Raw genomic sequence first — 1,023,011 nt, 5'->3', positions numbered from 1 at the left:
TCTGCCAGGTACGAAGCTGTGCACCCTGTGAGAAACTGGACAGATATAAAGCGTAGAGTTGGGCCGTACCGTCGCTGCTATGCCTTCACCCACGCTGCCATGCCAGGGGAGCCACTGGTTGTCCTGCATGTGGCACTCACAGAGGACATCTCTGATAACATACAGGTGAGAGGTTTATATGGAATATGAAAGAATGCATAAATTGTTAAGTTTGTTTAGCTGTCATGTGGATTGGTATTACTTTTCCTCTTTTCAGGTCATGAACCACATTTTCATAATTGACTGTGTGTCTGTTGAAGTCAATGTTGTTTCTCTTGTCCAATAGAGTATCGTGAGAGAGTTTGCTACCCTGGACTCAGAGGAGGATGTGAACAAAGTCAATACAGCAGTGTTCTACTCCATCTCCTCCACCCAGGCTGGCCTGCAGGGGGTGGAGCTAGGGAACGTCCTCATCAAGAGAGTGGTGCGGGAGCTACAGGTGGGTGGAGAATGACATCACCACTGTCTAAATGAGCAGGCAGACAGAAAGACTGGGACTGCCCTTCTGTGACTATCTGAACACTGGAACGTCTTTTAGGAAAACTAGCTGCTCCGCTACATCGTAATTTGTTGATTTATTAGCCAGCTCCAGGGTCAGGGTCCTTTACTCTCTGTTAGTCACTTGCTTCAATGTCACCTGATAATTTCCATTCACTCTTCCAGAGAAGTTCCAGAGAACCACTCACGTCACCAAGCATTTCTGGCCACGGCCAGTAAACAGATGGCAGTCAATCACAGCAGTAGTTCAACATTAGCTGGAGGTCATTTCAGTGTGAAAGGAGTAGTTATTATGATTAGATAGCCAAAGCATGTTATATTACCTAGACAAGCCATTTTTTTTATTGCTCGTAGTCGTTTGAGTTTCTCAATTAAGCCAAATACTCTCTCACAATCTTGCAGTTCTACCTGCATCTGAGATGTGTTTTTCAGGGTAAAGATTGGATAGCAGCATGATTGAATAACCATCTCCACACATCAATCAAGACCGAGAGCGAAATAATGACATTTCAGCTGGTTTTGATGTGAGGGTAGTTGATAGTCTGATAGAGTATAGGCTTGTATGCTTAGTATAGGTGGCCTGTGCAGTTGTGTGTCTTGTTGATTTGTACAGTAGCCCTATTTACACTCAGTAGCATCGACACGGTAAAGGTTCAATGTTACTCTGACTGTTCTATTGACCAGATTGGCGCACATTCAACAAATCTAATCTAACAAAGTGGATATTCATCAAATCCGTCATGATTCATGTATTGTAACAGGCCCACAATGTGGCTACTTAAGTCCGATTTGGATATATTTGGGTTTATAAGAAGTGACTGCTAAATGCTAACTCCTGTTCGTATAAGATGGTTAGCATAGCTAGCATACATAAATTGTTGGTGGTAGTCAAGTCGTTTTTAACCATAATGCAGTTGATTGGTGACGATGACATGAACGTGTTGGGGTTGGCATCCATACAAGTATTGTACTCAGATTTTTACCTCAACAGTGTGAAAGACAATGTAGGCTAAATCTAGGCTGATTTTGCTGGGGGGCAATGAGGAGACTCTGGATCTTTCCCCCACGGCCCTTTCCCCCATGCGTTTCCATGGCAATTCCATTGTTTTGGTCGAGTTCGATTGACCTCTTTACCGCAACTATTAGTCCTGGCCTAAGTGTTCTAGCCTTTCCATTGTTCTGTCAGCACTCCTAACATTGGTTAAAATTATCGAGGGATGTACATTGTTCTGTAGGGCTTGAACCTCTTATCTGTAGTTCCGTCTGAACTCTGAGGATATCAAATTGAAGCAGAAACTTGATTTTGTTTTACAAAGCCTTTTCTTGTGGCCTATGAGTTCTGGATTTATCCCATGGCCATCCTAATAGCTCTCGTATCAGTTGGGGGGAAAAAAACTAAGAACTTTGAGCTTCTGGGCTGGCTCAGAACTGTGACTGTGTGCAGTGCCATGGCAGTGTTATGCACCACATTAAGGGGAATAGAAAAGCTCCACAGCCGCTGGGTGACCACTATAATAATGGATGGATGAGAGGAAGGAAAAGAAAAGGTCTTTCTGTGATTTAGAAAGAAGGGAGGAGGATCCCGTTGTCTTTCAGCATTACACCATCAGGCCCTTTACTGTCTCCCTCATTCTGTCTGTCCTCATCTCTCAGGTCTCTGTGGATTGCACGCCTGCTCTAAGCCTGCTGACCAGTTTATAGTAAATTAAACTGATGAAATGATTGGAAAGTGACCTCTTGACATGGTTATCCTCAGATCCACTAACTCGTGTGATTGAAGTACAGGGGAATGAATGAGACAGAGGCTGAGAGGGAGAGAGAGTGGGAGAAAGAAAGGCACACTCCAACATCTGCTTCCAGGGGTTGCCTGACACACGTTGCCTCCTGCCTCCTGTGAATCAACACTCCACACAGCTCTGTACCTTAACAGCCTTGACAAGCAAGAGCCAACATAACAGAGAGGGAGAGAAAGGCCAGGGTTAGAAGAGAGAGAGCAAGGAAGAGAGCTTGTAAAGAAGGGTAAGATAGAAGAGAGAGTGGAACGTAGGCGGCAGGCAGGCAGCATGTGATGATGGCAGAGAGGCACTAGGGAATAGGGACCAGAGTCAAGAGCTTGGAAGATATTAAAAGTGAGAGAGAGGGAGAGCAGGGTACACACTGCAAAAAGTGAGCCTAAATATCTTAATTGAGTGATAATTCACTTCATGTATTTTTCTTCTTACCAAACTAAATTATCTAATGTCACTGACAGATAATTTAGCTTATTTTAACCAAAAAGCTTAATACAAGTAATTTATCTTAATAAGATGATGCATTTCTATTCTCTCTATAATACCACATTGGTATTGTTTATTAACTGGTGTAGACAAAGTTGTTTCATACTAAGGAGGTTTACCTCAGACTAACTCTCCTATCTTTCTCTGTCTTTGCAGAGTGAGTTTCCCCACATGTCCCAGTTCTCCAGCCTGTCTCCCATCCCGGGCTTCTCCTCCTGGCTACAGGGCCTGCTCAGCCAGCACCGGAAGGAGGGCCGCGTGGAGCTGCTAACTGACTGCGAGTGGAGGAAGGTGGCAGATGTCACAAACACAACCCCTGATACCAATGCCCTAGATGCCCTGCGTAAGCTGATCAGCACCGGTGACTGGACCCGTTCTGAACGCCTGGTCCACATCCTGGAGCCCGCCCTGATGCGCCTCTGTGCCTGGTACCTCTATGGAGAGAAGAGGCGCGGCTACGCCCTAAACCCTGTGGCCAATTTCCACCTGCAGAACGGCGCCACCATGTGGAGACTGAACTGGCATGCAGACACCAGCCCGCGTGGAGTGGCCAACTCCTGTGGCATCATGGTTAACTACAGATACTTCCTGCAGGAGACCACGTCCAACAGTGCTGCATACATGCACAATAAAGTCATCACAGCCACAGAGCAGGTGCTGGGCTTGATCTCACAGTTTCAGAAGAACAGCAAACTCTGAGCTCCATGGACACATATGTACACCCACACTTGGTATTAAAGATGCCTTTAGGTCCAGGACTTGCTGGCTTCATGGTGGCTCTGATCAGGACCATTTGTGGAATGATATCAGTTGTTGTTCTATTCTTTTTGCAATCTAGCCCATGTAGCACATGGATTTTCCTCTCCCTTCCTTCCCGAGGTGGGTATGTAGTGTTATCATCGCCGATAGAGACTCCCAGTGTTTTATGGTGTGAGAGACTGCAGCTAATGAAGCGAGAGACATTTATCAGGTCGTGCCATGTTTCTGCTTGACAATGTGTGATGCTGTAACACAGCAAATAGGCTGCAAAGCTATTGGAATAAATTATGTCTTTGATTCTTTCATTTGGCTGATCTGTGTGGGCGTGTGTGCATGTGCAAAGCCGTGCGGGTGAAAAATACATAACACTCACACCCACATTGTATATAGAATTATGTAGAACAAAACAGTACCATATTATCATCTCATTGTCTCTTGGCCCCGATTGTCACCCGGCAATCTCTACAAATCAGTTATTTACTGAAGCTCAATCAAGCTATTCTTTAATGAGTTGTGCTCGCAATAGATTTTAAATTCAAAATTATCTCTATATGTAAAATGTGTAATTTTCTGCAAAAGTCATTCACAACAAAATGTGTAGGGTCTGTAGTTGAGACTGTAGTCCTTGCTATGTTTGCCACCTGCCATCACTCAAGCCTCCCTAGAGACCAATCTCTGATGTACTGCTCCATCAAAATACTGGAACTAAGTGGGATTCCTATCTGCCCCACTCCGTTGTTGCGAAATAATATATCACAGCAAGTTGACTGTGAAATTACATTTTATCTCTCAAAGGAGCCTAACTTTTTTTCAGAGCCAGCCACACAGTGTCCCTGAAACTAATGAAGTGAGAAATAAAGTTTAAATAAATTGATCGATTTATGGAATTCACTTTAAAGCAGGGGTGGGAATCAGTGAGCATAAAAGGACAGTGTTTAAAGGATGCCCTTGAGAAAGCATTTCTCGTGAAACAGACAGGAAGAGTGAACACTTGTGAGGAATGCAAAGTCCAAGGATGTCACACAGTTCCAACACCATGGACAGGAGTTTCCATGGAAATGGTAACGTCAAATAAAATAAAATGTCATTTGTCACATGCGCCGAATACAACAGGTGTAGACCTTACTGTGAAATGCTTACTTACAAGCCCTTAACATACAGTGTAGTTCAAGAAATAGAAAATATTTACTTAGTCAAAATAAAGAAAAAGAAAAACTAACAGAATTACATAACAATATGAGGCTATAGGGCTTCCGAGTGGCTCAGCGGTCTAAAGCACTGCATCTCAGTTCTAGAGGTGTCACTACATGCCCTGGTTTGATTCCAGGCTGTATCACAACCCGGCTGTGATTGGGAGTTCCATAGGGCAGCGCACAATTGGCCCAGTGTCGTCCGGGTTAGGTTTTGGCCGTGGCAGGCCGTCTTTTTAAATAAGAATTTGTTCATAACTTGCTTGCCTAGTTAAATAAATAAAAAATACAGGGGGTACAGGTTAGTTGAGGTAATCTGTACATGTAGGTAGAGGTAAAGTGACTATGCATAGATACTAAACAGCGAGTAGCAGCAGTGTAAAAACAAAGGGTGTGGGGGGCAATGTAAATTGTCCGGGTGGCCAGTTGATTAATTGTTCAGCAATCTTATGGCTTTGGGGTAGAAGCTGTTAAGGAGCCTTTAGGACCTAGACTTGGCGCACCGGTACCGCTTGTCATGCGTAGCAGAGAGAACAGTCTATGACATGAAGAGTGCTGATGCAGAGTTTGGTAACAGAATTACAGCAGAAACAGCACAAACTGTCATTCTGTTACCAAACTTTGCATCTGCACTGTTCTTCAAGTAAATGTTTTTTTTATCAAATGTTCAGTGGACATTGCTAAAAGTAGTCATTGTTCATTAGGTTGTATGGTTTATTTAACTTTTGCAATCAATGATTTAAAGTGAAAAGTCGGAGTCTTAGCATCATTATGTTACCGTGAAATTGCCCTGAGATATCACAACTTTGCACTTCCACTTTGTCTTTAATTGTCAGACAAGAGAAAAGAACTATAGAACATGTACTTAATGCTTTAATTGATTTGATGTGTGAATGAATATGTCAATGGTGTAAATGTATAATTAGTGTGAGGGATGAGAGAGAGCGTGGTCATGTTATTGCCATCCATTATGGGCTGATACATTTAATTTGGGGAGAGTACTACATGATAGGGGATAATCTTAGAAGCACTTGAGAATCCCAAAGAAAAGCTGATTTATTCTAGGTACCTCTCAAAGGATTACTAGATCTGTCAGTCACAGCATTACATTAGTATTGAAGTCCTGTAGACCCATCTCACTCTATTCAGAATCCATCTCATGTGGAACTTGATGCTGCCACTCACCCACACACACAGAGCTTTCTTCAACAGTACTCAAAGGGTGATTACTGACTATGACAGCTATGGTAAACCTGTATGGAATGGAAACATACAGCTTGTGTTTTTGTCAATATTACGGTGTAAGGCTTTCATTTTGCTACTTTGTAATTTTCCAAAGAAAATGCAAACTGAGTTGTACAAGGTGAATGTGTTGGCATGAAGATGCAGATGTGTTGTGAAATATGAGGCACTGCTGGCCACACTGACGACCTGGAGATATGTCACAACAGTTTAATCAACACGACTCCAGCCGCCTGCCAAATCCACATTAACATTTAAGGGGCCATTTGTTAATAAGCAATTACACAGCCAGAATGGATTAGTTGCCACTTTACACCCTTTTTAATGGCTTGGATCTGCCACTACACTTAGGCAAGGCACATACACTACAAAGTTAATTTCCCATATCACAGCATATACATCAACCCTCATGTTCGTGCTCTTGATATGAATATCGTGTGTCTTAACATGAAATATAGTGAATATGAGAATGAGCTGACCATATTCATACAGCCTGGTCCAGTCTAATGTCAAGTGGACAGCCTGTCTAATCCAAAACACCGGTAAGTAATGTAATCTTTCTAAACCTGATGCATGTTGAGGACCTGATGAATATGAATATCAAAAGTTAATATTCCTTTTGCATCTAAGTAAATAGCATAGCATAAAAACATAAAGTCAATTCTTAGGTTACAGGTATCATTCTCCTAAATCTATGATCATGACATTATCTTCTATTAATTATATGCTAACAAACCAGAGAATTCAATTATGTTCTCTTTACAAATGAATCAGAGCCATAATACTCTATGCAGATAAAAGGAGTTGAATCCATATTTTGTCTCCAGGCCTGTCCGACTAGGCAAAGACGTCAACGCAACATATATTCCACGTTGGTTCAACAAAATTTCATTGAACTGACGTGGACTAGGTGAAAAATCTGTCAATGTGCCCTTGAGCAAGGCACTTAACCTTCATTTCTCATGTAAGTCGCTCTGGATAAGAGCGTCTGCTAACTAAACTGTAAATGTGAAACAACGTTGATTCAACCAGTGCGTGCCCAGTGGTGTGTGTGTGTGTGTGTGTGTACAGTCTGATTACTAACTACCATTGAAATAGAGTGCAAAGTGGTGCCAGTACTGAGTGCTTAATGTTTTTTTTTTGCATTTTCACAATGCAGTAGCGAGGTGCATTTAGAAAAGGCCAAATAGTCAATTAACACAACCCTCCTGATTACAATATGTTATGTTTACATACTGATGATGTTGCCATCTTTCTCTCTTTCCTCAATGGAAAGGAAACAAGATATTGAAATGAGCATAGTGATTTGTGATAAGGAAATACTGTAGAATTTAAATAAATTGTGGTATTTCAGAAAGAGATTGTTTAATTAAAATGCTAAGCATTAGCATTTTATTCTCACCCGAACTGCACATTGAAGTTGGTGTTTTCATTTGGTTAGGTTCTATGTGCCCGCCGTTCTGTCTCTAATCACAAGCCTAAATCCACAGGGTCTCCTGAGGGTTAGGCCATGCTACGGAAGTAATTATGTCAAAGAATTCAACAAGGAAAAAAAGCCTCATTGTTTGCCTTTCTTTTCCTCTTTTTATTCAAAAAGAAAATAGTAAAAGAGAATCCCATCATACTGTGTGGAAATTGTAAGCTTTGAAAATAGTCATCCCATCAATTAGCATAATTATTGGGAGATTTTGGACATGATCAAACTGCTTTCTTGAAGTTCTGTTAATAATCCTGTTTATGGAAAATAGAAATGTGCAGCTATGAGCATAAACACTGACTTTGCGAGTAAAAGCTACTGTGTGGAATGTTTGCACTGGGTTCTGCACCATGTTTCATTTTGTAAGTACAGTAATACATGAAATGGTGGTCAGAATGCATGAGTACAACTTGAACTAACATTGAGCTGAATTAATTGATGCTGCTGCCTGCTTGTGGCTACATTAGTCCTCACTGTAATCAGGAGTTAATTTAGGTTATTTACCTAACTGAGCTCCAACGTGAACTCAGAAATCATCACTAGCTCAAAGGTGAAAGGGTAAGAGCTAGGGTTTGACTGCGCATCTCTGTGGTCTACTAGCCCAGAGCAGTGGGAGAGGGTGGGAGTGAGTGGCGGCAGGCCACCTGGGGTATTTTGGATCTAAACAAGCCTGGATTGTTCCCATCACCAACAGCTGCTTCACAAGTGTGGGCCAGGTGTCAACACTCACTCTAATCTGCATAAGGGAATGTAGGAAAATGCTTTGTTAATTTATTCATTCCAGAGTCGGATTAAGGTGACTGTGCACCAGCTATTAGGGCAAATTGAAAAGAGCTGCCATCTTCCAGATTGAATATGCTTTGGTAACTTTAAGATTCAATCAGTGTGCCTACCTAGCCTACAGTCGATCCTACATGAACTTCCAACCCAACCTAACCCCAATGCATGTCATTATTTTCCACATCACATGAAATCTATACATACTGTATCAGATGCATGCAGCCTTATGAATGTGCCTGTATGTATGAGGTGAGACGTTTACTGCTTAACACAATATTTTCTAACCACAACAATTTTCTCAGTGCCCCAAACCATTCCTCCACAAGAGTGACATGTAAACACTGACAAGGTCAAAGTTCAATATTCCATCTCACAATGTTGAATAATAAAAAAGCAATGTTTACAGCCTTGATCTCACCTTAGGCATTGAACTCTATTTCTTGTGGACAAACCCATCACAAAATCACGCCATTCACCGACTCTGTAAGTGTGTCTTTCTGGCAGCATGTGAATGTGTAACTAGCTTCTAAGTGTGTAATCCAGTGTAATTGTCTGCGTCAGTGATTTTGCAATTGTGTTGGTGTAGGAACATGACTGACTGCAGGGCACGGTTGATGTTTACATGCAGTAATTATGGATCTCAGGACAGATTGATCTGAAATATCCTGTACAATCACGATAAGACCTAAACAATGTCAGCAAGAAGCGCATCCGTCACTGCATTTGATTGTCAGCTATAAATAGGGCATGTTGCTACAGCCCACCAGGGGATAAAGGGATACATTAAAAGGTACATGCCTGCCTGCACAGAGCTCACTCTAATATCCAGGCAGTTTGAATTACTGGCAAATAATGCCATGGATGACTCAAATCAAGGAAAGAAAGGGAAATAAATGAAAGCAAAGAAGGGATTATGTGAGTGAAAGAGCGCTAGCTATCATTAAATTCACATTCAGGATGGCATTACAGCAGTGCTAAGGGGATTCATTACTCAGCGTATCAGTCCTGGCCAGGATTTAGGGAGTGGAGGGACATAGGGGGTAGATGAGGGAGTGAGGGGTACGGGCAGGTTGTAGGGAGTGGGGAAGTTTGTTTTGACAGAGGAGTGGAGTTTAGACGACTGCAACATGTAGCTGGGTGTCAGAGATCTTTCTTAATTACAGCCATTCAGAGCAGAGGGCCCTGTTTGTTTCTCTGCCTAATGACTTAGATAGGGATTAAGCTCTCTGCTCACTGCTAATTAGCTAGCGTTCCCTGGGTATGTACGTCAGACAGACCTCCGACAAGCACCATGGTCCACGTTCTGAGAGACGTACGTCTCCATCGCTGCCTCAGCTCCTCATTACTGTCGGGTAGAATGACTTCCGGATGAGGTGTACTATCTCCAGGAGACGTAGCAGCAGCAGAACATTATGCGGAAGCTGAAAGGATGAGATAGAACCCATAGCATCACACATTCTGTCATATCCCAGCTGAACAATGACATTCTGTGAACCATAATGTTTCTTGGTGAGATCGTGGTTGTGCTATGGTTATTTTGCATACAATCTTCCCGCAACATTCTGCGTATGGTGCCTCCTAGTTGCTTGGTTTTGGAACATTCTCAGCACATTTAAGGAACTTGACAAATGAACGTTATTTTCTTGGCATTTCATTACTTAACAGAACGTTTCCTTAAAGTTCAAACATGGTTACATTTAATTACATTTTTGGTCATGTTCTAGGAATGTTCTCCAACTGGTTTGACATTGGGAATGTTCTCAAATACTTCAGAGAATGATAAGAAACAACATTCTTCTGTGGGAATTTCAATACTGCAGCAAAAGTTTCCAACAGGTTTCCTCATGGTTTTTTCTCAGAACATTAAGAAAACCTTCCATAAAAAAACACAAGAAAACATTATTCATGTTCAAAGAACGTTCTAAGAATGCTTTTTAAAAACATATACATTCTGTTCTCAGCGTCAACAAAACTTCTTCTTCGGTATAATGGCGTTCGCAACAATTATATTTGCATTCCGCCACTTACTGTACAGGTGGATAACAAAGATCCCCAAAAATGGAGAAAAAAAATGCAGGGTAAAAAAAGAATACATATACAGTACCAGTCAAAAGTTTGGACACACCTACTTTTTCTTTATTTTTACTATTTTCTACATGGTAGAATATTAGTGAAGACATCAAAACTATGAAATAACACACATGAAATCATGTAGTAACGAAAAAAAGTGTTATATTTTATAATATATTCAAAGTGTTATACAAAATATATTTTATATTTGAGATTCTTCAAAGTAGCCAGCCTTTGCCTTGATGACATTTTTGCACACTCTTGGCATTGTGGAAAATAGTAAAAATAAAGAAAAACCATTGAATGAGCAGGTAGGCCCAAACTTTTGACCGGTACTGTATATAAAAACTTCCATACAAACTAAATGTAAATTAAACTAAATCAGCCTGTTTTAGGCTCAGAAGGATCCTGTGAGGGCGGGACATTTTCTGGCGACAGTAGTCCTTGCAATGCGTCTGCCGTTAAGTCTTAGAGGCATAAAAACTTCTCAGCTGCAGATCAAATCAAATTTATTTTTCACATACACATGGTTAGCTGGTGTTAATGCAAGTGCAGCGAAATGCTTGTGCTTCTAGTTCAGACCATGCAGTAATATCTAACAAGTAATATAACCTAACAATTTCACAACAACTACCTTATACACACAAGTGTAAAGGAATGAATACGAATATGTACATAAAAATATATAAATGAGTGATGGCCGAACGGCATAGGCAAGATGCAGTAGATGTTATAGAGTACAGTAAATACATATGAGATGAGCAATGCAGGGTATGAAAACATTATGTGAAGTGACATTGTTTAAAGTGGCTAGTGATACATTGCATCAAGATGGCAAGATGCAGTAGATGGTATAGCGTACAGTATATACATAAGAGATGAGTAATGTAGGGTAAGTAAACATTATATAATATAAAGTGGCTAGTGATAAATTGATTACATCAATTTTACCATTATTAAAGTGGGTGGAGTTGAGTCAGTATGTTGGCAGCAGCCACTCAATGTTAGTGAATGCTGTTTAACAGTCTGATGGCCTTGAGATAGAAGCTGTTTTTCAGTCTCTCTTTCAGTCCCCGCTTTGATGCACCTGTACTGACCTCGCCTTCTGGATGATAGTGGGGTGAACAGGCAGTGGCTCGGGTGGTTGTTGTCCTTGATGATCTTTTTGGACTTCCTGTGACGTCGGGTGGTGTAGGTGTCCTGGAGGGCAGGTAGTTTGCACCCGGTGATGCGTTGTGCAGACCTCACTACCCTCTGGAGAGCCTTCCGGTTATGGGCGGAGCAGCTGCCGTACCAGGCGGCAGGGGTGAAAATCTGATATCAACTTTGGAGGGGACAATTACATGAAATTTTCTCAAGAGCAATTCCTGAGGGGGACACCAAAAGTAGTGCTGTAACACATAGCCTACATTGTAATATGGTAAATGTATATTGAGGAACCAAAGAAATAAGGTGTTTGCCGTACTCCTAACTACCGGTACCCAAAACTACACAACTAATCACAACAGCAATACCATTGCCTTTAACAAATCTTAGTTCAGTCACCAGTTTAAGTTGAGAGTGGGGGTATCCATGGCATTTTCCAATTATGTTCCTATTTTACAAGTCAAAAAAATTGAGAACCTTTCATAATGTTGCCAAACAAAGACTCAACAAACTTACCTGAGACTCCCTGTCTCTGCCAATCTGTCCCTGCATATCTGTCCCCAACTCTGCTGTCTGTGTGCCATCTGTTGCCTGCTCTGCCTAATGACATCATTGTGAAACATTTCCATTAGAATTTCATTTCTTTCCTATGAACATTTTATCAACTAGTCTTTGAGATATTAGGTTACTAGGGTTCTTACTTTGCGTTTTGGTGTACTGAAAAATACTCTGATGTCCGTCTTTTATTTTTCTGCCATTTTTCTACCTGGCTGGCTGGCTGGCTGGCTACAAACACACACAGTGTTTAGGTTATTTACAGTAGGAGATGGGCTTCTATCATCTTATCTTTTATCATTCTATTTGGGCTTCGATCTAAAAGGTAGCTAGCAAATGTGAAACGGATTAAAATGACAAGAGTTGACAGCTGTATGAGTTCACCATTTACACAACATATGCTGCAACCTTTTGTAATTTTAATAGTTTGTTTCATATTGGCTGGCTTCCAACAATAGCTGAATTTGCAAAGCTAGCGAGCACCAATTCCGTTTCAGTGGTGTTTGCTATAATCTTTGCTACCCGGGTTAAATAAAGGTGAAATAAAACAAGTAAATAAAAGTTCGCTTGCGACAATTTAGCTTTTGCAACGAGACCATTAAATATATTTAAGACAATGGTAGAAGAGAGTGTAGTTCTGTTCAGTTTGGACTTCAGTTTATCGCTAACCTTATCACTGGGACTTTGAAGTACTAATTTACATCATCTGCATGCTGATCTTGGAATAAATTGACGATAGCAAAGATTCCATCTTTGACGAGGCCACATAAATGGAATAGGTACTAGCTAGCTTAATAGTTCATATTTGTGCGCTAGCTCTGCATATTCAGCTAGTGTGTGTGCGCGATTGACTGGATTAACCTCACGTCAGTTACGTTCATTGAGTGCCTTTCAGACAGTGGATACGACCCCTCTGTTACCATGCCAACTTAGGAACAGGCAGTGGATCAAACCATTGTGAGGCAAAGGGTGGGGGGGGTCGCAATCTTTTGAAACTTAAAAACGCGCTATTAAGTGTCTATAATCAGCACAATTGCTTTCATTGCGTATTATTAATATTATTTAAATTACATAGTTATGTTTCAGTGATATATTTGGGGGGACAAATCATATTTTTTCCAGGATGGGGGGGTCGTGTCCCCACCGGGATTTCCGCCCCTGCCAGGCGGTGAAACAGCCCGACAGGATGCTCTCGATTGTGCATCTGTAAAAGTTTCTGACTGTTTTTTGGTGACAAGCCAAATTTCTTCAGCCTCCTGAGGTTGAAGAGGCGCTGCTGCGCTTTCTTCACCACGCTGTCTGTGTGGGTGGACCATTTCAGTTTGTCCGTAATGTGTACGCCGAGGAACTTAAAACTCTCCACCCTCTCCACTACTGTCCCGTCAATGTAGATAGGGGGCTGCTCCCTCTGCTGTTTCCTGAGGTCCACGATCATCTCCTTTGTTTTGTTGACATTGAGTGTGAGGTTATTTTCCTGACACCACACTCCGAGGGCCCTCACCTCCTCCCTGTAGGCCGTCTCGTCGTTGTTGGTAATCAAGCCTACCACTGTAGTGTCGTCTGCAAACTTGATGGTTGAGTTGGAGGCGTGCATGGCCACGCAGTCATGGGTGAACAGGGAGTACAGTAGAGGGCTGAGAACGCACCCTTGTGGGGACCCAGTGTTGAGGATCAGCGGGGTGGAGATGTTGTTACCTACCCTCACCACCTGGGGGCGGCCCGTCAGGAAGTTCAGGACCCAGTTGCACAGGGCGGGGTCGAGACCCAGGGTCTCGAGCTTAATGACGAGTTTGAAGGGTACTATGGTGTTAAATGCTGAGCTGTAATCAATGAACAGCATTCTTACATAGGTATTCCTCTTGTCCAGATGGGTTAGGGCAGTGTGCAGTGTGATGGCGACTGCGTCGTCTGTGGACCTATTGGGTCGGTAAGCAAATTGGAGTGGGTCTAGGGTGTCAGGTAGGGTGGAGGTGATATGGTCCTTGACTAGTCTCTCAAAGCACTTCATGATGACGGAAGTGAGTGCAACAGGGCGGTAGTCATTTAGCTCAGTTACCTTAGCTTTCTTGGGAACAGGAACAATGGTGGCCCTCTTGAAGCATGTGGGGGGATAAGGATTGATTGAATATGTCTGTAAACACACCAGCCAGCTGGTCTGCGCATGCTCTGAGGATGCAGCCGGGGATGCCGTCTGAGCCTGCAGCCTTGCGAGGGTTAACACGTTTAAATGTTTTACACACGTTGGCTACAGTGAAGGAGAGCCCGCAGGTTTTGCTAGCGGGCCGTGTCAGTGGCACGATATTGTCCTCAAAGCGAGGAAAAAACTTGTTTAGTCTGTCTGGGAGCAAGGCATCGTGATCCGCGACAGGGCTGGTTTTTCTTTTGTAGTCTGTGATTGACTGTAGACCCTGCCACATACCTCTCATGTCTGAGCTGTTGAATTGCGACTCCACTTTGTCTCTATACTGACGCTTAGCTTGTTTGATTGCCTTGCTGAGGGAATAGCTACACTGTTTGTATTCGGTCATGTTTCCGGTCACCTTGCCCTGATTAAAAGCAGTGGTTCGCGTGTTCAGTTTTGCGCGAATGCTGCCATCAATCCACGGTTTCTGGTTGGGGAATGTTTTAATAGATGCTGTGGGTACAACATCACTGATGCACTTGTTAATGAATTCGCACACCGAATCAGCGTATTCGTCAATGTTGTTGTTCGACGCAATGCGGAACATATCCCAGTCCACGTGATCTAAGCAATCTTGAAGCGTGGAATCCGATTGGTCAGACCAGCGCTGAACAGACCTGAGGGCGGGAGCTTCCTGTTTTAGTTTCTGTCTATAGGCTGGGAGCAACAAAATGGAGTCGTGGTCAGCTTTTCCGAAGGGAGGGCGGGGGAGGGCCTTATATGCGTCGCGAAAGTTAGAATAACAGTGATCCAGGGTTTTGCTACCCCTGTTAGCACAATCGATATGCTGATAATGATGTCCAGCTTCTTGGACGTCTTGGACACTTGTGCAGTGCAATTAATAACTGTGGCTATAAATACTACAAAATCCACCTTCTTCACAATAAGTGTATCCAGATCACTTGATTGATGTATAACATTTACAACTGGTTGCGGTGCATCCACCACCATATCTTCTTCAGAACTGTGGCTTCTTGCCCCTTCAACACTCTTCACCGCCTCCACCTAGGAATTCTGCTGTATAGCTCTGATCCTTGACATCTCAACCTCTTTCACCCTAACAGGGAACTCAGGGAATTCAATAATATGATCCACACCACAGTTGTAACATTTTACATTCACAGTCTCTTAGATAACATATTCCTTCCGTCTGCAAACTTAACCAAACGTTTTACACTTCTTAATTTGCATCGGGTATTGCACGAACGCTCTTACGGCATACAGTGGGGGAAAAAGTATTTGATCCCCTGCTGATTTTGTACGTTTGCCCACTGACAAAGAAATGATCAGTCTATAATTTTAATGGTAGGTTTATTTGAACAGTGAGAGACAGAATAACAACAAAAATATCCAGAAAAACGCATGTCAAAAATGTTATAAATTGATTTGCATTTTAATGAGGGAAATAAGTATTTGACCCCCTCTCAATCAGAAAGATTTCTGGCTCCCAGGAGTCTTTTATACAGGTAACGAGTTGAGATTAGGAGCACACTCTTAAAGGGAGTGCTCCTAACCGCAGCTTGTTACCTGTATAAAAGACACCTGTCCACAGAAGCAATCAATCAATCAGATTCCAAACTCTCCACCATGGCCAAGACCAAAGAGCTCTCCAAGGATGTCAGGGACAAGATTGTAGACCTACACAAGGCTGGAATGGGCTACAAGACCATCGCCAAGCAGCTTGGTGAGAAGGTGACAACATTTGGTGCGATTATTCGCAAATGGAAGAAGCACAAAAGAACTGTCAATATCCCTCGGCCTGGGGCTCCATGCAAGATCTCACCTCGTGGAGTTGCAATGATCATGAGAACGGTGAGAAATCAGCCCAGAACTACACGGGAGGATCTTGTCAATGATCTCAAGGCAGCTGGGACCATAGTCGCCAAGAAAACAATTGGTAACACACTACGCCGTGAAGGACTGAAATCCTGCAGCGCCCGCAAGGTCCCATTGCTCAAGAATACATATACAAGCCCGTCTGAAGTTTGCCAATGAACATCTGAATGATTCAGAGGACAACTGGGTGAAAGTGTTGTGGTCAGATGACACCAAAATGGAGCTCTTTGGCATCAACTCAACTCGCCGTGTTTGGAGGAGGAGGAATGCTGACTATGACCCCAAGAACACCATCTCCACCGTCAAACATGGAGGTGGAAACATTATGCTTTGGGGGTGTTTTTCTGCTAAGGGGACAGGACAACTTCACCGCATCAAAGGGACGATGGAAGGGGCCATGTACCGTCAAATCTTGGGTGAAAACATTCTTCCCTCAGCCAGGGCATTGAAAATGGGTCGTGGATGGGTATTCCAGCATGACAATGACCCAAAACACACGGCCAAGGCAACAAAGGAGTGGCTCAAGAAGAAGCACATTAAGGTCCTGGAGTGGCCTAGCCAGTCTCCAGACCTTAATCCCATAGAAAATCTGTGGAGGGAGCTGAAGGTTCGAGTTGCCAAACGTCAGCCTTGAAACCTTAATGACTTGGAGAAGATCTGCAAAGAGGAGTGGGACAAAATCCCTCCTGAGATGTGTGCAAACCTGGTGGTCAACTACAATAAACGTCTGACCTCTGATTGCCATCAAGGTTTTTGCCATTAGGTACTAAGTCATGTTTTGCAGAGGGGTCAAATACTTATTTCCCTCATTAAAATGCAAATCATTTTATAACATTTTTTACATGCGTCTTTCTGGATTATTTTGTTGTTATTCTGTCTCTCACTGTTCAAATAAACCTACCATTAAAATTATAGACTGATCATGTCTTTGTAAGTGGGCAAACGTACAAAATCAGCAGGGGATCAAATACTTTTTCCCCCCACTGTATATTATATATATCCCAGCTTTACAGGCTGGTAGATACACTTCATCAAACATCAATCATACAAATACACTTTTCTTCTTTTTCCCATTCTCCATATGGGTCAAGCTATGTTCATTAACTACTCCTTGTCATACTCCCTCTCCGGGCCTCTAGGTCATCAGGCTGCTGATTATCATGCACACCTGTCACCATCGTCTCACGCACCTGCGCCTCATGACACTCACCTGGACTTCATCACCTCCTTGATTATCTTCCCTATATCTGTTACTTCCCTTGGTTCTTTCCTCAGGTGTTATTGACTCTGTTTTCATGGCGGTGCATTGTTTTATTTATTAAAACGCACTCCCTGAACTTGCTTCCCAACTCTCAGCGCACTCTTTACACTCCTGGACTTTTTAGCCTAAGATATTGACTATCAGTGTCCAACGGGATGCCAGATGTCACTTTTTACCGGTGCCCTGCTCTGAAAATCAAAGCTGTCCATGAATTGATCATTTCCTGAGCCACAATGCATGCTCCTTTTGCTCTTTGAATACAAATGATATCAACACCATACCACTCCTGGTTACTTTGACTGCATCCACTTCCCTACGCCTTCACCATCCTCGTGACTTCAAAAGGGTTTCCCAAATGAACATCCTTATTCAAAAAACATAAGCAAAGATTCAACAGACTTAATTCCTACAAAAATGTTTGCCCTTTTTGTTCTATTCTTGGACTTCAGTAGCTCCATCCTGGTGGTGCAGTGGACCAGTTCCATGGACATAGAACAGGTTCAATTCTCACTAATACCTTATCGCACAAAATACATGTGCTAATGCCTAAACAAATGAATTTCCATGTCTTCAAAACAGATAACCTAAGCAAACAGTCTTATTGAAACATTCAGTGACAGTTTTTAGGAAGTTATTCAAAAACCTTCAAATGACCTATTTCTGTTCTCAGAATGACAAAACTTCCAGGGAACCATAGTTAAATGTTATTAGTACCTCCCTTCAACCTAAAAAACATTCCCAGAACATGCAACATTTTCACTTCCGCTCTCAGAACATTTAAATAATTTTGTTTTATCGGTCAGGAAACGTATGGCTTCATTCCCAGAACAAATGAGAAACCAAAAACGTACATTCCCACCACTTCCAAGGAACCAAATGTGCTAGCTGGGATGAAAGTGATTTGATAGTGTTCTGTTTCCGGAAGACACATATCTATGTGATCTAAAAACAACTTTCACCCCGAAGTTTTAAAGTCACTGCTCTGCCAGCTTCTCCTGGGAGAGCTATAACTTCAAAACTGTTTTGCTCCTCCTCTTCAATTATGTTCAGTTTGATAGACTTCAATGGTGGTCACTCTAAGCCATGGTTCAAAGGGAATTTAAGGCACACACATTTAACACTCTGTTATCCCGTCAAATTCAAGTGATAATGTACAGCAAGAGCCAGCCTGGGGAAAAATTACAGATAAATGAATGAACAAGCTAATTGACAAATGAATAGTCAAATAAATGAAGTCTACCAGTCTCATGTGAGTCCATAATAAATTGGGTGTCATGACCAGAGTGGGAAACGGATTGCTAGATTCCAATCCAATGCTTTCAGATTTACGTACATCAAGGGCCTTGGGGCTGGGCTGGGATTCGATTTGGAATTATACTGCAACTGATTGAGACTACCTATCCACTAGCTACTGTATACACCCTGTGATGTACTTCCAACGGTGAGTTCTGGTACATGCATCTCTCTGTGGGATCTCCACTCTCTGCGCTATAATTGGTTGCTGTGATTGCTGCTCTCTGCTACACAAAAGGCTGATCTCTGCAATTACACCATGCAGTGTCAAAGAGCACAGCTCTCCGTGTCAGCGCTGAATTTCATCAGCAGCCAGTGAAAGGAACCGGCCTGTAAAGCCTTGTTCACATTGGCAGTTTGAAGTGACTCAAATCCAATTTTTTTGCATATCTGATTCAAATCTGTTATTTTTCCTGCAGTCCAAACAGCCAAAAAGCACATGGAATAAGATACTTTTCTTCATATAGTGTATGTGGACACCCCTTCAGATTAGTGTATTCGGCTATTTCAGCCACACCTGTTTCTGACAGGTGTATAAAATTGAGCACACAGCCATGCATTCTCCAAAGACAAACATTGGCAGTAGAATGGCCTTACTGAAGAGCTCAGTGACTTTCAACATGGCCCCATCATGGCATGCCACCTTTCCAACAAGTCAGTTTGTCAAATTTCTACCCTGCTAGAGTTGCCCCGGTCAACTGTAAGTGCTGTTATTGTGAAATGGAAACATATAGGAGCAACAACGGCTCAGCCGCAAAGTGGTAGGCCACACAAGCTCACAGAATGGGACTGCCAAGTGCTGAAGCACGTAAGCCGTAAAGCACGTAGGCCGTCTGTTCTTGGTTAAAACACAAACTACCGAGTTCCAAACTGCCTCTAAAAGCAACATCAGCACAATAACAGTTAGTCGAGATTTTCATGAAATAGGTTTCAATGGCCGAGCAGCCACACACAAGCCTAAGATCACCAAGCGCAATGCCAAGTGTCAGCTGGAGTGGTGTAAAGTTCGCCACCGTTGGACTCTGGAGCAGTGGAAATGCATTCTCTGGAGTGATGAATCACACTTGACCGTCTGGCAGTTCGACGTACGAATCTGGGTTTGGTGGATGCCAGAAAAATGCTACCTGACCCAATGTATAGTGCCAAATGTAAAGTTTGGTGGAGGAGCAGTAATGGTCTGAGTCTGTTTTTCATGGTTCCGGCTAGTTCCAGTTCCTTAGTTCCAGTGAAGAGAAATCTTAGTTATACAGCATACAATGACATTCTTGACGATTCTGTGCTTCCAACTTTTTGGCAATAGTTTGGGGAAGGCCCTTTCCCATTTCAGCATGACAATGACCCTGTGCACAAAGTGAGGTCCATACAGAAATGTTTTGACGAGATCAGTGTGGAAGAAATTGACTGGCCTGCACAGAGCCCTGACCTCAACCCCATAGAGCACCTTTGTGATGAATTGGAACGCCGACTGCGAACCAGGCCTAATTGTCTAACATCAGAGCTCAACCTCACTAATGCTCTTGTGGCTGAATGGAAGCAAGTCTCCGCAGCAATGTTCCAGAAGAGTGGAGGCTGTTATAGCAGCAAAGGGGGAACCAACTCCATATTAATGCCCAGGATTTTGTAATGAGATCGTTGACGAGCAGGTGTCCACATACCTTTAGTTATGGAGTGTATTTCAAGCCACATTTCAAATCACGTTCATAGGTGGTTTGAAATCGGATACATATCTCATTCCTAGTCATGCGACTTGTCTGAATGGTCAAATGTGAGCGATTTGCCCTCAAGTGATTTTTAAGCTGCCATTTGGCATATCTTGTTGCTTGCTATCTACTCGGTTGACAGTTTTGTCAAGAACATGTGGTTCTGTTGCTAAACTCTAAGTGGTCTCAGAACATTTTATATTATTCTCAAAGTAAATTCAAGACACTCCATTATGTATGATATGTTACGTTTTGTATCGCATGTATTAATTTGTAGATGTCAATCATGCATTTCATATGATATGTTATGAATTACAATTCATATATATTACACATTTGTAAAACAAACAATATGTTACAAATTTGCTAAATGTATGATGCATTGCGAATTCCAATTTGTTGTGACTAACGTTAGCTCGGTGGATATGTTATTGCTAACTTTAGCTAACTCTGGGGTTAGGGTTAAGGGTTAAGATTAGGAGTTAGATCAAACTTTGGGTTAGGGGAAGGGTTAGCTAACATTCTAAGTAGTCGAAAATTTGCTAAAAAGTAGTAAGTAGTTGCAAGTTGCTCATTAGCTAAAATGCTAAAGTTGTCTGTGATGAGATTCTAACACGCAACCTTTGGGTTGCAAGATATTCATGTTATATGACCATCCTCCTTTTGTTTTTGCCTGAAGAAATCCCTCTTATTTACCCATACCAAACATAACATATCATACAAACTTGAGTGTCCTGGATTTAAATGTACTATGTTACGTCTAATAAATGAGACCAGTCTACTAAACTAGCTTGTTAATTGTACCTAGCTAGCTAATTGACTGCTGTGGCTAGATACAAATGACTTGTTTTGAAAGTTGGATCATCTTATCCCTTGAAGCTTTAAAAGTATTCTTACACTTTGAACATTCAAAGCAACTGGGAAATGCCCATGGCAGGCATTGTTGTCAGATTCAATTCTGAGTTATAGGAAGCTTGAGCACCACCAATCAGCCTACACCACTGCGTGCACACCTGTTGTTAATATGACAACAAATGTAGCCATGTCAGCAAATGACTGCTGTCTGAACACACACAAATCCGATATGGTCACTTGTAACTTGTAACCAAAACGTTTTGAAATAATAACTGAGCATTAAGGCCTACAGTGTGAACAAGGCTTAAGAGCGTTAGACATAGGCAGGGGTCAGACAGGGAGAGGTGCTCTATCTCTGTCTAGTTCTCATATTCAAATTCAATTTTATTCTATCCCAACCGTCTCCAGTGCTACCAGTAGCAAGAGCAGGCACAGGCGCACTTTAGTAACAGCGAGCTTGGTACAAGTCCGGGGATAATATCATCACCTGTAAAAATGTGGTCACCCTTTGTAATTCAATGTAAGTGGGTTTCCCTAGCCTAGGGGTATTAAAGAGACCCGTTGTTAGTCTGCATTAGAATAAACACATTACAATGCACCTCAATAAATAAAGGCATTCCATACAAATGTGCACACAATCACTTCATGAGACTTAAACTATTTAATAAAAACAAGGGCACACACACACAGTTGTTTAGATAAAACCACATAACTTTTGAAGTTTACCAGTAAACTACCAGAACTTTGGTAATTTTCAATTTTGGGGGGGAATTTTATCACATGACATCTAGTGGCCTTTTTGGTACCTCAGATATTCACATATGTCTAATTAGCTCTGGCCCTCTGTGTGTCCTTATGACGTGTAACATACATAAAATCATCAAGTAAGATTATTTAGAAACAAATATATAATGACAAAGCTGTAAAACACTATCCTAAATATAATCCATTAACTTAGTAATTACCACTGGTGTTTAATATGAAGGTTTCAGCATAAATATTTATTTTTACACACTTCTTTATTTTAATATGTCAATATGTATTTTTTTGTAAATGTTTTGGTGCCAAACTGGGGACAGTTGAGAAAAAAAGTAAATAGTTGGAAGAGTTGCAGGAGAGTTAATTGAAAATAATGCCATTGTTGTTGCTTTTTTTCATTAATTAGGCTATTTTCTCTTTAACCATAGTCTATCTACTAGAAACTCATGGACAAATATATAAACAAATATATAAATAATGAGCACTATATATATATATATATATGTAATTCATTTTTGCAAGTTATAAATGACCAAAGTTACCATAGATAGCCATATATTACCTGTTAATTACCAAAATCACTGAAAATTCCAGTGTCTCTGGTAAATGAAAGGTAGTTTTGTAATCCTACTCAAGCGACATAAGAGTTAAACACATTTCAGTTAAACTTTTACAAATTGAAACGTAAACAATCTGACAGGCATTTCTTTCACTCCTGTCCAATTTAAATATTGAGGGAGATTTTCTCCATAATGGAATGGGTGAAACAAGCAATGAAGAGGTTTACTCGGCGGGTAAAATCCAAGAGTGAAAAGTTCTGTTGTGAACTCCACTTCCTTGCATTCAACAAATGTAATGCAAGGTTGAGTTGAGTCCACAGTAAAGAGAAGGGAGTTGATGACAGATGAAAGAAATCAGTCTCATCAAAATTAAGATTAGTGTAAGCAGGGGCGCAACTTTCACTGGCACTCAACTCAACCTTGCATTATGTTTGTTGAATGCAAGGAAGTGTCCCCCCCTCACATTCTGAAATTGTACTTTTGTCCCCCCCAGTTTTATCATTGAAATGTGATACAAAAAAAAGTACCGGTGTGCTTTAGGACCATGCGGACGCCTCAGAGCGGTCGGGTAGCCTGTTTCGAGTTTTCAGCTGGCTGGATTTAGAACCTTGTGGACACCACAGAGCGGGCGGACAGGCTGTGTGAAAAGCAAAGCTTCTGGAAGAGTGGCTGGACCAGCACGGGAGAGTTGACCAGAGGCAGCTGCTGTCAGTGTGTTGCGCTCTTTCTCTGAGTTGTAAAAGCAAGCAGAGCAGAAACTGGTTACTGTTTAGTTGACTGATGTAGCTGACAAGGTAACTGCTGTTTAACTTAAAATGAAAAAAAACGAAACAAGTGTATATTTCCCAGTGCTGAGCTATTTGCTAATTAGTTAATGTTTCATCCCCTTTCAACTGAGGTGAATGAATTAGCTAGCTAGTAGCTAACTTACCACAGCCAGTTGAGCTCTAACCTCTAGCTATCTGTCAGATAGCGATATGACGTAGCTGTTATTGCAAAAAGAAAGTATATATTTTTTATTTAACTGGGAAAGTCAGTTAAGAACAAATTCTTATTTACAGTGACTGCCTACACCGGCCAAACCCTCCCCTAACCTGGACAACGCTGGGCCAATTGGGTGCCACCTTATGGGACTCCCGATCACAGCCGGTCGTGGAAATGTTTTGTAGCCTTTGTTGTGTCCTGTTTCAACAGAAGTAAATGAACTTGGCAAGCTTTCGCCAGTTGATGTACTGTTAGAGAAAGAGCTGGCCAAAAGTTGGCTAACGCTAGCTATTATTTTTGCCTCAATCACACTAGACCTGAATTAAATAATGAAACCAGCGGCCAAACGATTGAAGACCGAACTTCGGACATTTTTTTAGTGCAATATGAGTTTTTATTAGGAAATGTAGCAATGTACAGTATTAATCTGTCAGTTTCCCTAGCTAATTCCCTACTTTTCACACACATACTGTCACGGGCGTTGTAAGGAGTGGACCAAAATGCAGCGGGTATATTGATCATCTTCTTTACTTTATTAAAGAGAAGAAACTTAAACAAAACAAACAACGAAAACAGTCCAGTAAGGCGCACAGACTATACTGGAAACAACCACCCACAAAACACAAGTGAAACAAACCCCAACTAAATATGGCCTCCAATTAGAGGCAATGACAACCAGCTGACTCTAATTGGAGGTCCTACCAAAACCCCAACATAGAAATAGAAACACTAGATAAACACATAGAAATAGAAAATGTAGAACATAAACCAAAAAACCCGAACCACACAAAACAAACACCCCCTGCCACGCTCTGACCAAACTACAATAACAAATAACCCCTTTTACTGGTCAGGACGTGACACATACATTAATAAACAGCTCTACAGGCTTCACTGTCATGGTGCACAGTCAGTACACAACACTATGCTCATCATGTCTTAACAAGATCAGATGGTGACAGGTGTCCCAGCAGGGTCAGACAGCCAGGGAAGACCAGTCTACGGAGCTCAGGTGAATTTTGCAGTATATCAGTGAATGATACAAAGTTCCATCTTAAGTTGATGGGTAGACCTACAGTAGCTACAGGAGAGATAGCTTAAAGCTACAGTCTGGGATCTGGGAATAATGGTAATTTCAATTTTTGAACCATTGATTGTATTCTTGAATAACATAATGTATAAATGTACACCAAGGTAATTATTTGTCATGCCTCATCTTAGGAGGATCAGATGGTGACAGGGGTCTCAGTGTAACAGTGTAGGTTCCGTCCCTCTCTTCGCCCCAACCTGGGCTCGAACCAGGGACCCTTGCACACATCAACAACTGACACCCACGAAGCATCGTTAGCGTGCACCACCGCTAACTAACTAGCCATTTTACATCGGATACATCAGCAGGGTCAGGCAGCCAGGGAAGACCCGTCTGTGACGGAGCTGAGGATCATTTTTGCAGCTACAACACTTTATTCTCTCTGTGCAGCAAACACAGGACAAGCCAGTTGTAATCTCAGACATAAATTACTGCAGTTTAAGACCATCCATAGAATTTACTATATGCCAGTGAAACTGAATTATATGCACTCAGAAATGTAATTCATCTCCTGCAGGTGTAAAACACAGAAGGGGACATATTTGCATATGTTATGGTCTTGTGAAGGCTAGTTGAATTCTAGCAAAGAGTATGTTATTTTATCTCAGTATGTCTACAGATTCTACCTTGTCCCTGTTTTTTTGTTGTTGCTTGGAAATTTTGATTTTGGAGACTGTTATCAGAAGAAACTGTGTAACAAAGCATTTATAGTTAAAAGTATACTGGGCACCTTTCATAAGGTCTGGATGCCTTACATGGAATACAGTATGACAAAAGGAGTCTGCATTGAAAACATGCCCACGTCAGGGGAGAAATCTATTTAGGCAATCCCTAGCTGCTGGGCTGCTCAGTCGTGGCCCTGGGGGTCTGCCCTGGGGGGCTCCCGAGTGGTGCAGCGATCTAAGGCACTGTTTCTCAGTGCTAGAGGTGTCACTACAGACCCTTGTTCGATTCCAGGCTGTATCACAACCGGCCCTGATTGGGAGTCCCATAGGGTGGCTCACAATTGGCCCAGCGTCGTCCGGGTTTGGCCGGGGTAGGCCGTCATTGTAATAAAATAAAAAGTTATTCAATGACTTGCCTAGTTAAATAAAACAATACAATCATGTGGATTGTCACTCTGGCCTTGGCCTAACACACCCTAAACCAATAATGAATGTTTCAGTAAGATCCTAAAGGTGTGTTTTGTTGAGGCACTGCAGGACTGTGGACCCCTAGGTTGTGATGTAGCTATATTGTGTGTAAAAAGTAAAAAGAGCTTTACAGTACTAGTAGGCCTGTGATATTAATTATATTGAACAAAACTGTAAATGCAACATGCAAATATTTAAAAGATGTTGCTGAGTTTCAGTTCATAAAAGGAAATACGTCAATTTAAATAAATTCACTAGGCCCTAATCTATCGATTTCACATGACTGGGCAGGCGTTCAGCCATGGGTGGGCCTGGGATTTGTTTCCAAATCTTTCCCTTGAGAAGGTGGGGTCCCGTGTGGCTCAGTTGGTAGAGCATGTTGTTTGCAACGTCAGGGTTGTGGGTTCGATTCCCACGGGGGACCATTACGAGAAAAACAAAAACATATGAAATGTATGCGTCTGCTAAATGACTAAAATGTGGGAAGGACATTGTATTGAGAGAGTTGAGTTATGTACTAGATTGGTGGGGGTTGGGTGTGCAGGTGGCTCGGGCTGTCTGAAATGTGATATAGAGGATGTCTTAAATCTTTCTTTTTTAAAGAGTTGTTCATTTGTTAGGCTATTAGGTGCAACACAATATTGAATTCTTAGTTCCGTCTTATCACTTAAACATATGTAATAATGATCTCTTACCTAGCTTGATGACTGTGGTCATTTTTGCTTACTTATTGTTATTCTGAAAAGACACAACATATTGGATTGTGTAGAAATGCAGGAAATGAGCTATACATGGCCATAAAAAGTCCTCCCCAGACCCCCCGCCAGGTTATGTCCCCTCACCACTTATAAAACCAAAGTTGTGCCCCTGAGTGAAAGAATAGGTGGCTGATACTCAGTATTGTTGCGACCCAAGGACATGAAAGTTGTTTTTACGGCTGTAGCTACACTGTTCCCTCTGACAGATCAGAATCAGAGAAGGTTCCATTATAGGCACTTTCACGGTGTCCTCTTTAGACACATGACCGCAACCCACCCACAAGATGGATTAAACGCCTTTTTAAATATGGCTAATGTGCTCATCTGGGGCTTCACCTTATATGCCTGAAGACAGAGAAGACGCTCCACAAAGCGTGACCGCTTACTGCTCTTTCAAATTGCAAACCATCCTCACACACGTTGGCCGGGGGAATTTGTGACTTTAATTAGACCTTTCCCCAATGCCCAAGGTTACTGTGGGTGAGCCGAAGCCCCTAAGATATCTGTAACGGTCGTCGTATATAGTGGACCAAGGCCCAGCGGGTTGAGTGTTCATTTTAACATTTATTAGAACACTGACAAGACAAAACAAAACAAGGTAACGAACGAACGGTAATGCAGGCTACACACACAGCAGTGCAAAAACAACTTCCCACAAGGGACATGTGAAAACAGGGCTACCTAAGTATGACTCCCAATCAGCAACAACGATGTACAGCTGTTCCTGATTGAGAGCCATACCAGGCCAACACAAAGAAATACACAACATAGACAGATCATAGAAATACAAAACATAGAACATAACCAAAAACCAAGGAATACTCTAAACAAACACCCCTCTACATAAACACATATCCCAACAAACCCCGAACCACAGATGTTTCTCATGCCAATAAAGCCCTTAAATTAAATTGAATGAGAGAGAGAGAGAGAGAGAGAGAGAGAGAGAGAGAGAGAGAGAGAGAGAGAGAGAGAGAGAGAGAGAGAGAGAGAGAGAGAATTCAAAGTAAACTAGTAGAGGATGGAAGGATGAGTGCAGGGGAGAGAGGGCAGATGAAACTATCGGAGGAGGATGTAAAGAAACAGTATGGTAGTGATAAACATACCAATGAAGAGGTAGATGAATAGAACAGCTAGAATCCTCTCCATCTGTGGGGCATCACCTCTCACACAGCCATTCATGTCCGTTCCCACGTCACCATAGAAACACCAGCGAGCACAGTCATTTTCACCAACTCTGTAAGAGGTCTTTCTAAATGACATGTGGAGGCTGTGGCTGGGTCCAACCGACGTGAGAGACTCAACTGTTCCAAAATGTAAAACCCCTCATGCAAAAGAATACATTTGGATCACCTTTGATTCCGTGTTCACAATCCCCTGATAGGGTTGTCAGCACCGCAGGAAGTCTGTGCTACAGCTTTGCCAAAGCCATGAGGACTGTTGAGGGATCTAAAACACACAGCAATACATCTGTATGCAGTGGAGTAAGAGATTTGATAACCTTCTACCAGGCAGGAGAGAGATAGTACCACAGGTAGCCTCATGTAGCCAATCCACACAGCCATTGAAAGCTATTCCAGTCAGAGGCTGGGTTCAAATCATGATGTATGGCAGCACAATGAATGCCCGTTAGGATACAAAAATCAACACCCATCATTGTCCTCCAAGAGAAGTGCATAATTTTCACTTTGATGAATTTCCCATGCCACTCCCCCAATCAGTGAACTTGATTGCACTCAGTCTAACCTACCAATTCCTCTCTCCTGTAGCCTGCACAACCCTCGGAGTGGGGCTGGATGAATGCTGCAGACTTCTACTAACCCCACAGTCTCATGAGGCTATACGATTGATAGAATATCGAAGGCAAACCGTGTTATAAAGAGGTTTCTCTCATATGCTACACTACTGCAGTAAAATAATTAACGTGTATGTATTCACTCTCTGAGGAATTTTCAGGACAATCTCTTTTCACATGAATTTCCATTCTGTTACAAAGATACATCAATAGTCTACACAAGGTGAACTATTTTCAATCTTTTCATTCCCGGTTTTACACAACCTTAAATGCTGAGTGTTTTCTGCTTTTCTACAGCCAGCTGTTATCAGTCCGTGTGGGTTTTATGATGAGTTCATAGCTTCATACTGCCTCAGCTGCCCCCTCTAGTGGTACAATACAGTCAGTGGCCGGTTTATTCGGTACCCCACCCCATTCCAAAAATGGTTTGTGCCTACAGACCGTCAGTCATGTGGCTGTGGTTTGCTTTATATAGCAGGCAGACATGAATCGAGGCATTCAGTTACTGTTCAGTTGAACGTTAGAATGGGCAAAGCAAGTGACCTAAGCGACTTTGAGTGTGGTAAGATCGTCTGTGACAGGAGCGCCGGTTCCAGAATCTCATTAACGGCCGGCCTCCTGGGCTTTTCAAGCACGACAGCGTCTAGGGTATACCAATAATGGTGCGACAAAAAAACCCATCCAGTCAGGAGAAGTCCTGTGAGCGAAAACAGCTCGTTGATGAGAGAAGTCAAAGGAGAATGGCAAGAATCGTGCAAGCTAAAATGCGGGCCACATACAGGCAAATAACGTAGCACTACAACAGTGGTGTGCAGAACGGCATCTCAGAAGGCACAACTCGTCGGTCCTTGTCAAGGATGGGCTATTGCAGCAGAGGACCACACTGGGTTCCACTCCTATCAACTAAAAAACAAGAAGAAGCAGCTCCAGTGGGCACGCATTAACCAACTCTGGACAATTGAGGAATAGAAAAACATTGCCTGGTCCGATGAATCCCAGTTCCTGTTGCGTCATGCTGGATTTGAAATGGGTGTGTGTGTGTTTGTGTGTGTGTGTCACAGATCACTAAATACCCCATTTGTTTTTGTTTATATAGAAAAATTCAAAGCAAATGTTAGTTGACTTAATTGAATATTTGACATTAATAATATTTAATCATTAAACATAAGTAGCTAAGAGGTTGCTAAACACGGTTGAAGTCGGAAGTTTACATACACTTATGTTGGAGCCATTAATACTCGTTTTTCAACCACTCCACAAATTTCTTGTTAACAAATGATAGTTTTAGCAAGTCGGTTAGGACATCTACTTTGTGCATGACACAAGTAATTTACCCAACAATTGTTTACAGACAGATTATTTCACTTATAATTCATTGTATCACAATTCCAGTGAGTCAGAAGTTTACATACACTAAGTTGACTGTGCCTTTAAACAGCTTGGAAAATTCCAGAAAATGATGTCATGGCTTTAGACGCTTTTGATAGGCTAATTTACATCATTTGAGTCAATTGGAGGTGTACCTGTGGACGTACCTTCAAACTCAGTGCCTCTTTGTTTGACATCATGGGAAAATCAAAAGAAATCAGCCAAGACCTCAGAAATAAATGTACGACCTCCACAAGTCTGTTTCATCCTTGGGAGCAATTTCCAAATGCCTGAATGTACCACGTTCATATGTACAAACAATAGCACGCAAGTATGAACACCATGGGACCATACAGCCGTCATACCGCTCAGAAAGGAGACGCGTTCTGTCTCCTAGAGATGAATGTACTTTGGTGCGAGAAGTGCAAATCAATCCCAGAACAACAGCAAAGAACCTTGTGAAGACGCTGGAGGAAACAGGTACAAAAGTATCTATATCCACAGCAAAACGTGTCCTATATCGAAATAACCTTAAAGGCTGCTCTGCAAGGAAGAAGCCACTGCTCCAAAACCATCATAAAAAAGCCAGACTACGGTTTGAAACTCCACATGGGGACAAAGATCATACTTTTTGGAGAAATGTCCTTTGGGTTGATGAAACAAAAATACAACTGTTTGGCTATAATGACCATCGTTATGTTTGGAGGGAAAAAGGGGGAGGCATGCAAGCCGAAGAATGCCATACCAACCATGGGGCATGGGGGTGGCAGCATCATGTTGTGGAGGTGCTTTGCTGCAGGAGGGACTGGTGCACTTCACAAAATAGATGGCATCATGATGGAGGAAAATTATGTGGATATATTGAAGCAACATCTTAAGACATCAGTCAGGAAGTTAAAGCTTGGTCACAAATGGGTCTTCCAAATGGACAATGACCCCAAGCATACTTCCAAAGTTGTGGCAAAATGGCTTAAGGACAACAAAGTCAAGGTATTGGAGTGGCCATCACAAAGCCCAGACCTGAATCCTATAGAAAATGAGTGGGCAGACCTGAAAAAGCATGTAAGAGCAAGGAGGCCTACAAACCTGACTCAGTTACACCAGCTCTGTCAGGAGGAATGGACCAAAAGTCACCCAACTTATTGTAGGAAGCTTGTGGAAGGCTACCCGAAAAGTTTGACCCAAGTTAAACAATTTAAAGGTAATGCTACCAAATACCAATTGAGTGTATGTAAACTTCTGACCCACTGGGATTGTGATGAAAGAAATAAAAGCTGAAATAAATCATTCTCTCTACTATTATTCTGACATTTCACATTCTTAATATAATGTGGTGATCCTAACTGACCTAAGACAGGGAATTTATACTAGGATTAAATGTCAGGAATTGTGAAAATCTGAGTTTAAATGTATTTGGCTAAGGTGTATGTAAACTTCCGACTTCAACTGTACAGTCGTGGCCAAAAGTTTTGAGAATGACAAATATTAATTTCCACAAAGTTTGCTGCTTCAGTGTCTTTAGATATTTTTGTCAGATGTTACTATGGAACACTAAAGTATAATTACAAGCATTTCATAAGTGTCAAAGGCTTTTATTGACAACTACATGAAGTTGATGCAAAGCGTCAATATTTGCAGTGTTGACTCTTCTTTTTCAAGACCTCTGCAATCTGCCCGGTCATGCTGTCAATAAACTTCTGGCCCACATCCTAACTGATGGCAGTCCAATCTTGCATAATCAATGCTTGGAATTTGCCAGATTTTGGGGGTTTTGTTTTTCCACCCACCTCTTGAGGATTGACCACAAATTCTCAATGGGATTAAGGTCTGGGGAGTTTCCTGGCCATGGACCCAAAATATCGATGTTTTGTTCCCCGAGCCACTTAGTTATCACTTTTGCCTCATGGCAAGATGCTCCATCATGCTGGAAAAGGCATTGTTTCTCACCAAACCGTTCCTGGATGTTTGGGAGAAGCTGCTCTCGGAGGATGTGTTGGTACCACTCTTTATTCATGGCTGTGTTCTTAGGCAAAATTGTGAGTGAGCCTACTCCCTTGGCTGAGAAGCAACCCCACACATGAATGGTCTCAGGATGCTTTACTGTTGGCATGACACAGGACTGATGGTAGCGCTCACCCTGTCTTCTCAGGACAAGCTTTTTTCCGGATGCCCTAAACAATCGGAAAGGGGATTCATCAGAGAAAATGACTTTACCCCAGTCCTCAGCAGTCCAATCCCTGTACCTTTTGCAGAATATCAGTCTATCCCTGATGTTTTTCCTGGAGAGAAGTGGCTTCTTTGCTGCCCTTCTTGACACCAGGCCATCCTCCAAAAGTCTTCGCCTCACTGTGCATGCAGATGCACTCACACCTGCCTGCTGCCATTCCTAAGCAAGCTCTGTACTGGTGGTGCCCCGATCCCGCAGCTGAACTGCAAAAATCTCTGAAGCTGGAGACTCTTACCTCCCTCACTAGCTTTAAGCACCAGTTGTCAGAGCAGCTCACAGATCACTGCACCTGTACATAGCTCATCTGTAATTAGCCCATCCAATCTAACTCATCCCCATACTGTATTTATTGATTTATCTTGCTCCTTTGCACCCCAATATCTTTACTTGCACATTAATCTTCTGTACATCCTACCATTCCAGTGTTTAATTGCTATACTGTAATTACTTCGCCACCATGACCTATTTATTGCCTTACCTATCTTATCCTACCTCATTTGCACATGCTGTATATAGATTTGACTACTGTATTTTTGATTGTATGTTTGTTTATTCCATGTGTAACTTTGTGTTGTTGTATGTGTCGAACTGCTTTGCTTTATCTTGGCCAGGTCGAAGTTGCAAATGAGAACTTGTTCTCAACTAGCCTACCTGGTTAACCTCACTAGGGTAGGAGGCACTATTTTCACCTCCAGATGAAAAGCGTGCCCAAAGTAAACTGCCTGCTACTCAGGCCCAGAAGCTAGGATATTCATATACTTGGTAGATCTGGATAGAAAAAACTCTAAAGTTTCCAAAACTGTTAAAATGATGTCTGTGAGTATAATAGAACTGATATGGCAGGCGAAAACCCAGAAAATCCATCCAGGAAGTGGGATTTTTTAAATGTTTGTAGTTTTCTATTGAATGCCAATACAGTATCCATTGACTTAGGACTCAAATTGCACTTCCTATGGCTTCCACTAGATGTCAACAGTCTTTAGAAATTGTTTCCAGCTTGTATTCTGAAAAATGAGTGAGTAAGACCACTTTGAGTGAGTGGACCCTGGGAAGTCGCCAGACCTGTTTCCTGCACACGACCGAGAGTGCGCCTTTCTTGTTTTTCTTTTATATTGACGACGCTATTGTCCGGTTGAAATATTATTGATTATTTAGACTAAAAACAACCTGAGGTTTGATTATAAACATTGTTTGACATGTTTCTACAAACTTTACGGATACTATTTGTATTTTCCGTCTGCCTGTTGTGACTGCCTTTGAGGCATTGGATTACTGAACAAAACGTGCCAACAAAACAGAAGTTTTTGGATATAAAGAGGGACTTTATCGAACAAAACAAACATTTATTGTGTAATTGGGAGTCTTGTGAGTGCAACCATACAAAGATCATTAAAGGTAAGGCATTTTTTATATCTGACTTTTGTGTCGCACCTGCCTGGTTGAAATATGATTTTCATGCTTTTGTATGCGGGTCTCTGTCCTCAGATAATCGCATGGTTTACTTTCGCCGTATAGCCTTTTTGAAATCTGACACAGATTAACAAGAAGTTAAGCTTTATTTTGATGTATGACACATATATTTTCAAGAATGTTAAATATTTGAATTGAGTATTTTTGAATTTCGCGCTCTGCAATTTCACTGGATGTTGGCCAGGTGGGACGCTACCGTCCCACACCCCCTAGAGAGGTTAAATAAAGGTGAAATATATATATATATTTATAAACTTTAGAATGCGGTCCTGGCGCTTGCTGGACTTTCTTGAGCGCCCTGAAGCCTTCTTCACAACAATTGAACCGCTCTCCTTGAAGTTCTTGATGATCCGATAAATCGTTGATTTAGGTGCAATGTTACTGTCAGCAATATCCTTGCCTGTGAAGCCCTTTTTGTGCAAAGCAATGATGATGGCACATGTTTCCTTGCAGGTAACCATGGTTGACAGAGGAAGAACAATGATTCCAAGCACCACCCTCCTTTTGAAGCTTCTAGTCTGTTATTCGAACTCAATCAGCATGACAGAGTGATCTCCAGCCTTGTCCTCGTCAACACTCACACCTGTGTTAACGAGAGAATCACTGACATGATGTCAGCTAGTCCTTTTGTGGCAGTGCTGAAATGCAGTGGAAATGTTTTTTGGGGGATTCAGTTCAATTGCATGGCAAAGAGGGACTTTGCAATTAACTGCAATTAATCTGATCACTCTTCAAAACATTCTGGAGTATATGCAAATTGCCATCTTACAAACTGAAGCAGCAGACTTTGTGAAAATTTATATTTGTGTAATTCTCAAAACTTTTGGCCACGACTGTACATGTTACTGCTAGCTTGCTACATTTTACTCTTTGCTTCAAGTCAGGAGACCAGATGTATCTTGGAGATATTGTCATATTTGTCTGACTACTGTAATACAATAATGTTTTCAAAATATTCCAACTTGTAACATTGTTTTTACAAGATTCTCAGTTCAAACCTCTGCCATGTTTTCAAAAGTTGTGCACCTTTTAAACTCCACCCAATGACCTCTTAGAAACTACATCAGATTAAATCTGCCCTAAACCAATCAGATACTTTCTGCCATTAGAACAAAGTTGACTACACTTTGTCAAACTCAATTCAAATCAAAACAAATTGTATTTGTCACATGTGCCGAATACAACAGGTGTAGACCTTACCGTGAAATGCTTGTGACAAATACAATTTCATTTGATTTGATTTGAGTTTGACATAAACAAACTGCAGAATGCAAGCCAATGCTAACTAGCATTAGCACAATGACTACAGATCCCACTAGCGTGCTAGCGGTACTTGTAGATTGCGCTAATGCTAGTTAGTATTGGCTCACAAAACTACACTGAACAAAAATATAAACGCAATTGATGGTCCCATGTTTCATATAAAAGATCCCAGAAATGTTCCATACACACAAAAAAAAGCTTATTTAAAAAAAAAATGGTGCACAAATTTGTTTACATCCCTGTTAGTGAGCATTTCTTATTTGCCAAGATAATCCATCCACCTGACATCGATGTCATATCAAGAAGATGATTAAACAGCATGATCATTACACCAGTGCACTTTTAGCTGGGGACAATAAAAGGCCACTCTAAAATGTGCAGTTTTGTCACACAACAGAATGCCACAGATGTCTCAAGTTTTGAGGGAGAGTGTATTTGGCATATTGACTGCAGAAATGTCCACCAGAGCTGTTGCCATAGAACTGAATGTTAATTTCTCGACCATAAACTACCTCCAGCGTCATTTTAGAGAATTTGGCAGTACGTCCAAACGGCCTCACAACCGCAGACCATGTCTAACCACGCCAGCCCAGGACCTCCACATTGGGCTTCTTCACCTGCGGGATTCGTCTGAGACCAGCCACCCAGACAGCTGATGAAACTGTGGGTTTGCACAACCAAAGAATTTCTGCACAAACTGTCAGAAAACTTCTCAGTAAGCTCATCTGGTTGCTCATCGTCCTCACCAGGGTCTTGACCTGACTGCAATTCGCTATCGTAACTGACTTCAGTGGGCAAACGCTCACCTTCAATTGCCACTGGCACGCTTCTCACGGATTAATCCCAGTTTCAACTATACCGGGCAGATGGCAGACATATGTTTTGTGGGCAAGTGGTTTGCCAATGTCAACATTGTGAACAGAGTGCCCCATGGTGGCGGTGGGGTTATGGTATGGGCATGCATAAGCTACGGACAACGAAGACAGTTTAATTTAATCAATGGCAATTTTAATGCACAGAGATACCGTGACGAGATCGTGAGGCCCATTGTCATGCCATTAATCCGCCTTCATAACCTCATGTTTCAGCATGATAATGCACGGTCTCATGTCGCAAGGATCTGTACACAATTCCTGGAAGCTAAAAATGTCCCAGTTCTTCCATGGCCTGTATACTCACCAGACATGTCACCCATTCAGCATGTTTGGGATTATTTGAATCAAGGTGTATGACAGCGTATTCCAGTTCCCGACAGTATCCAGCAACTTTGTCATTGAAGAGGATTGGGACAACATTCCACAGGGCACAATCAACTGCCTGAGCAACTCTGTGTCGCGCTGCATAAGGAAATTGGTGGTCACACCAGATACTGACTGGTTTTCTGATCAATGCCTCTACCCTACCTTTTTTTAAGGTATCTGTGACCAACAGATGCATATCTGTATTCCCAGACATGAAATCCAAAGATTAGGGCCTAATGAATTCATTTCAATTCACCGATTTCCTTATATGAACTGTAACTCAGTAAAATCTTTGAAATTGTCTATATTTTTGTTCAGTGTAATCCCAACTTCCTTTAAATTGCACGCAGACATAAAAATGGTATCGATGAGTTTGGCTTAAATGATCAGAATCTCGCAATATCCCTAAGACACAATGAAAACGGTAAGGTGAGTAAGACAATCTCATCCTTTAAAATAAAGTAATTCTATGCACATTACTTTTATATCATCCCTGTTCTAATTAGAATAGAATCTGTCAATCAGGAGCCCTCCTCCTCAACAATTCCCTCTAAGCGTTTGTCTCCAGAGACGTAGCCTATGGCCTACTACACCTACCCATAATGATGGGTTCCAATCATCTCTTATTCTCTCATTCTACCACTCGGTTTGTAGACAAACATTTAATACCAATTAACACAGGATCTCAATCTGTAATGACCACTCAATTATCATTTTCAGTGTCATTTTATGTACACTTAGCAAGGTTAAGTAACGCTCTGATGCAAGAAGGATCATTGAATGGGCAATAGCTGTGGTAATTAACGTGTGTTAAGCCAGCCCAGAGGATCCGTCGTCTCCCTTCTACTATTCATCAGCTGTTATTTGGTGAATGCTGTGTCCTTCCTCAAACAATGTTATCTGCTCCGTTGTCTGTCTACATCCTTCTCTATGGTGGAATGGGAAAGGATGGTCTGTGGTGGACACAGAAGTCTCAGACTATTCACACACGTAGTCAGTCAGTGGCTGATTGCAGACATCCCTGTCTAAGCTGTCTGAGCTAATACAGAGGAACAACTAAGCCCCTACATGAAGGACCAATCTGTATGGCTCCAGCAAAGCATGTCATATTTTTGGTAGACAATAGAGAAGGGGTGTCAAACTCATTTTGTCCCAGTGGCCGCATTTGGTCTTCAACGAACTCCGGAGGGCCGCGCTGAAAGTGCTAAAATTTGCTAAAAACAGTCCTCTATTCATCATTTTGGGAATTTTCTATGCTCCCTATTTGTCTTTTATTTCAGTCATTGGTAGCGAGCTGGACAGTCAAGAAGCTGTATGAATGTACACTAGGTTCATTATCATTTCTACATAGTTTAAATTTGGTTTTAGTCATTTTAAAATATATAGAGTTTATTCCTCTCCAAAAAAATTGTTCTAAACTCAAACCACCTGCTGCCAGATTGGACCCCTTGCGGGCCTGATCTGGCCATATGTTTGACATCCCTGCAATGGAGAGAAGAAAAAAAGGTAGATACACTTGCTCTCTGGGGTGACCTTGATTCGTGCAGAGAGAGGATCCAGGAGCATCACTCAGGTTTGCTGTGCCTCCTTTTATAAATGAATAGGACCCACTGATGAATAGGAAGAGCTAACATATGCTCTTCTTTACAAGATGACTATTCAGTGACCCATTTGGACAGCACAAAGGATAATAAGCACACACATGGACTTTTGGTTACATTCTTAGCCTCCTTACTTTCAACTCTCACAGAATCCAGCCTCTTCTGTCAACAGTCATTTAGGCCCAGGTGTGAAGAGATAAGCACCAGGTTATTATGCACTCCAAAGCTAACAGAGGCCATGTCTGTTGAAGTGGATTAGCCTTGCTCTTTAGCTCCCTGGATGATCGTCTTTTTCATTCACCTTGTCTTTGTTGTGTGGTTTGTATACTTTCTCCCTCTCTCCCTCGTCCCTCTACCGGAATTCTCTTTTAAACCCTCAAGGTCCTTTCCTTTGTCTAATTCTGAGAAGCATATCACAAGTGGATGATGAGCATCAAATCAAATCAAAATGTATTTGTCACATGCGCCGAATACAACAGATGTAGACCTTACAGTGAAATGCTTCCTTTCAAGCCCTTAACCAACAATGCAATTTTAAGAAAATCCCTAAAAAAGTAATAGATAAGAATAAAAAATAATTAAAGAGCAGCAGAAAATAACAATAGCGGGACTATATACAGGGGGTACTGGGACAGAGTCAATGCGGGGGGCACCTATGTCAAGGTAATTGCGGTAATTATGTACATGTAGGTAGAGTTTCTAAAGTGGGTACGCATAGATGATAAAAGAGAGTAGCAGCAGCGGCGGGGGGGGCAATGCAAAAAGTCTGGATCGCCATTTGATTAGCTGTTCAGGAGTCTTATTGCTTGGGGGTAGAAGCTGTTTAGAAGCCTCTTGGACCTAGACTTGGCACTCCGGTACTGCTTGCCGTGCAGAGTCTTGACAATTTTTAGGGCCTTCCTCTGACACCGCCTGGTATAGAGGTCCTGGATGGCAGGAAGCGTGGCCCCGGTGATGTACTGGGCCATACGCACTACCCTCTGTAGTATCTTGCGGTCGGAGGCTGAGCAGTTGCCATACCAGGCAGTGATGCAACCCGTCAGGATGCTCTTGATGGTGCAGCTGTAAAACCTTTTGAGGATCTGAGGACCCATGCCAAATCTTTTCAGTCTCCTGAGGAGGAATAGGTTTTGTCGTGCCCTCTTCACGACTGTCTTGGTGTGCTTGGACCATGTTAGTTTGTTGGTGATGTGGACACCAAGGAACTTGAAGCTCTCAACCGGCTCCACTACAGCTCCATCGATGAGAATGGGGGCGTGCTCTGTCCTCTTTTTACTGTAGTCCACAATCATCTCCTTTGTTTTGATCACGTTGAGGGAGAGGTTGTTGTCCTTGTACCACACGGTCAGGTCTCTGACCTCCTCCCTATAGGCTGTCTCATTGTTGTCGGTGATCAGGCATACCACTGTTGAGTCATCAGCAAACTTAATGATGGTGTTTGAGTTGTGCCTGGCCGTGCAGTCATGAGTGAACAAGGAGTACTGAAGGGGACTGAGCACGCACCAATGAGGGGTCCCCGTGTTGAGGATCAGCGTGGCGGATGTGTTGTTACCTACAGTTACCACCTGGGGGGTGGACCGTCAGGAAGCCCAGGATCCAGTTGCAAAGGGAGGTGTTTAGTCCCAGGGTCCTTAGCTTAGTGATGAGCTTTGAGGGTACTATGGTATTGAACGCTGAGCTGTAGTCAATGAATAGCATTCTCACATAGGTGTTCCTTTTGTCCAGGTGGGAAAGGGCAGTGTGGAGTGCAATAGAGTTTGCGTCATCTGTGGATCTGTTGGTGCGGTATGCAAATTGGAGTGGGTCTAGGGTTTCTGGGGTAATGGTGTTGATGTGAGCCATGCCCAGCCTTTCAAAGCATTTCATGGCTACAGACGTGAGTGCTATGTGTCGCTTGTCATTTAGGCAGGTTACCTTAGTGTTCTTGGGCACAGGGACTATGGTGGTCTGCTTGAAACAGGTTGGTATTACAGACTCAGACAGGGAGAGGTTGAAAATGTCAGTGAAGACACTTGCCAGTTGGTCAGCGCATGCTCGGAGTACACATCCTGGTAATCTGTCTGGCCCAGCGGAATTGTGAATGTTGACCTATTTAAAGGCCTTACTCACAATGGCTACGGAGAGCCTGATCACACAGTCGTCCGGAACAGCTGATGATCTCATGCATTTTTCAGTGTTACTTGCCTCAAGGCGAGCATATAAGTTATTTAGCTCGTCTGGTAGGCTCGTGTCACTGGGCAGCTCTCGGCAGTGCTTTCCTTTGTAGTCTGTAATAGTTTGCAAGCCCTGCCACATCAACGAGCATCAGAGCCAGTGTAGTACGATTCCATCTTAGTCCTGTATTGACACTCTGCTTGTTTGATGGTTCGTTGGAGGGCATATCGGGAATTCTTATAAGCTTCCGGGTTAGAGTCCCGCTCCTTGAAAGCGGCAGCTCTACCCTTTACCTCAGTGCGAATGTTGCCTGTAATCCATGTCTTCTGGTTGGGGAATGTACGTACAGTCACTGTGGGGACAACATCCTCGATGCACTTGTTATGTTATTAAAAGTTAAAAGACGACGTTATAACAAAAACATTGTATATTTAAGAGTTTTCCTAGTATATGTTTGATGTTTGCATATTGTACGTTGTGTGGAAAATGTCCAGATCAAAGAGAATGTTTTTGTAAAGATAAAGTGTGAAGTTAGTTGTCTAAATTGGATCTGAGTAAAATCCAGACCTTGAATTGCCCTAAACAGGGAAATGCCCATTTCTGACCGGAGGGTATAAAACATGTGAGTTAAGAATTAACATATCAGACTAAGTGACCTGAGCTGCAGCCAAGGTCTGAGTAGTCAGCAACCCCAAAACGCAACACGAGGTTGAAGACAAAGGAACCTTTTATCTATCTATGCTGCGTCTAAGAGGGTGTATTCAAGCAGGAACACCCAGTCACCACTCTCCATCGGATTGTATGTCTACACTGCTTTCATTCCTACGCTGTGAGTCCTGAGATACAGGGCTGGTTGTTCTCAAAAGGGTAAGGGTAAGGAAACAGACCACTTAGACAAAGGACACTGACATCGTGAGGACAGCCAGAGAGTTACACCCTGTAACCAGAGAAGTGCGTCAACCGAGAAGCCGAAACGGTCCATGCAGAGACCCCCATCGGAGACATTAGACACATAATTACATCAATATATACTGACCCATAAGAGCGGCAGTTCGGGGCAAGGTTAGGGTTAAAATAAGCATAGCTGACAAATGCACTCAAGTGTATTTTTCTCTCGTGTACTCTCTCTCTCTTTTGAAATCCCCATTTTGTGTAACACGTGTCATATTGTGTTGGCCCGCTAGGGACATGTTTCATTGTACTAAGTTCTAATCAGTAGCCTAGACTGTGTGTTTGTGTATCAAATATGATCATTTTAGCTTGTTATTAAATAAATAATCAACTCAATTGGTGTGGTACGGACTTATTGGTGGGACTCGGGTTTGTGCAGATTCCCGGATTATGCAATGTTCAGAATGAGGCTGTAGATGAAATTGATTAATTAGCGACTGTTGTAAAATCAATATTCTGATAGTCTTTGAGTTAATTTGGGAAATAGAGACTCAATAAAACCAAAATTTCCTATGGTGCCCTAGGTTAATGAGTTAATAATTACCTGAATAATTTAATAACGTAATTATAAACTGTTAATCATTCGATGAGCAGCAGTCGTCACATTAATCAATACAACATCACGACACCAGTGACTGATGTGGTGTACTCCTCAATGCCATCGGAAGAATCCCGGAACATTTTCCAGTCTGTGCTAGCAAAACAGTCATGTAATTTAGCATCTACTTTATCTGACCACTTTTTTATAGACCGAGTCACTGGTGCTTGCCGCTTTAATTTTTGCTTGTAAGCGGGAATCAGAAGGATAGAGTTATGGTCAGATTTGCCAAATGGAGGGCGAGGGAGAGCTTTGTACGCATCTCTGTGTGGAGTAAAGGTGGTTTAGATTTTTTTTCCCTCTGGTTGCACATTTAACATGCTGATAGAAATTAGGTAAAACAGATTTAAGTTTCCCTGCATTAAAGTCCCCGGCCATTAGGAGTGCCGCCTCTGGATGACCGTTTTCCTCTTTGCTTTTGGCGGAATACAGCTTGTTGAGTGCGGTTTTAGTGCCAGCCTCAGTTTGTGGTGGTATGTAGACAGCTACGAAAATCTAGGTAGATAGTGTGGTCTACAGCTTATCATGAGATACTCTACCTCAGGTGATACTCTACCTTGAGACTTCCTTAGATATCGTGCACCAGCTATTGTTTACAAATATGCATAGGCCCTTGCCCCGTGTCTTACCAGAGGCTGCTGTTCTGTCCTGCCGATAGAGTGTATAACCTATCAGCTGTATGTTCTTAATGTCGTCGTTCAGCCACGACTCAGTGAAACATAAGACATTACAGTTTTTAATATCCCGTTGGTAGGATATACATGCTTTCATTTCGTCCCATTTATTTTCCAGCGATTGAACGTTAGCTAGCAGAAGGGGAAGGGGAGGGCAAGGGGAGATTAGCCACTCATCCTCACAAGGCATCCTGATCTCTTTCTGCAAAACCTACATTTCCTTTTCCAGCAAATCACAGGGGTCTGGGCCTGGTCAGGTGTCCGTAGTATATTCCTCGCGACCGATTCATTGAAGAAGAACTCCTCATCCGATTTGAGGTGATTAATCCCAGTTCTGATGTCCAGAAGCTCTTTTTGGTCATAAAAGACGGTAGCAGCAACATTATGTACAAAAGAAGTTACGAACAATGCGAAAAAACAAACAAAATAGCATGGTTGGTTTGAGAGACGATAAGACGACAGCCCTACACTCCGGTGCCATCAGGCTCTATTCTAAACATTCCTGATTGCAAAATGGAAAACAAGGCTTTTTCTGAGAATATGTAAAAAACTTTCATTGTGTCAGATGTTGTTACTATGACAACCACGTTGTTTAGCATTGGATGGAAACCCTTCATTCTTTCCAGAAAGTAATTGGAATTGTCTGAATGTACATATACAGTGAAAACAACAAGTATAAATAACATTATGTAACAAAACTGCCAATAAAGACTATGAAGTAATCTATGCCTTGGAGCAGTAAATATCTTCCATAGCTTTGCAAAGGGGCATGATGCAACAGCAGAACAAATGCAGCCAGCAGAGGCTCCATTTCCAGTGTCCGCTGGCCTCTGCTCCTACCCACCCAGATCAAGAGGCCTGATCAAAGACCACCTGCATCTGTAGACAACAGAAGCAGATAGTTCTCTAATTAGGGTCACTGACATGCTGTTGTGTACAGAGACCATAGTTACCGTATGTTCCATCCAGACAGAGCACATACATATCCGTTCTAAAACATGACTGAGAACAGAGAGAACCTTGCCATTCAAATCAGACTGCAATGGATAGATATGGTATGAAGAAGCATTTAATTGCAAGGGAAAACCTATTGCAATCCCCATTACACCGACATACTGTGCTTATTACAAACAGTGTGACTGTTTACATGTGAATAAACTAGTTCTGCTTGACCTTTGTGTGTTTCGCACCACGTCTGTGTGATAATTGAGTGTGGCGGGAACTCCCTGGGCCTCAGAATGGACACCTGGCGGTCTCATCCTACCAGCATCCCTACCCAGACCCCAGGGACACACCGTAGTATGCGATCTCCAACATACTGGAACACAATATGAAAATGGGAAAGCAAAGCATTCCCTATCCGAGAGTATCAATTTCTTTTCACTGCTGGCTGCTTTTTACTTTGTAATGCGATGCCTGAGATTTTTTCCCCCACCCGACTAGGAGATCCTACCCAGCGCTCCACCACAGGAGTCCCACTGTCACCATGCCCACATCAGAGACTCTCTTTCACAGGGCTCCATGGACTACCAGGCATATTGGGTGCTATGTTTTGGCTATTTTTCTGTTCAGTGATTTATGCATCTCATCATTGTCCTTTTGAGCCAAATATAGAATTATTCCATGCCCAAGAGTAAATAACCACTATCTTCCCATAAACCTAAGTTACAACAACAGTTTAAGGTCATAAAATGACAACAAACAATAGGGATGTGGGAGAGTTGTCCTGACATGAGGGAATAGGTGTGTGATAGATAGATAATGTAGGAAGTAGAGTGTATAGAAAAATGAACTTGGCCAGGCACGGAAAATTTGCTGAGGTAGCTAAGCAAATTTCTCACAGAATTTGTGCCATTTACCAGAAATTGAGTGAAATGTCCTACATGAATTCAGCAAATTAGCATTGGGATTAACTACATTTGCTTTAGAATTATGGAACTCTGTAGAATGAGACCATTTGTCTATAACATTTAGTTTCTTCATAGAGCATCAGAGAAATAAAAGGAGACTTCCATTAACCTTAAATCCAGCAGTAGGAAGCACAGCATTTAAACACTGTATCACCACAGCGAAGCCATTCCACACCCAGAGTTTTGAACTGAACCATTTTCTCCAGAAGGCCTCATTTACTCAGCATGGCTTCCTCAGAAGTCTAGATAATACAGAGACCCCTGTGTGTTATTTATTGAGTCAGGACTCTTTACATAACTCTAATTATTGATAGCAGTCCTGTTAATAGCCCTATCGTCTACATTTCCCTCTTACCTTATTAACTGCCACAGCAAAGTCAATTAACTCAGCGGAGCGCTGGCCTTTCCTGCTCTCTTTTGCTTCTGTGGTTCAGATAATGAGCTATCTATTTATTGCTGAATCTTCCGCCTCAGTACCAGACGCCAGTGAGCACCTGAACATCTGTGTGCAGTGCCTCCCTACCATGTGCCCTGTGTGACTCCTACCCAACTCTAGTTGTTACTGCATATCCTTGGATATCCTGTAATAATTGGCTGTTGAGGCTGTTCAGTTTTTATTTGTTTTGTTCATGGTAATTCACTACAAAGATGTATTCAATTGTGACAAAACTCTTAAAAGAAATTGAGAAAAAATTATGGAATGGACTCTACCTACATGTTTATTTATCCTACAGTTTTTACCAAACAAATGTAAAAAAAAAATTGGTCACGTAAATCACAAAGCATATGCATTGCTTACACCAAACTTAAAGCAGACGCCCCCCCCCCCTTCCTGCCTGAATGATGTGGCAAAAGTAAACTGCCTGTAGCTCAGGCCTTGAAGCCACAACATGCATATAATTTGTATCATTGGAAAGAAAACACTTTGTAGTTTGTAGAAATGTTAAAATAATGTAGGAAAATATAAAACAATAGATATGGTATTACAAAATCCAAAGAAAAACCAACCCAGAATTTTGGAGGTGTTGTTGGGTCATTGTCCTGTTGAAAAACAAATGATAGCCCCACTAAGCGCAACCAGACGGGATGGCCTATCGCTGCAAAATGCTGTGGTAGCCATGCTGGTTGTGTGCCTTCCGTTCACCAACTCTGCGTATCACAAAGACACGTTGGTTGGAACCAAAAATCGCAAATTTGGACTCATTAGACCAAAGGACAGAATTCCACAGGTCTAATGTCCATTGCTCGTGTTTTTTGGCCTAAGCAAGTCTCTTATTATTGGTGTCCTTTAGTAGTGGTTTCTTTGCAGCAATTCAACCATAAAGGCCTGATTGACGCAGTCTCCTCTGCACATTTGATGTTGATATGTGTCTGTAATTTGAACTCTGTGAAGCATTTAATTGGGCTGCAATTTTTTAGGCTGTATACCCCTCCTACCTTGTCACAACACAACTGACTGGCTGAAATGCATTGAGAAGGAAAGAAATTCCACAATTTTACTTTTAACAAGGCACACCTGTTAATTGAAATGTATTCCAGGTGACTACGTCATGCAGCTGGTTGAGCGAATGCCAGGAGTGTGCAAAGCTATCATCAAGGCAAAGAATCTCAAATTCAAAATATATTTTGATTTCTTTAACACTTTTTTGGTTACTATATGATTCCAAATGTGTTATTTCATAGTTGTGATGTCTTCGCTATTATTCTACAATGTAGAACATAGTAAAAATAAAGAAAAACCCTTGAATGGGTAGGTGTGTCCAAACTTTTGACTGGTACTGTTGGTGTTCCTTTTGTCCAGGAGGGAAAGGGCAGTGTGGAGTGCGATTCAGATTGTGTCATGTTTGGACCTGTGTAGGCAGTATGATAATTGGAGTGGGTCTAGGGTTTCTGGCATGATGGTGTTGATGTGAGCCATGATCATTCTTTCAAAGCAATTTCTGGCTACCGACGTGAGTGCTACGGGTGGTAATAATTTAGGCAGGTTACCTTCGCTTTCTTGGGCACAAGGACTATGGTGGTCTGTTTGAAAGATATAGGTATTACAGACTCGGCCAGGGGGAGGTTGAAAATGTTAGTGAAGACACTTGCCAACTGGTCCGTGCATGCTTTGAGTACATGTCCTGGTAATCCATCTGGCTCCGCGGCTTTGTGAATATTGACTTGTTTAAAGGTCTTGCTCACATCGGCTACGGAGAGCGTGATCACACAGTCGTCCGGAACAGCTGTTGCTCTCATGCATGCTTCAGTTTTGCTTGCATTTAGCTTGTCTCGTAGGCTAGCGTCACTGGGCAGCTCGAGGCTGGGTTTCCCTTTGTAGTCCATAATAGTTTTCAAGTCTTGCCATATCCGACGAGCATCAGAGCCGGTGTTTTAGGATTCAATCTTAGTCCAGTATTGCCTGTTTGATGGTTCATCTGAGGGCATAGCGGCATTTATTATAAGTGTCCGAATTAGTGTCCCGCTCCTTGAAATCGGGAGCAATAGCCTTTAGCTCGGTGCGGATGTTGTCTGTAATCCTTGGCTTCTGGTATGGTAATGTATGTAGAGTCACTGTGGGGACGACGTCTTCGATGCACTTATTCATGAAGCCGGTGACAGAGGGGGTATACTCCTCAATGCCATTGGAAGAATCCTGGAACATATTCTAGTCTGTGCTAGCAAAAAACTCCTGTAGCGTAGCATCCGCATCATTTGTCCAGTTTCGTATTGAGCGAGTCACTGGTACTTATTGCTTTCATTTTTGCTCGTAAGCAGGAATCAGGAGGAAAGAATTCTGCTCAGATTTGCCAAATGGAGGGCGAGGGAGAGCTTTGTATGTGACTCTGTGTGTGGAGTAAAGGTGTTCTAGAGTTGTTTTTCCTTTGGCTGTACATGTGACATGCTGATAGAAATGAGGTAAAACGGATTTAAGTTTGCCGGCCACTAGGAGTGCCTCTTCTGGATGAACATTTTCTAGTTTGCTTATGGCCTTATAGAGTTGGTTGAGTGCGGTCTTAGTGTCAGCATCAGTTTGTGGTGGTAAATAGACGGCTACGAATAATATAGATGAGAACTCTCTTGGTAGATAGTGTGGTCTACAGCTTATCATGAGGTATTCTACCTCAGGCGAGCAATACCTCAAGGCTTCTTTAATATTAGACCGCGCACCAGCAGTTGTTGACAAATAGACACACACCCCCTCCCCTCGTCTTACCAGATGTAGCTGCTCTGTCCTGCTGAAACACGGAGAAGCCAGCCAGCTCTATATTATCTGTGTTGTTGTTCAGTCAAGTCTTGGTGAAACATAATATATTACCGTTTTTAATGTCCCTTTGTTAGGATAGTCTTGATTGTACAATGATTGCACGTTGGGCAATAATACCGAGGGCAGTGGTGGTTTACCTACACGTCGGCGAATTCTTACAAAGCACCCCGCCCTCCTCCCCCTTTTTCTCCATCTCCATAGGCAGGATCAGACCTGGGTCTCTGTGGAGAAATAAACACTGGGCCTATAAAGGGCATTGACACGACACATAATCCTTCAATAACAACACAGCTCAACCTGCAAGGTAATGTTCACAGCTGAATTCAATATATGCTAATGGTTACCCTGGCTATAAATTACAGGAAATTGTTCCTGCGATGGCAAAGACCTTGAGGGCTATGCTGGCTGGCAATGCCAATAGTGCAGTGAGCCTTAAGAGTCGGTTGGCTGTCTGAATAGACATCATCAGAGCTAACAGCACCCTTGCTGAGTTATAAAGTCACCTAGATGGACCACAAACCCTCAGGTGGTCTTGTCCAAATAATTCATAGACCTTTTGTCTGTGTGACCCTGTGTGTGGAGCAGAGCAGGGGCCCAAGGGCCAGTCTATTCCACAGGAGGCTTCCCTCCTAGCATCAGAGAGATTAGAGCTGTGTGCATCCGCTGGCCCCAGTGTAATGTCCCTTCTCCACAGGACTTCACAACTAGATCATTATCACACGCAACCAGGGCCCTGTCATTCTGCTCCCTCTCTATCCCCAGGGAGAAGACAGGAAAAGAAAGAGAGACAGGGATGGAAATCTACTTAGGGTGATGAAATAAAAGAGACAGAGGGAGAGCGATGAAATATCTTTGAGAGCTTTATTACACCCTTCCTCCTTAGAAGAATCTTGGCTTGACATTCAAGCACTGAAAATAAAGCACATCTTTGGTAATAATGCCATGTTTTGCATGGCATTACGCTTCTCCCTTAGATACCATTTATCGTTTTCTTGCACTTTAGCCTCGCTCCTTTTCTTGCTTCCTCTTATTTCTCTCCACCTCGTTCTGTCCCTTAGTTTCTCCCTCTCTCTGTATCTGTCTGTCTCTCCAGAAGGGGGAGAGGGCCCTGGCTCTACAATAACAGAGGGCAGAGCCCCAGTGAGACCAATCTTTGTAGTAGAATGCTCTGGTGCTCTAGTCTTTCATTGTCTCAGCTCTCTCTCGTTGCTCTGCCTGCCACATCAACCTCTCCTCTCCAGGGCCTCATCTAGAATTCATTCTCTGACACTGATGTGACAAGGAAAACAAACGCTCCTGAATATTTAACAATCAGCTGCAGGGAGGTGATTCTGTTTCCGTTATTATTTACCTGCCAAAGGTTTCTGTCCTTCACAGAGCTTTGCACCATAGTGTTATCAACAATGTCCGCTCTACAGAGATAATACATTATGAGATTACGATTCTGTGTCTTATAACGTTACATCACAGCACCTCTGATAGTCTTGTTTTAGGGAGTGATGCTATTTTGCATATTACGCATTGAAAGTGATCTATTTATGCAGAGGAGGCTGGTGGGAGGAGCTATAGGAGGATGGGCTCATTGTCATGGCTGCAATGGAATTAATGGAATGGTATCAAACTTATGGAAACCGCATTTGACTCTGTTCCTGTAATGGGTGCGTGCTGGTGGCAGGGAAGTCAGGCGCAGGAGAATGAACTTGGTATAAACGGAGTCGTTTAATAAGTGCTCACAAAACTCCGAAAACCAAAATATCCAAAAATAATAAAAGTGGGTACAAAACCCGTCGCACACCAGAACATAACTGCACATAACATACAATCAAACAATCACCGACAAGGACATGAGGGGAAACAGAGGGTTAAATACACAACATGTAATTGATGGGATTTGAACCAGGTGTGAAGGAAGACAAGACAAAACCAATAAAAAATGGATCAGTGATGGCTAGAAGGTCGGTGACGTCGACCGCCGAACACCGCCCGAACAAGGAGAGGGAACGACTTCGGCGGAAGTCGTGACAGTTCCATTTATTCAATTCCAGCCATTACAATGAGCCCGTCCTCCTATAGCTCCTCCCACCAGGCTCCACTGATCTATACCATTGCTGCATATGCAGTAAGAGTGGTGAATAATCTATAAATCTGTTTGATTTAATCCAGTGAAGCAAAGGTACGTGCGTGTGTGTGTGTGCACAACATTGGATTGATCTGAGTGATTTATATACAGACACGTCTCTGTCAGGTGATCAGATGAGGAGTGAGAGCAGTGAAAGACTGAGTCTCTCTTTATCAGACTGAGGTGTAGCTGGGTTCTGTTGGAAGTTAATTATCTGTGGATTATCTGGGCTTTTAGCCTCTTAAACCCACATGGAAACATCAGTTATATTGGGCAAACCTTTTTGCCAGCCGGTGATTGTCAAGCAAATAACTGCCATTCTCACGGTAATTGAGCGTTAATTAACATAAACACATTTAGAATGTCCTGTCTTCCACGCATAGCCTATAAGCTACTGATGCAGACATCTACATTTTAAATTCATGTAATATAGCCTACACCATCACAATAAATCTTTTATTTATTTTAGATAGGTCTAAAGAAATATGATAGGAAGAAAATGTAGTCTATTTCAGAAGAACAGAATAGCATACTCTGCGTTGTCCTTATATTAGGTCATGATCTGGTTATGTCATGGGCTACACTAGTTCATTTAGCGGACAATATTTGCTTAAAATTCCGTAGTATTAATTTATATTATTTTATAGTATGAAGAATACAATTGAACATAGCTGAATAAAATAGAAAGGATATTTTCTCCAAATGATTTGAGGGAGTGCACACATGTGGCTATTCTGTGAGCAGTTAACAAAGAAACAGGTACTCCTATATGCTTGATCTAGAGTTATTTATGTAAGTTTAGTTATAAAAATGCTGGGATATGTGTTCAGATTTTTTATGCATTCTAAGGTTGCATGATGCGACTAATGATGATTTGAAAAAAGTCACATGAAAGGCATGAGCTCTGCTTTGTTTTTTGCACAGACTGTACACATTTCATCAGTCTTTCTCACAGGCTACAAGTGGGATGCAACTGTACGTGTCCTTTCCAATTCTGAGGCTCATATTGAAGATAATGGAAGAACTGTACACATTTACTTTTCGTCAGCCAACAAGATGAGTAGGCCTAACGAACAGCAAAAGCACTAGCCTATGTCAATATACTACCCCCCATAGTAGAGCCCAAATTAATATAACCACTAGCATAAAAAAAACTGTTTGAAGCAATGAGCCTGATGTAACAGATGAGAACGTTTAGTTTAAAATGTTGATAAACTATTAGGCTATTTCTTCACATTATATGTTCAGCAATGCGCACACAACGTTAGGTTATAAGCGTGAAAGTTCCATTAGCAGGAAAACACCATCCTCAAAAGTGACCACAAATGTGATTATGCATGTAATGCTTTTATTATAAAAGGTGAATTTTTTTGGTGGACATTTTCTTCCCCAAACTTGAAACTCACGCACTGCGTATATATGGCATTTAGGCTCTACGCCCATTGTAAAGCAGATTAATGTGCATCATTTGAAGAAGTTATTTCTCCACTTTAGTTGTGATACAAACCTTATTAAAACATATAAGCCTATGGGCTAGGATTAATGAGGTGTGCGACTATGATTTGAAAAAGTCACAAAAAAAGCATGCACTGTTTGCCTTAAGCCGGGCATCATTCACAAGTGATGATGTATCATTCACAAGTGATAGGCTAATATTGTCACCCATCATACTATTCTTGATTTAATCTTTAAATATACTTAATAATGTATGTGTGACATTTGTTGTGATTTAGAATAGACCATTATCATGCACCTCCCTCGAAACAGGGGCAGCGGGGAAAAAATACATGTCATCTATGCACTTAAATAGCGAATGGAGGACGCTTTTCTCAGGGTTAATTTTCATGCCAGCCAGGTAGGCTATAGTCCTGTTTTAAAGATAAGCAATATGCTTAATATGAGGAAGGTTGAGAAATAAATATAGCAAGCCTTGCCTATAGAAAGCTGATGGGATCCTCCTCTTTTTAATAGAGGCCATCACTCTGTTTTCTCACGCAATTGCATAGCCTATAGAAATGTTGCACAAAATGAGCTCATGGGCTCTCATTAAGTGTTTGATTAGATTTTTGATTACATTTGCATTGATGTCAGAGTGATTAGAGGGACAATAGAGTGCGGAGTACCAGGCAGTTAGCAAGTTTGGTAGGCTAACAATGACCATCAGCAGCATCAGAGCTTGGAGAAGCCTAATTACCATTACTAAATGGTCACATGGAATTTGACTGCCATCATGACTTGTGACCGCCGATGTTGCGGTAATACGGTCACCGTAACAGCCTTAAGCAGACCCATAGACTTGTCTTGAGACCTGTCCACATTATTACACCATGCATTTAATGCTCATGATAACAGTTAGTGTGTACTGTATCAGTGTGTGTGTGTGTGTGTGTGTGTGTGTGTGTGTGTGTGTGTGTGTGTGTGTGTGTGTGTGTGTGTGTGTGTGTGTGTGTGTGTGTGTGTGTGTGTGTGTGTGTGTGTGTGTGTGTGTGTGTGTGTGCGCGCGTGTGTGTGTGTGATGAGTCCTCTTAAGGATCTGCCCCTTTATTTCAATTTTAGCCTAAAATGACATACCCAAATCTAACTGCCTGTAGCTCAGGACCTGAAGCAAGGATATGCATATTCTTGATTCCATTTGAAAGGAAACACTTTGAAGTTTGTGGAAATGTGAAATTAATGTCAGAGAATATAACACATTAAATATGGTAAAAGATAATACAAAGGAAAAACATGCAGTTTTTTTTGCACAAATCTTTGAAATGCAAGAAAAAATCCATAATGTATTATTCCAACCCAGGCGCAATTTTGATTTTGGCCACTAGATGGCAGCTGTGCATGTGCAAAGTTTTAGACTGATCCAATGAACAATTTCATTTCTGTTCAAAATGTTGTATCAAGACTGCCCAAATGTGCCTAATTGGTTTATTAATACATTTTCAAGTTCATAACTGTGCACTGTCCTCAAACAATAGCATGGTATTATTTCACTGTAATAGCTACTGTAAATTGGACAGTGCAGTTAGATTAACAAGAATTTAAGCTTTCTGCCAATATCAGATATGTATGTCCTGGGAAATTTTCTTGTTACTTACAACCTCATGCTAATCACATTAGCCTACGTTAGCTCAACCATCCCTCAGGGGAGCCACCGATCCTGTAGAGGATGAGTGCATGAATGCATTTGTCTGTTCTTGGCTAAAGTCAGGTGTGAGAATTTTCTGGCTTTAATTTTCACTTCAGAAAGTGTTTCATCAGGAATTTGTTTACTGTAAGAAAATGTAAAATCCAGAGAATGAGCACGCACGCACATACACACACAGCAGATGTGAAAGGGTAGTGTTGTTGTACACATAGCCTATCCTATTCCCAGGGGCCTCCAGACTGATGCGTGATGACATCCTGTTAAGGTGAGTTTGGCCTCCATTAGAGGCTCCTATGGCCCATGCGTGTCCCCCCACTCAGCATTTAATATGGGTCTGCCTGTAATCATCCTGTTAGGAGCTGCATTATGTGGCGATGGAAATGAACAGACTCCCAGGAATATTAAGAGAGACAGATATCGAGAAGAGCACAGTAATTGTGAGGATCACTGTCAGAAAAACAAAGCACAGAGAGAGTGGAGAGAGAAAGAGAGGGCGGAGGGAGACAAGGTTTTTAGCTGCCTTGATGGCTAAAGGGCAGCTTACAGCAGAGGAGTGCTGTTGGGAGATGTTGGGTGTAAACTGGGTAGAATAATTTAAACAGATGTAATGAGAATGAATGTTTGTCTTTGTTGTCTCTATTCTCGCCAGCTGTGGTTTATAGCTGGGCCCCAGCTCAAATACACATTAATCTCTCCACCAACTGACACCGCTTATGGAATGGTTCGGAGGACAAAAGAGAAGACAAAAAGAAAGAGAAAACATTCTCATTACAGTTAACGCTAGGGTATGATTTGCACTGAAGCCGAATGTTAAGAGTTTCTCTGTCTTCTATTTGTGCACAGAGCAATTCAGGGGAAAGGGTTTGATCAGGCACCTTTAATCTGTTTAATCATATCTCACTGGGACCAATAGGCTAAATTAACCTGTGCTAGACTCTGTATGCAATCCAAGGACAGTTGAATTTAAACACCAATTTAGAGAGACATTGACACTCTAAATGCATTAACTCCAAGAATAATAGAATATAGTGATCCACTGAACTTAAAGAATTATAAGGTATTTCAAGGACAGCAGTAACAACACAGAAGCCTAATAGCCTTAATTTTACCCTGAGACCATTCCTGGGATATATAGAGGTTCCTTTTGAGTAGTCAAAGGAATAGGGAAGTTTCGACCCCCTTAAAAATGCTACCTTTTCATCAACCCAGCGAACCCTCAGGCAATATAGTGTTCTTATTATTCTTCACTTCAGTGGTCTGAGTGTCCCTTGTTAAGGAATTTATACAGTGTGGGTCCTCCTAGGATGAAATATCTAATTTACCAGGCCTTGTCAGGAAGGGCTGAATCAATATCTACCATGATGTATATATGTTATATGGCAGTCCTGGAGCCAAATGTGTAATATATTGATTCACATTCATGTGTCCCAGCGGTCGGGGAATTTATCTTGCTATCTGACAGGGCAGAGAGAGACAGGTCACAGGGATTTCCTGTGTCTCAACACTTTTATTCAAATCAGGTCTGGAGGATTTACTCCCTCCCGTCTCTCTGCGTGTTTTTGGCAGGGTTGTGATGGATTGCGCATCCTGCTGAAATTCAGATGTGTTGTGTACTCGGGGAGCTGCTGAGACGCAGCCCAGTGCCCTCTCTGCTTATTGATCTGTGTTCCGGGCTGACCCCAGCCCAGTCCCTCAGACAACGGCAGCGTTAAGCTACAAGCCGAGCAGATAAACATCACTGCATCTAATGTTCCATCAGCTTCCCCTCCTCATGGCACAGAGCCTCCCTCCTTCACTCGGACCCTGCTACTCAGCCACCGCACCGCTGGTGCACACTACCACAGCTGAGACCCTCATCTTCCTTCTTCCTCTCCTCACACAGCCTTCATCCTTCTTCCTCTCCTCACAGTCTTCCTCCTCTCCTCAAACAGCCTTCCTCCACCCTCTCCTCACACAGCCTTCATCCTTCTTCCTCTCCTCAGTCTTCTTCCCCCTCTCCTCACAGCCTTCATCCTCTCCTCACACAGCCTTCCTCTTCTCCTAACACAGCCTTCCTCCTCCTCTCCTCACACAGTCTTCCTCAATCCTCTCCTCACACAGCCTTCCTCCTCCTCTCCTCACAGCCTTCATCCTTCCTCCTCTCCTCACACAGCCTTCCTCCTCCTCTCCTTACACCACCTTCCTCCTCCTCTCCTCACACAACCATCCTCCTCCTATTCTCACGCAGCCTCCTTCCTCCTTTGGACCCTGGAACAGAGCCACTGAGACACTCATCAACCAACACCAACGCCCCCAGGCTACTCGTACACACACCCACACACCAACGCATGTGCACACACATGCTTAAATACAAACACAATGTAACTTCAGATAGACAGACACACAACAGCTTTAACATGCTATGCCACCATCATCACTTCTCCAACTCTGCACCATGCAGTGACATTGTCAAGTAAATGTAGCTCAAAACGGTGTTAAAGTCAGATGGGAATTGTTCTGTGTTTTAGACGTTAGATACCATCCCACATTTCCATTTCTCCACGGGCAGGAGCGTGAAATATCCTGGGTAGCTAGGCTTAGCAGCGTAGTTATCAACCACTTTCACAGCAATCACCCGGCATTACGAGAGACGACACGGCCGCAATTAGGAAAGAATTACACGGGGTCTGAGGCTCAGAGAAAACGTTAAACTCACTGCTTGTTCCTTGTTCCTGATTGCCACAAATCACCTCTGACTCACACCATTGACTACATCATCTGATGACTAAATAGGGGGAAATTATTTGTTAAAAAAATGTAGATGATTTCCTTTCCATTCACAGTGGTGCTTAAAGCAAATCCATGCCTAATCAAAACTGTTAAACTCTTTTTAGCTTGAGAAGAACAGGTAACTAGTGGCTAATGGAGCAACACGAGCACCTAGGGAAACTATTGTAACCTTTTAGTCTAAATAGTGAATGTGCCACTAAAAGCCACAGCACAGTCAACACAATGGGGTAAGTTTGTTACGATACCACTATTGCGATACTAGGAAGTAAGAAAGGAAAGGAAACAGAACATGAAGCACACCAAATTTCTTGAGAGAAACATTCCTAATGTTAGATAAAACTGCTGTATGTTGTCACCCAGTTTATTTCACAAGCTATACCACAATATTTTACATGAAGTAGGATTTTAAAGGACCATAGAGTTTAGACTGCTTTGTGTTTTCTTTGTCATAGTATTACAATACTGGTATCATGACAACCTGTACTGTACTCCACAGTTCGCCCACTCAGGGGAGGACTGTGGGAAGGGTGCAGATATTGGAACATTGCTGCGGGGACTTGCTTCCATTTAGCCACAAGAATTGAATTGAATTGCAGAGCTACCGTGCTTGCTTTCTCTGATAAGATTCACAACAGCCATGTGCCACCAGAAAATAGGTGAGCTTCATACAGTAGTCCCTTCCCAGACACCCCTTCCTTGTGTAAGACTAATTCTGGGCAGCTGTGTGATGCTCCCGTTGCTAAGACGATTAGAGTGTAAAGATTCCCCAACACCATTTGCTACCAGTATGGTTCCATTTACTCCTGACAAGAAGCATGCTGTAATCCAATAATCGTTTTGGTTTGTAGACAAAGATTACCTATACCAAAAATAGCTTAGGTTGTCTGCGACATACTGTTCCACCCATAAAGATCTCCATATCTCTGCTCTTACATGTATATACATGCAAACACAAAGAAACACACACAAACTCCTGCACACACACACACACACACACACACACACACACACACACACACACACACACCTGTGTACATGTGAATTATTCAAAGCAATATTTTCAATAACTACAATAACTACCCCAAAAAGGCATAATGCTCTATTTTTCTCCTCCAATCAGGATGATGGTGAAAGGGGTAATGAACTGACGCTGTAGAGTTGGGAACACTTTGAATAAAACAGTCTGTAATAAGAAGACAAATAGCGTTCCCATTTACATCTGAGCATCAGTCTATATCAAAAGACCCAGTTTATGCATGAACATATTCCAATGAGTAATACTGGAGTAGTACTATTAATCACATCTCAATGCCAGTCAGATGCATAACCAATACAAAGAGGTGCTAAAACAGAATATCTTTCCCAAAACCATTTAGCACCCAAGTGAATCTAGGTGCAATTAGAGAAATAGAAGCCATCCAAACCCATCTACCAAGTTAAATGCAGCTGAGCTTTCATTGCGAGGGGATGGAGCTCTCTCTACTAGAGAGGAATGGTATGTTGGCTAGTTTGTGGTGATGACATCCTTGTGAAACAATGTTCTCATGCTTCAAGATCACATCCTGACATCTTGACCATGCACAGCATTATCTGTGTACTGCCAGGATACAAGATACGTTGTATAGTATTACATACAACATGTCAAGGTCTACTTGTGACAGTAACAATGTATTCATTATCATAATGTTGTGCCTTTACTGTGCATGCCCGTGGGCTTGCAGTGTGTGTTTATGCTGCGTAGGCCAAGCACAGTAAAGGCTAGCATTGATGTAGTGTGTGTGTGTGTGTGTGTGTGTGTGTGTGTGTGTGTGTGTGTGTGTGTGTGTGTGTGTGTGTGTGTGTGTGTGTGTGTGTGTGTGGTGTAGGTGTTGATCTGCAGTTTCATGCTGTGAAGATGTGGGTGTACCAACGAGTGCACTGGATCTCCATGGGCTTTCTCTTAAATTGATTTAATTTAAATCTGGCCTCTCAGTAGCAAGGTCTCATCTCCTCATTGTTCTGCAGCTAATGGAAAATAAGCCACAGTGGTGGAGAATTCACATATTATTAACAAAGGCTTTCTGCTCCCTGTAAATTGTATTTTGTCTGTGTACCTGTGGGTGTCTCATAAGAGGAACAGAAGTTCACATGGTCCTGACTGACTCAAGCGCTCTAGTTTCACGTCCATATACATTATTCACAGTAAGTGCCAACAATATAACATTTTCATTTTGTGTACCACAGCCATGACGGAAAGCAAAACAGCCTTTCATGAAGTCGGAAATACTGTATATAGGCCTTAGCTCAGATATCTGATAGTCTTGCTCTGCATCTCAGTCAGCATTTCCAACCACAGTTTCTTTGTGTAAGTGATGCACCCATTGCTCATGTTGTTCTGCCACCTTCCTGTCACGAATACAGGGGGTATCTGAGCAAGAAAGCCAAGCAGATGCTACATGATCCCACCTCTGAAAGTAATTTGAGTGTGAACTGGTTTTACATGTAGAATTGCATGAACAATGTTGGCAGTCAGACTACAGTGGGTGGTCCCAAAAACACAGCTCGCTGAACGATTGGTAGACGAACGCTTGTATCTACGTCCAGAGATGTTAAGTATTGTCGGCCAGGAAAGGATATTGGTGTGTCTGAGCCCTTAGAAAACAGCAGAGAAGGAGGAACACTCCCACGGTTTGATTAGAACAGCCACAAGGGACCACGGAGAGCAGACTTAATTAAAACTCATCTAGATGAAAATGCAGGGAGAAAATGCCATTAGTCCAGGTGCTTTGGTCTTAGGATATATATAATCAAGGTGTAGGGGAACATGAGAGGGGCTCACTAACCAATTGACTAATGTAAATGGGAAAGTATAACAATTAGTGTGCTGCGACCACTTGGGTCATGGCCAGAAAAACACATTTAGGTTTCAGATAAAAAATAAATATGGTAAATTAAAGGCCAGTGATCAAAGTACACATATTAGAATATTCTCTTGGCAATGGAACGGACAACGTGCTATTAGGCTCTCCCTGGACCAGGCGTTGGGACACAGAGCATGCCTTGCTGCCTCTAGATATGGCACATTTCCTCTGGCACCTCATACATTAATTCTCCCTTTAATCCTTCACTGTTCCTGGGCAGCTAAACGACAGCACGCTTCTGCAATGGGCACATCTCAAACCTCCATTAAAAATAATGAGCAAGCCTTTTTCCAACGCCTGTTACTTAAAAAAAAAGTCACAGAGAGAGACAAGCAGAAGGCAACAATTGCAGAAAGTGAAAGTATTTAATGACCTCTTGTTGTCCTTGGTTTGGCTGCTTCTCTCCAGGGATAAACATCTCTAAGAGAGCCACAGAGAGTATTGAAGGGGGTTGCTGAGACAGAAGCAGACGTGCTCTTATAGAATAACTGCATCTAGGGAGGGAGTGTAAATATTTGTGACCTTTACTTTTCTTGTAGCCACCAGTCTGGAAAGCAGAATATAATGCTTGAGATGTCATAATGCTTGATGATTCATTTAAGTCTCTGATTTTGAGTCATCATCCAGCTAAGGAAAACATGTTGTTTTTCCTCACTATGTGCACCATTCCAGGGGCTGAACAACAGATTGAGGACAAGGGTCAGTAAAATTACGTTTTTCACGTTCAATGTTTGTCTGGATAAGAACTCTGTTTGTGCCACTGTCTTCACATCTCCCCCTCATCCTTGTTTATCTCAGTCAGTATGAAGTTAGAATGCGTGACTGGTTGCACAGCAGAGTCACATCATGGCTGAAAATGTGTTTACTAATCTCCTGCTAGTTCTGAGGGAGATGAGGGAATTTTTCTGTGGAAATGAACAACGTCACTGATGTTTTCTCCTCTGACAAAAGAAGTGCAGATGTAATTGAAGTCCCTGGTAGTGTTTGATGTGATGCCAGAGGGACCAGCCAATGACACTAGTGTAAATCTATGAATAACTAACATCACTTCCCTAATTTTCTCCATATCCTGCTGAGGTCAGTCAAACATCTATTTCAATCATTTCTCTAACCTTTCCTCACTCAGTGGTACGTGCCTAGTGGGGCGGGTAGTCTAGTGGGGCGGCAGGTAGCCTAGTGGTTAGAGCATTGGACTAATAACAGAAAGTTTGCAAGATTGAATCCCTCAATTGACAAGGTAAAAATCTGTCATTCTGCCCCTGAACAAGGCAGTTAATCCACTGTTCCTAGGCTGTCATTGAAAATAAGAATTTGTTCTTAACTGACTTGCCTAGATGAATAAAGGTAAAAAAAATACAAATCCACTTTGGGGAATGCAACAGAGCCATTTACATGGCAGTGCTGACAACCTAAATAAGAGCATGAGAATAGAACCTGCACATGTGAGAAGACTTGGTCAAATGAAAAAAGGCTTCAGTAAACCACTGTAAGAGAGACTTGGAGATCCTCAAATTGGAGACATTTCTGAGAAAAAGGTTGATATCATTAGCTCCGTCAGAATAACTTCCTCTCGCTCTAACTTATAGCTCCGGTGGTAACCTTATATCAATCTTGGTGATTGAAATACGACATATCATACTGTGGAAGTGGGCCAAATCCAACGTTGTCCCTGATATGAGACACATTCATACAACACAATTTCACTCTCATGTCTTGAGTCCTGCGTTTCTGTGTTGTGTGTCTCTGGATGGGAAGCCACTGCAAGGCCTTCAGGGAGAGCCAAAGATTGATACTGGGTCAGATCTCTGTAAGTTCAACCGGTGTGAAATGGCTAGCTAGTTAGTGATGCACGCTAGTAGCATTTCAATCGGTGAAATTACTCACTCTGAGACCTTTAAGTAGTTGTTTCCCTTGCTCTGCCAGGACTTTGGCTTTTTTGGAGTGATAGGTAATGATGCTTCGTGGGAGGCAGCAGTTGATGTGTACAGAGGGTCACCTTCAAGTCCAGGTTGGGGCAAGGAGAGGGAGGGAAGCAATACTGTTACATAAGCAGTGCTTCTGGGGTGTCTGGGATACGTCCTTGGGAAGGAGAATACATTAAGCTCTATGACAAGAGCAGAGCAGTCAGCACTGAGTGTCTACAGGTTTGCACAGTCAAGTCCAGTCTTACACTCTCCGGGTTTTTCTGTCTGAATGGTTAAGTTTCAGATTTAAACATGTTACATGAAGGCATCACTGAGTATATGTTACCAACAAACGCAGTGGTTGTTGGGATTTATGATATTCATTCATGTTATTTACACTAGTAGAGACTAATTAATTTTTTCTCCATTATTGTATAAAATCTGAGAATGCAATCATCTACCTCAGTTCAATAATGAAATATCCAGAGGCCTCATTCATAACCGTTGCGTTAATTTCACAATAAATATCTGTGTGCGACAAAAACTACGCATGTGCAAAATATTGAGATTCATAAACTTCGTGCACCACATACATAGGCATGTTTCCTGTTATAAATCAGACCCCTCCTGAAACTGTGCACGCGTGAACTTGTAACGGTTGTCGTACTGGAGAGAAGACCAAGGTGCAGCGGAGTTAGTGTTCATCATTTAATATTTAATTGAACAATGTGAACACTATACAAAAACAAGAAAAGAGAAAACCGACAGCCAATAGTCCTGTCAGGTGCAAACACTAACAGAAACAATTACCCACAAAACACCAATGGAAAAACATGCACTTATGTGTGACTCCCAATCAACCACAACGAACTTCAGCTGTGCCTGATTGGGAGCCACACACGGCCCAAAACAAAGAAATACAAAAACATAGAAAAAGAACAGAACGCCAATGTAACACCCTGACCTAACCAAAATAAAGAACAAAAAACCCCTCTCTATGGCCAGGGCGTTACAGTACCCCCCCCCCCCCAAGGTGCGGACTCCGGCCGCAAAACCTGACACTGAAGGGGAGGGTCTGGGTGGGCCTTCTTACGGCGGCGGCTCAGGTGCGGGACGTGACCTCTGCCCCACCCTTGGCATCGCCCTCTTAGGTGGCGCACCTGGCCGCGCCGAAGGTCTGGTGGACGACCCTGACTTTGCCCGGCTGGCGGGCGACCCTTGTTGCGCCCGGCTGGCGGGCGCCGATGGCTGCGCCCGGCTGGCGGGTGTCCCTTGCTGCGCTCGGCTGGCGGGCGGCGATGGCTGCGCCCGGCTGGCGGGCGCCGATGACAGTGCCCGGCTGGCTGACGACCCTTGCTGCGCCCGGCTTTTGGGCCACTCTGGCAGATCTGGCACGGCGGGCCACTCTGGCAGATCCGGAACGGCGGGCCACTCTGGCAGATCCGGAACGGCGGGCCACTCTGGCAGATCCGGAACGGCGGGCCACTCTGGCAGATCCGGAACGGCGGGCCACTCTGGCAGATCCGGAACGGCGGGCCACTCTGGCAGATCCGGAACGGCGGGCCGCTCTGGCAGCTCCGGAACGGCGGGCCGCTCTGGCAGCTCCGGGCAGACGGGCCGCTCTGGCAGCTCCGGGCAGTCGGGCCGCTCTGGCAGCCCCGGGCAGACGGGCCGCTCTGGCAGCTCCGGACAGACGGGCGGCTCTGGCAGCTCCTGACTGGCGGGCGGCTCTGGCAGCTCCTGACTAGCGGGCGGCTCTGGCAGCTCCTGACTGGCGGGCGGCTCTGGCAGCTCCTGACTGGCGGGCGGCTCTGGCAGCTCCTGACTGGCGGGCGGCTCTGGCAGCTCCTGACTGGCGGGTGGCTCTGGGGACTCCTGACTGGTGGGCGGCTCTGGCTGCACCAGACTGGCGAGACCCACTGGAGGCCTAGTCCTGGGAGCTGGCACAGGACGGACCAGGATGGGGAGACCCACTGGTGGCCTGGTCCTAGGAGGAGGCACAGGACTGACCAGGATGGGGAGACCCACTGGTGGCCTGGTCCTAGGAGGAGGCACAGGACTGACCAGGATGGGGAGACCCACTGGAGGCCTGGTCCGTGGAGCAGGCACAGGACTGACCAGGATGGGGAGACATGCAGGAGGCCTGGTTCTGGGCGCAGGCACAGGATTGACCAGGATGGGGAAACATGCAGGAGGCCTGGTTCTGGGCGCAGGCACAGGATAGACCGGGTCCTGAAGACGCACTGGAGGTCTAGAGTGCACGGCCTGCACAACCCGTCCTGGCTCGATGCCCAATCTCCCCCGGCAGATGTTAGGAGCTGGGATGTAATGCACCGGGCTCTCCACGCGTACTGGGGACACCGTGCGCTTTACTGCATAACACGGTGCCTGACCAGTACTACGTTGCCTACTGTAAGCATGGGGAGCTGGCTCAGGTCTCCAACCTGACTCTGCCACACTCCCCGTGTGCCCCCCCCAAAAAAGATTTGGGGCTGCCTCTCGGGCTTCCTTCCCAGCCATGTTCCCTCATACCGTTGCCGTTGGTCCTTCTTTCCTGCTGCCTCCACTCTTCTGAGTGCCTCTACCTGTTCCCATGGGAGGCGATCCCTTCCGACCAGGATCTCTTCCCAAGTGTAGGATCCCTTGCCATCCAGGATGTCCTCCCATGTCCACTCCTTTCTCTCCCTGGTCCAGGATCCTTGCTCCTCTTGGCTCTGCTCCCTCCTCTGCTGCTTGATCCTTGTTTGGTGGGTAATTCTGTAACGGTTGTCGTACTGGAGTGAAGACCAAGGTGCAGCGGAGTTAGTGTTCATCATTTAATATTTAATTGAACAACGTGAACACTATACAAAAACAAGAAAAGAGAAAACCGACAGCCAACAGTCCTGTCAGGTGCAAACACTAACAGAAACAATTACCCACAAAACACCAACGGAAAAACATGCACTTATGTGTGACACCCAATCAACCACAACGAACTTCAGCTGTGCCTGACTGGGAGCCACACACGGCCCAAAACAAAGAAATACTAAAACATAGAAAAAGAACATAGAACGCCCACCCAATGTAACACCCTGGCCTAACCAAAATAAAGAACAAAAAACCCCTCTCTATGGCCAGGGCGTTACAGAACTAGCATTAAAAAAACATAATTCACCTTTTACGGTGACAAAAATGCCCTTATTTGCTGTATACTTTGGAAGTATTCCATTTTTTTCTGTAGGAAATAGCAATAGCAAACTTGATCAAATGTCATTGGAGGGGATGGCAGGATGTTTTTACATTTCCTGTAGGCCTAGGCTACCTGACAGACAAAAAAAAGTTTATTAAAGAGAAAATGTCTAATTGCTGTTGCTCTCTAAACAGATTGCTGGAATTTAATATGGCCTAATGTTTTGAAATACTTTATTTCCATTGTAAGGAATGATTGTCAAATATATAGTTAAATCGCCCTTAGTCTGCTCATATTGTAGGACATGTCATGACAGCGCCAACAGAGATGGTCATCTCGCTTCACGTTCTTAGGAAACTATGCAGTATTTTGTTTTTTTATGTATTATTTCTTACACTGTTACCCCAGGAAATCTTAAGTTTTATTACATACAGCCGGGAAGAACTATTGGATATAAGAGCAACGTCAACTTACCAACATTACGACCAGGAATACAAGTTTCCCGAAGCGGATCCTCTGTTTGGACCACCACCCAGGACAATGGATCAGATCCCAGTAGGCGACCCAAAACAACGGCGCCGCAGAAGGGGCAGACGGAGCGGTCTTCTGGTCAGGCTCCGTAGACAGGCACATCGCTCACCGCTCCCGAGTATACTACTCGCCAATGTCCTGTCTCTTGACAACACGGTAGACGATATCCGAGCAAGGGTTGCCTTCCAGAGAGACATCAGAGATTGTAACATTCTCTGTTTCACAGAAACATGGCTCACTCAGGATACGTTATCAGAGTCGGTACAGCCACACGGTTTCTTCACACATCGCACCGACAGAAACAAACATCTCTCTAGTAAGAAGAAGGGCGGGGGTGTATGCCTTATGATTAGCGAGTCGTGGTCATAACAACATACAGGAACTCAAGTCCTTTTGTTCACCTGACCTAGAATTCCTTACAATCAAATGCCAACCGCATTATCTACCAAGATAATTCTCTTTGATTATAATCACGGCCGTGTATATCCCCCCCAAGCAGACACCTCGACAGCCCTGAAAGAACTTCATTGTACTATGTAAACTGGAAACCACATATCCTGAGGATGCATTTATTGTAGCTGGGGATTTTAACCTGTTTGGGCTAGGGGGCAGTATTGAGAATTTTGGAAAAAATATGTGCCCATTTTTAACTGCCTGCTACACCAACTCAGAAGCTAGAATATGCATATTATTGTTCAGGTTTGGATAGAAAACACCCTAAAGTTTCTAAAACTGTTTGAATGGTGTCTGTGAGTATAACAGAACTCCTATGGCAGGCAAAAACCTGACACGGTTTCATGCAGGAAGTGGCCTGTCTGACAAGGAGTCGTGCGTCTTGCATCTGTTTATTGAAAAGTAAGGATCTTAGCTGTAACGTGACATTTCCCAGGGCTCCAATAGGCTCTCAGGACGCGGGAAAATCATGAAGGTTGACGAGGCAGCCTCAGGCTGAAACAGATTATCATCTTATTCAAGTGTCCCATTAGGTGACAATGGAGTGAGGCGCGTGTGCGATTAGCCCCCGTGGAGTATTTTAATTCGGCTGTTTAGTTTATTGCAGATTCCCGGTCGGAATATTATCGCTTTTCTACGAGATAAATGGCATAAAAATTGGTTTTAAACAGCGGTTGACATGCTTCGAAGTACGGTAATGGAATATTTAGACATTTTTTGTCACGCCATGCGCTATGCTCGTGACCGTGGATTACTATTCTGATAGTGTCTAGAACTCACGAACAAAACGTCGCTGTTTGGATATAATGATGGATTATTTGGGACCAAACCTACATTTGTTATTGAAGAAGAAGTCCTGGGACTGCATTCTGATGAAGAACAAGAAAGGTAAGAACATTTTTCTTATAGGAAATGTGATTTTGATGAAGGCTGAACTGCGTGGGTGTCTAAATAACTAGCCCTGTGATGCCGGGCTATGTACTTAGAATATTGCAAAATGTGCTTCATCCGAAAAGCTATTTTAAAATCGGACATATCGAGTGCATAGAGGAGTAATGTATCTATAATTCTTAAAATAATTGTTATGCTTTTTGTGAACGTTTATCCTGAGTAATTTAGCAAACTGTTAGTAAATTCCCCGGAAGTTTGCGGGGGTATGCTAGTTCTGAACGTCACATGCTAATGTAAAAAGCTGTTTTTTGATATAAATATGAACTTGATTGAACAAAACATGCATGTATTGTATAACATAATGTCCTAGGGTTGTCATCTGATGAAGATCATCAAAGGTGAGTGCTGCATTTAGCTGTCTTCTGGGTTTTGGTGACATTATATGCTGGCTTGAAAAATGGGTGTCTGATTATTTCTGGCTTGGTACTCTGCTGACATAATCTAATGTTTTGCTTTCGTTGTAAAGCCTTTTTGAAATCGGACAGTGTGGTTAGATTAACGAGAGTCTTGTCTTTAAATGGCTGTAAAATAGTCATATGTTTGAGAAATTGAAGTAATAGGATTTTTAAGGTTTTGAAAATCGCGCCACAGGATAGCAGTGGCTGTTACGTAGGTGGGACGAATTCGTCCCGCCTAGCCTAGAGAGGTTAACAAAATATGGTTCCTTTTCCCCATTTGTTTGATGTTCCCAGACTCTCTATATTTAACACAGGCTATTCACGTCCTTCAGTAGATTCAGAGAGGGGAAGAGAGAAAGGTATTTATGGGGAGGGGGGGTCATAAACCTTACCCACAGGCCAATGTCATGACAGGCAACTGCTTCGTCCACAACCGTAAGGGTAGTGAGGGTAGTGAGGTCTGCACAACGCATCACTGGTGGCAAACTACCTGCCCTCCAGGACACCTACATCACCCAATGTCACAGGAAGGCCAAAAAGATCATCAAGGACAACGACCACCTGAGCCACTGCCTGTTCACCCCGCTATCATCCAGAAGGCGACGTCAGTACAGGTGAATCAAAGCCGGGACCGAGAGACTGAAAAACAGCTTCTATCTCAAGGCCATCAGACTGTTAAACAGCCATCACTAACATTGAGTGGCTGCTGCCAACATACTGACTCAAATCTCTAGCCAATTTAATAAATCAAAATTGGATGTAATAAATGTATCACTAGTCACTTTAAACAATGCTACTTTATATAATGTTTACATACCCTACATTACTCATCTCATATGTATATACTGTACTCTTCCCCATCTACTGCATCTTGCCTATGTCGTTCGGCCATCGCTCATCCATATATTTACATGTGCATATTCTTATTCATTCCTTTACACCTGTGTGTATCAGGTAGTTGTTGTGAAACTGTTAGATTACTTGTTAGATATTACTGCATGGTCGGAACTAGAAGCACAAGCATTTCGCTACACGCGCATTCACATCTGTTAACCTTGTGTATGTGACCAATAAAATTTGATTTGATTTGCGTAATTGCATATGTTAGTGTGATGACTTTGCTGTATGTCAGCCGGTAACTATGCATATTGTCATACATTTGGTTAATTGAAGTGTTAAGTTTAAGCGACTTAGAGTTAAAAAATATATATAATGTATGCAATCATGTTCACACAGAGCTGAGTGAGAAAAGACTGTTTTCATCATGTGGGAAAGATGGAAAACATTATTTTGGAAATGCCTGCTGTCAGAAACAGGGAAAGAAACAGTAAGAGAGCAAGAGAGAGTGTGTGTATGAGAGAGACAGAAAGAGAGAGAGAGTAAGAAAGAAAGAAAGGGAGTATATGTGTTTGTGAAAGAGTGAGTGAGTGAAAAGAGAAAGCACGTGAGAGGATCAATTGCAGGACAACCCCCCCCCCTCCCCCGTTTTCAATCTCACAACCATTAAGAGGTTGTTAATACAACCATTAGATGACTTCACAATGTGTTTGTGTGATGTAGAGCTATCTGATAGCAGCAGCGGCACATAAATAGCAGTTATTACTTTACACATACAAATGTGGCTAATGGCAAGAGTGAGTACTCAATCAGAGCCAGTGCTGTTTTTAGGCATAAGTGGCCGCTTAGGGCCCTGTAGCTGCTAGGGGCACCCCAACCCCCCCAAAAAGCATGCAAATTAGATGGACAGTTAAATACACAATGTGCAAATTCAAAATTTGGTTGTGCATCAGCAGTTTTCCTCTTGTTATGTCGGTCATTATCAATGTTTCCATTAACTTGTCCAGTGATTTTTTTGTTGACATTTCAAAAGTTTGCATTGAAAATATATGCAACAATTGCCTGCTAGGGTGTGTTTCCATTGAATTGTCTTGTGTCCATAAAAACAGCTGGACGTAATGACGTCACACCTAAAAAAAAAGACTAATGTTGAATAAAAACGAAGAGGTTTCCAAATTGCGCCTTAATACATTGGCCACAGCCTGTATAGCCTTCCACCTATCTGTTTTATATATCAGTTAGCCCGCAAAAGTCAGCATGGATAGGATGCAAGAATTGACTAATATTTGCCCCCTGGAGAAAATAAAGGTTAAGTGCCTTGCTCAAGGGCACATCAACATATTTTTCACCTTGTCTGCTCGGGTATTTGAACCAGCAAACGCTGCCGGTCAGGACAATCCTGGTCCTGCAAAAAAATCATATTTTTACAATTGAAATTTTGCTACATTGTTTTTCTCTAATAATCCTGTGTCAATGGAAACAATACTGTCAGAAAATGATTTCTAAAACATCTAGATGATGGGTCTGAAAGAACAATCATTCTCCCAGGGGCCACCCGTCAGCTTAGACCCCCGAGACCCTTCATCTCAGAACGGTGCGACATGATGTTATCCAAGTGAAAGGCTCTGCTGTGACCTTCAGCGTTTCACCTTCAGGAAACAGGGACGTGGCCTATAACATCACCAATGCCTTCACGGCAGATGGCCTGAATCTCGCAGAGCACTCCTGCCCGGTAAGTGTTCTACAGAAACAATATCCTCATCTCCGAGGATTGCGTCTTCCTAACCTTGCCAGGGTTGCGACACTCATCCTGATTGGGTCAGACCAGCCACATCTCGTCACTCCGACCGAGCCTATACGAGCTGGACCAGAAGAAGGGCCCGTTGCTGTCCATACATCCTTGGGTTGGGCTGTGTAAGGTCCAGCCCATCTACTTCTCTCCACAAGCTGTACAGTCACAGCAAGTCCTCTTCACCAGAAGCAATCCAGCTCCATCCCCCTGTCCAGCCACTGACATCCTTCGGAATGTTGAGATGCTCTGGAAGATGGACACCTTCTCCGACCGGAAGCTACAGGAGGTGCGAAAGCACTCCTTGATAAAGTATGGAATCTCCTGTCCAAAGGGGGATTCGAGGTCCGACAGTGGGCAAGTAACAGGGCGGAGGTTATTCAGCACCTCCCGCCACAAGCCAGGTCCAGTACCAGACCTCAAACCAGACCTCAGATGGGGTGGCTTCCATACCCACCTCCCTCGCGGCAGAGACACTACTCCTCCAGCATGCACAAGCAGTTAGCTTCCCTGAGGAGCTAAAAGCTCTGAAAGCCGGTAGGGAAGTGGCTAAGGACAGCCGTCTTCTCTCTCTTGCCCCAGAATATGACCAAATCCTCGGAGTGATCAGAGTCGGAGGGAGGCTGCGCCAAGCAGAAGTCTTGGATCCCGATGCTATCCACCCAATTATCCTTGACTCCAGACACCCTATTACCAGGCTCCTCATCAAGATTTATGAGGAGAGGCTTCTCCTCCCAGGGCCAGAGAGAGTCTATGGGGAGATGAGGCGGAAGTACTGGATACTTGGAGGACGAGGAGTCATTTGTAAGCACCAATACGCCTGTTTGGAATGTCAGAGATGGTGGGCCGGAGCCACTGTACCCAAAATGGAATATTTGCCTCCTGTCGCTTGCACCACCTCAAACCACCCTTCTGGTCAACAGGAGTAGATTGCTATGGCCCCTTGATGATCAAGCTAGGTCATCGAGTGGAAAGGTGCTGGAGCATTCTATTCAAGTGTTTGACAACTAGATGTGTACACCTGGACCTACTGGAGAGGTTGGATACTGAAGCCTTCCTCTTGGCCCTGCAGCGGTTTATCCCCTGACAGGGGAAACCCTACGAGATCCTGGCAGACGGGCACAAACTTCAAGGCAGGAGAAGCCAGGTTGGAGGAAGCCTTCCAAGCCATGGAACCCAGCCTCCTGGATCAGCTGATGATCCAACGAATCTCATTCAAATTGAACCCTCCAGGAGCTCCTTATTTTGGAGGAACATGGGAGCGAGAGATCAAATCTGCAAAGACGGCCTTACGAGTCATCCTGGGGGACCAAACTGTCACTGAAACTGTCTTGCAGACCGTCCGGATCGAGGTGGAAGGGATACTGAACTCCAAACCCTTGGGATATCTCTCTGCAGACATCGCTGACCCCGATCCGGTTATACCGAATATGCTCTTGATGGGATGCCGATATGTGTCACTTCCTCAAGCCATGTATGCTGATACCAACCTCATTGCCAGACGCGACACAGTATTTTCACGGCCGGATAAAAAACGTACCCGATTTAATCTGATTATTACTCCTGCCCAGAAACTAGAATATGCTTATAATTATTAGCTTTGGATAGAAAACACTCCAAAGTTTCTAAAACTGTTTGAATGGTGTCTGTGAGTATAACAGAACTCATTTGGCAGGCCAAAACCTGAGAAGATTCTGTAGAGGAAGTACCCTGTCTGACCATTTCTTGGCCTTCTTTTCCATCTCTATCCATTACAAAGGATCTCTGCTGTTACGTGACACTTCCTACGGCTCACATGGTCTCTCAGAAGGCGGCAAAAAGCTGAATCGTGGCTTTGCAGGCTCTGGCTGAAACAAAGTAGCACGTTTGGGTAGTGGGTGGTTACAGTACTGTGAGACTCAGGCTCGTGCCCGCGTCGACCCCATGCTTTGTTTTCTTTCCTCTGTTTACCTAAATGCAGATTCCCGGTCGGAATATTATCGCTTTTTTACGAGAAAAATGGCATAAAAATTGATTTTAAACAGCGGTTGACATGCTTCGAAGTACGGTAACGGAATATTTAGAAATCTTTTGTCATGAATTGCGCCATGCTCGTAACCCTTATTTACACTTTGGATAGTGTCTAGAACGCACAAACAAAACGCCGCTATTTGGATATAACGATGGATTATTTTGGACCAAACCAACATTTGTTATTGAAGTAGCAGTCCTGGGAGTGCATTCTGACGAAGACAACAAAGGTAATCAAACTTTTGTAATAGTAAATCGGAGTTTGGTCAGGGCTAAACTTGGTCTGTGTCTAAATGGCTAGCCGTGATGGCTGGGCTATCTACTGAGAATATTGCAAAATGTGCTTTCACCGAAAAGCTATTTTAAAATCGGACATATCGAGTGCATAGAGGAGTTCTGTATCTATAATTCTTAAAATAATTGTTATGTTTTTTGTGAACGTTTATCGTGAGTAATTTAGTAAATTCACCGGATGTTTGCAGGGGGTATGCTAGTTCTGAACGTCACATGCACATTTTGCAATATTCTGAGTAGATAGCTCGCCATCACGGGCTAGCTATTTTGACACCAACCAAGTTTGGCACTCACCAAAGTCAGATTTACTATAAGAAAAATTGGATTACCTTTGCTGTTCTTCGTCAGAATGCACTCCCAGGACTTCTACTTCAATAACAAATGTTGGTTTGGCTCAAAATAATCCATAGTTATGTTCAAATATCCTCTGTTTTGTTCGTGCGTTCAAGACACTATCCGAAGAGTAACAAAACATTTCTAAATATTCCATTACCGTACTTCGAAGCATGTCATACGCTGTTTAAAATCAATTTTTATGCGATTTTTCTCGTAAAAAAGCGATAATATTCTGACCGGGAAACCCTGTTTTCGTTCAAAGACTAAAAATCTAAAATGGACTCTTGACGTGCACGCGCGCACCAGTCTCATTGTTCTCAGATCGACCACTTACCAAATGCGCTACTGTTTTTCAGTCATGGCCTGCAAAGTCATCATTCAATGTTCTGCCGCCTTCTGAGAGCCTATGGGAGCCGTAGGAAGTGTCACGTTACAGCAGAGATCCTCAGTTTTCAATAAAGAGAGTGTAGAAGGCCAGAAATGGTCAGAGAGGGCACTTCCTGTTTGGAATCTTCTCAGGTTTTTGCCTGCCATATGAGTTCTGTTATACTCACAGACACCATTCAAACAGTTTTAGAAACTTTAGGGTGTTTTCTATCCAAATCAAACAATTATATGCATATTCTAGTTTCTGGGCAGTAGTAATAACCAGATTAAATCGGGTACGTTTTTTATCCGGCCGTGCAAATACTGCCCCCTACCCTAGAGAGGTTAAAGGAATTCCTGCCTCAGTCTCATCCATTCCTCTGTCACCTGTCCCGTGACCACCTGTTCACCTTCACTGTCAGTCATCCTACCTGTCGTTACCCACACAGATTCCACTAATCTTTCAATGACATTCTAGACAATTTTGTGGAAGGCCCTTTCCTGTTACAGCATGACAATGCCTCGTGCACAAAGCGAGGTTCATACAAAAATGTGTCAAGATCGGTGTGGAAGAACTTGACTGGCCTGCACAGAGACCTAACCTAAACCATCGAACACCTTTGGGATGAATAGAATTGCCGACTGTGAGCCAGGCCCAATCGCCCAACATCAGTGCCAGACATTACTAATGCTCTTGTGGCTGAATGGAAGCTAATCCCCGCAACAATGTTCCATCATCTAGTGGAAAGCCTTCCCAGAAGTGTGGAGTCTGTTATAGCAGCAAAGGGGGACCAAGTCCATATTAATGACCATGATTTGAAATGATATGTTCGATGAGCAGGTGTCCACATACTTATGTTCATGTAGTGTAGTTGCCAGTTGACTCAATCCACAAAAAAATCACAAGAAAGAGGAATGACACCCACTATCTCAGATTGTTCTGAAATCCTCTCTGTAGTTAGAACCAGATAAGATTAGCATTCCTGAAACATTATTTTGGTGAAATATAATTTGATCTCTGAAAAATTAAGATAATTGACTACACCCAAATTAGCCCTTTTGATTTATAGGATTCGCATAATATTCAACAAATAAAGTACCCAACATCCGATCTGGACCAAACTTCTTCCTACCATTGAGTAAGACGAGGAATAAAAAAAAGTCAAAAGCTACACACGGACCCCCCACACCAATCCTACCCCAACAACCAGTATATGCTATTGGTTCTCTATGTTTTACAAATAGTATGGAGCTGCTGCTTGGAGTATTGCTTCTTCATCCTTTGTAATGTATTCCCGGTGAATCTGGTGGTGTTTTTTTCCCTGTTCAGAGAAATTAGCCATTGAAGTCACTTGCATTATTTACCATAATTAGTGTGAAAGTACCAGGTTTTGCGCAATCGATGCCGATGTTCCTGCTACTGCAACCACACCCTTTAATCCATGTTGCAGGTTTCTTGTGTTTATTAAATGGATCACAACATTTTCTTTGCAACTTTGGGTAGAAAACCAATAGCTTTTGCTCATGATCAAAATAGATTGTATGGTCCTCCTCACAATTCAAACCAGTCCTCCTGTCACGACTTCCTCCGAAGTCGGTCCCTCTCCTTGTTCGGGTGACATTCGGCGGTCGACGTCACCGGTCTTCTAGCCATCGCCAATCCACCTTTCATTTTCCATTTGTTTTGTCTTGTTTTCCCACACACCTGGTTTCAATCCCATCAATTACATGTTGTGTATTTAACCCTCTGTTCCCCACATGTCCTTGTCCAGTATTGTTTATTTGTAAGGGCTTGTGCATGTTATGTTCTGGTTTGCGTCGGGTTATGTACCCATTTATTATTGTTCTGTAACCTGGTGGGTTTTATTTATTAAACTGAGCCGTTGGAACCACAGTTTTGGCTCTCCTGCGTCTGACTTCTCTGCCGCCAGTATGCACCCCTTACACCTACATGAAAGCTATTCAGTTCGTCCTTGTTATAGGCTTCATTTGTGTCCAGGAAATGGCCCTTCTGTGTGTGGTTTATTCCCTATAAAAAGGTCTGGATTAGTTATACCATTCCTGGTGAACTTGCAAATCAGAAGCCTACAGCAGTTCTAGTGGTCTTCAATGGTAAAGTCCTAAACACACACTGTATGGTGTTTTGCAATGGTAATGGTATTGGGTTGGGTTGGGTTTAATGGTAAATGTCACTAATCATGCTAGATATAGAAATGTTTTTTAATAATTTTATTGAATAACATATGACTGCCATGCAATGGTTTATAATTATTCTATTAGGATTGCCAAAACATTTTAGTCACTAGCCCATTTCTCCATCAAAGTTTTGGGCTTGTAGGAAGTCTTCATATGAGAATTGCAACATAAGCCCTCAGAGAGCTGTCATTTGTTGGACTATTCAAGGAGAGCTGGGTTGAAGCATTAGGTTGCTGAAATAAGGACAAACTGAATCGCTTTCATGGAGGAGTGGTTTCACCGACAGTGTTGTAGTACTCAAGTCCAGTCTCGAGACCACATATTGAATATCTCGGTCTTGTCAAGGTGTCGGATACATTTGTACTAGGTCTTGAATCGGTCTCAGACACTGAGAACTCCTAATTTCTTCCCAGCCCAGCCAGAGTAAAAAACTCATAATTATTCAGTCAGCGCATTCATTCAGCGCATAAAACCGCTTTGTCAGGACAAATATATACACTCCTTTCTTAAAACATTAATACAGTAGCTTAACATCCTTTATATCTATTATAGACATGTTTGTGCAGTGGCGAACCTAAAGGCCTTCAGTGTGTGACAGGTTCGTGATACTGAAAGGACAGCAACCATAATACCAGCACACTCATGTAGGAGAGTGCACTTTTTGTAAAACACAAGAGCCAGTGATGTAGTGTAGGCTATACACCAGTTTAAGCTGTATACCCACTTTTTTCAGTGGGCATTGCATATACTTACTTCTTAATCCCTATTGATGCGTATCAAAGTAGCTTAGTGGCCGTATATGATTGATCAATTATGTAGTACAATAGAGAAATCATGCCAGGTAGCCTACACCATCGCAAAGCATGTAAAATATATTCACAAGCGCACCACACACATAGCCTAGTTAATTAAGGCAACAACGGGTATGCAAACAAGGTATTGAAAAAGTTTGGTCCAAAATGGCTAGTAGGCTATTAGTGATGCACAATTGTCATCATGTGCTATTTGCATCAGGGGCCTGGGTGGACAGAGGCCCACCTACTGTGGAGCCAGCCCTACCCAAACAGATTGATGTGGTTTAAGCATTGCTGAGGACTTAGACCATCACATTAAAAAAAATTCTATAAAAAAAAAAGAATGATTTGGAGAGGGTTTATCTAATGTTCCTTCATTAGATTTGAGCAAATTTTGCTCTGGCTAGCATTAGTTTATGTTGTTTTTGTTGATATGCATAACTGAGGGAGAGAGAGCCTACCTTTTCATTGTTGTTTTATCAATAGGACTGTAAAGTTCCCAAATCTAAGAGGACTCCCGTGGTGTTCACATGTTAGCAGAAATCCAATCAGCTGTATTTTGTGGCTTGCTGCGAATGCGTTCTAATGATCTGAAGTCGCACAACTGCAACAGTCCAGTTCAAAGTGAATGATAGCAGGCCCGTGTGGCAAAAGCCTTGTTTGAATAAAGGCCTATTGTAGCTGTGATTGGTCTGTGTAGACTCCAGTCCTGGACAAGACAAATGTTTTTATGTGGTTTTATTTTCTGCAGTGTCTATTAATTGTCCAAACGCACGGCCATTTTCCCACTCTGTATTGCAAAATAAATAATCCCAAATGCCTTAGTATACACACAGTTGAAGACGGAAGTTTACATACACTTAGGTTGAAGTCATTAAAACTCATTTTTCAACCACTCCACAAATGTATTGTTAACAAACTATAGTTTTGGCAAGTCGGTTAGGACATCTACATTGTGCATGACACAAGTAATTTTTCCAACAATTGTTTACAGACTGATTATTTCACTTATAATTCACTGTATCACAATTCCAGTGGGTCAGAAGTTTACATACACTAAGTGGACTGTGCCTTTAAACCGCTTGGAAAATTCCAGAAATTATGTCATGGCTTTAGAAGCTTCTGATAGGCTAATTGACATCATTTGAGTCAATTGGAGGTATACCTGTGGATGTATTTCAAGGCCAACCTTCAAACTCAGTGCCTCTTTGCTTGACATCATGGGAAAATCAAAAGAAATCAGCCCAAAAATTGGAGACCTCCACAAGTCTGGTTCATCCATTTCCAAATGCCTGAAGGTATCGCGTTCATCTGTACAACCAATAGTACGCAAGTATAAACACCATGGGACCACGCGGCTGTCAATCAGCTCAGGAAGGAGATGCGTTCTGTCTCCTAGAGATGAACGTACTTTGGTGCGAAAAGTGCAAATCAATCCCAGAACAACAGCAAAGGACCTTGTGAAGATGCTGGAGGAAACAGGTACTAAAGTATCTATATCCAGAGTAAAATGAGTCCAATATTGACATAACCTAAAAGGCCGCTCAGCAAGGAAGAAGCCACTGCTCCAAAACCGCCATAAAAAAGCCAGACTATGGTTTGTAACTGCGCATGGGGACAAATATCATACTTTTTTGGAGAAATGTCCTCTGGTCTGATGAAACAAAAATAGAACTGTTTGGCTATAATGACCATCGTTATGTTTGGAGGAAAAAGGGGGGACGCTTGCAAGCCGAAGAACGCCATCCCAACCGTGAAGCACGGGGGTGGCAGCATCATGTTGTGGGGGTGCTTTGCTGCAGGAGGGACTGGTGCACTTCACAAAATATATGGCATCATGATGGAGGAAAATTATGTTGATATATTGAAGCAACATCTCAAGACATCAGTCAGGATGTAAACATGGGTCTTTCAAATCAACAATGACCCCAAGCATACTTCCAAAGTTGTGGCAAAATGGCTTTAGGACAACAAAGTCAAGGTATTAGAGTGGCCATCACAAAGCCCTGACCTCAATCCCATATAAAATGTGTGGTCAGAACTGAAAGCGTGTGCGAGCATGGAGGCCTACAAACCTGACTCAGTTACACCAGCTCTGTCAGGAGGAATGGGCCAAAATTCACCCAACTTATTGTGGGAAGCTCTGTGGAAGTCTACCCGAAACGTTTGACCCAAGTTAATCAGTTTATAGGCAATGCTACCAAATACCAATTGAGTGTATGTCAACCTCTGACCCACTGGGAATGTGATGAAAGAAATAAAAGCTGAAAGAAATAATTCTCTCTATTATTATTCTGACATTTCACATTTTTAAAATAAAGTGGTGATCCTAACTGACCTAAAACAGGGAATTTTTACTCTGATTAAATGTCAGGAATTGTGAAAAACTGAGTTTAAATGTATTTGGCTAAGGTGTATGTAAACTTCTGACTTCAACTGTAATTCCCAAACATTCAGAGAATTTAGAAAAATTTGAAAATATCTACTGTAAGTGGTCGCTTGTCAGAATCTTTTTTTTCAAGTGTCATATTCTTCCTTCGTGTGTATATGAACAGATTTTTTATTCAATTTCATGTTGCTAAAATGCTGTCAGTTCCATTTTCAATGCAACATTTTACACACAAGTTATTTTCAAAGAGATGGCTAACAACAGCAAGAGAGCTGCAATAAAAAACACAGTTACACTCACCAGATTATGCTATTTTGTGAGTTAACTTCTTGTTGAAAGTTATTTTTGAAAAGGTAGATGGTAACAAATTAGCAACAACATCACCTTTGATAACACCTGCTGCAGCTGCTGCAAACTAGCCGACAACAAAAGCTAGCTAGCTAGACCGTGGGAAAACTACTTCTAGCTATTGCGCAGTGAGCTGTTGGCCTTCAAGAAGGCAGAAGTTTCCATACGTTTTTGTAAAAACGGTCCCAGTCATTAAGTCAAAATGTAATTGAATGATTCCACTGTCACTCCAAAATATTGCCCTAATACAGTTGAATGGCAGAGGCCTTTATCTAGCTTCTGATGGCCTAGCCAATTCCTGACTTAGGCTAGTTAGATTTATCTCCCCAGAGACCAGCAAAGAAAAGTCCCGAAAGGATCTTTTTTTTCTCTTCAATGTTAACCCCTTTCCTTTCCAACAAAAATTGAAGAGATTAAATCAGAACATCATTAAAAATAATAATATAATTATCATTAGTATTATATTATATTATTATAATTATTATTTTATGAATTCTTAGTCCTTCTCTGAAGGCATAGAAGGCCCAATGTTCTCCACTGTGTTTGGGTTACTAAAATATTTAGAGTGGCTCTATTTTCCCTTAGCATGCATTTTTTCACTAATTTGAATGTTTAAAGAATCCATATGTTCTTCTGAAATATTAACACAGAAATACTGGACAATTTGAACTCTTATTATGGTGGTAATATGACCAAATTACAATCATGGTCTTGAATTGGACTCACATTCTTCTGGTCTCGGACTTGACTCGGTCTCGAAGCCTTTGCCCCCCTCCCAGTCTTGGTCTTGACTCGGTCTCACCCCCCCTCCGGTCTTGGTCTTGACTCAGACTTGATTTGCTCCGGTCTTGCTCTTAAATCATTCTCGCTTTAGGTGGTCTCGAACACAACACTGTTAACCACACAATCTATTTTCATCATGAGCAAAAGTTATTGGTTTTCTACCCAAACTTGCAAAAAAAACTTTGTGATTCAATAAACCAGCCAAATGGATAGTAGCAGGAACAGCTGCATCTAGTGGGTAAAATCTGGTACTTTCACACTAATTTATGGTAAATAATGCAAGCGACTTCCATGGCTAAGTCTTCTAAATGTGGGGGAAATCACTAGATTCACAGGGAATACATTACAAATGGTGAAGAAGCAAAACTCCAAGCCACAGCTCCATAATACTTGCTTGTCAAACATAGAGAACTGCTACAGTACTGGTTGTTGGGTTGGGATTGGTGTGGGGTGTGGGGGTCCATGGGTGGCTTTTGACCATTATTGGATTCCTCATGTTTACTCAATGGTAGGAAGAAGTTCGGTCCAAATCAGATGTTGGGTACTTGTTGAATATTATGTGAATGCTATGAATCAAAAGGGCCAATTTGAGTGCAATTAATTAGCTTAATTGATCAGAGATCAAATAACATTTAGAAAAAATAATGTTTCAGGAATGCTAATCTTATCTGTTTCTAACTACAGAAACGATTTCCGAACAATCTGAGATGGTGGGTGTCATGGCTTGCTGAAATGGCATGGAATGACCCTGTTGCTTTTTGTATCTGTTAACAGCTGTGTCCTGTAAAAGAAGCCAAGCAAGACATATCATAATAAACTTCATAGGACCAACAGGCAGCAGATTACAAAGGATACCATCTTCTGCCTGCCGCAGAACATCAGTACAGAAGACATGGGGCAAAAGATCCTGCTTCCTTACTGGAGACACAAACATACAGTACACACACACACACACACACACACACACACACACACACACACACACACACACACACACACACACACACACACACACACACACACACACACACACCCCTGCGATCTGCGTTGTGTTGAAACATTGAGCTGCCTGGTTTCTAGGAGTCAGGCTGGAGGCCGTCTTGCCCCTTTTCCAATCAGGAGCTCTGCGGAAACAATTAGGTGTCTGACAGCTCTGTTTCTTTTCCAGACTGAGAAAGCATCTGCCCCCAGGGTACTCACCTGTCACGTCAAACACACACCTACCTGTCCCGCTGCATGCTCCATAGCACCAGAAGCTTTACCCACCAGCGGAGTACTAACTCTAAAAATACATCAAGTCTCTTCTCCTCACAGAGTGTGAGAGCCAGACACAGAGAAAAAGACACAACGAGAGAGACAGAGATAGAAAAAGAGAGAGCTGATTCCTCTTTACATTTTTACACAGAAATTAAGTGGCTTTTATTTACCCGTCTCTATCCAAGCAAGACGGATGTTGACACAGTATTTGGGCTGGGAATCCATCACTTTGTCTGAAGGTATTTTATATCGAGGTAGACACTGTCTGAGAAACAGAGCCAAGCACAGCCCAGTACAGCCCTATCCTCTCTACATCCTGGACAGGGACAACACAGCCACACAACCCTGTCAAATATAGATCTCCAAGGTTTCGCTCCCTTTACCATGACACAGCTGAACATTCAACAATCAGCGTTTTCAACTGCTTCTCATCACATTTTACACAGTTTACATAAAAGTAGCAGATATTTTACTATCTGACTGTAGATGTTTTATTATCTAATGGGAAAAGCATGCAAACATGGGGAAAATAGGAGCAGAATGAATAATGGTTTTTGAATAAAATACAACATAAACGTAATTAAGTGAGTCATGTCTTTTCAACAGGAAACCTCCTCTGAAATAAAGGAAAGCAGAAATTGAACAATGGAGAGGAGACGAGAAGCTAAGTCTTTCTTTCCAGCGGGAGCCTTAGAGAGGCATCTGTATCCTGTGCGAGAAAGGCTTCCTTCAGCATTCCCTTTCATGTTCTATAGCAGGGTTCTCCAACCATGTTCCTGGAGAGTTACCCTCCTGTAGGTTTTCACTCCAATCCCAGTTTTAACTAACCAGATGCAGCTGATCAACCATCTAATTATTAGAATCAGGTGCACTAGATAAGGGATGGAGTAAAAACCTACAGGACGGTAGCTCTCAGTAGCAGGGTTGGAGAGCCCTGTTCTATAGTAAGCAGCTCTGGAAGACTAGGAAAGTCATAGCGCAGTAAAACATACCCATGGAAATCACCTGTGAGAGTGGGAAAAACTGTAGAATCCTACCTGTGTTAGAAGTTAGTATCAGAGAGATCTGACTGATAAAGCATGAAGTTGATCTCAGGTGAACCATACTAATGCCCTCCATCACCTTGACCAATCCTTTTAGTGTTAGTGAAGTGACTGGAGCCGAACTCGGCTAGCCGAACTGAACGAGTGTGGTCATAAACAAGCAGACCTTCGCTTGAAAAACGAGAAAAAAAGCGGCAATTGTACTGTTTGTCCATTTTGAGATGCCGTAGCCGGTATACACTTTCTCAAAATAGTCAGAATTCATCTAAGAAATCTGTCATTCATTTAAAAAAAATTGTCGAAGAGATTTTAGTCGCACAGTTTTACATCTAAGATGTTTGGTGCAGTATTTTTCAATGAAAAAATTTGACTTTATTGAAGAATCCCTACTGTTGACCAATCACCAACGAAGCGGTGTAGACTTCGGTTCGGAACTTCGGCTTGAATCCAGAAAAATGCTGTGTGCCTGAACAGCCAGAGCCGAAGTCCAAAACAAACAAAAACGTCACAAAATGTCATCATAATATATTCACAAACTCTACCCAAACTGTTTCAGCTGGGAAGCATGAGGAGTCTGTAGTCTGCCTTTGTTCTACAATCACAGACCTAATGAGCAGCAGTCAGAATTATTCATCGATAAAAATCTCTGGCAGCAAGGTTTTATAAACCCTGACTGACTGTGGCTTTTCTCTGGTTGCCTCTGTCTGTCACTCAGAGTGGCTGACACAACCCACTGGGCACACCATTTAATTTCAATGTGGATAATTGGGTAATATTTAGTTAAGGAATTGATCAATGAGATTACAACCTATTCACACCCTCAAAAAGACAGCCAAAGGATAGTTCAATTTCCAATGTGTTATCACTATGCTTTCAACCATCTAAAAGCACAACCAAATTCCAATTGATAAACGATGTCTGATTTTTTGGTTATGTTGTCACCCAAATGTCTATCACTGCCCTTTAAACCATTTCAAAGCACAGTAAAGTTCAAATGTGAATACAATGTCCCATATTTGGTTTATTTATACAATAGAGTAAAGTGATATCATTGTAATTACATAAAAACTACAGTAAATGGTGCAAGTGATCAATGCCGTTCGAGATTCTGCATAGATTATTAAAATACTTGTGAAGATCTCCACAGACCTGTGATGACCTATGCATGCTACAGTATCTTGAACATGCACGTGTCATGACTTGCCCTGATTGGTGAGGATTATAGGTTCCAGATCCCCCCCCTCTCACCCCCCACTAGTTTTATGACCGGTCGTATTGTATAGAGTATTGAGAGTGGAGTGTGTGACTGTGGAACACACAGAGAGACTTGGCCAAACTTTAACATAAAAAGGTTGAATAATGAAACAATATTTCTGTATTCCAACCAGTTGGAAATGTCCGTGGGCACTTAAAGAACAATCCTGTTGAATGTGTTAATAATTTGCAATGCAACTAAGGACAATAGAACAACATAACTCTATCTCTGAATGTGTATAATTCTCAGTGATCAGATTCACATCCAAATGTTGGGGAACTGATACGATTAAATATTAAACTATTTGTGAGAAGATGTAATGTGATGTTAGCCTTCTAAATGACAGAATTGTTTTTCATATGAAGTCTTAACCAAGTCAGTGGCCATGCCCACGTGAGCACAGACATTACGACGATGCTTAAATAGCACTCGTGACAAAATTTACAAATTTACAAACACAGGGACGGGAGTCCCCACGTTGAAATGGCAACTACCCTATAGACCGGAGAGCATGGAGCTGTAGCTACATATTGAAACGGTTCGCAATTTAAATACAGGCCAGAGGACGTTAGGATGCAGTCCACATGTCATGAATAGTTTAGAAATCTGCAAAACTAAAGACTTCACATTCACAGTCTGCAGCTGTATATGTAAAATAGTCTAGGAAACATGACCGAAGACGAGAGGAAAACATTTCCCTATCAAACGACCATTGGTACGTCTGACATATCCATTAGAACAGAGGACAAGCTACAACCACGAAAGACACTGTGAATTCTGGGGAACACAACCAGAGACTTTCTGTCGACTGAATCTCCAGCAGACAGACTGGTGATTTCAACAGAAACAACACAGGTATACGATCAAAAATATGTAAATTGCAATTATTTTCGAATGAGCGGCTGTTCATGTGCAAAGTATTAGCATTTCAATGAGCCTAGTTCTCAACTGTGTGTAGTGGGTCCCATTCTGTCTTTCCCACTCTTTATCTGTCCCCACCTCTTTCCATTGTCTACTAAGCCGTCATATCGGTTTAGTCCACTAGGGATATTTCATTGCATTGTTTTAGTAACCAATAACCAACTGTTTGTGTGTTTATGTAATTCTGTGTGATAATTTAGTTAGTCAATAAATAAATAATTAATCCAATTTGTATATCGCTGATTCATCATTTATGCTAGGGTTTGTGCAGATATCCAAGGATTTTGCGACATTCGGAATGAGACTGATAGAAGGTAAACAATTAATTAATGACCAATTGGTGACTGAAATGTAAGAGATATTTACATCTTTAAGAGTTAATTCAGAAAACGGTAACTCATTAAATAAACTTCTTCCGTGGTGCCCCAAGATTGCTAATTAATTGTTACGGGATTCATTTAATCATAGTAATAATTAAACATAGTTAATTGATTTTATAAAATAACAGTCAAACACATTAATTAATAGTCAAAGACACGACACACGCTTTATATGATTAGACAGCCTTAACTTTAGGCTATTTACTGTTTCACAAAAGTACAATTTTATTGTGTTTGGTTGACAACCCAACCAAATATCAATATTTAAAGGAAATGTATCGTCTGCTTGGATAGTTCTATCTCTGCCACTGACTTAGTCTGGCTTTAATTCCAGTTTGTCTATAAATTAACAATTGATATGTTGGATTCATGTCTACATCTCAACCAAGTTATAGAATAGGACTACTTCAAATCAAACTTTAAATGCACTTTAAATAAAGTTTAATTGGATTTAGTCCTAGTACTTGTATTTTTCAAAGTCAATAATTTTACTTGTACTTAAGTATGTTTTGAATGAAGTATTGTATTTTGCTGCCTTTTTAAAACATCCTTAACAGAGTAGAATTTTGTAGGCTATCCATAATATTAGATCATGCGGGCACGGAAAGTTTGCGAGAGCCTCTCGGCGCAAGAAAAAACTGCTCATTATCAGTGACCAAATCATGCATCGCGCCAATACAGGCCAATCAAATCAAGCTAAGTTAGCTCGTTAGCTACATGACTAACCACAACACGATGATGATAGCTGTTATGGCTAATGTTAGTACATTGATGTCACTACGTGTGGAGGTGGCTAGCTAGCTAGTTAGCCATGTAAGTTATCTGGGCTAGCTAATATTAGGATAACGTCAGCAAGTGCTTGGTCATGACATACAGTATTTAGAGAGACCAAGGATTTTTTGCTATGTACTGTACTGTACTGTACTGTCTGTATAAATTAGCATAATGTTCATCTAAAAGCCAGAGACTCAGTAAGTCTAACTGTGCATATAACTGAGTCTACACAATAGGTACAGCAAGACATGGAGTCATCAACATTAGACAACTTTTTAGGTCTGAGAATATCTGACAAACTCACTTCAGTTTCAGTATCTGAGAATAACAAGAATGGAATGTCTGTGTTTGAACTATTGTAATATCAGTGATATGATGAACTAAGGGCCCTATTCAATCAGATCCGAGGTGGAAGGTAGAACTGCGTTAGAGCTGGGAAATCCACAAGTGTCCACAACCTTCTCCTGGCATTTTACGTAAAGCGGGCATTGTCATTGGCTACATCGAGCTGCAGTAAGAGAAACCCATGCAGCCTTGTTTACAAGTTCAAACACTGGAATGTGAGATGTAGTCTCACAACTCAATCGCTGGTTGAAAACTGTTTTCTGCCCCTCCCAAAAGATAGAATTTGTAGATAATTGGCCCTCTTTCTGGGACTCACCCACAAACAGGACCAAGCCTGGCCTGTTGAGGAGTGACGGACTCCATCCTAGCTGGAGGGGTGCTCTCATCTTATCTACGAACATAGACAGGGCTCTAACTCCCCTAGCTCCACAATGAAATAGGGTGCAGGCCAGGCAGCAGGCTGTTAGCCAGCCTGCCAGCTTAGTGGAGTCTGCCACTAGCACAGTCAGTGTAGTTAGCTCAGCTTTCCCCATTGAGACCGTGTCTGTGCCTCGATCTAGGTTGGGCAAAACTAAACATGGCGGTGTTCGCTTTAGCAATCTCACTAGTATAAAGACCTCCTCCATTCCTGCCATTATTGAAAGAGATTGTGATATCTCACATCTCAAAATAGGGCTACTTAATGTTAGATCCCTCACTTCAAAGGCAGTTATACTCAATGAACTAATCACTGATCATAATCTTGATGTGATTGGCCTGACTGAAACATGGCTTAAGCCTGATGAATTTACTGTGTTAAATGAGGCCTCACCCCCTGGTTACACTAGTGACCATATCCCCCGTGCATCCCGCAAAGGCGGAGGTGTTGCTAACATTTATGATAGCAAATTTAAATTTACCCCAAAAAAACAACAACGACGTTTTCGTCTTTTGAGCTTCTAGTCATGAAATCTATGCAGCCTACTCAATCACTTTTTATAGCTACTGTTTACAGGCCTCCTGGGCCATATGCAGCGTTCCTCACTGAGTTCCCTGAATTCCTATCGGACCTTGTAGTCATTGCAGATAATATTCTAATTTTTGATGACTTTAATATTCACATGGAAAAGTCCACAGACCCACTCCAAAAGGCTTTCGGAGCCATCATCGACTCAGTGGGTTTTGTCCAACATGTCTCTGGACCTACTCACTGCCACAGTCATACTCTGGACCTAGTTTTGTCCCATGGAATAAATGTTGTGGATCTTAATGTTTTTCCTCATAACCCTGGACTGTTGGACCACCATTTTATTACGTTCGGAACAAATAATCTGCTCAGACCCCAACCAAGAAGCATTAAAAGTCGTGCTATAAATTCTCAGACAACCCAAAGATTCCTTGATGCCCTTCCAGAATCCCTCTGCCTACCCAAGGACGTCAGAGGACAAAAATCAGTTAACCACCTAACCGAGGAACTCAATTTAACCTTGTGCAATACCCTAGATGCAGTTGCACCCCTAAAAACAAAAAACATTTGTCATAAGAAACTAGCTCCCTGGTATACAGAAAATACACGAGCTCTGAAGCAAGCTTCCAGAAAATTGGAACGGAAATGGCGCCACACCAAACTGGAAGTCTTCCGACTAGCTTGGAAAGACAGTACCGTGCAGTATCGAAGAGCCCTCACTGCTGCTCGATCATCCTATTTTTCCAACTTAATTGAGGAAAATAAGAACAATCCGAAATTTCTTTTTGATACTGTTGCAAAGTTAACTAAAAAGCAGCATTCCCCAAGAGAGGATGGCTCTCACTTCAGCAGTGATGAATTCATGAACTTCTTTGAGGAAAAGATCATGATCATTAGAAAGCAAATTACGGACTCCTCTTTAAATCTGCGTATTCCTCCAAAGCTCCGTTGTCCTGAGTCTGCACAACCCTGCCAGGACCTAGGATCAAGGGATACACTAAAGTGCTTTAGTACTATATGACACAATGATGAAAATAATCATGGCCTCTAAACCTTCAAGCTGCATACTGGACGCTATTCCAACTAAACTACTGAAAGAGCTGCTTTCTGTGCTTGGCCCTCCTATGTTGAACATAATAAACGGCTCTCTATCCACCGGATGTGTACCAAACTCACTAAAAGTGGCAGTAATAAAGCCTCTCTTGAAAAAGCCAAATCTTGACCCAGAAATTATAAAAAACGATCGGCCTATATTGAATCTTCTATTCCTCTCAAAAATTTTAGAAAAAGCTGTTGCGCAGCAACTCACTGCCTTCCTGAAGACAAACAATGTACACGAAACGCTTCAGTCTGGTTTTAGACCCCATCATAGCACTGAGACTGCACTTGTGAAGGTGGTAAATGACCTTTTAATGACGTCAGACCGAGGTTCTGCATCTGTTCTCGTGCTCCTAGATCTTAGTGCTGCTTTTTATACCATCGATCACCACATTCTTTTGGAGAGATTGGAAACCCAAATTGGTCTACATGGACAAGTTCTGGCCTGGTTTAGGTCTTATCTGTCAGAAAGATATCAGTTTGTCTCTGTGAATGGTTTGTCCTCTGACAAATCAACTGTAAATTTCGGTGTTCCTCAAGGTTCCGTTTTAGGACCACTATTGTTTTCACTATATATTTTACCTCTTGGGGATGTCATTCGAAAACATAATGTTACATTTCACTGCTATGCGGATGACACACAACTGTACATTTCAATGAAACATGGTGAAGCCCCAAAATTGCCCTCGCTAGAAGCCTGTGTCTCAGACATAAGGAAGTGGATGGCTGCAAACTTTCTACTCTTAAACTCGGACAAAACAGAGATGCTTGTTCTAGGTTCCAAGAAACAAAGAGATCTTCTGTTGAATCTGACAATTAATCTGGATGGTTGTACAGTCGTCTCAAATAAAACTGTGAAGGACCTCGGCGTTACTCTGGACCCTGATCTCTCTTTTGACGAACATATCAAGACTGTTTCAAGGACAGCTTTTTTCCATCTACGTAACATTACAAAAATCAGAAACCTTCTGTCCAAAAATGACGCAGAAAGATTAATCCATGCCTTTGTTACTTCTAGGTTGGACTACTGCAATGCTCTACTTTCCGGCTACCCGGATAAAGCACTAAATAAACTTCAGTTAGTGCTAAATACGGCTGCTAGAATCCTGACTAGAACCAAAAAATTTGATCATATTACTCCAGTGCTAGCCTCCCTACACTGGCTTCCTGTTAAGGCAAGGGCTGATTTCAAGGTTTTACTGCTAACCTACAAAGCATTACATGGGCTTGCTCCTACCTATCTTTCCGATTTGGTCCTGCCGTACATACCTACACGTACGCTATGGTCACAAGTCGCGGGCCTCCTAATTGTTCCTAGAATTTCTAAGCAAACAGCTGGAGGCAGGGCTTTCTCCTATAGAGCTCCATTTTTATGGAATAGTCTGCCTACCCATGTGAGAGACGCAGACTCAGTCTCAACCTTTAAGTCTTTACTGAAGACACATCTCTTCAGTAGGTCCTATGATTAAGTGTAGTCTGGCCCAGGGGTGTGAAGGTGAACGGAAAGGCTGGAGCAACGAACCGCCCTTGCTCTCTCTGCCTGGCCGGTTTCCCTCTTTCCACTGTGATTCTCTGCCTCTACCCCTATTATGGGGGCTGAGTCACTGGCTTACTGGTGTTCTTCCATGCCGTCCCTGGGAGGGATGCGTCACTTGAGTGGGTTGAGTCACTGACGTGGTCTTCCTGTCTGGGTTGGTGCCCCCCCTTGGGCTGTGCCGTGGCGGAGATCTTTGTGGGCTATACTCGGCCTTGTCCCGGGATGGTATGTTGGTGGTTGGAGATATCCCTCCAGTGGTGTGGAGGCTGTGCTTTGGCAAAGTGGGTGGGGTTATATTCTACCTGTTTGGCCCTGTCCGGGGGTTTCATCGGATGGGGCCACAGTGTCTCCTGACCCCTCCTGTCTCAGCCTCCAGTATTTATGCTGCAGTAGTTTATGTGTCGGGGGGCTAGGGTCAGTCTGTCACATCTGGAGTATTTCTCTTGTCTTTTCCGGTGTCCTGTGTGAATTTAAATATGCTCTCCCAAATTCTCTCTTTCTCTTTCTTTCTTTCTCTCTCTCGGAGGACCTGAGCCCTAGGACCATGCCTCAGGACTACCTGGCTTGATGACTCCTTGCTGTCCCCAGTTCACCTGGCCGTGCTACTGCTCCAGTTCCAACTGTTCTGCCTGCAGCTATGGAACCCTGACCTGACTCTTGTTAATCTAACCATACTGTCCGATTTCAAAAAGGCTTTACAACGAAAGCAAAACATTAGATTATGTCAGCAGAGTACCCAGCCAGAAATAATCAGACACCAATTTTTCAAGCTAGCATATAATGTCACATAAACCCAAACCACAGCTAAATGCAGCACTGACCTTTGATGATCTTCATCAGATGACAGATGACAGTCCTAGGACATTATGTTATACAATACATGCATGTTTTGTTCAATCAAGTTCATATTTATATCAAAAACCAGATTTTTACATTAGCATGTGACGTTCAGAACTAGCATACCCACCGCAAACTTCCGGTGAATTTACTAAATTACTCACGATAAACGTTCACAAAAAACATAACAATTATTTTAAGAATTATAGATACAGAACTCCTTTATGCAATCGCTATGTCCAATTTTAAAATAGCTTTTCGGCAAAAGCACATTTTGCAATATTCTGAGTAGATAGCTCGCCATCACGGGCTAGCTATTTTGACACCAACCAAGTTTGGCACTCACCAAAGTCAGATTTACTATAAGAAAAATTGGATTACCTTTGCTGTTCTTCGTCAGAATGCACTCCCAGGACTTCTACTTCAATAACAAATGTTGGTTTGGCTCAAAATAATCCATAGTTATGTTCAAATATCCTCTGTTTTGTTCGTGCGTTCAAGACACTATCCGAAGAGTAACAAAACATTTCTAAATATTCCATTACCGTACTTCGAAGCATGTCATACGCTGTTTAAAATCAATTTTTATGCGATTTTTCTCGTAAAAAAGCGATAATATTCTGACCGGGAAACCCTGTTTTCGTTCAAAGACTAAAAATCTAAAATGGACTCTTGACGTGCACGCGCGCACCAGTCTCATTGTTCTCAGATCGACCACTTACCAAATGCGCTACTGTTTTTCAGTCATGGCCTGCAAAGTCATCATTCAATGTTCTGCCGCCTTCTGAGAGCCTATGGGAGCCGTAGGAAGTGTCACGTTACAGCAGAGATCCTCAGTTTTCAATAAAGAGAGTGTAGAAGGCCAGAAATGGTCAGAGAGGGCACTTCCTGTTTGGAATCTTCTCAGGTTTTTGCCTGCCATATGAGTTCTGTTATACTCACAGACACCATTCAAACAGTTTTAGAAACTTTAGGGTGTTTTCTATCCAAATCAAACAATTATATGCATATTCTAGTTTCTGGGCAGTAGTAATAACCAGATTAAATCGGGTACGTTTTTTATCCGGCCGTGCAAATACTGCCCCCTACCCTAGAGAGGTTAAAGGAATTCCTGCCTCAGTCTCATCCATTCCTCTGTCACCTGTCCCGTGACCACCTGTTCACCTTCACTGTCAGTCATCCTACCTGTCGTTACCCACACAGATTCCACTAATCTTTCAATGACATTCTAGACAATTTTGTGGAAGGCCCTTTCCTGTTACAGCATGACAATGCCTCGTGCACAAAGCGAGGTTCATACAAAAATGTGTCAAGATCGGTGTGGAAGAACTTGACTGGCCTGCACAGAGACCTAACCTAAACCATCGAACACCTTTGGGATGAATAGAATTGCCGACTGTGAGCCAGGCCCAATCGCCCAACATCAGTGCCAGACATTACTAATGCTCTTGTGGCTGAATGGAAGCTAATCCCCGCAACAATGTTCCATCATCTAGTGGAAAGCCTTCCCAGAAGTGTGGAGTCTGTTATAGCAGCAAAGGGGGGACCAAGTCCATATTAATGACCATGATTTGAAATGATATGTTCGATGAGCAGGTGTCCACATACTTATGTTCATGTAGTGTAGTTGCCAGTTGACTCAATCCACAAAAAAAATCACAAGAAAGAGGAATGACACCCACTATCTCAGATTGTTCTGAAATCCTCTCTGTAGTTAGAACCAGATAAGATTAGCATTCCTGAAACATTATTTTGGTGAAATATAATTTGATCTCTGAAAAATTAAGATAATTGACTACACCCAAATTAGCCCTTTTGATTTATAGGATTCGCATAATATTCAACAAATAAAGTACCCAACATCCGATCTGGACCAAACTTCTTCCTACCATTGAGTAAGACGAGGAATAAAAAAAAAGTCAAAAGCTACACACGGACCCCCCACACCAATCCTACCCCAACAACCAGTATATGCTATTGGTTCTCTATGTTTTACAAATAGTATGGAGCTGCTGCTTGGAGTATTGCTTCTTCATCCTTTGTAATGTATTCCCGGTGAATCTGGTGGTGTTTTTTTTCCCTGTTCAGAGAAATTAGCCATTGAAGTCACTTGCATTATTTACCATAATTAGTGTGAAAGTACCAGGTTTTGCGCAATCGATGCCGATGTTCCTGCTACTGCAACCACACCCTTTAATCCATGTTGCAGGTTTCTTGTGTTTATTAAATGGATCACAACATTTTCTTTGCAACTTTGGGTAGAAAACCAATAGCTTTTGCTCATGATCAAAATAGATTGTATGGTCCTCCTCACAATTCAAACCAGTCCTCCTGTCACGACTTCCTCCGAAGTCGGTCCCTCTCCTTGTTCGGGTGACATTCGGCGGTCGACGTCACCGGTCTTCTAGCCATCGCCAATCCACCTTTCATTTTCCATTTGTTTTGTCTTGTTTTCCCACACACCTGGTTTCAATCCCATCAATTACATGTTGTGTATTTAACCCTCTGTTCCCCACATGTCCTTGTCCAGTATTGTTTATTTGTAAGGGCTTGTGCATGTTATGTTCTGGTTTGCGTCGGGTTATGTACCCATTTATTATTGTTCTGTAACCTGGTGGGTTTTATTTATTAAACTGAGCCGTTGGAACCACAGTTTTGGCTCTCCTGCGTCTGACTTCTCTGCCGCCAGTATGCACCCCTTACACCTACATGAAAGCTATTCAGTTCGTCCTTGTTATAGGCTTCATTTGTGTCCAGGAAATGGCCCTTCTGTGTGTGGTTTATTCCCTATAAAAAGGTCTGGATTAGTTATACCATTCCTGGTGAACTTGCAAATCAGAAGCCTACAGCAGTTCTAGTGGTCTTCAATGGTAAAGTCCTAAACACACACTGTATGGTGTTTTGCAATGGTAATGGTATTGGGTTGGGTTGGGTTTAATGGTAAATGTCACTAATCATGCTAGATATAGAAATGTTTTTTAATAATTTTATTGAATAACATATGACTGCCATGCAATGGTTTATAATTATTCTATTAGGATTGCCAAAACATTTTAGTCACTAGCCCATTTCTCCATCAAAGTTTTGGGCTTGTAGGAAGTCTTCATATGAGAATTGCAACATAAGCCCTCAGAGAGCTGTCATTTGTTGGACTATTCAAGGAGAGCTGGGTTGAAGCATTAGGTTGCTGAAATAAGGACAAACTGAATCGCTTTCATGGAGGAGTGGTTTCACCGACAGTGTTGTAGTACTCAAGTCCAGTCTCGAGACCACATATTGAATATCTCGGTCTTGTCAAGGTGTCGGATACATTTGTACTAGGTCTTGAATCGGTCTCAGACACTGAGAACTCCTAATTTCTTCCCAGCCCAGCCAGAGTAAAAAACTCATAATTATTCAGTCAGCGCATTCATTCAGCGCATAAAACCGCTTTGTCAGGACAAATATATACACTCCTTTCTTAAAACATTAATACAGTAGCTTAACATCCTTTATATCTATTATAGACATGTTTGTGCAGTGGCGAACCTAAAGGCCTTCAGTGTGTGACAGGTTCGTGATACTGAAAGGACAGCAACCATAATACCAGCACACTCATGTAGGAGAGTGCACTTTTTGTAAAACACAAGAGCCAGTGATGTAGTGTAGGCTATACACCAGTTTAAGCTGTATACCCACTTTTTTTCAGTGGGCATTGCATATACTTACTTCTTAATCCCTATTGATGCGTATCAAAGTAGCTTAGTGGCCGTATATGATTGATCAATTATGTAGTACAATAGAGAAATCATGCCAGGTAGCCTACACCATCGCAAAGCATGTAAAATATATTCACAAGCGCACCACACACATAGCCTAGTTAATTAAGGCAACAACGGGTATGCAAACAAGGTATTGAAAAAGTTTGGTCCAAAATGGCTAGTAGGCTATTAGTGATGCACAATTGTCATCATGTGCTATTTGCATCAGGGGCCTGGGTGGACAGAGGCCCACCTACTGTGGAGCCAGCCCTACCCAAACAGATTGATGTGGTTTAAGCATTGCTGAGGACTTAGACCATCACATTAAAAAAAATTCTATAAAAAAAAAAGAATGATTTGGAGAGGGTTTATCTAATGTTCCTTCATTAGATTTGAGCAAATTTTGCTCTGGCTAGCATTAGTTTATGTTGTTTTTGTTGATATGCATAACTGAGGGAGAGAGAGCCTACCTTTTCATTGTTGTTTTATCAATAGGACTGTAAAGTTCCCAAATCTAAGAGGACTCCCGTGGTGTTCACATGTTAGCAGAAATCCAATCAGCTGTATTTTGTGGCTTGCTGCGAATGCGTTCTAATGATCTGAAGTCGCACAACTGCAACAGTCCAGTTCAAAGTGAATGATAGCAGGCCCGTGTGGCAAAAGCCTTGTTTGAATAAAGGCCTATTGTAGCTGTGATTGGTCTGTGTAGACTCCAGTCCTGGACAAGACAAATGTTTTTATGTGGTTTTATTTTCTGCAGTGTCTATTAATTGTCCAAACGCACGGCCATTTTCCCACTCTGTATTGCAAAATAAATAATCCCAAATGCCTTAGTATACACACAGTTGAAGACGGAAGTTTACATACACTTAGGTTGAAGTCATTAAAACTCATTTTTCAACCACTCCACAAATGTATTGTTAACAAACTATAGTTTTGGCAAGTCGGTTAGGACATCTACATTGTGCATGACACAAGTAATTTTTCCAACAATTGTTTACAGACTGATTATTTCACTTATAATTCACTGTATCACAATTCCAGTGGGTCAGAAGTTTACATACACTAAGTGGACTGTGCCTTTAAACCGCTTGGAAAATTCCAGAAATTATGTCATGGCTTTAGAAGCTTCTGATAGGCTAATTGACATCATTTGAGTCAATTGGAGGTATACCTGTGGATGTATTTCAAGGCCAACCTTCAAACTCAGTGCCTCTTTGCTTGACATCATGGGAAAATCAAAAGAAATCAGCCCAAAAAATTGGAGACCTCCACAAGTCTGGTTCATCCATTTCCAAATGCCTGAAGGTATCGCGTTCATCTGTACAACCAATAGTACGCAAGTATAAACACCATGGGACCACGCGGCTGTCAATCAGCTCAGGAAGGAGATGCGTTCTGTCTCCTAGAGATGAACGTACTTTGGTGCGAAAAGTGCAAATCAATCCCAGAACAACAGCAAAGGACCTTGTGAAGATGCTGGAGGAAACAGGTACTAAAGTATCTATATCCAGAGTAAAATGAGTCCAATATTGACATAACCTAAAAGGCCGCTCAGCAAGGAAGAAGCCACTGCTCCAAAACCGCCATAAAAAAGCCAGACTATGGTTTGTAACTGCGCATGGGGACAAATATCATACTTTTTGGAGAAATGTCCTCTGGTCTGATGAAACAAAAATAGAACTGTTTGGCTATAATGACCATCGTTATGTTTGGAGGAAAAAGGGGGACGCTTGCAAGCCGAAGAACGCCATCCCAACCGTGAAGCACGGGGGTGGCAGCATCATGTTGTGGGGGTGCTTTGCTGCAGGAGGGACTGGTGCACTTCACAAAATATATGGCATCATGATGGAGGAAAATTATGTTGATATATTGAAGCAACATCTCAAGACATCAGTCAGGATGTAAACATGGGTCTTTCAAATCAACAATGACCCCAAGCATACTTCCAAAGTTGTGGCAAAATGGCTTTAGGACAACAAAGTCAAGGTATTAGAGTGGCCATCACAAAGCCCTGACCTCAATCCCATATAAAATGTGTGGTCAGAACTGAAAGCGTGTGCGAGCATGGAGGCCTACAAACCTGACTCAGTTACACCAGCTCTGTCAGGAGGAATGGGCCAAAATTCACCCAACTTATTGTGGGAAGCTCTGTGGAAGTCTACCCGAAACGTTTGACCCAAGTTAATCAGTTTATAGGCAATGCTACCAAATACCAATTGAGTGTATGTCAACCTCTGACCCACTGGGAATGTGATGAAAGAAATAAAAGCTGAAAGAAATAATTCTCTCTATTATTATTCTGACATTTCACATTTTTAAAATAAAGTGGTGATCCTAACTGACCTAAAACAGGGAATTTTTACTCTGATTAAATGTCAGGAATTGTGAAAAACTGAGTTTAAATGTATTTGGCTAAGGTGTATGTAAACTTCTGACTTCAACTGTAATTCCCAAACATTCAGAGAATTTAGAAAAATTTGAAAATATCTACTGTAAGTGGTCGCTTGTCAGAATCTTTTTTTCAAGTGTCATATTCTTCCTTCGTGTGTATATGAACAGATTTTTTATTCAATTTCATGTTGCTAAAATGCTGTCAGTTCCATTTTCAATGCAACATTTTACACACAAGTTATTTTCAAAGAGATGGCTAACAACAGCAAGAGAGCTGCAATAAAAAACACAGTTACACTCACCAGATTATGCTATTTTGTGAGTTAACTTCTTGTTGAAAGTTATTTTTGAAAAGGTAGATGGTAACAAATTAGCAACAACATCACCTTTGATAACACCTGCTGCAGCTGCTGCAAACTAGCCGACAACAAAAGCTAGCTAGCTAGACCGTGGGAAAACTACTTCTAGCTATTGCGCAGTGAGCTGTTGGCCTTCAAGAAGGCAGAAGTTTCCATACGTTTTTGTAAAAACGGTCCCAGTCATTAAGTCAAAATGTAATTGAATGATTCCACTGTCACTCCAAAATATTGCCCTAATACAGTTGAATGGCAGAGGCCTTTATCTAGCTTCTGATGGCCTAGCCAATTCCTGACTTAGGCTAGTTAGATTTATCTCCCCAGAGACCAGCAAAGAAAAGTCCCGAAAGGATCTTTTTTTTCTCTTCAATGTTAACCCCTTTCCTTTCCAACAAAAATTGAAGAGATTAAATCAGAACATCATTAAAAATAATAATATAATTATCATTAGTATTATATTATATTATTATAATTATTATTTTATGAATTCTTAGTCCTTCTCTGAAGGCATAGAAGGCCCAATGTTCTCCACTGTGTTTGGGTTACTAAAATATTTAGAGTGGCTCTATTTTCCCTTAGCATGCATTTTTTCACTAATTTGAATGTTTAAAGAATCCATATGTTCTTCTGAAATATTAACACAGAAATACTGGACAATTTGAACTCTTATTATGGTGGTAATATGACCAAATTACAATCATGGTCTTGAATTGGACTCACATTCTTCTGGTCTCGGACTTGACTCGGTCTCGAAGCCTTTGCCCCCCTCCCAGTCTTGGTCTTGACTCGGTCTCACCCCCCTCCGGTCTTGGTCTTGACTCAGACTTGATTTGCTCCGGTCTTGCTCTTAAATCATTCTCGCTTTAGGTGGTCTCGAACACAACACTGTTAACCACACAATCTATTTTCATCATGAGCAAAAGTTATTGGTTTTCTACCCAAACTTGCAAAAAAAACTTTGTGATTCAATAAACCAGCCAAATGGATAGTAGCAGGAACAGCTGCATCTAGTGGGTAAAATCTGGTACTTTCACACTAATTTATGGTAAATAATGCAAGCGACTTCCATGGCTAAGTCTTCTAAATGTGGGGGAAATCACTAGATTCACAGGGAATACATTACAAATGGTGAAGAAGCAAAACTCCAAGCCACAGCTCCATAATACTTGCTTGTCAAACATAGAGAACTGCTACAGTACTGGTTGTTGGGTTGGGATTGGTGTGGGGTGTGGGGGTCCATGGGTGGCTTTTGACCATTATTGGATTCCTCATGTTTACTCAATGGTAGGAAGAAGTTCGGTCCAAATCAGATGTTGGGTACTTGTTGAATATTATGTGAATGCTATGAATCAAAAGGGCCAATTTGAGTGCAATTAATTAGCTTAATTTATCAGAGATCAAATAACATTTAGAAAAAATAATGTTTCAGGAATGCTAATCTTATCTGTTTCTAACTACAGAAACGATTTCCGAACAATCTGAGATGGTGGGTGTCATGGCTTGCTGAAATGGCATGGAATGACCCTGTTGCTTTTTGTATCTGTTAACAGCTGTGTCCTGTAAAAGAAGCCAAGCAAGACATATCATAATAAACTTCATAGGACCAACAGGCAGCAGATTACAAAGGATACCATCTTCTGCCTGCCGCAGAACATCAGTACAGAAGACATGGGGCAAAAGATCCTGCTTCCTTACTGGAGACACAAACATACAGTACACACACACACACACACACACACACACACACACACACACACACACACACACACACACACACACACACACACACACACACACACACACACCCTGCGATCTGCGTTGTGTTGAAACATTGAGCTGCCTGGTTTCTAGGAGTCAGGCTGGAGGCCGTCTTGCCCCTTTTCCAATCAGGAGCTCTGCGGAAACAATTAGGTGTCTGACAGCTCTGTTTCTTTTCCAGACTGAGAAAGCATCTGCCCCCAGGGTACTCACCTGTCACGTCAAACACACACCTACCTGTCCCGCTGCATGCTCCATAGCACCAGAAGCTTTACCCACCAGCGGAGTACTAACTCTAAAAATACATCAAGTCTCTTCTCCTCACAGAGCGTGAGAGCCAGACACAGAGAAAAAGACACAACGAGAGAGACAGAGCTAGAAAAAGAGAGAGCTGATTCCTCTTTACATTTTTACACAGAAATTAAGTGGCTTTTATTTACCCGTCTCTATCCAAGCAAGACGGATGTTGACACAGTATTTGGGCTGGGAATCCATCACTTTGTCTGAAGGTATTTTATATCGAGGTAGACACTGTCTGAGAAACAGAGCCAAGCACAGCCCAGTACAGCCCTATCCTCTCTACATCCTGGACAGGGACAACACAGCCACACAACCCTGTCAAATATAGATCTCCAAGGTTTCGCTCCCTTTACCATGACACAGCTGAACATTCAACAATCAGCGTTTTCAACTGCTTCTCATCACATTTTACACAGTTTACATAAAAGTAGCAGATATTTTACTATCTGACTGTAGATGTTTTATTATCTAATGGGAAAAGCATGCAAACATGGGGAAAATAGGAGCAGAATGAATAATGGTTTTTGAATAAAATACAACATAAACGTAATTAAGTGAGTCATGTCTTTTCAACAGGAAACCTCCTCTGAAATAAAGGAAAGCAGAAATTGAACAATGGAGAGGAGACGAGAAGCTAAGTCTTTCTTTCCAGCGGGAGCCTTAGAGAGGCATCTGTATCCTGTGCGAGAAAGGCTTCCTTCAGCATTCCCTTTCATGTTCTATAGCAGGGTTCTCCAACCATGTTCCTGGAGAGTTACCCTCCTGTAGGTTTTCACTCCAATCCCAGTTTTAACTAACCAGATGCAGCTGATCAACCATCTAATTATTAGAATCAGGTGCACTAGATAAGGGATGGAGTAAAAACCTACAGGACGGTAGCTCTCAGTAGCAGGGTTGGAGAGCCCTGTTCTATAGTAAGCAGCTCTGGAAGACTAGGAAAGTCATAGCGCAGTAAAACATACCCATGGAAATCACCTGTGAGAGTGGGAAAAACTGTAGAATCCTACCTGTGTTAGAAGTTAGTATCAGAGAGATCTGACTGATAAAGCATGAAGTTGATCTCAGGTGAACCATACTAATGCCCTCCATCACCTTGACCAATCCTTTTAGTGTTAGTGAAGTGACTGGAGCCGAACTCGGCTAGCCGAACTGAACGAGTGTGGTCATAAACAAGCAGACCTTCGCTTGAAAAACGAGAAAAAAAGCGGCAATTGTACTGTTTGTCCATTTTGAGATGCCGTAGCCGGTATACACTTTCTCAAAATAGTCAGAATTCATCTAAGAAATCTGTCATTCATTTAAAAAAAATTGTCGAAGAGATTTTAGTCGCACAGTTTTACATCTAAGATGTTTGGTGCAGTATTTTTCAATGAAAAAATTTGACTTTATTGAAGAATCCCTACTGTTGACCAATCACCAACGAAGCGGTGTAGACTTCGGTTCGGAACTTCGGCTTGAATCCAGAAAAAATGCTGTGTGCCTGAACAGCCAGAGCCGAAGTCCAAAACAAACAAAAACGTCACAAAATGTCATCATAATATATTCACAAACTCTACCCAAACTGTTTCAGCTGGGAAGCATGAGGAGTCTGTAGTCTGCCTTTGTTCTACAATCACAGACCTAATGAGCAGCAGTCAGAATTATTCATCGATAAAAATCTCTGGCAGCAAGGTTTTATAAACCCTGACTGACTGTGGCTTTTCTCTGGTTGCCTCTGTCTGTCACTCAGAGTGGCTGACACAACCCACTGGGCACACCATTTAATTTCAATGTGGATAATTGGGTAATATTTAGTTAAGGAATTGATCAATGAGATTACAACCTATTCACACCCTCAAAAAGACAGCCAAAGGATAGTTCAATTTCCAATGTGTTATCACTATGCTTTCAACCATCTAAAAGCACAACCAAATTCCAATTGATAAACGATGTCTGATTTTTGGTTATGTTGTCACCCAAATGTCTATCACTGCCCTTTAAACCATTTCAAAGCACAGTAAAGTTCAAATGTGAATACAATGTCCCATATTTGGTTTATTTATACAATAGAGTAAAGTGATATCATTGTAATTACATAAAAACTACAGTAAATGGTGCAAGTGATCAATGCCGTTCGAGATTCTGCATAGATTATTAAAATACTTGTGAAGATCTCCACAGACCTGTGATGACCTATGCATGCTACAGTATCTTGAACATGCACGTGTCATGACTTGCCCTGATTGGTGAGGATTATAGGTTCCAGATCCCCCCCCCCCTCTCTCCCCCCCACTAGTTTTATGACCGGTCGTATTGTATAGAGTATTGAGAGTGGAGTGTGTGACTGTGGAACACACAGAGAGACTTGGCCAAACTTTAACATAAAAAGGTTGAATAATGAAACAATATTTCTGTATTCCAACCAGTTGGAAATGTCCGTGGGCACTTAAAGAACAATCCTGTTGAATGTGTTAATAATTTGCAATGCAACTAAGGACAATAGAACAACATAACTCTATCTCTGAATGTGTATAATTCTCAGTGATCAGATTCACATCCAAATGTTGGGGAACTGATACGATTAAATATTAAACTATTTGTGAGAAGATGTAATGTGATGTTAGCCTTCTAAATGACAGAATTGTTTTTCATATGAAGTCTTAACCAAGTCAGTGGCCATGCCCACGTGAGCACAGACATTACGACGATGCTTAAATAGCACTCGTGACAAAATTTACAAATTTACAAACACAGGGACGGGAGTCCCCACGTTGAAATGGCAACTACCCTATAGACCGGAGAGCATGGAGCTGTAGCTACATATTGAAACGGTTCGCAATTTAAATACAGGCCAGAGGACGTTAGGATGCAGTCCACATGTCATGAATAGTTTAGAAATCTGCAAAACTAAAGACTTCACATTCACAGTCTGCAGCTGTATATGTAAAATAGTCTAGGAAACATGACCGAAGACGAGAGGAAAACATTTCCCTATCAAACGACCATTGGTACGTCTGACATATCCATTAGAACAGAGGACAAGCTACAACCACGAAAGACACTGTGAATTCTGGGGAACACAACCAGAGACTTTCTGTCGACTGAATCTCCAGCAGACAGACTGGTGATTTCAACAGAAACAACACAGGTATACGATCAAAAATATGTAAATTGCAATTATTTTCGAATGAGCGGCTGTTCATGTGCAAAGTATTAGCATTTCAATGAGCCTAGTTCTCAACTGTGTGTAGTGGGTCCCATTCTGTCTTTCCCACTCTTTATCTGTCCCCACCTCTTTCCATTGTCTACTAAGCCGTCATATCGGTTTAGTCCACTAGGGATATTTCATTGCATTGTTTTAGTAACCAATAACCAACTGTTTGTGTGTTTATGTAATTCTGTGTGATAATTTAGTTAGTCAATAAATAAATAATTAATCCAATTTGTATATCGCTGATTCATCATTTATGCTAGGGTTTGTGCAGATATCCAAGGATTTTGCGACATTCGGAATGAGACTGATAGAAGGTAAACAATTAATTAATGACCAATTGGTGACTGAAATGTAAGAGATATTTACATCTTTAAGAGTTAATTCAGAAAACGGTAACTCATTAAATAAACTTCTTCCGTGGTGCCCCAAGATTGCTAATTAATTGTTACGGGATTCATTTAATCATAGTAATAATTAAACATAGTTAATTGATTTTATAAAATAACAGTCAAACACATTAATTAATAGTCAAAGACACGACACACGCTTTATATGATTAGACAGCCTTAACTTTAGGCTATTTACTGTTTCACAAAAGTACAATTTTATTGTGTTTGGTTGACAACCCAACCAAATATCAATATTTAAAGGAAATGTATCGTCTGCTTGGATAGTTCTATCTCTGCCACTGACTTAGTCTGGCTTTAATTCCAGTTTGTCTATAAATTAACAATTGATATGTTGGATTCATGTCTACATCTCAACCAAGTTATAGAATAGGACTACTTCAAATCAAACTTTAAATGCACTTTAAATAAAGTTTAATTGGATTTAGTCCTAGTACTTGTATTTTTCAAAGTCAATAATTTTACTTGTACTTAAGTATGTTTTGAATGAAGTATTGTATTTTGCTGCCTTTTTAAAACATCCTTAACAGAGTAGAATTTTGTAGGCTATCCATAATATTAGATCATGCGGGCACGGAAAGTTTGCGAGAGCCTCTCGGCGCAAGAAAAAACTGCTCATTATCAGTGACCAAATCATGCATCGCGCCAATACAGGCCAATCAAATCAAGCTAAGTTAGCTCGTTAGCTACATGACTAACCACAACACGATGATGATAGCTGTTATGGCTAATGTTAGTACATTGATGTCACTACGTGTGGAGGTGGCTAGCTAGCTAGTTAGCCATGTAAGTTATCTGGGCTAGCTAATATTAGGATAACGTCAGCAAGTGCTTGGTCATGACATACAGTATTTAGAGAGACCAAGGATTTTTTGCTATGTACTGTACTGTACTGTACTGTCTGTATAAATTAGCATAATGTTCATCTAAAAGCCAGAGACTCAGTAAGTCTAACTGTGCATATAACTGAGTCTACACAATAGGTACAGCAAGACATGGAGTCATCAACATTAGACAACTTTTTAGGTCTGAGAATATCTGACAAACTCACTTCAGTTTCAGTATCTGAGAATAACAAGAATGGAATGTCTGTGTTTGAACTATTGTAATATCAGTGATATGATGAACTAAGGGCCCTATTCAATCAGATCCGAGGTGGAAGGTAGAACTGCGTTAGAGCTGGGAAATCCACAAGTGTCCACAACCTTCTCCTGGCATTTTACGTAAAGCGGGCATTGTCATTGGCTACATCGAGCTGCAGTAAGAGAAACCCATGCAGCCTTGTTTACAAGTTCAAACACTGGAATGTGAGATGTAGTCTCACAACTCAATCGCTGGTTGAAAACTGTTTTCTGCCCCTCCCAAAAGATAGAATTTGTAGATAATTGGCCCTCTTTCTGGGACTCACCCACAAACAGGACCAAGCCTGGCCTGTTGAGGAGTGACGGACTCCATCCTAGCTGGAGGGGTGCTCTCATCTTATCTACGAACATAGACAGGGCTCTAACTCCCCTAGCTCCACAATGAAATAGGGTGCAGGCCAGGCAGCAGGCTGTTAGCCAGCCTGCCAGCTTAGTGGAGTCTGCCACTAGCACAGTCAGTGTAGTTAGCTCAGCTTTCCCCATTGAGACCGTGTCTGTGCCTCGATCTAGGTTGGGCAAAACTAAACATGGCGGTGTTCGCTTTAGCAATCTCACTAGTATAAAGACCTCCTCCATTCCTGCCATTATTGAAAGAGATTGTGATATCTCACATCTCAAAATAGGGCTACTTAATGTTAGATCCCTCACTTCAAAGGCAGTTATACTCAATGAACTAATCACTGATCATAATCTTGATGTGATTGGCCTGACTGAAACATGGCTTAAGCCTGATGAATTTACTGTGTTAAATGAGGCCTCACCCCCTGGTTACACTAGTGACCATATCCCCCGTGCATCCCGCAAAGGCGGAGGTGTTGCTAACATTTATGATAGCAAATTTAAATTTACCCCAAAAAAAACAACAACGACGTTTTCGTCTTTTGAGCTTCTAGTCATGAAATCTATGCAGCCTACTCAATCACTTTTTATAGCTACTGTTTACAGGCCTCCTGGGCCATATGCAGCGTTCCTCACTGAGTTCCCTGAATTCCTATCGGACCTTGTAGTCATTGCAGATAATATTCTAATTTTTGATGACTTTAATATTCACATGGAAAAGTCCACAGACCCACTCCAAAAGGCTTTCGGAGCCATCATCGACTCAGTGGGTTTTGTCCAACATGTCTCTGGACCTACTCACTGCCACAGTCATACTCTGGACCTAGTTTTGTCCCATGGAATAAATGTTGTGGATCTTAATGTTTTTCCTCATAACCCTGGACTGTTGGACCACCATTTTATTACGTTCGGAACAAATAATCTGCTCAGACCCCAACCAAGAAGCATTAAAAGTCGTGCTATAAATTCTCAGACAACCCAAAGATTCCTTGATGCCCTTCCAGAATCCCTCTGCCTACCCAAGGACGTCAGAGGACAAAAATCAGTTAACCACCTAACCGAGGAACTCAATTTAACCTTGTGCAATACCCTAGATGCAGTTGCACCCCTAAAAACAAAAAACATTTGTCATAAGAAACTAGCTCCCTGGTATACAGAAAATACACGAGCTCTGAAGCAAGCTTCCAGAAAATTGGAACGGAAATGGCGCCACACCAAACTGGAAGTCTTCCGACTAGCTTGGAAAGACAGTACCGTGCAGTATCGAAGAGCCCTCACTGCTGCTCGATCATCCTATTTTTCCAACTTAATTGAGGAAAATAAGAACAATCCGAAATTTCTTTTTGATACTGTTGCAAAGTTAACTAAAAAGCAGCATTCCCCAAGAGAGGATGGCTCTCACTTCAGCAGTGATGAATTCATGAACTTCTTTGAGGAAAAGATCATGATCATTAGAAAGCAAATTACGGACTCCTCTTTAAATCTGCGTATTCCTCCAAAGCTCCGTTGTCCTGAGTCTGCACAACCCTGCCAGGACCTAGGATCAAGGGATACACTAAAGTGCTTTAGTACTATATGACACAATGATGAAAATAATCATGGCCTCTAAACCTTCAAGCTGCATACTGGACGCTATTCCAACTAAACTACTGAAAGAGCTGCTTTCTGTGCTTGGCCCTCCTATGTTGAACATAATAAACGGCTCTCTATCCACCGGATGTGTACCAAACTCACTAAAAGTGGCAGTAATAAAGCCTCTCTTGAAAAAGCCAAATCTTGACCCAGAAATTATAAAAAACGATCGGCCTATATTGAATCTTCTATTCCTCTCAAAAATTTTAGAAAAAGCTGTTGCGCAGCAACTCACTGCCTTCCTGAAGACAAACAATGTACACGAAACGCTTCAGTCTGGTTTTAGACCCCATCATAGCACTGAGACTGCACTTGTGAAGGTGGTAAATGACCTTTTAATGACGTCAGACCGAGGTTCTGCATCTGTTCTCGTGCTCCTAGATCTTAGTGCTGCTTTTTATACCATCGATCACCACATTCTTTTGGAGAGATTGGAAACCCAAATTGGTCTACATGGACAAGTTCTGGCCTGGTTTAGGTCTTATCTGTCAGAAAGATATCAGTTTGTCTCTGTGAATGGTTTGTCCTCTGACAAATCAACTGTAAATTTCGGTGTTCCTCAAGGTTCCGTTTTAGGACCACTATTGTTTTCACTATATATTTTACCTCTTGGGGATGTCATTCGAAAACATAATGTTACATTTCACTGCTATGCGGATGACACACAGCTGTACATTTCAATGAAACATGGTGAAGCCCCAAAATTGCCCTCGCTAGAAGCCTGTGTCTCAGACATAAGGAAGTGGATGGCTGCAAACTTTCTACTCTTAAACTCGGACAAAACAGAGATGCTTGTTCTAGGTTCCAAGAAACAAAGAGATCTTCTGTTGAATCTGACAATTAATCTGGATGGTTGTACAGTCGTCTCAAATAAAACTGTGAAGGACCTCGGCGTTACTCTGGACCCTGATCTCTCTTTTGACGAACATATCAAGACTGTTTCAAGGACAGCTTTTTTCCATCTACGTAACATTACAAAAATCAGAAACCTTCTGTCCAAAAATGACGCAGAAAGATTAATCCATGCCTTTGTTACTTCTAGGTTGGACTACTGCAATGCTCTACTTTCCGGCTACCCGGATAAAGCACTAAATAAACTTCAGTTAGTGCTAAATACGGCTGCTAGAATCCTGACTAGAACCAAAAAATTTGATCATATTACTCCAGTGCTAGCCTCCCTACACTGGCTTCCTGTTAAGGCAAGGGCTGATTTCAAGGTTTTACTGCTAACCTACAAAGCATTACATGGGCTTGCTCCTACCTATCTTTCCGATTTGGTCCTGCCGTACATACCTACACGTACGCTATGGTCACAAGTCGCGGGCCTCCTAATTGTTCCTAGAATTTCTAAGCAAACAGCTGGAGGCAGGGCTTTCTCCTATAGAGCTCCATTTTTATGGAATAGTCTGCCTACCCATGTGAGAGACGCAGACTCAGTCTCAACCTTTAAGTCTTTACTGAAGACACATCTCTTCAGTAGGTCCTATGATTAAGTGTAGTCTGGCCCAGGGGTGTGAAGGTGAACGGAAAGGCTGGAGCAACGAACCGCCCTTGCTCTCTCTGCCTGGCCGGTTTCCCTCTTTCCACTGTGATTCTCTGCCTCTACCCCTATTATGGGGGCTGAGTCACTGGCTTACTGGTGTTCTTCCATGCCGTCCCTGGGAGGGATGCGTCACTTGAGTGGGTTGAGTCACTGACGTGGTCTTCCTGTCTGGGTTGGTGCCCCCCCTTGGGCTGTGCCGTGGCGGAGATCTTTGTGGGCTATACTCGGCCTTGTCCCGGGATGGTATGTTGGTGGTTGGAGATATCCCTCCAGTGGTGTGGAGGCTGTGCTTTGGCAAAGTGGGTGGGGTTATATTCTACCTGTTTGGCCCTGTCCGGGGGTTTCATCGGATGGGGCCACAGTGTCTCCTGACCCCTCCTGTCTCAGCCTCCAGTATTTATGCTGCAGTAGTTTATGTGTCGGGGGGCTAGGGTCAGTCTGTCACATCTGGAGTATTTCTCTTGTCTTTTCCGGTGTCCTGTGTGAATTTAAATATGCTCTCCCAAATTCTCTCTTTCTCTTTCTTTCTTTCTCTCTCTCGGAGGACCTGAGCCCTAGGACCATGCCTCAGGACTACCTGGCTTGATGACTCCTTGCTGTCCCCAGTTCACCTGGCCGTGCTACTGCTCCAGTTCCAACTGTTCTGCCTGCAGCTATGGAACCCTGACCTGTTCACCGGACGTGCTACCTGTTCCAGACCTGTTGTCCCAGACCTGCTGGAACCCTGACCTATTCACCAGACGTGCTACCTGTCCCAGACCTGCTGTTTTCAACTCTCTAGAGACAGCAGGAGCGGTAGAGATACTCTCAAAGATCGGCTATGAAAAAGCCAACTGACACTTACTCTTGTGTTACTGACTTGTTGCACCCTCGACAACTACTATGATTATTATTATTTGACAATGCTGGTCATTTATGAACATTTGAACATCTAGGCCATGTGCTGTTATAATCTCCACCCGGCACAGCCAGAAGAGGACTGGCCACCCCTCATAGCCTGGTTCCTCTCTAGGTTTCTTCCTAGGTTTTGGCCTTTCTAGGGAGTTTTTCGTAGCCACCGTGCTTCTACACCTGCATTGCTTGCTGTTTGGGGTTTTAGGCTGGGTTTCTGTACAGCACTTTGAGATATCAGCTGATGTAAGAAGGGCTATATAAATAAATTTGATTTGATGTAATCTACAACTGATAGAAATCCTCATTATTTAATATAATAATTTTCATTCTGAGATTAATAATTTCTATATTGCCTACACTTTTCCGTTCTGAATTTCTAACAGGAGTGGGGATGAGTGACATCGGTACAATGATAACGAGCAGCTGTTCCCCTATTTGACAGTTCCAATGCAGTTACACCTCCAACACAGCCAAAACATCAGCTATGCAGGTTTCAGCTATCGCCGGTTAAAGTTTGATCTGATTGAATATAGGCCTTACTGTTAGTTAGGATAGTAGAATACACAATATGCCATTTCTAAATTTGGTAGTGCAACAGCAGTTTTCCTTTTGTTATGTCAGTCAGTAGCTAGGTTTCCATCCAATTGGCGACAGATTTTCATGTGAATATTCTAAAATCTGCATAAAGAAAATATGCAAATTTTCCCACCAGTGGTGTGACCAAATGGACTTGTTGCGATTAAAATCAGTGTGTGTTGACATAGTGCACACAAAATGTACTTTTTCACTTAAGTTTTCATGTACCGAATAAAAATCTGAAGTGTAATGTGTTTCCATTGTATTTTCAACTCTACTGATAGTTTTGTCACAAAAACTGCTGGGTTAAATAACAAATATGCCTACTCTGGTCTTGGCACGTGTGCTCGAGCCAACAGCTCGCAGACACTAGGGTAGGCTGTGCAGGTAGGCTAGTCTACATGATGGGATTATTATGGATAAGAGCAGAATATTTTGATTTGATCGATCATTATGCCACCAGAATCAGACCCTCAAAATGTATTGCATCAAGATCACCATGCACTCTGATTACCTTGTGAAGTTCATCATAAGTTATTTCATCTGTAGCCTAATAAATTACTGACCAGGCACGCAAGGCACATGCCCAGGGTCTCTGACCTCATGTGGGCCGCCATTGATTTTGTTAGTCATTCTCACACAGATAGCATATGTACATGGCATAAGTTATGGCAAAATGTTAAGAATTGCAGGAAATTATCTTGAAAACTTCCCCCATTGATTCTGTTAGTCACTCTCACACAGATATCATATGAACATCTTCACAATTGCAGGAAATTAGCTTAAAAATGGCTAAATGTTCTCTCCATCACATGGCAAAATGTGTAGAATTGCAGGAAACTAGCTTTAAAATGGCAAGGTTCTCTCTCCTCCCCATGGCAAAATGAGTAGAATTGCATGAAATACATTTTAAAAAGGCAAAATGTTTTTTCTGTCCATGGAAAAATGTGTAGAATTGCAGAGAATTTGCTTAAAAGCTACATGTTTTTCTATGGGGCGACCTCTAACGGCCCAGAAACCATATTTTAAAAAAAATATGTGGGCCCCTCCGCATTGCGGGGGCTGCGGGGGTGTGTGGTACGCCAGTGACCTTGAGTCTCCATTTTGCTCTCAAAACCAGTTGGCAAACACACTTACTAGCCCTGTAAGTCAATCAATGGGGCTCACACAAACAATAACATGTATAGTGATGGGAATTACAGTAACAGCTTTATTAAATTAGTGCAAAAGACAGACATAACTCATTCAAAATATCATATTTTTCTTTGCTTTATCATGAATCATGGGGTCTTCCACATGAACCATACACACTTTTTTTTTTTACGAGCGCAAAAAACAAACCACCAATTCAATAGCTTTCCTTGACCTCTTTGTGTGACTCCGGGGGGGGGTTCTAGTGGTAGTGAAACAAGACCATGAAACACAAGGCAGACAGATTGCCAATCTTCAAAGCAAATTAAAACTCCAGATCGGGGGTTGGAACCGGTTCAGGTTTCAAGGAACAGAATCAGAACAGGGAACGAAAGTGATCAAATGACAGAACCGTAATTTGAAAAGCATGGCAACCAGTTAACAACGTTCCTTTACATTCCGGGCATTTTTTTCGGTGTAAATGCAACAAAGCGCCTATGCAAAGCCCTCACTCTGTCACTCAGAAACGTATTCCAGCGTCTCCCTGCCAGTTGAACATCTTTGCCAGCTGAAAATCTTTGCCAGTGTGTGCACAGGCTACCTGCCCCTCCCACTACTGTAGCCTACTGACATTATAAGCATGATTCAGAAATTAGGGAGGGATTTTAAATTAGAAAAGAAGGGATTCCCTTTTTCAATGCTAGTTAAGGATATTATATTTGTCATGTTTCACATTGGATTTATTAACTACAAAAGGTATGGTTTTTAATTCTGGTAGCTAGCTCTGGTCCAACGTTAAGCCAACTCTCTAAAGTTCAAAGATGTTCAAAGTTCCTCCATTGAAGCCGATCCCTCGCAGGTATAATTCTGTGGGCCTAATTCAGATAATGCATGTCATATTAAGATGCTCAATGCTTCAAGCCACATTGTTACCATCAGAGAGTGCTGACCACTGAGCAAGACCGTGAGGTTCAACGTCCTCAAGGTCACAAAGGCCGCTGAAGCCAAGAAGCGGCCACAAAATTTCTGTCGCATCTCACGCATAGCAAGCTGCTCTATACGCCCTGATTGGTGAAGTAATTTAATGTTGAGCTGAATGTAAAAAAAATCATCAGAAAAGGAACGATATAAATTGTTACTTTTTTGGGGTTTGAACCGGTACAGAACTTTATTTTGCAGGTCGGAACAGTGGAATGGGACAAAAGAAAAATGGTTCTGTTCCGAATGAAACGATTGAATATTTTTTTATTTTGGTTCCAACCCCAAAAATTGATTTACATAAAAAATAGGAAACACATCGACAGCATTAGAAATAGTGCCTAAAGTCCACAAAAAGGTTTCAGTTTTTTTTCTTCTGTAAGGGTAATTCAAGAGCCTTCAGTCCAAGTACATAAGTGAATTAATATATTTGTACAATGGTAAAAAATAATATATATATAGTGTACTTTTTTAAAAGTTTCACACTATTCTATAAAGATATTGTTTTCCACTCCATGACAACTAATGCAATAGAAACAAAATAAATAAAAAAAGACTCCAGAAACTTCTGACTTGAGAAGGCTTATGGCTACCATCTTGCCCACAGAGACCACAACCACTGCAGACAAAAACTGGCTCTTGTCTCTCATTACAGTAGGAAACAAGATAAAATAAAGTAATACATCAAAAAGTAAATGCTTTTCCCCTTCCAGTATCCAGTAACTCAGACTATGCAGTGTTTCCTTGCCCAGCGAAAGAGTCCATTTAGGCGGTGGTGTCCATGACAACACAGCGATGGCGGGAGGAGACAGGCAAGGAGTGGGAGAGGGACGGGCAAGGGAAGACCAGGGGCAACGACAACTGTTCAGGTGAGGGGGAACAGAGCTAGGGTCGGTAATGGACATAGAGACGGGTGAGGTAGAGATGAAGGGGGGTAACTAAAACCTGGTGGGGAGCCTGGGGCCACGGATGGGTGAGATATCGTTGGAACACCCAAGAAGCTCAGTACCACAGAGGTCCAGTCTGAACTGTGTTTTTTAAATTGTTTGCTAGTTGTTGTCGTTATGGTGAGAGGTCTTCTCTTTCCTTAGGCTTGGTCACGTAGGGGAGATATGTTGTTTCTCTTCAGTGTTGCATGTAGACTACAGTAGATTTCAGCACAATTTACAGGCCTTAAAGGAGAGAATAGAAAAAGAGAAGAGAAGAAGAGAAAGATAAACAGATAGTTAAGGGTATCTTCAACACAGATCAGTTGCAATCAATTACACAAGACAGGTGATAGGCATCCTACATTAAAGATTCAGGATGGAGAGGACATAGAAGATTGAAATACACAGCCTTGGTTCTAGATTTAGACAGAATTTAGAAACGCAATGATCTGTCTTTTTAGCTGGACATGGAAACATCTCCGGGCTTGACAATGACACGTCCTCCTCTGCCATGTCCCAGTTGAATGGGACAATATATATGTATTTTCTATAGTGGTAATGTATCCCACACTTCCGAAAACCAGCAGAAAAAAACATGTATCGCAGCCTGGTACCTTTATATCTACACAGGGTCACTTATGAAGAGTTACATACAAGTAGAGTAGTAAAGGTATCATACATATCTTACAATGATATAAATCAGATTACAGCATGATAACTTTTAATACACAGGTTGTTACAGATAGTGCTATCAGTATATACTGTACCTTTCCTCACACACAGACACACATACACACCGCAATATGAAATGTGAGATATTATCAATCCATCTGCCTGACTCTCTCTTCCATCCCTCTCCTCTGGGCTAGTCTCCTTTCCTCTATGCTGTCACCGCAGGCTGTACTCAGAACTCTCTCCATATCTCTCCATATCGGTTTCTCTCTTTCTGTCTCTTTCTGTTTCTCCATTATGACATATACTGTGCCACTGTATGAGTGTGGTTGTTTTTCAGTCCTGTCCGGACAGAAAGAACAGACCCTTCAGGACCATAGGACTGATCCTTCCTGAGCTCACGACTCCGTGTAGAAGTGTGCGTGTCGTTCCTGTTGAAAGTGGAGACAAGCTCTCGCTCTGCCGCAGAGAAGCTGTGTTGCTCATGGTCTATATGCTACACAGATCTGCTATGTGAATGGGGGGACATTAAAAAGGCAATTTCTTTAGCCCATAGAAGAGGCATTTTATATCTGATACAAAGAAAGAGATAACATTTCCTGACTTTTACTGAAGACCTGTGAGTCTTGAGCTGTCAGTCCAAGAACAAATGCAGCGTAAGGGTTTAGGTTTATGTAGGTTTTCCTTTTGAGATCTACTAGTACAATGCATGCAGTGTATAAGAAGTTCATAAGAAGTATCAAGTATATAAATTTACATGATCACACTACTATTACTTTCCTTGTTAAATTGAGCATATGGCACATTTAGTCAGCTTCATATGTATTCTGACTGCAGCTACAGCTGTCTACAGCTTCCTTTTCTTTGTTTAATATTTTCGGGGTTGATTTAAGACTTTTCTGTTTTATTTTATGTGATATCTGTCTTTCTCTTTTTCTGTCTTTCCTCCTCTGTCTCACGTAAGATTAGAGAGTACTTTTGAGAAATGTGAAATGTAATTTTGTGAGACATTCTGAAATGAATTGGCCCGTAGACTTAACATTTTTCGGAGCAATCGAAGTGTGCCTGATTCAATGGGGGGGAATATCTAATGGGAGGTACTATTGATTTTTTTATTCTCACAGTTGTTGTTTTCCACTGGCCCTCTTTTCTATTGTGTAGGTGTAAGGGATTCTGAAAAGGAAATATAAGTTGAACAACACTCTGGAGCTGCGTGAGATAGGTTTTGAAAATGTAATGAGACTCTGGGAACCTTTATTCATGCATGCAGGCCTTGAAACATACCAATTGTTCCCCCTCTGGCTAAAAACTCATGGCCTGAAACATGAAAATACACAGATAGATCAATTCACCTCAGCTCTCACATGGAGGCAATGAAGTCCAGCAAAGAGCGGATAAAGAGACCCTTCCTTCCCTCTCTCCCACCCACCTGAGTGAGAATGGGGAAGGAAATGTGACCATCACACCTGCTGTACCTGGAGAGGCTGAGACGAGGAGGGAATGACGAGACGAGGAGGGAATGACGGAGAAAGAAAGAGAGAGAGACGGGGGGGAGATGGAGAGAGCAAGAGAGAGAGGGAGAAAGGGACAGGGGAGGAGGCAGAGAGGGATACAGGGAGACAGAGGGCTGTTTGATCTAATCACCATCACCTTAATTGGGTGAAAGTGCTTCTGGCAGGAGTCAGCTGGAGTTGAGGCAAATGTGATAGCTCACAGGAGGGCTGCCCTCGTAAACTCCAGTCCAGCAGAATTACCATCCTCCCTGCCTGCCCATGGATTTACCCTGCTCTCCTCCATCTTCATCTCATTCTCAATGTCAATATATCAGGAGACAAGTCTCACAGCATATGGTTAGCCATATCCAATATCTGCTACATTTCTGAAGAGTAGGAGGAATGCAAAGTTTGCCTTTTGAACATATAATCATATAGCATCAACTCTCACTGTCACTCTTTGCTTCCCATTATGGCATCAACGAGAGTAGTTCTGACAAAACTAGAACCAACTCAAATAAAACATTTGATAGCATGAAAAGAAAATCAGTGCTCTTCAAATGATTCTTTGCCAAACATGAAATAGTTCTCAAAGTGCCATCATCCAGTAATACAGGCATGACTAGACTAGACACAGTATAAAACATGACATTGGAGAACAATGTCAGGGTAAGAGGGTGAGAGTTTATCAGCCAGGTAATGTCATGCCTATTAAATTAGAACAAAGGGATTAAAGGAGGAATTAGGAATATTACCAAGGAGGAGGAGGAGGATCCCATTTCTCCTTCTCCTAAATAATCTGCTCCTGTAACTGAGTGGATTAGAGCAGAGCAAAGTGGCTGTTTGGGCAGGAAAGTGGATTTAAACATCACTGTGAAGGAATTGTTGTTGGCAGACTAAGGCAGGGAGTCTGCCTGGGTATATTCCCTTATTTGTGGATGAATTGCGTTTTCTCTCTGATATTCGTCAGCCAGTCTTTTATCAGATCTCTAGCCGCTTATAAAATCCCACAGAGCTCAGCTTGGCCTCTGAGACAAACACTAACAACAATACACCCACACAGGGAATACATGTAAAATATCCCCTAAAGATCCTCATCAACCTTTAACTGATAGCTAATAAAAGGAGCATCATTGTGAATGTGTCCCAATGCAGTCAACATTATACTGCTATAGCACACCATCCAGCAACTCTGTTAGGTTGGAAAACAGGCAGTGTTGGACTGTGGTGCTGGGCTGGTGATTCTGCATAGACTGCATAGAGGAGATTGCAGGAGGTTGACTGAGCCTTGAGACAGCCCAATGGGAGTGGGAGAGGAAATGTCAACTTGTTTAATACTGCAGCCGCTCGTTCACCCATGCCTTTCACGTTATCACCTCCGCTCACATGTGTTTTCCTCATAAGCTTAATACATAAAAACCTATTCATCTTAAAAAGCCAGTGGTGCCCACAGCGCTCATGCGAAAAACTACTATATATTTACATGCTCCTGTCCATCCAACAGCTCTTACAGCCCCAACATCACATGATGCTAGACTTCCATTTTAGACCTGACAGAACCTGCTGGAGAGAGATAATACATACACACTCTGTCTTTCTGTCAGGCCATTCACTGACAGGGAGATAGGGGGCACTGTGGTCATCTCTGCCACACTGGCAAATTGGGTTTCCAATCTTATTTAGAGCATTTCCTCAACAAAATAGCTATACTACATTTATTAAAATGCTACTAACAATGGCCCTTATTTTGTTATTAAATTGCAAACAGTAAGCACCATCCAGAGAATTTGATCCACAACACAAGAACATAGAAAACATACACCAGCTACATCTATGTGTTCTTTGACATATGAAATCCACTGTAAGCCCAGTTAGACTCTGTTGTCAGAGTTAAAGCAGCATAAATACAAGTGGGATTTTGTGTCTAATGAGTTTTGAGTCTGTGGTAAAGTCCTGCTACACGTCGATCACACCGTAGAGGCTCACACATCAACAGGGGCTGACTAAGCCAGGATTCAGCCAGTAATTTAGCAGCAGTAAATGCTACAGTAGAATATCTGTGTTCTCTCAACATCGCCTCTGTCCCAGAGGCTTACATACATCATTTAAGAGTGTGTAAAAGTAACACCACCGGAGTTCTTTATCCTTGAAAAGGATCAGGAGGGTACATGTGGACATGGATTTTTTCTGTGGGGCTGGGCAGAGACACAGTCACTTTGGAGCCTGCTGCCCAGTGAGGAAGATTGATGGAGCAACGTCTCTCCTTAGGTTGAGTGCAGTCCTCTCTGGTTGACTTACAGCAACCTCCACCACCCACTCAGTGTTTAAGAGCTTTCCTTCTTAAAGTACACATAGCCTGCTATAGAAGGCCTGCAGAGAGTCGCAATGTTAATGTAAATGCAGAAAGTACATGTGCACATGTTCTGAAAGTGTGTCTTTAGAATGTGTGTCTGTCTATGTGAAGGTACATGTACGTACATATGGATGGGAGAGAGTGGGTGTTAGACAGAAGTCCCGTATCGTATGAAATTGTGTGTGTACGTGCGTGTGTATGACTCGTGTCTAATCTCCTCACACCTTTCTCCTCTCTATCTGTCCCTGAGTGGTTGAGCCTGGGTCAGGCTGATGTGCCCTGACAAAAGTAATCTCTCTGTGTGTGTATCGCTGTACTGACTCTGATACAGAGGGGACCTCTGTGGCCCAGCTCTCTTCTCTCACCAGCTCCCACTGGGCACACAGACAAAGATTGCCTCCCTCTATATATCACTACCTGTCTCTCCATGCTGCACGGCTCAGCTGAATAATATGCTGCAGTGCCTGCTGCTGAGGACTTACTGTCTGTCTGCAGCTCCACATAACACACCCCATTCAGCTATGGTGTTGACCAATGAAAGGACACGCTTGGAGTCCTAGCTGAGATACATGGTTGGTTAATAAATGCCAGTCTATCAGTGCAGTATGGTGTGTCATAATGAATGCCAGAATCTATCAGTACAGTACGGTGTGTCTTAATGAATGCCAGAGTTTATCAATACAGTATGGTGTGTCATAATGAATGCCAGAGTCTATCAGTACAGTATGGTGTGTCATAATGAATGCCAGAGTTTATCAATACAGTATGGTGTGTCATAATGAATGCCAGATCAAAGGAGGAGCATTTCACAATCCACCCAATTAACATTCACTGTGCACATACACAGACTGATTTCCACAGGGACCACTGATGACAAAGTACTGCTCATCTAGCATATAGAACACACACACACACAGAGAGAGAGAGAGAGAGAGAGAGAGAGAGAGAGAGAGAGAGAGAGAGAGAGAGAGAGAGAGAGAGAGAGAGAGAGAGAGAGAGAGAGAGAGAGAGAGAGAGAGAGAGAGAGAGAGAGAGAGAGAGAGAGAGAGAGAGAGAGAGAGAGAGAGAGAGAGAGAGAGAGAGAGAGAGAGAGAGAGAGAGAGAGAGAGAGAGAGAGAGAGAGAGAGAGAGAGAGAGAGATGCTTGGTATGATCAGAACTGTGGGTGTCTTAGGCTCAACACTCTAGAGAAACAGAGTGAAAAGTAGACAGAGAGGGGACAGATGGATAGATACATACCCAAAGGGAGTGTGAGTAAGATGTAGAGAAAATGAAGAGATTAAGAAAAGAGATAGTGATTGTAACCAGGGATGGCTGGAGGTTGAGAGATAGATAGAGACAAAGGGTGAATGAGTGATAAAGAAGAAGAAAAACAGAGAGAGAAGGGGAAGTGAGAGAGAGAGAGAGAGAGAGCGCGCGCGAGAGAGAGAGATGAGGGATTGAGAGAGAAAAAGAGAGCGAGAGAGATGTGAGGTAGAGAGAGAGAATGAGTGGCTGCTTGGTATGATCAGAACTGTGGGTGTCTTAGGCTCAACACTCTCAATGGCTCCACTGTGTGTTGAATTACAGATTACCCCGTCGCCTCCCTCCTCTGGCTCCTCTCCTGCCGAACACTGCACAGAACTCAGCCATAACACCAGCTCAGCCCCAATCCCCCTCTGAACACAGGATAGGCATCTATATAGACTGGCTGTTAGATCTCCATTATGCCTCCCATTCCCAATCGAGGAGTAAATTATACATTTTATCGCTAATGGTATAAATGAGATATACAGCTTGAGCTCCCAAAAGGAGTCCCTGGGAAGCTCCTGGCTGTAGCAGGGGATGCCAGACTAACAGTGGGGGAAACACAGAAACATCATAAAAAAACAGAAGAGATGCTGGGAACATGCCTAAAAGTAACTGCAAAGATGTTTGAGATTTCATGAATGCGTATACTACCCAGGGCATGTCGATATTAGCAGCAGCAGCTTATCACCCTCAACAAGCCCAGATATTATCGCCTGTCTGGGTAAAGGCAGAGGAATGTGGAGTCAACATAAATGCTGTTGTTTACTTCTATGGTTTAATAGTTTAAGAACATTATAGACTTTATTTTAACAAACCTAATGCAATGGTCAAACCTAATGCAATGGTCAAACCTAATGCAACGGTCAATCTAAGCGCTGGGGGGTAGTGCTATAAGTTCGCGGGTGTGTCAGAAATATTTTAGCTATTTTCATAAGCACAGTTATTGGTGCAGATGCCGGTATTGGCTCGAAAGGGCTGGGTTTTGATGAATAAACAAGTTGTGGGTGTGTCGAGGCTTGTCCCCTGACCGGCCAATCAGAACGTGCTCCATGGCTAAATATGTGGTTGCTTCAAGTTCTGTATTTATTGCCTTTTATGTATTGCCTTGGAATCAACTCCAATTCCAATGTTTCATTTCATTTATTTGAGTAGGGACAGATGCAATTGTCACGTCCTGACCATAGAAAGCTTTTATTTTCTATGGTAGCGTAGGTCAGGGCGTGACAGGGGGTTTGGTCTAGTTTATTTATGTCTATGTTGGTTCTAGTTTCTTTTTTCTATGTTGGGGGTTTTGTCTAGTTTCTGTATTTCTATGTGGGGTTCTAGTTTCTGTATTTCTATGTTGTTGTTTTTTGGGATGATCTCCAATTAGAGGCAGCTGGTCATCATTGTCTCTAATTGGGGATCATATTTAAGTTGTTGTTTTTCCCACTAGGTTTTGTGGGAGATTATTTTGAGTAAGTGTATGTTGCACCTCGTCGTCATGGTTTGTTGTTTTGTTTATTTGTATGTCTTGCATAGTTTCACAGTTATAATAAAATGTGGAACGATACACACGCTGCGCCTTGGTCTCCTTCATCTTCAGACAGACGTGACAGCAATAACATTGACACATTGCAATATACAACATTTATATACATACATGCACACATACATAAACAACAACAAACAAAAACAGCAAAAAATACATACTAAACATGCAGTTTCACAAACATAGACCCAAACCAAGCCAAGCCACGTCTTAAAAACCCAGGCCGATGGAGAATCGTCATTGTCCTCTAGTTCAGAACCTGTCATTATCCGTTTCCAGAAACCATATTAGGAGGTCTATAAGTGATTTTTACTTTATGTTTAAACTCATTGAGATTTTGCCAATTCTTAATGTCATCCGGAAGCAAGTTCCAGAGTCGAACTCTTTTCACACAGATTGTTGACTGAGCAATAGCAAACCCTGCACATTAGAATTCTACAGTTACTGCTAGTGCCCCCGAGTGCATGTACCTGTAGATTGCAATATTGTCACTAAGTTACAGAGTGATTGTGGCACGAGTCCACACAAGCATTAAAAATCAAAATCACATCGATAAATGTACTGTCAAAACTAAACAAATTATGTGTCCTTAGCACATTGCAGTGATGGTGCCTTATCGGCTTTTTGTCTAGAATTTTCAAGGCTCTATTGTAGAGTGATTCTGTGTCCATGTTGTCATGCAGTAGGATAATTGTAAAATTAGTATTGTGTGTAAAAACAAAAGTGCAGTATCAGAGGGTTTCTTATTAACTTATAACAGATGACTTGCTTTCACTGTTCTGCGGATGTTTTTTGCATGTTTATCAAACTTATGTTTAGAGTCTAAAATGATCCCAAGATATTTAACATCAGAAACCTGCTTGATTCGCTCTCCTTTGATCATAGTGTTGAGTGATTCTACCATTGGCTGTTAATCAGTTATAGTTTGTTAAACAGCTTACAGAAACAAAATAACTAAATGTAGACCTATCCCATCTTTGCTAAATACAGTGCCTTCGGAAAATATTCAGACCCCTTGACTATTTCCACATTTTGTTACGTTACAGCCTTATTCTAAAATTTATTAGATAAACAAAAATTCTCTGCAATCTACACGCAATACCTTATAATGACAAAGCAAAAACAGGTTCTTAGAAATGTTAGCAAATTTATAAAACATTAAAAACAGAAATACCTTATTTACATAGGTATTCAGACCCTTTGCTATGAGACTCGAAATTGAGCTCAGGTGCATCCTGTTTCCATTGATCATTCTTTCTACAACTTGTTTGGAGTCCACCTGTGTTAAATTCAATTGATTGGACATGATTTGGAAAGGCACACACCTGTCTATATAAGGTCCCATATTTGACAGTGCATGTCAGAGCAAAAACCAAGCCATGAGCTCGAAGGATCTGGGGAAGGGTACCAAAAATATTCTGCAGCATTGAAGGTCCCCAAGAACACAGTGGCCTCCATCATTCTTAAATGGAAGAAGTTTGGAACCATGAAGACACTTCCTAGAGCTGGCCGCCTAGTCAAACTGAGCAATCGGGGAAGAAGGGCCTTGGTCAGGGAGACCAAGAACCCAATGGTCACTCCGACAGAGCTCTAGAGTTCCTCTGTGGAGATGGGAGAACCTTCCAGAAGGACAACAATCTCTGCAGCACTCCACCAATCAGGCCTTTATGGTAGTGGCCAGACGGAACCCTCTTCTCAGTTAAAGGCACATGACAGCCCGCTTGGAGTTTTCCAAAAGGCACCTAAAGACTCTCAGACCATGAGAAACAAGATTATCTGGTCTGATAAAACCAAGATTGATCTCTTTGGCCTGAATGCCAAGCGTCACGTCTAGAGGAACCTGGCACCATCCCTACGGTGAACCATGGTGGTGGCAGAATCATGCGGTGGAGATGTTTTTCAGCAGCAGGGACTGGGAAACTAGTCAGCACAGCACAGCAAAGCACAGAGAGATCCTTGACCTTTTCCAGAGCGTTCAGGTCCTCAGACTGGGGCAAAGGTTCACCTTCCAACAGGACAACAACCCTAAGCACACATTCATGACAACACAGGAGTGGCTTTGGGACATGTCTCTAAATGTCCTTGAGTGACCCAGCCAGAGCCCGGATTTGAACCTGATCAAACATCTCTGGAGAGATCTGAAAATAGCTATGCAGCAACGCTCCCCATCCAACCTGACAGATCTTGAGACAATCTGCAGAGAAGAATGGGAGAAACTCCCTAAGTACAGGTGTGCCAAGCTTGTAGCATCATATCCAAGAAGACTCAAGGCTGTAATCGCTGCCAAAGGTGCTTCGACAAAGTACTGAGTAAAGGGTCTGAATACTTATGTAAATGTCATATTTCAGTTTTTTATGTTGTCTAAATTTGTAAAAACATATAAAAACATGTTTTTGCTTGTCATTATGGGGTATTGTTCTCCTTATCCAAGATGGCATAGCAGTCAGACGTCCTTTGTCCTCCTCTAGTCGTGTCCTGTGTATATATATATTTACATATTTTCTTCGCATATCTTTTTACATATTTTTTCCCTAAAAACTCAACCTCAAAACACTCTCCTACAACCCGCCTCACCAATTAAAAAAAAAAGTATTATTTACCTCAAATCTGAAATCCACAACAGAAGCTAGCCAGAGGTTAGCCAGTTCACTGGCTAACCTTGGAGTTCAGCTAGCCACGGTTAGCGGTCATCAGCTATCCATTAGCTCGAAAAGCTATCGGCAGTTTTGTACAGCGCGACTCAGACCAGAGCATACCGGACCTATTCTCTCTCCATATCCCCGGATTTCTACCGCAGGCTCTGGACATTTACACCTGGATCTTGCAGCTAGCTAGCTGCTACCTGAGTGACTATTGGCAAACGTCGGTCCCGGAGCTAACATAAATTATTCCGGAGATAGCCAGCTGAAGAGTTCCATCAGCCACTCCTGGGCTACAATCACCTATCCGGACCCGTTTTACTGCCGATGCGGAGCCCCATCGGGCCTTCACGACTGGACTACCGACGTTATCTGACCGAGGGAGTTATCCAACTGGCCCCTCCGTCGCGACGTAACCTGAACGCCCATCTGCGGCCCGCTAATCGTTAGCTGTCTTATCGGCTGCTATCTGAATAGGTCTATCGGACAATTTTCTTGGGACACTATAACTATAACTATTTTGCCAATTGAACTGGTCCCCCCACCACACGGAACCCCACTAATCTACAGACGGAAACGCACGAGGTGGCTAAAAACAGACCTCCCTCCATCTTCTACCAGCTTGCTACCTATGGCTCGGCTAGCTGTCTAATTCTCACTGGACCCTTTGATCACTCGGCTAAGCATGCCTCTCCTTAATGTCAATATGCCTTGTCCATTGCTGTTCTGGTTAGTGTTTATTGGCTTATTTCACTGTAGAGCCTCTAGCCCTGCTCATTATACCTTATCCAACCTTTCAGTTCCTCCACCCACACATGCTATGACATCTTCTGGTTTCAATGATGTTTCAATATCTCTCTCATCATCACTCAATGCCTAGGTTTACCTCCACTGTATTCACATCCTACCATACCTTTGTCTGCACATTATACCTTGAAGCTATATTATCGCCCCCAGAAACCTGCTCCTTTTACTCTCTATTCCGGACGTCACAGACGACCAATCCTCATAGCTTTTAGCCATACCCTTATCCTCCTCCTCCTCTGTCCCTCTGGTGATGTAGAGGTGAATCCAGGCCCTGCAGTGCCTAGCTCCACTCCTATTCCCCAGGCGCTCTCTTTTGATGACTTCTGTAACCGTAATAGCCTTGGTTTCATGCATGTTAACATTAGAAGCCTCCTCCCTAAGTTTGTTTTATTCACTGCTTTAGCACACTCTGCCAACCCGGATGACCTAGCTGTGTCTGAATCCTGGCTTAGGAAGTCCACCAAAAACTCTGAAATCTTCATCCCTAACTACAACATTTTCAGACAAGATAGAACGGCCAAAGGGGGCGGTGTTGCAATCTACTGCAGAGATAGCCTGCCGAGTTCTGTCCTACTATCCAGGTCTGTACCCAAACAATTTGAACTTCTACTTTTAAAAATCCATCTCTCTAAAAACAAGTCTCTCACAGTTGCCGCCTGCTATAGACCACCCTCGGCCCCCAGCTGTGCTCTGGACACCATATGTGAACTGATTGCCCCCCATCTATCTTCAGAGCTCGTGCAGCTAGGTGACCTAAACTGGGACATGCTTAACACCCCAGCCATCCTACAATCCAAGCTTGATGCCCTCAATCTCATACAAATGATTAATGAACCCACCAGGTACCACCCCAAAGCCGTAAACACCGGCACCCTCATAGATATCATCCTAACCAACTTGCCCTCTAAATACACCTCTGCTGTTTTCAACCAAGATCTCAGCGATCACTGCCTCATTGCCTGCATCCATAATGGGTCAGCGGTCAAACGACTTCCACTCATCACTGTCAAAAGCTCCCTGAAACATTTCAGCGAGCAAGCCTTTCTAATCGACCTGGCCCGGGTATCCTGGAAGGATATTGACCTCATCCCATCAGTAGAGGATGCCTGGTTATTTAAAAAAATGCCTTCCTCTCCATCTTAAATAAGCATGCCCCATTCAAGAAATTTAGAACCAGGAACAGATGTAGCCCTTGGTTCTCTCCAAACCTGACTGTCCTTAACCAACACAAAAACATCCTGTGTCGTTCTGCATTAGCATCGAACAGCCCCCGTGATATGCAACTTTTCAGGGAAGTTAGAAACCAATATATACAGGCAGTTAGAAATGCCAAGGCTAGCTTTTTCAAGCAGAAATGTGCTTCCTGCAACACAAACTCAAAAAAGTTCTGGGACACTGTAAAGTCCATGGAGAATAAGAACACCTCCTCCCAGCTGCCCACTGTACTGAGGATAGGAAACTCTATCACCACCGATAAAACCACTATAATTGAGAATTTCAATAAGCATTTTTCTACGGCTGGCCATGGTTTCCACCTGCCTACCCCTACCGCAGTCAACAGCACTGCACCCCCCACAGCTACTCGCCCAAGCCTTCCCCATTTCTCCTTCTCCCAAATCCATTCAGCTGATGTTCTGAAAGAGCTGCAAAATCTGGACCCCTACAAATAAGCCGGGCTAGACAATCTGGACCCTTTCTTTCTAAAGTTATCTGCCGAAATTGTTGCAACCCCTATTACTAGCCTGTTCAATCTCTCTTTCGTGTCATCTGAGATTCCCAAAGATTGGAAAGCAGCTGCTGTCATCCCCCTCTTCAAAGGAGGGGACACTCTTGACCCAAACTGCTACAGACCTATATCTATCCTACCCTGCCTTTCTAAGGTCTTCGAAAGCCAAGTCAACAAACAGATTACCAACCATTTCGAATCCCACCGCACCTTCTCTGCTATGCAATCTGGTTTCAGAGCTGGTCATGGGTGCACCTCAGCCACGCTCAAGGTCCTAAACGATATCGTAACCACCATCGATAAGAACCAATACTGTGCTGCCGTATTCATTGACCTGGCCAAAGCCTTCGACTCTGTCAATCACCACATCCTCATTGGCAGACTCAATAGCCTTGGTTTCACAAATGATTGCCTCGCCTGGTTCACCAACTACTTCTCTGATAGAGTTCAGTGTGTCAAATCAGAGGGCCTGTTGTCCGGACCTCTGTCAGTCTCTATGGGGGTGCCACAGGGTTCAATTCCTGGGCCAACTCTTTTCTCTGTATACATCAATGATGTCGCTCTTGCTGCGGGTGAGTCTCTGATCCACCTCTACGCAGATGACACCATTCTGTATACTTCTGGCCATTCTTTGGACACTGTGTTAACTACCCTCCAGACGAGCTTCAATGCCATACAACTCTCCTTCCGTGGCCTCCAACTGCTCTTAAATACAAGTCAAACTAAATACATGCTCTTCAACCGATCGCTGCCTGCACCTGCCCGCCAGTCCAGCATCACTACTCTGGACGGTTCTGACTTAGAATATGTGGACAACTACAAATTCCTAGGTGTCTGGTTAGACTGTAAACTCTCCTTCCAGACTCACATCAAACATCTCCAATCAAAAAGTTAAATCTAGAATTGGCTTCCTATTTCGCAACAAAGCATCCTTCACTCATGCTGCCAAACATACCCTCGTAAAACTGACCATCCTACCGATCCTCGACTTCGGTGATGTCATTTACAAAATAGCCTCCAATACCCTACTCAACAAACTGGATGCAGTCTATCACAGTGCCATCTGTTTTGTCACCAAAGCCCCATATACTACCCACCACTGCGACCTGTACGCTCTCGTTGGCTGGCCCTCACTTCATACTCGTCGCCAAACCCACTGGCTCCAGGTCATCTACAAGACCCTGCTAGGTAAAGTCCCCCCTTATCTCCGCTCGCTGGTCACCATAGCAGCACACACCTGTAGTACGCGCTCCAGCAGGTATATCTCTCTGGTCACCCCCAAAGCCAATTCCTCCTTTGGCCGTCTCTCCTTCCAGTTCTCTGCTGCCAATGACTGGAATGAACTACAAAAATCTCTGAAACTGGAAACACTTATCTCCCTCACTAGCTTTAAGCACCAGTTGTCAGAGCAGCTCACAGATCACTGCACCTGTACATAGCCCATCTGTAATTTAGCCCAAACAACTACCTCTTCCCCTACTGTATTTATTTATTTATTTTGCTCCTATCCACCCCATTATTTCTATTTCTACTTTGCACTTTCTTCTACTACAAATCTACCATTCCAGTGTTTTACTTGGTATATTGTATTTACTTTGCCACCATGGCCTTTTTGCCTTTACCTCCCTTATCTCACCTCATTTGCTCACATTGTATATAGACTTATTTTTATACTGTATTATTGACTGTATGTTTGTTTTACTCCATGTGTAACTCTGTGTTGTTGTATGTTGTCGAACTGCTTTGCTTTATCTTGGCCAGTTCGCAATTGTAAATGAGAACTTGTTCTCAACTTGCCTACCTGGTTAACTAAAGGTGAAATAAAAAAAATAAAAAAAATTGTGTGTAGAATGACGAGGAAAAAAATACTTTATCCATTTTAGAATAAGGCTGTAACGTAACAAAATGTGGAACAAGTCAAGGGGTCTGATTACTTTCCAAATGCACTGTATGGTAGAGACATGGGGTTTGAACTATTGTTTTTGTTATTGAATTTTCTATTGAATGGACATATTTGTATAAACCTTGAATTAATTAATAATTTTATGGGTGAACACCCTACAAACTAGCATCACTACATCTCTATCATCATGACAGTATGGGGTGTTTGTTAAGCCTCCATTCAGATGTGCTATAGACCTACTAAAAAGTATGAGGTGGACGTCATCTGAATTAATTTCATTTTTAGGGACTGTAACACTTTACTGGAGGTTTCACCTATTGAGCGAAGTTTCAGTTCAACCTGTAGAGCTCGTTACCCCTTAGAACTGCAGTATACTCACAGAGTATGTAGAGCAGGACTAGAGTTACCTTATTGTTATGTTCCAGTTTCTGTGTTGTTGTGGGTTTGTATGTGTCTATTTCAGGAAATGGCTTCTGGATTCCTAAAGCATCAGATTGGTCGGCCCCATCGCTGATTAGAGCTCTGACCCCTACCCCTCGTCAGCGGATACAGCTGTTTCTTCAATTACCAACTCCTTCTCCTGCTTGATAAAAGCCAGCATTCATTCGTCAGAGAGCTACTTTTTATGTCCTGTGTTGGTTGTTGTGGCGGTCAGTGAACGTTTTTTTTTAAATATTATTTTGTAGCTGCTCCTTCAGGGGGGAGGGGAACGCACCTTGGGAGTGTTTAGGCAAGAGGCCTGCGGGCATACATAATGCATAAAAATGTAATCTGTCTACGCACACTAGGTAAGACCTGGGCGGACCACCCCCTGTATTTCGGTTAGTGCACCAGGTGGTGCTGAAGGGTAGGTTAGAAGTAGGAAGGCAGGTAAGGTAGGAGAGGGGATTCCTTAACTTTTAACTTCTTTGCTTTGGTTCCCTACATTACTGTGTGTTAGGAAAAATAAATTCCCTGTAAATGGTATTTTTCTCTGCATCTGTCATTATTCCCCGCACCTACCTTCACATACTTTTTTTCACTCCATGGGGAGTTGAGATGTAGCGGGGTGTTGCGGTCCCTCCTCCAAGAGGTGTACGTAACACTTACACTCACAGAGTAGGTAGAGCAAGCCTAGAGTTACTATATACTCACAGAGTAGGGAGAGCAGGCCTAGCGTTACTATATACTCACAGAGTAGGGAGAGCAGGCCTAGAGTTACTATATACTCACAGAGTAGGGAGAGCAGGCCTAGCATTACTATATACTCACAGAGTAGGGAGAGCAGGCCTAGAGTTACTATATACTCACAGAGTAGGGAGAGCAGGCCTAGAGTTACTATATACTCACAGAGTAGGGAGAGCAGGACTAGTCCCAGCAGCAACATCAGGTTGGAGCGTACAGAGCCAGCACCACTGCAGTCCATTCTGTTTTTCTTACAGGTGCACACCTGGACCTTGATCTCGGTGCTGTTGGAGAGCGGGGGCAGGCCAGAGTCTGTCACCACCAGAGGCAGCTGGTAGTTGGCCCTCTTCATATTCTGTAGCAGCATGATCTGAGCATGTGTGTCTGAAACATATACCAGGCAATGAGGTTAACTTCTATGGGCTACGTGGGACGCTAGCGTCCCACCTGCGGGACACAGCCAGTGAAATATCAGGGCGGCAAATTCAAAAACAACAAAATGTCATAATTCAACTTTCTCAAACATACAACTATTTTACACCATTTTAAAGATACACTTCTCCTTGATGTAACCACATTGTCCGATTTCAAAAAGGCTTTACAGCGAAAGCAAAACATTAGATTATGTTAGGAGAGTACATAGACAAAAATAATCACACAGCCATTTTCCAAGCAAGGACATGTGTCAATAAAACCCAAAACACAGCTAAATGAAGTACTAACCTTTGACGATCTTCATCAGATGACACTCATAGGACATTATGTTACACAATACATGTATGTTTTGTTCGATAAAGTTCATATTTATATTCAAAAACAGCATTTTACATTGGCGCGTGATGTTCAGAAAATGTATTCCCACCAAAACTTCCGGTGAATGTGCACATCAATTTACTAAAATATTCATCATAAACGCTGACAAAATATATAACAATTATTTAAAGAATTATAGACTACTCCTGGATGCAACCGCTGTGTCAGATTTTAAAATAGCTTTACGGAGAAAGCAAATTTTTCAATATTCTGAGTACATAGCTCAGCCATCATAGCGAGTTATACAGACACCCGCCAAGTTCGGGGCAACCTAAACTCAGAATTAGTATTACAAATATTGTCTTACCTATGCTGATCTTCGTCAGAATGCATTCCCAGGACAGCTACTTTCACAAGAAATGTTGTTTTTGTTCGAAATACTCCATATTCATGTCTAAATACCTCCGTTTTGTTCGTGCGTTCAGGTCACTATCCAAAGGCATACAGCGCGAACGCGGTACCAGAAACGAAAAGTCAACATTTTCAATTAACGTACTTAGAAGCATGTCAAATGCTGTTTAAAATCTATCTTTATGGTATTTTTAACGTAACATTGCGATAATTTTCCAACAGGATAATAGCATATTCATTCAAGAAGAAAAAGAAGGAACGGCTCGCTCGCGTGACCACGCATATCCAATCCCTTTGTTGCCAGGCAGTCCACTCAGTAATTGAGCTCCTATTATCTGCCCAGTGACAGGAGAATGCTCAAACCACTTTCTGAAGGCTGTTGACAGCCAATGGAAGCCTTAGGAAGTGCAACGTCACTCCACAGACACTGTAGTTTTGATAGAGAATCAAAAGAAGAACTACAATTCTCAGACTTTCCACTTCCTGCTTGGATTTTTCTCAGGTTTTTGCCTTGACACAATTCAAACAGTTTTAGAAACCTCAGAGTGTTTTCTATCGAAATCTACTAATAATATGCATATTCTAGTTTCTGGGCCAGAGTAGTTTTTCATCCGGACCGTGAAAATACTGCCCCCTACACCCCAACAGGTTAACTGACAAGCTAATTATGTTTTGATACTATCATGCTGGTGGACATGCCATACTCAACAAACATGAAAATTGTACAGGCAAGAGATAAATTAATATAGATTCATAAGCACGCACACACTCGACTTGGGGTCAAATTCCAATGTAATCACAAAAAATGTTAAACATCTTTTTCAATGACATCTCAGTTTATTTCAGACATTTTTCCAAGTGTACATTTTTAATTCAAATCACTTCCTGAACTGACTGTCTTCAATTCGAATTGACCCCCCCCCCCCACCCCCCTCACCCCAACAAATGTTTGTGTATTAATGTACGGATGATAGACCCCTCTAGCATGCTTATAATGATAAGCCTTCTCACATGACCCTTAATAACCCCACTATACCCATAATGAAACATTGGCCGGGACTGCCTGTAGCAGTAGGTAGCAGCCTAGTGAGTGTACTGTTCTGAAGATAGCAGCCATGTGAGTGTACTGTTCTGTAGATAAAAACCTAGGGAGTGCACTGTTCTGTAGGTAGCAGCCTAGGGAGTGCCTGTACCAGCCTAGAGAGTGTGCTGTGCTGTAGTTAGAAGCCTAGTGAGTGTACTGTTATGTACGTAGCAGCCAAGTGAGTGTACTGTTCAGTAGGTAAAAGCCTCGTGAGTGTACTGTTCTGTAGATAGTAGCCTAGGGAGTGTACTGTGCTGTACGTAGCAGCCTAGTGATTGTACTTTTCTGTAGGTAGCAGCCGTATGAGTGTACTGTTCTGTAGGTTGCAGCCTAGTGAGTGTACTGTTCTGTAGATAGCAGCCTAGTGATTGTACTTTTCTGTAGGTAGCAGCCGTATGAGTGTACTGTTCTGTAGGTTGCAGCCTAGTGAGTGTACTGTTCTGTAGATAGCAGCCTAGTGAGTGTACTGTTCTGTAGGTAGCAGCCTAGTGAGTGTACTGTTCTGTAGATAGCAACCTAGGGAGTGTCTGTACCAGCCTAGTGAGTGTCCTGTTCTGTAGATAGCAGCCTAGTGAGTGTACTGTTATGTACGTAGCAGCCTAATGAGTGTACTATTCTGTACGTAGCTGCCTAGTGAGTGTACTGTTCTGTAGATGGCAGCCTAGTGAGTGTACTGTTCTGTAGGTAGCAGCCAAGTGAGTGTACTTTTCTGTAGATAGCAGTCTAGTGAGTGTACTGTTCAGTAGATATCAGCCTAGTGATTGTACTGTTCTGTAGATAGCAGCCTAGTGAGTGTATTGTTCTGTAGATAGCAGCCTAGTGAGTGTATTGCTCTGTACGTAGCAGTCTAGTGAGTTTACTGTTCTGTATGTAGCACCCTAATGAGTGTTATGTTCTATAGACAGCAGCCTAGTGAGTGTACTGTTCTGTAGATGGCAGCCAAGTGAGTGTACTGTTCTGTAGATAGCAGCTTAGTGAGTTAATTGTTTTGTAGATAGCAGCCTAGGGAGTATCTTTAACAGCCTAGTGAATTTACTGTTCAGTAGACAGCAGCCCAGTGAGTGTACTGTTCTGTAGGTAGCAGCCTTGTGATTGTACTGTTCTGTAGGTAGCAGCCAAGTGAGTGTACTGTTCTGTAGACAGCAGCCTAGTGAGTGTACTGTTCTGTAGGTAGCAGTCTAGTGAGTGTACTGTAGATAGCAGCCTAGTGATTGTATTGTTCTGTAGATAGCAGCCTAGTGATTGCATTGTTCTGTAGATAGCAGCCTAGTGAGTGTACTGTTCTGAACGTAGCAGCCAAATGAGTGTACTGTTCTGAACATAGCAGCCTAGTGAGTGTACTCTTCTGTAGATAGTAGCCTAGGGAGTGCCTGTACCAGCCTAGTGAGTGTACTGTTCTGTAGATAGCAGCCTAGTGAGTGTACTGTTCTGTAGATAGTAGCCTAGGGAGTGCCTGTACCAGCCTAGTGAGTGTACTGTTCTGTACGTAGCAGCCAAATGAGTGTACTGTTCTGAACATAGCAGCCAAGTGAGTGTACCTTTCTGTAGATAGCAGCCTAGTGAGTGAACTGTACTGTAGATAGCAACCTAGTGAGTGTACTGTTCTGTAGGTAGCAGCCTAGTGAGTGTACTGTTCTGTAGACGGCTGCCAATTGAGTGTACTGTTCTGTAGATAGCAGCCTAGTGAGTGTACTGTTCTGTAGGTAGCAGCTTAGAGATTGTACTGTTCTGTAGGTAGCAGCCTTGTGATTGTATTGTTCTCTAAGTTGCAGCCTAGTGAGTGTACTGTTCTGTAGATAGCAGCATAGTGAGTGTACTGTTCTGTAGGTAGCAGCCTAGTGACAGTCCTGTTCTGTAGATAGCAGCCTAGTGAGTGTACTGTTCTGTAGGTAGCAGCAAAGTGAGTGTACTTTTCTGTAGATAGCAGCCTAGTGAGTGTACTGTTCTGCAGATGGCAGCCTAGTGAGAGTACTGTTTCTTAGGTAGCAGCCGAGAGAGTGTACTGTCTTGTAGGTAGCAGCCTAGTGAGTGTTCTGTAGATAGCAGCCTAGTTTGTGTACTGTTCTGTACGTAGCAGCCTAGTGAGTGTACTGTTCTGTAGGTAGAAGCCTAGTGAGTGTACTGTTCTGTAGATAGAAGCCTAGTGATGGTATTGTTCTGTAGATAGCAGCCTAGTGAGTGTACTGTTCTGTAGGTAGAAGGCTAGTGACTGTACTGTTCTGTAGATAGAAGCCTAGTGATTGTATTGTTCTGTAGATAGCAGCCTAGTGAGTGTACTGTTCTGTAGGTAGCAGCCTAGTTTGTGTACTGTTCTATACGTAGCAGCCTAGTGAGTGTACTGTTCAGTAGATAGCAGCCTAGTGAGTGTACTGTTCTGTAGGTAGAAGCCTAGTGAGTGTACTGTTCTGTAGATAGAAGCCTAGTGATTGTATTGTTCTGTATATAGCAGCCTAGTGAGTGTACTGTTCTGTAGATAGAAGCCTAGTGATTGTATTGTTCTGTAGATAGCAGCCTAGTGAGTGTACTGTTCTGAAGATAGCAGCCGCGTGAGTGTACTGTTATGTAGATAGTAGCCTAGTGAGTTTACTGTTCTGTAGGTAGCAGCCAAGTGAGTGTACTTTTCTGTAGATAGCAGCCTAGTGAGTGTACTGTTCTGTAGGTAGCAGCCAAGTGAGTGTACTGTAGATAGCATCCTAGTGAGTGAACTGTTCTGTAGATAGCAGCCTAGTGAGTGTACTGTTCCGTAGGTAGCAGCCAAGGTAGTGCACTTTTCTGTAGATAGCAGCCTAGTGATTGTATTGTTCTGTAGATAGCAGCCTAGTGAGTGTACTGTTCTGTACGTAGCAGCCAAATGAGTGTACTGTTCTGAACATAGCAGCCTAGTGAGTGTACTGTTCTGTACGTAGCAGCTTAGTGAGTGTACTGTTCTGTAGGTAGCAGCCAAGTGAGTGTACCTTTCTGTACATAGCAGCCTAGTGAGTGTACTGTACTGTAGATAGCAACCTAGTGAGTGTACTGTTCTGTAGACGGCTGCCAATTGAGTGTACTGTTCTGTAGGTAGCAGCCTAGGGAGTGCCTGTACATACCTAGTGTGTGTACTGTTATGTAGATAGAAGCCTTGTGAGTGTAGTGTTCTGTACTTTGCAAACTAGAGAGTATCCTTTTCTGTACATAGCAGCCTAGTGAGTGTACTGTTCTGTAGGTAGCAGCCTAGTGAGTGTACTGTTCTGCAGATGCCAGCCTAGTGAGTGTACTGTTCTGTAGATAGCAGCCTTGTGAGTGTACTGTTCTGTAGATAGCAGGCTTGTGATTGTACTGATCTGTAGGTAGCAACCAAGTGAGTGTACTTTTCTGTAGATAGCAGCCTACTGAGTGTACTGTTCTGTAGACGGCAGCCTAGTGAGTGTACTGTTCTGTAGGTAGCAGCCTAGTGAGTGTACTGTAGATTGCAGCCTAGTGAGTGTACTGTTCTGTAGATAGCAGCCTAGTGAGTGAACGTTCTGTAGATAGCAGCCTAGTGAGTTTACTGTTCTGCAGATGGCAGCCTGGTGAGTGTACTGTTCTGTAGGTAGCAGCCAAGTGAGTGTACTGTAGATAGCAGCCTGCTGAGTGTACTTTTCTGTAGATAGCAGCCAAGTGAGTGTACTGTTCTGTAGACAGCAGCCTAGTAAGTGTACTGTTCTGTAGATAGCAGTCTAGTGAGTGTACTGTAGATAGCAGCCTAGTGATTGTATTGTTCTGTAGATAGCAGTCTAGTGAGTGTACTGTTCTGAACGTAGCAGCCAAATGAGTGTACTGTTCTGAACATAGCAGCCTAGTGAGTGTACTGTTCTGTAGATAGTAGCCTAGGGAGTGCCTGTACCAGCCTAGTGAGTGTACTGTTCTGTAGATAGCAGCCTAGTGAGTGTAATGTTCTGTAGATAGTAGCCTAGGGAGTGCCTGTACCAGCCAAATGAGTGTACTGTTCTGAACATAGCAGCCAAGTGAGTGTACCTTTCTGTAGATAGCAGCCTAGTGAGTGTACTGTTCCGTAGACGGCTGCCAATTGAGTGAACTGTACTGTAGATAGCAACCTAGTGAGTGTACTGTTCTGTAGGTAGTAGCCTAGTGAGTGTACTGTTCTGTAGACGGCTGCCAATTGAGTGTACTGTTCTGTAGGTAGCAGCCTAGAGATTGTACTGTTCTGTAGGTAGCAGCCTTGTGATTGTATTGTTCTCTAAGTTGCAGCCTAGTGAGTGTACTGTTCTGTAGATAGCAGCCTAGTGAGTGTACTGTTCTGTAGGTAGCAGCCTAGTGACAGTCCTGTTCTGTAGATAGCAGCCTAGTGAGTGTACTGTTCTGTAGATGGCAGCCTAGTGAGTGTACTGTTCTGCAGATGGCAGCCTAGTGAGAGTACTGTTTTGTAGGTAGCAGCCTAGTGAGTGAACTCTTCTGTACGTAGCAGCCTAGTGAGTGTACTGTTCTGTAGGTAGAAGCCTAGTGAGTGTACTTTTCTGTAGATAGCAGCCTAGTGAGTGAACTGTACTGTAGATAGCAACCTAGTGAGTGTACTGTTCTGTAGACGGCTGCCAATTGAGTGTACTGTTCTGTAGATAGAAGCCTAGTTATTGTATTGTTCTGTAGATAGCAGCCTAGTGAGTGTCCTGTTCTGTAGGTAGAAGCCTAGTGAGTGTACTGTTCTGTAGATAGCAGCCTAGTGAGTGTACTGTTCTGTAGGTAGCAGCCAAGTGAGTGTACTTTTCTGTAGATAGCAGCCTAGTGAGTGTACTGTTCTGCAGATGGCAGCCTAGTGAGAGTACTGTCTTGTAGTTAGCAGCCTAGTGAGTGTTCTGTAGATAGCAGCCTAGTTTGTGTACTGTTCTGTACGTAGCAGCCTAGTGAGTGTACTGTTCTGTAGGTAGAAGCCTAGTGAGTGTACTGTTCTGTAGATAGAAGCCTAGTGATTGTATTGTTCTGTAGATAGCAGCCTAGTGAGTGTACTGTTCTGTAGGTAGAAGCCTAGTGAGTGTACTGTTCTGTAGATAGAAGCCTAGTGATTGTATTGTTCTGTAGATAGCAGCCTAGTGAGTGTACTGTTCTGTAGGTAGAAGCCTAGTGACTGTACTGTTCTGTAGATAGAAGCCTAGTGATTGTATTGTTCTGTAGATAGCAGCCTAGTGAGTGTACTGTTCTGTAGATAGAAGCCTAGTGATTGTATTGTTCTGTAGATAGCAGCCTAGTGAGTGTACTGTTCTGAAGATAGCAGCCGTGTGAGTGTACTGTTATGTAGATAGTAGCCTAGTGAGTTTACTGTTCTGTAGGTAGCAGCCAAAGAGTGTACTTTTCTGTAGATAGAAGCCTAGTGATTGTATTGTTCTGTATATAGCAGCCTAGTGAGTGTACTGTTCTGTAGATAGAAGCCTAGTGATTGTATTGTTATGTAGATAGCAGCCTAGTGAGTGTACTGTTCTGAAGATAGCAGCCGCGTGAGTGTACTGTTATGTAGATAGTAGCCTAGTGAGTTTACTATTCTGTAGGTAGCAGCCAAGTGAGTGTACTTTTCTGTAGATAGCAGCCTAGTGAGTGTACTGTTCTGTAGGTAGCAGCCAAGTGAGTGTACTGTAGATAGCAGCCTAGTGAGTGAACTGTTCTGTAGATAGCAGCCTAGTGAATGTACTGTTCTGTAGGTAGCAGCCAAGTGAGTGTACTGTAGATAGCATCCTAGTGAGTGAACTGTTCTGTAGATAGCAGCCTAGTGAGTGTACTGTTCCGTAGGTAGCAGCCAAGGTAGTGCACTTTTCTGTAGATAGCAGCCTAGTGATTGTATTGTTCTGTAGATAGCAGCCTAGTGAGTGTACTGTTCTGTACGTAGCAGCCAAATGAGTGTACTGTTCTGAACATAGCAGCCTAGTGAGTGTACTGTTCTGTACGTAGCAGCTTAGTGAGTGTACTGTTCTGTAGGTAGCAGCCAAGTGAGTGTACCTTTCTGTACATAGCAGCCTAGTGAGTGTACTGTACTGTAGATAGCAACCTAGTGAGTGTACTGCTCTGTAGACGGCTGCCAATTGAGTGTACTGTTCTGTAGGTAGCAGCCTAGGGAGTGCCTGTACATACCTAGTGAGTGTACTGTTATGTAGATAGAAGCCTTGTGAGTGTAGTGTTCTGTACTTTGCAAACTAGAGAGTATCCTTTTCTGTACATAGCAGCCTAGTGAGTGTACTGTTCTGTAGGTAGCAGCCTAGTGAGTGTACTGTTCTGCAGATGCCAGCCTAGTGAGTGTACTGTTCTGTAGATAGCAGCCTTGTGAGTGTACTGTTCTGTAGATAGCATCCTAGAGATTGTACTGTTCTGAAGGTAGCAGGCTTGTGATTGTACTGATCTGTAGGTAGCAACCAAGTGAGTGTACTTTTCTGTAGATAGCAGCCTACTGAGTGTACTGTTCTGTAGACGGCAGCCTAGTGAGTGTACTGTTCTGTAGGTAGCAGCCTAGTGAGTGTACTGTAGATAGCAGCCTAGTGATTGTATTGTTCTGTAGATAGCAGCCTAGTGAGTGTACTGTTCTGAACGTAGCAGCCAAATGAGTGTACTGTTCTGAACATAGCAGCCTAGTGAGTGTACTGTTCTGTAGATAGTAGCCTAGGGAGTGCCTGTACCAGCCTAGTGAGTGTACTGTTCTGTAGATAGCAGCCTAGTGAGTGTAATGTTCTGTAGATAGTAGCCTAGGGAGTGCCTGTACCAGCCAAATGAGTGTACTGTTCTGAACATAGCAGCCAAGTGAGTGTACCTTTCTGTAGATAGCAGCCTAGTGAGTGTACTGTTCCGTAGACGGCTGCCAATTGAGTGAACTGTACTGTAGATACCAACCTAGTGAGTGTACTGTTCTGTAGGTAGTAGCCTAGTGAGTGTACTGTTCTGTAGACGGCTGCCAATTGAGTGTACTGTTCTGTAGGTAGCAGCCTAGAGATTGTACTGTTCTGTAGGTAGCAGCCTTGTGATTGTATTGTTCTCTAAGTTGCAGCCTAGTGAGTGTACTGTTCTGTAGATAGCAGCCTAGTGAGTGTACTGTTCTGTAGATGGCAGCCTAGTGAGCGTACTGTTCTGCAGATGGCAGCCTAGTGAGAGTACTGTTTTGTAGGTAGCAGTCTAGTGAGTGTACTGTAGATAGCAGCCTAGTTTGTGTACTCTTCTGTACGTAGCAGCCTAGTGAGTGTACTGTTCTGTAGGTAGAAGCCTAGTGAGTGTACTTTTCTGTAGATAGCAGCCTAGTGAGTGAACTGTACTGTAGATAGCAACCTAGTGAGTGTACTGTTCTGTAGACGGCTGCCAATTGAGTGTACTGTTCTGTAGATAGAAGCCTAGTGATTGTATTGTTCTGTAGATAGCAGCCTAGTGAGAGTCCTGTTCTGTAGGTAGAAGCCTAGTGAGTGTACTGTTCTGTAGATAGCAGCCTAGTGAGTGTACTGTTCTGTAGGTAGCAGCCAAGTGAGTGTACTTTTCTGTAGATAGCAGCCTAGTGAGTGTACTGTTCTGCAGATGGCAGCCTAGTGAGAGTACTGTCTTGTAGTTAGCAGCCTAGTGAGTGTTCTGTAGATAGCAGCCTAGTTTGTGTACTGTTCTGTACGTAGCAGCCTAGTGAGTGTACTGTTCTGTAGGTAGAAGCCTAGTGAGTGTACTGTTCTGTAGATAGAAGCCTAGTGATTGTATTGTTCTGTAGATAGCAGCCTAGTGAGTGTACTGTTCTGTAGGTAGAAGCCTAGTGATTGTACTGTTCTGTAGATAGAAGCCTAGTGATTGTATTGTTCTGTAGATAGCAGCCTAGTGAGTGTACTGTTCTGTAGGTAGAAGCCTAGTGACTGTACTGTTCTGTAGATAGAAGCCTAGTGATTGTATTGTTCTGTAGATAGCAGCCTAGTGAGTGTACTGTTCTGTAGATAGAAGCCTAGTGATTGTATTGTTCTGTAGATAGCAGCCTAGTGAGTGTACTGTTCTGAAGATAGCAGCCGTGTGAGTGTACTGTTATGTAGATAGTAGCCTAGTGAGTTTACTGTTCTGTAGGTAGCAGCCAAAGAGTGTACTTTTCTGTAGATAGAAGCCTAGTGATTGTATTGTTCTGTAGATAGCAGCCTAGTGATTGTATTGTTCTGTAGATAGCAGCCTAGTGAGTGTACTGTTCTGTAGGTAGCAGCCTAGTTTGTGTACTGTTCTATACGTAGCAGCCTAGTGAGTGTACTGTTCAGTAGATAGCAGCCTAGTGAGTTTACTGTTCTGTAGGGAGAAGCCTAGTGAGTGTACTGTTCTGTAGATAGAAGCCTAGTGATTATTGTTCTGTATATAGCAGCCTAGTGAGTGTACTGTTCTGTAGATAGAAGCCTAGTGATTGTATTGTTATGTAGATAGCAGCCTAGTGAGTGTACTGTTCTGAAGATAGCAGCCGCGTGAGTGTACTGTTATGTAGATAGTAGCCTAGTGAGTTTACTGTTCTGTAGGTAGCAGCCTAGTTTGTGTACTGTTCTATACGTAGCAGCCTAGTGAGTGTACTATTCAGTAGATAGCAGCCTAGTGAGTTTACTGTTCTGTAGGTAGAAGCCTAGTGAGTGTACTGTTCTGTAGATAGAAGCCTAGTGATTATTGTTCTGTAGGTAGAAGCCTAGTGAGTGTACTGTTCTGTAGATAGAAGCCTAGTGATTATTGTTCTGTATATAGCAGCCTAGTGAGTGTACTGTTCTGTAGATAGAAGCCTAGTGATTGTATTGTTATGTAGATAGCAGCCTAGTGAGTGTACTGTTCTGAAGATAGCAGCCGCGTGAGTGTACTGTTATGTAGATAGTAGCCTAGTGAGTTTACTGTTCTGTAGGTAGCAGCCAAGTGAGTGTACTTTTCTGTAGATAGCAGCCTAGTGAGTGTACTGTTCTGTAGGTAGCAGCCAAGTGAGTGTACTGTAGATAGCAGCCTAGTGAGTGAACTGTTCTGTAGATAGCAGCCTAGTGAGTGTACTGTTCTGTAGGTAGCAGCCAAGTGAGTGTACTGTAGATAGCATCCTAGTGAGTGAACTGTTCTGTAGATAGCAGCCTAGTGAGTGTACTGTTCCGTAGGTAGCAGCCAAGGTAGTGCACTTTTCTGTAGATAGCAGCCTAGTGATTGTATTGTTCTGTAGATAGCAGCCTAGTGAGTGTACTGTTCTGTACGTATCAGCCAAATGAGTGTACTGTTCTGAACATAGCAACCTAGTGAGTGTACTGTTCTGTACGTAGCAGCTTAGTGAGTGTACTGTTCTGTAGGTAGCAGCCAAGTGAGTGTACCTTTCTGTACATAGCAGCCTAGTGAGTGTACTGTACTGTAGATAGCAACCTAGTGAGTGTACTGTTCTGTAGACGGCTGCCAATTGAGTGTACTGTTCTGTAGGTAGCAGCCTAGGGAGTGCCTGTACATACCTAGTGAGTGTACTGTTATGTAGATAGAAGCCTTGTGAGTGTAGTGTTCTGTACTTTGCAAACTAGAGAGTATCCTTTTCTGTACATAGCAGCCTAGTGAGTGTACTGTTCTGTAGGTAGCAGCCTAGTGAGTGTACTGTTCTGCAGATGCCAGCCTAGTGAGTGTACTGTTCTGTAGATAGCAGCCTTGTGAGTGTACTGTTCTGTAGATAGCATCCTAGAGATTGTACTGTTCTGAAGGTAGCAGGCTTGTGATTGTACTGATCTGTAGGTAGCAACCAAGTGAGTGTACTTTTCTGTAGATAGCAGCCTACTGAGTGTACTGTTCTGTAGACGGCAGCCTAGTGAGTGTACTGTTCTGTAGGTAGCAGCCTAGTGAGTGTACTGTAGATTGCAGCCTAGTGAGTGTACTGTTCTGTAGATAGCAGCCTAGTGAGTGAACGTTCTGTAGGTAGTAGCCTAGGGAGTGCCTGTACTGCCTAGTGAGTTTACTGTTCTGCAGATGGCAGCCTGGTGAGTGTACTGTTCTGTAGGTAGCAGCCAAGTGAGTGTACTGTAGATAGCAGCCTGCTGAGTGTACTTTTCTGTAGATAGCAGCCAAGTGAGTGTACTGTTCTGTAGACAGCAGCCTAGTGAGTGTACTGTTCTGTAGATAGCAGTCTAGTGAGTGTACTGTAGATAGCAGCCTAGTGATTGTATTGTTCTGTAGATAGCAGCCTAGTGAGTGTACTGTTCTGAACGTAGCAGCCAAATGAGTGTACTGTTCTGAACATAGCAGCCTAGTGAGTGTACTGTTCTGTAGATAGTAGCCTAGGGAGTGCCTGTACCAGCCTAGTGAGTGTACTGTTCTGTAGATAGCAGCCTAGTGAGTGTAATGTTCTGTAGATAGTAGCCTAGGGAGTGCCTGTACCAGCCAAATGAGTGTACTGTTCTGAACATAGCAGCCAAGTGAGTGTACCTTTCTGTAGATAGCAGCCTAGTGAGTGTACTGTTCCGTAGACGGCTGCCAATTGAGTGTACTGTTCTGTAGGTAGCAGCCTAGAGATTGTACTGTTCTGTAGGTAGCAGCCTTGTGATTGTATTGTTCTCTAAGTTGCAGCCTAGTGAGTGTACTGTTCTGTAGATAGCAGCCTAGTGAGTGTACTGTTCTGTAGACGGCTGCCAATTGAGTGTACTGTTCTGTAGGTAGCAGCCTAGAGATTGTACTGTTCTGTAGGTAGCAGCCTTGTGATTGTATTGTTCTCTAAGTTGCAGCCTAGTGAGTGTACTGTTCTGTAGATAGCAGCCTAGTGAGTGTACTGTTCTGTAGGTAGCAGCCTAGTGACAGTCCTGTTCTGTAGATAGCAGCCTAGTGAGTGTACTGTTCTGTAGATGGCAGCCTAGTGAGTGTACTGTTCTGCAGATGGCAGCCTAGTGAGAGTACTGTTTTGTAGGTAGCAGTCTAGTGAGTGTACTGTAGATAGCAGCCTAGTTTGTGTACTCTTCTGTACGTAGCAGCCTAGTGAGTGTACTGTTCTGTAGGTAGAAGCCTAGTGAGTGTACTTTTCTGTAGATAGCAGCCTAGTGAGTGAACTGTACTGTAGATAGCAACCTAGTGAGTGTACTGTTCTGTAGACGGCTGCCAATTGAGTGTACTGTTCTGTAGATAGAAGCCTAGTGATTGTATTGTTCTGTAGATAGCAGCCTAGTGAGTGTCCTGTTCTGTAGGTAGAAGCCTAGTGAGTGTACTGTTCTGTAGATAGCAGCCTAGTGAGTGTACTGTTCTGTAGGTAGCAGCCAAGTGAGTGTACTTTTCTGTAGATAGCAGCCTAGTGAGTGTACTGTTCTGCAGATGGCAGCCTAGTGAGAGTACTGTCTTGTAGGTAGCAGCCTAGTGAGTGTTCTGTAGATAGCAGCCTAGTTTGTGTACTGTTCTGTACGTAGCAGCCTAGTGAGTGTACTGTTCTGTAGATAGCAGCCTAGTGAGTGTACTGTTCTGAAGATAGCAGCCGTGTGAGTGTACTGTTATGTAGATAGTAGCCTAGTGAGTTTACTGTTCTGTAGGTAGCAGCCAAAGAGTGTACTTTTCTGTAGATAGAAGCCTAGTGATTGTATTGTTCTGTAGATAGCAGCCTAGTGATTGTATTGTTCTGTAGATAGCAGCCTAGTGAGTGTACTGTTCTGTAGGTAGCAGCCTAGTTTGTGTACTGTTCTATACGTAGCAGCCTAGTGAGTGTACTGTTCAGTAGATAGCAGCCTAGTGAGTTTACTGTTCTGTAGGTAGAAGCCTAGTGGGTGTACTGTTCTGTAGATAGAAGCCTAGTGATTATTGTTCTGTATATAGCAGCCTAGTGAGTGTACTGTTCTGTAGATAGAAGCCTAGTGATTGTATTGTTATGTAGATAGCAGCCTAGTGAGTGTACTGTTCTGAAGATAGCAGCCGCGTGAGTGTACTGTTATGTAGATAGTAGCCTAGTGAGTTTACTGTTCTGTAGGTAGCAGCCTAGTTTGTGTACTGTTCTATACGTAGCAGCCTAGTGAGTGTACTGTTCAGTAGATAGCAGCCTAGTGAGTTTACTGTTCTGTAGGTAGAAGCCTAGTGAGTGTACTGTTCTGTAGATAGAAGCCTAGTGATTATTGTTCTGTAGGTAGAAGCCTAGTGAGTGTACTGTTCTGTAGATAGAAGCCTAGTGATTATTGTTCTGTATATAGCAGCCTAGTGAGTGTACTGTTCTGTAGATAGAAGCCTAGTGATTGTATTGTTATGTAGATAGCAGCCTAGTGAGTGTACTGTTCTGAAGATAGCAGCCGCGTGAGTGTACTGTTATGTAGATAGTAGCCTAGTGAGTTTACTGTTCTGTAGGTAGCAGCCAAGTGAGTGTACTTTTCTGTAGATAGCAGCCTAGTGAGTGTACTGTTCTGTAGGTAGCAGCCAAGTGAGTGTACTGTAGATAGCAGCCTAGTGAGTGAACTGTTCTGTAGATAGCAGCCTAGTGAGTGTACTGTTCTGTAGGTAGCAGCCAAGTGAGTGTACTGTAGATAGCATCCTAGTGAGTGAACTGTTCTGTAGATAGCAGCCTAGTGAGTGTACTGTTCCGTAGGTAGCAGCCAAGGTAGTGCACTTTTCTGTAGATAGCAGCCTAGTGATTGTATTGTTCTGTAGATAGCAGCCTAGTGAGTGTACTGTTCTGTACGTAGCAGCCAAATGAGTGTACTGTTCTGAACATAGCAGCCTAGTGAGTGTACTGTTCTGTACGTAGCAGCTTAGTGAGTGTACTGTTCTGTAGGTAGCAGCCAAGTGAGTGTACCTTTCTGTACATAGCAGCCTAGTGAGTGTACTGTACTGTAGATAGCAACCTAGTGAGTGTACTGTTCTGTAGACGGCTGCCAATTGAGTGTACTGTTCTGTAGGTAGCAGCCTAGGGAGTGCCTGTACATACCTAGTGAGTGTACTGTTATGTAGATAGAAGCCTTGTGAGTGTAGTGTTCTGTACTTTGCAAACTAGAGAGTATCCTTTTCTGTACATAGCAGCCTAGTGAGTGTACTGTTCTGTAGGTAGCAGCCTAGTGAGTGTACTGTTCTGCAGATTCCAGCCTAGTGAGTGTACTGTTCTGTAGATAGCAGCCTTGTGAGTGTACTGTTCTGTAGATAGCATCCTAGAGATTGTACTGTTCTGAAGGTAGCAGGCTTGTGATTGTACTGATCTGTAGGTAGCAACCAAGTGAGTGTACTTTTCTGTAGATAGCAGCCTACTGAGTGTACTGTTCTGTAGACGGCAGCCTAGTGAGTGTACTGTTCTGTAGGTAGCAGCCTAGTGAGTGTACTGTAGATTGCAGCCTAGTGAGTGTACTGTTCTGTAGATAGCAGCCTAGTGAGTGAACGTTCTGTAGGTAGTAGCCTAGGGAGTGCCTGTACTGCCTAGTGAGTTTACTGTTCTGCAGATGGCAGCCTGGTGAGTGTACTGTTCTGTAGGTAGCAGCCAAGTGAGTGTACTGTAGATAGCAGCCTGCTGAGTGTACTTTTCTGTAGATAGCAGCCAAGTGAGTGTACTGTTCTGTAGACAGCAGCCTAGTGAGTGTACTGTTCTGTAGATAGCAGTCTAGTGAGTGTACTGTAGATAGCAGCCTAGTGATTGTATTGTTCTGTAGATAGCAGCCTAGTGAGTGTACTGTTCTGAACGTAGCAGCCAAATGAGTGTACTGTTCTGAACATAGCAGCCTAGTGAGTGTACTGTTCTGTAGATAGTAGCCTAGGGAGTGCCTGTACCAGCCTAGTGAGTGTACTGTTCTGTAGATAGCAGCCTAGTGAGTGTAATGTTCTGTAGATAGTAGCCTAGGGAGTGCCTGTACCAGCCAAATGAGTGTACTGTTCTGAACATAGCAGCCAAGTGAGTGTACCTTTCTGTAGATAGCAGCCTAGTGAGTGTACTGTTCCGTAGACGGCTGCCAATTGAGTGTACTGTTCTGTAGGTAGCAGCCTAGAGATTGTACTGTTCTGTAGGTAGCAGCCTTGTGATTGTATTGTTCTCTAAGTTGCAGCCTAGTGAGTGTACTGTTCTGTAGATAGCAGCCTAGTGAGTGTACTGTTCTGTAGACGGCTGCCAATTGAGTGTACTGTTCTGTAGGTAGCAGCCTAGAGATTGTACTGTTCTGTAGGTAGCAGCCTTGTGATTGTATTGTTCTCTAAGTTGCAGCCTAGTGAGTGTACTGTTCTGTAGATAGCAGCCTAGTGAGTGTACTGTTCTGTAGGTAGCAGCCTAGTGACAGTCCTGTTCTGTAGATAGCAGCCTAGTGAGTGTACTGTTCTGTAGATGGCAGCCTAGTGAGTGTACTGTTCTGCAGATGGCAGCCTAGTGAGAGTACTGTTTTGTAGGTAGCAGTCTAGTGAGTGTACTGTAGATAGCAGCCTAGTTTGTGTACTCTTCTGTACGTAGCAGCCTAGTGAGTGTACTGTTCTGTAGGTAGAAGCCTAGTGAGTGTACTTTTCTGTAGATAGCAGCCTAGTGAGTGAACTGTACTGTAGATAGCAACCTAGTGAGTGTACTGTTCTGTAGACGGCTGCCAATTGAGTGTACTGTTCTGTAGATAGAAGCCTAGTGATTGTATTGTTCTGTAGATAGCAGCCTAGTGAGTGTCCTGTTCTGTAGGTAGAAGCCTAGTGAGTGTACTGTTCTGTAGATAGCAGCCTAGTGAGTGTACTGTTCTGTAGGTAGCAGCCAAGTGAGTGTACTTTTCTGTAGATAGCAGCCTAGTGAGTGTACTGTTCTGCAGATGGCAGCCTAGTGAGAGTACTGTCTTGTAGGTAGCAGCCTAGTGAGTGTTCTGTAGATAGCAGCCTAGTTTGTGTACTGTTCTGTACGTAGCAGCCTAGTGAGTGTACTGTTCTGTAGGTAGAAGCCTAGTGAGTGTACTGTTCTGTAGATAGAAGCCTAGTGATTGTATTGTTCTGTAGATAGCAGCCTAGTGAGTGTACTGTTCTGTAGATGGCAGCCTAGTGAGTGTACTGTTCTGCAGATGGCAGCCTAGTGAGAGTACTGTTTTGTAGGTAGCAGTCTAGTGAGTGTACTGTAGATAGCAGCCTAGTTTGTGTACTCTTCTGTACGTAGCAGCCTAGTGAGTGTACTGTTCTGTAGGTAGAAGCCTAGTGAGTGTACTTTTCTGTAGATAGCAGCCTAGTGAGTGAACTGTACTGTAGATAGCAACCTAGTGAGTGTACTGTTCTGTAGACGGCTGCCAATTGAGTGTACTGTTCTGTAGATAGAAGCCTAGTGATTGTATTGTTCTGTAGATAGCAGCCTAGTGAGTGTCCTGTTCTGTAGGTAGAAGCCTAGTGAGTGTACTGTTCTGTAGATAGCAGCCTAGTGAGTGTACTGTTCTGTAGGTAGCAGCCAAGTGAGTGTACTTTTCTGTAGATAGCAGCCTAGTGAGTGTACTGTTCTGCAGATGGCAGCCTAGTGAGAGTACTGTCTTGTAGGTAGCAGCCTAGTGAGTGTTCTGTAGATAGCAGCCTAGTTTGTGTACTGTTCTGTACGTAGCAGCCTAGTGAGTGTACTGTTCTGTAGGTAGAAGCCTAGTGAGTGTACTGTTCTGTAGATAGAAGCCTAGTGATTGTATTGTTCTGTAGATAGCAGCCTAGTGAGTGTACTGTTCTGTAGGTAGAAGCCTAGTGAGTGTACTGTTCTGTAGATAGAAGCCTAGTGATTGTATTGTTCTGTAGATAGCAGCCTAGTGAGTGTACTGTTCTGTAGGTAGAAGCCTAGTGACTGTACTGTTCTGTAGATAGCAGCCTTGTGAGTGTACTGTTCTGTAGATAGCATCCTAGAGATTGTACTGTTCTGAAGGTAGCAGGCTTGTGATTGTACTGATCTGTAGGTAGCAACCAAGTGAGTGTACTTTTCTGTAGATAGCAGCCTACTGAGTGTATTGTTCTGTAGACGGCAGCCTAGTGAGTGTACTGTTCTGTAGGTAGCAGCCTAGTGAGTGTACTGTAGATTGCAGCCTAGTGAGTGTACTGTTCTGTAGATAGCAGCCTAGTGAGTGAACGTTCTGTAGGTAGTAGCCTAGGGAGTGCCTGTACTGCCTAGTGAGTTTACTGTTCTGCAGATGGCAGCCTGGTGAGTGTACTGTTCTGTAGGTAGCAGCCAAGTGAGTGTACTGTAGATAGCAGCCTGCTGAGTGTACTTTTCTGTAGATAGCAGCCAAGTGAGTGTACTGTTCTGTAGACAGCAGCCTAGTGAGTGTACTGTTCTGTAGATAGCAGTCTAGTGAGTGTACTGTAGATAGCAGCCTAGTGATTGTATTGTTCTGTAGATAGCAGCCTAGTGAGTGTACTGTTCTGAACGTAGCAGCCAAATGAGTGTACTGTTCTGAACATAGCAGCCTAGTGAGTGTACTGTTCTGTAGATAGTAGCCTAGGGAGTGCCTGTACCAGCCTAGTGAGTGTACTGTTCTGTAGATAGCAGCCTAGTGAGTGTAATGTTCTGTAGATAGTAGCCTAGGGAGTGCCTGTACCAGCCAAATGAGTGTACTGTTCTGAACATAGCAGCCAAGTGAGTGTACCTTTCTGTAGATAGCAGCCTAGTGAGTGTACTGTTCCGTAGACGGCTGCCAATTGAGTGTACTGTTCTGTAGGTAGCAGCCTAGAGATTGTACTGTTCTGTAGGTAGCAGCCTTGTGATTGTATTGTTCTCTAAGTTGCAGCCTAGTGAGTGTACTGTTCTGTAGATAGCAGCCTAGTGAGTGTACTGTTCTGTAGACGGCTGCCAATTGAGTGTACTGTTCTGTAGGTAGCAGCCTAGAGATTGTACTGTTCTGTAGGTAGCAGCCTTGTGATTGTATTGTTCTCTAAGTTGCAGCCTAGTGAGTGTACTGTTCTGTAGATAGCAGCCTAGTGAGTGTACTGTTCTGTAGGTAGCAGCCTAGTGACAGTCCTGTTCTGTAGATAGCAGCCTAGTGAGTGTACTGTTCTGTAGATGGCAGCCTAGTGAGTGTACTGTTCTGCAGATGGCAGCCTAGTGAGAGTACTGTTTTGTAGGTAGCAGTCTAGTGAGTGTACTGTAGATAGCAGCCTAGTTTGTGTACTCTTCTGTACGTAGCAGCCTAGTGAGTGTACTGTTCTGTAGGTAGAAGCCTAGTGAGTGTACTTTTCTGTAGATAGCAGCCTAGTGAGTGAACTGTACTGTAGATAGCAACCTAGTGAGTGTACTGTTCTGTAGACGGCTGCCAATTGAGTGTACTGTTCTGTAGATAGAAGCCTAGTGATTGTATTGTTCTGTAGATAGCAGCCTAGTGAGTGTCCTGTTCTGTAGGTAGAAGCCTAGTGAGTGTACTGTTCTGTAGATAGCAGCCTAGTGAGTGTACTGTTCTGTAGGTAGCAGCCAAGTGAGTGTACTTTTCTGTAGATAGCAGCCTAGTGAGTGTACTGTTCTGCAGATGGCAGCCTAGTGAGAGTACTGTCTTGTAGGTAGCAGCCTAGTGAGTGTTCTGTAGATAGCAGCCTAGTTTGTGTACTGTTCTGTACGTAGCAGCCTAGTGAGTGTACTGTTCTGTAGATAGCAGCCTAGTGAGTGTACTGTTCTGAAGATAGCAGCCGTGTGAGTGTACTGTTATGTAGATAGTAGCCTAGTGAGTTTACTGTTCTGTAGGTAGCAGCCAAAGAGTGTACTTTTCTGTAGATAGAAGCCTAGTGATTGTATTGTTCTGTAGATAGCAGCCTAGGGATTGTATTGTTCTGTAGATAGCAGCCTAGTGAGTGTACTGTTCTGTAGGTAGCAGCCTAGTTTGTGTACTCTTCTATACGTAGCAGCCTAGTGAGTGTACTGTTCAGTAGATAGCAGCCTAGTGAGTTTACTGTTCTGTAGGTAGAAGCCTAGTGAGTGTACTGTTCTGTAGATAGAAGCCTAGTGATTATTGTTCTGTATATAGCAGCCTAGTGAGTGTACTGTTCTGTAGATAGAAGCCTAGTGATTGTATTGTTATGTAGATAGCAGCCTAGTGAGTGTACTGTTCTGAAGATAGCAGCCGCGTGAGTGTACTGTTATGTAGATAGTAGCCTAGTGAGTTTACTGTTCTGTAGGTAGCAGCCTAGTTTGTGTACTGTTCTATACGTAGCAGCCTAGTGAGTGTACTGTTCAGTAGATAGCAGCCTAGTGAGTTTACTGTTCTGTAGGTAGAAGCCTAGTGAGTGTACTGTTCTGTAGATAGAAGCCTAGTGATTATTGTTCTGTAGGTAGAAGCCTAGTGAGTGTACTGTTCTGTAGATAGAAGCCTAGTGATTATTGTTCTGTATATAGCAGCCTAGTGAGTGTACTGTTCTGTAGATAGAAGCCTAGTGATTGTATTGTTATGTAGATAGCAGCCTAGTGAGTGTACTGTTCTGAAGATAGTAGCCTAGTGAGTTTACTGTTCTGTAGGTAGCAGCCAAGTGAGTGTACTTTTCTGTAGATAGCAGCCTAGTGAGTGTACTGTTCTGTAGGTAGCAGCCAAGTGAGTGTACTGTAGATAGCAGCCTAGTGAGTGAACTGTTCTGTAGATAGCAGCCTAGTGAGTGTACTGTTCTGTAGGTAGCAGCCAAGTGAGTGTACTGTAGATAGCATCCTAGTGAGTGAACTGTTCTGTAGATAGCAGCCTAGTGAGTGTACTGTTCCGTAGGTAGCAGCCAAGGTAGTGCACTTTTCTGTAGATAGCAGCCTAGTGATTGTATTGTTCTGTAGATAGCAGCCTAGTGAGTGTACTGTTCTGTACGTAGCAGCCAAATGAGTGTACTGTTCTGAACATAGCAGCCTAGTGAGTGTACTGTTCTGTACGTAGCAGCTTAGTGAGTGTACTGTTCTGTAGGTAGCAGCCAAGTGAGTGTACCTTTCTGTACATAGCAGCCTAGTGAGTGTACTGTACTGTAGATAGCAACCTAGTGAGTGTACTGTTCTGTAGACGGCTGCCAATTGAGTGTACTGTTCTGTAGGTAGCAGCCTAGGGAGTGCCTGTACATACCTAGTGAGTGTACTGTTATGTAGATAGAAGCCTTGTGAGTGTAGTGTTCTGTACTTTGCAAACTAGAGAGTATCCTTTTCTGTACATAGCAGCCTAGTGAGTGTACTGTTCTGTAGGTAGCAGCCTAGTGAGTGTACTGTTCTGCAGATGCCAGCCTAGTGAGTGTACTGTTCTGTAGATAGCAGCCTTGTGAGTGTACTGTTCTGTAGATAGCATCCTAGAGATTGTACTGTTCTGAAGGTAGCAGGCTTGTGATTGTACTGATCTGTAGGTAGCAACCAAGTGAGTGTACTTTTCTGTAGATAGCAGCCTACTGAGTGTACTGTTCTGTAGACGGCAGCCTAGTGAGTGTACTGTTCTGTAGGTAGCAGCCTAGTGAGTGTACTGTAGATTGCAGCCTAGTGAGTGTACTGTTCTGTAGATAGCAGCCTAGTGAGTGAACGTTCTGTAGGTAGTAGCCTAGGGAGTGCCTGTACTGCCTAGTGAGTTTACTGTTCTGCAGATGGCAGCCTGGTGAGTGTACTGTTCTGTAGGTAGCAGCCAAGTGAGTGTACTGTAGATAGCAGCCTGCTGAGTGTACTTTTCTGTAGATAGCAGCCAAGTGAGTGTACTGTTCTGTAGACAGCAGCCTAGTGAGTGTACTGTTCTGTAGATAGCAGTCTAGTGAGTGTACTGTAGATAGCAGCCTAGTGATTGTATTGTTCTGTAGATAGCAGCCTAGTGAGTGTACTGTTCTGAACGTAGCAGCCAAATGAGTGTACTGTTCTGAACATAGCAGCCTAGTGAGTGTACTGTTCTGTAGATAGTAGCCTAGGGAGTGCCTGTACCAGCCAAATGAGTGTACTGTTCTGAACATAGCAGCCAAGTGAGTGTACCTTTCTGTAGATAGCAGCCTAGTGAGTGTACTGTTCCGTGAGACGGCTGCCAATTGAGTGTACTGTTCTGTAGGTAGCAGCCTAGAGATTGTACTGTTCTGTAGGTAGCAGCCTTGTGATTGTATTGTTCTCTAAGTTGCAGCCTAGTGAGTGTACTGTTCTGTAGATAGCAGCCTAGTGAGTGTACTGTTCTGTAGACGGCTGCCAATTGAGTGTACTGTTCTGTAGGTAGCAGCCTAGAGATTGTACTGTTCTGTAGGTAGCAGCCTTGTGATTGTATTGTTCTCTAAGTTGCAGCCTAGTGAGTGTACTGTTCTGTAGATAGCAGCCTAGTGAGTGTACTGTTCTGTAGGTAGCAGCCTAGTGACAGTCCTGTTCTGTAGATAGCAGCCTAGTGAGTGTACTGTTCTGTAGATGGCAGCCTAGTGAGTGTACTGTTCTGCAGATGGCAGCCTAGTGAGAGTACTGTTTTGTAGGTAGCAGTCTAGTGAGTGTACTGTAGATAGCAGCCTAGTTTGTGTACTCTTCTGTACGTAGCAGCCTAGTGAGTGTACTGTTCTGTAGGTAGAAGCCTAGTGAGTGTACTTTTCTGTAGATAGCAGCCTAGTGAGTGAACTGTACTGTAGATAGCAACCTAGTGAGTGTACTGTTCTGTAGACGGCTGCCAATTGAGTGTACTGTTCTGTAGATAGAAGCCTAGTGATTGTATTGTTCTGTAGATAGCAGCCTAGTGAGTGTCCTGTTCTGTAGGTAGAAGCCTAGTGAGTGTACTGTTCTGTAGATAGCAGCCTAGTGAGTGTACTGTTCTGTAGGTAGCAGCCAAGTGAGTGTACTTTTCTGTAGATAGCAGCCTAGTGAGTGTACTGTTCTGCTGATGGCAGCCTAGTGAGAGTACTGTCTTGTAGGTAGCAGCCTAGTGAGTGTTCTGTAGATAGCAGCCTAGTTTGTGTACTGTTCTGTACGTAGCAGCCTAGTGAGTGTACTGTTCTGTAGGTAGAAGCCTAGTGAGTGTACTGTTCTGTAGATAGAAGCCTAGTGATTGTATTGTTCTGTAGATAGCAGCCTAGTGAGTGTACTGTTCTGTAGGTAGAAGCCTAGTGAGTGTACTGTTCTGTAGATAGAAGCCTAGTGATTGTATTGTTCTGTAGATAGCAGCCTAGTGAGTGTACTGTTCTGTAGGTAGAAGCCTAGTGACTGTACTGTTCTGTAGATAGCAGCCTTGTGAGTGTACTGTTCTGTAGATAGCATCCTAGAGATTGTACTGTTCTGAAGGTAGCAGGCTTGTGATTGTACTGATCTGTAGGTAGCAACCAAGTGAGTGTACTTTTCTGTAGATAGCAGCCTACTGAGTGTACTGTTCTGTAGACGGCAGCCTAGTGAGTGTACTGTTCTGTAGGTAGCAGCCTAGTGAGTGTACTGTAGATTGCAGCCTAGTGAGTGTACTGTTCTGTAGATAGCAGCCTAGTGAGTGAACGTTCTGTAGGTAGTAGCCTAGGGAGTGCCTGTACTGCCTAGTGAGTTTACTGTTCTGCAGATGGCAGCCTGGTGAGTGTACTGTTCTGTAGGTAGCAGCCAAGTGAGTGTACTGTAGATAGCAGCCTGCTGAGTGTACTTTTCTGTAGATAGCAGCCAAGTGAGTGTACTGTTCTGTAGACAGCAGCCTAGTGAGTGTACTGTTCTGTAGATAGCAGTCTAGTGAGTGTACTGTAGATAGCAGCCTAGTGATTGTATTGTTCTGTAGATAGCAGCCTAGTGAGTGTACTGTTCTGAACGTAGCAGCCAAATGAGTGTACTGTTCTGAACATAGCAGCCTAGTGAGTGTACTGTTCTGTAGATAGTAGCCTAGGGAGTGCCTGTACCAGCCTAGTGAGTGTACTGTTCTGTAGATAGCAGCCTAGTGAGTGTAATGTTCTGTAGATAGTAGCCTAGGGAGTGCCTGTACCAGCCAAATGAGTGTACTGTTCTGAACATAGCAGCCAAGTGAGTGTACCTTTCTGTAGATAGCAGCCTAGTGAGTGTACTGTTCCGTAGACGGCTGCCAATTGAGTGTACTGTTCTGTAGGTAGCAGCCTAGAGATTGTACTGTTCTGTAGGTAGCAGCCTTGTGATTGTATTGTTCTCTAAGTTGCAGCCTAGTGAGTGTACTGTTCTGTAGATAGCAGCCTAGTGAGTGTACTGTTCTGTAGACGGCTGCCAATTGAGTGTACTGTTCTGTAGGTAGCAGCCTAGAGATTGTACTGTTCTGTAGGTAGCAGCCTTGTGATTGTATTGTTCTCTAAGTTGCAGCCTAGTGAGTGTACTGTTCTGTAGATAGCAGCCTAGTGAGTGTACTGTTCTGTAGGTAGCAGCCTAGTGACAGTCCTGTTCTGTAGATAGCAGCCTAGTGAGTGTACTGTTCTGTAGATGGCAGCCTAGTGAGTGTACTGTTCTGCAGATGGCAGCCTAGTGAGAGTACTGTTTTGTAGGTAGCAGTCTAGTGAGTGTACTGTAGATAGCAGCCTAGTTTGTGTACTCTTCTGTACGTAGCAGCCTAGTGAGTGTACTTTTCTGTAGATAGCAGCCTAGTGAGTGAACTGTACTGTAGATAGCAACCTAGTGAGTGTACTGTTCTGTAGACGGCTGCCAATTGAGTGTACTGTTCTGTAGATAGAAGCCTAGTGATTGTATTGTTCTGTAGATAGCAGCCTAGTGAGTGTCCTGTTCTGTAGGTAGAAGCCTAGTGAGTGTACTGTTCTGTAGATAGCAGCCTAGTGAGTGTACTGTTCTGTAGGTAGCAGCCAAGTGAGTGTACTTTTCTGTAGATAGCAGCCTAGTGAGTGTACTGTTCTGCAGATGGCAGCCTAGTGAGAGTACTGTCTTGTAGGTAGCAGCCTAGTGAGTGTTCTGTAGATAGCAGCCTAGTTTGTGTACTGTTCTGTACGTAGCAGCCTAGTGAGTGTACTGTTCTGTAGGTAGAAGCCTAGTGAGTGTACTGTTCTGTAGATAGAAGCCTAGTGATTGTATTGTTCTGTAGATAGCAGCCTAGTGAGTGTACTGTTCTGTAGGTAGAAGCCTAGTGAGTGTACTGTTCTGTAGATAGAAGCCTAGTGATTGTATTGTTCTGTAGATAGCAGCCTAGTGAGTGTACTGTTCTGTAGGTAGAAGCCTAGTGACTGTACTGTTCTGTAGATAGAAGCCTAGTGATAATATTGTTCTGTAGATAGCAGCCTAGTGAGTGTACTGTTCTGTAGGTAGCAGCCTAGTTTGTGTACTGTTCTATATGTAGCAGCCTAGTGAGTGTATTGTTCAGAAGATAGCAGCCTAGTGAGTGTACTGTTCTGTAGGTAGAAGCCTAGTGAGTGTACTGTTCTGTAGATAGAAGCCTAGTGATTGTATTGTTCTGTAGATAGCAGCCTAGTGAGTGTACTGTTCTGAAGATAGCAGCCGTGTGAGTGTACTGTTATGTAGATAGTAGCCTAGTGAGTTTACTGTTCTGTAGGTAGCAGCCAAAGAGTGTACTTTTCTGTAGATAGCAGCCTAGTGAGTGTACTGTTCTGTAGGTAGCAGCCAAGTGAGTGTACTGTAGATAGCATCCTAGTGAGTGAACTGTTCTGTAGATAGCAGCCTAGTGAGTGTACTGTTCCGTAGGTAGCAGCCAAGGTAGTGCACTTTTCTGTAGATAGCAGCCTAGTGATTGTATTGTTCTGTAGATAGCAGCCTAGTGAGTGTACTGTTCTGTACGTAGCAGCCAAATGAGTGTACTGTTCTGAACATAGCAGCCTAGTGAGTGTACTGTTCTGTACGTAGCAGTTTAGTGAGTGTACTGTTCTGTAGGTAGCAGCCAAGTGAGTGTACCTTTCTGTACATAGCAGCCTAGTGAGTGTACTGTACTGTAGATAGCAACCTAGTGAGTGTACTGTTCTGTAGACGGCTGCCAATTGAGTGTACTGTTCTGTAGGTAGCAGCCTAGGGAGTGCCTGTACATACCTAGTGAGTGTACTGTTATGTAGATAGAAGCCTTGTGAGTGTAGTGTTCTGTACTTTGCAAACTAGAGAGTATCCTTTTCTGTACATAGCAGCCTAGTGAGTGTACTGTTCTGTAGGTAGCAGCCTAGTGAGTGTACTGTTCTGCAGATGCCAGCCTAGTGAGTGTACTGTTCTGTAGATAGCAGCCTTGTGAGTGTACTGTTCTGTAGATAGCATCCTAGAGATTGTACTGTTCTGAAGGTAGCAGGCTTGTGAGTGTACTGATCTGTAGGTAGCAACCAAGTGAGTGTACTTTTCTGTAGATAGCAGCCTACTGAGTGTACTGTTCTGTAGACGGCAGCCTAGTGAGTGCACTGTTCTGTAGGTAGCAGCCAAGTGAGTGTACTGTAGATAGCAGCCTAGTGAGTGAACTGTTCTGTAGATAGCAGCCTAGTGAGTGTACTGTTCTGTAGGTAGCAGGCAAAGAGTGTACTTTTCTGTAGATAGCAGCCTAGTGAGTGTACTGTTCTGTAGGTAGCAGCCAAGTGAGTGTACTGTAGATAGCAGCCTAGTGAGTGAACTGTTCTGTAGATAGCAGCCTAGTGAGTGTACTGTTCTGTAGGTAGCAGCCAAGTGAGTGTACTGTAGATAGCATCCTAGTGAGTGAACTGTTCTGTAGATAGCAGCCTAGTGAGTGTACTGTTCCATAGGTAGCAGCCAAGGTAGTGCACTTTTCTGTAGATAGCAGCCTAGTGATTGTATTGTTCTGTAGATAGCAGCCTAGTGAGTGTACTGTTCTGTACGTAGCAGCCAAATGAGTGTACTGTTCTGAACATAGCAGCCTAGTGAGTGTACTGTTCTGTACGTAGCAGTTTAGTGAGTGTACTGTTCTGTAGGTAGCAGCCAAGTGAGTGTACCTTTCTGTACATAGCAGCCTAGTGAGTGTACTGTACTGTAGATAGTAACCTAGTGAGTGTACTGTTCTGTAGACGGCTGCCAATTGAGTGTACTGTTCTGTAGGTAGCAGCCTAGGGAGTGCCTGTACATACCTAGTGAGTGTACTGTTATGTAGATAGAAGCCTTGTGAGTGTAGTGTTCTGTACTTTGCAAACTAGAGAGTATCCTTTTCTGTACATAGCAGCCTAGTGAGTGTACTGTTCTGTAGGTAGCAGCCTAGTGAGTGTACTGTTCTGCAGATGCCAGCCTAGTGAGTGTACTGTTCTGTAGATAGCAGCCTTGTGAGTGTACTGTTCTGTAGATAGCATCCTAGAGATTGTACTGTTCTGAAGGTAGCAGGCTTGTGATTGTACTGATCTGTAGGTAGCAACCAAGTGAGTGTACTTTTCTGTAGATAGCAGCCTACTGAGTGTACTGTTCTGTAGACGGCAGCCTAGTGAGTGTACTGTTCTGTAGGTAGCAGCCTAGTGAGTGTACTGTAGATTGCAGCCTAGTGAGTGTACTGTTCTGTAGATAGCAGCCTAGTGAGTGAACGTTCTGTAGATAGTAGCCTAGGGAGTGCCTGTACCAGCCTAGTGAGTTTACTGTTCTGCAGGTGGCAGCCTGGTGAGTGTACTGTTCTGTAGGTAGCAGCCAAGTGAGTGTACTGTAGATAGCAGCCTGCTGAGTGTACTATTCTGTAGATAGCAGCCAAGTGAGTGTACTGTTCTGTAGACAGCAGCCTAGTAAGTGTACTGTTCTGTAGATAGCAGTCTAGTGAGTGTACTGTAGATAGCTGCCTAGTGATTGTATTGTTCTGTAGATAGCAGCCTAGTGAGTGTACTGTTCTGAACGTAGCTGCCAAATGAGTGTACTGTTCTGAACATAGCAGCCTAGTGAGTGTACTGTTCTGTAGATAGTAGCCTAGGGAGTGCCTGTACCAGCCTAGTGAGTGTACTGTTCTGTAGATAGCAGCCTAGTGAGTGTACTGTTCTGTAGATAGTAGCCTAGGGAGTGCCTGTACCAGCCAAATGAGTGTACTGTTCTGAACATAGCAGCCAAGTGAGTGTACCTTTCTGTAGATAGCAGCCTAGTGAGTGTACTGTTCCGTAGACGGCTGCCAATTGAGTGATCTGTACTGTAGATAGCAACCTAGTGAGTGTACTGTTCTGTAGGTAGCAGCCTAGTGAGTGTACTGTTCTGTAGACGGCTGCCAATTGAGTGTACTGTTCTGTAGATAGCAGCCTAGTGAGTGTACTGTAGATAGCAGCCTAGTGAGTGAACTGTTCTGTAGGTAGCAGCCTTGTGATTGTATTGTTCTCTAAGTTGCAGCCTAGTGAGTGTACTGTTCTGTAGATAGCAGCCTAGTGAGTGTACTGTTCTGTAGGTAGCAGCCTAGTGACAGTCCTGTTCTGTAGATAGCAGCCTAGTGAGTGTACTGTTCTGTAGATGGTAGCCTAGTGAGTGTACTGTTCTGCAGATGGCAGCCTAGTGAGAGTACTGTTTTGTAGGTAGCAGCCGAGTGAGTGTTCTGTAGATACCAGCCTAGTTTGTGTACTGTTCTGTACGTAGCAGCCTAGTGAGTGTACTGTTCTGTAGGTAGAAGCCTAGTGAGTGTACTGTTCTGTAGATAGAAGCCTAGTGATTGTATTGTTCTGTAGATAGCAGCCTAGTGAGTGTACTGTTCTGTAGGTAGAAGCCTAGTGAGTGTACTGTTCTGTAGATAGAAGCCTAGTGATTGTATTGTTCTGTAGATAGCAGCCTAGTGAGTGTACTGTTCTGTAGGTAGAAGCATAGTGACTGTACTGTTCTGTAGATAGAAGCCTAGTGATTGTATTGTTCTGTAGATAGCAGCCTAGTGAGTGTACTGTTCTGTAGGTAGCAGCCTAGTTTGTGTACTGTTCTATACGTAGCAGCCTAGTGAGTGTACTGTTCAGAAGATAGTAGCCTAGTGAGTGTACTGTTCTGTAGGTAGAAGCCTAGTGAGTGTACTGTTCTGTAGATAGAAGCCTAGTGATTGTATTGTTCTGTAGATAGCAGCCTAGTGAGTGTACTGTTCTGTAGATAGAAGCCTAGTGATTGTATTGTTCTGTAGATAGCAGCCTAGTGAGTGTACTGTTCTGAAGATAGCAGCCGTGTGAGTGTACTGTTATGTAGATAGTAGCCTAGTGAGTTTACTGTTCTGTAGGTAGCAGCCAAGTGAGTGTACTTTTCTGTAGATAGCAGCCTAGTGAGTGTACTTTTCTGTAGATAGCAGCCTAGTGAGTGTACTGTTCTGTAGGTAGCAGCCTAGTGAGTGTACTGTAGACAGCAGCCTAGTGAGTGTACTGTTCTGTACGTAGCAGCCAAATGAGTGTACTGTTCTGAAGATAGCAGCCGTGTGAGTGTACTTTTCTGTAGATAGCAGCCTTGTTATTGTACTGTTCTGTAGGTAGCAGCCAAGTGAGTGTACTTTTCTGTAGATAGCAGCCTAGTGAGTGTACTGTTCTGTAGACAGCAGCCTAGTGAGTGTACTGTTCTGTAGGTAGCAGCCAAGTGAGTGTACTGTAGATAGCAGCCTAGTGAGTGTACTGTTCCGTAGGTAGCAGCCAAGTGAGTGTACTTTTCTGTAGATAGCAGCCTAGTTATTGTATTGTTCTGTAGATAGCAGCCTAGTGAGTGTACTGTTCTGTAGATAGTAGCCTAGGGAGTGCCTGTACCAGCCTAGTGAGTGTACTGTTCTGTACGTAGCAGCCAAATGAGTGTACTGTTCTGTACGTTGCAGTTTAGTGAGTGTACTGTTCAATAGGTAGCAGCCAAGTAAGTGTACCTTCCTGTACATAGCAGCCTAGTGAGTGTACTGTAAGGTACGTAGCAGCTTAGTGAGTGTACCGTTATGTACGTAGCAGCTTAGTGAGTGTACTGTTCTGTAGGTAGCAGCCAAGTAAGTGTACCTTTCTGTACATAGCAGCCTAATGAGTGTACTGTACTGTAGATAGCAGCCTAGTGAGTGTACTGTTCTGTAGATAGAAGCCTAGTGATTGTATTGTTATGTAGATAGCAGCCTAGTGAGTGTACTGTTCTGAAGATAGCAGCCGCGTGAGTGTACTGTTATGTAGATAGTAGCCTAGTGAGTTTACTGTTCTGTAGGTAGCAGCCAAGTGAGTGTACTTTTCTGTAGATAGCAGCCTAGTGAGTGTACTGTTCTGTAGGTAGCAGCCAAGTGAGTGTACTGTAGATAGCAGCCTAGTGAGTGAACTGTTCTGTAGATAGCAGCCTAGTGAGTGTACTGTTCTGTAGGTAGCAGCCAAGTGAGTGTACTGTAGATAGCATCCTAGTGAGTGAACTGATCTGTAGATAGCAGCCTAGTGAGTGTACTGTTCCGTAGGTAGCAGCCAAGGTAGTGCACTTTTCTGTAGATAGCAGCCTAGTTATTGTATTGTTCTGTAGATAGCAGCCTAGTGAGTGTACTGTTCTGTACGTAGCAGCCAAATGAGTGTACTGTTCTGAACATAGCAGCCTAGTGAGTGTACTGTTCTGTACGTAGCAGCTTAGTGAGTGTACTGTTCTGTAGGTAGCAGCCAAGTGAGTGTACCGTTCTGTACATAGCAGCCTAGTGAGTGTACTGTACTGTAGATAGCAACCTAGTGAGTGTACTGTTCTGTAGACGGCTGCCAATTGAGTGTACTGTTCTGTAGGTAGCAGCCTAGGGAGTGCCTGTACATACCTAGTGAGTGTACTGTTATGTAGATAGAAGCCTTGTGAGTGTAGTGTTCTGTACTTTGCAAACTAGAGAGTATCCTTTTCTGTACATAGCAGCCTAGTGAGTGTACTGTTCTGTAGGTAGCAGCCTAGTGAGTGTACTGTTCTGCAGATGCCAGCCTAGTGAGTGTACTGTTCTGTAGATAGCAGCCTTGTGAGTGTACTGTTCTGTAGATAGCATCCTAGAGATTGTACTGTTCTGAAGGTAGCAGGCTTGTGATTGTACTGATCTGTAGGTAGCAACCAAGTGAGTGTACTTTTCTGTAGATAGCAGCCTACTGAGTGTACTGTTCTGTAGACGGCAGCCTAGTGAGTGTACTGTTCTGTAGGTAGCAGCCTAGTGAGTGTACTGTAGATTGCAGCCTAGTGAGTGTACTGTTCTGTAGATAGCAGCCTAGTGAGTGAACGTTCTGTAGGTAGTAGCCTAGGGAGTGCCTGTACTGCCTAGTGAGTTTACTGTTCTGCAGATGGCAGCCTGGTGAGTGTACTGTTCTGTAGGTAGCAGCCAAGTGAGTGTACTGTAGATAGCAGCCTGCTGAGTGTACTTTTCTGTAGATAGCAGCCAAGTGAGTGTACTGTTCTGTAGACAGCAGCCTAGTGAGTGTACTGTTCTGTAGATAGCAGTCTAGTGAGTGTACTGTAGATAGCAGCCTAGTGATTGTATTGTTCTGTAGATAGCAGCCTAGTGAGTGTACTGTTCTGAACGTAGCAGCCAAATGAGTGTACTGTTCTGAACATAGCAGCCTAGTGAGTGTACTGTCCTGTAGATAGTAGCCTAGGGAGTGCCTGTACCAGCCTAGTGAGTGTACTGTTCTGTAGATAGCAGCCTAGTGAGTGTAATGTTCTGTAGATAGTAGCCTAGGGAGTGCCTGTACCAGCCAAATGAGTGTACTGTTCTGAACATAGCAGCCAAGTGAGTGTACCTTTCTGTAGATAGCAGCCTAGTGAGTGTACTGTTCCGTAGACGGCTGCCAATTGAGTGTACTGTTCTGTAGGTAGCAGCCTAGAGATTGTACTGTTCTGTAGGTAGCAGCCTTGTGATTGTATTGTTCTCTAAGTTGCAGCCTAGTGAGTGTACTGTTCTGTAGATAGCAGCCTAGTGAGTGTACTGTTCTGTAGACGGCTGCCAATTGAGTGTACTGTTCTGTAGGTAGCAGCCTAGAGATTGTACTGTTCTGTAGGTAGCAGCCTTGTGATTGTATTGTTCTCTAAGTTGCAGCCTAGTGAGTGTACTGTTCTGTAGATAGCAGCCTAGTGAGTGTACTGTTCTGTAGGTAGCAGCCTAGTGACAGTCCTGTTCTGTAGATAGCAGCCTAGTGAGTGTACTGTTCTGTAGATGGCAGCCTAGTGAGTGTACTGTTCTGCAGATGGCAGCCTAGTGAGAGTACTGTTTTGTAGGTAGCAGTCTAGTGAGTGTACTGTAGATAGCAGCCTAGTTTGTGTACTGTTCTGTACGTAGCAGCCTAGTGAGTGTACTGTTCTGTAGGTAGAAGCCTAGTGAGTGTACTGTTCTGTAGATAGAAGCCTAGTGATTGTATTGTTCTGTAGATAGCAGCCTAGTGAGTGTACTGTTCTGTAGGTAGAAGCCTAGTGAGTGTACTGTTCTGTAGATAGAAGCCTAGTGATTGTATTGTTCTGTAGATAGCAGCCTAGTGAGTGTACTGTTCTGTAGGTAGAAGCCTAGTGACTGTACTGTTCTGTAGATAGAAGCCTAGTGATTGTATTGTTCTGTAGATAGCAGCCTAGTGAGTGTACTGTTCTGTAGGTAGCAGCCTAGTTTGTGTACTGTTCTATACGTAGCAGCCTAGTGAGTGTATTGTTCAGAAGATAGCAGCCTAGTGAGTGTACTGTTCTGTAGGTAGAAGCCTAGTGAGTGTACTGTTCTGTAGATAGAAGCCTAGTGATTGTATTGTTCTGTAGATAGCAGCCTAGTGAGTGTACTGTTCTGTAGATAGAAGCCTAGTGATTGTATTGTTCTGTAGATAGCAGCCTAGTGAGTGTACTGTTCTGAAGATAGCAGCCGTGTGAGTGTACTGTTATGTAGATAGTAGCCTAGTGAGTTTACTGTTCTGTAGGTAGCAGCCAAAGAGTGTACTTTTCTGTAGATAGCAGCCTAGTGAGTGTACTGTTCTGTAGGTAGCAGCCAAGTGAGTGTACTGTAGATAGCAGCCTAGTGAGTGAACTGTTCTGTAGATAGCAGCCTAGTGAGTGTACTGTTCTGTAGGTAGCAGCCAAGTGAGTGTACTGTAGATAGCATCCTAGTGAGTGAACTGTTCTGTAGATAGCAGCCTAGTGAGTGTACTGTTCCGTAGGTAGCAGCCAAGGTAGTGCACTTTTCTGTAGATAGCAGCCTAGTGATTGTATTGTTCTGTAGATAGCAGCCTAGTGAGTGTACTGTTCTGTACGTAGCAGCCAAATGAGTGTACTTTTCTGAACATAGCAGCCTAGTGAGTGTACTGTTCTGTACGTAGCAGTTTAGTGAGTGTACTGTTCTGTAGGTAGCAGCCAAGTGAGTGTACCTTTCTGTACATAGCAGCCTAGTGAGTGTACTGTACTGTAGATAGCAACCTAGTGAGTGTACTGTTCTGTAGACGGCTGCCAATTGAGTGTACTGTTCTGTAGGTAGCAGCCTAGGGAGTGCCTGTACATACCTAGTGAGTGTACTGTTATGTAGATAGAAGCCTTGTGAGTGTAGTGTTCTGTACTTTGCAAAATAGAGAGTATCCTTTTCTGTACATAGCAGCCGCGTGAGTGTACTGTTCTGTAGGTAGCAGCCTAGTGAGTGTACTGTTCTGCAGATGCCAGCCTAGTGAGTGTACTGTTCTGTAGATAGCAGCCTTGTGAGTGTACTGTTCTGTAGATAGCATCCTAGAGATTGTACTGTTCTGAAGGTGGCAGGCTTGTGAGTGTACTGATCTGTAGGTAGCAACCAAGTGAGTGTACTTTTCTGTAGATAGCAGCCTACTGAGTGTACTGTTCTGTAGATGGCAGCCTAGTGAGTGCACTGTTCTGTAGACGGCTGCCAATTGAGTGTACTGTTCTGTAGGTAGCAGCCTAGGGAGTGCCTGTACATACCTAGTGAGTGTACTGTTATGTAGATAGAAGCCTTGTGAGTGTAGTGTTCTGTACTTTGCAAACTAGAGAGTATCCTTTTCTGTACATAGCAGCCTAGTGAGTGTACTGTTCTGTAGGTAGCAGCCTAGTGAGTGTACTGTTCTGCAGATGCCAGCCTAGTGAGTGTACTGTTCTGTAGATAGCAGCCTTGTGAGTGTACTGTTCTGTAGATAGCATCCTAGAGATTGTACTGTTCTGAAGGTAGCAGGCTTGTGATTGTACTGATCTGTAGGTAGCAACCAAGTGAGTGTACTTTTCTGTAGATAGCAGCCTACTGAGTGTACTGTTCTGTAGACGGCAGCCTAGTGAGTGTACTGTTCTGTAGGTAGCAGCCTAGTGAGTGTACTGTAGATTGCAGCCTAGTGAGTGTACTGTTCTGTAGATAGCAGCCTAGTGAGTGAACGTTCTGTAGGTAGTAGCCTAGGGAGTGCCTGTACTGCCTAGTGAGTTTACTGTTCTGCAGATGGCAGCCTGGTGAGTGTACTGTTCTGTAGGTAGCAGCCAAGTGAGTGTACTGTAGATAGCAGCCTGCTGAGTGTACTTTTCTGTAGATAGCAGCCAAGTGAGTGTACTGTTCTGTAGACAGCAGCCTAGTGAGTGTACTGTTCTGTAGATAGCAGTCTAGTGAGTGTACTGTAGATAGCAGCCTAGTGATTGTATTGTTCTGTAGATAGCAGCCTAGTGAGTGTACTGTTCTGAACGTAGCAGCCAAATGAGTGTACTGTTCTGAACATAGCAGCCTAGTGAGTGTACTGTCCTGTAGATAGTAGCCTAGGGAGTGCCTGTACCAGCCTAGTGAGTGTACTGTTCTGTAGATAGCAGCCTAGTGAGTGTAATGTTCTGTAGATAGTAGCCTAGGGAGTGCCTGTACCAGCCAAATGAGTGTACTGTTCTGAACATAGCAGCCAAGTGAGTGTACCTTTCTGTAGATAGCAGCCTAGTGAGTGTACTGTTCCGTAGACGGCTGCCAATTGAGTGTACTGTTCTGTAGGTAGCAGCCTAGAGATTGTACTGTTCTGTAGGTAGCAGCCTTGTGATTGTATTGTTCTCTAAGTTGCAGCCTAGTGAGTGTACTGTTCTGTAGATAGCAGCCTAGTGAGTGTACTGTTCTGTAGACGGCTGCCAATTGAGTGTACTGTTCTGTAGGTAGCAGCCTAGAGATTGTACTGTTCTGTAGGTAGCAGCCTTGTGATTGTATTGTTCTCTAAGTTGCAGCCTAGTGAGTGTACTGTTCTGTAGATAGCAGCCTAGTGAGTGTACTGTTCTGTAGGTAGCAGCCTAGTGACAGTCCTGTTCTGTAGATAGCAGCCTAGTGAGTGTACTGTTCTGTAGATGGCAGCCTAGTGAGTGTACTGTTCTGCAGATGGCAGCCTAGTGAGAGTACTGTTTTGTAGGTAGCAGTCTAGTGAGTGTACTGTAGATAGCAGCCTAGTTTGTGTACTGTTCTGTACGTAGCAGCCTAGTGAGTGTACTGTTCTGTAGGTAGAAGCCTAGTGAGTGTACTGTTCTGTAGATAGAAGCCTAGTGATTGTATTGTTCTGTAGATAGCAGCCTAGTGAGTGTACTGTTCTGTAGGTAGAAGCCTAGTGAGTGTACTGTTCTGTAGATAGAAGCCTAGTGATTGTATTGTTCTGTAGATAGCAGCCTAGTGAGTGTACTGTTCTGTAGGTAGAAGCCTAGTGACTGTACTGTTCTGTAGATAGAAGCCTAGTGATTGTATTGTTCTGTAGATAGCAGCCTAGTGAGTGTACTGTTCTGTAGGTAGCAGCCTAGTTTGTGTACTGTTCTATACGTAGCAGCCTAGTGAGTGTATTGTTCAGAAGATAGCAGCCTAGTGAGTGTACTGTTCTGTAGGTAGAAGCCTAGTGAGTGTACTGTTCTGTAGATAGAAGCCTAGTGATTGTATTGTTCTGTAGATAGCAGCCTAGTGAGTGTACTGTTCTGTAGATAGAAGCCTAGTGATTGTATTGTTCTGTAGATAGCAGCCTAGTGAGTGTACTGTTCTGAAGATAGCAGCCGTGTGAGTGTACTGTTATGTAGATAGTAGCCTAGTGAGTTTACTGTTCTGTAGGTAGCAGCCAAAGAGTGTACTTTTCTGTAGATAGCAGCCTAGTGAGTGTACTGTTCTGTAGGTAGCAGCCAAGTGAGTGTACTGTAGATAGCAGCCTAGTGAGTGAACTGTTCTGTAGATAGCAGCCTAGTGAGTGTACTGTTCTGTAGGTAGCAGCCAAGTGAGTGTACTGTAGATAGCATCCTAGTGAGTGAACTGTTCTGTAGATAGCAGCCTAGTGAGTGTACTGTTCCGTAGGTAGCAGCCAAGGTAGTGCACTTTTCTGTAGATAGCAGCCTAGTGATTGTATTGTTCTGTAGATAGCAGCCTAGTGAGTGTACTGTTCTGTACGTAGCAGCCAAATGAGTGTACTTTTCTGAACATAGCAGCCTAGTGAGTGTACTGTTCTGTACGTAGCAGTTTAGTGAGTGTACTGTTCTGTAGGTAGCAGCCAAGTGAGTGTACCTTTCTGTACATAGCAGCCTAGTGAGTGTACTGTACTGTAGATAGCAACCTAGTGAGTGTACTGTTCTGTAGACGGCTGCCAATTGAGTGTACTGTTCTGTAGGTAGCAGCCTAGGGAGTGCCTGTACATACCTAGTGAGTGTACTGTTATGTAGATAGAAGCCTTGTGAGTGTAGTGTTCTGTACTTTGCAAAATAGAGAGTATCCTTTTCTGTACATAGCAGCCGCGTGAGTGTACTGTTCTGTAGGTAGCAGCCTAGTGAGTGTACTGTTCTGCAGATGCCAGCCTAGTGAGTGTACTGTTCTGTAGATAGCAGCCTTGTGAGTGTACTGTTCTGTAGATAGCATCCTAGAGATTGTACTGTTCTGAAGGTGGCAGGCTTGTGAGTGTACTGATCTGTAGGTAGCAACCAAGTGAGTGTACTTTTCTGTAGATAGCAGCCTACTGAGTGTACTGTTCTGTAGATGGCAGCCTAGTGAGTGCACTGTTCTGTAGGTAGCAGCCAAGTGAGTGTACTGTAGATAGCAGCCTAGTGAGTGAACTGTTCTGTAGATAGCAGCCTAGTGAGTGTACTGTTCTGTAGGTAGCAGGCAAAGAGTGTACTTTTCTGTAGATAGCAGCCTAGTGAGTGTACTGTTCTGTAGGTAGCAGCCAAGTGAGTGTACTGTTGATAGCAGCCTAGTGAGTGAACTGTTCTGTAGATAGCAGCCTAGTGAGTGTACTGTTCTGTAGGTAGCAGCCAAGTGAGTGCCTGTACCAGCCTAGTGAGTGTACTGTTCTGCAGATGGCAGCCTAGTGAGTGTACTGTTCTGTAGGTAGCAGCCTAGTGAGTGTACTGTAGATTGCAGCCTAGTGAGTGTATTGTTCTGTAGGTAGCAGCCGAGTGAGTGTACTGTTCTGTAGGTTGCAGCCTAGTGAGTGTACTGTTCTGTAGATAGAAGCCTAGTGAGTTTACTGTTCTGTAGGTAGTACCCAAGTGAATGTACTGTTCTGCAGATGGCAGCCTAGTGAGTGTACTGTTCTGTAGGTAGCAGCCTAGTGAGTGTACTGTAGATTGCAGCCTAGTGAGTGTATTGTTCTGTAGGTAGCAGCCTAGTGAGTGTACTGTTCTGTAGGTTGCAGCCTAGTGAGTGTACTGTTCTGGAGATAGCAGCCTAGTGAGTGTACTGTTCTGTAGATAGAAGCCTAGTGAGTTTACTGTTCTGTAGGTAGTACCCAAGTGAATGTACTGTTCTGCAGATGGCAGCCTAGTGAGTGCCTGTACCAGCCTAGTGAGTGTACTGTTCTGCAGATTGCAGCCTAGTGAGTGTAGTGTTCTGCAGATGGCAGCCTAGTGAGTGTACTGTTCTGTAGGTAGCAGCCTAGTGAGTGTACTGTAGATTGCTGCCTAGTGAGTGTACTGTTCTGTAGATAGCAGCCTAGTGAGTGTACTGTTCTGTAGATATCAGCCGAGTAAGTGTACTGTTATGTAGGTAGAAGCCTAGTGAGTGTACTGTTCAGGAGATAGCAGCCTAGTGAGTGTACTGTTCTGTAGGTAGCAGCCTAGTGAGTGTACTGTAGATTGCAGCCTAGTGAGTGTACTGTTCTGTAGATAGCAGCCTAGTGAGTGTACTGTTCTGTAGATATCAGCCGAGTGATTGTACTGTTCTGTAGGTAGAAGCCTAGTGAGTGTACTGTTCAGTAGATAGCAGCCTAGTGAGTGTACTGTTCTGTAGGTTGCAGCCTAGTGAGTGTACTGTTCTGTAGATAGCAGCGTAGTGAGTGGACTGTTCTGTAGATATCAGCCGTGTGAGTGTACTGTTCTGTAGGTACAAGGCTAGTGAGTGTACTGTTCAGTAGATAGCAGCCTAGTGAGAGTACTGTTCTGTAGGTAGCAGCCGTGTGAGTGTGCTGTTCTGTAGGTAGTACCCTAGTGAGTGTACTGTTCTGTACTTTGCAGCCTAGTGAGTGTACTGTTCTGTAGGTAGAAGCCTAGTGAGTGTACTGTTCTGTAGGTAGCAGCAGTGTTAGTGTACTGTTCTGTAGGTAGAAGGCTAGTGAGTGTACTGTTCAGTAGATAGCAGCCTAGTGAGAGTACTGTTCTGTAGGTAGCAGCCGTGTGAGTGTGCTGTTCTGTAGGTAGCAGCGTAGTGAGTTAACTGTTTTGTAGGTAGCAGCCTATGGAGTGCCTTTACCAGCCTAGTGAATTTACTGTTCAGTAGACAGCAGCCTAGTGAGTGTACTGTTAGATAGTAGCCAAGGTAGAGCCTGTACCAGCCCAGTGAGTGTACTGTTCTGTACGTAGCAGCCTAGTGAGTCTACTGTTCTGTAAGTAGAAGCCTAGTGAGTGTACTGTGCTGTAGGTAGAAGCCTAGTGAGTGTACTGTTCTGTACATAGCAGTCTAGTGAGTGTACTGTTCTGTAGATAGCAGCCTAATGAGTGTACTGTTCTGCAGATGGCAGCCTAGTGAGTGTACTGTTCTGTAGGTTTGAAGCGTAGTGAGTGTACTGTTCTGTAGATGGCTGCCAAGTGAGTGTACTGTTCTGTAGGTAGTACCCTAGTGAGTGTACTGTTCTGTACTTTGCAGCCTAGTGAGTGTACTGTTTTGTAGATAGCAGCCTAGTGAGTGTACTGTTCTGTAGGTTTGAAGCGTAGTGAGTGTACTGTTCTGTAGATGGCTGCCAAGTGAGTGTACTGTTCTGTAGGTAGTACCCTAGTGAGTGTACTGTTCTGTACTTTGCAACCTAGTGAGTGTACTGTTCTGTAGGTAGAAGCCTAGTGAGTGTACTGTTCTGTAGGTAGCAGCAGTGTTAGTGTACTGTTCTGTACATGGCAGCCTAGTGAGTGTACTGCTCCGCAGGTAGGAGCCAAGAGAGTGTACTTTTCTGTAGATAGCAGCCTAGTGAGTGTACTGTTCTGTAGATAGCAGCCTAGTGAGTGTAATGTTATGTCGGTAGAAGCCTAGTGAGTGTACTGTTCTGTACATAGCAGCCTAGTGAGTTACTGTTCTGTTGGTAGCAGCCTAGTGAGTGTACTGTAGATTGCAGCCTAGTGAGTGTACTGTTCTGTAGATAGCAGCCGAGTGAGTGTACTGTTCTGTAGGTAGCAGCCTAGTGAGTGTACTGTAGATTGCAGCCTAGTGAGTGTATTGTTCTGTAGGTAGCAGCCGAGTGAGTGTACTGTTCTGTAGGTAGAAGCCTAGTGAGTGTACTGTTCAGTAGATAGCAGCCTAGTGAGTGTACTGTTCTGTAGATAGAAGCCTAGTGAGTTTACTGTTCTGTAGGTAGTACCCAAGTGAATGTACTGTTCTGCAGATGGCAGCCTAGTGAGTGTACTGTTCTGTAGGTAGCAGCCTAGTGAGTGTACTGTAGATTGCAGCCTAGTGAGTGTATTGTTCTGTAGGTAGCAGCCTAGTGAGTGTACTGTTCTGTAGGTTGCAGCCTAGTGAGTGTACTGCTCTGGAGATAGCAGCCTAGTGAGTGTACTGTTCTGTAGATAGAAGCCTAGTGAGTTTACTGTTCTGTAGGTAGTACCCAAGTGAATGTACTGTTCTGCAGATGGCAGCCTAGTGAGTGCCTGTACCAGCCTAGTGAGTGTACTGTTCTGCAGATTGCAGCCTAGTGAGTGTAGTGTTCTGCAGATGGCAGCCTAGTGAGTGTACTGTTCTGTAGGTAGCAGCCTAGTGAGTGTACTGTAGATTGCTGCCTAGTGAGTGTACTGTTCTGTAGATAGCAGCCTAGTGAGTGTACTGTTCTGTAGATATCAGCCGAGTGAGTGTACTGTTATGTAGGTAGAAGCCTAGTGAGTGTACTGTTCAGGAGATAGCAGCCTAGTGAGTGTACTGTTCTGTAGGTAGCAGCCTAGTGAGTGTACTGTAGATTGCAGCCTAGTGAGTGTACTGTTCTGTAGATAGCAGCCTAGTGAGTGTACTGTTCTGTAGATATCAGCCGAGTGATTGTACTGTTCTGTAGGTAGAAGCCTAGTGAGTGTACTGTTCAGTAGATAGCAGCCTAGTGAGTGTACTGTTCTGTAGGTTGCAGCCTAGTGAGTGTACTGTTCTGTAGATAGCAGCGTAGTGAGTGGACTGTTCTGTAGATATCAGCCGTGTGAGTGTACTGTTCTGTAGGTACAAGGCTAGTGAGTGTACTGTTCAGTAGATAGCAGCCTAGTGAGAGTACTGTTCTGTAGGTAGCAGCCGTGTGAGTGTGCTGTTCTGTAGGTAGCAGCGTAGTGAGTTAACTGTTTTGTAGACAGCAGCCTATGGAGTGCCTTTACCAGCCTAGTGAATTTACTGTTCAGTAGACAGCAGCCTAGTGAGTGTACTGTTAGATAGTAGCCAAGGTAGAGCCTGTACCAGCCCAGTGAGTGTACTGTTCTGTACGTAGCAGCCTAGTGAGTGTACTGTTCTGTAGGTAGAAGCCTAGTGAGTGTACTGCTCTGTACATAGCAGTCTAGTGAGTGTACTGTTCTGTAGATAGCAGCCTAATGAGTGTACTGTTCTGCAGATGGCAGCCTAGTGAGTGTACTGTTCTGTAGATTGCAGCCTAGTGAGTGTACTGTTTTGTAGATAGCAGCCGAGTGAGTGTACTGTTCTGTAGATTGCAGCCTAGTGAGTGTACTGTTTTGTAGATAGCAGCCGAGTGAGTGTACTGTTCTGTAGATAGCAGCCGAGTGAGTGTACTGTTCTGTAGGTAGCAGCCTAGTGAGTGTACTGTAGATAGCAGCCTAGTGAGTGTACTGTTCAGTAGACAGCAGCCTAGTGAGTGTACTGTTCTGTAGGTTGCAGCCTAGTGAGTGTACTGTTCTGTAGGTAGCAGCCGTGTGAGTGTGCTGTTCTGTAGGTAGCAGCGTAGTGAGTTAACTGTTTTGTAGACAGCAGCCTAGGGAGTGCCTGTCCAAGCCTAGTGAGTGTACTGTTCTGTAGGTAGCACTCAAGTGAGTGTACTGTTCTGTAGATAGCAACCTAGGGAGTGTACTGTTCTGTAGATAGCAGCCTAGTGAGTGTACTGTTCTGTAGGTAGCGGCCTAGTGAGTGTACTGTTCTGTAGGTAGCAGCCTAGTGAGTGTACTGTTCTGTAGATAGAAGCCTAGTGAGTGTACTGTTCTGTAGATAGAAGCCTAGTGAGTGTAATGTTCTGTAGGTAGCGGCCTAGGGAGTGCCTGTAGTAGCCTAGTAAATGTACTGTTCTGTAGGTAGCGGCCTAGGGAGTGTAATGTTCTGTATGTAATAGTCTGAACTCACTGTTGACCCTGGAGACCTTCCACGTCTTCTCCAGCCCTGGCTGTTTCCCCAGCTCGATCTTGAAGGGCCCAGTGTTGGGGTGGATATCCCTGTCCCGTCCCCCCACTATCACCACACTGTCCTTGGCGTCTTCACACACCCGTACCACAGACGGGTGAACATAGGGAGCATTGTCATTGTAGTCCTCCAGGTGGATGACCAGAGTGCCAGTACCAGTGGCTGGTGGGCTACCTGTGAGAAGGACACAATACACACCTGTTACTAAAACATCAACAACACAGCCATCTCTGTTACAAACACAAGGCACTGTTCTGAAAGCCTAGTGTACTCTGGTGTTTTGGGAAATGTTTATTTCAGGTTTGCCAGGTCTATCCCCCTGCAACTATTTCCAAGTATCAGTTTCTTTCCACTTGAATCCAGTCAGGTGGTTCCAACTTCCTGAGATTCTAGCTCTGTGGTTAACTTATCTCTTTCCTTTGACTCTGAGCTTCATTTAACTTGATAAAGAACTGTACAAAACAAACTGTGTGTCATTTCCAGACCAAAGGAACATGAATCACTTGGATCATGGTTAATTGATAATAGGCTCCCGAGTGGGGCAGCAGTCTAAGGCACTGCATCGCAGTGCTAGAGTCATCACTACAGACCCTGGTTCGATCCCCTCACTATCGGCCGTGATCGGAAGTCCCATAGGGCGGCGCACAATTGGCCCAGCGTCGTCCGGGTTAGGGGACGGTTTGGCCGTCATTGTAAATACAAATTTGTTTTTAACTGACTTTCCTAGTTAAATAAAGGGGGGAAAAAGTGGTTGAGAGACCTGGCTTGGCAGGGAGAGCAGGTCTCTGTTGTTTAGATGAGATTACTCTTAATTGAATGATGCAGAGAGAGGGCACTGCAGCATCAGACATGGTGTGCTGTATGAGTTTGTCCAAGTCCCAAATGGCACCCTATTCCTCTAATCTCTAAAAAACAGAAAGTCTATATCCAAAATGGTGCCCTATTCCCTAGTGCACAACTTTTGGCCAAAAGTAGTTCACTAGGAAATAGGGTACCATTTGTGACACAGACTTCCTGTTGCATAGAGATTAGAGGTGATTTGAAAAGTGGCTGCATGCAAAACAACTCTGGAAGTCACTTGCAATTACCCACACATGACAAGATCAGAATTAGAGAATCATCTCACCGCTATCTGCTTTCCAGGTACCTTGAAAAGTTTGAGTGAATAGGAGGCGATCATGTCAAGATGCATGTGTCATAAATGTCAAACTGTTCAAACGAGAGCCTATTTCATTTTCATGGCCGTGTTATTAGTTAGGTGGTGCTTTGAGCGGTGGCATTTTCTGGAGAAAGACTAAACAGAGACAGGATAATCCTTACGAAGCACTGTAAACCCCACCAAAAATTATACCTATAAAGTTTTTATTATAAAAATCCCAGCAGATATAGGCTTATCAAGATTGGTGATAAACTTCTCAGACACACTGACCCGTAGGGCAGAGTGTGGTTAGGTGAGACAAAGGGTTAGTTGAACCAACCATTGTTTCTTGGAAACATACACAAAAAAATAGCTGCGAGCAGCAATGAAAAGGGTTCACAGGATGACAGAATGGACACAAGATCAGTTGGATAACAAAGCATTTTCATGTTTACCTCTCAATACCACAACGATGATGCAAGTTTAGTCTAATACCGTAGTTTATGAATATTTATAAATATACACTACATGACCAAAAGTATGTGTACAGTACACCTACTCGTCGAACATTTTATTCCAAAATCATGGGCATTAATATGGAGTTGGTCCCCCCTTTGCTTCTATAACAGCTTCCACTCTTCTGGGAAGGCTTTCCACTAGATGTTGGAACATTGCTGTGGGAACTCGCTTCCATTCATCCACAAGAGTATTAGTGAGGTCGGACACGGATGTTGGCTGATTAGGCCTGGCTCGAAGTCTGCGTTCCAATTCATCCCAAAGGTGTTCGATGGAGTTGAGGTCAGGACTCTGTGCAGGCCAGTCAAGTTCTTCCACACTGATCTCAACAAAATATTTCTGTATGGACCTCGCTTTGTGCATGGGGGCATTGTCATGCTCAAACAGGAAAGGGCCTTCCCCAAACTGTTGCCACAAAGTTGGAAGCATTGTCTAGAATGTCATTATATGCTGTAGCGTTACAATTTCTCTTCACTGGATCTAAGGGGCCTAGCCCGAACCATGAAAAACAGCCCCAGACCACAATTCCTCCTCCACCAAACTTTACAGTTGGCACTATGCATTCGGGCAGGTAGCATTCTCCTGGCTTGTGTGCGGCTGCTCAGCCATGGAAACCCATTTCATGAAGCTCCCGACAAACAGTTACTGTGCTGACGTTGCTTCCAGAGGCAGTTTGGAACATCGGGAGTGAGTGTTCAACCAAGAACAGAGGATTTTTACGCGCTACCCTCTTCAGCACTCAGTGGTCTCAGCGGTCTCATTCTGTGAGCTTCTGTGGCCTACGACTTTGCGGCTGAGCCGTTGTTGCTCCTAGGTGTTTCCATTTCACAATAACAGCACTTACAGTTGACCGGGGCAGCTCTAGTAGGGCAGAAATGTGATGAACTGACTTGATGGAAAAGTGGCATCCTATGACGGTGCCACGTTGAAAGTCACTGAGCCCTTCAGTAAGGCCATTCTACTGTCAATGTTTGTCTATGGAGATTGCATGGCAGTGTGTTAAATTGTATACACCTGTCAGCAATGGGTGTGGCTGAAATAGCTGAATCCACTAATTTGAAGGGGTGTCAAAATACTTTTGTAGTGTATATATGCTGACTGCGCAAGAGGCAGGACTTCCTGTTTCTAATTTTCCCTGATAAAATATCCACTTTTTACTATGTTCAGACCACATACAGTAATAGGGCAACAATATGTGATTACACAGATATAATAATCACAATATTTCTAATTGTTTGTCTGCATAATTAAAATCTAACATGTATTTGCATGAGACAAAAATTGTCTCCTGTGATGCCACTGGTGCCAATTACATCTACAGCGCCACCAACTGGTGGTTTAGGAGGAGATGAGACACAATCAGACACAACAGCTGTTCAATCTGAACTAAAGAAACAGATGGAAAAATGTGGGAATTAATAAAAGAAATTGCGATCCAAATGGAAAATGAGTTTTTCTCACTGTTAATGTGTTTATAGAAGGGTAAGGACAAATTGTCACTTCTTCTGTCTGCATCCTCAGACTGTTCGTCAGCAAAAAAGATTTTGGGTGAGGTTCAACTAACAGGGTTTAGGACCTCCGAGAGTTAAGTTTCAGTATCAAAAATGGTATGTTGCTGTAGCAACCTCTTAAGTTTGATCTAAAGAGTGCAATTAGAAGCTGGAGTTTTGATGAAGATGGAGATTGCTTGGGACAAGGCCCTGTAATTTATTTTAACACAACACTAGAGACTATCAGCGAAGACAGATGTCACAGGAAACCTGCAGATACTGGTCATTTATAGTGAGACAAGCAGACACTGTGCTTGGCTAGAGTTTAATGAAGTGATTGTTTTTTTTATGATTGTTTTCTGTTGGCTTCCAAAATGAATATTCCTTCACCTAATCACTCTGTTGTCCTCCCTCCTTCCTTCTCATCATCATCATATCCTCATAATCAACCTGTCTCATCAACAAAACAAAAAATTGTCCTCTACTTCACTCTGCTTTGTCACGGAGATTAAATTAAACTAATAAGTGTGTTGAGACATTAAATCATTATCCATTTTGCATTCATAGGCAATTTGGTCAGAGTTCAACATTACATTAAACAAATCAATGTTACAACAGAGTAACAATATATTTCCCTTCCCCTCCATATAGGCTACACAATATTGTTGGCAGTATAAATTGACAGAGTTTAAATTAATCTTTGTAACCATTGACATTGCGTGTTTAGAGAGAGAGCAGGCTTATTATGAATAACCCATTCTGGTATGCGTCAGGCTGCATGTCTAGATCCCTCCTCAGGTCCAATGAGTGAACCCAGTCAGTTCAGCTATCTGGTCTATTGTCAGAGCCCTGTCTGTGGGCCCCTGGCCTTGCAGCTCTGCTATTTTCCTGTAGCAGCCCAGAGATGAGAGGTGGATCGGGAGAAGTGGACTGATTGACTTGTGGGGTTGGCAGGCTGGGAGGCTGCAGGCTGTGAGGAGAGACGCTCCCTTCTTCCTTCTCTTCCCCAGACGTTGTCTGGAGGCTAACACACTTTCCTGTTTTTCTCTCTCTCTGCTCTCTGGGAAGGAAATGAGGGACAGGCTTGTGTTGTGACCGGCAGCAGTTTGAAATAGAGCGAACGGAGCTTCTCCCTGGCACACAGCGTGATGGGCAAAATCTATTTCAGCTCCTCTTTTCATCTGGGGAACAGGCTTTGCAGAGCAGTACAGAAAAACAACATCACATGGGCTACAATGAAATAGAAGAATCCTGTGGTCAGTCAAATGCTCTTTATTTCTTGTAAGAGAAGGTTATTGTTGTGGAATATTTAATAAGAGAAAAATATGTTGTTGTTTTTTTAGAAAAGGCTGTCCTTTTTATAATCTCTCTAAACACATAGGCTTTCTGTAGATGAAAGGGCCTACTCACATTCCACTAAAAGCTGAGAATGCGGCCATTCAAAACTCGTAGAAGTCTTACCTGGCTGGCTGCTGCTTCTTTTCTCATTAGAACACCCATTAAGTGTAGGAATACCAGCAACAGGGAGGGAGGATGCTCTTGGCTGGAAATGCTTATTATTGTTATTATTATTGTGATTATTTTCTCAGCTACTAAAGCAGCTGATGGATATTATTAATCTTAATCAGACAGGTTTTTTACATGGACCATACATTCAAGATAATATAAGACAAGTACTGGAAACAATAGAACACTATGAAAAATCGGGGAAACCAGGCCTGGTACTCATAGACTTTAAAAAGGCCTTTGATAAAGTACGACTGGAATTTATATATCAATGCTTGGACTATTTTAACTTTGGAGAATCTCATACATTGGGTTAAAGTTATGTATATTAACCCCAGGTGTAAAAGGTCTATGGTAGAGTAGGTCACGCCCTGACCTACTCTACCATAGAAAATAACAACTTACTATGGTCAGAATGTGACAGCAGCAGACTTTGTGAAAATTAATATTTGTGTCATTCTCAAAACTTTTGGCCACGACTGTACAGACACATTCAGAAATACTTTTTCAAAATTTTGTTGTGTTACAATGCGGGATTCAAATTGATTTAATTGTCATTTTTGTCAACTATCTACATAAAATACTCTTTAATGATAAAGTGGAAGGAAAATTATGAATTATGAAAGATAAAAAACGAATACACTAAGTATTCAACCCCTTCAGTCAATACAAGTTAGAATCACCTTTGGCAGCGAGACTGTGAGTCTATCTGTGTAAATCTCTAAGAGCTTTCCACACCTGGATTGTGCAACACTTGCACATTATTCATTTTCAAATTCTTAAAGCTCTATCAAGGTGGTTGTTGATCATTGCTAGACAGCAATTTTCAAGTCTTGCCATATATTTTCAAACCGATTTAAGTCAAAACTGTAAATAGTCCACTCAGGAACACTCAATGTTGTCTTAGTAAGCAACTCCAGTGTATATTTGGCATTGTGTTTTAGGTTATTGTCCTGCTGAAAGGTGAATGTGTCTCCCGAGTGTCTGTTGGAAAGCAGACTGAACCATGCTTTCCTATAGGATTTTGCCTGTGCTTAACTCGATTCCATTTATTTTTATCCCCAAAAAACTCCCTAGTCCTTGCCGATGACAATTGTAGTGACTGGGTCTATTGATACACTATCCAAAGTGTAATTAATAACTTCAACATGCTCAAAGGGATATTCAATGTTGTTGTTTTTTATTTTTACCCATCTACCAATAGTCACCCTTCTTTGTGAGGCATTGGAAAACTTCGCTGGTCTTTGCGGTTGAATCTGTGTTTGAAACTCACTGCTCGGGACCTTAGATAAATGTATGTGTGGGGTACATTAAACTTATGTGGCTTGTTAAGCACATTTTTACTCCTGAACGTATTTAAGCTTGCCATAACAAAGGGATTGAATACTTATTGACTCAATACATTTCAGCTTTATATTTTAAATTAATTTGTAAAATGTTCTATAAACATACTTCCACTTTGACATTATGGGGTACTGTGTGTAGGCAAAAATCTCTATTTAATAAAATGTTTAATTCAGGCTGTAACACATCAAAATGTGGAAAAAGGCACTATATGTGATCGTGTATAAATGTAAGCAAGGTTTGAAATTATGTTTCAGTCAAATATTATATCTGTTTGGGCTTCTTGCGGCCAATTTGCAGTCAACAAATTCTTTGTAGTTATGTTCTGGCACCCTGACCATCCACTCAAGACATTTTTGTTGTTGATGATCCCTGTCATATGAGGACAGCCGAAGAACCCTTTTAGGTTCTAGATGGCAATTTTTTTTCCTAAGAGTTGATGGAGTGGTCTTGTTTAGTCTACCCAGAGAAGGCCCTTCATTCACTAAATCACTCACATCTCTCTCTATCTCTCTCTCTAGCGGATGATGTGAAATACTATAGCTTCATGCTAATCTGATTGCCTGATCAATGGTGTAAATTAGTCCAGCCACAGCCAATTTAGCAGTGGGAGAGTGTTATTAAGAAGGATGACTTCAGGGAGACAACTGAGGAGGACAGGTGCACTGATAGTTTGACAAATTACTTTCAAAATAGACTTCTGGTTGTCATTTTATTCTATAAAGCTGCTGGAACGGCTATTGATATGACTAGAAACAGCAAGTGAGGAATGAAAGCATACTATTCACTCAACTTTAAAGCAAGTGTCACGGACCCCGGTACTGCTGCTCATTCCGTGCACCAGTTCCGGAGGTCTACGTTACCGGCCTCTAGGCGTCTCATTACACACACCTGATTCCAATTCCCCTGATTAGTAATTGGTGCCCTCTGTTCATCATTGTCTTGTCGGTTATTGTTCCTATGTCCGTTGGTCTGTGCGGCCCACTTTTTGGAAGCAAATCACTCGATTTCGTCCCTATGTTATATCGTCATCGAACATGTCACCGTCCCTAGGAGAGGGGGTGACCTCGACAAGTTATTGTTGAAACGAGAGGCTGCCTGGATTTTTAATTTAAGACCCTTGCTCCTCTCGAGTCTCAATGTAGACTTTAATCTGAAGCCATTCTTGTGATTATTGTGATTTTGCTATTGTAAATGTTTGTAGGCCGATATAGCCAAATTGTATCTATGATCTTATGCTATCCATTCATGTTTTTGGTATGTTATTTTTTTATATCTGAGAATTAACCAATGATATCAGGCCACACCCGGCCATGATTACAGACATATGTGTGTGTCCTTTGACACTGTACAAACTTTTAACCGCACAGAGTTTGTCATTATACTTGGATGAAGACAGCTTGTCTGTCGAAACATTCGATATTAAGTTATTCAATTATTGCATCTGAGCTACTAGAGTGTGCGGCTCTCCTTTAATTTTTCAAGTGTTCTACTCTGCTAGCCAGCAACTTGCCTAAATAGGTGTGCGTTTCTTTTGACTCTAGATTGGTCTATTGGTGTATTGTTGTGCACTTGTTATTACTGGTCTCGTCCCGTGTATTGTTATTACGGGTCTTGTTCCGTGTATTTATTAGAGGTTTAACCTTGCTCTTTAGTTTGGGTTACATCCCTGTGTTTTTGTATATGTGTTTGTTTTGGGGTTCGTCCCCGAGCCTTTTCACGACATGTTGTATTTTGGGTGGAAAATAAAAAACCCTATTACGTATTCCTGTGCCAGTCTCCAATCATTTATAAAACGTGACAGAATAACTGATCCTAAATGGAGAGAGTGGGAATGGCTTGACCGATGACGCCGCAACCTCGGCAGCTACAACTGGCCCGTCCGATGCCGCCGCAACTTCTGCAGCTGCAACTGGCCCGTCCGACGCCGCGGCCACTTCGGCAGCTGCAACTGTCCCGTCCAATGCCGACGCAACTTCGGCAGCTGCAACTGGCCCTGACCGACCTGTGGTTGTCCTCAAGGCCGGTGTCGTTAGTGCGTTAGTGTGTGTGTGTGGGGGGGGGGGTACTGTCACAGATTCCCCCGGTACTGCTGCTCATTCCGTGCGCAAGTTCCGGAGGTCTACGTCACCGGCCTCTAGGCATCACTGAACTGTCTCATTACGCACACCTGATTCTATTCCCCTGATTAGCAATTGTATATACAGTTGAAGTCGGAAGTTTACATACTCCTTAGCCAAATACATTTAAACTCAGTTTTTCACAATTCCTGACATTTAATCCTTGTAAAATATTCCATGTCTTGGGTCAGTTAGGATCACCACTTTATTTTAAGAATGTGAAATGTCAGAATAATAGTAGAGAGAATGATTTATTCCAGCTTTTATTTCTTTCATCACGTTCTCAGTGGGTCAGAAGTTTACATACACTCAATTAGTATTTGGTAGCATTGCCTTAAATTGTTTAACTTGGGTCAAACGTTTCGGGTCGCCTTCCACAAGCTTCCCACAATAAATTGGGTGAATTTTCATTCCTCCTGACAGAGCTGGAGTAACTGAGTCAGGTTTGTAGGCCTCCTTGCTCACACACGTTTTTTCAGTTCTGCCCACAACTTTTCTATAGGATTGAGGTCAGGGCTTTGTGATGGCCACTCCAATACCTCGATACTTTTGTACCTGTTTCCTCAAGCATCTTCACAAGGTCCTTTGCTGTTGTTCTGGGATTGATTTGCACTTATCGCACCAAAGTACGTTCATCTCTAGGAGACAGAACGCGTCTCCTTCCTGAGCAGTATGACGGCTGCATGGTCCCATGGTGTTTATACTTGCATACTATTGTTTGTACAGATGAACGTGGTACCTTCAGGAGTTTGGACACTGCTCCCAAGGATGAACCAGACTTGTGGAGGTCTACAATTGTTTCTCTGAGGTCTTGGCTGATTTCTTTTGATTTTCCCATGATGTCAAGCAAGGAGGCACTGAGTTTGAAGGTAAGCCTTGAAATACATCCACAGGTACACCTTTAATTGACTCAAATGATGTCAATTAGCCCATCAGAAGCTTCTAAAGCCATGACATCATTTTCTGGAATTTTACAAGCTGTTTAAATGCACAGTCAACTTGATGTATGTAAACTTCTGACCCACTGGAATTGTGATACAGTGAATTCTAAGTGAAATAATCTGTCTGTGAACAATTGTTGGAAAAATTACTTGTGTCATGCACAAAGTAGATGTCCTAACCGACTTGCCAAAACTATAGTTTGTTAACAAGAAATTAGTGGTGGTTGAAAAGCGCGTTTTAATGACTCCAACCTAAGTGTATGTAAACTTCCGACTTCAACTGTATGTGCCCTCTGTTCACCATTGTCTTGTTGGTTATTGTTCCCATGTACGTTGATCTGTGAGTACCTGTGCTTTGTTATTTCGGCTTTTGTGCTGCGTGTATTGTGCACTTGTTATTACGGGACTCATCCGGTGTATTGTTGTGCATTTATTATCACGGGTCTCGCCACGTGTAGTGTATTGCGGGTCTCGTCCCGTGTATTTATTAGAGGTTTAACCTCTCTCTTTTGTTTGGGCTACATCTCTGTGTTTTTGTATACGTGTTTGTTTTGGGCTTCGTCCCCGTGCCTTTTCATGGCATGTTGTATATTTTGGTGGAGTATTAAACCCCCCTATTATGAATTCCTGCTCATGTCTCCAATCATTTACACAACGTGACAGCAAGCTTAACCATCATGGTGTTATTACAACATGGTAGAATGGCATGATCAACAGTACTTCTTTAAATACAATTTGAGTAATCAATACCTAATTTGTTATCTCAGTCAAGATAGTGGGTTCGATTCCCGGGACCACCCATATGTAAAATGTATACACGAATGGCTGTACGTCGCTTTGGATAAAAGTGTCTGTTAAAAAAAGCATATCTTATTGTTATTATTATACTGTATGTTATTATTAGAAGGTTAATCACATCTGGATATCTCATAGTTGAAAGGGAATGTGAATGTCAAAAAACACCCACATATAAAATGTTCAACACACTGTATCTCTGGTGATTTAAACATGATAGGAAACTGATCTGTCATTAATGTCAATGGTCTTTCTAACTAGGGGACTTGTTGGAACCTGCTATGGCAAAGACAAACCATTAAACTGCAGCCTCCCAGCCTGCTGGCCAGGCTTCCCTCTAAGAACAAAGCAGCAGATTGGCCTCCCATGTCCGTCTAATGAGAGACAAACTAGGAGGATGAGTCCAGTCACCAAACTCTGCCAACGCCCTTGGCAGCTTTCATCACTAACGCCCGCAACCATGCCACCGCTTTGTGCTGTCTCTGAAATGTCCTTAAATCCAGAGGAAGAAAATACACGATGAAGGCCTTTTTTTTCTGACAGAGAGACTTATAACAGAAAGTGACAGCTGGACCATTGGTAAAGCCACTGGGCTTATATTTCTATTACTATTTATACTTCATTTTAATTAGAAGTGGTTAAAAAGTTCAGTGAAACACCCAGTGACAATCAGTATAGCATACATCTTCACCATGGCAAACTAATTTGACCATGGACACTAGCCAGATTTGTAACATCAACAAACAAGGCAAACTTTTCCCTCTTGCCAATTTAACAGGAGTGTCCTTTAATCACAGACATGGGAACTCTGAAGGACGACTGCTTTTCTTCTCTAAGGGCTCTCTCTCTGGCGAGGATAAAAGCAACTTGTTTGGCCAGAGAGAGGGAGAGAGAGAGTGGGAGGGAGAGAGAGAATAGGGAGAAATAGAGAGAGCTCCGGAGTTCTTCTGCAAAAAAGATAGAATTAGAGTTGGATACATTTTTTCACAAGGACTTATACAGGATACCAACCTCAACATTAAAACCTTCAATCCAAATCAAAATTCCATACCCAAAACCTTGATTTTGGACAAAATTACCTGAATGGACTATTACTACCAAGGACTATCAAAAAAAACTTCTAACAAACCAAAACATGCAGAAGAAACACAGCAGAACCTGTAAATACCATCCAACACAAAACCGAGTGAGTAATATTCAGTCTGAAGCTACTTCTGAAGCCAAAAAGTAAAAGGCAATAATCTCTAGGTCATTTTGTTATATAAAGCTAAATAAATAAGCATACTAAGCTACCAAGATGCTATGACAGAACAGACCTGGCGGCACCTTCAATTAGCACTGAAGTGTGAAATCAGATGTGTGATGCAAAAGCCCCAATGGCTTATCCCTGTCCAGAAGTCATTACAATACAGTACCCTACTGATATTAAGAATAACCCTGCAAGGAATAAGTACAAAAAAAGCTACTCAAGGACAATCCAGAGACAGAGACAATGTCAGCTCCCCCGATAGCCCTCCTGACAACCCCCCCACATCCACTGAGGACACACAAACGCCAGAGATTGTTCTCCTCATTGACTCAAATGGCAAATACATTCAAGAGGAGAAACTTTTTCCCAAACACAACGTGGCGAAACTCTGGTACCCAAACACTAGGCATGCACAGGAGCTGTTATCAGAGGAAAGACTAGGTTCCCCCAGCCACATCATAATTCACATGGGCACAAATGACCTGAGGGCCCAGCAGGAAAGGGTGGCAACAGCATTCAAGGGAGTGATTGAAAAAGCTTCTTCCACTTTCCCCAATGCACAAGTGGTTATCTCCACCCTGCTACCACAAAAATACTTTCACCCTGCTAACCATAGAGCGGGTGAATGCAAGCATTTCAAGGGACTGTGCCTCAAAACCAAATGTCTACATGGCCTACCACTCCACCCTAGACTTGAACAGCCTTTACGACCAGGTCCACCTCTACAAGGCAACAATCCCAACCTTTGCCAGGACCCTGAAGGACGTCACCATCAACTGTAGCCCCAGCACCTCACACAGGAGCAACAGAGCAACGGACACCCCGCCCAGACCAGCGAGACACCCTTCCAGGCCTGCAAGACCAACTCCTGAAGGACCTGCTCCGAGAGAGCCCACGCTAAGAGGACCTACAGCCAGACCACAGTATCACCAGCCATACCCAAGCCAGCTAAGACCACCCCAAGCAAACCCTGGCTACACCCTATATAGGCCCCCCCATATCAGACCCATGCTCCTTCTGCCCACCCCATGCCCCTCGCCCCTGTGGCAAGGACATCAACCTGACAGCAGGACATATGCCCAGGCCGTGAGCAGAGCAACAGGCCCAACCCCCACTGTTTACACCCACCTAAGCGGAGGTAGAGGTATGTATGCAGAGGTATGTTGGCAGATGCTAAAAATGCTCTGCTCACACCTACTGTGATGGTCCGGGCCTAAACCACACAAAAACAACACTAGACAATATGGAACACAAAGCTTTTACTATCTCATCCTGGAATATAGGGGAGGCAGGTAGCCTAGTGGTTAGAGCGTTGGAGTAGTAACCAAAGGTTGCAAGATTGAATCCCCGAGTTGACATTCTGCCCCTGAACAAGGCAGTTAACCCACTGTTCCTAGGCCATCATTGAAAATAAGAATTTGTTCTTAACTGACTTGCATTTGGCCTAAAGAGCAGGAACCCAGACTTCATCAAAGAAATGTTAAATACAGACATTGTCATCCTACCAGAAACATGGTAAAAAGGAGATGGACCCACTGGTTGCCCTCTAGGTTACAGAGAGCTGGTAGTACCATCCACCAAACTACCAGGTGTGAAACAGGGAAGGGACTAATTTGGTGTGAAACAGGGTATGCTAATTTGGTATAGAGCAGACCTAACCCACTCCATTAAATTAGTCAAAACAGGAACATTTTACATCTGTCTAGAAATTAATAAGGAAATTATCTCAACAAAGAAAACATGTCCTCATATGTGCAACCTATATCCCCCCAAAAGAATCCCCATACTTTAACGATGACAGCTTCTCCATCCTAGAGGGGGAGATCAACAATTTCCAGGCTCAGGGACATGTACTAGTCTGTGGCAACCTAAATGCCAGAACTGGACAAGAACTCAACACCCTCAGCACACAGGGGGACAAACACCTACCTGAAGGTGACAGTATTCCCTCCCCTATATGCCCCCCTAGACACAACTACGACAACATATCCAACAAACAAGGGTCACAACTCATGCAGCTCTGTCAGATTAAGTTAACAAACAGATCACGACCATTTGGAATCCCACCATACCTTCTCCGCTATGCAATCTGGCTTCCGAGCTGGTCATGGGTGCACCTCAGCCACGCTCAAGGTCCTAAACAATATTCATCGACCTGGCCAAGGCTTTCGACTCTGTCAATCACCACATTCTTATATCGGCAGACTCAACAGCCTTGGTTTCTCAAATGACTGTCGCTCTTGCTGCTGGTGATTCTCTGATCCACCTCTACGCAGATGACACCATTCTGTATACTTCTGGCCCTTCTTTGGACACTGTGCTAACTAACCTCCAGATGAGCTTCAATGCCATACAACTCTCCTTCCGTGGCCTCCAACTGCTCTTAAATGCAAGTAAAACTAAATGCATGCTCTTCAACCGATCGCTGTCCGCACCTGCCCGTCCGTCCAGCATCAATACTCTTGACGGTTCTGACCTAGAATATGTGGACATCTACAAATGCCTAGGTGTCTGGTTAGACTGTAAACTCTCCTTCCAGACCCACATTAAGCATCTAAAATCCAAAATGAAATCTAGAAGCGGCTTCCTATTTTGCAACAAAGCATCCTTCACTCATGCTGCCAAACATACCCTCGTTAAACTGACTATCCTACCTATCCTCGACTTTGGCGATGTCATTTACAAAATGGCCCCCAACACTCTACTCAACAAATTGGATGCAGTCTATCACAGTGGCATCCGTTTTGTTACCAAAGCCCCATATACTACCCAGCGCTGCGACCTGTATGCTCTCGTTGGCTGGCCCTCGCTTCATACTCATCGCCAAATCCACTGGCTCCAGGTCATCTACAAGTCTTTACTAGGTAAAGCCCCGCCTTATCTCAGTTCACTGGTCACGATAGCAGCACCCACCCACAGCACGCGCTCCAGCAGGTATATCTCTCTGGTCACCCCCAAAGCCAATTCCTCCTTTGGCCGCCTTTCCTTCCAGTTCTCTGCTGCCAATGACTGGAACGAACTGCAAAAATTGCTGAAGCTGGAGACTCTTATCTCCCTCACTAATGTCAAGCACCAGCTGTCAGAGCAGCTCACAGATCATTGCACCTGTACATAGCCCATCTGTAAATAGCCCATCCACATACCTAATCCCCATACTGTATTTATTTATTTTGCTCCTTTGCACCTCAGTATCTCGACTTGCACATTTATCTTCTGCACAGCTATCACTCCAGTGTTTAATTGCTATATTGTAATTACCTCGCCACTATGGCCTATTTTATTGCCTTACCTCCCTTATCTTACCTCATTTGCACACACTGTATATATACTTTTTCCCCACTGTATTATTGACTGTATGTTTGTTTATTCCATGTGTAACTCTGTGTTGTTGTATGTGTCGAACTGCTTTGCTTTATCTTGGCCAGGTCACAGTTGTAAATGAGGACTTGTTCTCAACTAGCCTACCTGGTTAAATAAAGGTGACATAAATAAAAAACATTTAAAAAAATGATTTGGCCCTTAACAGAGAGTACACAGTGTCAGAATACCTGACCACTGTTACTGACTCAAATTTAAGGACATCTTTGACTATGTACAGACTCAGTGAGCATATCCTTGGTTTTGAGGCAGACCTGGCTCTCAAGAGAAGACAGGCTATGTGCACACTGCCCACAAAATGAGGTGGAAACTGAGGTGCACTTCCTAACCTCCTGCCAAATGTGTGACCGTATTAGAGACACATATTTCCCTCAGATTACGCAGACCCACAAAGAATTCGAAAATGAATCAAATTTTGATAAACTCCCATATCTATTGGGTGAAATACCACAGTGTGCAATCACAGCAGCAATATTTGTAACCTGTTGCCACAAGAAAAGGGCAACCAGTGAAGAACAAACACTACCGTAAATACAACCTATATTGATGTTTATTTATTTTCCCTTTTGTACTTTAACTATTTGCACATCATTACAACACTGTATATAGTCATAATATGACATTTGCAACGTCTTTATTCTTTTGGAACTTTTGTGAGTGTAATGTTTACTGTATTTTTTTAATTGTTTATTTCACTTTTGTTTATTATTTATATCACTTGCTTTCGCAATGTTAACATATGTTTCCCATGCCAATAAAGCCCCTTAAATTGAAATTGAATTGAATATGAAAGAGAGAGAGAGAGAGATATAGATATAGAGCGGCAAGGTTAATGAGACAGAGAGACGAGACAGGGGAGAAAACAGAAGGCGAGGCAGCGTTGGACTCTAATCTCCTCCGCTTCCCGACCATATCCCATTACAACGCCATTAGACTGGACCGGATGCTGGCACCTCTCCCCCTACCCACTCCGTCCTCCCCTGCCCGGCCCGCTTCAAAGCTCTGGGTCATAATTGATTGGCTGTGCAGAAACACATGTCTGCTATGTAGTTAACCTCCTCACCTGCAGCTTTACTCCTCATAAAGGGACAGCTCTGACTAAAACACAGAGGATGAAAAGCAGCACTCAGTCCACTCAGAGGGGTGAGGTATCCTGGCTCATTCTCCCATCCCTTTCTATCTCTCTCTTGTATGGGAGCCTGTGCTCTGCAGACCTGGCTGCTGGAAGGACCTATATGAGACAGCTTGTTTTGTTGTTAGATGTTGAACACCTTTATTGGTGCAGCTAGCCAGCCAGCAGGCCAGTCAGAGCTGATCCAGCCCATTCAGAATGCTTCAATCTGTTAAAATTACAATCAGTCCCAAATCCCAAATTAGCCAGGCATTGATTCGTCAATGATATGAATCAAGGCCCTCACTGAGTTCCTTATTAAGCAGTAAAAGCACAGCCAGACACAGATCTATATAATGTAGATCAGCAGTCTATCAGACAGAGGCATCGTCAGTGGTGACTGATCTAGAATGCAGATGTATTGCAGTGGGCTGACACATGATGAGTCACACTGCTGTCCCCGTAGAGACAGTCTCCCTGTACTCTGCTAGTTAGCATTACTCCATCTCAATTCCCTCTCTCTCTATCACCCTCTGATTCAACACACTGTCTGACTGGAGATGTGGAGCAGACATAACAGACACTTCGCTCTAAATCATTGTATCAGAACAGTTCTGAATGCTGGAAATTACTCAGGCCATTACGGGGACGAACATCTCATTCTCTGCACTTAGCATAGCAATGATGCAGGACAAGCAGAGCAGAAGTTATCTGAGGTACTGACAGGAGAGAGGCATACTGTTAATGGAGAGAAAGAGCACTGATTTTCTCACTAAGTGAAGCAAGGATGGAGTTGTTATTCTTTAAGTTGAAGAGTGCAGAGTACTGCAGACAGTACAGGTGTTTGATTGACAGGTCCTCAGCTCATCCGGGGTTATGAGACTACATTCTGGCCTGTGGCGATGAGCTACCAAATGAATCTGAATCATGTTGAATCAGACCTCTATGGAGCTGTGCACCAGAGCTGAGATACAAAACACACAGACACCTCGCTTGCTGCTCCTTCTTAGCTTTCAATTACACTAGAACGGAAGCCAGTTTGCTCTGATGAATACCGAGGCATCACCCTGCTTAAATGTGTGTGGATAATATCCCTGGGTGGGTGCACAGTGCAGCATAGTGCAGCGGTGTTCTGAGCGGGCTCTCCCTCTACATAGCGTCTGTATGGAGGTCGCGTATGTCACCGTAAACAAACCGCGCTCCGCTCCTTCATGCATACATAAAGAGCTGCTGATATGAGGCAAGGTGGCAGGTGGTAGGGGGCTTTGATAATGTATTCATCACTCTAACTGACAAGTGCAGCCCACCAGGAGGGTGTTTCACATTTTGATAAAGAGCCAATCAACAGCATGCAGGACTGTTGGCTGCACCGTAAACAGCAACACAACGCTGACTCCGAACATCACCTAAGACCTTGACTAGAGCATTCACATAAACATGTGCATGTTTCTTTTCCCTTGTAGCTTTTACTATCTCACATAGTGGTAGGGGGTTTTGGGAGTGAGACCATTATTAGATAAGCAGATAGGATTCAGACCCTATCTGCAGAATTTTCAACACAAACACGTTAACCTTTTACTGCAGTGGGCTAAATCAGGGTCACACAGAGTGTTCCTCGTTAGTCTTAAATCTACTTTGAAACAAAGGTATGCACCTCACACACATGGTTATGGGCTCAAAAAAAGAAGACTCCTGTACCATGTCAGATATAGAGTTTAAATGTATAAAATGTTGAGTTTGCATCCCAATATTACACTTTATATACATCACAGAAGATTGAAATATAACAAAACCGTTCAACATAAAAATACTTTTATGAATGTATTAATGATGAAATTTTGAAAAATATAAATATATTCCACCGATGAGGCCACTAGAGGGCAATTTGGTCATTTGACTGCAGGAAATGGCCAAAAGCATATAAAATACACACAAGGAGGACTGAAAGAGTCCTCAGTAGGGCATTAGAGATCAGGAGAAAATCCCACTGATGAGGGAGTCCAAAATAAACACCCAGGAAACCCCTTCTCCTAAAAACAGTATCTCTCCTTTACCTTCATCTTTCTGATAGCTCCACTGTGCAAGGCCATCAGGTGTTGTAGTGAGGCAAAGCTCTGTGGAATTCACCCATTCATTCCAAAAAGGAGTGTTTTCTGACAAGCGGAGAAATGTTTTACAGTGTATCTGGAACACAGGGGCAAAGTAATTCAGGCGAATCTGCAACTTCACACACCAACGAGTGCAACATGAATCTATTTATTTCTCCTTCTTGTAAAACAATGGCTCCGCCACGCAGACTGAGCACAGTCCTCACCTCACTGCTCTCTGACTGGCTGCAGGGCAAATGGAGGACACCCAGGTGAGGTGACCCCTGACTGTTAGAACCAGGAAGTCTATGAGGATTTGTATTATTTTTTTGATACCAACTTTTTATTATACATTTTTTTTCTGTGAGGGGTTCAAATCACAGGCAGGCAATAATATTCAAAATGTACATAAATTTACTCTCCATCCGTGCGACCAAATAACCCTCCCCTTACCGTCCCTTCCCTGTGGGCCTGAAAGCAAAGAAAGTAAAAAAGATTAAAATACAGTGCCTTCAGAAAGTATTCCTACCCCTTGACTTATTCCACATTTTGTTGTGTGACAGCTTGAGTTCCAAATTGATTAAATATTAATTTTTTTTCTCAGCCATCTACACACAATACCCCATAATGACAAAGTGAAAACATGCTTTTAGACATTTTTACAAATGCTTTGAAAATGCAATACAGAAATATCTAATGTACATAAGTATTCACACCCCTGAGTCAATACTTTGGAGAATCACCTTTGGCAGCGATTACAGCTGTGAGTCTTTCTGGGTACGTCTCTAAGAGCTTTCCACACCTGGATTGCGCAACATTTGCCTAAGATTATTTTCAAAACTCTTCAAGCTCTGTCAGATTGGTTGTTGATCATTGCTAGACAACCATTTTCATGTCTTGCCATAGATTTTCAAGTAGATTTAAGTCTAAACTGTAACTCTGCCACTCAGGAACATTCACGTCTTACATTTACATTTAAGTCATTTAGCAGACGCTCTTATCCAGAGCGACTTACAAATTGGTGCATTCACCTTATGATATCCAGTGGAACAACCACTTTACAATAGTGCATCTAAATCTTTTAAGGGGGGGGGGGGGTTAGAAGGATTACTTTATCCAGGTGTCTCCGGAAGGTGGTGATTGACTCCGCTGTCCTGGCGTCGTGAGGGAGCTTGTTCCACCATTGGGGTGCCAGAGCAGCGAACAGTTTTGACTGGGCTGAGCGGGAACTGTGCTTCCTCAGAGGTAGGGGGGCCAGCAGGCCAGAGGTGGATGAATGCAGTGCCCTTGTTTGGGTGTAGGGCCTGATCAGAGCCTGAAGGTATGGAGGTGCCGTTCCCTTCACAGCTCCGTAGTCTTCTTGATAAGCAACTCCAGTGTACATTTGGCCTTGTGTTTTAGATTATTGATACTGAAAGGCGAATTCATCTCCCACTGTCTAGTGGAAAGCAGACTGAACCAGATTTTCCTCTAGGATTTTGCCTGTGCTTAGCGCCATTCTGTTACTTTTTTATCCTGATAAAGTCTTCAGTTCTCAACAATTACAAGCATACACATAACGTTTGATTTTTTTATTTATTTAACTAGGCAAGTCAGTTAAGAACAAATTCTTCTTTACAATGATGGCCTACCCCGGCCAAAACTTTTTATTCCTTTGTATTCAGGACAAAAATGTCATTGCTTTACCACATTTTTTGCAGTATTACTTTAGCGCCTTGTTGCAAACAGGAATCAACAAGGCACTCTGTACAGGCTTCATTCTTTTCACTCCGTCAATTAGGTTAGTATTGTAAATTCAATGTGCCCTTTTAGGTTTTAGATAGCACCTGTTTTTCTAAGAGTGTACAATTATCATACCAGATGCATCGTTATTTACGAGCCAACATTTTAAGAGTGTTTCCCAAACAAGCACGTAGAGAGAATGTTCACTAAGTGAGTCGTTAGTCCTTGTGTCGATACTGATAGGATCGAAAGAAAAGCAGCGCTGCTCTTGGATAAGCTTTTTCTATTCAAATCTTACCTTAAAAGATATATAGGCTACAAAGGGGCTATTGGCTGCTTCAATAGTATTGAAATCAATTTCATGTTTAGTCAATTGAGTTATATTTTGCATCTAGGCTACTGCCTGTAATGTTTGCATGTGTTTCATGATGTGTGACATAATGTGTGCAATGATTTGCCCAATCTGTGACTTAGTGCATTATTATTGCCTAAGTATAATAAGCCACCTCAATAGCCTACTTGCAGCCATAAGTGGTAATACACTGTATCTCTACGAGCTGATCCGTCGTCAGTATTGTGTAATAATTCGAATGTTAAAAAGTTTGTTGCTGGCTGAAAAGTTAAGAACTACTGAAGTATAAAGGAGGAAGTAGAGTGAGGAAATCAATGACGATAGTATACGCTGCCCCTGGACCACATCACAATGTCTTCCTTTACCCTCTCACCCTGACCCCCAGCCTATATCCATAGAATTATATACAGTAAGACTTTGTTTTATCTATCTCTCTTCTCCTTCCCATTCTGTACCGAATCACTTTATCTTTAGTTTTATCTGTATATATTTTCTACCCTTGCTCTCTTTCTCTTGGAGCAAGGACCATCCCCCTCAACCCCTCTCCCTCCTGCTCTCACCCTCTCTCTCTCAGCCAGAGCACTCTGCTGGTCAGTTGGAGGCCTTGAACATTCCTTTGAGTGTTCCAGATAAAGATGTGTGTTAGATCGATACCCTGTTAGTAGCTGGCGTAGGTGTGTTGTCATGCAATCATCTAAAAGATCATTGTAGACAAGCTTCAGCCTGTCTATGACAGAGGACTTTCCTCAGGCCAGGCCAGGCCAGGCACACACACACACACACACACACACACACACACACACACACACACACACACACACACACACACACACACACACACACACACACACACACACACACAGACACACACACACACACACACACACACACACACACACACACACACACACACACACACACAGGTAAACAAACAAGAAAACACACACACAGAATGGCATGCAGTGCACGGAACCTGGGTTAGCTGTGGAGACATGGGCCATTACTCCAGCACAGCCCGAGGGCATGTTCTTAGACATACAACACATGGCTCAAATGGCCGTCAAAAACTATGATTTACTAGCAGGTTACAGCAGCAGCTAGACTGATCGGTGCATGAACATCTTAACAGACAATCATTTTACTGAAAAATATGCTAAAAATCATGACATATTGTTATCATAACTGTCAAATCATGATGTCCGAACTAGGCTATTGAGAGCAATAGTCCAGATAGTACAGCTGGAATCAGATAATTAAACCCCTTTATTGACATTACGCATATTAATGAGTCAAATACTGCTGGCACAAAATGTAGACTCATAATTCATGCTGGAAACGACAAACTACACCACACTACACCATCTTCCAGATCAGTTTCCTGCGGTCTCATCCCCATCGTCTGCCTCTAAGACAATCACATTTCACATGCTTGTTCTTCCAACTGCTCAAACAACTACTCCCTTGCTCCTTCTCTTCATCTCTCTCTCCCTCGTGAAAGAAGGAGTGGGACTGAAAGGGTGAGAAGTGGACACAGAGCTATAGTGATGGAAACATTCATAGATATGTTTGTCTCCAGATCTCATCTGAGTCTGGTTGGCCTCTGGACTAGCCCCAGCCCTGCAATCCCGGAGCACCATGGGACCAGAGTGGAGACCTGCCCCGACTTCCTCCTCCCCAATCGCTCCAGCTCCTCTGCTCTCCTCCCAGCTGCCCACTGAACTGAGGCTAGGAAACACTGTCACCACCGATAAATCCACGATAATTGAGAATTTCAATAAGCATTTCTCTACGGCTGGCCATGCTTTCCACCTGGCTACCCCTACTCCGGTCAACAGCTCTGCACCCCCCACAGCAACTTGCCCAAGCCTCCCCCATTTCTCCTTCACCCAAATCCAGATAGCTGATGTTTTGAAAGAGCGGCAAAATCTGGACCCCTACAAATCAGCCGGGCTAGACAATCTGGACCCTCTCTTTCTAAAATTATCTGCCAAAATTGTTGCAACCCCTATTACTAGCCTGTTCAACCTCTCTTTCGTATCGTCTGAGATCCCCAAAGACTGGAAAGCTGCCGCGGTCATCCCCCTCATCAAAGGTGGAGACACTCTAGACTCAATCTGCAACAGACCTATATCTATCCTACCCTGCCTTTCTAAGGTCTTCGAAAGCCAAGTTAATTACTGGTGACAGGGGGCAGTATTTGGAAATTCAGATGAATTACGTGCCCAAATTAAACTGCCTGCTACTCGGGCCCAGAAGGCAGGATATGCATATTATTAGTATATTTGGATAGAAAACACTCTGAAGTTTCTAAAACTGTTTGAATGATGTCTGTGAGTATAACAGAACTCATATGGGAGGCAAAAACTTGAGAAAAAATGCAACCAGGATGTGGTTTGTAGTTTTTCAATTGATTGCCTTTCCAAACTACAGTGTCTGTGGGGTCATTTTGCACTTCCTAAGGCTTCCACTAGATGTCAACAGTCTTTAGAACTTTGTTTCATGCTTCTACTGTTACTGGGGAGAGAGCAGAGAATAAGAGCTGTCTCAAGCCTGGGACCAATGAGTTGTTTACTGCACAGATACGCAGGCACGCCGTTCCTTCTTTTTCCTCTGTAATGAATACCCTATTATCTGGTTGGAATATTATTGAAGATTTATGTTAAAAAGACCCTGAGGATTGATTGTAAACATCGTTTGACATGTTTCTGCGAATGGTACTGGAACTATTTGACTTTTCGTCGCGGGTTTTGCGCTCCCGCATTATGCCTTTGGATTAGTGATCTGAACGCGCGAACAAAACGGAGGTATTTGGACTTAAATACGGAGTTTATCGAACAAAACGAACATTTCTTGTGGAAGTGGGAGTCCTGGGAGTGCATTCCGACGAAGATCAGCAAAGGTAAGTGAAGATTTATAATACTAATTCTGAGTTTTGTTGACTCCAGAACTTGGCGGGTAACTGTATAGCTTGCTTTGATGGCTGAGCTCTGCACTCAGAATATTGAACAATGTGCTTTCGCCGTAAAGCTATTTTGAAATCTGACACAGCTGTTGCATTAACCTCTTGACGGTCGCAGCGCATTTTGAAAAAAATGTGTGCCCATTTTAAACGGCCTACTACTCAAACTCAGAAGCTAGGATATGCATATAATTAATACTTGTGGATAGAAAACACCCCAAAGTTTCTAAAACTGTTTGAATGGTGTATGTGAGTATAACAGAACTCATATGGCAGTCAAAACCCCGAGACAGATCGAAACAGGAAGTGGAATTCTGAATTGCGGACTCAACTTCATCACGTTGCCTATTAATCACACCGTGAGCTATGGTTCAGTGAGCACTTCCTATTGCTTCCACTAGATGTCCCCAGTCTTTACAAAGTGGTTTGAGTCTTCTACTGTTAAAACTGAATGAATGAGACGCTGTGGAACGTGGTCACACGGAGAGGGCCATCACCATTATGATGCCGGCGCCCCTGGTTACCCTCCCCTTTCGAAACATTTTGAAACACAATGCAATCGTCCCCCTCGAATCTTATTGGCTCTCTTGTTGAAAAACGCCCTGAAGATTTATGTTAAACAACGTTTGACATGTTTGAACGAACCTAAATGGGAAAAAAATGCATTTTCTCGAAATGGCTGTCCCGCGGCCGACGGAGCATTTGGATCAGCCTTCAGACGCGCTAACAAGAACAAGCTCTTGGAACATAAAGGAGTAATTTTTTCGAACGAAAATACATTTGTTGTGGACCTGGGATTCCTGGAAGTGCTTTCTGATGAAGACAACCAAAGGTAAGGGATTATTGACAATAGTATACAAGACTAGATGTGATATGCGATTGTTCCAAGATGGCGCTGACCTGTAACGTTAGCCTATTTTTCAGAGTATCGCATCCCCTTTCATCGCAAAGTATGATTACCCAGTAAAGTTAATTTTAAATCTGGCATTACAGGTGCTTTCAAGAGATATTCATCTATAAACCTTAGAATGACAATATTAAATAAAAATTTTTAAATTGAATAGTAATTTAGTAAATTGTAGCTCTGTTTCATCGGATGCATTTGAGGGAAAATAGTTAGTCAACGTTACGCACCGATGTAAAATGCTCTTTTTATATATAAATATGAACTTTATCGAACAAAAGAATGCATGTATTGTGTAACATGATGTCCTAGGTGTGTCATCTGATGAAGATTGTCAAAGGTTAGTGCTGCATTTAGCTGTTTTTTGGTTATTTGTGATGCATGTGGTTGGTCGGAAAATGGCTATGTGGCTACTTTTACGATATACTCCTCTAACATAATCTAATGTTTTGCTTTTGCTGTAAAGCCTTTTTGAAAATCGGACAACATGGTTCGATTCAGGAGAGGTGTATCTATAAAACGATATAATTTGAATAAAAAATAAAAAAATAAAAAATTATTACATTTTGTTATGCTAATGGCGATATGATTTTTCGCTGGATGTCCGTCCGCATACGGGACGGAGGCCGCACAGGCGTTAAGGAGAAGTGTATCTATAATTCTTTCAATAACTGTTGTAAATTTTATCAACGTTTATGATGAGAATTTTTGTAAATATATGTGCTCATTCACAAGTTTTGGAGGCAATACATTTTCTGAACATCACGCGCCAATGTAAAATGGGGTTTATGGATATAAATAGGAACTTTATCGAACAAAACATACATGTATTGTGTAACATTGAGTCCTGGGAGTGTCATTTGATGAAGATCGTCAAAGGTTAGTGATTCATTTTAGCTGGATTTCTGATTTTTGTGACGCCTCTCTTTGCTTGGAAAATGGCTGTGTGGTTTTTCTTGTTTAGGCACTGTCCTAACATAATCTAATGTTATGCTTTCGCCGTAAAGCCTTTTTGAAATCGGACAATGTGGTTGGATTAACGAAAAGTGTATCTTTAAAATGGGATATAATAGTTGTATGTTTGAGAAATTTGAATTATGAGATTTTTGTTGTTTTGAATTTGCCGCCCTGCTACTTCACTGGCTGTTGACGCTAGCGTCCCACATGTTCCTGAGAGGTTAACAAACTGATCACCGACCATTTTGAATCCCACCGTACCTTCTCCGCTATGCAATCTGGTTTCCGAGCTGGTCATGGGTGCACCTCAGCCACGCTCAAGGTCCTAAACGATATCATAACCGCCATCGATAAGAGACAATACTGTGCAGCTGCTGTATTCATCAACCTGGCCAAGGCTTTCGACTCTGTCAATCACCACATTCTTATCGGCAGACTCAACAGCCGTGGTTTCTCAAATGAATCCTACAGACGAAGAACCATATATGTGACAATTTTTCCATTTTAAGATAATCAGTTATTTTTATATTATTCATTGTGTGTACCACATTGGGTGTTTTATGGTTGACAAATAATTCACCATACTCATATCTTCCAACAACAATTGATATTTTTTTGTTATTTCAAAAAAGACTTTTTTTATTGCCGTTTTAATTTTTAGAATGTGGAAGAACAGTATATCTCCAGTGATGATTTCAGTTTGTGGAAGAACAGTATATCTCCAGTGATGATTTCAGTTTGTGGAAGAACAGTATATGTGACATTTTGCATGACACTTGTAAGATGTCCTTTTTTAATACCTGATATGATGTTTTAAGTACTTTCAAGTACAGATGCCCTTCATGTAAATAACTTAAATGCAATATGTAGTTAATTCATTTAATGGAGGTTCATTTAAAGGTGGTCTATCAACTTTAGCACCGATGACTTTTCTTAAAAGTTGAGTCATGAAATCTTAGTCTCATTTAAAATGAAGCCCTCAATGTGAACATACCATAGAATAACTACAAAAATAGAATACAATTAAATTAATTCAATCAAAAGAAGTACAACTTGTACATATCAAATATGGATCAACGTCATGTGCCAATATGCATGTCCATTATGCAGGTCCCTAAGGTCAATATTACAAAACGTTCAGAAAACCATTCTCTTTGCGTTTAACACTATGATCTGCAATTAAGTTTTGAATTGCGTTAAACCCATGCTAAAGGCAAGAAACGTCCTTCTGTACTGAGGTGACAGCAGTAAATAAGTATTAACTGCTTAGAGTTGATGCTAAATGTGGTGACAGAGATGTATATTGTAATGAATAAAAAAAGGGAATCATTAGGATATTTTATTGTTAGAACAACATGCATGTTGATGGGATGTTAGTAAACTATTCTCTGTGCAATACATGTGACTTTTAACCACCTCACTGAAGTGATCTGTAGTCCAGCTGGTCGCTTGAGAACAGAATCTGGGAGGTGACTGAAGTCTTCACATTGCATCCTCATCACCTTGAATGGTTTTGCTGGTTGTGCTTGTTGTTTCTCGTATGGGACAGTGTAGAAACTGTTGAACAGATGCAGCTTGCGCTCATCAATCAACTTTCCACAATCCTTTCTGCACGTCGTGGAACACGCTCTTCCCTGCAGGATACAGTGTAACGTTACATATAACTAGCTAGCTACTGTAGCCATGTCGAATCATCCGGTGGATGGACAAAAAGTAGCTAGCTATGTTTCTTCTATAATCTAGCAATAACATTTGTAACGATAATGTATAAGGTAGTAGCCAACGAACTTTAGCTAATATGTTTTCTCTATAGTTACAAATTAGACAACCCAGAACATACATGTTAGTTACTGTACTCTATAGCTAGCTAGCTTGATTGTTTGATATACGGTTCTTCCACATACCTCTTTTGGACAGCTTTTCCCAGTTTTTTCTTGACCCTTACGATTTGTATAGGGTTTTCCCGCATCCCGTAAGATCTTCCTTTGCCTGTCTTTCCATTCTTTTAGTTTTGTTTTACGTTTCTTTCCCACATTTCGGTGATTTTCATCAGCAACAGAAAAGTTGTGCGCTTGTCCGTCCATTCTGAGTGGTGCACATAAACGGTTATTCCACGAGAGCCTATCTTTAAATTTAAACATATTGTTAATTAGCGCGTGGAAAGCTTGTGAAACCGGTTCACTATAGAAAAAGGGTGTCCAATAATGATTTTTCATGTATATCTCGTTTTTTTTTAAAATGTCACATATACGGTTCTTCGTCTGTAGGATTCAAATGACTGCCTTGCCTGGTTCACCAACTACTTCTCAGACAGAGTTCAGTATGTCAAATCGGAGGGCCTGTTGTCTGAACCTCTGGCAGTCCTTATGGGGGTGCCACAGGGTTCAATTCTCAGGCCGACTCTGTTTACATCAATGATGTCGCTCTTGCTGCTGGTGATTCTCTGATCCACCTCTACGCAGATGACACCATTGTGTATACATCTGGCCCTTCTTTGGACACTGTGTTAACTAACCTCCAGATGAGCTTCAATGCCATACAATTCTCCTGCCGTGGCCTCCAACTGCTCTTAAATGCAAGTAAAACTAAATACATTCTCTTCAACCGATCGCTGCCCGCACCTGCCCGCCGTCCAGCATCACTACTCTGGATAGTTCTGACTTAGGAAATGTGGACAACTACAAATACCTAGGTGTCTGGTTAGACTGTAAACTCTCCTTCCAGACTCACATTAAGCATCTCCAATCCAAAATTAAATCTAGAATCTGCTTCCTATTTTGCAAAAAAGCATCCTACACTCATGCTGCCAAAGATACTCTCGTAAAACTATTTTGCCGATCCTCGACTTTGGCGATGTTTACAAAATAGCCTCCAACACTCTACCTAGCAAATTGGATGCAGTCTATCACAGTGCCATCCGTTTTGTCACCAACACCCCATATACCACCCACCACTGCGACCTGTATGCTCTCGTTGGCTGGCTTCATATTCATCGCCAAACCCACTAGCTCCAGGTCATCTATAAATCTTTGCTAGGTAAAGCCCCACCTTATCTCAGCTCACTGGTCACCATAGCAGCACCCACTTGCAGCACGCGCTCTAGCAGGTATATTTCACTGGTCACCCCCAAAGCCAATTATTCCTTTGGCCACCTTTCCTTCCAGTTCTCTGCTGCTAATGACTGGAACGAACTGCAAAAATCACTGAAGCTGGAGACTCATATCTCCCTCACTAACTTTAAGCACCAGCTGTCAGAGCAGCTCACAGATCACAGCACCTGTACATAGCTCATCTGTAAATAGCCCATCCAACTACCTCATCCCCATACTGTTATTAATTTATTTTGCACACCAGTATCTCTACTTGCACAGATCTATCACTCTAGTGCTTTACTTGCTATATTGTAATTATTTCGCCACTATGGCCTATTTAGTGCCTTACCTCCCTTAACCTACCTCATTTGCACACACTGTATATTAGAGGTTGATCGATTATGATTTTTCAACTCCGATACCAATTATTGGAAGACCAAAAAAAGCTGATAATGATTAATCGGACAATTTGTATTTTATTTTATATATATATTTGTAATAATGACAATTACAAAAATACTGAATGAACACTTATTTTAACTTAATATAATACGTCAATAAAATCAATTTAGTCTCAAATAAATAATGAAACATGTTCAATTTGGTTTGAATAATGCAAAAACAAAGTGTTGGAGAAGAAAGTAAAAGTGCAATATGTGTCATGTAAAAAAGCTAAGGTTTAAGTTCCTTGCTTAGAACATATGAAAGCTGGTGGTTCCTTTTAACATGAGTCTTCAATATTCCCAGTTAAGAAGTTTTAGGTTGTAGTTACTATAGGACTATTTCTCTCTATACCATTTGTATTTCATATACCTTTTACTATTGGATGTTCTAATAGGTACTTTAGTATTGCCAACCTAATCTCGGGAGTTGATACCCTTGAAGTCATAAACAGCGCAATGCTTGAAGCACAGCGAAGAGCTGCTGGCAAATGCAGGAAAGTGCTGTTTGAATGAATGCTTACGAGCGTGCTGCTGCCTACCACCGCTCAGTCAGACTGCTCTATCAAATCATAGACTTAATTATAATATAATAACACACAGAAATACGAGCCTTAGGTCATTAATATGGTCAAATCAGGAAACCATAATTTCGAAAACAAAACGTTTATTCTTTCAGTGAAATATGGATCCGTTCCATATTTTATCTAACAGGTGGCATCCCTAAGTCTAAATATTGCTGTTACATTGCACAACCTTCAATGTTATGTCATGATTATGTACAATTCTGGCAAATTAATTACGGTCTTTGTTCAGAAGAAATGGTCTTCACACAGCTCGCAATGAGCCAGGCGGCCCAAACTGCTGCATATACCCTGACTCTGCTTGCACAGAACGCAAGAGAAGTGACAACATTTCCCTAGTTTAAAGAAATTCATGTTAGCAGGCAATATTAACTAAATATGCAGGTTTAAAAATATATACTTGTGTATTGATTTAAAGAAAGGCATTGATGTTTATGGTTAGGTACACATTGGTGCAACGACAGTGCTTTTTTCGCAAATGCGCTTGTTAAATCACCCGTTTGGCAAAGTAGGCTGTGATTCAATGATAAATTAACAGGCACCACATCGATTACATGCAACACAGGACAAGCTAGATAAACTAGTAATATCATCAACCATGTGTAGTTAACTAGTGATTATGTTAAGATAGATCGTTTTTTATAAGATAAGTTTAATGCTAGCTAGCACCTTACCTTGGCTCCTTGCTGCACTCGCATAACAGGTAGTCAGCCTGCCATGCAGTCTCTTCTTGGAGTGCATTGCAATCGGCCACAAACGGTGTCCAAAAATGCCGTTTACCGATTGTTATGAAAACGTGAAATCGGCCCTAATTAATCGGCCATTCCAATTAATCGGTCGACCTCTACTGTATATAGACTTTTTCTATTGTATTATTGACTGTATGTTTGCTTATTCCATGTATAACTCTATGTTGTTGTTTGTGTCGCACTGCTTTGCCTTATCTTGGCCAGGTCACAGTTGTAAATGAGAACTTGTTCTCAACGGGCCTACCTGGTTAAATAAAGGTGAAATTAATTAAAAAAAAGACAGCCTCGCTAATATAATGTCACACGTCTGTTAATGGATATGTCAGAAGTTCCCTGAGGTCCTCCTAGTAGAGAGGATGGAGCCCCTTCTACTGTCCTCTCTCTCTCAAGGCTTAAGTGATGTGGGTCTGAGTGTGCCTCTCAAAGCCACAGTCAGTGACAGAGAGTTCCAGGTAGAACCCTTTTGGTACCAAGTAGTACCGTTTTGGTTTCCATGTAGAACCCTTTCCATAGAGGGTTCTACATGGAACCGAAAATGGTACTTCCTGGAACCGAAAAGGTTTTTTACCTGGAACCAAAAACAGTTCTCCTATGGGCACAGCTAAAGAACCCTTTTTATAAGGGTCTACCTGGATGTCAAAACTCCAAGGCCTGTGTAAACCCATGGTTATACACCACTTTGAGGAAATAGGAGAGGAACTATCTACAACTTTACAGCAATCATGCCATACCAGTTGTCATCCGTTCTACAGCAATACTTTTTTTGTGTTGATGTACTAATTCAAATATGTGACTTTGAAGCTCTAAGTGTATTATTTGAGGATTAGACATGACATTTGATGAAATATTCCTTATACCACATTCTCTCCAGATGCAGAATAGATTATCATCACACCATTTTTTGAGGACTCCACATCACTATTTAAAGAGATTTACTGAATCTCTGACTTACCGTTGTCTGTGGCCATGAAGATGGCAGTGTATTTGTTGTCTTGAACGTAAGGTGACTCTCTGTCCAGATTGGCAGAGGTGTTGACCGTACCTCTAACCGGGTTCACACTAAGCCAGTTAGCCGGGTCTCTCAGAACTGCAAACCTGAACAGGGAACAGATGACAGCTGATCAGAATATAGTCAGGGCAATGCCATGGTGTCATGACTGTCCTGTGAGGATCAAAATAGGTCAGATCAGCATGGCAATAAAAAACTTCAACCATACCCCCTCTCACCCGCAGAGGGGGGGAGAAGGGAACTGGTGGGTGTTGACAGCTCACACCCTGTTGTAAAACAAGGACAGAACATTCAGCATCTCCCTCTCCAATATTCTCCAGAGGAATGTGCCTCTACACAGACCTTCTCCCGCAGAAACTCTAACATGTTCTAAAGTGAATACTGGAACAATATATCTAACATAGAATGTGGGGAATGGTCAGAGACGACCTAAAGAAACACTGATGTCGGTTTGGTTGTCATTTTGTGATGTCATTAAAAATGTTATAAAGGAAATACTGTAACTTGGGAAGTATACCCACTATATGTGTGAAGTGTCCATCCGATGCGTTGTGAATGAAATATGAACAATTATGAAAGTATTTTTGTTAAGAGAGGAGCATAATTTTAGGAGCCATAAGAGATAATAGATTTACATAACTTTGCACAGTGAAAAGTCATGCCCCTGAGGGAGGTCAGAGAACGTGTCAGCCTGACAGAACCGGCCTTTTGAACAAACTGTATAAAATGATGGGTTAAGAATTAACATATCAGACCAGAGAGACATGGAGCTGCAGCTCATGTTTAATGTGGTTTGAACTCTGAAATCGAAACACGTGGTAGAGACGATAAAGTCTCCTCCCAGACAGTCATTGGTACGGCTGATTAGCTGTCCTAAGTAAAGTATCTTCGAAAGTGAATTTAAGTGGAACCATTCTACTACTCTTCTCAAATCACCGTAGTACGCTACTCTCATCACGCCACTGGCAACCATCGACCCAGCTGGCTAGCCTATCTTCAAAGAAGCATCTTCCAGAGCAAATGGAAGGAGAATAAATTCTGTAGTTCCTTTCCGGATACCGGACGACTGCAGAGGAGAACAACAGTAGAAGACGTGAAAAGGCCCAACTCCCTTTCCTAGGTGGCCTGGTTCCGACAAATACATGAAGAACCAAGATATTTCACGTAAATACATTCATGATCTCTTACTCAAAGAGGGCGGCGGTTTGTGTGCAAAGTATATGATTACTGTGAGAGTAGTTCATAAATGTACCAACGTATTATGTCTGTCCTCTCTTTCTGTCCCTCTCCATGTCTTTTGTAACAAGCAGTACTGAATCATAAGTAAGGCTCAAGTTTTTCAGATGCAGGAGGTTAGGACTGTTCAGAATGATGTTATGATACGAGGTTATGATTAATAAGTTGGCTATTTATGGATGTGATAGGTAAAGACCTTTAGAGTTAAATTCAGGAAATGGTAACTCTTTAAAGAACCAATCTCGTGGTGACCCAAATCCTAATGAGTTAGTTGTAACAATTAAACCTAGTTAGTTGATTTGATAAATAGCAGTCATCAGATTAATGAAAGTAAAGTCACGACAATGGTATGAGACAAATCCAACATGATTAGATATGGAGATAATGTAGCTACAGTATTTTCCTGCTGTAGCCAGTTTGCTACAGCAGGAAATCAATTCTGCAGCAACAGGAAATGTTAATTATTATGTGGATCATAGTTTGATACATATCTGACATTTTAAAGTGAAACTGCAAACTTTAGACCTTGCTATGCAAGAATATCTCAGCAACAAAAGATTATACATTTGTATAGGACATCAGCTAGTAAGAGCTTTTTCAGTAAAGACATTTTAACACTGTTTCTAAGGAAGATATTGAGATACTGAAATGACAATATCTATCAAAGACACAAAACTGTTGAATTGAAGCATGATGAGACTGCATATTTGAAGTGCAACGTGTGATGTGTGAAGTTGAAGCTGAGGTTTAGTGGACGGTCTGTGTATGTCTGTGGATGCTCTGTCTGTGGTTGGAGTGTGAAGATAATGGATGAACTCAGATAACTCCTCAGAGAATAATGTATTTGCGTGGAAAGCAGCTGGAGTCTGAGGCTGAGGCATGACCCTACTAATGTGATCCTGAGAGCCAGGTGATGGGAGGTGCATTTTGGATGGGGAATGGTGCCGTGCCTCTGGGGGTTCACATCTGTGTTCATGTCACACACCACTGATTTAGTGGCTCAATCCCATTTGGCTCTGTTGGTAGAGCATGGCACTTGCAACACCAGGGTTGTGGGGTTTGATTCCCACAGGGGACAAGAATGAAAAATGTATACACTCACTACTGTAAGTTGCTCTGGATAAAAGTGGCTGCTGAGTGGAAGATGGCTCATAATAATGGCTGGAACGGAGCTAATGGATTAGCATCAAAAATATGGACACCGTGTATTTGATACCATTCCACTAATTCTGCTCCAGCTGTTACCACGAGCCTGTCCTCCCCAATTAAGGTGCTACTAAAATGTAAAATACACACACACAGCCCCACCCCTAAACTCTTTAAGTTTACCAATAAACACTCCACATGCAACACCTTTGTATTTTTACACTGTCAGACACGCTCACACAAATACACACACTTCCTGGTTATTAGCTCTTCATCACTACCAGGCATCACAAGCTCATCACTTCAGAAAGAGGAAAACACAAGATGATTATCCTGCTGCTGTGGGTACACAGATAGTCACTTGATCCATTATAACATGGTTTGTATATTGTCTGCTTGCCTATTTGTTGATAGAATCTATTCAGATGCAGCTTAAATGATAAAGCTTACAAAAGGTTTTCCACCATCGGTTATCCACAACATCACTATGTTTGACTCTCTGCAACTGTTTCTCTCACACACATGCATGCGCACACGCACACACACACACTGGACTTCCTGACAGGCCACCCCCAGGTGGTGAGGGTAGGCAACAACACCTTCGCCACGCTGACCCTCAACACGGGGTCCCCTTATTGGTACCTGCTTAGTCCCCTCCTGTACTACCTATTCACTCACGACTGCGTGGCTGCGTAAGTTTGCTGACGACTCGATGGTGGTAAGCCTGATCACCGAAGACGATGAGACAGCCAATAGAGAGGAGGTCAGTGCCCTGGCAGTGACCAACCTCCCCTCAACGTCAGCTGTAGTGGAGCGGGTCTAAGTTCCTCGGTGTCCACATCACTAAGAAATGATCATGGTCCACACACACCAACACATTTGTGAAGAAGGCACGACAATGCCTCTTCCCCCCTCAGAAGGTTGACAAAATTTGGCATGGGCCCTCAGACCTTATTATCTATCCTGTTGCCTAGTCACTTTAACCCTACCTATATGTACTGTACATATTACCTCAATTACCTTGTATCCCTGCACATCGACTCGGTACTGGTGCCCCATGTATACTTTTCTATTATTTTTCTATTTCTCCCTGCAGTTTTGGGAAGGACCCGCAAGCATCTTACTGTTAGTCTACACCTGTTGTTTACGAAGCATGTGACAAATAAAATGTGATTTGGCACGCATGCATGCATGCACGCAAACGCACACACACAGACACACACACAGACACACACAGACAGACACACACACACACACACACACACACACACACACACACACACACACACACACACACACACACACACACACACACACACACACACACACACACACACACAGGAGAGGTGCAGTAAATCCCTCCAGTTGGCCCGTCCAGGGGCTGTGAGTGGGAGTGTGTGTGCAGTGAGGAGGACTGAGGTGTGCTGGTTTGAGTGGAGAGGGGAGTGATACCGCTGGGTAATTAGAGAAAAACATTCGCTCTACAATAGCATATTGTGAGTGTGGCATTAAGAGCAGCCCTGGGAAGCCAGGCTATGGTACTTGATCAACCCAGCTCCATGGTAACCCTAAATGAGGCATCACAATGTTTACATACACAGGGACCCTCCATTAGCCTTCTCTTAAGGTCATTAGATGGTCATTAAAAACCATTATGAAAATAAAGTAAATATCTTTCCCATACAAGGTACATATTTTTCAGCCACATAACAAAATTGCCCACAAATAATCACTTGCATCCGCATGTAAAATGTTCCTTTTAATCTTTCCTCTCTCTCGCTTACCACAAACACACACGTCCACGCATACGCACACACACACACACACACACACACACACACACACACACACACACACACACACACACACACACACACACACACACACACACACACACCTGCCTGCATACGAGCTCAATCACAAACACACAAAACGAGAAAAGCTCAGAGCCAAAAATTGCCTGTACTGTTAAAAATTTACTTCACTTTCATAAAATGTCCAATAGCATAGTGATTTGCCCATATTTCTGCTTGAGTGGCAGAATTTATCCCCTGAGCTACTGTATACGGCAAATCCTGGCCTGACCCCTACTCTACTAAGAACTGAGCCCATTTCAGCTTTCATCGAACAGTTATACAGTAGCCTCCCAGCAGACACCTTATAGCAGGGTTTCCCAAACTCGGTCCTGTATGCACATTTTGATTTTTGCCGTAGCATTACACGGCTGATTCAAATAATCAATTCATCAAGCTTTGATTATTTTACTCAAATGTGTAGTGCTAGGGTAAAAAACTAAACAAACACCCATAGGGGGGAGGGGAAGGGGGTCACAGAGTCTGAGTTGGGGAACCCTGCCTTATAGGACAGACCTTCTAGGACACAGTACAGCCCACTCAGGGGGAGTGCTTTTCCTACATAACAGAATGAGGCAGTCTATTCTAGGATAATGCCAGTACCACACTGAGAGAGGACATCAAGACAATGCAGCAGCACTCTTTAGGAGTAATCTGCTCACTCACACAGTTCACATACTGTAGTTATCTCTGAGGTTGAGAGGCCTTTAGGATCCACGATAACACTACCATTGCATCAGATGCATATGGATTATGCATACAGTATGCCTCTGTGTGTGTGTGTGTGTGCGTGCGTGCGTGCGTGAGAGAGAGAGAGTGAGAAATACAATGACAGATTTGATTGGTTCTATTGTTTCTAACACAATATCCCTTCTTACTGACAGCAACTATTTCTGAAAAAGCTTGGAGTAAGTGGTTTATTCTACATCCTCTTTTAAATACACGTATTGTAAGTGCATTGGAGAAGACCATTTGCTAAATGAAGGACTGTAAGTGGACTGTAGAGAAAAGGACAGATACAGTAGAGTACATAGGTACATTAAAACACAGGATGTGTGTATGCTGTAAGTTAGTGAGTGTATGGCTACAGTATGGATCTGTCTCTAACATCTGTTTCAGTACAGCATGGGGTCCTTTGTTCATTAGTGTTTCCTGTGACAGGAGTGATGTCGTAAATTTCCCCAGCAGCTGGAGAGAAATGCTGACTCTTACTGTACATCATATCACATTAGACAGGCCCAACTGCTCTGCTCTGCCTGCGCACCTCCTAATCTGGATGGGCAGAGGGGACAGTAATCACTGGAACACCAACACCCTGGCCCGCTCAGGGAGCAATGCACATGTCCACATCTAGCATGCAAGGCACAGATCTGCTAAGTCTCCAATAAAAATGCCCAAATAGGCAATAACTCCTTTATCTTTTTCACACTTGTGCTTTTTTACGCTGTGTCAACCAAGTACATTTCCAGAGGTGTGTTGCATATTGATGCCCCCCTCTGTGCCTCTCCGTTTCAGGCTGGGGTGCTGGAGGCTGGGAACTGTTTGCTGCTGGAGCAGGTGGATGGAAGTGGGGAATGGGAAATGCTACAGGCTTCCTCTCTGATATGTTGTTATTTAAAATGGCTGAATATGTACAGTGGGGGAAAAAGTATTTGATCCCCTGCTGATTTTGTACGTTTGCCCACTGACAAAGAAATGATCAGTCTATAATTTTAATAGTAGGTTTATTTGAACAGTGAGAGACAGAATAACAACAACAAAAAAACAGAAAAACGCATGTCAAAAATGTTATAAAAGGATTTGCATTTTATTGAGGGAAATAAGTATTTGACCCTTCTGCAAAACATGACTTAGTACTTGGTGGCAAATCCCTTGTTGGCAATCACAAAGGTCAGGCGTTTCTTGTAGTTGGCCACCAGATTTGCACACATCTCAGGAGGGATTTTGTCCCACTACTCTTTGCAGATTTTTTACTCTTCTTCAAGTCATTAAGGTTTCGAGGCTGACGTTTGGCAACTCGAACCTTCAGCTCCCTCCACAGATTTTCTATGGGATTAAGGTCTGGAGACTGGCTAGGCCACTCCAAGGGACCTTAATGTGCTTCTTCTAGAGCCACTCCTTTATTGCCTTGGCCGTGTGTTTTGGGTCATTGTCATGCTGGAATACCCATCCACAACCCATTTTCAATGCCCTGGCTGAGGGAAGGAGGTTTTCACCCAAGATTTGACGGTACATGGCCCCGTCCATCGTCCCTTTGATATTGTGAAGTTGTCCTTTCCCCTTAGCAGAAAAACACCCCCAAAGCATAATGTTTCCACCTCCATGTTTGACGGTGGAGATGGTGTTCTTGGGGTCATAGGCAGCATTCCTCCTCCTTCAAACACGGCGAGTTGAGTTGATGTCAAAGAGCTCCATTTTGGTCTCATCTGACCACAACACTTTCACCAGTTGTCCTCTGAGTCATTCAGATGTTCATTGGCAGACTTCAGACGGGCCTGTATATGTATTCTTGAGCAGGGGGACCTTGCGGGCGCTGCAGGATTTCAGTCCTTCACGGCGTAGTGTGTTACCAATTGTTTCTTGCTGACTATGGTCCCAGCTGCCTTGAGATCATTGACAAGATCCTCCCGTGTAGTTCTGGGCTGATTTCTCACCGTTCTCATGATCATTGCAACTCCACGAGGTGAGATCTTGCATTGAGCCCCAGGCCGAGGGATATTGGCAGTTCTTTTGTGTTTCTTCCATTTGCGAATAATCGCACCAAATGTTGTCACCTTCTCACCAAGCTGCTTGGCGATGGTCTTGTAGCCCATTCCAGCCTTGTGTACGTCTACAATCTTGTCCCTGACATCCTTGGAGATCTCTTTGGTTTGGCCATGGTGGAGAGTATGGAATCTGATTGATTGATTGCTTCGGTGGACAGGTGCCTTTTTTACAGGTAACAAGCTACGGTTAGGAGCACTCCGTTTAAGAGTGTGCTCCTAATCTCAGCTCGTTACCTGAATAAAAGACACCTGGGAGCCAGAAATCTTTCTGATTGAGAGGGGGTCAAATACTTATTTCCCTCATTAAAATGCAAATCAATTTATAACATTTTTGACATGCGTTTTTCTGGATATTTTTGTTGTTATTCTGTCTCTCACTGTTCAAATAAACCTACAATTAAAATGATAGACTGATCCTTTCTTTGTCAGTGGGCAAACGTACAAAATCAGCAGGGGATCAAATACTTTTTTCCCCCACTGTAGCAGCATTTCAACCAATGTTTTCCTTCAGTATAACATTTTATTTGTAAGTCTCTCTGGATAAGAGCGTCTGCTAAATGACGTAAATGTAAATGACTGCAATGATCACGTTCCTGCAGGCCCCTCCCCCCCCCCACACACACCAAAACCTGTCTGGCAGTGAAATGCCAATGTACCTAACCTTGACTATCCTAAGTGCACTGTGACTTAGACAAGTGCATACTTCTGAGGTGTGACGTTTTGGCAGCATTTCAAAGCCACTAAACATGCTCCCTCTCTCCACTGTCAGACAGCAGTGATCAGTGACTGAAAGAAACAGAGGTAAGGAAGTCAATGCTAATGCTCCTCTCTATCAGTGAGCCACTGTATGTGAAAGAAACATTTGAGGGGGGCCATTACTTAATGTGAAATTAATGTGAAAAGTTTAGTGCCTGTTTTTGGCATCGGCAGTCTGTAGACTTCATCAGAATTCAGAACTAGCTGAGCAGGAATGAAGGAAGTAGAGATAACAGTAGAATGCAGAGGAGTGTGAATAAAGGAATGACGAAAGCAAGCCCTCTCTCTCGTTCTCTCTATTTGTCTGTATCCTTCCCTACCTCGTTCACTCTCTCTTCATTTCATCAAACTGTCTGCTACTCCGCTGACAATGGCTCTAATAACCTCTGATGTTTAAGCAGCATTGTGAAAAAACATGCATTTATTTGTCAGTTGATAACAAGGTGAAAAGACAGAGATGTTGGCTTTGATCGAGTCTGCCCCGGAGAGAACTGCAGCTACTGTATAATCAGAGAACTGATAGGGCCTGATAGGAAAATTACAGTCCCCCATGCTGCCCAACAATGCTCTGCTCTGGCCCACAGGACAAATTGTCATTGTCACACCTGGTCATATTTCTATTCCATATCAGCACAATAGCAGGGTTGTAGAAAGGAAATATATATGATGGTCCGAGTGGACAAAATAAACACAATGTGACTGGCCATCAATCAGCTGTCAGACAGAGCAGCTCAGAGGGAGTCAGAGCCCCTCGTCTATCAGCACCGCCACCACACATCGTACCAGGCATCGTTTCGGTCGGCTATTTATTATGGCCTCGTTAACACTGTTACTGTCACTCCCCATCCATTCATCTAGGTCTGATAGGGGGGACCCCACTGACAGCTCAAACCCACCCAACCATCTCTCCCCAGTCCAGGACCATCCCTAATACACTGGGACTGGGAGGTAGACTAGACTACAGCACATATATCATAGAAGTAATTGAAACAAACAGTTGACACAGTCCTTTAGAGTCAAACTCACCTCAGTCAGTACCACTAACACTGCTGCAGTCAAAGGTTCTGACAGTAACTCAATTAGCCCATGTCAGCTAAGATTTTATTAGTCACATCGTTGATTTTATTAGTCACTCTCACTCAGATATATTTAAAAAACTGCAAACATTTCTATCCTCCTTAAGCAAAATGTTTAGAATGCAGGAAATTATCTGTAAAACTGCTAATATTTCTCTCCGCCCAATGGCAAAATTAGTAGAATTGCATGAAATTTGTTATAAAACTGCAACATTTTCTCTACACCCCATGGCTGTCAGGTATGCGTAAATGGCTGTATGGGAGTCAGGCGCAGGAGAGCAGATATTGGGTAGCAAACAGAGCCTTTTATTTAGGCGAACCAAAAAACACACTGCACAACGAACACGAAATACAATACGGGTTGACATAACCCAGCGCAACCAGTCTAACGTGCGCATACATGAAACAATAAACAATCCCACACAAAGACATGGGGGGAACAAAGGGTTAAATACACAACAAGTGATTGAGGGGATTGAAACCAGGTGTGTGGAAAACAAGACAAAATAAATGGAAAATGAAAAGTGGATCGATGATGGCTAGAAGACCGGCGACGCCGACCGCCGAGCGCCGCCCGAACAAGGAGAGGTCCCGACCTCGGCGGAAGTCGTGACAATGGCAAAATGTGTATAATTGCAGGAAATTAACTCTAAAACTTTGAAAAGGGGAGGCCACTAAAATATTTTGCTAAGAGCCCCCAAAAGGCTATGGCCTGGTCTGTGTGGATATGGATGTGTGTATACATAGCCATGAGCCACTGCGGTCCTTCATGATAAGTTATCTTTTTTTGTGGCCCCCACCCCAATCAAAGTTGCCTATCCCTGATCTAGACAGAGTCAATTTGGAGCGATGTGGGTTCCTGCCAAGGCCTCTCAGCTCAGTGGCATCTCCACTACCAGGTCCGCAAAGCAAAGATGTCCAGAGCTGCAGAGTAAACTTTACAGAGAGCCAGACAGAGAGAGAGAGAGCCAGAGAGAAAGAGAGAGAGAGCATGACTGAACCACACTGTACACAGTGGTGTATCATTGGTAATTCCATGTGCTTACAGATGTAGGATCGTAATTTGATCACTCTTTTGTTGCTGAGAATTTTCCTGCATCACTGGAAATGCAGATGAGCTCATTTATTTAAAGCTTATAGCCTATCCACCATCAAGCAACATTATGGAGTAAACATTACATTTCTGTCACTGCAGAATTATTTTGCTGTGACAATGTAGGTATCTACTGTAGAAAAATAAAGACATTGGCAATGAAATTAGCCTTTTTATCACTGATGTTTTGACTAGAAGGCTGTTTTTTTATGGTAGCCTACAGAGCACTGCTGCAGACAAGCGGGGGAGAATAATGGCTGTGAATGGATATTACACACACTGTTATGAATTCCCTGCTGGTGACTGTTATCAGTACCTCACAACCCTGAGCTGCACACTCCACTTCCCATCTCCCACACCCGGAGCCTGAGAGTCTACAGGGTACCATAAACCTGCCTCTCAAACTCTCTCTGACCTGTGTGACCTGTGCCCTGTTATGTTGCTAGGGAGGTTACTAGGAGGCTGGACATCTGCCCATCCTCTTGACTCTGCAGGTCACACAATACTTGCAGTGACAGAGAGAAACATCTATGTCTCTGCCCATCAACAACTGGACGTGTGGGACAGTGTGTGTAACCAAAATCCACTACCAATCTACTACCTCTCCCACTTTTCATCCCCATAATCAGCTTCCTCAGTGTGTTTAAATGAAGTTCCTATATGATAACTCTTGGGCTGCTTTATTCCCCTCTAACCAGAGGTGGTGTCAGTGAGTCACAAACCAGTAAAATACATAGAGCCGGGGTCGCTCTCTGTCAAACATACTTGCAAACAAGCACGCACACATGCACACACACACACGCACACAAACACGCACACACACAAACACACACACGCACAGGTACACACACGCATGCACAAACACACACAAATGCACCCAAGTACACCCAGACAAATGCACCCAATCTCTCTGCAAGGGTAATAGCAGCCACTATGGCATATTTCCATAAATTATCATTCAATGACATTTATTATCATAATAAGGCACAAAAAGCTGCTCTTTGCATCAGTTGAAAATCATAACCCTGTAATTAACACAGAGAAAAGCAATTTATCTGCGCTTCAGTGAGGCGTTGCAGCGCAGTCTCTCTCTCTTCCTCTTGGCACCTTTTGGGATTGTTTTAATTATCTCATGGCATCATGGTTATGTGTCTGTAGTCTTCCCCCTCCACACATTTGGCACTCTATTACATTGATTCTAAAATGAGAAACTAAAATACAGAGCTGATTGGACTGTAATCTGCCTCCACTCAACCCAGGAGGGAGAATCTATCAGGGACACAAAGAGAAGAGAGTGAGAGACAGACTGGGATGGGGTGATAATAGGTTTCCCCTTACAAGCTAGACAGAGCTTGATAGGCTACACCTGATAGTAAGAGATATGGTCGCAGAGTAACAACCCACTGGGCACAGACTGGTTGAATCAATGTTGTTTCAACAAAATGTGTTTATGTCAAGATTATGTCATCATTGTAACCAATTAACAACATAGACATACCTTGTATAAAATAAGTTGAACTTGTACTGAAGAGGAGCGTTGAATTAACACGTCCACACCAGACATCAACCACAATGAGAATGCACAAGGGGCGGAGTTGCAATCTACTGCAGAGATAGCCTGCATTGTTCTCAAATCAAATCAAATCAAAGTTTATTTATCACGTGTGGGGAATACAACAGGTGTAGACCTTACAGAGAAATGCTAACCAATAGTGCATAAAAGGTATTAGGTGAACAATAGGTAAGTAAAGAAATAAAAACAACAGTGAAAATACAGTGAAAAATAACAGTAGGGAGGCTATATACAGTAGCGAGGCTATAAAAGTAATGAGGCTACATACAGACACCGGTTAGTCGGGCTGATTGAGGTAGTATGTACATGTAGATATGGTTAAATTTACTATGCATATATGATGAACAGAGAGTAGCAGTAGTGTAAAAGAGGGGTTGGTGGGTGGTGGGTGGCGGGACACAATTCAGATAGCTAATGTGCGGGAGCACTGGTTGGTCGGGCCAATTGAGGTAGTATGTACATGAATGTATAGTTAAAGTGACTATGCATATATGATAAACAGAGAGTATCAGCAGCGTAAAAGAGGGGTTGTTGGGGGGGTTGGGGCACACAGTGCAAATAGTCCGGGTAGCCATTTGATTACCTGTTCAGGAGTCTTATGGCTTGGGGGTAAAAACTGTTGGGAAGCCTTTTTGCCCTAGACTTGGCACTCCGGTACCGCTTGCCATGCGGTAGTAGAGACAACAGTCTATGACTGGGGTGGCTGGGGTCTTTGACAATTTTTAGGGCCTTCCCCTGACACCGCCTGGTGTAGAGGTTCTGGATGGCAGGCAGCTTTGCCCCAGTGATGTATTGGGCCGTACGCACTACCCTCTGTAGTGCCTTGCGGTTGGAGGCCGAGCAATTGCCGTACCAGGCAGTGATGCAACCAGTCAGGATGCTCTCGATGTTGCAGCTGTAGAACCTTTTGAGGATCTCAGGGCCCATGCCAAATGTTTTTCGTTTCCTGAGGTGGAATAGGCTTTGTCCTGCCCTCTTCACGACTGTCTTGGTGTATTTGGACCATTCTAGTTTGTTGGTGGTGTGGACACCAAGGAACTTGAAGCTCTCAACCTGCTCCACTACAGCCCCGTCGATGAGAATGGGGGCGTTCTCGGTCCTCCTTTTCCTGTAGTCCACAATCATCTCCTTAGTCTTGGTTACGTTGAGGGATAGGTTGCTATTCTGGCACCACCTGGCCAGGTCTCTGACCTCCTCCCTATAGGCTGTCTCGTCGTTGCAAACTTAATGATGGTGTTGGAGTCGTGCCTGGCCATGCAGTCGTGGGTGAACAGGGAGTACAGGAGGGGACTGAGCACGCACCCCTGGGGGGCTCCAGTGTTCAGGATCAGCGTGGCAGATGTGTTGCTACCTATCCTCACCACCTGGGGGCGGTCCGTCAGGAAGTCCAGGATCCAGTTGCAGAGGGAGGTATTTAGTCCCAGGATCCTTAGCTTAGTGATGAGCTTCGAGGGTACTATGGTGTTGAACGATGAGCTGTAGTCAATGAATAGCATTCTCACATAGGTGTTCCTTTTGTCCAGGTGGGAAAGGGCAGTGTGGAGTGCAATAGAGACTGCATCATCTGTGGATCTGTTTGGGCAGTATGCAAATTAGAATGGGTCTAGGGTTTCTGGGATAATGGTGTTGATGTGGGCCATTACCAGCCTTTCAAAGCACTTCATGGTGTTGGGTTTGACATTTTGAACATTGAGATATTAAATAAATGATAGAGAAGAAGCATAGAATCAAAGGAGAAAGTTAAGGGTTCTCTGTAGAAAACCAGAAGGCTTTGGAATGTGTTTGATGGAGGAGAGGAGAGCAATGTGTTGATACAGGAAAGACAGATGGACATCTGTGTATTAGACGAAAGAGGGGTTGAGGTCAGGAGGTGAGGACAGATTCTCTTAAGAGAGTAATAAATGTTTGGTATTATGTTACCCTCTTTATTAGCTTCCTGTAGAGCCATAAATGTAAGGATTGGAGAGAAGGAGAAGTGTCAAAAAGTGGGATATAAATATCTGGATGGGACAAATGTTGTGTTGTCTGATTACAGCTGTACAGAACCTTTGGGAAGAATTAAACTTGGTTAAAGCTTCTCTAATGTCCGTGGGTTATTTACCCTGAAAAATAAGAACCTAACAATGGCTACGGACGTGAGTGCTACGGGTCTGTAGTCATTTAGGCAGGTTGCCTTCGTGTTCTTGGACACAGGGACTATGGTGGTCTGCTTGAAACATGTTGGTATTACAGACTCAATCAGGGACATGTTGAAAATGTCAGTGAAGACACCTGCCAGTTGGTCAGCACATGCCCAGAGAACACGTCCTGGTAATCTGTCTGGCCCCGCAGCCTTGTGAATATTGACCTGTTTACAGGTCTTACTCATGTCGGCTTTGGAGAGCATAATCACACAGTCGTCCGGAACAGCTGATGCTCTCATGCATGCCTCAGTGTTGCTTGCCTCGAAGCGAGCATAGAAGTGATTTAGCTCGTCTGGTAGGCTTGTGTCACTGGGCAGCTCGCGGCTGTGCTTCCCTTTGTAGTCTGTAATAGTTTGCAAGCCCTGCCACATAAGAAGAGCATCGGAGCCGGTGTAGTATGATTCAATCTCAGCCCTGTATTGACGCTTTGCCTGTTTGATGGTTCGTCGCAGGGCATACCAGGATTTCTTATAAGCTTCCGGGTTAGAGTCCCGCACCTTGAAAGTGGCAGCTCTACCCTTTAGCTCAGTGCGAATGTTGCCTGTAATCCATGGCTTCTGGTTGGGGTACAGTCACTAGGGACGACATCCTCGATGCACGTGCAGTTCTGCAGTTCTGCCTTACTATAGTTACTATAGTTCTGTCTTAATATCCAGGTCTGTGCCCAAACTATTTGAGCTTTTACTTTTAAAAATCCACCTTTCCAGAAGCAAGTCTCTCACCGTGGCCGCTTGCTATAGACCACCCTCTGCCCCCGGCTGTGCCCTGGACACCATATGTGAATTGATTGCCCCCATCTATCTTCAGAGCTCGTACTGCTAGGTGACCTAAACTGGGACATGCTTAACACCCCGGCAGTCCTACAATCCAAGCTAGATGCCCTCAATCTCAAACCAAATTATCAATAAACCTACAACCCCAAATCCGTAAACACGGGCACCCTCATAGATATCATCCTAACGAACACTAAATACACCTCTGCTGTCTTCAACCAGGATCTCAGTGATCCCTGCCTCATTGCCTGCGTCCGTAATGGATCTGCGGTCAAACGACCACCCCTCATCACTGTCAAATGCTCCCTAAAACACTTCAGCGAGCAGGCCTTTCTAATCGACTTGGCCCGGGTATCCTGGAAGGATATTGACCTCATTCCGTCAGTAGAGGATGCCTGGATATTCTTTAAAAGTGCTTTCCTCACCATCTTAAATAAGCATGCCCCATTCAAAAAATGTAGAACCAGGATCAGATATAGCCCTTAGTTCACTCCAGACCTGACTGCCCTTGACCAGCACAAAACATCCTGTGGCGCACTGCATTAGCATCGAATAGCAGACCGTGATATGCAACTTTTCAGGGAAGCTAGGAACCAATATACAGAGGCAGTTAGAAAAGCAAATGCTAGCTTTTTCAAACAGAAATTTGCATCCTGTAGCACACACTTCAAAAAGTTCTGGGACACTGTAAAGTCCATTGAGAATAAGAACACCTCCTTCCAGCTGCCCACTGTACTGAGGCTAGGAAACACTGTCACCACCGATTAATCCACGATAATTGAGAATTTCAATAAGCATTTCTCTACGGCTAGCCATGCTTTCCACCTGGCTGTCCCTACCCCGATCAACAGCCCTGCACCCCCACAGCAACTTGCCCAAGAATCCCCCATTTCTCCTTCACCCAAATCCAGATAGCTTTCTAAAATGATCTGCCAAAATTGTTGCAACCCCTATTACTAGCCTGTTCAAACTCTCTTTCATATCATCTGAGATCCCCAAAGATTGGAAAGCGGTCATCCCTCTTCAAAGGGGGAGACACTCTAGACCCAAACTGTTACAGACCTATATCTATCCTACCCTGGCTTTCTAAGGTCTTCGAAAGCCAAGTTAAATCTTGGTGACAGGGGGCAGTATTCGGAAATTCAGATGAATAACGTGCCCAAATTAAACTACCTGCTACTCGGGCCCAGAAGGTAGGATATGCATATTATTAGTAGATCTGGATAGAAAACACTCTGAAGATTCTAAAACTGTTTGAATGATGTCTGTGAGTATAACAGAACTCATATGGCAGGCAAAAACCTGAGAAAAATCCAACCAGGAAGTGGTTTGTAGTTTTTCAATTGATTGCCTTTCCAAACTACAGTGTCTGTGGGGTCATTATGCACTTCCTAAGGCTTCCACTAGATGTCAACAGTCTTTAGAACCTTGTTTCATGCTTCTACTGTTACTGGGGAGAGAATAAGAGTTGTCTCAAGCCTGGGACCAACGAGTTGTTTACTGCGTTGGCACCAAGGCGCGCAGTTCCTTCTTTTTCCTCTGTAATGAATACACTATTATCCAGTTGGAATATTATCAAAGATTTATGTTAAAAAGACCCTGAGGATTGATTGTAAACATCGTTTGACATGTTTCTACAAACGTAATGGAACTATTTGACTTTTCGTCTCGGGTTTTGCACTCGCGCATTATCAAACAAAACGAACATTTCTTGTGGAAGTGGGAGTCCTGGGAGTGCATTCCGACAAAGATCAGCAAAGGTAAGTGAAGATTTATAATACTAAATCTGAGTTTTGTTGACTCCAGAACTTGGCGGGTAACTGTATAGCTTGCTTTGATGGCTGAGCTCTGTACTCAGAATATTGAACAATGTGCTTTCGCCGTAAAGCTATTTTGAAATCTTACACAGCTGTTGCATTAAGGAGAAGTGTATCTATAATTCTTTTAATAACTGTTGTAAATTTTATCAACGTTTATGATGAGTATTTTTGTAAATTGATGTGCTCATTCACCGTGGGTTTTGGTGGCAATACATTTTCTGAACATCACGCACCAATGTAAAATGGGGTTTATGGATATAAATATGAACTTTATCGAACAAAATATACATGTATTGTGTAACATTGAGTCCTGGGAGTGACATCTGATGAAGATCATCAAAGGTTAGTGATTAATTTTAGCTGTATTTCTGGTTTTTGTGACGCCTCTCCTTGCTTGGAAAATGGCTGTGTGGTTTTTCTTGTTTAGGCGCTGTCCTAACATAATCTAATGTTATGCTTTCGCCGTAAAGCCTTTTTGAAATCGGACAATGTGGTTGGATTAACGAAAAGTTTATCTGGATATAATAGTTGTATGTTTGAGAAATTTGAATAATGAGATTTTTGTAGTTTTGAATTTGCCGCCCTGCTATTTCACTGGCTGTTGACGCTAGCGTCCCACATGTCCCAGAGAGGTTAACAAACAGATGACCGACCATTTCGAATCCCACCGTACATTCTCCGCTATGCAATCTGGTTTCCGAGCTGGTCATGTGTGCACCTCAGCCACGCTCAAGGTCCTAAACGATATCATAACCGCCATTGATAAGAGACAATACTGTGCAGCTGCTGTATTCATCGACCTGGCCAAGGCTTTCGACTCTGTCAATCACCACATTCTTATCAGCAGACTCAACAGCCTTGGTTTCTCAAATGACTGCCTCGCCTGGTTCACCAACTACATCTCAGATAGAGTTCAGTGTGTCAAATCGGAGGGCCTGTTGTCTGGACCTCTGGCAGTCTCTGGGGGTGCCACAGGGTTCAATTCTCGGGCCGACTCTCTTCTCTGTTTACATCAATGATGTTGCTCTTGCTGCTGGTGATTCTCTGATCCACCTCTACGCAGACGACGACATTCTGTATACTTCTGGCCCTTCTTTGGACACTGTGTTAACTAACCTCCAGACGAGCTTCAATGCCATACAACTCTCCTGCCGTGGCCTCCAACTGCTCTTAAATGCAAGTAAAACTAAATGCATGCTCTTCAACCCATCGCTGCCCGCACCTGCCCGCCCGACTCACATTAAGCATCTCCAATCCAACATTAAATCCTATTTCGCAACAAAGCATCTTTCACTCATGCTGCCAAATGTACCCTCGTAAAACTGACTATCCTACCGATCCTTGACTTCGGTGATGTCTTTAACAAAATAGCCCCCAATACTCTACTCAGCAAATTGGATGCAGTCTATCACAGTGCCATCCGTTTTGTCACCAAAGCCCCATATACTACCCACCACTGCAACCTGTATGCTCTTGTTGGCTTGCCTTCACTTCATATTCGTTGCCAAACCCACTGGCTCCAGGTCATCTATAAGTCTTTGCTAGGTAAAGCCCTGCCTTATCTCAGCTCACCGGTCACCATAGCAGCACCGACCTACAGCATGCTCTCCAGCAGGTATATTTCACTGGTCACCCTCAAAGCCAATCCCTCCTTTGGCTGCCTTTCCTTCCAGTTCTCTGCTGCCAATGACTGGAACGAATTGCAAAAATCACTGAAGCTGGAGACTCATATCTCCCTCTCTAACTTTAAGCACCAGCTGTCAGAGCAGCTCACAGATCACTGCACCTGTACATAGCCCATCTGTAAATAGCCCATCCAACTACCTCATCCCCATACTGTTATTTATTTGTTTTGTTCCTTTGCACCCCAGTATCTCTACTTCCACATTCATCTTCTGCACATCTATCACTCCAGTGTTTAGTTTGCTAAATTGAAATGATTTCGCCACTATGGCCTATGTATTGCCTTTCCTCCCTTATCCTGTTAGGGCTAGGGGGCAGTATTGACACGGCCGGATAAAAAACGTACCCGATTTAATCTGGTTATTACTACTCCCCAGAAACTAGAATATGCATATAATTATTGGCTTTGGATAGAAAAAACCCTAAAGTTTCTAAAACTGTTTGAATGGTGTCTTTGAGTATAACAGAACTCATATGGCAGGCAAAAACCTGAGAAGATTCTGTACAGGAAGTGCCCTCTCTGACCATTCCTTGAGCTTCTTGGCTCTGTTTATTGAAAACTGAGGATCTTTGCTGTAACGTGACACTTCCTACGGCTCCCATAGGCTCTCAGAACCCGGAAAAAGCTGAATGATATCGAGGCAGCCCCTGGCTGAAAAACATTAGCGCGTTTGGATAGTGCCCGGTCAGAGTACTGAGACTCAAGCGCGTGCACGAGGGGATCCCATGTTTTTATTTTCTCTCTCATTGTACTAAAACACAGATTCTCGGTCGGAATATTATCGCTTTTTTACGAGAAAAATGGCATAAAAAATTGATTTTAAACAGCGGTTGTCATGCTTCGAAGTACGGTAATGGAATATTTAGAATTTTTTTGTCACGAAACGCGTCGTGCGCGTCACCCTTCTTTACACTTCGGATAGTGTCTTGAACGCACGAACAAAACGCCACTATTTGGATATAACTATGGATTATTTTGAACCAAACCAACATTTGTTATTGAAGTAGAAGTCCTGGGAGTGCATTCTGACGAAGAACAGCAAAGGTAATACTTTTTTTTTTATAGTAAATCTGACTTTGGTGAGGGCTAAACTTGGTGGGTGTCTAAATAGCTAGCCCTGTGATGCCGGGCTATCTACTTAGAATATTGCAAAATGTGCTTTCACCGAAAAGCTATTTTAAAATCGGACATAGCGAGTGCATAGAGGAGTTCTGTATCTATAATTCTTAAAATAATTGTTATCTTTTTGTGAACGTTTATCGTGAGTAATTTAGTAAATTCACCGGAAGTTTGCTAGTTCTAAAAGTCACATGCTAATGTAAAAAGCTGGTTTTTGATATAAATATGAACTTCATTGAACAAAACATGCATGTACTGTATAACATAATGTCCTAAGATTGTCATCTGATGAAGATCATCAAAGGTTAGTGCTGCATTTAGCTGTGGTTTGGGTTTATGTGACATTATATGCAAGCTTGAAAAATGGGTGTCTGATTACTTCTGGCTGGGTACTCTGCTGACATAATCTAATGTTTTGCTTTCGTTGTAAAGCCTTTTTGAAATCGGACAGTGTGGTTAGATTAACGAGAGTCTTGTCTTTAAAATGGTGTAAAATAGTCATATTGTTGAGAAATTGAAGTAATAGCATTTCTAAGGTATTTAAATAACGCGCCACAGGATTCCACTGGCTGTTACGTAGGTGGGACGATTTCGTCCCACATACCCTAGAGAGGTTAACTTACCTCATTTGCACACACTGTATATATACTTTTCTATTGTGTTATTGACTGTATGTTTGTTTTTTCCATGTGTAACTCTGTGTTGTTGTTTGTGTCACACTGCTTTGCTTTATCTTGGCCAGGTCGCAGTTGTAAATGAGAACTTGTTCTCAACTGGCCTACCTGGTTAAATAAAGGTGAAATAAAAACAAATAAATACATTTAAAAAATAGTCCAAATTGGTGAAGTGAAATGAAAATAAATACTATTTTTTTTTTTTTATCTAAAGATTTTAAAATGGAAAAGTGGTGCATGCATATATATTCACCCCCTTTGCTATGAAGCCCCTAAATAAAATCTGGTGCAACAAATTACCTTCAGAAGTCACATAATTAGTTATAAATAAAGTCCTCTTGTGTGCAATCTAAATGTCACATAATCTGTCACATGATCTCAGTATATATACACCTGTTCTTGAAGCTCCCAGAGTCTGCAACAGCACTAAACACCACCGAGCAAGCGGCACCATGAAGACCAAGGAGCTCTCAAAACAGGTCAGGGACAAAGTTGTAGAGAAGTACAGATCAGGGTTGGGTTATAAAAAGTAAAAAAAATTGAACATCCCACAGAGCACCATTAAATACATTTTTTAAAAATGGAAAGAATATGGCACCACAACAAACCTGCCAAGAGAGGACCGCCCACCATAACTCACGGACCAGGCAAGGAGGGCATTAATCAGAGGCAACAAAGAGACCAAAGATAACCCTGAAGGAGCTGCAAAGCTCCACAGCGGAGTTTGGAGTATCTGTGCATAGGACCACTTTAAGCCATACACTCCACAGAGCTGGGCTTTACTGAAGAGTGGCCAGAAAAAAGCCCTTGCTTATAGAAAAAAATAAGCAAACACGTTTGGTGTTCGCCAAAAGGCATGAGGGAGACTCCCCAAACATATGGAAGAAGGTACTCTGGTCAGATGAAACTAAAATGTAGCTTTTTGGCCATCAAGGAAAAAGCTATGTCTGGAGCAAAACCAATACCTCTCTTCACCAAGTGAACACCATTTTCATTGGCAGGGACTGGGAAACTGGTCAGAATTGAAGGAATGATGGATGGCACTAAATACAGGGACATTCTTGAGGGAAACCTGTTTCAGTCTTTCAGAGATTTTAGACTGGGACAGAGGTTTACCTTCCAGCAGGACATACTGCTAAAACAGCACTTGAGTGGTTTAACATTTAAATGTCTTGGAATGGCCTAGTCAAAGCCCAGACCTCAATCTAATTAAGAATCTGTGGTAAGACTTAAAGATTGCTGTACACCAGCAGAACCCATTCAACTTGAAGGAACAGGAGCAGTTTTGCCTTGAAGAATGGGCAAAAATCCCAGTGGCTAGATGTGCCAAGCTTATAGAGACATAACCCAAGAGACTTGCAGCTTGTTTGTTTCACAATTAAAAATATTTTGCTTCTTCAAAGTGGTAGGCATGTTGTGTAAATCAAATGATGCAAACCCCCCAAATATCTATTTTAATTCCAGGTTGTAGGGCAATAAAATAGGAAAAATACCAAGGGGGGTGAATACCTTCGCAAGCCACTGTATGTGAGAATGCTATTCATTGACTACAGCTCAGCATTCAACACCATAGTTCCCTCAAAGCTCATCAATAAGCTAAGGACTCTGGGACTAAACACCTCCCTCTGCACCTAGATCCTGGACTTCCTGATGGGCCGCCCCCAGGGGGTAAGGTTAGGTAACAACACAGCTGCCACGCTGATCCTCAACAAAGGGGCCACTCAGGGGTGCATGTTCAGTCCCCTCCTGGACTCCCTGTTCACTCATGACTGCATGGCCAGGCACGACTCCAACACCATCATTAAGTTTGTCGATGACACAACAGTGGTAGGCCTGATCACCGACAACGATGAGACAGCCTATAGGGAGGAGGTCAGAGACCTGGCCGTGTGGTGCCAGGATAACAACCTCCTCAACATGATCAAGACTAAGGAGAGGATTGTGGACTACAGGAAAAGGAGGACCGAGCACATACTCATCGACGGGGCTGCAGTGGAGCAGGTTGAGAGCTTCAAGTTCCTTGGTGTCCACATCACCAGCAAACTATCATGGTCCAAACACATCAAGACAGTCGTGAAGAGGGCACGACCAAGCCTATTCCCCCTCAGGAGACTGAAAAGATTTGGTATGGGTCTTGAGATCCTCAAAAGGTTCTACAGCTGCAACATCGAGAGCATCCTAACTGGTTGCATCACTCCCTGGTATGGCAACTGCTCGGCTTCCGACCGCAAGGCACTACAGAGGGTAGTGTGTACGGCCCAGTGCATCACTGGGGCCAAGCTTCCTGCCAACCAGGACCTCTATACCAGGCGGTGTCAGAGGAAGGCCCTAAAAATTGTAAAAGACTCCAGCCACCCTATTCATAGACTGTTCTCTCTGCTACTGCAAGGCAAGCAGTACCAGAGTGCCAAGTCTAGGTCCAAAAGGCTTCTTAACAGCTTCTACCCCCAAGCCCCCCTACCCCCAAAAATGTATTTTTTACTCATCTATTTTTTTACTTAACCAACAATGCAGTTGTAAGAAAAATAAGTGTTAAGGGCTTGTAAGTAAGCATTTCACTGTATGGTCTACACCTGTTGTATTCGGAGCATGTGACAAATCAGATTTGTTTTGATTTGATTTGAAAAACGCATTTGTGTTTAGTGTGTCCTCCAGATCAGAGGCAGTAGGGATGACCAGAGTTGATCTCTTGTTAAGTGAGTGAATTGGACCATTTTACTGTCCTGCTAAGCATTGAAATGTAACGAATACTTTTTTGTGTGCTCGTTACATTATTTTCTTTAGGAATGTAGAGAAGTGAAAGTAAAAGTAGTCCAAAATATAAATAGTAAAGTACAGATACCTATAAAAAAAACTACTTAAGTAGTACTTTATAGTATTTTTTACTTAAGTACTTTACACCAGCAGTGTCAGCGTTTATCAATACTACATTTGACGTACAGTTACAAGATGACATGGCGTCATACCCTGGGTTGTTCTGAACAAAATTTGATGGGGCACACGCATCTGAATGCACTCATGACTTACTCCTATGAAAACCAAAATTATTATCTGTTTCCCTGAATTGCACAGTGAAAGCCTAACACTGTAAAATGTATTATTATAACTTAGCTAGTCATGCTGGCAGTAGAACAGGCTTTCAAATGATGCCCGCCTGACCCAGATTGAGATTTATAATGGACCGTTCTTGGATTGCGTAAACAACAACAATAATTGTGTGATGGTGGGGATGCAGGGTTGTGTTCCAAATAAAACAACTACAAGTATGCTTGCTCTAGTTCCTCAACGGCACAGCTAGGAGAACTAAAAAAAAGCACCTTATAGCTGAAGACTCTTCTTTGAGTCATAAAAGTGCATTGAAATGACTTCAGAACTATGCACACTTTGGAGAGGTGTGTGACCATTTGGAGACACCAGTTTGTCCTCTCACTCAAACCCTTGTATTTTTTTGTGTTATGTTGCACATGCCCCACATTTACCAGGAATATTCTTATATGTTACTGAATGAGTCCAGAGTATTTTCAGATTTGTTATGAAAAAAGTTAGTGAAAAGTACAGTGAATGTAAAATGCACATAAAATCAACATTGTAATGTTTGGATATAGTCTTGTGTCAAGTGAACTGGTGTGTCCTCACCTTTGGTCTAATAATTTTCCCATAATCTCTGAACTGCTCCCTTTCAATTGCTACCATTGTTATGCATATGATTTTCACATTTCTACTGTAAAAAAAACAACATTTAAATTTAACCCTATCCACATGGGCCAATTCCCACACGAGTAAAGCGTTAACCAAGCCCTGCATAGCTTTTATATTTGTCACTGACTACTGCTAATGTGCAATCATGAGAATGATCACCGAGAGACCTCTTAACAACTAAATACAGTGCATTCGGAAAGTATTCAGACCCCTTGACATTTTCAACATTTTGTTAACTAACAGCCTTATTCTAAAATTGATTAAATTGTTTTCCCTCATCAATCTACATACAATACCCCATAATGACAAAACAAAAACAGATTTTTATAAATTGTTGCTAATTTATTAAAAATAAAAAACTTAACACAATTACATAAGTATTCAGACCCTTTACTCAGTACTTTGTTTAAGCACCTTTGGCAGCGATTACAGCATCGAGAATTCTTGGGTATGACCCTAAAAGCTTGGCACACCTGTATTTGTGGAGTTTCTCCCATTCTTCTCTGCAGATGCTCTCAAGCTCTACCAGGTTGGATGGGGAGCGTTGCTGCACAGCTATTTTCAGGTCTCTCCAGAGATGTTTGATCAGGTTCAAGTCCGGGCTCTGGCTGGGCCACTCAAGAGACTCCTGCGCTCTCTTGGCTGTGTGCTTACTGTCATTGTCCTGTTGGAAGGTGAACCTTCGCCCCAGTCTGAGGTCCTGAGCGCTCTGGAGCAGGTTTTCATCAAGCATCTCTCTGTACTTTGCTCCGTTCATCTTTCCCTCGATCCTGACTAGTCTTCCAGACCCTGCCGCTGATAAACATCCCCACAGCATGATGCTGCAACCACCATGCTTCACCATAGGTATGGTGCCAGGTTTCCTCCAGACTTGATGCTTGGTTTCATCAGACCAGAGAATCTTGTTTCTCATGGTCTGAGAGTCTTTAGGTGCCTTTTGGCAAACTCCAAGCAGGCTGTCATGTGCCTTTTACTATGGAGTGGCTTCCATCTGGCCAATCTACCATAAAGGCCAGATTGGTGGACTGCTGCAGATATGGTTGCCCTTCTGGAAGGTTCTCCCATCTCCACAGAGGAACTCTGGTGCTCTGTCAGAGTGACCATCGGGTTCTTGGTCACCTCCCTGATCAAGGCCCTTCTCCCACGATTACTCAGTTTGGCCGGGTGGCCAGCTCTAGGAAGAGTGTTGGTGGTTCCAAACTTCTTCCATTTAAATAATTATGGAGGCCACTGTGTTCTTGGGGACCTTCAATACCACAGAAATGTTTTGGTACACTTCCCCAGATCTGTGCCTCGACACAAGCTCCTGTCTCAGAGCTCTACGGACAATTCTTTCAACCTAATGGCTTGGTTTTTGCTCTGACATGCACTGTCAACTCTGAGACTTTATATAGACAGGTGTGTATCTTTCCAAATCATATCCAATCAATTGAATTTACCACATGTGGACTCCAATCAAGTTGTAGAAATATCTCAAGTATGATCAGTGGAAACAGGATGTACCTGAGCTCAATTTCAAGTCTCAGAGCAAAGGGTCTGCATGCTTATGTAAATAAGGTATTTATGTTTTTTATTTTTAATACATTTGCAAGAATTAAAAAAAAAAAGTTTTATCTTTGTAATTATGGGATATTGTGTGTTGATTGATGAAGGAAAACAATGATTTAATCCCTTTTAGAATAATGCTGTAACTTAACAAAATGTGGAAAAAGTCAAGGGGTCTAAATACTTTCCAAATGCACTGTATACCTCAGTCTACCCATTCCTCTCTCACTATATATCTTTCCTCATCCCCCTCTCCCATTACCTACCTCCACTTCATTCTAAAACCCTCATCTCAATTCTCTGTTTCTATACCTTTCACAATCTCTCCCTCTATCCTTTTTTTATCCCCATCTCTCATTCATTTTAGGGAGTTTCCCTGAGCTCTCCATCCACTTACACGAATACTCATCCATCAGTGTTCAAACCACCAGAACTCCCCCTCTCATATGTAGACTGTCATCTATAGAGAGAGCAGGGGAAATCAGAAGCTCAGGTTTCATATCATTTAATACACAAAAGGATATGAGAAACACTCAAAGATAAAATGTCAAGATGCACCACTAAGCCACCTGCACTATAATGACACTAGAACTTGAAGTTGAGGATTTACAGTCTCAAAAAGGATTTGCACTAGAACATGGACAGATGAACCCTCTGAAGAATGTCACTGCAGGAGAACAACTCTAAGGGCATTTAAAACCAGTTTCCTAAGACCACTCAAAAAGCCCAAAGTACATGCATTGTTCTGAGCAAGAGTATACTGGTACTATGTGCAAGTGCCTGAAGAATAAGGGTAAATACTATGTACTCTTCAGCCATGATAAAACAGTGGGAAATTTCAATAGTTCCAGGAAAGATAGTTCCAAGATGTCACTTCAGGTGGGCAGCCACTTCTGTTGAGTGACAACAGTGTCATTAAGAATGTCCAGATGGCGTGAGAGCCACTGGAGCTCCAGTCCAGTACACCAGCAGAAGGCCTGGTAGGAGCAGGTACAGTACAGGACTGTCTGTCATCCTGCAGCTAGCCTTCCTGTAGAAGAGCTCTCACCACAGCTCTCACCTGGGTCAACAAGTCAAGACCACAGCCACACTGACACAGATACAGGTCTCTGGACTGTCTTTCTACATGGTCCATTACATAATCCCAGGATCACAGAAAGCCCACAATAGGATAACTATATCATTGTTATGTGTCTGCTCTCATGTGATTTGTCATGACAGATACAGTACCAGCAGTGCTACAGTAGATTACCATCATCCCTCTACAATGGGGCACAGGACTTTAGTGTTTATTACAGCACTTATTACAGAGCCTTGTACAGCTGTAGATGTGGCTCTGTCTACTAGTTCCACTAGCAGTGCGTGTAATGGGGCTCTCTCTCTGTGTGTGTGTTGACTACATGGAGGGGGAGTCAGCCTCAGCAGGGAGTCAGACTTAGCAGTGCTGAAGGGAGAGAGATGGATAGAGAGAGAAAGAGACTCTTCATGCCTCTTCCACTCCTTTAAAGTCTCAGCACTTTTAACTTAAACATGGCCAAAGAGAGGGGAACGTTTTGAATTATGGATAACTTGGTCTATTTGAGACTCAGTCTGTACTTTCAAGGGAAGAAAAAACAACCCAAGTATGTCTTTTAAAATGATATGGGCTAGGGGATAGGAGATGGTCTGAGGGGTTTGTGTAAGGCAGAGAAGTTGATTCTTTGCATGATTCCACTGGGGACAGTCAGCGCTGCATGGATGTCCTGTCAGTCTGGCTGGCTGGGGTGAATGTGATGAAGTAAATTCCTGTCAACTTAATTCACCCAACAAATTCAACTTTAGGCAAAACTCTGCCAAGGACTTTTGTGTCATAGTAGGTGCAAACACAGTTATCTTTCTGCAGTTTGCAATAAGAATTATTGATTCAAAACTAGTAATAAGTAACATACTGATGATATTCAGTAAGGTGCAGGCAAGAACGCCATGCTGTATGTCAATACTCAAGTCAACAAAATGTTCATTACTCAAGGAGACTTTTCTAAAAATCACTAGAAAACAATTACACGTAAAACAGCACACACACATCCAACAAAATATTAAACTAAAAACAGCTGTGGTAAAGTTAGCCAGGAACGCAAGGTCATTCCCTTTCACTTCACCCTGCTATGTAGCCCAGAATTTCAATGATGTAGTGCATTCGGAAAGTATTCAGATCCCTTCACTTTTTCCACATTTTGTTACATTACATCTAAAATGGATTAAATAAATAAAACATTTTAAACATAAAAATAAAAAACAGAAATACTTTTTTTACACATGTACTCACTCCCTTTGCTATTGAGCTCAGGTACATCCTGTTTCCATTGATCATCCTTGAGATGTTACTACAACTTGATTGGAGTCCACCTGTGGTAAATTAAATTGACAGGGCATAATTTGGAAAGCCACACACTTGTCTATATAAGGTCCCACAGTTGAGAGTGCACGTAGAGCAATAATCAAGCCATGAGGTCGAAGGAATTGTCCATAGAACTTTGAGACAAAATTGTGTTGAGGCACAGATCTGGGGAAGGGTACCAAAACATTTCTGCAGCATTGACGGTCCCCAAGAACACAGTGGCCTCCATCATTCTTAAATGGAACAAGTTTGGACCCACCAAACTGAGCAATCGGGGAAGAAGGGCCTTGGTCAGGGAGGTGACCAAGAACCCGATGGTCACTCTGACAGAGCTAGACTAGTCAGGACCTAGGGAAAGATGAATGGAGCAAAGTACAGAGAGATCCTTGATGAAAACCTGCTCCAGAGTGCTCAGGACCTCAGTATGTGACGAAGGTTCATCTTCCAGCAGGACAATGACCCTAAACACACAGCCACGACAATGCAAAAGTGGCTTCGGGACAAGTCCCTGAAGGTCCTTGAGTGGCCCAGCCAGAGCCTGGACTTGAACCCGATCTAACATCTCTGGAAAGACCTGAAAATAGCTGTGCAACAACGCTCCTCAACCAACCTGATAGAGCTTGAGAGGAACTGCAGAGAAGAATGGGGGGAGAAACTCCACAAATACAGGTCTGCCAAGCATGTACCGTCATACCCAAGAAGAATCAAGGCTGCAGTCGCTGCCAAAGGTGCTTCAACAAAGTACTGAGTAAAGGGTCTGAATTGGAGCACCTTCCTTCCTGGTACGGCAACTGCACCGCCCGCAACCGTAAGGCTCTCCAGAGGGTGGTGCGGTCTGCCCAACGCATTACCAGGGGCAAACTACCCGCCCTCCAGGACACCTACAGCACCCGATGTCACAGGAAGGCCAAAAATAATGTCAAGGACATCAACCATCTGAGCCACTGCCATCCAGAAGACAAGCTCAGTACAAATGCATCAAAGCTGGGACCGAGAGACTGAAGAACAGCTTCTATCTCAAGGCCATCAGACTGTTAAACAGCCATCACTAGCACATTAGAGGCTGCTGCCTACATGCATAGACAAGGAATCACTGGCCACATTAAGGAATGGAACACTAGTCACTTTAAAAATGTTTACATATCTGGCAATAACATCTGTTAATCACTTGTATGTGACCAATAAAATTTGATTTGAATACTTATGTAAATGTAATATTTCAATTTTTTGCCAAAAAATCTGAAAACCTGTTTTTGCTTTGTCATTATGGGGTATTGTGTGTAAATTGATGAGTGGGAAAAAACAATTTAATACATTTCAGAATAAGGCTGTAATGTAACAAAATGTGGAAAAAGTCAAGGGGTCTGAATATGTCACGTCCTGACCCTAGTAAGATGTCATTTTCTATAGTAGAGTTGATCAGGGCGTGACAGGGGGTGTTTTGGGGTTTTCTATGTTTTATATTTCTATGTTTAAGTTCTAGTTTTTCTATGTTGGGATTGTTTGGCTTGATCTCTAATTGGAGACAGCTTAACCTCGTTGCCTCTAATTAGAGATCATATTTAAGTAGGGGTTTTTCTTCCTTGGTTTTGTGGGTTGTTTTCTGTTTAGTGTATGTTCACCTGACGGAACTGTTGTCGGTCGTTTTGTTGTTTGTTCTAGTGTCTTCATAATAAAAGTGAATATGAGCACTATACACGCTGCGCCTTGGTCCCCTTTAGACGACCCTTATTACAGAATACTTTCCGAATGTACTGTATCTATCTGTGATGTTCCTGAGGCAGCCTTTAAAGCAAGGTTCCCCTTACTCAGGGCCAACTCTTAGAAAAAAAAGGTTCCAAAAATTTTTGGGTGGATGATACATGTTGTACCTACAACCATTTTCATCAGAGGAACCCTTTTAGAAAGATGAGGGTTCTTTGATTCTTTAGAAGGCGAGAAAGATTATTTGTAAGGCAAAAAGGGTTCTACATAGAACCCTTCTGGATCTGAACACAGCAAATTTGCCTGTGAGAGAGTAAAACATTCCCATCAACACCACACCGATCATTATCATATTCCCCAGCATGCTCAACAGTAGGAAGATTTTTTTAGATGTTTTTATTACGTTTTTACATGAACATTGATTGATCCTATGCTACATAAAGACTAATCTAAATTGACACAATATGACTCGACTGAATGCTGTTATCCACATCAAAATTGCTTTTTATAGTTCCATTGGGTTAAGGTGGAATCTACTCAGTGTTAGCTAGTCTAGTCTTTTATCATAGCTGTTAATTACACTTCCTCCAAATCATCAAGGAAGGAACAAGAGTAAGGCACCGAGAACAATTGGAAGCGTGTTCCTTCTGCACGCCACTTTCTCGTTCTAGCTCATTAGGATCCATGGAAAAACCTCCAGCAGGATCAATCCTCAATAATCAGGTACTGTCATAATGTGATGGGGGATGGATCCACCAAAAAATTGAAAACTCCACCCAATAACTATCTTTTGGTATTTTCTTCATTAGTCCACTGTTGATACAGTCCCAAATGTCACCAGCTGAAAAATGGACTAATGAAAAAGAAAAATGGTTTTGAATGCTGATCAAGAACATGGCTGACGTTTTACATTCTCCCATCCAATTGTGCAATTTTGTATTTTTTTTTGTGTCACGTCCTGACCAGTAAAGGGGTTATTTGTTATTGTAGTTTGGTCACGACGTGGCAGGCGGGTGTTTGTTTTATGTGGTTCGGGGTTTGTTGGGATATGTGTTTATGTAGACGGGTGTTTGTTTAGAGTATTCCGGGGTTTTTGGTTATGTTCTATGTTTTGTATTTCTATGATCTGTCTATGTTGTGTATTTCTTTGTGTTGGCCTGGTATGGCTCTTAATGAGGAACAGCTGTACATCGTTGTTGCTGATTGAGAGTCATACTTAGGTAGCCCTGTTTTCACATGTCCCTTGTGGGAAGTTGTTTTTGCACTGCTAGGGTTAGCCTGCAAAACTGTTTAGCAGTCATTCGTTTTCTTGTTACGTGGTCAAGTTTATTAAAATAAACGTTAAGATGAGCACTCAACCCACTGCGCCTTGGTCTACTCCCTTTGACGGCAACGGGACATTAAAAACTGTAACATCCTATGTTTCACCGAGACGTGGCTGAACAAAGAAACGGACAATATGGAGCTGGCGGGATTTTCCATGCACCGGCAGAAGAGAGACGCTACCTCTGGTAAGATGAGTGGCTGGGGTGTGTCTCTTTTTGTCAATAACAGCTGGTGAGTGATGTCTAATATTAATTAAGAAGACTTGAGGTATTTCTCACCTGAGGTAGAGTACCTTATGATAAGTTCTCGACCACACTATCTACCAAGAGAGTTCTCAAAGGTATTATTCGTAGCCGTCTAATTACCACCACAAAGCGAAGTTGGCACTAAGACCGCTCTCAACCAACTCTCTAAGGCTATAAGCAAAGAAGAGAATGCTCACCCAGAACGGTGAGAAGAAATCTGACCACAATTCTATCCTCCTGATTCCTGCTTACAAGCAAAAACTAAAGCAGGTAGTACCAGTGACTCACTGAATACGGAACTGGTCAGATGACGCGGATGCTACACTACAGGACTATTTTGCTAGCACAGACTGGAATATGATCCAGGATTCATCCAATGGCATTGAGGAATACACCACCTCAGTCATTGGCTTCATCAATAAGTGCATTGATGACGTCGTCCCCACAGAGACTGTACGCACGTATCCCAACCAGAAGCCATGGATTAGAGGCAACATCCACATTGAGCTAAAGGTTAGAGCTGCTGCTTTCAAGGAGTGGGAGACTAATCCGGACGCTGATAAGAAATCCTGCTCTGCCCTCAGATGAACCATCAAACAAGCAAAGCGTCAATACAGGATTAAGATTGAATCCTACTACACCGGCTCTGACGCTCGTCGGATGTTGCAGGGCTTGAAAACTATTACAGACGACAAAGGGAAATCCAGACGCAAGCTGCCAGTGACGCAAGCCTACCAGACGAGCTAAATGCCTTTTATGCTTGCTTCGAGGCAAGCAACACTGAAGCATGCATGAGAGCACCAGCTGTTCTGGATGACTGTGTGATAACGCTCTCGGTAGCCGATGTGAACAAAACCTTTAAACTGGTCAACATACACAAAGCCGCTGGGCCAGACGGCTTACCAGATGTGTACTCAAAGCATGCGCGGACCAACTGTCAAGTGTCTTCACTGACATTTTCAACCTCTTCCTGCCCGAGTCTGTAATACCTACATGCTTCAAGCAGACCACCATAGTCCCTGTGCCCCAGGAAGCGAAGGTAAACTGCCTAAATGATTACCGCCCCGTGGCACTCACGTCGGTAGCCATGAAATGCTTTGAAAGGCATGGCTCATATCAACAGCATCCTCCCGGACACCCTAGACCCACTCCAATTCGCATACCGCCCCAACAGATCCACAGATGACGCAATCTCAATTGCACTCCACACGCCCTTTCTCACCTGGACAAAATAGAATGCTGTTCATTGACTACAGCTCAGCGTTCAACACCATAGTGCCCACGGAGCTCATTACTAAGCTAAAGACTCTGGGACTAAACACCTCCCTCTGCATCTGGATCCTGGACTTCCTGATGGGCTGCCCCCAGGTGGTAAGAGTAGACAACAATACGTCTGCCACGCTGATCCTTAAAACTGGGGCCCCTCAGGTGTGTGTACTTGGTCCTCTCTTGTATTCCCTGTTCACCCACGACTGCATGGCCAAACATGACTCCAACACCATCATTAAGTTTGCTGACGACACAACAGTGGTAGGCCTGATCACCGACAATGATGAGGTGGCCTATAGGGAGGAGGTCAGAGAACTGGCAGTGTGGTGCCAGGACAACAACCTCTCCCTCAATGTGAGCAAGACAAAGGAGCTGATCGTGGACTACAGGAAAAGGCGGGCCGAAAAGGCCCCCATTAACATCGACAGGGCTGTAGTGGAGCAGGTCTATACTTTCAAGTTCCTTGGTGTCCACATCACCAACAAACTATCATGGTCCAAATACACCAAGACAGTCGTGAAGAGGGCATGACAAAACCTTTTCCCCCACAGGAGACTGAAAAGATTTGGCATGGGTCCCCAGATCCTCAAAAGGTTCTACAGCTGCACCATCGAGAGCATCCTGACCGGTTGCATCACCGCCTGGTATGGCAACTGCTCGGTATCTGACCGTAAGGCGCTACAGAGGGTAGTGCGAACGGCCCAGTACATCACTGGGGCCAAGCTTCCTGCCATCCAGGACATATATAATAGGTGGTGTCAGAGGAAAGCTCATAAAATTGTCAGACTCCAGTCACCCAAGTTATAGACTGTTTTCTATGCTACCGCATGGCAAGCGGTACCGGAGCGCCAAGTCTAGGACCAAAAGGCTCCTCAACAGCTTCTACCCCCAAGCCATTAGATTGCTGAACAATTCATAAATATTGCCACAGGACAATTTACATTGACACCCCACCCCCCCTCTTGTACACTGCTGCTACTCGCTGTTTGTTTGTTACCTATGCATCGTCACTTAGCCCCCACCTACAGGTACAGATTACTTCAACTAGCCTGTACCCCTGCACACTGACTCGGTACAGATGCCCCCTGTATATAGCCTCGTTATTTTTTTATTCTTATTGCTTTATCTTGGCCAGGTCGCAGTTATAAATGAGAACTTGTTCTCAACCAGCCTACCTGGTTAAATAAAGGTGAAATAAAATGTAAAAAATTTAAACTTTTTATTTTATTCTACTTGGTAAATATGTTCTTATTCTTGAACTGCACTGTTGATTAAGAGCTTGTCAGTAAGCATTTCACGTTGAAGTCTACATTTGTTGTATTTGCCGCATGTGGCAAATAAAGTTTGATTTGACCTCGAGTCTTTGCATAAAGTATCTGAATAGACAAATCAGTCGTTCATCACCCTTTTAATATTTTACAAATTAGTCAACTTTCAGTCATTCCTTCTGCTTAGAATAGTGTGGAGAGCAAATAGTAGGAACAAGCAACACTTTTATTGTTAAAAAAATATATTTTATATGTTCTGTTTTGCACAGGGGTGCATTTTTTTAGGCTTAGACCAGGTAGCCAAATTGATTGTGTTGCACGTCAACCTCGTTTGATCCTGATATACAGTTTGAGTCAAAAGTTTGGACACGTATGGAATTATGTAGTAACCAAAAAAGTGTTAAACAAATCAAAATATATTTATATTTGAGATTCTTCAAAGTAGACAGCCTTTGCCTTGATGACAGATTTGCACACTTTTTGGCATTCCCTCAACCAGCTGAAAAGATTTGCCATGGGTCCCCAGATCCTCAAAAGGTTCTACAGCTGCACTATCGAGAGCATCCTGACCGGTTGCATCACGCCTGGTATGGCAACTGCTCGGTATCTGACCGTAAGGCACTACTCTAGTCAACCAGCTTCTGCAGCGATACGCCATCCCATCTGGTTTGAGCTTAGTGGGACTATCATTTGTTTTTCAAAAGGACAATGACCCAAAACACACCTCCAGGTTGTGTAAGGGCTATTTGACCAAGAAGGAGAGTGATGGAGTGCTACTTAAGATTACCTGGCCTCCACAATCACCTGACCTCAACCCAATTGAGATGGTTTGGGATGAGTTGGAGCACAGAGTGAAGGAAAAGCAGCCAACAAGTGCTCCACATATGTGGGAACTCCTTCAAGACTGTTGGAAAAGCATTCCAGGTGACTACCTCATGAAGCTGGTTGAGAGAATGCCAAGAGTGTGCAAAGCTGTCATCAAAGCAAAGGGTTGCTACTTTGAAGAATCTAAAATATATTTTGATTTGATTAATTAACCTGTTGAGGCTAGGGGGCAGTATTTTCATGTCCGGATAAAAAACGTACCCGATTTAAACTGGTTACTACTCTTACCCAGAAACGAGAATATGCATATAATTAGTAGATTTGGATAGAAAACACTTTAAAGTTTCTAAAACTGTTTGAATGGTCTCTGTGAGTATAACAGAACTCATATGGAGTCAAAACCCTGAGACAAATCCTAACAGGAAGTGGAAATCTGATTTGTGGAATCACTTTCAAGCCTTTGCCTATGAAACACCGTGAGTTAGGATTCATTTAGCACTTTCTAAGGCTTCCACTAGATGTCAACAGTCTTTAAAGTGGTTTGAGTCTTCTCCTGTAAAAACTGACCGAACGAGAGGTCCTGGAAAGTTTGTCATAGGGGGAGGGCCATTACTACTATGAGGCGCGTGCCCGTGGGTACTCTCTCTTTCCGAAACGTTTTGTAAGACAATGCAATCGTCCGCCTTGAATATTATTGAAGTTCTGATTGAAAAAGGCCCTAAAGATGTATGTTATACATGTTTGAACGAACGTAAAAATATATTTTTTTGCACATTCGTGTCGACAAGTCCTGCGCACTTCGTACATTTTGAGTAGCCTTCGGAACGCGCTAACAAGGAGCTATTGGGACATAAATTATTAACTTTTTCGAACAAAACTACATTTGTTGTGGACCTGGGATTCCTGGAAGTGCCTTCTGATGAAGATAATCAAAGCTAAGTGAATATTTACAATAGTACATTTGATTTTAGATGAGTCCAAGATGGCGCTAACCTGTATCGCCTAGCCTATTTTTCTGAGCATAGCACCTCATTTATTGCAAAGTATGATTTCCCAGTAAAGTTATTTTTAAATCTGGCAATGCGGTTGCATTCACGAGATGTTAATCTATAATTCTTTGAATGACAATATTATATTTTACCAATGTTTTCGAATAGTAATTTTGTAAATTGTAGCCTTGATTCACCGGAAGCATTTGAGGGAAAATATTTTCTGAACATCACACGCCGATATAAAATGCTGTTTTTATATATAAATATGAACTTTATCGAACAAAAGAATGCATGTATTGTGTAACATGATATCCTAGGAGTGTCATCTGATGAAGATTGTCAAAGGTTAGTGCTTCATTTAGCTGTGTTTTGGTTATTTGTGATGCATGTGGTTGGTCGGAAAATGGCGGTGTGGCTATTGTGTCGATGTACTCTCCTAACATAATCTAATGTTTTGCTTTTGCTGTAAAGCCTTTTGGAAATCGGACAACGTAGTTCGATTCAAGAGTAGTGTATCTATAAAATGGTGTAAAATAGTCCTATGTTTGAGAACTTTGAATTATGACATTTTGTGGTTTTAAATCTGGCGCTCTGATTTTTCACTGGCTGTTGAATAGTGTGGGACGATTTCGTCCCACTACTCTAGAGAAGTTAACGATTACAAGCGTACCCATAACATGATTGTCACGTATACTCCCTCTCTGGCCTCTAGGTCATCAGGCCGCTGATTATCCCACACAACTGTCACCATCGTCAAGCACATCAGTGCCTCATGACACTCACCTGGACTCAATCACGTCCTTGATTAACTTCCCTATATCTGTCACTCCCCTTGGTTCTTTCAACAGGTGTTATTGACTCAGTTTCATGTCGGTGTGTTTGTTTCGTGTTTATTTATTAAAACACTCACTCCCTGTACTTGCTTCCTGACTCTCAGCGCACTCGTTACAATGATGCAGCCACCACTGTTTGAAAATATGGAGTGGTACTCAGTAAGGTGTTATGTTTGGGGCAAATCCAATACTACACTTTGTATTCAGTACAAAAACGTAATTGTTTTGAAAAGAATTTTCAGTATTACTTTAGTGCCTTGTTGCAAAGAGGATGCATGTTTTGGAATACTTGTATTTTGTTACAGGCTTCCATCTTTTCACTCTGCCAATTAGGTTAGTAAGTACAGTGTTGTTGATCCATCCTCAGTTTACTCGTATCACAGCCATTAAACACCGTAACAGTTTTAAAGTCACCATTGGCCTTATTGTGAAAGCGGTTTCCTTCCTCTCCAGCAACTGAGTTAGGATGGACGCCTGAATCTTTGTAGTGACTGGGTGTATTGATACAAGATCCAAAGTGTAATTAATAACTTAACCATGTTCAAAGGGATTTTCAATGTCTTTTTTGCCCATCTACCAATAGGTGCCCTACTTTGTGAGGCATTGGAGATCCTCCCTGGTCTTTGTGTCTGAATCTGTGTTTGAAATTCACTGCTCAACTGAGAAACCTTACAATTATCTGTATGTGTGGGGTACAGAGATGAGGTAGTCATTAAACATGTTAAACACTATTATTGCACACAGTGAATCCATGCAACTTATGTGACTTGTTAAGCACATTTTTACTCCTGAACTTACAGTTGAAGTCAGAAGTTTACATACACCTTAGCCAAATACATTTAAACTCAGTTTTTCACAATTCCTGACATTTAATCCTAGTAAAAATTCCCTGTCTTAGGTCAGTTAGGGTTAACCACTTTATTTTAATAATGTGAAATGTCATAATAGTAGAGAATTATTTATTTCAGCTTTTATTTCTTTCATCACATTCCCAGTGGGTCAGAAGTTTACATACACTCAATTAGTATTTGGTAGCATTGCCTTTAAATTGTTTAACTGGGTCGCCTTCCACAAGCTTCCCACAATAAATTGGGTGAATTTTGGCCCATTCCTCCTGACAGAGCTGGAGTAACTGAGTCAGGTGTGTAGGCCTCCTTGCTCGCACACTTTTTCAGTTCTGCCACAAATTTTCTATAGGATTGAGGACAGGGCTTTGTGATGGCCACTCAAATACCTTGACTTTGTTGTCCTTAAGCCATTTTGCCACAACTTTGGAAGTATGCTTAGGGTCGTTGTCCATTTGGAAGACCCATTTGAGACCAACCTTTAACTTCCTGACTGATGTCTTGAGATGTTGCTTCAATATATACACACAATTTTCCTCCTCCATGATGCCATCTATTTTGTGAAGTGCACCAGTCCCTCCTGCAGCAAAGCACCCCCACAGCATGATTCTGCCCCCCCCCCCCCATGCTTCACGGTTGGGATGGTGTTCTTCGGCTTGCAAGCGTCCCCCTTTTTCCTCCTAACATAACGACGGTCATTATGGATATAGATACTTTTGTACTTGTTTCCTCCAGCATCTTCACAAGGTCCTTTGCTGTTGTTCTGGGATTGATTTGCACTTTTCGCACCAAAGTACATTCATCTCTTTGGAGACAGATCGCGTCTCCTTCCTGAGCGGAATGACGGCTGCGTGGCCCATGGTGTTTATACTTGCGTACTATTGTTTGTACAGATGAACGTTTAGAAATTGCAGGCATTTAGAAATTGCTCTCAAGGATGAACCAGACTTGTGGAGGTCTACATTTTTTTTCTGAGGTCTTGGCCCGATTTCTTTAAATTTCGCATGATGTCAAGCAAAGAGGCACTGAGTTTGAAGGTAGGCCTTGAAATACAGGTACACCTCCAATTGACTCAAATGATGTCAATTAGCCTATCGGTAGCTTCTAAAGCCATGACATTTATTTGAATTTTCCAAGCTGTGTAAAGGCACAGTCAACTTCTGTACATAAACTTCTGACCCACTGAATTGTGATACATTGAATTATAAGTGAAATAATCTGTCTGTAAACAGTTGTTGGAAAAATTACTTGTGTCATTCACAAAGTAGATGTCCTAACCGACTTGCCAAAACTATAGTTTGTTAACAAGAAATTTGGTGAGTGGTTGAAAAACTAGTTTTAATGACTCCAACCTAAGTGCATGTAAACTTCCGACTTCAACTGTATTTAAAGCTTGCCATAACAAAGGGGTTAAATACTTATTGAATCAATAAATTTCAGCTTTTAATTAAAATAAATAATTCCATGCTGACATTATGGGGTATTGTGACTAGGTCAGTGACCAAAAATCTGAATTTAATCCATTTTAAATTCAGGCTGTAGCACAACAAAATGTGGAAAGTCAAGGGGTGTGAATACTTTCTGAAAGCACAGTAGCTACCTCAATTACCTCGTACCCATGCATTTTGACTCAGTACTGGTACTCCCTGTATATAGCTGTTTTCTTTACTCATTATTGTTATTTGTTGTTCACTGTGTATTTATTCCTTGTCACAATTTTTTTTTTCATCTTTTACTCTGCATTGTTGGAAAATTACCCATAAGTAAGTATTTCCCTGTTACTCTACACCTGTTATTTACGAAGCATGCAACAAATAACTATTTATTTTATTTGACACACACACACACACACTCACACCTTCTCCCCTTTATTCTCTGTCACTGCTCTCTATACGCTCTTTCTCCACCTCACGTCTTCCCCTGTCCTCATTCTCCTCTAGCCTCAGGTGAAAGCTGTGGCACTTCAAAGTCCATTTCACTGGCAAAAACAGATCAAAAGACAAAAGTCTACCCAAAAGAGAGAGAGAGAAATTAATACAGAGAGACACAGATAAAAGAGAGAGCAAGACAGTAAAGTACACTCTTGAAAAAACGGTGTTATCTACAGTGGTTCCTCTTTTAAAAGTTGCGAGCTTACTTAGAGGTACCCAGCGTCATGGCTTCATTGCTCCAGACCACCGCAAGGGGGAGTTGAAGCACTCATTATGCATTTGGGTCCCAAGGTTTTTGTATAACCAATCGTATCGGGCTGGCAGGTAGCCTAGTGGTTAGAGCGTTGGACTAATAACTGAAATGTTGCAAAAATCTGTCATTCTGCCACTGAACAAGGCAGTTAGCCTAGGAACAGTAGGTTGTCATTGAAAATAAGAATTTGTTCTTAACTGACTTGCCTAGTTAAGTAAAGGTTCCAATGATGAATTTGACACAAGCCGATGGTGACATTCTTCAGGAAAGATGGCTGACAAAACATTACGGTGGAAGCAAATGTAAGTAATTATGAGTCAAGTTAAAAATGTACAATTGAGAGGAATATGTTAGTTATGTAGAGACAAACGATTGTGCATAATTTTTTGTCATGAAGTTAATTTACGAAAATCGCTATTTAGCAAGTTAGCTGACAAGCTAACATTAGCTAGCTAGCTAGTGTTATGACATGAGTATGACATTGTAATTCGTGTTGTTTAATGTTTTAAGGACTCCTGAGAACCAGCAGACCAGGCTGTCATCTTGTGAAACAGTGGATCTAAAGAATCTTGCTAGCTAAAGCATTTACTGCAAATTGAATGTACAATTGTGTAAGCTTGCCTTGCTTATATTTTAGTAGAAGTAACATAGCTAGCTAACTATTTACTTGCTTATTGTGTAGCGGAGGATAAAAATAACTATGCCTATGGATGTAGATTGGCTACATACTGTAGCTAGCTATGTGTATGGACCTTAAAACGTTTGTTATGACTATTAGTTCAGAACCTATCTATGAACCTCAGCTATCATAGTCGTTGTATCGACTTCAAGTCTGAATGGCATTAATGAAGCCTATTGATTGAGTAGAATATAATAACTTTATTGTGCCAAGGATTCAAGTCCTATATGCATGTAGTTATTACCACGCATGAGATCCCCACATTGTAGCCTGTACATTTGAATATATTTACTGATCATGCACTCTTTCTTGGCAAAATAAAGGTGCGTTTCAGGTATGAATCTCTGACATTCTTTTTCAGTCATATCCAATGCCAGCTGTATCAACTCCATTCTTTGAATAATGCTGTGTCTGCATGTATGTATTACAATTATACACTTCAACAGTGTTTACCACTCCTGCTCCTGGGACATCAGTGATTACACATTGCAACTATACAATAAACTAGAAGCATGATTTAAGTAAAGGCTGATTTGTAATTCATATATACAGAAAAGAAAACAGTAAACCACACTTCCTCTGCATATCTAACTCCCTTCATCTGCATTAATCTGATGACACAAGATAGGTGTAGTATTTCAATGAGATACTTAATTCCAACCAGTGGATAATGTAAAACGCTTTATTGAAATTTCATTATCCAGGTGTTATAAATACATGCATTATACATATTATAATTGTAATATATTATGAATACAAATTCAATCTGTACTTCAATGCACATTGTCTATTATAAAAAAAAGATGAAGAAAGAAGAGGTGGGGAGAGAGGTGTAGAAGACAGAAAGGGAAAGAGGTAAGAGCAGAGAAGACAGCATTGTAACGTCTGCTTCCAACTCACACCCTCAAACACGTAGATGCCCTGAACGCAGCTCACTTTCCAGCCCACTTTCCAGCTCACACTCTCAAACACCTACATCCCCTGAACGCAGCCCACTCTCCAGATCCCAATCACCTGTTCACACACCTGTATGTCATTATCACACAGTATTTAGTTCAGTTCTTTGCACCCCATAGTTTCTGCCTGCCTCGTACTTTAGCCTATCGGATTTCCTGTCATCTACGTATTGCCTGATCTCCCGGACTACTTTACTAGCCTTTTCCCTGCCTGTACTGTTACCCTTTTGGACCCCCTGTGTATGACCTTCTGCCTGCCCCTGGACCCAGATACCTGCTTCCTCCTGTGGTCCTTTGCAATAAACACCTGCTACGCCCTGCGCTTGAATCCAGCTCTCTGTCTCCCCTCGTATTCATTACAAGCATATGATTAATGAATTAAAGTGCTACCCTAATATTTTCTCAGTTCATCACAACTTCATAGTGTCTCTAGTGGTGTCTCCTAACCAGCCTTGGGCCCCCAGTTGACCCAAAGGTTATCTTAACAATTATTTAAAGAATTATAGATACAGAACTCCTCTATGCACTCGATATGTCCGATTTTAAAATAGCTTTTTGGTGAAAGCACATTTTGCAATATTCTAAGTACATAGCCCAGCCATCACGGGCTAGCTATTTAGACACCCGGCAAGTTTAGCACTCACCAATATCAGATTTACTATTATAAAAGTTTGATTACCTTTTGTTGTCTTCGTCAGAATGCACTCCCAGGACTGCTACTTCAATAACAAATGTTGGTTTGGTCCAAAATAATCCATCGTTATATCCGAATAGCGGCGTTTTGTTCGTGCGTCCCAGACACTATCCGAAATGGTAAATCAGGGTCGCGCGCATGGCGCAATTCGTGACAAAAAAAAATCTAAATATTCCATTACCGTACTTCGAAGCATGTCAACCGCTGTTTAAAATCAATTTTTATGCCATTTTTCTCGTACAAAAGCGATAATATTCCGACCGGGAATGTCCATTTAGCTAAACAGATGAAAGAAAACAACGCTTTCAGTCGACGCGGGCACGAGCCTGAGTCTCACAGTACTGTAACCAGCCACTAACCTAACGCGCTACTTTGTTTCAGCCAGAGCCTGCAAAGCCACGATTCAGCGTTTTGCCGCCTTCTGAGAACCTATGGCAGCCATAGGAAGTGTCACGGGACAGCTAAGATCCTCACTCTTCAATAAACAGAGACAAGAAGAACGACACCTTGTCAGACAGGCCACTTCCTGCATGAAATCTTCTCAGGTTTTTGCCTGCCATATGAGTTCTGTTATACTCACAGACACCATTCAAACAGTTTTAGAAACTTTACGGTGTTTTCTATCCAAAGCCAATAATTATATGCATATTCTAGTTACTGGGCAGGAGTAGTAACCAGATTAAAGCGGGTACGTTTTTTATCCAGCCGTGTCAATACTGCCCCCTAGCCCTAACAGTTTTGTGAACGTTTATCGTGAGTAATTTAGTAAATTGTTAGTGAATTCGCCGGAAGTTTGCGGGGGGTATGCTAGTTCTGAACGTCACATGCTAATGTAAAAAGCTGTTTTTTGATATAAATATGAACTTGATTGAACAAAACATGCATGTATTGTATAACATAATGTCCTAGGGTTGTCATCTGATGAAGATCATCAAAGGTTAGTGCTGCATTTAGCTGTCTTCTGGGTTTTTGTGACATTATATGCTAGCTTGAAAAATGGGTGTCTGATTATTTCTGGCTTGGTACTCTGCTGACATAATCTAATGTTTTGCTTTCGTTGTAAAGCCTTTTTGAAATCGGACAGTGTGGTTAGATTAACGAGAGTCTTGTCTTTAAATAGCTGTAAAATAGTCATATGTTTGAGAAATTGAAGTAATAGCATTTCAAAGGTTTTGAAAATCGCGCCACAGGATTCAACTGGCTGTTACGTAGGTGGGACGAATTCGTCCCGCCTGCCCCAGAGAGGTTAAGAGCGGGTGAGGTGGTGATGACTGGACTGGCTTCCTCTCTCACATCAAAACATACCCACAGACTAGAGACAGATGGATAGAGTGAGAGCATGATTAAGATTTTTTTTTTTCTGACACAGTCAGTCATCATAATCATCAGGAGTTGAAATTCTAAACTGACCTTGGATTATTAACTCTGGAACTACTACATCTCTATCTGTATCTGTATTTCAATGTAAAGCATCTCTTTAATAATATTTCCTGTTGACCTGACCAAGTGACCTCCCATCTATGATCATGCTGTGCCCTCAATGTCAGCCAGGTCAGATGCGGGAGGGGTTCACCAACACAGCTGATATAACCTAGAGGATTTAGGGAGAAGGGGGAGAGGGATGAAGTGAAGGAGAGAGACTGTTATTGAGAAAATAAGGTAGTTAAAGAGACTGTGTTCAACAGGAATCTGTGTGTGTAGTCTCACCTGATGTCCACACTAAGTGGCTACAGAGTACTTTATCCTGTTGGGGGTAGGGGGCAGTATTGACATGGCCGGATAAAAAACGTACCCGATTTAATCTGGTTACTACTCCTGCCCAGTAACTAGAATATGCATATCATTATTGGCTTTGGATAGAAAACACCCTAAAGTTTCTAAAACTGTTTGAATGGTGTCTGTGAGTATAACAGAACTCATATGGCAGGCAAAAACCTGAGAAGATTCTGTACAGGAAGTGGCCTGTCTGACAAGTTGTTGTTCATCTTGGCTCTTTTTATTGAAGAATGAGGATCTTTGCTGTAACGTGACACTTCCTACGGCTCCCATATGCTCTCAGAGCCTGGGAAAAAGCTGAATGATATCGAGACAGCCCCAGGCTGAAACACATTTACACTTTTGGCAAGTGGCCGATCAGAGGACAATGGGCTTAGGCGCGTGCCCGAGTCGACCCCGTGCTTTATTTTCTTTCGTCTGTTTACCTAAATGCAGATTCACGGTCGGAATATTATCGCTTTTTTACGAGAAAAATGGCATAAAAATTGATTTTAAACAGCGGTTGACATGCTTCGAAGTACGGTAATGGAATATTTAGAATTTTTTTGTCACGAAATGCGCCATGCTCGTCACCCTTCTTTACCCTTTCGGATAGTGTCTTGAACGCACGAACAAAACGCCGCTGTTTGGATAGAACTATGGATTATTTGGGACCAAACCAACATTTGTTATTGAAGTAGAAGTCCTGGGAGTGCATTCTGACGGAGAACACCAAAGGTAATAACATTTTTCTTATAGTAAATCTGACTTTGGTGAGTGCTAAACTTGCTGGGTGTCTAAATAGCTAGCCCTGTGATGCCGGGCTATCTACTGAGAATATTGCAAAATGTGCTTTCACCGAAAAGCTATTTTAAAATCGGACATATCGAGTGCATAGAGGAGTTCTGTATCTATAATTCTTAAAATAATTGTTATGCTTTTTGTGAACGTTTATCATGAGTAATTTAGTACATTTTTAGTAAATTCACCGGAAGTTTGCGGGGGGTATGCTAGTTCTAAACGTCACATGCTAATGTAAAAAGCTGGTTTTTGATATAAATATGAACTTGATTGAACAAAACATGCATGTATTGTATAACATAATGTCCTAGGTGTGTCATCTGATGAAGATCATCAAAGGTTAGTGCTGCATTTAGCTGTCTTCTGGGTTTTTGTGACATTATATGCTAGCTTGAAAAATGGGTGTCTGATTATTTCTGGCTGGGTACTCTGCTGACATAATCTAATGTTTTGCTTTCGTTGTAAAGCCTTTTTGAAATCGGACAGTGTGGTTAGATTAACGAGAGTCTTGTCTTTAAAATGGTGTAAAATAGTCATATGTTTGAGAAATTGAAGTAATAGCATTTCTAAAGTATTTGAATAACGCGCCACAGGATTCCACTGGCTGTTACGTAGGTGGGACGATTTCGTCCCGCCGGCCCTAGAGAAGTTATGCTGAAAAACAGACACATGAGGACAAACAATAGAAGATAATGTCATTATTATACTTTTACATTACCAGATCATTGTGAATTACTAAAGTATAATATCCCTTATAACAAATCACGACAACATTGGATAGATAGATACATGTGTAGCATGTGACAATAGCAGGATCATATCAAGGATAGCGTCACAAATGAATACATAAATACCACTTGAAGCTTGATGATTACTTGATCATTTGAATCAGCTGTGTTGTGCTAAGGCAAAAACAAAAATGTGCACCGCTTTGAGTCCCCAGGACCAGGACTGAGAACCGCTGTTCTTCATTGGGACCTCTTAATCTGCAGACAGGCTTTCACAGTTCTCTGTATCTGAGGACAGAAAACATCACAAGAAATAGACTTCATTATACTCAAATTAGACAGCACTGAATATGATGTTCTCTATCCTCACTTCTTAGGACTGGAACTACACAAAATGACCTGCTTTATCCAGAATAGCCTACTCTCTCACTTTGACAGCTGGGCCTGCTATCCTTTCACCCTCCTCCATGGCTGTTAGCTAGCTACCCACACATGTATTTTACAGTGTTAAATATATCAAGATAGCTAGCTAATATGAAGTTAGGTAACTGGTCCAATGTATTTAACTTAGCTAGCTATCTGTACAGTATGTAAACTAGCTAGCTATGTTAGCAGCTCATTTTAGTTCAAATGCACTGTAGCTAGTTACTGTAGCTAATAATACATTGTTTTTTACATTTTCAAAATGTGTTTACTTACTTGAATAGGTTCTCCCAGCCATGTGGACAACTAGAAACAGGGCAGCAAAGTTTGTTTGTCACCAGAGCAGTTTAGAGCATATTACTATTTGCCTGTGAATAACCAGACCTTCATACAAACTTGCTATGCCGAATTCTTGACGCACAACCGAAGGTGCTGCCCTATCCTGCCAGCACGCCCACAAGCGAGCCCCTCAGGCGGAGAATGATGCGTGGAAGAGGGCGAGGAACGAGATGGGAGTAACAATCCAGGCTATTTAACAAGTGGAAAGGGGGAAAAAATTATTATTATTAACCCTGCATTATAATTATATAAAAGCACCTTAGATATTCTGTGTTTCTACAGCTGGAGGCATTTTGTTTTTCACAAGCGTACTGTAGCAGGCTGTGAATTCTGCAAACAACGTTTCTAGGATGGGATATTAGCTGAACAATAGACTATTCAAACTTTACTAAAGAATTGTCTAATAGCCGAGTTAGGTGTGAAAAAAAAAACTCCAACTTGCAACAAAGAATTTGTTTCGACCTTTCTAAGGCATTGCATCTCAGTGCAAGAGGCATTACTACAGTCCTTGGTTCAAATACAGGCTGTATCACATCCGACCACGATTGGGAGTGCCATAGGGCGGTGCACAATTGACCCAGTGCAATCAACAGGAGGTGAACAGTGGCTGGTGCTGAAAATATAGCTAACTTGTTATGCAGAGTTAAAGTTAAAGATAAAGTAGAAATTCTACACCAGTCGAGCAATTCATTTCAACAATAATCTTCATTTTATTTTGACTATACAAACAACAAGAGGGCTTAATTGGAGTTTATTTCTTTGGAGGCTAGACCTACATTGTTGCAGGTTCGATACCCGTGCCGGCCGCCACCCATGAGGTGGCTTTTGGTTTAAATTTAGAATCCTCCAATCCTCTACATGTAATTATTGGCGGAGAGTCATGTCATATTTTTCAATATACTGTAGGCCTACCGTAGGCGACATGAGTCTCACTGGTGTTGAGTAATGTGCTGTTAAAAGTTGTTGGTCTTCTTTATTTAAAAAGCATATTGAAGTTAGAAGCAATAGGGTTTGAAGCAAAAGCCTACAACTATTTTAGCACAGTTTTGTGCTGCTCTGAAACAAGCATGGGGACTGGTCTTGATAAATCAATGAGATTTTTATTTTTTAATTAATCTCCGTTTGGTTATTGGTTAGACTAGAATTTAACAATTAGGGTGCAGAAATGTTATGCTCTTATTGAAAATGTATACTCATCTTCTTATTAGTGAAGAAGGAAAAACACAAACAACGTATACAAAAAAAACAAACGAACTAGACAGTCTCGTCAGGCATACAACAAATCAAGAAACAATCTCCCACAAAATCCCATGACAAACACATACCTATTTATAGGACCTTCAATCAGAGGCAACGATAGACAGCTGCCTCCAACTGAAGGCCAACACCAATTAGCTAAACATAGAAATACAAACGACTAGACTGAACATAGAACTAAACTAACATAGAACAATAACCAAAACCCTGGACTAATAAATCAAATACCCCTCTACATACACAACCACCCCAAACCAAATAAACCAAATACCCCCTCTATATGAACACATACACAAACACACCCTGAACCACAAAAACAAATACCCCCTGCCACGTCCTGACCGAACTATAAGAACAAATAACCCCTTTACTGGTCAGGACGTGACACTGTTGCCGGACACTCTGGACTAGGCACTGTTGCCGGACCCCCTGGACGAGGCACTGTTGCAGGACCCTCTGGACGAGGCACTGTTGCCGGACACTCTGGACGAGGCACTGTTGCCGGACACTCTGGACGAGGCACTGTTGCCGGACACTCTGGACGAGGCACTGTCGTCGGAAGCTCGGGACTGGGCTGACGCACTGTAAGCCTGATGCGTGGGGCTGGTAGTGGAGGTACCAGACTGGGGACACGCACCTCAGGGCTAGTGCGGGGATCAGGAACAGGACGTACAGGACTGGGCTGATGCACTGGAAGCCTAGTGCGTGGGGCTGGTACTGGAGGTATCAGACTAGGGACACGCACCCCAAGGCTAGTGCGAGGAGCGGGAACAGGACGTACTGGACTGGGCTGACGCACTGGAAGCCTAGTGCGTGGTGCTGGTACTGGAGGTATCAGACTGGAGACACGCACTTCAAGGCTAGTGCGAGGAGCAGGAACAGGACGAGTTGGACTTGGCTGACGCACTGGAAGCCTGGTGCGTGGTGCTGGTACTGGATGTGCCAGACTGAAGACACGCACCTCAGGGCGAGTGCGAGGAGCAGGATACACTGGACCGTAGAGGCGCACTGGCGGTCTCGAGCGCAGGACTGGCACCGCCCGTAATGGCTGGCTGCCCAATTCCCCCTGGCAAATGCGGGGCGCTGGCACTGCACACACCGGCCTGAAGATACTTGGCCTCGCCACAGTACGCATTAACCCGAAGCTCGAGACCTGTCCAGTCAAAGGTTGCTTAACAAAAGCACAGGGATTTGGCTTGGGGCTTAATCCTCGCCCAGCCAAACTACCCGTCTGCCCCCCCCCAAAAAAACTTTCTTGGGGCTGCCTCTCCGGTTTGAACGCCAACCGTGTTCCCCTGTAACATTCCCGGTCCTCTTTCGCCTTCCTCCATGGGCCCACTCCGGCCTTAATCTCCTCCCAGGTCCATGACTCCCGACAGTCCATCTGTTGCTGCTCCCTCCTCCGCTGCTTGGTCCGTGTTTGGTGGGAGATTCTGTCACGGGTGTCGTAGGGTGTAGATCAAAACGCAGCGGGAAAATGTATACTCATCTTCTTTTTATTAGTGAAGAAGGAAAAACACAATCAACGTATACAAAAAAAAAAAAAACAACTAGACAGTCTCGTCAGGCATACAGCAAAACAAGAAACAATCTCCCACAAAATCCCATGACAAACACATACCTATTAGGACCTTCAATCAGAGGCAACGATAGACAGCTGCCTCCAACTGAAGGCCCCAACACCAATTAGCTAAACATAGAAATACAAACGACTAGACTGAACATAGAACTAAAAAAACATAGAACAATAACCAAAACCCTGGACTAATAAATCAAATACCCCTCTACATACACAACCACCTCGAACCACAAAAACAAATACCCCCTGCCACGTCCTGACCAAACTATAAGAACAAATAACCCCTTTACTGGTCAGGATGTGACAAGATGTGGATTTAGTTATGGATCCATAACAAATTACTATGGGAATAAATATCACTGAATTACAGAAATATTAGAACATGAATGCAAACAAATTGTTGCTTACTGGGAAATACTCTTTCAAACACACATGGTCACGTTGTACAGCGTCATTATGGCTATTAGCAGGGCTATATTTTGGCCTTTATAAATATTATTTGGACCTTTTTATTCAGATTACAATCGCTCACTTTCATTTTTTTTTAAACAAAATAAATTCCAAAATATCGTTATATATAGCCTTCCCGTCTATTTCAGCACCGTTTCGCGCTGCTCTGAGACAAGCATGGAGAAGCAAAAATGTTCAACTATATTCCATGATATTCTTAAGATATATAGTTGAAGTTGGAAGTTTACATACACCTTAGCCAAATACATTTAAACTCCGTTTTTCACAATTCCTGACATTTAATCCTAGTAAAAATTCCCTGTTTTAGGTCAGTTAGGATCACCACTTTATTTTAAGAATGTGAAATGTCAGAATAATAGTAGAGTGATTTATTTCAGCTTTTATTTCTGTCATCACATTCCCAGGGGGTCAGAAGTTTACATACACTCAATTAGTATTTAGTAGCACTTTTTCAGTTCTGCCCACAAATTTTCTATAGGGTTGAGGTCAGGGCTTTGTGATGGCCACTCCAATATATTGACTTCTTTGTCCTTAAGCCATTTTGACACAATTTTGGAAGTATGCTTGTGGTCATTGTCCATTTTGAAGACCCATTTGCGACAAAGCTTTAACTCCTGACTGATGTCTTGAGATGTTGCTTCAATATATACACATCATTTTCCATCCTCATGATGCCATCTATTTTGTGAAGTGCGCCAGTCCCTCCTGCAGCAAGGCACCCCCACAGCATGATGCTGCCACCCCCGTGCTTCACGGTTGGGATGGTGTTCTTCGGCTTGCAAGCATCCCCCTTTTTCCTCCAAACATAACGATGGTCATTATGGTCAAACAGTTCTATTTTTGTTTAATCAGATCAGAGGACATTTCTCCAAAAAGTACAATCTTTGTCCCCATGTGCAGTTGCAAACCGTAGTCTGTTTTTTTATGGCGGTTTTGGAGCAGTGGCTTCTTCCTTGCAGAGCGGCCTTTCAGGTTATGTCGATATAGGACTCGTTTTACTGTGGTTATAGATACTTTTGTACCTGTACCTCTCGCATCTTCACTAGATCTTTTGCTGTTGTTCTGGGATTGATTTGCATTTTTCACACCAAGTACGTTCATCTCCAGGAGATAGAACGCGTTTCCTTCCTGAGCGGTATGATGGCTGCGTGGTCCCATGGTGTTTATACTTGCGTACTATTGTTTGTACAGATGAATGTGGTACCTTCAGGCATTTAGAAATTGCTCCCAAGGATGAACCAGACTTTTGGAGGTCTACAATATTTTTCCCAGGGTTTTAGCTGATTTCTTTTGATTTCCCCATGATGTCAGGCAAAGAGGCACTTAGTTTGAAGTTAGGCCTTGAAATACATCCACAGGTCCACCTCCAATTGGCTTAAATGATGTCAAATAGCCTATCAGAAACAAATTTCTTGAAATCATTCCCATATACTATGTTATTACCAAAAAGGTTTTAAATTCTCTAGTAATACCAATTTGGGAGAATATCAAATGCTTCTCAAAGATGCCCTCTGGTGGTCAAACTAGCACTAACTTGCATTAATGTAATAAATGGCTGACAATTAAATAACGTGCCATAGAATGCTGCAGCAGCCCGCAAGGTGTGCTGCAGTATGATGCAACTTTTAAAGGAGGAACCACTGTAGAACCTAAAAGGGTTATTTGGCTGTCCTCGTAGGAGAACCATTTGAAGAACCATTTTGGATTCCATGTAAAACCCTTTCCACAGAGGGCCTGATATCTATGGCCTGATATATTTACATTAAAATCTTTTAAATTTGATGTAACACCAACAATTCACGAGCTGTAGCATCACACATTTAGCATAAATCTCTGCTTAAAGCCAATAAAGCAATCACAACTTTCCCCTTTTGTAAAGCAAGAGAAGTTCACCTACACGTAATGGCTCCCCAAGGCTGCCAGGGAACAATTTGACTGTTACACACAGCAAAACGTAATAGCCCTCCTAGACATGGAGAATAGAATTGACCTGAACACGCCTCTCTAGTAATAGGCCACCCTGGTGACAGAGGAATAATTGGACTGTTTACAGGAAGTTGACAGCCAGACAGGCAGTTTTATAAGAGGCGGTTGGCTGACATGCATAAGATGATAAATAGGGTGTCTGGTGATAGACAGGGCGGGACAGTTGAGGGATGGAGGGATGGAGAGAGAGGTGAGAGCTGAAACAGATGGAGAGATGTCTGGAAACCATGAGGCGTGCTGTCATGCCAGGCTACACTTCTGATAGGTCGTCTTTGTTAAATCACCTTGTCACACTTACATGGAGAAGCTCACTGAGAAGAATCTCTCTCGTTCAATACCATAGACAAACTCTGAAGTTGAGAGATGGTAAAGAGGTGAAAAGAGAGAGAACAAACTTCCTTGTACATGATCATTTTTGAACCCTGACTGCACGCCTTGACCTGTTTCAATCAATAACAAAGGGGAGCATCTGTGGAATCAACACCTGATAAGATTTACTGCACATTAACATACCTGCACACAGCTCATTGTTGTCAAGCTGGCAGTCAGTGTGGACCTAATGTCCACGCTGAATGTGTGGAACTCTGAATGTTGCAGAATGTTCTACCTGGCGCAGCTTGATGACCTCATCACTTACCTGATGCTCTGTGATTGGAGGACGTCTGGGTCGGTGGCGTTGAGTAAGGCCACGAAGCTTCCCAGGGGGACGTTCTCCATCTTGGTGACCTGGAGGGGGTCGGGGAAGAAGACGGGTCCTTCGTTGACGTCCAGGATGGTGACGTGTACGGTGGCTGTAGAACTGGAGCCGTAGCCCACATCTGGCACCAGGGGGTCCTCATTCTCCACCTTGATCAGAAGTGTGTGGAACACTAAGCTCTCATAGTCTAGAGGCTGGAGGAGGAGAGGAGAGGAGAGGAGAGGAGAGGAGAGGAGAGGAGAGGAGAGGAGAGGAGAGGAGAGGAGAGGAGAGGAGAGGAGAGGAGAGGAGAGGGTTTATCATGTAGTTAACATGTCACTTCCACACTGAGTGGACAAAACATTAGGACAACTTTCCTAATATTGAGTTGCACCCCCTTTGCTCTTAGAACAGCCTCATGGACTCTGCAAGGTGTCGAATTGTTCCACAGAGATGCTGGCCCATGTTGACGCCAATGCTTCCCACAGTTGTCAAGTTGCCTGGATGTCCTTGTTACACATAGGAAACTGTTGAGTGTGAAAAACCCAGCAGCGGTGCAGTTTTTGCCCCACTCAAACTGGTGAGCCTGTCACCTACTACCATACCCCGTTCAAATGCACTTTAATATTTTACCTTGCCATTCACCCTCTGAATAGCACACATACACAATCCATGTCTCAATTGCCTCAAGGCTTAAAGATGCTAATTTAACCTGTTTCTTCACCACTGATTGAAGTGGATTTAACAAGTGACATCAGTAAGGGATCATAGCTGCTCAGTCTATGTCATGGAATGAGCAAGTGTTCCTAATGTTTTGTAACAGGTTGCTCTCATAGTATGTCAATAATGTAGGAGAAAATTACACATGAGAGTAAAGGGGCAAACTGCAGTGTACTAGAGTGAAACATACAATGTTACCAAGGTTACAAATATCCTGTATTCTTGTATCCTGTATTGCTATATTGAATGACAACACACACTTATTGGAATAATGAGAGCAATAAAAACTGTGAGTGCTACAGGGTCTTTAGTGTGCTGTATGTTCATATCTCCGGTGAATTGGCCAAATAGTGCCGTATATAATATCACCATCCAACCTGCCTGTTATAGTGACACCACAAACACACCTTTATTAGCTATTCCATCAATAAGAGAGATGAGAGATATTTGAGAAAGATAATTAAGAGAGACATTTGAGAGATAATTGAGAACTTTTGGGCCCTGTGGTTACCTTGATGAGGGAAAGCATGCCCTCATTGTTGTCAGGGTTGGTTTGGATCTCAAAGCTCTGGGTGGGGTCACCGTTGATGATGGAGTAGACGGCTCGCCACGCCCCCGTCGCAGGGTCATCTCTGTCGTCCACAGTCAGGTTGACCACCACCCCTGTGGAGCCCTCATCCACATTGGCCTGGAACTGGAGGAACAGACAGAGACAGAGGGACAAGACTGGTCAACTGACATAAAGACAGCTGGTTTCTATTCAGTGGTCTAGAACTGGAGGGACAGAGGAACACCATTGGTCACCACATACAAGGGCATCTGGCTATATGTCAGTTGAAATATAGCTATGCAATTTTAGGTTTAAAATAAGGTTTTTGCATTCATCATCACGTCAGTGGACTTGGCGCTGACAAGTGAGGGATAGTGTATGTTGTTTTGTTCAAGGTAGGTTACCCAGTGTGAATCGCGCTCCACTTGAAGTGACTTACATTTAGAGGCTATTAAAAGCACCATGTTCTCTCCCTCGCATCATTCACATTTCTCGAAATCTATTCAGTTGAACATGAACCCAGTGTCAAACTCGTCTCTCTGTCCTTCCTTCCCAACACTCTCCATCCCATCCCTTCACTCACACACACATGTGCATACACACACACACACACACACACACACACACACACACACACACACACACACACACACACACGCCCAAACACATGCACGCAAGTACGCGCATGGCGGCTGCAAGACAATATCTGTTTTGACAGTATTACTCAATCATTGTGCTTCTCATGTGGGCTGTCCAGGATTAAAAAGAAAGGGGAGACAAGATCCTTTTTTTCAGCTTAATCTACACCATCCTCAAATTAAAGAATGCTGGAACAATTTAACTCAGGCTTTGAATAGAAGAACAACCCAAACTGCGCTCTCTAACACCGCCCCCTCTTTACTTGAGAGATTGTTTCTCATACCCTCCCTGCTCTCTGTCTCATTCACTCACTCTTCACTCTCTCTCTCTGAGTTTCTCTCTCTCTCTTCAATTCAATTCAAGGGGCTTTATTGGCATGGGAAACACATGTTAACATTGTCAAAGCAAGTGAAACAGATAATATACAAAGTGAATTAAACAATAAAACATTACACTCAGTAAACATTACAAACAGTAAACATTACACTCAGAGAAGATCCAACAGAATAAAGACATTACAAATGTTGTATGATGTATATATACAGTGTTGTAACGACGTGCAAATGGTTAAAGTACAAAAAGGAAAATAAATAAACATAAACATGGGTTGTATTTACAATGGTGTTTGTGCTTCACTGGTTGCCCTTTTCTTGTGGTAACAGGTCACAAATCTTGCTGCTGTGATGGCACACTGTGGTATTTCACCCAGTAGTTGATCAAAATCGGGTTTGTTTCCTAATTCTTCGTGGATCTGTGTAATCTGAGGGAAATATGTCTCTCTAATATGGTCATTCATTTGGCAGGAGGTTAAGAAGTGTAGCTCAGTTTCCATCTCATTTTGTGGGCAGTGTGCACATAGCCTATGGCGGCCTTGCTCAATAGCAAGGCTATGCTCACTGAATCTGTACCTAGTCAAAGCTTTCCTTAAATTTGGGTAAGTCACAGTGGTCAGGTATTCTGCCACTGTGTACTCTCTGTTTAGGGCCAAATAACATTCTAGTATGCTCTGTTTTTTTTGTTAATCCTTTCCAATGTGTCAAGTAATTGTCTTTTTGTTTTCTCATGATTTGGTTGAGTCTAATTGTGTTGCTGTCCTTGGGCTCTGTGGGGTCTGTTTGTGTTTGTGAACAGAGCCCCAGGACCAGCTTGCTTAAGGGACTCTTCTCCAGGTTCATCTCTCTGTAGGTGATGGCTTTGTAAAGGTTTGGGAATCACGTCCTTTTAGGTGGTTGTAGAATTTTCTGGATTTTGATAATTAGCGGGTATCGACCTAATTCTGCTCTGCATGCATTATTTGGTGTTTTACGTTGTACACAGAGGATATTTTACCAGAATTCGGCATGGAGAGTCTCAATTTGGTGTTTGTCCCATTTTGTGAATTATTGGTTGGTGAGTGGACCACAGACCTCATAACCATAAAGGGCAATGGGTTCTCTAACTGATTCAAGTATTTTTAGCCAGATCCTAATTGGTATGTCGAAATTGTATGTTCCTTTTGATTGCATAGAATGCCCTTCTTGCCTTGTCTCTCAGATCGTTCACAGCTTTGTGGAAGTTACCTGTGGCGCTGATGTTTAGGCCAAGGTATGTATAGTTTTTTGTGTGCTCTAGGGCAACGGTGTTTAGATGTAATTTGTGTTTGCGGTCCTGGCGACTGGACCTTTTTTGGAACACCATTATTTTGGTCTTACTGGGATTTACTGTCAGGGCCCAGGTCTGGCAGAATATCTGCAGAAGATCTAGGTGCTGCTGTAGGCCCTCCTTGGTTGGTGACAAAAGCACCAAATCATCAGCAAACAGTAGACATTTCACTTCAGATTCTAGTAGGGTGAAGCCGGGTGCTGCAGGCTGTTCTAGTGCCCTCGCCAATTCGTTGATACATATGATGAAGAGGGTGGGGCTTAAGCTCCATCCCTGTCTCACCCCCTGGCCCTGTGGGAAGAAATGTGTGTTTTTTGCCTATTCTAACCACACACTTGTTGTTAGTGTACATGGATTTCATAATGTCGTATGTTTTTACTCCAACACCACTTTCCATCAGTTTGTATAGCAGACCCTCATGCCAAATTGAGTCAAAGGCTTTTTTTAAATCAACAAATCATTAGAAGACTTTGCCTTTGTTTCAGTTTGTTTGTCAATTAGGGTGTGCAGGGTGAATATGTGGTCTGCCGTATAATAAGTTGGTAAAAAGCCAATTTGACATTTTCTCAGTACATTGTTTTCACTGAGGAAATTTACGAGTCTGCTGTTAATGATAATGCAGAGGATTTTCCCAAGGTTGCTGTTGAAGCATATCACACGGTAGTTATTGGGGTCAAATTTGTCTCCACTTTTGTGGATTGGGGTGATCAGTCCTTAGTTCCAAATATTGGGGAAGATGCCAGAGCTGCGGATGATGTTAAAGAGCTTAAGTATAGCCAATTGGAATTTGTTGTCTGTATATTTTATCATTTCATTGAGGATGCCATCAACACCACAGGCCTTTTTTGGTTGGAGGGTTTTTATTTTATCCTGTAGTTCATTCAAGGTAATTGGAGAATCCAATGGGTTCTAGTCTTTAATAGTTGATTCTAAGATTTGTATTTGATCATTTATATGTTTTTGCTGTTTGTTCTTTGTTATAGAGCTAAAAAGATTGGAGAATCAATAGAATTTATCCATACATCTCCATTTTGGAGAGAACTCTTCGTGTTGTTGTTTGTTTAGAGTTCTCCAATTTTCCCAGAAGTGGTTAGATTCTATTGAGTCTTCAAATACATTGAGCTGATTTCTGACGTGCTATTGCTTGTTTTCTGGGTCTCTATGTTTATGGTTGGACAGGCTTCTCAGTTTCATTCTTAGGTTTTTGCATTCTTCATCAAACCATTTGTCATTGTTGTTAATTTTCTTCAGTTTTCTGCTTGAAATATTTAGATTTGATAGGGAAGCTGAGAGGTCAAATATACTTCTAATATTTCTACTGCCAGGTCTATAACTTCACTATTACAGTGGAACGTTTTGTCCAGGAAGTTGTCTAAAAGGAATTGAATTTGTTGTTGCCTTATTGTTTTTTGGTAGGTTTCCATGCTACAAAGGAACATACATCTATAGCATTTCTTAATATTACTCAGGTCCTTTGGCTTTGATGCCTCATGATTGACTATTGCTCTGTTCAAGTGGAATGTGATTTTGCTGTGACCTGATAGAGGTGTCAGTGGGCTGACTGTGAACACTCTGAGAGACTCTGGGTTGAAGTCAGTGATAAAGTAGTCCACAGTACTACTGCCAAGAGATGAGCTATAGGTGTACCTACCATAGGAGTCCCCTCAAAGCCTACCATTGACTATGTACAGTGAGGGGAAAAAAGTATTTGATCCCTTGCTGATTTTGTATGTTTGCCCACTGACAAAGAAATGATCAGTCTATAATTTTAATGGTAGGTTTATTTGAACAGTGAGAGACAGAATAACAACAAACAAATCCAGAAAAATGCATGTCAAAAATGTTATAAAATGATTTGCATTTTAATGAGGGAAATAAGTATTTGACCCCTCTGCAAAACATGACTTAGTACTTGGTGTCAAAACCCTTGTTGGCAATCACAGAGGTCAGACATTTCTTGTAGTTGGGCACCAGGTTTGCACACATCTCAGGAGGGATTTTGTCCCACTCCTCTTTGCAGATCTTCTCCAAGTCATTAAGGTTTCGAGGCTGACGTTTGGCAACTCGAACCTTCAGCTCCCTCCACAGATTTTCTATGGGATTAAGGTCTGGAGACTGGCTAGGCCACTCCAGGACCTTAATGTGCTTCTTCTTGAGCCACTCCTTTGTTGCCTTGGCCGTGTGTTTTGGGTCATTGTCATGCTGGAATACCCATCCACTACCCATTTTCAATGCCCTGGCTGAGGGAAGGAGGTTCTCACCCAAGATTTGACGGTACATGGCCCCGTCCATCGTCCCTTTGATGCGGTGAAGTTGTCCTGTCCCCTTAGCAGAAAAACACCCCCAAAGCATAATGTTTCCACCTCCATGTTTGACGGTGGGGGATGGTGTTCTTGGGGTCATAGGCAGCCTTCCTCCTCCTCCAAACACGGCGAGTTGAGTTGATGCTCCATTTTGGTCTCATCTGACCACAACACTTTCACCCAGTTGTCCTCTGAATCATTCAGATGTTCATTGGCAAACTTCAGACGGGCATGTATATGTGCTTTCTTGAGCAGGGGGACCTTGCGGGCACTGCAGGATTTCAGTCCTTCACGGCGTAGTGTGTTACCAATTGTTTTCTTGGTGACTATGGTCCCAGCTGCCTTGAGATCATTGACAAGATCCTCCCGTGTAGTTCTGGGCTGATTCCTCACCGTTCTCATGATCATTGCAACTCCACGAGGTGAGATCTTGCATGGAGCCCCAGGCCGAGGGAGATTGACAGTTCTTTTGTATTTCTTCCATTTGCGAATAATCGCACCAACTGTTGTCACCTTCTCACCAAGCTGCTTGGCGATGGTCTTGTAGCCCATTCCAGCCTTGTGTAGGTCTACAATCTTGTCCCTGACACCCTTGGAGAGCTCTTTGGTCTTGGCCATGGTGGAGAGTTTGGAATCTGATTGATTGATTGCTTCTGTGGACAGGTGTCTTTTATACAGGTAAGAAGCTGAGATTAGGAGCACACCCTTTAAGAGTGTGCTCCTAATCTCAGCTCGTTACCTGTATAAAAGACACCTGGGAGCCAGAAATCTTACTGATTAAGAGGGGGTCAAATATTTATTTCCCTCATTAAAATGCAAATCAATTTATAACATTTTTGACATGCGTTTTTCTGGACTTTTTTGTTGTTATTCGGTCTCTCACTGTTCAAATAAACCCACCATTAAAATTATAGACTGGTCATTTCTTTGTCAGTGGGCAAATGTTTCAAAATCAGCAGGGGATCAAATACTTATTTCCCTCACTGTACATACCCAGCGGGCAACAGAGCTGCTGGAGTTGAGACCCATTTTTGTTGGTTATGTTGTCATAGTTGTGCCTAGGGGGGCATATGGGGGAGGGAATGTTGTCACCTCCAGGCAGGTGTTTGTCCCCCTGTGTGCTGAGGGTGTCAGGTTCTTGTCCGGTTCTGGCATTTAGGTCGCCACAGACTAGTACATGTCACTGGGCCTGGACATGTTTGATTTCCCCCTCCAGGATGGAGAAGCTGTCTTCATTAAAGTATGGGGATTCTTGTGGGGGGATATAGGTAGCACACAGGAGGACATTTTTCTCTGATAAGATCATTTCCTTTTGAATTTCTAGCCAAATGTAAAATGTTCCTGTTTTGACTAATTTAATGGAGTTAGTTAGGTCTGCTCTTTACCAAATTAGCATACCCCCTGAGTTCCTTCCCTGTTTCACACCTGGTAGTTTGGTGGATGGGACTACCAGCTCTCTGTAAGCTAGAGGGCAACCAGTGGGTCCGTCTCCTCTATATCATGTTTCTTGTAGGATGACAATGTCTCTATTTACGATTTATTTGATGAAGTCCAGGTTCCTGCTCTTTAGGCCAAAGGCAGATGACCTCAGGCCTTGGATATTCCAGGTTGAGATAGTGAAGGCTTTGTGTTCCATAAAGTGTCTAATGTTATTGGTCGTGTTATTGGAGTGTGGGCATGGTTGACTTGGGGTGGTGTTGACTGGTTGAGGTTGGGATGTGGCTGGTGGAGTTGTGGTCTGGATGTTGGTCCTCTAGGCGTGGGTCCCACAGGTCTGGGAGAGTGTCTCGCTGGTCTGGGCGGGGTGTCTATTGATCTATTGCTCCTATGTGAAGTGTTGGGGCTGCGTTAAAAAGCGATGTCCTTTAGGGTCCAGGCGAAGGTGGGCACTGCTGCCTTGTATAGGTGGACCTGGTCATAAAGGCTGTTCAAGTCCAGGGTGGAGTGGTGGGCCAGGTAAACATTTGGTTTTGAGGCACATTCACAGGAAATACTTGCGTTTACCCGCTGTATGGTAGTAGGGTGGATGTAACCACTTGTGCGTTGGGGAAAGTTGTCACGATTCCCACCGAAGGTGGCGCCCCCTCCTGCTCTGGTGGCGCTTGGCGGTCGTCGTCACCGGCCTACTAGCTGCCACTGATTCCCTTTTTGTTTTCCCCCTTTCTGTTATTGTTTGCACCTGTTCTTAGTGTGGGTGATTAGCGGGGCTATATGAGCCAGCTGGCCCGCCTGCTCTTTGTGCGGGATTGTTTATCTGTTGTATGCTTGTGTACACGCTGGTTGTGTTTTTTGTGCTAGTGCATTGGTTTTGCGCCGACTGTGTTTTCCCCTGTGTTTGGGGCACTTTGTTTTGTGTGCGCTCTCATCGCTGTTTGGGGTGGCTTGTGTTTTTCGCCATTTGGCCCATTAAAAGCCACTACCCTGTATTCGCTGCCTCCTGCGTTTGATTCCTCACCCACGACGCCCGAGCATTGCAAAAGTAGAAGAAGCTTCTTCTATCACTCCCTTGAATGCTGTGGCCACACTTTCCTGCTAGGCTCTCAGGTCGTTTGTGCCTGTGTGTATTATTATGTGGCTAGGTGAACCTAGTTGGTCCTCAGAAAAAAGGTCTAGGGCGCGTTGGGTGTTTGGACACCAGAGTTTAGACACACTGTGTTTGGGAAAAAGGTTTTTTTCTTGTATATATTTCCTGTTTGAGTCCATAAGGAGTACAATCTGTGTCTTGTGTATGTCCTCAGTGGGGGGGGGTTGTCAGGAGGGCTATCAGGGGGGGGTGGCTGACGGGGGGTGCTTGGGGTTCTTCATTTGTCTGTCCCGCTGTGATGTCGAGTCTATGGTCAGGGTATGGGGTGGACTGTTCTGCTGTGGTGTCGAGACTATTGTCGGGAGCTGAGGTGAGCTGTTCTGCTGGCTTCTCTGCGTAGGTGGCCACCTCTCTAGCGGGTTGTTCTCTGTCACACGCCATCCCCCTCACCCTCTCCTCCAGTAGTCTGATCCTCTCCTCTAGTCCTCTGTTCTTCTCCTGCTCATGCTTTTTATCATGGTGAAGTTGTCTCACCACAGTCCAGAGTGCAGATATGTCTCTCTCCACCTCCAGCACTCCTGGTCTGGTTAAGGGGATGTTGTTGTGCTGGACTGTTGTCTGGGTCTGTGCTGACTTGAATGTAATCACCTGCTGTTCCAGCTCCACCTGCCTTACCTCCATCTGGGTAAATGTATCCAATGAGAGAGTAGTACTCTGTGCTGGGAGGTTCAGTTTTTGCTTGGGGTTGCTCGTCTGTGGCGTTATATAATGAAGAGGTCTGGTCTGACCTGCTCGGGGTGGCGGTATCTTTCTCAAGCGAGAGCTTCTCCTGCTGAGCTAATTCTTTGATTAGGTGGAAGTCCAGCTGAAACTGTTTGGGGTTGCCCTGTACCAATACTGTTCCAGACTTATAGAAATGTATATTAGCTGACTCAGAGTCCTCGCTGTCTAGTATCCTGAGTTTCCACCCTTTGGTAACACCCTCCCTCTTAACAGAGGGGTAGTGTGTTCACATAGCACTGTGCCATGCCAGGGGATGGTCTGTGTGGAAGATGAGGTTGCTGATGTTCCCATTTTTATAATAGTCAGCAAAAAGTGTCTCTTAATTTTCCATAAGGAGCTTCATTTTGTACTCTTTTCTTGTCTTATTATTCTTTACATACACAGGGCACTGTATTTTAATTGTCTCTAAACAGCAGGAGGCAGCTTCTAAAGCCTTTCCATTTGGTTGGAGTAGACTGTGAGACTCTCCTGCCATTGTTGGGCTAAAGGGCTAAGCTTGGCAGCCTTAATTTAGCATTCACTCCTTATAAAGTAATGTAATGTATTTTTCTTCTTGGCTTTTGGAAATAAAATATAGCTTCAGACTAAACATTACTCACTCAGTTCCAGGTTGGATGGTGTTTTCAGGTTTCTGTTGTTTACCAGAGCATTTGCTGTATAGCTTTGGAATAATAATCTTTGTTAGCTGTAAGCCTTCCAGGTGATTCCGTAATTCCATCCAAAATCAGGTTGTAGGTTTGGAGTTTTGATTTTGAGTGAAGGTTATGTTGTAAAAAAAAAAATCCAAATTTATCTAACTCTAAATCTATATATTTTTAAGAACATGCTGAACATGCAGGAGCTCATCTGCTCATGACCTGTCTCTCTCTCTTTCTCTCTCTCTCTCTCTCTCTCTCTCTCTCTCTCTCTCGCTCTCTCTCTCTGACTTCTCTCTCTCTCTCTTCCAAGCAATGAGAGGTCAGTTTCAATCAGCAGTCACCAGTTCTCTGTCCCCTAGTTCCAGAGATTGTCTCCTTTCAAAGGCATCATCCAGGCCAATCTCCCAGGCTAGTTGGTGTGGATGGAGTGTTTATTTTAGGCTTGACCAGGCCCATCTGACCAGACCCTGCTATCATCCCTGTTCAACACAGTATGAAGGCTGTCCACATTCAGCCCCAAGGGGATGGGGTGGGGCGTTGTGATGTTCACCTCTCTTGGGAATGATCTGACTCAAAGAGAACATGCAGCCAGGGGACACTAATACTGCTTGTGTCCCAAATGGCACCATATTCCCTTTATAGTGCACTACTTTTAACCAGGGTCTATCGGCTGCATTTGAGACACAGACTCTATCTGTCTCTCTGTGAATGCCAGGTTAAGAAGTCTGAGGGCTGTACTTAGGCTATCCTGGGTGAAGTAGCAGCACTAAAATATTCCATAGCTCACCTCACCTGAATTTAAAGTTTGTGTGGAAATAAAGAGATACAGACATATGCATGCAAGCACACAAATGGCCCTGTTGTTGTAGCAGCCCTTAATTAGATTTATATCAGGAATGTATTCTGCTTGGCAGACACTGTTGCATGGTGTATTGTGAAGCGGAATACTCTAGAAGCATTACTGCATCCAGCCAACAGCAATTCCCTCTGTCTCTGTTAGGACCATTACTGTATCACAGCGTACAGTCTAACAGTTCAAACACAGAACGCTCTGTTAAAGGAAAGGAAAGTGTTGTATCCCAGATCACAGTGTATTCTGTCAGGATGGTATTGTGTTATAGATTACCGCTCGATCTTCCCAACACCGTGGGCAAAAACATAGATTTTTGCCAAGAACCCTTTCAAAAACACACTTTAAACAACGCAGTCATTTAGGCTATTGAGGAAGGTAACAAAATGTTCTTCTGAAGGAGAGAAAGAGAAAGAAAAATAAACACATAGAGACAAATACAGAGAGAGAGCGAGAGAGAGAGACAAATACATAAAGAGAGAGAGATCTGAATCTAAAAATGTCAAATAGAAAACCAAAGAAAATTAACAATGACAAATGTTTTGATGAAGAATGTAAAAACCTAAGAAAGAAATCGAGAAACCAGCAGCAAACCACCATGCATCCCACTGCTGTCTTGCTTCAGAAGCTAAGCAGTGTTGGTCCTGGTCAGTCTCTAGATGGGAGACCAGATGCTGCTAGAAGTGGTGTTGGAGGGCCAGTAGGAGGCACCCTTTTGTCTGGTATAAAAATATACATATATATCCCAGGGAAGTGATTGGGGACATTGCCCTGTGTCGGGTGCTGTCTTTCAGATGGAATGTTAAATGGTTTTCCTGACTCTCAATGGTCAGTAAAGATTCCATGGCACTTATCATAAGAGTAGGGGTGTTAACCCCGGTGTCCTGGCTAAATTCCCAATCTGGCCCTCATACCATCATGGTCAACTAATCATCCCCAGTTTACAATTGGCTCATTCATTCCCACTCCTTTCCCCTGTAACTATTCCCCAGGTTGTTGCTGTAAATGAGAATGTGTTGTTCTCAGTCAACTTACCTGGTTAAATAAAAATAAAAAATCCAACCAATAACATAGAGACCCAGAAAACATGAACCTATGCCTTCACTATGGTGAATCACTAAAACAATACAGAAATACACTATGAAAATAGAAGGAACAGCATAACAGAAATCAGCTCAATGTAATTGAAGAATCCATAGAATATAACCACTTCTGGGAAAACACTAAACAAACAACAACACAAAGAGATATCTATCCAAAATGAAGATGTATGAGTAAACCACTTCTACAATCTTTTTGGCCCTATAATAAAGAACAAACAGCAAAAACATGATCAAATACAAATCTTAGAATCAACTATTAAAGACTACCAGAACCCACTGGATTCTCCATTTACATTGAATGAACTACAGGACAAAAAAGGCCTGTGGGGTTGATGGTATCCTAAATGAAATGATAAAATATACAGACCACAAATTCCAATTGGCTATACTTAAACTCTTTAACATCATCCTTAGCTCCGAAATTTTCCCCAATATTTGGAACCAAAGATTGATCACATCAATCCCCAAAATTGGAGACAGATTTGACCCCAATAACTACCGCGGGATATGCGTCAACAGCAACCTTGGGAAAATCCTCTACAATATCATTAACAGCAGACTCGTATATTTCCACCACAGTGAAAACAATGTACTAAGCAAATGTCAAATTGGCTTTTTACCAAATTACCGTACGACAGACCATGTATTCACCCTGCACACCCTAATTGACAAACAAACAAAGCAGAACAAAGGCAAAGTGTTCTCATGAAAGTGGTGTTGGGGTAAAGAATGCTATATTATAAAATCCATGTACACAAACAACAAGTGTGCGGTTAAAATTGGCAAAAAACACACACATTTCTTTCCACAAGGCCATGGGGTGAGACAGGGATGCAAGCTTAAGCCCCACCCTCTACAACATATATATCAACGAATTTATGAGGGCACTAAAACAGTCTGCGGCCTCACCCTACTAGAATCTGAAGTCAAATGTCTACTGTTTGCTGATGATCTGGAGCTTCTGTCCCCAACCATGGAGGGCCTACAGCAGCACCTAGATCTGCTGCACAGATTCTGTCAGACCTGGGCACTGACAGTAAATCTCAGTAAAGCCAAAATAATGGTTTTCCAAAAAAGGTCCCGTTGCCAGATCCACATATACAAATTCCATCTAGATACCGTTGCCCTAGAACATACAAAAAACGATACATACCTCGGCCTAAACATCAGCGCCACAGGTAACTTTCACATTGCTGTGAACGATCTGAGAGACAAGGTAAGAAGGACCTCTATGCCAGCAAAAGGTACATCAAATTTGACATACCAAATAGTATCCGGCTAAAAATACTTTAATCAGTCATGGAACCCATTTCCCTTTATGGTTGTGAGGTCTGGGGTCCGTTCAGCAACCAAGAATTCACAAAATGGGACAAACACCAAATTGAGACTGCATGCAGAATTCTGCAAAAATATCCTCAGCGTTCAATGTAAAACACCAAATAATGCATGCAGAGCAGAATGAGGCCGTTACCCGCTAATTATCAAAATCCAGAAAAGGGACATTAAATTCTACAACCACCTAAAAGGAAATTATTCCCAAATCCTCAATAACAAAGCCATCACCTACAGAGAAATTAACCTGGAGAAGATCCCCCTAAGCAAGCTGGTCCTGGAACACAAACAGACCCACAGAGCTCCAGGACAGCAACACAATTAGACCCAACCAAATAATGAGAAAACTAAAAGATAATTACTTGACACATTGGAAATAATTAACAAAGCTTTGACTATGCACAGACTCAGTGAGCATAGAAATGCTATTGAGCAAGGCCGCCGTAGGTATACCTGGCTCTCGAGAAGACAGGCTATGTGCACACTGCCCACAAAATGAGGTGGAAACTGAGCTGCACTTCCTAACCTCCTGCCAAATGTATGACCATATTAGAGACACACATTTCCCTCAGATTACACAGATCCACAAAGAATTAGAAAACAAACCCAATTTTGATAAACTCCCATATCTATTGGGCGAAATACCTGTGTACCATCACAGCAGCAAGATTTGTGACCTGATGCCACTAGAATACAACCCATATTTATGTAATTTATTTTCCCTTTTGCGCTTTAAATATTTTCACATAATATGACATTTTAAATGTCTTTATTATTTTGGAACTTTTGTGAGTGTAATGTTTACTGTAAATTGTTATAGTTTATTTAATTTTTGTTTATTATCTACTTCACTTGCTTTGGCAATGTTAACATATGTTTCCCATGCCAATAAAGCCCTTATATTGAATTTAATGGAGAGAGAGAGAGAGAGAGAGAGAGAGAGAGAGAGAGAGAGAGAGAGAGAGAGAGAGAGAGAGAGAGAGAGAGAGAGAGAGAGAGAGAGAGAGAGAGAGAGAGAGAGAGAGAGAGAGAGAGAGAGAGAGAGAGAGAGAGAGAGAGAGAGAGAGAGAGAGAGAGAGAGAGAGAGAGAGAGAGAGAGAGAGAGAGAGAGAGAGAGAGAGAGAGAGAGAGAGAGAGAGAGAGAGAGAGAGAGAGAGAGAGAGAGAGAGAGAAGCATGACATCCTGTTGTATGTTTGCTCTCTTACACCACACACTGATTAGCAGGCTGTTATAGCGACAGACCAGACCTCAGTCTCCCATCTCAGCCATGCTGTCAGATGAATGTATTCAATCTCTGGGCTGTTGCCACTTAGCCCTGCCCTGCTACTGATAAGACCCCAATACCACTGAGTGTACAAACTAACCAGCGGTGTGAGAGAATGGGGGAAATAACCACCAACTCAGGCCTCCTGGGTATCTACATGTGTGCTTTTACTATGTGTGTGTGTTGTTATGTGTGTGTCTGAAAAAAAGGGCCATCGCTACAACACAAACTGCTTGTTTACTCTAAAAATGGCCTGTCATATCTCTCCGTGCACTCACCACTTGTTGCTGACAATGCATGCATATTGATCTAATCTGGCTGTATAATTGGAGCAGGGGGTAAATATCAAACCCCATTAACACCATTTTGGAAATTACCCATTCCCCCTTCATTCATCATGCAATGCCAGCTGGCACTATGAGCCTGTTGGAAGGCAGCAGCCCTGGCTTTATTTCAGTGTTGAGATGTCCTCTCTATGTGCTGTCAATGAGTAGTGTCTACACTGCCTGTCTGTCAGTCCCTGGCCTTCCTCTCAATATGTGAATATGATAGGGTGATTGGCTGCTCAGCCTGCACTAATGTTAAGTGGAGTGAAGAGGAGAATGAACATCTCTCTATGTCCACCTCTCTCTCTTCTCACAGTGATAGAAACTGTACCATCACACGTCCATCATACACATCCTTTTACACCTCAACCCATCCTTCTCGGCGGCAGCTCCCCCTTCCTCTGACAGACGGCAGAGAAGAGAGATAAACGTGCAGAGATCCCCGACCGTCAGACATAATGGCTTATGAATATAAATGTGGTTTGATTTGGTTGGTCTGACTGAGATACAGCCATGCAGGGAGAGAACACAGAATACAGCAGTGCAACTGTTCATCTTATTGGAAAGTGCTTTGTGCCACGTTTCTGTGGCCCCGTAGATTGAGCTGACAACATACACACAGTGGCATGTCACTTTAGTCCCTGGGGAGACAACACTATTCCCTTAAGGAGCCTTGCCATCACAGCCAAGATTCTAACTCTCAAAGGTACAGTATGTCTTTCTACAGACAGTGCTGTTCTCTCTCCCATTCTGCCTGCTGGCATCATCTGACCTGACTTCACAAAAACAACTGAAAAGCCCTCAAAGAAAAATCCTATGCTGCAACTTTTCTCATTATTATTCCACTTAGGTTTGATACTTTTGAAAGGTTGATTTATTTGAACTGTGCATGCTCTTATTCGTATGTGGGTAATTAGCATGCTAGCAGTATTTTGAGAAAATATCCTCCTACATGCTTAAAGATATTACCTGGAGTGAAATACAGATCTTAAAAATCTTTCAGCGGTCGTCTCTTTTACCACATCAGCTCACTTATAAGAGCTGCTTATCTTATCTGATTGATGTGCCTCCTTTAGATAGAATGAAGAAGAAAATTGGTCTCTCTCTCTCTCTCTCTCTCTCTCTCTCCCTCTCCCTCTCCCTCTCCCTCTCTCTCTCTCTCTCTCTCTCTCTCTCTCTCTCTCTCTCCCTCTCTCTCTCCCTCTCCCTCTCCCTCTCCCTCTCCCTCTCTCTCTCTCTCTCTCTCTCTCTCTCTCTCTCTCTCTCTCTCTCTCTCCCTCTCTTCCTCCTACATCTTACATACATGGGCCAAGGAAGGTAATGAGCTTACCTGCACCATTATTACATTTGAAGAGATCCAGCTCAAGCTGTTCCCATAGATACACTTCAGCTGAACATGTGGCACAGAAAACCAGCTCTGCCTTTATAAGTTGATTTAACTATAACAGTAAAATAGACTCTAGTCATTGCATTAACCTAGACAGTGAAATAACATCAATACTTTTCAACCACACTTGAACATAACAACCTGGCTGACAGCTTTAACAGACTTGTGTTGCTATGCAGGTTGCTTTGCACATATATAATGAAGGCAATGTAAATAGCTTTGTTTTCACCTTGAACCCACAGAGAAAATGATGTACACACTACTGCCAACTCTTAACTTCACTTGAAAAGATGGGCACACAAAAAACAAGTTCCACAGTCAATTATAACCTTACAAGCAATTAAGTCCTGTAGTGACAACAGCATGTTGCCAACTACAGTTTGCCACCATGTATAGTAAAAGTGCTCAGTGGGAGCTTCACTTCAGAGTGATGCCATTATTGAATGGACAACAACCTTTTTTGTATACAGTTTCAGTTAAAGATTCAGCCTTAACACCTTCTAGGCACACAGTATCTAAAGTAAGTTCGAAAAAAGTTTTTTCTCTATTCCACTTTCAGAGAAACGTTTATATTTTGTATTAGGATCAGCTAGGATTCAAGGCGTGCAATAACAACCACTACTACATAAACTGAACACAAAGCTAACTGAGCTTGCGCTAACTGAGCTTGCGCTAACTGAGCTTGCGCTAACTGAGCTTGCGCTAACTGAGCTTGCACCAGCTGACCCAATGCTTGACATGACAAAAGGCTACAGTTGCGGTATAATTTACACCGCTCAAAAACTAAAGGGAACACTTAAACAACACAATGTAACTCCAAGTCAATCACACTTCTGTGAAATCAAACTGTCCACTTAGGAAGCAACACTGATTGACAATAAATTTCACATGCTGTTGTGCAAATGGAATAGACAACAGGTGGAAATTATAGGCAATTAGCAAGACACCCCCAATAAAGGAGTGGTTCTGCAGGTGGGGACCACAGACCACTTCTCAGTTCCTATGCTTCCTGGCTGATGTTTTGGTCACTTTTGAATGCTAGCGGTGCTTTCACTCTAGTGGTAGCAAGAGACAGAGTCTACAACCCACACAAGTGGCTCAGGTAGTGCAGCTCATCCAAGATGGCACATCATTTCGAGCTATGGCAAGAAGGTTTGCTGTGTCTGTCAGCGTAGTGTCCAGAGCATGGAGGCGCTACCAGGAGACAGGCCAGTACATCAGGAGACGTGGAGGAGGCTGTAAGAGGGTAACAACCCAGCAGCAGGACCGCTACCTCCGCCTTTGTGCAAGGAGGAGCAGGAGAAGCACTGCCAGAGCCCTGCAAAATGACCTCCAGCAGGCCACAAATGTGCATGTGCCTGCTCAAACGGTCAGAAACAGACTCCATGAGGGTGGTATGAGGGCCCGACATTCACAGGTGGGGGGTTGTGCTTACAGCCCAACACCGTGCAGGACGTTTGGCATTTGCCAGAGAACACCAAGATTGGCAAATTTGCCACTGGCGCCCTGTGCTCTTCACAGATGAAAGCAGGTTCACACTGAGCACGTCCAAGCCATTTCTTTTCATTTCTAATGGAAAATCTAAATTTCTGTTTAGATATTTTTTTCCCCTTGGTCCTGTGCACACACATGTGAACAACAAAATGTTTTTAAATTTCAACTTATTTCACAAGAAAAAGTGAATCGTGCTAGGGTGCCAATATATTTGACCACAACTGTGTAACACACAGAAAGGGCTCTCAATGTTACATGCTTTGTGACAAAGTGAAAAGGCCTAGGCTGACAGTATATGTATGTCATTAAATAGATAATGCAAGGTTATGGCAGCCCAACAATGCATCTGGCTGAGGATTGGGTTCTTGCAGATACACTATTCATTTTACCACATGAAAAGCAGACTTACTATGCCTGCAATTAAGATTAATGCACTAACTGTAAGTCACTCTGGATAAGAGAATCTGCTAAATATCAAGTAGATACACAATAATGTGTAACTTCATACAGCAAAGCATTGTTGGTGGTAGAAATGCGATCAGCGATTTGAATGGGGACCCTTCAGTGCTCCCTGAAGAGACGTCTTGTGTTCTCCAGACCTGAAGGACGGCAATTCTCTGAACAAACCACTCAAGTGTTCATACACTCTACACAAACCCTCTCAGGACCCCTGAGTGTCTGGCGAACATGAGAGGTTTCCTATTCATCTCAACATCTAAATGACATGAGGAAAGATATGGAATACAATTGGCCCTCTTCAGACACTGTAGGTTTAAGATCATGTTTATACACCACATGGTCTCTCATACCAAATGGCTTCTTCTATTTGAATACGATAGAGAAAGGAAAGGCTAAGCTAAACTGCTGCCACTTTGATATACAGTACCTTGATTGGTTACAAGGAAAACACACAAAATCTTATCTATTTGGATATATTTTGTCAGCACAAAGCATTCAAGCAGAAATAAAGATGGTCCGAACCCCAGGTTTCTTCCTGCCTCCTCTCCATCACTATCCTCCCACACTGACACAGCCCATTCCATCAAAGCAACAAACGGCACGCGTATGGCAGCCTTCACTGAGACAGCCAGCCCAGCTCTGACAGATAGCCCAGCCTAGCCCAGCCTGGCCCTGGGTAGGACAGACCTCAGTGTCACAGTCATCACCGTTAAACGGGCAGTGCAGTCAAAAACTCAATCTCCTGTTTAAAAAAAAAAAAGAATTCCACACTATGGGGTCGAAATAACACTATTAAATTGTAAACATGATGATAATGCCCGTTTAGTGTAAGATTTTTTTGCCTGGAATTTCAGTCTTTTCAGGTGGGATGGAGTTTTTGGCCCAGAGCATGAAATCAAATTCTGATCTGATTATTCTGACCAATGACTAGTCTTCCTTTTTTGCATATGTATCCTCCTACTTCGAATGGATAAGCGGGGTAGATCACAGATGAACACAGGTGTCATTCCACAAAGGGGAATTTTTGCTCATCCCTCATGATGAATTAAGGTCACTAATTTGTTTTTTAACTAGGCAAGTCAGTTAAGAACAAATTCTTATTTACAATGACGGCCTACCCCAGCCAAACCTGAACGACGCTGAGCCTATTATGCACCGCGCTATGGGATTCCCAATCACGGCTGGTTGTGATTCAGCCTGAAATTGAACCAGGGTTTGTAGGGAAGCCTCTAGCACTGAGGTGCAGTGCCTTGAACTGCTGTGCCACTCAGGATCCCGAAGTAGTAAGGAACTCGCCACACATGGTTGTCTAAAACCTGCAGACACTAGGCCCTCCATGGAATAAGTTTGACGCTCCTGGTCTAGACGATCCTATCCGCTAATCAGGACGGGGTATGCAAATATATTTAAATGAGTATTAACACGGCCACATGAGCAGACTGAGCATTTCAATGGCAAAAGGAGGCTCAGGGAAATAAATGATTACAAATATATTTGGAGTTATTGTTATGAGAAAAAAAAACGGTGATTTATTAGACTTACATTGATGATTTAAAAAAAATAAACAATGTAAGACTGCATGGGGGCTTTAATATCATTATCATTTGGAGGGCATGCATATTCTCCCGTCACCACGGGGGAGCAAGGGCATGGATTGGCTGTCAGTCTCCCTGAGTGTCAGGAGTGATAAGCCAGATCAGTGGCTGCTAAGAAACTATGAAATGGGTTAGTCAGAAATGAGATGCCAGTTATCACCCAGAGCCAGATGGGGGTGGGGTTGCTGGTGAGGGGATGACAGGGGTACACAGTCCACTTCAACCAGGAGGTAGTATCACCAGCCTATCCTCTCTGTGTCACCACAGGCTTTAATTAGGGAGACTTCAGATCAAGCAGAAATTATGTCATAGGGGCTGTTACTGTCCTCTGTCCTACTTTGAAATGTTTGCTAATGTGTGTTTTAGTGGTGTGGATCAGCGGTCAGAGCTGTACTGGAGCAGCAGTTAGACTACAGGTCAAACCGTGGTAAAGGCTGATATGTAGACTGACAGGAAGAGTCAGAGTCCATTGGTCAGTTAACAGCAGTGGTCAATAAACACATTTCAAAGACAGACAATGCACAGTAACACACACTGTGGGGAGTAGTTAGTTGTCAATGCCCGGAGTGGTATTGGTTAGTGCAATATCTTTATTTTGAACCCCAAATAGGAACAAGGTCCAACAGAAGTATTTGTCAATCATTATGCTAAGATATTAGCATAGTATTGCATTGCAGAATAAATCAATAAAATAAGACAATATAAGCCAGTGGTTTATTGCTGTTGGTTTTTATCAGGAGTGGCATTAATTTCCTACTATACATATTCCGTCTTTAAATTATTCTAATACCAGGGGATTCCCAATCATCTTTTGTTGTTTCCACTCTCATAAAAATAGGATTAGAACTTGTTCAAAAAAAGTTAATCATTGTGGATCCCAATTCCCTAAAGAAGCTTCTCAGAATGTAACACATTCGTAAGTATGAAAGAGCAATTTAGCCTTAGATTAAAAAAGTTGGGCGGATAGATTACACAGGGCTCTCAGAGAAACTTGCTAAGGAGAACAATAGTGCAGCTCGACAGACTCATGAGTGTATATAGTATCTGTAGGACTATGCACCAACCAAGAAGACTATGATAGGTTTACTACTGACTCACTGTAACATACTGTCTGTCCATCTTTACCAGATATGAAACAACAGTCCGTTCTATGATAAACCCACCCTGCCCTCCAGCTACACGGGACTGCATGGTGACCTGTGTGAGTCCATTTCACTCAGAATCTTTGATGAGTTAAAGTCAACCTGAATTTGTTAACTGCATTTCCAAGTAGTTTCACACTGTGTAAGAGAGAAGATATGGAATACAAATCCAACAGAATTTCCTCTTTGAGAGGTGTTTATATAGCACTCGAGAATGTGTAATACCTTACATACCATGTTTGTCTTTGTGGAGCTTTATTATATCTCACTACTCTGTATGGGAATCATAGGTTCTAAAGTCTATTTCAAGAGTGCGTTGGGTAGGCAGGGTACTTTGTGAATCCCCCACTGGTTGACTTAAGCACATCTTCAAGTAGACTAGTGTTATGTGGAGTCATGCCAACACTATCAGCACCTGTGTGTACTGCAGGGTAGGAAGCCTAGCTCTTCTGTGATTGATGAATAATGAAAGGTAAAGCAGAACATGTCTTTCTCTGCTTGAATGCAGCACATACACAATGCAAGAGATGCACATCTATGTTTTTAGACAGAGTTTTCAGTTGGAAAACTTTCAACATCCAGAAGGATATGTTATTTTAAAAGGTTTTTCAAGAGAGTGCAGAATATTTGCACTACAAGTGGAATTCAATATCTATGAATGTGCCCACATTCACATTAACATGTCCGCTCATGGACACCCACACCTACAATAGTTGGAAGTCATAAGAGATGATTCATGGCCAGGTTAGTGGCTGCTGAGCGGGTTGGGGACTTATATGAGGAGTTTAGCACCTTAAATGGCTGTGTTTTTAAAAGGAACATTTCTCCACACTGTTAAACGGATCCCCAAAAGAAAGATGGAGGCATTAAGTGAGGACATGGACAGAGTGCACTCAGCATGGCCCCAGCATGACTACTCAGCCAGAACATTTCACTGTGAAGATCTCACAACGCTCTGACATGGCAATGCATTATGGAAGCCCGTCTGGTGGAGGTTGGGGTTGATGTGTCTCAAAGCCTGACAACAGCTCTGGGCATTTCCATTAAAAACCACACAACTCAACATTACGACCTCTCCTCCAGGGCCTGATGAGTTTTTCTTCACCTCAAGAAGAAAAAAAACAGCAACAGTTGCAGTTTTTTGAAAGACTCATCATGAGGTCGCACAAACAGGCAAATAGGTTAAGTTTGTTAAGTGCATTTTTTTTCTGAATGACGGAGATAGTGTGGCTGGTGGATATTGGGTTACGTGTGCCATACAGGGTTTCTACTAGAGCCTTGAGGCTGTGCTGACAAAGGAAACCAACACCATGATCATAGCAGCACAACACGCAAACACACACACACAAACATTCCCTTATCTCCCTTGTGAGCCCCTACCACCTGACTACTGTGATGTGTTGTTTATTACATGTGGTCTCTCTCTCACACACACACACACACACACACACACACACACACACACACACACACACACACACACACACACACACACACACACACACACACACACACACACACACACACACACACACACACACACACACAGAATGATGACTGATGTGAGCTAAGCCTTTCCTCGGGCAGGCTCTGAGAATTATAACACTATCATTTTAAATTGGATAGCAGAGGACATGGTGGATAACTGGTGCGTGTGTGTGTGTGTGTGTGTGTGTGTGTGTGTGTGTGTGTGTGTGTGTGTGTGTGTGTGTGTGTGTGTGTGTGTGTGTGTGTGTGTGTGTGTGTGTGTGTGTGTGTGTGTGTGTGTGTGTAACCCACTCTATCAACTGGACGTGAATCTAGCCCGTCACCAGCTGTATCTGCGTACAGGGACAGATGACAGAGTACAGGGAACAGAAAGTGAGGACAGGGACAGAGGACAGGGGACAGAGAACAGGGGATATGGCAGAAAGGACAGACAGAGGACAGGGGACAGAGGACAGAGAGGACAGACAGATTTCAGGGGACAGAGAGAGAGAACAGGGGTCAGGGGACAAAGAGGACAGACAGGGAACATGGGTCAGGGGACAGAGAGGACAGACAGAGAACAGGAGTCAGGGGAACAAGCAGGGGTGCAGGTACTTACCAGTGAGTGGGTGAACTCTGGGGCGTGGTCGTTCTTGTCTGTGATGGTGATGGTTGCCGTGGATGTTCCTGTCAGTCCCACGTCTCTTCCCTTCATGTCCTGGGCTACGATCTCCAGCTCATACTGTGTTGTGGGGAGTGTCTGGAGGGACACACACACAGACACACAGTGTCAAGTCTGTCATTATCACACATCCATTTCAGGGGTTACACACAACACAATCATCATTAGACATAGGATTTGTTGAGGGAGATCAAATGAATCCACTGAATACAAATGATAACAAATGATTAACTGACTGACAAAAAGCAATTTAGACTGAATGATTGTTACGCCGGTGTGGATTCATTTCGGAGTAAACATATTCTAATAAAAACACACCCCCTTGGCATCTTATTATGTTGACACTTTGTACATTTCTATCAAGCCTCTTAGAAAGCTCAGGAACAAAGCACCAGACTTTTGGAGGCATAGAGCCAGACAGGTACTGGAGTGTAATGATCACATAGTCACATAGCCCAAGTGACTCATACACACAAAACAAACAAAAGAGAGTTGCTACGGCATGGTCTCCTGTCTGGGGGTGGTAGTGCAGTACTCTGTAGTCTACTAAATATAACAGCCATTTCCTGACATTTAAATAGAACTAAATAGATGTCAAGTGTCTGTTATAACCTAAGCTTATCACATTATAGAAACCAACCAACACCCACATCATCTATTGGCATCTATCATGCATCCAGGTCTTGTGCAAACCAGATGAAAAAATCCCCAAACAAATGTATTTACAGTCTGTGTAGAACACCTCTCAGCACATGTGATTATGAGTAGACGTATGGAAGTATGACTCACAGTATTTTACGTTCATCCATTTTTAAATACCTAAGGGGGTAAGTTGCTTCAATACTTCCCCTTCAATGGCTCAGAAGACATAAGATCAAGGTTTGTATGCTTGGCAGACATGCAAGCGGCGTTATTAACATTTTTCTCCCAGCTTTCATGATGTGCTACATTAAAAGAGAAAGGATCCTCTTTGGAGCTTGGCTCTCCCGGGTAATTCTAAGGCGAGGGAAGGCAGTGGGGAGGGACCCTGGAGGACAGAAGCTGGCCAGGCATTAGGGTAAGTTGGAGAAGTGGAGTGTGATTGCAGTGCAGGTTAAATGCCAAGCTCAATTTGGAATATGCAGCTCTGCATCCAGCATAGATTATTTTGTTGCTTTTAAAGCCATGGTTAATATTCACCTGCAGGCTACAGAATTTTTTTTTCTCCAAAAGGAATCTTCAGTTGTCTCCATAAGATATCCCCTTTTGGTTCCAGGTAGAATCCTTTTTGGTTCCAGGTAGAATCCTTTTGGTTTCCCTGTAGAACCCTCTGTAGAAAGGGTTCTATATGGACTGCAAAACGGTCTACCTGGAACCAAAAGTGTTCTACCTGGAACCAAAAAGGGTTCTTCAAAGGGTTCTCCTATGGGAACAGTCAAAGAACCCTTTTAGGTCCTAGATAGCACCTTTTTTTAAGAGTGTATAGATGGAATAAGGCAGTCACACTTTAAACAAGCCCTGTGAAGCTGGTATTACTGTAGCAGAGGTGAGCACCAGGGAAGTATTGTTTAACAGTGGACACTGGCCATGATGTCATCACAGTGAGTCCAAAACAGTGTTTACATTGACCATACTAAACTTGTGCTTCAAACTGGCACATGTGAAACATAACCTTTACCAAGTATAATGTATTCTTAATGATCAGAATCACAACATTAATTTCTTTGAATATTTCCTGCTTAGAAATGGTGGTCCAATGGCATAAATTACACCAAGTATTGTTGATAAGCTAACATTTATTTTCCTTGGCGAGATCCCACTCAATGTGGTGTTCAGTGCCACATGCATAAAAAAACGAATCTGTATGTTTCACTAAAACCCCCAGGAGCCCACTCCTGCATCTCCTCTCTCTCTGTTACCCACAATGCAGCCCTCCCTCCCTCCCTTTCCCCTCCCAACTCTGCACACCACAGCAGTCACTACCCACTGCGCACACCACATCATTTCAAAGTGGAAATTTGGGTAATATGTGGGTAATAACTTTTATGAATACATAATGTATATGTTTTATTGACATTTATTGTATTGCAAAAGTGATATTAAATTGTGTTTGGTTGTCAACAAATTCCCGTTTGTTTATAAATGAATAATTGATATGTTGGATTTATCTCAAACAAGAATCACAGTTAAAACCTGTTGGGGCTAGGGGGCAGTATTTTCACGGCCGGATGAAAAACGTACCCAATTTGAACAGGTTACTACTCTGGCCCAGAAACTAGAATATGCATATTATTAGTAGATTTGGATAGAAAACACTCTGAAGTTTGTAAAACTGTTTGAATGGTGTCTGTAAGTATAACAGAACTCATATGGCAGGCAAAAACCTGAGAAAAATACAAGCAGGAAATGAAAATCTTGTGGCTGTACTATTTTCAAGTCATTGCCAATGGAACACACAGTGACAAAGGATTCATTTTGCACTTCCTAAGGCTTCCACTAGATATCAACAGTCTTTAGAAAGTTGTTTGTGGCGTCTATGATGAACAGAGACCGAATGAGAAGGCTGGGAAGTTGGTGTCCCAGGGAATGACATCACTTCATTGGCGCGCGTTCATGTGAGATGGGACCTGTGTTCCAAAACGTTTTTCAAGACACAGGAATGGTCCGGTTGAAATATTACTGAAGTTTCACGTTAAAATGGCCCTAAAGAGTGATGCTATGCAACGTTTGACATGTTTGAACGAACGTAAATAGATTTTTAAAAACTTTTTGTCTTCACATTTTCCGCGCGCTTCCTACATTCGGAGTAGCTGAACTGAACGCACGAACAACAAGGAGTTATTTGGACATAAATTATTTACTTTATCAAAAAAACAACATTTGTTGTGGACCTGGGATTCCTGGAAATGCCTTCTGATGAAGATTATTAAAGGTAAGTAAATATTTCTAATGCTATTTATGCATTTAGATGACTCCAAAATGGCGGCTATCTGTATTGCGTAGTGTATTTTTCTGAGCACAGTACTCAGATTATTGCAGTGTGCTTTCCCAGTAAAGTTATTTTGAAATCTGTCAATGCGGTTGCATTCAGGAGATGTTAATCTATAATTCTTTGAATAACAGTTTAATATTTTATCAACGTTTATAATGAGTATTTTTGTAAATTGTAGTACTGATTCACCGGCAGTTTTGGGGGAAATACATTTTCTGAACGTCACGCGCCGATGTAAAATGCTGTTTTTGGATATAAATATGAACTTGATAGAACGAAAAATGCATGTATTGTCTAACATAATGTCCTAGGAGTGTCATCTGATGAAGATTGTCAAAGGTTAGTGCATAATTTTAGCTGGTTTTCTGCTTTTGATGACACCTGTCCTTGCATTGAAAATGGCTGTGTGTAATTTTCTGTCTATGTACTGTCCTAACATAATCTAACTTTATGCTTTCGCCGTAAAGGCTTTTTGAAATCGGACAACGTAGTTGGATTAAGGAGATGTTTATCTATAAAATGGTGTAAAATAATTGTATGTTTGAGAAATTTGAATTATGACATTTTGTTGTTTTCGAATTTGGCGCTCTGATTTTTCACTGGCTGTTGAATAGTGTGAACCGTGGGTGGGGCGCTTGCGTCCCACGTAGCCCATAGAAGTTAAAGAATAGGACTAAATCCAATCAAACTTGAAATACACTTTAAATAAGTTTGATTTGATTTAGTGTTGTTCTTTAACTTTGATTCTTGGTTGAGATGGAGATTTAAATCCAATGTATATCCAAAGCTTGAAACCCTAGGCCTATGCATTGTATATTTGAAAAAAAGCTGTTGATGAATTTGCAAATGCTATATAGGCCTAAATACTATCATTGATGATATGACTTATAAAGTATGATTAAATTGTATTTGCTCTGTTAAACCTACACTTTGGAATGACTTCAATAGCAATATATTTAATTATCTAAGAGGTCTCTCAATAGTGATTCTCTCAATAGCACATTGATAGTAGTCAGTGGCAAATATAAAAGCTGGGTTTGTGACTCGTTTCTGGAAATTAGGCGTATGTCGCGCATCACTACTTCACAGGACAGGTATTTGAATGTAAACATGCATTTTGCAACAAAATGCGTTTTTTTGGCAGAAATGCATTCTGAAACATGTGAACTTGTATGTGCCTTAATAACAAATGTGTATGTCATCTGTAAATATGAATAAAATTGTTAAATTAAGAGCCAAGTTAGCTTAGCCACGTAAAAAGACAGGAATTTTCCCACTAGCAATGATTGGCTGAGATAATGGGGTGGCAGGTAGCCTAGTGGTTAGAGTGTTGGACTAGTAACCGGGAAGGTTGCAAGATCGAATCCCTGAACTGACAAGGTAAAAATCTGTTGTTCTGTCCCTGAACAAGGCAGTTAACCCACTGCTGCTAGTTAAATAAAGGTTACATTTAAAAACATATATATATATATTAATAATAATGGATGGGCTGGACATGCCGAGAGAAGAGTTCAGATTGGTCTGCCTTGTAGCACGCCTCTGTCTATAACAAAGAGCTGCTCAGTACGTGTAAGTAATCCTTTCTAAAATGGGATTTCTGAAAGATATCACAAAATAACTGCGAAAGTGTTGCTCTTTACTTTCTGGAGGACAGAGTTTTTAAATCAGTGGAATGCCCGGTGGATGCAGAGTATGATAGCTAAAGGGATGGAGAAAATTCTGCCGTTTGATTGCAAATATGCGGAGGGGGTCGCAAAGAGAACACAGAGGGGGTTGTATAAAACACCTTCAAACTAAGGCCAACCATGGCATCCGTGACAGAGAGGGAGAAGCATTTATCCATGTATACGAGTATACGGGTAAGAGAGTCTAGCTAGCTACATTTTCAGATATTAAACGTTTCTAATTTTGTCAGGAAGTTGTTTTCATTGCAAGTTAAAGCATACTGTTAGCTAGCTAACATTAGCTGGCTCGCTAGTTAATGTTACGTGTATGATCTGTGTAGTAATATTATTCATATCTCAGATCAATTTGCATTGCAATTTTATCTAGCTAGCTAACATTCCATCTAGTTGGTTAGCTACCTGCAGATTCATTCAGGGTAGTAATGTTATCAGTTGGGATTATGGTTCATTGTTTAGTTAGCTAGCTACATGTCTAAACAAAAGACTCCTCTATGCAAGGTACCATGTGACAAATACACTTTGATTTTATTTGATATAGCTAGTGTGTGTTTACCAGAGATGGTAATGTGAAGAGCAATATGACCTGCACTAAAGTCAAATTAGGATATAATGTTAGGCCAACGAGACAGTGTCAAAGGTAAAACATTCTCTGGTAGAATGCCCTGCTTTTATTTAGTCTGTTATTTTCTGTAATTATCTTGTTGTGAGTTTATTTTCATGTAAAAATGAATACAAATTAGCTCAAGTTAAGACGATGTCAGCTATATTATGTGGTCGTTATTTGAACTGGCTAGCCACCTAACTTAATGTTAGCTAGCTAGCTAACAAGCTCGAAACAATGTTTAGAACATTGCTTTTCTAGCCTGGTTTGCTAGATTGACATATACTAAATACATGTTGAACCAGATAGGTTTATTGCTGTTAAAATACACAAGTTATGCTATTTTGGACCACCAGGCTGCTGATGTCATGCATGTGAATCCTTAAAGAGATGGGTAGGGCCAAGGCTTAAGAGCAGTGGTGTAAAATACTTCAGTAAATATACTACTTAAGTAGTTATTTGGAGTATCAGTACTTTACTTTATTTTTGACAACTTTTACTCCATTCCTAAAGAAAACATTGTACTTTTTACTCCATACATTTTCCCTGACAACCAAAAGTACTCATTACATTTTGAATGCTTTGCAGGGCAGGAAAATTCACACACTTATCAAGAGAAGAACACGTGGTCATCCCTACCACCTCTGGCCTAGCGGACTCACTAAACACAAATGCATCTTTTGTAAATAATGTCTGAGTGTTGGAGTGTGCCCCTGGCTATCCATACATTTTAAAAACAAGAAAATGGTGTCGTCTGCTATGCTTAATATAAGGGATTTTAAATTATTTATACTTTTGATATATATATTTTAGAAATTACATTTGATACTTAAGTATATTTAAAACCAAATACTTTTAGACTTTTACTCAAGTAGTATTTTACTGGCTGACTTTCACTTTTACTTGAGTAACTTTCTATTAAGGTATCTATAATTTTACTCAAGTATGACAATTGGGTACTTTTCCCACAACTGCTTAAGAGGGTGTGAACGATGCTGAATGGGTGTAGACAAAGAAGAGCTATCCAGTACGTGTACCAAAACATTCAAGGGCCATTTTCTCAAAAGTGGGGTTACAAGTGTATCAACTGTCACGTCCTGGCCAGTATAAGGGTTAATTGTTATTGTAGTTTGGTCAGGACGTGGCAGAGGGTATTTGGTTTATGTGGTTCGGGGTGGTGTGTTTGTTGTAGGGGATTTGATTTATGTATTCCGGGGTTTTTGGGCACTGTTCCTTGTTTATGTATTTCTATGTTGATCTAGCTGGTTGTATGTCTATGTTTGGTTAATTGGGGTTGGGACTCTCAATTGAAGGCAGGTGTTGTCTATTTGCCTTTGATTGAGAGTCCCATATAGTAGGGTGTGTTTGTGTTTGTCTTTTGTGGGAGATTGTTTTTGCACTGCGTTTTTGTATAGCCTGCAAAACTGTTGCACTGTCGTTGTTTATTGTTTTTGTATAGTGTTCACGTTAGCAATTAATTAAATTCAAAGATGAACATGACCTCCGCAGCGTATTGGTCTACTTTTTCTGACGAGGACTTTTCTATTTCTTCTGAAGACGAAGACAGTCGTGACAGAATCTCCCACCAAACCAGGACCAAGCAGCAGAGGAAGGAGCAGAGGGATTTTGAATTGGACAAACGGGAGAGATGGACATGGGAGCAAGTTATGGCCGGAGAGGGCCCATGGAGAATGGCTGGTAAGGACCGGGAACGTTTCCGAGGATCACGACTGGCGTTGAAGCACGAGAGGCACCCCCAAGACATTTTTGGGGGGGGGCACACGGGTAGTTTGGCTAGGCCTAGGAAGAGCCGGAAGCCAGCTACCCGTGGTTATATGGAGGAGCGTATGAGGTGGAGGGCGCCATGTTTCGCTGAAGAGCGCACTATCTCACCCATACGCACGCACAGTCCGGTGCGCGTTATTCCAGCCCCTCGCAGGTGCCGTGCTAGAGCGGGCATCCAGCCTGGTAGGAGGATGCCTGCGCTGCGCATCTGGTCGCCGGTACGCCTCCGAGGACCAGGCTACCCAACTCCCGCTCCCCGCACTAGCCTGGAGGTGCGTGTTCCCAGTCTGGTACGTACAGTACCAGCACCACGCACCAGGCTTCAAGTGCGTCATCCCAGTCCGACGTCGCCAGAGCTGCCCGTCAGTCAAGAGTCGCCAGAACTGCCCATCAGTCAAGAGTCGCCAGAACTGCCCGTCAGTCAAGAGTCGCCAGAACTGCCCGTCAGTCAAGAGTCGCCAGAGCCGCCCGTCAGTGAGGAGTCGCCAGAGCCACCCACTAGTCAGGAGATGCCAGAGTGGCCAGACTGCCTGGAGATGCCAGAGTGGCCAGACTGCCTGGAGATGCCAGAGTGGCCAGACTGCCCGGCGATGCCAGAGTGGCCCGACTGCCTTCCGGGTCTGCCAGAGTGGCCCGACTGCCTTCCGGGTCTGCCAGAGTGGCCCGACTGCCTTCCGGGTCTGCCAGAGTGGCCAGACTGTCTTCCGGGTCTGCCAGAGTGGCCCGACTGTCTTCCGGGTCTGCCAGAGTGGCCCGACTGTCTTCCGGGTCTGCCAGAGTGGCCCGACTGTCTTCCGGGTCTGCCAGAGTGGCCCGACTGTCTTCCGGGTCTGCCAGAGTGGCCCGACTGTCTTCCGGGTCTGCCAGAGTGGCCCGACTGTCTTCCGGGTCTGCCAGAGTGGCCCGACTGTCTTCCGGGTCTGCCAGAGTGGCCCGACTGTCCTCCGGGTCTGCCAGAGTGGCCCGACTGTCCTCCGGCCCAGCCCGAGTGGCCCGTCTACCTGGAGCTACCGGGGTGGGTCGTCTGCCCGGAACTGCCAGAACCAGAGCCACCTCCAGATATAGGTGGGTTTGGGAGGGGGGGTGTAGCACAGTGCCGTCGTTTTTGTTGTTGTTGTTTGGGGTTTTTGTTATTTTTGAGGTGCTTCCGGGGTTAGCACCTTTAGGGGGGGGTACTGTCACGTCCTGGCCAGTATAAGGGTTAATTGTTATTGTAGTTTGGTCAGGACATGGCAGAGGGTATTTGGTTTATGTGGTTCGGGGTGGTGTGTTTGTTGTAGGGGATTTGATTTATGTATTCCGGGGTTTTTGGGCACTGTTCCTTGTTTATGTATTTCTATGTTGATCTAGCTGGTTGTATGTCTATGTTTGGTTAATTGGGGTTGGGACTCTCAATTGAAGGCAGGTGTTGTCTATTTGCCTTTGATTGAGAGTCCCATATAGTAGGGTGTGTTTGTGTTTGTCTTTTGTGGGAGATTGTTTTTGCACTGCGTTTTTGTATAGCCTGCAAAACTGTTGCACTGTCGTTGTTTATTGTTTTTGTATAGTGTTCACGTTAACAATTAATTAAATTCAAAGATGAACACGACCTCTGCGTATTGGTCTACTTTTTCTGACGAGGACTTTTCTATTTCTTCTGAAGACGAAGACAGTCGTGACATCAACTTTCAAAGCATAATTTGTTTCTTATTGTTCCTCAACTGTAGTGTATGATATACAGTACCTCTCTACTTTTATCCAATGTAAAAAACCGAAATGTCAAATTTTGCTACATAACACCAAATCGAGCTGGTCGGTCACGCAGGAATAGCTGTAGATCAGGGTGCGCTGCCAAGCCTATTGTTTTTATAGCGGATACAACGTTGAAGAGCTGATGTTGTTTCAATGGTACAAATTCAACATATTTTGTGATGGTTTGTCAATGTTGAAAATTTGTGACATATTTATGACATAATCATGTGATTGAAATTTCACCCTCAAAACAACAGTTGATTACTTAAAAAAAAAATGAATGTATTTTCCACCTAGATTCAACGTCACAATACATTGACAAATTAAGTTGAAACATTGTTGATTCAACCAGCTGTGCCTAGTGGGTAGACACTATGAGATGAATCTATACAATTTATTCTGTGCAAGTGAAATAACCTATACTGAAAGATACTTAATTTTTACCCATAATCACAGAAATGTTTCAAAGCAAAGACATCATCACAATATTATTCTATTAGAGTCAGTTCTGTAATGGAATATAGATTCATGAGATGAGGAAATGGAACTACTAATACTTCTTCTAATTGGCCATTTGTGTAATGACCCTGCCCACATCACCAACCTTGTCCAACCCCTCTACTGTCTCTCCTGTTCAACTGGTCTCATTAGAGAGATGCTCTTTGTAAACCACACACAGAGTTACAGTCTTACACACATGCGCAAACGCAAACGCTTACAAACACACCAGCCCACACTGCAGTGGCTCATCAACACTAGACAGGAGTGTGACATCACCTGTGTCCTCCACACTCTCTGCCTCCATTCCATTTCTCCTTTAAAATTCTCTATTTTCACATCTCAAATCTCTCCCACATAGCCTCTTTATTGTGGGAGTAACAGCCTAAAACAAGGCGTGTCAACAAGGGGGCCAGGCTGGATCTTTGAGACCAAGAGAGGAGAGGAGGCAGTAGGCATTGGGGAGGGCCCGCTCCATTTCTCTTCTCTCTGCTGCTCCTATCACTGATAACACTGGGATCGTTCGGACCCCAGGTAGGGGGAGACCAGACGATCAATGCCTGAAGCCCCTCAGGCACATTTTAATTATCATGTCAACACAGAGTGATAGTGTAACATAGACACTGGAAACAGTAGGCTACAGTACATAAAGTCTGTCTGGAAGTTCACTGCTGGGTATGTATATTTATACAGTATATGGACTTAAGAATTACGTTCCCGAAACACGTTTCTCAATTATACTGAAGCATAAGCTGCTTTACTATTATATTATACAATCAGCCAAAGTACTTCACTATGGCATTCATACAGCACTGTAACATTAGAGAAAGCATTACAGTGCGATACATGAATATCCTGGAGTCCAGTCCTCTAGCCGTGATTATGCATACACAGTACAAACACTGAGCTCTCCCATGAATACAGTATGATGCAACATGAGTGTTCTTATCATTGTATCTCATTACATCTCCCTGTGTTTTCTCTCCTGGGCCTCGCCACACCGCGCCACGGAGATATCCTCAGTACAGCTGGAGACTCTTTACATCAATGTGAAGTAAATCTAGGCTCCTTTGACCCCCACGCCCCACCTCTCCACTCTTCTCCTCCACTCCCTTCTACTCCCACGCCCAATGCTCTACCCTACACCAGACACAAATCTTCATTCCTCTCTCATGAACTGAGTTGTTTACTGGTGTCCCTGTCAAAAGTATACCACTATATTGAGAATAGGGTGCCATTTCAGATACACAGTATGTATACAGGAAGCAGCAGCACAGTAGGTGTTTACGCCACAGATACTGGGTGACAGAGGTGTCTGTGACAGCCAACTGAAGATATATCAAACCCTCATAAACAGATGGTCTTCCACAGACCTGTGAGTTGAGAAAAAGCTCAGCTCCATCTGGAAGAGAGCTGGGCTCAGAGACACTTCATCTCAGTTGCGTCACAAAACTCCACAGAGTCCTCCTGTGGCGTGACAACATCTTAACGACTATTGTCTCTCGTGTTTATGTTATTAGAGAACTCTGGGAATACTTCACTAACATGAGATATTTTCCATGATATGAGGGTCAAGGAGCATTCACAAATGATATCTCAGTGTGCCAGCAATTACACCAAAGTGGAGAATAACATGTTCTCTGTAAGTGCATTAATCATCTTTTCACAGAACAAAAGAATAACATGGCATAATTGCAGTAAACGCAGCCAGCCACGGGACTGAACAAAACTTAAATTAAATTGAACATCTGAAATTAAATGACAGGCTTTTAGAGATATGTGGTCATCCGATATTGTGGTCATCGATTTTCTCTTAAAATAATTCCACAGCTTTCAGGAATAATGCCATCACAAAGTAAGTAGAGACGGGAGTGCAGAGTCAGGCAGAGGGGTTGTGTTCCTCTGTCTCAGATACTACATTACCTTCCTAAATAGGTATGATGCCATAATCAAAATTCCATTAGCTCTTTTTTTTCACTCTGGGCCCTTCAAAAGAAGATGGCTCCCCTTGCCAAACCTTTGGGTGATTTACAATTACAGGTTAACACAGGAACCAACCCATGATCAATTCCGTCTCTGCATTGTTCACATTCGGATGTGAACTGATAGCCTAGCCCCACTGGCGATTCCTGGTTAATGAAACTATCATTTCACGGTTGTGAAAGCATGTGTTGGTGGAGCCTCTCATATTTCCCTCTCAATTGATAAGACCATCTCGTCCTCAAAAGTCTGATGAATGTACGGTACGTACTGTTGTATTTGCTGAGTTGTGTACGGAAGTTCATTTATATTGACCTGTGGAGATTCTCACCTCAATAACTGTGTTGTATCCAATATACCCTGCCTCTATATTGTATCTGTTAACTTCCCCATTTCCCAACTTATTTAGTCTAGTAAATAAAATCTTGAATTAATTATTTGTGGCATTGAGTTAATTTACAAGCGATTGGATTATTGAAGTTTCCGAGCTCGATGACCGTTCAGAATGACAATATAGTAAATTGACAGCTGATTAAGACTGTTGATTTTGAATTAATGGTATAACAGTTAATGATATAATTAATTCAAGGTGGTCTCTATATCAAAACCCTTAAGGGTGCCCCTCTTAGATTAATTTGGATGAGATAACCAATTAATTAATTCATTAGATCAATTAATTATTCCAGTAATTAATCAGTAAATTATTTTGAATATCCAAAAGTCACAACAGCTCCTTCATTTTGTTATTTTCCTGGCACCACTCCGCCAGGTCCTTCATCTCCTCCCTGTAGTAGGCTGTCTCATCAGGCCTAACAATGTTGTGCCATCAGCAAACTCGATGACTGAGTAGGAGTCCTGGGTGAACAGGGAGTACAGGAGAGGGATGGGGCCTCCGTGTTGAGGGACAGCGTGGTAGGTAGGTTGTTGCCTACCTTCACAACTTGGGTCCGGCCTGTTAGGAAGTCCAGGACCCAGTTGCACAGGGAGGGGTTCAGACCCAGGGCCCTGAATTTAGTGATGAGCTTGGAGCGCACTATGGGGTTGAAGGCTGAGCTGTAGTCGATGAACAGCATTCTTACATATGTATTTCTCTTGTCCAGGTGCAGTAGGGCAGTGCAATGAAGATTGTGTCGTATGTGGATCTGTTGGGGCGATATGTGAATTGTAGTGGTTCTAGGGTGTCGGGTAAGGTGGAGGTGATATGGTCCTTAACTAGTCTCTCAAAGCACTTCATGATGACAGAAGTGAGTGCTACAGGGTGATTGTCATATAGAATAAGCCCTATGACATTCTGTCTCACAAAGCAACACATTTTTCTCCCACCTTTATACCTCTCTTTTTATTGTTGTTCTTTCTTTCTTTCCTATCTCTCACTTGCACTATCTCACCAAAGAAAGTCTAAGTTAAACTTTGTTCTAAGCTATTGAATGACGTTTTTCTTTTTTCTTTTCTTTTAATCATATCCCATTCCCTTACTTTAATTTCCCCCGCTGTGATTCCACCATTGTTCACCCTACTGTCTCTCTTTGAATGTCTCCTACCCCCTCATGCGTTCTGTATGTCTTATGTTAAACAGGGTGTATCCTTTCTGCTAGTCTTTCAGATATCTTCATTGACATCTTCACACATTTTTCAACGGATCCTCAAAAATAAATCTCAATCAATTAATAATGCCATATTTTTCAGTTTTGTAGTCAACCAAGCACATATATCCTGAGGCCTTGCTGAGGTAGGAAAGTGGTAGACAGAGGGATAGAGAGAGTTTTGTATCTCTGTTGATAGGGGACCACTTTAAGACTGTAAAACACTTTCACTGTCCTTCCTTTTTGGTAGATTAAGCAGCAGGGAGAGGGAGAGGGAGAGAGGGTGCAGTAAGTACATATCTCTGTCTGTTTCTCCATCTGCTAAAATTGTGCTATCTTCCACAGCAACAAAGGACCTCTTGAGATTCATGCATATCAACTACAGTTCACTGTTAAACACACACACAGTCACTTTCACTTTCTCTTTCTCTCTCTGAACTTGATACGAATTAGAATGGGAATGGGAGCATTGTTCTGAGATCAAATCCCATTCTCAAGTTACTACTTGCACCATATCAGAAAAATGTTTTAATCAATGAACCTATAGTTTTATCTCATCTATAACAAAGCTCCTGCCAATGGCCCAGGGCTGTTAGAGAGGCATTAATGGACAATACAGTATACATCACAGCTCAGAGCTCAGTTCATCAGATCATCAGATCATGGCATATAGCCTGCAGCCTCCTGTCTGTGTCTGCTCAGAGTGGAGCCAGCCTGCTATGCAGTGAGCGGATCACACCAGCGGATCCAGCTTAGGCACATCACTCTGGACCCTGGCAGCTAACACACATTCTCACAACCTTGATGTGGGCTTGTTTCCATCCACAGCAAAACAGAAAAGTAGCTGGATGTTTACCCAGGAGAGCTCACTTGGCTCTCTGCACTATCTGCCTGTAATGAGGGGCCTTTGAAAACAAAGGCTGCCTCTCCTTCACTATAACACTCACACATGCACACACTCTCTCTTTCTCTGTCTCGCTGTCTCTCTTTCTCACTCTCTGAAAAACAAAGAAATTGTGTCACCAAGAGGTGTGGATTCGAGTCACATGACTTGGACTCGGGTCTGACTTGAGTCACAAATTTGATAGAAAATGAAACAACTTGAGACTTGACTTCAACTTGGAGCCTCAAGACTTGGGACTGACATAGACTTGATACTGATGCCTTGATGTCACGGTCGTCGTAAAGATGGGACCAAGGCGCAGCGAGAATGTGAATACTCATCTTCTTTTATTTGAAGAAGGAAAACCAAAACAAACTGAATACAAAAACAACGAGAAACAGTCCTGTAAGGAACACAACTACACAAGGAACAACTACCCACAAAAACCCATGAAAAAACACCCCTACTAAATAGGACCTTCAATTAGAGGCAACGAGGAACAGCTGCCTCCAATTGAAGGTCAACCCAACAAACTAAGCTTAGAAATAGAAAAACTAGGCACAGACATAGAAATAGACTAACATAGAACATTACCCCCCAAAAAACGAAACACATAAAACAAACACCCCCTGCCACGCCCTGACCAACCTACAATAACAAACAAGCCCTTTTACTGGTCAGGACGTGACACTTGAAATGATCTGGCCAGGTTTTGTAACGTTTTGTCACTCATTTTGTGGCGCAGAGTCTCTGTGGAATAGGCTGTTCTCCATTTGCAAAAAAAAAAAACAGATTGGCTAGTGAAACGCACACTGGGGGGTCACGAGTGTGAAACTGAATGAGAAAAATACATAAAAATATCATACATATTTGATTAGGCTAGATATAGCCTACCATTTGTATTTTATATTTACACCTTTGCTTATTTAATCTGGTCACTAACATAGGCCTACGGCATTGCTCCAAATTCTTGTAATCTGTGCTTCAGAATCAAAAAGTTGCACATCTTGACTGTTGACCATTGACCAGTCATCAGCACTGGCACACAAAGGCAGGCGCACATATCCATATTATTGACCAGAAGCACTTATTTCTTTTCTCTGGTTTTGCCTGGCAAAAACAGAGTAGCCTACCTACTTTGATATTATCCATGTACAATTCAGTCTAGCAATCTGCTACGGACTCATTTTTGACAGAAAAATAGGCTGGTTATTTCATTAATCATTTTCAGATTTCAGATAGACCTAGTTTGAACGGATTATATACCTCAGGGGTGGTACTGGCTATAAAGATAGCTGTAACATCGCACTACCTTCAATACTTATGGGATGAAGATGTAACATATTCAGGCAACAGACAGATCATGCTTTCCATTCGATCTTGTAAGCCCCCTGCATACAGGTAGGCCATATGATCCTGCCTGCTCTGGACTCGAGAGAAGTGAAAATGTGACATGATGTCCCAAGTTGAAATTGACTGTTAACATAAATGACTTTCAGCTCAAAATGAAGGTGTAAGCACAGTGTATTTCTGTATCAAGCGTTTTGAAAAAGCATCAACTTTTGCATGTGCGAGCGCGGGGGGTCGCAAGCTTTGAACCGCTCCTTTTTGGGGGTCGTGGGTAAAAAAGTTTTAGGACAACTGAGCTAGCAAACAGATTGCTGATTTTCTGTACAGCTATAGAATCGGGTGCAGGGCAAATGTCAAATTCTAGGGAGAGGATTGACAGAAATAAATATGCAGCTACAAAAGTTGTTTGGCGATCACTAATATGAACTCTTTACTTTGCATTCTCACCAGCAGTGAAGCATCAAGCAACAAGTACTAGCATAGGCCTACTGGTCTTTTGGTATGTCAAAATTGCTTGAAATTGATAATTGGGTTATGACACTTACATTAGGAATTTGTTGTTAAAATTAATTATTACATAATCAAAATGTGTTGTAGACAAATGAATGAAAAGGTCTGTCTGGTAGCCTCAATAAATAGACACATATTTCGTGACCTTGGGACTATAAGGTTCTATCTGCACTAAGTTCTGAGATATTGAGCATCATTTTTCACATCCCAGATCTCAGAACTGTTTTGTAGTGAAATATTTTTTCAGAACCCATTAAGGTCCTCACCTTAAAGGTACCTAAAGAACAGAGTATCAACACGTTTAGGGGGGTGCAATAGCAGATAGAACCTTATGGCTCTGAAATGTCCATCTGGGTTCTCTGACACTTCTGAATTAGACATTTTCAGTAAAAAAAAATACTTGAGCTATCTGAATACATAAACGATAGAATAACACTATGTTACCTAAATAGAGTCAGAACACATTAAATACATTAAGAAATGCATTATGATCATTAGACAAATTGCTGTCATCACTTAGCAACGATGTGACATCACTTACTTTAAGATTTCTGAGAGTGTTTTTTTTTGTTGCTTGCGTGCAATTATTGCTGGCTAGACTAGCCTAGACCATACTTAGAGGGAGACGGCAAAGACATGTGTTCTGATTGGTCTGTCTGTATTTGTTCAGGCTTGTGATTGGATTGCAGAAATATTTTGAGGCGAAATAAACGCACACCTTTTTAGGTCAGGTGCTGGCTAGTGGAGTAGAACACTTGAAAAATTAAAGGAGAGCCACACACTCCAGGAGCTCAGATGCAATAATTGAATAACCTAATATCCAACGTTTTGACGGACAAGCTGTCTTCATCAGGGTATTGCAGATAGAACCTTCTAGCGCCAAGTTCAAATGGGTTTATGCAGATAGAACTTTATAGTATTTCCTTTTTTTAACTTAAAATGTACTTTTTCAGAAATATAACTTTACAGACATATGAAGAAACATCTAAAGATCTATTATATGTGAAACATTTTTGGGGAAAAATGTGTAGATAAACAAGTCATTGCATGCACTGTATACATCTTTTTTTTACTTGACTTGAGACTTAACTTGGAAAAACTTGTGACTCGACTCATCTTGCTTTTAGAATGCATGACTTGGACTTGACTCGAGGCTTGACCCGTTCTACTTGGGACTCGACTTGAGACTTGAGACCTGTTTGTGACTTGAATAATAGTGACTTGGTCCCACCTCTGGTGTCACCTTACCTCAAATGTGTCACAACTAGCTGGCAGGTGGGCTCCCAGTACCCAGCATGCACCACAACATATATTTGATGCCATGCCAACCATTAATGGTCCAATGCAGCTGTTTTTATCTCAATATCAAATCATTTCTGGGTAACAATTAAGTACTTTACTGTGATTGTTTTCAGTTAAAATGGTCAAAAAGAAATGAAAGAGCAATTTCTCAAGCAAGAATGATGCTAGGACTGTCTGGGAGTTGAAAACTAGCTGCTGGCAGAGAGGTTTGTCGCTCTATTTCTTATTGCTCTATTACCTAATTTACTGTCTGGTGATGTCATCAGACAGAACAAAACTCCATCTCACCAGAACAGTGATAGATGTACAGATGATTATGTGCAAGTATAGATACTGGGGTGCAAAATAGCAAGAAGACAAATAACAATAATGGGATGAGGTAGTTGGGTGTGCTATTTATAGAATGGCTGTGTACAGGTACAGTGATCAGTAAGCCGGTCTGACAGCTGATGCTTAAAGTGAGAGAGGGAGATATAAGTCTCCAGCTTTAGTGATTTTTGCAATTCGTTCCAGTCATTGGCAACAGAGAACTGGAAGGAAAGGTGGCCAAAGGAAGTGTTGGCTTTAGGGATGACCAGTGAAATATACCTGCTGGAGCACGTGCTACGGGTGGGTGTTGCTATTGTGACCAGTGGAGCTTTACCTAGCAAAGACTTATAGATGACCTGGAGCCAGTGGGTTTGGCGACGAATATGTAGCGAGGACCAGCCAACGAGAGCATACAGGTCGCAATGGTGGGTAGTATATGGGGCTTTGGTGACAAAACGGATGGCACTATGATAGACTGCGTCCAATTTGCTGAGTAGAGTGTTGGAGGTTATTTTGTAAATGGATCGGCAGGATAGTCAGTTTTACGAGGGTATGTTTGGCAGCATGAGTGAAGGAGGCTTTGTTGCGAAATAGGAAGCCGATTCTAGATTTAATTTTGGATTGGAGATGCTTAATGTGAGTCTGGAAGGAGAGTTTGCTGTCTTACCAGACACCTAGGTATTTGTAGTTGTCGACATATTCTAAGTCAGAACCGTCCAGAGTAGTGATGCTAGTCGGGCGGGCGGGTGAGAGCAGCAATTGGTTGAAGTGCATGCATTTAGTTTTACTAGCATTTAAAAGCAATTGGAGGCCACGGAAGGAGTGTTGTATGGCATTGAAGCTCGGAGGTTTGTTAACACAGTGTCCAAAGAAGGGCCAGATTAATACAGAATGGTTTCGTCTGCGTGAAGGTGGATCAGAGAATCACCAGCAGCAAGAGCGACAATATTGATACAGTGCCTTGCGAAAGTATTCGGCCCCCTTGAACTTTTCGACCTTTTGCCACATTTCAGGCTTCAAACATAAAGATATAAAACTGTAATTTTTTGTGAAGAATCAACAACAAGTGGGACACAATCATGAAGTGGAACGAAATTTATTGGATATTTCAAACTTTTTTAACAAATAAAAAACAGAAAAATTGGAGGTGCAAAATTATTCAGCCCTTTTACTTTCAGTGCAGCAAACTCTCTCCAGAAGTTCAGTGAGGATCTCTGAATGATCCAATGTTGACCTAAATGACCAAAAACCCCAAAAAATCTCCACAGCATGATGCTGCCACCACCATGCTTCACTGTAGGGATGGTGCCAGGTCTCCACCAGATGTGAAGCTTGGCATTCAGGTCAAAGAGTTCAATATTGGTTTCATCAGACCAGAGAATCTTGTTTCTTATGGTCTAAGAGGCCTGTATTTAGCAAACTCCAATCAGGCTGTCATGTGCCTTTTACTGAGGAGTGGCTTCCATCTGGCCACTCTACCATAAAGGCCTGATTGGTGGAGTGCTGCAGAGATGGTTGTCCTTCTGGAAGGTTCTCTTGTCTCCACAGAGGAACTCTTGAGCTCTGTCAGAGTGACCACCGGGTTCTTGGTCACCTCCCTTCTCCCCAGTTTGTCGGGCAGCCAGCGCTAGGAAGAGTCTTGGTGGTTCCAATCCTCTTCCATTTAAGAATAATGGAGGCCACTGTGGGGACCTTCAATGCTGCAGACATCTGGTCCTCGACACAATCCTGTCTCGGAGCTCTATGGACAATTACTTCGAACTCATGGCTTGGTTTTTGCTCGGACCTGTACTGTCAACTGTGGGACCTTATATAGACAGGTGCGTGCCTTTCCAAATCATGTCCAATCAATTGAATTCACCACAGGTGGACTCCAATCAAGTTGTAGATACATCTCAAGGATGATCAATGAAAACAGGACGCACCTGAGCTCAATTTCGAGTCTCATACCAAAGGGTCTTAAAACATATGTGATTACAGTATTTCAGTTTTTTATTTTTAATAAATTTGCCAACATTTATAAAACCTGTTTTCACTTTGTAATTATGGGGTATTGTGTGTAGATTGATGATGAAAATGTATAATTGAATCAATTTTAGAATAAGGCTGTAACTTAACAACATGTGGAAAAAGTAAAGGGATCTGAATCCACTGATGTTTGTATATACACTGTATATACACTGTATATACAAACATCTGTGACTCATACAAAATCTATCCCCTGCCACACTTCAGCCAATCAGATCATATCTCTGTTCCTACTCCCCGCCTACAAGTAGCAACTCAAAATGGAGCCACCAAGGCATAAAATAGTGAGGGGCCGGACCATGTGTAACAGTGTAGGTTCCGTCCCTCTCTTCACCCCAACCTGGGCTCGAACCAGTGACCCTTGCACACATCAACAACTGACACCCACGAAGCATCGTTACCCATCGCGCCACAAAAGCCGTGGCCCTTGCAACGCAAGGGGAACAACCACTTTTGGTCTCAGATTCGAGTGACGTCACTGATTGAAACGCTATTAGCGTGCACCACCGCTAACTAACTAGCCATTTCACATCGGTTCCACGTGGATGCAGACTCAATGCTGCAGGATTGTTTTAGAGAATACTGATTGGAATATGTTCAAAGATTCATCCACCCAGGACTCATCCATGAACATTGAGGAATCTACACCGACAGTCACAGGCTTCATTAGGAAATGTGTTGATGATGTTGTACCCACAATAACAATCCAAACATACCCCAACCAAAAACCCTGGATGAACGGATATGTCTGTACCATGCTGAGAGCCCGTACTGCAGCATTCCATGTCAGTAGAACAAACCCTGATAACGTGCAACATGTACAATGCAAGCAGGTACGACATCTGCAAATCCATTACGGATTCAAAAAGATAATACAGACTCAAACTTAAATCGATGTTCTACAACTCAGACTCGCAACACATGTGGCAAGGACTACAGACTATCACAGACTACAAAGGCAAATCCAGCTGTGTGGTGCCCACCAAAGCCTCCCTCCCAGATGAGCATTCTACACTCGCTTCGAGGCAGACAATACCGATCAATCCAGTAAGATTGTTGCTTCTCTGGACGATGAGGTGCTTTCACTCTCCGAGATTTCTGAACCTGTCCCTGTCCCAGGCGACTATCGCCCCATCGCACTCACCCCAGTCATCATGAAGGGCATTACCCAGGAGTAACACCTATATGAAAATGCTGTTCATTGACTACAGTTAAGCATTTAACATTATTGCTCCCTCCAAGGCTGTGAAGATTGGCAATAACACCTCCTTCACACTGAACTTAACATGGGGGCCCCCCAGGGGTGTATCCTCAGCCCTCTGCTGTACTCCCTGTTCACCCACGACTATGTGGCTTTGCACAACAGCAACTCCATCATCAAGTTTGCTGACGGCATCACGGTTGTAGGCCAACAACGACGACTCAGCCTATCCGGACGATGCTATACTAGCATTGTGATGTCATGACAACAACCTCTCCCTCAACGTCAGCAAAACAAAGTAGTTGAATGTTGACTTCAGGATGCAGAAGAGAGAATGCCCCATTCCACATTAACGTCCTGACCGGTTGCATCACTCGCTGGTATGGGAATTGTTCAATCCACGAACGCAATGCCCTCCAGCGGATGGTGAAGATATCACAGTAATTCACTGGGACCGTGCTCCCACCCATCCAGGACATCTACTCAAAACGGTGCCTAAGGCCCGCAGCATCATCAAGGAGCCCCAAACCCATCTACAAGCTGTTCACTCCCGTACATCAGGCAGACAGTATCGGAGCATGAGGTCTGATACCAACAAGCTCAGAGACAGTTTCTATTTACAAGCCATCAGACTGCTGTACACGAACTTGACTAACGACCTGTTCTCATTTTCCGCACCTTAGCAACATACACTCGCTCATGCACACCCACAAAGACATACACACATATATACAGTCATGCTGCACACACATCAGAACTGCTGCTACCAGAGTCTTATTATGATTGTTAATACTGCACAGTTTAAACACTTGTAAACTTAAAATGCTAATTGGGCAATGTGGTGCTTGGTACCTATGAAAAAAAACATCTGTGGGAGAAGATGATAGTGAGATCAAAGGATCCCCCTCAAGAGAATAAGAGAGCCATTGAACTCTGAAATTGTGAAATAAGTCCCAATTTTCCAGGAAGCCTGACATTCAAGTGGCACATACAGCACTGTGAGATAGACCCAGCAGTTGGATTTTACAGTGAGGACACAACAATGCAGAACAGCAAAGAGTGAGGCTTTTATTAGCAAATGTGAAGATACAGCCAGGGAAATGTACAAGTATTTACAAAAATAATAAACTAGATCAAATTGAGCTCTTCAAACAAAACCCACGCTACAATAGCGCCTGAAAACCCAGCAGCATGTCAACCAGTTCCCTGTCTTGTCTCGTCTAACAAAGAAATGACATGCTTCTTGTAGCAATACACATTACCCAGCATGCATCACAAACCCTACCAATTACCTAATTATCAATCAACTTTAACAAAGGTATGAAAAAGGAAACTCATTCAGGTAATATATTCCACATGATAAATATTCTAACATTATTATCAATACATTTTTTTCTTCTGATCAACCGTAAATCATCATCAGTGTCTCGTTATTCATAAAGGAAGGCTTTAGATTAAGTGTTGGATGACATGGGACAATCATCACAAGTACAAAGTGTGCTCAAAACAATCTCTCCTTTTCTTGCTTTTTGTTGTTTCCTTCCTCAGTCTCTGTGATCTTTGACTAGTATTGATTTCAAGTTCTTTCCTTGGATAGGACTTTCTTATAAGAGGACTCATCCCTTTATCCCAGCAGAGTTAGTGGAATAGTCTGTTTTCCAGATGCTAAAGAGACGACGGTAAAACTCAGAAAACTCCAAGACTTTGCTTCAAAAGGTTCTCATATTATAAATATTGCAAGATAAAAGTGGTTGTTATTCAAAATAAATTTGATGCAAAGCCTTGATTTGTCAGAAGTTGGGCAGTGCTCTCAGGGATAAGTATGTAGGATTCACACACTGTAAACTCACCAGTTTGAAAGACTGCCAGAAAATGTTGACTTGATAAGAGCTTGAAGGATAAAGAATCACTCTTTTCCTCTTTTAATTAACTTTGTGGAAAGCTAGCTATTCAAGAAGTGAGCAAGCCGAAATAATGAAAACAGAATAATATCTACATGCGCATACAGTCCAGGCCATTTTCCTTGAAAAATTCAATAATAGTAGATGAGATAATGGATGCATTCTGAATCCTCCTCATATGAAGAAACATAAGCACACACCTGTACAGGCACATTGATCAGGGGATTACATAGCGCAATTGACCATATTTATCGTGGCTCATCAGCCCAATTAGGTGGCGGATGATAAGAATGGTGAGGTGCTGGTGTCCCCCAGCTCTTCTTGATGAGTGCGGGGCTAATTGAGGTCAAGGTTGGGTTGGGTGTGGTGAAACCGAGCAAAAAAATACCTGCAGTAATCTAATCAGGTGCATCATCAGACCACAGCCTAATCGCTGTCAATTACCCACCAGTTAGAGACATTGGGGAATAGCCTCCATTAGGCTACGCTGAACCCCCGTTAAAAGAGAGAGAGAGAGAGAGAGAGAGTAACAGCTCCCTTCCCGCATCGCCCGCAGCCATCAAAGGCCCATCTGGGATGTGGCAGCAGCACTTTTATTGAAGAGCACAGGTGTTCCTGTGTATTAATTAGATTGGTGCAGATCAAACGGGTCGTCGCTCGCCAGACAGCGAAGGTGGAGGGGCCATCCCACAGGGTCTGGGGGTCCAACCCCTTCTCCTCACCCACCTATTAGGATGAATTAATCAGTTGATGGAATAATTGTATTGGATTCCCTGAAGCTGGGATGGAGCCTTGTAGGTTCACATGCAACAGCATGGTGAGGCTTTCCGATGGTCAACCTAAGTTGATGCCAGACCTTTCTGGTGGGTTCCATGCTATCCCGCACCCTTGGGACGTCCCAACTCTGAATTCACCCCATTGAAAGTTAAAATGGTTAAGGTAAAGGTTAGGGTTAGGTAAGGGTTATGCTTATGGTAAAGGTTAAGGTTTAGGATAGGGATGTTCCAATGATCCTGGATTGCATCAACCTTTCTGGTGGTAACCAAGGAGAAGCGTGGCAGTCTACAGGGCTGGCTGGATCAAAACAAGCACAACAAAAATAGCACACAAACGAAAAATCGTATTTTTAAAGTGTGGAGTGTCTGAGCTGTGCCTGACAAACTTGCCGTGAGAGGCCTGAGTTTTTTTTCTTCTATGCATTGTGCCCTTACTCTTTTGAGGACCTCAGTGGTGTTTGTGTGGGTCCTGTGGGGGCGTGGTGATGCTACAGATACGGGACCTGTTCTCAGAAGTAGGAGCTGGAGCAAGAAGAGGGGAACCATGGGAACCCCTAACCAAATTCACCCACCTTCCTCAAAGTTAAAAAACAAACCTTGCTGTGTGACATCTCCCAGAGCAGATGTCACACAGAACAGGGACTGCCATATCAATGACACTACACATCAATGGCACACCACATATTCTATCAGCCTCTGATGCATTGTCTTACGTCAGATAGAATGTTGATTCCGCCTGCACTGATCTGTCTCGTATCTCCCAAATACTAATCGGAAAGATCAAAAGTAGTTTGGCTACAGTGCGCTGTCTCACATTCGAAAATATCACCTAGGTGACATTGTCTGCTGAAGCCCATTTCTGCCTGAAAATAGTTTAAATTAATCTAAGCTAAAACAATAAATCTGTCAATAATGTTAGTCGTGCCATTTTACATCTAGTTAAAGATTATTGTGCTTCACCGAGCGGAACTGAAGTTTGATAATGGGCACGGAAGCTACAATAAATTTGTCCAACGTTAGCTTGCTGAGCCAGTTACTGAAACGATGCTGCTAACCAACCAGCTACCTACTTCCAACAAAAGCTAGGTAGCAAGCTACTGTAGTAGTGCTAATGCTAACATTATTATGAGTTTTTCAGGGGTTTCCCGAGGCATCTGCTGTGCTCATCTGACCCAACGATAAAAAGTAGCATGGGGAGCTAGCTAAAACAGCTAAGAAGCTGATCAAGTCACTGCACTGACGACTGACGTCTTTGCCCATAATTTTTGCCGGAGATAGCTTTGCTTTAATTTTCTCACAATTGCAAACTATTAAATTACAGTTTTTATTACTTTAGCTAGTTATTTGGCCTATTTCATGGAGAGTCATATGAGAGCTAAGTGATATAAAAAAAATGTGGAACTATGTTTTCATTGTTGAATGGCAGATGCTCAGGAACATTCACATTTTGAAAATGAGTTCCACGTCCTACAAGACAAATCGGTTGAGGGACAAGCGTAGTGTAGGAGTGACGCCATCTGATGCAAAACAATGCCTCTGATGTGGATAGCACTATTCTGCAGCATCCAACACAAAAGGTTCCCAGTTTGTTTGTTTGTTTGTCTGGCTCTTCTTCCCTTCTCATGAGTTAATTGCAACAGTAACGGCGCAGTGAACTTCACCATCTTAATCCTCTGCTGATAGTGTGTTTGTGTCCTTCCGTGCATGTGTATGCGTGAGTGTATCTTTATGGCATGCTTGTGCATGTGTGAGTGTGTGTGTGTGTGTGTGTGTATGCGTGCATGCGTGTGTTTGTAAGGAAAGGAGCTTAACATGGTTGCACAGTCTGCAAGCCGTGCTAGACAGGTCTGGCTTTGCAGGTATTAGCTTTCATGTGGTATCAGTGTCTGCTCACCTGGTTTCACATAGCATGACTGAGCACTGGCAAAGCCCCTGTCTCAACCCCGGGAAGGCTGTCCTCTCCCACAGCCCCAATTTACCAACCCGACCTAGAAGAACATTATAGAGATGCTATAGGTATCGGGATCATCAGAGTGTGTTGAACCAAAGTGTGTAGGTGTCTGCTGTGTCATTCCGTGAGTGTGTAAGCGTGCCTGCATGTGTGTGTGTGAAACCGTGCCTCCGTGAGGCTATGTGTGTGTGAGAGATTATGTCATTTTTAACTGAAGATAAAGAGTGGAGAGAAACGGAGGGGTCATAACTATACTTCAGCTGTTGAAGGGGGCCAGAGGGTGCTAGCACATTAGGAATGGTGACTATAACTTGTGCGCTGCTCTAATAATCATGATCATTACTGCAGCCATAAACGTGTACAACAGGACATTAAATCAGAGTTTATGACCATAAACCAGAGGCTGCTTAAATAATCAGAATATTGACCTTAATTTCACTGCCATGCACACCCGGTTCGCAAATTACATTCAGAGGTGCTAAGTACTCTCGGCCAGCAAACGCTATTGGTGTGTCTGAGCCCTAGAGCTGGAGGCTACACAGTATCTTGATGCAGCAGGGAGAAAGCACACCAAAATCTGCAAGACCAGTCTACAGAGAAGCAGAACTGTATTTGTTTTCCCCTCTCTCTTTAGTGGGTGCAACTTTATCAACAGAGAGAGGAGAGAGGAATGTGAAGCCAAGACCACACACTGAGAGCAAAAATCTGTCTGACATAATCAAGTCTGTTCCAGGCTCTTCTTCAGAGCAAAGCTGCTTTCTCTGTGAGAAGAACAAACAGGCTGGAGCTTCTCTCATGCCTCCCCCAGGAGAATATATACAGACAGGACCCTCCCAGGTGTTCACACAGTCAGAGTAGCAGTCTATAGTACCTGGGACACTTCTACTGTAAGTGTTCAGACACAGAGCAGTCTATTGGAGCTGTGAAACTTCTAAATGTTCAATCACAGAACAGTCTATAGGAGCTGGGACACCTTAGGATTAGAGAGGCACACTACTCTCTCCACTGCATCTCATCTGTGATCTGTCAAGTCCATCTCCTTTACAGGGAGAGGACAGATAGAAAACAATTTTTCATTCATACATACAGCTTGCATACATACTGTAGTTTTATCAACACATTGACTGTAGTACTCACGCAGCTGAAACACTCGAAGACTACTACTCCAACTTCCGGGATGCCTACAATGCCCTCCCCCGCCCTCCCTTCGGCAAATCTGATCCCGATTCTGTTTTGCTCCTCTCTTCCTATAGGCAGAAACTCAAACAAGAAGTACCCGTGCTAAGGACTAATCAAGGCTGGTCTGACCAATCCGAATCCACGCTTTAAGGTTGTTTTGATGACGCGGACAGGGATATGTTCCGGGTAGCCTCCGAGAACAACATAGATGAATATACTGATACGGCAACAGAGTTTTTCAGGAAGTGTATAGTAGATGTTGTACCCACTGACTATTAAAACCTACCCTAACCAGAGACTGTGGATAGATGGCAACATTCGCGCAAAACTGAAAGCGAGAACAATGGCATTTAACCATGGCAAGGTGACTGGGAATATAGCCGAATACACACAGCATAGTTAATACTTCCGTAAGGCAATAACTCAGACAAAATGTCAAAATAGAGACAAAGTGGAGTCGCAATTCAACGGCTCAGACACGAGACGTATGTGGCAGGGTCTACAGACAATCACGGACTACAAAGGGAAAACCAGCCACGTTGTGGACACCGACGTCTTGCTTCCGGACAAGCTAAACACCTTTTTCGCCCGTTTTGAGGATAACACAGTGCCACTGACGCGGCCCGTAAGACAGTTTAGTTTGTTAACCTGTTGGGGGTAGGGGGCAGTATTGACACGGCCGGATAAAAAACGTACCCGATTTAATCTGGTTACTACTCCTGCCCAGTAACTAGAATATGCATATAATTATTGGCTTTGGATAGAAAACACCCTAAAGTTTCTAAAACTGTTTGAATGGTGTCTGTGAGTATAACAGAACTCATATGGCAGGCAAAAACCTGAGAAGATTCCTTACAGGAAGTGCCCTCTCTGACAAGATCTTGTTCTTCTTGTCTCTGTTTATTGAAGACCGAGGATCTTGCTGTAATGTGACACTTCCTACGGCTCCCATAGGTTCTCAGAGCCCGGGAAAAAGCTGAATGATATCGAGGCAGCCCCAGGCTGAAACACATTTGCGCTTTTGGCAAGTGGCCGATCAGAGGACAATGGGCTTAGGCGCGTGCACGAGTCGACCCCATGCTTTATTTTCTTTCGTCTTTTTACCTAAACGCAGATTCCCTGTCGGAATATTATCGCTTTTTTTACGAGAAAAATGGCATAAAAATTGATTTTAAACAGCGGTTGACATGCTTCGAAGTACGGTAATGGAATATTTAGATTTTTTTTGTCACGAAATGCGTCGTGCGCATCACCCTTCTTTACCCTTTCGGATAGTGTCTTGAACACACGAACAAAACGCCGCTGTTTGGATATAACTATGGATTATTTGGGACCAAACCAACATTTGTTATTGAAGTAGAAGTCCTGGGAGTGCATTCTGACGAAGAACACCAAAGGTAATAACATTTTTCTTATAGTAAATCTGACTTTGGTGAGTGCTAAACTTGCTGGGTGTCTAAATAGCTAGCCCTGTGATGCCGGGCTATCTACTTAGAATATTGCAAAATGTGCTTTCACCGAAAAGCTATTTTAAAATCGGACATATCGAGTGCATAGAGGAGTTCTGTATCTATAATTCTTAAAATAATTGTTATGCTTTTTGTGAACGTTTATCATGAGTAATTTAGTAAATTTTTAAGTAAATTCACCGGAAGTTTGCGGGGGTATGCTAGTTCTGAACGTCACATGCTAATGTAAAAAGCTGTTTTTTGATATAAATATGAACTTGATTGAACAAAACATGCATGTATTGTATAACATAATGTCCTAGGTGTGTCATCTGATGAAGATCATCAAAGGTTAGTGCTGCATTTAGCTGTCTTCTGGGTTTTTGTGACATTATATGCTAGCTTGAAAAATGGGTGTCTGATTATTTCTGGCTGGGTACTCTGCTGACATAACCTGTTAGGGCTAGGGGGCAGCATTGACACGGCTGGATAAAAAACATACCCGATTTAATCTGGTTACCACTCCTACCCAGTAACTAGAATATGCATATACTTATTACATATGGATAGAAAACATCCTAAATTTTCTAAAACTGTTTGAATGGTGTCTGTGAGTATAACAGAACTCAAATGGCAGGTCAAAACCTGAGAGATTCCTTTACAGGAAGTGGCCTGTCTGACCATTTGTTGAACTTCTTTTCCATCTCTATCATTTACTAAGGATCTCTGCTCTAACGTGACACTTCCCACGTCGTCCATAGGCGCTCAGAGCCCGGGAAAAAACAGAATGTCGTCATTCCAGCCCCAGGCTGAAACACATTATCGCCTTTCTCAAGTGGCCGATCAAGAGACACTGGCTTATGCGCGTGACCCCGACCGCCCCCGCCTTTGGGATTTTTTTCCTCTGTTTGCCGAAAAGGAGATTCCCTGTCGGAATATTATCGCTTTTCTACGAGAAAAATGTCGTAAAAATTGATTTTAAACAGCGGTTGACATGCTTCGAAGTACGGTAATGGAATACTTAGAATTTTATTGTCACGAATTGCGCCATGCGCGTGACACTTCTTTACTATTTCGGATAGTGTCTGGAACGCACAAACAAAACGCCGCTATTCGGATATAACGATGGATTATTTTGGACCAAACCAACATTTGTTATTGAAGTAGCAGTCCTGGGTGTGTATTCTGACGAAGACAACAAAAGGTAATGAAACTTTTATAATAGTAAATATGATTATGGTGAGTGCTAAACTTGCCGGGTGTCTAAATAGCGAGCCCGTGATGCCTGGGCTATGTACTTAGAATATTGCAAAATGTGCTTTCACCAAAAAGCTATTTTAAAATCGGACATATCGAGTGCATAGAGGAGGTCTGTATCTATAATTCTTAAAATAATTGTTATGCTTTTTGTGAACGTTTATCGTGAGTAATTTAGTAAAATGTTAGCGAATTCCCCGGAAGTTTGCGGGGGGTATGCTTGTTCTGAACGTCACATGCTAATGTAAAAAGCTGGTTTTTGATATAAATATGAACTTGATTGAACAAAACATGCATGTATTGTATAACATAATGTCCTAGGGTTGTCATCTGATGAAGATCATCAAAGGTGAGTGCTGCATTTAGCTGTCTTCTGGGTTTTGGTGACATTATATGCTGGCTTGAAAAATGGGTGTCTGATTATTTCTGGCTTGGTACTCTGCTGACATAATCTAATGTTTTGCTTTCATTGTAAAGCCTTTTTGAAATCGGACAGTGTGGTTAGATTAACGAGAGTCTTGTCTTTAAATGGCTGTAAAATAGTCATATGTTTGAGAAATTGAAGTAATAGGATTTTTAAGGTTTTGAAAATCGCGCCACAGGATAGCAGTGGCTGTTACGTAGGTGGGACGAATTCGTCCCGCCTAGCCTATAGAGGATAATCTAATGTTTTGCTTTCGTTGTAAAGCCTTTTTGAAATCGCACAGTGTGGTTAGATTAACGAGAGTCTTGTCTTTAAAATGGTGTAAGAGAAATTGAGAAATTGAAGTAATAGCATTTGTAAGGTATTTGAATAACGCGCCACAGGATTCCACTGGCTGTTACGTAGGTGGGACGATTTCGTCCCGCCGACCCTAGAGAGGTTAACCGTCGCAAGGCTGCCGGACCAGACAACGTCCCTAGCCGCGTCCTCAAAGCATGCGCACACCAGCTGGCTGGAGTGTTTACGGACATATTCAATCTCTCCCTATCCCAGTCTGTTGTCCCCACAGTCTTCAAGATGTCCACCATTACCCAAGAAAGCAAAGGTAACTGAACTAAATGATAATCTCCCCGTAGCACTCACTTCTGTCATCATGAAGTGCTTTTTTGAGACTAGTCAAGGATCATATCACCTCTACCTTACCTGACACCCTAGACCCACTTCAATTTGCTTACTGTCCCAACTGATCCAATCGCCATCGCACTGTACACTGCCATATCCCATCTGGACAAGAGGAATACCTATGTAAGAATGCTGTTCATTGACATTAGCTCAGCATTAAACACCATAGTACCCTCCAAGCTCATCATTAAGGTCGAGGCCCTGGTTCTGAACCACGCCATGTGCAACTGGGTCCTGGACTTCCTGACGGGCTGCCCCCAGGTGATGAAGGTAGAAAACAACACCTCCACTTCGCGGATCCTCAAAAGTGGGGCCACACAAGGATGCGTGTTCAGCCCCCTCCTGTACTCCCTGTTCACCCATGACTGCATGGCCACGCACACCTCCAACTCAATCATCAAGTTTGCAGACGACACAACAGTAGTAGGCCTGATTACCAACAATGACGACACAGCCTACAGGGAGGAGGTGAGGGCCCTGGGAATGTGGTGCCAGGAAAATAACCTCTCACCGAAAGTCAACAAAACAAAGGAGCTGATCGTGGACTTCAGGAAACAGCAGAGGGAGCACCCCCCATCCACATTGACAGAACCACAGTGGAGAAGATGGAAAGCTTCAAGTTCCTCGGCGTACACATCACTGACAAACTGAAATGGTCCACCCACACAGACAGTGTGGTGAAGAAGGCGCAAATGCACCTCTTCAACCTCAGGAGGCTGAATACATTTGGATTGGCACCTAACTCCCTCACAAACCTTTAACAGATGTACACTTGAGAGCATCCTGTTGGGCTGGGACCGAGAGACTGAAAAACAGCTTCCATCTCAAGGCCATCAGACTTTTAAATAGCCATCACTAGCACATTAGAGACTGCTGCCCTGTAAATGGACTTGAAATCACTGGCTACTGTAGTAATTGGACGACTAGTCACTTAATAGTGTTTACATATTTTACATTACTCATCTCATATGCATATACTGTATTCTGTGTCTATTCCACTGTATCTTAGTCTATGCCGCTCTGACATGGCTTGTCCAAATATTTATATATTATTAATTCCATTCCTTTACTTTAGATTGTGTGTATTGTTAGATATTACTGCACTGTTGGAGCTAGAAATACAAGCATTTCACTACACCCACAATAACATCTGCTAAACACATGTATGTGACAAATAAAAATGTATTTGATTTATAAACATACAGTACCAGTCAAAAGTTTGGACACACCTACTCATTACAGGGTTTTTCTTTATTTGTACTATTTTCTACATTGTAGAAGAATAGTGAAGACATAACAACTATGAAATAACATGTATGGAATCATGTAGTAACCAAAAACAGCGTTAAACAAATCAAAATATATTATATATTTGAGATTCTTCAAAGTAGCCACCCTTTTCCTTGATGACAGCTTTGCACACTCTTGGCATTCTCTCAACCAGCTTCATGAGGTAGTCACCTGAAATGCATTTCAACTATCAGGTGTGCCTTGTTAAAAGTTAAATTGTGGAATTTCTGCCTTTCTTAATCCATCTGACCCAATCAGTTGTGTTATGACAAGGTAGGGGTGGCATAGAAGATAACCCTATTTTGTAAAAGACCCAGCCATTATTATGGCAAGAACAGCTAAAAAATCCCAAAGAGAAATGACAATCCATCATTACTTTGAGACTTGAAGGTCAGTCTATGAGGAAAATTTTAAGAACTTTGAAAGTTTCTTCAAACCATCAAGCGCTATGATGAAACTGGCTCTCATGAGGACCGCCACAGGAAAGGAAGACCCAGAGTTACCTCTGCTGCAGAGGATAAGTTCATTTGAGTTACCAGCCTCAGAAATTCCAGCCCAAATAAATGCTTCACAGATTTCAAGTAACAGACACATCTCAACATCAACTGTTCAGAGGAGACTGCGTGAGTCAGGCCTTCATGGTCGAATCCCGGCAAAGAAACCACTACTAAAGGACACCAATAATAAGAAGAGACTTGCTTGGGCCAAGAAACACGAGCAATGGACATTAGACTGGTGGAAATCTGTCCTTTGGTCTGATTCGTCCAAATTTGTGATTTTTGTACCACTAATACGACTCCACTCAATTTCACAACATAAACATATGCAAATTCCTAGCAGGAGTGTAAATATATCAAGTTGTTCTAATAAGTGGAGTACAGACAAAAATCGCACGCTATCATTCCTCTGCTAAATACCACTTTCATAACTACAGTCAAGTTAGTACACTGCTGTCGGTGTGGATGGTGAGTTTAAGTGGGGATGCCAGGTAGGTAGAGGAGTGAGTGTTCAGAGCAGTGTTTTGCTCTAAAGTATGTGCATGCTAATGTTAGTGTAGCGTTGACGCTGACCAGGCCCAGCTGGGTGTGTGCATGTGTGGCAGGGTGTAATATCGAGGACAAGGCCCCAGTCTGAGAGACTAATGAAACAGTAACAGATGCTGAGAGTTGTCTTTCTGTTCATCTGCTGTTAGTGAACAATGTGACACTCAAATCTGCTGAACTACTAGATGGGAATACTATTGCACAGGAATAGATTAATAGTTAGGAAAACATATCAAGTCTGCCCATTGAACAACAGCACAACAACTTTCAACAACAGCACAACAAAATTATTTAGTTGAATAGATTTTTACGCTGGGGCAATCTGACTAATCAATATTCAGGCCATCCCAAAATATCCTAACCATGGGATGTTAACAATTTCAATGCTATACTACACAGCCTGTAGTTTCTGTGGACCCATAAGTTCCTATGAACTACCACTAAACTACCACTCTATACCCTGTTCACAACGAGGCACATCATCATTATGTCACATTAAGTTGGGAAGGTACTGACTGAAATGGATGTGCTTTCCCCACTCTAAATGCCAGTCATGAAAATGTCATAATGGTTTGGCCAATGAGATTACATCTAAGGCTATATCGATATCAACTAATTAAAAACACATTTTCCTTTAAGTCCCTCATCTGGTGTTGCATTCCTTTTTTTCACACACATCCAAGAACATGAGAGAACTGATGGAAGATATACTTCAAATAATTGCCTTTACATGCCATGGTTAGGATAGAACTTGGTTCTATTTGTGACGCTTACATTTTTTTTTACAATTTAGTCATTTAGCAGACGCTCTTATCCAGAGCGACATTTTCATACATTTCATTTTTTTTCTTCCATACTGGTCCCCCGTGGGAATCGAACACACAACCCTGGCGTTGAAAAAACCATGCTCTACCAACTGAGTCACACGGGCTTCAAATCCTGCCTCTCCCATCTCCTCATTGGTTTTTAGGAGCATATACTCACATGGGTGAATGAAAGATGATCTGAGGTCCACACTCCAGTCCAGTTGGTAGTGGTAATTGTCACGTCCTGACCATAGAAAGCTTTTATTTTCTATGGTAGAGTAGGTCAGGGCGTGACAGGAGTTTTTGTCTAGTTTATTTATTTCTATGTTGGTTCTAGTTTATTTTTTCTATGTTGGGGTTTTGTCTAGTTTCTGTATTTCTATGTGGGGTTCTAGTTTCTGTATTTCGATGTTGTTGTTTTTTGGGATGATCTCCAATTAGAGGCTCTGTGTTACACAAAGTTTAATATTCCATTGAGGTATGTGTGTAAAGCTATTTTGTAGGCAAACTGAATGCGCACAACAGTAAACAGATAATCTCATAGATAACCTCACCTGAATACCATATTCATAATGTATCAAATATTGTTGTCTCTAATTGGGGATCATATTTAAGTTGTTGTTTTTCCCTCTAGGTGTTATGGGAGATTATTTTGAGTTTGTGTCTGTTGCACCTCTTCGTCACGGTTTGTTGTATGTTTTGCATAGTTTCACAGTTAAATAAAGATGTGGAACGATACACACGCTGCGCTTTGGTCCCATTCTTCAGACAGCCGTGACAGAATCTCCCACCTCCAAAGGACCAAGCAGCGTGGTAAACAGGAATGGACATGGGAGGAAATATTGGACGGGAAAGGACCCTGGAGGCAGGAAGGGGAGTATCGCCGTCCAAAGGAGGAGATTGAAGCAGCGAGAGCAGAACGGCGATATTACGAGGCGTTATACCATCAAGGCAAGCACGAGAGGCAGCCCCCAAAATTATTTTTTGGGGGGCACAGGGGGAGTTTTGTGGAGTCAGGTTTGGGACCTGAGCCAACTCCTCATGCTTACCGTGGAGAGCCGAGTGGTGAACCAGAGCCAGTCAGGGAGACGAGTGAGGAACTCGACGCAAGATTCCGGAGAGAGGTGTTGGCATTGAGAGCGCTGCAGAGCGGGCGTGCTGAGGAGCGTGACACCAGTTCGGTGTCATATGCACCAGTTTCACGCATCTGGCCTTCAGTGCGCCTCCCCAGTCCGGTACGTCCTGTGTCTCCTCCACGCACTCGCTTTAAGGGAGCGTGTGACCTGTCAGGCACCATGTTTTGCGGTGATACGCACGGTGTCTCCAGTGCGCATTCACAGCCCAGTGCGTCCTGTGCCAGCGCCCCGCACTTGCCGGGCTAAAGTGAGCATCCAGCCAGGACGGATTGTGCCAGCCCTACGCTCCAGACCTCCAGTGCGCCTCCACAGCCCAGTATGCCCTGTGCCTGCTCCTCGCACTCGCCCTGAAGTGCGTGTCACCAGTCTGGGGCCACCTGTCCCAGCTCCACGCACTAGGCCTTCAGTGAGTCTCTCCAGTCCGGTGTGTCCTGTTCCTGCTCCCCGCACTCGCCCTGAGGTGCGTGTTATCAGTCTGGCGCCACCTGTGCCAGGCCCATGCATCAGGCCTCCAGTGTGCCTGCCCAGTCCGGGGTGTCCTGTTCCTGCTCCCCGCACTCGCCCTGAGGTGCGTGATACCAGTCTGGCACCACCTGTGCAAGCCACACGCATCAGGCCTCCAGTGCGCATTCCCAGTCCAGAGCTTCCGGCAACAGTTCCCAACAAACAACCACAACAGTCAAGCAGAGGGATCTAGGTACACGTTGAGAGAACTGACAAGGTTCCTGAATGAGACCAAGGGGAAAAAAGCTAATCTTGAGGCTTTTTTTTCTGATCCAAGAAAGTTTGTAAGATCAGTACAACATGCTATGAAAAATGAGGGGCATAATGTCCTCTCACCCAGGAAACGGTTTAGGTTGAGGAAGTAGGTCACAACAGTGCGTAAAGGTTAACCTTCAGACACTGTTTAGATGTATATTTTCTTTCTGACACTGGGGCTTTTTGAGCTTTGCTATTGGTCTCTTAATCTGCTGGCTTTTATCCCACTTCTTATGGAGACTCGTTGGGTAGGCTCGCTCAATATAAATGGCGCCAGAGATGCGGGAAAGAGGAGTGTGTTGGGTGAATATGTAAAACCAAAAAAAGTACAGGTGTTGTTTCTGCAGGAGACACATAGCGATGTGTTGAATTAAGTCGATTGGGGGCTCTGGTGGAAAGGGGCAAGTGTGTTGAGCAATGGGACAAATCTTAGTGCAGGGGTAGCAGTCCTTTTTGCACTGGGTCTGTCTGTAAAAATTTGCTCCTCAAAGGAGTTGTGTAGGGGTAGGCTCCTTGTTGTTAAAGCAGAAATTAACAACATGGGTTTTGTCTTTATAAATGTGTATGCGCCTAATACAGGGAGAGAAAGAGGGGTTCTATTTGGGAGTCTTAGACAGGAACTCTCACAGGTAGCGCCTGAGGAGACGCTGGTGGTCGGAGGGGACTGGAACTGTACAATGGATTTTACAAAATACAGAAATGGGGAAGAGCCTCAATCAGTGTCAGTGGGAGTGTTAAGGGACAACATTAATCAGTTCGACCTAGTGGATGTTTGGAGAACTAAACATCCAAACACAAGACAGTATACATGGGTGAATGTTTTTGGGGCTAGGGTGAGTGCAGCTCGACTTGATTGGTTTTGCATGTCTAGGAATCGGAGCAATAGGCTGCTGGGCGCTACCATTCTCCCGGTGGGGTTTTCGGATCATCACATAACCATGGCTCGGCTGTCTATTTCACCAGGCAGGCATCTTATTGGAAGTTCAATGTAAAGCTCTTACAAGATGCCACTTTTTGCTCAGGTTTCCAGACCTTTTGGGAAAGGTGGGGGCAGCGAAGAGAGGAGTATGAGTCTCTGAGCCAATGGTGGGATGTGGGGAAAGTCCAAATTCGGCTTTTCTGTCAACAGTACACAGCTCTCTCATCCTCAGAGGCTAGGAGAGTATTGGGGGAACTAGAGCATTGTATTAGCGAGATGGAGGTAGAGATGGTGGGGCAAGGCAATGTAGGCCTCCAAACTAATTTAGCTGAATTATGTAGGGACCTGGGTAGTTTTTTCCAGGTTAAAGCAAAGGGAGCACTTGTAAGAGCTAGGTTCTCCATGCTCAAGGAGATGGATGCTCCCAGCTCCTTCTTCTTTGGTTTGGAAAGACAGAGCAGTGAAGCCAAGGGTATGCATTGTCTATGGCTGTCTGATGGGCGGGTGACATCTGTGGTGGGTGAGATGCGGGAACGGACTGTGGAGTTTTATACTGAATTGTATAGTGCAGAAGTGTGTGATCCTTTGTTTGCTCAGGTCTTGTTTGCAGGACTCCCTAAGCTCTCTCTGGCACAGAGGGATGAAATGGACATTCCTCTGTTGTCCCTTGAACTGGCAGAGGCCGTAACCCAGATGTTCCCCGGTCGTGCACCGGGGGTCAATGGACTCCCAGTGGAGTTTTATAAAAGATTCTGGGGAATAATTGGACAGGACTTCTTTTGCATGTTGCGTGAATGCGTCGGGGTAGGAGAGTTGCCGATGAGCTGCCGTCGGGCGGCTCTGACTCTCCTGCCCAAAAAAGGGGACTTGTGTGAACTTAAGACCTGGAGGCCTGTGGCATTACTCTGTGCGGACTACAAGATATTTGCCAAGGTCCTCTCTAACAGACTGAAGTCCTATTTGGACTCGATAGTACATAAGAACCAAACATATTGTGTACCGGGACGCTCAATCATGGACAACTTGTTCTTGATTAGGGACATGTTGGACCTGTCGAGAGGTTCTAATGTGAACTTTAGACTGGTCTCTTTAGATCAAGAGAAGGCTTTTGATAGAGTGGACCATGAGTATCTGTTTAAAGTGATGTCTGTGTTTGGGTTTGGGAAGAGTTTTTTGACATGTGTGAAGCTGTTGTATGCTGGGGTGTCATGTATGGTTAAGGTGGGAGGGGGACTCAGTAGGCCAGTCTGGGTGAGACGGGGCATTAGACAAGGATGCCCTCTATCTGGGCAGTTATACACACTAGCAATTGAGCCTTTTTTAGGACTGCTACGCAGGAGACTGCAGGGAGTGTGCTGGACAGGCATGGACATGGTGACGGGAATAGCAGTGTCAGCATATGCAGATGATGTTTCTATGATGGTCAGGGATGGTCAAGATATGCAGGCACTAGAGACCAGTCTGAAGGTGTACGAGGGAGCTTCATCAGCTAATGTAAACTGGGGCAAGAGCAAAGCTCTGTTATGTAGGGCATGGGGGTTAGAGCTCCTCCTCTGCTTCCAGGGAGTTTGCAGTCGGGTTGTGAAGGGCTTATAGTGTTTGGGGTGTACCTGGGCTCGGAGAAGTGGGTCTGGAAGGACTGGGAGGGGCTGTCACAGGCAGTGGTGTCAAGACTGGCCAGGTAGAGGTGGCTCCTGTCCCAAGTGTCATATAGAGGGAGGGTGCTGATAATTAACAACCTGCTGGCATCTTCCCTGTGGCATAAACTGGCTGTCCTCAACCCCCCCGCCGGTCTGCTCGCAGACCTGCAACGCAAGCTGGTGGACTTCTTCTGGTCGGGCCATCACTGGCTGAGGGCGGCAGTGTTGTATATGACCGTCCATGAAGGAGGACAGGGCCTGGTGGAACTGGAGAGCAGGATGGCTGCCTTCCGGCTAAAGGCGGTGCAGAGACTGCAGTACCATACTGATGTTGGCTGGAGGAAACCAGCATGCGCGCTGCTGAGGAGAGCTGGTGGATTAGGGTTGGACCGGCAGCTGTTCCTCATGAAGCTGGAGAGGCTGAGTACAGCAGGTCTCTCAGATTTTACTCTGCAATGCTGAGGGCCTGGCAGCTGCTAAGGCCCACACGAGAAGGGGGTGTGGAGCCTGGGCTGTGGGTGTGGGAGGAGCCTATCTTCCACAACCCAGCCATACCTTTGAGATCGGTTCAGTCGGCCACCCTGCAGAGGCAAGTGATGGCAGGGGGTTTACAAAGGCTGGGTGACCTGAGACTGCTGGGAGAGGAGGGGTGGAAAAGCCCAGATGTCTTGGCACAACAAACAGGAATAACGTCTCTTAGGCTGCTGGAGAGATTCCTGGAGGAGGTCCAGGAGGCACTGTCTGAGCCGGTAAGGGGGATGTTTGAGCGGCCAAAGGGAGAGGGGCCACCAATGTTTCCGCCACTGCAGGTGACGGCATAGACTGGAGACTGGCAAGGGGGTCTGGAGGACTTGTTCGATTTTAACACTCCGAGCCTGGGGGAGTTTGAAGGGGTGGGAGAAAAGCCCTCTACAACCTCTGCGTTAAGGTGAGGAACATTAGAAGCCTAACAGGAGTGAGGGCACATCAGTGGCATGGGGTATGTGGAGCAGAGTGTATGGTGGGTTTTAGATGGAGGGGGCTCTACAAACCCCCAGTACCAAAGAGGTCAGGGGACCTCCATTGGAGGGTTCTTCATGGAGCCCTGGCCACTAACAGCTGGTTGGCACGGGTTGAACCGGGAGTCGGGCAGGGGTGTCCTTTCTGTGTAATGAAAGAAACTGTGATTCATGTGTTTTCTGTGTGCACCAGGTTAATGCCATTAATGTCTCTGTTGGAATGTCTGTGTGAGAGGCTGGGGGTGGTTTTTACTGTTGGGGTGTTTATAATGGGATACAGGTATTCGAGTAAGGAGAAGGCCACATGTTTTCTGTTTGCTCAGGCAAAGTTATCTATTTGGCTAACAAGGAGGAACAGGGTCAAAGGTGGGGGGATAACAGACCCTTTATTATTGTTTAATGGGATGGTCTCTGCGCGCCTTAGGGTTGAGTTCGAGTTCTATAAAATGATAAAAAGTGTGGAGATGTTTCAGGAGATATGGTGTGTGGGGGGGGGTGGCTGTCTGTATAGCTGGGGAAGATGTTTTGGATATACGGTTGTAGGAGTGGGTATTGTGATGTTGGTTTGTATCATGTGGTAGCTGGAAAGGTGAGTATGGTACATGTATGCAGTACAGGATATATATATGAGTTTTAAATTAAATGAGAATGTTTCAGTAAAGAAAGACAAAAAGTATCTCTCTCTCTCTCTCTCTCTCTCTCTCACTCTCACTCTCACTCTCTCTGCGAGTGGGCAGTGCTTATCTTGGAGGCCCAGAGGCCCTAGCTCTTATCACAGCCATTCATCAAGGTCAGTCTCCCGGAGAGGCTGCAGTAGCCCTCCTCCCCAGGGCCGGCCGGCCGTACCACACAGCACCACAGACACTATAATACCAGCCCTGGGGGCGCTATGGAACCACGAGCAGGGCCAGCAGCACCGTTCTCACCTCTCTCTCTATCTTCAACTTGAAGGTTGACAACTATCAGGCATACAGACTCAAATGCGTCATGTGGTTCCTCCCTACTGCGAGTACCAGTGGCTGTCAGTGCTGTTTAATATGAGCATGGCCTTATTTCTTTAACAGCATATTGTATGACCCTCATTCATATTCCATTCACCCAGGTCAATGTAACAGCGATAGGTTTAGGCTACTACATGATACTCTAATTTTCCCTATACCCATCATGAGGTTGCTACAACCTAGTCTATGAATGAGAGTTTACAACGTAGGTGCACACAGGTCGAAATACACTCTTGCCTGCATCTAGCTTATATAGGGTGTAATCATTAGTCCAACAGCTGCAAACTGTTTAAGAAATTTAAGAAACGGTTTTCAGAATGAATACACCCCTGATCACGCATAATCACAGTTCACTTTCATAGCAGGCACATTGTATTCCTTCTCGCATCTCTCCTCCTCTCATCTATTCCCTTCGCTTGTGGACTTCAATGCACAACACATCAGCTGTATGTGAACAGGCGAAAAAACCTTTCCAAGCCAAACCGATACAAACAGCCTACATTGTTGTCACCATATTAGTGTCATAGTCAACATAGCTAATCAAACTAACACGTTAGTAAGCCCGCTTCAATAATGCAGTAATGTTTCAGTGTACAGTCAGTAAGCAGTTACACCAGCGAGCCCCGTTGGTAATATATTGGTAATACCAAAAGCTTACCTTGAATTGGAAGAGTTCCAATGTTGTGTTGGAAAGTCAGAGCCAGCTAGCTAACATAGCATCCCTCAGTTACTTTGAGCAGGATGTTTCAGTAAGATAAACTAGCTAGCTGCATTTGCTGGCTAAGAAAGAGAAACTGAAAGTGGAAAAAATGACACTCTCTCTTTATTTCTCTCTTGCTTCTCCTTCATTTTGGAAGACTTGTTCATTTTGGAAGAACTGTATTTGTTAAAAACGGTTCAACTATTGTCTTTCTCTCTCTGAGTCAACTACTCAACACATTTTAAACACTGCTGTGCTAGCTAGCTGTAGCTTATGTTTTCAGTACTAGATTAATTATCTGATCCTTTGATTGGGTGAAGAACATGTGAGTGCAAGTGCTCTGATAGGCAAGAGGACGTCCTACGGAAGTTGTCATCATTTTATTTGACCTTTATTTAACTAGGCAAGTCAGTTAAGAACAAATTATTATTCTCAACGATGGCCTAGGAACAGTGGGTTAACTGCCTTGTTCAGGGGCAGAACAACAGATTTTTTCCTGGTCAGCTCAGGGATTCGATCTTGCAACCTTTTGGTCACTAGTCCAATGTTCTAACCACTAGGCTACCTGCCACCCCAATTACTGTGTAAGTCTATGGAAGGGGGTGAGAACCATGAGCCTCCTAGGTTTTGTATTGAAGTCAACGTACCCAGAGGAGGATGGAAGCTAGCTATCCTCTGGCTACACCATGGTGCTACCCTACAGAGTGCTGTTGAGCTTTCTGTAGACCTTCTTTGCAAAATAGTGTGTTTTAATCAATTATTTGGTGACGTGATTATATTTAGAATAGTTTTATCTGAAATGTTTCACTTTTTAAATGTTTTACAATTTTTATTTGTATGAAATTCACTGATGAGGATGGTCCTCCCCTTCCTCCTCTGAGGAGCTTCCACTGGTGAGTACCTATGCCTCCCATCATTTACAGTGTACCTGCTAGTGCTCCCCAGACTTCCCTGGCCACAGTGCTAATTGCAAGACAAAGGAGCTGATCGTGGAATACAGGAAACGGAGGGCCGAGCACGCCCCTATTCACATCGCTGTGGTGGACCGGATTGAGAGCTTACATTTCCTCAGTGTCCACATCGCTAAGGATCTATCATGGTCCACAAACACCAACACAGTCATGAAAACTGCACGACAATGCCTCTTCCCCCTCAGAAGGCTGACAAGATTTGGCAAGAGCCCTCAGATCCTCAAAAAGTTCTACAGCTGCACCATTGAGAGCATCTTGACTGGCTGCATAATCGCTTGGTATGGCAACTGCTTGGCAGCAGGTAGTGCATACGACCATCCAGGAGCTCTATACCAGTGTCAAAGGAAGGCCCTACAAATATTTTATTTCTCTCTGCATTGTTGGGAAGGACCCATAAGTAAGCATATCACTGTTAGTCTACACCTGTTGTTTACGAATCATGTGACAAATAAAATGTTATTTGAATTGGCAGGAGAGTTATTGCCATAGCCCAGGTTCCATAGACCTCACCTTTGTTTCTCTGAGGTGAGCCCCCTCTGCCATAGACCACTTAAACTGGTACAATTTCCACTCACGGGTGTGGAAAAATAACTAACCAAAAGCCATGTTCCACTAAGCCATGCCTCCAATATCATTTCCCAGTGTTCCTTGCCTTTTTGAGTTAAATGACTGTATTTATTAGTTACAGAGACATGGTTGTTGTATTTCTTCATTTTCATTCATGTGGCCTTTACCAATATATTAGATATCTCATAAGGTTTTACTTTGAACCCTAGTTTTACCCTAATACAGTTGCCTGAAAAGGCCACATCAGGCCTGCAATTAGGGTTGCAAAATTCCAGTATTTCAGAATTCCATATTTCAGATTATCTGCTTATTACCTTCAGTTTCCAGGAATCTTCCAACCAGGATTTCTGAAAAACCTGGAAATTTACCAGAATTTTTAAACCTTACCTGCAAGTCACAATATGTTGTCTTGCAAAGTGATATAGAATTCCTATTGGAATCCAGCCAGAGTTAAGATTCAACATTTCACATTTTTATTCAATGACTGCCAGGGTTAGGAACATTGTGAGAATACTACCTAAGCCATTTAACCCTTTACACTCGAGGGAATTGGTCTTTATGGATAGGGTTTAATTGAATTGTTTCTAATATAAGAAATGGGAAAATATATGCATAACCATAGTAACAATTGCCGCATTTGTTAATAACGAAATCTGAAAATGATCTGGATACATTCAGTAACATGATAATAATATTCCTCAAAAATGTGGGGTAGGTGCAACATAAGACCAAATAATTACAAGGGTTTGAGTGAGAGGATTAACTGATGTCCACACACACCTCTCCAAAGTGTGCACAGTTCCTATAAGTCATTTCAATGCACTTTTATGATTCAAAGAAGAGTCTTCAACTATAAGGCACTTTTTTTTAGCTCTCTTAGCTGTTTGGTTGAGGAACTAGAGTAAACACACTTGTAGTTTTTTTTTTTTTTGGAACACAACCATGCATCCCCACCATCACACAGTTATTGTTGTTGTTTACGCAATCCAAAAAACAGTGAAAGCCTGTTCTACTGCCAACATGACTAGCTAAGTTATTAAAAATACGATATTACAGTGTTAGCCTTTCACAATGCAATTCAGGGAAACAGGTAATAATTTTGGTGTGCATAGAAAGGAGTCATGACTGCATTCACGTGCATGTGCCACGTAAAATTTTCTTCACAATAGACAAACAGGCTCAATCTGTTCAGAACAACCCAGGGTATACACCACTGTATATTACAGTTTTTTCTGAATGCTTAAACACTAACAGTGATTCTTGAAGCACTATCTCTGAAACCATTAAAACTTGTAGCCAATGCATTTACCAAGTGTGCCAAACTGAATGCATGTTCTCTGCTTTACACTCGGTTTGTAAAAACACAACTCACTGCTTTACACTCAGTTTGCAATTTAATAACACACCTCTAGCAAAACTGTAAACATTGGTCTCTACACTATTTCGCCTTTTGTTGTTTGAGGAGTGTTAGAACATTTTGAGAAAAGAATGTTGTATTGATAGTGTGTTATGTTCGGAATACACATCCATACTTTACACATTTGGATACATGTGTGTGTATTTACTACGTGTATGACAGTGCATCGTTGGTGCTTCGTGTGCTTATTCAAATGATGATTTGTGTGTACTGTATTGATGCAAAAACAACATTTTTTAAAAGAGTTTGAAGAGTTTTGAAAGAATTGTTTGCTTTTGCAAGAGATGTATAATGTTTTGCTGGTTTGGTGTAAGGTTTTGTGGTTAGTGTGTAGAGTTTTGCAAAAATAGCCTTTCGTTTCAAAGATAGTGCCTAAGCAATCAGAAAAAAAAGGAAAATCATTATTATTATTTTTTTTTAACTAGGCAAACAAATTCTTATTTGCAGCTGGTTGTGATACAGCCCAGGATCAAACCAGGGTCTGTAGTGACACTTCTAGCACTGAGATGCAGTGCCTTAGACCGCTGCGCCACTCGGGAGCATATGGAAATATGAAGTGCTGGTGTTTGGCTTGCTTGTATGACATCAAAGCGATATTTACTATAATCCTCAATGTCTCATCTTTCATAATACATAGAGCCCTCTTAATTTTTAGCATTTCCCTCACTCAGTCTACAAAAACTATTCTAAATTCGCCCAATTAGCGGGAGGGATGGGGGAAACTTGATCTCATGTTGTGCAAGGTGCTCAAGTTCAGAATGGCTGTCAGTAATGATGGGAAACCGAGGCTTTCTGAAGGCTATGGCGCTTTCTCCAAATTGTGCCTTTGTTACAATCATTATACAAGTTTATACCACGTACTAAGGTTTAAATTACAGTGAATTGTATAAATTACCTACTCACTTATCCAAACCTTACCTAGAATTGATTTGATTTGATTTAGAATGTCAGAAAGAGGTAGTTTCTCTAAAGGTGATAGAGATGGGGTGGGTCAAGTTGAACAGCCGCAGCAACACCTCGCAAACTTCAAGCCTTCATCAGAACAAACAGAGCAGCATGAAGAGACCCAGACTGGTGTGGAGTCACGGCTGCCAGCAAATGATGATACAGAGGCTGCTGATGAGACATCACAACAAAAGGTGAGAGGGTCCGCAGGTTAACTGAAAAGGGCAGAGAACTGCCCGACGGAAGGTGGAGACAGCTCGAACATCGTTTCAGGGTCAGCTATGTGAAGTGGAAGGCTCTGGTAAAGGAAGAAAAACTGTCACTGACAGGCTGTTGCTCTGAGGATCTACTAGAAGACCTCTTAAACAAGATTAGCCATACCTCTACAGAGCTAAACCTTGTCTATGTAAATTTGCGTCAAATCGACATTCCTGACAACAATATACGCCGCAGAATTGATACTTGTGAAGCAGTTACAATGTCTATTATCAAGACTGTAAGGTGTCATTTAAAATGCAGGGAAGAAGTTCAAAGTAACCAGATGGAGCTGCACTGGAAGGACAGCAATTTGTTGTACATGTCCGAACTCTCACTTAAGTCAAGTCTCAACTATCAGCCCTCAGGTGCTTCCTCCCAGTCTCAAAGCAACTCCAGACGCTCAAGCGCGTCATCTGTCAAGAGACAAGAGGCTGCGGCAGAAGTTGCTGCTAACCAAGCAGATTTAGAAGTAATGGTTAAGCAAGAATGCCAACTAGAAGAGCTTCAAAGACTTGAAGATGAAGATAAGAAGAGGACAGCGGAGCAAGAAGCTGAGGAGGTGAAATGCAGCTTAGAAGAAGCTAGGCTGCAAGTCAAGTTAGAGGTAGAAAATGCTACCAGACGAAGGACGCTAGAAGACATGCGTAGAGAGTTAGAGCTCCTAGAAGTGCTCAAGAAACTAAATGCTGCCAAGGCGCGGATGCAAGTGTATGAGCAAGATGAAAATTCAGAGGACGAGAAGAGAGAACTACTCTCTAACTGCAAATCTGTGAAAGAAGTCATGCACAGAAGTGGCTCATTTCACAGTTTCTGACAAACACACAACAAGAAGATAGCACCAAGACCATGTTCATGTTACTAGCGGAATCAATCAGTGAAAGCCGCCTCCCCATACCAGAACCAGTAACATTCAATAGAGAACCACTCTCGTTCACTGACTGGAAGGTCTCTTTTCAGACTCTGATAGACAGGAAAAACATACCAGCAACTGAGAAGATATATTACTTAAGAAAATATGTCAGTGGGCCTGCCAAGAAGGCCTGCCAAGAAAGTTACTTTATGTTAGGAACAGAGTCAGCCTACCAAGCTGCGTGGAACATTCTTGAAGAAAGGTACGGAAACAAATTCCTCTTCGCCAAGTCCTTCAGAGATAAACTCAATGCATGGCCTAAGATAGGATCCAAGGACAGTCTTGAACTTAGATACCGTGTAGACTTTCTTCGCAGCTGTAAGGCTGCTATGTCTCAGACTAAGGGCCTGGAGGTGCTTAATGACTGTAATGAAAACCAAAAGAACTTCCAGATTGGCTAACTTCAAGATGGAATAGAAAGATCATAGACATCTTAGCCTGTTGGGGCTAGGGGGCAGTATTTTCACGGCTGGATAAAAAAACGTACCCGATTTAATCTGGTTACTAATCCTACCCAGTAACTAGAATATGCATATACTTATTATATATGGATAGAAAACACCCTAAAGTTTCTAAAACTGTTTGAATGGTGTCTGTGAGTATAACAGAACTCATTTGGCAGGCAAAACCCTGAGACATTTTCTGACAGGAAGTGGATACCTGATGTGTTGAATTACCTTTAAGCCTATGCCATTGAAACACACAGGGGCTGATTAATGTTTTGGCACTTCCTATTGCTTCCACTAGATGTCACCAGCCTTTACAAAGTGTTTTGAGTCTTCTACTATGAGATCTGACCGAACAAGAGCCTTGGAACGGTGATGGCCGATTAGACTCTGGCGCGCGAGGTCATGTTGGGTACCCTCGTTGCAATACGTTTCAAAAGAGAATGCATTCGTCCACCTTGAATATTATTCATGTTCTGGTTAAAAAAGGCACTAATGATTTATGCTATACAACGTTTGACATGTTTGAACGAACGTAAATATATATTTTCCCCTCGTTCATGAAGTGAAGTCCGGCGGGCTTAGATCATGTGCTAACAACACAGAGCTTTTTGGACATAAATGATGAGCTTTTTTGAACAAAACTACATTCGTTATGGACCTGGGATTCCTGGAAGTGACATCTGATGAAGAGAATCAAAGGTAATGGATTATTTACATAGTATTTTCGATTTTAGATCTCTCCAACATGGCCGTTTGTCTGTATCGCAAAGCGTATTTTTCTGGGCGCAGTGCTCAGATTATTGCAAAGTGTGATTTCCCAGTAAGGTTATTTTTAAATCTGGCAAGTCGATTGCGTTCAAGAGATGTAAATCTATAGTTCTTTAAATGACAATATAATATTTTAAAAATGTTTTCTAATTTTAATTATTTAATTTGTGGTGCTGACTTGACTGCCGGTTATTGAAGGGAAACGATTTCCTGAACATCAACGCCATAGTAAAACGCTGTTTTTGGATATAAATATGAACTTGATAGAACTAAAAATGCATGCATTGTCTAACATAATGTCCTAGGAGTGTCATCTGATGGAGATTGTCAAAGGTTAGTGCATCATTTTAGCTGGTTTTATGGTTTTGGTGACGCCTGTCTTTGAATTGACAAAACATTACACACAGCTATTGTCAATGTACTCTCCTAACATAATCTAACTTTATGCTTTCGCCGTAAAACCTTTTTGAAATCGGACAACGTGGTTAGATTAAGGAGATGTTTATCTTTCAAAGAGTGTAAGATAGTTGTATGTTTGAAAAATTTGAATTTTGACATTTATTTGGTTTCAAATTTGCCGCTCTTGAAATGCACCTGCTGTTGATAGGGTGCACCACGAGTGGCACGCTAGCGTCCCACATAGCCCCAAGAGGTTAAAATAAACTGAGACCTTTCCAAGCTTCAGTCAGTTTGTGAAGTTTCTCACGAGAGAAGCCAAGATCGCTTGCAATCCTGTGATATTCCTTCATGCTTTGAAACCAAGTGAAGATGGAAAACCTAAGATGCCAAGGATTCAAAGCCCCGGAGCAAGGGTATTAGCAACTAACCCTGATGAGAAAGACACTGTTACTAGTTGTGTCTTCTGTGAGAAGTCAGGTCACAGTCTCCACAAATGTTGGAAGTTCATGGAAAAGCCCAACGCAGAGTGACAGAAGTTTGTTCAAGAGAATAAATTGTGCTTTGGCTGTTTAACTCACTAGGGTAGGGGGCAGCATTCGGAATTTTGGATGAAAAGCATGCCCAAACTAAACTGCCTGCTACTCAGGCCCAGAAGCTAGAATATGCATATAATTGGTAGATTCGGATTGAAAACACTCTAAAGTTTCCAAAACTGTTAAAATAATGTCTGTGAGTATAACAGAACTGACATGGCACGCGAAAACCTGAGGAAAATCCATCCAGGAAATGCTTTTATTTTGAAATGGCTGTTTTCCATTGAAAGCCTATCCACCATACATTTACATTTTACATTTTACATTTTAGTCATTTAGCAGACGCTCTTATCCAGAGCGACTTACAAATTGGTGCATTCACCTATAATATCCAGTGGAACAACCACTTTACAATAGTGCATCTAAATCTTTTAAGGGGGGGGTTAGAAGGATTACTTTATCATATCCCAGGTATTCCTTGAAGAGATGGGGTTTCAGGTGTCTCCGGAAGGTGGTGATTGACTCCGCTGTCCTGGCGTCGTGAGGGAGCTTGTTCCACCATTGGGGTGCCAGAGCAGCGAACAGTTTTGACTGGGCTGAGCGGGAACTGTGCTTCCTCAGAGGTAGGGAGGCGAGCAGGCCAGAGGTGGATGACTTATGACGCAGTTTATGATCTCTATGCCTTCTACAACATGTGGCCAGTCTTTAGGCATTGTTTCAGGCTTTTACTCTGAAAAATGAGGGAGAAACTGCACTTTCAATGAGAGGACAGTGGAAATATCTAGACGTGACCAGGAGAGCGCCTTTCTTGTTTCTCCTTTTCTATTGATGAAGAGCTATTATTTATGACAAAAACAACTTGAGGATTGATTATAAACATCGTTTGACATGTTTCTACGAACCTTTATGGTATATTTTGATTTTTCGTCTGTCTTTTGTGACCGCGCTTTGTTCCAATGGAATACTGAACAAAACGCAACAACAAAACACATAAAGAGGGACATTATCGAACAAAACGAACATTTATTGTGTAACATGGAGTCTTCGGAGTGCAACCATATGAAGATCATCAAAGGTAAGGGATACATTTGATCGCTATTTCTGACTTTTGTTACGCCTCTTCTTGGCTGCTAACTGTTTGTAATGATTTGTCTGCTGGGCACTGTTCTCAGATAATCACATGGTTTGCTTTCGCCGTAAAGCCTTTTTGAAATCTGACACAGCGGTTGGATTAACAAGAAGTTTATCTTTAAGCTGGTGTATAACATTTGTATCTTTTATGTATGTTTATTATGAGAATTTCTGTTTTGTTGAGTTTCACGCTCTGAAATTTCACTGGATCTTGTTTGAGACAGTGTTTTACTGAACAAAACGCGCTAACAAAACGGAGGTTTTTGGATATAAAGACGGACTTGATCGAACAAACAAATATTTATTGGGTAACTGGGATTTTTGTGAGTGTAACCATATGAAGATCATGAAAGGTAAGTGATTCATTTTATCGCTATTTCTGACTTTTGTTACTCGTCTACTTGGCTGGTTACTGTTTGTAATGATTTGTCTGCTGGGCGCTGTTCTCAGATAATCGCATGGTTTGCTTTCGCCATAAAGTATTTTAGAAATCTGACACCGTGGTTGGATTAACAAGAAGTTTATCTTTAAACCGATGTATAACAGTTGTATCTTTTATGAATTTTATAATGTATTTCTGTTTTTGAATTTGGCGCTCTGCAATTTCACTGGATGTTGGTGAGTGGGATGCTAGCGTCCCATATCTCCTAGAGAGGTTAAGGCCTGGGCCTCGTTCGAAAGATTGTGATAACAGGAACACCTGTGACACGTGTCAGAGCAGGCATCCATCCTGCCTGCACGAAGATTGTACTAAAGAAAGGTCAAGGGATAGGAAGACAGAGCCCCCACAAGATAAGGGGACAAGAGCATCAAGTGAGGCCATATCTAACAGAGTCGTAAGGGACCTCACACCTCCACAATCATTCCAGTATGGGTGTCAACCACAAGCGAGCCAGATCGTGAAGCTCTCGTGTATGCACTTCTTGACACCCAGAGCGACACCACTTTTATCCTTGAAGAGACAACAAAAACTCTCAATACAAGGAAGGAGCCAGTACAACTGAAACTCTGTACAATGGCTTCAAGGAATACCATCGTGCCCTGCCAGAAGCTGTCTGGTTTGCAGGTTAGTGGGTTTTACTTGGAGAAGAAAATCCCTCTGCCAATGACCTACTCGAGAGAGTGTATTCCTGCAAACAGAGATCATATTCCTACTCCAATGACTGCAAGAACATGGTCTCATCTGGAACACATTGCAGAGGAGATTGCTCCTCAACAGAGCTGTGATGTCGGTCTCTTAATTGGCTACAACTGCTCCCAGGCTCTCCTTCCAAGAGAAATTGTGTCTGGTAAGGGAAATCAGCCTTTTGCTCAGAGAACAGACCTTGGCTGGTGCATAGTCGGCTATGGAAACCCATTTATCCACTATGGCGACGCTATTGGAGTGAGTCATTGGGTTATTGTTGAATCTGACTTCAATGAGAGAGCTGCAGAAGAGGACCTCATATCTCAAGAGGATATTCGGTTCCTAACAAAAATGAAAGCGGGCATCAGATGCAAGGACAATGGACATTACAAGATGCCGCTGCCATTTCAGGAAGAAAGACCCAACCTGCTGAACAATAAAACATGTTCAGTTCACCGTCTCAAGTGCCTGGAAAGGAGGCTAAGTAGAGACAAGCAGTACTAAAAGGACTACACAGAATTCATGGAAGAGACCATAGCTTGTGGAGATGCTGAGAAGGTCTCCAATGAGGAAATTAACAAGCATCCAGCATGGTACATCCCGCACCATGGGGTATATCACCCACAAAAGCCTGGGAAGATATGAGTCGTCTTTGACTGCTCAGCTAAGTTTTGAGAGACGTCCTTGAATGACCATCTCCTTACCGGTACAGAGTTGACAAACACATTGCTGGGTGCCTTTTGTCGTTTTCGTAAGGGTCCAGTTGCAATCATGTGTGACGTAGAGCGCATGTTCCACCAGTTTCATGTGAAAGCAGAAGACCAAGATTATCTCTACCAGGCAGTGATGCAGCCCGTCAGAATGCTCTCAATTGTGCACCTGTAGAAGTTGCTGAGGGTCTTTGGGGCAATGCCGATTTCATCAGCCTCCTGAGGATGTAGAGGTTCTGTTATGCCTTCTTCACAACGGTATCATCCTCAGTGATGTGCACGCTGAGGAACTTGAAGCTTTTGATCCTATCCACTGTGGCCCCATTGATGAGGATGAGGGCATGCTCCCTCTTCTTTTTCTTGTGGTCCACAATAAGCTCCTTTGTTTTGTTGATGTTGAGGAAGAGGTTATTTTCCTGGCACCACTCCACCAGGGCTCTAACCTCCTTCCTGTAGGCTGCATCGTCATTGTTGGTAATCGGCCCTACCACTGTTGTGTCCTCAGAAAACTTGACGATTGAGTTGGAGTCACGCAGTCATGGGTGATCAAGGAGTACAGGAGGGGGCTGAGCACACTCCGCTGGTGGGCCCCCGTGTTGAGGATCAGCATGCCGGAGGTTTTGTTGCATACTCTTAGTACCTGGGGTCTGTCCTTCAGGAAATCTAGGATCCAGTTGCGCAGGAAGGAGTTCCGACCCAAGGCCCTGAGCTTAGTGATGAACTTAGACGGCACTATGTTTTTAAAAGCTGAGCGGCTGTCGATGAACAGCATTCTCACATAGGTATTCCTCTTGTCCATGTGGGATAGAGTGGTATGTAATCGCAATGGTGATTGCGTTGTACATGGATCTGTTGGGGCGTTAATGCAAATTGTAGTGGGTCAAGGGTGTCCGGTATTGTGGAAGTGATATGGTTCTTGACTAGCCTTTCAAAACAGTTCATGATGACAGAAGTGAGTGATACTGGGTGATAGTAATTTAGTTCTGTTACCTTAGCTTGCTTGGGTACATGAACATTGGTGGACATGTTGAAGCAAGTAGAGACATGAAGCAAGTGGGGGTGACAGACTGGGATTGTGAGAGGTTGAAAATGTCTGTATTCGTCCAGATAGCTGGTCTGTGCATGCTCTGAGAACCCGTCTCGGGATTCACAACTGAGTATGCGGCCATTTCCAAAATCACTACTGTCTCTCTTTCCTTGATACATCGACTAGTCTGATCCTAAATGGGACACAATATATCCTTGGGTAAACTGATCTGAAATGGAACTGATCTGAAATGGCACACATACATGCATGTCATTAGGGTTGCCTTCTGTGTAACGTTATTTCAGTGCCCTTAATCTAGCTCCATGACTGGAGCATCCATTATCTTTCTTAATTTCCTCTGATGCATTATGATCTCCTCTAGTGATAAAGAAGAAAGGCAAGCATCACCCCGTGAGAGAGAATGAGGCAGAGTAGGGAAAGCTCAGGAGATTAGAGTGTAGTAAAGCACATACCACCCCTGAGCTATGGAATTGTCAATAACACTTCATTTTAAGGGGTCCTTGTTACAGTGTAATTACATATGCAATTACATTGTAACAAGTATTGTAATTCATTGTAATAATTAATAGTTACACTGTAGTAACAGCATGTAACTGGTGGTAATTGCAGTCTGTAATTACAGGGGTGAAACAATGAATGCTAAAGTTTCTGAGAGCATCACAAAGCACCATATTTCAACTTGCACAAACCACGTGATAAGTGTTAGCCAATTGAAAACCGACCACCTCATTAACACAACTCTGCAATAAAGATCTGGAGTCTGATGCCCAGGCCCAGAGACAAAAACAGGTTCACTACTTTAAATACTTCAAATTGTTATAACATTTAAAGGTGCATTTGACAATGGGTCAAATACTTTAACCATCCACAATTTTTTAACACATTAATGAACATTTATGGTTAAATCCGGGGCACTCAAACTAGTATGATATGTTATGTTTGGTATGGTTACATAAGACAGATGACTACATAAGACAAAAAGGAAAGTAGGGTGGTTGGTCAGGAAGATGTATAACATGAACGTCTAGCAATCCAAAGGTTGCAAGTTCAAATCTCATCACGGACAACTTTAGCCTTTTAGCTCATTTGCAAATGTTCAATTACTTACTACTTTATAGATACTTTGCAACTACTTAGCATGGTAGCTAACCCTTACCCTAACCTTAACCCTTTTTGCTAAACCTTCCCCTAACCTTAACCCTTTTTGCTTTCCCCAACCTTAACCCTAAACTTAACCCTAACCTTAGCCCTAACTCCTAACCCCTAGCCTAGCTAACATTAGCCACCTAGCCACCTAGATAGAATTCGTAACATATCATACATTATGCAAATACGTAACATATAGTAAGTCTTTAACCTGTTATGGCTAGGGGGCAGTATTTTCACGGCCGGATAAAAAACGTACCCGATTTAATCTGATTATTACTCCTGCCCAGAAACTAGAATATGCATATAATTATTAGCTTTGGATAGAAAATACTCCAAAGTTTCTAAAACTGTTTGAATGGTGTCTGTGAGTATAACAGAACTCATTTGGCAGGCCAAAACCTGAGAAGATTCCATGCAGGAAGTGCCCTGTCTGACAATTTCTTGGCCTTCTTGATTATCTCTATCCAATACAGGGGATCTCTGCTGTTACGTGACACTTCCTACGGCTCCCATGGGCTCTCAGAAGGTGGCAAAAAGCTGAATCGTGGCTTTGCAGGCTCTGGCTGAAAAACATTAGCGCGTTTGGATAGTGGCTGGTCATAGTACTGTGAGACTCAGGCGCATGCACGAGTCGACTCCATTGTTTATTTTCTCTCTCTCTGAACGAAAACCACCACTCCCGGTCGGAATATTATCGCTTTTTTACGAGAAAAATTGCATAAAAAATTATTTTAAACAGCGGTTGACATGCTTCGAAGTACGGTAATGGAATATTTAGAATTTTTTTGTCACGAAATGCGTCGTGCACGTCACCCTTCTTTACCATTCGGATAGTGTCTTGAACGCACGAACAAAACGCCGCTATTTGGATATAACAATGGATTATTTTGAACCAAACCAACATTTGTTATTGAAGTAGCAGTCCTGGGAGTGCATTCTGACGAAGAACACCAAAGGTAATCAAACTTTTCTAATAGTAAATCGGAGTTTGGTGAAGGCTAAACTTGCTGGGTGTCTAAATAGCTAGCCCTGTGATGCCGGGCTATGTACTCAGAATATTGCAAAATGTGCTTTCACCGAAAAGCTATTTTAAAATCGGACACCTCGATTGCACAAAGGAGTTCTGTATCTATAATTCTTAAAATAATTGTTATGTTTTTTTGTGAACGTTTATCGTGAGTAATTTAGTAAATTCACCGGAAGTGTTCGGTGGGAATGCTAGTTCTGAACGTCACATGCTAATGTAAAAAGCTGGTTTTTGATATAAATATGAACTTGATTGAACAAAACATGCATGTATTGTATAACATAATGTCCTAGGGTTGTCATCTGATGAAGATCATCAAAGGTTAGTGCTGCATTTAGCTGTGGTTTTGTTTTTTGTGACATTATATGCTAGCTTGAAAAATTGGTGTCTGATTATTTCTGGCTGGGTACTCTGCTGACATAATCTAATGTTTTGCTTTCGCTGTAAAGCCTTTTTGAAATCGGACAGTGTGGTTAGATAAAGGAGAGTCTTGTCTTTAAAATGCTGTAAAATAGTCATATGTTTGAAAAATTGAAGTTTTTGTATTTTTGAGGAATTTGTAATTCGCGCCACGCCTATCATTGGATATTGGAGCAGGTGTTCCGCTAGCGGAACGTCTAGATGTAAGAGGTTAAAAAGTGTAACATATTGGAATTTTGTCAAATTTGTAACATATTGTACGTTTTGCAAAATTGTAACATATAATACAAATTGTAATTCGTAACATATGATACGAAATGGAGTGTGTCAGATTTACGTAGAAAATAATATGAAATGCTCTGAGACCAGGCTGAAAACTCAAGCGAAAGAAGGTACGTTTTCCATGCAATATTATATAAAAAAAAATGTTTTGGGGGGGTACATGAATTCTGCTGGATGATTTAGCATAGGTAGTAAGTTACAGTGTGCAAGCTAGCTAGCCTAGTGTTGGATAGCTAGCTAACTGTAGATAGCTAGCAAACGTTAGCTGGCATTTTATTGGGCCTAGCAACTAGGCTAGATAACTACTGCAGTTACAATGTACAGAACAGGCTTTTCATGCAATCTGTTAAGTTTTTGGGGATTAGCTAGCAGACACACCCAGCATGTTAACGTTAGCTAGCTAGCTACTTGTGTCAACACAAGCACTATTTTTGCAAGCAGGATAACACAATTGCCTAGCTTTTATATGCCTAAACCATTTTAGTTTTTTTGTTTAGTTTATTAATTTGACCATTTTTTTTAAAGCACACATAAAACTTGAAAAAGCCATACATGTACTTGAGTAAAATCATTGAGGATAACACACCATAAAGTCTGGGACTTATTTCCATTGTGGTCCTCTGTAGCAATCATGATGATGATAACTAGGGATAATGTAGAGTGTCTATGTTAAATTGTCATACATTCTTCTTCTCTACCACAGATTCCCACAAGGTCTCAGATACCAGGATGGGAAAATGCTTACAATAAAGAAACAGATGACGACAGAGTCAGAAACAGAGTTGTCGATTTCAATTGTTACTTGTAATGTTTAAAAGGTAAGAAAAAGACAATATGATTTTTCTAAATTAGTTATCAACAGTAGGCTAAACACCAAAGTATAGGCTTCAGATTTGCTGGTTTTTGATATAAATATGAACTGGATTGAACAAAACATGCATGTATTGTATTACATAATGTCCTAGGTGTGTCATCTGATGAAGATCATCAAAGGTTAGTGCTGCATTTAGCTGTCTTCTGGGTTTTTGTGACATTATATGCTAGCTTGAAAAATGGGTGTCTGATTATTTCTGGCTGGGTACTCTGCTGACATAATCTAATGTTTTGCTTTCGTTGTAAAGCCTTTTTGAAATCGGACAGTGTGGTTAGATTAATGAGAGTCTTGTCTTTAAAATGGTGTAAAATAGTCATATGTTTGAGAAATTGAAGTAATAGCATTTCTAAGGTATTTGAATAACGCGCCACGGGATTCCACTGGCTGTTACGTAGGTGGGACGAAATCGTCCCACTGGCCCTAGAGAAGTTAACCCTCACCCGGCTTAGTCTCCCAGATGCAAGGATGATTTTGAGAAAATGAGGGATAGTTCTACAACCCACCCCATCTTGTCTATGGAATAAAAGCTGTACCTCAATTTTCAGCTCAAGCCCCACAGACACATGATGAAAGAGTACTCATCAAACACTGTTTGACGCATAAACAGTATTATAACATAATCTTGTATTTTGCTCTCACACTCCGGTAAGACAAGGTGTGGCAGTCTGTGTCTATTTGTAAATAACAGCTGGTTCACAAAATCGAATATTAAGGAAGTGTTGAGGGTTTGATCGCCTGAGGTAGAGTATCTCATGATAAGCTGTAGACCATACCATTTATCTATATTTTTCGTAGCTGTCTATTTACCACCACAAACCAATGCTGGCACTAAGACGGCACACAACGAGCTGTATAAGGCAATAAGCAAACAAATAAATGCTCATCCAGAGGCGACGCTCCTAGTACTCGGGGACTTTAATGCAGAGAAACTTAAATCAGTTTTACACAATTTCTACCAGCTTGTTAAATGTGCAACCACAGGAAAAAAACTCTAGACCAACTTTACTCCACACACAAAGATGCATACAAACCTACCAGATGAGCTAAATAACTTGTATGCTCACTTTGAGGCAAGCAACACTAAAGCATGCATGAGATCATCAGCTGTTCCGGACGACTGTGATCACGCTCCCTGTTGCCGATGTGAATAAGACCTTTAAACAGGTTAACATTCACAAGGCCGCAGGGCCAGACGGATTACCAGGGCGTGTACTTCGAGCATACACTGACCAACTGGCAAGTGTCTTCACTGACATTTTCAACCTGTCCCTGACTGAGTCTGTAATATCAACATGTTTCAAGCAGACCACCATAGTTCCTGTGCCCAAGAACACCAAGGTAACCTGCCTAAATGACTACCGACCTGTAGCACTCACGTCTGTAGCCATGAAGTGCTGGCTCACATCAACACCAATTTCCCAGAAACCTTAGACCCACTCCAATTTGCATACCACCCCAACAGATCCACAGATGATTCAATCTCTATTGCACTGCACACTGTCCCTTCCCACCTGGACTAAAGGAACACCTACGTGACAATGCTGTTCATTGACTACAGCTTAGCGTTCAACACCGTAGTGCCCTCCAAATTCATCACTAAGCTAAGGACCCTGGCACTAAACACCTCCCTCTGCAACTGGTTCCTGGACTTCCTCACGGACCACCCCCAGGTGGTAGGTAGGTAACAACACATCTGCCATGCTGATCCTCAACACGCTGATCCCCATCCTGTACTCCCTGTTCACCCATGACTGCATGGCCAAGCACGACTCCAACACCATCATACAGTTTGCAGACGACACAACAGTGGTAGGCCTGATCATCGATAACGATGAGACAGCCGATAGGGAGGAGGTCAGAGACCTGGCAGTGTGGTGCCAGGATAACAACCTCTCTCTGAATGTGATCAAGACAAAAGAGATGACTGTGGCCTACAGGAAAAGTAGGACCGTGCACGCTTCTGAACAGCTTCTTACCCACAAGCCATAAGACTCCTGAACAGCTAATCAAATGGCTACCGGGACTATTTGCATTGTCCCGCACACCGGTATTTTTTCACTGCTGCTACTCTCTGTTTACTATCCATGTATTGTCACTTTACCTCTGCCTGCATGTTCATTTTTTTTTTATATAAAAAAAAAAAAATGTTTTACTTCAGTTAATTTTTGTAAATTAATTTTTGAAAGTTAGCATTTCACTGTAAGGTCTACTATACCTGTGGTATTCAGCGCTAGTGACAAATAAACATTTATTTCATATGAAGTGTGCCATGAATTCAAAATAAATCACAGATAGTTTCACCAGAAAAGCACCCCCACACCATCACACCTCCTCCTCTATGCTTCACAGTGGGAACCACACAAGTGGAGATCATCCGTTCATCTACTCTGCGTCTCACCAAGACACGGTGGTTGGAAACAAAAATAGCAAATTTAGACTCATCAGACCAAAAGACAGATTTCCAGTAGTCTAATGTCCATTGCTTGTGTTTCTTAGCCCAAGCAAGTCTCTTCTTCTTGTTGTCCTTTAGGAGTGGTTTCTTTGCAGCAATTCGACCATGAAGGCCTGATTCACGCAGTCTCTTCTGAACAGTTGATTTTGAGATGTGTCTGTTACTCTGTGAAGCATTTATTTGGGCTGCAATCTGAGGTGCAGTTAACTCTAATGAACTTATCCTCTGCAGCAGAGGTAACTCTGGGTCTTCCTTTCCTGTGGCGGTCCTCATGAGAGCCAGTTTCATCATAGCGATTGATGGGTTTTGCGACTGCACTTGAAGAAACTTTCAAAGTTATTGACATTTTCCCGCATTGACCGACCTTCATGTCTTAAAGTAATGAACTGTTGTTTCTCTTTGCTAATTTGAGCTGTTCTTGCCATAATAATGTCTTGGTCTTTTACCAAATAGGGCTATCTTCTGTATGCCACCCCTACCTTGTCACAACACAACTTATTGGCTCAAACGCATTAAGAAGGAATGAAATTACACAAATTAACAAGGCATACCAGGGGACTACCTCGTGATGCTGGTTGACAGAATGCCAAGAATGTGCAAAGCTGTCATCAAGGCAAAGAGTGGCTACTTTGAAGAACATAAAATATATTTTGTGTCTCGCCCTGATCTGTTTCACCTGTTCTTGTGCTTGTCTCCACCCCCCTCCAGGTGTCGCCCATGTTCCCCATTTATCCCCTGGGTATTTATACCTGTGTTTTCTGTCTGTCTGTGCCAGTTCGTCTTGTTTGTTCAAGTCAACCAGCGTTTTGTCTCAGCTCCTGCTTTTCCCCAGTCTCTCTTTTTCTCGTCCTCTTTGTTTTGACCCTTGCCTATCCTGACTCTGAGCTTGCCTGTCATCCTGTGCCTTTGCCCCTACTCTGGATTACCAACCTCTGCCTGACCTGACCCTGGGCCTGCCTGCCGTCCTGTACCTTGGCCCCTCTACTCTGGATTATTGACCTCTGCCTGCCTTGACATTTCGTTTGCCTGCCCCTGTTGTTGCTATAAACATTGTTATTTCAACACAGTCTGCACTTGGGTCTTACCTGAAACCTGATATTTTGATTTGTTTAACACTTTTTTTGGTTACTACACGATTTCATATGTGTTATTTCATAGTTTTGATGTCTTCATTATTATTCTACAAAGTCGGAAATTGGTACAAATAAAGACAAACCTATGAATTAGTAGGTGTGTCCAATCTTTTGACTGGTACAATACATAACATTCTGTTTGTTTCAAGAATTGTGTATAATAATTTAAATAGAAAAACTTAAGATTTTGAAACAAGTGTTGTTTTCTGTATCAGTTTACAAACCATGTGCCATGGAATCGGTACATTGAAAATCTCTTCCCGCTATTTTGCAACCTGTATGGCACCTCTATAAACATTTTGGTTGTCAAATAAAACTGGTAAAAAAAAATATTATGCAGATTTTTTTTTATCCAATTTTGGTCTTTCATAAAGGACAGACAAACAAGTTCCCTATCTTCCCCTCCATCCACTTGCCTCCTCCATTTTTGTGGTAATGCTGCAATCAGTTGGTTGTAATTTTGGACAGAACAAGCATTTCTATATACTTTTGTTAACTGCATGGCACCACCTTTCCAATTCTTAATATCACTAACAAAGATAATTCCTTTAAAAAATATAAATTCCATAAAGAATGTTTTTTTAATCAATTAGTATATTTGAGTTTAACTATAAGATTTGTTGCAAAATTGGTTCTGTCTTTTCTGGAGGATGAAACTGGAATTGCAACCAGCTATGTATGTTGTTTTAGATAGGGCGATATTTTGAAAAGGGTGAGGCATTGTTACTAATCTACTTGAAAACCAATTCAGGTTTAAATATAACTTTTGTATGACTGAAGCTTTTAGTGAGAGGTTTAATGCTTTAATATTTAATCATTTTTGTCCCCCACAAACTCAAATAACTCATAATTTACTATAAATATGAAAGTTTCATTTTGTCTGGCTTGTTGTTCCAAATAAAGTGAAATATCTTTTGCTCATATAATTTAAAATAAAATTCATTCGGCACAGGCAGGGCCATAAGTAAATAGGTAAACTGGGATATCAGTAAGGAATTAATCAGGGTGATTTTTTCCACAAATATACAGGTATTTAACTTTCCATGGTAGAAAGATCTTATCTATTTTTGGTAACTTTCCATAAACCTTTGTTGTAGTATGTCCACTTAAAACCGTCAAACCATTTTATTGGTTAACTACATGGTAATGTAAAAGTAATAGTTTTTAGCGATTCAACATGTGATATGATACCCTTATCATAATTTGGTTATAATCCAGAGAGGTTAGACAAATTATCTAGATCCTCTATGAAGCTGTGCAGGGATCCAGATTACGGATTTAAGAGGAAACCTTTGTTTTTAAGTCCTGGATTTTTACCCCCTCTATATTATTGTTGGATCTGATTTTAATAGCTAAGATTTCAATGGCCATAACAAATAGATATGCTGACAGTGGACAAACTTGTTTTACTCTTCTTGACAGTTTAATACTTTTTGAGAAGTAGCCATTATTTATTATTTTACACCTGGGGTTACTATACATAACTTTAATCCATTGTATAAGAGATTCTGCAAAATTAAAAGACTCCAGGCAAACCTAGAAGCCCTTTTTTTGTTTATAGGTATTTTCACTTGTTAATGAGTAAAAAGTTATTGTACAGAAATTGCTCATAGGTAAGTATAAAGTTACACTTCACTTTAAATAGCTAAATCCTGTGTAACAACTAGCCTTGTACTTATCCAAATATTACAGATATGTACTCTGTGATGTATTAGTGTGTTTATTTCCTCACTTGGATGGTGCTTTCAGAAACTGACGATTCGATTGTCAGAATGGGTAACGTACTTTGTACAAACACAATAATTACAAATAAGTACACCTCAAGATACACTTCATTCTAGCTAAATCCTGTGTAACACTTAGTAATTAGATTGTATTTATGCAGATATTACATGTACTCTGTGGCGTACTAGTGTTTATCCTCCCACTTGGATGGCGCTTCCAAAATCATTAAAATAAGGGCCAGGATGTCAGGATTGGTAATGTACTATTTAAATGCACATTAATTACAAGTACCCATCAAGATACACTTCATTTTAACTAGCTAAATCCTGTGTAACACCTAGTAAATACATTGTACTTATGGGGATAGTACATGGACTCTGTGGTGTACTTGTGGGTTTATCCTCTCACTTGGATGGCAAGGTGGTCCCGGTTGTCATAATGGGTAACGTACACATTAATTATACTTAAAAAAAAAATGGAATCTGGGATGACACCTGTATAGTAGACAGTCAGTGAGAATGACCTATATCTGATCTGTTTTTGAAAATCAAACAAGTTAACCCAGAAGGTACACTTTTGGGGTCAAGTGCTAGCAACAACACTGAGTGGAGATTTTTAAGAGTATACATTCACGGGTAGATAATTAAAGCCTATTGAGCCTTTAACCTTTGTTAAAGGCTGGTAGATGGGAGGTCACCTGATCAAAGATGCTTTGGATGGCAGTGCCACATGCCAACTTCACCTGAGGTGACCGAACAACCAACTTGTCAAATCAATACACTTGTTCTTCAAGACATCCAAATGGTTCCAAACTTGAAGACTTTTGTTCAGGTACGGAAGTACACAGAAGAAATAAGGCCATTGACAGATCCTCCCTCTTTCTCAGGTCAGTGAGGACAGAAATGGAAGGAGAAGGAGAGAAAGAGAGGTGAGGTAAGGGGCGTGCAGTCTCTCTCTGCGGCAAGCTACCTCACCATAACCATATTGACGCTGCTGAGGCACTCAATGCCACTTAAAGCAGCCTGATGCCTGATGCATGCTCCAGATACAAACCTAGTTATTATTCCTCCCTCTATCTCCATCCCTCTGTCTTTATCTCCCTCTCTACTGCCTTTTCATTCGCTCTTTAGGACAGAGATAAAGTCGACCGGCTGTAGCAACTAGATTGTTTCTGAATTTTGAAAAGGTCTCTATGATATTTTGCAGAATATCCAAAATATATATATATATATATATTTTAGGAGCTGTTCTTATACTCAACCACTTAATTATGTTCATCAAGATGTAATCAATCTCCACTTTCATTATGGGTGTCTAAAGTACACATAATCAAAATCAAATTATTAAACATTGTCTGTGAGAATAAACATTGTATTAAACACATTAACTAAGACCAGCATTGAGGGAAGAGAACAACACCTCAAAGGTAATGTCCTGGCCTTGCGAGAATTAAAGTAGAAACACCTACAGTACACTTTTGACTGCTGACTCAATATTTCCCTGAAACCTGACTGGACCTATAGCTGTATACATGTGACTAATCAACTATAAACGCATGTCTGATCAAATGCATAGAAACACACATCTCTCTAATGCTGTGGTTAAGGAGAGTCATCGATCCACTGTACCACTGGGTGGTGAAGCAGGCTGATCTAGCCTTTTAACCCAGAAAGGTCTATCAGTGGGGCTCTATCAGTGTGTCCACAGGGCAGTAGGAGGATGTTTCTCCTTCTCACTCTTCCTATCTGGTCAAGCCAGAGGACCATGTCTTAGTTCACTGGTCATCTGAGTGTAGTTCTAATCCTGTCACATAGCCAATCTCTTCTTAGTCCTCAACTATAGCCATAGATCCATGCAGGAACACTACACTTTAGAAAAGGTGCTATCTAGAACCTAAAAGGGTTCTTTGGCGTCCCCATAGGAAAACCCTTTGAAAAACCCTTTTTGGTTAAAGGTAGAACCTTTTTTGTTTCAAGTTGAACCCTTTTGAGTTCTATGTAGAACCCTTTCCACGGAAGGTTCCACATGGAACCCAAAAGAGTTCTACCTGGAACCAAAAAGGATCTCCTACGGGGACAGCCGAAGTACCCTTTTGGAACCCTTATGTCTAAGATTGTAGACTGAACCACAATCCCTACCAAGACAAGCACCAGGTGACAAAAAGTGGTGATAAAGCTCAAATTAAGGACAGAATTAATGGGGTAAGTCAGCATTACCTCATGGCTGAGGTATACAAAGTGTATGAGATGTATAAGCTAGCACTGTTCTCTTACCTAGTGTCCTGGCTAACAACTACTTAATACTGATACCACTCCCCTCTACTGCAGTAGGGTCAGACTTCCCAGACACAGCTGAGAGGAGAGAACACTGTGAGGTTGTCAGTTTCTCCCATCTGTCTCTTAATGACTTAATCTTTCATCTCTCTGTTTCCCTATTCTCTGTTCCATCCATGTTCTCTGTTCTCCTCTGGAGAAGACAATGCTCATCTGGGCTGTTCCCTCTGTTTTCCCAGACCCTTATTGACTTAGCCAAACTGTCTGTGAGACTCAATTAATAACAGGAAAAAAAGATGAACAACTTGAATGTTTTACTCATGATACCCAGGGGGCTCAATTTATCTACAGTAATTCACAGCTTGAAAAAAAAGTGATTGACATTCCTAACCTTCATTGGGATGTAATCTTCATCTTTAGCACTGAGATCTAATTAATTAGTGGAATCTCATTTCCACACTAAAGCATCTGGACAGAGGTGTGATGGAGGAGGGAAGAAGAGGGGAGGAGAAGAGGACAGCAGGGCCCAGAGGAGAGGAGAGGGAGGTGCCATCACTGTCTGTGAACTGTGTCCACCTTTTTCATTCCAGCAGAGTGAGTGGGATATCTAGATAGGGGTCATTGTCCACAGCCACTGGCACACTGGCTATGTGCCATCTCACTTTCACACAAACATCACACCATAGCCCTGGGATCAGTTCAGGCAAAGCTTTGCATGGTCATGACCTTGTGAGTGAAGCATCTGTTTACATGGAATACATTGAATAGATTCAGAATAGTATTTCACTTTTCTAGACTTTAGTCTAGAGCACCAGTATCAGAGCAAATAGTATGAGAGCAAAAGTTTCTAAATGAATGTCCAAAAGAGTGTATGCTTGTGTGTCAGAGAAAAGGAGTGTGGGAGTGTGAGAAAAGGATAGAACGAGGAAGGGTAAATCAAAGAGAGTGTGTTTGTTGAATGTGCAGTGGCTTTCAAACTGACCCATTTCTCTTAGATGCTAATTGACATTGATGTAAAGTTGGAGTCCTCTTAAAGTAGGAGGTCATTCTTCTCTCAGATCAGTTCATTTATCTTCCACATAATCTGCTGTTTGTGCTGACCTTCTCAAAAATGTCAACAAAGGCCCATGATAACAATACAAGGCCATAAACCTCGCTCCCATTATACACTTTAGGAGAATGTTTGGGCATTTGGTTGAAAATAATCAGCTTTGTAAAAAGTACATCTCTGTAAAAGTCCTTCTTAGTTTTTTGACCTGGCATTCTGATCATAGGCAGTCTAGAAGCCTAGAAGCATAGAGAGTCACAAAAAGCCAATTTAAAGGTGCATTGCGATGTCAGAAGATGAAAGGGCTGAGGAGAGAAAGAGGAGTGAGAGAAAAGGTAGAAAGGAAAGAGTAAGGCAGCAGAAAATGAATCCATCCCTCCATTCTGAGAACCCTATGTTGCTCCCTCTCTCCCGCTCTTCACTGCTCCCTTTAGAGCACCACGATTTTATTTCTCAAACAATCTCTGGATCATAATAGGGGAATGAAAGGGAGTTCATAAACCGGAGTGCACACATCAGATCTGCAATAATTGTCACGTCCTGACCAGTAAAGGGGTCATTTGTAATTGTAGTATGGTCAGGGCGTGGCAGGGGGTGTTTGTTTTGTGTGTTTTTTATTTTTTTTGGTTCTAGGGGATTTTGGTTTCTAGTTTTCTATGTGTGGCCAGGTATGGCTTCCAATCAGAGGCAGGTGTCTTTCGTTGTCTCTGATTGGAAGCCATACTTAGGCAGCCTGTTTTTCCTGTGTTTTTGTGGGTGGCTATTTTCTGTATAGCCTGTGTGCCTTATGGAACTGTTTCGTCATCTGTTTATTTTGTTTTGAATATTCTTTCTAAATAAAGAAGAAAGATGAGCACTATACCCGCTGCGCCATGGTCTGTCCCTTTCGACGCCAGTGACAATAATGACATTTTATCAAATGATGTCACAGCTGTATTTGCATATAGATCACATAATATAACAACTCTCTACCCTACCTGGAGAAAGAGTAAATACTTTTCTGTCTGCTTTGTCTCATGGTGGTAACACAGGGAACCAGCTGCTAATTGAGGAGAGGAAGGAATCTTTATGTGGCGACTGACATTCAATTATGTCTGAGGGATCAGATTAGGTGGCGGATGAGGAATGTCTGAAAACAACATTTTGCAGGTTGTGGCATGGGAAAGGAAGAGGCGGTAATATGAATGGCTGTTTGAGGCAGGGGTGAATGTCGCTGCTCTGAATGAAATCACTATGCTATGACCCGGGAGTAATTGGATGTCCGGAGTGAAGTGTTGAGAATTGGAGGTGGCGAGAGAGCGAGAGAGAGAGAGATCGAGAGAGACAGAGAGACAGAGAGACAGGGAGAGAGAAAGACAGATAGAGAGAGAGAGAGAAAGAGAAGAGGTAATAGAGGGAGCAGTAGAGGTAGAGGGAAAGAGTGATAGGCAGGCAGAATGGTAAACTTGTGATGAGGATAACCTGCCAAACCAAGGGTTGTCATCTATCACAACACACACACAGCCACAATTTCATCACCAAGCCAAATAAGCCATCACACAAGCACTGCTTTCTTATCAGCCCAAACACCATGATGAAATCACAACAGCAAGGTCACCACTAACAAACACTGGGGTCATTCTGTAGTGCATCCATTACTCATTAAGTACTACTGATCAAGCTGAGTGCTATGGATTTCTGTCATACCGAGGAGCCCATAACTTGGAGCACAGAAAGAAAAAGGTTGTTTCAACTAATTATTATTAAGTAACTGGTTCCACAGCCTTTTTTAGTTTACTCAACATTTCAGTCAAAGTATTACCTGAAGTTGAAATGTATAGTTGGCCCAAAATTCTGTCAATTTAAAATTATGTGTTTGCTCAACTTCTCTCATATGTTCATTCAACTAGAAATTATTATTTGGGCATCTTCATTAAAAAAGGCTGTGAAATACAATAGTTGCACCTGTATTGTTATACTTTACTCTTCAAAGTAAATCTCAGCTCTGATAAAAGTACACTCAAGTAAAACTATTTAATTTATCATAGTGATTAAGTAGTCACATTAAAACAGAGTAGTACACTGAGTATACCAAACATTAGGAACACCTTCCTAATATTGAGTTGCACCCCCCCTTTTGCCCTCAGAAAAGCCTTCATTCGTCGGGACATGGACTCTACAAGGTGTCGAAAGCATTCCACAGGGATGCTTCTCGCTTCTTCCACAGGGATGCTTCCCAATGCTCCCCGCAATTGTGCCAAGTTGGCTTGATGTCCTTTGGGTGGTGGATAATTCTTGATACACACGGGAAGCTGTTTAGCATGAAAAACCCAGCAGCGTTGCACTTCTTGACAGAAACTGGTGAGCCTGGCACCTACTACCATACCCTGTTCAAAGGCACTTACATTTTTTTGTCTTGCACATTCACGCTCTGAATGGCACACAATCCATGGCTCAATTGTCTCAAGGCTTAAAAATCCTACTTTAACCTGGATTCACCTGGTCAGTCCATGTCATAGAAAGTTTTTCTTAATGTTTTGTATACTCAGTGGATACCCCACTAATATTAGATAACTATATAGAAAACCCTACAATTGCTTAACCTTTTACTGCAGTGGGCTAAATCAGGGTCACACAGTATTTCTAGGTAGTCTTAAACAAATCTACTGTGAAACAAAAGTATACACCTCACACACATGGTCATGGGCTTAAAAAAATAAGACACCTGTACCATGTCCGATATGTGACTCGTTTCAGGAAACTAGGCGCATGTCGCAAGTCACTACTTCACAGGAGAGGCATTTGAACGTAAACATTTATTTTTCATCAAAATGCGTTTTTTGTCAGAAATTACTTCTGGAACATGTGAACTTTCATGTGCCTTAACCTTTTCATGCTTGAGTTCCAAATATCTCTAAAGGCCTCCCCAGCATGAGTTTTTATGCGCGTGATGTCATAATGTGGTCACTGTTCCAAATTATGGGTGCGTCTAATCCTGAATGCTGGTTGGTTAAAAACGCATTCTAACCGGTGTCTATTCCACAGGTTACCACCGGATAAATCTATGACATTAAAATACTTATTTACTCTGTTCCATCTGACTTCGCAATCCACTGTCTCATCTGCCCAGGCAGGCAAGTCATAAACTTGATCTCCACTATAAAAGCATCTAGACATTATCTCACATTTCTTTTAAACTAACATTTAGTTTTCAACAGCGGAGATTTGTATAAATCTTGCTGTTTGTCTCTCCGACATTTGCAACATTGTTTCAATATTCAAAATCGATCTCCAGCTGTCCCATAATAATGTAGGGGTCAGGAGTCGGGATGAGAGAGAGAGGCAGGAAGTGGCGTAAAGTACTTAAGTAAAAATACTTTAAAGTACTACTTAAGTCGTTTTTGGGGGTATCTGTACTTTACTGTTTATATTTTAGACAACTTTCAATTTTACTTCACTACATTCCTAAAGAAAATAATGGACTTTTTACTCCATACATTTTCCCTGGCACCCAAAAGTACTCATTACATTTTGAATGCTTAGTAGGACAGGAAAATGGTCTAATTCATATACTTATCAAGAGAACATCGCTGGTCATTCCTACTGCCTCTTATCAGGCACTCACTAAACAAACACAAATGCTTTATTTTTAATTATATCTGAGTGTTGGAGTGTGCCCCGTAAATTAAAATAACAAGAATATGCTGCTGTCTGGTTTGATTAATTTAAGGAATTTGAAATGATTTAAACTTTTACTTTTGATACGTAAATATAGTTTAGGAATTACATTTACTTTTGATATTTAAGTATATTTATAACCAAATACTTTTACTCAAAATACTTTTACTCAAGTAGTATTTTGCTGGGTGACTTTCACTTTTACTTGAGTAATTTTCTATTAAGGCATCTTAACTTTTACTCAAGTATTACAATTGGGTACTTCAAATCAAATCTTAGTGGTCACATACACGTGATTAGCAGATGTTATTGTGGGTGTAGCGAAATGCTTGTGCTTTTAGCTCTGACAGTGCAGTAATATCTAACAAGTAGTATCTAACAAATTACACAACATATAACCAACACACACAAATCTAAGTAGGACCAACCACTGCTCCCGCACATTGTGTCCCACCCACCACCCGCCAACCCCTCTTTTACGCTACTGCTGGTCTCTGTTCATCATATATGCATAGTCACTTAAACCATATCTACATGTACATACTACCTCAATCAACCTGACTAACCGGTGTCTGTATGTAGCCTCGCTACTTTTATACCCTCGCTACTGTATATAGCCTGTCTTTTTTACTGTTGTTTTTATTTCTTTACCTACCTATTGTTCACCTAATAACTATTTTTGCACTATTGGTTAGAGCCTGTAAGTAAGCATTTCACTGTAAGGTCTACACCTGTTGTATTCGGCGCACGTGACAAATAAACTTTGATTTGAAGACTATATACATATGGACGAGTGATGTCAGAGCGGAACGGACTAGGAAACAGTAGAATAGTATAGAAAACAGTATGTACATATGAGATGAGTAATGCAAGATATGTAAGCATTATTAAGTGGATGAGATACCATAGAAGAGTACAGAAAACAGTATATACATTAGAGATGAGTAATGCCAGATATGTAAACATTATTAAAGTGACTAGTGTTCCATCCTTAAAGTGGCCAGTGATTCCTAGTCTATGCCTATAGGCAGCAGCCTCTAATGTGCTAGTGATGGTTGTTTAACGGTCTGATGGCCTTAAAATAGAAGCTGTTTTTCAGTCTCTCGGTCCCAGCTTTGATGCACCTGTACTGACCTCGCCTTCAGGATGATAGCGGGGTGAACAGGCAGCGGCTCGGGTGGTTGATGTCCTTTTTGGCCTTCCTGTGACATCGAGTGCTGTAGGTGTCCTGGAGGGCGGGTAGTTTGACCCCGGTAATGCGTTGGGCAGACCGCACCACCCTCTGGAGAGCCTGGTGGTTGTTGGCGCTGCAGTTGCCGTACCGGGCGGTGATACAGCCCGACAGGATGCTTTCAATCGTGCATCTGTAAAAATTTGTGAGGGTTTTAGGTGACAAACCACATTTCTTTAGCCTCCTGAGGTTGAAGAGGCTCTGTTGCGCCTTCATCTGTCACGGTTGTTGTAAGAGACGGACCAAGGCGCAGCGTTTGTTGAGTTTTTATTTAAAGTGAAACTTCTTTAACCTGTTGGGGATAGGGGGCAGTATTTGCACGGCTGGATAAAAAACGTACCCGATTTAATCTGGTTACTACTCCTGCCCAGTAACTAGAATATGCATCTAATTATTGGCTTTGGATAGAAAACACCCTAAAGTTTCTAAAACTGTTTGAATTGTGTCTGTGAGTATAACAGAACTCCTATGGCAGGCCAAAACCTGAGAAGATTTCAAGCAGGAGGTGGCCTGTCTGAGAAGTAGTGTTTCATCTTGGCTCTTTTTATTGAAGACTCAGGATCTGTGCAATAACGTGACACTTCCTACGTCTTCCATAGGGTCTCAGAGCCCGGGAAAACGTTGAACGATATCGAGGCAGGCTCTGGCTGAAACACTTTATCGCTTTTGGCAAGTGGCCACTCAGAGTACTATGGGCTTAGGCGCGTGCCCGCTTCGACCGAATGGTTTCTTTTCCTTTGTCTGTTTATCTAAACGCAGATTCCCGGTCGGAATATTATCGCTTTTTATGAGAAAAATGGCATAAAAATTGATTTTAAACAGCGGTTGACATGCTTCGAAGTACGGTAATGGAATATTTAGAATTCTTTTGTCACGAATTGCGCCATGCTCGTCACCCTTATTTAGCCTTTAGGATAGTGTCTAGAACGCATCGAACAAAACGCCACTGTTTGGATATAACGATGGATTATTTTGGACCAAACCAACATTTGTTATTGAAGTAGAAGTCCTGGGAGTGCATTCTGACGAAGACAACAAAGGTAAGAACATTTTTCTTATAGTAAATCTGACTTTGATGAGTGCTAAACCTGCTGGGTGTCTAAATAGCTAGCCCTGTGATGCCGGGCTATCTACTGAGAATATTGCAAAATGTGCTTTCACCGAAAAGCTATTTTAAAATCGGACATATCGAGTGCATAGAGGAGTTCTGTATCTATAATTCTTAAAATAATTGTTATGCTTTTTGTGAACGTTTATCGTGAGTAATTTAGTAAATTCACCGGCAGTGTTCGGTGGGAATGCTAGTCACATGCTAGTCACATGCTAATGTAAAAAGCTGGTTTTTGATATAAATATGAACTTGATTGAACAAAACATGCATGTATTGTATAACATAATGTCCTAGGGTTGTCATCTGATGAAGATCATCAAAGGTTAGTGCTACATTTAGCTGTGGTTTGGGTTTATGTGACATTATATGCTAGCTTGAAAAATGGGTGTCTGATTATTTCTGGCTCGGTACTCTGCTGACATAATCTATTGTTTTGCTTTCGTTGTAAAGCCTTTTTGAAATCGGACAGTGTGGTTACATTAACGAGAGTCTTATCTTTAAAATGGTGTAAAATAGTCATATTTTTGAAAAATTGAAGTAATAGCATATCTAAGGATTTGAATAACGCGCCACAGGATTCAACTGGCTGTTGAGTAGGTGGCGTCCCACCTAGCCCATAGAGGTTAACCAAAACAATAAACAAGCAACACAACGTGACTAATTGGGAACCATACAAAACACCAACATAGTAATATAGAACTAGAACACCCCCTAGTCACGCCCTGACCTACTACAGCATAGAGAACCAAGAGCTCTTTATGGTCAGGGCGTGACAGTACCCCCCCAAAGGTGCGGACTCCGGCCGCAAAACCTGAAGCCAACTGGGGGGGGTGGGTAGGGGGGTGACTAGTGTTGGTGGCAGGTCGTAGCCCCCGTCCAGGCCCCGGATCTAGCCCTGGCACTGGGCTGAACGCCGTGCCTGGACTGGGCATCGGCGCAGAGGAGGGCCCCAGCCATGGAGCTGGGTTGGACGTCGTGCCTGGACTGGGAACCGGCGCAGAGGAAGGCTCCGCCATGCAGCTAGGTTGGCCGCCGTGCCTGGACTGGGCACCAGCGCAGAGGAAGGCTCCGGCCTTGGAGCAGGACTGGACGCCGTGCCTGGACTGGGCACCGGTGCAGAGGAAGGCTCCTGTCATGGAGCTGGACTGGGCGCCGTGCCTGGACTGGGTACCGGTGCAGAGGAAGGTTCTGACCTTGGAGCGGGACTGGACACCGTGCCTGGACTCTCCGGACCGTTGACCGTCACTTGAAGCTTCGGGCCGTTGACCGTCACTGGAAGCTCCGGGCCGTTGACCGTCACTGGAAGCTCCGGGCCATTGACCGTCACTGGAGGCTCCGGGCCGTTGACTGTCACTGGAGGCTCCGGGCCGTTGACCGTCACTGGAGGCTCCGGGCCGTTGACCGTCACTGGAGGCTCCGGGCCGTTGACCGTCACTGGAGGCTCCGGACCGTTGACCGTCACTGGAAGCTCCGGACTGTGAACCATCGATGGAAGCTCCTGACTGTGAACCGTTGCTGGAAGCTCCGGACTGTGAATCGTCGGCTGGAAGCTCTGGACTGTGAACCGTCGCTGGAAGCTCCGGACTGTGAACCGTCGCTGGAAGCTCTGGACTGTGAACTGTCGCTGGAAGCTCTGGACTGTGAACCTTCGCTGGAAGCTCTGGACTGTGAACCGTTGCTGGAAGCTCTGGACTGTAAACCGTCACTGGAGGTTCCGGGCTGTAGAGGCGCACTGGAGGCCTGGTGCATGGAGCCGGCACAGGTGGCACCGGACTGGTAACACACACTTCAGGGCGAGTGCGGGGAGCAGGCACAGGATGTACCGGACTGGGGAGGCGCACTGGAGGCCTGGTGCGTGGAGCCGGCACAGGACGTACCAGGCTGAGGAGGCGCACTTGAGGCCTGGTGCGTGGAGCCAGCACAGGTGGCACCGGACTGGTGACACGCACTTCAGGGCGAGAGCAGGGAGCAGGCACAGGACGTACCAGACTAGGGCAGCGCACTGGAGGCCTGATGCGTGGAGCCGGCACAGGTGGCACCGGACTGTTGACACGCACTTCAGGGCGAGTGCGGGGAGCTGGCACAGGACGTACCCGACTGGGGAGGCGCACTGGAGGCCTGGTGCGTGGATCCGGCACAGGTGGCACCGGACTGGTGACACACACTTCAGGGCGAGTGCGGGGGGCTGGCATAGGATGTACCGGACTGGGGAGGCGCACTGGAGACCTGGTGTGTGGAGCCGGCACAGGTGGCACCGGACTGTTGACACGCACTTCAGGGCGAGTGCGGGGAGATGGCACAGGACGTACCCGACTGGGGAGGCGCACTGGAGGCCTGGTGCGTGGATCCGGCACAGGTGGCACCGGACTGGTGACACACACTTCAGGGCGAGTGCGGGGAGCTGGCACAGGACGTACCGGACTGGGGACACACACTTCAGGGCGAGTGCGGGGAGCTGGCATATGATGTACCGAACTGGGAACACGCACTTCAGGGCGAGTGCGAGGAGGAGGCACAGGACATACCAGACTGGGGAGGCGTACTGGAGGCCTGTTGCGTGGAGCTGGCACAGGTTGCACCGGACTGGTGACATGCTCTTCAGGGCGAGTGCGAGGAGCAGGCACAGGACGTACCGGACTGCGGAGGCGCACTGGAGGCCTGATGAGTGGAGCCGGCACAGGTTGCACCGGGCTGAGGAGTGGCACTGGAGGCCTGGTGCATGGAGCCGGCACAGGTGGCACCGGACTGGTGACACGCTCTTCAGGGCGAGTGCAGAGAGCAGGCACAGGACGTACCGGACTGGGGAGGCGCACTGGAGGCCTGATGCGTGGAGCCGGCACAGGTTGCACCGGGCTGAGGAGGGGCACTGGAGGCCTGGTGCATGGAGCCGGCACAGGTGGCACCGGACTGGTGACACGCTCTTCAGGGCGAGTGCAGAGAGCAGGCACAGGACGTACCGGACTGCGGAGGCGCACTGGAGGCCTGATGCGTGGAGCCGGCACAGGTTGCACCGGGCTGAGGAGGGGCACTGGAGGCCTGGTGCATGGAGCCGGCACAGGTGGCACCGGACTGGTGACACGCTCTTCAGGGCGAGTGCAGAGAGCAGGCACAGGACGTACCGGACTGGGGAGGCACACTGGAGACCTGGTGCGTGGAGCCGGCACAGGTTGTACCAGACTGATGACACGCTCTTCAGGGCCAATGCGGTGCCGAACACACCAAACCAACATCTCTCTCATCTCTCTCTCTCCCAACTTCTCCATCGCCTCCCTGACGGTCTATGGCTCTTCAGGGCGAGTGCAGGAAGCAGGCACAGGACGTTCCGGGCTGGGGAGGCGCACTGGTGGCCTGGTGCGTGGAGCCGGCACAGATGGTACCGGGCTGAGAAGGCGCTCTTCAGCGCGCCAGCACTGCAGCATACTCCTCGCCAAAACCTCTCTCCGGTATCCCTCGTTGAACTCCTCCAGAGTTTGCCATTCTGGCTCTGTCACTCCCCGCTGCTTCGCCGACCGCTCCATTTGCCCCCCCCCCATAAATCTTTGGGTTTCTGTGGCCGCGGTCCGCGGCGTCATCGCTGTCCCCCTATGCTCCTTGGCAACTCCCGCCAAGGAAGGGTCTCGTGTCCTCCCATGATTTCCTCCCAAGTCCAAAACTCCTTTACCTCATTTACACGCTGCTTGGTCCTGCGTGGGTAGGATATTCCGTCACGGTTGTTGTAAGAGATGGACCAATGCGCAGCATTTGTTGAGTTCCACATATTTATTTAAAGTGAAACTTCTTTAACCAAAACAATAAACAAGCAACACAACGTGACTATGTGGTGACACAAGCACCAACACAAACAATATCCCACAAACACAGGTGGGAAAAATGGCTACCTAAATATGATCCCCAAATAGAGGCAACGATTACCAGCTGCCTCTAATTGGGAACCATACAAAACACCAACATAGAAATATTGAACTAGAACACCCCCTAGTCACGCCCTGACCTATTACACCATAGAGAACCAAGGGCTCTCTATGGTCATGGTGTGACATCATCACCACACTGTCTGTGTGGGTGGTCCATTTCAGTTTGGCAGTGATGTGTACGCCAAGGAAGTTGAAGCTTTCCACCTTCTCCACTGTCTCCTGTCGATGTAGACAGGGGGGTGCACCCTCTGCTGTTTCTTGAAGTCAACGATCATCTCCTTTGTTTTGTTGACGTTGAGTGAGAGGTTGTTTTCCAGGTACCACACTCCCAGAGCCCTCACCTCCTCTTTGTAGGCTCGTCATTGTTGGTAATCAAGCCTACTACTGTTGTTTCGTCTGCAAACCTGATGGTTGAGTTGGAGGCGTGCTTGGCCACACAGTCATGGGTGAACAGGGAGTACAGGAGAGGGCTCAGAAGCCAGCTGCACCAATGTGTCGGGGGAAACACCGTTCCACTGACGACCGAAGTCAGTCTGCAGGAGCCCAGCCCGACACAAGGAGTCGCTGCACCACTCGGGAGGCCCTAGCTTTTTTTTTTTACAGTTTGGACCACATTGACAAATGGAAGGTAAACATCCAAAGAACATCAAGAACAAAGAAAGAGAAGACAGGAAGACCACATGATACCTTGGCCATCGTATCAACATGATTGTTTATAACGAGACAGATACACAGGTACAACAAACGCGGAAAATAATGTTTATCTGTCATCCTGTCACTCTTACTTAAATATTGTGTTATTGTAGCGGCTCTATTTTAAGTGTTACTTTGTGCCTGACAGAGATTGGAGATTAATAAGCAGCTCTCATAGCCCATCTGTTTACACACACTCAGAGAGACAGAGGTACAGAAGGACCAAGAGACAGTGACATAGACAGACAGACCCTCACAAGCACTCAAGCCACTGATTTGTGCACATCTATTTTGGCTCCATATATTTCATCCGTATGGAAGTGGACGGCGAGGGGCTGCCAGGCCTATCGATTGGCCGCCGTTACCAGTGACAGGTCCCAGATTGCCCAGTGAAAATTAGAAACCCACCGAGTCACCACCATTAACAGAGTGTCCACATCAGTTAGGTTACAGCCAGACCAGCAGCACCACAGACCCACACCGTAACCTACACCCCCAAAACTGCTGCTTCAATCACATTAGCCTGTGTATGTCTGTGTCTGTGTTCATGTGTGCATGCGTGCATGCTTGTGAACGTGCTTGTCAGTGACACCTGGCAAAGCCACCGCAAAATAATCTAAATTAAAGACACAGCCTGAAACATCAGAGATGTTCAAATAATTCATAGCAGGGTGTTGATCATTCAAACGTGCAACCATTGCTTTTTATTAGTGTATGACTTGCCATTATGTCCTTTTCCTTTGGACTCACATTTAATTATACTCATTACTACTTACTGCTTTGTCTTAACCTAAGGAGCTTAACACTGCTCTGTGTTTTAGCAAAAAAGTAACGAAAGGTCATCTGGCTTGTAAATACTTTAATTTTTTCTGATTTTAAGCTTAACACAAGAGTATCTTAAAGTGTTGGCATTATGAACCCAAGTGGAGTTCCCCAAGGAGTTTAAAAGCAAAACAACACACTACACAATGCTGTCTGTCACTCAGAGAGCTTTACATCCTCAGAGCAGCAGCAGCATTGGTCAGAGGAGATCCAGAAGAGATAAGTGGCAGCACATCATTATACACATAACCTCCCGCTGACCTTACACTGTGCTTCAGCAGAAATCACAGGCTGTAATGAGGGGAGATGAGCGGAGGAGTGGAGACACACTTAGTATAGACCAAAGCCTTCACTAAGTATGGTACACGCACACATATAAGACGTGTGCTGTAAATAATTTCAAATGATAGAGGAATGTGGGAATGTGGTATGTATGGGGTGTGATTACTGTGGTATGGGTGTGATCTTACACTCTCCCAGCTTGACCGCTTAGATATACGATGTAAAAACCAGTAAGCATATCAGTTTTTTTTAAATAACACCCATTGCAGGGACACCACACAGAGAGTTGATAAACTACACAGTGCCTGTGGTGGGTGGTGGTGGGATACCTGATAATCAATGATGAAAACACCATGAGCCTGATTCATCTGAGAAGCTGACTAGTAATGAATGAGGGGTGTAGGCCAGATAAAACCTGGACTGACAGAGAAAGCCTGGACTGACAGTGCCTCTGTGGCCTGTAGAGTGATGAGCCCTGGGTACTGGGTCCTGGGAAGGTACAAGGTGATATTGTCTGTCAGAGGGGAGCAGAGCGGAAGTTCTACTCTGCTGTGATTTAGGTACTGATGACTGTGGACAGGATGTAGGATAGTGTTAATGAGGGGACGGGAGGTGGGCTGTGTGAAGAGGGGAAGCAGGCCCTGACAGCACAGTGGACTGGCAAGTCCATTAATCACAATGCCCCACAGCCGGGAGACTGAGACAACAGCTCGAAACACTAATATGACACATGCACAGGCAAGCACGCACACACACACACACACACACATGCATATACAGTACACACACATATACATAATAACACATACACAGCCCATTATTCAGGGCCATCAATCCGACAGACAGCTAGTATAAATCACACATTGTGCCTGTCAGTCAAATCACATCTGCCATGGAAAGGGCCACGGGTAGTACAAGTAGAGGCTTTTTTTAAATGACAACATACTTTTACACCCACTGAAACAACATACTTTCAGTTTATTCCTTTATATAAAAAAAACAACCCAAAGCGTTTGATACGCACCAATCGATTTTGCCATGAGAGAAATGTCTGAGCATGAGAGTGGTTTGTAGATCTGTCCAGTGTCAGTGAGACCGTGTGTGTCCATCAGATTGACTACTGATAGACTTCTGCTCTATGAGACTTGCAGAGATTGAGAGAGACCTGATCTCTAACGTCTGTCTTTTCTGTCTGATCGGCGACATGAATGCTAATTCACAACCCCAAGGAAAATGTCTCTCATCAGTGTGTGATATTAGCTGTAAAAAATGATATTCTCACATTGATCCAAAAAGTGAGAGGCACATAGAAATGAGAGAGGAGCAGATAAACTGGAGGGAAAAATATATACTGTATGGAGGAAATAAATATGCATATCAAGACAGAATTGAATGCCTGAGAGAGAAAGCAGTGCAGGGAAAATCAACTTGATTTCAATGTGACACAATTGATTTTCAATTTTCTCTGGTTTGCTTTGCCTCCCGGGTGCCAGAGAATATCTATCCAAACACACTTACAGGTCAACCTGAATTATGTCCAATGTATTCACATACTGTAGTATAGGGACAAAGTTTTCATCCAGGAAAAGTAGTTTCGTGTGACAGACAGAGGTGTGACATGTGGGATACATACAGTATTTATGAATACCTGTTTAAGCAGCAGAGGTTCAAATATCTCCAGACACTTCAAAAAAATGATAGGTTAAAAACAACACATTTTGGGTTATTTGGTAACCCAGCGCTGGGTAAATATTGGACAGAACACAGGCTGGGTTATTTTGACCCAGTCAGTCGGGTTGTGTGAATAACCCAACATGTTGGGTTGTTTGGATTATATATATAAAAAAAGAGGCATGGCCTATTAGGGGTGTGCCTTTTAAGGTAATTATCTTTGACCACACTTGAGAGTAAATGTCTGTACACTGAAAATTTCAATTTCCCTTGAAATGTTTTAAAATGTAACCATTATTTAACTTGGCAACAAATTGTTATTTACAATGACACTGGGCCAATTGTACGCAGCCCTATGGGACTCCCTATGGGACTCCCAATCACTGTCAGTTGTGATACAGCCTGGATTTGAACCTGGGTGTCTGTAGTGGAGCCTCTAGCACTGAGATGCAGTGCCGTAGACCGCTGTGCCACTCGGGAGCCCCTTAATAACACTACCAGGAGACCCAATGCCTGCAACCCAGCAGATGGGTCATCCAAACAACCCAGGATTTTTTTAGAGTGCACCTAGAAGATAGCCTTGAGTCATCCTGTTCATATCTGCATCCCAGCTCACTCACACATGACCCACTGTTACTACATCTGTCTGTGAATGTTACAGTATATATGGAATTCCTGCTGATGAAATGTACCAAGAAATATAACAAGTGTATGTATAACTTTTGACTGGTACTGTAGGTCGTTATCAATAAAACGTCACAATAAGGTGCAGAGTGTTCGATATGGCTGCTGGGGGGCAAGTAGACCTCCAGCTCCGCTAAAACCATTGACAGCTACGTGATGTTTTCAAGGGATTGTAAAATACATTTTAAAACAATTTTTGTTTTAAAAATCATCACCCCTTGTAGATCATTGTCAGAACCACACATTTCCGATTTTTACACATTTATCATCAGAGTTATACAGCAAGTAACTGCGTGCTTGTCATGATCAGTACACATCCATTGATCGTGTATTTTCAGATACGTAAGGGTAGCCTAACCATTTGGCATGTAGCTAGTGAGCTAGCTAAGCAAACAACATCTGTCATTTAGCTTGCTTCATCAGAGATTAGGCTTTTGGAAAGAGCTTGACATCGGCAATTCCTCGTCCTGGTAAACTTGTCGGACTACTGTCATCATCACTATAGAGGGCAAGCAAGTCAAACAATATTTGGATATACAGTGGGGCAAAAAAGTATTTAGTCAGCCACCAATTGTGCAAGTTCTCCCACTTAAAAAGATGAGAGAGGCCTGTCATTTTCATTATAGGTACACTTCAACTATGACAGACAAAATGAGAAAAAAAATTCCAGAAAATCACATTGTAGGATTTTCTATGAATTTATTTGCAAATTATGGTGGAAAGTAAGTATTTGGCCAATAACAAAAGTTTATCTCAATACTTTGTTATATACCCTTTGTCGGCAATGACTCAGGTCAAACGTTTTCTGTAAGTCTTCACAAGGTTTTCACACACTGTTGCTGGTATTTTGGCCCATGCAGATCTCCTCCATGCAGATCTCCTCTAGAGCAATGATGTTTTGGGGCTGTTGCTGGGCAACACGGACTTTCAACTCCCTCCAAAGATTTTCTATGGGGTTGAGATCTGGAGACTGGCTAGGCCACTCCAGGACCTTGAAATGCTTCTTACGAAGCCACTCCTTCGTTGCCCGGGCGGTGTGTTTGGGATCATTGTCATGCTGAAAGACCCAGCCACGTTTCATCTTCAATGCCCTTGCCGATGGAAGGAGGTTTTCACTCAAAATCTCACGATACATGGCCCCATTCATTCTTTCCTTTACATGGATCAGTCGTCCTGGTCCCTTTGCAGAAAAACAGCCCCAAAGCATGATGTTTCCACCCCCATGCTTCACAGTAGGTATGGTGTTCTTTGGATGCAACTCAGCATTCTTTGTCCTCCAAACACGACGAGTTGAGTTTTTACCAAAAAGTTATATTTTGGTTTCATCTGACCATATGACATTCTCCCAATCTTCTTCTGGATCATCCAAATGCTCTCTAGCAAACTTCAGACGGGCCTGGACATGTACTGGCTTAAGCAGGGGGACACGTCTGGCACTGCAGGATTTGAGTCCCTGGCGGCGTAGTGTGTTACTGATGGTAGGCTTTGTTACTTTGGTCCCAGCTCTCTGCAGGTCATTCACTAGGTCCCCCCGTGTGCTTCTGGGATTTTTGCTCACCGTTCTTGTGATCATTTTGACCCCACGGGGTGAGATCTTGCGTGGAGCCCCAGATCAAGGGAGATTATCTGTGGTCTTGTATGTCTTCCATTTCCTAATAATTGATCCACAGTTGATTTCTTCAAACCAAGCTGCTTACCTATTGCAGATTCAGTCTTCCCAGCCTGGTGCAGGTCTACAATTTTGTTTCTGGTGTCCTTTGACAGCTCTTTGGTCTTGGCCATAGTGAAGTTTGGAGTGTGACTGTTTGAGGTTGTGGACAGGTGTCTTTTATACTGATAACAAGTTCAAACAGGTGCCATTAATACAGGTAACGAGTGGAGGACAGAGGAGCCTCTTTAAAGAAGAAGTTACAGGTCTGTGAGAGCCAGAAATGTTGCTTGTTTGTAGGTGACCAAATACTTATTTTCCACCATAATTTGCAAATAAATTAATTAAAAATCCTACAATGTGATTTTCTGGAGAAAAAAAATCTCATTTTGTCTGTCATAGTTGACATGTACCTATGATGAAAATTACAGGCCTCTCTCATCTTTTTAAGTGGGAGAACTTGCACAATTGGTGGCTGACTAAATACTTTTTTGCCCCACTGTAGCCATCTAGTTTATCACTTGAAAATTAGCTTTTTAATTAGCTAGCCATATTAACGTGATCTGTTATTAGCTAGCTAGCGGATTTGACGTGGTCCATCAAGCAAGTTAGCCTATCGTGTCTGTCAGCAGCAATTATGATTAAACCCTTAAAAATATGTTGAAAAGGGGGTAATTGTTAGCCAACTTCACTCGGTTGGCGCTGGAGGTAGCACTGGAGATGGCACTAGAGGGAATAGCAGCCGGTTTACGGTTCCTGACCAATTGTGTTATTTTGTGTATTCTTTTGCATTTATCTTAACCATTTTTGGTACGTAATGTTTCAGTCATTGTTTCTCATGACAAAAAATTGCTTTTGGACATCAGAACATCTATCACAAACGTTGATTTGTTTTAGGACTTCTACTTCAATGAGTCGGAGGCAAATTACATATTGATTATCCAGGACTAAGCCCAAATCACCGACACTTGGAGAAGGAGGAGGCAGTGCTGTATAGGCTGGCTTGCGGGATACCTGATGAGACTATGTCGGAGAGTGGATAAACAGCCTCTTCCCTCCGGTCTATTGGCAAACGCTCAATCACTGGTGAATAAACTGGACGAGCTCTGTTCGAGACTATCCTGTCAACATTATCTGAAGATCTGTAAAATCCTATGTTTCTTTGAGTTATGGTTAAATAAGGACATGGAAAATATAAATCTAGCTGGTTAATCTATACATCAGCAGGACAGAACGGCAGCTTTGGGGAAGCTCAGGGGAGGGTGTGTGTCTTTTTTTAACAGCTGGTGCATGATATCTAATATTAAGGAAGTCTTGAGGTTCTGTACAGTTGTGGCCAAAAGTTTTGAGAATGACACAAATATACATTTTCACAAAGTCTGCTGCCTCAGTTTGTATGATGGCAATTTGCATATACTCCAGAATGTTATGAAGAGTGATCAGATGAATTGCAATTAATTGCAAAGTCCCTCTTTGCCATGCAAATGAACTGAATCCCCCCAAAACATTTACACTGCATTTCAGCCCTGCCACAAAAGGACCAGGTGACATCATGTCAGTGATTCTTTCGTTAACACAGGTGTGAGTGTTGATGAGGACAAGGCTGGAGATCACTGTCACGCTGATTGAGTTCGAATAACAGACTGGAAGCTTCAAAAGGAGGGTGGTGCTTGGAATCATTGTTCTTGTCCAGAGAAGACTAGGTGAGCGCTACCATCAGTCCTGTGTCATGCCAACAGTAAAGCATCCTGAGACGATTCATGTGTGGGGTTGCTTCTCAGCCAAGGGAGTGGGCTCACTCAGAATTTTGCCTAAGAACACAGCCATGAATAAAGCATGGTACCACACATCCTCCAAGAACAACTTCTCCCAACCATCCAGGAACAGTTTGGTGACGAACAATGCCTTTTCCAGCATGATGGAGCACCTTGCCATAAGGCGAAAGTGATAACTAAGTGGCTCGGAGAACAAAACATTGATATTTTGGGTCCATGGACAGGAAACTCCCCAGACCTTAATCCCATTGAGAACTTGTGGTCAATCCTCAAGAGGCGGGTGGACAAACAAAAACCCACAAATTCTGACAAACTCCAAGCATTGATTATGCAAGAATGGGCTGCCATCAGTCAGGATCTGGCCCAGAAGTTAATTGATAGCATGCCAGGGCGGATTGTAGAGGTCTTGAAAAGAAGGGTCAACACTGCAAATATTGACTCTATGCATCAACTTCATGTAATTGTAAATAAAAGCCATTGACACTTATGAAATGCTTGTAATTATACTTCAGTATTCCATAGTAACATCTGACAAAAATATCTAAAGACACTGAGGCAGCAGACTTTGTGAAAATTAATATTTGTGTCATTCTCAAAACTTTTGGCCATGACATTACATAGACTTGACATCCCTGGCCACTTTAATAATGGAACACTAGTCACTTTAAAAATGTTTACATATTTTGCATTACTCATCTCATATGTATATACTGTATTCTATTGTAGTGTATTTTAATCTATGCCGATCTGACATTGCTCATCCAAATATTTATATATTCTTAATTCCATTCCTTTACTTTAGATTTGTGTGTATTGTGTGTATTGTTGTGAAATTGTTAGATATTACTGCACTGTTGGAGCTAGAAACACAAGCATTTTGCTACACCCGCAACAACATCTGCTAAACACGTGTATGTGACCAATAAAATTTGATTTGATTACATTCAATACAACTATGTAATCATGCATTGATTTCTCAACAGAAATCATTAGCATCCTTCATGAGCACACAGACCAGGCGCTCAATGTATGCATTAGACACAACACTAACACATTTATCAATTCATCATATACAGTATGAGAGTTATAGCTCAGAGATCCACTCATTGCCGTTTGCTAGTGATTCCTCTGTTCCAGCTGAGAAGTTTCTGTTGGACTTGTTGGACACAGCCAATGCTGGTGGATGTGTGTGTATTACCTCAATTAAACCGTGCTTTAAGTGTCTGACAACACCTAATATTCCTCTTCCACGAGCACAGCAAATCAATGTTCTGGCATTCGTCACCCCGCTGAAAAAGCAATCATGTAGTTGCCTTGCTCCGGTTAAGGAATGGAGAGACGCTGCCTCTGCTTGCTCATTAGAATACACCACCGACAGCCACCCCTACGCCTTCCCTCATCCTCCTCCTCACCTCCCCAGCACAACGACCCCTCTCCTGCTTCCTACGTTCGCCTATCTCTAGTGTCTTTAATGACAATAACGAACAGTTCTTTAAAGGTCCAACGCAGCTGTTTTATCTCAATATCAAATACTTTCTGGGTAACAATTATGTGCCTTGCTTTTCGATTAAAATTGTCAAATTATCAATGGTCAAAAATATCTTCTTTGCAAAGAACAATTTCTCAAACAAGAATTTTGCTCTGACTTTTTGTACATGGTCATAGAGGTAACTCCAAGTCACCCCACTTTTACCAGCTAGTCATAGTTCACCGTTCCCGTGCATCTCACTGAACCGCGCTCCTGCCGTCAGAGCGAGATCGTGATCAGAAGAGAAAGGACTCATTGGACTGTTCCTCAAGTTTCTGTATATGACTTCTGTTAGTGTGTGCATCTAATTGTAAGTAAGGGAGGGTGGGATTATGCCTAAAGGGTAAATTGAGCCACCCTTGTTTCTAGGAAACCATACACAAAATGAATAATTTGACCAAATATTTCAGAAGAGGTCATAATTTCATGGAGACTGTGAAGGGAGAAACCACATGGAAAAAGTTAGCTCCCAAAAGTTTTTCACAAAGTAAATTAATTTGTTGTGTTAGAGGTTTCATGATGCTTGTATCTAAACCAAAGTAGATCATTTTAAGATTGTACAATACATCCGTTTGTGTCTTCATAAGCTTCAATATGAGGTCCGAAACCTAGCATGAAAGTTTTTCCTTGTAGTTGTGTGGGCTATTATAGTCAAATGGTTGCCTTGGGGTAAGTTGAGTCAATGGTTGAGCCAATGGCAAGTTGAGTTTTCTTCCCAAGCCTAATGCAAGGCATTAGGTAACAACAGTGACTGGCCTATGCTAAAAAGTGTTTTTAAAAAAGTACAAAGTGTTGTTAGGTGTTAAGCCTGTGTTAAAATATGCTTAAAATGATTAAAAGACAAAAAATAGTTTGTGATTGTGTTGAATTGTGTTTGGGAAACAGACATGATGGACATGGTTTTAGAAAGGTAGAGGCAATATTTCATTCAGTACAGAAATGTATAACTTTGTCCCGCAACTCAACTTACCCGGGGTAAGTTGTACCAAGAGAGCACGTTTTTGGGGGCAAGCTATGTTTTCAAAACTGTAATGTTTACATCAATTCTGATGATGTTGTAACGTTCGTCGTAAGGAGTGGACCAAAATGCAGTGGGTATATTGAACATCTTATTTATTAAGGAAAAGACACTTAACAAAACAACCGACGAAAACAGTCCCGTAAGGTGCACAGACTATACAGGAAACAACCACCCACAAACACAAGTGAAAACACACACAACTAAATATGGCCTCCAATCAGAGATAACAACAACCAGCTGCCTCTAATTGGAGGTCATTGACAAAACTAAAATAGAAATAGACAAGCTAGATAAACACATAGAAATAGATAATCTAGAACATAAACCAAAAACCCCGAAACACACAAACCAAACACCCCCTGCCACGCCCTGACCAAACTACAATAACAAATAACCCCTTTTACTGGTCAGGACCCCCCCCCCTCCCCCCCAAAGGTGCAGACCTCGAATGCACCTAAACACAAAATCCCCACAAAAATAACCCCAAACTTAAAGGGAGGGAAGGGAGGGTGGCCACTGTCAACGACGGCTCCCATGCTACACCCCCCCTCCCCAATCCTCCAACCATGGAGGTGGCTCTGGCTCCGGCCTTAGTCTCTGGGCTGAGGTGCGTCGCTGGAGACCTCGGGCTGAGGTGCGTTGCTGGAGACCTCGGGCTGAGGTGCGTCACTGGAGACCTCGGGCTGAGGTGCGTCGCTGGAGACCTCTGGCTGAGGTGCGTCGCTGGAGACCTCTGGCTGAGGTGCGTCGCTGGAGACCTCGGACTGAGGAGCGGCGCTGGAGACTCAGGACTGTGGGCCGTCTCTGCAGGCGCCGGACGGTGGGCCGACTCTGCAGGCTCCGGACTGTGGGCGGTCTCTGCAGGCTCCGGACTGTGGGCGGTCTCTGCCGGTTCCAGACTGTGGGCCGTCTCTGCCCGTTCCGGACTGTGGGCCGTCTCTGTCCGTTCCGGACTGTGGGACGTCTCTGTCGGTTCCGGACTGTAGGACGTCGCCGCAAGCACTGGACGGGGAACTGTCGCCGGATGCTCTGGACGGGGAACTGTCGCCGGAAGCTCTGGACGGGGAACTGTCGCCGGAAGCTCTGGACAGGGAACTGTTGCCGGAAGCTCTGGACGGGGAACTGTCGCCGGAATCTCTGGACGGGGAACTGTCGCTGGAAGCTCTGGACGGGGAACTGTCGCCAGAAGCTCTGGACGGGGAACTGTCTCCGGAAGCTCTGGACAGGGACTGTGCACTGTAGGCCTGATGCATGGGGCTGGCTTAGGAGGCGCCAGACTAGTAACCTGCACCACAGGGCTAGTGCGAGGAGCAGGAACAGGACGTACTAGGCTGGGCAGGCACACTAGAGGCCTGATGCATGGGGCTGGCTTTGGAGGCGCCAGACTATTGACACGCACCACAGGGTTAGTGCGAGGAGCAGGAACAGGACGTACTGGGCTGGGTAAGCGCACTAGAGACCTGATGTGTGGGGGTGGCTTTGGAGGCGCCAGACTATTGACACGCACCACAGGGCTAGTGCAAGGAGCAGGAACAGGACGTACTGGGTTGGGTAGGCGCACTAGAGACCTGATGCGTGGGACTGGGCTGTGTACGCGTATTGGCGATACCGTGCGTATCTCCGCATAACATGGTGCTTGCTTGATCCGTCGCTCCCCATAGTAAACACAGGTGCCCCTTCGTGCCCTTTCCGCCAGTACCTCTCTCCGGAATCTTGCGTCAAGCTCCTCGCTTGATTCCTTGACTGGCTCCCTTTTTCTCCACGGCTCTCTCCTGTATGCCCGGGAAGTTAGGTCAGGGCTCCCCCTGACTCAACTAAACTCCCCATATGCCCCCCCAAACATTTTTTTGGGGGCTGCCTCCTCTCCTCCTGAAATGGAGGATATAATGCCTCATACCTCCGTCGTTCCCTTTTAGCTTCCTCCAGCTCCTCCTTCGGGCGCTTGTACTCCCCAGCCTGGTGCCATGGTCCTTTACCATCCAGGATCTCCTCCCATGTCCATGACTCCAAGTAGCTCTCCTGCTGCTCCTTCCTCCGCTGCTTGGTCCTTCTTTGGTGGGTGGTTCTGTAACGTTCGTCATAAGGAGTGGACCAAAATGCAGCGGGTATATTGAACATCTTCTTATTTATTAAAGAAAAGACACTTAAACAAAACAAACGACGAAAACAGTCCCGTAAGGTGCACAGACTGTACAGGAAACAACCACCCACAAACACAAGTGAAAACACACACAACTAAATATGGCCTCCAATCAGAGATAACAACAAGGAGGTTGTTGACAAAACTAACATAGAAATAGACAAGCTAGATAAACACATAGAAATAGATAATCTAGAACATAAACCAAAAACCCCGAAACACACAAACCAAACACCCCCTGCCACGCCCTGACCAAACTACACTAACAAATAACCCCTTTTACTGGTCAGGACGTGACAGATGTCCAGAGTTACACAACATCCTGAAATATATGTAGATATCTTTGTTAGAAAGAATACTACAGTATATTTCCCTTGACGAAGTGATGCTCAATGTAAAAAATGGCGCAACTTACCTCACTCTCCCCTGCTGTCCTACATGTCAATTCCTTCAGTTGGGTGTTGTTAAGGAAGTCAAGTTAATATTTAACATGTTTATGAATTATTTCCTTTAATGTGTCTCATGCTATTGCTAGCCAGTTATGCCAGAATGTTAGCCAGTATTGCTAGATTGTAAGGCCTGGTGGTGAAGCTCTCATGTATCGTTTCAAGGGAAATATTTTCATTTTGTATGCAAATATTGTAGCTGTGTTTATGGACATTCAGGACCTTGTTGTAGCCTCATGCTACCGTGTACTATATTTGCGATATGTAGCAAATAACTTAGCCTGTGCCTCATGGCACAGTTACTATTCCACGTCATGGTATTGTGCACATGCGCACATGTTGGTTACATTGCAGTCACATTTCAATTACTTAGTATGTCATTCCATTGATGTATATTTAGCATATGCCTACCAGTAAATGAGCCTTTGTCCAGTAAGTGAATTTCTATAGCCTGCGTATTTGGTTTTTCCCCTTACATTATATCTAGGCATAAGCAGTATCGATAGTGTATACAGTATATGTCATTAACTGTATTCTAGATAATAGCATATTTACTAGGCTTAGGTGGTTTACCATATATACCATATTTGGAAATAGCCACGGGATGGTTTTTCAATACCATCAATAACATTGAAACTATTTATTTTAAGTTTTTCAATACATTTCAATATTTTTAGCTATTATTTCAGTAAATACGTGCAGTCAACTTGTGCAATGCTTTAAGAGATAAGCGTTCTTCATTTCACCTGTCATATTATTTTAGATTATGAAGCTTAGGCAGTTCACCAGAACAGTTGAGCCAGTCACGTGTTTCTTTGTAAATAGCACAACGGGAGAAGGCGGGAGCAGGTGACTCCAGTTGTATATTCACAGGGGTTGCATTTGATATTGAAGGTCAACAGTGTTTTTTTTGTTTCAATAGAGTGATCAGGGACGTGCAACTATAGTTTTCCTTCACTGAAAATACACTAGTGCAACATATTCGGCAGAAAATAGATACATTTTCATCAGATGAATACAGAAGTGCAATGCTATTTGGCTGACAGCCACACAAGTCAATGAGCTTACAATGAAAAAGCATATTTCTAATGTTTAGGCCTATCATAGAAATAATGTAGCCACCTACATTTCCTAATGTGTTTCTTAAAGTTAATACGCCGTTTTACCTGAGAACAATAGGCTGGCTTCACCGAGAAAAGTACCTGAGAAAAGTAGCTACATATCAGTCAGAGCGTTGTCTGCTGACAGAATGCCCATTCAGGAATTTAGAAGTGCAACTTAAACACAAAATGAGTCGGATGCTGAGCAGAAATTACAGTAAGAAGCATTTTAGATCGGCATTTAAAAAATGCAGCAAGATATTTCTTATGCGTTTAATATTTTTTTCCTGCGTGAAAAACGCAGAATTCTACTTTAACACGACCCCTAAGTTGAATTTGTTATCTAAGAAATAGGCAGAATTAATTAGGTGATGGGGAATCATATTGTGTTAGCTTTCTGCTGTGTTTGAGAAGTCAAAGCCCCTTTGGATGAGTTATTTGTACAGCCTCCACTGCTATCTTGATTTCCTTGCGTTTTTTCTCCTCTCCGTTCTCGGCCGTCTGCTCCGCCCCCTCTTCTCTGAGCAGAGCAGGCAGGCCCCTTGCCCTAGCAACCCCAGACTCCACACAGAAACAGCTATAGACATGCTGCTGGAGTACTGTTCTTCCTTCAGACAAACATGAGCCAAAACATTGTTCATTTGCACAATGTCTCTCGATCACATTCGCTTGTAAATGTCCAATCTCACCAAACAATGACATTTGGTAGCTTCTACCTATATATGTATATAACGTTATGAGCTGGATTGCCTGTCTTTGCACTTAGTTTATTTTTATTGCACTCGTTAGCATATTTAGCTAGCAGCCTCAATGGAAATTCGCTATTACGTGCTAATTTTGTTAGTATTTTGGCAATAGACACCCAATGGGTCGGACCCCTAGATGGGGAATTATTTGTCTGTGTGTGACCCGCCTGTTAGCTTGCACGATTCTTGCCATTCTCCTTCGATCTCTCTCATCAACATGCTCTTTTTGGCCATAGGACTGCCACTGACAGGATGTTTTTTGTTTGTCGCACCATTTTTGGTAAAGACTAGACACTGTTATGTGTGAAAAGCCCAGGAGGAAGGCCGTTTCTGAGATACTGGATCTGGCAAGCCTGGCACCGACGATCATATCATGCTCAAAGCCGCTTAGGTCACTCGCTTTGCCCATTCTAATGTTCAATCGAACAGTAACTGAAAACCTCGATTCCTGTCTGCCTGCTTTATATAGCAAGCAATAACAGCCTCAAGTCTTCTTGGGAATAACGCTACAAAAGCTTGGCACACCTGTATTTGGGGAGTTTCTTCCAATAATCTCTGCAGATCCTCTCAAGCTCTGTCAGGTTGGATGGGGAGCGTCGCTCCACAGCTATTTTCAGGTCTCTCCAGAGATGTTCAATCGGGTTCAAGTCTGGGCTCTGGCTGGGCACTCAAGGACATTCAAACGTGTCCCGAAGCCACTCCTGCGTTGTCTTGGACGTGTGCTTTGGGTTGTTGTCCTGTTGGAAGGTGAACATTTGCCACAGTCTGAGGTCCTAAGCGCTCTGGAGAATTTTTCATCCAGGATCTCTCTGTAGTTTGCTCCAAGCACCTGTCCCTCGGTCCTAACTAGTCTCCCAGTCCCTGCCGCTGAAAAACATCCCCACAGCATGAGGCTGCCATCACCATGCTTCACCGTAGGGATGGTGTCAGCTCTGCTCCAGACGTGACGCTTGACATTCAGGCCAAAGAGTTCAATATTGGTTTCATCAGACCAGAGAATCTTGTTTCTCACAGTCTGAGAGTCCTTTAGAGGCCTTCAGGCAAACTCCAGCGGGCTTTCATGTGCCTTTTACTGAGGAGTGGCTTCCGTCTGACCCCTCTACCAAAAAGGCCTAATTGGTGGAGTGCTGCAGAGATGGTTTTCCTTCTGGAAGGTTCTCCCATTTCCACAGAGGAACTGTGAAGCTCTATCAGAGTGGCCATCGGGTTCATGGTCACATCCCTGACCAAGGCCCTTCTCACCCAATTGCTCAGTTGGCCAGCTTTAGGAAGAGTCTTAATGGTTCCAAACTTCTTCGTTTTAAGATTGATGGAGGCCTCTTTGTTCTTGGGGACCTTTAATGCTGCACACATATTTTGGTACCCATCCCCAGATCTGTGCCTTGACACAATCCTGTCTCGGAGCTCTACAGACAATTCCTTGGACCTCATTGCTTGATTTTTGCTCTGATATCCACTGTTAACAGAGGGACAGCTGTGTGACTTTCCAAATCATGTCCAATCAATTGAATTTACCACAGGTGGACTCCAATCAAGTTATAGAAACATCTCAAGGATGAGCAATGAAAACAGGATGCAACCTGAGCTCAATTTCGAGTCTCATAGCAAAGGGTCTGAATGCTTATGTAAATAAGGTATTTTATTTTCGCTTTGTCATTATGGGGTATTGATGAGTTAAAAAACAAACATTTTTAGAATAAGGCTGTAACTTAACAAAATGTGGAAAAAGTTTAGGGGTGTGAATACTGTCTGAATATACTGTATATATAAAACACAAGAAAATCAAGTTTTTGTCTGCACTGGGCCTTTAAAACTTCATGGTAGGGAGGCAGTGAGACAGAAGCAGTGTTGTGGGGGCCCATCAGATCAGTCTGGAGAGGCTCCCAGCCCAATCAAAGCACACCCACCTCTCTGTCCAGCAGCGTGGGGGAGATGACAGTGACAATGTTGCCGCTCTCTGGGTTGATGTAGAACATGTTGGGTGAGGGTTTGTCGGGCGACTGCCTCACAATGTTGTAGCGCAGCACCGCGTTCTGCAACCTGGGGTCATCAGCATCCTCCGCTGTCATCGTCATCACCACGGTTCCTATAGAAACAGATAGTTTACTGTTAGAAGGTTGCAGCATTATCTCAGTTCTTATTTTTTATATGATTTTAGTTGATCATTTATAAACAATACAAAACATACACATACAAATGACTACATCATACAAACATCACTACATCACACCTGCCCAGAACCACTAGCCCCCACCCCTAAGGGCACCCTTATCACTTTCTGCCACATGGCCTCAAACTGCACAATTTTGGTATATTTTTTGATAATAAAGCATTTGACCTTTCCATTGCGTGAGCGACGCAATGGCTAATTTCCAGTTTTTGAGTATACATTTTTTAAATATAATTGTCCAACCCATCTGGTATCTCACTGCACCCTCATATGGCATGTCTTGAAATATACAGACAGACAAATTAAAAGTACCTTTACATTGCAATATCTCTGACATCCATCTTTCCAACTCCGCCCATAACATTCCCAGAAGGCATGAGTTATTGAGTCATCAGTAGTTTTACACTTCAGACATGACTCTGCCGTTGTGCTGTCAAAGTTCTTTACGTCACCAAATCACAACTATGATGAAAATAAAAGCCTGTTCAAACTTGCACTGAGACAAAGGCTAAGAATGGTGACAGACATCAGTCAGAATACTCCGGGTGACCCTCTCTGAACACACATACTTTTTACTAATGCATTCTCTTCCAAACATTGGTCATAACGATATACCACATGTTATTTAGTAATGGAACAAAGATGTGGTGCCCTCCCTGCATCAGAGCTGAAATCCCAGTCCAACCTTGACATCCCCTCAACCCTCCATCCTCTTGTCTCACCTCAGTGATGAACCTTACACCTCCACTCTACAGGCAAGAAAATATATTAACTGCTCTGAAGCCAATCTCTCTCCCACCTCATATTCTTTCAGAACACACATCTCTTCTGAGGACAGCAAGGCATCTCTGTGGAGACTGAAAATTGAGTTTGGAACACTGTGTTTCACTCATAGAATGCAGAGTGCAAATTACGAGTGGGTCAGGGGGGACTAAACCGGCCAGAACGAGATATATATATTTTTTTACATTTAACCTTTATTTAACTTGGCAAGTCGGTTAAGAACTAATTCTTATTTACAATGACAGCCTACCCCGGCCAAACTCGGACGACGCTGGGCCAATTGTTCGCCGCCCTATGGGACTCCCAATCACGGCCGGATGTAATACAGCCTGGATTTAAACCAGGGACTGTAGTGGCGCCTCTTGCACTGAGATGCAGTGCCTTAGAGCACTGCGCCCTTCAAGCCCGACATGTATGGACTGGGAAATGATTACTTATGGACCGACTATATTTCATTAATTACATTTGTATTCATTTTATTAATCTTAGAAATTACAAATGTTAGAATTGTTCTTCCACTTTGACATTATTGATTATATTGTGTTGATTGTTGACAATAAAATGACAATTAAATCCATTTTAAAGTTTCTCGGCATGCACTTCAAATGAACATACGGTATTCTAGTCAAGGCTTATCCTATATAACTACTGCTGTCCACATATTTTCTACTCATACACTGCCCATAATGTCTCTACACACCATTGTATACATATATACAGTTGAAGTCGGAAGTTTATATACACTTAGGTTGTAGTCATAAAAACTTGTTTTTCAACCACTCCACAAATATCTTGTTGTTAACAAACTATAGCTTTGGCAAGTCGTTTTTTTCCAAAAATTGTTTAGAGACAGATTATTTCACTTATAATTCACTGTATCACAATACCAGTGGGTCAGAAGTTTACATACACTAAGTTGACTGTGCCTTTAAACAGCTTGGAAAATTCCAGAAGATGATGACATGGCTTTAGAAGCTTCTGATTTACATCATTTGAGTCAATTGGAGGCGTACCTGTCACTGTATTTCAAGGCCTACCTTCAAACTCAGTGCCTCTTTGCTTGACATCATGGGAAAATAAAAAGAAATCAGAAAAAAGTTGTAGAACTCAACAAGTCTGGTTCATCATTGGGAGCAATTTCCAAATGGCTGAAGATACCACGTTCATCTGTAGAAACAATAGTACGCAAGTATAACCACCATGGGACCACGCAACCATCATTCAGCTCAGGAAGGAGACGTGTTCTGTCTCCTAGAGATGAACGTACTTTGGTGCAAAAGTGCAAATCAATCCCAGAACAACAGCAAAGGATCTAGTGAAGATGCGGGTGGAAAAAGGTAGAAAAAGCATCTACATCCACAGTAAAACGAGTCCTATATCGACATAACCTCAAAGGCCGGTCAACAAGGAAGAAGCCGCTGCTCCAAAACCGCCATAAAAAAGCCAGACTACAGTTTTCAACCTCACATGGGGACAAAGAGAAATGTGCTCTGGTCTGATGAAACAAAATAGAACTGTTTGGCCATAATGACCATCGTTATGTTTGGAGGAAAAAGGGGGAGGCTTGCAACCCAAAGAACACCATCCCAACCGTGAAGCACGGGGGTGGCAGCATCATGTTGTGGGGGTGCTTTGCTGCAGGAGGGACTGGTGCACTTCACAAAATAGATAGCGCCATGAGGAAGGGAAATTATGTGGAAATATTGAAGCAACATCTCAAGACATCAGTCAGGAAGTTAAAGCTTGGTCGCAAATGGGTCTTCCAAATGGACAATGACCCCAAGAATACTTCCAAAGTTGTGGCAAAATGGCTTAATGACAACAAAGTCAAGGTATAGGAGTGGCCATCACAAAGCCCTGACCTCAATCCTATAGAAACTTAGTGGGCAGAACTGAAAAAGTATGTGCGAGCAAGGAGGCCTACAAACCTGACTCAGTTATTCCAGCTCTGTCAGGAGCAATTGGCCAAAAGTCACCCAACTTATTGTGGGAAGGTTGTGGAAGGCTACCCGAAACGTTTGACCCAAGTTAAACAACTTAAAGGCAATGCTACCAAATACTAATTGAGTGTATGTAGACTTCTGACTCACTGGGAATGTGATGAAAGAAATAAAAGCTGAAATAAATCATTCTCTCTACTATTATTCTGACATTTCACATTCTTAAAATAAAGTGGGTATCCTAACTGAAAGATAGGGAATTTTTACTTGGATTAAATGTCAGGAATTGTGAAAAACTGAGTTTAAATGTATTTGGCTATGGTGTATGTAAACCTCTGACTTCAACTGTATGTATATATTCGTTCAAATATTTATATATTTCTTAATTCCCTTCTTTTAACTTTTGGGAATGTGTGTGTATTGTTTTACATTGTTTTGTATTGCTACACTGTTGGAGCAAGGAACATAAGCATTTCGCTACACCCGCGATAACATCTACTAAATATGTATATGCAAACAATACAATTGTATTTTATTTGATATGTGAAATGCTTTATCTGTGAAATGCTCTCTGTTGGTATGTGATACCAACAGAGAGGTATATTTTCTGGGTGACCTAAATATTAACTGGCTTTCATCAAGCTCTCCACTCAAGAAAAAGCTTGAAACTGTAACCAGTGCCTGCAACCTGGTTCAGGTTATCAGGCAACCTACCAGGGTATTTACAAACAGCACAGGAATGAAATCCTCCACATGTATTGATCACACCTTTCCTAATGCTGCAGAAATCTGCTTTAAAGCAGTATCCACATTCATTGGATGTAGTGATCATAATATAGTAGCCATATCTAGGAAAACTAAAGTTCCAAACGCTGTGCCTAATATAGTGTATCAGAGATAATACAAGAGGTTTTGTAGTGATTTTCTATGTTGAAGATGTAAAGAATATTTGCTGGTCTGTGGTGTGTAATGAGGAGCAACCAGATGCTGCACTTGACACATTTATGAAATTGCTTTTCCAGTTACTAATAAGCATGCACCCATTAAGAAAATGACTGTAAAAACTGTTAAATCCCCGTGGATTGATGATGAATCGAAAAATTGTATGGTTGAGAGGGATGAGGCAAAAGGAATTGGGATCATATTGTAAATGTAGAAATCATGTGACTAAACTAAACAAAAGGAAGAAGAAACTGTACTATTAAACAAAGATAAATGATATAAATGATGACAGTAAAAAGCTTTGGAGCACCTGAAATGACATTTTTGGGCAAAAAGGCAAACTCAGCTCCACCATTCATTTAATCAAATGGCTCATTCATCACTGAGGATGATAGCAGACTACTGTATATTGCCACTACATATGTTTCCTTCTCTTCAATCTAAGCCTACAGGAAAGTATGTTCCCTCAGGCCTGGAGGGAAGCAAAAGTCATTCCACTACCCAAGAATAGTAAATCAACCTTTACTGGCTCAAACAGCCGACCAAATAATTGGCTGAACGAAACTGATAAGAAGATTCTGGGAGCTGTTTTGTTAGACAACAGTGCAGCTTTTGACATTATTGATTATAACCTGCTGCTGGAAAAACGTATGTGTTATAGATTTACATCCCATGCTATATCGTGGATCGAGAGTTAACTATCTAACAGAACACAGAGGGTGCTCTTTAATGAAAAGCCTATCCAACATATGTCTGTCTATGACCTGCCACTAATGAAAAGCCTATCCAACATATGTCTGTCTATGACCTGCCACTGGCAATGAACTGCCACTGGCATTGAGTAAAGCCTGTGTGTCTATGTATGCTGATGACTCAACACTATACACATCAGCTACCACATCGAGTGAAATCCCTTCAACACTTAACTAATAGCTGCAGTCAGTTTTAGAATGGGTGACAAGAAATAAACTAGTCCTAAATATGTAAAAAACTAAAAGCATTGCATTTGGGACAAATCATTCACTAAACCCTAAACCTCAACTAGATATTGTAAAGAAATTGAGCAAGTTGACTAAAGACTAAACTGGTTGGTGTAACCTTGGATGTTAAACCGTTATGGTCAAAACATACTTTAGGTAGACCCACACACACACACACACACACACACACACACACACACACACACACACACACTCTACATACACATACATTGTAAAATTGTTATATTGCTGTATTATGGATTTTGTATTGCAGATATGTTGAAGTAGTGTAGCGAGTAGTAATGTACTGTGTGATGTAGGGTTTTATTTTGTATTTGCCTTAATTTTGTTTAGATCTCAGGAAGAGTAGCTACTGCCTTGGCAGCAGCTAATGGAGATCCCTAATAAATACAAATACAAATTGCACATTTGCATCATACTTCTAATCATTATTCATGACTCTGGAAACAGAGATGTAAATGTATAAAGCTGGAAACTTTGTTCCTGTGCTGTCACCTTCTGCTTGTAGTGATAGCGATAAAGAACTCAGAAAGTGCATCTGGTTATTACTAGTCTACCAAGAGTAGGATACAACCCTTGGACATAATGCTAGGATGGGTGGGATCGGGTGAGGTAAGAGAGTTCAATTCCACGTCTCTACAATGGATAATCATGGAGTACACTCTACTCAGCCATCAGTCTAATATGACTGTTGGCGAGCTCTTGTGACTTGTCTCCCAAACCCTCTCTATGTCATCTGGTGGAGCTCCCTGGTCGCATGCCAAGGTCAAATGACTAGGCTCCTGATGTGATTAACATCTACTGACCCCCGTTGACCTCTGACCTGTCTGCTCAGACAGGCTGATAGGAATGAAAGAGGCATCATGTACTGTACCTACTATCAATATGGGCATGAAGGGAGATGGCAACCAGCTACTATCAGCACAAACACTCCCGCACACACGCATGTGCGCGCACACACACACACACAGACACACACACACACACACACACACACACACACACACAAATAAATAAATCAAGCATTCATAATTGGGTAATGGAACTAGATAAAAAGCAATAGCTGATTGCCAGTACCTAATCATAAACCAATTACAGCTACCTAGACTCAGTGACGAGTCATTGTCCTTTCTCATGAAGCCCATGTTCTCATCAGTGCTAAGGCAGAATCAATGTTAACTGGATTGGATGGTTAATGGGAGGATCTGAAATAGCTGGAGATGAAGCCACAGGTCCGAACTAATGTATTATAAACTTCCCTCATCTAATGGAGAGGATGAGATCAGCAAACAGGGTGAAGGCCTTCCCTCCTCTCTTCTAGCCTACCTTCTCCAGCCTTCTCCCCCTCTCCTCTCCACGCCTTTTGTGGATAAATATGTCAATACATAAATGTCTGTAGACAACTACTGTTTAAAACCAACAAATGAGGAAATATGTTTTACTTTCAATCTCTTTCTTTCCCCATCTCTCTCTATACTGAGGCAGAGGGGTCCCTGCTCCAAGTTCCCTGCTAGCAGTTATTTCAGACACAGTGGTGTCTCTCTCCCTGTGATTACCCCATAGCTGGGTACTGACGGTGTGTGTGTGTGTCTTTCTGTTTTCTATATGTGCACGTATGTGTCCACGTGCACCAGCATCCATCTGAGGCTGAGGTGCTACCCACTTACTGCAGCTGGAGAACCATGGGAACCAATCACAGAGGCCCCCACTATGGTGCAAGGAGCAGGTCTTTTCTACTCTTCTATGCTGTTACTTTAGCTCAACCCCAGGAGTCAGCCACAGCAGCACTCAACCCAACCACACAACCCAGGCAACTCCAGCTGACTCACTACAGTCAACTATGAAAGGATGAAAGGGCTGCGTGGTTAATGTGCATGGACAAGCAGGTAATTATGAAGATGTCACACAGTATTATTAGTTCATAGGGTGCTTCATATCCTAAATGATCCATGAATGAATAGGGGGAAAGTAATACTGATTCAGTGTCCTAACATTTTCTGGTCACGTTATATAAAATCTATTGAAACTCAGTATCAAAGATAACAAAAAGCTAATTGGGAAGTGGAAGTACAAGTGGGAGAGAGAGAGAGAGAGAGAGAGAGAGAGAGAGAGAGAGAGAGAGAGAGAGAGAGAGAGAGAGAGAGAGAGAGAGAGAGAGAGAGAGAGAGAGAGAGAGAGCATTTTTACAGCTCCTTCCCCAACTATGTGGTCCTCCGGGTGAACTAACTGAATAGGATGGTTCTGAATGAGCTTAGTCAATGCATGCAGCAGATGCACTTTACCTCATTCCACATTGTTGCTGTTGCTGTTGCTGCTATTCAGAAAGAACACTTACCATGTGTTTTTGTGCTGAATCTTTTCCACCGGGGGTATTTGGTAGATTAACGCTGAGGTTTTTCCTTTCCTTAGCCCACCATGCCCCCCTACGCAGAGCCCAAACGAAAACACACAGCCACAACAAATATCGAACATCCATCCTCCTATTCAACCGTTAATACTTCAAGTCCATTGTGCACTACCAATGGGGAGTGGGCACAAAATGGAGACTGAACGTTCCACTGTAGAGACACATAATTCCATTGAACAAGCCATTCGCTGCCTTCTGCTGCTGTATTACCATAGCCAAGGACATTTTCACTGGCCTTTTTATTGTATGTTCATGTGGTGGTTAATTCTCATCCTTCCTCAGCAGGTATACTGTCATGCAAATAAACTAGCGACACAACTAAACATTTCTGTGGCTCAGGGTTCTCTCATAGCAGTTTCCTTATGGAAGTAAACCTCCAAGGTCCTTGCTGAGAACACAAAGAAATAGTGTCACCATCTTGGATACACAATTGACAGAAAAAGAAAGATTGCATTGTAATTATTTGCAAGAATTAACAATGAACCAATTAGGCACAACAATTAACACTTCATCTGTTAAACTGTGACGGTTAATCTGAGGAGAATTATAGGCCCTTCTCCAAGGACTAAAAAAAGTTTAACAGAAAGTTTACAACTATTTTACAAAAACTTTTCCCATTCATTCATTTACAGCACTTGAATATTGTTAGTGGAAATAATTAACATGCTATGAAACTAGCAGCAGCAGAAGTAGGAGGCTAGGAACTGCAGACCAGACCGCTGTACTGAAACACAATGGGCTTTAATGAGTATTGGGCTGACAGTGAGGGGAATTGACTCAAATAGTTTGCCCTCAACTGCTTACCGCTCATCACAGTCTAATTGTCTTTAAAGATCAGATCAGAACACAGGGGTTGGCAGATTTAATGTATTTATTTTATTTCACCTATATTTAACTAGGCAATTCAGTTCAGAACAAATTCAATTATTTATCAAGAAGGTCAATTATTGATCTATGGCATACATGTACACTACCGGCATTCCAGGTGAACCTGGTTAAGAGAATGCCAAGAGTGTGCAAAGCTGTCATCAAGGCAAAGGGTGGCTATTTGAAGAATCTCATATATAAAATATATTTTCATTTGTTTAAAACTTTTTTGGTTACTACATGATTCCATATGTGTTATTTCATAGTGTTGATGTCTTCACTATTATTCTATAACGTAGAAAATAGTAAAAATAAAGAAAACCCTTCAATGAGTAGGTGTTCGAACATTTTTGAGCAGTAGTGTATTTTTCCTGTTTCTTCCCAGACAAGATAATGATCAGATTTGGGAAAAATATCATAAGGGTGGATTTTAGTAACACGTGAAAGGGAACATTGAATGCTGGGTATGAAGTTATCTGACTGAATAATTAAATTGAGATTGTCACCATTTTGGAACATAGCATTGACCAATCGTGGGGTAAACTATAACAAAGTTTTGTGGAATTCAAAAAAGGACTTCCTTTGTTTGGTATGACTATTTTGTTCCCCATGAGCACTTAAGCTCTTCTGTAGGCATTCACAACAGACTGACAAATCATTCAACCAGGATTAAAGCGTGTATGAAACACACAAACAAAATGTCTGCCGGAATCATCTTCTCTCTTTGCTTCAGCAGCAACACAGCAGCATGCCACAAATCCCACAGCAATAAATAGCAAATAAACTCCACTGTGTCATCCTGATAACATCTGCCTAGACGACATGATCCATGGCTGTGATGACATGTTCAGCGGAGTGAACCATGCCCTCTCCCGGCTACACACAGGACCACACAAGCTCAACCCAACCTGGCACCCCAGAGCCAAGTTCAATCAGCACACAGCCACACACCTCCTGTCAAAGGATTACACTTACTGGTGGGCCAGCAAATGTCACTTATCAATAGAGGAAGAAATACAAGATGAGTGGATAGTTGCTTCAGTGTTTGTCTCTCTACTGCATCTAAATATTTCCCTCAGAGTCTGCTGGTGGCAGGACAAAGTTCATTATTTCACAGCAACTGTAGAATGGATCCCTGTCCATCCAAACTAGCAACCAGCCAAAAAGCTCTCTTTAATCAAAGAAACTATGCACTAAGATATTGTTTCTTCTATGAAAACCTACTCCACCTCAGGTCCACAGGCATATTCAGGGGCAGTTTCTGATGTTATTGTGAATATGGCCTTGCTCTGAGAGCTGTGAGTGGGATAGAGAGAGAGAGAGAGAGAGAGAGAGAGAGAGAGAGAGAGAGAGAGAGAGAGAGAGAGAGAGAGAGAGAGAGAGAGAGAGAGAGAGAGAGAGAGAGAGAGAGAGAGAGAGAGAGAGAGAGAGAGAGAGAGAGCTATTTCAGTCCTTTCAAGAACATTTATAAAATAAATAAACCCATTATGGAGGACAAGGACATTCCCTTGGGTAAATACCAAGCTGTAGACAGTGTGAAGAGAATTACGCTAGGTAATTAAATTAAATATAATTCCTTCCATTGGCAAACATATGAATCATAGTATTTGAAATTATTAGAAGGGTACAGTAATAAATAAATACATTGAGACAGAAATTTCAATGAACTGGTGTATGGGGATAAATAGACCGAGTTGTTGTTTTCAGTCCATCACAGTGTCTTCATTATAATCGGCTCCATGTGTAACCTCCATCCATCACTTTAAGTCTACTGGGAATAGCTGCTTACAGATATCATATTATGTAGCTGCTCATGATGTAGATCACTGATTATAACTGTCACTGGTACAGTATGTCTAATTCAGAATACAAGCTTTTCAAAAAATACTTGTATTATAGTACGTTGATAACAGTCCAGCTTTCTTGGGTTCTACCCTGTATCCTCTTTTCCTCCTGCTTATAAACCCCCCATTTCTCCCTCTGTAGTAGTGTTCATGCTCTGCAGTGGTGTTCATGCTCCGCAGTAGTGTTCATGCTCTGTTCTGTAGTGCCTGTAGTTTTCAACGCCTGTCAAATACGATCCCTAGTCAGTCTTCAGCTGTTCTCATGGTTCACTTTCTGCCTCATACCTGCAATCCAGCTGTCCAGCTCAGAAACGCAGGCAGACAGACAGACAGACAGACAGACAGACAGACAGACAGACAGACAGACAGACAGACAGACAGACAGACAGACAGACAGACAGACAGACAGACAGACAGACAGACAGACAGACAGACAGACAGACAGACAGACAGACAGACAGACAGACAGACAGACAGAGAGACAGACACTGGCCTCTAATACCCCGTAGACAACATCTAACACTGGCAGCCTACCTGCTGCAACACCACACATACACCTATTAGAAAAAATTGTGCTATCTAGAACCCAAAAGGGTTATTACATTTACATTTTACATTTAAGTCATTTAGCAGACGCTCTTATCCAGAGCGACTTACAAATTGGTGCATTATGATATCCAGTGGAACAACCACATTAAAAAAGTGCATCTAAATCATTTAAGGGGGGGGGGGGGTAGAAGGATTACTTTATCCTATCCTAGGTATTCCTTAAAGAGGTGGGGTTTCAGGTGTCTCCGAAAGGTGGTCCCCGTAGGAAAACCCTTTGATGAAACCTTTTTGGTTGTAGGTATAACCCTTTTGGGTTCCATGTTGAACCCTTTCCACAGAGGGACCAAAAAGGGACAGCCGAAGAACCCTTTTGGATTTTTTTTTAAAGTGTAGGCAACCTCTGCTGCAGCACCTCACACAGGCTACCCCATCAGACAGCCTACCTGTAACACCTCACAGCCCAACACAGACACACAGCCTGCATCCCAAGGCACCACTGGGCAGTGATATGCCGGCTCTAGTCTTTTGGAGGCCCTAAGCGAGATATGATTGGGGGCCCCCCACCAAGCTGGCACATTTGTTTTGTAATTATTTGTTTTTGTAATGACTTTTTTTCATTTTAAAATTGTTTTTTTATAAGGGGTGATTCAATTTTAATATTGCAGAAAGATTGTTGCTTCCATCAATGTAATTGTCTGCATCATTTCCAATCCCCCATATCTTTTTGGGGTAAATATATATATCCATATACATACATACATACATACCCATATACATATGTATAAATAAACATTCATACATACATTCATACATACTTTTTTTTAGAATATACCTTCATTATTCCCAGCAAACCCTACCACCCGTACCCCAATTGGAGTAAACTAATAAACAATAACACTTAGGCTTCTACCTTCCGTTTATACATATTAAACACATTTTACAGACAGTCTATTTTACAATAGTTATATTTTGTTTGTTTTTAGTCCTTCCTCTATTTCTTATGTCCATCCAGTTTGATTTATATTTGTAACTGTGCTATTTCACACAATTTCTGAACCTACATACATTTTACAAACCCCATATGTTTTACATTGGCTATCTTGTTATTAGTCCCACCCTTCAGCTCCATTCAACCCCTCCAAACTATCTCTTAACACCATCCATTTTGGATCTCTATTTGCCATATATTTTTCAACTGCACTGTGATGCTTCACAAAAGTACTGAACCATTCTATTCTCATCGCTTCTACAGATTGTAAATTAAAGATAAACATTTTTGTTAAAATAATTATTATATTATTGATTGATTGATTATGACTTTTTAAATCACCCAGTATTGCTATCTGCAGCGTTAGTTCTAGGTAAATGTTGCAATTCTTCAGCTATTCCTGGACATGTGACCAAAAACCAGCTACATATGGACAGTACCAAAATAAATGATCTAATGACTCTGTCTCCCCATAGGAAAATCTTCAGAGCTTGGAAGATTGTATCCCCCATATACAGTGGGGAGAACATGTATTTGATACACTGCCGATTTTGCAGGTTTTCCTACTTACAAAGCATGTAGAGGTCTGTAATTTTTTATCATAGGTATACTTCAACTGTGAGACGGAATCTAAAACAAAAATCCAGAAAATTACATTGTATGATTTTTAAGTAATTAATTGGCATTTTATTGCATGACATAAGTATTTGATACATCAGAAAAGCAAAACTTAATATTTGGTACAGAAACCTTTGTTTGCAATTACAGAGATGTAGTTCTTCACCAGGTTTGCACACACTGCAGCTGGGATTTTGGCCCACTCCTCCATACAGACCTTCTCCAGATCCTTCAGGTTTCGGGGCTGTCGCTGGGCAATACGGACTTTCAGCTCCCTCCAAAGATTTTCTATTGGTTTCAGGTCTGGAGACTGTCTAGGCCACTCCAGGACCTTGAGATGCTTCTTACGGAGCCACTCCTTAGTTGCCCTGGCTGTGTGTTTCGGGTCATTGTCATGCTGGAAGACCCAGCCACGACCCATCTTTAATGCTCTTACTGAGGGAAGGGGGTTGTTGGCCAAAATCTCGCGATACATGGCCCCATCCATCCTCAATACGGTGCAGTTGTCCTGTCCCCTTTGCAAAAAAGCATCCCCAAAGAATGTTTCCACCTCCATGCTTCACAGTTGGGATGGTGTTCTTGGGGTTGTACTCAACCTTCTTCTTCCTCCAAACACGGCGAGTGGCGTTTAGACCAAAAAGCTCTATTTTTGTCTCAGACCACATGAACTTCTCCCATTCCTCCTCTGGATCATCCAGATGGTCATTGGCAAACTTCAGACGGGCCTGGACATGCGCTGGCTTGAGCAGGGGGACCTTGCGTGCGCTGCAGGATTTTAATCCATGATGGCGTAGTGTGTTACTAATGGTTTTATTTGAGACTGTGGTCCCAGCTCTCTTCAGGTCATTGACCAGGTCCTGCCGTGTAGTTCTGGGCTGATCCCTCACCTTCCTCATGATCATTGATGCCCCACGAGGTGAGATCTTGCATGGAGCCCCAGACCGAGGGTGATTGACCGTCATCTTGAACTTCTTCCATTTTCTAATAATTGCGCCAACAGTTGTTGCCTTCTCACCAAGCTGCTTGCCTATTGTCCTGTAGCCCATCCCAGCCTTGTGCAGGTCTACAATTTTATCCCTGATGTCCTTACACAGCTCTCTGGTCTTGGCCATTGTGGAGAGGTTGGAGTCTGTTTGATTGAGTGTGTGGACAGGTGTCTTTTATACAGGTAACGAGTTCAAACAGGTGCAGTTAATACAGGTAATGAGTGGAGAACAGGAGGGCTTCTTAAACCCTGTTAGGGCTAGGGGGCAGTATTGACACGGCTGGATAAAAAACGTACCCGATTTAATCTGGTTACTACTCCTGCCCAGTAACTAGAATATGCATATAATTATTGGCTTTGGATAGAAAACACCCAAAAGTTTCTAAAACTGTTTGAATGGTGTCTGTGAGTATAACAGAACTCATATGGCAGGCCAAAACCTGAGAAGATTCCATGCAGGAAGTGGCCTGTCTGACAATTTCTTGCCCTTCTTGATTATCTCTATCCATTACAGAGGATCTCTGCTGTTACGTGACACTTCCTACGGCTCCCATGGGCTCTCAGAAGGCGGCAAAAAGCTGAATCGTGGCTTTGCAGGCTCTGGTTGAAAAAAAGTAGCGCGTTTGGGTAGTGGCTGGTTACAGTACTGTGAGACTCAGGCGCGTGCCCGAGTCGACCTCATGCTTTGTTTTCTTTTGTCTGTTTACCTAAACGCAGATTCCCGGTCGGAATATTATCGCTTTTTTACGAGAAAAATGGCATAAAAATGGATTTTAAACAGCGGTTGACATGCTTCGAAGTACGGTAATGGAATATTTAGAATTTTTTTGTCACGAATTGCGCCATGCTCGTGACCGTTATTTACACTTCGGATAGTGTCTTGAACGCACGAACAAAACACCACTATTTGGATATAACTATGGATTATTTTGGACCAAACCAACATTTGTTATTGAAGTAGCAGTCCTGGGAGTGCATTCTGACGAAGAACATCAAAGGTAATCAAACTTTTGTAATAGTAAATCGGAGTTTGGTCAGGGCTAAACTTGGTGGGTGTCTAAATAGCTAGCCGTGATGGCTGGGCTATGTACTCAGAATATTGCAAAATGTGCTTTCACCGAAAAGCTATTTTAAAATCGGACACCTCGATTGCACAAAGGAGTTCTGTATCTATAATTCTTAAAATAATTGTTATGTTTTTTGTGAACGTTTATCGTGAGTAATTTAGTAAATTCACCGGAGGTTTGCGGGGGGTATGCTAGTTCTGAACGTCACATGCTAATGTAAAAAGCTGGTTTTTTATATAAATATGAACTTGATTGAACAAAACATGCATGTATTGTATAACATAATGTCCTAGGTGTGTCATCTGATGAAGATCATCAAAGGTTAGTGCTGCATTTAGCTGTCTTCTGGGTTTTTGTGACATTATATGCTAGCTTGAAAAATGGGTGTCTGATTATTTCTGGCTGGGTACTCTGCTGACATAATCTAATGTTTTGCTTTCGTTGTAAAGCCTTTTTGAAATCAGACAGTGTGGTTAGATTAATGAGAGTCTTGTCTTTAAAATGGTGTAAAATAGTCATATGTTTGAGAAATTGAAGTAATAGCATTTCTAAGGTATTTGAAAATCGCGCCACGGGATTACACTGGCTGTTGCGTAGGTGGGACGATTTCGTCCCGCCTAGCCCAGAGAGGGTAAGTAGGAAAACCTGCAATATTGGCAGTGTATCAAATACTTGTTCTCCCCACTGTATATAACATTCTAATGGTTGCAAGAATTTTGTATAATAATTTAAATAAAAAAATATGAAGTTTTGAATCCTGCTCTCACACCCTGATCAGTTTCACCTGTCCTCGTTATTGACTCCACCCCCTCCAGGTGTCGCTGTTTTCCCCAGTGTATTTATCCCTGTGTTTTCTGTCTCTCTGTGCCAGTTCGTCTTGTATGTTCCAAGTCAACCAGCGTTTTTACCGTACTCCTGCCTTTCCTATTCTTTTTTTTTCAAGGGGTCCTCCCGGTTTTGACCCTTGCCTGTTCTGGACTCTCTACCCGCCTGCCTGACCATTCTGCCTGCCTTGACCACGAGCCTTTCTGCCACTCTGTACCTCCTGGACTCTGATCTGGTTTTGACCTTTTGCCTGTCCACGACCATTCTCTATCCTAATCCTTTTGGATTATTAAATATTGTAAGACTCCAACCATCTGCCTTCTGTGTCTGCATCTGGGTCTCGCCTTGTGTCATGATGCCGAAGTTGTTTTGCGTTTCCATTCATAAACCGTGGGCCATGGAACAGGTACATCGCAAATCTCTTCCCAACTATTTTGCAATTTATATGTAATAGCTGTCAATTTTTTGGTCCTTAAATGAAATTGGTACGTTTTTATTTATCACGATTTTCTTTAACCATTTATGGTCTTTATTGCAGGGCCGACAGACAAGTTCCTTACTTTTCCCCTCTTCTACTTGCCTCTTCCATTTTTGTGGTAATTCTGCAATTAGTTGGTTGTAATTTTGGGTAGAGCAGACTCCATCAGTCCTATTTATGAGATAATTTACAAAACAATTACATATTATTTTAAAATGTTTTTATCAATTAGTAGATTTGAGTTTAAGCACAATATTTGTTGTATTATTTGTTCTGTCTTTTCAGGTGGATTAAACTAAAATTGCAACCAACTTTCTAAGGCTTGTTTAAAAAATAAGAATATTTTTGAGATTTCGTTTTAAAACAACTGAAAGTGAGCAGTTGTAATCTGAATAAAAGGAAAAAGGCCATTCTTGAACATGGGGTGAGACATTCCTACCAATTTACAAGTAACCATTTCGGATTTAAGTATAACTTTTGTATGACTGTCTTTAGTGAGAGGTCTAATGCTTTAATATTTAATAATGTCTGCTCCCCGAATTCATATTTGTTACATAAATAGGCACTTTTAATTTTGTCTGGCTTGCAATCCAAATAAAATTGAATATTCTTTTGTTAATATAATTTAAAAGGCAGGTCACTAGGTGCAGGCAAAACCATAAGCAAATAGCTAAACTGTGATATGACTAAAGAGTTAATCAGGCCAATTTCTCCACAATATAGACTGATATTTTCCTTTTCATGGTAGCAAGATCTTATCTATTTTTGTTAACTTTCCATAAAAATGTATTGGAGTGAGATCATTTCTTTCTTTCTGAATTTGGATACAGAGTATGTCCACATCCCTGTCAGAACTTTTTATTGGTAAACTACACGGTACTGTAAAAGTTTCATTTTTTAGTGATCCAATACGTAGTATAGTACAGTTATTATAATTTGGTTTTAATCTAGAGAGGTTAGCAAAAGTATCTAGATCCTCTATGAGGCTGTGGAGAGATTCTAATTGTGGTTTTAAAAGAAAACATGAATCATCAGCGTACAATGACACACTTGTTTTTAAGCCACTGATATCTAATCCCTTAATATTATTGTTGGATCTAATTTTAACAGCTAACATTTCAATGGCAATAATAAATAGATATGCTGATAGTGGACAACCTTCTTTTACTCCTCAACAGTTTAAAAATGTTTGAGACGTAGCCATTATTTACTATTTTACACCTAGGGTTACTATACATAACTTTAACCCATTTTATAAGAGATTCTCCAAAAGTGAAATATTCTAGGCATTTATATATAAACTCCAGTCGTACTTTATCAAAAGCCTTTTCAAAATCAGCTACGAAAACCAGGCCTGGTGTCCCCGATATTTCATAGTATTCTATTGTTTCCCGTATTTGTCTTATATTATCTCCAATGTATCCAAATCTACTAATAATATGCATATTCAATTTTCTGGGCCATAGTAGTAACCTGTTTAAATTGGGTACGTTTTTCATCTGGCCGTGAAAATAATGCCCCCTAGCCCCTAGAGGTTAATTCTATGCGGCAAGCATTTAGATCAAATTTTTGCATCACAACACTGAAGTGTAAGAGGCCTTACATTTTTTAAATGGACTGGATCTTTATATATACACCACTTGGATCCTTTTTCAGTAATAATGAAATCAGATCTTCTTGTTGCGTGTCTGATAATATCTACCGTTTATATAGGAGTGGTTAAAACATGCTAATAACGGTCCTCTGAGAATATCAAAAAGAGTTTGGTATACTTCCACTGTTGTGCCATCCAGCCCCGGAGTTTTCCCAGCCTTAAAGGCTTTAATTGCATCAAGAAGTTCCTCCTCTGTAATTTGGCCTTCACGTGAGTCTTTCTGTACAGATATTAATTTTACATTATTAATAGGAAAAAAATCCATACAATTAGCTTCGGTTAGTGGAGATGGAGTAGACTAAAATTAAAACATATTCTTAAAATACTTTACTTCCTCGTTCAAAATATAATTGGGTGAATCATGCTTGATTTGTAACAAGTTTCAATACATTTTTTTGGTAGCATTTCTATGTTGAAGATTGAAAAAGAATTTGGTGCAATTTTCCCCATATTCCATCCAGTTCGCTTTATTTTTTATAATATATTACACTGGATCTTTCTTAAATAAGTTCCTCCATTTCTTTGTGTTTTTCCTCTAACTTATTCTGTGCCTCTATGGTACAGTTATTATTTCTATCTAACTGTACCGTTAGTCCTTCAATTTCCTTTGTTAATATGGACTCTTTTGATCTAAATTGCTTTGTTTTATGGATGAGTGCTGAATTGCATGGCCTCTAAAGGCACATTTAAAAGTGTCCCATACAATAAGGGGATCTGCTGTACCTATGTTATGTCAGAAAAAGTAAGTTATAAATTCTTCTATCCTAATTATAAACAAGTTATCATCCAGTAGGCTTTGATTAAATTTCCAATATCCTCACCAACATAGAAATTCTGTCAGAGTAATATATGCCAATTATGTGATTATCCGACCGCATTCTGTCCTCTATCAACACTTTTTTAACTTCTGGTGCCAGAGAGAATGACATAAGAAAGTAATCAAGATGACTAGCTTGATTAAACCTCCGCCATGTATAGCTCACTAGGTCAGGGTATTTAAGCCTCCATATATCCACTAATTCCAATATGTCCATGACATTCATGATTTCCTTAAGGGCCTAAGGGTGATAGTTTGTTGTGTGATTTCCTTTACGGTCCATAGAGGTATTTAAAACCGTATCAAAATCCCCCACCATAATAATAGAGTCTAGTGTTGCTTGCAGAGTTAATAAATTCTTATATTTTCAAAGAAGCTTGGACCATCATTATTTGGACCGTATACGTTAACCTGTTGGGTCTAGGGGGCAGCATTTGCACGTCTGGATAAAAAAAATGTACCCGATTTAATCTGGTTACTAATCCTACCCAGTAACTAGAATATGCATATACTTATTATATATGGATAGAAAACACTCTAAAGTTTCCAAAACTGTTTGAATGGTGTCTGTGAGTATAACAGAACTCATTTGGCAGGCAAAACCCTGAGACATTTTCTGACAGGAAGTGGATACCTGATGTGTTGTATTGACTTTAAACCTATCCCATTGAAAAACACAGGGGTTTAGGAATATTTTGGCACTTCCTATTGCTTCCACTAGATGTCACCAGCCTTTACAAAGTGTTTTGAGTCTTCTGGAGGGAGATCTGACCGAACAAGAGCCATGGAACGATGATGGCCCATTAGACACCTTGCGCGCGAGTTCATCTTGGGTACCCTCGTTCCAATACGTTATAAAAGAGTATGCATTCGTCCACCTTGAATATTATTCATGTTCTGGTTAAAAAGGCCCTAATGATTTATGCTATACAACGTTTGACATGTTTGAACGAACGGAAATATATTTTTTCCCCTCGTTCATGACGAGAAGTCCGGCTGGCTTACATCATGTGCTAACGAGACGGAGATTTTTGGACATAAATGATGAGCTTTTTTGAACAAAACTACATTTGTTATGGACCTGTGATACCTGGAAGTGACATCTGATGAAGAGAATCAAAGGTAATGGATTATTTACATAGTATTTTCGATTTTAGATCTCCCCAACATGACGTCTAGTCTGTATCGCAACGCGTATTTTTCTGGGCGCAGTACTCAGATTATTGCAAAGTGTGATTTCCCAGTAAGGTTATTTTTAAATCTGGCAAGTTGATTGCGTTCAAGAGATGTAAATCTATAATTCTTTAAATGACAATATAATATTTTACCAATGTTTTCTAATTTTAATTATTTAATTTCTGACGCTGACTTGACTGCCGGTTATTGGAGGGAAACGATTTCCTCAACATCAATGCCATAGTAAAACGCTGTTTTTGGATATAAATATGAACTTGATAGAACTAAAAATGCATGCATTGTCTAACATAATGTCCTAGGAGTGTCATCTGATGGAGATTGTAAAAGGTTAGTGCATCATTTTAGCTGGTTTTATGGTTTTGGTGACCCTGTCTTTGACTTGACAAAACATTACACACAACTCTTGTAAATGTACTGTCCTAACATACTCTAAATTGATGCTTTCGCCGTAAAACCTTTTTGAAATCGTAAAACGTGGTTAGATTAAGGAGATGTTTATCTTTCAAATGGTGTAACATAGTTGTATTTTTGAAAAATTAGAATTTTGACATTTATTTGGATTCAAATTTGCCGCTCTTGAAATGCACCTGCTGTTGATGGAGTGCACCACGGGTGGCACGCTAGCGTCCCACCTAGCCCCAAGATGTTAATAAGCCATATCTGTTTATTGTCCAATAACACATTTAAAATAATCCATCTACCTTGATGATCTGTTTGGACAATTTGAACATTTGGGTCAAAATTACTGTTAATTAATATCATCACCCTTTTTGAATTTCTTTGCCCATGGGAGAAATATATTTCACCCCCCAGTCCTTTTTCCACAAAACTTCATCTGAAATTGTTGAATGAGTTTCTTGTAAACAATAGATATTATATTCCTTCTCTTTTAGCCAGGTAAATACTGATCGTCATATCTTATTATCTGCTAGGCCATTACAATTATAACTGGCTATACTTATTTCACCACTTACCATAATGAGACACAAGTTTCAATTCTATTCATCAAATATATGTTTGTAAACGTACCATTAAAAAGTAACATGATGATTGAGTGTCTATATAGCTGTACCATGATATGTGCATTGCTACTAAGTAAACCTCTAATTGGTCCACACTATTCCACCCGCTAAAAGCCCTCCTCATCCCGAGTTGGGTTGTCATCCCAATGCCTGGCAGACCACCCCCGACCCCCCGGATCCCATAGCCTCGGAGAGACCGGGACCTATCCTTCGAAAAGCGCACACGGTGCCACCCACAGAACGGAAGCAGATCAACCGCCAAATGCATTTCCATCGCCCTCACCTCGATTTGTAATATATATAGCCATTAAAATATATATATTTAAAAAATCCTGCATATCTTATTTTCCATAATTAGCTATTAATATTTGTAGTAATGTAGGCAATTTATGTAACGAATTTTTAACTCTCGCCATTTCCAAAATTACTTTATGGCAAGCAATTATTATATTAGAAAACAAGTATTTTTTTTACATTTACTTCACCTTTATTTAACCAGGTAGGTTAAAGTTCTCATTTGCAACTGCGACCTGGCCAAGATAAAGCATAGCAATTCGACACATACAACAACACAGAGTTACACATGGAATAAACAAACATACAGTCAATAATACAGTAGAACAAAAGAAAACAAAAAGGCTATATACAGTGAGTGCAAATGAGGTAAGTTAAGGTAATAAATAGGCCATGGTGGTGAAGTAATTACAATATAGCAATTAAACACTGGAATGGTAGATGTGCAGAAGATGAATGTGCAAGTAGAGATACTGGTGTGCAAAATCTTGAATGCAAGCTGTAACACAACAAAATGTGGAAAAAGTCAAGGGGTGTGAATACTTTCTGAAGGCACTGAAGGTCCAAAAAGAGGAGCAAGATAAATATAGTATGGGGATGAGGTAGGTAGATAGATGGGCTGTTTGCAGATAGGCTATGTGCAGGTGCAGTGATCTGTGAATCATCCTATATTGCCGGTAACATCTTTTACTCCCTCGCAACAGTTGTGGGATACACACACACCCACATACTCATACACACTCATACACACTCAACACCTTCCCCCACAACAACCATAGACTCAGATTCTCAACAGTTGCACCATCTCAGAGCCCAACTCAAGAAAGGTCTTGATTTACGAATACATATACAGTTGTAGCTGTATGAGAAGGCCTGCAAACCTGGGCAAAAAAATGGGCAGAAATGGGGAGATTTGATTAACTATTGTCACGTACTAGATGATGGAGGTCAGATATAACCCCTTCCCCTGAAACACCCACAAAATAGTCCCCCGTATTGACCATATTCCCAAGCATCTCCGTGCAGTCAGACCTTTGATTTCGTGCCACCAGGGCCACAATAATATGCCCCCTCTGTGAATGTCCGAGTGTGACCCCATGGGTTACTGCAGCTAGTGTTGCCAGCCCAACCACTGCCTGGGTGGGGGCACCCCACCGGAATCCCCACCGGCTAGATACAAGGTCGTCAAGGTTGTCATTAGCAGCTTTGAGAATTTCCTTGTATATTATGCTCTCCCTTCAGGGGGCTTTGGCTTTGCAGGACCAACCCTGCCAAGCAGGCTCAGAATCTTGAGGGGGCGGTGCTGTAGCCCCCCCTCTTGGCGGAGGAGAGAAAAATGTACATGTTAAGGTTAATTTCCTGCAATTCTACACATTTTGCCATGTGGCGTAGAGGAAATGTTACAGTTTAAGCAAGTTTTCTGCAGCGCTACACATTTTGTACACATTACACATTCGTTTCTGGGCCAGAGTAGTAGCCTGTTTAAATTGGGTACGTTTTTTATCCGGCCGTGCAAATACTGCCCCCTAGCCCCAACAGGTTTTAACTGACATGGCTAATTTGAGTGACTGTCAGTGACTGACAAAACAAGAGAAAAACTGCTGATGCACAACCAAATTTCAAACGTTCACCTTGTGTATTATACTATTCTAACTCTCATTAGTAAGTTGAGAACCTAAATAGTCAAAAAAACGCTTATGTTGCTTATGACTGGAGCTGACCATGCTACAGCGTTACAGAGTATTCATGGGTAAAGCGTTGGGATGCCCAGCTTTAAAATAATAACTGACAGAGCTTCTTCTGGGTTTAAGCAAAGCAGCATGAAGTAAAAAAGCCACTATTGTCAAATTCAGTCAGTGCGTGTGAAATTCAATAGGCAGAAGTGCTTATAAACTGTAGTATGATCCTCTTTTTTTGAAAAGCACTAAACCCCAAAACATCATGATTATTTACATGCACTGCTAACAATCATATCAGATGTTCTACCAGCTCCCTCTTTTTGGACCTTCAGTGCCTTCAGAAAGTATTCACACCCCTTGACTTTTTCCACATTTTGTTTGATTTTGTGTCACTGGCCTATACACAATACCCCATAATGTCAAAGTGGAATTATGTTTTTAAAATGTTTATAAATTATTTAAAAATTAAAAGCTGAAATCTGTTGAGTCAATAAGTATTCAACCCCTTTGTTACGGAAAACCATAATAAGTTCAGCCTTAAGTTCAGGAGTAAAAATGAGCTTAACAACTCACATAATGAGTTGCATGGACTCACTCTGTGTGCAATAATAGTGTTTAACATGTTTTTATTGATGACTTTCTGTACACCCCGCATACAATTATCTGTAAGTCCCTCAGTCGAGCAGTGAATTTCAAGCTAAGATACTAACGAATAGACCAGAGAGGTTTTCCAATGCCTCACAAAGAGTGGCACCTTTATAGGGAAATGGGCGACGACAGACATGGCAGCTCAGCTTCTAGCTCCTAAACAACTTTTCAGTATTTTTTCTTAATTTTTTACATTATTAGCCCAGAAATAACTCTTGGATATCAGAGCGGCGGTAACTCAACAGTATTCTGACCATAAATACGGCTTTCCCGAATATAATTCTTTGTTCGTACCCCCCAAAACAATTGAACTTATCCCAGAGGCTGCTCCAAGTCGCCACTGGAGGAGAAGACATCTTCGGAGTGAATTTCTAGTCCGACTCAGGAGGCGTGCATACCATCCACCACTTCCGAGTGTATTACTTGCTAATGTTCAGTCCCTGGACAATAAAGTAGACGAGCTCAGGGCGAGGATGTCCTTCAATAGTGTCATGACTGTCCTGCTCGGCTCAGGTTCCCAATGACCACAATCCTGCAGAGAAATGTCATCCCCACCAGAGGAGAAGGGATCTCAAGGGATAGGAAGATGTGGGGGTTTTATGACCCCTCACGCCCATGATAAATCTTAGGCAACAGACAAAATTCCTTTGTCCTCTCACTATGGTGAACCAGCCTCAGAACATTAAACATGCAATAAAGGGACTTTGGAACAATGGTTTCCGTCAGCCACAATGGTGGTCATGACGATAGATGGAATATGAAAATGTGTCATTTTTGTTTTTTTATTAAAGGTTAAAAGATGACGTTATTACTAAAACATTGTAACTTTAACAGTTTTCCTAGTATATGCTTGATGTTGTACTGTCACGTCCTGACCAGTATTGGGGATTATTTGTAATTGTAGTTTGGTCAGGACGTGGCAGAGGGTATTTTGTTTATGTGGTTCGGGGTGGTGGTTTATTTAGTAGGGTGTTTGGTTAGTTAGTTCCGGGTTTTGGGGTTAGATTCTGTGTTAGTTGTATTTCTATGTCTAGTTAATTGGGATTGGACTCTCAATTGGAGGCAGGTGTTTTCTAGTTGCCTCTGATTGAGATTCCTATATATGGGTAAGTGTTTGGTTTAGTGTTTGTGGGAGATTGTTTCTTGTTTTGCTGTGTGTGCCTGACAAGACTGTCTAGTTCGTTTGTGTTTTTGTATACGTGTTTATTTTGGTTTTTCCTTCTTTGTCCATAATAAAGAAGATGAGTATACACTTCCCTGCTGCATTTTGGTCCTCTCCTTACAACAACCGTGACAGAATCTCCCACCAATCATGGACCAAGCAGCGGGGTAAGGAGCAGAAGAACAAATATATGGACTATCAGGAGAAATGGACCTGGGAGGAAATTCTGGATGGGGCTGGACCTTGGCACCAGGCTGGGGACTACTGTCTCCCTCCGGAAGAAATCGAGGCAGCCAAGGCGGAGAGGCGTCAGTACAAAGCTATATACGCGCCGATAAAGCACGAGAGGCATCACCAATATTTTTTTGGGGTGGGGGCACACGGGTAGTTTGGCTGGGCCATGGGTGAGCCCTAAGCCAGCTACCCGTGCTTATAGGACGGATCGTATGGAGTGGAGAGCGCCGTGTTTTGCAGAAGTGCGCACGATCTCGCCCATACGCACGCACAGTCCAGTGCGAGTTATTCCAGCCCCTCGCAGATGCCGTGCTAGAGTGGGCATCCAGCCTGGTAGGAGTATTCCTGCACAGCGCGTCTGGTCGCCGGTACGCCTCCTAGGACCAGGCTACCCTACTCCCGCTCTACGCACGGCAACCATCAGGCCCCTGCACAGCCCAGTTCGCCCTGTACTAGCACCCCGCTCGTACAGGGCTGCTAGTTCCATCCAGCCAGGATGGGTTGTGCAGGAGGTGCATTCAAGACCGCCTGTGCGCCTTCATGGTCCAGTTTTTCCAGTTCCTGCCTCTCGTGCTGACCCGGAAGTTCGAACCCCTAGTCTGGCACGTCCAGTACCAGCACCACGCATCAAGCTTCCAGTGAGTCAGCCCAGTCCAGTACAGCCTGTTCCTGCTCCTCGCACTAGCCCTGAGGTGCGTTTACCTAAACTGGCATTTCCAGTACCAGCACCACGCATCAGGCTTTCAGTGCGTCAGCCCAGTCCGACTTGGCCTGTTTTCGCTCCCCGCACTAGCCCTGAGGTGCGTGTCCCCAGACTGGCACATCCAGTATCATGCATCAGGCTGCCAGGTCGTCAGCCCAGTCCGACTCGTCCTGTTCCCGCTCCCCGCACTAGCCCTGAGGTGCGTGTCTCCAGCCTGGTACCTCCTCTACCAGCCCCACGCATCAGGCTTCCAGTGCGTCAGTCCAGCCTCGAGAGTCCAGAGACAGTGCCCCGTCCAGAGGGTCCGACAACAGTGTCCAGTCCAGAGTATCCGGCAACAGTGTCCAGTCCAGAGTATCCGGCAACAGTGTCCAGTCCAGAGTATCCGGCAACAGTGTGCAGTCCAGAACCGAGTGAGTCTGCATACAGTCCGGAACCAAGTGAGTCTGCATACGATCCGGAACCGAGTGAGTCTGCAGACAGTCCGGAACCGAGTGAGTCTGTTTGTGATCAGGAACCGAGTGAGTCTGTCTGCGATCCGGAAACGAGTGAGTCTGTCTGCGATCCGGAACCGAGTGACTCTGTCTGCGCTCCGGAACCGAGTGAGTCTGTCTGCGATACGGAACCGAGTGAGTCTGTCTGCGATCCGGAACCGAGTGAGTCTGTCTGTGATCCGGAACCGAGTGAGGTTAACCTGTTATGGCTAGGGGGCAGTATTTTCACGGCTGGATAAAAAAACGTACCCGATTTAATCTGGTTACTACTCCTGCCCAGTAACTAGAATATGCATATAATTATTGGCTTTGGATAGAAAACACTCCAAAGTTTCTAAAACTGTTTGAATGGTGTCTGTGAGTATAACAGAACTCAAATGGCAGGTCAAAACCTGAGAGATTCCTTTACAGGAAGTGGCCTGTCTGACCATTTCTTGAACTTCTTTGCCATCTCTATCTTTTACAAAGGATCTCTGCTCTAACGTGACACTTCCTACGTCTTCCATGGGCGCTCAGAGCCCGGGAAAAACCTGAATGTCATCATCCCAGCCCCAGGCTGAAACACATTATCGCCTTTCTCAAGTGGCCGATCAAGGGACTGTGGGCTTAGGCGCGTGCCCTGGCCGCCCCCGTCTTTGTGATTTTTCCTCTGTTTGCCGAAAAGGAGATTCCCGGTCGGAATATTATCGCTTTTTTACGAGATAAATTGCATAAAAATTTATTTTAACCTGTTGGGGCTACAGGTTAGCAATGAACCCCGAGCCGGGATTGCTAACAAGGCTGGAAATTCAAAACATCAAAAATCTAATAATTTCAATTTCTCAAACAATCAACTATTTTACACAATTTAAATGATAAACATCTCCTTAATCTAACCACATTGTTCGATTTTCAAAGAGGCTTTACGGCAAAAGCATAAAGTTAGATTATGTTAGGACAGTACATAGCCACAAAAGTACAAACATCTATTTTCAATTCAAGGTCAGGCGTCACCAAAAGCAGAAACCAGCTTGAATTATGCACTAACTTTTGTCAATCTCCATCAGATGACACTCCTAGGACATTATGTTATACAATACATGCATTTTTTGTTCCATCAAGTTCATATTTATATCCAAAAACAGCATTTTACAGTAGCGTGAAATTCAGATTTTTTCTTCTCTGAAATGCTTCCGGTGAACATAACAAAATTACTATTCGAAAACATTGGTAAATTATAATATTGTCATTCAAAGAATAATATATTATCATCTCGTAATTGCTACCGAATGGCCAGATCTCAAAATAACTTTACTGGGAAATCACATTTTGCAATAAACGGGGTGCTATGCTAAGAACAACAGGCTATGCTATACAGTTAGCATCATCTAAAATCGATAATAACATTGTAAATATCCCCTTACCTTTGATTATCTCCATCAGAAGACAGGCATCCCAGGTCCGGAAGGCATCCCAGGTCCGGAACAAATGTGGTTTCTTTTGACAAAGTTCATAATTTATGTCCAAATAACACCAAGTACTTAGCGTTCATTATGCTCCCACAAAACGTGGTGGGGGACTGTAAAATCACGCCGAAAAGCTAAAAAAACCTAGTAAATAATCTATTTATGTTCGTTCAAACATGTCAAATGTTGTTTAGCATTAATCTTTTGGTCCATTTTTAACGTTAAACATCAGTAATATTTTCACACAACCTATCCTATGTCGAGATAAACAATGAAGACAAAACTCACGTTTCTCAGATTTATGCGCAGGCGCAAAAAAATGAAGTGATGACATGTCAACTTCCTTGGATTCTAATTTGCTCTCTGTTATATGAGTTTTGTTATACTTACAGACACCATTCAAACTGTTTTAGAAAATTCAGAGTGTTTTCTATCCGAATGTATTAATAATATGCATATCCTAGCTTCTGAGTTGGTGTAGGAGGCAGTTAAAAATGGGCACATATTTTTTTCAAAATGTCTCAATACTGCCCCCGAGCCCCAACAGGTTAAACAGCGGTTGACATGCTTCGAAGTACGGTAATGGAATATTTATAATTTTTTTGTCACGAATTGCGCCATGCGCACGACCCTGATTTACCATTTCGGATAGTGTCTGGGATGCACGAACAAAACGCCGCTATTCGGATATAACGATGGATTATTTTGGACCAAACCAACATTTGTTATTGAAGTAGCAGTCCTGGGAGTGCATTCTGACGAAGACAACAAAAGGTAATCAAACTTTTATAATAGTAAATCTGATTTTGGTGAAGGCTAAACTTGCCGGGTGTCTAAATAGCTAGCCCGTGATGGCTGGGCTATGTACTTAGAATATTGCAAAATGTGCTTTCACCAAAAAGCTATTTTAAAATCAGACATATCGAGTGCATAGAGGAGTTCTGTATCTATAATTCATAAAATAATTGTTATGCTTTTTGTGAACGTTTATCGTGAGTAATTTAGTAAATTGTTAGCAAATTCCCCGGAAGTTTGCGGGGGGTATGCTAGTTCTGAACGTCACATGCTAATGTAAAAAGCTGTTTTTTGATATAAATATGAACTTGATTGAACAAAACATGCATGTATTGTATAACATAATGTCCTAGGTGTGTCATCTGATGAAGATCATCAAAGGTTAGTGCTGCATTTAGCTGTCTTCTGGGTTTTTGTGACATTATATGCTAGCTTGAAAAATGGGTGTCTGATTATTTCTGGCTTGGTACTCTGCTGACATAATCTAATGTTTTGCTTTCGCTGTAAAGCCTTTTTGAAATCGGACAGTGTGGTTAGATAAAGGAGAGTCTTGTCTTTAAAATGCTGTGAAATAGTCATATGTTTGAAAAATTGAAGTTTTTGTATTTTTGAGGAATTTGTAATTCGCGCCACGCCTATCATTGGATATTGGAGCAGGTGTTCCGCTAGCGGAACGTCTAGATGTAAGAGGTTAAATAGAACTTTGAACTGTGTGAGTCTGCCTACAGCTCGGAACCGAAGGAGTCTGCCTACGACCCGGAACCAAGCGAGTCTCCCTACAGTCTAAAGGGTAGAAGACCGGAGACAGAACCACCTCCAGTTTAGGTGGGTTGGGGAGGGGGGGGTGTAGCAAAAGTGCCGTCGGTGACGGCAGCCACCCTCCCTTCCCTCCCTTTTTGTTTAGGGGGATTTTTTGGGGGGGGGGGGATTTATGTTTTTCATGGAGGTGCATCCCGGGGTATGCACCTTTGGGGGGGGGGTAATGTCACGTCCTGACCCGTATTAGGGATTATTTGTAATTGTAGGTTGGTCAGGACGTGGCAGAGAGTATTTTGTTTTTGTGGTTCGGGGTGGTGGTTTATTTAGTAGGGTGTTTGGTTAGTTAGTTCCGGGTTTTGGGGTTAGATTCTGTGTTAGTATTTCTATGTTCTTTCTGGTTAGTTGTATATCTATGTCTAGTTAATTGGGGTTGGACACTCAATTGGAGGCAGGTGTTTTCTAGTTGCCTCTGATTGAGAGTCCTATATATGGGTATATCTTTGGTTTAGTGTTTGTGGGAGATTGTTTCTTGTTTTGCTGTGTGTGCCTGACAAGACTGTCTAGTTCGTTTGTGTTTTTGTATACGTGTTTATTTTGGTTTTTCCTTCTTTGTCCGTAATAAAGAAGATGAGTATACACTTCCCTGCTGCATTTTGGTCCTCTCCTTATGACAACTGTGACATGTACATTGTGTGGAAAATGTCCAAATCAAAGAGAATGTTTTGGTAAAGATGAAATGTGAAGTTAGTTGTCTAAAATTGGATTTGAGTAAAATCTAGACCTTGCCTCTTAACTTGGTACGCCCAGAGAATTGCCCTAAAGGCGGTTACGGCCTCTTCTGACCAGAGGATATAAGACATGTGAGTTAAGAATTAACATATCAGACTAAGTGACCCGAGCTGCAGCCAAGGTCTAAAAAGTCAATGAACCGAGAACGCAACACAAGGTTGAAGACAAAGAAATCTTTTTTCTACCCATGCTACGGATGAGTAGCTGTGTCTAAGCGGGTGAATTCATGCTGGAACACCTGGTCTCCACTCCCCATCGAATCGTGGTATCTACGCTGTTTCATTCCTACGCTGTGAGCTCTGAGCTACAGAGCTGTCTGTCTTCAGAAGAGGCCTTTCAGAGCAAGGGCGAGGAATCAGACCACTAAGCCAAAAGGACACTGACATCGTGAGGACAACCAGAGAGTTGTGTCGGAGAAGTGCGTCATTGAGAAGCCTAAACGACCCACGCGAAGCTTCCCATCTGAGACCTCCAACATGTAATTACATCATTATATTCTGACCCATAAGAGCGGCAGTACGGGGCAAGGCTAGGGTTAAAATAAACATAGCTGACAAATGCACCCAAATGTACATTTCTCTCGTGTACTTTCTCTTTTTCTCTCTCTTTTAAATCCCCATTTTGGGTAACACGCGCCATAGTGTGTTGGCCAGTTATACACAGAACTAATCAATAGCCTAGACTGTGTTTTGTGTATGTGTATCTTTTATCATCATTTTAGCTTTCTAGTAAATAAATAATCAACTAAAATTGGTGTGGTACGAACTCATTGGTGGGACCCGGGTTTGTGCAGATTCCCGTATTATGCGACGTTCAGAATGAGACTGTAGAGGAAATTGACTAATTAGCAACTGTTGTAAAATCGATATTCTGATATTCTTTGAGTTAATTTGGGAAATAGAAACTCAATAAAGCTAATTTTCCCATGGTGCCCCAGGTTTATGAGTTAATAATTGCCTGATTCATTTAATCACGCAATTATAAACCGTTAATCAATCAATGAGCAGCAGTCGTCACATTAACTAATACAACGTCACGACAATAGAGACATCAGGGACTGTAATATACTCTGTTTGATGGAATCATGGCTCTCTCCAGATATACTGTCCCTATCCATAGATCCAACTGGGTTCTCAGTACATCGCTCAGTCAGGAATAAAGAACTCCCCGGGAAGAAGAAAGGCAGAGGTGTATGTTTCATGATTAACTACTCATTGTGTGATTGTGATAACGTACAAGAAATTAAGTCCTTTTGTTCACCCAACCTAGAATACCTCACAATCAAATGCCGACCGCATTACCTCCAAAGAGAATTCTTATAGTCACAGCCGTGTATATTCCCCCTCAAGCCAATACCATGATGGCCTTCAAGGAACTACACTGGATTTTGTGCAAACTGGAAACCCCATATCCTGAGGTCGCATTTTTTCTAGCTGGGGACTTTAACCTCTTGACGGTCGCCTAGGACAGCGATTTTTGAAAAAAATTCGTGCCCATTTTAAATGGCCTCCTACTCAAACTCAGAAGCTAGGATATGCATATAATTAATACTTGTGGATAGAAAACACCCTAAAGTTTCTAAAACTGTTTGAATGGTGTCTGTGAGTATAACAGAACTCATATGGCAGTCAAAACCCCGAGACAGATCGTAACAGGATGTGGAATTCTGAATTGCGGACTCAACTTCATCACTTTGCCTATAAATCACACCGTGAGCTATGGTTCATTGAGCACTCCCTATTGCTTCCACTAGATGTCCTCAGTCTTTACAAAGTGGTTTGACCCTTCTACTGAGAAAACTGACAGAATGAGAGTCTGTGGAACGTGGTCACATGAGGAGGGCCATCACCATTATGACGCCGGCGCCCCTGGCTACCCTCCCCTTTCGAAACGTTTTGAAAGACAATGCAATCGTCCCCCTTGAATGTTATTGGAGCTCTGGTTGAAAAAGGCCCTAAAGATTTATGTTATACAACGTTTGACATGTTTGAACGAACCTAAATAAAAAAAAAATGCATTTTGTTGAGAGAGAAATCCCGCGGCCGACGGTATTTTGGAGCAGCCTTCAGAACGCGCTAACAAGAACAAGCTATTGGGACATAAAGGATTAACTTTTTCGAACAAAAATACATTTGTTGTGGACCTGGGATCCTGGAAGTGCCTTCTGATGAAGATAATCAAAGGTAAGGGATTATTGACAATAGTATACAAGATTAGATTTGATATGCGATTGTTCCAAGATGGCGCTGACCTGTATTGCTAGCCTATTTTTCTGAGTATCGCATCCCCTTTTATCGCAAAGTGTGATTACCCAGTAAAGTTATTTTTAAATCTGGCATTGCAGGTGCTTTCAAGAGATGCTAATCTATAAATCTTAGAATGACAATATAACATTTTAACCTCTATGGGCTAGGTGGGACGCTTGCAAAACATTAGATTATGTCAGCAGAGTACCCAGCCAGAAATAATCAGACACCCATTTTTCAAGCTAGCATATAATGTCACATAAACCCAAACCACAGCTAAATGGAGCACTAACCGTTGATGATCTTCATCAGATGACACACCTAGGACATTATGTTATACAATACATGCATGTTTTGTTCAATCAAGTTCATATTTATATCAAAAAACAGCTTTTTACATTAGCATGTGACGTTCAGAACTAGCATACTTCCGGTGAATTTACTAAACATTTACTAAATTACTCACGATAAACGTTCACAAAAAGCATAACAATTATTTTAAGAATTATAGATACAGAACTCCTCTATGCACTCGATATGTCCGATTTTAAAATAGCTTTTCGGTGAAAGCACATTTTGCAATATTCTCAGTAGATAGCCCGGCATCACAGGGCTAGCTATTTAGACACCCAGCAAGTTTAGCACTCATCAAAGTCAGATTTACTATAAGAAAAATGTTATTACCTTTGTTGTCTTCGTCAGAATGCACTCCCAGGACTTCTACTTCAATAACAAATGTTGGTTTGGTCCAAAATAATCCATCGTTATATCCAAACAGCGGCGTTTTGTTCGTGCGTTCTAGACACTATCCTAAAGGGTAAATAAGGGTGGCGAGCATGGCGCAATTCGTGACAAAAAAATTCTAAATATTCCATTACCGTACTTCGAAGCATGTCAACCGCTGTTTAAAATCATTTTTATGCCATTTTTCTCGTAAAAAAGCGATAATATTCCGACCGGGAATCTGCTTTTAGGTAAACAGACAAAGGAAAAGAAAGCATTCGGTCGAAGCGGGCACGCGCCTAAGCCCATAGTACTCTGAGTGGCCACTTGCCAAAAGCGATAAAGTGTTTCAGCCAGAGCCTGCCTCGATATCGTTCACCTTTTTCCCGGGCTCTGAGACCCTATGGAAGCCGTAGGAAGTGTCACGTTATTGCACAGATCCTGAGTCTTCAATAAAAAGAGCCAAGATGAAACACTACTTCTCAGACAGGCCACTTCCTGCTTGAAATCTTCTCAGGTTTTGGCCTGCCATATGAGTTCTGTTATACTCACAGACACCATTCAAACAGTTTTAGAAACTTTAGGGTGTTTTCTATCCAAAGCCAATAATTATATGCATATTCTAGTTACTGGGCAGGAGTAGTAACCAGATTAAATCGGGTACGTTTTTTATCCAGCCGTGTCAATACTGCCCCCTAGCCCTAACAAGTTAAAAATGTTTTCGAATAGTAATTTAGTAAATTGTAGTGCTGTTTCACCGGACGCATTTGAGGGAAAATAGTTAGTCAACGTCACGCGCCGATGTAAAATGCTGTTTTTATATATAACCTGTTAGGGCTAGGGGGCAGCATTGACACGGCTGGATAAAAAACATACCCGATTTAATCTGGTTACCACTCCTACTCAGTAACTAGAATATGCATATACTTATTACATATGGATAGAAAACACCCTAAATTTTCTAAAACTGTTTGAATGGTGTCTGTGAGTATAACAGAACTCAAATGGCAGGTCAAAACCTGAGAGATTCCTTTACAGGAAGTGGCCTGTCTGACCATTTGTTGAACTTCTTTTCCATCTCTATCATTTACTAAGGATCTCTGCTCTAACGTGACACTTCCCACGTCGTCCATAGGCGCTCAGAGCCCGGGAAAAAACAGAATGTCGTCATTCCAGCCCCAGGCTGAAACACATTATCGCCTTTCTCAAGTGGCCCATCAAGAGACACTAGCTTATGCGCGTGACCCCGACCGCCCCCGCCTTTGGGATTTTTTCCTCTGTTTGCCGAAAAGGAGATTCCCTGTCGGAATATTATCGCTTTTCTACGAGAAAAATGTCGTAAAAATTGATTTTAAACAGCGGTTGACATGCTTCGAAGTACGGTCATGGAATACTTAGAATTTTATTGTCACGAATTGCGCCAAGCGCGTGACACTTCTTTACTATTTCGGATAGTGTCTGGAACGCATACGAACAAAACGCCGCTATTCGGATATAACGATGGATTATTTTGGACCAAACCAACATTTGTTATTGAAGTAGCTGTCCTGGGTGTGTATTCTGACGAAGACAACAAAAGGTAATGAAATTTTTATAATAGTAAATATGATTATGGTGAGTGCTAAACTTGCCGGGTGTCTAAATAGCGAGCCCGTGATGCCTGGGCTATGTACTTAGAATATTGCAAAATGTGCTTTCACCAAAAAGCTATTTTAAAATCGGACATATCGAGTGCATAGAGGAGGTCTGTATCTATAATTCTTAAAATAATTGTTATGCTTTTTGTGAACGTTTATCGTGAGTAATTTAGTAAAATGTTAGCGAATTCCCCGGAAGTTTGCGGGGGTATGCTAGTTCTGAATGTCACATGCTAATGTAAAAAGCTGGTTTTTGATATAAATATGAACTTGATTGAACAAAACATGCATGTATTGTATAACATAATGTCCTAGGGTTGTCATCTGATGAAGATCATCAAAGGTGAGTGCTGCATTTAGCTGTCTTCTGGGTTTTGGTGACATTATATGCTGGCTTGAAAAATGGGTGTCTGATTATTTCTGGCTTGGTACTCTGCTGACATAATCTAATGTTTTGCTTTCGTTGTAAAGCCTTTTTGAAATCGGACAGTGTGGTTAGATTAACGAGAGTCTTATCTTTAAATGGCTGTAAAATAGTCATATGTTTGAGAAATTGAAGTAATAGGATTTTTAAGGTTTTGAAAATCGCGCCACAGGATAGCCGTGGCTGTTACGTAGGTGGGACGAATTCGTCCCGCCTAGCCTAGAGAGGTTAAATATGAACTTTATCGAACAAAAGAATGCATGTATTGTGTAACATGATGTCCTAGGAGTGTAATCTGATGAAGATTGTCAAAGGTTAGTGCTGCATTTAGCTGTTTTTTGGTTATTTGTGATGCATGTGGTTGGTCGGAAAATGGCTCTGTGGCTACTTTTACGATATACTCCTCTAACATAATCTAATGTTTTGCTTTTGCTGTAAAGCCTTTTTGAAATCGGACAACGTAGTTCGATTCAGGAGAGGTGTATCTATAAAACAATATAAAATAGTCCTCTATTTGAAAAAAATATATATAAAATTTTGTTATGCAAATGGCGATAGGATTTTTCACTGGAGAGGTTAAAAAGGTTAATAACAAAGCAAATCTGAGAAAAACGCGACTGAAGTTCAAGCAACACATTTACTGTAGTCCCCGACCAATGTCACTCTCCCTTCCGGGATGGCTACAAGGCCCTCCCCCGCCATGTCTTCGGCAAATCAGATCATGACTCCCTTCTGCTCCTCGCTTCCTATTGGCATAAACTTGTGCTAAGTTCTCTTCAACACTGGTCTGACCAATCGGAATACATGCTTCGATAATTGTTTGGATCACACGGACTAGGATATGTTGCCTCTGAGAATAGCATTGACATATACACTGAAACGGTGACTGAGTTAATCAAGCAGTGTATAGGGGATGTTGTTCCCACTGTGTCTATTAAAACCTACCCAAACCAAAAACCGTGGCTAGATACAGCCGTCACGTAAAACTAAAAGCAATACACCACAATTAACCATGGCAAGGTGACTGGGAATATGGTTGAATAAAAACAGTGCAGTTATGCCCTCCGTAAGGCAATAAAACAGGCAAAACATCAGTACAAAGTCAAAATGGGGATGCAATTCAACGGCTCAGACACGAGATGTATGGGACAGGGACTCCAGACAATCACGGATTACAAAAGGAAAACCAGCCACGATGCATAGCTCCCGGACAAGGACACTGTGTTCTTGCTCCCGGACAAGCTAAACACCTCCTTCGCCCACTTTGAGAATAACACAGTGCCACCGACGCAGGCTGTTCCCGAGGACTGTGAGGTCTCATTCTCCATTGCCGAAGTGAATAATACGCGCATTAACCCTCGCAAGGATGCTGGCCCAGAACATACACAGACCAGCTGGCTGGAGTGCTTCAAGATGTCCACCATTGTTCCTGTACCCAAGAAAGTAATCCCCCATAGCACTCACTTCTGTCATCATGAAGTGCTTTGAGAAGCTAGTTAAAACGAGTCCATGGTAAGAAGGTAAGAAACAACGCTAATCCTCAACACAGGGACCCCACAAGGGTACGTGCTCAGCCCCCTCCTGTACTCCCTGTTCATCTCAAACTCAATAATCAAGTTTGCAGATGACACAACAGTACTAGCCCTGATTACCAACAATGACGAGGTCAGTACAGGTGCATCGAAGCTGCGAACGAGAGACTGAAAAACAGCTTCTATCTCAAGGCCATCTGACTGCTAAATAGCCATCACTAGCTGGCCTCCACCCAGTACCCTGCCCTGAACTTAGTCACTGTCACTAGCCGGCTACGACCCGGTTACTCAACCCTGCACCTTAGAGGCTGCTGCCCTATGTACATAGACATGGAATCAATGGTCACTTTAGTAATATTTACATACTGTCTTACTCATTTCATAGGTATATACTGTATTCTAGTCAATGCCATCTTATTGCTGTATACAGTTGAAGTCGGAAGTTTACATACACTTAGGTTGGAGTCATTAAAACTCGTTTATCAACCACTCCACACATTTCTTGTTAACAAACTATAGTTTTGGCAATTCGGTTAGGACATCTCCTTTGTGCATGACACAAATAATCTTACCAACAATTGTTGACAGACAGATAATTTCACTTATAATTCACTGTATCACAATTCCAGTAGGTCAGAAGTTTACATACACTAAGTTGCCATAAATAATGTTATGGCTTTAGAAGCTTCTGATAGGCTAATTGACATAATTTGAGTCAACTGGAGGTGTACCTGTGGATGTATTTGAAGGCCTACCTTCAAAATCAGTGCCTCTTTGGTTGACATCATGAGAAAATCAAAAGAAATCAGCCAATACCTCAGAAAGAAAATTGTAGACCTCCACAAGTCTGGTTCGTCCTTGGGAGCAATTTCCAAACGGCTGAAGGTACCACGTTCATCTGTACAAACAATAGTAGGCAAGTATAAACACCATGGTACCACACAGCCGTCATTCTGCTCAGGAAGGGGACACGTTCTGTCTCCTAGAGATGAACGTACGTTGGTACGAAAAGTGCAAATCAATCCCAGAACAACAGCAAAGGACCTTGTGAAGATGCTGGAGGAAATAGGTACAATAGCATCTATATCCACAGCAAAACGAGTCCAATTTCGACATAATCTGAAAAGCCGCTCAGCAAGGAAGAAGCTACTGCTCCAAAACCGCCATAAAAAAGCCCGACTACGGTTTGCAACTGCACATGGGGACAAAGATCGTACTTTTTGGAGAAATGTCCTCTGGTCTGATGAAATAAAAATAGAACTGTTTGGCCATAATGACAATCATTATATTTGGAGGAAAAAGGGGGAGGCTTGCAAGCCGAAAAACACCGTCCTGATAGTGAAGCACGGGGGTGGTAGCATCATGTTTTGGGGGTACTTTGCAGCAGGAGGCACTGGTGCACTTCACAAAATAGATGGCATCATGAGGAAGGGAAATGATGTGGATATATTGAAGCAACATCTCAAGACATCAGTCAGGAAGTTAAAGCGTGGTCGCAAATGGGTCTTCCAAATGGACAATGACCCCAAGCATACTTCCAAAATTGTGGCAAAATGGCTTAAGAACACAAAGTCAAGCTGTTGGAGTAGCCATCACAAAGCCCTGACCTCATTCCTATAGAAAAGTTGTGGGCAGAACTGAAAAAGCGTGTGCGAGCAAGGAGGCCTACAACCTGACTCAATTACACCAGCTCTGTCAGGAGGAATGGGTGAAAATTCACCCAACTTATTGTGGGAAGCTTGTGGAAGGCAACCTGAAACGTTTGACCCAAATTAAACAATTTCAATGCAATGTTACCAAATACTAATTGGGTGTATGTAAACTTCTGACCCACTGGGAATGTGATGAAAGAAATATAAGCTGAAATAAATCATTCTCTCTACTTTTATCCTGACATTTCACATTCTCAAAATAAAGTGGTGATCCTAACTGACCTAAGACAGGGACATTTTAGGAGGATTAATTGTCAGGAATTATGAAAAACTGAGTTTAAATGTATTTGGCTAGGTGTATGTAAACTTCCGACTTCAACTGTATATACTATACCATCCAACATATTCTACAGATACACTAAATATTCTATCAACATACGGTCCATAATGTTTATACTGTACATCCCATCACACACACATACAGTACCAGTGAAAAGTTTGGACACACCTAGTCATTCAAGGGTTTTTCTTTATTTTTACTATTTTCTACATTGTAGAATAATAGGGAAGACATCAAAACTATGAAATAACACATATGAAATCATGTAGTAACTAAATTACAATATATTTTCTGTTTTAGATAATTCAAAGCAGCCATCCTTTCCCTTGATGACAGTTTTGCACAATTTTGGCATTCTCTCAACCAGCTTCATGAAGTTGTCACCTGGAATGCATTTTAAGTAACAGGTGTGCCTTTGTTAAAAGTGAATTTGTGTAATTTCTTTCCATCTTAATGTTCTTTCCTTCTTCAGTTGTCTTGTGACAAGGTAGGGGGGTATACAGACAAAAGCTCTATTTTGTAAAATACCAAGTCCATATTATGGCTAAAACAGCTCAAATAAGCAAAGTCAAATGACAGTCCATCATTATTTAAGGCATGAAGGTCAGTCAATCAGGACAATTTCAGGAACTTCTAAAGTTTCTTCAAGTGCTATGATGAAACTGGCTATCATGAGGACCGCCACAGAAAAAGAAGACCGAGAGTTACCTCTGCTGAAGAGGGTAAGTTCATTAGAGTTACCAGCCTCAGAAATTGCAGCCCATGTAAATGCTTCACAGAGTTCAAGTAACAGACCCATCTCAACATCAACTGTTCAGAGGAGATGCGTGAATCAGGCATTCATGGTCAAATTGCTGCAAAGAAGCTACTACTAAAGGACACCAATAAGAAGAAGAGACTTACTTGGGCCAAGAAATACGAACAATGGACATTAGACTGATGGAAATCTGTCCTTTGTCTGATGATTCCAAATTTGAGATTTTTGTTTCCAACCGCCGTGTCTTTGTGAGAGGCATAGTAGATGAACGGATGATCTGAGCATGTGTGGTTCCCACTGTGAAGCATGGAGAAGGAGGTGTGAGGGTGTGGGTGTGCTTTGCTGGTGACACTATCAGTGATTTATTTAGAATTCAAGGCACACTTAACCAGCATGGCTACCACAGCATGCTGCAGCGATACGCCATCCCATCTGGTTTGCGCTTAGTGAGACTATCATTTGTTTTTCAAAAGGACAATGACCCAATACACCACCAGGCTGTGTAAGGACTATTTGACCAAGAAGATGAGTGATGGAGTGCTGCATGAGATGACCTGGCCTCCATTATCACCCGACCTCAACACAAGTGAGATGGTTTGGGATGAGTTGGACCGCAGAGTGAAGGAAAAGCAGCCAACAAGAATGCTCAGCATATGTGGGAACTCCTTCTTGACTTTTGGAAAAGCATTCCAGGGAATCTGGTTGAGAGAATGCCAAGAGTGTGCAAAACTGTCATCAAGGCAGCTTTGCACCAGAATCTAAAATCTAAAATATATTTAGATTTGTTTAACACTTTATTGGTTACTACATGATTCCATATGTGTTATTTCATAGTTTTGATGTCTTCACTATTATTTTACAATGTAGAAAATAGCAAAAATAAAGAAAAACTCTTGAATGAGTAGGTGTGTCCAAACTTTTGACTGGTACTGTATGTTTTTCAACTTTTTGGGGGGGATAGGGGGCAGTATTTTCACATCCGGATGAAAAGTGTGCCCAAAGTAAACTGCCTGTTACTCAGGTAAACTACTTGTTAGTCAGCTAGGATATGCATCATTAGATTTGGATAGAAAACACTCTAAAGTTTCAAAAACTGTTAAAATAATGTCAGTGAGTGTAACAGAACTGATTTGTCAGGCGAAACCCTGAGGACAAACCATCCAGGAAAAAAATGAATTGAGGTCATATGTTTTCCCAATAGATTTCTATGGGAAGCCCTATTTAATAGGAACCTGTTTGCAGTTCCTATGGCTTCCACTAAATGTCAACAGTCTTTAGAAATTGGTTGATGTTTTTCTTTTGAGAAATAAAGAAGTATGGCTGTTCTTTGTGTCACTCCATGTGGACTCTACTGTTTGGTGCGCGTGAACTGGAATGCGCTTCACATTGTTTTTATCCGGTATTGGAAACAGTATATCCCGTCTTAAATTTGATTGATTATTTACGTTTTAGGATACCAGAGGTTGGATTAGGAACGTTGTTTGAAATGTTTGATGTTTCTGGGACATTTTGGAGTGCCAACAGAAGAAGATCTTCAAAGGTAAGGCATTTATTATATCGTTATTTCTGACTTTTGTGTCGCCACCTGCCTGGTTGAAAATGATTTTCATGTGTTTGAATGTGGGGCGCTGTCCTCAGATAATCGCATGGTCTGCTTTTGCTGTAAAGCTTTTTTGAAATCTGACACTGCGGCTGGATTAACAAGAAGTTAAGCTTTATTTTGATGTATTACACTTATATTTTCGTGTATCTTGAATATTGATATTTCTGTAGTTTGAATTTGATGCTCTGCAATTTCACTGGATATTGTCAAATCGATCCCGCTAAAGGGATTGGCGCGCGAAGGGATCACTAACAGGTTAACAAATAATAAAAAATGTAAAAGTTTTAATATTTTAGACATGAGTCTAATGAAAACCATCAATATGTAGGACACATGTTACACTGGTCAGGGAAAATACTTGGCCCAGTCAAATGCAATATAAGCCATATCTAAGAGTTATTTATTGTAGTTTTTCAATGGCAGGTCCCTGTAGACTTTTAAAACATCTTTTAAACATCTTTATTCTTTTTATTAATGAGCAGTTGACCGAGGGCTAGTAATAAGTATCCTTAATTACACCCCTCACCTCTGGCTCCCACTCACTCCCATAACTCTCTGAGCACTCCCGTGTGCTGTCTTTGCTGGTCTGTGGTAGATTCTAGCTTATATTTATCACATCCAACACTGCCTTGTCAGTCAAATCCCTACAGAGTCACTGTAATGTTGGGAGTCAGAGAATGCCTCTTCTATTACCTGTCTTACACTGTCTGCGGAGAGACTGCATCTGTCACTGAAGTTGCTTTAAACTGAAGCAACAGCTATGCCACTCCTGACCACCTCTATCCCCAAACCCAAAGAGAGAGAGAGCTACAGATACCCCACAAGACAAATAAATTATTGAAATCAAATGATATAAATCAAATTAAATGTGTTCTGATCCCAGGTTCTGCTCTGTTCTATTCCCTCTGTTTGTTAACTTTGATTTGGAACGGGTAGGTGACGGCAACAGGCCTGGACCAAAGACTAACCCTCCCCAGCAATTTACATCTCATCTCCCTTTCATCATGGACAATCACACACCAGTCTGTCTATCTGTCTGCCTTCTTTCTATAAGCTTCCAGTTTCATGCCCGGAAGGGGACACATCAATTCTCACACAGACGCAGGCACCTGCACACATACACACACTCACAAAACTGATTATTATGATCAAATGACATTGCGTCAGACCAGTGGGGTGCCAATCAGATCCCATTATTTCTCCCAGTCTCCCTCGTCTGTCTCTGTACCTCTCTTGAATGGCTTTCAATGTCAGAGTCTGTGCATATCTCTGCTGATTTCCTGTGCCCCTTCCCAGTCTCTCCTTACAGAGCAAAGGCCATGCTAGAGACAAATGTCTGAGTTGAGCGATATTCCACAGAGGATAATAACCAGGTCTGCTGCCTCTCAGGGCCCACTAAAGGACAGAGGCCCAGGTGGATGTGCCTGTGGGAATGAGGTAGTAGGGGTGCTGGGGTGGGGTGGAGTGGCTCACTGCTCCTGCTATAGGGCCTCATCTGATAGCCTCATCTGATAGCCTATCTGCAGAGGACCAGGGCCTATGTCTCCGGGCAGGCAGGTAGAGCAAGGGTTACAAAATACTGTAGAACTAGTGGAAATGAATGGGAGATGGAGAGAGAGAGAGGGAACGGGAGAGAGAGAGAGATCCAACCTTTTCAAAGAGTGACTGCTGCTTACCTCACCAGAGACGAATACATTAAGCAGTATTCTATTTGCATCAGCCATTTAGATTAACACATATGTAATGCTACTGCGATCAACCATCTTCAATAAGTATATTTCTTAATATTGATTAAGAAAAAAAGACGAGAAACTATGGTAGATGCATTCATTAAACAAAATCTAATTTCTTCATGCCATGAGACATGTATAATGTATCAATGTTTTGCTAAAGTTAGACTATTGAAGCTCATTTTAAAACAAGTCATTAATCTGGGGAGGGATGTGACAGAATATTGCTTTAGTTCTCCAAAGCTTAATTAATCATTCTGGCCTGCATCATCAGACAGCAGATTAGATCTGAAGGCCCTGCACTGCGTAGTGTTTCACGCAGTCGGTCGGTCGGCTCCTCCCTCGGCCCCTCCCTCTCTCACTCAGTCACTCAGTTACTATGTTGTTGTGACTGGTCTGAATCAAAACAGACTACCTTCAAAGTCTAGACCATTCAGACACAGGATAAAGAAACAAGGGGTACAAACAGTTCATCATCATTGTCAGATTGAATGAAAGGTGCATCGATGTCGAGTTGATTGATGGGTTAAATCAGAGGAGACTACCTTCAATGTCTCTAGATACTATTCAGTGTCTAGACTATTTGTTTACTAAGAAGAAATAAACAACAGGCTAGAGTTGATAATACATCTCAGAAATTGAAACCATTTCATGTCTCTAAACAAGATAGATTGAAATAACTTATATTGAACTTAATTAAAGACCCACTGGGCACAAACTGTTTGAATCAATGTTGTTCCAACATACTTTGTCAACGTATTGTGACGTGGAAAATACAGTGGATTTGCAAAAAGTCATAAATTTTTGTTTTGAGGGTAACATTTCAACCACAAGAATTATGTCATCATGGTAACCAATTTTCAACATAGACACACCCTGTATACAATATGTTGAATTTTTAAACAACGTCAGATCTTCAAAGTTATGTCCACTATCAGAAACAAAACAATAGGCTGAGAAGCACCTACTACTGGAGAGTTGATCTATCCATTTGGTCTGCCATCCAGGGTTTTAACCAAGCTCTGCTTAGTTTTGATATTTGTCACTGACTATTACCAATGTGCTATCGAGAGAATGATTATTGCGAGATCTCTTAATAACTAAATAGATTCACTGTTGCTATCAAAGTCATTCCAAACAGTATGTTTAACAGAGTAAATGAAATGTAACCATAGTTTATAAGTCATACAGTATTTCATCAATGATACTATTTAGGCCTATATAGCATTTTCGATGTCATCAACACCTATTGTTTCAATTCAACCCAGAGTTCAGCTAAAAATAGACAAGACATATTCAGTACCAGTCAAAAGTTTGGACACACCTACTCATTCAAGGGATTTTCTTTATTGTTACTATTTTCTACAACGTAGAATAATAGCAAAGACATCAAAACTATATAGAATCATCTAGTAACCAATAAAGTGTTATATTTGAGATTCTTCAAAGTAGCCACCCATTGCCTTTATGACAGCTTTGGACAGTCTTGGCATTCTCACAACCAGCTTCACCTGGAATGCTTTTCCAACAGTCTTGAAGGAGTTCCCATATATGCTGAGCACTTGTTGGTTACATTTCCTTCACTCAGCGGTCCAACTCATCCCAAACCATCTCAATTGGGTTGAGGTCATGTGATTGTGGAGACCAGGTCATCTGATTCAGCACTCTATCACTCTCCTTCTTGGTCAAATAGCCCTTAAACAGCCTGGAGGTGTGATGGGTCATTTTTATGTTGAAAAACTAATCATAGTCCCACTAAGCGCAAATCAAATGGGATGGAGTATCGCTGCAGAATGCTGTGGTAGCCATGCTGGTTAAATGTGCCTTGAATTCTAAACAAATCACTGACAGTGTCACCAGCAAAGCACCCCCACACCATCACACCTCGTTCTTCATGCTTCATGGTGGGAACCACACTTGCGGAGATCATCCGTTCACCTACTCTGCGTCTTACAAAGACATGGCAGTTGGAACCAAAAATCTCAAATTTGGAATCATCAGACCAAAGGACAGATTTCCACCGGTCTAATGACCATTGCTCATATTTCTTGGCCCAAGCAAGTCTCTTCTTCTTATTGGTGTCCTTTAGTTGGGGTTTCTTTGTAGCATTTTCAACCATGAAGGCCTGATTCACACAGTCTCCTCTGACCAGTTGATTTTGACATGTGTCTGTTTCTTGAACTCTGTGAAGCATTTATTTTGGCTGCAATTTCTGAGGCTGGTAATTCTAATGAACTTATCCTCTGCAGCAGAGGTAACTCTGGGTCTTCCTTTCCTGTGGAGGTCCTCATGAGAGCCAGTTTCATCATAGCGCTTGATGGTTTTTGCGACTGCACTTTTACTGATTGACTGACCTTCATGTCTTAAAGTTATGATGCACATTTCGTTCATATGCTTATTTGAGCTGTTCTTGCCATAATATGGACTTTGTCTTTTACCAAACAGGGCTATCTTCTGTATACCCCCTACCTTGTTACAACACAACTGAAGACGGAAAGAACATTAAGATAGAAAGAAATTACACCAGTTAACTTTTAACATGCATTCCAGTTGACTACTTCATGAAGCTGGTAGAGAGAATGCCAAGAGTGTGCAAAGCTGTCATCAAGGCAAAGGGTGGATACTTTGAAGAATCTAAAATATATTTTGATTTGTTTAAGACTTTTTTGTTTACTACACGACTCCATATGTGTTATTTCATAGTGTTGATGTCTTCACTATTATTTTACAATGTCGAAAATAGTAAAAATAAAGAAAACCCTGGAATTATTACATTGTTTTTTTAACTTTCGTTTATTTAGTAAATATTTTATGAACTCTATTTCTTGAACTGCATTGTTGGTTAAGGGCTTGCAAGTGAGCATTTCACGGTAAGGTCTACACCTGTTGTATTCGGCGAATGAGACAAATAATGATTTGATTTCAGTAGGTGTGTTCAAACTTTTGACTACCATAATTTCCGGACTATTAAGCGCACCTGAATATAAGCCACACCCACTGAATTTTAAAAAAGTATTATTTTGAACATAAATAAGCCGCACATGTCTATAAGCCGCAGGTGCCTATCGGTACATTGAAACAAATGAACTTTACACAGCCTTTAACGAAACACGGCTTGTAACAAAAATAAATAGGCTTTAACGAAACACGGCTTGTAACAAAAAATAAAACATTTGCAGTAAACTTTTGTTGTCTTTTTGCACTGAGTCAATTCCTCACGCTGCTGTTTCCAACGTCTTATCATCGACTCATTAAGACCAAGCTCCCATGCAGCAGCTCTATTTCCTTTTCCAACAGCCAGATCAATCGCCTTCAACTTGAAAGCTGCATCATATGCATTTCTCCATGTCTTTGCCATGATGAGGCTGACAAAATGACTACCGTAATCAGAATGATGGGAAGTTTGAGAGCGCTCGATTTAATCTAAACAGTAAACAAAAAAGTTGTTTGACCTTAACCCGTTCGGCAATTTCATTGGTCTAATGACAGCTTCATGCCGCCAAAAAACACGTCACAGAATGTGTTTTTTTGGAGAAAAAAAATTGAAAGCGGGAAGAATCCATATATTAGCCGCGTCATTGTTTAAGCCGCGAGGTTCAAAGCCTGGGAAAAAAGTTGCGGCTTATAGTCCGGAATTTACGGTAGTAATGTAGGCCTAGGGTTTCAAGCTTTGGTTGATGTCAAATGTCATTTTTAAATTAATAATGAATATGTTGGATTTACGTCTTCATTTCAACCAAGAATCTAAGTTAAATAATAGGACTAAATCTAATCAAACATCATTTAAAGTGCATTTCAAGTTTGATTTTATTTGATTTTGTAAAAAAAAAATGTTTTACTTGATTTTGGTTGAGATTGATACATGAATCCGACATAACAATTATTAATTTGTAGACAAACAGGAATTAAAGTCAGACTAAGTCAGTGGCACAAAATATACATCTCCTTCAAATGTTAATATTTGGTTGGGTTGACAACCAAACACAATTCAATATCACTTTTGCAATACATTAAATAGCCTATTAACTTGATGACAAGTTAATTAACAAATGATACTGTACGTTGGATTCACTTCTCCAACTACACCACAAATAAATGTGAACAATAGGATTAAGCCATTGGCTCAGATGAAACTTTCCAAGCAGCCTCCTTTAAATGTTAATATTTTGTTGTGTTGCCAACCAGACACAATTCAATACGACTTTGTAATACAGTAAATAGCTTAAGATTTAGTCTAATGTGACTGTTTTTTTTAAACCTTAAAATTAGTAACACATCTATGGCCACATTTTGAGGTTACTGTAACTATAGAAAGGCTTATTATGTAATCAAATATCTGTGCAGAATCTCAATTGATCACTTGCACCATGTACTTTTAATGTAATCTCTACTACAATCCAGGTCATTTGGTTGAGCTATTAGATGAAGCACAGTGATAACACATTAAGTTGTTGTATAAATACAAAATAATTGACATTGTATTCCCATTTGAACTTTGTTGTCCTTTTAAATGGTTGAAAGTGCAGTGAACACATTTAGAAGACAACTAAACAAATAAATCTGACATTGTTTTACCATTGGAATTTGTTTGTGCTTTTAGATGGTTGAAAACATAGTGATAACACATTGGGAATTCAACAAACTTCTGGCTGTCTTTTTGAGAAGGTGAAGAAAGGTTGAAATCTCAATGATCAACATCTCAACCAACAATTACCACCGTTTCTATGTTGAAATGACGTGGTATGCCCAGTGCGGAGCTTCCCTACATACTGCTAACCTTGGTGAGTCAACTATTTCAATGTCTTTTAAAGGAATACTGAAGACATTTAACTTTACACCATGTTTCCAACAATAGTATTGTAACGACCCGGTATTGTGTTCTGTGTTTGTGGGTGTGTTATGGTTCTCATGGCTACTAGCAGGGGTTAAATATGTCAGGACAGAGGGAAAGGTTGGGGGGGTATGATGGGTAATCCTGCGGGATTTGGAAATGCATAAATAGGGATTACTGTCTCATCTTTCTTTCTTTTCTGTTCGGGGCCTTGATCTGTTCCTATGGGAGTGCCCCTTAACTCGTCATGGTATAATTGTGTACGTTCGGCATTTAGCGGCGTGGGCTGTGGCCTGAACAATAGCCCAGTTTAGGAATAAACCTGTGTTCTGACCTGCAGTCCGTCTCTTTTCCCTTTATGACCCAGCCGGGTCATTACAGTATGATGCTGTTTGGATGTACGATATAGTTCAGGTAAAGAGCTACCACAAGTGTACAGGGATACAAAAGTCATACATTTGGATACAAACACAAAAACAGGGGAGTAGAGAGATGTGAAGCAAAAAGGTGCTTTGAAGTAGCATGTCAAAAACATACTTCCTCCTCCCATTGGGAAGCCCCTAACTGAGATATAACATGGATATACTGCAGCGCCATAGCTTTGTGATATTATTCATATTACAGTACATGATTATGATCAAAACAAGACATTTAACATGCTTCTTCACAAAAAACAGTGACATCAATCAAATTAAAAGGAGATTATTTATTGCTTAAAAAAAGGGAAAAAATTAAACATTCCTCAGGGAAAGAAACAATCTCTTGATAAAAACACAATGTGAGTTCTTCAGACAAACTCCAGCACTACTGTCATGTATAAAACTCCACCAGTACAACTGTACTGTTATCTATGAAAACTATATGACTCCCAGATCAATACTTCAATCTTTATAATGTGATCTGACTTTACTGTCCGCGGTTAAAGTAATCTAACCATACTCTACTAAAAATCAATCAAAGCAATAATGCCAAACCTTTCTCAGAAATCTTTATAGAAGTGCATGCAATAGACTTGAGTCTATTGGACTCCGCTGACATACAGTAGGGAGCCCAGGGGAGCACAAAGAACAGTGAATGTGGCATCATTGATTCATGGTTTGATTGACATGACAGAAGAGGGTTTACAAACTGGATGTGGTTATGTGTGTGTGTGTATGTGCCTGTGTGTGCATGCTGTGTGGGTCTGTTCGTGCTTGCATGGGTTTGTGTGCCAGATGTATAAGTCTTGTATGAATGCTCTGTGTGCCTGCTAAGCTGCAGTGATGTGGGGAGGCTGCTGGCTGGAACAGAACTGACAGGGTGCTCACAGCAACATCTGTAACTCAGAGGAACATCTGCACCTCACTGTACTCTCACATCTGACATCTCTGTGTCATCGTACTGTTATTGTGCTGCAGTCAGCCAAAACTACTGTAGCCTACTGTACCAGCACTCTGGTATTACTGATAGACTGACCTTACATGTAGCTACTGTACATTAATTCAAGGACCCATTAGAGGCATTGGGTGAAAAGGGGCAACAGTTTCTGTCCTGTTGATTATCAGGTGTTTTAAAGTGTGTTCAGTCTGAGTTGCACAGGAACAGACCCAAGCTAACTGTGATTGGCTGTACTTTTCTGAGAAGCCTCTTCTGCCAGTTCTGCTACTAGCTGCTCTAAATCAGGAGAAAGGAACTGGGCTCTTTGAAGAGGCACGTCTATTAATGACCAATTTGCTGCTATTCGTCCGAGCAGCTCAAAGACCAGGAAGCAATCAATACTGTCCTGTGTGGCTCAGTTGGTAGAGCATGGTGCTTGCAATGTGAGGGTTGTGGGTTTGATCCTCATGGGGGACCAGTATGAAAATGTATGCACTCAAATTCTGTAAGTTGCTCTGGATAAGAGCATCTGCTAAATGACCAAATTTAAATACAGGGCAAATATGTGGTGGGGAGATTAGAGCGTGTGACAGGGGAGTGGTGAAAGAAGTACAAATAAATGAACCACAGAGACAGGTTGTGTGTGAAAGGGAGAGAGATGGACACAAACAAATAAGGAAGTAAGAGTGCAACAGGGCAAATGACAGGTTGAGATAAGGACAGTACAGTAGAGGGACAGAGAGAGCAGTATCAAGCTGAGCTGAGCAGCAGAAATACAGAAAGAGGGAAATGGGTTATTCTACTGATGTAAATCCCACTGTTCCAAAATGCAGACAGCCTCAGGTCAGAATAATGGATTAGGTAGATATGGTTCTAATGAGATGGATGTGCCATCGCTTGACTGCCTCTTCAGACTTCTGATTTATTTTTACTGGGTAACATTTTAATGTTACTGCTTTGAGATATTTCAGTATTAATCAAATCCAAGCGGCACAACTTTGTTTTCTTTGTTCCTCAGCAAGCAGAGATTTATGAGGAGTGAACATTGTTAAAAGGGAAATTATACACACTTTGATATTATACATGTGCAAGAACAAACACAGAGTGATGAGGACAAAAAAACATCAAAACAAGCATATCCCCAAACAAACATTTCATTTGATTTTCATTCTAGATAATGAAAATCAATATGAGAGAAAGGCACAGTCCAGCTCAAACCTTAGTAAGGTGAGAAGCTGCCACTCAAATTATTTTCTTGTTTACACAAAAAACAGAAATTTTACCATTGTTCTGTTTGTGAAGAAACTGAGCTTCATTTCATGATGTACTACCAGTACATGAACTTGAAGAGAATGACAATTACAATTCAAAAGAGAATGACAAACAAGTAAATTGCAAAAACTGTTGGCTACTTGGAAAAATACGTTTTATGTGATATAATTCACTGACATACATTGTGACATTGGAAGTGAAAATTGCCTGCTATCCAAAAGTAGCAAGTCGATGTGAGGTTTTTATTTTTCCTTCATTGTTGTTTGTCCTCCACTCATATAGGATACATCAGTAAATTAGCCCCGATGGGCAGGCAAGAAAACACGATGGAAGGACATGTTTGATCTCAATGGCCAATGAAGCAAAAGTACTCTATGAATCGTTAGATGCAGAAATATATCATTCTGCTAAAGAGCTGAGGAACTGCCTGGTTATTCTCCTGTCCCAATAGGAGAACCCTGTAAAGAACCGTTTTTAGTTCAAGGTAGAACCCTTTTGGTTCCAGGTAAAACCCTATTGGGTTCTACGTAGATCCCTTTCCCCAGAGGGTTTTACAAGGAACCCAAAATAGTTCTACCTAGAAGCAAAAAGCGTTCTCCTATAGGGACAGTTGAAGAACCCCTTTGGAACCCTTTTTTCTAAGAGTGTCTATCTGCTGTGAATGCTTTAGTATACTTGTGCATGTTAAATTGGGATGTCCATTCTTCTCTATCCACCATTATGACTTTGAGTGAACTCTGTCTGTCATCTGTCAGCCGCAGGAAACTCTATAGCTCACCTTGGCAAATCTACCCTACAAAGTGGCCTGGGTTGAGAACCAGTCTTTACCAGTCCTTGTGTTGGAGGCAATTTGAACACATCTGCTACAGCCTGGAGACCTTATTACCCCCCCAGTGCTCTCTATTACCTGGGACCTAGACTAGGAGAGGCCAGGGAGACAGCCAGAAGGGAACCCCATATCTACCCGTAACTACTGTTGCTATTCTCACAGTGGTCAATCTGACAGTATGTTTGTTTGATAGAACTGTGGGAGTAGCCGTCTCCAAACAGTGTTCTGCTCTGGTCAGGTCTGCTCTGGTCAGGTCTGGACAGGCCTGCTCTGGTCAGCTCTGGTCAGGTCTGTAAAAGAATGGCGCTGACAAAGAGAGCTGCCGTGCTTCTAGCTCTTAGGAAACTTTGTCCAGAAAATGTTTTTTTTGTTATTACATACAGCCGGGATGAACTATTGGATATCAGAGTGGCGGTAACTCACCAGCACTACCAGCATTACGACTTTCCCGAATCGCATCCTTGTTCGCCAGGGCAAATGAACTGATTCCAGAGGTCAACCCAAAACACCACCTGTGCAGAAGCGGTACTCTGAATGGACTTCTTGTCTGACTTAGGAGGCGCGCACACCACCCACCACTTCCGAGTATATTACTTACAAATGTTCAGTCTCCGGATAATAAAGTTGACGAGCTCAGGGCAAGGATTTCTTTCCAGAGAGATCAGGGATTGTAACATACTCTGTTTCACAGAAACATGGCTCTTCCGGGAAAACTGTTTGAGTATGTCCAGCCAGTTGGGTTCCTAGTTCATCGCATAGACAGGTATAAATATCTCTCCGGGAAGAAGAAGGAGGGGAGTATGTTTCATGATTAACGACTCATGGTGTGATTGTGATAACATACAGGAACTCAAGTCCTTTTGTTCACCCGACCTAGAATACCTAACAATCAAATGCCGACCGTATTATATCGCAAGAGAATTGTCATGACGTTGGCCTGTGGGTAAGGTTTATGACCCCCCATAAATACCTTTCTCCCTTCCCCTCTCTCTCTGACCCTACTGAAGGACTTTTGAATAGCCTTTGTTAAATATAGAGTCTGGGAACATCAAACAAGTTGGGGGAAAGGAACCATATTTCAGTAATAGAACCAGTTGGAAATATGCGTTGGAACTTAATGAGTATGGATGTCAGTTCGGTTGTCATCTGAGATATTATGACTGATGACAGGACGACATAAACTGTACCTGGGAAAGTCTACACATTCTAGTTCACATGGAATTGTTGTGCAATTTAAATGTTTGATATTGAAACTCTTTGTTAGGAGTTTAAATGTAATTTTAGCTTCCAAATGAGAGAATTGGGTTTTCATAAGGAAAGTGCCCTGCTTAATCAGTGGCCCGCCCCTGTGAAGAGACAGGGGTTATAAACGATGAAACACACCCTTCTCCCCTCGCCACTATATAAGACAATGACACAATGTAACCACCGAGTTCCGGTACGTGAGGTCTGCAGCCTCTGCATTAAAAGGACACACATGTCAAGTACAGAACTAAGCCAACCTCAGCGTTAGCTTTGGTTGCAAATGGTATGAACTCTGAACCCTTATTCACTACAGAAGTGATACTTCCTAGCCGTTGAGTTAGCAGCGGCCGCTGTAGACGTGGTCTAGGAAAGGACGGACGAAGATACTGCAACGTATCCAATTTACCACCAGAGACATTCTTCCGAGGACAGGAAGATCTCTGTTGGCCAACCCGGCCAGCATCTACGACCAACCTACCGAAGCGCAGCTCAGAGTAAATATTTATTGCATTTTCCTTTTTCAAATGGGTGGTAATTTAGAATGCATAAGATTCTACTCCATCCAGCAGGGACGTTTTCTGTATGGCATAATTTGCATTCTGTGTATATGTAATTCTGTGTGATTAGTTTAGGTATTTGGTAAATAAATAATTAAACCCAATTTTGTATTGCTGATTCAACATGTTAGCCAGGGTTCGTGAAGATAACCAAGAATTTACAACTTTCATTATGAGACTGAAAATAAGGTGACGATTAATGTGGACTGTTATTGATGTAAAAGATTACTAGGTCTTTAAGAGTTTATTCGGAAGACAGCTCTATAAACATTCTTCCGTGGTGCCCCGACTTTCTAGTTAGTTACATTTACATGATTAGCTCAATCAGGTGATATTAATTACAGAGAAAGGATTTTATAGAATAGCATGTCATATCACTTAATCCGGCATAGCCAAAGACACGACAGAATTATCTTTGGTTTTATTCACAGCCGTATATATATATACCCCCTCAAGCCGATACCACGATGGCCCTCAAAGAACTTCACTGGACTTTATGCGAACTGAAAACCACATATCTTGAGGTCGCATTTATTGTAGCTGGGGATTTTAACAAAGCAAATTTGAGAATAAGGGTGCCAAAGTTCTATCAACACAATGAATGTAGTACTTGTGTTGCTAAAACACTCAACCACTGCTACTCCAACTTTCGGGATGCCTACAAGGCCCTCCCCCGCCCTCCTTTCAGCAAATCTGACCACAACTCCATTTTGCTCCTCCCTTCCTATAGGCAGAAATTCAAACAGGAAGTACCCATGCTAAGGACTATTCAATGCTGGTCTGACCAATCGGGAACCACGCTTCAAGATTGCTATGATCACACGGACAGGGATATGTTCCGGGTTGCCTCCGAGAATAATATTGATGAATATACTGATACGGTGACTGAGTTTATCAGGAAGTGTACAGTATAGGAGATGTTGTACTAAATTACCATTGCCCGATAGCACTCACTTCTGTCATCAAGAAGTGCTTTGAGAGACTAGTCAAGGATCATATCACCTCTACCTTACCGGTCACCCTAGACCCACTTCAATTTGCTTACCACCCCAATAGATCCACAGACAATACAATCGCCATCACACTGAACACTGCCCTACCCCATCTGGACAAGAGGAACACCTATGTAAGAATGTTGTGACCCACTGTGACTATTAAAACCTAGCCTAACCAGAAACTATGGATAGATGGCAGCATTCACGCAAAACTGAAAGCGCAAACCACCACATTTAACCATGGCAAGGTGACTGGGAATATGGCAAGAATACAAACAGTGTAGTTATTCCCTCTGTAAGGCAATCAAACGTGCAAAACGTCAGTATGGAGACAAAGTGGAGTAGAAATTCAATGGCTCTGACATGAAACGTATGTGGCAGGGTCTACAGACAATCACAGACTACAAAAGAAAAACCGGACAATTTGAGGACACCGACATCTTGCTTCCGTACCAGCTAAACACCTTATTCACCCGCTTTGAGGATAACACAGTGCCACCGACACAGCCCGCTACCAAGGATTGTGGGCTCTCCTTCTCCGTGGCTGACGTAAGACATTTAAGTGTGTTAAACCTCGCAAGGCTGCCGGCCCAGATGGCATCCCTAGCCGCGTCCTCAGGACATATTCAATCTCTCCCTATCCCAGTCAGCTATCCCCACATGCTTCAAGATGGCCACCATTGTTCCTGTACCCAAGAAAGATAAGGTAACTGAACTAAATGACTATTGCCCAATAGCACTCACTTTTGTCATCATGAAGTGCTTTGAGAGACTAGTCAAGGATCATATCACCTCTACCTTACCGGTCACCCTAGACCCACTTCAATTTGCTTACCGCCCCAATAGATCCACAGACGATACAATCGCCATCACACTGCAAGCTGCCCTACCCCATCTGGACAAGAGGATGTAAGAACGCTGTTCATTGACTATAGCTCAGCATTCAACACCATAGTACCCTCCAAGCTCATCATTAAGCTTGAGGACCTGGGTTTGAACCCCACCGAACCCCGTCGGTCCTGGACTTCCTGATGGACCCCCCCCCCGGTGGTGAAAGTAGGGAACAACACCTCCAATTTGCTGATCCTCAACCCCACAAGGGGTGTGCATGACTGTGTGGCCATGCACACCTCCAGCTCTATCATCAAGTTTGCAGACGACACAACAGTAGTAGGCTTGATTGACAACAATGATGAGACTGCCTACAGGGAGGAGGTGTGAGCTCTGGGAGTGTGGTGCCAGGAAAATAACCTCTCACTCAACATCAACAAAACAAAGGAGATGATTGTGGACTTCAGGAAACAGCAGATGGAGCAGCCCCCTTCAAGTTCCTCAGCATACACATCACCGGCAAACTGAAATGGTTCACTGAAAAACAGACAGTGTGGTGAAGGAGGCTGAAGAAATTTGGCTTGGCACCTAAAACCCTCACAAATTTTTACAGATGCACAATTGAGAGTGTCCTGTCGGGCTGTATCGCCGCATGGTACGACAACTGCACTGCCCTCAACCGCAGGGCTCTCCAGAGGGTGGTGCGGGCTGCCCAACGCCTCATCGGGGGCAAACTACCTGCCCTCCAGAACACCTACATCACCTGATGTCACAGGAAGGCCAAAAAGATCATCAAGGACAACAACCACTTGAGCCACTGCCTGTTCACCCTGCTATCATCCAGAAGGCGAGGTCAGTACAGGTGCATCAAAGCTGGGACAGAGAAACTGAAAAACAGCTTCTATCTCAAGGCCATCAAACTGTTAAAGAGCCATCACTAGCACATTAGAGGCTGCTGCCCTATACATAGACTTGAAATCACTGGCTACTTTAATAATTGGAACACGAGTCACTAAAAATAACGTTTACATATTTTGCATTACTCATCTCATATGTATATGCTCTATCCTATTCAATTCACTGTATTTTAGTCTATACCGCTCTCACATTGCTCGTCCATATATTTATATATTCTTAATTCCATTCCTTTACTTAGACTTGTGTGTATTGGGTATATGTTGTGAAATTGTTAAATATTACTTGTTAGATATTGCTGAAATGTTGGAGCTAGAAACACAAGCTTTTCGCTACACCCACAATAACATCTGCTAAATACGTGTATGTGACCAATAAAATTTGATTTGAATCGATTTCTTTGGACATTTCAAAGAGGATTATAGCCCACAGCCTCAGGGCAAATGATGATGAACTGTATGTAACCTTGTGCTTGACTCAGAACCATAGCATTCATTGACATATTTGAAGGGGGGGTTCTACTAAGCTAACGTATGTAATTGTTTTAAGATGGTCATACCAAGGATCATTTAGCTATTTGATTTAGAATTTTAGGACCCCTATAGGTATAAAAATATTGAATTTGGCCTTTACTGTTATAGCCCTTAGAAATGCATTGAATAACACATTCATAAATGGCAAAACAGAGTAAAAAAATAATTCATAGAGAATAAGGTTTATAAATGTCTGTCCTATATCTAGGACATATAAGAAAACTCAGGATTTTTTTTCTTCTACTTCCATTCTTCCATAAAAACAATTAACCGGTACCGGTTAACGTCTGGCGAATCCTGTGACACTTGTGTGGTCGTAGAACAAAACGGAGAACACCATCGTGTTTGTGAGAGTTTCCCCATTCCGTAGTGGGGTCATATTAGTTTGTAGCCCAAACGATTCGAACGCGACAGACAGAAGTTGGCACATCGGCAGTTCCGACTTCAGACGAGTTGGGGCTTGTGGGGGGTCGTAGAAAAAAACAGAAAACACCATCATGTTTGTGAAAGCCTCATCTTTGGGATGTCTCCTGGTCTGACAAACCGTGCTGTAGCTCTGCCACTTTCCACCGTAGATGCAGAAGGCCGACATAGGTGGATGCGGTGGATTGAGACGCAGCCCATTTAACCTGATATCTTTAAATCTCAGACAGATTTAGATGGGATTTTTTAAATTATATAAATTTATTTGATGCACAGGTGTGTCAATCGACTACAGTGTGTTTATAGTACACTTTGTTTACCTTTTAGCCAGTAGTTCTGAAAGAAGAGCTCACAAGCCAAAAGTAGTCTCCAAAAATGTTTTACTACATCACATTTGTGCAAATATGTGCACAGATCATTGCTCTCGCTCTCACATTGCTGTGTATGCATCTTGCTAGCTGCCACTCAAATGGCGAGAGGCTGAAGCCCATTAGGGTGGCAGGGTAGCCTTGTGGTTAGAGCGTTGGACTATTAACCGAACGGTTGCAAGTTTGAATCCCCGAGCTGACAAGGTACAAATCTGTTGTTCTGCCCCTGAACAAGGCAGTTAACCCCACTGTTCCTAGACTGTCATTGAAAATAAGAATTTGTTTGTAACTGACTTGCCTAGTTAAATAAAGGTAAAAAATGTCATTGGCTAGAACTTGAATTGAAAATGTAGGAACAATAGCACAGCAAAGGTTCCAGAAAAACAGTATCTTTCAAACAAGGGATTTCATGGCAAATTGAGGTGAGTCAGTAGTTTTGCTCAGATATTATGCATGTATGAACTACACATTTACGCATCCAGCCCAAAGCTGGAGGTTTAAAAATACTTAGTGTTCGCAAAAGTTCCGGAGCATGTCTTTAAATGTTGGAAGCAGCACTTTCATACTGTGGACTATGCCCATAATCAAAGAATACACAAAAAGCATATTCACAAAAACATTCTGATAATCTGATGAGACAATGGCATCCATTATTTCTATAATTCCAGCCCTCTATATATAATGAAGAAAAATAGAAACGCAACATGTAAAATGTTGGAACCATGTTTCATGAGCTGAAATAAAATATCCCAGAATTTTTCCATATGCACAAAAAGTTTATTTCTCTAATTTTGTGCACAAATTTGTTACATCCCCGTCAGTAAGCATTTATCCTTTGCCAAGTTAATCCATCCGCCTGAAAGGTGTGGCATATCAACAAGCTATTTAAACAGCATGATCATTACACATGTGCACTTTGTGCTGGGGACAATAAAAGGCCACTCTAAAATATACAGTTTTGTCACACAACACAATGCCAAAGATGTCTCAAGTCTTGCGTTGAGAATGCAATTTCCTTGCTGACTGCACACAAGCCGCATTCGACCTCGTTTTAGAGAATTTGGCAGTACGTCCAACTAGCCTCACACCCGGAGACCAGGTGTAACCACGTCAGCCCAAACCTCCATATCCGGCTTCTTCCCGTGGGATCATCTGAGACCTGCCTAATACTCCTGAGGAGTATTTCTGTCTGTAATAAAGCCTTTTTGTTGGGAAAAACTAATTCTGATTGGCTGGGCTTAGCTCCCCAGTGGGTGGGCTTATGCCCTCCCAGGCCCACCCATGGCTGCGACCCTGAGCAGTCATGTGAAATCCATAGATTAGGGTCTAATGAATTTATTTCAATTGACTGATTTCCTTATATGAACTGTAACTCAGTAAAATTGTTGAAGTTGTTGCATGTTGCATTTATTACAGTACCAGTCAAAAGTTTGGACTCACCTACTCATTCAACGGTTTTTCTTTATTTTTACTATTTTCTACATTGTAGAACAATAGTAAAGACATCAGAACTATGAAATAACACATATGGAATCATGTAGTTACCAATAAAGTGTTAAATTATACCTAAATATATTTTAGATTTTTCAAAGTAGCCGCCCTTTGCCTTGATGACAGCTTTGCACACTCTTGACATTCTCTCAACCAGCATCAACTGGAATGCTGTTCCAACAGTCTTGAAAAAGTTCCCACATATGCTGAGCTCTTGTTGGCTACTTTTCCTTCACTCTGAGGTCCAACTCATCCCAATTGGGTTGAGGTCGGGTGATGGTGGAGGCCAGGTCATCTGATGCAGCACTCCATCACTCTCTTTCTTGGTAAAAAAGCCCTTACACAGCCTGGAGGTGTGTTGGGTCATTGTCCTGTTGAAAAAAACAAATGATAGTCCAACTAAGCGCAAACCAGATGTGATGGCATATAGCTGATGAATGCTGTGGTAGCCATGCTGGTTAAGTGTGCCTTGAATTCTAAATAACTCACTGACAGTGTCACCAGCAAAGCCCCCCCCACACATCACACCCCCTCCTCCATGCTTCACAGTGGGAACCACACATGCAGAGATCATCCGATCACCTACTCCGCGTCTCACATAGACACGGCAGTTGTTGTACTTTTGTAGTGGTTTCAATGCAGCAATTAGACCATGAAGGCCTGATTCACGCAGTCTCCTCTGAACAGTTGATGCTGAGATGTGTCTGTTACTTGAACTCTGTGAAGCATTTATTTGGGCTGCAATTTCTGAGGCTGGTAACACTAATGAACTTATCCTCTGCAGCAGAGTTAACTCTGGGTCTTCCTTTCCTATATTGGTCCTCATGAGAGCCAGTTTCATCATAGCGCTTGATGGTTTTTGCGACTGCACTTGAAGAAACTTTCAAAGTTCTTGACACTTACCTTATTGACTGACCTTCATGTCTTAAAGTAATGATGGACTGTCATTTCTCTTGGTCTTTTACTAAATAGGGCTATCTTCTGTATACCATCCCTACCTTGTCACAACACAACTGATTGGCTCAAACGCATTAAGAATGAAATACATTCCACAAATGTACTTTTAACAAGGCACACCTGTTAACCTTTTCACGTATGAGTTCCAAATATCTCTATCGGTCGCCCCCAGCGTGAGTTTTTTTTATGCACGTGGTGTTAGAATGTGATTGTTACGAAACAGTACATTTAATCCACGCTGCCCTCAAAGCAAGGCACGCAGCCTGTTTTTTTTATAGGCTGTTTCCAACTTGTCAATTTCAAATGATTTTCTAACAAGTTTTTATTTTCTAAAAAAAGTTTGAATTGAGGTGTGTTCCGCCTCCTCATTCATTCACATAAAAGTAGTCCTTTTTACTTTTGCGGACAATACATTTTTTGACATTTCTGACCGGACAAAATTCCCCAAGCTTTTCCCAATTGTTTGTGCAGTTCAAGTCTGCAGACATTTTTGCATCTCCCGTCAGAACAGGATCTGCACACACGTGTTCATATTTTCCGTCTGTTGCCCACATCACAGTCATTGTTGTTTTCGTTACCAATAATAACTTTGGAAATGTGTGCGTTTATATCAAAGTGCCTTATTATGTTATAATAGTTTCTGTATGTCGTGTTATGTTGTTTCTACTGTAGCTCACTGTATATATGGTGCATAATATATTTGTGTATATTCCTTATAACCAGACACGCGAGGTAACGTTACTCATTTCATAACCTTTAACCTCTTGGGGCTAGGTGGGACGCTAGCGTGCCACCCGTGGTGCACTCCATCAACAGCAGGTGCATTTCAAGAGCGGCAAATTTGAATCCAAATAAATGTCAAAATTCAAATTTTTCAAAAATACAACTATGTTACACCATTTGAAAGATAAACATCTCCTTAATCTAACCACGTTTTACGATTTCAAAAAGGTTTTACGGCGAAAGCATAAATTTAGAGTATGTTAGGACAGTACATTTACAAGAGTTGTGTGTAATGTTTTGTCAAGTCAAAGACAGGGTCACCAAAACCATAAAACCAGCTAAAATGATGCACTAACCTTTTACAATCTCCATCAGATGACACTCCTAGGACATTATGTTAGACAATGCATGCATTTTTAGTTCTATCAAGTTGATATTTATATACAAAAACAGCGTTTTACTATGGCATTGATGTTGAGGAAATCGTTTCCCTCCAATAACCGGCAGTCAAGTCAGCGTCACAAATTAAATAATTAAAATTAGAAAACATTGGTAAAATATTATATTGTCATTTAAAGAATTATAGATTTACATCTTTTGAACGCAATCAACTTGCCAGATTTAAAAATAACCTTACTGGGAAATCACACTTTGCAATAATCTGAGCACTGTGCCCAGAAAAATACGCGTTGCGATACAGACTAGACGTCATGTTGGGGAGATCTAAAATCGAAAATACTATGTAAATAATCCATTACCTTTGATTCTCTTCATCAGATGTCACTTCCAGGTATCACAGGTCCATAACGAATGTAGTTTTGTTCAAAAAAGCTCATCATTTATGTCCAAAAATCTCCGTCTCGTTAGCACATGATGTAAGCCAGCCGGACTTCTCGTCATGAACGAGGGGAAAAAATATATTTCCGTTCGTTCAAACATGTCAAACGTTGTATAGCATAAATCATTAGGGCCTTTTTAACCAGAACATGAATAATATTCAAGGTGGACGAATGCATAGTCTTTTATAACGTATTGGAACGAGGGTACCCAACATGAAGTAGCGCGCCAGGTGTCTAATGGGACATCACCGTTCCATGGCTCTTGTTCGGTCAGATCTCCCTCCAGAAGACTCAAAACACTTTGTAAAGGCTGGTGACATCTAGTGGAAGCAATAGGAAGTGCCAAAATATTCCTAAACCCCTGTGTTTTTCAATGGGATAGGTTTAAAGTCAATACAACACATCAGGTATCCACTTCCTGTCAGAAAATGTCTCAGGGTTTTGCCTGCCAAATGAGTTCTGTTATACTCACAGACACCATTCAAACAGTTTTGGAAACTTTAGAGTGTTTTCTATCCATATATAATAAGTATATGCATATTCTAGTTACTGGGTAGGATTAGTAACCAGATTAAATCGGGTACATTTTTTTTATCCAGACGTGCAAATGCTGCCCCCTAGACCCAACAGGTTATGGTGTTATATTCAACCGTGCTTATGTAGCTAGCTACATTATTCTATTAGCTCTGTAAAACAATGCTAATTGAGTTAGAGAAGTATTTGCTTGTGTTGTATTTTGAAGCTACCCTGGCCTTACGACTTCCAAGTGGCGCAGCTGTCTAAGGCACAGCGTCTCAGTGCTAGAGGTGTCACTACAGACTCCCTGGTTCAAATCCAGGCTGTATTTCTATCAAGGTAAGTGCCTTATTACGTTATAATAGTTTCTGTATGTGACCTGTATGTCCAATTACAGAAAAATCCCTTGTTCAGTAATCATCTCACCTGTTAGTTGGCGGTGAACTATGTGGCCATTGAGGGCAGCAGTGTCGATTAGATGGAAATATATCTCCTTAAACCACTTGGTCGTCTTCCGAGTGCATTCCACAAAGCTATTTATCATGTCTGCCTTATCCACTGCCCCCATTTTGAGGTTATAGTCAAGCACACAGTCTGGTTTGATTTTTCTCTCTCCTGTCAGGTGGTCCACCCTCCCTGTGGCCGACATGGTTGCTGTATGGACAGTGGAGAGGACATGGACGTCTCGTTTGTCATGCCACTTTACTGCCAGCTGTTGACTGTTCTCCTTGAACCCCACCTCCCCTCTTTGCATCTTCCTGCATCCGAATGCCGATATCCCCTTCCTGTTCGACCTGACTATGCCACAGATCCCTGTGCTGTTGGAGAGCAGATGCTGGAAGAGTCTGGGACTACTGTAACAATTGTCCACATACAAAGTGTGTCCCTTGCTGAGATGAGGAGCCAGTATGGTCATCTCCACGGACCCGGACGCCCAAAGACCCTCATAATGTTGGATGTCAGTGGTGGACTCTGTGTAAACTATAATGTCCTGGACAAATCCTGTCTTCACGTCGCACATGACAAAGAACTTGACTCCAAACCTGAGCCTTTTGGAGGGAATATATTGACAGAACGCCAGCCTACCTTTCCATAAGAACAGGGACTCATCAATGCATAGGTCCTTGTAAGCAACAAAGACCTGACCAAATGCTGATGTCAGGACATTTCTTACTTTGTATAATGGGTCAATTAGGATGGCAGTAGCATTGTTGACAAAATGCAGGCATCACAGCAGAACTAGGAAGCGGTCTTGGGAAAAGAGGGTGGCAAAGAAGGGAGCTGCAAACATAGGATCTGTGCTCCAGTATTCTCTGAGGGAGTTCTTCTTCACTATCCCCATGAGAAGGACTGTCAACAGGAAGGTATACATTTCATTAATTGTGGTGTCACCCATTTAGCGAGTTTCCCCCTCACTCCTACATCTTCTCATGTAGCTCCAAGGCATAGTGATTGGTCTCCTCTACTATGTCTCCCACCAGCTCCTCTGTCAGAAACAACTTAAAGCACTCTGCCTCAAATGGAAATGGCAAGGGGCGTTGCACCCCAGACTGGGACTCATCAAAGCAAACAGCAGGGCAAGGAGGGGTGAAATGGCTGGCAGCCTTCCAGCTACCACAGAACTCCTGTACTTCATCCGCTGTCGGTCTGCCTCCATCACCACCAGCATCTTCAAAGGGACCTGGGACTTCGTCAGTGGACAAGGAGTCCTCAGATTCAGGGTTCTCAGTGGCTTCAAGGTTGGGGGGCAGCTCCTCACTGTCAGTATCAGTATCAGTATCAGAATATAAAAAATCTACAGAATCTCCGCATTTGTGAGTTGTCTCCTTTAGAAAGACATTGCTAATGCTACAGCTTTTTGCACTAGCTACATACATAAACATACAAAAACAACAACATTGAACCGCTCAGAGTGGGAGTGAGAGTTTACGTGATTGACTGCTGGCACGCGCCACTTGTATCAATAAATCACTATCAGAAAATGTTTCGTGTGGTAATTATTTACATATTTACTGTTTTATTCAACCTGTTGGGGATAGGGGGCAGTATTTGCACGGCCGGATAAAAATGTACCCGATTTAATCTGGTTACTACTCCTGCCCAGTAACTAGAATATGCATATAATTGTTTGATTTGGATAGAAAACACCCTAAAGTTTCTAAAACTGTTTGAATGGTGTCTGTGAGTATAACAGAACTCATATGGCAGGCCAAAACCTGAGAAGATTCCAAACAGGAAGCGCCCTCTCTGACCATTTCTTGGCCTTCTTTGTCATCTCTATCCAAAACAGAGGATCTCTGCTGTAACGTGACACTTTCTAAGGCTCCCATAGGCTCTCAGAAGGCGGCAGAACGTTGAATGATGACTCTGCAGTTACTGGCTGAAAAACAGTAGCGCATTTGGTAAGTGGTCGATCTGAGAACAATGAGACGGGTGCGTGCATGCACGTGAGGAGTCCATTTTCTTCTTTGAGTCTTTGAACGAAAACAACTTCTCCCGGTCGGAATATTAGCGCTACTTTACGAGAAAAATCGCATAAAAATTGATTTTAACCTCTCTAGGGAAGGTGGGACGAAATCGTCCCACCTACTCAACAGCCAGTGGAATCCCGTGGTACGATATTCAAATACCTTAGAAATGCTATTACTTCAATTTCTCAAACATATGACTATTTTACACCATTTTAAAGACAAGACTCTCGTTAATCTAACCACACTGTCCGATTTCAAAAAGGTTTTACAACGAAAGCAAAACATTACAGTATGTCAGCAGAGTACCCAGCCAGAAATAATCAGACACCCATTTTTCAAGCTAGCATATAATGTCACATAAACCCAAACCACAGCTAAATGCAGCACTAACCTTTGATCAGATGACAATCCTAGGACATTATGTTATACAATATATGCATGTTTTGTTCAATCAAGTTCATATTTATATCAAAAACCAGCTTTTTACATTAGCATGTGAAGTTCAGAACTAGCATACCCACCGCAAACTTCCGGTGAATTTACTAAATTACTCACGATAAACGTTCACAAAAAACATAACAATTATTTTAAGAATTATAGATACAAAACTGTGGTTTTGGTTTTTGTGACATTATATGCTAGCTTGAAAAATGGGTGTCTGATTATTTCTGGCTGGGTACTCTGCTGACAATCTAATGTTTTGCTTTCGTTGTAAAGCCTTTTTGAAATCGGACAGTGTGGTTAGATTAACGAGAGTCTTGTCTTTAAAATGGTGTAAAATAGTCATATGTTTGAGAAATTGAAGTTATAGCATTTCTGAGGTATTTGTATTTCGCGCCATATATTATTGGCTTTGGATAGAAAACACCCTAAAGTTTCTAAAACTGTTTGAATGGTGTCTGTGAGTATAACAGAACTCATATGGCAGGCAAAAACCTGAGAAGATTCCTTACAGGAAGTGGCCTGTCTGACCATTCCTTGAGCTTCTTGACTCTGTTTATTGAAGACTGAGGATCTTTGCTGTAACGTGACACTTCCTACGGCTCCCATAGGCTCTCAGAAGGCGGGAAAAAGCTGAATGATGTAATTCCAGCCCCAGGCTGAAACACATTAGCGCTTTTGGCAAGTGCTCTATCAGAGGACAATGGGCTGAGGCGTGTGCAAGAGTTGACCCCATGTTTTTATTTTCTATCGTCTTTGAAACTAAACACAGATTCCCGGGCGGAATATTATCGCTTTTTTATGCGAAAAATGGCATAAAAATTGATTTTAAACAGCGGTTGACATGCTTCGAAGTACGGTAATGGAATATTTAGAATTTTTTTGTCACGAAATGCGTCGTGCGCGTAACCCTTATTTACCCTTTCGGATAGTGTCTTGAACGCACGAACAAAACGCCGCTATTTGGATATAACTATGGATTATTTGGGACCAAACCAACATTTGTTATTGAAGTAGAAGTCCTGGGAGTGCATTCTGACGAAGAACACCAAAGGTAATAACATTTTTCTTATAGTAAATCTGACTTTGGTGAGTGCTAAACTTGCTGGGTGTCTAAATAGCTAGACCTGTGATGCCGGGCTATCTACTTAGAATATTGCAAAATGTGCTTTCACCGAAAAGCTATTTTAAAATCGGACATATTGAGTGCATAGAGGAGTTCTGTATCTATAATTCTTAAAATAATTGTTATGCTTTTTGTGAACATTTATCGTGAGTAATTTAGTAAATGTTTAGTAAATTCACCGGAAGTTTGCGGGGGGTATGCTAGTTCTGAACGTCACATGCTAATGTAAAAAGCTGGTTTTTGATATAAATATGAACTTGATTGAACAAAACATGCATGTATTGTATAACATAATGTCCTGGGTGTGTCATCTGATGTAGATCATCAAAGGTTAGTGCTCCATTTAGCTGTGGTTTGGGTTTATGTGACATTATATGCTAGCTTGAAAAATGGGTGTCTGATTATTTCTGGCTGGGTACTCTGCTGACATAATCTAATGTTTTGCTTTCGTTGTAAAGCCTTTTTGAAATCGGACAGTGTGGTTAGATTAACGAGAGTCTTGTCTTTAAAATGGTGTAAAATAGTCATATGTTTGAGAAATTGAAGTAATTGCATTTCTAAGGTATTTGAATAACACGCCACAGGATTCCACTGGCTGTTACGTAGGTGGGACGATTTCGTCCCGCCGACCCTAGAGAGGTTAAAGGGAGTGCTCCTAATCTCAGTTTGTTACCTGTATAAAAGACACCTGTCCACAGAAGCAATCAATCAATCCGATTCCAAACTCTCCACCATGGCCAAGACCAAAGAGCTCTCCAAAGATGTCAGGGACAAGATTGTAGACCTACACAAGGCTGCAATGGGCTACAAGACCATCTGGCCAAGCAGCTTGGTGAGAAGGTGACAACAGTTGGTACGATTATTCGGAAATGGAAGAAACACAAAAGAATTGTCAATCTCCCTCGGCCTGGGGCTCCATGCAAGATCTCACCTCGTGGAGTTGCAATGATCATGAGAACGGTGAGGAATCAACCCAGAACTACACGGGAGGATCTTGTCAATGATCTCAAGGTCGCTGGGACCATAGTCACCAAGAAAACAATTGGTAACACACTACGTCGTGAAGGACTGAAATCCTGCAGCGCCCGCAAGGTCCCCCTGCTCAAGAAAGCACATATACATGCCCGTCTGAAGTTTGCTAATGAACATCTGAATGATTCAGAGGACAACTAGGTGAAAGTGTTGTGGTCAGATGAGACCAAATTGAGCTCTTTGGCATCAACTCAACTCATCGTGTTTGGAGGAGGAGGAATTCTGCCTATGACCCCAAGAACACCATCCCCACCTTCAAAAATGGAGGTGGAAACATTATGCTTTGGGGGTGTTTTTCTGCTAAGGGGACAGGACAACTTCACCGCATCAAAGGGATGATGGACAAGGCCATGTACTGTCCGATCTTGGGTGAGAACCTCCTTCCCTCAGCCAGGGCATTGAAAATGGGTCGTGGATGGGTATTCCAGCATGACAATGACCCAAAACACACAGCCAAGGCAACAAAGGAGTGGCTCAAGAAGAAGCACATTAAGGTCCTGGAGTGGCCTAGCCAGTCTCCAGACCTTAATCCCATAGAAAATCTGTGGAGGGAGCTGATGGTTCGAGTTGCCAAACGTCAGCCTCGAAACCTTAATGACTCGGAGAAGATCTGCAAAGAGGAGTGGGACAAAATCCCTCCTGAGAAGTGTGCAAACCTGGTGGCCAACTACAAGAAACGTCTGACCTCTGTGATTGCCAACAAGGGTTTTGCCACCAGGTACTAAGTCATGTTTTGCAGAGGGGTCAAATACTTATTTGCCTCATTAAAATGCAAATCAATTTATAACATTTTTGACATGCGTTTTTTGTTGTTGTTATTCTGTCTCTAACTGTTCAAATAAACCTACCATTAAAATTATAGACTGATAATTTCTTTGTCAGTGGGCAAACGTACAAAATCAGCAGGGGATCAAATACTTTTTTCCCTCACTGTACGTGCGGTCACTGTGGGGACGACATCATCAATGCACTTATTGATGAAGCCAATGACAGATGTGATGTACTCCTCAATGCCATTGGAGGAATCCTGGAACATATTCCAGTCTGTGCTAGCAAAACAGTTCTGTTGCTTAGCATCTGCGTCATATGACCACTTTTTTATTTATCTGGTCACTGGTGCTTCCTGTTTTAATTTTTGCTTGTAAGCAGGAATCAGGAGGATGGAATTATGGTCAGATTTGCCAAATGGAGGCCGAGGCAGAGCTTTGTATGCATCTCTGTGTGTGGAGTATAGGTGGTCCAGAATTATTTTCCCTCTGGTTGCACATTTAACATGCTGATAGAAATTTGGTTAAACGGATTTAAGTTTCCCTGCATTAAAGTCCCCGGCTACTAGGAGCGCCACCTCTGGGTGAGCGTTGTCTTGTTTGCTTATGGCGGAATACAGTTCATTTAATGCTATCTTAGTGCCAGCCTCTAACTGTGTTTTTTTGTAAACAGCTCCAAAGAATACAGATGAAAACTCTCTCGGTAGGTAGTGTGGTCTACAGCTTATCATGAGAAACTCTACCTCAGGCGAGCAATAGCTCGAGACTTCCTTAATTATTGTGCACCAGCTGTGTTTACAAAAATACATAGACCGCCGCCCCTTGTCTTACCAGACGCCGCTGTTCTATCCTGCAGTACATCTTATAACCAGCCAGCTGTATGTTGGTATTGTCGTTGTTCAGCTACGACTCCGTGAAGCAAAGATGTTACAGTTTTCAATGTCCTGTTGGTAGTTTAATCTTCCCCGTAACTCGTCCATTTCATTGTCCAAATGTTGCATGTTTGCTAGCAGAATTGAGGGAAGTGGGGGTTTATTCGATTGCCTCCGACTTCTCAGAAGGCAGCCCGCTCTCCGGCTTCTCTTTCTCCACCTTCTCTTGACGCAGATCACTGGGGTCGGGGCCTGTTTCCGAGGGAGCTGTATATCCTCCGCCTCGGTCTCGTCAGAGTCGTGAAAGAAGAAAAAGGATTCTGCTTGTCCGTGGTCGGTAATCGCAGTCCTGATGTCTAGAAGTTATTTTCGGTCATAAGAGACTGTAGTGGCAACATTATGTACAAAAGGAGTAAAAAAAATAAGATAAACGAACAAAAAAAACACAATCGGTTGGGAGCACATAAAACGTCTGCCTTCTGCTCCAGTGCCATCTTCCGGAAGTGAATGGTGGGATGTGAACGATGGTAGACGACACACCCCCTTCAACATGCATACTATAAACAGATCAATCTCATCTTGTCTTCTCTTTTTATCTTTGGTTTCTGTGAGAAAAAAAGCATGGCGGCATGCAGAAACTACCCATCATCAGATTACTTTTGATTTCTAGAAAATGTTTTACTCAATTATTTCGATCAATGGTGAGCTCACCCGTGATGTGATTAATTATAATAGTAATTGCTATTAGCTTTTTCACATTGTAGTTTATGTCAGCCGAGAGTTATAAAAATATGACCACTTGTGTTATGTCAATCTTTCCTCAGTTAGCGCTAGGACAAATGTAGCCTACATTTTTTAGATTTGGATGATTGTGTTATGCTGTAGATACTTCTGTGAATGTCTGAACATTGCATTCATAAAATAAACTGCTCACATTCTGGACAACTGTGTAAGGACTGTGTTTGTGCAAAATGTTTCCGAAAAAACATTGTGGCCAGCTCAAATGCTCATTGTTGCATCATTCGAAACTGGCCGTTCTAAATAAGCGTTCTAATCCCACCAGTTTGATCGTACGCTACAGGGACCACTGTAGAATGATTACACCCGTATGTTGGTACGTGTGAAAAAGTTAATTGAAATGCATTCCAGGTGACTACCTCATGAAGCTGGTTGAGAGAATTCCAAGAGTGTGCAAAGCTGTCATCAAGGTAAAGGGTGGCTACTTTGAAGCATCTAAAATATATTTTGATTTGTTTAACACTTTTTTGGTTACTACATGATTCCATATTAAGTGTTTTGTCATAGTTTTGATGTCTTCACTATTATTCTACAATGTAGAAAATAGTCAAAATAAAGAAAAACCCTTGAATGAGTAGGTGTGTCCAAACCTTTGACTGGTACTGTGTATGTGTATATATATATATCAATGCACAGTGTCCAAAGTACTTGTGTACTGTTTACGAGTGTGCACTGTTCTGAAAGCTCCATTACTGCACGGAGATGTCATTAACAGAATCGGGTGAGAGGGTCTATGTTATTTGTCCGTGTAAAATGTATGTTTTCTCTGTTTGGGATGGTGAGGAGCATTTCTATTCAGAGCACACAATTGGGCTGTATTTACTTTGCTGCTAAAAGGGAGTGGCATTGTGCTGGAGTACTTCTGATTAAATGGAGTGCTCTTTAGAGTGGAGAATGCACTTCCATATCAACATTGAGCCCATTCACCTCCACCTAGCCAAGCTCCCTGCCTGCTCTCTGCCACAGCCAGCCACTGTCTCTTGGAACCACTTCGTGCTGCTCTGACACTCAGCACAACAACACTCCAGGGAGGATGACACGTGACAGCAAATAATTTCCCAAGGGTGCAAGGGGAAGCTTGTTAAGTGAATGTTAATAAGAGCTAATGCTGCACTTCGCTTGCAGCACACTGACGGCAGAAAACACAACAAACTGTCAAGGAACAATGGTTTCCCTGGTCCCCCAAACTACAGGTACCATGGAAACGGTGTCTGTAGAAATAAAGAACTGACATGTACGAGATAGCTTCTGAATGCCCGTCAAGGCAGGTTTAATTTCTTCAGAACTTTCCTCGTCCAACATGAGGAGCACTGGAGCTTGCTTAGATCAGGTTATTTTCAAGTTATCTCTGCCCAATGAAGTCTGAAACAGCTAATTAGACATCTAGTAACATCTTTCATGTAAAGTATAATCTCACAGAGAGAAATATAAACCACTAAATCAAAGCATGAACATCTAGTAAGACAGTGTCTCAAGTTCAGTACAGGATCAAAGCAAGCCAAATCTAGCCCAAAACAGCAACATGTTAACACTCTTTAGGGATAGGGGGCAGCATTGGGAAGTTTGGATGAAAAGCGTGCCCAGAGTAAACTGCCTGTTACTCAGGCCCAGAAGCTAGAATATGCATATAATAAGTAGATTTGGATAGAAACCACTCTAAAGTTCCCAAAACTGTTAAAATAATGTCTGTGAGTATAACAGAACTCATATGGCAGGCGAAAACCTGCCAAGTGAACGCCTATCGAATATCCAGTGTCTGTGGGGTCCAATTGCACTTCATAAGGCTTCCACTAGATGTCAACAGTCTTTAGAAGTTGTTTCAGGCTTCTATTGTGAAAGGGGAGCGAATAAGAGCCCTCTAAGCAGATGGCCCAGGTGAAAGCCTTTAGTTTAGTCACGTGCGTGGTCGTGAACGCAAGCTCCGTTCCCTTTCCTTTCTAATGACAACAGTATTGTCTGATTGAAACATTATTGAATATTTATGATAAAATCACCCTAAGGATTGATTAGAAACATCGTTTGACATGTTTCTACGAACTCAAATTGAACTTTTTTTACTTTTCGTCTAGACTTTGTGCCTGCGCTTTGTGCATTTGGATTAATGGACTAAACGCGCGAACAAAAAGGAGGTATTTGGACATAAAGATTAACTTTATCGAACAAAACGAACATTTATTGTCTAAACCTGGGAGTGCCATCAGATGAAGATCATCAAAGGTAAGTGATTAATTTTAATGCTATTTCTGACTTTTGTGACACCTCTCCTTGGTTGGAAAATGGCTGTATGGTTTTCTGTGGCTAGGCGCTGACCTAACATAATCACACGGTGTGCTTTCACCGTAAAGCCTTTTTGAAATCGGACCCAGCGTCTGGATTAACAAGAAGTGTATCTTTAATTGTATGTATAACACTTGTATCTTATATCAATGTTTATGATAAGTATTTCTGTAATTTGATGTGGCTCTCTCTATTTTCACCGTATGTTTGTTTGAGACAATGCATTTCTGAACATATCACGCCAATTTCAAATGAGGTTTTTGAACATAAAGATTAACTTTTTCGAACAGACCAAACATTTATTGTCTAACAGAGTCCTGGTTAGTGATTCATTTTAACGCTATTGTTGACACCTCTCCTTGGTTGGAAAATGGCTGTATGGTTTTTGTGGCTATTGTTGACCTGACAATCGCATGTTGTGCTTTCACCGTAAAGCCTTTTTGAAATCGGACACTGTGGTTGGATTAACGAGAAGTTTATCTTTAAAATGGTGTATAATACTTGTATGTTTGAGGAATTTTAATTATGAGATTTCTGTTGTTTGAATTTGGCGCCCTGCAATTTCACTGGCTGTAGGCCAGGTGTTCCGTTAGCGGAAACCCCTTCCCAGAAAGGTTAAGTTCCCTCCTCGGACTCTTCACTCTCCTGCATCATAACACGCATGGGTTCCTGAATCATGATGCAATCAGAGGCAAGACCAAAGACAATGTAACAACTGGGCCAGTATTTTGCATCTCTTTAGACTCAAGACATGGCCTGAGACGTAGGTAGTCATTTTCTGTGTCTCTGCTGTACAGTACCAGGAACCCCAATAGACATAGCTTGTTGCTCCCGATCTGACCTTCAGAAGTTTGGAGAGGATAGCCAGCTATTGATTTTCTTCAAACAACGGCGTCAGTTTGATGCTGACAGTTGGTAGACATGATGAAGAAACAAGAAACGGATGGTTCCCCTCAACATGACACTGCTCAATTATGTTCACAGATACTAACACGTTTGACCGAGCACAGTTAAAAGGAATGTGTCTGCCTTATTACTGTATATACAGTGCATTCGGAAAGTATTTAGACCCTTCCCTTTTTCCACATTTTGTTACATTTCAGTCTAATTCTAAAATGGATTACAAAAAAAAAAAATAACTCTTGGGCCTGAATGCTAAGTGTCACGTCTGGAGGAAACCAGGCACCATACCTACGGTGAAGCATGGCGGTGGCACCATCATGCTGTGGGGATATTTGTCAGTGGCGGGACAGGGAGAGTAGTCAGGATCAAGGGAAAGATGAAAAGAGTTCAGAGATCCTTGATGAAAACCTGCTCCAGAGGACCTCAGACTGGGGCAAAGGTTCACCTTCCAACACGACAACAACCCTAAGCACACAGCAAAGAAAACGCAGTAGTGGCTTCGGGACAAGTCTCTGAATGTCCCTGAGTGTCCCAGCCAGAGCCCAGACTTGAACCTAATCAAACATCTCTGGAGAGACCTGAAAATAGCTTTGCAGCATTGCACCCCATCCAACCTGACAGAGCTTGAAAGGATCTGCAGATAAGAACGGGAGAAACTCCCCAAATAGAGGCGTGCCAAGCTTGTAGCGTCATACCCAAGAAGACTCGAGGCTGTAGTCGCTGCGAGAGGTGCTTCAACAAAGGGTAAAGGGTCTGAATATCTATGTAAATGTGATATTTCAGTTGTTTTTTATACATTTTCACACATTTCTAAAAACCTGTTTTTGCTTTGTCATTATGGGGTATTGTGTGTAGACTTATGAGGGGAAAAAACTATGTAATCCTTTTTAGAATAAGGCTGTAACAGTACAAAATGTGGAAAAAGTCAAGGGGTCTGAATACTTCCGAATGCATTTAATCCACATATTCGACCTAAAAAATGTCTTATTTGTGGTGATTATTATTGTTCCATATTTTAAACAATCTCCAGTTGTGTGTGACAGGACAGGATACATTCAGTATAAAAAGTCTGATAATTCTCAATGAATGGACCCCTAGAGATCCAATTGAAGGTGGCTCTTTGACTAGGCCTGTACGGTTTCTCTGGGCACAGAGGGTCAGACTTTTCAGACTTTCAGATTTATATTCCACCTCCTGAGCCCAGTATTTAACCACTGGGGTCTCAGAGAGATGGTGTCTAAAGCCCACTCAGTAGAGCAGAACACTGAGGTTAGCTGACACCCAACCCGCCCCAGCCCTGGCTGTCAGAACACAAGTCCAGCCTGACAGGGTGCAGTCTCATTCCACAGACCCATCAAACAGAGAGCCAAGCCACCAAGGACAGGAATCTCATTAAGATTGACCAGATTGCCAGGATAAAATGGCACTCATAAATATCCCAGCCTTATCTGATTTATCTCTGCTTTCACAAAAACAGAGGACTATGAAACAAAATTACCGCATTCCCCCGAGCCATCAGATGCCACAGATTGTTTCAGTGTGTACTGACTGTAAGGACAACCAAATGTATTTCACATCCACAATGAGTACAAACATGGGAACTGCGACCTGCTGCCCTCAAAGCATTGAACTGCATAAACATGCATAATCATGGAAATGTGGATTATTGTCATGCTTGTCAAGTCTTTGGATCCTATTATTACCATCATTCTATTTTCATGTGTTCCTTTGGAGCCATGAATTCTCTGGGCCAGTACAAGTGTACAGTAACTTGGTGTAATCTAATTTCTGCATTTTGGTGTGATTGCGGTGGGAAATTCAGGACTAATCAAGAGAACACTAACACTGACTCAGCTGCCACCGAACAACACACGTGCGTACACACGCACACGTACACACCCGCACCATTTTGTTCTGTATAAAGCATAGACACCAACTCATAGTCATATCTGTCAAAAAAAGAAGAGAAATCCTAACCCTCCAGAAGACAAAATTCAGAATAAAACATACCAAGCATGTTTTAAGAAGGGCTCCCATAGACCGGGGTCTCTAACCCTGTTCCTGGAGAGCTACTCTCCTGTAAGTTTCACTCCAAACCCAGTTGTAACTATCCTGATTCAGCTTATCAACCAGATAATTATTCGAATCAGGTGCACTAGATTAGGGTCAGAGCAAAAACCTAGGGTTGGAGAGGCTGCCATAGACCCATACTAACAGCAACACAATGAGAATTTTGACATAAACAGTGGAGTCTTTGTGGCTCAAATAAAATAGAACAAATCAAATACAATTTTATTTGTCATGTATCGTAAACAACGTGTAGATTAACTGTAAAATACCTACTTATGGCCCTTCCCAACAATTCAGTGAGAAAAATATAGAAAAATAATAACATAAGGAATAAATACACAATGAGTAACAATAACTTGGCTGACGTTTTACATTCTCCCAACCAATTGTGCTATTTTGTTAGTGTTTTTGCATTTTGTAAAACATATTTTTTTACTTATTGTGTATATAATGTTGCTGCTACCATCTCTTATGACCGAAAATATCTTCTGGACATCAGAACTGCGATTACTCACTGCGGACTGGAAGAAACTTTTTCCTCTAACCTGTTATGGCTAGGGGGCAGTATTTTCACAGCCGGATAAAAAACGTACCCGATTTAATTTGATTATTACTCCTGCCCAGAAAGCACATTTTGCAATATTCTAAGTACATAGCCCAGGCATCACGGGCTAGCTATTTAGACACCCGGCAAGTTTAGCACTCACCAATATCAGGTTTACTATTATAAAAGTTTGATTACCTTTTGTTGTCTTCGTCATAATGCACTCCCAGGACTGCTACTTCAATAACAAATGTTGGTTTGGTCCAAAATAATCCATCGTTATATCCGAATAGCGGCGTTTTGTTCGTGCGTCCCAGACACTATCTGAAATGGTAAATCAGGGTCGCGCGCATGGCGCAATTCGTGACAAAAAAAATCGAAATATTCCATTACCGTACTTCGAAGCATGTCAACCGCTGTTTAAAATCCATTTTTATGCCATTTTTCTCGTAAAAAAGCGATAATATTCCAAACCGGGAATGTCCATTTAGCTAAACAGAGGAAAGTAAACAAAGCTTTCGGTCGACGCGGGCACGAGCCTGAGTCTCACAGTACTGTAACCAGCCACTACCCAAACGCGCTACTTTTTTTCAGCCAGAGCCTGCAAAGCCACGATTCAGCTTTTTGCCGCCTTCTGAGACCCTATGGCAGCCGTAGGAAGTGTCACGGGACAGCTAAGATCCTCACTCTTCAATAAACAGAGACAAGAAGAACGACACCTTGTCAGACAGGCCACTTCCTGCATGAAACCTTCTCAGTTTTTTGCCTGCCAAATGAGTTCTGTTATACTCACAGACACCATTCAAACAGTTTTAGAAACTTTAGGGTGTTTTCTATCCATATGTAATAAGTATATGCATATTCTAGTTACTGGGTAGGAGTGGTAACCAGATTAAATCGGGTACGTTTTTTATCCGGCGGTGTAAATACTGCCCCCTAGCCCTAACAGGATATCCTGCTTTCACTGGAACAGGCCCAGATCAACACCTTTTGCGTGAAGAAAAGATGCAGGAAAATATAGAGAAAGCGGGATTTTCCATGCACCGGCAGAACAGAGACGCTACTTCTGGTAAGACGAAGGGTGGGGGTGTGTGTCTTTTTGTCAATAACAGCTGGTGCACAATGTCTAATATTAAAGAAGTCTCGAGGTATTTCTCACCTGAGGTAGAGTACCTTATAATAAGCTGTAGACCACAATATCTACCAAGAGAGTTCTCAACTAAATTATTCGTAGCCATCTATTTACCACCACAGAACGAAGCTGGCACTAAGACCACTCTCAACCAACTCTATAAATTCATAAGCAAAGAAGAAAATGCTCACCCAGAAGCGGTGCTCCTAGTGGCCGGAGACTTTAATGCAGGCAAACTTAAATCAGTTTTACGAAATTTTTACCAGCAGGTCCAAGACCACCTTTACTCCACACACAGAGATGCATACAAAGCTCTCCCACGCCCTCCATTTGGCAAATATGACCATAATTCTATCCTCCTGATTCCTGCTTACAAACAAAAACTAAAGCAGGAAGTACCAGTGGCTCGCTCAATACAGAAGTAGTCAGATGACGCAGATGCTACACTACAGGACTGTTTTGCTAGCACAGGCTGGAATATGTTCCGGGATTCATCCAATGGCACTGAGGAGTACACCACCTCAGTCATCGGCTTCATCAATAAGTGCATCGACGATGTTGTCCCCACAGTGACTGTACGTACATATCCCAACCAGAAGCCATGGATTACAGGCAACATTCGCATCGAGCTAAAGGCTAGAGCTGCCGCTTTCAAGGAGCAGGAGACTAATCTGGACACTTATAAGAAATCCCACTATGCCCTCAGACGAACCCTCAAACAAGCAAAGCGTCAATACAGGATTAACTTCTTCGGGCTAGGGGGCAGTATTCGGAAGTTTGGATGAATGAGGTGCCCAAAGTAAACTGCCTGTTACTCAGGCCCAGAAGCAAATGTAAGCATATAATTGGTAGTATTGGATAGAAAACACTCTAAAGTTTCTAAAACTGTTAAAATAATGTCTGTGAGTATAACAGAACTGATATGGCAGGCAAAAACCCAAGGACAATCCATCCAGAATATTTTTTTCAGCTCACCTCTGACTACAATGGCTGGGAATGGGGATATAAAAGGAAGTCCTCCCATATTGCAGTTCTAGGGCTTCCACTAGATGTCAACAGTCTTTAGAAAGAGTTTCAGGCTTGTTTTTTGAAAAATGAGCTAGAATTTGTAGTTTTTCTAAGTGGCTCCCATTTTGGCTGTTGTGTTTGTAGCACGTTTCGGTGAGTGTGCGTACTTCATTATTTATATCCGATAATGGTCTCCGGTATTCGTCATCTTAAATTGTATTGTTTAGGGTACCTGAGGATTGATTAGAAACGTTGTTTGACTTGTTTAGAAGAAGTTTATTGGTAACTTACGGGATTCATTTTGTATGCATTTTGAACGAGGGACACCGGTGGATTACTGAGTCAAGCGCACCATTGAAACCTACTTTTTTGGGATATAAAGAAGGACTTTATCGAACAAAAGGACCATTTGTTATGTAGCTGGGACCCTTGTGATTGCAACCAGATGAAGATCTTCAAAGGTAAGTTATTTATTTTATCGCTATTTCTGACTTTTGTGACGCACCTGCTTGGTTGGAAAATGTATGTAAACGGTTTTGTGTGCGGGGCGCTGTCCTCAGATAATTGCATGGTGTGCCTTCGCCGTAAAGCCTTTTTAAAATCTGACAAAGCGGTTGGATTAACAAGAAGTTAAGCTTTTAAATGATGTATGACACTTGTATTTTCATAAATGTTTAATAATCACGATTTCTGTGATTTGAATTTGACGCTCTGCAATTTCACCGGATGTTGGCCAGGTGGGACGGTAGTGTCCCAATGATCCGCAAGAAGTTAAGATTGAGTCCTACAACACCCGTTATGACGCTCATCGCATGTGGCAGGGCTTGAAAACTATTACAGAATACAAAGGGAAACCCAGACGTGAGCTTCCCAGTGACGCGGGCCCACCAGACGAGCGAAATGCCTTTTATGCTCACTTAGAGGCAAGCAACACTGAAGCATGCACGAGAGCACCAGCTGTTCTGGATGTGATAACGCTCTCGGTAGTCAATGTGAACAAAACCTTTAAACAGGTCAACATTCACAAAGCCGCTGGGCCAACTGTCAAGTGTCTTCACTGACATTTACAACCTCTCCCTGACCGAGTCTGTAATAGCTACATGTTTCAAGCAGACCACCATAGTCCCTGTGCCCAAAGAAGCGAAGGTAACCTGCCTCAATGATTACCAGCCCATGGCACTCACGTCAGTAGCCATGACAAGCCACGGGGCGGTAATCATTTAGGCAGGCTACCTTCGCTTCCTTGGGCACAGGGACTATGGTGGTCAACAGCATCCTCCCGGACACCCTAGACCCACTCCAATTCGTATACCGCCCAAACAGATCCACAGATGACGCAATCTCAATCACACTCCACACTGCCCTTTCTCACCTGAACAAAAGGAACACCTATGTGAGAATGCTGTTCATTGACTACAGCTCAGCGTTCAACACCATAGTGCCCACGGAGCTCATTACTAAGCTAAGGACTCTGGGATGAAACACCTCCCTCTGCAACTGGATCCAGGACTTCCTGATGAACCACCCCCAGGTGGTAAGAGTAGGCAACAACACGTCTGCCATGCTGATCTTTAACACTGGGGTTCCTCAGGGGTGTGTACTTAGTCCTCTCCTGTATTCCCTGTTCACCCACGACTGCGTGACCAAGCACGACTCCAACACCAACATTAAGTTTGCTGACGACACAACAGTGGTAGGCCTGATCATCGACAACAATGAGACAGCCGATAGAGAGGAGATCAGAGAACTGGCAGTGTGGTGCCAGGACAACAACCTCTCTCTCAATGTGAGCAAGACAAAGGAGCTGATCGTAGACTACAGGAAAAGGTGGGCCGAACAGATCCCCATTAACATCGACGGGGCTGTAGTGGAGCGGGTCGAGAGTTTCATGTTCCTTTGTGTCCACATCGCCAATGAACTATCATGGTCCAGACAGTCGTGAAGAGGGCACGACAAAACCTGAAAAGATTTGGCATGGGTCCCCAGATCCTCAATAGGTTCTACAGCTGCACCATCGAGAGCACCCTGACCAGTTGCATCACTGCCTGGTGTGGCAACTGCTCGGCATCTGACCGTAAGGCGCTACAGAGGGTAGTGCGAACGGCCCAGTACATCACTGGGGCTAAGCTACCTGCCATCCAGGACCTATACAATAGGCGGTGTCAGAGGAAAGCCCATAAAATTGTCAGAGAATCCAGTCACCCAAGTTAGACTGCTTTCTCTGCTGCCGCATGGCGAGCGGTACCTTAGTTCCAAGTCTAGGACCTAAAGGGTTCTCAACAGCTTCTACCCTCAAGCCTTATTAAGACTGCTGAACAATTAATAAAATCGCTATCGGACAATTTACATTGACCCCCCCTCCCTTTTCTACAGTGCTGCTACTCGCTGTTTATTATCTATGTATAGTCACTTCACCCCCACCTACATGTACAAATTACCTCAACTAATCTGTACCCCCGCACACTGACTCGATACCGGTGCCCCCTGTATCTAGCCTCGTTATTGTTATTCTTGTTGTGTTACTTTTTATTATTACTTTTTATTTTCATCTACTTGGAAAATATTTTCTTAACTCTTCTGGAACTGCACTGTTGGTTAAGGGCTTGTAATAAAGCGTTTCACGGTAAATTCTACACTTGTTGTATTTGGCGCATGTGACAAATAAAGTTTGATTTGATATACACGGGGTACCAGTGCTGATTCAGTGTGCAGGGTTACGAGGTAATTGAAGTAGATATGTACATATCGGTAGGGGTATAGTGACTCTTTGTAAGGGCTCTGATCAAAACCGATCCCCTGTTTTCAATCGGCCTATTTCACCAAGGTCCATTGAAGTCATGTCTGTGTCAGCATTATAATACTTCTACAGTTGGCTTAAAATGAAAGTTGCTGACATTTTCGCATGCATTATTCAGCTCTTTTCATGAGGCTCGGAGAGGAAAAGTAAAAGTTCAGAGTTGAACAGTAAGTGAGGGCCATGAGGATGCATCAGTAGTACTTTGTGGTGAGAGTGGAGAAATATGGGTCAGAGAGTCTAATGAAGAGTGTCCCTGAATCTATGAGCCTCCACAATAAACACTGAAAGTGCACTGAAACACTGAAAGTGCTTTTCAAAGAGGCAGTTACATAGGTGTTGGTCGATGTCTTGAGTGCAAGTTTGCACTTCATAAGGCTATCACGGATGACTTGCTGATATAGTCTTGCGCATGAAATGGCCTGTGATATCTTATCTAAAACATTCAGTTAAAATACCAGCGATAATGTAGATAAGCAGTAGGTTGTAGATTGCAAACATAGAAATAGGACTAATATAAAACAAGATGACCAACTGGCTTATGAATCTCAAACATATACACTATATATACAATTAGTGGATTCGGCTATTTTAGCCACACCCATTGCTGACAGGTGTATAAAATCGAGCACACAGCCATGCAATCTCCTTAGAGAAACATTGGCAGTAGCATGGCCTTACTGAAGAGCTCAGTGACTTTCAACATGGCATCCTTATAGGATGCCAACTTTCCAACAAGTCAGTTTGTCAGATTTCTGCCATGCTAGAGCTGCCCCGGTCAACTGTAAGTGCTGTTGTTGTGAAGTGGAAATGTCTAGGAGCAACAACGGCTCAGCCGCAAAGTGGAAGGCCACACGAGCTCACAGAACGGGACCTCCAAGTGCATGTAAATATCTTCTATCCTCGGTTGCAACACCCACTACCACGTTCCAAACTGCCTCTGGAAGCAATGACAGCACAATAACTGTTTGTCAGGAGATTCATGAAATGGGTTTCCATAGCCGAGCAGCCTCACACATGCCTAAGATCACCATGCGCAATGCCAAGCGTCGACTGGAGTGGTGTAAAGCTTAGTGCCCGACCTCACTAATGCTCGTGGCTGAATGGAAGCAAGTCCCCGCAGCAATGTTCCAACATCTAGTGGAAGGCCTTCCCAGAAGAGTGGAGGCCGTTATAGCAGCAAAGGGGGGGACCAACTCCATATTAATGCCCATGATTTTGGAATGAGATGTTTGACGAGCAGGTGTCCACATACTTTTGGTCATGTTGTGTACTAGCTGCATTGAAAGCCACATCATAAATCATCACAAATCTGTGTCATCAATGTATGAAGGTGTCACAGTTGTTGTCGGTGAATGAGGACCAAAACGCAGCAGGTACGTGAATGCTCATCTTGATTTTTAATTATCTTCAAAACGAACATACAAAATAACAAAACACGAACGATCAACAAAAACAGTCTGGTAAGGCACAAGGCGAAACACAGAACAATCACCCACAAATAACACATACAAACACACCCTAATATATGGGACTCTCAATCAAAGGCAGATAGACAACACCTGCCTTCAACTGAGAGTCCCAACCCCAATCAACCAAACATAGAAACACACACACTAGACTAACCCTAGAATTAACTAAACATAAACCAAAACCCGGAAATACTAAATCAAACACCCTTTACACAAACACAACACCCCGAACCACATAAAACAAATACCCCCTGCCACGCCCTGACCAAACTACAAAACAATTAACCTTATATACTGGCCAGGACGTGACAGTACCCCCCCCTTAAAGGTGCTACCCCAGAAGCACCTTAACAAAAAATAACCCCAAGCAACACCAACAAAAAGTCCCCTTTTCTAAAGGGAGGGAAGGGAGGGTGGCTGCCGTCAACGACGGCACTGTGCGACACCCCCCCCTCCCCAACCCACCTATTTCTGGAGGTGGCTCTGGTTCCGGCCGTTCCAGGCTGTCGGGCCACTCTGGCATCGCCGAGGGGCAGTCGGGGCAGTCTGGCAATTCGGGACAGTCTGGGCAGTCTGGCAATTCGGGACAGTCTGGGCAGTCTGGCAATTCGGGACAGTCTGGGCAGTCTGGCAATTCGGGACAGTCTGGGCAGTCTGGCAATTCGGGACAGTCTGGGCAGTCTGGCAATTCGGGACAGTCTGGGCAGTCTGGCAATTCGGGACAGTCTGGGCAGTCTGGCAATTCGGGACAGTCTGGGCAGTCTGGCAATTCGGGACAGTCTGGGCAGTCTGGCAATTCGGGACAGTCTGGGCAGTCTGGCCACTCCGGCAGTTCAGGGCAGTCTGGCCACTCCGGCAGTTCAGGGCAGTCTGGCCACTCCGGCAGTTCAGGGCAGTCTGGCCACTCCGGCAGTTCAGGGCAGTCTGGCCACTCCGGCAGTTCAGGGCAGTCTGGCCACTCCGGCAGTTCAGGGCAGTCTGGCCACTCCGGCAGTTCAGGGCAGTCTGGCCACTCCGGCAGTTCAGGGCAGTCTGGCCACTCCGGCAGTTCAGCGCAGTCTGGCCACTCCGGCAGTTCAGCGCAGTCTGGCCACTCCGGCAGTTCAGGGCAGTCTGGCCACTCCGGCAGTTCAGGGCAGTCTGGCCACTCCGGCAGTTCAGGGCAGTCTGGCCACTCCGGCAGTTCAGCGCAGTCTGACCTCTCTGGCGACTGTTGACTGGCGGGCAGCTCTGACGACTGTTGACTGGCGGGCAGCTCTGACGATGACTGTTGACTGGCGGGCAGCTCTGACGATGACTGTTGACTGGCGGGCAGCTCTGACGATGACTGTTGACTGGCGGGCAGCTCTGACGATGACTGTTGACTGGCGGGCAGCTCTGACGATGACTGTTGACTGGCGGGCAGCTCTGACGATGACTGTTGACTGGCGGGCAGCTCTGACGATGACTGTTGACTGGCGGGCAGCTCTGACGATGACTGTTGACTGGCGGGCAGCTCTGACGATGACTGTTGACTGGCGGGCAGCTCTGACGATGACTGTTGACTGGCGGGCAGCTCTGACGATGACTGTTGACTGGCGGACAGCTCTGACGATGACTGTTGACTGGCGGACAGCTCTGATGATGACTGTTGACTGGCGGGCAGCTCTGATGATGACTGTTGACTGGCGGGCAGCTCTGATGATGACTGTTGACTGGCGGGCAGCTCTGATGATGACTGTTGACTGGCGGGCAGCTCTGATGAAGACTGTTGACTGGCGAGGCTGGGTTGACGCACTTGTAGCCTGGTGCGTGGTGCTGGTACTGGGCTTACCAGATTATGTACACGCACCTCCAGGCTAGTGCGGGGAGCGGGAACAGGACGAGTCGGACTGGGTTGACGCACTTCCGGGTCCGCACGAGAGACAGGAGCTGGAAACCCAGGGCTATGGAGGCGCACAGCCGGTCTAGATCTTACCTCCTGCACAACCCGCCTTGGCTGGATGGAACTAGTAGCCCTGTACGAGCGGGGTGCTCGTACAGGGCAGACTGGGCTGTGCAGGGGCCTGATGGTAGCCGTGCGTAGAGCGGGAGTTGGGTAGCCTGGTCCTCGGAGGCGTACCGGCGACCAGATGCGCTGCGCAGGCATCCTCCTACCAGGCTGGATGCCCGCTCTAGCACGGCACCTGCGAGGGGCTGGAATAACGCGCACCGGACTGTGCGTGCGTATGGGTGAGATAGTGCGCTCCTCAGCGAAACATAGCGCTCTCCACCCCATACGCTCCTCCATATAACCACGAGTAGCTGGTTTCCGGCTCTTCTTACGCCTAGCCAAACTACCCGTGTGCCCCCCCAAAAAAAATTCTTGGGGGTGCCTCTCGTGCTTCTCCTTCAGCGCGTACTTGGCCTCGTACCACCGCCTCTCTGCCTTGGCTGCCTCAATTTCCCACTGCGGGCGTCGATAATCCCCAGCCTGGTGCCAAGGTCCGGCCCCGTCCAGAACTTCCTCCCAAGTCCACTTCTCCCGCCAGTCCAACTCGAACTCCGTCTGCTCCTTCCTCTGCTGCTTGGTCCTTTGGTGGTGGGTGATTCTGTCACAGTTGTTGTCGGTGAATGAGGACCAAAACGCAGCAGGTACGTGAATGCTCATCTTGATTTTTAATTATCTTCAAAACGAACATACAAAATAACAAAACACGAACGATCAACAAAAACAGTCTGGTAAGGCACAAGGCGAAACACAGAACAATCACCCACAAATAACACATACAAACACACCCTAATATATGGGACTCTCAATCAAAGGCAGATAGACAACACCTGCCTTCAACTGAGAGTCCCAACCCCAATCAACCAAACATAGAAACACACACACTAGACTAACCCTAGAATTAACTAAACATAAACCAAAACCCGGAAATACTAAATCAAACACCCTTTACACAAACACAACACCCCGAACCACATAAAACAAATACCCCCTGCCACGCCCTGACCAAACTACAAAACAATTAACCTTATATACTGGCCAGGACGTGACAGAAGGTCTGTTTTCCAAAAGCACAAACTTAAGATGCACTGCTAATAACAACCCAACCTAAACACAGATTGACCAAAAAACTGAAAAGTAATTAAGTGGTTCTTTCGCTTTTTTCTGTAAATGAAATTCTGTGCTTGGTGTTTCCCCAGGGGACATAACAAACGGGTGCGCTTGACAAATTAAAGAAAAAGCAATTTATTCAAAAACTTTAGGTTAATATGATCCTGACAGCATTCCATTTTAGTCAAACTTGCAAGTGTTTTAGTGCTTTGTTTTGGTGAAAACCATTTTTCAAGCTGTCAAAAAGAAAATGGAAATGAATAAAGCAAAAACATGGAAACATATTTAAAGATCGTGCTTCCCTGGTTTTCACTTGACTAACCCCATAATACCATTTAGGCTACCCATGCGTCTCTTTAAGTTGTTTTGATTGTACAGTGTAGGTAGGGATCTGAATATGTATTTTGAACCTTCGCTCCCACCTGATTTCTCAGGACCACTCTGAAGGTTAGTAATGAGGTAAGGTATGGCAGAAGTTTATACAAGACGGCTTCCCAAATAAAAAAATACTATAATGTATGCTATGGTAGAAATACGATAGTATTCACTGTACTGTTTTTGCGGACTGTAGTATACTGTAGTATTTACTGTAGTGTTTTTGGGGACATTACTGTAGTATTTACTAAAGTGTTTTTGTTTTATTATCTTTGACATTGAAGTGGAGGCTTTCTCCTTGAGGAAACATACAATCCACGTGCAGTGAATCCAATCAAACATTGGCATTACATACCAGTCATCTAGCAGACGCTCCCATCCAGAGCGACCCACAGGAGCAACCATGGTCAAGCGCCCTGCCCAAGGGTACATCGACAGATCCCCCACCCAGTTGAATCGGGGACCCGAACCAACAACCTCTAGAGCACCGGCCCAACGCTCCCAACCGCCAGGCCACCAACCATTCAAGATACCCCTCAACCATGCAAGACCACCCCACAGTCCCCCCAGAGGGCGTACACATGGTATTTACTATGTGGATTTAAAGCACAAAATAAGAGTTCTTAATAAGGATGCCAATAATAATATGGTTCACAGTTACTCTCCTGATGTTTTGATGCAATGTTAGATTGACTTAAACAGCACCCATATCATCTGCACGGCTCATCGCCTCTGGGAGTTATGTCTTGTCTCAGAACTACCGGAACTACCTCTGTCACCTCTGTGACCCTGTGATACTCTGTAATGTAATTAGCTCTTTGTTTCAGTGTAAAAGCCACAGAGTTGATAACAGTACAGGGAACACAGCAGAGCTCAATGTACAGGCCACGTCCAGGCCGCTCGTCTGACAATCCCCAATCGATACTCAATCAAAGAGTTCATACCCTGGAGCAAAACTGTACTAGTGTCCTGTGGCAGCTGAGCCCTGGAGCTCTTCGTATCTCAGCAAACTGGAACATGCCTCTGACAAAGACAGAGCACAGCGCAGGACACAACCGGTGGAGAGAGAACACCGGTTTGAGATTTTGATATCCATGAACTGTAGGTCTCTCTGTTCAAACACTCCCGGCCACTGTCATTTGAAAGACGCAGGAACAGGTAATGTAAGTAGTGCTAGATGGAAGGTCTGTGTCAAGACACTGAGCAAACTCCTGCTTTAGGTTTGTCCTATCTAATCATAACATTGCCCATGGAAATGTTTTCAATACACAATCAATAACTTGAGCAAAGAAAGGTTATAGTTTTAAACTTTTAATGTGAAAAAGGAAATAAGGAGGGGGGGGGTTCTAGCTTTCACAGTCTCTCAGAGTTATCCCTTTCACAGTCTCTGTGGTCACAGTCAAAGGTCTGACACACACAGACATATGACCGAATGTCCAAGGACTCAACTCAACACTTTCGAAGAGAAGCAGCCTGGCCCTTGCATAAGGGTGCACTCCAGATATAATCTACTAAAATATGCTGTGGTAATAAGACATGTCCTGGGTAAATGTTAATTTCTATAAATACAGCCTGTTGTTTGATTTAACGTTCCCTCATCATATGCTGCATGAATTACCCACTAAACATCCCAACTGAGTATCAAACATGAAGACATAGCTAAAACAGCATCAGACCTTCTAAACCTGACAGCAACAACTGTACATTGGGGATACTCTCAGTCTTCTTCCCAATAAAAGTTTATCTCAGCGGAAAGAGCAGGGGACTTTTTGTAGATGAACTCCAAATCAGTTCTTGATGTTTTATCTATTGACGTAAATAGAGAGAGAGAGACCATCAAAGGCTTGATATCAGCAAGTTTTAAACAGCCTTGGGTATGCATGGCATCATGAATACTAAACCTCCCAGATGTAAACAAACTGAGAAGCTGAAGTTAAACCTCAGCTATCATCAGGCTCAGGGCTCCCAGTTATAGCTCCCTCTTTATTAGCCCAGGACCCAAAGATTAGACTAGCATTGATTTAAATTGAACAAAACATGTCAAGATATTTTTAAATGCTATCTCCATAAAACACTTTTCTGGCTCTCCTGCCTTCAATATAAACCTTTTAAAAGTCCCACCAGGGGACGTGGGCCAGTTCTAAAGGGGTTATCCTGTCGGCGAACACTTATGTGAAACAATGAGGGTAGATAAACTAAATTGGGGAACTGGAAAGAGTGCAGGCTCTTAAAATTCCCAGGCCGTTGGAGCAGAGGCAGATTGAGGCAGGGGAGAGAAGACGGGGGAGAGATTGGTTTGTCTGGTCTCTCTCAGTGGGGCTGTGTGAGTCAGAGCAGGGTCCCCTCGTCTCGCAGAGAGGGGGACAGATAATCAAGCCCCAGTTGATGTGGGACAGAGTAGAGGGACAGAAGGAGAATAGAAACTCTTTAATAGATTAGCAGCGTTCATGTAGTGGATCTGCCACCGGGGAGACCACAGTGGCAGCCACAGCTGCACCTCACAACCCACAGTACTGCCTGATTGTCCCTGGAAGTCTGGGAGAGAGCTCTGATCTGCATAGCACTCACGCATGACGAATGGAGAGGGGGAGAGGGAGGAAGGGATGGGCCCTGAATGATGCAATTTAGGGAGGGATGGGCCCAGAATGATGCAATTTAGTTCAGAGATGAACTAAGAGCCACCACATCAACTGCTAAAAGAGTGGTTTAATTTACCCCAAACCACTGAAATGTATTGGAATAAAGGCATATTCGCATATATTCAGATCAAATCGCACTGAGAATAAAGCATTTTTAGAGAGCTATTTTTTCCACAGAGGAGTCATGCATATTGCTCCTTATGGTAATTCAAAAGAAGAAAGCTCACTTATGATCGCTCCAGACAAATCTAATTGTAGTCTTTTGAGGACAAAAGTGTATAAATGAATGAATAAACAATGAGGGAGTGTTTATAGTTTCTCTAGAGGGGAGACAGACTTTTCACCGTCTACCCCTGAGAGACAGTTGGCTACACCACGATACACATCAGGACGCCTGCAGAACCTGTTCCTGGAGTCTCCCGTCTCTAAATGAGGAAGTAGGACTGTCATGTGATGTGTCTCAAGTAAGTATCCCATAACCACTCTAACAAAACATTTAAACCAAGTACAATAATTTTCCATACAGTGTCCATAAGTGTCCAGCCATCAGTATATAGAGTAACCACTTTACTCAATCAACAACAGAGATTGAGTAAAGTGGTTGCTTGGCTTGAAGAACAGATAATGAGGCATTGTGTGAAAGGCTCCCCAAGCTGTGAGCAGTAGTGGGTCTGTGCTGTGAGAGACCCAGACAGCTATGTGAGGAAATCCTAATGGTACAGACAAGGTGCCATTATGCTACAAATTACCTGCCAGCATTAGCGTCACCCTTAGCCCAATAATTTTCTCTCCCGGATCAATCTGGAATCTGGCCTCCCTAGCCCTCCACGGGGGCCAGTCTTGGCAATTAGGTATTGATTTTGTTCTCCTTTTATTTTCTGAACCTGATGACCCAACACCCCGGTAGTCTCTCAGCTCTGCCGCTCCGTGTTCAGTTGTGACAAGTGGGAAACGCAGAAATGTCTCCTGTCAGACGGTGAACCACATGGGAGGAGGTAGAATAGGCTGCAGTAGGGCGATCAGTTCAGCAAGTCTGGACAAGGATTCATTAAGTAGAGCATCATTGGACACTTTAGCATGTTCTCACATATGAGGTCATTGGATACTGGGATAGTGCTAATGGATTTGAGTGTCATTGAATGGTTTGTAGTGGATGGCATGTCATGGTCCTGTTTGGCTCAGCTGGTAGAGTATGGTGCTTGCACCGCCAGGGTTGTCGGTTTTATTACCAGGTGTTACGGAGCTGCCCTTCCTCCCGGGGAAGGACTGCCCGTTCCATGATCTCGCCATCACGGTTGACAACTCCATTGTGTCCTCCTCCAAGAGTGCTAAGAGCCTTGGCGTGACCCTGGGAAACACCCTGTCGTTCTCCGCTAACATCAAGGCGGGGACCCGATCCAACATTCGCAGAGTACGACCCTGCCTTACACAGGAAGTGGCGCAGGTCCTAATCCAGGCACTTGTCATCTCCCGTCTGGATTACTGCAACTCGCTGTTGGCGGGGCTCCCTGCCTGTGCCATTAAATCCCTACAACTCATCCAGAACGCCGCAGCCCGTCTGGTGTTCAACCTTCCCAAGTTCTCTCACGTCACCCCGCTCCTCCGCACACTCCACTGGCTTCCAGTTGAAGCTCGCATCTGCTACAAGACCATGGTGCTTGCCTACGGAGCTGTGAGGGGAACGGCACCTCTGTACCTTCAGGCTCTGATCAGTCCCTACACCCAAAGAAGGGCACTGCGTTCATCCACCTCTGGCCTGCTCGCCTCCCTACCTCTGCGGAAGCACAGTTCCTGCTCAGCCCAGTCAAAACTGTTCGCTGCTCTGGCACCCCAATGGTGGAACAAGCTCCCTCACGACGCCAGGACAGCGGAGTCAGTCACCACCTTCTGGAGACACCTGAAACCCCACCTCTTTAAGGAATACCTGGGATAGGATAAGGTAATCCTTCTAACCCCCCCCCCACCCTCCCCCCTAAAAAAGATATAGATGTACTATTGTAAAGTGGTTGTTCCACTGGATATCATAAGGTGAATGCACCAATTTGTAAGTCGCTCTGGATAAGAGCGTCTGCTAAATGACGTAAATGTAAATGTAAATGTGTTACGTTCCCCAGTTTCTGTGTTGTAGTTTTTGTATTTGTGAGGGTGTGTTTCAGGAAATGGCTTCCTGAAATTCTCCCCAAGCAGCTGATTGGTCGGCCCCCATTGATGATTGGAGAGCTGACCCCGCCCCCTCGGCAAGACGCAGCTGTCTTCAATTACAGACTCCTTCTGAACCAATATAAGCCAGTGCTCTGTTGCTCAGAAGAGAACCAGATGATTGCTGAGAGAGGAGGCTGATGGCTGAGGGTTATATCATGTTGGTTGTTGCTAACAGAGATGGTTATATTATGTTAGTTGTTGCTGAGAGAGCTGATGGTTAATTCTGTGTTAGTTGTTGCTCAGAGTTTTTTGTTAAGTATTGTGTAGCCGCTGCTTCTGAGGTATGTGTGTAGGATAGGATGAAGTGGTTTTGATTATTGAAATTGTTTATAATATTCTTTCATTTGTTCCCAGGGGGGAAGGGGAAGGCACCTAGGGAGTGCTTGGGCATGAGGCCCGCGGGCATACATAATCAGTCATATTCACTGTCTATGCACACTAGGTAAGACCTGGTCGGACCATCCCCTGTATTTTGGTTAGTGCACCAGGTGGTGCTAGATGGGTAAGTAGTGGGTAGGCAGGTAAGATAGGAGAGGGGGCTTTGATATTTACTTTCTTTGCTTTGGTTCTGTCCAGCCCCTTTTCCCCAAAATTACCGTGCAACGGAATAAATTCTCAGTAAACGGTAATTCTCTGCCTTTTGTCATCCTTACTCGCACCTACAGTCCCATACCTCTTTCACACCACGGGGAGTTGAGTTGTAGGAGGGTGTTACGTTCCCTCTTCCTAGAGGCATGCGTAACACCAGGGCCATCCATACACAAAATGTATGCACGCATAACTGTAAGCTGCATTGGATAAAAGCATCTACTAAATTGCGTTTATTATTATGATGTTAGCTGATGCAATGTTAGTGGATCGTGCAAAAGAGTACACAATAGCTTTGCCCTGACCATCGTCTGTGAGTGTGTTTGTGTGTGTCAGAGAAGAATGACTGGCCCCTCTCATTGAAGCCATGGAAGTTCAAGGCTGACTGCGGTACTGGAAGCATAATTACTTCTAATAGACCAGATGTATGTCCTTTTATAAAAAAATAACACACAGAAGAAGCTATAAAGAGAATTTATTTGCTAATTGCAGTACCCTGGATGGCCTTCGACTTGAGTTACCATTGAGAGGAGGCAGCACTGACCTAGCCTGCAACATCCTTTCCTGTAGTAGTTCAAACTGCACATTTGAAGTTTTTTATTGTACTATCTTGATCCTACAACAGTTTCATAACCCGGGAACTTTCCTGTCCCATCCTGATAATAATCTGTCCCATCCCGTGCTCATTTTTAATCGCAGAAATAACATCCTCTGTTAGCTGCTTGTCTGTCTGTCCCCTGCTCTGCATGTGATTAGCCATCATCAATCACTGTATATATGGCAGCCATAGCAGCTGCTCCGTTTGGCTGTTGCTCAGTAAAGATTGTCTATTACTGTATATGGATAAATAATCTATATTATGTAATCTATATTAGGCCTACACATGTTTTTTTTTTTATATAAAAAAATATAATATTCCTATACTGCCCATTCCTTTGAACTGCCGATTCTGTCACGTTCAGAACTTGACTCTAGAACTTCCCTCCCATTCCTGACGGAGTCCTGTTCCCGTGTCAACCTGTACATGTTACGCCATTCGTATAGTCTTCATATACAGTGCATTCGGAAAGTATTCAGACCCCTTCTACATTTTGTTACGTTACAGCCTTATTCTAAATTTGATTAAATCAATAACAATCCTCATCAATCTACCCACAATACCCCATAATGACAAAGCTAAAACAGTTTTTTTTTAAATGTTTGCAAATGTATTACAAATAAAAACATGCCTTATTCACAAAAGTATTCAGAACCTTTGCTATGAGACTCCTGTTTCCATTGATCATCCTTGAGATGATCCTTTCTACAACTTAATTGGAGTCCACCTGTGGTAAATTAAATTGATTAGACATTAATTGGATAGGCACACACCTGTCTATTTAAGGTCCCACAGGTTACAGTGCATGTCAGAGCAAAAACCAAGCCATGCGGTCAAAGAAATTGTCCGTAGAGCTCAGAGACAGGATTGTGTCGAGGCACAGATCAGGGGAAGGGTACTAAAACATTTCTGCAGCATTGAAGGTCCCCAATAACACAGTGGCTTCCATCATTCTTAAATGAGAGAAGTTTGGAACCCCCTATACTCTTCCTAGAGCTGTGCAGTGATGCTCCCCATCCAACCTGACAGACGTTGAGAGGACCTACAGAGAAGAATGGGAGAAACTTCCCAAAATCGGGTGTGCCAAGCTCGTAGTGTCATAACCAAGAAGACTCGAGGCTGTGATTGCTGCCAATGGTGCTTCAACAAAGTACTGAGTAAAGGGTCTGAATACTTATGTAAATGTGATATTTCAGTTGTTTTTTATACAGTTTCACACATTTCTAAAAACCTGTTTTTGCTTTGTCATTATGGGGTATTGTGTGTAGACTTTTATGAGGGGGAGAAAACTATGGAATCCTTTTTAGAATAACACTGTAAAGTAACAAAATGTGGAAAAAGTAAGGGGTCTGAATACTTTCTGAATGAACTGTATATAGTCTCTCTCTCATGATAGCGATCGAACTTAGGGCTACCAGTGTGTTACCGATTCATCGTTCTTACAACGGCCAAAGATGTAACGTGTTTCTCAAAACACCATGCAGAAAAAACATTTGCTAACTGTGTCGTTGGAGCATGTGTCGATACATCTTACCTCAAAATTAGAATTATTCCACAATGCTGATCAGCTCCAAGAGATATATTATCACCTACACTCGTAGAAAAAAAAGGTGCTATCTAGAACCTAAAAGGGTTCTTCGGCTGTCCTCATAGGATAACTCTTTGAATAAACCTTTTTGGTTCCTGGTTAAACCCTTCTGGTTCCAGGTAGAACTCTTTATGGGTCCATGTAGACCCCTTTCCACAGAGGGTTCTACATGGATCCCAAATGTTTTTAGCCTACTCTATTGCACACATGTTGTTAAACATCATGAAATATATTGCGGTACAGACAGTAGCCTACAAATAGCAAATTAGAAATCAATTGAGTGAGCTTGAAAATGATTTCAATATAATTGTAATATACAGGCCTATGTAGCCTACTATATTTATATTTTAATACAATAATCTCGGTTTTCATTTGAATCATCCTTTGTTGTTTGTAGCCTAACAATTGCAGACATTGGCAACTTTTGTATTTCTAGTCAACTGCGTTCTGAAGTTATTGGAGAGATCTTCTGTTTATAAAGTGACACGGAAGGGCAAAAAATTATCTGACAACGCACATATCTGTTCTACGAGTGGTCTGAGGCAGTCAGTAAATAAGAAGCATTTTCAATTGCAACTTTAGTACCAATGGTTTTGAAAAACAGCTTGGAGATTTAGCGATGCTCCTACGAAGGTTCTTACGATTAACTTAGCCTTAAGATGCTTTTGGGAAACTGAGCCGAGAGCAAAGCAGAGTCAGACTGCGTAGAGGAATGCAGATGCATCCTTCACATCCATTCTCACAGCTGGAGCCTCGGCGATAATTACTTCTGATAGAGACACACATTTGATGGTAAAACTTGCACAAACCCAGTTATCTGGAATATGTTCATTTATTCCTCATCATGTTCAATTTCATGAGAAGGATTTGTTTAAATACTTAGCTGACAAAAAACAAACATGGCCTGAGTACTGAGGGCAGATATAGAAAAACACCCACCCCCAACACAAATGGCCAAATAGAGGCATGCACTTTATTCCACACAGATACCTTGAAGATGTACTGTAAATATTTTCATGAACTGTAGCAAGGCAGACCAACTATTCTAAGGCTGTCAAAAAAGATGGGGTGCTTGGGGTATAGGAGAAATTGAGAGAGTAAAAACAAAAAGCAAACGAGAGTGCATGTCGAAATGTACAAACAACCTTGGGGCATGCATGGCAGTGAGAGAGGAGTAAGATAGAAAGAGTAAAAATGGAACTGAAAAGGAGTGTGGGTAAGTAAACAGAAGGGGAGAAAGGCTTGCCAGGAGAGCTGGGCTTGGGGTTGCTCAGTTATCAGTTTGCACAGAAATGTCAGGAGCAGTGAGCCTTTGTCCCCTGCAGCCTCCCCTGTTGCCTGCTGGCCCCCACAACAGAGACAAACACACCACACATCACATACATCACCATACTGTATTATCACATACTACAGTAAAACACACACTCCACACAAACATAATTTCCATGGTAGTTTAGAGGGTTTGTTTGGGGGCAACTATACTAAGTATGCTGTGGTATGGTTAAGTTATTCTTGAAGAAATATGGTGTGGAATATTGCAGAACATATGTAGGGTAAAGAGTGAGGTAAATAAAATAAGGCAACCCACATGAAATAATACTATAGAAGGCCTAAATACTACAGTATTCACTCTAGTGTTTATATTCTCTTTACTGTAGTATTCATTGTAGTATACTGCAGCAATTAAAGTTAACGATAATATAAAAACTGTAGTATATTCTATAGTAATTCATGTATTGTTTTTCAGTTTGTAGTATACTGTAGTATTTACTGTAGTGTTTTGTGCGGCCTGTAGTATACTGTAGAATGTACTGTAGTGTTTTTGGATACAGCCCTTAGCAGTGGCATATTGGCCATATATCACAAACCCCCGAGGTGCCTTATTGCTATTATAAACTGGTAACCAATGTACAGTAATTAGAGCAGTAAAAATAAATGTTTTGTCATACCCGTGGTATTCGTCTGATATACCACGTCTGTCAGCCAATCAGTATTCAGGGCTCAAACCACCCAGTTTATAACATAGTTTATTATTTATTAACTGTAGTGTTTTTGCAGATAATACTGTAGTATTTACTATAGTATTCTACAGTATACTACTAACTTCTATAGTAAGTACTACACATGTTAGTGTGTAGTGTAGTATTCTACAGTATACTACAGTATTCGATTTTGGAAAGCACACAAACACATGCTTGCTCCTCACACATTAATATCGAAATCAAACAAACAAATTAACTCCTCTACAGGTTGTGTGTTACAGTAATGTAATTTTATGGGAGGGTAAGGGTTAACCCTGGGGAGCATGTTTGAGGCCAGCAGTAGGGTTGTAAGGTCTCTGATTGGACCCCTCCTCCTGGGAAGTCCATATTGATGACAGGACAGGACAGGCCAGAGGTCCAGGACTCGTCTAGGACCTGTCCACCTCTATGATTAATGATGCAGTCAGTGGTCATTTGCTGAATGACATGGGGGCATTTTGAGTGTGAGGCTGTGGGGTTGGGTCCTGATTAGGATGGTATTGGCAGGGGCATAATTATGAGACTGATCCCATTAACCTCATCTCACACCCACCCCTGTCCACATAGACGCCTAGCTAAATAACTACGGTACACCTTGCCTGGTGCCACCTCTCAGGAGCAGGGGCAAAGTGCACTAAATTCATCTCATTACATTCTACTGGCACTGTGTGTGATTGACTGAAAACGTATCCCACCTGCCCCCCCATAACCCGCTTCCAACAACCCTGAGAGCTGTAGCAGTGAAATGAGAGCAGGATTTAATTGTCTCCTCTGTACATCATCAGTCAGATCCCTCATCTCAATTTGATTTACCATGGCAACTGCGCCAAAGAGATGTTATGAAAATATAGTGAAATTAAATCAAGACCAGAGCGTTTTTGAAACATATCATAGCAAATAAAACAAATCAGCTTCAATCTTATTAAAGCGAGTCACTCGGAGGACCTGATTCTACTTTGTAGAATAAATCGAATCCAAACTAGGCAGGAAACTACACAACATAGCCAAAAGTATGTGGACACACCTTCAAATGAGTTGATTCGGCTATTTTAGTCACACCCGTTGCTGACAGGTGTATATAATCAAGCATACAGCCATGTAATCTCCATTGAAAAACACTGGCAGTAGAATGGACGTTACTGAAGAGGTCAGTGACTTTCAGCGTGACATCGTCATAGGATGACACCTTTCTAACAAGTCAATTTGTCAAATTTCTGCCCTACTAGAGCTGTCCCGGTCAACCGTAAGTGTTGTTATTGTGAAGTGGAAATGTCTAGGAGTAACAACGGCTCAGCCACAAAGTGGTAGGTCACATAAGCTCACAGAACGGGACCGCAGAGTGCTGAAGTGCATAGCGTGTAAACATTGTCTGTCCTCGGTTGCAACACACACTACCGAGTTCCAAACTTCCTCTGGAAGCAACGTCAGCACAATAACTGTTCGTTGGGAGCTTCATGAAATGGTTTTCCACGGCCAAGCAGCCACACACAAGCCTAAGATCACCATGTGCAATGCCAAGCGCCGGCTGGAGTGGTGTAAAGCTTGCCGCCATTGGACTCCAGAGTACTGGAAACACGTTCTCTGGAGTGATGAATCAGGCCACCATCTGGCAGTCCGACGGACGAATGCCATGACAAAGCTACCTGCACGAATGCATAGTGCCAGCTTTAAAGTTTTGGGAGGAGTAATAATGGTTAGGGCTAGGCCCCTTCGTTCCAGTGAAGGAACATTTTAACACTACAGCATACAATAACATTCTAAATGATTCTGTGCTTCCAACATTGTGGCAACAGTATGGGGAAGGCCCTTTGTAGTTTCAGAATGACAATAACCCCGTGAATAAAGCGAGGTCCATACAGAAATGGTTTGTCGAGATCGGTGTGGAAGAACTTGACCGGCTGGCACAGAGCCCTGACCTCAATGCCATCAAACACCTTTGCGATGAATTGGAATGCCGACTGCGAGCCAGGCGTAATCGCCGACATCAGTGCCCGACCTCACTAATGCTCTTTTGGCTGAATGGCTGTTATAGCAGCAAGGATGGACCAACTCAATATTAATGCCCATGATTTTGGAATGAGATGTTCAATGAACAGGTGTCCACATACTTTTGTTCATGTAGTGTAGTTCTGAAATGTTAATGCAGTGGAATTTGCAAAACCTTAACTTGTCTTAGTAAAAGGATTCACACTTTTAACTAAGATGATTCATCTGTATTTTGGCCTGAACCTCCATATCCCAATAAAAACCTAGCCCGCTGGGTATCTGTCATATTCCTGAATCCCACCCAATTCACTGCAAGGCTTTAAACCATAACTTTACTAAGAGCTACAGGGATATCTAAAGTAATTCCATCATTTGGACCTTTGGCTATTAGAAAAACCTGCTTTGGTTCTTGATATTAGTTCAATGTGCAACCAAGAGCTCTGTGCCTACTGTTTTACTACCCCAATGAGAGTTTAACATCATTATGACTTCATTAGCCAAGCTGTATGCATCCATACAGCCAAACGGTGCAGTTGAAGACTATTGTCACCATGGGGAATAACACTGCATTACTCTACTGACTGTGGGATTCATTTCTCACTTTGCCTGCTGACTTTCCTCCCTCATCTTCTGTACATAGTATACTGTACATAGTGTTATGTACAGTATATTTGTTTGTGTGTAGGGATAGGCATTTGAAATCATTTCACTATGCAAATAATATCATAACAATTCTTCGGATTTCCGGACAGTTCTGATGTTTTGTGTTATTGTTTATACTTGGACACTTGCTTACTGCGCAGCCTACGTAACAGCTGCAGCACATCTCTCCTGAGTCGCACAGGCTGCGCATTAAGAAAGTTGGGCAGGGGCCAGCAGTGTGTGTGACACCTGAGGGAGAGAGAGAAAAAGTAGCCACTGAATCGCGTTAGTTAGACAAACTTGTAAATGCCATAAATTATCTATCATCCCATCTGGCAGTGCCGGTCTTTACAGCATCAAATCGATGTAAAGAAGCTAGCTAAGATACCCAGAGGCTATTTTGTTGCGATACCCATCCTTGTCTACAACGTTCCATTCAGATTAAACAACAGCCCACCTGTCGGTTGCTCGTTGTGACCTACTACTTCTCATTTAGCTAACTTAATTTCGTAATTGTTATTCCATTTTGCATTGATTGTAGATCTCCCACTTCATGTTGCTACACATGGAGCCTCTGTAGTGCCAACAGCAACAAGCTACACACGTTAATTAAAGCAGTGTAGGCTATTAGGTAGCCTATGTCTTTTTATGGGGAATACGTAAAAAAAATGAAATTCTAAAGTTTGTTATTTTATTAAATTAAGTGTATCAAATGGCATGCTATATCCTTGTGTGTAGCAATGTCACATAGATCATTTTATTTAATTGAGACAAAGCCTTTTGATTTGATGTGATTTTCATTGATAAGAATTCTTTATTTCACTCAAAAATGAATACTTTCGCAATGTATTCAAATACCAACGTCTGTTCAGATATTCAAATAGCTGTGCCCATCCATATTGGTGTGCTAATGATAAGAGCACAAGGACCTGATATCATCTCAAATCGAATCAAATTTTATTGGTCACATACACTGTTTAGAAGATGTTATTGCGGGTGTAGCGAAATGCTTGTGCTTCTAGCTCCGACAGTGCAGTAATATCTAACAAGTAATATCTAACATTTTCACAACATATACCCAAGATGCACGTAATTCTAAGTAAGGAATGAATTAAGTTTGCTGACGACACAACAGTGGTAGGCCTGATCATCGACAACAATGAGACAGCCGATAGAGAGGAGATCAGAGAACTGGCAGTGTGGTGCCAGGACAACAACCTCTCTCTCAATGTGAGCAAGACAAAGGAGCTGATCGTAGACTACTGCCGCTCTTGAAATGCACCTGCTGTTGATGGAGTGCACCACGGGGGGGACGCCTGCGTCCCACCTAGCCCATAGAGGTTAAGGATACATATATACTACCAGTCAAAAGTTTGGGGTCACTTTGAAATGTCCTTGTTTTTGAAAGTAAAGCACATTTTTTGTCCATTAAAATAACATCAAATTGATCAGAAATACAGTGCAGACATGGTTAATGTTGTAAATGACTATTGTAGCTGGAAAGGGCTGTTTTTGTTATGCAATATCTATATAGGTGCACAGAGGCCCATTATCAGCAACCATCACTCCTGTGTTCCAATGGCACGTTGTGTTAGCTAATCCAAGTTTATCATTTTAAAAAGCTAATTGATCATTAGAAAACCCTTTTGCAATTACGTTAGCACAGCTGAAAACTGTTGTGTTGATTAAAGAAGCAATAAAACTGGCCTTCTTTAGACTAGTTGAGTATCTGGAGTATTAGCATTTGAGGGTTCAATTACAGGCTCAAAATGGCCAGAAACAAAGACCTTTCTTCTGAAACTCGTTAGTCTATTGTTGTTCTGAGAAACGAAGGCTATTCCATGCGATAAATTGCCAAGAAACTGAAGATCTCGTACAATGCTGTGTACAACTCCTTTCACAGAACAGTGCAAACTGGCTCTAACCAGAATAGAAAGAGGAGTGGAAGGCCCCGGTGCACAACTGAGCTTGAGGACAAGTACATTAGAGTCTCTAGTTTGAGAAACAGACGGAATGCATACGTATTCACGTCCTTTGCTATGAAGCCCCTAAATAAGATCTGGTGCAACCAATTACCTTCAGAAGTCACATATTTTGTTAAATAAAGTCCACCTGTGTGCAATCTAATTATCACATGATCTGTCACATGATCTCAGTATATATACACCTGTTCTGAAAGGCCCCAGAGGCTGCAACACCACTTAGCAAGGGGCACCACCAAACAAGCGGCACCATGAAGACCAAAATGTACAGGGTTGGGTTATAAAAAAATATCAGAAACTTAGAAAATCCCACAGAGCACCATTAAATCCATTATTTAAAAATGGAAACAATATGGCACCACAAAAAAGTGCATTAATCAGAGAGGCAACAAAGAGGCCAATGATAACCCTGAAGGAGCTGCAAAGCTCCACAGCAGAGATTGGAGTATCTGTCCATAGGACCACTTGAAGCTGTGCACTCCACAGACCTGGGCTTTACATAAGGGTGTCCAGAAAAAAGCAATTTCTTAAGGAAACAAATAAACAAACACGTTTGGTGTTCACCAAAAGGCATGTAGGAGACTCCCCAAACATATGGAAGAAGGTACTCTGGTCAGATGAGACTAAAATTGAGCTTTTTGGCCATCAAGGAAAACACTATGTCTGGCGCAAACGCAACACCTCTCATCACCCTGAGAACACCATCCCCACAGTAAAGCATGGTGATGGCAGCTTCATGCTGTGGGGATGTTTTTCCATCGGCAGGGACTGGGAAACTGGTCCGAATTGAAGGAATGATGGATGACGCTAAATACAGGGAAATTCTTGAGGGAAACCTGTTTCAGTCTTCCAGAGATTTGAGACTGGGATGGAGGTTCACCTTCCAGCAGGACAATGACCCTAAACATACTGCTGAAGCAACACCCGAGTGGTTTAAGGGGAAACATGTAAATGTCTTGGACAGGCCAGACCTCAATCAAATTGAGAACCTGTGGTATGACTTAAAGTTTGCTGTACACCAGCGGAACCCATCCAACTTGAAGGAGCTGAAGCAATTTTGCCTTGAAGAATGGGCAAAAATCCCAGTGGCTAGATGTGCCAAGCTTATAGGGACGTACGGGGACTCTACAAAGTATTGACATTGGGGGGGTGAATAGTTACGCAATGAATTGTTATGCAGTTTTCTTGTCTTAATTCTTTATTTGTTTCACAATAAAATATATTTTGCATCTTCAAAGTTATAGGCATGTTGTGTAAATCAAATGATAGAAACCCCCCCAAAATGTATTTTAATTCCAGGTTGTAAGGCAACAAAACAGGAAAAATGCCAAGGGGGTGAATACTTTCGCAAGCCATTGTATGCCTCTTATCCAGATGGGAGAGGGCAGTGTGGTGGCGATTGCATCGTCTGTGGTTCTATTGGGGCGGTAAGCAAATTGAAGTGGGTCTAGGGTGGCAGGTAAGGTGGAGGTGATGTAATCCTTAACTAGACTCTCAAAGCACTTCATGATGACAGAAGTGAGTGCTACGGGGCGATAGTCATTTTGTTCAATTACCTTTGCTTTCTTAGGTACAGGGACAATGGTGGCTATCTTGAAGCATGTGGGGACAACAGACTGGGAAAGGGAGAGATCGAATATATCTGTGAACACACCAGCCAGCTGGTCTATGCATGCTCTGAGGATGTGGCTTGGGATACCATCTGGGCCAGCAGCCTTGCGAGGGTTAACACGCTTAAATGTCTTACTCACGTCGGCCACGGAGAAGGAGAGCCCACAGTCCTTGATAGCGGGCCACGTCGGTGGCACTGTATTATCCTCAAAGCGAGCAAAGAAGGTGTTCAGTCTGTCCGGAAGCAAGACGTCGGTGTACGCGATGTGGCTGGTTTTCCTTTTATAATCCGTGATTGTCTGTAGACCCTGCCACAAACGTCTCATGTCTGAGCCGTTGAACTGGGTCTCAACTTTGTCCCTATACCAACGTTTAGCCTGTTTGATTGCTTTGGGGAGGGAATAACTACACGGTTTGTATTCTTCCATATTCTTGCCATGGTTAAATGCGGTGGTTCGCGCTTTCAGTTTTGCACGAATGCTCCCATCTATCCACGGTTTCTGGTTGGGGTAGGTTTTAATAGTCACAGTGGGTACAACATCTCCTATGAACTTCCTGATAAACTCATTCACCGTATCGGTATATGTGTCGATATTATTTTCTGAAGCTACTCTGAACATATCCCAGTCCGCGTGATCAAAACAATCTTGAATCGTGGATTCCGATTGGTCAGACCAGCGTTGAATAGTCCTTACCACGGTTGCTTCCTGTTTGAGTTTCTGCCTATAGAAGGGAGCAAGATGAAATCGTGGTCCAATTTCACGAATGGAGGGTGAAGGAGGGCCTTATATGCATTATGGAAGGTAGTATAGAAATGGTCGAGCGTTTTGAATTTCGGTAGCCTTTTCCTCAAATTCACTTTGTTAAAATCCCCAGCTACAATAAATGCAGCCTCAGGATATGTGGTTTCCAATTTGCATAAAGTCCAGTGAAGTTCTTTGAGGGCCGCCGTGGTGTCCGCTTTGGGGGGATATAGACCTCTGTGGCTATTATTGACAAAAATTCTCTCGGGAGATAGTACGGACGGCATTTGATTGTGAGATATTCTAGGTCGGGTGAACAGAAGGACTTGAGTTCCTGTATGTTATCACAGTTACACCGTAAGTCGTTAATCATAAAACAAATACCTCCACCCTTCTGCTTCCCGGAAAGATGTTTGTTCCTGTCGGCGCGATATACTGAGAACCCAACTGGCTTTAAAGAGTCAAACAGAGAGTGCCATGTTTCCGTGAAGCAGAGTATGTTACAATCCCTGGTGTCTCTCTGAAAAGCAACTCTCACCTTGAGCTCATCAATTGTATTATCCAGAGATTGGACATTAGCGAGTAAAATACTCAGGAGCGGTGTGTGGTGTGCACGCTTCCTAAGTTGGATCAGAAGACCGCCTCGAGTAACTCTCCTTCGCCTGTGTTGTTTTGGGTCAGCCTCTGGAATAAGTTAAATTGCTCTGGGAAGAGCAAACAAAGGATCCGCTCCAGGGAAGTCGTAATCCTGGAAGTTCTGGTGAGTTACCCTTTTGTGTTGTGCAAACTCACTCTCTCTCTCTCTGTCTTTTTCTCTGTCTCTCACAAACACACACACTATTACACACGGCCATACATATATGTGCACACACGCACCCACACACACACACACACCCACACACACACACACACACACACACACACACACACACACACACACACACACACACACACACACACACACACACACACACACACACACACACACACACACACACACACACACACACACACACACACACACACACACATAGTGACAGCTGAGTGAGTGGTAAGGGAGGGTGAGGTGCCTTGTGACTGGTCTAAACCACAGTGTTTGAGATTGCTACAGTAACCAGCCCAGAGAGGGCGAGTAGCAAACGAGGGAGAGGGGCCGGAGCCGGGGATAGCAGAGCAGCAGAGCCCCAGACAGGGCCAGCTGGAGACCACAGAGGAAATGTGATATGGTGGAATGAGTTCAGACCTCTAAGGGCTCTGCTCTCTCTCACTGACTTTCGAATTTCTGCAGCCCATAGAAGTGGAAAGAAGAGTGAGGAGATTTCATCCACTTTCCAAATGGTCTGCTTCCTGTGTGATTCATTGAACAACAAAAAGACAACAACAATAACCTCGTAAAAGGAGGAAAGGAATGAAAAGCTCAACTGATGATGTTCATCTTTCTATGGTCACATTTCTTGCCAAGGTGTGTACGAAGCACGTGCATTATTCTGACACATTCATGGGTTTTTTCAAAATGTGTCAGTGTATGTCTTTGAAAATTGAAGAAGCACTTGAGAACAATTATGTTCTCAAGTACTGAGCACAAATAATCAATATGACAAAGTAATTACTACCAAAATGTTCCTGTCTCTCTTTTGTCCCCTCAGCTGCTTTCACAGAGACCACCATTAATTCAACACTATGAAGTCTAGTCAAAGAATGGTTACTGCTGGCGGTAGCAGACAGTCGATAATGACACTCAGTCACCATCTTCATACTAGCTTTCCCTTGACCCAGGGTTGTCTTCAGTAGGAACCAAACGGCTGAAATGGGGAGAGTCTCCAATAACGTGTCCAATAAGAAACGCTTGTTTTCCTTTTCCATTGCAAAATGTTGGCAGCAGTGTGCACTAATTAATATTACCCAACATGGCCATAGAAAAGCAGAGAGAGCAGCATCTCCTACCTGTAGGTGAGCCCTCCAGCACCTCCCCAGCGTAGCGGGTCTCCTTGAAGATGGGCCTGTTGTCATTCTGGTCATTGACGTCCACGAGCAGGGCTACAGGACCCTCCACCAGCTTCCCATTCAGGTCTGTAACAGACACCTCCAGCTGCAGGCAGGACACACAAGGGTCAGGACAGGAGTTCAAAGGTCACAAGAGTATTTCACTCATCCAGTTGGCATTGCAGGGTTTATGCGGGATGAACACGGGTAGATAGACATGTGAAAGTATAGAGTACCTGATTGCGTGTTAAACACCTGAGAGATTAATGTATGAGAAGAAGAGGTCAATCAAGTGGTTGAAAATGTGTAAAAAAAAGAGTATTTTGTATGAACAAGAGTAGTTTATGTATTTATTCTCGGACTCAAACACACACACACTCGGCACATAGGCACGTAACAAATAAAGCAGTGACTACATTGTTTCCAATGATATTCCACTTAAAGCACTGTAAACTCTATGTAAAAAAAAAACAGAAAGTGGTGCAAATCTAGTGCTATTCCATTTGCCTCTGTTTTCTCTCTCTCTCTCAATTTCACAACACTACAGCAGCAGAACTTATAATGTAATGAATAGATGGACAGTGATGAAAGTTAACGACTGTAATTTTCAGCCAAATGATGTCGCAAGCATTTATCTCCCGCTGAAGTGAAAATGTCACTTAGAGAGAGACTTTGAAACATCAGTCCTAGGCTCTGTGCAGGGGGGGTAATTACATTGCGTTTTGTTGCCCATGGTCCGCAATTACTCTCAACCAGCAGGAGAGATGAGTGGCTGTTCCTGTTCCTGAATGAAATGGATGGATCTGGTGTTAGAGACCTGCTCTGCCATGTTACCAGTGAGAAGACACAATGAGAGGACACATTAGGCCTGTTCTCAGATATGAAGAGGTCCTAGTAAGCTCCAAACCACAGGAAGCATCTCAAACTCACTCACCCCACTGGGCGCACACATCAGTTCAACATCTAGTTTGGATTTACATTTAGTTGAGTTGTCTGTTGTGAATTTAATGTGAAAACAACAAAACATTTTTTGGTCATTGGATGTCATTGGATTTAGGTTAAAAGTTAGGTGAAAAAAAAGACAAAATGCCCTTTGGTGATGACTTTTTGCAAATCCAATGACTTTTCATTGTCATAAAAATATTTTTTGGGGGTTGAAATGATATTGAAACAATGTTGATTCAACCAGTTTTTGCGCAGTGGGACTCCTCACTCACTTCCCAGAATGACTCTAGAGTGTGCTCTCATCAAACTATGGATTCTTTCATTCACCATAGTTATTTATCTCTCCCTATCTTCCCTCTTCACAATGTCCCCTTCTCTCCCTCGATCCACCTCCACTTCTCTCCCCTCCTAGCTCTTGACACTGTATCAGGGACCTGTGTGATGAAAGGCACTCCCTCCCTCCATCCAGCCTGCTGTCCTGCCTGGTAGCCTGCTGTGCTGCCTGGTCTGCCTGCCAGCCTCTATCAGGCTCTGGAGCTCCTGGAGACAGACTGTACATAAGCCCTCAGTGTTGTGGTGCTTATCCTGCCTTCCTCTGCCATACAGCTCCTGGTTTCTCACTGTGATATCTCTATGCAAAAGGGTGGAGCTTCATTGGCTCTTCCTATAAGAAAAGTTGAGAGCCCTCCCCCCACAGGCCCATATCATTTATTTATGTATTCAACATCTCCTTACGCTGCTGTATGGGCCCAGTCTGTCAACCCCTCACCAGCGGGACCTCTGCGGCTTAGCAGAGCACAGGCGAAACAAACAAATTCCAACATCTGACACAAGGAAGCTGATTGAATTACTATGAGTCAGAGTGTGAGCCCAGCTCTGCTTAGTTAACATACCCACCCATGTCTGAGATCCAATTTAGCACTATGTGTCGTACACTTCAATGTTGAAATGAGAAGCCTTAATGTTAATTCTTCCCTACCTGCCCCATAGTTTATATGGAGAGTGTCACGGGATACTAGGAGTGGTGGTAGAGTCAGGCGCAGAGAGCAGAGGTGAAGTATAACGACCTTTATTCTTCCCGGCACAAAACGGTCAACGCCAAAACCAACGGGCGCGTAAAACAAATGACCAACCCAGTACAACGGGCAAAACAGTCCAAAGAGAGAATACAAGGCGTAAGCCAGCACATCCAAAATAAACACAACAGTAAACGTAATCACGCACAAACCTGGGCGGGCTAAGCAGGCTTAAATAAACACAAATCAAGAACACAATAGGGAACAGGTGCAACCAATAAGACTAAACAAACAGAAAAGGAAAAAGGGATCAGCGGTGGCTAGTAGGCCGGCGACGACGACCGACAAGCGCCGCTCGAGCAGGCAGGGGAGCCACCTTCGGTGGGATTCGTGACAGTACGATTTCAAAAAGGTTTTACGGCGAAAGCATAAATTTAGAGTATGTTAGGATAGTACATTTACAAGAGTTGTGTGTAATGTTGTGCCAATTCAAAGACAGGCGTCACCAAAACCATAAAATCAGCTAAAATTATGCACTAACCTTTTACAATCTCCAACAGATGACACTCCTAGGACATTGTGTTAGACAATGCATGCATTTTTAGTTCTATCAAGTTCATATTTATATCCAAAAACAGCGTTTTACTGTGGCGTTGATGTTCAGGAAATCGTTTCCCTCCAATAACCGGCATTCAAGTCAGCACCACAAATTAAATAATTAAAATTAGAAAACATTGGTAAAATATTATATTGTCATTTAAAGAATTATAGATTTACATCTCTTGAACGCAATCAACTTGCCAGATTTAAAAATAACCTTACTGGGAAATCACACTTTGCAATAATCTGAGCACTGCGCCCAGAAAAATACGCGTTGCGATACAGACTAGCCGCCATGTTGGGGAGATCTAAAATCGAAAATACTATGTAAATAATCCATTACCTTTGATTCTCTTCATCAGATGTCACTTCCAGGTATCACAGGTCCATAACGAATGTAGTTTTGTTCAAAAAAGCTCATCATTTATGTCCAAAAATCTCCGTCTTGTTAGCACATGATCTAAGCCCGCCGGACTTCACTTCATGAACGAGGGGAAAAAATATATTTACGTTCGTTCAAACATGTCAAACGTTGTATAGCATAAATCATTAGGGCCTTTTTTAACCAGAACATGAATAATATTCAAGGTGGACGAATGCATTGTCTTTTATAACGTATTGGAATGAGGGTACCCAACATGAACTCCCGCGCCAGGTGTCTAATGGGCCATCATCGTTCCATGGCTCTTGTTCGGTCAGATCTCCCTCCAGAAGACTCAAAACACTTTGTAAAGGCTGGTGACATCTAGTGGAAGCAATAGGAAGTGCCAAAATATTCCTCAGCCCCTGTGTTTTTCAATGGCATAGGTTTAAAGGTAATACAACACATCAGGTATTCACTTCCTGTCAGAATCTGTCTCAGGGTTTTGCCTGCCAAATGAGTTCTGTTATACTCACAGACACCATTCAAACAGTTTTAGAAACTTTAGGGTGTTTTCTATCCATATATAATAAGTATATGCATATTCTAGTTACTGGGTAGGATTAGTAACCAGACTAAATCGGGTACATTTTTTTATCCAGCCGTGCAAATACTGCCCCCTAGCCCTAACAGGTTAAGGAGCCTGGCCGATAGGAGATTGTGAAACGAAATCGGGTAAAGAACATGGCCCACCTGGCCTGACGGGGATTCAGTCTCCTAGCTGCCCGGATGTACTCGAGATTATGGTGGTCAGTCCAGATGAGGAAAGGGTGCTTAGCCCCCTCAAGCCAGTGTCTCCACACTTTCAGAGCTTTGACTACAGCTAACAACTCCCGGTCCCCCGGACCGAGCTTCCGAGAAAAGAAAGCGCAAGCGCGGAGTTTTGGTGGCGTGCCCGAGCGCTGTGATAGCACGGCCCCCACCCTAGTCTCGGACGCGTCCACCTCCACTATGAGTGATTCCATGCAGGAAGTGGCCTGTCTGACAAGTTGTGTTTCATCTTGGCTCTTTTTATTGAAGACTGAGGATCTTTGCTCTAACGTGACACTTCCTACGGCTCCCATAGGCTCTCAGAGCCCGGGAAAAGCTGAACGATATCGAGGCAGCCTCTGGCTGAAACACATTATCGCTTTTGGCAAGTGGCCGATCAGAGTACTATGGGCTTAGGCGCGTGCCCGAGTCGACCGAATGCTTTACTTTCTTTCGTCTGTTTACCTAAACGCAGATTCCCGGTCGGAATATTATCGCTTTTTTATGAGAAAAATGGCATAAAAATTGATTTTAAACAGCGGTTGACATGCTTCGAAGTACGGTAATGGAATATTTAGAATTTTTTTGTCACGAATTGCGCCATGCTCGTCACCCTTATTTACCCTTTCGGATAGTGTCTTGAACGCACAAACAAAACGCCGCTGATTGTATATAACTATGGATTATTTTGAACCAAACCAACATTTGTTATTGAAGTAGAAGTCCTGGGAGTGCATTCTGACGAAGACAGCAAAGGTAATAACATTTTTCTTATAGTAAATCTGACTTTGGTGAGTGCTAAACTTGCTGGGTGTCTAAATAGCTAGCCCTGTGATGCCGGGCTATCTACTGAGAATATTGCAAAATGTGCTTTCACCGAAAAGCTATTTTAAAATCGGACATATCGAGTGCATAGAGGAGTTCTGTATCTATAATTCTTAAAATAATTGTTATGCTTTTTGTGAACGTTTATCGTGAGTAATTTAGTAAATTCACCGGCAGTGTTCGGTGGGAATGCTAGTCACATGCTAATGTAAAAAGCTGGTTTTTGATATAAATATGAACTTGATTGAACACAACATGCATGTATTGTATAACATAATGTCCTAGGGTTGTCATCTGATGAAGATCATCAAAGGTTAGTGCTGCATTTAGCTGTGGTTTGGGTTTATGTGACATTATATGCTAGCTTGAAAAATGGGTGTCTGATTATTTCTGGCTGGGTACTCTGCTGACATAATCTAAGGTTTTGCTTTCGTTGTAAAGCCTTTTTGAAATCGGACAGTGTGGTTAGATTAACGAAAGTCTTGTCTTTAAAATGGTGTAAAATAGTCATATGTTTGAAAAATTGAAGTTTTTGCATTTTTGAGGTTTTTCGAATAACGCGCCACGGGATTACACTGGCTGTTACGTAGGTGGGACGATTTGGTGCCACCTACCCTAGAGAGGTTAACGTACAGGTCATGCTCCAGCAGTCGCCCAAGCGCCTTGCACACCAGGGATACATGCGCGGGGCATGTGGCGGAATAGATCAGGATGTCATCAATATACACCAACACATCCTGCCCATGCAGGTCCCTGAGAATCTCGTCGACAAAGGATTGAAAAACAGCTGGAGCATTCTTTAACCCATACGGCATGGCGAGGTACTCATAGTGGCCCGATGTGGTACTAAACGTGGGATTCCACTCATCTCCTCCCCGAATACGCACCAGATTGTACGCACTCCTGAGGTCCAGTTTAGTGAAAAAACGCGCTCCGTGAAATGATTCCACCTCCGAATGGTTGAGAGGTAGCGGGTAACTAAACCCCACTGTGATGGAATTTAGACCTCGATAACCAATGCACGGACGCAGACCTCCCTCCTTTTTCTTAACGAAAAAGAAACTCGAGGAGACGGGTGACATGGAGTGCCGAATGTACCCCTGTCTCAGAGATTCTGTGATATATGTCTCCATAGCCAACGTTTCCTCTTGTGACAATGGGTACACGTGACTCCTGGGAAGTGTAGCGTTTACCTGGAGGTTTATCGCGCAATCCCCTCGTCGATGAGGTGGTAATCGGGTCGCCCTCTTCTTACAGAAGGCGATAGCCAAATCGGCATATTCAGAGGGAATGCACACAGTGGAAACCTGGTCTGGACTCTCCACCGTCGTCGCACCGATGGAAACTCCCTTACACCTGCCTGAACACTCCTCTGACCACCCTCTGAGCGCCCCCTGTCTCCATGAAATATCAGGATTGTGATTGGCCAGCCAGGGAATCCCCAGCACCACCGGAAACGCAGGCGAATCAATGAGGAAGAGACTAATCCGTTCCCCATGATCCCCCTGCGTTACCATGTCCAGTGGAACCGTGGCCTCCCTGACCAGCCCTGACCCTAATGGTCGGCTATTTAAGGAGTGCACGAGGAAAGGTTGGTCCAACGACACCAGGGGAATCCCTAGCCTTAATGCGAGCCCACAATCCATAAAGTTTCCAGCTGCGCCTGAATCAACTAGCGCCTTATGCTGAAAAGAGGGAGAAAACTCAGGAAAAGTTATAAGCACAAACATATGGCCAACAGGGAGCTCTGGGTGAGGCTGGTGCTTACTCACCTGGGGTGAACGAGGAGTGCTCTGCCTGCCATCCCGATTCCCAGAGGAGCTCCTCCAGCACCGGTCGGCAGTGTGTCCTCTCCGACCACACCGGGTACAGAAGGAGCCTCCTCCTCCGGTTCCCCTCGATGCGACCCCCCCCCCCTAGCTCCATGGGGATGGGAGCCGGAGGGCCTGGAGGTGGAACCAACAGGGCCCGTTCTGGACACCCGCGGGCAGCCAGGAGGTTGTCGAGACAAATGGACATGTCAATGAGTTCGTCTAGGGAGACGGTCGTGTCCCGACAGGCTAGCTCCCGGCGGACGTCCTCCCAGAGGCTACCACGATAGTGGTCCATCAGGGCCCTGTCATTCCACCCCGCCCCAGCAGCCAAGGTCCGGAACTCCAGAGCAAAGTCCTGTGCGCTCCTCGTCTCCTGCCGCAGGTGGAACAGCCATTCACCCACCGCCCGGTCTTCTGGTGGGTGGTCGAACATGGCCCGGAAACGGCGGGTGAACACGGGGTCCCTCGCCGAGTCTGGGCCATAGCACACTGCGTTGGCCCACTCCAGGGCATGACCTCTCCCGAGGGAGTCGGACGAACGGTAGCCAGGTACAACTCCAGCTGTAGCAGGAACCCCTGGCACCCAGCCGCCGCTCCATCATACTCCCTGGGGAGAGCCAGGCGTAGGGCCCCGGATCCGAACGCCAGAGGAGGGTAGTAGGTGGAGGGGGAAGAGGATCGGGGGATGAGGTAGGGAGACCACTCTTCACCCATCGGTCCATCCTCTCCATCATTTGATCCATGGCCGAACCGATCCGGTGGAGAATGCTGATATGATGGAGGACTCGTTCCTGCATCGATGGGAGAGGGGGTGCGGCTGCTCCTGCTGACTCCATAACTGGTGCGGGATTCTGTCACAGGATACTAGGAGTGGTGGTAGAGTCAGGCGCAGAGAGCAGAGGTGAAGTATAACGACCTTTATTCTTCCCGTCACAAAACGGTCAACGCCAAAACCAACGGGCGCGTAAAACAAATGACCAACCCAGTACAACGGGCAAAACAGCCCGGAGAGACAATACAAGGCGTAAGCCAGCACATCCAAAATAAACACAACAGTAAACGTAATCCTGCACAAACCTGGGTGGGCTAAGCAGGCTTAAATAAACACAAATCAAGAACACAATAGGGAACAGGTGCAACCAATAAGACTAAACAAACAGAAAAGGAAAAAGGGATCAGCGGTGGCTAGTAGGCCGGCAACGACGACCGCCGAGCGCCACTCGAACAGGCAGGGGAGCCACCTTCGGTGGGATTCGTGACAGAGAGCTACTCAGTATGCTCATTGTACTCTGCACTGTCTGAAGATATTGTCGGAAGACGTCACGTACCGGTACCTTGAAAGTGTTTAACCCCAGACTGGATCAGTGTCATTTCAAGAGATAATGAACACTCTAAAACTAAAATGAGAAAAATTGAATTAGTGTATGACATCACTTGACATTACAGTCACACAGTCACCTCTGTCCACTGTTTCACACCATCAGAATAACTTATGTAACCGCTTCCTCTCTGCCGTCCAATAGAAATAGCTAACAGGATAATTCCCCTGAGAGTCAGACCCAAGGTATCCATCACAGAGAGTGGTCCGGTGGCAGTGCCCTTCTCTTCTCTTATCTAGCACATGAGCTGCTCCTGCTCCCCTCACTATTAGTAATGCATGATATCTCTCCCCATCTCTATCACACAGGTCATCCACTCTCCCTCTATCTCTTCTATCTCTTCTATCTCTCCATCTCCAGTGGTGGGCCCCAGGCCAGGCGCACAAGGCATAATGGTAGTATTGAACAGAAGGTGAAGTGAGAGCGTTAGGTGTTAGAGACCTAATGGCCCTATACATTATCAACTCTTCTCCTCTGTCCTTTCTCCTCGACTGTGTGGTCGGTGTGGAAGCAGCAGCACAGACTACAGTACAGTAGCAGGGGATTTTTATGAGGGGCCATTTCCTCTACCTCTGTCTTCATCAGCAAAACTGACTCCCAACTAATGGTGCTCACATGAGCAAACTCACAATCTCATCTTCTCCAGCAAACCATGTCCCACACAAACACAAAGGTTAAAATCATAAAAATCATAAACAACATATAGTATATATGTCTGTATATGACCTAGACTCAAAAACACATACCATCTAGTCCTGTGTATCTGATCCGTCTTGTCTGAACCATCAAAAGTCATTCATGTTTCAGTGTTTTGTACCGTAGCATATGTGTGGTTTAAATAAGCCACCTAACATTACTAAGTACACCTTAAAAATACTAACAAACAAAACACATAGACTAATCCTGATAATTACACACACACCCACACACACATGCACACACACCAAAAGTACAAAACATGAATAGGGTAACAGCTAAATGAGATAACACATTCATTTAGGGATATTTAGGAACACAAAAGGCCTCCTTTGGAGACAGGGATTTATAAACAGGCCCCCCTGTGAGTCCTATTGATATTCTCCTTGACACAAACACACCTCACAGCGTGCCATGTCTGAGTGACTAAGATAACATTAGCTGTGAGCAAGGCACCTCACATCTGATCTTTGGAGAATGTATGAACAGCGCCATCATCTGTATGGGAGACAAAGGAAGCCCGACTTCAAATGCAGGACTGTGCATACTGTATGCAATTACTTTTCAAATACCACAAACTCACCCCATCAAATAGCTTTAATTTGCCAGTCTAACTCAGTGACAGTCAACACACACCTCAGCTAAATGACACTGCTTGCCTTGTACTCTTACCTCTGTTGTTTTCAAACATTCCATTTCTTCCAAATGTTTACACCCTGTCAATTGCACTTAATCTCACAGTACACACTCCTGGTGCTGTACAGAGAAATGCATTTACAGCTATGTTCACTGGAGTTTTAGACAATGTACACAAATTCTATGTACTACAGTACATTTCTTTACTTCTTTCTTTGTCCATGTGACTAGAACTCTGTCTCTGGCGAGGTGAGGTGAGATGACCCTTCTGGCTGGTGGAAAAACATGTCATGATGCAAGGCTCTCTAATTACACACTGTTCCTGCTTTATCTGTTGATTTATTTCTAAATCAGGGCCAGATGAATGAGAGATACCAGACCAGTGATTTAAGAGATAGCTAAAGAAAGCCACACCGTCCGCTGGCCGTGTGTTTGCACATCCATTATGCATTGTACCTATAAATTCATTATTCATACATACTTTGGGTATCGAATTTACCTCATCGATTTCAGTAGCTTCTACAAATTATCAGGCAGCCTTATTTTGACAAGCATTTGTATTAAACAATAGAACATTTGACCTTACATCAACTGAGATTATTATGTGTAAGTACTTGGAATGAGTACTTGTCTGTAGCCCAGGACCTCTAACCGAGATAATTTAAATTGTGGGTGAAAAAGTCAGCTACAGCAATGCAGTAAGACAGGGCTTTGTATAGTGCTGAATAAGTCAAATGCTGTAGAAGACAATAGATAGAAGACAACGACTGAAGTCAGTGACAACATACTTTACCTAGCATAGCTGGGTAATTCACTTCTCAAATCTGTAACTCCTCTCTCTTTCTTTCTCCGATAGACATACCAGCAACTACTTACTATGGGACTATGAAACACATGCACTACCCCCCATAGTCTCACACACGTTCTGTGGAGTCGACTGAATTAACTCCCACACGTCCCCATGGCACATGCTTAACTAGTATCTCAATGTGGATGAAAGCCTGTGGCCCCAGAGGAACAGCGCACTGGTATGGCATGTGTAGGAGCCTATATACTTAGAAAAAAGGGTTCCAAAAGTGTTCTTCGGCTGTCCCCATAAGAGAACACTTTTGGGTTCCATGAAGAACCCTCTGTGGAGAAGAACACTTTTAAGTTCTAGATTGCACCTTTTTTTCTAAGAGTGTATAGGAGACTTTAACATGTAAGAGCCTGCAGCTCACTCCCAAAGGTCAAAATTAATGAAGGGAGAATTTTCATGTACTTAAAATACAGTCATTGAGCATTATTTGCTAAATCTGCATACATTGCTGAATGACTCGTAATGCACTCGTAAGCATGTGGTGCCCTGAGAAAACGAGCCAAAGGCAGCGAGAGAATTTCACAGTCCAAACTGAATCAATGGCAGGCACGTTGCCCTAATTTCCCGGTGCCATTCCTGAGAGGGAGGCAGCTAGCTGCTAATGGGAGCCCAGTGGCAATGCATTGCATTCTGTACACAGCTCTGTGCTTGTTCGAAAAATGAGTTAGCGATTTCTATCACTCTAAATATTTCCTAAAGTTTAAAATGTGTGAGTTTTTAAGAGGCGGCAGTGATTTAATTTGGAGGAAAATTACTTATTAAAGGTAGGGAGAATGAGAGAAGACGGGTTTCTCTCGCTCTCTGGTGAGAAAATTACACGCAGCGCACATCACTGGCTGTCACAGTCCGCCATTAAAGCATGTTAATTAGCTGAGTTGGCCATGCCTTCACAAACTACAGATATCAGAACACTCACTTCTCCATGCGTACATAATTCTCTTTCCCTTTCTCTCTCTCCCTCTCTCTGAGTGGTTAGATATCTTTCTATCTTTATCACTGTAAAAACTAAGAGATCAAATATTTCAAATTGAGCCATAAGAGCTCTCTACTACCCTTTATGGTTGATCAACCTTCTCTGTCTACCTCCCTCTCTGAGTGGTTTGCTAGCTCTCTCTCTTACTTTCTCTCTCTCTTACTCAACATTCAAGAGTCAACTCTACCATTTACTAGCCTCACATGCCGTCTGATCTCGCTAGCTTACATGGATGTTCGCTTCATGGTAATAGCGCAGTGGTAATCAGTCTGGTAATTACGAGGCCAACCATTTACTGTAGATTGAATAAAACACAATGGATAATATCTGCTTGAGTCACGTATCGTTGATAGTTTCCACATTGACGTCTCACAAAAGGGATCGTCAAACACAGCCTTAGTCCAAAAAAGAACATTGATGAAAACCATTTCACATGCACACACCTCTGAAGAAAAAGTCAGTAACCTTGACATGAGAATGACTGTTCCTTTTTAGTAGAGGAAAGCCATTTATTGGGTTCCCTCCCTGAACTACAATAACCACTAAAACAGAATACTGTACACCTTGAATAAGCATTAATTGACTAACACAGAGGATGAAAGGAGCTATAGACCACTGCAGAAGCAACCATGCATTGCAAAACTGGAGAGCAACCTGTCCGGTGAAGTCCACAAAACATATTGCATGTATCAAACAGTTACATGACCTACAGCAGGGATCATCAACTAGATTCAGCCACTGGTCAATTTTTTTCTTGAGCGGATGGTCAGAGGGCCCGAAGATAATTACAAATAATTTGTAGACAGCAAATTGACCGCAAGAAGCCCAAACAGATATAATATTTGACTAAAACATAATTTCAAAACTTGCTTACATTTGTATACAATCGCATATATCTAATCACCTATGCTTAGTCTAATATGGTGACAACTAAAAGATACCAAAAACGATTTAGTCCAATAAATGTAAGCTTAATATGATATGGCTGTCCTTGGTACAGATTTCTCTGTGGGGGGGGGGGTGCATGCGTGAGTGTGTGGTGTGCGTGAAAGTAGAATAAGCATGTTGACTCACCCTACTTCTAGAGAAACCACAATACCATCCTCCTCTTTCATGTTGGTCTATGACTCTGTCATACAGTACACACTTTTAGATTTGGTTGTCCTAGGCTACCTGGCTAAAACACTTGCTTTCTAGCCTAACTTCCTTTCATGTGCAACAATGCGCCAGGCCAGCTAGTTAACAATATTATACTACTTCTTCTAGCTACATGTTGAACTTCCATTCTCTCAGGCCAGGGGCACAGTGTGTGAATTTATGGTTGGATCAGAATCACCATTATAATCATTGGCCAGTACGGAGAATTAAGTAAAACCACAATTCTAAATCCCTATCTCCATCCATGGCTATGGCCGATTTTAGCTAGCTAGCCACCTGAGGTCAACGACACAAGATGCAACAATTCAAGTTTTTTTTCTGTCAATGATGTTTAGCTTCTGATATGATTAGTTCAGGAATTTTTTTTTGGGGGGGGGTCGAGATGAGGAGGGGGATAATTTAAGATACTCTGAACTTTGAAGAGGTAGGTTTTCAGGTGCTTTCGGAAGATGTGCAGGAACTCTGCTGTCCTAGCTTTAGGTGGAAGCTGTTTCCACCATTGCGGTGCCAGGACAGAGAAAAGCTTGGACTGGGCTGAGCGGGAGCTGCACTCCCATAGGGGTGGGAGGGCCAAGACACCAGAGGTGGCAGAACGGAGCGCTTGGGTTGGAGTGTTGAGTTTGAGCATAGTCTAAAGGTAGGGAGGGGCAGTTCTTCTTGCTGCTCCGTAGGCAAGCACCATGGTCTGAGCGCACATGCTGATTGGCTATTATTTTATTGAAAAAAATATCAAGGGAGGCCAAATGCTCGCTGGCTTCCCTTGCATTCAATGCTACGGGCGGCAACAATGCCATACACTTTTGGACCAGACAGCATCAGATAGATATCCTGCATATACTGAGACAAAGGGCTGTTTCGTTCGCTCGGATGCTTTCTCCGGTGAAATACATTCAGCCTATTGCGAAATTAAGGACATTTATGGTCATTTTTTAGGGGGAAGCCTGGCTTCCGCTTGGCATCCATGAATACATGCCACTGAGTTTTTCTCTAATCAGTTAGAAATGCTACAGAATATTGGCTGCTGACTATGTCGACTCTTTTGGAGAAAAGGCTTGGAGTAGCTTAAAGGCTTGAAGTACATCAAAAAAAAAAAAAATCCTGCCTCTTTCCTTTTCCTCTCGCACTTGCTCACTTGCTCACTCTCTCGCTCTCTCTGTCTCTTTTCCTCTCTCAGTATGGACACATTGACTTTGAAACGAAATCCCTGTGAGGGCAGCTAGAGAATGGGTTCATTAGAAAAGAGGGCCCTGTGCTGTGGCTGTGTGTGGCCTGGACCACTGTGGGGCTCTGCTCATTGTGACATTGAAATAGAGCTGAGTGGGGACTTTATCATTTACCTTAAATATACTCAGAAAGGACTGTATGGAAGTGCTGAAAGAGCCAAGTCAAGCATTAGAAAGCCGCTCCACTTCATCATGTTGAAGATTCACTCTGTATTTAGCTCCTAGTAGGCATTCAAGAGCCTGCCGCGCATTCCTCACATTCCAGAGAGACTGCTCTCCTCTCCTGCAGCTCTGCCTATTTCAGGCTACCTCTACCTCCAACACATCACACCTGCCTCAGTGGACTGGGCTGGCCCTAGCCTTTTGGGGGCCCTAAGCGAGATTTGGTTTGGGTGGCCCCCACCTCGCATCAAAAAAAAATTGCGGCCCCTCACTTGACAGTGGAGAGACATTTTTCCTGCAATTCTATTTATTTTTCCATAGGGCAGAAAAAAAATATGTTTTACAGTTAATTTCCTGTAATTCTAACCATTTTGCCATGTGGTGGAGGTACATTTTAGCAGTTTTAAAAGCCTACAAGAGCGGAAATAAATGTTCAGCTGAAAGACAAATCCCATAGCTTACCCATGATGTTGCACAATGATTTAAGTAATCGTTTTAGTCAAAGTATGATATATTTGGGTTTGAAGTGGTAACTTTTGATAACGTGCTAATACTTTTCAGTCTATGTTTCTTTACAGGGCTGGGTTTTATTGGAATGTTACCAACCACCAGCATGGCATTGTTAATTAATCAGAAACACATGCAAAGTTCTTTCTCTTTGTGAGTCACGACAGAGCTGAGCAATATTATAGATAATCTTTAACAGAGCTGAACAGCTTTTTGCCGTAGCCTACACTCGGCCGCCTGAGCCATGAAGCAAATTAAAACAGGGTGTGAAAACCTCCATGCCCCTCCACTTTTTTACCAGCAGATTATCATAATCCATTGGATAATTTGTGAAGTTTCACTTGGTTTTAGCTAGTCTGTATCGAGCAAAGTCGTTGTAACCTATCATTTCAGCTGTGAAAACCATGGCATGACCATGGGTTGACTTGGCATTTCTGTAGAGAAGCTGAATAGCCTGCCAGCAGCCTATCATTGCAATGTCGAAAAACAAATCTCTAGTCCAAACTGTTCAATAGCTAGACTATCCATATTACCAGAGCTTTTTTATATTCTTTCTATCTCTATGGCGGATTTGCGGACGCAATTAATGGAACATCCCAAAACTTTAGAGATAAAAATAGATGGCAAAGTTAAAGATACTGGTTTCCCCTATTCATCTGTGCAACACGTTTCCCTAAATGCTTATGACAAATCCAGCTCCAGCTATCAGTGCCCTTCTTGTTGTTATTTGTCCACTCCATGAGGAAATCACCACAATGTTCCCACCCTCAATTCGTGAATATGTATTAGCAGCCTGCTTCATTCTTTGGAGGTGGAACCTAAACGGGAATTTTCGCTGTAGGAAAGGAATTATGTTGAAATATGTATGAAATCTGCATACATTGCTGAATGACTCGTAATGCTCTCGTAAACATGGGGTGTCCTGAGAAAACGAGCCAAAGGCAGCGAGATAATTTCACAGTCCAAACTGAATCAATGGCAGGCACGTTGCCCTAATTTCCCAGTGCCTTTCCTGAGAGGGAGGCAGCTAGCTGCTAATGGGTGCCCAGTGGCAATGCATTGCATTCTGTACACAGCTCTGTGCTTGTTAGGAAAATGAGTTAGGGATTTCTATCACTCAAAATATTTCCTAAAGTTTAAAATGTGTGAGTTTTTAAGAGGAGGCAGTGATTTAATTTGGAGGAAAATTACTTATTAAAAGTAGGGAGAATGAGAGAAGACGGATTTCTCTCGCTCTCCGGTGAGAAAATTACACGCAGCGCACATCACTGGCTGTCACAGTCCGCCATTACAGCATGTTTATTAGCTGAGTTGGCCATGCCTTCAGAAACTGCAGATATCAGACCACTCACTTATACATGCTTACATAATTCTCTTTCCCTTTCTCTCTCTCCCTCTCTCTGAGTGGTTAGATATCTTTCTATCTTTATCACTGTAAAAACTAAGAGATCAAATATTTCAAATTGAGCCATAAGAGCTCTCTACTACCCTTTATGGTTGATCAACCTTCTCTGTCTACCTCCCTCTCTGAGTGGTTTGCTAGCTCTCTCTCTTACTTTCTCTCTCTCTTACTCAACATTCAAGAGTCAACTCTACCATTTACTAGCCTCACATGCCGTCTGATCTCGCTAGCTTACATGGATGTTCGCTTCATGGTAATAGCGCAGTGGTAATCAGTCTGGTAATTACGAGGCCAACCATTTACTGTAGATTGAATAAAACACAATGGATAATATCTGCTTGAGTCACGTATCGTTGATAGTTTCCACATTGACGTCTCACAAAAGGGATCGTCAAACACAGCCTTAGTCCAAAAAAGAACATTGATGAAAACCATTTCACATGCACACACCTCTGAAGAAAAAGTCAGTAACCTTGACATGAGAATGACTGTTCCTTTTTAGTAGAGGAAAGCCATTTATTGGGTTCCCTCCCTGAACTACAATAACCACTAAAACAGAATACTGTACACCTTGAATAAGCATTAATTGACTAACACAGGGAATGAAAGGAGCAATAGACCACTGCAGAAGCAACCATGCATTGCAAAACTGGAGAGCAACCTGTCCGGTGAAGTCCACAAAACATATTGGATGTATCAAACAGTTACATGACCTACAGCAGGGATCATAAACTAGATTCAGCCACAGGCCAATTTTTTTCTTGAGCGGATGGTAAGAGGGCCCGAACATAATTACAAATAATTTGTAGACAGCAAATTGACCGCAAGAAGCCCAAACAGATATAATATTTGACTAAAACATAACAATTTCAAACCTTGCTTACATTTGTATACAATCGCATATATCTAATCACCTATGCTTAGTCTAATATGGTGACAACTAAAAGATACCAAAAACGATTAAGTCCAATAAATGTAAGCTTAATATGATATGGCTGTCCTTGGTACAGGTTTCTGTGTGTGTGTGTGTGTATGTGTGTGTGTGTGTGTGTGTGTGTGTGTGTGTGTGTGTGTGTGTGTGTGTGTGTGTGTGTGTGTGTGTGTGTGCGCGCGCGCGCGCGCGCGCGCGTGTGTGGTGTGGTGTCCGTGAAAGTAGAATAAGCATGTTGACTCACCCTACTTCTAGAGAAACCACAATACCATCCTCCTCTTTCATGTTGGTCTATGACTCTGTCCTACAGTACACACTTTTAGATTTGGTTGTCCTAGGCTACCTGGCTAAAACACTTGCTTTCTAGCCTAACTTCCTTTCATGTGCAACAATGCGCCAGGCCAGCTAGTTAACAATATTATACTACTTCTTCTAGCTACATGTTGAACTTCCATTCTCTCAGGCCAGGGGCACAGTGTGTGAATTTATGGTTGGATCAGAATCACCATTATAATCATTGGCCAGTACGGCGAATTAAGTAAAACCACAATTCTAAATCCCTATCTCCATCCATGGCTATGGCCGATTTTAGCTAGCTAGCCACCTGAGGTCAACGACACGAGATGCAACAATTCAAGTTTTTTTTCTGTCAATGATGTTTAGCTTCTGATGTGATTTGTTCAGGATTTGTATTTTTTTTGGGGGGGGGGGGTCGAGATGAGGAGGGGGAGAATTTAATATACTCTTTGAACTTTGAAGAGGTAGGTTTTCAGGTGCTTTCGGAAGATGTGCAGGGACTCTGCTGTCCTAGCTTTAGGTGGAAGCTGTTTCCACCATTGCGATGCCAGGACAGAGAAAAGCTTGGACTGGGCTGAGCGGGAGCTGCACTCCCGTAGGGGTGGGAGGGCCAAGACACCAGAGGTGGCAGAACGGAGCACTTGGGTTGGAGTGTCGAGTTTGAGCATAGTCTAAAGGTAGGGAGGGGCAGTTCTTCTTGCTGCTCCGTAGGCAAGCACCATAGTCTGAGTGCACATGCTGATTGGCTATTATTTTATTTTAAAAAATATCAAGGGAGGCCAAATGCTCGCTGGCTTCCCTTGCATTCAATGCTACGGGCGGCAAAAATGCCGTACTCTTTTGGACCAGACAGCATCAGATGGATATGCTGCACATACTGAGACAAAGGGCTGTTTCGTTCGCTCTGATGCTTTCTCCGGTGAAATACATTCAGCCTATTGCGAATTTAAGGACATTTATGGTCATTTTTTAGGGGGAAGCCTGGCTTCCCTTGGCATCCATGAATACATGCCACTGAGTTTCTCTCTAATCAGTTAGAAATCCTACAGAATAGTGGCTGCTGACTATGTCGACTCTTTTGGAGAAAAGGCTTGGAGTAGCTTAAAGGCTTGAAGTACATCAAACAAAAAAAATCCTGCCTCTTTCCTTTTCCTCTCGCTCTTGCGCACTCTCTCTGTCTCTTTTCCTCTCTCAGTATGGACACATTGACTTTGAAACGAAATCCCTGTGAGGGCAGCTAGAGAATGGGTTCATTAGAAAAGAGGGCCCTGTGCTGTGGCTGTGTGGCCTGGACCACAGTGGGGCTCTGCTCATTGTGACGTTGAAATAGAGCTGAGTGGGGACTTTATCATTTACCTTAAATATACTCAGAAAGGACTGTATGGAAGTGCTGAAAGAGCCAAGTCAAGCATTAGGAAGCCGCTTCACTTCATCATGTTGAAGATTCACTCTCTACTTAGCTCCTAGGAGGCATTCAAGAGCCTGCCGCGCATTCCTCACATTCCAGAGAGACTGCTCTCCTCTCCTGCAGCTCTGCCTATTTCAGGCTACCTCTACCTCCAACACATCACACCTGCCTCAGTGGACTGGGCTGGCCCTAGCCTTTTGGGGGCCGTAAGTGAGATTTGGTTGGGGTGGCCCCCACCTCGCATCAAAAAAAATGTGCGGCCCCTCACTTGACAGTGGAGAGACATTTTTCCTGCAATTCTATTTATTTTTCCATAGGGAAGAAAAAATATATGTTTTACAGTTAATTTCCTGCAATTCTAATCCTTTTTGCCATGTGGTGGAGGTACACTTTAGCAGTTTTAAAAGCCTACAAGAGCGGAAATAAATGTTCAGCTGAAAGACAAATCCCATAGCTTACTCATGATGTTGCACAATGATTTAAGTCATTGTTTTAGTCAAAGTATGATATATTTGGGTTTGAAGTGGTAACTTTTGATAACGTGCTAATACTTTTCAGTCTATGTTTCTTTACAGGGCTGGGTTTTATTGGAATGTTACCAACCACCAGCATGGCATTGTTAATTAATCAGAAACACATGCAAAGTTCTTTCTCTTTGTGAGTCGCGACAGAGCTGAGCAATATTATAGATCATCTTTAACAGAGCTGAACAGCTTTTTGCCGTAGCCTACACTCGGCCGCCTGAGCCATGAAGCGAATTAAAACAGGGTGCGAAAACCTCCATGCCCCTCTACTTTTTTACCAGCAGATTATCATTATCCATTGGATAATTTGTGAAGTTTCACTTGTTTTTAGCTAGTCTGTATCGAGCAAAGTCGTTGTAGCCTATCATTTCAGCTGTGAAAACCATGGCATGACCATGGGTTGACTTGGCATTTCTGTAGAGAAGCTGAATAGCCTGCCAGCAGCCTATCATTGCAATGTCGAAAAACAAATCTCTAGTCCAAACTGTTCAATAGCTAGACTATCCATATTACCAGAGATTTTTTATATTCTTTCTATCTCTATGGCGGATTTTGGACACAATTAATGGAACATCCCAAAACTTTAGAGATAAAAATAGATGGCAAAGTTAAAGATACTGGTTTCCCCTATTCATCTGTGGAACACGTTTCCCTAAATGCTTATGACAAATCCAGCTCCAGCTGTCAGTGCCCTTCTTGTTGTTATTTGTCCACTCCATGAGGAAATCACCACAATGTTCCCACCCTCAATTCGTGAATATGTATTAGCAGCCTGCTTCATTCTTTGGAGGTGGAACCTAAACGGGAATTTTCGCTGTAGGAAAGGAATTATGTTGAAATAGAGGCGGCATTGCCCTCTGGTGGTGCCCTTTATAGCTACCTTCCTACAATTCTACACATTCTGCAATGGCTTATGCCATGTTATTATGATATCTGAGTGAGAATGGCTAACATAATCAATGGGGGTCCCCTGAAGGTCAAGATCCCTGGGCATGTATTCGGCCATGATTACTACAAGTTCAGATAGCTGGCTAGACTAACTACCAATCAAAAAATGGACATGGCTTATTGTCAGCTAATTGAGTGACATAACAAGAGAAAAACTGCTGATGCACAACCAAATGTACAGTATAAAAATATAAATGTTTTTTGGGGTTGGGGGCACCCTAGCGGCAGGGGCCCTATGCGACCGCCTATGTCGCTTATGCCTGGAGCGGGCCCTGTCAGTGGACAAACGTATAGCTTAACCTCAACACAGCCACCCCTGGAGACCGAGAGGGAGGGTTTCCTACTTTCCATAAAGCACTACTCTGCTTTCACACTGTCAAATGCAGCAGCAGGGAGAATGTGTGTGACTGGCCAAGTCTTTCAGAAACAAAGGCATGAGAGTGTATGATTGGCTATGGGTGTAATAACTAAAAGTGAAGGAGAACATCCAATTGTAAATCCTGGCCAGAGATGTGTTGAATGTAGCCTACAGGGAGAACAGACTGAGAAAAAGCCCAAGTGGCTTGGACACAATTTGAGTTCACACCTGTTCACAGTCTGTTGAAGGAATTTCATAATCCAGTATTGCAGTATTGTACGAAAAAAAGACAAAAAAAGAAATGAGCGATAGAAAGATAAAAGTGAGTCTGCTAAACAGAAAAAGTATTTACATTCTTGAGAACATCAAACTGCATCAATTTCATAATTTTGCCACTACACCATACTTCTCAATCTTCAGAGTAGAAGATCCCATTTCAAGTTGATCTTTTTAATAATATATCTCATGGGTTTCTCTTTTTTTTAATTTTTTTTATCCCACCTTTATTTAACCAGGTAGGCTAGTTGAGAACAAGTTCTCATTTACAACTGCGACCTGGCCAAGATAAATCAAAGCAGTGTGACACAGACAACAACACAGAGTTACACATGGAATAAACAATGAACAAGCCAATAACACAATAAACAAGTCAATGACACAGTAGAAAAAAAAGAAAGTCTATATACAGTGTGTGCAAAAGGCATGAGGAGGTAAGGCAATAAATAGGCCATAGTAGCGAAGAATTACAATTTAGCAGATTAACACTGGAGTGATAAATGAGCAGATGATGATGTGCAAGTAGAGATACTGGTGTGCAAAAGAGCAGAAAAGTAAATAAAATAAAAACAGTATGGGGATGAGGTAGGTAGATTGGGTGGGCTATTTACAGATGACTATGTACAGCTGCAGCAATCGGTTAGCTGCTCAGATAGCTGATGTTTAAAGTTGGTGAGGGAAATAAAAGTCTCCAGCTTCAGCGATTTTTGCAATTCGTTCCAGTCACTGGCAGCAGAGAACTGGAAGGAAAGGCGGCCAAATGAGGTGTTGGCTTTGGGGATGATCAGTGAGATATACCTGCTGGAACGTGTGCTACGGGTGGGTGTTGTTATCGTGACCAGTGAACTGAGATAAGGCGGAGCTTTACCTAGCATAGACTTATAGATGACCTGGAACCAGTGGGTCTGGCGATGAATATGTAGCAAGGGCCAGCCGACTAGAGCATACAGGTCGCAGTGGTGGGTGTATAAGGTGATTTGGTAACAAAACGGATGGCACTGTGATAGACTGCATCCAGTTTGCTGAGGAGAGTATTTGAAGCTATTTTGTAGATGACTCATCTGATCCAGTGATAAAGCACTTGCATCGAAACAACAGTGTCTTGTGCATCTCTGCTACTAGACAGCAAGCATGTGTGCATTTTACTCTGTTCTTCTCCATGCAGAGTCAGGGCTGCTCAGGGCAGCTTTTCACACAGGCCCACTGGGACGGGCTCTAATCAACAATTCCTGTCCACATCTATTGCCTACCTACAAAGCACTACATATTTGAATGGGTCAAAACAAATGTTTTCCTGTCCATGTTTTCTCATTAAATCTCTGAGGGACAATGCCAAGAGAGTTGCAGAGAATGACAGAGTGAGAAAAATAAAGATAGAGCATTCCCAACATGTCCCTTGTGGGAGGATAAACATAGTAGAGGCAGAGTGAGATATTATAGACTGACACATCTGTCTGTTGTCCCTGTTGTGTCTGTACATGATGCCGTTTGCATTGACAAAATGCTCAATAAATAGCATGTTTATTAACAGATCAGCAACTTTGCAAACACTTTGTATCCAGTAAATCGTTCAATCAATGTTTACATGCTACCACGTAATGATTTCCACATAAGCTTAGCCTTGTACATGTTTATCTGTGAGGAGACTGTACACTCTAATGGCTCGTAAGCCGTCTATTTCATTTCTTCCTGACAGGAGAGGGAATCATCTGCTCACATAGTGGTGCCACTGTGTTCGGTTTCAGTGTATAGTGGGTTACTAGGTGGCCAGATAACTTGTGATTAAACTGCCATTGATAATGGTCATTCAAATGCCTCTTTAATCTTCTCTCTTTCAACATAGAATCTTTGTGACTCTTTGTTGAAAGAGTCACAAAGGCTTTCCAAGATGTCTCAAGGTAGAGAAATTGCCCACCCCTCTCTCAAGTTATTACTCAACTCCTTTGAGTGTTACGTGTGCTGCCCAGGCCGACTCGCTCATGCCGAATTTGCAGTTTCACATGTGAAAATATTATTTATTTTTTCGGAATTTAGGAAAATAAATTGCTTCTTCCAATTATTGATAAACATGCACCTGTTAAGAAACTGACTGTTAGAACTGTTAAGGCGCCATGGATTGATGAGGAAATTAAACAAATGTATGGTTGAAAGAGATGGAGCAAAAGGAGTTGGACACTGCACATTTGACACTGACTTGATGCCAATTGAGAAATTATGTGAATAAACTCAACAAAAAGAAGAAGAAACGGTATTATGAAGCCAAGATCAATGATATAAAAACTTTGGAGTACTTAAAATGAAATTATGGGCAGAAAGACAAATTAAACTCCATCTTTCATCAAATCAGATGGCTTAGTCATCACAAAAACTGTTGATGTTGCCAATTATTTGAATGATTACTTCATTGGCAAAGTGGGCAAACTTAGGCAGGAAATGCCAACAATGAACAGTGAGCCCTTGTACTAATGCATAAAATAATGAAAGAAAAGCATTGCAGGTTTGAATTTTGTAAAGTTAGTGTGGGAAAGTTTGATTTTTTTTGTTATCGATCAATAATGACAAACCTCCTGGCATGACACATTAGATGGAAAGCTACTGAGGATGGTAGCTGACTCTATAGCCACTCCTATCTGTCATATCCTTAATCTGAATTTAGAGAAAAGTCTTTGTCCTCAGGCCTGGAGGGAAGCCAAAGTCATTCCGCCACCCAAGAGTGGTAAAGCGATCTTTACTTGTTCTAATAGCAGACCTATAAGCTTGCTGCCAGCTCTTAGCAAACTGTTGTGAAAAAATCTGTTTGACCAAATACAATTTCATTTCTTTATAAACAAAGTAATAACAGACTTTCAGCATGCTTATGAAGAAGGGCACTCAACATGTACTGCACTGACACAAATGGCTGATGATTGGTTGAAATACATTTCTAAATACAAGATTGTGGGAGCTGTACTATTAGACTTCAGTGCAGCTTTTGACGTGATTGACCATAACCTGTTGTTGAGAAAACGTGTGTTATGTCTTTTCAAGCTCTGCCATATTGTGGTTTCAGAGCTATCTATCTAATAGAACTCACCATTCTGGTAATGAATGGTGTGGCTGTTGAACAAGTTGAGGAGACTAAATTACTTGATGTAACCTTAGATTGTAAACTGTCATGGTCAAAAATCATAGATTCAATGGTTGTAAAGATGGGGAGAGATCTGTCTGTAATAAAGAGATGCTCTGCTTTTTTTGACACCACACTCCACAAAGCAAGTTCTGCAGGCCTTACTTTTATCTTATCTTGATCATTGTCCAGTCATATGGTCAAGTGGTGCAAAGAAAGACCTAGTTAAGTTGCTCCTGGCCCAGAACAGAGTGGCATGTCTTGCTCTGCATTGTAATCAGAGGGCTAATATTAATACTTTGCATGCCAGTCTCTCTAGGCTAAGAGTTGAGGAAAGACTGACTGTGTCACTTCTTGCTTTTATAGGAAGCATTGTGTTGGAAATTCCAAATTGTTTGTATAATCAACTTACACACAGCACTCACAAACACACTTACCACACCGGACAAGCCACTAGGGGTCTTTTCATAGTCAAAAGAGAACCATCGCGCTCTCCCAGAAGCTTGGCTGGTGCGTAAACCCGCAAATTCAGACAAACAAAGAGGTGTAATAGGTATTTTCATTGTCCCCAGGTTCAGAACAAATTGAAGGAAACGTACAGTATTATACAGAGCCATGAGTGCATGGAACTCCCTTCCATCTTATATAGCACAAGTGAACAGAAAACTTGCTTACTAAAATAAATAAAGCAACACCTCACGGCACAACGCCTCTCCCCACTTGTTGTGTGTATATACTGACATGTATATGTAACTGATAGATTCACACACACCATATGTTAATGTTTTTAAATGTATGTAAATTGCAAAGTATTTTGTCTGTAATGTCTTTTTGTTATGTGTCGGATCCCAATAAGACTAGCTGTCGCCAATGGGGTCTGCTAATGAGGATCCTAATAAATCCAATCAAATGTTGGGAAACCACATGTCTGAGTTATGTGAAAAAAGTACATGTGAAAACGTGAAACTTCACACGTGTCCGAAAATCACGTGTCTGACTCACGTTGTTTTTCCCACATGTCATTTTCAGGTGATATGTTCACATGAGAAAAAAGCTTGTGAAATATCACACGTGTTCGGCCGGTGTAGGCCGTCACTGTGAATAAGAATTTGTTCTTAACTGACTTGCCTAGTTAAATAAAGGTTAAATAAAAATATAAATAAATACATTAATAAGTAATTGGATGGAGAGAGACAAAATCTGAACAAAGTAAAGATGGATCAGATATCACTATTTGGTCCCACCTCTATTTCGAGATGTGCCTGTTAACATTTAGGCAGCTTTATTATAGAAATAGCAGTAAATGCCCACTTCTGTCCCTGTGCCTATTGTGCGGTAAATGTCCGTCCATAATCACAGGGCTAAGAGTTTTGGTTCCAGACATTTATTCCTGAATGTGGTTGAAAGTAGAGCTGTCCTTCCTGGCTCTCAGGGAGGCCGAGCAGAGTACATTATGGGCCGTGCCACACAGCGGGGCGACAGAGTGACTGAATTACTGGCAGTAATGCACAAAACATGGCCGAGCGACAGGGCACTCGCAGCCTAATATATTTATCTGGGCCTGAGGGCCGTGGGGTGTCCGGGGATTGAACACTTCTCAGTCACATCCAAGAACCAAGGAAGTGGACATTGTTTTCTGCACAGAGGAATAACTTATGATAGCAACTTTAGATAGAACCTTTTCATGAGGTAGGAAGTTACATTATTGGTAGATTATAGAAATGGTAGCAGTTCACTAGAGTCTGTGCAAATTATTTCAATTTACAGGAATAAGATGACTGTACAGATTAAGCAGAGGTGTACACTTGTTAGGTCATATTGTCACGTCCTGACCAGTAAAGGGGTTATTTGTTATTATAGTTTGGTCAGGACGTGGCAGGGGGGGTTTGTTGATATATGTGTTTATGTAGAGGGGTGTTTGTTTAGAGTATTCCGGGGTTTTGGTTATGTTCTATGTTGTGTGTTTCTATGCTCTATCTATATTGTGTATTTCTTTGTGTTGGCCTGGTATGGCTCTCAATCAGGAACAGCTGTACATTGTTGTTGCTGATTGAGAGTCATACTTAGGTAGCCATGTTTTCACATGTCCCTTGTGGGAAGTTGTTGTTGCACTGCTGTGTTAGCCTGCAATACTGTACGTTCGTTCGTTTTTTGTTTTGTTTTGTCAGTGTTCGAATAAATGTTAAAATGAGCACTCAACCCGCTGCACCTTGGTCCATTACATACGACGACCGTTACACATATAGGATAAACTGTAGATAAATCTCTGAGACAGTAATTGAAATCAAAGCCTCACTTTGAATAATGAAATAAAAATGACTGTAATAGCAATAGTTTTGCCTGTTCTTGACTGCATTTATGCATAGTGACAACAAATAAATGTGCCATTACGTTAGATTGTCACGCCCTGACCTTAGAGATCCCTTTTATTCTCTATTTGGTTAGGTCAGGGTGTGACTAGGGTGGGAAATCTATGTTTTCTATTTCTTTGTTGGCCGGGTATAGTTCTCAATCAGAGGCAGCTGTCTATCGTTGTCTCCGATTGGGGATCATACTTAGGCAGCCTTTTTCCCCCTTTAGTTTGTGGGATCTTGTTTTTGGTACTGTGCTGTATGCCCTACTGAACGTTACGTTTTGTATTATTTTTGATTTTGTTTCGGTGTTCATCTAATAAAGAATGATGTACACTTACCACGCTGCACCTTGGTCCGATCCTTCAATCAATGAACGTAACATAGATGCCATTTTTCAACATCACATAGAACTAACTACCACTACTTCTACTACTACCACTACCAATAACTTGACCTTACTACCACTATCTTTACCAAGTGATTATGTATGAACAACAATTTTCCAACTTCAGGTCTCATCTAAATGGGACTAAGTCACGCATGTTTGTGGCTGAGTAATCGCTGTAGGTAGGTATTTTTGTTGGGTACGAGCAGGTAGAAGTAAGGGGATGGGTGTCACGCCCTGACCTGAGAGAGCCTTTTTATGTCTCTATTTAGGTTTGGTCAGGGTGTGATTTGGGTGGGCATTCTATGTCTGTATTTCTATGTCGGGGATTGCTTTATTTCGGCCGGGTATGGCTCCCAATCAGGAACAGCTGTACATCGTTGTTACTGATTGGGAGTCATACTTAGGCAGCATGTTTTTCCTTTGGGTTTTGTGGGTAGATATTTTCTGTTTAGTGTTTTGCACCTGACAGAACTGTTTGGCTGTCGGTTTCTTGTTTTTTGTGTTTAAAGTGTTCGATCTTTAATAAATTCATGATGAGCACTAACCACGCTGCGCCTTGGTCCACTCTCTCCAAAGACAGCCGTTACAATGGGGTGGTGGAGGGAAAGAGTTGGGGTCATGGCACCAGCAGCAGTGTGGGACTTATCTCAGCAACACACACAGAGTAGAAGCACTTAAGGCCTGTTTTCCTGTGTGCAGATCAGCATAGCCTGCTCTCCAAAACCCAGGAAATGATTGTCCAGCCAAGCAGAAAAGAGGAGTTGGATTTGGACACAGGCACCTCCTGTCTCAGACCATCTCCCCAAAGACAGGCCTAAATGAAGTAGACAACAAACGGTTTACTCCCCCAGCCTCCCTGCATGTCCATGTGTACACTAGCTGACAGGATTGGCCGCTGTCTCCTCCCGTTATCTCACTGCACTGCTCTGTTCTAAGATCTCAGCGACTAAGATTCATCAGAAAAACCTTCCTTCCTTCAACCTTCCTCCACATCACTTAAAGCGGTGAACTAGGCACTGTGAAAAATACAGATGGGCCTCAACTGTAAAAGTTCATTAAACAACACGTTTTTGTATATCAGTCATTGCTGTATGTGGTGTTACGATTCCGCTCGAATCCTGCAGTGTAGATATTCAAAATAATCAGTGTAGTGTTGTACGTGCAGGAAAGAAAGTGCATTTAAATATTTCTTTATGACTTTTAGATAAGCCTGCCCATGTATATGTACGTGGCTCTGTGTGTGTGTGTGTTTCTGTTTGTGTGAATGTGTGTGTGTCAGGATGTGCTAATACATACACACACACACAGTAGCAGCCAAAAAGGTTTTCTGTAGCACCGTCAGTAGGTGACAATGCGTAGGGAAATGACAGTATGAGGAAAGACATAGGAGGAAGGGAGGATTAGAGAGTGGTACCTCTCAAATCTGCTGTCAAGAGCTAGGGAAAAAAGAACATAACATCTGAGAGTCCTGCAGTCTACTGCAACTCAGAGCCTTCCCCTTACAGTACAGTACCAAGAGAGCTCCAGAGCCCAATACAGTATGAAACTGCATTTAAATGCACACCTAGGAAATGTTAATAATGTACATATCCCAACTTTTACATTGCTCATTTATGAACATAAAATCTTTAGTCCTTTTGAAATATTCAAAACTGTCATTCAGCCATTTGTGTTTTAGATTAAAATGTTAACCAGATTTAACAATGACTTTCTCCTATTTTAATGTTGACTTACAAAATATGTATTATTTTATCCTTTCTATATTCATATCTTCTGCAGTAGCATTTAGCTGGCAATTAATCTCGCTCTCTCTCATTCTCCTGTCTATCTCTCACTCTCTCTCTGGTGAACAGACAGTAATTACTGAGTAGTGCTGATGGGACCATTAACATAGATCAGTTGTCAGTATAGACAATTTCTTGACCAATTAACGTGTGTGTGTGTGTGTGTGTGTGTGTGTGTGTGTGTGTGTGTGTGTGTGTGTGTGTGTGTGTGTGTGTGTGTGTGTGTGTGGGTGTGTGTAGGTGTGTGTAGGTGTGTGTAGGTGTGCGTGTGTATGTGTCCAAATGCACATGCTGAATGAATATTGGAGCAATATATTGGGTCTGGGAGTAACAGTGCTATCTATTAGTGTGGAACTGTGTGTGTGTATGGGAGTCACAGTGATTCTGGTGTTGAGGAGTAATATCATATAATATGCAATCATGCTATTTGTGTGGGTGTCATTCATGAATTGGGTATTCTCAAGGAGACTCATGCCTGTGTCTCATTTACAGGCTACATCTGCTGTTGCCGCCATAGAATTCCAAAGGTTGATCATTTAGAGCCATCAGACCCCATGCAAGGGCGCACATACCTATGCACATGCATGCACACACGCACATAGACACACACACACACACACACACACACACACACACACACACACACACACACACACACACACACACACACACACACACACACACACACACACACACACACACACACACACACACACACAGTAATCAAGGCATGTTGTGTCTGTCCTAACACGTGAGCAACACTCAACACGTGACCAGATCCTCCAGTATCTACCTGGCTAAATTAGTGTGCTATTTACCACTCCACACTCTGCCTGCCTGACCATCATCCTCCCACCAATCAGCAAGCTGCATCCCTCTCCTCCTGACCCAACCAACCTTGAGCTTGTCGCCACAGTGATGGTGAGGATGGTCAGAGAGACAGGTATGTGCATCCTCGAATCTGACTCTCTCTGTCTCTCCAGCCCCCCAATCTATCTCTCTCTATCATTCTCTCTCTCTCTTTGTTACGCTCCATTTATATCTCATTAACATTTATTTTTACTCTAATTGAGCTTAATAAGAAAATAATCATAGCCTGTTGCTCCATGTTCTTGTGATTCACAAGGTAAAATGTTTATTCAATTGTTTTCTTTGTTCCTGCGTCAATAACTCTAGGATTAATCTGCTTTGCCCTGCCTGAGACGAGTACCTGAAGAAACTTTGCAATGACAGGAATGTCTCCTTTTGTGACAACCAGCACTTTTTGAAAGAGACAGGATTAACCACAGGGGTTCGAGGATTATTTCCAGCAACATCGCGAACTGTTTTAGAGTCTGACGGCAGGGTCTGGTAGTGCTCCAGTCCTCCCTGTCAGAATAAGCAAGAGGGCTTGGAAAGCATACAGTATCAACTCCTGTGGAAATGGCACTATGGTTGTGGTGAGTAACCTAATTTATATCCCTCTAACTCCGCCTTCTAGTGTGTTTATACAAAATGTCATATTCTACTATTCTGATAGATTGGAGACTGTCAGAAAATGTGGTTGTAACATTAATCATTTGTTGTTAATCCATTGACTACCTCGAGGCATATGCCCCAGGGGCAGGGTGGCCCACACTCATTGAATATGGTACTTTTAAACAATTGCACTGAAACAAGCCTCCCCCAGACTACAGCTTTTCAAACTCAGAAAAGGGAAAAAGGTTGGGGGGACATTTAACCTGGCAACTTTGGGTCTTTGAGCATCATGCTATACTGTTTTCCATGCTATATATGTTAGCCACCAGTGCTGGCTATAACCCTTTGTAGGCCACCAAAACACTCTCCCATTTTCTTTATGATTTCTATGAACGATTGTCAATTGTCCTTGAGAACATGATAAAATAATTGTGTTGGGCAATTTTAATATTCATGTTGACAAAGAGACTAACTCCAAGGCCATACTCTGGACTTGGTTATTATCGAGGCATGCTATATCTGATCACCACTGTGTATTGTTTTACTACCTTGGTGACCATAGCACATGGTAATACTGAATGCATTATTAAGAAACGCTATCTTACGTCTAAATTTGCTACAGATTTAATTAAGCATATGAACAATACACCGTCACCTATTCTGCCTTCCTCTTGTGATATTTTAGTTAATAACTTAGATAGCAAATTAAGGGCAACCATTGATGCCATAGCTCCAGTAAGGTTGAAAAAGGTGTTATCTGGCATTACACATCTGGCTAAACGACTACTGTAGCTCTGCTGGAGTCACTTTTATTGATAACTTTGACACCATCTGGAAACAGAAGATACTCTACAAGAATGACGGAGTCCATCTATTGAAAGTTTCCAGCATTGCAGGAGCTGTGTTTCCTTTGCTTTGTTCCGGGACAATGTGCAATAGTAGGAAGACCACTTAATGCAGCTCCCCTTGCACTATCAGCTCCAATGTAAATAACATGAGTAAGTCTACCTCTGATAAGCTTCCCAGTAAAGCATTAAAAACAATCAAGTAAGCCAGAAAAATGCTAAAAAATCTCATATTAACATATGTAGCCTAAGAAACAAGGTCCATGAAGTCAATAATTTGCTTGTAACAGATGACATTCATATTCTGAAACTCACTTAGATGGTACCTTTTATGATACAGTGGTAGCAATACATGGTTATAACATCTATCGAAAAGACAGAAATGCCAACAGAGGTGGTGTTGCGGTCTATACTGAGAACCACATTCCAGTAAAGATTAGAGAGGCTCTCATGTTAAATACAGTTGAAGTAATATGCCTACAGGTTCATCTGCCTCACCAATGCCCATTCTTGTGGGAAGCTGCTATAGACCACCAAGTGCTAACAGTCAGTATCTGGATAATATGTGTGAAATGCTTGATAATGTATGTGATAGCAACAGAGACGTATATTTTCTGGGTGATTTAAATATTTACTGGCTATTATCAAGCTGCCCACTCAGGAAAAAACTTCAAATTGTAACCAGTGCCAGCAACCTGGATCAGGTTGTCAGTCAACCTACCAGGGTAGTTACAAACAGCACAGGAATTAAATCTTCAACATGCATCAATCACATCTTTACTAACCCTGCAGATATTTGCTTTAAAGCAATAATATGATGTGATGATCACAATATAATAGCCACATCTAAGAAAACCAAAGTTCCAAAGGCTGGGCCTAATATAGTGCATAAGAGGTCATATAAGAAGTTTTGTAGTGCTTCATATGTTGATGTAAAGAATATTTGCTGGTCTGTGGTATGTAATGAGGAGCAACCAGATGCTGCCCTTGATGAATTTATGAAACCACTTATTCCAGTTACTAATAAGCACGCACCCATTAAGAAAACTACTGTAAAAACTGTTAAATCCCCTTGGATTGATGAGGAATTGAAAAATTGCAAATTGAGGCAAAAGGTATGGCAATTAAGTCTGGCAGCCCAACTGATTGGCAAATGTACTGCAAATTAAGAAATCAATTGACTAAACTAAATAAAAATAAACTACACAATGAAACAAAGATAAATTATATAAAGAATGATCGTAAAAATCTTTGGGGCACCTTAAATGACATTTTGGGAAAAAAAGTCAACTCTGCTCCCTCATTCATTGAATCAGATGGCTCATTCATCACAAAGCCCACTGATATTGCAAATTACTTTAATTACTTTTTCATTGGAAAGATAAGCCAACTTAGGGATGACATGCCAGCAACAAAAAGCTGACACTACACATCCAAGTATATTGGACAAAATTATGAAAGACAAGAATTGTACTTTTGAATTCCTTAAAGTCAGTGTGGAAGAGGTGAAAAAATTATTGTTGTCTATCAAAAATGACAAGCCACCGGGGTCTGACAATCTGGATGGAAAATTACTGAGGATAATAGCAGATGATATTGCCACTCCTATTTGCTACATATTCAATTTAAGCCTACTAGAGTGTGTGTGCCCTCAGGCCTGGAGTGAAGCTAAAGCCAGTCCGCTACCCAAGAATATTAAAACCCCCTTTACTGGCTCAAATTGCTGACCAATCAGCCTGTTACCAACCCTTAGTAAACAAATTAACAACAGAATTTCAGCATGCTTATAGGGAAGGACACTCAACAAGCACAGCACTTACACAAATGACTGGCTGAGAGAAATTGATGATAATATGATTGTGGGGGCTGTCTTGTTAGACTTCAGTGCAGCTTTTGACATTATCGATCATAGTCTGCTGCTGGAAAAACGTATGTGTTATGGCTTTACACCCCCTGCTATAATGTGTATAAAGAGTTACTTGTCTAACAGAACAAAGAGGGTGTTCTTTAATGGAAGCCACTAAAATATAATCCAGTTAGCCTGTTAGGGCTAGTGGGCAGTATTTACACCGCCGGATAAAAAACGTACCCGATTTAATCTGGTTACCACTCCTACCCAGTAACTAGAATATGCATATACTTATTACATATGGATAGAAAACACCCTAAAGTTTCTAAAACTGTTTGAATGGTGTCTGTGAGTATAACAGAACTCATTTGGCAGGCAAAAACCTGACAAGGTTTCATGCAGTAAGTGGCCTGTCTGACAAGGTGTCGTTCTTCTTGTCTCTGTTTATTGAAGAGTGAGGATCTTAGCTGTCCCGTGACACTTCCTACGGCTGCCATAGGGTCTCAGAAGGCGGTAAAAAGCTGAATCGTGGCTTTGCAGGCTCTGGCTGAAAAAAAAGTAGCGCGTTTGGGTAGTGGCTGGTTACAGTACTGTGAGACTCAGGCTCGTGCCCGCGTCGACCGAAAGCTTTGTTTACTTTCCTCTGTTTAGCTAAATGGACATTCCCGGTCGGAATATTATCGCTTTTTACGAGAAAAATGGCATAAAAATGGATTTTAAACAGCGGTTGACATGCTTCGAAGTACGGTAATGGAATATTTAGATTTTTTTTGTCACGAATTGCGCCATGCGCACGACCCTGATTTACCATTTCAGATAGTGTCTGGGACGCACGAACAAAACGCCGCTATTCGGATATAACGATGGATTATTTTGGACCAAACCAACATTTTGTTATTGAAGTAGCAGTCCTGGGAGTGCATTCTGACGAAGACAACAAAAGGTAATCAAACTTTTATAATAGTAAACCTGATATTGGTGAGTGCTAAACTTGCCGGGTGTCTAAATAGCTAGCCCGTGATGCCTGGGCTATGTACTTAGAATATTGCAAAATGTGCTTTCACCGAAAAGTTTGCGGGGGGTATGCTAGTTCTGAACGTCACATGCTAATGTAAAAAGCTGTTTTTTTATATAAATATGAACTTGATTAAACAAAACATGCATGTATTGTATAACATAATGTCCTAGGGTTGTCATCTGATGAAGATCATCAAAGGTTAGTGCTGCATTTAGCTGTCTTCTGGGTTTTTTGTGACATTATATGCTAGCTTGAAAAATGGGTGTCTGATTATTTCTGGCTTGGTACTCTGCTGACATAATCTAATGTTTTGCTTTCGTTGTAAAGCCTTTTTGAAATCGGACAGTGTGGTTAGATTAACGAGAGTCTTGTCTTTAAATAGCTGTAAAATAGTCATATGTTTGAGAAATTGAAGTAATAGCATTTCAAAGGTTTTGAAAATCGCGCCACAGGATTCAACTGGCTGTTACGTAGGTGGGACGAATTCGTCCCGCCTAGCCCAGAGAGGTTAAAATCAGGAATTCCCCAGGGTAGCTGTTTAGGCCCCTTGCTTTTTTCAATTTTTACTAACGACATGCCACTGACTTTGAGTAAAGCCAGAGTGTCTATGTATGTGGATGACTCAACACTATACACGTCAGCTACTACAGCGACTGAAATGACTGCATCACCCAACAAAGAGCTGCAGTTAGAGTGGGTGGCAAGGAATAAGTTGGCCCTAAATATTTCAAAACTAAAAGCATTGTATTTGGAACAAAACACTCACTAAACATTAACCTGTTGGGGGGTAGGGGGCAGTATTGACACGGCCGGATAAAAAACGTACCCGATTTAATCTGGTTACTACTCCTGCCCAGTAACTAGAATATGCATATAATTATTGGCTTTGGATAGAAAACACCCTAATGTTTCTAAAACTGTTTGAATGGTGTCTGTGAGTATAACAGAACTCATATGGCAGGCAAAAACCTGAGAAGATTCCTTACAGGAAGTGCCCTCTCTGACAAGATCTTGTTCTTCTTGTCTCTGTTTATTGAAGACTGAGGATCTTTGCTGTAACGTGACACTTCCTACGGCTCCCATAGGCTCTCAGAGCCCGGGAAAAAGCTGAATGATATCGAGGCAGCCCCAGGCTGAAACACATTTGCGCGTTTGGCAAGTGGCCGATCAGAGGAGAATGGGCTTAGGCGCGTGCACGAGTCGACCCTGTGTTTTATTTTCTTTCGTCTTTTTACCTAAACGCAGATTCCCGGTCGGAATATTATCGCTTTTTTACGAGAAAAATGGCATAAAAATGTATTTTAAACAGCGGTTGACATGCTTCGAAGTACGGTAATGGAATATTTACAATTTTTTTGTCACGAAATGCGCCGTGCTCGTCACCCTTCTTTACCATTTGGATAGTGTCTTGAACGCACGAACAAAACGCCGCTATTTGGATATAACAATGGATTATTTGGGACCAAACCAACATTTGTTATTGAAGTAGAAGTCCTGGGAGTGCATTCTGACGAAGAACACCAAAGGTAATAACATTTTTCTTATAGTAAATCTGACTTTGGTGAGTGCTAAACTTGCTGGGTGTCTAAATAGCTATCTACTTAGAATATTGCAAAATGTGCTTTCACCGAAAAGCTATTTTAAAATCGGACATATCGAGTGCATAGAGGAGTTCTGTATCTATAATTCTTAAAATAATTGTTATGCTTTTTGTGAACGTTTATCGTGAGTAATTTAGTACATTTTTTGTAAATTCACCGGATGTTTGCGGGGGGTATGCTAGTTCTGAACGTCACATGCTAATGTAAAAAGCTGGTTTTTGATATAAATATGAACTTGATTGAACAAAACATGCATGTATTGTATAACATAATGTCCTAGGTGTGTCATCTGATGAAGATCATCAAAGGGTAGTGCTGCATTTAGCTGTCTTCTGGGTTTTTGTGACATTATATGCTAGCTTGAAAAATGGGTGTCTGATTATTTCTGGCTGGGTACTCTGCTGACATAATCTAATGTTTTGCTTTCGTTGTAAAGCCTTTTTGAAATGGGACAGTGTGGTTAGATTAACGAGAGTCTTGTCTTTAAAATGGTGTAAAATAGTCATATGTTTGAGAAATTGAAGTAATAGCATTTCTAAGGTATTTGAATAACGCGCCACAGGATTCCACTGGCTGTTACGTAGGTGGGACGATTTCGTCCCGCCGGCTCTAGAGAGGTTAAACCTCAACTAAATCTTGTAATAAATAATGCGGAAATTGAGCAAGTTGAGATGACAAAACTGCTTGGAGTAACCCTAGATTGTAAACTGTCATTGTCAAACATATTGATGCAGTAGTAGCTAAGATAGGGAGAAGTCTGTCTATAATAAAGCAATGCTCTATCTTCTTAATAACACTATCAACAAGGCAGGTCCTACAGGCCCTAGTTTTGTTGCACCTTGACTACTGTTCAGTCATGTGGTCAGGTCAGCTATCCCTTGGATCTACACAGAGAGTTAATATTAATAAAATGCATGTCAATCTGATTACTAGTGAGTCGGTAGACAGAACAGAACCGTTTGATCTGCAGTTAACCCATCCTCGGAAGTCTGAGAGAAGACCACCATAACCACAGTCCTACAGTAGGTACAGTGCCTTCGGAAAGTATTCAGACCCCTTGACATTTTCCACATTTTGGTACATTATAGCCTTATTCTAAAATTGATTAAAAAAAATCCTCAGCAATCTACACACAATACCCCATAATGACAACACGAATACAAGTTTGTATAAAAATGTATAACAAAATAAAAAATGTACAGAAATACTTTATTTACAAAAGTATTCAATCCCTTTGCTATGAGATGCGAAATTGAGTGCAGGTGGATCCTGTTTCCATTGATCATCCTTGAGATGTTTTTACAACTTGATTGGAGTCCACCTGTTGTAAATTAAATTGATTGGACATGATTTGTAAAGGCACACACGTGTCCCACAGTTGACAGTACATATCAGAGCAAAAACCAAGCCATGAGGTCGAAGGAATTGCCCGTAGAGCTCTGAGACAGGATTGTGTCGAGGCATAGAACTGAGAAAGGGTACCAAAATATTCTACAAAATTGAAGGTCCCCAAGAACACAGTGGCTTCCATCATTCTTAAATGGAAGTTCAGAACCACCAAGACTCTTCCTAGAGCAGGCCGCCTGGCCAAACAGAGTGATCGGGGGAGAAGGGCCTTGGACAGGTCAGGTGACCAAGAACTTGACTGTCACACTGACAGAGCTCTAGAGTTCCTCTGTGGAGATGGGAGAACCTTCTAGAAGGACAACCATCTCTGCAGCACTCCACCAATCAGGCCTTTAAGTTAGAGTGGCCAGACGGAAGTCACTCCTCAGTAAAATGCACATGACAGTCAGCTTGGAGTTTGCCAAAAGGCACCTAAAGGACTCTCAGACCATGAGAAATGAGATTCTCCTGTCTGATGAAACCAAGATTGAACTCTTTGGCCTGAATTCCAAGCGTCACATCTGGCTTCCAGTTGAAGCTTGCATCTGCTACAAGACCATGGTGCTTGCCTACGGAGCTGTGAGGGGAACGGCACCTCCGTACCTTCAGGCTCTGATCAGTCCCTACACCCAAAGAAGGGTACTGCGTTCATCCACCTCTGGCCTGCTCGCCTCCCTACCTCTGCGGAAGCACAGTTCCTGCTCAGCCCAGTCAAAACTGTTCGCTGCTCTGGCACCCCAATGGTGGAACAAGCTCCCCTGTGATGCGAGCCTACAAGATGAGCTAAATGCCTTTTATGCTCGCTTTGAGGCAAGCAACACTGAAACATTCATTAGAGCACCAGTTGTTCTGAACGACTGTGTGATTTGGTATTTTATTAGGATCCCGGCAAGTAATTTAGTCTCCTCAACTTGTTCAACAGCCACACCATTCATTACCAGATTCAGCTGAGCTCTAGAATGAAGGGAATGATTTGTACCAAATACAATGCTCTTAGTGTTAGCGATGTTCAGGACCAGTTTATTAATGGCCACTCATTCCAAAACAGACTGCAACTCTTTGTTAATGGTTTCAGTGAGTTTATTAGCTGTGGTTGCTGATGCATATATGGTTGAATCATCAGCATACATGGACACACGTGCTTTGTTTAATGCCAGTGGCAGGTCATTGGTAAAAATAGAAAAGAGTAGAGGGCCGAGAGAGCTGCCCTGGTGTATACCATACTTTACATGTTTGACATTAGAGAAGCTTCCATTAAAGATAACCCTTTGAGTTCTATTAGATAGATGGCTCTGAATCCACGATATGGCAGAGGTTGAAAAGCCATGACACATACATTTTTTCAACAACAGGTTATGGTCAATAATATCACAGGCTGCACTGAACTCTAACAGTGCTGCTCCCACAATCTTCTTATTATCAATTTACTTTAACCAATCATCAGTCATTTGTGTCAGTGCAGTACATGTTCAGTGCCCTTCTCAATAAGCATGCTGAATGTCTGTTGTTATTTTGTTTACAGAGAAATAGTATTGTATTTGGTCAAACACAATATTTTCTAGAGATGGCAGCAAGCTAAGACCTGGCAGCAAGCTTATAGGTCTGCTGTTAGAACCAGTAAAGGCTGCTTTACCACTCTTAGGTAGCGGAATAGCTTTGGCTTCCCTCCAGGCCTGAGGACAAAGACTTTCCTCTAGACTCAGATTAAAAATATGACAGATAGGAGTGGCTATAGAGTCAGCTACCATCCTCAGTAGCTTTCCATCTAAGTTGTCAATGCCAGGAGGTTTGTCAGTATTGATCGATAACAATAATATTTCCACCTCTCCCACACTAACTTTACAAAATTCAAACTTGCAATGCTTTTCTTTCATGAATTCAATTGTTCTCTGTTCATTGTTGTCATTTCCTGCCTAAGTTTGCCCACTTTGCCAATGAAATAATCATTAAAATAATTGGCAACATTAAATGGTTTCGTGATGAATAAGCCATCTGATTCGATGAAAGATGGAGTTGAATTTGTCTTTCTGCCCATAATTTCATTTAAAGTACTGCAAAGTTTTTTTTCCATCATTCTTTATGTCATTGATCTTGGCTTCATAATATAGTTTCTTCTTCTTTTTCTTGAGTTGTCACATCATTTCTCAATTTGCAGTAAGTAAACCAGTCAGATGTGCAGATGTGCAGCCAGACTTAGTAGCCACTCTTTTTGCCCAATCTCTTTCAACCATACAGTTTTTATATTCCTCATCAATCCATGGAGCCTTAACAGTTCTAACAGTCAGTCTCTTAACAGGTGAATGTTTGTATTTTAAATGTTTTACCTTCATTTAACTAGGCAAGTCAGTTAAGAACACATTCTTATTTACAATGACGGCCTAGGAACAGTGGGTTAACTGCCTTGTTCAGGGGCAGAACGACAGAATTTTACGTTGTCAGCTCGTAGATTCTAGGATCTCTGAGGAATACATTTGAATGTGATTTGACTGGTTGAAACAACGTTTAGGGTTAGATTTTCACAGATTCCTGTCTTTGCAAATTGAATGAGTGGAAATAGAAAATTGATCGAGCATGCTATATGGACGTTTTCAGGATATGAAAAAGGACTTTATCTAACAAAACAACACTTTATGTTATCTCTGGGACCATTTAGATGATAAAACAGAGCAAGATTCCAGAATGTAAGTACACATTTCACGTTCAGAGGGGAATTTATCAAACCTATCGCGGTGAAAAAAGTGTTTTGTTGTTAGGAGCTCTCCTCAAACAATAGCATGGCATTTTTTGCAGTAATAGCTACTGTAAATTGTACCTTGCAGTTAAAACCTGTTAGGGCTAGGGGGCAGCATTTGCACGTCTGGATAAAAAAAATGTACCCGATTTAATCTGGTTACTAATCCTACCCAGTAACTAGAATATGCATATACTTATTATATATGGATAGAAAACACTCTAAAGTTTCTAAAACTGTTTGAATGGTGTCTGTGAGTATAACAGAACTCATTTGGCAGGCAAAACCCTGAGACATTTTCTGACAGGAAGTGGATACCTGATGTGTTGTATTACCTTTAAACCTATCCCATTGAAAAACACAGGGGCTGAGGAATATTTTGGCACTTCCTATTGCTTCCACTAGATGTCACCAGCCTTTACAAAGTGTTTTGAGTCTTCTGGAGGGAGATCTGACCGAACAAGAGCCATAGAACGATGATGTCCCATTAGACACCTGGCGCGCGAGTTCATGTTGGGTACCCTCGTTCCAATACGTTATAAAAGAGTATGCATTCGTCCACCTTGAATATTATTCATGTTCTGGTTAAAAAAGCCCCTAATGATTTATGCTATACAACGTTTGACATGTTTGAACGAACGTAAATATATTTTTTCCCCTCGTTCATGACGAGAAGTCCGGCTGGCTTAGATCATGTGCTAACAAGACGGAGATTTTTGGACATAAATGATGAGCTTTTTTGAACAAAACTACATTCGTTATGGACCTGTGATACCTGGAAGTGACATCTGATGAAGAGAATCAAAGGTAATGGATTATTTACATAGTATTTTCGATTTTAGATCTCCCCAACATGACGTCTAGTCTGTATCGCAACGCGTATTTTTCTGGGCGCAGTGCTCAGATTATTGCAAAGTGTGATTTCCCAGTAAGGTTATTTTTAAATCTGGCAAGTTGATTGCGTTCAAGAGATGTAAATCTATAATTCTTTAAATGACAATATAATATTTTACCAATGTTTTCTAATTTTAATTATTTAATTTGTGACACTGACTTGACTGCCGGTTATTGGAGGGAAACGATTTCCTCAACATCAATGCCATAGTAAAACGCTGTTTTTGGATATAAATATGAACTTGATAGAACTAAAAATGCATGCATTGTCTAACATAATGTCCTAGGAGTGTCATCTGATGGAGATTGTAAAAGGTTAGTGCATCATTTTAGCTGGTTTTATGGTTTTGGTTACCCTGTCTTTGAATTGACAAAACATTACACACAACTCTTGTAAATGTACTGTCCTAACATACTCTAAATTTATGCTTTCGCCGTAAAACCTTTTTAAAATCGTAAAACGTGGTTAGATTAAGGAGATGTTTATCTTTCAAAGGGTGTAAAATAGTTGTATGTTTGAAAAATTTGAATTTTGACATTTATTTGGATTCAAATTTGCCGCTCTTGAAATGCACCTGCTGTTGATGGAGTGCACCACGGGTGGCACGCTAGCGTCCCACCTAGCCCATAGAGGTTAAATTAACAATAATTTAAGCTTTCAGCCGATAACAGACACTTATATCTACGGACATTTGTTGTTTCTCTAAAATCTGCAATCGTGACACCTGGCGCTGCATGATTTGCAACTGTCCCGTTGACAGGACGCCTATCCCTAAGAAGTTTTCAATTGGTGTGTGTGTGCTGCGGGGTTGAAGCTACAAACCCATAGGCTTGGCTCTCTCATCCCTTCCAGGCTTCTGAGAGGGAGGGTGGACAATGAGCCTGTCATAGCAGATGTAAGCAATGTCCCCACGCGCTCTGGCAGCTTTCATGGCTGGAATCAGTTCTTTCCTCTTTTGGCGCATGCTCTCAGTAGCCGATGTAAGCAAGACCTTTAAATAGGTCAACATTCACAAAGCCGCAGGGCCAGATGGATTACCAGGACGTGTACTCAAAGCATGCGCGGACCAACTGGCAAGTGTCTTCACTGACATTTTCAACTTCTCCCTGACCGAGACTGTAATAGCTACATGTTTCAAGCAGACCACAATAGTCCCTGTGCCAGGGGAAGCGAAGATAACTATCCTAAATGTTTACCGCCCCATAGCACACGTCGGTGGCCATGAAGTGCTTTGAAAGGCTGGTAAGGTTGGTGCACTTACTTCCCTCCTGTACTCCCTTTTCACCCACGACTGCATGGCCAAACACGACTCCAACACCGTCATTAAGTTTGCTGATGACACAACGGTGGAAGGCCTGATCACAGACAACGATGAGACAGCCTATAGGGAGGAGGTCAGAGAACTGGCAGTGTGGTGCCAGGACAACAACCTCTCCCTCAATGTGAGCAAGACAAAGAAGCTGATCATGGACTACAGGAAAAGGCGGGCCGAAAACATCGACGGGGCTGTAGTGGAGCAGGTCTAGAGTTTCAAGTTCCTTGGTGTCCACATCAGCAACAAACTATCATGGTCTAAACACACCAAGACAGTCGTGAAGAGGGCACGACAAAACCTTTTCCCCCTCCGGAGACTGAAAAGATTTGACATGGGTCCCCAGATCCTCAAAAAGTTCTACAGCTGCACCATTGAGAGCATCCTGACCAGTTGCATCACTGCCTGGTATGGCAACTGCTCGGCATCTGACTGTAAGGCGCTACAAAGGGTAATGCGTACGTCCCAGTACATCACTGGGGCCAAGCTTCCTGCCATCCAGGACTTATGTAATAGGCGGTGTCAGAGGAAAGCCCAAATACTTGTTAGAGACTCCATTCACCCAAGTCATAAACTGTTTTTTCTGCTTCCTCAAGGTAAGCGGTACCGGAGCACCAAGTCTAGGACCAAAAGGCTCCTTAACAGCTTCTACCCCCAAGCCATAAGACTGCTGAACAGTTAATCAAATGGCCACCGGACTATTTACATTGACACCCCTCTTAATTTGTTTTGTACACTGCTGCTACTCGCTGTTTATTATCTATACATAGTCACTTCACCCCTACCTACATGTACAAATTACCTCAACTAACCTGTACCCCCACACATTGACTCTGTCCCGGTACCCCTTGTATATTGCCTCGTTATTTTTATTTTATTGTGTTACTTTTTGTTATTTTTTTTACTTTAGTTTATTCTTAACTCTTTCTTGAACTGCACGGTTGGTTAAGGGCTTGTAATTAAGCATATAACGGTAAGGTTGTATTCGGCACTTGACAAAAAAAGTTGTATTTAATTTTATTTGAATATTGCCCCATTTTCTTTGCATGAGTTGACCATCCATAGGAAGACAGAGAGGTCCCAGTCTGCAGAATGCTGTGTCTGGTGCTTTCCCCTCATTATGAGTGATCATGGGGACAGAGTGGTACTGTACTGTATGTCCCAGGCTGCAAGCCTCAGACACACAAATAGATAGGGGAGACAGCCGTGTATATCCCCCTTCAAGCCGATACCACGATGGCCCACAAGGAACTTCACTGGACTTTATGCAAACTGGAAACCATATATCCTGAGGCTGCATATATTGTAGCTGGGTACTTCAACAAAGCACATTTGAGAACAAGGCTACCTAAATTATATCAGCATATTGACTGTAGTACTCGCGCTGGTAAAACACTGGATCACTGCTACTCTAACTTCCGCGATACATACAAGGCCCTCCCCCGCCCTCCTTTTGGTAAATCTGACCATGACTCCATTTTGCTCCTCCCTTCCTATAGGCAGAAACTAAAACAGGATGTACCCGTGTTAAGGACTATTCAACGCTGGTCTGATCAATCGGAATCCATGCTTCAATATTGTTTTGATCGCACGGACTGGAACATGTTCTGGGTAGTCTCAGAGAATAATATCGACGTATACACTGATTCGTGAGTAAGACATTTAAACGTGTTAACCCTCGCAAGGCTGCCGGGCCAGATGGCACACCAAGCAGCGTCCTCAGAGCATGTGCAGACCAGCTTGCTGGAGTGTTTATGGACATATTCAATCTCTCCCTATCCCAGTCTGCTGTCACCACATGCTTCAAGATGGCCACCATTGTTCCTGTACCAAAGAAGGCAAAGGTAACTGAACTAAATGACTATCGCCCCTTAGCACTCATTTATGTCATCATGAAGGGTTTTGAGAGGCTAGTCAAGGATCATATCACCTCCATCTTATCTGTCACCCTAGACCCACTTCAATTTTCTTACCGCCCCAATAGGTCCACAGACGATGCAATTGCCATTGCACTGCACACTGCCCTATCCCATCTGGACAAGAGGAATACTTATGTAAGAATGCTGTTCATTGACTATAGCTCTGCATTCAACACCATAGTAACCTCCAAGCTCATAATTAAGCTTGAGGACTATGGTCTCAACCCCGCCCTGTGCAATTGGGTACTGGAAATTCTGACGAGCCGCCTCCAGGTGGTGTAGGTAGGAAAACATTTCTCCACTTCGCTGATCCTCAACACTGGGGCCCCACAAGGGTGCGTGCTCAGCTCCCTCCTGTACTCCCTGTTCACCCATGACTGTGTGGCCATGCATGTCCCCAACTCAATCATCAAGTTTGCAAATGATACAACTGCAGTAGGCTTGATTACCAGCAACGACGAAACAGCCTACAGGGAGGAGGTGAGGGCACTCAGAGTGTGGTGTCAGGAAAACAACCTCTCACTCAACGTCAACAAAACAAAGGAGATAATCGTGGTCTTCAGGAAACAGCAGAGGGAGCACCCTCCTATCCACATCGACAGAACAGCAGTGGAGAAGGTGGAAAGTTTTAAGTTCCTCCGTGTACACATCACGGACAAACTGAAATGTTCCACCCACATAGACAATGTGGTGAAGAATGCGCAACAGTGCCTCTTCAACCTCAGGAGTATGAAGAAATGTGGCATGTCACCTAAAACACTCACAAACTTTTACAGATGCACAATTGAAAGCATCCTGTTGGGCTGTATCACCGCCTGGCACGTCAACTGCACCGCCCACAACCCCACGGCTCTTCAGAGGGTGGTGCGGTCTACACAACGCATCACCAGGTGCAAACTACCTGCCCTCCAGGACACCTAAAGCACCCGATGTCACAGGAAGGCCAAAAATATCATCAAGGACAACAACCACCCGAGCCACTGCCTGTTCACCCCAGTACCATCCAGAAGGTGAGGTCAGTACAGGTGCATCAAAGCTAGGACCGAGAGACTGAAAAATAGCTTCTATCTCAATGCCATCAGACTGTTATACAGCCATCACTAACACAGAGAGGCTGCTGCCTACAGTACATACAAACTTGAAATCATTGTCCACTTTAATAAATGGATCACTAGTCACTTTAATAATGCCACTTTAATAATGTTTACATATCTGGCATTAGTCATCTCATATGTATATACTGTATTTTATACCATTTATTGCATCTTGCCTATGCCGCTCTGTCATTGCTCACCCATATATTTATATGTATATGTTCTTATTCCATTCCTTTACTTAGATTTGTGTGTATTGTTAGATTACATGTTAGATATTGCTGCACTGTCGGAACTAGAAGCACAAGCATTTCACTACACTAGCAATAACATCTGCTAACCATGTGTACTTGACCAATAGAATTTGATTTGATTTGAGTGAATGGCTGCTTTAGCACTTTTGGTTGGAACTTGGAACATGGATGGCTTCTGGGATCAGAACTATTAGAAGGTAAATAATTATCATAATTAGTAATGAGAGACATAATTGATGTTAGATTCAAATTTTACTTAAGGCCCACTTTCAATTGACATTTTGGACTCCTCCAGTTTTCCACCTTAAAAGTAATATTTAGTCATTAGCTGAAAATTGTTAACACACCAAGGAATCCTTGTAGGAAAAAAGCATGTAGGCTATGTACACAACACAAATTTTCATGTTTCGTCCCTCTTTCTTGGTCTTCTAAAAGAGCCACAGATATGGTGTAGAGTACACACTGTGTGTAGTGTCGACTTTCGACTCATTCCTCTCTGCCTCCTTCTTTCCACTCCTCTCCTCTTTTGACCTCACCCTCTCACCTTCCCCCCCTACTCACAAGGCAGGCAATACGCTTGACCTCATCTTTACTAGATGCTGTTCTTCCACTAATCTCATTGCAACTCCCCTCCAAATCTCCGACCACTACCTTGTATCCTTTTCCCTCTTGCTCTCATCCAACACTTCTCACTCTGCCCCTACTCGGATGGTATTGCGCCGTCCCAACCTTCGCTCTCTCTCTCCCGCTACTCTCTCCTCTTCCATCCTATCATCTCTTCCCTCTGCTCAAACCTTCTCCAACCTATCTCCTGATTCTGCCTCCTCAACCCTCCTCTCCTCCCTTTCTGCATCCTTTGATTTTCTCTGTCCCCTATCCTCCAGGCCGGCTCGGTCCTCCCCTCCTGCTCCGTGGCTCGACGACTCACTACGAGCTCACAGAACAAGGCTCCGGGCAGCCGAGCGGAAATGGAGGAAAACTCGCCTCCCCTGCGGACCTGGCATCCTTTCACTCACTCCTCTCTACATTCTCCTCTTCTGTCTCTGCTGCTAAAGCCACTTTCTACCACTCTAAATTCCAAGCATCTGCCTCTAACCCTAGGAAGCTCTTTGCTACCTTCTCCTCCCTCCTGAATCCTCCTCCCCCTCCCCCCCTCCTCCCTCTCTGTGGATGACTTCGTCAACCATTTTGAAAAGAAGGTTGACGATATCCGATCCTCGTTTGCTAAGTCAAACGACACCGCTGGTCCTGCTCACACTGCCCTACCCTGTGCTTTGACCTCTTTCTCCCCTCTCTCTCCAGATGAAATCTCGCGTCTTGTGACGGCCGGCCGCCCAACAACCTGCCCACTTGACCCTATCCCCTCCTCTCTTCTCCAGACCATTTCCGGAGACCTTCTCCCCTTCCTCACCTCGCTCATCAACTCATCCTTGACCGCTGGCTACGTCCCTTCCGTCTTCAAGAGAGCGAGAGTTGCACCCCTTCTGAAAAAACCTACACTCGATCCCTCCGATGTCAACAACTACAGACCAGTATCCCTTCTTTCTTTTCTCTCCAAAACTCTTGAACGTGCCGTCCTTGGCCAGCTCTCCTGCTATCTCTCTCAGAATTACCTTCTTGATCCTAATCAGTCAGGTTTCAAGACTGGGCATTCAACTGAGACTGCTCTTCTCTGTGTCACGGAGGCTCTCCGCACTGCTAAAGCTAACTCTCTCTCCTCTGCTCTCATCCTTCTAGACCTATCTGCTGCCTTTGATACTGTGAACCATCAGATCCTCCTCTCCACCCTCTCCGAGTTGGGCATCTCCGGCGCGGCCCACGCTTGGATTGCGTCCTACCTGACAGGTCGCTCCTACCAGGTGGCGTGGCGAGAATCTGTCTCCGCACCATGCGCTCTCACCACTGGTGTCCCCCAGGGCTCTGTTCTAGGCCCTCTCCTATTCTCGCTATACACCAAGTCACTTGGCTCTGTCATATCCTCACATGGTCTCTCCTATCATTGCTATGCAGACGACACACAATTAATCTTCTCCTTTCCCCCTTCTGATAACCAGGCGGCGAATCGCTTCTCTGCATGTCTGTCAGACATATCAGTGTGGATGACGGATCACCAGCTCAAGCTGAACCTCGGCAAGACGGAGCTGCTCTTCCTCCCGGGGAAGGACTGCCCGTTCCATGATCTCGCCATCACGGTTGACAACTCCCTTGTGTCCTCCTCCCAGAGTGCTAAGAACCTTGGCGTGATCCTGGACAACACCCTGTCGTTCTCCACTAACATCAAGGCGGTGACCCGATCCTGTAGGTTCATGCTCTACAACATTCGCAGAGTACGACCCTGCCTCACACAGGAAGCGGCGCAGGTCCTAATCCAGGCACTTGTCATCTCCCGTCTGGATTACTGCAACTCGCTGTTGGCTGGGCTCCCTGCCTGTGCCATTAAACCCCTACAACTCATCCAGAACGCCGCAGCCCGTCTGGTGTTCAACCTTCCCAAGTTCTCTCCCCGCTCCTCCGCTCTCTCCACTGGCTTCCAGTTGAAGCTCGCATCCGCTACAAGACCATGGTGATTGCCTACGGAGCTGTGAAGGGAACGGCACCTCCATACCTTCAGGCTCTGATCAGGCCCTACACCCAAACAAGGGCACTGCGTTCATCCACCACTGGCCTGCTGGCCCCCCTACCTCTGAGGAAGCACAGTTCCCGCTCAGCCCAGTCAAAACTGTTCGCTGCTCTGGCACCCCAATGGTGGAACAAGCTCCCTCACGACGCCAGGACAGCGGAGTCAATCACCACCTTCCGGAGACACCTGAAACCCCACCTCTTTAAGGAATACCTAGGATAGGATAAAGTAATCCTTCTAACCCCCCCCCCTTAAAAGATTTAGATGCACTATTGTAAAGTGGTTGTTCCACTGGATATCATAAGGTGAATGCACCATTTTGTAAGTCGCTCTGGATAAGAGCGTCTGCTAAATGACTTAAATGTAAATGTAAATGTATGTGTAATTACATTAGGTGGGGTATGAGATACCCTGAGGCCATGGAGGCCACGTGAGAGCCAGGCAGAGAGACAGAGACACAGAGAGAGAGACTGTACCACAGAACAGAGCTGAGCTGTGTGCCAACTGTTGAGGGCCTGAGGACCACACAGGGGGAGGGAGGCAGCAGATCGATGGTGAACAAACAGCTGACACAGTGATTCCATTACTACCCTACAGTGGATCAAAACATTCACTCCGCCAACTGTAAACGATACTGCCTGAGTGGCTGAGCTTATGGTGACAGCAGGAGAGCAAACCTACTCTTAACTAGCTGGGGGGAGGAGAAATCACTGCTACTGTGCTCTTGAACTATGTGCAGGAATTCATCAGACCCAAGAAGCATCACACTGACATACTGTACATATCATCAGGAAAATATGCAGCACTGTTCTATAGCAGCAATAGTACAGAGAGTGGGAACAGTGTGGTACCTGACCTCATATGAAGAGACAACAACAACATACTATTCTTGATGGATGACTAAAATTCTCTCTCTCCTCTCGATCTCAACATTTCTCTTTTTCTCTGTCTCGCTCGGTCACTCCGTCTCTCTCTCTCACTCCATCCATCTCCTACTCTGTCTCTTACTCTCTCCATCTCTCCACCTCTCTCTGTCTCTCTCTGTTCTCTCATGTGTTTCCTCCTCTGTGTCTCTCCCCATCCTACAGTCAATATCTATGAGGCTGTGTAGACTGCAGTAACTTGCGGGGGATGAGGTTGTGCTGCCATTGTGTCATTCTACAGCAGTGTCTGGGAACTGATTAGAATAAGGTCTTATCTGACATCAGGAGCATGTCTCTGTCCCTTGCTCCCCATTCTCTCAGCTTTTATGTACCAGTCTCAAGGAGGCTGGGGGACTCAGCCTTTTCAGAACATTTTGGTAGAGAGGAAGAACAACTATTATGAGTTTACCTTCCTTTCACATAACAGGGAATTGCTAGCCTTGATGTCAGGAAGATATTTCACAGTGTGCTGAACATACAGTACATGCTCAACAAGCACACAACCACTCACAAAATATTGTCCAACAACATCAATGTTTAACCAAAGATGGTTAAAGTCTATAGAGGGCTGACTATCTTTAAAAGAACAGAGCGTTGACTGGTCAGACACACACACATACACACAAAACCAAACATACCTTTTAAAGTCTGTGTACTGTATATTTTCTTTCTGAGTGTGGCTGTGTTTCTGACTGCAGATTAAGGTTGTCTGGAAAGCTGAGGGATATCCAGTCCTTTAAACTCTCCTCCAGCTCTCTCATACCTTTACACTCCTCAGCCAATGATAACAGATCACTTATTTCCATTTATCCAGGAGCCTCTGTTAGTTTTTTTATTCTCTAACTTCTCTATCTCCTTTAACTTCCTACATGTCTTGTTTCTATGGAAATAGCTGCATGTATGCTCTCCTCTCTTACTATACAACTGTAAGTAGTCATGAAATCACTATCAAGTCCTATACAGGAGTGAGTGACCTTCTCATATTCTCTGTACTGAACTAGGGATAAGAGACTAGAGGACCACTCAGTGGTGGAAAAAGTTCCCAATTGCCATACTAAAACTAAAGATACCTTAACCTCTTGGGGCTAGGTGGGACGCTAGCGTGCCACCCGTGGTGCACTCCATCAACAGCAGGTGCATTTCAAGAGCGGCAAATTTGAATCCAAATAAATGTCAAAATTCAAATTTTTCAAAAATACAACTATGTTACACCATTTGAAAGATAAACATCTCCTTAATCTAACCACGTTTTACGATTTCAAAAAGGTTTTACGGCGAAAGCATAAATTTAGAGTATGTTAGGACAGTACATTTACAAGAGTTGTGTGTAATGTTTTGTCAAGTCAAAGACAGGGTCACCAAAACCATAAAACCAGCTAAAATGATGCACTAACCTTTTACAATCTCCATCAGATGACACTCCTAGGACATTATGTTAGACAATGCATGCATTTTTAGTTCTATCAAGTTCATATTTATATACAAAAACAGCGTTTTACTATGGCATTGATGTTGAGGAAATCGTTTCCCTCCAATAACCGGCAGTCAAGTCAGCGTCAGAAATTAAATAATTAAAATTAGAAAACATTGGTAAAATATTATATTGTCATTTAAAGAATTATAGATTTACATCTCTTGAACGCAATCAACTTGCCAGATTTAAAAATAACCTTACTGGGAAATCACACTTTGCAATAATCTGAGCACTGCGCCCAGAAAAATACGCGTTGCGATACAGACTAGACGTCATGTTGGGGAGATCTAAAATCGAAAATACTATGTAAATAATCCATTACCTTTGATTCTCTTCATCAGATGTCACTTCCAGGTATCACAGGTCCATAACGAATGTAGTTTTGTTCAAAAAAGCTCATCATTTATGTCCAAAAATCTCCGTCTCGTTAGCACATGATGTAAGCCAGCCGGACTTCTCGTCATGAACGAGGGGAAAAAATATATTTCCGTTCGTTCAAACATGTCAAACGTTGTATAGCATAAATCATTAGGGCCTTTTTTAACCAGAACATGAATAATATTCAAGGTGGACGAATGCATACTCTTTTATAACGTATTGGAACGAGGGTACCCAACATGAAGTAGCGCGCCAGGTGTCTAATGGGACATCACCGTTCCATGGCTCTTGTTCGGTCAGATCTCCCTCCAGAAGACTCAAAACACTTTGTAAAGGCTGGTGACATCTAGTGGAAGCAATAGGAAGTGCCAAAATATTCCTAAACCCCTGTGTTTTTCAATGGGATAGGTTTAAAGTCAATACAACACATCAGGTATCCACTTCCTGTCAGAAAATGTCTCAGGGTTTTGCCTGCCAAATGAGTTCTGTTATACTCACAGACACCATTCAAACAGTTTTGGAAACTTTAGAGTGTTTTCTATCCATATATAATAAGTATATGCATATTCTAGTTACTGGGTAGGATTAGTAACCAGATTAAATCGGGTACATTTTTTTTATCCAGACGTGCAAATGCTGCCCCCTAGACCCAACAGGTTAACAGAAAATGAGTCAAGTAAAAGTCACCAAGTAAAACACCACTTAAGTAAAAGTATAAAAGTATTTCGATTTAAATATACTTAAAGATGCACTATGCACAAATAGCTCCGCCATTTCCTGGTTGCAAAAAGTGTAATAGTTTGTCTAATTTCAGTTTATGTGTATAGTAGAGAATCATTGTTCCATCTAATCTGCTTTAAAATATATTTGACATAACAAAAAATAGTGTATGAATATATTCAGAAGGTACTTGTATACACTTAAGTATGAAAAGTAAAAGCTATAAATCCTTTTAAATTCCTTATATCAAACAAATGAGGCAGCACAATAATTTTTTTAGATTTTTGTTTTATTAACGGATTGCCAGGGGCACACTCGAACCCATCATTTACTAACTAAGCATTTGTGTTTAGTGAGTCCGCCAGATCAGAGGCAGGAGTGATGATCACACGTTACCGAGATAAGTGCGTGAATTTGATCATTTTCCAAGCCTGCTGCTAAGCATTCAAAATGTAACGAGTACTTTTGGGTGTCAGGGTAAATGTATGAGAGTAAAAGGTACAAATATTATTTAAGAATGTAGTGCAGTGAAAGTACAACTTGTCAAAAATATAAATAGTAAAGTACAGATACCCCAAAAAAACAACTTAAGTAGCACTCCAGAGTATTTTTACTTAGTTACACACCTTTCAAACTAAAACATTTTTCAGCCAACTTTAGCATTCCCGACACCTTTTTGCCGAATTTTCTTTATATATGATATATATATGAAAGGTATTGCCGGTGGCAAAAACTCTACTTTTATTTCCGCCAAACCGACCTAGTCAATATTCCCATAAAGTTCTGACTACGGCTTAGTATTAAATGTATCCTTGAAGCTACATTGGCACTCCATATGCTCCGAAGTTCCTGATGGTTGCTAGGCAGCGCCCGTTACTGCTATCCTCCTGGCAGATCAAAACTTTGCGAGGCATGTCACTTCACCCATCTCTTCTCATAGCCGACCACATGCACTGTTTCTTAACCACAACTGGATGGATCCATAAAGAATAATTGTGGAAATAAATATCAGTTAATTACGAAAATATTAGAAGTAGGCTAATGCAATTTAAGACATCAAATTGTTGCTTACCGAAACTCACAAATTCATCCAATTGTTATACTGAACAAATATACACTGCTCAAAAAAATAAAGGGAACACTTAAACAACACAATGTAACTCCAAGTCAATCACACTTCTGTGAAATCAAACTGTCCACTTAGGAAGCAACACTGATTGACAATACATTTCACATGCTGTTGTGCAAATGGAATAGACAACAGGTGGAAATTATAGGCAATTAGCAAGACACCCCCAATAAAGGAGTGGTTCTGCAGGTGGAGACCACAGACCACTTCTCGGTTCCTATGCTTCCTGGCTGATGTTTTGGTCACTTTTGAATGCTGGCGGTGCTTTCACTCTAGTGGTAGCATGAGACGGAGTCTACAACCCACACAAGTGGCTCAGGTAGTGCAGCTCATCCAGGATGGCACATCAATGCGAGCTGTGGCAAGAAGGTTGCTGTGTCTGTCAGCGTAGTGGCCAGAGCATGGAGGCGCTATCAGGAGACAGGCCAGTACATCAGGAGACGTGGAGGAGGCCGTAGGAGGGCAACAACCCAGCAGCAGGACTGCTACCTCCGTCTTTGTGCAAGGAGGAGCAGGAGAAGCACTGCCAGAGCCCTGCAAAATGACCTCCAGCACACAAATGTGCATGTGTCTGCTCAAACGGTCAGAAACAGACTCCATGAGGGTGGTATGAGGGCCCGACGTCCACAGGTGGGGGTTGTGCTTACAGCCCAACACCGTGCAGGAAGTTTGGCATTTGCCAGAGAACACCAAGATTGGCAAATTCATCACTGGCGCCCTGTCCTTTTCACAGATGAAAGCAGGTTCACACTGAGCACATGTGACAGACGTGACAGAGTCTGGAGACGCCGTGGAGAACGTTCTGCTGCCTGCAACATCCTCCAGCATGACCGGTTTGGCGGTGGGTCAGTCATGGTGTGGGGTGGCATTCCTCCATGTGCTCGCCAGAGGTAGCCTGACTGCCATTAGGTACCGAGATGAGATCCTCAGACCCCTTGTGAGACCATATGCTGGTGCGGTTGGCCCTGGGTTCCTCCTAATGCAAGACAATGCTTGACCTCATGTGGCTGGAGTGTGTCAGCAGTTCCTGCAAGAGGAAGGCATTGATGCTATGGACTGGCCCGCCCGTTCCCCAGACCTGAATCCAATTGAGCACATCTGGAACATCATGTCTCGCTCCATCCACCAACGCCACGTTGCACCACAGACTGTCCAGGAGTTGGCTGATGCTTTAGTCCGGGTCTGGGAGGAGATCCCTCAGGAGACCATCCGCCACCTCATCAGGAGCATGCCCAGGCGTTGTAGGGAGGTCATAGAGGCACGTGGAGGCCACACACACTACTGAGCCTCATTTTGACTTGTTTTAAGGACATTACATCAAAGTTGGATCAGCCTGTAGTGTGGTTTTCCACTTTAATTTTGAGTGTGACTCCAAATCCAGACCTCCATGGGTTGATAAATTGGATTTCCATTGATTATTTTTGTGTGATTTTGTTGTCAGCACATTCAACTATGTAAAGAAAAAAGTATTTAATAAGATTATTTCTTTCATTCAGATCTAGGATGTGTTGTTTAAGTGTTCCCTTGATTTTTTTGAGTAGTATATAAAAGTGACATGCAACAATTTCAAAGATTTTACTGAGTTTATTTAAGGAAATCAGTCAATTGAAATTAACTAAATTTGACCCTAATTTATAAATGTCACATGACTGGGAATACAGACATGCATCTTTTGGTCACAGATACATAAAAAAAAGGTAAAGGCATGGATCAGAAAAACAGTCAGTATCTGGTGTGCCCACTATTTTCCTCACACATCTCCTTTGCATAGAGTTGATCAGGCTGTTGATAGTGGCCTGTGGAATGGTGTCCCAGTCCTCTTCAATGGGTGTGCAAAGTTGTTGGATATTGGCGGGAACTAGAAGACGCTGTCATACAAAACGGTCCAGAGCATCCCAAACATGCTCAATGGGTGACAAGGCCTGCATACTCACCAGACATGGAAGAACTGGGACATTTTCAGCTTCAAGGAACAGATCCTTGCGACATTGGGCCGTACATCATCATGCTGAAACATGAGGTGATGGCGGTGGATGAATGGCATGACAATGAGCCTCAGGATCTCGTCCCGTTATCTCTGTGCATTCAAATTGCCATCAATAAAATGCAATTGTGTTTGTTGTCCGTAGCTTATGCCTCCTAACCATAACCCCACCACCACCATGGGGCACTCTGTTCACAACATTGCCATCAGCAAACCGCTTGCCCACACAACACCATACACATGGTCTGCGGTTGTGAGGCTGGTTGGACGTACCACCAAATTCTCTAAAATGACATTGGAGGCGGCTTATGGTAGAGAAATTGACATTAAATTATCTAGCAACAGGTCTGGTGGCCATCGGTTTGTCAGCATGCTAATTTCACACTCCCTTAAAACTTGAGACATCTGTGATATTGTGTTGTGTGACAAAACTGTGGTCTTTTATTGTCCGTAGCACAAGGGGCACCTGTGTAATGATCATGCTGTTTAACTCTTACATCTAGACGTTCCGCTAGCGGAACACCTGCTCCAATGTCCAATGATAGGCGTGGTGCGAATTACAAATTCCTCAAAAATCCCAAAACTTCCATTTTTCAAACATATGACTATTTTACACCATTTTAAAGACAAGACTCTGCTTTATCTAACCACACTGTCCGATTTCAAAAAGGCTTTACAGCGAAAGCAAAGCATTAGATTATGTCAGCAGAGTACCCAGCCAGAAATAATCAGACACCCATTTTTCAAGCTAGCATATAATGTCACAAAAAACAAAACCACAGCTAAATGCAGCACTAACCTTGATGATCTTCATCAGATGACACGCCTAGGACATTATGTTATACAATACATGCATGTTTTGTTCAATCAAGTTCATATTTATATGAAAAACCAGCTTTTTACATTAGCATGTGACGTTCAGAACTAGCATTCCCACTGAACACTTCCGGTGAATTTACTAAATTACTCACGATAAATGTTCACAAAAAACATAACAATAATTTTAAGAATTATAGATACAGAACTCCTTTATGCAATCGAGGTGTCCGATTTTAAAATAGCTTTTCGGTGAAAGCACATTTTGCAATATTCTGAGTAGATAGCTCGCCATCACAGGCTAGCTATTTTGACACCCACCAAGTTTGACCCTCACCAAACTCAGATTTACTATAAGAAAAATTGGATTACCTTTCCTGTTCTTCGTCAGAATGCACTCCCAGGACTTCTACTTCAATAACAAATGTTGGTTTGGTTCCAAATAATCCTTAGTTATATCCAAATAGCAGCGTTTTGTTTGTGCGTTCAAGACACTATCCAAGGGTGACGAAGGGTTTCGCGCCCGACGCGTTTCGTGACAAAAAAAAAATCGAAATATTCCATTACCGTACTTCGAAGCATGTCAACCGCTGTTTAAAATCAATTTTTATGCTATTTTTCTCGTAAAAAAGCGATAATATTCCGACCGGGAAACCCTGTTTTAGTTCAAAGACAGAGAAAATAAAAACATGGGGTCGCCTCGTCCACGCGCCTCAGTCTCATTGTACTCTGATCGACCACTTACCAAAGGCGCTAATGTTTTTCAGCCAGGGCCTGCAAAGACATCATTCAGCTTTTTCTCGCCTTCTGTGAGCCTATGGGAGCCGTAGGAAGTGTCACGTTACAGCAGAGATCCCCTGTTTTGGATAGAGATGATCAAGAAGGCCAAGAAATGGTCAGAGAGGGTACTTCCTGTACAGAATCTTCTCAGGTTTTGGCCTGCCAAATGAGTTCTGTTATACTCACAGACACCATTCAAACAGTTTTAGAAACTTTGGAGTGTTTTCTATCCAAAGCTAATAATTATATGCATATTCTAGTTTCTGGGCAGGAGTAATAATCAGATTAAATCGGCGACGTTTTTTATCCGGCCGTGAAAATACTGCCCCCTATCCATAACAGGTTAATCAGCTTCTTGATATGTCACACCTGTCAGGTGGATGGATTATCTTGGCAAAGGAGAAATGCTCACTAACAGGGATGTAAGCAAATTTACACTCAACATTTGAGAGAAACAAGCTTTTTGTTCATATGGAGAATATCTTGGATCTTTTATTTCAGCTCATGAAACATTGGACCAACAAGTTACATGTTGTCTTTGTATTTTTGTTCAGTGTACAGTATAAGACATTTCATGTAATAGCCTACCAGTGCGTGATCAACTATTTCAGCTTCGTATCGCGCTGTTTTGAGAAAAGCTTGGGGTCTTGATAAATCCATCAATGTCAGATTTTTCTTTTCACTGCATCTCAGTTCAGATATTGGTTAACTACAAATAAGCTGTAAAAATGTTTGAGGTGAATGCTGCTCATGATCATCTTGTCTAGTTGTCTCATTTATTAGCATTGATCAGAACACTTTGCCAGCGTGGTGTGGCAGGTAGCCTAGTGGTTAGCGTGTTGGGCCAGTAAATAAAAGGTTGCTAGATCAAATCCCTGAGCTGACAAGTTAAAATATGTTGTCTGCCTCTGAACAAAGCAGTTAACCCACTGTTCCTAGGCCATCATTGTAAATAAGAATTTGAGCATAACTGACTTTCCTAGTTAAATAAATAAAAATGTTATTCAAGTGGATTAATTTTCTCTTCAGTCGCTTAGGCCCACTCCCGACCAAAAGCCTCCTAATCAATCAATGTGATTTTGTTTCACTGAATCACTGTCTGTATAGGCTATTTGGTTCATTGGTTTCTGACAGGGCAAATAAGTGGAGTTGTTAGGTTATAGCTCATATTTTTTGTTGCTCATCTATCACTGATCAGAAACATGTATCATTCAATAATGTAACCTGAATCAAGTGAAGGGCTATTGTTTTGCTTCGTCGCGTATAGGCAACTACAAAAACACGCTGAGGTTGTGAAATATGAACACGAGACTCACATACATACTTTTGAAAATATAGATTGCTATTATTTTCTATCAAGATGAAGATAGGCTTACTCTCAATGTAAGACCCTACGCCTGCTCCCGAACAAAGCAGAGTGAGGGTAGGAAAAAGATGAACGTGGAACAAGCATCGGTTTTTATTTATTATTATTATTATTTATTTTTTATTTCACCTTTATTTAACCAGGAAGGCTAGTTGAGACCAAGTTCTCATTTGCAACTGCGACCAGGCCAAGATAAAGCATAGCAATTCAACGCATACAACAACACAGAGTTACACATGGAATAAACAAAACATAGTCAATAATACAGTAGAAAAAAAGAAAACAAAAAGTCTATATACAGTGAGTGCAAATGAGGTAAGATAAGGGAGTTAAGGCAATAAATAGGCCATGGTGGCGAAGTAATTACAATATAGCAATTAAACACTGGAATGGTAGATGTGCAGTAGATTATTGTGCAAGTAGAGATACTGGGGTGCAAAGGAGCAAGGTAAATAAATAAATACAGTATGGGGACGAGGTAGATAGATGGGCTGTTTAAAGATGGGCTATGTACAGGTTCAGTGATCTGTGAGCTGCTCTGACAGCTGGTGCTTAAAGCTAGTGAGGGAGATATGAGTTTTGAGCTTCAGTGATTTTTGCAGTTCGTTCGAGTCATTGGCAGCAGAGAACTGGAAGGAAAGAGGACCAAAGGAGGAATTGGCTTTGGGGGTGACCAGTGAGATATACCTGCTATGGTGACGAGTGGGTGCTGCTATGGTGACCAGTGAGCTGAGATAAGGTGGGGCTTTACCTAGCAGAGACTTGTAGATAACCTGTAGCCAGTGGGTTTGGCAACGAATATGAAGCGAGGGCCAACCAACGAGAGCGTACAAGTCGCAGTGGTGGGTAGTGTATGGGGCTTTGGTGACAAAACGGATGGCACTGTGATAGACTGCATGTAATTTGTTGAGTAGAGTGTTGGAGGCTATTTTATAGATGACATCGCCGAAGTCGAGGATCGGTAGTATGGTCAGTTTTACGAGGGTACGTTTGGCAGCATGAGTGAAGGATGCTTTGTTGCGATATAGGAAGCCGATTATAGATGTAATTTTGGATTGGAGATGCTTAATGTGAGTCTGGAAGGAGAGTTTACAGTCTAACCAGACACCTAGGTATTTGTAGTTGTCCACGTATTCTAAGTCAGAGCCGTCCAGAGTAGTGATGCTGGACGGGCGGGCAGGTGCGGGCAGTGATCGATTGAATAGCATGCATTTAGTTTTACTTGCATTTAAGAGTAGTTGAAGGCCACGGAAGGAGTGTTGTAGGGCAATTGAAGCTCGTCTGGAGGTTAGTTAACACAGTGTCCAAAGAGGGGCCAGAAGTATACAGAATGGTGTCGTCTGCGTAGAGGTGGATCAGAGAATCACCAGTAGCAAGTGCGACATCATTGATGTATACAGAGAAGAGAGTCGGCCCGAGAATTGAACCCTGTGGCACCCCATAGAAACTGCCAGAGGTCCGGACAACAGGCCCTCCGATTTGACACACTGAACTCTATCAGAGAAGTAGTTGGTAAACAAGGCGAGGCAATCATTTGAGAAACCAAGGCTGTCGAGTCTGCCAATAAGACTGTGGTGATTGACAGAGTCGAAAGCCTTGGCCAGGTCGATGAATACGGCTGCACAGTAATGTCTCTTATCGATGGCAGTAATGATGTCGTTCAGGACCTTGAGTGTGGCTGAGCTGCACCCATGACCAGCTCTGAAACCAGATTGCATCGCGGAGAAGGTACGGTGGAATTCGATATGGTCGGTAATCTGTTTGTTAACTTGGCTTTCGAAGACCTTAGAAAGACAGGGTAGGATAGATATAGGTCTGTAGCAGTTTGGGTCTAGTGTGTCACCCCCTTTGAAGAGGGGGATGACCGCAGCAGCTTTCCAATCTTTGGGAATCTCAGACGATACAAAAGAGAGGTTAAACAGGCTAGTAATAGGGGTTGCAACAATTTCGGTAGATCATTTTAGAAAGAGAGGGTCCAGATTGTCTAGCCCGGCTGATTTGTAGGGGTCCAGATTTTGCAGCTCTTTCAGAACATCAGCTATCTGGATTTGGTTGAAGGAGAAATGTTGGGGGCTTTGGCGGGTTGCTGTGGAGGGTGCCGGGCAGTTGACCGGGGTAGGGGTAGCCAGGTGGAAAGCATGGCCAGCCGTAGAGAAATGCTTATTGAAATTCTCAATTATAGTGGATTTATCGGTGGTAACAGTGTTTCCTAGCCTCAGAGCAGTGGACAGCTGGGAGGAGGTACTCTTATTCTCCATGGAGTTTACAGTGTCCCAGAACGTTTTTGAGTTTGTACTACAGGATGCAAATTTGAAAAAGCTAGCCTTAGCTTTCCTAATTGCCTGTGTATATTTGTTCCTAACGTCCCTGAAAAGTTGCATATCACGGGGGCTATTCGATGCTAATGCAGAACGCCACAGGATGTTTTTGTTCTGGTCAAGGGCAGACAGGTCTGGAGTGAACTAAGGACTATATCTATTCCTAGTTTTAAAAATGTTTTATGGGGCATGCTTATTTAAGATGGAGAGGAAGGCACTTTTAAAGAATAACCAGGCATCATCTATTGACGGGATGAGGTCGATTAGAAAGGCCTGCTTGCAGAAGTGTTTTAGGGAGCGTTTGACAGTGATGAGGGGTGGTCGTTTGGTCGCAGAGCCATTATGGATGCAGGCAATGAGGCAGTGATCGCTGAGATCTTGATTGAAAACAGCAGAGGTGTATTTGGAGGGCGAGTTAGTTAGGATGATATCTATGAGGGTGCCCGTGTTCACGGATTTGGGTTGTACCTGGTGGGTTCATTGATAATTTGTGTGAGATTGAGGGCATCAAGCTTAGATTGTAGGATGGCCGGGGTGTTAACCTGTTAGGGCTAGGGGGCAGCATTTGCACGTCTGGATAAAAAAAATGTACCCGATTTAATCTGGTTACTAATCCTACCCAGTAACTAGAATATGCATATACTTATTATATATGGATAGAAAACACCCTAAATTTTCTAAAACTGTTTGAATGGTGTCTGTGAGTATAACAGAACTCATTTGGCAGGCAAAACCCTGAGACATTTTCTGACAGGAAGTGGATACCTGATGTGTTGTATTGCCTTTAAACCTATCCCATTGAAAAACACAGGGGCTGAGGAATATTTTGGCACTTCCTATTGCTTCCACTAGATGTCACCAGCCTTTACAAAGTGTTTTGAGTCTTCTGGAGGGAGATCTGACCGAACAAGAGCCATGGAACGATGATGTCCCATTAGACACCTGGCGCGCGAGTTCATGTTGGGTACCCTCGTTCCAATACGTTATAAAAGAGTATGCATTCGTCCACCTTGAATATTATTCATGTTCTGGTTAAAAAAGCCCCTAATGATTTATGCTATACAACGTTTGACATGTTTGAACGAACGTAAATATATTTTTTCCCCTCGTTCATGACGAGAAGTCCGGCTGGCTTAGATCATGTGCTAACAAGACGGAGATTTTTGGACATAAATGATGAGCTTTTTTGAACAAAACTACATTCGTTATGGACCTGTGATACCTGGAAGTGACATCTGATGAAGAGAATCAAAGGTAATGGATTATTTACATAGTATTTTCGATTTTAGATCTCCCCAACATGACGTCTAGTCTGTATCGCAACGCGTATTTTTCTGGGCGCAGTGCTCAGATTATTGCAAAGTGTGATTTCCCAGTAAAGTTACTTTTTAAATCTGGCAAGTTGATTGCGTTCAAGAGATGTAAATCTATAATTCTTTAAATGACAATATAATATTTTACCAATGTTTTCTAATTTTAATTATTTAATTTGTGACGCTGACTTGACTGCCGGTTATTGGAGGGAAACGATTTCCTCAACATCAATGCCAGAGTAAAACGCTGTTTTTGGATATAAATATGAACTTGATAGAACAAAAAATGCATGCATTGTCTAACATAATGTCCTAGGAGTGTCATCTGATGGAGATTGTAAAAGGTTAGTGCATCATTTTAGCTGGTTTTATGGTTTTGGTGACCCTGTCTTTGACTTGACAAAACATTACACACAACTCTTGTAAATGTACTGTCCTAACATACTCTAAATTTATGCTTTCGCCGTAAAACCTTTTTGAAATCGTAAAACGTGGTTAGATTAAGGAGATGTTTATCTTTCAAAGGGTGTAAAATAGTTGTATGTTTGAAAAATTTGAATTCTGACATTTATTTGGATTCAAATTTGCCGCTCTTGAAATGCACCTGCTGTTGATGGAGTGCACCACGGGTGGCACGCTAGCGTCCCACCTAGCCCATAGAGGTTAAGCATGTCCAGTTTAGGTCACCTAGAAGCACGAGCTCAGAAGATAGATGGGGGGCAATCAATTCACATATGGTGTCGAGGGCACAGCTGGGGGCAGAAGGTGGTCTATAGCAAGCGGCAACAGTGAGAGACTTGTTTCTGGAAAGGTGTAGAAGTAGAAGCTCGAATTGTTTGGGTACAGACTTGGATAGTAATACAGAACTCTGCAGGCTATCTTTGCAGTAGATTGCAACACCGCCCCCTTTGGCAGTTCTATCTTGGCGGAAAATGTTATAGTTAGGGATGGAGATTTCAGGGTTTTTGGTGGTTTTCCTAAGCCAGGATTCAGACACGGCTAAGACATCCGGGTTGGCAGAGTGTGCTAAAGCAGTGAGTAAAACAAACTTAGGGAGTAGGCTTCTAATGTTAACATACATGAAACCAAGGCTTTTACGGTTACAGATATCAACAAATGAGAGCACCTGGGGAGTGGGAGTGGAGCTAGGCACTGCAGGACCTGGATTAACCTCTACATCACCAGAGGAACAGAGGAGAAGTAGGATAAGGGTACGGCTAAAGGCTATACGAACTGGCCGTCTAGCACGTTTGGAACAGAGAGTAAAAGGAGCAGGTTTCTGGGCACGATAGCATAGATTCAAGGCATAGTGTACAGACAAAGGTAAGGTAGGATGTGAGTACATTGGAGGTAAACCTAGGCATTGAATAATGATGAGAGAGATATAGTCTCTAGAGATGTTTAAACCAGGTGATGTCATCGCATATGTAGGAGGTGGAACAACATGGTTGGTTAAGGCATATTGAGCAGGGCTAGAGGCTCTACAGTGAAATAAGACAGTAATCACTAACCAGGACAGTAATGGACGAGGCATATTGATATTAGAGAGAGGCATGCGTAGCCAAGTGATCATATGGGTTTGCCTTGGGCTCTGTTTCAAAATACTTTTTTTATATGACAACGGTTCCACACGTTGCTGTGACGCAAGTTGTGTGGGAAAAATACTTGTTGTATTTCATTTTGTTATATTTCATTATATTCTTAGCCTAATATTAAATAGCCTATATGTGTGTTGACTGTGGTCAGGGTAGCCTAAGTGTGTCTTGTCTGGTTAATGAACACAATATTGATTTAATGTGCATGGCACAGCCATTTAGTCTATAGGCTGCACACACCAGCAATGTTCCCTCTAAGCTGCATGCGGGCGCAGTAGCAGTCGCGCAGCTCCCCCGGGACTCCCGCACAAAATAAATATCAGCCCACAGAGAGAAGCACGAGATTGAACTTCACTGAACTTTCTTGAGCAATGGTCACCAATCGGTCAATCGCGATCGACTGGTCGATCTCCAAGGCATTCCAAGTCTATTGCCAAACATTTCTGTAAAAAACGACAATAAAGCCTTGTATTCCAAAAAGTTGCCAAAATAAATATTGCTTTTTGATGAAACATGTCAATCACAGTGTTTAGTTCAAGAGGTTATTATTGACTACTGGAAGACACATTGTCTAGATTATGTCTTTCTTTTCCTTATGGACAGACAGACAGACAGATAGAAGAGTGCCGATCAATATGCGGGCTGTCAAACCTCAATAGGCACAATGCGTGTGAGAAAAGAGAATAAAGCTCCAACATTGCTGACACAACAAACAGAAGTCTGAATCACATTTACAGTTTTTCTCAATTGTTAACATGTTTGCTGAAACTACATCTCAGGTACTCTAAACACAAAACACAAAACAATTAGCCAATTTCCCCAAACCCCACAGACATCTATTTTTTATTTATTCGCACCCGATTCAGCTGCACTGAGCGCCGAGTTGGCGAACTCTTGCCATTTTGATTGATTTCATATGTCTAAAGGTACAAACTCTGCTTTCCCGGTGGGCCCTGAAAGCAAATCAAGTGCATTATAGGCCTGCCGCAGGCCAATTGGATGTCTCAGATTACCATATACGAGGTAACGTAGCTGGCTTAAAAGCTACAGCAAAACTGATACTGTGAGATTTCAAAAAGTTTAAAACCATGACTAGAGAGACACTGTAAACAAATACAGAAAATAGCTGCTGTTTTTATGAGTGAGTTTACGTTTAAGTTGATACTCAGCACTGTCAACACTTTGTATTCAACACTTTTATTAACCATAAATTGTGCTTTTTTCCTATTTCCACTCAGCGCTACAACAAGCACTGCAGCAGTAATGAATGAGTGGGAAAGTGTATCTATAGCCTTGCGTTGTTGTTATTATTAGGAATATTTTACTTTCTCTGGTCATAGGAGTAAGAACATGAATTTGTGCATGAGGCAGAAATAATGCGGTGTGACTCGAGTTTCGCCATCAGCTGGAAGACAGTGTCCCTTTTTGGTCAGTGTTGGTGGAGTAAAGGGAGAGCAGAGGGATATTGATAGGTGGACCCTCAGTCTGCTGCGCTCTCCCTTCGCTAAGACTGACCATCAGATGCAAGCACCATCAGCCCAGTTAAATAAAAATAAAAAGCACATTATTTAAATGTATGCTCACTCAGCTGTGCTTCACAAGTAATACAACATGGATCTATTACCGGTGTGATCATGTAGCCTTCATCACATTTTGACATATATATTTTCTAAATGGCCCAAACAACAATGGGCAATTCAAGTAAAGCCAATATGCAGTGATAATGTATTGGCTATATCTTTGCGCAGAAAACTCATTGCTACAGTGTTGTTTTTAATTGATTAATGTTGCATAAGCTTAGGTTTTTTAAGTAGATTTCGGCTTGCATTTTTACTCAAAAAGTGATCTTGACTCAAAAAGGTTGGTGACCACTGTTCTGGAGTTTTCCTTGTTAACACCATCACAATTGTGATTGAATCAATGCAATATTAGTGTCACGCCCTGACCTGAGAGAGACGGTTTAATTCTCTATTTTGTTAGGTCAGGGTGTGTGGTGGGCATTCTATGTTTTGTATTTCTTTGTGTTGGGCCGAGTATGGTTCCTAATCAGAGGCAGCTGTCTATCGTTGTCTCTGATTAGGAATCATACTTAGGCAGCCTTTTCCCACCTGTGTTTTGTGGGTAGTGAATTTCTGTTTTGTATCTCGTTACCTGACGGAACTGTTTGGCTTTTCGGTTTGTTTCTTTGTTCTAGTCTTTTCATTGTTGAATAATTATAATGAACACTTACCAAGCTGCGCTTTGGTCCCCTCTCTACGACAGCCGTAACAGAACTACCCACCACCAAAGGACCAAGCAGCGTGGTCAGGAGGACTGGACCTGGGAGGAAATCCTGGATGGGGCAGGACCCTGGACAAGGCCCGGGGAGTATCGCCGTCCGCAAGAGGAGATAGAGGCAGCGAAAGCAGAATGGCGATACTATGAGGAACAAGCACGGCAACAACGGTAGCCCGAGAGGCAGCGGCCCAACATTTTTTGGGGGGGACACACGGAGAGATTGGCGAAGTCAGGGTTGAGACCTGAGCCAACTCCCCATGCTTACCGTGGGGAGCGAGTGACCGAGCAAGCACCGTGTTATGCGGTGATGCGCACTGTGTCGCCAGTGCGCACTCACAGCCCGGTGCGCTCGGTGCAAGCTCCTCACAGTTGCCGTGCTAGAGTTGGCAGTCAGCCAGGAAGAAGTGTGCTGGCTCAGCGTTCCTGGTCTCCAGTGCATCTCTTCGGCCCAGGTTATCCTGCGCCAGCTCTACGCACGGTTCTACCCCTGTTCACCAGCACAAACCAGTTCGTCCTGTGGGTAGGCATTTTCTCCATTGTTTTTGATGGTAGCCCACTCTGGTAGGCCTACATTATGATCAAATAGCCACAGTAGCCTACTTGGCCACTGTTAATACTGTAACTTAATGTGGTACAGCCTCAGTGTTCACATTAAATGTGTACTGGAAGTTGCACAGAATTTTCAAAACGTTCACGTTTGTGCTCAGCAGACCTGAAATTTGCTCAGTGCTGGAAAACGATTAGAGGGAACATTGCAGACCAGTAACAAACTCAAAATATTCCATTCTATTATAAAAAAAAGAAGGAAAAAAAAGAAGTGTTTCTTAGGACAGACTTTGGAGTTAGTCCAGCCCAGTGTCTCCAGAACTCTATGAATACCCTGCTTAATTAGTGGTTCATTGCATTGACAGAGAGAGAGAGAAACATCCTCTGTGTACAACATAAAACACCAAATAATACTTGCAGAGCAGAATTAGGACGATACCCGCTAATGATCAAAATCCAGAAAAGAAGCATTAATGCAGAACTGACAGACAAGTTCCTCTCTTTTTCCCATTTAAAAAACATTTTTGTATATTTGAGTTTAATCACACTATTTGTTGTATTATTTGTTCTGTCTTTTCTGGTGGATTAAACTGAAATTGCAACTAACTTTCTATGGCTTGTTTAAAAAATAACGATATTTCTGGGATTATTTTGTTTTCAAATAATGAAGGGAAAAAGGCCATTCTTGAACATGGGGTGAGACATTCTTACTAATTTGTAAATAAAGCCAGTTTGTTATTTAGAATTATTTATTTCAGTTTTTAGAGGGAGAGAAACCAAAAGCCCACCGTGCCTATTTTTCAGAGAATTGTCAGTCCACATGTCAAGTGTAATTGCCCCATTGTATTTACCAAAGTTCTCTCTTAACTCCAGGACCATCGATGCAGAACTCTAGTGCCAGAGAAGAGAGACTCTCAGACTGAAAACGCCTCCATTAATTTATGAAAAGATAGCTAATTTGTGCCACAGTTTAGACTACAGATAGATCAGTGTTCTAACTCCCCCTTGTGATAGTGTGGTGCCACCATCTACCACTAACGGTCGCGGCATAAGTTCGTAACTTTTAAAGGAAGAACCCCTGTATATAATTTCTTGACACATTAGAAAGAATTAACCAAAAAACTGAGCAAACTGGAATGCTATTTGGAAACTGAGCTGCACTTCTGTCAGATTACATAGACCCACAAAGAATTAGAAAACAAATACATTTTTGATAAACTCCCATATCTATTAGGTGAAATACCACAGTGTGCAATCACAGCAGAAAGATTTGTGAACTGTTGCGACAAGAAAAAGGCAACCAGTGAAGAACAAACACATTCTAAATACAACCCATATTTATGTTTATTTTTGCTTTTGTACTTCAACTATTTTCACATTGTTACAACACTGTACATAGCCATAATATAACATTTGACATGTCTCTATTCTTTTGAAACTTTTGTGAGTGTAATCTTTTCTGTTAATTTCTGATTGTTAATTTCACTTTTGTTTATTATCTATTTCACTTGATTTGGCAACGTAAACATATGTTTCCCATGCCAATTAAGCCCTTTTAATTTAATTGATAGAGACAGATAGAGACAGAGAGAGTGATGGGGGATGCTGTGATTACAGCCTGTATAGAGGAGGAATGATTGGAATGAGGACATAGTCCAGTGAGTCCAATATCACACAGAGACCTCTGGCCTGTGTGTGTGTGTGTGTACTGTACACTACACGTTCTACTATACTTGTGAGTACCAAGTGTGTGTGTGTGTGTGTGTGTGTGTGTGTGTGTGTGTGTGTGTGTGTGTGTGTGTGTGTGTGTGTGTGTGTGTACACAGGATTTACTATACTAGTGAGTACCAAACATCACCACAAGAATAGTAAACCAACAGCAATTCTGAGAAGTGCCGGTCCTCACTTGTAAAATACTATTTTTGGCATAGGGGATAGGTTTAGGGTTAGAGCTGTGGGTTGGCAGCGCACTACATTGCTGCCTGCCATAAAAAGAGGGACATTGTCTGACAGACCAAACAACCTGGACATGTCCTCTATGACATTGTTATTGTCCATTGTATGGTTATGTTAACTCTTGATTGTTGTTCTTACTGATTTCCCGTTTACAATCTTAATTATATATTTTTTAATTATGTTAATATAACTGTATCACTTAATCTACATTTGACAATATGTGACTCGTCAGGAAACTAGGCGTATGTCTCACATCACTACTTCACAGGAGAGGCATTTGAATATAAATGTAACGGCTGTCGTCGGAATGAGACCAAAGCGCAGCGTGGTAAGTGTTCATGATGTTTTATTTTCACCAAAAAACACTCAAACGTCTCTGGAGGCCCCTGACTGGGGACCGTCTCTGTAGGCTCCTGACTGGTGACCGTCTCTGGAGGCCCCTGACTGGGGACCGTCTCTGGAGGCCACTGACTGGGGACCGTCTCTGGAGGCCCCTGACTGGGGACCGTCTCTGGTGGCCCCTGACTGGGGACCGTCTCTGGAGGCTCCTGACTGGGGACCGTCTCTGGAGGCCCCTGACTGGGGACCGTCTCTGGAGGCCCCTGACTGGGGACCGTCTTTGGAGGCCCCTGACTGGGGACCATCTCTGGAGGCTCCTGACTGGGGACCGTCTCTGGAGGCCACTGACTGGGGACCGTCTCTGGAGGCCCCTGACTGGGGACCGTCTCTGGTGGCCCCTGACTGGGGACCGTCTCTGGAGGCTCCTGACTGGGGACCGTCTCTGGAGGCCCCTGACTGGGGACCGTCTCTGGAGGCCCCTGACTGGGGACCGTCTCTGGAGGCCCCTGACTGGGGACCATCTCTGGAGGCTCCTGACTGGGTAAGGTCGCTGGAGGCTCCGGACTGGGAACCGTCGCTGGGGCCTCCGGACCGGGGACCGTCACTGCAGGCTCCGCGCCATGGATCATCACTACAGGCTCCGCGCCATGGATCATCACTGGAGGATTTGTGCCATGGATCATCACTGGAGGCTCCGGGCCATGGATCATCACTACAGGCTTCGGGCCATGGATCATCACTGGAGACTCCGGGCCATGGATCATCACTGGAAGCTCTGGGCCATGGATCATCACTGGAGGCTCCGGGCCATGGATCATCACTGGAGGCTTCGTACGTGTAGCCAGAACAGGTCTCATCGGACTGGGGAGACGCACTGGAGACCGAGTGCGCGGAGCTAGCACAGGATATACTGGGCCGTGGAGGCACACTGGAGATCTGGAGCGTAGGGCTGGCACAACCCGTCCTGGCTGGATGCCCACTTTAGCCCGGCAAGTGCGGGGCGCTGGCACAGGACGAACTGGGCTGTGAAGGCGCACTGGCGACACAGTGCGTAGAGCTGGCGAAGGATATCCTGAACCGAGGAGACGCACCGGAGACCAGGAGCGCTGAGCCGGCACAATCCGTCCTGGCTGAATGCTCACTTTAGCCCGGCAAATGCGGGGGGCAGGCAACGAGCGCACCGGGCTGTGAATGCGCACCGGAGATACGGTGCTCATCACCGCAGAACACGGTGCCTGACTGGTCACACGCTCCCCTCGGTAAGCACGGCCGCTCCGCAGCACTCTCAACGCCAGTACCTCTCTCCGGAATCTTGCATCGAGCTCCTCATTCGATTCCCTGACTGGCTCTGGTTCACCCCTCAGCTCTCCACGATAAGCACGAGGAGTTGGCTCAGGCCCCAACCCTGACTCCACCAAACTCCCCGTGTGCCCCCCCCCCCCAAAAAAAAAAAATTGGGGGGCTGCCTCTCGTGCTTGCTTTGTTGAGCTAACTCCTCGTAATGTCGCCGTTCCGCTTTCGCTGCCTCCATCTCCTGCTTCGGACGGCGATTCTCCCGGGCCTTGTCCAGGGTCCTTTCCCATCTAGGATTTCCTCCCAGGTCCATTCGTCCTGACCACGCTGCTTGGTCCTTTGGTGGTGGTTAGTTCTTTAACGGCTGTCATCGGAATGAGACCAAAGAACAGCGTGGAAAGTGTTCATGATGTTTTATTTTCACCAAAAAACAGTCAAACAAAAATAACAAAAATTAAACGAAAGCGCACAGTTCTGTCAGGTACAGATACGAAACAGAAAACAACTAACCACAAAACACAGGTGGGAAAAGGCTGCCTAAGTATGATTCCCAATCAGAGACAATAATAGACAGCTGCCTCTGATTAGGAACCATACTCGGCCAAAAACAAAGAAATAGACAACATAGAATGCCCACCCCACATCACACACTGACCTAATGAAATAGAGAAATAAAACGGCTCTCTAAGGTCAGGGCGTGACAGTAAACATACATTTTGTTTTATCTAACTGCGTTTTTGGGCAGAAATGCCTTCTGGAACATGTATGAGCACAAAGTCCAGTGAGTCTAACCTCACACAGAGACCTCTCTGGCCTGTGTGTGTGTCAGCCTGAATTAGCAGCCATGTAATTATCCCTGATGTGATGCTGTTTCCGGGATTAGCTGGAAATGCAGCAATTTTCCTCAGATACCACAGAATTAGGTAAAGAGTGCTTCATCGCTGAAGCCACTTTGTGTGGGTGTGTGTGTATATGTCTGTGTGTGTGTATGCTCCTGCCTGTGTGTGTGAATGTTTGAGAAAAGTCCTGGGAATCAATCCATGACTCATTTCCAAATTCTGAATATATTTGTGCAGTAAATTGGTATAGCAGACCAAGGGGGAGAGAGAGTGTAACTATATGCCATCCTTGTAGCTATGTCTTTTCTGGATCTACTGTGACTAACAGTACAACAGCCATCCCAGCACCAAGTCTACAACGGCAACAGGTCATGTACATAAGCAACTAGTAACAACCATGAACAGCACCTTTCAATGTAAAACTCAAAACCCAAACACAATTCTTTAAACCACTGTTACATGACCATCAAACACAGACAACTAGACAGGCAAACAGCCCCTTACACAAACTCATGAAGGTGGACGCAGTCACACTCCTTTATCGAAATCTAAATTTAACTGAAGTGAAATGGCAGCCTTTAATGCGTGCATGATTGCCAGTGGGGACTGAGATTGGCAAATCAGTGTGTGTGTTTGTGTGTGTGCATGCGTGCTTATGTGTGTGTCTGTGTGGGCGATCTTTTCTGTGTGCGTGCATGTCTGAGTGTGTAGCTGGGGAGAGCAGAGGAGGGAGATGTAAATGTCAAGTGTTGTGCTTGGCTGTGTCTTATTTGAACCCACCTGGGCCTGCTGGCTCCCTCCGCTCCTCTCTCTTTCTCAAGGCAATGCTAACCCCAGAGGCACTAGGCTAAACTAGATTCTCAGTCTCTTTGTGACTCTTTTGTCACAAAGCTCCAACTTCTGACGGATAGTGTCAAGTCACCAATGAGAGAATATGATACAATTTTCACTCAGACAGATTCTGCTAGAAATATGCACAGTCTAGATCTGGCATCAAAGTCTGCAACTGACACCTAAACACCTCTGCTGTGAATTTTCTCTCATTTTATGTTTCAGCCATTTTTGTTGTACATAAACGGATAAGCATCAGCTGATGGAATCAAAATGTCGGTGTTTCTTTCTGCTGTGCGCATACCCGCGGCAGGGTACTCACCATGTAGGAATTGATGGCCTCTCTGTCCAGCTCTTGGCTAACGGACACCTCTCCAGTCAGCCTGTTGATGGTGAACACCCCCTTTGGGTCCTGATCTGCACCCGACCCAGTCATATGGAAGATGTGGTTATCCTCCATGCCTGACGACATCACCTGGAGCAACACACAATAAAGTAAAACAAGTAGTCATTAGCAAACTGTCAATGCTAAACGATAACTGACTGTATTTCTCCAACAAAAAATATGGATTGTGTATTCATTACATATGTATTCAAATAAGGCAAAATCTTCCAAGCAAACGTCCCATTGACGTCAAAACATGAAATATTGAGATGAGAATATGGTTTGGCCAGATGTCTAATCAGATGTGTACTCACAATAAGCTAGCAAAGGCATCAACATCCACAGGTCCCAGCAGGAGAAGGCAGGTTAGAGACAAAAGAGATCAGAGCATGTTAGATTCACACTGTACTGCACACTCACATGCTCATACAAGGCTGCACATGTCAAACACAGACTGGTTTGACATGTAAAACCAGTGCTTACAGACTGGTCCCAGATCTGTGTGTGCTGTATAACCAACTCCTATCGTTGTTGTGATGCCAATCACCAAAGGAGATGGCAAGATGGCACAAACATATCTGGGACCAGGCCACAATGTCTATACTACAGGAAGATATACAGGTAACTGACAAAATAATGGAACCACTTGAGTAAATGAGGGATACAACGTTTATTGAAAGCAGGTGCTTCCACACAGGTGTGGTTCTCGAGTTAATTATGCATTTAAAATCTCATCATGCTTAGGGTTATGTATAAAAATCCTGGGCAGGCCATTATTTTGTATACCATGGCAATGCCCCCATAGGATAACAATGCCCCCATCCACAGTGGTCACTGAATGGTTTAATGAGCATGAAAACGATGTCAGCCACATGCCACTTGAACACTTATGGGAGATCCTGGAGAGGCGCCTGAGACAGTGTTTTCCACCACCATCAACAAAACACCAAATGTATTGTGGAAGAATGGTGTCACATCCCTCCAATAGAGTTCCAGACACTTGTAGAATCTATGCCAAGTTGCATTGAAGCTGTTCTGAATCGTGGTGGCCCAATGCCCTATTAAAACCTCCTCGAGTTGATTTCAGCGACCCCGCTGACATCTAATTAGCATAATACAAACGTTCCCATCAAAATCCGTCAGTTTAAACTAGAGATATCGTTTTTTTGCAATGGATGCATCTCAATCCACCACATCTGCGGTAAAAGATGACAGAGCTAGAGCGATGTTTGTCAGACCATAAGACATTCCGGAAATCGGTCTTTTCACAACATCGTCTGTAGCGTCCGAATGGTTTGGCCTACAAACTATGACCCCTCTATGGAAAATGATACTCTTACAATGGTGTTCTCCGTTTTTCTCAACAAACCCCCACAAGCATTTTGGAACTTGTCTGAAGTTGGTGCAGCCGATCTGACAATTTCTGTCTACAGCGTCCGAACAGTTTGGGCTACACACTAATATGACCTCTGTGGAAAGGTGAGACTCTCATGAACACCTACATGTCAGTTGTGTTGCTCTAGGATACCCACAGGCCTCCAAAGACATTGTCTGAAGGTCCCCTGGTACTAGTTTAAAAAAATTATGACAGTATTTCCAAAAATAAGGGGTTAAATATATGTAAAAAAAATTATTAACTTGACTATCTGTTGTTCCATGTAGTGAATCTGTTATTCACATTTGTTTGTATGGGCTAATAGCAGTAAAGCCAAATTAAACATTATAGCAAAACATTTTTTACATGTATTTCTTATATTTCAAGGGCAGTTACAGTACATGTACGTATATTCATTTAAAATACATTTATACTGTGTCCTTCAAACCACAAGGAAAACAATGGGTGGTTAGTTAATTTCAAACACAGATTAATGTTCTGCCGATTGACATTTTTCCCAAAATATCCTTGATTTCCTTTATCCCATAGATGCTGTACAATAGAACATGTGTTTTGAGGACAGAGTTATCATTTTAAAATAATTTTGAGAGTGCATGATGTCCATGATGAGAGTCTAATTTAGTTGCTACTCAAGTCACATGACACACAAAGAAAACACATACAGCACATGTATGTATAGGCACAAGTGTAATCCTGTGTCTATTTGTGTACAAGGAAGGCAGCATTTCAAGGTCATCTGTTGTTCCCGTATAGACACTGTGCTAATCCGCTGGTGGGGTTTGCTATTTAGAGCCATTGAAGTCCAGAGCCTTATAGGTCTAAGAGGAAATCCAACTGGGCCAGTGTAATCCCTGCAACAAATCTACAGCTTGTTTCAGCACTTCCCAGTGGAGAAGACAGGGGAGCAATGGATCTGCTGACTTCTACAGGTTTCAGATATACAAACAATAGATCCATTTTCAATCAGACTGCCTCCTGGAGTTAGCCCGGGGGGCGATGGATAAAGGAAGTCTTTAAACGTGTGTTGGTTCTCAAAGCCGAAGGTTACCATTACTTAGGACATTTAAGCAAGCTACCTTTTTCAGGGGCATGTCCATTTTATCAAACAATCTCTGATCCCTACCAACACTTTCTTTCAGCACTCCACCACGTTGCGGCCCAGTCCAGTGGCTAACCTAAGCCGTATATCTCGTAGGGCTGTGAATCATTGATGTTGGCCATTTTCGTCATGAACTTTAGTCCTAAGTGTCTAAGTTTTTTTGGATAAGTGTGTGCCTCCATCTCCACTACGGACGCAGAAGGAGCCATGCTCCACAGTGGGGGTAAATGGCCCCTCCCCTCTGCCTTCACCTCTCCGGGAGCTAGAAGGTCATGTCTAATGAGAGAGTGCTTCAAGCGTTCCTGGGGACTAGGGCTAAAACGCAGCCTTTCTACTCTCACTTGAAAGTGCATCTGGTATGAGGCCAGCATTCTGAGCTAGGCTCCTTCTCCTTTCTCTTCAACTCTCTCTCTCTCTCTCTCTCTCTCTCTCTCTCTCTCTCTCTCTCTCTCTCTCTCATTTCACCCCCCCACTCTCTTTCCTCTCCAAGGCTGGGTACATTGCACGTTCCACAGGCCCCCACTACTCCCTCTGTTCTCTCGCTCTCCCTCTGTGCATCTCGTTTGAAGTAGCAAAACGTCAGACTCTCAACAGTCCCAAGCCACTGGAGTATGCGGGAGAAGAAACTACAGCACCTACTCTTCATTCAGCCTTCATACATTATGTAGTACCCCTCTTTTCCTCCTCCTCCTCCTCCTTCTCCTCCTCCTGTTCTCTCGTGTGGGACGCTACCGTTCTCAAGATAGGCTCTGTAATGGCCTTCGAAGAGTCCTGTGAGATGTTGCTAAGGGAGTGATTCTCTTGTAGAATACCAAATTTATCCTTATTTCTCATATACAGTAACTACACTAAACACACACAGCTAGCGACTGCAATAGATAGAAATGTTTTAAAACAGTTATTAGGTAGGCAGAAAAACCCTGCAGAGTGAGTGGTAAACTGGGTCACATGAAAAAGGACCCAATATGTAGTCAGAGTTTGCTCATGTAACATCTTATTGAAGTAGCTATGCAGGCAGTGTGGAAGGTGTGTCAATGGGGCAATAAGTTGAGATGAATAGCAACAGGAAGTGTCATGAGGAGTTTAAAGGGTCTGTGGAGGGGGAGTGTGATCCTCTGAGCTGCTGCTGTGGCGATTCATTTCACACACATGCACGCGCGTGCACAAAAACACACACACACACCCACACCAAAACCCAATTGGCCCTCTCCATAGTCTTGACAATCCCTGTGTGGGAGCTCTAGTGGGCAAAGCTCACATATTTCTATCACCTCTCATAACCATTGCAGCCAACATGAAAGAGTGCAGGGCTCTTGCTGTAACCTGCTGATGACAGGGGTGTGTGGATCCTCTCTCCATCTCCACACAACACAACAAGAGAAGAGAAGAGAAGAGGAGGAGGGAGCTCTACACCACTGGAGCACTTTGCAGTAGTCTCCTGATAAGCTCTGGTTGGATGAATGCTAATTCTTTTCAAGTGCAATGTTGTGCATCACGCCAGTCCAAACCCATACGAAGGCTTGACTGTACACCTGACTGTGAGATCTAAAGTATGCTAATGCATGATGGCTCAGTCCACCAGCACTGTAAGACACTTCACTGACTGTAGATAAAATTCTGCCACTTAGAATTTTGGGCAAGGTGAAGTTTCCAGTAGCCTGAAAGTCAACAACAACTTGGGGCAAACAAGGCAAATGAGGAAACACAGACAGAGACGTAGAGAGCACTCACACACTCCCAGTCTCAGAGAGTGTCTTTCCGTGTCAGGGAAGAGTGGAGATGCAGACTCTCCAGTGAGCAAACAGATTGCACCAAGATGTTCCCAAGGAGCTCTTCACAGCTCTGGAATATATTCAGAACAGAACAGGAGCCACACAAGGAGTATATCTCTGGTTGCATAATAGGGGCATCACTGGCAGGCAGGTGGAGAGATTTTCTGCGGTGCTTCAGATATTCTAACATAGTCAAAGCAGCAGCTGATAATAGCAATCAGAGGCTAAGAACAGCCTGATTGTCTGCCCACTCTGCTGGTAATTAGCAGGAAGTATATGGAGGGGCCCCTGGTCCCTGGGCCTCCTGGTCCCCCCTGGCATTGAGGTGGTGATGAGCCTCGTCCTCGTTGCACAATGTCCATCCGCTCACATCAGTGGGGAAACAATGGGACAATTTGTGCCTCTGATTGGCTGTTAAGTCTTTGTTAAAGAAAATCAGCCAAGGTGTAGGTGAGGAACTTTCAGGCTAAGATGAAGATGTGACAAAAGACAGTGTTAACTCCTTTGCGCAAAGAAAGTTAAAGATACTGTAAGCTTCAGTAAATTCAGTGAAGTTATTTCCATGAAGACACAGGCAGATCTACTCAGTCTGAATTAAGCTGTGTTCTGCACTGCCCTCCAACAGCATATACTGTAGTCTCTGATAGTAAAAGTCCTACTGCTCTCCCTGAAAGGTAACCATCAGAGCATTCACAAGAGAATAATTCTATGTATATTAAATAAAACTGGAGCCTTTAATTTGTACATTTCTGTCACACCCTGATCTGTTTCACGTGTCCCTGTGCTTGTCTCCACCCCCTCCAGGTGTCACCCATCTTCCCCATTATCCCCTGGGTATTTATACCTGTGTTTTCTGTCTGTCTGTGCCAGTTCGTCTTGTTTTCTCAAGTCAACCAGCGTGTTACTCCGTGCTCCTGCTTTTTCCTTTTCTCCGTTTTTTGCTAGTCCTCCCAGTTTTGACTCTGATTCTGCCTGCCTGACCATACTGCTGGCCCTGACCTCAAGCCTGCCTGCCACTCTGTACCTCCTGGACTCTGACGTTGTTATGATTTTTTGCCTGTCCACGACCATTTTCTTGCCTGCCCCTTGGATACTAATCAATATCAGAGACTTGAACCATCTGCCTCTCGTGTCTGCATCTGGGTCTTGCCCTGTGCCCTTATACATTTCTATCATTCCTTACCATCCTGACCAGCTTCCTTCCTTTTTCTTCCAGTTCCTTCTATCGTTCACTATTTTGCTCAGTCTTTTCTCAATATCACAAATAATCATACCGTTCTGATTGAGATCTTTCTCTGAATGCATTACTGTCAACTCAAAGTTTCAATGTGACCATTAATAGAGTTATCTAGGAAACAAAAGATCAAATTCATAAAATAGCTCTTAATATCCTCTTTGGGCTAGGGGGCAGTATTTTCACGTAGGGATGAAAAGCGTGCCCAAAGTAAACTGCCTGCTACTCAGGCCCAGAAGCTAGGATATGCATATTATTAGTAGGATAGAAATATAAGTATTTGGATAGAAAACACTCAGATGTTTCTAAAAATGTTTGAATAATGTCTGTGAGTATAACAGAACTGATTTGGCAGGTGAAACCCCGAGCACAATCCATCTAGGGAAAAAATGTTTTGAGCTCAATCTGTTTTCCATTGTTTTTCTATGGCAATCCCTTTTTAATAGAAATATGCAGTTCCTATGGCTTCCACTAGATGTCAACAGTCTTTAGAAATTGGTTGATGTTTTTCCTTTCAGAAATGAAGAAGTAGCCCTGTTATTTTCATGTGTCACTCCAGGTGCACTCTAATGTTTTGGTGCGTGCGACCTGGAACGTGCTTCACTTTGTTTTCGTCCGGTATTGAGCACACTATTTCATGTCTTATATTTTATTGATTATTTACATGTTAGGATACAGAAATTTGGATTTGGAATGTTGTTTGAAATGTTTGGACAAATTTTACAGGTAACTTATTAGATACTTTGTAAGCATGTTTGGCGAGTTGGAACCGGTGTTTTTCTAAATCAAACGCGCCAAATAAATGGACATTTAGGGGATATAAAAAAGCTAATTATTGAACAAAAGGACCTTTTGTGATGTTTACGCGACATTTTGGAGTGCCAACAGAAGAAGATCTTCAAAGGTAAGGCATGAATTATATCGTTATTTCTGACTTTTGTGTAGCACCTGCCTGGTTGAAATCTGATTTTCATGTGTTGGTATGCTGGGCGCTGTCCTCAGATAATCACATGGTTTTCTTTCGCCGTAAAGCCTTTTTGAAATCTGACACTGTGGCTGGATTAACAAGAAGTTCATCTTTAAACCGATGTATAACACTTGTATGCTTTTTGAATTTTTACTATGAGTATTTCTGTTTTTGAATTTGGCACGCTGCAATTTCACTGGGTGTTGTGAAATCGATCCCGCTAAAGGGATTGGCACGCAAAGGGATCCATAGGAAGATATGAAGTTGATAGCAATAACAGTGGTGTCATGACGTTGCCCTAAACCCAGGTTTTGTTATCTCAGGTCATAAATTCCTGGCAGAAACTCTCTCCCCCTGGTCATGCAGAAAGAAGCCCCCCCGCACAGAGAGAGAACAAAGGACTTCACTTGGTCAAACTCCTAAATCCCCAAAATTAAACAATATTTCTACTTTTGACAATGTGGGAAGGGTTCGTGGACAATTATGACGAGTGTGTTTCATTTGGTGATCTCATGAAGGACAGGAAACACACATAACTGTATCTCCTAAAGTGTACATTTTCCAGCTGTCAGGTTTACATCTAAATATTGTGAAACGTATGCGATTAAACATGAAACTATTTGTGAAAAGATGTAATGTGACGTTAACATTCTAAATGAGTGTATGGACTTTCATATAAAGATTAACTTGTCAATGGCCATGCCCACATGAGCATAGACATTACGTCGGCGTCATGGACCGCCCTTTTCTACTGAAACGCATAAAACCCACTCCTGATGAAATTCACACCAGACCAAGCAAACCCTGGTGTAAGCTAAGGTTGCAAATGGTTGAATTTCTAAGACCAAAACATGCCGGGTGACACTGGTGTGTGAAGTGGTTTAAACTTCAACTCTACCAAAGGACAAGACTATACCATGTGGAGCATTGGCTACACGGCTGGAAATGGTTCAACTCTGAGACTATCAATCCCTACAGAATAAGAGCTACTCTTAGATGTATAATTACTAGTCTGCAGCTAGAAATTACGTAAACCTAGGACAAGAATACAGACAACCGCCAAAACACATATTCTATGAGAACGTTTCTGAATGGTACTCTAAAGTATCCATTCTATTAACCACAAAATACTTTGATCTTCGGGGAAACACAACCAGAGAGACTCTGTTGACTCTCTCCAGCAGACAGACCGGATTCCAACAGAGAAGATAACAACAAGTAACGGCCGTAAATATAAATTGCAATTTATTTTCGAATAAGTGGTCGTTCATGTAAAGTATTAGCAATTTCTATGAATGTAGTAATCAATGAGTTTCCCGCTCTTGAACTGCACACCTCTTTTCTTTTGTCTACCAAGCCGTCATATCGGCTTTGCCCACTAGGGACTTTTTCTTTGTATCATTGTTAGCAACCCAATGTGTAATATTTACTGTTTATGTATTTGTGATTTGATTAGTTAGTGAAAAATAATTAAGCCAATTTGTATATTGCTGATTCATAATGTATGCTAGGGTTTGTGCAGATAACCAAGAATGTTACGATGTTTGGAACAAGGTAATAATAATACATTAATGAGTGACTAATCGATCAGATATTAAAACATCTGAAGTTATATTCGAAAAATTATAGCTCTGTAAATCAACATTTTCCGTGGTGCCCTGACTTCCTAGTTAATTAAGTTTACATGATTAGTTTAGTCACGTAATAATAATTACACATACAGAATTGATTTGATAAAATAACAGTCTTCACATTTAATGATAGTAGACATGACAGTGGTCAGAGCGATAACACCTTTGTTATGCTGTAAAGTGCAAGGTGAGTACTCATATATATTACATCTCCCATAAGCCACCACAAGGCCAGTGTCTTACTGGGAGTGCAAGCCAGGGAAATCTGCTCTTTATTGCTTTTCCCCTTCTTCAAGATCATCTCATCAAAATGGATTTCACGTCACTTTGATTCATCTGGGGATCTGTATTATAGGCTGTGTGAGACGGTTTAGCCTAACATTGGCACTTTCACCATAATAGTGATGATTAACATGTAGAAAAACAGAAGGGAAGGAAGGATGGGATTCCTCCCCTACAGTCATCCTAACACAATTAACACAATCAATTAGAGTAAATGAACAAGGCCCCAGGCACCAAGCCGGCGCACTGAGCACACTGCCTGGACAACCACTTCCTGTTCTGCTCTGGAATAGTTCTAATAAATGGTAGCTAACTACACTCCTAGAAAGAGAAAGAGAGAGAAATGGAGAGAGAGACCGAAAGATACAGAGAGTGTGTATTCAGAATGAACAAAGTGCTCCTCTATTATTTTGCTGAGTTAGAGTAGGATACTGGTATTGGTATTAGTATATTTTATTAGGATCCCCATTAGCTGTAGCAAAAGCAGCAGCTACTCTTCCTTGGGTCCACACAAAACATGAAACTTGTGTATTAATGTTCGGTATTGTGTCAACAGCTCAAGGACAGAACTACATACATAAAAAAATACAAAAGGCACATGTAGCCTACATATCAATGCTGCAATACACACAAACTATCTAGGTCAAATAAGGCTGAGATGTTGTGCAGGGAGGTGTTACTTTATCAGTTTTTTAGCAATAGGAGATGGAACGGAGATCCATGCAATAATGGCTTCATATATTACCGTATGCTTTCTTGGGGCCTGTGAAAAGATCCCTGGTGGCATGTCTGGTGGGGTAAGTGTGTGTGTCACGTGAGCTGTGTGTAAGTTCACGATGCAAACAAGTTGGGATTTTCAACACAATGTTTCATATAAAAAGAAGAAGTGACTCAACTCTTAACCAAGAGAGACTGGCATGCATAGTACACTACTCCAAAAAATAAAGGGAACACTAAAATAACACATCCTAGATCTGAATGAATGAAATAATCTTATTAAATACTTTTTTCTTTACATAGTTGAATGTGCTGACAACAAAATCACACAAAAATAATCAATGGAAATCCAATTTATCGACCTACATGGAGGTCTGGATTTGGAGTCACACTCAAAATTAAAGTGGAAAACCACACTACAGGCTGATCCAACTTTGATGTAATGTCCTTAAAACAAGTCAAAATGAGGCTCAGTAGTGTGTGTGGCCTCCACATGCCTGTATGACCTCCCTACAACGCCTGGGCATGCTCCTGATGAGGTGGCGGATGGTCTCCCTAGGGATCTCCTCCCAGACCCGGACTAAAGCATCCGCCAACTCCTGGACAGTCTGTGGTGCAACATGGCGTTGGTGGATGGAGCGAGACATGATGTCCCAGATGTGCTCAATTGGATTCAGGTCTGGGGAACGGGCGGGCCAGTCCATAGCATCAATGCCTTCCTCTTGCAGGACCTGCTGACACACTCCAGCCACATGAGGTCTAGCATTGTCTTGCATTAGGAGGAACCCAGGGCCAAACGCACCAGCATATGGTCTCACAAGGGGTCTGAGGATCTCATCTCGGTACCTAATGGCAGTCAGGCTACCTCTGGCGAGCACATGGAGGGCTGTGCGGCCCCCCAAAGAAATGACACCCCACACCATGACTGACCCACCGCCAAACCGGTCATGCTGGAGGATGTTGCAGGCAGCAGAACGTTCTCCACAGCGTCTCCAGACTCTGTCACTTGTGCTCAGTGTGAACCTGCTTTCATCTGTGAAGAGCACAGGACGCCAGTGGCAAATTTGCCAATCTTGGTGTTCTCTGGTAAATGCCAAACGTCCTGCACGGTGTTGGGCTGTAAGCACAACCCCCACCTGTGGACGTCGGGCCCTCATACCACCCTCATGGAGTCTGTTTCTGACCGTTTGAGCAGACACATGCACATTTGTGGCCTGCTGGAGGTCATTTTGCAGGGCTCTGGCAGTGCTCCTCCTGCTCCTCCTTGCACAAAGGCGGAGGTAGCGGTCCTGCTGCTGGATTGTTGCCCTCCTATGGCCTCCTCCACGTCTACTGATGTACTGGCCTGTCTCCTGGTAGCGCCTCAATGCTCTGGACACTACGCTGACAGACACAGCAACCTTCTTGCCACAGCTCGCATTGATGTGCCATCCTGGATGAGCTGCACTACCTGAGCCACTTGTGTGGGTTGTAGACTCCGTCTCATGCTACCACTAGAGTGAAAGCACTGCCAGCATTCAAAACTGACCAAAACATCAGCCAGGAAGCATAGGAACTGAGAAGTGGTCTGTGGTCATCACCTGCAGAACCACTCCTTTATTGGGGGTGTCTTGCTAATTGCCTATAATTTCCACCTGTTGTCTATTCCATTTGCACAACAGCATGTGAAATTTATTGTCAATCAGTGTTGCTTCCTAAGTGGAGAGTTTGATTTCACAGAAGTGTGATTGACTTGGAGTTACATTGTGTTGTTTAAGTGTTCCCTTTATTTTTTTGAGCAGTGTTTTTATATCAGCCCTATGATTACAATAAAGAGCAAGATGTGCCGCTCTGTTCTGGGCCAGCTGCAGCTTAACTAGGTCATTCCTTGCAGCCCTCGACCACACGACTGGACAATAATCAAGATAAGACAAAACTAGAGCCTGCAGGTCTTGCATCTATTTATTACAGACAGACCTCTCCCCATCTTTACAACTTTTGAATGTATGTTTTGACCATGACAGTTTACAATCTAAGGTAATGCCTTGTAATTTAGTCTCCTCAACTTGTTGAACAGCCACACCATTCAGTATCAGATTCAGCTGAGGTCTAGAACTTAGGGAATGATTTGTACCAAATACACTGCTCTTAGTTTTAGAGATGTTCAGGACCAGTTTATTACTGGCAACCCATTCCAAAACAGGCTGCAACTCTTTGTTAAGGAATTCAGTGACTTCATTAGCTGTGGTTGCTAATGCATATATTGATGAATCATCAGCATAAATGAACACACATGATTAGTTTAATGCGAGTGGCAGGTCATTGGTAAAATTAGAAAAGAGGGCCTATAGAGCTGCCGTGCGGTACACCACACTTTACATGTTTGCCATTAAAGAATCTTCAATTAAATAAGACCCTTTGAGTTCTATTAGATAGATAGCTCTGAATCCACGATATGGCAGAGGTTGAAAAGCCATAACACAAAAAAGAAAACTGCAATAAAACTGGCCATCTTTAGACGAGTTGAGTATCTGGAGAATCAGCATTTGTGGGTTCGATTACAGGCTCAAAATGGCCAGAAACAAAGGACTTTCTTCTGAAACCCGTCAGTCTATTGTTGTTCTGTGAAACGAAGGTTATTCCATGCGAGAAATTGCAAAGAAACTGAAGATCTGGTACAACGCTGTGTACTACTCCCTTCACAGAACAGCGCAAACTGGCTCTAACCAGAATAGATAGAGGAGTGGGAGACCCGTCTTTCTGCCCAGAATTTAATTTAAAGTACTCAAGTTTTTTTCCATCATTCATTATATCATTGATCTTGGCTTCATAATAGTTTCTTATTCTTTTTGTTGAGTATAGTCACATAATTTCTCAATTTGCAGTAAGTCAAACAGTCAGATGTGTAGCCAGACTTATTAGCCACTCCTTTTGCTCCATCTCTTTCAACCATACAGTTTTTTAATTCCTCATTAATCCATGAAACTTAACAGTTCTAACAGTCAGTTTCTTAACAGGTGCATGTTGTTCAATAATTGGAAGAAGCAATTTCATAAATTAATAAAGTGCAGCGTCTGGATGCTCCTTATGTAAGGGGTGCGTACTGGCGGCAGAGAAGTCAGACGCAGGAGAGCAAAAACTGTGTTTCCAACAGTGCAGTTTAATAATAAAAACCCACCGGAAAACAGAACAATCAATAAATGGGTCCATAAACCGACGCACACCAGACATAACGTGCACAAGCACTTACAGCAAACAATACCGGACAAGGACATGGGGGGAACAAAGGGTTAAATACACAACATGTAATTGATGGAATTGAAACCAGGTGTGTGAGAAAACAAGACAAAACAAATGGGAAATGAAAGGTGGATCGGCGATGGCTAGAAGACCGGTGACGTCGACCGCCGAACGTCGCCCGAACAAGGAGAGGGACCGACTTCGGAGGAAGTCGTGACACCTTCTTAATCAGACCAACAAATATTTTTAACATCATCCACATAAGTCACAGCAAAATATTTTGTATGATCTCTTATACAATATTTTAAGCCCAGCTTTTGGAACTTTCCTGGTTATAGCCACTATATTGTGATCACTGCATCCAATAGGTACGGATATAGCTTTAGAACAAATTTGTAAAGTGTTAGTAAAAATGTGATCGATAAAGTTAATTTTTTTTACCTTTATTTAACTAGGCATGTCAGTGAAGAACAAATTCTTATTTTCAATGACGGCCTAGGAACAAGTGGGTTAACTGCCTTGTTCAGGACCAGAAAGACAGATTTGTACCTTGCCAGCTCGTGGATTCGAATTTGCAACCTTTCGGTTACTAGCCCAACGCTCTAACCGCTAGGCTACCCTGCCGCCCCAATGTGGATGATCTTGTTCCTGTAGTGTTTGTAAACAACCTGGTAGGTTTATTAATAACCTGAACATGATTACAGGCACTGGTTACAGTGAGAAGCTTCCTCTTGAGCGTACAGCTTTGATGAAAACCAGTCACTATTCAGGTCCCCAAGAAAGTAGACCTCTCTGTTTACATACACCATCAACAAATTTAAATACTCCCCTAAAGAAAAGGCTTTAGATGTGCCAAGTGAACCTACAACCACAACACTTCAATAACACTAATCTTCTCTAAGCATTACAGGGATTTGGCTCTGAGTATATACAGCAACACCTCCCCCATAAGCATTTCTGTCTCTTCTACAGATGTTGTATCTTTGTACTTCTACTGCTGTATCATCAAATGAATGATCGAAGTGAATCTCACAAATGGCTTATATATGAATGTTATCGGATGTTAGCAAGTTATTGATTTCATGAACCTTATTTCTAAGGCTACATATATTAATATGGGCTATTTTCAGCCCTTTCCTGGGTAGCTTATCAGAGATAGACATAATATGGAAAAGAGCAAACAAAGCAAGAGAAAAAATGGACTTGCAACCGAAAGGGTGCAAGATCAAATCCCTGAGCTGACAAGGTAAAAAAAAATCTGTCGTTCTGCCCCTGAACAAGGCAGTTAACCCACTGTTCCTAGGCCATAATTGAAAATAAGAATGTGTTCTTAACTGACTAGCTGACTTAACTGATAATTTTTTTTAAAAATAGCAGATGTAAGCAATGTCCCCATGCGCTCTAGAAGCTGTCACGGCTGGGATAAGTTCTTTCATCTTCTGGCGCACAGCTTTAAGGTAGTCCTTTTTGAGGAAGATATACCTTCCTCTCAAGTTCTTGGTTCTTTCCAGAACAGCTTCCTTGTCCTTGAACCTCAGGAACTTGACCACTATCGGCCTGGGCCTGTCACCTGGGTCGGTGGTGGGTTTTCCAGTCCTGTGGGCACGCTGCACCTCAATATTCATGTGGTCCATCTTCAATTTCTGAGAGATCATTTCACTCAGACTCCATCCAGGTCTCATGTGGAGATTCTGCAATTCCGTCCACAGCACATTATTCCACCTTGATTGTCCCTCGAGATAGTCTGAATTAACCGTCACTGTTATCATGGATTCACACACAAAACTGATGTCCTCTCTCAATAACATACAGATTGCTGTCATTCTTCTTTTTCAACTCATCGAGCTGAACCTGGGAGAACTGCAAACTGTTTTTCAAGTCCTGGACCTCACTGGTCAGGTCATGCATTCTTTTATTAGTTCAGTCCACCAGTATCTGGACAAAACACTTGAAGCTATTTTCTTGTTGTTGTAACAACTGCTTGTAGAACTCTTTTTGTTTGTTTAAAAGATCCTTCACCGGTGATAGAGAGACACCACTGTCCTCAACGGTACTCCCGCCAGCTTTGGACTTTGTCATGGTAGCTAAATCAAATAAAATAAAATACAATACATACACATGTTTAGCAGATGTCATTGCGGGTGTAGCGAAATGCATATGTTTCTTTTGTAGCTCCAACAGTGCAGTAATATCTAACAATTCACAACAATACACACAACCTAAAAGTAAAGAATGGAATTAAGGAATATATAAATATTAGGATGAGCAATGTCAGCATGGCATAGACTAAAATACAGTAGAATAGAATACAGTATATACATATGAGAAGAGTAAAGCAAAAATATGCAAACATTATTAAATTGACTAGTGTTCCATTATTAAAGTGGCCAGTATATTCAAGTCTATGTATATGGGGTAGCAGCCTCGAAGGTGCAGGGCTATTTAACAGTCTGATGGCCTTGAGATAGAAGCTATTTTTCAGTCTCTCGGTCCCAGCTTTGATGCACCTGCCTGCCTTCTGGATGATAGTGGGGTGAACAGGTAGATGCTTGGGTGATTGTTGTCCTTAATGATCTTCTTGGCCTTCCTGTGACATCGGGTGCTGCAGGTGTCCTGGAGGGCAGATAGTTTGTCCCCGGTGATGTATTGGGCAGACGCATCACCCTCTGGAGAGCCCTATGGTTGCGGGCGGTGCAGTTGCCGTACCAGGCGGTGATACAGCCTGACAGGATGCTCTCAATTGTGCATCTGTAAAAGTTTTGTGAGGGATTTAGGTGCCAAACCAAATTTCTTCAGCCTCCTGAGGTTGAAGAGGTGCTGTTGCATCTTCTTCTCCACACTGTCTGTGTGGGTGGACCATTTCAGTTTGTCAGTGATGTGTATGCCGAGGAGCTTGAAGCTTTCCACTGTGGTCCTATCAATTTGGATAGGAGCGTGCTCCCTCTGCTGTTTCCTGAAGTCCACGATCAGCTCCTTTGTTTTGTCGACATTAAGTGAGAGGTTATTTTCCTGGCACCATACTCCCAGGGCCCTCACCTTCTCTCTAGGCAGTCTCGTCATTGTTGGTAATCAGGTCTAATACTGTTGTGTCATCTGCAAACTTGATGATTGAGTTGGAGGCATGCATGGGAGTACAGGAGAGGGCTGAGCACGGACCTTTGTGGGGCCCATGTGTTGAGGATCAGCAAAGTGGAGGTATTGTTTCCGACCTTCCCCTCCTGGGCGTCAGGAAATCCAGGACTCAGTTGTACAGGGCGGGGTTCAGACCCAGGGTCCCGTGCTTGGAGGGTACTATGGTGTTGAATGCTGAGCTATAGTCAATGAACAGCATTCTAATATACAGCTGAAGTCAGAAGTTTACATACACCTTAGCCAAATACATTTAATACATTTAACATCACAATTCCTGACATCTAAACCTAGTACAAATTCTCTGTCTTGGGTCAGTTAGGATCACCACTTTATTTTAAGAATGTGAAATGTCAGAATAATAGTAGAGAAAATTATTTCTTTCAGCTTTTATATCTTTCATCACATTCCCAGTGGGTCAGAAGTTTACATACACTCAATTAGTATTTGGTAGCATTGCCTATAAATTGTTTAACTTGGGTCCAACGTTTCGGGTAGCCTTCCACAAGCTTCCCACAATAAGTTGGGTGAATTTTGGTCCATTCCTCCTGACAAAGCTGGTGTAACTGAGTCAGGTTTGTAGGCTTCCTTGCTCGCACACACTTTTTCAGTTCTGCACACATTTTCTATAGGATTAAGGTCAGGGCTTTGTGATGGCCACTCCTATACCTTGACTTTGTTGTCCTTAAGCCATTTTGCCACAACTTTGGAAGTACGCTTGGGGTCATTGTCCATTTGGAAGACCCATTTGCGACCAAGCTTTAACTTCCTGACTGATGCCTTGAGATGTTGCTTCAATAAATTCACATACTTTTCCTCCCTCATGATGCCATCTATTTTGTGAAGTGCACCAGTCCCTCCTGCAGAAAAGCACCCCCACAACATGATGCTGCCACCCCCATGCTTCACATTTGGGATTGTGTTCTTCGGCTTGCAAGCCTCCCCCTTTTTCCTCCAAACATGATGATGGTCATTATGGCATAAACAGTTCTATTTTTGTTTTATCAGACCAGAGGACATTTCTCCAAAAAGTACAATCTTTGTCCCCATGTGCAGTTGCAAACCGTAGTCTGGCTTTTTTATGGCGGTTTTGGAGCAGTGGATTCTTCCTTGCTGAGCGGCCTTTCAGGTTATATCGATATAGGACTCATTTTACTGTGGATATAGATACTTTTGTACCTGTTTCCTCCAGCATCTTCACAAGATCCTTTGCTGTTGTTCTGGGATTGATTTGCACTTTTGCACCAAAGTACGTTCATCTCTAGGAGACAGAACGCGTCTCCTTCCTGAGTGGTATGACGGCTGCGTGGTCCCATGGTGTTTATACTGGTGTACTATTGTTTGTACAGATGAACGTGGTACATTCAGGCATTTGGAAATTGCTTCCAAGGATGAACCAGACTTGTGGAGGTCTACAATTTTTTTCTGAGGTCTTGGCTGATTTCTTTTGATTTTCCCATGATGTTAAGCAAAGAGTCACTGAGTTTGAAGGTAGGCCTTGAAATACATCCACAGGTACACCTCCAATTGACTCAAATGATGTCAATTAGCCTATCAGAAGCTTCTAAAGCCATGAAATCATTTTCTGGAATTGTCCAAGCTGCTTACAGACACAGTCAACTTAGTGTATGTAAACTTCTGACCCACTGGAATTGTGATACAGTGAGTTATATGTGAAATAATCTGTCTGTAAACAATTGCTGGAAAAATTACTTCTGTCATGCTCAAAGTAGATGTCCTAACCGACTTGCCAAAACTATAGTTTGATGCATGACTGATACATGACATACAGTTTGTTCTTAAAGCAAGTGGTGACCGCAGACTGGGATAGGGAGAGATTGAATATGTCCGTAAACACACCAGCCAGCTGGTCTGCGCATGCTCTGAGGACGCGGCTGTGGATGCTGTCTGGGCCGGCAGCCTTACGAGGGTTAACACGCTTAAATGTCTTACACACATCGGCCACGGAGAAGGAGAGCCCACAGTCCTTGGTAGCGGGCCGCGTCGGTGGCACTTTGTTATCCTCAAAGCAGGTGGAGAAGCTGTTTAGCTGTCCGGAATCAAGACAACGGTATCCGCGATGTGCCTGGTTTTCCCTTTGTAGTTCGTGATTGTCTGTAGACCCTGCCACATACATCTCATGTCTGAACCTTTGAATTGCAACTCCACTTTGTCTCTATACTGACGTTTTGCCTATTTGATTGCCTTACGGAAGGCATAACTACACTGTTTGTAATCGGCCATATTGCCAGTACCATGCCATGGTTAAATGCGGTGGTTCTCGCTTTCAGTTTTGCACAAATGCTGCCATCTGTCAGAGCTGTGTCACATTGCTATATGGCTCGTGTATGTAAGCTGTCATGTTTTCTCTCAATGGCCAAGTAGTGTAGCTGTTGGAAATGCACTTGGAGCTGGAGGTGGGAGAGGATCAACAGAGTTTCAGAAGCTTAGAGGTGGCTGGGAAAGTCTACTGAGTTAAAGAGTATAAGTGGCATTATGAGTGATTAAAAGTGAGAAAAAGAGAGAGAGCAAGAGAGGGGAAAGTGAAAAAAAGAGTGAGAGCCCAAGCTAGTGATTAAGAAAAAAATTGGGCCCAGCTAACAATTCTAAGGATAGAGAAAGTTTTTGTAATGTTACCCATAATGTTCCCCTAACGTTTGAGTGACCAGTTTCCTGTTAGTCAGGGGAATATTCTATCTAGTCTATGTTAGCAAAAACCTTTTTAACATGTTTTGGCATTACATGCTGACCAAACCAGACGCGCGCGTGCGCCATCACATGCATATTGATTTTGTACCCGCACACTAGACACGATCAGGGCACACAGGTTGAAATATCAAAACAAACTCTGAACCAATTATATTAATTTGGGGACAGGTCGAAAAGCATTAAACATTTATGGAAATTTAGCTAACTAGCTTGCTGTTGCTAGCTAATATGTCCTGGGATATAAACATTGGGTTGTTATTTTAGCTGAAATGCACAAGGTCCTCTACTTTGATAATCCACAGATAAAACGGTAAACCAAATTCCTTTCTCATCGTTTCTCCCCCTTCCTCAGGATGCTTTTTTACTTCTTTGGACTTTATATGGCGGTTGGCAACCAACTTTACGGTGCATTACTACAACCGACTGGAGTGTGGACATAAGCTCATATTTCAATCAACCACGTGGGTACGTATATGCTCCTATTCACCAGTGATGAGATAACACGTGGGTATATGCTCCTAAAAACCAATCAGGAGATGGGAGAGGCTGGACTTGCAGCGCGTTGAACATCACAAATAGAACCTATTTCTATTTTAGTGCCTGGCCACGCAGACGCTCCCTGAGGCGCTCGAGCAGTGTGGGTGCAATGATTGAATAATATGTATGTGTACATTTATTTTGCAACGCTCGAGCACGCCATGCAAACGGTGTGGTCAGCATGCTGGAGTTAGGAGAACGTTCCCTTAAGGTCAAACAGACCATACCCAGAACGCGGTTACCATGTTCTCAGAATATACAATATCAATGTTTTAGTCAAGTTTCATGGGACGTTGCAGGAACATTCATGTGTCCAGTTTTCTGAGGGTGAGGAGAATATTCCATCAACGTCCCACCAAACACACACAGAACATGGTTGCCATGTTCTCAGAATATAAGATATTAATGAATGTTCCTTGCACAATACAGGAACAATACTATGAGCATATGCTATTCAGGTTCTCCTGATATGAAATAGCTGCAGTAGTCCTGGAACGCCAGAGGGAGAACATAGGATAGACCCCATATCAAATCCATTTCCTTTACCAGGCTCTCCCTCATAGGGGCAACACATGAGAAATCAATGGCTACCATGATGGTGGTGAGGAGGATAAGGAGGAGAAGCTGTATCCATTTTGAAAATAAACAGTGCCTGCTCTCCGATGTATAGCTGCCGTCAGATAAAATAGCATAACTATGGGGAGAAGGTGAGCGCAGAGAAAGAGAGAGAGAGAGAGAGAGATAGAGATAGAGAAAGGCTTGGTAGTGGGATCATTCCCAGCACAGTCTTACTGAGCTTCTTCAAAGGATTGTAACATAATCTCTCTATGGAGCGATGACTACTCCAAACCACGAGCATGTCAACCCTCGTCTCGTTCTGCCATCAGTGGAGGCACATCACTGATGCATGACATACAGTATATTACATGATCCTTGTAACACTGAAATTAATCTTGTACGGACAGAAAAGGAAGGATATGGTGTGTCTGTATCTACAGTATGTAATCAGTAAATGCCTGAAGAAAACAATTCCAAGCTGTATGTTTTCTTTTCAACTAATTTAACAGTTTGTCCATACACCTGTAGAACTCCTGTAAACCAAACTAATCTGCTGACTGTAGATCTCCCTCACACTCTCTGTCTCTTTCTCTCACATTGGGGGCATGACAGTTTGCCTTGGTGCTTACCCACCACTGAGAGCCACAGGGGGAGGGAGGAAGGCTATACTATGAATCCTCCACAGACCCCTCAGGGACCCAAAGTTCCCCAGATACCACAGGACAGAGGGGGAATAGAGAGACCAGAGCTTCAGAAGAACTCTTCAGTGTGCAATTATCTATTATGTGCAGGGCTCAGCTTTGTGATGTCACTCTTTTAAGGTTTCATTTTCAGATGAAACTCTTTCTGGGTGTTCTGAGAAGTGGTTGATTCTTTAGTCTAATCTGCAAAGCTCTCTCTCTCTCTCTCTCTCTCTCTCTCGCAGACACGCACAGACACAAACACACACACATAAGTTACACAGATATACACACACCTGTACACTCAACATCCTGAAAATACATTGCTTCATGTCTTAGTGTTCCTTCTGCAAATGAGGCTGTGAGGACTCAATTATGGAAGGTATAACCTCTGTAGAAGTCCAATAGCTGTTCCACATAAACTATTAAATCTATTCCTTTTTTTACAGATGGTCTGTAGGCTTGAACCTGTACGTCTGAGTTCCTAAATGGAACAGCAGTAAAATTGTCCCTCCATCTATCTCATCTAAGCTGAATTACTTGTGCACACATTAACACCAAACAACTCTGATCAAATGACCTAGCCACCAATGTATTCCGAAAAATCAATCAAAGCACTTGAGCATGGTACTGACTAAATGTTGTTTTTTATCAACCCTTGGTAACATAACCAGAGAAGGACATCAAGGATATAGCCTTTTTATTAAAAAGGAATACATCAAGTTATATTCATCGAGTCATATATTTGTTTTGACTGTCATCCAAAAAGTATTGGGTAGTTTTGAGAAAGAAATATAGGACTAAAATATCCAATTCAAACACACACAGTTTAATTTGTGAGGGGTAATTGTTTATGCTACTTAAATGCTGATTATTCATGTTATTCAAATCAAATCGTATTTTATTTGTCACACACGCAGTGAAATGCTTACTTACAAGCCCTTAACTAACAATGCTTTTTTCTGGGATAATGGTGTTGATGTGAGACATGACCAGCCTTTCAAAGCACTTATTGGCTACAGACATGAGTGTTACGGGTCAGTAGTCCTTTAGGGAGGTTACCTTAGTGTTCTGGGCACAGGGACTATGGTGGTCTGCTTGAAACATGTTGGTATTACAGACTCAGTCAGGGACTGGTTGAAAATGTCAATGAAGACACTTGCCAGTTGGTCAGCGCATGCTCGGAGTACACATCCTGGTAATCCATCTGGCCCTGCAGCCTTGTGAATGTTGACCTGTTTAAAGGTCTTACTCATATCGGCTACGGAGAGCGTGAGAACACAGTCGTCCGGAACAGCTGGTGCTCTCACGCATGCTTCAGTGTTACTTGCCTCGAAGTGAGCATAGAAGTAATTTAGCTCGTCTGGTAGGTTCGTGTCACTGGGAAGCTCGTGGCCGTGCTTCCCTTTGTAGTCTCTAATAGTTTTCAGGCCCTGCCACATCCGACGAGAGTCAGAGCCAGTGTAGTACGATTCAATCTTATTCCTGTATTGACGCTTAGCCTGTTTGATGGTTCCTCGGAGGGTAGAGCGGGATTTGTTATAAACTTCCAGGTTAGAGTCCCGCTCCTTGAAAGCGTCAGCTCTACCCTTCAGCTCTACCCTTTAGCTCATCTGCGGATGTTGCCTGTTATCCATGGCTTCTGGTTGGGGTATGTACGTACTGTCACTGTGGGGACGACGTCATCCATGCACTTATTGATGAAGCCAGTGACTGATGTGGTGCCATCGGAAGAATCCTGGAATATATTCCAGTTTGTGGTAGTAAAACTGTCTGCTTCATCTGACAACGTTCTTATTGACCGAGTCACTGGTGCTTCCTGCTTTAGTTTTAGCTTGTAAGCAGGAATCAGGAAAACAGAATTACGGTCAGATTTGCCAAATGGAGGGTGAGGGAGAGCTTTGTACGCGTCTCTGTTTGTGGAGCAAAGCTGGTCTAGAGTTTTTTTTCCCCTCTGGTTAGACATTTAACATGCTGGTAGAGATTAGGTAGAATGGATTTGAGTTTCCCTGCATTAAATTCCCCTGCCACTATTCACATTGGAGAGGCATGTTTTCACTGGAATATGGATATCCACATTGCTTGATTGTGAATAACACTAAATATGGTGGTAAACAGTCCACAATCTGTCTATTAGTGTATCAGAAGGTGTCCGAGGAGGGACAGACGTGAGGCTTACCGTGCCAATGACTTTCGGGAATGGCGGCTCCATGTTCTCACTGACATGCATGCGGGGGGCGAACAGGGCTCTCTTTGATCTGTAGGGCTGGATCTGTCCAAGGCCAAGGATCTCCTTTGAACACACAGAGGGAGGGTGGCATTAAAACAACATATTGTATAGTTTATACATTACCTATGTGGTCCTGTGTGGCTCAGTTGGTAGACCATGGAGCTAGCAATGCCTGGATCATAGGTTCAAATCCTGCTGGGGCCACCCATATGGAGATGTAGGAACTCACTTTTGTAAGTCCCTTTGGGTAAAAGCGTCTGATAAATGGCATATATACAGTCACTTCCAAAAGGACTGGGACAGTCATACAGTTTTGGTTGTTTTGACTCCATACTCCAGCAATGAAATTATACAATGACTATGAGGTTAAAGTGCAGACTGTCGGCTTTAATTTGACGATATTTCCATGCATATTGGGTGTACATAGTCACCCCATTTTAATCCACTTATACCGTAAATATACTGTAACACTCAAAAGTTTGGACACCTATTCATTCCAGGGTTTTTCTACATTGTAGACTAGTAGCAAAGACCTCAAAACTATGAAATAGCACATATGGAATCATGTAGTAACCAAAAAAGTGTTAAACAAATAAAAATATATTTTATATTTGAGATTCTTCAAAGTAGTCAGCCTTTGCCTTGATGACAGCTTTGTACACTCTTGGCATTCTCTCAACCAGCTTCATGAGGCAGTAACCTGGAATTCATTTCAATTAACAGGTGTGCCTTGTTAAAAGTTAATTTGTGGAATTTCATTCCTTCAGTATTCGGAAGTTTGGATGACTGAGGTGCCCAAAGTAAACTGCCTGTTACTCAGTCCCAGAAGCTAGGATATGCATATGCATGGTAGTATTGGATAGAAAACAATCTAAAGTTTCTAAAACGGTTAAAATAATGTCTGTGAGTATAACAGAACTGATTTGGCAGGCGAAACCCCGAGGACAATCCATCCAGGAAAATAATTTTGAGGTCATTCAACTTTCCAATGCTTTTCGATGGAAAAGCTGAATTGTTAGGACCCAGATTGCAGTTCCTATGGCTTCCACTAGATGTCAACAGTCTTTAGAAATTGTTCAATTTTTTTTTTTTTTGAAAAATGAAGATGTAGTCGTATTCTTTCTAAGTGTCACTCAGGAGGACTCTAGTATTTTGGTGCGCGTGAATGACTACGCTCTCCTCGTTGTTTTTCTCCGGTATTGGAAACAGTTTATTCCGTCTTAAATTTTATCGATTATTTACATATTAGGGTAGCTGAGGTTGGATTAGAGATGTTGTTTGAAATGTTTGGACCAAGTTCACAGGTTACTTTTTAGATTCCTTTGTAGGCATGTTTTTGGCGAGTTGTACCAGGTGTATTTCTGAATCAAACGTGCCAAATAAACAGACATTTTTGGGATAGAAAGGACTTTATCGAACAAAACGACTATTCATTGTGTAACTGGGACATTTGGGATAGCAAAAAGATGAAGATCTTCAAAAGGTAAGTGATATATTTTATTAGCTTGGTTGGAAAATGATTGTGACGCGCTCCGGTGAGGGCACACACTTGGTTATTTATCTACGGTATTGAATATACTATTTTCCATCTTAAATTGTATAGTTTATTTACATAATAGGCTACCTGAAATTGATTAGGAATGTTGTTTGACATGTTTGAACCAAGTTTATTGGTAACGTTTGGGATTCATTTTGTATGCATTTTGAACAAGGGGAAACCGGTGAATTATTGAATGAAGCGCGCCAAATAAACATCCTTTTTTATCAAACAAAAGGACCATTTGTTATGTAACAGGGACCCTTGTGATTGCAACCAGATGAAGATCTTCAAAGGTAATTGATTTATTTTATCGCTATTTCTGACTTTTGCGAAGCATCTGCTTGGTTGGAAAATATTTTTAATGCTTTTGTATGCGGGGCGCTGTCCTTAGATAATCGCATGGTGTGTTTCCACTGTAAAGCCTTTTTGAAATCTGACAATGCGGCTGGATTAACAAGAAGTTTATCTTTTAAATGATGTATGACACTTGAAAGTTTAAGCTTAATATTATTAGTTTAATATTACGATTTCTGTAATTTGAATTTGGCACTCTGCAATTTCACCGGATGTTGTCGAGGTGGGTCGCTTGAGACATGCCTAGCCCAAAGAGGTTTTATTTCACGTTTGGATGAAAAGCTTGCCCGTAGTAAACTGTCTGCTACTCAGGCCCAGAAGCTAAGATATGCATATTATTAGTAGATGGATAGAAAACACTCTGAAGTTTCTAAAACTGTTTGAATGATGTCTGTGAGTATGACAGAACTCATATGGTAGGTGAAAACTTGAGAAAAATCCAACCAAGAAGTGGGAAATCTGAGGTTTGTAGTTTTTCAAGTGATTGCCTATCCAATATATAGTGTACATTTGGTCAGATTGCACTTCCTAAGGCTTCCACTAGATGTCAACAGTCTTTAGAAGTTGTTTCAGGCTTCTATTGTGAAAGGGTAGCGAATAAGAGCACTCTAAGCAGATGGCCCAGGTGAAAGCCTTTAGGTTAGTCACGCGCACGGCCGTGACACGAGCTCCGTTCCCTTTCATTTCTAAAGACAAATAAATTGTCCAGTTGGAATATTATTGAAGATTTATGATAAAAACATCCTAATGATTGATTCTATACATCGTTTGACATGTTTCTACAAACTGTAATGGAACTTTTTTGACTTTTCGTCTGGACTTAGTGCCTGCGCCTTGTGTATTTGGAATAGTGAACTAAACGCGCAAACAAAAATGAGGTATTTGGCCATAAAGATTAACTTTATCGAACAAAACAAACATTTATTGTGGAACTGGGATTCCTGGGAGTGCATTCCGATGAAGATCATCAAAGGTAAGTGAATATTTTTAACACTATTTCAGACTTTTTGTTGACTCCACAACATTGCGGGTATCTGTATGGCTTGTTTGTTGGCTGAGCGCTGTACTCAGATTATCGCATGGTGTGATTTCACCGTAAAGCTTTTTTGAAATCTGACACAGCGGTTACATTAAGGAGAAGTTTATCTATAATCATATGCATAACACTTGTATCTTTCATCAAAGTTTATGATGAGTATTTCTGTAAATTGATGTGGCTCTCTGCAAAATCACCTGATGTTTTGTGGGCAAAACATTACTGAACATAACGCGCCAAAGTAAACTGAGATTTTTGGATATAAATATGAACTTTATCGAACAAAACATACATATATTGTGTAACATGAAGTCCTATGAGTGCCATCTGATGAAGATCATCAAAGGTTAGTAATTAATTGTATCTCTATTTCTGCTTTTTGTGACTCCTCTCTTTGGCTGGAAAATGGCTGTATGTTTTTTTGTGACTAGGCGCTGACCTAACATAATCGTATGGTATGCTTTTACCGTAAAGCCTTTTTGAAATCAGACATTGTGGCTGGATTAACAAGAAGTTTATTTTTAAAATGGTGTATAATACATGTATGTTTGAGGAATTTTAATTATTAGATTTCTGTTGTTTTGAATTTGGCGCCCTGCAATTTCACTGGCTGTTGTCGAGGTGGGATGCTAGCGTCCCACATATCCCAGAGAGGTTAACAAACTATAGTTTTGGCAAGTCAGTTAGGACTTCTACTTTGTGCATGACATAAGTAATTTTTCCAGCAATTGTTTACAGACAGATTATTTCACTTATAATTCACTGTATCACAATTCCAGTGGGTCAGAAGTTTACATACACTAAGTTGACTGTGCCTTTAAACAGCTTGGACAATTCCAGAAAATTATGTCATGGCTTTAGAAGCTTCTGATAGGCTAATTGACATCATTTGAGTCAATTGGAGGTGTACCTGTGGATGTATTTCAAGGCCTACCTTCAAACTCAGTGACTCTTTGCTTGACATCATGGGAAAATCAGTCAAGATCTCAGAAAAATAATTGTAGACCTCCACAAGTTTAGTTCATCCTTGGGAGCAATTTCCAAATGCCTGAAGATACCACGTTCATCAGTACAAACACTAGTATACAAGTATAAACCTTGTGAAGATGCTGGAGGAAACAGGTACAAAAGTATCTGTATCCACGGTAAAATGAGTCCTATATCGACATAACCTTGAAGGCCGCTCAGCAAGGAAGAAGCAACTGCTCCAAACTATGGTTTGCAACTGCACATGGGGACAAAGATAGTACTTTTTGGAGAAATGTCCTCTGGTCTGATGACACAAAAATATAACTGTTTGGCCATGATGACCATTGTTATGTTTCAAGGAAAAAGGGGGACGCTTGCAAGCCGAAGAACACCATCCCAAACGTGAAGTTCGGGGGTGGCAGCATCATGTTGTGGGGGTGCTTTTCTGCAGGAGGGACTGGTGCACCTCACAAAATAGAATCATGAGGAATGGAAAAGTATGTGGATATATTGAAGCAACATCTCAAGACATCAGTCAGGAAGTTAAAGCTTGGTCGCAAATGGGTCCTCCAAATGAACAATGACCATAAGCATACTTCCAAAGTTGTGGCAAAATGGCTTAAGGAGAACAAAGTCAAGGTATTGGAGTGGCCATCACAAAGCCCTGACCTCAATCCCATAGAACATTTGTTGGCAGAACTGATAAAGCGTGTGCGAGCAAGGAGGCCTACAAGAGGCCTACAAACCTGACTCAGTTACACCAGCTCTGTCAGGAGGAATGGGCCAAAATTCCCCCAACTTATTGTGGGAAGCTTGTAGAAGGTTACCCAAAATATTTGATCCAAGTTAAACAATTTAAAGGCAATGCTACCAAATACTAGTTGAGCGTATGTAAACTTCTGGCCCACTGGGAATGTGATGAAAGAAATAAAAGTTGAAATAAATAATTCTCTCTATTATTCTGACATTTCACATTCTTAAAATAAAGTAGTGATCCTAACTGACCTAAGACAGGGAATTTTTACTAGGATTAAATGTCAGGAATTGTGAAAAACTGAGATTAAATGTAATTGTCTAAGGTGTATGTAAACTTCCGACTTCAACTGTATATTTTGATTTGTTTAACACTTTTTTGGTTGTACATGTGTTATTTCATAATTTTGATGTTTTCACTATTATTCTAAAATGTAGAAAATTGTGAAAATAGGGAAAAACCTTTGAATGAGTAGGTGTGTTCAAACTTTGTTTCTGCCCTCTTAGTGCTGCCCCGGTCAACTGTAAGGGCTTTTATTGTGAAGTGGAAACGTCTTGGAGCAACAACGGCTCAGCCACGAAGTCAAAAGTATTCAGACCCTTTACTCAGTATTTTGTTGAATCACCTTTGGCACCAATTACAGCCTTCAGTCGTCATGGGTATGATGCTACAAGCTTGAAACACCTGTATTTGGGGAGTTTTTTCTCATTCTTCCGTTGTCCTGTTGGAAGGTGAACTGACACAATCCTGTCTCGGAGCTCTATGGACAATTCCTTCAACCTCATGGCTTTGTTTTTGCTCTGGCATGCACTGTCAACTGTGGGACCTTATATAGACAGCTGTGTACCTTTCCAAATCATGTCCAATCAATTGAATTTACCACAAGTGGACTCCAATCAAGTTGCAGAAACAGCTCAAGGATGATTAATGGAAATAGCATGCACCAGAGCTCAATTTCAAGTCTTATAGGATTGGGTCTGAATACTTATGTAAATAAGGTATTTCTGTTGTGTTGTTTTTATAAATGTGCCAACATTTATAAAAACCTGTTTGGCGTATTGTGTGTAGATTGATGAGGGAAAAAATGATTTAATCCATTTTAGAATAAAGCTGTAACATAACAAAATGTGGATAAAGTCAAGGGGTCTGAATACTTTCTGAATGCACTGTACATGTAGGCCCTTCATATAGTTTATAAACAGCACTTCATTTTAAGCATCAATTTATCTAATCAGTTATTGTTTCATGCTCAAACCGTGAGCAACACTTTTCAAGCTCAGACAATTCTCTCAAAACACAGGGATGTATATTCACACAGGACTAGTATTATCAGAGGACCTTGGAGTTAGTCGAAAAACAGTAGGATTCTTTGCCTGGAATTATTACTCTCCTGCTATGTAAAAATGACAGACATGGAAGATTCGGTCAGGACTCTGTGCTCATGTACATATTTACATAATCCTATCTCCCCCAGTAAAACTAATCCTGTGCAAATAGGGCTATAGGCTACTGACGGTGATGGCCGATGCGCTCGTCGTGGCAATAGCCTATCTCAAAATGAGCTACTTTGAAAAACAGTGCCGCTGTTAACTACAAATTGGTTCTACAGACAGATTAGTATTCTCTTTTCAGCAGTATGCATTTACTTTCCAAACTATATGTTTTTCCTGCAATTGTATTTTGAAATCTGCAAAAGGCAAACCGACAGCTGCAACCAACCAGAGAAATATAATCCATAGATGGCAGTTCTCATTCAGGTCAGGACTGGCATCCATTGCTTGTGTACCCATGAGTTTAACAGTCAAATTGCCAGGGTAAGAGGTTTTAAAAACCTTGTATGGATTGTATGTCTATGGCCACAATGCAAAAAATCTATAGCCTATATTTGGCACTCATGCTGCCCAAACAGCTGCCTTCACAAATACAGGCACATTGTAACTGTCAAAATAAAGGAAACACTTGAATAAACAAGGGATATGTATGTTATGGTGTGGGGTGCATTTCCTGGCATGGTTTAGGTCCACTTGTAGAATCTATGCCAAGGCGCATTGAAGCTGTTCTGGCAGCTCGTGGTGGTGCAATACAATTTTAATACACTTTATGTTGGTGTTTCCTTCATTTTGGCAGATACCTCTATGTGCTTGTGATAAAATGTAATCTTGAATTAAATATTTTTTTTTAGAAACTATTGATCCTGTGGCTAAATTATGCTCTCTGGTGTATTTTGAACATTGAGAGCGGGCTAGTGTGGTTGGATAAAAAAATGTAATAAAAAAAAATGTAATTTGTATTGGTCTTTTTTTGCTCGGGGCCCAGCCCCTGACTCACACAACTGACCAGTCACATTCCTTTATTATGAAGTTTATTTTATTATTTTTATTGATCAGCTGCCTCAGTCAACTGTAAGTGCTGTTATTGTGAAGTGGAAACATCTAGGAGCAACAACGGCTCAGCCATGAAGTGGTAGGCCACACAAGCTCACAGAATGGGACAGCAGAGTGCTGAAGCACATAAAAATTGTCTGTCCTCGGTTGCAACAGTTACTACCGAGTTCCAAACTGCCTCCAGCGCAACGTCAGCACAAGAACTGTTTGTCGGGAGCTCATTGAATTTTTTTTCCATGGCCGAGCAGCCAGACACAAGCCTAAGATCACCATGCGCAATGCCAAGCGTCGGCTGGAGTGGTGTAAAGCTCACCACCATTTGACACTGGAGCAGTGGGAACGCGATCTCTAGAGTGATGAATCACGCTTCACCATCTGGCAGTCTGAAGGACAAATCTGGATTTGGTGGATGCCAGGATAACGCTACCTGCCCGAATGAATAGTGCCAACTGTAAAGTTTGGTGGAGGTGGAATAATGGTCTGGGGCTGTTTTTCATGGTTCGGGCCAGGCCGCTTAGTTCCAGTGAAGAGAAATCTTGATGCTACAGCATACAATTACATTATACACGATTCTGTACTTACAACATTGTGGCAACAGTTTGGGGAAGGCCCTATCCTGTCTCAGCATGAAATGGTTTGTCGAGATTGGTGTGGAAGAACTTGACTGGCCTGCACAGAGCACTGACCTCAACCCCATTGAACACCTTTGGGATGAAATGGAACGCTGACTGCGAGCCAGGCCTAATCACCCAACATAGTGCCCGACCTCACTAATGCTCTTGTGGCTGAATGGAAGCAAGTCCCCGCAGTATTGTTCCAACATCTAGTGGAAAGCCTTCCCAGAAGAGTGGAGGCTGTTATAGCAGCAAACGGGGGACCAACTCCATATTAATGCCCATGATTTTGGAATGAGATGTTTGACGAGCAAGTGTCCACACACTTTCGGTCATGTAATGTAGCATAACACAGGAAGTTTCTAGAGATCATGTCCCACATCCAATATGACAGCGGGACCCATGTACGATTAGGGAAGACAGCCCTGCCTCCTGGTCGAAACATTGCACGTCTCCACTGACACATTGGGTTTGCTGCTACACCCTGAGGCAACCCACATATTCCCCTGAACGATGTTACTCCAGGGACACTCAAGGGCCACCTATGAAGCTACTGAAATCCTCTGGAACTGTTTTGAGTCCACTGACTGGGCGACCCTGACGGACAGCGCCGATGACCTGGAAGAGGCAGCGGATACTGTCTCTGAGTACATCTGTTTCTGTGAGGATCTCGTTATTCCCAAAAAGAAAGTCAAGATCTTCCTCAATAATAAACCGTAGGTAACTTGGAAATGAAAAGAGCTCCTCAATCAGAAAAAAAAGGTTTTTAAATCAGGTGGCAGTAAAGAGGGAAAAGAAATACTCAGACGCGACTCAAAAGCAAAATCAAGGAGTGCAAGGCAGCATACAAAGACAAATTAGAAAACCTTTTCAAGGACAAGGACAGTAGAAAAGCCTGGCAAGGGCTACAAACCATCACAAACCAAAGAGACATTGTATGACAGTCGGAAAAGACCTTGCTTTTGGAAATGATTTGAACAGTTTTCATTGTTGGTTTGACGTGTGATTTTATATCGCAGCAGAAAGTACACTTGGACCGTATAGACAGCATATCAGATGTTGATATACACATCTCTGTGAAGGACGTCAAGCAATACTTTCAACGTGTCAACCCACAATAATCATATGGTCCAGACTCCATCAGCAGCAAGGCAGTTCAGGCATGCGCAGACCAGCTCCTATTACCTTTACAGAAGTTGTTCCAGCTGTCACTGGACAGTGGGATAAATCCAGATGAATTGAAGACGTCACTGATTGTCCCAGTACCTAAAAACAACAGGCCAAAAGAAAAGAACGATTTATGCCCTGTAGCCTTGACATCTGTACCTATGAAATGTTTTGAATTTTTTTTTCAAAAACAAATTCTCTCTGGTCTCTCATTCCAATTAAATCCAAACCAATTCGCCTTCCGTGCCTCTAGGGGTGTTGATTATGTGTTACTGGTTATGCTGAACAATATCTATGAACATTTTGAAAAGGCAAATAGTCTAGAGAAAATTGTATTCATTAAATTCAGTAGCGCGTTTAACACCATCCAACCCCACCTACTGGTAGATAAGCTGGTGAATTTTGGTGTCAACTCTCTACTGATCAAGTGGATTCATAGTTTCTTTGTGAAACAAGTGAAGTTTAACGCCGCCATTTCTACATCTTGAACGGTTAATGCAGTAGCCCCTCAAGGATGTGTACTTTCACCCATACTCTACACACTGTACACACTCTACACAAACAATTGTCAAGCCTCTGACTCAGCCCACAAATTCTTTAAAAATACAGATGACACCACTGTTGTGGGTTTCCTCCACCCAGACCAAAAAATGTATCCAGTGGTGTGCAGATAACTTTCTTGAAATAAACGTTAAGAAAACAAAAGAGATGGAAATTGATTTCAGAAAGAACAAAACTCCACTACCCCTACAAAAATCAATGGGGAATCAGTCAATTCACCGCACACTAATGCCTGGGAATCGGAATAGACAACAAACTGAAATTCAATGACTGTGCCTTTGAAAAGATAAATAAATTGAAACAGAAAAAGTTATTTCTTGAAAATTGAACAATTTTGACCACCATATCTTACAAATGTTCTATAAATCTGTCTTGCTGAGTGTGCTGTTCTTTGGTCTGATATTCGTGTTTGAAAACACGTGAGCGCAAGCCCAAGTCATGCTTCTGCACTTTATCAAAACGGCGGAAAGAATAATTGGTATAGATCAAGAATCAGCCACCAGCCTGTACACAAAACTCATCCTCCTAAATCTTGAAAGCATTTTACGGGACAGTACTCATCCCCTTCACTAAAACCTCGGTCACAGAAGCAGCCGGACAAGTGGAAATAGACATCTTAAAAATAAAAGAAAAACAGATATACATTACTAGTCAACATTTTGGACACATCTACTCATTCAAGGGTTTTTCGTTATTTGTTCTACTTTCTACTTTGTAGAATAATAGTGAAGACATAAAAACGATGAAATAACACATATGGAATCATGTAGTCACAAAAAAGTGTTAACCACTCTAGGGTAGTGGGCAGTATTTTGGCGTCCGGATGAAAGGCGTGCCCGTAGTAAACTGCCTGCTACTCAGGCTCAGAAGGTAGGATATGCATATTAGTAGTGGATTTGGATAGAAAACACTCTGAAGTTTCTAAAACTGTTTGAATGATGTCTGTGAGTATAACAGAACTCATATGGCAGGCAAAAACCTGAAAAAAATCCAACCAGGAAGTGGGAAATCTGAAGTTTGTAGTTTTTCAAGTGATTGCCTATACAGTATACAGTGACTTAGGGTTCATTTTGCACTTCCTAAGGCTTCCACTAGATGTCAACAGTCTTTAGAACCTTGTTTCATGCTTCTACTGTTACTGGGGAGAGAATAAGAGCTGACTCAACAAGTGGACTGCCTGAGGCCAATGAGTTGTTTACTGCGCAGTCAATCAGGCGCGCCGTTCCTTCTTTTTCCTCTGTAATGAATACACTATTGTCCGGTTGGAATATTATCAAATATTTATGATAAAAAGACACTAAGGATTGATTGTAAACATCGTTTGACATGTTTCTACGAACGGTAATGGAACATTTTGACTTTTCGTCTAGGGTTTTGCGCTCGCGCATTGTGCCTTTGGAATAGTGATCTGAACGCGCGAACAAAACGGAGGTATTTGGACATAAATATGGAGTTTATCGAACAAAACAAACATTTCTTGTGGAAGTGGGAGTCCTGGGAGTGCATTCCGATGAAGATCAACAAAGGTAAGTGAAGATTTATAATACTATTTCTGAGTTTTTCTGACTTCAGAACTTGGCGTGCAACTGTATAGCTTGCTTTGATGGCTGAGCTCTGTACTCAGAATATTGAACAATGTGCTTTCGCCATAAAGCTATTTTCAAATCTGACACAGCGGTTGCATTAAGGAGAAGTGTATCTATAATTCTTTCAATAACTGTTGTAAATTCAATCAATGTTTATGATGAGTATTTGTGTAAATTGATGTGCTCATTCACCGGCAGTTTTGTAGACAAAACATTTTCTGAACATCACGCGCCAATGTAAAATGGGGTTTTTGATATAAATATGAACTTTATCAAACAAAACATACATGTATTGTGTAACATTGAGTCCTGGGAGTGTCATCTGATGAAGATCATCAAAGGTTAGTGATTCATTTTAGCTGTATTTCTGTTTTTGTGACGCCTCTCCTTGCTTGGAAAATCGCTGTGTGGTTTTCTTGTCTAGGTGCTGTCCTAACATAATCTAATGTTATGCTTTCGCCATAAAGCCTTTTTGAAATCGGACAGTGTGGTTGGATTAACGAGAAGTGTATCTTTAAAATGGGATATAAGTTGTATGTTTGAGAAATTTGAATTATGAGATTTTTGTTGTTTTGAATTTGCCGCCCTGCTATTTCACTGGCCCTGCTATTTCACTGATGCAAGCGTCTCACATACCCCAGAGAGGTTAAACAAATCAAAATATATTTTAGATTCTTCAAAGTAGCCACCCTTTGCCTTGATTATAGTTTTTACACACTCTTTGCAATCTCTCAACCAGCTTCATAAGGTAGTCACCTGGAATTCACCCCCACCTGATCACACCGGTGGAACCAGTCCGGCTTGGCCCACCAGGAGGCCCAGCTGGCATTAAAACCTCTTACATCTAGACGTTCCGCTAGCGGAACACCACTCCAATATCCAATGATAGGGCGTGGCGCGAAATACAAACTCCTCGAAAATCCGAAAACTTCCATTTTTCAAACATATGACTATTTTACACCATTTTAAAGACAAGATTCTCCTTCATCTAACCACACTGTCCAATTTCAAAAAGGCTTTACAACGAAAGCAAAACATTAGATTATGTCAGCAGAGTACCCAGCCAGAAATAATCACACACCCATTTTTCAAGCTAGCATATAATGTAACAAAAACCAAAACCACAGCTAAATGCAGCACTAACCTTTGATGATCTTCATCAGATGACACTCCTAGGACATTATGTTATACAATACATGCATGTTTTGTTCAATCAAGTACTTATTTATATCAAAAACCAGCTGTTTACATTAGCATGTGACGTTCAGAACTAGCATTCCCACCGAACACTTCCGGTGAATTTACTAAATTACTCACGATAAACGTTCACAAAAAACATAACAATTATTTTAAGAATTATAGATACAGAACTCCTTTATGCAATCGCGGTGTCCGATTTTAAAATAGCTTTTCGGTGAAAGCACATTTTGCAATATTCTGAGTAGATAGCTCACCATCACGGGCTAGCTAATTTGACACCCACCAAGTTTGGTACTCACCAAACTCAGATTTACGATAAGAAAAATTGGATTACCTTTGCTGTTCTTCATCAGAATGCACTCCCAGGACTTCTAATTCAACAACAAATGTTGGTTTGGTTCCAAATAATCCATAGTTATATCCAAATAGCGGCATTTTGTTAGTGCGTTCAAGACACTATCCAAAGGGTAACGAAGGGTGACGCTCCCGGCGCGTATCGTGACAAAAAAAATCAAAATATTCCATTACCGTACTTCGAAGCATGTCAAACGCTGTTTAAAATAATTTTTTATGTGATTTTTCCGACCGGGAAACCCTGTTTTCGTTCAAAGACTCAAAGTTGAAAATGGAGTCGTCTCGTGCACGCGCGTGCCCGTCTCATTGTTCTCAGATCGACCACTATCCAAATGCGCTACTGTTTTTCAGCCTGGGACAGCAGAGTCATCATTCAACGTTCTGGCGCCTTCTGAGAGCCTATGGGAGCCTTAGAACGTGTCACGTTACAGCAGAGATACTTTGTTTTGGATAGAGATGACAAAGAAGGCCAAGAAATGGTCAGACAGGGTACTTCCTGTACAGAATCGTCTCAGGTTTTGGCCTGCCATTTCAGTTTTGTTATACTCACAGACACCATTCAAACAGTTTTAGAAACTTTGGAGTGTTTTCTATCCAAAGCTACTAATTATATGCATATTCTAGTTTCTGGGCAGGAGTAATAACCAGATTAAATCGGGTACGTTTTTTATCCGGCCGTGAAAATACTGCCCCCTATCCATAACAAGTTAAAAGACCCTCCTGGGCTGAAAAGCACTGTGCAGGGACTGAAATACAGCCTCTCAGACCAGCAATGCTATCTCACCTCTAAGCTTTTCCAATCTGCTGACCTGTTCAGTCAGGTTCAGAAGTTGTGGCAGATGGATGTACTGCCATGGCACAGAAAGAATATCAGCACCAGATCTCACCAGGATCAGGAGGCAATAGACCTGCTGGATGGAGTCCAATGTTACGCGACTCCCCTCTTTTGCATCAAGAACATGCCCCAGCTGCAAGCCCTTAAGGAAGCTGTGCTCCCACTGCTCACATCCCAGAGAAGAGGCTGGCGAAGTCACCAGAGCAAGCATTCAAAGTAGCATTCAAAGCGAAGATTCAGAAGTTGAAGCAGGCCAGCTACACAGTCAAGCTAGCGCCAGGTGCTGAAGAGGACACTGCCATTAGCTGGTACATCCCACACCACAGCATAACGTTAAGAATTTTGTGGTATTCAACTGCTCGTTCCAGTACAATGGGGACCACATAAACAAGCTCCTGCTCCCAGGACCCATGCTGGGCCCCTCTCTACTTGCAGTGCTCCTCAGATTTAGAGATCACTCTGTTGCCATCAGCAGTGACATTCGTGGGATGTTCCACCAATGGTGAGGTTGGTCTGGAGAAGACAAGAGAGTCGATAGAGAAGTCCTTCTAGATGGACAACTGTTTGCAAAGCCTGACTGACAAGGAAGATGCCAAGGCCCTTGTGGACAATCTTCGTAAGCTACTAGCCAAGGGAGGCTTCAACCTGCGACAATGGACAAGCATTGTCCCGTCGGTGACCAGTAATCTCCCTTCTGAAGCCAGGTCGATCAGCGCCAAACTCTAGATTGCACAGGGGCAAGCGAACGTTCCCTGGTGTAAGCTTGCACTGTCAGTCCGACACCCTGTTGTACAAGTCCTGCCAGTCGTACAAGTCCAAAAGTTACCATGCACACCATTTACAAGGTCCTGGATAGCAATATGACCTGCTGGGGTACATCACCCTATACCACCAAGGCCAAAATGCTGGTTCAGCGTCTATGGGAAAATAATTGCGACTGGGACGACACCCAGTTGCCCAAGAACCTACTCCTCTCCTGGAAAGAGTCGGAGAGATAACTTCCAGACCTGCACTAGATAGCCCTTCCAAGGTGCCACACAAGCCCAGAGATGGAATTCCCGGCTTCCCTTAGGGACATACACATGTTCTGTGACGCCTGTGTCCTGCAGAGCCTATGCCCTTTAGGTTAGAGGCCTTTTAGTGGATGCTAATATCGGCCAGAGGGTGCCATAAATCTTTATCTTGTCAGTCTTAGTAATTGGTTTCTCTCTCTCCTACAAGAGGTTCATCTTTAGGTTAATGTTTATGCTGCTCTGTTTATAGCTGTATTTAAATAGTGTAATATTATGCTTATTCATTCATGTTTATATAGCATTATTTTTATTGTGTAATTATGACACTTTACTGATGTGTTGTGCATGTTTTGCCTTATAGAACTACAATTAATTTGGATTAACACAAGTAGTATACCACCAAGTGTGGCGTACAGCAGGTCATCCACCAGGGGGAGAATCATCGAGGCCTGGTGACAGACGGAGTCTACATCACGAGGCGATGGGTCCCTCTGCTGGATGTGCCAGGTCTCGACGGGCTCTCCTGCCAGGACTAATTGGGGCTGATTGTGCTTGGTGAGTAATCAAGGGGCTGATTGCTTACCAGCTGGATGAGTGCCATAAAGCTGCAAGAAGGGCAGCACACGGGAGAGGGGACTGGGGGAAGAGAGATTACCCCTGTATGGTCGTGCTCAGTTCCAGGGATAATGGAGGGAACTCAGTTTGGTTCACCCAGGATACAGCAACACCCCGGAGCCCTGAAGACGGTATCCTGGAGGAGATTATTTTATTTTTGTTTGTTGTTTAACCTGTTTGGGCTAGGGGGCAGTATTGACACGGCCGGATAAAAAACGTACCCGATTTAATCTGGTTACTACTCCTGCCCAGTAACTAGAATATGCATATAATTATTGGCTTTGGATAGAAAACACCCTAAAGTTTCTAAAACTGTTTGAATGGTGTCTGTGAGTATAACAGAACTCATATGGCAGGCCAAAACCTCAGAAGATTCCATGCAGGAAGTGGCCTGTCTGACAAGTTGTGTTTCATCTTGGCTCTTTTTATTGAAGACTGAGGATCTTTGATATAACGTGACACTTCCTACGGCTCCCATAGGCTCTCAGAGCCCGGGAAAAAGCTGAACGTTATCGAGGCAGCCTCTGGCTGAAACACATTATCGCTTTTGGCAAGTGGCCGATCAGAGTACTATGGGCTTAGGCGCGTGCCCGAATCGATCCCGTGCTTTATTTTCTTTCATCTGTTTACCTAAACGCAGATTCCCGGTCGGAATATTATCGCTTTTTTATGAGAAAAATTGCATAAAAATTGATTTTAAACAGCGGTTGACATGCTTCGAAGTACGGTAATGGAATATTTAGAATTTTTTTGTCACGAATTGCGCCATGCTCGTCACCCTTATTTACCCTTTCGGATAGTGTCCTGAACGCACGCTATTTGGATATAAGGATGGATTATTTGGGACCAAACCAACATTTGTTATTGAAGTAGAAGTCCTGGGAGTGCATTCTGACGAAGACAGCAAAGGTAATAACATTTTTCTTATAGTAAATCTGACTTTGGTGAGTACTAAACTTGCTGGGTGTCTAAATAGCTAGCCCTGTGATGCCGGGCTATCTACTGAGAATATTGCAAAATGTGCTTTCACCGAAAAGCTATTTTAAAATCGGACATATCGAGTGCATAGAGGAGTTCTGTATCTATAATTCTTAAAATAATTGTTATGCTTTTTGTGAACGTTTATCGTGAGTAATTTAGTAAATTCACCGGCAGTGTTCGGTGGGAATGCTAGTCACATGCTAGTCACATGCTAATGTAAAAAGCTGTTTTTTGATATAAATATGAACTTGATTGAACAAAACATGCATGTATTGTATAACATAATGTCCTAGGGTTGTCATCTGATGAAGATCATCAAAGGTTAGTGCTACATTTAGCTGTGGTTTGGGTTTACGTGACATTATATGCTAGCTTGAAAAATGGGTGTGTGATTATTTCTGGCTGGGTACTCTGCTGACATAATGTAATGTTTTGCTTTCGTTGTAAAGCCTTTTTGAAATCGGACAGTGTGGTTAGATTAACGAGAGTCTTATCTTTAAAATGGTGTAAAATAGTCATATGTTTGAGAAATTGAAGTAATAGCATTTCTAAGGTATTTGAATAACGCGCCACAGGATTCCACTGGCTGTTACGTAGGTTTGACGATTTGGTGCCACCTACCCTAGAGAGGTTAAATAAACACCCTTTAAATTGAGCTAATCCAACTCTGTCCATGTCTGATCTGTGTAAATGTCTTGACCAAACCCCCTTGTCTGCCACACAATATTCACTCCCAGTCAAGAATCAATATACATGACCAAAAGTGTGTGTGTGCTTAATGTGTGTTGATGAAGAGGAAAACGAAATACATATCCCGAAAGGAGAAGCGTCAGCATTGTTCTTACCGGACATCCTGTGGAGCGTCAGAACCCAAATCACAGTCAGCATAAGTGTACTAGCGGGTGAGGGCATTCACAGCCGACTGCTCAAATGGGTGGAAAGTCCAGACCAGGTCTTCACCGTGCGCATCCCCTCAGAATATGCAGATTTGGCACTCGCCTTCTGTAAGAAGAGGGCGACTAAATTACCACCCCATCGATTGGGGGATTGTGCGGTAAATCTCCCGGTAGACGCAGCACTTCCCAGAAGTCACGTGTATCCTCTGTCACAGGAGGAGACGGCGGCTGTGGAAACATATGTCTCCGAATCCATGGGGCAGGGATACATTCGGCCCTCCACTTCACCTGCCTCAAGTTTTTTTTTTGTGAAGAAGGATGCGCCCGTGTATTGACTATCGAGGGATCAATCAGATCACTGTGAGGTATAGCTACCCGCTGCCTCTCATCGCCAGTGTGATCGAGTCAATGCACGGGGCGCACTTCTTCACAAAATTGGATCTCAGGAGTGCTTACAACCTGGTGCGTATCCGGGAGGGGGACGAGTGGAAGACGGCATTTAGTACCACCTCAGGGCACTATGAGTACCTCGTCATGCCGTACGGGTTGATGAATGCTCCATCAGTCTTCCAGGCCTTTGTTGACGAGATTTTCCGGGACCTGCACGGGCAGGGTGTAGTGGTGTATATCGACGACATTCTGATACACTCCACTACACGCGCCGAGCATGTGTCCCTGGTGTGCAGGGTGCTTGGTTGACTGTTGGAGCATGACCTGTACGTCAAGGCTGAGAAATGTCTGTTCTTCCAACAGTCCGTCTCCTTCCTAGGGTACCGCATTTCCACATCAGGGGTGGAGATGGAGAGTGACCGAATTTCAGCCGTGCGTCATTGGCCGACTCCCACCACGGAAAAGGAAGTGCAGCGGTTTCTACGGTTTGCCAACTACTACCGGAGGTTTATCCGGCGTTTTGGTCAGGTAGCAGCTCCCATTACCTCACTGCTGAAGGGGGGACCGGTGCGGCTGCAGTGGTCGGCTGAGGCGGACATAGCTTTTGGTCACCTGAAGGCTCTGTTTACCTCGGCCCCCGTACTGGCTCATCCGGATCCCTCTTTGGCGTTCATAGTGGAGGTGGACGCATCCGAGGCTGGGATAGGAGCCGTGCTCTCTCAGCGCTCGGGCACGCCAACAAAGCACCCCTGTGCTTTCTTTTCGAAGACGCTCAGCCTGGCAGAGCGAAACTATGATGTGGGGGACCGGGAGCTGTTGGCTGTTGTCAAAGCTCTGAAGGCGAGGAGACATTGGCTTGAGGGGGCTAAACACCCTTTTCTCATCTGGACTGACCACCGCAATCTGGAGTACATCCGGGCGGCAAGGAGACTGAACCCTCGCCAGGCAAGGTGGGCTATGTTCTTTACCCGTTTTGTTTTCACTCTATCCTACAGACCAGGTTCCCAGAACGCTAAGGCAGACTCACTGTCCCGGATGTATGACACAGAGGCGCGGTCCATGGATCAAACTCCCATACTTCCGGCCTCTTGCCTTGTGGCACCGGTGGTGTGGGAGCTGGACGAGGACAGCGAGTGGGCGATACGCACAGAGCCCACTCCCCCCCAGTGTCCAGCTGGGCACCTGTATGTTACGTTTGCGGTCCATGACCGTTTGATCTATTGGGCCCATACGTCACCCTCCTCTGGTCATCCTGGCATCGGTCGGACGGTGCGTTGCCTTAGTGGGAAGTACTGGTGGCCCACCTTGGCCAAGGACATGAGGGTTTATGTTTCCTCCTGCTTGGTGTGCGCCCAGTGCAAGGCTCCCAGGCACCTGCCCAGAGAAAAAATACAACCCCTACCCGTTCCACAACGGCCGTGGTCGCACCTGTCGGTGGACTTCCTGACGGATCTTACTTCCTCACAGGGCAACACCGCGATCCTGGTCGTTGTGGATCGGTTTTCTGAATGCTGCCGTCTCCTCCCTTTGCCCGGTCTCCCTACGGCCCTACAGACTGTGGAGGCCCTGTTCACTCATGTCTTCCGGCACTACGGGGTGCCTGAGGACATAGTTTCTGATCGAGGTCACCAGTTCATCTCCAGGGTCTGGAGAACATTCATGGAACATCTGGGGGTCTCGGTCAGCCTCACCTCAGGTTTTCACCCCGAGAGTAACGGGCAGGTGGAGAGAGTAAACCAGGATGTGGGTAGGTTTCTGCAGTCATATCACCAGGACCGGCCGGGGGAGTGGGCGGAGTTCATCCTCTGGGCAGAGATGGCCCAAGACTCACTCCGCCACTCCTCCACTAACCTCTCTCCTTCCCAGTGCATACTGGGGTATCAGCCGGTTCTGGCACCGTGGCATCAGATCCAGATCGAAGCTCCTGCAGTGGACGAATGGTTCAAGTGCTCAGAGGAGACCTGGGACGCCGCCCATGTGCACCTACAATGGGCCGTGAGGCAGCAAAAAGAGGCCGCTGGCCGCCACCGCAGCGAAGCCCCACCACCGCTCTTGACTCGAAACCTGCCCCTCTGCCTGCCCTGCCGGAAGCTGGGTCCACGGTTTGTGGGGCCATTTAAGATCCCGAGGAGACTGAACGAGGTATGCTACAGGTTACAGCTTCCCCCAGATTATCATATTAATCCCTCGTTTCATGTGTCTCTCCTCAGGCCGGTGGTGGCTGGTCCACTCCAGGAAGCTGAGGTGCAGGAGGTTCCTCCGCCCCCTCTGGCGTATGATGTTCGAGCTATCCTTGACTCGAGGCGTCGGGCGAGGGGCCTTCAGTACCTTGTGGATTGGGAGGGGTATGGTCCGGAGGAGAGATGCTGGGTGCCAGTGGAGGACGTCCTGGACCCTTCTTTGCTGCGGGATTTCCACAGTCTCCATCCGGATCGCCCTGCACCTCGTCCTCCGGGTCGTCCCCGAGGTCGGTGTCGGCGCGCTGCTGGAGCCGCGCGTCAAGGGGGGGGGGTACTGTCACGAGTTCAACGTCACCGGCCTTCTAGCCACCGCCGATCCACTTTTCATTTTCCATTTGTTTTGTCTTTGTTTTACACACCTGATTTCAATCCTGCAATTACTGGTTCATTATTTAACCCTCTGTTCCCCTATGGTTTTTTGTGAGTGATTGTTTGTTGTATTTTCAGTCTGTCATGGTGTGCGTGTCTTTGTTACTTTGTATATTTTACATTTTGAGTAAAAGTACTTTGATTACTCATATCTACAGTCCTGCGTCTGACTCTCTACACCAGCTACACCTAGGACCCATCACCGATTGAAACGCTATTAGCGCGCACCCCGCTATCGAGCTAGCCATTTCACATCGGTTACATAATTTTGAGGACACAGTCGTGTGTCTGTGTCAAGACTACAACACTGCTACCGAGATTCTAACAGGCCCTGCTCTCATTACAACACTAATCCACAGAGAGGAATAACAGGGTCAGGGCAGGAGAGGAAAATGTCAGAGTGTTGGCTGACTGGCTGAAAAGCAGCCGCCTCGCTCTCTATATTTTATATATTCTCTCTTTCTCTCTCTCTCGTGACAGCCCTGTGCCCACTCGGTACAGGTCCTCCTGATCCCCTGCTGCCCTGGCATGTGGTGCCTATGCCTACGATGCTTCAAGAAACAACAGCCGGCACCAAGGCGACAGTCCTGCTAAAAACCGAAAGAAACGGTGACAAGCCATTGTCCAAGGAATAACATGACAATATAAAAAACATCTCTGGGGTTGAGATTAAATTTGCATTAGAAACTGAAGTCTCTCCTTTGTCCTTCCTCTTTTATGGCACATCACACAGATACATTGGCAGTCTTTTACACAATGTTGTGCTGTGCTGCAAGCTGGCAGTGCTCGCCCCTGTCAGAATGACAGAGCGGGACAAGGTAAGGAGGTTGGGGGATGGAGGCATTTGTTTACAACGCTGTATGTTGACACTGAGACTAAGAGGGCACACTGACTGCTATACAGGCAACTCAATCCAAGTCACTTTCCTTTCCTTTTCCAGACAACCTTCAGAGGTTGGATGAAACATGAAAGCCATCAAAAACCCAACCCGACCAGAACAAGGTACATAAAGTACATACTGTTACTGTAATGGACAGTGTTTTCCAGGCACCGATTGATTCTCAAATGTCAAGAGAACATCCCTGAAGCAGTTAACCAGACCGACACATAATTGCTCCAGATTAAATTGACTATTATGGGTTTAAAGAGCAAGTTCAGAGGTGGGTTGTCCTCTGTGATTGGTTTCAAAGATAACCCCTGGCCTTTGGGTGGCCCTGTAAAACCTCACTTAAGTTAGTTGTTTTTGTACGACCGCATCAATCCCATGATGCACTACTCTTGGCTGCTTGATTGCTATGATACAGTAAGATACCTTTATTTTTAGCATCTCAATGGAAAACAGCCGAGAGTGATGACAGGTATTACACTGAAGATGGAACATACTGTCACTCTCCCTTTTCTGGGCTGAGAGATGGTGAGAGCAGTGGAGGGATTTTATACCCATCAATGATCTGCATACGGGCTATGACCTTGGGGATATTGTTGAACACACTCAGTTTGATACACATACACATGTAGGATCTTAATGTGATCAATCTTTTGTTGATGAGAATTTTCCTGCACACCAGGAAATGCAAACTTGTAGTGTATTCAAGGTTTAAAAAGGCTTATAAAATGTATAATTTCCACTTTAAAATGCCAGACTTAATTTGCCCTAACGTAAAATGTATCAACCCCTACAAAAAAATATCCATGATTTGTAATCCACATAATAATTGGTATTTCCTGTTGCTGCAGGATTATTTTACTGCTGTAGCAAACTTGCTCAAATTAAGATCCTACATCTGTACCAAGATACACTATTAAGGACAGAGAAACGTGAAGCTCGCACTGAATGCTGGGAGTCTAAACATAACGTGTCCCTCCCTCTCCTTCCTCACTGTGCAGGTGATGAATAAGCTGTGCTCAGCTGTGCTCAGCTCTGTGACACTGGCTCTGTGACACCTCCCGAGAAGTTAGTCATGAATCTTTAATGTTTATAAATTACTGCCACACCATCACCCCTGACTTTGCTCTCTCTCTCTCAGTGTCTGAATTCTCACTACGGAATCTTAGTGAGGACCAAGATGTGTCAAAATTTAGGGCAGTGGAAAGACCAGGATCGATGTGTGTGTAAGTGTATGTACAGTGCATTCGGAAAGTATCCAGACCCCTTGACTTTTCCACATTTTGTTACGTTACAGCCTTATTTAAAATGTACTAAATAGTTTTTGTTCCTCATCAATCTACACACAGCCCATAATGACAAAGCAAAACAGGTTTTAACAAATTTTAGCAAATTTATAAAAAATAAATAACAAAAATATCACATTTACATACAATTGAAGTCGGAAGTTTACATACACCTTAGCCAAATACATTTAAACTCAGTTTAAATGTAAACTCATTACATTTAAACTCATTTAAACTCACAATTCCTGACGTTTAATCCTAGTAAAAATTCCCTGCCTTAGGTCAGTTAGGATCACAAATTTATTTTAAGAATATGAAATGTCAGAATAATAGCAGAGAGAATGATTTATTTCAATTTTTATTTCTTTCATCACATTCCCAGTGGGTCAGAAGTTTACATACACTCAATTAGTATTTGGTAGCATTGCCTTTAAATTCTTTAACTTGGGTCAAACGTTTCGGGTAGCCTTCCACAAGCTTCCCACAATAAGTTGGGTGAATTTTGGCCCATTCCTCCTGACAGAGCTGGTGTAACTGAGTCAGGTTTGTAGGCCTCTTTGCTCGCACACGCTTTTTCCATTTTGCCCACACATTTTCTATGGGATTGAGGTCAGGGCTTTGTGATGCCCACTCCAATACCTTGACTTTGTTGTCCTTAAGCCATTTTGCCACAACTTTGGAAGTATGCTTGGGGTCATTGTCCATTTAGAAAGACCCATTTGCGACAAAGCTTTAACTTCCTGAATGATATCTTGAGATATTGCTTCAATATATCCACATAATTTCCCCTCCTCATGATGCCATCTATTTAGGGAAGTGCACCAGTCCCTCCTGCAGAAAAGCACCCCCACAACATGACGCTGCCACCCCATGCTTCACGGTTGGGATGGTGTTCTTTGGCTTGCAAGCCTCCCCCTTTTTCCTCCAAACATAATGATGGTCATTATGGCCAAACAGTTCTATTTTTGTTTCATCAGACCAGAGGACATAAAACGGTGATAGAACACATGTAAAGACTTCAACATAGGAATGACCAATATCAATATTCAGACTATGGTGTTACTGCATCCTTGTATATATATAGATCCTTGTATATATATATATATATGGATAAAACACAGTATCTGTTAACCTGTTGGGTCTAGGGGGCAGCATTTGCACGTCTGGATAAAAAAAATGTACCCGATTTAATCTGGTTACTAATCCTACCCAGTAACTAGAATATGCATATACTTATTATATATGGATAGAAAACACTCTAAAGTTTCCAAAACTGTTTGAATGGTGTCTGTGAGTATAACAGAACTCATTTGGCAGGCAAAACCCTGAGACATTTTCTGACAGGAAGTGGATACCTGATGTGTTGTATTGACTTTAAACCTATCCCATTGAAAAACACAGGGGTTTAGGAATATTTTGGCACTTCCTATTGCTTCCACTAGATGTCACCAGCCTTTACAAAGTGTTTTGAGTCTTCTGGAGGGAGATCTGACCGAACAAGAGCCATGGAACGGTGATGTCCCATTAGACACCTGGCGCGCTACTTCATGTTGGGTACCCTCGTTCCAATACGTTATAAAAGACTATGCATTCGTCCACCTTGAATATTATTCATGTTCTGGTTAAAAAGGCCCTAATGATTTATGCTATACAACGTTTGACATGTTTGAACGAACGGAAATATATTTTTTCCCCTCGTTCATGACGAGAAGTCCGGCTGGCTTACATCATGTGCTAACGAGACGGAGATTTTTGGACATAAATGATGAGCTTTTTTGAACAAAACTACATTCGTTATGGACCTGTGATACCTGGAAGTGACATCTGATGAAGAGAATCAAAGGTAATGGATTATTTACATAGTATTTTCGATTTTAGATCTCCCCAACATGACGTCTAGTCTGTATCGCAACGCGTATTTTTCTGGGCGCAGTGCTCAGATTATTGCAAAGTGTGATTTCCCAGTAAGGTTATTTTTAAATCTGGCAAGTTGATTGCGTTCAAGAGATGTAAATCTATAATTCTTTAAATGACAATATAATATTTTACCAATGTTTTCTAATTTTAATTATTTAATTTCTGACGCTGACTTGACTGCCGGTTATTGGAGGGAAACGATTTCCTCAACATCAATGCCATAGTAAAACGCTGTTTTTGGATATAAATATGAACTTGATAGAACTAAAAATGCATGCATTGTCTAACATAATGTCCTAGGAGTGTCATCTGATGGAGATTGTAAAAGGTTAGTGCATCATTTTAGCTGGTTTTATGGTTTTGGTGACCCTGTCTTTGACTTGACAAAACATTACACACAACTCTTGTAAATGTACTGTCCTAACATACTCTAAATTTATGCTTTCGCCGTAAAACCTTTTTGAAATCGTAAAACGTGGTTAGATTAAGGAGATGTTTATCTTTCAAATGGTGTAACATAGTTGTATTTTTGAAAAATTTGAATTTTGACATTTATTTGGATTCAAATTTGCCGCTCTTGAAATGCACCTGCTGTTGATGGAGTGCACCACGGGTGGCACGCTAGCGTCCCACCTAGCCCCAAGAGGTTAACACCCCGGCCATCCTACAATCTAAGCTAGATGCCCTCAATCTCATAGAAATTATCAAGGAACCTACCAGGTACAACCCCAAATCCGTAAACATGGGCACCCTCATAGATATCATCCTGACCAACTTGCCCTCTAATTACACCTCTGCTGTTTTCAACCAGGATCTCAGCGACATTGCCTGCGTCCGTTATGGGTCCGCTGTCAAACGACCACTCCTCATCACTGTCAAACGCTTCCTAAAACTCTTCTGCGAGCAGGCCTTTCTAATCGACCTGGCCCAGGTATCCTGGAAGGGCATTGACCTCATCCCGTCAGTAGAGGATACCTGGTTGTTCTTCAAAAGTGCCTTCCTCACCAACGTAAATGAGCATGCCCCTTTACAATTTTTTTTTACTAAGAACAGATATAGCCCTTAGTTCACTCCAGACTTGACTGCCCTTGACGAGCACAAAAACATCCTATGGCACACTGCACTAGCTTCGAATAGTCCCCGCGATATGCAACTTTTCAGGGAAGTCAGGAACCAACATACACAGTCAGTTATAAAAGCAAAGTCTAGATTTTTCAAACAGAAATTTGCATCCTGCAGCACTAATTCCAAAAAGTTTTGTGACACTGTAAAGTCCATGGAGAATAAGAGCACCTCCTCTCAGCTGCCCACTGCACTGAGGCTAGGAAACACTGTCCCCACCGATAAATCCACGATAATCTTGAATTTCAATAATAATTTCTCTGCGGCTTGCCATGCTTTCCACCTGGCTACCCCAACCCCGGCCAACAACTCTGCACCCCCCGCAGCAGCTAGCCCCCCCCCCCGCTCCGCTTCTCCTTCATCCAGATAGCTGATGTCCTGAAAGGGCTGCAGAATCTGGATCCATACAAATCAGCTGGGCTGGGAAATCTGGACCCTGTCTTCCTAAAATTATCCGCCGCCATTTTCGCAACCCCTATTACCAGTCTGTTCAACCTCTCTTTCGTATCATCTGAGATTCCAAAAGTTTAGAAAGTGGCTGCAGTCATCCACCTCTTCAAAGGGGGAGACACTCTAAACCCAAACTGTTACAGACCTATATCCATCCTGCCCTTCCTTTCTAAAGTCTTCAAAAACCAAGTGAACAAATAGATCACTGACAATCTCGAATTCCACCGTACCTTCTCCGCTATGCAATCCAGTATCCGAGCTGGTCACGGGTGCTCCTCAGCCTAAAGGATATCATAACCACCAAAACAGTACTGTGCAGCCGTCTTCATCGACCTGGCCAAGGCTTTCGATTCTGTCAATCACCGTATTCTTATCGGCAGAATCAACTGCCTTGGTTTCTCTAATGACTGCCTCGCCTGGTTCACTAACTACTTCTCAGATAGAGTTCAGGGTGTCAAATCGGAGGGCCTGTTGTCCGGACCTTTGGCAGTCTCTATGGGGGTGCCACAGGGTTCAATTCTCGGGCCGTCTCTTTTCTCTGTAAATATCAATGATGTCGCTCTTGCGCGGGTGATTCTTTGATCCACCTCTACGCAGACAACACCATTCTGTATACATCTGGTTCTTCTTTGGACACTGTGTTAACAAACCTCCAAACGAGCTTCAATGCCATACAACACTCCTTCCGTGGCCTCCAACTGCTCTTAAACGCTAGTAAAACTAAATGCATGCTCTTCAACTGATCGCTGCCCGCACCCGCCTGCCTGCCTAGCATCACTACTTTGGACAGTTCTGACTTAGAATATGTGAACAACTACAAATACCTAGGTGTCTGGTTAGACTGTAAACTCTCCTTCCAGACTCATATTAAGCATCTCCAATACAAAATTATATCTAGAATCAGCTTCCTATTTCGCAAAACAAATCATGCTGCCAAACATACCCTCGTAAAACTGACTATCCTGCCGATCCGTGACTTTGGCAATGTCATTTACAAAATAGCCTCCAACACTCTAGTCAGCAAATTGGACGCAGTCTATCACAGTGCTATCCATTTTGTCACCAAAGCCCCATATTCTACCCACCATTGCGACCTGTATGCTCTCGTTGGCTGGTCCTCGCTACATATTCGTCGCCAAATCCACTGGCTCCAGGTTATCTATAAGTCTTTGCCTGGTAAAGCGTCGCATTATCTCAGCTCACTGGTCACCATAGCAACACCCGTAGCACGCGCTCCATCAGGTATATTTCACTGGTCATCCCCAAAGCCAACACCTCCTTTGGCCGCCTTTCCTTCCAGTTCTCTGCTTCCTATGACTGGAACAAATTACAAAAATCATTGAAGCTGGAGACTTATCTCCCTCACTAACTTCAAGCATCGGCTGTCAGAGCAGCTTACCGATCTGTAAATAGCCCATCCAACCAACTACCTACCTCATCCCCATATTTGTTTTCCTGCTCTTTTTGCACACCAGTATTTCTACTTGCACATCCTCATCTGCACATCTATCACTCCAGTGTTAATTGCTAAATTGTAATTACTTCGCCACTATGGCCTATTTATTGCCTTACTTCCTTACTTCGTTTACACAAACTGTAGATAGTTTTTCTATTGTGTTATTGTCTGTACGTTTATTTATCCAATGTGTAACTCCGTGTTGTTGTTTTTGTCGCACTGCTTTGCTTTATCTTGGCCAGGTCGCAGTTAAAAATGTGAACTTGTTCTCAAGTGGGTACCTGGTTAAATAAAGGTGAAATAAAATAAAAATAAAATAAATGATTCTCTGAATTCAGAGCTTCCTTGTAATAGCATTCATTTATCAGCAGCCTCCCTCCCACTGTAGCCCACATTAACGTCTGTTCCCCCCACTGAGGAATTAAAAACATTCTCCACTCAGACAACACTTATCAATTATCAAATGCCAATAAATCTGAACTATACCATTGATATATCAATATACACACCCAGGGACATTTCCACTGGGCATTAGTGAAGAATTGGAGGGGTTGGAGTAATGACAGCTTGGCACCAGAGACATGGAAACAGTGTTTTAAGGGAAAATAAGTTTTGTACTGTTATTTGCTGTGGTTGAGATTGATTGTGTTTACAGGATGGCACATTAAAATGTGGAACCCAACTCTATTTTTCAATTTAATTATGTTTCCTCTCATTCTAAAATAGCTATGTTCCTAACATCAAATCAATTGCTATGACGTCAGCCTCGTCCGATTGGTGTAGTGGAGTTTGTTCGCCCAAAACAAACTCCAAACACAACCCCTACTAAACTATTTTTCCAGACTTTGGGGCTTTTGGCGGGGACAGTCAGCCCTGTTTGGTGGATCAATTGGGGAATAATTATGATGACTGAATCTTGAAGTCTGCATCATGGAGAAATCCAATGTATGATATGCGGGGATGAGATTGATGGTTCTGTTACTTTGTTCTGTGGATATCTGCTCCTCAAAGCAGAGAGCCCCTTGTTGATTAATTGATTGTGAAATAATGAGAACTCTTAACCACATGACATTAAAGGACTCATCCACCCAGCTAACAACAAACGTTCCCACAAATTTAGAGAACATTCCGTTAAGAGTCTCATTAGGTCATTACCTAACGTTTTCATAGGAATGTTCCAGTGATGTTCAAGGACTGTTTCCAAGAGACCATTCCCTTAATGTCAAATAGAACTTACCCAGAACGTGGTTACCATGTTCTCCGAAAATGTCATTAACACCTCATGAAACATACACAGAACATGGCTTCCATGTTCTCAGAACATACTGTATGATATGAAAATTCTAGACACGTTTAATGGGAACGTAGCAAGAACATGCATGTGTATCAGTTGTCAGGACGTAACCTGATGTTCAAGCCATTCATGGCCCTGATTGGTGAACTACTGATCCATTCACAGCTCTTTGACTGTTGGCAAGGTTAAGGACAAACACAGTACTTTTAACATACTGTTTTAAACAACTGGACAGTGTTTTCAACCTACATATTTGACACACTTTGCAATACATGATTTCATTGTGCATGCTCATTTACAGTGCCTTCAGAAAGTATTCATACCCCTTGACTTTCAACATTTTGTTGTGTTACAGCCTGAAATCAAAATGTATTATTAAAAAAAATGCATCACCCATCTACACACAATACTTATTATGTGATTTGTTTATACTCCTGAACCTATTTAGGCTATCCATAACAAAAGGGATTGAATACTTATTGACTCATTTAAAACAAAATGTATAAATTGTAGAACATTTTGACATTATGGGGTATTGTGTGTGGATCAGCGACACACACAACATCTCAATTTAAATTCAAGCTGTAAAACAACAAATGTGGAAAAAGTAAAGAGGTATGAATCGTTTCTGAAGGCACTGTATACAGTATAAAGGGATCCCAGCTTGCAAAATAGATCTACATCTCAATGGGACTCCATGCTAAAATAAAGGTGAAATAAATGTTTTAATAAAATAGTTTTTCTTGAGTGTACTTTTAACAGAGCTGAGATTTACTTCAAAGTGCATTCACCCTACTGCTTAAACCTATCCAGTTGTTTCAGATCAATCTGATTATTGTGCCAGTATAGTTAGGCCCTGTCGAGAAGAAAACCCTGACCCCTTCTCCTTAGATCTGAACATCCATGAAACGTGTCTAGAAAATTAGTATCTAATATTCTGAGAACATGGCAACGATGTTCTGTGTATGTTTAGTGTAACGTCGATGGAATATTCTCCTAACCTTCAGAAAACTGGACACATGAATGTTCTTGCAACATCCCATGAAACATGTCTAGAACATGCTAAGTAGGTTCTCGGGAGGTTTTTGCTAACATACATAGAATATTGCCCTAAAAAACAGAAAACTGGATACTCAAACATCAAGGGAACATTACATGTAACATCACAAACATGTTTTCTCTCCCTAGAAATGTTAGCTGGGCAGTCACATCTGCCTGTTTTTCCCCCTTTTCTCCGCCTGTCTTTCTGCCCCTTTTGTGTTCAATCCTTTTCTCTTTCTCTTTCTCTTCTTCAAATATAACCTTATTATGTCTAATATTCGCCTCTGTCTCTCTATTCTTACTTTCCCTCTTTGCCTAAGTCATGAGGTTCATGTGTTCTATGCAATTATGACTAATATCACCCATTGGGTAGAGCAGCAGAGAGAGATATCAAAGAGCCAGAACAAAGGGAGGGGACAATGGATGATCTGGGATCGGAGCTGGTCTGACACTGCTGCAACAGAAGAATTCTGAAGAAAAGTTCAAAAGGTCAAATTGGGCCATTGTCATCCAATTGGCCATTGCCATCCAACCATCCAACCCAAAACAATTATATAACACTTGTTCTTGTCAATATGTGTAATGTCTCGTTAATTTATGGCAAGGAAATTATATATAGCGGAGCTTCTTTTAACTTGCATCGGTAGACTAAAAACAATTTAAAAAAACAGAGCGCCTTCACATTCGCCCACAAGGACAATATGGTGACATTACTCATGAGGAAATCTTCTCTACCTACTCACACACAGAATGGAAATTACTAATTCACTTATGTCCTCCCAGACCTGCCAAAGATATACTAGTGGACTGGCTAACTAAATAAATGATGGGAAAGGCAAAAACAAATGAAGGCAGTGTGATGCATGGAGATGAAGAGAGAGAGCTGCTCATTAGGCCACGAGTCAGAGAAACGACACCAGCGGGACACCTGGGCAGGGAGCAGGAAAGAACAATGATTGGAGGAGAGATAACAGAATATCTAAGATGGCCCTGGAAAATGTTTTAATCAAGTTGGCAGCACTAGTGCTGGCCTGGAGGGTGGGGACTGGAACAGGCTAGAAGGTAAGAGGAGGGGGTAATGAATGGAGTGGGCCTATATGAATACTGTGAAGTTGATTCATTTGGTTTTATAGATTTTTGGACAAAAATCAAGTACCTGTATTTGTTACTTTGAACAAAGATGTAAAAAGCAGTAGGCACAGTGGGCCTTTCTATAAACAGTACTTGCATGACAAAAATAAGATGGAGGTAATATCACAGTAATTTCATCAACCACCAGCTCTCCAAACCCAAATTAAGTCCACTCATCCCAGCGGGAGGAAGTCACTCTAAATACATGCATATTGTAGATGAATACAATGAAAAGACACAAGGTTGTAATTTAAAAAACGATGACCTCTGACCCTCAACAACATGTTGTTGGTACTAAATGCTGAATAGTGACAATTATCAGCATCTCTCATGGTAAGAGATATCCATTGGACAGCTAGTGACTCACCCTGAGTGTTTGGGGAGACCGGGGTAGAGCTCCTACAATGTCCACCTGTGCCATGTCCTCAGCATGCTCATTGACACCATGGATGAACATGACGGTGCCGCTGTCCATCACGTCCCGTCTGGCCACCAGGTTCATCTCCTCATCAACTTGGAAGTCTGGGTGGGACACCTCGAACGCCATGCCCTTGTTCCCCACACAGTCATCAAATAACACTGGGGGGAGAGAGAGAAAGAGGAATAAAATGCCACAGCTGTTACCAACACTGTTTAGACAGCTTTGCTAGATGGTTGTCCCTTCAAATATCTTTATTGAGTTCCTGTGCATCACAGGGACTCTCTCTAATCTACATGTGCTGTCTCTGATAAGTAGCAGTCTCTTCCAGGGTTCAGTGATCCCTACGCGTGAACAACGTCACATGAATGACACCTGCCATGGTAGCTATTCAAATTAGCTAACCTTTGGCTCCCTCTGTCAATTACAAATACACACATGGACAGATACATATACACACATCCACATCTGCTAATGCTGTACCTACTACTCCTTATACATAAGTATGTGATACTGTGCTGAGTGTGAATGTTTGCTTTCAGTTCGTTTTTTTTATCGCTTTGGTGCAAGTTTCATAAGTATGTGGTAAATTTTCACAATGCTTAGTACAAAACTCAAAACAGATAATCAAAAAGTAAGTTGTTTCAAAACTAAGCACATTTTCAATTGACTTGAAGTACAACACACAAAATCATTCAGTCTTTCATTCAGTCTTTCATCTAGAAATACATGGTTCACATTGCAATACATGTTCATATATTACTTTTGATATGATTGTGTTCTCACTCGTTAAAGGCCCAGTGCAGTCAAAAACATGATTTTTCTGTGTTTTATATATATTTCCACACAATGTGGTTGGAATAATACTGTGAAGATTATGCTAATGTCATTTTAGTATAAAAGATGTTTGAAAAGACCACCTGAACATGTCTACCTGTTTTGGTAGTGCCTGGTGACATCAGTTAATAGACCAATAAGAAAGAGTGTTCAAAACCTCTCTGCCAATAACAGCTAATTTTTGGTTTTCCCCTCCCCACTAAGACCACTCCCAGACTGCCCTAGCAAATGTTTTGAATATTTAATCGCTATTTGTGATTTTATGATGCCTGTGCTGGTTGAATAATATTTTGATGTGGGGGCGCCGTCCTCAAACAATCGCATGCCATGCTTTCACTTTAAAGCCTATTGTAAATCGGACAATGCAGTTAAATGAACAATACTTTAAGCTTTTAACCGATATAAGACACTTGTATGTACCTAAATGTTTAATATCCATCATTTTTATGATTATTTATTTGATTTGCGCGCCCTCCAATTTCACCGGAAGTTGATGACAGGTGTCCCGCTGGTGGGACGCCTAGCCCTAATTTTAAACTAATAGCAAAATATACAAGATACACATTTCAAAACTGTTCTTTTTGAAGTGCTGGTTAGAAAGAATAGTAGATGGTAAATATCATTTTCCATACAGTATTCGAATAAACGTGATATGCACAATTTTTTATTATTATTTATATCCAATGGCAGGATGTGAGCATGTTGTGAAATATGTCAGTCTTACAGTTTCATTATCCTTATACAGCACATACGTAGGACAAGTCATCATAATTGGGGTATTGTAAAGCAGTTGGCTACTGTAAAAATGTAGCACGCTGTTGTATGCCATTTCTGCCCAACCCAGCATTGTACGAGATCATCATTTCTACATGACTTGTCAACTGATACAGTATCGCCTGTCTTTTTGCTGAAATTCATCAGCTTTCGTAATATATAACACAGGTATTTCAGTAGTGCATTGTAAACTACACCATAATTCCAAATGGTAGCACATAGTATGTGACTCTTTCCACTTAGTCCTATTGAAACACACTGGCTGATGGAGAATAATGATTTAGTATTTACAGCCACATAGGATATGGTTTTATTGATGTCAAATTGATACATTTATGAGGTAAAATATAGAAATTGACAGCGTTCAGTATTTATCAAAATATATACACTGAGTGTACAAAACATTAAGAACACCTTCCCAATATTGTGTTGCACCCTTTGCCCTCAGAAAAGCCTAAATTCATCGGGGCATGGACTCCACAAGGTGTCAAAAGTGTTCCACAGAGATGCTGGCCCATGTTGACTCCAATGTTTCCCACAGTTGTGTTAAGTTGGCTGGATTTGTTTTGGGTGGTGGACCATTCTTGATACACACGGAAAACTGATGATCATGAAAAACCCAGCAGCGTTGCAGATCTTGATATAAACCAGTGCACCTGGCACCTACTACCATACCCCGTTCAAAGGCACTTAAATCTTTTGTCTTGCCCATTCACCCTCTGAATTGCACACATAGACAATCCATGCCTCAATGGTCTCCTCCCCTTCATCTACACTGACTACAAAGGGAAAACCAGCTGCGAGCTGACCAGTGACGCGAGCCTACCAGACGAGTCAAATGCCTTTTATGCTCGCTTCGAGGCAAGCAACACTGAAGCATGCATGAGAGCACCAGCTGTTCCAGACGACTGTGTGATCACGCTCTTCGTAACCAATGTGAGCATGAACTTTAAACAGGTCAACATTCACAAGGCCGTAGGGCCAGAAGGATTACCAGGACGTGTACTCAGAGCATGTGCGGACCAACTGGCAAGTGTCTTCACTGACATTTTCAACCTCTCCCTGACCGAGTCTGTACTACCAACATGTTTCAAGCAGACCATCATAGTCCCTGTGCCCCAGAAAGCGAAGTTAACCTGCCTGAATGACTTCCACCCCATAGCACTCACATCAGTAGCCATGACGTGCTTTGAAATGCTGGTCATGGCTCACATCAACACCATCATCCCAGAAACCCTAGACCCACTCCAATTCGCATACCACCCCAACAGATCTACAGATGCAATCTCAATCGCACTCCACACTGCCCTTTCCTACCTGGACAAAAGGAACACCTATGTGAGAATGCTGTTATTTGACTACAGCTCAGCGTATAACACCATAGTGCCCACAAAGCTCATCAGTAAGCTAAGGACCCTGGGACTAAATACCTCCATCTGCAACTGGATTCTGGACTTCCTGAAGGGCCGCCCCCAGGTGGTAAATGTGGGCCAATCGACGGCAGAGACCGTCCTAGAGACATTAATGACACTCAGGTGTGTCCTATTACACATTATGATTTCCCTGTTGAAAGAGGTGTGTTTTCTGATTTCCTTTGCAGAAGCTTGAATTGTTTACCGTGTGCGTTTGTTTCCTGAGTGAGTTAAGACTTTGTGTTTGTTGTTTTTTTCCAGTGTACTGTGATCCTGCGGCTACTGTTTATCAGTAAAGTATTTATGTTTATCCTTAACCACTGATTCCTCGTCTGGTCTCTTCTCTGCACCTGGGTCCAACTGCACCAGGTCACAAAGACTGTGTGGCCAAGCACGACTCCAACACCATCACGTTTGCTGACGACAACAGTGGTAGGCCTGATCACCGGCAATGATGAAACAGCCTATAGGGAGGAAGTCAGACCTGGCAGTGTGGTGCCAGGACAACAACCTCTCCCTCAACGTGAGCAAGACAAAGGAGCTGATTGTGGACTTCCGGAAAAGGAGGACCGAACACACCCCCATTCACATCGGCGGGGCTATAGTGGAGCGGGTCGAGAGTATAAAGTTCCTTGGTGTCCACATCACCAACAAACTATCATGGTCCAAACAAGCCAAGTCAGTCGTGAAGAGGGCACTACAACACCTTTTCCCCCTCAGGAGACTGAAAAGATTTGACATTGGTCCCCAGAACCTCAAAAAGTTATAAAGCTGCACCATCGAGAGCATCCTGACCGGTTGCATCATCGCCTGGTATGGCAACTGCTCGGCATCCGACTGCAAGACGCTACAGAGGGTAGTGCGTAAGGCCCAGTACATCACTGGGACCAAGATTTCTGTCGTCCAGGACCTCTATACTTGGCGATGTTAGAGGAAGGCCCCCCCAAAAATTGTCAAAGACTCCAGTCAATCAAGTCATAGACTGTTCTTTTGCTACAGCGAAGAGAACATTTTCTAGCCCCAAGCCATAAGACTGCTGAACAATTAATCAAATGGCCACCCAGAATATTTACTTTGACACCCCCACCCCTTAGTTTCTACACTGCTGCTACTCGATGTTCATTATCTATGCATAGTCACCTCGACTTGATACCAGTACCCCGTTATATATTTTGTGTTACTTTACCAACAATGCAGTTAAAAAAAATAGAGTTAAGGGCTAGTAAGTAAGCATTTCACGGTCGTCGGCGCATGTGACAAGTAAAGTTTGATTTGATTGAAGTGGTTTTAACAAGTGACATCAATAAGGGATCTTAGCTTTCACCTGGTCAGTCATGGAAAGGTGTTCCTAATGTTTTGTTCACTATGTGTACATTAACTAGGCACTGTAATTGATAATCACTTAACCATTTGGTAAACCTATACAGTTTAAACTTGTGTCTAGTACAGATTCAGAACTACATAATGAAAATGTCTGTTTTTAAAGTATAAACATATTGTAGCAGGTTCAAGGGTGTGGGGTTTCCACGTCACCAAGTTCAATAACCAAAAACACACAAGGAGCACAGCTAGAATGCAAATGAGTAAATTATTAGGGAGTTTTGCACGCTGGGGAGAATACACCAACCATTTCACAATCCACAATCCGTTCTCGTTGTCCGTTCTGTTCTCTAGGTGTAATCCTAAAACTCAGGTCCTCAGCCAAACCGGTTCGGTACACAGTGGGGATAATCAGACCGCTATTTCTCCCTTCTCACACTCTCCATAAAATACACTTCCCTCTCCATTCTCTGCCCCTTTGTGCAGGCCATTTCCTCTTTTATCCCCAAGCACTCCCTGGCTTAATGATCAGGCTCGCATCGTTGGGGCAGGAAGTCTATATAAGGCTCGGTGGTGGAGCCAGCGGGCTGCAAGATATCTCCCTTCAATTATCACTCCCCTCACCTCTCCCTGTCGTCTGCCACAATATAAAGTATGATACCTATTGTAATGTACTATTATGATGATGACTATTATGATTTTACTTCACAGTAAATCTGATATTGACAAGATCAGATAAGTACTGTATGTAACACACATCCCCTATACAGTAAATATGTTTTCAAAATGAAGTTGCTGGGGTCTTTTAAATGGAGGGGATTCACACTACTTTTCTAAAATAGCATTGGTTAATACAGTAATGTAAAGATTATTGTTTATGTAGCAGGTGCTTTTATCTAAAGTGACAACAGTCAGTCCACACATTTTTGTATGTGACCCCAGCGGGAATTGAACCCACAACGCTGGTGTTGCTTGTGCCATGCTCTTACAAACTGAGCCACACAGGACCACTACAATATTTAAGTACCATTTACTGTAAAATACAGAACTGTAAAATACAATACATGATGACAATACAGATGGAAGGTGTATGATTGCCATCCCCATGAGTGTACCGCTCTCCTTCAGGCCATGGATGAGGCACGCAAAGACATCAATCAAACCAATGTCAGGCTTGGCTTCGCCATGCCAAAAGACTTTTCTGCAGGTGCATGAACAATAAAGACATTTACTGCGATGTCGATGAGAACTTACGGCCAAATGTTCAAGACAGGCTTGATGAAAACTAGTGCCTGTAAACGTAATGTATCTTTCATTAATTTGATTTGTTTAATTTGATTACAATACACCAATGTTATAATTATATCTGATCAATACATTTATTTGTGCATCAATGTTTGTGAAATATGTCTTTAATGATCACACCTTTGATCACACATGGGATAGAAATTATGGAAATGTTTATGGGTAGAGCAAGTGTATTGCCTAATGTGAAAACAGTGCAATGTACTGAAGTTTACAGTAGTGTAGCATATTACATTCAAAGGGCAATTTTTTTATATTTGTCTTGCATTTTTTGCTATTGAATTAACTGGAAAGATATCATTATGCTGTGTTTTGCTGATTAAATCAATGTTGTAATGGTATTTCACAGAAAACATATTTTGGACCAATGCTGTGTGGTGAAAGATGAATGTACAATAAAATGTTTTGAATGCAATACTTGCTGTGTTACCAGTTTGGAGTTTTGTACTAAGAGTTTTGAAAATTCACCACATACTTGTGATAATAACACCAAAGTGATTGAAAAACACTGTATTAGAGATCATTAATAGTTCAATCAGCATTTATCACCGTCATGTGCTTTGCCTCAATTTCCCTCCCCCTCCCTCATCATTCCCCACCCCTTACCATCACCATCCTCATGCTGCAATTCCATGTCTGTACAAGGAAATGGAGTGGTTAAAAAATTATTTTGTGTGTGTGTGTGTGTGTGTGTGTGTGTGTGTGTGTGTGTGTGTGTGTGTGTGTGTATATGCCGCCCTGGACACGTGTGTAAAAAGGCCTTTCTAGTCTGACTGAGAGAGATACCGGCACTCCACAATGGTTTATCCTCTCTGATCGTGTTGATCCTATCCTTATCTCGCTTTGCCACACTCCCCTCCTTGGCCCAACAAGGACCCTTCTCTCATCCACCCTGCCCCATTCCACTGTGAGGAGCCCTGGAGGGAGATGGTGGGGTGAAAAGACCTCCCTCCGGATTCTAGACTCTTTGACTTGTGAGAGTCATCACATTCTAGCTATTGGGGTGAAGAATAACTTATATAACACTTCATTATTACATGTTCTGATTCACTTTGAGATCATAATTGTTTGAAAAACATGATGATTTCTGGGATATACATGGCTTGATGATGTTTCCTGGAATCTGAGCGAGCAGCAGCTAGGGTATTAACAGCGCTATGTGCAAATGAGACCACTCCACCATAGAAGGAATCCACTGCTGCTTTAAGGAAAAGCCCTTTGCTTTAATGTCGGGACAATGTTCTAAATAATACATCCATAATGAATGAATTCCATGTTCTCTTCTTTTCTGTACATAACAGAAAGATCCTTAGCAGCGTATACTCTCTAGCCATTGGAATTCTTAAACTGAAGGACACTGTACATATCATATATGCATTCAGTTTATAACGGAGAGCCAGACTTTCAGAGTTTAAAGTTGGGCCCTTGGATGAAACTGACTCTCAAGTGACAAGAATGGGAAAACGCTCCTAGCTCATGAGTTTACCCAGGAAACAACCTATATTCCTGCTCTCAACAGCTTGTACTATACATGTACATGATGTACATGTACATGTACATCTGGTGGCACTTCCAGTAAACCTGGGCTTGATGCTAAGCTAATTGTAGTGTTGTACATTTCATGTTGAAAAACCCTCTTTAAAGGCCCAGTGCAGTCAAAATTCTGTTTTTTTCCCCCCTATGTTTTGTATCATATTGTACAACAGCTGATGAAACTAAGACTGTAAAAGTGTGCTGGTTGAAAATAAAATCTACACAGGACCTTCTAATCAGCAGGTTTTGCATGCGTAGAGTTTCTGCTTGCCCGGTGACATCACCAGGCAGTAAATTAGTTATTAGACCAATAACAAAGAGAGTTCCAAACCTCTCTGTTTTAATTCAGTATATACTTTGTAAAGTGAGGGGTTAAGAGGTTGGTAGGATCATCAACACACAATTGCTATCTGTAAATATGATTAAAAGCCAAATATGCATTCACACATGCACATACTCACACAGAGAGAGAAAGAGAAAGAGAGAGAAAGCCATGTATGCAGACTACACACACAAAACACACAGAGCTGTCCATGCAAACACCAGACACTATGATGTGCAGCGGGCCATAAAAGGCAGTTCTATATGGAGGGAGGCAGTGTTTTACAAGGAAGAGGCTGTGTGGAAGAAAATTAAACTAAACGCTCATAAATAATCCCTGATGGGTGACCAGACGACACACGCACACACACACACACACACACACACACACACACACACACACACACACACACACACACACACACACACACACACACACACACACACACACACACACACACCTAGCAGCCTAGCTGAGATTCCTACATGTTTCCTGTATGACAATGGAAAAACACTCTTTCTGGTCCAGGTAGCTTGTAAGAAACCTCCTTCTAACCCAGGCAGGCGGCTAGCAGTCCCACAGTGGGACGTGTTAGCAGGGCAGACTACGGCAGGTCTGGTGAGGAAGACAGTGAGCAGGGCCGGTTGGCACACTGTGACACTGACAGTACAGTGATATAAGGGACTGATGGACAGTTAGAGTTACATGGTGGTGTGTCTCATGTGAAGCGTTGGTCTGTTCTGGTACTCCCACTGATCACTGTGACACTAACAAGCTCACACTTGCCTGCCATCATCCCTGTCATTATAATTACTGTTATTATGAGAAACGGGGGGCACAGCAGAACACAATGGCTGTGTATCTATAATAACTGCTCTTTGCACATTTATTTCAATCCCTCTCTCTCTCTACCTCCCTCTCTCTCTTTTTTCTCTCTCTCTCCTCTGTCTCTTTCTCCCCTCTCTCTTTCTCCTCCTGTCTTAGTCTGTACTTAAAGTTGGGGGATCTGGGAATGCTGACATAATTACACCATTGCCTCTTGGCTGAGGACAGGAAATAAAAGAGATAGAAGGAAGTGTTTCTCAAACATAGATGAAACTTGTACCAGGCTCTCAGCAGTGTCTCTCTTCTCTTTGTTGTGTGAAGCTATGGAGTGCAAGCTGAACTAGGCCTCTCCTGCTCTCAGACTATACTCTCAACACCTCAGGACCATCTGAAATTGGAAAACCCTACAGTTAGTGCTGTGTGCCTACGAAACCAATAGGAATTAAATCTATCAAAGTAGTCGTTCAATGCACTTAACCTTTTCAACTCTGTAGTGGGGCCTTTTTATCGTTCTCTCCACCACAGCCACTTTAAATCCCCCTCTGGCCACAATCACACAGTCACTCTGGCTATGGACTGACAACACAGAGGAAAGGAAGAGAGGCAAGGCTTCCCCATGCTGGAGAAATGTGCAGTAGAGGTTGAGAGAGTCCACAATACAATCTCAAGGGAAACAAACTACTATTTATATATTCAACTATCATTGCTAATCCAAAGCATGACAGATGTGTTCATTTCATCCACATTTATTTCAATAACACACACAGCTCTTTACAGCCTGCAAATTGTGCAGGGAACAGTGTCAGAAATTTCAAAGGCAGTCAGCAAGTGTTTGATGGTATTCTAATGTTGTCAGTTTTGGGGGGATTTCAGCAGGAGCATGGCGGGCTGTGCTTTGATTTCAGGCAACAATGGCAGAAGGCCCCGTCGTCCTCCGAGAAGTGACTGAGTTTAAAGCACTGCACAACACGGATTAGCTGGCTAAAACCCCTCACTGAGGATGGTGTCACACAATTTGACATGAGTTCCTTTTAGGCCATAAAACCAATCATGGTAATATAAAATGCCTAGCTGTCCTCTCATGACTGGGCGTGGTCATTTAGCACACTGGAGCTAAGTAATATGGTATTACTGTATATCCACTGAAAATCCCGAAGGACTCCTTTAGAATAGAATTTACTGAGGTTCTTGCATACAGTAATACTTACAATTTGTGATTTTGGGAATTTCAGCCTGCAAAATTATTCAAATTAAACAACAGAGCTGGTCATGCAGCTAGTTACTGTAGATGTTCAATGCCATTTTAAATGTCAATAAATCATTTACAAACAAAATAGGTGGGCTCATTACATGTAAGTAATGACAAGTAATGTCAATTTATTTTGAAGCATTTTTCAATAGTCCAAAACAGTGTCCTATGCTTTAACAAATGGAGATGTAGTTGAATGTGATGCTTGACATTACTGTCTCCTTTCATCAAACAAGCATCCTGATCATTCAATGCGCTCTCTTGAAAGTATTACAGTTATGTTGTCTGAATCCTAAAAGGGTACGGAAACACCCCAACAAGTCTTTGAAATCAAAACAGGACGCTTCAGATGTGTAACCTTTTCTGCTTAGTTTTGATCGAGGGAAATGGGCTTTCATCTTACAACATGATCCACTCATATTTACTTTGGATTCCTTTTCATTGTCAGGCAAGAAATTTGATTTCTTTCTGTCAGGTATTAAGGTTTTTCTACTCAGTGTTTCTGCCTCCTAACTAAATGTCAAGACGCTATGATGGGGAGAGATGGGAATCTGAAGACTAATCTGAAAGGTGACAGTGTCTGCATCAGAGCTGATAGCGCAGTCCTACTAGAGTGTGCTCCACCTCAAAAGGCCTTGCAAAAACATGACACTAAGTAATCCGGCATGACAGCGCTGTGCTACTTCTGAAACTATTCAAACATAATTCCATATAATGCTAGACTTTCTTATTTGCAAGGAGCATTGTGTATAACACACCACAGCCTTTGAGAGGGAACAAGGCTGAGCTTCTCCTGTAAGCAGAACGCCCCAGGAAGCATTCACACCAGCATCTCACTTTTAGGATGACATTTAGAGAGCTGGAATCTGACTGGGGCTTTCAGACAAGTTCTACAAAAAAAGTAGAAGCAGCATGTCTTATTCCACATAAAATTCTCTCTCTCTTCCCCCCCTCTCTCTCTCTCTTTCTCTTTTTAATCTTTCTATTTCTAACACGCTCACTCTCTCCCAAATATGAAATATGGTCTATGAAGATTAGTTAAAACAGACGACTGATCTTAGTCTAGCTCTTGGGACTTACACACATTCTAAGCCAGGGAGCAGACCAGACAGACCTTAAGAAAATAAGTGCAACCTATTGAATAACACATCTGACTGGCACAAAATTACTATAATCAAGTTAAAGTCTCTCTGCTGTGCCTTTTACAGTACATCTCTCCATTGCACCTAGAGTAATCATATAGGAATGGACACAGATATTTCTTCTTATTGAAAGCATTACAGTTATGTTGTCTCTAATAAGATGGCACGGACAGATATTGCAGCTCTGCTTCTAGCTCCGAAGCAACTTTGCAATATTTTGTTTATTACAAATTAAATATTTGTCTGTTATTTCTTACATTATTAGCCCAGATTTGTTTTTGTGTTATTACATACAGCCAGAAAGAACTTTGGGATATCAGAGTGGTGGCAACTCACCAGCATTACGACCAGGAATAAGACTTTCCCGAATTGGATCCGTTGTTCGTACCCCCCAGGGCAATTGAACTTATTCCAGAGGCTGCTCCAAAACAACACCGGTGGAGAAGAGGTATTCGGAGTGGACTTCTAGTCGGACTCAGGAGGCGTGCACACCATCCACCGCTCCCGAGTGTATTACTCGCTAATGTTCAGTCTCTGGATAATAAAGTAGATGAGCTCAGGGCTAGGATCACCTTCCAGAGAGACATCAGGGATTGTAACATACTCTGTTTCACGGAAACATGTCTCTCTCGGGATATACTGTCCCAGTCCATAAAGCCAGCTGGGTTCTCAGTACATCGTGCAGACAGGAATAAAGAACTCTCTGGGAAGAAGAAAGGCGGGGGTGTATGTTTTATGATTAACTACTCATGGTGTAATTGTGATAACATACATAAACTCAAGTCCTTTTGTTCACCCAGACTAGAATACCTCACAATCAAATGCCGACCGTATTACCTACCAATAGAATTCTCTTTGGCTATAGACACAGCTGTGTATATTCCCCCACAAGTCGATACCACGACGGCCCTCAAAGAACTACGCTGGACGTTGTGCAAACTGGAAACCACATATCCTGAGGACATATTTATTGTAGCTGAGGATTTAACAAAGCAAATTTGAGGAAAACGCTATTGAAGTTCTACCAACACATTGGCTGTAGTACTTGCACTGGAAAAACATTGTACCATTGCAACTCAACATTTCGAAATGCCTACAGGGCCATCCCCCACCTTCCCTTCGGCAAATCTGATCACGACTCTATTTTGGACCTCCCATCCTATAGGCAGAAACTCAAATAGGAAGTACCCGTGCTAAGGTCTATTTAACGGTCGTCTGACCAATCAGAATTCAGGCTTCAAAATTGTTTTGATCACGCGGACTGGAATATGTTCCGGGTATCCCCTGAGAATAACATCAACAGACATGGTGACTGAGTTTATCAGGAAGTGTATAGGAGATGTTGTACACACTGTGACTGTTAAAGCCTACCTAAACCAGAAACTGTAGATAGATGGCAGCATTCGCACAAAACTGAGGGAGTGAACCACCATATTTAACCATGGCAAGGTGACTGGGAATATGGCAGAATACAAACAGTATAGTTATTCCCTCCGTAAGGCAATCAAACATGCAAAGCGTCAGTACAGAGACAAAGTGGAGTCACAATTCAACAGGTCAGACATGAAGAGTATGTGGCAGGGTCTACAGAAAATCACAGACTACAAAGGGAAAACCAGCCACGTCGCGGACACCAACGTCTTGCTTACGGACAAGCAAAACACCTTCTTTGCCCGCTTTGAGGATAACACAGTGTCACCGACGCGGCCCGCTACCAAGGACTGTGGGCTCTCCTTCTCCGTGGCCGATGTGAGTAAGACATTTAAGTGTGTTAACCCTCACAAGGCTGCCGGCCCAGATGACATCCCTAGCCGCGTCCTCAGAGCATGTGCAGACCAGCTGGCTGGAGTGTTTATGGACATATTCAATCTCTCTCTATCCCAGTCTGTTGTCCACACTTGCTTCGTGATCATATCATCTCTACCTTACCTGACACCCTAGACCAACTTCAATTTGCTTACTGCCCCAATAGATCCACAGACGATGCAATCGTCATCGCACTGCACACTGCCTTATCCAATCTGGACAAGAGGAATATCTATGTAAGACTGCTGTTCATTGACTATAGCTCAGCATTCAACACTATAGTACCCTCCAAGCTCATCATTAAGCTCGGGGATATGGGTCTGAACCCCGCCCTGTGCAACTGGGTCCTGAACTTCCTGACGGGTCACCCCCAGCTGGTGAAGGTTGGAAACAACACCTCTAATTCGCTGATCCTCAACACAGGGGCCCCACAAGGGTGTGTGCTCAGCCCCCTCCTACACTCCCTGTCCACCCATGACTGCATGGCCACGCATACCACCAACTCAATCATCAAGTTTGCAGATGACACAACAGTACTAGGCCTGATTACCAACAATGATGAGACAGCCAACAGGGAGGAGGTGAGGGCCCTGGGAGAGTGGTGCTAGTAAAACAACCTCTCACTCAAAGTCAACAAAACAAAGGAGCAGATTGTGGACTTCAGGAAACAGCAGATGGAGCACGCCCTATCCACATCAACGGGACCGCAGTGGAGAATGTGGAAACCTTCAAGTTCCTCAGCATACACATCACTGACCATCTGAAATGGTCCACCCACACAGACAGACAGTTTCCACCCACACAAATGGTCCAACCACACAGACAGTATCACCGCCTGGTATGGCAACTGCACCGCCCATAACTGCAGGACTCTCCAGAGGGTGGTGTGGTCTGCCCAATGCATCACCAGGGGCAAATCACCTGCACTCCAGGAATACCTACAGCACCCGATGTCACAGGAAGGCCAAAAAGATCATCAAGGACATCAACCACCCAAGCCACAGCCTGTTCACCCCGTTATCATCCAGAAGGCGAGGTCACTACAGGTGCATCAAAGCTGCCCTACGTAGACTTCCTAGTTAAATAAAGCTTGAAGAAAAAAATCACTGGCCACTTTAACACTGGAACACTAAATCCAATCAAATCAAATTGTATTGGTTACATAAACGTGATTAGCAGATGTTATTGTGGGTGAAGTGAAATGCTTGGTTTCTAGATCTGATAGTGCAGTAATATCTAACAAGTAATATCTAACAAATTACACAGCAAATACACAACACACACAAATCTAAGTAGGAATGAATTCAGACTATATAAAATTGAAGTTGGAAGTTTACATGCACTTAGGTTGGAGTCATTAAAACTCTTTTTTTCAACCACTCCACAAATGTCTTATTAACAGACTATAGTTTTGGCAAGTCGGTTAGGACATCTACAGTACTTTGTGCATGACACAAGTCATTTTTCCAACAATCGTTTACAGACAGACTATTTCACTTATAATTCACTGCATCACAATTCCAGTGGGTCAGAAGTGTACATACACTAAGTCGACTGTGCCTTTAAACAGCTTGGAAAATTCCCGAAAATGATGTCATGGCTTTAGAAGCTTCTGATAGGCTAATTGACATAATTTGAGTCAATTGGAGGTGTATCTGTGGATTTATTTCAAGGCCTACCTTCAAACTCAGTGCCTCTTTGCTTGACATCATGGGAAACTCAAAAAAAATCTGCCAAGACCTCAGAAAAAAATATTGTAGACATCTACAAGTCTGATTCATCCTTGGGAGCAATTTCCAAATGCCTGAAAGCACCAACTTCATCTGTACAAACAAGAGTACGCAAGTATAAACACCATGGGACAACGCAGCCATCATACCGCTCAGGAATCAGACGCATTCTGTCTCCTAGAGATGATCGTACTTTGTTGTGAAAAGTGCAAATCAATCCCAGAACAACAGCAAAGGACCTTGTGAAGATGCTGGAGGAAACAGGTACAAAAGTATCTATATCCACAGTAAAATGAGTCCAATATCGACATAACCTGAAAGTCCGCTCAGCAAGGAAGAAGCCACTGCTCCAAAACCGCCGGTTTGCAATTGCACATGGGGACAAAGATCATACTTTTTGCAGAAATGTCCTCTGTTCTGATTAAACAAAAATAGAACTGTTTGGCCATAATGACCATTGTTATGTTTGGAGGAAAAAGGGGGAGGCTTGCAAGCCAAAGAACACCATCCCAACCGTGAAGCACAGGGGTGGCAGCATCATGTTGTGGGGGTGCTTTGCTGCAGGCGGGAATGGTGCACTTCACAAAACAGATGGCATCATGAGGCAGGAAAATTAATATGTGGATATATTGATGCAACATCTCAAGACATCAGTCAGGAAGTTAAAGCTTGGTCGCAAATGGGTCTTCCAAATGGACAATGACCCCAAGCATACTTCCAAAGTTGTGGCAAAATGGCTTAAGGACAACAAAGTCAAGGTATTGAAGTGGCCATCACAAATCTCTGACCTCAATCCTATAGAAAATTTGCAGGCAGAATTGAGAAAGCGTGTGCGAGCAAGGAGGCCTACAAACCTAACTCAGTTACACCAGCTGTGTCAGGAGGAATGGGCCAAAATTCACCCAACTTATTGCGGGAAGCTTGTGGAAGGCTACCCGAAATATTTGACCCAAGTTAAACAATTTAAAGGCAATGCAACCAAATACTAATTGAGTGTATGAAAACTTCTGACCCACTGGGAATGTGATGAAAGAAATAAAAGCTGGAATAAATCATCCTCTCTGCTATTATCCTGACATTTCACATTCTTAAAATAAATTAGTGATCCTAACTGACCTAAAACGGGGAAATTTTACTAGGATTAAATGTCAGGAATTGTGACTAAAATTAAATGTATTTGGCTAAGGTCTATGTAAACTTCCGACTTCAACTGTATGGACGAGTGTTGTCACAATGGAACGGACTGAGATAGCGTAGAATAGTATAGAATTGTCACGCTCTTACCTAGGAGAGCTGTTTTTTCTCTGTTTAGTTAGGTCAGGGTGTGATAGGTGGTTGGGCATTCTATGTTTTGTTTTCTATGTTTTGGCCGGGTATGGTTTCCAATCAGAGGCAGCTGTCTATCGTTGTCTCTGATTGGAAGCCATACTTAGGCAGCCTGTTTTTCCCTTTGTTTTCGTGGGTAGTTGCTTTCTGTTTAGTTTGTAAACCTGACGGAACTGTTGGCTGTCATTTGGTTATTTTGTAGTGTTCGTTTCCATTGAAATATATAACGATGAGCACTCTACACGCTGCGCCTTGGTCTCCTCTATATGACGCCCACAACAAGAATACACTATATACATATGAGTTGGGTAATAAAATATATGTAAACATTATTAAGTGACTAAGATACCTTAGAATAGAATACAAAATATACATATGAGATATATATATATAGACACTAGTGACTTTAATTATGTTTAAATACTGCTTTACTCATCTCATCTCATACTATATTCTATTTTACTGTATTTTGGTCAATGCCACTCCCACATTGCTCAATCTAATTTTTACATATTTCTTATTTCCAATCTTTTACTTTTAGATTTGTGTGTATTGTTGTGAATTGTTAGATACTACTGCACTGTTGGAGCTAGGAACACAAGCATTTCACTACACCCGCAATAACATCTGCTAAATATGTGTATGTGACCAATACAATTTGATTTGATTTATTTAAAATTAGCATACCCACATTCACACTCACACACACGCATGCACACACATTTTATCCGATGATGACTTCCACTTACTTCTGAGTTAACCTGTTGGGTCTAGGGGGCAGCATTTGCACGTCTGGATAAAAAAAATGTACCCGATTTAATCTGCTTACTAATCCTACCCAGTAACTAGAATATGCATATACTTATTATATATGGATAGAAAACACTCTAAAGTTTCTAAAACTGTTTGAATGGTGTCTGTGAGTATAACAGAACTCATTTGGCAGGCAAAACCCTGAGACATTTTCTGACAGGAAGTGGATACCTGATGTGTTGTATTGACTTTAAACCTATCCCATTGAAAAACACAGGGGCTTAGGAATATTTTGGCACTTCCTATTGCTTCCACTAGATGTCACCAGCCTTTACAAAGTGTTTTGAGTCTTCTGGAGGGAGATCTGACCGAACAAGAGCCATGGAACGATGATGTCCCATTAGACACCTGGCGCGCGAGTTCATGTTGGGTACCCTCGTTCCAATACGTTATAAAAGAGTATGCATTCGTCCACCTTGAATATTATTCATGTTCTGGTTAAAAAAGGCCCTAATGATTTATGCTATACAACGTTTGACATGTTTGAACGAACGGAAATATATTTTTTCCCCTCGTTCATGACGAGAAGTCCGGCTGGCTTACATCATGTGCTAACGAGACGGAGATTTTTGGACATAAATGATGAGCTTTTTTGAACAAAACTACATTCGTTATGGACCTGTGATACCTGGAAGTGACATCTGATGAAGAGAATCAAAGGTAATGGATTATTTACATAGTATTTTCGATTTTAGATCTCCCCAACATGACGTCTAGTCTGTATCGCAACGCGTATTTTTCTGGGCGCAGTGCTCAGATTATTGCAAAGTGTGATTTCCCAGTAAGGTTATTTTTAAATCTGGCAAGTTGATTGAGTTCAAGAGATGTAAATCTATAATTCTTTAAATGACAATATAATATTTTACCAATGTTTTCTAATTTTAATTATTTAATTTGTGACGCTGACTTGACTGCCGGTTATTGGAGGGAAACGATTTCCTCAACATCAATGCCATAGTAAAACGCTGTTTTTGGATATAAATATGAACTTGATAGAACTAAAAATGCATGCATTGTCTAACATAATGTCCTAGGAGTGTCATCTGATGGAGATTGTAAAAGGTTAGTGCATCATTTTAGCTGGTTTTATGGTTTTGGTGACCCTGTCTTTGACTTGACAAAACATTACACACAACTCTTGTAAATGTACTGTCCTAACATACTCTAAATTTATGCTTTCGCCGTAAAACCTTTTTGAAATCGTAAAACGTGGTTAGATTAAGGAGATGTTTATCTTTCAAATGGTGTAAAATAGTTGTATTTTTGAAAAATTTGAATTTTGACATTTATTTGGATTCAAATTTGCCGCTCTTGAAATGCACCTGCTGTTGATGGAGTGCACCACGGGTGGCACGCTAGCGTCCCACCTAGCCCCAAGAGGTTATTAACAGTGAATTCTTTGGTGACTGTAGAGTCCAATCTGAGATCCACAAACTTTATTGCAGGTGGGGCAATGTGCAGTCTGTGTTGGCAGGCGCATGGTTGTATGTCTCCTGAGCTGTTTTCGCTGCTTCTTTGTACTCTTCTCTTCCTCTGTAAGCCAGGTGGAAAACTCAGCAGCATCGTTCTCCAGGTCTGTTGGTTTGATTTTGCACTTCTTCAACAATGTTTTCAACTGGTCCTTGTATCGCTTCATCTATCCTCTAGACAGCCGGCTAAGGTGTAGCTGGCCATACAGGATCTTCTGCGGCAAGCGCTCCTGAAACAAACATTCTAATGACATGCCCAAGCCAGCGCTGTGCTGGCAGCATGTGCTAAAGGCATCGTATGTGGAATCGCACAAGCTGCTTGTTGGGGCAACTGTAAGTGACCCAGGCTTCACAGCTGTAAAGAAGTGAGGTTATCCAAGCGGCTTGATAGACGGCGACTTTGCTGTGGAGGTGGAGATCCCTGTTTTGGAAGACCCTGCATCTGAGATTCCTGAAGGCAGCTGACCCTTGCTTGATCCTGTTTTGAATTCTGAGGTTGATGCTGCAGTCCTCTGAGTGGATGCTGCCCAGGTATTTAAAACGGGACTATTGCCAGTGATTTGTGTTCAATGGTGAAGACAGGCATGGTGGGTGGAGGGTTGGATCTCCATTGACAGACCACTTGGTGTTGATAGATAGTCCCATCCAGCTATAGACACTCACCACCATTACAAGGATGGACTGAAAGTCTTCCGGAGTGTGGGCCACAAGAATAACAGTCATCAGCATACTCAAATAAAATACAACAGGTGTAGACCTTACAGTGAAATGCTTACTTACAAGCCCTTAACCAACAATGCAGGATTTAAGAAAAAAAGTGTTAAGTAAAAAATAAGAAGTAAAAGTAACAAATATTTAAATAGCAGCAGTAAAGTAACAATAGTGAGGCTATATACAGGGGGTGCCGGTACGGTCTTGCATTCGGAGACCGAGCAGTTACCATACCAGGCAGTGATGCAACCAGTCAGGATGCTCTCGATGGTGCAGCTGTAGAACTGTTTGAGGATCAGATGACCCGTGCTAAATCTTTTCAGTCTCCTGAGGGGGAATAGGCTTTGTCGTGCCCTCTTCACGACTGCCTTAGTATATTTGGACCATGATAGATTGTTGGTGATTTGCACACAAATGATCTTGAAGCGCTCATCCTGCTCTACTACAGCCCCGTCGATGAGAATGGGTGCGTGCACTGTCCTTCTTTTCCTGTAGTCTACGATCATCTGCAGGTCAAGAACCCACTCATTCAAAATGTTGGTGGTTGCTTGGAGCCTCCTGATGTTGAATAGGTTTCCATCCAGCCTGAAAACCACTGCTACCCTGCTTCTGTCCTCAAGCTACTTGTGGAAAAGCTGGGTGACACATAGGAGGAAGATATTGTAGAGTACAGGTGAAAGCACACAACCCTGCCTCACACCGGTGCTTTTTCCAAAGGGCACTGACTCCTGCCTTCCTATGGCCACCCGAGCCATCATCCCATCATGGAACTGGAAAAGGATGTTAACAAATTTGACTGGACAGTCAACTTTGAGTAGAATGCCCATGGTAGTTCCCTGCTCGCAGTGTCGAAGGCCTGGGAGAGGTCGACAAAGGCCATGAAAAGGTCCTGGAGTTGCTGTGCCGTGAACATGTTGACCGTACTCCTCTTCTTTCTGAAGCTGCATGGTGACTCTAGCAGCATTTCCTCTGTGATCTTGTTCACCAGCCTGTGTAGCATCACCTTGGCCAGGACCTTGCCGGCAACAGCCAGAAGGGATATCCCAAGGCTGTTGCCGCAGATGGACCCTTGTTCTTATAGATGGTGACAATGTTTGCATCCCGCTGTTGGGAGACGATCTCCCAATCCCAAACCTCAGTGATGTTCTGGTGAAGAAGTAACCTCCGTTCTTAAGTAGCTCTGTTGGGATGCTGTCAGCACCAGGAGTTTTGTTGCTCTTGAGGGAACGGATAGCTTAACCTCTTGGAAGGTTGGCGAATGGTTGAGGCCTTGAATGGGTGGAAGGACAGGCAGTTCTTCCAGGATGGAGTGGTCTGTAGGAGAATGCTGATTGAGTAGTGCTTCAAAGTGTTCAGCCCACCTCATCAGGATCTGTTTTTGGTCTTTCAAGAGAGTCAGAGCATCAGCATGATGGAATGACTTCTAGGGCCATAGATAGCTTTAGCTGAGTTGTAGAAATTCTGCGTGTAAACTCATCAAAAAAAGAAACATCCCCTTTTCAAGACCCTTTCAAAGATAATTCGTAAAAATCCAAATAACTTCACAGATCGTCATTGTAAAGGGTTTACACACTGGTTCCCATGCTTATTCAATGAACCATAAACAATGAATGAACATGCACCTGTGGAACGGTCGTTAAGACACGGTCATTAAGACACAGATGGTAGGCAATTAAGGTCACAGTTATGAAAACTTAGGACACTAAAGAGGCCTTTCAACTGACTCTGAAAAACACCAAAAGAAAGATGCCCAGGGTCCCTGCTCATTTGCGTTAACGTACCTTAGGCATGCTGCAAGGAGGCATGAGGACTGCAGATCGTCAAAGGACATTAGTGTCAGAATGTCTCACTATGACGTAGTCGATTAGGTATCACTGTTTGGAGCGTGGTTGCATCCATGATGTTTTATATTTGTTCTTCTGCAGTAACAAGGTATTGAAGATGAGATCATGCTCGGCACAGAGTTAGCAGTCTCATGATGTTCTCATTGACCTGGCCAACACCATGCTTCCCCAGCACTTCACTCCATTTCCTGTTGGTCTGTCCCGCCATAGAGTTGAAGTCACCCAGCAGAAAGATCGAGTCATTCCTGGGGATGTGGTGAAGGGTCTCATCTAGTGACTGGTAGAAGCAGTCCTTTGCCTCATTTTCAGATGGTAACATTGGTGCATATGCACACCCACATTCACACACACACACACACACACACACACACACACACACACACACACACACACACACACACACACACACACACTCATAACTTTAGGACGAGTGTTTCGCAGAGGTGGGAGCAGGGGGGATTCATCACACAGTACATATCTACTTTATTGTCCAACTGACTACACAGACAAACTACAAGTACACTTAACTTTTTCATAATTGACAGCCTCAGACAGAATGTCCTCTCATCTACAGTTAAAGGTCAGCCATGCATGCTAACTGGTCTATTAAATGTGTTTGTCACCTTGGGATACGCACTGCATTCCAACTAACTCAACCGCATCGAAGTGAAGATGATTATTCTTTCTGGATGATTGTCCCCTCTGATGTCATTCCAACAAGAGACGTCAATTCTTTACTATGCAAACCACAATGAGATTTCACAGTTTGCATTATGTAATATGACTATGTAATTACCATGTAAATACATGGTTTTAGAGACACTGAATGAAGTGGGACCGACAGCATCTTGTGGACTATCAAAGACAAATGCTTAAGCGTGTAGAGAACCAGCCTGCATCAGCCTGCCCTTACATACATACACACACACACACAGGCCTGGCACGTGGGCTGCCAGAGAAGTGGGCTGTGTGGCACGTCATATGCACAGAAGCTTTTATTTTTTATCTGAGATGAACATGATGCTGTGCTGTTCTAATGAGCCACACTCGAGTTCTAACGTTGTGTAGAGGTTAATTGCTTTGTCTCATGACTACAGCAAGCTTTTATTTCATTTCAAACTGCAAATATGAAACTGCAAATTGTTTGTTTTTTTGTAAGGGAAGAGCATACTTGACAGCATTGAGGGTGCTTATTGGTAAAACACACTAGAGCACTATGCAGGCTGAGGCTACAACAATATAGCTAACAGTCTTTGAAACTCTAAGGCTGAGGTTTTGAGATTTTCTAGACAAAAATAACACCATGCTATTTTCCCTAATCCATTTCTCCTGCCTTCCACACATACACTATCGCTCTCTATCTCACATTCACACCATTAACAACAAACTAATATGAGCCTGGAATGAGTCATTGCTCCTCTGTATTCTAGCAGACTCATATTGAACTTGAATCCCTATAATAGGTCAGGTGACAGGAGACTAATTACAACACTCAGTGGCTTTCTCAAAGTGCACTTACAGATACAATAATAATGAAATACATTTACTCAGAATATAAAACTATATTTGTAAACACACATGCATATTTTCATACCTGTGTGATGAATTACAAAACTGGGTCAGTTATACTGTAAGCTCAGAATTCCACAAATGTCATGTTTTTGTTAACAATCAACAGTATAAATAGCAAATTAATCTATAGACTGATGTTATTCCAGTATTTCCCCTCAGAAATGCTTTTATTGAGACAAAATAATTATGCACGCATCATAGCAGATACTGGATGTCATCCATTACACCATCTAAATGAGTGATGGTGAGCACAGAAAACACCATAGAGTGGCATTATGTTTGACCTGATTACTACTACAGGGACATTGTAAATGCCCAGGAAATGGCCAGGAACCAGGTGTGCAAAGTTTCATTACATCAGGCTTGGGTCGGCCTCTGCTTGCTACCCAAATGTGCATTTAGGGCAAGAGAGGAGAGTGGTGTGTGTGTAATGATGGTGAAATGATGAGGTTCTACTCTCTAACTGGAAGCTCATGGTGATCAGCTCCTTGTTATCACTCTCTCTGAGTTACAGGCCATCCTCTACTCACCAGGCCACAGTGTCAGGGCCCAGCAATAAGAAAATCCAACACACAAGTGCACGCACACAAGCACACAGTAACGAGCGCTGCTCATGTATCTCAGCACAGTTAATCTAAAATCAAATTCTCAGCTAAATAAAGCAAGCTTAGGACCAGCGAAACAACCATTTTCACCCTCTTTAACCACTTCAGGTCAAATCATTGATGATCAGAGACATCCTTTGCATATTTGAGTATTAAACTACACTGGCTATTACTCTATTAAACTCTGCCACCAAACTGATTTGTGACTACTAGGATTTCCCATCGTAGCCAATTCAATTGCAATATTTCCGTTAGAGATTTTTTACAGAATTAAACGTTTTATTCAGTTAATCATTTACAATAAATATATATATACATAATAATATAAATATATAGTTGAAGTCGGAAGTTTACATACACCCTAGCCAAGTACATCTAAACTCAGTTTTCACAATTCCTAACATTTAATCCTAGTAAAAATTCCCTGTCTTAGGTCAGTTAGGATTACCACTAGTAGAGAGAATGATTTATTTGAGCTTTTATTTCGTTCATCACATTCCCAGTGGGTCAGAAGTTTACATACACTCAATTAGTATTTGGTAGCATTGCCTTTAAATTGTTTAACTTGGGTCAAACGTTTCGGTTAGCCTTCCACAAGCTTCCCGCAATAAGTTGGGTGAAATTTGGCCCATTCCGCCTGACAGAGTGTAACGGCCGTCGTTCAAATGAGACCAAGGTGCAGCGGAGGATGTGTTCATCATGAAAGGATTTAATGATCAACGAACACTATACAAAAGAAACCAAAAAAACGACTAGCAACAGTTCTGTCAGGAACACACTAAACAGAAAACAATCACCCACAAAAACCCAAAGGAAAACCAGGCTCCTTATGTGTGACTCCCAATCAGCAACAACGAACTACAGCTGTGCCTGATTGGGAGCCACACACGGCCAAAAACATAGAAAAATGAACATAGAACGCCCACCCAATGTAACACCCTGGCCTAACCAAAATAAAGAACAAAAACCCCTCTCCATGGCCAGGGAGTTACACAGAGCTGGTGTAACTGAGTCAGGTTTGTAGGCCTCCTTGCTCGCACACACTTTTTCAGTTCTGCGCACACATTTTCTATAGGATTGAGGGCAGGGCTTTGTGATGGCAACTCCAATACCTTGACTTTGTTGTCCTTAAGCCATTTTGCCACAACTTTGGAAGTATGCTTGGGATCATTGTCCATTTGGAAGACCTATTTGCGACCAAGCTTTAATGTCTTGAGATGTTGCTTCAATATATCCACATAATTTCCCCTCCTCATGATGCCATCTATTTTGTGAAGCAAAGCACCCCACAACATGATGCTGCCGCCCCCGTGCTTCACGGTTGGGATGGTGTTCTTTGGCCTGCAAGCCTCCCCTTTTTTCCTCCAAACATAACAATGGTCATTATGGCCAAACAGTCCTATTTTTGTTTTATCAGACCAGAGGACATTTCTCCAAAAAGTACGATCTTTGTCCCCATATGCAATTGCAAACCGTAGTTTGGCTTTTTTATGGCGGTTTTGGAGCAGTGGCTTCTTCCTTGCTGAGCGGCCTTTCAGGTTATGTACTGTGGATATAGATACTTTTGTACCTGTTTCCTCCAGCATCTTCACAAGGTCTTTGTGAAGAAGTCGGCTCTCCTCCTTTTTCATTGTTCCATTTGTTTTGTCTTGTTCCCCGTACACCTGGTTTACATTCCCTAATCACACTGCATGTATATATTCCTCTGTTCCCCCCATGTCTTTGTGTGGAATTGTTTTTGTTTTGTGTTTGTTGTATTGCGCTAGTCTGGTTTTTCACCCTGGGCATTGCCTGTACCCTATGTGGGGAATTATTGGTGAACCTTATTATTCTATATTTGACGGTATTTTGCACTTGTCACTTTTGCCGGTTGGCTTGAGTTGTACCTGTTTGCGCCCATCTGTTTGTTGCTTGGCTAATGAAGACGCCTGATCACCTATTCTCTGCTCTCCTGCACTTGACTCGAATGACCAGCAGCTAAAACCTTGACAGCGGTATGACGGCTGCATGGTCCCATGGTGTTTATACTTGCATACTCTTGTTTGTACAGATAAACGTGGTACCTTCAGGTGTTTGGAAATTGCTCCCAAGAATGAACCAGACTTGTGGAGGTCTACAATATTGTCTGATTTCTTTTGATTTTCCCATGATGTCAAGCAAAGAGGCACTGAGTTTGAAGGTAGGCCTTGAAATACTTCCACAGGTACAACTCCAATTGACTCAAATGATGTCAACTATCTTATCAGAAGCTTCTAAAGCCATGACATCATTTTAGGGAATTTTCCAAGCTGTTTAAAGGCACAATCAACTTAGTGTATGTAAACTTCTTACCCACTGGAATTGTGATGCAGTGAATTATAAGTGAAATAATCTGTCTGTAAACAATTGTTGGAAAAATTACTTGTGTCAAGCACAAAGTAGATGTTCTAACCGACTTGCCAAAACTATAGTTTTTTTATCAAGAAATTTGTGGAGTGGTTGAAAAACGAGTTAATTACTCCAACATAAGTGTATGTAAACTTCTGACTTCAACTTTATAATTAAATAATATATACACTGTGCAATGGGCTCCAAAATGACTGTCACCCCTGACTGGCAATGCACAAACAATACTTAAAAAATATAAACAATCTAATTATGGAGATAAACTCAAAATACCAACATGTAAAAAATACTGTACTTTATCAATGTTTCAATGGAACCCAACAAAATAATTTATTGAGTTAATTAAAAATAAATGTCCTGCAAATCAAGGTTTCACAATTAATGGCACCCTTAAATATTATTGTAAATAACATCTACCAAAATTAAACCAGGAATTAAACTCCACTTATTTAAGTTTATCTAAGTGTTAAGGAACTATATTGAGCCATTACATCACTTCCTTTTTCACTAGGGTATAAAAATGAGATAACATGCATGCAATATCCCTTTGTCATCCAACACCATGAAGGAAAGAAAAGAACTGGCAGTTCAAAAGGGACAGATGGTCGTAGACGTTCATAAATCTGGTAATGGCTACAAGAAGATCCACAAACGATTGAATATACCACTGAGCACTGCCAGGGCAATTATTTAAAAAAATCTAAGATATGGAACAGTTGAAAACCTCACAGGTAGAGGATGCAAATACATTTTGCCCCCCAGTATAGGGAGGAGGATTGTGAGAGAAGCAACAAAATCTCCAAGAATCACTGTGAAAGAATTGCAGGCCTTGGAGGCGTCTTGGGGTCAGCAGGTTTAAAAAAGCACCATCAGACGCCACCTCCACAACCACAGGCTCTTTGGAAGGGTTGCCAGAAGAAAGCCCTTAATGACCCCAAGACACAGACGCAAGTGCTTGGAGTTTGCCAAACGTCATTTAAATTATGATTGGAAGAAGGTGCTCTGGTCAGATGAGACCAAAATTGAACGTTCTCTATAATTATATTGTTTATATTTTTAAGTATTGTTTGTGCATTGCCAGTCAGGGGTGCCAGTCATTTTGGAGCCCACTGTATATACAGTACCAGTCAAAAGTTTGGACACACCTTCTCATTACAGGATTTTTCTTTATTTTTACTATTTTCTACATTGTAGAATAATAGTGAAGACATCAAAACTATGAAATAATACATAATGGAATCATGTAGTAACTAAAAAAGTGTTAAACAAATCAAAAGAAATTTGAGATTTGAGATTCTTCAAAGTAGCCACCCTTTGCCTGATGACAGCTTTGCACACTGTTGGCATTATCTCAACCAGCTTCATGAGGTAGACACCTGGAATGCATTTCAATTAACAGATGTGCCTTGTTAAAAGTACATTTGTGGATTTTATTTATTTATTAATGCATTTGAGCCAATCAGTCGTGTTGGTAAAAGACCAAGTCCATCTTATGGCAAGAACAGATCAGATAAGCAAAGAGAAAAAAACAGTCCATCATTACATGAAGGTCAGTCAAAACGGAAAATTTCAAGAATTTCAAAAGTTTCTTCAAGTGCAGTCACAAAAACCATCAAGCGTTATAATGAAACTGGCTCTCATGAGGACCGCCACAGGAAAGGAAGACCCAGAGATACGTCTGCTGCAGAGGATAAGTTCATTAGAGTTATCAGCCTCAGAAATTGGAGCACAGAATAATTCTTCACAGAGTGAAAGTAAGGGACACATCTCAACATCAACTGTTCAGAGGAGACTGCATGAATCAGGCCTTCATGGTCGAATTGCTGGAAAGAAACCACTACTAAAGGACACCAATAAGATGAAGAGACTTGCTTGGGTCAAGAAATTCGAGTAGTGGACATTAGATCGGTGGAAATCTGTCCTTTGGTCTGATGAGTCCAAATTTCAGATTTTGGTTCCAACCGCCGTGTCTTTGTGAGACACAGAGTGGGTGAACGGATGACCTCCGCATGTGAATTCAAGGCACACTTAACCAACATGGTTACCACAGCATTCTGCAGTGATAAGTCATCCCATCTGGTTTGTGCTTCGTGGGACTATCATTTGTTTTCAACAGGACAATGACCCAACACACCTTCAGGCTGTGTAAGGGCTATTTGACCAAGAAGGAGCATGCTGGAGTACTGCATCAGATGACCTGGCCTACACAGTCACCCAACCTCAAACCAATTGAGATGGATCGCAGAGTGAAGGAAAAGCAGCTTACAAGTGCTCAGCATATGTGGGAACTCTTGTTTGAGAGAATGCCAAGAGTGCTCAAAGCTGTCATCAAGGCAAAGTGTGGCTACTTGATGAATCTAAAATATGAAATATATTTTTTGGTTACTACATGATTCCATTCCATGTGTTATTTCGTAGTTTTGATGTCTTCACTATTATTCTACAATGGTAAAAAAAAATATATAAAACATTGAATGAGTAGGTGTCTCCAAACTTTTGACTGGTACTGCATATCTCATAACTACATGGCAAAGTATACAAAAGCCATGGCTTGTTCATCACTATGGTAACATCCCAACCATAGGGTTGGCAGGTAGCCTAGTGGTTAGAGCGTGGGCCAGTAACCGAAAGGTTGCTAGATCAAATCCCTGAGCTGACAAGGTAAAAATCTCTCATTCTGCCCCTGATCAAGGCAGTTAACCCACTGTTCCTTGGCTGCTGTTGTAAATAAGATTTTGTTCTTAACTCACTTGCTGAGTTAAATAAACCCAATTGTACAATAAACCCAATCACACCAGAGCCATACTTACAATTAGTGGAAGAAAAGTGTGTGACAAGGTATGCTTTGCAAAAATGCATAACACATACTGGCATAGAGAGATACAGCAGGTGGAACAAGAGACTCTGAGCAACATGACACAGTGGGGACTCCCTGTACATGGCTCCTCACACCACCTGTTGTATTCCTCCCCTCCATCTTTACAATCCCTCATAATGTTCTGCCATCAAAGACCAACAGCTAAAAATAACTTAGGGCTTGTTCAATTTTAATAAGGTTCTCCAGGCATCCTCATCCAGCACCCCCCCCCGGAATTGCTTTGTTTATTTCCCCGAGCGCTGTTGTTTGTTATAGGCGTAGAGTCATGGAAGTCACAGACTAACTGTGCTGGCTCCCTCCCCACGCCCCAGCAGCCTCTCTTCTCCCACAAGCAGTAAAAAAAAACTCGCTCAATCACAATGGAATATTACATTGCATGGCCTAATTATTATAGATTTTTTTCTCCCTTTTCCTTCATTATTTTGAACAAATGCATGTAAAGTCTGGAAACTGCACTTCGTTTGACTTCATTGTGTGTGTTACAGGAAATTAGCTTGGCCTGTCAGACTGAATTGATTCATGCATTGTGTTATTAGGAATCAGGTTGTCACATTGATTCAGGTGGTTAACGTATTTAAAGCCATATCTAGCATGGGCATAGAGTATGAATATAGTTTGTCTCTATAAAATTCATATGAACAGTATAAACTGTCATGTTTGTTGAGAAAAATACGATCCCTATTAACACTATGAGGGGTGGAGTAGGCAGCGGTGCACTCTGAGGAGATGGGTAGGCTTTTCAGCTGGGATACATGCAGCGAATCAGATGTCCTGTCTGAGGCACGAAAACCAATAAATACTCAGTTATTTATTTGTCGGGAGGCGGATACCTTGAATAACTAGTAGAGCACTAGAGTTAGTTATTAAGCCAATTTGCATTGGAGGTCCCTAAATTCTTGTTAACCCTAACCACTCTCTAAACCTTCACTTCACATGGCTTTTGGAAGCGTTGTTAGAGACACCTTCCAGAAGAACACCTGAAACTAGAGGAACTCATGTAAACTTAATCGCAATAATGATTTCCAAAGGGTTTGGGGAGTAACGGATTACATGTAAGGGATTACAAAAAAAGGTAACTGTAATCCATTACATTACAAGCAAACGGACTCACAAGACTCCATGTTACACAATAAATGTTCGTTTTGTTCGATAAAGTCCCTCTTTATATCCAAAAATCTCTGTTTTGTTGCCGCGTTTTTTTCAGTAATCCACTGGCTCAAAGGCGGTCACAACAGGCAGGTGAATAGATCCAAATAGTACCGGTAAAGTTCATTGAAACATGTCAAATTATGTTTTTTATTAATCCTCAGGTTGTCTATTGTCTTTATAATCGATAATATTTCAACCGAACAATACCGTGTTCGATACACAGGAAAAAGAATGGAGGGCGCACTCCCTGTCGCACGCAAAAGAAGCGCTGGTTCATTCAACCGACCACTCAGATAATGTTGTCATTCTTACTCATTTTTCAGAATAAAATCCTGAAATAATGTCTAAAGACTGTTGACATCTAGTGGAAGCCATAGGAACTGCAATTTAGGTCCCATCCATTTATATGGTGGATAGGATTTCAATGGAAAAACACTCAATTCAAAAGAATGCCACTTCCTGGATGGATTTTCCTCAGGTTTTCGCCCGCCATATCAGTTCTGTTATACTCACAGATATTATTTTAACGGTTTTGGAAACTTGAGAGTGTTTACTATCCAATACTACCATGCATATGCATATCCTAGCTTCTGGGCCTGAGTAACTGGACACCTCATTCATCCAAAATTCAAAATACTGCCCCCTACCCAAGAGAGTTTATCAACATTAAAAAACATTTTCACCCATTTGTGCCCAATGAATGCTGTCGATGTAAACACCTGAAAACAAACCCATAGAGAATGTTCTCACTGGAACCTGAAGGTGCAAAACTCAGCATGAAACCCTACACAGACAGACAAAACCACTATGAAACTCAATTTGAAATGTATTTTCTCACTTATCTGACAGGAAGATGAGACTTGCTATTTTCCTCTCCCTGAGAAATTACATGCCCCTTTCCAACAGAGTAAATTGGCTGTACCTATGATGCAGAGAGAGCAAGTCATTTTCCAATGCGGGGCCTGCATGGCTGACGGGAACAGTCGTCTCCTAAGTGGAGGTGATCGGGATGGATGTGCTCACAAGATACTGGCTCTGTGGTAGAAATATCACTCACTGCTAGGGCCAGGATAACAGACAATCTCCCACTCCAGCTGAAAGGAGTCATCCCTCTCCCACACCATTACCACCCCTCTCCCCTCTCTTCACCTGGAGGCAACCCACTGGGAACAGACCTCAGTTCAACTTTTAGTTTTGATTTACATTTGGTTGAGTTATCAACTAGTGTGAATTCAACGTGAAATCTACAAACAACCATGCCATTGGACTTAGGTTAAATGTTGGATGAAAAAAAGACAAACTCCCTTATGTTGATTACTTTTTGCAAATCCAATCAGTTTTCCACGTTGATTCAAAGTCATCACATAGATTGATTTTGTTGAAATGACATGGACACAATGTTGATCAACCAGTTTTTGCCCAGTGGGGGGGAGCTCTCTGACCCCCCAAGACTGTGGAGCTCTGGACAGCTGTTGACAATGCCAGGACAAACTGCCCCATCTCACTGTCGAATGAAGCACTTATGAAGAGGGGCAGACCTACAGATAACAATGCCACAGGAAAGAGAGCAACAGACAATTTAAAAGGTACTCAGACATGGAAAAAAGACTCAGAGAAGCTGAAACATTTCTCTGTCTCAGGAGAGGGATTAGGAAATATTTTCTCTTCACCTCTCTTTTCAAACAAATTCAGTGAGAGCTGGATAAGTTATGCTGTGTGGAAGGTGAGAGACGATATGCATACGTGCACCCGAGTACTTATGAAAGCTATCACAAAGTATTCAAAAATAGATCAAATTCAGGTCTAAACTGTAACATTTTGACAGAAAGCCAGCATCTGTAAAACGAAAACACCTACTGTGCAGCTCTCTGAGAAAGAGCAGGAGATGGTGTCAGATTCTATCTCATCACAGGTATGACTGCTCACTCAGACTTAACTATATGCTATTCCACACATCACTTAAACAGAACTATAGAAGTAAATAAACACCCAAACCAGCATCAGTTTTTTAAACCTAAAGCATTGGGTCATTCCACCAATTTAGGTGTCTTCTGAGGACTGTAACTGTATGGATATGGTAGAGTATGACAGTCGCCATATCCCAGCTTAACACCAACTATTTAAAATAGGCTACTAAAAGGCAAATGCAGCGTAGTGGTATTAAGGCTGGCTTTAGGACCATGTGGGCGGCTCAGAGCAGAGCAGGGCGGGAAGGCAGTTTGCGCGGCTGGCTAGCATCAACGCAGCTCGCCAGTAAACAGTGCAACTTTTCTCTCAAAATAGTGCAGAGGTGGAAGATGGCTGTACATGGCTATAGGTAACTGCTGTTTGACTTGATATGAAACTAATGAAGTTACAGCAGCCAATTTGATAATGACTGGGGTTTCAATGTTGGTTATTTGTTGCTGTTCGTTAAATTGCATTTTAGAGGTTTTGAAGGTGGACTCAGCAAAATGACATTGCCACGAGCAGCACTGCACATATTGAGAAAAGCGAGATGCAAGACCTCACTCTCACACAATCACACACAGTATCTGCGCATGAGCACAGGTTCGCTTCACGCTGTTAGAGTGTTGAAGCCACGGGACCAAAACAGAGGAGAAGTTGACCCTTGTGATTCAATGTTCTTAGTTGTTGAGGATTTAATCTAATTCGTACATTCTGTCATAAAGGCCACCTGTTCAACTTAATAAGATTACTACAGTAAGTGCCAAAATAAAGTAACAGGGTTGACCTTAACAGGGTTGATGATTTCATCTTAAATCGGCCATGAATCCCCCACGTGACAGGGGGAATGGAAGCTTGTTGTGTGTAACAAGGAGGGGCAATTGAATGCAAGCTTCACAGATCGTTTTTAATTCTGAAAACAATTCTAGCCTGTCTATCTATCTAACAGGGTTGACGTTTTATGCTCGACCTGCTCAGTTTCCCACCACAAAACACCAGAAAATTGCCAAAAAGAGTAGAACCATCTCACCTGCTTTTACATTATGATTTGACTATTAGATGTTCAGTGTTTCTATTGAAACGAGAGTTCAGTTCACGTAACAGGTTGTTGTTTTTTACCTTAAAATGAATCACTAATCACATGAAATAAATAATAATCTTCAGAAATGACTGTGTCAAAGTAACAAAAATAACTAGGGCTTTACAATGATGGTGAAAACTTGGAGAAATGTTGGGTTTAAGTGTGTCTTCCTAGAAGTCACAGAGGATGCACAGATGTCTTTATTCATACAGAAAATCTGATTTATAGATTTTTCCATGCGGTATTAAAGGGCACTTCACTTAACCCTCCTATTATGTTGCGGGTAAATTTGACCCATTTCAACTTTGGAGTTGCTAGTTAACTAGTTAACCTCTGTTTTTTTCCCATGAAATTAAATGACTTTTCCTCATTTACGGTCATGAACCTAACTTCAAAATGTGGATACACTGATGTGTTGTGGATTGTCTGTGTATATTTTGTATACAACATGATGTTGTGGGTCATTTTGACCTGGAGGCGTTCATGTGTATACATATTTGCACAGGTCCTAAATAAACAAGTGTATTTGATGTATTTTGTTTTGTCTGGTTCTGGTTGCATTTTTATAAGTATGTTTTGATGAAAAGGAGCTTTCACAAGCTTCTCTTTCTCAGTGCGAGAGCAGCAGATCTGACACAGACACTCAAACATGAGCTCCAAAAGATTTTCAGTTAATGAAGCCTTATCACAAATTCTGGACTGTGACAGTGAAATACAAGAGGTTTCGGAGACAGAAGACATTTCAGAGATAGAGGACAATGCTGTTGATGATCCAGATTTTGAATTTTTCTTTAGTGAAGAGGATTCAGAGGAGGAGTCTGCCATACCATCTCCTCCATCAGATGAGAGAGAGAGCATGCAACAACCATCATCCAGAGAAGAGAGGACATAGCAGTCTAAAGATGGTAATATAGAATGGTCACCGTCACCACAACAAAGTCAAGGTAGACTGTCAGCTTCCAATGTAATCAAAATTGTTCCAGGTCCTAAACAATTTGCTCTGTCCCCCTTGACAAGACAGTAAAACCAGCACCACTTGTATAGAATGCAATAAATACATCTGCAGAAAGTTGATACGTACATTGTGTTCAACATGTGGAGAGAAAGTTTGAAGTGTTACTGCTACTGGGAAATACAACAAAAATGCCTTCTTGGGGAAACAGAAAATGCTTGTTTGTGAGAAGGAAATATGTTTAACAAATAAGTATTGAGTTTTTGAAATCAAATGTTCTTGTATTTATTCTTTCTGAAAGGTCTGACAAGACAAAATAAAGTGTTGGCTGTTTTTACTTGATTATTTGACAGTCTAGAGTGTGTTTAAACTGTGCAGGTCAATCTGACCCATACCACAATGTCACGTCCTGACCCTAGTAAGATGTCATTTTCTATAGTAGAGTAGGTCAGGGCGTGACAGGGGGTGTTTTGTGTTTTTGTATGTTTTCTATTTCTATGTTTGTGCTCTAGGTTTTCTATTTCTATGTTTTTTTGGGGGGGTTGATGGTACTCGTTGCCTCTGATTGGAGATCATATTTAAGTAGGGGTTTTTCTTCCTGGGTTTTTGTGGGTAGTTGTTTTCCGTTTTGTCAAGTGTACCTGACGGAACTGTTGGCTGTCGTTTTGTTGTTTTGTTTAAGTGTCTTCATTAAAGTAAAAAAATGAGCACTCTACACGCTGCGCCTTGGTCCCCTTTATACGACCCGCGTTACACACAATGGACGTAATTTTTTTTCAGAAAAGCACAAGGGTTAATATAACAGGCTTTTAAAATGCAATATTTGTGCACAATTCCTAATTAAAATATCAAAGGGACGCAAAAGGCACTCATCATTTACATTTTAATCATTTTCACTTAGAAGACGCTCTTATCCAGAGCGACTTATAGGAGCAATTAGGGTTAAGTGCCTTGCTCAAGGGCACATCGACTGATTTTTACCTTGTGGAATGACCCCCTTGTTCTTTGAAGTTTGCAGTTAAGGTTGTGATTTTTTTCTTAACAGCCATTGCATTTTGATTTTTTTTTTATATAGAAATATATATCCATGACTCTGTCAAATCCCTAAATCCCAGTGTTAGTATTGAGACATCTCTGCTTGATCTGAGGGACAGCTCACTGGAGACTGGAAGTTATTCTATCACCACAACAAACTTCAAAAAGTTTTTATTAGTCTCTGCCTGGGCATGGCTGTCCATCAGAGGGTTTTGCTGGGATAGGGACAGACACCGGTTACACTAGATAAAGGAACCTTATAGTGACTCAAAACCACGGCCTCATTCATCACTGCATGCAGCTAGTGCAACTCAGCAAAACGCTCCCAGCCCTGCCTACTGACACAGACCACACTCAGATGGAGGGGCTTGTCATTTAGGTAAAGAATAGCAATGATGACCTGATACTATTTCCTGAGGGGTGTACTGGTGGAGGATCTTAATTTGATAATGATTTTGTTGCTGATCATTTTCCTGAATTCACTAAAAACCCACACTAACACATGGTTACATTAACAATATTGCACTTTTCTTGTAGCCTACTTTTTGTCAGCTAATAGCCTAACCACCGATCAAGCAAGGTTATGGACTAAACATTCAAATCCTGTTGTGCGAGGAATTTGCTGTAAGAATATACTTTAGGTCAAATTAAGACCCTACATGGTCTTGTGTGGCTCAGTTGGTAGAGCACAGCACTAACATGGCACTTGCAACGCCAGGGGTGTGGGTTTGATTCCTACAGGGGACCAGTATGAACAAATATGAAAATGTATGCACTCACTACCGTAAGTTGCTCTGGATAAGAGCATATGTAAAATGTATGTCTGTATCAACAAAGATCATGTATTTTGTTTTATGTTCATAGCTCTCAAGTTTACTTTAATTAACTGCATCATTAGTTCGCCATCTCCACCACAGGAGGTTTGTGGCCCCTTAATTGGGGAGGATGGGCTCATAATAATGGCTTGAACGAATAAATGGAATTCAAACTGAAACACATAGCTTCCATGTGTTTGATACCATTTCATTTACTGTGTTCCAGCCATTATTATGAGCCGTCCTCCCCTCAGCAGCCTCCTGTGATCGCCACCTAATCATTCAGTATGGCAACAGTACTTCAATAGACACTCATTTGAAAGGATATTTCGTGATTTTTGGAAGGTAGAGGTAGTTTTGCTAGCCAATGAAAACTAGCATTAACGCAATAACTAGAAGTCTATGGTATCTGCTATAGATTTCCAGTCATTGCGCTAATGCTAGTTAGCAATTGCACTCAAGCTTGTTAGCAACTCCCTTCAAACTGCACTCAGAGACACACAAATGGTATCTGACTCTGGGAAAGTAGATAAAGGGCATCATTATTAAAATCCTGAAATATCCCTTTAACTCGTTTTTGAATAAACCTAATATACATATGTATCAAGTAGTGCGTTGTCTGTACATATGGATCTGAATCTGTGTCCATAAACAATTGGCATGCCCAGCTGGTCAGCATGAGTGCTGTCTCTGAAATCTAATTAGGATCATACAAAAATCCCCATAAAAATCTGTCTATATAAGAAAGAGATTTTTTTAGCATGGGAAAAAAAACTCAATATCCAGCGCATCTGCCAATTTTGCGGTCGGAGTTGGGTAGGTTAATTTCTAAATGTAATCCGTTACAGTTACTACTTACCTGTCCAAAATTGTAATCAGTAACATCACTTTTGAATTAGCCAAACTCAGTAACGTAATCTGATTACATTACTTTTAGATTACTTTCCCCTTAAGAGGCATTAGATGAAGACAAAAATGAATGTTACCAATTGAACGACATCTATTGCAGGATAAATCAATGTTAAAGTTTACATAGCTGGCCATATATGGATGTTGAATTTTACTTTATGAGTTGGTTATGTTGGCTTCTTCTAATCCATCGCTTTCTACTACATATAATAACACGTTAAATTATATCTTTACATTAAAAACCAAAGTCTATCAGAATTCCAGTCATTCCAATAAATGTTGTACCCCTTGATCATCAAGAATAGGACTTGGAAATGGAAGTATAGATTAGCCAAATTGTTTTACCTGAGCATAACCCCAAAGCTAAGGACTTATCAGCCAGCCTTACTCTGTTGTTTATGATTTTGATGTCATGGAGGACTGATTGGGCTCATTGATTCGAGTTGAAAAAAATGCTTTGAGCACTACTGAAAAGTGCTATTTACATGTGAAAATGAATGCCATATGCTGCATTTGTTATAGGCATATTGTTTACCTTTTTGTTGGTGACACTTTGATATCTTGATAATATGCAGTTGTTTAAAGGGCAAATCCAAAGACGAAACAATAACAAAACCTGGACCCCGCCTCTGTTTTGGTAAAAAGCTGAGGGATGGGCTTGGAGAAATGTAACCACTCTCAGATTAATAGACAGAGCTATGGATGCAAGGACTGACCATGCTATCAAAATTATTTTTTTAAACATGGTATGAGGCTATACAGTGTTTTTTTTACAATGTTGCATTTACAATGTTTACAAAGCATTTACATTTACAATGTTTACAAACATGGGAGAAAAACAAGCTTATATTTAAACTTGTTTAACACTTTTTGGATTACTACATGATTCCATATGTGTTATTTCATAGTTTTGATGTCTTCACTATTATTCTACAATGTAGAAAATAGTACAAATAAAGAATAACCCTTGAATGTGCAGGTGTGTCCAAACTTTTGACTGGTACTGTATGAATGGGCTAATAGCAGTAAAGCCAAATTAAATGTATATCTAAAGGGGTTCTGAGATGTTAAATCTAAAAGCTAAATTATCCTTGGTATGACCATCTTAGCTTAGTAGAACTCCCCTCCCCGGCTTAAACTCTGGTGGGATTATTAATGTTCTCTGAAAGCATTGTGTTCAATAGGTCTGACTAGTAGGGGAGGTTTGCAGCCATTTAACAGTGGAAAAACTTTCTGCCTGCAGCAGTAACAGCCTGATATGTCGTCACTCACACTGTCTGGTCAGGGCTGCTCCAGCTCTCTACAGCACAAGACACACAGGCAGATAGATAGGCTCTCAGGAAGCCAGTTCAGCCATGTTGGCTTCTCTGGCCAAGTTACTCAGCACGTTCTGTGGCCACTCAGGAGAGAAGGACCTGGGAGCACATCCAACAGCTCTGACTACCATCAGGAGTGAAAAACACGGGTGAGGCAGAAAACATTCAACAAAAGATTATACCAGCAACTCTACGATCACACCCGTCATTATCCAAGGTTGTTGATGGGTACAATTTGTAACATTCAATGTCTTGAGAAAGTTACCTTAATTTGTGCAACTGTAGAAAAGGTAAACAAACCCCTTCTGAAGTGAATTTAGAACATAATCTCCTATCTATAAAATCAGGTCATAATGTGTTGCTCACTGATTAGGGAGATAGTGTATTCTATGAACACTGTAAACCGCTGTCACATCTCTCATATTTGAACATGTAAAGACTATGAAGACTATGATGGAGTGCTGTGATCTTTTGTGAAGAGGCTACAGGAACTAATGAAGAAGTGATCTGTGATGGGTAGAGCACAGTATCGTGCATGATAACAGAGTCCCAGTCCCCATTCCCCCACTCAGCCGAAAAACACTCTATGTAGTTCCATGGGTTCATCGTGTGTGTGTGTGTGTGTGTGTGTGTGTGTGTGTGTGTGTGTGTGTGTGTGTGTGTGTGTGTGTGTGTGTGTGTGTGTGTGTGTGTGTGTGTGTAATTGCACCAAGTGAATGCATCATTTGGACAACAACAGACTACTTAAGGTAAGGCTTTGAAAATGTATATTTTGTGGGAAACTGTATAGATATCAAAACCCTTTTCATGTTTCTACATTATATCTAGAATTATAATATACTGAGTATAACAAGCACTGTATGGATTTCATCCAAACCAAATGCATCAAGAATACCAAACGAGTACCATGTTTATACTTTAGTAGAACATTTGGGTAGAGAACGTTCTATAGCGCCAACAGAACAGCAGGAGAACACTGGACACAAGAGGTTATTAATTGTGACAGTTTGTAGATGTTCAGAAAATGCAACTCTTTAAATTCTTCTTCAAAGCTGCAATTGAAAAGCTCATGTAACTAATTGATGAACACCCTCCTTGGTGAACAGGCTGTCTTGAATTAAACATGTTTGGTTATTTCTTCCCGGAGTGTTGTTGTGAATAAAGTTAGTTAATTCTAGCAGATGTATCGTAAGTAGGTTAGTGAGGCGATCACTGCCGATTTTTTTGAGGGAAGCGGATCAAATGGAGCCAAACTGTGTGGTGCTTGCAGATGGGATCCTGGCATGGGTTGGCCCTGTGCTCTGGATGCTCTCTTTGGCCAGGCACTCAGGCTGTGTCTCTCACCAACCAATGGTGCCGGCTCTCAGCTAGCTGCAGGTGTGGCAGCACAGCAGGAAGGTGGACACTAACTAACAACACTTCTCTGCTCCCTCTGCAGCATAGTAAAGTAATGTATACATCTCTTCCTGCTCCCTCTCTCTTCTCTTCCTCCCAACATTCTCTATCCCTCAGCAGAGTCCCTCACTTCCTGCCCCACATAACAGTCCCGCCCCGGGTAACTGTGCCTCAGTAGGTCAGTGTGCCTTAGTAGGGAGAGGGACAGGCTGTGGTAACTAAGTGCCATGGCGGATCCAAGCCTGGTTGTACCCATTCAAACACAACAGGATCACTCCCCGCCGACACCTTTTCTTTCTGAGGGAAACACTCGCTCTCACCATAATTGCCTCTGTAATTACTGTAATTTGTCAAAAGCACACCTGATTTATAGTCAATTAAAAATATACCGGAAAAGAGACAGTGGGTCCTGCTGGAAAAGAGGAAAGTGATTAATGTAGCAGAATTACTACAGCCATGAGAGTGGCATGATCTGGATATGAATGCTGTCATGCGGAAAACACTGGGAACCCCAGTCCTCAAGTCAACCATGTCTTTCAAAAACCACCTGGAGTTAGAAAGTAGAGCAACAGTAGGAGATTTCAGATATTCAGGTTACACTAACAGCTACGGACTTTACTATGACACCAGCGGTCTAGTAAAAGGTTGATCGACGGATTTATAGACTATTTAAAAAGCAAATCTTTAAAAAACTGTTGGCTTTGTGGCAAGCAACTCATATTTTAAAGGTCCTTCAAGTCAACCATCAAGTTGACAAATGTAGCATGAGGTAATGCATACATGCTATTGAAAAATGACTACTTACAGCGCCACCAACAAAGTATACATGCACTGTATGGGAATGCACAGGAAGTTATGTGCAGGGAAAAACAGACAGAATATAAATCACAAATTCTCTCTTTAATATTCAACATGATAGAAGATTTTGTTGTGGGTGAATAGGTCTGAAGGTTGGGTGCGCTTATCAAATGAACAAATCTTGAAAACTGCAATTTGTGTGTGTGTGCGGGGGGGCCACAAACATGCTACTGAGAATGTGAGTGTGTGCCTGGAGCACAAGGACAGAGTACTTTATCATGTAAACTTAAATCTTGAAGCGGAACCTCAAGAAGTAAAAAATAAAACAGATGAGAGAGCATGTTACATTTAACCAATTTATGTAAAACCAGTAGGCTATATCAGAATCAAAGTACTTTTAAATTGGCCCGATGATCAACTCAGAGTGAATACAGGCTAGAGACAGGGATCCTGCTCGAGAGGAGGTCTTAGGAGCTCAATACAGTTAATAAGCCATGGGCTCAGAGCCAGTAAGGAGAGGGCTCTATCCGCTGTCCTCAACTGACCATTATGCATAGGAAGAGTCCCTCATAAAGCTAATGGAGGTGTGGCTTTACCTAATATAATGCTGGAAGGGAAGTTTCAAAAACCTCAATAACTGCATAGCAATTACGGATTGTATAAGAACTCTTGAAGCAATGAGCACAACTTCATGAGAAGCCATTGTAGTGAAACACTTGGGCTCCCGAGTGGTGCAGTGGTCTAAGGCACTGCATCTCAGTGCAAGAATTTGTCACTACAGCCCCTGGTTCAAATCCAGGCTGTATCACATCTGGCTGTGATTGGGAGTCTCATAGAGTGGTCCACAATTGTCTGGGTTTGGCTTGGTTAGGCTGACATTGTAAATAAGAATTTGTTCTGAACTGACTTGCCTAGTCAAATAAAGGTTATGTTTAAAATTAAAAAAATGAAATGCCTCCTTCATAGTTTTTTTTCTCAACTGGTGAGAACTTGAGCTCCTACTTTAGTTATGGCACAGTAAAAGTGATTTCTATTGCAGTGCTGCCTAAAGTATTGCAATGCTGAGAAGTCAAAATTGGTAGAAATGTGAGCCTTTGGTTTGTGATTTTCCTGGGATGTGTTTGAAAGTGATACTCTAAATCCCACTGGTAGTGGGGTTCTGTATCAGAATACAGTTTGTTTTTGTACCGTCACATTTTATTTCAGCGAGGTATAATGCCTTACTGATACTGGAACTCATGTTGAGTTGGTGAGAGTGTGCTCAGAGAGATTACAGGATCAATTTCATTGGGTTTTCATAAATTGAGCTACATTACATTTTTAATTCATTACCAAACAGAGATATACATTTCCAATCTGCCCAACTCTAAAACTCCAGTAGTAAAACTAACATAGCTGATTGAACTCCTCTCCACATCGCTAATATGAAAGAGCCCTCAAAGTCTATTCTATTAAAGGGTCTCTATTACTTTTTCCATTTAAAAGCAAATCATTTCATTTTGAGTTTTGCTTTTCAGACCAAGCTTACCGCGAGAAAAGGTTAACTATGCCTTCAAAGAATATGCTGAAGAATTCAAAGAATACGCTCACCTCACATAACATCTAGGTTCAAGACATTGGACTTTTCTATCTCCAACTAATTTAGAGTCAGACAGAAAGCTGAAAGCTGCCTACTATACCAGAAGCACAATAAGTCTGGAATAATGTGTTTTATAGTATCTTAGAGTGTGCTATTCCGAGGACGTCTGATCGTGTATGTATGCTTAACATCACTTCATCAGCTACCTGGGCACAGGGGCAGGACAGGGGCGGAATGGGGCAGGGGCGGGGATAACTTCATCTTTATTCACGCCACCCGCTCTCTGAACATTTGCTTATGGATTGCCATTTGCATTTCTGACATCAATTATTCATGTAATTAGGTGCTGTCCATCTGGAAGTAATGGTACTTGAGTGTGAATGTGACTGTGTGTCTGTTGGTCGCTGCCTAGTTTCTAACAGAACCCATTAGAAAGATGAATGTCCTTGACCTCGGCCTTCCCAAACATGTTGCGGCCCCCTATATACCGCCCCTATCCTGGTAATTACAGTACTTCCCTGCCTGAATACGGGCGAGGGATAGGAGTGCAGCTGGGCCGATTTAAATAAATCTGCATGTGTCACCTGCAGAGCCAGCACCCAGCCTGAGTCACAGTGTCTCTCTGACTGGCTCACTGCACAGCCTCACTACAGAGCCTACCTGCAGCTCACAGGGGCTCAGTCTGCTTTGTGCTGCAGTGTCTAATGAATCTGACTGCATCCCTCTCCCTGATCTTCTTGCTAAACTATTTCAGCAACCGTGCATCTCCTACAATTGGGCTAGAAGATATTTTAGACAAAAGGCTGTGTGTCAAAGCTTTTTTTCATTGAGAATGCGTGCACAAGGATGTGTGTCTCAGGGGAAGGTGTGTTGTGAAGTAGACTATCTACTCATCTGTGTGAGGAAATGTTTGTGTGCTAACCCCCCATGGTGTGTTGTGTTTCTGCTGACAGGAGCATTTTCAAGGTAATGGGGGTGTACTGTTGTCCCAGAGCGGTGCACTAAAACAGAACTATGCTCTGTCTCGCTGGACCTCAAGATTACAAAATGCCTCACTGCTTCTCCCAATCAAGCACAATGAAATAAAATATTGAAAAACAAAACTTGGGCAAAGAGTCGTCATGTTACGGTAGAGAATATAACATATGTTTTGTTGTACTGAAAAAGCAGCACTCCCTCTGCAGTGCCACTTCAGAAGTGTGTTCTGAATGCCACTATGAACCATGACCTTTCAGTCATTAATGAAATGTCAGGCTGTGACTGCATGTACATACACACGCCACACTAATTTATCACAAATGTATCACTTAATTTATCACTAAAGAGAGTAATTAAATCTTTGAAAGTGAAACTGACAGCTTTTTAGCAACATCAAGTATTATTATAATCTGATCATATACATAGAGGAATATGACACCTTTTTTTGATAAGCGTGTACTGAGATATGGTCATTTTCAAGTTTTCATACATTCATATGTTTGGGAATGACGTAGAGTAAGGCATTTGTGAAAATTATATAGCAATATAGAGTGGGAAGCGGCTGTTCATTTGGAAAATATATAGACACTGCAGTAAATTAAACCTAATAAAAGCATGTCAGTCTTGTCCAGGACCGGACTCTACACAGACTGGTGCGCCGTAGCCAATCAGAGCTACAGTAGGCCTATATGCAAATAAGCCATTTGCCATCATTCACTTTGAACTGGACTGTGTGTTTGCAGGCAGTACCAACAGCATGAATTTAGATCATTAGAAAGCATTCACTAAAAGCCACATAATACTTCTGAATGAATTTCTGCAAATATGTGACCCGATTCAGGACACTAGTCGTAAGTCACCATTTCACAGGAGAGCCGTTTGAACGTACATTTTTTTATTTTTTTATCAAAATGTGTTTTTTGGCAGAAATGCCTTTTCAAACATGTGAACTTCCATGTGCTAAAGCTTAATAAGAGGGTGTGAACGATGCTGAATGGGTGTAGACAAAGAAGGGCTCTTCACTAGATACCAAAACATTCAAAGGTGATTTTCTCAAAAGTGAGTTTATAAGTTCCTCAAACGCAGTGTATGGTATACATTTACATTTACATTTAAGTCATTTAGCAGACGCTCTTATCCAGAGCGACTTACAAATTGGTGCATTCACCTTATGATATCCAGTGGAACAACCACTTTACAATAGTGCATCTAAATCTTTTAAGGGGGGGGGTTAGAAGGATTACTTTATCCTATCCTAGGTATTCCTTAAAGAGGTGGGGTTTCAGGTGTCTCCGGAAGGTGGTGATTGACTCCGCTGTCCTGGCGTCGTGAGGGAGCTTGTTCCACCATTGGGGTGCCAGAGCAGCGAACAGTTTTGACTGGGCTGAGCGGGAACTGTGCTTCCTCAGAGGTAGGGGGGCCAGCAGGCCAGAGGTGGATGAACGCAGTGCCCTTGTTTGGGTGTAGGGCCTGATCAGAGCCTGAAGGTATGGAGGTGCCGTTCCCTTCACAGCTCCGTAGGCAATCACCATGGTCTTGTAGCAGATGCGAGCTTCAACTGGAAGCCAGTGGAGAGAGCGGAGGAGCGGGGTGACGTGAGAGAACTTTGGAAGGTTGAACACCAGACGGGCTGCGGCGTTCTGGATGAGTTGTAGGGGTTTAATGGCACAGGCAGGGAGCCCAGCCAACAGCGAGTTGCAGTAATCCAGACGGGAGATGACAAGTGCCTGGATTAGGACCTGCGCCGCTTCCTGTGTGAGGCAGGGTCGTACTCTGCGAATGTTGTAGAGCATGAACCTACAGGATCGGGTCACCGCCTTGATGTTAGTGGAGAACGACAGGGTGTTGTCCAGGATCACGCCAAGGTTCTTAGCACTCTGGGAGGAGGACACAAGGGAGTTGTCAACCGTGATGGCGAGATCATGGAACGGGCAGTCCTTCCCCGGGAGGAAGTGCAGCTCCGTCTTGCCGAGGTTCAGCTTGAGGTGGTGATCCGTCATCCACACTGATATGTCTAACAGACATGCAGAGATGCGATTCGCCGCCTGGTTATCAGAAGGGGGAAAGGAGAAGATTAATTGTGTGTCGTCTGCATGGCAATGATAGGAGAGACCATGTGAGGATATGACAGAGCCAAGTGACTTGGTGTATAGCGAGAATAGGAGAGGGCCTAGAACAGAGCCCTGGGGGACACCAGTGGTGAGAGCGCATGGTGCGGAGACAGATTCTCGCCACGCCACCTGGTAGGAGCGACCTGTCAGGTAGGACGCAATCCAAGCGTGGGCCGCGCCGGAGATGCCCAACTCGGAGAGGGTGGAGAGGAGGATCTGATGGTTCACAGTATCAAAGGCAGCAGATAGGTCTAGAAGGATGAGAGCAGAGGAGAGAGAGTTAGCTTTAGCAGTGCGGAGAGCCTCCGTGACACAGAGAAGAGCAGTCTCAGTTGAATGCCCAGTCTTGAAACCTGACTGATTAGGATCAAGAAGGTCATTCTGAGAGAGATAGCAGGAGAGCTGGCCAAGGACGGCACGTTCAAGAGTTTTGGAGAGAAAAGAAAGAAGGGATACTGGTCTGTAGTTGTTGACATCGGAGGGATCGAGTGTAGGTTTTTTCAGAAGGGGTGCAACTCTCGCTCTCTTGAAGACGGAAGGGACGTAGCCAGCGGTCAAGGATGAGTTGATGAGCGAGGTGAGGTAGGGGAGAAGGTCTCCGGAAATGGTCTGGAGAAGAGAGGAGGGGATAGGGTCAAGTGGGCAGGTTGTTGGGCGGCCGGCCGTCACAAGACGCGAGATTTCATCTGGAGAGAGAGGGGAGAAAGAGGTCAAAGCACAGGGTAGGTCAGTGTGAGCAGGACCAGCGGTGTCGTTTGACTTAGCAAACGAGGATCGGATGTCATTAACCTTCTTTTCAAAATGGTTGACGAAGTCATCCGCAGAGAGGGAGGAGGGGGGGGGGAGGGGGAGGAGGATTCAGGAGGGAGGAGAAGGTAGCAAAGAGCTTCCTAGGGTTAGAGGCAGATGCTTGGAATTTAGAGTGGTAGAAGGTGGCTTTAGCAGCAGAGACAGAAGAGGAAAATGTAGAGAGGAGGGAGTGAAAGGATGCCAGGTCCGCAGGGAGGCGAGTTTTCCTCCATTTCCGCTCGGCTGCCCGGAGCCCTGTTCTGTGAGCTCGCAGTGAGTCGTCGAGCCACGGAGCAGGAGGGGAGGACCGAGCCGGCCTGGAAGATAGGGGACAGAGAAAATCAAAGGATGCAGAGAGGGAGGAGAGGAGGGTTGAGGAGGCAGAATCAGGAGATAGGTTGGAGAAGGTTTGAGCAGAGGGAAGAGATGATAGGATGGAAGAGGAGAGAGTAGCGGGACTGAGAGAGAGCGAAGGTTGGGACGGCGCAATACCATCCGAGTAGGGGCAGAGTGAGAAGTGTTAGATGAGAGCGAGAGGGAAAAGGATACAAGGTAGTGGTCAGAGACTTGGAGGGGAGTTGCAATGAGATTAGTGGAAGAACAGCATCTAGTAAAGATGAGGTCAAGCGTATTGCCTGCCTTGTGAGTAGGGGGGGAAGGTGAGAAGGTGAGGTCAAAAGAGGAGAGGAGTGGAAAGAAGGAGGCAGAGAGGAATGAGTCAAAGGTAGACGTGGGGAGGTTAAAGTCACCCAGAACTGTGAGAGGTGAGCCATCCTCAGGAAAGGAACTTATCAAGGCACTTGTTTTACGGGTCTCATCCTGTGTATTACACCTCGCTCTTCTGTTTGGGTGGAGAAAATAAAACCCCCTAATACGTATTCCTGCGCCTGTCTCCAATCATTATACACCATGACACCGTATTATAAGCCAGTCTTTAGTCTTTGAAATCTTTGTTTCACATGTGAATCCTTAAAGACATGGGTGGGGCTAAAGCTTAAGAGGGTGTGAACAATGCTGAATGGGTGTAGACAAAGAAGAGCTCTCCAGTAGGTACCAAAACATTCAAAGGCCATTTTCTCAAAAGTAAGGTTACAAGTTTATCAACTTTCACAGGATAAATAGTTTCCCATTGTTCCTCAACTGCAGTCTCTACTTTTACCCAACGTAAAAATCACAATTTTTTCAACATTTTGCTACATAAGGTCGAGCCGGTCGGTCACAAGTCTATATGGCATAAATTCGTTTTGGCTTGAGAAACTGACGATACGACAATCCAACAAATACAGTGCCAGTCAAAGGTTGACACCTACTCATTCAAGGGTTTTTCTTTATTTTTTACTATTTTCTACATTGTAGAATAATAGTGAAGACATCAAAACTACTGTATGAAATAACACATTTCGAATCATGTCGTAACCAGAAAAGTGTTCAACAAAATCAAAATATATTTTACATTCTTCAAAGTAGCCACCCTTTGCCATGACGACAGCTTTGCTCACTCTTGGCGTTCTCTCAACCAGCATCATGAGGATCAATGCTTTTCCAGCAGTTGCCACATATGCTGAGCACTTGTTGGCTGCTTTTCCTTCACTCTGAGGTTCAACTCATCCTAAACCATCTCATTTGGGTTGAGGTCGGGTGATTGTGGAGGCCAGGTCATCACCTCCTTCTTGATCAAATAGCCCTTACACAGCCTGGAGGTTTGGGTCATTGTCCTGTTGAAAAACAATGGGATGGCATATTGCTGCAGAATGCTGTGGTAGCCATGCTGGTTAACCTCTTGGGGCTAGGTGGGACGCTAGCGTGCCACCTGTGGTGCACTCCATCAACAGCAGGTGCATTTCAAGAGCGGCAAATTTGAATCCAAATAAATGTCAAAATTCAAATTTTTCAAAAATACAACTATGTTACACCATTTGAAAGATAAACATCTCCTTAATCTAACCACGTTTTACGATTTCAAAAAGGTTTTACGGCGAAAGCATAAATTTAGAGTATGTTAGGACAGTACATTTACAAGAGTTGTGTGTAATGTTTTGTCAAGTCAAAGACAGGGTCACCAAAACCATAAAACCAGCTAAAATGATACACTAACCTTTTACAATCTCCATCAGATGACACTCCTAGGACATTATGTTAGACAATGCATGCATTTTTAGTTCTATCAAGTTCATATTTATATACAAAAACAGCGTTTTACTATGGCATTGATGTTGAGGAAATCGTTTCCCTCCAATAACCGGCAGTCAAGTCAGCGTCACAAATTAAATAATTAAAATTAGAAAACATTGGTAAAATATTATATTGTCATTTAAAGAATTATAGATTTACATCTTTTGAACGCAATCAACTTGCCAGATTTAAAAATAACCTTACTGGGAAATCACACTTTGCAATAATCTGAGCACTGTGCCCAGAAAAATACGCGTTGCGATACAGACTAGACGTCATGTTGGGGAGATCTAAAATCGAAAATACTATGTAAATAATCCATTACCTTTGATTCTCTTCATCAGATGTCACTTCCAGGTATCACAGGTCCATAACGAATGTAGTTTTGTTCAAAAAAGCTCATCATTTATGTCCAAAAATCTCCGTCTCGTTAGCACATGATGTAAGCCAGCCGGACTTCTCGTCATGAACGAGGGGAAAAAATATATTTCCGTTCGTTCAAACATGTCAAACGTTGTATAGCATAAATCATTAGGGCCTTTTTTAACCAGAACATGAATAATATTCAAGGTGGACGAATGCATAGCCTTTTATAACGTATTGGAACGTCTCCCTCCAGAAGACTCAAAACACTTTGTAAAGGCTGGTGACATCTAGTGGAAGCAATAGGAAGTGCCAAAATATTCCTAAACCCCTGTGTTTTTCAATGGGATAGGTTTAAAATCAATACAACACATCAGGTATCCACTTCCTGTCAGAAAATGTCTCAGGGTTTTGCCTGCCAAATGAGTTCTGTTATACTCACAGACACCATTCAAACAGTTTTGGAAACTTTAGAGTGTTTTCTATCCATATATAATAAGTATATGCATATTCTAGTTACTGGGTAGGATTAGTAACCAGATTAAATCGGGTACATTTTTTTTATCCAGACGTGCAAATGCTGCCCCCTAGACCCAACAGGTTAAGTTTGCCTTGAATTTTAAAAACCCAGCAAAGCACCCCCACACCATCACACCTCCCCCTCCATGCTTCACTGTGGGAACCACACATGCAGAGATCATCCGTTCACTTACTCTGCGTCTCACAAAGACATGGCGGTTGTAACCAAAAATCTCAATTTGATTTATCAGATCAAAGGACTGGTCTAATGTCCATTTGCACGTGTTTCTTGGCCCAAGCATGTCTCTTCTTATTATTAGTGTCCTTTTAGTAGTTAATTGGACCATGAAGGCCTGATTCACGCAGTCTCCTCAACAGTTGATGTTGATGTGTCTGTTACTTGAACTTTGAAGCATTTATTTGGACTGCAATTTCTGAAGCTGGTAACTCTAATGAACTTGTCCTCTGCAGCAGAGGTAACTCTGAGTCTTCCTTTCCTGTGGTGGTCCTCATGAGAGCCAGTTTCATCATAGCGCTTGATGGTTTCTGCGACTGCATTTGAAGAAACTTTCAGAGTTCTTGAAATATTCTGTTTTGACTGACCTTCATGTCTTAAAGTAATGATGGACTGTCATCTCTCTTTCCTTATTTGAGCTCTTTTTGCCATAAAATGGACTTGGTCTTTTACCAAATATGGCTATCTTCTGTATACTACCCCTAACTTGTCACAACACAACTGATTGACTCAAACTGTCACGGTTGTCGAAAGGATCGGACCAAAGTGCAGCGTGGTTGTCATTCCACATTTTATTAAATCCGTGAAACCTTTGCAATACACAAAATAACTGAATTTACAAAAAACAACACACCGTGACGCAGAGAGAAACAAACACTACTCAAAAGATAATCACCCACAAAACCCAGGAAGAAAAACCCCGACTTAAATATGATCTCCAATCAGAGGTAACGATGACCAGCTGCTTCCAATTGGAGATCAACCCAAAAAACAACATAGAAATAGAAAAACTAGAACTAAAACATAGAAATAGAAAACATAGAAAAAACACAAAACACCCCCTGTCACTCCCTGACCTACTCTACCATAGAAAATAACCTCTTACTATGGTCAGGACGTGACACAAACGCATGAAGAAGGAAAGAAATTCTACAAATTAACTTTTAAGAAGGCACGTGTTAATTGAAATGCATACCAGGTGACTACATCATGAAGCTGGTTGAGAGAATGCCAAGAGTGTGCAAAGCTGTCAAGGCAGGGTGGCTGCTTTGAAGAATCTCAAATATAATTTGTTTTTGATTTGTTTAACACTTTTTTGGTTACTACATGATTTCATATGTGTTATTTCATAGTTTTGATGTCTTCCCTATTATTCTACAATGTAGAAAATAGTTTTAAAAAATAAGAAAAACCCTGGTAAGTGTGTCCAAACTTTTGTCTGGTACAGTACATCAATCATCTCAGCAACATTTTACCCTCAGTTGTGGAGCTGGTGGGGAAGTATCACCGAAATGTAGTTGAAATAAACATCTGAATTTTGAAAAAGTATTTTATTTTATATCAAATAATTAACATTATTTTATTAACGAAAACACAAAGATGTTGATTAACAAATACTTTTGATATTTAAATCCTTACCTATTATATGGTTTATTTGCAGATTTTTTTTTTCTCAATTAAAAACTATAGCCTTAACCAGCATTCTCTGTAGACACACAGAGGCACTTACGATAATTGAGGGGGATTTTTCACACGTAGGCCAGACTAATTTGTTACTAATTGATTACCGGTATTTATTCTTTGTCACACTAATGTAAAGTGTAAAAAGCGATAATACTGTTTGTGCTTGCCTGGCTGAGTGAAGGACCAGATTTCAGGGAAAAAGTGAACAAACTAAGAAACCAACGGCAAAGTTACTGTTGAAGCTATTTCATTTAATTGTTAAGGCATGGCCATTTAGAAGGCAATTTTCCAGTATAAAGCTATATTTGGCAGCATAAAGCTGAGCATCATTCATCATTCATGGCTGTCACTCAAAATAAGTTATACTATAATGCAGGGTTAAAGACATTCTTTCTGATCGGCTTTAGCATATGCAGTCTCTCTCACTACAGCTCATTTTGTTTGAACTATTGTGTGGATTATAATAAATGTACATATTTGTAGGGGTTGATGCATTTTTTGCAAGGGCAAGTTGTGTCTGTGATATTGAGTTAGAAATGTTAAACTTTAGAGGACTTAAGCCTGAAATGCATTTCAAGTCTGCCCTTTTAGGCCTGTACAGGCTTCCTTTTTTTCACAGTTTAGTTTTGTGGAATAACTACCATGTTGATGATCCATCCTCAGTTTTCTCTTATGACTGCAATTAAAATGTTTTAAAGTCACCATTTGCCTCATGGTGAAATCCCTGAGCGGTTTCGTTCTTCTCTGGCAACTGAGTTAGGAAGGACGCCTGTATCTTTGTAGTGACTGGGTGTATTGATACACCATCCAAAGTGTAATTAATAACTACACCAGGGATATTCAATGTCTGCTTGTTTGTTTTTTACCCAAAATTGCACTGATAAACGATGGGGAATAGTAGCGAGCTTGTCCTACTGCTGCTGGCCTGCCAATGCATGCTTGTCCCAACCCACGTTTTGACAACTGAATGAGAACTTGCCTGCCTGCCCATCGAATCCAAATATGAAAATGTGGAAAATGGCACCGGATTGGCTCTTAATCAACTATTTGTTTTTTTCCGCGTTGTTAATAACTTGTTTTGTACATAATGTTGCTGCTACTGTCTCTTATGACTGAAAAGTGCTTCTGGACATCAGAACTGCAATTACTCACCTCGAATTGGACGAAGACTTTTTCTTTAATGAGTCGGATGGGAAATATATACTCCAAACACCCGAACAGGCCTTCATCCTGTCATTCGCTGGAGAAGGAAATGGAGATCAGGGTGCCTTGTGAGCATCAGGAAATTAGTGGCTAATCCGTCTTTGCCTTCCGTACTGCAAGCTAATGTTCAATTGCTGGAAAATAAATGCGACGAACTGAAAGCATGTATATCCTACCAATGGGACATTGAAAACTGTAATATTTTATGTTTCACAGAGTCGTGGCTGAACGACGACATTAATAACAAACAGCTAGCGGGTTATACACTATCGGCAGGATAGAACAGTAGCCTCTGGTAAGACACGGGGCGGGGGCTTATGCATATTTGTAAACAATAGCTGGTGCTGATATTTAAGGAAGTCTCTATTTATTTGATTTCACCTTTATTTAACCAGGTAGGCAAGTTGAGAACAATTTCTCATTTACAATTGTGACCTGGCCAAGATAAAGCAAAGCAGTTCGACACATACAACACAGAGTTACACATGGAGTAAAACAAACATATAGTCAATAATACAGTAGAAAAATAAGTCTATATACAATGTGAGCAAATGAGGTGAGATAAGGGACGTAAAGGCAAAAAAAGACCATGGTGGCAAAGTAAATACAATATAGCAAGTAAAACACTGGAATGGTAGATTTGCAGTTGAAGAAAGTGCTAAGTAGAAATAGAAATAATGGGGTGCAAAGGAGCAAAATAAATAAATACAGTAGGGGAAGTGGTAGTTGTTTGGGATAAATTATAGATGGGCTATGTACAGTTGCAGTGATATGTGAGCTGCTCTGACAGCTGGTGCATAAAGCTAGTGAGGGAGATAAGTGTTTCCAGTTTCAGAGATTTTTGTAGTTTGTTCCAGTCATTGGCAGCACAGAACTGGAAGGAGAGGCAGCCAAAGGAGGAATTGGCTTTGGGGGTGACCAGAGAGATATAACTGCTGGAGCGCATGCTACGAGTGGGTGCTGCTATGGTGACCAGTGAGCTAAGGGGGGACTTTACCTAGCAGGGTCTTGTAGATGACCTGGAGCCAGTGGGTTTGGCGACGAGTATGAAGCGAGGGCCAGCCAACGAGAGCGTACTGGTCGCAGTGGTGGGTAGTATATGGGGCTTTGGTGACAAAATGGATGGCATTGTGATAGACTACATCCAATTTATTGAGTAGGGTATTGGAGGCTATTTTGTAAATGACATCGCCGAAGTCGAGGATCGGTAGGATGGTCAGTTTTACGAGGGTATGTTTGGCAGCATGAGTGAAGGATGCTTTGTTGCGAAATAGGAAGCCAATTCTAGATTTAACTTTGGATTGGAGAAGTTTGATGTGAGTCTGGAAGGAGAGTTTACAGTCTAACCAGACACCCAGGTATTTGTAGTTTTCCACATATTCTAAGTCAGAACCGTCCAGAGTAGTGATGCTGGACGGGTGGACAGGTGCAGGTAGCAATCGGTTGAAGAGCATACATTTAGTTTTACTTCTAATTAAGAGCAGTTGGAGGCCACGGAAGGAGAGTTGTATGGCATTGAAGCTCGTCTGGAGGGTTGTTAACACAGTGTCCAAAGAAAGGCCAGAAGTATACAGAATGGTGTCGTCTGCGTAGAGGTGGATCAGAGACTCACCAGCAGCAAGAGCGACATCGTTGATGTATACAGAGAAAAGAGTTGGCCCAAGAATTGAACCCTGTGGCACCCCCATAGAGACTGCTAAAGGCCCGGATAACAGGCCATCCGATTTGACACATTGAACTCTATCAGAGAAGTAGTTGGTGAACCAGGTGAGGCAATCATTTGAGAAACCAAAGCTATTGAGTCTGCCGATGAGGATGTGGTGATTGACAGAGTCAAAAGCCTTGGCCAGGTCAATGAATACGGCTGCACAGTATTGTTTCTTATCGATGGAGGTTACGATATCGTTTAGGACCTTGAGCGTGGCTGAGGTGCACCCATGACCAACTCTGAAACGAGATTGCATAGCGGAGAAGGTGCGGTGGGATTCGAAATGTTTGGTAATCTGTTTGTTGACTTGGCTTTCGAAGACCTTAGAAAGGCAGGGTAGGATAGATATAGGTCTGTAGCAGTTTGGGTCAAGAGTGACCCTCCTTTGAAGAGGGGGATGACCGCAGCTGCTTTCCAATCTTTGGGAATCTCAGACAACACGAAAGAGAGGTTGAACAGGCTAGTAATAGGGGTTGCAACAATTTTGGCGATAATTTTAGAAAGAAAGGGTCCAGATTGTCTAGCTCGGCTGATTTGTAGGGGTCCAGATTTTGCAGCTCTTTCAGAACATCAGCTGACTGGATTTGGGAGAAGGAGAAATGGGGAAGGATTGGGCGAGTTGCTGTGGGGGGTACAGTGCTGTTGACCGGGGTAGGGGTAGCCAGGTGGAAAGCATGGCCAGCCATAGAAAAATGCTTATTGAAATGATCAATTATAGTGGATTTATCAGTGGTGACAGAGTTTCTTATTCTCAGTGCAGTGGGTAGCTGGAGGTGCTCTTATTCTCCATAGACTTTACAGTGTTCCAGAACTTTTTGGAGTTTGTGTTGCAGGAAGCAAATTTCTGCTTGAAAAAGCTAGCCTTGGCTTTTCTAACTTCCTGTGTATATTGGTTTCTAACTTCCCTGAAAAGTTGCATATCACGGGGGCTGTTCGATGCCAATACAGAACGCCACAGGATGTTTTTGTGTTGGTCAAGGGCAGTCAGGTCTGGAGAGAACCAAGGGCTATATCTGTTCCTGGTTCTACATTTCTTGAATGGGACATGCTTATTTAAGATGGTGAGGAAGGCATTTAAAAAAATTAACCAGGCATCCTCTACTGACGGGATGAGGTCAATATCCTTCCAGGATACCCGGGCCAAGTCGATTAGAAAGGCCTGCTCGCTGAAGTGTTTCAGGGAGCGTTTGACAGTGATGAGTGGAGGTCGTTTGACCACTGACCCATTATGAATGCAGGCAATGATCGCTGAGATCTTGGTTGAAAACAGCAGAGGTGTATTTAGAGGGCATGTTGGTTTGGATGATATCTATGAGGGTGCCCGTGTTTACGGCTTTGGGGTGGTACCTGGTAGGTTCATTGATAATTTGTTTGAGTTTGAGGGTTTGGCTCTAGGTTTGGCTCACCTGAGATCTCATGATAAGCTGTAGACCACACTATCTACCTAGAGAGTTTACATCTGTATTTTTTGTAGCTGTCTACATACCACCAAAGACCGATGCTGGCACTAAAACTGCACTCAATGAGCTGTATACTGCCATAAGAAAACAGGAAAATGCTCATCCAGAGTCGGTCCTCCTAGTGGCTGGGGACTTTAATGCAGGGAAACTTAGAAATGAGGTAAAACAGATTTATCAGCATGTTAAATGTGCAACCAGACAGAGGGAAAAAACTCTAGACCACCTTTACTCCACACAAACACGTACAAAGCAATCCCTCACCCTCCATTTGGCAAATCTGACCATAATTATACCCTCCTGATTCCTGCTTACAAGCAAAAATTAAAGTCTATAAAAAAGTGGTCAGATGAAGCAGATGCTAAACTACAGGACTGTTTTGCTAGCACAGACTGGAATATGTTCCGGGATTCTTCTGAAGGCATTGAGGATTACACCACATCAGTCACTGGCTTCATCAATAAGTGCATCAATGACATCATCCCCACAGTGACTGTACGTACATACCCCAACCAGAAGTCATGGATTACAGGCAACATTCGCAGTGAGCTAAATGGTAGAGCTGCCGCTTTCAAGGAGCGGAAATCTAACCCGGAATCTTATAAGAAATCCTACTATGCACTCCAATGAACCATCAAACAGGAAAAGCGTCAATGCAGGACTAAGATCGAATCGTACTACAACGACTCCGACGCTCCTTTGATGTGGCAGGGCTCGCAAACTATTAGACTACAAAGGGAAGCACAGCAGAGAGCTGCCCAATGACACGAGCCTACCAGACGAGCTAAATAACTTATATGCTCACTTCGAGGCAAGTAACACTGAAACATGCATGAGAGCAGCTGTTTCGGGCGACTGTGTGATCACGCTCTCCGCAGCCGATGTAAGACCTTTAAACAGGTCAACATTCACAAGGCCGCAGGGCCAGACGGATCACAAGGACGTGTACTCCGAGCATGCGCTGACCAACTGACAAGTGTCTTTACTGACATTTTCAACCTCTCCCTGTCTGAGTCTGTAATACCAACATTTTTCAAGCAGACCACCATAGTCCCTGTGCCCAAGAACACTAAGGTAACCTGCCTAAATGACTACTGATCCGTAGCACTCAAGTCTGTAGCCATGAAATGCTTTGAAAGGCTGGTCACGGCTCACATCAACACCATTATCCCAGAAACCCTAGACCCACTCCAATTTGCGTGCCGCACCAACAGATCCACAGATGATGCAATCTCTATTGCACTCCACACTGCCCTTTCACACCTGAACAAAAGGAACACCTATGTGAGAATGCTATTCATTGACTACAGCTCAGCGTTCAACACCATAGTGCCCTCAAAACTCATCACTAAGCTAAGGACCCTGGGACTAAACACCTCCCTCTGCAACTGGATCCTGGACTTCCTGACGGGCCGCCCCCAGGTGTTAAGGGTAGGGAACAACACATCTGCGACGCTGATCCTCAACACGGGGGCCCCTCAGGGGTGCATGCTCAGTCCACCACCGGTACTCCCTGTTCACTCATGACTGCACGGCAAGGCACGACTCCAACACCACCATTAAGTTTGCCAATGACACAACAGTGGTAGGCCTGATCACCGACAACAATGAGACCGCCTATAGGGAGGAGTTCAGAAACCTGTCCGTGTGGTGCAAGGACAACAACCTCTCCCTCAACGTGATCAAGACAAAGGAGATGATTGTGGACTACAGGAAAAGGAGGACTGAGCACGCCACCATTCTCATCTACGGGGCTGTAGTGGAGCAGGTTGAGAGCTTCAAGTTCCTTGGCGTCCACATCACCAAAAACTCATATGCTCCAAGCACGCCAAGTCAGTCGTGAAGAGGGCACGACAAAACCTATTCCCCCTCAGAAGACTGAAAAGATTTGGCAAGGGTCCTCAGATACTCAAAAGGTTTCACATCTACACCATTGAGAGCATCCTGACGGATTGCATCACTGCCTGGTATGGAAACTGCTCAGCCTCTGCTCAGCCTCAAGGCACTACAGATGGTAGTGTGTACGGCCCAGTACATCACCAGAGCCAAGCTTCCTGCCATCCAGGCTCTCTATACCAGGTTGTGTCAGAGGAAGGCCCTAAAAATTGTCAGACTCCAGCCACCCTAGTCATAGACTGTTCTCTCTGCTACCGCACGGCAAGCGGTACCGGAGCACCAAGTCTAGGTCCAAGAGGCTACTAAACAGATTCTACCCCCAAGCCATAAGACTCCTGAACAGCTAATCAAATGGCTACCCCCCGACCACACACACACACACACCCTTCTATGCTGCTACTGCTCTCTGTTATTATCTATGCATAGTCACTTTAATAACTCTACAACATGTACATATTACCTCGACACCGGTGAGTCTGTACCGGCACTCCCTGTATATAGCCCCACTATTGTTATTTACTGATGCTCTTTAATTATTTGTTATTCTTATCTCTTACCTTTTGGGGGGGGGGGGGTATTTTCTTAAAACGGCATTGTTGGTTAAGGGTTTTTAAATAAGCATTTCACTAAGGTTTCACTTGTTGTATTCGGTGCATGTGACAAATAACATTTGATTTGAAATACATTTCACAACTAAGAGATATGCTAACTGTGGATAAGTTGTTGAAGTTCAGCATAGCTAGCTAGCAAAGTGATTCACATTTCTTGCTAGCTAACCAGATGACACCTGCATCTCTAGCTGTAGCCACCGAAAACGATATGGGGGGAAAAGTCGGCCACTCACCCATTCGTCCAATGACATCCTCCCAGCAGCTAGTTAGCTAGCTAACATTAGGCTCTGTGTTTGTTTTTAGCTTGCTAAATAAATAGCTACATAAATAGATAAGCTAGCCTATTAGCCAAGTTATGACTGACTTGTGATCATTGCCCTTGCTGGTTTGATTGTATTGACCTTCCCAGCCTTTGTTACATTTGTCTGTTTTTGTCCAAAATATTGAGTCATTTAACTGAAACAGTGGATCCTGAATGGCTGGAGGCAGCAAACAAATGTATTTGTGAATTATCTATTTTAATCATACATTGAACTGCATCCATCTATTCTGCCAACAATGACATACGCTACGTCATGGAATTTGTCAAGTATAACCTACTTTTAAAACCTCTTATAAAGTTGGTTTTGTAGCATAAACTGGGAATTTGATACTTTTGAATGATATTAGGTTTGTTTCATATTTGCTAAGTTTTTAAAACGCTGTCATTTCCACTTTAATGACTCATTCTCACCATTGCAATCTTTCATTGTTGCTGAGAGGAAACACCACACTCATGCTGCTGTGTACCCTGTTGACATCCCTGTCAATCTCAGAGGACCTAGAACACAAGCAAGCAACCATAACTCATCTCTCTGAGCAGTAGGAAGCTATCTAGCAGACATGGCTAGAAATCCCACTGGAGATGGAGACCAGCAGGCAGACATTACTGCCGATCCCACAGGAGCCGAGGACCAGTGAATTGTGACAGTAATGAGGCGGGGGCTGTTGGAGGAAGAGAGGGAGGGATCTCCCAGTACAGGGTTCTGTGGAGGCCATATAGAAACACTGTCAAGATGACCAGGCCTTCTCACCACAGACTCAATAGAACTGCTGTATCTGTGGTGATGACCTTGGTCATGAACTCACTGACTCTCCTCTGAGATCAAATAGACTTCTGTAAAGAATTCCCTTCATTCTAACGTTCTGTAAAACATCTCTATGGGTACTGATGAGGATTGAGACCTCTCGAAATATTGAGCAAATTCCTGTACAACAGTTAACGTGTCAATCGGGATGACTGTGTCCGTGTGATGTGTTTTTTTCCCTCAACAGCAGAGTGTTTCTCAGTTAAAGACCACAACTCACGGCAGCCTGCGGGTGAGGATCGCTTAGCAAGGTTTTGTAAACATCACACAATCAAGGAGAATAATTCATAAGCACAGTAAAAAATGTTGTTGTTGTGTTTGGAAACCATTGCTTCTATTTCCTGTTTTTAATAAGATTTTGCATGAATTATACTGAATGTTGGGAACATAACAGCCAGCCCACACAGAATCACCTCTTCTACAACCCCAGGGGAAACTGCCTGACGCTACGAGCTAGACAATGAGCAACTGTAGAGCTACAGTCTGCATGAAAATATGTGTTCGCGTATGTCCGTGCATGCATATGTGTATGTGTCCATGAGTGAGACAGAGAAGGAAAGATAGATAACAGTAATTAAATACATTTGTATCTGAAGTGTTGTGCGCCTGCTTGACTTTCTCTAATCCTCCATATGTCAGGATGGTATCAGGTCTCTCACTCACTTTGTGTGAGAGGATGGTCCTTCTGGAAACCTCTGTTGTTCTCCACCTGGTACTCCTTCACCTGAAAGCCAGGCACGCATCCCTTCTCCCCCTCCTCCTGGGTTCCAATATGGACAACCTGACAGACAACAGAGAAGAGAAGGATAAAGCTCAAGTTCAACTTCAGGAAAACTGCTGTCTTCTCTGACACACTTCTTTAATGATAATTAACATCATTAGCAGAAGACAGCGTCATTCTACTGCCAATGTTTGTCTATGGAGATTGCATGGCTGTGTGCTCAATTTTATACACCTGTCAGCAATGGGTGTGGCTGAAATAACCAAATCCACTAATTTGAAAGGGTGTCCACATACTTTTGTATCCATAGTTTACATCCTTTAATAGGTGTCACTTCATCTCATCACTGTTCAGACAAGAGGTCATTCATGGGTCATGTGATATTATCACCACACGCACCCATTGGAGTGACATGGTGTCCTCCAACTTATTCCATTCACATTGTTTCATGCTGCAGCCATGACAACCGTCACAGTGCAGAATTATTTGCAGTTTCTGATGGTAGCTCCTCTGCAAAACAGTACAATAATGCTCTCATTGCACAGTCTGAAAAGTATCAACAGTGCACATATCATAACACCCCTGATAACACATCATATTGTGACTCATATGGATATTTTATTGGCATTTCAATTATTACATAACCTATAGTGTAACACAAAAAACATCCTCTTTTAAATGTAATTTATTACAAGAGGGGAAAATGTCTGTTACAATAAATACAGCCTCTTCAGGGACATTTTTATCACTACTCCAGTCACTGGGTCATTTATGTTGTTGTTCAACCAAAAGTTCAATGTAATTAAGACGTCGCTCAAAAATGTCAGAATGCTTCTTTCTGTCACTGTAATGGTTGATTGACTGGAGGAGAGAATAAGAGAGATCACAGAGAGAGATAATGGCAACTGCGCAGGTAGCCAGCCAGGTGGGGAAATTGACTGATGCTCTTTCTCACTCATCATCAGATCAGGGATATGGAAATGGATGTGATAATTATGGAATATGATGCTGTTTTTTGATGACGTAAAGGTGATTTATGTAAATAAATCGGCCTGATTATCATGTAAGAGGGAGGAGATATGCTAATAAATTAGTTTAGGATTCCAGAGGTCATCATTATGCTGTACAGGTACATGAGTTCTCATACCACAGGGTGGCTATGGGGATGTGCAGTAATTGCACGACAGGGGAATATACAGCAGAGGACTTCTTGCAGAATGCTGATGTCTGATTGTAAGTCTGGTATTGGTGGTTGGTAACCATGAGTTTAGCAATCCTTATTAGAGGTTGGGGTCAATCAGAAACATGTGATTGTCATTTTGGGCTGGCTAGATACCTGGACTGTGGGATCATGGCTAACCATTTAGCTATGCAGTAATATGGAAATGAGGTGTACAGTCTGCTAAGGATAATATGGGTTTGGCAGGGCCTCAGGTATAGAGCCCATTATATGTCATGTATCTGCTATTATTCACTATTTCCTGCCGGTCTCAAAATGTTAATTCAATTATATCTGGGGGCCTCTGTCAGAAAAGATACAATTCTTGTTAGTCACACTTATGGGCCAGCCGGCTTGACGAGGGCCTGACGACATGTAGTGACAAGACTGTCACTGTTTCTCCACCTCGGCAGAGGATCAACAATATCAGACCAATTTAATAAGAAGTAAGACAACACAGTAAGAGCATCTCCAACAGCAGTACAGCAACTACATTAGGGGATAAGACGAAAGTGGCAGTATCACCATGAGCTCGCCCGAGCATTTGCCAGGTGCAGCAGGAAGACAGCGCCATTTTGACGGATGTTCCAGTAAAAGACAGACAGAACGGTCATAATAGTCACTATACGTCTGCTGCGGTGAATAACCTTTCTACCCGGCCCTCTGCTCGGTCTGTGTTAAATTAACATTAAAATCTGAAAGATAAAGAGAAAATGTGGAGTCTTTTATGACAGAGTGACCATGCTGAGAGAAATATGCTGGAACGTGTGTGTATGAGCCTCTAGTGTGTGTGTGTGTGTGTGTGTGTGTGTGTGTGTGTGTGTGTGTGTGTGTGTGTGTGTGTATGAATGAATGTGTTAGTTGAGTGTGCAGTGCATCGGAGTATGTCTGGGCAAGTGGGCATGGGTGGATTTGGAAGTACTGTGGGCTTAGGGAATGGGATAAAAAAGTAATGAATGTAAAATATTTGTTTTGTTTGCAGGTGCACAGTGCCTATGAACATAAGAGTGGGCAGGCAGGAGTGAAATAAAAGTTTGAGAGAGAGAGAGTGTATGTGCAGCCGTGTGTGTGTGTGTGTGTGTGTGTGTGTGTGTGTGTGTGTGTGTGTGTGTGTGTGTGTGTGTGTGTGTGTGTGTGTGTGTGTGTGTGTGTGTGTGTTTGAAGTGAGATGGAAGAAAGCAGGACACATGGGTATTCTGCAGGCCTTCCTTCATCTGGAGGTGTCATGCTGCATTTTGGGAGCTTCACATTCTGTCTATGGAAACCACCTGCTGTCTGCTTCAGCCCAGCACCGAGGATAAACATACACACGTATGAGCACACACACACACATACACCCACACACTGAATCTGTCACCACACACACATCCCCTGGGCCTACAGCAGTGGAGATACTAATTGATTTGTTCACATTTCATCCTCTGTATCATGCTTTTTGATGTCTGTGTGAAGACAGCATTATTTTGGTGTGATTGGCTCAGCAAGACTCTACACAGCCGAACACAACATGGGAGGATTACTGCTCTAGTCACATCTGCTCAACAAAGGAGCTTGGTGAACAAACACAACATGGTGTCAACATGCAAAATATTTTTAAAAGCTACATCACTGAAACGGTCTTTCTTTCTTTTTACATATACGACAGATTGAAAGAAGGAGAGAGACAGAAGGGGAATAAAATAGAGAGAAAAACAGAAATGGAGAGAGAGCATGTAGTATTATAATGTAATAATATGATATCCTTGGTTGTATGCTTTAAGAAGCCTCAGTGGAAATAGTCATATAATGGGCTTAAACAGCAAGTGATGAGAGATGTGTTTGTTATTTTTTGGAGGGGGAGCAGCGGGTGAGTTGGAGAGCTTCAATCCTCATCCATTTCTGCCCTGATAAACTCCTGCTGGTAATAAGCCTAATGTGACATGTGATGCTCTCTATCAATAAAAGGCTCGCTCACACTGAGACAGGATTAGCAGAGCCACTGAGGACGACACTTACAGCCACAATTCTCTGAGTTGACATTTTTATCATGGGCCAAGCACAGATTTCATGCAAATTCACTCATCACTAATGCTACAAAATGAAAACGCAGCGGAATTCCTAAATGGATACCGTAGAGAGAGGAAACTCACTCACTCAAGGCAGTTTCCATGGCTCAGTCTGATCCTTGGAACAATCAAGCAGCCCAATGTTTGGGTCTTGTACAATCTTAGAAAAAATGGTTATTCGGCTGTCTCCATATGATAACCCTTGTTGTTCCAGGTAGAAGCCAGTGGAAAGGGTTCTACATGGAACCAAAAAGGGTTCTTCAAAGGGTTATCCTATGGGGACAGCCAAAGAACCCTTTCAGGTTGTAGATAGCACCATTTTTTCTAAGAGTATATGCATTTATTTCCCTAAATCTATGGCACTAATATAAGGTCTGCAGTATATTAACAAAGTATTCTACAGCATTGTTAACTCCTGGGCATAGTTTTTGCTAGGGGGTGTAAATTCAAAATGTTGGGGCAAGCCCATAAAATAGGGGGAGAACACTTAAATCACATTTACTGTATACAAGGCCTTCATTGAGTACGTTACATCCCCCTACTGTTGTACCACTATCTGAGTGTGTAGCTGGCACTGAAAACAATGTCCACACTCTGGTCCAAACTAGTTCAGCTCATTGTAAGTGATATAGTAAATCTTTATGAGAGCACACACTACTCTCCACAGCATCCCACCCTGGTCCGAGAGAACACTAGGGAAACAGATCTCTAGAATAGAGAGGAGACTGCTGTCTCTGTTAGCTTGATACAGTGCCATATCCTATACAATCAAACTCATATCTCCCTCACTATCTTTAAGCACCAGCTGTCAGAGCAGCTCACAGATCACTGCACCTGTACATAGCCCATCTGTAAACAGCCCATCTATCTACCTACCTCATCCCCATACTGTATTTATTTATTTATCTTGCTCCTTTGCACCCCAGTATCTCTACTTGCACATTCATCTTCTGCACATCTACCATTCCAGTGTTTAATTGCTATATTGTAATTACTTCGCCACCATGGCCTATTTATTGCCTTAGCTTACCTCATCTGCACTCACTGTGTATAGACTTTTTGTTTTCTTTTGTTCTACTGTATTATTGACTGTATGTTTTGTTTATTCCATGTGTAACTCTGTGTTGTTGTATGTGTCGAATTGCTATGCTTTATCTTGGCCAGGTCGCAGTTGCAAATTAGAACTTGTTCTCAACTAGCCTACCTGGTTAAATAAAGGTGAAATAAATAAAAATAAAACAATTACAGGGACCACACTGGCAGAATAGCAGGGAGAGGTCCTTTGTATCCTATGGATTTTTTTGCAACGGAAAAGTAAACACTGCAACCTATTGATAAACACTTATTTGCAGAGTGTTTATGTGTGTTTTATTCCTTAAAGTGCACCAAGGAAATGCTTTCCTGGAATAAAAAAATCTATACCCCCTGCTTTTCCAACCCTTTAACATTGATCACATGACGATGGGAATGCTACTTCAGACATGAAGAGGGAACGAGGATCAACAGAACAAATAGCTACAGTATTATGCTTATTGTATGTCCTGTTCCTATGGTCTACAGTAGTCTTGTTAAACAGGAGATGTATTTTTGTCCAACTGTTTTGGATAAATCAACTCACTAGTGGCCAGGTCTATTTGGTCATGTCATTATGTGTGGTCTGCACAGTGTGACCATGTCATTTGATGTGATAGATCTAACTATCCAGTGTGACAGTAACCCCACTAATGACAGCTAGGATGGTCTGTCCCATTTTATGAGTGGTCTCCAAAGTGACAGTCCCACTGCTGACTATCTGCATTGACCATTTTTTTACTCATCACATACGCTGCTGCTACTGTTTTATTATCTATCCTGTTGCCTAGTCACGTTATTCCCAGTTATATGTATAGTTATCTACTGTACCTCAATTACCTCGCACCCCTGCACCACAGAAGGCTGCTGAGGGGAGGCGGCTCATAGTAATGGCTGGAACAGGGCGAATGGAATCTCATCAATCACATGGAAACCCTGTGTTTGATGTATTTGATACCATTTGATACCATTCCAATAGGTATCTCTGCATCATTGGAAAGAGCCAGTAAGTAAGCATTTCACTGTTAGTCTACACCGGTTGTTTACGAAGCATGTGACGAATACAATTTGATTTGATTTTGCCGTGTAGGGTTGGCTTGTTCTATGCTGCTGTATGATAGGCGAGGCTGCTCCATTATGGCAGTGGTCCAGCAGGTGTGACAGGGCAGCAGTGTGATTAAGGGAGTGGCTCCATTGATGAGCACCGGAAGCAGAGCAGAGCAGAGCCAATTGGCAGAGCCAGCTGTAAATGTCAGCTTTGGAGGAAATCAATAAGGCAATATGAATCCTCAGCAAAGCTGATAGGAGACAGCAACTGGTCTCTGGCGTGAATCTTGACTGTATGTGGGTTTGTATGCCATGTGTGAGAGATCATAGAGATTGTGTATGTGCGGGCATGCTGGCAGGTACGTGGGTACCTATATGTGCATGCCTGTGTGCATGTGTGGTCTCTAAGTCTCAGAGACAAGTTATTTCTGTGTCCAGCATGTGTTTGGCTTTCTTCCTCATGCATTTTGACATCTCTGTTTAAGCCGTGGCCAGCTCTCCACTCTTCTTCTCTCCCTGTCATGAGTATGCTATGCTCCCTCCCTGCTGTACTGACCAGCCCCGATATCGCCCTCTGTGTTTGGCCACCCTTACAGAAAAATCCTGTGAAAATCACAAGTGGTGTCAGTGACTGCTAGGAGTGGTGGTAGGAGTCAGGCGCAGAGAGCAGAGGTAAGGAAATTTGTGTTTATTCCAATAAACACAAAACGGTCGACGCCAACACAACCGGCGTGAAAAATGCAAAGTGCCCAGAACAACAGGTACACAGCATGCATATAAAATAATACTTGTCGATCGCCAGCACATCCAATAACAAAACACACTCTGACGCAAAATAATCCCGCACAAACCTGGGCGGGCTAAACAGGCTTAAATAACCATAAATCAAGAGAACCAAATGGGGAACAGGTGCAAACAATAAGACATACCAAACGAAAAGGAAAAAGGGATCAGCGGCGGCTAGTAGGCCGGTGACGACGACCGCCGAGCGCCGCCCGAGCAGGCAGGGGAGCCACCTTCGGTGGAATTCGTGACAAGTGGGGTGGCAGGTAGCCTAGTGGTTAAGAGCGTAGGGCCAGTAACTGAAAAGTCGCTTGTTTGAATCCCCGGGCTAACTACCGTAATTTCCGGATTATTAAGCACACCTGAATATAAGCCGCACCCACTGAATTTAAAAAAAAGAAATATTTTGAATATAAATAAGCCGCACATGTCTATAAGCCGCAGGTGCCTACCGGTACATTGAAACAAATGAACTTTACCACGGCTTGTAACAAAAATAAATAGGCTTTAACGAAACACGGCTTGTAACAAAAATAAATAGGCTTTAACGAAACACGGCTTGTAACAAAAAAAAAAAAATAGCAGTAAGCTTTAGTTGTCTTTTTGCACTGAGTCAATTCCTCACGCTGCTGTTCCCAACGTCTTATCATCGACTGATTAAGACCAAGCTCCGTGCAGCAGTTCTATTTCCTTTTCCAACAGCCAGATCAATCGCCTTCAACTTGAAAGCTGCATCATATGCATTTCTCCGTGTCTTTGCCATGATGAGGGTGACGAAATTACTACCGTAATCAGAATGATGGGAAGTTTGAGAGCGCTCGATTTAACCTAAACATTAAACAAAAAAGTTGTTTGACCTTAACCCGTTCGGCAATTTCATTGGTCTAATGAAAGCTTCATGTAACCAAAAAACTGAGCACGTCACAGAATGTGTTTTTTTGGAAGAAAAAAAATTTAAAGCGGGAAAAATCCATATATTAGCCGCGTCATTGTTTAAGCCGCGAGGTTCAAAGCCTGGGAAAAAAGTTGCAGCTTATGGTCCGGAATTTATGGTAGGTGAAAAATATGTTGATGTGCTCTTGAGCAAGGCTCTTAATAAGAGAGTCTGCGAAATGACAAACATGTAACATATAAAAACACATGGTTTTCAGACATGTGTGAACAAACTACATGTGAACATTTTTACAATAATAATAACAGTCAGAAACAAGGTTTTCGGACACGTTAAAAACGTTCACATGTGAAAATTGGATATGCAGTTTCACATATAAGAAACTGGAATTCCAGATTCACATGTGGGTTTGAAATAATGTTATTCTCCTCACATGGGAAAAGCTGTTTCCACCAGTGGAATTACAGTGACCACATTTAAAAGCCCAAATGCGGGACAAGGGAACGTTTTTGCGGGACATTCACGTTACAGTGTACATGTGAAATCAAAAACATTTTATTTTCCTCACATGAAAAGTTGATGTTAAAATGTGAACTCTAAATGTAATACATGTGAAAATATGATATCACGTGTGAATTTAAGATCAACATGTGAAAACAGCTATTTCAAAATGTACCAAAAAATATTGATTTCACATATGAAACTGCACATTTGACGTGTTCTTTTTTATTAAAGGCAGCCATCCAGCCAGCAAGCCAGCCATCCAGTCGTCCACCCACTCAGCCAGCTAGCCAGCATTCAGCCATCCACCCAGCCTTCCACAGGCAAAGAAATGAATACGCCTCCTCCTTCTCCTCACACTACTGCCCCTCAGGCCTGGTCCTCTTGACTGTGGTAAATGTGAGTGCACACCCCAGACTGAGCTTGGCCGACCCATGCTTGGACCCATGCCTGGCCAATATACTACACCCCAGACTGAGGAGAATCAATCAAGCTGGGCCTAAAAAACCTGCAGCTGGCCAGCCAGCAGGAGCACCTGTGTCTTTGAACTATCCGGAGCCTGGACACAGCACCATACCTGCTGGGCCTGTGAATGAGGATTGCAAGCAATAAACACACACCCAGGAGGGGAGGTGAGAGTGAAGAGCGCTAAAACCACATGTATCCTACAATACTCTAGCACTAGCCTTTATCAAAGGCACATTTCTATTTCCAGTGTATGAAACATTCAGAACACCTTGTAGAATGCTATCCAGGTTATTCTATGTCATCTTCTAAGCATAGAAAATGCACCTCATTGTGTCCATGACCTGTTGACTCATCAACGAGAGGCAGGGAGGTTGGGTGCTCCTCATTCACAATGTGGAAATTCCATAGAATTCAGGGCCCGTCTTTGCAGCCTTTCTATGCTGAGATGCTTTACTGTGAAATTAAAGGTATAGGTAGAGATGAGGTCTTCATATGCCGTGTACTGACTAGTTTTCTCATCAACACCCCAACTATTTTTTAAGGTATCTGTGATCAACAGATGCATTTCTGTATTCCCAGTCATGTGAAATCTATAGATTAGGGCCTAATGAATTTATTTTAATTGACTGATTTGATTATATGAACTGTAACTCAGTAAAATCTTAGAAATGGTTACATATTTTTGTTCAGTGCATTTGGAAAGTATTCAGACCCCTTGACTTTTTCCACATTTTGTTGTTACAGCCTTATTGAAAAATTGATTAAATTACATTTTTTTCCTCAATCTACACACAATACCCCATAATGACAATGCTAAAACAGGTTTTTAGAAATTTTTGCAAACGTATTAAAAATAAAAAACATAAATAACTTATTTACATAAGGATTCAGACCCTTTGTTATGAGCCTCAAAATTGAGCTCAGGTGCATCCTCTTTCCACTGATCATCCTTGAGATGTTTCTACAACTTGATTGGAGTCTACCCTTTGTAAATTCAATTGAATGGACATGATTTGAAAAGGCACATACCTGTCTATACAAGGTCCCACAGTTCACAGTGTATGTCAGAGCAAAAACCAAGCCATGATGTCGAAGGAATTGTCTGTGGAGCTCCGAGACCGGTTTGTGTTGAGGCACAGATCTTGGGAACTTCTGAACCAAGACTCTTGGCCGCCCGGCCAAACTGAGAAATTGGGGGAGAAGGACCTTGGTCAGGGAGGTGACCAAGAACCCGATGACAGAGCTCCAGAGTTCCTATGTGGAGTTGGGAGAACCTTCCAGAAGGACAATCATCTCTACAGCACTCTACCAATCAGGCCTTTATGGTAGAGTGGCCAGACGGAAGCCACTCCTCAGTAAAAGGAAAATGACAGCCCACTTGGAGTTTGCCAAAAGGCACTTAAAGGACTCTCAGACCATGAGAAATAAGACTCTCTGGTCTGATGAAACAAAGATTGAACTCTTTGGCCTGAATGCCAAGCCTCACGTCTGGAGGAAATCTAGCACGATCTCTAAGGTGATGCATGGTGGTGGCATTGTCATGCTGTGGGGATGTTTTTCAGCGGTAGGGACTGGGAGAAAGTCAGGATTGAGGGAAAGATGAACGGAGCAAAGTACAGAGAGATACTTGATGAAAACCTGCTCCAGAGTGCTCAGGACCTCAGACTGGAGTGAAGGTTCACCTTCCAACAGGACAACAACCCTAAGCACACAACCAAGACAACGCAAGTCTCTGAATGTCCTTGAGTGGCCCAGCCTGAGCTCGGAATTGAACATCTCTGGAGAGACCTGAAAATAGATTGTAGCCAAGCTTGTAGCGTCATTCCAAAGAAGACGTGAGGCTGTAATAGCTGCCAAAGATGCTTCAACAAAGTAAAGGGTTTGAATACTTATGTAAATATTATAATATTTTTGGCAAATATTTCAAAAAACATGATTTTGCTTTATCATTAACAGCAGGAGAAGAAATTATACTATATAACAAAGATAAATTATAAAAAGAATGATAGTATAAAGCTCTGGATTACTTTAAATGAAATTCTAGGCAAAAAAGCAAACTCGGCTCTATCCTTCATTGAGGCAGATGGCTTGTTCATAACAAAACCCTTTGATATTGCCAACCCCTTTAATAACTTTTTTTGTTGACAAAATTAGCAAATGTAGGTATGACATGCAAACAATAAATGTTGAGCCTTCATATTAATGCATAATGGAAACAATTCTGAAAGACGAGCACTGTAGTTTAGAGAGGTGAAAAAATTGTTGCTTTCTATAAATAAGGACAAACCACCTGGTACCGACAACCTGGATGGTTAATTGCTGAGGTTGTAGCGGGACACATTGTGACTCCTGTTTTCCACATCTTAAATTTAAGCCTAGAAGACGATGTGTGCCCTCAGACATGGAGGGAGGCAAAGGCCATTCCGCTACCCAAGAATAGCAGAACACCCTTTAATGGATCAGAGTTGAGGAGAGATTGACTGCATCACTATTGGTCTTTGTGCTAGGTATTGATGTGTTGAAGGTGCCGAATTGTCTGTTCAAGCAGTTGGCACACTGTTCAGACACTCATCGGGACAACACAAGACATACAACCAGATGTCTCTTCACAGTCTCCAGGTCCAGAACAAAGGCTGGAAACGCACAGTATTAAATAGAACCATGGCTACATGTAACTCCACCACCGTAGGTAACTCAAGCTAGCAATAAAACCTGCTTAACTTCTTCGGGATCGGTGTCCCTTCCATGTGACGTTTGAGCTAACGTAGGCTAATGCGATTAGCATGAGGCTGTAAGTAACAAGAACATTTCCCAGGACATAGACATATCTGATATTGGCAGAAAGCTTCAATTCGTGTTAATCTAACTGCACTGCCCAATTTACAGTAGCTATTACAGTGAAAGAATACCATGCTATTGTTTGAGGAGAGTGTACAATTTTGAACATGAAAAGTTATTAATAAACAAATTAGGCACATTTGCGCAGTCTTGATAATAACATTTGAACAGAAATGCAATGGTTCATTGGATCAGTCTAAAACTTTGCACATACACTGCTGCCATCTCTACTTGCACATCATCATCTGCACATCTATCACTCCAGTCTTAATGCTACATCATAATTATTTAGCCTCTATGGCCTATTTATTGCCTTACCTCCATACTCTTCTACATTTGCACATACGTAGATTTTTCTATTGTGTTATTGACTGTACGTTTGTTTATGTGTAACTCTGTGATGTTGTTTTTGTCTCACTGCTTTGCTTTATCTTGGCCAGGTCGCAGTTGTAAATGAGAACTTGTTCTCAACTGTCCTTCCTGGTTAAATAAAGGTGAAATAAAATAAAACTAAAAAATATAGTGGCCAAAATCTAAATTGCACCTGGGCTGGAATACATTATGGCCTCTCTTGCATTTCAAAGATGGTAAAAAAAAAATACAAAAGAGCGGTTGGTTTTTTTCTTTGTATTATCTTTTAAGGTTAGATTAAAACAGATAAAAGAACACCTTACTGCACAGAGGGGACTGTGAAGAGACACAGCCATTTTATATATCTGTTATGTTGTATAAGGATCGGAGACAGGTGCAGGAATACGTAAACGTTTTTTTATTACTCCACCCAAAATACAACATGGCATGGGGACGAAGGCCAAAACAAACACGTGTAAAAAATACACAGGGATGTAACCCAAACAAAAGAGCGAGGTATTAACCTCTAAATATTACACAGGCCGAGACCCGTAATAATACTACACGAGACGAGATCCGAAATAACAAGTGCACAATACACGTAGCACGAAAGCCGAAACAACAAAGCACAGGTAATCACAAGACCAACGGACATGGGAACAATAACCAACAAGGACAATGGAGAACAGAGGGCACATATATAACATACTAATCAGGGGGAATGGGAACCAGGTGTGCGTAATGAGACAAGACAGTCCAGTGTTGGTGGTAATGAATCCAGTTCAGTGAGGTCTAGAAAGCTGGTGAAGTAGACCTCCGGAGCTGGTGCATGGAATGAGCAGCAGTACTGGGGGAATCCGTGACAATATCGTGTATTGTAATTTGAGCTGTACTATGTAATAAACCTAGATATTGTGTGTATGTACTGATACATGTATGTAGGCTATGTGTGACATTTTAAATGTATGTATTTCAGTCCTTGACTAATAATGTTCTGTACTATGTATTATGTCCTGTTTCATGTAGACCCCAGGAAGAGTAGCTGATGCTTTTGCATCGGCTAATAGGGATCCTAATAAATACCAAAATACCAAGTCAAGCACTGAATAATCTTAAATTGGTTAGGCATATTCATGACAAAAATATTGTATTTTTTAGAATACATTTTCTTACTGTAAAACATTGTATTTATCATCTGTATTAACAAACAGCAACATCCACAGGAAACAGTCTTATAGGATGTGATATGGACAATCCAACACAATTAAAAAGAAGCTTATAAATGGCCAAATGGGAACTAATCCACCTTCCATATATAGTGTCTATAGAAATTCTACACCCCCTTGAACTTTTTCCCAATTCTGTTGCATGACAATGTGGGATTGAAATAGATTTCATTGTATTTTTTTGTCTTTATCTAAACAAAATAATCCATAATGTCAAAGTGAAAATAAAAATCTACACATTTTTTCAAATTAATAAAAATGTAAGAACTAAAATATAGTAGTTGCTTAAGTATTCACCCCCTTTGTTTAGGAAATCCTAGTTCAGAAGTAAAATGTGGCTTAACAAATCACATAACAAGTTATATGGACTCACTCTGTGTGAAATATCCTAGAGGAAAACCTGCTTCAGTCTGATTACACCAGACACTAGGCGAGGAATTCACCTTTCAACAGGACAATAAGCTACAACACAAAGCCAAATCTACACTGGAGTTGTTTACCAAAAAGACAATGAATGTTCCTGAGTAAACAAGTTACAGTTTTGACTTAAATCCGCTTGAACATATATGGCAAGACTTGAAAATTGCTGTTTAGCCATGATCCCCAGCACCTTGACAGAGCTTGAAGAAAATAATAATGGGCAAATATTGCACAATACAGGTATGCAAAGCTCTTATGAGACTTGCCCAAGAAGACTCACAGCTGTAATCACTGCCAAAGGTGTTTATAACATGTATTGGCTAAGGGTGGTGAATACTTATCTAATCAAGGTATAGAGTTGAAGTCGGAAGTTTACATACACCTTAGCCAAATACATTTAAACTCAGTTTTTCCACAATTACTGACATTTAATCCAAGTAAAAATTCCCTGTCTTAGGTCAGTTAGGATCACCACTTTATTTTAAGAATGTGAAATTTCTGAATAATACTAGTGAGAATGATTTATTTCAGCTTTTATTCCCTTCATCACATTCCCAGTGGGTCAGAAGTTTACATACACTCAATTACTATTTGGTAGCATTGCATTTAAATTGTTTAACTTGGGTCAAATGTTTTGGGTAGCCTTCCACAAGCTTGCCACAATAAGTTTGGTACATTTTGGCCCATTCCTTCTGACAAAGCTGGTGTAACTGAGTCAGGTTTGTAGGCCTCCTTGCTCGCACACACTTTTTCAGTTCTGCCCACACATTTTCTATAGGATTGAGGTCAGGGCTTTGTGATGGCCACTCCTATACCTTGACTTTGTTGTCCTTAAGCCATTTTGCCACAACTTTGGAAGTATGCTTGGGGTCATTGTCCATTTGGAAGACCTGTTTGCGAGCAAGCTTTAACTTCCTGACTGATGTCTTGAGATGTTGCTTCAATATATCAACGTCATTTTCCTCCCTCCGTGCTTCACGGTTGGGATGGTGTTCTTCGGCTTGCAAGCCTCCCCCTTTTTCCTCCAAACATAAGATGATCATTATGGCCAAACTGTTCTATTTTTGTTTCATCAGACCAGAGGACATTTCTCCAAAAAGTATGATCTTTGTCCCCATGTGCAGTTGCAAACCGTAGTCTGGCTTTTTTATGCCGGTTTTGGAGCAGTGGCTTCTTCCTTGCTAAGCGGCATTTCAGGTTATGTCGATATATGACTCGTTTTACTGTGGATATAGATATTTTTGTACCTGTTTCCTCCAGCATCTTCACAAGGTCCTTTGCTGTTGTTCTGGGATTGATTTGCACTTTTCGCACCAAAGTATGTTCATCTCTAGGAGACAGAACGCGTCTCCTTCCTGAGCGGTATGAAGGCTGCGTGGTCCCATGGTGTTTATACTTGCGTACTCTTGTTTGTACAGATGAACGTGGTATCTTCAGATGTTTGGAAATTGCTCCCAAGGATGAACCAGACTCGTGGAGGTCTACAATTGTTTTTCTGAGGCCTTGGCTAATTTATTTTGATTTTCCTATGATGTCAAGCAAAGAGGCACTGAGTTTGAAGGTAGGCCTTGAAACACCTCCAATTGACTCAAATCATGTCAATTAGCCTATCAGAAGCTTCTAAAGCCATGCCATCATTTTCTGGAATTTTCCAAGCTGTTTAAAGGCACAATCAACTTAGTGTATGTAAACTTCTTACCCATGGAATTGTGATACAGTGAATTATAAGTGAAATAATCTGTCTGTAAACAATTGTTGGAAAAATTACTTGTTTCATGCACAAAGTAGATGTCCTAACCAGCTTGCCAAAACTATAGTTTGTTAACAAGAAATTTGTGGAGTGGGTGAAAAACGAGTTTTAATGTCTCCAACCTAAGTGTATGTAAACTTCCGACTTCAACTGTATTAGTGTTTTATTTATCTTTGACTTTGACATTACAGAGTATTTTGTGTAGACATTTACATCTATTTTAATCCCACTTTGTTACACAATAAAATGTGAAGAAATCCAAGGGGGTGTAGACCTTCCATAGGCACTGCACTTTTCAATATTTGCTCTGGAAGGTATCCGTTTCAGTAGAAAGAAGTTCAAAGATATCAAGCCTTACAAGTCCACCTAAACAGAAAAATGCATTTATAAATCCAATAGAAAAATATCTATGGTAGAGTCGTGAAATGTTATTCCTTGATGGAACTTCAGTGCAAGCTAGTAACCCGATTTCACGAGGCAGGAAAGTACGTTTCCAAAACCTGCAGTACATCCAATCCCATTTGATCCTGTCAAAAGTACATTGTAAAGTGGGAATCATATTCCATGCTGTTTTGCTGCTGTGTGCACACTGCCAAATGGATAGATTATTCTCTAGAAGAAACAGCATTCTTGGTCTATCGCCGTGTGAATACATAATAGTTTACGTATAAATATACTGAGAAATATCTCCTGCTGTTTTATTTTTGTGCCATTGTCGAGTTGCTCCAGTATCAATCAATAGGAAAGTGCAGCACTATGATTTGTGTGACTATTTCTCCTATAGCCATACAGGGACATATAGCAGACATTTGTTAGATGATAATGATGCCCCACTCATTACATTTTGATTGTGTTACATCTTAATTAAATGATAATCTCTTGCAAGAGTTTGACATTGACCACAATAATTAACCATGAACAAATATGTGGATGCTTCCATATTTGAGAAATTATTCAAGCTCAGTAGAGCATAACCTATGAGTTCCTGACTGCTGTGTTTTAACGATTCTAAGTCTGATGTGGAGGGTAAAGAGTAAGACTCTCACTCATTGGATGCTCTCATGCTGTCCATACTGTAGCAGTGGATCTATCATTAGTGGATGAAGAGGTGAATTCTCTCACAAGCTGTCCCCAAGCTGTATTCATTCAAAAACTGTTCTCTAAAAGTGGAACTCATTACTAGGGTCCGCAGTGGCTCATGGGAAAGTATCATGTAGTAGCCTAAACCTATCGAGCTGGGTGAATGGAATATAAATGACAGTAATCCAATATGCTGTTAAATGGCACGACCGCCACTGCTGGTCAGTTTATGTAATGGAAAGAGCAGGTGTTCATAATGTTTTGTTCACACAGTGTATGTAGTGCCTGGCCAGCCTGAGAGTGTGTGAATGTCTCCTCCACACAGCTGCTGTATGTGTTCCTGTGATGAAGTGACTGTGGGCTGGAGGTAATCTGTATCTGCCTGGGAGTGCAGTTCTACATCATCATAGACTTAAAGCACAATGCTCCATCATGGTCCTGTCGCTCAATATTGCACTCTGCAACAACTAGAGGAGACACACGCAGTCACACACACAAACTGAGGCTGCTCACAAAGCAGTGACAGGTAAAGTCATGATCGATTCTGCCTTAAGTGACATTCAATGATGTTTATTCACTCCTTCACATAAACACACAGGCACCTACACACATAAGAACACACATAGTTAATGGAGAGAAGAGGAGGTCCATTTGTGTCCTTGGTTCTAAGCCACAGACACTGTGTTACAGCACAGGACTGCCTGTCAGAGAGGATGAGATTTCAGAGAAAATTAAGAGCATAGGATATTATTCTCATCTAAAACACGGGAAGCACAGTAAAGCTAGGGTCACTTATCAGGGGATTGAGAGGTTTCGTAGACAGAACATTGTCACTTATGCCTTGTTCACTTCTCACACTGTCTGAAGCAGATTTAACTGTAAGACTCTCCCTCAAAACTAACAGCTGTTGCAGCTCTGGATATAACCTTTAATCAAGACACAAGCAGGAGGAGATTGTTGCTCATCAGGGTCTGCTTCCTATTGCCTATTTAGTGCACTATTTTTGACAAGGGCCATTGGAGCTCTAGTCAAAAGTAGTGTATTATATTGGGAATAGTGTGCCATTTGCGACACCCTGTGAGACATTATATTCGATTTAGCCTGTTGAGCCATGTAATATTTAAGTGAGTCTGGGACGTTGACCATAGCTGTTTACTCATTACTGTAGGGGTTAATGGCTGTTTCCTGGTGGCTATATTTTGGAACATTAGTCCATCATCAGCCATAATTGCTTGTTATTCCACTCTCTCAGGCATTGGTGCCATTCAAATAATTGGATGCTTTATTGAACATACCTATCCCTGCCATCCAGCAATATCCTTCTGCAACGGTTAAGACTAGAATTAGATGATGCTATCTTTAGATTTCTCAAGCACTCAAGACCAATTAAGAAACACTAATGTTGGTAACTGAGAGTAAACTCACAGATATACAGTGCCAGTCAAATGTTTGGACACACCTACTCATTCAAGGGTTGTTCTTTATTTGTGCTATTTTCTACATTGTAGAATAATAGTGGAGACATCAAAACTATGAAATAACACATACGGAATCAAGTGTTAAACAAATCAAAATATACTTGAGTTTTGAGATTCTTCAAAGTAGCCACCCTTTGCCTTGATGACAACTTTGCACACTCTTGGCATTCTCTGAACCAAATGTACATTTACTGATTTTAAGGTTGTGTAGTTAGATTTGGAGTGTGGCATTGTCACCAGAAAGTCTGGCGAATAAAATGGGGTCCCCACTGAAAACATTTGAATACCACTGGTTAAGCAATTTTTCTGGAGAAATGATGTACAATTAAAAATAAAACATTGTATTTTTAGAATAATAACTTAAGATGCTCTCATTCCTCAGTCCCTCAGATGTGTACCTATTTCTGTATTTCGTAGCTGCGTAGATGTTACACAGGGGCCAGAGAGATGAAGATGAATTCTGTTCAATACCCAGGCAATAATCTGTACTGCTGCTGTTCGAGCAGCCTGAAGTGTCCCCACTTACGCCCCCAAATAACTCGTTTTGCTGTGGCACGACTGCTAAGGTGCTTCAGGAGTGCAGTCACATGTGTTTGCAAGGCAGAGGTCCTGGGTTCAAACCTTGGTATGTGCCAAATTAGGAGGAAGCGGTACTTGCTAAGCAAGAAGCATGCCATCTGTTACACTGTGCTCACTGCGAACAGGGTGATAACAGTCTTTCACTGGCGACATTCCAATAGAAAACCTTTTCAGCTAGATATTTCCCCAGCATGGGATCACTGTCCTGCTTTAGTATCAGAAATACTTCCAGACAAACATACATGACTTCAGAAACAGAAATACCGAGTGGGTCCGGATCTAGAATTCTAAATGATGTTGCAGGTCTGGGTCGGATCTGATGTGATTGTACTGGGTCTCGGGTATGTGTAATTCTAACTGACTTGTCCGGAAGGACCTGTACAGATCTGACATGACTGCTGCAGTAGAGAGAGAGAGAAAAAAATTGACTTCTACTGCTTACCTCACTCGGATTGGATCGGGTCTGGATCCAACCCGGTCTATACGGAACGGGTCTAGTTGTCCTCGGGTCAGTTTGGAACAGGTCTCTATATGTTTTAAATTAATTTATGCCTATCTGGTCCAGATGAGAAAACACAAGGTCTATTTCAGAACAGGATCAACTTTTTGGACCCATGTAGTCGAGCAGTGAATTCCAAACACAGATTCAACCACAAAGACCAGGGAGGTTTTCCAATTCCTCGCAAAGAAGGGCACCTAAAAAGCAGACATTGAATATCCCTTTGAGCATGGTGAAGTTATTAATTACACTTTGGATGGTTTATCAATACACCCAGTCATTACAAAGATACAGGTGTCCTTCCTAACTCAGTTGCCAGAGAGGAAGGAAACCTTGCAGAGATTTCTCCATGACACCAATGGTGACTTTAAAACACTTTTAATGGCTGTGATAGGAGAAAACAGCATTGTTACTCCACAAGACTAATCTAATTGACAAAGTGAAAAGAAGGAAGGCTATAAAGAATACAAATATTACAAAACATGCATCCTGTTTGCAACAAGGCACTAATGTAATACTGCAGAAAATGTGGCAAAGCAATTCACTTTTTGTCCTGAATACAAAATGTTATGTTAGTGGCAAATTGAATACAACATGTGACTGAGTACCACTCTCCATATTTTCAAGCATAGTGGTGGCTGCTTCATGTTATGGGTATGCTTGTAATCGTTAAGGACTGGGGAGTTTGTCAGGATAAAAAAGAAACCAAATAGATCTAAACACAGGCAAAATCCTAGAGGAAAGCCTGGTTCATTCTGCTTTAAACCAGACACTGAGATTAATTCACCTTTCAGCAGGGCAATAACCTAAAGCACATGGCCAAATCTACACTGGAGTTGCTTACCAAGAAGAAAGTGACAGATTTGATTTAAATCTACTTGAAAACCTATGGCAAGATCTGAAAATGGTTGTCTAGCAATGATCAATAACCAATTTGACAGAGCTTGAAGAATTTAGAAAATAATAATAGGAAAAAGTTGCACAGTCCATGTATTAAAGCTGTTAGAGACTGACACAGAAAGACTTACAGCTGTAATTGCTGCCAAAGGTGCTTCTACAAAGTATTGATATAGAGGTGTGAATACTTATGTAAATGAGAAATGTCTGTATTTCATTTTCAATCAATTTGAAAACAATTCTACAAAGATGTTTTCACTTGTCATTATGGGGTATTGTGTGTAGATGGGTGAAAACAATTGATTGAATTTGGGCTGTAAAGAATAAGTCAAGGGGTGTGACTACTTTCTGAATGCACTGTAGTTTTACAGCAATATACTACTATTTTTACAGCTTGGATCAAAGTCTGTATTTTTTTTTAACCTTAGTGTGCCAAGTTTTAATGAAGATAATATAAAAGTTTGATTTAATGGTAACTCATGAGTTTAACAAAGGTTCATAAATAGTATTAATAAAGTATTAATACATATTATTTGATCTGTTTCCCTATACATCCTATTGATCTGTTCCAGGGCTATAGTAGCAGGTCAGCAGTAATGGATGTTCCTGCACCCCTCTCTCCCCGTCAGTGACCTTCCCCAAGTCTCCACCCCAGAGATGGGATGTTAATGTTGGTGTCTGGAGCCCTGCCACACTGCAGGCTCCACTTTAATTGATTGATAAAAAAGCTCAGAGCAGGGAATCAATCATGACATAAACCTGGCCTGAGCTTCTTAAATTTCCTGAAAGTTCCTTTTCTTAATACCTCTAATATTCTGCCATGTGCTATCCAAAGAGAAAATCACAGGACTACTCTCCCATGCATTACTAAGCTGCAGATGACGGACCAGAGAACTGAAAAATAGGATAAAGAGGACATTTTGAATAATTTCTGTCAAAAGCACTGCCAATAATATAAAGAGAAAGAAATGGTTTGAGGAAACTGTACTTTGATAACTTGGCCCCTGATAGTGATAACATAACAAATTATATATAGGTAGCAATTTTAAAAAGAGAGAATGTAAGTGACCAATTCCTGCATATGCAGAGGTATATGTACTGTACATAGATATATTTGCACAGGTATATATGCACAGGATGTGCAATTTTAAAGTATCAGTATGAATGTATCTAAATGCAGAGAGATGGACAGAGTGCAAATACAGTGCAATTATTTTGTGTACAATTCTGAGATGGCTTGATGCGGTGTGCAGCATAGAGTGCATAGCCCTTTAGTCGCCATGGGCCAGATGGCCGGTTGGTGAGGGCCAGAAACTGTTCAAGTGGCGGGTGGCTTTGGTCACCACCTGCCAGAGGACAATTTGTGACCTGTTTCAGGAAACTAGGTGTATGTCGCGGGTTACTACTTCATAGGAAAGCCATTTGAATGTAAACTTTATTTTTTTAATCAAAATGCTATTTTTTGGCAGAAATACCTTCTCGAACATGTGAACTTTCATGTGCCTTAATAACAAGCTTGTATGCCATCTGTAAATACGAATACAATTGTTAAATTATGAGCCAAGTTGGTTTAGCCAAATAAAAAAACAGCAACCTTCCCGCTAGCCATGATTGGCTGAGATAATGAGTGGGCTGGACATGCCGAGAGATGAGTTTGGATTGGTCTGCCGTATAGCATGCTTCTGTCTATTTGAGCTGGTCAGTCTGTGTAGGTAATCCTGTCTAACATGTATTAAAACTGCATAAGTGTTGCTCTCCACTTTCTGGAGGACTGAGTTTTGAAATCAGTGGAATTCGAGTATGATAGCTAAGAAGATGGAGAAAACACGGATTACATATTCGGACTAAGGGCAACCATGGCATCCGACAGGAGATGCATTCAACCATGAATTATGTAAGATAGTCTAGCTAGATACATTTTCAAATATTACATGTTTCTAATTTTGACAGAAAGAGTCATTTGTTTGGCTAGCTATAGCCTAATGTTAGCTAGCTAACATTGAACCTGGTTGGTTAGCTACCTGCAGATTCATGCAGGGTGGTAACGTCATGAGTTGTAATTATGGTTAGCTAGCTAGTAATTAGCTCGCCAGCTAACGTTACGTGTATGACCTTATTGTTCGTATATCAGAACCATTTGCTTAACTAGCTATAGCCTAATGTTAGCTAGCTAACATTGTACCTGGTTTGTTAGCTACCTGCAGATTCATGCAGGGTAGTAACGCCATGAGTTGTGATTATGCTTCATTATTTACCTATCTGACTTTAGCTGGCTGGCTCACTGGCTAATGTTACGTTTATGATCTTATTATTCATATCTCAGAGCCTTTTGCTTAGATAGCAAAAGCCTAATGTTAGCTAGCTAACATTGGACCTGGTTGGTTAGCTACCTGCAGATTCATTCAGAGTAGTAACAGCATGAGTTGGTATTTTTTATTTTTTATATTCTTTTATATAACCTTTATTTAACTAGGCAATTCAGTTAAGAACAAATTTCCTCGCAAAGACGGCATCCCTAGCCACGTCCTCAGTGCATGTGCAGACCAGCTGGCTGGTGTGTTTACGGACATATTCAATCAATCCTATCCCAGTCTGTTGCCTGTTCCCAAGAAAGCTAAGGTAACTGAACTAAAGGACTATTGCCCCGTAGCGCTCACTTATGCCGTCATTAAGTACTTTGAGAGACTTGTCAAGGATCATATCACATCCACCCTACCTGATACCCTAGACCCACTCCAATTTGCTTACCGCCCCAATAGATCCACAGACGATGCAATCGCCATCACACTGCACACTGCCCTATGGATTTAATAAAGGTATCACTAGTCACTTTAAATAATGCCACTTTAATAATGTTTACATATCCTACATTACTCATCTCATGTATATACTGTATTTTATACCATCTATTGCATCTTGCCTATGCCGCACGGCCATCGCGCATCCATATATTTATATGTACATATTCTTATTCCATCTCCTTACATTGTGTGTATAAGGTCGTCGTTGTGAATTTGTTAGATTACTTGTTAGATATTACTCCACTGTCGGAAGCACAAGCATTTCGCTACAAACGCATTAACATCTGCTAACCATGTGTATGTGACCAATAAAATTTGATTTGAACAGCCTAACCAGCTCTAGTAGGACGAGTAATGTTCAGTGAGCTGTTCTCTCTCAGATGTCTGGAAGTAGCTATCAAGTTAGCTTGGGTGCTTGACCACTCTTGTTAGTACATTTGGATCAACCCTTAAAGAGATGGGTGGGGCTAAATCTTAACCTGTTAGGGCTAGGGGGCAGTATTTGCACGGCTGGATAAAAAAAATGTACCCGATTTAATCTGGTTACTAATCCTAGTAACTAGAATATGCATATACTTATTATATATGGATAGAAAACACTCTAAAGTTTCTAAAACTGTTTGAATGGTGTCTGTGAGTATAACAGAACTCATTTGGCAGGCAAAACCCTGAGACATTTTCTGACAGGAAGTGGATACCTGATGTGTTGTATTACCTTTAAACCTATCCCATTGAAAAACACAGGGGCTGAGGAATAGTTTGGCACTTCCTATTGCTTCTACTAGATGTCACCAGCCTTTACAAAGTGTTTTGAGTCTTCTGGAGGGAGATCTGACCGAACAAGAGCCATGGAACGATGATGTCCCATTAGACACCTGGCGCGCGAGTTCATGTTGGGTACCCTCGTTCCAATACGTTATAAAAGAGTATGCATTCGTCCACCTTGAATATTATTCATGTTCTGGTTAAAAAAGTCCCTAATGATTTATGCTATACAACGTTTGACATGTTTGAACGAACGTAAATATATTTTTTTCCCTCGTTCATGACGAGAAGTCCGGCTGGCTTAGATCATGTGCTAACAAGACGGAGATTTTTGGACATAAATGATGAGCTTTTTTGAACAAAACTACATTCGTTATGGACCTGTGATACCTGGAAGTGACATCTGATGAAGAGAATCAAAGGTAATGGATTATTTACATAGTATTTTCGATTTTAGATCTCCCCAACATGACGTCTAGTCTGTATCGCAACGCGTATTTTTCTGGGCGCAGTGCTCAGATTATTGCAAAGTGTGATTTCCCAGTAAGGTTATTTTTAAATCTGGCAAGTTGATTGCGTTCAAGAGATGTAAATCTATAATTCTTTAAATGACAATATAATATTTTACCAATGTTTTCTAATTTTAATTATTTAATTTGTGGTGTTGACTTGACTGCCGGTTATTGGAGGGAAACGATTTCCTCAACATCAATGCCATAGTAAAACGCTGTTTTTGGATATAAATATGAACTTGATAGAACAAAAAATGCATGCATTGTCTAACATAATGTCCTAGGAGTGTCATCTGATGGAGATTGTAAAAGGTTAGTGCATCATTTTAGCTGGTTTTATGGTTTTGGTGACCCTGTCTTTGAATTGACAAAACATTACACACAACTCTTGTAAATGTACTGTCCTAACATACTCTAAATTTATGCTTTCGCCGTAAAACCTTTTTGAAATCGTAAAACGTGGTTAGATTAAGGAGATGTTTATCTTTCAAAGGGTGTAAAATAGTTGTATGTTTGAAAAATTTGAATTTTGACATTTATTTGGATTCAAATTTGCCGCTCTTGAAATGCACCTGCTGTTGATGGAGTGCACCACGGGGGGGACGCTAGCGTCCCACCTAGCCCATAGAGGTTAAGAGGGTGTGAATGATGCAGAATGGGTGTAGACAAAGAAGGGCTCTCCAATAGTAGTACCAAAACATTCAAAGGCCATTTTCTCTAAAGTGAGCATAGAAGTTTATCAACTTTCAAAGCAAAAATACTTTCCCATTGTTCCTCAACTATAGTGTATGATATACCATTTTGTAGCTCTGAGTCTCTACTTTTATCCAACGTAAAAAACACAATTTCAAATTTTGCTACATTTGAACAGGTCGGTCACATTTTTGGAAGAGGGGGTGACCGGGGTGGGAGGGGCTGGCGATGATCTTTCCTGCGCCATTCCTTTCCCTGGAGTTGTGCAGGACCTCAATGGAGGGCAGTTGGCAGATGATGACACTCTCTGCAGACCAGACAGTGCGTTGCACCCTGACATTGGAGCAAACAAACGCAGACCCAAACCAGACGGTGATGGAGGAGGTGAGGATGGACTCAACAATTAATGCGTAAAAATGGATCAGGATTGATTGGGAGATTTTTCAGCTGCCGCAAGTAGTACATCCGCTGGTGTGTCTTCTTGGTGACTGCTGTGATGTTGCCTTCCCACCTGAGGTTGTGGGAGATGAGGGTCCTCAGGAATTTGAATGATTCAGCCGTGCTAACAGCAGAGCCATCAATCTCAAGGGAGAGAGATGGTGGGGGAAGTTTTCTGAAGTCAACCACCATCTCCACGGTTTTGTCGGTGTTGAGTTCAAGGTTATTGCGACTACACCAGGCCACCAGCCAGTTGACCTCCCCACAGTACATGGAAAGGAGAGTTATGGCCTCTCTTCAGATCAATAACAATCAGAGATACAATATCCACAGAGAGAGACCATGAATCTCTATAAGATTGTCCATATTACACCTTTCGACCTATCACCCACAGAGGTTAAAGATCAACTAAAGACCTGGGGATAACAAGGTTTCCATCATAGGAGTCAGTTATCTCTATGAACTGAAAGCAGTGAGTAATTAATCAGAGGGCACAAATATCTACAAATCCCCTATTACAAAACAGGAAATAGAATGGTGATGCAGGCTACACCTCTGATTGAGAGGGTTTATGGCAGAGGAGAGAATCATGCCTCTGCAATGTTACAGTGAGGATGGGAACCCCTGCTCTATATTTCACCCAGCCAGCCCCAGCCCTGGACAGCTGGACGTGCAGAGCAGAACAGAGGAAGCTCTGTGCGAGCTGAGGATGATGACCCTGACAGACAAACTGGATGACAGGAGAATACAGGGATGCCTCTCTCCCCTCTCTGTGGACCCCCTCTAGAGCTCTGACCATGACTGAGCTCCTGCAGGCTGCTAGCTACATCACATCAGACACATTCATAATCAACTGCTGACTAGTGACTGCCATTATGACAACACCAGCTACAATGAAAAAGAGAGAGAGAAAAATAGAGAAAGGAAGAGAGAGGAAAATGTGGTGGTGGTGGGGGCGGGGTGTTATGGGCTTAAAATAACAACAGCTCAAACCACAGCCTTGCTATAGTAGCTGGAGATGTACTTTCAGCAGGTTGTTCCTTTATCTGCCATGAACAAACACAGAAACAAAACACTTCATATTTGCACTGAGAATCATCCAGGATAACAATGTTGGTGCCTATTTCAATAAATAACTAGGTAAATACATGTATGCATTGTCAATATTGGTGTGCAGTGACTGTCATTAAATGCCGAAGTAAATGTGTCTATTTTGCTAATTGATAAGAATGAAATGAGAAAGGTAATTATGAACATAATCTTGAGCACAACTGTCTGTGCCTTTTCCCTCAGAACACACATTCTAGCTAAAATTGTATATTTTAAATCAATATCAATTAGCTCTATATATAACATATACAGCTTTTTTTTATTACCGTTCATGTGCCATCTTGCAAGGCTTAATTACCATTTTAGTACCAATTACTACTAAGCACATCTTTACCTTGTTAGTTCATGAACAAGGCACAGTAAAATGAAATTTAACCGCAGTGTCTGCTAAGAATATCCATATAGGCCTGTGTTGTGTTGGTGCTGGGTAAGTGCATAATATCTCGTCCAAGTGCTTCCCCAACCAGCCGTTTAATGATGTGGAGCACAGGGCCAGAGGAAGCTCTGATGATCAACAATGCCAATATGGTGATTAGACCATCATTAGACAACCAAACCAGGCAGCAGCACAGAACATACCGCACCTCAAGATGACTTTCTGAATGTTCCCTTTCTTTCTTCCTGATCAATCTCTTGTCTATGTCTATGTCTATCTTAACTTTTCAACCTGCTTTTGTACACAGGGAATTCGTGGTGTATAGCTTTGAGTATTCACTGTTTTAATAAATTCACTGAATACATGGCCTCAAGGTTGTCTTCTTTAATGTAGCATGTGAACATAGACTGGCTGAATCAGATATAATCACAACGCAATTCAATCTATTGTTCTCTCTCTCAATCTTTATCCTACAACCTCTCTCCACCGATATCCTCTTAACCCTATCAGTCCCGAGACCCCAGCAAAAATCATCTTTTCATTTATCTGACTTTCATTTAACTGCATGTCCAGCTCATATATTTAGCCTCACAATGATCTGTTTTACCATTGTCTTTTCAGGATAACCAGGGCTACAAGTCGAAGACAAAACATTTGACATAAACAGTTGCATTCATGAGTTTTATTGACAAAGAAAAATATAGTCAGTCAAAGCAAAAACCTAATAAAAATGAACTTATATGAATGTGGTAAGTACAGAAATGGGTTGCTCACTGGAAAATGAATATCCAACTAGTCAGTGAGTTTGACAGTTTATGAAAGCAACTATGTGAGCTTAACTATGTAAGGTCTACTTTCTTGGCAACCTGAATACTGACTGGTTTTCATCAAGCTGTCCGCTCAAGAGGAAGCTTCTCACTATAACCAGTGCCTGTAATCTGGTTCAGGTTATTAATCAACCTACCAGGGTGTTTCCAAACACTACAGGAACAAGATCCTCCACATGTATTGATCACATTTTTACTAATACTGTCGAACTTTGTTGCACTTGGTGAATTTATGAAATTGCTTCTTCCAATTATTGATAAACATACACCTGTTAAGAAACTGACTGTTAAGGCTCCATGGATTGATGAGGAATTGAAAAACTGTATGTTTGAAAAAGATGGGGCAAAAGGAGTGACTAATAAATCTGGCTACACATCTGGCTGGCTGATTTAATGAACATTTAGAAATTACGTGAAAAAACTCAACATGAAAACAAGATTAATGACATATAAAAAATGAATCTAATGACTTTTTCATCACAAAACCATTTGATCTTGCCAATTATTTAAATTATTATTTAATTGGCAAAGTGGGCAAACTTATCCAGGAAATGTCAACAATAAACTTTGAGGCATCATACTCATACATGAAAGAAAAGCATTGCAAGTTTGAATTTTGTTAGTCTGGGAGAGGTGAAAAAATGATTGTTAGCGATCAATAATGACAAACCTCTTGGCATTGACAACTTAGATGGAAAGCTGCTGAGGATGGTAGCTGACTCTATAGCCACTCCTATCTGTCATATCTTTAATCTGAGCCAAGAGGAAAGTATTTGTCCTCAGGCTTGGAGGGAAGCCAAAGTATTCCACTACCCAAGAGTAGTAAAGCGGCCTTTACTGGTTCTAACAGCAGACCAATCAGCTTGCTGCCAGCTCTTAGCAAACTTGGACAAAATTGTGTTTCACCAACTACAATACTATTTCTCTGTAAACAAATGAGCAGACTATCAGCATACTTATTGAGAAGGGCACTCAACATGTACTGCATTAACACAAATGACTGGTGATTGTTTGAAGTGTCTAATATTTGCTGAAAGCTTAAATTATTGTTAATATAACTGCACTGTCCAATTTACAGTAGCTATTACTGCAAAAAAAAATGCCATGCTATTGTTTGAGGAGAGCTCCTAACAACAAAATGTTTTTTTTTCACCGTGATAGGTTTGATAAATTCACCTCTGAAGGTGAAATGTGTACTTACATTCTGAAATCTTTCTCTGATTTATCATCCAAAGGGTCCCAGAGATAACATGAAGTGTTGTTTTGTTAGATAAAATCCTTTTTCATATCCTAAAAAGTTCCATATCCTGTTTGGGATAGGGGGCAGTATTTTCACAGCCGGATAAAAAACTTACCCGATTTAATCTGGTTATTACTCCTGCCCAGAAACTAGAATATGGATATAATTAGTAGATTTGCATAGAAAACACCCTAAAGTTTCTAAAATAGTTTGAATGGTGTCTGTGAGTATAACAGAACTCATATGGCAGGCCAAAACCTGAGAAGATTCTATATGGGAAGTGCCCTGTCTGACCATTTCTTGGCCTTCTGTAGCCTCTTTATCAAAAATACAGGATCTCTGCTGTAACGTGACATTTTCTAAGGCTTTCATTGGCTCTCAGAAGGCGCCAGAACATTGAATGATAACTCTGCAGTCTCTGGGCGAAAAACAGTAGGGGTTTTGGAGAGTGGTACTTCTGAGAACAATGACACTGGCGTGCGAGTGCATGTGATGACACCATTTTCTTCTTTCAGTGTTTGAATGGATACAACGTCTCCCGGTTGGAATATTATCGCTATTTTACGAGAAAAATCGCATAAAAATGTATTTTAAACAGCGTTTGACATGCTTCGAAGTACGGTAATGGAATATTTTGAATTTTTTTGTCACGAAACGCGCCGGCGCGTCACCCTTCGGATAGTGACTTGAACGCACGAACAAAACGGAGCTATTTGGAACCAAAACAACATTGGGTGTTGAAGTAGAAGTCCTGGGAGTGCATTCTGACGAAGAACAGCAAAGGTAATCCAATTTTTCTTATAGTAAATCTGAGTTTGGTGAGTGCCAAACTTGGTGGGTGTCAAAATAGCTAGCCGTGATGGCCGGGCTATCTACTCAGAATATTGAAAAATGTGCTTTCACCGAAAAGCTATTTTAAAATCGGACACCGCGATTGCATAAAGGAGTTCTATATCTATAATTCTTAAAATAATTGTTATGTTTTTTGTCAACGTTTATCGTGAGTAATTTAGTAAATTCACCGGAAGTTTTTGGTGTGTATGCTAGTTCTGAACGTCACATGCTAATGTAAAAAGCTGTTTTTTGATATAAATATGAACTTGATTGAACAAAACATGCATGTATTGTATAACATAATGTCCTAGGAGTGTCATCTGATGAAGATCATCAAAGGTTAGTGCTGCATTTAGCTGTGGTTTTGGTTTTTGTGACATATATGCTAGCTTGAAAAATGGGTGTGTGATTATTTCTGGCTGGGTACTCTCCTGACATAATCTAATGTTTTGCTTTCGTTGTAAAGCCTTTAACAAAGAGTTGCAGTCTGTTTTGGAATGGGTGGCCAGTAATAAACTGGTCCCAAACTCTCTAAAACTAAGAACATTGTATTTGGTACACATCGTTCCCTAAGTTCTAAACCTCAGCTGAATCTGGCTGTTGAACAAGTTGAAGAGCCTAAATTACTTGGTGTTACCTGTAAATGTAAACGGTCATGGTCAAAACATATAGATTCAATGGTTGTAAACAGGGGGAGAGGTCTGTCCGTAACAAAGAAATCCTCTGCTTTTTTTTACTTCACACTCACTCCAAAAAGTAAGTCATGCAGGCTCTAGTTTTGTCTTATCTTGATTATTGTCCAGTTGTGTGGTCGAGTGCTGCAAGGAAAGACCTACTGTAGTTAAGCTGCAGCTGGCCCAGAACAGAGCGGCACGTCTTTCTCTTCGTTGTAATCAGAGGGCTAATATAAATACTATACATGCCAGTCTCTGTTGACTAAGAGTAGAGGAGAGACTGACTGCATCACTTCTTCTATTTATAAGAAACAATGTGTTGAAAACTTCAAATTTACACACAGCTCTGACACACACACTTACCCCACCAGACATGCCACCAGGGGTCTTTTCACAGTCCCCAAAATCAAGAACAAATTGAAGAAAGCGTACAGTATTATATAGAGCCATTATTGCATGGAACTCACTTCCATCTCATATTGCTCAAATGAACAGCAAACCTGGTTTCAACAAACAGATAAAGAAACACCTCACGGCACACCACCTACCTATTTCACCTAGATAGTTTGTGTGTATGTTTTGACATGTAGGCTACTTGTATCTTTTTCAAATGTATTTAATTCTGCCCTTGAGCTATTGTTGTCATAATGTTCTGTATTAAGTCATGTTTCATGTTTTGTGTGGACCCCAGGAAGAGTAGCTGCTGCTTTTGCAACAGCTAATGGAGATCCTAATAAAATACCAAATACCACAAATTACAGTATTGTAGACATTAAGTCTTTGGATTTCCTATGATCCTATATGTAGAAGAACCCCTTCCCTTCTAACGGCTCGTGTAGTTTGGGAGCGTCATAGAGCAAAATATTACATGTGCGTGTTTGTGAGACTCTCAGCTTTTCATAGATTGCTTTTAACAGTTTGTAGTTCAAACCATTCGGACTCTGCAGACGTTTTTGTGTAAAAGTCCTGGCCCCAGGGCCCTCTTTGGGATCCGCCCCCAGATCTCACAAACACCACTCTAGCTCAACCCCCAGTTAATCACACAGACTAATGGTACCAACGGATGCAGAAGAAATAGACAAATACAATGGTACAACCCAAAAGCTTGCAGATCAAACACACAATGTTTGTTAGGAGTTAGAAGTTCCCATCGCGCCGGCGTCGCGGTGGGACTCATTGGGTTAAACACCCTTTCAAAATTCAGATAAAACTGACAGGGTGAGATGTAGGAATGGTTGATCTAAAGCATTCCTGTGCTCATATAAGCATTGAGCCTGGCTCTCCGCAGTTATTCCAACAGAGCACATTTAGAACTGCTGTCCCTAATTCTATTTCGCCCCAGTGTCATTCCAAAATGGAATGTTACCAATTCCAGGGAGCAAATTGAGGGGCCATCAATTTTGCAGGGGCTGTATTGTCACCCTGGGCCGTTGGGTGAGGAGCGGAGGGGAGGGGGCGGTTCCCCGCTCCCCAGCAGGCAAGCAGAGCTGTGGGTCAGACACCATTCTAATGCCTGATGATAAATCTGATTTAATATCCATTGTGCTTCCTTCCTTCCTGCAGGGCCACGCATCGAGACAGGCTGGGGGAGGCTGGATGGCGAAGTGGCATAAATAAAAAGTGAAGGAAGCAGAATGGATATTGGAAAGCATTGTTATATTAAATCAGAATAATAAAGCTGTGCATGCACAAATAGGATTTAATAGAGATGTCTCGGAGCAACACAGTGGAGAGAAAGAGACGCAAAGCCACAGCTTGGCGTGGTGGCATGGCCATCAACAGCACAAGGACACAGCTGCAGCAGCCAGTCTTAATCAAAGCTAGCGAATTCCTTGGCTAGAGTAAAGTGTGTTGTAACAACAGACCCTGAGTCAGTCTAATGGCTAATGTCAGGAGACCTGTGTGTATGATGTCAGGTGCTACACTGATTTATATAGCCTACTATAATAGATCCAGCGCCTTGTGTACTGTATGGCAACCCCATTTAAACGACAACCACTATCCCCTTCCTCCACTATGAATGTGACCTTCCTAGGGGTCATGGAATATCACAGGCACCATGTTTACAACTCATTAGGCTTTGAATAGCCCCGTGGGACACATAGTTGTGATGTAGGCTCATGTTTCAGACTCTAGGTGAAATAAAAGACTGGCCTCTGACACAGCACACAGACTACAGCAGCACAGTGTACTGTACACAGTACACAGACAGCATGTCAGATATCCAGACCAGATAGCTTCTAGCCCGGACAGAATGCTAGCAATAGCAACAAAGATTTTTCTAAATCAGTGTCAGTGTCTTCTATGGTCTACACAGCATTCCACGTCAGTGAAAGAAACAATCTAGTGAGTCACCCAGAAATGAACATCTTCGCCCTGTTGAGTCCCTAATTGCTGCATGTATTGAAGAACCAGATCTTAATGTGTTCCACTGTTTATTTTTGGGATAGAATAGAAAACTAACGTACTAAAAGTAATGAAGATACCAATTTACACACATTCAAACTGTCTCCCTGTCATTGAAACAGCAGAGGTATTTCAAAAGAAGATGAGTCATCTTGTTGAGTTGGGTTGTGGTCCAACATCGTTGATTCCTCAGGGAGTCACAGGGAGGGTGACACAGCCAAAAAGACACATCAGGTTCTTTATGTGAACTGAACCAGATATTTCAATGAAAGAAAAGGGTGTAAGCTTTCTATGAACAGGAGAAATGTTTCCAATTCCAACATTTTAATAAAGAAAAAACCTAAATAAATGAGCCAGACAACGAGATCTAGATGATCGATAAAAGTAGGCTTCTGCACCTATATTTGTTCTCACAAATAAAGCAACAACAGTAAGATAACTGTTATGTTATTGCTATACAAACCCCTCTGGAAACACCAGCCCTTCCAGACAAAGAGCAGAGATTCTTGTACATACTGTATATTTAATGTATACTGACTCCAGTGCTTCTATGTCAAAGGAGCAGGATGTAGAGCGAGTCAGTGCATCTTTTTAGTGTTTGACAAAAGACCTGTTATGAGGAAGGATGCTATTGTTAGATTCTGCACTCACTTTCCTCACATGCTATTTGTCTTGTTTCTGGAGGATATCTTAACACCGTACAGCAGCTGCTGCCGGTGAGAGAAGGCTGAGAAAAGGCTCCTCACCCGGACATCTCTTGTTCATATAGAATAGTAGAAGAGTAGTGATGTGATCGTAGTAGAGCAGTGATAGAGACGTAGTAGTAGTAGTAGTAGTAGTAGTAATAGTAGTACAAGTAGTAGTAGTAGTAGTAGTAGTAGTAGTAGTAGTAGTAGACATAGTAGTAGTAGTAGTAGTAGAGACTTGATTTGGCCCAGATGTCTTGGTGATTTATAGTTCACATTTAGAGAATAACACTGGTCTGGGAATAGCAGTGGAGCTGGGAAAACCATATAATCATCACACTTGTCTGAGAACACATAACACTAAGCAGGGCCACTGCTTCAGCCAACTACATGTCAGACTCCATCAGTGTAAGCAGTGCTCCACTGTTACAGGCAGTTAAGACATGTAATCACATTGAACTCTCCTTCCTCATTCAGTTGGATTTAGTGTTGATCTCAGGATCTCTCTGCTCGCTACACAGTGAGAGAATCACTGTTTGAGCAATTGTTCATTATTCTCACTCAGCCTGTTACTGAAGCCAGTGACCCCAGTCTGGCCCAGTCAATCTATACTGCAGTCAGTCTGATAACTGAGCTCAACAACACAGTTAACACTGTGTTGACACTATATACCTCCACAGGGTGTTATCCCCTGGCTGGCTTCATGTACATCTCACATTACAATACAGTGGATCAAAACCTCTCTCCACTCCAGCCCTGAAAAAGCCCACAGCGTGACACACAGCCCCAGAGACATGGGTGTGAGAGCATCTCGTCTCTGAACTGCACTGACTTCCTCCATCTTCTGAATCATTATCTTATGAGCTGATGTGTGTTTTTCTCAGAGGGGATCGGGTTAGCTGTGCCAGGTTAGAGGTGGCATGGCGCGCGGCGTTGCATGGCGCGGGGTGGCACGCTGGTGAGGACAGTGCCCGCAGGGAGATTAATGAGAGGTGGTGAGGAGTGCGAGTGGATGTCAGCCAGTCCTGCCAGGGAGCAAGGAAGGGCAAAGTGCTGCCTGTCAGAGCCTGCAGACACAGCAGGGAGAGAGCGAGAGAGAGAGAGAAAGAGAGAGATAGATATAGGGATAAAGATAAAGTGGGAGATAAATGATTACCGCCCCATAGCACTCACTGGTAGCCATGAAGTGCTTTGAAAGGCTGTTCATGGCTCACATCAACAGCATCCTCCCGGATACCCTAGACCCACTCCAAATCGCATACCGCCCCAACAGATCCACGGATAACGCAATCTCAATCGCACTCCACACTGCCCTTCCCACCTGGACAAAAGGAACACCTATGTGAGAATGCTGTTCATTGACTATAACTCAGTGTTCAACACCATAGTGCCCACAAAGCTCATCACTAAGCTAAGGACCCTGGGACGAAACACCTCCCTCTGCAACTGGATCCTGGATTTCCTGACGGGGCGCCCCCAGGTGTTAAGGGTAGGCAACAACACGTCCGCCATGCTCATCCTCAACACTGGGGCCCCTCAGATGTCGGTACTTAGTTCCCTCCTGTACTCCCTGTTCACCCAAAACTGTGTGGACAAACACGACTCCAACACCATCATTAAGTTTGCTGATGACACAACAGTGGTAGGCCTGATCCCCGACAACGGTGAAACAGCCTATAGGGAGGATGTCAGAGAACTGGCAGTGTGGTGCCAGGACAACAACAACCTCTCCCTCAATGTGAGCAAGACAAAGGAGCTGATCGTGGACTGCAGGAAAAGGCTGGCCGAACAGGCCCACATTAACATCGACAGGGCTGTAGAGGAGCGGGTCGAGAGTTTCAAGCTCCTTGGTGTCTATATCACCAACGAACTATCATGGTCTAAACACACCAAGACAGTCGAAGAGGGCACAACAAAACGTTTTCCCTCTCAGGAGACTGAAAAGATTTGGCATGGGTCCCCAAATCCTCAAAATGTTATACAGCTGCACCGTCGAGAGCATCCTGACCAGTTGCATCACCGCAACTGCTCAGCATCTGACCATAAGGCGCTACAGAGGGTAGTGCGTACGGCCCAGTACATCACTGGGTCCAAGCTTCCTGCCATTCAGGACTTCTGTCAGGCGGTGTCAGAGGAAAGCCCATAAACTTGTCAGAGACTCCAGTCACCCAAGTCATAGACTGTTTTTTCTGCTACCGCACGGCAAGTGGTACCGGAGCAACAAGTCTAAGACCAAAAGGCTCCTTAACAGCTTCTACCCCAAGCCATAAGACTGCTTAACAATTAATCAAATGCCAACCGGACTATTTACATTGACCCTCCCCTCCCTTCCATTTGTTTTCTACACTGCTGCTACTCACTGTGTATTATCTATGCATAGTCACTTCACCCCTACATGTATAAATTACCTCAACTAATCTGTACCCCCACACACTGACTCTGTACCGGTACTCCCTGTATATATCCTCGTTATTGTTATTTTATTGTGTTACTATTTATTATTTTTTACTTAGAGTTAGACCAATTCCCCATCAGTCTTAGCTGAGGGTGAAGCAGGGCCTGGTGTCTCAGTCAGGGTAACCTCTGGTGATTGTCCTTCCTTCCGCCTCCAGCATGAGGAACATCATTAACAAACTCACTCATTGTTGAAGGAGGACAATAATTAAAGAGCTCTCACATCAATGCCAGTGGCTTGATTGGACGAGCAGGGGACACACTGATTTTACCCCATCACATCGCCACCACCGATGGATTGACCTTCACTCAACCACTCCACTAACCTATAGCTGCTGCTCGGTCAACAGAACAGACAGGAAACACAGGGAGGGACAATTAGAGAAAGACTAGACAACCTCTACCTTTGTTCTTCATTGAGTGAATGAAGCAGCAGTGATCAGTGGCAGGAAGTAAAAGGCCAGTACAAAAGACCAGTACAAGAGCAGAGAAGAAAGTTGTCCTCCTGCTGTCTACGACCTAAAACCAGAGCAGAAACATAATGTTGTTCTCTCTTAGTACCCCTGAGTTCACAGAGGGCTTTGTGTGTTTACTGTAAGCCAGGTGTTCTGAGGTTCTTCTGAAACAAAGGGTGTATAAGAGACAGGATGGGCCAGGGCCACAGCTCACAGCCTGGCTGTCTGACCCTGCTACATCCCCTAGAGGACTGGAGGTCAGCAGGTTAATATGCAGTTCCTCTGCTTGTGGGTGGACAGCTCCAGCATATAAAACCAATACAAAACCAACTGCACATCCACATCATAGAAGAATGGGTGCCACATGTTTTAGAGTGTAATCCAATGCAGAACTAAGGTTTTCTACACAGTATCCAGTAAGCTGAGGAACTCAGTTAACCTGTTGGGGCTAGGGGGCAGTATTTTCACGGCTGGATAAAAAAAACGTACCCGATTTAATCTGGTTACTAATCCTACCCAGTAACTAGAATATGCATATACTTATTATATATGGATAGAAAACACCCTAAAGTTTCTAAAACTGTTTGAATGGTGTCTGTGAGTATAACAGAACTCATTTGGCAGGCAAAACCCTGAGACATTTTCTGACAGGAAGTGGATACCTGATGTGTTGTATTGCCTTTAAACCTATCCCATTGAAACACACAGGGGCTGATTAATGTTTTGGCACTTCCTATTGCTTCCACTAGATGTCACCAGCCTTTACAAAGTGTTTTGAGTCTTCTACTATGAGATCTGACCGAACAAGAGCCTTGGAACGGTGATGGCCGATTAGACTCTGGCGCGCGAGGTCATGTTGGGTACCCTCGTTCCAATACGTTTTAAAAGAGAATGCATTCGTCCACCTTGAATATTATTCATGTTCTGGTTAAAAAAGGCACTAATGATTTATGCTATACAACGTTTGACATGTTTGAACGAACGTAAATATATTTTTTCCCCTCGTTCATGAAGTGAAGTCCGGCGGGCTTAGATCATGTGCTAACAACACGGAGCTTTTTGGACATAAATGATGAGCTTTTTTGAACAAAACTACATTCGTTATGGACCTGGGATTCCTGGAAGTGACATCTGATGAAGAGAATCAAAGGTAATGGATTATTTACATAGTATTTTCGATTTTAGATCTCTCCAACATGGCCGTTTGTCTGTATCGCGAAAGCGTATTTTTCTGAGCGCAGTGCTCAGATTATTGCAAAGTGTGATTTCCCAGTAAGGTTATTTTTAAATCTGGCAAGTCGATTGCGTTCAAGAGATGTAAATCTATAATTCTTTAAATGACAATATAATATTTTACCAATGTTTTCTAATTTTAATTATTTAATTTGTGGTGCTGACTTGACTGCCGGTTATTGAAGGGAAACGATTTCCTGAACATCAACGCCATAGTAAAACGCTGTTTTTGGATATAAATATGAACTTGATAGAACTAAAAATGCATGCATTGTCTAACATAATGTCCTAGGAGTGTCATCTGATGGAGATTGTCAAAGGTTAGTGCATCATTTTAGCTGGTTTTATGGTTTTGGTGACGCCTGTCTTTGAATTGACAAAACATTACACACAGCTATTGTCAATGTACTCTCCTAACATATTCTAACTTTATGCTTTCGCCATAAAACCTTTTTGAAATCGGACAACGTGGTTAGATTAAGGAGATGTTTATCTTTCAAAGGGTGTAAGATAGTTGTATATTTGAAAAATTTGAATTTTGACATTTATTTGGTTTCAAATTTGCCGCTCTTGAAATGCACCTGCTGTTGATAGGGTGCACCACGGGTGGCACGCTAGCGTCCCACATAGCCCCAAGAGGTTAACCCTTGTGCAGTCTTAACATTCTGTATACTCCCCTTGTCCTAAGGGTAAAAAATGACTTGCCTTCACTAAACCCCTAAAATAAAGCAGCTTCATTGAATTTTAAATCCCAAATCTATTTTGCATGAAGAAACAACCTGTCATTCATCACAAACTTTGTGACTATCTGGGTTTTCCCTCTTCACAATGCAGGAAGACTGCATTTAATCAGTGGACAACACTCATTTTTATTACAACACACCTGTCATAATTGTTTTCTTTACTAAAGTAGAGGTTTTGTCACGAATCCCACCGAAGGTGGCTCCCCTGCCTGCTCGGGCGGCGCTCGGTGGTCGTCGTCGCCGACCTACTAGCCGCCGCTGATCCTTTTTTCTTTTTCGTTTGGTTTGTCTTATTGGTTGCACCTGTTCCTAATTTGTCTTTTGATTTTGGTTATTTAAGCCGGGTTAGCCCGCCCAGTGTTGTGCGGGATTATTTAGCGTCAGGTTGTGTTTTGTATTTGGATGTGCTGGCGATCTACTACTGTTCTATTTTCATGCATGCTGTGCACCTGTTGTTTGGGCACTTTGCATTTTTCACGCCCGTTGTGTTGGCGTCGATCGTGTTGTGTTTTTATTGAATAAACACACAGTTCCTCACCTCTGCTCTCTGCGCCTGACTCCTACCACCACTCCTAGCAACGACTGACAGAATCCCGCACCAGCTATGGAGTCAGCAGGAGCAGCCTCCCCTCCTCTCCCATCGATGGAGGAACGGGTCCTTCACCACACCACCATCCTCCACCGAATCGGCTCAGCGATGGAGCAGATGATGGAGAGGATGGACCGATGGGAGAGGAGTGGCCTCCCTACCGCATCCCCAGCACCAACTCCTCCTCCACCATCTACCCCTCCACCGACGTCCGGACCCGGAGCCCTACGCCTGGCTCTCCCCAGGGAGTACGATGGAGCGGCGGCGGGGTGCCAGGGGTTCCTGCTACAGTTGGATTTGTACCTGGCTACCGTTCATCCAGCTCCCTCCGGAGAGGAGAGCGTAAGCGTCCTCGTCTCCTGCTTAACGGGACGTGCCCTGGAGTGGGCCAACGCAGTGTGGTACGGCCCAGACTCGGCAAGGGATCACTACCCTGAGTTCACCCGCCGGTTCGGGCCGTGTTCGACCACCCAGCAGAAGGCCGGGCGGCGGGTGAAAGGCTGTTCCACCTGCGTCAGGAGACGAGGAGCGCACAGGACTTTGCTCTGGAGTTCCGGACCTTGGCTGCTGGAGCGGGGTGGAACGACAGGGCCCTGATGGACCACTATCGGTGTAGCCTCCGGGAGGACGTCCGCCGTGAGCTAGCCTGTCGGGACACTACCCTGTCGCTAGACGAACTAATCGACATGTCCATTCGTCTTGACAATCTGCTGGCTGCGCGCGGGCGTCCAGACGGGGCCCTGTTGGTTCCACCTCCAGGTCCTCCAGCTCCCATTCCTATGGAGCTAGGGGGGCCGCGTCCAGGGGAACCGGAGGAGGAGGCTCCCCTTGTATCCAGTGTGGTCGGAGAGGACACACTACCGACAGGTGCTGGGGGAGCTCCTCTGGGAATCGGGATGGCAGGCGGAGCACTCCTCGTCCATCTCAGGTGAGTAAGCACCAACCTCACCCAGAGCTCCCTGTTGGTCACATGTTCGTTTTAGTAACTTTCCCCTTGTTTTCTCCCTCTTTCCAGCATAAGGCGCTAGTCGATTCAGGCGCAGCTGGAAACTTTATGGATCGTGGACTCGCATTAAGGCTAGGGATTCCCCTGGTGTCATTGGACCAACCTTTCCCCGTGCACTCCTTAGATAGCAGACCATTAGGGTCAGGACTGGTCAGGGAGGCCACGGTGCCACTGGACATGGTAACACAGGGGGATCATGGGGAACGGATTAGTCTCTTCCTCATTGATTCTCCTGCGTTTCCGGTGGTGCTGGGGATTCCCTGGCTGGCCAATCACAATCCCAATATTTCGTGGAGACAGGGGGCTCTCAGAGGGTGGTCAGAGGAGTGCTCAGGCAGGTGTAAGGGAGTTTCCATCGGTGCGACGACGGTGGAGAGTCCAGACCAGGTGTCCACTGTGCGCATTCCCTCAGAATATGCCGATTTGGCTATCGCCTTCTGTAAAAAGAGGGCGACCCGATTACCACCTCATCGACGAGGGGATTGCGTGATAAATCTCCAGGTAAACGCTGCACTTCCCAGGAGTCACGTGTACCCATTGTCACAGGAGGAGACGTTGGCTATGGAGACATATGTCATGGAATCTCTGAGACAGGGGTATATTCGGCCCTCCATGTCACCCGTCTCCTCGAGTTTCTTTTTCGTGAAGAAAAAGGATGGAGGGTTGCGTCCGTGCATTGATTATCGAGGTCTAAATTCCATCACAGTAGGGTTCAGTTACCCACTACCTCTCATCGCTACGGCGGTGGAATCATTTCACGGCGCGCGTTTTTCACGAAACTGGACCTCAGGAGCGCGTACAATCTGGTGCGTATCCGGGGAGGAGACGAGTGGAAAACCGCATTTAGTACCACATCGGGCCACTATGAGTACCTCGTCATGCCGTACGGGTTAAAGAATGCTCCAGCTGTCTTTCAATCCTTTGTTGACGAGATTCTCAGGGACCTGCACGGACAGGGGGTGGTGGTGTATATTGACGACATCTTGATTTATTCCGCCACCCGCGCCGCGCATGTCTCCCTGGTGCGCAAGGTGCTTGAGCGACTGCTGGAGAATGACCTGTACGTCAAGGCTGAGAAATGTGAGTTTTTCAAACGAGCCGTTTCCTTCCTGGGGTATCGCATTTCCACCTCGGGGGTGGTGATGGAGGATGACCGCGTTAAAGCCGTGCGTAATTGGCCGACTCCGACCACGGTAAAGGAGGTGCAGCGGTTTTTAGGGTTTGCCAATTACTACCGGAGGTTTATCCGGGGCTTTGGTCAAGTTGCTGCTCCCATTACCTCACTGCTGAAGGGGGTCCGGCGCGTTTGCGCTGGTCAGCAGAGGCGAACAGAGCGTTCAGTCGCCTGAAGGAGCTGTTTACTGTTGCTCCAGTGCTGGCTCATCCGGATCCCTCTTTGGCATTCATAGTGGAGGTGGACGCGTCCGAGACTGGGGTGGGGGCCGTGCTATCACAGCGCTCGGGCACGCCACCCAAACTCCGCCCGTGCGCTTTCTTCTCTAGGAAGCTAGGGCCGGCGGAGCAGAACTATGATGTGGGGGACAGGGAGTTGTTAGCTGTGGTCAAGGCTCTGAAGGTGTGGAGACATTGGCTTGAGGGGGCAAAGCACCCTTTCCTCATCTGGACTGACCACCGTAATCTCGAGTACATCCGGGCAGCTAGGAGACTGAATCCGCGTCAGGCCAGGTGGGCCATGTTCTTTACCCGTTTCCAGTTCACCATCTCTTATCGGCCAGGTTCACTGAACACGAAGGCCGACGCACTGTCCCGCCTATATGACACCGAGGAGAGGGCCATCGATCCGGCTCCCATTCTTCCGGCGTCGTGTTTGGTAGCTCCGGTGGTGTGGGAGTTGGACGCGGAGATCGAGCGGGCGTTAAGGTCGGAACCTGCACCATCGCAGTGTCCGACAGGGGTTCAGTACGTACCGCTTGGTCTCCGTGATCGATTGATTCGATGGGCCCATAATCTCCCCTCTTCGGGTCACCCTGGGATCGAGAGGACAGTGCGGAACCTGAGGGGGAAGTACTGGTGGCCCACCTTGGGTAAGGACATGCGGTTTTATGTTTCCTCCTGCTCGGTGTGCGCTCAGAGCAAGGCTCCTCGACACCTGCCTAGAGGGAAATTACACCCCCTTCCCGTTCCACAGCGGCCGTGGTCACACTTATCAGTGGACTTCCTCACTGACCTTCCTGTATCACAGGGGAACACCACTATCCTGGTCGTTGTGGATCGGTTCTCGAAGTCCTGTCGTCTCATCCCGTTGCCCGGTCTCCCTACGGCTCTGCAGACTGCGGAGGCCCTGTTTACCCATGTCTTCCGGCACTATGGGGTGCCCGAGGACATCGTTTCTGATCGGGGTCCCCAGTTCACGTCCAGAGTTTGGAGGGCGTTCATGGAACGTTTGGGGGTCTCGGTCAGCCTGACCTCGGGTTTCCACCCCGAGAGTAATGGGCAGGTGGAGAGGGTGAACCAAGAGGTGGGTAGGTTTCTAAGGACGTATTGCCAGGACCGGCCCAGAGAATGGGCGAGATACGTGCCATGGGCAGAAATAGCCCAGAATTCTCTACGGCACTCATCAACCAACATGTCACCGTTCCAGTGCGTGTTGGGCTACCAGCCGGTCCTCGCTCCATGGCACCAGAGCCAGACCGAGGCTCCTGCGGTGGAGGATTGGGTGCAGCGCTCGAAGGACACCTGGAGAGCCGTCAAAGACGCACTTACAAAGGCGAGTGGACGGCAGAAGAAGAGCGCTGACCAGCACCGCAGTGAGACCCCTGTGTTTGCACCAGGGGATCGAGTCTGGCTCTCGGCTAGAAACCTGCCCCTCCGCTTGCCCTGCCGGAAGCTGGGCCCGCAGTGTGTAGGGCCGTTTAAAGTCCTGAGGAGGATAAACGAGGTGTGTTACCGGTTACAACTTCCATCTTACTACCGTATTAACCCCTCGTTTCATGTGTCTCTCCTCAGGCCGGTGGTGGCTGGTCCCATGCAGGAAGGTGAGGTGTGGTTATTTAAGCCGGGTTAGCCCGCCCAGTGTTGTGCGGGATTATTTAGCGTCAGGTTGTGTTTTGTATTTGGATGTGCTGGCGATCTACTACTGTTCTATTTTCATGCATGCTGTGCACCTGTTGTTTGGGCACTTTGCATTTTTCACGCCCGTTGTGTTGGCATCGATTGTGTTGTGTTTTTATTGAATAAACACACAGTTCCTCACCTCTGCTCTCTGCGCCTGACTCCTACCACCACTCCTAGCAACGACTGACAGGTTTATTAATATTATTACTATTGCTAAAGGTACTGCATATGTCTAAACATGCTTTTTTTAGCAAGAGATAGCACTAGTATAGTCTAAGAAAGTAGCAGAAATGTGCAGAAAGTAATTTTGAATGCATTTTATTGAAGGGAAACATTAACAATCTTGAACTTTTTGGGCAACATAGTGATATATTCTTATATACTGTACAATGAGGAATTCAACTACAAAATACTAGTCTTCTCCCAATTGTTAACCATTGCCCCCACCCACAATGTGTATAAACAACAACAGTAATTAATAATAAAATAAGATAATAGATACAAAACAAAAATGTGAAGAACATAAATCAATCAACTCTTATTAGCACATGTAGGACAGTATGCAGGTGTGTGCATGGGCTTTGCAGATGTATTTCTCACATGTGCAGCACATAGTATTTGTTTTCCAGTCCTTTGTGGGGCAGAATTGGCATCTCCTCTTGCCTGCCCCAGCCTCGGGTGGATCAGGACAAGATTCAGCCCCCTGAACAGCTTTCACAAGTGCTGCAGAGGCTGCTGTGTGGGGGAGGCGCTCCCTTCTTTGAATGTGTGTGGTTATAAGTGTCTTTCCCAGCTGCTCCAGGAACACCCTCCTCTTGTTCCTCTTATCAGGCATCCAGGTAGAGTTGATCTTGTTCCATATCACGAAGGGATTGTATGAGGACACATCAATGATGTTATGGAAGATGACCAGGGGCCAGCGAGCAGTCATCCTCCTGCAGCTGTAAGTTCCAATCACCTTGTCCAGATATTCCACGCCTCCTTTGATGTAGTTGTAGTCCAGGCTTCCTTTCCTCATGATCACTGATCTCAGTCGTTTTGTGCAGTGTGCTCAGGAGGACCACATTCTTGTTCCTCTTTGGGAGGTAAGAAACTAGAGTGGTGGTGAAGGCAAACTTTGATGAGAAGGCCTCTCTCCCCCTTGTTGCGAGTAGTGCAGGGGGTAGCTCAGGCTTGATCTTTCTAATTGTGCCAACCATGGTGATCTTCCTCTTCAGGAGCTGCTGGCTGAGTTCATAAGAGGTGAAGAAATTGTCACACGTGACATTGTGCCCCCTCAGTCCATCTGTCACATCAAGTACAAACCGCATCCCCTGGTTCTTCTCCGGGCCTCCACTGGTACGCTTCTCTGTGTAGACTTGCATCTTCCAAGCGTAGCTGGATTGTGCGTCACAGGCCACCCATATCTTGATGCTATACTTTGCTGGCATGCTGGGCATATACTGCCGGAAAGGACAGCAACCTTCTAACAAAAGAGATTACTATCAGTAATTAGTATCAGTGTCACAGAAAACAATCACATAAATCAATTATATTACAGCAATACATAATAAAATGAACAGTGAAAATCACTTACATAACAGATATGAAAATAAAATGTACCTCTGAATGGAACCAGTTGCTCATCCACTGTTACTTCAGGTCCAAGGTTGTAGAGGTATGGCAGATGCTCCACGCACTTCTCCCAGACTTCTCTTATGGCCACCAGTTTGTCTGTCACACGCCTTGCAGGTCTTGACTCACAGTTATCAAATTGTAGCATTCTTGAGAAAGTGTGAAAGACTTTCAGTGGCATCGTGGCACGGAAAATTGCCCATCCAATCTCTGCATCCCAGAGACTACATGTAGCCTCGCCTTGGGACCTCTACACACCTGCTAAGATTAGGAGCCCTATGTAGGCACGCAGATCAGTGTCATCCATCCTTTTCCAGTTGTCTCCATTTTTACAGAAACCCTCAAAATTTGTCATCTCCAGGATGATTTTTTCGATGGCTGGTGTGATGAATAAGTAGAATGTTGAGGTGATGTCCTGGGCATGGGCAACTGCATGTCTTGTGGGCCCATCTTTATTACATTTTATGCTGCCATCCTGCCCTGGTTGTCATATGGTGACAAGGACCATGTTATTTTATTTGACAAAATTGTCTCTCTTTCAGCTTGGGGGATTTGAAGATGATACACCGTGCTTTGGGTTGTATTCTTCCCCATCTTCTTCTTCAGATACCTCCTCTTCTGAATCATTGTTCTCTTGTTCCTCCAGGACATCTGAAAAAATCTGATCTACAACCTGTTGGGCACTGAAACGTGCACTCGTGGCTTCAGCAAAGAGAACTGGGGGGACTGTCATCTGCAGCACCTTTATATAGCCTCTGACTGCATTCCCCATTAGTAAACAACGCTTTCAAGAAATGTTTATTTTGTCTGAAATTGTTTTATTTTGTCTGAAATTGTTTTTATTTTGTCTGTGAATTTGAGTAATTTGTGGGGTGATGCTGCAAATGCACAATAACGTTTTGGTTTTGTCTGAGTTCAATCAGTAGTACACAATCTCAATTTCTCATTGTGTGTATGTGTGTGTGTGTGTATGTCTTTGTGGTTTTTGAGGTGTGTAAATGATTTTAGAACTGCCGGGTCAAAAATGACCCTAAGACAATCTTTGGTGGTGTACAGCTTTCATGGAAATATGAACAAAGGCGATGTTTCACTTTTTCTAATGTTGGGGTCACTCTAGGAAAATTCATAAAATTTCAAGTTTGAAAAAATATTATTTAGGGGGTTTTCTCTGCTGTTAAACATAGTGGCGGGTCATTTTTGACCCTTAAGACAACACAAGGGTTAATGGCCAGTTGATAGCGTTTTGCACCACAACCATTACATCCTACTCCTCCACTACCGACCACTGGAATTAATTTCCTCTACTTTCCCTCCACCTCCTCCGCATTCCAGATAATCATATGATCCGCGCAGGGGAGGTGGGGGATTGCGCTCCCGGAATGTGGAGTCGTGTGTAAAACTTATCGATCTGCTGGGCTGTGTAGATGGCCTTTCTTATTCTGTACAACCTTGACAAACTCCACACATGTGCAAAGGTGAAAGCTACAGTGAACGCCTCATTCTCTGACCACGGCGGTTACAAAAACCTTCACGCTTCCTTCCTGGAAAACCTCTCTCTGACTGACTGAGGGGCCTGGGCCCCAGCCTCTACACAACGGACAGCCCAAAGCTCTCTCTATCTCTCTCCGCACATTATCGCCGCCAACGTCTCATCAGTAAACAAATACGTATATGTTCACGCTGGCTGCAGAAGTCTTCATCGTGGTATCGACTGTGGCAGCCCCTCACTCAGCCCCCACCACCACTCACAATGTCAGATAATAATAACATAACACCCGGAGACACACAATCCCTTTAACGAATGCCGAGCCTATTACCGCTGCAATTAAAGAGATACAATAGATTTATTCAGCCAGTCAAAACCCTCCAAACACACCCTCCCTCCCTCCACCCTCCCCCCTAGCAGCCAGCCAGGCACACACCCATCTGAAGTAGAATAAGACAGCCGAGGCAATAGCATTGAAATAGTGTCCGTCTCAATGCTCCATCACATTGTGTTTCTTGATTTATTTAATTCCCTCCAACACTGTCTGTTCAACGCATTAAGCACCATTAGTGATGCTGCTGCATGCTTAACTCAAAAAACTGTGTTGTGAGAGAATTCATCACATCACTGCAATACAGTACCTTATCCACTGTTATACAATGGATGGGTCCTGTCCTGGATGCTGATTGACTAAAACTGCATTCCAGCCGGTGTCTATTCCACAAGTTACCACCGGCAAAATCTATGACGTTGAAATACCTATTTATTCTGTTCCATCTGACTCAACAATCCACTTTGTCATCAGCTCAGTCAGGAAATGTATGTACAAGATCTACACTGTAAAAAGCATCTAGACTCCCATTTCTTTTAGACTAGCATTTGGTTTAACAGCAGAGATTTGTAATAACCTTGCTGACTGTCTCTCCGACATTTGCAACATTGTTTCAATATTGAAAATCAATCTCCAGCTGTCCTACAGTAATGAACGTGTTGGGAGTCGGGACGAGACAGACAGGCTGCCAGCTTTTCTCAGCCAGTCGAAATCATGAATCAGCATTATGTTTATGGATATACATAAAGAAAAACACGAAATCCAGCTAGTTTGCTGTAATTACAGCTTCAGTTTGAAGTGATTGTGTTAGCTGTGTAGTTGGCTATCTCTTCTGAACAGTGACCTGGAAAGAGACCAAATGTTCTATACCAGGCAAAATTGCACATTATTAGCTACTTGTTATGGATGTATCCTCAAACAATCACTAGAAAACAGCTTAGACAAATGCTATTGCAGCTATTGTGCAGTTATTCTGGTTGCACTGTTTGACGTGACTCTGTTACCCAAAGTTGGATAGCGAGCAAGCAAGGGATAAGAACATTGCCAGCCATCATGAAAATGGAACATTTAGAATGAACGACTGGGTCGCATCCATAGATTTAGAAAAAAAAGACTTAAAAGAGTGAGTTGCGTCACTGGCAACCGAACCAATAGAACAAACAACCAGACGGCTTGGTTAGCAACCCTAGATTTGTGTCAGGACTTTATATCGTGGAAGGATCAAATAGTATACATAAATTAATCAATATACAGTACCAGTAAAACGTTGGGACACTTTTCAGGGTGTCCCACTCATTTCAGGGTTTTTCTTTATTTGTACTATTTTTTACATTGTAGAACAATAGTGAAGACATCAAAACCATGAAATAACACATATGGATTCATGTAGCAACCAAAAAAGTGTATTTTATATTTGAGATTCTTCAAAGTATCCTCCCTTTGCCTTGATGACAGATTTGCACACTGATGGCATTCTCTCAACCAGCTTCACGAGGTAGTCACCTGCAATGCATTTCAATTAACAGGTGTGCCTTGTTGAAAGGTAATTTGTGTAATTACCTTCCTTCTTAACCTCTATGGGCTAGGTGGGACGCTAGCGTGCCACCCGTGGTGCACTCCATCAACAGCAGGTGCATTTCAAGAGCGGCAAATTTGAATCCAAATAAATGTCAAAATTCAAATTTTTCAAACATACAACTATTTTACACCCTTTGAAAGATAAACATCTCCTTAATCTAACCACGTTTTACGATTTCAAAAAGGTTTTACGGCGAAAGCATAAATTTAGAGTATGTTAGGACAGTACATTTACAAGAGTTGTGTGTAATGTTTTGTCAAGTCAAAGACAGGGTCACCAAAACCATAAAACCAGCTAAAATGATGCACTAACCTTTTACAATCTCCATCAGATGACACTCCTAGGACATTATGTTAGACAATGCATGCATTTTTAGTTCTATCAAGTTCATATTTATATCCAAAAACAGCGTTTTACTATGGCATTGATGTTGAGGAAATCGTTTCCCTCCAATAACCGGCAGTCAAGTCAGCGTCACAAATTAAATAATTAAAATTAGAAAACATTGGTAAAATATTATATTGTCATTTAAAGAATTATAGATTTACATCTCTTGAACGCAATCAACTTGCCAGATTTAAAAATAACCTTACTGGGAAATCACACTTTGCAATAATCTGAGCACTGCGCCCAGAAAAATACGCGCGTGCGATACAGACTAGACGTCATGTTGGGGAGATCTAAAATCGAAAATACTATGTAAATAATCCATTACCTTTGATTCTCTTCATCAGATGTCACTTCCAGGTATCACAGGTCCATAACGAATGTAGTTTTGTTCAAAAAAGCTCATCATTTATGTCCAAAAATCTCCGTCTTGTTAGCACATGATCTAAGCCAGCCGGACTTCTCGTCATGAACGAGGGGAAAAAATATATTTACGTTCGTTCAAACATGTCAAACGTTGTATAGCATAAATCATTAGGGACTTTTTTAACCAGAACATGAATAATATTCAAGGTGGACGAATGCATACTCTTTTATAACGTATTGGAACGAGGGTACCCAACATGAACTCGCGCGCCAGGTGTCTAATGGGACATCATCGTTCCATGGCTCTTGTTCGGTCAGATCTCCCTCCAGAAGACTCAAAACACTTTGTAAAGGCTGGTGACATCTAGTGGAAGCAATAGAAAGTGCCAAAATATTCCTCAGCCCCTGTGTTTTTCAATGGGATAGGTTTAAAGTCAATACAACACATCAGGTATCCACTTCCTGTCAGAAAATGTCTCAGGGTTTTGCCTGCCAAATGAGTTCTGTTATACTCACAGACACCATTCAAACTGTTTTAGAAACTTTAGAGTGTTTTCTATCCATATATAATAAGTATATGCATATTCTAGTTACTGGGTAGGATTAGTACCCAGATTAAATCGGGTACATTTCTTTTATCCAGACGTGCAAATGCTGCCCCCTAGCCCTAACAGGTTAATGCATTCAAGCCAATCAGTTGTGTTGCGACAAGGTAGAGGTAGTATACAGAAGATAGCTCTATTTGTTAAAAGACCAAGTCCATATTATGGCAAGAACAGCTCAAATTAGCAAAGAGAAACAACAGTCCATCATTACTTTAAGACATGAAGGTCAGTCAATCAGGAAAATGTCAAGAGCTTTGAAAGTTTCTTCAAGTGCAAAAACCATCAAGCGCTATGATGAAACTGACTCTCATGAGAACCGCCACAGGAAAGGAAAACCCAGAGTCACCTCTGCTGCAGACTATAAGTGCATTAAAGTTACAAGCCTCAGAAATTGCAGCCCAAATAAATGCTTCACAGAGTTCAAGTACCAGACACATCTCAACATCAAATGTTCAGAGGGGACTGCGTGAATCAGGCCTTCATGGTGAAATTGCTGCAAAGAAACCACTACTAAAAGGACACCAATACGAAGAAGAGACTTGCTTGAGCCAAGAAACACGAGCAATGGACATTAGACCGGTGGAAATATGTCCTTTGGTCTGATGAGTCCTTTGGTTTTGTGAGACACAGAGTTGGTGAACAGATGATCTCTGCATGTGTAGTTCCCACCATGAAGTATGGAGAAGGAGATGTGATGGTGTGGGGGTGCTTCTCTGGTGACACTGTCTGTGAATTATTTAGAATTCAAGGCACACTTAATCAGCATGGCTACCACAGCAATACAGCAATACATCATCTCATCTGGTTTGCACTGTTTTTCAACAGGACAATGACCTAACACACCTCCAGGCTGTGTAAGGGCTATTTGACCAAGAAGGAGAGTGATGGAGTGCTGCATCAGATGACCTGGCCTCCACAATCATGCAACCTCAAGCCAATCATTCGTGATGGCAGAGCAGGAGTCTGAGGACGTATTTGTTTACAAGATGATCTAAGTCAATCCTTTGCAAAATTTATAATTTTCAAAAAATGACTATGGCATAAATGTAAAAATAGACTAATAGGGTTCCGTCAAGCCATGTAATTGTATGATTTGTCTAAAAGGTGTACAAAACAGAGAGCTAGTAAAGAAACATTTGCCGATACTGAAAAGATATAGCTAGCTAACGACCTCCTTTTCCATGTGGAAAAGACGTACAGAGACTTGTTAGCTATGTTAGCTAACTAGCTGGGATTTTCTACAAGGAATCTGCCTCCCGAAAAAAGCTTCTCCCAAGTGGGTGTGACACCTACTCCCGTTGCCTGCTGCACTGCCGCTTAGATTCCACCTGGAAATCTCTTCACCATCTGCCCCCTGTCTCTCCCGAGCTCTCGCTCGCCTCCAGAACACATGCACTGTTGAGGCGAGTGACTCTGAACATACAATGGCTAGCCCCAAGTTGTTATATTTTTCGGTTGTGCTTTATGCTATTTCCCTCATGACTCCTGCGTGCGTTGTTGACTATGAACATGCTTGATTACCCAACCGTGGGACAGTCTATGTTTGATCCCACACTTGGGACTCTGACTTTTTATTGGTTACATCCTATTCTAACCGCTGGCTTTGTATTCGTGTTACCTGATGAAATTGCTGTCCAAAATGATCTTGTTGTCATCTAATGCACATTAAAATGTTATAAATCAACACTGCAGAGCTCTCCCTGTCCTCTGATTGTATTAATGCTGATTAAATCTGGAAATGTGCATGTACACCCTGGCCCATCTACTGTTGCTCGCCTCAATACTGAATTGTGCTCTGATATCTGCTTCACTATTTTCTGCTCTCGTAAAAAACTGGTTAATAAAGAGTGTTTTGAACTCTGATGTTAATCTTTCTGGTTATAACCTTTTTTGGCAAGACAGATCGTCCAAAGTTGGTGGAGTGGCAATCTTTACCAAGGACTGTCCCCAAACAATTAGATTTTCTGGTTTTACACCTTAAACTTTAAAATAACTAATTTTTGACTGTTGCTCAGTGTGTTATTAGCAAGTCCAAAAGCAATGGGACTCAAATCAAATCAAATTGTATTAGTCACATGCGCTGAATACAAAAGGTGTAGACCTTACAGTGAAATGCTTACTTACGAGCCCCTAATCAACAATGTAGTTTTAGAAAATACAGAGAAGAATAAGAAAAAAAAGTAACAAGAAATTAAAAGAGCAGCAGTAAAATAACAATAGCGAAACTATATACAGGGGGGTACCGGTACAGAGTCAATGTGCGGGGGCACCGGTTAGTTGACGTAATATGTACATGTAGGTAGAGTTATTAAAGTGACTATGCATAGATGATAACAACAGAGAGTAGCAGCGGTGTAAAGGGGGGGGGGGGCAATGCAAATAGTCTGGGAAGCTATTTGATTAGATGTTCAGGAGTCTTAAATCTTTCTCAGATTATTACCAATCCCACAAGGTATGACTCCAAACACCCAGAAAAGGCTACTCTCCTTGATGTTATCCTTACAAATAATCCTGATAGGTATCAGTCTGGTATTTTCTGACCTTAGTGATGTCACGTCCTGACCAGTATAGAGTATATTTGGTTATTGTAGTTTGGTCAGGACGTGGCAGAGGGTAGTTGATGTATGTATTATGGGGTTTGTCACTGGTCTATGTCTGTGTTTCTATGTCTAGTTGATTGGGGTTGGACTCTCAATTGAAGGCAGGTGTGTTGAGTTGCCTTTGATTGGGAGGCCTATATAGTAGGGTGTGTTTGTCTTTGTTTTTCGTGGGTAGTTGTTTGAGAGCACTGCTTTTTGTTGAGCATGCTTTCACTGTTTCATGTCGCTAGTTTGTTTATTGTTTTCTTCCGTGGTGTTCGCATTATTTTATAAATAAATATGTTGAGCACGAAACCCGCTGCGCTTTGGTCCCATTCTCTCTACGACGACAAGCGTGACAAGTGATCACTGTTTTACAGCCTGTGTTCGTAATGGCTGCTCACTGAAATTACCGTTCCTGACTTGTCATAGACGCTTCCTAAAAAACTTTCATGAGCAAGCCTTCCTTAATCATCTGGCCTCAGTAAATTGGTATAGAATCTGTCAAAGATGCTTGGACCTTCTTTTTTTTATATTTTCAGTGGTATTGTTAAGAACTATGCGCCCATAAAGAAAATTAAAATTAAAAAGAGGTTCAGCCCATGGTTCGACCGTGATCTGGCAGAGTTACTCCACCTCAAGAATTCTATTTGGCAAATTGCTCGGCACATGCATACTCTCGTGAGTGGCTCTCATTCAGGCAAATTAGAATTAAGTGCACTCAGGCTATCCGAAAGGCCAAAGCTAGTTACTTTAAGGAGCAGTTCTCTCTCTATGGGTCTAACCCCAAGAAGTTCTGGAAAACGGTTGAAGACCTGGAGAATAAACCCTCATCACAGCTGCCCATGTCCCTTAATGTTGATGATGTGGTTGTTACTGACAAGAAGCACATGGCTTAGCTCTTCAATCAACACTTTATTAAGTCAGGATTCCTATTTGACTCTGCCATGCCTCCTTGCCCATCCAACATTTCCTCATCTCCCATCCCGTCTAATGTCACTATCCCCAATGCTGCTCCCTCTTTTTCCCTGCTACAGTGTTTCTCCCTACAGGTGGTCACTGAGTCCAAGGTGCTAAAAAGGAGCTCCTTAAACTTGACCCCCAAAAAACATCTGGTTCAGATGGTTTAGACCCTTTCTTCTTTAAGGTTGCTGCCCCTGTCATCGCCAAGCCTATCTCTGAACTTTTTAACCTGTCTCCTCTCTGGGGAGCTTCCCATTGCTTGAAAGGCAGCCACGGTGCGTACTTTATTTAAAGAGAGATCAAGCTGATCCTTACTGTTATAGGCCAATTTCTATTTTGCCATGTTTATAAAAAAGTGTCCGCTCAGGTTATGGATGTGTCACTGCAACCTTAAAGGTCCTAAATTATGTCACCATTGCCCTTGATTCTAAGCAATGTTGTGCTGCTATTTTTATTGACATTTTCAAAGATTTTGCTACAGTAGAGCATTCCATTTTTGTGTGTCGGTAAAGGAGTATTGGTGTCTCTGAGGGGTCTTTGGCCTGGTTTGCTAACTACCGCTCTCAAACAGTGCAGTGTATAAAGTCAGAACATCTGTTGTCTCAACCACTGCCTTGTCATCAAGGGAGTACCCCAAGGCTCGGTCCTAGGCCCCACGCTCTTCTCAATTTACATCAACAACATAGCTCAAGCAGTAGGAAGCTCTCTCATCCATTTATATGCAGATGTTACAGTCTTATACTCAGCTTGCCCCTCCCCGGATTTTGTGTTAAACGCTCTTTAACAAAGCTTTCTTAGTGTCCAACAAGCTTTCTCTGCCCTTAACCTTGTTCTGAACACCTCCAAAACAAAGGTCATGTAGTTTGGTAAGAAGAATGCCCCTCTCCCCACCGGTGTGATTACTACCTCTGAGGGTTTATTTAGAGCTTGAGGTTGTCACCTCATACAAGTACTTGGGAGTATGGCTAGACAGTACACTGTCCTTCTCTCAGCACATATCAAACCTGCAGGCTAATGTTAAATCTAGACTTGGTTTCCGCTATCGTAACCGCTCATCTTTCACCACAGCTGCCAAACTAACCCTGATTCAGATGACAATCCTACCCATGCTAGATTACGGAGCCATAATTTATAGATCGGCAGGTAAGGGTGCTCTCGTGTGGCTAGATGTTCTTTACCATTCGGCCATCAGATTTGCCACCAATGCTCCTTATAGGACACATCACTGCACTCTATAGTCCTCTGTAAACTGGTCATCTCTGCATACCCGTCGCAAGACCCACTAGTTGATGCTTATTTAGAAAACCCTCTTAGGCCTCACTCCCCCATCTAAAATGCATACTCCAGCTCTCATCCTCCACATGCAACACCCGCTCTGCCAGTCACATTCTGTTAAAGGTCCCTAAAGCACACACATCCCTGGATCGCTCCTCTTTTCAGTTCACTGCAGCTAGCAACTGGAACGAGCTGCAACAAACACTCAAAATGGACCGTTTTATCTCAATCTCTTCATTCAAAGACTCATTCATGGACACTCTTACTGACAGTTGTGGCTGCTTAGCGTGATGTATTGTTGTTTCTGCCTTCTTTCCCTTTGTGCTGTTGTCGGTGCCCAATAATGTTTGTACCATGTTTTGTGCTGCTACCATGTTGTGCTGCTGCTATGTTGTGTTGCTACCATGTTGTTGTCATGTTGTGTTGCTACCATGCTGTGCTTTCAAGTGTTCCTGCCATGCTAGGTTGTTGTCTTAGGTCTCTCTTTATATAGTGATGTGTGTCTCTTGTCGTGATGTGTGTTTTGTCCTATATTTTTATATTTACTTTTATCTTAATCTAAACCCCGTGCCTGCAGGAGGCCTTTTGCCTTCTGGTAGGCTGTCATTGTAAATACACATTTGTTCTTAACTGACTTGCCTAGTTAAATAAAGGTTAAATAAAAACACAAATAAATAAAAAAAATTGAGATGGTTTGGGATGAGTTGGACCTCAGAGTGAAGGAAAAGCAGCCAACAAGTGCTCATCATATGTGGGAACTGTTGGAAAAGCATTCCATGTGAAGGTGGTTGAGAGAGTGCCAAAAGTGTACAAAGTTCTCAACAAGGCAAAGGGTAGCTACTTTGAAGAATCTAAAATATATTTGGTTTTGTTTAACACTTTTTTTGGTTACTATAAGATGCCATATGTGTTATTTCATAGTTTTGATGTCTTCACTATTATTCTAGTGTAGAAAATAGTAAAAATAAAGAAAAACCCTTGACTAGGAGTGTCCAAACTTTTGACTGGTACTGTAAGTGATAATGCCCTCGAAGCCAGTGTTTGGAGGATATATTGGCACTTTTTGCCGGCCCGAGATGATATATCCTCCAAGCACCGGCTTCTCAGGCATTATCACTTAACAGGATGGAAGACCACTGATAATGGGATGACAATCAATTAGCACTGGGGACATACTGTATAGTGTGTATAAGACTTATTTAAACACATTTTGACATCCTTAAGTCGGCCATTGCCATTTACAGTGTGTTCATTGAGTTCTCAACCTTAATGCTGATCCCTTGAAAAAGCTACAACTGTACATCCTATTGATATATGCAGCATGTAACCAGTTGCACTCCTGGTATAGCACCTACATGCAGTACTATAGGGGGACCTTATCTCAAGGTAACACGGCAGAGATGGAGAGGAACACTGAGAATAAAACATGAAGCATGACACACTCTCTTTGAAAAACAATCTTTCTTTAGTGTTATCTTGTCATTGGTCATTGTCCATACAACGACCCTGGCCTAACATCCCCATGAGTGAGCCTTGATCAGAAGGCCTGGGGATGGGTAGAGCAGCAAATCTACAAACAACAACAAGCACCGTCAACATCGTATATGGCACATGAATAGTATGTGTTCAGTACCGATAAGCTATATGTACAGGCAATGATCTATGGCCTTGTTGCTATTGTCATACAGTGTTATATATATATATATACTGCTCAAAAAAATAAAGGGAACACTTAAACAACACATCCTAGATCTGAATTAAATAAATAATCGTATTAAATACTTTTTTCTTTACATAGTTGAATGTGCTGACAACAAAATCACACAAAAATAATCAATGGAAATCCAATTTATCAACCCATGGAGGTCTTGATTTGGAGTCACACTCAAAATTAAAGTGGAAAACCACACTACAGGCTGAACCAACTTTGATGTAATGTCCTTAAAACAAGTCAAAATGAGGCTCAGTAGTGTGTGTGGCCTCCACGTGCCTGTATGACCTCACTACAACGCCTGGGCATGCTCCTGATGAGGTGGCGGATGGTCTCCTGAGGGATCTCCTCCCAGACCTGGACTAAAGCATCCGCCAACACCTGGACTGTTTGTGGTGCAACGTGACGTTGGTGGATGGAGCGAGACATGATGTCCCAGATGTGCTCAATTGGATTCAGGTCTGGGGAACGGGCGGGCCAGTCCATAGCATCAACGCCTTCCTCTTGCGGGAACTGCTGACACACTCCAGCCACATGAGGTCTAGCATTGTCTTGCATTAGGAGGAACCCAGGGCCATCCGCACCAGCATATGGTCTCACAAGGGGTCTGAGGATCTCATCTCGGTACCTAATCGCAGTCAGGCTATCTCTGGCGAGCACATGGAGGGCTGTGCGGCCCCCCAAAGAAATGCCACCCCACACCATGACTGACCCACCGCCAAACCGGTCATGCTGGAGGATGTTGCAGGCAGCAGAACGTTCTCCACGGCGTCTCCAGACTCTGTCACGTCTGTCACGTGCTCAGTGTGAACCTGCTTTCATCTGTGAAGAGCACAGGGCGCCAGTGGCGAATTTGCCAATCTTGGTGTTCTCTGGCAAATGCCAAACATCCTGCACGGTGTTGGGCTGTAAGCACAACCCCCACCTGTGGAGGTCGGGCCCTCATACCACCCTCATGGAGTCTGTTTCTGACCGTTTGAGCAGACACATGCACATTTGTGGCCTGCTGGAGGTCATTTTGCAGGGCTCTGGCAGTGCTTCTCCTGCTCCTCCTTGCACAAAGGCGGAGGTAGCGGTCCTGCTGCTGGGTTGTTGCCCTCCTACGGCCTCCTCCACGTCTCCTGATGTACTGGCTTGTCTCCTGGTAGCGCCTCCATGCTCTGGACACTACGCTGACAGACACAGCAAACCTTCTTGCCACAGCTCGCATTGATGTGCCATCCTGGATGAGCTGCACTACCTGAGCCACTTGTACATTTTACATTTTTACATTTTAGTCATTTAGCAGACGCTGTTATCCAGAGCGACTTACAGTATTGAATGCATACATTTCATACATTTTTTTTTTTTTTTTTTCTGTGCTGGCCCCCCGTGGGAATCGAACCCACAACCCTGGCGTTGCAAACACCATGCTCTACCAACTGAGCTACAGGGAAGGCTTGTGTGGGTTGTAGACTCCGTCTCATGCTACCACTAGAGTGAAAGCACCGCCAGCATTCAAAAGTGACCAAAACATCAGCCAGGAAGCATAGGAACTGAGAAGTGGTCAATTCTAAAAGCTTTAACAAGAGCAAGGTATTGTGTTTCATTTTAAAACCTGCAGAACCACTCCTTTATTGGGGGTGTCTTGCTAATTGCCTATTATTTCCACCTGTTGTCTATTCCATTTGCACAACAGCATGTGAAATGTATTGTCAATCAGTGTTGCTTCCTAAGTGGACAGTTTGATTTCACAGAAGTGTGATTGACTTGGAGTTACACATTGTGTTGTTTAAGTGTTCCCTTTATTTTTTTGAGCAGTTTTGTATATATATAATGTACAATGAGAGATTTCTGTGATACTTCCTCAGATAATGTAGAATACAAAACAGTTTCGTTGAACAGCAACAGTATACAGTGAGAGAGAGAACATGTTTTATAATAGCAGGAGCAAAGAGAGGAGGTCAGAGCCTACAGCACACAGCCTTAGAGGCATTTAGAGAGGCCAGGCCATGTGTTGAAGCCTGACTAAAGATAGACAGGAAGTTGACATGTTTCATTGTGTTAAACTCCCCTGCTCTGGGCTAAAAACAGAGAAAACACTCTACAGAACTATGGGGATGGGGGGGGGGGTCAGGTGAGTCGAGGTGTTCAGGCAGAAAATGTGATTTATTTTTTCTCATTTCTCATGCTATCCCTCCTCCTCCCCTCTGTTTATTTGCATTCAACTAATTCACATCTCAGTCAAATGTCACCCGTTCCTCAAGCTGTGTTTGCAGAGATGACAATTAAATGACATTATCAGGAATTTACTGCATACAAGTGTGTTATGGGCATACCTGTAACAATGTAATGACTTACATTTCAGCCATTTAGCAGACCTGAAGGCTTGCAGGTATGTCTTAAATACATATTCATAAGGTTGTGTGCTTCTGCAGAAAAAGTTATTTCCCATGAATGAGACCAGGAATATTATAAAGATCACCAACCCAACCTGGCTTTTCATCCACCCTACGTCTTACACGTTTCACACTTTTCACAATTCTTTACCTTTGTAGTGAGGATGCACTTAAAGAACTGCACTTGAATTAACCTAGTAAATATCACTTTGCAAATCAGCACTCACACCATTACCGTGAACAGACACTTTCAGGGAAAATCGGATTTTAAATGGGACTGAATTGTGTGTCCCCACAAGGTTAGTTATACAATACTGTGTGTGTGTGTGTGTGTGTGTGTGTGTGTGTGTGTGTGTGTGTGTGTGTGTGTGTGTGTGTGTGTGTGTGTGTGTGTGAGCACGCACGTAAGCACCTAGTTGTGTGTGTGATGGTACATTAGTGACAGCAGAGAGATGCAGTGTCCAGGCTCTGTTGGCTGGGCCTTTGTTTTCCATTAGGCAGAGTTATGGTCCTTAAGACAGTGTGTGAGAGCACTCAACCAGGTGATAAATACACCATCCCACTAAAACAAGGCCGGTCCTGTCAGCTCAGGGACACCACACCACCATGCTTGGTCTAAACCCGCTTTAATTACAGCTCTGGACTTCTCAGCAACTCCACACTCAGAGATAAACTTTTTGCTGAGGAAATACACAAAACATCTCTCCTCACCTAGCCAACCCCACAGCCCACACCACTCAGAGACTGACACTCTGGTCCACATCATTAACAACCAGGGAATCAGAGGAATCTGGGAATCTGGGCATATTGAATTTAAGATGAAACAAAACAAACTATATTGTAGGATAAATCTGATGCAAAGTTGCTGAGCGCAACAGAGAACAACATAAAAAGGCTTGTGTTTCATATTAGTAAGAGGACAAAACTCAAGCCCAGAGAAGAAATGTAATAGCCTTCATACTGCCAGTAATCAATTGAACATGGAACAAACCCCTGCAGATAACTGGTAGAGACTGGCAGCGTCACCCCAAACAAAATCACATCTCCATGTCAGCGAGAGGACGGCATGTCAATTCTGTGTTTGTTTGATGGGGTCGAACATCAATCCATCTTGAATAAAACATGCTTCCCAGAAATGAGGAGCATATTTATTCTGCTTGCTATAATGTTTAATGTTTATAAGACAGAATGCAGTGGTTGACACAACTCTCTTCTTTGAAATTCTGCAATTCTCTCTTGAGCAGTTGCATACTTTAATCACAAACCAGAAATTAAAACTCACTCTCAACAATATCCCTCTTAACAGCAGGATATTTTGAAAGATCAAACAGGGAAAGGCACTATACAACCAGTTTTACTGTACCTAAAATAGTCTGTTCTGTGTTAAATCTATAAACAGTCTCTTGTTGGACTAAGCCTTGGGATCAGGCAGCCTTCAAAGCACTTCTGTTCTGTCTCTCATTTAATGTGGTTGCTGCTCTCCTTCTGTGGTGAGAAACAACCTTGCCCTGTGCTGCTCTGAAGACACATCAGAATAAACCTCACCACTGTGACAATGAGAGATGAAAGAGGATGCTAATGTGTTCTCTCCTTCTGTGTGTGTGTGTGTGTGTGTGTGTGTGTGTGTGTGTGTGTGTGTGTGTGTGTGTGTGTGTGTGTGTGTGTGTGTGTGTGTGTGTTCTCCCGCACGTGCGTTGGGGGAAATAATATTGAACGAGACAGACTCAGTTAAGCCTTGAGCTGCTTTTCCCAATCAGGAAATTATGAAAACCATCACAAATCACACATGACAGGATCCATTATATAATGCTGACAGACAAAAGAAGAGTTGAACAGAGAAGTGAAAGAGTGAAAAGTGCAGGATGCCAGTTTCTCCCTCTCCTCTCAGACCAGCCTATCCTCGAGTAAATATCACCCAGGGAAAGACAACGTGGACAAACATACTGCATAATCCAAGAGGGGCAGAGTGAGTAACAATCAAATCAACACAAAGGCTGATCAATTTCTCTCCACTTTCTCTAACTGCATAACGTAGATTTGAGATACCAAAATAGAGTTACCAGATTGATTTTCAGAGAGCTGGAGTTGGTGTAGCGCTCAGTGCTTTCAATAAAGACATCTCACCTCCAGCACGGGGTGCTAATGTAGGTTGACAGATGCCCAGCCAAGATACTACTAGTCTATTATGTTCAAAGTAAAAACAAGTATATTTTCAGATCATCGATAAAATGCTGGCTTAGGTGCAGTACTTTCATATATTTTCTTCATATTTTGGGGGAGAATGTTCTATTTTATCATTATCCCTGGAGATGATAGTTCAACTGATGAATTATCAGAGCTCCTGTCTCCATTACTCATTAGTCCACAGCTACCAGAGCACATCATATGACTACACAACCAAGCACTCAGGCCTGGTTTCCTCCAACTAATACCAAAATAATGGTACTTTATCAACGTACCACACCTCCTATCATCCTCCAATCATGATTGTCAGTTATCCTACTTCTCTCCCCGGGGCTCTTAGCCAATGTCCAACACCTTCCCAGCACTGCAGATCTAATGTGTGTTGCACTGTGTGCATTAGCTGGGCATTAGCTGTGCCGGCCAGCTAGCTGTGGACGCAACATGGTGCGTTGCGTCCACAGCGTGACATTCTGGTCCAGGCAGCACCATGAGACACAGAGTCAGAGCAGATGGGCCACAGCACCAGGCAGCCAAGGCCTTAATGGAGTCACAGCTGGTGGAAGACAAAGTGAATCTTCCTACATATGCACTGCTTTGTTTGATGCCTGTTTGATACAGTATGCAGCTCTGACTGAATCTAGGGACACCTTGTCTGCCTGTCTGTACACCTGGCCTGCCTGCCTGTCTGCCTGGACCGCCTGCCTGCCCATCTTATTTGATCACCCTGTTGCAGGAGAACTTTCCTGTGATGCAGGAAATGTAAAACTTGCAGTGTATTTGAGGTGTAAAAAGGCTTCTTAAGTTTGTAATTTCCAATTTGAAATTTCAGACTTGATTTTCCCTTACGAAAAATGTATCAACCCCTACAAAAATGTACTTTAATTATAATCCACATAATAATTCACATTTCCTGTTGCTGCAGGATTATTATCCTGCCGCAGCAAACTGGCTCAAATTAAGATCCTACATCTGTATGACAGACACATGAAAGACCACAGCTATAAAGACCACAGCTAAAGTTACAGTTAGCTAGCTAAAGCTTCTGGTGCCCACCCAGGGAGAGGAGCTCTGCTGTTATCTAGAGTTGACCACTGTGTTACTTATCATGCCAAACTCTCAAAAATGTAATCATTTGATACTTCAACTATCAGTTGTGCAGTAATAACCTACAGTCCAAAATATGGATATATATAGAGTATGTATAATTGGCAATGTAGGCCACTAGACCATATCCCACACTGTTGCAATTCTGATTCAGTTGCATCCCTTGTCAATTTCAATCCGACACCAAACAAAACACAAAGGTAATAGCCCTATAAAAAATATATAATATCTACCTCTATTATGTGTTAATTGATAGGGGTCTCGCTGGACCCCACTCTGCTGCTCTATAACACTCATCTACTTTTTACATTGTCTGTATTCTATGGGGTTTGGGTTAATAGTTATTTGTCTCCCCAAGAGCTTATTATGCTTAATTAGCACAAGCCACTTACTTCCAACATTTAATGACAATCCAGACTCAACAGTTTTTACACTAGAGCTACAGTATGCTCTGTTTAGGGTGCTATCATCAGTCACACTGAGCAGGAGGAAACAGCTCACCCCTTCACTCATCACTTCACTGTACAACACTTGCCAACACAGACTACTGTACATTTTCAACAACCACTCCAGGAATTGGGACTTCCGCAGTCATGCATACACTGTAGACACATCCCTTATCTATCTCGCTATGTAAATTTGTCCCACACATTTTACTTTCTCACATCTTACAGCTAAGAAAATCTCTTTATTTTCCCGAAGTGTCTCAAAAGATGACACTGTGATGGCTTATAATCACTATTTTCTGAAACCATGCATGCAAGAGCACAAAGCTGTGAGAGACAAGTGCTGATTCATGATGGGTAAAGAGTGTGACAGGAGAGGGGAATATGAAATGAGGGAATAGAGAAGATGTGTGTCTCTATCTATCTAATAAAGGTCAGTAATGCCTGGGAAGACCAGGAAACAGACAAGCATGGCTACTGAGACAAGATCCCGAGGAGGGGATGTAAACAAAGATTGAAGGAGGGAGAGGAAGGAGGAGAGGAGAGAATGGAAGGATGACGTATGAGTTAAGCCTAGCCGTCCTTCAATTAGACAGAGCAAGACAGTGAGAGTGAGAGAGTGAGTGAGAGAACGATAGAGAGAGCGTGAGAGAGAGAGCGTGAGAGAGCGAGCGTGAGAGAGAGAGCGTGAGAGAGAGAGAGGGGAAGAAGAGAAGAGAGAGGGCGAGAAATTAAGTGAGGAAGGGAAAGAGAGAGAGAGCTGAAGCCCCAGACGTTTTGAACTATTCAATTCACCTTAATTGAATCGCTCTCCAACGCTGAATGCTTTGTTTACCGATCGGCAGCCACCACAGTCCATCAATCTCACCTGCTGCAAGGGATAACACACACACACTCAAGGTGTATCAAGAGGTAGTCTGGGAAATCTATGAGGGAGAACTCATTAAAACTACTGGTGTGAATTTAGACAGGGAGGTGTGGAGGATTGCAGGAGACAGTTATCACCAAACTTCAGTCTGCTTCAAAATACAAACAGACAGCAACCCAGCAACAGCGCGTTAATCTGCTTACACAATGCCCAAGAGACTACAATTTGCACAAGTTTGTCTTTCAGTGTTTTAAGTGTTATCTCATCCGCTACAGCAGTCCCATCTCAGGTGTCTCTGAACAGCTTCCACCCAGCTTCTGCCCCCAAGCCATAAGACTGCTGAACAATTAATCAAATGGCCACCAGACTATTTACATTGACACTCTCCCCCCCCATTTCTTTTGTACACTGCTGCTACTCGCTGTTTATTATCTATGCAGTCACTTCAACCCTACTTACATGTACAAATTACCTCGACTAACCTGCACCCCCGCACATTGACTCACTACCGGTAGCCCCTGTATATAGCCTCATTATTGTTATTTTACTGTGTTACTTTTAATAATTTTTACTTGAGTTTATTTGGTCAATATTTTATTAACTCTTTCTTAAACTGCACTGTTGCTTAAGGGCTTGTAAGTAAGCATTTCACGGTAAGGTCTACACGTCATGTACTCGGCACATAAAGTTTGATTGATTTGATTTTTAGAAAAAAGGTACTATCTAGTTCTTTTGCTGTCCCCAAAGGAGAACCCTTTGAAGAAGCCTTTATGGTTCCAGGTAGAACTATTCTGGGTTCCATGTAGAACCCTTTCCACAGAGGGATCTACACGGAACCGAAAAGTATTCTACCTGGAACCAAAAAGGGTAACCCCAGTCTGAGAAAATGGGCCTTGAACGTTTTGGCATACATACTGGAGAGCTCTTCTTTGTCTACACCCATTCAGCATCATTCACACCCTCTTAAGCCTTAGCCCCACCCATCTCTTTAAGGATTCACATGTGAGGCAATGTGCTAAACAGAGTGAGTACGGTAGTGTACAAAGTTTCTAATTTTGTCAGAAAGTCATTAATTGCAAGTTAAAGCGTACTGTTCGCTAGCTAGTGAACATTAGTAGCTGGCTCACTAATGTTAAGTGTATGATCTGTATAGTAATATTATTTGTGTGTCAGAAAGCCATTTGCATTGATAGTTACAGTGGGGCAAAAAAGTATTTAGTCAGCCACCAATTGTGCAAGTTCTCCCACTTAAAAAGATGAGAGAGGCCTGTCATTTTCATTATAGGTACACTTCAACTATGACAGACAAAATGAGAAAAAAAAATCCAGAAAATCACATTGTAGGATTTTCTATGAATTTATTTGCAAATTATGGTGGAAAGTAAGTATTTGGTCAATAACAAAAGTTTATCTCAATACTTTGTTATATACCCTTTGTTGGCAATGACTCAGGTCAAACGTTTTCTGTAAGTCTTCACAAGGTTTTCACACACTGTTGCTGGTATTTTGGCCCATTCCTACATGCAGATCTCCTCTAGAGCAATGATGTTTTGGGGCTGTTGCTGGGCAACACGGACTTTCAACTCCCTCCAAAGACTTTCTATGGGGTTGAGATCTGGAGACTGGCTAGGCCACTCCAGGACCTTGAAATGCTTCTTACGAAGCCACTCCTTCGTTGCCCGGGCGGTGTGTTTGGGATCATTGTCATGCTGAAAGACCCTAGCCACGTTTCATCTTCAATGCCCTTGCCGATGGAAGGAGGTTTTCACTCAAAATCTCACGATACATGGCCCCAGTCATTCTTTCCTTTACACGGATCAGTCGTCCTGGTCCCTTTGCAGAAAAACAGCCCCAAAGCATGATGTTTCCACCCCCATGCTTCACAGTAGGTATGGTGTTCTTTGGATGCAACTCAGCATTCTTTGTCCTCCAAACACGTCGAGTTGAGTTTTTACCAAAAAGTTATATTTTGGTTTCATCTGACCATATGACATTCTCCCAATCTTCTTCTGGATCATCCAAATGCTCTCTAGCAAACTTCAGACGGGCCTGGACATGTGCTGGCTTAAGCAGGGGGACACGTCTGGCACTGCAGGATTTGAGTCCCTGGCGGCGTAGTGTGTTACTGATGGTAGGCTTTGTTACTTTGGTCCCAGCTCTCTGCAGGTCATTCACTAGGTCCCCCCGTGTGCTTCTGGGATTTTTGCTCACCGTTCTTGTGATCATTTTGACCCCACGGGGTGAGATCTTGCGTGGAGCCCCAGATCAAGGGAGATTATCTGTGGTCTTGTATGTCTTCCATTTCCTAATAATTGCTCCCACAGTTGATTTCTTCAAACCAAGCTGCTTACCTATTGCAGATTCAGTCTTCCCAGCCTGGTGCAGGTCTACAATTTTGTTTCTGGTGTCCTTTGACAGCTCTTTGGTCTTGGCCATAGTGGAGTTTGGAGTGTGACTGTTTGAGGTTGTGGACAGGTGTCTTTTATACTGATAACAAGTTCAAACAGGTGCCATTAATACAGGTAACGAGTGGAGGACAGAGGAGCCTCTTTAAAGAAGAAGTTACAGGTCTGTGACAGCCAGAAATGTTGCTTGTTTGTAGGTGACCAAATAGTTATTTTCCACCATAATTTGCAAATAAATTAATAAAAAATCCTACAATGTGATTTTCTGGAGAAAAAAAATCTCATTTTGTCTGTCATAGTTGACGTGTACCTATGATGAAAATTACAGGCCTCTCTCATCTTTTTAAGTGGGAGAACTTGCACAATTGGTGGCTGACTAAATACTTTTTTGCCCCACTGTATAGACTAATGTTAGCTAGCTAGCTAACATTGATCCTAGTTGGTTAGCTTTACCTGCAGATTCATACTACAGCTAGCTATGACAATCCGTTTTCAGTGCTAGTAGTACTGTATGGGTTTGATTATGTTTGATTATGGTTCATTGTTTAGCTAGCTAGCTAGCTACATATCTAAACAAAAGACTCCACTTTGCCAGATGATTACGTGAAGTTAGCCAGCTGTGTATGGGGGTGATTACGGCCATATATTATATTTCATGAACATGTGTACATGTCTAGACAATAGTGACCCATCCACTAGATGTGGCTGGGGGGTGCTTATAGCATTTCTTTCACATGACCAATCAATTTAGACAAGTGTGTCTGGGTAAGCATCATCTAATAATTATAAAATATTTATATCTAGACACTTTCTATTTTTTATATTACTACTATGCAAATATGCAAGTAACCATTTCACTGTATCCTTTACACTTTCTGTATCCTGTGCATGTGACGAATAAACCTAGATTTTATTTGATATAGTGTGTGTTTACCAGAGATGGTAATGTGAAGAACAACATGACCTCAACCAAAGTCAGATTAAGATATAGGTCAAGGACTAGATAAAGTGTATTTTTACCTAGAGTTTTTCCTTTTGTAGGCTACAACTTTTACCACTTTTAGTCTTGAACTCTTTGGTTGTTTACTACACTTCCTTACTCACTCTTTTTAGCACACCTCGTTAACACTAGAACCACCTGGCCTTTCAGCCTATAAGTATCCACTAGAGAACGTTGAGAATGCCATTTACACACACTGTATATAGACTTTATTTTTTTTTCTATTGTGTTGACTGTAAGCTTGTTTATTCCATGTGTAACTCTGTGTTGTTGTTTCTGTCGCACTGCTTTGCTTTATCTTGGCCAGGTCGCAGTTGTAAATGAGAACTTGTTCTCAACTAGCTTACCTCTTTCTTGGTTAAATAAAGGTGAAATAAAAATAAAAAAATAAAAAATGTTGCCCAGTGACCCTTTTAGCTTGTGAGTCAGATGCATATCAATTCGCAAGGTGCGCAAACATAAGCACCAAGACTTGATAAATAGTGCATAAACGATGAATTGCATGAAGAAATATTACTACAAATATATCCATGTAAAAATATAACAACAATAGTTATTGTTTAGATAGAGTCAAGGATGTGTTCCAGCCCATGATGCATCAACATTCTAACAGTCTAATAAAAACATTTCATATATTCTATTGGAAGCATAATCATTTGGTTGTGTTTATAAAGGTCTTAGAAAACGTTAGAAAACAAATAAACAATTATTTCAATGAACATAATAGCATTTTCATTAGTTTATGTTACACTAGGCTATAAGTAAAATTGAAAAACCACTAGTTCAAGTTCTATTTATGGAACTAGTCTGCTTAGAAAAAGTGAAACTAGGAAATAGAACGGCAACTCTTGAATTTTGAGAGTTATTTGACAAAGGTAAGTGTCATTCTGATACTATATAGAAATCAAAATGTTTTAATTGAATGTGACTCTGAAGGGAGTAGGGAGTTTTTCCTAGCCACCGCCGTGCTTCTACATCTGCATTGCTTGCTGTTTGGGGTTTTAGGCTGGGTTTCTGTATAGCACTTTGTGACATCTGCTGATGTAAAAGGGCTTTATAAATACATTTGATTATTTGATTGAAGGAGGATTTGATAAGGTGATGCTCCTTTCCCTGCATCGGTCAATTCCAAGATGTGCCCATCTCTTCATGTACAATTTGACAACTGATAATACTGTCACTCATCAGACTATAGTTTAGGTGTAGTTTTGATAGGCTGGCAACACGTAGCATGTTTTCTTTTCCCTTACAATAAATGCAATCAGTAATAGTGTTATAGTAAATACAAGAGTCCTGTTCACAGCTTATTTTTACAAAGTAAAACCTAAAGGAGAACGTTATCAACCCGCAAGGCATGAGGTCAAATTATTGACATGAGTGCCAACTATGATAAATAACAGTGGGTGTAAAGGACTTAGTAAAAATACTTTAAAGTACTACTTAAGTAGTTTTTTGGGGTATCTGTACTTTACTAATTTATATTTTTGCCAACTTTTACTTCACTACATTCCTAAAGAAAATAATGTACTTTTTACTCCATACATTTTCCCTGACACCCAAAAGTAGTCATTTGTATTTTACTGGGTGACTTTCAATTTTAATTGAGTCATTTTCTATTAAGCAACTTTACTTTTACTCAAGTATGACAATTGAGTACTTTTTCCACCACTGATAAATAGGCATAACACAACTCATAATTACACTATTGTTGATCTAAATTAAATCAACCTATTCACTCTCATTATCATTCAATTAGGACTAAATTAAATTAAATTGTGAAGTAACATGCACAATTATCGCTCATTCATCCATTTGTCATTCATTCAGTGAGGAGAGAGAGACACATTAGCGCCTGGCTGGGTACCAACATCCTACAGCGCATTGTCTTGGCGAGTTAAGATAGGAATAGGTGTTAATAAAAAGGTAAAAAGGCTCTAAATGCTTTTCTGTTTGTGATTTCAAAATTCGGACAAATTAGCATTTTAATTTACTAACATTTAGGAAAAGTCAAGGAAGGAGCAGGACATTGCTTTTTTGGGGGGAGATTTTTTGTTGTTGTTGACAGCATCCCTTTTGATTTAAACAACACTTGGTCAGAACGTTACTTTTTGGACCTGAATGCCAATATATACTGCTCAAAAAAATAAAGGGAAAACTTAAACAACACATCCTAGATCTGAATGAAAGAAATAATCTTATTAAATACTTTTTTCTTTACATAGTTGAATGTGCTGACAACAAAATCACACAAAAATAATCAATGGAAATCCAATTTATCAACCCATGGAGGTCTGGATTTGGAGTCACACTCAAAATTAAAGTGGAAAACCACACTACAGGCTGATCCAACTTTGATGTAATGTCCTTAAAACAAGTCAAAATGAGGCTCAGTAGTGTGTGTGGCCTCCACGTGCCTGTATGACCTCCCTACAATGCCTGGGCATGCTCCTGATGAGGTGGCGGATGGTCTCCTGAGGGGTCTCCTCCCAGACCTGGACTAAAACATCCGCCAACTCCTGGACAGTCTGTGGTGCAACGTGGCGTTGGTGGATGGAGCGAGACATGATGTCCCAGATGTGCTCAATTGGATTCAGGTCTGGGGAACGGGCGGGCCAGTCCATAGCATCAATGCCTTCCTCTTGCAGGAACTGCTGACACACTCCAGCCACATGAGGTCTAGCATTGTCTTGCATTAGGAGGAACCCAGGGCCAACCGCACCAGCATATGGTCTCACAAGGGGTCTGAGGATCTCATCTCGGTACCTAATGGCAGTCAGGCTACCTCTGGCGAGCACATGGAGGGCTGTGCGGCCCCCCAAAGAAATGCCACCCCACACCATGACTGACCCACCGCCAAACCGGTCATGCTGGAGGATGTTGCAGGCAGCAGAACGTTCTCCACGGCGTCTCCAGACTCTGTCACGTCTGTCACATGTGCTCAGTGTGAACCTGCTTTCATCTGTGAAGAGCACAGGGCGCCAGTGGCGAAGTTGCCAATCTTGGTGTTCTCTGGCAAATGCCAAACGTCCTGCATGGTGTTGGGCTGTAAGCACAACCCCCACCTGTGGACGTCGGGCCCTCATACCACCCTCATGGAGTCTGTTTCTGACCGTTTGAGCAGACACATGCACATTTGTGGCCTGCTAGAGGTCATTTTGCAGGGCTCTGGCAGTGCTTCTCCTGCTCCTCCTTGCACAAAGGCGGAGGTAGCGGTCCTGCTGCTGGGTTGTTGCCCTCCTACGGCCTCCTCCACGTCTCCTGATGTACTGGCCTGTCTCCTGGTAGCGCCTCCATGCTCTGGACACTACGCTGACAGACACAGCAAACCTTCTTGCCACAGCTCGCATTGATGTGCCATCCTGGATGAGCTGCACTACCTGAGCCACTTGTGTGGGTTGTAGACTCCGTCTCATGCTACCACTAGAGTGAAAGCACCACCAGCATTCAAAAGTGACCAAAACATCAGCCAGGAAGCATAGGAACTGAGAAGTGGTCTGTGGTCCCCACCTGCAGAACCACTCCTTTATTGGGGGTGTCTTGCTAATTGCCTATAATTTCCACCTGTTGTCTATTCCATTTGCACAACAGCATGTGAAATTTATTGTCAATCAGTGTTGCTTCCTAAGTGGACAGTTTGATTTCACAGAAGTGTGATTGACTTGGAGTTACATTGTGTTGTTTAAGTGTTCCCTTTATTTTTTTGATCAGTGTATATATATATATATATATATATATATATATATATATATCCTATTTTTTAAAAGAGGTGGATCAGCTTAAAATTGAGGAAAGATTGTTGCTTCCATCAATGCAATTGTCTGTATCATTTCCATATACACATATATACATACACATACCTATATAGATATACATACTTTTTTTAGAATATATCTTTATTATTCCCCACAAACCCTACCACCCTTCCCCCAATTGGAGTAAACTAATAAACAATAACACTAAGGCTTCTACCTTCAGTTTACATCTTATACACATTTTATAGACACAATCTATTTTACAATAGTTACATTTTGTTTGTTTTTAGTCCTTCCTCTATTTCTGATGTCCATCCAGTTTGATTTATATTTGTAACTGTGCTATTTCACAAAATTTCTGAACCTATATACATTTTACAGACCCCGTATGTTTTACATTGGTTATCTTGTTATTAGTCCCACCCTTCAGCTCCATTCAACCCCTTCCATGTATCTCTCATCACCATCCATTTTGGATTTCTATTTGCCATATATTTTTCAACTGTGCTGTGATGCTTCACAAAAGTACTGAACCTTTCTATTCTCATAGCTTCTACAGATTGTAAATTAAAAATAAACATTTCTGCTAAAATAATAATGATTATATTATTGATTAATTGACTATGGCTTTTCAAATCCCCCAGTATTGCTATCTGCAGCATTAGTTCAAGGCAAATGTTGCAATTCTTCAGCCATTCCTGGACCCAGCCATTCCTGGACCAAAAACGAGCTACATATGGACAACACCAAAATAAATGATCTAATGACTCTGCCTCCTCACAGCAAAATCTGCAGAGCTGGGAAGATTGTATCCCCCATATATATAACATTCTATTGGTTGCAAGAATTTTGTATAGTAATTTAAATTGAAAAATTCAAAGTTTTGAATCTGGCGTTGTTTTGCGTATCAATTCAAAAACCATGTTTCATGGAATGCGTACATCGAAAATCTCTTCCCAACTATTTTGCAATTTATATGGCACCGCTGTAAGTTTTTTGGTCCTTAAAAATGAAATTGGTATATGTTTTTATTTATCACACTTTTCTTTAACCATTTATGTTCTTTAATACAGGGCTGACATACAAGTTCCTTACTTTTTTCCCCTTCTACTTGCCTCTTCCATTTTTGTGGTAATGCTGCAATTAGTTGGTTGTAATTTGGGGTTGAGCAGACATTTCGATATGTCTGTCTTAGCTGCATGTGCGACATAACCCCACCAGTCCTATTTATGATATCATTCACTATAATTATACCTTTTTTTAAATGTATTGGAAAAATAATGTTTTTTTTTAATCAATTAATATATTTGAGTTTAACCACAATATTTGTTGTATTATTTGTCCTATCTTTTCAGGTGGATTAAACTAAAATTGCAACCCACTTTCCAAGGCTTGTTTAAAAATAAGTATATTTTGGAGATTATTACCTTTTCAAACAACGGAAAGTGAATAGGTATAATCTGAATAAATGGAAAAAGGCCATTCTTGAACATAGGATGAGACATTCTTACCAATTTACTAGAGAACCAGTTTGGATTTAAGTATAACTTTTGTATGACTGATGCCTTTAGTGAGAGGTCTAATGCTTTAATATTTAATACTTTTTTATAATTTCTATTCGTTATATAAATAGGCCCTTTTAATTTTGTCTGGCTTGCCATTCCAAATAAAATGTGAATATTTTTGGTTCATATAATTTAAAAAAAACAGCTCACTAGGTGTAGGCAAAACCATAAGCAAATAGGTAAACTATGATATGACTGAAGAGTTAATCAGGGTGATTTTCCACAAATAGACAAGTATTTTCCTTTCCATGGTAGCAAGATCTTATCTCTTTTTGCTAACTTTCTACAAAAATGAATTGGAGTTAGACCATTTATTTATTTTGGGATTTGTATACCGAGTATGTCCACATCTCCGTCAGACCATTTAATTGGTAAACTTCACGGCAATGTAAAAAACGTTTTGGTGATAAATACGTAATAAATATCATTTGGTTTTAATCCAGAGAGGATAGCAAAAGTATCTAGATCCTATATGAGGCCGTGGAGAGATTCTAATTGTGGTTTTAGAAGAAAACATGAAATATCAGCATACCTTCGTTTTAAAGCCACGGATTTTTAATCCCTTAATATTATTGTTTGATCTATTTTTAACAGCTAACACTTCGATGGCAATAATAAATAGATATGCCGATAATAGACAACCTTGTTTTACTCCTCTAGTTTAAAACTTTATGAGATGTAGCCATTATTTACTATTTTACACCTAGGGTTATTATACATAACTTTAACCCAATTTATAAGAGATTCCCCAAAATGTAAACATTCTAGACATTTATATATAAACTCCAGTCGTTCTTTATCAAAAGCCTTTTCAAAAACAGCTATGAAAACCAGGCCTGGTGTCCCCGATATTTCATAGTATTCTATTATATTATCTCCAATGTATCGTCCATGTAAAAAACCTGTCTGATTAGGATGAATAATATCTGACAATACTTTTTTAATTCTATGCGCCAAGCATTTTGCCAGGATTTTTGCATCACAACACTGAAGTGTAAGAGGTCTCCAATTTTTTAAATGGACTGGATCGTTATATATACACCACTTGGGTGCTGTTTCAGTAATAATGATATCAGACCTTCTTGTTGTGTGTCTGATAATTTACCATTTATATAGGAGTGGTTAAAACATGCTATTAATGGTCCTCTGAGAATATAAAAATACATTTTGTATACTTCCACTGGTATGCCATCCAGTCCTGGAGTTTTCCCAGCCTTAAAGGCTTTAATTGCATCAAGAAGTTCCTCCTCTGTATGGAAAAAATCCATACAATTAGCTTCAGTTAGTGGAGATGGAGGAGACTGAAACGAAAACATATTCTTAAAGTACTTTACTTCCTCTTTCAAAACATAATTAGGTGAATCATGTGTGACTCCATCATTTGTAACAAGTTTCAATACTTTTTTTGTAGCATTTCTATATTAAAGATTGAAAAAGAATTTGGTGCATTTTTTCCCCATATTCCATCCAGTTCGCTTTATTTTTCTTATATATTACACTGGATCTTTCTTGAATAAATTCCTCAATTTCTTTTAGTTTTTCCTCTAACTTATTCTGTTCCTCTATGGAACAGTTTTTATTGCTATCTGACTGTACTGTTAGTCCATCAATTTCCTTTGTTAATATGGACTCTTTTGATCTAAATTGCTTTTGTTTTATAGGTGAGTACTGAATTGCATGGCCTCTAAAGGCACATTTAAAACCTCTTGGGGCTAGGGGGCAGTATTTTCACGGCCGGATGAAAAACATACCCAATTTGAACAGGTTACTACTCTGGCCCAGAAACTAGAATATGCATATTATTAGTAGATTTGGATAGAAAACACTCTGAAGTTTCGAAAACTGTTTGAATGGTGTCTGTGTGTATAACAGAACTCATATGGCAGGCAGAAACCTGAGACAATTCCTAGCAGGAAGTGGAAAGTCTGTGGTTGTAGTTTCTTCAAGTGATTGCCTTGACTGTATACAGTGAGTTAGGGTTCATTTTGCACTTCCTAAAGCTTCCACTAGATGTCAGCAGTCTTTAGAACGGTGTTTGAGGATTCTATGGTGAATTTGATGGGAATTACAGCCCTAGGAAGTATGTGTCCCATTATAAGGCATGGGCTCAGTCACGCGCAATGACTTGGGAGCGAGCTGAGTTCATATTCATTGCTAAAGAGAACGTATAGGTCCGGTTGGAATTTTATTCAAGATATATGATAAAAGCAACCTAAAGATTGATTCTATACATCGTTTGACATGTTTCTACAAACTGTAGTATAACTTTTTTGACTTTTCGTCTGAACTAAGTAAGTATGCGATTTGTGTATTTGGATAGTGAACCTAACGCGCGAACAAAATGCCTTATTTGGACATATAAATTAACTTTATCAAACATTTATTGTGGAGTTGGGGTTCCTGGGAGTGCCTTCTTATGAAGATAATCAAAGGTAAGTGAATATTTATAATATAATTTGTTAGTTTTATTGACTCCAAGATGGCGGGTTTCTGTTTGCTAGTTGTTAGTGTCATCTGGGCTGTACTCAGATTATTGCAAATTGTTCTTTCACCGTGAACCTTTTTTGAAATCTGACAATGTGATTACATTTAGGAGAAGTGTATCTATAATTCTGTGCATAACACTTCTATATTGATCAAACATTTTGATGAGTATTTCTGTAATATGTGTGCTCATTGTGCTGCTTCACCGGAAGGTTTGGAGGGAAAAATTTCTCAACATTATGCGCCAATGTAAAATGCTGTTTTTGGATATAAATATGAACTTTATCGAGCAAAACATACATGTATTGTGTAACATAATGTCCTAGGAGTGTCATCTGATGAAGATCGTCAAAGGTTAGTGCATCATTTAGCTGTGTTTTGGGTTTTTGTGATGCATCTAGTTGCTTGGAAAATGTCAGTGTGATTATTTGTGTCTATGTACTCTCCTAACATAATCTAATGTTTTGCTTTCGCCGTAAAGCCTTTTTGAAATCGGACAATGTGGTTGGATTTACAAGAAGTTTATCTTTAAAATGGTGTAAAATAGTTGATTGTTTGAGAAAATGGAATTATGAGATTTTAGCTGTTTTGAATTTGGTGCTCTGATTTTCCACTGGCTGTTGTCAAAATCAATCCCTTTAACGGGATAACAACGGGAAGGGGTCCCCTAGAGGTTAAAAGTGTCCCATACAATAAGGGGATCTGCTGTACTTATTTTATGTCTGAAAATGTCAGTTATAAATTATTCTGTCCTAGTTCTAAACAATTTATCATCTAGTACACTGATTAAATTTCCAATATCCTCGCCCACGTGGAAATTCTGTAAGAGTAATATATATGCCAATTATGTGATGATCCAACCGCATTCTGTCCCCTATCAACACTTTTTAAACATTTTGTGCCAGAGAGAATGGCATAAGAAACTAGTCAAGACGACTAGCTTGATTAAGCCTCCGCAATGTATATCTCACTAGGTCAGGGTATTTAAGTCTCCATATATCCACTAATTCAAATATATCAATGACATTTATGATTTCCTTAACTGCCTGAGGGTGATAGTTTGTAGTGTGATTTCCTTTTGTCACAACTTCCGGCGAAGTCGGTCCTTGTTCGGGCGGCATTCGGCGGTCAAGGTCACCGGCCTTCTAGCCATCGCCGATCCACTTTTCATTTTCCATTTGTTTTGTCTTTGTCTTACACACCTAGTTTCATTCCCCCAATTACTTGTTTATTATTTAACCCTCTGTTCCCCCATGTTTGTTTGTGAGTAATTGTTTGTCTTGTATACGGTCCATTATTGTGGTCTCGGTATATTGTGTTGTATTTGTGATTACTTGAGTAAATACGTTGATTACGCATATCTGCTGTCCTGCGCCTGACTCTCTACACCAGCTACACACAGGCCGATTACACCTTTCCGGTCAATAGAGGTATTTAAGCCATAATAATAGACTCTAGTGTTGCTTGTAGAGTTGATAAATTTTATATATACATACACTGCTCAAAAAAATAAAGGGAACACTTAAACAACACAATGTAACTCCAAGTCAATCACACTTCTGTGAAATCAAACTGTCCACTTAGGAAGCAACACTGATTGACAATAAATTTCACATGCTGTTGTGCAAATGGAATAGACAACAGGTGGAAATTATAGGCAATTAGCAAGACAACCCCAATAAAGGAGTGGTTCTGCAGGTGGTGACCACAGACCACTTCTCAGTTCCTATGCTTCCTGGCTGATGTTTTGGTCACTTTTGAATGCTGGCGGTAGCTTTCACTCTAGTGGTAGCATGAGACGGAGTCTACAACCCACACAAGTGGCTCAGGTAGTGCAGCTCATCCAGGATGGCACATCAATGCGAGCTGTGGCAATAAGGTTTGCTGTGTCTGTCAGTGTAGTGTCCAGAGCATGGAGGCGCTACCAGGAGACAGGACAGTACATAAGGAGACGTGGAGGAGGCCGTAGGAGGGCAACAACCCAGCAGCAGGACCGCTACCTCTGCCTTTGTGCAAGGAGGAGCAGGAGAAGCACTGCCAGAGCCCTGCAAAATGACCTCCAGCAGGCCACAAATGTGCATGTGTCTGCTCAAATGGTCAGAAACAGACTCCATGAGGGTGGTTTGAGGGCCCGACGTCCACAGGTGGGGGTTGTGCTTACAGCCCAACACCGTGCAGGACGTTTGGCATTTGCCAGAGAACACCAAGATTGGCAAATTCGCCACTGGCGCCCTGTGCTCTTCACAGATGAAAGCAGGTTCACAATGAGCACATGACAGACGTGACAGAGTCTGGAGATGCCGGGAGAACGTTCTGCTGCCTGCAACATCCTCCAGCATGACCGGTTTGGCGGTGGGTCAGTCATGGTGTGGGGTGGCATTTCTTTGGGGGGCCGCACAGCCCTCCATGTGCTCGCCAGAGGTAGCCTGACTGCCATTAGGTACCGAGATGAGATCCTCAGACCCCTTGTGAGACCATATGCTGGTGCGGTTGGCCCTGGGTTCCTCCTAATGCAAGACAATGCTAGACCTCATGTGGCTGGAGTGTGTCAGCAGTTCCTGCAAGAGGAAGGCATTGATGCTATGGACTGGCCCGCCCGTTCCCCAGACCTGAATCCAATTGAGCACATCTGGGACATCATGTCTCGCTCCATCCACCAACGCCACGTTGCACCACAGACTGTCCAGGAGTTGGCGGATGCTTTAGTCCAGGTCTGGGAGGAGATCCCTCAGGAGACCATCCGCCACCTCATCAGGAGCATGCCCAGGCATTGTAGGGAGGTCATACAGGCACGTGGAGGCCACACACACTACTGAGCCTCATTTTGACTTGTTTTAAGGACATTACATCAAAGTTGGATCAGCCTGTAGTGTGGTTTTCCACTTTAATTTTGAGTGTGACTCCAAATCCAGACCTCCATGGGTTGATAAATTGGATTTCCATTGATTATTTTTGTGTGATTTTGTTGTCAGCACATTCAATTATGTAAAGAAAAAAGTATTTAATAAGATTATTTCTTTCATTCAGATCTAGGATATGTTGTTTAAGTGTTCCCTTTATTTTTTTGAGCAGTATATTTTGAAAGAAGCTTGGCTCATCATTATTTGGACCGTATAGGTTATTAAGCCATATCTGTTAATTGTCTAATAACATATTGATGATCTGCTTGGACAATTTGCACATTTGGATCAAAATTACTGTTAATTAAAACCATCACACCTTTTGAATTTCTTTGCCCATGGGAGAAATATATTTCCCCCCCAGTCCTTTTTCCACAAAACGTCATCTGAAATTGTTGAATGAGTTTCCTGCAAACAATAGATATTATATTCCTTCTCTTTTAGCCAGGTAAATACTGATCGTCATTTCTTGTTAGCTGCTAAGCCATTACAATTGTAACTGGCTATACTTATTTCACCACTTACCATAATTAGACAACTTTCAATTCTATTTATCAAAATATATGTTTGTAAACGTACCATTAAAAAGTAACATGATGATTGAGTGTCTATATAGATGTACCATGATATTTGCATTGCTACTAAGTAAACCTTCAATTGGTCCCCACTATTCCACCCTAAAAGCCCTCCTCATCCCGAGTTGGCTTGTCATCCCAATGCCCGGCAGACCATCCCCGACCCCCCATATCCCATAGCCCTGAAAAGACTGGGATCCATCCTTCGAAAAGAGCACACAGTGCCATTTACAGAACAGAAGTAGATCAACCACCAAATGCATTTCCATCGCCCTCACCTCGATTTGTATTATATATAGCCATCAAAAAATATATATATTTAAAAAATCCTGTTTCTTATTTTCCATAATTACCTATTAATATTTGGAGTAATGTAGGCAATTTATGCAAAGGATTTTACCTCTCACCAGTCTCGCCATTACCAAAATTACATTATTGCAAGCAATTATTATATTAGCAAACAATTATTGTGAATCATCCTATATTATCCCTAACATCTTTTACTCCTTCGCAACAGTTGTGGGATATGCACATACACCCACACACTCATACACACTCAACCCTTTCCCCCCACACAACCATAGGCTCACATTCTCAACAGTTGCACCATCCCAGAGCCCAAAAAATATATTTGTTTTCATGAAATAATACGCTTATTTGACAACCCTGTTTGTACGTTTTAAAATTATATCAATCTTAATCGTTTATGTGTTATGGTAGGGAATGCAAAAATAGGGTCTACTTTGAGCAACTTCAGTTTTGGCATTCAGGTCAAAAAAGTTACTTTCTGAGCACTTCAACAATGGGCAAATATTTATGGACGGTTTCGTTCAAATCAAAAGGGGTGCTGTCAAATAGTGAATTCAAATGGGTTTACCCAGTACTTTGTGGTCAAGGTGCTGTATGAGACATATTACCAATGCTAATTACTGCATAAACACATGCCAGTCAAACTGCACTCAAGCAAGTCACCTCGGTGTTAATTAATTAATATAATTTCTTTCATTAATATTCCTGGCATGACTAACAGGTATGACAGAGTATAGGCAGCAGAGGTGTGTAATTAACTGCAACAGAACATACTAGTAGAAACAGGGAGTGAGTGTGTCATGGGTAAACCCTCACAGCCACAGCTGAGAAAGCAGTGGAGCGGAACAACAAGCACAACCACCACCACCACCAATTGTGCTAGCATGTGTTTTTTATACGTTGATTGTCACTTTTTTTCTACATGTTTCCGCCATAATTTCCTATTACCAAAAAGAGCTTCTAGACATCTGAAAAGCAATCACTAACCTCTATTTGGATAAGAACTTCTACTTCAATGAGTCGGCAGCGAAGGACATACTGCTCATCCCGGACAAGGCCCAAATCCTCGACACTCGAAAAAGGAAGTGTGGGCTACCTGACGAGACAACGTCGGCGAGTGGATAAACCGCCTCTACCCTTCATTCTATTGGCGAACGTGAAGTCACTGGAGAATAAACTGGACGAGCTCCATTCCAGACTATCCTATCATCGTGATAGGAATAAATGTAATATCCAATGTTTCCCCGAGTTGTGGCTGGAGGTGGAAGGACATGGAAAATATAAATCTAGCTGGTTTTTCTATAAATTGGCAGGACAGAACGGCAGCGTCGGGTAAACTCAAGGGGTGTGGTGTGTGTCTCTTGTTTCACAACAGCTGATGTGCGATCTCTAAAATTAAGGAAGTCTCGAGGTTCTGCTCGCCTGAGTTAGAATATCTCATGATAAGCTTTAGAGCATACTTTTTACCACAACTATATTTTTCATCGCTGTCTATTTATCACCACAAACTGATTCTGGCACTAAGACCTTACACAACAAGCTGTATAGGGCCTTCAGCAAACAAGAAAATGCTCATCCAGAGTAGGCGCTCCTAGTGGTCGGTAATTTTAATGCAAGAAAACTGAAATCCATTTCACCTAATTTCTACCAGCATGTCTCATGTGCAACTCCACAAACAAACATGCATAAAAGGTCTCCCTCACCCTCCATTTGGCAAATCTGACCATAACTCTATCCTCTTGATTCCTGCTTACAAGCAAAAACTCGAACAGGAAGTACCAGTGACACGCTCAATACGGAAGTGGTCTGATAAGCAGATGCTAAGCTACATGACTGTTTCATTAGCACAGACTGGAATATGTTCTTGGATTCATCCGATGGCATTGCGGAGTTAACCTGTTAGGGCTAGGGGGCAGTATTTGCACGGCTGGATAAAAAAATGTACCCAATTTAATCTGGTTACTAATCCTACCCAGTAACTAGAATATGCATATACTTATTATATATGGATAGAAAACACTCTAAAGTTTCTAAAACTGTTTGAATGGTGTCTGTGAGTATAACAGAACTCATTTGGCAGGCAAAACCCTGAGACATTTTCTGACAGGAAGTGGATACCTGATGTGTTGTATTACCTTTAAACCTATGCCATTGAAAAACACAGGGCTGAGGAATATTTTGGCACTTCCTATTGCTTCCACTAGATGTCACCAGCCTTTACAAAATGTTTTGAGTCTTCTGGAAGGAGATCTGACCGAACAAGAGCCATGGAACGATGATGGCCCATTAGACACCTGGCGCGCGAGTTCATGTTGGGTACCCTCGTTCCAATACGTTATAAAAGAGAATGCATTCGTCCACCTTGAATATTATTCATGTTCTGGTTAAAAAAGGCCCTAATGATTTATGCTATACAACGTTTGACATGTTTGAACGAACGTAAATATATTTTTTCCCCTCGTTCATGAAGTGAAGTCCGGCGGGCTTAGATCATGTGCTAACAAGACGGAGATTTTTGGACATAAATGATGAGCTTTTTTGAACAAAACTACATTCGTTATGGACCTGTGATACCTGGAAGTGACATCTGATGAAGAGAATCAAAGGTAATGGATTATTTACATAGTATTTTCGATTTTAGATCTCCCCAACATGACGGCTAGTCTGTATCGCAACGCGTATTTTTCTGGGCGCAGTGCTCAGATTATTGCAAAGTGTGATTTCCCAGTAAGGTTATTTTTAAATCTGGCAAGTTGATTGCGTTCAAGAGATGTAAATCTATAATTCTTTAAATGACAATATAATATTTTACCAATGTTTTCTAATTTTAATTATTTAATTTGTGGTGCTGACTTGACTGCCGGTTATTGGAGGGAAACGATTTCCTCAACATCAATGCCATAGTAAAACGCTGTTTTTGGATATAAATATGAACTTGATAGAACTAAAAATGCATGCATTGTCTAACATAATGTCCTAGGAGTGTCATCTGATGGAGATTGTAAAAGGTTAGTGCATCATTTTAGCTGGTTTTATGGTTTTGGTGACCCTGTCTTTGAATTGACAAAACATTACACACAACTCTTGTAAATGTACTGTCCTAACATACTCTAAATTTATGCTTTCGCCGTAAAACCTTTTTGAAATCGTAAAATGTGGTTAGATTAAGGAGATGTTTATCTTTCAAAGGGTGTAAAATAGTTGTATGTTTGAAAAATTTGAATTTTGACATTTATTTGGATTCAAATTTGCCGCTCTTGAAATGCACCTGCTGTTGATGGAGTGCACCACGGGTGGGACGCTTGCGTCCCACCTAGCCCATAGAGGTTAACCACATCAGTCACCGGCTCCATTAATAAGCGTCGTCCCCACAGTGACCATACGTACATATCCCAACCAGAAGCCATTGATTACAGGCAACATCCGTAAAGATCAAAATTTTGAGCTGCCACTTTCAAGGAGTGGGACACTAATCCGGACGCTTCGAAGAAATCCTGCTACGCCCTCCAATGAACCATCAAACAGGCAAAGCATCAATACAGGACTAAGATCGAATCCTACTACACCGGCTCTGATGCTCGTCGGATGTTGCAGGGCTTGCAAACTATCACAGATTAGAAAGGGAAACCCAGCCGCGAGTTGACATGTGACGCGAGCCTACCAGATGAGCTAAATGCCTTCTATGCTCGCTTCAAGGCAAGCAAGACTGAACCATGCATGAGAGCACCAGCTGACTGTGTGATAACACTCTCCGTAGCCAATATGAGTTAGACCTGTGATAGAAAAATTACACATTTACCTGATTTGTTTGATATTAATAGTTAGCAATTCATATTTAACAAATAGGAGGATATTTCTGTCCTGTTAGTGTCTGTGTGTTTATGGTCTCCACTCTAGATCCCTGCAACTAATCTGGGCGTATGGTCACTGGAGATGGCTTGAGCTGACAAATGAGTTAAAGACTGCATTACATAGACAAGAATGTGTTTTACTAGAGACAGCTTAGGAGTAGAACAATTCCTCATTGTCTCAAAATCTTCCTTGCATCTGGGAAACTAAGCTAGGGAGGGGTTAAGACAACAACCCACGTGCGGATAACGACAGGATGAACCCAGAGTTGCTTATGCTCGTTGGCCTGCATGAGGGGGATTGAACCAACCATGACTGAGCATTGTTAGTGTCAACTATATATAGTACTCTGCAGCTGTGTAAAGGTTAGGTTACTCGGTCCAACACAAGGGTGTGGGGTCGACAAGCCTCATTATTGCAATAATGAATCGATTAAAAAAGATGATTGTTTGAAGAAAGGACCAAGTCTCTCTCAGTACTCAATTTTCCACGACATACCTTTAAACAGGTTAATATTCACAGACTCAGAGCATGCGTAGATCAGCTGGCAAGTGTCTTCACTGACATTTTCAACCTCTCCCTGACCCAGTCTGTAATACCTACATGTTACAAGCAGACCACCAAAGTCACTGTGCCCAAGAATACCAAGGTAACCTGTCTAAATGAGTATTGCCCCGTAGTACTCACATCTGTAGCTATGACATGCTATGAAAGGCTGGTCATGGCTCACATCAACACAATCATCCCAGACACCCTGGACCAAATTAAATGTGCATACCACGCCAACAGATCCACAGATGATGCAATTTCTATTGCACTCCACCCTGCCCTTTCCCACATGCACAAAAGGAACACCTATGTCAGAATTATGTTTATTGACCTCAGCTCAGCATTCAACACCATAGTACACTCCAAGCTCATCACTTAGCCAAGGGTCCAGAGCACCTACCCCTGCAACTGGATCCTGGACTTCCTGACGGGCCATCCACAGGTGGTGAGGGTAGGCAACAACACATCTGCCATGCCGACCCTCAACACGGGGGCCCCTCAGGGATGCATTCTTAATCCCCTCCTGTACTTCCTGTTCACTCACAACTGCCTGGCCATGCCAGATTCCAGAGACCTGGTAGTGTGGTGACAGGACAACAACCTCTCTCTCCCTCATCGTCAGCAAAAAAAATAAGTTGATCATGGACTACAGGAAACTGAGTTATTTTGTGTCCACATTACTAAGGACCTATCATGGTTCAAACACACCAACACAGTCACGAAGAGGGCACGACAACGCGTCATCCCCCTTAAGAGGCTGAAAAGATTTGTCATGGGCCCCTCAGATCCTCACAAAGTTCTACAACTGCACCATTAAGAGCATGTTGACTGGTTGCATCACCACTTGGTATGGCATTGGGGCCGAGTTCCCTGTCATCCAGGAACTCTATACCAGGTAGTGTCAGAGGAAGGCCCTAACAATTGTCAAAGACTCCAGCCGCCCAAGTCATTGACTGTTCTCTCTGCTACCGTACGGGAAGTGGTACCAGAGTGCCAAGTGTGGGATCAAAAGGATCCTGAACAGCTTCTACCCCCAAGCTATAAGACTGCTAAACAATTAATCAAATTGCTACCCGGACTATTTGCATTGATCCCCTTTTTTTTGCACTGACTCTCTTGCACTGGCTTTTTGCACACTCACTTGACTCCCACACACTAACACATAATACACTAACACTCCCACACACACGCACACACACACACACGCACGCACGCACACACACACACACACACACACACACACACACACACACACACACACACACACACACACACACACACACACACACACACACACACACACACACACACACACACACACACACACACACACACACACACACACACACACACAAACGTCTAGCTCTGCCCACAGTATCTCACCATGGCAACGGCACGGCACCAACCGCCAGTGGCACCAGGCTGGACTGGCCCGTCCATCTGAGCCACAGTACCCAATATGTCCATTCATCTCAACAGCAGTGGTTAGCCAGCCTGGGAAGACCATCCCTGCTGGACAGACACTGACCAGACCAGACAGAAGCCAGCAACAGGAGCCATTGCCAGAGCAAAGGCCTACCACATCACTCAATAACAACATCCAATCAATCCCCACACATCACTGTAAAAGCAGGGTACAGATGTAGGATCTTAATTTGAGCCAGTTTTCTACAGAAGGTAAATAAACAAGAATAATTATATTTAATGTACGATTTTGTAGGGGTTGATACATTTTTTCGTTAGGGGTAATTACAAACTTTAGAAATCTTTAAAACTCAAATACACTACAAGTTTGCATTTCCTGCTTTGCAGGAAAATTCTCAGCAACAAAAGAGTGATCAAATTGAGATCCTACATCTGTAAATCACAAATCAGTTAAACTTCTGTAGTTCTCATTACCGACTTTTGTAATGTCTGCTTCCAACTCACACCCTCAAACACGTAGATCCCCTGAACACAGCTCACTTTCCAGCCCACTTTCCAGCCCACTTTCCAGCCCACCCTCTCAAACACCTAAACCCCCTGAACACAGCTCACTCTCCAGATCCCAATCACCTGAATTCTAATCACCTGTTCACATACCTGTATGTCATTATCACACACTATTTAGTTCAGTTCTTTGCACCCAATCACTGTGAGGTATTGTTTGTTTTGTGACACGGCTGTCAGAGCGCTGGTTGTCCCGTGAGTGTGATCGTTTTTGCCTGCCTCACTAACGATGCCTTTTGCATATTCCCTGCCTATACTTTAGCCTATCGGATTTCCTGTTATCTACGTATTGCCTGATCTCCCGGACTACGTTACTAGCCTTTTCCCTGACTGTACTGTTGCACTTTTGGACCCCCTGTGTATGACCATCTGCCTGCCCCTGGACCCAGCTACCTGCCTCCTCCTGTGGTCCTTTGCAGTAAACACCTGCTATGCCCTGCACTTGAAACCAGCTCTCTCTCTCCCCTCGTGTTCATTACAACTAAGTTCATACACAGGGAGATAGTTCATTGCTGTCTTTGATATAGTGATCAATCTACACTAAACAAAAATATAAACGCAATATGCACGTTCTCTAAAACGATGTTGGCTTATGGTAGAGAAATTAATATAAAATTATCTGGCAACAGATCTGGTGGACATTCCTGCAGTCAGCATGCTGATTTCACACTCCTTAAAAACTTGAGACATCTGTGGCATTGTATTGTGTGACAAAACTGCATATTTTGTGGCCTTTTATTGTCCCCAGCACAAGGTGCAGCTGTGTAATCATCATGCTGTTTAACCAGCTTCTTGATATGCCACATCTATCAGGTGGATGGATTATCTTGGTAAAGGAGAAATACTCACTAAGAGGGATGTAAACAAATTTGTGCACAACATTTTTGAGAAATAAGCTTTTAGTGCGTATGGAACATTTCATTTTTTTTTATTTCAACTCATGAAACTAGCACTTTACATGTTGCGTTTATATTTTTGTTCAGTATAGTTCCCCTACCCAGTTCAAACTTCCCTCTATTACCAAAACAATCAATCATGGTGTATGGTTTTTGTGGGACCCGTAACCTAGTAGGGGTGGACAAGTTGGTCAGTAACTTGGCACGTCTAGATCATTACTCTGAGGACAGCAGAGGAGCTGGAGCTGGGACTGGCTGTTTCCTCTAACCCCCCAATGCCCCCTCCCCTAAGCTGCTGTCTGCTGTGCCCTTGGCTCAAGGTCCTTCACCTGGATTGCTTCAGAGCAAACCCAGCTGTGTAAATGTGCTGTTAGATTTGGATAAATGGATTATAAATTATGAATGGGCCTCAATCCAAAAGGTGCTAACGCAATAACTATTTAGGCCTACACTAAAATATATTTTTTTTTACAGAGACAACGATGACCCCGACATGCACACACAACCTTGCAGACACGCACATACAAACACACACAAACATTCATTCACACCAATAGACACAAACATTAATACACACAAACCTGCAGGGATGGAAAACTCCTTGGCAGACAGATTCGCAAAAAACGACTTCCGCTATCTGTAAAAGGAACTCAAAAGTAGTGACAGGCAGCACTAATCCTCCCAGTTTGATGATCCATTAACCTAGCCTTTATTCTCCTGGCTAATTACAGAGAAGAGCTAGCACACAGCAGTCACAAAACAGACAGAAGGCACCAATCAACTTCTGATAGGGGGAGATAGAGATGAGTGAGAGAGAGAACGAGAGAGAAAGAGTCAGAGGAGAGAGGGGCGATACAGAAAGAACATAGACCTAGACACATGCGGCGATATGTTAAATTCATTATTAGCCTCTCCTTAGTATTTTGGCAGAATGTACGCTGATTCCCATCCCTTGAAGAGCAGGGTATTGGCTCCAAGTCCAACCCAGAGAAAAAGCTATTTGTTTCCAATATCCCTCATAAAAGAATTAACGCCACGTTAATGAGTTTTTCCCTATTAAGGCTGACTGATTCATCTCAACTTGAAAATGTCATTTCTCAGAGAGCCGACTGGGATATTCATGCCATGGTCTTTGTCAGGTAATTTACGAGGGAATATTAAGTGTTTAATACATATCCTTACAAAAATGGGGATATTTAATGGTGTTCCATAGATGAGCAAACTTCACTTCAATAATGTTTTGTGATGAAGAAGTCGGTTAGGCCCATCATTAGAAATGAGCGGTGGAAAACATAACCTACTGGACAAAAACTGGTTGAATCAACGTTGTTCCCATGTAATTTCAACCAAAACAATCAATATGATGACATTGAATAAATGTGGAAAACTGATTGGATTTGAAAAAAGTCACCAACGTAAGGGAATTGTCTTTTTTTCACCCAACTTTTAACCTAAATCCAATGACAGGCTGACATTTTCTGTTGATTTCATGTTTAATTCAGGTTAGTTGACAACTGAACCAAATGTAAAACAAATCTAGATGATGAAATGACGTCTGTGCCCAGTGGGAAGATGCAGCAGCTTCAAAGCCGAGTGTGAAAACACACCAACATGAGTCTAACCTAAAGCGGGTGGATTCGTTTGAAGCTAAAACAGCATGTGAAAGTACCGTGACACGTGAGGTACAACTGGGAGAGGAAGTCATCATCGTTCCTGGAAAGGTAATGACATTCCTACCCAGGAAAGAGACACACAGCATGAAAAAGATCCTCCATGTTTGAAATACTGTATTCGTCATGAAGGATGAGCAGGAAGTTGAAAATGATGAAGATGAGGTTCAAGTCCATGTTTCTGATGTCATGCTCCTGCCCTCCCCCACTCCTCCATGGTAACCTCAGTTGGTAGAGCATGGCGCTTGCAACACCAGAATAGTGGGTTCGATTCCCGGGACCACCCATACGTAAAATATATGTATGCATATAAGTCATGGAACCAGAGAGGATGGCTGCTGTTTTATTGCCTCTTAACCAACCTGTAACGCCCTGGCCATAGAGGGGTTTTTTGTTCTTTATTTTGGTTAGGCCAGGGTGTTACATTGGGTGGGCGTTCTATGTTCCTTTCTCTATGTTTTTGTATTTCTTTGTTTTGGGCCGTGTGTGTGGCTCCCAATCAGGCACAGCTGAAGCTCGTTGTTGCTGATTGGGAGTCACACATAAGGAGCATGTTTTTCCTTTGGGTTTTGTGGGTAATTGTTTCTGTTGAGTGTTTTGCACCTGACAGGACTGTTTGGCTGTCAGTTTTCTCATTTTGTTTTGTGTAGTGTTCTTTAGTAAATTCAAATAATGATGAACACTAACTCCGCTGTTATTTTACTGCTGCTCTTGAATTATTTATTACTTTTATCTCTTACTTTTTGGGGTTATTTTCTTAACTGCATTGTTGGATAAGGCTTGTAAGTAAGCATTTCACTGTAAGGTTGTATGAACATGTGACAAATACGATTTGATTTGAAGTCGCTTTAGAGCCAGATTTGGTTCTGGGTGCAGATGTTAATAGTAGATGAGTCATCAAAGTCTTTGTGTAAGAGGAAACCTGATCCTAATGGAATCCCTTCTGGTGCTGGAAACATCACTCAGCATAGCTGTCACATCTCAGCAGAGGTTTGGAGTGACGCATTGATTCAACACTCAATGCATCATCACTCTCATCCTTTACACTTTCAACCCGGGAGATCAGTGCAAAGTTAAATGGATTTCCTGGAGAAACCAAAAGGATAAAAACATTTATTGAAATCATTGATAATTTCCTGTGACGTTTAGGCACAGACATTTAATTCCGATAGGTTGTCATATTAGCGAGCTCGGAGCTGCTTCTTCACTCCTAAAAAGCCCTCAGACGGACTAGTGGGAATAAATGAGCTCACCACCAGAGGCTTACTGAGGATTAAAACCACATGGGAGTCAACCAGCCACATGACACCGTCATATCACTGGTTGAGTTGTGTCATGCATACAGTATATAACGTAAGGTTTATGTGGATCAGACATTCATACCACAGACTATTACCAGGAAACTGCTATGAGATGAGCCTTGCTTGATATTGGTTGAATGCACATTATGATTCCATTTATCAACATGTATTTGACCAATCCAATTGACACTTGAAGTGCACTCTTGCATGCTAACTTGTAAAGTACTGTAATAACAGGATCCAATACAAATGTTTTGACTTGTGGGAATTATGTGCTGTTCTCTCTGAGGCGTGGACAGCCCAGGGTGGTATGGACCTCAGTGTTAGCTCTTTTGTTAAATGAGACAGGACAGTGGAGTCAGGGGAAGGGAGTACTGTGCATCTACCGCCAAGCAGGTATCTGTTCAATGAGCTAACACCTGTCTACAGCTCAGAGGACTGAGGAGGGACACACTTTCCCTCATCTGTCCTCCTCAAAGCTTTATACAAATTGAGAGGTGTGTTGCCCTGGGGGTGTTTCTGTGTGTTTGTGTGTGTATGGCTGGGGTGCGGGGTTGTTGTGGGTAGTTAGAGGAATTTGTATGCTCTTTGCTTTCTCACTCCTCCTCCTTCTCTCTCTCTCTCTTCCTCCCTTCCTCCCCTCCTTTCCCCTCCCTCCCTCCCTCCCTCCCTCCCTCCCTCCCTCCCTCCCTCCCTCCCTCCCTCTCTCTCTCCCTCCCTCTTGGTATAGGAGATGGAAGCTGTTTTCTTCTCACCCATCCATCAGGGAGGCTGACAGCAATCCTGTATGGACGGATTGGAATAAATAGCTTTGCCTTTCATTATCGGCAGCCACTGTCAATGAGTTGAATGCATGGCTGCCTCTGTGTTTTGCCCCCATCTCACAAACAAACTCATTTATTCTAATAACATGATGTCTCCATTTACATCCATGACTGCACATATTAACTCCATATTCTCCCAAGGCAATGTAGGTGCCTCCCAGCAAATTAAACAATTAATCTAGTAATTCATATTATGATTAGCTAAATAACTTTAGAAAATTCTAACCATGCAAGGCAATATCTAAGACAATATCTAATATGACACGATTATACAATTATAAATGATTACTCTATAATATGCTAGATGAATACAAAGACTGCAGGGCCACAGTGTGCCTGACTGGCATTCCATTTTTTTATGTTGTTCTCCAAGTTTACTCTGAAGATAGACAAAAAATTGGATGCAGAAAAATAGAGTATACACTCTTCCAAAAAAAAAAATCAATCTCGAACCTAAAAGGGTTCTTCGGCTGTCCCCATAGGAGAACCCTTTGAAGAACCCTTTTTGGTTCCAGGCAGAACCCTTTCGGTTCCAGATAGAACTTTGCACAAAGGATTTTACATGGAACCCCAAAAAGTTATACCTGGAACCAAAAAGGGTCCTCCTATGAGGAATGCCGAAGAACCCCTTTGGAACCCTTTTTTCTAAGAGTATAGTTTAATATAAACGTTTGCTCAGACTTGGCAAACAAAATCATCTTATAGAAGTGAGTGACTGTCACTAAGTCACTCACATACTGGGAGACAGAGACATGCTACTGAGAAGACAGCACTTAATTTCAACTACACAGTCAGAGACAAGCTTCGATACAGGCTTTCTCTGCTCCAAATCTAGGCCATCCCATCTCTCCCTCTCTCTTTCTCCATCTCTCCATCTCTCCCCTTCTCCCTTTCTCCCTCCTATATATAGATATACATTCCCATTCAGACAGGCAGTTGATCAGATAATGCGTATGGAAACAAATTCTACAGTAATCCTAACATCCTACCAAGAAAACACAGCATTTTCAAGTGAACACCGGTCATCTTAACATGGTCTTCCTATAAGCATCCTCCCACAGTAAAAAAGAACACAGACAATACACGTGAAACTCAGAAAAGCCCTTGAGTTTCTGTCCTCAAATCCCTGAAATCATTGCACTCAATAACAGCAAAACCAGAGCCGTGGAACTGAGGACAAACTAGGAAAACTACAACCCCAGATTGGAGAGCTGGATCAGTGCAGTGTGGCATATGTATTTTCTAGCTGTCTGTCCATGACTGGCTCACTGAGTCTGAGCATCCAGTGCTCAGTGGCGGCATCAGGAAGCACTCACATAAGAGGAGCTGTCAATCACTGAGCCCAGCCTGACCCACCAACACAATAACCACCAGCACCAAGCAGCACCTGTCAAAAACCTCTGCTTTAGATAGATCCCTTGATGTCAGATGTCTGCGCTGAACAGAGAAATGAAATGGAACATATGCGTTATTGACCGGATCAATCAGGCCAGTGCTCTAGCCAGAGCTCTTATCTGGCTGGAAAATGACTGGAACATAAAACATCATGGCCTCACCCTCGACCTTCCCCGAAGCCATCATGACCGCCACCATTATGACCATCACCATCATGACCACCATCATTATCATGACCACCACCATCAAGACTATCAATACGACCACCATCACGACCACCACCATCACGACCACAACTGTCACTGCACCCGGCTTCAGGGGGAATATGGATGCAGTAATACCCAGAGGTCTTGAGGTCCCTCTCAGGAGAGGGGTGTTTGGGGGAGATCTATACTGAGCTGAGGGTTCATCAATAAGCCATGAGATGCAGCACACAGTCACTTCCAGAAAAACAAGAAATAAAAATGGCAGAGAGCATGTTTAAAAATAGATCACCCAGGCTCTAGGGAGTGAGTTTAGGTTGTGAGTAGTCAGAATACATCAGTGCAGTGTGCTCGAGGTGAAAGTCTGAAGCTTGACTGCTCCAGGTTTCCACCATCAAAACACAGAAGTTCAGAATAGTCAATGTTCCAGCATTAGAATGATGGAGGAGCAGGAGGATGAATTCTTAGCTTTCCATAATGCTCTACACACTGGAATGAAGGTCCACAACACAGGCCATTGGTAAAGCGCCTGGTAGGATGTCAGTGAATGATAGTGAATGAGTACTGAGGAAAGCTGTATGTCCCTTCCTGTCCTCTGTCTACTCTGGAGAGTGTCAGATCCACTGATCCATCAACTGGCTCGTCTTTCTCTCATCCCTTTTATTAGTTTTCACTTACTGGGGGGGGGGAAGAAATTAACTCTAATATCACACTGCACTGAATCTACACACAAATTGGGGACTGCTATACAAACACACTCTCGTCAAGAAAAGGAAAGTTGTTCCTGGCTGTTTGTCTGTCTGTTTTTCCCTCCTATGTGAGTGAATGCATGTATGTGTGTGGTCTCTACTGAGTAAGTCTGGTAATGCATGGCTGTGTTCATGTGCATGTCTTCATGCCATTGTGTGTGAGTGCTTAGCGTTACAGTACATGGTTGTTTATTTGTATGTATCCATGATGAGGCCATGGAGAGTACACCAGGGGTTCTTGGGGAATATAGAGGCCGTGCTCGCCCTTTCTCACCTATATTGTCCAGGCTGAGATGCTTCCCTCTGTCATGTTTAATATTTAACTCTGCATGTAGCCTAGCGGTTATAGAGTTGGTCCAGTTACCGAAAGGTCGCTGGTTTGAATCACTGATCCTACGAGATGAAAAATCTGTCAATGTGCCCTTGAGCAAGTCACTTGACCCTAATTGCTCCTGTAAGTCGCTCTGGATAAGTTTCTGCTGAATGACAAAAATGTAAATAAAAGCAATGTCAAAGGCTGAAAAGAAACACAGGTTTTCCTCTCTGTGGCTATTCAAAATGCAAGGCTATGTATGTTACGTAAGGTATCACTTTGACCTATTATTGAGAATAAATGCAGCATACATAACACAGACTACAAAAAAAATAATGTGAATGTGTGTCTTAATTTACATATGTGTAGGCCTATAGTATCTGCTGTACTGTACACCCCTCGCCCACTGCAGTAGCACCTCCAGTAGTGTCCCAACTTGGCAGAAGCAGCACCTCTCATTAATCACAACGTGTCAGGTCTTTAATAAGTCCTTGACGTGGGTTTCGGCTCAAACGACATTCTTTATCAAAGGTTTACACTGGCACGGTGTCCTGGCGCTATGATTGATGCCCTGCTCGGTCGCGTAGCTCTACGTCTGCCCTTCATGCTGACTGACAGAGCAACACCCACCCTGTCAGGCTCTGGGCTCCGCTGCAAGGCTAAAGCAGGGAGACGCAGGGACATGCAGGGTGGGTACTGCAGCAGGGCTGGCAGAGACCAGCAATGATGTCAAGGAGATGGATCATTTCACCCATTCATTTTTCTCCCAGCGTACCGCCTGACGCAGGATGCAACACCGCGCAGAATCCAAAAATGTAAAACAGTCCCTTTATAAATGATGCAATGCAAGTGATCTGTTCACCTTGTCTTGGCTGTTTCTGAAGAGGAAGTGGGCAATCCACTTAACAAAAGAAGTGATATCAAAGATCTGTTAACCTTGTCTGCATGCTTATGAACATTATGAATGAAGCAGTATGTATGATCTGTTGGCCTTGCCTGAGGGGCGATGGAAAGATTGTGGTTCGCTGGAGTACAAACTCTGCAGTTCTCAGCCTGCTATTATCTTACAGCAGAACACCATGACCCTGTAAAGAGCACATCTGAAAATGTCACATTTCCACCATTTCTTTCTCTGCTGAAACAAATGATCAAAGGGCAATAATTACACACTCAAAAGATGTCTAATTTTATAATGGAGGGGCCCGTTAAATTACATCCTAACTGTCTACTCAGAGTGGATTAGCGTAGGACAAAACATATATTGGAGAAAAGCAGCAGCATGGCTGAGAGTGTCAGACTGAAGGAGTGCTTCATTACACATGGCCATGATGAGATCATCTAAATAATACCAAGACTGGACTACAGCACAGCAAAAAGACTGAATATGACGGCTACATGCACAAATACATCTAGATTACGGCTTTAAACTGCTTTTAAGTTAATTGGTGGCAGGCGTGCTGAAGAGCTCCTCCAGGCTGTGCTGGCAAGATGAGGAGAAAGGGGGGGGGGGACTGAATTAGAGGGAACATAGAGATTTGTTCATATATCTTACTTATAAATGAATGTATGATTCATTTCAGAATAGGAACTACCTAGGGTGACATTAGTGTATTGGTAAAATCGTTGGTGAATTGAACATACAACAGATATAATTCTTTCATATGTGTTATACTTTGGGGTTAAGTAAGTACATATTTTCTCAGAAAGGCTACCATACTGTGGGTACCCATTACACATCTCACTGTCGTAAGCGCTGCTGTTTCTACTGGATCCAATCAGCAGAAATTGGCTACGGTTTACTTTACTGTACGCCGTTTACCTAATATTTATGAAGACATTACATAGTAAAATAGTAATGAGTTCATAACAACCACATACGCCTAATTACTTTCTGCTTTCTTCAGGATTCATTGAAACAACCACAGCCACATACCATTTAGTGTTAATAGGAGTGGTGCAGCGGTCTAAGGCACTGCATCTCTAGTGCATGAGGCATCACTGCAGTCCTTGGTTCAAATCCAGGCTGCATCACATCTGGCTGTGATTGGGAGTCCCATATGGCAGTGCACAATTGGCCCAGCGTTGTCTGGGTTTGGCTGTCATTGTAAATAAGAACTTGTTTTGGAGACTGTTTTTTGGAAACTGCCTGTTACTCAGGCCCAGAAGCTATGATATGCATATACTTGGTAGCATGGGATAGAAAACACTCTGATGTTTCTATAACTGTTAAAATAACGTCTGTGAGTATAACAGAACTGATATGGCAGGCGAAAACCTGAGGAAAATCCATCCGGATTTCTTTTTTTGAGGTCACAGGCCATTTCAATGCTAGCCTATGGGAAATACAAATAGAAGGACCCATATTGCAGTTCCTATGGCTTCCAGTAGATGTCAACAGTCTTTTGAAAGGGTTTCAGGCTTGTTTTTTGAAAAATTAGCAAGTAGTTGGAAGAACTACAAGGTGTCTCATTAGAAAAGTAGTCTTGTTGGCGCGTAAATGAGGTGCGTGCTCTTCGTTATTTATCTTCCCTATTGAACAAACTATTCTCCATCTTAAATATTATAGTTTATTTAGATATTAGAGTACCTGAGGAATAATTAGAAACATCGTTTGACTTGTTTGGACGAACTTTACCGGTAACCTTTTGGATTCGTTTGTATGCATGTTGAACAAGTGGATTACTGAGATCATTGGAGCCAACTAAACTAACTTTTTGGGATTTAAAGAAGGACTTTATCGAACAAAACGACCATTCATTGTGAAGCTGGGACCCTTGTGATTGTAAACAGAAGAAGATCTTCAAAGGTAAGTGATTTATTTAATCGCTATTTGTGATTTTGTGACGCCTGTGCTGGTTGAAAAATTATTTTGGTGTGGGGCGCTGTCCTCAGATAATCGCATGGTATGCTTTTGCAGTAAAGCCTTTTTGAAACCTGACAACGCGGTTGGATTAACAAGAAGTTAAGCTTTTAAATGATGTATGACACTTGTATTTTCATGAATGTTTAATGTTACGATTTTTGTATTTTGAATTTCGCGCTCTGCAATTTCACCGGATGTTGTCGTAGGTGTCCCGCTAGCGGTTCATGCGCCAAAATAGGTTTTTAACTGACTTGTGCCTAGTTAAATAAAGGTTCACTTTTTATGGATAGGGGGCAGTTTTTTCACGGCCGGATAAAAAACGTACCCGATTTAATCTGATTATTACTCCTGCCCAGAAACTAGAATATGCATATAATTATTAGCTTTGGATAGAAAACACTCCAAAGTTTCTAAAACTGTTTGAATGGTGTCTGTGAGTATAACAGAACTCATTTGGCAGGCCAAAACCTGAGAAGATTCCAAACAGGAAGCGACCTCTCTGACCATTTCTTGGCCTTCTTGATCATCTCTATCCAAAACAGGGGATCTCTGCTGTAACGTGACATTTTCTAACGCTCCCATAGGCTCTCAGAAGGCACCAGAACGTTGAATGGTGACTTTGCAGGCCATGGCTGAAAAACAGTAGCGCATTTGGATAGTGGTCGATCTGAGAACAATGAGACTGGGGGTGCGTGCACGAGCCGACTCCATGTTTTTATTTTTTCGTCTTTGAACGAAAACAGGGTTTCCCGGTCGGATTATTATCGCTTTTTTACGAGAAAAATAGCATAAAAATAGATTTTAAACAGCATTTGACATGCTTCGAAGTACGGTAATGGAATATTTTGAATTTTTTTTGTCACGAAACGCCGCTATTTGGATATAACTATGAATTATTTGGAACCAAACCAACATTTGTTATTGAAGTAGAAGTCCTGGGAGTGCATTCTGACGAAGAACAGCAAAGGTAATCCAATTTTTCTTATAGTTAATCTGAGTTTGGTGAGGGCCAAACTTGGTGGGTGTCAAAATAGCTAGCCCGTGATGGCGAGCTATCTACTCAGAATATTGCAAAATGTGCTTTCACCGAAAAGCTATTTTAAAATCGGACACCGCGATTGCATAAAGGAGTTCTGTATCTATAATTCTTAAAATAATTGTTATGTTTTTTGTGAACGTTTATCGTGAGTAATTTAGTAAATTCACCGGAAGTGTTCGGTGGGAATGCTAGTTCTGAACATCACATGCTAATGTAAAAAGCTTGTTTTTGATATAAATATGAACTTGATTGAACAAAACATGCATGTATTGTATAACATAATGTCCTAGGAGTGTCATCTGATGAAGATCATCAAAGGTTAGTGCTGCATTTAGCTGTGGTTTTGTTTTTTGTGACATTATATGCTAGCTTGAAAAATGGGTGTCTGATTATTTCTGGCTGGGTACTCTGCTGACATAATCTAATGTTTTGCTTTCGCTGTAAAGCCTTTTTGAAATCGGACAGTGTGGTTAGATAAAGGAGAGTCTTGTCTTTAAAATGGTTTAAAATAGTCATATGTTTGAAAAATTGAAGTTTTCGGATTTTCGAGGTCTTTGTATTTCGTGCCACGCCCATCAAGGGATATTGGAGCAGGTGTTCCGCTAGCGGAACGTCTAGATGTAAAAACATGTAAATGTCAATTGTAACTTTTGTACATGTTTTACATCTAGAGATGGGAACTCTGGGACGAATGAAACCATCACAATGAGAGTGAATGAAACTTTAACATTTTGGGGACTTTCTTGGAACACATAGGGCCATAAATAGTTTGGGGATTTTCTCCCACTCAGACCTGAAGAGAACATTTGGTATTCTCTGGAGAAGCACAGCGAATTGGAGCGTTTGTGTAGCAGCCTACATGAACATACTAACACACATGGACGGGGTCTTGGAAGAGGCCAGGCTGTTTGATGAGCAAAGCTGCCCCTCTGCCAGGAGAGAACGGGTAGCTCTGCCATCTGGCATACTGGGCATGGAGAGGGAGAGAGGAATGGAGAGATAGTCTACAGCAAAGGGAGGGGACATGTGATAGTCTGTCTGATCCAGACGTTTGTGGTCCTACCCAGAGGGTTTCCCCATGGACAGCCAGAGCTCTTCTGCCCCCCAGCCACACAATACCACAGCCTATCAGCCATTGGGCCCCTAGGCCACTCAAACACTGCCCAGGTATCCAGGCTCTTTGTGTGTTAAAAAAACACATTGGTGCGGCTGGCTTCCGGGGTAAGTGGGCAGCGTGTCAAGAATCAGTGTGGCTTGGCAGTGTCGTGTTTCGGAGGATGCATGGCTCTCGACATTCACCTCTCCCGTGTTCCTACGGGAGTTGCAGCGATGGGACAAGACAGTAACTACCAATTTGATATCACAAAAAAGGGCAAAAAAAAATCTAAGCCAAGAGTCTATATTTTTGAGAAATTAACACTTTACACTTGTGGGAATTAGCCTATATGGATAGGGCAAAATGTAAATGTTTCTTACAGAAGAAATATGAAATGCATACCGCATGCATGAGCAAGGTAGCAATGGAAAGGGAACAGTTTGGAGGAAATTATCAAACAAAGTTGAGGACACAACAGTTCACCTGACACAAGACTGAATCCAAATATTATACTGTGATTTTATGTGCATTTTACATTTACTATACTTTTCACCGCATTTGTTGATAACGAAATTTGAAAATATTCTGGATACACTCAGTAACATGATAAGAAAATTCCTGGAAAATGTGGGGCAACATAAGACAAAAAAATGTCAAGGGTTTGAGTGTGCATAGTTCTTTAGTAATTTCAATGAATATTTATGCCAAAAAAAAGTCTTCAACTACTGCATAAGGTGCTTTTTGAGCTCTCCTAGCTGTGCCATTGAGGAACTAGAGCAAACACACTTGTAGCTGTTTTGTTTGGAACACAACATTGCATCCCTGCCATCACACAATTACTGTTGTTGTTTACGCATTCCAAAAACAGCCCATTATAAATCGAAATCTGGGCCAGGTGGGCATCATTTGAAAGCTTGTTCTACTGCCAACATGACTAGACAAGTTATAAAATATGATCTTGCAGTGTTATTAGGCTTTCACAAGGGAATTCAGAGAAACAGATCATATTTTTGGTGTGCAAAGAAAGGAGTCATGAGTGCATTCAGGTGCGTGTTCTGCAGTGAATTTTCTTCACAATAGACAAACAGTCTCATTCTGTTCAGAACAAACCAGATTATGATGCCACCAAACATAATGATTATAAATGTTGACACTGTATATGGCATGAGTTTTATTATATGGAAATGTGCAGTGTACATTTGGACTCACGGGTGTTTGGCTTGTTTGTGTGATATAAAAGCGGTATTTACTATAATTCTCAACATTTCATCTTTCAAAATACGTAGAGCCCTCTAATTTACAGCATATCCCTCACTCAGACAACAAAAAATGTGTAAAAGTTGTCCAAATGTGCAACATTTCTGGTAGGCATGCATTGAAACGTATGGCTTTCTCCTGGCTTTCTTTTGCAAAATAACTATGAATGAACATATCTATTTTCAAATAATTGTCAACATAAAACACCATATTAAGGCAGGGGCTATTCACTGTATTACAAGGAACAGCAAGCAGGTCTATTTTGCTCCAGCAGCTAGCATAATCTGTTTGTTCACAATACACCAGTGGGAACATGGAGGCTCTCAACACCTGACAACAGAAAGAAATGGATTTACTATCTGAGAGATTGTGAGGAAATTACCTCTGCCCTCATCTTACAATTAAAACCGGAAAAATAAGTCTCTTGCACTACTCACTTCTAAAGTGGATACCATCTCAAGTGGAAAATTTGGAAACAGCAGCCAATGTGACAGAAGGGCGACTCCATGACCTGGAAACAGCCCAAACTAAGTGAGAAGGGGAAATCAAACTCCTAGATTTTTTTACAAAATCACTTGAAATTGATTCCCTGAAATTCAATGTGTGGGTCACAGGATTTGAAACTGTTGTCACAGCGGACAACCCAACTTCCTTCATGAGCAATCTTTTCTATGAGCTGTTTGGGCAGGAGAAACTGGGTCCCATGCCGTTGATTAACATTGCGCACCACACAGGTCCTCGCTACAATGGATCTTGATGTATAATTGTACAAATCCACAGATTTGAAGTCAAACAGCGAATTGTTCGCTTTGCAGTGGAATCGGGGGCTCTGACCTATGCAGAAAAGAGGATCAGCATCTACCCAGATCTGAGTGCCGAACTGAAACAGAGGGCGACCTACAACGATGCAAGATCCCAGCTACACAAGCTAAACCTGAGATGTGAGTTCATCCACCCAGCAAAACTCATCTTGAACTTCAAACATACAGCACACACGTTTTACACTGCCAAGGAGGCTCAGGACTTCTTCTAGAAGCACATCAAGCCCAACACACAAGGGGACTAGCCGACAGATCTAAGATTGGCTCAATATTTAGGTATGCTATCCATGCATAATCACGCAGCCTTGCCTATTGCTATGATGCTGCCCTCAGCATAAGAACATGACGACACCCCCTCAATTGGGTAAAAGGAAATGTTTTATTATTATTATTATTATTGCTGAACATTGAACTTTGTTGTTATTATACTGCCTATTGACCAGAAGATTTAGACAATGATGACACCACACCAATGAATGAAAAATTGACCAAATATTGAAGTGTCATACAGACTGGGGCTGCTTCTTTGTGGGTCTACAGCGCATTGCATCACTGTGGGCTAAATATGGCAATATAAATGGGAAGATATTCCCATAATATTTTTATTGTATTACTGTTTAGGATAGAGGGCCAGTCCGATATGGCAACCACACAATTCCTTTTTGTTTGTTTTTTTCTTCTTGTTGATGGCTATCCCCCTCCATTTACATTACTGAATATATCTCAGAGTGAGGACTTGGCCTACAGGCCACAGTTAATTATTGTGAAGGTCTATATTATAGACTGTATTTCTTGCAGATTCCATAATCTTTTTTATTTTATTTTACATAATATAGAGCACTTACAGTATCTTCAGAAAGTATTCATACCCCTTGACTTATTCCACAATTTGTTCTGTGGCTGCCTGGATTCAAAATGGATTAAATAGATTTTTTTTCTCTCACCCATCTACACAAAATACCCCATAATAACAAGTGAAAACATGTTTTTAGAAATGTTTGCGAATTTATTGGATATGAAATACAGAAGCATCAGTACCAGTCAAAAGTTTGGACACACCTACTCATTCCAGAGTTTTTCTTTATTTTTACTAGTTTCTACATTGTATAATAATAGTGAAGACATTAAAAATATAAAATAACACATATGTAATCATGTAGTAACCAAAAAAGTGTTAAACAAATCAAAATATATTTTGAATTTGAGGTTCTTCAAAGAAGCCACCCTTTGCCTTGATGACAGCTTTGCACATTCTTTGCATTCTCTCAACCAGCTTCATGAGATAGTCACCTGGAATGCATTTCAATTAACAGGTGTGTGTCACAACTCCTGCCGAGGGTGACTCCTCTCCCTGTTCGGGTGGCGCTCGGCGGTCGTTGTCACTGGCCTACTAGCTGCCACCGATCCCTTTTTCCTTTTCTGTTGGTTTTGCCTTTATTTAGTGCACCTGTGTTCTATTTAGTAATTAGTTGGGTATTTAAGCCCGTTTCCCCACCTGTTCTGTGTGCGGGCTTGTTTCGTTCTTTCACACTGTGTGTTGTGTAGTGGAACGTGTTTTTGTATGAGACTCTGTATTTTGATTTCGCCCTGTTGTATTTTTGGGTGAATACTCTTTTTGGTGGTGCGTCTAATAAAGCACTATAGTAAACGCTCTTGTTTCCTGCGCCTGACTCCACACCCACAACGTCCATCGTTACAGTGTGCCTTGTTAAAAATTCATTTGTGGAATTTCTTTCCCTCTTAATGCATTTGAGCCAATCAGTTGTGTTGTGACAAGGTATAAAGAAGATAGACCAAATCCATATTATGCCAAGTACAGCTCAAATAAGCAAAGAGAAACAACAATCTATCATTACTTTAAGACATGAAGGTCAGTCTGTCAGACGGTTGCTAGGAGTGGTGGTAGGAGTCAGGCGCAGAGAGCAGAGGTACGGAACTTTGTGTTTATTTAAATAAAAACACAACACGATCGACGCCAACACAAACGGCGTGGAAAAAATGCCAAGTGCCCAAAACAGGTGCACAGCATGCATACAATATTACAGTAGTAAATCGCCAGCACATCCAACTACAAAAACACAACCTGACGCTAAAATAATCCCGCACAACACTGGGTGGGCTAACCAGGCTTAAATAACCAAAATCAAAAGACCAAATGAGGAACAGGTGCAAACAATAAGACATACCAAACGAAAAGGAAAAAGGGATCAGTGGCGGCTAGTAGGTCGGTGACGACGACCGCCGAGCGCCGCCCGAGCAGGCAGGGGTGCCACCTTCGGTGGGATTCGTGACACAGTCATATACGGAAAATGTGAAGAACTTTGAAAGTTTCGTCAAGTGCAGTCGCAAAAACCATCAAAACCATATGATGAAACTGACTCTCAAGAGGACCGCCAGAGGAAAGCAAGACCCAGAGTTACCAATGCTGCAGATGATAAGTTCATTAGCGTTACCAGCCTCAGAAATTTCAGCCCAAATAAATGCTTCATAGAGTTCAAGTAACAGACACATCTCAAAATCAACTGTGTGAATCAGTCTTTCGTGGTCGAATTGCTACAAAGAAACAACTACTAAATGACACCAATAATAAGAAGAGACTTGCTTGGGCCAAGAAACACATGGAATGGACATTAGACCGGTGGAAATCTGTCCTTTGGTCTGATGAGTCCAAATTTGAGATATTTGGTGTCTTTGTGAGACGCGGAGTAGGTGATCGGATGATCTTCGCACGTGTGGTTCCCACCGTGAATTATGGAGGAGGAGGTGTGAGGGTGTGGGGGTGCTTTGCTGGTGACACTGTCGGTGATTTATTTAGAATTCAGGGCACACTTAACCAGCATGGCTACCACAGTATTCTGCAGTGATACGCCATCCCATCTGTTTTTGCACTTAGCGGGACTATCATTTATTTTTCAACAGGACAATGATCCAACACACCTTCAGGCTGTGGAAGTGCTATTTGATCAAGGAGAGTGATGGAGTGACCTGGCCTCCACAATCACCCATCCTCAACCCAATTGAGATGGTTTGGGATGAGTTGGACCGCAGGGAAGGAAAAGTAGCCAACAAATGCTCAGCATATGTGGGAACTCATTCAAGGCTGTTGGAAAAGCATTCCCCATGAAGCTGGTTGAGGGAATGCCAAGACTGTGCAAAACTGTCATCAAGGCAAAGGGTGGCTACTTTGAATAATCTAAAATCTAAAATATGTTTGTTTGTTTAACACTTTTTTGGTTACTACATGATTCCATATGTCTTATTTCATAGTTGTGATATCTTCTGTTATTCTACAATGTAGAAAATAGTAAAAATAAAGAAAACCTTTGAATGTGTAGGTGTGTCCAAACTTTTGACTGGTACTGTAAGTATTCACACCCCTGAGTCAATACATGTCGAATCTGGGTAGGTCTGTAAGAGCTTTGCACAGCTGGATTGTACAATATTTGCACATTATTCTTTAAAGAATTCTTTAAGATCTGTGTAGTTGTTTGTTGATCATTGCTAGACAGCTATTTTCAAGTATAGCCATACATTTTCAAGCCGATTTAAGTCAAAACTGTAACTAGGCCCATCAGGAACATTAAATGTGGTCTTAATAAGCAACTCCAGTGCATGGCCTTCTGTTTTAGGTTATTGTCCTGCTGAAAGTTGAATTTGTCTCCCATTGTCTGTTGGAAAGCATACTGAACCAGTTTTTCCTCCAGGATTTTGTCTGTGCTATTCCATTTCTTTTTATCCTAAAAAACTCCCTAGTCCTCGCTGAAGTTGCCACAACCATTCCTGAAAATATGAAATCAAATCAATTTGTATTTGTCACATGCGCCTCTTGAAAATATGAAATCAAATCAAATTGTATTTATCACATGCGCCGAATACAACCTTAAAGTGAAATGCTTACTTACAAGCCCTTAACCAACGATGCACTTTTAAGAAAATAGCTAAAAAAATAAAATTAAGAAAAAAGTAAGAGATAAGAAAAACAAATAATTAAAGAGCAGCAGTGAATAACAAAAGTGGGGCTATATACAGGGCGTACCGGTACAGAGTCAATGTGTCAATGTGCGGGGGCACCGGTGTCGAGGTAATTGAGATAATTATGTACATGCAGGTAGGGTTATTAAAGTGGTTATGCATAGATAATAACAGAGAGTAGTAGCAGCGTGGGGGGTGTAAATAGTCTGGGTAGCCATTTGATTAGCTGTTCAGGAGTCTTATGGCTTGGGGGTAGAAGCTGTTTAGAAGCCCCTTGGACCTAGACTTGGCGCTCTGGTACCGCTTGCCGTGTGGTAGCAGAGAGAACAGTCTATGACTAGGGTGGCTGGAGTCTGACAATTTTTAGGGCCTTCCTCTGACACCGCCTGGTATAGAGGTCCTTTATGGTAAGAAGCTTGGCCCCGGTGATGTACTGGGCCGTACGCACTACCCCATGTAGTGCCTTGTGGCTGGAGGCCGAGCAGTTGCCATACCAGGCAGTGATGCAACCCATCAGGATGCTCTCGATGGTGCAGCTTTAAATCTTTTAAGGATCTGAGGACCCATGCCATATCTTTTAAGTCTCCTGAGGGGGAATAGGTTTTGTTGTTCCCTCTTCACGACTGTCTTGGTGTGTTTGGACCATGTTAGTTTGTTGTTGATGTGGACGCCAAGGAACATGACGCTCTCAACCTGCTCCACTACAGCCACGTTGATGAGAATGGGGGCGTGCTCGGTCCTCTTTTTCCTGTAGTCCACAATCATCTCCTTTGTCTTGATCATGTTGAGGGAGAGGTTGTTGTCCTTGCACCACATGGTCAGATCCCTGACCTCCTCCCTATAGGCTGTCTCATCGTTGTCAGTGATCAGGCCATCCAATGTTGTGTCATTGGCAAACTTAATGATGGTGTTGGAGTTGTGCCTGGCCGTGAAGTCATGAGTTAACTGGTAGTACAGGAGGGGACTGAGCACGCACCCCTGAGGGGCCCCCGTGTTGAGGATCACATGGCAAATGGTGTTGTTACCTACCCTTACCACCTGGGGGCGGCCCGTCAGAAAATCTAAGATCCAGTTGCAGAGGGACCTGTTTAGTCCCAGGGTCCTTAGCTTAGTCTTGAGTTTTGAGGGCACTATGGTGTTGAACGCTGAGCTGTAGTCAATGAATAGCATTCTCACATAGGTGCTCCTTTTGTCTAGGTGGGAAAGGGCAGTGTGGAGTGCAATAGAGATTGCATCATCTGTGGATCTGTTTGGGCGGTATGCAAATTGGAGTGGGTCTAGGGTTTCTGGGATAATGGTGTTGTGAGCCGTGACCAGCCTTTTTAAAGCATTTCATGGCTACAGACATGAGTGTTACGGGTCGGTAGTCATTCAGGCAGGTTACCTTAGCGTTCTTGGGCACAGGGACTATGGTGGTCTGCTTGAAACATGTTGGTATTACAGACTCAGAAAGGGAGAGGTTGAAAATGTCAGTGAAGACACTAGCCAGTTGGTCAGCGCATGCTCAGAGTATACGTCCTGGTAATCCGTCTGGCCCAGCGGCCTTGTGAATGTTGACCTGTATAAAGGTCTTACTCACATCGGCTGCAGAGAGAGTGATCACACAGCCATCCGGAACAGTTGATGCTCTCATGCATGTTTCAGTGTTACTTGCCTCGAAGCGAGCATAGGAGTTATTTAGAATGTCTGGTAGGCTCGTGGTGAAGAGAGGTATTCAGTGATGCGTTGTGTTGAATTGCCCCAAACATAACGCTTTGTATTCAAGACAAAGTTCATTTCTTTTCCACATTTCTTTGCAGTTTTACTTTGGTGCTGTCACGGTTGTCGTAGAGAGGAGCTGACCAAAGTGCAGCGTGTGTGTTGTTCCACATTTTATTTATACTGTGAAACTATGCAATACATAAATAAACTTAAAGACAAAATCAACAAACCGTGAGGCAGCGGTGAAACATACACTACTCAAAATTAATCTCCCACAAACCCAGGTGGAACAAACACCAACTTAAATATGACCTCCAATTAGAGACAACTATGACCAGCTGCCTCTAATTGGAGATCATCTCAAACAAAGCCCAACATAGAAATACAAAAACTAGAACAACCCAACATAGAAATACAAAACTAGAACATAACAACATAGAAAAACTAAAGTAGAAAACCCCCCAGTCACGCCCTGACCTACTCTACCATAGAAAATATCAACTTACTATGGTCAGGATGTGACAGGTGCCTTATTGCAAACATGTTTTGGAATATGTTTTATTCTGTACATGCTTCCTTCTTTTCACTCTGTCATTTAGGCTAGTATTGTGGACTAACTACAATGTTGTTGATCCATCCTCAATGCTCTCCTATCATAGCCATTAAACTCTGTAACCATTTTAAAGTCACGATTGGCCTCATTGTGAAATCCCTCAGTGTTTTCCTTTATCTCCGGCAACTGAGTTAGGAATAACGCCTGTATCTTTGTAGTGACTGGGTGTATTGATACAACCTCCAATGTGTAATTAATAACTTCACCATGCTCAAAAGGAATATTCAATGTCTGCTTTTGTTATTTTTACCCATCTACCATAGGTGCCCTTCTTTGTGAGGCATTGGAAAACCTCCCTAGTCTTTGTGGTTGAATCTGTGTTTGAAATTCCCTGCTCAACACATTTTTTCTCCTGAACTTATTTAGGCTTTCCATAACAAAGGGGTTGAATACTTATTGACTCAAGACATTTCAGCTTTAATTTATAATCACATAATTCCTATTTGACATTATGGGGTATTGTGTATAGGTCAGTGACACAAAATCTAAATTTCAAATTCAGGCTGTAACAAAATGTGGAAAAAGTCAAGGGGTATGAATACTTATGAAGCCTATGTTTGCGTCAAATATCCTTGCATCAAAGACCCTAATCCTTGAAAGTTGTGTATTGTTTATATATAGCATATGTGATGAATAATGATTACTGCAATCAACAGCTGCAGTGTTGCACATTGGATTACCCCATTTCATGGAATAGGCTATGTAAAAATGTATAAAGACAAAAGGCAGACACATGGAATTACTTAATTTGGATGGATGCTTGACATGGGAGAAAGGTAGGCGGATATTTCCTTATCTAAAATGTGGGTGAAACTTTGCTTCAGTATACATTTCCCAAGCTCGTTATGTGTGTTGTTTCACGCACTGGACTCAAGCTTGGATGGACGCTTGGTAAAAACCTTATAGCCTATTGTGCAATATATTCAAAAATTCTAACAAAACACACCAGCGACATCATAGGAGATAAAGGTTGTGAGCACAGTGTTTCTGATCAGATCCACAATAATCTTCTAATGTATTTGTATGGCTACGAGGCCGTCTTTAAGGCGTGTTGTGTTGGGTGATCTGCTAAAGTCTGATGTTGCCTATTTTGAAAACTGCCAGTGTGTTGTGTTTATGAGGAGTCCCCTCTTGCATGTGTTGTTGCATGAGCTGGCTGCTTTTTCCTCCTTACTTGGCAGAGATCTAAGAAAATGTAAAATTGTGAACCCAGGACCCAAATGTATCACATAAAATGTGCATGCCATATGTCACAATCGATTGGACTTTCCCAATTTAGTATTTTCGCTGTGATACAATGTTTGTATTTTTTGTAGATTTGGGTCATTCCACTAAATTCTATCTAGCGCTGCAGTGAATGGGGTGGTGTATAAGCCTGTGATGTAACGCTCGCTCTACCTCATCCTCCTGAGTGAGAAAGGTGCACACTTTGACAGTCAGTCCAACAACGAGTCAGAGGGGTTTAAGAACAGACACATTTTCGAAATTTGACACTATTCCCCTTTAACAAAGTTTTAGGAAAAAGTGGTCACATAAACTGAGGGAGATTTTACTGTCATTCTGTTACCAAACTTTACATCTGCACTGTTCTTCGAATAAATGTGTTTTAGTCAAATATTTTGTGGACATTTTTAACTTTGCAATCAATGGTTTTTGCTTGGCATACTTTTAAAGCGTCATTCTGTTACCGTGGAATTTTCCAGGGCCCTATTTCCCAAAGGCATCTTAAGGCTAAGTTCATCATTAGAACTATAGGATCATATGGCTCTAATGATGAACTTAGCCTTAAGATGCTTTTTGCACAGGACTAATTTTCTTACACATTTGTCAATGTCAAGGATTCCAGGCAAAAGTCTGAAGATACCTTGAAAAAGTATTTGGATTGCAGGCAAAAGTCTGTGGATTCCATGCAAAAAGTTTGTGGATTCCAGGAAATAGTTTATGGATTCCAGACAAAAGAAATTGTGGATTCCAGGAAATAATCTGTGGATTCAAGACAAAACGTTTGTGGATTCCAGGAAATAGTCTGTGGATTCCAGACAAAAAGCTTGTGGATTCCAGGTAAAAAAGTATGTGGATTCCAGGCAAATGTCTGTAGATTACAGGCAAAAAGTGGAGCTCTATTGTCTGTCTATTGAATGAGCTCCCAGAAATCTCCTCGTAATCTCCTTGTCATTTCTAGTATTATCCCTTGCTAGTGTATAAAGCAACCATTATGAAACTCTCTTTATTAGAAAAAGGAAAGCAAGATTCAGAATGTCTCCCATATGAGACCCTCAGACTACTTTCTCTGTGCTGTATTGTCCAGTGGGCTGATAAAGGGATGGCACACATCCTTTCATTTCCCTACCGTTTGATGCTTTCCCTCCAGTTTGCACCACTGGCCCACTTCGAGCCTTTTGACACGAATTTCATTCTCTCCGTCTTCTTTTAAAGTGCTCACTACACACTGTACTATTGTGGTGGTCCATACTAGACATGTTGCCAAGAATTTTCAAGTACTTGCTTAGAGGCGAACACAAACACATAACCCAGTTTAACAGTCCTTATAAACAGTGATTTATCAGGAGGAATAATAAAGGTGTAGCTCAGCATAGAGCGGGGGAATGAGTGTAGCCCACAGCAGAGGAGACATACAGTAGCGACTATAGCCAAGAGGAATGGTTTAATTAAAATTCCCCACAGCATAGTTTCCCCTATTCTAAGCATCCTAACATTAGCCTCAACCCCAAAACCTGCTGCCCTATAGAACCATTCCTGACTCTATTTCACAGGCTGATGCTGCCCACTGATCCGCTATCAGCTGGTGCTGAGCAAACAGCAGCAACATTCCATATTAATGTCTAATATGGAGCTATAGGGTTTGATGGATCAATAGCTACCGTACACACAGCACATATGAGATGCACTACAGTATAAGATCACAGGCAAACGGGAGCACATTACGTGTGACGGTTAAATCCAGGTCTCACCATTACCATTTGTTAAGCTTATAATGATTGAGCGTCATCCATCATACATGGTTCCAATATAACGAATGGTTATGAAGGCACTTGTTCTGATCAAACAAACCATTAGGAAAGAGTTACCATTATTGGACATTAATCAATTGGTTGACCTACACATCTGTTAGCTGATATAGGCTGTGTTAATGGATGTGGCTGAGGTCCTCATGTCAGCTAGCAGTCGTCTCCTCTCCTCTCCCAGACTGCCCAAACCCCAGGGCTGTCACAGCTCCACACGTCAGGCCGTGATCTACGACCCACTTTTCAGCTTTAATGCATTTGAATGGGGATATGAGTCCAGGAGACCAACCGGCCCAATTTCAAACCTACAGTTAAGGCCCAACCTCATCTACCAATGTGGGACTGCTGATGTACATGTGGAATGGAAAAGAAAAATCCATCACACACACAATTTTTTTTTCTATCACCACCTTCCCAGTGCCCTAAATCTTTACATTTCAAAGATGTACAAGAAGGGCTGTGTGATGATCTGTCTGCTGATTTACAGCAGTAATTGAACTATTGCAGAAGACTTATGAGAACCAAGGATCCAAATGCTGCACCCTCCGTGTGACTATTCTAACCTTTAATTTGATTACTGGATCCTGCTCTCACTCAACTTCTGCATAGCATTCCATCGCACTGTAATCATAAAGTCACACCTGACAACATTCTAAATTGTTTAGCATGCATTAAGTTGGCACTGTTGCTAGACTGATTACACGGGAGTGCTAAGGGGTTTGATCATGTGAGGAATGGAATGCATGGAGTATATCATAGTGGGCCCTGGGCAGACAGAGAGACAGCTCCTGCTGATGTCCACATGCCATGGCAGGCTGGACGGGCTCCAACAGACAAGACATTCCTCACTCACTGCACTGGGCTGATAAAGACCGGCAAACAAAACCACAGCAGACGGCCTCCCCAGCGGTCAGGGTGACGAAAGGACCCTTTCTCTCTCTCCCTGTGACGGTCTCAAACAGCAGTGCCATCAGTCTGCCAACTGCTGTCTGCATAGACATACACAGGCACAATGGAGGAGGAGCAGGCTGGCAATGTAGCAGGCAGGACATGTCAGTGTATACTCCTGCTGGGGTCCAGGTGGACCAGTTTCCTATTGGTTGGTGGGGAAGCACAGAAATATCACCATGCACAGAGTCCATGGCCCTGTACATGCTCTCTGTTGTGGTACTGTAACCCATTTGGGGATGGCAATGGACCTTGGAGGTGCTTTTCTGGACCCCTGCTAATGAGTCAGACCCTACAGGGAGATGGATATGTACACATACAGTATGTAACACAAAGGAGTGGTCAGTGGTCACTTACTCCCCAATGTGACCAGCAGACGAGTGATGGTTGGCCAGGCAGTTCCTTCCTAACACTCCAATACCAGTCATTGTTCTATCCATCAGGCCTGTCCAAGCAAACAGTCATTCCTGTTATGGCTCATTGTGAGTAGGACAGGTACAGGAGAGTACAGTGTTACAGGACTATCATTATGTGTCGAGAGGTAGTGATTATTGATTCAGCCCTGTCACTACCACAGAAAGACTAGACTTCCATTAATAAGACTGCACTTTAGGATAACCCACTTTAATAGCATCAATGGAATACAAGACCTGCACTTATTTTGTGAGAGTTTGTCAATGCAAGTTTTGATCCATTTGCATAAGAAAGGCATGCTTCAAATCCATCATTTTATTATGCTTTATTATGCTACTGAAGCAACTGTTATCCACAAACAGTGTCACTCAAGAGCATGTTGAGCTTCTGAGATACAAACAGTCTGACTGTTTAGTAGCTGATGGGTGAACTGAATGAGCTCAGGTGAATGAGCCTCTTGGTTATTCCAGAGAATTATTCCACTCTGTTATTAGCATACCATATATGGTATGCTAAGAGCTAGTGTTAATAGCTGACCAAAGCTGACTGGTCCACCATCTCCTGTGCTTTCTAAACTTGCCCCAGACCCTGCCTCTGCTTTCTTAAACAGTCTAAATTGAATTAGGACATTCTTCCAGCCGACAAATTGAGTAGAAGTGTACCCTGAGATTGGGCATGCGATGCGGGCTGCAGGATTTAAACACTTGAAAGGAACACAGTGGGATCAGCTCTGTACGTCTGCATTCTAAACATGGAGAGTATGGGGGAGATAAGGGACATCTGGCATTCACACAGTGAGGGAGCTGAAGAGATGTGTGTGAATGTGTGCATACAGTAGGTGTTTGTGTGTGTGTGTGTGTGTGTGTGCGTGCGTGCATGCGTGTGCATGCGTGTGTCCGTATGTGTGTGTTTGGCGTGCATGTGTGTGTTTGGCGTGCATGTGTGTGCAACATGCATTTTTTCTATATCCCAGCTTTAAACTCTCAGTGCACAAAGCACAACTCCTCAGCTGCTGGATAAAACATGACTAGAGACTACAGGATGGGAAAACATTACACTGTTGATCTGAATGTTTCATCACACACACACAGAGTTGCTGAATTCATCCGTCAATCACAATCACAGACTTTTCTCTGTCCTGGCCCATCCTGCAGTAGTTCTGCCTGCTAACATACTAGAAGCGGGAAGAAAGACCTGACTCCTGAACAGGGACCACGCCCACAGAGATAAATCAGACCTGATTCCTGAACAGGGACCACCCCCACAGAGATAAAACAGACCTGACTCCTGAACAGGGACCACCCCCACAGAGATAAAACAGACCTGACTCCTGAACAGGGACCACCCCCACAGAGATAAAACAGACCTGACTCCTGAACAGGGACCACGCACACTGAGATAAAACAGACCTGACTCCTGACCAGGGACCACGCCCACAGAGATAAAACAGACCTGACTCCTGACCAGGGACCATGCACACTGAGATAAAACAGACCTGACTCCTGAACAGGGACCACGCCCACAGAGATAAAACAGACCTGACTCCTAACCAGGGAACACACACTGAGAGATGAAACAGACCTGACTCCTGATCAGGGACCCCGCACACAGAGATAAAACAGACCTGACTGACCACAGGCAGGTTGAGGTGTCATCTGCATTAGGCCTGGTTTTATTTCCAGCCAGGGTGTCACGTCCTGACCGGTAATAGGGGTTATTTGTTATTGTAGTTTGGTCAGGACGTGGCAGAGGGTATTTGTTTTATGTGGTTTGGGGTGGTTGTGTGTTTAGTGGGGTGTTTGAGTTATTATTCTGGGTTTTGGGTAATGTTCTATGTTTATGTATTTCTATGTTTAGTCTAGTCATTTGTATTTCTATGTTTAGGTTATTGGGGATTGGACTCTCAATTGGAGGCAGGTGTTTTCTAGTTGCCTCTGATTGAGGGTCCTATATATAGGTATGTGTTTGTTTTAGTGTTTTGTGGGAGATTGTGCTAGGTATAGCTTTGTTGCCTTACCAGCCTGTTATTAGTCGTTGTGTTTTTGTTGTGTACGTATTTAGTTTGGTTTACCTTCTTGTCCATTTAAATAAAAAGAAGATGAGTGCACATTTCCCCGCTGCATCTTGGTCCACTTTACCCTACGACAACTGTGACAGAATCTCCCACCAACCAAGGACCAAGCAGCGGGGTAAGGAGCAACGGGATAATTATATGGACTATCGGGAGTTTTGGACGTGGGAGGAGATTATGGCTGGAGAGGGCCCATGGAGGAAGTCTGGTGAGGACCGGGAACGCTACCGGGGAACACGGCTGGCTAGGAAGCCAAAGAGGCAGCCCCAATAATTTTTTTTGGGGGGGGCACACAGGTAGGTTGGCTAGGCCAGGTAGTGGACCTAAGCCAGCTCCCCGCGCTTTTTATGGGGGACATATGGATTGGAGAGCGCCTAGGTATGCGGAAGTACGCACGATCTCGCCCAGACGCACGCACAGTCCGGTGCGAGTGATCCCAGCCCCTCGCAAATGCCGTGCTAGAGTGGGCATCCAGCCTGGTAGGAGGTTGCCTGCGCAGCGCATCTGGCCACCGATGCGCCTCCTAGGTCCAGGCTACCCTACGCCCGCTCTACGCACGGCAACCATCAGGCCCCTGCACAGCCCAGTTCGCCCTGTGCCAGCACTTCGCTTGTGCAGGGCTACTAGTTCCTTCCAGCCAGGACGGGTTCTGCAGGAGGTGCGATCAAGACCGCCAGTGCTTCTCCATGGCCCGGTATATCCAGTACCAGCACCATGCACCAGGCCTCCAATACATCAGCCCAGTCCAACTCAGCCTGTTCCCGCTCCTCGCACTAGCCTTAAAGTGCGTGTCTCCAGTCTGGTAGCTCCACTACCAGCCCCACGCATTAGGCTTCCAGTGCGTCAGCTCAGTCTCGAAATTCCGACAACAGTGTCCAGTCCAGAGTATCCGGCAACAGTGTACAGTCCGGAACCGAGTGAGTCTGCCTACAGTCCGGAACCGAGTGAGTCTGCCTACAGCCCGGAACCGAGTGAGTCTGCCTACAGCCCGGAACCGAGTGAGTCTGCCTACAGTCCGGAACCGAGTGAGTCTGCCTACAGTCCGGAACCGAGTGAGTCTGCCTACAGTCTGGAACCGAGTGAGTCTGCCTACAGTCTGTAGCTTCCAGAGTCGGCTTACAGTCCGGAGCTCCCAGAGATGCTCTACAGCCCTGAGCATTCAGCAGGGGTGGACAGGTTGGGTGGGGGAAATAGACCTGAGCCTGAGCCACCTCCAGTATAGGTTGGTTGGGGAGGGGGGGTGTAGCACAGGTGCCGTCGTTGACGATAGCCACCCTCCCTTCCCTCCCTTTAGTTAGGGGTTTATTTTTTGTTTTGTTTTGTTGAGGTGCATACGGGGTCTGCACCTTTTGGGGGGGGGTACTGTCACGTCCTGACCAGTAATAGGGGTTATTTGTTATTGTAGTTTGGTCAGGACGTGGCAGAGGGTATTTGTTTTATGTGGTTCGGGGTGGTTGTGTGTTTAGTGGGGTGTTTGATTTATTATTCCTGGTTTTGGGCAATGTTCTATGTTTATGTATTTCTATGTTTAGTCTAGTCATTTGTATTTCTATGTTTAGGTTATTGGGGATTGGACTCTCAATTGGAGGTAGGTGTTTTCTAGTTGCCTCTGATTGAGGGTCCTATATATAGGTATGTGTTTGTTTTAGTGTTTTGTGGGAGATTGTGCTAGGTATAGCTTTGTTGCCTTACCGGCCTGTTATTAGTCGTTGTGTTTTTGTTGTGTACGTATTTAGTTTGGTTTACCTTCTTGTCCATTTTAAATAAAAAGAAGATGAGTGCACATTTCCCCGCTGCGTCTTGGTCCACTTTACCCTACGACAACCGTGACACAGGGTCTGAGTGTTGGCTTACTAAGGCCTAACTGGGATGGGGCCATCTCCTGACTCAAGCCTGCTTCCTGCTGCCATTTCGTAGCCAGATTTAGCTTCTTCCCCTGGCCGCTGATGGATGGACCTGACCCCACCGCCCAACTGCAGACTCCAGTAGCACAACAGCACGAGAGGGTTGAAAAGAGAGAAATACACTGAGACTCAGACAGCCTCTGTCTCTCTCTCTCCTCCCAGGGTTCTCATGGCTCTCTGTGGCCAGGTAGGTCACTGTGGGGCTGCTAAAGGTTAGTGGTGTGGGCCACTTAGAAATGAAAAGGAAAAGCTGCACTCTAGTGGCTCCGATGCAATCATTTATTTCACAGACGTTTTGACAGCTAAGCTGTCTCCATCAAGGCTTCCTCCGAAAGGACACATGCCTTGACTTCTGACTCCTCATCTACTCTCTGTGTATAAGTTGAGGGCTTGCTCATGTTCTCGTATTCTATCCCCCAGGTTGAGGATATTAGGCAATTGAGTAAGCCCTGCAGCGAAACAAGGAGAAGGATTCAAAAATTTTTATGCACTCTGTCTTTATTCTGAGATTTAAAAAAATTATGATTTGGTGCATTGCAATGAATGCTTTGTTTAAGGGAGCCTGGTCGTCGTGTCTCTACCAGAACAGCACCTGAGTTTCAATTCATCCTCTCTAGGTAGTCTAAATCACCCCTCTCACTGTACCCTGGCGTCATGCATGGCTGTTATCCATCAAAGCAGAGCACTTGCCTTCCTTCCCTCAGCTAATCAAAGCCCTGTATACCAATCTCCCCCTCAGCCCTCAAGAGCCACGACCGACTCCCTTGACAACCCCCCTCACAGCCCTTACCTGCATCAACAATGGCCCGTTCCATTAGACACACTTATTGTGCTCCTTGCTTCCCCTTCAGCAAAGGCTCATTCCATCACTCACATCCTGTCACGATTCCCACCGACGGTGGCGCCCCCTCCTGCTCGGGTGGAGCTCGGCAGTCGTCGTCACCGGCCTATTAGCTGCCACCGATTCCCTTTTGTTTTTCCCTTTTTTTAATTTTAGACACCTGTGGTCAATTAGCCATTAGAGGGGCTATTTAGTTTAGCTGGCCCGCTCCTTGTCGTGCGGGATTAATTGTTGTATTCGACTGTCTAGTTCGTGTCGGCTTGGCATTGTCGTACCTTATATTTATTCGCCTGTGTTTGGGAACTTTGTTTTCTTCTCTCAAAGTGTTATTAAAAAACAACACCCTGTGCTCGTTGCTTCCTGCGCCTCATTCCTAACAACACGACTACCAACGCCGTTACACATCCACATGCAGCTGCTTCATACTTCAGTGGTGTGACTGTGAGGCAGAGAGCTCTGCTCTATCAGGACTAAGATAAAAAAATCAGAGTCACAAAGCAAAGGGAATAATTACACTCAATCCCTGGATATCATAGTTAGGCTGTGGCTGGTACTGAGCCTGGGACTGGAGGTGGGGATGGGTCTGCAGCCGGGGCTAAATCAGATTTTATTGGTCACATGTGCAGAATACAACAGGTATAGACTTTACCGTGGAATGCTTAATTACAAGCCCTTTCCGAACAATTCAGAGTTAAAAAGTAAGCCAAATATTTGCTAAATAAAAAAAGGAATTTGTGGGTGAACAGGGATGATAGAAGGGGACTGAGCACGCAGCCCTGAGGGGCCCCCGTGTCGAGGGTGGATGTGTTTTTTAATTGTTTTATTTAACCTTTATTTAACTAGGCAAGTCAGTTAAGAACAAATTCTTATTTACAATGACGGCCTACCCCTACCCTCACCACCTGTGTGTGGCCCGTCAGGAAGTCCAGGATCTAGTTGCATAGGGAGGTGTTCAGTTCCAGGCTCCTTAGCTTACTGATGAGCTTTGAGGGCACTACAGTGTTGAACGCTGAGCTGTAGTCAATGAACAGCATTCTCTCACAGGTGTTCCTTTTGTTCAGATAGGAAAGGTCAGTGTGGAGTGGGCTAGGGCTGGGTCTAAGGGTGTAGCTTGGACAGGGTCTAAGGGTGGGGCTGGGACTGGGTCTAAGGGTGGGGCTGGAACTGGGGTTGGGGCTGGGTCTAAGGGTGGGGCTGGGACTGGGTGTAAGGCTGGGGTTGGAACTGGGTTGGGGCTGTGACTAAGGTTGGGGCTGGGACTTGGGTTGGGACTGGGTCTAAGGGTGGGACTGGGACTGCAGCCCATCACTAGGGCACTGTGTCACCGGGAGAGTCATGGGCATAGGTCTGGCTGAAGGGCCTCCTTCAGCCCCATGGTACAACCTACCACAGAGTACAAGTGCTCAGTACTCGGCACAGTGAACAGGTGTGCTATCTCTAGCACCATGGTCAGCTGCACTTGCTGTAATACAGTGGACAGCCTCACTAGAAGATACAACAATGAATGAAGGAAGCAGCAGGTTATGGATTGAGAGGTGATACAGAAGGAGTAAAGGAACAGAGGGAGAGATGGAGACAGGGAGGATAGGTAGAGGGAGAGCCAGATGCAGACAGGATCCTGAGGGATTCACTCTTCTGAGGGTATATTATATTTCTCTGAATTGGACTTGAGTTGGGTTGTTTGCCATCATTTTGTTTGATCACCCTGTCATCTGTCTCCATCTCTGATGTGATGTAGTCATTTTGTTTTAATTTAACTTTTAATCTGAGTAGCAGCTGCTTTTGTGTTGTGCTCTAACCTCAACATCCTCTACCATTATGATCAGTCTCTCTATGATGCTGTCAATTATGTCTCGTAGGTTTCATAACCACGTCTTTAAAACAATTCAGTAATGATGAGACGAAGGAGAGGAATCTGTTCAATCATTTATATGAACGTGCTCATCTCATCACATAAAATCTGCATGATGCTCTGCGGAACAACCCCAATATACCTCATCTGCTCCCCACCTACTTAAATTGTCTCCATTATTAACAGCTGTCCTGAGAAGGTGACTGTGAGCCCCTAGGTGATGACTACTGGGTCAGGGTGTCACCCAGTAACAGTTCTGGGCCCGGATTCCTAAAAGCATCTTAAGGCTAAGTTCATCGTTATAACCTTCGTAGGAGCATCGTTAAACTCCAAGCTGTTTCCCAAAACCCTTGTTATTAACGTTGCACTTGAAAATGCTTGTAGAAAAGTGAAGTGCCCCGATATATGGTTTTTCGCCCTCCCGCGTCAGTTTATACACAGAAGATCTCTGCTAAACATAAAATCAGTGGTTATCCGTCTCTCCATGACCACAGATAACTTCACAACGAAGTTGACTACAAATATAAAGTTGCCAATGTCTTTGCAATTGTTACAAACAAGTGAAAGATAAAAAGATGCTTCAAATGAAAACAGAGATGACTGCATTAAAAGATAAATAGCCTACCTACAGTATAGGCTATAAGCCTACACACTGAGTATACAAAACATTAAGAACAGCTGCTGTTTCCATGACATAGACTGACCAGGTGAAAGCTATGATCCCTTATTGATGTCACTTGCTGAATCCATTTCAATCAGTGTAGATGAAGGGGAGGAGACATGTTAAATTATTTTTAAGCCTTGAGACAATTGAGACATGGATTATGTATGTGTGCCATTCAAAGGGTGAATGTGAAACATAAAATATTTACAGTGCATTTGGAAATTATTCATACCCCTTCCCTTTACATTACAGCCTTATTCTAAAATGGATTAAATTCCTCATCAATCTACACACAATAACCAAGCAAAAACATTTTTAAAATACAGAAATACCTTATTTACATAAGTATTCAGAACCTTTGCTATGAGACTCAAAATTGAGTTCAGGTGCATCCTGTTTCCATTGATCATCCTTGAGATGTTTCTACAACTTGATTGGAGTCCACTTGTGGTAAATTCAGTTGATTCGACATGATTTGGAAAGGCACACACCTGTCTATATAAGGTCCCACAGTTGACAGTGCATGCCAGAGCAAAAACCAAGACATGAGGTCGAAGGAATTGTCCGTAGAGCTCCGAGACAGGATTGTGTCGAGGCACAGATCTGAGGAAGAGTACCAAAACATTTCTGCAGCATTGAAGGTCTCCAAGAACACAGTGGCCTCCATCATTCTTAAATGGAAAAAGTTTGGAACCACCAAGACTCTTCCTAGAGCTGGCCGGCCGGCCAAACTGAGCAATCGAGGGAGAAGGGTCTTGATTAGGGAGGTGACCAAGAACCCCATGGTCACTCTAACAGATCTCCAGAGTTCCTCTGTGGAGATGGGAGAACCTTCCAGAAGGACAACCTTTTGGTATTCTATTAGGATCCCCATTAGCTGTTGCAAAAGCAGCATCTACTCTTCCTGGGGTACACACAAAACATGACATAATACAGAACATTAATAGACAAGGACAGAACTACATACATTTTTTTTAAAGGCACACGTAGCCTACATATCAACACATACACCAACTATCTAGGTCAAATTGGGGAGAGGCATTGTGCCATGAGGCGTTGCTTTATCTGTTTTTTGAAACCAGGCTTTCTGTTTATTTGAGCAATATGACAGGGAATGGCTCTATATAATACTGTACGCTTTCTTGAATTTGTTCTGGATTTGGGGACTGTGAAAAGACATCTGGTGGCATGTCTGGTGGGGAAAGTGTGTGTGTCAGAGCTGTGTATAAGTTGACTATGCAAACAATTTGGAATTTTCAACACAATGTTTCTTATGAAAAGAAGAAGTGATGCAGTCAGTCTCTGCTCAACTCTTAGCCAAGAGAGACTGGCATGCATAGTATTTATATCAGCACTCTGATTACAATGAAGAGCAAGATATGTCACTCTGTTCTGGGCCAGCTGCAGCATAACTAGGTATTTTCTTGCAGCACTGGACCACACGACTGGACAATAACCAAGATTAGACAAAACTAGAGCCTGCAGAACTTGCTTTTTGGAGTGTGGTGTCAAAAAAGCAAAGCATCTCTTTATTACGGACAGACCTCTCCACATCTTTACAACCATTGAATGTTTACAATCTAAGGTTACACCAAGTCATTTAGTCTCCTCAACTTGTTCAACAGCCACACCATTCATTACCAGATTCAACTGAGGTGTAGAACTTAAGGAGTGATTTGTGCCAAATACAATACTCTTAGTGTCAGCGATGTTCAGGACCAGTTTATTTCTGGACACTCATTCCAAAACAGACTGCAACTCTTTGTTAAGTTGTTTCAGTGACTTCATTAGCTGTTGCTGCTGATGTGTATTTGGTTGAATCATCAGCATACATGGACACACATGCTTTGTTTAATGCCAGTGGCAGGTCATTGGTAACAATAGAAAAGAGTAGAGGGCCTAGAGAGCTGCCCTGCTGTAGACCACACTTTACATGTGTTAAAGAAGCTTCCATTAAAGAAAACCCTTTGAGTTTAATTAGATTGCCATATCGTGGATTCAGAGCTGTCTGAGGTTGAAAAGCCATAACACATGTGTTTTTCAACAACAGGTTATGGTCAATAATATCAAAGGCTGCACTGAAATCTAATAGTACAGCTCGCACAAGCTTCCTATTATCAATTTCTTTCAACCAATCAACAGTCATTTGTTTCAGTGGAGTACATGTTGAGTGCTCTTCTCTATAAGCATGCTGAAAGTCTGTTATTTTGTTTACAGAGAAATAGCACTGTATTTGGTCAAACACAATTTTTTCCAACAGTTTGCCAAGAGCTGGCAGCAAGCTTATAGGTCTGCTGTTAAAACCAGTAAAGGCCGCTTTACCACTCTTGGGTAGCAGAATTACTTTGGCTTTCCTCCAGGCCTGAGGACAAAGTCTTTCCTCTTGGCTCAGATTACAGATATGACAGATAGGAGTGGCTATAGAGTCAGCTACCATCCTCAGTAGCTTTCCATCTAAGTTGTCAATGCCAGAAGGTTTGTCATTATTGATCGATAAGAATCATTTTTCCATCTCTCCCACACTAACTTTACAGAATTCAAACTTGCAATGCTTTTCTGTCATTAGTTTTTTTATGCATGAATACGATGGTTCACTGTTCGTTGCTGGCATTTCCTGCCTAAGTTTGCCCACTTTGCCAATGAAGTAATCATAAACATAATTGGCAACATTAAATGGTATTGTGATGAATAAGCCATCTGATTCATTTTTTACATTTTTTTTTTTTTACATTTTAGTCATTTAGCAGACGCTCTTATCCAGAGCGACTTACAGCAGTGAATGCATTTTTTTTCTGTGCTGGCCCCCCGTGGGAATCGAACCCACAACCCTGGTGTTGCAAACACCATGCTCTACCAACTGAGCTACAGGGAAGGCTTTCGATGAAAGATGGAGTTGAATTTGTCTTTCTGACAATAATTTCATGTAAAGTACTCCAAAGTTTTTTCCATCATTCTTTATATCATTGATCTTGGCTTCATAATATAGTTTCTTCTTCTTTTTGTTGAGTTTAGTCACAATTTCAGCCAGTCAGATGTGCAGCCAGACTTATTAGCCACTCTTTTAGCCCCATCTCTTCAACCATACCGTTTTTCAATTCCTCATCAATCCATGGAGCCTTAAAAGTTCTAACAGTCAGTTTCTTAACAGGTGCATGTTTATCAATAATTAGAAGAAGCAATTTCATAAATTAATCAAGTGCAGCGTCTGGATGCTCCTAATTAATCACATAAGACCAACAAATATGTTTAACATCATCCACATGAGAGTCACAGCAAAATATTTATATACACTATTTTAGGCCCAGCTGTTGGAACATTGTTTTTCCTGGATATTGCCACTATATTGTGATCACTGCATTAAATGGGTACGGATACAGCTTTAGAACAAAGTTCTACAAAAACTGTGATCGATACATGTGGATGATCTTGTTCCTGTAGTGTTTGTAAACAACCTGGTAGGTTGATTAATAACCTGAACCAGATTACAGGCACTGGATACAGTAAGAAGCTTCCTCTTGAGCGGACAGCTTGATGAAAACCAGTCAATATTCAGGTCCCCAAGTAAGTAGACCTCTCTGTTTACATCACATACACTATCAATCATGTTACACATATTATTTAGACACTGACTGTTCGCACTTGGTGGCCTATAGCAACACCCCAAAAGAAAAGGCTTTAGATGTGCCAAGTGAACCCGCAACCACAACCATCTCTACAGCACTCTACCAATCAGGCCTTTATGGTAGAGTGGCCAGACGCAAGCCACTCCTCAGTAAAAGGCACATGACAGCCCGCTTGGAGTTTGCCAAAAGGCACCGAAAGGACTCTCAGACCATGAGAAACAAGACTCTCTAGCTGGATGAAACCAAGATTGAACTCTTTGGCCTGAATGCCAAGCGTCACGTCAGGATGTTTGGGAAACTCAGCCGGGCACCATCCCTACGGTGAAGCATGGTGGTGGCAGCATCAAGCTGTGGGGATGTTTTTCAGCGGCAGAGACTGGGAGACTAGTTAGTATCGAGGGAAAGATGAACAGAGCAAAGTACAGAGAGATCCTTGATGCAAATCAATATTAGGACGGTGTTCCTAATGTTTGGGAAACTCAGTGTTATTAAAAAAAAGCTTTAAACGGTAATGGAATGCGATTAGTGTGGTGTGTGAAGAATCCAATACTTTAACTTGTATGCAGTGATTTTTTTCCAACCACGACCGTACGAGTAGTGATGGACAGTCTCCTTTCACGACAAAGAGTGGCAGCTTTTCAGTTTATCTGTTTAACTGAACTATGACCTCAGTGATGCCTCTCACAGCGACAGATTCACCTGTGTTAGTCTTTAACACGAGGTGTACGGTCTGAAGTGGAAGGTGTTTGTGTATTTTTGTAGACTGTGTCTGACAGAAGAGATACAGCTACCCTGTGGAAATCTCCATATGCACTGGCTGCCCCTCAAGCAAGGGAGAGACATAGTAGCCATGCAGCTCCCAAGCAACATATTCAGTGCAACTTTCTCATCTGATGAGTCACTTACCTCAGTGTTGTCTTGCACAACAGCGTGAACATGTCTCTTTTTCTATCTTTGGAATGTCTCTTGTTTTCAGTCTGACTTTTCTCTGAATTCTTTTTGTTTCTGCAGGCTCGTTCGATGTGGCCGTTTTTACCATAGGCTCGGCAATCCATGTCTTTATACCAGCCTGATGTCCCGCTTTGCCACAGCGGAAGCATGTGCCTCGACTTCCCTGTCTCTGATTTTCAGTTGCAACTCTGTGCACTTTTCCTGATGAAACTCAACTGCTGAGCCTCTTTAGCAGCTAGTTCCATGGACAAACTGACTTCAATGGCCTTTCCCATCATCAGATTACTTTCAGTAAATAGTCTCTTTTGTGTAGCTTCACTTTGTAGCCCACATACTAGTCTGTTTCTAATTGTGTCATTTAGAACATCATTAAACTCAGTGCTCTGATAGTTTCTTTAACTCATCGGCAAACATTGTCACTGATTCTCCCTCTTCCTGATTTCTTCTCTGGAACCTAAACCTTTCAGCAATAACTAGTGGTTTTGGTGAAAATTGTCCTTTCAGTATTTCCAGAATATCCCCATACGTCTTATTACCTGACCTGTCTGACTGTAGCAGGCTGCGTAGTAAATTAAATGTCTGACACCATTACACAAAAAAATGTAGGCACAATTTTGCCCTGATCAATGTCATTAGCAAGAACAAAATATTATAACTGTTCAGTATATGAGCTCCTCTGCTCAATACTTTTATCAAACTGTCCAATGTTTCCAAAATTCCAGGCATTTTTTTCCTCAAAAGGCTACCAATTGTCACACTTCAATATTGTCCTCAACCACGGCAATATTTTCTTCTGTCACGTGATCTTCATTCACTTCACGCACTGATGTGAGTCACATGAGTCACAGTTTTAAAGTTCTTCTTCACAGTTGAATAAATGTCCTTTCCTTTACTCACTGTATATTCCTCACTTTTTAATCAGGTTGTTTTCCCACTCTGATGTCCATCTTGAATCCTTTTCTGCCATCCATGACATTGCTAACTCTCTCTTAGCTAGCTCGACTATGCACTTGCCTCTGCTAGTAATACACTGTGCGATTCCATAATGATGAGACGGGAGACAGGAATCAGTTCAATCATTTATAGGAACGTGCTCATCTCAACATGATGCTCTGCAGGGCATCATGCACCCCAAAAATCAGAGAGGTCACAAAGTACGTGAGGATGACTGGGGGTGGTCTGGATCGGGTTTAGGTCCCCTGTCCGTTAGTTGGAGAATTTAGGATTAGCATTTTTCAAACACCTGAAACAGTTTATTCCTGCAATCTAGCCATAATCATTATGCTCAATCCTAGGTCAAAATAAGTATATTTTTCAGCATACCTAAGCATACATCTTGAACATTATTTATTTTTATAAACTAAATATGCTTATCTGCATCTCTGCTAAAATCTGGGTAAAAGATTGAAAGTCATTCCAGCTAAGATAGTTAGGCAAGGTAGCTACTCTAACTTGATTTATAGCCTGAAATGGCTACTTGGTACCTAGTCATTAGGTTGGGAGATTGGGAACCTAAAGCCAACCTCATAAGATTGCTAAGTGGCTAGTAGTATTTCAGAGAACCAACAAACAAAAATAACAAAATATACAGTACCAGTCAAAAGTTGGACACACCTACTCATTCAAGGGTTTTTCTTTTTTTTCTATGTTCTACATTGTAGAATAATAGTGAAGACATCAACACTATGAAATAATACACATGGAATCATGTAGTAACAAAAAAGTGCTGCAAATATCTAAAAATATTTAAGATTTTAGATTTTTCAAAGTATCCACCCTTTGCCTTGATGACAGCTTTGCACACTCTTGGCATTCTCTCAACAAGCTTCATGAGGTAGTCACCTAAAATGCATTTCAATTAACTGGTGTGCCTTGTTAAAAGTACATTTTTGGCATTTCTTTCCTTCTAAATGCGTTTGAGCCAATCAGTTGTGTTGTGACAAGGTAGGGGTGGTACAAGAAGATAGCCCTATTTGGTAAAAGACCAAGTCCATATTATGGCAGGAACCGCTCAAATAAGCATAGAGAAACGAACAGTCCATCATTACTTTAACACATAAAGGTCAGTCAATCCAGAAAATATCAAGAACTTTGAAAGTTTCTTCAATGGCAGTCAACACCATCAGGCACTATGATGAAACTGGCGCTCATGAGGACCGCCACGGCAAAGGAAGACCCAGAGTTACCTCTTCTGCGGAGGATAACTTCATTAAAGTTACTAGCCTCAGAAATTGTAGCCCAAATATATGCTTCACAGAGTTCGAGTACCAGACACATCTCAACATCAACTGTTCAGAGGAGACTGCGTGAATCAGGCCTTCATGGTCGAATTGCTACAAAGACACCACTACTAAAGGACACCAATAAGAAGAGACTTGCTTGGGCCAAGAAAAATAAGCAATGGACATTAGACCAGTGGAAATCTGTCCTTTGTTATGATGAGTCCAAATTTGAGATTTTTGGATCCAACCGCTGTGTCTTTGTGAGACGCAGAGTAGGTGAACGGATGATCTCCGCATTTGGGGTTCCCACCATGACGCATGGAGGAAGAGTGATGGTGTGGGGGTGATTTGCTGGTGACACTGTCGGTGATTTATTTAGAATTTAAGGCACACTTAACCAGCATGTCTACCACAGCATTCTGAAGCGATAAGCCATCCCATCTGGTTTGTGCTTAGTGGGGCTATCATTTGTTTTTCAACAGGACAATGACCCAACACACCTCCAGGCTGTGTAAGGGCTATTTGACCAAGGAAGAGAGTGATGGAGTGCTGCATCAGATGACCTGGCCTACACAATCACCTGACCTCAACCAATTGAGATGGTTTGAGATGAGTTGGACCGCAGAGTGAAGGAAAAGCAGCCAAAAATTGCTCAGCATATGTGGGAACTCCTTCAAGACTGTTGGAAAAGCATTCCAGGTGAAGCTGGCTGGGAGAATGCCAATAGTGTCCAAAGCTGTCATCAAGGCAAAGGGTAGCTTCTTTAAAGAATCTAAAATATAAAAAAAATATTTTGATTTGTTAAACACTTTTTGGTTACTATAGGATTCCATATGTGTTATTTCATAGTTTTGATGTCTTCACTATTATTCTACAATGTAGAACAGAGTAAAAATAAAGAATAACCCTGGAATGAGTAGGTCTGTCCAAACTTTTGACTGGTACAGTATATACATATATTATTTTAAACATGACAAATCTGAGCCCAATATGGGCTCTGCGGCACAACCCCAATATAGCTGTGCTCCTGCCATCCAGCAAGTGCTACAGACTCCCCCTGTGCAAACTGGTCAGGTATAAAATGAATTTGTACCACACATAGTGACCCTTATAAACAAATAAAGAGGACATTAGGGACATGGGGATACATTCACTCATTTTACTGTGTAAAATAATAATGGATATCAAAACTATATGGTTGTGCAATAACAGTATGTGCAACGCTTAGGGACCTTGGACATTAAGGGGATGCGTAACATTGAGTATAGGAGGGGAAACTATGTAATGTGGAAGGGAGGGGTAAGAGTCCTTAAGCTTTCATTCTTGTTTTGTTTTTTCATGAATGTATACGTTTGATGTTATGACTTGTCTATGCCATGTCTCTCACCATATCGCAGTGCATTTTCTTATACGTAAAGTAAATATCTGTGAAAATCAGACAATAAAGAAATATCTAATCTAAAGCACACTGATACAATTTGAGTGAATTATTATTTGTTTTCTCATTGCCAAGTATTATCTTCATATCATTCAGAGTAAACTATTTCCGAAATGTTGGTTTTATGGCGCCTCAATGACACTCTAGGGGTAAATTCACATTGATAAAATACTGGATTGGATTTCATAAAACTGCAAGTTATGATATTCAGTTACAAACATTCTCTCTCTCTCTCTCTCTCTCTCTCTCTCTCTCTCTCTCTCTCTCTCTCTCTCTCTCTCTCTCTCTCTCTCTCTCTCTCTCTCTCTCTCTCTCTCTCTCTCTCTCTCTCTCTCTCTCTCTCTCTCTCTCTCTCTCTCTCTCTCTCTCTCTCTCTCTCTCTCTCTCTCTCTCTCTCTCTCTCTCTCTCTCTCTCTCTCTCTCTCTCTCTCTCTCTCTCTCTCTCTCTCTCTCTCTCTCTCTCTCTCTCTCTCTCTCTCTCTCTCTCTCTCTCTCTCTCTCTCTCTCTCTCTCTCTCTCTCTCTCCTCCCTCTCTCTCTCTCTCTTCAGTGCATGGACAAGCCCAGAAATAGGTTATTGTACTGGGGAACACAGGCTATTGTCAGGGGCTGAGGTGTAGAGAGAAAGGTGATGGGGAGTCATATGAAATGATAAGGGGAACCAAAACAGAGCCAAAACACTCAAAAGATGTCTCATAAAAAAATCAGCTTGAACTGTCTTTCTCTCCCTCTATCCCTCTTTCTCTCTCCTTGAATGTTTTTTCCCCTCCCTCTCCCTTACCCGTTCCACAGGGACAGGCCACTGATAGTCACAGGAGAATCCCTCTCCCTCACCCTCACTACCCTTTTCTCCTGGAGCCTAATCAGAACTCTTAGGCACCATGTAACTGTGTGTTTGTCTCAGTAATCTAAATGTCCCTCCTGAGCCCCAGAGAGCCATGATCAGGCCCGGAGTAGCCTGCCATTTCCCCTGGCTCCCCTCACTGCAACAGGGGACACTCCTGGATAGAGAGCTGCCTTCATGCAACAGGCCCCTTCACACCCCTCGCCCTGATAGAGGAAACACAGCACAGGCCTCTCATCACAGAGTGATACTTCAGCCATGCAGTGCACAAGGAGAAAGGGATTTAAGTCAAGAGCTGCTCTTTCATGCCACTAACACACTGCAGCCACCAGCCCATCGTGAGAAGAAACCACTGGCCCCTTTTGATAATAGCACACTGCTCTCTAAAAAATGCTGGGTTAAAGACAACCCAGTTTGGGTAAATATTGGACAGAACACGTTGGGTTATTTTGACCCAACCAGTGAGGCACTCAGTTGGGTTATTGATGCTGGTTTATTGAGCTATACCCACCAGGAAGACTGGAGGCGTGGCTTAGGAGAGGTGTGGCTTTCAGATAGTTATTTTTTGGCCACCTGTGAGAGTAAATTCAATTCTAGTTAATCTGTTCTGTTGTATTGTTATCTGTATGTTGAGCACTGACATTTTTGTAGCTTTTGTGAGGCTTACCCAAGAGTATGAGTTCATGCATGTCCCAATGTTGGGATTTTGTTATAATATTTAAAGAATAATTTTATAGTAGGATATAATGCAAAAATATTGAAGGAAAAGTGAAACTTGCAGTGTACAAACTTAGCATGATCAACAGGAATACCATTTACTCTCATGAGTGGCCAACAATAACTATCTGAAAGCCACGCCCCCAAACCCTACCCTCCCCGTACACTGAAAGATGACATGCTTTTCCTTCTTTGAGCCCACCACTCTCTTTACTCATGTTTCGTTTTGACTCCTGTTTTGTTGTTTTGCTTTTTCATCTCTATAATTTTAAAGTGACGTTGGGTCCTTGAAAAGCGCTATATAAGTCCCATGTACTATTATTATTATTATTATTATTATTATTATCAGCGATCACCTAAATAGCCCTCATGCCACTGGGTGAGAATGTTATTATTGTTTTTGGGCAGAATAATCCCGCCCTTGTCAAACTGACACTCTAGGCGGCTGCCTAATCCTGCCTAATGGGCGAGCCGGCCGTGTGGCCGAATCACATAATTATATTTAGTCCCTATTAATTCAATAGCATCTCTGTGGGCCTAGTCATAAAGATTTGTCATTTGACTTTTAAAATCTATGACATTTTATTGTGGCATAAACGCAACCAGTCTAGCTGTTTTAATCTGATTGTCAAACAATCACTTCAAAGGGCTCCTTTACTAGACTACCCGTGCACGATCATCCACTCACAACATATTTCCAGTTTCCAAACAGTGGTGAATGGAAAGAGATATCTGTTACACAAAACATCCAAAAGTGTAATGACATTTGGCGATTGTCATTAGGCCAGAGTTAATGCCTCCACTGCTGTCCGTGCGCGTCCAATCATCTCTGCAAAACATCAGTGTTCTCGTCTAACCACATCGCATTTTAGAGCGTAGAGTATACCACCAGTTTTCAAGTCCATTCTCTCATTTTTAGTGCCTCTGACATGCACTAACGATAAATACTGGTGTAATAGCCTACAGTTTTCTTGACATTTTGTTTTCATTAAGGTGATAGGCTCATGTTTTATCGGTATGACGTACCCCCACTATTTATTTTTACCGGACCATACCGCCTTACTTTCACTCCTGCAAATACCTTTAAAAAAAGGTAGAACTCCTGTTACATTGTGCTTAGTTACACTCAAGCGGAAAGCCCATTTTCTCCAGCCACACCAGCCCAGCCACCAGCCCCGCTACAAATCCAAGACACTTGTGCAGTCACACTCCCTCGCTGTAAAACAAGCCTAATTTGTTATTTCCCATGGCAGAGCAAAGGGAGGCTGCTATCAGACAGCGTGGTGCTGTTGTTGTGATAAAACTCAATGCAGGAAAACAATGAGGAGGAGGAATATCAACAGGGTCCGTGCTATCTGGGATCCTTGGGCAGGGGTTCTCAAACTTTTTGGGACCTCAACCCCATTTTGATATCAGATCAATTTCGCCACACCACCATGCTATGGCAGTCTATTACAAATCAGTCTGACAGTACTTTTGGAAGAATTTAAATCTGTAGAAAGTATGGTTTGAAGTGACTGAAATGCATCAAAAAGATATTGTGAAGTTCAGAAGATCATCAGGCAATCTCCCTATCCCATCTCCCTATCTCAATCATTACCCAGAAAATCTGTGATTTACCCACTGAATAGAAAACATCTTTGGATATGACTTGGATATGGATTAGCTGTTGTAGTGCTGTATGTTTCAGCCACGCACATGTTGGTCTCTAGGCGCGATGGGATATACAGTGCATTTGGAAAGTATTCAGACCCTTTCACGTTTTCCACATTTTATGTTACAGCCTTATTCTAAAATTGATTACTTATTTTTTTTGTCATCAATCTACACAGAATACCCCATAATGAGAAAGAGGAAAAAAAAAAGTTTTGCAAATGTACTCAAAGTAAAAAACAGATACCTTTTTTACATAAGTATTCAGACACTGCTATGAGACTCAAAATTGAGCTCAGGTGCATCCTATTTCCATTGATCATCTTTGAGAGGTATTTTTTATTTTATTTTATTGATTGGAGTCCACCTGTGGTAAATTCAAGTGATTGGAGATCATTTGGAAAGTTACGCACCTGCCTATTTAAAGCCCCACAGGTCAAAGGAATTGTCCATAGAGCTCCGAGACAAGATTGTGTCGAGGCACAGATCTGGGGAAGGGTACCAAAACATTTATGTAGCTTTGAAGGTCCAAAAGAACACAGTGGCCTCCATCATTCTTAAAAGTCAAAAGTTTGGAACCACCAAGACTCTTCCTAGAGCTGCCTGCCTGGACAAACTGAGCAATCGGGGGATAAGGGCCTTGGTCAGGGAGGTGACCAAGAACCCGATGGTCACTCTGACAGAGTTCCAGAGTTCCTCTGTGGAGATGGGAGAACCTTCCAGAAGGACAACCTTCTCTGCAGCACTCCATGAATCAGGCCTTTATGGTAGAGTGGCCAGATGGAAGCCACTCCTCAGTAAAAGTCACATGACAGCCTGCTTGGAATTTGCCAAAAGGCACCTAAAGGACTCCTAGACGATGAGAAACAATATTCTCTTGTGTAATGAAACCAAGATGTAACTATTTGGCCTGAATGCCAAGCATCACGTCTGGAGGAAACCTGGCACCATCTCAACAGTGAAGCATGGTAGTGGCAGCATCATGCTGCGGGGTTGCTTTTCATCGGCAGGTACTGGGAGATTAGTCAGGATCGAAGAAAAGATGAACGGAGCAAAATACAGGGAGATTCTTGATGAAAACCTGCTCCAGAGCGCTCAGGACTTCAGACTGGGGCAAAGGTTCACCTTCCAACAGGACGACGACCCTAAGCACATAGCCAAGACAACTCAGGAGTGGCTTTGGGAAAAATCTCTGAATGTCCTTAAGTAGCCCAGCCAGAGCCCAGACTTGAACCTGATCGAACATCTCTGGAGAGACCTGAAAAAAGCTGTGCATCCAACCTGACAGAGCTTGAGAGGATCTGCAGAGAATAATGGGAGAAACTCCCCAAATACAGGTATGCCAAATTTGTAGCGTCATACCCAAGAAGACTTAAGGCTGTAAACGCTGCCAAAGGTGCTTCAACAAAGTCCTGATTAAAGGGTCTGAATACTTATGTAAATGTGATATTTCAGCTTTTTTCACCTGTTTTTGTTTTGTCATTATGGGGTATTGTATGTAGATTGATTTTAGAATATGGCTTTAACGTAACAAAATGTGTAAAAAGTGAAGGTGTCTGAACACTTTCCGAATGCACTGTAGTTTACATTATTATTAAAAGGGGGAAAGTAACACAGGCAATACTGCTGTTTCCACTACAACTAAAATTAGCATTACTACTTAGCACCTACTAGTATGGTGGATGTTGTATTGGCATTCAAGGTTACTGGCATAAATGGGTTAAATGTGACAAAGAATTCCCAGTTATCTATAGGGGATAGATACAGCACCACAAAGTTAACTCAATTAAGGTTCAGCTTGATATTTCACAACCTTAGCTCTGACTGAGTAAAGCTCCTCCATTCTTTCATGCATCATGACTGAAGGCTTTACACAGCAATAAATCAATCACTGATCACACACGGACACGCACATGCACACACACACACACACATTTAAAATCGCATGGCTAAAAACTGTTTCCCTGTTGCTAGCTACCAAAGGCAGCCCTTAATTCCCTGCAATCACAACTACAAAGGCCAATCTCGCCATCCAGCAAGATAAAAGTGATTGCTTGGAACCATTCACACACCACACACTCTCCACTCCAGCAGCAAAATCACACACAGGTACACACACAGACACGCACACACTGGATTGTTAAATGTTTGTCAGTTTTCATTTTCTTGCTTATTTACTATGGCTGTACCACGGTATATAGAACATTCAATAATGGAAAATAAGTTGTATTTGCTATCCTTTTTTTCTTCTTTAAAGATATTGAAAACTTATTTGTGGCACCATTGTTTATCGCAATGTTTAAGTGAAAAATTGCACCATGCCTCTAACCTACTTCAATTCATTTTCTATTTTCACTTTATCACAGTAAAGAATTGAACAGATTATTTAGAGATGTATTGGAGGGAGGTCAGTGGGAGTACAACAACAACCACATGACGAATGCATGTTCCTGATGCTACTGCTACCGGGATGGCAATGATAACCACTTAGTAGAAAAGCCTGTTAAACCAGCGGATGGAACCAGTTCAGGGAACCGAACAGAAAAATGGAAAAAGCTAAATTATTCAAGGAACAGAATCAGAACTGGGAACGAAAGTGATCTATACTCTTCTGAAACGGAACCATTATTTGAAAAGCATGGGGACCGGTTAATAACGTTATTTTACGTTCTAGGCCTTTTTTTCAGTCCCACAAAAATCACAACAAAGCGCCTATGCAAGGCCCTCACTCTGTCACTTAGAAATGTATTCCAGTGTCTGCCTGCCAGCTGGCAATCTTTGCCAGTGTGTGTGTGCGTGTCTCCTACCTACCCCTTCCCCTCCGAAGCATAGGTTACTGTGGCATACTGACAACGTTACAAGTGTGATTCAGAAATCATGGAGAGAGAATGGATTAACTTTTTTAATGCTATTTATGGATACTATAGTTATCACGATTTAAATTGGATTTATTAACTACAAAAAGGTAAGACGTGTTTTTAAATAAAGTGCTGCTGTGCACACACAAGCTTGTTAGCTTGCAAGCCAGCTAACGTTAGCTCTGGTCTAATGGTAAGCGAACTCTCAGAAGTTGAAAGACATTTAAAGTTCCTCCATAGAAGCCATTCCTCAGTAGGTATAATTCTGTGGGCCTAATTCAGATAATGCATGTCATAAGATGCCCAGTGCTTCAAGCCAAGCCTGCTCCTACACCCTCTCTCACTCTCTCCCCAACCGCAAAATTTCTGTCACATCTCACACCCTAGTGACTGGCTGCACAGTGCACAGTGTGTGGTTTGTCTTTCATTATGATTAAACCATGCTGTTACGTCAAAACACAATTTGCTTTTAACAACTTTCCTAAAGGTTAAATAGCTTACCTGCTCCATAGCATTCTGGGTAATACTCATATAGAAACAATTATCTTACTTGAAATACATGAATTACAATTTTCTTTACAAGAGAAACAATGCTCTTACTTGAATTACAATTGTTGTAGGTGTTAGGTTGGAATGGAAGGTAAAATCCTGTTTACAAAGTACAATAGCTGGAGTGGAGACCTGGAAAATAAATACTATTCTTTCAAAAAGGGTATTTTCGCCTATGTTTGGAAGTATGGTGTGTAAGTTGTACATTTAATCATATAGCTCACTGGTTCAGGTTTCAGTCCTCAGGCCAATGATCATTTGACATACAGGTAACATCATCTAGTTAAATGCTGTCTGCTTTTGACATATATAAACTAGGAGGACGAGAGGAAAGAGAACCAGAGAGAGAGGGGGATGAGTTCTCCTCATTACCTTTCCCCGTGGCCATGACAGTCCTAAAGGCAGGGAGAGAAAGAGGCCAGTGTGCTCTGCTCATCAATCTCTGCACATACCAGCAAAATAAATATGAATCACTTCAAGAATGGAGCACCCCCCTGCCAATGCAGTCCAAGAAGACTCAAACAGCATCGTTGTCTTTAAACAGTCACTTGTATTGGTGGAGATGTACTGTAAGTTTGAGCTTTAGTTTGTGATCATTAAAGAGCGGATCTATGGCTGTGGCTGTTTGAGGCTGAGCTCCTGACCCCTACGTGCCCTCTGAGTGAGCTGGCAGTCTGACGGTATGCTGGGGAGGGATACAGCTGTTGGTCAGACACTACATACTCATTACGTTCCCTTCAATAACGTTCCCTGTGTTGTGAAGAGACAACACCACACTACAGGAGGGGAATTTTCCATGAGGCAGCCAAGCAGAGCCAAGCCAACCAGCACAGCCAAGAGAGGTCAGAAACAGCAGAGGGCGGGAGGGAGACGTGAGGAGATGTGATTGTAAACCAAACTATGTAAACCAAGATGCTCGTCTGATGAAAGAGGGTATTTTAATAAGGACAGGAAGGTGACTGTGATTTAAACTGTGTCTTTTAAGCTTGAGGGGTCTTTCAGCTTGTTGGGAAAGTGATACTGTCAACTAGGCAAAGTCAAGAGAGGACTTCGATGCAATGTCTTAGACCGCTGCGCCACTCCGTTAGGAAAATATGGCGCTGTACAACGCGACGGTCAGGACTAGGCTACAGTAATTGTAATTGTAGTGTTACCAATACCCAAACAGTGAAAATAAAATCTCACTGATTTATCAAGACCAGTCCCCATGTTTGTCTCAGAGCAGCGCGAAACGATGCTGAAATAGTTATTGCTTCTAACTTCAATATGCTTTTTAAATAAATCAAATAAATCACTTTCAACAGCACATTACTCAACAAGTGAGACTCATTTTGCCTACGGTAGGCCTACAGTATATCAAAAAAAAAATTTTTTTAATGACGTGACTCCCCGCCAATAATTACATTTAATCGATTGGAGGATTCAAAATTAATGTCTAAGCAGCATTTTTAGTTAGGGAAAATCTGATCTGTGAGAATATCTAAGGGGCTTTTATATAATTCTAAATTAAATAATACTAATAATAATCGCTTTGTTTACAAATGTACGATATTTTGGAGATGATTTCGTTTTCGTTTAACCTAGAGTGAACCAGAAAAAGCCATTCTTGAACATGGGGTGAGACATTCTCACTAATTTGTAAATAAAGGCAGTTTGTTAATTAGAATGATTTATTTCTGTTTTTAGAGGGAGAGAAACCAAAAGCCAACTCATGGGTCTCCCGATGGCGGCCTGCACGGGCATTGAACCAGCATCTGTAGCGATGCTGTGTCTTAGACCACTGCACCCCTCAGGTGGCCCCACCCACAACGTGTTTAATGCTGATCAATTGCCTTGCACAAAGTATCAAAATACAGATAGGTGTTGGTAAGCATATATTGTCCTGCTAATGGGCTATTATAATACTGTACATGGTGTCCAGGTCAGGATAACCAAAACATTTCTTCATTAAAGACTATCGGAAAGAATGTTGGTACTTATTTATTTTGATCCAAAGCCATGAATGAGTGAGTCACTCATCTTTATGTAGTTGCCGAGGCTATATGACTGTGCCATTGACTTGATTATTTATCAGACAACACTTGCTTATATTCAGTCAACACATACAGTTGAAGTCGGAAGTTTACATATGCCTTAGCCAAATACATTTAAACTCAGTTTTTCACAGTTCCTGACATTTAATCCTAGTAAAAATTCAATGCTTTAGGTCAGTTAGGATAACCACTTAATTTTTTGAATGTGAAATGTCAGAATAATAGTAGAGGGAATGATTTATTTCAGCTGTTATTTCTTTCAATGACTTGTGTCATGCACAAAGCAGATGTCCTAACCGACTTGCCAAAACTATAGTTTGTTAACAAGAAATTTGTGGAGTGGTTGAAAAATTAGTTTTAATGACTCCAACCTAAGTGAATGTAAACTTTCGACTTCACCTATATATCTTAAGAATATCATGGAATATAATTGAACATTTTCATTTCTCCTTGCTTCTCTCAGAGCAGCACAATATGGTGCTGAAATAGTTGATCACAGCTGGTAGGCTATATATAATCATTTTTACAATGGTCAAAATATTTATTTGTTTTTAGAAGGAGAGAAACCAAGGACATCCCAGCCAGCCAAACCCTCCCCTAAACGGATGATGCTGGGCCTATTGTGAGCCACCCTATGGGACTCCCAATCACGGCCAGATGTGATACGGCCTGGATTCAAACCAGGGACTGTAGTGATGCCTCTTACACTGAGATGCAATGCCTTAGACCACTGCGCCACTAGGGAGCCATGACATATATGACCAATATACACTGCTCAAAAAAATAAAGGGAACACTTAAACAACACAATGTAACTCCAAGTCAATCACACTTCTGTGAAATCAAACTGTCCACTTAGGAAGCAACACTGATTGACAATAAATTTCACATGCTGTTGTGCAAATGGAATAGACAACAGGTGGAAATTATAGGCAATTAGCAAGACACCCCCAATAAAGGAGTGGTTCTGCAGGTGGGGACCACAGACCACTTCTCAGTTCCTATGCTTCCTGGCTGATGTTTTGGTCACTTTTGAATGCTGGCGGTGCTTTCACTCTAGTGGTAGCATGAGACGGAGTCTACAACCCACACAAGTGGCTCAGGTAGTGCAGCTCATCCAGGATGGCACATCAATGCGAGCTGTGGCAAGAAGGTTTGCTGTGTCTGTCAGCGTAGTGTCCAGAGCATGGAGGCGCTACCAGGAGACAGGCCAGTACATCAGGAGACGTGGAGGAGGCCGTAGGAAGGCAACAACCCAGCAGCAGGACCGCTACCTCCGCCTTTGTGCAAGGAGGAGCAGGAGAAGCACTGCCAGAGCCCTGCAAAATGACCTCCAGCAGGCCACAAATGTGCATGTGTCTGCTCAAACGGTCAGAAACAGACTCCATGAGGGTGGTATGAGGGCCCGACGTCCACAGGTGGGGGTTGTGCTTACAGCCCAACACCGTGCAGGACGTTTGGCATTTGCCAGAGAACACCAAGATTGGCAAATTCGCCACTGGCGCCCTGTGCTCTTCACAGATGAAAGCAGGTTCACACTGAGCACATGTGACAGACGTGACAGAGTCTGGAGACGCCGTGGAGAACGTTCTGCTGCCTGCAACATCCTCCAGCATGACCGGTTTGGCGGTGGGTCAGTCATGGTGTGGGGTGGCATTTCTTTGGGGGGCCGCACAGCCCTCCATGTGCTCGCCAGAGATAGCCTGACTGCCATTAGGTACCGAGATGAGATCCTCAGACCCCTTGTGAGACCATATGCTGGTGCGGTTGGCCCTGGGTTCCTCCTAATGCAAGACAATGCTAGACCTCATGTGGCTGGAGTGTGTCAGCAGTTCCTGCAAGAGGAAGGCATTGATGCTACAGACCTGAATCCAATTGAGCACATCCGGGACATCATGTCTCGCTCCATCCACCAACGCCACGTTGCACCACAGACTGTCCAGGAGTTGGCGGATGCTTTAGTCCAGGTCTGGGAGGAGATCCCTCAGGAGACCATCCGTCACCTCATCAGGAGCATGCCCAGGCGTTGTAGGGAGGTCATACAGGCACGTGGAAGCCACACACACTACTGAGCCTCATTTTGACTTGTTTTAAGGACATTACATCAAAGTTGGATCAGCCTGTAGTGTGGTTTTCCACTTTAATTTTGAGTGTGACTCCAAATCCAGACCTCCATGGGTTGATAAATTGGATTTCCATTGATTATTTTTGTGTGATTTTGTTGTCAGCACATTCAACTATGTAAAGAAAAAAGTATTTAATAAGATTATTTATTTCATTCAGATCTAGGATGTGTTGTTTAAGTGTTCCCTTTATTTTTTGAGCAGTATATATTGTCCTGCTAATAGCCCATCCTAGAAACTTTGTATGCAGAATTCACAGCCTGCTATGCTTGAGAAAAACAGTGTTAATAATAATAATACAAATAATAATAATACTTTTTCCCCCTTCCACATGCTAAAGGTTCCAATAGATAATGTTTTTTTTTAATCAATTACTATATTTGAGTTTAACCACAATATTTGTTGTATTATTTGTTCTGTCTTTTCTGGTGGATTAAACTGAAATTGCATGTCACAATATCCACAGAAAATGGTGCCCCTCCTCGGCCGGGCGGTGCTCGGCGGTCGCCGTCGCTGGTCTATTAGCTGCCACCGATCTATGTTTCTGTGTTCGTTGTGTTTTGTCTGTCTAGGTCCACACCTGTTTCCATTTCTGTCATTAGTGGGGGTATTTAGTTTGTTCCTTTGGGGTTGTGTGTTGTGCGGGATTATTTGTGTGTCAGTGGGGTTGTACGTTGTGGTTTTCTCCAGCGTTTTTATATTGGAGTATTGATTCTAGCCGGGCTGCGCCCTGTGCGTATTTTTTCCTCTTCATTGGATTACCTGTTTCCCTTTTGGGGTTTTGTGCGATCCCTGTGCTTTTGATACACCTAGTGTGTTGGGTGTCAATAAACTTCGGCCTACCGAACAATCGTATCCTGCATTTGACTCTGCTCCTTTCTCCTCCCCTACATATCCGTGACATTGCAACCAATCACGGCCGGTTGTGATAAAGCCAACCTAACTAAGAAATACATTTGAAGATAGAATTCTCCCCCTACTCTCAATCTAGGCACGTCTATTGTCCTGCTAATAGCCCTGCTAATAGCCATAATGTTGCTGAAAGAGTATTTTACAGTAAGCAACCATTTGTTTACCTTCATTAGCCTACTTTGTTCCAATATTACTGGCATTCAGTGATATTTATTCGAAATTCATTATGGATGCATAACTAAATAAAAATCTGCATTTTGAAAGAGTATTTTTATCTTTATTTTATTAACGAAAGCATAAAGATGCTGATGAAGAAATATAGTACTGTACAGTACACACTACCGGTCAAAAGTTTTAGAACACATACTCATTCAAGGGTTTTTCTTTATTTTTACTATTTTCTACATTGTAGAATAAAAGTGAAGACATCAAAACTATGAAATAACACATATGGAATCATGTTGTAACCAAAAAAGTGTTAAAATAATCAAAATATATTTTATAGTTAAGATTCTTAGATTCAAAAGGCACTCGCACATCTGAGCAATCTTGTTACAGGTGCATGGCAACAGTTGAAACAGGATGAAGGAAAAAAAATAAAAAGAAAAAAAAGAAACCGCACACTGTTCTTGATAGTATCACTGATATTGAATAAGCTTACGTATCGGCCTAACGGCCTTCGTCAGAGCTTTTGTGAATTTTCTGAAAACAGCACCTCTATGTAGACCTATCCCCACCCACATCCGTTCCACGTATGGAAAGGGGTTGGAGGCAAAGGAAAATAAATAAATAAGTGCTACCAAACATAACAATATGCATTTCACAAATATTACAAAAGTGTATAGACAAGACGCACCGAACACGTCCATAAAATCCCAACGAGGACATAGCAAGTTTTCATTAATCATTGGGTACATCATACGAAAAAACAAAGTAATCTTGAATAGGAACATATTTTAAATTCACAACATAACATACATAGGCATTTCATCATTAAGTCCTTTAGGAAATAATGTCTGGAGGGTGAAAATCCAAAAACATTCTCTTTTGCTCAGAGTATTATTAATATCACCTCCCCTGTCTGATATCTTGACTTTCTCTATACCACAAAATCTAAAGGTAGAAATGTCATGCTTTTGGTCATTAAAATGTACTGCGACTGGATAATCCCTGTCGTTTTTAATAGTTAAGATTCTTCAAATAGCCACCCTTTTCCTTGATGACAGCTTTGCACACTCTTGGCATTCTCTCAACCAGCTTCATGAGGTAGTCACGTGGAATGCATTTCAACTAACAGGTGTGCCTTCTTAATAGTTAATTTGTGCAATTTCTTTCCTTCTTAATGCGTTTGACCCAATCAGTTGTGTTGTGACAAGGTGGGGGAGCTCAAGTAACCAAAGAGAAACGATAGTCCATCATTACTTTAAGACATAAAGGTCAGTCAATCCGTTACATTTCAAGAGCTTTGAAAGTTCTTTCATGTGCAGTTGCAAAAAACATCAAGTGCTATGATGAAACTGGCTCTCATAAGGACCGCTACAGGAATGGAAGACCCAGATTAACCTCTGCTGCAAAGGATAAGTTCATTAGAGTTACCAGCCTCAAAAATTGCATCCCAAATAAATGCTTCACAGAGTTCAAGTAAGAGACACATCTCAACATCAACTGTTCAGAGGAGACTTTGTGAATCAGGCCTTCATGGTCAAATTGCTGCAAAGAAACCCCTACTAATGGACACCAATAAGAAGAAGAGACTTGCTTGGTTCAAGAAACACGTGTAATGGACATTAGACCGGTGGAAATTGGTTCTTTGGTCTGGAGTCCAAATTGGAGATATTTGTGAGACGCGGTGTGGGTGAACGAATTATCTCTGCATGTGTATTTCCCACCGTAAAGCATGGAGAAGTAGGTGTTATGGTGCTTTGCTGGTGACACTGTCTGTGATTTGTTTAGAATTCAAGGCACACTCAACCAGCATGGCTACCACAGCATTCTGCAGCGATATGCCTGCCCCACTAAGCCAAAATCAGATGGGATATCATTTGTTTTTCAACAGGTCAATAACTCAACACACCTCTAGGCTGTGTAAGGGCTATTTGACCAAGAAAGAGAGTGATGGAGTGCTGCACCAGATGACCCTGCCTCCACAATCCCCCGACCTCAACCAAATTGAGATGGTTTGGGATGAGTCGGACCGCAGAGTGAAGGAAAAGCAGCCATCAAGTGCTAAACATACGTGGAAACTCCTTCAAGACTGTTGGAAAAGCATTCCAGGTGAATCTGGTTGAGATTATGCCAAGAGTGTGTGGAGCTGTCATCAAGGCAAAGGGTGGCTATTTAAGGAATCTCAAATATAAAAAATATTTTGATTTGTTCAACACTTTTGTGGTTACTACATGATTCCATTTGTGTTATTTCATAGTTTTGATGTCTTCACTTTTATTCTACATTATTCTAAAACTTTTTGATTGGTAGTGTATGCTTTATCCAACATGTTGCGGTTGCAAGAGGTCGCCCACACGCACTTTAAACAGTTGGATAATAAAGCATTTAAAGCATTTTTTAGATAGAAGCCGACTGCATTTGTTTATTAGGCTACTGTGCAGTCTGACAAGTAAACATAGCCTACAGTACATACTGTAATAAACATGGTAATGTCATGATGCTAGCCCTTTCAGTGAATTGGCTAGCAGAGATGTGAGCCTCCCCCCTCTCCTGTTAGGTGGGGGGGGGGCAGTTTTACAACTTAACCCCCACATCATACATTCCGTAAAGAGACTCTCCCTGGCCATGCAGTATGGAGAGATAGAGTTTCACAGTAGAACAAAGGAACTCCCGCCAAATTCTACTACATCCCCGAATTTGAGAATTGAACAATGCTCATATTTTGGAGAATGTGTAAACGGTCGGTGGAGAAGCCAGATACGACCCGGTCCATTTTGTTTCATGTTTGTGACCTCATGAAAGACAATACAGCCACATTACCCTAACTCTGTTTATACAGGTGCCTCAGTTATGAGGTTTGCATCTAATTATTGTATGAAATGAATGAGTAAAGATGAAACTATGTGATGTGAACTTTTAAAATTAGAAAATCATCTTCCCTGTAAAGTTTAACTAAGTCAGTAGCCACGCCCAAGTGAATAGGCATTGGTTGGAAATTATGAACCAACCCCTTTTCTACATTTTTATAAAAGCCCCCGTGACCCAAAGTCACCTAAGTTCCAAATAACGGGAGGACCTTTTAAAAAGGGCAAATTCTAATTTCAACCCTACAGGCCAGGAAACGTGAGAGCTTGTGCTACACGTGAAATGGTATGAACTCTGAACTATTGATCACTCAAGGAGAAGTGAGTCCTAGGTGACAGCCTAGCAGACTGCAGCTGGAAAGGTAGCAAATCTAGTACAAGAACACTGATCGATGTAGACGAATCTCCAGATTGAGATGAACCTCTCAGACCACGTGATCACACGACGACCCGGAAGATTCCACAAAAGGACAGGACAAACCAGAGCCTCACATAACCAGCTTCATGTAAATACAATGCATTGCTTTTCCGAATGAGCGATCATTAGTGGCATATGTATTTACGTGAGAATAGCTTCCCAGGTCCGATAAAGACCAATGTTCCTTAGCCTTCCTTCCAAAACCCTGTTTCTTCTCTGAATCTATCATGTTATAACCAAACTGTTTTTGCTTAGCCCACTGGGGAATCTTCCCTGTCATTGTAAGTAACCAATATCTACTGTTTGGTTGTTTATGCTGACTGTGCCTTTAAACAGCTTGGAAAATTTCAGAAAATGATGTCATGGCTTTAGAAGCTTCTGACAGGCTAATTGACATCATTTGAGTCAATTGGAGTTGCACCTGTGGATGTATTTCAAGGCCTACCTTCAAACTCAGTGCCTCTTTGCTTGACATCATGGGACAATCAAAAGCTCTTAGTTAAATTGAATGAGACATCGATATCCAATCAGTTGAGATTGGCTGGATATCATAAGTAACCACTTGTAATAAACGTGATACACGTTGGGTGTCACATAAATAATTAGAAGGGGGAAAAAACGGGCGATTCTTCACCCCCAGGGGTCACTGATAGCAGAAAGCTGAAATCAAACGAAAGTACAGAGGGCGGAACTTCCGTCGCCCAAGATGGAGGAATTTCAACGTGACACAGGAAAAACAAAATGGCTGCTCTCCCTTTGTTAGCTTTAGCATCTCGTGCAAGCTAATCCTACTTTGTACACTTTCAAGCATAACATAGGATCCCCTTAAACAAGGCAACGGTTTTACTAGTAATCGTCTTACATTCAAACCTTTTCGTCATTCTTCTTTGCTAGCACTAAGTTACCGGAACTCGCGGTCATTTTAGAAAAAAGATACGCCTGTGGCCTACCCACGCTGTCTAAGTGCGGTAGACGGAAAGATAATACTCCTAATTAGCGGGGGATCTATGCCCTCGCTCTGGAATTTAATACTGACTGAATCACTCGCTCCTAAAATGCGAGTGACAGAAATAGTACATGTTTGGCCTAATGGAATATATCTGGAATTTAACAACTCATGACTACTCTGACTATGTCAGAGAAACAAGACGGAGGAAACCTCCTTGTATTGTTCAAATGGCAACACACGTCAACAAGTCCTGTCTACAACCCCCATGTTGTATAACATAATCTGGGTGCATAATGCAATCTGCTTTTCAATTTTATATAGACTGAATTAAAATAAATGCCTCATTCTATCTTCGATTCCTCACACGGGGGCTCCATATGTCGTTGCGTTTGCTGTCATTAAATGTGAAGACTGTTATATTATCAAATCAATCCTCTATGTGTAATTATTCCTTATGTGATTAAACTAATCATGTAACTTTAATTAATTAGGAAGTCAGGGCACCACGAGAAAATGTTTATCGAGTTTCTATTTCCCGAATTAACTCTTCAGATATTTTCATATCTTATCAATTACAGTCTTCTATTAATGTAGAATCTCATTCCTGAATGTCACAAACCCTTGTATATCTGCACGAACCCTAGCATCGTAAATCATGAATCAGCGATATAAAAATTGGCTTAATTATTTATTTACTAACTAACTAATCAATCACAGAATTACATAAACACACACACAATAGGTCAATTGGTTACTAACATGATACCAAGAAAAAGTCACGAAAGTGGACGAAACCGATATGACGGCTTGGTAGACAAAGGAAAGGGGTAGGGACAGCTCAAGAGCGGGAAACTTAGAGTGGACCCACAGTAATACATTTCATAACTACACTCATGTAAATGCTAATACTTTGAACATGAACAGCCGCTCATTAGAAAATAAATAGCAATTTACCTATTTACGAGTGTATGCCTTTGTTGTCCCTCTGTGATTGCCGGTCCATCTGCTGGATAGATTGTCGACAGAAAGTCTCTGGTTTGTCCACCAGAGATCAAAGTCTTCCGTAGTTGTAGGTTGTTTTAATGGAAATGACAGAGTACCATTCGGAAATGTTCTTAGAATCAGATGCGTTTACCAGACAAAAAGTATTTAAACAGCTGCAACCTGAATAAATTGTCTTTAGTTTGTAGATTTCTTCACCATTTCAGCGTTGGGATGATCTCCACGTTCTCTGGTCTTGTCCTTTTGTAGAGTTGTAGTTTAAACCATTTTGCAACATCTGGCTCACACCTTAGTCTGCTTGGTCTATAGAGCGATAGCCATTCCAATGTGGGGACCTCGTCCCTGTGTTCTCTTGACTAGATTGAAATTGCCACCATTTCAACATGTAGTGACAGCTCCATGTTTTCTGATCTCAATGGTTGATTATTCAGGTCACAGCTAAAACCACTTCACACACCGGCAGCAACCCGGCATGTTTTGGTCTAATGTAAATTTAGTCGGAAGTGGCTTTTATACTGGAGTAGAAAAGGGGGCGTTCCATGATGCGGATGTAAATGTCTGTGCTCACGGGGGCATGGCCATTGACTGATCATAAGTTACTATGAAAAACAATTCTCATTTAGAAGACTAACATCACATAACATCTTTTCAAAAGTAGTTTCATATTTAATCACATACGTTCCCCCACATTTGGATGTGACCCTGACAACTGGGTAATATATACATTAAGAGATACATTTATTTTGTCCTACCATCTTTAGTTACATCAGAAATTATTAACAAATTCGACAGGATTGTTCTTTAAATACCCACGGACAATTCCAACTGGTTGGAATACAGAAATATTGTTACATTATTCAACCTTTTTGAGGTTACCGTACTGCAAAGTCCTTCTCTGTCGTAACAAAGGGATTCTCAACTTTCACTTTGGCAGAGTGGTGAAAGGAGTTTCGGTATTTACGACTGTCATAAAACAGCCGACTTCCCGCTCTCCCGCGCTACGAGAGAGAGTGCGCTGTAGAGCTGACCCACTGTAACCTGATCCTTCAGATCTTCACAAGAGAGTCATGACAAGAGCGCTGCCCCTAAACTGTGAGGAGAGCACAAAGTGATTGGAGGGTGCACTGCTCATCCTGCAGGTGGTTTCTGAAAGTAATGAAATATTTGTATGAATCCATTGAGTCTAGGGAGGGTTTCCTCCAAGGAATCCTTATCTTTTCTTGTCCTCCGAAAGGGAGGTTATCAGAAAACCCACTAGATTGTAGCTTGGGCTAACCATAATTGGGACATTGATAGTAGGGCCTTTGTTTTACCATGCCATCAGAATCCTATTGTTATAGCACATTAATACATATTGCTTTCTGGACAATACAGTCAATTCATTACTTATGAGGCTTCGTCTTGCTTTGACACCCGAGGATGAGAAGGACGGAGAGGATACTGTCTCTGATGAATTAAGTCAAAAGTTTAGAAAGTTACAGAGGCATGAATATCATACCCACCAAAAAATGCTAACCTCCCCTGTTACTGGTAATGTTGAGAGGTTAGCATGTTTTGGGGGCATGATCTTTGTGAATCTGTAACTTCCTCACTCATAGTTATTCACAATTTATTAATGATTATCCGTAACCATGGTAGCAGTGTTCAGAAACGTATTCTATTTTTATTTACAATAAAAGTGACTCCAAAATGACACAATACATTATTTACCATTCATTTCTTGTGGGCACAACGTAATCTGAAACACAACCAAAAACAAACTGCATGAAGCTTGATGATGTCACTGTATTCTAGGAATATGGGACCAAATACTAAACTTTTGACTAAATGTAATGCACTATGTGAAGTTGTCCAAATACTTATGACACCTATCAGGAAACATCAATGAAAGTTTAATACCAACATTGGTTATTATGTTGAGCTTTGAAGTCTGCCTGTTTAGAACAGCCTCTCTACTGCACAATAAACGCCATGAAGTACAAAGACACACACTTATGCAAAAAGCACTTAGTTGTGAACAACGTAGAATGAGGATGTACACTCCCAGAAAGGGTAGGAGCAGCAGAATATGTGACTCGTTTCAGGAAACTAGACGTATGCCGTGCGTCACTACTTCACAGGAGAGGCATTTGAACGTAAACATTAAAAACATTTTATCAAAATGATTTTTTTGGCAGAAATGCCTTCTGGAACATGTGAACTTTAATGTGCCTGAATAACAAACTTGTAAGCCAGCTGTAAATGCATTATTTTTAATTACGAGCCTAGTTGGTTTAGCCACGGTAAAAGACAGTAATTCCCGCCAGCCATAATTAGCTGAGATAATGGATGGGCTGGACATGCCGAGAGATGAGTTCGGATTGGTCTCTCATGTAGCACACTTCTGTCTATAACAAAGGCTTGCTCAGTATGTGTAGGTAATCATTTTTAGTGGGGCTTTCTTGAAAGCTATCACGAATAACTGCAGAAGTGTTGCTCTCCACTTTCTGGAGGACCGAGTTTTTAAATCAGTGGAATGCCCGATGGAAGCTAGCTGAGTATGATAGCTAGTAACATTATGCGTTGGGATTATGGTTAATTGTTTATGTAGATAGCTAGCTACATGTCTAAACAAAAGACTCCACTATGCAAGATACGATTTCACTGTACCAGTTACACTTTCTGTATCCAATGCATGTGACTGTAACGGCCGCGGTCAGAATTAGATCAAGGTGCAGCAGAGGATGTGTTCATCAGAATTTTAATTCAAAAAACAAGAGAACACTACAAAAATGAACAAAAACGACAGCAAACAGTCCTGTTAGGAAAATACTCAAAACAGAAACAATTACCCACAAACCCCAAAGGAAAAACATGCTCCTTATGTGTGACTCCCAATCAGCAACAACGAGCTTCAGCTGTGCCTGATTGGGAGCCACACACTGCCCAAAACAAAGAAATACAAAAACATAGAGAAAGGAACATAGAACGCCCACCCAATGTAACACCCTGGCCTAACCAAAATAAAGAACAAAAAAAACCTATCTATGGCCAGGGCGTTACAATGACGTATAAACCTAGATTTTATTTGATGTAGTGTGTGTTTACCAGAGACGCTAATGGGAAGAGTCAACACGACCTGCACCAAAGTCAAATGTTTTTTACATTTATCCTTTATTTAACTAGGCAAGTCAGTTAAGAACACATTTTTATTTACCACCTACACCGGCCAAACCCAGGTGATGCTGTGCTAATTGCACGCCGCCCTATGGGACTCCCAATCACGGCCGGTTGTGATACAGCCTGGAATCAAACCAGGGTGTCTGTAGTGACGCCTCTAGCACAGAGATGCAGTGCCTTAGACCGCTGAGCCACTCGGGAGCCAAATTAGAATATAACATTTGACCAACGAGAAAGTGCCCAAGTAAAAAATTCTCAGGTAAAATGCCCCGCATTTATTTCATGACACTCACAACCTTAAGCTTTTTTCTTTAATTAGCTTGCCATTAACTTGTAAATAATGTAGTGTATGATGTACCATTTTTTAGTTCTGAGTCTCTACTTTTATCCAATGTAAAATAAACTATTTCAAATTTTGCTACATAAGACCGAATCAAGCCGGTCGGTCACATATGTGTTAGAGAATGTGAACATAGTAAGTCAACATGGACTCAAGTTAAATCCGGGATACTCCAATTAATATGATATGTCACGTTTCATATGATATGTATTGATTTTTGGATGTCCATCATTCATGTCGTATGATATGTTACAAATTACAATTCGTGTGATATGTTACAAATTACAATTCATGCAATATGTTATGAATTTGCTAAATGTATGATTTGTTAAGAATTCCAATTTGTTGTTGCTAACGTCAGCTAGGTGGCTAACGTTAGCTAGGTTAGCGTTAGGGGTTAAGATTAGAGTTAAGGTTAAGAGTTAGCTTAAAGGGTTAAGGTTAGGGTTGGGGTTACTGGGAGGGTTAGCTAACATCTAGTAAGTAGTTACAAAGTTTCTAATTAGCAAATGCTACCTTTGGGTTGCTAGACATTCGCGTTATACTCCCACCCCTCCAGCCCATCTTACTTCGTTTTTGCCTTAAATAACCTGTCTTACGTAACCATAGCAACCATAACATACTTCTTTGAGTGTCCCGGATTTACATTTACTATGTTACGTCTAGTCTATGAGATCAGGCTGAGTAAATGAGCTGGGAGAGGAGGATTCACCATGCAATAAATCATCAGACAGTGCATGCTAATATAAGCATGTCTGTTGCACACTACACTAGGCCTTTAATGACCATGGCTTCTCTTACTGGGGAGATAACAACATAGATCAGGGCTGTGACCTACTAGATAACCAGCTCTGGAGCCAATAGAGCATGGACTCCTAATAAAAGTCAGACTACTGAAGCCACTCACATGCTCATTATATGATTCCCAAGTACTGTATTGGTAGCATCAATACTGCATCATAAAATAACTGAAGACTCGGTAGATTAGAATACTGTAAACGGATGGGAACATGAATAATTCAGTAATGACTATGGCGCTGACAGACAGTATATTTCCAGTGGTGGTAGACATACAGAAGCTTTTATTTAAGGACCTGGAGTCCTTCCTACTTAAGGCTCAGAGATTAGTGAGTCATAATGCTGGCCAGCCTTGTGTTGTGTGAGTCTGACCATGCAATGTATTGAAGATTAACATTCATTTTGATTGGCACTTGGCTCTCTGTTTGCTTATGTTTTATACTCTGGGGAGTCTGTGTGACATTTACATTAGGAAATCATTGAGTGAATGATGAACAGAATATTTCCTCCAGATCAACGACTTTCTACTCTTCTGATCGCACCACATTATCTCACATCCATTCAGCTCTCACACAATTGGATAAACATTCAGTATTACCACATACATCAACAGACTTTAAACACACACCCACATGTGTTGCCATTTGGAATGTGGATGTGTATGTGGTTATTTGTGTGTGTGGGTTTGCATGTGTGAAGATATGTAGGTGTGTGTGTGTGTGTGTGTTGTGTTCTGCGAGTGTGTAGAAGCAGTGGGTGGTGTTTTGAGAGAGGCCAGACAGCCACCTCAGTGCGAGAGAACACATTGATAACCAGCCACCCGGTGTGGATCAAGCGCAGCATAAAAAAAACAACCAGTTCACCGTGTGGGTCCACCGCAGCGGAAAATTGTGTCCACCAAAGCGTGCAGGGTGGGGAGAGGAAATGACAGCCAAGACATGAAATCCTAATGAAAATCAAATCCAGTCTGGTGGCTCCAGAGACAAATCTAGACTGCTCACTGAAACTCCCCACAGATAGGAGTGGTGAAAACCAGATAATGGCATGTGGTTGAAGGTAAATGTATAACGAATGTGCGTGTGTGTGTGTGTGTGTGTGTGTGTGTGTGTGTGTGTGTGTGTGTGTGTGTGTGTGTGTGTGTGTGTGTGTCTGTGTGTGTGTGTCTGTGTGTGTGTGTCTCCGCGTCTGTGAATTTCTGTGTGCTGTCTACTGTGCATTGGGCAGGAAGGAGTGTTAAGTGAAGAGTCAGCCTGTATCATTAAAATGTTACTGAAATACCTTTTCCTCCCTCTTCTATGTCTCCTGCACACCCTAAGCACACAGCATCTAGAGCGGAGCACAGGCAGATGCTCCAGCAGTCTCACCGGACCAACCTGCCTCACCTCACCAAGCAGCTTCAGAGCAACGGTCAGAGCAGAGCCTCAGAGCAGAGCCTCAGAGCAGAGCCTCAGAGCAGAGCCTCAGAGCAGAGCCTCAGAGCAGAGCCTGGCCTACTGCAGTTTAATTAAAGACCCCCTCACCTTAGAGAGGCACATATAGGACAGCAGGATAATTACTGCCTGGCTTCACCCAGGATAGACACACAGCCTACAACAACAGGAAATTAACCAAACTGCCAAACTTCTGCTCATTTCTTCCACCGATGCCGGTTGTTTCACAGCTAGTTTCCCAAGGACTTGTGTCATTTTGAGAAGTATTTGTTTTTTACAGGCTGTGGTTAGAAATATTACCAGTTGTCCTTGTTTCCTTAATTCCTCTCAGAACTCATTGGAGGAGAATGGATGAACCCTGGATCCTCTCCTCCAATGCAATTTGAAAGGAACTGCAGAACAATGGACGGAAGAAGCAAGGCTTTGACAGCTAGTAACGATTACAGAAATAGTCTGTGTATTGTCGGTGACTAGGTCAAATTGATGCTCTACTCAGAGAAGGAGCTCTGACTTTTGTACATCCTGTGTATCCCCTGGGACATGCTGGTAGCTCCACAGAGAGCGACAGCAGTGGGTCCCATGCTGGCTCCAGTGACAGACAGGGGGTTGATGGAAGTGCCTTACTCAACACATGACAGAGCTGTAATCAGACAGGTCTAAATCTTCTCAACACTCGCCCATCCATCTCCCTCCCTGTAGAACAATAGCTTCTAGTCCCCCCAAAAGTAGCTACGCAAGCTTGCTTAATGACTAACACACTTTGAGATTTCTTTAACTTCTTTTGGAAAGGGGGGCAGTATTGAGTAGCTTGGATGAATGAGGTGCCTAGAGTAAACTGCCTGCTACTCAGGCCCAAAAGCTAGAATATGCCTCTAATTAGTAAATTTAGATAGAAAACACTCTGAAGTTTCTAAAACTGTTTGAATGATGTCTGTGAGTATAACAGAACTCATATGGCAGGCAAAAACCTGAGAAAAAATCCAACCAGGAAATGGGAAATCTGAGGTTGTAGTTTTTAAAGTGATTGCCTATCCAATATACAGTGTCTGTGGGGTCATATTGCAATTCCTAAGGCTTCCACTCTTTAGAACGTTGTTTCAGGTTTCTACTGTGAATGGGGAGAGAATAAGAGCTATTGGAATCAGGTGTCTGGCAGAAAGGCATGAGCTCAGTCATGCGCGCGGCCGTGAGCGTAAGCCACATTCCCTTTCCTTTCTGAAGACAATGGAATTGTCTGGTTGGAATATTATTGAAGATTTATGATAAAAACATCCTAAAGATTGATTCTATACATCGTTTGACATGTTTCTATGAACTGTAATGGAACTATTTTGACTTTTCATCTGGACTAAACGCGCGCGCTTTGTGAATTTGGAATGCTGGTCTAAACGCGCGAACAAAATGGAGGTATTTGGACATAAAGATTAACTTTATCGAACAAAACAAACATTTATTGTGGAACTGGGATTCCTGGGAGTGCATTCCGATGAAGATCATCAAAGGTAAGTGAATATTTATAACGCTATTTCTGACTTCTGTTGACTCTACAACATGGCGGGTATCTGTATGGATTGTTTTGGTGTCTGAGCGCTGTACTCAGATTATGGCATGGTGTGCTTTTGCCGTAAAGCTTTTTTTGAAATCTGACACAGCGGTTGCATTAAGGAGAAGTGTATTTTTAATTCAATGTAAAACACTTGTATCTTATATCAACGTTTATGATGAGTATTTCTGTAAATTGATGTGGCTCCCTGCAAAATCACTGGATGTTTTGGAGGCAAAACATTACTGAACATAACGCGCCAATGTAAACTGAGATTTTTGGATATAAATATGAACTTTATCGAACAAAACATACATGTATTGTGTAACATGAAGTCCTATGAGTGCCATCTGAGGAAGATCATCTAAGGTTAGTGATTCATTTTATCTCTATTTCTGCTTTTTGACGCTAGCGTCCCACATTTCCCAGAGAGGTTAAACCAACCATCACAGCTTCTTTTCTAAATCAGTGACTTAAGAATAGGTTCTTTAGCGGAACATTCAACAGAGGGTTCTTTTAAACATATATGTATTTTCTTTGAAGTGTGCTGTACACATAGACAACTGAATTTTTTTTTTTTATGTGTCCAAAAGACAGGCAGCTCCCAATTTCTAATTGCCTATGTTCCTATCTTCACGGGATTTGTCGCTCATGTCTGATGGTATGTAATTACAGTAGGATGCTATATTTTATTTTATTTTTATTTTATTTCACCTTTATTTAACCAGCTACACAAGTTGAGAACAAGTTCTCATTTACAACTGCGACCTGGCCAAGATAAAGCAAAGCAGTAAGACACATACAACAACACAGAGTTACACATGGAGTAAAACAAACATACAGTCAATAATACAGTAGAAAAATAAGTCTATATACAATATGAGCAAATGAGGTGAGATAAGGGAGGTAAAGGCAATAAATAGGCTGTGGTGACGAAGTAAATACAATATAGCAATTAAAACACTGGAATGGTAGATTTGACAGTAGATGCGTGTGCAAAGTAGAAATACTGGGGTGCAAAGGAGCAAAATAAATAAATACAGTAGGGGAAGAGGTAGTTGTTTGGGCTATTTATAGATGGGCTATGTACAGGTGCAGTGATCTGTGAGCTGCTCTGACAGCTGGTGCTTAACCTGTTGGGGATAGGGGGCAGTATTTGCACGGCCGGATAAAAAACATACCCAATTTAATCTGGTTACTACTCCTGCCCAGTAACTAGAATATGCATATACTTGTTTGATTTGGATAGATAATACCCTACAGTTTCTAAAACTGTTTGAATGGTGTCTGTGAGTATAACAGAACTCATTTGGCAGTCCAAAACCTGAGAAGATTCCAAACAGGAAGCGCCCTCTCTGACCATTTCTTGGCCTTCTTTGTCATCTCTATCCTAAACAAAGGATCTCTGCTGTAACGTGACATTTTCTAAGGCTCCCATAGGTTCTCAGAAGGCGCCAGAACGTTGAATGATGACTTTGCAGCCCATGGCTGAAAAACAGTAGCGCATTTGGAAAGTGGTCGATCTGAGAACAATGAGACGGGCGTGCGCGTTCACGTGAAGAGTCCATTTTCTTTCTCAGTCTTTGAACGAAAACAACAACTCCCGGTCGGAATATTATCGCTATTTTACGAGAAAAATCACATAAAAATTGATTTTAAACAGCGTTTGACATGCTTCGAAGTACGGTAATGGAATATTTTGCATTTTTTTGTCACGAAACATGCCGGGCGCGTCACCCTTCGTTACCCTTCGGATAGTGTCTTGAACGCACGAACAAAACGCCGCTATTTGGATATAACTATGGATTATTTGGAACCAAACCAATATTTGTTATTGAAGTAGAAGTCCTGGGAGTGCATTCTGACGAAGAACAGCAAAGGTAATCCAATTTCTCTTATAGTAAATCTGAGATTGGTGAGTACCAAACTTGGTGGGTGTCAAAATAGCTAGCCTGTGATGGCCGGACTATCTACTCAGAATATTGCAAAATGTGCTTTCACCGAAAAGCTATTTTAAAATTGGACACCGCGATTGCATAAAGGAGTTCTGTATCTATAATTCTTAAAATAATTGTTATGTTTTTTGTGAACGTTTATCGTGAGTAATTTAGTAAATTCACTGGAAGTGTTCGGTGGGAATGCTAGTCACATGCTAGTCACATGCTAATGTAAAAAGCTGGTTTTTGATATAAATATGAACTTGACTGAACAAAACATGCATGTATTGTATAACATAATGTCCTAGGAGTGTCATCTGATGAAGATCATCAAAGGTTAGTGCTGCATTTAGCTGTGGTTTTGGTTTTTGTGACATTATATGCTAGCTTGAAAAATGGGTGTCTGATTATTTCTGGCTGGGTACTCTGCTGACATAATCTAATGTTTTGCTTTTGTTGTAAAGCCTTTTTGAAATCGAACAGTGTGGTTAGATTAACGAGAGTCTTGTCTTTAAAATGGTGTAAAATAGTCATATGTTTGAGAAATTGAAGTAATAGCATTTCTAAGGTATTTGAATATCGCGCCACGGGATTCCACTGGCTGTTGACTAGGGTGGGACGCAAACGTCCAACCTAGCCCAGAGAGGTTAAAGCTAGTGAGGGAGATAAGTGTTTCCAGTTTCAGAGATTTTTGTAGTTCATTCCAGTCATTGGCAGCAGAGAACTGGAAGGAGAGGCAGCCAAAGGAGGAATTGGCTAAGGGGGTGACAAGTGAGATATACCTGCTGGAACGCGTGCTATGGGTGGCTGCAGCTATGGTGACCAGCGAGTAGAGATAAGGCGGGAATTTACCTAGCAGGGTCTTGTAGATGGCCTGGAGCCAGTTGGTTTGGCGACGAGTATGAAGCGAGGGCCAGTCAACGAGAGCGTACAGGTCGCAGTGGTGGGTAGTATATGGGGCTTTGGTGACAAAACGGATGGCACTGTGATAGACTGCATCCAATTTGTTGAGTAGGGTGTTGGAGGCTATTTTGTAAATGACATCGCCAAAGTCGAGGACCGGTAAGATGGTCAGTTTTACGAGAGTATGTTTGGCAGCAAGAGTGAAGGATGCTTTGTTGCGAAATAGGAAGCCAATTCTAGATATAACTTTGGATTGGAGATGTTTTATGTGAGTCTGGAAGGAGAGTTTACAGTCTAACCAGACACCGAGGTATTTGTAGTTGTCCACATATTCTAAGTCAGAACCGTCCAGAGTAGTGATGTTAGACGGTCGGCTGGGTGTGGGCAGCGATCGGTTGAAGAGCATGCATTTAGTTTTAATTGCATGTAAGAGCAGTTGGAGGCCACGGAAGGAGTGTTGTATGGCATTGAAGCTTGTCTGGAGGTTTTTAACCTGTTATGGCTAGGGGGCAGTATTTTCACGGACGGATAAAAAATGTACCCGATTTAATCTGATTAGTACTCCTGCCCAGAAACTAGAATATGCATATAATTATTAGCTTTGGATAGAAAACACTCCAAAGTTTCTAAAACTGTTTGAATGGTGTCTGTGAGTATAACAGAACTCATTTGGCAGGCCAAAACCTGAGAAGATTCTGTACAGGAAGTACCCTGTCTGACCATTTCTTGGCCTTGTTGATTATCTCTATCTATTACAGGGGATCTCTGCTCTTACGTGACACTTTCTACGGCTCACATGGACTCTCAGAAGGCGGCAAAATGCTGAATCGTGGCTTTGCAGGCTCTGGTTGAAACAAAGTAGCGCGTTTGGGTGGTGGCTGGTTACAGTACTGTGAGACTCAGGCTCGTGCCCGCGTCGACCGAAAGCTTTGTTTTCTTTCCTCTGTTTAGCTAAACGGAGATTCCCGGTCGGAATATTATCGCTTTTTTTACGAGAAAAATGGCATAAAAATGGATTTTAAACAGCGGTTGACATGCTTCGAAGTACGGTAATGGAATATTTAGAAATCTTTTGTCACGAATTGCGCCATGTTCGTAACCCTTATTTACCCTTTCGGATAGTGTCTTGGAACGCACTAACAAAACGCCGCAATTTGGATATAACGATGGATTATTTTGGACCAAACCAACATTTGTTATTGAAGTAGCAGTCCTGGGAGTGCATTCTGACGAAGACAACAAAGGTAATGAAACTTTTGTAATAGTAAATCGGAGTTTGATCAGGGCTAAACTTGGTCGGTGTCTAAATGGCTAGCCGTGATGGCTGGGCTATCTACTGAGAATATTGCAAAATGTGCTTTCACCGAAAAGCTATTTTAAAATCGGACATATCGAGTGCATAGAGGAGTTCTGTATCTATAATTCTTAAAATAATTGTTATGTTTTTTGTGAACGTTTATCGTGAGTAATTTCGTAAATTCACTGGATGTTTGCGGGGGGTATGCTAGTTCTGAACGTCACATGCTAATGTAAAAAAGCTGGTTTTTGATATAAATATGAACTTGATTGAACAAAACATGCATGCATTGTATAACATAATGTCCTAGGGTTGTCATCTGATGAAGATCATCAAAGGTTAGTGCTGCATTTAGCTGTGGTTTTGTTTTTTGTGACATTATATGCTAGCTTGAAAAATGGGTGTCTGATTATTTCTGGCTGGGTACTCTGCTGACATAATCTAATGTTTTGCTTTCGTTGTAAAGCCTTTTTGAAATCGGACAGTGTGGTTAGATTAACGAGAGTCTTGTCTTTAAAATGCTGTAAAATAGTCATATGTTTGAAAAATGGAAGTTTTCGGATTTTAGAGGAATTTGTATTTCGCGCAACGCCCATTATTGGATATTGGAGCAGGTGTTCCGCTAGCGGAACGTCTAGATGTAAGAGGTTTTAACCTCTCTTGGGTAGGGGGCAGTATTTTCACGGCCGGATGAAAAACGTACCCAAATTAAACGGCCTACTACTCGGGCCCAGGAACTAGAATATGCATATTATTAGTAGATTTGGATAGAAAACACTCTGAAGGTTCTAAAACTGTTTGAATGATGTCTGTGAGTATAACAGAACTCATATGGCAGGCAAAAACCTGAGAAAAATCCAACCCGGAAGTGGGAAATCTGGTTCTTGTAGTCTTTTCAAGTCATTGCCTATCTAACACACAGTGACTTAGGGTTCATTTTGCACTTCCTAAGGCTTCCACTAGATGTCAACAGTCTTTAGAACCTAGTTTTAGGCTTTTGCAGTGAACAGAGCGCGAACAAGAAGGCCGGGAAGTTGGTGACTCAGAAAATGACATGAGTTTTTTGGCGCACATTCACGTGATGAGGTATCTGTGTTCCAAAACGATTTTCAAGACATTGGAATCGTCCGGTTGGAATATTATTGAAGTTTTATGTTAAAAAGGCCCTAAAGATTGATGCTATACAACGTTTGACATGTTTCAACGAACATAAATATAACTCTTTTTTTTACTTTTCGTCGTGAAATTTTGGGCGCGCTTCCTACATTTGGAGTAGCTTACTGAACGCGCAAACAACAAGGAGGTATTTGGACATAAATTATGGACTTTATCGAACAAAACAACATTTATTGTGGACCTGGGATTCCTGGAAGTGCCTTCTGATGAAGATCATCAAAGGTAAGTGAATATTTATAATGCTATTTATGATTTTAGATGACTCCAAAATGGCGGGTATCTGTATTGCCTGGTGTATGTTTCTGAGCACCGTACTCAGATTATTGCAAAGTGTGCTTTCTCCGTGAAGCTTTTTTGAAATCTGTGACAGCGGTTGCATAAAGGAGATGGTTATCTATTATTCTTTGAATAACAGTTTAATATTTTATCAACGTTTATGATGAGTATTTTTGTAAATTGTTGTGCTGATTCACCGGGAGTATTGGAGTCAAAATATTTTCTGAACATCACGCGCCAATGTAAAATGCTGTTTTTGGATATAAATATGAACTTTATCGAACAAAACATACATGTATTGTCTAACATTGAGTCCTAGGAGTGTCAACTGATGAAGATCGTCAAAGGTTAGTGCTTAATTTTAGCTGAATTTCTGGTATTTGTGACCCCTCTCCTGCTTGGAAAATGGCTGTGTGGTTTTTCTTGTGTTGTACCTAGTGTCCCACCTGCCCAAGAGAGGTTAACACAGTGTCCAAAGAAGGGCCAGATGTATACAGAATGGTGTCATCTGCGTAGAGGTGGATCAGAGACGCACCAGCAGCAAGAGCGACATCATTGATATATACAGAGAAGAGAGTCGGCCCAAGAATTGAAGCCTGTGGCACCCCCATAGAGACTGCCAGAGGCCCGGACAACAGGCCCTCAGATTTGACACACTGAACTCTGTCGGAGGAGTAGTTGGTGAGCCAGTCGAGGAAATCATTTGAGAAACCAATGATGGATGTGATGCTACACATCAAACACTGTATTGGTTACAAAACAAAGTACATGGTGGATGATGACTATGGAATGGAAAAGGAAATTGGCAATATAATCCTGTCTATTTCGCCATAATTTCAGACTGCATTATACAGTGAAATGCCTCCACTCAGTCACGATATACAACCAAACCCTTAAAAAAGGACAATAATTGCATCTAAAGGAATTCAATTGAACTCCCAGCCCCATGTCAAAGGCAGACTAAAGCTCTGGCCGTATCCTATACCCATACTTGCTAAATAGTAAGCCGTTTGAGTATACGAAAAAAATAAAGTCTAATAGTATGTGGAGTTTTGTAAATCGAGTATGCCGGGATGTTATACTAATTTCGGCTTTTCATCTAGTAGAATTTGCTGCAGCCTTTCTGAAATTTCACAGCCACAATGCATTGGAAGATGGAGGCTGTGAGTTTTGATAGCTAGATCTCTTCAAGTAAACAACTTGGAAGATGGCGAATAGTGAAGCTTCTGCAGAGGTGTTCAAATCTAAGTAATTTTTGTTCTGCTTAAAATGACCATGACTATTTAATTGTTACGTTACATCTTTGAAAACAGATCTGCAGCCTACTGCCTGCCGTGTCTTCAGCTAGCTATGTGCTTTAGAATGACTCGAAGTTATAACTGTTCAAACAGTAACGTTAGCTACAGGGTTAATGGCTTGCTGTTGAGAGATTTTTCATTTAATAATAGCCTAGTTAGCTAGCTAGGCTAGCTACTTGTTGTAAATACTTGTGTTCAAACTTTTCCAGGGTCTGATGACAATACCAGGCATGTAACCTTTTTGGGATGGGGGCAGCATTCGGAATTTTGGATGAAAAGTGTGCCCAAAGTAAACTGCCTGCTACTCAGGCCCAGAAGCTAGGATATAATTGGTAGATTTGGATAGAAAGCACTCTAAAGTTTTGAAAAATGTTATTATAATGTCTGTGAGTATAACAGAACTGATATGGCAGGTGAAAACCTGAGGAAAACCCATCCAGGAAATGCTATTATTTTGAAATGGCTGTTTTCCATTGAAAGCCTATCCAGTATACAAATACTTTTGACCCAGTTCACAATCCCTATGGCTTCCATAGGGAATATGGAAGCCATAGGGATTCTCAGAATATTGAAAAATGTGCTTTCACCGAAAAGCTATTTTAAAATCTGACACAGCGATTGCATAAAGGAGTTCTGTTTCTATAATTCTTAAAATAATTGTTATGTGTTTTGTCAACGTTTATGATGAGTATTTTTGTAAATTCACTGGAAGTTTTTGGTGGGAATACATGTTCTGAACATCACACGCCAAAGTAAAAAGCTGTTTTTGGATATAAATATGAACTTGATTGAACAAAACATACATGTATTGTATAACATAATGTCCTAGGAGTGTCATCTGATGAAGATCATCAAAGGTTAGTGCTTCATTTAGCTGTGTTTTGGGTTTTATTGACATATATGCTTGCTTGGAAAATGGCTGTGTGATTATTTTGGTCTATGTACTCTCCTAACATAATCTAATGTTTTGCTTTCGCTGTAAAGCCTTTTTGAAATCGGACAATGTGGTTAGATTAACGAGAGTCTTATCTTTAAAATGGTGTAAAATAGTTCATTTTTTGAGAAAATTGAATTGTGGTATTTTAGTCGTTTTTGTATTTCGCGCCATGCGATTCCATTGGCTGTTGGCTAGGGGTCCCGCTGGCGGAACGGCAACAGGATAAAGTTTCTCTTTTCTCTGTCAGCAACAACACTTTACCATCTTGTTCCTATGCTTCACCCGGGACATTAATGTAAGTGTGAAGATATACAGTGCCTTCAGAAAGTATTCACACCCCTGGACTTATTCCACATTTTGTTGTGTTAGAGCCTGATTTCAAAATGGATTCAATTGTTGTTTTTTATCACCCATTTACACACAATACCCCATCATGACAAAGTGAAACAAGTTTTAGAAAGTTTAGCAAAATTATTGAAAATGAAATACAGAAATATCTCATTTACATAAGTATTCACACTCTTGAGTCAATACATGTTAGAATCACCTTTGGCAGTGATTACAGCTGTGAGTCTTTCTGGGTAAGTCTCTGAGAGCTTTACACACCCAGATTGTACAAACAAATATTGTTGATCATTGCTAGACAGCCTTTTTCAAGTCTTGCCATATATTTTCAAGCCAATTTAAGTCAAAACTGTAACTAGCCCTCTCAGGAACTTTCTATGTCGTCTTGGTAAGCAACTCCAGTGTATATTTGGCCTTGTGTTTTAGGTTACTGATCTAGTCCTTGCCGATGACAAGCTTACGCATAACATGATGCAGCCACCACTATGCTTGAAAATATGAAGAATGATGCTCAGTAATGTGTTGTGTTGGATTTGCCACAAACATAACACTTTGTATTCAGGACATAAAGTTAATTTCTTTGCCATATTTTTTGCACCCTCACTTTAGTGTCTTATTGCAAACAGGATGCATGTTTTGGAATGTTTTTATTCTGTACAGGCTAATTTCTTTTCACTCTGTCATTTAGGTTAGTATTGTGGAGTAACTAGAATGTTGTTGATCCATCCTAAGTTTTCTCCTATCACAGCCAATAAACTCTGCAACTGTTTTAAAGTCACCATTGACCTCATGGAGAAATCCCTGAGCGGTGTCCTTCCTATCCAGCAATTGAGTTATGAAGAACGCCTGTAACTTTGTAGTGACTGGGTGTATTGATACACCATTCAACGTGTAATTAATAACTTCACCATGCTCAAAACGATATGTCATGTCTGCTTTTTTTTTTATCTACCAATCGGTGTCCAACTTTTCGTCGCATTGGAAAACATCCCTGGTCTTTGTTGTTGAATCTGTACTTGAAATTCACTGCTCGACTGAGTGACATTACAGATAATTGTATGTGTGGGGTACAGAGATGAGGTAGTCATTCAAAAATCATGAAAGACTATTATTGCACACAGAGTGAGTCCATGCAACTTATTATGTGAGTTGTTAAGCAAAGGGGTTGAATACTTATCACAGAGGCGCAACTTTGGTTTTAGAAGTGGGGGGGACATAACATTATTTTATTTTTTTATGTATCCAGTCGGACCAACACTCCAAACAGACTACCCGACCACTCACTGGGGTCTGCAATTTCAGAATGTGGGGGGGACATGCCCCATCCCCAGTGAAGCTGCGCCCCTGACTTATTGACATTTCAGCTTTTCATTTATTATTCAATTGTTAACATTTCTAAAAACATAATTCCTCATTGACATTATGGGGTATTGTGTGTAGTCCAGTGACACAACATTTTAATTTAATTCATTTTAAGTTCAGGCTGAAAAACAACAACATTTTGAAGAAGTAAATGGGTATGAATACTTTCTGAAGGTACTGTACATTTTAGAAATGTGAAACAATTCCGGAGAAATTTACTGCAATTGGCATGCTATCTTTTACAGGCCTTTACATGTAGTACATGTATGTTTGATGCTGAAAGCTATCCTTTTCCATATTTTTCAGGAGTTGAAAGCTCCCTGCACCGAAGTCAGCACGGAGGGAGGGGAGGCCACAACCGCATACTGGAAGTGGTATGCGGTGATGGATGAGATGCTGCAGGGTATGCCACTCCATCACCCCACCGGTCATCATCTCCCCTCTCCCTCCCAGAAGGGTCCAGATGTGGTTGCGGGAGAAGGATGTGACTGCCAGGGAGGCACACCTTTTGGCTATTTTAGAGGACATGATTAAGAAGTATTTTTATGTATTTTATTTATAGCTATTCAGTTATTCATTTTCTACTGTTTTTGGTGAAATCCCTTTTTAAACCCAAAGTGGATTTCTGTTTTCATTAAAAAGTGTTCATTGTTTGTAATAAAAACATATATTTGATACCGGTACATCTACTGTTGTGTTTTACTTTCAACATTAAAAAACGCACTCGCACATTTGAGCATCTTGTTGCAGGTGCATGGTAACAATTAGATAAGTTGAAAGAAAAAAGAAACCTGCATACTGCTTTTGCTAGTATTACTTTTACTGAATCTTGAGTGGCAGGCCTTCGTTAGAGCTTTTTGCTCAACTAAACTAAATAAACCATCTTTGGTATAATAATTGATTACATTTCAATAGAGCTTTTCATCATCTCAAAACACATCAAAGCAAAAAACAAACAAGCAATACATAATGTGTAGCCTAGCTATAGTTGGCTAGGTCAACCAATAGAGGCCAAGTCTGAGTCCATGCATCCTCCAAAGATGGAGAAGAACAGTTCATGGGGCATGAACAGAGGAAGGTGGTCAGGGATATGGTTGATGAAGATGAAGTCTGGTGACGATCAGCCCAAATACAGGTGTGCCAAGCTTGTAGTGTCATACCCAAGAAGACTCAAGGCTGTAATCGCTGCCAAAAATGCTTCAACAAAGTACTGAGTAAAGGGTCTGAATACTTATGTAAATGTGATATTTCAGTTTTTTCAAAAAAAATGTTTTCGTCTTTGTCATTATGGGGTATTGTGTGTAGATTGATGAGGAAACAAATTAATTTAATCAATTTTAAAATAAGGCTGTAACGTAACAAAATGTGGAATAAGGGAAGGGGTCTGAATACTGTCCAAATGCACTGTATATCGGTCCGCTAATACAGCACTAAAGCCCCAGTGAATGTATTTTTTTATACATGTTATTTGTTTTAATTTTTTCAGGGGTTGGTGCAGTACCCTACTTTCCGGGGATATGGTAGTAGGCAAGCCAGATTTCGGACACGGCCACTGGCTCCCTCATTCCACCACATGCTCACATCAAAAGCAAAAAAGTGGAAAGCTACTCCAATTGCCTGCAAGTGGCCTCCTCGGTCATCAATATAGTGCTTTGTGTACGCTACTTCCTAGTCCTCTGACAGCAACTCACTTCTTCTAACGGCCAAGTTCCCACGTTTAATCTCCAATCTGCTGTTGGATATCTGGCCCCATGTCGCCATCTAGGAGACCAGGGGAGGTACGGCGGATGTCAGGGTGAATGCAGGCTGTGATTGATTCCCTCTCCCACAGATGTGACATTCTGTTCCGACCATCTGATATGGATCAAAAGGAATGAAAGGCAACAGGCGGACCAGCGAGCAGAGCGAGGGGGAAGAGCTTGAGACAGAGGTGAAACAAGTCCAACGCTCTCTGGCCTCTCATGTCTCCACTGGTTACCACCCTCTCTCGGAGCTGGAAGGGTGGCAGGGAAAGGGCATAATGGGCTACTTTCAGAACAAGCATTCCCTTTGGCTTGTAACGAGACTGTTGTAATGCTCAGCCACATTGAAATGACAGAGTTCATCCCATCAGAGACACACTGGACAGAATCAATAAAATCACAGGCACAAGGGCAGAGAGATAGAGGAAGCGAAGAGGTGAGTATGTAAAATGTTAGCTCACGTGAAAGTTCAGCAATCAGCTGGTGTGTGTGTGTGTGTGTGTGTGTAGTGGACAGCCATCATGGCCACACACACACAGTGACACACACAAACAGCACTCATCATAAATCAACACTCACACACACCCCTCCCCATCCAGAGGGGAGAGCATCTCCTTAAGCACCAAAGTTATCACCATCACCCCATTAGTATTTCACAACCATTTTACTTCAGCAGGTATAGTGCACTATAAGCAGCTCTACATCATGTATCCTCACTCTCTTCTGTCAGCTGGCTGGTCGGGCTGGCTCCCACAGGGCCTGCTGAAGAGATGCCTTCTCAAGGTTCAGCAGCACTCACATTCCATCCCTCTCTCTATCTCTCTCTCCCCCCCCAATAACTCACTACATACTGAGATCATTACCAGCTCCTATATTAAAACATATATATATATATATATATATATATATATATATATTTCACTTTTATTTAACTAGGCAAGTCAGTTAAGAACAAATTCTTATTTACAATGACGGCCTACCAAAAGGCCTCCTGCGGGGACGGGGGCCTGGGATTAAAAAAGTAAATACATATAAATATAGGACAAAACACACATCACAACAAGAGACACAAACACTACATAAAGAGAGACCTAAGACAACAACATAACAGCAAAACTTGACAACACAACATGGTAGCAACACAACATGGTAGCAGCACAAAAACATGGTACAAACATTATTGGGCAAAGTCAACAGCACAAAGGTCAAGAAGGTGGAGACAACAATACGTCATACAAAGCAGCCACAACTGCCAGTAAGAGTGTCCATGATTGAGTCTTTGAATGAAGAGATTGAGATAAAACTGTCCAGTTTGAGTGTTTGTTGCAGCTATAGTCTCAGCTTCACAGACACACAAAGCAGTTCTTACTTATACAACGGGATGGAATCATCACAGACTGTCACAGCTGTCGTGAGAGAGAGAGAATGGGACCAAGGCGCAGCGGGTTGCATGCTCAACATATTTATTATAACAATGAGAACACCACGGAAAAAACAACAAACAAACTAACGACAGGAACAGAGACGCAGGCTCAACCAAAGCAGTGCTCTCAAACAACTACCCACACGTGACAAACAAAACACACACCTACTTATAGGACTCCCAATCAGAGGCAACTAGAAACACCTGCCTCCAATTGAGAGTCCAGCACCCAACCTACACATAGAAAAACTAACCTAGAACATACCCATAGAAATACAAACATAAACCAGTGACCAACAAACCCCGTAATACATAAATCAACTACCCTCTGCCACGTCCTGACCAAACTACAATAACAAAATATCCTCTATACTGGTCAGGACGTGACAGACGACACTGGAACACAGACTTATAATGAGCACCAGCTCTGTCATTAATTCACTCCCCATATACACAAATACAACTTAAAGTCACAATGCTTGTTTGTGTGCATCTCGGACGGGGATGTGTTCTGTCTGTGTTGTTGGTGAACTTGAATGGGAGACAGGAAAAACAGAAAGAGTGTGAGTTGTGAGAACTCATCAATATGTGTTTAACTGTGAGAGAATGACGGACCAGAGCAGAGAGCGAATGGAGAGAGAGAAGAGGGATATACAGTCTGGCACAGAGACAGACAAGGCTGCCTGCTAGCAGTGCAGTATGGTCAGCCTCAGACAATCACTGGTTCCCTCTTTCTTTCTTTCTTTCTTTCTTTCTTTCTTTCTTTCTTTCTTTCTTTCTTTCTTTCTTTCTTTCTTTCTTTCTTTCTTTCTGGCTGCCTGGCTGCCTGGCTGTTTCTGTTTGTACGGAGGATTTGGGAGTCCCGGGCTTTGCAGCTCTTCCCCAGCAATTACCTGCCTGACAGAAGGATGATCTGAGCAAACAAACGAAGAGATGGAGACGTTGCGGAAACAGGACGACGGCAATCGCACTGCCATCTCCTCTCCTCCTGCACGACACGCTGTTATATTGTGTGTGTGTGTGTGTGTGTGTGTGTGTGTGTGTGTGTGTGTGTGTGTGTGTGTGTGTGTGTGTGTGTGTGTGTGTGTGTGTGATTGCGCGTGTGTGTGCTCATAACATAAAGACAGCCAAACACTGCCGGTTAGTCCACAAGTTTCTCATTCTCTCTCTACACTACAGTACCACAGGCACACAAATAAGCCATTATTTCAGTTTCCTAAGACAGTAGCCTTTTCAGTTGGCACATTTAATGAATTTATATCCATTGGCATTTTGTATAATTAGGCTACAGTGGGCTGATATCAAACCTGGCTCACTCTGTTTACTCTAATTATCAGTTTCTTGCCTGGGAAAATGGTCCCCTCCTACCTATTGCTTCTCTCCCTCTCCATCCCCATGAGAGTTCAATTGCTTTGCTCCAGGCAGAGAAAATATGGATGGTTAACTTTCCCCACAAGGTCAAACCCTCCCTGAACAGAGTTAAGACTTGGGTTGACCTTACAGTTCATTAAAGTGAACCGCTGAACCACAGTCATCAAGGGAGAGAGCACTGGAGATCTGCTCACTCCCTGCTTTGCTTAGTCTTACAGAAATGTGTGTGTGTGTCTGTGTGTGCATGTGTTTTCGTCAGCAGCATCATTTACAGGAAGCTTTTACTCCAGTATGGATGCCGTCAATACCAGCTACAACCAAATACATTTTTAAGAGCACTCTAACATCACAGGGTTGGCTATCTGCTTTGATATCTTCCCTTCATTAAGCCACTGGAGAGCAAGACTTTCAACTCCTCCAACAACCCTCCACCAGCTAATATCTCCAAAGGTACTCAACAGTACTAGACAAGCAGCTCATCATAACATGTAGGAGGATACTGGGGTCAAGCCACCTGACCTGTGTGTTTATGGCCCAGGGCTGAGTATCGAGAAGCAGCACTCCATAATGACATGATAACAGGCTGTTTTTATGCTCATCTGTAACTCAGTCTCACACACAGCGGCGGGGGTGAGAGATACACATCAGGTACATCTAGCACAGCTCAGAGCTGACATTGGGTGGAGCGCTGCACCCCTCACAAAGCAGAGAAAGAGAAAGAGAAGGAAGAGAGAGCGAGAGTGAGAGAGTGTGTTTCAGATAGCCATCAGCACTAATGACTGGCTTCCATCATTACTGTCATCATTACTGGCCCTGCGTTGGGCTTATTGTGCTCCTTCACCAGACATAATTATCATTAATTCAGGATCTTTAAAATACAAAGCTTCTCAAAACACCAAACACAGAATGTTAGGAGGGATGTGGTCTAGTCTAATCTGTATCCAAATCTTCTCCAAAACGTTAAGGTTCAATGAAAAGTAAGCTAAAGGGTCAAGTGAGGGCATGGCTGGGGATTGTGTGTGGGCGAGGGACAGGTGTGTTTTTACTTTTTGGCTTAGCTAAGCTTGATAAGATCACAATAACAGAAATATTTTCAACCTTTGTACCTTTTGTTTTCTAAATGTGTGAGTTCGTATCTTGAATTTTGGCAGTGTGTTTGTGTGTGTATCAAATCAACAACAAAAAAATGTCACATGTGCCGAATACAACAGGTGTAGTAGACCTTACAGTGAAATGCTTACTTACAAGCCCTTAACCAGCAATACAGTTAAGAAAAATTAGTGTTAAGAAAGTAATTACTAAAATAAAGTGAAGTAAAAAATGAATAAATAATTAATAATAATAATAATTAAAGAGCAACAATAAAATAACAGCAGCGAGGCGATATACAGGGGGTACCGGTACAGAGTCAATGTGCTGGTTAGTCGAGGTAATTGAGGTAATATATACACTACCGTTCAAAAGTTTGAGGTCACTTAGAAATGTCCTTGTTTTTGAAAGAAAAGCTAATTGTTTGTCCATTAACCTCTCTAGGGTCGGCGGGACGAAATCATCCCACCTACATAACAGCCAGTGGAATCCTGTGGCGCGTTATTCAAATACCTTAGAAATGCTATTACTTCAATTTCTCAAACATATGACTATTTTACACCATTTTAAAGACAAGACTCTCGTTAATCTAACCACACTGTCCGATTTCAAAAAGGCTTTACAACGAAAGCAAAACATTAGATTATGTCAGCAGAGTACCAAGCCAGAAATAATCAGACACCCATTTTTCAAGCTAGCATATAATGTCACAAAAACCCAGAAGACAGCTAAATGCAGCACTAACCTTTGATGATCTTCATCAGATGACACACCTAGGACATTATGTTATACAATACATGCATGTTTTGTTCAATCAAGTTCATATTTATATCAAAAACCAGCTTTTTACATTAGCATGTGACGTTCAGAACTAGCATACCCCCGCAAACTTCCGGTGAATTTACAAAAAATTTACTAAATTACTCACGATAAACGTTCACAAAAAGCATAACAATTATTTTAAGAATTATAGATACAGAACTCCTCTATGCACTCGATATGTCCGATTTTAAAATAGCTTTTCGGTGAAAGCACATTTTGCAATATTCTAAGTAGATAGCCCGGCATCACAGGGCTAGCTATTTAGACACCCAGCAAGTTTAGCACTCACCAAAGTCAGATTTATTATAAGAAAAATGTTATTACCTTTGGTGTTCTTCGTCAGAATGCACTCCCAGGACTTCTACTTCAATAACAAATGTTGGTTTGGTCCCAAATAATCCATAGTTATATCCAAACAGCGGCGTTTTTTTCGTGCGTTCAAGACACTATCCGAAAGGATAAAGAAGGGTGACGAGCACGACGCATTTCGTGACAAAAAAATTCTAAATATTCCATTACCGTACTTCGAAGCATGTCAACCGCTGTTTAAAATCAATTTTTATGCCATTTTTCTCGTAAAAAAGCGATAATATTCCGACCGGGAATCTGCGTTTAGGTAAAAAGACGAAAGAAAATAAAGCATGGAGTCGACTCGTGCACGCGCCTAAGCCCATTGTCCTCTGATCGGCCACTTTCCAAAAGCGCAAATGTTTTTCAGCCAGAGGCTGCCTCGATATCATTCAGCTTTTTCCCGGGCTCTGAGAGCCTATGGGAGCCGTAGGAAGTGTCACGTTACAGCAAAGATCCTCAGTCTTCAATAAACAGAGACAAGAAGAACAAGATCTTGTCAGAGAGGGCACTTCCTGTAAGGAATCTTCTCAGGTTTTTGCCTGCCATATGAGTTCTGTTATACTCACAGACACCATTCAAACAGTTTTAGAAACTTTAGGGTGTTTTCTATCCAAAGCCAATAATTATATGCATATTCTAGTTACTGGGCAGGAGTAGTAACCAGATTAAATCGGGAACGTTTTTTATCCGGCCGTGTCAATACTGCCCCCTACCCCCAACAGGTTAAACTAACATCAAATTGATCAGAAATACAGTGTAGACATTGTTAATGTTGTAAATTACTATTGTAGCTGGAAACATGCAGACTTTTTTGGAATATCTACACAGGCGTACAGAGGCCCATTATCAGCAACCATCACTCCTGTGTTCCAATGGCACGTTGTGTTAGCTAATCCAAGTTTATAATTTTAAAAGGCTAATTGATCATTAGAAAACCCTTTTGCAATTATGTTAGCACAGCTGAAAACGGTTGTGCTGATTAAAGAAGCAATAAAACTGTCCTTCTTTAGACTAGTTGAGTATCTGGAGCATCAGCATTTGTGGGTTCGATTACAGGCTCAAAATGGCCAAAAACAAAGACTTTCTTCTGAAACTCGTCAGTCTATTCTTGTTCTGAGAAATGAAGGCTATTCCATGCGAGAAATTGCCAAAAACTAAAGATCTCATACAACGCTGTGTACTACTACCTTCACAGAACAGCGCAAACTGGCTCTAACCAGAATAGAAAGAGGAGTGGGAGGCCCCGGTGCACAACTGAGCAAGAGGACAAGTACATTAGAGTGTCTAGTTCGAGAAAAAGACGCCTCACAAGTCCTCAACTGGCAGCTTCATTAAATAGTACCTGCAAAACACCAGTCTCAACGTCAACAGTGAAGAGGTGACTGTAACGTCTGCTTCCAACTCACACCCTCAAACACATAGATCCCCTGAAAGTAAAATGGATTTAAGTTTCCCTGCATTAAAGTCCCTGACCATAGGAGCGCGACCTCATGATAAGCATTTTCTTGTTTGTTTGTGGTTGTATACAGCTCGTTGAGTGCAGTCTTAGTGCCAGCATCGGTTTGTGGTGGTAAATAGACAGCTACGAAAAATATAGATGAAAACTCTCTTGGTAAATAATGCAGTCTACAGCTTATCATGAGATACTCTACCTCAGGCGAGCAAAACATTGAGACTTCCTTAATATTAGATTATTAACAGATTTCCATGAACTGTGTGTGTGTGTGTGTGTGTGTGTGTGTGTGTGTGTGTGTGTGTGTGTGTGTGTGTGTGTGTGTGTGTGTGTGTGTGTGTGTGTGTGTGTGTGTGTGTGCGTGTGTGTGTGAATGAACTGGCCAAGAGCAGTGGAGTGTGTGTAGTCCCCATCCCTGCACCTGTTTCTGCAGTAATAAATGGAGTTGACATGCAGCCATGGCTGTGTCCCTTTCTTTTTGCTGGATCAGTGGAGTGAGCTGCAGACAGGGGAGAGGAGGGTCACTGAGGTGGGCACACCTCCTGTCTCTCTGTAATCAGGCACCAAGGTAAAGCGTACTCTCCCATTCCCCCCTGAATGGCCACTTTAACATTCACCTGGACACTATGACCAAAAAGGACCATGCCAACACTCCGTCACACTCACACTTCAGGCCGGCTTAGAGGGGACTTTAACACTCTGTTGACCACCAGCTCCATAAACGTCCAGAGCAACAAATGTATCTGCTGTCACAGGTGTACCACTTTCTTTACCTTTATTTTTCCATTTTCATTCAAACCCACCTGCACTGTGCTGAGCCTTTTGGAAATACTTGGACAAGTGCATGAAATAGAATACGAAAAAAGAAGACTCCAGTTATCCTCGATCACTTCATAGAAAGAGATAGAGAAATAGAATGGAGGAGAGAGAGTCAGAGAGAGAGAAAGAGGGGGGAGAAAGAGAGCCAGAAAGATAGAGAAATATGGGCACCTGCACCTCCTGGTTGTGCTGTGCTGTACTTATTCTGAATCATCGTTGAGGCTCTCGACTGCTTAGCGTTTCATTTCTAATACAGGGATTTATGGTGAGAGGGAACACACCATCAGCTTATTCTGGCGGCAAACTTGGCGCCCTGCCTGAGCTATAAGACAAATAAGAAACGTGGATGTTGTGTTGTCCTGGCGTTTGGTAAGCGTTGCTGTAGCGTCAGAGGAGAGTCGGAGGGCGACCTGATTCCCTTGACGAAGCGGGCCAACAGAGCCAGACAACTCTGGCGGTAAAAGTATGGGACACAGTCTCACCAGAAATAATGATTTTTTTTTTAAATGTCTCCTTAGTTTACATGTCGCAGCCAGCGGCCTATTAACTCTATTTTCAATCTAACAATTTATGTTTGTGTCCCCCAGTTTAGTCAGACAAGTGCAGTATCAGTGGAAAGAGAACTGTGTACATTTTGCAGCAGTATCGAGACTATGTTATTAACCTGAGAATGCTGATGATGTCATACTCTTAGCAAAAGGTGTGTAACAAACATCTTGTCTCATCACACACTAATAGCCATGTAATCTATCAACAGCAATACATATGGAAAGTAAAGCTCCCTATCGTGATGGGTAAAATTCAGAGGAAAAGCTAGTCATTAATTCGGCACCTGCCACTGCTTGAACCTCGCCCTTTGACGGAGAGAGAAATAAGAATGCAGCAACTGGAAATTCGTGGAAAGGCGCGCACCTTCAATGCAGTTGTTCTCCCACAAGTCAAGTTTACTATGAATCAGTTTAAAACAATACCATTGAAGGAGAGAGGAGATTCAGCAACACTTGGAGAACAATGGAATTAAACGTTTTTTTAAAAAGCTTCTTGCTAAATGTAGAACCAACGCATTTTGGCTTTCAACAGTTTTTTTTCCAACACATTCCATTAACAGCAACTGTTGAGTGCACACCTTTGTAAAATGTCACCATGTTTCTATTTTATAAAATCAACTGATTCACGATGACAAGATGTAGCCTAGGCTATGCTTCATATTTTATTTTTATTGCGACTTAATTTTCCAATGATGAGAAACGGTTGGCCAACTACTTTGCTGTGTCACTATTCAGCCATATTGTCATTTACCGCTTTAAATAGAGTTAAATGTGACTGAGGGAGGCAGCTGCTCCAAGTTATCAGTCACTCCAAATTAATGCCAGATAAGATCGGCAGCGACCTATGAAAGCAAGTATAGCCTACATAAGAGGCTGTGTCAAAGGGAAACGGAGAGGGAAAATATCTGAAATAAAATGCTTCTAAATTGCATTCCTATCTTCCAACACCACCCTTGTTTTTGAAGTTAGACGCTGACTGTTTCAGTGATGCTCTGGGAAATCAGTAAGAGTTGACTGCCTTGAGAATCCTCCCCTCAACGTTCGTTCACCCACATGAACACAGAGCCAAAGAAACGTTCAACTGGGTATCTGAGCGGAATATAGATGTGGCTGTTGACAAGAGTTCGTCCGTGATTTGCACATAGCTCCACACTTTACCCTGTTCCGCCCATTGGACGCCTATGTGAACGGCATCCGTAAAAAGACTGATTGACCACTGCAGATTAATGTCAAAACTCGACACTCTCCCCAAGACGACCAGGTGCCGCAAATGCAACATGTAACACATCATCGACTGCCTCCTAATCATATCTTTCGTGGTATTCAGTTATTAAATCACTGTATGTGTACTGTTCTGAAATTATTAGTCTATATTGGCTTCATTTAGTTTCTCTTTAATTGTATGTTTCATTCAATCTATACAGACAATCATTAAATATCGTAGGCTATAGCCTATGCAATGCAAATAATCATTACCCCTTTGCGGTTCATTAAGTGTGGCATGTTAAAGTTCAGAATATAAATCATTGATAAAGATCATAATATAAATCATAGATGAACAACTGCGGGAGAGCGCTATGCAATGCCACATAAAATGTTCCTGCTTACCTGTGGGATAAGGAACGCAATGAGGATGCCGATGCTAATCTCCATGGTCTCAATTCTCTGGGAATAAAATTCAAAACAAGGTACAGGATTGACCAGCTCTGCTCATAATTCCAGAGTCGAACTGCCAGTGCGAGAGTAAAAGAGGTTGCCGCGAGCTGCCAACTTCCCAAATAGAACTGCAGCCTCTAAGCATTGGATAGAGGCGCGGAGTCCACAACCAATAGATTTATAGGGGGATTTTTTATATCCACCGGCGTCTGTATGAATCAGAAAAATTATAGGGTTCGAATTTTATTATATACAGACAAATGACATGGACTGACTCACATTCATATGTGTTTGAATATTATATTATATATAATTAGTCAGAAATACATTTTGGATGTAGGCAAAGAAATTGTTGATCTGTAAATAAAGGGTAATATGTCTGCATATCAGATGAGAAGATGTATGCCTTAATGCAAGATCTGTCATTTAAAATGAAAGAGCGAGAGAACATAGCCTATATCACATAGCCCAATAAAATGAACATAAAATGTGTTGACACATGCAATGTTTCATGAGACTACATTCTTGAAGAAGCACTGGCAGAACCGTACACCTTTCTCTTTTTCTCATCTCACTATTCTTCATTTGGAAATATGTGGGAGTTTGACAGCCCTTCAGAAGTGGCATTTTATTCCCTCAGTCTGCGTGCCTCGAGCCTCGGGGCATGTTTTTTTGCCGAGGACGAGAGACGTGACCGTTGCAGGGAAGGTTGCGTTTGGGTGGAAAATATAGCCTCTAAACGCTATTCGCCGGGAGCCCCTGAGAAACTGATGCTTGCTGTGACCTCACTTTGGTAAATCAACCACATTTTAGTTCAGAAAAATATTGCTTGTTATGAACACAGAACGTGTTTGTTATGGCTAGGGTAGAAAATAACAATGCTATTTGATGGGTCATATAGATTGGAGAGAGAGAGAGAGAGAGAGAGGACTTGTTTAAAGACTTGACCATTTTAATTGTTATTCAGAATGATCCAGTGGCTTGCCTAAATCATACTGATGCATCCATACTGATGCATGACACTTCTGGCATATTGTGCCTAAGAACGTTATATAACATGGAATATGAATTGAATGGTTGATTTGTTAATACCTGCTTTAACAAAAATCGATATTGAGATTATGTGCAACCCTTTAGGTGGTACTGCATGACGGCCATGGGTTTGGTTTTAGGAGAGGAAAAAATCCACACCCCTCAGTGAAGGTTACCTTGTGAATACAAAACATTTCCATTTAGGACCAAAGCTCAGGTGTCTTATATGGCTGCCCATCTCTCCTTCTTAGGGGGCAAAGCTGTCATGAAGTTAATCTTCATGCAAAGTACCCTTCAGACTTCTAATGTCAGACAAATCACTCTGGAGAGGGATGACACTGGGGGATGTTCCTGAAGAGAGAGATGAGATGAACTTTGAACCAAGAGAGAATTAAAAAAACTCAGAGCCCCACAGAGACGTGCATTCACAAGGATGCATATTATGACGATGAAGGATTTGTGCATATATCCATTGTGAGTAGGGAAGGAAAAAGGTCATGCCACCCAACAAGATAGGGTCCTTGTATTCCTTCTGCTCAGGAAGCAGTCACATTTCTTTACTCTTCTCTCGGATGTGAAAAATGAGGCTGGGAATAGTTGTGACGTTCAGAGGAATTGCTTTCCAAGACAATGTTGCACAATTTTTGCGCCATATTTACTTATCAAAAGAATAGGAGGGGAAACGGCACATCAACACTGATGGCTCTATTTCAGGTCCAGAAGTTCTGGTTAGCAAATTCCATAAATGAGGTGAAATAGGAAGTATGGTAATAATTCATGAAATATGACTTAATGGTGGATCAGAAGTTAAATGTCAGAGAGAACAACATTTCTGGTGACACATTCTTAAAATGCCATTGATATTTTAGACGTTGAAAATTGAAAATGTTTTGTTAAATGTTAAGACTTCAGTCTGAATTTCATGCTTGAGAGTCTACAAATCAAAAGTGGAACCTCTGCATACTGAAAAGGCATTCGGGGCTTTACTAAATCAACTTGACAGGCTTTACAGATTTGGCCTTTATTAGGCTACTACATGCATCAGTCACTTATTCATTGATTTCTAATGTTGAATAAGAGACTGTAATATTCTAATAGTCAAATGAACTAATATTCTACTATTCTACTTAACTAAATTAATGACTGCAAATCAGGTACATTTCTTCTGTTTTGATGACAAGATTGTCCTTGTTGTGTCCCTAATTTATTACTAATGTGAGTGACTCTGTCACGTCCTGACCAGTAAAGGGGTTATTTGTTATATTAGGTTGGTCAGGACGTGGCAGGGGGTATTTGTTTAGAGTGTTTCGGGGTTTGTTGGGCTATGTGTTTTGTAGAGGGGTGTTTGATTAGAGTGTTCTGGGGTTTTGGTTTATGTTCTATGTTAGTATATTTCTATGTTCTGGTCTAGTCTTTCTAGTTCTATGTTTAGTTTATTGATTTGGCTTTCAATTGGAGGCAGCTGTTCCTCGTTGCCTCTGATTGAATAGGGGTGTTTTGCCTCTATGTATAGGGGTGTTTTGGTAATGGGAATTGTGGGTAGTTGTCTCCTGTTTAGTGTCTATGCACCTGATAGGACTGTTAGTGTCGGTCGTTGTGTTTTGTATACGTGTTTTGTTTGTTTTTCCTTCTTTTCACAATTAAAGACGATGAGTATACATTTTCCCGCTGCACCTTGGTCCACTCATTACGACAACCGTTACAGTCTCTACATACCAAACACTGCAGCTCATGTCTGGTTGAGGACTTTGCGGAAATTGGTTTTACTTGCCGTAATCCTCTTGGCCCCTTTGGAAGCATAGGGCATACTCCACGGCTCTCCACCTCAGTAGAAAGATGGGAGATGTATTATGATCCTCTTGGGTTTGACTCATCAAGCTGCTGGGAAGGAGGAGAGAGGAAAGTTAGGGAGAGAGGTTAGATACTCGACTGCCTGGTAACCCCCTTAGGACCCATAGGACCAGAGGCTAGATTAACTTTAAACAAACCCTGGGGCAGAGAGTGCACCCTGGACTGGACCTGGAGATGGAGTAATCCTTTTACAGTATCAACTGTGCCTCAGAGAAGCAGGGGTCAATAGTACACTGTGAAATTCACCATGGAGTGTTGTAGCTTTACCAAAATAATTTATGGATTTTTAGTTATTGTGGAAATTCCGGAGCTTTAATTTATTATCTTAACATTGAATTGGTAGAACAATTATAGCATCAACCATCAATTGTAGACCATTGTGAAAACTGGTCTATAAATAAATGTGAATAATTGATAGTTATGGATAGCTTTGTGAATGATTGAGGGATAGTGATTCAGCCTAGTGAAATCTGTCCACCCCTGAGAATACTGAACCTGAACTAAACTGAGGTGAATCAAACCATCTATGCATGTTCTAAATTATTTGCATTCATTTGTTTAATCATCTGGAACAAAAACAAGCACACACATGGGACACACAGACTGAAGAGCCTGATTTGGTTGAATTACACTGTAGCGCACCACTGGATGCAACAGACAGACCACCTCTCAAGGCCTGAGCACCACTAATGAAACATAACACATATTCATGCCTTAATCAGCTGTCTGGGAACACTGTGTCAATTCGTTTCAGAGGAATTTCATAAGAAATCAAAGCATTCATATGAATTAGACCGGATGCAAAATCTAATTTGAATGACTCAATGGTGTGTAAAGGGGGATGGGGTTGGTCTTCCTCCAAGGTGTTATTCTCCTATCTGACCACTAGGTGGGAATGAAGTCATCCTACTCCATTCTTGACCCTGTCCTGGCAGCAGCGGGGCTCTGTGGCCAAAGAGGGAGTTTAGTTTTGTCCTTGGGAGGGCCTGTTGGAGCAAATCTATGATCTGACATCTGTCGGTTTATCACACCTTGCATTCTCTTTATTACTTACCTCAACTCTGGACAATTCTGGACTGCACACCTATCTCTTTAAGTGTCTCAAATGTTTTTCCCATCCAAAATTTGGGGTGTGTGTAAAGTATCCCTGCTAGGTGACTGAGGATGCTGGCAGACTCATAAATTTAGTTATGTGGGCCTCCCGAGTGTGGCAGCGGACTAAAGCACTGCATCGCCGTGCTAGAGGTGTCACTACAGATCCGGGTTCCATCCCAGGCTGTGTTGTAGACTGGGAGACACAAAGGCGGCGCACAATTGGCCCAGCATCATCCGGGTTAGGTTAGGGTTTGGCTCGTTTGCATGCTGTATGCATGCTGACTTTGGTTGCCAGCTATACGGTGTTCCCTCCGACACATTGGTGCGGCTGGGTTAAGCGGGCAGTGCGGCTTGGCGGGGTAATGTTTTGTAATACACATGGCTCTTGACCTTCCTCTGTTCGGGAGTTGCAGCGATGGAACAAGACTGTAACTACAAATTGGGAAGAAAAAAAGGCTAAAAAAAGAGTTATGTGGCAACAGGAAGTTAATACTATGCTGGGTGTACACTACATGACTTTCAAAATACTAACATCGCTGAGCCTCTCATTTTAAACAACCATATTTTCAGTCTTTTTTTTTTTCTCGTGCCAACGTAGTGGTATAAACCTTAATTGCGCCGACAAATAGAACTGCGGTTGTCCGAGCTATTAGAAAAATTTGCTGAATTTACTGTTTTATATGTTATTTCTTACATTATTAGCCCTGGAAATCTTTGGTGTTGTTACATACAGCCGGGAAGAACTTTTGGGTATCAGAGCGACGGTAACTCATCAGCATTACCAGCATTACGACCGGGAATACGACTTTCTCGAACCGGATCCTTTGTTCGTATCCCCCAGGGCAATTGAACTGATCCCAGAGGCTGTTCGAAAACTGTTCCCAGAGGCTGTTCCAAAAAGGCACTCAAAGCGGACTTTTAGTCTGACTCAGGAGTCGAGCACACCACCCACCGCTTCCGAATATATTACTCGTTAATGTTCAGTCTCTGGATAATAAAGTTGATGAGCTCAGGGCAAGGATTTCCTTCCAGAGAGACATCAGGGATTGTAACATTCTCTGTTTCATTCTCTGTTGCTCTCTCGGGATATACTGTCTGAGTCGGTCAAGCCAGTTGGGATCTCAGTTCATCGCGCAGACAGGAAAAAATGTATCTTGGGAAGAAGAAGGGCGGCGGAATATGTTTCATGATTAATTACTCGTGGTGTGATTGTGATAACATACAGGAACTCAAATAATTGTATTGATCCCACCTAGAATACCTCACAATCAAAGGCCAATCATATTAAGTACCTCCCAAGAGAATTCTTTCCCATTATAGTCACAGCCGTGTATATTCCCCCATAAGCCGATACCATGACGGCCCTCAAAGAACTTCACTGGACTTTATGCAAACTGGAAACCACTTATCCTGAGGCCACATTTATTGTAGTTGGGGATGTTATCAATGCAAATTTGAGGAAAACTTTACCAAAGTTTTATCAAGAGATTGACTGTAGTACTCGCGCTAATAAAACACTCGACCACTGCTACTTCAACTTCCGGGATGCCAACAAGGCCCTCCCCCGCCCTCCCTTCGGCAAATCTGATCATGACTCGATTTTTCTCCTCCCTTCCTACAGGCATAAACTCAAACAGGAAGTACCTTTACTAAGGACTTCAACACTGGTCTGACCAATCGGAATCCACGCTTCAAGATTGTTTTGATCAAGTGGACTGGCATATGTTCCGGGTAGGCTCCGAGAACAACATAGACGAATATACTGATATGGTGACTGAGTTTATCAGGAAGTGTATAGGAGATGTTGTACCCACTGTGACTATATAAACCTACCCAAATCAGAAACCGTGGATAGATGGCAACATTCAGCAAAACTGAAAGCGTGAACTATCGCATTTAACTATGGCAAGGTGACTGGGAATATGGCCGAATACAAACAGTGTAGTTATTCCAACCGTAAGGCAATCAAACAGGCAAAGGTCAGTATAGAGACAAAGTGGAGTCGCAATTCAACGGCTCAGACACGAAAAGTATGTGGCAGGGTCTACAGACAATCATGGACTACAAAGGGAAAACCAGCCACATCGCGGACACTGACGTCTTGCTTCCGGACAAGCTAAACACCTTCTTCACTCACTTTGAGGATAACACAGTGCCACCAACGCGGCCCGCTACAAAGGACTGTGGGCTCTCCTTCTTCGAGGTCGACGTGAGTAAGACATTTAATCGTGTTAACCTGTTATGGCTAGGGGACAGTATTTTCACGGCCGGATAAAAAACGTACCCGATTTCATCTGATTATTACTCCTGCCCAGAAACTAAAATATGCATATAATTATTAGCTTTGGATAGAAAACACTCCAAAGTTTCTAAAACTGTTTGAATGGTGTCTGTGAGTATAACAGAACTCATTTGGCAGGCCAAAACCTGAGAAGATTCCATGCAGGAAGTGCCCTGTCTGACAATTTCTTGCCCTTCTTGATTATCTCTATCCAATACAGGGGATCTCTGCTGTTACGTGACACTTCCTACGGCTCCCATGGGCTCTCAGAAGGCAGCAAAAAGCTGAATCGTGGCTTTGCAGGCTCTGGCTGAAAAAAAGTAGCGCGTTTGGATAGTGGCTGGTCACAGTACTGTGAGACTCAGGCTCGTGCCCGAGTCGACCCCATGCTTTATTTTCTTTCGTCTTTTTACCTAAACGCAGATTCCCGGTCGGAATATTGTTGCTTTTTTACGAGAAAAATTGCATAAAAATTGATTTTAAACAGCGGTTGACATGCTTCGAAGTACGATAATGGAATATTTAGAAATCTTTTGTCACGAAATGCGCCATGCTCGTGACCCTTATTTACCCATCGGATAATGTCTTGAACGCAGCGAAAGCAAAACATTAGATTATGTCAGCAGAGTACCCAGCCAGAAATAATCAGACACCCATTTTTCAAGCTAGCATATAATGTCACATAAACCCAGAAGACAGCTAAATGCAGCACTAACCTTTGATGATCTTCCTCAGATGACACATCTAGGACATTATGTTATACAATACATGCATGTTTTGTTCAATCAAGTTCATATCAATTTATATCAAAAAACAGCTTTTTACATTAGCATGTGACGTTCAGAACTAGCATACCCCCCGCAAACTTCCGGGGAATTTGCTAACAATTTACTAAATTACTCACGATAAACGTTCATAAAAAGCATAACAATTATTTTAAGAATTATAGATACAGAACTCCTCTATGCACTCGATATGTCCGATTTTAAAATAGCTTTTTGGTGAAAGCACATTTTGCAATATTCTAAGTACATAGCCCAGGCATCACGGGCTAGCTATTTAGACACCCGGCAAGTTTAGCACTCACCAATATCAGATTTACTATTATAAAAGTTTGATTACCTTTTGTTGTCTTCGTCAGAATGCACTCCCAGGACTGCTACTTCAATAACAAATGTTGGTTTGGTCCAAAATAATCCATCGTTATATCCGAATAGCGGTGTTTTGTTCGTGCGTCCCAGACACTATCCGAAATGGTAAATCAGGGTCGCGCGCATGGCGCAATTCGTGACAAAAAAAATCGAAATATTCCATTACCGTACTTCGAAGCATGTCAACCGCTGTTTAAAATCCATTTTTATGCCATTTTTCTCGTAAAAAAGCGATAATATTCCGACCGGGAATGTCCATTTAGCTAAACAGAGGAAAGAAAACAAAGCTTTCGGTCGACGCGGGCACGAACCTGAGTCTCACAGTACTGTAACCAGCCACTACCCAAACGCGCTACTTTGTTTCAGCCAGAGCCTGCAAAGCCACGATTCAGCATTTTGCCGCCTTCTGAGAACCTATGGCAGCTGTAGGAAGTGTCATGGGACAGCTAAGATCCTCACTCTTCAATAAACAGAGACAAGAAGAATGACACCTTGTCAGACAGGCCACTTCCTGCATGAAATCTTCTCAGGTTTTTGCCTGCCATATGAGTTCTGTTATACTCACAGACACCATTCAAACAGTTTTAGAAACTTTAGGGTGTTTTCTATCCAAAGCCAATAATTATATGCATATTCTAGTTACTGGGCAGGAGTAGTAACCAGATTAAATCGGGTACGTTTTTTATCCAGCCGTGAAAATACTGCCCCCTAGCCATAACAGGTTAACCTTGTTGTCCTCTTCAGCCTTGTCTACAAGGATTGCTTCCACCAGGTATGATCAAAAGCATTTCTCGAAGGGCTCTTTGTTGTTTTTGTTTTTTTACGTCTGATGCATAGCCCAACTTTGAATTCTGCTTGACAAGCCAAGGGTTATACTTTTCTCCAAGCACTTCATCGGTGGATGCACTGCCCCCCTCCCCCCCAGCTCCCCATCTCCTGCTGAGTTTGACTTGCAAGTAGGCCTACTAGCTAGTGGAAGTGCGAGTGGTGATACTGAACTGACGGGATTAGCATCGCCATCAGGAACAATTTTCCCCTCATTCCTCTCCTCTGGCACTGACAGTTCTCTGGCTGGGTTTTATTCACAATTTTTCTCTGAATTTTTGGACAAGAAATGACAAACTCCATTGCCTTTTCTTATGAATTTTTTATTTGGCTTTCACACGATACAAATTCAGTAGGGAGATGACTCAACTAGGCTACGTGACGTGATTCCGTAGGGACCTCTAATGCAGGCAAACTTAAATCTGTTTTATCAGCATGTCACGTGTGCAACCAGAGGGAAAAAAACTCTAGACCACCTTTACTCCACACACAGAGACGCATTCAAAGCTCTCCCTCGCCCTCCATTTGGCAAATCTGACCATAATTATAACCTCCTGATTCCTGCTGACAAGCAAAAACTAAAGCAGGAAGTATCAGTGACTCGCTCCATACGGAAGTGGTCAGATGACACGGATGCTACGCTACAGGGCTGTTTTGCTAGCACAAACTGGAATATTTTCTGGAATTCATCCAATGGCATTGACGACTGTATGTTACATATCCCAAACAGAAGCTATGGTTTACAAGGAACATCCGCAGCTAAAGGCTAGAGCTGCTGCTTTCAAGGAGCCGGATACAAATCCGGACACTTATAAGAAATCCCGCTATGCCCTCAAATTAACCATCAAACAGGCAACGCCTCAATAAAGGACTAATATTGAATCCTACTACACCGGCTCTGATGCTTGTCGGATGTGGCAGGGCTTGAAAACTGTTAAGTACTAAAAATGGAAACCCAGCCACGAGCTGCCCAGTAATGTGAGCCTACCAGACGAGCTAAATGCCTTTTATGCTCACTTCGAGGCAAGCAATAATGAAGCATGCATGACAATACCAGCCGTTCCAGACGACTGTGTGATCACACTCTCAGTAGCCGATGTGAGCAAGACCTTTAAACAGGTCAACATTCACAAAGCCACGGAGTCAGACGAATTATCAGGACGTGTACTCAAAGCATGCAAGGACCAATTGACAAGTGTCTTCGCTGACATTTTCAACCTCTCCCTGACCGAGTCTTTAATACCTACATGTTTCAAGCAGACCACCATAGTCCCTGTGCACAAGGAAGCGAAGGTAACCGAACTAAATTATTACCGCCCCGTAGCACTCACGTCGGTAACCATTAAGTGCTTTGGAAGGCTGGTCATCAACACCATCATTGCAGAAACCCTAGACCCACTCCAATTCGCATACCGCCCCAACAGATCCACAGAAGACGCAATCGCAATCGCACTCCACATTGCCCTTTCCCACTTGGACAAAAGGAACGTCTATGTGAGAATGCTGTTCATTGACTACAGCTCAGCATTCAACACCATAGTGCCCACAAAGCTCATCACTAAGGCAAGGAACCTGGGACTAAACACCTCCCTCTGCAACTGGATCATGGACTTCCTGACAGGCCGCCCCCAGGTGGGAAGGCTAGGCAACAACACATCTGCCACGCTGATCCTCAACACGGGGGCCCCTCAGCAGTGTGTGCTTAGTCCCCTCCTGTACTCCCTATTAACCCACGACTCCAACACCATCATTGCTGACAACACAACAGTGGTAGGTCTGATCACTGACAGCCTATAGGGAGGAGGTCAGAGACCTGACAGTGTGGTGCCAAGACAACAAACTCTCCCTCAATGTGAGCAAGACAAAGGAGCTGATCGTTGACCACAGGAAAAGGCGGTCCAAACAGGCCCCCATTAACATCGACGGGGCTGTAGCGGAGCCCCGGAAGTTTCAAGTTCCTTGGTATCCACATCACCAACGAACTATCATGGTCCAAACACACCAAGACAGTCGTGAAGAGGGCACGACTACACCTTTTCCCACTCAGGAGACTGAAAAGATTTGGTACCCAGATCCTAAAAAAATTCTACACCTGCACCATCAAGAGCATCCTGACCGGTTGCATCACGGCCTGGTATGGCAACTGCTCGGCATCTGACCGTTAGGTGATACTGATGGCAGTGCGTACCGCCCAGTACATTTCTGGGGCCAAGCTTCCTACCATCCAGGACCTACAGTTGAAGTCGGAAGTTTACATACACTTAGGTTAGAGTCATTAAAACTTGTTTTCAACCACTCCACAAATTTCTTGTCAACAAACTATAGTTTTGGCATGTAGGTTAGGACATCTACTTTGTGCATGACACAAGTAATTTTTCCAACAATTGTTTACAGACAGATTATTTCACTTAGAATTCACTGGATCACAATTCCAGTAGGTCAGAAGTTTACATACACTAAGTTGACTGTGCATTTAAACAGCTTGGAAAATTCCAGTAAATGATGTCATGGCTTTAGAAGCTTCTGATAGGCTAATTGACATAATTTGCATCAATTGGAGGTGTACCTGTGGATATATTTCAAGGCCTACCTTCAAACTCAGTGCGTCTTTGCTTGACATCATGGGAAAATCAAAAGAAAACAGCCAAGACCTCAGAACATTTTTTGTAGACATCCACAAGTCTGGTTCATCCTTGGGAGCAAATTCTAAACGCCTGAAGGTACCACGTTCATTTGTACAAACAATAGTATGCAAGTATAAACACCATGGGACCACGCAGCCGTCATACCGCTCAGGAAGGAGACGCGTTCTGTCTCCTAGAGATGAATGTACTTTGGTGCGAAAAGTGCAAATCAGTCCCAGACCAACAGCAAAGGACCTTGTGAAGATCCTGGAGGAAACAGGTACAAAAGTATCTATATCCACAGTAAAACGAGTCCTATATCGACATAACCTGAAAGGCCGCTCATCAAGGAAGATGCCACTGCTCCAAAACTGCCATAAAGATGCCAGATTATGGTTTGCAACTGCACATGGGGACAAAGATCGTACTTTTTGGAGAAATGTCCTCTGGTCTGATGAAAGAAAAAAAGGACTGTTTGGCCATAATGACCATCGCTATGTTTGGGTAAAAAAAGGGGAAGCTTGCAATCCAAAGAACACCATCCCAACCATGAAGCACGGGGGTGGCAGCATCGTGTTGTGGGGGTGCTTTGCTGCAGGAGGGACTGGTGCACTTCACAAAATAGATGCCATCATGATGGAGGAAAATTATGTGGCTATATTGAAGCAACATCTCAAGACATCAGTCAGGAAGTTAAAGCTTGGTCGCAAATGGGTCTTCCAAATGGACAATGACCCCAAGCATACTTCCAAAGTTGTGGCAAAATGGCTTAAGGACAACAAAGTCAAGGTATTGGAGTGGCCATCACAAAGCCCTGACATCAACCCTATAGAAAATGTGTGGGCAGAACTGAAAAAGCGTGTGCGTGCAAGGAGGCCTACAAACCTGACTCAGTTACACCAGCTCTGTCAGGAGGAATGGTTCAAAATTCACCCATCTTAAACACTAATTGAGTGTATGTAAACTTCTGACCCACTGGAAATGTAATGAAAGAAATAAAAGCTGAAATAAATCATTCTCTCTACTATTATTCTGACATTTCACATTCTTAAAGTAAAGTGGTGATCCTAACTGACCTAAGACAGGGATTTCTTACTAGGAATAAATGTCAGGAATAGTGAAAATTTTTGTTTAAATGTATTTGGCTAAGGTGTATGTAAACTTCCAACTTATATGCTAGGCGGTGTCAGAGGAAGGCCCAAAAAATAGTCAAAGACTCCCTTCACCCAGGTGATAGACTGTTCTCTCCGCTAACGCACGGCAAGCGGTACAGGAGCACCAAGTCTAGGACCAAAAGGCTCCGTAAAAGGATTGGCCCCTTTTTTTCAATTTTAGTCTAATGACATACCCAAATCTATCTGCCTGTAGCTCAGGCCCTGAAGCAAGGATATGCATATTATTGGTACCATTTGAAAGGAAACACTTTGAAGTTTGTGAAAATGTGAAAGGGATGTAGGAGAATATAACACATTAGATCTGGTAAAATATAATACCATCATCTTTGAAATACAAGAGAAAGGCCATAATGTATTATTCCAGCTCAGGTGCAATTTAGATATTGGCCACTAGATGGCAGCATTGCATATGCAAAGTTTTACATTTACATTTTAGTCAATTAGCAGATGCTCTTATCCAGAGCGACTTACAATAGTGAATACATACATTTCATGCATTTTTTTTGTACTGGCCTCCCATGTGAATCGAATCCACAACCCTGGCGTTGCACACACCATGCTGGCATTGCAAACACCATGCTCTACCAACTGAGCCACAGGGAAGACTTTTAGTCTGATCCAATGAACCATCTCCTCAAACAATAGCATGGTATTCTTTCACTGTAATAGCTACTGTAAATTGGAGAGTGCAGTTAGATTAACAAGATATTAAGCTTTCTGCCAATATCAGATATGTCTATGTCCTGGAAAATGTTCTTGTTACTTACAACCTCGTTCTAATCACATTAGCCTACATTAGCTCAACCGTCCCGCAGGGGACCCACCAATCCTGAAGAAGTTTTAATAGGATCCCCATAAGCAGTTGCAAAAGCAGCAGCTACTCTTCGTGGGGTCGACACAAAACATGAAACATGAAACATGACATAATGCAGAACATTAATAGACAAGAACAGCTTAAGGACAGAACGACATACATTTTTTAAAGGCGCACGTATCCTAGATATCAATACATATACACAAACTATCTAGGTCAAATATGAGAGAGGTTTTGTGCCGTGAGATGTTGCTTTATAAATTTTTTAAAATCAGGTTTGCTGTTTATTTGAGCAATATGAGATGGAACGGAGTTCCATGCAATAATGGCTCTATATAATACTGTACGCTTTCTTGATTTTTTTTATTGATTTTGGGACTGTGAAAAGACCCCTGGTGGAATGTCTGGTGGGGTATGTATGTGTGTCAGAGCTGTGTGTAAGTTGACTATGCAAACAAGTTGGTTTTTTCAACATGTTTCATATAAAAAGAAGAAGTGAATCAACTCTAAACCAAGAGAGACTGGCATGCATAGTATTTAAATCATCCATCTGATTACAATGACGAGCAAGACATGCCAGTCTGTTCTTGGCCAGCTGCAGCTTAACTAGGTCTTTCCTTGCAGCACTCGACCACACGACTGGACAATAATCAAGATAAGACAAAACTAGAGCCTGCAGGACTTGCATCGCTTTACAACAGACAGACCTCTCCCCATCTTTACAACCTTTGAATCTATGTTTTGACCATGACAGTTTACAATCTAAGGTAACGCCTTGTAATTTAGTCTCCTCAACTTGTCAAACAGTCACACCATTCAGTACCAGATTCAGCTGAGGTCTAGAACTTAGGGAATTATTTGTACCAAATACAATGCTCTTAGTTTTAGAGATGTTCAGGACCAGTTTATTACTGGCCACCAATTGCAAAACAGACTACAAGTCTTTGTTAAGAGTTTCAGTGACTTCATTAGCTGTGGCTGCTAATGCTTAAATGGTTGAATCATCAGCATAAATGGACACACATGATCGGTTTAATGCCAGTGGCAGGTCATTGGTAACAATAGAAAAGATAGCCTAAAGAGCTGCCCTGCGGTACTCCACACTTTACATTTTTGAAATGAGAGAAGCTTCCATTAAAGAAAACCCTTTGAGTTCTATTTGACAGGTATCTCTGAATCCACGATATGGCAGAGGTTGAAAAGCCATACCACATACATTTTTATGGTCAATAATATCAAAGGCTGCGCTGAACTCTAACAGTACAGCTCCCACAATCTTCTTATTATCAATTTCTTCAACCAATCATTAGTCATTTGTGTCAATGCAGTACATGTTGTTTGCCCTTCTCTATAAGCATGCTGAAAGTCTGTTAATTTGTTTACAGAGAAATAGCATTGTATTTGGTCAAAAACGATTTTTCCCACAGTTTACTAAGAGCTGGCAACAAGCTTATAGGTCTGCTGTTAGAACCAGTAAAGGCCGCTTTATCACTCTTGGGTAGCGGAATTACTTTGGCTTCCCTCCAGGCTTGAGGACAAAGACTTTCCTCTTGGCTCAGATTAAAGATATGACAGATGGGAGTGGCTATAGAGTCAGCTACCATCCTCAGTAGCTTTCCATCTAAGTTGTCATGAAAGGAGGTTTGTCATTATTGATCGATAACCCAAAAATGTCCACCGCTCCCACACTAACTTTACAAAATTCAAACTTGCAATGTTTTTCTTTCATTATTTGTTTTTTATGCATGAATATGATGGCTAACTGTTCATTGTTGGCATTTCCTGCCTAAGTTTTGCCAATGAAGTAATCATTAAAATAATAGGCAACAACAAATGGTTTTGTGACGAATAAGCCATCAGATTCAATGAAAGATGGAGTTGAATTGGTCTTTCTGCCCATAATTTAACTTAAAGTACTCCAAGGTTTTTTTTCCATCATTCATTATATCATTTATCTTGGCTTCATAATACTGTTTCTTCTTCTTTTTGTTGATTTTAATCACAACATTTCTCAATTTGCAGTAAGTCAGCCAGTCAGATGTGCAGCCAGACTTAGCCACTCCCTTTGCTCCATATCTTTCAACCATACAGTTTTTTAATTCCTCATTAATCCATGAGACTTAACAGTTCTAACAGTCAGTTTCTTAACAGGTGCATATTGTTCAATAATTGGAAGAAGCAATTTCATAAATTCATCAAGTGCAGCGTCTGGATGCTTCTTGTTAATCACATCAGACCAACAAATATTTTTTGCATCATCCACTTAAGAGTCACAGCAAAATATTTTGTATGATCTCTTATACACTATTTTGGGCCCAGCTTTTGGAACTTTGTTACGGTAAATAAATCAAATTAAATTAAATGTTATTGGTCACATACACATATTTAGCAGATGTTATTGCGGGTGTAGCGAAGTGCTTGTGTTCCTAGCTCCAACAGTGCAGTAGTATCTAACAATTCACTACGATACACACAAATCTAAAAGTAAAAGAATGGAATTAAGAAATATATAAATATTAGGATGAGCAATGTCGGAGTGGTATTGACTAAAATACAGTAGAATAGAATACAGTATATACAGTACCAGTCAAAAGTTTGGACACACCTACTCATTCAAGGGTTTTAATTTATTTTTGCTATTTTCTAAATTGTAGAATAATAGTGAAGACATCAATACTATGAAATAACACATATGGAATCATGTAGTAACCAAAAATGTCTTAAACAAATAAAAAAATATTTGATATTTGATATTCTTCAAAGTAGCCACCCTTTGGCTTGATGACTGCTTTGCACACTCTTGGCATTCTCTCAACACGCTTCACCTGGAATGCTTTTCCAACAGACTTGAAGGAGTTCCCACATGTTGGCTGAATATCTATATCAATATCAAAAAAGACATGAACAAGCACCTACGATTCCTCACATGGCAGCTTCTTTTCATTGTTGCTAGCTCTCTGGCCATCCAGATTGACTACACGGCCTAAAAAGACTACAAGGCCTAAAAAATACATTAATCTTAAAGTGGTAATGGCCTTTTTTTGGGGGGGGGGGTTCTATATTAGGCCCTATATGTACAATTATATAAATGATACAATTGTATAACATTGAGGTCCTTGAAAATTTCAATGTAGTGCTTAAAAAAGTCCCTGACAGTCCTTGAATTTGACTTGCCAATGTCTATATGAACCTTGCTTAAAGGATGTATAGTCCTAAGCATATGTTGTTGTGTAGGTGGCGTTATGGGCCAATTTGCATATTCACATATTCACAAGTACACATGTGGAACTGCATGAAAATTATTTATTTTTGTTTCAAAGCATTTTAAAAATGTTATCCCAATCTCACACACTGGCCCAATTATTTATAGAAAGACCCATTTGAGGTTTAAGAAGTTTGTAATTTCCACTTTGAAATGGGACTTGATTTTCCCTCACAAACTTGTATCAAGCCATACAAACATTTCCATTCATTATAATCCAGATAATAATTCATATTTCCAGTTGCAAGAGGGTTATTTTCCTGCTGTGGCGATGTGGCTCAAATTAAGATCCTACATCTGTAGGTGTGTGTGCATGCTGCTCTGCAGTGATGCTTCTGAAAAGCAGAGTGAAATAGGTGTTAATAAATAATTGATTAAAACCATTGATCTGACACTCTTCGCTGAATGGCAATTCACCCAATAAATTTGATTTTTTTTCCCCTAGTGGAGTCCTTCGGCATCATTTAGGTGAACATCTCTATACAGACCTGTGAATGTCATCGTAAGGTCGTAAGAAACATTGTTAGGTGTGTGTGTGCTCGTGTGTATGTGTGTGTGTCCATGTTCATGTGTGCCCTCTATTGCTGTATGGTTCTTATGTGTCTTAAGTATATGTGTGTGCATCCCAGTGTTAAGCAGTGAGTCACTAGCCATGTGTATCTCCAGATATGTCCCATTGCCTTATGCTCTGTATGTGAGACAGAAGCTGCTATCAGAGATGACAAATCTATATTAATATTGATAGAGGAAGTCTGACTGTGATGGAGTCAATGGGAACAAACCTTATCTTCGCAGTAGCTACAACACTCTGTCTTGTAACAATAAAATAAAAGTTCTAAGCTGTGAGTTGGCCAAGGACTCTAAAACTTTGGGAAGGCAAGATAGCTTGGAAATTGGATGATATTTATCCAAGTCAGAAGGATCTCCGCCTTTGTGTAGGGGGAAGACTTGTGCCATTTTCCAGATCTTAGGGATAACCCCAGAAACAATTGTCAGGTTAAAAATATAGGTCTGTAATAAGTGGAGCAGATAGCTGGAGCAAAAAGGGATCAAGTCAGCCCCAGTGGATTTTTTTTTATTGATCTTCAATAAGGCAATATTACATCATAGACATCAAATGGTTGAAATTAAAATGAGGAATGTGTAACTACAGTATTACACCGAATTAGTCAGCAGTCACTGAATAATAAAGAAAACTTATTTTTTTAAGAATAATAAATTACACCTGATGGATTTTGGCATAGTTCTGACAATTAAAGGTAGTGGTACAGGAGGGGCTGCCCTATGGGGTGCTGTTGTACTGGTTGACGACTGACATACCATATTGAGAATGACATGGTTGCGCTCTTTTCTTTCTTGTGTTCACACAATTACACTGTTAATTGTGAAGGCTACACTGCTGAGAGAAAAATAAGATAAAGATATTGAAAAAGTTATTATGGTTGAAGCACCAGTCTAAGGAATCTATTAACAATCCCGTCGAAGTATAAAATGTTTTATTATACTACTCACACTATAAGGTTTAATGTGCTGGCCATACACTATCCATATTCTTACACGCTGCATCAATGGCAGTGTTCGACTGTGCTTACAGAGGCAACCGAAACACTTAACATGTAGAGCAGGGGTATTCAACTCTTACCCTACGAGGTCCAGAGCGTGCTGGTTTTCTGTCCTACCAGATAATTAATTGCACCTACCTGGTGTCCAAGTCGAAATCAACCAATACAAATGTAAGCAGTCCATATGGTGTGATTTATGCTTTTGTTACCCAGAGGGTCACTTTCTCAGTGGTGTTATTGTTGGGGAAAGAGTTCATTTATCGTTCCACACTTGACAGAAGTAGATGTATAACTGTGTGAGATGGAACAGCGAAACCCCTCTGAGAATTAATGTTGGAGATCAACAAGATAGAACAGACACTCAAAGATAAATCGGTTATGTTAAAGAAGCAACACGGACAGGGTTGCAAAGTTGAAAGCACTCTAGAATGGGTGTTGTTGATGAGGAAGCAGGTGCTAAATCGATATGTTGGTTTTCTTTCACTATGACACTGTGTATGAACAAACACTAGCATGTGTAAATGTTTTAGGCCTACCCAAGCCCCCACTAAAATCTGCTCCGATGCGCCAGAACCTGTGCCAGTGCCACTCAGAAGCAAAAGGCTAAAACACCCTGCAAGCCACCAAGTATTGGTGGTGAGGGGAAATGGCAAACTAATTGTACCAAGAATTTCCATGATGTTGTCCAATATTTTACTGCAGAGAATATTGAGCCTTCATGCTCCAGGGAGAGAAAGGTCACCTTCTGCCTCTTCAGTTGAGAGATCGCCCTCACCAAAGCACTGCAAAGGCTCAGACCCTTTACCTATGCCGGAAGCAAGTATGACACATTTAAACCATTTTTTGTGATATTGAAATTAGGCTGGTATATTTGTTACATACTTTGTGAGATCTGTGACAGTTTTAAACTTCAACCTGAAGATTTACTAAAGATCAAAGAGCAGCTAATGGAGAATAGTTTCCAAAAAAAACATGGTGAGAAGTGAAATGTTTCATTGGTATGAGTTAAATGAAATCAAATTTATTTATATAGCCCTTCTTACATCAGCTGATATATCAAAGTGCTGTACAGAAACCCAGCCTAAAACCCCAAACAGCAAGCAATGCAGGTGTAGAAGCACGGTGGCTAGGAAAAACTCCCTAGAAAGGCCAAAACCTAGGAAGAAACCTAGAGAGGAACCAGGCTATGAGGGGGGGCCAGTCCTCTTCTGGCAGTGCCAGGTGGAGATTATAACAGAACATGGCCAAGATGTTCAAATGTTCATAAATTACCAGCATGGTCAAATAATAATAGTCACAGTAGTTGTCGAGGGTACAACAAGTCAGCACCTCAAGAGTAAATGTCAGTTGGCTTTTCATAGCCGATCATTGAGAGTATCTCAACCGCTCCTGCTGTCTCTAGAGAGTTGAAAACAGCAGGTCTGGGACAGGTAGCACGTCCGGTGAACAGGTCAGGGTTCCATAGCCGCAGGCAGAACAGTTGAAACTGGAGCAGCAGCATGGCCAGGTGGACTGGGGACAGCAAGGAGTCATCATGCCAGGAAGTCCTGAGGCATGGTCCTAGGGCTCAGGTCCTCCGAGAGAGAGAAAGAAGGAAAGAGAGAATTAGAGAGAGCATACTTAAATTCACACAGGACACCGGATAAGACAGGAGAAATACTCCAGATAGAACAGACTGACCCTAGCCCCCCGACACATAAACTACTGCAGCATAAATACTGGAGGCAGAGACAGGAGTGGTCAGGAGACACTGTGGCCCCATCCGATGATACCCCCGGACAGGGCCAAACAGGCAGGATATAACCCCACCCACTTTGCCAAAGCACAGCCCCCACACCACTAGAGGGATATCTTCAACCACCAACTCACCGTCCTGAGACAAGGCCGAGTATAGCCCACAAAGATCTCCGCCACGGCACAACCCAAGGGCGGGGCGCCAACCCAGACAGGAAGACCACGTCAGCGACTCAACCCACTCAAGTGACGCACCCCTCCTAGGGACAGCATGGAAGAGCACCAGTAAGCCAGTGACTCAGCCCCTGTAATAGGGTTAGAGGCAGAGAATCCCAGTCGAGAGAGGGGAACAGGCCAGGCAGAGACAGCAAGGGCGGTTTGCTGCTCCAGAGCCTTTCCGTTCACCTTAACACTCCTGGGCCAGACTACACGCAATCATAGGACCTACTGAAGAGATGAGTCTTCAGTAAAGACTTAAAGGGTGAGACCGAGTCTGCGTCTCTCACATGGGTAGGCAGACCATTCCATAAAAATGGAGCTATATAGGAGAAAGCCCTGCCTCCAGCTGTTTGCTTAGAAATTCTAGGGACAATTAGGAGGCCTGCGTCTTTTGACCGTAGCGTACATGTAGGTATGTACGGCAGGACCAAATCGGAAAGATAGGTAGGAGCAAGCCCATGTAATGCTTTGTAGGTTAGCAGTTAAACCTTGAAATCAGCCCTTGCCTTAACAGGAAGCCAGTGTAGGGAGGCTAGCACTGGAGTAATATGATCATTTTTGGGGGATCTATTCAGGATTGTAGCAGCCGTATTTAGCACTAACTGAAGTTTGTTTAGTGCTTTATCTGGGTAGTCGGAAAGTAGAGGATTGCAGTAGTCTAACCTAGAAGTAACAAAAGCATGGATTAATTTTTCTGCATCATTTTTGGACAGAAAGTTTCAGATTTTTGCAATGTTACGTAGATGAAAAAAAGCTGTCCTTGTAACAGTCTTGATATGTTCTTCAAAAGAGAGATCAGGGTCCAGAGTAACGCCGAGGTCCTTCACAGTTTTATTTGAGGCGACTGTACAACCATCAAGATTAATTGTCAGATTCAACAGAAGATCTCTTTGTTTCTTGGGACCTAGAACAAGCATCTCTGTTTTGTCCGAGTTTAAAAGTAGAAAGTTTGCAGCCATCCACTTCCTTATGTCTGAAACACAGGGTTCTAGCGAGGGCAATTTTGGGGCTTCACCATGTTTCATTGAAATGTACAGCTGTGTGTCATCCGCATAGCAGTGAAAGTTAACATTATTTTTTCGAATGACATCCCCAAGAGGTAAAATATATAGTGAAAACAATAGTGGTCCTAAAACAAAACCTTGAGGAACACCGAAATTTACAATTGATTCGTCAGAGGACAAACCATTCACAGAGACAAACTGATATCTTTCCGACAGATAAGATCTAAACCAGGCCAGAACTTGTCCGTGTAGACCAATTTGGGTTTCCAATCTCTCCAAAAGAATGTGGTGATCGATGGTATCAAAAGCAGCACTAAGGTCTAGGAGCATGAGGACAGATGCAGAGCCTTGGTCTGACGCCATTAAAAGGACATTTACCACCTTCACAAGCGCAGCCTCAGTGCTATGATGGGGTCTAAAACCAGACTGAAGCATTTAGTGTACATTGTTTGTTTTCAGAAAGGCAGTGAGTTGATGTGCAACAGCTTTTTCAAAAATGTTTGAGAGGAATGGAAGATTCGATATAGGCCGATTGTTTTTTTATATTTTCTGGGTCAAGGTTTGGCTTTTTCAAGAGAGGTTTTATTACTGCCACTTTTAGTGAGTTTGGTACACATCCGGTGGATAGAGAGCCGTTTATTATGTTCAACATTGGAGGGCCAAGCACAGGAAGCAGCTCTTTCAGTAGTTTAGTTGGAATAGGGTCCAGTATGCAGCTTGAAGGTTTAGAGGCCATGATTATTTTCATCATTGTGTCAAGAGATATAATACTAAAACACTTGAGTGTCTCCCTTGATCCTAGGTCCTGGCAGAGTTGTGCAGACTCAGGACAACTGAGCTTTGGAGGAATACGCAGATTTAACCTCTTACATCTAGACTTTCCGCTAGCGGAACACCTGCTCCAATATCCAATGATGGGCGTGGCGCGAAATACAAACTCCTCTAAAATCCGAAAACTTCCATTTTTCAAACATATGACTATTTTACAGCATTTTAAAGACAAGACTCTTGTTAATCTAACCACACTGTCCGATTTCAAAAAGGCTTTACAGCGAAAGCAAAACATTAGATTATGTCAGCAGTGTACCCAGCCAGAAATAATCAGACACCCATTTTTCAAGCTAGCATATAATGTCACAAAAAACAAAACCACAGCTAAATGCAGCACTAACCTTTGATGATCTTCATCAGATGACAACCCTAGGACATTATGTTATACAATGCATGCATGTTTTGTTCAATCAAGTTCATATTTATATCAAAAACCAGCTTTTTTACATTAGCATGTGACGTTCAGAACTAGCATACCCCCCGCAAACATCCAGTGAATTTACTAAATTACTCACGCTAAACGTTCACAAAAAACATAACAATTATTTTAAGAATTATAGATACAGAACTCCTTTATGCACTCTATGTCCGATTTTAAAATAGCTTTTCGGTGAAAGCACATTTTGCAATATTCTCAGTAGATAGCCCAGCCATCACGGCTAGCCATTTAGACACCGACCAAGTTTAGCCCTGACCAAACTCCGATTTACTATTACAAAAGTTTGATTACCTTTGTTGTCTTCGTCAGAATGCACTCCCAGGACTGCTACTTCAATAACAAATGTTGGTTTGGTCCAAAATAATCCATCGTTATATCCAAATAGCGGCGTTTTGTTCGTGCGTTCAAGACACTATCCGAAGTGTAAATAAGGGTCACGAGCATGGCACAATTCGTGACAAAAGATTTCTAAATATTCCAATACCGTACTTCGAAGCAGGTCAACCGCTGTTTAAAATCTATTTTTATGCCATTTTTCTCGTAAAAAAGCGATAATATTCCGACCGGGAATCTGCGTTTAGGTAAACAGACGAAAGAAAACATAGCATGGGGTAGACGCGGGCACGCGCCTGAGTCTCACAGTACTGTAACCAGCCACTACCCAAACGCGTTACTTTTTTTCAACCAGAGCCTGCAAAGCCACGATTCAGCTTTTTGCCGCCTTCTGAGAGCCCATGGGAGCCGTAGGAAGTGTCACGTAACAGCAGAGATCCTCTGTAATGGATAGAGATAATCAAGAAGGGCAAGAAATTGTCAGACAGGGCACTTCCTGCATGGAATCTTCTCAGGTTTTGGCCTGCTAAATGAGTTCTGTTATACTCACAGACACCATTCAAACAGTTTTAGAAACGTTGGAGTGTTTTCTATCCAAAGCTAATAATTATATGCATATTCTAGTTTCTGGGCAGGAGTAATAATCAGATTAAATCGGGTACGTTTTTTATCCGGCTGTGAAAATACTGCCCCCTAGCCATAACAGGTTAAAGAGAAGACCGTAATTTGCTTTCTAATGATCATGATCTTTTCCTCAAAGAAGTTCATGAATTTATTACTGCTGACTTGAAAGCCATCCTCTCTTGGGGAATGCTGCTTTTTAGTTAGCTTTGCGACAGTATCAAAAAGACATTTCGGATTGTTTTTATTTTCCTCAAACCTGTCTGGGCTAGGGGGCAGTATTTTCACGGCCGGATGAAAAATGAACCCAATTTAAACAGGTTACTACTCTGGCCCAGAAACTAGAATATGCATATTATTAGTAGATTTGGATAGAAAACACTCTGAAGTTTCTAAAACTGTTTGAATGGTGTCTGTGAGTATAACAGAACTCATATGGCAGGCAAAAACCTGAGAAGAATTCAAGCAGGAAGTGGAAAGTCTGAGAATTGTAGTTCTTCTTTTGATTATCTATCGAAGCTACAGTGTCTGTGGCGTGATGTTGCACTTCCTAAGGCTTCCATTGGCTGTCTAAAGGCTTCAGAAAGTGGTTTGAGCATTCTCCTGTCACTGGGCAGAGTATAGGAGCTCAGTTACTGAGTGGTCTGCCTGGCAACAAAGGGATTGGATATGCGCATTCACGCGAGCACGCCGTTCCTTCTTTTTCTTCTTGAATGAATATGCTATTGTCTGGTTGGAATATTATCGCAATTTTATGTTAAAAATACCATAAAGATTGATTTTAAACAGCGTTTGACATGCTTCTAAGTACGGTAATGTAACATTTTGACTTTTCGTCTCTCGTTCCGCACTTGCGCATTATGCCTTTGGATAAGTGATCTGTACGCACGAACAAAACGGAGGTATTTGTATATAAAGATGCATTATTTCGAACAAAAACAACATTTCTTGTGGAAGAAGCAGTCCTGGGAGTGCATTCTGACGAAGATCAGCAAAGGTAAGACAATATTTCTAATACTAATTCTGAGTTTAGGTTGCCCCGAACTTGGCGGGTGTCTGAATAGCTCGCCGTGATGGCTGAGATATGTACTCAGAATATTGAAAAATGTGCTTTCTCCGTAAAGCTATTTTAAAAGCTGAGAGAGCGGTTGCATCCAGGAGTAGTCCATCTATAGTTCTTTAAATAATTGTTATATATTTTGTCAACGTTTATGATGAGTATTTTTTTTAATTGATGTGCACATTCACCGGACGTTTTGGTGAGAATACATTTTCTGAACATCACCCGCCAATGTAAAATGCTGTTTTTGGATATAAATATGAACTTTATCGAACAAAACATACATGAATTGTGTAACATAATGTCCTAGGTGTGTCATCTGATGAAGATCGTCAAAGGTTAGTGCATAATTTAGCTGTGTTTTGGGTTTTATTGACACATGTCCTTGCTTGGAAAATGGCTGTGTGATTATTTTTGTCTATGTACTCTCCTAACATAATCTAATGTTTTGCTTTCACTGTAAAGCCTTTTTGAAATCGGACAATGTGGTTACATCAAGGAGAAGTGTATTTTTAAAATGGTGTAAAATAGTTGTATGTTTGAGAAAGTTGAATTATTACATTTTGTTGTTTTTTAATTTGCCGCCCTGATATTTCACTGGCTGTGTCCCGCAGGTGGGACGCTAGTGTCCCATGTAGCCCATAGAAGTTAAGTTGGAAAAATACGATGATCGAGCAGCAGTGAGGGCTCTTCGATACAGCACGGTACTGTCTTTCCAAGCTAGTCGGAAGACTTCCAGTTGGTGTGGCACCATTTCCGTTCCAATTTTCTGGACGCTTGCTTCAGAGCTCGGGTATTTTCTGTATACCAGGGAGCTAGTTTCTTATGACAAATGTTTTTAGTTTTTAGGGTGGCAACTGCATCTAGGGTATTGCGCAAGGTTAAATTGAGTTCCTCAGTTAGGTGGTTAACTGATTTTTGTCCTCTGACGTCCTTGGGTAGGCAGAGGGAGTCTGGAAGGGCATCAAGGAATCTTTGGGTTGTCTGAGAATTTATAGCACGACTTTTGATGCTCCTTGATTTTGGGTCTGAGCAGATTATTTGTTGCAATTGCAAACGTAATAAAATGATAGTCCAGGATTATGAGGAAAAACATTAAGATCCACAACATTTATTCCATGGGACAAAACTAGGTCCAGAGTATGACTGTGGCAGTGAGTAGGTCCAGAGACATGTTAGACAAATCCCACTGAGTCGATGATGGCTCCGAAAGCCTTTTGGAGTGGGTCTGTGGACTTTTCCATGTGAATATTATAGTCACCAAAAATGTGAATATTATCTGCTATGACTACAAGGTCCGACAGGAATTCAGGGAACTCAGTAAGGAATGCTGTATATGGCCCAGGAGGCCTGTAAATAGTAGCTATAAAAGGTGATTGAGTACGCTGCATAGATTTCATGACTAGAAGCTCAAAAGACGAAAACGCCCGGGTTTTTTTTGTAAGTTGAAATTTGATATTGTAAATGCTAGCCACACCTCCGCCTTTGCGGGATGCACGGGGGATATGGTCACTAGTGTAACCAGGAGGCGAGGCCTCATTTAACACAATAAATTCATCAGGTTTAAGCCATGTTTCAGTCCGGCCAATCACATCAAGATTATGATCAGTGATTAGTTCATTGACTAATCACTGATTAGTGAGGGATCTAACATTAAGTAGCCCTATTTTGAGATGTGAGGTATCACGATCTTTTTCAATAATGGCAGGAATGGAGGAGGTCTTTATTCTAGTGAGATTGTTAAGGCGAACACCGCCATGTTTAGTTTTGCCCAACCTAGGTCGAGGCACAGACACGGTCTCAATGGGGATAGCTGAGCTGACTACACTGACTGTGCTAGTGGCAGACTCCACTAAGCTGGCAGGCTGGCTAACAGCCTGGTGCCTGGCCTGCACCCTATTTCATTGTGGAGCTAGGGGAGTTAGAGCCCTGTCTATGTTCGTAGATAAGATGAGAGCACCCCTCCAGCTAGGATGGAGTCCGTCACTCCTCAACAGGCCAGGCTTGGTTCTGTTTGTGGGTGAGTCCCAGAAAGAGGGCCAATTATCTACAAATTCTATCTTTTGGAAGGGGGAGAAAACAGTTTTCAACCTGTGATTGAGTTGTGAGATTCTCCTATAGAGCTCATCACTCCCCCTAACTGGGAGGGGGCCAGAGAGAATTATTCGATGCCGACACATCTCTCTAGCTGATTTACACGCTGAAGCTATGTTGCGCTTGGTGACCTCTGACTGTTTCATCCTAACATCGTTGGTGCCGACGTGAATAACAATATCTCTATACTCTCTACACTCACCAGTTTTAGCTTTAGCCAGGACCATCTTCAGATTAGCCTTAACGACAGTAGCCCTGCCCCCTGGTAAACAGTGTATGATCGCTGGATGATTCGTTTTAAGTCTAATACTGTGGGTAATGGAGTCGCCAATGACTAGGGTTTTCAATTTGTCAGAGCTAATGGTGAATGACATTATACACGTAGTGTACAAAACATTAGGAACACCATCCTTATATTGAGTTGCACCCCTTTTTGCCCTCAGAACAACCTCAATTCGTTGGAGCATGGACTCTACAAGGTGTCGAAAGCATTCCACAGGGATGCTGGCCCATGTTGACTCCAGTGCTTCCCACAGTTGTGTCAAGTTGGCTGGATGTCCTTTGGGAGGTGGCACATTCATGATACACTGGGGAAACAGTTGAGATGGAGAAACCCAGCAGCGTTGCAGTTGTTGACACACTCAAACCGATGCGCCTGGCACCTACTACCATACCTCATTCAAAGGCACTTAAATCTTTTGTCTTGCCCATCCACCTTCTGAATTACACACAATCCATGTCTCAGTTGTCTCAAGGCTTAAAAATCCTTCTTTAACCTGTCTCCTCCCCTTCATCTACACTGATTGAAGTGGATTTTACAAGTGACATCAATAAGGGATCATAGCTTTCACCTGGATTCACCTGGTCAGTCTGTCATGGAAAGAGGTGTTCCTAATGTTTTGTACACTCAGTGTATGTTAAAAGTACAAAAAATATGCTTAAAATGATCCAAATACAGAAAGCGATGGTGATTATGTTGAATTTTGTTTGCTAAATAAAGATAGACATGGTTTTAAAAAGGTAGTGGTATTTCATTCCGTACAGAAATTTGTAGGTGGTGTGACTTACTCTGTCCTGCCTAGAGACCACTTCTTTGGACAAGCTATGCCCAGCAAACATCTTACATAACCACGACCAACCGTGACATAATGGATTGGTAATGATTGGTAATGTCATGTCATTACCTTCCCACAACATTATGGCAACGTATTTGGAAGGTAATATCATAAGCACCGCATTTGATCATCTTCCCTACCTCCTCAACACGTCGCAGCAACGTGAATTCATAATGTTTCATAGCTGCCCTGAATCTCAATTATGCCCACGGAGAACGTCACCGTATGACTAATATGGGTTTTTCAAGGCTGCATGGGCATTTGCATAGCTGTGTTTATGAAATAATTTGGTGTTGCAATTGCTGTATGGCTCTAAATCGAGTGACTGCTTTGGCCATAGAGATGTTTCTCTGATCGTTCCAAAATAACATTTAGCATGCATCACAAATGTATTTTGAATGCATAGATATACGGTTTCGGTCAATTCAATGTTAAGATTGTTTTTTAAGTAACACAAGTTCTCCCTCTGTCTTTAAAATCATAAAGAATACATTTAATCTTTTCAGCTGGAGCGTCAATATTTAGTACTGGCCCTAGAGGGAGATGTTAAGTGTTGCAACTGCCTGAGCAAGCTGCTCTTCTTCACATTGAGAAGAAGCATCAAGAAAGCAAGCTGATGCTCCCATCTCATTCATTTATCCTGTTTTACAGGTTTGTAATATGTATAAGCATATATTTATATTTAAAATCTTCACATAACATGTTCAACATAACTGTGATATGTTTTGGTGACATTTACACGTTGTTTAAATTATTTAAAGATTTTTTCATTCAAAGTTAATGAAGCCAGGCTAGCTGGATAGTTTTGTATCTAAGTCTATGAGACAAAATGGCGGCCACAATGTTTTTAGCTCGTAATGGTTTAGTTTGCACGAACGAAGGCTCACGACATTATTATGTATTTTAACATGTTATATTTTATGAGATTTGTTAGTTACAGTTCCTTGAGAAAGTAGGTATACCCCATTACTTATTCCACATTGTGTTATAGCTTGAATTCTAAATGGGAAAAAAATAATCATAATTCTCACCCATCTACACACAATACCCCATAATGACAAAGTGTAAACTTATTTTAGAAATGTTGGCAAACTTATTGAAAATGAAATACAGAAATATCTAATTTACATCAGTATTCCCACCCCTGATTCAATACATTTTAGAATCACCTTTGACAGTGATTACAGATGTGAGTCTTTCTGGGTAAGTCTCTAAGAGCTTTGCACACCTGAATTGTACAAATGTGCATATTATTCTTTTCAAAATTCTTACATTTCTGTCAAATTGGTTGTTGATCATTGCTAGACAATAATTTTCAAGTCTTGCCATAGATTTTCAAGCAGATTTAAAATGGTATTCTTGGCCACTCAGGAACATTCACTTTCTTCTAGGTAAGCAACTCCAGTGTAGATTTGGCCTTGTCTTTTAGGTTATTGTCCTGCTGAAAGGAGAATTAATATCTCAGTGTGCTGGAAAGCGAACTGAACCAGGTTTTCCCCTAGGATTTTGCTCGTGCTTAGCTCCATTACATGTATTTTTTGTCCTGAATAACTCCCCAGTCCTTAATGATTACAAGCATACCCATACCTACGTGCACATATTACCTCAATTACCTCAACTAACCTGTACCCCCACACATTGACCTGGTACCGGTACCCCCTATATATAGCCTTGTTATTGTAATTGTCTTGTGTTACTTATTTTTATTTTTTTACTTTAGTTTATTTAGTAAACTCTTTTTTTCTTAAAACTGCATTGTTGATTAAGGGCTTGTAAGTAAGCATTTCACGTTAAGGTCTACAACTGTTGTATTCGGCGCATATGACAAATACAATTTCATACCATGATGCTGCCACCACTACGCTTGAAAATATGGAGAATGGTACTCAGTAATGTGTTGTATTGGAATTGCTACAAACATAACAGTTAGTATTCAGCACAAGAAGTGAATTGCTTTGCCACATTTCTTGCAGTATTACTTTAGTGCCATGTTGCGAACAGGATGCATGTTTTGGAATATTTTTAATTCTGTAGAAGCTTTCACTCTATCAATTCATCCTCAGTTTTCTCCAGTAACTGTTGTAAAGTCACCATTGGCCTCATGTTGAAATCCCTGAGCAGTTTCCTTCCTCTCCGGCAAATGGTGACTTTGTAAAACCTCCCTGGTCTTTGTGGTTGAATCTGTGTTTGAAGTTGACTGCTCGACTGAGGGGGTACAGTGATGAGGGTTGTCATTCAAAAAGCATTTTAAGCCAATCAGAAGAGACTATCCAACAATGCCATGGCATAAACACTATTATTGCACAAAGAGTCCATGCAACTTATTATATGACTTGTTAACCTCTCTGGGCTAGGCGTCCCACCTACTCAACAGCCAGTGTAATCCCGTGGCGCGATATTCAAATACCTCAAAATTGCAAAAATTTCAGTTTTTCAAACATATGACTATTTTACACCATTTTAAAGACAAGACTCTCGTTAATCTAACCACACTGTCCGATTTCAAAAAGGCTTTACAACGAAAGCAAAACATTAGATTATGTCAGCAGAGTACCCAGCCAGAAATAATCAGACACCCATTTTTCAAGCTAGCATATAATGTCACATAAACCCAAACCACAGCTAAATGCAGCACTAACCTTTGATGATCTTCATCAGATGACAACCCTAGGACATTATACAATACATGCATGTTTTGTTCAATCAAGTTCATATTTATATCAAAAACCAGCTTTTTACATTAGCATGTGACTAGCATGTGACTAGCATTCCCACCGAACACTGCCGGTGAATTTACTAAATTACTCACGATAAACGTTCACAAAAAGCATAACAATTATTTTAAGAATTATAGATACAGAACTCGTCTATGCACTCGATATGTCCGATTTTAAAATAGCTTTTCGGTGAAAGCACATTTTGCAATATTCTGAGTAGATAGCCCGGCATCACAGGGCTAGCTATTTAGACACCCAGCAAGTTTAGCACTCACCAAAGTCCGATTTACTATAAGAAAAATGTTATTACCTTTGCTGTTCTTCGTCAGAATGCACTCCCAGGACTTCTACTTCAATAACAAATGTTGGTTTGGTCCCAAATAATCCATTGTTATATCCAAATAGCGGCGTTTTGTTCGTGCGTTCAAGACACTATCCGAAAGGGTAAATGACAAAAAAATTATAAATATTCCATTACCGTACTTCGAAGCATGTCAACCGCTGTTTAAAATCAATTTTTATGCAATTTTTCTCGTAAAAAAGCGATAATATTCCGACCGGGAAAGCGTGTATACGTACAAAGAGAGAGGAGAAAAAAAACATCTCGTGCACGAGCCTGAGTCTCAGAGTACTCTGACAGGCCACTATCCAAACGCGATAATGTGTTTCAGCCTGGGGCTGCCTCGATATCATTCAGCTTTTTCCCGGGCACTGAAAACCTATGGGAGCCGTAGGAAGTGTCACGTTACAGCAAAGATCCTCAGTCTTCAATAAACAGAGACAAGAAGAACAAGATCTTGTCAGAGAGGGCACTTCCTGTAAGGAATCTTCTCAGGTTTTTGCCTGCCATATGAGTTCTGTTATACTCAGACACCATTCAAACAGTTTTACAAACTTTAGGGTGTTTTCTATCCAAAGACAATAATTATATGCATATTCTAGTTACTGGGCAGGAGTAGTAACCAGATTAAATCAGGTACGTTTTTTATCCGGCCGTGTCAATACTGTCCCCTAGCCCTAACAGGTTAAGCACATTTTTACTGCTGAACTTATTTAGGCTTGCCTTAACAAAGGGGTTGAATACTTGTTGACTTAACACAAAGATTTTAATTGTTGTCAAAAATTCGAAAAACATTGTTACACTGACATTGTATTGTGTACAGGCCAGTGAATTGTATTTGTTGCAATATCATCCATTTTAACTTAAGGCTGTAACACAACAAAACGCAGAAAAAGTCAAGGGTTGTGATCACTTTCTGAAGGTACTGTAACTGTTGAATGTTAACCGCTAACTAACTTAGCACTAGGTTCTAGCTAGTACGTTATTACGGCAAACTTTTTTAAGCTTCGGTTATTAGCTAATTGTCAGTGGGTCTTTGTTACTCTGAATATACACATGCCTCTTCTATGCTTAATTTTACTGTTAGCCTGTATAATGGGAAAATTCTGTAACGTTAGCTACTGTTACATTTACATTTACGTCATTTAGCAGACGCTCTTATCCAGAGCGACTTACAAATTGGTGCATTTACATTTACATTTACATTTTAGTCATTTAGCAGACGCTCTTATCCAGAGCGACTTACAAATTGGTGCATTCACCTATAATATCCAGTGGAACAGCCACTTTACAATAGTGCATCTAAATCTTTTAAGGGGGGGGTTAGAAGGATTACTTTATCCTATCCCAGGTATTCCTTGAAGAGGTGGGGTTTCAGGTGTCTCCGGAAGGTGGTGATTGACTCCGCTGTCCTGGCGTCGTGAGGGAGCTTGTTCCACCATTGGGGTGCCAGAGCAGCGAACAGTTTTGACTGGATATCACCTTATGATATCCAGTGGAACAACCACTTTACAATAGTACATCTATATCTTTTTTTTGGGGGGGGGAGGCGGGGGTGGGGTCAAAAGGATTACTTAATCCTATCCCAGGTATTCCTTAAAGAGGTGGGGTTTCAGGTGTCTCCGGAAGGTGGTGTTTGACTCCGCTGTCCTGGCGTCGTGAGGGAGTTTGTTCCACCATTGGGGTGCCAGAGCAGCGAACAGTTTTGACTGGGCTGAGCGGGAACTGTGCTTCCGCAGAGGTAGGGAGGCGAGCAGGCCAGAGGTGGATGAACGCAGTGCCCTTCTTTGGGTGTAGGGACTGATCAGAGCCTGAAGGTCTGGAGGTGCCGTTCCCCTCACAGCTCCGTAGGCAAGCATCATGGTCTTGTAGCAGATGCGAGCTTCAACTGGATGCCAGTGGAGTGTGCGGAGGAGCGGGGTGACGTGAGAGAACTTGGAAAGGTTGAACACCAGACGGGCTGCGGCGTTCTGGATGAGTTGTAGGGGTTTGATGGCACAGGCAGGGAGCCCCGCCAACAGCGAGTTGCAGTAATCCAGACGGGAGATGACAAGTGCCTGGATTAGGACCTGCGCCGTTTCCTGTGTGAGGCAGGGTCGTACTCTGCGAATGTTGTAGAGCATGAACCTACAGGATCAGGTCACCGCCTTGATTTTAGCGGAGAACGACAGGGTGTTGTCCAGGGTCACGCCAAGGCTCTTAGCACTCTGGGAGGAGGACACAATGGAGTTGTCAACCGTGATGGCGAGATCATGGAACGGGCAGTCCTTCTCCGGGAGGAAGAGCAGCTCCGTCTTGCCGAGGTTCAGCTTGAGGTGGTGATTCGAAATCCACACTGATATGTCTGCCAGACATGCAGAGATGCGATTCGCCACCTGGTTATCAGAAGGGGGAAAGGAGAAGATTAATTGTGTGTCGTCTGCGTAGCAATGATAGGAGAGACCATGTGAGGATATGACAGAGCCAAGTGACTTGGTGTATAGCGAGAATAGGAGAGGGCCTAGAACTGAGCCCTGGGGGACACCAGTGGTGAGAGCACGTGGTGCAAAAACCACATGCTACCATTGTAGCCTATGTAATACAAGGGCGTTATTTCAGTGGTTTTGTAATGTTACACCACCTTATTTTGGTGTAATGCCATCACTAATTACATGAGTAGCTGAGAGCTATATCATATTATAAAGTACACTATAGATACAAAAGTATGTGGACACCCCTTTAAGTTAGAGGATTCAGCTATTTCAGCCACCCCTGTTACTGACAGGTGTATAAAATCGAGCACACCGCCATGCAATCTCCATAGACAAACATTGGCAGTAGAATGGCCTTACTGAAGAGCTCAGTGACATTCAATGTGGCACCGTCATAGGATGCCACCTTTTCAACAAGTCAGTTTGTCAAATGTATGCCCTGCTAGAGCTGCCCCAGTCAACTGTAAGTGCTATTATTGTGAAGTGGAAACGTCTAGGAGCAACAACCTCTCAGCCTTGAAGTGGTAGGCCACACAAGCTCACAGAATGTGACCGTCGGGTGCTGAAGCGCATAGCACGTAAAAATCGTCTGTCCTCAGTCACTACCGAGTTCCAAACTGCCTCTGGAAGCAACGTCAGTACAATAACTGTTCGTCTGAGCTTCATGAAATGGGATTCCATGGTCAAGCAGCCACACAAAAGCCTAAGATCACCATGCACAATGCCAAGCGTCGGCTGGGGTGGTGTAAAGCTCGCCACCATTGGAATCTGGAGCAGTGGAAACATGTTCTTTGGAGTGATGAATCAGGCTTCACCATCTGTCTTCTGACGACGAATCTGGGTTTGCCGGATGCAAGGAGAACGCTACCTGCCCCAATGCATGGTGCCAACAATTTCCCACAAAACACAGGTGGGAAAAAGGCTACCTAAATATGATCCCCAATTAGAGGCAACGATTACCAGCTGCCTCAAATTGGGAACCATACAACTCACCAACATAGAAATACAATGACTAGAACACCCCCCTAGTCACGCTCTGACCTAAACACTATAGAGAACCAAGGGCTCTCTATGGTCAGGACGTGACAGTGTTCCAGTGCCCGCCAATATTGAGGAACTTCGCACAGGCATTGAAGAGGAATGGGACAACATTCCACAGTCCAAAATCAACAGCCTGATCAACTCTATAAGAAGGAGATGTGTCGCGCTGCATGAGTCAAATGGTGGTCACACCAAATACTGACTGGTTTTCTGCCCCTTCCTTTCTTTTTAACTGTGTATCTGTGATCTGTATTCCCAGTCATACGAAAGTCCATAGATTTGGGCCTAATGAATTCATTTCAATTGACTGATTTCCTTATATGAACTGTAACTCAGTGAAATCTTTGAAATTGTTGCATGTTGCTTTCATATTTTTGTTCAGTGTATGTATATACATTTGTATTCCGGATTTTGACATTGCTTGTTATAATGTTTCTTAATTCCTTTCTTTCATTTTGGGGGATTTACTTGTATTGTTTTATATTGTTAGGTATTACTGCACAGTTGGTGCAAGGAACATAAGCGTATCGCTACACCCGCGATAACATCTGCAAAATATGTGTACGCAACCAATAAGATTTGAACAGATTTGGACCAAATCTTCAGTGACAATGGGCGAAATGCTAGCATGGTCTCATAGACTAGACGTAACATAGTAAACAAAAATGTGTGTAATATGTTACGTTTGATGTGGTTACATAAGACAGAAGTTTACTTCTGGCAAAAACTAACCCGAGGGTGGATGGTCGGGGTGGATGGGTAGGCTATAACACGAACATCTAGCAACACAAATCATTTTAGAAATGAACAACTTTGCCACTACTTAGCATGTTAGCTAACCCTTCCCCTAACCTTAAACCTAACTTTAACCCTTTAACGGAACTCCTAAACTTAACCCTAACCTTAACCCGTAACCCAAGCCCCTACCCTAGCCAATGTTTTCCAACTAGCTAACATTATACGTTAGCCACCTAGCCACTAGCTAACATTAGCCACAGAAAATTGGAATTTGTAACATACAGTATCATACATTTTGCAAATTTGTAACATATTGTACGAATTGCAAATTTGTAACATGTTGTACAAATTGTAATTCATAACATATCATACGAATTGTAATTTGTAACATATCAAATAAATACATACCATATCAAATGTCACATATCATACTAACTTGAGTGTCCCGGATTTAATCCTTAAGGGCCTATTGATGCATCCGTGCGACATATCTAAGTAACATAATACAAAAGATCCATCAGTTTAAGCTAGAGATACGTATTTTTTTCAAGGGCTGAGTCAGTGGTGTTTGTAAGACCATGAGACATCCCGAAAATTGGTCTTCTCACATAAACGACTGTAGCATCCAAACAAATGTGACCACTCTGTGGATAGATGAGACTCTCACGATGGTGTTCACCGTTTTGTTCTAGTCTCACGGGACTCGTCTAAAAGTTAACCCATACAAATGAATGGAAGTATGGGCATCGATTTGTGCCAACAAAAATAAGGGGTTAAATATGTGTCAAAAAATATATACTGCTCAAAAAAATAAAGTGAACGCTAAAATAACACATCCTAGATCTGAATGAATGAAATAATCTTATTAAATACTTTTTTCTTTACATAGTTGAATGTGCTGACAACAAAATCACACAAAAATAATCAATGGAAATCCAATTTATCAACCCATGGAGGTCTGGATTTAGTCACACTCAAAATTAAAGTGGAAAACCACACTACAGGCTGATCCAACTTTGATGTAATGTCCTTAAAACAAGTCAAAATGAGGCTCAGTAGTGTGTGTGGCCTCCACGTGCCTGTATGACCTCCCTACAACGCCTGGGCATGCTCCTGATGAGGTGGCGGATGGTCTCCTGAGGGATCTCCTCCCAGACCTGGACTAAAGCATCCGCCAACTCCTGGACAGTCTGTGGTGCAACGTGGCGTTGGTGGATGGAGCGAGACATGATGTCCCAGATGTGCTCAATTGGATTCAGGTCTGGGGAATGGGCGGGCCAGTCCATAGCATCAATGCCTTCCTCTTGCAGGAACTGCTGACACACTTCAGCCACATGAGGTCTAGCATTGTCTTGCATTAGGAGGAACCCAGGGCCAACCGCACCAGCATATGGTCTCACAAGGGGTCTGAGGATCTCATCTCGGTACCTAATGGCAGTCAGGCTACCTCTGGCGAGCACATGGAGGGCTGTGCGGCCCCCCAAAGAAATGCCACCCCACACCATGACTGACCCACCGCCAAACCGGTCATGCTGGAGGATGTTGCAGGCAGAAGAACGTTCTCCACGGCGTCTCCAGACTCTGTCACGTCTGTCACGTGCTCAGTGTAAACCTGCTTTCATCTGTGAAGAGCACAGGGCGCCAGTGGCGAATTTGCCAATCTTGGTGTTCTCTGGCAAATGCCAAAAGTCCTGCACGGTGTTGGGCTGTAAGCACAACCCCCACCTGTAGACATCGGGCCCTCATACCATCCTCATGGAGTCTGTTTCTGACCGTTTGAGCAGACACATGCACATTTGTGGCCTGCTGGAGGTAATTTTGCAGGGCTCTGGCAGTGCTCCTCCTGCTCCTCCTTGCACAAAGGCGGAGGTAGCTGTCCTGCTGCTGGGTTGTTGCCCTCCTACGGCCTCCTCCACGTCTCCTGATGTACTGGCCTGTCTCCTGGTAGCGCCTCCATGCTCTGGACACTACGCTGACAGACACAGCAAACCTTCTTGCCACAGCTCGCATTGATGTGCCATCCTGGATGAGCTGCACTACCTGAGCCACTTGTGTGGGTTGTAGACTCCATCTCATGCTACCACTAGAGTGAAAGCACCGCCAGCATTCAAAAGTGACCAAAACATCAGCCAGGAAGCATAGGAACTGAGAAGTGGTCTGTGGTCCCCACCTGCAGAACCACTCCTTTATTGGGGGTGTCTTGCTAATTGCTTATAATTTCCACCTGTTGTCTATTCCATTTGCACAACAGCATGTGAAATGTATTGTCAATCAGTGTTGCTTCCTAAGTGGACAGTTTGATTTCACAGAAGTGTGATTGACTTGGAGTTACATTGTGTTGTTTAAGTGTTCCCTTTATTTTTTTGAGCAGTGTATATATATATATTTCCTGAGCGTTCTCATATCTCGTAGATATAGGACAGACACATTGTTCCCCAATGAAGGATGTTCCCAATGCTGGAAGGGGGGCCTGAGTGAAAACGTTTGGGAACTCCTGATCTGGAGCTCATACAAGATGTAACATTTTAATTTACTCCAGTCTCCTGCGCTGCCCTGGTAGTGTAGTGGCTAATATATGGAATGTAAACACACAGCCACAGCCTAAATTCCATCTTTAGGCTGTCACTTTCACTGAGGAACTGCTATTAAATTACTGTTGCACGGAAAAGGATGAACTCTCACAGTGCATTTTTTATGAAAATTACTTCAGATGCAGTAAACATGAATTTCCAGCTCCACATGCGGCAGCAAGTTCAGCAAATTAACTTTGACATTATTTATCCTCATCTTTTCTCTCACCGACTGAAGTTGAGCTCCCACTGAGAGCTTATTTAGACAGTTGTAAATGGAAGAGAAAAAACATATTAGATTGGAATGGTTGATTGTGTGACTTTTTGTATTGTGTCTTTATGTTTGTGTGCATGCATGTGCGTGTTTGTGACAAGAATCACAGGCTTACATGTGTAAGGACTGAGACTGTTAAATATATGTTTAATTGACAGAGGATAGTGCCGTTTATTATTGCTCATAACAATGGTTTATTGTTATCAGTTATTTACGTTAGACTATGACTACAGTTTATAGCATGTTCTGTAGCTCTGTGTCTATGAAGCCATCTGTTCGACCTCCCCAGTCCTGAATCAATGGCTGTAAATATTGTTGCTAAAGAGCTCCATAATGGCAGCATCAGCGTTTTATAACACAGAGACAGTTAAAGGAAAGAATGGTTCACCAAAGTAACACAAGCATTTTGTTGCACCCGCTATAACATCTGCTAAACTGTGTACGTGACCAATACACTTTAATTTGATTTGAAGTGTGCTTTATAATGCACCCTGTTTGATCAGTGAAGAGTTTGTGAGATCATGTTGGTATTATGGAACTTCCTATGCAATTCACATTATAGGTACAGCGATACCATTTGTTTTTCCCAAAAACATTCCTTACCCCCAGGATACTTCAACTGGCAACTATCCGGGCAAAAAAAGCAAGAGGAGCACTCTGTTTCTGTGTAAATCTGATAGATTTATTGACGGGACAAACAAACAATAGGCTTACATTTCTGCATGAATTGCCTTCATCCCCTTAACACTAAATAAAATATATAAAAAAATAGACACTACAGCCAGAGTCTTCAGAACAGCCTTAGAAAGAGGCTAAACATCATTGCCACATGCCCGCTCATGGCTTTGAGCAAGAATGTATTTATTTAATTTATTTGAAGTTATATTCTGATATTGTGATATCTGTTCTACTGCTACATTGATGTCTTGAAAATGATATACAATTCGGCTCTTGTAAGCCCCACAGCTGAGTTTGTGTGCATATGGCGGGTGTTCTGTAGTGTCGTCTAAAAATTGTGTTGTACGTTGATGGCTAGAAAACTAGGACTTGTGTAAGCCAGTAGGCTACTTAACTGCTACGTCGTGTTTGACACTTATTTTCTCAATGTGTTCCGGTACCTCAGAGCCCTCCGGATAAAAACGCAGAGAATTGGCAGAGAATAAAGGCTCTATGTTGCCCCTGCTAGATACAGGGTCATTCCTTGTAGATGGAGGTATAATCCTCTGACCCTTCCACCACCCTAAAATGGGTGGATCTGTCAGCCATGGGGTGAGGTGTAAAATATGTGTACAGATGGGCAGATAGGGAAGAAAAGCTTCAGAGGAGATACAACTCATTGATTTGTGCTCCAGATGTAGGATCTTAATTTGATCAGTATTGTTTTGCTGATAATTTTCCTGCACTGCAGAAAATGCAAGCCTGTAGTGCATTTGAGTTTTAAAAAGGCTTCTAAAGTTTGTAATTTCCACTTAGAAAATTCCAACTTAATTTGCATTAACAAAAATGTACCACCCCTACAAATTTGTCCATTCATTATAATCCACATAATAATTCACATTTCCTGTTGCTGCAGGATTATTTCATGCTGTAGAAAACAGACTCAAATTAAGATCCAACATCTGTATACACTTTTCCCTCCCTTCCCCCCTCTCTCTGTCTCTCTGCCGCGCATCCCCTTCTTTTCACTTCCCATTTCTCCTTATCCACCCACAGCCCTAGCAGACGTCTATCACCCCACATCAGACACACCGCACATTAAAACATCCCAGCAATCCATTTCATTTTCTATTACTGGTCCAAACCTGCAGTGACAGTCTGGATTGATGGTGTTTATTCAAATGTCTGCAAACACATCTCTGAATTATTATGGCTGCCCATAAAAATATAATTTACTGCTAATATTTTTCTCCCATGTCATATCGAAGTGACTTTGATGTATTTTATATCTGCTTCAGGTGTGATGTACTAGTAGGAATATACACATCACTGGAGAAAACAACTTACATGCATGTGCACATACACATAACTATTTCCATATATTCTGATGTACACATAAATAGGCAAAAATACAGACATCAACATACATATCCACATTTATTTGCACAACACTCATTCACACATAAACGTATGTGTGCATAGATTGAATTTGCAGACAGCTTAAATTGCTCGTGCCGCTTGATTGCCGAAATCCATTTGGAGCGTCAAAAGAGGAAACACTTCAGCAATAAACATTTTAAATCAGGTTGGTATTCTGGAGCAGTGGCTGTGTGAGAGTTACATATGTTTAGCTGCATCTCTTACTATTTATTTTAGTATGCTTGTCTTTCAAAGTTTAAACTGTGGAAACAAAATTCCTGATGAATTACCTGTCATGAGTGCTAATTGTATTATTTACCAGAGAATGAGTTGGCATTAGCAGCTTTAGAATAACAGACCGGGTTACATTGTTTCCCACTCATCACTGTGTGTGCAGTTTTGTGTAAAAATATTCCAGAATTTTTCAAAAGACCTTCTCAGTAGGAGAAAAAAAATGACACCTACACTTTTTCTATGAAACTAATTGTGGAAGAAATGTCATCCTTATCCCATTTGTCTCTGTACTGTGGCACAGAGACACAGTCCACTATGTACTCTGCTGTTCTGTTCTCCAGAATGGGAGTTTCTATTGTTCCATGCATTCACACGGCAGCAGCACAGCTCCCTGTGTCACGTCATTGCATCCTGCAGTTAGCCTCAGACAGGAAGTACTGAAAGAGAGCGGACCTGCTGGGACCACCGTCTGTGGAGAAAAAAGCTACTTTTGCACTCCGTCCTTCTCAAAGGAAGACATGACATATGTGACTCACCACCTGGATTCGGTCTTATGGAGCAACATTTGAATTTATGTTTTTTTTTACATTGGATAAAAGTAGAGACTCAGAGCTACAAAATGGTAAATTACACACTGCATTTGGGGAAACAATGGGAAAGTAATTCTACTTTGAAAGTTGATCAACTTGCAAACAGATTTTTGAGAAAACCGTCTTTCAATGTTTTGGTACTACTATTGGAGAGCCCTTCTTTGTCTACACCCTTTCAGCATTGTTCACACCCTCTTAAGCCTTAGCCCCAACCATCTCGTTAAGGGTTGATCCATCCGTTCTGTACTAACTTGCCAGCTACTTCCAGACATCACAGCTCACTAAACATTACTCGCCCTATTGCTCTATCTGTGGTTTCGCATTCAGTGCGCACACTGGATGCTCTGGCCAATAAGTTCCAAAAGCTCTGACCTCACAACTACAGTCAAGCAACCAAGCAAACTGGCTAACATTGGCTAGCTACTTCCACACACATAATGAGAGAACAACCCACTCTGACCATTTTACTCACCCTAGCAGAGCTGGTTAGGCTTTTTACATGTTATTTAGAGCGTTGGTGACTGTAACTGTACTGCTGGCAACAATTGAATTATGCTTTGTTGCCGATGTTTACTGACAACGCACATATTCAAGGTGTTGAGCGTTCAACAACGCATCAGTTATTCTGCGCTCTGGCACACTATGTGTCTTTTGTTAAGAAATGTAGCTAGATAGCTAGCTAGGTAAACCATGAATCCTAATGCATGACGTAACGTTAGTTAGCGAGCCAGCCAGCTAACGTTAGCTAGCTAACAGTACACTTTAACTTGAAATGAAAATACTTTGTCAAAATTAGAGTGGAGTCTTTTGTTAAGACATATAGCTAGCTAGCTAGCTAAATAATGGACCATAATCACAACTCATGACGTTATTACCCTTCATGAATCTGCAGGTAGCTAACCAACCAGGTTCTATGGCTATATCTAGTCAAGCAAATGTGTCTGAGATATGAAGCTAGCGACCCAGCCAGCTAACGTTAGCTAGCTAAAAGTACACTTAAAATGAAACCACTTTCTGTCAAAATTAAAAACGTGTAAAATCTGAAAATCTTACAAGTGTACGGTTGGACAAGTCTCCTGTCTGATGCCATGCATGGTTTCCTTAGTTTGACAATGTAATCCAGACTGGTGTTTTCTCCATCTCCTTAGCAATCATACTCAAATTCCACTGATTTCAAAACTCGGTCCTCCAGAAAGTGGAGAGCATACACATAACGTTAGCTAGCGAGCCAGCCAGCAAACGTTAGCTAGCTAACAGTACACTTTAACTTGACATTAGGTTTATGCAGTTTTACTAAACAATTTTTAAAAAATTAAGTCGCGTTCGACATGATTACCTAAACATCCTGATCAGCTCCAATAGACAGACGCATGCTATATGGTAGACCAATCCAAACTCATCTCTCGGCATGTCCAGCCCACTCATTATCTCAGCCAATCATGGCTAGCGGAAAGGTTGCTCACGTTTTCTGTGGCTAAACCAACTAGGCTCATAATTTAACAATTGTATTCAAATTTACAGATGGCATACAAGTTTGATAATAAGGCACATGAAAGTTCACATGTTCGAGAATGCATTTATACCCAAAAACGCATTTTGATTAAAAAAACGTTTTACTTTCAAACAGCTCTCCTGTGAAGTCGTGACTTGCGACGTACGCCTAGTTTCCTGAATGGCATACATATACACATATACAGTGCCTTCAGAATGTATTTTCTGATTTTTTGTGTCACTGGCCTTCACACAATACCCCATAATGTCAAAGTGGAATTATGTTCATAGACATTTTTACAAATTAAAAATCTGAAATGTCTTGAGTCAATAAGTATTCAACCCCTTTGTTATGGCAAGCCTAAATAACTTCAGGAGCAAAGATGTGCTTATTAACAACTCACATAAGACGTTTGGACTAGAAACAAATATGACCCCACTGTAAAATGGGGAGACTCTCACAAACACGATGGTGTTCTCCAGTGTCATAGGACTCGTCTAAACACAACCCATACAAATTAATGGAAGTATTTCCCGAGCGTTCTTACATCTCCTAGCTATAGGACTGAAACTTCAAAACCTCATTCCTGATGATACATTTTTTTACAGTCTTGTTTGACTTTTATGAATGTGTTATTTAGTGCGTTTCTATGGGCTAAAGTAGTCAAGGCCAAATTCAATATTTTATCCCCACATTTTTTTATATTTTTAGAAAACTAAACGTGTCCTAAAATTCAAATAGCTAATGGCTTAGACTTTTAAGATTTAAAAACATATTGTAAGGCATATATATCCTTTTTATTTTTTTTATTTTTTTTACAGTAATTATTGACAACACAATAAACCCACATTATTAAACCTGCAATTACAGCACCCCAATAAAGCAGTGCATGACATTTATATGGATATGCAAGTGCAGTGGACTCATGCTGGAATTAAAAACTGAGAAGGATAGAAAGACAATTGGCAATGACAGGGGAAACATATTATATAGTCCAATTAATGCAATATTACAAGCCAACAGCAATATATCTTACAATGCACTACAACTAAAGCATCACTGTATACAGCTGTGTCTTGCACCCATTATTTTAGAGGTGGCACGAACTACATGAGGATGGAGGGGGTCGGGGGGTGTAAGTCGGAGAATTTTGCATTGTTCAAACACCTGAAACAGTGTTTCTCCCTGTAATCTAGAGCCATATTATGCCTAATTCTATGTCATTTTTCTGCATAGGTTATCTAAGCATACCTCTTTAACTGTTCAATTGTCATTTTAATTAATTATGCACATTTATTATTTGGAGAGGTTTTATGCCTTAGGAGTTTCAGTACATCTGGCATACAGGTACAGTTGAAGTCGGAAGTTTACCTACACTTAGGTTGGTATCATTAAAACTCGTTTTTCAACCACTCCACAAATTTCTTGTTAACAAACTATAGTTTTGGGAAATTGGTTAGGCTTCGTGCATGACACAAGTAATTTTTCCAACAATTGTTTACAGACAGATTATTTCACTTACAATTCACAATCACAATTCCAGTGGGTCAGAAGTTTACATGCACTAAGTTGACTGTGCCTTTAAACAGCTTGGAAAATTCCAGAAAATGATGTCATAGCTTTAGAAGCTTCTGATAGGCTAATTGACATCATCTGAGTCAATTGGAGGTGTACCTGTGGATGTATTTCAAGGCCTACCTTCAAACTCAGTGCCTCATTGCTTGACATCTTGGGAAAATCAAAGGAAATCAGCAAGACCTCCACAAAAAATATTGTAGACCTCCACAAGGCTGGTTCATCCTTGGGAGCAAACGGCTGAAGGTACCACGTTCATCTGTACAAACAATAGTACGCAAGTATAAACACCATGGGACCACGCAGCCGTCATTCCGCTCAGGAAGGAAAGGTGAACCTATCTAGCTGGCTACCTAAAGAAAACTTCATCAAATTGCTAGGTGGCTAGTATTACAGAGAAACAAAACATTGTCTTTATTTATTTATCAAGATGGAATCAATAAGCTACATAGCTTGATTCAATTCATTTACAAACATACCTCCTGCCCCTCACCGGCAGCTAAAATCAAATCAAACGCTCTGTGTCACTTTACACTCTCTTTCTTTGCCGAATAACCTCTTTAGGTTCTAGATAACATATTTTTTCTAAGAGTGATCTGTAACTGTTTAAAAAGCTATGTGCCCTTGGTGATGCTCCTGTGATCTGTGGCTGGGCCCTGGGGGGAGTCCTGCAGTGCAGCCTGCGCAGTAAGGAGCAGGACAGGAGGGGAACAAAACAGGATCCAGTGAGATAGGAAGTCAGGAACCTGCTGAGTTTCTCAGCTCATTAGCAGCCTACATACTGCGCAGGCAGCTCCCTGCACCACTCTGTTTCAGAGGGGTTGGGTTAAATGCGGAAGACACATTTCAGTTGAATGCATTCAGTTGTGCACCTGACTAGGTATCCCCTTTCCCTTTCCATTCCCTTTCTTAGTATGGTGTTGCATTGCATAGCAGCCGTTTTTGCGGTCTACTGACCAATTCTGATATTTATTAATTAATTTTTTTAGCTGATCTTAAAACATTTTTTACATAATGTTTCCGCCAACATTTCCTATGACCAAAAAGAGCTTGTGTGCATAATAACGGCGATCACTAACTTCGATTTGGATGAAGGTCTGTACTTCCAACGAGTCGGAGGCGCAAGACATACTGTTCACCCTGAACCAGGGTGCATACTGGACCCTGCATACTGGACCCTATTCCAACTAAACTACTGAAAGAGCTGCTTCCTGTGCTTGGCCCCCCTATGCTAAACATAATAAACGGCTCTCTATCCACCGGATGTGTACCAAACTCACAAAGTGGCAGTAATAAAGCCTCTCTTGAAAAATCCAAATCTTGACCCAGAAATTATTAAAAACTATCGGCCTATATCGAATCTTCCATTCCTCTCAAAAAATGTTGAAAAAGCTGTTGCGCAGCAACTCACTGCCTTTCTTAACCTGTTGGGGGTAGGGGGCAGTATTGACAAAGCCGGATAAAAAACGTACCCAATTTAATCTGGTTACTATTCCTGCCCAGTAACTAGAATATGCATATAAGTATTGGCTTTGGATAGAAAACACCCTAAAGTTTCTAAAACTGTTTGAATGGTGTCTGTGAGTATAACAGAACTCATATGGCAGGCAAAAACCTGAGAAGATTCCTTACAGGAAGTGCCCTCTCTGACAAGATCTTGTTCTTCTTGTCTCTGTTTATTGAAGACTGAGGATCTTTGCTGTAACGTGACACTTCCTACGGCTTCCATAGGCTCTCAGAGCCCGGGAAAAAGCTGAATGATATCGAGGCAGCCCCAGGCTGAAACACATTTGCGCTTTTGGCAAGTGGCCGATCAGAGGACAATGGGCTTAGGCGCGTGCACGAGTCGACCCTGTGCTTTATTTTCTTTTGTCTTTTTACCTAAACGCAGATTCCCGGTCGGAATATTATCGCTTTTTTACGAGAAAAATGGCATAAAAATTGATTTTAAACAGCGGTTGACATGCTTCGAAGTACGGTAATGGAATATTTAGAAATTTTTGGTCACGAAATGCGCCGTGCTCGTCACCCTTCTTTACCCTTTCGGATAGTGTCTTGAACGCACAAACAAAACGCCGCTGTTTGGATATAACGATGGATTATTTTGGACCAAACCAACATTTGTTATTGAAGTAGCAGTCCTGGGAGTGCATTCTGACGAATAACACCAAAGATAATCAAACTTTTCTAATAGTAAATCGGAGTTTGGTGAAGGCTAAACTTGCTGGGTGTCTAAATAGCTAGCCCTGTGATGCCGGGCTATCTACTTAGAATATTGCAAAATGTGCTTTCACCGAAAAGCTATTTTAAAATCGGACATATCGAGTGCATAGAGGAGTTCTGTATCTATAATTCTTAAAATAATTGTTATGCTTTTCGTGAACGTTTATCGTGAGTAATTTAGTAAATTTTTTGTAAATTCACCGGACGTTTGCGGGAGGTATGCTAGTTCTGAACGTCACATGCTAATGTAAAAAGCTGGTTTTTGATATAAATATGAACTTCATTGAACAAAACATGCATGTATTGTATAACATAATGTCCTAGGGTTGTCATCTGATGAAGATCATCAAAGGTTAGTGCTGCATTTAGCTGTCTTCTGGGTTTTTGTGACATTATATGCTAGCTTGAAAAATGGGTGTCTGATTATTTCTGGCTGGGTACTCTGCTGACATAATCTAATGTTTTGCTTTCGTTGTAAAGCCTTTTTGAAATCGGACAGTGTGGTTAGATTAACGAGAGTCTTGTCTTTAAAATGGTGTAAAATAGTCATATATTTGAGAAATTGAAGTAATAGCATTTCTAAGGTATTTGAATAACGCGCCACGGGATTTCACTGGCTGTTACGTAGGTGGGACGAAATCGTCCCACTGGCCCTAGAGAAGTTAAGACAAACAATGTACACGAAACGCTTCAGTCTGGTTTTAAACCCCATCATAGCACTGAGACTGCACTTGAAGGTTACCTTTTAATGACGTCAGACCGAAGCTCTGCATCTGTCCTCGTGCTCCTAGATCTTAGTGCTGCTTTTGATACCATCGATCACCACATTCTTTTGGAGAGATTGGAAACCCAAATTGGTCTACATGGACAAGTTCTGGCCTGGTTTAGATCTTATCTGTCAGAAAGATATAAGTTTGTCTTTGTGAATGAGTTGTCCTCTGACAAATCAACTGTAAATGTCGGCGTTCCTCAAGGTTCCATGTTAGGACCACTATTGTTTTCACTATATATTTTACCTCTTGGGGATGTCATTCGAAAACATAATGTTAATCTGCTATGCAGATGACACACAGCTGTACATTTCAATGAAACATGGTGAAGCCCCAAAATTGCCCTCGCTAGAAGCCTGTGTTTCAGACATAAGGAAGTGGATGGCTGCAAACTTTCTACTTTTAAACTCGGAAAAAAACAGAGATGCTTGTTCTAGGTCCCAAGAAACAAAGAGATCTTCTGTTGAATCTGACAATTAATCTGGATGGTTGTACAGTCGTCTCAAATAAAACTGTGAAGGACCTCGGCGTTACTCTGGACCCTGATCTCTCTTTTGAAGAACATATCAAGACTGTTATCAAGGACAGCTTTTTTCCATCTACGTAACATTGCAAAAATCAGAAACTTTCTGTCCAAAATGATGCAGAAAAATTTATCCATGCTTTTGTTACTTCTAGGTTGGACTACTGCAATGCTCTACTTTCCGGCTACCCGGATAAAGCACTAAATAAACTTCAGTTAGTGCTAAATACGGCTGCTTGAATCCTGACTAGATCCCCCCAAAATTATCATATTACTCCAGTGCTAGCCTCCCTACACTGGCCCCCTGTTAAGGCAAGGGCTGATTTCAAGGTTTTACTGCTAACCTACAAAGCATTACATGGGCTTGCTCCTACCTATCTTTCCGATTTGGTCCTGCCGTACATACCTACACGTACGCTACGGTCACAAGACGCGGGCCTCCTAATTGTCCCTATAATTTCTAAGCAAACAGCTGGAGGCAGGGCTTTCTCCTATAGAGCTCCATTTTTATGGAATGGTCTGCCTACCCATGTGAGAGATGCAGACTCAGTCTCAACCTTTAAGTCTTTACTGAAGACTCATCTCTTCAGTAGGTCCTATGATTAAGTGTAGTCTGGCCCAGGGGTGTGAAGGTGAACAGAAAGGCAGGAGCAACGAACCGCCCTTGCTGTCTCTGCCTGGCCGGTTCCCCTCTCTCCACTGGGATTCTCTGCCTCTAACCCTATTACAGGGGCTGAGTCACTGGCTTACTGGTGTTCTTCCATGCCGTCCCTAGGAGGGGTGCGTCACTTCAGTGGGTTGAGTCACTGACGTGGTCTTCCTGTCTGGGTTGGCGCCCCCCCTTGTGTTGTGCCGGATCTTTGTGGGCTATACTCGGCCTTGTCTCAGGATGGTAAGTTGGTGGTTGGAGATATCCCTTTAGTGGTGTGGGGGCTGTGCTTTGGCAAAGTGGGTGGGGTTATATCCTGCCTGTTTGGCCCTGTTCGGGGGTTTCATCGGATGGGGCCACAGTGTCTCCTGACACCTCCTGTCTCAGCCTCCAGTATTTATGCTGCAGTAGTTTATGTGTCCGGGGGCTTGGGTCAGTCTGTTACATCTGGAGTATTTCTCTTGTCTTATCCGGTGTCCTGTGTGAATTTAAATATGCTCTCTCTAATTCTCTCTCTTTCTTTCTCTCTCTCTCTCGGAGGACCTGAGCTCTAGGACCATGCCTCAGGACTACCTGGCATAATGACTCCTTGCTGTCCCCAGTCCACCTGGCTGTGCTGCTGCTCCAGTTTCAACTGTTCTGCCTGCGGCTATGGAACCCTGACCTGTTCACCGGATGTGCTACCTGTCCCCGACCTGCTGTCCCAGACCGGCAGGAACCCTGACCTGTTCACCGGACGTGCTACCTGTCCCAGACCTGCTGTGTTCAACTCTCTAAAAACAGCAGGAGCGTTAGAGATACTCTCAAAGATCGGCTATGAAAAAGCCAACTGACACTTACTCTTGAGTTGCTGACTTGTTGCACCCTCGACAACTACTATGATTATTATTATTTGACCATGCTGGTCATTTATGAACATTTGAACATCTTGGCCATGTGCTGTTATAATCTCCACCCAGCACAGCCAGAAGAGGACTGGCCACCCCTCATAGCCTGGTTCCTCTCTAGGTTTCTTCCTAGGTTTTGGCCTTTCTAGGGAGTTTTTCCTAGCCACCGTGCTTCTACACCTACATTGCTTGCTGTTTGGGGTTTTAGGCTGGGTTTCTGTACAGCACTTTGAGATATCAGCTGATGTAAGAAGGGCTATATAAATACATTTGATTTGATTTGAACCAGGCCCGAATCAAGCATTTCACTACACCCGCAATATCATCTGCTAAGCATGTGTATGTGACCAATAACATTTGATTTGATTCGAATCTCTTAGACATGGAAAATAAAAAGGTGGCATAAGAGAGGCCTATGTGCGGACACCCCGGCGAAACTGAATCAGCAAGTACATAAACCGCTTCTACCCTCCGTTCTATTTGCGAACGTACAGTCAAAAGAGAAGAAATTGTACAAGCTCTGTTCGAGACTATCCTGTCAGTGGGACCTGAAGAACTGTAATATCCTATGTTTCACGGAGTCGTGGCTGAAGGGAGTAGGTGTGTGTCTCTTTGTTAACAACAGCTGTTGCGCAATCTCTAATATTAAGAAAGTCTCAAGGTTATGCTCACCAGAGTTAGAATATTTCATGATAAGCTGCAGACAATACTATTTACCAAGAGAGTTTTCATCTCTACTTTCGGAGCTGTCTATTTACCACCACAAACCGATGCTGGCGCTAAGACCGCACTCACCGAGCTGTATAGGGAAATAAGCAAACAATAAAATGTTCATCCAGAGGCGGCACTCCTAGTGGCCAGTGATTTTAATGCAGGAAAACCTAAATCCATTTTACCTCATTTCTACCAGCATGTCACGTGTGCAACTACAGGCGAAACAAACTCTAGATCACCTTTTGCTCCACACACAAAAATGCATACAAAGCTCTCCCTCGCCCTGCATTTGGCAAATCTAACCATAACTCTGTACTCCTGATTCCTGCTTAAAAGAAAAATCTCAATCAGGAAGTACCAGTGACTCGCTCAATACAGAAGCGGTCCGATGAATCGGATGCTAAGCTACAGGACTGTTTTACTAGCGCAGACTGGAATATGGTCCGGGATTCATCCGATGGCACTGAGGTGTTTATCACATCAGTAACCGGCTTCATTAAAAAATACATTGACAATGTCGTCCCCACATATACATACATATCCCAACCAAAAGCCATGGATTATGGGCAAAATCCGCACTGAACTAAAGGCTAGATCTGCCACTTTCAAGGAGGGGGACACTAATCAGGACCATTATAAGAAATCCCGCTACGCCCTCCGATGAACCATCAAAATGGCAAAACCTCAAACAGGACTACGGTCAAGTCCTACTATACCGGCTCTGATGCTCGTCGGATGTGGCAGACGATCACAGATTACAACGGTAAACCCAGCCGTGAGCTGCCCAATGACGCAAGCACTTCGAGGCAAGCAACACTGAACCATGAATGAGAGCACCAGCTGTTTTGCACGACTGTGTGATCACGCTCTCCTTAGCCGATGTGCATACCACCCTAACAGATCCACAGATGACACAATCTCTATTGCACTCCACACTGTTCTTTCCCACCTGGACAAGAGGAACACCATCGTGAGAATGCTGTTCATTGACTACACCTATGTGAGAATGTTGTTTAATTACTACGTTCAAACACCATAGTGCCCTCCAAGCTCATCACTAAGCTAAGGACCCTAGGACTAAACACCTCCCTCTGCAACTGGATCTTAAACTTCCTGACAGGCCATCCCCAGGTGGTGAGAGTAGTTCTCCCTGTTCACCCACAACTGCGTTGCTCCAACACCATAATTAAGTTTGCAGACGACACAGCGGTGGTAAGCCTGATCACCAATGACGATGAGACAGCCTATAAGGAGGAGGTCAGAGACCTTGCAGTGTGGTGCCAGAACAGCAACCTTTCCCTCAATGTCAGAAAGACAAATAGCTGATTGTGAACTACAGGAAACGGAGAACTGTGGTGGAGCAGGTCGAAAGCTGCATGTTCCTTGGTGTCTACATCACTAAGGGTCTATCATGGTCTACACACACCAACACAGTCGTGAAGAGGGCACGACAATGCCTCTTCCCCCTCAGGAGGCTGATTTTTTTTTTTAAATGGGCACTCAGATCCTCAAAAAGTTATACAGCTGCGCCACTGAGAGCATCTTGACTGGCTGCATCACTGCTTGGCAATCGACCGCAAGGTGCTATAGAGGGTGGTGCGTATGGCCCAGTACTGGGTTCGAGCTCCCTGCCATCCAGGACTATATCAAGCGGTGTCAGAGGAAGGCCCTAAAAATTGTCAAAGACTCCAGCCACCCAAGTCATAAACTGTTCTCTCTGCTACCACATGGCAAGCGGTACCGATGCCCGAAGTCTGGAACCAACAGGCCCCTGAACAGCTTCTACCCCCAAGCCATGACTGCTACATTTTAAGTTAAGCAAATGGCTAGACTATCTGCATTGACACTTTTTGCACTAACTATTTTGTCTCATCACATACGCAGCTGCTACTCTTTATTATCTGTTACTTTCTTCCTAGTATATCTACCTCAATTAACTCGTATCCCTGCACATCGACTCGGTACTGGTACCCCGTGTATATCGCCAAGTTATCGTTACTCATTCTGTATTTATGATTACTTCTATTTGGTATCTATTTCCTTTCTCTCTGCATTGTTGGGAAGGGCCCGTAAGTAAGCATTTCACTGTTAGTCTACACCTGTTGTTTACGAAGCATGTGACAAATACAATTTGATTTGTTCATATTTAACATCTTCTAAGCCACCTCTGAGCACTAATAAGAATACTTTTTCACAGGGAGAGAGATAAATAATGATAAACATGTCTGCAGAATGCATGAGAGAAATACGGCGAGACAAGACAGAGAGAACCTGCACTATATAAAGAGAGTTTGTGTCCTAGCTGTCTCTGCTCTGTGAATGGCAAGTACACGAGGTGGATATAACCCAGTAAAGTTAGAGCTGTGATTAGCAACGGCAGTGCTTTTCACAGCATGCCTAGAAAGACAAGCTCACCCTGACCTTATCATTCCTGCTCAACTAAAACAACACAAAACTCTCAACAAACTTAACCACACACTTAATTCTCTGAATCACTTTTTCACTGACGTTGGTTTTCCATCGCTCTATAATCAACACTTGACAGCAAATAGCAATTTTGTTTGAGCCAGGATGTACATCAATAAGCAGCTGCTTCAGAAACTCAGCATGTTGTGTTGTGATGTGATGTTATACACAGCTAGCTAGAATTGATTGGTGTGATTTATCCTGGCATGGGGGTTACGCTCTCCTATTATCTGATAATTAACAGGAGATTAATTAATCAGAGAAACAATAAAGAACTCAAAACCTGGTTCCTGATAGGCAAATCACAAGAGCATAGAATTGTGTAATTTCAACACATTTTCACCCAGTGAGAATTTAATGTAACTTGGAAACCATCCAAGGCTGCAACATACATTTTCTTTTTCTTTCTCTCTCTCTCTCTCTCTCTCTCTCTGGCTGTTCCCCCTCCGCAGAGCAAGGTAAAGCTGAGTGGACCGGGGCTGGGCCCGGCGCTGGTCTTGGGCTGGGGCAAGACCTGGGGGCTTGACTGGCTGCTCACAGGGCTCCTCAGTCCTCATCCCTCTATTGAGTGAGAAAAGTGAGGAAGAGAAAAATCATCAAATTATTTAGAATGTAGCATAATGGCCCATTAAGGTCTAGAATTGCATTCTGCTACCTGCAGCTCAGCAGCCCCTTAAAGTCAATTAATTATGTGCTGGGATGGAAAAACGCTTTTCCATTAACAGCTATCAAATGATTCTCAATTAATAAAACAATGGCTTTCACTGCCATTGACGGTGAAAGCAGGCTCTTTATCGCTCTGGCATTGTAGATATGTTAACATCATTAGGCATGCTTATGATCAGGATTAAGAAATCATAGAGGGCTTGGATATTTTATAGCCCCCTCTCTTCATTTTTAATTGTAACAAAATATATTTAAAAAATCTCTGCCGCTTGGACCCCTTAGGCCCCAGGCCTGTGGTTGGCAGTTGTACTTTTAAAAAATACAATATATACAGTACATTTCCATTTTTCTCTGCCTCAAGGGCCCCTTACGAGCTTGGACCCCAGGGCTTCAGGCTCTGCTTCTGATAGCTACTGTGGTAATAATGCAGAGGAGCTGATGTTAGGTGCCACAGAGAATAGAAACTGGGATAGTTAAGGTGACAGTGATAGCTGCATTTACATCCCATAAAACCAACCATTCTTCACTGTTTGTTTCATAATACAGTGATAAACTATTTGCTAGGATTTCCCTGAGGAATTATCTTTTTCAAAATATAAAATAAAGCCATTATTAAAGGCTGATAAATCTAATACAGTGGTGAGAGAATAACACAATCATGAAGTGATGCTGAGGAATGAAGACCTCTGTTGCTCTGGTAACAGTAAACTTTATTCAGTGTTTTTGTTCTTTCAGTTTGGTAACTATCAGGATTACTTGTTTTTAGATGTGAGTATTACAAGGATCACTCTGCATTGACATGATATGAGTATAAAAAGTCCTTGAATGTATAGTTTTTTTCTGTGAAGTTATGAATGAGATGACTAGTTAACAGGTAAATTATGATGAATGAGGCCTTGCACTCAAATAAATGACTTCTCCAGAGTGCTCTATAAATAGGTGTCTGTGAAATAATGCCAAGACAATTAATAGTTATTGATTGATATTACTGTCATTGGATGATGCCAGGGGTTAGACAGCACTGCAGGGAGGGAGTGTATTCAATACTTATGCATGAAAATTAGACTATAAATCAAATCAGAATATCTAGAAGACATGCCAAATATAGAACATGGCCACCGGCAATATTTACAAAAAGAAGCCCGATACCCTCAATGTTTGAATTAGCGTTTTGAATTACTGACAATATTTACGATATTCTCCTTACATTTTGACATAAAAATAATGACAATATCTAATATAGGTTTGCATCCATCACATCAACAACCTGCCTACAGAGATCCTTCACTCACAGAGTAAAATGTGTTGCCTGTAACCTGACAGTTTCTGCTGCAGTATAGGCTGGGGATCCCACGGGTCAGGTTAATGTGTTGGCAGTATGACGGAGGACATAAGCACTTCCATTAGGGGGATATAGTCAGTGAGTGGGCCGTAGTGATGAACCCATGCATTTCTATAGTCTTAGGTAGGTAACATCCCTGCAGCAAGATCATGAGTGGCAGCAGAAGTAAGGCAGATGGATAGGCAGGATATATAATATTGTAATGCTGCTGATCTGGATGCACCAGTATGTGGGAGTTACAGACCTACAATACAGTGGTGGGTCTTTACTGGGATAGGAATGATGGATGACTCATGATACAACCAGCAACATCTAGTAAGCTTGTCTTAGATACTGTGAAGGTAATTCCATTTTACCAACTCAATAACATAATCACTTTGACCAATGTGATGCCACCCACTAACTTAATAATTATGACATAATGCTAATATAGGCAGCCGAGAACAAAAAGCTTATTAACAGATTTCCATGAACTGTGTGTGTGTGTGTGTGTGTGTGTGTGTGTGTGTGTGTGTGTGTGTGTGTGTGTGTGTGTGTGTGTGTGTGTGTGATATGCTTCTAATTCATTGGGCATGGATGTGGTTTAAAAGCAACATCCACACAACTCATTCCCTAAGCCATTAGTTGGATTCCATTAAGATGTATTTAGATTCGCAAAACACTCGCCACACCTGAATTTCTGCTGGGTTTAAAAAGCAATAGGATCTAACAGTTGAAGCGATTAAAAAAAAAATGTGGTGAAGACAGTTTCACTCCATGATTTATAAAATGTAAATAAGTGTAAGCGATGGCTAAGGTTTACCCTACACTTTTAGAGAGCAAAGATTTACACAGCAAATGGAAAGGGCTCTTCAGCTCCTGAAGGAAAGTTTCTTATCTGCCACTTACTACTGCTACTGCCCCCATATCAGCGGCTGCCCACACAGGTTCCTGTTGCAGACTGGGATCAATCTCTGCCCCTACCCTCTCTCTCTCTGCCCTCACCCTCTCTCTCTCTCTGCCCTCACCCTCTCTCTCTCTCTGCCCTCACCCTCTCTCTCTCTGCCCTCACCCTCTCTCTCTCTCTCTGCCCTCACCCTCTCTCTCTCTCTCTGCCCTCACCCTCTCTCTCTCTCTGCCCTCACCCTCTCTCTCTCTCTCTCTGCCCTCACCCTCTCTCTCTCTCTCTCTGCCCTCACCCTCTCGCGAAGGAGAAAATGTGACAGGTGCATACCCACCCAGCCACTCACTGCTGGTCACCCAGCAATGCCAGTGATGTCATTTGAACTTGAAGTCATGTGGAGCCCGTTCTACAGTTTTTTTCTCATTGCAACCATCAGCTTATTGAGTTTCATTATTTCAAACGCCTAAAAATGCTTTTCCTTTTAATAAATTATTTTGTTTGCGGTGTACAGTTGTCACTTCAAGTAAAACAAACTCACAACACAGCATGCTTCCACCACACATCTCCTCTTAATTGCACAATTAACCTAATCAAGAGATGTTTTGACATTTTGAAAAGTTCCCAGCTAAATAGCTTGAGAAAAACTAGATAAGAGACTATCCTCAAATGGCTTAGTGGACTGGCTAAATAGAAAACATCAGGCCCAGTTCAATAATGAGATCAATTAAGCCAGTGAGCAATCAGATGCAAAGAAGAGCAACACACAAAGCTCTCCTTCAAATGATTTCCCGTGAACTTTCAGCTATCATTGTCCTAAGAGGACCTCCATCTCATCTGGAGTCATGAGCAGATAACACACACCTTTAATGGATGTTTATAGGATAATTGTGTGCACACATTATGCACATATGCTAACACAAAATCCAAACCCCTCCACAAGAGAGGGATAGGATAATTGCCACTTTAGAAGTTACTGGATCTGTACAGTGTTACGTTCCCCAATAAGAAACCAAAAATCGTCGCTCAACAGAAAAAGGGAACTAACAAATGATCCATTGGGAACACAGTGTTTGAATCAACCTTGCTCCCACGTAATTGTAATGAAATTATGTTGAACCAACCTGGAATAGACGTTGAATTGACATCTGTGCCCAGTGGGGAGCCACTGACAACCAAAACAAAATAGTTGGGTTTTTAACATGGGTTCTGAAAGGCATCCATGGAGGGCCTGAGTGCTGGCCAAGCAACTCCAGTTGGGTCTTTTAAAAGATCCCCACCATGGAACAAACACTAGATTTGCTTGATATCAGACACATTTTTTTTTAAATTAGGATAGGAACTGAAAACCCAAACAGGGAAAAACACAGGTAAAGGCTCTGTTCAACAACCTAAAGCAGAAGCGCTAAACAGAGGTGTAGCTCTTCCAACATCTATTTTCCACAAGAAGCACTGGGCCACAGCTCTTAAATAGCAGTTGTGCCAGCACAGGTAAAACACCTTCTGACTAATGTGTTAAGATGGCGCCGGAGAAGAAGGCAGACGTTTTACGTGCCCCCAGCCAATTGTGTTTTTTTTGTTCGTTTATTTGCATTGTTTGCAAAAAAAATTAAACTTATTTTGTACATAATGTTGCCACTACTGTCTCTTATGACTGAAAATAACTTCCAGACATCAAGACTGCGATTACTCACCACGGACTAGCAGAATCCTTTTTTTCCTTTCACGACTCTGACGAGCCCGACACAAAGGATATACTGCTTCCTCGGAAACAGGCCCCGATCTACTTGAAGAGGAGGCAGAGAAAGAGGGGCCAAAGGGCGGGCTGCCTTCTGAGAATTCGTAGGTGATCGAATAATAAACCCCCACTTCCCTCCATTCTGCTAGCAAACGCGCAATCCTTGGAGAATAAAATCGACGAGTTACGCTGAAGATTAAACTACCAACTGGAAATTAAAAACTGTGAAATCTTATGCTTTACGGTGTCGTGGATGAACAACGACAATATCAACATACAGCTGGCTGGTTATACCGGCAGGATAGAACAGCGGCGTCTGGTAAGATAAGGGGTGGCGGACTATGCATTTTTGTAAATAACAGCTGGAGCACGATATCTAAGGAAGTCTTGAGCTATTGCTCGCCTGAGGTATCTCATGGTAAGCTGAGATAACGTCTATTTGCGCCCCTACTGGATGGAAATTACAAGTGTAATGGCTGTGCTCAATGCAATGGCACTTATAAATGTAGATCCTTTGAACAGGGAAATCGATCCTAATCAAAGGTGTTATTACGTGCTCCATTAAGGCAGTTATTTATCTTCTAACATGTCCTTGTGGTAAAAATGTATGTGGGTAAAACAAAGCGCAAATTAAAAGTACGTATCTCAGAGCATCGTAGCACCATTAGCTGCAAAAACTTGATTTACCCAGTTGCGGCCTACTTTTTGGAAGCAAACCACTCGATTTCGTCTCTGCGTTATATTGGCATTGAACGTGTCACCCTCCCTAGGAGAGGGGGTGACCTTGATCATTTATTGTTAAAATGAGAGGCTGCCTGGATCTTTAATTTAAAGACCCTTGCTCCCTTCGGTCTCAACGTAGAATTTGATCTGAAGCCATTCTTGTGATTATTGTGACTTTGCCATTGTGATTGTTTGTAGGCTTGTATAGTCTAAAGTGAATCTATGATCGTATGCTATCCATTTGTTTTTTGTATTCTGTTCTTTGTATGCCATTTTTATATTTGAGAATTAACCAATGATATTAGGCCACACTTGGCCATGATTACAGACACCTGTGTGTCTTTTGACACTATATAAAGACAAAGACCACCCACAGAACTATGCCAACATCAGCAAGAACCTAACGCAATTGGCATCGAATTTCAATGTGAAGGTGATGACCTACACGCCAGAAGGATGAATTTCGACTATACCAGCCAGAATATAGCATGAGCTTAAAGTATGGCAACTTGGTATGAACTTTGAACTCTTATTCACTAAAGAAGTGCTACCCCCTCCGCCCGCTAAACGTGGGCTAGGAGAGGACGGACAGAGTATCCATTTTACCACGCTCCATTTCACCACTAGACAGTCTTCAGAGGACCAGAGATCCATGCTGGACAACCCGGCCTACGATCTACAACCAATTTACCGAAGCGCACCTCAGAGTAAATACTTCCTATTTCAAATGGGCGGTAATTTCGAATGCATAAGATACTGTATTTACGATAGCATAGCTTCTCCCTTTGTTAATCACTCTTCCCGCTCTTTCACTCAAACCCAACCCCCCTCTCTTTGTGTAACCAGCTGTCCTATTTGTTCCGTCCGCTAGGGACGTTTTCCTTTATGACATAATTTGTAATCAATGTATGATACATTCTGTGTATATGTAATTCTGTGTGATTAGTTAGGTATTTAGTAAATAAATAATTAAACCAAATTTTGTATTGCTGATTCAACTTGTTAGCCAGGGTTCATGAAGATAACCAAAAACTTTCAGATGAGACTGAAATAAGGTGACAATTAAACATTGACTGCTACTAATGTAAAAGATTACTAGGTCTTTAAGAGTTTATTCAGAAGATAACAGCTCTATAAACATTATTTTGTGGTGCCCCGACTTTCTAGTTAATTATTTACTTGATTAGCTTAATCAGGTAATATTAATTACAGAGAAATGATTTTATAGAATAGCATGTCATATCACTTAATCCGGCATAGCCAAAGACACGACACTGTTTACATACCACCACAGTCAGAGGCTGGCGCTAAGACAGTATTGAATGAGCTGTATTCCGCCATAAGCGAACAAGAAAATGCACACCCAGAGGCGGCTCTCCTATTAGCTGGGGACTTTAGTGCAGGGAAACTTAAATCCATTTTTACCAAATTTCTGTCAGCATGTTAAATGTGCAACCAGAGGAAAAAGACCTCTGGACCACCTCTACTCCACACACAGAGACTCAAACAAAGCTCTCCCTGTCACGTCCTGACCAGTAGAGGGTGTAGTTGGGTCAGGATATGGCAGAAGGGAGTGTGTGTTTTTATTGTTTCATTGATTTTGGCCGTGTGACTTCCAATCAGGCACAGCTGTAGAGGGTTGTGGTTGATTGGGAGTCACACATAAGTTGCCTACGTTTCCTTTGTGTTTCGTGGGTAATTGTTCTTGTCATTGTGGTTGCACCTGACAGGACTGTGTTGGCTGTCAGTTTTGTTGTTTTGTAAATTGCATAGTGTTCGTTTAATTAAATATGACGAACCCTAACCGCATTTTGGTCCACTTCTTCCTCAGACAGCCGTTACAGAATTACCCACCAAACCAGGACCAAGCGGCGGAAGAGGAAGGAGCAGCAGGAGTACAGCGTGATGGACCAATGGACTTGGGAACAGATCCTGGACGGAGAGGGACCATGGACTCAGGCTGGGGATTATCGACTCCCGCAGTGGGAGATTGAAGCGGCGAGAGCGGAGAGGCGCTATTACGAGGAGAGAGAGCGCAACGAGCGCGAGAGGCAGCCCCAAGAATTTTTTTGGGGGGGGCACACGGGACAGTCGGTGGAACTGAGGTCGGAACCAGAGCCAGTCGGGATGACATTGGAGGTGAGCGAGGGGTACGAGGCAGAGACTGTGACGGGGTTAATGGGGAAATTAAGAGAGAGAGAGATGAGAGAGCTGCTAGTGTGGTGCATAAAGTATGGCATTCGCCCTAATGAGCGTGTCGTGGGAATGATGTCACCTGAGGCAGCTCTCAATACTCGTCCTGAGGTGCGTGCTGGTTGTCTGGTAAAGACTGTGCCTGCGCCCAGAAACAGGCCTCCTGCATGTCTTCCCAGCCCTGCACGTCCTGTGCCTACGCCCAGAACCAGGCCTCCTGCATGTCTTCCCATCCTGGGCAAGCCCGTGCCTCCTCCACGGACCAGTCCTCCAGTGGGTCTCCCTATCCTGGTCAAGCCCGTGTCTCCTCCACGGACCAGTCCTCCAGTGGGTCTCTCCACCCTGGTCCCTCCTGTGCCACCTCCTCAAACCAGGCCTCCAGCGGGTCTTCCCAGACTGGTGAGTCCAGGGCCTGCGCCCAGAGCCAGGCCTCTGTTATGTCTCCCCAGCCTGGTGAATCCTGAGCCGGAGCTGCCAGAGTGGCCAGACTGCCCGGAGCTGCCAGAGTGGCCAGACTGCCCGGAGCTGCCAGAGTGGCCAGACTGCCCGGAGCTGCCAGAGTGGCCAGACTGCCCGGAGCTGCCAGAGTGGCCAGACTGCCCCTCCTGTCCTCCGGCCCAGCCCAACTGCCCCGCCTGTCCTCCGGCCCAGCCCGAGTGGCCCGCCTGTCCTCCGGCCCAGCCCGAGTGGTCCGTCTGCCAGGGTCAGCCCGAGTGGCCCGTCTGTCCTCCGGCCCAGCCAGAGTGGTCCGTCTGCCAGGGTCAGCCCGAGTGGCCCATCTGCCTGGCGCAGATATCGGCGCCACCGAAGTGGGCGACGCCGAAGGTGGAGCGAGGTCCACGTCCTGCAACTGAGCCACCTCCAGGATAGGTGGGTTGGGGAGGGAGGGTGTAGCACAGTGCCGTCGTTGACAGCAGCCACCCTCCCTTCCCTCCCTTTTTTTTTTGTTTAGGGGATTTTCTTTGGTTTGTTGTCGTTTTTTTTCTTTTTTCTGTGTTTTGTGTAGGTGCATTTCGGGGTATGCACCTTTGAGGGGGGGGTACTGTCACGTCCTGACCAGTTGAGGGTGTAGTTGGGTCAGGATGTGGCAGAAGGGAGTGTGTGTTTTTATTGTTTCATTGATTTTGGCCGTGTGACTTCCAATCAGGCACAGCTGTAGAGGGTTGTGGTTGATTGGGAGTCACACATAAGTTGCCTACGTTTCCTTTGTGTTTCGTGGGTAATTGTTGTTGTCATTGTGGTTGCACCTGACAGGACTGTGTTGGCTGTCAGTTTTGTTGTTTTGTAAATTGCATAGTGTTCGTTTAATTAAATATGACGAACCCTAACTCCGCCGCATTTTGGTCCACTTCTTCCTCAGACAGCCGTTACACTCCCTCACCCTCTATTTGGCAAATCTGACCATAATTCTATCCTCCTGATTCCTGCTTACAAGCTTAAATTTAAGCAGGAAGCACCAGTGACAAGATCAATAAAAAAGTGGTCAGATGAAGCAGATGCTAAACTACAGGACTGTTTTGCTAGCACAAACTGGAATATGTTCCGGGATTACTCCGATGGCATTGAGGAGTACACCACATCAGTCATTGGCTTTATCAATAAGTGCATTGATGACGTCGTCCCCACAATGACCATAAGTACATACCCCAACCAGAAGCCATGGATTACAGGCAGCATCCGCACTGAGCTAAAGGCTAGAGCTACCGCTTTCAAGGAGCTGGACTCTAACCCGAAAGCTTATAAGAAATCCCGCTACGCCCTCCGACGAACCATCAAACAGGTAAAGCGTCAATACAGGACTAAGATCGAATCGTACTACACCGGCTCTGACGCTCATCGGATGTGGCAGGACTTGAAAACCATTAGACTACAAAGGGAAGCACAGCTGAGAGCTGCCCAGTGACACGAGCCTACCAGACGAGCTAAACTACTTCTATGCTCGCTTCGAGGCAAATAACACTGAAACATGCATGATTCTCTCTGCTACCGCACGGCAAGCGGTAACGGAGTGTCAAGTCTAGGACAAAGAGGCTTCTAAACATCTTCTACCCCCAAACCATGAGACTCCTGAACATCTAGTCAAATGGCTACCCCACGCTATTTTCATTGCCCCCCCTCCCCCTCTTTACACCACTGCTACTCTCTGTTGTCATCTATGCTTAGTCATTTTAATAACTCTACCTACATGTACATACTAACTCAACTAACCGGTGCCCCCGCACATTGACTCTGTATCAGTACCCTGTATATAGTCTCGCTATTGTTATTTTATAGCTGCTATTTAATGACTTGTTACTTTTATCTCTTATTCTTATCCATATTTTTTGGAAACTGCATTGTTGGTTAGGGGCTCGTAAGTAAGCATTTCACTGTAAGGTCTACCTACACCTGTTGTATTTGGCGCATGTGACTAATACAATTTGATTTGATAATGAGGGTAATAGGTGCAACACATCCTGAACAACGAGGATAGTTCTAATCTGTACGCCACACCCAAAGAGAACCAACCTCAAAATTTTAAATTGAGAGAAAAACCAAAGCCTATAACAACAGTCCTGTAACTCTGACAACCCCATCCACTAACAACCCACAGAGGAAATGACCCTCAAAACTCTCATGTTGTAACACACAGATCATCTTCAAATATTTCCAAGAGATGTTTTACTAATTTCTGCACCTTCTCTTTCACTCTTATAGGCCAACATATCAAATCACTTTTACAGTGCAATATCCCTCCATCTCTCCTCCTCCTCTTTCTCCTCCAATTGTACTTCATCATAAACCACTAAAAGTACAGCTGATTAGCAGGAAGTGATCTTGAATCAAGAAGGCCGATGTGTAAAGGCCAGTCATGCATGCCCCTGGGTACAAATCATCATGCTCTCCAACGGTGGTGATAAGTTAAAAACTGTATGGGTAATGTGAATGGACTGCTGTCAGAGCCAACACACACGCACACACACACACACACACACACACACACACCATCAGAGTGGAGACATCTGAATTAAGTTATAATGTACTTCACAGGGTGGTGAAAGTGCATTATGATGAGTTTGATGCTCCTTTCAAATAAATATTGAGGGTCTTATTCTGGTGACATAATGATCAATGCTTGGATGTCGTTTGACAAATATAAATTATCTATAAAAATGTCATCATGTACAGTTGAAGTCGGAAGTTTACATACACCTTACCCAAATACATTTAAACTCAGTTTTTCACAAATCCTGACATTTAATCCCAGTAAAAAATACCCTATCTTAGGTCAGTTAGGATCACCACTTTATTTTAAGATTGTGAAATGTCAGAATAATAGTAGAGAGAATGACATTTCAGCTTGTATTCCTTTCATCACATTCCCAGTGGGTCAGAAGATTACATACACTCAATTAGTATTCAGTAGCATTGCTATTAAATTGTTTTACTTGGGTCAAACGTTTTGGGTAGAATTCCACAAGCTTCCCACAATAAGTTGGGTGAATTTTGGCCCATTCCTCCCGACAGAGCTGATGTAACTGAGTCATGTTTGTAAGCCTCCTTGCTCGCACACGCTTTTTCAGTTATGCCCACAAATTCTCTATAGGATTGAGGTCAGGGCTTTGTGATGGCCACTCCAATACCTTGACTTTGTTGCCCTTAAGCCATTTCGCCACAACTTTGGAAGTATGCTTGGGGTCATTGTCCATTTGGAAGACCCATTTGCCATCAAACTAGCTCCCTGGTATACAGAAAATACACGAGCTCTGAAGCAAGCTTCCAGAAAATTGGAACGGAAATGGCGCCACACCAAACTGGAAGTCTACCGACTAGCTTGGAAAGACAGTACCGTGCAGTATCGAAGAGCCCTCACTGCTGCTTGATCATCCTATTTTTCCAACTTAATTGAGGAAAATAAGAACAATCCAACATTTATTTTTGATACTGTCACAAAGCTAACTAAAAAGCAGCCTTCGCAAATGGAGGATGGCTTTCACTTCAGCAGTAATAAATGTATGAACTTCTTTGAGGAAAAGATCATGATCATTAGAAAGCAAATTACGGACTCCTCTTTAAATCTGGGTATTCCTCCAAAGCTACATTGTCCTGAGTCTACACAACTCTGCCAGGACCTAGGATCAAGGGAGATACTAAAGTGTTTTAGTACTATATCTCTTGACACAATGATGAAAATAATCATGGCCTCCAAACCCTCAAGCTGCATACTGGACCCTATTCCAACTAAACTACTGAAAGAGCTGCTTCCTGTGCTTGGCCCTCCTATGTTGAACATAATAAACGGCTCTCTATCCACCGGATGTGTACCAAGCTCACTAAAAGTGGCAGTAATAAAGCCTCTCTTGAAAAAGCCGAATCTTGACCCAGAAATTATAAAAAAACTATCGGCCTATATCGAATCTTCCATTCCTCTCAAAAATTTTAGGAAAAGCTGTTGCACAGCAACTCACTGCCTTCCTGAAGACAAACAATGTATACGAAACGCTTCAGTCTGGTTTTAGACCCCATCATAGCACTGAGACTGCACTTGTGAAGGTGGTAAATGACCTTTTAATGACGTCAGACCAAGGCTCTGCATCTGTCCTCGTGCTCCTAGATCTTAGTGCCGCTTTTGATACCATCGATCACCACATTCTTTTGGAGAGATTGGAAACCCAAATTGGTCTACATGGACAAGTTCTGGCCTGGTTTAGATCTTATCTGTCGGAAAGATATCAGTTTGTCTCTGTGAATGGTTTGTCCTCTGACAAATCAATTGTACATTTCGGTGTTCCTCAAGGTTCCGTTTTAGGACCACTATTGTTTTCACTATATATTTTACCTCTTGGGGATGTCATTCAAAAACATAATGTTAAATTTCACTGCTATGCGGACGACACACAGCTGTACATTTCAATGAAACATGGTCAAACCCCAAAATTGCCCTCGTTAGAAGCCTGTGTTTCAGACATAAATAAGTGGATGGCTGCAAACTTTCAACTTTTAAACTCGGACAAAACAGAGATGCTTGTTCTAGGTCCCAAGAAACAAAGAGATCTTCTGTTGAATCTGACAATTAATCTGGATGGTTGTACAGTCGTCTCAAATAAAACTGTGAAGGACCTCGGCGTTACTCTGGACCCTGATCTCTCTTTTGAAGAACATATCAAGACTGTTTCAAGGACAGCTTTTTTCCATCTACGAAACATTGCAAAAATCAGAAACTTTCTGTCCAAAAATGACGCAGAAAAATTAATCCATGCTTTTGTTACTTCTAGGCTGGACTACTGCAATGCTCTACTTTCCGGCTACCCGGATAAAGCACTAAACAAACTTCAGTTAGTGCTAAATACGGCTGCTAGAATCCTGACTAGAACCAAAAAATTTGATCATATTACTCCAGTGCTAGTCTCCCTACACTGACTTCCTGTTAAGGCAAGGGCTGATTTCAAGGTTTTACTGCTAACCTACAAAGCATTACATGGGCTTGCTCCTACCTATCTTTCCGATTTGGTCCTGCCGTACATACCTACACATACGCTACGGTCACAAGACGCAGGCCTCCTAATTGTCCCTAGAATTTCTAAGCAAACGGCTGGAAGCAGGGCTTTCTCTTATAGAGCTCCATTTTTATGGAATGGTCTGCCTACCAATGTGAGAGACGCGGACTCAGTCTCAACCTTTAAGTCTTTACTGAAGACTTATTTCTTCAGTAGGTCCTATGATTAAGTATAGTCTGGCCCAGGAGTGTGAAGGTGAACGGAAAGGCTGGAGCAACGAACTGCCCTTGCTGTCTCTGCCTGGCCGGTTCCCCTCTTTCCACTGGGATTCTCTGCCTCTAACCCTATTACAGGGGCTGAGTCACTGGCTTACTGGTGTTCTTCCATGCCGTCCATGGGAGGGGTGCGTCACTTGAGTGGGTTGAGTCACTGACGTGGTCTTCCTGTCTGGGTTGGCGCCCCCCCTTGGGTTGTGCCATGGCGGAGATCGTTGTGGGCTATACTCGGCCTTGTCTTAGGACGGTAAGTTGGTGGTTGGAGACATCACTCTAGTGGTGTGGGGGCTGTGCTTTGGCAAAGTGGGTGGGGTTATATCCTGCCTGTTTGGCCCTGTCCGGGGGTATCATCGGATGGGGCCACAGTGTCTTCTGATCCCTCCTGTCTCAGCCTCCAGTATTTATGCTGCAGTAGTTTATGTGTCGGGGGGCTAGGGTCAGTCTGTTACATCTGGAGTATTTCTCTTGTCTTATCCGGTGTCCTGGGTGAATTTAAATATGCTCTCTCTAATTCTCTCTTTCTCTCTTTCTGTCTTTCTCTCGGAGGACCTGAGCCCTAGGACCATGCCTCAGGACTACCTGGCATGATGACTCCTTGCTGTCCCCAGTCCACCTGGCCATGCTGCTGCTCCAGTTTCAACTGTTCTGCCTGCGGCTATGGAACCCTGACCTGTTCACCGGACGTGCTTGTTGCACCCTCGACAACTACTATGATTATTATTATTTGACCATGCTGGTCATTTATGAACATTTTAACATCTTGACCATGTTCTGTTATAATATCCACCCTGCACAGCCAGAAGAGGACTGGCCACCCCTCATAGCCTGGTTCCTCTCTAGGTTTCTTCCTAGGTTTTTGGCCTTTCTAGGGAGTTTTTCCTAGGGAGTTTTTCCTAGCCACCGTGCTTCTTTCACATGCATTGCTTGCTGTTTGGGGTGTTAGGCTGGGTTTCTGTACAGCACTTTGAGATATTAGCTGATGTACGAAGGGCTATATAAATAAATTTGATTTGATTTGATCAAGCTTTAACTTTCTGACTGATGTCTTGAGATGTTGCTTCAAGATATCCACATCATTTTCCTTCATCATGCCATCTATTTTGTGAAGTGCACCAGTCCTTCCTGCAGCAAAGCACCCCCACAACATGATGCTGCCACCCCTGTGCTTCACGTTGGGATGGTGTTCTTCGGCTTGCAAGCTTCCCCCTTTTTCCTCCAAACATAACAATGGTCATTATGGCGAAACAGTTCTATTTTTGTTTCATCAGACCAGAGGACATTTCTCCAAAAAGTATGATCTTTGTCCCCATGTGCAGTTGCAAACCGTAGTCTGGCTTTTTTATGGCAGTTTAGGAGTAGTGGCTTCTTCCTTGCTGAGCGGCCTTTCAGGTTATGTCGATATAGAACTTGTTGTACTGTGGATATGGATACTTTTGTACCTGTTTCTTCCAGCATCTTCACAAGGTCCTTTGCTGTTGTTCTGAGATTGATTTGCACTTTTCGCACCGAAGTATGTTCATCTCTAGGAGACAGAACGCGTCTCCTTCCTGAGCGGTATGACGGCTGCGTGGTCGCATGGTGTTTATACTTGTGTACTATTGTTTGTACAGATGAACGTGGTACCTTCAGGCGTTTGGAAATTGCTCCCAAGGATGAACCAGACTTGTGGAGGTCTACTCAAATGATGTCAATTAGCCTATCAGAAGCTTCTGAAGCCATAACATAATTTTCCGGAATGTTCCAAGCTGTTTAAAGGCACAATTAACTTAGTTTATGTAAACTTCTGACTCACTGGAATTGTGATACAATGAATTATAAATGAAATAATCTGTCTGTAAACAATTGTTGGAAAAATTACTTGTTTCATGCACAAAGTAGATGTCCTAACCGACTTTCCAAAACTATAGTTTGTTAAACAAGAAATTTGTGGAGTGGTTGAAAAACTAGTTTTAATGACTCCAACCTAAGTGTATGTAAACTTCCGACTTCAACTGTAGGTAAGCCTACCCGTGCTGTATCTGCAAGCTGTTGACTAGAGCGCACGTGCTAAGACCTGAGTGTGCAAATCCCCAATATAATGCAAATTTCTTTTTTACAATTCCATCTGTAGAGAAATCCATTTAACTTTGTATTCGGTACATCTGAATTTAACTGCAACAGTTATTTGTATGTGCACTACGTCATCACGCACAGCTTTTTATCCACAACAATTCAATTTGATGGAAACACGTCAAAAATATTATGCAGATTTTTGAATATTCACATGAAATTCTGTTGCCAATTGGATGGAAACCTAGCTAATGAGACAATCACGTTGGATTGCCAAAACTAAAACATTTCAATTTTATTGACCTTTTTCAGACAGTTTTCCCCTGATCACCTTAGAGTGTTATATGGAACAGAGTGGGAGCTCTCCAAGGAGCTGAACTATTTCAAGAGGCGGTGGCACTGCCTGCAGGGCTAACTACACAAAAATACACACAGCGGTGCTGTACTGTACATGGTTCTGGTAGGAAGCTGTTACTGACTTTACTGCTGTAAGTGTAAAACTGTTACATCTTCTCAGCATTGCTCTCCACAAGAGCAGTCTAGAATCCTGTCGTGACATTACTTTCATTAATCTGTTGACTGTTATTTATCTAAAGAACAAACTATGTTTAATTGTTACCCGATGAAATTTATCATGGAACAATTAACTCATTAGGATTCGGGGCACCACGAGAGCAGTTCTTCAAAGAGTTACCATCTCCCGAATGAAAACCTAAAGGTATGTACCTATTACAGTACCAGTCAAACGTTTGGACACACCTACTCGTCTTCAAGAGAGCGAGAGTTGCACCCCTTCTGAAAAAACCTACACTCGATCCCTCCGATGTCAACAACTACAGACCAGTATCCCTTCTTTCTTTTCTCTCCAAAACTCTTGAACGTGCCGTCCTTGGCCAGCTCTCTTGCTATCTCTCTCAGAATTATCTTCTTGATCCAAATCAGTCAGGTTTCAAGACTGGTCACTCAACTGAGACTGCTCTTCTCTGTGTCACGGAGGCTCTCCGCACTGCTAAAGCTAACTCTCTCTCCTCTGCTCTCTTCCTTCTAGACCTATCTACTGCCTTTGATACTGTGAACCACCAGATCCTCCTCGCCACCCTCTCCGAGTTGGGCATCTCAGGCGCGGCCCACGCTTGGATTGCGTCCTACCTGACAGGTCGCTCCTACCAGGGGGCGTGGCGAGAATCTGTCTCCGCACCACGTGCTCTCACCACTGGTGTCCCCCAGGGCTCTGTTCTAGGCCCTCTCCTATTCTCGCTATACACCAAGTCACTTGGCTCTGTCATATCCTCACATGGTCTCTCCTATCATTGCTATGCAGACGACACACAATTAATCTTCTCCTTTCCCCTTCTGATAACCAGGTGGCGAATCGCATCTCTGCATGTCTGGCAGACATATCAGTGTGGATGACGGATCACAAACTCAAGCTGAACCTCGGCAAGACGGAGCTGCTTTTCCTCCCGGAGAAGGACTGCCCGTTCCATGATCTCGCCATCACGGTTGACAACTCCATTGTGACCTCCTCCCAGAGTGCTAAGAACCTTGGCGTGACCCTGGACAACACCCTGTCGTTCTCCACTAACATCAAGGCGGTGACCCGATCCTGTAGGTTCATGCTCTACAACATTCGCAGAGTACGACCCTGCCTCACACTGGAAGCGGCGCAGGTCCTAATCCAGGCACTTGTCATCTCCCGTCTGGATTACTGCAACTCGCTGTTGGCTGGGCTCCCTGCCTGTGCCATTAAACCCCTACAACTCATCCAGAACACCGCAGCCCGTCTGGTGTTCAACCTTCCCAAGTTCTCTCACGTCACCCCGCTCCTCCGCTCTCTCCACTGGCTTCCAGTTGAAGCCCCTACACCCAGTCCCTACACCCAAACGAGGGCACTGCGCTCATCCACCTCTGGCCTGCTGGCCCCCCTACCTCTGAGGAAGCACAGTTCCCGCTCAGCCCAGTCAAAACTGTTTGCTGCTCTGGCACCCCTATGGTGGAACAAGCTCCCTCACGACGCCAGGACAGCGGAGTCAATCACCACCTTCCGGAGACACCTGAAACCCCACCTCTTTAAGGAATACCTAGGATAGGATAAAGTAATCCTTCTAACCCCACCCCCCCCTAAAAGATTTAGATGTACTATTGTAAAGTGGTTGTTCCACTGGATATCATAAGGTAAATGCACCAATTTGTAAGTCACTCTGGATAAGAGCGTCTGCTAAATGACTTAAATGTAAATGTACTCATTTCTTTATTATTACTATTTTCTTCATTGTAGAATAATCATCAAGACATCAAAACTATGAAATAACACACATGGAGTCATGTAGTAACAAAAAAGTGTTAAACAAATCAAAATATATTTGAGATTCTTCAAAGTACCCACCCTTTGCCTTCATGACAACTTTGCACACTCTTGGCATTCTCTCAGCCAGCTTCATGAGGTAGTTGACTGGAATGCATTTCAATTAACAGGTGTGCCTTCTTAAAAGTTAATTTGTGGAATTTCCATCCTTCTTAATGCGTTTGAGCCGATCTGTTGTGTTGTGACAATGTAGGGTTGGTATACAGAAAATAGCCATATTTGGTAAAAGACCAAGTCCATATTATGGCAATTACAGCTCAAATAAGCAAAGAGAAATGACAGTTACTTTAAGACATGAAGGTCAGTCAATGTAGAGCATTTCAAGGACTTTGAAAGTCTCTTGAAGTGCAGTCGCAAAAACCATCAAGGGCTATGATGAAGCTGGCTCTCATGAGGACCGCCAGAAGAAAGGAAGACGCACTTAAATCTGCTGCAGAGGATAAGTTAATTCGAGCTACCAGCCTCAGAAATTGCAGGCCAAATAAATGCTTCACAGAGTTCACGTAACAGACACAACTCAACATCAACTGTTCAGAGGAGATTGCTTGAATCAGGCCTTCATGGTCGAATTGCTGCAAAGAAACCATTACTAAAGGACACCAATTAGAAGAAGGGACTTGCTTAGGCCAAGAAACATGAGCAACAGCTTTTTCCCCAAAAATTTGGAGGAATAGGAGATTAGATACAAGCCGATAGTTTTTGATATTTTCTGGTTCAAGGTTTGGCTTTTTCAAGGGAGGCTTTATTGCTGCCAATTTAAGTGAGTTTGGTACACATCTGGAGGATAGGGAGCCATTTATTATGTTCAACATAGGAGGGCCAAGCACAGGAAGTAGCTCTTTCAGTAGTTTAGTTGGAATAGGGTCCAGTATGCCGCTTAAAGGTTAAGAAGTCATTACCATTTTCATGAATGTGTCACGAGATACAATTCCTTCAGAAAGTATTCAAACCCCTTGATTTTTCCACATTTTGTTACATTACAGCCTTGTTCTAAAATTGACTACTTTTTTTCTCACATCAATCTACCCCATAATTACAAAGCAAAAACAGTTTTTTAGAAATGTTTGCAAATGTATTAAAAATAAAGAACAGCAATACCTTATTTACATAAGTATTAAGACCCTTTGCTATGAGACACGAAATTGAGCTCAGGTGCATCCTGTTTCCTTTGTTCCTCCTTTCCACCACTTGATTGGAGTCCAGCTGTGGTAAACTCAAGGCACACACCTGTCTATATAAGGTCCCACAGTTGACAGTGCATGTCAGAGCAAAATCCTAGCCATGAGGTTGAAGAAATTGTCCATAGAGCACCAAGACAAGATTCTGTTGAGGCACAGATCTGGGGAAGGGTACCAAAAAATTTCTGCAGCATTGAAGGTCCCCAAGAACACAGTGTTCTCCATCATTCTGAAATGAAAGAAGTTTGGAACCACCAAGACTCTTTCTAGAGCTGGCCGCCCAGCCCAACTGAGCAATATGGGGAGAAGGTCCTTGGTCAGGGAGGTGACCAAGAACCCGATGGTCACTCTGACAGAGTGCTATAGTTTCTCTGTGGGGATGGGAGAACTTTCCAGAATCAGGCCTTTATGGCAGAGTGGCCAGACGGAAGCCACTCCTCAGTAAAAGGCACATGACAGCCCGCTAGGAGTTTGCGAAAAGGCACCTAAAGACTCTCAGACCATGAGAAACAAGATTCTCTGGTCTTATGAAACCAAGATTGAACTCTTTGGCCTGAATGCCAAGCATCACGTCTGGAGGAAACCTGGCACCATCCCTACAGTGAAGCATGGTGGTGGCAGCATGCTGTGGGGATGTTTTTCAGTGGCAGGGCCTGGGAGACTAGTCAGGATCAAGGCAAAGATTAACGGAGCAAAGTACAGAGAGATCCTTGATGAAAACCTGCTCAAGAGAGCTTAGGGCCTCAGACTGGGGCGAAGGTTCACCTTCCAACAGGACAACGACCCTAAGCACACAGCAAAGACAACGCAGGAGTGGCTTCGATTGTAGTTGGTCTTATTAGACTTGTCCCGCATGTCCAAAATAGTGTTAGCAGTTGATGTTATTATTTAATAACACAGACCCCAAAGCAAATCAGGGGAGGAAAATAGGTTTATTCAAAGAGGATAAATCATAGATGTTATGATGAGAGGTAGATGGTCATTCCTTCCTTGTCCTCAGTGATTCTCTCCTGTGATCAAAGGGACAGGATGTAGTTTATAACCCAGCCCTAGCCTGTGGTTGACCAATTAGAATTCCTTGCAATAAAACTGGGCCAATGGCCAAATAACAAGTATCCTGTTTCAGGCTCACTGTATAGACAAATTCCTCCCATGTCTCTGATCCATTGCTCATTATATCCCTATTACAGAAAAAACACTATATCCATTGATCGTAAGTACTCTATTGACTTTTAGTCCTCTTGACCTCTCATACTCTGACCTCTCGTCTTCTGTCTCTGCGTTGTGTATTTATCTTAGAAATATTCTTATAATAGTATTCATGTCTGTCCCTATAACCAGATGGAATTCAGTTAATTCTTACAATATGCTGTTCCGAGAATCCAAAAACTTTGGATCATGTGAATTTGGAGCGTACACATTAATAAAGGCAATTTTCTTTCCATTATGGATACATTTAAAGAATGGGATTCTGCCTTCACCTTTTCTTATGTATCTTTATGATTGCACCTTTACTTTTGATTGGGGCTGATGAAAAAGAATCCAGGTTGTACAAATGGTTCTCTTTCTCTATTATATGTGCATCCATTTGGAGCAGGTGTGTTTCTTGGAACATTGCTATATCAATGTGGTTTCTTGCTAGGACATCAACAGCTGGAACATTTGATAGGACAGTTCAGGCCTTTCAAATTCCAAGAGGGAATAGCTAACATTGCCATTGTTTTTCAAGAAAGAAGGTATTATTAATAATGTAATTGTTATCTATAGTGATAATAAGTCCATGGATGTGAAAAAAAAGTAGGACCCACAAGGAAACCCCACATTGGTTGGTTCCCACCCAGAACACATCCCCCCACCCTTCCCCCTGCGGTGAAACATTCCCCCTTCCCCTCCCCCTCCACCTCTGTTTAAAAATACAGCCACTTCCAGATCAGAGATCAGCGAGTTCAGTCCTAACCAAACAAGCTGGAAGATACTGCTCATAAAAGCTCACTATAGGAATATGCCTACATGTGTTGCAGTGGCTTCTTGCTATTAGGGTGCATTGTAAAGATTCATTTTCAAATAGAAATATGTTTACTTTGTCACAAAAACTTTCAGATGGAGTGCTTTGGTCTGTGCTAATCATAGCAATCTACTTCTACTGCTACCTATCTGTGAGTTTGTCATTGTGTTTTCCAATTGATATAGCTCATTGAAAAGAGAATGGAAATTCACATGGAAAACAAAATAAGACAAAGAGACAAGGACACAACTAGAATGGAGAAGAAAATATTGAAGAGATTACACTGATAGAGAGGTGAGGGTAGGATGTAAAAATCACATTTGCAGTTTCACATGTAAGAAAACTTCACAATTGAAAATCTCACTTTCGCGTATGGAAAACAATAATATGTGAAAAACAATCATATTTGAACATCTAATTTGCATTTTCACATGTAAGAAAACTCCACCTGTAAAAGGTAACTTAGCCTGCCTGAGTATAATAATTAAAGTGTCTTAAATAATAATAATTTCTTATTTTTGAGCCATCCATTCAGTTTTACTGCTGCAGGCACATGCCTCTCTTCTTTATACATTGGTCAGCTGCGTGTCTCCTTATTTATCCTTTTATCCTTTTTAACATGTTAAAATGTGCGCTGTCAGAATTAATCAGTTACTCTCCACCCTGCAGGTCTCGTTCAGAAAATAGTTAAAACTCTCACTGTGTACTTCTCTATTTAGAACAAAGGAGAATTGAAAAAGCTCCGCAGGTTGCCAGACTACTTTGAAATCTAGGACGCAAAGCTTTTGAATTAACATTTGCCTCACAGTGCTGTCCCTGAATGCCCTGTGTCTCTGTGTCTGTCCCTCTCTAGTATCTAAATGTGATCGTCCCTCTCCCTCCTCCACTAAAGGATTCAGCAACATCTGCTGGGGAGGACCAGGGAAATGTCTTTGTCTGTCTGTCTGTCTGTCTGTCTGTCTGTCTGTCTGTCTGTCTGTCTGTCTGTCGAGACATTGGTTGTAATTCTCAGGGCCACATAATGGAGTGTCCATGCCAGCAGCATGTCTTGGAGCAGATCCAGGGCCCTGCATGTCCAAACATCTGGCGCCTCTCTTCTGCTAAGACTGCAAAGCCATTTAACTTCCATTCACTTGGCCCACATCGAGAGTTATCATCACTATGCAATACACAAGGGAATCAAACAAAGACTGCTCATTGTATTTAGTAATTACTGCAATAAATTCACAGAATTCACTTACATCTATGGGTCCAATCAGAGAGTGAATGGTTATGGTAGACCAAACAGAGTTCGGCTTCAGGTAGAAACTGTAAATCACTGTCTGTAGAAACTATCAATCACTGGCTTTACAGACTACTGAAACAGGGAGGAAGAGAATAAAAGACACATGAAGAGAGGATGTGTGAGAGAAAACAAAGTGGAAGTGGAAGACATTATTAGAGCAATGGAAAACGGAGACATAAGGAGAGGAAGTAAGGAGGGAGGAAGAGAGAGGGAGGGACGTGTGGAGCATAGCAGTTGTCTGCCAGTGTGTTAACCTGGGAGATTATAATGGGAGACAGCCATCAGCAATCAGACCCAAATTCCCACATGAAAAAATACTATGGTCTAAATATTATAGTATTACTATATTTATAAACTATAATATTCAATGTAGTGTTTCTGCGGACTTTACTGTAGTATTCACTGTAGTGTTTTTGCGGACATGACTGTATTATACGATAGTATTCACTGTGGTGTTTTTGATAACTTTACAGTAGTATACAGTACCATAGTATTAAATGTAGTGTATTTAGCAGACATGACTGTAGTATACTAAAGTATTCACTGTAATGTTTTTGCAAATGTTACTGTAGTATACCGTAGTATTTAATGTAGTGTTTTTTGCAGACATGACTGTAGTATACTAAAGTATTCACTGTAGTGTTTTTGCAAACGTTACTGTAGTATACTATAGTATTCACTGTAGTGTTTTTGCAGACATGACTGTTGTCGTGTCTTTGGCTATGCCGGATTAAGTGATATGACATGCTATTCTATAAAATAATTTCTCTGCAATTAATATTACCTGATTAAGCTAATTAGATAAATAATTAACTAGAAAGTCGGGGCACCATGAAAGAATGTTTATAGAGCTGTTTGTTATCTTCCGAATAAACTCTTAAAGACCTGGTAATCTTTTACATCAGTAGCAGTCAATATTTAATCCTCGCCTTATTTAGTCTCATCTGAAAATTGTAAATTCTTGGTTATCTTCATGAACCCTGGCTAACAAGTTGAATCAGCAATACAAAATTTGGTTTAATTATTTATTTACTAAATACCTAACTAATCACACAGAATTACATATACACAGAATGAATCATACATTGATGGACCTGGTGTACGGCGCCGATACAGTGAGGGGAAAAAAGTATTTGATCCCCTGCTGATTTTGTAGGTTTGCCCACTGACAAAGAAATGATCAGTTTATAATTTTAATGGTAGGTTTATTTGAACAGTGAGAGACAGAATAACAACAAAAAAATTCAGAAAAACGCATGTCAAAAATGATTTGCATTTTAATGAGGGAAATAAGTATTTGACCTCTCTGCAAAACATGACTTAGTACTTGGTGGCAAAAACCTTGTTGGCAATCACAGAGGTCAGATGTTTCTTATAGTTGGCCACCAGGTTTGCACACATCTCAGGAGGGATTTTGTCCCACTCCTCTTTGCAGATCTTCTCCAAGTTAAGGTTTCGAGGCTGACGTTTGGCAACTCGAACCTTCAGCTCCCGCCACTCCAGGACCTTAATGTGCTTCTTCTTGAGCCCCTCCTTTGTTTCCTTGGCCGTGTGTTTTGGGTCATTGTCATGCTGGAATACCCATCCACGACCCATTTTCAATGCCCTGGCTGAGGGAAGGAGGTTCTCACCCAAGATTTGACGGTACATGGCCCCGTCCATCGTCCCTTTGATGCGGTGAAGTTGTCCTGTCCCCTTAGCAGAAAAACACCCCCAAGCATAATGTTTCCACCACCATGTTTGACGGTGGGGATGGTATTCTTGGGGTCATAGGCAGCATTCCTCCTTCTCCAAACACGGTGAGTTGAGTTGATGCCAAAGAGCTCCATTTTGGTCTCATCTGACCACAACACTTTCACCCAGTTGTCCTCTGAATCATTCAGATGTTCATTGGCAAACTTCAGACGGTCATGTATATGTGCTTTCTTGAGCAGGGGGACCTTGCGGGCGCTGCAGGATTTCAGTCCTTCGCGGCGTAGTGTGTTACCAATTGTTTTCTTGGTGACTATGGTCCCAGCTGCCTTGAGATCATTGACAAGATCCTTCCGTGTAGTTCTGGGCTCAGGAACTTGAAGCTCTCAACCTGCTCCACTACAGCCCCGTCGATGAGAATGGGGGCGTGCTCGGTCCTCCTTTTCCTGTAGTCCACAATCATCTCCTAAGTCTTGGTTACGTTGAGAGATAGGTTGTTATTCTGGCACCACACGGCCAGGTCTCTGACCTCCTCCCTTATAGGCTGTCTCGTCGTTGTCGTTGATCAGGCCTACCACTGTTGTGTCGTCTGCAAACTTAATGATGGTGTTGGAGTCGTGCCTGGCCATGCAGTCATGGGTGAACAGGGAGTACAGGAGGGGACTGAGCACGCACCCCTGTGGAGCTCCAGTGTTGAGGATCAGTGTGGCAGATGTGTTGCTACTTACCCTCACCACCTGGGGGCGGCTCGTCAGGAAGTCCAGGATCGTTGCAGAGGGAGGTGTTTTGTCCCAGGATCCTTAGCTTAGTGATGAGCTTTGAGGGTACTATTGTATTGAACGCTGAACTGTAGTCAATGAATAGCATTCTCACATAAGTGTTCCTTTTGTCCAGGTGGGAAAGGGCAATGTGGAGTGGGTATAGGATAATGGTGTTGATGTGAGCCATTACCAACCTTTCAAAGCACTTCATGGCAATGGACGTGAGTGCTACGGGTCTGTAGTCATTTAGGCAGGTTGCCTTTGTGTTCTTGGGCACAGGGACTATGGTGGTCTGCTTGAAACATGTTGGTATTATAGACTCAATCAGGGACATGTTGAAAATGTCAGTGAAGACACCTGCCAGGTGGTCAGCACATGCCCGGAGCACACGTCCTGGTAATCCGTCTGGCCCCGCAGCCTTGTGTATGTTGACCTGTTTGAAGGTCTTACTCACGTCGGCTATGGAGAGCGTGATCACACAGTCTTCCAGAACAGCTGGTGCTCTCATGCATGCTTCAGTGTTACTTGCCTCGAAGCGAGCATAAAAGGCATTTAGCTCGTCTGGTAGGCTCGTGTCAATGGGCAGCTTGCGTCTGGTTTTCCCTTTGTAGTCCGTAATAGTTTTCAAGCCCTTCCACATCCGACGAGCGTCAGAGCCGGTGTAGTATGATTCAATCTTAGCCCTGTATTGACGCTTTTCCTGTTTGATGGTCCGTCGCACACGCATAGCAGGATTTCTTGTAAGCTTCCGCAACATGCAACAATTTCAACGGTTTTACTGAGTTACAGTTCATATAAGAAAATCAATAAATTGAAATAAATTCATTAGGCCCTAATTTATGGATTTGGGCAGAGGCGCAGCAATGGGGTAGCCCAGCCAATCAGAATGAGTTTTTCCCCACAAAAGGGCTTTATTACAGACAGAAATACTCCTCAGTCTGCGCCTCCTGAGGAAAAGCTGAAATGTCTTGAGTCAATAACTATTCAACAGCAATTTCATTTTGTCCTGAATACAATATGATACATGACTGAATACCACTCTACATATTTTCAAGCATAGTGGTGGCTGCATCATGTTATGGGTATGCTTGTAATCATTAAGGACTGAGAAGTTTTTCAAGATAAAATAAAAACGGAATGGAGCTAAGCACAGGCAAATGTCTGTATTTGCAAACATTTCTAAAAACATGTTTTCACTTTGTTATTATGGGTTATTGTGTGTAGATGAGTGAGAAAAAAAATCTAGTTAATATATTTTCATGTCAAGGTTATAACAAAACAAAATGTGGAATAAGTCAAGGGGTATGAAGACTTTCGGAAGTTACTGTATCAACCTCAAGAGGTTGGTGGCATTATCATGAGTCGTTCTCCACTCAGCAGCTCCCACTAGTATCTACCTCGGTTTCCTCATATCCCTGCACATTGACTCGGTAATGGTATCCCTTTTATATAGCCAAGTGTTATTATTTTTATATATTTTTTTTTCTCTCTGCATTGTTGGTAAGTGCCAGTAAATAAGGAATTCATTGTTAGTCTACACCTGTTGTTTCCAAAGCATATGTCCACATTTATTTTTATTTGATTTTACATACCCAGCACAATGACTCAGGGGCCCATGAATACCACACAACTGGACCATCAGACCCATCACAATAACAATAAAACACTATTAGGAGGGTCCTCCCGAGTGGCGCACTACAGACCCGTGTTCGATACCAGGCTGTGTCACAAACGGCCGTGACAGGGAGTTCCATAGGTCGGTGCACAATTGTCCAGCATCGTCCGGGTTAGGGGAGGGATTGGCTGCGGGTCTTTACTTGGCTCATCGTGCTCTAACGACTCCATGTGGCGGGCAGTGGCGGTTCTAGACCATTTCAACTGGGGGGGCCAAGCTGGAGCCAGTTGTACTGTTAGAGGGGCCAGTTACATTAGACGTTATTGTTGTCATATCGTTTTCTTCACTGCATTGCAGGCATTAGCAGGCAAAAGACCATGTTCATAATCATTCAACAATTTATTTGCATTTTCTGTCTAATAACGGATGTAAAAAAAGAACGATAGCAAAAATTTGTTATGTAAAAATTATTTCATACTCCACATTTAGGGGGGCCACAAAGGGGTCCAAAATTGCTGTCACAGGGGCACTTCCCTTTTACAAATATCACAATGTTTTGTGAGCTGCCAAGCACACCAGAGAGCAGCTTGGACATGCATACAACACTTGTAGGTTGGACTAACTGTGGGTCCATCCCGCTATCTGTATCCTAGACAGACAAATCAATTTGGAGCGTTTGTGCTCTGTTCTAACAAATCTCTCTGTGCTCTTTTTCACATGCTTGAAGTTCTAATTGCAACTATTTTGCGTTCTGATGTCCTCTGGGACTTCACAGTCGTAACAAGCATGTTCAACGCTAGTTTGCTGTGTCGCAGTTCATTCTTTCCAAGTAAAAACACAAGCTTTAGGATTAACATCTTCTTTGATGTTTTCTTATGCATGCCAATATATTGCCAGTAATTAAGAATTTCCTACCTAATCAAATCAGATGTAAGCCCTTTCTTATCTGTTTTGATCAAATCATCAGTTGATTACCATAACTAAAAAATATAAAGTTTTGTATGTTGCTATAGCAACCAGTTTAATTTGCTGTCAGTGTCGTTCAGACACATTCACTTTATATGGGACGGTGGAGATCGCAATTCAATATTGAAACAATATTGAATAGGTCGGAGAGAAAGACAGCAAGGTTTATCCAAATCTCTGCTGTTGAAAACCAAATGCTAGTCTAAAAGAAATGGGCGATAATGTCTAGATGCGCTTTATTGCGGAGATCAAGTTTATACATTTCCTGGCAGGTTTGATGAGACAGTGGATTGCGCAGTGAGATGGAACAGAATAAATAGGCAATTCAAAGTCATAGATTTAGCCGGTGGTAACTTGTGAAATAGACAGCGGCTGGAATGCGGCTTTAACCTTTCAGCATTCAGGATTAGACCCACCCGTTGTACACTGCTCAAAAAAATAAAGGGGAACACTTAAACAACACAATGTAACTCCAAGTCAATCACACTTCTGTGAAATTAATCTGTCCACTTAGGAAGCAACACTGATTGACAATAAATTTCACATGCTGTTGTGCAAATGGAATAGGGTCAGGAGGGAGTCCTGAGACAACTTCCCAGGCTTACTATGAGGAGCAAGTGATGGAGCAGACACCGTATTTTGCGGTGACGCGCACTGTGTTGTCAGGGCGCATACAAAGGCCGGTGCGAACTGTGCCTGCACCCCGCAGTGATCGAGCGGAGTTGAGTATCCAGCCAGGGCAGGTTGTGCAGGGCGTGTGCTCCAGACCTCCAGTGCGCCTCCAAGACCCAGTGGACACTGTGCCTGCTCCGCGTGCGCCACCATAGCCCAGTACGCCCTGTTCAGTTAGGGGGAGTGATGAGCTCTACAGCAGAGTCTCACAACTCAACTGTTTTCTGCCCCTCCCAAAAGATAGAATTTGTAGATAATTGGCCCTCTTTCTGGGACTCACCCACAAACAGGACCAAGCCTGGCCTGTTGAGGAGTGACGGACTCCATCCTAGCTGGAGGGGTGCTCTCATCTTATCTATGAACATAGACAGGGCTCTAACTCCTCTAGCTCCACAATGAAATAGGGTGCAGGCCAGGCAGCAGGCTGTTAGCCAGCCTGCCAGCTTAGTGGAGTCTGCCACTAGCACAGTCAGCGTAGTCAGCTCAGCTTTCCCCATTGAGACCGTGTCTGTGCCTCGATCTAGGTTGGGCAAAATTAAAAATGGCGGTGTTCGCTTTAGCAATCTCACTAGTATAAAGACCTCCTCCATTCCTGCCATTATTGAAAGAGATTGTGATACCTCACATCTCAAAATTGGGTTACTTAATGTTAGATCCCTCACTTCCAAGGCAGTTATAGTCAATGAACTAATCACTGATAATAATCTTGATGTGATTGGCCTGACTGAAACATGGCTTAAGCCTGATGAATTTACTGTGTTAAATGAGGCCTCACCCCCTGGTTACACTAGTGACCATACCCCCGTGCATCCGGCAAAGGCGGAGGTGTTGCTAACATTTACGATAGCAAATTTCAATTTACAAAAAAACAAAACAATGACGTTTTCGTCTTTTGAGCTTCTAGTCATGAAATCTATGCAGCCTACTCACTCACTTTTTATAGCTACTGTTTACAGGCCTCCTGGGCCATATGCAGTGTTCCTCACTGAGTTCCCTGAATTCCTATCGGATCTTGTAGTCATAGCAGATAATATTCTAATTTTTGGTAACTTTAACATTCACATGGAAAAGTCCACAGACCCACTCCAAAAGGCTTTCGGAGCCATCATCGACTCAGTGGGTTTTGTCCAACATGTCTCTGGACCTACTCACTGCCACAGTCATACTCTGGACCTAGTTTTGTCCCATGGAATAAATGTTGTGGATCTTAATGTTTTTCCTCATAATCCTGGACTATAGAACCACCATTTTATTACGTTTGCAATTGCAACAAATAATCTGCTCAGACCCCAACCAAGGAGCATTAAAAGACGTGCTATAAATTCTCAGACAACCCAAAGATTCCTTGATGCCCTTCCAGACTGCCTCTGCCTACCCAAGGACGTCAGAGGACAAAAATCAGTTAACCACCTAACCGAGGAACTCAATTTAACCTTGCGCAATACCCTAGATGCAGTTGCACCCCTAAAAACTAAAAACATTTGTCATAAGAAACTAGCTCCCTGGTATACAGAAAATACACGAGCTCTGAAGCAAGCTTCCAGAAAATTGGAACGGGAATGGCGCCACACCAAACTGGAAGTCTTCCGACTAGCTTGGAAAGACAGTACCGTGCAGTATCGAAGAGCCCTCACTGCTGCTCGATCATCCTATTTTTCCAACTTAATTGAGGAAAATAAGAACAATCCGAAATTTCTTTTTGATACTGTCGCAAAGCTAACTAAAAAGCAGCCTTCGCAAATGGAGGATGGCTTTCACTTCAGCAGTAATAAATTTATGAACTTCTTTGAGGAAAAGATCATGATCATTAGAAAGCAAATTACAGACTCCTCTTTAAATCTGGGTATTCCTCCAAAGCTCCATTGTCCTGACTCTACACAACTCTGCCAGGACCTAGGATCAAGGGAGATACTAAAGTGTTTTAGTACTATATCTCTTGACACAATGATGAAAATAATACTGGACCCTATTCCAACTAAACTACTGAAAGAGCTGCTTCCTGTGCTTGGCCCTCCTATGTTGAACATAATAAACGGCTCTCTATCCACCGGATGTGTACCAAGCTCACTAAAAGTGGCAGTAATAAAGCCTCTCTTGAAAAAGCCGAATCTTGATCCAGAAATTATAAAAAACTATCGGCCTATATCGAATCTTCCATTCCTCTCAAAAATTTTAGAAAAAGCTGTTGCACAGCAACTCACTGCCTTCCTGAAGACAAACAATGTATACGAAACGCTTCAGTCTGGTTTTAGACCCCATCATAGCACTGAGACTGCACTTGTGAAGGTGGTAAATTACCTTTTAATGACGTCAGACCGAGGCTCTGCATCTGTCCTCGTGCTCCTAGATCTTAGTGCCGCTTTTGATACCATCGATCACCACATTCTTTTGGAGAGATTGGAAACCCAAATGGGTCTACATGGACAAGTTCTGGCCTGGTTTAGATCTTATCTGTCGGAAAGATATCAGTTTGTCACTGTGAATGGTTTGTCCTCTGACAAATCAATTGTACATTTCGGTGTTCCTCAAGGTTCTGTTTTAGGACCACTATTGTTTTCACTATATATTTTACCTCTTGGGGATGTCATTCGAAAACATAATGTTAAATTTCACTGCTATGCGGACGACACACAGCTGTACATTTCAATGAAACATGGTGAAGCCCCAAAATTGCCCTCGCTAGAAGCCTGTGTTTCAGACATAAAGAAGTGGATGGCTGCAAACTTTATACTTTTAAACTCGGACAAAACAGAGATGCTTGTTCTAGGTCCCAAGAAACAAAGAGATCTTCTGTTGAATCTGACAATTAATCTGGATGGTTGTACAGTCGTCTCAAATAAAACTGTGAAGGACCTCGGCGTTACTCTGGACCCTGATCTCTCTTTTGAAGAACATATCAAGACTGTTTCAAGGACAGCTTTTTTCCATCTACGAAACATTGCAAAAATCAGAAACTTTCTGTCCAAAAATGACGCAGAAAAATTAATCCATGCTTTTGTTACTTCTAGGCTGGACTACTGCAATGCTCTACTTTCCGGCTACCCGGATAAAGCACTAAACAAACTTCAGTTAGTGCTAAATACGGCTGCTAGAATCCTGACTAGAACCAAAAAATTTGATCATATTACTCCAGTGCTAGTCTCCCTACACTGACTTCCTGTTAAGGCAAGGGCTGATTTCAAGGTTTTACTGCTAACCTACAAAGCATTACATGGGCTTGCTCCTACCTATCTTTCCGATTTGGTCCTGCCGTACATACCTACACGTACGCTACGGTCACAAGACGCAGGCCTCCTAATTGTCCCTAGAATTTCTAAGCAAACGGCTGGAAGTAGGGCTTTCTCCTATAGAGCTCCATTTTTATGGAATGGTCTGCCTACCAATGTGAGAGACGCAGACTCAGTCTCAACCTTTAAGTCTTTACTGAAGACTTATCTCTTCAGTAGGTCCTATGATTAAGTATAGTCTGGCCCAGGAGTGTGAAGGTGAACGGAAAGGCTGGAGCAACGAACCGCCCTTGCTGTCTCTGCCTGGCCGGTTCCCCTCTTTCCACTGGGATTCTCTGCCTCTAACCCTATTACAGGGGCTGAGTCACTGGCTTACTGGTGTTCTTCCATGCCGTCCATGGGAGGGGTGCGTCACTTGAGTGGGTTGTGTCACTGACGTGGTCTTCCTGTCTGGGTTGGCGCCCCCCCCCCTTGGGTTGTGCCATGGCGGAGATCGTTGTGGGCTATACTCGGCCTTGTCTTAGGACGGTAAGTTGGTGGTTGGAGACATCACTCTAGTGGTGTGGGGGCTGTGCTTTGGCAAAGTGGGTGGGGTTATATCCTGCCTGTTTGGCCCTGTCCGGGGGTATCATCGGATGGGGCCACAGTGTCTTCTGATCCCTCCTGTCTCAGCCTCCAGTATTTATGCTGCAGTAGTTTATGTGTCGGGGGGCTAGGGTCAGTCTGTTACATTTGGAGTATTTCTCTTGTCTTATCCGGTGTCCTGTGTGAATTTAAATATGCTCTCTCTAATTCTCTCTTTCTGTCTTTCTCTCGGAGGACCTGAGCCCTAGGTCCATGCCTCAGGACTACCTGGTATGATGACTCCTTGCTGTCCCCAGTCCACCTGGCCGTGCTGCTGCTCCAGTTTCAACTGTTCTGCCTGTGGCTATGGAACCCTGACCTGTTCACCGGACGTGCTTGTTGCACCCTCGACAACTACTATGATTATTATTATTTGACCATGCTGGTCATTTATGAACATTTTAACATTTTAACATCTTGACCATGTTCTGTTATAATATCCACCCTGCACAGCCAGAAGAGGACTGGCCACCCCTCATAGCCTGGTTCCTCTCTAGGTTTCTTCCTAGGTTTTTGGCCTTTCTATGGAGTTTTTCCTAGGGAGTTTTTCCTAGCCACCGTGCTTCTTTCACATGCTTTGCTTGCTGTTTGGGGTTTTAGGCTGGGTTTCTGTACAGCACTTTGAGATATCAGCTGATGTACGAAGGGCTATATAAAAATAAATTTGTTTGTTTGTTTGTTGTTTGTTTGTTCCTGCTCCCCGCACTAGCCCGAAGGTATGTGGTACTAGCCTGGCGCCTCCTATGCCAGTCCCACGTAGCAGACCTCCAGTGCGTCACCAGAGCCCAGCACGTCCTGTTCCTGCTCCCCGCACTAGCCTGAAGGTGTGTGTGACTAGCCTGGCGCCTCCTATGCCAGCCCCACGAAGCAGACCTCCAGTGCGCCACCATAGACCGGTGCCTGCTGTGAGCACGCGGTCCGAAGTACGTCTCCCCAGTCCGGTGAGACCAGTTCCAGTGCCCCGAACGAAGCCTCTAATGATGGTCAATGGTCCGACGTCTCCAGCGATAATCTATGGCATGAAGCCTCCAGTGATGATCCATGGCCTGGAGCCTGTAGTGTTAATTAATGGCACGAAGCCTCCAGTGATGATCCATGGCCCGGAGCCCGTAGGGATGATCCAAGGCACAAAGCCTCCAGTGATGATCCATGGCCCGGAGCTTGTAGGGATGATCCATGGCACGAAGCCTCCAGTGATAACCCATGGCCCGGAGCCTCCAGTGATGATCCATGGCACAAAGCCTCCAGTGAGTATCCATGACGCGGAACCAGTAGTGATGACCCATGGCACGGAGCCTGCAGCGAAGGTCCCCACTCCGGAACCTACAGAGATGCTCTTCAGCGCGGAGCCTCCAGTGACGCTCCTCAGCCCGGAGCCTCCAGCGACGCCCCTCAGCCCGGAGCCTCCAGCGACGCCCCTCAACCCGGGGCCTCCAGCGACGCCCCTCAGCCCGGGGCCTCCAGCGACGCCTCTCAGCCCGGGGCCTTCAGTGGTGGTCTGCAGCCAGGAGCCTTCAGCGGTGGTCTGCAGCCCAGAGTCTTCAGAACAGGAGCTACGCCCAGAGCCAGAGCCATCTCCATAGTGGGAGGATTGGCAAAGGGGGGGTGTAGCACAGGAACCGTTGTTGACGGTGGCCACCCTCCCTTCCCTCCCTTTAGGTTTGGGGTTGTTTTTGTGTTTTTTTTGGTTTTGAGTTGCAGTTGGGGTCTGCACCTTTTGAGGGGGGGGGTAGTAATGTCACGTCCTGACCAGTAAAGGGGTCATTTGTCATTGTAGTATGGTCAGGGCGTGGCAGGGGGTGTTGTTTTTGTGTGTTTTGGGGTTGGTTTATTTAGAGGGGATTTGTTCTAGTTTTCATTTTCTATGTTTGTTTTCTATGTGTGACCGAGTATGGTTTCCAATCAGAGGCAGGTGTCTTTCGTTGTCTCTGATTGGAAGTCATAATTAGGCAGCCCTTTTTTCCTTCGGGTTTGTGGGTGGTTGTTTTCTGTATAGCCTGTGTGCCTTACGGAACTGTTTCGCCGTTTGTTTATTTTGTTTGAGTGTTCTCTCTAACTAAAGAAAGAAGATGAGCACTATACCCGCTGCGCCTTGGTCTGTCCCTTACAACGCTTGTGACAGCTGAGAACATGGAAATATAGTTTCATTTGAGTTTTTCAAAATATTGACTGACTGATTGGAAATTTCACAGAGCATAGATGCATGTGTTACTATTCAATGTAGTTTCCAATTTCATGCATTGTTTATTTGACTTGAATATTCTTAGGATTTTATTGATATCATTTACTTCCTGCACCATAGGGGTGGGAAAGGTATTTGCTCAACACTATACAGATCATTTTAGAGTGTTCTCATTTGTTTCCAAACTCATCACTCTCAAAGGGAGGAGGAGGAGTAGGCTAATTGTTCATTACCGTATATTGTTAAAAATTTGATTTGCAATGATGCTGGATGGTACATTTTTTTAGCGTTTCTTTTTGCTTGTTTTTCTTTCATCTAACTAGGTCATGTGTCCCCTAAATTGTCAACTGTTTGGATCAGGTAATTGACGGGATAACTTTGTTGACTATTTTCAATATTGATGATAGTGAAACTTTATTCACAACTCTTCATGAGACATTTAGTGTATAATTTGTATTTCTCATACATTGCAGAATGTTATGTTGATGTGTGTACTTTCACTGTATTGCTATTTTGAATGCTTTCCAAGTCTTTCACAAACAGTAGTGTGTCATCAAATTTACGAAATGGGGTCCGATGATGGGTCTGACCTGTCCAGTTAAGACAGACCTTTGGATGGAGGATTCCACGATGGGACAGCTGAGCATTCTAGGTAGGCTACCCCTGGAGACTGACGTTCCACCCTGGTGGGAGGACACCTATGAGGAGAGCACCATGGTCGCTGACGGACTCCATGACCATGGTATAGGAGCTTCTGCAGCATACCAGCTACCATCTTGCACACTCCCAGGTCGAAGTCAACCTGGCCAAGAAAACGGCAACTATCTTGTTGAGCGCCTCCACTGGTTCGGCCAAATTGTCATGTTTGGATTGTTTCAAGAGTTCATAAAGACCTATGCATTTTTTATGTTTCATTGTACTGCTAAGTGCTATGGATTAATTGTTACAGAGAAAGTGTGTTATTCTGTTCGTCGGACGCTGGATAGTTAAAAGACGAGCGACACGCGTGTGCTCTTATCATACAGTTATGAGGTATGGTGATTAAATTAGAGAATGATTGTGAAGTTTTATGCATTTTGTTTTAACTTTGCATGGCCCAAAATATTATGTTAATAATCAGACAATGGGAGATACTGGGATTTGGTGCTCTTGGAAGAATAAAAGCTGCGTTTAAACGTTGATCATGGAGTCATTGGTTAACCGATCTCCTGATGTACATTTGTTTATCATAGTGGTGAATTTTCAATGCTGTTAAGACGTAGGATGTTTTGTATTATTTTTATCATGAAGATTTCTGGTATGTACCATTTGTTAATTGTATTCTTATTGCTTAACTGTAATAAATATGACTACTTTTAAATCGATATGAACCGTAGTCGTCACATTTCTGAGTAATATTCAATGAATTATTATTTGGTGAAATGTCTAATGGTAAATGTTATTAAGAATACACATAGAATATATGCTTGGTCTCTAACTGTGCATCTCTGAGCTATGGTTAACTCAATCGTTTAATTCTAGGACAGTGATTGCAAGATATTAGTTCCTTGTTCCTCAGCCTCTTAATAATTGGATAATGGTAAACCCAGTCCATAATTTGTAAATCGGGAGGTGCTGGAACAAAAAGTGAGTGTGAGAGAGGGGTGACCTGGGGAGCTCTGAGGTACCGGAATGCATGAGAAAGAAAATCACCTTTATAATAAAGCATTGCATGCATATCATCGCATTTGGGTAGTGGCATAAAGCAGTAGAGTAGAGGCATTTACACATGAGGAACATTTTAGTAGCCTAGGGTCCGGGAAAATGTTGGCCTTTTTATGAAATTCTACATGACTGGAAACTTTGAAAGAATCTTTTTTAATACCGCACCAATGATCGAAATCACAAGCTACTTTGACACTGAGAATCTGAGATCAATAAAAATTCCCTTGAATCCATCAATAGCATACTGTAGGCCTAGGTGTGTTGAGGCTACAAGGGCCAGTCGTGTATTGCCGTAACGGAAATTTTGGTGACAAGTTTTTTCTGTTGCTTTTGAGACGCGGTTCGTTCCCTCTTGGGGCACTACTTGTTGAGTAAATAAAACACTAAACAATCACAACTATTGGTAACTATTGGTCACTCTATTATAGATTATTATTATTATTATTCTAATATGTATTCATTATAGAATTGTGTCAGTTATTAACAATAAACCTTTAAACTGCACTCTTCCTCCCCTCCCTCCCTATGTCTCCTCATCTCTCTATTTTTCAGCACCAGATGAAAAAACCTGCACACAGTCCAAGGGTTGCAGGTCTGCCGACATTGTATTCAGAGAAATATCCAATAAACCGAAGACACTGCTTTAACTGTGAATGTACTTTATTGCATATATTTTCCTCAAATAAAATGGAGCATACATAAAATATACAAGTTATTACAATTTATTTGCATTGAGTCTAATATCTGTGTGTGGGTGTGTGTGTAACAGTGTAGGTTCCGTCCCTCTCTTCGCCCCAACCTGGGCTCGAACCAGGGACCCTTGCACACATCAACAACTGACACCCACAAAGCATCATTACCCATCGCGCCACAAAAGCCGCGGCCCTTGCAACGCAAGGGGAAACCCTACTTCAAGTCTCAGAGCGAGTGACGTCACTGATTGAAACGCTATAAGCGCGCACCACCGCTAACTAACTAGCCATTTCACATCGGTTACATGTGTGTGTGGGAGGCATGTTTTTCAACTCAGAAAAAAGCACACAGAATTTCCTAAAACTGTACACACATGGCTAGTTAGTTAGCGGTGGTGCGCGCTAATAGCGTTTCGATCAGTGACGTCACTCGCTCTGAGACTTGAAGTAGGGTTTCCCCTTGCGTCTTTTACAATATTAGTCTACAATCAATCACAGTTTGATTTGAGAGGTATTTAGAGTAATTATGTACAGTAGATATTGAGAATGGATATGAAGGAGTAGATAAACAAGTATTTACAACTTATTTACATTGTGGATAATTTGTGTGAGTGTGTGTGTGTTGACAAAGCAGACACCCATCTCTGCTTTGTCAGTCTTGATAGACCCAGTGTATGCACATAATTATACAACATAACAGAGTGAGTGAATGAGTAAGTGTGTATACGTGTGTTTGATAAATACCTGGACCACATCACACTGCTTCAGCTCTACAAGACTCTGGAAGTTCCAGCATGCCACTCCAGGCCTGGAACACTCCACCGAGCAGATTGGCAGATCTGAAAAATAGGCACAATATAATTTTAATGACAAAGCCTTGACGACACACTAACCTAAACAGAACAGACCCTGACTACATGGAACTATATTCCACATCAAGTAACTCATGCAAGCAGTAAAATTTGATTTAAAAAACAGATACAAATACTGTGAAGAGACACATGCATAGCATACGCACTGTACACACAGGTATACAATGATTTTGTGTTGTAGATATGTGGTAGTAGAGTAGTGGCCTGAGGGCACACACTTAATGTGTTGTGAATGTATTGTAATGTTTTTAAAATTGTATAACTGCCTTAAATTTGCTGGACCCGAAGAAGAGTTTTGGCGCGGCAGGTAGCCTAGTGGTTAGAGCGATGGGCCTGTAACCGAAAGGATCAAATCCCCGAGCTGACAAGGTAAAAGTCTGTCTTCTGCCCCTGAACAAGGCAGTTAACACACTGTTCCCCGGTAGGCCGTCATTGTAAAATAAGAATTTGTTCGTAACTGACTTGCCTAGTTAAATAAAGGTTACATTTCAAAAAAAAAAAAGATTAACTGCTGTCTTGGCAGGAGCTAATGGGGATCCATAATAAATACAACAAATGAATTGTGTTTGTGTGTGTATCTGGCAACCCACGCAGTAGACTTTATTTTCCCAACTGCTCATTGTACATGCCCTTGCAATCTGATATGTGTGTGTGTTCTGTGTTATTATGACTTAAACGTGTCAACCTGACCACATCCTTGTAGTAGGACATCCAGTGATTAGCTTTGGAAAAAATTACTATCAAGTGTACAGTAAAAAGGATATCATATATTCAGATCTGGATTGACAAGTACGCTAAATCATGTCATCATCAAGTTACAAACCTCAAGGGCTTAGTCTACACTCATGTTAAATAAAGGATGCAGGACATGAGCTCTAGGACTATGCCTCAGGACTACCTGGCCTGATGACTCCTGGCTGTCCCTGTCTCCAGTCCACCTGATCATTCTGCTGATCCAGTCTCTGCTGTTTCTGTCTGCAGCTATGGAACCCCGACCTGCTCAAGGCTCACCGGAGGTACTACCTTGTCAAAGACCTGCTGTTTGATCCTGTCTCTCTCTACCGGACCTACTGTCTCAACCTCTAAATGCTCAGCTATGAAGAGCCAACTGGCATTTACTCCTGAGGTGCTGAACTATTGCACCCTCTATTATTTGACACTGCTGGTCATCTATGAACGTTTAAACGTCTTGAAGAATAATCTGACCTAAATGGCTGTACACTTCTATAATCTCCACCAGCACAGCCAGAAGACGACTGGCCACCCTCAGAGGTTTCTGCCTTTCTAGGGAGTTTTTCCTAGACATTGTGCTTCTACGTATGCGTTGCTTGCTCTTTGGGGTTTTAGGCTGGGTATCTGTATAAGCACTTTGACAACTGCTGATGTAAAAAGGGCTTTATAAAATACATTTGATAGATTGCTTGTAACTTAAGCCAAAACTTTTTCCAGGTCTTTCCTGCTGGGGACAGGGGGCTTCAGGTTTGGGAATGGAGGGCCTAGAGAATTGGAATATTAACAATCATTTGTGTCCACATTTATAAATGAATGAAATTCAATATGGGTTAGCTGTGAATCTCATCTGATTGAGAATTGATGATGATATACTGTATGTCTATTCTTTTGAAAATCTGCCACCAAACCACACAATTCTATCTAGTGAGATTGCACACAACCATTAGCTTATTTTACCAAGTAAAAAATAACATAATATTGTCAAGGGACCAAACGAATAACGACAAGGCTATATTGCTGTCGTTCAGTAATACTGTAACGTTACTGTAGCCTAATGTACATCACATTATTATCTACCTAGCTAGCTAGTGGTAGCTTAGCACCAAAGAAACAACCAATGAATGACAACAGGCTTTTTTTAACAAAACAACTACCTAGCTTGTATGATTACATGTAAAACAACTTTACAGATGATTACAACGTTTGAAAGCAAAGTTGACTTTGCAGCACTCTCTCAGGAACTAGTGAGGCATCCAGATATGAGGTTCGCTAGCATCGTTAGCATTAGCTAGCTAGCAGCGCCAGCATGTTAGCTATAAAAGTATATTTCCAGCAACAGTGTCGAGGTCAAAAACGAAATAAACTATGTTAAGCCATGCTGACTTTGTAAGATAAGTCAAATCGGACTGAAATAATTAACAGGCTGAACGTACATTTCTGTGACTAACTAGCTAACTTTAGCTTACTAGCTCAGTGACCGGTGAATCACCTATTCCTGTTTACAGAGTGTGCTTCCCTCCCCTCTTCCACATCCTGCATTGAGAAGCGCCACCTCACAAGTCCTCAACTGGCAGCTTAATTAAATAGTACCTGCAAAACACCAGTCTCAATTTCAACAGTGAAGAGGCGACTCCGGGATGCTGGCCTTCTAGGCAGAGTTCCTCTGTCCAGTGTCTGTGTTCTTTTGCGCATCTTAATCTTTTCTTTTTATTGGCCAGTCTGAGATATGTCTTTTTCTTTGCAACCCTGCCTAGAAGGCCAGTATCCCGGAGTCGCCTCTTTACTGTTGATTTTGAGACTGGTGTTTTGTGGGTACTATTTAATGAAGTTACCAGTTGAGGACTTTTGAGGTGTCTGTTTCTCAAACTAGACACTCTAATGTACTTGTCCTTTTGCTTAGTTGTCCACCGGGGCCTCCCACTCCTCTTTCTATTCTGGTTAGAGCCAGTTTGCGCTGTTCTGTGAAGGAAGTAGTGCACAGTGATGTACGAGATCTTCAGTTTCTTGGCAACTTCTCGCATGGAATAGCCTTCATTTCTCAGAACAAGAATAGACTGACGAGTTTCAGAAGAAAGTTATTTGTTTCTGGACATTTTGAGCCTGTAATCGAACCCACAAATGCTGATGCTCCAGATACTCAACTAGTCTAAAGAAGGCCAGTGTTATTGCTTCTTTAGTCAGCACAACCATTTTCAGCGGTGCTAACATATTTGCAAAAGGGTTTTCTAATGATCTATTAGCCTTTTAATATGATCAACTTGGATTAGCTAACACAACGTGCCATTGGAACACAGGAGTGATGGTTGCTGATAATGGGCCTCTGTACGCCTATGTAGATATTCCATAAAAAAATCTGCAGTTTCCAGCTACAATAGTCATTTACAACATTAACAATGTCTACACTGTATTTCTGATAAATCTTGTTATTTTAATGGACCAAAAATGTGCTTTTCTTTCAAAAACAAGGACATTTCGAAGTGACCCCAAACTTTTGAACGGTAATGCATGTGTTATGACGTTACACCCCCTGCTATATTGTGGAGAAAGAGTTACCTGTCTAGCAGAACACAGATAGTGTGTTTTAATGGGAGCCTCTTCAACATAATCCAGGTAGAATCAGGAATTCCCCAGGGCAGCTGTCTAGGCCCCACACAGGCACAGACACAGACACACATCCACATAATAATCAAATCAAATCAAATGTTATGCACCGAATAAAACAGGTGCACCTTTTTAGTGAAAAAAAGCCCTCCCCAATCCCGGTGTACCATACAGTGAAATGCTTACTTACAAGCCCTTAACCAACAATGCCGTTTTAAGAAAAATAAGTGTAAAGTAAAAAATAAGTAGAAAATAGCAAATAGTTAAAGAGCAGCAGTAAAATAACAGTAGCGAGGCTATATGTGTGAGGTACAGGTTAGCTGAGCTAATTGAGGCAATATGTACATGTCGGTAGAGTTAAAGTGACTATGCATAGATAATAACCAGAGTAGCAGCAGTGTAAAGGGGGGGGGGGGAGACGACGACAATGCAAATAGTCTTGGTAGACATTTGATTAGCTGTTCAGGAGTCTTATGGCTTGGGGGTAGAAGCTGTTAAGAAGCTTTTTTGGACCTAGACTTGGCGCTCCAGTACCGCTTCCCGTGCGGTAGCAGAGAGAACAGTCTACTGTATGACGAGGGTGGCTGGACTCTTTGACAATTTTTAGGGTCTTCCTCTGACACCGCCTGGAATATAGGTCCTGGATGGCAGGAAGTTAGGCCCCAGTGATGTACTGGGCCGTACGCACTACCCTCTGTAGTGCCTTTGGAGGCCGAGCAGCTGCCATACCAGGCAGTGATGCAACCAGTCAGGATGGTGCAGCTGTGGAACTGTTTGAGGATCTGAGGACCCATGCCAAATCTTTTCAGTCTCCTGAGGGGGAATTGGCTTCGTCGTGCCATCTTCACGACTGTCTTGGTGTGTTTGGACCATGATAGTTTGTAGGTGATGTGGACACCAAGGAACTTGGAACTCTACAGCCCCGTCGATGAGAATGGGGGTGTACTCGGTCCTCCTTTTCAAATAGTCCTTAATTATCTCCTTTGTGGCCTCCCGAGTGGCGCAGTGGTCTAAGGCACTGCATCGCAGTGCTAGCTGTGCCACTAGAGATTCTGGGTTCGAGTCCAGGCTCTGTCACAGCTGGCTGCGACCAGGAGACCCATGGGGCGGCGCATAATTGGCCCAGCATCGTCCGGGATTGGGGAGGGTTTGGCCGGCAGGGATATCCTTGTCTCATTGCGCACTAGCGACTCCTGTGGCGGGCTGGGCGCAGTGCACGCTGACACGGTCGCCAGGTGTATGGTGTTTCTTCCGACACATTGGTGCGGCTGGCTTCCGGGTTGGATGGGCATTGTGTCAAGAAGCAGTGCAGATTGGTTGGGTTGTGTTTCGGAGGATGCATGGCTCTCGACCTTTGCCTCTCCCGAGTCCATAGAGGAGTTGCAGCGATGAGACAAGACTGTAACTACTACCAATTAGATACCATAAAAAGGGGGTAAAATATTTTTAAAATAATAATAAATAAATATCTCCTTTGTCTTGAGGGAGATGTTGTTATCCTGGCACCATACGGGTGACAGGATGCCCCTGTTCTCCAGTAATGCACCGATTCAGCTCTGAGGCTCACACTGGCATGGCTTCACTTTTGTGAAGCTTGAAGATTACTAGCCCCCCACCCCCACCCACACACCTCTTTTTTACGTGAGAATAATTTTTTTAATTTGTATTAATCACCTTAAAATCATGTGAAGAATTCTGGCTGGAATCTAAATTGTTCCCCAAAACATGTATTGATAGAAATCAACAGTGTGGTGGAACCAGGGTGAGAATAATTTGTCTTGAATAAAGACGAGAAGGCTTTTAAGCGTGGAGGAACTATCTCCAATAACAAAGAGACTGTGTAAAAAAACAGGTCCACTAAAAATCAAAATCACCTTTCATATGCTTTGAGTCAAAAAGGCAGAACATTTCTAGCTCTTTCACACTGCCTAGAACCCATTATGATACAATCAGACGGTTTATGTACCTCAAACACAATGTGAGTTGATCTTTTAGTAATGAGTCAGAAGGTTTCATAACATGTACAATGAGGGAATACAATACTATCCGTTGTTGATAGGGAATCAAAGCATTGTGAAATATTAATGGCATGTCCTCAATTGTGTGCAAAAACTCATCAAATCACGGTGTGGGATTGTTGAAAGGGGTGATGGGAGGACAACGATTTCTGATTTATTGCTTTAGCTGACATGTATTTATATGTTGCATAGGTGACATTACTTGTATGTCAGAAAAGTGACATTACTTCATATCGCATATATGACATACTGTATTATTTGTTACTTCTACACCAGGTGCATGGGGATCCTAGACATTTATTTTCTAAAAGGTTTTGGTATTGCTTGAGAGTTCAGCCAAGAGCATCATATGATGACAGAAATCAGAATATTGGTTTCACAGACACAACACCCTATGCAGAGAGAGAGAGAGAGAGGGAGAGGGAGGTTGTTTTGGAGAGGAAAGACGTGTCCTGTTTGAAAACCTGCCTCTACCTGTTGTCATCATCTACACTTTGAGTCAAGGCTTAGGAGCACTCCAAATGGATGACAATGGATGTGTTGGAACATGTAATATTGTTATTTTGATCAGGCCACCCACTCTGAGGTTTACTGGGAAAAATATGCACATTTAAATCTCTTACAGTCTGAGAGGAAATGACTCTACTGCACGGCCACTTTGATCACATTGCTGCTACCACTAGAATCACGTTTTCTATACCACTTTCTTTCCTAAAAGCATCAATTTACTCAATCATAGTTCCCCCGTCTCTGTTGCTGCCTCTACCTACTGTCCTCCAGTGGGACGGAAATGTGAGAGAAATAGTGCACGGCTGATGCATGCTCATTCATTTGTTTCCACAATGTAGTTATTGATAAAATCACAGCTAGAGGAAGATTTGAAACGTCAGTGAGGGGGTAAATGTTCCGTGCTTGCTGGAGGACACAGACTCAGTGATCTCTGAAGATGATGATGATGATGATGTTATGGAGGCAGCTTGTGTAATGTTCAATTTTTAGCATTGAGGACATGCCAAGAAGAGAGAGAGCAGGAAATATATAAAGAGAGAGAGAGAAAATGTTGTCATAGAAAGGTCAATGAAACGGGAAAGCTAAACAGAATGTGAGAGCAGTGGAAAAAGAGAGCAGGCACGTTCACAGATCAAGGTCTAAGGGTGCCTGAAAACCTGCCCTTTTGCCATCCTATGAGAAAATTGACCATTCAGATTGCTGGCATTTTTTAATTATGGTCTTTTTAATTATCACATTTTTTGCTCACTTTTAGTTCATTTTCTCTCTTGTTATTTAAATGAATTGCCTATCAAACTAGCTAATTTCTAATTTTTGAATCACTGAAAATTCCCCCACTCCTCTCTGGCCCCAAACTAATGAGCATTGCACTCGTCCTGCAGGCAGAAGCTACCGGTGCCGATCGGCAGTGTATTAGCTAGTGTGGCTCCCTTTTGAGTTGCATGTGTCATCTCATGGTGAGGAACAGTGAAGGTTTCAATTTGACTGTTTGTTAGTAGGCCTACGAGGCAGATGTCAGCAGCAGAACAAACTCCAATCACATGTCAATACTAGTTTGTTTATTTCAACAGCATAGCTAACTAGCTAGCTAGCTAACTAACTGGCTAGCTGATTTACATAATCTACGTTAGCTATGATCAGCTGATAGCCCACCCCTCTTTGCCTTCTCTTTGAGCAGGTTATAATTGCATAAAATAAAGGCCCATGCTAAAAAATATATGTTGAAATGTTTCTAGAAGAGCATTGGATAACTAGCTATGAATGTAAGTCCAAAAAATTAGAACCTGCCCTCCAAAGGTCTGTGCATGGCCCTGAAAGAGAGTAATATGTGTTGGTGTAGAAATATGATGAGTGTGGGATGAGAATAGACATCAAGACTGACAGATGGCTGTTAAAATAGACTAAGTACTGTAAGAGATGAAAAAAAACTGTGACAAAATAGGTGAAAAAAACTGTTGGTCGCTAAATCCAGTGAAATAAAATGGCCATCTGTAGCTCGACTGAGCAGTAGGCTGTGAATTCCCTCAACCAATATAAACTCATGATAATGGTTTAGGTTCTCACTACAGTGTTGTCCGGTCAGAACATGATGTTGATGCCCATAATGAACACTTGATCACTACCACATGTACACACAGACATTCTGATTCCATTCACATTCTTTCACCGCCACGCTTCACTGTAGGGATGGTGCCAGGTTTCCTCCAGATGTGACGCTTGGCATTCAGGCCAAAGAGTTCAATATTAGTTTCATCAGACCAGAAAATCTTGTTTTTCATTGTGTGAGAGTCTTTAGGTGACTTTTGGCAAACTCCAAGTGGGCTTTCATGTGCCTTTTACCGAAGAGTGGCTTCCGTCTGGTCACTCTACCATAAAGGCCTGATTGGTGGTGCTGTAGAGATGGTTGTCCTTCTGGAAGATTCTCCCATCTCCACAGAGGAACTCTGGAGCTCTGTCAGTGACCATTGGGTTCTTGGTCACCTCCCTAATCAAGACCCTTCTCCCCCAATTGCTCAGTTTGGCCAGGCTACCAGCGCTAGGAAGAGTCTTGGTAGTTCCAAACTTCTTCCGTTTAAGAATGATGGAGACCACTGTGTTCTTGGGGACCTTCAATGCTGCAGACATGTTTTGGTACCCTTCCCCAGATCTGTGCCATGACACAATCCTGTCTCGGAGCTCCACGAACAAGTCCTTCGACCTCATGGCTTTGTTTTTGCTCTGACATATACTGTCAACGGTTGAACCTTAAATAGACAGGTGTGTGCCTTTCCAAATCATGCCCAATCAATTGAATTTAACACAGGTGGACTCCAGTCAATTTGTAGAAACATATCAAGGATGATCAATGGAACAGGATGCACCTGAGCTCAATTTAGAGTCTCATAGCAAAGAGTCTGAATACTTATGTAAATATGGTGTCTGTTTAACATTTTAATACATTTGCAAAAATGAGTAAAAAACGGTTTTCGCTTTGTCATTATGGGGAATTGTGTGTAGATTGCTGAGGATTTTTCTTAATCCATTTTAGAATAAGGCTGTAACATTACAAAATGTGGAAAAAGTCAAGGGGTATGAATACTTTCCGAAAGCACTGCAAACTTATCAGAGACCTGGCAGTGTGGTGCCAGGACAACAACCTCTCCTTCAATGTGAGCAAGACAAAGATTGTGATTGTGGACTTCAGGAAAAGGAAGGCTGAACAGCCCCCATTAACATCGATGGGTCTGTAGTGGAGCCTGTCGAGCGTTTCAAGTTCCTAGGTGTCCACATCACCAACAAACTATCATGGTCCGAATACACCAAGACAGTCGTGAAGAGGGCACGACAACAACTTTTCCCCCTCAGGAGACTGAAAAGATTTGGCATGGTCCACAAATCCTCAAAAAGGTCTACAGCTGCACCATCGAGAGCATCCTGACCAGTTGCATCACTGCCTGGTATGGCAACTGCTCGGCATCTGACCTTAAGGCGCTACAGATGGTAGTGCGTATGGCCCAATGCATCACAGGGGCCAAGCTTCCTGCCATCCAGGACCTACAGTGCCTTGCAAAAGTATTCATCCCCCTTGGCGTTTTTCCTATTTTGTTGCATTACAACCTGTCATTTAAATGGATTTCTATTTGGATTTCATGTAATGGACATACACAAAATAGTCCAAATTGGTGAAGTGAAAAAAAGTATTTGTTTAAAAAAAAAATAAGAATAAAAATGGAAAAGTGGTGCGTGCATAGAGTATGTATTCATCCCTTTTACTATGAAGCCACCAAATAAGATCTGGTGCAACCAATTACATTCAGAAGTCACATTATTTAATTAATTAAGTCCACCTGTGTGCAATCTAAGTGTCACATGATCTGTCACATGATCTCAGTATATATACACCTGTTCTGAAAGGCCCCAGAGTCTGCAACACCACTAAGCAAGAGGCACCACCAAGTAAGCGGCACCATGAAGACCAAGGAATTCTCCAAACAGATCAGGAACAAAGCTGTGGAGAAGTACAGATCAGGGTTGGGTTATAGAAAAATATACGAAACTTTGAACATCCCAAAGAGCACCATTAAATCCATTATTAAAAAATTGAAAGAATATGGCACCACAACAAACCTGCCAAGAGAGGGCCGCCCACCAAAACTCAGGTAAGGAGGGCATTAATCAGAGAGGCAACAAAGAGACCAAAGATAACCTTGAAGGAGCTGCAAAGCTCCACAGTAGAGATTGGAGTATCTGCCCATAGGACCACTTTAAGCCGTACACTCCACAGAGCTGGGCTTTATGGAAGAGTGGCCAGAAAAAAAAACATTGCTTAACTTCTCTAGGGTAGGGGGCAGTATTTCGACGTCCAGATGAAAGGCGTGCCCAAATTAAACTGCCTGCTACTCAGGCTCAGAAGGTAGGATGTGTATATTATTAGTAGATTTGGATAGAAAACACTCTGAAGTTTCTAAAACTGTTTGAATGATGTCTGTGAGTATAACAGAACTCATATGGCAGGTAAAAACCTGAGAAACTGAGGAAGTGGGAAATCTGAGGGTTGTAGTTTTTTCAAGTGATTGCCTATACAGTATACAGTGACTTAGGGTTCATTTTGCACTTCCTAAGGCTTCTACTAGATGTCAACCGTCTTTAGAACGTTGTTTCATGTTTCTACTGTGAATATGGAGCAAACAAGAGGGCCTGGAGTCAGATGAGGGAGGAAATGACATGAGCTCAGAGGCGGGCGCTCACATGAGTGTGAGCTGTGTTCCTTTTCTTTTCTGAAGACATTGGAATTGTCCGGTTGGAATATTACTGAAGATTTATGTTAAAAACATCCTAAAGATTGATGCTATACATCATTTGACACATTTCTGCGAACGTAAATATAACTTTTTTTGACTTTTCGTTGTGACATTTTTGCGCGCTTCCTGCATTTGGAGTAGTGGACTGAACGCGCAAACAAAAAGGAGGGATTTGGACATAAATGATGGACTTTATCGAACAAAACAAACATTTATTGTGGACCTGGGATTCCTGGGAGTGCATTCTGATGAAGATCATCAAAGGTAAGTGAATATTTATAATATTATTTCTGAGTTTTATTGACTCCACAAAATGGCAGGTTTGGTTTCGTGTCTGAACGCTGTACTCAGATTATTGCAAAGTGTGCTTTCGCAAAGTGTGTGGTTTTTCTTGTCGAGGTGATGTGCTAACAATCTAATGCTATGCTTTCACCGTAAAGCCTTTTTGAAATCGGACAATGTGGTTGGATTAAGTAGAAGTATCTTTAAAATGGGATATAATAGTTGTATGTTTGAGAAATTTGAATTATGAGATTTTTGTTGTTCTGAATTTGGCGCCTTGCTATTTCACTGACTGTTGAAAAGTGTGTCCCGTAGGTGGGATGGTCACGTCCCACATACCCAAGAGAGGTTAAAGAAAAAAATAAGCAAACACATTTGGTGTTTGCCAAAAGGCATGTGGGAGACTCCCCAAACATATGGAAGAAGGTATTCTAGTCAGATGAGACAAAAATTTAGCATTTTGGCCATCAAGGAAAACGCTATGTCTGGCACAAACCCAACACCCCTCATCACCCCGAGAATACCATCCCCACAGTGAAGCATGGTGGTGGCAGCATCATACTGTGGGTATGTTTTTTGTCGTCAGGGACTGGGAAACTGGTCCGAATTGAAGGAATGATGGATGGCACTAAATACAGGGAAATTCTTGAGGGAAACCTGTTTCATTCTTCCAGAGATTTGAGACTGGGACAGAGGTTCACCTTACAGCAGGACAATGACCCCAAGCATACTGCTAAAGCAACACTTGAGTGTTTTAAGGGGAAATATGTAAATGTCTTGGAATGGCCTAGTCAAAGCCCAGACCTCAATCCAATTGAGAATCTGTGGTATGACTTAAAGATTGCTGTACACCAGCAGGAACCCATCCAACTTGAAGGAGCTGGAGCAGTTTTGCCTTGAAGAATGGGTAAAAAACCCAGTGGCTAGATGTGCCAAGCTTATAGAGACATATCCCAAGAGACTTTAAGCTGTGATTGCTGCAAAATGTGGCTCTACAAAGTATTAACTTTGGGGGGGGTGAAAAGTTATGCACGCTCAGGTTTTCACATTTTTTTGTCATATTTCTTGTTTGTTTCACCCCTAAAAATATTTTGCATCTTCAAAGTGGTAGGCATGTTGTGTAAATCAAATAATACAACCCCCCAAAAAAATCTATTTTAATTCCAGGTTGTAAGGCAACAAAATAGGAAAAATGCCAAGGGGGGGTAAATATTTTCGCAAGGCACTGTATTTACTAGGCGGTGTCAGAGGAAGGCTCCAAAAATTGTCAGACTCCAGTCATCCAAGTCATAGACTGTTCTCTTTGCTACAGCATGGCAAGTGGTACCGGAGCGCCAAGTCTAGGTCCAAAAGGCTCCTTAACATCTTTTACCCCCAAGTTATAAGACTACTGAACAATTAATCAAATGGCCACCCGGACTATTTACATTGATACCTCCCACCCCTTTGTTTTTACACTGCTGATACTTGCTGTTTATTATCTATGCATAGTCACTTTACCCCTACATTCATGCACAAACTACCTCAACCAACTTGTACCCCCGTACATTGACTCGGTACCGCTACCCCTGTATATAGCCTCATTATTGTTTTGTAATTTTATTGTGTTACTTTTTACTTTAGTTTATTTAGTAAATATTTTCTTAACTCTATTTCTTGAACTGCATTTTTGGTTAAGGGCTTGTAAGTAAGCATTTCACCGTAAGGTCTACTGCACCTGTTGTATACAGATCATTTGACAAATACAATTTTATTTTGATTTGATTTAAAAAATGTATCTACACAGTAACATAACTAGCACTCACTAATATTGCCACCAATCTTAACCCAGTAGCATTTCAAACACTTACTTATTGTAGTAAACAGCATGTGAACAGTCCTTCAGAACTTCCTTCTTCTTGCAATGGCATGTAAACATGCACTAACTTGAGGGGTCAAGGGCAGAGCCCTGTAGTGTGTCCAAGTATCCTGATTGGTTGGAAAACCTTGAAATATGGTGCCTGAGGAGGTGGCTTGCCTACTGTAGAAGAAGAATGGTGAAAGAATGTGGCACGCCGGCCACAACTGTTGTTGGCAGCTCGCTGGCTGCTGCTGGGGTTGGTGACTCTTGCACCATCAGGGATCCAGAAGGCAGGGGCCGGCTGGGCCCCAGAGATGAGGTCAGATGGTTCCCCAGGTGCGAGGGCGGAGGGTCTTCCAGTGCAGAAGGCGGTAGGCCCCCCAGAACTGGAGACAGCAGGCCCCCGGGTCAGGGAAACTAACTCTGGACCTGACAGGGAAATTTACTTTGGAACTGGCAGGGAAACTGACTCTGGACCTGAGAGGGAGAACGACTCTGGACCTGACAGGGAGAACGACTCTGGACCAGACAGGGAGAATGACTCTGTAGGGTACATCTGACCTACCAAAGGGGCAGGATAGTCTTGACCTACTGAGGGGGCAGGATAGACGTACCGGGAAAGCAGGGAGCTCTAGACCTACTGGGAAGGCAGGCAACATAAATCCAATGGGGGAGGCAGGGAACTTAAAGCCTACCTAAGGGGCAGAAAACTGAAACTCTGACCCTGCCAAGGGGGCAAGGAACTCTGACGGTGACCCTACTGAGAATGAAGGGAACTCTGACCCTACCAGGAGGGAAGGGGATTTGAAGTCTAGGTCAGGGGGGACATCGGGGATGACTTCTGGTGGGTCACCCAAGTTGATGTCCGGAGAGTCCCCTGAGGCAAGGTCTGGAGGACCTCGACGCTGGAGCTAACAGGGTGCTAGCAGACGGGGCCAGTAGGGACTCCAGGCCTGGGACCGGCGGGAGGGGAGGGTGGGGGGGGGTGACTGCTCCCTGTTGAGTAGCTGGCCATGGCTCTGGCCAAGGGGCGTAGAGCGGCAACAAGTGGCTGGGCTACCTTAGTGTGTAGTATAGATTCGTTGCAGTGGTGAACACTCAGGCCGGAAAGGCCTGTAGTAGTGTCTTGTCGGGGAGTATCGGCTGTGTTGGCGCTCCCGTGGCAGTGACGATGCCTCTGGCTGGGAGGGCCTAGAGCGGTGGTGAGGACAGTAGCGGCGGTAAAACTCGGTTTGTTATTTTTTATTAAAACAAAACGGCTATTCATTACATACAAATACCGAAATATTTTTGTGTGGATTCCGCGACACGGTTAGCTTTTAACAGGTAGGACCACTTTCCTTGTCCCGGAATCCCGCTTAACAGACAGGTTGAAGCCTACATGACAGAGATGCTAAGCTGCTAGCCATCATGCTAACGAAGTTGGTACCAGATTAATTACATGAACGGTTCCAGCGCTGTAGGAGCTGTATCTACTACGCTTTGTTTCGGGACAAACCGGATCACTCGGAGTTCCAATGCGGCAATGCGGTTTACTTGCCGAGGATTATAAGCTTGAAGTGGCTTCCTTGATCACGCAGGTCGCCAGCCTACGTAGGAAACTGGCAAACAATTTAAATGTTCTACGCCGGTGGCTGGACAGCGTTTGCGCTTGTTGGATTTATCTCCACCTTGTCGTTTGTCATTATCTGACTGGCCGGTGTTGCCCGGAGCTCCCCCATCTGATAGTGGAGTCGAAGGAGCACAGCAAGAGGAGCAAGGCAATCAACGATGGTCACATGTCACGAGCCGTGGAAGCCGAAGACAATGGCCTCCCGCAAAGCAGCCTACACAGGCCCGGAGCGGATACAGACAATGAATAGTTTCGCTGTCCTGGAGCCTGATCTTCCTACGCTTTCTTCACTGGGCGTGTCTGTGGCCGCAGTGCCTACTACTACGATTTTGAAGTTGAGGTCGGCAACCTTCTGTCCCTGCTCTGGATCAAGCGGGGCTTCTCCATCTGCCAGAGGCCTGCACCAGGCGCCGGGAGCAATGGCCTCAAGTTATCCTGCCTCTCGCCCATCCATAAAGGGCTCTCCGAATACTGTGAAGCTTGGGTTTTAATGACATTATGAAGGGCAGCTCTGAACAGTTGAAACTGGATTTTAAAGAGCTGATTAACTCTCTGCTAGACACTAACAAAAGACCCATCATATCAGGCCCTGTGCACTCTCTGAATCGTGGCATTGAACGCTTTAGCAGGATTCTTTCTCTTCACAACTGGCTACGTGATTATTGCAGGTCAATGGGTGTAACTTTTGTTGACAATTTCAATTTTACATTTTGGAAACAAAACACATTTTAAAAGGAGGATGAGATCCATCAAAATCATTTGGGTTCCTGGATCCTTTCACAACATTATAAGGCTGCGTTGAGACAATGACTTATCAATGACCGAAGCCCAACTCAGCTAATCCTTACCATTGTGACGCAGAGTTCTCATAATGCTTCAGCAAATGTACATTACACCAGGGGAGTTGATAGACACAATGTAAGTAACCTGATTTATGTCCCTCTAACTGTCCTGAATGCCTCTGCTGATCCTACAGTAATCATGTGCCTATGAACCAGATTTATACTGTTAGCGCTGAGCCGGGTTGCCCTAGGAGGAAGTCCACTGTGTGCAACTCACCCTGCACTAAAATAAATAACATGAGCATATCTACTTCTGCTAAGCTTCCCAGTAAAGCAATACAAATAAGTAATCTGTGAAGCTCACTTAGATAATACATTTGATGATACAGTGATAGCAATACAAGGTTATAACTTTACAGAAAAGATAGAAATGTCAATGGTGGAGGTGTTGCTGTTTATATTCAGAACCACTTTCCTGTAAAAATTTGAGAGGATCTCATGTTAAATACAGTTGAAGTAATATGGCTACAGGTTCATCTGCCTCACCTAAAGCCCATTCTTGTGCGAAGCTGCTATAGACCACCAAGTGCTAACAGTCAGTATCTGGATAAGATGTGTGAAATGCTTGATGATGTATGTGATAGCAACAGAGAGGTATATTTCCTGGGTGATTTAAATATTGACTGGCTTTCATCAAGCTGCCAACTCAAGAAAAAGCTTCAAACTATAACCAGTGCCTGTAACTTGGTTCAGGTTATCAGTCAACCTACTAGGGTAGTTAAAAACAGCACAGGAATGAAATCATCAACATGTATTGATCACATCTTTACTAATGCTAAAGAAATTTGCTTGAAAGCAGTATCAAGATCCATCGGATGTAGTGATCACAATATAGTAGCCATATCTAGGAAAACCAAAGTGCCAAAGGCTGGGCCAAATATGTATAAGAGGTCATACAAAGTTTTTAAAGGGATTGTTATGTTGTTGATATTAAATAATATTTGTTGGTCTGTGGTGTGTAATGAGGAGCAAACAGACACTGCACTTGACACATGCACCTAATAAGCATGCACCTATTAAGAAAATAACGGTAAAAACTGTGGTATCCCTGTGGATTGATGAGGAATTGAAAAACGGTATGGTTGAGACAGATGAGGCAAAAGGAATGGCAAATAAGTCTGGCTGCACAACCGATTGGGATCATATTGCAAATTGAGAAATCATGTGACTAAACTGTAGAAAAATAAGAAAAAACTACACTATGAAACAAAGATAAATGACATAAAGAATGATAGTAAAAAGCTTTGGAGCATCTTAAATTACATTTTGGACAAAAAGCCAAACTCAGCTCAATCATTCATTGAATCAGATGGCTTATTCATCACAAAACCCACGGATATTGCCAACTACTTTAATGATTTTTTCATTGGCAAGATTAGCAAACTTAGGCGTGACATGCCAGCAACAAATGCTGACACTACACATCCATGTATATCTGACCAAATTATGAAAGACAAGCATAGTAATTTTGAATTCTGTAAATTGAGTGTGGAAGAGGTGAAAAAAGTATTGTTGTCTATCAACAATGACAAGCCACCGGGATCTGACAGCAAGGATGGAAAATTACTGAGGATAACAGTGAACAATATTGCCACTCCTATTTGCCATATTTTCAATTTAAGCCTACTAGAAAGTGTGTGTCCCCCAGGGTTGGAGGGAAGCAAAAGTAATTCCGCTAAGAATAGTAAAGCCCCCTTTACTGGCTCAAATAGCCGACCAATCAGCCTGTTACCAAGCCTAAGTAAACTTTTGGAAAAAATTGTTACAAACCTGACTCAGTTACACCAGCTCTGTCAGGAGGAATGGGCCAAAATTAATGCAACAACCAACTGTGGGAAGCTTGTGGAAGGCTACCCGAAATGTTTGACCCAAGTTAAACAATTTAAAGGCAATGCTGGCTTTACTCAAGTAAAGATTGAAAAAAGTAATGGGCCTAGACAGCTGCCCTAGGGAATTCCTGATTCTACCTGGATTATGTTTGAGAACACCCTATGTTCTGTCACACAGGTAACTTTTTATCCACAATATAGCAGGGGGTGTGAAGCCATAACACATATGTTTTTCCAGCAGCAGACTATGATCGATAATGTCAGAAGCCACACTGAAGTCTAACAAAACTGCCCCCTCAATCTTTTATCATCAATTTCTCTCAGCCAATTAATGGTCATTTTGTGTAAGTGCTGTGCTTGTTGAATGTCCTTCCCAATAAACATGCTGAAGACCTCAGAAAATAATTGTAGACCTCCACAAGTCTGGTTCATCCATGGGAGCAATTTCCAAACACATGAAGGTACCGCGTTCATCTGTATAAACACCATGGGACCACGCAGCCATCATACCGCTCAGGAAGGAGATGCGTTCTGTCTCTTAGAGATGAACGTACTTTGGTGCAAAAAGTGCAAATCAATCCCAGAACAACAGCAAAGGACCTTCTGAGGATTCTGGAGGAAACAGGTACAAAAGTATCTATGTCCACAGTAAAACAATTCCTATATCGACATAACCTGAAAGTCCGCTGAGCAAGGAAGAAGCCTCTGCTCCAAAATCGCCATAAAAAAGCCAGACTATGGTTTGCAACTGCACATGGGGACAAAGATCGTACTTTTTGGAGAAATGTCCTCTGGTCTGATGAAACAAAAATAGAACTGTTTGGCCATAATGACCATCGTTATGTTTGGAGGAAAAAGGGGGAGGCTTGCAAGCCGAAGAACACCATCCCAACCCAGCATAATGATTTGGCGGTGCATTGCTGCAGGAAGGACTGGTGCACTTCACAAAATAGATGGCATCACGAGGGAGGAAAATCATGTGGATATATTGAAGCAACATCTCAAGACATCAGTCAGGAAGTTAAAGCTTGGTCGCAAGTGGTTCTTCCAAATGGACAATGACCCCAAGCATACTTCCAAAGTTGTGGCAAAATGGCTTATGGACAACAAAGTCAAGGTATTGGAGTGGCCATTACAAAGCCCTGACCTCAATCCTACAGAACATTTGTGGGCAGAACTTAAAAAGTGTGTGTGAGCAAGGAGGCCCACAAACCTGACTCAGTTACACCAGCTCTGTCAGGAGGAATGGGCCAAAATTCACCCAACTTATTGTGGGAAGCTTGTGGAAGTCTACCCGAAACATTTGACTCAAGTTAAACAATTTAAAGGCAATGCTATCAAATACTAATTGAGTCTATGTAAACTTCTGACCCATGGGAATGTGATGAAAGAAACAAAAGCTGAAATAAGTCATTCTCTCTACTATCATTCTGACATTTCACATTCTTAAAATAAAGTGGTGATCCTAACTGACCTAAAACAGGGAATTTTTACTCTGATTAAATGTCAGGAATTGTGAAAAACTGACTTTAAATGTATTTGGCTAAGGTGTGTGTAAACTTCCGACTTCAACTGTATGTTCTGTCAGGAAGCTTATGGAACTCTAATGATGAAGGAACATGAACATTCTACAAATTAAAGCTTGAGCATGCAGTTATTTATACAGAATTTGAATGCAAGAGCTTGTTATTCACAAAAACACTCACACTGACACAAAAGCATGCAGTACACATACACAGACGAACACACACAAACACATGCCTAAAGTACATACACAAGAGGCAGATTAGGCAGTTTAAAAAGCTTTTTAATGTGGTAGGCTGACAGGCAGCTGACAGGTGCTTCCGAGTGAGGGCTCTTCTCACACTGCAGCCTCTATGGGTCCATTCTAGATGAGGTCCTCTCTGATCAGAAATGGCAGCATTTAGACTGTCTGGGCCCCATCTATCCTGTCCTCACATGTTACATTGACTGCCTTCTCTTCTTAATCACATTGCACCTCCCCTGTGAGCGCTCTCTCTTTCTCTGACTCTCGGTCTCTCTCTCTCTCTCTTCTAAAGAGGTAAACGGGGTAATTTTCAAGCACATGGGCCGACATGAGATTCAAATTGCCGCTTAAAACCCATACAAACACAGGGGTGTGATCATTCCACAGTGGTCCTGTAGCATATGCTCAAACCGATGTGATTATTACACTTATTTAGAACACCCAGTTATGAATGATGCAACAGTCAGCGTTTGAGCTGGCCACAGTTTTTTCACAGAAAGATTTTGCACAAACACAACTTCATGTCCTCAATGTAAGCAGTTTATTTTTGGATGCAATGTTCAAACATTCACAGAAGTAGAGACAGCATAACACAATTCTCATTCAAACTTAAAAATGTAGGCTAAATTAGTCATAGTGCTAGCTGAGGAAAGACTGACCTAACACAAGCAGTCATATTTAGCAAACTCGGCTGACAGAAACCATAATATGAATTAGCTAATAGCAATTGCTATTTACAATTCATCACATCACGGGTGTGCTCACCAGTCATCGATATAATTAAGTAAAACACTTTCTAAAAAGCAAAAGTAATCTGACAATGTGTTGTTTGTGCATGCCGCCATGTTCGTTTTTTCACTTCAACCAAAGATAAGAGGTTACAAGCAACGCTTGACTTGGGATGGAAAAAGTGCAAGAGCTGTCTTTTTCCAAGTCGGTCTATTTGATGATGTTCACCGAAATTCACAAATGACATTATGCTATAGAGACCTCTGATTATTCACTGTTAACGGTTTACACACATTTTCCATGACTTCTCCATGACTTAACAACATTTTCATGACTATTATAGCATACATGAAAAAGCATTATTGGACACTGGAAAGGTGCTGTTTCTGATCCTATGTCGACCTACCATCTCTTGCCGTTGTGCCCTTGATCAAGGCACTTAGCCCCCCACATAGAACTGCACTGTTAGTCACATGTTGTGAACATGTGGTCAACCTTCCATCTGGAGAGCTCCTGGGTGTGCAGGCTTGGCTTTTTCAATATTACAACCAAATTCTTTAGAAAATTTGTCCCTCAAACAATACATCTGGGATCAAATGGATAAGGCATGCTACTTCAAAGCAAGGTATCTAACTAGACATGTTTATATATAAGGCTCCAATATTCATGTTTAGGAGGAGTTCTATGCACAGCAAGTTATTTGTCAATTGCGTTATTCACAATTACATGGCTACTGTTTAATAGAGGGGAATCCCAGCTTTCCAACTGTGCAGATTGATTTAAGGCTCTGTAGTGCCGGTGGAAAGGCAACAATAACATAAATGTTTAGTAAGCTATAGTTAACTAGCGAGATTACTGCTACAAGTTATGTTTTGAATTGGTGATCTAGTTAGTCTGTCTGTCATTATTTTATTCCTGCTGCTGAAATGTCATGCTCTCTCTCCTCGGGCAACAGCCCACTCACACTGGCACACACACAGCACCACAGACATGCACTGAAGGATGATTTCGATAATGGCTGATATGTTCTTATTTAATTGATTGATCATATTTAAAGTGCGCTTTCATGAATGACATTAACAATAATTATTAAACTAATTTCCATTGCTTTTCATGACCTTACAAAGCCTAATTCGACAATTTAGAACAGCGCATCATGCCATTCAGGCTGGCACATTTTCAATCTGTGCACTTTTGAACAGCCTACTGTCACTAACAGATTCAAAGACGAGCGGCAAATAAACTTGAACAAAATGGAATCAGGAAATGAATGCCCACTCTACATTACTATTCAATGAAGATCCTGCCTTCATTCCACTTTGATCAACCTTTTTTGCCTTGGTGTGTGAATCTGGGTGAGCGATAGGTTACTTTGTTTTTATAGAGGAGCCGGTAAGCAAAAACCAAAAAATGTGAAGTGCTGGTATGGCATTCAGGACAGCTCTGGCTCAAGTCAAGCACGGGTTACAAGAGGAGTTGGGTCTGTTTGCAGTATACAGTTGAAGTTGGAAGTTACGTACATCTTAGCCAAATACATTTAAACTCAGTTTTTCCCAATTCCTGACATTTAATCCTAGTAAAAATTCCCTGTCTTAGGTCAGTTAGGATCACCACTTTATTTTAAGAATGTGAAATGTCAGAATGATAGTAGAGAGAATGACTTATTTCAGCTTTTATTTCTTTCATCACATTCCCAATTGGTCAGAAGTTTACATACACTCAATTAGTATTTGGTAGCATTGCCTTTAAATTGTTTAACTTGGGTCAAACGTTTCGGGTAGCCTTCCACAACCTTCCCACAATAAGTTGGGTTAATTTTGGCCAAGTCCTCCTGACAGAGCTGGTGTAACTGAGTCAGGTTGTAGGCATCCTTGCTCGCACACACTTTTTCAGTTCTGCCCACACATTTTCTGTTGGATTGAGGTCAGGGCTTGTGATGGCCACTCCAATATCTTCACTCTGTTGTCCTTAAGCCATTTTGCCAGAACTTTGGAAGTATGCTTGGGGTCATTGTTCATTTGGAAGACCCACTTGCGACCAAGCTTTAACTTCCTGATTGATGTCTTGAGATGTTGCTTCAATATATCCACATGATTTTCCTCCCTCATGATGCCATCTACAGTGAGGGAAAAAAGTATTTGATCCCCTGCTGATTTTGTACGTTTGCCCACTGACAAAGAAATTATCAGTCTGTAATTTTAATGGTAGGTGTATTTGAACAGTGAGAGACAGAATAACAACAACAAAATCCTAAAAAATGCATGTAAAAAATGTTGTAAAATGATTTGCATTTTAATGAGGGAAATAAGTATTAGTAGGCAGCGTGCCTTGGTTGGAGGCGTAATAATCACATTTTGAAACAGTGAATTCTGACATCACACGCATAAAACAAACTCACGCTGGGGCGACGGTTTGAGATACACTACAAGACCACCTGCTCATTGAACATCTCATTCCAAAATCATGGGCTTTAATATCGGGTTGTTCCCCCTTTTGCTGCTATAACAGACTCCCCCCACTTCTGCGAAGTCTTTCCACTAGATGTTGGAACGTTTCTGCAGGGACTTGCTTCCATTGAGCCACAAGACCATAAGTAAGGTCGGGCACTGATGTTGGGCGATTAGACCTGGCTGGCATTCCAATTCATCCCAAACATATTTGATGGGGTTGAGGTCAGGGCTCTGTGTAGGCCAGTCAAGTTCTTCTACACTGATCTCGACAAACCATTTCTGTTTGGACCTCACTTTGTGCACGAGGGCATTGTCATGCTGAAACTATTGCCACAAAGTTGGAAGCATAGAATCGTCTAGAATGTACCGTTAAAGATTTTCCTTCACTTGAACTAAGGGGCCTAGCCCGAACTATGAAAAACAGCCCGAGACCATTATGCTCTTGATGGTGCAGCTTTAGAACTTTGAGGATCTGAGGACCCATGCCAAATCTTTTCAGCCTCCTGAGGGGGAAGAGTCATTGTCGTGCCTTCTTCATGACTGTGTAGCTGTGTTTGAACCATAATAGATCCTTAGTGATGTGGACACCGAGGAACATTAGGATTAGGGTTGACCCATTCCACTACAGCACCGTCAATGTAAATGGCATAGTGATGAGCTTCGAGGGCACTGTGGTGTTGAACGCTGAGCTGTAGTCAATGAACAGCATTCTCACGTAGGTGTTCCTTTTGTCCAAGTGGGAAAGGGCAGCGTGGAGCGCAATAGAGATTGTGTCATCTGTGGATCTGTTGTGACAACAACACAACTAAAGACTATAAGTACTGCACACAACTCCTGACCACAACTACTGACAACAACTGACCAAACCTATTGACCACAACCACACAACTACTGACCACAACTGCTGACCACAACAACTGACCGAACCTATTGACCACAACCACACAACTACTGACCAAAACTACTGACCACAGCCACACAACTACTGACCAAAAGCACTGACCTCAACTACAAAACGACAGACCAAAACGACAGACCCCAACCCCACAACTACTGACCACAACTAGAAAACGACTGACCACAACCACACAAGTATTGACCAAAACTACTGACCACAATCACACAACTACGAACCACACAACTACTGATCACAACCACTGACCACAACAACACAACGACAGACCATAAATACTTCACACAACTTTTGACCACAACTACTGACCACAACCACACAACTACTGACCACAATTACTAAGCACAACCACACAACCAATGACCGCAACCACACAACTACTGACCAACCACAACTATTGACAACACAACTACTGAACAATACAACAACTGACCACAACCACACAACTACCGATCACAATTACTGACCACAACCACACAAATGCTGACTGTAACCACATAACTAGTGACCACAAATCTCTTGATCACAACTACTGACCATAACCACACAACTAATGACCACAGCTACTGACCACAACTGCTGACCACAATACCACAACTATTGACCAAAACTACTGACAACAATCACTGAACACAACAACTGAACACAACTGCTGAACACAACCAAAACACTACTGACACAACACCACAACTACAGCCCACAACTACTGACTACAACTACTCACCACTACTGGCCACAACTACTGACCATTCCAGACCACAACTACTGACCAAAACTACTGTCCACAACTATTGATCACAACCACAAAATTACAGACCACAACCACACAACTATTGACCACAACTACTGACCACAATTACTGACCACAACAACACAACTACAGACCATAATGATTGCACAAACCTCCTGACCACAACTACTGACCACAACCACACAACTACTAATGACCACAACACACTTACTAATGACCACAACCACAACTATTGACAACACAACTACTGAACCACACAACAACTGACTAGAACCACACAACTACTGATCACATTGCCTGCGTCCGTAATGGGTCTGCGGTCACCCCAATCACTGTCAAACGCTCCCTAAAACACTTCAGCGAGCAGGCCTTTCTAATCGACCTGGCCCGGGTACCCTGGAAGGATATTGACCTCATTCCTTCAGTAGAGGATGCCTGGTTATTCTTTAAATGTGCTTTCCTCACCATCTTAAATAAGCATGCCCCATTAAAAAAATGAGAACCAGGAACAGATATAGCCCTTGGTTCACTCCAGACCTGACTGGCATTGACCAGCACAAAAACATCCTGTGGCGTACTGCATTAGCATCAAATAGCCCCCGCGATATGCAACTTTTCAGGGAAGTTAGGAATCAATATACACAGGCAGTTAGGAAAGCAAAGAATAGCTTTTTCAAACAGAAATTTGCATCCTGTAGCACCAACACCAAAAAGTTCTGGGACACTGTAAAGTTCATGTAGAATAAGAGCACCTCCTCCCAGCTGCCCACTGCGCTGAGGCTAGGAAACACTGTCACCACCAATAAATCCACGATAATTGAGAATTTCAATAAGCATTTTTCTACGGCTGGCCATGCTTTCCACCTGGCTGCCCCGATCTCGGTCAACAGCACTGCACCCCCCACAGCAACTTGCCCAAGCCTCCCCCATTTCTCCTTCACCCAGATCCAGATAACTGATGTTCTGAAAGAGTTGCAAAATCTGGACCCTTACAAATCAGCTGGGCTAGACAATTTGGACCCTCTCTTTCTAAAACGATCCGCCGCAATTGTTGCAACCTCTACTACTAGCCTGTTCAACCTCACTTTCGTATTGTCTGAGATCCCCAAAGATTGGAAAGCTGCCGCGGTCACCCCCCTCTTCAAAGGGGGAGACACTCTAGACCCAAACTGTTACAGACCTATATCTACCCTACCCTGCCTTTCTAAGGTCTTCAAAAGCCAAGTTAACAAACAGATCACCGACCATTTCGAATCCCACCGAACCTTCTCCGCTATGCAATCTGGTTTTCCGAGCTGGTCATGGGTGCACCTCAGCCACGCTCAAGGTCCTAAACGATATCATAACTACCATCGATAAGAAACAATACTGTGCAGCCGTATTCATCGACCTGGCCAAGGCTTTCGACTCTGTCAATCACCACATTCTTATCGTCAGACTCAACAGCCTTGGTTTCTTAAATGACTGCCTCGCCTGGTTCACCAACTACTTCTCAGACAGAGTTCAGTGTGTCAAATCGGAGGGCCTGTTGTCCGGACCTCTGGCAGTCTCTATGGGGGTGCCACAGGGCCGACTCTTTTCTCTGTATACATCAATGATGACGCTCTTGCTGCTGGTGATTCTCTGATCCACCTCTACGCAGACGACACCATTCTGTATACTTCTGGCCCTTCTTGGGAAACTGTGTTAACTAACCTCCAGACGAGCTTCAATGTCATACAACTCTCCTACGTGGCCTCCAACTGCTCTTAAATGCAAGTGAAACTAAATGCATGCTCTTCAACCGATCGCTGCCCGCACCCGCCCGCCAGTCCAGCATCACTACTCTGGACGGTTCTGACTAAGAATATGTGGACAATTACAAATATCTAGGTGTCTGGTGGACTGTAAACTCTCCTTCCAGACTCACATTAAGCATCTCCAATCCAAAATGAAATCTAGAATCTGCTTCCTATTTCGCAACAAAGCATCCTTCACTCATGCTGCCAAACATACCCTCGTGAAACTGACTATCCTACCGTTCTTTGACTTCGGCGATGTCCTTTACAAAATGGCCTCCAACACTCTACTCAGCAAATTGGATGCAGTCTATCACAGTGCCATCCGTTTTGTCACCAAAGCCCCATATACTTCTCACCACTGCGACCTGTATGCTCTCGTTGGTTGGTCCTCGCATCATATTCGTCACCAAACCCACTGGCTCCAGGTCATCTATCAGTCTTTGCTAGGTAAAGCCCCACCTTACCTCAGCTCACTGGTCACCATAGCAGCACCCACCCATAGCAAACGCTCTAGCAGGTATATTTCACTGGTCATCCCCAAAGCCAATTCCTCCTTTGGCCGCTTTTCCTTCCAGTTCTTTGCTGCCAATGACTGGAACGAACTGCAAAAATCACTGAAGCTGGAGACTCATATCTCCCTCACTAACTTTAAGCATCAGCTGTCAGAGCAGCTCACAGATCATTGCATCTCTACACATCCCATCTGTAAATATCCCATCCAACTACCTCATCCCCATATTGATATATTTTTTTTCTCCTTTGCACCCCAGTATCTCTACTTGCATAATCATCTTTTGCATATCTATCACTCCAGTGTTTAATTGCTAAATTGTAATTACTTCACCACTACGGCCTATTTTTTGCCTTACCTCTAACCTTACCTCATTTGCACACACTGTATATAGATTTTTTTTCTTCTATTGTGTTATTGACTGTACGTTTGTTTATTCCATGTGTAACTCTGTGTTGTTGTTTGTGTCGCACTGCTTTGCTTTATCTTGGCCAGGTCGCAGTTGTAAATGAGAAGTTGTTCTCAACTGGCCTACCTGGTTAATTAAAGGTGAAATAAATACAAAAAATGTAACAATCACTGACCACAACCACAAAACTACTGACTAGAACTACTCACCACAACTACTGACCAAAACTACTGACCACAACCACACAACTACTGCCAACAACCATACCCCTATTTATCACAACTATTGACCAAAACGACTTACCACAGCTACTGACCACAACCACAAAACTACAGCCCAAAACTACTAACCAAAACTATTGACCTAAACTACTGACCACAATAACTAAACTACTGAACCACACACCTACTGACCAAAACCACACAACTACTGACCAAAACCACTGACCACAACTACTGACCACAACCACACAACTACTGACCACAACCACACAATTACTGACCACGCAACTATTGACCACAACTACTGATATAACCTACTGACCTAACCTGCTCACCTAACCTACTTACCACTACCAGACAACTACTGACCAAAACCACACAACTACTGACCAAAACCACTGACCACAACCACACAACTACTGACCACAACCACTGACCACAACCACACAATTACTGACCACGCAACTACTGACCGCAACTACTGATATAACCTACTGACCTAACCTGCTCACCTAACCTACTTACCACAACCAGACAACTACTGACCACAACCACACAACTACTGAACACAACTATAGACCACACAACTACTGACATAACCTACTGACCTAACCTGCTCACCTAACCTACTTACCACTACCAGACAACTACTGACCACAACCACACAACTACTGACCACAACTATAGACCACACAACTACTGATCACAACCACACAACTACTGACTACAACTACTGAACAACACAACTTCACAACCCTGCGTTGGTTTAAGAAGTCTGATACCATTGGGAAAAAACTCGTTGAATCAAAGTTGTTTCCACGTCATTTCATCCCCCCAAAATGATGTTATGATGTTGAATCAACGTGGAAAACTGATTGGATTCATCAAGTTATCAACATAAAGGAATTCTATTTTTTTTATCATTCAGGACTAAAACCTAATGTCAGTAATATTGGAGGACTGTAGTCTTCCACTGTAGAGCAAACATGACTTTATACTGCCTTTATTAATTTCTAGTGTGTGTTGCTGCCATGTTGAGCTGACCTTTGGTAGCTGTTTGATGCTGTGGTGGGGGTGAGAGAGGAGGTAATGGCCCTGCGCTTTAAAGCAGCCTTTTGTTTAATACTTGTTCTGGATCGATTGTGTGTGCAAGAAACTTGATGTTTCAATAAGTAGTTGAAAAGGCTCTGATTCGCATCCAGAGTTAGCTTATGTCCCTATGTGTACGCAAGCTGTGAACCTGCATGTGTCCCAGGGGTCCTGGTGGCCAATGTAGAGAGAGGGAGGGCGAGAGGGAGAACGAGAGTGGGGAGGTTGGCTGATGGAAATAGTCTGTGAGAGATGAGGTCCTTATCCAGCGGTACTGTCTTCTTTGTAGTGGTCAGAGATCCGCCAGGTGTACAACTCTAATGGATAGGGAAGAGTACCTAAGATGAATGCACTAACTGTAAGTCACTCTTGATCAGAGTGTCTGCTAAATTACTCAAATGTAAATGTAAGAATTATGTCAAGTCTTTTCTGTCTTAATCCTTTCACTTTCAAAATGGTCTCTCTCCCTCTATCGATTTCTCTCATTATTCTCTTTTTCACTATCATTTACTTTCATCATTTGCTTTCTTTAATCTATTGAACAAACTCCTTCTCTAGGCATGCATATGATGCCATTGTTGCCACAGTGAAACTCTGAGAGGAACATTCAGGAGGAGATCAATACTGGATATAACTCTTTCCCTGTGGCACTTCTCCTTTAAAATTACAATGCTAAAAAGCAATGAGAAGGGTGTCTGAGAGAGTTTCTCACCAGCTCTTGACTCATCTAATACACCTTGAATTACAATTCTTGGATTTGCTAAGAGGAACAATAGAGCCATTCATCTTGTCTGGATATCCCGTGAAGAGGGTTTCCATTCAATAGTGGAAACAGAGAGGGATGAAAGTCAACATAGCCCTCATCCGCAGCTTCCGCCAGCTCTCCTGTGTCTCGTGTTCCTCGCTCGATACCAGGCCGGGTGGATGTGTGAATGGATCCTAATAGATGAGGGCCTATATTGTTTCTGCCATTAGTTTGCACCACCAAAAGACCTACTCAGCTCTAAGACCAGGTTTTCTGAGTAGTCCACAATTAGTGTACGTTTACATTGGGTGTGCGTAGCATTGACAAAAAAGTGACGAATGATTACCAATACTTTATAGGACTGGTAGTTTCTTAAAAGGCACTACATTGGTACTCTGGTCAAAAGATACATCAAATGTCACGGTATGGCAGGAAGCCTTAACAATTGCACGTAATTGCTCCTAGCTAAGTACATTGCAATTGTTATTGACATTGTAATCCTATTATAGGTATGTATGCACTTATCACAAGTTTACTCTCTTCTTCAAGAGTACCCTGACAGGTTCTCCAGCAAATGACAAGAAGCGTTGAGATAGATCTCTGATGAACAATGGTAATTGTCCATTAAGTCCTGCATCCCAGTAATTGTCACTTATTATCCTCATCTCAGTTCTGCGGTGCCATGGTTTACCACGTTCTTTATCCAGGGACACCCATTTCACAAAGGAGTAACAGGAGAGAGACAGAGAGAGGACGACCCAGTCCCACGCTCCTGCATGTCTCCTATAGCATGGTTACACAATGTATGTGCCATTCCTAATGACATCACGGCACCTCTGTTCCCTCCTGGGCTGGGAGCAGGGCAGCAAGGCAGTAGGAGAAGCACCTCACAGACCTCAGCATCATTACTATCATGACGGGTGTCAGAGAGGTGACATGGTAGACAGGAGAAAGATTAAGGGAGAGAGGGAGCAGGAGGAGGAGAGCATGGATAGAAAACACTGGCTCTTATTATCAGGCCTGTGACATAAGGAGAAAAGAGGAGACAAAGACACAAGTCAAGCTATACAGTCACTGTACAGGAAGTGTGGCAAAGTTGATCATTATGAAAGAACCACATAATGGGATCATTTTGATTCTGACAGCAGCTGGCTGAGAACCGTCTGTTATTGTTACTGGTCTCACTTTGTGTGGTTTAATGCTGCCATGTGTTTGAATGTGTCTGGTGAATTTGAGAAGCAACGATAAGCAGAGAGTGGTTTCTATAATGTTAGAAGTTTTAACTCAGCTCTGGTGGAGAAGTATGTTTAGAATGTTGCCCACTTTACCTCAGATCACTACTATTTCATTGGCAAAATCATTACATTAAAACAGTTACAAAGTTTAGTGGCAGTGATTGTAACGGGCGTCGTAAGGATTGGACCAAGGTGCAGCGGGAACGTGTATACTCATCTTTATTAAATCAAAAGAAGGAAAAACAAACAAATCACATATACAAAACAACGAACGACACTAAACAGTCCTGTCAGGTGCACAGACACAAAACAGGAAACAACTTGGTTGGTAGAGCATGGTGTTTGCAACGCCAGCATTCCCCCTTCTGATAACCAGGTGGCGAATCGCATCTCTGCATGTCTGGCAGACATATCAGTGTGGATGACGGATCACCACCTCAAGCTGAACCTCGGCAAGACGGAGCTGCTTTTCCTCCCGGGGAAGGACTGCCCGTTCCATGATCTCGCCATCACGGTTGACAACTCCATTGTGTCCTCCTCCCAGAGTGCTAAGAACCTTGGCGTGACCCTGGACAACACCTTGTCGTTCTCCACTAACATCAAGGCGGTGACCCGATCCTGTAGGTTCATGCTCTACAACATTCGCAGAGTACGACCCTGCCTCACACAGGAAGCGGCGCAGGTCCTAATCCAGGCACTTGTCATCTCCCGTCTGGATTACTGCAACTCGCTGTTGGCTGGGCTCCCTGCCTGTGCCATTAAACCCCTACAACTCATCCAGAACGCCGCAGCCCGTCTGGTGTTCAACCTTCCCAAGTTCTCTCACGTCACCCCGCTCCTCCGCTCTCTCCACTGGCTTCCAGTTGAAGCTCGCATCCGCTACAAGACCATGGTCCTTGCCTACCGAGCCGTGAGGGGAACGGCACCTCCGTACCTTCAGGCTCTGATCAGTCCCTACACCCAAACGAGGGCACTGCGCTCATCCACCTCTGGCCTGCTGGCCCCCCTACCTCTGAGGAAGCACACCCCTCTTAAATAAGACCTTCAATTCAAAGCAACTAGGGGCAGCTGCTTCCAATTGAAGGTCAACCCTATTAACTAAACATAGAAATAGAAAGACTAGAACTAACATAGAAATAAACTAACAAGAACATAGCCCAACAAACCCCGAAACACTCTAAACAAACACCCCTCTTACATAGGAACATAGCCCAACAAACCCCGAACCACATAAAACAAACACCCTCTGCCACGTCCTGACCAAACTACAATAACAAATAACCCCTTTACTGGTCAAGACGTGACAGTGATAGGAGAAAACAGAGGATAGATCAACAATATTGTAGTTACTCCACAATACTAACCTAATTGACAAAGTGAAAAGAAGGAAGCCTGTACAGAATACAAATATTCCAAAACATGCATCCTGTTTGCAACAAGGCACAAAAAAATACCCCCCAAAAATGTGGCAAAGCAATTAACTTTTTTGTCTTGGATACAAAGTGTTATGTTTAGGGAAAATACATCACATTACTGAGTACCACTCTCCACTTTTCAAGCATAATGGTGGCTGCATCGTGTTATGGGTATTCTTGTAATCATTAAGGACTGACAAGTTTTTCAGGATAAAAAATAAACGGAAGCTACGGTAAACACATGCAAAATCCTAGAGGAAAACCTGGTTCAGTGTGCTTTCCATCAGACACTGGGAGATTAATCAATATTTCAGCATGACAATAACCTAAAACCCAAGGCTTACCCAGAAGTGAATGTTCCCGAGTGTCCGACTTACAGTTTTGACTTAAATCTGCGGCAAGACCTGAAAATAGTTGTGTAGCAATGATCAACAACCAATTGAAGAATTTAGAAAAGAATAATGGGCAAATGTTGCACAATCCAGGTGTGAAAAACTCTTAGTGACTTACCTAGAAATATTTACAGCTGTAATCGCTGCCAAAGGTGCTTCTACAGGGGTGTGAATACTTATGTAAATAAGCTATTTGTGCATTTCATTTGCCAAATAAATTGTCATTATGGGATATTGTGTGTAGATGGGTGAGAGAAATAATCCATTTAAACCATTTTGAATTCATAATTCCGGCTGTAACACAAAACATGTGGAATAAGTCAAGACCTATGAATAATTTCTAAAGGCCTAAAATGATCCTTGAAATGAATACAGTATATACACTAAAGACTAAACATGTAAAGTATAGAACCCATGTTTCATGAGCTGGAATAAAAGATCAGACATTTTCCATGTGTACAAAAAGCTTATTTCTCTCCAATTTTGTGCACAAATTTGTTCACATCCCTGTTAGTGAGCATTTCTCCTTTGCCAAGACAATCTATCCACCTGACAGTTGTGGCATATTGTCACGACTTCTGCTGAAGTCGATGCCCCTCCTTGTTCGGGTGGTGCTCGGCGGTCGATGTCACCGGTCTTCTAGCCATCATTGATCCATTTTTCATTTTCCATTGGTTTTGTCTTGTCTTCCTACACACCTGGTTCCAATCCCATTCATTACATGTTGTGTATTTAACCCTTTGTTTCCCCTCATGTTCTTGTCAGAAATTGTTTGTTGTTATGTGCTCGTGTTATGGTATTGGTGCGCGACGGGTTATTTTACCCATGTTTATTTTATTTATGTACGTTGGTTTTGGAGTTTGTTTTTATTTTTATTAAACTACTCCAGTTACACCAAGTTGGTTTCTCCTGCGCCTGACTTCCCTGCCACCTACACACATGACGATGACACATATTAAGAACCTGATTAAACAACATGACCCTAAAAATTGTCAAACACCCCAGCCACCCCATTCATAGACTGTTCTCTCTACTACCGCATGGCAAGTGGTACCAGAGTGCCAAGTCTAGGACAAAAAGGCTTCTCAACAGTTTCTACCCCCAAGCCATAAGACTCCTGAACAGGTAATCAAATGGCTACCCGGACTATTTGCATTGTGTGCCCCCCCAACCCCTCTTTTTACGCTGCTGCTACTCTCTGTTTATCATATATGCATAGTCACTTTAACTATACATTCATGTACATACTACCTCAATCAGCCTGACTAACCGGTGTCTGTATGTAGCCTCGCTACATTTATAGCCTCGCTACTGTATATAGCCTGTCTTTTTACTGTTGTTTTATTTCTTTACCTACCTATTGTTCACCTAATACCGTTTTTGCACTATTGGTTAGAGCCTGTAAGTAAGCATTTCACTGTAAGGTCTACACCTGTAGTATTCGGCGCACGTGACAAATAAACTTTGATTTGATTAAACAGGTGCACCTTGTGCTGGTGACAATAAAAGGCCACTAACTTTGTCACACAACACAATGCCACAGAGAGAGTGTGCAATTGGCATGCTGACTGCAAGAATATCCACCAGAGCTCTTGTAAGAGAATTTTATGTTCATTTCTCTACCATAAGCCGCCTCCAAAATCATTTTAGAGAATTTGGCAGTACATCCAACCGGCCTCACAACCGCAGACCACGTGTAACCACGTCAGCCCAGGACCTCCACATCAGGCTTCTTCACCCGCAGGATCGACTGAAATCAGCCATCAGCTGATGAAACTGTGGGTTTGCACAATGTAAGAATTTTTGCACAAATTGTCAGAAACCCTCTCAGGGAAGCTCATCTGCATGCTCGTCGTCCTCAGTAAGGGTCTTGACCTTACTGCAGTTTGGCATTGTAACCAACTTCAGTGGGCAAATGCTCACCTTAGATTGCCACTGGCACGCTGGAAAAGTGTGCTCTTCCCCCTTGTTTGAAAATATGGAGAGTGGTGCACCGTAATGTGTTTTATTGGATTTGTCCCAAACATAGCACTTTGTATTCAGGACAAAAAGTGAATTGCTTTGCCAAATACTTTAAAGTACTACTTTTCTGCCTTGTTGCAAACAGGATGCATGTTCTAGAATATTTTTATTTGATACAGGCTTCCTTCTTTTCACTCTGTCAATTAGGTTAATATTGTGGAGTAACTACAATGTTGATTCATCCGCAGTTTTCTCCTATCACAGCAAGTAAACTCTGCAACTGTTTTAAAATCATAATGGCCTCATGGTCAAATCCCTGAGCGGTTTTCTTACTCTCCGGCAACTAGGAGAGGAAGGAGTCCTGTATCTTTGTAATGACTGGGTGTATTGATACACCACCCAAAGTGTAATTAATAACTTCACCATGCTGAAATGAATATTCAACATCTGCTTTTTAAAATGTTTAGACATCTACCAATAAGTCCCCTTGAGGCATTGGAAAACATCCCTGGTCTTTGTGTTTGACTGAGGGACCTTACAGATTTTTGTGTGTGGGGTACAGAGATGAGGTAAAATCATGTTAAACACTATTATTGCACACAGAGTGAGTCCATGCAACGTATTATGTGACTTGTTCAGCAAATTGTTACTACTGGACATATTTAGGCTTGCCATAACAAAGGGGTTGAATATTTATTGATTGAAGACATTTCAGCTTTTCATTTTCTATTAACTTGTAAACATTTAAAAAAACCTAATTCCACATTGACATTTTGTGGTATTGTGTTAAGGCCAGTGAGCAAAAAATCTATACTTTTTTTTTTCATTTAAAATTCAGGCTGGAACACAAATGTGAAAGAAGTCAAGGGGTGTGAATACTTTCTGAAGGCACTGTAATGGTCACGCTTTAAATGACGTACAGCTCATGAAGGTTTCATAAAGCCTTCAGAAAGCTTTCATAAGCACTATATACATGTTTTACAAATCATCTATAACCGTATGTCATGCTTTGTAAAGGGTTCATAAATGTGGCATAACTGTGTGACATAACCACCAATGTCAAATTGACATAAACAAAAATGTCATAGACCTCTGGTTTATAAAGGGTGGCATAAGCAACGCTTAAACGCCTTTTAAATCATAATAATTTGAGGCTTTACAAAGCATTTATAACCCTGTCATACATCTTGGTAGAGCATTGCAACGCCAGGATATTTGGGCCACCCATGCGTAAAAACATATTCACCCATGACTAAGTCGCTATGGATAAAAGCATCTGCTAAATTGTATATATTCTATTTCACTATCACATTTCTATGTTTCTCTTGGGTACATTGTCAATATTGGACCTGACCTCAACTTCCCCAAAAAATGTTGGTAGGGCCTTTTTAAAATATTTACATTTTTTTGCCGATTTCTGGGGTTTTTTTTCCAAAATTTGGTTTTCTTGGTTTTGAATATTCCAGTTTTTGGATTACCCCATTGTTGTTCCTGATTTACCTGTATTTTCACACTTTTTTAATAGAACAACAACGAAATTGTATTTTCTATGTTCACTACAACGCTTAAACCACACCAGGGGATTACTATTGAGGGCTGGGAAAAATCTAAGAAACGTAGATATTTTAGTGTAGTTGCACATTAATTCAGTTAGCATGCCATGCACTGTTTGTGTCACGTCCTGACCATAGAAGCTTTTATTTTCTATGGTAGAGTAGGTCAGGGTGTGACGGGGTTGTGTCTAGTTTAGATTTTCTATGTTGTCATGTTCTTCTTTCTGTATTTCTATGTTTTTTGGGGGGGGATGATCTCCAATTAGAGGCAGCTGGTCATCGTTGTCTCTAATTGGAGATCATACTTAAGTAGTTGTTTTTCCCACCTGGGTTTGTGGGAGATTGTATTTTGAGTTAGTGTATGTTGCACCTCTTCGTCACAGTTTGTTGTTTTGTTTATTAGACTATTTATATGTCTTGCATAGTTTCACAGTGATAATAAAATGTGGAACAATACACACGCTGCGCTTTGGTCCCCTTCTTCATACGACAAACGTGACAGTTTGGTCTGTGGGTTTTCTGTAGTGCAGGAAGTACACATGATTTGATTCAGCCGCCAATGGAATGGGTAGAGTAAAATGCCAACAACACTCTGTATTATTCAGAGCCCCATGAAGTGACACGATATACTGTATACATTCTACAGACCCTACTGAGTATTGCCTACTATACTTTTACTGCAGCACCCAAAAAAGCTATTGCTCTAAGCCAGTGGTTCCCAAACCTTTTATAGTCCCGTACCCCTTCAAACATTCAACCTCCAGCTGTGTACCCCCTCTAGCACCAAGGTTAACGCACTCTCAAATGTTGTTTTTTACCATCATTGTAAGCCTACCACACACATGCTATACGATACATTTATTAAACATAAGAATGAGTGTGAGTTTATGTCACAACCCAACTCGTGGGAAGTGACAAATAGCTCTTATAGGACCAGGGCACAAATAATAATAATAATCAATCTTTTTGCTCTTTATTTTGCCATCTTACATATAAAACCTTATTTGTTCATGGAAAATTGTGAATAACTCACCACAGGTTAATGAGAAGGGTGTGCTTGAAAGGATGCACATAACTGAAGAGAGTCTGTCTTAAATCATTTTCCACACACAGTCTGTGCCTGTATTTAATTTTCATGCTAATGAGGGCCGAGAATCCACTCTCACATAGGTACATGGTTGCAAAGGGCATCAGTGTCGAAACAGCGCGATTTGCCAAGGCAGGATACTCTGAGCGCAGCCCAATCCAGAAATCTGGCAGTGGCTTCTAATTAAATTACATTTTCACAGAACCTCGTTGTAATTTCGATGAGGCTCTCTTGTTCAGATATCGGTAAGTGGACTGGAGGCAGGGCAAGAAAGGGATAATGAATCTAGTTGTTTGTGTCATCCGTTTCGGTAAAGTACCTGCGTAATTGCGCACCCAACTCATTCAGGTGCATCGCTATATCACATGTGACATTGTACGTAAGCTTGAGTTCATTTGCACACAAAAAATCATACAATGATGGAAAGACCTGTGTGTTGTCCTTGTTAATTGAGTATAGTTGCGGAGAGTCTCTGTAATCCTAGATTCAGATCATTCAGGCAAGAAAAAACCACCTAGATAGGCCAGTCGTGTGAGAAACTCGTCATCATGCATGTGGTCAGACAAGTGAAAATTATGGTCAGTAAAGAAAACTTTAAGCTCTTCTCTCAATTAAAAAAAAACATGTCAGTACTTTGCCCCTTGATAACCAGCGCACATCTGTATGTTGTAAAAGCGTTACATGGTCGCTGCCCATATCATTGCATTGGGCAGAAAATACACGAGTTCAGGGGCCTTGCTTTAACAAAGTTTACCATTTTCACTGTAGTGCCCAAAACGTATTTCAAGCTGTCAGGCATTCCCTTGGCAGCAAGAGCCTCTCTGTGGATGCTGCAGTCTACCCAAGTGGCATCAGGAGCAATTTTATTTAACCTTTATTTAACTAGGCAAGTCAGTTAAGAACAAATTCTTATTTACAATGACGGCCTACCAAAAGGCAAAAGGCCTCTTGGGGATGGGGGCCTGGGATTAAAAATAAAACATAAATACAATATAAATATTGGACAAACACACATCCCAACAAGAGAGAGAACACAACACTACTGTCGTGTCTTTGGCATCATTAAAACTGAAGGCATGTTTATCAAATAACTCTCTGTAATTATTATTGCTGTAAAGCCTTTTTTAAATCGGACAACGTGGTTCGATTCAGGAGAGGTGTAGCCAATAAGCCTCTTTAATAATTATAATTATTAAACTGATTAATCTTGTAACTGTAATTACTAGGAGGTAGGGGCACCAAGGAAAATATTCAGATTACAAAGTAATACATTTTCCTAATATGACTTTCAGATATCATAATATCTGATCTCTGAGTCTTCTGATTTAACCCCTGTGCGGCCATCCAGCGAAAAATCATATCGCCATTAGCATAACAAAATTTAATACTTTTTTTTTTTCAATTTTTTTTTCCAAATTATATCGTTTTATAGATACACCTCTCCTGAATCGAACCACGTTGTCCGATTTAAAAAAGGCTTTACAGCAAAAGCAAAACATTAGATTATGTTAGAGGAGTATATCGTAAAAGTAGCCACATAGCCATTTTCCGACCAACCACATGCATCACAAATACCCAAAAAACAGCTAAATGCAGCACTAACCTTTGACAATCTTCATCAGATGACACACCTAGGACATCATGTTACACAATACATGCATTCTTTTGTTCGATAAAGTTCATATTTATATATAAAAACAGCATTTTACATCGGTGCGTAACGTTGACTAACTATTTTCCCTCAAATGCATCCGATGAAACAGCGCTACAATTTACTAAATTACTATTCGAAAACATTTTTTAAATGTAATATTGTCATTCTAAGATTTATAGATGAATATCTCTTGAAAGCACCTGTAATGCCAGATTTAAAAATAACTTTACTGGGTAATCACACTTTGCGATAAAAGGGGATGCGATACTCAGAACAATAGGCTAGCAATACAGGTCAGCGCCATCTTGGAACAATCGCATATCAAATCTAGTCTTGTATACTATTGTCAATAATCCCTTACCTTTGATTATCTTCATCCTTAGGCACTTCCAGGAATCCCAGGTCCACAACAAATGTATTTTCGTTCGAAAAAGTTTATCCTTTATGTTCCATTGGCTTGTTGTTGTTAGCGCGTTCTGAAGGCTGCACCAAAAGTTCCGACGTGCGCGGGGCTACTCTTTCAACAAAATGCATTTTTTTCTTATTTAGGTTCGTTCAAACATGTCAAACGTTGTATAACATAAATCTTTAGGGCCTTTTTCAACCAGAGCTCCAATAAGATTCAAGGGGGACGATTGCATTGTCTTTATAAACGTTTCGAAAGGGGAGGGTAGCCAGGGGCGCCGGCGTCATAATGGTGATGGCCCTCTCCGTGTGACCACGTTCCACAGCGTGTCATTCTGTCAGTTTTCACAGTAGGAGACTCAAATCACTTTGTAAAGACTGGGGACATCTAGTGGAAGCAATAGGAAGTGCTCAATGAACCATAGCTCATGGTGTGATTAATAGGCAACGTGATTCACAATTCAGTATTCCACTTCCTGTTTCGATCTGTCTCGGGGTTTTGACTGCCATATGAGTTCTGTTATACTCACAGACACCATTCAAACAGTTTTAGAAACTTTAGGGTGTTTTCTATCCACAAGTATTAATTATATGCATATCCTAGCTTCTGAGTTTGAGTAGTAGGCCGTTTAAAATGGGCACGAATTTATTTCAAAATGCGCCGTGGCGCCCCCTATCCTAGGCGACCGTCAAGAGGTTAATCTAACCACACTGTCCGATTTCAAAAAGGCTTTACAATGAAAGCAAAACATTAGATTATGTCAGCAGAGTACCCAGCCAGAAATAATCAGACACCCATTTTTCAAGCTAGCATATAATGTCACAAAAACCAAAACCACAGCTAAATGCAGCACTAACCTTTGATGATCTTCATCAGATGACACTCCTAGGACATTATGTTATCCTCTTACATCTAGACGTTCCGCTAGCGGAACACCTGCTCCAACATCCAATGATGGGCGTGGCGCGAAATACAAACTCCTCAAAAATACAAAAACTTCAATTTTTCAAACATATGACTATTTCACAGCATTTTAAAGATAAGACTCTCCTTTATCTAACCACACTGTCCGATTTCAAAAAGGCTTTACAACGAAAGCAAAACATTAGATTATGTCAGCAGAGTACCAAGCCAGAAATAATCAGACACCCATTTTTCAAGCTAGCATATAATGTCACAAAAACCCAGAAGACAGCTAAATGCAGCACAAACCTTTTATGATCTTCATCAGATGACAACCCTAGGACATTATGTTATACAATACATGCATGTTTTGTTCAATCAAGTTCATATTTATATCAAAAACCAGCTTTTTACATTAGCATGTGACGTTCAGAACTAGCATACCCCCCGCAAACTTCCGGCGAATTCACTAAGAATTTACTAAATTACTCACGATAAACGTTCACAAAAAGCATAACAATTATTTTAAGAATTATAGATACAGAACTCCTCTATGCACTCGATATGTCCGATTTTAAAATAGCTTTTTGGTGAAAGCACATTTTGCAATATTCTAAGTACATAGCCCAGGCATCACGGGCTAGCTATTTAGACACCTGGCAAGTTTAGCACTCACCAATATCAGGTTTACTATTATAAAAGTTTGATTACCTTTTGTTGTCTTCGTTAGAATGTACTCCCAGGACTGCTACTTCAATAACAAATGTTGGTTTGGTCCAAAATAATCCATCGTTATATCCGAATAGTGGCGTTTTGTTCGTGCGTCCCAGACACTATCTGAAATGGTAAATCAGGGTCGCGCACATGGCGCAATTCGTGACAAAAAAAATCTAAATATTCCATTACCGTACTACGAAGCATGTCAATCGCTGTTTAAAATCCATTTTTATGCCATTTTTCTCGTAAAAAAGCGATAATATTCCGACCGGGAATCTCCTTTTAGCTAAACAGAGGAAAGAAAACAAAGCATTCGGTCGACGCGGGCACGCGCCTGAGTTTCACAGTACTGTAACCAGCCACTACCCAAACGCGCTACTTTTTTTCAGCCAGAGCCTGCAAAGCCACGATTCAGCTTTTTACCGCCTTCTGAGACCCTATGGCAGCCGTAGGAAGTGTCACGGGACAGCTAAGATCCTCACTCTTCAATAAACAGAGACAAGAAGAACGACACCTTGTCAGACAGGCCACTTCCTGCCTGAAACCTTGTCAGGTTTTTGCCTGCCAAATGAGTTCTGTTATACTCACAGACACCATTCAAACAGTTTTAGAAACTTTAGGGTGTTTTCTATCCATATGTAATAAGTATATGCATATTCTAGTTACTGGGTAGGAGTGGTAACCAGATTAAATCGGGCACGTTTTTTATCCAGCCGTGAAAATACTGCCCCCTAGCCATAACAGGTTAAACAATACATGCATGTTTTGTTCAATCAAGTTCATATTTATATCAAAAAACTGCTTTTTACATTAGCATGTGACATTCAGAACTAGCATTCCCACCAAACACTTCCGGTGAATTTACTAAATTACTCACGATAAACGTTCACAAAAAACATAACAATTATTTTAAGAATTATAGATACAGAACTCCTTTATGCAATCGCGGTGTCCGATTTTAAAATAGCTTTTCGGTGAAAGCACATTTTGCAATATTCTGAGTAGATAGCCCGGCCATCACAGGGCTAGCTATTTAGACACCCACCAAGTTTAGACCTCACCAAAGTCAGATTTACTATAAGAAAAATGTTATTACCTTTGCTGTTCTTCGTCAGAATGCACTCCCAGGACTTCTACTTCAATAACAAATTTTGGTTTGGTCCCAAATAATCCATTGTTATATCCAAATAGCGGCGTTTTGTTTGTGCGTTCAAGACACTATCTGAAAGGGTAAAGAAGGGTGACGCACCCGACGCGTTTCGTGACAAAAAATTTCTAAATATTCCATCACCGTACTTCGAAGCATGTCAACCGCTGTTTAAAATCAATTTTTATGCCATTTTTCTCGTAAAAAAGCGATAATATTCCGACCGGGAAACCCTGTTTTGGTACAAAGAGAGGGAAAATAAAAACATGGGGTTGCCTCGTGCATGCGCCTCTGTCTCATTGTCCTCTGATAGACCACTTACCAAAGGCGCTAATGTTTTTCAGCCAGGGGCTGCAAAGACGTCATTCAGCTTTTTCCCGGGTTCTGAGAGCCTATGGGAGCCGTAGGAAGTGTCACGTTACAGCAAAGATCCTAAGTTTTCAATAAAAAGAGTCAAGAAACCCAAGGCATGGTCAGAGAGGGCACTTCCTGTACAGAATGTTCTCAGGTTTTTGCCTGCCATATGAGTTCTGTTATACTCACAGACACCATTCAAACAGTTTTAGAAACTTTAGGGTGTTTTCTATCCAAGGCCAATAATTATATGCATATTCTAGTTTCTGGGCAGTAGTAATAACCAGATTAAATCGGGTACGTTTTTCATCCGGCCGTGCAAATTCTGCCCCCTACCCTCAACAGGTTCATTGAAATGCATTCTCATGCAGGTGGTTGAGAGAATGCCAAGAGTGTGCAAAGCTGTCATCAAGGCAAAGGGTGGCTACTTTGAAGAATCTAAAATATAGAATATATTTTCATTTGTTTAACACTTTTTTGGTTACTGCATGATTCCGTACTGTCACGTCCTGACCCGAGTAAGATGTCATTTTCTATAATAGAGTAGGTCAGGGCGTGACAGGGGGTGTTTTGTGTTCTAGGTTTTCTATTTCTATGTTGTTGTTTTTTTGGTTGATCTCCAATTGGAGGCAGCTGGTCCTCGTTGCCTCTGATTGAAGATCATATTTAAGTAGGGGTTTTTCTTCCTCGGTTTTTGTGGGTAGTTGTTTTCCGTTTTGTCAAGTGTACCTGACAGAACTGTTGGTTGTCATTTTGTTGTTTTATTTAAGTGTCTTTATTAAAGTCAAGAAATGAGCACTCTACATGCTGCGCCTTGGTCCCCTTTATACGACCGACGTTACAGAACTACCCACCATGATTGGCTCAAGCGGCGTGCCCAGGCAGAAATGGACACCTGGTCTCATAAGGAGTGGACGGAGAGGAGAAACTGGACTTGGGACCAGGTAATTGAGCGATATCGGAGCCTACCTGGGAAGAACGAGAGGCAGCCCCCCCAAAAAATGTTTGGGGGGCACACGGGTAGTTTGGCTGGGCCAGGGGTGAGGCCTGAGTCAACTCCCTGTGCTTATTGTGGTGAGCATGTGCCTGCCTCTCGCACTCTCTCTCCAGTGCGCCTCCATAGCCCAGTATGTCCTGTGCCTGCTCCTCGCGCTCTCCCTCCAGTGCGCCTCCATAATCCAGTACGTCCTGTGCCTGTTCTTCGCACTCTCCCTCCAGTTCGCATCCATAGCCCAGTACGGCCGGTGCCTGCTTTGAGCACTCGGTCCTCAGTGTGTCTCCCCAGTCCGGTGAGAACGGTTCCAGCTCCACGTACAAAGCCTCCAGTGATAATCGATGGTCCGACGCCTGTAGAGATGATCCATGGCACTAAGCCTCTAGTGATGACCCATGGCCCGGAGCCTGTAGGGATGTTCCCTGGCACGAAGCCTGCAGAGGTAATCCATGGCCCGGAACCTGTAGAGATAATCCTTGGCAAAAAGCCTGGAGGGATTATAAATGGCTCGGAGCCTGTAGGGATGTCCCATGGCACGAAGCCTGTAGGAATAATCCATGGCCCGGCACCTGTAGAGATAATCCATGGTAAGAAGCCTCCAGTGATGATCCAGGGTGCGGAACCTGTAGAGACGATCCATGGCATGGAGCCAGCAGCAACGGTCACTAGTCCAGAACCTAGTATGACGCTCCCCAGTCCGGAGCCTCCGGCAACGCTCCCCAGTCCGGAGCCTCCGGCGGCGGTCCGCAGCCCGGAGTCTTCAATGGCGGCCTGCAGCCCAGAACCTCCAGCGGCGGCCTGCAGCCCAGAACCTCCAGCGGTGGCCTGCAGCCCAGAACCTCCAGTAATGATCTACAGTCCAGCTCCTTCGACGATCCACGGTCAGGTGGTAATAAAGCAGAAGGATCAGCGGGTGGAGCTGGGAGTACGCCCCGAACCGGAGCCGCCTCCTATGCTGGAGGTTAAGGTTATGTGGACTGCATTTGAGCCGCCATAGACAATTATCACCCTCCCTACCCTCCCTTTTGTTTTGTGTTTTTTTTGTTGGTTTGTTGCATTCGGAGTCTGCATCTTTGGAGGTGGGGGGGGGGTACTGTCACGTCCTGACCCTAGTAAGATGTCATTTTCTATAGAATAGTAGGTCAGGGCGTGACAGGGGGTGTTTTGTGTTTTTCTATGTTTGTGTTCTAAGTTTTGTATTTCTATGTTGTTTTTTTGGCGAGTTGATCTCCAATTGGAGGCAGCTGGTCCTCGTTGCCTCTGATTGGAGATCTTATTTAAGTAGGGTTTTTTCTTCCTGGGTTTTTGTGGGTAGTTTTCCATTTTGTCAAGTGTACCTGACAGAACTGTTGGCTGTTGTTTTGTTTAAGTGTCTTTATTAAAGTCAAGAAATGAGCACTCTACACGCTGCGCCTTGGTCCCCTTTATACGATCCGCGTTACACGTACGTGTGTGTCTTCACTGTTATTCTACAATGTATAAAATAGTCAAATTAAAGAAAAACAGTGATGCTTTTCCATCTATCCTCCGAGCTGGGGTTAGCCTCTCAACCCCCAAGCGAACTACTATAGTAGCAGACACGCGAACAAATTCATAATTACCATGTACACTCACTTGTTAAATTAAATATGCAGATACATTCATAGTTTTTTCCCCTGCATATGTTGCAGGTCTGGCATCTTTTTCCCTGCTGCGGTTGCCTACCTTGTTGAATATAGAATACAGAGTTCAGTAGGCCTAGTTCTGGAATGGAAATAGAATGAATAGAACTTATAGTTCTGTGGCGCTAAGTGACTGGGATTCACTGTTAGAACCAGAACCAGTGGCCAGTGTGGGAGGGCCTGTATTAGATGAACAACAGTTGCTGTAGGAGTCTCCACATCTGTGTTTTCATCTTGGGACCAATTTCCAGTTCCAGTGTGTTTCTCTATGATGTGTGTGTGAGATGTGCCTGTGGCCTCGCTACTTTACAGTGACTGTGATGTTGTGTCAAAGTGCAAGGCCTGATTGAAACTATTAAAGGAAGATGAGTTGAGTGATGAGGCAGTAGCTGGTACAGTAGGGGGTGAGTCTCTGCAGGCCGCGGGCTTCATGTTACAGCCTTTATCATCTTGTGGGGCGGGAGGCTGGAGTCTGTGCTGCTGCTACTCAGCTTCATTGGAATCATTTCTCCCCTCTACACGTTCATATTGCATAATAATGCTGATGTTCTGTGATGCCACTCACTGTATCTGTTTTACTGCTTTCATAATTACAGGTTCTTGAAGTGTGTGGCAGCCATCTAATTGGAAGATGAGTTAACATGCATGACTTTAAGTGATTTTCATTTTCAGGCAACCAATTGAGTGGTCGGTTCTATCATCCCTCCCTCCCCACACACACACACACACACACACACACACACACACACACACAGAGGGAGAGCAAAAGACAGAGACAAACATGTCTTTATTCACTTCCTATTCTGTGAAAAAGACGGTTAAAATGTACCCTGAGTATAGTAGTTTTATTTCAGTCACACAATTATTAAACACACTCTACTGAATGTGTTATCTCTGTTTTTCTTTAATTACTTGAATACGCAAACTATCAATTTTCTTGCTGCGTTTAATTACAGAGCTGTGAGACCTGGGGTTCTTGTCTAAGGCTTGGCAAAACAATTGTTAATTGAACGGGTATTACAATAAATGTTCATGATTTTCTGTTGGATGCATCCTTTGTAGGAAAATAACAAACAATGGAATTGATTCGATAGTATGTTTGTTCAATCAAGACAGAGGAAATCATCAAAACACACCCACGCAGAAACAGACAGACAGATACTCTACTAGGTTCTATAGGAGACCACCTTCAACTTGGAAGTGAATAAAATGCCCTGACTACCTCTTCCACAAAATGTTGTTTGATGTTTTTTTGTTGGTGAACAAATGAAGGCTTTGAAAGGCATCCTTCAAAGAGAAGTACAGTACCTGTAAGGACCGACGCCGGAGACGAGAAACAGGTAGAGGGAGTTGACATTTAATTAGGAATATACAAAGAGCAAGACAGAAACAGCGTCAGCACACATTTACATTACAGTCATTTAGCAGACGCTCTTATCCAGAGCGACTTACAAATTGGTGCATTCACCTTATGATATCCAGTGGAACAACCACTTTACAATAGTGCATCTAAATCTTTTAGGGGGGGGTTAGAAGGATTACTTTATCCTATCCTAGGTATTCCTTAAAGAGGTGGGGTTTCAGGTGTCTCCGGAAGGTGGTGATTGACTCCGCTGTCCTGGCGTCGTGAGGGAGCTTGTTCCACCATTGGGGTGCCAGAGCAGCGAACAGTTTTGACTGGGCTGAGCGGGAACTGTGCTTCCTCAGAGGTAGGGGGGCCAGCAGGCCAGAGGTGGATGAACGCAGTGCCCTTGTTTGGGTGTAGGGCCTGATCAGAGCCTGAAGGTATGGAGGTGCCGTTCCCTTCACAGCTCCGTAGGCAATCACCATGGTCTTGTAGCGGATGCGAGCTTCAACTGGAAGCCAGTGGAGAGAGCGGAGGAGCGGGGTGACGTGAGAGAACTTGGGAAGGTTGAACACCAGACGGGCTGCGGCGTTCTGGATGAGTTGTAGGGGTTTAATGGCACAGGCAGGGAGCCCAGCCAACAGCGAGTTGCAGTAATCCAGATGGGAGATAACAAGTGCCTGGATTAGGACCCGCGCCGCTTCCTGTGTGAGGCAGGGTCGTACTCTGCGAATGTTGTAGAGCATGAACCTACAGGATCGGGTCACCACCTTGATGTTAGTGGAGAACGACAGGGTGTTGTCCAGGATCACGCCAAGGTTCTTAGCACTCTGGGAGGAGGACACAAGGGAGTTGTCAACCGTGATGGCGAGATCATGGAACGGGCAGTCCTTCCCCGGGAGGAAGAGCCGCTCCGTCTTGCTGAGGTTCAGCTTGAGGTGGTGATCCGTCATTCACACTGATATGTCTGACAGACATGCAGAGATGCGATTCGCCACCTGGTTATCAGAAGGGGGAAAGGAGAAGATGAATTGTGTGTCGTCTGCATAGCAATGATAGGAGAGACCATGTGAGGATATGACAGAGCCAAGTGACTTGGTGTATAGCGAGAATAGGAGAGGGCCTAGAACAGAGCCCTGGGGGACACCAGTGGTGAGAGCGCATGGTGCGGAGACAGATTCTCGCCACGCCACCTGGTAGGAGCGACCTGTCAGGTAGGACGCAATCCAAGCGTGGGCCGAGCCGGAGATGCCCAACTCGGAGAGGGTGGAGAGGAGGATCTGATGGTTCACAGTATCAAAGGCAGCAGATAGGTCTAGAAGGATGAGAGCAGAGGAGAGAGAGTTAGCTTTAGCAGTGCGGAGAGCCTCCGTGACACAGAGAAGAGCAGTCTCAGTTGAATGCCCAGTCTTGAAACCTGACTGATTAGGATCAAGAAGGTCATTCTGAGAGAGATAGCAGGAGAGCTGGCCAAGGACGGCACGTTCAAGAGTTTTGGAGAGAAAAGAAAGAAGGGATACTGGTCTGTAGTTGTTGACATCGGAGGGATCGAGTGTAGGTTTTTTCAGAAGGGGTGCAACTCTCGCTCTCTTGAAGACGGAAGGGACGTAGCCAGCGGTCAAGGATGAGTTGATGAGCGAGGTGAGGTAGGGGAGAAGGTCTCCGGAAATGGTCTGGAGAAGAGAGGAGGGGATAGGGTCAAGTGGGCAGGTTGTTGGGCGGCCGGCCGTCACAAGACGCGAGATTTCATCTGGAGAGAGAGGGGAGAAAGAGGTCAAAGCACAGGGTAGGGCAGTGTGAGCAGGACCAGCGGTGTCGTTTGACTTAGCAAACGAGGATCGGATATCGTCAACCTTCTTTTCAAAATGGTTGACGAAGTCATCCGCAGAGAGGGAGGAGGGGGGGGGGAGGGGGAGGAGGATTCAGGAGGGAGGAGAAGGTAGCAAAGAGCTTCCTAGGGTTAGAGGCAGATGCTTGGAATTTAGAGTGGTAGAAAGTGGCTTTAGCAGCAGAGACAGAAGAGGAGAATGTAGAGAGGAGGGAGTGAAAGGATGCCACACGGATACACAATGACAAATGACAATCAGTGCAGCAGCAGGGAACTGAGATGAGGAACTGACAAATATAGGGGAGGTAATAAACAGGTGATTGAGTCCAGGTGAGTCCAATAATACGCTGATGCGTGTGACGGGGAAAGGCAGGTGTGTGTAATGATGTTGGCAGAGTGCGCAATGCTGGGGAGCCTGGCGCCCTTGAGTGCCAGGGGGGAAGAGCGGGATCAGGCGTGACAGTACCAGTCAAAAGTTTGGACACACCTACTCATTGAAGTGTTTTTCTTTATTTTTTACATTGTAGAATAATAGTGAAGACATCAAAACTATGAAATAACACATTTGGAATCATATAGTAACCAAAAATATGTTAAACAAATCAAAATATAATTAATTCAAAAGGCACTCGCACATCTGAGCTATCTTTTTTGCAGGTGCATGGTAACAGTTGAATAAAATGAGAATAAAGAAGAAACACGCACACTACATTGATAGTATCACTGCTCTTTAATAAGCTTTACGTATCGAGCTCTGACGAAGGCCGTGAGGCTGATACGTAAAGCTTATTAAAGAGCAGTGATGCTATCAAGAGCAGTGTGCTGGTTCCTTCTTTTTTCTCAGATTTTAGATTCTTCAAAGTAGCCACCGAATCTCAAATATATGTTGATTTGTTTAACACTTTTTCGGGTACTACATTATTCTATGTGTGTTATTTCATCATTTTGATGTCTTCACTATTATTCTACAATGTAGAATACAGTAAAAATTAAGAAGAACCTTGAATGAGTAGGTGTGTCCAAAGTTTTGGCCGGTACTGTATGTCACACAAGTGATGCTACTATACCACTGTCTGGGAGGTATTCAGAGACATGCCATTCTGTATAACACTAAAGTAATTGTTTGGTTACCTAGCATCAAAGTTAATGTAACTCTGTGCCAGCATTTACATAGTAACGTTGGTATAAGCCAGATGTTCATACCAACGTTACTATCTAAAGTACCATCATTCACCCGCTGGCACACTAGCACAGCGCCACCCACTTGATCTCACTCAGTTTCATGTAGTGTCATGTAGAGCGCTGTGAGCAGTGGCTTGTTTGACAGATACCAAGAGCTCATCAGTCATTCATGTTTAGGGTCCCTCATCCTGTTTGTGTATGATGCTGACAGTCCCCACACTACCATCTTGATTTATGCTTCCCTTAGCTCTTCTGCTAAGGGAAGCAATAATTACAATTTTGCACCAATCTCTCTCCCTCCCTCCATCTCTTTCTCTTTCACTACTCGCTCTCTCCTTTGTTCCCCCTCTGTCTGAGAGAGAAGTAAATAAAGTTTACATTGTGCTTAGCCAGGCACTCGCTAGAGTGACAAATGCAGCTCTCGTCAGGCAAGGAGAGGAGGAGATGCAATGTAGAGGAAATTGTTGTTTGCGTTAGATGTTGTTACACACTGTTCCTTCACTCCACACCATTCAGTGTGGTTACCAGTGATTATCTTACAGCTGATTCCAGATTTCCAGATTTGGTCTCGGCAAAGCTTAAGTGATGCAGGCATCCCGCCAGGACCCCCCGTTTCTCCCAATTAGAAGATACAGGGATGGTGTGGTGGAGAGGATAGGCACCTGAGTGCTGTGATAGTGACTTGGACTAGGTATCGGAAACAAAGATCAGTCCTAATTCTCAGGACAGTACTGCCTCCTAAAGGCCTAATATCAGTGTTGTTCTTCTAAGTTTAATGGGTGGTTCAGTTCAATCACAGTGCTCCTCAGTTTCTCCCTAAATCAGACAGGGAAGTAGAACTGGCCCAGAATCATCAGTATGCTGATTGTCTATGTGGCTGACCTGGGTTCAGCTGCTGGTCTTTAGCCATCAGTCGTTATTATAGAGCTCCTGATGAGACTTCAGTCTAGGCTTAAAAGCCACTGCAGACAGACAGAGCACCAAATCACTTCCATCCCAGGTTTTTATGTTTTTTCTTCCCTTCCTCATGTGGTTTGACTTGTTCTGATGTCCACACAGAGCGGAGCAGGAGCATGTCGAGATGTGAGCTCCAGAGTCGAGCCGTTTAAAACGTTACCAGGAGAACGGGAGCTGAGACGATGAGCGGAGATGAAACAGGCGCCTCTCTTTCTGTTTTTCAATTTTTTCCCACTCACTGTGCAATGCAGCACCTCACACTCATTACCTTAGACACTTTCATCTTCTTGGTAGGAAACAGCCATTTCGCTCCATCTCCTCTGCCTCTCCCCTCTGGAATGGGATGACAAAGTCTTGTAGTACCATCGACAGGCCTTTGATACTTCTCTGCTGCTCATTGATCATAATAACATTCAAACTGGGATCACGTTCAAGTAGGGACAAAAGGCATTCATGCATTCAAAATGGCTCTACTCTCTCTGTGCTCAACTTCTACACGCCAGAGTGCCATTTTGTGGCCTAAATCAGTGTTTTATTTCTAGCGAAGGTGGTGGAGCCACAGGTCATAGCATAGAGGGGATGATCCAAGGCATCAATATCCTTGGACTAATCATAATGCTACTGTCACAAAACAAACACTTGGGTAGCATTTGACTGACTTTTGAAGCTTTGTGTTAAAAGATGTGAGCTGGCAGGTGGAAAATGTGATCTGGAACACATAACCACACCTGTTTTGGGAGCTAACATGATGAAATTAGTCCGAGTGCCAATGCCGTTTAGCAATTATCAATGGAGGGTTTTTCCTTTGAAAGAACAATGCATATGCAGAAATGACCTCATCCCTAGTGTAAAATATGGTAGTGGATCTTTGGTGTTATGGGGCTATTTTGCTTTCACTGGTCCTGGGGCCCTTGTTAACGTCAATGGCATCATGAACTTTACCAAGTGAACTTTAACTGTTCATCGTTATAACCTTTGTAGGAGCATCGTTAAATCTCAGAGCTGGTTCCCAAAACCATCATTATTAACATGGCACTGGAAAACACTCGTAATCTAACACCTGCCTCAGTCTACTCGTAGAACAGCTAAGATCGTCGTTAGATGCTTTTTTGCCCTCCTGCGTCACTTTATACACAAATCTCTGCTAAACATAGAATCACATGGTTAATCTGTCTCTCTGTGACCATGATAACTTCAGAACAAAGTTGATATAAAATACTAAGTTGCAAATGTCTTTGCAATTGATACAAGCAAGCAACATATAAAAATAGGCTTCACATGGGATGACTTCATTAATATGTTAACAGTAAGATATAGGCCTATTTGAATCATATTGATATACATTCAATCGAGTTCTATTTTGCTACTTGTAAGCTACTCTGTATATTTCATGATATGTAGCCTAACATTTGCGCAATGGTGTGCCAAATCAGTGATTTTGTGAATTTTATTGGGTAAGCATTAGAATAAGCCACCTCAATATTTACAGCCGTAGGTGGTAATACCTCTCTAGGAGCTGATCTGCATGGTGTTCTGGGAAACGCATCTTACATCTTCGCCCATTCTATCATTAAAACAGTTGTTAGCCTAAGTACCGTCGCTATCGGGAAACTGTGCCCAGGACATTTTAGCCTAAAACCTGGTTTCCTCTGAAGGCCATGTGAATCTTCCAGCAAGACTATAACCCAAAGCACACATTAATTGACCACAAAATCAACATTTTGCAATGGCCTCAGTCTCCGGATTTAAACACCATTGAAAACCTATGGTTTTAATTGAAGAGGGCAGTCCATAAGCACAGACAGAGGATATCCAGGATCTGGAAAGAGTCTGTATGGAGGAATTGTCTATTTCTCCATACATGGAGGAATTGTTTTCCAATCTCATAAAACATTTTAGAAAAGGCTCAGTGTTGTTAGGGGAGAGTGCTCTGCAGTATTGAAAACAGAGGATCCAATCATTTTGACCCCCATCTTTTTTAGATGTTTTTTGTATTACAAAATCTCTCTCTGAGCAATTGTAGAAGTATAAAATCATATAATTTATACATTTTTTGACAATACAATATAGCTCAGTATTTGTATTATTTATTTTATAGTATTTTTTGCTCTTCTTTATCAAGGGATCCAATAATTCCAGACCCTAGTGTACATTGTACAGCTCCAAATATCATACAGGGCCGTCTGTGGGAAAGCCAGACAGGAAGGGCACACTGAGCATCTGGGAGGCGATTCTTACAGACAGACTTCTGCACCTCTGGAGGGAGATGCCATTTCAAATGGCTGCAGTGTGATAACCCAGCCACTCCAAATCTGTCCAACCCAGAGAGTTGCAGTGATAACACCCACTTAGATCTACCAAAACACTGCCGTCCACAAACACCCTCTTGGCCCGCAACAAGTTAATTGTCTGGGATTCCTAAAGCCAGGATTTTAGTGGGCAACCTGCTAATGACCCTCTCCCAAAACTTCCCGTTACTGATCAGACCGGTAAGTACTGTACATCACGGATGGAGGAACTGAGAGTTTTATGTTTTTTACCCTCTTATCACTCCCCCTCTCTCTCACTCATCTCTCTCCCTCTGGCTCGCTCTCTCTCACACACACACACACACACACACACACACACACACACACACACACACACACACACACACACACACACACACACACACACACACACACACACACACACACACACCACCTTGCTTTTTTTGTCAGTCTCAATCTTGCAGCCTTATCGCAGGGCCTACAGTTTGACTGAACTGCACATGGTGGCTATAATCTTTTCCTTTCTTTTCTACAGTTTGTTTTCCTCCAGATGGGAAATTCCAGATATACTAGGATACCCACCAGCAACATCTAGATAGCAAGCAATGCATTTCATTGGGTTCAGATAAAACAAGTTAAACTAGGCTTGAAATGGACGGAACAGTCTGTTTTCTCAAAATTACAAGTACGAGAGAAGCATGTTAGCTACAGCAGCTTTGCCCTTTAGAGTCTCTGTGCTGTTGCTCCATCTGTGCAAAGCCTCCTCCAACATATTCATTGGTTTGTTTTGTTTTGAAAGTTCAGTAAAACAGTCAATTGAATAATAATGTGGGTTTAGCTAAGCAATAAGGCCCGAGGGGGTGTGTTATATGGCCAATATACCACAGGTAAAGGCTGTTCTTAGGCAAGACGCAACGAGGAGTGACTGGATTCAGCCCTTAGCCGTGATATATTAGCCATATACCACAAACCCTAGAGGTGCCTAATTGCTATAATAAACTGGTTACTAACGTAAACAGAGCAGTAAAAATGCATGTTTTGTCATACCCTTGGTATATGGTCTGATATACCATGGCTGTCAGCCAATCATCATTCAGAGCTCGAACCACCCAGTTAATAATATAGTATATAGTACTGTGTAGTGTTCCAACATATCTGACTCATTGGCCTTTTTATCAAAAAATTGGAATAACGACACCACTGTTCATTGCCCAATACCCACATATTTATAGAACTGGAGCCGTGAGAATGAAATAGCATCTATCTAGTATTAAGAAGAGGAAGCATCCCGATGGAAGACAGACAGCACTCATTACATTCAAAAGAATAAAAGGAGATGAAAACAAAGATAGAGAACAATCAGGGGCCTGTGGGATTCCACATGCAGAGTGAAAATAACCCAGAGCTGAAATACAGGAATGATCTCATCTGACAGTAATACGCTAACACTGCTAGCTCAATGTCGGAGACGGCGCCTTAGGACTTTTATAAGGTGGGAGGAATGGCTCGCCCATATAACCAAGCTCTGTCTCTGTGGCCTATTATCTTCATAACTTTCATCATCTTTCTACCTTCATAGTCTGATTTGAAAAGGTTGGGGTCAGATAGCTCATTAATGACGCTGTCATTGAGTAAACACTGACCTGATAAGCCCTCAGTAGGAGTCTATTGAGACAAAATGTCAGCGTGATAATATAATCATAGTCATAAGATTTATGGACTATAAAAAATAGGAGTCCGATCTAATGGGTAAAACAGTCAAATGGAAAATAGTGTTATTTAAATAAATCAATGAAATTCTATCTCGGAAAATGATTGTTTTTATGAGCAGTCAGTGGGAAGTAAAATGTGTCAGTTGGCTATGCCCGGTGCTTTTGATCTCTGCACAGAGGGTGGTATCACATGGCTGCCAAATTGGTGAGCGGCCATTATGAGCACCGGTTTGGGTGCAGCGGTGCAAGGGAAGGCACTGTTCAAAGGCCATTGTTTAGTCCCTGCAATGTATCAACCTTGCATTCCATCTCTCTCTCTCAGTGTGTGTGTGTGTGTGTGTGTGTGTGTGTGTGTGTGTGTGTGTGTGTGTGTGTGTGTGTGTGTGTGTGTGTGTGTGTGTGTGTGTGTGTGTGTGTGTGTGTGTGTGTGTGTGTGTGTGTCCTCCCTCTTCCTGTCTGCTCTTTAGTCCTTCTATTAATCTGTTTTATGGAGTTGTGCCACGACGCAACCAATCAAAATGCTCAAAATGCTCAGACATACATTCAGGGATGAAACACATGGGTAAGTGCCCAGGATAAAGGTTGTTGATCCACCAAGGCCATTCAGGATTCTCCCATTCTAACATTAGAGAAGTAACAAAGACGCCATCCCAGTGCACAGTGGAGCCACAGTATTAAAGAGGGACTTCTCCCTCCCTTATAATATCAGGAAAAGATAAATGGTGCTTCCATGGACAGAATCTATTCTGAGAGCAACCAATAGAGGTAAAGGCTGGCTGTGAGAGAGCCAGGTATCCTGTCATTACTCATGGTCCCCAGCCCAGAGCCGCTACTCACACAATCACACAGATCAAATAGACATCAAAGGGACAAATGCTAATTTCAGATATGCACACATAACTTACATTTTTGCCCAAATCCTTCACTGACACCAATGCATGAATTATGCCAAGGTTTGAGTTAAATTGCATTTTTCTCAAGTTTTGGCCCCGAAGTCACTCTTTACACCACTCACTAAAGTGGTCATCTGAGGATTCCAAGAAAGCTTGTATCTAATTTTTAAAATGATAATTACATTTTAGGTGATCGCCACACTAATTGGAGGTGTGTTGAAATTACTAGAGGTAGGGGTTACATGGTGTTCATATGGATGCTGCTGTTTGAAGTGTATGAAGGGTCAGACACACAGCCTAAGACCGCTTGGTTCCCCCAGCTCTGCATTTTCCCCCCCAGCCCTCCATCATCCCATCCAGATATCTATTAATCTGATGGCCCAGAGGCAGGCAGACATGATTCCCCAACCCCAGGGCTAATTATAAACCTCATTATGTCCTGCTGTCAAATGATGTGGCAGGGCTGGCTGTAGGCTGGCAAATGATGGGCTGGGGGGGTACAGTCATACAGGCTAGTCCTTTCTGAAAGGAAGGTCTGGTCTGTGCAGGTAAACACTGTCATAAATAACAGGTACTGAAGAAAAATAACTAGTAATTAAGGCTCTAACAAGTATGTTACATGATTTACAATTTAGACTATGTGCATACAAATTAACCCTTTCAATCACTGACCTGGTGCTGTGTGAACAAGAATGCAAATAGTTCAGCTGGACAATAACATGACTATTCCTAAGAAAATACTACACTGTACATAATAAGGGGACATGGAGGAGACATTGAATGAATGGGAGAAATAGGATTGATAACAAAAGAGGATTAAAATATCATACTGATTGATGTTTTAGGAGAGATAAGTAGTCAGATGGCAATAAATGTTGCTGCCCAGTAAAGTCTACTTTGGGTTTGCTCAAAACTTGCCTCTTAAGGATCCGCCCCTTTTTTTAAATTTTCGCCTAAAATGACATACCCAAATCTAACTGCTTGTAGCTCAGGACCGGAAGCAAGGATATGAATATTCTTGATACCATTTGACAGGAAACACTTAAGTTTGTGGAAATGTGAAATTAATGTAGGAGAATATAACACATTAGATCTGGTAAAAGATTGTTCCCTAAATCAGTTTTTCTTTCTAATTTGATGCTGCCATCACTAGATAAGGTTATCAATCCCTTCCCAGCTAGCACAGTGGATCTGGGCCGTTTCCGGCTGAGAGTCGGGGAACTTGGCTGAGAGTCAGACTCGGCCGACATCTGGGCTGCCTTCGGCAGTATTACTTATGACTAGGATGCGCTTGGGCCTATTCCGGTGTGAGTTATCTGGACCTTACTTGGGGCTCGGGCCGATTGTGGCTACTCTGACAGATGATTACACAGGCTGCTTTATATAATTAACATAGAATTATTTATTAATGTATCTCATTGTTTCTGTGATAAAATGTTTTAATTAACATTTAAATTAAATTCTTTAAGAGTCCTGTTCAAGTTGCATTTTAGTATTTTGATACTTGGATCATTGGTGCGGCTGGCTTCTGGGTTAAGCGTGCATTGTGTCAAGAAGCAGCGATGGGACAAGACAATTGGATATGACGAAAAGGGGGTAAAAAAATAACAAATACAGTTGTTTAAAAAAATATTGTGGATGGGTATAATTTATATGTATAAAATGTATAATTGTAATATTTAAAATTACTAAATTGGGTAATTCTGTATACATTTATTTAAAATTGCATTGACCTGGATTCTGGTAAGATGCCGGCAAAGTCGGCTGAATTCCGGTAGAAGGAAAGGCCCGATGTACTTAGGCCGATTCTGGGCAGTCATTCATTTTGAATCCGGGCTAAGTCCGACACCCGATTCCGGTACCCCGGAAGAGGGCCGCTTCTCGGCCGATTCCTAATTGCTAGCTGGGTTGTGGTAGTTTTTGGATCCCGTATGATCCTTATAGGTTTACAGCATCACACAGATCAAATCTCCGCATTACCGGCCCAAGCCACAGTCATTATTTCTGTATCTATTTATCTGTTACTGTGCTGATGATAGAAAGCAGCGCTTCATTAACCTCCATTAGAGCCGACAGAAAACAACAGCGCTAGGTTAATGGCCTCCATGCAGCAGCAAATTAGCTCTGATTTGACACCTTTGTGTTACAAGCTCTGCAGTGTGGTGAGTGTGTGAGGGCCTGGGGAGAGTGGGTGTGGGCTGGTCACTTGATGCTGACCTACAACGCTGGGTAGAGCCGATGGACTAAGCAGCAAGCTTTCACAAAAAAATATATATTAACTCAGATATTCATGCAAAAAACAACAGGTTTTCCACAATAACAATAAAACTCACAATGTGATTGAGTATTTACTTTGGTTAGTTGGTTGCCAAAGTACAGTGCTGGGGAAGCTACCAATTACTTCACACTGGAAGAAGTTAAGCTACACTCAAGCTACCCTTCAGAAAAATATAGTTTACTTCATTAAAGTTACTTTGAAAAAGTAGTTCACTATATCCAAACTTCTTCATGAAAATTATCATATCTACAGTTGAAGTCGGAAGTTTACATACACTTAGGTTGGAGTCATTAAAACTCGCTTTTCAACGACTCCACAAATGTCTTGTTAACAAACTATAGTTTTGCCAAGTCGGTTAGGACATCTACTTTGTGCATGACACAAGTAATTTTTCCAACAATTGTTTACAGACAGATTATTTCACTTATAATTAACTATATCACAATTCCAGTGGGTCAGAGGTTTACATACACTAAGTTGACTGTGCCTTTAAACAGCTTGACTGTGCCTTTAAACAGCTTCCAGAAAATGATGTCATGGCTTTAGAAGCTTCTGATAGGCTAATTGACATCATTTGAGTCAATTGGAGGTGTACCTGTGGATGTTTTTCAAGGCCTACCTTCAAACTCAGTGCCTCTTTGCTTGACATCTTGGGAAAATCAAAAGAAATCAGCCAAAAATTGTAGACCTCCACAAGTCTGGTTCATCCTTGGGAGCAATTTCCAAACGCCTGAAGGTACCACGTTCATCTGTACAGACAATAGTACGCAAGTATAAACACCATGGGACCACGCAGCCGTCATACCACTCAGGAAGGAGACGCATTCTGTCTCCTAGAGATGAACGTACTTTGGTGTGAAAAGTGCAAATCAATCCCAGAACAACAGTGAAGATACTTGTGAAGATGCTGGAGGGTACAAAAGTATCTATATCCACAGTAAAACGAGTCCTATATTGAGATAACCTGAAAGGCTGCTCAGCAAGGAAGAAGCCACTGCTCCAAAACCGCCATTAGAAAGCCAGACTATGGTTTGCAACTGCACATGGGGACAAAGATTGTACTTTTTGGAGAAATGTCCTCTGGTCTGATGAAAACAAAATATATCTGTTTGGCCATAATGACCATCATTTTGTTTGGAGGAAAAAGGGGGAGCCTTGCAAGCCGGAGAACACATTTAAGTCATTTAGCAGACATTTTAGTCATTTAGCAGACGCTCTTATCCAGAGCGACTTACAAATTGGTGCATTCACCTTATAATATCCAGTGGAACAACCACTTACAATAGTGCATCTAAATCTTTTAAGGGGGGAAGGGGGGGGGTTAGAAGGATAACTTTATCCTATCCCAGGTATTCCTTGAAGAGGTGGGGTTTCAGGTGTCTCCGGAAGGTGGTGATTTACTCCGCTGTCCTGGCGTCGTGAGGGAGCTTGTTCCACCATTGGGGTGCCAGAGCAGCGAACAGTTTTGACTGGGCTGAGCGGGAGCTGTGCTTCCGCAGAGGTAGGGAGGCGAGCAGGCCAGAGGTGGATGAATGCAGTGCCCTTGTTTGGGTGTAGGGCCTGATCAGAGCCTGAAGGTACGGAGGTGCCGTTCCCCTCACAGCTCCGTAGGCAAGCACCATGGTCTTGTAGCGGATGCGAGCTTCAACTGGAAGCCAGTGGAGAGAGCGGAGGAGCGGGGTGACGTGAGAGAACTTGGGAAGGTTGAACACCAGACGGGCTGCGGCGTTCTGGATGAGTTGTAGGGGTTTAATGGCACAGGCAGGGAGCCCAGCCAACAGCGAGTTGCAGTAATCCAGGCGGGAGATGACAAGTGCCTGGATTAGGACCTGCGCCGCTTCCTGTGTGAGGCAGGGTCGTACTCTGCGAATGTTGTAGAGCATGGACCTACAAGATCGGGTCACCGCCTTGATGTTAGTGGAGAACGACAGGGTGTTGTCCAGGGTCACTCCAAGGTTCTTAGCACTCTGGGAGGAGGACACAAAGGAGTTGTCAACCGTGATGGCGAGATCATGGAACGGGCAGTCCTTCACCGGGAGGAAAAGCAGCTCCGTCTTGCCGAGGTTCAGCTTGAGGTGGTGATCCGTCATCCACACTGATATGTCTGCCAGACATGCAGAGATGTGATTCGCCACCTGGTTGTCAGAAGGGGGAAAGGAGAAGATTAATTGTGTGTCGTCTGCATAGCAATGATAGGAGAGACCATGTGAGGATATGACAGAGCCAAGAGACTTGGTGTATAGCGAGAATAGGAGAGGGCCTAGAACAGAGCCCTGGGGGACACCAGTGGTGAGAGCACGTGGTGCGGAGACAGATTCTCGCTACGCCACCTGGTAGGAGCGACCTGTCAGGTAGGACGCAATCCAAGCGTGGGCCGCGCCGGAGATGCCCAGCTCGGAGAGGGTGGAGAGGAGGATCTGATGGTTCACAGTATCAAAGGCAGCAGATAGGTCTAGAAGGATGAGAGCAGAGGAGAGAGAGTTAGCTTTAGCAGTGCGGAGAGCCTCCGTGACACAGAGAAGAGCAGTCTCAGTTGAATGCCCAGTCTTGAAACCTGACTGATTAGGATCAAGAAGGTCATTCTGAGAGAGATAGCAGGAGAGCTGGCCAAGGACGGCACGTTCAAGAGTTTTGGAGAGAAAAGAAAGAAGCGATACTGGTCTGTAGTTGTTGACATCGGAGGGATCGAGTGTAGGTTTTTTCAGAACGGGTGCAACTCTCGCTCTCTTGAAGACGGAAGGGACGTAGCCAGCGGTCAAGGATGAGTTGATGAGCGAGGTGAGGTAGGGGAGAAGGTCTCCGGAAATGGTCTGGAGAAGAGAGGAGGGGATAGGGTCAAGTGGGCAGGTTGTTGGGCGGCCGGCCGTCACAAGACGCGAGATTTCATCTGGAGAGAGAGGGGAGAAAGAGGTCAAAGCACAGGGTAGGGCAGTGTGAGCAGGACCAGCGGTGTCGTTTGACTTAGCAAACGAGGATCGGATGTCATTAACCTTCTTTTCAAAATGGTTGACGAAGTCATCCGCAGAGAGGGAGGAGGGGGGGGAGGGGGAGGAGGATTCAGGAGGGAGGAGAAGGTAGCAAAGAGCTTCCTAGGGTTAGAGGCAGATGCTTAGAATTTAGAGGAAAATGTAGAGAGGAGGGAGTGAAAGGATGCCAGGTCCGCAGGGAGGCGAGTTTTCCTCCATTTCCGCTCGGCTGCCCGGAGCCCTGTTCTGTGAGCTCGCAGTGAGTCGTCGAGCCACGGAGCAGGAGGGGAGGACCGAGCCGGCCTGGAGGATAGGGGACAGAGAAAATCAAAGGATGCATAGAGGGAGGAGAGGAGGGTTGAGGAGGCAGAATCAGGAGATAGGTTGGAGAAGGTTTGAGCAGAGGGAAGAGATGATAGGATGGAAGAGGAGAGAGTAGCGGGAGAGAGAGAGCGAAGGTTGGGACGGCGCAATACCATCCGAGTAGGGGCAGAGTGAGAAGTGTTAGATGAGAGCGAGAGGGAAAAGGATACAAGGTAGTGGTCAGAGACTTGGAGGGGAGTTGCAATGAGATTAGTGGAAGAACAGCATCTAGTAAAGATGAGATCAAGCGTATTGCCTGCCTTGTGAGTAGGGGGGGAAGGTGAGAAGGTGAGGTCAAAAGAGGAGAGGAGTGGAAAGAAGGAGGCAGAGAGGAATGAGTCAAAGGTAGACGTGGGGAGGTTAAAGTCACCCAGAACTGTGAGAGGTGAGCCATCCTCAGGAAAGGAACTTATCAAGGCGTCAAGCTCATTGATGAACTCTCCAAGGGAACCTGGAGGGCGATAAATGATAAGGATGTTAAGCTTGAGAGGGCTGGTAACTGTGACAGCATGGAATTCAAATGAGGAGATAGACAGATGGGTCAGGGGAGAAAGAGAGAATGTCCACTTGGGAGAGATGAGGATTCCAGTGCCACCACCCCGCTGGCTCGATGCTCTAGGGGTATGCGAGAACACGTGGGCAGACGAGGAGAGAGCAGTAGGAGTAGCAGTGTTATCTGTGGTAATCCATGTTTCCGTCAGCGCCAGGAAGTCTAGGGACTGGAGGGTAGCATAGGCTGAGATGAACTCAGCCTTGTTGGCCGCAGACCGGCAGTTCCAGAGGCTGCCGGAGACCTGGAACTCCACGTGGGTCGTGCGCGCTGGGACCACCAGGTTAGAGTGGCAGCGGCCATGCGGTGTGGAGCGTTTGTATGTCCTGTGCAGAGGGGAGAGAACAGGGATAGACAGACACATAGTTGACAAGCTACAGAAGAGGCTACGCTAATGCAAAGTAGATTGGAATGACAAGTGGACTACACGTCTCGAATGTTCGGAAAGTTAAGCTTACGTTGCAAAAATCTTATTGACTAAAATGACGAAAATGATACAGTACTGCTGGCTGGTGGAGTAGGCTAGCTAGCAGTGGCTGCGTTGTTGACTTTGAACGTGTAGCTGGCTAGGTAACCTCGATAGTTTCAGTACTACACCTTGTCATGTTTCAAAAGCAACTTTGTAGCTAGCTAACATAACACTAATCAAGACGTTCCTTTGTAATGTATTTAGTTTCTACAATGCTGCTCGTCGGTAATAGTTGGCTGGGTTTGGAAAAGTGGCGTCGCGGGGGACGGAAATAGCTGGCTAGCTAACCTCGATAATTACTAAACTACACAATTATCAAGCTATGACAAAGACAACTATGTAGCTAGCTAGCTAACACTGCACTAGTCAAATCGTTCCGTTGTAAAGTATTAGTATCTACAGCGCTGCTAGTCGGTAACGGTTGGCTAGCTAGCAGTGGGTTAATGATGACTAGGTGTGTTGAATAAGTCTGGCATCGCGTCGCGGCTGGCTAGCTAGCCTCGATAATTACTCTAAATACACAATTATCTTAGGTGCAAAGACAGCAAAGATAACTATGTAGCTGGCTAACTAACACTAACACTACACTAATCAAGTCGTTCCGTTGAATGTAGTAGTTTCTACAGTGCTGCTAGTCGGTAGAAGTTAGCTGGTTGGCTAACTAGCAGTGTTGACTAGCTAGCTAGCAGTGATGACTACGTTAGGAGGACGAAGATAGCTAACCTCGATAATTACTCTAATTACTCTAAACTACATGATTATCTTTGATACAAAGACGGCTATGTAGCTAGCTAAGAAAAATTGCTCAGATCAAACAAATCAAACCGTTGTAATGTAATGAAGTGTAATGTTACCTGTGGAGCGAAGCGTAGTGCGACTGCTCGCTCCAAACCGTAAAGCACAGGGGTGGCAGCTTCATGTTGTGCGGATGCTTTACTGCAGGAGGGACAGGTGCACTTCACAAAATAGATGGCATCATAAGGGAGGAAAAATATGTGGATATATTGAAGCAACATCTCAAGACATCAGACAGGAAGTTAAAGCTTGGTCGCAAATGGGTCTTCCAAATGGACAATAACCCCAAGCATACTTTCAAAGTTGTGGCAAAATGGCTTAAGGACAACAAAGTCAAGGTATTGGAGTGGCCATCACAATGCCCTGACCTCAAGCCTATAGAAAATTTGTTGGCAGAACTGAAAAAGTGTGTGCGAGCAAAGAGGCCTACAAACCTGACTCAGTTACACCAGCTCTGTCAGGAGGAATGGGCCAAAATTCACCCGACTTATTGTAGGAAGCTTGTGGAAGGCTACGCAAAACGTTTGACCCAAGTTAAACAATTTACAGGCAATGCTACCAAATACTAATTGAGTGTATGTAAACTTCTGACCCACTGGGAATGTGATGAAAGAAATAAAAGCTGAAATAAATCATTCTCTCTAATATCATTCTGACATTTCACATTCTTAAAATAAAGTGGGGATCCTAACTGACCTGAGACAGGGAATTTTTACTCGGATTAAATGTCAGAAATTGTGAAAAACTGAGTTTAAATGTATTTGGCTAAGGTATATGTAAACTTCCGACTTCAACTGTACATCTGAAATGTCATAGACTACAAATTGAAAGTACAGATCACTCTGGAGTCAGATGTTGACAGAATGTGTAATTTAGCCTATTAAACACAAAACTATGTTTCAAGTGAGAATTCGGCTGGTCTGATCCCGAAAAAGAAAAGGAAATTCTTGCCTACTTCACCTATATTTTATTTTTGATTAAAAAAAGTAGTGTGTAATGCCAGTAGTTAGCTACACCTCCACATGGCATAAAAAAGTTATTAACCCTTTACTCTCGTACCCATACAGAGGTTGAAATCGGAAGATTTGGACTCTGATAAGCGCTTAAATTGGAACGCAGTTGCTGTACGGTAACGTGCTATACATGATGTCAGAGCTCAGGGTCTCTGCTTCACAGCTTTGTATGGACTTTGACTGACAGGCTTTCTGAACATAAGCACAGCGAGCGACAAGAAGTTGCCCCCATCCCTCCCACTAATTTGGCAACTTTTGCAAAAAAAATGTCTGAGTAAGGGAAATGCTGAGAATTACTAAAACTCAATGAATTTTGAAAGATGAGACATTGAGGATTATCATAAATATCGCTTCGATGTCATACAAGCAAGCCAAACACTGGTGAGTCCAAATATGCACTTCACATTTCCATTTCATAAAACTCATGTAATATACAGTGTCAACGTTTATGATCACTATGCTTGATGTACAGTTACATTATGACATGGCGTTATACGCTGGGTTGTCCTGAACAGAAGGAGCCTTTTTGTTGTATTGTGAAGAAAATTTTCCGCGGACCACGCATCTGAATGCACTCCTGAGTCATGACTCCATTCTATGCGCACCAAAATGACAATATGCTTCTCTGAATTGCCTTGTGAAAGCCTAATGCTGTAAGATCGTATTTTACAATTTAGCTAGTCATGTTGGCAATAGAACAAGCTTTGAAATGATGCCCACCTGACCCAGATAATTGGCCATTTCTGGATTGCGTAAAACAACAACAGTAATGGTGTAAAGGCGGGGATGGAGAGTTGTTTTCCAAACTAAACAACTTCAAGGATGCTTGCTCTAATTCCTCAACGACACAGCTAGGAGATCTAAAAAAAACACCTTATAGTTGGAGACTCTTCTTTGAGTCATAAATGTGCATTGAAATGACTTAGGAACTGTGCACACTTGAGGTGTCTGGCCACTTGGCCACAGTCAGTGGCCAAGTCAGACCTCTCACTCAAACCCTTGTCATTGTTGTACCTACCCCAATTTTCCAAGAATATTGTTATTATGTTACTGAATATGTCCTGAGTATTTTCAGATTTCGTTATCAACAAATGAGGCGACAAGTACAGTAAATATAAAATGCACATAAAATCAACATTTATGTTTGTACTCAGTCTTGTGTTAGGTTAACTCTTGTGCCCTCACCTTTAGTCTAATAATTTTCCCATAATTTCCCAACAGTTCCCTTTGAATTATTACCTTGGTTATGCATATGTTTTACATATTTCTTCTGTAAGAAATGTTTCAATTTAGCCCTATCCATATAGGCCAGTTTCCACAAGTGTAAGGGGTTAACTACTGAAAAACTAAATTCAAATATTGGTAGTGTTAACTACCACCAAGCTACTGCAAAATGTAGTTACATTACTAGTTGAACTACAGTGGGGCAAAAAAGTATTTAGTCAGCCACCAATTGTGCAAGTTCTCCCACTTAAAAAGATGAGAGAGGCCTGTAATTTTCATCATAGGTACACGTCAACTATGACAGACAAAAAAAATCACATTGTAGGATTTTTAATGAATTTATTTGCAAATTATGGTGGAAAATAGAGATTTTGGTCACCTACAAACAAGCAAGATTTCTGGCTCTCACAGACCTGTAACTTCTTCTTTAAGAGGCTCCTCTGTCCTCCACTCGTTACCTGTATTAATGGCACCTGTTTGAACTTGTTATCAGTATAAAAGACACCTGTCCACAACCTCAAACAGTCACATTCCAAACTCCACTATGGCCAAGACGAAAGAGCTGTCAAAGGACACCAGAAACAAAATTGTAGACCTGCACCAGGCTGGGATGACTGAATCTGCAATAGGTAAGCAGCTTGGTTTGAAGAAATCAACTGTGGGAGCAATTATTAGGAAATGGAAGACATACAAGACCACTGATAATCTCCCTCGATCTGGGGCTCCACGCAAGATCTCACCCCGTGGGGTCAAAATGATCACAAGAACGGTGAGCAAAAATCCCAGAACCACACGGGGGGACCTAGTGAATGACCTGCAGAGAGCTGGGACCAAAGTAACAAAGCCTACCATCAGTAACACACTACGCCGCCAGGGACTCAAATCCTGCAGTGCCAGACGTGTCCCCCTGCTTAAGCCAGTACATGTCCAGGCCCGTCTGAAGTTTGCTAGAGAGCATTTGGATGATCCAGAAGAGGATTGGGAGAATGTCATATAGTCAGATGAAACCAAAATAGAACTTTTTGGTAAAAACTCAACTCGTCATGTTTGGAAGACAAAGAATGCCATACCTACTGTGAAGCATGGGGGTGGAAACATCATGCTTTGGGGCTGTTTTTCTGCAAAGGGACCAGGACGACTGATCCGTGTAAAGGAAATAATGAATGGGGCCATGTATCGTGAGATTTTGAGTGAAAACCTCCTTCCATCAGCAAGGGCATTGAAGATGAAACGTGGCTGGGTCTTTCAGCATGACAATGATCCCAAACACACCGCCCGGGCAACGAAGGAGTGGCTTCGTAAGAAGCATTTCAAGGTCCTGGAGTGGCCTAGCCAGTCTCCAGATCTCAACCCCATAGAAAATCTTTGGAGGGAGTTGAAAGTCCGTGTTGCCCAGCAACAGCCCAAAAACATCACTGCTCTAGAGGAGATCTGCATGGAGGAATGGGCCAAAATACCAGCAACAGTGTGTGAAAACCTTGTGAAGACTTACAGAAACCGTTTGACCTGTGTCATTGCCAACAAAGGGTATATAACAAAGTATTGAGATAAACTTTTGTTATTCACCAAATACTTATTTTCCACCATAAATTCATTAAAAATCCTACAATGTGATCTTCTGGATTTTTTTTCTTCTCATTTTGTCTGTCATAGTTGAAGTGTACCTATGATGAAAATTACAGGCCTCTCTCATCTTTTTAAGTGGGAGAACTTGCACAATTGGTGGCTGACTAAATACTTTTTTGCCCCACTGTACATTTAGTTCACTACTCCCCAACACTGCCAAAGTACACAATAGAATGTGCATATTGTGAAGGGAGATGAACTTGTGCTGTGGTAGATGGTATTGAGCTGTGGTTTAGAAAGGGCTCAGCTGTTGGTGTGTCCTTGGACGTGGCACTTTAACCACTTTCACTGTCACTGACTGGCCAGATCCAGCTCTATTTATACAGCAGAGTGAACAAGACTTTATATGCACTCTGCATTGTATTGGATTAGAGAGTTTGCTGCCTGCACAACACAAACAGACACCCATAAAAAGAAGATGTTTCTTTTTCAAAACATCCAGTGTGGCTTGCCAGCAAATCAGCTCTGAAGAACAGTAAGCCTTTACATCGCTCTCAATCATGCAGAGCAAGCCTACCTACTGCATTGGTTTAAATTCAAACATGAAATATCTGTCAAGGAGAAAGAGAGGAGCTGAACCCATAGTAATCTAAGGTGATGGCACTATACTCATATGACAGTAACAGAGCACCCATAGATTTGAAGTATATACATGGCTGGGTATGACAGCAATAGAGATAAGACAGACAATGGGCTCCCTAAACAAGACATTATGGCTTCTTTTACTGAGGTAATTATAGTGAGAGACTGATGGTAGTGGTAGTCTTTACAGATGTAGGATCTTCATTTGATCACTCTTTTGTTGCTGAGAATTGTCCTACACCGCAGGAAATGCAGGTGAGCTTTGTGATTTACGTAAATTCACTGAAAACCCACACTAACTCACCTTATATGAACAATATTGCACTTTTGATGTAGCCTACCGTTGGCCAGCTTATAGCCTTACTACCGATCAAGCATTATTATACACTACACGCAAATTGCTCAAATCCTGTTGCTGAAGGATTATTTTGCTGTGACAATATAGTTCAAATGAAGATTCTACATCTGTAGCTCTCTCTTTGTTATTCTGTTGGCATGGGCTGGAGTTAGCAGCCAGCACCTGTCCAGTGTCACATTTTAGGAATAGAGTGACAGAGCGAGGTTGCTTATAAAACCTAACTGATTGCATGATTTCACATAACTACATGATCTAAGTTTTCATACAAATCCTTGTCTGTTCCAATCAAATAACAACAAAGAACTATCTTGAATAGAACTGAGAACAATATCAGCATAATTGTTGATAATCTGTTGATAAACAACTGCTTGCTAAGGTTATGGATAGTCTTAAATTTAGAATAAGGGTTAGGGTAAAGGTTAAGGCTAGAGTTAGGGTTAAGTTTAGGGTTAGGATAAGGGTTAAGGTTAGTAGATAGTTGAAATGTTAATGATAGACTATCCAAGTAAAGTGTTACCAAAATATAATTTTGAATGACAGCACTAATTGTAATAAGGTGACCCTGAACATTACATAACATCGAGTGAAATGTTTGTGATAATTGATAGATATGCTTGTGATGACATAAGTGATGGATAGAAGTGAAGATATTGAAAGATGCCAGGCATATCCTGGATGACTATTTGATTTACATAAAACGAGGGCCAAGCACACCCCCATGGTCCAAACACACCAACACAGTTGTGAAGAAGGCACGACAATGCTTCTTCCCCCTCAGGAGGTTGAAAAGATTTGGCGTGGACCCTCAGATCCCAAGAAAGTTATACAGCTGCACCATTGAGAGCAACTTGACTGGCTGCATCACCACTTGGTATGGCAACTGCTTGGCGATCGACCGCAAGGCGCTACAGAGGGTAGTTCATATGACCCAGTACATCACTGGGGCCGAGCTCCCTGACATCCAGGACCTCTATACCAGGTGGTGTCAGAGGAAAGCCCCAAAAATTGTCAAGGACATCAGCTATTGGTTAACTATCTGTATTAACTCTTTTGACTCATTACATTCACTGCTGCTACTGTTTATTATATATACTGTCACCTAGTCACTACCTACAGTGCATTCGGAAAGTATTCAGACCCCTTGACTTTTTCCACATTTTGTTACGTTAAAGCCTTATTCTAAAATGTATTAAATCATATTTTTTACTCAGCAATCTGCACACAATATTCCATAATGACAAAGTGAAAACAGGTTCTAAGAAATGTTTGCAAATGTATTACAAATAAAAAAACAGAAATACCTTATTTACATAAGTATTCCGACCCTTTGCTACGAGATTTAAAATTGTGCTCAGGTGCATCCTCTTTCCATTGATCATCCTTGAGATGTTTCTACAACTTGGAGTCCACTGGTGGTAAATTCAATTAATTGGACATGATTTGGAAAAGGCTAACACCTGTCTATACAAGGTCCCACAATTGACACTGCGTGTACCAGAGTGCCAAGTCTAGGACCAAAAGGCTCCGTAACAGCTTCTACCCCCAAGCCATAAGAAAATTAATCAAATGGCCACCGGGCTGTTTACATTGACACCCCCCTCCATTTGTTTTGTACACTGCTGCTACTCGCTGTTTATTATCTATGCATAGTCACGTCATCCCTACCTACATGTACAAATGACCTAAACTAACCTGTACCCCTGCACACTGACTCGGTACCGGTACCCCCTGTATATAGCCTCATTCTTGTAATTTTGTGTTACTTTTTATAATTAAAAAGTATAATTATAATTAAAGTAAACATTTCACGGTAAGGACTACACTTGTTGTATTTAATGCATGTGACAAATAAAGTTTGATTTGATGTCAGAGCAAAAACCAAGCCATGAGGTCGAATTAATTGTCTGTAGAGCTTTGAGACAGGATTGTGTCGAGGCACAGATCTGGGGAAGGATACAAAAAATGTCTGCAGCATTGAAGGTCCCCAAGAACATAGTGGCCTCCGTTATTCTTAAATGGAAGAAGTTTGGAACCACCAAGACTCTTCCTAGAGCTGGCCAACCGGCCAAACTGAGCAATCGGGGGAGCAGGGTCTTGGTCAGGGAGGTGACCAAGAACCCAATGGTCACTCTGACAGAGCTCCAGAGTTCCTCTGTGAAGATGGGAGAATGTATCACCCTTTTTCCCCATTATTCACAGGGTATTTATTCCTGTGTTCTCTGTTTGTCTGTTGCCAGTTCATCTTGTCAAGTCAACCAGCGTCTTTTACCGTGCTCCTGCTTTTTCCTTGTCTCTGTTTTTCTAGTCCTCCTGGTTTTGACCTTTTGCCTGCCCTGACTCTGAGCCCACCTGCCTGACCATTCAGCCTGCCCTGACCTTGAGCTTGCCTGCCTCCCTGTACCGTTTGGAACTCTGACCAGGTTAATTAACTTTTGCCTGTCCTCGGCCTGCCTCTTGCCTACCCCTTGTTGTTCAATAAATATCAGAGACTCGAACCACCTGCCTCCTATGTCTGCATCTGGTTCTTTCCCTGTGTTGTTATAGCAGCACTCCACCAATCAGGCCTTTATGGTAGACTGGCCAGACAGAAGTCACTCAGTAAAAGGCACATGACAGCCTGCTTGGATTTTTCCAAAAGGTACCTAAAGGACTCTGACCATGAGAAACAAGATTCTCTGGTCTGATGAAACCAACATTGAACTCTTTGGCCTGAATGCCAATCATTACATCTGGAGGAAACCTGCCACCATCCTTACGGTGAAGCATGGTGGTGGCAGCATCATGCTGTGGGGATGTTTTTCAGTGGCAGGGACTGGGAGACTAGTCAGGATCGAGGAAAAAAATTATGTAACAAAATTTGGAAAAAAGTCAAGGGGTCTGAATACTTTCCGAAGGCACTGTATATGTACATATCTACCTCAATTACCTCATACCCATGCACATCGACTCGGTACTGGTACCCTGTGAATATAGCCAAATGATTGTTACTCATTGTGTATTTATTCCTCATGTTGTTATTATTTCTTTATTATTTATATTTTTTTCTCTGCATTGTTGGGAGAGAAAAGTATGCTTTTCACTGTTAGTCTACTGTTAGAAGCATGTGAAAAATAACATTTAATTTGATTTCAATATTCAATACTACATTATGTTACGAAGTGAATACAATAAAGTATAGCTTTCAATTAAAAGTCTGCATTTAAAGGCATGAAAAACCAGTGAACCTTAGTTCAGCATGTTAAAAGTACATTTCTGCTGTCTTTCTGTTCTCCATCTAAAAAAACATTATTGATTGAAGCTCAAAGACATGGACACCTAATCACACATTATCTAGGCCAGGCAACCAAGGTACACACAGAAGATAAAGCACACACACGCTCACCTGCTGACTACACAATTACCATCATCATCAGTTCCACTACCCTTGTGATGAGGATGATGATGACAATTATGCTCACTAACAAAGCATGAAATCATCAGAGACAACGGCTGGGCTACAAGTCACAAGGACACTACTAACAAGGCATCCTACTGAGAGCAAATACAAATATAAATACATAAACAGGCTAGTAGAGGAAACAGCTTCACAAAAGCTATAAATCGACACAACACAGAGAGGAGAAAGACAGAAGACTACATACATAAACTACAAAATATTGAAACACCATATACTGTAGGTCTACAGCAGTGCATACAGGACACGTCAAGATCCACATAGCACCAGAGGACATTCTGGCTAAGCCAACACTGTTTACACTGCCTCTACAGTATCTCTTGAAACATTAGTGGTAAAACATATTTAGATGGTTTGATGTGTCTGGTTGTCTGTTCCCTCCAACAGCAGTACCCCCAGGAAGGTAAAAGTAGCAGTTTACTGTAGAAACAGAGTCCCATAGTGTAAGCGCATTATACATTGCTGTAGACATGTATACTGTAATGTCATTACCTACATTAAAACAGAAATGTAATTCACGCGTACAATTGTATCTGCAATCGCTCCTCTGTGTTTCATATCTGTTCTGTCTCTTATCTTAGACTATACAGATTGGACGGTTAGAGCATTTCATCTGCTTAATGATTATTTATTAACGGTCAACATCTAATCATCTCATCATCAATTCAGATGCTGGTCACTGAAGTAGCATGGTAGGAACAAGTGTTGCACACATAAACTACCGTTCAAAAGTTTGGGGTCACTTAGAAATGTCCTTGTTTTTGAAAGAAAAGCACATTTTTTTTGTCCATTAAAATAACATCAAATTGATCAGAAATACAGTGTAGACAATGTTAATGTTGTAAATTACTATTGTAGCTGGAAACGGCAGATTTTTGATGGAATATCTACATAGGTGTACAGAGGCCCATTATCAGCAACCATCACTCCTGTATTCCAATGGCACGTTGTGTTAGCTAATCCAAGTTTATAATTTTAAAAGGCTAATTGATCATTAGAAAACCTTTTGGCAATTATGATAGAACAGCTGAAAACTGTTGTGCTGATTAAAGAAGCAATAAAACTGGCCTTCTTTAGAATAGTTGAGTGTCTGGAGCGTCAGCATTTGTGGGTTCGATTACTGGCTCAAACCTTCTTCTGAAACTCGTCAGTCTATTTTTGTTCTGAGAAATGAAGGCTATTCCATGTGAGAACTTGCCAAGAAACTGAAGATCTCGAACAACGCTATGTACTACTCCCTTCACAGGACAGCGCAAACTGGCTCTAATCAGAATAGAAAGAGGAGTGGGAGGCCCCGGTGCACAACTGAGCAAGAGGACAAGTACATTAGAGTATCTAGTTTGAGAAACAGACACCTCACAAGTCCTCAACTGGCAGCTTCATTAAATAGTACCGTGTAAATAGTAACAGTGAAGAGGCGACTCCGGGATGCTGGCCTTCTAGACAGAGTTCCTCTGTCCAGTGTCTGTTCTTTTGCCCATCTTAATCTTTTCTTTCTATTGGCCAGTCTAGATATGGCTTTTTCTTTGCAACTTTGCCTAGAAGGTGACATAAAACAAAACAGTTTCAACATATTCCCAACACTCTGTAGATGAGAAAACTATTTCTTCTGAGGTGCACTGACATTAAGAAGCAAACAATTGCCAATTCAAACACGAGCCGTCTCTGCAGAAATATTTGTGAATGAGCGGGATACACACCATAAAAATGATTGATGGCAGACTGCAGGCACTCCCAGGGATCAGTCCCACACACAGCCCCATATTCATTACTCTAGTCCACCCACCAAACCAGTAGCTCCTCAGCCTCAGTGTGCTGCTGCGAGCATGTGAGACTGTGTGTGACTGGCAACAGTGTGAATGTTAACATTATGCGTGTGTGTGCATTCGCATGCGTGTGTGTTCGTGCATATGCGTTTGTGTGTATATGCATGTGTGTATTCGTGAGGGTTACTGTGTTTTTATTTATATAAAAGCGCACTTGTCTGTGCATGCATCACCTGACCTACACCTGAGGGAATTTGCTGCAGGCTGCCTGACAGTAAGCATGATGGAGCCACTCATCAAGGATTAGCCTTAAGTGAATTTCTAAAGGCCGGTGCACGCAGCACCTAATCTAAACTAACTGAGTAATCTGCATTTACCTTAGCAGCAGACTCCTCTACCACGTACCCATGGCCAGCGTTTACTACCTGTCCTGCTCTCTTTCTCCCCCTACAGCCAGAGACCTGCTCGGCAGGCTTTGTGTGGTAATGATGCTGACATCATGGGTAAAAAAACAAGCCATTTCTTACTGTTGTGCTGCTCTAAAGAAAGCTTGCCTTGCATCGCTCAGCACTCAGAGCAATATCTAACTCATAAATCACTCACCATCAAGTACACATATATCCATGTGAAAGTGTACAGTATCTCCCACCATTAGTGTTTAATACACCAAGAAAACACACGTTGATGGTGTCCATCCAGTATTGGGATAGATTACCATCATGCTCATGTTTAATGCATGTTGGTCTGACTCCATCAAACAAAGAGAGCAGCAGAGCAAAAGCATGACCAGTGAAGAATAGCTACTTTATATTTCCTTGTGTCACGCCCTGATCAGTTTCACCTGTCCTTGTGATTGTCTCCACCCCCTCCAGGTGTCGCTTATTTTCCCCGGTGTATTTATCCCTGTGTTTCCTGTCTCGCTGTGCCAGTTCGTCTTGTATGTTTCCAAGTCAACCAGCGGTTTCCCGTTCTCCCGCTTTTTGCATTCTCTTTTTTTCTAGTCCTCCTGGTTTTGACCCTTGCCTGTTTCTGGACTTTGTACCCACCTGCCTGACCATTCTGCCTGCCTTGACCACAAGCCTATCTGCCACTCTGTACCTCCTGGACTCTGATCTGCTTTTGATTTATTTGCCTGTCCATGACTATTCTCTTGCCTACTCCTTTGGATTATTAAACATTGTAAGACTCCAACCATCTGCCTCCTGTGTCTGCATTTGGGTCTCGCCTTGATACCTTGGTATGGGAGAACACACATGTAAACACTCTGTATTTGTCATACAGTATGTGGGCACACTTTGCTCCAAACAAAGTGTGCTGTACAGGATCAAATGTCCTACTCAATTACAAGAGCTTTCAGCATCGTAGACCAATGCGTCATACATGTATTCATTTCACTCATTCATTCACTACAGGTCAAATGCTTGAACAAGAAATTGATCAGTTATTCTCTTCAGACATATATTATTGTATGAGTGTGTGCATCTGTGAGTGGGTGGGTGAATGACTGTGTGCCTGCATGCTGTATGGTTTCTCCCACTATTGCCTGCACTATGCATATTGAGGAAAATACAAAGGCAAACGCATTAGATAGAGAGCACAGAGACAGTCAGAGGACATTATTAGACGGAGAGTTAAGTCAATTTTCCTGTAAATGCCTCTCCCCATTATCACATTTACCAGGAATTAACTGTGTAGCTTACTCTCTCACACACAGATAGGCAGGCTGCACTCTGCCTCTCTACTCCACTCCACTCAGCTCTATTAGGAGATACAAGCCTGTTTTAAGATAGAACTCACCATTTGAATCATAGTTAGTATTGATACGTAGTGCTACAGTATGAAGTTGTCCAATAGAAAACAATGAGTTAAACACACACACAGTCTAAGACGAGCACTGTAATCTATCATAATGAAGAACTGTTCTACAATGCCACAGATACAGTTGCTTCCACTTCATATTCAAACTGATATAGTATACAGCAATTAATTATTGTCAGATTATAATAAACAGAACTTGAATCCTAGGAATGATCGATCACTGGGAAAAATAAGGGCAAAACTTTAGAGTAAATTGTACATTAGAGTATGTCTATGGTCCACATAAATCTACTAATCAAATCTAAATTTAGTCAGTGATAAGTATAAGTAAACATAGAAGTTTCCACACCAAAGCCTACCACTGTGGACCAGTCATAGTTGGCCAACAAAAGAGCTTCTCCATAAATGAAAAGCAGTCCAAACTGTGGAAACACACAACACAGCTGCACTACTTTTGGAAGTTGGTTGTGTGGGGCTTATTGGTTGTGTTGTGCATTGGCACAGACACCTGTTGGTGGAAAATTTGTTGCATATATTTTATATAATTATAAAATATATGCAACGACTTTTCCACCAACAGGTTTCTGTGGCAATACACCACACAACCAATAAACAAAGCATACTGACTTCGGCACTTCAATATCATGGTTTAAAGGGTTAGGCTCTAGGTGAGCAAGCAATACACACTCGGATTGGAAAGGAGACAGCGTGTGCGTTAAGCTTTCCTGAATATCTAGACCTTCCGGGAGCATATGTGGCCACATTATTATAGGACGACTTGGGAGAATGATGATCTGCAACAGACAGCGCATTCAGTATCAAAATAAAAAATACAGCCAGACTGGCCTGCTACGGTCCCTTTCTAGACATTATGAACTGTCGAGAGTAGTCCCACAACTGATCCAAATGGAATTAATGGGATGAAACATTCAAATTACATGGCTTTTGCGCCGTTATTCAAATTACATTTTCACTGCAGCCTAGTGTAGAATTGTGTACTCACTTGAAAACAATAATGCAATTATTCATTGCATTGTGGTGATGTAGGCTAATCTAGGTAAGAAAGGAGAGCTTTTTGAGCTGCGTGTCTCACTGTCATGAGTAATGAGGTACCTGGCCTCTCCGCTGCCTATCAGCTATTCCTATTTGTGTGGAATCATATTGAACATTGGTGCAGCTTTGAATTATTTTATATGTGGTATGATTGCTAGTTACCTACCCTATTGCAGATCTGGACAAACAATCCACATACCACTATTGTCACTATGAATAGTGGATAGAGGGCAGGATAGACAGACTGGAGACTATATTAGTCTGTGGTGTATAGTAATAGTTAGCGTGTGGAAAGCTTAGTGCAGAAGGAAAGTACCAAAACGCCTTGTTATAGGGGAGGTGCATTCAAACAGATAAGGACATTTGGCTAGGGTAGAAGAAATGAATTAGTAAAACCTGCAAAGGGGTCAATGTAAACCAGGGAAAAACACACTACCCTCTACTGTGGCCCAATAAAAAAGAAACACACAACTCTCCCCAACGCAAAAAAAAAAGTTAGACAACCCTCTCCTATGTTGGCCCACTCCCCTAGTATTGTCACGTCTTTCTAAGGAAGTGTCCCTTACAAGGACATGTGACAATCTCACACCAAGGGTATATCAGACTTATCATGCTTAGATATGCAAATGCAGCAAGTAATGAATAGTACTTAGGGCCAGTTGTTTTTGTTGGTTATTGTGTTTTATTTCTATTTCTATGACTGGAATTTCCAGTTTTATCCACTAGGTTTGCTGCAGGTAGAAAATCCTATGAAATATTATTTAATTGGCACAAGCTGTCTCCAATCAATGTCTGGTTCTGTGTGAGTGTTTGGTGGGGGGATTGCCTAAGCCAGGGGACAAGTGGCTCTATGGATCTTTATTGCACAAAGCCTATTATGTGTCAGGGAATACTATTTGTAGATCAGTGATTCTACACCTCACCTTGCTCAAGCTGATCCTCTGCAACAGACTTGAAAGTTGTAGCAACAAAATGAGTCAATTAGGTGCAGTTGACGAGGAGAGTCAATGAAACCAACCATGGGAGTATGTTGTAGCGAACTCAACGGGTAGCCCCGAAAGTGACTCGTACCCAGATGCAGCGACTGTCAAGCCAACACTTTAACCGTTGCGCCAAGAGGTCCGAACCGAAGAGTAAGACGCCCTCCTTGTCCATCTCTGTAACATCCATCCACCTGAGGTTGTTGCGACACTGGAGCCAGACAGGCACACAGCATCATGCTCCCCTCTAGAGGGGAGCGAGCCTCACGGTAACTAAGCCCTGGAAGCCTGTGTTCTCCAGCAGATGCTTGGCTTTCCCACGCCTCTGATGTTAAATGGAGATATCATTCTAGAATGTCACATACTGTGTGTGCTTCAGTGTGCACACATCCAGAACACACACATGCTGTATGTCTTTGTGAAACATGTAGGTATGTGTAAAGGTCAGACAGACTGAAAGAGAGACAAAGACAGAGCTATCCATCCAACTAGGCCACCTCACTTCCGTAAAAGTATTAAAAGTGTTAAAATGTGCCTCCAGAGCATTGTAAGCAATGTAAATCTGATAGAAATGTAATGTATATCTAATGGAAATGTAATCTATATCTGATGTAAATGAAATGATGCACAGGAGTATAGACAAGATACAGGCATGTCACAGGGGAAGCTGCATTCAATGTAAATCGGATGAGGTGTGGTGGGGCACCAGAAAGTTGACCGAGATTTGCCTCCCACGTACCAGCTTCTTCTTTAATTCACACCTGAGTTCAGACAGAATAGTTATAATTCACATTTTAACAGCAGAATACAATGAGGGAAAAAAGTATTTGATCCACTGCTGATTTTCTACATTTGCCCACTGACAAAGAAATGATCAGTCTATAATTTTAATAGTAGGTTTATTTGAACAGTGAGAGACAGAATAACAACATAAAAATCCAGAAAAACGCATGTCAAAAATGTTATAAATTGATTTGCATTTTAATGAGGGAAATAAGTATTTGACCCCCTCTCAATCAGAAAGATTTCTGGCTCCCAGGTGTCTTTTATACAGGTAACGAGCTGAGAATAGGAGCACACTCTTAAAGGGAGTGCTCCTAATCTCAGCTTGTTACCTGTATAAAAGACACCTGTCCACAGAAGCAATCAATCAATCAGATTCCAAACTCTCCACCATGGCCAAGACCAAAGAGCTCTTCAAGGATGTCAGGGACAAGATTGTAGACCTACACAAGACTGGAATGGGGTACAAGACCATCACCAAGCAGCTTGGTGAGAAGGAGACAACAGTTGGTGCGATTATTCGCAAATGGAAGAAACACAAAAGAACTGTCAATCTCCCTCGGCCTGGGGTTCCAAGCAAGATCTCACCTCGTGGAGTTGCAATGATCATGAGAACGGTGAGGAATCAGACCAGAACTACACGGGAGGATCTTGTCAATGATCTCAAGGCAGCTGGGACCATCGTCACCAAGAAAACAATTGGTAACACACTACGCCGTGAAGGACTGAAATCCTGCAGCGCCCGCAAGGTCCCCCTGCTCAAGAAAGCACATATACATGCCCGTCTGAAGTTTGCCAATGAACATCTAAATGATTCAGAGGACAACTGGGTGAGTGTTGTGGTCAGATGAGACCAAAATGGAGCTCTTTGGCATCAACTCAACTCGCCGTGTTTGGAGGAGGAGGAATGCTGCCTATGACCCCAAGAACACCATCCCCACCGTCAAACATGGAGGGGGAAACATTATGCTTTGGGGGTGTTTTTCTGCTAAGGGGACAGGACAACTTCACCGCATCAAAATCAAATCAAATCAAATGTATTTATATAGCCCTTCGTACATCACCTGATATCTCAAAGTGCTGTACAGAAACCCAGCCTAAAACCCCAAACAGCAAGCAATACATGTGAAAGAAGCACGGTGGCTAGGAAAAACTCCCTAGGAAAAACTCCCTAGAAAGGCCAAAAACCTAGGAAGAAACCTAGAGAGGAACCAGGCTTTGAGGGGTGGCCAGTCCTCTTCTGGCTGTGCCAGGTGGATATTATAACAGAACATGGTCAAGAGGTTAAAATGTTCATAAATGACCAGCATGGTCAAATAATAATAATCATAGTAGTTGTCGAGGGTGCAACAAGCACGTCCGGTGTACAGGTTCCATAGCCGCAGGCAGAACAGTTGAAACTGGAGCAGCAGCACGGCCAGGCGGACTGGGGACAGCAAGGAGTCATCATGCCAGGTAGTCCTGAGGCATGGTCCTAGGGCTCAGGTCCTCCGAGAGAAAGACAGAAAGAGAGAAAGAGAGAATTAGAGAGAGCATATTTAAATTCACCCAGGACACCGGATAAGACAAGAGAAATACTCCAGATGTAACAGACTGACCCTAGCCCCCCCGACACATAAACTACTGCAGCATAAATACTGGAGGCTGAGACAGGAGGGATCAGAAGACACTGTGGCCCCATCCGATGATACCCCCGGACAGGGACAAAAAGGCAGGATATAACCCCACCCACTTTGCCAAAGCACAGCCCCCACTCCACTAGAGGGATGTCTCCAACCACCAACTTACCGTCCTAAGACAAGGCCGAGTATAGCCCACAAAGATCTCCGCCACGGCACAACCCAAGGGGGGGGGGGGGCCAACCCAGACCGGAAGACCACGTCAGTGACTCAACCCACTCAAGTGACGCACCCCTCCCATGGACGGCATGGAAGAACACCAGTAAGCCAGTGACTCAGCCCATGTAATAGGGTTAGAGGCAGAGAATCCCAGTGGAGAGAGGGGAACCGGCAAGTCAGAGACAGCAAGGGCGGTTCGTTGCTCCAGCCTTTCCGTTCACCTTCACACTCCTGGGCCAGACTATACTTAATCATAGGACCTACTGAAGAGATAAGTCTTCAGTAAAGACTTAAAGGTTGTGACTGAGTCTGCGTCTCTCACATGGGTAGGCAGACCATTCCATAACAATGGAGCTCTATAGGAGAAAGCCCTACCTCCAGCCGTTTGCTTAGAAATTCTAGGGACAATTAGGAGGCCTGCGTCTTGTGACCGTAGCGTACGTGTAGGTATGTACGGCAGGACCAAATCGGAAAGATGGGTAGGAGCAAGCCCATGTAATGCTTTGTAGGTTAGCAGTAAAACCTTGAAATCAGCCCTTGCCTTAACAGGAAGCCAGTGTAGGGAGGCTAGCACTGGAGTAATATGATACAATATTTTGGTTCTAGTCAGGATTCTAGCAGCCGAATTCAGCACTAACTGAAGTTTGTTTAGTGCTTTATCCGGGTAGCCGGATAGTAGAGCATTGCAGTAGTCCAGCCTAGAAGTAACAAAAGCATGGATTAATTTTTCTGCATAATTTTTGGACAGAAAGTTTCTGATTTTTGCAATGTTACGTGGATGGAAAAAAGCTGTCCTTGAAACAGTCTTGATATGTTCTTCAAAGAGAGATCAGGGTCCAGAGTAACGCCGAGGTCCTTCACAGTTTTATTTGAGACGACTGTACAACCATCCAGATTAATTGTCAGATTGAACAGAAGATCTATTTGTTTCTTGGGACCTAGAATAAGCATCTCTGTTTTGTCCGAGTTTAAAAGTATAAAGTTTGCAGCCATCCACTTCTTTATGTCTGAAACACAGGCTTCTAGCGAGGGCAATTTTGGGGCTTCACCATGTTTCATTGAAATGTACAGCTGTGTGTCATCCCGCATAGCAGTGAAATTTAACATTATGTTTTCGAATGACATCGCCAAGAGGTAAAATATATAGTGAAAATAATAGTGGTCCTAAAACGGAACCTTGAGGAACACCGAAATGTACAATTGATTTGTCAGAGGACAAACCATTCACAGAGACAAACTGATATCTTTCCGACAGATAAGATCTAAACCAGGCCAGAACTTGTCCATGTAGACCAATTTGGGTTTACATTCTCTCTAAAAGAATGTGGTGATCGATGGTATCAAAAGCAGCACTAAGATCTAGGAGCACGAGGACAGATGCAGAGCCTCGGTCTGACGTCATTAAAAGGTAATTTACCACCTTCACAAGTGCAGTCTCAGTGCTATGATGGGGTCTAAAACCAGACTGAAGCGTTTCGTATACATTGTCTTCAGGAAGGCAGTGAGTTGCTGCGCAACAGCTTTTTCTAAAATTTTTGAGAGGAATGGAAGATTCGATATAGGCCGATAGTTTTTTATAATTTCTGGGTCAAGATTCGGCTTTTTCAAGAGAGGCTTTATTACTGCCACTTTTAGTGAGTTTGGTACACATCCGGTGGATAGAGAGCCGTTTATTATGTTCAACATAGGAGGGCCAAGCACAGGAAGCAGCTCTTTCAGTAGTTTAGTTGAGGGTTTAGAGGCCATGATTATTTTCATCATTGTGTCAAGAGATATAGTACTAAAACACTTTAGTATCTCCCTTGATCCTAGGTCCTGGCAGAGTTGTGCAGACTCAGGACAATGGAGCTTTGGAGGAATACGCAGATTTAAAGAGGAGTCTGTAATTGGCTTTCTAATGATCATGATCTTTTCCTCAAAGAAGTTCATAAATGTATTACTGCTGAAGTGAAAGCCATCCTCCATTTGCGAATGCTGCTTTTTAGTTAGCTTTGCGACAGTATCAAAAATAAATTTCGGATTGTTCTTATTTTCCTCAATTAAGTTGGAAAAATAGGATGATCGAGCAGCAAAGAGGGCTCTTCGATACTGCACGGTACTGTCTTTCCAAGCTAGTCGGAAGACTTCCAGTTTGGTGTGGCGCCATTTCCGTTCCAATTTTCTGGAAGCTTGCTTCAGAGCTCGTGTATTTTCTGTATACCAGGGAGCTAGTTTCTATGACAAATGTTTTTAGTTTTTAGGGGTGCAACTGCATCTAGGGTATTGCGCAAGGTTAAATTGAGTTCCTCGGTTAGGTGGTTAACTGATTTTTGTCCTCTGACGTCCTTGGGTAGGCAGAGGGAGACTGGAAGGGCATCAAGGAATCTTTGGGTTGTCTGAGAATTTATAGCACGACTTTTAATGCTCCTTGGTTGGGGTCTGAGCAGATTATTTGTTGCAATTGCAAACGCAATAAAATGGTGGTCCGATAATCCAGGATTATGAGGAAAAACATTAACCTGTTGGGTCTAGGGGGCAGCATTTGCACGTCTGGATAAAAAAAATGTACCCGATTTAATCTGGTTACTAATCCTACCCAGTAACTAGAATATGCATATACTTATTATATATGGATAGAAAACACTCTAAAGTTTCCAAAACTGTTTGAATGGTGTCTGTGAGTATAACAGAACTCATTTGGCAGGCAAAACCCTGAGACATTTTCTGACAGGAAGTGGATACCTGATGTGTTGTATTGACTTTAAACCTATCCCATTGAAAAACACAGGGGTTTAGGAATATTTTGGCACTTCCTATTGCTTCCACTAGATGTCACCAGCCTTTACAAAGTGTTTTGAGTCTTCTGGAGGGAGATCTGACCGAACAAGAGCCATGGAACGGTGATGTCCCATTAGACACCTGGCGCTAGTTCATGTTGGGTACCCTCGTTCCAATACGTTATAAAAGAGTATGCATTCGTCCACCTTGAATATTATTCATGTTCTGGTTAAAAAAGGCCCTAATGATTTATGCTATACAACGTTTGACATGTTTGAACGAACGGAAATATATTTTTTCCCCTCGTTCATGACGAGAAGTCCGGCTGGCTTACATCATGTGCTAACGAGACGGAGATTTTTGGACATAAATGATGAGCTTTTTTGAACAAAACTACATTCGTTATGGACCTGTGATACCTGGAAGTGACATCTGATGAAGAGAATCAAAGGTAATGGATTATTTACATAGTATTTTCGATTTTAGATCTCCCCAACATGACGTCTAGTCTGTATCGCAACGCGTATTTTTCTGGGCGCAGTGCTCAGATTATTGCAAAGTGTGATTTCCCAGTAAGGTTATTTTTAAATCTGGCAAGTTGATTGCGTTCAAGAGATGTAAATCTATAATTCTTTAAATGACAATATAATATTTTAACAATGTTTTCTAATTTTAATTATTTAATTTCTGACGCTGACTTGACTGCCGGTTATTGGAGGGAAACGATTTCCTCAACATCAATGCCATAGTAAAACGCTGTTTTTGGATATAAAAATGAACTTGATAGAACTAAAAATGCATGCATTGTCTAACATAATGTCCTATGAGTGTCATCTGATGGAGATTGTAAAAGGTTAGTGCATCATTTTAGCTGGTTTTATGGTTTTGGTGACCCTGTCTTTGACTTGACAAAACATTACACACAACTCTTGTAAATGTACTGTCCTAACATACTCTAAATTTATGCTTTCGCCGTAAAACCTTTTTGAAATCGTAAAACGTGGTTAGATTAAGGAGATGTTTATCTTTCAAATGGTGTAACATAGTTGTATTTTTGAAAAATTTGAATTTTGACATTTATTTGGATTCAAATTTGCCGCTCTTGAAATGCACCTGCTGTTGATGGAGTGCACCACGGGTGGCACGCTAGCGTCCCACCTAGCCCCAAGAGGTTAAGATCCACAACATTTATTCCATGGGACAAAACTAGGTCCAGAGTATGACTGTGGCAGTGAGTAGGTCCAGAGACATGTTGGACAAAACCCACTGAGTCGATGATGGCTCCGAAAGCCTTTTGGAGTGGGTCTGTGGACTTTTCCATGTGAATGTTAAAGTCACCAAAAATTAGAATATTATCTGCTATGACTACAAGATCCGATAGGAATTCAGGGAACTCAGTGAGGAACACTGCATATGGCCCAGGAGGCCTGTAAACAGTAGCTATAAAACGTGATTGAGTAGGCTGCATAGATTTCATGACTAGAAGCTCAAAAGACGAATACGTCATTGGTTTTTTTTTGTAAATTGAAATTTGCTATCATAAATGTTAGCAACAACTCCGCCTTTGCCGGATGCACGGGGGTGTGGTCACTAGTGTAACCAGGGGGTGAGGCCTCATTTAACACAGTAAATTCATCAGGCTTAACCTGTTGGGTCTAGGGGGCAGCATTTGCACGTCTGGATAAAAAAAATGTACCCGATTTAATCTGGTTACTAATCCTACCCAGTAACTAGAATATGCATATACTTATTATATATGGATAGAAAACACTCTAAAGTTTCCAAAACTGTTTGAATGGTGTCTGTGAGTATAACAGAACTCATTTGGCAGGCAAAACCCTGAGACATTTTCTGACAGGAAGTGGATACCTGATGTGTTGTATTGACTTTAAACCTATCCCATTGAAAAACACAGGGGTTTAGGAATATTTTGGCACTTCCTATTGCTTCCACTAGATGTCACCAGCCTTTACAAAGTGTTTTGAGTCTTCTGGAGGGAGATCTGACCGAACAAGAGCCATGGAACGATGATGTCCCATTAGACACCTTGCGCGCGAGTTCATGTTGGGTACCCTCGTTCCAATACGTTATAAAAGAGTATGCATTCGTCCACCTTGAATATTATTCATGTTCTGGTTAAAAAGGCCCTAATGATTTATGCTATACAACGTTTGACATGTTTGAACGAACGGAAATATATTTTTTCCCCTCGTTCATGACGAGAAGTCCGGCTGGCTTACATCATGTGCTAACGAGACGGAGATTTTTGGACATAAATGATGAGCTTTTTTGAACAAAACTACATTCGTTATGGACCTGTGATACCTGGAAGTGACATCTGATGAAGAGAATCAAAGGTAATGGATTATTTACATAGTATTTTCGATTTTAGATCTCCCCAACATGACGTCTAGTCTGTATCGCAACGCGTATTTTTCTGGGCGCAGTGCTCAGATTATTGCAAAGTGTGATTTCCCAGTAAGGTTATTTTTAAATCTGGCAAGTTGATTGCGTTCAAGAGATGTAAATCTATAATTCTTTAAATGACAATATAATATTTTACCAATGTTTTCTAATTTTAATTATTTAATTTGTTACGCTGACTTGACTGCCGGTTATTGGAGGGAAACGATTTCCTCAACATCAATGCCATAGTAAAACGCTGTTTTTGGATATAAATATGAACTTGATAGAACTAAAAATGCATGCATTGTCTAACATAATGTCCTAGGAGTGTCATCTGATGGAGATTGTAAAAGGTTAGTGCATCATTTTAGCTGGTTTTATGGTTTTGGTGACCCTGTCTTTGACTTGACAAAACATTACACACAACTCTTGTAAATGTACTGTCCTAACATACTCTAAATTTATGCTTTCGCCGTAAAACCTTTTTGAAATCGTAAAACGTGGTTAGATTAAGGAGATGTTTATCTTTCAAATGGTGTAACATAGTTGTATTTTTGAAAAATTTGAATTTTGACATTTATTTGGATTCAAATTTGCCGCTCTTGAAATGCACCTGCTGTTGATGGAGTGCACCACGGGTGGCACGCTAGCGTCCCACCTAGCCCCAAGAGGCTAAGCCATGTTTCAGTCAGGCCAATCACATCAAGATTATGATCAGTGATTAGTTCATTGACTATAACTGCCTTGGAAGTGAGGGATCTAACATTAAGTAACCCAATTTTGAGATGTGAGGTATCACAATCTCTTTCAATAATGGCAGGAATTGAGGAGGTCTTTATACTAGTGAGATTGCTAAAGCGAACACCGCCATCTTTAATTTTGCCCAACCTAGATCGAGGCACAGACACGGTCTCAATGGGGAAAGCTGAGCTGACTACACTGACTGTGCTAGTGGCAGACTCCACTAAACTAGCAGGCTGGCTAACAGCCTGCTGCCTGGCCTGCACCCTATTTCATTGTGGAGCTAGAGGAGTTAGAGCCCTGTCTATGTTCGTAGATAAGATGAGAGCACCCCTCCAGCTAGGATGGAGTCCGTCATTCCTCAACAGGCCAGGCTTGGTCCTGTTTGTGGGTGAGTCCCAGAAAGAGGGCCAATTATCTACAAATTCTATCTTTTGGGAGGGGCAGAACACAGTTTTCAACCAGAGATTGAGTTGTGAGACTCTGTTGTAGAGCTCATCACTCCCCCTAACTGGGAGGGGGGCCAGAGACAATTAATCGATGCCGACACATCTTTCTAGCTGATTTACACGCTGAAGCTATGTTGCGCTTGGTGACCTCTGACTGTTTCATCCTAACATCGTTGGTGCCGACGTGGATAACAATATCTCTATACTCTCTACACTCGCCAGTTTTAGCTTTAGTCAGCACCGTCTTTAGATTAGTCTTAACGTCGGTAGCCCTGCCCCCTGGTAAACAGTGTATGATCGCTGGATGATTCATTTTAAGTCTAATACTGCGGGTAATGGAGTCGCCAATGACTAGGGTTTTCAATTTGTCAGAGCTAATGGTGGGAGCCTCCGGCGTCTCAGACCCCACAACGGGAGGAGCAGAGACCAGAGAAGTTTCGGCCTCCGACTCCGACTCGCTTAGTGGGGAGAACCGGTTGAAAGTTTCTGTCGGCTGAATAAGCGACACCGGTTGAGCATTCCTACAGCGTTTCCCTCCAGATGCCATGAGAAAGTTGTCCGGCTGCGGGGACCGTGCGAGGGGGTTTATACTAACGTTACTATCTGTACTTACTGGTGGCACAGACGCTGTTTCATCCTTTCCTACACTGAAATTACCCTTGCCTAACGATTGCGTCTGAAGCTGGGCTTGCAGCACAGCTATCCTTGCCGTAAGGCGATCTTTCTCCTGTATATTATGAGTACAGCGACTGCAATTAGAAGGCATCATGTTAATGTTACTTAGCTTCGGCTGTTTGAAGTCCTGACGAAGCATGTCCAGATAAAACCTCCGGGGTGAAAAAGTTGAATGAAAAAAGATGAGTGAGGGAAAAACAAAAAATATACGGTAATGAAAAAGTAAAAACCGTCAGGTAGCAAAGTAAGATCGGCAACAAAACGCACGTCTGCTGGACGGTATATGGACGGGGCCATGTACCGTCAAATCTTGGGTGAGAACCTCCTTCCCTCAGCCAAGGCATTGAAAATGGGTCGTGAATGGGTATTCCAGCATGACAATGACCCAAAACACACGGCCAAGGCAACAAAGGAGTTGCTCAAGAAGAAGCACATTAAGGTCCTGGAGTGGCCTAGCCAGTCTCCAGACCTTAATCCCATAGAAAATCTGTGGAGGGAGCTGAAGGTTCGTGTTGCCAAACGTCAGCTTCGAAACCTTAATGACTTGGAGAAGATCTGCAAAGAGGAGTGGGACAAAATCCCTCCTGAGATGTGTGCAAACCTGGTGGCCAACTACAAGAAATGTCTGACCTCTGTGATTGCCAACAAGGGTTTTGCCACCAAGTACTTAGTCATGTTTTGCAGAGGTGTCAAATACTTATTTCCCTCATTAAAATGCAAATCAATTGATAACATTTTTGACATGCATATTTCTGGATTCTTTTGTTGTTATTCTGTCTGTCACTGTTCAAATAAACCCACCATTAAAATTATAGACTGATCATTTCTTTGTCAGTGGACAAACGTACAAAATCAGCAGGGGATCAAATACTTTTTTCCCTCACTGTATTCTGATCACCCAGCAACCGGTAAACTTCCTATACCCCTCCCAGAATCACCCCTCCCTGCATTACCCTCTAAAACTTGACATCTTCTTCCACCCCCTCCAATCCCTAAGCGATTTAATTCCTTTGTTTTATCTGCATGACATTGCCACAGTAAGATTACATGCATTGTAAGTGTGAGGTCAGGAAGATGGGCAGGACTATTATAGAGTGGGAATCCAATCGGGAGGAGTAAGCTCAGCCTGGAGACATTTATTGGGGTCACTAGAGGGAAGGAACAGCAGCAGGAGCTTCTGTTAGAAGAAGACGATAAGCTGCATATCGCATATTAACAGCCCAACTGCCAAAGGGATGTTCCCTTCTCTCCTCTACTTCTTATTTCTTTCTTTCTGTGTTTTGGCTTGGATGGGTTAATCTGGCTGGGCTTGTGTAAGAACAAGATTGTTTAAGACTTTTGTTGGTGGAAGACAAGAGGAGGCTTGATGGATCCGTTAATGTCTTTGGTCTTCCATTTCAAGGCTGTGCACAATGTGCAGACACTCTAATGCCACTGTCTCAGTTTTCTCTCTCGGTAGAATTGAGAGCAAAGAACACCAACTGAGAAAAGCCTGTGTTTAGAGGACAATTCATGTACTATAGGGCATTAATAACACATTCTAATATTTAACAAAAAGTTGTTAATTAAATCATGTTGATTTGGTGTTTACAAATTATTGATGTACAGTAGATAGTTGACGTATTGTCACCACATAGCCAAAGTATGTATAATTCTCCTCCTAACTCCTTCCACCAGCAGACCCTCCCCTGCAGTAAATAGAACACAAATGTTCACCTGAAAATCTTCCACTGATTAACACATACACCCACAGGCCACACAACACTCAGGTACTAGTTCTCTGAATCAGCTGCTCATTTCATCTTGCGCTACAGGGGAGGTACTGTATCATATTTCAGAAACAGTTTGGCACACCACATGTAGTACAACAACAATATTCAGAGTGATGCAATATACAACTCATACAACGCAGTTTTACACCGCTTCCTCCATGTGCCGCAGAAGCGCACGAACACACATGCACTCGCGACACACACACACACACACACACACACACACACACACACACACACACACACACACACACACACACACACACACACACACACTCAAGATTCTGAGCAAGACCACCCTTAAAACATAACTCCTAATTTACCTCCTAAACCAGTCAATCTCTTCCTTATTCTCTCCCTTAGTCATTACTGATGAAGGTTCATCCTCTGACTTTCGTGTGTACCTTGACTGAACAGTTGTTTTATTAACTGTAAAAAGCCCAGCGCCACAGTGATCAATGCCTCAGATCATCGCTCATCCTGATCCGCTAACAGGCCAAAGGCTGCTGTGATGGAGAGGGATGGAGACCCTGCAGGGCTCAGAGTGGTGATGGAGTGTGTTGGTGTTGGGAGTCTGATGAATTGTTATTACCCTTGATATATTCAAGTACTTTAATTTCCAATGCTACTTTTTACCCAACATCAATTTCCTAACAAGCCCACATGCTCTTCAGGAAAAATAATGGTGCTAATTTCCTTTCCAATACATCTGATATTAAAGCAAATAAATAAACAGTACATAATGAGATGGCACTTACTCAAGGCAAGTGTTTTATTTTTACTTGCCTGCCTGGCAGCTTTATTGAGCTGTTTCTCTGGCCTGCCTATATCTCTAACATTTCAATTAAATCAAACTGGGCTATATCTGTCCATCACCTTGTCCTGCCAAACCAACTTTTTGTTTATTTTAGATTTTCTCTATTTGACTGCAGCATCGGAAAGTGCCTGTGAATGAATGAATGGCTTGAATTGGATTAGCATTTATATGAAACTTTTTTTCCCAGAGTCTGGCAGAGGGAGATGCTCTCGCCAAGCTCTCGGAGAAGCCACAGCGCGGCGGCACCCAGAGATAAAATTGGCACCTCCATTGGCCCCTTCCACAAAGCAAGACAAAGCAGGGGCCAATTAATCAGCTCTATTACTGCAACGCAGACTCCACAAAAGGGGAGGAGGAAAACATAGGGAGCAAGAATAAACCTAGACCTAGCCTCAGTGAGAAAAAGAGAAATAAGAAAACACAGAATCCGCCTCTTCCTTCCGCCCCCAAGAGAACATGGAGTCATGAGGCAACGACTGTCAGCCCAGCTGCCGAAGCCATTTAAATTAGCTCTCAGTTCATGAAGTGAGACTATGTTCCCTTTCAATATGTCACACTGTGCGTCGGGAGAGAGCCATATTCCACTGTGTATCTGTCTGCGCGATACATCCCAATGCCGTGTTGTGAATGACACTTGAAATGGCTGTTTAAGATTGCATGCAGGGGACATTTATACATTCGACAGGTCATCTGAATTCATGCAGAAAGGCTAAAAGGCAAAGACAAGAAAAAAAATGAAAAAATTGTGATACTGACTTCTATGAATATGGCCGGCAGCGAATAGAGAATAGGTTAGATTGGGAACTCAGAGTAAGCTATGAATTATTCATTGCCATTAGTATAAAACACTTTTCATCAGACCAAAAAATGCCTCATAGAGAGAGAGAGAGACAGAGAGGTGGGGGTTAAGGTAGATTGGTAAACTCATTCAGCGGTGACATCAAAATCTACACATAATATGACTCCTCATTGCACAACCCATTAGAGCATTCATTTTTATTTTGCATAAAGTCACACACCTGATCCCTGATTGCCTATGATTAGAGATAGAGGGAAAATTATGAACTGATCCTGATCCAGCAGAGGCGCTAACATAACAGACATTGCAAGACACAAGAAAAGCAGTGGCGACCCAATATTCAGGGAAACATTTTTTTAAAACAAAACAATCTTTGAGTTAATAAAGCCGCATACAAACATGGTCTCTTTTTTTGCTTTCTTGAGCAAGGCAGCTCCAAAATGCAGGTGTTTCAACCTAGCTCAAGGCTTTCTGTGGTGGTGGGGAAGCCAACGGAAAATACAGAGCGTAGGGGTTGGTAATGTTCTCTAGTTGCGCCATGATTGGCTCAGTGTTCTGTCACTCATGGGGACACTACGTCACCACCAAATCTAAGGGTAGAGCTCGAAAATTCAAGCCACTTGGGTGCTGCCATAGAATTACATTAGAAGTGACCATCTGAGAAGGCTCAAGGTCATTGGCCACAGATAAAATGACATCAAATCACGTTGTATCTATAGTAGCTTTGACTGGACTGATGTACATATTGTCGTGTCTGTGACTATCATTAAATGTGAAGACTGTTATTTTATCAAATAAATTCTCTATGTGTAATTATTATTACGTGATTAAACGAATCATGTAAACTTTAATGAACTAGGAAGTTGGGGCACCACGGAAAAATGTTAATAGAGTCTATTTCCCAAATCGACTATTCAGATATTTTCATATCTTATCAATTTGTCTTCCATTAATGATTATTAATTGTTACCTCATTAGTCTCATTCCAAATTGTCACGTCCTGACCAGCAGAGGGAGAAATTGTATTAGTTTGGTCAGGACGTGGCAGTGATTTTGTGTTACGTGTGAGTTGGTTGTTGGACTCCCAATTGAAGGCAGGTGTGTTGAGTTGCCTTTGATTGGGAGTCCTATATAGTAGTGTGTGTTTTTCCTTGGGGTTGTGGGTAGTTGTTTTTGCATTGCGTTTTGTGTGCCAGCAAAACTGTTCCTGTCGTGTTTATTGTTTTTTTGTCCTGTGGATGCTTTACTCGTGTTTATTAAAATATGAGTATCCACATTCCCGCTGCGCCTTGGTCCATTCCTGACGACAGAACTACCCACCACAAAAGGACCAAGCAGCGGAGGAGGAAGGAGCCACAGGAGAACAGCGTGATGGGCTGGACATGGGAGGACATCCTGGACGGCAAGGGATCCTACACTTGGGAGGAGATCCTGGTCGGAAGGGATCGCCTCCCATGGGAACAGGTAGTGGCACTCAGAAGAGTGGAGGCAGCAGGAGAGAAGGACCAACGGCGACGGTATGAGGGAACACGGCTGGGAAGGAAACCCGAGAGGCAGCCCCAAGATTTTTTTTTGGGGGGGGGCACAAGGGCTGTTTGGCGGGGCGAGATTGGAGCCCCAGGCCAGCTCCCCGTACCCTTGTAGGGCAGAAACAGAGTGGACAGGTCCCGTGCTTTGTGGTAGGGGCTGTGGTGAGGCCTGGGATTTTCAGGCCGGTAGGCACAGTACCAGCGCCCCGCATGTGCCAGGGCGAAGTGAGCATCGAGCCTGAAGGGGTGATGCCAACCCTGCGCTCAAGACCGCCAGTGTGCCTCTACGGTCCGGTGTTTCCCGCTATACGCACTAGCATGGAGGTGCGTGTCTCCAGGCTGGTACGTCCAGTACCAGCCCCACGCGTCAGGCGTCTAGTGTGTCAGCCCAGCCTCGCCAGTCAGGAGCTGCCAGAGCTGCCCGCCAGTCAAGAGTCGCCAGAGCTGCCCGCCAGTCAAGAGTCGCCAGAGCTGCCCGCCAGTCAAGAGTCACCAGAGCTGCCCGCCAGTCAGGAGTCGCCAGAGCTGCCCGCCAGTCAGGAGTCGCCAGAGCTGCCCGCCAGTCAGGAGTCGCCAGAGCAGCCCGCCAGTCAGGAGTCGCCAGAGCAGCCCGCCAGTCAGGAGTCGCCAGAGCTGCCCGCCAGTCAGGAGTCGCCAGAGCTGCCCGCCAGTCAGGAGTCGCCAGAGCTGCCCGCCAGTCAGGAGTCGCCAGAGCTGCCCGCCAGTCAGGAGTCGCCAGAGCCGCCCGCTAGTCAGGAGCTGCCAGAGCGGCCCGTCTGCCCGGAGATGCCAGAGCGGCCCGTCTGCCCGGAAATGCCAGAGCGGCCCGTCTGCCCGAAGATGCCAGAGCGGCCCGTCTGCCCGGAGATGCCAGAGCGGCCCGACTGCCCGGATCAGCCAGAGCGGCTCGACTGCCCGGAGCTGCCAGAGCGGCCCGACTGCCCGGAGCTGCCAGAGTGGCCCGACTGCCCGGAGCTGCCAGAGTGGCCCGACTGCCCGGAGCTGCCAGAGTGGCCCGACTGCCCGGAGCTGCCAGAGTGGCCCGACTTCCGGGGGCTGCCCGAGTGGCCCTCCTGTCCTCCGGCCCAGCCCGAGTGGCCCGCCTGTCTTCCGGACCAGCCCGAGTGGCCCGCCTGTCTTCCGGCCCAGCCCGAGTGGCCCGCCTGTCCTCCGGCCCAGCCCGAGTGGTCCGCCTGTCTTCCGGCCCAGCCCGAGTGTCCCGCCTGTCCTCTGGCCCAGCCCGAGTGGCCCGCCTGTCTTCCGGCCCAGCCCGAGTGGCCCGCCTGTCCTCCGGCCCAGCCCGAGTGGCCCGCCTGTCTTCCGGCCCAGCCAGAGTGGTCCGTCTGCCCGGGTCAGCCCGAGTGGCCCGTCTGCCCGGTGCAGCCATCGGCGCCACCGAAGTGGGCGACGCCGAAGGTGGAGCGAGGTCCACGTCCCGCACCTGAGCCACCTCCAGGATAGGTGGGTTGGGGAGGGAGGGTGGAGCACAGTGCCGTCGTTGACTGCAGCCACCCTCCCTTCCCTCCCTTATTGTTTAGGGGGTATTGTTTATTGGTTTTGTTGGGGTATTGGGGATTTTTTGTGTTTTCCTTTTTAAGGTGCATTCCGGGGTCTGCACCTTTAGGGGGGGTACTGTCACGTCCTGACCAGCAGAGGGAGCAATTGTATTCGTTTTGGTCAGGACGTGGCAGAGATTTTGTGTTACGTGTGAGTTGGTTGTTGGACTCCCAATTGAAGGCAGGTGTGTTGAGTTGCCTTTGATTGGGAGTCCTATATAGTAGTGTGTGTTTTTCCTTGGGGTTGTGGGTAGCTGTTTTTGCATTGCGTTTTGTGTGCCTGCAAAACTGTTCCTGTCGTGTTTATTGTTTTTTTGTCCTGTGGATGCTTTACTCGTGTTTATTAAAATATGGTATCCACATTCCCGCTGCGCCTTGGTCCATTCCTGACGACAGACCTTACACAAATGCCATAAAATGATTGGTTATCTGCACGAACCTTAGTTTCCATAATGAATCAGCAACATACAAATTGGCTTAATTATTTATTTACTAACTAACTAAATAATCACAGAAATACATAACAAACAAACGGTAGATATTGGTTACTAACAATGATAAAAAATAGCCCCGAGTAGGCTTAACTGATATGACGGCTTGGTATACAAAGGAAAGGGGTAGGGACTCAGAAAGAGCGGGAAAGACAAAATGGATTCACTACACACAGTCTATAATTATATTAATTGAAATGCTAATCCTTTTCACATGAACGGCCGCTCATTCAAGAATAATTGCAATTTATATATTTACGCCCGTATGTCGTTGTTGTCTTCTCTGTTGGAATCCTCAATCGTCCTGTAGGGTTCATCAAAGTCTCTGGTTAACTTTCCCAGAAGTCACAATGTCTTTCGTGGTTGTAGGTGGTTAGAATAGATACTTCAGAGTACCATTCTGAAATGTTGTCAGACTAGATGCTTCGGCGGCTGTCGGTATTCGCATTCTAGACTTACGTAATTTCTAGCTGCAGACTAGTAATTATACATGTAGTGATGGATAGTCTCAGAGTTTAACCATTTCCAGCAGTGTAGCCAATGCTCCGCGTGGTATGGTCTTGTCTGTTGGTAGAGTTGTAGTGCCAACTATTTCAACATGTCGCGTCAGCTGCATGTTTTCTAGTCATAGAAATTCAACCATTTGCAACCTTAGCTTACACCGTGGTTTGCGTGGTCTGGTGTGAATTTCATCAGGAGTGGGTTTCATACATTTCAGTAGAAAAGGGCGGTTCCATGACACCGACGTAATGTCTATGCTCACATGGGCGTGGCCACTGACTAGTTAATCTTTATATGAAAATCCATACTCTCATTTAGAAGGTTAACATCACATTACATCTTTTCACAAACAGTTTCATGTTTAATCACATAGGTTTCACAATATTTAGATGTAAACCTGACAGCTGGGAAATGTACACTTTAAGAGATACCATTATGTGTGTTTCCTGTCCTTCATGAGATCACCAAATGAAACGCACTCGTCATGGTCCACGGACCATTCCCACATTCTCAAAAGTGGCAATATTGTTTAATTCTCGCATTTTGGAGATTTAGGAGTTTGGCCAAGTCTCTCTTTGTTCTGGTAGACTCTCTCAATACTGCATGGCAGTTTCTACCATGTATTTATGACCTGTCGTAAAGTCATAAACTGTGGAGAGCAAGGGGGGGCTATGATCCTCCCCCCAGGGCACGTCATGACACATCATACTTTAAAATCTTAGCTAGCAATCATCATCATGAATCAAGTCGACAAACTACTGGCAAATCCTTTTTAATCCTTGTCATATGAAGAGAAATAATGAATTGAAATTATAGATAAAATGTATCGGTGCTCATCGGCCATTGGACATTACACAACAAGTTGAAAATCGCAAATTCAACAAGGATTGGTTTGGAAGGAATCAGTGGCTAACTGCAAGCATTGCAAGCAATCACTAGCCTGCTATTCAGTGGAGTGGCTGTATGGTCCCAAGTCTGGGTTTTATGGTCTATTTTCCAAGCTTAAAATTATAAACATTCAACATTGGCCATGCTGTCAATCCAGCAGTATTTCTGCCACGCTCAAAACAACTGTTAACTTGGAACTGGGAAATATGACTTCAGTGAGTTCAAGACAACTGGGAACTCGGGAGAAAATGAGCTCCGACTGGGAAAATAAGTTTTGAACGGTCATCCAACTCGGAATCGTAAGTCGGGAACTCGGGACTATTTCTAGAGCTCCCAGTTGTCTTGAAAGCACCATAAATCCAGAGAATGTCAGAGTTTGATGACAGAATTTGCCCACGAAGGACCGCCGCGCCACCTTCCTGCTCAAGTGAGTACAACACAACAAGGTGAGTACAAAAATGTATTGTATGCTGCTGCATAAATTGTAATATGCCAGGGAGATATGTCTACTGTAGCAAGCTGTTAGTAGACCATATGCCTCACCCTAATAATTTGGTCTATTTTCCCCTCTTAATTTTGCCTACTGTTCTGACTTGGTGGTGCACATGTAGCCTATAACCTGTTTTCAAAAATGTAATCATTGAATATTGTAAGAGCTTTCATTGTATGCTTATATGCCCCCTTTATTTATCCAACGGTTCTGACTTGGTGTACAGAGAGAACACTGTAAGAACGGCCCATGTTCTGAATTCTGTCGCTGTACATTTCAAAAGTGCTGGACAAATAGTTACATTGACTACATCCGTCCTAGCTCGCTCATTAATGTCTTAATCGAAATGACGGATTGCCTCTTATCCGCTTGTCATCCCCTCATGCCATAGCTTGTACATGTCAATTGTCAGTAGAAACCACATTTATTTAAGCCAGTCAGCCGTATCAGCTATATTTGTTTTAAAGGCAGTAAATGAGGCTGAATTAAAAGTGTCGCTGCCAGACAGGGCTTTGCTGATAGCCAGGTGTAGTAATGAGGTGTTGGGACTGCTGTTGGGACTCTGCTGTTGAAACAGCTTTATGTAGGCCCTAACAGTTTGTAGGCACCATTTGTCACTGTTATAGTGCAATTCATGTATTGTTTAGAGTGGAGTTGTGTAGTGGCTTTGCTGGCATGCATCCTCCACATTTTTTTTTGACCCCACCAAGATTTACATGCTAAAATCACCACTGATTAAAAGTTTAGGGTATAATCAACTTCATTAATGTGGATGGCACTGTGTGGTGGAGGTGGTTTGGTGGATTATGTTTGTGTGATGACTAACTTTCCTTGAGATCTGAAGACTCCCATAGCTCAGGCCAACAGGCTTAGCTCACTGGACTAACGCAGACTTAAATCTCAAAGACAACCCAAGTTTGATAATTGCTCAGTCACAGGTAGCCTACTGAAACTCAAATTCACTCTGGATCTTGACACTTTTACCATTAAAATCAATTCTGCATCCATACTTCCTAAAATGTTAAGCCTACAGCTGTCACTGTGATACTCGGGTGGTCTTGTGGGCTGTAAATCGAGAGCAGTCCCAGTGCCTGGGCCACACAGAGAAGTGCGTCTGGTGGAGGAACAGACAGGACAGGTTTTAAGGATTTATCTTCCTGTGTAATCTATCACATTCTGAGCTCTGAGGGTTTACCTGATCAATAAGGCAGAAGAGCCTATCATGCATTATAGAATACCTATAACTCCTCCATCCATCCATCGGCCTGAGAGGAGAGCCGTCCCAGGACACCCAAGGGGGTGGTGTCTTTGCTTGTTTGCAATCCCCTCCCAATAACCCTATCTGATGCTATATGTTAGGAACCCAATACTGTCTGTAATTGGAAGGCATGGCGGGGGCGGGAAATGCCATCAGCGATCTAAATTTGTTTTAATTACAGCTGATAACCAGAAATAGCCAATCCGTCAATCTCCTCCAACTCATTTGTCAGTGGAGAGAGAGGGTGGAAATAGAGGAAAGGCAGAAAAGAGGGAATGTAAATAGTGATCTGTTAATTATGAGTGCACACCACTGTGTTGCTCCCTGCCAGGGAGGAAGAGCGTGCTCAAGACCTGAACATAACACACACCCTCTACACACTGCTCTACTGCGTGTAGTACTGCTGCCCTCTATGGATAGCTTTCCCACCAGTCAGGGGCGAGTGGGCATCTGTTCTGCTGCCATGGCTGCTCAGAAAGCGTGAAGCCCTTTGAAGGGAAACGGGAGAATTGAGTACATGGGGGGAGATGAGGCATGGAGGACCAGCACACCGAAGAAGAGTGGATTAGCACAAAGCAATACTTCTCTTTCCCTCGGTCCATCACCAGCCCCATTCCGCTGTCAGCTAGCCATTCACATGCACTGTGCTGACTGTTTTGTCACGTCCCTACCTACCCTAAGACGGAGAGAGCAGAGCCTTCCAGGGCAGACCAAGCCTCCCAGGAGCAGAGAAGGTGTCTGACATAGAACCTCTACAGAGAGGTCCCGTGTGGCTCAGTTGGTAAAGCATGGCGCTGGAGTTGTGGGTTGATTCCCACAGGGGACCAGTATGAAAAAGTACAAAAATGTAATCAGTCACTACTGTAAATCGCGCTGGATAAGCGCATCTGCTTTTTGATTTAAATGCATAGCATAAAACAGCTCATATGGGCACTCCTACTTCTCTGAATTTACAATCTAAAGGTGGCTAAAATAAGTGTTGGTTGGACATCTTGAGGAAAAGGATGTCCGATAACTAAGCCCAATAGAAAATGTGAAATTGTTGGAAATGGCCTGGTGAAAATTTTGGTTTTCAGATATCAAAGATAAATTGCCTACTGAGATTACTACAGTAAAAATAAATGCAAACACTATCAGGTTTCAGGTAAGACCCATGTGCAGACTGTGTTGAAGTAACAATGATTATTGCAACAACAGGGGCAGGAAAACGACAGATGAAGGGGTCGATAATCCAGAGTAGCAAAGGTACCAAAAGTAGCAAAGGTACCGGGTGGGAGGCAGGCTCAGGGTCAGGCAGAGGTTGGTAATCCAGAGGGGGCAAGGTACAGGTCAGCAGGCAGGATCAGGCAGAATGGTCAGGACAGGCAAGGGTCAAAACCAGGAGTTTGAGAATAGAGAGACTGGAAAAAGCTGAGACACAAAATGCTGGTTGACTTGAACAAACAAGACAAACAAACAGACAGAAAACACAGGTATAAATATCCAGGGGATAAGTGGGGAAGATGGGCGACACCTGGAGGGGGGTGGCGACAAGTAAAAGGACAGGTGAAACAGATGAGGGCGTGACCTCGTGTGAAATCCATAGTGTGGGAAAACATAGCAGATCGCTCATTTTACATTTACGTAATTTAGCAGACGCTCTTATCCAGAGCGACTTACAAATTGGTGCATTCACCTTATGATATCCAGTGGAACAACCACTTTACAATAGTACATCTATATCCTTTTTTGGGGGGGGATTAGAAGGATTACTATATCCTATCCCAGGTATTCCTTAAAGAGGTGGGGTTTCAGGTGTCTACGGAAGGTAGTGATTGACTCCGCTGTCCTGGCGTCGTGAGGGACCTTGTTCCACCATTGGGGTGCCAGAGCAGCGAACAGTTTTGAACTGTGCTTCCGCAGAGGTAGGGGGGCCAGCAGGCCAGAGGTGGATGAACACAGTGCACTTGTTTGGATGTAGGGACTGATCAGAGCCTGAAGGTACGGAGGTACCGTTCCCCTCACAGCTCCGTAGGCAAGCACCATGGTCTTGTAGCAGATGCGAGCTTCAACTGGAAGCCAGTGGAGTGTGCGGAGGAGCGGGGTGACGTGAGAGAACGTGGGAAGGTTGAACACCAGACGGGCTGCGGCATTCTGGATGAGTTGTAGGGGTTTAATGGCACAGGCAGGGAGCCCCGCCAACAAGGAGTTGCAGTAATCCAGACGGGAGATGACAAGTGCCTGGATTAGGACCTGCGCCGCTTCCTGTGTAAGGCAGGGTCGTACTCTGCGTATGTTGTATAGCATGAACCTACAGCATCGGGTCACCGCCTTGATGTTAGCGGAGAAGTCACGCCGAGGCTCTTAGCACTCTGGGAGGAGGACACAATGGAGTTGTCCACCGTGATGGCGAGATCATGGAAAGGGCAGTCCTTCCCCGGGAGGAAGAGCAACTCCGTCTTGCTGAGGTTCAGCTTGAGGTGGTGATACGTCATCCACACTTATGTCTGCCAGACATGCAGAGATGTGATTCGCCACCTGGTTATCAGAAGGGGGAAAGGAGAAGATTAATTGTGTGTCGTCTGCGTAGCAATGATAGGAGAGTCCATGTGAGGATATGACAGAGCCAAGTGACTTGGTGTATAGCGAGAATATGAGATACCCAACTCGGAGAGGGTGGAGAGGAGGATCTGATGGTTCACAGTATCAAAGGCAGCAGATAGGTCTAGAAGGATGAGAGCAGAGGAGAGAGAGTTAGCTTTAGCAGTGCGGAGAGCCTCCGTGACACAGAGAAGAGCAGTCTCAGTTGAATGACCAGCGTTGAAACCTGACTGATTTGGATCGAGAAGGTCATTCTGAGAGAGATAGCAGGAGAGCTGGCCAAGGACGGCACATTCAAGAGTTTTGGAGAGAAAAGAAAGAAGGGATACTGGTCTGTAGTTGTTGACATCGGAGGGATCGAGTGTAGGTTTTTTGAGAAGGGGTGCAACTCTCGCTCTCTTGAAGACGGAAGGGTCGTAGCCAGCGGTCAAGGATGAGTTGATGAGCGAGGTGAGGTAAGGGAGAAGGTCTCCGGAAATGGTCTGGAGAAGAGAGGAGGGGATAGGGTCAAGCGGGCAGGTTGTTGGGCGGCCGGCCGTCACAAGACGCAAGATTTCATCTGGAGAGAGAGGGGAGAAAGAGGTCAAAGCATAGGGTAGGGCAATGTGAGCAGGACCAGCGGTGTCGTTTGACTTAACAAACGAGGATCGGATGTCGTTGACCTTCTTTTCAAAATGGTTGACGAAGTCATCCGCAGAGAGGGAGGGGGGGGGGGGAGGAGGATTCAGGAGGGAGGAGAGGGGGCAAAGAGCTTCCTAGGGTTAGAGGCAGATGCTTGGAAGTTAGAGTGGTAGAAAGTGGCTTTAGCAGCAGAAACAGAGGAGGAAAATGTAGAGAGGAGGGAGTGAAAAGATGCCAGGTCCGCAGGGAGGCTAGTTTTCCTCCATTTCCGCTCGGCTGCCCGGAGCCCTGTTCTGTGAGCTCGCAATGAGTCGTCAAGCCACGGAGCAGGAGGGGAGGACCGAGCCGGTCGGGAGGATAGGGGACATAGAGAGTCAAAGGATGCAGGGAGGAGAGGAGGGTTGAGGAGGCAGAATCAGGAGATTGGTTGGAGATGGATTGAGCAGAGGGAAGAGATTTTAGGCTGGAAGAGGAGAGAGTAGCAGGAGAGAGAGAACGCAGGTTGCGACGGCGCAATACCATCTGAGTAGGGGCAGAGTGAGTAGTGTTGGAGGAGAGCGAGAGGGAAAAGGATACAAGGTAGTGATCGGAGACTTGGAGTGGAGTTGCAGTGAGATTAGTAGAAGAACAGCATCTAGTGAAGATGAGGTCAAGCGTATTGCCTGCCTTGTGAGTAGGGGGGGACGGTGAGAGGGTGGGGTCAAAAGAGGAGAGGAGTGGAAAGAAGGAGGCAGAGAGAAATGAGTCAAAGGTAGACGTAGGGAGGTTAACCTCTATGGGCTAGGCGGGACGTAATCGTCCCACCTATGTAACAGCCAGTGTAATCCAGTGGCGCGATTTTCAAATACCTTAAAAATCCTATTACTTCAATTTCTCAAACATATGACTATTTTACAGCTATTTAAAGACAAGACTCTCGTTAATCTAACCACACTGTCCGATTTCAAAAAGGCTTTACAACGAAAGCAAAACATTAGATTATGTCAGCAGAGTACCCAGCCAGAAATAATCAGACACCCATTTTTCAAGCTAGCATATAATGTCACAAAAACCCAGAAGACAGCTAAATGCAGCACTAACCTTTGATGATCTTCATCAGATGACAACCCTAGGACATTATGTTATACAATACATGCATGTTTTGTTCCATCAAGTTCATATTTATATAAAAAAACAGCTTTTTACATTAGCATGTGACGTTCAGAACTAGCATACCCCCCGCAAACTTCCGGTGAATTTACTAAATTACTCACGATAAACGTTCACAAAAAACATAACAATTATTTTAAGAATTATAGATACAGAACTCCTGTATGCACTCGCTATGTCCGATTTTAAAATAGCTTTTCGGTGAAAGCACATTTTGCAATATTCTAAGTAGATAGCCCGGCATCACAGGGCTAGCTATTTAGACACCCACCAAGTTTAGCCCTCACCAAAGTCAGATTTACTATAAGAAAAATGTTATTACCTTTGCTGTTCTTCGTCAGAATGCACTCCCAGGACTTCTACTTCAATAACAAATGTTGGTTTGGTTAAAAATAATCCATAGTTATGGTCAAATATCTTCTGTTTTGTTTGTGCGTTCAAGACACTATCCGAAGTGTAAAGAAGGGTGACGCGCCCGACGCGTTTCGTGACAAAGAATTTCTAAATATTCCATTACCGTACTTCGAAGCATGTCAACCGCTGTTTAAAATCAATTTTTATGCCATTTTTCTCGTAAAAAAGCAATAATATTCCGACCGGGAATCTGTGTTTTAGTACAAAGAGAGAGAAAATAAAAACATGGGGTCGCCTCGTGCACGAGCCTCAGTCTCATTGTCCTCTGATAGACCACTTACCAAAGGCGCTAATGTTTTTCAGCCAGGGGCTGCAAAGACGTCATTCAGCTTTTTCCCGGGTTCTGAGAGCCTATGGGAGCCGTAGGAAGTGTCACGTTACAGCAAAGATCCTAAGTTTTCAATAAAAAGAGTCAAGAAGCCCAAGGAATGGTCAGAGAGGGCACTTCCTGTACAGAATCTTCTCAGGTTTTTGCCTGCCATATGAGTTCTGTTATACTCACAGACACCATTCAAACAGTTTTAGAAACTTTAGGGTGTTTTCTAACCAAAGCCAATAATTATATGCATATTCTAGATTCTGGGCAGTAGTAATAACCAGATTAAATCGGGTACGTTTTTTATCCGGCCGTGTAAATACTGCCCCCTAGCCCTAACAGGTTAAAAAAAACTCAAACCCATATAATATGTTGTTGAGGTCTCCACATCTGCTTGCCTCCCTTAGAGCCTCCACAGATCCTTATTTTGTCTCGGCTCTGTGTCTGCTTTAAATGGTGGAGCTGAAACAGATTTAACAATGAATTAACCTAAGATTGACATTATTTCAAATAGCATCGAATAACTGTATTTAATATCGATTTTACATCAATTTACAGGCTAAGTGATTCAAGAATGGAATGTTAAAGACATTTTTACTGATCATATATTCATATTAGAGTTTCTTAAACAATCATTTATTTAATCTCAGACAGAAATCGAGGTCTTTCAAGTGTTCTGGCACTGTTCTTTCTTTTTTATCAGAGCAGAGAAAGCCTACCACCCACTGTCTCTGCTGGTCATTGTACCCCTGAAAAGAGATTAAGTTATTTGTAAGACTATTCCCTTTGAAAAAAAGGGAATGGGAAATAAGAAGAGCAGAATTAGTTTTAGATGAAGGATGAATTCCAGTAGAGACCGCTTTAATCAATTCTAATTAATTCTCCTGGTTTTGGCCAACAGTGGCATGGCAGAGAAAGACCTGCAATATTGAACTGCGTTGAAAATCCATTAACACCTCGTTTTGGACAGGAAGAGTGACAAAACTGAAATAAGAGTTATACCAATGTGTCAGTGTCTCTATGGAATGCAATGCAAACGCTTTGTTTTCAATTTATAATTTTTGTTTCAAATGCACACAACACTGTGTTACAAAACCAATAACTAGCCTACTGATTTTGCTGCACTTGACATATTTCAGGGTCTTAGGCCTAGTTAACTGGTCTGGAACCTGAATGAATGTGTGTATTTAGGTGAGGAATCAGCATTTGATGCCCGTGTTGGATGCACATGTGCCCAGGGAAACAGCAACCTTACATTATGTCCAGGGCCAGCTCTGTCTTGACTTCTTTGGGTGGACGAGCGCAAGCGGATTGTTATGTTCAGATGGTGACAGAAACAAATACATACGAAAAGGAAAACTACAAACAGGCATGCCAAAACGACATTTTCAAAATCCAAACAAAAGGCCTCATGGCCACCAAACAAAACAGAAGCATCACGGCTTGCAAGCTGGGACACTAACTGACCATCCTTTAATTGGCAGCATCTGTCTCCTTATCAACTAGGCTCAGCATCTGGACACGGTTGCTGCTGCACCCTGGGGGAATGGAGTGTGGAAGTGGTAGTGTTCTGTCTGACTACCTAACCTATTCCATTACAACCCAACAAGAAAATAAAAACCCTGATAGTCACCAGTATCCATTTTCCTTTAGATTTAAAAAAATATTATTTTCCATAAAACTTCCTTAACAGAAGAGACAAAATATGTCCACTATAAACACTATAAAACTGGGCTAAAAAAACTAAACTCTGAGATAAGCCATTCTCTAAACCGGAAACCAGTCAAAAACCAAAACCATCAAATTCACTGCTCTCCCCAACGCCTTTTTGCCCCAGCCCTGAGCACTCAACTGAAGGGAACCGCTAGTCATAGCCTCCTCACTTTGACTTTTAGAGAACTTACTGAGACCCTTCTCTACCTTCCTCTGAGCCTCAGTGTTCATCACACGAGAATTACCAATGAGGAAAACACGAACAATATTCTCCTAACCTTATTCTCCTCACTTCACTCCAACGTAACAGGAGACACACTACATGCTGGAGGAACTATCGACCACTCTTCAATAACCGAAAGTTCTTCAACAACCGGAAGTGACAAGACCGGTGGATCAGTTTTTTCTACCAAATTCACTTCTTCAAGCTCCTGAACCCAGACCAGATGTTCCAGTGAATCCTCACTGTGCTGTCTAAACTACCTAACCCAGTGGTCGCCAACCGGTTGACTAGTCGATTTTGAAGGCATTCCTAGTCGATCACCAAATATTTCTGTAGAAAAGCCAACGAACAATAAAGGCTTGCACTGCTTTTTTTAAATCGTGTTGAGCTGTTGCCGGTAGGTGCACTTGATTCAAAGGTCCTGCGCACCGGGTAAGCAAAGTGTTCCCATGAGACAAACTCTGCATACCTACCTCTGTGACTAAATCGAGTGCACCTACTGCACTGCCCAATCGGATAGGTCAAATCACCGTGGCTACAGAGCTTCCATGACCCTGGCCACAGCCAAGTTTAATAGGTTACTAACCTACGTAAGATTTAATAACTTTTAAAACCATGACCACAGAGAGACTGTCAACGAATACAGCAAAGAGCTGCTGTCTTTATGAGTGAGTTCATGTTTAAGTTTATATTCAGCACTATCACTGTTTTTATTCAACACTATTACAAAACGCGCTTCTCCGTACTTCCGCTCGGGCTGCAGCTGCAATGAATGAGTAGCCAAGTATTGATAGCCCTGCGTTTTATTATTAATAGCAGCTCGTTGTGTCGATTTTAATATTAAGGATTATTTCTCTTTCTCTGGTCATAGGAACAACATGAATTTGTGCATGAGGCAGATACGGTGCAACTCGAGTTTCGCCATCAGGTGGAAGACGGTGTCCCCTCTCTCTGGTCAGTCTCACCGGAGGAAAGGACGGAGAGAGCAGGGACCGTGAGAGGCGGTTGGGAAAAATCGTTTTGAATGGTCATCCAACTCGGAATTCCAAGTCGGAAACTCTGGCATCTTTCTAGAGCTCCGACTTTTCGATCTGAACATCACTGATGTCGTGATTTGACCTCGTTGACCATCAGATGCAGGAACCATCAGTCCAGAAAATGAAAAAGCTAATTATTTCAATTCATGCTCCACAGTGCCTCACAAGTGTTAACCAACTGATCTATTTTGTTATCAAAGCTCGAGTTTTGAAATATAATATGGTCTGATTAACAATATTGGCAGGCCAATCATATAGCCAATATGCTGTGATAATGTATTAGGCCTACTGCCAAAAAATTCCTACAAAACTGTTTGTGTGTGGTTAAAACCTGTTGAGGACAGACGTTCCGCTAGCGGAACCCCGTTCCGCCTGCGGAACCCCTAGCCAACAGCCAATGGCATCGCACGGCGCAAAATACAAAACCAACTAAATACCACAATTCAATTTTCTCAAACAATCAACTATTTTACACCATTTTAAAGATAAGACTCTCGTTAATCTAACCACATTGTCCGATTTCAAAAAGGCTATACAGCGAAAGCAAAACATTAGATTATGTTAGGAGAGTACATAGACACAAATAATCACCCAGCCATTTCCAAGCAAGCATATATATGTCACATAAACCCAAACCACAGCTAAATGCAGCACTAACCTTTGATGATCTTCATCAGATGACACTCCTATGACATTATGTCATACAATACATGCATGTTTTGTTCAATCAAGTTCATATTCATATCAAAAACCAGCTTTTTACATTAGGATGTGATGTTCAGAACTAGCAGACCCACCGAAAACTTCCGGTGAATTTACTAAATTACTCATAATAAACGTTCACAAAATACATAACAATTATTTGAAGAATTATAGATACAGAACTCCTTTATGCAATCGCGGTGTCAGATTTTAAAATAGCTTTTCGGCGAAAGCACATTTTGCAATATTCTGAGTACATTGCTCGGCCACCACGGCTAGCTATTTTGACACCCACCAAGTTTGGGACAACCTAAACTCAGAATTACTATTAGAAAAATTGGATTACCTTTGCTGTTCTTCGTCAGAATGCACTCCCAGGACTTCTACTTCAACAACAAATGTTGTTTTGGTTCCAAATAATCCATAGTTATATTCAAATAGCTCCGTTTTGTTTGTGCGTTCAGGTCACTATCCGAAGAGTGACGCGCGAGAGCATTTCGTGACAAAAAAAATCAAAATATTCCATTACTGTACTTAGAAGCATGTCAAACGCTTATTAAAAACAATTTTTATGCTATTTTTCTCGTAAAATACTGATAATATTCCAACCGGGCAACGTTGTATTCATTCAAAGGCTGAAAGAAAAAAATGTAGTAGTCTCGTGACCGCGCATCTCCTGTGTCACTGTCCCCAGGCTGACCACTTACAAATTCTCCTGCTGTTCTTCGCACAGAGACAGCAGACACCCCATTCCACTTTCTGGCGGCTTTAGAGAGCCAATGGAAGCCTTAGAAAATGTCATGTTACAGCACAGATGCTGTATTTTCGATAGAGATGCAACAGAAGGACAACAAATTGTCAGACAGGGTACTTCCTGTATGGAATCTTCTCAGGTTTTGGCCTGCCATATGTGTTCTGTTATACTCACAGACACCATTCTAACAGTTTTAGAAACTTTAGAGTGTTTTCTATCCAAATCTACTAAGTATATGCATATTCTAGTTTCTGGGCAGGAGTAGTAACCAGATTAAATCAGGTACATTTTTTATCAGGCCGTGAAAATACTGCCCCCTATCCCAAAGAAGTTTTAATGTAAAAAAAAAAAATCTGAGCAGTAGATCTCAGCTTTCTTTTTGACAGCGAAAGTGATCTTGACTCAGAAAAGGTTGGTGACCACTGACCTAACCTATTCCATTACCCCGCAACAAGAAAAGAAAAACCCTCATAGTATCTATTTTCCTGAACTTTCCTAACTTTTGTACTTTTCTTTCTATTTATTTTCCATAAAAAATCCTTAACATACAGGCTGTTGCCAATTTATTCATGCACAATTTGTCTAAATGGGTAATGGAAACACTTCAACCACTACATTTTTTTTAGGTGTGAAGTCATTACCTCCAGCTGTTTTTATCGACACACGATATAGTTAAATGGAAACGCGCTGTAGCAGGCAATTGCCGCATCTAATTTTTATGTGAATGTCCTAAATGTCTACAAAAAATCCCTGGACAAGTTAATGGAAGCCTAGCTATTGACAACCTCTGAATCTAACAGATTCCGTTATCAGATCAAACCGTTATCAGATCACCAACAGAACCTAGTTGCTCAGTGTCACTCAACCCAACAAAGAACATCTCCCCTAAATTGACACATGAATCAACCTCATGCTCAACCTGCAGAGGGCACATTACATCACATTTCTCTGCCCAGAAGGTCTCAGCGAGAGACACACAAGAATCACCTTCCTCACTAGGGAGAACCATTTCCTGGGAATCAAATGTATTTATAAAGCCCTTTTTACATCAGCAGATGTCACAAAGTGCTTATACAAAGTGCCACTGTCTAGTTTGGCAAAGAATGTTTCCTCCAAGTCTGCAAACACATCATCCTCCTCCTTATCTGGTTTGCCATCAGCACTCTTCTAAACCTGATTAATTTCACAAATTGGGAATATGTCAAACTCTCCTTGAGAGACTTCGCCCCCTAAGACACCTGACTTTTCACTGGGGTTACAGCAACCTGATCACTTGGGGAAACTAGCTCATCACTCTGATCACTGGAGGAAACTGGTTTAGTGACAAGAATGTCAGCCCTTCACTCATCTGCTGTTTCAAAAGTGCCATTTCCTGTTTTAGCCTCACTTTTCCAACAAATATTCTTCCTCCTGACTGTTATCCACCAGAACCGGTGGCATGAACTCACTCCCATAACAGCATTGCACCATCTAACTTGAACAACTCTGCTGGTATTTCATGTTTCTACCACCGTGTCTTATGACCGAAACAAGCTTTTTGATATCAGGGCAGTGATTACTCAGCCCGTACTGGAGAAATTCTTCTTCAACGAGTCGGACAGGAAGGATTTACTCCAGACACCCGACAAGGCCCTCATCACTGTCATTCGCAGGAGGAAAAGACGGAGATATCATGGTAAAACAAGGGGCCGCAGCCTATGTATATTTATAAACAACAGCTGGTGCACGAAATCTAAGCAAGTCTCGAGGTTTTGCTCGCCTGAGGTAGAGTATCTCATGATAAGCTGTAGACCACACTATTTACCAAAAGAGTTTACGTCTATATTTTTCGTAGCTGCCTATATTCCACCGCAGACCGATGCTGGCACTAAGACGGCACTCAATGAGCTGTATACGGCCATAAGCAAACAGGAAAACACTCATCCAGAGGCGGCGCTCCGAGTGGCCGGGGGACTTTAATGTAGGGAAACTCAAATCAGTTTTACCTAAATTCTATCAGCATGTTAAATGTGCCATGAGAGGGAAAAACTCTAGATCACCTTTACTCCACAAACATGGGAGTGAGGAGTGAGTGTTATGGGAGTGAGTTCATGCCACCGGTTCTGGTGGATAACAGTACAAAGCTCTCCCTCGCCCTCCATTTGGCAAATCGGACCATAATTCTATCCTCCTGATTCCTGCTTACAAGCAAAAACTAAAGCAGGAAGCACCAGTGACTCGGTCAATAAGAAAGTGGTCAGATGAAACAGATGCTAAGCTACAGGACTGTTTTGCTAGCACAGACTGGAAATATGTTCCGGGATTCTTCCGATGGCATTGAGGAGTACACCACATCAGTCACTGGCTTTATCAATAAGTGTATCGATGACATCGTCCCCTCAGTGAATGTAAGTACATATCCCAACCAGAAGCCATGGATTACAGGCAACATCCGCACTGAGCTAAAGGGTAGAGCTGCCACTTTCAAGGAGCAGGACTCTAACCTGGAAGCTTATAAGAAATCCTGCTATGCCCTCCGACGAACCATCAAACAGGGACAGTGTCAATAGAGGACTAAAATTTAATCGTATTATATCGGCTCTGACGCTCGTCGGATGTGGCAGGGCTTGCAAACTATTACAGACTACAAAGGGAAGCACAGCCACGAGCTACCCAGTGACATGAACCTACCAGACGAGCTAAATTACTTCTATGCTCGCTTTAAGTCAAGTAACAATGAAACATGCATGAGAGCACCAGCTGTTCCGGATGACTGTGTGATCTCCGAATGACTGTGTGATCACGCTCTCCATAGCCGATGTGAGTAAGACCTTTAAACAGGTCAACATTCACAAGGCCGCAGGGCCAGATGGATTACCATGACATGTACTCTGAGCATGTGTTGACCAACTGGCAAGTGTCTTCACTGACATTTCCAACCTGTCCCTGACTGAGTCTGTAATACCAACATGTTTCAAGCAGACCACCATAGTCCCTGTGTCCAAGAACACTAAGGTAACCTGCCTAAATGACTACCGACCATAGCACTCACGTCTGTAGCCATGAAGTGCTTTGAAAGGCTGGTCATGGCTCACATCAACTCCATTATCCCAGAAACCCTAGACCCACTTCAATTTGCATACCGCCCCAACAGATCCACAGATGATGCAATCTCTATTGCACTCAACACTGCCCTTTCCCACCTGGACAAAATGAACACTTATGTGATATTGCTATTCATTGACTACAGCTCAGCGTTCAACACCATATTGCCCTCAAAGCTCATCACTAAGCTGAGGACCCTGGGACTTAACCTCTATGGGCTAGGTGGGACGCTTGCGTCCCACCTACTCAACAGCCAGTGTAATTCCGTGGCGCGATATTCAAATACCTTAGAAATGCTATTACTTCAATTTCTCAAACATATGACTATTTTACACCATTTTAAAGACAAGACTCTCGTTAATCTAACCACACTGTCCGATTTCAAAAAGGCTTTACAACGAAAGCAAAACATTAGATTATGTCAGTAGAGTACCCAGCCAGAAATAATCAGACACCCATTTTTCAAGCTAGCATATAATGTCACATAAACCCAAACCACAGCTAAATGCAGCACTAACCTTTGATGATCTTCATCAGATGACAATCCTAGGACATTATGTTATACAATACATGCATGTTTTGTTCAATCAAGTTCATATTTATATCAAAAACCAGCTTTTTACATTAGCATGTGACTAGCATTCCCACCGAACACTTCCGGTGAATTTACTAAATTACTCACGATAAACGTTCACAAAAAACATAACAATTATTTTAGGAATTATAGATACAGAACTCCTGTATGCACTCGCTATGTCCGATTTTAAAATAGCTTTTCGGTGAAAGCACATTTTGCAATATTCTGAGTAGATAGCCCGGCCATCACAGGCTAGCTATTTTGACACCCACCAAGTGTGGTACTCACCAAACTCCGATTTACTATTACAAAAGTTTGATTACATTTGCTGTCTTCGTCAGAATGCACTCCCAGGACTTCTACTTCAATAACAAATGTTGGTTTGGTTCAAAATAATCCATAGTTATATCCAAATAGCGGTGTTTTGTTCGTGCGTTCAAGACACTATCCGATGGGTAAAGAAGGGTGACGCGCCCGACGCGTTTCGTGACAAAAAAATTCAAAATATTCAATTTCCGTACTTCGAAGCATGTCAACCGCTGTTTAAAATCAATTTTTATGCTATTTTTCTCGTAAAAAAGCGATAATATTCCGACCGGGAGTGGTTGTTTTCGTTCAAAGAGAGAGAAAGTAAACATGGAGTCGACTCGTGCACGCGCATCCAGTCTCATTGTTCTCAGATCGACCACTTACAAAATGCGCTAATGTTTTTCAGCCAGGGCCTGCAAAGCCACCATTCAGCTTTCTGGTCCCTTCTGAGAGCGTATGGGAGCGTTAGAAAATGTCACGTCATGCCAGAGATCCCTTGTTTTGGTTAGAGATGATCAAGAAGGCCATGAAATGGTCAGAGAGAGCGCTTCCTGTTTGGAACTTCTCAGGTTTTGGCCTGCCAAATTAGTTATGTTATACTCACAGACACCATTCAAACAGTTTTAGAAACTTTAGGGTGTTTTCTATCCAAATCAAACAATTATATGCATATTCTAGTTACTGGGCAGGAGTAGTAACCAGATTAAATCGGGTACGTTTTTTATCCGGCCGTGCAAATACTGCCCCCTATCCCCAACAGGTTATCCTCTATAGGCTAGGCGGGACGAATTCGTCCCACCTACGTAACAGCCAGTCTAATCCAGTGGCGCGATTTTTGAATCGTTTGAAATACTATTACTTCAATTTCTCAAACATATGACTATTTTACAGCTATTTAAAGACAAGACTCTCGTTTATCTAACCACACTGTCCGATTTCAAAAAGGCTTTACAACGAAAGCAAAACATTAGATGATGTCAGGAGAGTGCCCAGCCAGAAATAATCAGACACCCATTTTTCAAGCTAGCATATAATGTCACCAAAACCCAAACCACAGCTAAATGCAGCACTAACCTTTTATGATCTTCATCAGATGACACACCTAGGACATTATGTTATACAATACATGCATGTCTGTTCAATCAAGTTCATATTTATATCAAAAAACAGCTTTTTACATTAGCATGTGACGTTCAGAAAAAGCATACCCCCCGCAAACTTCCGGGGAATTTACTAACAGTTTGCTAAATTACTCACGATAAACGTTCACAAAAAGCATAACAATTATTTTAAGAATTATAGATACATTACTCCTCTATGCACTCGATATGTCCGATTTTAAAATAGCTTTTCGGATGAAGCACATTTTGCAATATTCTAAGTACATAGCCCAGCCATCACGGCTAGCTATTTAGACACCCGGCAAGATTAGCCTTCACCATAATAACATTTCCTATAAGAAAAATGTTCTTACCTTTCCTGTTCTTCGTCAGAATACACGCCCAGGACTTCTACTTCAATAACAAATGTAGGTTTGGTCCCAAATAATCCATAGTTATATCCAAATAGCGTCGTTTTGTTCGTGCGTTCTAGACACTATACGAATGGTAATCCACGGTCGTGCGCATGGCGCATGGCGTGACAAAAAATGTCTAAATATTCCATTACCGTACTTCGAAGCATGTCAACCGCTGTTTAAAACCAATTTTTATGCCATTTATCTCGTAGAAAAGCGATAATATTCCGACCGGGAATCTGCAATAAACTAAACAGCCGAATTAAAATACTCCACGGGGGCTAATCGCGCACGCGCCTCATTCCATTGTCACCTAATGGGACACTTGGATAAGGTGATAATCTGTTTCAGCCTGAGGCTTCCTCGTCAACCTTCATGATTTTCCCGGGTCCTGAGAGCCTATTGGAGCCCTGGGAATTGTCACGTTACAGCTAAGATCCTTACTCTTCAATAAACAGATGCAAGACGCACGACTCCTTGTCAAACAGGCCACTTCCTGCATGAAACCTTGTCAGGTTTTTGCCTGCCATAGGAGTTCTGTTATACTCAAAGACACCATTCAAACAGTTTTAAAAACTTTAGGGTGTTTTCTATCCAAACCTGAACAATAATATGCATATTCTAGCTTCTGAGTTGGTGTAGGAGGCAGTTAAAAATGGGCACATATTTTTTCCAAAATTCTCAATACTGCCCCCTAGCCCAAACAGGTTAACACCCCCTCCCTCTGCAACTAGATCCTGGACTTCCTGACAGGCCATCTCCAGGTGGTAAGGGTAGGGAACAACACATCTGCCACGCTGATCCGCAACACAGGGGCCCCTCAGGGGTGCATGCTCAGTCCCCTCCTGTACTACCTGTTCACTCATAACTGCAGGCCAGGAATGACTTCAACACCTTCAACGCCTGATCACCGACAATGATGAGACAGCCTATAGGGAGGAGGTCAGATACCTGGTTGTGTGGTGCCAGGACAACAACTTCTCCCTCAACGTGATCAAGTCAAAGGAGATGATTGTGGACTACAGGAAAAGGAGGACCGAGCACGCCTCCATTCTCATCGACGGGGCTGTAGTGGAATAAGTTGAGAGCTTCAAGTTCCTTGGTGTCCACATCTTCAACAAACTATCATGGTCCAAACACACCAAGACAGTCGTGAAGAGGGCATGACAAAGCCTATTCCCCCTCAGGAGACTGAAAAGATTTAGCAATGGTCCTCAGATCCTCAAAAGGTTCTACAGCTGCACCATCGAGAGCATCCTGACTGGTTGCATCAATGCCTGGTATGGCAACTGCTCGGCCTCCGACCGCAAGGCACTACAGAGGGTAGTGCATACGGCCCAGTACATCACTGGGGACAAGCTTCTTGCCATCCAGGACTATATCAAGCGGTGTCAAAGGAAGGCCCTGAGAATTGTCAAAGACTCCAGCCACCCTAGTCATAGACTGGTCTCTCTGCTACCGCACGGCACGCGGTACCGGAGCGCCAAGTCGAGGTCCAAAAGGCTTCTTAACAGCTTCTACCCACAAGCCATAAGACTCCTGAACAGCTAATCAAAGGGCTACCCAGACCCCTCTTTTACGCTGGTGCTACTCTCTGTTTATAATCTATGCATTGTCACTTTAACTCTACCTACATGTACATTTTACCTCAATTACCCTAAACTAACCGGTGCCGCTGCACGTTGACTCTGTACCGGTACCCCCTGTATTTAGCCTTGCTTGTTGTTTTACTGCTGCTGTTTAATTATTTGTTATTTTATTTTCTATTTTCTATTTTTTCTCTCTTTTTTACTTAACATTTTTTTTTCTTAACTTCTTAAATCATTGTTGGTTAAGGTCTTGTAAGTAAGTATTTCACTGTAAGGTCTACACCTGTTGTATTTGGCGCATGTGACAAATCAAATAAAAATTGGATTTGAACCTCCAGCATTTTTGCCACCTGACCTAACTTTGGAGATAAGTTAGGTCAGGTGCCACCTGACCCGTCATTGTACATAAGAATTTGTTCTTAACTGACTTGCCTAGTTAAATATAGGCTAAATAAAATGAAATAACTGATCCCCTGTTAGCTTGAGAATATCCCAACTATCCTCTACCTCAGCACAAAACACTGCTAGCTCAAACGCCCCCATAGTCAAAATCAGTAGGCCAAACAGAACCAATAAATCAACTGACAGTAGTCACAGTTAGCCACTAACTAACCAATACATGTACACACTCAAAGCCCCAGAGATAACTACTCTAAACAGGCAAAATTCAAACCAGCATCCCATGCACAAATGCTACAAACCATAGCCACAGTTAGCCACTAGCCCACCGCTAACTAACCAATACATGTTGCGCTCAAAGCCCCAGAGATAACCACTCTAAACAGGCAAAAACAAACCAGCCGCCATGCACAAATGTTTACATAGCCACCGTTATCCACTAGTGTAGCACTAACACAGACACATGCACCAAAGCTGCAAACCATAGCCAATGTTAGACACTAGCCTAGTGCTAACATATACGCATGTGCTACAGAGTCCTCCAGGCTCCACACTGGGAAATCTACTGCTGCAAACAGCACCAACAAAAGCTACTAAAGCTGAAACAGTCAACACAAAATATTCCATCCCACAAGCAAAACAGTTGATCAGCCATGCAGTAGCTAATGACTACCAGCTACAAACAATTGACTACCAAACATTTCTGTTTACCTAAATATTGTGTATTAGGGTTGTACCTCCATACTTACTGTAGTTGTATACACAGAACATCATGGGTAATGTATGTGTTGTAGATGAGCACGTTCATGTAAATGGTTGAACTGATTCCCATCTCCCGTCTCATTATTATTGAATTGTTTTAAAGACCTGGTTATGAAACCCACGAGACATAACAAAAGATTGGCGACAAGAAGGTCTGTCCATAAGAAGTCAGGCTTTACATGTTTAAAACTGCTATTTTCCATGTTACAGTCTAGGCTAATGTTAGCACTGTGTATTGCTATCAGAGGCAAGTTCAGAGTCGAGCTAGTTAAGAGAGAGTTAGCATTGTCATGGACTGCAGAAAAGGATTTGAGACGGATGTCGGAGCGGGAAAACAACGTGATTAAAAAGGTATGAATAAACAGTGAGTAAAGGAAAGGACATTTATTCAACTGTGAAGAACTTTGGAATTAAAAACTGCTAAATAAGCAAACTTGAGGATGAAACACCAGTGAGAGAAGTGAATGAAGATCATGTGACTGAGAACATTTTTAATCATGGTTGAGGACAATATTGAAGTGAGTGGCAATCAGGAGCCTATTGAGAAACAAAAAATGGCTGGAATTATTGGAAACAGAACAGTTTGATGAGCAGTGGAGCTCAGAATGGTTTGTGTATTTTGTTCTTGCTAATTACATTGATGAGGACAATATTGTGCCTGCATTTTTTGTATGATGCAGCCAAAGACATGTAATTTACTACACAGCCTGCTACAGCTAGACAGGCCAGGTAATACGATGTATGGGGATGTAGTGAAAATACTGAAAAGATGCTTTTCACCAAAACTACTAGTTATTGCTGGAAGGTTTAGGTTCCACAGAAGAAATCAGGAAGAGGGAGAATCAGTGACAATGTTATCTGCTGCATTAAATAAACTATCAGAGCACTGCGAGTTTAAAGATGTTCTAAATCAGGGTTTCCCAAACTCGGTCCTGAGCCCCCCTCCCCGTCAGCTCTGTAGTGCTAGGGCAAAAACCAAAATGTACACTCATTTAGAACAGAAACCCTGTTCTAAATGATACCATTAGAGACAGACTAGTACGTGGGCTATGTAGTGAAGCTACACAAAATAAACTATTGCTTGAAAGTAATCTGACCTTGGCAAAGGCCATTGAAGTCAGTGCGTCTATGGAACTAGCTGATAAAGATGCTCAGCAGTTGAGTTCATCAGGAAAAGTGCACATAGTTGCAACTGAAAATCAGTGACAGGGAAATCATGGCACATTCATCAGGCGTCTACATGCTGGTGTAAGGACATGGATTGCCAAGCCTGTGGTAAAAGGGCCACATCGAACGAGCCTGCAGAAACAAAAAGAACTCAGAGAAAATGTCAAAGACCGAAAACAGGAAAGAGACATTCCAACGAAGGAAAAAAAGACATGTTCACAATGTTGAGCAAGAGAACACTGAGGTGAGTGACTCATCAGACAAGGAAGTCACACTGAATATACTGACTGTTTCTGGGGGGCCGCACGAAAACGGTCTCTCCTTTCCTAGACGGGCAGCCGGTGCATATGGAGATTGATACAGGGGTAGCTGTATTTTCTTGTGTCAGACAGAGTATACAAAAAGACACTGAAACACCATCCACTTCAGCTAGCGAACATCGTGTTAGACTTACACAGGCCAATCTGTCGCCGTGGAGAAACGGGCCTACCCAACATATTAAAGAAACACGAAGAAGTCTTCAATGGAGACCCGGATAGAATGAAAGACGATACAGTGAAGTTTAGCATTAAGCCAGACAGCAACCAAAGGTTCTGAAAGCACGACCCTTACCTTATGCTATCAGACCAAAAGTCGAGGCTGACTTGGACAATCTAGTCAAGAACAAAATCCTGGAGCCAGTCAGCATGAGTGAATGGGCAACACCCATCATACCAGTCCTTAAGAAGAATAGTGGAATCAGGATATGTGGAGACTTTAAAGTCACAGTTAACTATGTGATGTCAGCTGAGCAGTAAATGCTACCACACATCGACAACCTTTTCACAGGCTTAGCTTGGGGTCAAAGTTCAGCAAAATAGACTTCGGCCAAGCCTACCTGCAGATGCACGTAAATGAAAAGTCAAAGGAGCTGTTGACCATTGTGACACACAAGGGGCTCTTCGGGTACTGTCGTCTACTGTTTGGAATCACAAGTGCGCCAGCGCTGTTCCAGAAGGCGATGGACCAGATCTTGAGTGGATTGCCAGGAGTACAATGCTACCTGGATGACATCCTGATCACTGGGAAGGACATAAAAACACATCTTCGGAACTTGGACACAGCCTTACAGAGGTTGAAGTACCACGGACTGCAAGTTCGTAAGGACAAATCTGCATTCTTCTAATCATGGGGTTACTGAATCACTATGGATGCTTTATCCAGAGCTTAGCAATGAAGCTGAAGCAGCTGCATCAGTTGCTTTGTTAGGACAAAACATGTAAATGGACAGAACAAAACCAAGGAAACAATACTGAAATCTGAGGTACTGATACACTTTGACCTGTCATTGCCCATCCAACTAGCTTGTGATACTAGTCCATATGGTGCAGGAGCAGCTGTGTCCCATATCATGTCTTCCGGTGAAGAGAAGCTGATCATTTTCACATTGAGGACATTGAACAAAGCAGAAAGTAACTACGCACAGATAGAACGAGAAGCCCTAAGCATAACTTTTGGAGTGCGTAATTTTCACCAGTATTGGTACGGGAGGACGATCACCCTTCTTACTGATCATCGTCCGCTGACGAGCAACTTTGTTTCTGTAGCTAGCTTGGCTGGCTAGCCACTTTGGTAGGTACTGTCTGGCTAGCTAGCTGACACTGAAGAGATGAGAGAATGATTTTCTGACTGAAGCACATATCTACTGACAGTGACACAGTTATCCCTGTGGACTGACAGTGAACTTTACTACACCATTATATTTAACACTGTTTAAAATTTGCAATATTGAGGTGGTATAACTGACAAAATAAAATGTGATGTCGGAACCCAGCTGGCAGGAGGTAAATTACTTTCTCAAGAAGGCCAGAGGATGATCAGCACAATGTACATGGACAAAATGTTAAAATTCCAATAGCAAAATATTTCACTGACTGAAAAACCTCAAACCAACAAAAAATTGTTGAAATTCATGTAGAAATATTGAAACATTTAATGAGAAAACTTAAAGGTGTGCAACATGAAAATATTGTGTAATTTATTGACGGTCCCTACTTATCCCGGAGATAGACTATCCAAAGTCAATGTCAGGTCGCACACCAGCCGGCTGAAGCTAATTGGCTAATTAATTTGGCTAACTCTACCCACCTGGAAACACACACACTAGACACCCACTTCAAACCATACCCCGAAACCAACTCGCGTTTGAATTCAGTCATGGCCGCTAGCATTTCTTAATGAACCAAATCTAGTCACCCTTTAAAACTAACTAATGACCTGTTGCACCTCTACCTTGCTACCTTTCAGATGAGCCAAGGAGGAAGACCGATGAGAACAACAGGCCAGTGGAAGACTTGGAACAGCAGCAGCCATTGGCAAATGCTAGGGAAGAGGATGATTTAGGTGACCCAGTCACCAAAACTAGTTAAGCTACCCCAGTATCCCCTTGACCGTTTTGGATCACAAAACTAAAGAGACACACCAGATAAGACACAGAGACAGCAACAGAAGAGTAGGTGATGGAGAGACACCAGACAAGACACGGAGAAAGTGACAGAAGAGGGCAGATGGAAAGAGAACAGAGGTGGATTGAGCACATAGTAGACTATATCACTTCAAGCAGCTCTATAGATTCTAATTAGTTTTATTTCTTTGCAAACATTGTAACAGGTGAAATACAAACAGTTAAAAAGTAAACATGGTTTACTAAGAATTTGCATGTGAAAAACCCTGTGAATGTCACGTCCTGACCAGTATAAGGGGTTATTTGTTATTGTAGTTTGGTCAGGGCGTGGCAGGGGAGTGTTTGTTTTGTGTTGTCGGGGTTTTTGAGTATTGTTCTATGTTTTTGTATTTCTATGTTTTTTCTATGTTGTGTATTTCTTTGTGTTGGCCTGGTATGGCTCTCAATCAGGGACAGCTGTATTTCGTTGTTGCTGATTGGGAGCCATACTTAGGTAGCCCTTTTTCCACCTGTCTTTTGGTGGGAAGTTGTTTTTGCACTGCTGTGGTTTGCCTGCAAAACTGTCTAGCTGTCATTCATTTTTCTTGTTTTTTCGTTAAGTGTTCAGTAAAGTTAAAGATGAGCACTCAACCCGCTGCGCCTTGGTCCATTCACTACGACGGCCGTTACAGTGAAATTACTATGACATGTTTTTTTCTTGTATACTTTTTACAACCAGGACAGGACAATAGAGGGTAGACAAGAGAAACAGCAACCGATGACACAGAGAAAGTGATAGAGAGAGGCAGAGGGGTGAGCACATAGTAGACTGTATCACTTAAAGCTGCTCTATGGATTCTAATTACTGCTGTGTGTGTGTGTGTGTGTGTGTGTGCGTGCGTGCGAGCGTGCGAGAGAGATACAGGTGTTTGGGTACTGTAGGATTCTTTAATCAGTTTAGCTCATTGGATAGGTCAGAGTCTGTTTGAAGTTGTTGAGTGGTTTTTGGCCATACACTGTAGATGTATGTGTATCAGAGTAGACAGAGAGTGTTCCAGAGAGTAGAGAGACCCATAGTAGCAACTGTAATTGAGTACTGGCAGTGTCTGCTGTGGCAGGTGGGAAGGTGCACATTTCCTGAAAAATATCAAATCTCTCAATACTTTAATCTCTCAATGTTAATCTCAAAGTGCACCAAATTCTTGCATTTAGCTGTTGAAATTCCGTCTTTTTTTGCTGGGGAAGAATGCCCCCGGACTTCCCTACAGGATTTGGGCTAAGCCCTGAATGTCTTCAAATCCTAGAAACCCCACTCTGTTATATCATCATGTTATTGAACAATGAGTTATTCGATCAAAAAAAGAAAAGGGAAAATATAATTACTTACCACCTTTCCTAAGTAGCATGTGAACAGCGAAAGGCAGGTAGGAGGCAAAAATCTGTAAAAAATATATATATAAAAAAAAAAAAAAAAAAACAATGACAAACATGGATTTCTCCAAAGAAATCAGAATCAAATCAAAAAACCCAAAATCAGGATTTGACCTTGGGAAATGGGCTACGGGTAGGCCTAGTCCGTGAAACAAAGCCTACCCCCATAGCCTACAGATACTGTACTCTTCCCTTCAGAGTTTACAGTACACTGGCAAAGTCAGGTAGAAATATCTTCTGCCACTACCTGGGCTAAATCTTAGCCACCAGAGCAGGGGTACCCCAATTAACTGGTTGAAACTTCTTTTACCCAAGACAGAGGCTATAGAAGCATCAGAATAATACCATCAAAATCACACCGGCCTTTCCAATTCGAACAACAACTAAGAACTGATGAATAAATAAACAAAATAATAAATTGATAAAAGGATGAAAGAAATGGGTGTACGCCTCACACAGACAGTGGACGTGCATGAGAAGCTCTCGGAGCTCCGAGAGGTGTCAACGAACAGAAGAGAAAAAAAGGCTTTATTTTTATTTGATTTTATTGTAACCAGACACGAATGCAAATCAACAGCACAGGTAAAATGAAAAATACATCAAAATACATTTAAGATTAAAAACTATTCAGAAAACAGACGTCTGAAGGAGATAACCACCCTAAGTGGTCACCTGCGGAGGCAGAAGAAGGCTTTTCACAAAGCAAGGGAGGATGAGAAACCAGCGTTGAAGGATACCTGATATTAAGACCTTGTTAGCTGCACATTAAAACCTTGTGCCGAGCTGAGTATCATGGCAGGGACAGAAGGAGACAGATGAAGGAGAACATGGATTTCACAAAGAACCTCCCAGTATCTCTCAAAACTCCTGGGATGACAAAAGATCAGGAGAACTGAAAAAAAATCAAGAAAGAGGTGGAGGAGCACATTTGTGAAGTCCACAGCGACCCCAGATGTGAGGACGAGCTAGAGGAGATGGCAAAACTCATCAAACCAGATGAGCCCACCATCCCCTTTGAGGTGTCGGAACCCATCTGGCTGGAGGTAAATTACTTTCTCAAGAAGGCCAGAGGAAGATCAGTGCCAGGGCCTAATGGTATTCGTACAAGGTGTTACAATACTGTGAGAGGCTCAAGAGGAGTCTCTGGAGGCTGCTGAAAGTGGCTTGGAGGAAAGATTATCTTGCAGAAAGACAGCCAGATGCTGAGGGGTGTTTCATTCCAAAAGAAGAAAACTCCACAAACATCAAACAATTCCGAACCATCTCACTCCTCAATGTGGAAGATAAAATCTTCTTTGGAATTCTTGCAAAGAGGCTGACAACATTCATGTTGGACAACAACTACATTGACAACTCAGTACAAAAGGGTGGAGTTCCAGGAGTGTCCGGCTGCCTTGAACACACGTAAGCAAGGAGATCTGGCAGTCCTGTGGCTAGACCTAACCAATGCCTACGGAACCATACCCCACAATCTGGTGGAAACCACACTCAAGACCTACCATGTTCTTGTGAGATTCCAGAAGCTCCTCCAGTGCCACTTTGACAACTTCAAGATGCGCTTCATAGCTAGAGACTTCACCACCACATGGCAAAGGCTGGAGGTAGACAATGTCACTGGGTGCATCTCAATTACTCTGTTTTCTGCAGTGATGAAACTCCTTGTCAAATCAGCAGAGATGCTAAGAAGGGGTGTAGTACTGGCAAGCGACATCCAGCAGGCTCCAATCAGAGCATTCATGGACGATCTGATGATCACAGAAAAGTCAGTTCCAGAAGGCAGATGGATTCCGGAAGATCTGGTAGAGCTCACCAATTGGGCCAGAATGGTGTTCAAGCCTACAAAATCCAGAAGCCTAGAACTGAAAAAGGGACATGTCCTGGAACGGTAACGATTTATTAAGATCAGAGAGGAGACCATCCCCACCGTCAGAGAGAAGCCTCAACGACAAAGAGAGTGTGAAGGAGATGCTCTTGCAAGTCAACCTTTAGATGACATCTGGAGGCTCTCGAGAAGAACATTAACAACTTCCTCAGGAGATGGCTGGTAGTCCCAAGAAGCTTCTACGCCATCGGCCTGGCATCGATTATCATGTCACCAGAATAAGACCCTAGACATTTATTGGAATTGAGCATCAAGCTTATCACTTTGCACTTTCACCACCCTGTGAAGTTCATCATCATTTATTTTGTCTGTATTCTAATAAACTGCATACTTTCCTGACAGGTCGTAGTGGGAGGACCACACAACATGTCATCGCGTGACTCCAAGTTTACTTTGATATGATGGTTATTATATCAATATCTGGATGGATGGATGGATGGATGGATAGATAGATGCATAGATAGATGCCCCATGACTGTGCGACCTAATCATTACGAAACCTGTATTCAATCAAATAAGCCACACGTAGCAAGTAAGCCATTATATTTTTTGTTAACCAAATTCAACACTCTCATTTGTATCTGTATTTGTATTTATTATGGAACCCCATTAGCTGCTGCTCTTCCTGGGGTCCAGCAACATAAGACAATTACATACAGATTAAAACATCCATGTGCACGTGTGTGTAGATTGCGTGTCTTATCATGTGCATGTGTGTCTCTGCTTGTATGTGTCTCTTCACAGTCCTTGCTGTTCCATAAGGTGTATTTTTATCCCTGATGTGGAATAGAGTTCCATGTAGCCATAGCTCTATGTAGTACTGTGTGCCTCCCATAGTGAGTTCTTGACTTGGGGATTGTGAAGAGACCTTTGGTGGCATGTCTTATTTAGTATGCATGGGTGTCTGAGCTGTGTGATTTTAGTTTAAAACCTCTTAAGTGTTGCAGTGATTTCACTCGCTGTAGTAGCTGGCGTGTATAGGTTTGAGTCATCCTCTTACATAGCCACTCTGGCTTTACTCAAGGCCAGTGGCATGCCATAAGTAAAGATTGAAAAAGGTAAGGGGCCTAGATAGCTGCCCTGGGAAATTCCTGATTCTACCTGGATTATGTTTGAGAGGCTTCAATGAAAGAACACCTTCTGTGTTCTGTTAAACCGGTAACTCCTTATCCACAATATAGCAGGGGGTGTAAAGCCATAATATATATGTTTTTCCATCAGAAGACTATAATCGATAATGTCAAAAACTCCTCGCTTGGTGAGTGAAAAACATGAAAAAGCACCACCTACTGGAGAAGGCAGATTTTGGGCCCAGTCATCTTGCTTCGCCTAT

The 1,023,011-nt window shown here is 42.6% G+C and overlaps 2 protein-coding genes and 1 long non-coding RNA gene across 4 annotated transcripts in view; 1 reads left to right on the top strand and 2 right to left on the bottom strand.

Annotated features, from left to right (window-relative positions):
* LOC106573701 (malonyl-CoA decarboxylase, mitochondrial) overlaps nt 1-3,877 on the top strand; it is a 15,596-nt gene extending 11,719 nt beyond the window's left edge. The window contains exons 3-5 of the mRNA XM_014148992.2: nt 9-165; nt 326-478; nt 2,970-3,877. Of these exons, the coding sequence (XP_014004467.1) occupies nt 9-165; nt 326-478; nt 2,970-3,512 (853 nt within the window). The 3' untranslated portion in view covers nt 3,513-3,877. The remainder of the gene's footprint in view (nt 1-8; nt 166-325; nt 479-2,969) is intronic.
* Nucleotides 3,878-107,277: 103,400 nt separating this feature from the next.
* Nucleotides 107,278-813,881, bottom strand: LOC106573702 (cadherin-13-like). Of its 2 annotated transcripts, XM_014148993.2 has the most exons (16): nt 813,704-813,881; nt 644,553-644,670; nt 586,372-586,583; nt 564,400-564,480; nt 555,513-555,626; nt 533,718-533,723; nt 533,341-533,493; nt 463,381-463,525; nt 361,102-361,280; nt 270,722-270,862; nt 249,116-249,298; nt 247,846-248,099; nt 196,621-196,763; nt 166,178-166,408; nt 124,868-125,086; nt 107,278-109,368 (listed from the first exon to the last, which is right to left on the bottom strand). In XM_014148993.2, the coding sequence occupies exons 1-16, from the start codon at nt 813,746-813,748 to the stop codon at nt 109,361-109,363; spliced, it is 2,232 nt and encodes a 743-aa protein (XP_014004468.1). In that variant the 5' UTR covers nt 813,749-813,881; the 3' UTR covers nt 107,278-109,360. The 2 variants fall into 2 exon arrangements, with proteins under 2 accessions (XP_014004468.1, XP_014004469.1); XM_014148994.2 differs by lacking the exon at nt 564,400-564,480.
* A 51,635-nt stretch (nt 813,882-865,516) lies between these two features.
* On the bottom strand, nt 865,517-904,775 carry LOC106573804 (uncharacterized). The gene is made up of 3 exons (XR_001321429.2): nt 904,729-904,775; nt 902,279-902,373; nt 865,517-865,784 (listed from the first exon to the last, which is right to left on the bottom strand). It is a non-coding gene; the product is annotated as an uncharacterized lncRNA (long non-coding RNA).
* Nucleotides 904,776-1,023,011: the final 118,236 nt, after the last annotated feature.

Source organism: Salmo salar, chromosome ssa16 (assembly GCF_905237065.1).
Source record: "Salmo salar chromosome ssa16, Ssal_v3.1, whole genome shotgun sequence".
Taxonomy (NCBI): domain Eukaryota; kingdom Metazoa; phylum Chordata; class Actinopteri; order Salmoniformes; family Salmonidae; genus Salmo; species Salmo salar.
This window is presented reverse-complemented; position numbering and strand designations above follow the sequence as displayed.

What these genes read in the sequence shown, in the direction of transcription:
- LOC106573702 (XM_014148993.2), bottom strand. Translation starts at nt 813,748, where the DNA reads ATGGAGATTAGCATCGGCATCCTCATTGCGTTCCTTATCCCACAG. An exon ending in AGGCCATCAATTCCTACATG is followed by an intron (nt 463,526 to 533,340) that starts GTGAGTACCCTG and finishes TCCTGCCTGCAG; the next exon opens with CTGGAGGTGTCTGTTACAGA. An exon ending in CAGAGTTCACCCACTCACTG is followed by an intron (nt 249,299 to 270,721) that starts GTAAGTACCTGC and finishes CTGTTCCTCCAG; the next exon opens with TTCCAGGCCAATGTGGATGA.